The sequence below is a fragment of the Callospermophilus lateralis genome, chromosome 1 (genome assembly GCF_048772815.1).
Source record: "Callospermophilus lateralis isolate mCalLat2 chromosome 1, mCalLat2.hap1, whole genome shotgun sequence".
NCBI lineage: Eukaryota > Metazoa > Chordata > Mammalia > Rodentia > Sciuridae > Callospermophilus > Callospermophilus lateralis.
The window spans coordinates 57,400,050-58,507,047 of record NC_135305.1 but is presented as its reverse complement, the minus strand read 5'-3'; the positions used below and the strand labels follow the sequence as shown (position 1 = coordinate 58,507,047).

At 36.4% G+C, this 1,106,998-nt stretch overlaps 14 protein-coding genes, 1 non-coding gene and 4 pseudogenes across 30 annotated transcripts; 11 read left to right on the top strand and 8 right to left on the bottom strand.

Moving 5' to 3' along the window:
* Window positions 1-2,568: 2,568 nt before the first annotated feature.
* Rsbn1l (round spermatid basic protein 1 like) lies at window positions 2,569-78,374 on the bottom strand. Its single transcript, XM_076835008.2, has 8 exons — window positions 77,805-78,374; window positions 48,104-48,220; window positions 39,195-39,835; window positions 28,867-29,004; window positions 26,995-27,137; window positions 16,967-17,134; window positions 7,536-7,644; window positions 2,569-7,453 (listed from the first exon to the last, which is right to left on the bottom strand). The coding sequence occupies exons 1-8, from the start codon at window positions 78,361-78,363 to the stop codon at window positions 6,812-6,814; spliced, it is 2,517 nt and encodes an 838-aa protein (XP_076691123.2). The 5' UTR covers window positions 78,364-78,374; the 3' UTR covers window positions 2,569-6,811.
* Window positions 78,375-144,271: 65,897 nt separating this feature from the next.
* On the bottom strand, window positions 144,272-255,012 carry Ptpn12 (protein tyrosine phosphatase non-receptor type 12). The gene is made up of 18 exons (XM_076834998.1): window positions 254,866-255,012; window positions 209,955-210,063; window positions 200,974-201,050; window positions 198,802-198,897; window positions 196,729-196,767; window positions 193,404-193,475; window positions 191,077-191,136; window positions 189,488-189,630; window positions 181,832-181,898; window positions 179,365-179,442; window positions 179,169-179,267; window positions 172,729-172,814; window positions 155,301-156,265; window positions 150,372-150,449; window positions 149,559-149,626; window positions 148,731-148,761; window positions 145,809-145,916; window positions 144,272-145,119 (listed from the first exon to the last, which is right to left on the bottom strand). The coding sequence occupies exons 1-18, from the start codon at window positions 254,962-254,964 to the stop codon at window positions 145,058-145,060; spliced, it is 2,337 nt and encodes a 778-aa protein (XP_076691113.1). The 5' UTR covers window positions 254,965-255,012; the 3' UTR covers window positions 144,272-145,057.
* Window positions 255,013-388,881: 133,869 nt separating this feature from the next.
* On the top strand, window positions 388,882-485,629 carry Gsap (gamma-secretase activating protein). Of its 5 annotated transcripts, none has more exons than XM_076834975.1 (31): window positions 388,884-389,135; window positions 399,115-399,191; window positions 402,524-402,580; window positions 414,430-414,499; window positions 414,816-414,869; window positions 420,494-420,582; window positions 424,604-424,673; window positions 426,230-426,279; window positions 428,947-429,051; window positions 429,289-429,348; window positions 430,821-430,864; window positions 431,974-432,059; window positions 438,777-438,854; window positions 440,173-440,250; window positions 443,597-443,689; window positions 443,944-444,014; window positions 446,121-446,190; window positions 446,717-446,799; window positions 450,377-450,430; window positions 457,584-457,712; window positions 458,917-458,975; window positions 459,613-459,644; window positions 461,747-461,808; window positions 469,018-469,113; window positions 471,276-471,346; window positions 471,777-471,871; window positions 482,091-482,210; window positions 482,995-483,056; window positions 484,267-484,368; window positions 484,521-484,620; window positions 484,979-485,629. In XM_076834975.1, exons 1-31 carry the CDS (start codon window positions 389,039-389,041, stop codon window positions 485,068-485,070), a joined length of 2,406 nt encoding a protein of 801 aa, XP_076691090.1. In that variant the 5' UTR covers window positions 388,884-389,038; the 3' UTR covers window positions 485,071-485,629. The 5 variants fall into 5 exon arrangements, 3 of the variants coding, with proteins under 3 accessions (XP_076691102.1, XP_076691090.1, XP_076691080.1); XM_076834965.1 differs by having other exon boundaries at window positions 443,797-444,014; XR_013088812.1 differs by lacking the exons at window positions 482,995-483,056; window positions 484,267-484,368; window positions 484,521-484,620; window positions 484,979-485,629 and adding an exon at window positions 478,894-479,044 and having other exon boundaries at window positions 388,882-389,135; window positions 443,797-444,014; window positions 482,091-482,159.
* On the bottom strand, window positions 479,761-480,081 carry LOC143404241 (small ribosomal subunit protein eS24 pseudogene; annotated as a pseudogene).
* A 2,130-nt stretch (window positions 485,630-487,759) lies between the features above and the next one.
* Window positions 487,760-622,410, bottom strand: Ccdc146 (coiled-coil domain containing 146). Its single transcript, XM_076862492.1, has 19 exons — window positions 622,361-622,410; window positions 598,616-598,799; window positions 538,516-538,598; window positions 535,188-535,397; window positions 516,495-516,552; window positions 514,597-514,773; window positions 512,842-512,915; window positions 511,815-512,042; window positions 510,503-510,689; window positions 503,927-504,022; window positions 500,938-501,108; window positions 498,978-499,066; window positions 498,723-498,887; window positions 496,970-497,194; window positions 495,326-495,554; window positions 492,449-492,577; window positions 491,516-491,653; window positions 489,654-489,902; window positions 487,760-487,963 (listed from the first exon to the last, which is right to left on the bottom strand). The coding sequence occupies exons 2-19, from the start codon at window positions 598,787-598,789 to the stop codon at window positions 487,760-487,762; spliced, it is 2,886 nt and encodes a 961-aa protein (XP_076718607.1). The 5' UTR covers window positions 598,790-598,799; window positions 622,361-622,410.
* Fgl2 (fibrinogen like 2) lies at window positions 570,193-573,778 on the top strand. Its single transcript, XM_076862488.1, has 2 exons — window positions 570,193-570,861; window positions 572,981-573,778. Exons 1-2 carry the CDS (start codon window positions 570,249-570,251, stop codon window positions 573,685-573,687), a joined length of 1,320 nt encoding a protein of 439 aa, XP_076718603.1. The 5' UTR covers window positions 570,193-570,248; the 3' UTR covers window positions 573,688-573,778.
* A 434-nt stretch (window positions 622,411-622,844) lies between the features above and the next one.
* Fam185a (family with sequence similarity 185 member A) lies at window positions 622,845-669,785 on the top strand. Of its 3 annotated transcripts, none has more exons than XM_076862484.2 (8): window positions 622,845-623,489; window positions 626,315-626,424; window positions 630,660-630,752; window positions 636,153-636,291; window positions 645,496-645,522; window positions 654,015-654,110; window positions 658,020-658,154; window positions 668,328-669,785. In XM_076862484.2, exons 1-8 carry the CDS (start codon window positions 623,045-623,047, stop codon window positions 668,438-668,440), a joined length of 1,158 nt encoding a protein of 385 aa, XP_076718599.1. In that variant the 5' UTR covers window positions 622,845-623,044; the 3' UTR covers window positions 668,441-669,785. The 3 variants fall into 3 exon arrangements, with proteins under 3 accessions (XP_076718599.1, XP_076718595.1, XP_076718601.1); XM_076862480.2 differs by having other exon boundaries at window positions 645,496-645,537; XM_076862486.2 differs by lacking the exon at window positions 626,315-626,424 and having other exon boundaries at window positions 622,845-623,467; window positions 645,496-645,537.
* Window positions 669,786-672,973: 3,188 nt separating this feature from the next.
* Window positions 672,974-876,513, bottom strand: Fbxl13 (F-box and leucine rich repeat protein 13). The gene is made up of 21 exons (XM_076853668.2): window positions 876,363-876,513; window positions 860,953-861,056; window positions 859,734-859,824; window positions 848,884-848,951; window positions 847,759-847,913; window positions 844,300-844,409; window positions 841,801-841,962; window positions 810,166-810,261; window positions 804,712-804,844; window positions 779,616-779,668; window positions 774,941-775,041; window positions 765,405-765,534; window positions 747,027-747,125; window positions 746,312-746,429; window positions 746,058-746,220; window positions 735,917-736,036; window positions 735,065-735,191; window positions 720,064-720,147; window positions 689,192-689,326; window positions 681,466-681,629; window positions 672,974-673,160 (listed from the first exon to the last, which is right to left on the bottom strand). Exons 1-21 carry the CDS (start codon window positions 876,435-876,437, stop codon window positions 672,974-672,976), a joined length of 2,475 nt encoding a protein of 824 aa, XP_076709783.2. The 5' UTR covers window positions 876,438-876,513.
* Lrrc17 (leucine rich repeat containing 17) lies at window positions 765,315-795,562 on the top strand. Its single transcript, XM_076862473.2, has 4 exons — window positions 765,315-765,464; window positions 782,054-782,961; window positions 790,773-790,928; window positions 794,798-795,562. The coding sequence occupies exons 2-4, from the start codon at window positions 782,190-782,192 to the stop codon at window positions 795,193-795,195; spliced, it is 1,326 nt and encodes a 441-aa protein (XP_076718588.2). The 5' UTR covers window positions 765,315-765,464; window positions 782,054-782,189; the 3' UTR covers window positions 795,196-795,562.
* Window positions 876,514-876,683: 170 nt separating the features above from the next.
* Window positions 876,684-895,528, top strand: Armc10 (armadillo repeat containing 10). Of its 3 annotated transcripts, none has more exons than XM_076834953.2 (7): window positions 876,684-877,065; window positions 881,539-881,684; window positions 885,482-885,616; window positions 888,281-888,457; window positions 890,052-890,270; window positions 892,609-892,680; window positions 893,749-895,528. In XM_076834953.2, the coding sequence occupies exons 1-7, from the start codon at window positions 876,927-876,929 to the stop codon at window positions 894,001-894,003; spliced, it is 1,143 nt and encodes a 380-aa protein (XP_076691068.1). In that variant the 5' UTR covers window positions 876,684-876,926; the 3' UTR covers window positions 894,004-895,528. The 3 variants fall into 3 exon arrangements, with proteins under 3 accessions (XP_076691068.1, XP_076691058.1, XP_076691073.1); XM_076834943.2 differs by having other exon boundaries at window positions 881,536-881,684; XM_076834958.2 differs by lacking the exon at window positions 890,052-890,270 and having other exon boundaries at window positions 881,536-881,684.
* A 43-nt stretch (window positions 895,529-895,571) lies between these two features.
* Napepld (N-acyl phosphatidylethanolamine phospholipase D) lies at window positions 895,572-932,953 on the bottom strand. Of its 2 annotated transcripts, none has more exons than XM_076834930.2 (5): window positions 932,910-932,953; window positions 916,652-916,961; window positions 907,115-907,761; window positions 904,114-904,228; window positions 895,572-899,455 (listed from the first exon to the last, which is right to left on the bottom strand). In XM_076834930.2, exons 2-5 carry the CDS (start codon window positions 916,943-916,945, stop codon window positions 899,309-899,311), a joined length of 1,203 nt encoding a protein of 400 aa, XP_076691045.2. In that variant the 5' UTR covers window positions 916,946-916,961; window positions 932,910-932,953; the 3' UTR covers window positions 895,572-899,308. The 2 variants fall into 2 exon arrangements, with proteins under 2 accessions (XP_076691045.2, XP_076691034.2); XM_076834919.2 differs by lacking the exon at window positions 932,910-932,953 and adding an exon at window positions 932,492-932,578.
* Window positions 932,954-934,223: 1,270 nt separating this feature from the next.
* On the top strand, window positions 934,224-934,330 carry LOC143384563 (U6 spliceosomal RNA). Its single transcript, XR_013089369.1, has one exon. It is a non-coding gene; the product is annotated as a U6 spliceosomal RNA (small nuclear RNA).
* Window positions 934,331-951,818: 17,488 nt separating this feature from the next.
* Window positions 951,819-952,377, top strand: LOC143397535 (large ribosomal subunit protein eL19 pseudogene; annotated as a pseudogene).
* A 431-nt stretch (window positions 952,378-952,808) lies between these two features.
* On the top strand, window positions 952,809-953,144 carry LOC143404171 (large ribosomal subunit protein eL33 pseudogene; annotated as a pseudogene).
* Window positions 953,145-961,688: 8,544 nt separating this feature from the next.
* On the top strand, window positions 961,689-963,800 carry LOC143397529 (large ribosomal subunit protein P1 pseudogene; annotated as a pseudogene).
* Window positions 963,801-980,328: 16,528 nt separating this feature from the next.
* Window positions 980,329-992,598, top strand: Pmpcb (peptidase, mitochondrial processing subunit beta). The gene is made up of 13 exons (XM_076834900.1): window positions 980,329-980,453; window positions 981,525-981,665; window positions 982,512-982,598; window positions 983,130-983,259; window positions 984,968-985,166; window positions 985,506-985,585; window positions 989,087-989,199; window positions 989,656-989,799; window positions 990,742-990,902; window positions 991,715-991,800; window positions 991,943-992,031; window positions 992,150-992,225; window positions 992,309-992,598. The coding sequence occupies exons 1-13, from the start codon at window positions 980,352-980,354 to the stop codon at window positions 992,371-992,373; spliced, it is 1,473 nt and encodes a 490-aa protein (XP_076691015.1). The 5' UTR covers window positions 980,329-980,351; the 3' UTR covers window positions 992,374-992,598.
* Window positions 992,599-992,601: 3 nt separating this feature from the next.
* Window positions 992,602-1,022,838, bottom strand: Dnajc2 (DnaJ heat shock protein family (Hsp40) member C2). Of its 3 annotated transcripts, none has more exons than XM_076834879.2 (17): window positions 1,022,527-1,022,838; window positions 1,019,761-1,019,862; window positions 1,015,246-1,015,321; window positions 1,008,547-1,008,645; window positions 1,007,130-1,007,271; window positions 1,004,927-1,005,007; window positions 1,003,996-1,004,061; window positions 1,003,117-1,003,208; window positions 1,002,909-1,003,030; window positions 1,002,330-1,002,479; window positions 999,246-999,334; window positions 999,027-999,096; window positions 996,959-997,143; window positions 996,251-996,351; window positions 995,867-995,974; window positions 993,031-993,185; window positions 992,602-992,732 (listed from the first exon to the last, which is right to left on the bottom strand). In XM_076834879.2, exons 2-17 carry the CDS (start codon window positions 1,019,791-1,019,793, stop codon window positions 992,658-992,660), a joined length of 1,644 nt encoding a protein of 547 aa, XP_076690994.1. In that variant the 5' UTR covers window positions 1,019,794-1,019,862; window positions 1,022,527-1,022,838; the 3' UTR covers window positions 992,602-992,657. The 3 variants fall into 3 exon arrangements, with proteins under 3 accessions (XP_076690994.1, XP_076690985.1, XP_076691002.1); XM_076834870.2 differs by lacking the exon at window positions 1,022,527-1,022,838 and adding an exon at window positions 1,021,365-1,021,939 and having other exon boundaries at window positions 1,019,761-1,019,951; XM_076834887.1 differs by lacking the exons at window positions 1,015,246-1,015,321; window positions 1,019,761-1,019,862; window positions 1,022,527-1,022,838 and adding an exon at window positions 1,014,474-1,014,523 and having other exon boundaries at window positions 992,603-992,732.
* A 303-nt stretch (window positions 1,022,839-1,023,141) lies between these two features.
* Window positions 1,023,142-1,038,537, top strand: Psmc2 (proteasome 26S subunit, ATPase 2). Its single transcript, XM_076834911.2, has 12 exons — window positions 1,023,142-1,023,300; window positions 1,028,322-1,028,359; window positions 1,029,022-1,029,103; window positions 1,029,796-1,029,895; window positions 1,032,716-1,032,847; window positions 1,033,445-1,033,517; window positions 1,033,928-1,034,023; window positions 1,034,867-1,035,031; window positions 1,036,037-1,036,124; window positions 1,037,815-1,038,017; window positions 1,038,109-1,038,205; window positions 1,038,290-1,038,537. Exons 1-12 carry the CDS (start codon window positions 1,023,231-1,023,233, stop codon window positions 1,038,445-1,038,447), a joined length of 1,302 nt encoding a protein of 433 aa, XP_076691026.1. The 5' UTR covers window positions 1,023,142-1,023,230; the 3' UTR covers window positions 1,038,448-1,038,537.
* A 6,309-nt stretch (window positions 1,038,538-1,044,846) lies between these two features.
* On the bottom strand, window positions 1,044,847-1,075,980 carry Slc26a5 (solute carrier family 26 member 5). 5 transcript variants are annotated; one of them, XM_076862454.2, is made up of 18 exons: window positions 1,075,829-1,075,980; window positions 1,075,237-1,075,376; window positions 1,069,707-1,069,817; window positions 1,068,325-1,068,491; window positions 1,067,543-1,067,707; window positions 1,061,990-1,062,142; window positions 1,060,009-1,060,091; window positions 1,055,299-1,055,446; window positions 1,054,201-1,054,314; window positions 1,053,098-1,053,175; window positions 1,052,339-1,052,434; window positions 1,052,057-1,052,163; window positions 1,050,260-1,050,329; window positions 1,048,558-1,048,650; window positions 1,047,842-1,047,955; window positions 1,046,917-1,047,117; window positions 1,045,962-1,046,016; window positions 1,044,847-1,045,040 (listed from the first exon to the last, which is right to left on the bottom strand). In XM_076862454.2, the coding sequence occupies exons 1-18, from the start codon at window positions 1,075,978-1,075,980 to the stop codon at window positions 1,044,847-1,044,849; spliced, it is 2,241 nt and encodes a 746-aa protein (XP_076718569.1). The 5 variants fall into 5 exon arrangements, with proteins under 5 accessions (XP_076718569.1, XP_076718574.1, XP_076718578.1 ...); XM_076862459.2 differs by having other exon boundaries at window positions 1,047,848-1,047,955; XM_076862463.2 differs by lacking the exon at window positions 1,052,339-1,052,434.
* Between the last annotated feature and the right edge of the window lie 31,018 nt (window positions 1,075,981-1,106,998).

Below are 1,106,998 nucleotides of genomic sequence, written 5' to 3'. Positions count from 1 at the left end.
TTGACCTACTCATGCAATTTTTTTCTTCCCATATGCCTATCCTCTGCTCAAAATTAGAGGGAGACATAGAGAATTTGAAAAGTGTGAAAGGATTAGGGTAGCCCTGCACATGGTTCTTCTAACTATTCTTTTATCTATTTTCAATACAAGAAGTAGTTAACATTATATTATAGAGTGTCTATAATCAGTCACGCAATGTGCTGTTTGGGGCACATTTGTTTTTTTTGTTATTTAGCATGTTATTTAATTTTCATCACTAGTTAATAGAAAAGGTATTATATTCCCATTTAGAGATGAGGAACACAGACTAAGTGAAGTAATTTTCTCAAGGTTATACAAGTGCATTATTCCTTTATAATAAACATGTATTGAACTACACCTACAGTGCTACAAATGAGTTCAGCCTAGAAACCCAATGAAGTGGCTTTACAGGATTTTCTATGAAAATGTGCCACCTTTATGTCCTTGTCCCATTCCTACAACACAATGGATATAGGCTAAATAATGTAGTGTAGGTTACCTTTATGCTTATCCAATTTTTGAATGTTTTTTTATAATAGCAGTAAGGAGAACCACACAACTTAAACAGATGCCTTTGATAAACAGATCTTATTTTACCAATTAAGACTTATAATCTGCCTCAGGCTATGAGATAGTGAAGTACTACTTATATGACATTTGCCATTTTAATCATTTTAGGCACCGTTAAAATTTTTTTGTAATGTGTGATAACTTTCAATAGATCTCCAGAAAAGCTAGTTGAAGGGAAAATTTGAGGATAAGTTTCACAATGTTTAATTCTCCTACACATATCTCCTCTCTTCAAACTGCCCACTGAGCTTGAACATATAATAGCTAACTTCTCAAATTTTTCCATAAGACTGAGGTACAAAGTAAACATTTGGTTCTTTGGTTTCTTTCTAGAGCCTGCTTATCTAATTTTTGTGTTCCTTTAATATCCTAGAATTACATTATAAAGTTAGGGACTGACTTGAAATTCTAGAAACCTACATAATGTATACTCTCTAAGGTTCTTTTGTTCCTTCAAATCATTACAGAATATTAAGTATAATATATATCAGATATTAGAGATAAAAATAAAGAAAATTCCTGATGTCTAGCTCATGATTTAGCCAAAGTCCAACTCGTACCCAGTATGCATACTAAATGGTGTGTGCAAAGGGGATCAAAAAGCCAAGAGAACTGGTTCTCTATCAGCTACTGGGAGTTAACAGTTGGGATAAAAGCAATAAAAACAATATACAGACGATGTTTAAGTGGAATTTAAAAAAAAAAAATTCACTATGTTGTTTTCCTGACATTTCCCCAGCAAAGGCAAAGGATTTTAAAGTACATGGAGGAAACAGCAAGTACAGTCAGTCCTCCATATCACAGGTTCCTCATCCACAGACTGAACCCACTGCAAATTGAAAATATTTGGAAAAGTACTGAAAATGTACATCCTTACTATCATTATTCCCTAAACAATACAGTGTGACAACTATTTACACAGGAAAATGTATATACCTTTATACAAATAATATGACCTTTATAGAAGAAAGCATCCAGAAGTTTTAGTATACAAAGGAAGTATCAGAATTATCCCTCATAGATACTGTGGGATGACTATACTGTCAATCTGGTAAAGCTGAAAACTGGGCACATCAAATATAAGACATTGTGGTATATGAGACTAGAAAGGAAGGATTATATCATATCAGTACTATACTATGCATTTGCCCTTTATAAGAAGCAAGCCATCATGGAAACAGAAAAGTAACATACATACCTTAGAAAGATTGTATGAAAGGAAAAGAAGATGATGACAGGTAACCTAGAACATTTTAAGCTTTTGTAGTAGTCCAAGTGAAATGTGCATCCACTATGACTGTAATGTAACAATAGGAGATGAATTTGAAACAAATTCAAAATCTCATGATAAATTTGACATAGGGGAAAAAGAAAACTCAGATTACTATGAGATGACTTATGTAGAGAGAAAGTGATGCCAACAACCAAATTAGAAAAGCACTAACTAATACTTGGCAAGGTAGAAGACAAGAATTTATATTTGATCATGGATCATTAAAACTTAAGTGCCAAACCGAGCTAACTGAAAGTCATGGGTATCTTGAAGATAACTTCAGGGACAGAACCTGGGGAAAGGGAGGAATGTATCATAAAGAGTTTTAAGGAATAAATGACTGATGACAAGTGCTGCAAAGGTTAAACAGAAGTGCTAAGAAGTCCTACCAGTGAATTTGGCAGCCTTAAATTACCTTTGAAAAAAAACCATTTCAGCTGAGTGATTAAATGTAAGGACTGAAATGAAATTGCAGTGAGATGAAGAATGAATGGGAATATGGGGAAGTAAAAGCAGAGATTTCTAAGAACTTAGGAAATGAGCATTAAGAAAGCCAGACTCAAACAAAAGTTGCTGTTGTTTCAGCACCAGAGACTTGAGATGTTTCATGTAAAAATATGGTTAAATAAAAATTTCAAGAGAAAAGACATTTGTAAGGCATGGGAATAAAACTGTTGGTCCAAATAAATTTTCAACACTGTATTACACAAAGTATTTGTGATTTGCTTCTGAGTCTGTACACTTAACAGTCTTAATACAATACTAGTGAACTATAGACTGTAGATTTAACATTTTTAAAACAGAGATGCATAAATCTTAAGTTTCAAAATGTATAGAGGGATCCAGAGTTTAATATTTTACACCGCAATTTTGGTAGGCAGATCACAGTAAAGAAACATTAGTAATAGGTTTTACTTTTAATTTTAATTTTAATTAACATAAATTCTATTATGTTAATATTATGTTCTTAGCACATTCACATTCCTTGATTGGGTACGAAGTCCAGGAAGAGCTGAAACAGGGAAAATAACTTGATAAGCAAGATGCTTTTCCTTCTTCCCTTGTTCTCTCAGTAGAGAAAATACATAAGTCTCTTAACTTACATGACTTTTTCATGAAATAAGCAATGCATTCTAAAACCAGTAAAATTCTGTTTACATATCAAAGCAGTTGCAATTCAGGTGGGAGAAAATACAAACTATTTTACTACTCCAAAGATCTAAAATTGATCACATCATTTTTTAGCAGCCTAAATGTATTTTTAAAAGAATGGCACTTTTGTCCTTCCTTCCTGAGACAGAAATAGCCCCTCAGTAGGGGTAACAGCAGGGATATTTACCATGGCATTCCAACCATTTATACCTAACTAAAGACCTTAATCTTTAACTTTCTTTTTCCTATTGGCATAAGTCAATTTTTGACCATTAAAGGAGGGGAAAGGGTTCTGAGATTGAAATCACTTTCAAGATTTTATGGTCTGTTGAAGACAGAAAAATGAGAACTTCTTGAGATGTTAAAATTGAAATAAATTTAAAATATAAAAATTACAAAACAAAGGTAAAAAGATGATGGTTATAAAATATTTATTTAAAGGTGGAAGACAAGAAAAATTCCTCTCAAACTCCAGAAACAAATTTTGCACCTTTGCTAAATGTAAAATGTTTGTATGCTTGTTACAGGGGATTTTTAACCACTGAGTCACATCCCCAGCCCTTTTTTGTATTTTAGAGACAGGGTCTCACTGAGTTGCTTGGGGCCCTGCTGAGTTGCTGAGGCTGGCTTTGAACACATGATCCTCCTGCCTCAGCCTCCTGAGCCACTGGGATTATAGGCGTGCACCACCACGCCTGGCTGCTAAATGTAAAATGAATTTTGAGATATGACTGAAGGCAGATTTACCAAAACAGTGCTAATTTATAACTTACAAAATCTCATCTGCCCTAAGTATTTGGAGGGGGGACAATTTTACACTTAGAAACACTAATGAAATATCTTAAGACTTAACCTAAGAAACAAATACTTCCTAACCTCAATGACAGACCCTCTTCATGGAAACAAACATTTCCAACAGAGAATCACACACATACACGCACGCACGCACGCACACACGCACACACGCGTTCGCAAGTGTTGAGCTAAATCAACCTAATCTTTATTTAAGATTTATTTAACAGTCTTCGAGACAAGGAAGATAATGAATATATGGCTTCAGGAAAGTTTGCAACTAAATATCACAAATGTTTCTTTTGCTAGCTAACCAGCTAATTTGAGTGTGGAATATATATTACTTAGATACCTAGAAGGGTATAAACAAAATTGGGGGAGGGAGCACTATAGCAGATACCACTGAGGTATTTAAGTTTTTATGTAAAGGGCTGTGTATCCATTTGATAATTTACACAATTATTTATTCTATATAGCATATGACCATTTAGAAACTATATCTTAAGAGCTTTATTGTTCTGGTCCAAGAAATTGGAAATAAAAGCAAAATATTCTTATATTCACATAAAGACCTGAAATGTACTAACTAGAAAGCCATTAAAATAATGCAACATTAAAATAGAAATTTGTATGGAACAAAGGTGGTCAAAAAGTTCCCAGACTGCATCTGAAAAGGATATTGAAATTATAACTCATAAGACATGGTACATAAGCATTATTCAAGGTGATAACAAGGCTGTATCATTTGATATCTTGAACCCACTGATTTACATATTCTTCACTTCCACAAAGATAAAAGCATTAGCAACTCAACTTTCAAATTATGGGTGAGTTTGTATGCTGCATTAAGAAACTATATATATAAACCAATAACTATAGTTATTTTGGATGTCTTCTAAAAAGTTTAAGACTCATTTATTTGGGGAAGATACCCCAATGATATTTTCTTACAGTATGACCTCAGTATATCTAGGTATATGCTACTAGAAAACTGGAAATAAAACATAGTTAAATAAATCACCCTTCAATTAAAAAACAAAGTTTAACCATATCCCTTCTTATTTTTTAATACTAGTTTGTTAAGAACTTTTGTCTCCCAAAAAGGTAGGTGCAAATCCCTAAATTTTGCTTAAAACAGATTAAATAGGTAGAGAAGATGAGACAGTGACATATAAAACAGAAACTTCTATTTACATTATCATGATTTATACCATCCCTATCCCATGAAACTTCCCATGTTGCAAACACTGATTTCCTATAAGTCATCAAGATTGCCTGTGATATTGCCCACCTTTTTATTAAACTGGAGGCCAGAACTAATATCATTGTTGCAGTTAATCTTTATTTGTTCTAGTGAAATACCTTTTTCTATATGGCTTCTAACTAGATATATGAGAAGTTTTGATGGGTACCACAAATGAGGCCAGGACAGAAACCACTGAAGTAAAAATAGCAACATCTCCCAAAAGGCAGCACAAAGAATCCTAACTAAAAGTCATCAATAAAGAATGGGCCCAGAATTACATAAGAGATATTCAATGAGCAGAATTCCTTACACAATGAACACATGAAAGACTTCTGTTTGACTTTTAATTACAAAAGTGGAAGCAGTCTGAAATAGTGCTAAAGTCCATCTTGAAAGATACTTGTCTTACTCATCTTTAGTTAGGCACTGGCAATCCTGTTTCCTACCACAATTTACTTTCTAGATCTTCTTCAGAAAAGGAAGTACACTAGGTTGTTTGCCTTGCTAGGGTAGGGAGGGGATCCTGAGAAAGATGAGGTAACACAGTATTTTGTTATTGGATCTCTATTTATGGCAGTTGAGTCATTGTCATTGCCCTTATTTTACGATTTTGTTTTTGCCATATTTTTCTCCCATTCTGCAAGAAAAATGCAAAAAAGGACTTTAATTATTCACAACTAAATATTCTGTAAAAATTTTTTTACTTAGTTACCATTAGTATTATAGCACAAGTGCTTACTAATAAGAAAATTTTCTAAACTTCTTATTCTGTACACAAAGAAAATTTATGTTAGGGCTAAATATTCTGGCCACATATCTCATTAGTTAGAAGGATTAGGTATCATTAACATATTGTTTCTCCTAACTTTCTAAATTGTTTCTATAACTTAAAACTGCTTTCTTAATGTTGAATATAAATATTTTAAAATGTATTCCAGGAAATAGGGATAAGAATTTTCACATATTCATCTTATTCAGCAACTTAAGAAATTGTGCAAAATATGATATACATATATACATTCCCATATATAACATACACATATATAGGATTTTATAACTGAATCTTGGTTTTTTGAAATGTTTGCACAGTGTGGGGAGTTTAAATATTTACTAGATTTGAATACACATATTTGTACTCCTTTACCATTCTAAATAGTTATATCAGCAGAGAGAAACATAATATATAAACAAATGACTTAACTGAATTATCAGTTTGTCTTTGAAGACCCAACAGAAAACATTTATTATTATGAACCTTTATTAATTGGCTCACATTTCAGTATAAATCACACTAAAAAGATTTTTAAAAAGCTAATTCCACTACAGTGCTGACACACCCAAAATGGGGGGGGGGGATTGGTATAAATAAGCTGTATGGAAAAGCTTTAAATTGTCAAAAAAGAATTCTGGCTCATATTACTAAATAAATAAATAAATATGTAGATATGTATGTATGTTTATATACATATATACATATTTATTTATTTTAATGTCAGCGCCATTCTAAAATCTACAACTCCAACTCAAATGGATTTTTTTATAGACTCCTTTATGTTTAAACCTGCAATGTTTACAGTGCATCTGGCCCTAAGTGCTTTATACTTCACAGTTATGGACAGGCACTGAGGAATGTTACAAAGCTACATAAACTATATTTTATAACAGACTTGAGAGCAAGTCCTTGGCTTGCTTTCAGAATTCATGAATATTTATTACATTATTATTTTTCTTAAAAAAATTAAATGCTATGTACAAATTTAGCACAAAATGTCATCATCTTTTCTATCTTGATTTGAGTGTGCTGAACTAAGTTGCCTTGTATCAACTAGACTTATGAGACTTCCAGGACACAGTTCTTCCTTTAATTCTTTGCTGCTATTTTCAAATTTAGATTCCATGTCAATCTTAAATTCTGTAAACCGAACATGATCCAATTTTGCTTTAACATTCTTGCCATCCATATTATTCGATGCTTTAGTCTTTTCAGAAATATTAACATTCACAGGTTCTTCTTTGATTCTTACAGATGAAACAGGTTCTTGTTTGATCTGCGATAATTCATGTTTAGAATGAAGTTTTTCTGAAAAAACAGAATCCAAGGAAGTTTTGCTTACAGCACAAATCATGTTGTCTGTGTGAGGTCCAAGAACTGATGATATGGAATCTGGTGATGTGGCTGTTTCATGAGTAGCTGTATTCTGAGATGTGTCCTCCTCTGAGTGATATAATTTGAGCCGAACATGCCATGCTAAACTGCATACTGCTGAAACTGTCTTGAACTGATGAACGACATTCCTTGGAATAAAATAAATGTCATTATCATAGAGCTGAATCCTGGCATAGCGAATGCCTTCTCTCCTCAGTTGATTAAGTTTTGCATCATCAACCCACTGGACGCACTAAAAAAAAGAAACAAGGAATGCATATAAGCATTTTCCATAATAAAACCTAATCTAAAGATAATAATTATTTAAAATATACCTGGGACAGTGGAGGTTCATGTAAATCTAACTGCATTCGTTGAACTACTTCTAAGAAATCTTCAGCATGAAAACAAATTACATCTTTGGTTATTCGGGGTTGATCAGGCCTAAGAAAATAATAATAATTCTGTTTTAAGGCCTTAATAAACTCAAAGCAAAAATAACTGTGGTCAATATCAAAATATTCCCTTATATTTCTCTTTTCAATTGTAATTGAAAAAAACAATCTATATATCTAAACAAAGAGTTGACAAACAGAGTAAAAGCAACTCACTTCATTTTATCATAGCTGTCACGAGATTTTTAAAACTTAAAATGATTTTCATTGGTAAATTATGCAAAACAACTCTTTCATTTTAATGTTATGATCAATACTCTATAAAAGTTGTGCTAAATGTGCTAATAATAAAAACTTGATGTTGGGGAAATCATATTAAGTGAAATAAGGCATGCACAGAAAGACATATTGTATGTTCTCAATTATATGGGGAAACTAAAAAAAGAACAGTGGTACAGCTGGGAAGTGGGAGGATGGAAAATGGTAAGAAGACTGTTAATGGGTACAAGGATGCAGATAGACAGAAGGAATAATTTCTTATGTCTAGAGCACACTATGGTTGACTTTAAATTTAATTGTATATCACAAAATATCTTTTAGAAAGAAACTGAATGTTCCCAACACAGAAATGATAAATGTTTGAGGTGATTACCCTGTTCTGATCACTGCATATTATATACATGTACTCAAATATCACATTGTACCCCATAAATATATACATTTACTAAGGGTCACTAATTTTTTAAAAAATTAGAACTATGGAAGAAAAGGAATATTGTATTTCCAAAGAAGATATAAACTGCATTAATGCATAAAAACCTTAAGTAATGTTTAATAAATTGATAAGATTTTCATTAGAACATAGTTCACTGGCATCATCACTGTCTTAAAATATAATTTTTAAAAATCCCCAAATTCTTCAATTATCTAGGAATATACGAATATAGTTTTACATAAGGTGCTCAAAAATGGATTTTGAGTTAAACTCCAAGCAACATAAATACAAAGAAAAGTTACACCAAAGTAAATCATAAACAAATTTCTAAAGAACTATGGCACAGAATATCTAGAAGAAATGCACTGGATTATACATAGGGAAAGAAGATAATCTTTCACTGTATTATATAGACTTCCCATCGATGATAATACAAGCCAAAAGAGAGTGAATTAAAGTATTGAAGGGAAAAGTCCATCTAGAATTCTATACCCACCAAAAATAAGATTCAGAAATAAACATTTTCAAACAGACAAAAGTTAAGAAAAATCTGTCACCAGAAGACCAGCATAACAACGAATATTAAAGAAATTTCTAAAGGCTGAAAAAAATGACACTAAGATGAAAATGCAGATTTATGCAAAAGAATGTAAAGCACACATAATAGTAAATATGAAAGATATTTTATTCTCATTTTTTAAATCTATAGAAAATAATTCCTTAAAGCAAAAGTAATAACATAATGTGGGGTTTACAGCATATGGAAAGTAAAATATTTGACAACAATTAGCATACAAGAAATGGGTAAAGGGGAAATAAATGGGAATATACTGTTGAAAGTCTCTTACACATTAAATAAAGAGATATGACATCATCTGAAGGTAGAGTGTGATAAATTTAGAGCAAATAAACAAATAAAACAGAGCTATAGCTAGTAAGCAAACAACAGAAGTAAAATAGAACACTAAAAAAGATAAGAGGAGCCAGGCACCATGGAACATGCCTATAATCCAGCGGGTTGGGAGGCTGAGGCAAGAGGGCTATAAGTTCAAAGCCAGCCTCAGCATCTCAGTGAGGTCCTAAGCAACTCAGTGAGACCCTCTCTAAATAAAATACAAAAAAGGGCTGGGGCTGGGGCTCAGTAGTTAGGTGACCCTAGATTCAATCCCTGGTACCAAAAAAAAGTCAAGAGAAAAAGGAACAAAGAGAAGCCACAAATGGGAAAACCAAGATAATAAATTTAAATCCAAATTTTAATATTAGATATAAAAGTTCTAAATATTCATATTAAAAAACAGATTGCCGGGCTAGGGTTGTAGCTCAGTGGTAGAGCACTTGCCTACCATGCATAAGGCACTAGGTTCAATCCTCAGCACCACATTAAAAATAAATAAATAAATAAATAAAGGTATTGTGTCCATCTACAACTAAAATTATAAAAATTTTTAAAAAGACAGATTGCCACTGGATTTGGAAGGGGGAAAAAAAATCACCCAATTTTATGATATCTACATGAAATAACAATATAGACTTATCAACTAAATTTTAAAGAAAAAGAACAGGAAAAGATGCGAATACAAAGCACAGGAAAACTAGAGTGACTATATTAACATCAGACAAAGAGGATTACCAAGATTAAAAAGAGCATCTTATAATGATAAAATGGTCAATTTATCAAGAAGGAACTCTAAATGTACAGTTATTTACTAATAATAAAGCTTCAAAATACATGAACAACCTTCAAAACATGATGCTAAATGAAAAGCTAATCATAAAAGACCACATTGCATATAATTCCATTTATATGGAACATTCAGAATACATGCATACAGATTAAAAGTAGAATAGTGATTACCCAGGCTAGGGAAGATGGAGAAACTGGAGAGGTATGGTATTAAAGGGTACAGAGCATCTTTCTGTACCCTTTAATGTCCTGCAATTAATCATTAATAATTATAATTAATGTTCTATATAATTGTGATAGTTGCAAAATTTTGTGAATATACTAATAACCATTGCCTTATACACTTTAAATAGATGATCCATAGCATATGTAAATTGTATCTCAATTAAGCTGTTGCAAAAAAAAATATCTGGAGCAAAACCAAGAAAAACTGGAAGGAGGAATAGACAAATCCAGTGTTATGAGTTGGAGATTAACAAGCTGACAAAAATCAATAAAGATATATAAGACTTTAACCATACAATCAACAAACCTGACTTAACATTTCTAGAGCACTACACCTCAAAAATCAGCCAAACATATATTCTTTTAAGTGGACATCAAACATTAAGATAGTTCATAAAACAAACCCTAAGAAATTAGGAAAGACCAAAATCATACACAATATGTTTTATCACCATAGGGGGAATTAAATTAAAAATCACACAGAAAAGTTATGCTAATACAAATCATAGGAAAGCTGGAGTGACTATATTAACGTAAAACAAAGAGGACTTCAGGACAAGAAGGATTACCAAGAATAAAAAGGGCATCTTATAATGATAAAATGGTCAATTCATCAAAAAGGAACTCTAAATGTACAGTAGCCTAGTAATAAAGCTTCAATATACATGGAACAACTTTCAAAACACACACTCACACACAGCTAGAGTATAGTTCAGTGATAGAATGTTGCCTAGCATACATGAGACCCTGTTCCAACTCCAATGGTGAAAACACACACACACACACACACACAAAAAAAAAAAAAAAAAAAACTACCACACACTCTGGGAAAAAAAATAATCAGACATTAGAAATTAAACAAGACTCTTCTCAACAACCCATAAGTTAAAAAAGACATCAAACAAAAAGTCAGAAATATCCCAAACTGAGTAAAAATGAAAATGTCAAAATGTGTGAAATGTAGCTAAAGCAGTGCTTAAAATTTTAAATACTTACATTAAAAAAGAAAAGTCTCAAATTAATCATGTAAGTTTCCAACTTAAGCTACAAAAACAAATTATTTTTAACTTTAAAGAATAGAGAGCAGAAACAATGAAATGGAAAACAAAAAAAGTGAAATAAACCACTGTATGAAAAGATCAATAAAATTAATAAATTCGAGCATGACTTATAAACACAAATCACTAATATTAGCAAACTGAATCCAGCACTAAAAATTATTTTATAAATTATACATATTATGCTGTATTTACCACAAATACCATGTGTATCTTAATATAGGCATATAAATATAGTTATGTATGGTTACTGTATATATGTATTGGTTACTCTGTATTTTATTCTTTTTCATTATATGTGAATATCAACATTCACAATGTAAAACTGTCATCAATTCCCTTGACAACTGCCCTGCTCCAGCACTAGGTATTTAATCCAGGGGAACTTTACTACTGAACTACATCTTGGGTCCTTTTTTTTACATGCTCTATGACATATACAATATTATGTTCTCTATATATACATATATACCAGATATTTTATCTAATATGTAACATAATATGAATGATATTATGATAATGCAGAATAATTAAGAGGTTTTTAAGTCTAGAAAACAATAACAGAATTATAGAATTACAGGGTCTTAGAATAAGTTTATATTTACTTCCTACCCCCCAAGTACCAGGGATTGAACCTAGGGGTGCTTAATCACTGAGCCACATCCCTAACCCTTTGTATTTTTTTATTTTGAGACAGTCTCACTAAGTTACCTAGTGCCTCACTAAATTGGTGAGGCTGGCTCTCAACTAATGCTCCTCTTGCTCTGCCTCCCGAGTAACTGGGATTTACAGGCATGTGCCACTGTGCCCACCTATATTTGCTTTGATAAGACACATCAAACAGTTCCCACAGCAACATAATGAAAGTTCTGGTTAATCTCCATCCTTGTCAGCTTTGGCTACTATTGGTTTTTATCACTCTAAGCTGTTTTAATGCATGTATTATGTTACCTCATTGTAGTTTTAATTTGCATTGAACATTTTTTAAATGTTTACTAGCCCTTTGTTATCTTCTTTTATAAAATGTCTATTAAAACCTTTTGCCCAGTCTTGCCAGGCATAGTGATGCATGCCTGTAATCCCAGCAGCTCAGGAGGCTGAGACAGGAGGATTGTGAGTTCAAAGCCAGCCTCAGTAAAAGCGAGGCACTAAGCAACTCAGTGAGACCCTGTCTCTAAATAAAATACAAAAAAAAAATAGGACTGGGGATGTGGCTCAGTGGTCAAATGTCCCTGAGCTCAATCCCCAGTACCAAAAAAATTAAAAATTAAAAAAAAATAAAACTTTTTGCCCAGTTTTAACTGAGTTCACTATTTATTTTAAATTTTAAGAGTTCTTTATATGTATGGAAATGAGTCATATAGATAGATGACTGGCCTGTAACTTGCTTTTTCATTTTCCCAAAAGTATCATTTGAAGGACAGTTTTAATTTTGATAAAATCCACATTTATGGGTTAGGGATACAGTTCAGTTGGTAGAGTGCTTCCCTCACATGCACAAGGCCTGGGTTCAATCCCCAGCACCAGCACCACCCATATCATTTACCTGATAATGATGATTTGAGTTGTTCTCAATTTTTAGTTTTATGAATAAAGTTGGTTTTTCAACATTTTTAATATTTATTTAATGAAATATTTCATTCATACAAGAGTATAGAGAGTCTAATTGCCCATTAAAATACAAAGATGTATAGCCACCACTCAAGAAATACAGCAATGCCCCTCCTAAAATGACATCTCACCACTATCAAGTTAATCTCTATTCTGAAATAATAAAGTTGTTTTTAATATTTACTTAAAAGTCTTTACATGGATATATGCTTTCATTTCTTTTCAGTAAATACATATTAATATAATTGCAGAGTGTTAGGGTAAGACAAAATAACTGTACATGGAGAAAACTGAAAGTTAAAAAAAAAAAATAAAAAAGCGGGCTTGGGTTGTGGCTCAGCAGTAAAACGCTCACCTAGCACGTGAGAGGCGATGGGTTCAATCCTCAGCACCACATTAAAAATAAATAAACAAATAAAATAAAGGTATTGTGTCCAATTACAACTAAAAAAAAAAATAAGCACTAGAATTAATGATCAAGTTTACCAGAGTCACAGGTGAACTGTATTTCTGTGTTTAGCAGCAAATATCTGGTAAAATTAATTTTAGGCATATTTATAATTCTGTTAACAAAATCCTAGAGTAGGCAAAACTAATCTATAATAACAAAAAGTAGACTAATGGATGTTTGGATCTGGGAAAGGATTGAGATGATTAACTGGCAAAAGATATGATAAAAGCCAAAGATTCTGTACATTAGATGGGGTAATGACAACATGAGTCTACACATTCATCAAAACACATCAAAATGTATACTTAAAATTAGTTTTTTTTACTGAATGTAAACTATACTTCAATAATGATGATGATTTTCTAAAGACAATTTCAAAGAAACAACCTCCAAATATATGTCTATAAAGTCGGATCTTAATAAGGCCTAAACACTTATATAATTTGAGTAATAATTCACAAGGCTTGTCCCTATATAGTTGGAGATTTCTTTGTAGTCTTTATCAATACCAATCTTTTACTTCAAGTTGATCTTAAGCCTAGCTCTTAGGTAAAGTCAAGAATTTAACATCCTAAACCAGGCACAGTGACGCATGCCTATAATCCTAGCAATTTAGGCAGCTGAGGCAGAAAGATTGCAAGTTCAAGGTTAACCACAGGACTTAGTGAGATCCTGTCCCAAAATAAAAATAAATAAATAAATAAAAAGGGGTAGTGATGTAGCTCAGTAGTAGAGTGTCCCTGGGTTTAATCCCCAATACTGAAAGGAAAAGGAAAAAAGAAAAAAAAAAAATTCCAATACCTTAATAGTCAAGGTCTTTTCAAGAAATATAAAAATTTCCTTTGTTTAATAACTTGCTTTAACATCAAAGAAACGATAAAAAGAATATACACCCATCTGCATCACAGTCACTACTATAGTTTGGACTATTAGAAGGTAATAGAACCTTTGGTAGGTGGGGCTAGTGAAAGGTACCCCAGTCTTCTTCTCTGTTCCCCAGTTCATGGGGTAAGCAATTTTGTTCTGCCATATGTAGTACCATCATGTACTACTTTAATAGTACTAAAGCAATGGCCTGGAAACTAAATCCATAAGCCATATTTCCTTGTATATTAATTATCCCAGATATTTATTTACAGTGATGGAAAGCTGATTAACACAGCCATAAAGCCCTCAATAGTATTAACAAAATTACTTTCTCTTTAGTATTAAGAAATTAAAAAGCACTATTAATATGAGAAGCGAATTATATTTTTCCAAAGCGAGAAACTTCATAGCTAGCAATATCTCACTCATTCCAAATCTGTCTCAAGAATATTCTTAAATCTGGTCATGTGACATGTTAGTAATTTGACAGTAGTCCTTTTTTACTATGAAATTTGTAACAACAAATGTAGTTTCTTATTCAATAAATGTTTATTGGGATCTGTGGTAGGCCTTTGAAACATAGGATTTAATCTGTAACTTTAATTTCCATATAAAGGGAAAGAAAGAACACATACCAACAATAATTTAAAACAGACTTGAGAGATTTTTAAAAAGTGCTGAGGGCTTTAGAAGCGAGAATATTAATCTCCAAAAGGAAATATATGTGGCTGACTTTATGGAACACTATTTACAAATCAGATTTTACCCTAAGAAAATATTAATGCCAATGTTAAATTCTTTATCTGAAACATTTGAGGAAGACATCATTAATTTGAAACAGAAAAAATTTTTAAGGATTTCCACAGAGATAAATTTGTCTTTACTCTTTGATAAAATTAACATTTTAAACTAGATAATCAAAAGAGCATAGAAACTATAAAAACAACCACAGTTATTTGAAAATTAGCATTTAAGCATAACTCAATGAGGGGCTGAGGCTCAGTGGCAGAGCACTTGCCTAGCATGTGTGAGGCACTGGGTTCAAGCCTTAGCATCACATAAAAATGAAACAAATAAAATAAAAGCATGCTGTCCATCTATAACTACAAAAAAATAAAAATAAAAAAACACAACTCAGTGAAAATTATGAAATACTTAATATTTTAAAATATTAGGTAAAAAACACTTAATATTTTTTTTTCCTAAGGATCTTAGAATCAGTTCTAGATCCTAGTACAATTCAATATCAGATACTTTGTGTACCTGAGATTGATAAACCTTCATTCCTTTTATGGTCAGTTTACATTGGCTAGCTTCTCTATTTAGTATTAATTTATAAAATATTACTACAAATTTCTCTTTCTAATTAAGTGTCAATCTGGCATAAGTAATCCTTGAAAATAATATTGCCCTATGTGGAAGATACAGGTTATAATTTTAGTAAGACCTCAGAAAACTACACAACTAATATTTTATGTCTTCAGAATGAAAAATGATTTCTTAGAAAAGTCTCCTGTTTATTTGCTATCTAATTTCACTGCTTTAATAAGAAAGCATATTCTAATTTATGTTTCATACCCAAATCCAAACAATACTCAACTTGACAAATATCTAAGGCTGAGGGTGTAGCTCAGTGGTACAGCAATTGCCTAGCACATGTGAGGCACTGGGTTATACTCTCAGCACTGCATAAAAATAAATAAAATAAAGGTATTGTATCCATCTACAAAAACAAAAAAAAATTAAAACTTAAATATAAACAAACGTACGTATATATATAGCTATAGTATAAATATAGCTTTGCTATTTTTGCTATTTACTAAATGAAAAGTTACATATGTATAGGCACCTTAAACATATTAAATAGAATGATCTACATTTAATCTATCCAAACATTTCTTATTTTTTTATTCACCAGAGGCTGGGAAGAGCAGAGGGGAAGGAGGAGGTGGAGAGGTCCATGATCAAGTACAAAGTTATAGTGAAGTTGGAGAAAAAAGTTCTGGTGTTCTATTGCACAGGAGGGTGACTATGGTTAACAATAATGCACTGTATATCTTGAAATAGCTAGCAAAAATGATTTTTCAAAGTACTCACCATTAATGATAAGTTTAAAGTGATAAATATACTAATTTCCTGATTTGATCATTAAACAGTATATACATGAAATCAAATATCACATTTGTACCCCATAAATATATACAATTACTATGTATCAATCAAAAATAATAAAGACCAAAAATATTTTAAATAAAAAGAAATTCAAAGTGAAGCTTGTAAGCAAAGCTGAAAAAAAATCAGACAAATAATAAACAGATATTAACTTAATAAAGGAAGCAGTAAAGTAGTATAGTAGAAAGAAAACACAAAATCCATCTCAGCTCTACTACTTATTAACTAGAAGACTATAAAGAAGCTGTTTGACAGCCCTGAGCTTCAGTTTTCTTTTGTCATAAAAAAGACTACATCTATAAATGGCCATATAGTAATACAAAGTAAATCTAGTTTTCCTTTTACCCTAGTGTTTTTACCTTCTACCCATATAGAAAATGAAATTATTTAACTCAACCAAATGACTACAGCTAGAATCTAACAATTTAAAACCTTCTTTAAAGCAATGTGAAATTAGGATACCCAAACACAGGGAGGGTAACTAAAATTCTTCTCTTCCCCAGTATGGAAAAATTATTAAGAAAGTTTCCAAGAAAAATTTTAGAAGCCACAAAAGTCTTTCATTAGAATAGCAGTAGTTATATATACCACTCTCCACAGTGCACAGCCTTCAGTACTCCAACAGCAGCTGTTGTCTGTCGTTCAAAACCTTGTCCTATATGATCTGCATGGGCCCTTGTCCTGTCTTCAAAGAGCATCTCACGAGGCTCACTGGTTCGAGGTAGGTACTGAAGGTTTTTTATTTCATTGGTAGTTCTGTTTTTAAAAAAGATTTATATTTATATACTGAAGCTTACTTGCCATCAAACATTCAATAATCACATAATTCAGATAAAAGGAACTTTAAATTACCTGTTCCCAAATTAAGTTCTAATTTTTTAAATGGATGAAAACACATATATAATACAATCCCCTTCTTGTAATACACCTTCACAAAAGTCACAACTATAAAAAAAAATTTTACTTGGATAATAAACTGAACTACAGATGGTATAATTTACTGAGTTTCCTTATATATTAGTCCCCTCTTGACAGTGGTTTCACATTGTCTCAGTTAACCTACAGTCAACTGTGGTTTGAAATATTGTGAAATTTTTCATAAATAAATATTTCCTTTCATAAGCAATGAGGAAGCAGTAGAGATACAGAGTAATGGCAATGATAAAATAGCAGCAGATACTTTTCCTAATATTCAGAACAAGATGGATATTCAGATACTAGAGGTATTTAGAACCCCAAATAGACAGGATCAAAAAAAAAAAAAAAAGAACCCTCCACAACACAATGGAATTAAAATGCAAAAAATACAGATCAAAAAAAAATTTTAAAGCTACAAGAATGAGATGCCAGGTCACATTTAAAGGAAAACCAATCCAAATAATATCGGATTTCTCAATGTAAACCCTAAAGTCCAGGAAGACTTGGAAAGATGTATTATGAACCCTGAAAATAACTGCCAACCAAGACGGCTATATCCAGCAAAGCTTATCTTTCATAATCAAGGAACAAAAACTTTCCAAGATAAACATAAACTAAAGGAACTTATGACTACTAAGCAAGTATTGCAAAATATAGGATCCTTAAGAGAATCCTATACACAAAAAAGAGAGAAAGAAATAACCAAATAACCAAGAGAGAATAAATCTCATTAGAAATAAATATGCAATGAGAATCGGGATTAAAGAAAACATTAGAAATAAGTCAAAGTGACAGGAATCCTCCAATTAAAAGATATAGGCTGGCAGAATGGATTAAAAAAACAAGATCCAACAAGAAACAAACCTCACAGGCTAAGACATCCACAGGCTGAAAGTAAATATGGAAAATTATATCCCAGGTGAATGGAATCCAAACTGCTAAGTGTGGTGGCATATGCTTATTATCCCAGCAACTAAGGTGGCTGAGACAAGGAAGATCACAAGTTCAAGGCCAGCTTCAATTACTTATCAAGGCCCTCAGCAACTTAGTGAGACTCTGTCTCAAAATTTTAAAAAAATAAAAGTAAAAAGCTCGGTGGTAAAGAACTCTTGGATTCAATCCCCAGGACAAAAATAAATAAATAAAAAGAAAAGAAAACCTGAAAGCAAATAGGAAAAGCTATTCTCATATAAGACAAAGCATACTTCAAGATAACAAAAATCACTACATATTAGTAAAGGGAATAATCCAGCAAGACAATAATGATAGTAAATATATATACCCCAAACATCAGTGTACCTAAAAACATAAAAAAGAATATTTGACATAAAGGCTCACTTAGGTCCCAATATAATAATAGTGAGTTCAATATACCTGTCTCATTACTAGATAAGTCCTGAAAACATAAAATGAAGATACTACATAGCCAATCCCCCGCCCAAACCAAATGCTGAATGTTCTCTCTGATTTAAGGAGGCTGATTCATAATCAAGTTGGAGTCGGGGGGAGCACAGGAGGATTACACAAACTCTAGATATGGCAAGGGGTGGGAGGGGAAAGAAGCAGGTATGGGGGAAGAAAAGATGGTGAGATGAGAAGAATATCATTACCCTAAGTATATGTATAAAGACACTAAAGGTGTGGCTATACTTTGTATACAACCAGATATGTGAAAAATTGTGCTCTGTGTGTAATATGAATTGTAATGCATTCTGCTATCATATAACAAATTCAAGTAAAAGTAAGTAAATAAAAATTTAAAAAATCAAGATACTACAGAGTTAAATCATACTATAGATCAAATGGATTTAACATATCTATAGAATGTTTCATCTAATAATCGTTCAATATACTTTCTTCTCAGCTGCTCATGGAATTTTCTCCAAAAATGAATATTTAGACCTCAAAGCCAACTATTAGAAAATACAAAAAAAAAAAACCTCAAATAATTCCTTATATCTTATCAGATCATAATGGAACAGAATGAAATTAGAAATCACCAACCAAGAAAAACTATAGAAACTACATAAACACATGGAGATTGAACAATATGTTTTTTGAATGATGACTGGGACATTGAAGAAATCATACTAAAAATTTTAATATTCTTAAAATAAAATGAGAATATAAATACAATACACCAAAATCTCTGGGACACAGCAAAGACAGTTCTAAGAGGAAAGCTTTTAGTGATAAGTGCCTACATTAAAAAGTCAGAACAGGGCTGGGAGTATAGCTCAGTGGTAAGGTGCTCGCCTCGCATGTGGAAGGCACTGGGTTCAATCCTCAACACCACATAAAAATAAAATAAAGGTACTGTGTCCACCTACAACTAAAAGAAGATTAAGGGAAAAAAAGATCAGAACATTCCCAAACAAACAACCTAGTGATAAATCTCAAAGTCTTAGAAAAACAAGGAAAAAAAATCATTCTCAAAACTCTAGAATAAAGAAAAAAAATAATAAATATCCAAGCTGAAATTAATGAAATATAGTACAACAAAATTCAAAGGATTAATGAAACAAAGAGTTGATTCTTTGAGAAGATAAACAAGATTGATAAACACTTCACCAAAATAACCAAAAGAAAGAGAAAAAAAGACCCAAATTAATAAAATTAGAAAAATAAAAAAAACAAGAGCTATTTACATTAGATGCCACTGAAATTCAGAGGATCATTTGAGACTATTTTGAAACTTGCTTTCCAATAAATTAGAAAATTTGGAAAAAACAGATAAATTATTCTAGATATATATGACCTACCAAAATTGAATAAAGAGAACACAGAAAACCTAAACAGACTAATGACAAACAATGAGACAGAAGCAGTAATAAAATAAAGCCAGGACCAGATAGATTCACAGCCAATTCTACCAGACCTTGAAGGAAAAAAAAAAAAAACTAATGTCAATGTTCCTCACATTATTCCAGGAAACAGAAAGAAACACTTCCAAACCTACTCTCCAAAGCCAGCATGACCCTGATACTAAAACCAGATAAGGATCCTCAAGGAAAGAAAACTACACACCAATATCCTTGATGAACAGATATAAAAACCCTTAATAAAATATTAGCAAACTATGTTCAACATCACATTAAAAGATTATATATCATTTTCAAGTTGGTTTCATTGCAGGGATGCTAAGATGACTCAACATATGTGAATCAATAAATATACCACTTAAATAGAATCAAAGACAAAAATCATATAATCATCTCAACAGATACAGTAAAAGTCAGACAAAATTCAGCACCCATTCATGACAAAAAACCTTGAAGAAACTAGGAAGAGAAGGAAATTACCTTGACATAAAGACTGTATATAACAAACCCAAAGCCAGTATCATACTAAATAGAATAAAACTGAAAGCATTTCCTCTAAATGAAACAAGACGAGGATGCCCAACTCACTACTCCTATTCAATACAGTACTAATTCTAACCAGAGAAATTAGGCAAAAGAAGTATTACAGTTTAGATATGAGTTGTCCCCCAAAAGCTCATGTGGGAAACAAAAGAATAATGTTCAGAGATAAAATGATTAGATTATGAAAGCTATAACCGAATCAATAGATTAATTCACTGATATGGATTAAGTGGATGGTAGCTTTAAGCAGGTAGGACGTGGCTGGAGGAAGAAGGTTACTAGAGGTATATCTTTGAGGTTTATATTTTGACCCAATAAGCAAATATCTTCCTCTGCTTTCTGGCTGCCATGTCCTGAGCTGCTTTCCTCTGTCATACTGTTCTGTCTCATTTCAGTCCCAGAGCTATGGAGCCAGCCAACCATAGGCTGAATCTCTGAAACTGTCAGCCAAAATAAAACTTTTCCTCCTCTAAGCTGTTCTTTGTAGAGCAAAGCTAACTAATACAGGAAATAAAAGGAATACAAATAAAAAAGGGAAGAAGTAAAATTGTCCCTCTTTGCAGATGACCTGGATCCAATACTTAGAAGAGAATAAATCCTCCACCAGAACACTTCTAAACCTTATAAGCAAATTCAGCAAAGTAGCAGGACACAAAATCAACCTATGAAAAGCAATAGCTTTTCTATATACTAGTAATAAATACACTGAGAAAGAATTCAGGACAAAATTACAACAGATTAAAAAAAAACATACTTAGGAATAAATTCAACCAAGGAGGTGAAAGATACCTATGAGGAAATTTACAGAACATGAAGAAGAAATAGAAAAATGACACCTAAGGACCTGTGTTCATGGAGAAACAGAATTAATATTGTTAAAATGGCCATACTGCCAAAAGCAATCTGCAGATTCAATACAATCCTCATCAAAATACCAATAACATCCTTCACAGAACCAGAAAAAACAATCCTAAAATTTATATAGAAGAAGAAGAACAACAACAACAAAACAGAATAGCCAAAGCAACTCTAAGGAAAAAGAGTAAAACTGGAGACATCACAATACCCATCTTCAAATTATACTACAGATCCATAGCAACAAAAATAGCATGGTACTGGCATAAAAGCAGACACCAAGATCAATGGATCAGAAGAGAAGGCACAAACTCACAGAGGTACTACAATTACCTGATTCTTGACAAAGGTGCGAAAACTTACATTGGGAGAAGAGACAGGCTGTTTCACAAATGGTATGGTGCTAGAAAACTGAATATCCATTATGTAGAAAAATTAAAAATAGATCCCTCTCTCTCACTCTCACACAAGTCAACTTAAAATGGATCAAAGACCTAGGAATTTAGTCCAGAAATTTTGCAACTTTGCAACTGCTATAAGAAAACATAGGATCAACATTCCAACATACAGGCATAGGCAATGATTTCCTCCACAGTACTCCTAAAAAGCTCAGTAAAAACAAGGATTAATAAACGGATGCTATCAAACTAAAAAACTTCTGCAAAACAAAGGAAACAACAATGTGAGGAAAGAACCTACAGAATGGGAGAAAATCTCTCGACAGCTTTTTTGCTGATAGAGGATTAATATCTAGAATTTATTAAGAATCAAAAAAACTACACACCAAAAAAATAAATAACCTACTCAATAAATGAACAAATAAACTAAACAACACTTTTCACAAGAAGATGGCCAAAAATATATGAAAAAATGTTCAATATCTTTAGTTAGGAGGGAAACAGAAATCAAACTACACTGAGATTTCATCTTGCTCTAGTTAGAATGTCAGTCATCAAGAATACAAATAACAATGCTAACGAGAATACAGAGGAAATGAACATTTTTACACAGTTGATGTAAAATCAATGTGGAGATTCCTCAGAAGACTAGGAGTGAACCACAATATGATCTAGCTATACCACTCCTCAGTATTTACCCAAAAGAACTAAAGTCAACCTACTGTAGAGATACAAGTATACCCATGTTTGAAGCAGTACAATTCACAACAGCCAAAGTATGGAACCAGCCTAGGTGTTTATCAATGGATGAATAGATAAAGAAAAATGTGATATATAAACACAATGGAGTCTTACTTAGCCATAAAAACTAAATTATGTCATTTGTAAAAAAAATAAAATGGATGAAACTAAGAAGATCATGTTAAACAAAACAAGCCAGACTCAGAAAGGTAAGGTCATATATATGTTTTCTGGTCAGAAGGGATCTCGTAAAAATAGAAGGGACATAGTAAAGTAGAGAAAAGGGGTAGGGCAAGGGGAAATAGTGAAAAGTGAAATCATTCCAAGTATTTTATATGCATGTATGAATATACCACAATGAAACGCACATCAACAAAAAATAAAATTATAAACAAAACAATTCCTAAGTTTTCAATTGCTTACTATTCAGAGACATATTATGAAATCTCATGCCATTCCATTCTGTCCTGCCCAGGATGCAAATCATCCCTTTGTTCAGAGTACTCACCTACCTGCCTATTAGTCAGTGGAGTAGCTATCTCCACTACCAAATAGAGTTGTCTCAATATTCTAGTAATTCTTATTTTATCTTAACAATGACCCTAAAGGACAAGAGTAGTGATGCTGCGCCAGGCATATCTGTAATCAATGATCCATAATCAACTCAGGAGGCTGAGGCAGGAAGATTGCAAGTTTTAGGACAGCCTCAGTAATTTCACAAGACTCTTGTCTAGAAATTAATATTCGTATAAAGGACTAGGAATGTAGCGCACTGAGTTCAATCCCCCACACCCACCCCCGAAAAAAGAGTAGTGATGCTAGCGATTCAAGTAGGCCAAGGAGAAAGCCTTTAAGTGAAAGATGAAAATACAATAAGATATTTTGAGAGAAAGAGAGCTCAGGCCACATTCGTATACCTTTTATTTGAGTTTATTGTTTTTGTTGTGTCATCTTATTAGTTATTGCTACTAATTTCTTACTATGCTTAATTTATAAATTAAAGTTTTTAAGTACAAATATATAGGGGAAACATAGTACATATAAGACTTGGTACTATCTGTGGTTTCAGACATCCTCTGGGAATCTTAGAATGTATCCCCCAAGGAAGGGAAGACTCCTGTACCTAGATCTTTATCTGAGATTTGGGTCTAATCTGAATAGGATCATGTACCCATGTGTACAGGATACCCTATTTAGATCACTTGGTTAACACAAAATATACTTTTGAACAAAAGGTAACTTTTAAAATTACATTAAGTCAGTATTTATAGGACCCAGGCTATATGGCAGGAATCTTCTAGGCACTGAGGCTAGTATTAATGAGACATTAATGACAGATGGGGTTCCTACAATCATGGAACTTTATATTCTAGTGAGAAGAGGACAAAAAATAAGAAAATTAGCAAGGAGAAAAAGTCAGCAAGTGCTTCCATAAAACATGCCTGGTTTACTGGAAGCAAAAAGGAAACCCTTGGCTCTGTCTTGAAAGACAGTCACCTCCCACTGTCCCTCTCCTCCACTTCCATCCTCTAGAATCCATAAAGCACACAAAATTCACTACCTACTTAGCCTTACATATTGCAGAAATCTCTTTAATTCTACTGTAGAATGGGGGAAAGTATGAGAACAACTCTGGCCAGAAGTAATCATTTATCTTCCTCTCGGGTTTTTACGTTGCTTCCAGAGACAATTTTAGACTGCCCCTGTGCTTTTCTCCTCTTATCATCATTTATCCTCCTGGAGGTTACTTATTAGTTCTCTAAGTTCCCACCCTTTATCCTATTACCTACTGCTCTTTGGGTACCCTTGCATTACAGTCTCATGCATACATACACCCATACATGTGTACATAAACATACTCATATACTCTTTTGTTCTTTGTGACTAATGTCTTACATGTGTCAGAAAGTTAGATAATGCCTGTAATAGCAGCAAATGGGAAGGCTGAGGCAGAGGATAAGTTTGAGGCCAGTCTCAGTGATTTATGCCAGGCCCTAAGCAACTTAGTGAGAGCCTATCTCAAAACTAAAACTTAAGAAGGGATGAGGAGCTGGGCATAGGGGTACAAGCCTGATGCCAGCAACTTGGAGTTTAAGCCAGTCTCAGCAATTTAGAGAGATCCTGTCTCAAAATAAAAAATTAAAAAAGCTTAGGATGTGGCTCAGTGGTAAAGTGCCCCTGGGGTTCAATCCCCAATACTCCCCCCTAAAAAAATTGGTAATGTTGCTTCCTGTGGAAAACTAAGAGGCTTTCAACCTCACAAGCTTGGTCTCATTAATGAATTAAAGAACATATAGCACTTGGCACAATGCTGTTATTAGTCATCACAAATACCATGGGCTGTAAACCCTTAAGTGAATGGAAATTCCTCAGGGAGCTGGTGTTATATACAAATCTAAACTTTATATATATCTGCATTATTCTGGGAAAAGACTTTCAGATTCAATGACTGCTAAATTCTAAAACAAAATTAAGAACATTTGAAAAGCACATCAATTTTATCATTTGCTACCAACTTAGAAATTAACTTGTAAAATTTAATTCAACCCAAAGTTATTAAGCACAACACTGTGTCTAAACACATATGCTAGAAACACATTAGTAATAAGCCCAACATGGTCCTTGCCATCAAGCAACCTACTACTAATGACTTTGCTCTTCTCTGTTTTTTTGTTTTAATTAATAATCACTGTAACCAATAAAACTATTTTAGGTATCTAAAGAAAAAGAGATTATCTCCTTTAGGATGACCACTTCCAACCCCAAATGCTAACATACTGTACTCTATTCCAAACCTTTTCCTGTGCTCACATAAATATACATTTATTCATGGGGTTTTATTTCATATTTATTTTTGTTTTTCATAAAAATCATAAGAATCATACAAGATACATTATCCTATATTTTGCTCTTTTCAAGTGTCATGAATACCCTTTTAGATCAAAAGAAATAAAAATTCTATTTTAACTGTTTTATCATATTCTTTAATAAGAATGTAGAAATGTATTAAACCATTCCCCTGGTTGGTGGACATTCAGGCATTAAATTATTTTCTTATTACAAACAAGACTACTATTAGCATTCTTACATCTTAATTTTTAATGCTTTTATTTATTGGGGTAGATCCCCAAAAGTAGGGGAGCAGATCATGGTTAGATACAAAGTGTATGAGCTACTTCCAGACTGCTTTCAAAGCAACTCACTCTTCTACCAACAATAAAGACTTTCTTCACAACGCTCGATTATTGCTACATTATTATTGCTATGTTGATAAATTTATCAGTACAAAGGGCAAAAATATCTTGTAGCTTTTTAAAAATAAACTTACCTGCCTAAGGTAAAGTTTATATTTCTACTGGATGGTTTTATATTTTTCTTGTTGATTTGGGAATTTTATTTTTCTTTCTCAAGATAGGATGTCACTATGCTGCTTAGACTGGTTAAGATCCTCCAGCCTCAGCTTCCTAAGTAACTGGGATTATATGTGCATGCCCTGCCACATCAGGCATGTTTTAGTCCAATCTATTATAGTTTTGAACTCTGTTGTTGTCTTTTCTCTCCCAACCAATATTATCACTATATCTTTTAGTCTTTCTTAGGAAGATCACTTCCAAACTTAACATTTTTGTGCTCATACTTGTATTTGTTTTACCTATGATGCTTAAAATCTCTTTTTGTATGAGGTAGAAGCTCTGTGTTTTCTTTCAGAATGCCAATTATGCCAGCATTATTCATTAAATAAGTATTTCCTCATCCATCTCATCCTATGTACTTATATCTATTTCTGGATTCTATCCTATACCAATGATCTATTTGAGTTTTGTAGAAATTTTCAGTATCCAGTAACAAGCTCCCTCTTCACTTATCTTTTCTTTCACAGTTTTCTTCCTTATGAACTTTAAACACATTTTATCCAGTTATAGGGAGTATGAGTACAGACGAATATTTAAACAAATATCATTCTTGACCCAGAACATAGTAGGGCTTTCCATTTGTTTTAGTATAATTTTATATCCTCCATAAGATGTTTCCATATTCTTAATACAGCTTCTGAATATTTTATTAAATTCACTCTAAAATAGTTTTATAATGTCTCACTATATGATATTTTTTCCATTCCCATTTATAATTTATTGTCATTTACCTATATTTCTCATGTCTTATAAATGGCAGATGTAATATCACAAACTCTACCAGCATGTATAGCTACCTTTTAATTTCCATTCCAAATATGCTCTATAAATTTTCCCTTCCTTCTTCTTCCAATTTTCTACTAATACTCATACACATCAATGTATGAACACACATTTTCAGAAATAAAAATTTGTATCCAACATACCTTTTCCTTTTGAAAGGTGACTTTGGCATATCAGCCACAGGGATCATTTGTTCTCCTGGACGTACCCACATAATGGGACCATCATCACTGTCTTTTCGACTCTCTAATTTTAGACTCGATAATGTCCCCCATGGCAGTGTACACTAAAGACAATTATACAGAAATTATTTTTAAAATGTATCTTCAAATATGCATTTAAAAAATAGTTCTCCCTTCACAAAAACACACTCATATACAATTTAAACATCTGAAATACATATCCCTATATATTCATAATTTAACTTCAAAAGTTCAATTTCAAACACACCAAAAGAATAATTATGCTTGGATGGCTCCCTCCCCCTACCATGCCAGGGGTATGATTCAGTATATTCATAATTTGTTATAATTCTTTCGATAAACATATGGGTCATATGATTTTAAGTTGGAAAAATGAGCAAGTACCCATTAGTCACTACATAGACTAAATATCTGCTTTTATAGATGAAGAGACCAAAGCCCTGAAAGTTTATGTGGTTTGCTCAACCCAGGTAGGTCTAGTCAAGGCTAAAACAAAGGTATACAATTTCCCTGGTCATTTTTTCATAATGTCAAACTATTATGATTTAGATGTAAGGTGTCCCCCAAAAGCTCATGTGTGAGACAATGAGCTTAGAAAGTTTAGAGGTGAAATGACTGGGTTCTGACAGCTTTAACTAAATCAGTGCATTAATGCTCTGATAGGGACTAACTGGATGGTAACTGTAAGCAGATAGGGTGTGACTGGAGGAGGTTGGTAACTGGGGGCATGCCCTTGGGATTTATATTTTGTCCAAAATGAGGGTCAATCTCAATATCTATCTATCTCTATTTCTCTCAGATCTCTCTCTCTATATATAGATAGTTAGATATAGATATAGATATATAAATTTAGAAAAACGCAGGTATACCAACTTTTGAATATAATTTCAGTGCTATTATAGATTGAATAATGAACTCTTATGTCCTAAGGAGATGTTGTAGTCAGTTCTCTAGAATTATTTTGTTTATCTGAACTGTTTCCATAAGCTATGTATGGTAATATACTAAAACACTGTCATTCCTTTATCCTAGACATTTTAATTTAGTAATCATCCTTCCTGCATGTTTTAGTCAGCTTTTTCACTGCTATGACCAAAAGACCTGACAAGAACAATTAGAGGAGGAAAAGCTTATTCAGGGGTGCTAACAGTTTCAGAAGTCTCAGTCCACAGACAGCCAACTCATTCTATGGGGACATAGCTGAGGCAGCACATGAAGGAGTTAGAGGTGACACAGGAAAGCGGCTGGAACATGGCCACCAAGAACCAGAGAGAGAGCTCTGCTCAACAAGAACAAAATGTATACCCCAAAGGCATGCCCTTAGGGACCCAAGTCTTCCAGCCACAACCCACTTGCCTACAGTTACCACCCAGTTAATCCCTATCAGGGGATTAATGCACTAATTAAATTAAAACTCTCATAACCAAATCATTTCACCTCTAAACTTTCTTGCATTGTTTCATACATGAACTTTTGGGGGACACCAAATATCTAAACCATAACACTATACTTCTTAAATTCTTGGTAACATATTCTATAAAGTGGTAATAAACAGATGGAAACTAATTTTCTAAAGTAATTGTAACAGATAAAGTTATTTTCTGGTTCAACACTCAGCTTTGCCATTACAATTAGGACCTGAGAAGTTACATATATGCAGTATACAAGATTGCTATTTTTCATTCTTCCTTTCCTTCCCTCCAATTTAAATACAACCAAATTTATATAAGCCTGAAATAACCATTAATTTGTATCACCTGTAGTATAAAATTAACAACCACAATTTAAATTGATTAGATTATTTTCCCTTACTTTTAAAAATGGTGAGTCTTCCAACATGTCAAGAAATTCAGGGAAGTAATCTCCCACTTCTTCATCAACTGCTCCCACCAAGCTTATTTGTCGCATTGGGCCAGCTCTGTAAGTACCATGAGAATATGTTCTTTTTACCTGAAGAATATGAATTTAATAACAAGTTAAACATAAGATAATGCTTGCTATCAATGTGTAATAATAAATTATACTGTCTCAATGTTAAGAATATATGAAGCAAGAAAAGCAAAACAAAAAGCATTATTAACTAAAACAAATAGTTTATTTAATGTAAACCCTACATTAAACCTAGCAATTTCGTTCTCCAACTATTATTATACATAGCTTATGGAAACAGTTCAGATAAACAAAATAATTGTAGAGAACTGTCTATAACATCTCTTTAGGACATAAGAGTTCATTATTCAATCTACAATAGCACTGAAATTATATTCAAAAGTTGATATACCTGCATTTTTCTAAATTTATTGCTCATATGTTATCAGATTTTAAGTTACCATCTGAAAAAGTTACAAAAACCATTACTAGTGGTTTCTATGTCTAAAAAGTCACAAGGGATGATCTTCTTATCTAGATCACAACATACTACTTTGCAGCCAGTTTGCATTATGTTAATTCCAATGAAAAACTGTTAGAAATTGAAAATCAAGAATCTCAAGCCCCAAACCTGCCTTTGCCACCTACCAGCTATGTTACCTTCAGACAAATAATTATTTAAGTTCCCTGAGATTTAGTTTACTTAACTGGAATGTTTTACCTCAGATTTACCCTAACCCTAACCCTAACCCTAACCCTAACCCTAACCCTCCTGAAGAAAAATGTAATAATTATATAAAGCCACCTGTCACAGTGCTAGGAATGTGTTTGAATGCTGGCATTCAAACAGGCAAAATAAGGCAGGCTAAACCTCCAGATTCACTGATATGTGAATTTTCACAAGCATATTTGAATCCTGACAAACCCATGTGTTTTCATATATTAACACTACTAAATAAGGGCAGGAGTGGAATATTGGCAATTAAACCCAGGAGTCTTTACCAGAGTCACATCCCTAGCCTTTTTATTTATTTTGAAGCAGGGTCTCCCTAAGTTGCTTAGGGCCTTACTAAGAAGCTGAGGCTAGCCTCAAACTTGAGATCCTTCTGCTTCAGCCTCTTGAGACACCTGAATTATAGGCATGCACCACTGTGCCCAGCTCAAAAACAAATTTGATGTGAAACCCTAATTATCTTCTTCTCCAAATTAATCTTTGTGGCCACTAAATTTAAGAGATCAACATGTCCCAGTTTACCAAGGATTAAGCCTATTTTAAAAGTCAAAGTCTTGTATCCCCAGCAAACTGGGATGGTCTACCTTTGTTTCATTATGGACACACTGAAAAATCCTCACAATCACAGCTATTACAGTAACAATGCCCCAACATTCCTATCTCCAGAAACGTGGCAATAAAAAATTAATTTTAATAGAAAATTTTGACAATGATATTAGAGTATTTTATTTTTATCACAATTGACAAAGCAGTATAATAATAATTACATTAATGTCTTAAAAAGTTTACTAATAAGGAGGAGAGAGGCGAGGAGGGAAGGGAAAAGAAAACAAAAATGAAATCAAACAACTTATATTATAGAACACAAAATTTCCAAGGTTTTGAAATATAACACTTGACTTTTAAAAGGCAACTTAAGAAGGTAATAGTTCCACTTCACACAAATAAACTGTTTATCAACTTCCTTATCTTCTTATTTAAATCAAATATCTCATCTAAGTCATTAATTCAAAGAAAGCCAGAATCAAATAAACCACTGTCATTCAAGTAGCTCTTGATACTCATCACAGTATCAACAATGATCAATTAAATTATGTGAGCACTTTATCATGGGTGGGAGTGGGTGGCCTTGAGAATTTTTAATGAGTTAATTCTTCTAAAATGCTAAACACAATTCAATTTACAAGCTCTCCAAAAAAAACAGCTTTAAACACACCTTTAAATTAAAACCAAATGGACTGTTATCAACTGGTCCTCTCTTCCAAGGGAGTATATATAGCAATTCAATGCATGCAAACAACATGTATTGAACAACAAAGAAAGAATGCTCTCTGATGTAAATGTTAGAAGAAATTTAGGGGTCAGAGATAATCCTCTAAAGAAACAAGTCTGAAATCAGAACAGTCAATGTATCTAGTATGTATAATGAGGTTATACATGAAATAATTCATTTCTCAAATAACTGACACAGTTGCATTCTACCCTAGGTATTGTCATGTAATTAAGATAACTATTTCTATTCTACCAAAAAAAAAATGCCATTATGAAACCATAGAAAAATAGGGGAGAAGCAAAATTAATAATCAGAAAACCAAAACTACTTATCAAAAAATTTAATAGTCAGCCCTATTAAAAGTAAAATTTCTGTGTTTTAAATACAAGAATATGTATCATGAGTACCAGAAAAAAATTGGTAAAACACCTTGGGTGATAACAATATAAATGCAGGTGGAATGAAATGGACATCATAACCCTAAGTACATGTATGAAGACACAAGTGGTGTGACTCTACTTTGTGAACAACCAGAGACATGAAAAATTGTGCTCTATATATGTACTAGGAGTTGAAATGCATTCTGCTGTCATGTAAAACAAATTAAAATAAATAAATTTAAATATATATAAATGATATGTTCTGTCATAACTCAAGTGTTTTTACTAACTTTGATTTAATCAGATGTTCCTATTTGAAGTTAGAAGAGTTGTTTCATTACTCAGGAGACAGGGCTGAAGGGTGTCCCAAGTTTGAGGCCAGCCTTATCATTTGACAAGACCCTGTCTCAAAATAAAAAATAAAAAAGGAGCTAAGAATGTGGCTCAGCAGTAGAGTGCCCCTAGGTTCAATCCCTAGTACCACAAAAAAATAAAAAGAATGATTGTTTCATTGATCAAAGGTACATAATGGACCTAGCCATCTCATTTCATTCATATTATACACTTACATTAATATCCTCTCAAATTTACAAATGTTCCTTTAAAAAATACAATGAGTGCTGGGGTTGTGGCTCAATGGTAGAGCACTTGCCTAGCATGCGTGAGGCACTAGGTTCGATCCTCAGCACCACATATAAATAAATGAGTAAAATAAAGGTCCATCAACAATTTTAAAAAAGATCTTTAAAAATACAATGAGGGGGGCTGTGGATGTGCTCAAGCAGTAGCATGCTTGCCTGGCATGCGTGCGGCCCAGGTTCAATCCTCAGCACCACATACAAAGATGTTGTGTCCACCAAAAACTAAAAAACAAATATTAAAATTCTCTCTCTCTCTCTCTCTAAAAAAAAAAAAAAAAAAAATACAATGAGGGGCTGGGGATATAGCTCAGTTGGCAGAGTGCTTGCCTCACATGCACAAGGTCCTGGGTTCAATCCCCACCACCCCAAAAAAAACAATAAAATACATATCTAAATTAGTATAGACCTAAACATTAAAAACTTTAACAGACTAAATAAAGTAGAACTTATTTTCCCCCTATCCTATGTTCGGTTTGGGACCACTTAAAAAGAAACTAATTTTTTTTTTTTTTTAAAGAAAGAAAGAGAATTTTAATATTTATTTTATTTTTTTTTAGTTTTCGGCAGACACAACATCTTTGTATGTGGTGCTGAGGATGGAACCCAGGCCACACGCATACCAGGCAAGCACGCTACCACTTGAGCCACATCCACAGCCCAAGAAACTAATTTTTGAGGCTTTTAAAATATGGTCTTTTTTCAAGTTCATAAATATTCCAAAGGATTTTGGGGAAAGCCTGAATTTTAAAAATACAATAATGCAGATTTTATGAGAATTATATTCAGAAATATCCTAATAGAATTTGGGGGGTTAATCTTTTCCTAACTCATGGCAAATACATACATATTTATATACAAAGTTCACATGCACACTTAATGGTAGGTCTCTCTCCATCTTAACCAAATGTGTTAAAACTGTAAAGTAGATCTTTGTTACCCACGATTGAAACCCAAGGTAAAATCTTCTTAGGGAATTCCAAGGAAAAAACTGCATTCTTAGCTATCATGTTTAAAACAAATAGTAATTTTCTTTCAAGACATTTATTCTCCAAGTATTATACTCTAATAAACCAACTAGATAGGTACAAATATATTTAAATTTTAAACTAAATTTGAGGCTGAGGCAGAAGATTATAGTTCGAGGTCAGCCTGGGCAACTTAGCAAAGACCATGTCTCAAACATTTTTAAAAGGGCTGGAAGTATAGCTCAGAGGTAGAATATTCCTGAGTTCAACAGCTAGTGCAAAAATTCTAAATTCAAAAATTATATTAAAAAAGAAACACACCAGATTATAAAAACTATACATATGGATCCTCTTATTAATTTAAGTATACATCTCTCAAAAAGAAACAGAAGACAGGCATGATACACTTGATGTATTTTTGCAAAAGCTTATATTTAAACAGTGCCTTTTAGAAAAGATGTAACATTTTTGTAGGGACTACCAGGGATTGAACCCAGGGTACTTAACCACCAGCCACATCCCCAGCACTTTTTTTATGTTTTATTTTGAGATAAGGCCTCACTAAATTGCTAAAGCTGGCCTTGAATTTAAAATCCTCCAGCCTCAGCCTTCTGAACTGCTGGGATTTCAGACATGTGCCAACAAACCCAGAAAGATATAACATTTAAATCTTCCTATAGTCTATCCCACACCACCCAAAAATAAAAACTGCTACCATCACAGCTGCATTTTCACTTTTCCTTTCTATATTCTCTACAAATGTTACAAAAGATAGAAAAAGCAAATAGGAGGCTTCTTGTATCCATTGCCAGTAAGTATCAATAACAAAACCTCATGAACTTAGTTAACAAAAAATGAATTAAATTATATTTAAACTAAAATTCTATTCATCATTCCTCACATAAAGTAATCTTTAAATTAAAAAGCAATCTTTACCTGGGCATGGTGGCACATGCCTGCAATTCAAGCTACTCAGGAGGCTAAGGCAGGATTGCAAATTCAAGGCCAGCCTGGGCAACTTAGCAAGACCCCTATCTCAAAATAAAATTTCAAAAGGATTGGGGCTATGACTAAAAAGTAGGGTACTTGCCTAGCATTTTGCAAAGCCCTGGGTTTAACCCTAATACTGCCAATAGATGGGTGTGTGTTTGTGTGTGTGTGTGTGTGTGTGTGTGTGTGTGTATTATTCGGAGATCTGCTTGCCACAAAAAGAAAAAAGCAGCCTTGGGGCTGGGATTTAGGCTCAGTGGTAGAGTGCTTGCCTCACACGTTAGATCTTCACGCACTATACTCTAATAAACCAATCTTCAACACCACAGAAAAATAAATAAACAAAATAAAGATATTGTGTCCATCTACAACTAAAAACAAAAAAATTAAAAGAAAAAAGCAGCGTTCCTACCAGGAAATAACTTCACCAAAACTAAATCTACAAGACTTAATAGTGTTTTATTAACCTGTAAAGATTGCAGCAATAAAGAAGTAAATACAGTTAATAAGAAGGAATTTTTTTAAAAACATGAAGAATGAATTTTGTTAAACAATTTGCTATTTCTCAAAAATGTATTCCCCCAAAAGGGAATTCTGTAACAAAATAAGTTTGAAAAATCCTTTTCACTCCAGAGGTTTGTTTGCCACAGTAGGTCAACATACACATTGACTATTAAAATCTCTGATAAGTCTCATAGCAAATAAATATAACTTACTTGGTCTAGTATTATACAAACTATTTTGACTTCAAAACCTGTGTCTTATAGTTGTTTTAGTGCACCTATCAATATTCTAAGATTAAAAAGAAGTTCCTCAGGATAATGATCCATAAAAAATACAAATGATAGACACATTTTTAACATTTATCAGCATCAATTTGAAGAAAACTCAAAAATTGAATAATTATTCGATTCAAAAATCAAGGTAAGGTAGAAGGTGGTTCAACTCTGCTGTGTTTGGTTGGTTGGTTTTTATGGGGATAGGGGAGTAAGAGGAGTCCCTTATTTTTAAAAAGGAGACCTGCTCATTAAGTTCTTTATGTGACAATCTAAACATCAGACATAAAAGAGTGTGCCAGAAGAGGGAGCCATTTCTCCACAACATCTGGCACATATTTTCAAATCAAACTACAAATAAGTGATGACATTTAATCAATGTCATTTCAAAAATATCCAAAGAAACTTCAACTGAAATACAAATTAAATTATTAGTGAAAATACTTGGGAATGATATTGGACCAAATTACACTATTATATCATGCATATAATTATAATGCACCAATAAAATATGGAAAAAATAAGAATAAAATTATTGTTATCTACCTTTTTAAATTAATACAATAATAAAAGAAAAAAGCTTTCTCAGTTATAGCATCTGGTGCTACCATGATAACATTCTGTAGACCAGTTCCTAAGTAGTTGAGGAGGATACAGCAGGAACAACTGGTCAAAATGAAAATTTTCTAACAAGGCAGGCAATGTTTCAAAGATGGCACAAACTGTTTTACTGACCTAACGCTGTGAATAGCCCCAATGTAAATTCAATAAATGTTACTTTCTTCTCAGCAGTTCTGCACACAAACAGGTCTAACGGATCAGATCAGATTTAGTAACAGCCATTATTAAAATAGTTAACGTTCTGACATTAGTTACCTGAGAACCTAGACAAAATAAAAATAAAATTTGGGCACTGAATTGGGGGAAGGATGGAAGAAACTAGCTACAGTTTTCATATTTTCACAGTTCTTATATATTAAGTGTTACTTTAGGGTAGAGTGAAAGAACAGAAATCTCATTTATTTCTTGACAAAAAAACTCCTGTTCTAATAAACTTTTAAAAATATTCCTTATCATCTAGGACACAGGAACACAATAAATGTCTGAATGAATATCCGAATGAAATAGAGATGGAAGAAAAACTAGGACATACGTATAATAAATTACAAATAACCACAAATCTTTCCCAATGCTTATACCTGTGAAATTGACTATGTCACTCCTATCTTCAAGAAGTAAAGCATAAGAAATATACCGCATCTGATTCAAATGTAAAAAAAGGCAAAAAAAAAAAGTAAAGCATAGGGACTGGGGTTGTGGCTCAGCGGTAGAGTGCTCGCCTAGCATGTGAGAGGCCCTGGGTTTGATTCTCACACCACATAAACACAAATAAACAAAATAAAGGTATTGGGTCCAACTACAACTAAAATAGATTTCAAGTCCAAAGCAAGGTCATGAGTTCAAGCCTCAGTACATAAAGAAAAAAAGAAAAGGAATTTTAAAAAAAGGAGAGAGAAAAGAAGGAAGGAAGGAATGGAGAGGAGAATAAGGAGAAGAAAAAAGAAATGGAGTGTATTTCCCTACTAATTTCTACAAATCTGGCTGCTATGACTTCCTCTGAATAAATCCAACTCAAGAGAAAGATTGTACACTGGGAATCACACTCTTTGATACCCAACACCATGTGAATGAGCCCAGAAGAACCTCATTTAACCTGGATAATGAGATAAAAATATCCATAACCCAGCTAACAAATACTTTCAGGCAACCTTCAAGATTACAGATTAAGATGGAAAATAGGATTACACAAGTAAAAAGAATTCCAAAACCAAGGACTAAAAACAGGAATATCTTGATCCTTTGTTAGGGTTGTATGTGAGTGTGTGTACATTTATATTTTATATAAGTATATCACATTAACATGAATTCAAGGAAAGCCAGGTATAGTGGTGCACACCTGTAATCCTAGCAACTCAGGTGGCTGAAGCGGGACAATTCTAAGTTTGAGGCCAGCCCCAACAACTCTGTGAAATTCTGTCTCAAAATTTAAAAATAAAATAAAAAACAAGATCTGAGAAGAGAATCATGAGTTCAAAACCAGTCTCAGCAACTTAACAAGGCCCTAAACAACTCAGAAAGACCATGTCTCCAAAAAGGGATGGAGATGTGGCTCAGTGGTTAAACGCCCTGGGTTCAATCCCTCATATTTCCCTGCCCACACCCCCCCCCAAAAAAAACACACAAAAACAGAAGGGCTGGGGATGCAGCTCAGGTGTAAGGAACTCCTGGGTTCAATCCCCCATACCAAAAAAAAAATAAAAATAAAAAACCATGTGTTTAAGAACAAAAGTGAGTATTTGTGAAAACAACTAAAGTAATATAGAGATAAATATTATTGCTATAAAGATCATAGATATGAATAATTTATCAGCTTTTTGTTGCCTTAGAATTTGGGGAAAACCATTTTGGTTGCCTTGATTTTAATTAAAACAACAACAACAAAAAAAAAAAAAAAAAAAAAAAACCTGAAAAGTAGGCTTATGACAATACACACTTAGCATGAACTTGGTTTGGGTTCCACAAGCCATTAGCAGGCAGGGCCTTCGATGCACAATCTTGGAGATGTCATTCACATCATTGTGAATGATTGCAGTACCTAACTTCTAACATTACAAACAGCAGTCTTGTTGGTGGTGTGATTCTCTGTGGGTCTGATTCAAACTTAACCACACGAAAACTGTCTTGAAAATTCAACTGTTATTTATAACATTCCAAGCTTCAATACTTATATGTTAAAAAATTAAAATGAGAAGACACAAAATATATATTGTAACATTATTACAGGTACTTTCATTTATTTTTAAAGTGCTAATTAATTACAAATATCCTCATTACCATTATCATGAATTTCTCTAATGCTACTAAATGTATTTTTCAGACTAACATCAAATAAGAATAAAGATCAGATTCACAACCTTCTTTTTTAAAAAAATTTTAAATTTTTTTATAGTTGTCAATGGACCTTTATTTTATTTATTTATATGTGGTGCTGAGATTTGAACCCAGTATCTCATACGTGCTAGGCAAGGTTCTACCACTGAGCTACAACCCTAGCCTCCACAACCTTCCTAACAACTCCACTCACACATTCTTTGAGAAGAAACAATTGGCTCAAAGTCACTTAGCGCTAGATTATCTGTCAATTATTTTATTTGTTTCTTCATTGCTAAAACTATAATAAATATTAAATGAGTTATTACATATAGAATGTTTAGAACAGTCATTGGCACAGTCAGGGTTTAATAAAAGGCAGAAAATATTATTTTAAGCTAGGTCTGATTCTGCCACCCAACCCAGGTGAAATTTCATACAAGCTACTAAACATTCTGGAATTCTACAAAATGACCTGCCTAATATTTAAAAATACTTAAATTCCAGTTCTCAAATATGTTACACTAGCAAATAATTTCCCCATACACACATTAAAACTTTAAATACTGCTATATTTTCCAGGCTACTTGGTAACTATAGAATATACACCAAGCATACAATTAGGAGTAGGGATCCTGATATGTGTGGATGTGACTGAACATCCAAAGTATCATTTAAAGTGGAGACTACGTCTTGAACATTAATCAACAAAAAGAATATACTGAAAATAAGGAAAAGAGCCATGAGTGAAATTTTGTTCTGCTGGCACTGCTGACAAATGGAAAAAGAATGAAGTGATTTCTCTCTCTGTTAGCTTATCTGTGAGTAGAGAGAGACAGTACTAAATACTGAGTAAGACCCCTGAGATTTTCTTTACATTTTTTTCTTCTTCTAAACTAGAATGTTGTCCACAATTACTGTTTTTGAATACCATGGACTGCACTACCAATAAATGTAAGAATTGGCCAATCTCCTAGCATAAACAAGCTCTAATCTGAGGATGGGTGACAATGGCAATGGCTTTTAGATGGGCCCACATTCACTTTCAAGAACCAATAAACTCAATCGTCTCTGCTTTCTAGAATAATGTTATACACTATAGAGAAGGGCAGGAAATGGAAATTAGTTCAATACATGCACAATTTTCTCACATAATTATAATAAGTAGTGGTTCCTTTGTACACAATATATTTAATAGCCAACATTTATTTAGCACCCACTAATAGATCCAGTACTAAGCAATTGAAAGATATTATAAAGAAAAAGACAATTTTAGGTAAGAAAACTATTTTAAGAACTAGGAAAATACATCATTAAATTCATTTCACTAAGTCCAAGATAAATTCTTGCAAGAGAAAACAGAGGACAATAGAATTATTTCATTAGTTATCTTTAAAACACATGAGTAGAATCTGAAATTTAAAATGTTTCACATCAAGAAAATATTCTTAATACTCTCAAAAGTTTTCATTATATTTTTATCTTTTTATTTCAAACCTACAAAAAAATTAGGAACAAAGAACAGAAGTTTGCCCCCCAAAAAAATTAAAAATTAAAAAGAAATAAAACTAAAACCTCTTACCTGAGCATGAAAATTGGACATAGTTGTTGTCTCTATATCTTTCTTTCCCAATATCTCCATTTTCACTGGTGAATTGGGAAAATTAAATGAAAAGTAGTCTAAAAAGTCAGGTAAATAAGTAGCTGCCCCATGAACAATACCCATTACATAAAAAGCTGCAGAGTTTTCATTTTCACTGAACACTAGACCCACAAACTCTTCTGCAAACCTTTCCATCTCCATAGGAGACAGGTGGGAGAGTTCATTGCTGTAAGCATGGATAACTGATGCACCTCCATTAGGCTGGTGCTCAATATGAATGAGCTGTTTGAACTCCAAAGTGTCCAATCTTTTGAGGATATTCTGAACTCGTGGCTCTTTTAATGAGACAAATGGAAACTCACTGTTCTCTGGAATTTTGGAGTCATAATTCTTGGTATCCAAATTCTTTCCAATGTAATCCTTTAAGTTATCATTCAAGATGCCTTTGGCTTCTTGATCTTCAACATCAGATAGCAATCCTGAGCAAATAGTCTGAATAGATTTGCTATACATTTTTGGACGCTTCCGTTTTTCATTCTCTTTGTGTTTCTTTTTCTTTTTCTTCTTTACCTTTTTAATTTGTAAGTCTTCTACATTTGTTTTTTGTTTCTCCTTCCCACCTGTAGGGAAAAAATATTTTTGAAACTCCATATTTTACTTATTTAAAGAAACATGTTTTAGAAACTATTTTGTAATAAATAAGAAGTTTACATCTGAAAATTAACTCAGAATTAGTTTTCTATTTAGGACTTATTTTAAAGTGTTGACAATCAAAATTTAGTTGATTTCTCTCATTCTCTCTTTCTCTACATATACACACATAACCCATACATACACTATACAGAGGAAGGGTTAGGACCAAATTACAACTAATGATGTGGGCCATCCTTTGGAAACACAACAGATGCTCAATCAGTGTTTACTGCAATAATGAAGTGAATAAATGTTTCAGAAAGTATAATCTTCAAATCTTGTCAGAATTCAAAAATGAAAAGTTAAACAATGCTAAAACTAATAATAACCACCCAGATATTTCCTGTTATATACATTACTAATTTTACTTTATCTCCACTCTTAAAAATTGTATCCAGATGCCAAGGAAATTTATAAATCAACAAAGTGGAAAATAACAGCATAAGTATAACAGCAATTCCTTAACTTTTTATTTACTCTTTAATAAACCACTCTTTGTCTAAAATGGGTTATTTTAAATCTACCAAATTTTACAAAGTTCCAAGTGAAGATCCAACAAAGTGCCACAAAGGAGATGACAAAATGATCTCTCATATCCTAAGCTCAAGGGCCATTCATGTGCTGGTAAAGAGATAAATAAAAACGTGAATGAGAAAGACTGGTACCTTACAAGCTGCATAGAAAGGAGCTTCTATAAACAAAAACAAGTGGACTCGGGGCTCAGAAATTCAAGGGACAAAAAAGTAATTCACACAGTTACAGAATCTAAGTATACATAAAAAGCATTTAACATTATCACAGTATATCCATTTCTGTATAATAAGAAGAAAAACAAAAAAATTAAAAAAAATAAAACAACCTTACAAGAAAATATTGTTTCCCAACATGGGGAAAAAAATATTAAGCTAACAGTTGGGAAATGATATTATTTTCATCTATTAACTTTGTTTTGTTTTTTTTGTGTGTGTGGTGCTGGGAATTGAACCCAGGGCCTTATGCATGTGAGGCAAGCACTCTACCAACTGATATATATCCCCAGCCCTATTAACTTTGTTTTTACAGATAAGCTGCCATGCATAAAATTCTCCCCACTTGCCTCTTCACATAAATTTTTCCACCTTCACATCTCTTATTTCTTCCTGTTTTCAGTGAGACGTTCTATTTTCATAAGTAACTCTCTCCTACCAACTCCAAAACACCTTGCTTAGTAAATTTCTCTCTTCTTTTCACCACCAAACTTCTCATAAAGAACCATCTGTATCCAGTGTCTTTCCTTTATTACCTTAGCATTCTTATTGCTTAACTTCTGCTTATTTCTGGTTCTACTTTAGTCTACCCAAACTTGCTTTTCCAAAATTTCCAAAGAGCAAATCCAGCATTTTCTCATATCATCTTCCTGATCTTTGTGTGACTTGACAGAATTATCCAGTATGTCCTTGATTACTTTGGACTTTCTTGATACCACTGTCCTAATTTACAGTTTAGCAGTCATCTGACTGTCTCTCATCCTGAATGCCAGCAGCACATTAATCTTTCTATATTTTCTATATATTGCTTTGATCATGTTCATCCTTGGTATAACTGCTTTCAGGGGGTTTCAATGCCAAACTATGAAGTAGTTTCCTCTTCGGTCTGGAATTCAAAGATGAGGCCCTCAAGAACTTCATGCTCACATGAAACTGCACTACTCACAATCTCTTATAAAACATATCTAGTCCTAGGTTTTCTTTCTAATCCTAACAAAAGCATTTCCTCTCCTTGAAATAACCTTTGCCTTGCTCAGTACAAACAATGAATTCTTTCTCATCCATCCTTTAAAGAAAACTCTTACATCGTTTCCTTCATGTTGATTTCCCTCATTTCTTTAGTTAGAAATGAAATGACTCCTAAGTCATATAAGAAGTTATTTATTTCACTCATAGGATATGTGTACAACACTTTCCTCAGGACATTATATGAGTAAAACAATGACTTTTCTATGAATTCAGAGTGATACTAAAAAGGTACTGATATTTCTTCTCCATCATTGTATTCCACAAACCATCTAATATAGAGATACACATAAACACATGACAAATCTATGAATTAAAAGAACTATCTCACCAAAGATTATTTGAAGTTTACAGTTTTTTCCTTGCCTCCCTTTCAATCAAGTTCTTCCACATATAAATTCCACTAAGTCTTAAGCCTGGAGACAAGAAAAATCATCTCAAGTTGACAGAAAGTCCAGAAAAGGTAAGTTTAGTGTTAATTAAAAAAAAAAAAAAAGTCACTTTTAAAAATTCAAAGAGATGCTTCCTAAGTATGCAATGAAGAACAAAATGAGTATCACCGTGAAAAGAAAAATAGAAATCTGTCAACATTATTTATTTCATAGATTTATAAAATCATAAAATGCAAAGTTAATTTCTAAAGTCTATAAGCAGTTAAGAAATATATTTGAATAATGTTAACAAATTCATCCTTGCTGTCTAAGTACAAACTATCAAAACATCAGCTTCCAGTTAATATCTTAACAAAATTAATAACAAAAAAAATCAAATCATAAAAACCCTAATGAAAGATTAAAGAAAGTTTAGATACATAAGTAAAATACAAATAAATCAAGAAAAATAGACAGCAATGAAACAAAAAGTAGAATTTTAAAACATTTAAAGGAGACAGACATAATTAACAGCTTACTAAACCCCACAACTAAAAATACATATAAAATTGCACAAATTAAATAGTTTGCCAAAATAAAGCCTATTAAAATGGAAACACTTAATATTCAATTAAATTTACACCTACAGATTTTAAAAAAAGAAAATACCTGATCACTAGAACACGTTATTTTGAAATAAAATAGGCAAAAAATAAAGAAAAAATAGACACAACACTTAATCTATTTCTTATCTGTGAGGATGAACCAAGAAAGAAATACTATAATAAAAACCAAAAAATGCAAACTAATAAGGAATCTAGTGAAAGATTCTTACATTAAGCACAAAGGAGTTAAATTTCCATGGCAAATTACTTTGCAATTAAATATTACAGTGAGGAGTTTAAAGAAGAGAGAATATACCTGAGATTGTGTGCTTGTATAGTTGGCCCTTGGCTGGTATTTAGAAACTTGTATTTTTAAAGGATTCTCACCATTCCTGGTAACAGCAGTTTACTGTCCCTAAAATATTTGTACAAACAATACGGGGTATGTTGAACACTCATTTTCCTCCTGGAAGTCTAGAATTTTGTCTATGCTAGGCAGATGGTGCCTCTATGACCAACTCCCAATAAAACTCTGGGCACTGACTCTTTAATGATCTTTCCTGGTAGACAACATTTCACATGTGTTGTTATAATTCACTGCTCAATGAATTAAATGCATCCTGTGTGACTTCTTTGAGCATACTCTTGGAAACCTGCGTAAGTTTCCTGCAGGCATTGTCCCATATGCTGTTTTTCTTTACTGATTTCACTTTGTATCCTTTCACTATAATAAATCATAGCCATGAGTACAGCTATATGCTGAGTTCTGTGAGTCCTCCCAACAAATAGAATCTACAGGTAAGTTTGGGGAATCCCCAATGGACATAGGTATTCTTTGCATTAAACAAAACTGGGGCTTTATCGTTTACTATTATATAATCTCTTACTCATTTTTTGTCTCTACATATGAAAGGCATCAGATACATATGTAGAAAATTCTAAAATTCTTTGAGAAAATAGGATCACCTTAAATATCAATGTTCTCTTGTACTAAAAAGTATTTCAAGTACACATTATAAATCTATAATTCTTCAAACAAAAACAACAAATCAGACCCAATAAAGGTCACTGGTAAGTACTTACAAAAGAAAGAATGAAACTGTTCTCTAAGTAAACTTAACTCTAAAAAAATATGAGATTAAAAGTATAAGGTTTATGGAAACACACACATGCACCAGAGCCACAGGCACATGCACATCGTAGACCACAAATATACACACAGAGAACCACAAACACACATTCATAATGTACCATAAACATACATGCACACACAGAGAACCACAGAAACAGTTAGAAAACAGAGAGCAGACTAATGAAAACAATCAAAAACAGAAATGCAGACACACAGCCAGTGAAAAAATGAAACTCATACATAGATAGAAAGAATGACACACAAACAGTACAAATACAGCATGTATTTTTAATGAACAGTTATGAAAAATTACTTTAAAGATCAAAATCACTTTAAAAATAAAATTCACTAATATTAATTCCTACTACCAACTTTAGCATACTTTTGCATTTAAAACAGTGAAAAATACACATTACCCAGAAAACTGGATCATATTTCAAATGTGATGTAGGAAATAACATATACAACTCCATTGTATATAGAAAACAAAGTAGTAATTAGCTTAGCAATTTTCAACCTCTGGTCTTTGGAAAACAACTTTGATTTTTCACACTACAATGCTGTCACTCCTTCTGCCATGGCTAACCTACCTGTGATTTTTTTTTTTTTTCCTTATACTAGGGATTGAACTCAGGGATACTCAACCACTGAGCCATATACCCAGCCCTATTTTGTATTTTATTTAGAGACAGGGTCTCACTGACTTGCTAGCACCTCGCCATTTTTGAGGCTGGTTTTGAACTCATGATTCTCCTATCTCAGCCTCCCAAGCTGCTGGGATTATAGGTGTGTGCCAAGGCCCCAGCTACCTATGATCTTGAATACACTACCATTATACTTGAACACTGGCTTTTTTTTAACCCCCATTCTTCCTTCTCAGAGAACCTCATCGTGCTTCTCTGATACACTACAATAATAAAATTCATTCCCCAAAATGCTATAATCATAATATGTATGTTCTCACAATTCAGCCTTAAGAAACCAGATAAAAGGCCAGGGTTGTGGCTCAGTGGTGGAGCACTTGCCTAGCATGCATAAGGCCCTGAGTTCGATCTCGGGAATCACATAAAAATAAACAAATAAAATAAAGATATTGTGTCCATCTACAACTATAAAAATATTTTAAAAAAGAAAAAAAACAGATAAAAATGACTGGAACACATACATATACTAAAATACAATAGTTGGCAAACTTCAGTATAAAAAAATGAGACCCACTACATAAGTTTCTTTTTTAAAAATTTTTTTTATTTGTTCTTTTTAGATATACATGACAGTAGAGTGCACTTTGACATACTTACATAGAGTATAACTTATTCTAATTAGGATTTCATTCTTATGGTTGTACATCACATGGGCCCACTAAATAAGCTTTTTTTTCAAATTCATTTGTTCTTTTAAGCTATTTGTATTAAGAGCAAATAATTCCATTTATCAATAAAAAGGATTTATTAAGATTTTTGCATTGAAAACATTTTAGCATGTATATAATTATATATTTTTATACACATGCATTTATTTACTTTCATATAAAACACAATTTTTAACAAAAACCTTCAGGAAATGAGATTAATATGAAATAGTTATCATTTATATTTTCAACCACTACCATCAAACAATGCCTGTGTGTGTTACAGCTTGCATCATTAAAATTACCAGACGAACATTTTAAGAAAAGAGCAAAAGCTGGAGACCAAAAAGGAAATAGGGCACATGGTATGAAATGATAGCACATTGCCCCATAAAACTGATTCTGTTGTTACTCCAGAAAACTAAAGACAAAAAAATGTCCAGAGACCAGAGGCTCACTTGGAAAATGGCCACACATGCTGAGCAAATTGTTTTTGCTGGAAAATAACAATAGTTAACATTTACTCAGTACTTACAATAGGATAGTCATTATTTTCCAAATGAATCATGTTTTTATTCATTTAATTATCTATGTACTTCACATTGAGGAGAGGACATAGTTTTAGTTTTGTTGCTTCTTTTAAATATACTTATAAGATTCATATTCACTTACTGAATATCTGGGGCCAGATATTATACTCAGCATTTATCTCACAGTTTCTTTCATATAAATCTTCACAATCCTGGAAAAAAGTAACTAAATTATTACTCACCTCCATTGTACAGTGTTACAGTTTGGATGTGAGGTGTCCCCCAACAGCTCACATGTGAGACAATACAAGAAGGAGAAATGATGGGGATATAGCCTTAGCCTAATCAGTGAATTAATCTCTGATTGGATTAACTGAAGTGGTAGGGTGTGGCTGGGGGAGATGGGAAATGAGGCATGACTTTGGGGTATATATTTGTATCTGGCGAGTGGAGACTCTCTCTGCTTCTTGATCACCATGACATGAGCTGCTTCCCTCTGCCATACACTCTGCCATGATGTCCAGCCTTATATCAAGCCCCAAGAAACGCAGCCAGCCTTCTATAGACTAAGACCTATGAATTTGTGAGCCCTCAAATAAACTTTTCCTCCTCTACAGTTATTCTGGACAGATCCTCTACTCACAGCAGTGAAAAAGCTGACTAAAACATACAGTAGATACAGTAAATTTCTCTAAATTTTTCCATGGTCATTCTAGAAGTCACAAATTTATTTCTAAATCTTTCTCATTCTTTCTTTTTTAACATCACTAGTTCCACTTTAATTCAGTTCAAAATACCTCCTAAATGTGTTATCCATTACAAAGTTAAAGTTAATATTGCATGTTCCTAGAAAAATCTCCATTTTTAGGCCGTTTTTAATTTTATTTGCATACATAAACTCTAGACTCACATATTCACATTAACAGTGTATTAGAAATCTATTATTCAACCAAGAACATAAGAACCTTTATAAATTATTTCTAAGACATAGATTCTTTCAAGTGACAGAAATTTACATCCCTGTACTTTCAAATAGATAAGAAAATGAGTATTGACCATATCTATAAAAATGACTAATTGACTAAACCAACAAAGTTATGAAAACATTTCAAGAATTAATCATTAGTTGCTATATAGTACTAGTTTGGTTAGAATCAATTCCTGACTAAGGCTTACAATCTAATTAGGTAACATAGATAAAACATAATGGCAGGGGTATAGCTCAATTGGTAGAGTGCTTGCCTCAAATGCACAAGTCCCTGAATTCAATCCCCAGCACCACAAAACACAAACACACACACACACACACACACACACACACACACACACGCAAAAGAAACAGAACAAAAGGATAAAGAATATTAACTAAGTAGCAATCAACTTAAGTCTGACATCTTTCTTCAGGAGTAAAAGAATATTATAGAAAATAAAATTCTGACATATACAAAACAGACCTTACATAAAGTACTATCAAAGAACATCTGGGGGCCAGGGTTGTGGCTCAGTGATAGAGCACTTGCCTGGAATGTGTGAAGCCCTGGATTTGATTCTCAGCACTGCATATAAATAAATAAATAAAATAAAGGCCACTGACAACTAAAAAAAAAAAAGAAAGAAGAACATCGCAGTAGGCTTTTTTCCTTATATAGATATAAAAGCTTGCCAACACATAAATTCAATATGAAATTAATCATGGTCAACATGTTCTGATCAGCAACTTGATCTATTAACTTGATAAAGGCCAATGACTTTCCTAGCTAACAAATGAATGCCATTGATTCTTCATATATTGCTGTGTGAATTTAAAATTCTCTGTACATGTATTTCAGCATAAATTCTCTACGAAAAGTTCAGATTAAATGAAAAGACATATTATCCAACTATCTATTTATCCTTAAAATTATTCTCCCCAAGCTACCCCACATAAAACCAGTACCTGAATACAATTGTATCAAAAAAGAAAACAAGAAACAAAAAAGATATTCTTAAGTATGTAATAAATAAATATACAGTAACACAGTATCCCTTCTGATTATCTTCCTTCTCAATTCTAGACTATGATATGGTAATTAAAGTCAAATATTTGTAAGATCACTTCTTTTCACCATCCTTATCAGACTAAAAATTGCTTTCCACTTTTATTTGAGATTATCTAAATATGGATAAACACTAATAATACAAATACTGGTCAGATAACTTATTTTAAATTTATTTAAGGGATCTAATAGTTTAGTGAAGTTTAACCTTGAAACCTTAATGATTCACTAAACAAATACCAAATACATGTTACATGCAGATCAGAACTCCCTATATTTTTTTATTTCCTCTCCATTAATGTTCATTCTTATCAAATATCAGTACAACATAGCATTTCCTTATTCTAATCACAATATGTACAATATAGTGAAACAAAATTCACTGAATATAAACTTACTTTTCAGTAAAATCTTTACTTCTCCATTCTCTTTCTTGATCTCACTCATTACTTTATGCTTCTTTTTTTCTCTTTCTTTTTCTTTGTCTCTCTCTTTAATTTTGTCTTTGATTTTATCTGAAAGACAAAATAAAAGAAACAGTTAAACTATTAAAACTTAATTTTTTTCCTCCATGAAATATGGTTCAATTTCTGGAATTGCAATACACAATAAAATGAGGGGGAAAAAATGTGTCTTTTTCTTCCCATTAGGCTTTGGGAACTATTTCTCAATTTACTTTCTTATTGAATATGTAATATACAATGTCAAAATTTATCATTTTACATTTCCATTAATTTCATGTCAGCCAAAATACATGAATTTCAAATCACTTTAAATAACTGGCTATCTTTAATTGAACAGAAAACTACAGTACAGAAGTGCTAGCTCTGAAATTGGGCTTATCTGTTTTGGTTAACATAACATTGGAAAAATTACTCAACATAAGTTTTATAATCCATAAGATGGTGGTAGATTCTTTCCTCATAGGGTTATAATAAGAATTAAACCAAAAACGATATAAAATGACTACAGAAAGCTTGGCATTTATATGAATAGATGTTAGTTCATTTATTCTATTAGCTTTCAAGAATACAACTGATAGGGATCACTAGAAAAATTATGATATTGAAAGATACGGCATAAGAATCACTCAATGATCAACATTCTAAAACTTAAGCTTATAAAATATATGATATCCTATTAATCTTGTTTGTTCAAATCAATTTTCTATGAACCTAGCAGAAGATACAGAGAAGAATGTAAAAATAATAGTGACATCATTCTTGCCTTCAAAAAAGTGTTTTTATTGATTACAAAGCCATGATGGAAAGACACACAAATGTAAAATATGCTCTATTTTAATAGAGTTTATGTAAGATACATGCATAATTCATAATCTCTTAAAAAATACTCCCTACTTTCCTTTCTATAAATATTACACTAATCTAGGTCCTAATCACTAATGATTAGATTACTATCTCAACCAGCACTGTCCAACAGAAATATAACACCCACCATATATACATTCACAATTTCTAGTAGCCACATTAAAAATGTAAAAAGAAAATGGTAAAAATAATTTTAATATATCCAAGCATACCATAATTTCAAATGCAACTGACATTCAAAAATTATTTAAGTATTTTACATTCTTTCTTCATAAATTTCAAAATCCAGTATGTATCAGTTTACACTTATGATACATCCCAATTTGAACTAGCTCCACATGAAATGTTCAATAGCCATAAAAGACTAATGCCTACCAACCACATGAACAACCCACATCTAAATTACTTAAATAGCTAAATTCTCAAAAAATTAAATCCATGTGCCTTAATAAAAATACTTTTAAGCTTCAATAACTAAAATATAAATTAAAAGGCAACAATATTTTTATTTTTTTAGTATTTTATTTTTTCTTCTTTTTTTTTAGGTGGACACAATATCTTTATTTTATAGTTATGTGGTGCAGAGAATCGAACCCAGTGCCTCACGCATGCTAGGAGAGCGTGCTACCACTTGAGCCACATCCCCAGCCCGACAACAATATTTTTACCTATCATACTGACAAAACTTTTTTTTTTAAGTGGTAACACCTGTGAATCAGCCAACACAGGTGTGTAGACTCAACAAACAGGCAATGATGAATGTAAAGAAAGGGGTTAGAGATGCAGAGTAAATAAGCTAGATAGATAGGCTCCTTGTCTGTTCACTTTTAAGTTAAATTCTAAACAGATTAGTCTATTCTTGTATTTTCCCCCTAGAGAACTGGAATTTTTTAATTGACACATAAAAATTGTACAGATTTATTCGTATACTATGTGATGTTTCAAAACATGTACATTATATAATGTTCAAATCAAGGTAAGCATATCTACCTCTGTGATGTAAATATTCAAAATCCTTTCTTGATTTTTCTGAAATATACAGTATTACATCGTCATTATTGTCACCCACTGTACTTTAATAGAACACTAGAATTTATTTCTCCTAACTTAATCCCCACTGACCAACTTTTTCCCATCCTACAGTCTCTGATTACCAATATTCTACTCTCAACTTGTATGAAACAAGTGTTTTTAGATTCCACAAGATCATGTGATATTTGTCTTTCTTCACCCAGCTTATTTCACGTAACATACTATCTTTCATTTCCATCCAAGTTGTCATAAATAACAGGATTTGATCCTTTCTTATGACTGACTAGCACTCAAGTGCATATGCATCACATTTTCTTTATCCATTCATCAACTGATAGACACTTAGCTGAGTTCCTTATATATACTAGATATTAACCCCTTGCCATATGTGTAGTTTACATATACTTCCTCCCATTATGTAGGCTGTTCCTCCACTTGATTGTTTCCTTCATTCTTTCATTTCTGATTAGTTTGCTACTATTACTTTCAGAGATTTAAAGTCCTTGAATTCCTCTCACTGGTTGCTATAAAGGAATAAAATATTAGTCCAAATGGCTGGAGGTCAGACACAGATATAAATTAACATTTCTCAACAAACATTTTTAAAATAAGCTATTTATATCATTGAAAAGAACTGAGGAAAACAGTTCTCTAAAATACTTCCACATTTCTCTGTCCAATCATCCAGGTTATTAATCTGTGTTATTTCAATAACTATTAAACCTTTTAAAATTTATTCAAGTATAATATACAAATATAAAAATATATGCATGTTACAGCTCAATATTCACAAAAATAAACACACTTTTGAAACAGTACCACAGAATCCCTTCGTTCTCTTTCTACTCTTCAAGTAACACTCCTGTAGATAACAACAATCATAACTTTTAACCACATACATTAAAATAACTGAACTTTTAATGTCATATATTCATTCATATGTTCATATTCATAGAATCTATCACAATCACAAAATATAAATATTTTTCAGAAAAAAAAAAACTAAGTTCTCGGGAAATAAAACTGCAATACAGTGTGACTCCATTATTTTTTTAAATTACAAATTAATACACATATACTCAGAAAACAGAATGAAAGATAATAGCCCAAATTATTCAAGTCGTCATCTTTAGCTGGTAGACAATTTCTAAGTTTCTGATTGAGCATATATTAGTTTTTGTTTATTCTAATTAGGTATATATAACAGCAGAATGTATATTGACTCATTATACACAACTTTTTCTGATTGTACACGATGCATTGTTGTACCATATGTGCAGTCATACATGTACCTAGAGTAATGATGTTCATCCTATTCCACCATCTTTCCTGCCCGCATACCCCCTCTTCTCCCCTCCCTCCCGCTTGCCCAACTAAAGTTCCTCCATTTTTCCCAGCCCACATCCGTGCATCATGAATCAGCATCCACTTATCAGAGAGAACATTTGGTCTTTGGTTTTTTGGAACTGGCTTACTTTGCTTAGCATGATATTCTCCAACTCCATCCATTTATCTGCAAATGCAATAATTTTATTCTCTTTTAATGCTGAGTAATAGTCCATTCTGTACATATACCACAGTTTCTTTATCCATTCATTTATTGAAGGGCATCTAGGTTGGTTCCACAGTTTAGCTACTATAAATTGAGCTGCTATAAACACTGATGTGGCTGCGTTACTATAGTATGCTAATTTTAAGTCCTTTGGGTATAGACCAAGGAGTGGGATAGTTAGGTCAAATGGTGATTCCATTCCAAGTTTTCTAAGGAATCTCCATACTGCTTCCAGATTGGTTACACCCATTTGCATTCCTACCAGCAATGTATCAATGTGCCTTTCCCCCACATCCTCCTTGTATTCTTGATAAATGCATTCTGATTGGCATGAGACAAAAATCTTAGAATAGTTTTGATTTGCATTTCTCTAATTACTAGAGATGTTGAACATTTTCTCGTATTATTTGTTGATAGACTGTATATCTTATTGTGAGAAGTGTCTGTTTGGCTTCTTAGCCCATCTACTGATTGGGTTGTCTGGTTTATTTTGGTGTTAAGTTTTTTGAGTTCTTTATATAGTCTGGAGATTAGTGCTCTGACAGTACATATCAGTTTTATAACACAAGAAAAAGAGTTTTAGAATATGCATTTGAGTATGACATTAAATAGTTCAAGTAAAGTTAAGCTGAAGATATATCATTATATGAAAAATTTATACAGAAACAAAAACAATGGCATAGCCAAGACAAGAGGGTTACCAATGACATAAGTGCAGTTGGTGATTCCCCACACCCCAAACCTTTTCAGCAAATATAAATTATCCTACATACACATAAAAGCATTTTTGTAGCATTATTGCTGCCCAAACCATATAATTTATTGTGTTCCCACCTCTCAAGACATTCAACCTATCTCTCATTCTCCAGAATTTTTTACTCTTGTCAGAACACATCCTTTATTTAATTATTTTTTTTTTAGTTGTTGACAGACCTTTATTTATATATGTGGTGCTGAGAATCAAACCCAGTGCCTCACACATGCCAGGCAAGTGCGCTACTGCTAAGCCCCAGCCCCAGCCCCAGCCCCAGCCCCAGCCCCAGTCCTCAGAACATTTCCTTTTTGAAAATCCAACCTTAAATGCTTTCATTAAATTTCCTGTAATTATGTTACATGGTACAACTATGATCAAGTGGGAAGTCTATTTGCTTAAAAGACTGAGGTCCAAGTTTAAAGTCTGCAACCTTGATAACTGACACACTTCATATCTCCAGTTTCGGCTAAAATTATGTTTACATAGATTAAAAAGAAAATCTCAAGTCTGCCGCTATTACACTATAATGTATTCATATTTATGAAAGTCACTTCTAGATCTTTTCAGAGAAAGGGACTATGATGAAAAACACCACCCTGGCATCAGTGTTGATACTGTTCCTAAAAATATGATTCTTCATCAATTTTTATTCATTTCTTTTCAAGACCAAGAGCTTGTATAGTTTTAACCTTCATGGTCTAATTCTCAGGCTTAGAAAAAATTACCTAACTCACCTCCTTATCATAACTCTTAGAATAAAAGAATTATTCTACCTTAAAAATTATCTGTTTGAAATGTTTTACTTAAGGACTGCAAGTTTTATTTAGAAATATATAATGGATTCAAGCCAATGTGGTAGAGGCAAAAGAGAAGATGAACAGATCAGTGGTACAAAACAGAGCTCAAAAATAAAGCCATTTAAATACAGTCTTCTTCTTTTTTTTTTTTTTTTTTTTTTTGTACTAGGTATTTAAGCCAGGGCCCTTCAGTCCCAGAGCCACATCCCCAGCCATTTTTATTTTTTTATTTTGAGACAGGGTCTCCTTAAACTGCTTAGAGCCTCACTGGGATTACAGGCATGTGCCACCACACTCAGTTTAGTCAACTTATCTTTGACAAAGAAGTAAATACAATGGAGGGAAAAACGTCTTTACAACAAACAGTGCTAGAACAGCTGGACATCTACATGCAAAAAAAAAAGAAAAAAGGAATTAGACACAGACACCTTATACCCTTCAAAAAGTTAAACCAAATAAGTCAGATTCATAATCATAAAACGTAAAGCTATGGAAATCCTAGATAACACCAGAGAAAATCTAGATGAGGCTGGGTTTGAGGATAAATAACTTGTTACATCCAGCAGCACAAGTATAATCCATGGAAGAATGAATAAACTGGACTTTACTAAAATTCTACAAAACATTGTCAAGAGAATAATGAGCATCCACAAAAGTGATAAAATATTTGCAAAAGGAATATCTGATAAAGGATCCAAAATAGACCACTCTTAAAAATCAATAAGAAGAAAAAAAAATAGGCCCAGCTGAGAGTAGTGCTGCACACCTGTAATACCAGCTACCAGGGAAGATGAGAAGGGAGGAATGAGAATTCAAGCCCAGCCTGGGCAATTTAGCAAGACCCTGTCCCAAAATAAAATATAAAGGATGGGAGGTGTGTAGCTCAGCAGTAGAACATTAACCTAGTATGCCCAAGGTCCTTGGTTCAATCCCAGGAAAAAGGGGGGTGGGGGGCAAAGACCTCACCATAAGATACACAGATGACAAATAAGCATATGAAACAATGCTCCATATCATATGTCTTCAGAGATGCTACCATGTACTTACTAAAATGCCCAAAATCCAGAAAATTGGCAATATCAAATGCTGGTGAGTAGCCAGACGCATTGGCACACAGTAGAATTCCAGTGACTCAAGAGACTGAGGCAGGGGGATCAATAACCAGCCTTGGCAACTTAGCAAGATCCTATCTCAAAATTTAAAAATAATAGTTAAAAGGTGGGTGGGGCTGGAGATGTTAACTCTGTGGTAGAACACCCTAGTTCAATCCCCACTACTGACAAAAAAAAAAAGAAGAAGAAAAAAGCTGGAATTGTCCTTATATAAATCATTGAATATAAAGTATATAATCATTGTTTTGAACTTGAGGCACTGCTTCTGGAAACCCTGCGGTGCAGAAGTACCAGGGGGAATGCCCATTTGCAGCATGGCCCCTGGGATATTCAGGGCTTGCTATGGAATTCTTTATTTCAAAAAGCCTTGATTTCAAATCCCAGCTGCCTGGAGATAGAAGAGTTAGGCCTAACCTGCTAAACCCCAACCATGTTGTTTTTCCCAAACTTGATCCTGTTTACCCCAAGAAGTTTTTCACATTGAAACCCTTTGGTGTTCCTACCTACAAAAATAAAATGCAGACTCTTGTTCCTTGTTAGGTCCAGTCTCCATCAGAGCTGGATCTTCCCACCATGCCTCCCCTTTTCACTTATTTCCATGTCTTTGTGTTTATTTCTTAAATTTTCTTTAGACTTTTATTTTCTCAGCCAGCTCACAGCCTGCGTTCCACAAGTTGTTCATTCACTGTGTACAACACAGCAAGATGGAATCATGTGGAAAAATAGGAATTCACATTCACTGCTGGTGGAAATAAAAAACACTACTATGGAAGATGACTGGTTGGTTTCTTACAATCTCAAATATACTCCAATATGATCCAATAATCACATTGTTTGGTATTCATCCAAAGGAGCTAAAAACTTCTGTCCACAAAAAAAAGTAATTACACAGATGTTTATAAAAGGTTTTTCATATTACCAGAACTTGGAAGCAGCTAAGATATCCTTCAGTAAAAGAATGGATCAACTATACTACATCCAAAAAATGGAATGTTCTTCAATTGATACAAAGACATGAGATATCAAGCCATGTTAAAACAAGAAGGAAATGTAAATGCATTTTACTATGTGAAAGAAGCCAGTCTAAAAAGACTTTAGGGGGCTGGGTTTGTACATGTGAGACCCTGGGTTCGATCCTCAGCACCACATAAAAATAAATAAACAAAATAAAGATATTGTGCCCATAAGTTCTAGGATTTCACTACATGACATTCTGGAAAAGGGAAAACGATGGAGATAGTGAAAAGATCAGTGGATGCCAGGGGCTGGGGGAAGGAAAGGATGAAGAAGTAGAGCACGGAGGATTTTTACTACTCTGTATAATACTATCATGGCAGATACACAATATTATATATTTGTTCAAACCCATATAATGTACAACAAAAAGAGTGAACCCTATGTTAATTATGGTCTTTGGATGCTAATGATGTGCCAATCATCAGTAATAAATGTAACATTCTGGAAGAAGAGGCTGATAATGAGGAAGGCTGTAATGCATGTGTGGGGGCAGAGAGTATATGGACCTTCTTCTCTATTATACTATGAATCTAAAACTGCTCACAAAAGTAGTATTTTCAAAATTAATCTAAATAAAGAGGGGTTAAATATGTAATTCAGGCTATGGTTTCAATCTCCAGCACTGCAAAAAAAATTAAAATAAAATATAAATAAATAGGGAGATAGGAAACCAGGGCAGTGAGAGGAAAAGATGCAAATCGATCCATGATATATATAGTTTGAACCTAAACAGGCAAAAGGAATATAACAATCAACAAAAAAAAGAACAGATGACTAAGTCATTATAAACCCAGAAGAAACAGTGAATCATTTATGTTGAAAAATAAACATAGGATAATTCATATGAAAAAGTTAATAATTTTAAGTAAAATATAAAAGGCCTTTTCAAACAACTGGTGAACTTATGATATAGTAGTATCATATATGCCTCTACATAATTTTTATTTCACTGTACAAATACACTTCTACTAAGCATTATGTGCAAGAGATAAAAATAAAAATAATAACACTGCACTAAGGAATACTACAATCAAGAAGATATCAATTGATTCTTACTCTAAGTACCACTTTGGAAAATCAGTTCATAGTAATAAAATCATGTTTCATCTGGTTATATAGTAAGATTCACTAGTCAGTATTAAAGTTGTGATAATGTTAGAAATGAAAATAGATGTATGTATGAGATGAAGTACTCCAATAATAAGAAAATAAAAATCTTCCAGGCATGGCAGCCCATGCCTGTAATCCCAGCAACTTGAAAGGCTGAGGCAGAAAGATCAGAAGTTCATGCAACTTAGCAAGGCCCTGTCTCACAATAAAAAATAAAAAGGACTGGGGATGTAGCTTTGTGGTAGAGCACTCCTGGATTAAATACCCAGTACACCAACGGAAAAAAGAAGGAAAGAAAAGAAAACTTTAAAGGCTGGGAATATGGCTCAGTGATAGAGTACTTGCCTAGCATGCATTAGGCCCTGGGTTGGACACCCAGTACACACAAAAAGAAAAGAAAAAAAAAAAGCTTAAAAAAAAAAAAAAAGAAAGAGAGAATCCTTTAAAAGAGAGTTATTAAATAACAGATGTTTTAAATAACCCATTCATTTTTATGGAATCTTTAGAATTATTTCAGTTATTGAAAAGACTGCCACTTTATATTTTACCCATTCTTGTGAATTTCTCAAAGTATTCCATATTTTCTGCTTTCTAAAATAAGAAATATAGTCTTTTGTTATCACAAAAATTTTAACTCATTATCATTCTCTTATTAATACATTACCTCCCACAGCTATCATTTCTTGTGGTGAAAACAAAGTACACTCTCTTAGCACTTTTCAAATGTGTAATATATTTTTCTTAACTATAGTCACATGGTGCACAACAGATCTCTTGATTATTTCTCCTAACTGAAATTGTATATCCTCTGACCAACATCTCCCAAATTCCTCCAATATCCAAACCTCTGTTCCTGTAAGTTTTACCTTTCACATGTAAATAAATGAGATTATGTAGCATTTGTCTTTTTGTGCTTGGCTTATTTCATCTAATATAGCACCCTCCAGGTTCATCTAAGTTGTTGGAAGTGACATAATTTCATTTTTCTTTAATGCTAAATGGTATTCCATTGTGTACTACATTTTATTTATCCATTCATCCACCGATAAACATTTGGTTGATCTCTATATCTTGTTTATTGTGAACAGCAATGCAATATTAATTGCTGGATCATATGGCATATGGTAATTTTTTTTTTTTTAAGGGAGACAGGGTCTTGCTATGTTACCTAGGCTGGCCTCAAACTCCTGAGCTTAAGCAATCTTTCTGCCTCAACTTCTCAAGTAGCTGGGACTACAGGCACATACCTCTGTCCAGAACTGGTAGTTTTAGTTCTAGTTCTAGTTCTAACTTTTTAAATAAACTCCATACTACTTTCCCTAATGGCTGATCTAATTGACATTCCCATAAATAGTATACAAAAGTTCCCTTGGGTCTATATCCATACCATATTTTTTTAAAAAAGGTACAAAAAACACAAAACAAGTTACATGGAATGTAAATATCAAACAAACATGGAAAGAAGTCCAACCCCCCACTGAGTTGTGAGTGGGATGGGATGACTGACGTTTTCTCATGCATTCCTGATAGTCCCAGAATGCCCTACCCCTTTATTGGGAAGGGACCTACTTTCAAAACTTCAGACTTCCATTACAATGAATTAGGGACCATGAGGACCATTATGTTTACCTTTACTAGAAGTGATATAAACCCTGAAAGTGTGGGCCACTGAGGGCAAAATCAGATGGCAAAAAGTGCAGTCCCAATCAAAATAGTCTTAAAAGATCCCTCTGTCTTTCCACATCAGAGACAATACCCCCTAAGCCCAGAAGCAAAAAAAAAGGGGGGAGGGGCTTATTAAAGACCATTCAGAACCTCAAAAGGCAAAAACTTCTAGTGCCCTGCAATAGTCCATGCAACACACCCATTTTAGGAATTCAAAAACCTAATGAGGAATGGCACCTAGTCAAGGACCTCAGAATAATTAATGAAGCAGTTGTTCCCTTCCACCCTGTAGTTCCTAATCCGAATACTCTATTATCCAAGATTCCAGCAGCTGCTGCTTGGTTTACTGTGTTAGATTTAAAAGATGCCTTTTTCTGTTACCCCTAGACTAGAATCGCAGTATCTATTTGCTTTTGAGGAACCAGATAGCTAATCTCAATTAACCTGAACAGTACCCCAAGGATTTAGAGATATCCCTCACCTGTTTGGCCAAACCCTAGCTAAGGACTTAACAGAATTCAGAGATAAAACATCTGTTGACTGTCCTCTAATATGTAGATGACATACTTTTATGTGCCTCCACTCAAAAAGAATGTCATGAGGCCACTATAAAACTTTTAAACTTCTTAGCTGATAAGGGTTATAAAGTCTCAAAGAAGAAAGCTGAATTATGCCAAAAACAATTCAATATTTAGGATTACAGCTATCTCAAGGAACCTGAAAACTAGGACAGGAAAGAATAACTCCCAAAGGACAATATCCTCTACAGCAGATCATAAGGCAACTTAGAGGCTTCCTAGGGATAACCGGATACTACAGGCTTTGGATTCCTGGATATGGAGAATTAGCTAAGCCTCTTTACAGTCTCCTCAAAGAAACACTATGCCAAAGCCTTTAAGGCACTGAAAGTTCAGTGCCTTACTCCAAGCTCCCGCCCTCAGCTTACCTACTGAAAACTTTAACCTTTTTGTCACTGACAGAGGAGGAACAGCCCTGGGAGTGGTCACAAAAAAGAAGGGACCTGCTCAACAGCCAGTAGCTTATCTCAGTAAGGACCTTGATTTAGTATCTTGAGGATGGCCACACAGTTTGAGAACAGTAGCAGCAGTAGCCCTACTAGTCCCTGAGGCAATCAAAATCAACCTGGGAAGAGATCTTATTGTCTACACCTCCCATGATCTCTCAGGGATTTTAAATAGGAAAAGAGGACTATGACTCTCAGACAAGCGCCTTTTAAAATAACAAACCTTGCTTCTAGATGGACCCATAACTCTTTTTTTTAAAAAAAGAGAGAGAGAGAATTTTTTTTTAATATTTACTTTTTAGTTTTCGGCGCACAACATCTTTGTTTGTATGTGGTGCTGAGGAACGAACCCGGGCCGCACGCATGCCAGGCGGGCTACCACTTGAGCCACATCCCCAGCCCTCAAATAAACTCTTGCTCTAATCTAAACCCAGCCACCTTCCTCCCAAAGAAATTAGAAGGAAATCCTGAACATGACTGCCAACAGGTCCTAGCTATAAATTACTCAGCCTGGAAGGACCTTCAAAACCTTCCCCTGTCCAATCCAGACCTCACCATGTTCACAGATGGGAGTTCCTTTACGGAACAAGAAGAAGACAAGCTGAATATGCTGTGGTGACTTTATGTGGCACCATAAAGGCACAATTTTTGCCCCCAGGCACAAGCTCACAGCTAGCTAAATTGACAGTCCTAACAAGAGCACTTGAACTAGGGAAGAAACAAAGAATTAATATTTACACTGACTCTGAATACGCCTATCTAATCCTACATACACATGCAGCAATTTGGAAGGAAAGAGGATTTCAAACAACTGGGAGAACATCCATAAAGAAATACTACTATGAGGAGATCTTGAAACTGTTAGAAGCTGTTCATTTATACAAAGAGTTAGAAGTAATTCACTGTCAAGGACATCAAAAAGGATAGATGAAATAGCACAAGGCCACAAAAGCAGATCAACAAGCCAAAAAAGCTGCTAAGGGAACTTTACAGATGATAACCTTAGCCCCTTTGATATGGACAGGAGGAAACAGCCAGGCATTATCTAAAGGAGTACTCTCTTACCCTCTGGGTGGATTCAAATGGAAGATAACAAACTATTTACCTGCTAATTCCCAGTGGATGATTTTACATATCCTACACCAATCTTTCCACCTGGGAGAAGAAAATACTCCCAAATTAACCTGAGAGATATTTGAAGAAAAAAATATTTCAAAGACCATCCACCAAATAGTAAAGCCTGTGAAACATGCCAAAGAAATAACCCACTTAATTCTGCCAAGAATCCCCCAGGATTACAAAGGACACGACAGTTCCCTGGGAAAGACTGGCAACTTGATTTTACTCACATGCCCAAGAGCAATGGATTCCAATATTTATTGGTTATGATAGACACTTTTACTGGGTGGACTGAAGCCTACCCCTCCCAAACTGAACAGGCAAGAGAAGTAGTAAAAGCCTTATTACAGGAAATAATTCCACAATTTGGACTGCCCTGCAGCCTACAGAGTAACAATGGAGCAGCTTTCAAGGCAACTGTCACTCAGGGGATATCCAAAGGCCTCGGCATCAAATACCATCTCCACTGTGCATGAAGACCTCAATCCTCAGGAAGGGTAGAGAAAACTAATGACATCTTTAAAAGACATCTAAGAAAACTCACTCAGGAAACCCACTACCCATGGCACTACTCAGAATTAGGAACACCCAAAAAACATTAGGGCTCAGCCCATTTAAGCTCTTACAAGGGAGACCATTCCTAAGGAATGATATCCTTAAAGATCAGGAAACTGCAGATCTAGTGATTCATCACAAAGTTGGCCAAATTTCAACCTGAAATTTGTCAATATCCCATATCTGAGCCAGTTTTCCACCTCTATATGAGCCTGGAGATCTAGTTATGATCAAGACCATACTTTCAAATTCCCCGAATTTAAACACTATTTGGAAAGAAACTTTTTCTGTAATCTTATCCACCCCCTCTGCAGTAAAAGTGCTGAGATAGGAGAACTGGATCCATCACTCTTGTATTAAAGCCTGCCATACTGAGTGGATAGCCAAAGAGACCTCTCCTTCCCAGGGAACTGAGGAACAACAATATCCCTGCACTCCAATAGATGACCTAAAATATCTCTTTCGCTGAGACAATGACCACCCATCACTCAAATGGCCCTCCAGCCTACTGCTTCTCAATCAGACTTCTATCACAGACCACTAGATAGACCCGATTTTTAAAGAGGGGAACTCCAAACTGTTTGCCCCATACTGCCTCCTTCCAGCTCGAAGAAGTCAAAGCAGTCATCCAGAGTGGTTGTCATCCTGTTTCCTTACAGCAGTAAGGAGTTCCTAAAATTAGAGGGGTGAATGAAGCCAGATTCAAAGATAGGTGTAGTTAGTGTAGTTAAGTAAACTAGTCCCCTTTTCCTTGGGGGGGTGTGTCTTTTTTGCTATCCTTTAATAAAGTCTTTCACTTTCCACTCCACACTTGCCTCAGAGTGCTTCTTTGGTGCTACACTTTGGCATTCAGGGAAATAAGGACTTGTCACGGTAAACGGTGGTATCAACAGGCTACCAGCTATGGCCCCCTTCTCCCTCCAGGGAGAAGTCGATATTAGCCCTTTTTAAATAAACTCTGCTTTGTATGCTTGCCTCAGCGTACTTCTCTAATGTTCAAATTTCAACATGTGAGGAAGCAGGACTCATCATAGATAACCAGTGGTGTTGGGTAAACATATAACGGCAGCAGCATCCCAGAGAAAAACCCCAGCATGGCTTCTAACGACCTCTTTGTTTCTTTCACTGGCGCGAAACGTTCCTGCCAGCACCAATGTTCAAATCCTGCTGGTAGGAAGCTTTAGCCCCAATTAGAATTAACTTCTTGGGCTCCGGAACTGACATATGGAAGAGCTTGCCAATAAACGGGCGACCTGTTATCTACCTCAGCCCTGCGACCTCATCTTAGACCTATATAAACACACAGCCTTTTGTAATAAAGCGGAAAACTCTTTGGTAATCTGTGTCATGTGGTGCGGCATTTTTCCAGTCTTACAAGTGGTACCACTGGTAGGACTGCAAAATGATACAACCACTATGGAAAGCAGTATAGAGATTCCTTAGAAAATTTGGAATGGATTTTGACCCAGCTATCCCACTCCTAGGTTTATACCCAAAGGACTTATAATCAGCATACTACAGTGACACAGCCACATCAAAGTTCACAGCAGTTCAATTCACAACAGCTAAACTATGGAACAACCTAGGTGCCCTTTAACAGATGAATGGATAAAGAACTGTGGTATATGTACACAATGGAATATTACTCAGCCTTAAAGAAGAATAAAATTGTGACATATGCAGGTAAACACATGGAACTGGAGAATATTGTGCTAAAAGAAATAAGCCAATCCTAAAGAACCAAAGGCCACATGTTTTCTCTGATATGCAGATGCTAATTCACAATAGGAGTGGGAGAACAGAGGTATTTTGAACTAGATAGAGGGGAGTGAAGGGAGAGGAGGGGGAATAAATACAACATTATTACCCTGTGTACATATATGATTACATGAACTGAATAACTCTACATCATGTACAACCATATGAATGAGAAGTTATACTCCATTTATGCATGATGTGTCAAAATGCATTTTACTGACATGTATAACTAATTAGAACAAATTTTAAAAATTAAAAAATTAAATTAAATTAAAAGTACTAGGGATGGGCTGGGGCTGTAGTTCAATGGTAGAGCACTTGTCTAGCATGCGTGAGGCACTGGGTTCAATCCTCAGCACCACATAAAGATATTTTTTAAGTACTGGGGATATAGTGCAGTGTAAAGTGCCTCTAGGTTCAACCCCCAGCACCACCACCACCCTTCCACACACTCACACACACACACACACAAAAAGAGTTACAGCTGAATGGAGACAGGATAAGACAGGGCCATTCCATATTATAAAACTTTGAATACTGTTTGACTTTTATATTAAATTTTTTTGTTAAAATTTATAGTTATATCTTCCTCCCCCAAAACCCATAACCCCAGTCTATTCATGAGAAAAATGTCAGAGAAATACCAATTGAGGAACATTCCACAAAATGTATTTTTCCACAAAATGTATTCTTCCCAAGGTTATTAAAAGTGAGGAAAGTCTGAGGTTCGGTTGTAGCAAGGAAAAGCCCAAGAAAACATGATTTTTTTTTTTCCATTGATGTATTACAGTTGTATATAATGATGGGATTTGTTGTAACATTCATACAAGCATACAAAATAACAATATAATTTGGCCAATATCATTTCTCAGCATTTCCCCCCCACCATCTCCCAACCCTGATCCCTTTCCTCTACTGATCTCCCTTTCATTGTCATGAGATCTCCACATCCCACACCCCTACCGTTCTTTTTTCCCTTTAGCTTCCACATATGAGAGAAAACATATAATCCCTGACCTTCGGAGTTCGCTTATTTCGCTTAACATAATAGTCTCAAGTTCCATCCATTTTCCTGGAAATGACATAATTTCATTTCTCTTTATGCTGAATAAAATTCCACTGTGTATATATACCATATTTTCTTTATCCACTCATCCATTAATGGACACCTAGGCTGTTTCCATAGTTTGGCTACTGTGAATTGTGTTGCTATAAACATGCCTGTTATCATTATGGTATGATTAATTATTTTCGATAAATACTGAAGAGTGGTATAACTGAGTCATATGGTGGTTCCATGCCTAGTCTTTTGAGAAAGTTCCATGATTTGCATAGTGATTGTACTAATATACAATCCCAAGAACAATGTAAAACTATTCCTCTCTCCACATCCTTTCCAGCATTTATTACTGTTTGTATTCTTGATGACTACCATTCTGAACTAATGTGAGATAAAATCTCAGTGTAGTTTTGATTTGCATTTCCCTAATTGCTAAAAATGCTGAACATTATTTTATTTTTGTTGGCCATTTGTATTTCTTCTTTTGAGGAGTATAAGTTTAATTCACTTGCCTCTTTTTTTTAAGACATTAACCTTTTTTATTAATTTTTTATTTATATGAGACAGTGGAATGCATTATAATTCAATATATTACACATATAGAGCACAATTTTTCATCTCCTGGTTGTAAACAAAGTATATTCACACCAATTTGTGTCTTCATACATGTACTTTGGATAATAATGTCCATCACATTCCACCATTATTTCTAACCCCATGTCCCTTCCCTTCCCCTCCCACCCTCTGCCCTATCTAGAGTTTGTCTATTCCTCCCATGCTCTCTCCTCTCTACCTCACTATGAATCAGCCTCCTTATATCAGAGAAAACATTCAGAATTTGGTTTTTTGGAACTGGCTAACTTCACTTACCATTATCTTCTCTAACTCTATCCATTTAACTGCAAATGCCATGATTTTATTCTCTTTTATTGCTGAGTAATATTCCATTGTGTACATATGCCACATTTATCATCTATTGAAGGGCATCTAGATTGGTTCAATAGTTTAGTTACTGTGAATTGTATTGCTATAAACACTGATGTGACATTTACCTTTTTAAAAGAAATTTACATCTATAGGGCTGGGATTGTGGCTCAGTGGTAAAGTGCTGCCTAGCACATGTGAGGCACTGAGCTTAATCCTTAGCACCACATAAAATACATAAATAAATAAAGGTACTGTGGCCATCCACAACTAAAAAAAAAATATTTTAAAAAAAGAAATTACATCTATAAATTAAATCTCATTTGAGTTTTGGGGGGAGGGAAGAACAATAGTTCCATTTTTTTATTTCTTTTTTTTTCAGTTTATTATTTTTAGATATACATGATAGTAGAGTGTATTTTGACATACTAGACATACATGGAGTATAACTTTCCTAATTAGGATACCATTCTTATGGTTGTACATGATATGGAATTTCACTGATCGTGTACTCTCATATGAATATAGAAAAGTTATGTCCAATTCATTCTACCATCTTTCCTAATTCTTTTTTTTTCTAGAAAATTTTTTTTTAATACTTATTTTTCAGTTCTTGGCGGACTCAACATCTTTGTTTGTATGTGGTGCTGAGGATCGAACCCGGGCCACACGCATGCCAGGCGAGCGCGCTACCGCTTGAGCCACATCCCCAGCCCCCATCTTTCCTAATTCAATTCTCCCTTCATTCCCATTGGTCTAAACCAATGAAATTCTATTCACCCTTCCCCACCTGTTAGTGTGTTAGCATCCACATATCACAGAGAACATTTAGCCTTTGGTTTTGGGGGATTGGCTTCTTTCACTTAGCATGATGGTCTCTAGTTCTATCCATTTACCTGAAAATGCCACAATTTCATTCTTCTTTATGGCTGAGTATTATCCCATTGTGTACATATACCACATTTTCTTTACCCATTCACCTGTTGAAGAGCATCTAGGTTGGTTTCATAGCTTTGCTATGGTGAACTGAGCTGCTGAAAACATTGATGTGTCTGCATCACTGTAGTATACTGATTTTAAATCCTTTGGGTATATGCCAAGGAGTGGGATAATTGGGTCAAATTGTGTTTCCATTCCAAGTCAATATATAAAAAAAATGTTCAACACCAATTAGAGAAATGCAAATTAAAACTATACCAAACTTCCATCTCATTCCAGTCACAATGGCAATTATCAAGAACACAAGTAACAACAAATCCAAATCCTGGCAAGGATAGCGGGGAAAAGATACACTCACACATTGCAAGTGGGACTGAAAATTGGTACAAAGACTCTAGAAAGTAATTTGCCTATTTATTTATTGGGTTATATTTGGTTTTGTGATGTTAGATTTTTTGAGTTCTTTATTTGTTCTAGATACTAATCGCCTGTCAGAAGAGTAGCTCGCCAAATTTTCTCCCATTCTATACGGAGAAAATTCTCTTCATACTCATAATTGTTTCCTTTGCTCTGCAGTAGATTTAAATTTGATGTCATCCCATTAAGTAACTCTTGGCATCATTTCCTGAGCTTTAGAGGTCCTACTGAGAAAGTTGTTGTCTTTGTCTATATGCTGGAGTGCTGACTCTACATTTTCTACTGGGAGTTGCATAGATTCTGGTCTCTAATTCCTTTTGAGTTGATTTTTGTGTAGAGAGATAAGGGTTCAAAGCCAGAATCAGTAATTTCACAAGGCGCTAAGTAACTTAGTAAGACCTTCTATTGTCTCAAAAAATAAAAATAAAAAGGACTCGGAATGTGGCTCAGTGGTTAAGTGCCCCTAGGTTCAATCCCTGGTACTAATTAATTAATTAATTAAAATTAAAAAGGTTAAGGATGTGGTAAGTACCCCTGGATTCAATCCCAGGTATTCAAAAAAACCCTCTTATTCCTGATTTGATAGATGCACACCATATTCATGTGCTAAAATACCACAGTAAATCCCATTAAAATGTACAATTAATATGTGTTAATCGAAACAATAAATGTAGGGCCAGGGTTCTAGAAGTAGATCAGTGATAGAGCCTGTAACTAGCATACAAAATATCATGTGTTCAATGCCTAGTACTATCTAAAAATTATACACTTTATACACACACACACACACACACACACTTTCTTTAATTTTATATATCTAAATAATATCTAAAAAATGTATACCCTTTTTATAAAAAAAAAAGAATATGGCTATTTAGGTTTGCAATGCCTAAACAGTAAATTAATTTCATAATGAAAAATTATTGTATATTTTTTCTTCAGATCAATCATTGGGTGTAAGGTAAAGGTCATAAAATGAATATTAAATATCTGGTCTGATATTATATTTTATAGTTTAATGGAAATCTATGAATATACAGTTAATTTACAGTAGCCAACAGAAGATATTATGGAATAGAGATTATAATTTGAATTACATGTAATATTTAATGCATTATTTTCTATATAAAAACTGACAGAATGGCTAGGCATGGTGGCACATACCTATAATTCCAGCTCCTCAGGAGGCTGAGGCAGAGGTAGGAGGATTTCAAGTTCAAGACCAGTCTAGGTAATTTAGCAAGAGTCTGTCTCAAAATAAAAATTTTACTGAATGCAGTTCAGTGGTAGAGTGTTGAGAGCCACAGCCGAAGGGGCCCCAGCAAACTTTCAGACTGCCAGCTGATGATTGGCTCACAGCGGCCCCAGCAATATCTAGCTGATTGGCTCCTCTGCGGTGATGCTCATTGGAGATGCTCATTGAGCTGTTCCCCCCACCCCCACCCTTTCAGACTACCAGCTGATGATTGGCTCACAGTGGCCCCAGCAACATCTAGCTGATTGGCTCCTCTGTGGTGATGCTCATTGGACTGTTTCCCTGCCCTTTCAGGCCACGGAGCTGCTCATTGGGGGACTTTTTTGGCTCCGCCCACACAACCCAGCCAATCGGACTCAAGAACAGGAGGATTGTGGGAGGTGGAGAGGCTGGTGGTTGAGGGAGTGGCTTGTGGGAAGCCGGTGGTGGCAGTTGGGCTCTGAGGGTTTTTCCTGAGGAGCTGTTTTGTTTGGCATGTGTGGTTCTAAAAATAAAGTTAGTTTCTTTTGACAAGTGGCTCCTGAATTGTGCCCAGCCAGACTGCAGCAATAGAGCATCTGCAAATCATGTGCAAAGTCCTGGTTCAATAACCAGTACCTCAAAAAGAAAACTGGTAGGGGCTTCTTATTCTGGGCCCACTACCCATATGGTAGTAGACTACTAATTATAACTAGAATACTACACCCAATCTTTAACTATAAGTACTATGCAAGTAGCTTTCCAAACTCAACTATGGGGAATTAAAAATTCATGAAAAGTCTTTTCTGCACTTGGGCAAATCCATTTAATACCAATGGTTAGGTAGAGGTTACTGGGTGTAACTCAAGTTCTTAAGAAAAACAGTATATTTTTTAACCAGCACAGACATTTTTACTCTAGAAACAAATGAAAAATTTTATCTTGGTCTTCTCCCTTTAAGTGTTTAGGGTATGTTATAAATATTTAAAAGCTGTGATTTATAGCTATAAGATCTAGAAGCTATGGAATGAAGTAATCTGCACCATATAATATATTTAGCACAATAATGTTCATCACAAAGATGCATATGGGGGGACGTTTTGGTGGAAGGTGAAAAATGTACTTTCTGGAGAGCTGAAGAATATGAAGGTATTAAAATACCAATATTTCTGAACACACACACACACAAAAAGAGAGATGGGGGGGAGTGGGGGAGGAGAGAAAGAAAAATCCTTCCTATAAGATTGTGATCACACCCATAAACTCACAATGTTTACTTTGGTACCTGAACAAAAAAAGATTGCCAAATTTTAATCTAGATACAGGAATAGCAATTTATTCTAAATTTCTTACCCCAAAAAAAAACTAATTCTGTATATACTTAGAAATATTTTGAAATCATTCTTTAACCCCTGATGAAATGGGTGACTCAAACTGGGATCTTTAACTGATAATAATGTCAATAAGTAGAAGACAGTTGGGAAAAGGGATTTCTCAAAGCTTCACCCCACATATTACTAGCCAAGTGCAAATAGAAAAATGAGCCATTACAATGGAGTCATCTAGTAACCACCTCAACCAAATAATCACTAACAATAGGATAACCTGAATATAGTAACAGCATCATTAATAATAAAATAATCTATCATATGCCTCCTGATGAGATGCAATATAAAATATACTTATGAAGTATGTTTACCAAACTGCTTAATCTGAATTTACTCACATCTTTAAGCCTAACTTCCAGTTTACAAAAAAAAAAAAAAGGATAAATATCACAATGAAACAATTATTTTAAAATTATGAATATAAGAACATCTACAAGATAAAACAGGTATGTTAGACTGTTACCTTCAAAAAGTCAATGTCATATAAAGAAAAGTAACTGAGATAGTTCCAGATTAAAATACAGTGTGATTGGGGTAAAAACAGGGAATTGGGAGGAACTGAAAGAATCTGTATGTATGGACTAGCTACATAATTAATTTCTTAAGTGCTTTAATGTCACTCTGGTTATGTCAGAAAATGTTCTTACTTTTGGGAAAAGAAAGCTGAAAAGTTAAAGAATAAGGTGTCATAAAGCCTGAAATTCAAATCATTCAAATGATTCAGCACATAAATACAATATTAACAGTCATTGAATCTAGGAAGGAACTCTACACATGATCATTGTATTATTCTTTCAACTTTTCTTTATGCTTAAAATTTTTATAATAAAACTTTTTTATGCAAAATACAGAAGTAACTTGAAATCTTTTTAAAACTTCATCTTTCCTTTCACCCTCCTGTTTTTTACAGTCTAAAAGGGAAAAAATTAAGTTAACTTTAGTATTGTGTAGTTAGGCTGGGACCCTGACAGTGATGAGGTTGATTCAAATTCTTTACACATTAGTTATGCAACTAGGAAAAACTTAGCATCTTTTAATCTGAAAACATTGAGGCAATAGCATGGCGCATGGCAAGCACTCAATAACTACTTTTCATTCTTCTACCAAACCCAATATTTTATTTCCTATAATGATATGGTTGAACATACACTGACTTCACAAGCATCTGCCTCAAACCGTTAAAGGTTGGGTGGTTTGCTTATTTACAGTAATTAATTTTCCAATATTAAAGATTTAACCTAAACATGGGCCTCTCTGGTGAGAATATAAAATGGCGCAGCCACCATGGAAAAATAGCTATGGGAAATAGTATGGCAGTTCCCCAAAATATTAAAAATAGAATTACCATACAATCCAACAATTCCACTTCTGATTATACATCAAAAAAAAATAAAGACAAGAATTCAAACAGATTATTTGTACACCCATGTTTATAGGAACACTCACTATTCACAATAGCCAAAAGGTAGAAGCAATCCAAGAATCCACCAAGGAAGCCAGGCACAGTGACACACACCTGTAATCCAAGCAACTGAGGAGGCTGAGGCAGGAGGATCCCAAATTTGAGGTAAGCCTCAGCAATTTACAGATCCTATCTCAAAATTAAAATTTTTAAAAAGGTCTAGGGGTGTAGCCCAGTTGTAGAGCACTCCTGGGTTAAATCCCCAGTACATTATTATTCTTTCAACTTTTTTATATGCTTAAAATTTTTATAGTAAAAAACTTATACAAAAAAAAGTCTACTAAGGAATAAATGGATAAACAAAATGTAATATATACATAAAACAGAACATTATTCAGTTTTAAAAAAGAAATTCTGTTCGGGTACAGCAGTGCAAGCCGGTAATCCCAGCTACCCAGAAGGCTAAGGGAGGATGGCAAGTTCAAGGACAGCCTCTGCAACTTAATAAGACCCTGTCTCAAAATGAAGAATAAGAAGGGCTGGGAGTATGGCTCAACGGTAAAGCACTCCTGGGTTCAACCCCCAGTAAGGAAAAGTTAAAAATTCTAAGGAGTAAGGGTGGTAGCTCAGTGGAACAGCATCTACTGGGTATACATGAGGCTCTGGGTTCAATCCCCAGTACCATCCCCCCAGAAAAGGAAATTCTGACACATGATACAAACATAAATAAACCCCTTTTGCGGGGAGTGGTGGGGCATTGGAGATTGAACCCAGAGACAGTTAACCACTGAGCTACATCCCCAGCTATTTTTATTTTTTTATTCTGAAACAGGGTCTTGCTAAGTTGCAGAGGCTGGTCTTCCTGCCTCATCCTCCCCAGTTGCTGAGATTACAGGCAGATTCCACCATTCCAGGCTTAAATCTTATATTAAGCTAAGGAAAATATGCAAGTCACAAAAGGACAAATGCTTCATGATTCCACTCCTATAAGATACCTAGAATAATCAAATTTACAGAGAAAGTAAGTAGAATACAGATGGCCATGGAGAGTTATTCTTTGAGTTTGGAGCTTCTGAGTTGCTAGAATTACATGCGTGCATGTACTACCGTGCCCAGCTTGTATATATGTTTTGTGTGAGACCAGGTCTCATTGTGTTGGCCAGGCTGGTCTCAATTGAAGATTCAAGTGATCTTCCTGGCTCAGCCTCCCGCCAAGTAGCTGGGACTACAGGAATACACTATTACACCTGGCTCTCTTTCACTTTTTGAAATAAATATATGCTGTTGAGATTTTTTAAGAATTAGTTATATGAGAGAAAAAAATTCAGTTCTGGTTATTTTTTAAGTGAAATAATGGTTACAAATATGCCTTAAAATACCAGAGCAAATAAATGAAAATAAGTAGGGGTGATGAAACAATAATAGTAAAATGCTGGTCAACTATTGAAACAGTATGATAAACATACCCAGAATTCACTACACTGTTTTGACTTCTTCTGCAGTAAAATTTTTCATGATAAAATATTAAATATTTTTCAATCTATAATTCAAGAAAAATACAACAGAAAGCTTAAAATACCTTAAGTTTTAACACACTTCACTGTTAGATAGAAAGATTGAAAACCAACATTCCTCATGAATGCCTACAATATACAAGGTTCATAAAATTCTATCAACCATCCTGTAAAAAAGACATCCCATATAACAAATATATATGGGCTCAAAAACTGTTAAGTGGCCAGGCTTAGTGGCACATGCCTGTAATTCCAGTGGTTCGGGAGGCTGAGGCAGGAGTACCTCTAATTCAAAGCCAGCCTCAGCAAAAGCGAGGCACTAAGCAACTCAGTGAGACCTTTTCTCTAAATAAAATAGAAAAAAAAGGGCTGGGGATGTGGTTCAGTGGTTGAGTGCCCCTGAATTCAACCCCCAGTACCAAAAAAAAAAAAAAAAAGAGTTAAGTGATATTGGGCATGTATGCCTGTAATCCCAGCTACTTGGGCTGATAAACCAGCAGGGTCACAAACTCAAGATTAGCATGAGCAATTTAGTGAAACCCTCTGGCAAAAAACATAAGGCCTGAGGATATAGCTCAGTAGTAGAGCATTTGTCTAGCATTCACAAGGCTCTGGGTTCAATCCTCAATACCATAACTTTTTTTTGTTTGTTTGTTTAGTTAAATGACCTGAACAATATAACACAAATGTGAGCAAGCCAAAATATGGCTAAAATTCAAGATCTCCTTTTAGAAAACATACCCAAACAGGGACTGTGGCTCAGTGGTAGAGCACTTGCCTAGCATGCCTGAGGCACTGGGTTGGATCCTGAGCACCACATAAAAATAAACAAATAAAATAAAGGTATTGTGTCCATCTACAACTAAAAAAATATAAAAAAAGAAAAGAAAACATACCCAAAAAATGGGGAGAAAAAAAACAAACTCAGTCTTAGCTAGGAGATAATGCAACTATAACCTGAAATATAATGTATAAAGACAGAAAATTGATGATGAAATGGTAAATGCCTGGGTATAATGGAAGAGAGAGAAAGAATCTAATTTATCCTGCCATAAGCCAGAAGGGTCCAGTAGAAGCACTGGGAAAATAGAGGGCAGAATACCTACATGCAAACATTATTCCTAAGGAAACAAGAGAAGTATGGTCTCCTGCAAAACCGAATCATAGTTGTTCCAGGCTCCCAGGCATTCCTCAGAGAAAGACAGAGAGATGAAATGTTAGAATGATAAGAGGGAGACTTGAATGAAAATTCATGAACTGAATAGAGAGACCTGTAGTTTTCTTTACCTACCAAGCACTAGAATCCTGCCATCAAAACTCATTACCTCAGCCAACCCCCCTGCTATGGACAAAAGTATATCTTCCCAAAATTCATAAGTTGAAGCCTTAATGCCAGATATGACTGTGTCTGAAGACAGTGCTTTTAGGAGGTAAGATTAAGAGAGGTAATAAGGATGAGATTTTATTCTAATACAATAGGACTGACAACCTTCTAAAAGGAAGAGAAAGCAATCTCTCTCCACAAGCAAGCACCAAGGAAGTCCACAAAGGCAAGAAGGCAGACATCTACAGGCCAGGAAAAGAGCCCTTTCTAGAACCCATCCACAGGAGCACACTGATATCAGGCTCCTAGGCTCCAGAAATTTGAGAAAATATATTTCTGTTATTCCACCTACCCAGTCTATGGTATTTTGTTATGGTAGCCTTAGTGACTGGGACACTCCTCCTCTCCCCATCATTCCACCCACACAAGGACAGAAAAAGGGAAGGACCTTTATCTGAAGAAACTGAAAGTTTTCTTAGCTACCACCCAAAGGATAAACATAAAAACTTGGGGTCATTCATCACTAAGCCTTGCTCATGAATGCCTATGAGCTTTCAAACAATTTTGATAGCTTTCTCTTAAATATGAAAAATTAAGGATAACACAGATCTAAAGAAAGCCTCTAAAAGAAAGAAGCCAAAATAAATAAGAAAAAAAAAGTTAAAAGAACCAAAAACTATGCAGGGAACAGAACATTTCAAAGAAACTATAATTAACATCGTTGAAGAGATAAAAGATTCTGAACTTATGAAAAAGGAACAAAATGCTATAGTACTGGAACAAAAACACAAGAGCTCATTAAAAAAAAAAAAAAATTGTTAAGCTAAAATCTTAAAATCCAGTGAAAGGATTGAAATTTCCCAGATAGAATAGACAACTTTTTAAAGATCAGACGTTTCAACATCAACATTAGAAGCCAGGCAATAATGAAACACCATCTTTAAACTTCAGAGGGAAAATGATTTCCAATATAGAAAACTCTCAACAACCAGTCAGGTATGAGCGTAAAAATACAATTCCCAAAAGGGTACTTCTTACACACCCTTTCACTTTACTCCTAATAGAAAAATAAGGAATTACAATATGAACCAAAAGAGGGGCTGGGGATGTGGCTCAAGTGGTAGCGCGCTCGCCTGGCATGCGTGCGGCCCGGGTTCGATTCTCAGCACCACGTACAAACAAAGATGTTGTGTCCGCCAATAACTAAAAAATAAATATTAAAAAATTCTCTCTCTCTCTCTCTCTCTCTCTCTCTTTAAAAAAAAAAATGAACCAAAAGACAGGCAAGAGATCCAGAAAGGGCATTCAACAAAACTGAAAGAAATTCCCAGAATGTCACTCAGCTAAGGAAAGTCCCAAGGTGATAGTTATGCAGCAGGCCTTAAGAGTAAACAATCCAGACAGAAGCAGGAAGGACATCTACAGAAGGGATGTCTACAGGAACAAATGGAACTGATAAGTTTATCTGACAGCTTTGCCCATGTGGAAAATTGTACTGAGAAGCATTTTATGGAGCTGTTGGAAGATACAGAAAGAATTTGTCAGAGAAAACTAAACAAGTGAAAAAAAAAATTGGACATGAAATACAAAAGATTACACATACACACACACAAAGGAATCATATCCAACTATTCTCTCAACAGTGACAAATATTTGGTTATTAAATATATGTATATATATATATGATGAAAACTCTAAATATGGATTTAACCCAAAATTGTGAAATAATATTAGAAAGATGGGGGAGAATATAGCTGAAAATGTTCAAATATTCATTGTTTTAAAAATCACTAACATTCACATACCCCAAATCATTCAATACTACAAAAAGCCTCTATTTTCAACATTGTATTCAACGAGCCTACACCAGTAAGCCTAGCTTTCAAATTTTCGATCAGTGATCCTTTACTCTGTCAGGACTGACCCATCTTTTAATTTATTGATGAGATTAAAAAATTAAAAACCATGCTTCAGACTGAACATTTACTAAATGGCTTGCCAGGTCCATTCATATATGCACTTTCGTTCAATCCGAACACTTTGTTAGAATATAACCAATATAAAAATAAAGCTGTTCTAATGACTTTTAAAAACTCTAAATATATAAGTACAGGAGCTTAATAGTTTAGTAAAGTTGGGAGTGGCCAGTTCTTCTGGGAACTACATACATCAATTTTGTCTTTTGTTGAGGGAAAATCTATTTTCCTTCTTTAAATATCATTAGAGCTTACTTTAGTTCTGACTCAAGATTATTGAATCGAGCTGGAGTTGTAGCTTGGTGGTAGAGCACTTGCACCACACACACAAAAAAAATTATCATTGAGATACTAAAAAGCAAGCTGGGCGTGGCAGCACACACCTGTAATTCCAACAGGTCAGGAATCTGAGGCAAGAGGATTGTGAGTTCAAAGCCAGACTCAGTAACTTGACAAGGCCCTAAGCAACACAGCAAAACCCTATATCTACATAAAATATTTTTAAAAGGCTGAGGATGTGGCTTAGTGGTTAAGTACCCCTGGGTTCTATCCCCAGTATCAAAAACAAACAAAAAATACTAAAAAGCAATGTTTTTCTTTGATTTTTAGTTTTTTCTCAAAACAACAGCATTTTTAAGTAAATAAATAGATAAAATAGCATTTTTGTACAAAAAAAGATTACAAAAGTTAATATCTAGTCATTCCTTAAAAAAATCCATTTAGGTTGTGGGAAAAGCCTAATATAAAAGCTATCATTGTTGGGGCTGCGGTAGTGGCTCAGTAGTGGAACACTTGCCCAGCATGTGTGAGGCCCTGGGTTCAATCCTCAGCACCACATATAAATAAATAAAATAAAAGACCCATTGACAACTAAAAAATATTTTTTTAAAAGTTATCCTTGTTTATATTTAGGCTTAGAAATGTAAGCGGTAGCACTTAAAGAGAATTCTGGGCCTAGCATGGTAGCTCAGGTTTTTAACCCTAGGGATTCGGGAGGCTGAGGCAGGAGTATCTCAAATTTAAAGCCAACCTGGACAACTTAGTAAGCCCCTGTCTCAAAATAAAAAACAAAAAGGACTGAGAATGTAGCTCAATGGTAGTGTACCCCTGGGTTCAATCCTCAATACCAAAAAAAAAAAAGAAGAGGAAAAAAAGATTCTAAATGTAATTTAAAACATAAAAATTTTGCTTTCACAGTCATTTCACTTTTTTTTTTCCTGGTAATTGAGATTGAACCAAGGGCCTCACACGTGCCAAGCAAGCATTATACCCTTGAACTATATCCCCAGTCCTTTTTTTTTTTTTTTTTTTCTGTTCCAGGGATTGAACTCAGGGGCACTCACCACTGAGCCACATCTCCAGCCCTTTTTTGTATTTTATTTAGAGACAGGGTCTCACTGAGTTGCTTAGCACCTTGTTTTTTGCTGAGGCTGGCTTTGAACTTGCAATCCTCCTGCCTCAGCCTCTAAGTGTACACCACTGCACCTGGCCAGTGCTTTCATTTTTGATACAGGGTCTCACTAAATTGCCCAGGCTGGCCTCAAACTTGCAATCCTACTGCCTCATCTCCAAGTAGCTGAGATTACAATCATGCACTACAGAGCCATTGAATTTAAAGGACATCTGTTTACACCACATGTTAAGTCAGAATTTTTTTTTAAATGCATGCTTATTTATTTTCAGCCATTCCAATATCCATATGCACTTCCTCAGAGAATTTATGAAGCAAATGCACAATTTACACACCACAAGTAAGACTGATACCAAGCCACATTTGGATAAACTTCCAGGCACTTAAATTTTATACTTAGGGATTAAAACAAATAGCTTTAAAATATTAACCACTTAAAATTCCTAAGTAAACTCTATCTTCCAAACTGCTTTTGTAGAAGCAAACAATCTCCAGAAGTGAGAGATCTTTACTCTGCATCAGAATACCCGATGGCAGGTTTGACTTGGATGTCAAAGCTTTGCTATGGACAAAAAAAAAAAAAAATTTGGAAAGTAACACTGTTACTACATACTCATGTATAGCTTTTTAAAAAAATTACTGTGAAAAATAAGCCATTCTACTTAAAACAGCATTTTTCATGATCTAAGCGACATCAGATCAGCTATGCTAAAACTGCCTGCATTTCATTTTTTGCTAAAAAAAAATTTCTTTCATAACACTGTAGCAACATATATTTATAATAAATATCATTTCAAACTTTGAGTTTTAAGTTTGTAATCACAGATTTACTTCCCAACCAATCTGCATGTTGTACTACTCTGTCAAATCATTACATATCCACCGCTAAAAGGACCACCTATTTTAAAGAAATAGTATCTTGAAAAACTATGAAAAGTCAACATTCAAAAGCAAAAGTGTGTCTCAAAAGGACGCCTAAGAATCTGCCTTTTTCTTATGCTAAAACATTTTGTAACCACTTGATGTGGCCAAAACACGTCAAAGCTCCTGATTTTTATTATTTGCTGCAGAAAAAGAGGATATGGCTGAAAATTCTTCTGAAGAGTGATATTTCAAATAGGACCACTCAAAACACTTAAGAATACGGAGTGGAAAGGAGGGTGGAGGCTGGGTACCTTATGAAACAGCACACTTGGGGCCCTGTACACTACCTCACTTCCCTAATAGGGATGAAATGCTCAGGCCTCTGGTAGCTTCCAGCTGACGCCAATGCTCTCCACACCCCTTTTTTTGACAGGATTTTCTGGTGTCGGAGGTTGGGTCAGAAATACAAATCCCTGCGATCACATCTAAACAGTTTAGTTATCAAGCATCTTTTAAAGACCGAACCCTTCTCGTTTGTTCCTATCTCCCTCCCTAACTAAGCATACCTAGAAGGTCCTCCAGACCGATTTCTACAAATGCTGCAGCTCGTTAACTGGGAGGAAAAACCATATAGAGTTTAGGCCATTCCCCTCTCTGCCACCAAAATTACAGGCTCCATTTCCTGTCCCCTTGGGGACTGCAAAATCGCCCGAGAACCTGACGCCTCCCGCCAGTCCAGACTGGCGCCCGCCGCGGCCGCGCTCCCCCTTCCCGAGCCCCCAGCGCTTAAGGGTGGCGGGGACCTGGGCGTCCCCTCCCCTCCCCCGCGCGAGCCAGCACCCACCTCGCGGCAGCAGCTTCACCTCCCCGTTCTCCTCCCGGGCGGCCCCGCCAAGGCCGTGCCTCCTCTTCTCCTTCTCCCGCTTTTCCTTAGGTCTGCGTGGCTTGGCGTTCGCCGAGGAAGCGGCGGCCGGCAGCAGGAGATGGTGAGGCTGGGCGTGCAGCAGCGTAGGAGGGACCAGCAGTTTGCGCGGCACCGGCTGAGACAAGGAAGCGGAGGCTGAAGAGGGGACCGCCGAGCCCGCGGAGAAAGAGAAACAGCTCCGAGAAGAAGACGGAGATGGGGTAGCAGAAAGAGCAGAGAAGCTCCAAGACGCGGGGCTGCCATAGCTCTGAGGCGAAGGTGCCACGGGCGGCTGCAGCTGCCTGCTGTTCCCGCCGCTACCCCCTTCTCCGTTCACTCTCCGCGGCGCCTTCTTCTCCTCAGTCCGGACCTTCTTTGCGGACAGAGAACCCGGTGGGTCCCGAGAGGAAGACTGAAGCTTGCCAAATGGTTCTTTCTCGGAAACGACAGAGGCGGAGGCGGCGGCGGCGCCGTGCACTGGGCTCGGCGGTTCCGCCATCTTGCGCTCCTGTTGTATTTACTCTCCTCCGCTCCCTGGCGCGAGGCACGGGGCGGGTCCTCTGCCAGGGGCGGGGCGGGGGCGGGGCTGCCGGGCCACCGGCCGGGTCTTTCATAGGGTGAGACACACTGAGGGATCCATCTAGAATCCAATCAAAGGTGCGGGCATAAAGCGAAGGGTTGGAATTGCCAAGCGGACTTGCTTTGGAGGTCAGAGCTCCGCGGGGTGCGGCTAGTAGCAGGGGGAACTGCCGGAGGGGAGGGTCTCCGACTGTCGCCTGAGTGAACTCGGGTGCCCTGTGAGAGTGTCTGGGACACTCTGGACCCCAAATCTGCCCCGACCGAGGGCGTGTTTGTTCCCGCCTCGAAGACTTTGTTGCAGTTGTACCACTTTCTCTTCCTTTTTCCCCCGGCGTGCCTTTCCCTTCCTGCCTCTGCGCGTTCGGAAAGCTGGTTTTCGGGGATGCTTAGCTCAGGGAAGTGTTGCGGAGAAATAAATCCTTTCTTTTGTTAGTCGGTAGTCAATTGATGGGAGGGGCTAAAAAAACACTTAATGTGGTGACAAGATGTATTACTATTGCTAAGATCGTGAACGCTCGTGCTTTGAGGGAAGATAATGTCCTATGAACAGGATACTTCCTTTCTTTCGGATTACTTCCGAGCTTGAAGGTAAGATATCCATCCCCTGGGTTTGAAGACTCTTAAAATTGTGAGTGGTCCCTTAAAGGTTTTAATTTATTTTTTTTTTTTTTGGTTTTTTTTTTGGGGGGGGGGTGTAATTGTACCTTAAACTCATCAAGAAAATGCAGTATTACTAAGTGTTTGAAAAAAAAAATTAAGCTTCTGTATTTTATTGTGTAGTAGAGCGGAGTGTTCCATACTTTGTAAGCGGGTGCTTTGATTTTTGGATTAACAAGTAAGGAAGTTGGGGAGACGAGTTACAATACAGTTGTAACCATAGCAAAGAGCATGCTTTTAACTCTTAGATGTCATAGGACGTCAGAAAGTCAAAAGGAATGATTGTAAAAATAAAAGTAGTCAACTCAGTGGGCCATAGAGAAGAAATTTTATGATTCTAAGAGGAGCCCTAAATTGCATAGGCTTTCTGGAAATGCTTAAAAGTAACTTTTAAGGAATATCCATTCTTGCGACCTCAGAAAGTTGGAATTCTTTACTTCTGTTTTCTTTCTTTTCCCCCTTGAGATTTGGGAAGGAGTAGTCAAATTTTAACATTGATTTATGGGTATATTTAATTTTAAGTACCTAAAATTTTTACAGTAATGAAATATTTAATACCTTTAATACATAACAGTAAAAACTTTGTAATTGGAATTGACTGGCATCAGATATCTTCATCAATAGTAGCATTAGTGGGAGAGTGAACAGAGAGGATAGGTAGGACTGGAAATCATCTGCCAACTCAATGGGGTTGTGACCTTACGCTGGCTTCACCTGTCACGACCTGTTTTCTTATCTGTTGAATGAGTAAATTTCATCCCATGATCACTAAGTTCCCTTCCACAGTCTAAACTTACGCAGTTTTGAAGAGGGTTTTCAAAATCACACTGAAATCATTGTAATTAAAATAATTTCTTAGCCAGGTGCATTGGTGCATATCTGTAATCCCAGCTTGGGAGTCTTAGGCAGAAGGATCACAAATTGAAGGCCAGCCTGGGCATTTAGCAAGACCCTGTCTCAAAATATAAAATAAAATATGGCTGGAGTGGGGCTCATTGGTGCACACCTGTAATCCCAGCAGCTCTGGAGGCCAAGGCAGAAGGATCAAAAGTTCAAAGCCAGCCTCAGCAATTTAGCAAGACCCTGTCTCAAAATAGAGATTAAAATGAGCTGGGGATATGCTCAGTGGTTAAGTATCCCTGGGTTCAATCCCTGGTCCAAAAAAAAAAGTGCCTGAGAATGTTGCTAGATGGTAGACTGACCCATGAGTTCAATCCCTAGTACTGTACTGCAAGTAATAATAAAAGTAATTTATTAATTGTTGGCCCTCCTTATCTAGAGAAGTATCTCATAAACATTAAGGTATGCCTTGAATCTTGTACACTCATTTATCTTCTACACTGAAGTCTTAAAAATCTAACTTCTTAAAGGTGCAACTAAATGATACTCTTATCTGTGTGAATTTGTTACTCCTTGCATAATAGTACACTATACTACCCTGTTATCAGGCCTGGCCTTAAACTAGCAGAGCCTGGACAAGACCCATGTACCACCTGTCTAAATATTTGAAGTTATAAATCAAGATAACAAACTATTACATAAAATATATTGTATTAAACCTTGACAAATCCACTTTTGTAATGATCTGGAAGGCTAGCTTTAAATTTAGAATTCTCAAGACTCCTCAAACTGATTCTGAGCTCTTTCTTCCCCCAACTTCTTCACCTGCCACACTAAATGAGGCCATGTATGGACCCAGCATGTTGAAGCATGTGTCCACATCCTATACTCCCTGAAAATAAGTACAATCAGCAGCTCAGTCTACCCTCAGACTTAGGCAGTCTTAAAGAGATGGGGAGTCTCCTAACAGGCTTGGCCACTTGACCTCAGGGATTCCTTGTTCTTTGCAGCAGAAAGAGACAGATTAGATAGGGGCTCCTTACCTTTGCCTAAGGGCAGCACTGTCTGCTATAAAACAGTTGATTGTAATTAAGTAAGGAAGTGACCAGTAAGAGGAAATTTTTTTCTCTCCTATACAATCTCCCTTTCCATTTTCATTCCTAACATTGTTTAGAAGATAATATCAACCACTTTCACCAGTTCCTTTTATCATCTCACTAGCCCTAAAAACCACCCACTTACATCCACGTTCACTGTTCGCACCACCTGTGCAAAGCACCCCCACTTCTCAACTATATGACTACATTAGCCTTTTTTTCTGATCTCCTTATATTTAAGCTTTCTCACATCTGTTCTCCATTCTACCAACAGAATGCTCTTTTCAAAATCTAAATCTGATCACATCTATTCCTTTGTTCCCGACTTGTCAATGTCTCTTATTGCTCTTAGGATAAGAACAAAATCCTTAGTATGGCCTATAAGACCTTCAGGATCTAGCCCTTTCTTCAATGTAAAAGTAATGTCTTTAGCTTCAGAAGATACCATGTCTTTCAACATAGGAACATTGCATATGTTCCCTCTGCTTGGAATGCTTCCTTTATCTGATGTTTGTGTAATGGTTTAGATAATGAACATAAGGGAGGCAGATAGATATCATGAATGTCTCTTATATTTCTAAGCTGCATAACAGTAGGTCCGTTCACTGAGCTAGAAATCCCTGAAGAGTGACAAGTGTCAGGTAATTCTTTGGCTTTGGACTGATTGAATATGAGGTACCTATAAGATATCACGTTCTTCAGATCTCACCTCAAACCTCACTTTCTTAGAATAGTCTTCCCTTCTCCTTTCAGTCAAGATTAAGTTATTTTTCTGTTTGTTCCTTTTTTGCTTTTTTTAATTGTTGGTATTCGGTGTTCGTTCTCTCATCATCTCTCCCACCCCTTTTCATTCCATCCTCTGTAACCCCTCTACTGAAAACATTACCCTTTGCCCTACTTTTCCATCTTGTCTGAAACTTGACTGCTCTCTGAGAACACACTACATTTTTAAAAGTAGCTTATTCTTTCTGAGCTATGGATTATCTCCCCAGTTCCACATTACAGAATTTCAGGTTGTTATTACCCTTTTAATATATGCAAAAAGCCCTTCCCTTTACAAGACCTTTAGGATATCCTGATATCATCCTTCAGTGACTTCCTGGTCATTTTACCACACTTTTTGAAGATTTTGATACTTGGCATATTATACTCCTCTCCTCCATCCTCCAACCATCATTTTAGCTGACTTCAATGTTCATGCTAATGATCCATCTAATTGCTCTAGGCTCAGTGTTTCTTCTCAGCCCTATACTTCCATTTGGTTTCAGCCACAAACTCCAATGGGCCCTCCCTGGTTTTTTTCATTACCCCCAAGTCTTCCGTGTCTGAAATTCTAAACAATAGTGTTTAGTATTCAGTTTGCAAGGGCTAAGGGTGTAGCTCAGTGATACATTTGCCTAGCATGCACTAGTTCCTGGGTTCCATCCCCAGCACCAAAAAAAGAAAGAAAGAAATCAGCTTTCTGACTCTTTTTACACCATGCTCTAGCCCTTTGACCTCAGGATTCCATCTTTTTTCACCTACAATAATTGTCAAATAAAATGCAGGCTATATACAATGTTGGAGCATATTTATTCTTAAAAATATTCTGTTTATCTGAAATTTAAAGTTTTCTGGGCCTTTTTTTCCCCAACAAATTTGACAGCCCTGCATTGATTCATCCTATCTATATTTTTTTCCCTATCTAGCTGGAACATGTATTATATTATTTGCTTTGGTTTTTGGGTGTGTTTTTGTTTTGGTTTCAGTACTGGGGATTGAACCCAAGGGTGCTCTACTGTTGAGCTGCACCTCTCACTCTTTTTTTTTTTTTTTTTTTTAATTTTGAAACATTGCTCAATTGCCTAGGCTGGCCTTGAACTTGTGATACTCCTGCCTTAGCATCTCAAGTAACTTGGTTTACAGGGGTGCCCCACCCTACCCAGCTGTGTTATATTATTTGTACTGAACATTTGCCAGCATCTCGATTCCTTGCTCCCTAATTCTCTTCATCTCTGTACTAACCCCAGCCTCAGGTCATTAATATCTACCTACTTTTCTGTATCCAGGCTGCCAATCTTTGCCCCCCATCCTTTTGTTTGTTTGTTTGTTTGACAGTGTTGGGGATTCTTAGGAATGTGCATTCCTTTTTTTGTTTGTTTTTGTTTTTGTACCAGGGATTGAACTCAGGGGTACTCAACATCCTCAACCCTATTTTGTATTTTATTTAAAGAGGGTCTCACTCAGTTGCTCAGTGCTTCGCTATTGCTGAGGCTAGCTTTGAACTTGAGATTCTCCTGCCTCAGCCCCCAGAGCTGCTGGGATTACAGGCATGCACCACCAATCCTGGCTATGCTTTCTTTTTTAATCATTCTGTGTACTTTCATGTAATATTATTCATCACATTGTCTTCCAGTATCTCATAAGTGCTCTTTTTCTCCTGCCTTGACCTTCCTTCTGATTCTTGACTCATAGCCAGGTGCTTAGTGGACATTATCATCTGTGTAACTACAGACACCTCCAGCTTTATACCACCCATTCTCATCCTCCTAAATATCATGCTCTTGCATTCTTTATCCGCCTTGTCTTTCTGGCCACAAATCTGGAGACCTTCTCAATACCTTTTATTTTCTCACCCTCATTCAGTCATCATCCCATCCCTAGTCAATTTGTCTTCTCAATTCTCACTATTGCTTTATGCCTTCCAGCCTCAAATCAACTTGTATTTTGCCAACAATTTCATTAACTGTTTTTTCTGTCTCTAGTCTTAAATCTTACAAACTATTCTGTGTGCTACTACCAATGATATACAAACCTGGTTACGCTTCACTCCCCTCAGTAATGCCCTATTACATACAGAGTAGAAGTCACACTTTTTAATGTAGCCATACAAGCCATTCTTGATACAATCCCAGCACTCCTAACTCACCTACAGCTTCTCTCTATTTCATCTTTTTGGAACTGTGTATACATTGTTTCTTCAGCAAGTTCCCTTTCTCCTTCAAGATTTGGCTGAAATAATATGCTTCCTAGCCTTCCAAATCAGAGTTGATCATTCCTTTGAACCATCATCATTCTGCCTAGGATCAAGGGTAGAAATGTGTTATTTATATTTGTATGCATAATATCTGGGGCATAGTCACTGCTCAATAAATGTATGTTGAAAAGAAGTTAATAGGATACAGGTTTGTGATCTTTATGAGAACCACAGGTTATATGCAGACTTAAACGCTAACTGTCTTCGTAGGTATTTTAGTCCATTTTGTGCTACTATAACAAAACTTCTTGGACTGGGTAATTTTTAGAGACCAGAAATTTATTCTCTCATAGTTCTGGAAGCTAGGCTAGCCAAGGTTAAGACCACTAGGGGTTCTGTTGTCTGATGAAAGCTGCAGAACCCCGAGAAGAGAAACTCCATGTCTTCACGTGATGGAAGGTGGAAGGCCAAGCAGGACTAAATGCTGTGAGAAGCCTCTTTTATAAGGGCCTTAATCCCAATCACTAAGAAGGACTCTTCATGGCCTAATTACCTCTTAAAGGCTCCATTCCTTAATGTCATCACACTAGCCATTAAGTTTCAATACCTGGATTTTGATGGTGACACAAACTATAGCAGGTTGGGGGACAGTTGGAATGTTAGGTAATAGAAAGTGATGAGAACTGTGGCAAACTGGGAATACAGATAGTTCCTTAGTTTACCATGGGGTGACATCCCAATAAACGTATCCTAATTGAAAATATGTCAGAAATACCTTTAACACAGCCAACCTACCAAACACCATAACTTGGCAACATTCCACAGTACATTGTAGAGTATTGTTTGTTACCCCTTGTGATCCTGTGGCTGACTGGAAGCTGTGTTCCACTGCCCAGCATCACCTGAGTATCAGATTGCCTATCACTAGCCTTAAAAAATCAAAATTCAAATTTTGAAGTGGTTTCTACTGAATGCATATCACTTTCACACCATCATAAAGTCAAAAAATTAGAAGTTGAAACAGAATAAGTCAGGTCCATCTTTACCTGCCTTATCTACAAATTTCACTTGCTTCTCAGCTTTAGCTGATTGTTCCCATATGGAAGGAAAATGGTCCTACTTGCTAAATGTGTAAGGTTTTTTTTTTTTTTTTGGTTTTTTGTTTTTTTTTTTAAGCATGCAGTTTCCTAAGAAACTATGCAAGCCAAACAAAACAACTATGAGTCAGATATAACTCACAGTCTACCAGGCTGACTCTTCTAGAGAAGAGTGGTTTAATTTTGTTAGAGTGGTTGAGGTAGCTTGTGAAAGCTTTGTTTGTATGTTTTAATAGCCCTACCCTTGCTAATTACTGGAATAGATGCTAAGCATATATACTCAAACCTCCGATCAGAGTAAATGGGTATTAGCAGTGCTTAGAGCTGTCCTCTGTATCACCTAAAAGCTGGTTTCTCTGTACGTGGTGTTCTCCTGTGTTCTTGAGCTGAACAGCATTTTCACTTTGTAGATAAACTATTCTCTGTCTTTGGCTAAGATTCCTGACACCCTTGGATGAAGAAAGCAATTCTTTTATATCTTGGTTCCTTGTAGCTTATGCAACTGTATACTGACCTTAGAGACATTTCTACTTCCTTTATGACATGAACGTCTCAAAATTCTACCTTTACCACATTGATCTTCTTATCATTATTTGTCTTTCTCATTTGAAGCAATTACTACCCCTCTGTAATTACTAGGTCTATGCTTTAGGAAAACCTAACCTGTTCAACTTCTGTGCTTTCAGTTCTAGAATATTTAGTCCATATTCTAGAACAGGGGCCCATAACTTGTTTTGTTGCTGAGACTGGCCTCAAACTTGCAATCCTCCTGTCTCAGTTCATGAGTTGCTGGGATTACAGGCATGTGCCACCACACTTGGCAACAGTCAGCAACTTATTTTGTAAACAGCCAAATAGTAAATATTTTCAGTCTTGCAAACCATGTAGTCTCCAGCAATTACTGCTTGTAGCACAAAAGCAGTCATAGATGATGTATAAATGAATGGGCATACCTGTATTTCAATAAAACTTTATCAAAATAGGAGGCAGGATGGATTTACCTGACATAGTTTTCTGACTCTTGCTCTAGGAATTTTTTATTTATTATACCTGACAATAGAATGTATTTTGACATATTGTATATACATGGAGTATAACTTCCCATTCTTTCAGTTGTACGTGATGTGGAGTTATCACTGATCGTGTATTAATACATGAGCATAGAAAAGTTATGTCTAATTCATTCTACTGTCTGTCCTATGCCCACCCCCTCCCTTCCCTTCATTCACCTTTGTCTAATCCAAAGTACTTCTACTCTTCCTTCCATGCCCCCTTATTGTGTGTTAGCATCTGCATATCAGAAAGAACATTCAGCCTCTGTTTTTTTTTTTAATTAATTTTTTTCACTTAGCATGATAATCTCCAGTTCCATCCATTTACCAGCAAATGCCAAAATTTCATTCTTCTTTATGGCTGAGTAATATTCCATTGTTTGTGTATACCACATTTTCTTTATTCACTTATCTGTTAAAGGGCACTAGGTTAGTTCCATTTGCTCTAGGATTTTGATTTTTACCTTTATGTCATATGAAAAAATAGCTGAAAATCTCATGTGACACTGCCCATTGTTCACCCTGCTACAGCCACACTCATTTTCTCTCTGTTTCTTGAACATGCTCCTTCATTCCTCAGAACCTTTGCCCAGGCTGTTTCTCTTGCCTGGTATAGTCCCTCCCTTGTACCTTTCCTCTTTTAAATGTCATAAAGAGAACCTTCCTTGACCATTTGGTTTAAAGTGGTCTCTTTTATATTCTTCTCTACCACAGCATTCTTTTTGCTTCTTTTAGAGCATACATCACAGTTTATAATCATTTTATAGTTACTTAATTTTTACTACCTATCTCCTCAGTAAACAGTAAAGCTCCATGAGAGTAAAGGTCATATCTTATTCACCCTAATTAACCAATGTATCCCTGGAATCTAGTACAATGCCTTGTACACATCAAACATTCATCAAATGTTTGTGGAATGGATAAATCAGTAACTCATCCTAAAATCTAATTAACCAATTTTTTTTTTCAAGAACTTTGAAGGAATCGTTTTATAATAGTTCAAAGTTACAACCACAGGGAAAAAAGTCAAAATTTTAGCTTTCTGATGAATCATGTTATAACAATATGTGCATTTCAGTCAACATTGTTGTTTCTTAATATATTAGTACACCAATACTTTGGGGTTTTTTGTTTGTTCAATTGGTTCATTGGTTGGGTTTTGGTACCAGGAATTTAACACAGAGGCTCTTAAATACTGAACCACATCCCCATCCCTTTTTTAAATTTATTTTTTTATTTTTTTTTAGTTGTAGATGGACTCAATGACTTTTTTATTTATTTATTTTCATGTGGTACTGAGGATTGAACCCAGTGCCTTACATATGCTAGGCGAGTACTCTACCACTGAGTCACAACCCCAGTTCCCTAAATTTATTTTTTGAGATGGTCTCACTAAGTTGCTTAGGGCCTCACTAAGCTGCTCACTCTGGCTTTGAACTTGAAATCCTTCTGCCTCAACCTCCCAAACTGCTGGGATTATGCGCATATATTATAAGCACCCAGCTGAATACCTGTACTTTGAACACAACTCAGAATGCCTCTCTATCACTGTTTTGCCAAAGGTGAAGAGTAGCTGCTTTAAGTACAAAAAATCCACAGACCAACATTGCAAACACTCTCTCTATCCACACCCCACCTTTTGAAAGGACTATTGGAATTAATTATGGAAAAAGGAAACTTTAAGCAACATAAGATCACACTATAAACCTTTATATTTGACAAATAAGACTTCTAGTGAAATATATATATAAAGAGAACATATCAAACCATAGATTTATTATTAAATTTTCCAGTATCCACCAACATTGAGCTCTGAAACTAATTATGTCCTTTCCCTCACAGAAATTATAATCATTATTAAATTTAGGAAGTAAAAAAAAAAAACACCTTTTTTATTACAGGTCCAAGAATTGAGAAAAATTACTATATTATAAATTGGTCATTATTTAAACACATGAAGTGTTTGTTTTTTGTTTGTTTGTTTAAGTAATTATTACCCAGGCACAGCAGTACAGACTTATAATTCCAGTGATTTGGGAGTCTGAGGCAGGAAGATTCCAATTCAAGGTCAGCCTGTGCAACTTAGTAAGATCCTCCCTCAAAATTTTTAAAAAAGGACTGGGAAAGCTAAGCTGTAGAGCACCCCTGGGTTCAATCCCCAGCACTAGTGGGGGGGGGGAATAATTATTAGGAGAAAAATTATTAGGGAAAAAGTCAAAACAGCCAGACAAGACAGCCTTTGTTTAGTAATATAGTATCCAAAAATAATTTTCTTATATAAGTAAAGGGCAAATGTGGGGACAATGGGAGAGAATCGCCTGTTACATTTGACTGCCACAGTCAGTTTACCTGTATATCAGTTTTTTACAGGCTTCTCCTTTTCTCTGACATTATTAAATGGTAGAGGCCTCAAGTGTCAACTCAACAGCCTTTTTGCCCCCTTGTTATTCTTTTTCATGGCCAATCTCAAAAAATGTTCATAACTTAAATAAATTGTATTTATTTATTTAGATTCTAGGGATTGAACCATTCTACCATTACCACTGAGCTAAATCCCCAGCCCAGCACCTCCCCTTTTTTTTTTTTTTAAAGAGAGAGAGAGAATCTTTTTTAATATCTATTCTTCTAGATTTCTGTGGACACAACATCTTTGTTTGTATGTGGTGCTGGGGATCGAACCCAGGCCGCACGCATGCCAGGCGAGCTCGCTACCGCTTGAGCCACATCCCCAGCCCCTCCCATTTTTTGAGATAAGGTCTTGCTAAGGTGCCAAGGCTGACCTCAAACTTCTGATCTTTCTGTCTGCCTCCTGAGTTGCTGAGAGTACAGGCACTTACCACTACACCCAGCTAAATTATGTTAATGGCTCCCCGATTTATATCTCTAAACCTGTCCCTCTTGTGTTTTGACCTAACTGCCCAGCAGCTTCCACAAATAATGTCAACACTTCAAACTCCACACATGTCAGTGGCCAAGATTGCTAGTTTCCTTATCTGTTTTCCTCTCCCTTTTCTACTACCTATATTAAGGGACAGACAGATGAGGATCATGAGAACACAAGGTTAAGAGAATAGTGCTATAAAATGGAACCACGGTGCTGACTCCCACATGCTTTCTTTTTCAAGAAACAATTTACCTGAACCCTGCTTGGCCTCAGTGGACAGGATGTGTCACATTCCTCAGCAAACTACCTGTTCACTATAGGAGAAATGCAGGCTCAACATAACCTTGATAAGAGGAGCCCAAGTTACTCTGAAGGAAGAGACTTTTGTGACTAGATCCTGAAACTCTGGGAGATAAGGATAATTCCTCCTAATGATAAAATCTTGAAGAATGTATGGTTAAGAATCCAATTAGAACTGGTCAGCATGGGCCTAGGTGACCTAGAGTTGTCATGCCAGTGGGGACTTGACCTGGAAACTTCTCTGCGATCTCCAATAAAACTGGAGTGCAGGAGAGGCACATGATCCCTTTCCTGTATGAGAGGACTCATTCTCTCCCTCGAGTGTGTCCCCTTTCCCTTTTCCTATCCCTTCAATAAACTCATGCCTATTGTTCTGAGTGACAAGTCTGAAATCTTTCTGACTTGGTGGCAAGAATTGGGATTTGAAGAGGGGACTTTCCAGTGCCTCAGTTTCTCAGAAGGCCCTAGCTCTGTACACCTGAACCCTTATTTCATCGAGATTGCAAAGGGAGAGGCAGGTTGCCCAATCTCCTTTATTCCTAGGCATGACAGTGAGATATCAGAGGAAGTCTTTGGGTGAAGCTTTCAGGAAAGCTCCCCATAGGTGGGGGGGATTAGCCTCTTTTCCCTGCTTCCTTCCTTAAACTCCAAAAGGTGGGGGGAATGGGCAGGAACTGTCAATACTGTAAAATTTCAGGCTGTATTTTTCTTATTCAACATTTCAACTGGCACATGCCTCTAATCCCATCAACTTGGGAAACTGAGGCAGGAGAATCATTAAGCTGAGGCCAGCCTCAGTTACGTAGCAACACATTGTCTCAAAATTAATAAAACGACTGGAAATGTAGTTCAGTTGTAAAGCACCCCTGAGTTCAATCCCCAGTAACACATAAAAACACACACACACACAATTCTTTTTCCCCAGTAATTCAGGTAAATTGAATTCTCACCTTTTAGTCAATAACATCATTTTACGATAAATGTGGCCTAACTACTTGTTCAACCACAGTCTTGCTTCTAGTTTGAATATGTGCTTTGCTCTGGAAAGGAGGGAAAATTTAGTTCAAAGTTATAAGTAATCAGCTACTTCTTTAAGACTTTACTAGAGAGCCAGTAGCAACCACAAAACAGGAAGCAGAAAGTAGAAAGAGTAAAAGAAGCCAAACAGAGTAAGTAGAAACCATCAGTAAATAAATGCCTCTTAGGCTATTTTTGCTGCTAGAATTTTTATATGGAAGGAAATCAGATCATCTTGATACCTATTTTAAGAAAGAGATGGGAGCCTATTAAAGGTAAGAGAGGCCAGGTGTGGTGGCACACACCTGTCATCCCAGTAGCACATAGGCACAGACAGTAGGATCCCAAATTTGAGCGGGCTTGGGCAACTCAATGAGACTCTGTCTCAAAACAAAAAGTAACATCAGTGGTAAAGCACCCCCAGGTTCAATCCACAGCACCATAAAAAATAAGTAAATAAAGGTATGATGGGAGCCCTATTCAGCAGTATAAATCTCTAAAAAGAAAAGCATCTGTTTTATAGTTCTAGGAAAAGGGAACTATTTTAGTGAAGAACTAATGAGTAGAAAGCAAAGTGTACATGACCTCGAAGCCTAGGTATGGTAAAGAAGTGTAAAGAAAAATGATAAACTTATAAAATTCATTTCTTGAAAAAGCAATCCTGTATTTAAGTTGTGAATTTCATTTACCATATACCCTTTACTTTCTTTTTGAGCATGCCTCCAGAATAACCATACTCACCTTCACAGTTTCAGCCACTCTTCAGACTATTACTTTTGAGTAGGAGGATAGTGTTTACTGAGTGCCTTGTGTATGTGTCATATTTATAGATGTTTTGCGTCATCCCACCTTTAGAAAGTTTTCCAAGGAATTTTTCAAAATTGAGCGAGAGTTCCTTGTTTTATCTGGCTCTGACTAATTTTTTTTTCTAATCTGTCCTACCTTGCAGGAAGAAACAGAAATCTGAAGCATCAAAATTTTACATCCAAATTGTATATACCTTGTAGTTCTTTCTGTCTTTCTGTGTACACCCAATCTCTTCAACTTCTTTACAGTGAATTGTCAGTTCACAGGCATGAATATTAGAAGCACACAGTTCCTCTTAAATGTTGTTTGATGTTGATGCCAAGTGCTTCAATGATAATCATAGGAAAAGAAGCCTAAAATTATGCAGCATTAATACAAACTACAGTCATACTGTGGGATGCTTATAAAGTAGAAATAACTGAGTTCAGAGATGAAATGCCTCTTCTGCTCCAGGTATGGCATTAAACACAAAAACATAAATACATTAGTAGTATCTGATCATTATTATTTGCAAATATGAAAGACATCATTATTTTTAATTCTCTTAACAGACATTTAATGTCTGGCAAGTTGTGACAACTGAAAGCACAAGTCATATTTACATCAATTTATATTGTCTCTTTCCCCCCATAATCTGTTATATTTATAAATGACAGGTTTAGTAGTTTTGTTTTTACTAATCAATGATGTTATTATTTCTGAATGTTTCTTTATTCCTGAGTTTATTACTACTGTAGAGATACTTTTCTTTTTTCTTTCTTTCTGTCTTTTTTTTTTTTTTTTTGGCATTACTGGATATACCACACCCAGCAAAATGGACTCTTCTTGCTATTTATTTGTGCATTCCCTTCTTCAGCTTGTCTTCAAGTGGTTATAAGATAGTCTGTTCTTTCTTATTTGGCCCAGACATTAAGTATTTAGTCAGTAATACTTATTAATCACCCACATGTTGCCAGTACCTCAGCAGGTTCTAAGAATACAGCAAGAGAAGAGGCAGACATGGTCCTTTTTCTTGTGGAGCTAACTTTAATCACATCTTGTTTCCAAGTAATCTTTCCATTGGTGCTTTTTTGTTCAAGACTAGACATCATTTCTTATTGATTTATTCATAAAAAAAATAGTACTGAACATCTGTATTGTACCTAGCAATGTGTGACAGTATAGTCAACAATATAATTGAGACATCAACAGAAAAATTGAGTATTCTAGGTTAAAATAAGGCAATAGTGGCATGAGCTATGTTCAGTACAAATACATAAGACACATCAATAACTCTAACTGAAGAAGGTAAGAAAGTATTGAAAAAAGATGTGTGAGACAAATTTTTAAAATATTAATAGGCAAAAACGATTGGGAGGACTTTCTAGGAAAAAGCGCATTTGGAAAGAGATATAAAATAATGGCATGTTCAATATGCTATTTGCTATAAGAGGTTCATTGTGGTTCTAATATAAAGGTCATAGAGTACCCCCCAAAAGGAGAAGAATCTCTGAAATGGGTGAGAGCCAATTTGGGAAAGATATTGGGTGCCTTACATGCTGAAGAGTCAATAAACACATTTTATTAACATAAGGGCTTTACTGAAGAAGAGTAAAAAATGTTCACATAACCATGTTTCACCTCCTGCTAATCATTTACAGGATTCACCAGGTGGAGCTGAACAGTTGTATATGTGGAACAGCACCAATTTGGTTTTAAACTATCTACATAATTCTTAAACACTATTTCAGTTATCACAGCATTTCTTCAAAAAAACTAATATTGAGAAAACTTGAAATTCTGAAATTAGACTTTCCTTTACTGTTACTAAATAATTATCAAAATTTTATGGTCTGAGGCTGTAGTTCAGTGGTAGAGCACTTGCTTTGCATGTGTGAGGCACTGGGTTCAATCCTCAGCACCACATAAAAATAAATAAGGATACTGTCTTTTCATCTACAACTAAATAAATATTTTAAAAATTTAAATGTCATAGTAACTGTACACAGCTAATCTATTTAGCTCTGTTACTTATATACTTTGTAGTTATTTCTGTCTTTCTGTGTACCTATACATATATACAAATTCACATGTTAAACCCTGGGATGCTTTACCACTAAGCTACATCTTCAGCCATTTTTATTTTTATTTTATTTATTTTATTTATTTTTGAGACAGAATCTCACTAATTTGCCCAGTTTGCATTCAACTTGTTATCCTCCTGCCTTAGGCTCTGGAATAGTTGGGATTATAGGTGTACACCACTGTGTCTAGTTAATATCTCATTCTTAGAAAAGAAAATGTCAAAGTGGAATCTGTTGTGGTATTAGAGTAAGCCTTCCTTAAATCCAAAAAGTATATTATTTTATCAAACTATTTTAATCACTGAAAATATAAAATGAAGAAGACATGGTCCTTGCTCTCAATGAACTTTTTGTCTTGGGAAATGTGAAATTGAACCACATGAAATTGCCCTGTTTTTTCTGGTCAAAAATGATAAACATCAGTTCAACCTAATGTGTATACATAAACAAATTTGCAATACTAAAGACTTGAACAAGGTGCCATGAGCACTGATAAAGTGGCTCATGCTTCCTAAAGCAGTCAATGAATACTTCCCTGAGGAGATGGCATTTGAGAGGAGTTTCAGAAATGACTGGGAGTTCACCATGTGTTCACAGGAAGCAAAAAGAATGAGGGCATTGCAGAAATAGGAAACAGCATGTGCAGAGTTGTTGACCAAGAAAGAACCTAGCACAGGTGTGAAACTGCAAATGTTTAGATTCCAAACATTTAAAATATCAGATAAGTTAGGGGTAAAAGAAGATGAGGCAGGGGGCTGGGATTGTGACTCAGTGGTAGAGGGCTCCCCTAACATGGACGGAACCCAGATTCGATCCTCAGCCCCACATAAAAAATAATAAAGGCATTGTGTTGTGTCCATCTACACCAAAAAATAAATAAATAAAAGATGAGGCAGGCAAAGAAAGTTGAGGGCAGAGTGTGGATGGTTGGATGTGTCAAAGAGTTGATTTTATTCTTGAGATCCGTGAAACGTATGTAACCTAGAGTGTATGCAAGGCAATCTGTCAGAGTTCAAAAAGAAAAGATTACTATTCCCAAGAATATTTATTTTTGTCTTAACTTTTACATTTTTCTAACTGTGATAAGTTACAATATATGTAATTCTTATTGCAGTACTATACTAAAATAGTTTATAAAAATAGATGTTTTGGGCTAAAGTGTGTACCCCCAAAATGTTATGTTTAAGTCCTCACCTTCAGTATCTCAGCACGCTACTTTATTTGGAAATAAATTGCAAGTATAAGATGAAATAGGGTGGGCCTCTAATCTAATACGACTAGTGTTTTTATAAAAGGGGAAATTTTGAACAGGCACACAAACAGGGAAAATTCCACATGAAAATGAAGGCAGAGATTAGGACGGTCTGTTTACAAGCCAAGGAACTCCAAAGTTGCCAGCAAACCATTAGGAGCAGGGGGAGCAGGAGGGAATGCATTCTTCCTTACAGACCTCAAAAAGAACCAACCAGGCCAATATCTTGATCTCAGTTCAAGCCACCAAAACTGTGAGACAGTTAAACTGTTGTTTAAGCCATACAGAGTGTAACTCACTGGTGGAGTGATTGCCTACTGTGAGCAAGAACCTGGATTCAATCCCCAACACCATTAAAAAAAAAAAAAAAAAAAGACATTCAGTTTGTGGTATTTTATAATAGCAGCCCTAACAAACTATGTCAGGAAGCTGGGTGCAGTGGTGCACACCTGTAACACTAGCAGTGTAGAAGGCTGAGGCAGGATGGTTGTAAGTTGAAAGCCAAACTCCACAATTTAGCAAGACCCTGGACTCAAAAATAATTTTTTAAAGAACTAGGAGTGTAGCTCAATGATAAACTGTCCCTTGTTTCAATCCCCAGTATCACACACACACAAACACACACAAACACACACAAACACATACACACACATACACACACACAGGCTTGGATACTCATTAGATGATGGAGAATCATTGCAGAGCTAGTTAAAGGATCCAAGTCATTAGTGATCTATCTTGATTTAGTCTCTGCATTCAATAATTTGAATAATTCATTTAATTTGAAGTGATTTCTTGATTCTATGCTATTTATTGTACTTCAGAAAAGTATATTGAAAAAATAATTTGTTCCAGCCTAGGGGTGTAGCTTCACTGTAGAGTTTTGTGCTTAGCATACACAAGGCCCCAGGTTCAATCCCAGCACCAAAAACCAAAAATAAATTGTTTTTGTTCATATTTGTGGTATAGTTTAAGAAAGAAGAGACTAGGAAATATTTGACCCTTGACTCAAAGCAGATAGAAGGATGGTGATATAAAACAGTTTTAGGGGGAAAATAAATTAATATTTAATAAAAAAAAAAAGTGTCATTTAACCCGGTTAGGAAAAAAAAGGGGCCAAAATCAGAAATAGGGTCTATTATCGGATGTTTGTGTTCTCCCATGAAAGATTCATATGTGGAAATCTCATCCCCACTGCAATAGTATTTGGGAGGTAATTAGGTTAAGAAGTTGGTGGCTTTGTGAATGGAATTAGTGCCTGTATAAAGAGAGGCAGAGAGGTAGTTCTCTCTCTTTCCACCATGTGAAGATAAAAAAAAAAAGTCAGCAGTCTAGGGCTGGGCTTGTGGCTCAGCGGTAGAGCGCTTGCCTAGCATGTATGAGGCACTGGGTTCGATTCTCAGCACCATATAAAAATAAAAAATAAAGGTTATTGTGTCCACCTACAACTAAAACAAATTAAAAAAAAGAAAAAAAAAGGTCAGCAGTCTTCAACTCTGCAAAGAATCCTCACCAGAATCATATCATGCTGGTACTCTGATCTCAGAATTCAGGCCCTAGAACTATGACAAATAAATTGTTTATGAGCCATCCAATCAGTGGTACTTTAGTATAAAGCCAAACTGACTTAAGATGGGGTCCTAACAAGAGAACTCATAGCTATGAACAGTAAAATGGTACTATATATCATCAATGTGGGGAGGACTATAGGCAAAAAATATACACTGTTCTACCTACATAATCTTTAAGCATTAAGGACATAGTCCTTTTTATGTAAGTCATACATTAATCACATCTTGGGATTCCTAGACAGAGCAATTGAGAGTTTTCAGATAGAAAAAACACCCTAACCTTGAATGTACCTATTTGAAGCCTATTTGTAAGTCAGTAAAATTCAGAAGTTAGCAATATGTTAATTAGTACATTAATACAAAACATACCTTTGTCCAGCAACTCAGGAAGCTAAGGCCAGAGGGTTACAAGTTCAAGGTTAGCCTGGGCAACTTAGTGAGACCTGTATCAAAATTAATTTTTTTAATACTTTTAAAGGGCTGGGAGTATAGCTCAGTGGTAGAGTACCCCAGGGTTAAATCCCTAGTATCACAAAAAATACTTCTGAATATTATATCTTCTGCATTTTAGATTTTGGTGCACCATGAAATGTTTGATAGTTTGTAGCCTCATTTATCCAGGTCAACCAAAGTATTTTTAAATACTATCACTTTTTAAATTCACATTTATTTGCTGCCATCCTTTAGACAAGTAGTTTTAGACTTTTCAAAGTAATAGGACCTTTTCCTTAAATTAAATCTTATGTGTTGCAAGGCGTGATGGCTCACACCTGTAATCCCTGCAACTGGGGAGACTGTAGTTGGAGGATCATAAGTTTGAGGCTAGCCTCAGCAAATTAGTAAGGACCTATGCAACTTGGAGAGACCCTTTCTCAAAAAATAACAACAATAATAATTATTATTATTATGTGTTAAGTCCAATAAGAAGTAACTATGTTAGGTAGTTTACCCCATCATAGAAGACTAGCCATTTGTAAAAATATACCCTTGATCTTTGTTTCTTAATCTGTGTAGAAATTCTATATTTTGCGAATATATATATTCTGTGTTCATTGTGTATAACTCGTTAGCAGAAAGAAAAGGAATTTATATGGATGAGGCAAGAGCTTATGCTTAGACTTGCGCTCTAGTAGTGGGAATGGATTTATAAAATTTTATACATCCTCTTTAATTTGATCCCCTTTGTTGTCAGCACAGCAGTCTGTGACCTACAGCCACTTGTTCAAGAATATAATATCTATATCCACAAAAATACACTTCTCAGCAAGGGACTTTCCTTTCTCTGCTTTCATCACTGTTCTTGTAGCACTTTTTTGTTTTTGTTCTACTCCTTTAACTATACCTTTGCTACCTTTGGACTTTAATACACTCAAAAACCTGCTTGTCCAGTTTAGTAGATTTGTTTTTTCCCTCACCCATGAATTATATTACTTTAGGCTGAAAAATATTTGGAACTACATATTCTTCTTATATGTTTAGAGTATTATAAAAACTAGCACCAGATGGGTGTGGAAGCACTCACCTATAATCTCAACTACTCAGGAGGCTGAGGTAGGAGGATTGCAAGTTCAAGACCAGCCTGGACAACTCAGCAAGACTGTGTTTCAAAATATAAACAAGGCTGAGGATTTAGCTCAGTAGTGTCGCACTTGCCTAGCATGTATGAGGCCATGGGTTCAATCTCCAATGAAGTAGGGAAGTTAGCACCATATGCTTGGGATATCAGTGGAGTCTTTCAGAATTATGGTTTTTGTCTCCATGGTATTATATGGTTCATTTGTCCAAGATCAAAATAACTCAGACAATCTGATAGCCCTAAAATCAAAATTTAGAGACTTTTCTTCTGTTTTCTAGAAGGGTACATATAAAATGATTACTTTTAAATGTCAAGATTGATATTGTTTGGGCCTTAAATGTCCCACAAGACTCATTTATTGAAGGCTTATTCCCCAATGCAGCAGTGTTCAGAGGTGGGTTTCGAGAACTGATTGGAGTAAGAGGGACCTCATCTGTGGATTCATAACTTAATGGACTATTAGGAGGTGGAGTATATTTGGAGGAATTAGGTCTTTGGGAGACCCTCACAAGTTATATTTTGTCCCTGGCCCCTTCTTCTGTCTGTCTCTTCTTCTGCCCCTCTTTCTGTCTGTCTTGGACACCATAAGATAAGCAGCTTTCTTCCACTACATGTTTCCACCATGATGTTTTGCCTCACCTCAGGCCTAAAAGGTACTGGGCCATCGGACCAAGAACTGAAAACTCTGAAACCATGAGCCAAAATAAGTCTTTTCTTCTTTAAGTTGATTTCTCTAGGGTATTTTGTCAGAACAGAAAGCTGACTAACACAAAGCCTGTTCAGATAATTTGATCATCAGTGAATCATTACAATAAAAATATATCCAACACACAAAAAAAACTTCAGACTACTATCTCTAATGAACATAGATGAAAAAATTCTCAATAAAATTCTGGCAAATTGAATATAAATACATATCAAAAAGATAGTACACCATGATCAAGTGGGGTTCATTCCAGGGATGCAAAGTTGGTTCATCATACAGAAATCAATAAATGTAATTCATCACATCAGTAGACTTAAAGATAAGAACCATATGTTTGGGGCTGGGGATATAGCTCAGTTGGTAGAGGACTTGCCTCACATGCATAAGGCCCTGGGTTCAATCCCCAGCACCACCACCAAAAAAAGAACCATATGATCATCTCAATAGATGCAGAAAAAGCATTCGACAAAATACAGCACCCCTTCATGTTCAACACTAGAAAAACTAGGGATAACAGGAACATATCTCAACTTTGTAAAAGCTATCTATGCTAAGCCTCAAGCCAGGCCAACATACCAGAACATAATCAACACCCATAAATCAAAAGCATTTCTGAATATCAGTGACAAATCCTCTGAAAGGGAAATAAGGAAAACTACCCCATTTACAATAGCTTCAACAAAAAGAAAATACTTGAGAATCAACTTAATGAAAGAAGTGAAAAAGTCCTCTACAGTGAAAACTACAGAATGCTAAAAAAAGAAATTAAGGAAGATCTTAGGAGATGGAGATGGAAAGATCTACCTTGTTCTTGGATAGGAAGAATTAATATTGTAAAAATGACCATACTACCAAAAGCACTATACAGATTTAATGAAATTACAATCAAAATCCCAATGACATTTCTCATAGAAATAGAAAAAGCAAGCATGAAATTCATCTGGAAAAATAGGAGACCCAGAATATGTAAAGCAATCCTTAGCAGGAAGAATGAAGCAGGTAGCATCACTATACCAGATCTTAAACTATACTACAGAGCAATAGTAACAAAAACAGCATGGTATTGGCACCAAATTAGACTTGTAGACCACTTGTACAGAATAGAAGACATAGAGACTAACCCACATAATTACAGTTATCTTATATTTCACAAAAGTGCCAAAAACGTACATTGGATAAAAGATAGTCTCTTCAACAAATGGTGCTGGAAAAATTGGAAATCCATATGTAACAAAATAAAATTAAGCCCCTATCTCTCACCATGCACAAAACTCAACTCAAAGTGGATCAAGGACCTAGGAATTAAACAAGAGACACTGCGTGTAATAGAAGAAAAAGTAGGCACAAATCTCCATCATGTCAGATTAGGCCCCAACTTCCTTAGTAAGACTCCTATAGCTCAAGAATTACTATCAAGAATCAGTAAATGGGATGGATGCAAACCAAAAAGCTTCTTCTCAGCAAACGAAACAGTGAGGTGAATAGAGAGCCTACTAATTGGGAACAAATTCTTACCATATGCGTGTCAGATAGAACACTAATCTCTAGAATATATATAGAACTCAAAAAACTTAACACACAAAAAAAATAATAATCCAATCAATAAATGGGCCAAGGAACTGAACAGACACTTCTCAGAAGAAGATACACAATCAATCAACAAACATGAAAAAATGTTCAACATCTCTAGAGAAATGTAAATCAAAACTACTCTAGGATTTTATCTCCAGTCAGAATGGCAGCTATTAAGAATATAAACAACAATAAGTGTTGGCGAGGATGTGGGAGAAAAGGTACATTTATACACTGCTGGTGGGACTGCAAATTGGTGCAGCCAATAAAGAAAGCAGTATGGAGAATCCTTGGAAAACTGGGAATAGAACCACTGTTTGACTCAGCTATCCCACTCCTCAGTCTATACTCAAAGGACTTAAAAACAGCATACTGCAAAGATACAGCCATATCAATGTTTATAGCAGCACAATTCACAATAGCTAAACTGTGGAACCAACCTAGGTACCCTTCAGTAGATGAGTGGATAAAGAAAATGTGGTATATATACACAATGGAATATTACTCAGCACTAAAAGAGAATAAAATCATTGCATTTGCAGGTAAATGGATGGAGCTGGAGAATATAATGCTAAGTGAAATTAGCCAATCCCAACAAACCAAATGCTGAATGATCTCTCTGATTTAAGGATGCTGATTCATAATATGCTGCAGGGGTGGGGGAGAGGATTAAATGAACTCTAGATAGAGCAAAGGGGAAAAGGGGAGGGAGGGGATGGGAGAGGGCATAGGAGTAGGAAAGATGGTGGAATGCAATGGTCATCATCACCCTAAGTACATGTATGAAGACACAAAGGATGTGACTCTACTTAACCAGAAATATTAAAAATTGTGCTCTATATGTGTAATATGAATCGTAAAAACTCTGTTGTTATATATAACAAACTAAAATTTTTAAAAATTAAGAAAAAAAATATATCCAATGGAGGCTGGGGATATAGCTCAGTTGGTTGAGTGTTTCCCTTTCATGCATGAGATCCTGGATTCAATCCCCAGAACCACCAAAAAAAAAAAAAGTAAAAAGTAAAAAAAAAAAAAAAAAAAAAAAAAAAAAAAAAAAATATATATATATATATATATCTCCCCAGAATCTTTTTTTTAAAGAGAGAGAGAGGGAGAGAATTTTTTAATATTTATTTTTTAGTTCTTGGCAGACATAACATCTTTGTATGTGGTGCTGAGGATCAAACCCGGGCCGCACGCATGCCAGGCAAGCGCGTTACCACTTAAGCCACATCTCCAGCCCCCCAGAATCTTTTTAAAATACATTTTTAGTTGTTGATGGACCTTTATTTCATTTATTTACTTATATATCTGTTGCTGAGAATTGAACCCAGTGCCTCACATATGCTAGGCAAGTGCTCTACCACTGAGCCACAACCCCAGCCCATATCCAGAGTCTTGGTTTATTTTAACAAATATTTATTGAGCCCCTAACATGTGCTAGCACTTATTATGCTAAGTGGTGAGCTAAACTGTTAGAGTCTGTAAACAAGTCAGGATGGTGCCTGGCATTTTGCCAGAGAAATGTTAGAGTCTGTAAACAAGTCTGGATGGCGCCTGGCAAAATGCCAGAGGGAGTGGTTTGTGAAGTAACACCAGTGAGCCATTAAGTGTGGAGATTCCTTATTGGTTGACTGCTGTATCTATTTTATGTTAATTAAGATAAGCTGTGTGGCATGTATAAATACCTCTATTATCTTACAATAAACGGCTCCCATTCCTGCTGTATCAAAGTACACAAGTTGTTCGTCACCCCCCCACCCCCTGTTAGTCTGCGAACAGGAGATTATTACAAATAATGAAGGAAATAAACAGGATTCCACAGGGGGCATAGAATTTTTTTTTTTTAAGAATAGGAAAAAAATGAAAACTAAAAAAAAAAAAAAGTCCAAGCAGAAAAGTTAGTTTGTGCAAAGACCCTGTGATAGAAAAGAGCTGGAACCATTTGAGTATAAGACCTTAAGTTCCATGAGGAAAGTGATTTTCTTTCTTTTGTTTAGAGCAATATATGTTACATAATAGGCATACAGAAATATTTGTATATGAATGAGTATCTGTATACCTAGGATTTAGGAAGTATAGTTATATGGAGAGGCAGGCAAGGTTCAGACCATGCTGAGCCCTGTTAAAAATGGGAGGACCACATCTAAGTGTCCTGAGAAGCCAATGAGAGGTTTAATGAGAAGACAGGTAATTAGATCTAATTTATATTTTATAAAAATCACAACTGCTGAGGAATTGTTTGGAAGGGAGCAAAAACTGAAGAAGGGAAACCCAATTAGGTGGTATAAGTGAATCAAAAGAAATCACTAACCATAACACAATATTAGAGCCAAGGTCAATTGCTTTAAATTCCTACCCATTTCACCACTTCAGCAGCTGAGCAAAGTAATAATATCATTAGATGCTATTCTCAACTTGATTGTAGATTCAATGCAATTCCAGTCAAAATCCCAGTAAGATTTTTTTGTGGATATTAAAATGGTTCTAAAGTTTACATAAAGAAAAGAAATACCTATAATAGTTCACATAATATTGAAGAACAGCAAACTTGAAGGACTGACACTACCTGACTTCTTACTGTATAGCTACAGTAATCATGAAGGTGGAGAAAGGATAAACAGATTATTTTTGTTCTGCAAAAGATACTATCAAGAGAATAAAAGGAGAAGCCACAGACAGGGAGAAAACATTTGAAAAAGATTTATGACAAAGGACTATTACCCAAAATATACAAAGAACTCTTAAAATTCAGCATATGGGCTAGGGATGAACCTCAGTGGTAAAGTGCTTGTCTCGCATTCTTGAGGCCTTGAGTTTCAACTCCTAGTGCTGGAAAAAAAAAATCAACAATAAGAAAACATATCACCTGATTGAAAAATGGGCCAAAGACCATGACAAAGACCTCACCAAAGAAGATACATAGATGACAAATAAGCATATGGATAAAAGGCCCCTTACCATGTCATCGGGGAATGCAAACTAAATAATGAGGTACCAATAAACACCTATTAGAATGTCCAAAATTTAAAATACTGACAACACCAAATGCCAATGAATATGTGGAGCAACAAGTACTCTCATTCATTGCTAGTGGGAATGCAAGATGATACAGGCACTTTGGAAGACAAATTGTTTGTTACAAAACTAAACATATTCTTCCTTCGTGATCTAGCAACCACAGTCCTTGGAATTTACCCAAAGGAGCTGAAAATTTAGGTCCACAAAAATTCCCACACAGGGATGTTTATAGCAGCTTTACTCATAATTGTCAAAAGTTGGAGCAACCAAGATGTCCTCAGATAAACAAACTATGATACATCTAGACAATGGAATATTCTTAAGTGCTAAAAGCAAATGAGTTATCAAGCCATGCAAAGGCATGTAGAGCCCTTACATGTATATTAGTAAAAGAAGGCCATCTGAAAAGGCTAGTACATTCTGTGTGATTTCAGCTATATGACATTCTGGAAAAGACAAAACTATCGAGATAGTATAAAATCAGTCGTTGTCAGGAATTGAGGGGAAAGAGGGATGACTATGTGGGACACTGAGTACTAAAATTCAGGGCAACTAAAATACTCTGTGGTACTGCTATGGTGGATACACATCATTCTTCTTTTGTCCAGACCCATAGAATGTAGAACACCAAAGTGACCCCTAATATACAAGAGACTTTAGGTGACTTAGATTTATCAGTGCAACAAATGTACCATTGAGGTGGGGAGTGCTGGTACTGGAAAAACCTATGCCAGAATGGGGTCAGGGAGTGTATGGGAAATCTCTATACCTTCTACTTTCTGCTCAGTTTTGCTGTGAACTTAAAAATGCTGTTAAAAATAAATAAAGTCTAGGGGCTGGGGTTGTGGCTCAGTGATAGAGTGCTCGCCTAGCATGTGTGAGGCACTGGGTTCAAGCCTCAGCACCACATAAAAATAAATAAATAAATAAAGATATTGTGTCCATCTACAGCTAAAAATATTTAAAATAAAAAGTCTATTAAAAACAACATGTTACTTAAAAAATGTTAAGCTAAATAAAGCCCATGAAACTAAAACTAATGGTTATTTTTCTAGAAAACTTGCCCCTCTCTTAGCTTGGGCTCTGTTTTGAAGGGATAGCAGCATCTTTTTTTTTTTTTTTTTTTTTTTTTGACAAAGACTCTATCTGTAGTTATAAGCAGTGATCAGTAAAATTGAGTTTAGGGATTGTCATGGAAGTCTCTGAAGCTAAGAAGCAATTACATGGTGGATAACTCTGAAAGACAACTGCGACAATAATTTTCCTGGGTGTTAGAGGAACCCCAGCTTCCAGGTGGGAAGGTTCAGCTAGAATAATAATAACCAAAGTAATTTAAAATGGCACACACCTGTAATTCTCAGCAACTCAGAAGACTGAGGCAGGAGGACCACAAGTTTGAGGCCAGCCTCAGCAATTTAGCAACTTAATGAGACCCTGTCACAAAAAATAAAAAGGGTCTGGGATGTACTCAGTGGTAGAGTGCCCCTGGGTTTAATCCTGAATACCAAAAGAAAAAAAGAGAGAGAAAGAAAAAAAAATCAGGTAACTATCCTACTTGTCCCTCCTTTTGTCCCTCCTCCACATTCCACGATCATTTTCTTTTCTTTTCTTTTTTTAGGTTAATATATGGATTCTTGGGCTGGGGATGTGGCTCAAGTGGTAGCGCACTCTCCTAGCATGCGTGAGGCACTGGTTGGATTCTCAGCATCACATAAAAATAAAATAAAAGATATTGTGTCTACCTAAAACTAAAAAATAAATATTAAATTTTTTAAAAAAATATATGGATTCTTTATATTTTATTTATGCTGGAATAATTTACAATATAAAATTGAGAAGAGGGCTGGGGATGTGGCTCAAGCGGTAGCACGCTCGCCTGGCATGCATGCGGCCCAGGTTCGATCCTCAGCACCACATACAATCAAAGATGTTGTGTCCGCCGAAAACTAAAAAATAAAAATATTAAAACTCTCTCTCTCTCTCTCTCTAAAAAAAATAATAATAATAAAAATAAAATAAAAGGTCCTTTGTTCTTTGCTTCACATTTCTTATTTCTGTTCCCCAAAAGGAAATTAATTGAAATCCTTTTGATATTTATGGCCATATTTTTAAATACTATGGTTTTGTTATTTTTTATTAATTTTTTTATTTATATATGACAGCGGAATGCATTACAATTCATGTTACACATATAGAGCACAATTTTTCATATCTCTGGTTGTATACAAAGTATATTCACACCAATTTGTGTCTTCATACGTGTACTTTGGTTAATAATGCCCATCATATTCCACCATCATTTATTTATAACCCCATTCCCACTCCCTTCCCCTCCCACCCCTCTGCCCTATCTAGAGCTCTCCCTCTCCTCTGTCTATACCTAAAGGACTTAAAAACAGCATACTACAGGGACACAGCCACATCAATGTTTATAGCAGCACAATTCATAATAGGAAAACTGTGGAACCAACCTAGATGCCCGTCAGTAGATGAATGGATAAAAAAATGTGGCATATATACACAATGGAATATTATTCAGCAATAAAAGAGAATAAAATCATGGCATTTGCAGGTAAATGGATGGCGTTAGAGAAGATAATGCTGCATGAAGTTAGCCAGTTCCCAAAACCCAAATGCCAAATGTTTTCTCTGATATAAGGAGGTGAGGGGGAGCATGGGAGGAATAGACAAATTCCACAATCATTTTCATAACTGATAGAACAGTGTTAGGATTATCTCTAAGTGTTCTATGGAAACCTCTCAGCACTTAGCTCTGATGCTGTCCTGTCCTGAGGTTCTGCAGAATGGACTGGCTACTCTTGGCTACTATACTGTCCCTCACCCTCTTTTTTTTCCAGAGCATCCTCCACTCATTTTTCTTTCTTCCAGAAATAGTCTCACTGAGTGACTCAGGCTAGCCTCAAACTTGTGATCCTCCAGCTTCACGCTCTTGAGTCCCTGAGATTACAGGTATGAGCTACCATGTCTGGCTTCTTATCATTTTAATGGTGTCTCAAGGAGAAGTTATAAATAAGCATGGTCAATCAGCCAACTTGAAACAGAAACATTAATTACACAAACATGTAGTCAATTTTACAATCATGTGAAAGACATTTGGAAAAGATAGAAATTTTAAAAAAATCTATAATTAACACAAATCTATATATTCCTTTGTACTTTTATTCATTCATTCATTTTACCACATATTTACAAGATGTCTATTGTGGTCTGAGCTTTCCAGAGAATTAAAGGACTGGGGATGTCATTCATGTGGTAGAGTTGCCTGCCTAACATGTGTGAGGCCCTGAGTTTGATCTCTAGCACCACAAAAAAAAAAAAAAAAAAAAAAAAAAGAAGAAGAAGAAGAGAAAGTTTTATAAGGGAGTTATAGTTAGACAGAAATAACCACTAATGGGCTGGGGTTGTGGCTCAGCAGTAGAGCGCTACCCTAGCATGTGCAAGGCACTGGGTTCAATCCTCAGCACCACATAAAAATAAATAAAGGTATGAAAAAACAAATTACAACTAATAATACTCTGGTATTTCTATGGAGTCCTAATGTTTTCATGGTTTTAAAAATATAGCCAGCTACAGGGACACATGCCTGTAATCTCAGTGACTAGGGTGGTTGAGGCAAGAGGATTGCAAGTGTGAGACCAGCCTCAGTGACTTAGCAAGGCCCTAAGGATTTAACAAGACCCTGTCTCAAAATAAAATATATAAAAAAAAGGGCCGGGCATGTGGCTCAGTGGTTAAGTGACTCTGAGTTCAATCCCTGCTACCAAATAATAATAATAATAGTAATAATGATAAAATATGTATGTTGTGATTATACTATGTAGCCAGTCCTATGTCTTTTTTTTCTTTTATAGCAGAGTGGGAATGATGAGGAGGCAAAGTTTATTATAGATTATTGCCCATTGAATACTCCTCACCTGCCAACAAGTCTTCAACCAGGATGCTGATAGAGCCTACTCTTACCAAAATGGGGGAGGAGGTACAGAATAAACATTACTCTAGGGAGGGAATTAGGCCTTGTGCCATGGTCTCGATACTTCAGTTCCATACTGCTCAGCCTGCACAGCAGATGACAGAAAAGAGTGACACTATGCATGTTTTCTCCTCTCCTAATTCAACTCTTCCTCCCTTATTTTCCAAAGTCCTCTTCTTTTGTCTCTTCCCCTCCCAGAATTCTGATCTCCACAAGATTGCTTGGATTTCTCCCAATGCTGGCTACCTCTCCCTGAGGAAAAAGTGAAAGCCTGGTCCATTCAATCTTTTCTTATGTCTTACAAATTTTATAGCTTCAGGCATCCATTCTAGGTCTCTTTTATTCCTTTATCTGATTTCTGCTTTTGTTGTAGAAATCACATTTTAACATAACTAAACCATACTCCAGTAATTTTTTTAATTCAGAGTTTTTTGTACATTCACAAAATTGTGCAACCATCATCACAATCTAATTTTGGAACATTTTCATCACTCCAGAAAGAAACCACACCTCCATTAGCAGCCACTCCTTATTTTCCCTATGCTCCTGTCGGTCCTCCTTATGGACGATCACTAATCTACTTTCTATTTCTATAGATCTGCCATTCTTGCTGTTTGTATGAGGTATGAGGGGTGCGGATAGGGAGAAAGATGAACTCTGCCTGAGAGGCTTCTACTTCTAACCTCTGCTTATCTGCAATCCCTAAAATTAGAAGTTCAAATTCCTGGTCCCTTTGAAGATTAATTTTTTCCAAAGATTCCCATCTCATCTCCAAAAAATTATTCACATACAATATCTATAAACACACATGTGCATAAATTTGATCTTATTTCATGACTTGGATCTTGTAAAGTAAGACTCTCATGCACATGCCCACACATGGCTTGCCCCCAGATTATACTTCAAAACTATCTTACCTGAATTGACAATGAATAGCACTATGCTTCAGATACTTTCTTCTAATTCTGTAATTCCTAGGTTTTCCAGAACAGGTTGTCTTACCTATATCTTACTGATGTTAGGGAAACTATCCAAGTTACTAGGTAATGGTGAAAGGTAGGAGGCAATAGAATGAACCATAGGGAATGACCTGAACAAATACCTGTCACTATCGTGTACATTAGAAGTGAACCTGGGGAGATGAGTAGAGAGGCTCTTTAGTGAATGCTTTTTCCAACCAGAGCATTTTGGCTTCTCCAATGTCCTAACACCTCAGGAGCGGTGCTTTGTGAGGTCTAAGCATCCCATAGCCATCATTGGCTGTGGGGAGAGACATACCAACCAAACACAGCTGAAGAATGAGTTCTCATTGTCCTGGGGAGAGCCGTTACAGAAAGACCATGATTTCTGGAATATACGATTGCGAAGCTTCGCCATGGCATAAGTGACCAGGAATTCATGGAATTCCTGCAGACTTAAAAACCAGGAACACAGGCACCAATCAGTGGAAGAAGTTCCCTTCTCAACACAGGTAAAAAAGAGCCAGTGGCATAGCCAGGTGACCCTACCCAAACTTCTCCTCCTTCTCCTCTCTATTTGTTTCCTCTACCCCCAATCTCAAATTTCCCACCTCTACTTAGCACAAACTTATTTCTTAGCTTCCCTCCACCACCTCTCACCTCCCTCGATTGTTGCCCTACCAGGGTTAAAAACACAGAAGAGGGCTGGGGTTATGGCTCAGTGGTAGAGCTCTTGCCTAGCATGTATGAGGCACTGGGTTCAAACCTCAGCACCACATAAAAATAAATAAACAAAAACACAGAAGAATGTAAGAAAAAAAACACTCGATCCTCAGCACCACATAAAAACAAAGATGTTGTGTCTGCCGAAAACTAAAGAATAAATATTAAAAAAATTCTCTCTCTTTAAAAAAAATAAATAAACATTTCATAATCACAAGATATTATTTTTTTAAAAAGGCGGGGTGCTGGGGATGTGGCTCAAGCGGTAGCGCGCTCGCCTGGCATGCATGCGGCCTGGTTAGATCCTCAGCACCACATACAAGATGTGGTGTCTGCCAAAAACTAAAAATAAATAATAAATAAATATTAAAATTCTCTCTCTCTCTCTCTCTCTCTCTCTTAAAAAAAAAAAAGAAAAAAACACTTCATATGAATTTAAGAAAAAAAAAATCTATAGCTGTTAAGTACCCATGAACACAGAAAGAGTGAAAAGGGATAATATAATCCAGACATCACCACAAACTAAGCCAAGCAGCCAGGCAGGCCCAAAGAATGGCACAGAACCACACAATTCCAAGATAAGATCTGTGCAGACACTACCTGAGCAGCAAGACCCAGAGAATTGAGAACAATATACTTCATCTCTAGACTTCTGGCTACTAAGAAATGACCTACTGTACGGAGATTGACTGACATAGTAACATAGAACATGGAATACTATGTTGATTATTAAAATATAATCCAAGGTACCAGAAGCTTCTCAAAAAGTAAAATTAGACACCCAGCACAGAAATGGAACTGTGTTGCATTAGTATTTGAAACTGTCCCTCAAAATGAGGGAGTGAAATCACAGAGAGTGTTTCAGTATGTTTGCAGCAAAGCAAGCCCTAGGTCCCCCCACATTTTCCTCAGGACAGAATATACATGCAGTTTACCAAGGGTGGAAAAATATCCTTTCTAGAAAAACTTCCCCAACTGAGGCAGACCAATTTAACAATTTCTTTATCTGGTAATCTACATCCGTGTTATTTTAATTTTATTTATATATTTTTTGTATTGAACTCTATGAATGCAAAGTGTACACTCTACCACTGAGTTCCTTCCAGACAGACCCATTTTAAATATGAATAAAATCAGTATGATACTGATACCTGTGTGCACTCTGGGTGGCTTAAAGGTAATGGAGACGGAAAAGGGGGGAGAAAGAAAAAAGAAAAAGGAGAAAGCAAAAGTATCTTTAAGAGGCTGTGACATTATGGTGCAGGACTGAGTTGCTCTAGTTACTTGGAAGTAATTAAAGTTGAAAATTGAAAGCTTCATTGTCTCCCTCTGCCTCTATTGACTTTGCAGTGCCTTGTTTAAAAAAAAAAAGAAAGAAAGAAAGAAAAAGAGAAAGGTCAAGGCCAAAATCCACCAGAGTAGTACCAGGCCCAGCCACCAGAAGATGGACAATCATGTCGCCATGTCAAGCGAGGCCTCACCAAATACTCACCTCAAGCCTGATAATGTTCAGCTTCCTCTCTCTTTCCATCAACCATTTGAAAGAACCTGTACCCTCTAAGCACAGTTTTAAGTTGACATTCAAAAATTTTTATCATGAGTTTAAACACTTACTACAGATTTTTAAGCTTTCTGTGAATATTGGTATTTAAAATAAAACTTCAATCAGATTCTTTTAATTTTTTTTTTTACAGTTTGATGCATATTTTTGTCCCAATCAATTCTACCCACTTTCTTATGGAATTAGATTAGCCAAGTACCCCAGATAGCATTATTATTTGGCCTGAATTTTTCTCATAAAGTTTCAAATCCCCTCAAATATTGAACAAACACATAATTGAGACTCAATTCTTTACATGCCGTGAGACTGAGGTGATTTTTTTCTGTATATTTTTAAAGACTAATATTACCAATTATCAGCCTGAACCATCAACACAAGTGCCAGTGTGGCTCCTTGTACACCATGTGTATCTGCAGGATACAGGAGCTACAAAATGCACCCCCAAGGTGTTGAGTGAATGAGTCAATTACATGCAGTTATTTAGCATCATCATTTAAAAACTAGATGGCCAGTGTTGTGTAGCATCCTTTGTGAACAGAAATATCTTGAGCATATATTTTGAAACTGAAAAACATAACACAGCTGTGTGTATATATATACTTTTCCTTATACGGTTGAGGACATAACTCAGTGGTAAGTGCAAGACCCTGGGTTGGGTCCCAAGCCCTGAAAAAAGAAAAAAAGCTTATAGTGTAACATTGAAACCACTCTCTCTAATAACACTATTGGCTCTTTTCATACCTTTTTACTAACTTTGTCTTATTTTTGTGGTACTGGGGTCTGAAACCAGAGAAGTTCTATCACTAAGCTACATCTACAGTCCTTCTTCTTATGTTTCATTTTTCAGACAGGTCTCACTAAATTTCCCAGGCTGGCCTTGGACTTAAGATCCTCCTGACTCAGCTTTCTGAGTAGCTGGGATTACAGGAATATGCTACTGCAGCCTGGATTTTATTACTAAATTTGGAACAAGTTCTTTGTCATTGGAAAGATCACAGGAAACCACTAGCAGTAGTTGCTTCTAGGAAGGAAAATTGGATGTCTGGGGATAAGGGAGGGAGGTAAACTTCTATCAGCTATCCTCTTGGAGTTATTAAATGTTAAGCCTGTGAAGGCACTGCATTTCAAATTTAAAATATGATTTAAAAATTTGTATTCAAAGAGAGAGTGGGTTGGTGGCACATGCCTATAAGTTCAGCTACTCAGGAGGCTGGGGCAGAAGGATAGAAAGTTTGAGTACAGCCTAGATAATTTCCTGAGAACTTATCCCTTTATTTTATACAAAATAAAAAAAGATATGGGGATGTAGCTCAGTGATAAAGCACCCGGGGATTCAATCTCCAAATACCAAAAAAAAAAAAAAAAAAAAAAAAAAAAAAAAGAAAGAAATGAAGATTCAGAGAATCTCAACTTTTATATTGAAAATTTGAAAAATTAATACAATGAGCACACATAACAATTAGATTTCACCAATTGTTATATTTTATAAATATCCCATTTGTTTTATCACTATAATTTTTTTCTGAATTGTCCACAGTCCTGACAGCCCCAATGCTTTCTGAGATTTTGATCTTGCTGCCCTGTTGGATTGGGCTGGAAGTATAGCTCAGTGATTCAGTTCTGGCATGCTTACAGCCCTGTGTTCAATCCCCAGCACCACAAAAAAAAAAAAAAAAAAAAAAAAAAAAAAAAAAAAGTCTCCTATTTGGTCTTTGCCCTGGGAAACCCTGTCATATTATTCTCCTATCACAATAGCTAGGTTATGGTGTCCTCAAAGATACTGCAGACCTGAGAGTGCTACCCGCTTTTATAACTTGGACCTGGACTTGTGACAGTGTATAAAAATCATGAGAACTCAGCATCAACTGAATTGGTCGTAATTCTTGCCAGATATGTTGTTGGAAGGAGCTATAGAAATGGTTTATAGGGGAGGAGGCATTAGGATCCTTGGAGAAAGAAGTGTAAGGGACTCATCTTAGGGAATGATGAAGGAAGAAGCAACCAGGCTAATGGAGTTCAACAGCATGTGATGATGCACTTGCACAATTGGGAGGATTTAGATAGGAAATTTTAATTGTAGTGGGATGTATATAACATCTTAAGACCAGAAGAGGAAAAAGAGGGAAGTTGAAGGGGAAAAACATAGTATGGTAAACAAGCAAATAAATGCAAGTTGCAGGATCATACAGAAGGAATTAGAACACTAAATGGGATTCCTGTTGAAATATCTCTGAAAAAAATTATAAATTATTACCAGAATAACAGACGAGGGTTTTTTGTATTTTTTTATATATTGTTCAAAACATTACAAAGCTCTTGACATATCATATTTCATACATTAGATTCAAGTGGGTTATGAACTCCCTTTTTTACCCCAAATACAGATTGCAGAATCACATCGGTTACACATCCACATTTTTACATAATGCCATATTAGTAACTGTTGTATTCTGCTACCTTTCCTATCCTCTACTATACCCCCTCCCCTCCCCTCCCATCTTCTCTCTCTACCCCATCTACTGTAATTCATTTCTCTCCTTGTTTTTTTTCCCATTCCCCTCACAACCTCTTATATGTAATTTTGTATAACAATGAGGGTCTCCTTCCATTTCCATGAAATTTCCCTTTTATCTCCCTTTCCCTCCCACCTCATGTCTCTGTTTAATGTTAATCTTTTCCTCCTGCTCTTCCTCCCTGCTCTGTTCTTAGTTGCTCTCATTATATCAAAGAAGACATTTGGCATTTGTTTTTTAGGGATTGGCTAGCTTCACTTAGCATGTCTGCTCTAATGCCATCCATTTCCCTGTAAATTCCATGATTTTGTCATTTTTTAGTGCTAGGTAATACTCCATTGTGTATAAATGCCACATTTTTTTTATCCATTCATCTACTGAAGGTCATCTGGGTTGGTTCCACAGTCTAGCTATTGTGAATTGTGCTGCTATGAACATCATGTGGCAGTATCCCTGTAGTACGCTCTTTTAAGGTCTTCAGGGAATAGTCCGAGAAGGGCAATAGCTGGGTCAAATGATGGTTCCATTCCCAGCTTTCCCAGGAATCTCCATACTGCTTTCCAAATTGGCCGCACCAATTTGCAGTCCCACCAGCAATGTACAAGAGTACCCTTTTCCTCACATCCTCGCCAGCATTTGTTGTTGTTTGACTTCAAAATGGCTGCCAATCTTACTGGAATGAGATGGTATCTTAGCGTGGTTTTGATTTCCATTTCTCTGACTGCTAGAGATGGTGAGCATTTTTTCATGTACTTGTTGATTAATTGTATGTCCTCCTCTGAGAAGTGTCTGTTCAGGTCCTTGGCCCATTTGTTGATTGGGTTATTTGTTACCTTATTGTTTAATTTTTTGAGTTCTTTGTATACTCTGGATATTAGGACTCTATCTGAAGTGTGAGGAGTAAAAATTTGTTCCCTTAATGTAGGCTCCCTATTTACTTCTCTTATTGTTTCTCTTGCTGAGAAAAAACTTTTTTAGTTTAAGTAAGTCCCATTTGTTGATTCTTGTTATTAACTGTTGTGCTATGGGTGTTCTATTAAGGAATTTGGAGCCCGACCCCACAATATGTAGATCGGAGCCAACTTTTTCTTCTATCAGATGCCGTGTCTCTGATTTGATATCAAGCTCCTTGATTGATTTTGAGTTAACTTTTGTGCATGGTGAGAGAAGGGGATTCAGTTTCATTTTGTTGCATATGGATTTCCAGTTTTCCCAGCACCATTTGTTGAAGATGCTATCCTTCCTCCATTGCATGCTTTTAGCCCCTTTATCAAATATAAGATAGTTGTAACTTTGCAGATAATCTCTTTGTCCTCTATTCTGTACCATTGGTCCACCCGCCTGTTTTGGTACCAGTACCATGCTGTTTTTGTTACTATTGCTCTGTAGTACAGTTTGAAAGCTGGTATCGCTATGCCACCTGATTCACACTTCCTGCTTAGAGTTGCTTTTGCTATTCTGGGTCTTTAATTTTTCCATATGAATTTCATGATTGCTTTAACTATTTCTACAAGAAATGCCGTTGGGATTTTGATTGGCATTGCATTAAGCCTATAGAGAACTTTTGGTAATATGGCCATTTTGATGATGTTAGTTCTGCCTATCCATGAACAGGGTATATTTTTCCATCTTCTAAGATCTTCTTCTATTTCTCTTTAGGGTTCTGTAGTTTTCATTGTATAAATCTTTCACCTCTTTTGTTAGGTTGATTCCCAAGTATTTTATTTTTTGGGGGGATATTGTGAATGGAGTGGTTGTCCTCATTTCCATTTCAGAGGATTTGTTGCTGATATACAGGAATGCCTTTGATTTATGCGTGTTGATTTTATATCCTGCCACTTTGCTGAATTCGTTTATTAGCTCTAATAGTTTCTTTGTAGACTCTTTTGGGTCTGCTAGGTATAGAATCATGTCATCTGCAAATAGTGATAATTTAAGTTCTTCTTTTCCTATTTTTATGCCTTTAATTTCTTTCGTCTGTCTAATTGCTCTCGCCATTGTTTCGAGAACTATATTGAATAGCAGTGGTGATAGAGGGCATCCCTGTCTTGTTCCAGATTTTAGAGGGAATGCCTTCAATTTTTCTCTATTCAGAATGATGCTAGCCTGAGGTTTAGCATATATAGCTTTTACAATGTTGAGGTAAGTTCCTGTTATCCCTAGTGTTTCTAGTGTTTTGAACATAAAGGGATGCTGTACTTTGTCGAATGCTTTTTCTGCATCTATCGAGATGATCATATGGTTCTTATCTTTAAGTCTATTGATGTGGTGAATAACATTTATTGATTTCCGTATATTGAACCATCCTTGCATCCCAGGGATGAATCCTACTTGATCATGGTGCACAATTTTTTTGATGTGTTTTTGTATCTGATTCGCCAGAAATTGAGGATTTTGCATCTAGGTTCATTAGAGATATTGGTCTGTAGTTTTCTTTCTTTGAGGTGTCTTTGTCTGGTTTCGGAATCAGGGTGATGTTGACCTCATAGAATGAATTTGGAAGTTCTCCCTCTTTTTCTATTTCCTGAAATAACTTGAAAAGTATTGGTATTAATTCTTCTTTAAAGGTTTTGTAAAACTCCACTGTATACCCATCCGGTCCTGGGCTTTTCTTGGTTGGTAGTCTTTTGATTGCTTCTTCTATTTCATCCATTGATATTGGTCTGTTCAAATTGCGTATATCCTCCTGACTCAGTCTGGGCAAATCATATGACTTAAGAAATTTATCGATGTCTTCACTATCTTTTATTTTATTGGAATATATGTTTTCAAAATAATTCCTAATTATCTTCTGTATTTCTGTAATATCTGTTGTGATGTTGCCTTTTTCATCCCGTATGTTAGTAATTTGAGTTCTCTCTCTTCTTCTCTTCGTTAGCATGGCTAAGGGTCTGTCGATCTTACTTATTTTTTCAAAGAACCAACTTTTAGTTTTGTCAATTTTTTCAATAGTTTCTTTTGTTTCAATTTCGTTGACTTCTGCTCTGATATTAATTATTTCTTGCCTTCTGCTACATTTGCTGTTGTTTTGCTCTTCCTTTTCTAGGGCTTTGAGATGAAGTGTGAGCTCATTTATTTGTTGGTTTTTTCTTTTTTGAGGAAAAAACCTTCAGGCAATGAATTTCCCTCTTAAAACTGCTTTCATTGTGTTCCATAGATTTCAATATGCTGTGTCTGTATTTTCATTTATCTCTAAGAATTTTTTTATTTCCTCCTTTATGTCTTCTGTAACCCATTGATCATTCAGTAACATATTGTTCATTTTCCATGTGATATAGGATTTTTCCTTCCTTCTTTTATCATTGATTTCCAGTTTTATTACATTATGATCAGATAAAATGCATGGTATTATCTCCACCCCTTTATATTTACTAAGGGTTGCCCTATGGCATAATATATGGTCTATTTTTGAGAAGGATCCATGGGCTGCTGAAAAAAAAGTATATCCACTTGATGATGGTTGATATATTCTATATATGTCAGTTAAGTCTAGGTTATTGATTGTGATATTGAGTTCTATAGTTTCTTTATTCAACTTTTGTTTGGAGGATCTGTCCAATGGTGAGAGAGGTGTGTTGAAGTCACCCATAATTATTGTGTTGTGGTCTATTTGATTCTTGAACTTGAGGAGAGTTTGTTTTATGAACGTTGCAGCACCATTATTTGGTGCATAAATATTGATAATTGTTATGTCTTGTTGGTGAATGTTTCCTTTTAACAGTATATAATGTCCTTCCTTATCCCTTTTGATTAACTTAGTCTTGAAGTCGATTTTATTCGATATGAGGATGGCCACCTCTGCTTGCTTACGAGGACCATGTGCATGGTATATTTTTTCCCAACCTTTCACCTTCAGCCTGTGTATGTCTTTTCCAATCAGATGTGTCTCCTGGAGGCAGCATATTGTTGGATTTGTTTTTTTTAATGCATGTTACCATCCTATGTCGCTTTATTGGAGAGTTTAAGCCATTAACGTTTAGAGTTACAATTGATATATGATTTGTACTTCCAGCCATGTTTGATTATTTATCTTTTTTTAAAATTTAGTTTGTTTCTCCATGATTAGCTTTCCCCCCACCCTCTGTCTTTACTGAGGCACCTCCCACTGTTGGTTTTGGTTGTTTTTCATTTCTTCCTTGTGTAGTGTTTTGCTCAAGATGCTTTGCAATGCTGGTTTTCTGGCTGCAAATTCTTTTAACTTTTGTTTATCATGAAAGATTTTTATTTCGTTGTCGTACCTGAAGCTTAATTTTGCTGGATACAAAATTCTTGGTTGGCATGCATTTTCTTTCAGTGTTTGAAATACGTTGTTCCAGGATCTTCTCGCTTTCAATGTCTGTGATGAAGAATCCGTTGTTAACCTTATTGGTTTACCTATGAATGTAATCTGCCTCCTTTCTCTTGTAGCTTTTAATATTTTCTCTTTGTTCTGTATGTTGGATATCTTCATAACAATGTGTCTTGGCATTGGCCAACTGTGATTTTGTCTGCTCGGTGTCCTGTATGCATCTACAATTTGTATATCCGTTTCCTTTTTTATTTCTGGAAAGTTTTCTATAATTATTTCATTCAGCAGGTTGCTCATTCCCTTGGTTTGAACCTCTATACCTTCCTCTATCCCGAGACTCTTAAGTTTGGTTTTTTATGTTATCCCATATATCTTGGGTGTTTTTCTCGTGATTTTTTACCAGCCTTTCTGAGTTGGCTAGACTCTTTTCAAGATGATATATTTTGTCTTTATTATCTGACATTCTGGCTTCTACTTGCTCCACTCTGTTAGTGATACTCTCATTTGAGTTTTTAATTTGGTTTATAGTTTCCTTCATTTCTAGAATTATTGTTTGATTTTTTTTAATAATCTCTAGCTCCTGATAAAGATGCTTATTTGCTTCTTTTATCAGTTTATGTAATTCATTTTCAATGTGTTCTTTCACTGTTTGAATTTTCTGTCTCATATCCTCTTTAAGGTTCCATTCCATCTGTCTAAGGTATTCCTTGAGTTCTTTATTTGACCACTTTTCTGATTCCTCTAGGTCCTCCTGAATATTTAGGCTGTCCTGCATTGTTTGTACTCCTTTAATGCTGCAGTCTGGCTGGGCACAATTCAGGAGCCACTTGTCAAAAGAAACTAACTTTATTTTTAGAACCACACACGCCAAACAAAACAGCTCCTCAGGAAAAAACCCTCAGAGCCCAACTGCCACCACTGGCTTCCCACAAGCCACTCTCACATCCACCAGCCTCTTCACCTCCTACAATCCTCCTGCTCTTGAGGCCGATTGGCTGGGTCGCATGGGCGGAGCCAAAAAAGTCCCACAATGAGCAGCTGGTAAGTGGTTATCAAATGAAACATTAGATTTGCACATGATTTTTGCCCAAGTATTTAACTCATTAGCTAACTCATCAATTTGATTCATAGTATATGGAGTAATAATTTTATTGGGAGAAATTCCAAACACTCCCTTTGCTGCTTTTATTCCTTTGAATGTTAATTGACCTACAGCCTCAGGATACCTAGTAAGAATAGTGTTAGGAGAATAAGATAAATGTATCCATAATAATGGACCTTCTTGCCAAAATACTCCTGTAGGAATATTTTTTGTTGGTAGTACAATAAATAATAAAGGCAAACTTATATCAATTCTATCTAAATGCATATTTTCCATATATATTTCAATGATTTTTAATGCCTTTCTTGCATCAGGTGTTAATATTCAGGGTGAATTTGGATCTGATGGACCTTTTAGGATATCAAATAAAGGTCCCAACTCTCCTGTTGGTATACCTAGATAAGGCCTTATCCAATTTATGTCTCCTAATAACTTTTGAAAGTCATTAAGTGATTTGAGTTGATCTACTCGTATTTGAATTTTTGGTGGATGGACCATGGTTGAGGATAATAGAACTCCTAAATAATTAATTGGAAAATTTAATTGTACTTTATCTATTGCTATCTCTAGATTATAATTTTTTAATAAGTTTGTAAGTGTGGCATAACATTCTAGCAATGTGTTTTTAGCTTTGTGTGCTAATAATACATCATCCATATAGTGAAATGTTTGTAGTTCAGGATTTTGATTTCTAAGTGGCTCGATTGCTTTGTTAACATAAATTTGACATAAAGTTGGGCTGTTAGCCATCCCTTGAGGGAGTACTTTCCATTCATATCTCTGATCAGGACCTTCATGATTCAGTGCAGGGATAGTAAATGCACAACGTGGACTATCCTCAGGATGAATTGGAATTGAAAAAAAACAATCTTTAATATCTATAACTAAAACATACCAAGTTTTTGGCAAAGCAGACAATTGAGGAATCCCTGATTGAGCAGGTCCCATAATAACCATCTCATTATTAGTTGCTCTTAAATCTTGCAATAATCTCCATTTACCAGATTTCTTTTTGATGACAAAATGGGAGTATTATGGGGAGATACAGAAGGTTGTGTATGTCCTTCCGCTAATTGTTGTTTGACCAGATCATGGGCTGCTTGTATCTTTTCTTTAGTCAGGGGCCACTGAGGAACCCATACTGGTCTTTCTGATTTCCAAGTAATTTTTATTGTCTCAGTGGCCCTTTCTGAAAATCCAACCCATGTCTGTCTGTTCCTTGATCTATTTGTATTGGTGCTGCTATACCTTGTTCTTGTTTTTCTAATTTTTTTCCTTTCCTAAAACCTTGTCTAGTCATAATAGTGGGTGCATTTTGGTTGATGTTATTTGTTAATGTCAAACCTAATTGATTTAGGACATCTCATCCCCATAAATTTACGGGAAGATGATCCAATACATATGGCTGTATAGTTCCTTCACATCCTTCAGGATCCTTCCAATCTAATACCATTGCACTTCTATGGTGATTAGTCGCCACTCCTAGGCCATGAAGCTTTTGAGTGGCTTGTTGTAATGGCCAATGTTTTGGCCATTCTTGACGAGAGATGATGCTAAGGTCTGCACCTGTATTCAGTAGCCCATTAAATTCATGTCCTTGAATATTTAGTTTTAGCATGGGGCGAGAATCTAAATTTAAAGACAGCATAGCCCAATCTACACCTGTGGAGCCTAATCCCTTGGAACCTCTTTCTACAGCACGACTGGAAAATTTATCATGTAGGCTTGGTATTATTAGTAACTGTGCTATTCTATCTCCTGGTGAAATTACTGATATACCCTTTGGAGAACTGGCTATAATTTTTATTTCACCTTCATAATCGGGATCAAATACCCCAGGACTTATCATAAGTCCTTTTAGAGTAGAAGAGCTGCGTCCCAATAATAAGCCTACTGTTCCTTTGGGAAGAGGTCCTTTCACCCCTGTGGGAATGATTTGAACTCCCATCTCTGGAGTTAGTACTGATCTGGCGGAGGCACAGATGTCCAACCCTGCACTCCCTCTGGTTTGTCTGATGAGGGATCTGATGGACAATGTGTCCTGGGCACTACCCTGATGGGGTTGCTGGGTTCCTCCAGTGCTCCATATATTTGTGGTTTTGGGCCCCGGAGCATTGGGCCCCCCTGTCCATTTTTGGGCAACGGAGTCTGATGCCTTTCTCCACTATATCGTGGATAAACACTTGGTCCTTGTTCGTTTTTTGATAATGGAGTACCCTCTATGGTGGTCTGAGAACGGCATTCATTAGCCCAATGTCTCACTCTACGGCATCGTGGGCAAATATCTGGTATTCTACTCCTTTGATACCTAGTTTTGTTAAACCCTCCTCCTATGGGGCAATTCCTTTTAAAATGTCCTGTTTGTTCACAATTGTAGCATGTTCTTGGCCTGGCATCTACAGCCTGTTTTACTGCAGCTGCCACAATTTGCCCTTGCTCATTAATGTCTCTGGCATCTAAAGCCTGTTTTACTGCAGCTGCCACGACTTGCTCTTGTTCATTAATGTCTCTACATAATTTAATATATGTGTTTAAATCTTCATGTTTCCATGGTCTAATTATATCTCTGCACCAATGATTCGCTTGGTCATAAGCCAGTTGTTTTATTAATGGCATTGCTTGTTCTGTATTCCCAAGAACTCTGGTAGCTGTTTGAATAAGCCTATCTACAAATTCAGCGTAAGATTCATTAGCCCCTTGTATTATCTTAGATAATTGACCTTGTAAACCTCCATGTCCTTGTAAAGTCTTCCATGCCTTAACTGCATCTAAAGCAATTTGTAAATATACACCAGGATCATATGCAATTTGTTGCTGCTGATCCTCATAAGGTCCCTTTCCTAACAACATATCTAGATTTCTCTGAGGATAACCAGCTGCTGCATTTTGCCTAGCCATCTCCTTGCAAAATTCCTCATTGGCAACCTTCCATAACAGGTATTGTCCTCCATTTAGCACAGCTTTACACATATTAGCCCAATCTGCTGGTGTCATGTTCAAGTTGGTAATGGATTCGACCAAGCTTACAGTGAAGGGTGCTTGAGGACCATAGGTTGTTACAGCCTCTTTTAGCTGCTTCACTGTTTTGAAATTTAAAGCATGGTAAATTCGCTGCCCTCCTACCTCAAATACAGGGCATGTTAATACTTGAGATCCTGTCTCAGGGTCCCAACTATCAACTGCGGAGGTTGGGAGCCTCCCAGCATATGGAGGTGGTGCTGTTGTTTGGACACTTACACCCTCTTGTGATAGAAAGGTGTTAGTAGCAGTCTCCTGTAGAGGTGGTGCTGTTGGTTGGACACTTACACCCTCTGGTGATAGAAAGGTGTTAGTAGCAGTCTCCTGTTGTAACTTTTCCCCTGATGGCTTTTTCTGCTCTAAACTTCCTTCCTCTGTCTGATTAGCTTGAAAGACCTTCTCTTTTACTTGAATCTTTTCCTCTTTCTGACTAATTTGAGAGACCTTCTCTTTTACTTGAATCAATATGTCTTCTCCTTCCTCTACCTTTGTCTGAATTGAAGGCTTTGGACTAAGCAAACCAGATACACATGTCCACAATGACAATGTGCCAACTGGCAGAGTTCCTGGGCTGTTCTTTTCTTTTTAAATCTTCACCATGATGGTTCCATTGTGATATACTTAACAACTCCTCCTTAAAAAGCCATGGGCTACATTTTTGTATTGTATCAACGTATGCCCTGACTGCTCTTGATTTTACTGGGATGCCTCCTTCCTCTAACAATTTACTTAACACTCTTTCGGTTTGTTTTTTACTAATTTCTGATCCCGTATTTCTACTATAATACAACCCAACAAGATGACGCCAAACAAAACCAAGACAGAATGAAATAAAAATGGAACCACACAAAATCATTATAACCTTTCTATCCTCCTGACATGTGCATCCGTCCTTTCTCCCTATCTGTTCCTCAGACGTAAATAGTTTTTCCTCAGATGTGAGCGGTTTTTCTTCCATCTCACTCATCTCCATGGACAGGCAACTTAAAACAAAAATGAAGCAAAACAAAAGAGGAATCTTTAAATGGCTACCCATCCTCTCGCCCTGCCCTCAGGGGCGAGCGGTTTACTTACCCTCAGTCGCTCCCCGTGCGAGCCACCAAATGTCGCAGTCTAGCTGGGCACAATTCAGGAGCCACTTGTCAAAAGAAACTAACTTTATTTTTAGAACCACACACGCCAAACAAAACAGCTCCTCAGGAAAAAACCCTCAGAGCCCAACTGCCACCACTGGCTTCCCACAAGCCACTCTCACACCCACCAGCCTCTTCACCTCCCACAATCCTCCTGCTCTTGAGGCCGATTGGCTGGGTTGCATGGGCGGAGCCAAAAAAGTCCCCCAATGAGCAGCTCTGTGGTCTGAAAGGGCAGGGAAACAGCCCAATGAGCATCACCGCAGAGGAGCCAATCAGCTAGATATTGCTAGATGTTGCTGGGGCCGCTGTGAGCCAATCATCAGCCGGCAGTCTAGAAGTTTGCTGGCAGCTGGAAGTTTGCTGGGGCCCCTTTGGCTGTGGCTCTCAACACTCCTTTTCTTCCTTGCTTTTTCATGCTGCTCATGTTACTTCTTGTTCTATTTGACTGCTGAGTTACTGTTTACTCCTATAAATTTATTTGATGCTGTCGCCACTGGTTTCAATAAAGTTATCTCCTCCTGGTGACGTCAGTTCTCTGCCATGATGGTATCCCATGCAAATGGCGACAGTTCGTTCCCTTTGCTGGGTGACCAATGCAACCGGTGGGTCTTGACTGGCTCTCCCAAGCCCCGTCTCAATCCTGTGGCCACTGCCTATGAAGGCTCAGTTGGTATTAACCTCCACAAGTTCAGAAGGGCCGACCAGTTGTTTCAGTGGGATCGTTTAGTCCTGAGTCACAGCAGTTTGTCTGTGAGAAGCAGGCGAACGGGAGCTTGAAATCAGCCAATCCGGGCTCGGTGTGTGTTCTGAGAGGCCCAGACTGTTTGCCCCGATCCATGTCAGCTCAGCATTGCCTAGTGATCCTGAGCAAATAGCATTTAGATGGTTTACAACTCCCTATGCCCATGCAGCTGAAGAGGTCAGAGGCTTGATCTCTCTGCGCCCGCCGCCATGTTGGATTTCAACAGACGACTTTTAAAGTTAAAAAAAAATGTGGTTTATTTTCTCTCCCTTCAAAGATATAAAAAGGTGCAAAGTGAACTGGAGAATAAGTATTTTTCCACATGCTTTAACCAACAAGGTCTCCATATAACAGATGATACTTCAGAGACGGAACTATTTCCATTGGGAAGAGGGAATGAATAACAGTTTGGGACCATTCTGGAGAGAATCATGTATTTTATGGTAGGGATTTCTGGAGAATCTTTAATAGGGGATAAACCTCAAGAAGTCAGAAAAGCTGTCACCGCACTTACTCCCCACCTCCTCTTCGACCCTACCTGCACAGAGGAGCAACTCTCATTCAAGAGCTGAGAGACTTACCAGCAGAGCTCCTCTCTGTCCCAAAGAAGGCCCCCAAACACCATTTTTTTCTTAAAAAATTTCTTCATATTCAGCCTGATGACTTTTATTTGTTCAATGCGATTCATCAAAAGAGTTTTCTAGGGCCGGGATTGTGGCTCAGTGGTAGAATGCTTGCCTAATGTTTGAGGCACTGGGTTTAATCCTCCTTGGCACCCCATAAAAATAAATAAATACATACATACATAAAATAAAGGTATTGTGTCCATCTACCACAAAAAATATTTTTAAAATTTATTTATTTATTTTAATAAGGTATATATGACAGCAAAATGCATTTGATTCATTGCACACAATTGCATCACAACTTTTCATTTCTCTGGCTGTCCATGATGTAGCTTCACACCATATGTGCACTATTACATATATCTATGGTAATGATGTCCATCTCATTCCACCATCTTTTCTGACTCCATACACCACCCCCTCCATCCCCTTTGACCAATCAAATTTCCTCCATTTTTCCCATGCCTTCCCGCTCTCTTTTTTGGATCAGCATCCACTTATCAGAGGGAACATTTGGCCTTTGGTTTTTGGGCATTGGCTTACTTCACTTAACATGATATTCTCTAGTTCCATCCATTTACCTGAAAATGCCATGATTTTATTCTCCTTTAATGCTGAGTAATATTCCATTGTGTATATATACTACAGTTTATTTATCCATTCCTCTATTGAAGGGCATCTAGTTTGCTTCTACAGTTTAGCCATTGAATTGAGATGCTATAAACATTGATGTGGCTGCATTAATACAGTATGCTGATTTTTAATTCCTTTGGGTATAGACCAAGGAGTAGGATAGCTGAGTCAAATGGTGGTTCCATTCCAAGTTTTCTAAGGAATCTCCATACTGCTTTCCAGATTGGTTGCACCAAAAATATTTTTAAAATATTTTTTAAAAAAGATCTTTCTATTCTCTAAATTATTTATATTAAATATGAAAGTGAATTTACTTATTTTAATGATAGTATATATGGAATTCTGAATCATAACTCCTTTTATCAGCTCCATAGAGCTTTTCAGTTTGAGGTTTTCACAATATTTAGTTTTTACTCCCACGGCTAAGTTTTGTGGGTTCTCCCCTACCCCTTAATCCCATGATTTAATTTTCTTTTAAACCTAAACCTTGGACTTGGAAACCATTCCTTCACATACTTATAATTAATCATTCATCATGCCTGAATGTCTTGGATTTGACTGAACACGCCCAGTTCTTTTAACAATTTCTCATAGGTCTAATTTCACAAGCCTTTAATCAGTTGCTATTCTCTGAACATTCTCCAATTTTTTTCTCTTTACATAGCATGGCATGTAAAATGAAATAGTTTGTTCCAACTGAAACCTACCCAAAGCCAAATAAAGCAAAAATAATTGCTTTCCTCCTTTTTTACACATATGCCTTAATACAATCCTATAAAGTATTGTCTCTTATTTCAACATAGAGAAGACTCATCCAACTTAAAACCAAGCATAATCATTGGATCTCGTTTGGCTTTGTTTCATGGAGGGATGTCTTAGCCGGTATTTCCACATACTTGTTGCAATTCAGTAGTGTGTTAAATTCATAAAAGAGTTTCATCCACACACTTTTTTCTTAAAGATTGTCCCATGAACAATTGGTATAAATGTGAGTTTAGTGCTTGGGGTCTTGAGAACTAAGGCTTGAATGATTTAGAGTACATTCATAGTAAAAACTAGAAAGAAGGATTCAGATGGGGAGATTAGAAGACTGCCCAAGACTGTAGAAGAAGCAGGCTGCTTTTGTTTTCTTCTGTCATAATTCCTTGGTTATAAGTAATGGAAACCAGTTTGGGCTAACCTAAACAAGGGGGGAATTTGTTGGAAAAATATGAAAGGATTTCTAGTTGGCTGGAGAACCATGCTTAGAAACTAGTAAATAGCAAGAACACTCCAGAAAGTAGGAATCTCAGCCATGATCTAAGGAACAGTGTTATCATCTACTTGTTGGGACTATTCTTGGGTTCCTCTCCAGTCATTCAGAGTTCTAAACTCTGGATGTTGGATATGAGGCAATGTGGAGGATTCTAAGAGTGAAAAGGTACAACCAGTGCCCTGCAGAACATTAAAATCTAGAAAGGAAAGAGATACACAAATAATAAAATATAAACCCAAGTGTTAAACATGTAAGAAAAGTAAAACATGCCAAAAGCTGAATTCCCAGCTGGTCTCCTGATTATAGAGAAATCATTACAGTAACTCTCGCTGAAACTATGGTTGCTGATAAAGTGCATTTAGCCTGCCTTTAACAATTTCCCATTTATCTTCTCGTTCATATTCTTCCCTCAGATTGCATGATATTTTCAGTCCGGGAAATGACAAAATGAAAATCATCAATCCTTAAAGATGCAATAAATGGGCTAGACAAAGTGGTGCACGCCTGTGATCCCAGCAACTCAGGAGGTTGAAGCAGGAGGATTGGAAGTTCGAGGTCAGTCTCAGCAACTTAGCAAGTCCCTGTCTCAAAATTAAAAAAATATAAAGGGCTGGGGATGTAGTTCAGTGAAAAATGTCCCTGGGCTTTACCCAATCCCCAACACACACACACACACACACACACACACACGAAAAAAAAAAAAAAAAAAGAAAAAGAAAAAAGAAAAAAAGCAATACATGGGCTTTAAAAAACACCTTGGGCTGTATAAATGTGCCTTCAGCACTTATGTTCTACCTTTGCTCTTGAAAATTCTTTCAGGCATTGACTCATTTACAGAGGGCTGAGAATGTAGCTCAGTGGTGGAGCACATGCCTAATATGCATGAACCCTTGGGTTCCATCCCTAGCATAAGGAAAAGAAAAAAAATTGAATGCCTACCACATTTACAGTATTTTCTTGGATGTCCCCTTGTCCAGAGCTTACAACATCAGTAAAATAGCATTTTGGTATGTCACAGTCTGATATGAGATGATCTTAAGTAATTTATCTATCATAAAGCACTACTGTTTTGGATTACTTATCTATGTACATGTAAAGATTCACACAGAGATATTTATGAGGAAAGGGCTAGTCAGGTTTGCCTCATGGCTATAATTACTGATGTGTTCCATCAGGCCTGGTAAAGTAATTTTAGTAAGAGTAAAAAAATATAATGTGGCAGTAGTCAAAAGGTAAAAATGACACAACTGTCCATTGATGAACAAACAGAATATTGTGTACCCATACAATGGAATATTATTTACCCTTAAAAAGGAGTACAATTCTGATACATGCTGGATGAATCTGGAAAAGTTTATGCTAATTGAAACACAAGCCAGGCACAAAAGGACAAAAATGTGACTTATATGATGTACTTAGATTTGTCAGATTCATAGAAACAGAAAATAGATGATAGTTACCAAGGGCTGTGTGGAGGGAGAAACAGAGAGTTATGGTTTCATAAGTAATAAACAAGTTCTGGAGATGAATGATGGTTGATGGTTGTACAGCAAGGTGAATACACTTGATGCCACTGAATTGCACACATAAAGATGTCTACAGTGGTAAATTTTATGTTATATACATTTTACCACAATAAAAAAAGAATATATAATATATCAGAGACTATCCTCCCTGAGTACCCATTCTTCCTTTCTCTCTTACTAGAGGCTAAGGATCTTGCTAAGTTGCCCAGGTTGACCTTGCTAAGTTGCCATCTTCCTACCTCAGCCACCCTAGTCTGTGGGATTACTGGCATGTGCCACTGCACATGAATAAAATAAAAGGCGATTTTATAGTTTTAAAAAAATCTCTATTTTCCTTGTCCCAAGATCTCTATCTAGATAGACCGCCATTGGGAAATTTGACAAAAAAAAAAAAAAAAAAAAAAAAAATGGAGAGATTTAAAATTACTGCTGTTACTCTTTACACAGGAACAATAAAATAGTTTTTCATTCTCTCATAAAGGTAAAAATATTTTTGAAAGTTCTCCTAATAGCTGTTTAAGAAGTATATTAGCATAGTGAACTTGTGCTGACTATGGAAATGTTCTTCCAATCCAGGAAAGCATCAAAGAATTATTACCTTAAAAAGGTAATTTGTGGTTGTGGGTTTAGTTGTGGGTGAAGTGCTTGCCTAACTTGTGAAACCCCTGGGTTCAATTCCTTGCGTGGCAAGAAAAGGAAAGTAATTTGAGATTTGCAACATACTTGAATTTACCCAGGCATTACTAATAGTTTGCAGGTACAAAAAGGGAATAAATGAATAGTAATAAATTTAATGACTCTTGCCCCATCTGATTCAAAGAAGATGTCCAGCCTCATTTCAAAACTTCACATTGGCTGGGCTCAGTGGTGTACACCTGTAATTCCAGCTGTTCAGGAAACTGAAGCAGGAGGATCAGAAGGTTGAAGCCAGTCTCAGAAATTTTGTGAGACCCTCTTTCAGTGTGAAAATAAAAAGGGCTGGGATGTAGCTCAGGGGAAGAGCTTCCCTGGGCTGATCCCCAGTACAAAAACAAAACAAAACAAAGTACAGTACAAAACAGTACTGATCCCCAGTACAAAACAAAACAAAGCAAAACTTTATTTACATTTGTTTCTGGGAAGTCTTGTGTTTAAAAAGGGCCCAAACAATTCTGGAAAATTCTTCCACCGCACCCACCAGAAGACAGTACTGCTTCTGCCCAGCAATAGGCTTTGCAAGGCCTGCCCCACCAGTATCACCTGAGCCCTATGGGGAGAGGCAAAGTAGGCTTAAGATGGCCTCCCTCTGCACTTATAGAAAAATGGTCATTTCTATATAGTTGTGGCCCCAGCTCTAGGATAGCCAATATACTGTTCTTATTTTAAAGGTAAAACATAAAAAAAAAAAAAAACAGAAAAAGAAAAGAAAAAAAGGAAGGAAAGAAGGGAGAGAGAAAGGGAACAGAAGGAGGAGGAGGAGGAAGGGAGAGGGGAGAGAGAAAATAAGAAGGGGAAAAAGAAAAAGTAACTTCGCAGTGGAATCTTCAAGATTTCTCAATGTGTTTGTTTTTTAAAAAAATAAATTATAATTAATTTACTTATTTATGATAACAGGGATTGAAACCAGGGGCACTTAACCACTGAATCACATCGCAAGTTCTTTTTATTTTTTATTTGCTAAATTACTTAGAGTCTCACTAAGTTGCTGAGGCTGACTTTGAACTTGGGATCCTACTGCCTCAGCCTCCTGAGCTGCTGGGATTACAAGCATGCACCACATGCCTAGCTAAGAGTTACATTTTAGATAACATTTTCCTGTTTGAAATTTAACAGTATTCATTATATTTCATAGCTATTTTGGGTTTTATTATGTTGGAAGGCAGGTCAATTGTCTTAATTTTGACGTTAAATGTGTGAAGATTTTATTTGGGGTGAAGCATTAGAATTCACTTGGGGCTGGGGTTGTGGTTCAGCGGTTGAACCCTCGCCTAGCACGTGCCAGGACCTGGATTCAATCCTCAGCACCTAAAAGTAAATAAATAAAATAAAGGTATTGAGTCCAACTACAATTAAAAAATAAATATATATATATATATATATATATATATATATATAAAAGAATTCACCCATTCCTTTGGTAAATACTTATTGAGCACTAGTGTGTGCTGGGCAGTGTTCTATGTACTTGCTGCGAAGTGATAAAGGAAGTGCCTGTGTTCATGAAGAGTAACAATCAACAAAGCCATGAACATTGGACTGGACCCATAGCTCAGTGCTACAGTGCCTGCTAAGTAGGCCCACAGCCCCGGATGTAAACCTCAGTGCCACACGCACACACACGCACCAAATAAAAGTACATTAATGAACATTTAATTCATATTCTCAATTCATTTTCACAGAACTTTCATCCTTGGTTCATCAAGTTTTTTGAGTTTCTGATCTAAACAATTAACTATCTTCAAATCATTTGAGGGGAAGAGGTTATCAGTGATATATTTTCTCTTTTATAATTAAAATAGCTGTAAAAAGAAGGGAAGTTCTGAGGGAAAGGATAAAAAGTGTTGCTGTCTTGTTGCAGAATTTCTGATCTGTTTCTCACTCTACTTGATGCCTCTTGTACTCCCTACAACTCCTTTCTAGACCCTTCCTCACTGTTAAACACTATATAGAAATTTACTGTCTAATGCGTTTTATGGCCTTTGGAAGCCCTCCAGTGGCCAAATATTAAATCTGAAAAAAAAAATCCATTTGCTCTCTTGAAGTGTTTAGGTGTGCAGTATATGCACATTTTGCAACTTACTTTGAAATGTACTAAAAACTAAGATGGATTAAAGGATGAATAAAAGTCATCAATTGTAGAATTCAGGTGATGGGTTTATGAGTCATTGTACAATTAATTTTTGTGCATTTGAACATTTATGTAATACTGAATAAAAATCATTTGCTAGACTCTGAAGATGTATGCTTGATAGCTCACATTATTGAAAATTTTGTTAATATAATATTTAAACTACCTCTCAAATAAAATTGTCTTAATTAATAAACATGGATTAATTTTTAAATGTTTGGAAGAAAACACTTGTATCATTTTAGAAAATTTTAGACAATAAAATGTGAAATGGCTGTATTAATTTTGTTTAAGTCCACTTTTTCGTCACTGTGACCAAATGACCTGATAAGAACAATGTAGAGAACAAAAGGTTTCTTTCGGCTCACCATTTCAGAGGTGTCAGTCCATAGACAGCTGATTATTGCACTGGGTCCAGGGTGAGGCAGAATACCATGCATGGTGGAAGAAAGCAGCTCAGGACACGGAAACCCGGAAGCCGAGAGCGTGAGCTCTGTTTACCAAGACAAAACATAAATCCCAAAGGCATGCCCCCAGTGACCTACTTCTTCCAGTCACACCCTATCTATGTACCATTACCACTTAGCTAACCCAAATCAGTAGATTAATCCACTGATTAGGTTAAGCATCTCATAAAACAGTCATTTCATCTCTGACCTTTCTTGAATTGTCTGACATAAACTTTTGGGGGACACCTCATATCTAAACCATAACAATTTATTTATTTAAAAAGGGTTTATCTTTCCAGAGTATTTTATGAATTCAGGAAAATGTTAACAAGTTAACTAAATTTACCTTTTAAAAATTATTAGACAGGCAGTTATTAGAGGATATACATTGATCAGGATTGAATGATGAGAACAAAACCCACTCTTAACTAGTTTAAGCCATAAAAAATAATAAATTGGCTGGCCACTATGGCACTCGCCTGTAATCCCAGTGGTTTGGGAGGTTGAGGCAGTAGGATCACAAGTTCAAAGCCAGTCTCAGGAATTTAGCAAGGTGCTAAGCAACTTAGCAAGACCTTGCCTCAAAAGAAAATATGAAAAGGGCTGGGGATGTAGTTCAGTGGTTAAGTGCTCCTGGGTTCAGTCCCTGGTAGTGTGTGTGTGTGTGTGTGTGTGTGTGTGTGTGTGTGTGTGTGTATGTGTATGTATGTGATATATATATCACAAAAAGTTGGCAGGGTTAAAGAAAAGTCTATAGGCTGAGCTCCAGGAGTGACTCAAATTCATGCTATTAACCTGGGCTTTCAGATGACTGTGGCTCATGACATCCCAGCTGAACCAGGAAGCTACTTCTACAGTCACTGACTGGTTCCAGAGCCACATCACCCTCACCATAATATACCCCATCAAGAAGGATGTCTCATAACCAAGGTCTCCCCCGCTCAGTTCTGAATCCTTTACACAAGTGCCCTCCTGAGGTGGAATGTAAATCATATCTATGGTGCTAGGGGATGTACCTCAGGGGTCCCGAACATGCTTAACATTATGTGACGCCCTGGATTCAATCTCCAGCACTGAAAACAATAGCAGCAAAATCACATCCAGGTTAGAAATATAGTTCAGTGGTAGAGTGCTTGCCTAGCATGCATTAAATCCCTGGATTTGATCCCCAGTACTGCAAGGAAAAAAATAAAACGAGAAATCCATAACTCTAGCTGCAATGAAATCTGAGAAATAACATTTTTAACCTTCCTAAAGTCCAAGAGGGTATGTTTACAGGAAAGTGGCATTAAATTAAAAGTTGTTGGGAACTTTTTTTTTTTTAAGTTGGACACAATACCTTTATTTATTTATTTTCATGTGGTGCTGAGGATCAAACCCAGGTCCTCACACATGCTAGGGAAGTGCTCTACCGCTGAACCACAACCCCAGACCCTTGTTGGAAACTTTTTAATTAACAAATCAGGCTGATGCAACCTATCCACACTGGTCAATATTATCACTGAGATTACTAGATGTAGTGAACCTCCTGATGGGTGCTATATATAGGAAATAGATCACAGTACCTATGAAGCAAGCTTGCCCAAAATATCAAATCTGAATGTGAGAAACCCTCTAGATCTAAGGTCCTTGAAAATGACCTAAGAGGCATATCAAGTAAATGCAGTGTGTGAACCTTAAGTGGTTCTTGATAAAACAACAACAAAAAACTCTCTTTGAGTACGTTTGAACTCTGAGGGGCCACAAAGTACTATAATATCTAAGTTCTTTTCCTATCCACAAGAACAATATTTTGGTTTTTTAAATTTTTTTTTTGAGAGAGAGAGAGAGAGAGAGAGAATTTTTTAAAAAATATTTTTGTTTTTAGTTTTCGGCAGATACAACATCTTTGTATGTGGTGCTGAGGATGGAACCTGGCCTGCATGCATGCCAGGTGAGCGCGCTACCGCTTGAGCCACATCCCCAGCCCAAGGACAATATTTTGGAATATACAGTCTAAGCCCATTGAGAGAAAAAACTGGAAAGACAAGATTGCAGCCAACTAGTTTTGAGGCACGGACAGCCCAGGTGTCATTCCCTTCAGTGTGTTTGATAACACTGTGACCTTCGATGTGCCTCTCACTTTTCTCTTCCTAGCTGGGGATATGCTTTGGGGTTTTCCTCATTCTTATAATGAGATAACAGTTACCCTCTCATAGTTTCATGGACAAAGGAACATTTTGAAAATGTTTGAACGTCTAATCAAATATCTACTCTATGGAACCTGACAAATGCTTTCTTGAAAGGATATGTTGTATGGTAATTTACCTATTAATTATTTTTTTCCTTCTGGGGTACTTGTGAAAAAAGTAGTTTCACAAATGCTGGCTTAGGTCAAAATATGTCTTATTTAGAATACTATGATTTTAAAATCATGTAAAATGGATATTGACACAGGGGATTGAACCCAGGGGTGCTTAACCACTGAGCAACATCACTAGCTCTTTTTTATATTTTAGAGACAGAGTCTTGCTGAGTTCCTTAGAGCCTCACTAAATTTCTAAGGTTGGCTTTGAACTCAAGATGCTCCTGCTTCAGCCTCCAGAGCTGCTGGTATTAAGGTGTGCACCACGTGCCTGGCTGTTAACTTTTTTCCTTTTTAAAAAATATTTTTTAGTTATTGATGGACCTTTATTTTATCATTTACATGCAGTGTTGAGAATTGAACCCAGCTCCTCACATGTGAGGCAGTGCTCTACCACTGAGCCACAAGCCCAGCCCTGTAAACTTTTTTTAAAAAAATAATTTAAAAAACTAATGTTTTCTCAAGTACATACAGATCCTTTCTTTTCAGATTTCAATTAAACTATGAAATGAAAATACTGCCTTGCTTTCCAAAAATGATCCACTCACATTGTTTTCAAGGAAAATGCAGCATCTCTGCCTAATGGAGAAGTGGTGATTTGTTGACTAAAGGGATGAGTGCACAGCCTTCCAAGGGAACTCTAGCCCAGGTGGCTCATTCTGTCTACTTTCAGTGAACTAATGAACTGGACATTGCTAATCTTCACTAAACTTCATGCTTTGTAAACAACCTAAAATGTCTTGATGAACTGTTTATAGTTGGTGTCTCATACATGTAGGTTTTTCCTCCCCTTCTTTTGCTTATATGGGATTGCTGTGTAGTTTTCTAGCTTGAATTTCAGATATGAGATTGCTATTCTTTACCCTGAAACCAACACCGCCTTGAGGCAATACCAGAAATAAATGCTATCTCTGCATGTCTCTAAATTTTCTATAAAAGGAATCAAGTCTGAAAAAGGTGTCCTCTTCAGCCTGACTGAATGTTACATCCATTCAGATGATTTAATTGCAAATAATATGCACACCTAAGGACTACTTGGAAGCAGAAAATTGGGTTAGGCACTCAAGGAGCTTGCAAATACACTTAAAATATATATTAATATATATGTATATATATATACATACATACATACATACCTATGTATACACACACAAGCATAGATTCAAACAAACTAATTTATATAAGGGACTTGAGCATCACAAATTTTGATATCTTACTGTACTTGATTTCCTCATCTATAAAATAGAGATTGAAGAGAATGCCTTTCTGGTTAGTTAAAAAAGTTATAACAGTATGTGAATACAACACCATATGAGTGCTTATTACTCTAGATAAGTTGTGAACAGTGGATATAGCACTACCTATCAGAAATTCTGCAACAATTGTTTTGAGGCATAGTGGCAGAGGAAGGAAGGATTTAATTTTTTTTTTGTCTCTGTTAATTCCTAATCATGAATTTAAGACTTTTCACAATAAAAGTCATTATGTATATTACTACAGCCATAAAAAGCATAATTGGTAAAAGGACTATTAGTATGCCCTTTTAGAGACTAGGTATACACTTTTCCAGACCTACAAGCTTCTTATAGTTTTATTAAACAAGTGTATGCATTTCTTTCTTTCTTTTTTTAGTTGTAGATGGACACAGTACCTTTATTTTATTTATTTATTTTTATGTGGTGCTGAGGTTCAAACCCAGTGCCTCACACATGATAGGCAAGCACTCTACCACAGAGCTACAATCCCAGTCCAAGTGAACACATTTCTAATTATTTAGGTATTGATGTAAGACTTTGGAAATTCCTCAGCTTTTAGCTATAGCCTTTTGACATTTTCACTGTTCATTACCAACTCTATGCTGTGAAAAGAGAAAGGGTGTAGAGCCATTTTATACATGTATGAACAGTAGAAAAGTGAGAGTTGATAGGAAAAAAGGTAGGATTTCATTATATATTTGTAGACTTACAATATCTTCAATTCTCCATTATTATAATGGTATATGTTGCTGCATTAGAAAGTGCCACAAAATATAACTGCTTCAAAACAACACTATGATTTCTCATAGTTCTGCAATTTAGGAGAGCTCATCTGGATGATTTTCCCCTAGGTATTATTGGCTTGGAATACCTGAGTATCTTCCTACACGGTCTCATCATTTCATGGCTCAGGCTCAGCCATGGGAGGAGCTGCAAAATATAGTGGTCATGATTTCAAACATCACAGTAGTTGACCAAGTTGAATGTAAAATTAAAGTTGACCAAGTTGACAGAAATTCCAGATTTTGCCTTCTACCATCACAATGTTTACACCCTCAAAATTACCTTACTAAAGGGTACGAAGTACACAGAAATAAGGAAAAACATACAGATGGGGTCCATCAATTTTCAAGCTGTGTGACAACTGATTTCACTAGCTCATTTCTAGTTAGATAACTAGCATGCAAGTTTCTTGCCCATTCAAGTTTACCCTCCGCTAGATTTCTCTGAAATCTAGAGGCATACAACAGGGTCGGTGGTTGAAGAGTAAGGATTTTGGAATGAGTTGGTTCTAAATTCTTGCTTTGTGACTTTGTGTGACTTTAGATACTTCTCAGATTCATCCATAAAACAAGGATAATATCTGCCTCACAAGATTTTTGTGAAGATTTTGTATACAGAGATTAGCAGAGTGTCTGGCAAATTCTAAGCATTCAACGAAGTTAATCATATTTATTAGACAGGTCTCAGGCTGCATGAAGATAAATTGATGCTTCAAGTTTACTTAAGCCTCCTACAAAGTGATCTCTGGGGTACTTGGCAGAAGGGCCCCCCAAAACACTCCAAACAGCCCGCCCCCCCAATCCCCTTCCTTTGGACATCGGCTTTTTGAATTTTGAGAGTCTTTACAGGTTTTTTTTTTTTTTTGGACCCATAACTTTACTCCTGGTTTACTTTGCTGCCCCCATCTGGTAAAATGAGGGAAGAATTAGGTGACCTTCCATCTCTACAGCTGCTCAAACTGCTAAAAAAGCTATCAATTATTTAAAACTCTGAGTCAAAAAATCCAGAATTCACAATTCTTTGGTCTGAAGTTCAACTGATTACAAATGAAACTAAATGTAAAAGATCTACCTATGAGGCCAGACACGGTGGCACAAATATAAAATCCCAGCACCTTAAGAGGCTGAGGCAAGAGGATCGTGAAGTGAGTTCAAAGGCAGCCTCAGCAAAAAAGCAAGACCCTGTCTCTAAATTTAAAAAAATATAAAAAAGGGCTGGGGATGTGGCTCAGAGGTTAAGCATCCCTAGGTTCAATCCCCAGTACCAAAAAAAAAAAAAAAGGCTCTACTTATAAACTTTCAATTTAAATCATATTGGTAGATGGAATAATTAATGTGAAAAATAACAACTCATTTTAGGTTGAAAAGATCTAAGAATATTTGGTCATTCTGAATGTCAATAAAAAATTCCCTAAAAAGTGCATTTCACTTTTCTGAAAGAATGAAATATGTATAAATAGAATTTTAGTAAAAACAACAACAATAAATTTTTTCCTGGGGCTGGGGTTATAGCTCAATGTTAGAGAATTTGCCTAGCATGTGTGAGGCCCTGGACTCAATCCTCAGCACCATATAAAAATAAATAAGTAAATAAAAAGTATTGTGTCCATGTATAACTAAAATACTAACTCCCCCCCTAAAAAAAAAAAAAAACCTTTTCCCTAATGTTAGCTATATGTATCCCTAAATTGGTATTTAAAAAATTTTGCCTAAATGCTGCATTAAGAATGTTATTGTGGGCTGGGGCTGTAGCTCAGTGGTAGAGCACCTGCCATGCACATGTGAGGCACCAGGCACATGTAATGGACATTGTAAATGGACAATAAAGGTACTGTGTCCATTTACAACTAAAAAATTAAAAAAGAATGTTATTGTGTATTACTTCAAATAGAATGAGAAAAGCTAAACATAGATTTTTTTTTGTTTTTTAATTATTTATTTAGTTGTAGATGAACACACAGTATCTTTTTTTATTTTTATGTGGTGCAGAGGATCAAACCCAATGCCTAATACATGTGAGGCAAGCACTTTACTACTGAGCTACAGCCCCAGCCCCAGAACACAGATGTTAAGATGGTAGATTATCTAAATGCTTTTTCACATTCTTATTTCTAGAAGATAATGGAAATATTCTATTAGATTATATCTGTACACTCAAATTTAGAAGATACTTTAACATATCACAGTTGTAAAGATAAATTTGCTTCTTTAATTTTGATACTAGGAATTGAACCCAGAGGTGCTTTACCACTCAGCCACATCCCCACTCCTTTTTAATTTTGAGACAGGGTCTCACTAAATTGCTCAGTCTGGCCTTGAACTTCTGCTCATCCTGCCTTCAGCCTCTCAAACTGCTGGGATTACAGGTATGTACTACCAATCTTGGCTTTATTTATTTGTATGTTTAAAAAGCTGTTAATCCTATTGTAAAAATTTTCAGTCAGAAGAACTCTTTTTTGATTCTTGATTTTCAGAAAAAACATTTTTAAGGAAATATTTAAGTTAAAATTTTCTATTTACTTTGTATTTGGCTATTTGAGTAGAAATCTGTAGTAGCTGAAGAATATGTTCTTTCTGAAAATTGGCATGAGTTCTCAAGTCACAAATGCTATTACAGTAAATTGTAACAGTACATATGCAACATTATCTGTAAAAAATGTAAAATGACTGGAATCTTTGGAATTCCCTTCCCCCACTAATTCAACAAAGCTCAGATTTGTTGTAGTTAGAACACAAGAGACCTAGCTACCCAAGCATTGCTGATTTTCCCTGGTTATATTTTCAATATAAACAAGTCATTGCATATTTTATAAGATTTATGCACCTTGAAGACTAATAGCAGAGGAAACAGGTTGCAGCAAATCTGTTATGAAAATACAGTTCATATTCAAAACTAGATCTACTCTACAATTTAACCTAAAATGCAAGGGCTGATTATTGAGTGGATATAGGCCAACGTTTTTGACAAAGGCTTTGAAATTCTCCATCTGTCAGAATGAAACACAGGCTTCTGGCCTTTATGAGCTACAAAGATCTAAAATTGTAGAAAAGAGTTAAAAAAAATTGAAGTCAAGTCACCTTTATAGATTGGGCACAGTAGCACACACCTATAATCCCAGTGACTGGGGAGACTGAGGCAGGAGGATCCTAAATTCGAGGCTAATCTCAGCAATGTAGTGAGACCCTGTCTCAGAATAAAAAATAAAAAAAGAGCTGGGGATATAGCTCAGAAGTAAGAGCCCCTCAACTTAATTCATAGTACCAACCCCCCTTCAAAAACAAACAAAACCCACAAAACTCACATTATGGTACTAGAGATCAAATCCAGGAACACTCTACCACCAGGCACCATCAGGCCAGTGCATCTCATTATTTAGAAAGCTATGAATAGAATCTCAATTTTTAATATCTGAAATATCCACCCAAAGCAGAAAATTAGGAGTTGCCTGTTTGTTAAAATCAAAAGCAGCAAGAACTCTCCCTATACCATCAAAGCAATGACCTAATTCAATTTAATCTTGCATTTTAGTATTAGAAAGATTTCATAGATTGCAATTAAGAGTGCCAAATCGCACCTTAGGAGGCTGAGGCAAGAGGACCACAAGGCCAAGACAATTTAGCAAGAAAATTAATAAGATCCTATCTCAAAATAAAAAATAAAAAGGTCTGGGGAGGTTGCTCAGTGATAAAGCACTCCTGGGTTTGATCCCCAGTACAAAAAAAAAATGCCAAATATGTATTCCAACAAAAATATTATAATCATAAAATATCTTAAGGCTAAATATAATTAAGGTTATTTTTCACTGAAATTCCTTTCAACTTCAGAACACAAACTTCGATTTAAAGCAGTTTTATGCTTCCCTTTTATGCTTTTTATGCTTCCCTTCATGTTAAGCACAAAGTTGTCTTTGTAGCTTTAACTATGAAAAACATTCTTAATACATGGATACATACTTTTGGAACAAAGTCAAATATGAAGTTTGGAAATCATGGATATATTCTTAGCAAAGTACTCACAGTAAGTAGATGAGATTTTTAACCATTTTACTTAAGAGCTGGCTTCAAGGGCAGAAACAAATATGAAAACAACCTATGAGTATATTGAGTTTCACTCAATGAGTATATTTATCTAAATACTTTAAATCATGTCAAGTATTAAATTTGAAAACACAGATTTAATAGTGGATGTGAATATAAATAAAAGGCAGGAATGGACTAGCTACCTTAACATGTGCTATAGTCTTGGATTCAATTTGTCTATTAAACATCTTTTTTTATTTATATGTATTTTTAGTTGTTGATGGGCCTTTATTCTAATTTATTTATATGTGGAGCTGAGAATCAAACCCAGTGCCTCACACATGCTAGGCAAACGCTCTACCACTGAGCCACAACCCCAGCCCCTAAACACTTATTTTCTACACTGTCAGGATAATATTTAATACTTATATTCAATATTATTTCTACTTTGCACACTTAGCTGCTTGATATATATATATATATATATATATATATATATATATATATATATATATATATATTTATGTCAACATTTTCACCAAATTTCATGGTCATTTCTGCCCAAGGGCATAAACTCTAAGTGCAATGATAAATGAATAGGTTTAAGTATAGACACAAAGAGAGAATGGTTGATTTGGTTGGAAACAGGATGAATGGGTTTAAAAAGGAAATGACCCTTGAATCAAGTCTTGAGAGAGGAAATAGGGCTCATCAGAGAAAGAAGGGTTTTCAAGACAGAAGTCATGAGATGATTAAGGTGGAGGAGAGCTTCAGGAAATTTCTAATTCATTATGACTAGAGCACAGGTATAAACAGAAAAAAGGCCAGAGGGGTCAGCAGCATAGATCTTGAACAGGGCCCCGATGATCCAACTTCATTATGCAACAAAATCACCTATGGAGCTTATCTAAAATACACATTCCTTAGCCCCATTCTAATTTAAATCCAGAACCTTGGCACCTGAATTTTAAGCACAGTTCCTAAATTCTTGTGCAGGAAAACCTGGACCAGATTTTGAATGTTTTAAAGAAACTTTACCGTAGGCAATGAATTAAGACTTTTTTTAAAAGAATATTTTTATTTGTAGATGAACACAATAACTTTATTATTTATTTTTTATGTGGTGCCGAGGATCGAACCCAGTGCCTCACATATGAGACGCAAGTGCTCCACTACTGAGTCCCCAACCCAGCCCATGAATTAGACTTTAAAAAAAATACTATTTTTTTTTTTTTGGTAGTTTAGATGTGTACAATACCTTTATTTTATTTATTTATCTTTATGTGGTGCTAAGGATTGAATCCAGGGCTCACAAATACTAGGCAAGCACTCTACCACTGAGCTACAACCCTAGCCGGAATTAGGCTTTTTTTTTAGGGTGAGTTAACAAATGGAAAAAAAGTCAACAGCAAATCAGATTGGCCTTTTAGAAAGATCATTTTGGTGATAGTGAGGAAGGTGAACTGACAAGATCAGAACCTAGGAAGAAGAATCAGATGACTGGTATGGGTGGTGAAGAAAGGCAATGACATTGATAATGGATAGAGTCCATGTTTAACTTAATCATATTTTTTAAAAGTATTTTTTTAGTTGCACATGAACACAATAACCCCGGCCCCCAATAATATTTTAACAAACAGAAATGGTAAAATTTTCCATATAACTGCAAAATAATCACTGAATATCAAAACGTTCATTTATTCTCCTATGGTTTTGGTGTACATGCATGGTTTCATTCACATCTATATTAATGCCCCAATTTTGATCTTGTCTGGATATTTCTTCTGAACTTCAAATGTCTACTTCTGCGAACTGGACATCACCTCCTGGATAATGGATGTTACCAGTTATATAAAATTCAACATATTCAAAACTGAGCTTTTCCTTTCCAAGGCAGAATCGTGGAAACTAAGAGACCTTCATTTTCTTTCATATCCAGTTAGTTATCTAAGTAGAAGCAGGAATTCTGTACTTCCTACCTATGGTAAACTTAACCTCAGAATATAAAAAGACAAACTGATTTCATATTCAAGAATTTGTCACTCATAGTTTAAACTATTTTAAGTCACCCCTTAGAACATACAGTGAGGTAATTTTGCTTATGCAAAAAATCTTAACCACATACCCTAAGAGGATATTTCATGGGAGCACGTCCCTTAGCTAGGGACAGAGCCTAGTTCAGCACTGACATTTAACTATGGTTATATTATTCTTCATTTAGTCAATATTTGAAGAAAATGTCCATAAGTAAAAAAATATTGTTTATGAAAGTAGTTCTAAAAGAAAGCTGATAGTATTTATGAGCCAGAAAAAAAAGAGATGTTTTTTTTTTTTTAGTATTGGAGACTGAACACAGGGATGTTTTATCACTGAGGCAGAGCTATATCTCCAGTCCTTTTTAAAAAAAATCTTTGAGACAGGGCCTCACTATATTGCTTAGGGTCTTGCTAAAATTACTGAGGCTGACCTTGAACTTGTGATTCTGTTGCCTCACCCTCTTGAGTTGTGTACCACTATTCCAGGCCTCAAGGTCCTTGGGAGAAGGCTAAGGATGGAGAAAGGATGAACTTAAAATATCATCTTGGTCTGGGTATGGTGATGTAGGCCGGTAAACCTAGTGACTTGGGAGGCTGAGGCAGGAGGATCATATGTTCGAGGTAAGCCTTAGCAATTTAACTGAGGAGTCTGTCTCCCTTACTCCCAAAAAAGGACTGGGAATATAGCTCAGTGGTAAAAGTGCTCCTGGGTTCAGTTCCCAATACTGGGGAAAATACAAAATAACAAAACCAAATCAAAAAGATGACAAGAAAAAAATTCCAAAAACTGACCCTCAAGTCAATGAATACCTAATTTATGACAAAACTATGTAATAATAGGAAAAGGAGTTTTCTTAATAAATGATGGTTTGTTGGTTGAAAGCAAAATCTACACCATAAGATATCAATTCTATAAGATTTAGGTAAAAACAATATAGTCATGTGTGGAATAACAATGTCTTGTTCAACAATGGACCACATGCATGACAGTGATCACCCAATCATTTATTGCCTGGTGACATGGTAGCCATCTTTGTTTGTGTAAGCACTATATAATGTTCATACAACAAAGAAATTGCCTAACAACACATTTATCAGAACATATGCCATTGTTAAGTGACACATGAGTGCATCAATTAAAAAAATAAAGCTTCTAGAGAAACATAATGATTTGAAATCATTATGTTGGGATGGGCAGATTTCTAAAAGAGGATACCAAAAAGTATTAAAGGAAAAGACTGATGGGGCTGGGGTTGTGGCTCAGGGGTAGAGCACTCGCCTAGGACGGGCGGGACCCGGGTTCGATCTTCAGCACCACATAAAAATAAATAAGTGAAATAAAGGTATTGTGTCCAACTACAACTAAAAAATAAATGGAAAAGACTGATAATCTTGACTAAATTAAAGAACTTCTATTAAGAAAAAACCCCAACATTAATAAAAGGGCAAGCCAGAGGCAAATCCATAAGAATTAAAATGAATTAAATTAAAGAATTAAATTTAAAAAAAAAAAATCCAAAGTTCACAATTGCTGGACTTTAGGGTATGTGTACATTCAGCTTCAATTTATTCTGCCCGATGGTTATCTACTTGAAACTTGAATGCTTTCTTTCCTTCCTCTCCCTACTTACCCTTTTGTGAGGCTGGTGATCAAACCTAGGGTCTTGTGCATAGGCAAGTGATCTGCTGCTAAGCTACACCTCTAGTTCCCTGCTTGAGACTTGAATAGGCATTTCATAAAAAAAGATATCCAGGGCTGGGGTTGCGGCTCAGAGGTAGAGCGCTTGCCTAGCATGCATGAGGCACTAGGTTCGATCCTCAGCACCATATAAAAAAATAAAATATTGTGTCCACCTATAACTAAAAAAGAATTTGGAAAAAAAAAAGATATCCATAAGATCATAAGCATATGTGAAAAGGCATACAAACTCATTGATCATCAGGAAAATATATCTTCAGATATATACATAGATCTTCAGATATATGGCAATATCATTTCATTCCCATTAGAATGGCTAAAACAAATTATTGGCCATACCAAATATTAGCAAGGAGTTATAACAATTATAACAAGTTTGTAAAATTTTGGCAGTATCTCCTAAAGCTTAAATATATATTATGCATACCCTATCATCCAAAAAATCTCGGTCTATAATTTATATCAAACAGACATATGTACATGTGTTCCCAAAGATACACATAAAAGATTCATAGCTGCACAATCTGTAGTATTCCCACACATTCAATGTCTATTAACAGCAGAATATTGTGCTATATTCATACAATGCAAATGAAAAATAAACAACTACTACATATATGAAAATGAGCAGATCTTGGGGGGAGCTTCTTAGTGGGTATTACAATTCTATTTCTTTTTTTTAATATTTATTTTTTAGTTTTCTGTGGACACAACATCTTTATTTTATTTTTTTATGTGGTGCTGAGGATCAAACCCAGTGCCCCGCGCATGCCAGGCGAGCGCGCTACCGCTTGATCCACATCCCCAGCCCCACTATTCTATTTCTTGACCTAGGTGATAGTCACATTCACATAAACATGCATACATTATGATAACTAATATGATTTTTATACTCATTTGAATAGAGTATATTTTAATGAAAGTATTATTTAAAGAAACTCCTTCTCAACAAAGACAAAAGATTTCAAAATAATTTCAGTATCAGATTCATTAAGTATGTGAAGGGTCTAAAATTTCCTTCAGTTATACTTTACTTCAGTTAAAGTTTCATTAGGAAAATGATATGTTATAGGAGCATTCATGTCTTGTGAACGTGTACTGTTCACTGTATTACCACTTCCTTACAAATAAAAATACAAGTTTTCAACTTCTAAGGAATCAACATGAAGACCATTTAGCTTAAAAATAAATTTTAACACAAAATTATGGTATTATTTTCTCATTCACAATTAACCTTTTACTCATAGTTATTTCATTTTATTTTAGTTTAATTTCTTTATTCTTCTGTATGCACAGGGAAAATAAAAATGTTCATCAATTCCAATCCATGATGTCAGTACTGAGACAGTACAGTATTTTGGGATGGAACCAACTCAAGCTTACCCTCCCAATTTCAACCTCTGGCACTCAACCAGGATCTTGGAAGGCTAATGATGATAAGGATGAGATCGTTGATTTAAAAATGTGTTTAGAATTGGCAGAGACAACTGGGCATGGTGGTGCATGCCTGTAATCTCAGTGGCTCATGAGGATAAGACAGGAGGATCACAATTAGCGGCTCAGCGAGGTCTTAAGCAATTTAGCAAGACCCTGCCTCAAAAACCAAAACACAAAAAGGGCTGAGGATGTGGCTCAGTAGTTAAGTTTTCCTGTTCAATCCCTGTTACCAAAACAAAACGAAATAAAACAAAATTGGCACATTCTTTGTACCTGGGACCACAGGTGAGTACCATTACACACAGCTTACCATTCTTTAATTAAAAGATTAAACCCCATTCATATTTGTAACTTAGAAAGTTAAGACTGAGCCAGCTAGAAGGTTGATAGTAAGTCTAATTTCCTAGGAATGAAAAACCAAGACACTGTGTAGGCACTGTAAAATTGGTTTTGTTTTTTAATGGCAGGTCAAATATCCTGAAACATAACATATATTTTGATAGTCTTCTAATCCCAGTTGAGTTCAAATATTAAAGTAACACACACAAGCTAAGAGAATTCAATATTGTTCCAAGGCACTTACTGAATCTCCATGACTAGATGAAAACAAGAACAATTAGGATGACAATTAGACAGTATATAATATAAAAATAACTTTTTGCTTACAATTTACAAAATGTATTATTATTACAATCTTTGATCTCTGATAACCTGCAATGCTGGCTGCATGAATCCAGCAATTTTAAAATTCAAAAACTATTTTCTAAAACTTCAGGGCAAATAATTTACAAATAAGGTACACAAAGATTTAGACCATGCAAAAATTTCTTACATCTTCTGTTAATAATATTTTATGACTGCAACTTTATCAAATTATATACCTACTTGCCCTGTACATATACAAAATAATGCATACATGATAAAACAGCAAAAGAGTAGTCCTTAAACTCAATTTATCATAAAAGTATTACTATATTAACATGTCTACAAGCAGCGTGTAACAGGGTTAAGAGACATTAAGGCAATAATACTTGAAGTTACAAAATAAACCATATTTAATACTTTTTCCTAAGGCAGGTAGATGGTCCCAGCAAAGTAATATCATGGTAACAATCTACACTGCTGTTAGTCCCACATTTTAAAGATGGAATACTATAAATCTGGCTTTCAGTGGCACTTGGATTTTCCAGTAAATTTAAAGTGTCTTTTAGCTCCCTGAATCATGTCCATTCTGAAGGTGGATCTCTTGGTCCTTTGGGTTTTCCACAGCGATTACCAAAACCTAGGGTCAAAACACCATAACTGGTCAATGTCCAGAAAAACCTTTATACTACCTAAAACCATATCCACAGACATCCTCATTTTCTGAAACAGATTTCCAGAAGGGAATTCATAATTCAAACCAAATGAAACTCTATAAATAAAAAAACAAATAAACTTTTATTTGGGGTAACTGAAAATAATTGCTTCTTTTTAAAAATATTTTTATTAGTTGTTGATGGATTTTTATTTTATTTATTTATTTATTTGCAGTGATGAGGATTGAACCCAGTGCCTCACACATGCTAGGCAAGTGCTCTATCACTAAGCATAACCCCATCTTGGCAAGACAGGTGGAGGGAAGCAAAGCAAAAAATAAAACTGATTCTATTACAAAGTAAGAAAAATATCTACGCTACTTTAGACTTTCAACACAAAAGATTCATTTGCTTATATATTGAAAATTTTAAAATATTTTGGGTTTTAATCTCAGTTGTGGAACAGAATAAGTTACGTATTTCATTTACTTCATAATTATTCCAAGACACTTTGACCATGCATATTTCATTCTTGGCAAGTATCTTTTCAAAACCTGAATAAACCTTAGTAAAAAGTCTGAAAAACTCAAAAGGAAATCCTGGAAAATGATCTTTTCTAACTCTTGGACAGCATTAACTATATAGTTTTTAAATTATTAATTAAACAAATTACCAATATCTGTGGCTTCTGTTGGACTCTCTGCTATTTGATCTTTCTTGTCACTGAAAGTAGATGGACATTCTGTACAAGTCTCTGTGTGAATACCTCCTACTGGATGATCTAAAATACAAAACAAAGCTTCAATCATCATTCTTTGTAGCATCATATATAAAACACTTCAATTGTTTTAGTGTGGGCAATAAGTTAAAAGAGCAACTTTTACTTTCGGTTATCATAAATTTTAGTGTGCACAGAAAATCATGTTAGTTATTCTCTTTTCTTTTGGGTACCAGGGATTGAACTCAGGGGCACTCGATTACTGAGCCAAATCCCCAGCCCAATTCTGTATTTTACTTAGAGGCAGGGTCTCAACTGAGTTGTTTAGTGCTTCGTTTTTTGCTGAGGCTGGCTTTGAACTCGCAATCCTCCTATCTCAGCCTCCCAAGCCTCTGGGATTATAGGCATGCGCCATAGTGCCCAGTATGTTACTTATTCTTGAGGGTACCTAGAAATTTCCAGTGAGAACTTTGGCAATGTGGAAATTCTTGTTATGTTTTCACTTTATTCCATATAACTAGATCTTGTATATTTCCCTAAAGTAGGTATACTACATGCTTTGTGTTCTAAGACAATAATTGCAACTGAAATGCCTTTAAATAGAAATCAACGGCAAAGAAGTTCTTGGTTAATTAATGGACTATTTGTCTTCCAAAGTAGTAATTCTTTTCAAATCCTACTTGTTTAAATTGTAGTTAGTTTACTCATTTAATTATCAATGTTTAAAACTGGTAACAAAAAATAAACTATTAAGATTCATTCACTCCTTTACAACCTTTATTATATATCCCCTATACCTCCTTGAAGAACTTTTCTAGAAACCTAGAATTTAATTCAAATAATACATGATTCCTATCCTCAAGATGATTAGTCAGCAAACTTCTTCCTAAGATCTTTATCACATATATTTTGTTTTTGTAAGTTTGTTTTTCTTTAAAACAATTTTTAAAAAGTTTAAAAGGCCCTTGTTCAGCTCAAGGGCATATGAAAAAAAATGAATCCAAGAGCAGGATTAGGCCTGTGGGCTACAGACTGCCAATCCCTGGCCTAGTGAAAGACAGAAATGAACATTTATTATAGTAGTGTGATAAAGTGATAAACTTTATAATGAAATAATCCACAGAGTACAAAAGGGACAGAGAAGAAAAACACCTACATAAAACTAGTGGTGGTGAGATATTCTATGCAGGGCCATATACTAGGATGAAGAGATGATCTAGTCTTAAGGTCTTGGCTTTTGAAGTAAAGGTCAACTAAGAGTTAGTGGAATCGATAATTTTATTATTATTTTTTGTGATGCTAGGGACTGAACTCAGAGGGTCTCTACCACTGATGGAAAGGAACTTACTAATAATTTGCCAAGGCTGGCCTCGAACTTGCAATCTTCCTCCCTCTGCCTCCTGAGTTGCTGCGATTATAGATGTGCACCACTATGCCCAGTTCAGTACTGATGATTTAGAAGTAAACATGTAAAAAACTTGGAAATAGAAAAGTACCAACTAGAGTACATAAGAACAGCAGGCAATACCTGTGAGGGCCCAAAATAGATGACCCTAAATTGTGGCTTAATCTTTAAATTTAATGATATTCCCCAGTAGCACTCAGCATGGGAATTAGGGCAAGAAAACTGAGGATAACTCCAAGTGTGACTAGAGTGATGAGGATGGTATCTAGGTTGATAAGAGAAAGAAGAGAAAACAGAAAGGAGTTGACAGACTTAAAGAAAGTAAACCAACCATCCAAAGATCCACCAGTAGTAACAATGTAATAACAATGTAGTAATAAGAGCAATGCTACCATTTGAGGGCCTATCATGTGCTAGGCACAGTGTTTAATGTTTTACATATGTTGTTTAATTTAATTAAGTGCTCACAGAAATCTTCTAAGGTAGGTACTATAATTATCTCCATTTCACAAATAAGAAAATTTGGGCTCAAAAAAATTAAGTAACTTGTCAAAAGCCAAATAATATGTACAGTGGCAAAAATGGGACTGCAATCCAGGTCAGGATGGCTTGAAAGATTCTTCTCTTTTCATTATAATCTGATGCCTCAGTAAAGACAGAGGGAGTAATGAGTTTATGTGATGGAACAGACTCATTAGGTCAAGATTCAAGGTGTAAGCATGAAAGAGAAGACCTGAGACAGACTGGAGAATAAGGGCAGAGACAACAGGTAAACTGAAGAATTTGTACAGAATAGGTTGTTTAATAAGTCCCTTACATGGTCACGGACATATAAAATTAATAATAATTTGTCCCACTTTAGTATTATAGGAAAAGTAGTATGGTAAAAAATTTTGTAAACTGGCATTGTAACAACTGGTTTGGGTTACATAATTTTATTGGTTGTTACAAATAAATGTAAATATCATTAGAGGAGGATATCTAAAAAGAACTGTTTTTAATGAATCCAACCCCATCATCTAGGTAAATTTGGGGATTTATTATAGTCAGCATCTAACTTCTAAATGTTTTGTTTGTTTGTGCATGGGATATTGAACCTGGGGCTTCATCTCAATATGCTAAGCACATTACTCTACAGTTCTACCATTGAGCTACATGCCCCAACCATTAAGTGTTTTTATAAACAACAGAAAATTAAACACAGCAAATGTCTTTAAAAAAAAAATTACTCTACATATTAACATGTAACTACTGAAAAGAGATGTTCCTATAATTTTTCCAGGTCAATAATATCTGGTTAATAATAATAATTCTAATTAACTTAGAAGAATTATACCACTTAAATAAAGCTTCTAGAAAAGCTGCCCTAGATATCTTCAAATATAGAAATACCAAATACCATGAACCATGCTTTTATAGAAATTAATCTACGAAGTCTATTGAAGAAAGGAAAAAAATATCTAATAACTCACCACATTTTCCATTTCCAGAGGTTTTCAAGCCCTATAAGGAAGACATTTAATAGCTATTATATTACATTCATTTTATGTGCAAATAATAGAAGGCTTAGTCTGTTATGGGTGTGTATATATATATATATATATATATATATATATATAGTCCCGAAATATCAAGATCTAAAGATTTTCAATGTCAAAGGAAAACAATGACGTTTTCAATTATGCTTAAAAATCATGTTGTTTAATATTGCAAGCAAAAGTTTCTGAATGAAAACTGAAAAAGCAAGAGCCACTGCATAAAGGAATATACACACAGCTGAAACTTGCCAGCCATCTACCATATTGCATTAAACTTACTGATCTTTATAAGATTATCACTTTTGTAGGATTGTCATTATTTCATGACAATTAAAATGCATCTTGTTTTTATTTCAGAGATACTACAGAAGTACTAAGACCTGTTCATACCTTCATAATAATTTGCAATATGATATAACTTACAAATTTCAAAAGCAGCTTGAGAAAATAATACTGAAGTGATGATCTTATGTAGGTAAGGTTGTGCTTTTATTAAAATAATCTACATTTTATATAGATATTATATCAGAAATCTTAGAATAAAAAAGACTCATCAAAAAATCATAAATTATATTCAATGGTTTAAAGATGACAGTTATTATAACAACCTTAAGGCTTGGGATATAGCTCAGTGGTAGAGTGTCTGCCTAGCATGCATGAAATCCTGGGTTCAATTTCCAGTACTGCAAAAAGTAACAACTGTAAAGAAATAGGTGAGTAAAAATATTAAGCTTTAGTTGCTCCAATTCCAAAAGGACTTACTTTAGATTCTATTTGTTCAGACCATTCCTGACTTTGAAGTTCATTCCATTCTGATCTTATAGGTATATCTGAGAAAAATAAAATTTTATTATTCAAATTACATCATTAATTCCTGAAATCCCTTTACATTAAAGTACATACAAAACAAGATTCTACACGTTTTAGGAACTATTGCTCTCATTAAAGAGTTTTATTTTTTATTAAATCAAGACAATTCCTGAGTTTCTGTCCCTAAAATTTAAATTAATTCAATCATCAGCTTATTGTTGTCTATAGATAATCTGACAAACTTTAGAAATCTGACAAACTTTAGAAAATTAAAGGTACAGTGCTTCACTGTTTTTAATGTCTTTAGAATCAGTCAAAATGAATAATGTACTGGTAATATGACTCATTAGAAGAGTAAGCATCTCCACTGAATATGAGACACAATAAATATATTCAAGCTTTTCCTGTACTGTTTTCAAGACTAATGGGGAGAAGTACATTATTAATGCTTTGAAATATGATCACTTTCGCCCAGTTTTGATAGTCTAGTGTTCTGAAGTGTCTCTTGGTTAATACCATTTAACTGATGTCCACCCACAACCAAGCTTAATGTTAACTACACTAAAAAATGAAGCAAATAGTGTTCTTATAAATACCATTTTAAAGGACTTTTCAAATGAGGAATTAAAAACATGCTAATATCAATTCAAAGCACCTTTTGAATTTAATTATTCGACATAACAGTTATTAAATTAAAACTGGCCACATTTTCCAGAGTCTTTTATAATAGTATAAAATAAATGTAAAAGTAGAAGAGACACTCACTATGTTCACTTGCCAATACAAAAGATTCAGGAGTTCTTTCAGGTAGGGGCGGTGGTGAATCTTCACTAACATCACCATCTAAATTAAATACATAAAATGTAGTCAATTTATTAAAAATTCACAACATGTCATCTAAATAAAATCTGAGAGCTGTTTTGATATTCTAAAAATTATAGTCACAAGTATGTAAAAGATCAGTTCCTTTAGAAAAGCAGGGTGGGGTGGGAAGGAATATAAAAGGGTCACATGAAAACAGAAGGGAGACCAGTAGAGAACAGGGGCTCAGAAGGAGGGAAGAAAAAAAAAGAAAAGTGGAAATATAGGAGAATAAAATTGACCAAATTATGTATTATGCATGTCTGAATATATCACAAGGAATCGTTTGATGTATAATTATAATGTACCCATAAAAATGTATACAGTAATATAAAAAATTGTTTTAAAAAATATTCTTAAAAAGACTAAAAACAAATCTTTATCACTCAACTCATTATCAAGAAGAGTTGTCAGGCTTACTCTACCACTATTGCACAAAGATTTTTCTTACACTACAGACATAAAGCAGATTTGTCCTCTGAGGCTGAAGACTCAATAGAGAAGTCACTTGCCTGATGGGCTTATTGATGATGCTTCTTTAGTTCAAAAAAGAAAGCTTTAGTCATTTCCTTAAGCAAGTATTTCCCAAAGTGGATTCAAATGCTTAACTCCTTTCATGATTTTTGCGATACTATACACAATCTGTCCTATTCACTGATTAAATCTAATTTTAAATTTAACTATGTACTTCAGTCATGTTCTAAATAGTAATAACTGAAATAATATTTGAAATGCTAGTTATTTTAATATACACAAAATATAGCTATTAAAATTTTGATTCCCATTTATTATTGCCTAAGATATTGTGAACAGTATATTTATAAGAACACTAATTGCACATGGCTATAATTTGAGAATACTGACAAAAGTCATATGAAAGTTTTTCACTTTCATATGAAAGTAGCCAGGCATAGTGATGCATACCTGTAACCCCAGCTCCTGTAACCCCAGCTACTCCCCTGGGAGGCTAATGTAGGGAAACTGCAAGTTCAAGGACAGCTTTAGTAATAAATGTAGCAAGACCTTGTCTCAAAATAAAAAAGGACTAGGGATGCATCCAAGGCATTAAGTAAGTCTCAGAGGTTAACTTTATTATGCCTTAGGATAAATAAGTATATTAGATCTTTGAGCTGTCAATGGTGATAGAGAAAGTAAATGTGAGCATACAATTCTGTATAAACCATAAGGACTTTCAGGCTAGGAAGCACGGGATAAAGAAAAGGTAATGTAAGAATCCCATCTTATTTTCTCTGGGCCTTGTCCACTGGACTCTTTTAAAATGAACAAACAGGGCTGGGGATATAGCTCAGTTGAAGAATGCTCAGTTGGTAGAGTGCTTGCCTGGTATGCACAAGGACATGGATTCAACCCCCGGCACCACAATAAAAAAGAACAAACAGCCCACCCACAATACTGTCTTTTATCATATCTGATAAACTATGCATTAAACTGAAAATGAAGTACTTTTTCAACAATTTGAGGCTGGTTAAGAGTGCTCTTTGCCCCTCCTACATTTATTTAGCTGGATAAACAAGACAATACAGCTTGGGTTCTGCATCTATCTAGAGTATCTAAATTCTCTTGCCACTAAATAACTATCTACATTATCTATCTGATAGTAGCAGTGGAAACAGGATAAGCCATCATTGTATTTCTCTTTGCCTTCTTGTTACTAAAAACTAGTAGTTAAGAGATGGTTGTTGAAAGGAACAACACATAATCTTGGCATTGTGATACCATCTCATAAATTAAGTGAACAAAGCAGGAAAGGTAATTCTATTTGTATCTTTAAAATTTTGTATCCCCTCATTTATAACAATCTTTACTTTTAATAAATTTATTTTCTGGGTTGGGAATGTAGCTCAGTGGTAGAACAATGCATAATGCAATCCCCAGTACTGCAAAAAAGAAATAAAGGGGAAAAAAAAGAGAGAGAGAATTTATTTTCTAACTGTGGCCCTTGCTTCTTGACTGGATGTTTCTTTTTTCTTTTTTTGGTGGGGGGTACTGGGGATTGAACTCAGGGACACTTGACCCCTGAGCCACACCCCCAGCCCTATTTTGTATTTACTTAGAGACAGGGTCTCACTGAGTTGCTTAGTACCTTGCTTTCACTGAGGCTGGCTTTAACTCAAGATCCTCCTGTCTCAGTCTCCCAAGCCACTGGGATTACAAGCATATGCTACCATGCCCAGCTTTGACTGGCTGTCTCTCCCTGGATCTCTATATTAGCTTTCATATGTTCATGTTACATAACTACCATTTTTAAAAAAGAAGTTATTAAAAAAAAAGTTTATATAACTAGAGACTGCACATTTTACATAGGCTTTTGCCTGCATGGAGCATACTATGGGTAAATCTGAGAAATCTTCCAGAAGGCTTGAGACAAGACTAAAATCAGAATTCATGTAGCATGCTTAATATGCATGAGGCCCTAGGTTCAATTCCCAGACCAAAAAAAGAAAATTCATGGCCAGGAATTTTTGCCAAGCAATAAAGGCTATTTTAGGTGTCAATACAACATTATTTAGCTAACTCACTAACAAATTCTAAGACAAAACTCCCTAATTCTTATATCAAATCAATGATATAATATATAAAGTAAACAATTACCAACGATTAAAAAGAGGGCTAACTGTACTTAGGTTGCAGCAATAAATATTTATACAGGAAAATTTTCAGTTAATATCAAATCAATAGAAAGGGGGGTAAGGTGAAAAGAAATGAGAAATCAAATTTACAGCTACCTTTGTCTTGAAACACAAATTAAAAAAAAAAAACAAACCCAAATATGAATTAGCAATATAGCATGGTGTTTTCACTTAATCCTGTACAATATTTGTTAAAGGAACTCTTTCTGTATCAGCACAAGACTGGTCACCTGGTGCATGCTTATAACTTGGGAGACTGATGCACGAGATTCATGAAATTCAAGATCACCTCAGCAATTTAGCCGGACCATGTCTCAAAATAACAAACAAACAAAAAAAAAAGAAGGCTGGGTATGTGGCTCAGTGGCAGAGTGCGCCTGGGTTTTACCTCTCAGTACCCCAAAACAAAGAGAAAAAAAATCCAAATTCTGTAACTTACAAAATTAGATTAGAATCTCATGTACTCTACCAGATACATTCTCAAGACACAAATACAGTATTTATGATTGGAGAAAAGTGCCACAGCCTGGATGGTTTTATAATTGGACAGAAATAGAAAGTTATCTTTCAAGTTCATAGTACTTTTTTGGGGGGGAGAAGTGGGTGCTAGGAATTGAGCATAGGTCCTTGCACAAACAAAGCCATTCGTTACAATATTGTATCATTATTACTTTAAGCAATTCTATTTTCCCTAAAAAAAAGGTTCACTGATCAATATATCAGTAAATAGCTTTCATGTTTATACATCTGCTTTCATCTTATGGGGGAAGGAGGGAGGATGGAAATGGGAAAGACAGTAGAATGAATTAAGACACACAATAGGCAAGTGTTCTACCACTGAGCTATATCCCTAGCCCCACAGTACTTATTTTGCCTTCACATTGTATCAGTCTGCAATGCCCTTCAATAGATGAGTGGATGTAAGAAAATGTGGTACAGATACACAGTGGAATATTATTCAGCAACATGAAATTATGGCATTTGCTGGTAAATGGATGAACTGCAGACTATCATGCTAAGTGAAATAAGCCAATCTCAAAGAACCAAAGGCTAAATGTTCTCTCTGAAATGCGGATACAGACTCAAAATAGGTATCTGTGTGTGTGTGTGTGTGTGTGTGTGTGTGTGTGTGTGTGTGTTGGGGGGTGGAGGGGTGGCTGTTTGCCGGATTGGACAGGGTAGATATGGGGGAAGGAGGGAGGGAGGATGAATTAAGACAGAACTTTCCTATGTGCATATATGAATACATGACTCTACATCATGTACAACCACAAAAATAGGAAGTTATACTCCACGTATATATGTCAAAATACATTCTACTGTTATATATAACTAAAAAGAACAAATAAAAAAATCAGTCTGTGTGTGTCACCATCAAGGTTCACTGATCAATATATCAGTAAATAGCTTTCATGTTTATACATCTGCTTTCATCTTATGGTCTGTTTAAGAAAGCATCCATGGTTTTTAATAGCAGATCAAAAAACCAATAATATATCTGAAACTGAATACATGCATTATCTTAAGACCACTTAGGCTGGGGTTGTGGTTCAATGGTAGAGCATTTGCCTAGCACATGTGAGGCACTGGTTTGATCCTTAGCACCATATAAAAATAAATAAATAAAATAAAGGTATTGTATCCATCTACAACTAAAAAAAATTTTTTTAAATGTTAAGACCGCTTAAAGAAGAGTCATTAAATTATAGTTTTGTCAACTAGGTAGGTATATATTTCACTCACTACTAAATGAATTAATTACTCATTCTGTTGAATCATTTCCAATATGGCTCTTGGGTTAAACTCAGGACTGAAAGCAACTTCATTTGTAAGTAATTTCCAAAATTTTTGGTAAGTAAATAGAAAAAAGATGATTAGATATTTATGAGAAACATGGGTAAAACAAAGCCATTCTTTACAGTATTGTATCATTATTACTTTAAGCAATTCTATTTTCCCTAAATTACTTCTAATTATTCAGTTAGATAAATAGTTTGGAAAAACAAAACTGCTAATGCAATGTGGTCAAATTAAGGGAAATAATAAACAAAACCTTATTTTAAAATAATTAGTATTTAAAATTTTGTTGCAGATTCTAGACTATGGAATAAAGCATAATAAATTCATACAGATAAAGTGGTGACTGATAAAGACATTTAAGTGTTAGATACTGTATTATTACCTTTTTCAGCACCCAGAAGTATCGTTTCTGCCATATCATGTCTAGCAATGGACATTGGCAATACTTTCCTAGTAGAAATGCTTTCAGTACTAGTGGCAGCAGAAACCGTGGCACTTGCTGTTGAAATATTAGTTTTATTCTTGGTCACAGCACCATCAGAGTTCCTTTCATCTGAATCCGAGTCATCAGAGTGAAGAGGATTAGTAAAGCTAAGGGGTGCTCTGAATAGAGGTGAACTATTTTGATGATCCACAAAGGTTTCAACTTGTGCTGTAGGGCTTGGTGTTAAACTCACAGTTTTCATAGTTTGACAGTGCATATCTGAGGATTTGCCTTCAGATGAATCAGGTGTGGCATTTTCAGGTCCATGAAATGACCACATTACATGCCCTTTCTTATCAAGAGGCAATCGATCTGGCCTTGGAGGTGTGTCTGAATTCTTCTGTGATTCTTCTGGTGCAGTAACAGGAGCTTTGTTTGACTGTGCTGCACTACAGTCCACACAAGAATTCTGAGATATGTCATCAACTTTTAGATCCCCTGAACTTACTTCCTGTGGCTTAGACATTTTATCAATTATACAAGATGAAGTAGATTTAATTTTAATTGCATGTCCCCTATTCAAGAGTGCATTCCCATCGAAACTTTTTGGTCCCTCTTGGAGAGGGACTTTCTTAATCTCAAAACTTAAATTTCGCTCCAATTTTTTATCTATTTGTTCAATAGTTGATTCATTTTTCCCTGGAAAATCTGTTGATTTATTATAGTTTCTGTTGAGGTCTGTTGAATGCTGTTCTGATGAAACCACGTGCAATACTGGCTTTGGGTGGTATCTATCATTGTCCTGCCACACAGTAGTGACTGTTGGAAAAGCTGAAGGGGGAGAAGGTGTCAAGATGGGCGGCACTGGATGAGGTTCTGGTGGTTGCAATATTTCTTCCTTAGCATCCCCTTCTACAAGGCAACTGAAAAATATTAACAGAAGTTATATTAAAAGCCATTAGAATATGGTTATAAATAAAAAATTATAATTTTTCAGGGAAAGTTAATGTTTATTAAAAGCAATACACATATACTGTTTTTAAAAAGTCATATAATGCAAGTTTTAAAAAACAGTGGTTTGCTCTTATGGACTTCCAGTTAGCCACAGGTATCTACTTTCAACTTCTTTCACAGCTGTTTCTGACTTATTTCAAAATGTTTACACTGCTCTTTTGGTTTCACACATTCTCTACTGATTCCCTACAACATAAGCATCTTTTCCGGTACTGTTTTATTGTACATTTTGGCTAACTCCATCTTATGACTTCAGATACTATTCATACGTATGACACCACAATTTCTTTCCTTCTGTAACTTCCTGTTTTTCCCCAATAGCCTTAGGATTCTGTGTCATTATTACTTTAAGCAATTCTATTTTCCCAATTGCTTGGTCCTCTATGTATTATCTGTAACTCATTTCTTTTAACTGTAGTACAGATTTGTAGTATACCTCTCAATAAGGGTCAAACACACCAGGTAACTATCAATACCACAGACAACACTCTTAGATACCTCGGGCATTGTGCTCCAGTGTGAATCACTGGCTCCTTAGACCACCATGGAGCTCTGGTTTCAGACTCTCATGTTTTCCAGTCCCCATCTTTTTCTTGTTTTGGTGGGTTATATTCTCTAGTTACTTCTCAAAAACTATATGTAGGAGGCAAACTTCTTGAGGGCTTGTATATACTTGAGTATTATATTTTCAGAACCATTAATTTTTTAAAAGATAGAGTCTCATTATTGCCTAGTGTGGTTTAAATATGAGGTGTTACACAAAGGCTCATGTATGAGGCAAGGCAAAAACATTCAGAGGTGAAATCATTATAGACCATGAGAGCTATAACCTAATCAGTGGATTTAGTTCACTGATATTGATTAACTGGATGGTATCTGTAGGCAGGCAGGGTGTACCTATAGGAAACAGATCACTGGGGTTAAACCTACACAGTTTATATTTTGTCCCTGGTGAGCAGAGCTCACACATGATCTCTTTCTCTCTCTCTCTCTCTGCATCCTGGTTGCCATGTCCTGAGCTACTTTCCTTCACCTGCCATTCTGCTATTCTGCCTCACTTTGGGCCCAAAGCAATGGAATTGGCCAACTGGAGACTGAACAACTGAAACTGTAAGCCAAATAAACTTTCCCTCCTCTACATTGCTCATCAGGTCTTTTGGCCCCCAAAAAGCTGACTAAAACAAACTGGTACTGGGAGTAAGGCCACATTGCTGACTAACCTGACCACATGATTCAGAAGCCTTTAAGTCGGTTTGCAGGGGGAGGAATTTTAAAAAGTTTAGAGAAGCAACTGGAAAAGTTTTAGAAGGCTGTAAGTGGAGCTCAATGGACAATTCAGATGAGAGCTTGAAAGACCAGAATACCCATAGGACTATGGACAGTAAAGATTGGGTCCTAAGGTTTCAGGACTCTTGAAAATTGGACTAGAGACTGTTGATGTTATATTCGGACAAATAAGTTTCTACATTTTGTTTGTGTTCTGAGACATTTTGTGAGGCTAAATTTAAAGGTGATGAGCTAATTATATGGCAGAGGAAATTTCAAGGCAACATTCTGGCAGTAGCACCGACATTGCTGGTGGTTTTTGGCCAAGTTTACTGTGATAACCAGGAGCAGAAAGCAGAGCAGAAAAAAAAATGAAGTTTGTCCAGAAAAGTGTGAGTAATACAAGGGCTAACGAAAGTGTGATTGTTAAAGAGTTTACAGTCACTAAAGAAATGACAAGTACTTTGCCCAGAAACAATAGGAAAGATGGCTTAAGTCCATCTCAGGTTTGGCAAGAACACACCCATCGAATTCAAGGGTATCAATAATGATTTCTTTGAAAAGAGACTATGGGGCACTCTGCTTACACGGGGGTTGCTACAAAGCTGTTTCACCATGCTTAGCTGCCAAGACACTCAGAGGCTGCTGCAGCTGGGTCTTAGGAGGATTGGTTTCTGCTCTAAATAGTGGCAGACCTTGGTGTCAATCATGTGGTGCTGGTTTTGCAGAAATGCAGGATACTGGAATTAGAGAGTCATGGAGGCTTTCAAAGGAAGGTCTGAGAGGTCAGGCAAAGTGCAGCAGATCAAAGTTCCAGTGTGCTGCCTCTGAAAGGGTGATGCATGAAGATGTGAGAAGGAAGCTGAAGCTGCAGTGGAGACTCCTGAGATTAAGTAATGCAAGTAATGTGGAATCTGACAAGAAAAGGTGTGGGAATCAAGCAGAGACAAACCCCGAGAGGCCAAGGAGGCTCAAGTAGCAAGGACACAAGAGGGAAGCTATATAAGATCTTTGGAGAGAACATCACAATGCCATGTGCTCTGGATGCTGGACGTGGAGCTACAGAATTTGTTTGCCCAGCTGAGTTTAAACCTTACTTGGTCTCATCCCTTCCTTCTATGCCTTTATTTCTCCCTTTTGGAATGAAAATGTTTATTCTATGCCATTGTATATTGGATATATGTACCTTGCTTTTGATCTTTTAAATATTTTTTAAATTGTAGACGGACACAATACCTTCATTTATTTACTTTTTATATGGTGCTGAGGATCCAACCCAGTGCCTCATACATGCTAGGTAAGTGCTCTACCACTGAGCTATGACTCTAGCCCTCTGCTTTTGATTTTTTTTTAATATTTTTTTTATTTGTAGGTGAGCATGATACCTTTATATTTTATTTATTTTTTGTGGTGCTAAGGATCAAACCCAGTGCCTCACATGAGCTAGGCAAGCTCTGTACCACTGAGCCACACCCCAATCCCTGCTTTTGATCTTTACAGGATCAAAAGAGCAAAGACTTTGCCTTGAGTCTCAGAAGAGATTTTGAACTTGTGAGTTCTGAGTAATGCTGGAACTTTTAATGTGGGGAGTGGTGACTTTGCTCAGGATTTCTGTCTTGCAGCAGGAGCCTGCAACTGCACTGGGAACTTCCTGTGCAAAGGTGCAGATCAAGATTGACCAGTTGCTATGGTGACACCCTGCTTAAAGAGGTACTATGTAAGGCACAGGACTATCAGTCTTGACCCTGAGTTCAGACACCAGCTGCCAGGGGTAGAGAATTATGAGCCCCAAAAGATAATTAAATTTAGTTGGCTGCCCAGTACTTTGTCCTTTAGCCTGACTGCTTTGAAGAAACTTCCTCACAGAAAACCCTTATGATGATAAAAACCTATATAATAAATGTGCTGAGCTAGCACATCTATCAGAGGACAGTGTCCCACCCATCTGGTCCCAGCTTTCTCTCTGTGTCTGTTTGTCTTTTTTAATCCTCCATATCTCCTTGCTGGTTTCTGAATTAATGGCCATGCAGGTTGTGGCACTTTAACACTACAGGAACACTCAGAGATGAATTAAATGTACTTTGAATTATAAAATGGACATCAGCTTTTGGGTACAGGGGTAGAATGTTATGATTTAGATATGAGGTAAAAGCTCATGTGAGGTAATGCAAGAATATTTGGAGGGCTGGGATTGTGGCTCAGTGGTAGAGCACTTGCCTAGCATGTGTAAGACACTGGGTTTGATCCTCAGCACTGCATATAAATAAATGACTAAAATAAAGGTTCATCAGCATCTAAAAATATATTTTAAAAACAGAATATTTGGAGATGAGTTGTAACCTAGTATGGATATGAATTAACTTGGGTAGTAAGTAATTGTAGGAATGTGGGGTATGGCTAGAGAAGAAGGGTCACTGGGGGTATGCTTTTGGGGATTTAATTTTGTCCCTGTGATCAGAGCTCTCTCTCTGCTTCCTACTTGCCATGTCCTGAGCTGCTTTCCTCCATCATGCTCTTCTGCCCTAATGTTCTGCTCTACCTCTTAATCAGAGCTATCGAGTTGTCTGACTATAGACTAAATTCCTGAAACTGTCAGTCAAAACCAACTTTTCCTCTGTATGCTGCACTAATCAGTTTTTTTGGTCCCAGTTAGGAAAAAACTGACCATGGCTGTCTTCAAACTCACAGTCCTCCTGCCTCAGTCTCCTGGATATATAGGATTATATTCATAGCTTAAACCTACTGTTTCCCTTTTCTTTTTTTAAAGGCACAGAATTCTAGATTGATTCTTTTTCTTTTAATTGTGAGCTGTTATTTTTTCCTCCTCTGGGAATTTTTAGTTTCTTCCTTTTTATTCTATTTTTAAAAAATATTTTATAATATTCATTTATTTTTATATGGTGTGGAGGATCAAACCCAGTGCTTCACACATGCTAGGCAAGCAATCTGCCACTGAGCTACAACCCCAGCCCTCCTTTTATTCTTGATGTTTTACAATCTCATGATGTGACTTTAAAAAAATCCATTGCATTTCAATCCCTTTATACATATATTATGCTGGGAACTTGGTATATACTTTCCATATGGAAACTCACATCCTTTAATTCTAGAAAATTTTCTTATTTCTTAGCTAATTTCTTCTCTACTTTCTTTTCACACTAATAGTTCAGCGATGGACTGACCTTCAGCTTTAGTGCTCTAATTTGCTTATCTTCTCTCTCCTTTCATCAATTCATTAACTTTTTTGGGAAAGTTCCTTGACTATTTTCCAACCTTCTTTTTAATTTTTAAAATTTATGCTGTTATACTTTTTAATGTTCAAAGGCTTCTTATTATTATCATCTGGCTCTTATTCATGGTTGCAGGATTTCCTAATGAATGAGAAATGGGTTAGTTGTTATTTTTCTTCCATCTTTTTTCCGATTCTATGTGGTCTACATTTCCTCCGTCTTTCATGCTAGAGGCCTGTGTCCAATGTCTCATCATTCTTGCTCCTGTTCACTGTTAAGAATGGAATTTTTTAAATGCCTAAAAAATATGTATGCATATGGGGAGGACTTATGAAAGAGTGGACACCTCACTCTATGGTGACTGAGGATCACAACTACCAATATCTATAGACTCTGTCTATTGGGTTGATAGTTGTTTAAGGGAAAGACAATGTCTTCTACCAGCAGTAATTAACAGTATTTAGGAAGCAGAGAAAGAGGTGGGAGCAAGAAAACTGGGGAACTCACAAGTCAGCATGAGGTTCTTGTTTTTAGTTAGGCACCACAACATGACTAGAAGCTAGGCTGGATGTCTCTGGGGCTTCTTGGTTCAACCACTGCAGAGTTAAATCCCTTTTTCACAGTATACCCAAGTATACGGGGAAAATAGCCAATGTCAACTGAATCTGACAGAAGGAATCTGGGTATCTAAATGTTTTTATCTTTATAAAAAAGATTTAAACATTCTATTTGTTTTCATTCCCACCCTACACACCAGCCTTAAGAGGGATCTCCAATTTATGACCCTTTCTGGGGGCTCCCTGAAAAGAATAATCTTGCTTTCTATTAGTTTCCCTCATCTCTAGGAAAGCAAATTTTAGCTTTCTCTACTCTAAGTCCCTTTTCATTAGATGATATGTATGCTTTCTACTTTCCAAAAGTGCTATTATTTCCTCTCCAACGTTCTATTTTTGTTATATATATATACACACATTGTATATTTCTTCATTATTATTTCAGGAAAAAAACAGAGTTAATGTGCTCAAACTGCATTGTGTAACAAACAGTATTCTAAGTGCTTTAAGAAGTAGTGGTCTGTGCATGTTGATATGCACATAGTAAATACAGTCTTAGCCACTTGAATTTCGTTATTAATTGTACTACCATACTTCTCCTTACCCTTCCTTAAGTTAAGGGTAGTCAAAACAGGGTTTAAGATACGTTCATTACACAAAAATTATATTAAAATCTAGTCACAAAAATTATGTTATACATTTTCTACTACAGTATTCAACATTCATATATTCACTAAATACATTTTTTTCTTTTTTTGGTACCAGGAATTGAACTCAGGGGCACTCAACCACCTAAGCCACACCCTCAGCCCTATTTTGTATTTTATTTAGAGACAGGGTCTCACTGAGTTGCTAAGTGCCTCACTGTTGCTGAGACTGGCTCTGCTTGATATCCTCCTGCATCAGCCTCCTGGGGCATTGGGATTACAGAAACGCGCTACTACCTGGCTATTTTCACTAACATTCGAAACCAAAGTCCTCCAGATAGTACTGACCCATCAAATTGAAACAATATGACTTGTATAATTCTTCTTCTAAATATTATTCCTGATTCCACCTGTTCCGAAAAAACACAGGCTCTTTGTAATAAAGAAAAATTTACTTTCTTCTTTTTAAATTTGACTGTCTTAGAATGAAAAATTATATAACCTTTGTTTCCAACTCATATTTCATGGAAACCCACAAAAATTACTTTCCTTACAATAATGCAGGAGGAGTTCAAAATGGGGTGAAATGAAAGATACAGGGGTGGAGAAAATAACAACTAAAGAGGTAGAACACAGCACTTTAAAAAAACCAAAATGTCTGGGGGTAATACGACAGGCCCTGGGTTCAAACCCCAACACCAAAATAACAAACAGTCCCCAAACCCTTCAATATGGAAAACAAAAGATTTGTGTCCTCAATGGAATTCTGCAAGCCTAGGCAGGTGAACTTCTTTGGCAACGAGGGATATTAATACCCCTGTCATTGGGCATGGTGGCACATGCCTGTTACCCCAACTACATGGGAGCCTGAGGTACGAGGATCCCAAGTTGGAGGCCAGTCTTGAAAACAAAGACTGTTAGTGTCTCACTATAAAATAAAAGGGCTAGGAATGTAGTTCAGTGGTAAAGCACTTACCTAGCATGTGCAAGGCCCTAGATACAATACCCAACACCAAAAAAAAAAAAAAATCCATTTGATCAAGGTTGTTGTAAGATTACTGAGTTCACTACATTGCATATCATTTTCAACACATCACCAACTACCTACAAAATGAATAAAGAGAAGACATGGCAATATCAAAAAAAAGAAGAGAAGATTTGATGGCAGACTGGTGGAACCCACTATACGGTATCCATGCAGTGGCATGCTGACACAGTAAGGCAGACAACTGAAAGAACTATCCACAAGGTGAAAACCACAAATAGGGATTTCTAGAATAGAAAGAGAATTAATAAAAAGAATAAACTGCACCAGTGTTGGGTGCACAGTGGCTCAATGGAAGAGGGAGGAAACCCTCCTCAAACAAACTGAAGAAAAATCTCCCCTGCTGATTCAAGAAAAACAGGTGTCATTAACTAACAGATTTGCAACCTGTGCAGAAAATTCCTTCAGATACTGAAGTGGGCCAGCTTGGGAGAGTCTCAGTGCTTCCAGCAGATTTTAGAGAGAGCAGGGAAGTGTTGACAGGGTTAGATTCTTTCTTTGGACTTCCCAAACAGGAGATTAGAAATTCCTGCAGTTTACCTTTGTTTTTCATTTTTCTCCTTTTAAAATTTCTATTTCTGTCTTGTTCTTACTATACTTTCTTTTTGAGTACCCAAGAACCAACAGATGCTTAGTTTTTACTTTTCTCTGGATCAATATAGGTACCCAAGCCAGGAATCAATCTGAGCACAGGATAGAAACTGTAACATCCTTAGGAGAAGCTCTGGGTGGCAAGAGGAACAGTACTGCCAATTTGCAAGTCTGTAGAGAAAGAATAGGGAAGGTCTCTTTCATTTGAAATTGCTGGTGTGGAACTGGGAAGGATCAAGGTTGGGTGGAAAGTGGTGACACCACAAAATTCTACTGTAGACTGTCATCTCCTCAAGTCCAGAAGGGTCTGGAGAATAGGCTGGTGCATCCTGGACACTTCCCACACCTTTTCCCAGCACACAGACTAAGGCTCTTGGAATGGGGGATACAGGACCGTCTGAATCAGTCCACACTGCATGCGTGAGAGGACTGATGAGCAGCCCTGCCAGAGTTACACTCTATTTCCAAGTCACAATAACACAGCCATATTTGGGGTGAATTCTGCTCTGAAATAGGTAACACTCCCACAGAACTTGCTGCCAGGCAAGAAGAGGACAGACTCCCCTAACAAGTTTGGCCGGTTTGGGTCAGAGTTGAAAACAAACAGCATGATATTTGTGTCACACAAACATCCTCATAACTAGGAGATTCTAAAACTCTGGAAAAAAATGTCTCTATTTAGAAAACCTCAGCAAGAAGAATACAAAACATTTTTTTATGACTTTTAGTTGTACTAGTTGCTCTGTGTAACATAACAATGTCTTCCTTCATTTTTTATATTATATATAATTTATATACAATTAATTATATCTTGTCAATCAACTGGAAACTTTCTCAGGTAACCTCATTTCTTTTTTCTCATCTCCATTCCCTTCCCCTCTCCTTCATCCTTCTTACTTCAATTTTATATTCAGTCTTCCTTATCTCCCCCACCTTTTTCTTTTCTTTGTTTTTATTCTTCTTACAATTAATTTAGCATACTATCATTAATGCTTAACCTTCTGAGACTATTATATATTATTTCTCACCCACATTTCTCATTGGTTAAGTTACAGAGGCCATTAGTAATAACTTTTGTAGTATATATTGATCTTTTTGTGTGTGTGTGTGGTACTGAAGATAGAACCTAGGGATACTCTATCATTAAGCTACACCCCTAGGTCTTAAGCCTTTTCTAATTTTGTTCTTTTTTTAAAATTTTGAGAGAGTGTCTTAATATGTTGCCCAGGCTGACTACAAACTTGAAAGCCTCCTGTCTCAGACTCCTGAGTTGTGGGGATTACCGGCATGCACAACCATGACCAGATATGGTATATTCTTAAACTACCAACTATTTTTTTTTTTTTTTTTTTGCAGTGCTGGGGATTGAACCCAGGACCTTGTGCATGCGGGGCAAGCACTCTACCTACTGAGCAATCAATCCCCAGCCCTTAAACTACCACTTTTAATGGCATTAAAAGTGGTAGTTTAAGGGCTGGGTACTATCAAAGTGGTACTAGTGGTTGAACTCAGCACTTTTGATTATAGTGACTGGCTGTGTTGAGGCTAAAATATACCCCTGCCCTAGCCCAGGGATTATTATAAAGAGAAAACTGCGTACTAAAAGACCCTCATATAAAAAGGTGGAACCCATTACAATGATGTGCAAATATAGTATCGTAGGAAACATGACAAAAAAGAACAAGAAGATGCCTCAAAAAGTTCATAACTACCCCAGATTGAATTCGCCTATAAAATCCCAAAGAATCCAAAAAGTTGATTATTCAAATGATTAATGAATTAAAAGATGATGCAAGAAATGAACTAAGGGAGAAAATACAAGACAAGAAAGGGCATTTCAATAAAGACTGAAGACTATAAAAAGAACCAAACAGAAATCTTGGAAATGACTCCATAAATCAAATTAATATATTTCAGTTGAAAAATGTCTCCACTAGATTATGCCAAATAGAAGATAGACTCTCACAGCTTGAAGAGAAGGTGGTTAGCCTTGAATATTCAGAAAGTATTAAATCAACTATATAGAATATACAAGAACTCTGGGACAACATAAAGAAACCAAACTTAAGGTCCATTGACACTGAGAAAGTAGACATACAGGCCAATGACACTGATAACATATTCAGTGAAATAACAGAAAAAATTCCAAATCTTGGGATTAAGCACATAGGACATATCCAGATGAACAGGGCCAAAAAAGAATCTCTCCACCACACATTATAATTAAAATACTAAACATCAGAATAAGGATAAAAATTTTAAAGCCCCAAGAATGTCAGGTTACATTTATAGGTAAGCCAATCAGCATGATATCGGATGTATAAGAATATTTAAAAATTTAGAATAATGTGTTTAAAGCACTGAAGAAAATCTATACCAACCAAGACTGCTTAGTCCATCAAAGCTATCCTTCAGAATAAAAGAAGCAGCAAAACTGTTCCAATACAAGCATAAAGTCAAAGAATTCATGGCCACTAAGCCAGCATTGCAGAAAGTACTTTGACAGATACTATAAACAAAGGAACATAAAAAAATTTTTGAAGAATAAACCTCTGTATTTTTATGGTGATTTTAAGTCGTTGGGTATAAACTGAGGAGTAGGATAATTGGGTCAGTGGTGGTTACATTTCAAGTTTTCTGAGCAATTTCCTTACCGCTTTTCCATAAAGATTGCACCAATTTACAGTCCCATCAGCAATGTATGAGTGCAACTTTTCCCTATATCCTTGCCAACATTTATTGTTGCTTGTATTCTTGATAACTGCCATTTTGACTGGAGTGAGATAAAATCTTAGAGTAGTTTTGATTTAAATTTCTCTAATTGCTAGAGATGTTAAACATTTTTTCATATATTTGTTGACTGATTGTATTTCTTCATCTGTGAAGAGTCTGTTCAGTTCCTTAGCCAATTTATTGAATGGATTATTTTTGTGTGTGTGAGTGTGTTAAGATTTCTGAGTTTTTATACATTCAGGAGATTAATGTTCTGTCTGAGGTACATGTGGTAAAGATTTTCTCCCATTCTGTAGGCTCTCTCTTCATGTTATTAATTAAATAAACAATCCTTGCCAAGAAGCTTTTTAGTTTAAATCCATCTCATTTATTGATTCTTGATTTCACTTTTTGAGCTTTAGGAGTATTGTTAAGGAAGTCAGTTCCTGAGCCAACTTGGTGAAGGTTTGGGCCTACTCTATCAGCTCTACTCACAGTAGCTAAACTATGGAACCAACCTAGGTGCCCTTCAACAATGAATAATCAAAATGTGGTACATATACACAATGAAATATTACTCAGCCTTAAAGAAGAATAAAATTATGGATTTGCAGGTAAATGGATAAAGCCAGAGAATATCATGCTAAGTGAAATAAGCCAATCCCCGCAAACCAAAGGCCAAATGTTTTCTCTGATACATGGATGTTAGCTTACAATAAGTGAGGGTGGAATGGGGGGGATGACAATAAGATACTTTGGACTATAGAGTGGAGGAAGAGGGAGGATAACTGGGTGAAGGAAGAGGAAGTGGTATGTGGGTAGGAAGGATAGTAAAATGAATCAGACATTATTATCCCATGTACATATATGATTCCATGACCAGTGTGATTCTACATTATGCACAACCAGAAGAATGAGAAGTTATAATCCATTTATGTATAGTGTGTCAAAATGCATTCTACTCTCATGTGTAACTAGTTAGAACAAATTAAAAAAAGAATAAATCTCTTTAATCTCTTTAATAAGAGTAGCTAATCAAATGATAATTAGAATTGAATTAAACACTAAAACAAATCAAAATGGCAGGAAATAAGAAACATATACCTCTCTATAATAACAATGAATGTAAATGATCTCAACTTTCCAATTAAAATACATATAGACTGACCAACTGAATTAAAAAAGCAAGACCCAAGTGAATATTGCCTGCAACAGAAATACCTAACAAGCATAGACATACTCAGGCTAAAAATCAAAGGATGGAAAATTACATTTCATGTAAAGGGAACCCAAAAAGCAAGCAACAGTAGCTACTCTTATATCTGACAAAACAGACTCCAAGCCAAAATTAATCAGAAGAGACAAAGAGATCACTATATACTAATAAGGGAAAAATCCACTAAAAAGAAATAATGACAATAAATATTTACACCCCATATGTCAGTGCAACTAATTACATAAAACAAACACTACTTCACATAAAGGCTCAGATAAATGCCAGTACAGTAATACTGTGATTTCAATATATCTAGATAGGTTGTCTAGATATAAAATCAGCAAAGACACTTTTGGATCTAAAAGATGTTATAAATCAAAATGGACTTAATAGAAGTCTATACAGTAATTTTTTCTTTCTGCATTTTTTAAATTAGTGCATTATAGTTGTACATAATTATGGGGTTTGTTGTAACATATTCACACATTCATAGAATATAACAATATTCCCAAGAACTTTCTCCCTTGCTCCCCTCCTCTCACCCCCTGGTCCCTTTCCCTCTACTGATCTCCCTTTGACTTTCATAAGATTTCCCCACCCACCTTTCCTTTTTCTTCTACAGTTTCTGCATATGCCAGAAATATATGACCCTTGACCTTCTGAGTTGGCTTATTTACACAATGGTCCCAAGTTTCATCCATTTTCCTGCACATCACAAAATGTCATTTATCTTAATGGCAGAATAAAACTCCATAGTGTGCGTATATATATTCCAAATTTTCTTTATCTATTCATCACTGATGGATACCCATGCTGGTTCCGTAGTTCGGTACTTGAATTGGGCTGCTATAAACATGGAAGTGCATGTATCACTAGGGTATGATGACTGTAATTCTTTTTGGATAAATGCCAAGAAATGGTATAGCTGGGTCATATGGTGGTTTCATGCCTAGTATTTTGACAGGCCTCCATACTGATTTCCCTTGTGGTTGTACTAATTTACAATCCCACCAACAATGTGAAAGTGTTCCTTTTTCTCTATGACCTCTCCAGCATCTTTTATTGTTTGTATTCCTTTTTATTTTTTTGGTATAAGGATTGAACACAGGAGCACTCAGCCAATGAGCCACATCCCTAGCCCTATTTTGTATTTTATTTAGAGACAGTGTCTCACTGAGTTGCTTAGTGCCTTGCTTTTGCTGAGGCTGGCTTTGAACTCGAGATCCTCCTGCCTCAGCCTCCTGAACTGCTGGTATTACAGGCATGTGCCACCACACATGGCTAGAAATGATATATTAAGTGTAACTTCAAAGATAAACTATATTTAACTTTTCCAGCCAAAAACTTTTAATTTCTTTCATTAATGCAAATAAATGCATTTTGACTTAAAGGCTTTACTTTCCATTTAAATGCTACTGATTTTTCTCTTATCCAGTTATTTTGCTCCTCTCTTTCACATAAATTAAACATTTTAAGGCAACTTATTTGAGTTTAATATAGTTTTTGTTAAAAAATCTAATAAGAAAAATAAATTTCAAAAAAGAAAGAATTTTTTAAACAAACAAATAAAGGTAAAGTAGAATGTTAACTGTTTTGTGTTCTATGGATTTCTCCCATTCACTAATTTTCCACCTGCCATTTTCCCAAGGTCCTAAATCGCCAATGTTCTACCACATCCTGAGCTATTTGAAGGTTTCCAAATGAGGTAGCTTTAAATTATTCCATCTGAACAGTTCTCAGCTCTTTGCTTTGACCTCACTTTCAGACAAAATAGATTTGAAATTCCAGTTCATTCTCCCTGGTGACATTTTAAAGAAGGAGATATTAATATATTTTTGCCGTATTAAAAACTCTCAGGGGCCACAAGTATGGCTCAGTGATAAAGCACTTGTTTTCCCCCCAAACTACAGAACAGAACAAAATGGAAACAATAAAACCTCTTTCCTTCATGGTTTCTACATCACTGTTTCTTGGTTTTATCTCCTTATTTTTCTTTTTCTTCCTTAAAAAAAATTTTTTTTTAGTGTTTAATAGGATTATTACCTCTGTGGGTATTTTGTCATATCCAGAATCTGAGAGATTTTAGCTATTCCCAAGTCTTCTATCATCAGTTACATAACTAAACCTTCAATAAATCTTTACTTCAGCTTAGAGATCAAAATGTGTAAAACAGAATCGTACTGTGTTCCTCCCAACCCTATTCCTAGTTAAAATGTTTGACTAGAGAGGCATTAGAAAAAAGCATCAAGCATACTGTCACTGTTTCTGAAATGTTAAACATAGTAAGAAAATTTACTGAGGTATAAACTCTTTTGTGTCTCCATAGTAAATCTGTGACAGTCTGCAGAAATAGCAAACAAGGTATATTTCCAAAGTGATAGTATTGGTAAATAAAGTGCATAGAGAATTCTATTAGCTTAACAAAGTATGTATTAAAAACAGACAATGAAATCTGCTGTTTGAAATATGATTTAAGATTAGACAAAGGGGAATGAAAGGAAAGGAGAGGGGATGGAAAAAGGAAAGACTTTTCTGACATAATTTTCCTATATACATATATGAATATACTATAGCGAACCTCACCATCATGTATATCTATAAGAAATTAATTTTTAAAAATATAGGTAAATGGCAGAAAAATCAATAGAGCAGGGAGCAGGAAAAGAAAAGGGAAAGGTACTGGGGTCAGAATAAAATACATTCCATTTATATAATTATGTAAAAATGAATTCTATTTTCATGTAAAACTAAAAGGAACCAATAAAAATTTAAGCCATCAAAGCTTAAAAAAACAAACAAACATGATTTAAGTATTTATAAACCAGAGCAGAAAAGTAGTTAAATCTAATCAACAAACATGAATGTTTCTTTCGAGTCTTTCTCCAATAATATGCACTTTAAACAATTAATGAACTTGTTACTGCACTCATAGAGAGTAACATATACTGGAAAACAAAGCACTTTTTATCAATCTTTCAATTTTGTGACTTTATTTTCAATTATGTTGTAACAATTTACAATGGGTTCTAGCACTCATCTCAACTTAGAAGTCACAAAGTCACAAAGTTCTCTGTGGAAAACAATGAAATTCTGGTGTTTGACTCTATTGTATGAAGGAACTCACCCCCCCCCATCCCTAAAAAACAAACAAAAAACCAGACTTACATATGCAAAATAAAATTATACACACATAAAACTTTGAGCGTGCCTGCCAAATAAAAACCTATCTTAAGGTAAATATTTTTCTAACACTTATTTGCTGCCTTATCATCTTTTTGGATTATTAAAGAATAATATGAGCCAAGTTTTAAAAAAGAGAAAGGTTTAAAACGTAGAGCATTCTATTCATTTTTTTCCTCTGCAAAATTAGGAAGAGGCCACTACTATATGTTGTTACGAAGTAGAAGAACATATAAATCATAAGTACCAGCATACACTTGGAACGCTTCCACACTGGTTCAATCTCAAAAACCAAATCTGAAGATACTAGGGGGCAAGCATACTTCTTAAGTACCTTTAAGATCAATAGTTTTCTTTTAGGACCCTAGAACTTGGAACAAAGAAGTTAGAGAACAGTTCATAGGTTTCAATTGGCTTTCTCCCACAGGTGGCTAAAATGCCAACTTTGATAGATAATAAGGTGAAAGTCAAACTGGAAAGAATTACTAGAAAATTCTGTTATCCCATAGTTTAACAACTTGAACATTTAAATGTGGAGACCTAACCTCTCTATACTGGCTTCCTGATTTCCTTTTGCTTTTTGAAATGCATTCCAAAGACTATAATAATTATATGTTAAAAACCTATTACTACAGGTCAAGCATGTAGCTCGATGCTTCATACATATTATCACTAATTATTAATAATTTTAAAAAGCAGCACTGTATCTCAATACAGTGAAGTAAAGAATTTTCAAAGAAAAGCTTTAGTTTATTCAGTTTATCAATACTGAAGTTAAGGCGGCTGGGGTGTGGCTCAGCGGTAGAGCGCTTGCCTCTGGTTCAATCCTCAGCACCAAATAAAAGTAAATAAACAAAATAAAGATACTGCATCCATGTATAACTAAGAAATATTTTTTAAAAATACTGAAGTTAAAATTTGAAATACCTCCTAATGTAAAAAGCCCCTTTAGACCAGAGTACAAAGGTGTCTTTTCCATATCCAGAATATTCCTTCACAAGCAGATTGAATCTTGCCTAATCAAAATGTGAGACAAACTACTCCTGGGGAATACAGAAATTCTGGCCAAATCTTTAGCTACTGAGGAAAGTTGTAGGCTTTTTTTTTGGGGCGGGGGAGGGATGATCACATTAGAGCTATCCCTTGGTATTAGCAAATCAAGGGCAAGACCCAATCCTAACCACTTCATTGAACTTAGTCAAGCTGCAGCAAACTTTCAAGGAGGAAGAATTAAGAATTGGTGTACCCTGTATAAAAAAATCCTAAGTTGAAGGAAGGTCAATCAACTTGGACAGATCCAGAAAAAACACTTGAAATTATTTTATTTGTCTTATTTAATCCTCAGGACAATACTTAAGCCCTGCTGTCACCACTGCTGCCCACCCGCTCCTCCATCCAAATCCTAAGGATTAAATAAATAACAACTCCAGAGCTAACTGATGAAAGGGATTTGAAATTACATCCTTATGATTGTCTATATTCCTTCCATTATTTCATGTAACTAACTTACCAGCTAATTCCTGTCCCCATCCCAAAAAGAGAAGTAAAAGAAGAGACGGTAATTACTTTGCTAGTAATGTTATTAAACACACATGTGTACAATTTTTGTCATATTATTGGTACAATCATTAAAGAAAATAAGAACTCTTTGGAATAACTAAAATTTTAATTATAACATGTATCAAACAGGAGCTATAGTCAATTCATGATTGACTGTCTTCTGGTACAGTACACCACAGACATTTTATCCAAAATAATTAAAAAAAAATTTTATTATACCAGAAACAAATCAATTGCCGTACATATCTTACATCCTAAACAAAGTAACATCTAAAAAAGTAACTTAGAAATACAGACGATTAATCATTTTAATTAACACCCTGTAAAATACAAGTATCCTTCCAAAGAAAATACTCAAAGACATACAATACCTGCGAGTCCTTGGTGGTTTTGGAGGAGGAGAATCTTGTTTTTCCGTATCTATGGAGCTGACCAAATTTTCAGTGCTAATTTCATTCTGCCAAAGGAAAAAATACTTTACTAAAGCTAGGAAAAAAATAATTTCCCTTCCTTATGTTTCAACTAAATTGCTTCTGGCTTTTTTTTTTTTTTTTAAGAGAGAGAGAGAGAGAATTTTTAATATTTATTATTTTATTTTTTATTTTTTAGTTTTCAGTGGACACATCTTTGTTTGTATGTGATGCTGAGGATCGAACCTGGGCCGCACGCATGCCAGGCAAGCGCGCTACCGCTTGAGCCACATCCACAGCCCCTGGCTTTTGAATTTTTAAAATAATGCTACTTTTGCAAAGTAAAAAATGGTTCTTAAATTCTGGCTCTAAAGGAGAAAACTTCAACAAGAATAATTTATATAAACCATTATTAGTTACTGAAAAAAATCAATTGGGTACCTGAGCATTTCAGCACATTTTAAATGCTACTCTAAAAACTCAAACTGTCCAAGATAGAAACTTCATATGTATAGATAAGGAAAAAGTCAACAAAGTAAGGCTTATTCTTCACCTTTCTCAATCTTTTTTGGGTACTACTATGACTTCCCATTTACTATCTTAAAACTGTACCTTAAAACTGGTCCTAGGATTCATTTTAAACATCCTTTGTCCCACCCACTTCCACCATGTGAAATACCCTACTCCATTAGGGAGTGTAACATTTATATTGCTAACTAAGTAGGCCTGGAGAGACCATTTAAGAATTTCATGGTTCCTGTGAGGCACAAGAACCAATGACATGTGTTCTTGATAACTTCCATTCTGACTGCAGTGAGATGGAATCTCAGTGTAGTTTTAATTTGCATTTCTCTAATAGCTAGAGATGTTGAACACTTTTTCATATATTTGTTGACCAATATTCTATGAAATGCCAGTTCAGTTCCTCTGCCTATTGACTGACTGGGTTATCTGTGTGTTTTTTTTTTTTGTTTTTTTTTTTTGAGTAATCTGTATATACTGGAGATTAATGTTCTACCTGAGGGGCACGTGGTTAAGATTTTTCTGTTCATGTTCTTGACTGTTTTCTTTGCTGTGAAGAACATTTTTAGATGCTAATCCATAACAAGGGAGGGTAGAGAAGTAAAAAATTTCACTGGATTAGACAAAGGGGAATGAAGGGAAGGGAGGGGGGATGGGAATAGGAAAGACAGTAGAATGAATTGGACATAACTTTCCTATGCTCATGTGCGATTACATGACCAATGTAACTCCACATCATGTACAACCCCAAGAATGGGATAAAAATTGTAATGGACTGCACTCTATGTATGTGTAATATGTCAAAATACACCCTACTGTCATGTCTATCTAAAAACAATAAATTAAAAAAGAGTTAATAATGACATCATTTGCATTGATGGATCCAAAGTTAATACAACTACAAGAATCTTAGAGATTTAGGACTATAAAATTATTATATAAAATTCTCTCTTGAATTAGTTTCATTCTAGCCAGGCTGTTGATTCTGGAACAGAAAACAGAAATCATTTTCAACCTTGCCTACATCTCAGATAATTTTTTAAAAAAGCTCTCAGCATATTCTGTCAATAAAGGAACTTTGAGAGTGCAGTTGTTTTGTTATTTATCAAAAGGTATTTCTAGTCAAGTGCAACCAGTATATATTGTGATCCCATTTGTGAGGCTGAGACAGGAGGACTGCTTGAGTCCAGGAATCTGAGACCTTAGTGAGATCCTGCTTCAGGGGCAAAAGAAGTAAGTAAATAAATAAATAAATAAAAGACATTTCCACCATGGCTATCATGGCAGGTTCTTTTTCTTTTAAATTTATGTTACTTAAAGTGTTTCCAACTAAAGAAAACAGAGATCTCAACTTCCCAGCAATTTTCAGTGTGCCCTGTCTCCTAATATATAATTTGATAGATCAGAAGAGTTTTAAATATACAACTAACCAATTGACCAGACAACAATTACATCATAAAAGTGAAAACTTTCATCATTACTTCAAGCTACCCACCATTATAAAAATATCTGTTTCAGGATATGTGCTATTGGTAAGGTGACCATATAATGTACAACCCAAATCAGGGCTCTTTTGAAAATGAAAGTGGAAGACTATTGATCATTACAGGTAAAAAACAAGTACAACATATTACTGTCCTAGGAGTTTGGATTATCACAGTTTTAAATCCTCAGACACCATCAGAACTTATAGAGGCCCTGCATCATAAAGATCCCTGACATATTACTGATTCATTAATCACACAATATTCTCATAACACTCATTATTACTTTGCACCAAAAATCTAAAATTTTACATTAAATAAAAGTTAAAGGTGAGGGCTGGGGATGCAGCTTTGTGGTGAAGCACTTGCCTAGCATGTGTGAGGACCTGGGTTTGATCCCCAATACTGCAACAAAAATAAAATAAATAAAGGTGAATTACATAAAATTGTTTTGAGTAAACAGTTTCTAACCAAAAAATGGTAATTTTTTTTAGTACAACATATAGCCTCATGCCATATTAATAGGTTTTGCTACAAAATGACTATAAAAATTGGATACAGAAACAAACAAAAATCAAAGCACAACAAAACTAGGCTTTCAGAGCATTTGGACATCTGGAACTGTAGGTAGGGCAATGAAAAAAAATCAGCAGTCAAGAGGATAACAAAGGATATGGTATTTAATTTCAAGAAGTAAAGTCTGGATTTATCACCAAACAAAAATATAAAAGTAAATACTAATAAAGTCCTAAGGTGATAAAAGTACCATGAAGCTGTGCAATCAAAGAAAAAAGATATTACAGTTGAAAGAAAAAAAAATGTACATATAAACTAAGAATATCAAGGTGGAATGGTATTGAAGTTAAGGACATTTGTAGGCAAGTGACTATATGTGATATAAAGAATTCCTCCTTCTGGGTGAATGAAATGATGATGGGAGTCAATAGACAGAATGACACAGCCATTAACAGGAAAAAAGAAAAAAAGCTTTCTAAACATCATAAAGATGAATTTCATCTGGTGAAATCAACCAATGTGGCAATGCAGAACTGCAACTCAATGGAAACCTACCACCTAACAGCCGGAACAAAACCTGGTCACTAGACTTCATATTAGAATAATATTCTTAGATGTCCCAGTATTTACCTATAATAATTTTGTTATATACTCTTACATCTTCTGATCTTTTTTTATTATTTCATTTGTCCTGATTTATACAATTCTCTTGGGATGCTTTTATTACCTGTTGAAGCTATCACTAACTCTCAAAATTGAAAGTATTTAAAAAATTAATCTATAGGAAGGTTAGGTTTCTAGTATAATCTCTTGTTTCAAGCAGAGCTTGTAGAAGTTATTTTGTGTATTCCATTTAACAGAGCTGTATAAAAGGCCACGCATAAAAAAAGAAAGGCTCAGACCCTAAGTATCAAGTATTTAAGAATATATGTGCTTTAAAAATACAGAACATTCCATTTGAGGAAGTTTTCCAGAATTCAATATTTAAATGAATTCAGAATTCCTCTAAAATGTATAAAACAAACACAACAGAAGGACCATAACACACATTATTGATCATTCATTCTAGAATGGAAAATCCTAGTGTTGGGCTGGGGATGTGGCTCAAGCGGTAGCGCACTCGCCTGGCATGCGTGCGGCCCGGGTTCGATCCTCAGCACCACATACAAACAAAGATGTTGTGTCCGCCAAATACTAAAAAATAAATATTAAAAAAAATTCTCAAAAAAAAAAAAAAAAAAAAGAAAATCCTAGTGTTGATAGTACTAATAATGGTGTCCTTTATATCAAAGATAAAAAGGCTCGCATGCATACCTTACAGATTTTTGCTTACTAAGGTGTTTCTAAATGGGAATCAATATGATACAACAGAACAAATGTTCTTTAGCTCCCCTACTCGGTACATCATTTTAGGTGTAAACAGCTCTAACAAATATCATTTACTGTAGAGTCTTATACTACCCAAAACTATTTCAAACTAAAATTTCTACAAAAATAATTCTGGAATACAGATTTTTAAAAACTTTTACTTCTGAATTAAACTGTGAGAGAAATAATAAGAGATTTATTATTTCTTATAGCTTTGGAACAGTAAATGTATACATTTATAAATATATTTATAGATATATATTTACTATATATACAGTAAGTATATATTTTTATAAATATAAATATATATAACAATAAATATATATACATAATTGTTTATTTGAAATACACCTCATTTTACTCAACCACACAGTTTTAAGATGATTTCTCCCATTTTTTTAGATTCCACATTTCTCTAAGTGGGTCTAACAATCTCCAACTACATATACCTGTCTAATAAAAACAGTCATTTTATATTTAAAAATTCCAAAAGAGTAAGATTTTTTTTAAATGTTACAAAACTATCTATTTTCTTCTATCCATTTATTTTTCTATTTTTTAATCAATTCATCCACCTGGGATATAAACATACAGTCATGTACCACATACCAAGTTTGGTTCCACAGTGGATCACACACATGATAGTGGTCCATAAGATTATATTGCTGAGTAATAGTGGTAGCTGTCTTAGTTTGTGTTTAAGATAATTCTATGATATTCATACAATATAAATAGTCAAATGATAATTTATTAGAATGCATACACACTGTTAAAGAATACACAATTTGCATATATCTCAACAACAATTAGCGTGTGTCTACTACCAGACAATGATAAGAAAGTAGATTTGAAATCAACACTTATTTGATACTGGGTATTATTTCATCTCTTCTTATCCAATTTATGACTTTTTTATTATATTTCTTAGTCATCTGTAAATATCTAACCCATTAAATACAAACCTGTATGACAAAATTATAATCCTAGTGTGAACTTCAGGCTAGTAAACAAGGAGTGAGAAAATAAAAATCTAATAAAGATCAGGTAATAGGAATATTGAGATGAGAGAGCAATGCAATATTTATCATGCATTATTTCCTGGAAATTATTTAAATATAGCAAAAAGCTTAATAAAAAAAGTAACACTGAAAACTGCAATAAAAGAATTTCCTATACATCTTATTAAACATGTAAAGGTTAGTAATGGTTAAATTTTTCACTACTATATAATAAAGAAAATGGTAGTCTAAAATACATTTCTGAAATACAAAAACCTTAGGTTTGAATTAATTTTGCATTTATGGAATAAAATGAAAATATTTCCAATTAAAGTTTAAAGAAAAGTCATATTGAAATAGTAAATGTCTTGTTTTAGATAAATTTTATAAAAGAAAAAACATTTCGTTTATAAAAAATGTGGCTAGATTTAGAACAGGTTACATAACAGGATTTAATTAAACAAAAGGGAAAAAGAGATGGAGATGTAAAGCCTAGTTGTATGATCATTCTTTATTAATGAAGGAATAAGAGGAGCCATATATATAAAGCCTTGTGCCTGTAAGGTAAGCACTCTACCAATGGAGCTATATCCCCAGACCAATGTATATAAATCTTAAAAACAGGACTGGGGTTATAGCACTTGCTAGCATGGGTGAGGCACTGGGTTTGATCCTTAGCACCACATAAAAACATAAAAGTTATATTTTATTAAAAAAAAACACCATTAAAACTGTCACTTGGCTAATAAAGGGAATACACAGAGTTCCTAAATTCATGGAACACGATTAGATTACCTGAAGGTATACTAAGACTCGCATTTGTTAATAAATATCTATTTGAAAAACTAAGAAATTTCAAATGAATACTCTGGGAAATTGACAAAACCATTTAATAGAGAAAAAGGAAAACAAGTTATAATTTTACGATTAATTTCTCATATTTGGTTCATTATAAGATAGTTCTATGATAAACGTATAAAGAAATTCTACCCCAAAACTTAGCACCATTATGAACAAGGAAAGAACTATTACAAAACAGAGGCAGAAATGAAAACACTAATGAGAATACCTAATTTTTGTTAGGTCAAAAGTATGAATATCTGATAAGCTCTTTTAAAGCTAAAGTGACATTGAACTACAACATGACAAAAGGGAGCTTATAATTCTGCTTAAATAGCATACAGTATACAAAAACAACTGCAAAACTTCATATTGTCAAGCGAAGAACAAAATAAAATTTAAGTGAAAACAACTCACAATTATTTAGGTGAGTGGGGGGAGAAAAAAATACAGTAACATTTTTAAAAAGTAATTTATGAATTATATGACTTCACAGATATAAACATGAAGAATGAATTTGGGAAACATTCACAACTTAATAAAATCTCATTAGATAAAAATAATAACTGTTGTGGCTATTCTTATGTTAGTTAAAATATAAGGAAACAATTAAAAGCTAAATATTATAGCTTGGTAAAAAGTTTGCAAAAATTAACAGGTCAAGAACACCTACCCCTTCATCAGCAATTTTCTGGGTTCCATGAATTTCATACAACTGTAGCTGTTTTTCAAACAGTTGGGCGATAGCTCTATGAACTAGCTCATATTGCTCCTATCAGGGAGACAGATGATTAACAAGGGAAAAGACATTTAAATAAAACAAGGCATTTATGAAAACGTAGTTTAAGGAGTAAAACAAACAACTGTACCTTTGTTTGCACTGCAGAGTGCCTTTGAGTTCTCATTTCTTGTATTAAATTAAATACATTAAATTCTTCTGGTATTTTCTAAAAGAAGGAATAATTATAAAATCTGGATTATTCCAAAACACAGTAAAAAAGACCAACTTTTCATACAGATCTTAGATACATTTATTTCATTTCTTTTCTTATAGACATTAGACACAACTATTCATCATATATTAGACATGGAATGTGGCATTGTGGATACAAAGCTAATATCCAGCCAAAGCATGATTACAATGTACTAGGAATAAAGAGTCTATCATAAACTTTGATGGGTGGAGTGACAATTAAGATGCCTATGAAAATAAGGTTATTTCATAAAAAGTGAAGAAAATATACACAGGCATGGCAGTTTGAATATACAATTTACTTGGAGGACTGAGAATTTGATATGGACAAAAACTAAGATTAAAAGGAAGAGGAGAAGGTACTGAAAGGAAGAGAGAAGATAATGTTCCTCAGGATCAAACTGTAAAAAATACACAATTTAGTCTTAACTCTACAGGCCAGCATCTCCTGGATCAGCAATGTAAGGACCAGCTAAAAGTACTAGGTAAACATACAGATTCAACAGTTTTGTCTCTAGGGAATGATTGTAAAACAGCCTACACAATTCCTTGTATATTTGGAATTGGAAGTACTGCCACCACAAGGCAATTCTAACATGAGCAGATCCAATACTCTGGAAATGTTTGTATTAAGGAAGATGACAGTCTAAATGGGAGAGAAACTAGTACAAGTTTATTGAAACATAGCTATTAAATAAGCTGATCAACAAGGATATTCTGAGGTGATGAGGAAGACGGAAGAGTTGTGAATGTTTCCCAAATTCATTGCTAGAGAATCATTGTAGACATCAAAAAGAATTTTGGAGAAATAATTAAGGCCTATGATTATTACATTTATGTTAAGCCAAATTCAATCAAATAAAGACTGATTTAAAAATGTTTAGGGGCCAGGGCTGGGACTCATGTGGTAGAACACTTGCCTGGAACATGTGAGGCACTGGGTTCAATCCTCAGTACCAAATAAAAGTAAATAAATAAAATAAAGGTATTGTGTTGGTCTACAACTAAAAAATATTTTTTTAAAAGTTTAAATGATCTGAACATCTCAGACTTTCTGAATAAACCTGAAATTTTGTGTGTTGGCATTCATTTATATGCCTCTTCCCATTTCAGTTTTAATCTTTGACTTTAATGTTAAAAATGACATAATTCCAGTTAACTTTTTCGTCCACTTAATAAATTTTAATTTGAGAACTAGTAAATGATTATAATTTTTAAAGAATATAAAAATAAACTCTACCACAGAGATTTTAAAGAAACTTTTTAAAACTTAAATTTTCCCTAACAAAAATTTTAAAAATGGGGGCTGGGGATGTGGCTCAAGTGGTAGAGTGACCGCATGCACATGGCTGGGGTTGGATCCTCAGCACCACATACAAAGATGTTGTGTCTGCCAAAAACTAAAAAATAAATACTTTAAAAAAAAATTATTTTTCTCTCTCTCTCACTCTCTCTTTAAAAAAAAAATTAAAAATGAAAAGATAGCAGGACAAAAAGCAGAAAAATAGAGGAAAAAAGGAAAAGTGAAACTGTATTGACTCTACTTTAAGGAAGATACAGAATGACATGCTCAAAGAAAGCCTAAAGCTACAGGATTAAAAATCTGTCCTGAATGCATAGAAAATGAACATAATATAGAAACAACAAAAGCACCATATATATAAAAATATGTGGTAATGTGTTTTTTAAATCTATAATGAGGGTTGTGTCTTATCTATTTTTGTATCCTCCACAGCTTCATACACAATTTTTTGGAAATAGCAATGGCAGAAACAATTATAATTCCAACAGTAAAAAACTAACAATAAACTCAAATCCCACAGCTCATAGAGGAGAGGCAGAATTTTAATCCAGGCAGTGTGGCTCCACCATTAGCATTCTTAACTACAATACTATAATATCTCCAGTAGGCATAAATTTACTGAATACAGTACACTTATACCTAGAATAAATATAAAAAAGGCAATGAGAAGTCTGTATTAAGAAAAGTTAGATTGCAGTTTACATCACTAATGCAGTTATTCATCCAACTCTCTTGTCCCATACATTACCCTCAAGGCAATATGAACTATTTATACCTTTTTCATTATCTTTATTTTTTATTCTTATGTGGTAAAACTAATTCTGAAAAAGTACCATGTATAACCAAAATATATGCTATTTCTTAACATCATGTACATCCACAAGACTGGGATCCTAATTAAAATAAGATATATTCCATGCTTGTTAAATATATAAAAATAAATTCCATTATCATGTATAACTGAAAAGAACAAATTTAAAAAATGCTATCATTTACTGCAATTAATACTGTTTGAAAATCATAACAGATGGATATAATGCTACATAAAAAATTTTCTTACCCCAGCTTTTAGTAAATTCCACGTATAATCTATAGCACAAATGGCACCTGTTCTTCCACAGCCTGCACTAAGGATATAAAGTTTGAAAAAAAAATTGATTTTATGATAAAACAAATACAAAATACAGATGAGCATATGAACATTCATACACAAGAAATAATTTTAGAAGTGTATAAAATACTATTTATTTAGTAAACAAACTACAGCTTAACAATGCATGCATGACATTTATAACATCAGAATTTATATTGTTTTAAAGCTTAATTCAAGAAACTTCTAAGAGTGACTCATAGAATACCTGTGAGCCTTTAGTTTAGAAATCTTATTCTAATTCAAAAAATCTTGTCTAGCTAAAAACATCCTTTAAATTTATTCTATGTTCAAAATGGCTCTTGTGTTTTATAGTAGAGTAAGAAATAGTACATTTGACCTGAGAGAAGTAATGGCAAGATGAAAAATGCTGCAAGCCCTTAGAAATTAGTTTCAGTACAAGCAGTGATTTCCCTAAAAGAACAAGAAAACTGATGTGCTCTCACTTCCTGAAGAATTAATGGGAGCTGGAGAGTATAAAGTAAAATAACCTCAGGCTTTTTAATTTAAAAAATTTTAGTGGTCTTTGTCTGTGGACCCCACCATTCTTTGGATTCATCTCCAGACTTCCTCTTTTATGCTTAGGAGGTCCAGGTTGCTGAGCTGTGCAGGTGCTGGCTAATCTCTAAGAGGCAGGCAAGGCACCAGGAAAGCCAGGAAATGAGGACGATTTACTGTTTCAAAGATCAGCCTGCCTGGGAGGAGAAGATGATAGAATAGCTCTAGGTGTATTCTCTAATCCCTCCAAAGCCCAGAAAGGAAGCAGTGAAAGAACAGTAGCCCAGAGAGTGATTTCATACTGGAAACAGCTAAGGACACACTGAGTAAAAGCATTAATACCTGGATATTCACTCAGTCCAGGGCTCTAAAATGAAAGAGGCTCACAAAATACTCCCTGCATGTAAGAAGAAGTGATGATCATCCCAGCAGATGGGCAGACATACAAACAGTATGAAAAATCAAGGAAACAAACCATCCAACAGCCTACAACACAACAACACCTGATCCCATTGACACCACAGTGGAAGAAGTGTTAGAAAATAATTTAGAAAGTTCTTATATAATGAAAGAACTCAGAAAATACAGGAAATGAAAAATCATTTCAATAAGACGATTCTAAGAAAGAACCAAATCAAAATCCTGGAAATGAAAGACTCAATAAATCAAATTTAAAAATCAGTGGAAAGCATCACCAATAGATTAGATTACTTTGAAGATAAGTTCTCAGGCCTTGAAGACAAAGTATATAATCTTGAAAATAAACTTGACAATAAAGATGTCAAGATACAATGATGAGAATATTCAAGAAATTGAGGATAACATAAATAGACTAAACTTAAGAATCACTAGCATAAAAGAAAGCTCTGAAATATAAACTAAAGGAATGCACAAACTTTTCAATAAAATATCATCATAAAATTCCCCCAATTTTAGGAATGACATGAAAATCCAAATACAAGAGTCATATAGAACTTCAAAGAGAAAAGATAAAAAAAAAAAAAAAAAAAAAAAAGATCCTCTCCATGACACACAGTAAGAAAATGCCCAACAAACAAAATCAGGACAGAATTTTAAAAGTTGCGTGAGAAAATGGTAGGTTACGTTTAGAGATCCAGTAGAACTATTTTTTTTAAATATTAATTTTTTAGTTTTAGGTGGATACAATATCTTTTTTTTTTATATTTATGTGGTGCTGAGAATTGAACCCAGTGCCTCACATATGGTAGGTGAGCATGCTACCACTTGAGCCACATCCCCAGCCCAGTAGAACTATTTTTTAAAACTGAAGATGAAGTAAAAACTTTCCATGATAAACAGAAACAAAGAATTTATAACCACTAAGCTCCATGAAATATTTCATGTAGAAGAAATGAAAAATAAAAATGAAAACCAGCCCAGGGATGCATCACAATAGAAAAATAGTTAAAGGAGAATCAAGAAATAGGAATTAGAGATAAATCAAAATGGAAGGAAATAAAAATCATCTCTTTATAACATGAAATATAAATGGTTTAAGCTCTTCAATCTAGGCATAGACTAGCAGGTTGGATTAAAAATAAGACCCAACCATATGTTGTTTACAAGAGACTCGCCTTACAGACAAATATATCCATAGACTAAAGGAGAAAGAACAGAAAAAGATAAACCTTGCAAATAATAGCCAGAAGCAAGCAGGGGTAGCTACTTTCATATCAGATAAAGTGGACTTCAAGTCAAAATCAATCAGAAGAGACAAGGGTCATTTCATATTGGTTAAGGGAACTATCCAACAAGATATAATGAATGCAAATATTTATGCCCCATTACACCTCAAGGGACTAGAAAAAGAATAACAAACTCATTTCAAAAGCAGAAGACAGGAAATAATTAAGATGAGAACTAAACTCATCCCAGGGATGCAAGGCTGGTTTAACACCACAAATCAATAAATGTTATACACCACATAAATAATACTAAGGACAAGAAATATATGATCATGTCAAAAGCATTTGACAAAGGCCAGCACCCATTCATGTTTAAAACACTAGGGAAACTGCAAATAGAAGAAACTTAACCTTAACAGTACAAAGGCTATATATATATATATATATGTGACAATCTCAAAGCAAACATCATACTGAACAGAGAAAAACTGAAAGCATTTCTTTTAAAATGAGAAACAAAACAAGAATGCCCACTTTCACTACTCCTCTTCAAAATATTCCTTCAAACTCTAGCCAGAACAATCAGATAAGAAAATTAAAGGGATACAAATAGGAAAAGAGAAGTCAAATTATCTGTTTGCTAATGACATGATCCTATATTTAAAAGACCTAAAAATTCCATTAGAAGAAACTTAAAGCTGATAACTTTAGCAAAGTAGCAGGATTCAAGATCAACATACATAAATCAATTGCTTTCCTATACGTCAATAATGAATCTGCTAAGAAAGAAATTAGTGAAATTATCCCATTCACAATAACCTAAATAAATAAATAAATAAATAAAATGCTTGTGAATAAATCTAACTAAAGAGGAGAAAGACCTCTTCAATGAAAACTACAGAACACTGAAGAAAAAAACTGAAGATTAGCTGAGTGTAGTGGGTGCACGCCTGTAATCCCAGTTGCTTGGGAGGCTGAGGCAGGAGGACTGAAAGTTCAACGCCAGCCTCAGCAACTTCATGGGGCCCTAAGCAGCTGTGAGACCCTATCTCTAAATAAAATACAAAAAAGGGCTGGAGATGTGACTCAGTGGTTGAGTGGCCCAGGGTTCAATCCCCAGAATACAGCTCACCCAAAAAAGAAAAAAAAATAAAGATGACCTTTATCCATGTTCCTGGATAGCAGAATTAGTAATATCAAAATGGTCATCCTACCAAAAACATTATATTGTCTGAGTGCAATTCCCATGAAAATACCAATGACATTTTTCACAGAACTAGAGGGGGAAAAAAAAGTTGGCAGCATGGCATTGACATCAAAAAAGACAAACACGAATGGAATAGAGGACACAAAAACAATCCACATAGATACAGTCACTTGATATACAGGGGAGCCAAAAACACATACCAGAGAAAAGATAGCCTTTTTAACAAATGGTGCTAGGAAAAATGGATATCCATGTGTAGAAAAATGAAGTTAGATCTCTTTCTCTCTCCCCCCAACACAAAAGACCTAGGAATTAGATCAGAAACTCTGCAAATGCTAGAGGAAAACGTAGACCCAACACATCAACATATTGGCACGTACCAATTTCCTTAACAAGCCTTCTAAAGCACAAGAAATAAAACGAAGAATCAATAAGTAGGACAGCAACAAAAAGATTATGCACTCCAAAGGAAAAAATTAAAGAGTGTGAAGAGAAAGCCACAGATCTTTGTCACCTACCTCTCAAACAGGGGGATAATATCCAGAATATATAAAAAACTCAAAAAAACTTAATACCCTCCCCCAAAAAATCCAAGAACAAACAAAAACCTAACTAGTAAATGGGAAAAAGAATTAAACACTTTTCAAAAGAAGAAATACAAATGGCCAACAAATAGATTTTAGATTTTAAAAAATGTTCAACATCTCTTCCAATCAGGGAAATGCAAATTAAAACTAGAGATTTCACCTCGCTCTAGTCAGAATGGCATTTATCAAGAATATGAATAATAAATGTTTGTGAGGATGTTGGGAAAAAGGTATACTCATATATTGTTGGTAGGAACAAAAATTAGGACAACTTCTCTAGAAAGCAGCATGGAGATTCCTCAAAAAACTAGGAATGGTACCAATATATGACTCAGGTAATGCCATTCCTTGGTTTTTACCCACAAGAACTAAGTTCAACATACTATAGTGACACAATTACATCAGAATTTATAGTCGTGCAATTCACAACAGCCAAGTTATGAAACCAGTCTAGATATCAACTGACAAATAAAGAAGAAAAGAGATTATAGCATGTGCTGATAAATGATTGGAACTAAAGAATATCATGCCAAATGAAATAAGCTAGACTAAGAAAGTCAAGGGTTGACTATTTTCTCTCATATCAGAAGCTAAAGGAAAAAGAAAAAGTTGGGGGATGAAGGGAAATCCATGAAAATCGATGAGAGATGTATGGGGAGTGAAGAGATGGAAATGGGGAGTGAAGAGGGATGGAAAATGGGAGGAACAGTGGAGTAAAACTAACCAAACTTTCCTATGTACATTTATGAACACACTATCGTAAATCTTGCCTTTATGTACATCTCTATAAGGCATTAATTAAAAAAAAAACTATAAATAAATGGAAAACCAGTAGAGTTGAGGAAAAGGAACAGGATGGGAGGAGGGGAAGGATGGGGGAAGTTCTGAGACTAGAATTAGAATAAATTATATTTCATACTTGTATAATTATGCCAAAATAAATCCCAATATTATACACAACTATAATATAGTAATGAAAAATAATAAATGTAATTAATCTAAAAATAAAATAAAAATTACAAAAATACTTCAAAGCTTTTTAACTAGAAGGTGTATATAATACACCTCATAAATGAAAAATCACTACAAGTAATTAGATATTACAGACATCATCAAAATAATTTTATAGTAAAGCTGTAGCATTAACAAATATTTTGAAACTTTTATTAGTTTATTAAACACATAACCTAAAAATTCCTGATAAGCAACTTTATAAGAAACAGTATGATTTTTAATACACTCTTAATAATAAAAGTCAGTAAAGAAATATAAATTTTTAAAAAATAGACTAAACAACAAACATGTAAGTTATTGTTTAAAACATCCAAAAAAGGATGTGGGCAGAAATTAATAGCAAATATTTAAGATTAAATATAAAGTAGTACACTCATAATATACTGCACTAAACAAGGGAACAAAAGATTGTCAATATTTTAGGATTAAACAATCATACAGATTCTTATGAGCTATGGGACAAAAATGCATTTGTAATTTCTCTGACTCCGAGCTCCCCCCAAAATTAAGTACTTCTTCCCAACTGAAATGCTTCCTTGCTCTCTGTTATAAACAGGATCAAGTATATTATCAACTGGAAAATAACCAGATTACAATATAACCCAAAATATTTAATTAAGAATAATTAGTGGGCTAGGTTGTGGCTCAGAGGTAGAGGGCACGCCTAGCATGTTTAAAGTGCTAAGGTTCGATCCTCAGCACCACATAAGTAAAATAAAGACACTGTGTTTACCTATAACTAAAAAATAAATATTAAAAACAAAAAAGAATAGTTAGTGCCAAGCACAGTGACATATCAGCAATCTCAGCTACTTAGGAGGTTGAGGCAGGAGGATTTTAAGCTCAAGGCTTGTCTAGCAAGACCCCGTCAAAATAAAAAACAAAAGGGCCAGGGATGTAATTCAGTGGTAGAGTACCCCTAGGTTTGATCCAGTACTGCCCAAAACCAAACCAAAACAAACAAAAATCCCCAAACAGAACAATTAGTTATCTTAAACTAATTAATCTTAGGCAAAATATATAAGAGAACTAAACTCTACCCTACCCTTAGAATATAAAATTAGCTACGTCCCCAAAACAAACAATATCATATTCAATATTTATTCCCCCAAAAATCAAAGGCAGGGTTTACATGATTTTTTATATGTCAAAAGGACTAGTTTTGCAAAGATTAACTGAACTTCAAATACTGATTGAATAAATGCCAAGACTTTTTGGGGGCAATACTGGAGACTAAACCCAGAGGTGCTTTAACCACCTAGTACAACCCCCAGCTCTTGTTTATTTTTGGTATTAGAGACTGAATCCACTGAGCCACATTCTCAGCCTATTTTTATTTTTAAAATATTTTTAGTTGTAGAAGGACATACTTTTATTTTATTTATAAAATAAATGCTGAGGATCGCCAGTACCTCACACTTGCTAGGCAAGCAACTCTACCACTGAGCTACAGCCCCAGCCCCCATTTTAATTTTTATTTTGAGATGGGGTCTCACTAAGTTGCTTATGGCCCCCAGCTCTAATTTTTTTGAGATAAGGTTGGTCTAAGTTCTTAGGTTGGCTTCAAACTTGGGATCCTCCTACCTCAGCCTCCTGAGTAGCTGGGATTATAGAAATGCATCACAGTGCCCAGCTCTACCGAGCAATTTAATATAGGTACATCTAAACTTTAAGAATGCCAGCAATCATTTAGTCTTAGGTATTGCCTACAATGAAGTCATCTTCTATAAAGCACAATTTAATAAAGATGTCTAGTAAGTGTGTATCAACAGTTTATACTGCCTTAATATAAGAATGCTAGCCTTCTGGTCTACTTAGATTTCAGTAACTTTAAAATATGATTCATGATACGATGGGCAACATCGCAAACATGGAAACTTATGTGCCTGATGAATGGAAACAGTCACTGAATTGTTTGTCAATTCTAAAATACACATTTAATCCCCATCGTAACAGTTGTGAAATTGATATGTACCTTATCATCTATTGACTTCTTACGTATTAACTCCTTCCCTTGTATGTGGTAGTGATTTCTGATTCTTAATATCAAATAATGGAACCTTTCTTTAAAATATAATTTTAATAGTTGATGGATTTTCTTTTATTTATTTATATACAGTACTAAGAATCAAACCCAGGGCCTCACACGTGCTAGGCAAGTGCTCTACACTGAGCCACAACCCCAGCCCCATAACGGTATATCTTGAAACCAATGATACCTTAGACAAATAAGACCTTATGTACAGTGTGTGTGTATATAAATTCTCATCAATGTTTATTAGTTATGAAAACTGACCACTGTTCAGAGAAATTAAGTTAAAAAATTAATGATTTGCTTTTATTTTCTAATACAAGCTTTAATAGCCTTGGGAAAGAATATTTACTAATTTTTTATAAAACAATGTTTGGGTCATAAGATATCTACCCACATAAAAATTTCTTCTTTGGGTACCTTTTAAAATTTCAACATACTATATAACAAGGCTATAAGTTAAGGATTACTATCATCACATTAATGTAGAAATAGAACACATTAATGTAGAAATAGAACCTTATTCAACATGGAGGTTAAAGAAAAGTACTGTATTTATACATGTGGAAAATTCTTTTGTACCTGCAATGAATACATATAGGAACATCTTCATGTTCTTGGTATTTCCTCATTAAGCTTATCATATCCAGAATAGAATCAAATGATGAAGGAACATCATGGTCTGGCCAGTTCACATAATGAAACTGATAGAGCCTACGAGATTCCTTCATGAAAAACAAATTCAATAATTAGGAAAATACATTTGCAAAATTTAAAGCTGTACATCTCATTTAGTTTCATTTTTGTTTGGTACTTAGCACTACCTAAAAAAAGGTAACAAACTATATTTACTGATTGCCTCCAATAAGTCAAGTACTGATGCTAAATGGCTTCAACATGTAACAATTTATTTAATCTTCATAAGGAAGGTAGTGTTGTAATGTCTTCATTTAACAGGTAAAGAAATTGATAGAAAGATTAAATACCCTACCTAAAGTTTCACAGGAAGTGACAAATGTGGGATCTAACCCCAGTGGTCTTACCTCCAGAAAGTACATTTTAACCATACATTATATATACATCATTTAACTAATCCACACTATTAAATGAAAGAGTAATATACCATAAACATTGTGTTAAAATGTGGTATAATTAGACCAACAGAATATTGAACTAAAAAAGAACTTCAGTTCTCAAAGTATGGTCTGAGTACCACCCTAACTATTCTCAATCCTTTGGGGTCAGGGTGGGTCCATCAATTTTAAAGTGTTTTCAGATTATTAATAAGGGGTTATTTGTCTTTTCCTTTAACAGCTAGTAGAATATATGCTGAAGACTCTGGATTTTATCTTTTCATTTTATTCATGCCTTGTAAAAACCCAGTTTCCATTTCAATTACAGTATAAGATACAACCCACATAAATAAATAAAAGCTCTCTGGGAGCCTAAAAATTTTTAAGAAGGTAAGAGAGTCCTGATGTCACAAATGTTTTGAGAATGGTTATTCTAGGTGTTAATAGAAAGTAAAGGGTTTGGAATCTAGGTAAAACTAATCAAATTTTACTTCTGCCATTTACTGAGTAATTTAGGTAAACCATTTTACTTTCTGAAGCCCTGTATCTTCATCTATGCACAGTGCAGATGATAGTATCTACTGTTAGGAAGTTAGAAAGACTCACAGGCCTGATAATACTATAGGAATTCAGTAAGGTACACATTATTATAGATGAAAAAATTACAATGTACAATAAATGACTCATCTAAAGGGACATGTTAATGATAGGTAAAGTTAGGGGCAGTAAAAGTACTTGGAACTATGCATGTAAACAGGAAGGTAGAAGATTATAGGTATGTTTACAATTGCATAAATTGGTAAGAATGATGTATTTTATGAACAAGTTGAGTATTTATAATGGTTTAAAAATTAAGATAATAAAAATAGGGACAATTTGACAGGCATTCCTACAATGTTTATCACATTTTTCTCAGATTCTTTCCTTGAGAAATTACCATATTATACAGCTCTGAAACACTGAAGTCAACAGCCTCAAGTAAAAATAATATATACCTAAATGAAGATTTAGCTTGCATGGTGACTTAAGAGTATAGTATTTATATATCTTCTCTTTGAAAACTATTCTTAGAGATTGCATCTAATGGAAAGTACTTACATTTTGAAATTCAAGTAACAGTGTCCTAATGAAGTAGTCTGTCCTTGCTTGTTCATCTTCCTAAAGACAGAGAAACATTTGTGAGTCTAAGAAAACATTAAAACAAAAACATATACATACCAAACACATATATAAACAAAACACTTAAAGCCCACTATATAAAATTATCCTTTAAAATTCCAGATGTACCTGATAATTATACAAACAACCATTCTAAAGGTTATACCTCTTTCTCTCCATATATATATTTGGCGGGGGTGTGTGGTATTGGGGATTGAACTCAGGGGCACTCTACCACTGAGTTAAGTCCCCAGTCTTCTAAAAAATTTTTAATCTTCAGACAAAATTCACTAAGTTGCTGAAGCTGGCTTTGAACTTGTGATCCTCCTGCCTCAGACTCCCTCAATTCTGTGCCTGAAAATACAGACATGTGCCATGGCACCCAGCTTATCTAACTTACTTACTTACTCTCTCTCACTTTAAGTCTTTCACTGTCTGTCATTTAGCCAAAGTATTAGAATGAAGCCTCTTTATCAGTATGTCTCTAAGCAGATTATTCTTATAGTCCTATTAATTAAAACCTTAGATGATAGTGTAGGGCAGTGATTGTCAAGGATAATATCATATGCTATTTTATTAAAAGAATAATATTTTTCCTGTTTCAGTTTTTCAAATCATGGTAATTTACTTTGTATTTTTTGAATGAATATGTTTTTACTTTTACCAAAAAGGAAAACAGGGCTGGTGTTGTGGCTCAGTGGTAGAGTACTTGCCTTACACGCATGGAGCACTGGGTTCGATCCTCAGCACTACATAAATAAATAAAATAAAGGTATTGTGTCCATCTATAACTAAAAATTTAAAAAAGAAAAAAAAAAGGAATACAGATGAGAACCATTGGTCTAAGATTTGACTTTTTTGGTAAAGGACCAGAGAGTAAATATTTTTGGCTTTTTGGAACCAGCAAATTTCTGTTTACTCAGAAATTTTTGTTCTGTTGTGATAAATAAATATGTGAATTATATTTCATTTAATTATAGAAAGCAAAGTGAAAGTAATGCTGAGAAATGGGGAATGTAACAATTGACTTTATATCTTGGCTCAACTTGGTTGGGCCAAGAGTACCCAGATTATTTGGTCAAATATTATGGTAGGTGTTTCTAAGAGGGCATTTTTAGATGACATAAACATTTAATGATTCCAATTAATTTTCATATATACACAAGCCTGAGCAAATGAAATCTTATTTTATTTTATTTTTTTATGTGGTTAAGAAAGAAGATGCCAAGCCAGGTGTGGTGGTGCATGCAGGGGCAGGAGGATCACAGGTTCAAAGCCAGCCTTGGCAATTTATCAAGGTTGTAAATAATCTAGTGAGAGCCTGTCTCAAAATAAAAGATAAAAAAGCTGGGGATGTCAATCAGTGGTTAACCGCCCTTGGGTTCAATCCCTGGTACCAAACAAACAAACAAACAACAACAAAACAAAAACAAAAACAAAAAAACAAAGAAGATGCCACATGACACCTAAAAGAAAAAAAAAACCTATTCTATTCTTAAGCTTGACTATATTAGACTTCCTTTTGTCCGTCCTTTGTTTTTCTTACTCATGCTTTTTCTTCATTGTTTTTATTTTAAAATTCATTTTCTCTGATTTCTGCTGTGTTATATTTTTGGCTTGACTTAATTTATTTAATTTATTTGATTTAATTTATTCAATATCCTTAAGTAATAAGGTATATATTCTAAGTTTCATATTAAATTATCTGCCATGAAGGATTGATTTTTTAACTTCCAGGAGAGCAATTCTCAAACTCAACAATTTTGGGAAGGATAATACAGATATGAAAGGTTAATATGATATATTATACTCGAATCATCAAAGGTCTTTCTCATTTATTTCCCTTGAAATGAACATATAGTTTCCAAACAGATCATTCAAAGCACACTATTACTCCATTTATTTATTTGCTTATTTATTTATGGTGTTGAGGATTGAACCCAGTGCCTCACATATGCTAGACAAGTGCTCTACCACTGAGCTCCAACCCCAGCCCACCATTTACTCTTAATATATACATAATCACTACTTTCAACAGATAAAGTAAAATAAAATGGCCATAATATACAAGTAAATTCATACATTTATAAGAACTTATTCCCAAACCTTATAAATTTAGACTATAAAAACAAACATTATTACTATTTTTAAAATTGTAAGTGTAAGCTTACTGGAAACTGAGTGTTTGGCTTATATCAACCTATTGTTCATCAATTCTAGAATGCCCGTTTCCTGATTAAATAACGTGTATAAAAATAGGTACTTACACAAGAAATTTTGAATGGTGCAAATGTTATAGGGTCTTCTCCACACAAAGGCCAGTAGCGCTCACATTTTTTCTGTTGTTCAAAAAAAGATAGTAAGTAATGTACACAGTAGTTTTCCTTAAACTTTCACAAATATTTTGTATCCTATGGTTCAGCTTACTACTTCTCCAAAATAGAAAAACTGGCATCACTAGGTTATGAAACAGCTCAGACTTATCCAAACTATTTTTAAAAGTAAGTTGCTATATCTTCTCTGAGATTAGTCACAATGACCTCAATTTATGTATAAGGTCCATTGCACCAGCCGAGTCTACCCAGCAGACCAAACACTTTTGTATAGGAAAGGAAAACTACTTTAAAAAAGTATCTGGCACAAGGAAATTCATTTAGTACATAGGGTTCCCAGACAAGTTTTAATGCCTATAACTTGATAATTCATTAATGTTAAATCTGTGAAATGTGTAAAGAGCATTCTCCTTGGTATAAGAATTTTGAAAAGTACTAATTTTACTATTTATTAATCTTTAATTTCTTCATCTGTAAAAAGAGGGAATGCTAATCCTTATTTTATAGGGCTGTTATATATACTAATTATGAACATATTACACATATTCTATTGATTTAATAAATCTTACGCAAGTACCATATATTATTTTTAAGTATTCAATTTTGAGATTAAAAAGTATAGGCAGTTTTCCCTCTTATCTTCCTATTTTAAGCAGGTATAAAAATAGAACACTCAATTTTCACTGGTTTCTAATATTAAGCTCCATCACTTTAGGAAACAAGATAAGTTAATGAAAAGCTTAAATTTTCAGTAGACGCTAGCATTCAAGTACTAAAAAACGGTGCAGTTTTTATCAAGATCCAATAAAATGGAAGTCTATGGTCGACCATCAAGTTTAAAATAAATCTTTTGGCAGTGGGAAATGCATCAGTTCATTAATTTCTCATTTTAAATTTATTTTTAACTCATATATAAACCCCCAAATTGTACATATTTATGAGGTAACACTGATGCTTCAATACATGTATATATTGTATAATGTTTAAACCATAGAATGAATAGTACATTACTGTTATCTATAGTCACCGTAATACCAGAACTTGTAATTTATAAATTTCTAGTGTCAGAGTTTCAGAAATAGTGAAGTTATTACATATCAGCTGGAATGAACTGTAAGTTGACAATACTGCTCAAAGGACAGCAAAGGAGAACTATTCAGTGTGTCAGTTTAGCTTAAAAATACTAATATTTTAGAGGCTTAAGAGCACAAGTAATTTCTAAACCCCAAGAGAAGTTTATAGAAAATATCATTTTTAGGGTTGTTTATAATATTATTTTGAAGATTGTTTTGTTTTTGATTTTTGTAATTTGGTCTCCTACTTGGTAAAGTTTTAATATTTTAAAACAAACAGAAAACAGTTATATGAGTAACATGCCCCTCATTCAAATGAGTAGTAACTAAATATAGATTATATAGGTATTTATATTCCTGGTCCAAAATCAAGCAAGTAATACCAAAACGTATTTGCTAAATGTCATAGCTGCATGATCTCTAATACTGCAAGATGGGTATTTATTTCAGAGATGAGGAAGTGAAGCTGAGAGTAGCAGTAGACTGTACACGGTCAAAATGGTAATAGAGGGTAGGTTTCTATGCTCCTTCCATCTATCATCTATGCTCCTTCCATTAAGTTACATTCAAAGTTGGAATCCAATTCAAGATTATCAAATAAATTCATAAATCCTAACTCATTCACAATCTACTACTTTTTCTCTTATGAAAAAGTTTAAAACCTATGAAATGCTTCAATTCCAAGTGCAAAACTTTTCAAGCATGATGTTAGTGTTCAAAAAGTTTTAGATTTTGCAGCATTACTGGTTTTGGGTTTGTGGATGAGGGAGGTTTAACTAGTAACATCTATGCAATTATTATAAAAACTGAAAATTTCCAAAATTTGAAAAGACTTCTGGCCCCTAATATTTTGGATAAGTGATTCTTGATCTATACTAACAAAACATTATAAATCACAAAACCTTTTGCTTCAAAAAATTTTACACTCAATACAGTTTTTCATCAAAAATTTTTACTATGATACAATATAAACTCATCAAGAGAATAAAAAGAAAAATACTAAACTTCAACAGTAACTAATTAGAGAACATTAAATGTGTGAAATTTAAATTTCCTAGTACAATGAACTAATAATAGTATTCAAGTATACACTAACAATATTTAAATGAATAATTTCATTACTTAATTCCTCAATTGTTATATTTTCTAATATTAAATTGTTCATTTTCTGTCCAAAAAGACAATACCAGTAAAAATACAGTTTGGAAGGAATAAATTATTAGCTAAATTACACTTTCCTAATTATTTATATAACATTTCACATAACTCTTAAGATGTATCTTGCTTTTGCAATATTTCTCTTATTGAGAAAAGAAGTTTACTGGACATTATAATATTTTGAATATACTTAAACAACATCAGTCAAAAAAAATATTAAGGTAAGAAATTTTCTTCTGAGTTTTGAGGACAGAATAAGCAAACAAAAAACAAGATAGTGATATTCATAGAAAGATTAATCAGAATATCCAAGCTATAAACTGATGATAAATAATCAGAATTATTATTTTTTAAAAAATATATTTTTTGTCGATAGACATACATTTATCTCTCTATCTATTATGTACTTATATGTGGTGCTAAGAATCGAACCCAGTGCCTCACACGATAGGCAAGCACTCTACCAATGAGCCACAACCCCAGCACTAATCAGAATTATTTAACACATTCTCATTTGTTTGATTTTATTCCTATTCTAAAATACCTCTCTACTTTATAACGCCATTAAGTAATTGTAGGCTGTTAAGTAACAATAGTCAATAATTGTAAGTATATCATAAAATGTATTTACAAAATGTAAAAAAAAAGCGGGGGGGGGGGGGAGCTGGAGTTGTAGCTCAGTGGTAGAGCACTTGCCTAGCATGTGTGAAGCCCTGGGTTCGATCCCCAGCACCACATAACACTAAATAAACAAAATAAAGGCGTTGTGTGCCCATCTACAATTAAATATATATATATATATATATATATATATATATAAAAAGTTTGTGTTATAGAAATTATTTTGTTTCTTAAGTCAAATAAAAACAAGAGTGGAGCACAATAAAGAAGTACCTAACTACTTGGGCTCAGACTATTATATAATAAAAACCACGAACATCTTCATGGTGTAAATACTTCATGCATATTTATCTGGAACTCACGAACATCTATTGTTAGAAATGATAAATATTAATAGGTATACATACCCTTCCCATCTCAAATTCTCGACAGGCCATTACAATGATCTAAAAAGAAGGTGGTGGTGGGGCAGAGAATGGAATAAAGAATATGTTAATTAAACACAATTTTACCTTTTTAAATGCAAATCTCAAGAACTATTTTTTATGCTGAGCAAAAATATAGTCTATCTAAAAAGTTTAAATATGAAAAGTATTGATCAAATTATCAAAATTGTATTTTCCAAAGTCTTAACTATGTAGCAACAAATTAGCTTGACTATAATTAACATGACTTAGTTTGAATTAAGTGATGTGAATCTTCCAGATTTACTTCTGATTTTGAAATTATATTAAAATGCCATCTTTAGAATACTTACCTAATTAAACAGTATTTTAATCAAATATCATTTAGTATTTAATAAATATTACTTAGACTACATTTACTAAAATTATCTAAAGGTTGAATGTATTAAATTTAATACTGCCCTTAAATATAAACTTATAGCTATCTCTACCCTCAACATTTATTTTTTTTCACCCCCAGTCCTTTTTATTTTTTTATTATTTTTTAAATTTTTTAAAAATTTTAATTTGTTACATATGACAGAAGAATGCATTACAATTCATATTAAACATACAGAGCACAGTTTTTCATATCTCTGGTTGTATTCAAAGTATATTCACACCATTCCTGTCTTTATATATGTACTTGGGGTAATGATATCCATCTCATTCCACCATCTTTTTTACCCCCCATGCCTCCTCCCCTCCCTCCCACCCCTTTGCCCTATCTAGAGTTCATCTAATCCTTCCATGTTCCCCCAGACCCTCAACATTTGAAAGAATTTTACAATAAACACTGTATAGTTTTCACCCATAGTTCATCATTACCATTTCACTATAATTGTTTTTAAATATATATAGTTACAGATGGACACAACACCTTTATTTTATTTATTTGTTTTTATGTGGTGCTGAGGATAGAACCCCAGAGCCCCACATGTGCCAGGCTACAACTCCAGCCCTCACTATATTCCCTCCTAAATACTTCATGCATATTTATCTGGAACCCAGTAATTTTTATACTTTGTTTACATTATTTTTCCCTTGAGGTAAATTTTACATACAATGAAATGTACTATCTTAAGTGAACATTCCAATGCACATATCTATACAACTCAAACTTTTATCAAGATAAAGGATATTCCCATCACCCAGAAAGTTTACTCTGGCTCTTTTTCAATTATTCTCCAACTTTATCTTGTTTCAAGATGAAATAAAATGGCAAACACTAAGAACTGGAATGTTTCCCCTTACCTTATTTATCTTTCAAAGGGCCAATGGAGGATGCCAACACTTTAGAATCAGTATAATTCCACAGAAAAAGCCAATTACAATGTTCATGAGAGAGGGATGAGAGCTCCTTATTGATTTTCTACATTTACCAACTAAAACCAACCCCAGGCAAATACTTTGGGGCTCCAAGGGTAGGCAGTAGAACAGGATTTCTCTTTGCAATATCCTAATTCACTCATATTTCTGCTTTAGAAAACTAAGGGCACACAATTTCCCTTCATTCAAAATAAGCAAGAGGGAACTAAAAGGCTAACAGTTTCATATGCTTCTAAATAAATGAGCTTTAGGTGAGGGGTAGGGGAAAAGTGCAGAAGTCCTATAAATTATCTCAAACTTTACATAATAATTTGTAATTATATGCTGACATATGTTTTCCTGGAAGAGGAATTCAAAGGGTTTATGTCTAGAATAAAGTTTAAGAATATGACTATATTATCAGGCATTTTACTGATCCATAAAACCACTAATCCTTTCCTGCCTTTTTAAAGTTATTTGCTAACTGTCTCAATAGTTTCTAACTTAGGACAAGATTTAAATAACTACCACACCCTTTTTCTTAAAATATGGAGAATAGTTTGTGAAAATTTAACTGAGAGATCCTCAAAATCAGTTTTTGTCTTTTTCATAATAATAGCTATAATTAAATATACTGTTACGACTAAAAAAGTCCTTTTCTTCCTGACTCAATAAAACAACCTATGTCATTTCATACAATACTTAAAATATGTTACGAAAAGTACTTACTACAACATTGTACTCCCATATCATCCTCCAAAAATCGATTACTGTATTTGCTAAAGGTCCTTGGGTCGCCACATATGCTTTTGGCCCATACACACCCTAAAATGATCAAATGCAAATTTCACATTTATTATTTACCAAAGATATTTCATTACCTAAATTTTAAGGTTTCAAATTTTATCAGTAATAGTGTTTTCACCTAAAGCATTTCTAAATAATTTTTCTTTCATAGCACATAAAAACATGGCAATAATATATCCAATTCACTTCAGGTTTTGTTAACTATTACTTTTGTGCATTTATTAGACATGCAGAATTAGTAATTAAGGATCATTTCATACTAATTAAAATTTATTATTTACCTGAGTATTAAAAACTAAATTCCCAATACCTAGTCAACAAGCTAACTGCAGCAGAAACACGAAAGCATGCTTTGATTATACAAACAACACTAAAACTAGTAGTTAATAGTTTCTTCCACAGTTACCATCAATTATTTATCTATTAAACTTAAAATTTATTGAACATCTCCTACATAGGTTTTATTTTATTTTTTGGTACCAGGGATTGAACCAGTAGCACTCAATGACTGAGCCACATCACCAGCCTATTTTTAATTTTTATTTTATTATTATTGTTTAGGCTGGTTTTGAACTTGTAGTCCTCCTGCCTCAGCCTCCTGAACTACTGGGATTACAGGCATGCACTATTGCACCCAGCTCTTATTTATTTAAAAAATAAATACAAGAATATACCAAATAGGATAATTGACTAAAATAATAAAACTGGCACATAATGAACATACAATGAATTTGCATCATTAAGTACAATTAAAGGGTTGGCGATGTGGCTCAAGCGGTAGTGCGCTCGCCTGGCATGCGTGCGGCCCGGGGTCAATCCTCAGCACCACATACAAAGATGTTGTGTCTGCCAAAAACTAAACAATAAATATTAAAAATTCTCTCTCTCTCTTAAAAAAAAAAAAAAGTACAATTAAAATCTACTTTTAATACACATCCTCATAAAATAACATAAATACTAACATCTGAGAAAGCTAACAACCTATTAATTAGTTTTTTGAATTTATTAATTTTAGATTTTACTGAAATTATAATAAAATTGATTTTGCAAAAAAATTTTATTTGAAACCAAGACTGTTCATTGTTGACATAGATAATATTAATTTTGCCACGCAAACTCTTCCTACTTGACATTTTTATCAACACCTTATTAAAATATGTATAAATACCATATTATTATAAAATATCTAAACATTACACTTCTGTATAACTGTAAAGATTAAAAAACAGCAAAACTTATGGAACAAATTTAAAACTTTTTATTTAAACTCAACCAAGTAAGAGGCAGTTTGCATCTCTCTTTGTTTATAACTACATAAAAATCTGACTACTTTTGATATAAGGATAACCAAAGTTATCTAAACAAGGATAAATTTAATCTTGGATGTGAGCTATCATTTGAAATAGTAACAATTACCAAAAGTTTTAAAATCTAAATTATGCTCTATAAATTTAAATAAGTATTACATATTAATTCCAGTCCTAGTAATTTATCCTAAGAAATTATTCAAATGAACAAAGAGGCTTATTGCAATATTATTATTACAGAAAATTGAAAAACTATATGGTTCAGTTACAGAGAATGACCACACACATTTGTACACATAAGCTCAAAGTGATAATTTGAAAGATGACTTAGCAATAGGTAGTGTTTATAAACCTTCAATGTAAAAGAAGAAACAACAGAAAACTATCTCTGTCGTCATAAAACTTAGCAAAAATTGTTTACTTATATGAATAAGGAGGCTAGAAGGAAGGCATAGATTGTGCCAGGGCAGTGACTTATTTTTCTTTTGTTGTTGGTACTACTACTTAAGCAATTTAAAAAGCTTTAATAAAATTGGTATGTAGGAGACAGATGTGGTAGCACATGCCTGTAATCCTAGGGACTTGGAAGGATGAGGCAAGAGAATCACAAGTTTGAGGGTAGTCTCATCAATTGAGCAAGACCTTGTCTCAAAAAAAAAAATAAATAAATAAAAAGTAATATTAGAGAAGCAGCTCAAGAGCCAGAGTAACCCTGGGTTCAATACCTAGTACCACAACAAACAAAGAGAAAACTGGTATATAGGAAGATGACTTAGAGCATACATACCTTAATAAAATTTGCATTGATATAATCTGAATCTTGAGAAGGAGTCTTTAAGGTCAACTTAACTCGGCTGTGATCGACTACAAAAAAAAGAAAATATTTCATAAATTACGTATAGTTGGCATTCAGATATTTTCTAATGAAGCATAAGTATGGTCAAGAAGATAACTAACTAAGAATATTTTCATTAAAAAAATAAATGAAAATGAAGTATAGGTACCAGTAGTGTAATTTCTGACATGACAGTAATAGAAAACAGAACTTAAGTAAAAGAAAACCAGTGATGTAAAAAAATTGTATTATGATTGTAATAAAATCATCTCTGGAACTTTTTAAAAATACAAATTCTAGGCATAATCCCAGATTTACTACACTAGACTTTAGGATTTAAGCCTCTGTAGCTTTAAAAAAAGCATACCAGGTGGGGAGCAGTGGCACACACAATCCGCCTGTACTCTCAGAGTACAAAGCCAGCCTCAGCAACAGTGAGGTGCTAGGGCAACGCAGTAAGACCCTGTTTCTAAATAAAATACAAAATAGGGATGGAGATGTGGCTCAGTGGTTGACTGTCCTTGAATTCAATCTCTGGTACCAAAAACAACAACAACAAAAAACTAGCATACCAGGTGGATGACTAATGAACAATTAACCACTAATAACTAATACACACAAGCTCACTGGCACAAGTTTTATTAGGAATCTAACTTTCATATTTTACAGGTAACTATAAAAATTAAGTAAATTATGACAAATTAATGAATTAAAATATATCAAAATTGCTCAATGATGTGGTTGCCAATAATATTTATCATTAGGTAATATCAAATTAGGGTAAAAAAATCTATAGACCAAAATTCCAAAAACATTAACTTTATGAAATCACACATTTTTCTTTATTACATTGTATTTAAGTAAACGAAATATGTACATGATTTTTAAAAATTAAATCTGTAATAAAGGTATAATATTAAAATCAAGTCTTCCCCTGGCCTTCAATTTCAGAGTTCATATCTTGTTTTGATTTGTATTTCTTGAATTATGCAAATGACTATACATATTTTCATACATTTCTGGTTATTTATAATTTTTTTTCCATAAACTGATTATTTATTCTTTGCTTATTCTTCCATGTATGTCTATTTTTTCCTCCTTCCTTCTATGTAATCTACACAAAAAAAGAAAATCAACTCTGAAAGATAGGTAGTGTAAATAGTTTTTTTCCAGTTTGTGTGGATTTTAAAACTTTTTATTTAATAAAGAACTAATTTTAGATATACAGAAAAAATGCAATACTAGTTTCCCAGTACTTCCGAGTTTCCTCTAATATTAATATCTTACATAACCACAGTACAATTATAAAAAAATCAGAACATTAACATTATTAAAACATTAATTAAATACACTGCACAACTTTTATCATTTTTCCCCTAATATCTTCTAATTCATGGACAGTGATATCAAAGGCAATTAAAAACATAAAAAGACAAAAGAAAAATGGTAACAAACAGAAATAAATTTCTTGGCGAACTCTTAAAGTAAACTTATTTTTCATCTGTCCAAAAAAAGATTTAGTGTGAATTTTATTAATTTATTTTCTTAAGGAAACTTCTTTGAAAATTTGTAGGAAGAGACAAAGAAGAAAGACATGCCAGCTACTAATGACAATTATTCATCTCCTCACCATGTTTCCAGTTAAGAGAATATTAACATGTTTTAATATTATACAAAAATAATATACTGTCATTTATTCTATTACCCTAGATATTGCCCCCATTTTTATGACATTTGAGATAAAAAATATTTGTAAAAAAAAAGCTTACTTCTGGTAAATGAGAATAAAATATTCAGTAGTTAGAATAAAGGTGGTAAAATATCAATATGAAACTTCCTCTTACCTGTTTCCCAGTAAGAAGGGGTTGGGGTTGGGGGTTGGGGTTAGGGTTAGGATTAGGGTTAGTTACCCTTATTCATATGGTATATTAGTCTCTATTCAAAGTATCTCAATGGCAGAATACAATAATTTGTTTAGCACTGGGTTTTCCATAAATACTTCTGATGGTTATGAATCCAAATGAAAATAGTGATTACCAAATGGCTGCCTACATGCCAAACTGTTTATATGCAGGCTGTGAATTAATTTTTTCTAAGATGAAAAATTTTAAGTATATATACAATAGTATAATGAATTCTTGAATGTCCATTACACAGCTTCAATAATTGTCAACATTTTGCTAATCTTACTTCATCTATCACTAATCATTCAACAGGGGGGGACCAAAGAGAGCAAATTAAAATTCAAACTTTTTGGTGTTCTATATTCTGCATTAAATTTGAATCAGTAAGTTCAAAATGGGGCACAAACATGCCTTTTTTAGAATTCCCCATTTACACTCTAAAGCAAGGGTAAATATAGTAGTCAATAACTTATATTATACAAATACTGTATTTTAATTAAGAATTTAAAAAATAATTCATGCTGTTTATATAACATCTCATATATTTTAATATTCTTCATTGATGTTTTATTAAGCATAAAGATGAGAACAAGTCTAAATATCAAAGAAATAAAATCAATTATTTCTCTTCATGGTTTTGCTTACTGCCTCTACAATCTCCTATAAGCCTGACTTCCAACACAAAAACCAAGAGGCTCCTTAAGACAGCAGTTTTTCCCTCTCTACCCTAAGCAAACATTCATGACCTATGGCAAAAAAAAAAAAAAAAAAATACATAAATGTTGTCACCTCCAAGGACACAGAAACTGTCTATTAACTAATCCTATTTCTGAGAAATAAAAGAATCTCTACAATTAAATCATTAATAGGCAGAGTATCATGATCCATCACTTTTAAAGTCTAGCTCAGTTCTAGCCCTTTGAATTTTCAATGAACAAACCATAAGTGGGTCATCCTTTGACCCAACAGTTTGCTGAAATTTCTCAATTCTGGGATTAGCCTCAGTATCCAGAACATATTAAAAACTCTTACAAATCTGTAAGATTAAAAAAAAATAATGTATAAATGTGAACAGGCTTTTACCAAAGAAGATATACAAAGGCAGCACACACGAAAAGATACAAATTAGAATAAGAATGTGAACCACTAGTATAATACCTATAATCCAAAATTTCAAAATTAGGCATTACACCTGTGACACACATCTGTAATCCCAGCTGCACAGGAGGCTGAGGCAAGAGAATCACGTGAAACCAGGAGCTCCAGACCAGTGTGGGCAAAATAGTGAGAAATAATCTCAAACAAAGAAATGAAAATATCCCACAGTAACAAGTGTTAATAAGGTCGTGGAGAAATTGGAAGCTTCACACATTACTGTTGGGACTATAAAATGGAATAACCACTTGGATTATAGTTTAACAGTTTCTTAAAAACCTACATGTAAGTTTCTAAAGGCACAGCAATTTCATTCCTACATATCATCCACCTAAGAGAAATAAAATTATATGTACACATAAAGATCTATATGGAAATATTTATAGCAGCATTATAATGTTCAACTGGTGAACACAATATATACATAAAATAAGATACTACTACTCAACAATAAAAGAATGAACTACTGATACTACACCCTGTATGACTGTGTTTATATTAAATTATCAGAAAAGGAAAATCTGTAGAAATAAAGCAGATTAAGCAGTTGCCTGGGGCTTACAACAACAGATCTTTGGGGGCAATAGAATGGATTGTGCTTATTGTTATGCAACTCTAAATTTACTTAAAAAAAATCATTGAGTTGTACACTTAAAATGTGTAAATTTCATGGTAAATTTATTTCAAAGTTGTTTAAAACAGACATGTTAGTAAGCATTCAAAGGAAATTGATAAATTATTCTCTAATAGTAAGTAAATATATTAAATATGATTACTTTTAAAATAATTTTCAAAATAAAAACAAGTGGAAATCTACCAAAAACTTATCTACCTATCTACTCCATAAATAATTTAAAGACACACTGACCAGCCCAGTGATCTCAAACTTTAGGCAAAGTCTCTCAACTTTAACACACTGGCATTTTGGCCTGATAATTTTCTTGTGGGGTAAGCTGTATCCTGTGCATTACAGGATGTGTGGCAGTACCCCTTGACTGTATCTATTAGATGCCAATAGCAGCAGACCTGACAACCCCAGACCTACAACCGAATTGTCTCCAGGTGTTGCCAACTGCTGCTTGAGGAGCAAAATCATACTATATTATCTGAGAACCAATGTCTTTTTTTTTTTGCATTTTGTATTAGTTCATTTTAGTTATATATAATATCAGAGTTCATTTTTACATAATTATACCAGCTTGAAATATAATTTGCTCTAATTAAGTCCCCAGCATTTCCCCTTTCTCTCCTCCTGTTCCCTTTCTTCTACTCTATTTATTTGTAGTTTTTCTATAGGTCTTTCTTCTATTTATTTCTAGTTTTTTTTTTCCAAATTAGTGCCTTGTGGATATACATAAATGTGAGATTCACTGTGGTAAATTCATATGTACATAGAAGTTGTAATGTCCCCCTTCTTTTCTCCCTTATTTTGGTCTAGCTTTTCTTTTGCTTAAATTCTCACCCCACAAATTAATTAAACAGATACTTCTCAAAAGAAGAAATACAAATGGCCTGAAAATAAATGAAAAAATGTTCACATCATTACGAATTAGGGAAATGAAAATCAAAACTACACTGAGATTTCATCTCACACCAGTCAGAATAGCAGTCATCAAGAATATAAACAATCCGTGCTGGAGAGGATGTGGAGAAAAAAGAATATGGGAATGTAAATTAGTACAATCACTATGGAAATCAGTATGGAGGTTCTTCAAAAGAACCACATTATGACCCACTATACCATCCCTTGGTTTTTATCCAAAAGAATTAAAGTTATTATATTATAATGATATATGCATACTCATGTTTATAGTAGCATAATTCACAACAGCCAAACTATGGAACCAGCCTAGGTGTTCATCAACAGATAAATGGATCAGGAAAATGTGGTGTATATATACACAATAAAATTTTATTCAGCCACAAAGAAAAATGAAATTACATCATTAGCAGGAAAAATGGATGGAACTAGAGATCATTAAGTTAAGCAAAAAGCCAACTCAGAGGCCAAAGGCCATATGTTTTCCTCTGTGAGCTAGACAGGAAAAAGGAAAAGAAAGAGGTGAGGAAGGAAGGGATTTCATGAAAATCAAAAGGAGATCAATAGAAGAAAGGGACCAGGGGATGGAAGGTGGAGTGGAGGAGGGAAGTGCTGAGAAGTGATACTGACCAAAAGACATTTTTATATTGTGTGCATGTATGAACATGTAACAAATCCCATTATAATGCATTAAATATAATGTACCAATAAAAAGTGTGGAAAGAGAAAAAAAATTCTCACCCCAATTAGTTGCAAGCAATTTAAGCCTCTACCTTTCAGTTTCTAATCAGTAAAATGGAATATAATAAATAGCTTTGTTGTCATAATTATGGTCAAAAATCCATTATGGTGATAATCTATTTAGCACAGATATCAGCAAACATAAATTAAGGTTTCCATTTTTTTCAGAAGACCACTGACCTTGTCCTCTAACCCCATTCAAAATTAGAAAATTCTTCTTTCTACTATCAGCTTTCCTTATGTCCCTCATTACTACTATATCATTCTCAATGATCTGTATGACTGACCATATATGTTTAATCTATTGTTTATCAAGTAGACTAAAATATAAACATCATAAGGGCAGGAATTTTTGACATTTTGTTTTTTCGTGTATCATTAGTACATAATATATACTCAAAGCCTTCTATAAAATGAAATGAATGAAACAACATATAAAATCAGAAATCTGGAGCTATTTAAGATTTCTCTAGATGACGGAAAAATAAGTGGAGAGAATGAGCATTAATTACCAAGCACTGTAAGATCATCTCAAGATTATCTTGCTTAATAAAGTGTACAGATCCTCAGGGAATAGTCCGAGAAGGGCGATAGCTGGGTCAAATGGTGGATCTATTCCCAGCTTTCCCAGGAATCTCCATACTGCTTTCCAAATTGGCCTCACCAATTTGCAGTCCCACGAGCAGTGTACAAGTGTACCCTTTTCCCCACATCCTCGCCAACACTTATTGTTGTTTGACTTCATAATGGCTGTCAATCTTACTGGAGTGAGATGGTATCTTAGGGTGGTTTTGATTTGCATTTCTCTGATTGCTAGAGATGGTGAGAATTTTTTCATGTACTTGTTGATTGATTGTATGTCCTCCTCTGAGAAGTGTCTGTTCAGGTCCTTGGCCCATTTGTTGATTGGGTTATTTGTTAACTTATTGTTTAATTTTTTGAATTCTTTGTATATTCTGGATATTAGGGCTCTATCTGAAGTGTGAGGGTAAAAATTTGTTCCCATGATGTAGGCTCTCTATTTACCTCTTTTATTGTTTCTCTTGCTGAGAAAAAACTTTTTAGTTTAAGTAAGTCCCATTTGTTTATTCTTGTTATTAACTCTTGGGCTATGGGTGTCCTATTAAGGAATTTGGAGCCCGACCCCACAGTATGTAGATCATAGCCAACTTTTTCTTCTATCAGACGCAGTGTCTCTGATTTGATATCTAGCTCCTTGATCCATTTTGAGTTAACTTTTGTGCATGGCGAGAGAAAGGGATTCAGTTTCATTTTGTTGCATATGGATTTCCAATTTTCCCAGCACCATTTGTTGAAGATGCTATCCTTCCTCCCTGAGGATCTTAAAAGCGTATGGGGATACTGCCACATCAATGATTATAGCGGCACAATTCACAATAGCTAGACTGTGGAACCAACCTAGATGCCCTTCAATAGATGAATGGATAAAAAAAATGTGGCATCTATACACAATGGAACATTATGCAGAACTAAAAAATGACAAAATCATAGAATTTGCAGGGAAATGGATGGCATTAGAGCAGGTTATGCTAAGCGAAGCTAGCCAATCCTTAAAAAACAAATGCCAAATGTCTTCTTTGATATAAAGAGAGCAACCAAGAACAGAACAGGAAGGAAGAGCATGAGAAAAAGACTAACATTAAACAAAGACGAGAGGAGAGAGAGAAATGGAGAGAGAAGGGAAAGCATATGGAAAAGGTAGGAGACCTTCAATGTTACACAAAATTATAAGAGGTTGTGAGGGGAAAGGAGGAGGGAAAAAAGGGAGAGAATTAAACAACAGCAGAGGAGGTAGAGAGGGAAGATGGGAGGGGAGGGGAGGGGGGGATAGTAGGGGATAGGAATGGTAGCAGAACACAACAGTCACTAATATGCCATTATGTAAAAATGTGAGTGTATAACCGATGAGATTCTGCAATTTGTATTTGGGGTAAAAATGGGAGTTCATAACCCAATCGAGTCAAATGTATGAAAGATGATATATCATGAGCTCTGTAATGTTTTTAACAATCAATAATAAAAAAAAAAAAAAGTGTACAGAAACCCTTGCCAATCCCTATTCTTGAAGTGAACTAGTGCTAAATCTAAATATTGGTGTAACACCCCCCCATTTATATCTAAAAAAGAAGCTCGATGTAATAGTATTAAGAGGTATAGCCTCTTAATTAGTATTCTTATAAAAGAGACCTAGGGAGCTTGTCTGCCCCATCTACCACATAAGTACACAGTGAGAAGGTATCATCTATGGCAAGCCCTCACCAGATACCAATATGCTGTTGCTCCGATCTTGGACTTCCCAGCCTCTACAACTGTAAGAAATACAGTTCTGTTTATAAACCATTCAGTTTATGGTATTTTTGTTATAACAGCCTGAATAAACAAATACAACTGGTGAGGAAAGTAGGGTGTTTTGCAAAAACCTTAATGAGTGGTTATTATCCTAGGTACCATAAAATGTTTAGATCTATTTAACACTCCAAACAATCCTAAAAATATTATCATTATCATCATCTCCATTTTTACAGATGAGGAAATCCAAGTACAAAGAAAATGAGTCCAAGATAGGTACCAAGCGGTGAAGTTGGGATTTGAATTTTTGAAGTTAAGAACTCTTCACCATTATCCTAAGCTTCCACTTGTTATTTCTGCTAACACTGGTCATCCACGTAGTTCATAACTGAGAATAATGTAGAACAACAGAAAGATGAAGGATTAAATTTAGGCAACAAAATCAGTAAGGAACAGAGGAATGAAAACAAGAGAAGAATGAGATGATCTAAAGGAGAGTTATTATTAAAAAAGAAAATTTTAGAACAGGGACAGGTGAATGACATCAAGATAGCACAAAATAAACACTGAAAAAAGACCACTGAATCTGCCAATTAAAAAGTCACAGGAATTTTATATTTTATCAAGGATGTTTTAGAAGTTTTAAGAAAGACTAAGAGTTAAAGGTATGGTGTCATGAAATGCAGATATTTCAAGACACTAGAAGTAAAGGCAAAGAGAAAAAAAGACTACTGGTTGCTTTATTAGATAGCAGGTACCAAGCAAAGTATGTGTTTAAAGTTACTCTGTCAGAAAACTGTTATCTAAGAATATAATTATAATGTTATTAGAATATAATGCTATTTTGACCCCTAAGAATAGTGGACCCACAAATAAGTGAGCCATCGTATGACCAATTTTTTTTCAAGCATAAGTAATTAATCAAGGTTCTTATTGTGAACAGATAATAGATCTGTCAGCATTTAGCATTTTAAAAAACATTCATTATCTATATTATATTTTAATGAAATCCCTTCTTTGAACAAAGAGTCTATAAAAGATATTCTTAAAATTTTAGTATTTAAAAGCAACTTATTATTAGAGAAACTGTGGTGTTTAAAGGGATAAAATTAAACAACAAATTAGAAGGAAAAACACAATTACAAATTATTTTGAAGTGTACCTTGGGAAAAAAATTATTTACTAACTCCTTAACAATCAAACTTGGGAAGAATAAAGCTAGTTAGGTTACAAAAGACTAATTAGCATTTCTGTTTTGTTCTATCAAAATATTTCAAACTTACATGGCAGTATGTCCTTATATCTGTTCTTTTTAACATTTTCTTCTTTTTCTCCAGTGGCTGTGGGATAAATCTTTTCTGTTCTATATTTGGTAGATAATCTTCTTAATCGCTTAAAATACAAGAAAATAAAATTCAAGTTTAGAGAAACATTTATATTTTTAAATGTTAATGATTTACAATCACTAAATTTTGCTGACCCAATTCTTCACAACTAATTTTCCTGTTTCTCTAAGCTCTTAATTTCCCCATCCCTAAATAATTAACCCTAAGGATTTCTTTTAGCAAAAGTGCAAACATAAGATTCACATTTATTCCAATGAGAAGCAAAGGTGATAACTAGAATAAAAATTAGTAATTTTATTTAAAAATATCATTAATAAGCTGAGTCAGGATACTTAGTTCTTTAATGTATTCAAGTAATTTCTGTTTTAACTGTTACAATAACTAAGTTGAAAAATCATGCCTAAAAAGAATTATGTACGATTTTTTTATTTCTTCTCTCAATAAACCATGAGCATCCATGATGTGCCATGCTAAGGCATAAGCTAATAATTACTTATAAGACACTGCAAAACAAAGTTCTTTCATATTGAATTGAAAATGTCCAACAAAGACCAATTCTACTTATTCACTGTAATACAGAAGTGGTTTGTGGGTTAGTGACAAATTCTTACCACATATGGCAGTAGGGATGTTCGTTGGGACTGGAATATTTCTGCACGTCAGTAATACACTTCCTGCTTTCAGAAGTACTGAAAGTCCGCATTGTGAATTGTTTAAAGTCTACTCAACTACACTGCTAAAATTTAATTTCAAAGAAGTTTACTTTCTTTCAGGCTTAAAAGACATATTGAGGGCATTATGGTTTTACTGTTCAACAAATTATTAAATACAAATGAAATGAAAAAGATGTCTGGTAACATTTAACTTTTTCACCATTTATTTTTGCTACTTGTAATGTTTTTAAGCAACTAAGAATGTTACATCTGCCCTTTTTAAAATCATCAATTTTAATATAAAAATCTTTGCCTCATTGTTATAATTTAACATAAAGCACTTGAAATAAATAGGCACTTAAATGCAGAATGGATAATGTTTTTGTCTTACTTTAAAAATTACTTAATTTTATCATTATAGGATGATGAAAAAATCTTACAATCTTGTTCTGTGTTTGCACAATGCCAAGTGCTATATTTACAATGTTTTTCTCCATATGGTAATGAAGTTCTTAAAATATATACAAGGTTATCAAGGGAAAACACTGTATTCAGTTTTTTCGTTATTGGTGAGAGGGTGGTAAAACCAAAACTTGGATACAATGTTGGTGGAAAAAATCATCAGCACAACTCAAGGAGGGAAATCTGGAAATTACAAATGCATATAATGACTTGGTAGTTATTATTTCTACAAGTTTGTCCTCCAGATAAAACTGCCACACACATGAAATAATATATGCACAAAGTTATTTATTGCAGCAATGTTTTAATAGCAAAAGACTGCAAATAATTTTTAAGTTCTTTAATAGGGCTGTCTATATACATTTGTTTTATTCATATAGTCAAATTTTATGATACTGCTAGAAAACAAGTGAGAAGCTCTGTATATATGGCAACTATGGCAACATCTCAAAAATACGCATTAAATGTAAAAGGCAGAAAAAACATGTGCATATAAATATACTACTACTGGTGTTTGAAAGAATTTAAAATATATTTGTATTTGTTCATATGCATAAAATATCTGGAAGAAAACAAATATTTGTGGGGATGGGAAATGGGTGAGAAGGAGATATCACTACATGTCTTTTCATACCTTTTGGATAGGAGTACATTGCCTGTTTACAAAGTTAAACATAAAATAATGGGAAAGTCAGAAAGACTTTGATTTCATATTTCATATTAACAAAAACATCTTACATATTTAATCAGAATTTTGTTTCTTCTGCTCAAAGATTAGGTATCTGAAAGGACACATTTCAGTATCCTAATGCATAACAAATATATGAATTTGATATCAATTTAACAATTGCAGAAACACAGGAAGAAAAAGAATGCATTTTAATTTACTGTCTCAAAAATATATGTAACAAAAACAACAAAAAAAGGAGCTGAATTTAATTATAAATGTTAATGTACTTTTGGACTCTGTTGTCACTCTAATTTCTTTTATGTGACAAATTATGTTATTGAGAAAGGTACAAAGTTTTTATGTCAAAGAATTGCCAGTAATTATATAGTGAACCTTGAGAACACTAGTATGTCACAACAGATATTTAAGTTTGATTTTTCTTCTCTTTTTAATATTTATTTTTTAGTTGTCGTTGGACACAATACCTTTATTTATTTATTTATTTTTATGTGGTGCTGAGGATCAAACCCAGGGCTCACAAGTGCTAGGTAAGTGCTCTACCACTGAGCCACAACCCCCACCCCTTAAGTTTGAATTTCTATTATTCAGTGTTCTTAAAGCCTGGCATATCATGGAATGCTTTATACATTCAAGCTTAAAATGAAGAATGCTTTAGGAAAATGATAGTCTTTCTAAATATTATACTTAGCTCTGATATGGTTATTACAACTGTAAAAATGTACTAAAACATCAATTGTACCCCATATGTAAAATTACTATTAATTAAATATATGTATATGCGAAATATATGTACATATAAAAAGAGAGAACTTAGAAATTTTCACACCCATCAAGATACAAAGGTGGACTATAAAACATATTAAAGCTTTGTTTTGTATTTAAAAAGCAAATTCTATTCAACTGTATTAAAAAGATATCTTCAAGTAGAAGTACAAAAAAATAAGTCAGCTTAACAGTTGAATTAAAATTCTGAATCTGCTACTTTAGATTGTATGACAATGAACACATTTAATCCCCCCGTGTCATAACCCTTATAAAATGGAAATAATAATTTCATACTCAGCAAGAGCCTGGCATATAAAATAGATCAGTAAATGTTAACTACTATTACAGTCAATTATGGAAAACTATTCAAATGTTCTGTTACTTCAGACATATTTCTTTAAACCCTTTCCTAGATAAAAGATCAAGAAGAATTACACATTCTGGGTCAATCTTTTTGCCTGAACTGGTGAGTACTATTAAAACAGCAGTTTGCCTACCACACTTCCAGGTTCAGGCTTCAGAATCACCTGGGTAGGGTTATGGGGGAAGAGGCACAGTCTGACAGCCCACCTTTAGAGTTTTTGGTTTAATAGGTCTGCAGTAAAACCTGACAATTTGCATTTTTAGTTCCCAGGTGCTGCTGCTACAGTTCGTGACCAAGTTTTAAGAACTACTAGTACAATAAGGTCTCTAAGCTTTAGAAGGAGTGTTCATTAACATGGGAAAATGAAGGTTGATTTTCAACAATTCTTAGGTTTCTCTGTATTTTATGTATGGGTTGACAGCATCAAATAATTTTGAAAAAAAAATTGCTTAGAAATTTTTCATAAAATAATGGAGAATTAGGAATGAAGAGGGGAAATTATAGTTATCAAAGGAAAACAAAAAAGGTGGGTGTGGAGGAATGGAGATTATGGTTAAGCACCAGTCGAAGCAAAAGCTCTAACTGCAAGAAACAAAAAGGGCATAAATGAAAGAACTTAAAGGTTTCGAAACAGCAAATAAGAAAATTAACACTCTTTTTAAAGTCACTTTTCTCTCTCATAAAACAGAATCATCCACCTGTGTATGGACACGGTAACACTTTACATGCTTTTTCATTGCGGCTATTCCACTTAAATACCTCCAAACATAGCAATCTTTTAAGACCTAGCTCCTTTAAAGCGTTTCTGATGTTCCTAGTCCAAAAAATAATCTTTCCCTTTCAAAATCTTCTTATGTTGAATAAACTAATCTCAGAATAAGACTTGATTTAGACGAAAGCTTTGTTATTTTTAAACCACTCAACATGCTACCAAAGTTTAACTATATGAAACAGAAAGTACCTATATATACAATATTGTTTTAACTTTCTTACCAAATTCCTTTGTCTCTAGTGAAGCTGTCACTAGGAAATTAAAAGAAAGAAAACAAAAACAAAAACCTTATATTGTTGAGAAACATGCCATCACATACTAAGAGATCTTTACAAACACAGTATTATGTGATACACACTATGAGAACAGCATGGAAGTAAACGTTTAATAATTCATTTATTAAGTAGCATAATTATTTCAAATAATTCTAAAGCCAAGAAAGGACTTTAAATCATTTTATCTTAAGTGGGCAGAAATATACCAAAATGGCAAAAATTAACAGATGCCCACACCACACTCTATCATGTGTGGGCTTCTTTTTTTTTAAAACTAAGAAAATAAACAAAAGCATTTTATTTAGATATTTTTAATTAAGTCTACATTTACTGGGTTTGGAAAAGTTGCATAAATGAATTCCTTAAATAAATGCACTACTGTATCAGTTACACTTCTAAAAACCAAGTATGATCATTTTAGCTCTATACTCAAAAACTCCAATGAGTCTATCACCTTCAAGAGAATTACCAATTCTTAGTTTAATTATCAAATACCTTTCTGCCTATTCAATTTCCTAGCCTCTTTCTATAATACTCTCTCACTGCAGTATGATGCTTCAGTCATACAGAATTAATTACCAATCATCACCACCAGAAACCCTAATCACTTAAATATCAGTTTCACAATTTTTGCTTGTTGATAAGTTCGTAGGACTGGATAGTGTTATTTCCTTTGTGAAGCCCTTCTTGAAACTTCCCTCCTTGCTCTCCAGCCCCCTTGAATCCATAATATATTACTCTATTATCACTTAGGATAAAAATACTTTAATACTTGTCTCTCCACAACACTATAAAACTGAATGCAGCTGGGGGTTGCAGGTGGCAGTCCAGGCCTATAGTCCCAGTGTTCTCTAACAGCGGAGGCAGGAGGATCACGTATTCAAAGTCAGCCTCAGCAAAAATGATGCATTAAATGACTCAGCGAGACCCTGTCTTTAAATAAAATACAAAATAGGACTGGGGATGTGGCTCAGTGGTACCCCTAAAATAATCCACAAAACCAACCAAACAAACAAAAAAACTCCAACCAAAAAACAAAACTGAATGCATAGACACAATACCTTTATTTATTTTTATGTGGTGCTGAGGATCGAACCCAGTGCCTCACACGTGCTATATAAGTGCTCTACCACTGAGCTACAACCCCAGCCCAGAGCATGGACTATTTTATTGGGCTTTAAAGACCAATATCTAATGCAAAGCAAATCACCTTAAAAATTGGTGATTTCAAAACTTACTTATTGTGCCTTCTCAAACAAATCACAGAAATATTTTTAATGCATTAGTTTTCTTTTTTTGTGGTGCTGGGGATCAAATCCAGGATCTCTACCACTGCTAGGCAGTGGGCCTTAAATTGTAATTTTTGATGCAAACAAAATCTGAGTTTAATATTCACTTTGTTTTAGCAGTGCTGGGGATTGAACACAGGGCCTCACGCATGTCAGACAAGTACTCTACCACTGAGCTAGCTTCTCAGCCCAATATTCACTTTGTTCTAAAGTTCCAAATAAATTGTTTTTCCTTTAACTTTTAAAACTCAAAACTGAATTCTCCTAATCTGAAACCAATAAACTGATTTTCAAAGGCTTCAAAAGTCAAAAGTAATATGACTATTCTCTTTTAAGATATCTGATTATGTGTCAAGATTTCAATTCTCAAAGGCTAGAACAGCTTCATTGTTTATTTAGGGACTGACCCTACTGCTAATGTGGTCTATGAAGTTTGTTCAATCTCTCCAGAGTCAAATAGCTAATTGTCTGTTGGGTTATCTACTGAGTGTGTCTCAAGGGCATCACAAACACATCAAATAGCACCATCATTCAACAGCTGCTCAAGCTAAAAACCCTAGGAATCATCCTTGAGTCCTACGTTTAGCTTACCTTATTCCACACTCCCCATATAATCCAACAGCAAGCTCTACTACTAAAATATAGTTAATGCACTTCACATTTGTCAAACAGTTTGAATTGAGAATACATTTAGACAGACATGCATTAATGTTTTTTTTTTTTTTTTTTTTTTTTTTTTTTATACCAGGGATTTAACCCAGGAGTGCTTAACCACTGAGTGACATCCCCAGCCCTTTTTATTTCGTATTTTGAGACAGGACTCACTCAGTTGCTTAGGGCCTTACTAAACTGCTGAGGCTGGCTTTGAACTTGAGATCCTCCTGCCTCAGACTCCCAAGCCGCTAGGATTATAGGTGTGTGTCACAGGGCCCAGCTGTTGGCAGAATTTCAAATTAAGAAAACAATAAATGAACAACAACAAGAAGAAGGAATAAAACTGCCTAGCACGGTGGTGAATCAGGAGGCTTAGACAAGAGGATTCCAAGTTCAAGACTAGCCTCAGCAACTTAGCAAGACCCCATCTCAAAATAAAAAAATAAAAAGAATTGGGGATACCACTGAGCTAGCAACCCTGGGTTTAATTCCAGCACAAAAGGGGGGGAAAAGGAAGAAGAAAAAGAAAAAGAACTAAAATGAAAATTAAGCTAATTCAAATTCTTTTTGGAATAGTTGGAATACAAATAAATTAAACACCAGAGCTTAAAATCTCTCATACTTTGTTACCATTGCCTCAAATTCCTCAATGTCACAACTTAAATATGCACAATCAGAATATACGTATCTTTTTTTAAAAAATTACAATAGACCTTATTTTTTTAAATAATTTTATTTGGGGGCTGGGGATGTGGCTTAAGCGGTAGCGCGATCGCCTGGCATGCGTGCGGCCCGGGTTCGATCCTCAGCACCACATACAGACAAAGATGTTATGTCCGCCAAATAATAAAAAATAAATATTAAAATTCTCTCTCCCTCTCTCTCCTCTCTCTCACTCTTAAAAAAAAAATAAATAAAATAATTTTATTTTGTTTAATTTTTTTTTTAAATGTGGTGCTGGGGATTGAACTCAATGCCTTACATGTGCTAGGCAAGCATTCTAACACTCAGCCACAACTCCAGCCTGAATATACGTATCTTTTTTAAAAAAAAAAAAAAATTATATTTATTTTTTAGTTGGACACAATATCTTTATTTTATTTATTTATTTTTATGTGGTGCTGAGGATCGAACCCAAGGCCTCACCCGTACTTAGGCGAGTGCTCTGCTGCTGAGCCACAACCCCAGCCTTAAAAAATATGTTTAGTTGAGCATGGACACATTTTTATGTGGTGCTGAGGAGCCCAGTGCTTCATCACATGTTAGGCAAGTGCTCAACCCTAGAATACATGTTTCTCAAAACTGCACTGGGTATAGTAAAATAAGATAATTAAGCTTAAAAGGTACATTGTAGCAAAACAATAGGGATCCTTACCCCTAAAAATCACAGTGTTTTGACATTGCTATGAAAACTTTGAGGTAATGATATAGAGCAGAATAAGGAAGGGTAATGGAGTGAATATGACTATAGGAATACGACTATAATCATGTGATAGTCATGTATGAAAATGCCATGATGAAACCCATTATTCTGTAAAATTAAAATGCCCTAATAAAAACTGAAATTACAATATAAAATAAATTCTGGAGGTAATACTGGAGAATCCATCTGAATTTTAAAAGTGGGTCTGGCACCATTATATACAACTATAATGCACCAATAAAAATATGGAAAAATAAAAGATAGTGGGTTTGGGACATAGTTGGTATTTAACTGTAAAAAGAATAAATTCATCTAGTTTTACACATGAGATATTTATTTATCCTGAGTCACATACACAAAAAAAAAATCACCCAATCATAATACTATTAATTTAACTCTACCATACAAGTTGCTTTAATGCCAAACCAAAATAGGTTTTAAAACTCCAATAAATAAACTGGACAAAGTGGCACATACCTGTAATTCCAACTACTTGGGAGGTCTGAGGCAGGAGCACTTGGGATTTATGGGTGGCCTAAGCCATTTTTAAAAAAGCAGTCACATTAAAAAAAAAATTAAAATCTATAGTAGCAAATAGTAAATTATACTATGTCTAACTATTGTGAAATCTTTTACAACACATTAAAATATACGTATATACTAATAACTGTTTATAAGCACAACTAAAACAACCAAAGGGGTTTCAACTGTAAAACTGAACAATATAACCTTCAATTGCAAAATATGTGAAAATTCATCTTCCTGTCCTGTCTTTGCTCACCTTTTTTTCACCACTGCCTAATAAACTAACTTGTTCGCCATTCTTCAAACGTATGGTTACACCTCCTTATTTGAAGCCTAAATCAAGATTGATTGATAAAAGGCATAACTTTGAAGTAAATAAGGGCCAGTCTTAAGAGTCTGTGTAAAAGAAAAGTCTTTGTTTAAAATTATTATGTGTTTTAACTCATTTATTTCTATGTTTCAGTTATTCCCCTATTTGTCCTTGCTTCCTTTTACCTCAGTACAGAAATCATCTTGATGAAACATTTCCTGATACTAATACTGACATACAGCCCCATCATCCACTTCCTCCCAAACTGCTTCCTCATCAAACCACAGCCTACTGTATGCACCTCTAATCTAGGACATATCCCAATGCAAAATAATTATACATATGCCATGCAGACAGAACATGAATTCCCTGAAGAGGCAGACCATACCAGCTACTATCAGAATAACCCATGACAAACAGTAGAGAGTCTAAAACTATTTAGGTCTTCTCAAGAGATAATATTCAGAGAAAAAACATGTAAATCAGAAGTGACCAACATACTTAAGTGACTTTGTCTCTCCTTTGTCTCATTTTTACTTTACAATAGGACACCTCTGAGTCAGAGAAGCTGGGGATCAATTTCCATCTCCATCATTACTAGCGAAGATCATCTCCCCAACCCAGTTTTCTCATCCCCCTGAACAGATCCATCACTACTAGCAAAAACCTCCCCAACCAAGTTTTATCATCCTCCTTGAAAAGGTTCAGCAATAATCCTTAATTTCAAGAATTTGCTTTTAAAGAAAACTCTGTACTACATACTTTACAAATAACAATAAAAAATACGGCAAACATGAAACTAAAAGTTAAAAAATAATTTTAAATTAACAGCTTATAATATAGAACCCCCCTACACACACACACACACACACATACACACAGAGCCTAGACAAATAAATACTTTTCTTAAAGAAAGGCTCAGCTGGTTGCAGTGGTTCACATCTGTAATCCCAGTGGCTCGGAGGGCTGAGACAGGAAGATCTCAGTTCAAAGCCGGCCTCAGGAATGGTGAGGTGCTAAGCAACTCTGTGAGACCCTGTCTCTAAATAAAATACAAAATAGGGCTGGGAATATGGCTCAGTGGCTGAGTGCCCCTGAGTTTAATTACTGGTTATTCCCCCCATCGACCCCCCCAAAAAAGAAAGAAAAGAAATAAACACAAGTCTATCTTCTCCCTACCCAGAAGATGTATTTCTATGGAAATTGAAGTAGAATACCATTCAAATTAGAAGGATAATAAAATTTTATCACATGTACTACTTTTACTGAAAAGAAGATATCTAATACAGTAAATGGAACAGAAATGTTCCAGAATTATTTTATTTTTGTTTCAACTCATGGGGCCCTCACATTTTCTTTCAGTTCCTTCTTTTTTTCTTTATCTAGTGCCCCTTTATCCATTTAACTCATGTAATCAATAGTTTTTTCACTGATTTTCCAAGTCAATCTCATCCTCAAATATCTTCCATTGTCCCCATGGTATGCTGAAACATTAAAAGCTCTAGGCATTAAAACTATGGTTGCCCCTGACTATGCCTTCTCTCATCTGGTTTTATGTCCTGATTTTGTTTCAAGAAAACAGGATCAATATAGTCTCCTTTTGCCTCCAAAGGGGACCAAAGCAATCCCATAATATATAATATATGTGTGTGTATGTGTGTGCGTGTGTGTCTGTGTGGGTGTGCGTGCATTTTACTCAGTAAAACAGAGTATCAAGGTTCAGTGTTTACACATAAAACCACAATTACGTTAATTCTATTGAGTTCCAGCTAAGATATAAAACAAAAAAGATCCTCAAATTAATAGCAAGGACAAGAATTCATATTAATCATTGTAAAAACAAATATGACACAGGAAAAGTATTACTTCTGTAGTTTAAGAGAGATCAATACACAGTTACCACTATATGGATTTTTTTTTCAGGATAGAGTGCCACAAAACTATGGTCAACAAACCAAACTTTTCGAAGAAAAACATACACTTCCTGGTGAACCTAAGTTCCCTGAAGAAGATTTTATTTATTTATTTTTCCCCTTTACTGCTTTACTGAAACTACTTTTATAAAGTCACCAATAATCTCCAAAAGGCATCAAAATGTATACATGTATGTATAGTAAAAAGATACAGATATGTATAGTAAAAAGAAAAGGTAAGGTTCAGATTCAACAGTCACCATCATGATGAAAATGATTAGTTTCAATTCATTTTCTCCTAATCTATCCCATTTGCTAATGTTTTAGGTTGTACAGATACAGTGATAAACAGGGAAAAATCCCTGTTCTTATGCAGTACACATTCCAAAAGTATGTTATAGTCACATAATATTTATCACTCCTGCCTTTTAACAACCCTGCCCCATTCACAACCACTGCTGTTACAGCCAATGATTATAATTTACTGCCTGACAGGTATCTCTAATTCTTTTTATTATTCCAGAGTGCCACATTTAATGCTTCCTATATATTCAATATGGCATAATATGACTTCTAGACATAATGGGCATTGATAACCACATATGTAATATCACAGTCAATTAACTGGAACCCAACTATCATTTATAACACAATAAGTTGATTATTGATAAGTCAAAAGTTGAGATAATATAGTTTGTGTAACTGGAGAGTACAAAATGCTATTTGTAACCTGTTTTTTTCTTTTCTTTTCTTTTCTTTTTTTTTTTTTTTACCATCACACAAAGTGAAAGCAGTAAAAGGGAAAGGTGAAAGAAGCAAAGTCCAGAAACACCAGACAAGTTTTCAAGAATTCTCTCCCAATGGCGTTACCTAGGACCCACTGAATTCTTGTAGGAATTAGTTGTGACAGCATGTGTGAAATGTTGCCTACCAGAGAAACTCATTAAAGGTACAGAGCCCAGGTCTATGACTGGAGCATAGTCACACAAGCACTCTGCTTGGCATATAGCAAAATTCTAAACTCCCAGAAGGAAAACAGGTGTTCAACATAAATCATATTGTTTGTGCCACAGAGACACAGTGAGCCACTCTTATTAGCAAAACCCTTTTAAAAGCTCAAGTCAAAACATCAGACAAGGACCAACCTTGCAAACAAGCCTAAGAATAGCAGTCTTAGGCCTGCTATGTTAACTATTTTCTGTGCACAAGTTTAAAATAAAAAAGCAAAATCTCTCCCCCCACTCCAAATCTTTCTCCTTTTAAGTAGCCAAACCATTCTCCTAATAGATATTTTAGGTTATTTCACAAAAATTGTTGCAACTAAAATATGTAGATACAGTACTTTATGCACACATTAATATTTTTTATATATAACCTTGTTAACATTTACTTCTCTCAACTTCTCAATTTTGTCATTATCAATTTTACCAAATCAGGTGGACCTTCCCAAAAGTTAATGTTGATTACTTTGCATCTCTCTGATTGCTGGAGAGGTTGGTGATTTCCCCTCATATAATTCAGTAATTATATGAATCCTTCTTCTGTTAATTATTATGCCATATGTCCATGTTTGTACTGAAATGTTCTTTGAATTATTTTTTAAAATCCTATATGGCAAAGATTTATTATTATACTTATTGTATTTTTCAAATTTTACGATTCTTCATTCCCTACACAGCATTTTACATTATGATTTTGAAGGGTTCAATCCCAGGATTCAGGTTAATAAAAAACTGAGAAAGAAATTCATAAAACCATTATAATAAGTAAAACACACAGCAAAATTACTACATGGTACAAACCCAAACTCATAAACGCAAAAGCTGTCTTTTTCTCTCTCTGGCACCCATTTGTACTTTCCCAAACAATTACTAGCCTTTTAGGTATACCTCCAAAGATATGTAATGCATGCAGAAGCGCAAATCGGTATCAATTCTATAAGCATTAGATAGATATTAGTGGGTATGTTGCATTTTCACTATATAATGCATCCTAAAAATGGTCCCACATCAACACATATAGGAGAGCCCCCTTTTTATGGCTTCTTAGTATTGATATGCTATAAATTAATTCACTAGACTCTCTGGGTAGATATTTACTATTTTGCTATTTTCTGCTAGTAGAGATCAAATGAAATTCCATACTTCTCTACAGAAGTCATGTTGCCCAGGAATTTATTTATTTCAGAATAAATTCTTGAAAGAGAAATTGCTAGGTAAAGGGGTATGTACATTTAAAATTTGACAACTATTGCCAGATTATTCTCTACAGAAGCAATACTACTCTAAGATTTCATCTCACTCCTGTCAGAATGGCAATCATCAAAAATATAGGCAACAACAAATGTTGGCAAGGTTAGAGAAAAAGGTACACTCATACATTGCTGGTGGGACTGAAAATGGGTGCAACCACTATGGAAAGCAGTATGAAGATTCCTCAGAAAATTGGGAATGGAACTACCATTTGACCCAGCTATCCCACTACTTGATTTATACCCAATGGATTTAAAATCAGCATACTATAGTGATGCAGCCACATCTAAACAATGGAACCAACTTAGGTGTCCTTCAATAGATGAATGGATAAAGAAAATGTCATATATATACTCAATGGAATATTACTCAGCTTTAAAGAAGACTAAATAAACGGCATCTGCCAGTAAATGTATGCAGGTGGAGAATATCATGCTAAGCAAAATAAGCCAATCCCACAAAACCAAAGGCCAAATGTTTTCTCTAACTAATATGTGGATGACGCTAATTCACAATAAGTTTGCGGGGGTAGGGGGGGCACTAGGGAAGAATAGCATTACCTTAGACTAGGTAGAGAGAAGTGATGTGGGGATAGGAAAAGTAGTAGAATGAAACAGACATTATTACTGTATGTATAAATGTGACTACATGACCAATATGATTCTGCAACATGTATACTAAGAAAAATGAGAAATTATATCCCATCTATGTATGATATATCAAAGTCCATAAATGCACTCTACTGTCATGTATAACTAATTAAAACAAAACAAAACAAAAAGACCTGGGGATGTAGCCCAGGGGTAGCGTGCCTCTGGATCCTATCCCCAGTATCACACAAAAGCAAACATGCAAAAAATGTTTCTATAAATGGAAGAGAAAAATTCTAAGATCTTGAAAAGAAAAATGGCAAAAAAAAAAAAAAAAAAGTGTCAGGTAGAAAACGAATTTAGAATGGTTCCTAAACATATGGAGACATTCATTATAATGGCAGAAAAATAAATTGACAAAATAAGTATGAATCATCTTTTTACATAACTGGTATTTTCTACTTTTATGAGGTCAACTTTGATCTTTTCATTGTAACATCTGTGCTTTAAGCATAAATCAGGGGGGGAAAGGCACTCTAATTCAGATTGGCTCTCTCTAAATAATGTTTTGTTTTGTTTTGTTTTTGAGGGGTACCAGGGATTGAAAGCAGGGGCACTCAACAACTGAGCCACATCCCTATCCCTATTTTGTATTTTTATTTAGAGATGGGGTCTCACTGAGTTGGTTAGCACCTTGCCATTAGGCTGGCTTTGAACTTGTGATTCTTTTGCCTCAGTCTCCTGAGCCTAATTTCTTTAACTGGCACACTGCCTCCCTCTAGATAAGTATCTATTACATAAGAAAAAATTTACCCCAATAGGGTGGACACTTGCTATGGATTAGCAAGACCCTAACTTTTTAAATAAAATATAAAAAGGGCTAGGGGATGTGGTTCAGTGTTTAAGCACCTCTGGGTTCAATCTCCAGTAATCCCTTCCCCCCACCAAAAAGAGGGATTAGGCCATGAGGGTTCCTCCCTTGTTAAAGGGATAAAGATTCTTATAGAAAAGACTCTATCCAACATTAAGCTAGTTTGGCTGGCTTGCCCTTCCACCTGTCATGTAAGGACCCACCAAGAAGGTCCTCACCAGACCAAACCTGGCACCTGGATCTTCAGCCTCCAAAACTACGAGAAATAATTTTTGTTTGTTTGTTTTTAGATAAAATACCTAGTCTAAGTAGTTACAGCAGCACAAATGAGCTAAGATACTGTCTTTCTGAACTTGTTTATTTTATTTACTTATTTTTAAAAATATTCTTTTAGATGTTGATGAACCTTTATTTTGTTCTTTATTTATATGTGATACTGGTAATCGAACCCAGTGCCTTACACATGTTAGGCAAACGCTCTACCACTGAGCCATAACCCCAGCCCTGAACTTGCATATTTTAAATTAGGATGAAGAAATCTTCCAATTTAGCTTATTATGAGGGGTTTATCTTAGACAAAGTGGTATTTGCATCACTTTATGAAGGATTCTTAGATCTTAGGTAATTTCTAATACAATAAGGCCATTCATGTGACTTAATACTTCACTGTTACCCTGACCTCTCTGAGCCATGTTATACTGCTATATAAGTTTACCTGATGTATAGTATGGTTATACGGGTAATCTCTGGGCTTAAATTAGAAACAGAGTGCAGTGGCGTGCACCTGTAATCTCAGTTACTAAGGAAGCTAAGGCTGAAGGATTCCAATCCTTCTAGGCCAATCTCAGCAATTTATTGAGACCCTGTTTCATAATAAAAAAATAAAAAGGGCCAAAGATGTAGCTTGTTGGTAGTTGCCTCTAGGTTGTAATACCTGGTACCATACAGCCAGTAGATAATTTACTTATCTAAATTTAATTTCTCTATATTAGACCTACCTATAAATGAATCATATACTGGCTGGAACATTTCATGGATAACAAAGACAAATCTACTTTTGCCTATCTTTAATTTTATTCTAAAAACAGATACTTCTGTAGCTAATTCTTTTAACACTTATAAATATACCAAGAGCTCACTGTATTAGTTATTTCTATAAATGTTCTTTTTTATTTTTCTTTTTTAGTTAATGATACTACTAAATGCTTTCCATCATCTATTTGTTTGCTCAAAGGGTTACTTCCACCAAAATTTACCTATCCTTCTGGTATGTTAAAAGTCCTTTCATTTAAAGTCCTGTTTTGAAAGTATGTTTCTCTTCTTTTTAAGAATCCTCATTGAACAATACTCATGTACTTAATGCCTCTAAACTGTACACTTCAAAATACTAAGTTTTATGCTATGTACCTTTCACCATAAAGGGGAAAAAGGGTAAATAAAATCTTCATTGCACTTTGTTCCACAGCATTATGTTTAGCTTTATGTTAGTTATTGGTACATATCTTTATTTTCTCATCTCCACTGCAAATTCCTTCAAGAAAGAGACCATGTAAGTCCAATGTCATTCAAAAGGGTTGAATTTACCAGAAAACTCACTTTCTTTGAAATAAGCAACTCACTTTCTTTGAAATAAAGCAAACCTGGGATTAGTCTATATTAAACTCATTTGAGACTTCTGGTTTCCAGTTCCATATGTAAGAAGGTTAAAAGTTGCCGCTCAGACCTAATAAATAAAAAGCTAAACAAATTTATTAAAAATAAATCACGGGCTGGGGATATAGCTCAGTTGGTAGAATGCTTGCCTCACATGCACAAGACCCTGTATTCAATCCCCAGAACCACAAAAATCAATGAGTCTTCTTAGATCCATAAAATAAGTGAGGTCACAGGGCAAACTGCTATCCCCAAAACTGGGGAGACCACGAGGCAAATATAAAACCACGCTTTATTAAAGCAGCACCCTACAAGGGTAACCTGATCTGTGACAGATTTATGGAGGCTCAATGTGAACAACAGTTTGTTAAAATCTCCAGGTGGACCTAGTCAGAGGTGGGACCCCACACTTTTTATCTCCAGAAGCTCTTCAGGTCCTCACAGAAAATACTAGAGGGAAAAAACCCTCTTATTCCTGGTAGGTGGAGAGGAAAATGAACCATTTTGAAACACCAGAGTATTTTGTTTCTTAACAAGGCCTACTTTAAGGAGAAACTACCCAGAGCCTAAACTGCTGGGGTGTTAGCAGAGCCTTACTGATTGGAAGAGAGGAAAACTGAGAAGTGCATTAACTTCACAATCCAGAATTAAAGCCTTACTATGAAAGACTGAGACTTAACCACAGGATTATAGAACACTACTCCTCCCCTGAACACCTTACCACCACATTACTAAAGGCACATTTATAGCAATTCCTTTTCCCCAGTATATCATGTTCAGCTATCAAGAAAAAAAAGTATAAAGTCAGATGTGGTAGCACATGCCTGTAATCCCAGCTGAGGCAGGAAGATCTCAAGTTCAAAGCCAGTCTGGGCAACTTAGACCCGATCTCAAAATAAAGTGAAATACATTGGGGATGTAGCTCAGAGGTGAAGCACTCCAGGGTTCAATCCCCAGTACCTCAAAGGAAAGGAAAATTTTTTTTTTCATCTTTCATACATTTGATTCAAGTGAGTTATGCATTTCCATTTTTACCCCAAATACAAATTGCAGAATCACATCAGTTACACATTCACCATGTTTACATAATGCCATATTAGTGACTGTTGTATTCTGCTGTCTTTCCTATCCCCTACTATCCCCCCTCCTCTCCCCTCCCATCTTCCCTCTCTACCTCATCTGTTGTTGTTCCGTTCTCTCCCTCCCCCCCCTTTCCCCTCACAACCTCATATATGTGATTTCGTATAACGATGAGGGGGAAAGGAAAATTAAAAAAAAAAATTATAAGACAGAACAAAAGGGAAAACAATTTGAAGAAACAGAGCAAACATCAAAACCAGACTGAGCTATGACAGAGCTACTATAATTATTGGGAAGTAATTTAAAAAAACCTATGAGTAATATGCTAAGAGCTCCAATGGATAAAGTAATCACCATGCAAGAATAGATGTATAGAATATAAGAAGAAAGATGTACATTCTAGGAAATAACCAAAAAGAAATGCTAGAGATCAGATAAGTGGATGCTACTGCATAATGGTGGTGGGGGCGGGGGAACAAGAGGAGAAATTCTGGATTGGGCAAACTGGAGGAGGAAAGAGATGGGGAAATGAGGGTAGGAAAGATGGTAGAATAAGAAAGACATCATTACCCTAGGCACATGTATGACGGCATGAATGGTGTGACCCTACTTTGTGTATAACCAGAAGTAAAAAATTGTGCTCCATCTGTATACAATTAATCAAAGAGCATTCTGCTGTCATGTGTAACTGATTAAAATAAATAAATAAATAAATGCTAAAGATTAAAAAAAAAAAGGAGCAGAAATGAAGACACCCTTTGATAAGCTTATTAGTAAACTGGACATGGCTGAGAAGAAAGAATCTCTGTGCTTCAAGATATAGCAACAGAAATATCCAAAACTGAAAAATAAAGAGAAAAGAGAAGAGATGGGGGTTGAGGGAATGGGAACAGGATATTCAAGACCATGAGACAACCACAAATGGTATAACATGCATAATGAGAAAGACAGAAGAATAAAGAGAGAAAGAAACAAAAGAAACATTTGAAAATACCTTATCTATAGAAGAACAAATATAAGAATTATACCTGACTTCTACTTTCAATAAATATTGAGGTTCTAGGAGTATGTTTCAGTGACATTATACTGATAAAACACTTTGAAACTGGCAGGAAGGTGCCACATCATTCAGTAAAACACACATTAACTAGCAGAATACTAAAGGCCTATGAACAGAAATGCTTTGATTGGTAAGTTTGCAGAGATGAAGTAACTGCTTCCCCTTGATTCAAAGTGGTTCACTTCACATGCAACATTTTAAAAATTTTGATGTTAACAGGCTTGGGAAACTAACATGTTCTACCCCATACACAGTATATTTAAGGTAAAAGAGTCTTAACAAATAGCTAAGAGTCAAGAGAAATGTTAATTTCTCTGGATAATCAATAACCTCTTATTTAAAGGTTCTACAAACCAGTCTCCGATTACAAACGAATGGATAATCATGCTGATGGTTCCCACACTAAAAAAGACAACAAAATACAAAGAGGCATAGGTTTTATAGCTGAATAGTCTGCCACTTACACATTCAGCTGAACACTTGAACCTTCCTAATGTTCTATGCTCTTCTGTTATTATCAGTGTGTGTGTGTGTGTGTATAGATATATATAACCTCAGAAATCTCATCTTCCATGAGTCTAATGATCCCTAACACACACACACACACACACACACACACACACACACACATCTGTATTTATAGGGCAAATCCCTGACCTTGGGCAAATTCAGTTTCCTCATCTATAAATACTGGACTTGGATTAGCCTGAAGACATAAGGTAAAGCACTTCTCAGTATTTCTTACAGTTTATTATGTAAGCAATATACCATTATTTGTGTTATCTGTTGAAAATATACTTTGTGAGCATATTATAATGATTAACTTATTTTTAAAAATTTATAAAGCACCTATTGTGCAACCACTGGTTCAGCACCAAAAGTAAAAAGACAAGTAAAACCCAGACCTGGCCACTGCAAACGTCACAATACAGTACAGGTTAAGTATCCCTTATCAGAAATACCTGGAACCAAAGTATTTCAAATTTCAGATTGTTTTTAGATCTCTGGGAATAGAACCTAACTTCAAACATGAAATTCATTTGTGTTTTATATACCCCTCATACACATAGCCTGGAGGTAATTTTATACAATATTTTTAGTATGCCTATATTTTGACTGAGACCTGTCATATAAGGTCAGGTGTGAAATTTTCAACTTGTGGCATCATGTCAGCATTCAAATACATTTTGAAGCATTTTGGATTCTGAATTAGGGATACTCAATCTGTATTAGAAAAACAGATAACTCCACTATGATATAGTGAATGGAGATAGTTACAAAGTGCTATGCAATCAAAAAGAAAAAAAAAATGTAAGTCTGAAATATCTCAACTCTGTTAAATCCAACTTATTTCATCAACAGTTTTCTGCTGCATCATGTTCTTCCATTTAAGGATTACCACTCTCAGGTACCCTGACTGATACCTTAAAAGGAAAAAGTGCTAGGGGCAATGGCTCATGCCTAAAATTCCAGCAGCTTGGGAGGCTGAGGCAGGAGGATCACAGCCAGCCTCAGCAACTTAGTGAAGCCCTAAGCAACTTAGCAATACCATGACTCAAAATAAAAAACAAAAAGGACTGGGGATGTGACTCAGTATTTAAGTGCCTCTGGTTTTAATCCCCAGTACATTAAAAAAAAAAAAAAAAAAGTATATTACCTACTAGTTGGGGTTCTAAAGCCCCAATGCCCAACCAAGCTGAAGAACAACTCTACCAACTGTGTTTTCACTTGTAAAATGAACATTAACAACTTTCCCTTTGGGTTGTAGTGAAAAGAAGAGAATTTATTAAGCACAAAGTGGCACCAACTGAATACTTGTTTAAAATCACCTCTTGGATTCTGTAATCTCTGGGCTTTGAGCCATTACTAGCTGCAATGATCAACCACTGCCTTAGAGTGAGAATACAAAGTAAAACAGTAGCACAAGGGTAACAGCATAGAAGGTGTAGAAATGGGAGAAGGGATCCAAGGTTAAGAGAGAAGGAGAGAACAACAATAAATCAAATCAACAAACAAGCTGTTTGACCAAGTCCCTGGGTCACTTCTCTGCTTCTCTCTTCCCTAAAATGACTACAGCAGGTTTACCTTTGGAGGCAACTCATATACAACAGCATTTTATGAACAAGGACAATTCTTCCACTACTTTAAATTAATAAAATCTATTTTAACCTATTAACCACTGGCTAAAAGTCTCTTAATGTTATCTTTAATATTTAAAAACTACAAATTTGGGCGCTGGGGATGTGGCTCAAGCGGTAGCGTGCTCGCCTGGCATGCGCGGGGCGCTGGGTTCAATCCTCAGCACCACATAAAACATAAAATAAAGATGTTGTGTCCGCTGAAAACTGAAAAATAAATATTAAAAATTCTCTCTCTCAAAAAAAAAACTACAAATTTGGGTTGAGGTTGTAGCTCAATGATAGAGCACTTGCCTAGCATGTATGAGGCACTGGGTTCAATCCTCAGCACCACATAAAAATAAATAAACAAAAGGTATTGTGTGCATCTACAACTAAAAAATATTTCTTAAAAAAATACATACAAATTTGCCCTACTCATTTCTCAGTGCTTTGGGCCAGGCTGAACCTTGGCTTAAATCCAAATTCAAACCCCCTTAATCCACTTGGTCTCTATCTACATTACCCTCTGAATTCTGCTGTATTGTGCAATCACTGGTTAAACACCAAAAGTAAAAAGACAAGTAAAACCCAGACCTGGCCACTGCAAACCTAAACCTTCAGCACTAATGATCTCCTCAATCAGACACTTAAATGTCCCTAATATTTTGTGCTCCTGTCAGCCAGGTGCTGTGGCTCATATTTGTAATCTCAACATCTTGGGAGGCTGAAACAGGAGAATTCCAAGTTCCAGGCCAGCCTAAGCAGTTTAAGAGAGGCCCTAAGCAACTTAGTGAGACCCTATCTCAAAATAAAAAATAGGGGGCTGGAGATGTGGTTCAGTGGTTAAGCACCCTTGGGTTCAATTCCTGGTATATAAAAAAGAAAAGAAAAAAAATCTCATTTTACATGAGTCCAGTGATCACTAACAACAAATTCCTAATCTATAGAGCCAAGGCTGACAATAAATTTATATGAAATCTAAATTCATTACTACAATCTTACAGACAACTCAAACTAAAGATCTCTAAAATTAAAATGATTATCTAACTTCTTGAATGAATTTCTTTTTCTGTATTCCCTATCTCATCATTAACCCTAGTGACCATGGTTGCCTAAATAAGTCTGTCCTAACTCTCTATTTTCACCAAGTCTTCTTGGTAATGTTACGTAAGAATTGCCTTTCAAACTCATCCCTTTCCTTCATATTCACTGTTACTGTCTTTAGGTCCTTCTGTTTAAACTACTGGAATCATTTTCTAAGTGGTCTCTGCATCTGTTCTTAACTCCTTTACATCTATTCCCCACAGAGCAGTCAGGATGATCCCTCCTAAAACAAAATGTTAGTAAGATAATATCATACCTCAGGGAAAAATTCAAAAGGTTCTTATCTCACCCACTAAAGACCAAAGTCCTCATACAATGGCCTACAATAACCCAAAAGGTCTACCACAAGTTCTGATCCTACTGTAAATCTACTATTCTCCTTCTTACTCATTCTGCTCAAGCACACTGGTTTCCTTGACATCCTTTCAGTGTACTTGGGCTCTTGCTATTCCTTCTCTGAAAAGGTCTTCTCAAAGATAACTTCATGTTTTTCTCCCTCTTTCAAGTCTTACTTCAATGTCCTAACCTCCCATTGTCATAATATCTTTGATACCTACCATATGGTAGATTATCAATTAATCTACTATTCTACTTTTTGATCCTTCCAGATAAAAACACTTGTGATTCTGCAGTTCTTCTGACTTAAAAGGTGGAGTCTCTTTCCCTACTCCTTGAAATTAAGCTGGCACTATAACTTGCATTGACCAACAGAATGCAACAAAGTGACAGTATGCCAGTTTCAAGTCTACAGAGATCTTAAGTAGTCTCCCTCACTTGCTTTTTTACATCTGCTACAATCATGAGATTGTGCCTAGGCTAGTCTATGGGAGAACAAGAAACGTGGAACAGGAAGGGACCATAGCCATGGGAGATGTACTGACAGTCAAGCGGTCCCTGGAAATGTAATGAACCAAGATCATCCAAACCTCCTAGCTGAACACTACAACATGATACATATTTCATAATAACAAATTTTGGTATAGTAGTGCAAGAGTATGATTTTTAAATTAAAAAAAATATAGAGAGAGAAGATGCTTGCTGAAAACTTTCTACTGAGAAAAGTGTGGAGATCACTAGCATGGATAATACAGAAAACTCCCAAGTGCAATAAATATGAGATCTTCTATAATCTGTTCTCGATCTCCTCTTTCCTATAATATATTTGCCACTTTTTGCATGTACACTATACCAAGACAAATTATGGCTCACTGATCATCTGTTTCTGCAAATAGTTTTATTTGGACACAGTCACATCCATTTTTTTATATATGATCTACAGTTATGCTATACAACAACAGTGTTCAGTGGTTGCAAAAAGACTATATGGCTTACAAATCCTACAACATTAATAATCTAATATTTATAATCTAATCTATTTATTTAAAAAGTCTGCTGATCCCTTAGCTCTAGGCCAGCTGTTCTTTTTTAAATTTTTTTATTCTAATTTGTTATATGACAGCAGAATGCATTATAATTCATATTACACATATAGAGCACAATTTTTCATATCTCTGGATGTACACAAAGTATATTCACACCATTCGTATCTTCGTACATGTACTTAAGGTAATGATGTCCATCTCATTCCTTTGCCTCCCTCCCCTTTGCCTATCTAGAGCTTGTCTAATTTTCCCATGCTCCCAGTTCCAACCCTAATAGGAATCAGCCTCCTTATATCAGAGAAAATATTCAGCATTTGGATTTTTGGGATTGGCTAACTTCACTTAGCATTTTATTCTCCAACTCATCCATTTACCTGCAAATGTCAGGATTTTATTCTCTTTTGATGAATAATATTCCATTGTGCACTGAATGATCTCCTTAACCAGACACTTAAATATCCATTTTCTTTACCCATTCATCTACTGTATGGCATCTAGGTTGGTTTAGCTATTGTGAATTGTGCTACAATAAAAACTGATGTGGCTATGTCCATGTAGTATGCTGTTTTTAAGTCCTTTGGGTGTGGACCCAGGAATAGGACAGCTGGGTCAAATGGTGGTTCCATTCCAAGTTTTCCAAGGAATCTCCACACTGCTTTCCATATTGGCTGCACCATTTTGTAGTCCCACTAGCAAAGTATGAGTGTGTCTTTTCCCCCATATCCTCCCCAACACTTATTGTTGTTTGTGTTCTTAGTAACTGCCATTCTGACTGGAGATGAAATTTTAGGGTAGTTTTGATTTGCATCTCTCTAATAGCTAGAGATGTTGAACATTTTTTCATATATTTGTTGAATGACTGTATATCTTCTTCTAAGAAGTGTCTGTTAAGTTCCTTGGCCCATTTATTGATGGGATTATTTATCATTTTGGTGTTGAGTTTTTTGAGTTCTTTATATACCCTAGAGATTAGTGTTATATCTGATGTGCAAGAGGTAAAAATTTGCTCCGAAGCTGCAGCTCTCTATTCACCTCACTGATTTCTAAGAAGCGTTTTAGTTTGAATCAATTCCGTTTATTAATTCTTGATTTTAATTCTTGTGCTATAGGAGTCTTATTAAGGAAGTAAGGAGTCTAATCTGATATGATGAAGATTTGGGCTTCTATTAGATGTGGGGCCTCCCTCTGGCCCTCCATCGTGGGTCCCTAGGCCAGCTGTTGGGGATATGAGCACGGGAGAAAGGAGAGGGAAAGGGAAAAATAATCTTGAAGGAAGACATGGGGCTTGATTTGGTTGGAGATCAGTATCTTTCCTGCCTCCTTTCTCATCCAGTAGGTGGGGTTGTCCCTTGTTAGTTAGTATCTCCGCCCTCAAGACAGCTCTGTGGCTTGCAGTGTCAGCTGACTTTAAAGCCTGTGTGAAGTTCTCAGGTGCAGGCAGGCAACAGCCGGTAGGGGACTATGTCGGCTGCTGCACAGTCCCAAGATCACCATGGTAAAAGATACTGATAAAATTATATTAACTGCATGTATGAATATCCCACTGAAATCCACTATTATTTGTAATTATAATACACCAATGAAAATGGAAAATTTTCTTCATCTGAAAAAAAATTCTTCATAGAATTATTATTTTGAAATATATTAAAATAAATATTTCTAAGATTTCTTATTTTCATTTCCTTTGCTACCTTAATTAATTCCCTTTAATCTTAAGACACAAAAAATGGGCAAGATATTGTAGAAGGGTCATTAGATTTATCTTGTATAGACTGTTCCACAGCATACAATAATAGGGAACTACATAAATAGGGAACTACTCTAGTTGTTTACTCTAGTTGTTTACCCATTCATCTATTGAAGGGCACCCTAGGTTGGTTTAGCTATTGTGAACTAACTGTGCTGCAATAAAAATTGATGTGGCTATGTCCACATAGTATGCTGTTTTTAAGTCCTTTGGGTATAGACCCAGGAATGGGACAGCTAGGTCAAATGGTGATTCTATTTGGGAATGTTAAGGTGGTTCTATGACTTAGTAATATTATTCCCAAGACTCCTTTCAGTTCTGAGATCCTTTTAATTAAAAAAAATAAGGGTTCATAACAACTCTCCAAGCCATACCTTCTCTAGCAGTAGTATTAGTGATCAATAACAACAATAACAAAAAGGAGAAAGCTTGGGAAGAAACTAATCTCAAAGGCGTGAGGTACAGAGTAGAGTTGACATTCTGAATTTATCACTCTCTAACAGACAGGAGGCAAAAATTATGGCTTTGGAATGAATCTGTTATTTTATTTATTTTTTAATATTTATTTATTTTTTTAGTTGTATTGCACACAATACCTTTATTTATATGTGATGCTGAGGATCAAACCCAGGGCCTCACACATGCTAGGCGAGCACTCTACCACTGAGCCACAACTCCAGCCCAAATCTGTTATTTTAAGCAAGCCAATACTTGAAAGTAATAATGTAGGACATTTAAATTTTTTAAACATCTTATGCAGATCAAATTACATATACTACATTCAAAACATTACCTTTCCCAAAATAAAACACGATTTTCTCTATATTACTTGTATTTTCCATATAAAATGACTGGGGATGTGGCTCAGTGGTTGAGTGTTTTTGAAAAGACAAAAAAATAAAAACCTTCCATACAGAAACCAGAGTGTGGAAACCAGTCAGATGGGCTGGGTTCTGCAAGGTTTTGGCTCTGCCACATATTTATTCTCCCTACTTTTACTTTTATTTTATAAAATTTTCTTCTGCTTTCAGATACAAAAAAAACCAATTTTTTTTAGAGATCAAAGAGAAAGGGAGCCCACAGCACCCACCTGTAATTCCAGTGGCACAGGAGGATGAGGAAGGAAGATCAGGAGTTCAAAGCCAGCCTCAGCAACTTATAGTGGCCCTAAGCAACTCAGCTAGACCCTGTCTCCAAATAAGACATAAAAAGGGCTGGGGATATGGTTCAGTGGTTAAGCACCTCTGGGTACAATCCCTGGCAGTAACAATAAAAAAAAAAAAAAAAGAGCAGGCAAAAAGAGGTTTTAGTATGTCCAACACCTACATACTATATATTTAATAAATGTGACCTTCCTTCTCTCCTTTTCTCTGTTCACAACAAGTTCTTCTTTATAGTGAATTGAAATCTGCTTTCTTCTTCTAATCCTGCCTTCTGAAGCTAAGAGTAAGTTTTCTAAATAGGAAAGAGTAGAAGAGCATGAGTTTGAGGATGAAGCCCAACTTCAGTACCTTACAGTACCTCTTTCAGTATGAATTTTCTGACTTGTAAAATAAAAATAGTACTTATACTCAATAGTACTTTAGTATTCACAGGGTTGGTTGCTAATTAAATTAATGTTGGATGTCAGAATTCAAACATTAAAATGTTTTAAGATAAAAATTTTTATTAAGTTAAAAATTTAAATTGGACACAGTATGGAATAACCTTATAAAAGTTCAAAAAAAAAAAGATCTATAGATATTAAGTGCAACAAATGTTGTGGGTCAAAAGTGAAAAATATCATTTAAAAAAGACATTAGAAGACCCACTGTGTCTTTAGAAATAAGATCTCAATAAGGACTATGTTAAAGTTTCTAGATGCCATATTTGAAGAACAATGATAAAAGTATTTGGCCTGTCATAAGTGAAATAGTTGCCAATATTGAAAATTTTGATTTAAAGAAAATATCTTAGGAAACAAATAAAACTGTTTTCAGGTGTTTGAAACAATATAATATAGAACAAGATGTAGGATAATAAACTAGCTATACTACTTTACTAGCTATCTCTAATAATAAACTAGCTATCTACTCTAAGCCAGGCATTTTTACTCTCATACCCGCTTCATGAAAAGTTCACCAAAAATTTCTTCCCAATTATTAAAACAAAGAATGTCCATTACTGAAAATAGAAAAATACAAAAAAAGTATTAAAAATTTTTCCAGAGTCAAACATCAAAAGATAATCATCATACCAAAAGATACTTAAATTCACTTCTAGTATTTTAAAAATTATTTATTCAAGGGACCAACTGTGTGAGAGGGGATGTACGGTAAGTAAACAAATAAGAGTATATTCAGTTACAAACTGAAAGACCTAGGAAGTCCTCAAGTCCGTAACTTGCTTAGTCTGGTAAAATGCCACAGAAATGACACTGTGTTGAGTTACAGAATCTAGACCTTATCTAAAGAGGTCTTCAATTCTTGAATCCCTAAGACCACCACACTGTGAAGTAGCCTGATATGAAAGAGCAAGTGTAGAGAGGAAGAAAGTTCCTAGCCATTCCAGGGAAAAGTCCCAGACATGTGACTGAGGTCATCATACAACACTCAAGGATAGGTTGAGCCTCCAGCTGATTGCAGCAGCATGTGTGAGTCTAGGCAAAACCAGAACAAAACAAAACAAAACCAAAAACCAAAAAACATCCTCACCCAGTCAATCCACAGAATCATGAAAAGTCAGAAATCTTTGTGACTTTAAGGAATACTAAGTTTGGGAGTTGTTTGCACCACAGTAATAAACACCTACCTAAAGTACTGCCATTTACTATTATATATTTGTGTTTATATCACATTTCCACTTAACAATGTATCTATCATGAGAGCTGGGGTTGTAGCTCAGTGCTAAAGCACTAGCCTTGCATGTATGAGGCACTCATTTTTTTTGGGGGGGGGGGGGGGGAGACAAAGGGTACCACGGATTGAATTCAGAAACACTCAACCACTGAGCCATATCCCCAGCCCTATTTTGTATTTTATTTAGAGACAGGGTCTCTCTCAGTTGCTTAGCACCTCACTGTTACTAAGAATGGCTTTGAACTTGAGATCCTCCTGTCTCAGCCTCCAGAGCTGCTGGGATTATAGGCGTGTGCCACCACGCCTGGCTCAGCACCACAAGCAAATAAATAAATAAAAGCCCACTGACTACTAAAATTAAAACACACACACATATAAATATATAAACACTGTATCATAAACATTTCCTCATTTAATCTTCTAAATCTAATAAGAAACCCTCACTTGGCAAACCATTTAAAATGACATAAAAAGATCTTTGTATATGAACTGAAGGTACTAACTAAGCTGCTAAACTGAGTCATTACTGCTTTCATCATATATTAAACAAAGTTTCTAAAAAAAAAATTGTATAAAAAATTATCTTACCCCCCCTTTCTAATAATGTCACCTGAGTCTTCTGTTATTTGTGCAACATGGTAATCTAAAACAATGTTTTCCAGTTGTGTGATCTCCAGTGGGAAGTCGATCAATTTAGCATGTTACAATAACCATTTTTTAAAAAATGAAATAGAGAACACAAACTATAAGCACACTGCAAGTAGTTAGGGTAAGAATTCTTAGATAAACCTTTGGTCTATGAAGTGTATTCTAAATAATCATGTACGATGTATTTTTAAATCAGGGCTTAGGTAAAAATCCTTGAAACAACACTACATTGACTTGCTTGGGGATACCTACCATCAATGGCGTCTTCAGATCAATATACTATAGATACTGTTTTTGTCTCTCACCAAAAAGGTCAAAAGAAAAAGAGCAAATGATTGTCTTTTTCTTCTCGCATTTACTTTTCACTCAATACTCTCATTCTTCCTTCCTAATTTTCCTAGCATTTTTTATTTTATAACAAGTCTAACACTACAAAATATTTCCTTTATGAATATAGAACTAAGATTGAGAGTGGTTTAAATCACTCAAAGTTACACAGTTAAGAACCAGATAGATCTAACCTATATATGACTGTTGTAATCCACACATTAGAATGTCCAGTATGCTGGGCTTTCAAATTACTAAAGTCAAACATACTATAAAGATGATACTTCTCTGTCCATGTATGCATTCCTTCCTTAATCCCATATAATTAGTATTCATGCCCACTTGTATCAAAAGATTATTTTCCCCTTGTCTATCTCCAATATACATTTCAAAGACCAAAGAGACAATGCAGAGATCTGGTTAAATTCGTTCTATTTTAAAATAAAAATTCCTAAGCCTTATTTAACAATTAGAAAAATAAATGGTGAGGTCATTTTGGAAACATTACAGTTCAAGAACTTACAGTGTCAAGAACCAGCACAAAATTGGTATATAGTAAAGCAATGACAGAAAATTAGTTGTACTGCTTAAATATTTACTTTGTATTTGTAGTTTAGATTAAGTTCCATTTTCTAAATCTAATTAATTTAAAAATAATCCACCATTCATCACAATAGGCTATAAAAATATTAATATTATTCTTCTAAAATCATAAAGAACATTAGGATAACCCATGTCACTATAGTCAGTTTTACCACATTAGTTGGATTCTTCAGTATTTATAAATAGTCAAGTATTAGGCTATATTTCCCTTAGAATCTAAGAGCATGAAAAATTTAAATAATGGTGCATCTGAGAATAAATGAATAGAAAGAGACTAAAATAGGAGAAAAAACAGGTTTAAGTGGTGCTTCAACATCAAGGGAAGAAAGGGCTTTAAAAACAAAGATGGCAACAACACTGAATACTGAAGAGAGATCAAGAAAAATAAGTACTATTATAAAGTGTTCACTGGAGCTGGGCATGGTGGTGCATACCTATAATCCCAGAAATTTGGGAGGCTGAGGTACGAGGATTGAAAGTTCAAAGCCAGCCTCAGCAATTTAGTAAGGCCCTAAGCAACTTAGTAAGAGCCTGTCTCAAAAAAATAAGAAGGGTTGGGGGATCTTGCCCAGTGGCTAAGCACTCCTGGGTTCAATCCACAGTACCATAAAAAAAAAAAAAAAATTGTTCACTGGATATGTCCAGGAGGTACAAGGTAACCATGGCAAATGCAATTCCAGCAAAATGCTAAGAGCTAGAAATTAGCTTACAGTGGGTTAAAGGAATGAAAAGGCCAATAAAGTGGAACTAGCCAATGCCTACTTAACTATTTATTCAAGAGAGCTCACAACAAGTCTTCATTTAATATTACTAATATTTTTTAAGTTGCAGATGGGCACAATACCTTTATTTATTTATTGAACCCAGTGCCTCATACATGCCAGGCAAGCACTCTACCACTGAGCTACAGCCCCAGTCCCCACTAATAATATGTGAGTGCTTACTTTCACAAGGAAGTATTTTCTGCTTCTAGCTTTCAAACTACTAAAATACTCATCTTTATCTTTCTAAAGTTAAAAAAAAAAAGCATCTGGTATATCAAAACATTAAAGGCACATTTCTCTTTTATAAAATTTTCTACTACCTTTATTGTAATTTTTTTAAAAAGCTTTTTAATTTTTTATGACATTCAATAATGCCTGTGAATGAGTGGAGATACATATTTGAACTTAATCAACTATTTCAGTTGAAAATTGTATTACAGATATCCATTCATCCTGTGTTCCCCCTTGACACTTATGTTATCTATTTATAGTATTAGATGTAAACAATTACAAATAACTAGTTATAAATTACAGGACATTTCCAAATTACACAAGCCCTCCCCCAAGCTAATATCCATTATCAGCACACAATGACAGGTGAACTGACAAAGTAGATAGAGATGGTACATAAAGAGAGGTACATAAAAAAACACAAAGTTAGATACACAGGCACAGAGACAGGAACACTGATACCCAAGAAAGTACAATATTAGAATATACAGAATATATAAATTTTTAGGTGATTCATGAGTTTAGATTAATTTTAACAATGTATTCTGATACATATTCAGGAAGAGAATAAACAGTGACTGGATACCAAGAAGGTTCCAGATTTTAATACTAACAAATTATTAAATCTTAAGATACTATAAATATGCTGTCACATATGATCTTAATTTTATACTTTCTACACAGAATCCTTACAATCTTGCTTAATGCTTAATGTATACTGTAAGCATAAAATAACACTCTGCCAGAACCGAGACAGTGTTCTCTCAGGTCATGAGGACTCTTGAGGCCTCCTTTCCCTTCTCTGAAGAAGATAAGTAAGTTTATTTTGGGGTGGCTTTAGTTTGAAATGTCCCCTGAAGTCCATGTGTTAGAGGTTGGTTCCCAGCTGGCTGCCATTGTAAAGTGGTTGAATCTTAGAGGCAGGGCCTAGTAAGAGGTCTTCTATGATTGGAGTATGTCCTCAAAAAGAAATTATGGGATTCCATTCTTTCATGTACCAGTCATGAGGGAAGCAGCTCTGCCCCAGGGTACACTCCTTGCTATGATGGGCTGACTTGCCACACACTCAAAAGCAATGAAGCCAATTAATCATGGACTGGAATCCCCAAAACAAAATATAACTTTTCCCTTTTAAAAATTGAATGATCTTGGGGGCTGGGGCTGGGGCTAGCACATGGAAGGCCCTGGGTTCAATCCTCAGCACCACATAAAAATGAATAAGTAAAATTAAAGGTATTGTGTACAACTACAACTAAAAAATAAATATTAAAAAAATGATGATCTTGGATATTTGTTTCAGTAACAGAAACTAACATAGGGATGAAATATTAAAATAGTAGTTTTTTTTCCTTCCAGTTTTGCTTTAAGGATTCTACACTGGACACTCTGGACTGCCTAATTAGTAAAGCATTCCTCCTTTCTCTAAGTTTCTTTCACACAATTACGAATGAACTCCCATCCTGGTCAATTACACATACTTATACTACAGAACACTCATCTCACTGATAAGTTGACTGATTCTCAGTAATTGGAAAGTGAGATATAACAATTCTAGTCATTTTAACTCTTCCCCTCAACTAAGGTAAAAGTGAATAAGACAGGATAGACCACCATAAGTTAAAAGAGAAAGTAGAATTAAAACAGAAGTCAAAATGTAAAGAAAGAACAGTATAGCAGGTATGTAGAGAAGCAAATACCAATACTCAAGCAGCCCCAGAAGTCAGAAAAACTGATAAACATGGAGGAACATAGAAAGATGGTATGAAAATATATAAATGGATCTCCATTTCTCAGTTCTTATTCTTCAGGCAGCTGAAGAGCAGTATTTTATTGCAATAAATCCTTTTTTCACTTATGCTAGTTAGGAAGTAAGCTGTAGTCAAAAATCCATAATGATAAAAAATGATTTTTTTCTTTTATCGACTTTTCTTCTGAAGAATGCCCACGTACTACTGTGTCTTAGAAAAAGTACCCCCTTTCATTTAATGTATTGGGTTAAATCCAGCTCTGCAACCTTTCCAATTGCAAGATCCATAATAAACTCAGTTTCTGGACAGTATTAATGTTCCTTCTAACACTAAAGAGTCAATGACTTCAGAAGTAGAGCCATCATACAGAAAGTATGTAAAAAGCTATTCTGTCTTTGTAGCATATGACCTAGAACTCCTTTCTATTCTGATCACAAATGCATAGTCTCAAAACCTCTTTAGAGTAATCTTACTGAAAACTCAAATTTGCTGGAGAATCAAAACTAAACAAGAGACCACCATTATAAATCAGTTATCCATGTCCTAAAGAAGATTTGAAAGAAGAAGATGAAAAATTGGGCATAATTGTGGCTGGGAGTGTAGCTCAGGGACAGAGCATGTGCTTAGTATCCATAAGACCATGGGTTTAATCTCCAGCACCAAGAAAGAGAGAAGGGGGATAAAAAAGAGCGATCTAAGAACTGTGAGAGAGATCTAAGAACAGACAGAGTACTGCTTTATATATCTGAAATAAAATAAAATTACCAGATTTAAGAACACTGGATAAAAATTGATTTTAAAAAGTCCTACTCTAAACCAGGTGTGGTGGTACACATCTGTAATCCCAGCCGCCCAGAAGGCTGAGAGAGAAGGACCTAGAATTCAAAGTCAGCTTCATCAAAAGCAAGGCTCTAAGCAACTCGGTGAGATCCTGTCTGTAATAAAATACAAAATTGGGCTGGGGGTGTGGCTCAGTAGTCGAGTGCCCTTGAGTTCAAACCCCAGTTCCAAAAAAAAAAAAAAAAAAAAAAAAAAAAAAGGTCCTACTCTAAGACTCAAAAAACTATACCATAAAATAATGGGACATCAAAACATTTCTTAGGCTGGGCATGGTGGCATATGACTATAATTCCTGTAAACCCAGGAAACTGAGACAGAGCATTGCAAGTTAAGAGGCCAGCCTAGGCAATGCAGCAAAATACTGTCTCAAAATGAAATAAAATAAGCTGGTGGTGTAACTCAGTTATTGGTTAAATCTCCAATATTATATATATCCATCATACACATACCATATGTGCACACATATATGTGTGTGCACATACACCTGTACATATCTCTATATATATTCAGACATTATCTTGGTCTTTCCAGGTAGGTATTATATCTTCAATTTCTCTAGGCAACTTGCTCATGATCACAGACAGATCAGGATAGAAATTAATGCCTGTATGGTTCCAAAGCTTGTGATTCTTCCAACAGTCCAGAGGTTCTAAGATTTTCGGCATCCAAGCCCTTGTAAGTCAAGGACTATGAACTTTCTTCCCTTCAAACTGGACTAATAAACAAAAAATTATACAATATGAAAGGATTCACAGATCCCCTGGAGGAACACTCACTACACCCAGGAAAACTCCTTTTCAATAGGTATGTGCAGTTAGTACCTCCCTAAATGCCATACTTTTAATCTCCAATTCTAAATACAGCACCCAGGGCACTCATAAACTTCAACCAATATCTTTGGTATGAATGGTAAAGACCATTGATGACAGGGACAAATTTCTGAATTTCTTCATGGCTTCCCAGGTAGTTATTCAAATGTTGTTAAACATCTTTTTAAAAACAGACTACATATTTTCTGTGATACTGAAGCCAAGTCCTTGTCAGGGAGCTGTGGAGCAGCTCCCAGGGCGGGCTAGAGTCAGGTGATGAGCACCCCCACAGCCACACAGGGCCCTCCAGCCAGAGCGACCTGAGAGGCACCAAAGCATACTGATCTGTATTATTTGGTGGCTCAGGCTGGTGACAACACCCAAGCTGCAGCCCCCATCCCTCAAGCATCCACAATCTGGCCACCTCAACTTCCTGGAAAATGGAAGTGGGACTGACCTGAATGGGATTACAGGGCTGACCAATAGCATTTGTACTTTTCCAAAAACTGATTAATTCAGCATATTTGGACCAATTATGTTGACCCAAGAGCTATAGAAACCTCTAGATTAGCATACTCAAGCAGCAACCTGCTTTTGGGTCCTCTCTTGCCCTGTGAGAGGTGTCTCTCTTTTTCCCCACTTGAATAAATCTCACTCTCTCACACTCACTCTTCCTTGCCTGTGGATTCCATTCTTTCAATTTGTGAGACAGGAACCTAGAAATAAGAAATTGGCAGCAAGTTTCTGGGGTCTGTGCAGCACTGTAGGGTATAGCCTGTCATTAAGAGCTGTACCATCATTCAATGGTTGTGGAGAAGGAGTCCAGCTTTGCCATATGTGACCCCAGAGCTGACGCTAGCTGGCACTCCCTACCTTGATTAGCTGCTAACACTAAAACGGACTTTCTTGGCTACAAAGACCTGCAGCTTACACAGATCTGTTTCAGTACATGCTTAGTACTAATGAATTATTTTGACTTATTCATATTTTGAAGATTTTTATTTCTTCTCTGATTCTAAAGAACAGCTTTGCTAGATAAAACAATCTTGGATGATAATTATTTGGAGATGAAAGACCTCTAGAATGAAAATTATGAATATTGAAAAAAGAAATTGAGGAAGATATTAGAAAATATAACTCCCACGTTCCTGGATAGGCAGAATTAATACTGTTAAAACTGCCATATTACCAAAAGTGATCTATAGATTGAATGCAGTACTTATCAAAATACCAATAATATTCTTTTTTTATAAACTGTTTATTTTTTAGTTGCAGTTGAACATAATACCTTTATTTTATTTATTTATTTTTATGTGATACTGAGGATCAAACCCAGGACCTCATATGTGCTAGGTGAACGCTCTACAGCTCAGCCCCAGCCCCAGCCTCCCCACCCCATGATACTCTTAACAGAACTAGAGAGGGGAAGAAGTCCTAAATTAATACCTGATTTCAAATTATACTACACAGTTATATTTATAAAAATAGCATGATACTGGCACAAAGGCAGGCATATATATCAATGAAATAGAAGATACAGAGACAAACCCACAGATACAGTCATCTGATCTTTTTTTTATTATTTTTAATTGTAAATGTACACAAATACCTTTATTTCATTATTTTCTACATCCATGATTTAATCAGGAAGAAATGCTTTGTGTTTATTTCATTTTTTTAATGTGGTGCCAAGGATTGAATCTAGTGCCTCACTTGTGCTAGGCAAGCACTCTACCAGTGAGCTACAACCTCAGCCCACGTCATCTGATCTTTGACAAAAGTGCCAAAAACATTCCTTGGAGAAAAGATAGGCATTTTAACAAATGATGATAGGAAAATTTGATGTCCATACATAGAAGAATGAAACCAGAATTCCTATCTCTCACCCTGCACAAAAGTCAACTTAAAGTAAATCAATACCTAGGATTTAAACCAGAAACTTTGCAACTGCTAGAAAAAAATGAAGGGTCAACACTACAGCATATAGACAGACATAAGCATCGACTTCCTTCACAAGATTTCTAAAGCTAAAGAAATAAAGCCAAGAATTAAAAAGTGAGATGGCATCAAATTAAAAAACTTATGCACAGAAACAATTAAGAATGTAAAGACAAAGCCTATAGAATGAAAGAAAATCTTTGCCAGTTACTCTTGCAATAGAGAACTGACATCCAGAATATATATATAAAAAAACCCAAAAACTTACCAAAACAAGAACAAAAAAAACCCAATCAATAAATGATTAAATGAACTAAACATATTTCTCAAAAGAAAAAAATACAAATGTCCAACAAATAAAATGAAAGAAAAAAGTTCAACATCCTTAGCAATCCGGTGAATGCATAAAAACTACACTGAAATTTCATCTCACTCCAGTTAAAATGGCAATTATCAAGAATACAAATAATAAATGCTGGCAAGGATGTGGGGGAAAAAGGAAAACTGACACATTGTTGGTGGGACTGCAAATTAGTCTAAAGACTATGAAAATCAGTATAGAGGCTACTCAAAAGACAAGGAATGGAGCCACTATATGATCTAGCTATTCTTCCACTTGGTATTATCCAAAAGAACTAAAATCAGCATTACTACAGCAATATATATATACTTATGTTTAAAGCAGCATAAGTCACAATAGCTAAGATATGAAACCAGTTTAGATGTCTGCCAACAGTTGAATGGTTAAAGAAAATGTGATATTTGTACACAGTGGAGTTCTACTCAGCCATTAACAATGAAATTAAGTCATTTGCTGGTAAATGGATGGAATTGGAGAACAGTTAAGTAAGACAAGCCAGACTCAGAAAGTTAAGAGTCAAATGCTTTTTCTCATGTATGTAAATTCGAAAGAAAATTAAGGATTTCACGAAAATAAAAGGGAAAACAGGGATAGAGGAAGAGGCACCAAGGCAGGCATGTATATCAATGACATAGAAGATACAGAGACAAACCCACAGATACAGTCATCTGATCTCTTTTTGAAGGAAGGGAGAGGGGAAAAGAGAACTACTAGGGAATGTGACCAGATTATGCTATATGCATGTACAAATGTATCACAATAAATACCACTTTTATAAAATTATAATGCACTAATTAAAAAACAAAAAAGGGAAACCAGTAGAGGAAGGGGACCAAGGGGAGAAAAGAGTGGAGAGAAAGGGGAATTACAAGAAAATAAACTGAGCAAATGTTGTATGAATGTCACAATGAGTTCTGCTATTATAATTATAACGCACCAATAAAAACATTAAAAAATAAAAGCACTCTGAAAAAGTTACCACAGGAAATACAGACATTAATATACATGTTTCTTAATAACATGATCCATTTTCCACAGTCCCAAGGAAAAACTTTAGAGAAGCAACTACTGTTTTGTTTCTTTTCTCTGCCAGGAGCCAGCCACATTCGCTGTAAGATTATACAAATGGAAACAAGATTTGTGTGTGATTTCTGAGAGAAATAGACAATTGTCTATTTTGTCAACATTTGATTGCAAAAATCTAAAAAATTTAAATAGTGTTAGGAATATGAAGTACCAGGAAAAGAGTTATCTTTTTGGAAGAGACTAGTGGTGTAAAACAACTGTGTATTACCTGACTGACCTCTGTAAGTTTTCAACTCAAATCTAATGAAAGGCTTTTTTTCTTCTAGAATTCAAATTCAAATTTTATAATGAAGAAGTACTTTAAGATAAACTGAGCTAGCTAGGTATGGTGGCACATGCTTGTAATCCCAGACACAAAAGAGGCAGGGGCAGGAGGACCACAAATTCAAGGCCAGCTTCAGCAACTTGGCAACTGTCTCAAAAAAAAAAAAAAAAAAAGGTTAGGGATGTAGCTCAGTAGTAAAGTACCCCTGGGTTCAATCCCCAGTTCCAAAAAAAGTAAATAAATAAAAGACAAACAGGTCTAACATATTTATCCCAGAAAATGTGTATTATATTTTTGCTTCTGAGTTCTAGGTAAACACAATAAGCTCATTCTAAATTTTTAGTTTTCTGATCTTCAAAGTACTAGTCTGTAAATAAAGGAAAGCTTTCTAAGAAGGGAAAATATATGTTCAACCACAGACAAGCAAGATTTTATTCATTTATATTCAAGGATAAGAAAGAGCTTATTTCAGGGGGAAAAGAGGATACATAATGCATAGTATAGGTATACTCTGTAAATGTAATGTGAAAATATGTTAAGGCAGTTATGGAATGCCAAGCTAAATAGTATAAACTTAATCCTATAGGCTTCTCAACTAGAGCCAGAATTATAAAACTGAGAGGAGGGGACAAGTAGAAATCAGGGAATCAAGATGGGAAGAAAAAAGAGAAGATAAATAAAATTTGAAAAACAGTGGACATTAGATCCAATATTTTGAACTGCTTAGGTATTTAAAATTTCTAATAATTTTAATGTTTAGCAAAAGGAACCATGAGTATTTTTAAACAATATTTATTGAAAAGAAAAAGATCATGTTTCCAACGTAGTCCTTTATACATGAATTAAAGGACTAAATACAACTAAAAAGTAAGATGGAGGCTGAACATACATCTGATTTTAGTAGTTGGTTCCTATTAGCCTACAGATGCCAACAAGTGGTATTTTGGGAAAGTACATATGATATGTGGAATGGATTGGATAAGACAAGAAACAAGGATAGAGCAGTTACTGTTTGTAATCACTCCCAAACATCTATGTGTTCTCCATTTTTTAAGAGATGACAGTAACAAATATCTAGGTTTTATTAAATCAAAAAACCAAATGTTTAAAATTGGGGCTGGGGATATAGGTCACTTGGTAGAGTGCTTGCCTTGCATGCCCAAGGCCCTGGATTCAATCCCCAGCACCACAAAAAAAAAAAAAAAAAAAAAAAAAAAAGTTTAAAATTGGACATTTTGTTAAAATTAGTAGTCCCAGAAAAGGTTCTCCAAGTATGATTGGCAGGGAATAGATTAGTAGAAAAGTTACTTTTAGAGGACCCTAATGCATCCCTATGCATACCAAGCAGTGTTCAGAGACAGATAAGTAGAATATTATTATACAAACTTATGTAGAACAAATTGCAATTAATAAGCAATACTTAGTTAAAAGGTATAAATTCAGTCTAGCTCCTTATCTTGTATTTTCTTTTTCAGTGGACATTGTGTATAAGCACACCTGTGTGTAGGAGTGAGGAGAAGCAAGTTCTCATGATGGTCTAAGAGCAAGCCCCTGGACCATTTGAAGAAATCACCTGACAAAATTTTCTTTCTAATACCATTAAGCTTACCTTCAATATTTGCTCATGCATTGGATATTAGTACCTATTAAATGTCAGGAAGGTATTATATTAAGGAATGGGGACACAGAGATAATTAAGTCTCGGTTTCTAGCCTGGGAGGCTTTTAGTTTGGATAAGATGGACATGTAAGTGTTTATGAACCTAATGAAATGAGTGCTATAGGAAATGCATACATTTTTATTTATAAAATAAATAAAATTAAAACTAAATAAATATTAATGTCTTGCTTTTAGTTTCATCTTTTCAAAATATTTTCCAAATGAAACTGTCCAATACTGAAAAAAAGAAAAAAAATAATAAGGCAACGATATTCTAAAAGTAAATACAGTAAAACATTCTAGAGAATTAACATGAAATTAATTTTTAGTGTTCATCTCAGTGAGCCATGTCTGGACAGTACTTAAACTCTCACTTCTACTCTTGAAGTTAGTTAAAATGTAAATATGGGGCTGGGGATGTGGCTCAAGCGGTAGTGCGCTCGCCTGGCATGCGTGCGGCCCGGGTTTGATCCTCAGCACCACATACAAACAAAGATGTTGTGTACGCCGATAACTAAAAAAATAAATAAATAAATATTAAAAATTCATTCTCTCTCTCTCTCTCTCTCTCTCTCTCTCTCTCTCTCTCTCTCTCCTTTCCCACTCTCAAAAAAATAAAATAAAATGTAAATATGTCTGGTTAAATACTCATCAAAGGATGGACCCCCAACCCAAACAAACAAACAAAACCCACATCTAAACAAGAGGCACCAGGAAAGCATTAAGATGCATGGAGAGACTGAAAAATATCTTTGAAATACAAAATATCTTTGAAAGACAAGTTGGACACACAAAACCTTACAAACCAACAAGGTACTTATAACCAAAAAGACAGATGTAGAGAAACAGGAACCCATATATAGTACTGGTGGGAATATAAAATGTGCTATCTCGGGAAAACAGTCTGGCAGTTCCTCAAAATGTCAAATAGTGTTATCTTCTGACCTAGCAATTCTGCTCCTCAATGTGGACCTAAGAGAATTAAAACAGGTCCAACCAGTGGTGGCACATGCCTGTAATCCCAGCAAGCCAGAAGGCTGAGGCAGGAGGATCACAAGTTTGAGACCAGTTTAGGCAATCAAGAAGACTCTGTCCCAAAATTAAATTTAAGAAAGGGCTGTGAATGTAGTTCAGGGGTAGAGCACCTGCCCAGCATGTGCAAGACTCTGGGTTCAATTCCAGTATTGCAAACAAATAATGAAAAGAAACTATCAGTTCACACAAAAACTTGTATACAAATGTAGCATTACTCATAAAGACCATGGAAACAATTAAATTACCCATAAACAGAGGAATGGATAAACAAAATGTAGTATCCATAGGATAGATTCTAATTCAACCATAAAAGGAATAACATACTACTGACACACTCTACAACATGAATTAACTTTGAAAACATTATATTAAGTGGAATCAGTCACAAAACACCAAATATCACAACACCATTTATATGAAATGTTCAGATTAGGCAAATCTAAGAAGACAGAAGATGTATTAGGGGTTGCCTATGGCTGGAAGGAGGAGAGTGACTGCTGTTGTGTGGGGGGTTTCTTTTAGGGTGATGAAAAATTTCCAAAATTGACTCTACTGATGATTGCACAACTCTGTGACTATACTAAAAACTACTGAAATATATACTTTAAATGAAATTTATGGTAGGTAATTATACCTCAATAAAGCTATAATTATCTTAAAGCAACAAATCCCTACAAGCCACAATATGAATAAACAATTACAATTTTTATACTTAACTTTCAGAGATTTTGCTTAATCACAAGACAAGATTCTTGATATTTTTAAAAATTATATTTAAACAATCACTTCACAAAGGAAAATATGCACATAAATAAGAAATAATATAAAAATAATCTTTATTTATTTTTGTAAAATAGCAGGGAGTGAGAGGGAAACTGTCTTGCACTGCAACCTGTACCTTCTTTCACTTCTACCATCTACCTTCCAAAAATTAAAATGGAAGGTAATTATACCTATACTTTATCTATTTTCTCCTCAAACCACTACAATCTGGCTTCTCCCTGTAACTAATCCCAAACTGCTTTTTCTAGGACAAATACTCCTACTTGTCAAAAGGAATGGGTTCTTCTCATCCAGCATTATTTGACTCTGGTAACAACTGACATCTCTAGTTCGGCTCCATTATCTTTGGCCATACCTTCTTAGAAACAATCACTGGCACATTTTTTGGCTGCTTTCTTTAAAAACATCACCCTGTCAGAATACCCTTATTCACTATGATGCTTGACCATGTCCTACATATGTATATAAGGACACCTAAATCTTTTTTTTTTTTTTTTTTTTTGGTACAAGGGATTGAACCCAGGGGTTCTTTACCACTGAGTCACATCCCCAGTCCTTTTTTTTTTTTTTTTGGAGACAGGGACTCACTAAGTTGTTGAGGCTGGCTTTAAACTTGTGATCCTCCTACTTCAGCCTCCCAAATTTCTGGGATTACAGGTGTGCACCACTGCACCCCAGGGTATCTCCATTTTAACATGTCCAAAACTAAAATTCAACCTCTTCTTCCTTGAAATTTTTTCCACTATCTTGTTTCATCCCCTCTACCTGTTTCTACTCCCTTACTCCTTTATTCTACCAAATGTTACCTTCTAGCTTGAGTAGTATACCAAGGTAGAAATGCTGGAGTCTTACTACTAAACTTCTTTTTTCTTTACTATTCACATCTAGTCAATCATTAAGAATTTTTTTCTTATCAAATCCACTGTATACTCTCTATTCTCCCTGATTTAGTTCAGCAAAGGCCCTCATGTCTAACTTCTTATATTTCAACAGCTTCTAAAATGCCATACTTTATGCTGCCATCAGAATCAACTTAAACACCAATCTGTCAAATGACTGCCATCTTCCTTAAAACATTCAGTGGCTCTCCAGAGACCCAGAGTAGTGATTTCTCAGCTTTTCTACCAAAACCTATTTGGATGATACACATTAAGTTTTATAGTAACCTCAAAAGCAGTCTGCAAAGATGGGGTGGGAGAAGATGGAGTGGGGTAACACTGCAAGACTGTTGGGCCAGAACATGTACTTTCTTAACACCATCTTACTCTCCCTGTAACTCTAAGAATTGTAGTGCAGAACTGTCTACAATTGCCATTATGAGTCTACAGAAAAACTAAACATAGTATTGTTAGTACAAGATCCTTCACAACCCCACCAGCATCACCTTTAGCCCTGGCTCATACTGGCTCACTGGTTCTCAGAGTACAGTTGAGGGACACCTTTCCTCCAGACCAGGGTACTGTATGGAATAAAATCTTGCTGTCAAACATGAATGACAACTTGTCATGATCACAGCCTGCTACCTTGTAAAGATTAAAAGTTGAGATAATACAGTTCAAGTTTTACAACTGTCACAAATTAACTGTTTATTTGCCAATTTGTTTATTAGCAAAATTAGCCTGTTTCCAACATGTAAGTAATAATCTAGGTGCCATAATTTACACAATCACAGTACCTTAAGTTTTCTCCTCTTTTAGAGGATGGGGACACAAGAGACTAAGGCCAAGAACAAATGACTAACTCACAGAATATTTAACAATAGGTAGAAAAATTCCTATCCTCAACAGTATTCAAGAAATACAAATTAAAATAAGATACCATTTTTTCAGCCATTAAGTAAAGATTAATGCAATTATAATATGAACACTCATATTACTGACAGTTGTATAAATCAATACAATTTTTTCAAACAGTTATTTATAAACATGTATTAAACATTCATATCCTTCTACTACTGGAAAGATATGAGATATATCATGAATACAAAAGCTCTATGTATGTCTATCACATATTATATATTACAGAAAATAGAATAGCCTAAACATTTAAGCATAATGAAATGGTTACATTATAAAATGGTCACTTGGTAAAATATTATACATACTATTAAGCCACTAATATTAGTTAAAATTATTTTTACAAAGCAGTTTTAATAAATGAAAAAAATCTTATCAAAAATCTAAGTTTAAAACCACAAGAATATAAAATGAGACATGCAGTTATGGTCACACAGAATGATTAAAAATATTAACATGGCAGGTGTAGGGCACAAACCTATAATCCCAGCTACTGAGGCTGCAGCAGAAGGATTACAAATTCCAGGACAGTCTGGGCAATTTTTAGTAAGACGGTACCTCAAAATAAAATAAAAAGAGCTGGGGGTGTAGCTCAGAGACCCCCAGTTTTACTCCTACTGCAGGAGGCAACATAAAACTAAAAAAAATTAAACAATAAATATGGCTTTGGGTGATGGGACTACAGAATAATGGAAATAGCTTTATGGAGTTAGACCACAGGTTTGAATGCCCATTCCACTTTCCTAAGTATAAGGCATTACTGATTATTGTTAGTGATTACTACTCTAGAATTTCCAAATTTGAAATACCAGTAATACTTCATAATGGAACTATCTCTAAGGCTCAGTTCTAAAAATGATAAGATTTTAAAACACATTTTTAATCCATATCAGAATTTAAGAATAAATCTGATGGTCTATTCTCTTTCCATGACAGTACACAATTCCTCTCCAGCCTTCCAGTCAAGAGAAAAGCAGCACCAACTACAGGCAGTCTTAATTATAGTTATTGCTTATCAACTCAGGAAATTAAAAAAAAAAAAAAGCAGGCACTATAAAAGAATAGCTTTAGTCATCAAATCTCCAATGTAGAATCACCTAGCTACACCAAAGTATTATGGAAGAAAAAAGTCATTGAGTCTTTGAGAAATGAAATCTCCAATAAGAATCCCTGACTCATCCCCAAAGCATGAACCAACCTTAAAGCTACTTCCCCTGTTCAGGAGTTCAGAGACTGGTCACCTGTCCTGATGGCCTATATTATCAAGCAGTGCTCCTTCCAAACCATATACATCCAGGCATAACAAAGTGAGAAACCAAGAAACAGCCAGGAACCACACCACCTCTTCTTCCATAACCCAATAGGACTGAAAATCATTACTTTAAAAGATTCTAAATACTCAATGCATTTTATTTTTGCTAGAGAGTAGCAAAAGGGGGACTCTACACCATTCAAAAGATACCACACAATCCATTCTCAACAGCATAAATGGAAAATGTCCTCTCCTTTCTTTAATCTTCTCAGACCAAAAAGTAATTGTTCAAAAACATAAAGACTAAATACCAAGAGAAAATGTTCAAAATAGACTTTTATCTACAATTTTCAGTTTTCACAAGATAATAATAAAACCTACTCCTATCCTCTATTATTGGCCTGGGAGGAGAGAATCACAAAACTCAACATGCTATTATAATACTGTTGTAAGGCTAAGGATCTGTTTTTTCAGCTGTTAACAATTTTAACGCTAAAGCTTTACTAGACAGAATCCTTTAAAAAGGTGAAAAATTATTTCCGTCCTAAAAGCCATTTCACCTGCACATTGAAATCACTGCACTTGGAAACAAACTGGCTAACGTTTGGTGCCTGTTCATTTTTATAGACATTAACTGTGTATCCTTCTCACAATCGAATTTCAGTTATGTGATTATTCTTGCTCCCTGTTCAGGAGCAAATTTTTCCCTAGCTAATTTCCCATTCCCAACGCCCGCCAAGGCTAAGGAGCAATCACTTCCCAAAGTCCCACTTCCTTTTCCATTCCCCAGACCTCCAGGGTTTCCAACGCCCCAATCTTGCGCAATATCCGTAGGAGCAGCAGCCGCAACCACCGCCTCCTAAGCCGGGAAACAACCCTAGAGGGAACATTGTCCAGCAGAAAAATAAAAGGGGCGGGGTCGGGGGGGGTAACGTAGGAAGTCCGCTTCTGGTCCCACGCCTTCGGATCTGACCCCCTCACAGTGATATAGCTACAGCAATTTCACGAACAAGGTTTTTAACCCTCACCTCCTCTCAAGCCTGTCTGCACAAGCACAAGGCGGAAAGGGAGGGGGGCAAGGGGGGGCGGGAAGGTTATCTCCCGGTTCAGGGCTTCGGCCCGTACGGTCGCCTCCGCCCCACCAGGACTATTGTTCCCAAGTTCCCCACCCCCACCCCGGATAGGAAGTGATAGTCACATCCCCTCCGCCTTCGGCAATATCCCCCAGGGAGTCCGAAGTAAGCTTCCTACAGGACAACCCCCACCCACAATGACCCCCTTCAATCTGAAGTCACAGTGATCCCAAGACCATCTCAAACCTGGGTCTCATGAGAAGACACGGGAGTGAATGGAAATTAGGTAAACCATGAGACTCTACGGACAATCCTCTCCCAAATGTTGGAGAAAATAATTGTGAACCAGGAGAAAGCATGAGTCCTACCTTGCCCCCTTGGAGGCCGGCTCGAGCAAAGGCACCCTCGTTCCTCTGCCAGCCACAACCCGCTGTCCTCGGGTCGCAGCCAGACACCCTGCCTCGAACATCCCAGGAAGGGCAGGCCGAGTGGGAAGGCGTGGAAAGGCGATTCCCCAGCCCCCTCGGCCTGCACCTCACTAGCCTCCGGCTCCTGGCCCGAGAAACAATAGGTGGTCGCGGGCGGCTGTGCCGAGTGCGAGCTCGGCTCCGCGGGCGCTCGCCGAGGGGCCGCGAACCCGGGAGGATGAGAAAGGAGGCTGAGGGGCGGAGGCGAGCTCCTCTCCGCCGGCCTCTGGGACCACCCGGCCCTCGGGTGGGTGCGCGCCCCCTGCTCCTCACAGCTGCACACAAAGCGCTGGCAGCCCTGGCCGGCCCGGAGAGGCAGCAGGGGGCTCCGGTGCCGACGAGACAAGGCGACAGCGAGCGGAGACACTCACCATGAAGTCCCGGGCGAAGTTGTCCTCCCCATTGTGGTCCGGACTCTTCATGGCCTGGACCCTCTGGATGAATTTCCTCAGGATTTCCACTTGCTCCATCCTCCCGCGTCCCCCAGGCTGCGGTCGCTGGCCCCCCCGCCGCCCGCCCGCCCGCCGCAGAGCCCGCTCCGTCTTCCCCAGCTCGCTCCCCCTGCCCGTCCCTCCCTCCCGACCCCCGCCAACCCTGCCGCTCCCTCCTCCTCCCCACCGCCCGGGCGGCGGCTGCGGCGGCACCCGCCCGGCTCCCGACACCACAACTTCCAGGAGCAGCCAGTCGTTCTCCCACAGTACGAGGCCAGCCGCTGCGGCTAGCGCCAACCCCAACCCCCAGCTTGCTCCATCCTCCTTCCCCGCCCTCCTCCTCCTCCGTCCGAGACGCCGCCGCCGCCTCAGGAACACTGCTCTCCGCTCGCCCTGCCCCCTTCCCCGGTTCTTCCTCCCCCCCCACCCCCCACTCGCAGCCGCAGCCGCCGCCGCCTCTCCCCACGGGCGCGCCCCCGCCGCCACCCAGACGCGCGGCCCCGCGCCCCGGCCCCGCCCCAAGCGCTACGCCGCGCCGGCCCGCCCCAGCTCGCCCGCCTCATGGCCGCTCCTCCTCCAAGCCCGCCCAGCCGGCTCCGAGTGGCTGGAAGACACTTGAGCTGTCTGGGGGGGGGGGGGGGGAACCACCGGTCTCCACTTCCTGGGCGTGTCCCGGCCGGGGAGCTCGGTGGTCAGAGGAATGTTAGGATGAGTTTGTTCTGGAGGAAGGCAAGCAGCTCCGAGCAGGGCAAACCTTAGTTGTCACAATAGGACTTCATGGCCTCACTGTCTGCTAGGAGGAGTAAATTCCCAGAGTGCCTCAGCCTCACCGCCAGCCGGGGGCTGGGACTACAAGTCCCGGCCTGCCGGGGTGACCCGTAGCGGGCAGGGGTGGGCAGTGGTGGGAAAAGGCATGCTGGGAACTGTAGTCGCGCCCCCTCCACGCTCACAGCAGGTAGGTCTTACCAGTGGCCTGGTGAGAGTGAACAGGCGAATAGACTCTGGCAGTTTGGGAGACTGCTATGACTAACCGAGAAGCCAAACGCTTCTTGGGTGAAAGGACTTGACTCCTTACAAATCCATTTCAATCCCGACGAGTGAGCGCCTGAAATGACTGTGTCCTTCACGTACCGCGCGTATGCTAGGGACTTGAGTTTGATGAATTGAAGGGATTTGTCATCTTGCCTTGAGACTTGCACATCTTTGAAACTGATGTGAGAGCTTTCCCTCCTCAGAATAAACTTTGTAACTATTCTTGTTGCCAAAGAATAGGCTAATCTAAATCATCTTTAAAAAAATTAAAGTGATTTGTCCAAGTTCCCACAGCATATTCTTGGCAGAGCCAAAACTAGAATTAAAGCCCTTTTGCTTGCACTACAACATCACACTGCCTGTCAGTAAGGAATGTAAATTTGTGCTAATGTGACAGAAATGAAGGATTTAATCCAGGGATACCCACTAATAGCATTATTTTTTATAGAGCAACTGGTCAGGGAATTTGTTTAAAATAGGAAATAGCAGTGGTAGAACACTTCCTAGATGAATGTTTAGGTGCACTGTGGAATTTGATGAAAAAAAAAAAAAAGTAAAGAAAATAGATGTGAGTAGCAAGACACAATTGATTTTAAAAAGGAAATTATTTAAAGCAATGCACTAATGTATACCAATCTACTCCTAGTCTCAGAAATATGTGTTTCCAGGTGTTCCCTTCCAAATCTTTTCCTATAAATTTATATGTGTATGCATGTTAAGAAATATAATTCTCCATTTTAACAATTCGTTTAGTAAAATTGTTCAATTTTTAAGATAAACTTTATGGAAACAAAAGCCTGTAGTATTTTACTTTAACCAGATACTGAGACTCATTTTCACTGGATATAAGATCAGAATCTGGGCTTGATCCCTATTAGTATAGCTCATCATAGAGAGCCCTTTTTCGAAACTGGGAGAGAAATCAGACTGTAAGCAATGAATTGAGTAGATGAACAATAGTGCCTCTAATTTTGATATGTCCAAAGAAAGTAAAAGCTAGACAGTGATTGATAAAGACTATATGGACAATCTAGTGACAGTATGGTAAAAAGTATTACTGACATACTGAATCTCATATTGGCTGGTGTTTTATAGTTTTTTTTCTTTTTTCTTTTCTTTTCCTCTTATTGGCAAGCTTCTGTTTCTATCTTGCAACACTCCAGGATTTCTTGAGTTCTCAGCAGTTACTTTTGGCATCTGCTATAGGTTACAGAAAATTAACATGAGGCACTCCAAGGATTTCAACTCTTGGAAAGGCTTAACAGTGTTTTCCTTGGTATCTAGCTAGTTTTTTCTTCTTTTAAATATATTTAGGTCTCATTTCAATCTACAGATGTTTTTAAGCACCTCAAAATATGGGGTTATACTTTGTGTGTGTGAGAAATAGAAAAATGTTTTAGGTATGGTTTCTTCTAAGAAGTATATAGCTTAGTTCAGGAGAGAGAACAGCTCTTATTTTAAGATAATAATTGCCCTGTGATACAAAAATGAGTGGTTTATCAAATTAGAGCATTGTGGACCAGGCTGTCAGAGCATGAGGTAGTCACAGTAGACTAAACTATATTGAGTGTTGATTGCCTGTTTAAGGATTTGAACTTAACACTGTAGGTAGTGGGAGCCTTCAGTGATTTCTGAAGCTAGAAGTAAAATTGTAAAAATTAGAAAAATATTAATCTGGCATTTTTGGGATAAATTGTGAGTTGATAAAGGGAGAGAATGGAAAAAGATGCAAATGGGGGGAAGAGAGACTTCAGAAGAATTGAGCGAACTTGATGACTCACCTAGGGTTCAAGGAAGAAGGCTGAATTTTAAAAGTTTGAAATTAGGCCTGGGGATGTAACTCAATGGAAGAGCACTTGCCTAGAATGTGTGAGACCCTGGGTTCCATCCCCAGCACCATGTACACAAAGACTGAAATTAACCAGTATTTAATTGGAAATAAGATTGAAGGAAAACAGAAAGATTGACAAAACATGGGCTGTTGATTGTATGGGCAGATGGGCACTCTCATACACAGAGAAACTGGCACAGCATCTTTGCAAAGTAGTTTGTTAATATCGCTATCAACATTTTTTAAAAACTAATTTAAAAATTTTTTTTTTAGTTGTTGATAGACATTTATTTATTATTTTACGTGGTGCTGAGAATCGAACCCAGTGCCTCACACATGCCAGACAAGTGTGCTACCGCTGAGCCCAAGCCCCAGCCCCTCGCTATCAAAATTTTAAGAGTCACCCAGCAGCTTGGGAGGCTGAGGCAGGAGGATCTAAAGTCCAAAGCTAGCTCCAGTAACTTATTGAGGCTCTAAGCAACTCATTGAGACTCTGTCTCTAAATAAAATATTAAAAGGGGCTAGGGATGTAGTTCAGATGTAAAGCACCCCTGGATTCAATCCCTGGTTCAAAAAATGTTTTGAACAATTAATAATAAAAAAAGAAAGAAAAAAATAAAGAAAGAAAATACCACATTTTCCAGCAGAGTGTTATTGAATGCAAAATACATACATGTATGCATACATCAAATATTTCTCATTCACCTGAATGTGTTGGCTTTTCAAATTGAATACTCTTTTTATTGTTTTTCACAAAGGTTACTATTTAATTTTGGTTAAAATGAAATATACTTAGAAATAAAAGAAAATGTTCAATTTAAAAAAAAAAATTGAAAATCACATATGTATTGACCAAATTGCCCCTATAGGAATTTAGACTATGGATAACATTTACAATTGTGTGTAAATATATATATATTTACTATAGCCCTATTTGAAATGGCAATACTGGAAACACTGTAGCTGCTTATCAAATGGGCACAGATTAAAAACAAAATCATATATATAATGAAATTCTGTGAAGCTGCTTAAGAAAAATTTTTTTAAATTATATATGCTAATGTGGACTAGACCCCAAGATCAACTTGTTATAAATTAGTAAAGCAAAGCATACATCATGTTTATTTTATTCTTCCATTTATGTAAAATTTAAATGTGGATATAATGTTTGAATACATGAGATTTTTCTGAAGAATACTTTAAAAACTGTTAGCTGTGGTTTCTTGTTTAAGGACCTTGAAAACAAACAGTAGAAAGGAGATGATTTCCAATATATATTCTTTTATATTCTGAATATTTTACCATGTACATGCATAATTTTTTCAACAAAATTAAATCTACTGAATTAAAATTTTTTTAGAATTTATTCCAGGTGGTGGGAAGAATAACAAATAAAGGGAGAAGAAGGCAGATCTTGTTTGGGAAGTTTTTTGTTTGTTTGTTTTAATGGCATACGACAGACGTTTCAGAATGCTTGCCTACGTACACCACAGTTCTCAGGGAAGTGCCTTGCCGCTGTCTCTGGCTGGGCACAAGATCACGAGCCACTCAAACAGGAACAAACTTTATTTGAAAGAACCGCCAATAACACGTCCGTGCCTGGGAAGCCTTTTTATCCACCCACGCGGCGTTCTGCCGGTTCCTTCCCCGGAACTCTAGCGCAAGCGCCTCCCCGGAATTCCCTCCTACTGCACTTTCCCAACCAATGGGAACTCTCCAGGAGTCCCGCAGCAGGAGTCCGGTATCCATATGAATGTAATTTTTAACATAATCGTATCATCTCAATGGCTAGCTGGCATCACCTTTCAATCAAAAATGCCATGCATCATATTAATTGGCTGTGGCTCCCAGCATCTCCCCCCTTCTGTTTAATAAAGCAACAAGTAATGTGGCTAGGGACCGTGCCTGTTAGGTTTGTCCAATTCAACATATGGTTCTTACCCGTCATTGGAAAACTGACCTTTAGGCGTCAGCCTCCTGTCTTAGGTTGATACCACTGTAATTGGATCATACCCGTCACTGACTACCGGTCCAGCATATAGCCATACTTGTGGATAGGCCTATGCACCAGTGGGGGGGTGAGGTTCTTTGCCTCACCTCTGTTGGCCCCCAGATTTGGCCTTGGTGCCAGTGGGGGGGTGAGGTTCTTTGCCTCACCTCTGTTGGCCCCCAAAATTAGACCATCACTAGTAGAAGGGAGGAGGATACAGAAATGCCACAACACCACATCAATTGACGACTCCTAGGGAAAATTGCATCACTGGTGACACATCAGCAAAGATACGCCAGCATTACCATAATTTGTTGTATCAACAGATAGATCACAGTGCATACAAGTGATACATAGTCCAGGCAAGTTTTGTAAGCAGTTCAAAGTGGAGGAATCTATCAATATGTCCATTTCCTCCCAAGATCATTGATGTATCAGTTTATACAGTTTGTTGTGATAATTATCGAAGAAGTTGTAGTTTGGTTTCATCTTTGTCTTCACCGGCACTGGGATGAAAAATAGGAATTCTGACAATGATGTTAAAGAGAGAAAGAAAAAAAATGTAACATTTTAACAGGTACTAAGAAAACATTTTTTTTTTTTTTTAGAACAATTTACATTATCTTGAACAGAATTATTAAATATAATGAAAAGGAAAGATGAAAATAAACAAACAGATTTGTTAACCTGCTTATTTGTACACATATTGAAATAATTTTTAACAGCTGTTTACCCAATTTAAATTAAACCATTAAAATTACGTGAATAATAAAAAGTACTTGGATCCATTTTTTTTATGAGCACTCCTCATATATGATCTATGGACATACGCACATATAGACACATAACACAAAACAGAAGTGTGCACATATAACATACAACACATAAGACAATAGTAAAGGCCTTGTAGTTTCACCTAGGTGAAATCTCCATTGCAATGTTAAAAACTCCACAGTTAAAAAATAAAACTGATCAGAAAAACATCAACCTAGGTCTGTATGAGCTCAAAAATAAAATAGAACCTTATGATATGGAAAAATGCAATAATAAAATAGATATTGAAAAAGGCATTCTGGTTAATCACTGTCGCAGATGTAAGAATGGCCAAGCTGGAGTTCTGGATATCAGCTGTTATGGATTTGAGTCAAATCATCTTCTTTTTGATCTGTAGAAATCGTTTTAGTTAGTCTTTCTGGAATCCAGATCGGTTGCTGTTCTCCCTGTGGAAACACACAGACAGAGCCCCGACTCCAGACAATCACTGGATCAGGACCTTTCCATTGTCCTGTTAGAATATCTTTCCAAAGAACTTTAGGCTTATGCACATTTTTTGGATACATATGCCTTTCCGCAGCACTAAGTCCTGATGAATCCAAATTTAAAAAGTTTAGAGTAAAGAGGGTTATTTTAAGTTTATCTTTGGGGGATATATACCCCTTTCCAATTCCCTCCTTTTGTTTTAATAAGTACATCTTAATAGTTTGATGAGCTCTTTCAACTATGCCTTGTCCCTGTGGATTGTATGGAATTCCTGTTATGTGAGTAATGCCAAATGATGAGCAGAATTGTTTAAAAGGGGTAGAAGCATAACCGGGACCGTTATCTGTTTTTAACTGTTTTGGAACGCCCACAGTGGCAAAATTTTGTAAGCAATGAGCTATAACATCTTTAGTTTTTTCTCCGGCATGAAGGGAGCCCATCAAAAATCCGGAAGAAGTATCAACTGTAACATGTAAATATTTTAATTTTCCAAATTCTGGCAAGTGTGTGACGTCCATCTGCCAAATATGGTTAGGTATCAGTCCTCTAGGATTGACTCCAAGATTAACTTGTGGTAAAAATGTCACACAATTTTGACATTGTTTTATTATATGTCTGGCTTGTTCTTTAGTTATTTTAAAACGTTTTTGTAAAGTATTAGCATTGACATGAAACCTTTTATGAAAATTTATAGCTTCTTCTATTGTGGAGAAAATATGTATGTCATGTGTAGATTTATCTGCTAATTCATTGCCCAAACTAAGGGCTCCAGGCAATCCTGTATGTGCCCTGATATGTCCTATAAAGAATGGATCTTTTCTGTCCCAGATTAGACTTTGTATAGTGGAAAACAAAGAGAAAACAGTAGAAGAAGGGGAAATCCTACCTGCATCTTCAAGGGATACTATAGCATTAACTACATATTGACTATCAGAAAATAAATTAAATACGGAATCTTTAAACATCATAAAAGCTTGTAATACTGCATTAAGCTCTACCTTTTGAGCTGATTGTTTGGGTACTAAAAATGTAAAAGTTTGATCAGGGGTAACTACTGCTGCTGTACCATTATTTGACCCATCAGTGAATATATTTGGAGCATTCATGATAGGGGTCTTTCTTGTCATTTTTGGAAAAACTACAGGATGCTTAGACCAAAAAGACAACAAAGGATTAGATGGCAAGTGATTATCAAATGAAACATTAGATTTACACATGATTATTGCCCAAGTATTTAACTCATTGGCTAACTCATCAATTTGATCCATAGTATATGGAGTAATAATTTTATTGGGAGAAATCCCAAACACTCCCTTTGCTGCTTTTATTCCTTTGAGTATTAATTGTCCTACAGCCTCAGGATATCTAGTAAGAATAGTATTAGGAGAATAAGATAAATGTATCCACAATAATGGACCTTCTTGCCAAAATACTCCTGTAGGAATATTTTTTGTTGGTAGTACAATAAATAATAAAGGCAAACTTATATCAATTCTATCCAAGTGCATATTTTCCATATATGTTTCAATGATTTTTAATGCCTTTCTTGCTTCAGGCGTTAACATGCGGGGTGAATTTGGATCTGATGGACCTTTTAGGATATCAAATAAAGGTCCTAGCTCTCCTGTTGGTATGCCTAGATAAGGCCTTATCCAATTTATGTCTCCCAATAACTTTTGAAAGTCATTAAGTGATTTGAGTTGATCTACTCGTATTTGAATTTTTGGTGGACGGACCATGGTTGAGGATAACAGAACTCCTAGATAATTAATTGGAAGATTTAATTGTACTTTATCTATTGCTATCTCTAGATTATAACCTTTTAATAAATTTGTAAGTGTGGCATAACATTCTAGCAGTGTGTTTTTATCTTTATGTGCCAATAACATATCATCCATATAGTGAAATATTTGTAGTTCAGGATTTTGATTTCTAAGTGGTTGGATTGCTTTGTTAACATAAATTTGACACATAGTTGGACTATTAGCCATCCCCTGAGGGAGTACTTTCCATTCATATCTCTGATCAGGACCTTCATGATTTAGTGCAGGGATAGTAAATGCAAAATGTGGACTATCCTCAGGATGAATAGGAATTGAAAAAAAAACAATCTTTAATATCTATAGCTAAAACATACCAGGTTTTTGGTAAAGCAGACAATTGGGGAATCCCTGATTGAGCAGGTCCCATAATAACCATCTCATTATTAATGGCTCTTAAATCTTGTAATAATCTCCATTTACCAGATTTCTTTTTAATAACAAAAATGGGAGTATTATGGGGAGATATGGAAGGTTGTATATGTCCTTTCGCTAATTGTTGTTTAACCAGATCATGGGCTACTTGTATCTTTTCTTTAGTCAGGGGCCACTGAGGAACCCACACTGGTCTTTCTGATTTCCAAGTAATTTTTATTGTCTCAGTGGCCCTTTCTGAAAATCCAACCCATGTCTGTCTGTTCCTTGATCTATTTGAATTGGTGCTGCTATATTTTGTCCTTGTTTTCCTAATCTTTTTTCTTTTTTAAAACCTTGTCTAGCCCTAGTAGTGGGCGCATTAGGATTGATGTTATTTGTTAACGTCAAACCTAATTGATCTAGGACATCTCGTCCCCATAAATTTACAGGAAGATGATCCAATACATATGGCTGTATAGTTCCCTCACATCCTTCAGGATCCTTCCAATCTAATACCATTGCACTTCTATGGGGATTAGTAGCCACTCCTAGGCCTCGAAGCGTTTGAGTGGCTTGTTGTAATGGCCAATGTTTTGGCCATTCCTGACTAGATATGATGCTAAGGTCTACACCTGTGTCCAGTAGCCCATTAAAGTCGTGTCCTTGAATATTTAGTTTTAGCATGGGGCGAGAATCTAAATTTAAAGACAGCATAGCCCAATCTACACCTGTGGAGCCCAATCCCCTGGTACCTCTTTCTACAGTACGACTGGAAAATTTATCATGTAGGCTGGGTATTATTAGTAACTGTGCTATTCTATCCCCTGGTGAGATAACTGATATGCCTCTTGGAGAACTAGCTATAATTTTTATTTCACCTTCATAATCGGGATCAATTACCCCAGGACTTATCATAAGTCCTTTTAGTGTGGAAGAACTGCGTCCCAATAATAAGCCTACCGTTCCTTGGGGAAGAGGTCCTTTTACTCCTGTGGGAATGATTTGAATTCCCATCTCTGGAGTTAGTACTGCTCTTGCGGAGGCGCAGATGTCCAGCCCTGCGCTCCCTCTAGTTTGTCTGATGAGGGATTTAATGGATAATGTGTCCTGGGCACTACCTTGATGGTGCTGCTGGGTTCCTCCATTGCCCCGTATATTTGTGGTTTTGGGCCCCGGAGCATTGGGCCCTCCAGTCCGTTTTTTGGCAATGGAGCCTGATGTCTTTCTCCACGATATCGTGGGTAAACACTTGATCCTTGTCCGTTTTTTGATAACGGAGTGCCCTCTATGGTAGTTTGAGAACAGCATTCATTAGCCCAATGTCTCCCTCTACGGCATCGTGGGCAAATACCTGGTATTCTATTCCTTTGATACCTAGCTTTGTTAAACCCTCCTCCTATGGGGCAATTCCTTTTAAAATGTCCTGTCTGATCACAATTGTAGCATGTTTTTGGCCTGGCATCTAAAGCCTGTTGTACTGCTGCTAAGACTTGTCCTTGTTCATTAATGTCTCTACATAATTTAATATATGTGTTTAAATCTTCATGTTTCCATGGTCTAATGACCTCTCTGCAGCAACGATTTGCTTGGTCATAAGCCAGTTGTTTTATAAATGGCATTGCTTGTTCTACATCTCCAAATATTCTAGAAGCTGTCTGAATAAGCCTATCTACAAATTCAGCGTAAGGTTCGTTAGTTCCTTGTATTACCTTAGATAACTGTCCTTGTAAATCTCCATGCCCCTGTAAAGTTTTCCATGCCCTGACTGCATCTGCAGCAATTTGTGCGTATACACCAGGATCATATTCAATTTGTTGCCGTTGACCCTCATAAGGTCCCTTTCCTAACAACATCTCCAGATTTCTTTGAGGGTAACCGGCTGCTGTATTTCGCCTAGCTGTCTCCATGCAGAATTCCTCATTGGCAACCTTCCATAACAAATATTGTCCTCCATTTAGCACAGATCGACACATGTTAGCCCAATCTGCTGGTGTCATGTCTAAGTTGGTAATAGATTCGACCATGCTTATGGTGAAGGGTGCTTGCGGGCCATAGGTTGTTACAGCCTCCTTTAATTGCTTCACTGTTTTGAAATCTAGAGCGCGGTGAATTCGTTGCCCTCCTGCCTGCTCAAGTACAGGGCATGCTAGTCTTTGGGATCTTGCCTTAGGATTTTGTGCATCAACTACGGGAGTTGAGGGCCGCTCAGCTGTTACGCCCTCTGGTGATAGAACGGAGTTAGTAGCAGCCTCCTGTTGTAACTCCCCAACTGATGGTCGTTTTTCCTCTAAGCTTTCTTTCTTCAAATTTTCCTCTGTCTGACTAGCTGGAGAGACCTTCTCTTTTGCTTGACCTGACATGTTTTCTACCACAGTTTGGACCTCTAACAATTTACTTAACAGTTTTTCGGTTTGTTTTTTACTAGTTTCTAATCTACTATAAAGGTAACGCAACCCAGTAAGGTAGCATAAAACAAAGCCGAAACAGAATGAAACAAAAACGGAGCAAAGAATAGTTGTATCAATTTTCTCTTTCTCCGGGCCAAACAACTTCAAGCCTTGAGCCAACCATTTTTCCCAGTTTGCCTGAGAAAATTCTAGGGATAGGCAGCTTGAAACAAAAACAAAATAAATCAAAAGAAGAACACATTGTTTTTTGAAATGGTCACCCATTCTGTCGCCTTCCCTCAGGGGCGAGCAATTTTACTCACCTCCAAGCTTCAGGCGCTCCCCGTACAGGGCCACCAGTTGCCGCTGTCTCTGGCTGGGCACAAGATCACGAGCCACTCAAACAGGAACAAACTTTATTTGAAAGAACCGCCAATAACACGTCCGTGCCTGGGAAGCCTTTTTATCCACCCACGCGGCGTTCTGCCGGTTCCTTCCCCGGAACTCTAGCGCAAGCGCCTCCCCGGAATTCCCTCCTACTGCATTTTCCCAACCAATGGGAACTCTCCAGGAGTCCCGCAGCAGGAGTCCGGTATCCATATGAATGTAATTTTTAACATAATCGTATCATCTCAATGGCTAGCTGGCATCACCTTTCAATCAAAAATGCCATGCATCATATTAATTGGCTGTGGCTCCCAGCAGTGCCTTGCTCATCCTCAGCTGCAGTTGAGTGTTTGGGTGCTTAATGTTAAGTCATCAATCCATATAAACTGGTCAGTGACCCATGGCCTGGTATAGGAACATGAACTGGGTCCACTTCTCATTTGGGAATCTGAGCCTGGAAACCTTAAGTCACTAAAGCAGCAAGTGCTGATGCTGAATGTTTGTCATGAGGTAGAATTTGGTAGAATTTACTGGCAGAGTTAAAAGCCTTAAAGAATCTGATTAGTCAGGAGAAGAATATTGAGCAGGCATGCAACAATATGCAGAGGTGTGATATAACCCACATGCCCATGTAGGGGAATCCTTGAAGCAACTCAACTTCCTAATAACTTTTCAGGACAGTTTTGGTTGATATTTATTCCATAAATAAATTCTGTTTTTCTTAAAAACAGAATTGTAATAATAAAGAGCATGGACTCTGAACGCAAAAGGATTAATGTTCCAAAACCTGCTTCATTTCTTACTTGGACAAGTCACTTTTCCCCCTTTAAATCTGAACTTCAGTTTCCAGGTAGAAAAGCCACCTGGTGCTATCTTAAGGAGATGATTTTAGCAGTGGGGCACTACTCATTCTATTTTCTCATGGAAAACACAAAATAAGAACTGGTTAAACTGAATGCTTTCTGGACATTTTTTTTTTTTTTTTTTTTTATCAACTAACTTATCTCTTCTGCCTCTTTTACTGTGTACTAGCCAGCCACCTTCACTCTAGGTAAGTAAATACAAGAAGAATGAAGAGGAAGCTGAAGATCATTTTTAAAACCCTTTCTCATGCTTTTGTGAAGGGCTGAATTGGAATGAATTTAAAATTAATAATCTGAAAGAGGTTTTAGGATTATCTACTTGTTTCATATTTGCAGGATCACTGTCCTCCTTAGCTAGGTTAAAAGAAAGTTTCAATATCTGTAGGAAGTTTAATTTTTAGACAAGTTTTAAATATGTTTTCTCATAAAAGCTATGGTTGTTGCCACTGTCATAGCATCATAACTCTTTTGAGTTCTATTTTCTTTTTTCTTTTACAATCTTAGGAAGTAATTTGGTATCACTAGCATCATTATTAGACGAAAAGCTAAATATAACACCACAGGGAGTGAACATGATTAGCTCACTCATAGAAAACAAACGTCAGACTCATGGACAGAACCCACAGGTCCTGAGTTTCCAGCTTGTTGCATAAACCACTGAGTCACAAACACTTTTATATCTGGTATGCTTTATGTGAAACTACAGGTGAAGCTTCAAACCATTCTTGAGATTCTAATATTAACCTGCCATTTCATTCTAGGTCCCTCAGTCCTCTTTGTAATTTAAACTATATGTTAAATGGATTCCTAGCTAGGAATTTATGGGAAAGTGAATGAAAAGGGAGGGAAATTCTTCTCTAGTTTATTCTTGGTATCCCTTACTCCCTCATTCCTATCTCATCACCATTGTTTAATCTGTAAATTTTTCTCTTGAAATATATAATCCAGTATATGGAGAAGTGAGGATAAGGGAACATATTTTTAGTTTCTTAAGGTAACATAAGATTTTTAGAAGAGAGCCACATAAAAATGACGAGAAGTTTGGAATGGTTGAAATTTCTTTAATAATATGTATTTCTACAGCTTAATATTGCAGAGCTTTTTCCCATGTTACTCCCTATTTATTATCACAACTCTAGATAGGTCAGGTATTATTATGCCCATCTTTAAATGTATACTAAAATACTAGAGGGAATAATAATATGTAAGCTTAGAGAAATTCAGTGATGTGCCTAGAGTCACACAGAAAGCCAAACTGGAACCCAAACCCAGGGACTCTCCACTCAATGAAAACTTCAAACTGTAACACAACAAAGGATACAGCAACAATACTGAAGGAGAATGAAGTAATTAAATATACCCTCTCCTCCAACTTTTTATTTCATATTTCTTATGCTGTTTCATTGAACATTCAAAGAAAAATTAAAATTTTATAAATAACTTCAAAATCAAGCACTACCTGAGCATCTAATTAGTGATTCTTTAATATAATGACATTTAGTTTCTGTTCAGAAATGAATCATTAACAAGGACTAAGAAATATTGTACCAATTGAAATCCATCTATTATATTGATTGGGCTGAGGCCAAACTATCAGCAATAAGCCCCCAAACAAAACAAGCAAAAATCTCTTTCATTCAGAGACTGTAAATATTTTAGATTAAAAATAAACTGTGAGTCCATTTTTAAGAGGCATTTGATGTAGTCAAATTCATAGAAACAGACAATAAAATGATGGTTACCAAAGGCTGGGAGAAGGGAGGAAAATGTAATTGTTTAACAGGAATAGAGTTTCAAATTTGCAAGACAAAACAGGTTTGGAGATCTGTTTCACAACAATGAGAATATACTTAACACTTCTGAAGTGTATGTTTAAAAATGGTTAAGATGATAAATTTTGTGTGTTTTTTACTAAAATACAGATAGGTGGATAGATAGGGTATATTGTTTAGAATGATGAAAAAGTACTGGAGATGGAGTGGTCACAGTTACACAATAGTGTAAATTTACTTAATGTCACTGAACCATGCATTTAAAAATGGTGAAAATCAGTCAAGCATGGTGGTGTATGCCTGTAATCCCAACTACATGGGGAACTTAGCAAGACCCTATCTCAAACTAAAACTTTATAGAAAGACCTAGGGATCTAATTCAGTGGCAGAGTACTTGCCTAGCATATAGAAGGCCTTGGGTTCAATCCCTAATACTACAAAAAAAAAAAAAAAAAAAAAAAAAAGGTTAAGCTGTCAAATTTTATGTTAGATATATTTTATCACAATAAAAAATACTAAATTGTATTTAAAATTGTATCATGATTTTATATTTTTATCACATTCGCTATTCTGTAAAAAACGTTCATGTTTGTGTAGGTAACATAGTTGAGTAGGTATAAAGTCTGTGTAGGTATAAAGCCAAGATTTCTTTTAGCGTCTCAGTTACTTAATCTATAGTTCAACATAAATAGTTGGTGGTGTAGGGGAGCCATACAATTCTAAACTAAAATCTAGTAAAGAAAATTTCATTGCCAAAATTTATATTATGCAAAAATCTTTTAATTAGAATTGTATAAGACACTTTATATGCATATTGTTTCTTTCATTGAAATCACTGAATGAATGCCTGACCTTGTCACTGAATATCACATTTCAAGATGACCAGTTTGTAGAAGTATATATGTATGTGTATGTTTATGTGTGTGTGCAAATATATACATATATTTAGAGGTTGAAAAATGTGTTAAAGGACATTCATTTTGAATAACTAGTTTCAATTGATAATCATTTTGTGATTTTAAAATTCTTTTAAACTTTACTTTTAGTGCTGGGTTCATGTCTATATTCCCAGTGACTTGGGAGAATCTCAAAGACAGTCTTGGCAATTTAGTGAGACCCTGTCATAAAATAAAAATTAAAAAGGACTAGGAATGTCACTCAGTAATAGACTACCCCTGTGTTCAATCCCCAGTACACACAAAGAAAGAAAAAAAAAGTTTCTTTAAACTTTAAGGTTTGTATATATTTTTTTCATCTTTTTCAAAGAAATTATTATGTGACTTATCAAAGCAATTATTATCTGACCTTTCATTGTCAATTCCTAAATAAAATTCCATTGTTTCACATCTCTGGTGAAGTCTTGCTTACATCTTTCTTCAATAGTAATTTTCTCTCTCTCTCTCTCTCTTTTTCCATCAGTATTGGAATTGAACCCAGGCCCTCGAACATGCAAGGAAAGTACTTGACCACTGAGCCACATTCCCAGCCCTTTTTTACTTTATTTTATTTTATTTGAAAACAGAGTCTTGCTAAATTACCCAGGCTGGTCTTGAATTGGTGATCCTCTTGCTTCAGCCTCAACTGAGATTACAGGTATGCACCATTGCACTCAGCTCCTTTCTTTTTTTAGTTTAACATTCCTTCAGTAGATTCCAGTTACCTGTGTTCTCCAGTTCTGCCTGATTAAAACTTTGTTACATGTTTCATAAACACTTTTAAAATATATTCATAATATATCCCAAATCCGGTATCATTTGTTAGATGGTTTAATTTTTAATTTGTGGAACAATATTAACATGCAGTGCTTTGAATCTTTGAAGTTTTTGTTTATTTGTATGTGTGTGGTATTTGTGATTTCTACAAAGATCTCAAAGCTGCCCAGCAGAACTTTTATTCATCTTTGTCAACCCCCAAAGCTTACTATTTACTCTCTTCAAGCTCTACATATTTAGAGAAAATAGGAGTTGGCAAATTTCGAATCATTCATTCATTCATTCTCTCTTCCCTAAGTGAAAATGGAAATCATGAATTTACTCCTATACTTATATTTCTCTCCAGTGTTAGGATTCTTAATTCTTTCCAATGCTGACCTCCCTACTTGTTGACTCTTTTCTCTTCTATCTTTTCTTAGACTTGCTGTATAAGTATCTTCTCTTCTTGCCCTTTTCACTGACACTTTCACCTTATCCTACCAAATGCTCAAGATTCCACAGGCTCATCTCATGCCAATGTACAACAATATGACTGCTGATGTGTTTCTCCTAAGGTCTTCTTACTTGAAAGATCTAGTGACCTCTTAATTTATATCCTACTTGGCCATTCTGCTGCTTTTGACCCTTTTCAATAAATGCCCTTCTTGAAATTCTCCCTTTTCTTAGGGTTTTTTTGTTGTTATTGGATTTTGTTTTGTTTTGTTTTGTTTTTGTTACTGGGGATTGAACCCAGGGGTGCTGTATCATTGAACCACATCCCAGCCCTTTATATTTTGTATTTTTGTATTTTGTTATTTTATTTTGAAGGGTACTCAGGATTGATCTCAGGCACTCAACCACTGAGCCAGATCCCCAGCCCTATTTTGTATTTTACTTAGAAACAGGGTCTCAATGAGTTGCTTAGTGCCTTGCTTTTGCTGAGGCTGGCTTTGAACTTGTGATCCTCCTGCCTATACCTCCAGAGCTGCTGGGATTACAGGCATACACCACTGTGCCCAGCAAATTTTTTATTTTGAAGCAGGATCTTACTAAGATGGTGAGGCTGGCCTCAAACTTGTGATCCTCCTGCCTGAATCTCCCAAGCAACTGGTGTTGCAGGTGTGCACCACTATGCCCAGCTTTTTTAGAATTTTTTTTTTTTAGTTGTAGATGGACACACAATATCTTTATGTATTTGTCTTTATGTGATGATGAAGATTGAACCCAATGCCTCACCCATGCTAGGCAAGTGCTCTGCCACTGAGCCACAACCCCAGCCCCTGCCCAGCCTTTTTATAGTTGTTTAAAATTGAAATAAAATTAATGTAACATGTAATTAACCATTTTATATAATTTAGTGGCATTTAGTATTCATTCACAATATTGTGCAGCTATTGCCTATCTATTCTAAAACATCTTCATGACCCTGAAAGGAAACTAAATGCACATTATTCCCAATTCCTTCCTTCCTAAACCATAACAATCACCAATCTATTTAGCAAAATATTACAAAGCAGGGCATAGTGACACTCATCTTTAATCCCAGTGACTTGGAAGGCTGAGTTCAAAGCTAACCTCAGCAATTTAGTGAGACCATAAGCAGATAACTTAGAGAGATCTTGTCTCATTTTTATTAATTAAAAAAAATAACATGGGGCTGGGGTTGTGGCTCAGCGGTAGAGCCCTTGCCTCACACAAGACCCTGGGTTCAATCCTCAGCACCACATACAAATAAATAAGTGAAATAAAGGTATTGTGCACAACTACAACTAAAAAAATAAATATTAAAAAAAAACCAGAATTACTGCCCTACGTGTTCTGATTCAGCTCCTTTCCTTCCCTAGCTCTGATTGAATCCATTTGATTAGCTCTCTGGTTATTATATGCCTCTGCACTTAACTTGCTGTGCCCATACTCGTTACTGGCTTCTCTGTTGTTCCATGGAAGCTCTAGCACATGCCCACTTCAATATGCATTTGCCATCTCTTTCCTCTGCTGGCATGCTTCTTTACAAGATATTCACATGGGTCATTTCTAAAATGAGTATCTTTAAAACTCCAAGAGAAGTAGCCGAGTATGGTGGTGCATGCCTGCAATCCCAGTGATTCAGGAGGCTGAGGCAGGAGGATCACAAGTTTGAAGCCAGCTGAGCAACTTAGATGCTGTCTCAAAATAAAAAGAGCTGGGGGTGTTGCTCCTTAGTAAAGTATCCTTGGGATCAATCCCCAGGACCAAAAAAAAATTTTAAAAATTTTTAAAAAGAAAGAAAGAAAAAAACCTTTTTTGTGTGTGATGATGTTTTAATTTTTTTTTACTCTTTATATTACTATGGTTTTCCAAAGTATAATATCACCTGGAGAAGTACCATTTACTTTCCTTCATGCAGTTGATTCATTCATAATTGATTCTTTAAAGGTTCTAATGTACTTTTTGTCAAGAGGATTGACAACTATAACCTAATGTTATTTATAAGCCATACCCATAAGGCACACTGACGTGTATCTTATATATGATATAATTAGTCTGAATCATAAATTACTTATCAATCATATGCCCTTAGGTGTTAGAGGCAATATAGGGTGTCTTTCTTAAGAAAAAACAATGGGGAAACATTGTTAATACAAATACAATTTGTCTGAGCCCATCTACTATTTCTGAAATTGAATAATTTGCTTGAACTGAGTTAAAATGTTTATCTTTGCATATCCTTAAATAAAAGCATATCAGTAGTATAAATGGGATTACAGGAAGAAGATCAACCTAAGTAAGAGAACAGACTTCTTGTAAATAATCATTTGAAGTAATCCTTTATTTATTAATTCAGCCAGCATTTATTAAGCAGCTATATAAACACCAAGTGTGGGTCTGGAAGTATAAGGATAAACAGGCATAGCTCCTATCTTTAAGAAATTTATAATCTAATAGGAACACAGCAAGTAAATAAGTACAATAAAATGTCATAGTCGCCAAGATAGCAGTCTTACAGTGGTTATATCCACCTGTGGAATTGAAAATGAGGAGGAAAAATCTTCAAAGAGAAGGTAACACTTGAAATGAATCTCTGAAGTTATGAAGTGGTTGTGTGAGCGAACTGGGTAGTAGGTAAGTTAAATGAGGATATTCTAGGCATAAAGAGCACCATGATCCAGAGATGTGAAATACTGTGCCATTAACATAATTATTTAGCCCAGTTAGAGCACAGATGACTCTGCAGAAGTGATAGAGCTGGAATGGTGGTACTGTTAATGTTTACTGAAGGAGAGACAGTTTACTTCACTTGTGTATCAGTGAAGGATTAGACTGGTGGAGCTAGCAGTGAACTTCATAGGCCAAATCGGAAATATTGAGATCTTGAACTAAGAGTTCAGCAATTAAGATGAAGGAAGAAGATACATGCAAGATTCTGTAGGCCCTACTTATTGGTTATAGATGGAAGTGAAGAAGTTAGGACAGGAGTCACAGTTTCAGATGCCTTCAAAAGCCAGGCAAGGGGCATGGATGAATGAAAGAAGCCTCACTATCCCATTATGAGCATTACATGAAAAAGGAGTTCATCTGAATCTAAATGGGACATGTGTTCTCATCACCAGCCAGTTTCATGCAGGTGGGACCTGGAGTTGCCTCATCTTCTGATTTTTAAAGAGAAGTCTAAATCTGTATTTTCATGCATGATCTCCAAAATCTTAAATGTTGGTCTAAAGATTTTAAAGTATCATCTAAACCAAAACAACTTCAGCAAATAGGCACACAGGTTGTAGCTTCTGTTCTGGAATGATTTCTGTTTTCTACCATCAGTGACTAAAAGTATAGTACTCACTAAGAGAGTAGATTTTATGTATAGGGACGTGTTAATTATCTTGATTATGGAAATTACTTCACAATATATATGTATACCAGAACATCATTTTGTATACCATATCAAGTATACATCATTTTGTATACCTTATCAATTATACTTCAAACAAGGTGTGATGGTACACACCTGTAATCTTAGTTACTCAGGAAACTGAAGCAGGAGGATCACAAGTTCCAGGCCAATGGTACAATTTAGTGAGACCCTGTCTCAATAAAAAATACAAAGGAATGGGAGTGTAGTTCATAGGAGAGCACCCTTGGGTTCATTCTCCAGTACAAAAGGAAGGTGAGAGAGAAAGGCAGGCAATTACACCTCAATAAATCTGGAAAAATAAGAAAATAAAGCCATGAGGCTAAAATAAATTTAAAAAAAGAAAACACTGGTGTCATTCAATAAGATAGGAAATGGAGGAGAGACAGGTTGGAAGGTGTTATGGATAAGACTAATGATTAGATTTTGAACATGTTGAATTTGGCATGGCTCACTTAACAAAGCTACAAATGCCCAGCAGAGTGGCACACACCTTTAATCCCAGCCTCTCAGGAGGCTGAGGCAGAAAGATTGCAAGTTCAAGACCAGCCTCAGAAATTTAGCAAGACTCTGTTTTAAAAATAAAAAAGGGCTGGTAGCTCAGAGGTAGATGAACCCTGGGTTTGATCCTCAGTACTGAAAAAGAAAAAAAATGTTTAGAACACAAGAGATAATTCTGAACTGAAAAATAAAGATCTGGGAAATCAGTAAGTAAATGGTAGATGAAAATGTTGAAGTGAACTTGTTTTGTCCCTGGAAAGAAATATAGAATGGGATGAAAAGAGCCAAGAACAGAATCTTAGGACTATCTTTTAAGAGGCAGGCAAACAAAGACAACAAAAACAAGTTAGCAAAGGACAATAAGAGGAAGTTGTCAGAGTAACAACTGTTTTATGATATACAAGTCCAGGGAGATAAATATATTTTAAAAGTGTCAGATACTTTAAAGAAGTCAGGTAATATACAATAAAAAGAGGAAGAAATGTGGAGTGTGTGTGTGTGTGTGAGAGAGAGAGAGAGAGAGAGAGAGGGAGAGAGAGAGAGAGAGAAAGAGACAGACAGAGAGACACAGAGGATGAAGGAAATCCTAGTTAATGGGTCAGGCCTAACTACTGACGAGTTACTGAAGTAAAGGGGGTAAGAGACAAGGTTGCATTATGTTTTATAATATAATGCCAACTAAGATTTTGGTTCTTGTTTGTTTTTAGCAAACTTTAGCTTTTGTTTTTCTCTCTGGTAAAATATTACTGAGAGGGCTGGGGTTGTGGCTCAGTGGTAGAGCGCTTGCCTAGCAATTACCGGGTCCTGGGTTCGATCCTTAGCACCACATAAAAATGAATAAATGAAGGTATTGTGTCCAACTACAACTAAAAAATAAATATTAAAAAAAATATTACTGAGAAATAGCCAGGTGGCACCCCTATAATCCCAGCAACTCAGGAGGATCCTGAGTTCAAGATTTGCCTCAGCAATTTATGGAGACGTTTCAAAACTTTTTTTTTTTTCTTTTTTTGGTGGTGCTGGGAATTGAACCCAGGACCTTGGAAATGCAAGGCAAGCACTCTACCAACTGAGCTATATCCTCAGACCCTAAAAATTAAAAATGTCTGGAGATATAGATTAGTAATGAAAAGTCCCTGAGTTCAATTCTCAGTACCTCAAGAATGAATAGAATATTATGAGACATTATTCTAGTATTTCTGAAGCAAACTACTCCAGGCAGTTAGTAGAGAGAATCAGCTGTCTTACTGTATGGTGAACTCCTGATAGAATCATAGACATTTGAAATAGTAAGAAGGCCTTGGACTTATTTAAAGCATTGATCTCAACCCTAGTTACATATTAGAGTTATCTATGAGTCTTTTTTTTTAAATATTTTTTTAGTTGTTGATAGACCTTTATTTTATTTATTTATATGTGGTACTGAGAATCTAATCCAGTGCCTCACATATGCCAGGCAAGTGCACTACCGCTGAGCACCAGCCCCAGACCCCTATGAGTCTTTTAAAAATACTGACACCCAGGCTCTGCTCCAAATGAAAGAAACTCTTCCAGTTGATTCTACTGTAAATCCAAGGTTGAGAATTACTGGCCTAGTGGAAGTGGATTCACCTTGAACCACTTAGGAAGTATGACACAAAAGTAGAGTTACTCCCATATTCATAATAATTATGATAATTGCTAGCATTATAATTGTGAGAATTGATAATATAATTATTACTATTCATAAACTAAAGTGTACAAGAAATAATATACTTCTTTACTGTCTATAATAGTTTAAATTTTTTTTCTCCAATTCTACCAGACTGACAAAAATCTTAAGAGCAAACCATTAAACCTTGTCTCCTTCCCCAATTCCTGTTATAAGGTTAACTGATTAGCCACCTTAATCCCATCAAGTACCTTAATTCCATTCACCATGCAATGTAATATATGCACAGTTTCAGAAGATGAGAATATGGGCATTTGCCGGGGCCACCCCTTTATATTCATGCTCTTCTTCCATATCATACATACCAAGATTGGTCTGTGTGACAAGCAGCATTCAGAGGAATAATGGTACATCATTTCTGAAGCTAGATCAGAAAAGACATTGTCAGCTTCTGACATGTTTTCTTCAATGTCTCAGTCTGGGTGAAGCCAGCTGTCAAATGTAAGGAAACCCATAGTGAATAAATAAGACGTCTTGCCAATAGCTGGCCGGCCATAGTAGTGTGCCATATTAGAAATGGATTCTCTTGCCCCAATCAAGCCTTCAGATGACTACAGTCATGATATGACTCTCAACTTCAGAAGGGACCCTGATTCAGAACCATCCACCAAAGCTGCTCCTGAATTCTTTCCTAGAAAAACTATGTGAGATAAAAAAAAAAAAAAGGTGTTTTTTGTTTTTTGTTTTAACCCACTAAGTTTTGGTGCAATAATTTGTTACACAAAAATACGTAAGTAATGCAGCATAACTCCTCTGGTATAATGATTTTTTTGCATATGTAACACCCTGGAAGCACAGGAAATCCACCATTTGCTGAGGTACTTGTAATATGGATATAACTGTGAGGTTGCCTATGGCACTATTTGTCCCAATATACAATGTACTTATTCCTTTAGCAGACTTGCACCTTCCTGGTCTCTCTACTGAGGAAACAAGGTATAAATTGCCTCTTTTCCTAAAACTACAGATCTATCCCATCTTTGTCCCCAGCATTTTTAAAATATTTATTTATTTTTTAGTTGTAGTTAGACACAATACCTTTATCCTTTATCCCATCCCATCAATACCTTTATCCCATCCTTTGTCCCAGTAGTTTTTTAATATTTATTTATTTTTTAGTTGTAGTTAGACACATACCTTTATTTATTTGTTTTTATGTGGTGCTGAGGATCGAACCCAGGACCTCACATGTGCTAGGTGAGTGCTCTACCACTGAGCCACAACCCCAGCCCTGTCCCCAGTATTTTGTTTCTTAAACCTTTCTCCATATTTATGGTCATGATACTTTGTAGTTCAATCTTCTCAATCTTTTCTGACTTTTGGAAATAAAAGTTAAAAAATGGAAGACTTATCTGTTTTCTACCATCCATATTATAATCACTTCCCTACAGCAGTGAACACATGGTTATCTCCTTGAATTTAGGGAGCTGTAGAAGGAAAGGGTAAAATGAATGGAGGAAAAAAAATAATATAACAAAATACTATTCTATCAATATATGTCAAGTAATTACTGTGGTCACTGGGTATAACAATTGATTTGTTGACTCATTTGAATTCCCTTAATAAAAATTGTTTTGAATAAAAATGCTATCATTCAAATGTACATATTTAAAGAAACCCCTCTCAGGTATAGCTAATCAATCTATTAGAGCATTAGTGGGAAGACATTCTCCCACGAGATGTGATTTGAGTTACCTCCCTGGCTGGGTGAGAGGGGCTTAGATGCAACTGTGTCAGAGCCTTCCACACCCTGTCCCAGGTTCGAGGGCTTGTCCATGTGGAGGTGTGCCTGACCACTGACCCGAAGACCAGTCACTGACCCTGACCTTGGAATGCTGCCCCCCTTGACCTTCACTGGATGGAATTTTCCCTTGAATTTTTTGTTCCCCCAAAAAAGCTCACTCCCTGGCGTGTTCTCCCCCCTCCCCCTCCCCCCTCCCCCCTCCCCCCTCCCTCACCTCTTGTGTTAATCTTACCACCACATTAGGTGGCTGGAGGCGGGAGCTAGGAGGAGCCATCTCTGGAGCTGGGCAATAAAGGTAATGAGAATTATGTCTCTTTAATTTTAAAATTCACTAGTTAATTTTTATGCTTCGGACCTCTATTATGAAGCTCGTGTGCTGAAGCATGTTTCCTTGTTCTCATCTTAATTTTAAACTACCCCCTAAGACTCTTTTCCCTAGAGCTATTCTTGGGAAGCTCCATCCACCAACTGAGTTTACTCTCATTTTGCCAATTCACATTCACTGGAGATGTTAATGTCTAAAACACAAGGAAGCAAGAAAAACATGGGTAATCTTAAAACTGGAAACTCAGGCTTTAAATAACCTTAACTCCATGAAAATCAGTTGTGCAATCTGTAAATTTTCTATATCACTTAAAATACAGAGTAAATATAAGAAAGAAAACCACATTGTAGCAATGTCTTATTCCATATATATCAGTCTATTGTAATTTTTATAACTATTAAACCTGATTTTATGCTAGAAACAATTATCTCAAACTTGCATGAAACTTTAGGATCACAACCTACCAAAATATTGAATTAGATACTACGTAGAATGTAAAGATATGTAAAATTTGATTCTTTTTGAGGAATTTAATACTTAATAGAGGAAATAAAGCACATTTGTATATAAGATAATAAGCTACTATTTGGGGTCAAATAGTTCTAATGATAAGTAAATATTTTTTATGAATAATATGACAAATAGTGCAAATGGTAAAGAAGTAATATATTTTTTCCATCAACAGGTCAACAGTATTTGTTAATAATATGGACTTAGACTATTTACAACTAAACATAATACTCAGAAATGTTTTAGGATTTGCCAGTTCAATAATATGCCTCACAATATTCAGAGCAATGACAATGGGAGACTCATTTTTAACTAAACATTATACAATATTTCTAAATTCTAGTGTAAATTCATAGGAGAACCAAAATCTTTCCCCAAGTCATAAATGATGGAGAATATAGTTTGAAGATATAAAACATTTTTAGCCTTACAGCTTTTATAACTTGTATTTTTTTCTTATTCCGGCAATACATGTACATGCAAAAAAATTTAGAAAAAGTAACAAAAAAATAGTAATGTTTTAATATTGCAAAGGAGGTATTTTGACTAATAATGCTAGGCTCTTATTTGAACCAATCCTCAAAAAATAACTAAAAACATATAAGGAAGTAGTTTCAGAAAACTGAAACCCAGAGAAGTTAGTACAGAGGTTATTTTCTAAAAGCATGTGCTGACCCCTAGAAAATTCCAGCTTTAACTGGGTGCGGGGATGGGGGGGGGTGGGGGGGAGTAACTAGGGATTAAACCTAGAGGTGCTTAGATGCTTTCCTGCTGAGCTACATCCCCAGTCCTTTGTTGTTGTTACCAGAGATTGAACCCAGGGTGTTTATCCACTGAGTCAGATCCACAGTCCTTTTTATGTTTTATTTAGATACAGGGTCTCACTAAGTTGCTTAGGGCCTTGCTGAATTTCTGAGGCTGGCTTTGAATTTGCGATCCTCCTGCCTCAGTCTTCCAAGATGCTGGGATTACAGGTATGTGCCACTGTGTCCATCTCTATTTTTTAATTTTGAGACAAGTTCTCTCCTGTAATCCCAGCAGCAACTTAGTTGCTCTAAGCAACTAAAATTGCAGGGATTTAGAGCAACTAAATTGCTGGGATTAACCTCAAACTTGGATTCTCCTGCTTCAGTCTCTTGAGTTGCTGGGATTATAGGTGTGCACCACTGTGCACGGTTTAGCTTTAATTTTCATAGCTTCCTGGTACCAGGGTCAGGAAAATCAAAATGTGTGCTAAACTCAATATAGAGTCCAGTAGGCAATTTGGATTCAAATAGTAAACAGACTCTAAAAGAATTCACCTTTGGGACAATGGTAAACCAGTGATAAACACCATTTAGGTTTACTTTAACTGGATGGTTTCAGGGAAGCTCTGACCTTAAATTTAAATCAAGATGGTCTCCAATTGGTAGTACTACCCCAAGACCCTAGCAAAAATAAACATAGAAAACTACCTTTATCTTTGGCCTCAAATTACTACTTCGAATAACTTTTCAAGTACAATGAGCTGTGCACAAAGATAACTGAAGTGCTTAAGAAAATCTTGCCCTATAAGCAAGTTAAAGGAAATAGCATATAGAAACAGACCCACAAAGATTTCTATGTGTGGGCTGGGGTTGTGGCTCAGCAGTAGAGCGCTGGCCTAGCGTGTGTGAGGCCCTGGGTTTGATCCTCAGCATCACATAAAAATGAATAGGTAAAATAAAAGTATAGTGTCCAACTACAACTAAAAAATAAACATTTCTTTAAAAAAGGATTTCTCTGTGTGTGACAACATTGTCTTTGATTAAAGAAATAATAACTAAGGCAGTAGAGAGAACATGGAACCTGCTATGGAACAAAAGCCCACTTGATCCTGATTTTCAGGACCAATACAGAGGATGAGATCAGGGAAGTTCCTTCTGACCTTTTGGGTTTGAAGCAGAAGATGTCAGAAACGTTACCTCAGGGATTTAAAAATGTGGGGGGAACTGGGGATGTAGCTCAAGCATGCAAGAAACCCTGGGTTCAGTCTCCAACAGTGTAAAGAAGAAAAAGGCAGCTTTGGAGAACAGAAAACTATCTAGTGAGATACAGATTTGAAATGATTATTTTGACCAAATTAATTGAGTAAATTTAACTAGTTTGTCTTTTTCTTTTTTAGTCTCATGTTTAAAACCTTTATCAGTTTACTGTGGCCAAAATTGTTAATCTCAAGAGCCCTGCAGAATATAGATATTATTATTATCATCATATTAGAAAAATCAGACGGGCATAGCCCACTTCTGACTCAGGGTCTGTAATTCCAGTGATTTAGGAGGCTGAGACAGGAAGATCCCAAGTTCAAGGTCAGCCTTGACGATTTAGCAAGGCCCTAAACAACTTGGTAAGACCCTGTCTCAAATAAAAACCAGAAAGGACTGGGGATGTAGCACAGAGGAAAGGTATCCCTGGGTTAAATATCCAGTACCAAAAATAAATAAAAAGTAGAAAAATCACAGTACTACAGTGAATGGTCATTAAGTCTAATGATACCATAATTTCAACTTACAATATAGATTTATGATCTCACATTTGTACAAGGGCAGTTCATTCTGACCCTTTTTCTGATATGTCTATCTGTCATATGTATTTGGTACCGGGGATTGAACCCATGGGCACGGAACCACTGAGCCACGTCCCCAGCCCTTTTTTATTTTGAGACAGGGTCTCTCTCTGTTTACAGCCTCACTAAATTAATGAAGCTGGCTTTGAACTTGCAATCCTCCTTCCTCAGTCTCCTGAGCCACTGGGATTTCAGGTGTGTGCCATTGTGCCCAGCCCCATCTATCCAATTTAAAGAAATGAAACCAACCTTAAATACACTGATAGATTGCTGCAGCAGGATTAGTTTCAGCTATGAGGAATAGGTCCCAACATAGTAAAGACTTAAACAAGGTAGACCTGTCTTCATCTCATATAAAAATCTACAGCTATTGTGAGCTAGGGCTATTGTAGCTTCCGTTATCAAGAGCACCTCATATTCATTCCAACTGGACTTCTTCAGCCCTCTCAACCACATTCCATCCGTGTGAATGAAGGAAGGAAGAATCACAGGCAAAAGACACATTCCAGCTCTTTTAAAATAGGTTTCTGTGAATACCATGTGTTACCCATAAGGAAGATATAAACAGCCCCTGGCATTGTAGAGTAGCCCTAGCACTTGCAGACCTTGATGTTCTCCTGTTAAACATACACAGTTTCAAAGAACAACATTTGACAGGGCCACTCTGTGACTGATGGGTCAATATAAAAACAAGACTACTGCACAATTATGTCTGATCAGACAGAAACATGAACATTGTCCAAACTGCAAAGTGACAAAACACTCCCTATTCTGCCTATTATGATTTGCTATCAATTGTAGCTTTAGCTGTGCTTCATTCCTCCTGATAATGTTTTAAGATACCCAATCAAAGAATAGCCCCTGTTTACTCATCTGGAGTAAATCCTTTCAACCCTCCCTAACATCAACTAACACAAAGCAAATCCTATGGTAAAGCCTTCCTAATGCCCTTTTCACTGAGCCACCCATGGTTCCCCATAGTGTGCATTCTCCCTTGTTACAACAAGCAATAAACCCAGCCTACTTAACTGCTAAGCCATTCCTGTGGTCAATGCACAGAGGATATTGATACCTGTTATTGGCAATAAATTAGTTCCAGGACTACACTTGTTTGTAAGGGTTGCTGAGAAAAGTAGTCTTTTGGGTGGGAGTTTAGGGATGCCAAGATGGTGGAGGCAGGGTATAAGAAAGATGCTGACGGAGGACAAGACAGGGAGAGGAATCATCATGTCCCTGTTTATCATAAAGTGCCATTACCATGACAACTCCCACCACTGAGGACTTGTCACCATGACAACTCCCGCCACAGGTTCTATATTTTTAAATGACCAATGGGGGTAAAGTGGGAAGTATTCTAATTAGGTTTTATAAAGTAACCAGTGGGGGAATATTGGACCATATTTTAGTCAGTTATCATAAGGTAACCACTTTTTCTTGTTGCTTTTGTGTATCTTACTCAGTTTTTTGTTCAGGACAACAAGGACCTGGACCCCACTGGACACCCCAACAATAACAGTCTTTTTCTTGGGTCTTCGTGTGCTCAATGAATGTTAGGTTTCTATTGTCACAGAAGGGAGAGAATATAGGATTCAGCTCACCATCCCTTCTATAATCGCCAAACTGAAGAAACCAAGAAGATTTTTTCAATGTTACTATCTAAAATAAATGTGTGCGCCAGACTCGGTAGTGCACATCTATAATCCCAGAGATTCGGGGGGCCAAAGCAGGAGGATCACAAGTTGGAAGCCAGTCTCAGCAATTTAGTGAGGCCCTCAGCAACTTAGCAAGAATCTGTATCTTGCTAAGCTGGAGATGTAACTCCATGGTGAAGCACTCCTGGGTTCAACCCCTAGTACCAAAAATAAATAAATAAAATGTGCGCTAAGAAGCAAGAACACAAGTTTAGAAAATAAATAAGCCATGTAATTATCTGGCAGTCAAATAAGTGAAGTTGTGGGTCCAGTCTCTCAGGAAAAAAAAGAAATAGGCTATCTCAGATGAAAATATAGATTCTACAAAGGAGGGCAGGCCATGTACAAAATAAAAATCAGATGGACAAAAATCAAATTCAAAGAATGTATTGCAGAATAAGATATCCTTTGGAAGTTCCTCCCCCAAAAGAGAAAACAAAGTAATTGTTGATGACAATTGCTATATACTTGAAGGTACTGTGTGATTAAGAACGAGGGAAGGTGCTGGGTTTCTGTTCTCTTGACTAAAAGGCTCAGGGGTCACTCCAGTTAAACTGGGCTAATTGGGCTGCACGAAATAATCACACAAGAGACACAAATACCTTTTTCTTTGGGGTCGCTGTGACAGCTCCTCTGACCTTAAGGGTCCGCAGGAAGAGAGAGAGCAAGAGCAGGTGCTAACCCCTTTTATTGAGGAGAAGCTATTCAAATGAGGCAAGGGGTCAGGTTTCAGGGGGCTGTCCACTGCCAGCAGGTTGACTGACACCTGTATAGGCCACACCCAAGAGCATAGTAAGAGAAGGGGACACACACAAGGCACTTCAATGGAAGATTCTATCCTAAATAGGGCAAGGGGTTATATTACAAAGGAACAAATGAGCATAGCTCCACCCATGGGCTATAGCAAGACACATCCATGAACGAGACAGTGACCCTCGAACCCAAGAAGGGTGGGGAAAGCTCTGTCACATTTCTGCGACTGAGCCCCTCAGCACCCAGCCGGGGAGTGTGACTCAGTCACGTGTAAGGTTGATCTCCCACAGGAAGGATTATTTCTTTTTTTGGAAATGAGAGAAATATTAGTACCAGCCTTACAAAGGAGGTAACAATTTAACTATGTTTTGAAGGGTAGGAATCTGTTAGCATAGTTCAGGTGTTAAGGATACAATAATAAATCAATGGATTTTTCTCCATTCAATGTGGAAAAGGTTATCATTTTTTTAAAAAATGAGGTTTTTAAATTAATTGGAGTAAAAAGAAGGTAGGCACCAGCATTGTCAAACTTGTGAAGTTATTTTTGATGTCCTTGGGCCAGCTCTTTGTTTCTATTAGATTTTTAAAAAATGACATCAAACAAACATCCCTGGGGTTACTGCTTAGGAAAAAAGTCATTATTATAAACAGCTTCTGAGATGTTTCTTCAAAAATGGTCATTAAAGTCCTTTTATTAAAAGGAACCCACAGTCTAATGAATTCATTCCTTACATTCTGATTTTTTGCAAACCTAAATGAGGAAGGAGTGATGACAAAATAGGAAAACAACATTGCCTCTTGGGTTGTTGGTCAGCCATTAAATACACAAAACATTAAATGATTGATTTCTACCACTTCTTGAATAATAATACTAGCTAATATTTTTTGATCCTTTATATACCTTATTTTATTTGGCCAGACAACTCTATGAATTATTTTTCATTCATTTTAATTTTATGGATCTCAAGGTTATGTAGTGTATAGTGGCAGAGCCATAAATTCAACATAGGCATATAAAATTTAGAATTTGAACTCTTATCAAAAGTCTATGATATCTCAATAATAACATATTGAATACTAGTTTATGATTTGTAAATAAGTAAATCTGATGTTTGAGGACAATAAATACAAAGAAATCAACTATTTTGAGCAAACACTATATGCCATTCACTGGACTGTGGCTTTACTTATTTAATCTTCAGATCACCTGCTGCACAGTATATGCAATTTCTATTCTTAATTTATAGGTATGACAATTGAGATTTGAAGAGCTTAGATTACTTATTCAATGTAAGCTCAAGTCCATCTGGAAATAAATTTCCTGTTGTTAATCACTATAAGGTGTCACCTATATACTCATGGTTTATTTTCAATCCTAAAGATTTTTCTATTTTCAGTAAGAAAGTTAAGTCAACTTTTAGTTTTTCCTACATTTTTTAAAAAATATTTTATTTAGTTGGAAATGGACGCAGTACCTTTATTTTGTTTATTTTTATGTGGTGCTGAGGATTGAACCCAGTGCCTCACATGTGTGAGGCAGGCACTCTACCGTTGAGCCCCAGCCCCAGCCCCCTATATTTTGTATTTTATATAAAACATTTTCAGTTGCTGATAAGAGTTGTCATATTGCTCACAGATGTCACTTAGAGAATAGGGAGTAACTTTAATATTGAAATAAAACACCATAAAGATGATATATTTGCCTTATAATTATCTCATAGTTTAAGATATTAAAGGCTAACTATAAATGATTTTAAAATCATGTGTCCTTGGATAATTCACTATACTGTTCCTTTCTGTTAATAAAGATGTAAAATTCATAATTTAGACAGTAGTTTTAAAATTCAAAATCTATCTAAATTGTATTCACAATTTACAATTGATAACCATGCTCCTCTAACTAATGTTTTCCTCATCTAAGCTTTATTTATTTTTGTTTTATTTTCAGTGCTTGGGTCGGGGCCTGTGCATGCTAGGTGAGTGCTCTACCACTTATCTATATCCCTAACCCTCATCTGAATTTTAGATATGACAAAATACCAGAATTATAGAACCTGAAAGCTGGACAAGATTTGTTAAATTATGTAGTTCAGCCTCCTGATTTTACAGATGAGGAAACAGGTCTCAGAGATTAAAATAATTTGCCCAATGTGACAAGGAGTGCCAAGGAATAGAAATGTGCTTGTTATGAAATGAAACTTGAAGATCAAATATCTGTTAGAATCCCCCCAAATCACTTCAGGTTTGCTTCGTTAAAAACTTTGTTTGTTGCACAATCATGGAATCAAATTGCTGTTCCTGTATCTCTCTTCTATATAAATTCTGGAGTCATACCTGTCAGAGCAGCTGACTTCAAGTACAATTTGGTGCTAAGTCCACTCACAACATAGTTTTAAATAATACTTAGATTGTACTTACTCTGGTCAGAGCCTGTGGTAGTTGCTTTGTGTATATTAACTTATTTATCTTCCCAGGAACCCTCTGAGTTAGGTCCTTCTATTGTCATCCCAATTTTACAGATGCAAAACATAGGCACAAAGAAGTCAGAATCATCCAAGACATACATAGCAAACTGGAGATTCAAACACAGGCAGTCGGGATCCATAAGCAGTGCTCTTAATCACTGTACAAATACTTGCAATGTAACATTCATGGGTCTTTCCAGAAAAAATTTAAGCATCTGTTCTTAGAATTTCTTGCATCACATATATCTTCTTGATTTATAGTTAACTCTTTTGCTTTAGGCAGAAGAATTCTTCCTTAGAGGTGTTAGCCACTTAGATCATATCAATGGCCATTCCCTTTCTATATATATTTTCAAAAACAAAATAAGTAAAATGCATTCAACATAAAAAAAATTATACAATATAAGGGTGAAAGTCTTTTTTAACCTCTCCTCCAATTCTATTTTGATTTTTCCAGGTAGCTTTCAATCTGTTTTTAAAAGTATATATATATGTATATATATATGTATACATGTATGTGTTTATATATATATAATGCACACAAATGTGTATGTGTGTGTGTGTATGTGATGAACGTATGTGTGTAAATATCTGAAACGCATATAGGATATAAAACTTTTTTTCTACATATATTTCAAAATAAAAAAAATATACTCAATGTTATATCTACATGTGGTTCTAAAACAATTAATTAGTAACAAAAGCTTTGTAATAAAAAAAACAGCAGACATCTACCTGTCTTCTCCCCATTTATCCTGTCCTCGACAAACAGTTGGGTTTTTGATAATTACCTCTAAAATTAATAGCTTGTGATTTGTTTCTTAATTTATCAATTTAAAGTTAGATTAGTAAGCTGTTGCTACCTGACAAATTACCTAAAAATATAATGGTTTATAGCAGCAAACATTTATTATTTCACATTTTCTATGGGTTAGGTCTTCAACAGTGGCTTTAACTGGGTGATTCTGGCTGAGGACTGCAGTCATCTAAAGGCTTGACTGAGGGTGAAGGACACACTTTCAAGATGGCTCACTCACCTGGATATTGGCAGGAGACCCTGATTTCTTGGAGGCTATTGGCTGGAGGCCTCAGTCCCTCACTACCTGGGCCTCTCCACTGGTACTCATAACACAGCAGCTTGCTTTCTCCACATAAGCAATTCAAGAGAGTCTAAGTAGCAAAGAAGCTTCAGTAAAACTTTTTATAATCTAGTCTCCAAGATTACATACTGTCACTTGCACTTTATTCTGTTTGTCAGAAGTAAGTAGTTAGCTCAAAGCAAGGCAAGTTAGTTTCCAACACTTGAAGGAAGGATAATCAAAAGAATTTGTGTACATATTTTAATAACATCACAAAATTTATTTACTCTGACATCACAGATGTGGATTTAGAATTCTTATTCCCCCACCACTGTATGTCATCCCCTCTCTACACAAATGACTTAGGTACTTTTTTGTTTGTTTGTTTGTTAAATATAAAAGTCAATGCTTGCATTATTATAATTATATAAGTGGCATTCATTGTAAGACCAATCAGGATCCTATGATTATGTTTGTTTTTTCACAAATAGTATTTTATTCCTGGAGTTTCTGATTCTCTTTTTCCCCCTTTATCATATCTGAGTTATTTTCCCTGAATACTCCAACATAATGGTTAAGTTATGGAATCCCTATTTTTTTTCTGGAAACCTTTCTCCTAGATAACTCTGTTAGAACTGGTTGCTTCATGGCTGCTGCACAACAAGAATCCCAGAATTTCTTTTCACTGTTGGCTCCTGTATCTCTTGGATCCAGTGTCTTCTCTCTTTCTTGGTTTACTTTTCCATTTTATTGGAGCGTATATTCAAACTGCTTTCTAAGGAAGATAAAATGGAGGGGCTAGGGTTGTGGCTCAGTAGCAGAGCACTCACTTAGCATGCGTGAGGCGCTGGGTTTGATCCTCAGCAATACATAAAATTAAATAAATAAATAAAGATAAAATGGAAAGTTTATCTCCTTCTTACCTTGTCTTAGTCCATGTTGTACTACTATAACAGGATACCTGAGACTAGATAATTCATAATGAGCAGAAATTTCATGGCTTGCAATTCTGGAGGATGGCTAGTCCAAACTCCAAGTAGCAACATCTAGCAAGGGCCTTCTTACTGTGTCATCACATGGTGGAATGTGGAGGGCAAAACACAAGAGAAGGCCAAACGTGTCCTGCCCCGCCTTACCCCAGCAGAAAGTGCTAGGGACTCGTCACAGGCCCTGGAGTATGCTAGGTGAGCACTCTACCACCAGCCACACTCCCAGCCCAAACTTGTTCTTTCTTTATTTTATTTTTTTAAGAGAGAGTGAGAGATGAGAGAGAGAGAGAGAGAGAGAGAGAGGGGGGGGGGAATTTTTTTTTTAATATTTATTTTTTAGTTATTGGCGGATACAACATCTTTGTACGTGGTGCTGAGAATCGAACCCGGGCCGCACGCATGCCAGGTGAGCGCACTACCACTTGAGCCACATCCCCAGCCCCCAAACTTGTTCTTTAATAACAGCATTAATCCATCCATGAGGGCTATCACCTCCAAAAGATTTCACCTCTGAATGCTGTTAAACAGCAATTAAATTTCAACATGAGTTTTGGAAGGTACGGACATTCAGACTATACCATACCTTATGCTAGGGTTTTTGGGGCCAACTGGCTTTTTTTTTTTTTATTATTAATTTCTGTTACTCTAAACTATACTTTCTCATTGATTATTCTCCTCCAGTTCCTTTAGAAATCTATGACAATCACTTGCCTCTTTTATTCTTCTGTGTCTTTGTCCTTGTGGATTTATGTGATGTTTTGTTCTTTTATATCATTTTAATGAGGCTTTAGTATAATAAAATTTTCATCTTTAATGAAAGACTACCTTATGACTTTTAAAGGCTGCATGGTATTTCACAATATGGATGTATCATAATTTATTTAGCTATATCTTATTGAAAGACATTTAGATTCTTTATTTTTTTTGGTAAGTATCCTTACTTGTACATTTTTTGAATAAATGTAGAAATTTTTCTGTAGGATAAATTTCTTCTTTTTTTTTCATCAGTATTGAGGATTGAATCCAGGGATGCTTAATTACTGAGTCACATTCACAGTCCTTTTTATTTTTTATTTTAAGGCAGGGTCTCCCTAAGTTGATGAAGCTGTCTTTGAACTATGATACACCTTCCTTAGTCTCCTGAGTTGCTGGGTTTATAGGCATGTGTCACTGGGCCCAGCTTTTTAGTATAAATTTTTATAATGTGTTATGTTAAAGAATATATATTTTTGTATTTTAAAATTTGGTAGTATCTTCAACAAAAGCTGTACCAGTTTATCCTATAATTCTTCTTCTTCTTCTTCTTCTTCTTCTTCTTCTTCTTTTTTTGTTACTGGGATTTCACCCAGGGGCACTTTACCATTGATTTACATCTCCAGCCCTTTTTATTTTATATTTTGAGACAGGGTCTCACTAAATTGCTTAGGGCCTTACTAAATTGATGAGGCTGGCCTTAAACTTACAATCTTCCTATCTCAGCTTCTCAAGCTGCTGGGATTACAGGTGTGTGCCACCGTGCCCAGCTCATTTTGTTTTTGTTTTTTAAATTTTCTTTTAGTTGAATATGGACACAATACCTTTGTTTTACTTATTTATTTATTCTATGTGGTGCTGAGGATCGAACCCAGTGCTTCATGTGTGAAAGCAAATGCTCTACCACTGAGCCACAACCCCAGCCCTCATTTTTAATTATAGTTGTTCATATCATAAACATCCCAAGACTAAGCAAAAATTCTTTTATGCTATATCCTGTTCATGAAAAAGTGGAAGGAAAAGGATATATAAGCTATTTCCACATCATAATGACAATTCCATCTTTAGTCGGTAAACAGGAAACAGAACCAGAATAAAAACATGACTTCCTTCATTTTCAATGAGAAAAACATTACACTTTCTCCCACCTCTGCCTAAAAACAAAACAAAACATGCAACTAAATAAACAGGCCGTCACTTCTCCATAGTCACATTCACAAGTAAAATTGATACTTTAAACTAAATGAAAATAAGAAAGCTGGTAGAAACTTAAAATGTCTTTTAAAACTTCTGCTTGTACATAGTCTATATCATATCTGCTAACATTCCATTGGCTAAAGCATGACATAGGCCACACCCAGTGTCAGTGGATGGGGCTACATAATTTTCTTTCAGGAACTCCCTACTTGGGAACATTCATTCTTCTACTATACAAGGTGACTGTATATTTTATGCTGTGGATACGATAATGAGGTGAGAATAAAAGAACTACCACATTGAGATCTCGATCTTCTGATAGGCTAGGAGAAGTGCTTAACAATAATTAGATATCCGTGCAGAATAAAGCCTTTACTTATATTGCTGTGATAAAAGAAAGAGCCAGATTATGGTGCAGTGAGTCTGCAATAAATTGCATACATGGACACAAGGTTTGTTTTTAGGGTAATGAAAATGTTTTAAAATTAGATAGTGTTGATGGTTGCCCAATTCTGGAAATAAGCCTCAAAATCTTAGCAAGACCCTGTCTCAAAATTTAAAAAATAAAAATAAAAAGGTTTGGAGTGGCAAATACCCAAAGCTCAGTGGCAAAGCGCCCCTTGGTTCAACCTCCAGGGCCAAAAATAAAATAAAATGAAAATAAAACGCATGTGTAACAAATAGTACCTATGAAGTTTTTTTAGCTTTTTGTTATGGAAGATTTTAAACATACACAAATAGAATAGTATAAGAAAGTCCATACACCTCTTACCCAGCTTCAGCAAGTATCAGTTAGCCAATTTTGTTTTCTCTAAACCTCATATTACTTGAAGTTCTGAGTATCATATTTTATCTGTAAATATTTAGTACAAATATCTAAATGAGAAGGACTCTATCATTTAAACAAAATCGCAATATCCAAAAATGCAACAGTACCTTTTTTGTATCATTAAATATCCAGTCAATGTTCTTACTTTTTTCTGGATCTATAAATAATATTTTGTGAAGTATTTTTCTTGAAAAATAATTTAGTATTGTGAATTATTATAAAAGACGTTATTCAGAACAAGAAAATAAAATTCTTTAAAAAAAATCACTAAACTACTTCCCATACAATACTAAATATTTGAAAGGGGATTTCTTTTTGCTGCCTTGATTATATATCTATAATCTCATGTATTAATATATGTGTGTTCCAAGGAACTTCTAAGAAAATCCAATCAAGTATAACTAAACAGACCAGCAAAAGGAATTCTCTTTCTAGAGGAAAGAGAATGGGAGAGGGAAGGGAGCTGGAAGGGAAAAGGGGGAGGAAAAGGGAGGAGGAACATTTAACTGAAATCGAATTCCATGCATGCCTGAGTTTTTCGGGATGTACCCAACTGCTATGTATAATTATAAAGCTCTAATAAAAAAAGTTGTATGTACGTCTATGTGTGTATTTGTGCACGTGTCTATAGAGAAAAAGAACTGGAAAAGAAGGGAAAGATTTTTAACTTTTTCTCTGTACTATTTGAAATTTTTAACTATGGCTACGTATTACTTGTACCTTTAAAAAATAAATATCAAAAGGACTTCTCTAGGTGTTCCTTTTTCATTTTTTTCTTCTCAGTACTGGGGCATTGTATTACTGAGCTACATCCCTAGTCCTTTTTATATTCTATTTTGAGACTGTGTCTCACTAAGCTGCCGGACCGGACTTGAGTTTGTGATCCTCCTACCTCGGCCTTTCAAGTAGCTATGATTATAGGTGTGCTCCAACGTGACAGGGGAAGAATTTTATTTTGACTGTCTTCTTTTTATTTTTCTCTATTAAAATAGAATACTTGTTACTTTTTAAATAAAGTGAGAGAGAATGTTAAAACAAAGAACAAAAGCAGCATGAGATGCAGTCCAGACTGCATTAAGCTTTATACAGTTGCTAAGAATGGACTACAAATTTTTATTTAGATTTTCTAGAAATCAGTAAGAAAAGAACAAGCTAATGTTTACCATATTTATAAGAGAAAAGCAAACAAATTTCTTTGCACAACTAATTGCTTAGTAGTTCTCTTAATAAGGCCAATAGGAAATTCTTTCTCAAGGTCTTCATAAAAGATTCAGTTTTGTAAACAACATGAAATCTACACTCACTGTAGCTGAATACATAGTTTCAAAGGCTGCTTTACAGCATCCATAAATATAGGCTGATGACAACTACCAAAGTAAAATCAGTAAAAGCAATGTTGACACTAGAAAGGCAGCATCATGATGAGATCCTGTTATTCAGTTCTCTGCTGACTTAATCAATTTTAGGATATCTGTAGGAGTCACAATGCAAAAAATGACCAGGGCTAGATATGAGATGATAAAAGGGTGTGTGTGTATGTGCATGTGTGTGTGTACATGCGTCTGTGTGTCCTGTGACCACTGGGGCCCTCTGTCCTAACTGAATGGAGCAGCAGTCATTTCTCAGCTCTTGCAAGTGTTATTATGTGGGGATACTGGTACAGAGTCCCCAGGCCATCTAAATGTGAAATCTCAATTTTTTTCAATATTGGCTGATATTTTTTAAAATACTGTGTGGGTCAAATAAATTACTACTGTGAGCCAAGTTGATTCCAGTTTGTGACTGGGTATTTAGAGAGATGGTTTGATTTCATATCTTTAGGTAATCTCCCATGAGCATGTTTTTCTCAGCATAACTACTTGTTTTAATGATTTTCTAAATTGGGGATATGATGGACTTCCACTTGCAAGACTAGAATTGCTTAATATTGGTTCCTGAATAGAAAGCCAAAAGGAAGTGAAAGTAATTCATTCAGTTTTCATCACTTGATTATTCCTTCCAAATATTCATGAAATGACCAAATGATCAGAATTTTAATTTTAGAGCTGACTTTCTTCCACAGTGCACCTGAAACTGACCTAGAAGAGGCCCAGCTTATTTCACAGAGATCAAAAATGGTGTCAGCACTCAGAGGGGACTTCCTTTCCATTTTGGATCTTGCAGTTAAACTTCTCACTGCTGATATTAATGTTTGACATTCTCTTACTCCTGAGTAGCCAATTCAGAGTTCATAGATGCTGGGGCCTGGAATGTTTGACTCCTAATTTTATTAGCACCAGAGTACCATTGAAATGTCTACATGTGGATTCATGGGAACTCTAGTTCTCACAAGGTGGCCTCCAGAGCTAAGCTTTTCTGACACAAGCATATCACTAAGGCAAAGTCAAGGAGGATGCTCCAGTACGGTATTCCTCATTAGCTTTTCATCAAGGATGATAAATATAAATTTGTATAGCTACTGGATTGACATAAATTTGTATTAAATTTGCATAGCTACTAGATTGACAAAGATCATTTCAAGATGACTGCAGTTATTCAGTTGATCAAAATCAACCTTGCAGATCACACCCAGATAAAAACTTCAGAGACCACATGCAGAAGTATTATCGGACTTATTTGTTTCTACTATAAATCCAGGGAATAATTAAGATTTTTTAAAATCCAGATATAAGACCAAGTGATTGGTAGCATGAATTAAGGGAATTTTCTAGCATATTTGGAATACATGACATATTAATAGATATTAATAGTGTATATATTTCTATTTGAAGCTGTTGGACATATTTGGAAGTAACAACCATATGTATTTCTGGGCAGTATGACAGTGTATTACTACCTCTAAGTAAACTCATACCCCAGCATTTCCTGCTTGTGTTAGTGTACTGCTTATTAAGAGTTTTCTTCAAATTTAAGCTTTAACATTATAAGCCCAGGCATAATATTAACTTTAATTATAGTAATTGCCAAAATAAGAAAAAACAATATACATTGCTTGACAATGTATATTTATCTGTATTCTTTCTGAAAAGATTTGAAGTAGTTTATAATAAAGCACATAGGCAAATTTTTAATAAACAAGAAAGCCAGGTGCAATAGTGCATGCCTATAATTCCAATGACTAAGGAGGCTGAGGCAACAGGATTGCAAGTTTGAAGCCATCCTCTGGAAATTTAGCAAGATCCTGTTTAAAAATAAAAAGTAAAAAGAGGTGGGTATGTAGTTCAGTGGTAGAGCATTCCTGGGTTCAGTCATCAGCACCATAAGTAAACAAACCACAGAAAAAGAACAAAAAATAGCTTATGAATAGCAGAAGGTATAGGGATGTTGAGTAATGAAGCTGAAAACTTGAACATGAATAGATGTCAAAATTAAGTGGAAAATTTAACTCTGGACTTTTTGGCAAACAGAGATTTAAGTTGCATAGTTTTCATTAACTATTAAAATGAAGCATATTAACAGAACAAATAAATACTGTATTTTCTTTTTTTTAATACTGTTTTTTCTAGCACTGAACTCTAAGAAAAATTTAGTGTACAGATCTTGTTATGGACAATATTAAAGAAACAATAGTATAATCAAATTACAGTTTTGTAAAAGATATTATTATTTCTCACATGATCATTTCAACATAAACTTTTGGCATTTCAAGAATGTAATATTAGGGCTGGGGATGTGGCTCAAGTGGCATGCGCAGGGCGTTGGGTTGGATCCTCAGCACCACATAAAATAAAATAAAGATGTTGTGTCCACCAAAAACTAAAAAATAAATATTAAAAAATATTCTCTCTCTCTCTCTCTCTCTCTCTCTCTCTCTCTCTTTCCTCTCTCTCTCTCTTAAAAAAATAATGTAATATTAAATAGATTTCTATGAAGGTTGAAAAAATGTAAAGTAATTTTGTAATTTTGAAATGATGGTATATGAACAAGGATAGACTCAAAAATTGCTTTCTCTTAAGTATCCCACTCAGCAAACAAATAATTTATTAGCAAAGCGATTTACTAAATACAACACACTTTTTTTTTTTTAGTTGTAGGTGGATACAATACCTTTATTTTATTTTTATGTGGTGCTGACGATCGAACCCAGTGCATTCCACATGTGGGGCCAGCACTCTACCTCTTAGCTACACCCCCAGCCCAAAGTACAACACATTTTGAGACTCACAAACCTTCTGAGATCTCATGTTCATTAATTCAGCTGGATTTATTGATATTATGCATACATTCTTGTTCTATTATATGCCCCTGAATTTTCATGAACATCTCATCTGTAACAAGATAGCTTTAAGCAATTATACATAATGTGTATATCCACTTGGCCTAAGGAAAAGTTATACTTACCATAAATTCACTCTCTGAAATGTGGTTGTATTGAATTCTGAATTCAGCTACTGTTTTCATGAGGTTTATGGCTAGCTAATTTTTTACCTATAGTAAAGTGAAGATATGTGGTTAAAAAGAAAATTCATGAAAAATACAAGACTTCAATTTGTAAAGAACATTTTTATGTTGTTAATAATATAAATAATTAAAACAATAGTGGGAAAGATATTTAAAATACCCAGAAAAAGTTTCAGACTTGCATAAACTTTTATCTGGCTATTTGATCTAGCCATTTGTAGTTCTGATAAAAACAGGTGTTTCTGGTCAAGTTCATTTGTATTTATTTTGACCCTTGACTTTGGGAACCCAGACAGCCAACATACATGCCGGCTGGTTCTGATTATAAGGGTGATAAATGATGAAAAGGAAAATATTGTAATGCAAGGCCCATATCCAACTCTAAAGCATAAATCTAACAATTTTCTCAACTTCTATTCTTTGTTTCCCTGGGAAAATGCATGTGATATAGTTGGAATGGGTGAGGCGCATCTCCAAAGACAGTCAGCAGAAAAGATGAGATTAACTTTACTGAGGCTCTCCTATAAAAGACTGTACGAGATGAGACAGTACTCTGGACCTTTTTTTTTTTTTTTTTTTCTTTTAGGTATTATATGTTCTCAACTCCCATCCATAGCATCTCATACATGAACAAACAGATAAGTAACTTGGCCAATAAGGTGAACCAAGTGAATGTTGTAAGGGTAGTAATAACATGAGAAATCTGACTTCAAAGGGGGTAGCCTCTCCAAACTCCCACAGTAAGAAAGTTCAGGGCCAGGAAGTGATTCCATCATCCACAGGCAGCACTGTCAGCCTGGAAAGACACAGAAACACATACTTTCAGAATTGAAAGAGACTTCACGGATCATTGCATTGAGTTAGTTCAACCTGCTATGGCACACCAATTTTACATATGCAAAAAAAAAAAAGGAAATAATATTAATGTGCTTTCAAATGAAGATAAGTTGTGAAATTGTTGGTTCAATTTAACTCCTTGCCTAGTATATTAAAGGCATTCACATTACAGTGAAGAGGATGCTGCGATAATAATTGTTAGTTTTTTTGTGTGTGTGGTGAGAAAAATGTTGCTTGCAGTGGGATAATCATCAGTGAATTTGGTGAGCAAAATCTGAGTGCTTGTGCATTATTAGGAGATTGGCAAAGTTTGAATATGGACAGTATATTAATATAAAAATTATGTGAATGTTAACTTTCCTAATTATGTAGGAAACCAATTTCTATATAAATATAAATATGCACTCACATGCAAAAATAGATAGATTCTGTAAATAGGACAGTAGAGTCAGAAACTGGCAAAGCCATTACTAAAGTAAGTGCGTACAACTGTTAAAAATTGGTGAATCTGTCTGGGCATGGTGGTGCACACCTGTAATCCCAGCTGCTTGGCAGGCTGAGTCAGGAGGATCACAGCTTCCAAGCCAGGGTAAGCAATTTATTAAGAAACTGTATATATATATATAAAAAGTCTGGGATGTGTCTCAGTGGTTAAGTGCCCTTGGGTTCAATCCCTGCTACAAAAACAAACAAACAAACAAACAAAAAACACATATTGGTGAATCTGGGTGATGTCCTATTTTTTTCAACTCTTCTGTAAGTTTGAGGTTGTTAAAAAATAAGTTTAAAAAAAGAGCTTAGAAAGTTTTGTGCAAAGTAATTGATGTCTTGATACACCTGGTTGACTTTTAAAGCAGGATGTATTTAGAAATAGCTAAAAAGTCCAAATGAGACATTAAATCTGCCCTTAACCTATGAAGATTGACTTTGAAGTAATGAAGGTGATGAACTCTCTCTCATCCTTTCAGAGGGTGGTTCCCCCAAGCAAGTACAAGGTCATGGATAGGATCTTCATGTGAAAGTTTGTACTACTAGTGTGAATTGAATTAACAAGTAAAATGAATGGTTTTGAACTTCCATATGCAAAAGATAGACCCACAAAATAAAGAGGAAAACCTCCTTTGGGAAAAATAACTCTCAATTTGGCACATTGATCCTTAGAACAAACTATTAATATATACATTTGAAGAATCATTGAAATATTTTAAATTTGTTTTCTCTGAAAATTTAAGAAGTTAAATTTCTCAAAGATCAATAAACAGAAATAAATATTACTTTTTGGAATTAGATATTTCCAAAGATACAAGGAAATCCCGAATATTTTACTTTCCCTCTTTTTAAATTAAGAATGTAAAATTCCTTACATGTAATAATCAAAATACTTCTTCTTCTTCTCTTTCTCCTACTTCTTCTCCTTCTTCTTCTCCCCCTTCCTCCTTTCTCTTTTTATTCCTTTTACAGATATCAGACTCCTGAACATAGTGCCTGTCATAACTGTGGTGTGGCAGAAAAACATGAGCCCTGAGTAACTACAACCTTGAACTTCAAATTCAAGTTTACCATTTACTGATTTACAACCTTGACAAATCACTAGTGCCTTTCAGATTCCTTTTTCATTCTTAGGAAAGAGTGAGCTCTCATTTTCATTTTTAAAGCCTTATTTTATTTTTAATTGACTCATTAATAATTATATATATTATGGGGTACAGTTGATGTTTATATACATTATACATTATATAATGGTTGAATTGGGTAAGTAGCCATATCTGTCATCTCAAATATTTACAATTTCTTTGTGATGACAATATTCAAAGTCCTCTCTTCTAGCTATCTTGAAATAAGTAATACATTCCTGCTAGCTATAATTCTCTGTAATAGAAGCCAGAATTTATTCTTTTTTATCCAACTGTAACTTTGTACCTGTTGAGCAACTTCTCACCCTCTACCCCACTACCTTCGCAACTTCTGATAGTCACAATTCTAATTCTATTCTACTCCTGTGAGATGAAATTTTTTTTTTTTGATTCTACATATGAGTGAATCACATGGTATGACTTTCTGTGCTTGGCTTGTTTTACTTAACACAATGTCCTCCAGGTTTACCCATGTTACAGTAAATGTCAGGATTTCATTCTTTTCTATGGTTATATTCCACATTTCTTAGTCTGTTCATCTGTTGATGGACGCTTAGGTCTATTTCATTTTGTATTTATTGTGAATAGTGCTACAATAAACATGATGTTTCTTCAACATATTGATATCATTCTATTTGGATACATACCTAGTAGTGGGCCTGCTGGATCAAGTAGTAGTTATATTTTAAATATTTTTATAAACTCTCCATACTGTTTTTTATAATGGCTGTACTAATTTACATTCCCATTAACAGTATTTAAGAATTTCCCATTCTCCACATCCTCACCAATATTAGGGTTTTGTTGTTGTTGTTGTCTTTTTGATAATAGCCATTCTAGCTGAGGCAAGATAATATTTCATTGTGGTTTTGATTTGCATTTCCCTGATGATTAGTGATGTTGATTGAACATTTTTTTTAAATACCCTCTGGTCATTTGTATGTCTATTTTTGAGAAAAGTCTGTTCAAGTCTTTTGTCTATTTTTTGGTTTGTTTTGTTCTTGTTGGGTTTTGTTGTGGTTTTTTGCTATTGAGTTGTTTTAGTACCTTATATATTCTGGATATTAACTCCTTGGTCAAACACAGTTTGCAAATATTTTCTCCTATTCTGTAGATTGTTCTTCACTCTGTTGATTGTTATTTTTGTTATACAGAAACTTTTTAGTTTGATCTTATTTTGTTAATTTTTGTCTTATTTGCTTGTACTTTGAAATCTTATGCAAAAAATTTTTTCCTGGTCCCAGAGTCATGAAGCCTTTTCCCTGTTTTCTGCTGGCAATTTTCATTGTTTTGGGTCTTACACTTAAGTCTTTCATCCATTTTGAGTTGATTTTTTTAATATGGTGAGAGACAGGGATTGGTTTCATTCTTCTGCGTGTGAAAGTCCAGTTTTCCCAGTACCATTTATTGAAGGATTGTCCTCATTTGAATGTGCATTCTTGGGGCCTTTGTCAAAAATAAATTGGTTTTAATGTCTGAATTTATTTCTGGGTTCTGTATCCTGTTTCATTGGTTTATATGTCTGTTGTTATACCAGTATCCTGCTGTTTTAGTTACTATAGTATGTTTTGAAACCAGATGAGTAAAACTTCCAGGTTTTTCTTTTACTTAAGATTGTTTGGGCTATTCAAAATCTTTTACAGTTCCATAGTTCCATACAAATTTTAGGATTGTTTTTCTATTTCTTCGAATGTGATTGATATTTTGATAGGGATTGCATTGAATCTATAGATTACTTTGGGTAGCATGCACATTTTATCAGTATCGATTCTTCCACTCCATGAACACTGAATATGTTTTCATTGATTCAACCACTATGTAATGGTTGAATCTGGATAAGTAGCCAAATCCATCACTTCAAATATTTATAATGTGTTCGCTTCAATTTCTTCCATCAATGTTTTAGTTTTCATTATAGAAAGCTTTCACCATCTTGGCTAAATTTATTCCTGTTTGTTTGTTTTTGTTGCTATTGTCCATGGGTCCACTTTCTTGAATTCTTTTTTCAGAGAGTTTGCTATTGTCATATGGAAAAACTATTAATTTTTGTATTTTGATTTTTTATCCTGAAACTTTACTGAATTTATTTAGTAGTTCTAAACGTGTTTTGGTGAAATTTTTAGGTTTTTTTTTTCTGTATATGATCATGTCATCTTTAAACAGGGACAATTTTATATTCTCTGGAAATCCATATGCAGCAAAATGAAACTAAACCCTTATCTCTCACCATGCACAAAAATCAACTCAAAATGGATCAAGGACCTAGGAATTAGATCAGAGACCCAATGCCTAATAGAAGAAGTAGGCCCAAATCTTCATCATGTCAGATTAGGCTCTGACTTCCTTAAAAAGACTCCTAAAGCTCTAGAATCAATTAATGGGATGGATTCAAAGTTTCTTCTCAGCAAAAGAAATAATTAATGTAGTGAAGAGAGAGTCTACATTTTGGGAGCAAATTTTTGCCACACACATGTCTGATAGAGCACTAATCTCCAGGATATATAAAGAACTCAAAAAACTTAACACCAAAAACAAACAAACAATCCAATCAATAAATGGGCTAAGGAGCTGAACAGACACTTCTCAGAAGAAGATATATAATCGATGAACAAATATATGAAAAAATGTTCAATATCTCTAGTAATTAGAGAAATGCAAATCAAAACTACTCTAAGATTTTATCTCACACCAGTCAGAATGGCAGTTATCAATAATACAGACAATAATAAATGTTGGTGTGGATGTGGGGGAAAAGGCATACTGCATTGAATCTTCATTGAATTCAAGGCATACATTGCTGGTGGGACTGCAAATCAGTGCAACCACTGTGGAAAACAGTATGGAGGTTCCTTAGAAAACTTGGAATGGAACCATCATTTGACCCAGCTATCCCACTCTTCTGTCGATACTAATCAGCATACTATAGTAATGCAGCCACATCAATGTTCATAGCAGCTCAATTCACAATAGCTAAACTATGGAATCAACCTAGATGCCCTTCAGTAGATGAATGGATAAAGAAACTGTGGTATATATACACAATGGAATGTTACTCAGAATTAAAAGAGAATAAATTTATGTCATTTGCAGGTAAATGGATGGAGTTGGAGAACATCATGCTAAGTGAAATAAGCCAATCCCCGCAAAAAGGGGGCCTGAATGTTTTCTCTGATAAGTGGATGCTAATCCTTTATGGGAGGGCACATGGGATGAGTGGAGGAACTTTGGATGGGGCAAAGGAGAGGGGGCAAGGGGGTAGGAAAGATGATGGAACGAGACAGACATCATTACCCTAGGTACATGTATGATTGCACAAATGGTCTGACTCTACTTCACATACAATCAGAGAAGTGAAAAATTCTGCTCCTATTGTGTACAATGAATCAAAGAGCTTTCTCTGTCATGTATAACTGATTAGAACTAATAAAAATATGATGCTTTCAAACAAAATATAAATGGTACCATTATTTGTATTTGCATCATTTCTGTATTCTTTACTTTTGTTTTAATCTATAACTTTAGATTTTGTCTGTTTTAAAAAAATTCCCCTTATAAAACTAACCAAAAGCAAATGCTAATTTATCTCAAATATTTTCCAATTGAGAAATGGTCACAGGATCCAAGACCATATGTCACAAGGTCAGAGAAATGGTTCCTGTGTTGTGGAATCTGGAGTGCTTTTGTAAGTCCTTGGGTGGTCTGGCTGGATTTCTAAGTTGAGTTGTAATAATCTTTTATGTCATGGGATGCCTTGCCCAGGTTGTGCAATGTAACCATTAAAACCAAGCAAACCTGTTGCTCAACTACTCAAGTCCTGGTTTCTTTGCTTCTAATGCAGGTTATTTACATTCAAACATGGTTTCATATAATTTTTATCATCTGACAAGAAGGGGTATAAGATTTCTGTGGATTTTCTGATTTAAAAAAGGAAGGAAAAAACTATTATGAAAATACACTTTGAACTATTTATTGTCTTGATAAAATTCAGGTTCAGCAAAAAACTGGTGATATCCAAAAAATTGTCCTTTGCAGAGGGATCTCCCTTTCTTTTTTCTACCCACATAGCCTACCCATATGCTCCTTTACTTCTCGTCCTGGGACTGTGTGTGCCACAGTTGTGGTAGGTGTGGCACATGCTGGCACAATGCCGGAAGAGATGTCTATACTTCCCACCAAAGCCAAGGGCCAGGTTGGGCATTCAAGTAAGAACCAATAGGGCCTTTTCCTGTCCTGGGACAGAAGATGGGAGAGAAAGAGGAGTCTATGAATCACCCTGACAAGAGAGTGTATTAAGTTCCAGATTTCAATAGTTCAATTGTTCCAACATTCTATAGTTTTTATATACAATGACCTTGACGTCAGTCATCTATTTACCTTGAAGTAGGTGATTCATTTTTGTGTTTTATGTTCTGGCTCTCAATATATTTTGAGAAGAATGTGGATCAAATAAATTTGAGCTCAGTCTCATTTATTCATTAATTCTTCAACTGCTAATCCCTCCAAGAAAAATAAAACAACCACATGAAATTAAAAAAAAAATGATTTGGAAAATTAATTTTTAAGAAGAAAGGAAAATAAATCACCAACATTTCTTTGGGTAGTTCTGTGTCATAACTTTGCACTGAAACTTCCAGAGATTGAGTTTGCAGAAACTGCTTTTGCATAGGGTTTTCTTTGATTTATTCTTTAATGTTTAGAGCCCACAACTACTTTACTACATTTTGAGGACCTCTCATGGTCTAAAGCATGTAAAGATACACAGATTAATCCTGTCTATGTAATAAATAATTACTGAAGGCTCACCACGCGCCAGTCACTGTCCAAGTACCAAAGACACTACAATGAAGCTCCCTACCTAATTGGGGGAATATATACATATCTGAAAAATAGGAATAGTCACAGATACCTAAAACAGATACCTACTAAGTGCAAGTGGGGCTAGACAATGGAAAAACTAATTGTGTCAGAGAGTCCAAGAATGTGGTAATATTTGATCAAGGACTTAAAGGATGACTAGAGATTGACTCAATAGGTCCACCCAGTGGGAGTTGGCATTCCAATCAAAGGGAGCATTGTTTGCAAAACATGAAACCCTGAAATGCAAGATAAATCCCCAAAGTGGCTAGGAATTATTGGAATTTAGGGTACAGAAAGTAAGCATACCTTCCCTTATCCAGTTTGCTGACTTTCTCAGCTGCTTCTCACTTTTCCTTAGTTTCATTCCTGCTTTAGCTGTTATGCAACAACAGCACTCTTTCTCTTATTAGCATCTCTCATCACTGAGTGGATGATTTCTAAGCTGCTTTATAAGCATCAGACTCCTTTCATGAAATACAATGCCTCTTGGTGCCTATTATTCCCTTCAAAAAAATAGTACTGCATCTGGATACAGTGGAGCACAGCTGTAATCCCAGCTGCTCAGGAGGCTGAAACAGGAAGAACACATTTTCAAGAGAAGCCTGGACAACTGAGCAAAACCATGTCTCAAGAAAAAAAATAAAAGAAGAAGAAGAGAGGAAGAAAGACTGGGGGGTGTAGACAGGTAGCACAGGGTTCACTTCCAAGTAACAAAACAAATAAATTAAAAAAATCATTACTGTTCCATCTGATTATTCTCACTATTCATTGTGTTTTTTTCCTAAAATATTTATGGTTGTTTTCAAGTCAAATGTAGCCATGAAGAGTGAAGATTGGTCATGATTTGGGATACTCACTCTTGAAATATATGCAAAGATAGACTTGGACATAGCAATACTTGAAAGAAATCCTGATCAGATATATTCCAAAAATGTTTTAAGAAAGATTAGCATTGTTGATAGTATTTTAAGATGATTCTTTGAAGAGAACCCTTCTTTGAATGTGCAAATAATGGTATACTTAAAATTAAGCCAGGAGCTAGGCATGATGGCGTATACCTAAAATCCCAGTGACTTGGGAGGTTGAGGCAAGAGGATCACATGTTCAAGTCCAGTCTCAGTAACTTAGTGAGGATCTCAGTTACTTTGTGAGATCCTGTCTCAATAAATAATTAATTAAATAAAATGAAAAAAAAACATATATATATATATATATATATATATATATATATATATATATATATGTATGTATAAATCCTTAGTACTACTTCCCCCCAAAAAAGTCATTTTTAAAAGGATATATATACTGGAATAATAAAGATGAAAGGATGTGGGATTTGCTTTAAAATAACCCAGTGAAGGGAGAAGAGAGTACTTTGGGCAGTATAGATAAAATAATATTAGTTATATATTGGTAGACATATGGGATTCATTGTACCAGTCTATTTTTGCATATGTTTGAAAATGTCAACAATAAAAAGTAAAAAAAAATAAATTCATATTGTAGTTACACTTTAGCTTGCACATGCAGCAAAGAAATAATCATTCCAACAAATAAAAAGATACAGATACATTTTAACACCATCAGTTCGGTACTCTATCCATAAATGGGGGAAATCTAAGTTCTTTTGTTGTTGTTGTTCTAATTAGTTATACATGACAGTAGAATGCATTTTGATACATCATACATAAATGGAGTATAACTTCTCATTCATCTGGTTGTACATGATATAGAGTTACACAGGTCATGTAATCATATATGCACATAGGGTTAATAATGTCAGATAATAAATTCTATTATCATTCTGACCCCCATATCTCCTCTCCTTCCCTCACTCCCCTCTGTCTAGTCCAAAATACCTCTATTTTGGCTCCTTATTATGAACTAGCATTTGTACATTAGAGAAAACATTTGGCCTTTGGTTCTTTGGGATTGGCTTATTTTGCTTAGCGTAATATTCTCCAATTCCATCCATTTCCTGGCAAAAGCTATAATCTCATTCTTCTTTAAGACTGAATAATATTCCATTATGTATGTATACCATATTTTCTTTATCCATTCATCTGTTGAAGGGCACTTAGGTTGGTTCTATAGTTTAGCTATGAATTATATTTATTTTTTAGTTCTCGGCAGACACAACATCTTTGTTTGTATGTGGTGCTGAGGATCGAACCCGGGCCGCACGCATGGCAGGCGAGCGCGCTACTGCTTGAGCCACATCCCCAGCCCAATCTGAGTTCTTTATAAGGACCTACCCTGGAGATCCCATAGACCAGAAGCACAGGGCAAGTTCATTGGTCTCTGGGCTCACCTCAGGATCTCAGAGATCCTGGGAGATATCACCACAGGCATCATATGCTTCTCTGATGCAAATGAATGCTGAACTCACAGTGTGTGCACTCATCTTGAGCCTTAATAGACCCTAAACTTTTTCATTTTATGAATCACTACTACAAATTGCAATTTATGAATTTTCCAACATGCTTTCCCTTTAAGTGAATGCTTCCCAAAGACTGATTTAAGGATCCTTGAATCTGAATCACAGACATTCTGGCTGGGCACCTCTACAGCAGAAGCCTGGGAACAGGGGTCCTAGGCACATTTAGGACCGACAACTAAGCTTCGGAGGAAGTTTGAATATGTAATGGTAGGACCAAGAACAATAGAACACCAGTCTGCTCCTGTCGTTATATAGAAGCATATTTCCTCAAGTTTTAAGATGCACTATTGATTTAATGACAACATTTTAAAAATATAAAAATATCCATTACTTCTAACATCAAAGAAATTGGCAACATACAGAGGTTTTACAATTTGCTAAATTGCTTATACTAATTGTAAGCTCTTTAAAAATACAAATATACTAGTTGACATTTAAATGTTTAGTCATTCTCATTCTTTTAACATTCAATTTATGCGTATTTTATACTAATAGAGAAATAACACACAGTGGTCTTCAAACTAGTGTGGTATATGAACACTTTATAAAGGATATCAAGAATAAGAAGAGTTTTAAGGGAATCAAATTCTGGATATTCATTTCCTCTTTGCCCTTCTTTCAGCTGACCTACCTGAGAACACATCTTTTCCATCTTTTCTTTCACATACCATTCTCCCATTATCTCACATCATTCTAATCTGACTACAGTGTCCCTAGGGTAGAAAAGCTTCTGTGATAATTAGAAACATAGAATTGTGATTGGTATTGGTGTTGAGAAAGGAGTCACATTAATGAATGAGTAACAAACTCTTTTGAAGTTAGATGGTTTCTTAGTTTGCTTTCAATATAATCACAGGAAATTTTAGAATTGAGTTGTAGATGAAAAGATAATTAAAAATAACTTGTTGTGTGGCGATGGCATTTGAATTCATGACTTCACACCTGCTAGTCAACTGCTCTAACCACTAAGAAAGAGCCCCAGACTTAAAAAAATAAAATTTGATGTTAGTTGGCCTCAAGATTTTTGTCATGATTCTGACAGAGTACAAAGAATAGAAGGTATGCTTCTATTTCCACCTACTTACTTATGCAAACAAATATCCTCAGCATTTACATGAATAATAAAACAAAGGCAGAGGAATAAAATTGAGGTTGAACCATGTCTTAATTTAGCAGTAAACAATTTTTATCTACAGATTCTTGACCTAATTTGAACAAAACTAACCAGGCCCATCCTGCTCAACAGAGAGACATTTAAAATAAAAACTGACTTTTTTTGTTTAATAATTAGTTATCAAAATTTATAATATGTTCATGCCTTTATCAAGACTATGCTAATAATAATCAAAATTATAACTCAATCTAGAATAATTTTAAACCTAGCTTCCTTGTCACGGGAATTAAGCATATAATTTTGATATATATATACTTTCATTATGATAACTACGATAATTGATCCAAAGACTTTCAGGAATTAAAATATGTCATAATAGAATGAAATTCTTTGGTGAAAGCAGAATAGAAATATGAGCTCAGGGAGAAAGGAAAGATGCAAAATCTCTACTAAAGAACAGCTTGATCATGCAGTTTAAAGAAATACATGATGTGATATTTAGATTCTATTAGATATGTTTTTTAATTACTGTATTTTTAAAAATTTTTAAAATGACAATATTTATAGCACATTAGGACCCTTGCAAATATTTTAACTTTGGATGAGAAATTTTAAATGTCAGTTTAGTAATGTGCAAGAGGATACAAGCCTTTGCAAAATTCATTTTGAAAGTAGTTTCAAGTAAAAAGTTTGAGGAACACCGTTTTAGGAAACTCAGTCCAGGGATCAGTGTGTAGAATGGACTAGAATGAGGAAGAATTGGGAGAGATTGGGCAGGGCACCAGTTAGAAGACAATTGATTTTTCCCAGACCTAAGGAATTTGAACCATATTAAGTTCACAGACACGGAAATGAAGAAAACCAGACCGAAAAAGCTACTGGGAAGTAAGAATCATTGGTATCTCTCCTACTTCCTTTTAGCTTAGGTTTTAAATACCATCAGAACTAAGTTTCCTAATGCTTTCCACCTGTTGTCTCTGTCGTGACCTTGTCCAGAGCTTCTTCCTTTCATGCTCACTTCCTTCTTTCCTTCCTTCTGCTACTTAGTTGTCAGATGTTCTGTTGAGTGCTGCGGCTTATGAAACAGCTGTTAGGTACCTGGCCTCTGAGAGCTTCCAATCTTGTAGAGAAGCTTATAGCTTAATAGGGTGCCAAGAGAGAGATCCTGCCTGTCGCACACCACCATTACACCCCTCTTCTCTTTGCAGCATGCTGTAAGATAGACAGCTGAAGCTTCCATTTCCCAAACTCCTTCAGATTCTGCATGTGACCCAACTTTTGCCAAACAGACATATGAATGTGATATTTGGATGATAGAAGCGAGACAGAGGTGGCATATCTACTGTTTACACTGGCAAGCAGGGACATGGAGGCTCCAGTTTTCTGTATGACAATGTAGCAGAGGCCTCAGGATCTGGTGGCCTACTTCTGTGAGTGCCAGTGACAGCTGTTTTGCTTGCATGGATCTGGGCAGTGTGCCTGGAACCAGCATTTGGGGCATTTCCTCATTCTGATTATTCCTTATTTTTGATTATTCCTCAGTTTTCTGAACCTAGCACAGTCAATAGCTACATTGGTTGGCAATTCTGTTGATCATTCCTGGAATTTCAGGGCTTGATTTCCCAGGCTTTCCAACAATTTTAGAAGCAGCTAACTAATTATACAAATGCTGCTAGATTTATTATCAGGTTACATCTCAATAAGACCATCTTAAGTTGAAATATTGTTAAGTCGCAAATGCATTTAATACAGCTAACCTACTGAACACCATTCATCATAGTTTGGCAACACAGTATGCTATAAATATCCTGTTGTTTACCTTCATGATCACATGGCTAACTTGGGAGCTGGGGTTTGCTGCCTGCTGCTCAGCCATCAGGAGGGAGTATCATACTACATATCACTGATCCAGAAAAAGATCCCCAAATATGAAGTATGATTTCTATTGATTGCTGATACTTTTGCACCTATTTAGAGTTGAAAAATCATCCAGTCAAACCAACCTAAATTGAAATATTGCTAAGACAAGGACCATCTTTAAATTCCTTTGACTTTAAAGTAGCTAGAAAGGCTTTCTTTTCTGGCGACCAAATCCTGACTGACACAGGTGAAGCCCTGAATCATTCCTCCAAGCTCCCCATCAGTCTCCTGCATTGCTCCTTAGGGCTTTTTGTTATCAAACAGAGTGGGGATCTAGCCAAAAGTGATAACCCTGGAATGTAACATTGTTACCTGAATTGCTACTGTTCCTCTTGTGATTGCTTTAATTCTCAGAACTAGTCTCTGGCACACCTTATTCTGATTGGTCCTCCCTTTGGGGAGATAGAGTTTCTCCCGACCTATCCTGGCAAAGACTGTTCATGTATGAATCTAAAAGATGGGTTCAGAAGTAATGAACCTTGCAATTTACTCTGATTTTCTGCCTCGGTTCCACCCTCCTTCATGGGACTCCATCATTTCCTCTTGGATCTCAATTGTGCCCTTTGGATAGGGTATCTTACTCACCTGCTTCTCTTCCATGCTATGTCTTTCTGTAATTGGGTCATTTCCTTTAGAGTGTTGATTCTTTTTAGTTGGCTTTAAAAGTCCTCTTGGGATCTAATTTAAAATACTGATTCCTCAACCCAACCATGATTCAGTAGGTCTGAGGTATGGTTGGAAGTCTGCATTTTTAACAAGTGCTGCAGGGTGTTGTGACTCACAAGGACCTTGGACTTAACCTTGACAACTCTGATGTCAGTGCCTAACCCACATTAGTGTGTAGAACTGGGAGTAGGTTCTAGGTCCTTCTCTCTTTGTTGTACTTGTACTGAGAGGAAGAGAAAAGAGAGTCATCCTAGCCTGTAAACTTGGATGATTAAGATTAAGATTGTAGCACTGGTTCACACAGAGAAATTAAGAAGGGAAACCAGTTTGTGGAGGAAGATAATAAGGTCCATTTGAAACTTGATGGGTTTGACATCCAAGTTAAGATGATATATTGTTGGCGCTAGTAAAGTGGACTCGATGACTCAGGTCTGGAGGTTGATTAGTGGGATGGATTCTCTATTGAGACTTTAATCACTGCTCTAACTAATTATTTCTTTAATATGGTTCAACCGTGTCTTGAAGATGACATAAAATAGTGTCATTCTCAGCATGACTTAGAGTCAAGTGTACTTTGTATTTTCTACTGAGTTGTCTAAAAGGAAAAGTGGGAAGGTATATGGTAGGAAAATCAGCATTACAGGTTGCCTAAGAGATGCTAAAGGCTCAACTCTTTCCCTGAGAGCTATCTTTCCCTTATCCTTCTTCACCTTTCCTCCAGCCAACTGGGAAGTACATCTTGGTTGCATAAATTAGGGAAGGAAAAATTATGTAGGCTAAGAGCAAGAGAGGACAATAAAATCTAGGACTAGGAGTAGTACTGTAATGGTTTCAGTTAACCCCAAACCAACTAAAGAATCAGAATCTTGCAGATATCTGTGTGCAAAGACCTGTAGAAGATGGGCATAGTGGCGCACACACCTGTAATCCCAGCTACTTGGGAGGCTGAGGTTGTAGGATCACAAGTTTGAGACCAGTCTTAGTTATTTAGTAGGACCCGTTTCAAAATAAAATTTTAAAAAGGGGTGAGGATATACTCAATGTAGAGCACTTACGTAGTATATGTGAAACCCTGGGTTCAAATCCTCAAGAAAGGAAGAATGAAAGGAAGGAGAGAAATAAAACATCTAGATTATTCTTCCAAACTTAATGTAAAAGTTATGTTTCTTCTCCCTGAAAAAAAAAAGGAGGGGTTTTCAAGTGAAATCTATGTAGAAATGGAATTTTCTTACTGTAACTGTACTTGATTGAGTTCATATATATACATTGAATTCATTCTAAAGCTGTTGCCTGAGTTTTCTAAGAACAATGAGCCCTTTTTTTTGTACTAGAGACTGAACCCAGGGAGTGGGGCTTTATTACTGAGCTATATCTCAGTCCTTTTTGTTTTCATTTTAAGACAGGGTCTCACTAAGTTGCTGAGGCTGGCTTTGAACTTGTGATCCTCCTGCCTCACTGGAATTATAGGCATATACAGCCATGCCTGGCTATACATAACTTTATTTCATTTCTTTTGTACTGGAGATTGAACTCAGGAGCTCTTAATCACATCCCAGTCCTTTTTATTTTTATTTTGAGATAGAGTCTCCCTAAATTGCTTAGGGCTGGCTAAATTGCTGAGACTGGCTTTGCATTTGTGATCCTCCTGACTCAGGCTCCTGAGCCTATGGGATTACAGGCATGTGCCACCTCTCCCTGCCTAGACATAACTTTATTTTATTCATTTATTTATTCATTCATTTTTTAATGAAATTCTTTTGATGGAGTAAAACATTTTAAACTAATGGGCCAGTAATGAAGGTTAGTGGTAGAGTGCTTACTGCCCATTTAGCATGTTCCAGATCCCTGTTTCAATCCCCAGAAACTAAAAATAAATAAATAAATAAATAAATGAAAGAAAGAAGAAAGAAAAAGAACAAAGAAAGAAACTTAAGTCAGGTATATTTTATATACCTGGCTTAAGTTTATAGGAAGAATGCCAACAAGGGCCAGGGTGGGGTCTAAGATGGAGCCGAGGAAGAGAAAGGTTAAGCCCTTTCTTAACCTTTCTCTTAAGAAAGCAAGCAAATTTATTTCCTAATGTGAATTGGTTACATGGTATTGATGATATCCTGATACACTTAGAAAAGTAGTTGCAAGTGGAACACTTAAAAAAAAACATGTTTTGCAGTCTTAGATGCTATGGAAAAACAATTCTTAAATCTATGCAAAAAGAGTTTAACCTTGTCATCAGTCATAGATGTTTCTTGAACCCTTAGCATGTTGTAGACAGTGAGATTCCATTACAGAACAAAAGAGACACCTGGGGTTTATAGCTTAAATTCCACTAAATATAAATAGACATTAAATAAATAATTGTGAGTAAGTATAAGTTCATAAATTACAAGTTGAAAGAAATTCTGAGTATGCTGGGAATGTGTAACAGGAGGCCTTCTCTTATATAAAAGTGGTCAAAGACATTCTTCCTTAGGATACGATGTTTCTATTGAGACATGATAGATGAATACACAAAGGGAAGAGAAAATAAAAAGTATTCTGGGTAGATGGGACAGTTTGTGCAATGCCTTAAAGGTGGGAGAGAACCTGGTGTATTCAAGGAACTAAGTCAGCGTAGCTTTCACCTAATGACTTAGAGAGAGTGGAGAGCATCATAGAGAGGCCAAGTAGAACAAGACATTTTAGCCAATGTACTGGGCGCTGTTTGTAAAGTATTAATTGATGTGTTTGTAATCCCAAAAAACTATGTCAACCTTCAACCCTCCACCACTTGGACTGTAAGCTAGGAGGCATCTCCCCAAAGACAGGAAGAGGATGCTACAAAAAAACCCAAGAAGAGAAACTTGAAGTTGAACAACAACAACAAAATAGCCAGCTGAGCACTAGAAAAATGAAGAACGTATACTCCCTGAGTAGGAGTATATGCAGATCCTCCATGGGGTACTAAAGAATTGGACCTGAGCACAGATTCATAGGTAAGTGGGCTGTGGAGAGGTCATATTTTCCAACATATTAGCCAAAAAGTTACTCTCACAGCAGGCTGACTAAGAGGATGCAGATGAGGCCATGGAAATACTGAGGGCAGCAAACAGTTAGATGAGGAAAGACAAGAGTCAGTATCCTGGAGTGGGGTTGGTGACCACCAGTTAATATTTCTTATGTCATCCTGATATATCTATGTTAAATATTTGGGCATTTTTTAAAAGACATTGGAAAACCATTGAATGATTTAAAAAAAAAACCTAACATGATGATATCCCTCTAGTTAGGTTTAGATAAAGTTCTAAAGAGGAGTGAGACTGATCTAGATGGACACAGAAAACTATCGCAGTATCCCAGGCAAGAGCTGAAGGTAGCCAGGCACTGCAGTGCACACTCTGGGATCCCAACTATATGGGAGCCCAAGACAGGCGGATTCCAAGTTTGAGGCCAGCAACTTAGTGAGACCCTGTCTCAAATGAAAGGAAGGATGGACGCATGGAAGGAAGGAATAAAGAGAGAAATGAGTGATGATAGTCTATCCAAGGATGGTAGCAGTTTATAGATATATCTTAATCTTCGTGGACTGCCATAATAAAATGTCATAGATTGAGTCTCTTCAACAACATTGACTAATCTTCTTATTGTTCTGGAGCCTGGAAGTCCCAGGGTCAGGCAGGGTCAGGCTCTGGTAGGGGCTCTCTTCTTGGTTTTCAGATGACCATCTTTTTGCTGTATCTCAGAGATAGAAAGAGATGTGGAGAAGCGGGGAATGAGGGGCACTCTTCTTTTTATAATTCTCAAACATAGGGGATTGGGGCCCCATAGGATTGAGAATTATGGTTTCATTTAGACATTTGATCGTAAATACCTCCTGAAGACTCCAGGTAGAGCCACATAAGATTTTAAAACTTCAACATATGAATTTTGAGCGAACACATTGACCCATAGCAATATCTTATGTTGTTAGGAAATAGTCCTTTATTGGATACCTAGATGAAGGGGAAGAGAATGGGGGGAGTCAAAGATGACAGGTAGTTTTTTCGCTTGAGCAGAAATGATAGTGCCATTTATAGAGATTGGGATCACTGGAGATAGAGAAGATTGGGGGTGCAAATATCTGAACTTAATTTTAAACATGCTTATTTTGGAAATATCAACTTGGAATTCAGAAAATTCATCTGGAGTACAGATATTGACTTAGGTCTCATCTGCCTAGATATGGTGTCTTGGTGCACTCTTATGCTTTAAGAGATTACCATAGACTGGTTGTCTTATAGTCAACAGAAATTTATTTCTCACAGTTTTTCTTTTTTAAAAAAGTGTTATCCTATTTTATTATTTGACTGAAACACAAAATAGTTCTCAGCCCAGGAGGGGAGAGGCGGGCTTAACCTTTCTCTTCCTTGGCTCCATCTTAGACCCCACCCGGGCCCTTGTTGGCATTCTTCCTCTTCCCCTGGCCTGGGGGCCATCCCCCGTGTGAATCCATTGCTTCTGAGAGGCCAGGCGGACAATGAAGGGGCGAAAGTTCATCACCCGCTGTGGACCCTGATGTTGTGCTGACGGGAAGCACACATGCTGGACAGCCTTGGTGGACAGGAACCGGTGGTGGATGGACTTAGCCAGACCCAGCTGAAAGACCTGGGTCTGCAGGCGCCTAAGAGATACTCGATCTTCAGGCCCAATATGCAATAATCCTCCTTCACCTTGTGCTCATCCAGCACCTGATGCGGACAAGCTGCCGCAGCAAGGCTTTACCCATCAGCTTCAGCTCTTGATCAAGGCGGGATTTATCGGAGGATCAGTGGGGTATGGGTCACTGGCATGTTGGTTCCGCTTGCTGGTTTCTGCCTTCAGGCTGGTCCCCCGAGAGAACTTTTCCCCTCACAGTTCTTGAGGCAGGAAGTACAAGATCAAGGCATCAGCAGTTCCATGCCTGGTGAGGGCTCAATTCCTGCTTATAGTTGGAGCCTTCTTGCTGTAACCTCACATGACGCAATCAGACAAGGAGTTCTCAGAGTCCCTCTTGACCTAATCACCCTTGAAAGGCCCCACCTCAGACACTGCTACCTTGGGGATTTGGTTTCAACGTGTGAATTTTGGGGTCACATAAACAGTCATTCTATAGCAGGTGGTCACTGAGCAGGAGAGTGGGTGAGAATGTCTAGGGCAGTGGTGCTCAAACCTAAATGTTAAAACAAATTGACCCCACCCTCAAATTTCCGATAGCATTTTACTTTCTGAGGCAGTATGAACATTCGAAGATGTTTGAAACATACTGGTAAATTACTTTCCAAAGAGCTTATAAGAATTTACAGTTTTCCTAGCTGAGTATGAGAAATCTTATCTCAAAGTATTGTTTCCTACATTGAATAGTGTCTTTTTTTTAAGTATTAGAAAGCAGATCTTATTATAGTTTTATTTGGCACAACTTTGGTTATGAATGTGATGGTGAACTTTTTTTTCACACTTAAAAATACTGTTTGTACATCCTTTGTTTTTTGGTTTAAAAAATCTTTTGGTTTTTACACATTTATATTGTAACACATTTTTTTCTTGGGGCCCTTCAATACACTACTGCATTTCATGATAGTCATCATTGGGAGATAGTTCACCCTGATGAAATGTACCCTAATGTGTGTGAATATTCACTGTTAGGCAGGTCTTTGATATTCATCTTTGTGACTATGATTCAAACACTGCGCTACTGATATTTTCCAAGTTGAGTAATATGAAAATGTAGTCTATTTAGTTCTAGAGGCAGTTTGCATGTGGTATGTAAAAATAAGACATTGTTATTCTAACTGACCCTAGGCTGTCCTGTGGCCTTTTAAGGGGACAGGGGCCCAGAAATTTTTCTTCTAAATGTAGAACATACTTGACTAGCTCTGGCAAACTGGACATGACCTAATGTTCCATTGTACAAGATCCCACTGCATGTGAAAGCCAGACCAGGATGTTTAGCCAGCAATGAAGTTAATGATGACAAAACCAGATCCTTCTGGGAGCTCAGCTGTCTTGTCTTTGTGGCTCTTTCAGTTAAAACAGGGCTCCTTTTCTAACAACCTCTTTCAGTCAACGACATTGGATGACTTGAAATTATACTTGAATGTATGCTGCAAATGCCTTCTGATTCTTTCTTGACCTGCAGGCTCCCTTGCTAATTTGTCATCACATCTGCCTTGGTCCTTGTCATCACTCCTTTTGGCACCTGACAATCTCAATGAAATGAAGCTGGGATTAAGTCTGGTTTGATGGCTGTGAAGCAAATGTTCCCCAGTTCATTAAATTGCATTTGCAGTCTTAAACACTCGCCCTAGAGTTAGTTAATCATAGCTAGAAATTTCTTCTGGCTCTTTGAATTAAAGGATAGCCAGCAGATTTTGCAGATAAAAAGCAGAGGCATAATCTGGCAATCATAGCAAAGTCAAATCTCTTTATATCCAAAGGACATTGGATTTTTACAATACATTTTCACTGTAAATATATACATAGATTCTGGGGTCCTGTAGCTGTTCTTCAGTTGGGGAAAGAACAGAGTATGGTGGAATGGGCTTGAATTCTGAGTCTAGACAGACCAGTCTTCTGGTTGTGTGACTGAGAGAAATTTTCTTCAGTTCCCAGAACTGGTTCCTTCTTTTGTGAAGTGGGGTAATGCATATTTTACAGAGCTTTTGTGAGAATGAGGAAGCATGTAAAACACAGCGCTGGTGCTCAAATGTCAGTTCCCTTCTCTTATTGACTAGGAGGAGTCACCACTTTGTGAGAATTTTTAGTACAGGACCAGGACTCAGAAGGTAAGTTCTTCAATGAATAGCCTAATTCTTGGATAACAATGGCTCACCCACAGGGCTTGAGTAATTGTTTTGTGGCATTGAACTTTCCTTGGTATGGGCTCCACCCAGCCCATATGAAAATGAATACCTCTGAGCAGCCAAATGTTCCTCATTCTCAAGACAAATTTGTAAAAAAGAATTCAGCATTCAAGAATCAAGTAACCACATTTGAATATTATGCATGAAGACCAAGAACCACATGTCCAAAATCTTTTGTATATCACATGCTTAGCATGACAATCTCATTTCTCTTTATAGTATATGATGATGAAAGAGAAAAATGAGGTCAAAAGACAATGTCCCTCTTTGGTGCTCCATTGAAAATCTTGGGTATTTTCTTCCAGGTTCCTTCTTTCCCTTTGATGGAGATGTTTTATAATTACACCTTTATTAGGACTTCCAAAATTCAAATTTGAGAGAAGCTGACTGGGCATTAGACTTCACTAATGCAGGAAAAGATAGAACAACTCGGCTTAGATATCTGATTTATTAATTCTTCAAATTCAGTTACTGAAAAAACGATCCCTAATGTCTCTGAGAGACAGTCAGCCTAGTCTCGTTGTACTTACTCCAAAGAAAAAATTCTTCTGAAGTATTTTTAACTTCACTCTTTTGATCAATTCAGACTATGTTCCCACACAACCTACAAAGCCTTTTAGTTCAAATGTGACAGATGTAATTGCTTGAATATATTTTCCTTTAAGTATACTGAATGTAAGTATAATTATCAGAATTTATAAAATATAGTAAAATTTAACGGCTGGTTATTAACTTTTTGAAAAATAATTCTCTGGTTGAAACTTCTCTGATTCAACTAATTTGATGATAAGTTCATGGAAAAGACAAGTGGGAGCTTGGGAAGAGCTCTGACCTAGATTCTAGGACCGTTACCAACCAGTTTTGTCACACTGGTTACATCAGATAATTCGCTAGTCTTTGGTTGCTTAATATTAGGGAATTGAGCAAAATATTTGCCATGGTTTCTTCTGTAATTTCAAATGACAAGAACTCATCTGTTGTACAAACCAAGGTCTAAATTTCTGTCTTGGAAATTCTGAATATCTTGGGAATTGTTAGTGGAGTTAGGAATTTCCCAAATTCTATTTCCCATCATTCCTTCTACCATTAAATGCCACTGGTCACTGACTTCTGTTTTATTATAGCAACAATAATTTAACATTGAATTCAAGGACATATGGAGGAAAAAAAGTTTCATGTTAAAAGCATTCTTAATATGTCTCATATGATAATGAACTTTTTCAATAAGGTTGCAAAAGTTTCCAACTAATTGAGTGTTGTTTTACAACATTATAAAATCTAATGAACAATACCTTTCCCATCTGATTCGAAAGTATGCAAATTAATTAGTGAGAACATTTTAAATAACATCTATCATAGTGTATGACTTAAGTCCTAAATATAAAATCATATTGTGTTACAATTCCTTGCCTCCTTCTGATACATTTAAGAAGGTTGATAATATTAGTCAACCATATCTTAGGGCGTTTAGGATAACTCTATTTTTTAAAAAAAAACTGAAAGTGGAAAATCTGTAAGGATTGCTTATAAAAGTGACTGGCCCAATTTGGTGGTCAGCCCATTTTTGAAAGATTAGGTTTGAATGGAAAATTGAGAAAGCAAAAGGCTATTAATAATGACAGGAGGTGGGTGGATGAATAGGTATAGTAGATTGTGGTGGCAGAAATGTGAAATTGCTATAATTCTAAAGAACCGCATCTCTGTTTCTTTGTCACCTTCTCAGCAAATGGTGGTTTCATGGTTCGGAAAAAGTTGTACTAAATGTTCAGATGAGATCATGAGGCTCAAGAGGGTGGAAAGATTTCAATTTTCTATTTAGTACTCAAAATAAGAATTTTATACCCGTGAGGCAATTCAATATTCTTATAAGCATTTATAATGACCATGACCAGAAAGTCCCTCATTCTTCACATGCAGGAAGTTATCAGGTGTTACTGACTCTAAATATCTTCACTTACATTCATTTTTCTCTGTCCTGTCACCATGTAGGTGCATCCATTACCATTTCTTACTTGGATGCCTGCACCAGCTTCCTAACTAGTCTGTTTCTAGCACTGGTTCTCCATTTTACTAACAAAGTGATCATTTAAAAACACAAATCTGATCATGGCCCTGGGCCATTAAAAAATCTTCCATAGTTTCCATTGCCTTCAAAATAAAACTCAAATCTTCAGCAGAACATAAAGGTTCTTGGTTATCTGACATCTGTCCCTCAATTCAGCCTTATCTGACAGCACTCTTTTCCTCTCTGCAACTTAACTTCTTGGTCATGCTGAAACAATTTTACTTCCCTAAACTTGCCTTACCTTCTTATCACATGTCCATAACTCCACACATATGTATCTTTTGCTTGAAATGACTTTCATCACCTGTTCACTTGAGAAACTCTTGATTTTAAGACTTGGCTATCACATACTTTCTTCATTTGTTCTCACTCCTGCAGTTTGATTTGCACCAGTATGTTCCTGTTATGAATTTCAAAGCTTGATACTTCCTTCTCTGAAAGGCACTTTATCGTTGCTCTGAAATGTAATTGTCTTTCTCTAGACTAAAACAAGGAAAAGGACTATTTCTTTTTTATAATTTTCTCTCAGTACTTAGCGTAATGCCTGGCACACAATAGGCATTCTTTTAAAAAAATATTATTTTTTTAGTTGTAGTTGGACACAATACCTTCACTTATCCTTTTTTTTTTTCTAATGAGGTGCTGAGGATTGAACCCAGGGTCTCGCACGTGCGAGGCCAGCACTCTACCGCTGGGCCACAACCCCAGCTCCCACAGTAGATATTCTTTAAGTGAATGTTAAAATAATCAATGCTTAAAAGTTCAAGGAGGAAAAGCACAACTTGGAGTAACTTCAAAATGTTATTAGTTATGACAGTTGTTTGAATTGTTTTTAATGTTGTCAAAGCTACTTCTATTTACAGCACAAAGGCCTAAAAATAATCTCAATTTGACCATAAAGAACCACATTCAAGGTGTGACTCTACTTTATGTACAACCAGAGACATGAAAAAATTGTGCTCTATATGTGTACTATGAATTGAAATGCATTCTGCTGTCGTATATAACTACTACTACTACTACTACTAATAAAAATAATAAAAGAACCACATTCAAAAAACAATCTTTCCTGACACTTTGTAATTTTACTTGGACAGAAAAGAATGATTTTTTAAAAAGTTCATAATTTCTTCTCTTAGTCTGCAGCTATCAGAGGCATCTGGAAATCTCTGAAAACTTATCAATCACATTTAAAAGAGAAGAGATAACTACAGTTTATATTTCATTATCAACAATTTCTATAAAGATTTTAGAAATTTTACTTTTATTTTCACACCATAGTTCTAGGAAAAAATCCAAGTCCCGAGTGACCTTGTTTTCATAGAAGAAACATCTGGCAAAGCAAGATAAAGCTCCAAAAACTCGGGCATCCAGAAATTTTATCATATTCTTCTCTCTCTCTCTCTCTCTCTCTCTCTCTCTATATATATATATATATATATATATATATATATATATATATATATAACCCTATGATCTTAATTTCTACATAATACCCAACTAGAAAGGCTAAAATGAAACATGACAGAAACTTAATTTTTTTTTTTTTTGTACCAGGGATTGAACTCAGGGGTATTCGACCACTGAGCCACATCCCCAGCCCTATTTTGTATTTTATTGTTTAGTGCCTCACTTTTGCTGAGGCTGGTTTGAACTCACGATCCTCCTGCCTCAGTCTCCCGAGCCACTGGGACTACAGGCAGGTGCCACCAAGCATGGCTAGAAACTTAATCTTGGTCAATTTATGCTCTTCTTTCTTAAAGTCTAGAGGCTAATCTATTTCCTGGGTATCAGAGGGATGGAACAAGGGTTGTTTTGTATTTACTCTCATCATTTAATATGCTGTCTCTCAAGTATTTTTATATATAAACATGGGTAAATGATACAGTACAACAACAGTTCACCTCTAGTTGATAGTCATCTGAAATGGAATATTATAGACATTTGAAATTCTGAAAACAAAAGTCAAAGTGTACTGCTCTCTACCAGAACCAAGTCATGGATTTTATTATCTAAGCTTTAAAGCATTTTATATGCTTTCTGAGAAGCTCATACCAGTTCCAAATGTTATACAAGGCCAATGCATGTAATAAGTTTTAAATAAATTAAAGTATTATATTTCAATATATGTAACAGTGCATTAAACAAAAAGTTATAAGTAGGTGATTTTTATTTCCAGGAAATCATGATTGCTAAGCAAATACCATGCTTGTAAGCACCAAGCAAAATAATAATGACTTTAATGTGTACAAAAATATAAGCCCACCCAAACTACTTGCATAGCCTTAAATATAACAATGGAAAAAGACAGGAAAACAAAATGCATTCTGAGGTATTAATGATTATTGTCTCTAGGTAGCAAAATCACTGGTGATTTAATAGCTTTTCTTTCATTTTATTCATTTTCTAAATTTTCTGTATTGCATATGTATTATTTTTAGAGTAAAAATAAATTGCATTTGAAACTTCTTGCTTTTGAGGGTATTGTTACAGAGCTAGCAGGAGCTTCGAGTGTTTTTGTGTACTTAGATAAGAGTGAAGGCTCTGTGAGGGCAGACTGTACTCTAGTGCACTGGGGAGAACCTCAAGCGGTGATGGGTATAGGGAGGGCAGACAAGAAACGTAGGTGGAAGAAAGCAGGGAATGCGGAAAGGATGCACTCTGTCTTGGAGGAAGCTGTTATGCATTGCCAGCTGACTGTTGCAAAATAAGAATATGGCTCAGTGTCAGTTTTTTTTTTTATGAGAAACCAGATATCTAGATTTCTATTTGAAAATTGTTAATGTTGAAAGCAAATTATTTTTTTTAAAGTTGTCAACAGTGTTTCTGCCGAATCAAAAGTGTCTACAGGCCAGATGCAACTTTTAGGTAGTGCATTTGAACTTCTGCTTAGATGTTTTGGTTCACAATTTGATAAATAAATTTACAGCATAATAAATAATAAATTCCCATCATACTTAAACCAGGTCTCATAGAAAAATAAAGTAACATTTGTCAACCACAGGGAAAGAAGCTTTTCATTGCCTAGAGGTGTCCAAACTGGCCTCTCAGTTCCTAGGTTAGCCCTTCTGTTGGAATTTCTAAGGGGCTGAAGAATCAGCTATCTTGGGCATCTGTGTAACCCATTTGCAGCATTGGCTGTGACATGGTACACTCTGCATTTTAAAACATGGAATAATGTCTGCAGAAATGAGATAAACATAGCTTTGGGTGGATGGTAGCATAGGGAACAGTGGTGTGGAAAGAAATCCTTGGAAAAGTCCTTACAGGGAAGCAGAGGGATTTAATGGGTGGGCTAGAGAAACTTAGTGAAGAACTTGAGACCTGATCAGCTGGTATAATTTCTTGAAGATAAGAAGTGTAAATAAGTGAAAAGGTCCTAGTATCCCTGGGGCTCATGGAGATGCTGATTTGAAAGTGCCCCCCCACCCCCAACAAACAAACAAAAAAACCCCAAACTTTGCTGAGTGAATGCAGCCCGAGGGTGTTGATTCAGGAGAGATCTGACCTCAAGTTTCTACCACTTTCTGAGAGTAAAGGTGAGTATTCCATTCCTGACCTACCCCACCCATGGATACCAGCCACTCTTTTCTCCTCTTGCTCTCTTCAGCCCCATTCCCTGAGGAGTTTCCCTTACCCCATGGGTCAGATTGATGTTTCCTAGATTTTTCAAAAATACTCTTGCATTTATTGCAGTTTTTCTACTTTTTTTTTGGTCTTTCTTTAAAAAAATAGATTATGAAGCAAGAAAGGAAATATTGGTTAGTTTAAATCAACCAAGGATATACCACAATTTCTAAGGGGTGTGAGAGATTGACTGGAATCAGTTTCTGAATCTTGGACTTCCACATTCTCCTTTGAGCTTATCTGCCTTAGGACACCCCTGCAGTATCTGCTTTCTCCTCTCTCATTTTCCTTTGCTCAATTTCCTCCCTTCCACCAACCACCTTAGGAAATTCAAGATAGTTCCGCAGCATATTACTTTGGGGCGAAAGAAGCTCTTAAGTGCCAAACCAAAAGACAATTCAAATAATTGGAGTGGACAGTGAGCAGGGGAATAATTAAAATAACTGAGTAACAAGTCCTTTTGAAACTCAGGAGTTTTTCAATTCTTTTCAGCAAAAGTAAAAGAGAAACTTTAATCGAGTGGTCAGTTGGTGAGTTATTAAAAGGTAACTTATGATAATATGTTACCATGTGATTCTACTCATAACTCTGAAGGTATTCGAGTATAATTGCAAGGCATTGCTGTAATAACACTTCTTCTTGTTTAACTATTCTTTTATGCGAATAAGTTTTTCAGAGCTAACATTGCAAAACAATAAAAATGGAAATAGAAGTCTAAATGTAGCAATAATTAATATTAACTCACAGTTACATAAACTAATTGAAAAAAGTCCCTGCTATCTCTCAAGATGCATTTACAATAAAATTTTAATGATGTATATTAACATTTAGCTAAATGTGCTAGTTATCCTGATTGATCAATTTTGTCCATGTGATCAGTTATGATAGCTACATGCAAAAGAAAAAATGACAGCAGTATAGAATCAGAGACTATTTCAATTTGTATGCATATTTTATTGCAAAGGATTGTGATACAGTGATCAATAAAATATTCCAAGCATCAAAATGTGAAAATATGGCATATTAGGGCTTGGGATATAGACCAGTTGGTAGAGTTGTTGCCTCCCATGCACAGGGCCTCAGGTTCAATCCCTAGCACTACACACACACACACACACACACACACACCAAAAAAAAAAAAGACACATTAGGATTAGGATATAATTTTGTTGGGAGAGTGGAACGAAAATATGAGTTCAGGGAGAAAAAGAAATAATGTAAAATTTCTGATAATAAAAAAAGGTTTGTTTATATACATATTTTTAAGTAGATGATGTCACCAGGCATGGTGGCACACTGTAATCCCAGCAATTTGGGAGAGCGAGACAGAATTGCACATTTAAGGCTAGTCTTAGCAATTTAGGGAAAACTGCAAATTCACTGGGTCTCAAATTCAAATTCGCTGGGGATGTAACTCCGTGGTAGAGCACCTATGGGTTTAATCTCTAATACCATACCCAGATACACCAAAAAAGATAAAATAGATGATGATGAGTGTTGGACCTATATGGTATTTAACTTGTCTCCCCACCCCTCCTTCTCTTTCCCTTCCCACGCCCCCCTTCTTCTCCACATCCACCGTTTCGCTAAGTTGCTGATGCTGGCCTCCAAATTATGATCCTCCTGCCTCAGCCTTCTAAGTCCCTAGAATTACAGGTGTGCCATCCTGCCTGACTACATTCTCTTGGTTATATTTAAGAGTAATTTAGTAGCTTAATTTAAATAATGTGTATATTATAATACACCAGAAATCATATCCTATGTCATTAACTAAATTTACAATAAAAAAGTTTAGATTACGATTTTAAAAAGTCTGAGGGAATATAAAAATTTTCAAATTTCTTTTAGGGAATAAGCAAGCAAAATCTGGAGATCTCTGACTTAGCAGCCAGGCCTTGGATCCTACAATAAAATGAAATTCTGTTTATATTTCCATGGGTACCATAGCCCTGATTTTTAGAATTGGCCTAATGTGCCTTGTTGTTTACTTCTTCAATGGAGCAGATAGATACTAAAGAATGCTACAAGAAATTCTCAGTGATTAGCTGTCACTCAGTAATAAGGAGAAAATGGTTAGAGTATTTAGCTTTAACTTCTAAGTGAAATGTGACAAATCCATCTGGGCTGTCTGTGGGGCAGTGTGCCCATATCAGGTCCACTATTCCAGTTCTGATACTGTGATCCCCTTCCCTACAACTCCAAGCTGGCTTCCAGTGATCCTTTCATCTCTCCCAGTTTTAGGCAGCTGGGATTCCCTGCTCCTGCCACTGTGGCTGCCATAGCTGCAGCTCCTGGTTTGCCTGGATGAGTAGGCATAAGACAATGGGGGAAAGAAAAAAGGAAACAGATGTTTCTCCTGTTTTCTCTGAGCACTAGGGATCTCCTTTCTTACTCCTTGGTTTAGAACTACAAGACCTCATCTGGGGCTTTTTCCTTGCCTGGTTTGGGCTTCAGGTTTCAGGAGATAATGGAGGGAAAAGATAATGGGAAACTCCCTGCTTGTCAGCATGATTTCAAAATCTGGTCTTCTTTCCCAGTCTGCTTGCTGTGATTTTATTTAAAAATTATTATTATTATAATTATTATTACTATTTGGTGCTGGGGATTGAATCCATTTCATTTCACTTTTAGAGCTGCCTCATTTATCCTGTCCATTTTACATATGCATTCAGTGGGAAAGACAGGGTTACAGTCTGCTTATCCAGAACTTCTCTGTATTCTGTATTTTAACTTATTATGGGATAAACATTGTCTATTTTTGTTAGTTAATGGGTGCATGCTCCCCTCTTTACCATCTTTCACCATCGTAATCATTTTTAAGTCTATAGTACAGTAGTGTTAAGTATGTGCACCTTATTGTGCAACAGATCTCTAGAATTTTTTGTCTTGCAAAACTGAAGCTGTACCCATCAACAACTTCCCTATTTCCCTCTCCTATTTCCCCCTCCTGATAATCTCCTACACCATATTCTTGATTGGGTATTTAGTTTCTTCTTAGTTTCTATTATAAATTGTGATGGGTATATAGTTAGGACAGTTTAGAAAAATGTCTTTTTTGTGTGTGTGTGGAGCCTAGGCCTTCTATGAAAATTCCTGTTATAATGAGACTTTTTCCTTTTGCTACCAGATTGTTTCTTAATTTAGCTGAAATTAGTAGCTTTCAAGTAATAAGCAATATAAAGAAGTTCTGTTATACTGTAAAAATTGAGTTTGGGGACAGATGTTGTATTTGACCTGTTAGACCAGGTCTGGCCTATAGTAATGTAATTTGAAGATGTATGCCTGACTGTTGTGTTTTTTCTTTCTTTCTTTATTTTTTTTAAAGATGTGGATGGACATAATACCTTCATGTAATTTATTTATTTATTTTCATGTGGTGCTGAGGATCAAACCCAGTGCCTCATGCATGCTAGGCAAGCGCTCTACCACTAAGATACAACCCCAGCCCCTGTCTGTTGTTAAGACCCATCATGATATCTTGCTGGGTGTGGAAACACCTGAGCCCTCTGGTTCTATCCAGAAGAGCTTGGAAGAACGGGATTCAGGTCAGCACCATGTATTTTGCTGCTGGAACCTGTAAAAGATTCTATTTCCCTCTCCTCTAGGTATGAGGCAGATGTTGTGATCTTGACAGATCTACAGGCAATGCAGATACTTCCAATTCTTTCCATCAGTATATGCTCTGAATTTTCCCCAGAATAGTGAGAATTAAAACCTTTCCTTTATCTACTGGGGCAGGGACCCTCATCTTTCAATCAACTAAGTCTGGAGAGGGCCGGAGATAGCAGAAAACTTGCTTTTTCTTCTAACTATGGCAAGTAGTCTGAATTTTCTGTGTGAATTCACTTGATTCCAGGAAAAAGAACCAGAATTAGTTCCAAGTTAGTAAGATATTACTCTGATTTTCTTGAGTGAGGAATAATCTCTCTAATGGTTAGATTTCTCTCCAGAAAAAAAAATGATACCAATTTATATTTATACTAAGAATATATAAAAATACATATCTCACCACACCCTCACTATCATTCTCATGCTTTTGTTGTTGTTGTTGTTGTTACTGGGGATTGAACCCATGGGTGCTTTACCATTGATCTGTATTTCCAGCCCTTTTTTAATTTGAGATAATGTCTTGCTAAATTGTTGAGATTGGCCTTGAACTTGTGATTCTCCTGCCTGTTTGGATTACAGTTCTGAAATCATTTTACTGCATTATTTATTCTAGGATCTTTGCCACCTAAAATAATGGTGGCAAAGATCACATAAATAACTGAAATCTAGAAAGACTCCAAAGCCTAAATTAAAATAATGACGTAGGTTTTCTTCTTCCAGCTTTTTAATCAAACCAGTTACAAATGCTCTTCTTCTTGCCCTGCCTGCCCTCTGGTGGAGTGGCTAAAGAGCAGGCAAGGAGATCAAGTAAACCCTAAAGTGGACTAGGAAAGAAGTTTCAGGTAAGTCTAAATTGCAAACCACCCCTGAATAAGTAGAGCCATTATCTCATGTGTAATAAGTGTGTATTTTTTTTTTTTTTTGGTTTTCCCAACATTAAATTGGGTCAACAGTATGGGGACAAGAAGGTGTTATTCCTAAGCTGGTGCCTTTCCGGAGGTACTACTCCTTATCTTTGGCTTGCTCACCTAGATAATTCCCACATGGGAAAACCATCTCCCCTACCCCCAGTTCTCTATCTGGAAGAGAATGCAGCTTGGTTCCGTATGGAACACAGTGAACTTGGAAGTGAGGGTGCCATTTCCAGTACTGGCACTTGCTAGTTAATCAAATGCCCTCAGATAACCTCTTAACCTCCTGAAGACTTCATCTGTAAATGAAGAATAGTGATATGAATGGGTCTATTGTGAGATTTAAATGAGATAAAGGTAGTACAAGTGTTGTGTAAACAGTGAAGTACTCTACAATCTAAGACAGTATTGATATAGTGTTGACTCCTCTGAATCAACATTTGACTTGACTTAATTGTCTGTGTATTTTAAAATTTTTTAAAAAATCAGTTTATCCTTTTAATCTTTAGCAAATAAATGGAGGCTTTAGTTTCAGATCCCTAGGAGAAGCTAATTGTGTGTCCTGATGTGACTCAGGTTTCTGTGTATACTCTAGTTTCACTTTCGTTTTTGTTTTAATTATAGCATTGAAAAAGTAGAAGGCTTACAAATACGTCTTTCAGAACTAATCATTATTTAGTGATTCTACATTTCAAAAATATTGCTCATGTCTTTAATATAAATTATCGGGCTCTTTTAATGTTACCTTGGCCTACTATAAATTTGTTGATGGCAATGATAATAGTTTTAAGTTTTTTAAAAAAACATTTAATGAAGCTATAATAACTTAGAAGACATAAGTATTTAAATACACCTAGGTGTTCAAATTTATTATACTTTTATTTATTATACATATTATTCTGTGTAGCTAAAGATAAATGTGAAAATTCATAAAATTGTTGAACCAGAGAGTTGAGTTCTGCATTTTTCTCTCTGCTATACACACAATCTCTCATCCCTTCTTCTATCCCACTTTAGTAGGTTATACTAAAAGGAAAACAAAAACAGAAAGGTAGCTATCTGAGAAGTCGTAAAAATGTCAGAGTTGCCTGGTCCAAATCACTATTTTTCTTGCCCAGGTGTTTACAATAGCCTCCTATCTGATTTTCCTACTTTAGTTAAGTTCTTAACAATAGCAGCTAGAATGTTAGAATTCAGGACAAATAATGCCATTTATATACTCGAGATCTTCCAAGGGCTTTTACTTCTCAGTCCTCTATTCCTGCCTACATCTCACTCCCTCAGTCCAGCTACTTTGATGGCTTCCTTGAATAGCCAGGACCACCTCAGCCTCAGAGCCTTGCTGTGGGATGCTCTCCCTCAGGTATCTGCACTAGTGGCTTCCTCACCTCTTTCAGATTTATTCATTTTTTTCCCATTTTTTTATTGGTGCATCATAGTTGCACATAATGATGGGATTTCTTGCCTCATAGTTGTACATGCACACTGTATAACAATATAATTTGGACAATATCGGTACCCAGTGTTTCCCCTTTGATCTATTCATTTTTCAAGTAGGGTCTTCTCTGTCACCTTTTTAAAAATTCCAGCTCATACTCCATCCTTGTAACCCTTCCTTTATTACTATCTAGCATACAATATGTTTACTTATTTCTTTTGTTTATTATCTATCTCCCCCTCTAGAATGCAATCCACATGACAACAAGGAGTTTTGTCTGTTTTTTCAACAGTTGTAACTTCAACACCTGGAAGAATGCCTGGCTCATAGTAAATGCCCAATAAATAATTATTATAAATAATTTCTGAATGAATAAATGAAACAAAGATAAGTCGAGGTCCTACTTGATTTGCAGCACTATAAAAATTGCAAAATGTCCATCAAAACTTTACCTAAAAAGTCACAAAACTTTTGGTATGTTCTGGTAAGACCTGTTACTATAACATCCAAGGGGTTAGTGTTCTCCTCTTCTGCTAAGAGCCACAGCCAATTAATATGATGCATGGCATTTTTGATTGAAAGGTGATGCCAGCTAGCCATTGAGATGATATGATTATGTTAAAAATTACATTCATATGGATACCGGACTCCTGCTGTTTACCTCAGCCTGCTGTGGGACTCCTGGAGAGTTCCCATTGGTTGGGAAAGTGCAGTAGGAGGGAATTCCGGGGGAGGAACTTGCTCTGGGGTTCCGGGAAGAGACCGGCGAAACGCCGCGTGGGTGGATTGGGAATCTTCCCGGGCACTTACGTGGTATTGACGGTTATTTCAAAAATAAAGTTTGTTCCTGTTTGAGTGGCTCGTGATCTTGTGCCCAGTCAGACTGCGGCACTCTTCCATATCCCTGCCCCTATCCCCAAATATATTGGTCTTTTTATGCTTCTAGAATGAAGATCTCCTTTAATCTATCATTGTTCCTTTTAGTATAACTGTTTAAATCATTCCTAATTTTTCATAAGAGGAGGAAATAAATGAATTACAGTGAAACACCTATCCTATGCTTTCTTTGATGCTATAATCTCCTAATGGACTTAGTTTTGGTTACCCATTTTCTGACTTCTCTTTTTCCCCCATCTCCAAAATATAGATATTATAACCAAAAGATTTTATTTGGATTTCTTGTCTTGCTTTACATGCTCTTCATTAGCAATCTTGCACATTTGATGGTTTCCATAATCTCTTTCTTAGATTACTCTCGGATTTTTAAGCCCAGTCTTGACATTTCTTATTGACCATAGGTTGGGCCATCATTCAAATTCTCAAACCTCATGTGTTTAAAACTAAACTTATCTTTTTCCTTTAACACTATCTTTTATTCCAGTAATCTGTCTCTAATGACCTTGCCTTCTTCCAACTTTGGAAACTCTTCTAAGGCTTATAATTATGAAAGCTTACATGAGTTTCTTCAGTGTCAAGTTTCAGTGCTTATACTTCTACAATATCTTTTGATTTGTACCTTTCTTTGTTTTTAGTAGATTTGGGATAAGCCTGAGATTCTGCATTTCAAGTATGCTTCTGAGTTGGCTCATGTCGCTGGTCCAATTGTTATTCCTTAAGTTGCAAGGGCTCTAGGCTAACAATGACCATCTGAGCCTAGTCTTATTCTTCCTGTTCATAGCTATAGTTAAGAAAATTCAATTGTCTTCCAAAAAATAGAGATCTGGTGTTGCCCAGTATTGCTTTAAAAAAGAAAATGGTGCCCGGTGGTGGTGGCATATGCCTCTAATCCCAGTGACTCAGAGGTTGAGGCAGGAGGATTGCAAATTCAAGGCAAACCTTGGTGATAGCAAGACCCTGTCCCCAAATAGATATTAAAAAAAAAAAAAAAAAAAAAGATGTAGCTCAGGGGCAAAATGCTCTTGGGTTCAATCTCCAGTACCGCAAAAACAAACAACAACAAAAAACAAAATCCCAAACAAACAAAAAGAAAAGTTTTGTTTATGTCACAAAAAATTCAGAAGCCATAATGGTCAATTCAGATTTGATCATTAACACATTAATGTATATCTTTTCAGTTCTTTTCTTGTTTGCATGTAAATATATATTTGTATTTTAAACCATAAAGGAATCATTTATATCTCGTTGCCCAGTGTACAAATTTGCTCCCTAAGTTTGTTGGACTTGCTCATTTTATAAAAGTGAATTTTCCCTCTTTTCTTTATATGATAAAAATGCCAGATTCTCTTTTGCTCAGCCTCTCTTACAGCTGGGAACTGGGGCCTTAGTGCAGTCAAGCAGATGCATCCTCTCTGGACTTTAATTCAGGAGCTGGTGACTCAAAGCAGAAGGGATGACGCAGAGGTCACTCTGGCCAGGGCACAGCGGCCATGGCAGCTGCATCCGGTTTCCAGTGGCAGGAGAGACAGCTGTTCTGTGGCTGTAGGCAATGTCCTGCACCCAAGGACGTAAAAGCAGTGGGAGCCATGGGGTCAGTGCTCAGCAGCTGGGGTGGTGACTTCACAGAACCAGCTCTGTGGAATGATTTGGGTGTGGTTCTTGCCTGGATGATTCTTCTTCCCACCTTTGCTTCTTAAATTAGTTTAAAAGTTGTTTTTAGTTTATTAGCAACTGCTGAGAGCCATAGCCAAGTAGGAATGACGCATGGCAATTTCTTTGTCAGCCTACCCAATGTTGCTTAGAGGGAGGACTCTCCATTGTGGAAATGGGCTTGCCTTGGACCCAGGTCATTTGCAGTGACATTGCATGAATGTTTGAGAAAGGTGACCCTGCTCAAGAACCAGGGTGGATCTGGGGTTTAGGGCGGTTCCAGGTTTAAGGTGGATCCTGCTGGGAACAGGGTTTATCCTGCTGCCTCAGGCGCCCGCTCTGCTCTTTGAGTTCCCATGTTGAGTTCTCATGGGATTCAGAGAGTATTTTGGGATGCAGAGCCCGGTGGAGGTGTGGATTTTCCCCAGAACGTGCGTGTAGAGTGTCAGTGAGAGTTTCGGGAATAAAGAATTGCTGTTTGAATCTACAAGGCTGTGAGTGGCTCGTGATTTTGTGCCCAGACAGACTGCGGCAAGCAACAAATACTAATGCTGCAAACAGTAACTAGGATAGTTACGCCCTTTCTATGTGCCATGCAGATCTCTGAATGCCTTATGTATATTAACTTATTTAATTTTTACAACAATCCTGAGAGGTAGGGACTAGTAATATCCCCATTTTACAGAGGACAAAACTGAATTATAGAAAGATTAGGTTATTTGACTAGGGCCAATGACTGTAAAAGGTGACTCTGAAATTAGTCAGTCTGGGGTAGCTGTTAAGGCCCTAAATGTTTGTTTTTTTAAAAATTTTTTTACGTTTATTTTTTGTAATTGTAGTCGGACACAATACCTTTACTTTATTTATTTATTTTTATGTGGTGCTCAGGATCGAACCCAGGGCTTTGCACTTGCGAGGCGAGCGCTCTACCGCTGAGCCATAACCCCAGCCCCAAGGCCCTAAACATTGTATAACTTTTTTTTTTCATGTAACAAAATTTCATGAGTATTTTCATTTTATTAAATATTCATCTGGATATTTAAAGTAGCTATATAGTGTTCAAGTATAAGGTTGGCCTGTGATATTTTTAATCAATTCCCTATTGTTTAACATTAACGGTATCCTGGTAGCTAAAGTCTTTCTTAATATCCATGACTATTTTCTTGCAATATAGTCTAAAAGTGGAATGCTTGGTCAAGGGTATCTAAATTACCTTCCAGAAAGATTGTTCTTATCTGCACACCTGACATATCCTGTTTCCCTGAATTCTTATTAATGTTGAATATTGTCCTTATTTTCTTTGTGGCATTGAAAATGACAGATCATTTTCTTTTAAATTTGAAATTCTTTATATATATTTAAAAATACTTCTTTTGGCCCTTTGTTCAAAGTCATTTTGTAAATTTTCTTCATCAACCATGGCATAATGTTGAAACTATTTCAATTCAAAACTTTTCTTTCTCTGGTTTTAACTACTTTTCTAACTAACTTTCTTCCTACAAGTCCTAAATGTTCATCCTAAATACTCATAGGGATTATTTTGTATTAGATTGAACCATATGAATGTGCTACTTTCGGCCTTGAAATTGCAATCTTCCTGCCTTAGCCTCCCAAGTCACTGGGATTATTATAGGCATGTGCCTGGTGCATTACAATGTTTTTGCAAACTCATTTGCCTCTCTCTGCTTGGTGAAATCCTATTAGTATTTTTTGAGGCTGAGTGTATGGGTCAGGTCCTTGTCACTCCTCTCCAGGGCCCTTTCCACCCCTCTTCACCTTTCCACTTTCTTTCTTTCCTGTCATAGATGTAGAATGGCAGGTTTCAGGGCATTGTAGCTGAGTAGGAAGCTTGGGACTGCTTGGCAGAGGGCAAGCCTCCTTTTTGTTGTTCCCTGGTGGAGTCTTCTTGTTTTGGCAGCAACAGGGAATGGCAAAATTTCTGGCTTCTTGCAGATGCATAACAGATATCTGTTGAATTGAAGGACTAGTAAGTTTTGAGTACAGGAAATGCCTTGTTAGCCAAATAATACTTGCAATTGTCTCCCATGTTAAATGAGAAAGATTATGTGTAATGTCCTCAAATATCTTCTAATTTGGTTGGTATTCTGTTTGGAATTGGTCTTCCTTTTTTTTGAATTCTCCAACTCTCCAAGTCATCTTTTTTTGGGGGGGTGAGAGTGGGGGTGGTGAGAGGGGAGGGTATCAGGGATTGAACTCAGGGGTATTTGACCACTGAGCCACACCCCCTGTCCTATTTTGTATTTTATTTAGAGGCAGGGTTTCACTGAGTTGCTTAGCACCTTACTTTTGTTGAGGCTGTCTTTGAACTTGCGATCCTCCTGCCTCAGCCTCCCAAGCCACTGGGATTACAGGCGTGAGCCATGGCACCCGTTTTGTCTTTTCTTATATTTTCAGGTGTGATAATGATATTGCTATTCAATGAAATTATTTTTCTTCATGGCACAGTTCTCAAGAATAAAACAACACAACTCTCTAACTTGTTGAATAAGTAAGTAATCAGTGTACTTTCTAAGAGATAAATTCTATTGTTTGTTTCCCTTTAACCATATTTACCTTTTCTCTTAGGTGAACTTCCAGGAACTTTCAGGAAACATTAACAATGCTAAAGACACAGTTACAATATTAAACAAACTGCAATATTAAACAAACACATTTTTAATATGTTTTTAAAACACATTAAAAATGAGACTTCCCCAAAGTCTCGTATGCTAAAGGCTTGGTCACAAGTCTGTGGCAGGGCTGGGAGGTGGTGGGACCTTTAAGAGATGGGGCCTAGTGGAAGGGAGTCAGGTCATTAGGGGGTTTGCCATTGAAGGAGGTATTGGGACTCTAGCCCCCTCCTTCCTCTCTTTGGTTTTCTAGCTGTTATGAGGCAAGCAGCTTTGCTCTGCCACATGTTCTCCATCATGATGTTTTGTCTTGCCACAGGCACCAAAGCAACAGAGCCAACACACCATGGAGAAATCTCTGAAACCATGAGCCAATATAAAGCTTTTTTTTTCCATTAAGTTGATTTTTTCAGATATTTTGTCACAGCAATGGAAAGCTGACTAACCGGGATACTTAGTATAATCAATTTAAGATACACTTACAAGAAGAAAATCATGGAATTATAGGATTTTAAAAAATGGAAGAGATTCCCAAGGGTTTCAGTATGTGCTCTTTGGGGACAAAACACCAGATGAAAATGTGGAGGAGGAGAAAATAGTCTTGAGTTTAGCTTTGGCTCCGTAGTCATTCTCAAGTTAATTTGAGTTCTGTCTCAACCCTTTCTCAGCTATGCATCCTGCACTAACCATTCCTGAAACAAGTTTATGTGGAAGCAATGGCAGTTCTAGTTCTTTTGGTTTATATTCAGAAGGGACTGGGTGCTGCTTTATGTCCTCCTTGCCCCCGAGTCCACCAGGCATCCAGACAGCTCTGGCCTGCTTACCTTTTCGTGCCTGCTTACCATTAGGAAAATGTGCACTCAGTATTTTGCGTTTGGTAAGTGGACCTCTCTAACTAGATCCAAGGATCCAGAAGATCAGTTTGAGATTTGTAATGAGGGGGTGAGGTATTATAACAAAAAGACAGGTAAAAACAAGTGTTGGTGAGAAATAGAAAAAATTCCAACCCTTTAGATAGGTGAGTTACATACTCTGTGAATTATTTCTCAATAAAACTGTCAGAAGTAAAAAAGGCATCTGTGTTTTACATTTAATTTTGTCTCCTGGTACTTCCCTGGCTAGCTGGACATTCCTATGTCTAATTCTGCTCCAAGTCCAGCCAATAGCTAATGTAGCAGAGTAGAAATTGAACTCACTACAACTTGGGCACGAAGGGAAAATACACGTTATTTATTTAGTTTATCGTTCTGAAGTCCAACTAATGGACAGTGGAGAAATTAGTGACATCTGAGTGTGTGGTGTCTGGGAAGCCACTGTGCTGGAAGGACTGGCTGGGACTGAGTCACCTGCAACTAACACACAATATTCTTGCTGCCACTACATCCACCCAAATTACTAATGGACAGGGCAGTTAGGGAGGTGCTTCATATGTATGATCTGAATTTTTGTTTTGGTTCTTGATTCTGTTCCTTGTTTTGGACGTTGATCCATGTGATTTAGGACTTGCTGTGAACTCCTGCATGTATGTGCTCTGTAGCCTACAAAGGCTCTCTTGACTTCTGACTGCTGGCTCTGTCTTGAACATTGGTTCCCTGGCAGTGTCTCTGTGTCTGGGTTTGCTGTACTCCTGTGGCTAGTCACAAAGGTTCATTGTTTTGGTGTCTGTCTTGGCTCATCTCATCTCTATGATCAGTAGTTGGCCAGGGTGATAAAATGATTGTTTTGTGGCTTCCTGAAGCTCAATAGAATTCATGCACTAAGTCTCTTCATCCAAAACTATTTAAAGTACTCTAAAATATTTTAAATAAAAATTACTATGTGTTTATAATTTTTTTTTATTGACGATGATATGAACACTTATTTTACTTGTAAACCTATATTTGTTTGTTTGTTTGGAAAGAGAACTGCCTGGCTGTATTGGTGTTTTGGAAGAAGGTACAAAATCATATTATATGAATTGGCTCTGATGGAGATAAACAGTAATGTATATTTACTTTTCACATTCTTTTATTTTGGCCAAACCAAATCAGTGATGTAATAGTTCAAAATAAAATTTGGAGTACTTACTGATTGCTTTGAGTAATTTATATTTTAAAGGATTGTGACTTCTACAAACAACCAAAATTATTTTAAAATTTGTATTCATTTAGGAATGAAACTTAGAGTATCTGCCATTCTTTTTTTTTCTTTATCTGTTTTACAGCATGTTTATTTCTGTGCCATTAAACATTATTCAACATTCCTATTTACAGTGGCTATGCAGAGTTCTGGAGTGTTCACTGAATTCCTTATCATGGGATATGTATTTTGCATTGCTCCCTGAACAATTTTTCCTGTGATAGACCCTACCATTATAAATAATATACTGGAGTCTTTGCAGATTCATGACACTTTCCTTAAGATAATTTCCCAAGTGGAATTTTGAAGTGAAGCAGAATGCACACGATTGAGGCTTGGGATGGGCATTTCCCAGTGGCTGTTGAAAGTGAGTGTCGGTGCACAATTCCACCAGCTGTGCAAGACTGCCCGACTCTCTATCACTCTGGCTAATACTTAGTGTTGTGTAATTTTTCAGCTGAATAGGAAAATGGGGTTTTCAATGTTCTCTTTTTATTTACTGGTGAGGCTGAATATTTTCATATGCTTATTGGCAATTTGTTGTTTTTGTAATTGTTTTTTGATGAAGTTCATTGTATATATTTGAGGCTTACAACATGATGTTATAGGATACATAATGCGTAATAATATGGTCACTCTACAGCAAGGGGTGTGTGTGTGTGTGTGTGTGTGTGTGTGAGAGAGAGAGAGAGAGAGAGAGAGAGAGAGAGAGAGAGAACTGGTATATCTGGCATTCTTAGTGTCAATGTTTGGGTAGTCATTTTTATTACAAATAATACTTTATTTTGGAAAAATAGACATTTTATGAGAATTTTAAGAGTAACATGAGTGTATATTGAGCTTATAAAGAGGACAACTTGATTAAAATATTTTACTACTAAATGAATAAGAATTTGAGAATGAATCTGTTACATAGACTTTTAATTTTTAGACAAATCATTTGTCTGTATTATACACACACACACACCACACATATGCATACACACACACACACACACACACACACACATATATATGCTCAAACTTATGTTTATCTGTTTATTTTTAGAAATGTTGCCCTAAGATTCAACAGGATATAATTTTCACATTATTACCTAAACCAAATCATACTTGTTAATTCATAAATGTTTATATCTGAGAAGCAAAAGGTTAATAAAGACAATTTAAAAGAAGTGTACTCTTTTGATTATTTATTTACTTATTCAGATATCCAAAAGGATTAAAAGGTATAAAAAATGCTTGAGTTATTTCCTAACAAGTCTAAAGCATCTGTAGAAGAAATGCGAATAGAGTGAGGTAAAATTACACAGATCTCTAGACTAGATAAATGCAATGGTGATAGAGAATAGCCAAGAAAGAGAAGGAACTGTAAATACCAGAAGATGAGTGAAATGTTAAAGGACTGGTTTAGTCCAAGTCCCGGATGAATATGGCCATCAGGGTGGAAGGGTATGACATAGGAAAAGTGTGTTACAGTCGTAAGCACTGCAATGAGTTTATGCATCATTCACATACCACTCGTGCCTCTCATTCCATTCATCTTGGTTGGGATACAGGTTAGACTGTTGTATCAACATATGAAGACTCAAACAAACCCAAGTCAAGGGAGGAGGGACTTGGGTTTTGTGTCCCCACTGATGCAGTATGAATTGGGGACAATTGGCTGCTCACCAGGTTTGAGAAGGGGTCATATGGAGAGATCAACTCTTTCCTGGATACTACATAAAAATCAAGGGCAAGAGACTTCTTTGTCCTTGGTTTTAATTTGATTTATTAAACAAGTTTGTTCTCAAAGTGTGGTCGGTATTAGTAATACCTGGGAACTTGCCAGAAATGCAAGTTCTAGACTTAATGAATCAGAACTGCTTGAGGTGGGGCCCAACAACGGTGTTTTAACAAGCACTCTAAGGGATGCGAGGCAGTTTAAAAAATCATGGATTTAATACAATTTTTTGAAAGGGAATATCAGCGTATATGTTTGACTTTCCTTTTTTCTTGTGTTCTTCCTGCTCTCTCTCTCTCTCTCTGTCTCTCTCTCTCTCTCTCTCTCTCTCTCTCTTCTATATACAATTCCTCAGCACTGGAAAGGAGCAAGCTTTCCTTTTACTTGACCTAATGTAACATCCTACTATCATAAAGCACGAATCCTCATATCTACCTTACATAGCATGAGCAAACAGACTGTGAGAAAGAACCCTGTGGGCTTGGTTGCACAGAGAGAAGGAAGATATTTGGAAAATAATCTGGATTCCTGCATGATCCTATTTTGAATGCCAGAAGCTGAGCATTACTTTTGTCTTTGTATCCCTTTTTTAAGATGTATTAATTTCCAGGGACTGGGGTTGTGGCTTAGTGGTACAGCGCTCGACTAGCACATGTGAGGCACTGGGTTCCATCCTCAGCACCACATAAAAAAATAAACAAAATAAAGGTACTGTGTCCATCTACAACTAAAAAGGAAATTCTAAAAAAAAAGGTGTATTAATTTTCAGTCCCCCTTCCTGAAATGAATATCTTGAACTGACCATTGCAAGGGTCCTATTCTCAGAATAATAAGAAAAGAGCACATTATTCTCCAGGTATGCATAACCCAGTTATACATACAGTTATCCCTCACTATCAGCAGAGGAATGATCAGAACAACCCTCCCGGATACCAAAATCTGCAGATGCTCAAGTCCTTTATATAAAATAGTATAGTATTTCATAGAGCCTATGAAATACTGTATCTTGTACATCCTCTTGTATGCTTTTTATTATCTCTGGATTACTTACAATATCTAATACTGTGTAAATGCTATGTAAATAGTGGTTCTACTGTAGTATTTAGGGAATAAAGGTAAGAAAAAAGTCTGTACATGTTCAATAAAGATGCAATTTTCCCCAAATAATTTAGATCTGAGGTTGATTGAATCCACAGTTATAACATCCAAATCCTGCCACAGATGGGGAGGACCCACCCTACAGTGTTCATTTTTGGCAGGAGTCTGGCTGCTACTCCTATGTGTTCCACAGGAAGAAACAGTACTGAGCATCAACAACAAGAGAGAGAGAGAGAGAGAGAGAGAGAGAGAGAGAGAGAGAAATAGTCAAGAATGGAGAATTTCTAATTCTGTTTCCTAATTCTCCCAGCCTCCTCAGGGGAGAATGTCGTTTCCCCTATTTATAAAATAGAGATAATGTCCTGAATGCAGCATTACATAAAAAGGCATTATTTTCACTTCTTCCTCAAATTACTTACCAATAGTAATTTGTCTTCATTCTCAATGTATGTTAGAACTTATATTGTCAATCATATAATACAAAACATTTCAGTTTTCATTCATTTAGTGTTTCCTGGGGAAAGAGTTGCCTGGTAAACAAAAATGTAATTATTGTAAAGAAATAACTCTAAGTGTGCTACATTCATATGCTTGTAAATTAGCAGTCTTCATTTTTGAGAATGGGGAGCTTAGAGAGTGGGACATTATTCTTGCCTCTACCTATTCCATTCTCCACACGTCTGACTTTTTGAGTAATCATTCTTGGAATGTAAACGGCATGGCCCTCTTTTTGGGCTTTCCGTTGCATTGAGAGTTAACATCGACTTCCTCAACATGTGCCTTGAGCTCTGCTGCAGCACCTCTGGCTTTTCCTCTTCATACTGAATTTCTTTCTGGTTCTTGAAGAAACTGAATTCTTCCCTATTTCAGGGCTTTGGGATATTCCCGTTGTCAGGAATAAATTTTCCTCTAACCATTTGTGAGGTTAGTTCTCACTTATTCCTAATTTCTGCTAAATGTCTCTTCCTCAGACAAGCTCATCATGATTTTAGGATTTTCTGTTAACTGACCATTTCACTTCATATCAGTCGTCACAATTTGTAGTCATGTATTAATTTGTTGCTTATTATTTTGTCTACATTAGATTATAAACTTTAAAACATCAGAGATCATATCTATTTTTTTTTTACCTCCCTATACTCAGGGCTCTGGATAGTGCTAGACACATAGCGGGTGTTCCATAAATGTCTAATGATGGGATTAAATATATCAAATATCAAATATCATATAAAATGTAATTGGTAAATTATAATTTTGAAATGTAATTGGTAAATTATAATTTTAAAAACATTACAATTTATTAGATTTGATTGTTCACAAGTGAGTTGTATTTCTCAATTTGCAAAGCAGTTATCTGAAACTCAGAACATACTGCCATACAGAAAAACTGTCATTGTTGATCTAGGCCTGCATTTGCTGAGAATAACAGTTACAGATCTCTTGCAAACTTACCTCCATGCAAATATCTGTATCATTAGATCTCAGTTTCCAAGTCAGAAATCCTAGTTTTCAGTCTCCATATAAGTTTTGATGTCTTGGTTTTTGTGTACTTAAGAAATAATGTATTAAGTTGATTTTTAGTTCTTTCTTTCTTGCTGTCCTTTTCATAATCTCGATTTTTGCAAGAGAGAGACAGAAACATTGCTATACAGTTGTGCTCAGTGTAAGGGGCAGTCTTAAATATCAGAGAAAAGGAACAACATGCAGTAGAAGTTTGGAATATGTCCTCTGAGCACCCACTGAGACCTCAGCACAGAGGGGCGGCTCCCAGTGTAGAAATGTGTTTGTGTGGATGTGCATGGGAGGTGGGAGTGGGCTGGGAAGAGGAGAGATTCTACTTGGAGGAGCGGGGAATGACCCTGGGTTTTTTCCCCCCCGTGTATGCTGGAGTGTTCCCTGTTTAGTCACAGCGGCAGCTGCTCAGCCCTAACTACCATTGGAATGTTGGCTCTCAAAGACTCCATCAACAGGCACAGAAGTGGCCACCCACAAATGCAGATGTATCTCTTAAAGAGTCCAACGTTAGTGGTCATCTTAAGAACAATTATTCACTGCTGGGCTCTCTTTTCAAGGTCAATTCAAATCAAATTTAATTTTGCTTTCAAGTCCCTCTCAGACACAGAAAGCATATTAGACTTGGAAAGGTCCAAGTGGCTAAAAATTTCCTGACCAGAACAGGAATTTCCTCCACACCCTGACAGGTGTTCCTCTTGTCCTTGTTTGCTCACCTCTTTGGACAGCCCACTTCATATCCCACTTCATATTTGGACAGGTCTTATTGTTACATATTTCACTTCCTTACCCTGTGATGAAGTTGGCCTCCCTGAACTTTCACCCTATTCGTCTTTGTTCTGCTTTTTTGGAGCTATGTAGAATATATCTAATCCTTCTTCAAAATGGCAGTTCTTCAAGCATCTGAAGACAGCTGTCATATCTCTACCCCTAAATTTTCTTTTTCAGGTAAAATAGCCTCAGATCTTTCAATTGTACCTTTTGTAAATAGTGTATTCATGTAGGGATTATGTGACAGGTGGCAGACTGATTTGTTCAACTGATTTGTTTATTCAATTATTTGTTTTTCTTGCATGTATTCATATGAATAAATAGACTACTACAATAATGATAAATGCTACAAACGAGAGGTACATGGTTCAACAAGTGTGTACACTCAGGCAGAATTTGAGCCAGGCAGAAGAAGTCAGCCCAGGCACTCTTAGGAGATCAAGGTTGAACTGGAAGCTGATGGACAGGAAGAAGTTAACAAGGTGAAGAGGGTGTGTGTGGGGGGGAGTGCTTTCCAGGCAGAAGGAGCAGTACTTATAAAGGTTCTATGGTTGGAGGGACCTGTGATGGAAACATCACTTGTCCTCTTGGATCTTCAATTTATGCATTTTCAAAGAATTATAATACTTTCTCTCTTATTAAAAGGATGGTTTTGAAGACCCATGAGATGGATACCAATGTGCTATGAGCCATACAGTATTATCCATGACAGAATAGATCCATAACCCAGCCAGGCCTGTTCCCTTACTGTTTACTAAGAGACATTCCTACTTCTGTCTTTTTTGCTTCTGATTTTCCTTCCCCAGAAAGTAGTCCCTGTTTCTTCAACCCTAAAAACCTTTGCAGTCCATCTTACATCCCAGTTCCTTTGGGAAGTTTCCCTGGGCACTCAGGCTCAGGTCTATTTCTGTAGGGTGAGGGCTAAATGCTGGGCTTGGAGTCTTGAGTTTGATTTCTGTTTCTGCAACTGACTACCTAGTGGACTCATTCAGATTACTTTTCTTCTATTCAATTTCTTTATCTACCCAAAGGGGATAATAATGGTAACTAATTCATGAAGTGGTGGTTAAGGTGCAAACAAAATACAGAGACCAGTTTCAAATAAAGTGGGGGTGGGAGCGGGGGTTATTTGGGCTTAGGCAATAGGATTGCAATCCTAGGAACATATGCACAGGTCAGAGTGGCTTCTGAACTATCCAAGGGACATATGAAAGGTTAGCATTTCATCCAGAAAAAGAAAAGTTATGTGAGGTGTTTTGGACTTGCTATTATGTAAGAGTTGGCTAAATCTGGTTGGTGAGTAGTTGCAGTTATGATGTAAAACTAGTCTTAAAGTCAGAGCTGGCTGTTCTATGGATAGCTGCTAAGTAAAATAAGTCTTGAAGTTGTGGCAGGTTGTATCTTTGGACTGATATTAGGAGATAGTTCCTTAGGACACAGGCTCCCTGGCCTGAGTATTTTTTTCCCCTATGATTCCTCAACCCCTTTTTAGCACAGCGGGACAGAAATTACTCCACTATGCACAGTAATTTTTCACATACTTATAAAAGAGAGCATTTCCTAATCATCGTTATCTCAGCCTGCAGGTCCTGCACCTCCTCTCTGGCTTCTTACCTCCCGCCCTCATCCTGTCCCCACCCGCTTTTAAAAAGTCATTCTTTGTGCCACCCTCTGAATATCCCTACAGACTAGGAAAAGTCAGACCAACATCATTAATAACAGAGAGAGAAGATGTTTTCATTCTGCATTTGGAAATAGTCATCCTCCTTTTTATCCCCTCTGACACCCAATGGCTCAGTAATTCTTATAAACATATCCTTTTTTTTTTGGTACTGAGGATTAAATCCAGGGTGCTTAACTACTCAGCCACATCTCTAGCCCTTTTTATATTTTATATTGAGACAGGGGTCTCACTAAGTTGCTTAAGGCCTGGCTGAGTTCAAAGCCTGCTGAGGCTGGCTTTGAACTCGGGATCCTGCCTCAGCCTCCTGAGCTGCCGAGATTACTGGTGTGCACCACTGTGTCCAGCTATATTCTCTCTCTCTCTCTTTTTATTTGTTCTTCTTAGATATACATGATAGTGGAATGTATTTTGACATATCATACATACTTGAAGTATAACATATTCTATATTAGGATCCTATTCTTGTGGTTGTACATGATGCCGAGTTACCCTGGTTGTGTATTCAAATACAAGGATAAGAAAGTTATGTCCAATTAATTCTACAGGCCTTCCTATTTCCCCTCCCCATTTCTTTCTCTTTATTCCCCTTTGTCTAATCCAATGGACTTCTATTGTTCCCCTTCCTATCCTCCCTTTTTTGGGTTAGCATCCACATATCAGACAGAATATTTGGCCTTTGTTTTTTGGAACTGGCTTATTTCACTTATCATATTCTCCAGTTCCATCCATTACTAGCAAATGCCACAATTTTATTCTTCTTTATGGCTGAGTAATATTCCATTGCGTGAGTGTGTGTGCGTGTGTGTATGTGTATCTCACATTTTCTTTGTCCATTCAACTGTTGAAGAACATCTATGTTAGTACCATAGCTTGGTTATTGTGAATTGAGCTGCTATAAACATTAATGAGACTGTAGTATGCTGATTTTAAGTCCTTTGGTCTGAGGAATGGGATAACTGGGTCAAATGGTGGTTCCATTTAAAGTTTTCTAAGAAATCCCCATATAGATTTCTAGAGTTGTTGCACCAATTTACAGTCCCACCAGGAATGTATGAGAGTACCTTTCTTCCTACATCCTTGCCAACTTTTATTATTACTTGTATTTTTGATAATTGCCATTCTGACTGGAATGGGATGGAATCTCAGAGTAGTTTTAATTTGCATTTCTGTAAGTGCTAGAGATGTTGAACATTTTTTCTTTATTCTTTTTTACTTTATTTATTTTTATATGGTGCTGAGGATTGAACCCAGGGCCTCACACATGCTAGGCGAGCACTCTACCGCTGAGCCCCAGCCCCAGCTCTGAACATTTTTTCATATATTTGTTGACATTAATATTTCTTCTCCTGTGAAGTGTCTGTTTAGTTCCTTAGCTCATTTTATTTATTTATTTATTTATTGGTGGTGCTGGGAATTGAACCTAGGGCCTTGTGCATGCAGGGCAAGCACTCTACCAACTGAGCTATATCCCCAGCCCTTAGCCCATTTATTGATTGGGCTATTTGTTTTGTTGATGTTAAGTTTTTTGAGTTTTTTGTATATCCTGGAGATTAATGCCCTACCTAAGTTGCAAGTGGCAAAGATTTTCTTCCATTCTGTAGGCTCTCTCTTCACGTTCTTGATTGTTTCCTTTGCTGAATAATTTTTTAGTTTGATACTATCCCATTTATTGATTTTTTATTTTACTTCTTGTGCTTTAGGAGTCCTATTGAGGCAGTTGGTTCCTCAGCTGACATGATGGAGATTTAGGCCTACTTTCTTTTCTACTAGGCACAGGGTCTCTGGTCTAATGCCTAGGTCCTTGATTGACTTTGAGTTGAGTTTTGTGCAGGATGAGAGAGGTCTAATTTTATTCTGTGACATATGGGTTTCCAAGTTTTCCCAGACCATTTGTTGAAGAGGCGATCTTTTCTCCAAGGTATGTTTACGGGCCTTTGTCCAGTACGAGATAATTGTATTTGTGTGGATTTGTCTCTGTGCCTTCTATTCTGTTCCATTGGGCTTCATGTCTGTTTTTGTCTGGCTATATACTCTTAAGAAGGGAATAGAGAGGAAAAAAATTGCTCTACTTCCAGATATTTGAAAATTGGGTATCTGGATCTCTACTGCAAATCCAGTGGAATTGCCCTCGCGGTGAGACAGCATGTATATGCTAAGGCCCTCTGCACCTCCCACAATTTGGCCTAGTCACCTGACAGCTCCCCACACTGGCTCTGGCTCTGCATCACCTTACAGGACCAGCCCAGTCCAGTGAAACTTGCTTTAGGTGGCAAGTAAAATCATTTTTCAGAATGTGACTTCTGAGGTTTTTCTAGACTAAGGATTGCTTTATAGAAACTTGTTTGGCAAATATAAAAAACTGTTTGTTACTGGGGATTGAACCCAGGGGCACTCTACCACGAGCCATATCCCCAGCCTCTTTTGAGAAAGGGTCTCTATGTTGCTGTGTCTCGCTAAATTGCCGAAGCAGGCCTGGAACGTGGTAATCCTCTTGCCTCAGCCTCTTCCGAGTCTCTGGGATTACAGATGAACACCACTGCACCTGCCTCTTGATAATTTTTAATAACATGGAAACAAATAATATATCTTTTTAAAGGAACTTACATTTGAATGAGATTAAGTAGGTGAAATTCTAGCAGGGTCTTTTGAAAGGTTGCAACAGCAGTCGTCAAAACTGCAGTTAAGATTGGCAGGACAGTGGTCAAGGTTGTAATGACAGGGTATTGGATTTCTACCTTGAAAAAGGAATGGAAATGTGCTGAATTTATGAAGTTCATTGATTTAAGATTCTTTATATTTACAGACTGCAGACAATTGTAGATCAATAGTGCAAGTAATTTTCTTCTTTATAGAATTAAAAGAATCCACAAAATACAAATTCAACCAATACTGTGCTGGTGGCTTAGAATATAACCCCTTATCAGCACCATACTTTTGACACTTCCCATGCTCTGCTAGCTCAGGGGCCATAAAAGCTATATTAGTGCATGTCTAGTTCTGCAATAAATAAAGTTATTTATTATCTTCTAACAGGTGAGATAAAAGATCAGCATTTATGTCTGGGATTAACTAGTGAATATAGGCCACTCTGTGATACCCTATGGGACATAGCATAGTTCGAGGTTTAAGGCTCAAAGAAAATCTATTTTGAGAAATGTATGCTACAAATACTTTGTTATGAGCAAGTGTGTACCCTAATAATGAAGATATCTTTTCCCTCAATCCCTGAAGCATTAACTATTAGATATAGCATTTCTTTTCCTTACCAACCTGAATCCTATCAACTGAATATCTTCTGCCTCTATATTTTGTTTTGAAATGTAGCTTCCAGTCCCATTTACTATGCTGTTTGACCTAATGAAATGAAGATGAATGTGCCTATTTGTGTGTCACAACCATTTTTATTACAAGTATTTAAATAGTATATAAAATCTCACTGAAGCACGTAGTTGGGAATATGAAAATGTGGTTACACCATCACCATCACATGATTCTACAAAGATTGAAACTGGCCATTTTTCTTCCTTATGAAATTGGTCACAATGAAAATGTGCATTGTGTTCTCTTCATTCTTTTTCTCTTCTCTCTTCAATGCAGCATCCTTTTCTTTGTTTCCGTGGGTAGTTTTCTTTAGGCCTATCCCCTAATAATGGATACCTGACATCTGTGCCCACATTCTAAACACCTTTGTTAAATCCAATATCTTTTATAAAAACCCATGCACATTTTAGGAAGTCAGGAGCCTAATAAATGTTAGCTAAACTCATCATATGGCCAAATCTCTCTTTTCCTATTGCTTTCACTTTTATTTTGTCAATTGCCAATTATCTTATTTTTTTAAATAATGAGAACTTTATTTTTTCTTATTAATCTTGAAACTGATAAATAAAACCATAAAATATACATACTAATGGGGTACCATGTAATATTTTGATACATGTATATTTTGTGTAATGTTTAAATCAAGTTAAATATTTATGATTTCTTTGTAGTGAAAACTTTTAGAATTCTTTCTGCAAGCTCTTTGAATTTTTTTTAGTTGTTATTATCTTCTTTTTTTGTCTTTTTTTTATTGATTGTTCAAAACATTACAAAGCTCATGATATATCATCTTTCATACATTTGACTCGATTTATGAATTCCCATTTTTTCCCCAAATACAAATTGCAGAATCACATTGGTTACACACTCACATTTTTACATAATGGCATATTAGTGACTGTTGTGTTCTGCTACCATTCCTATCCCCTATTATCCCCCCTCCCCTCCCCTCCCCTCCCATCTTCCCTCTCTACCTCCTCTGCTGTTGTTTAATTCTCTCCCTTTTTTCCCTCCTCCTTTCCCCTCACAACCACTTATAATATTGTGTAACATTGAAGGTCTCCTACTTTTTCCATATGCTTTCCCTTCTCTCTCCCTTTCTCTCCCCCCTCTCGTCTTTGTTTAATGTTAGTCTTTTCCTCATGCTCATCCTTCCTGTTCTGTTCTTAGTTGCTCTCATTATATCAAAGAAGACATTTGGCATTTGTTTTTTAAGGATTGGCTAGCTTCGCTTAGCATAATCTGCTCGAATGCCATCCATTTCCCTGCAAATTCTATGATTTTGTCATTTTTTAGTGCTGCATAATGTTCCATTGTGTATAGATGCCACATTTTTTTAATCCATTCATCTATTGAAGGGCATCTAGGTTGGTTCCACAGTCTAGCTATTGTGAATTCTGCCGCTATAATCATTGATGTGGCAGTATCCCTATAGTGCGCTCTTTTAAGATCCTCAGGGAATAGTTCGAGAAGGGCGATAGCTGGGTCAAATGGTGGATCCATTCCCAGCTTTCCCAGGAATCTCCATACTGCTTTCCAAATTGGCCTCACCAACTTGCAGTCCCACCAGCAGTGTACAAGTGTACCCTTTTCCCCACATCCTCACCAACACTTATTGTTGTTTGACTTCATAATGGCTGCCAATCTTACTGGAGTGAGATGGTATCTTAGGGTGGTTTTGATTTGCATTTCTCTGACTGCTAGAGATGGTGAGCATTTTTTCATGTACTTGTTGATTGATTGTATGTCCTCCTCTGAGAAGTGTCCGTTCAGGTCCTTGGCCCATTTGTTGATTGGGTTACTTGTTATCTTATTGTTTAATTTTTTGAGTTCTTTGTATATTCTGGATATTAGGGCTCTATCTGAAGTGTGGGGAGTAAAGACTTGTTCCCAGGATGTAGGCTCCCTATTTACCTCTCTTATTGTTTCTTTTGCTGAGAAAAAACTTTTTAGTTTAAGTAAGTCCCATTTGTTTATTCTTGTAATTAACTCTTAGGCTATGGGCGTCCTATTAAGGAATTTGGAGCCCGACCCCACAGGATGTAGATCGTAGCCAACTTTTTCTTCTATCAGACGCAGTGTCTCTGATTTGATATCTAGCTCCTTGATCCATTTTGAGTTAACTTTTGTGCATGGCAAGAGAAAGGGATTCAGTTTCATTTTGTTGCATATGGATTTCCAATTTTCCCAGCACCATTTGTTGAAGATGCTATCCTTCCTCTATTGCATGATTTTAGCCCCTTTATCAAATATAAGATAGTTGTAACTTTGTGGATTAGTCTTTGTGTCCTCTATTCTGTACCATTGATCCACCTGCCTGTTTTGGTACCAGTACCACGCTGTTTTTGTTACTATTGCTTTGTAGTACAGTTTTAACTCTGGTATTGCTACACCTCCTGATTCACACTTCCTGCTTAGAATTGCTTTTGCTATTCTGGGTCTTTTGTTTTTCCATATGAATTTCATGATTGATTTATCTATTTCTACAAGAAATGCCGTTGGGATTTTGATTGGCATCGCATTAAACCTGTAGAGAACTTTGGGTAATATCGCCATTTTGATGATGTTAGTTCTGCCTATCCATGAACAGGGTACATTTTTCCATCTTCTGAGATCTTCTTCTATTTCTCTCTTTAGGGTTCTGTAGTTTTCATTGTATAAATCTTTCACCTCTTTTGTTAGGTTGATTCCCAAGTATCTTATTTTCTTTGAGGATATTGTGAATGGGGTGGTTTTCCTCATTTCCATTTCAGAAGTTTTGTTGCTGATATACAGGAATGCCTTTGATTTATGCATGTTGATTTTATATCCTGCCACTTTGCTGAATTAATTTATTAACTCTAGCAGTTTCTTTGTAGATCCTTTTGGGTCTGCTAAATATATTATCATGTCATCCGCAAATAGTGATAATTTAAGTTCTTCTTTTCCTATTTTCATGCCTTTAATTTCTTTTGTCTGTCTAATTGCTCTGGCTAGTACTTCAAGAACTAAATTGAATAGAAGTGGTGATAGAGGGCATCCCTGTCTTGTTCCAGATTTTAGAGGGAATGCCTTCAGTTTTTCTCCGTTTAGGATGATGCTAGCCTGAGGTTTAGCATATATAGCTTTTACAATGTTGAGGTAAGTTCCTGTTATCCCTAGTTTTTCTAGTGTTTTGAACATAAAGGGATGCTGTACTTTGTCAAATGCTTTTTCTGCATCTATCGAGATGATCATATGGTTCTTGTCTTTAAGGCTATTGATGTGGTGAATAGCATTTATTGATTTCCGTATATTGAACCAGCCCTGCATCCCAGGGATGAATCCTACTTGATCATGGTGCACAAGTTTTTTGATATGCTTTTGTATTCAATTCGCCAGAATTTTATTGAGAATTTTTGCATCCAAGTTCATTAGAGATATTGGTCTGTAGTTTTCTTTCTTTGAAGTGTCTTTGTCTGGTTTTGGGATCAGAGTGATGTTGGCCTCATAGAATGAATTTGGAAGAGCTCCTTCTTTTTCTTTTTCTTGAAATAGCTTGAAAAGTATTGGTATTAATTCTTCTTTGAAGGTTTTGTAAAACTCTGCTGTATACCCATCTGGTCCAGGGCTTTTCTTGGTTGGTAGTCTTTTGATGGCTTCTTCTATTTCCTCAATTGATATTGGTCTGTTTAGGTTGTCAATATCCTCCTGACTCAATCTGGGCAGATCACATGACTTAAGAAATTTATCGATGTCTTCACTATCTTCTATTTTATTGGAATATAGGGTTTCAAAATACTTTCTAATTGTCTTCTGTATTTCTGTAGTATCTGTTGTGATATTGCCTTTTTCATCCTGTATGTTAGTAATTTGAGTTCTCTCTCTTCTTCTCTTCGTTAGCATGGCTAAAGGTCTGTCTATCTTGTTTATTTTTTCAAAGAACCAACTTTTAGTTTTATCAATTTTTTCAATGTTTTTTTTTGTTTCAATTTCGTTGATTTCTGCTCTAATTTTAATTATTTCTTGTCTTCTACTACATTTGCTGTTGTTTTGCTCTTCCTTTTCTAGGTTTTTGAGGTGTAGTGTGAGTTCATTTATTTGTTGGTTTTTCTTTTTTTTGAGGAAAGAACTCCAAGAAATGAATTTCCCTCTTAAAACTGCTTTCATTGTGTCCCATAGATTCCGGTATGTTGTGTCTGTATTATCATTTGTCTCTAAGAATTTTTTTATCTCCTCCTTAATGTCTTCTGTAACCCATTGATCATTCAGTAACATATTGTTCATTTTCCATGTGATGTAGGATTTTTCCTTCCTTCTTTTATCATTGATTTCCACTTTCATTCCATTATGATCAGATATGGTGCATGGTATTATCTCCACGCCTTTATATTTACTAAGAGTTGCCCTATGGCATAATATATGGTCTATCTTTGAGTAGGATCCATGTGCTGCTGAGAAGAACGTGTATCCACTTGATGATGGTTGATATATTCTATATATGTCGGTTAAGTCTAGGTTATTGATTGTGCTGTTGAGTTCTATAGTTTCTTTATTCAGTTTTTGTCTAGAGGATCTGTCTAATGGCGAGAGTGGTGTGTTGAAGTCACCCATTATTATTGTGTTGTAGTCTATTTGACTCTTGAACTTGAGGAGAGTTTGTTTTATGAACGTTGCGGCTCCATTGTTTGGTGCATACAAATTGATAATTGTTATGTCTTGTTGGTGGATGGTTCCTTTTAACAGTATATAGTGTCCTTCTTTATCCCCCTTGATTAGCTTAGGTTTGAAGTTGATTTTATTCGATATGAGTATGGCCACACCTGCTTGCTTCCGAGGGCCATGTGAGTGGTATGATTTTTCCCAACCTTTTACCTTCAGCCTGTGTATGTCTTTTTCTATCATATGAGTCTCCTGAAGGCAGCATATTGTTGGATTTGTTTCTTTGATCCAGGTTACTAGCCTATGTCTCTTGATTGGTGAGTTTAGGCCATTAACATTTAAGGTTACAATTGAAATATGATTTGTACTTCCAGTCATGTTTATTTATTTATTTATTTTAGTCTGGCTAGTTTTACTTTTTGTTTTTGTTTTTTTTTTTCCTCCCCCTTTACTGAGATACCTCCCGCTGTTAGTTTTGGGCCCAATTGTTCAATTCCTCTTCTTGTAGTATTTTGCTCAAAATGCTTTGCAGTGCTGGTTTTCTGGCAGTGAATTCTTTTAGCTTTTGTTTATCCTGAAAGATTTTAATTTCATTGTCAAATCTGAAGCTCAATTTTGCTGGATACAGTATTCTTGGTTGGAGGCCATTATTTTTCAGCGTTTGAAATACATTGTTCCAGGCTCTTCTCGCTTTCAATGTCTGTGATGAAAAATCAGTCGTTAACCTGATTGGTTTACCCCTGAATGTAATCTGCCTCCTTTCTCTCGTAGCTTTTAATATTCTCTCCTTGTTCTGTATGTTGGCTATCTTCATAATTATATGTCTTGGAGTTGGTCTATTACGGTTTTGAATGTTTGGGGTCCTGTAGGCTTCCAGGATTTGGCAATCCATTCCATCTTTCATCTCTGGGAAGTTTTCTAGAATTATTTCATTTAGTATGCTGTCCATTCCTTTGGTTTGAGTCTCTATGCCTTCTTCTATCCTGATGATTCTCAAATTTGGTTTTTTAATGACATTCCATATCTCTTGAATAGATTGCTCGTGGGATTTAAGCATCTTTTCTGTGTTGACTATATTCTTTTCAAGTTGATAAACCTTGTCTTCATTATCTGATGTTCTGACTTCTACTTGATCTTGTCTATTTGTAATATTCTCGTTTGAGTTTTTAATTTGGTTTATAGTTTCCTGCATTTCTAGGATTATTGTTTGATTCTTTTTTAAGATCTCTATCTCCTGGTAAAGCTCATTCTTTGCCATTTGAATTTGTTTGTTTAATTCATTTTCAAAATATACTTTCATTGCTTGGATTTGCTGTCTCATGTCTTCTCTAATATTTCTTTCCATTTGAGTTAGGTATGCCTTGAGTTCTTTCCCTAACCCTGTTTCTGATGCTTCTAGGTCCTCCTGAAGAATTAAGTTATCCTGCATTGTTTGTACTCCTTTTTTCCCTTGTTTTCTCATGATGTTCACGTTACTTTCCAGCTCTATTTGATTGCTGTGTTTCTGCTCTCTTCTATAGATTTGTTTTGGTTTTGGATATCTCTGTTGTCTCTACTTTGTGTTGGTAAACTATGCCTGCTAACATGGATTCCGCTGGGAAGGAATTCTGACGGCCGAGCTCCAATGACGTCACTTCTCTGCTATGACGGGCCCCAGGCTCCTTGCCGGGGTGTGACTCCCACTGGCGGGGTGTGACTGGACTGTCTCTGGTTGGTTTCAGCTCCCGGTCATGGCAGGCAGGCGATCTCCAGCTGCCCAGTCGCACAGGCAGCGGGCCCGCCTGTTGCCAGCGGGCGTGTGATCTCTAGCCACCCAGTCGCGGGTTGGTAGCCGGCGGGTAGGCGTTCTTCAGCCGCCCAGTTATGTGGACAGTGGGTGGACTGTCACTGACAGGCCTTCGGTTTCCAGCCGCCCAGTCTTGAGGGCCTGGCCTCTAGACCCCTGGCTTCTCCTGCTAGTCTTGGTTTCTCCTGCTAGACCAGATTTCCCCTAAGTGATGGCTCTCGGCAGTTCAAACCATACTCTGGGCCTGCTGTTTGTTGGGTGTGGAGGGTGGCTATTGGGAACCCCGGCACTCTATTGTTTTGATTTTCTCCGCTTGCCCCTCCCCCAGCGCTGGCTAGACAGGTTTCCTTTTGGCTGCTGATGGGAGGGGGAGTTGAAGGTCAGGTGTCTCTAGTTTTCCCCGAGTCTTTATGCAGGCTTGCTCTGATACTCCCTCCCCCAGAAAGCCTAGGAGAGATTTTATGCGAATTCCCCGATGTATGGGGGATGAGCTGAGTATCACACCTATTTTATTGTTGCAATCTGTCTGAGAGTGGCGGTGGTCACCTCAGCTCTCCAAGATGGTGGCTGCTTTCTGAATTCCTTGGTGGAGTCTCCGCTGTGGGATACAGAACTGCACTCCTTCCTTCACCGTCTGGAATCCCGTACTCAGCCCGGGGGTCAGTGCAGGCTCAGCCGGCGGGATTCCACAGAATCGCAGCCACTTTTCTCCTTGCTTGCTAATTACTCGCTTCTCTGCGGAGCCCTGCCGTCTGTAGCAGCAGGGCAGGCCGCGCAAATCAGTCAGCCCGGATCTCTGGTCGCGCAGTTGACTTTTGGGATCCAGGCACTCTATTGTTTTGATTTTCCCTGCTAGCCCCGACCCCAACGCCGGCTAGACAGGTTTCGTTTTGGCTGCCGATGGGAGGGGGAGTTGAAGGTCAGGTGTCTCTAGTTTTCCCGAGTCTTTATGCAGGCTCGCTCTGATTCTCCCTCTCCCGGAAAGCCTAGGAGAGATTTTATGCAAATTCCCCGATGTATGGGGGAATGAGCTGAGTAACACACCTGTTTTATTGTTGCAATCTGTCCGAGAGTCGCGGTGGTCACTTCAGCCCTCCAAGATGGTGACCGCTTTCTTGTTATTATCTTCTGATCAGGCATTATGGTAAGAAATGAAGAAATCTCATTTTTTTTCTTTCACTACCCAATGTTCTATTTTGATAAATACCAAACATATGAAAGTTAAAATAATTACACAGTGACCATATACATACTCACTAACACATATTCTGCAATGAGTATTTTAATATATTTATTACCCAACTATGTGCATTTATATCTTATTTCATCCATTCATCAATCCAACTTATTTAATGCAGTAAGTTGCAGATATTAGTATACTTAATAGTAAAGGCTTCAGTGAGTGTATCATAAGATTTTTACATTGGCTTACAGTTCTCTTTCTTTCCTTAATAGGTACATATAGTGATCTAAAAAATATTGAGCTTACCATTCACTGAGTTTTGACAAAAATCTACTCCTGCATAAAGTGAAACCCCTCTCATGACATAGGTCACTGCTATCACCCCGATAACTTTCCTCATTCCCCTTTCCAGTCACCACCCCCGCCCCAACCAGGGTTCTAATTTTTTTCTACCATGTATTAGTTTTGCTATTTCTAGATTTTTACACAAATGGAATGATAAAATATGTGCCTTTGTGGATAAGACTTCTATCATTTAGCTGTATGTTGTGTGTATCAGTATTTCCTTTTTATCTGTTGTATGACTATGCCGAATGATCTTTCCATTCTCCTATTGATGAACAACAGTGGTTTGTGGCTGTGATAAATAGAGCTGCTAAGAGCATTTTAATGCAAGCGTTTTTGTGGACATATGGATAAATAAGACTTAGAATGGAATTTCTGGGTCGTAGGATATGTGTAGCTTAATATTATAAGAGTTTGCCAGCTCTATTTTTCAAAATGATTATGCCATTTTACATGACAGCCAGAAATGCATGAGAGTTCTGGTTGCTCCACATTCTTGTCAACATTTGGTGCAGTCATTCTTTTGAATGCTCAGTTTTGGGGATTCCTTCAAATCCATCCTGCACCCTTTTGTGTCACTGATTTTCCCAATATAGACCTTTATCAGGCATCCATTTACTGCATTATGATACCTCATTGTGGCATTCATTGACATTTCCCTGATGACTAATGATGTTCAGTACTTTTCATATGCTTAATGGTCATTAGTAGGCATTCTTTGTGAAAGGTCTTTTCAAAATCTTTGACTACTTTTTATTGGGTGGTTTAGGTTTTTGTTGAGTTATAGAGGCTCCTTATATGTCCCAGATATCACTCTCTTGACAGATGCATGTTTGTGAAACCATTTCTCCTTTGATTTCATCTATTTTGACCTTCATTCTGTAGCATAAAGTGAACCTGTGCCAAGCAATGTCCAAAGATCCTTATAAGTTTGTGAGATAAATATCTGCTGGGCAAATATTTCTGGGAAAATTGTGCCATATCAAGGACACAGTGGCATGCTGGAAAACTGGTGAGTGTCAAGGACTGTGCCATTTTGTCCTTATCAGTGGTTATTTTCAGTATGGAAAATAGTGTTCACTTTCCTAGTTTAAAACATTCATTTTATCTAGCAGTCTGTTTATAAAGTAATAAAAAATGAAAGCTAAGAGTAAGGGGCTGGGGTTGTGGCTCAAGCGGTAGCGTGCTCGCCTGGCAATGCGTGTGGCCCAGGTTCGATCCTCAGCACCACATACAAACAAAGTTGTAATATCCGCCAATAACTAAAAAATAAATATTAAAACTCTCTCTCTCTCTTTCTCTCTCTGTCTCTGTCTCTCTCATAAAAAAAAAAGCTAAGACTAATTATAAAAGAGGAAATAAAAACCCAATAAAAATTTTTTGTTTTACTTTATGCATAGTTATCTAGGGAAAGAGTAATTAGTATTACTTGTGATTGATGGTAATTATAAAGTTGATGAGAATACTATAAATTTGTGAAGCCATCATTTTTTTTCCAAAATATTTTCACATATTCTCTACATCATGAAATCAGGAAATACATTTTAGAGTTGTCTTCATCTCTAATAAGAGAGAATTAATACTGCAAGTAATGTAGCCATTTTAAGTCATACTCAGAGTTCAGTTCTTAAAATCAAATTGAAAGTCTAGGAGAGCTAAAGTACTTTTGCATCATTCATTGCTACATTGTAATTCAGAAGATTGGTAACAATCCTAGCATCCACTTACAGAGACTGGTTTAAATAAACTGTTTCAGCCACACTGTACATTGGCATGCTTTACTTTGTATCTTTCTACTGAATACTTACATTGCTTTATTTTTTTCCTCCATGACTTTATAACCATAAGATTTTTACTGATGGAAAGAAGTTTGGGTTCAAACTTTTTTGAGAGATATTTTACATTTTACAGAGAAGACATAGATCTGCAAAATTAAATAACGTGCCTCAAATAATAGAACTCAGAGTTCTGGGAGTTAGGAAAAAATATCCATCTTCTGATTGAATAGACATTTGGTTTTGTGTTTTTTTCTCTAATGTCAAGCCCTGTGGATTTGCACGATAAGTAGATTCTTAAATTTATCCTTTCCTTTCCACTGTTTGCCGCCTCTAATTATATCAAAATTGAATTACCACAACATCCTCTTAGCAAGTCATCCAGACTAATCTTTTTCCTTCAAATCCATCCTGCACCCTTTTGTGTCACTAATTTTCCCAATATAGACCTTTATCAGGCATCTATTTACTCCAGAAGTTTGAGTGGTTTTGTTGAATTAAGTCCTAAATTCTCAAGGATCTTCATATTCTGACCTCATCCTGCCTCTTTATCCTTTTTTCTCAATTCTCCCAAACTGTACCTACTCATCAGAGTGGTCTCACCATCAGTTGCATGTGAATTCCTGCTGTGGTTGCTTATTCCGGTATGCCTCCTTTTCTCCATTTGCCCTTATAACTGTTAGTTCAAAATCCAGCTCAAATTCCATCAACTCCATGAAGCATGCTGTAATTTTTTTTTTCTTTTTTTGCTGCAGTGATCTCTCACTCTTGAACATAGCGGTGATCTACCTAGCAATTGATACATTTCTGCAATTGATACATTTCTCTAGTCCTTAGACGCAATAAAACTCCAAATCTCAGTGGTTTGACCATAGAAGTTATATTCATGGGCTGGGGATGTGGTTCAAGCGGTATTGCGCTTGCCTGGCATGCTGGGGGAGCTGGGTTCGATCCTCAGCACCACATAAAAATAAAATAAAGATGTTGTGTCCACCAAAAACTAAAAAATAAATATTAAAAAATTCTCTCTCTCTCTCTCTCTCTCTCTCTCTCTCTCTCAAAAAGAAGAAGGAGGAGGAGGAGGAGGAGGAGGAGGAGGAGGAGGAGGAGGAGGAGGAGGAGGAGGAGAAGTTATATTCATGTTCACCGACAGCAGAGTGGTGGAGGAAGCTGTGTTTTTTGCAGCCCTAGGGACCCAGGGTGAGGGAGACTCTGCTACCTTCAACATAAAGTTTCCAGAGTTGCTCAGGGTGGCAACTTTTAGCTAGAACTTGGAGAGAGAGGTCTTAGCTGCATTGGTCTAGAAGTAACATGTAACACTACTTTTGCTGGTGAGAGTTAGGCACAGGGCTCCACCTTGTGCTGGGAAATGTACCCCTGTCTCAAGATTTGTATTCTCTGAACCACTCTATGAAGGCAGGCACACAACTGGGGAGCAGCTGGCTACCTTTGTATCCCCTGTTCTGATTTCTAATTGTTTTTTGAGGGCAGCCCTGGTATCCCCAGCTGTATTTTATGCTGTAATTCAAATTCCACAAATATACACAGCAAGATACCTAGCACTTAGTGTGTTTTTCAGTAAATGTTTTTGTTAAATGACAAAATGATTTACGTAATTTTTTTCTTGGGTTCTTCATTCCTAAAGAGAAAAACAAAAACCAACTCTTAAGGGTTCTGACTTTTTAAAAATAAATAAATAAATGAATAAATATGCCCATGCCCTTAAAAAAAGAGCACCTTACAATGCATTTTTCATATAGAAAACAAAATTGAGCTGTATAATTTTTAATTTCATATTAACATTTTCTGCTCTAAAACTTTTTTTTTTTCCTTTGATGCTTGGGATTGAATCCAGGGCCTCATGCTATGCTAGTCAAGCAATCTACAACTGAGCTACATCCCCAGACCTTTAAAAAACATCTGATTTTGAGGCAGGGTCTAAGTTGTCCAGACTGGTCCTCCTGCTTCACGCCCCCTAGTAGCTGAAATTATAGGCACTAGGCTCTATAAAATAACTGGTGAATCTGGTTTCTCTTCCTTTCCCTGTCTTTTTTATTATAGCAAAATTAACGAATATATAAAAATAGAGAAATCCCATGCACATATCATCTGGTTTCAGCAAATGATACCTGACCAGTTTGTTTTATTTATACCATTTCTGTCCCACACTCACTGAACTTTTTGGTGCTAAACATAAATATTATATTATTTCTTATATAAATATGTCTATTTGGCTAATAGATAAGGCCTAAAAAGACAACCTCATAATACTGTATTTCATTGAAAAAACAATAGTTAATTCCTTAATATCACCAAATAATTCAGTTATTATCACATTTCCTCCTATATTTACAACCATTGGTTTATTTTTAAAATATTTTTTTCTAATTGTTGATGGACCTTTATTTCATTTATTTATTTATATGTGGTGCTGAGAAATGAACCCAGTGCCTCATGCACGCTAGGCAAGTACTCAACCACTGAGCTACAACCCCACCCAACAATTGGTTTATTTAACTCAAGATCCAAAAAAGGTCTAAGTGTTCTTATTAGATACACCCCAAAATAAATAAAGAGGGTGGGAGGAAATTTTTGGAGGTCATGGTGGTTTCACAAATGTATACTCACCTCCAAGCTCATCAGGTTGTATATATTACAAATGTAGTTTTTGTGTGTCACTCATCCTCAAAAAGGTGGTTAAAAAAATCAAGAGTTAGGGTCATACCTTATTGGAAGAGTGTATAATTAGAGTTTGCAAGTCCTGCGTCAAATCCCCAGTACTCCCCTGTGAATAACCTCAACACAAACAAAAACTGCCACCCAAATTCCATTATTAAGAAGCTTGAAAAGAACCAAACAATGTCTATACTAATATGGTTTTCATATACCTTTTAAATATTTTTTAAAAATCATACTTCTCCCCTTCCTCTTTTTCCTTGGAATTTATTTGAAGAAACCAGAACATTTGTTCTGTGATGATTCTCACATTCTGAATTTGGTCGATTCTGTCCTTATGGTCCATTTAGCAGTTTAATGTCTGCTTCCCACACTAAGAGCAAACTGGAGTTAGATCTAGAATATTAATTAGGTTCGGGTTTGTTTTTTTCATCAATGGTGGACCTATCTACCTCCAGCAGAAGGCACATAATGTCTAGCTACTCTATTTGATGTTAACATTTAGCATGGATTTAAGAGTGGTCACCCTGATCTATCATTATGAAGTTCCTCCTCAGCATTTGACCTGCTACTCTTGGCTGGGGCTGTCTGTTTCCATCCATTCAGACCCATCTTGTCCCTCCTTATAATGCGATCTTCCAAAGTTTTGAAATATTTTAATTATTCTTTTTCATTTTATATAATTAAACACATTAAAGACAATTAATCTTTCCCCTAATCATAATAATAGTAATCATTATCTGTTTGGCACCTAATACTTTACAAAGCATTTCAAATATACTGTTTTACAAATATTATCTAATCCTCACAAAATACTCTAGAGGTAAACTGGCTCTATGACCTTGGGCAAAGGTCAGAGATGAGGATCTTAGACAGGAGGAAAATAATAATAGTCACAGGATTGTTATGAAAATCAAACATAACATGGAAGCTCCATAGAATGTTCTTACTATATTTTAGGAAGAGTGCAATAAATATAAACCACCATTATTATATATAGTTATGTTGCTATCATCACAATTTCTATTAGTTTTAAACCATCATGTTGTAGTTTTATTTTAGCTTAATGTTTCTTTGATTTTTTTTCTAGTGATTATGGAAACTAATAGGAACAATTTAATTACTATGTTTTCATATACTTTCAGTTTGATACCCAGTCATAAGTCTGATTATCCTATATTAACTTTTGTCACTTTTTGCTAAATATTGTTTAAATACTCTGTTTTTCTTATTTTTAAGTTTGATTAAGAATCATTTTTTACTAACACAAACAAACAAACAAACAAAATGGAGTGTGAAGCTTAAAGAACCTTGAAGAGCAGCCTTGGCACTTCATTTACAGATAAATAAACTGAGGACTAACCAGGTTAAGTGACTTGTCCAACTTTATATGACAAACCAATGGCAGACAGGACTAATAACAGCTCTTAAATCAAAATCAGCTCAAGTCTCCAAACTTTTTCCATTATAGTGCATATTGCTAAATTATTTTAAATGTTTCTCTAATGACTCTCATACCACTACCCTAGGAGCAGACAAAATCACTCTTTGCAATTGAAAGGAAGAAATATGAACTGCATGTTGAAGCCATAAAAATGTCAGTAGAAGCAGCAAAATGGACCCCAGGAGACCATCCCTGTTTAGGAACACTTGACTGATGACAGACAGTAAATGTAAGACTAAATGTACATGTGAATATACATTAATTCATAGACATCAAGGAAAATGACAACTTTTTCACCAGTGTGCTTACTAGTTAGTACTTGTCTAGTCCCACACAGTCGTATATAAAGTTTAGAGTTCCAAGGAAGATTTTATTTTTGGCCTTTTGGCTTATTACTTTGAATTGTGGAGAATTTTAATTTTAAAAAGAAGTAGACAGAATGGAACCATGAATCTCTATGTAGTCATAGTTAGCCCCAATATCCATCAATCCTATCCCATTCCTCCTCTTGTCCACTTCCTTTTTGTATTATTTTGAAGCAATTATAGACATCATATTATTTCATCTTTACATATTTGAAGAATATTTCTCTAGAAGACAAAAGCTCTTTTTAAGAAAATAACCACAAGATAATTACTATATCTAAAATTGTAACAAATAAACAGTGTTCAATTTTTCAATTTTCCTATTGTTTTAAAAACATCACCTTTTTGTTGTTGTTGTTGTGTTTGGTACTGGGGATTGAACTCAGGGGTGTTTTACCACTGAGCTACACCTCCAGATCTTTTTGAGACAGTGTCTTGGTAAGTTGCTGAGGCTGGTCTTGAACTTGGGATCCTCCTGCCTCAGCCTTCTAAATTGCTGGGATTACAGGTATGTTCTACCACACCTGGCTCAGTTTGTTTTTAAAAATTGGGTTCCTATCCCATACATTATGATTATTTCTTTTTACTCTATATTTTCTTTCTCTTTTCTCTTGCAATTTATTTGTTGAAGAAACTAGTTTTGAGTTTTAGCTTTCCTTTCAGCTTGTACTCTGATACTTACGTGCCCATGTAAACATTATAGAAAACCTGCAAAGGGGTATGGTGGCATACACCTATAATCCTAGCTGCTTAGGAGGCTGGGACAGGAGGATAACAAGTTCAAGGACAGCCTTGGCAAATTAGGAAGACCTTGTTTCAAAATAAAAAATAATAAGGGCTGAGATGTAGTCCCTGCCTAACACACCCAAGGTCCTTGGTTTAATCCACAGTACTACAAAGAAAACATTCATGTACATTTTTATCAGGTTTCACCTAATTTTGTGAGTACTATTTTGTATACTGATAATAATAGCTGGAAGCCAGGGAACACCAGTGATTCTGGTGGATCCCAGCTGCATGTGAGTGCTCTGTGACTGCACAAGTTGTGATTGTCAGTCTGAGTAGGCCAAGGGAGTTTGTAGTGCCCCAGTCCTTCCCTGCTTTTTAATCTAAGTTGGACCTCTTGTTATATCTTTGCAGAACATCCTCTACTTTTCCTTTACAGCGATTGTCAAATTTGTAATTGTAGTGGACATTGACATTTGGTATCAGAAAAGTCAGGAATGCAGAAATGTAATTTTGTGTGTGGTTGAATTCTACATAACAAAGCCACAGTTTCCAGCTGGGACTAGGAAAACATAAATCTGACAATATGTGATAATCACTTGAAGAAGGGAAGTTTTCCTCTTGTGACTTAACACCATTCAGATGCAATTCTTTCCCCTTCCTTTTCTCCCTGGGGAGAACTATTCCTGGGCCATGGTCATCCTGTATATAAGCCATTCTTTACTCATTCATCACCTTTAACCGAAATTGGAGCTATTTCATATCATAGTCTTGTTGTATAAACACTTCCAAATAGACAGGAAGAAGAGATCCAGAGGAGGCAAGAGTAGGGTATGTATGCTACAGGAGTCCCTTGTCCCCTGATGCTAGAGGGTGGTTGAGGCTTCCTGGGGGAAATCAGGCCATCATTTAAAAAGGGAAACAGAAGAAGGAGGAGAAGAAATTTGAATTTGAGAGCATATTCACTGAAAGAGACTGAATTATCTTCAAATGGCAAGACACTGAGTTAATTTTCTTCCCATCAGCAGAAAAGGGGACTCAAGAATTGAGTAGAATTCCATCAGAAAGGATAAAGGCATATTCCAGTACACATCGGTTATGATTATAAACTTTAAATCCACCACACAATTCACATTTGTGCTTATTTTAAAAGTCTTGCCTAGATTTTCAGTTTCACAAGGGCACATGGCATCCCTTTTTTGTTCTAGTGCTTAGTATCTAATAGACCCTGTTTTAGTTAACTTTTCATCACTGTGACCCAAAGACCTAACAACAACAATTTAGAAGAGAAAAAAGTTTATTTTGGCTCCCAGTTTCAGAGGTTCAGTCCATAGTTAGCTGACCCCATACCTCTGGGCCTGAGGTGAGATAGAACATAATGGCTGAAGGGCGTGGCAAAGGACAGCAGCTCAGGACACAGCAACAAGGAAGCAGTGTGGTGGGGAGGTTGGGGCCACAGGGAAGATGCCCACAAAGACCCACCTCCTCCAGCCATACTCCACCTGCCCACAGTTACCACCCAGTTAGTCCACTCAAACTAGGACGAACTGATTAGATTATGGCTCTCACAATCCAGTCATTCTACCTCCAAGTATTCCTGCATTAACAGGAGCTTTCAAGGGACATGTCACATTCAAACGACAACAGACCCTTAAGAAGAAATTTATCTTATCAGATCCACACATCTGAGTACCTCCCACAGTACTTGACATAGAACAAGAGCATAATACATTATATTTTCTTCCTTCCCTCATTTCTTTGGGTATATTCCATTGGCCTGTAGAAGCTAATTCTGCCTTAGGTGGCTCTGAAAGTAAATCTGCTTTGGTTGTTCTATGGGAAGAACTTAAGAAACTGAGGACACAAGGTTTGTCATCTTAGCCAACACTCAAAGGGTGTACTGGATAAAAAGCAGTAGTCACACCTGCAGCTGCTAAGGGGGCATTTGGTGGAAGATTCTGAACAACCAATCAGTGGTGTTTGCACACTGCTACCAACACAATCCTTGCTCCTTGGCTCCTTCTGGAATTATAACAGTTTTTGTTTTGGTGGTGCTGAGACTCGAACCCAGGGCCTTGTGTATTGGAAGCACAAACTCTACTACTGAGCAAAATCCCCAGCCCCCAATTTTAATACTTGTTATTCCTTTGCCTTTCAGATGCTTGGGATCTAATCTGTTCATTCTTCTTCATGCCACTGTCTGGCCTGCTCTTCCCCAGTCATACCCACCCCCTGCAATCCCTTTCCTGCTCAGGATTCACTGTGGCACCTCCTAGCACTGTTTCACCTGCAGAGTTCTGTACAAGGACCTCTGCTGTTCCAGAACTTCTGGCCAGAAAGGGGTCGTATGTCCAGGATAGTTCTTCTCATTTTGATAGTCGTCTTATTTTGGAAAACAACAACAACCAACAAAAGGAATTTATAAAATATGCCAAAATGTTATTTATTTATTTATTGAGATAAGGTCTTACTATGTCATTCATTCTGGCCTTAAACTCAAGATTCTTCTGTCTCAGCCTCTGGAGTAACTGGGATTTCAGGTGCACGCCACCATGCCTGACCTTGAAATGCAGTTTAGTAACTGCTCTCTTTAAGCCATTAATTTGCATTCCACAGCAATTATAACAGTAGTTGAAGTAAGTGTGTGTGTGTTTATGTGTGTGTGTTTATGTGTGTGTGTGTGTGTGTGTGTGTGTGTGTGTGTTTTGTGATTCGGGGATTGAATGCAGGGTCTCACACATACCAAGCAAACACTCTACCACTAAGTTGATTCTTGCAAAGCATCTTGCTAAGATGTGCAGGTTGAACTTGCCATCCTCCTGTCTCAGCTTCAGAGAGGCTGGAATTACAGGCATGTGTCCCTGTAACTGGTTGAGGTAAGTGTATCTTCAGTAAGACATTTGTTGTACATAAATTCACAAGCCATATACTTTAAATCATCCCTGGATTATTTATAATACCTTATTAAATGTAAACCCTAATGTATATAGTTGTTCCACTGTATTGTTTAGGAAATAATGGCAAAAAGTCTATATGTTTAGGATTAATACAATTTTAAAAAATTTCAATCTGTGGTTGCTTGAATTCATAGAGAAGCTGTTTAATATGTATCTGAGTAAATGCTGATAGTACAAAGATTCATGGGATTATGAAAAAATATTGACTGATAGACCAATAATATTGATGGTCAAAAAGATTCTGAACTAAAGTAACAACAAAAAAACCCTGAAAGGACCTAAGGCTTTGTAAAATAGTACTAATTATAATCATTTCAAGGACCTCCTTACTGTTGTATCGTATTACCATGTGACAAAACCAGGTATAGCTTCAAATGTCTCTAAGTTGTAGGTTTATGTGATCAGAACAGTAACTGTCCTCCTTCTAAATACTTACCTGTATCTTTATGTAGCTTTCATAAGTAGTCGCATATGTAGCCTGATTCCTTCTCAACCTTATAACATTCGAAGGGTCAGAGGCATCTGGGAAGGGCAGTTAAAGGAGGGTGCTGCATATCAGGGGAAGGAATAAGGGGGGGAGCCAGGCTTGGGCTCCTGCTGGACAATCTCACATTCTGGGGGTGTTGGGAAGGGGCTTTGTGGAAGTCAGCCATCTGGAGATTACCAGGCCTCTAGTTGAGGATTCTGTCAAAATGTTCCTGACTTAAAAGGTGAGATTATTAAAACTGATAATTCCCAAAGAACCCAGCTTTTGTTGTATGAATCTCTTCTTAAAAAAATGTGGCACAATAGGAAAGAAGATTAATAGTGCAGGTTTGGGGGCTGTTTTTATCTGCTCCTCAGGATCTTTGGCTCTACTGTTTAGCGTCAGTGATTTGGCTTTGGGCCAGAGACAGCATATTTTCTAATCCTGTTGCACTGAACACTATTGTCATTCAGAAAAATTTCCAGTTGCTTGGTACTTCCCAAAGGTTGAGTACTTTGAGAGGTTTGCAACCATGGAATAATGCCTGTTAGTTTAGTATTATGCCTTCTCTGCCTGCTTTTTATGTCAAACAATATGGTGCTGGCTGATCTGCTGATAGAATTCAGCACTGAAGGGCCTTAATTATATTATCCAGAAAAAGTTAATTTGGTTTCCATAGACTTGCACTGCTGCTGCCCATATTTGCCAGTCTCATCATTTCCTTCCTCTCTTTAGAGGAACTTTGTTGCTCATCATTAAAGGAAGAGAAAAAACAAAACAAAACAAACAAACAAAAAACCCCAAATGCCTTTGGAGGTTCCCACAACACCAGTTTTCATAAATCAAAGGAAAACAGCCCTTGATAGAAGAGGCAGATCATATTAGAATTATTTGGACCCTTTGCTTGATTTCCTTGTTGGTTGATTAAGTCCATTCCTTTGTGTTGGTCTATCCATCTGTGAAGAGGAGATAATTATACCTGTTCCTTGTTTACCTCAGAGGAATGTTACAGGAATTCATTTTAAAAGCCTATAAAGCTGTTTGAGCATGGAGAAGTATAATTACAAGAAAACATATTTTCATTGCAGTGGTCCTTGCAATTCTTGGGCAATTCCAGTTGTCAATATGTTGATGAATATGCAACCCTATATTCAGTTTCATTAAATAAAAGTTGACTTTTCATATTCTGTGATTTGTGCCCAAAGTGTGTATATCTAAGAGGAGGGAATTTGTAGGATGAAAAATGAGCCACAAATGTAGGTTTTAAATTATCCTTTTTCTTTTAACTCATTTGTGTTCAGGCATGTTGCTAAAGGAGATAAGCCAAAGAAGAAATATGCAGTAAACAGCAATCCTAAATTCTACTATACGGACTAATATTTTTCTGGCTCATGATCAAAAGTGATCACGTGAGTCAGAAAAGACTTCTCTAGGTCAGAAATGTTTGCTTCTGCTAAAAAAGATTTCTATGTAAATCTTGGCAAACATTACTTGGATCTTTTTAACTGATGGGTTTTCTTAATGGTTTGAGAGAAAATTAGGATTAATTTTCACATCCCTATAATGTCAATCATCAATTATCAGAGATATCCAGGACACACCCTTGTTTCCTTCAAATACCTATTATTAGCTATTATTAAATTTTCATTGTCTTTCAAGGAAGGAAGAAAGAAATAACTGTTTCCTGAAAATTGCTTAAATAGAATATTGTGGGGAAACAGAATGAGAAGTACAACAAATATAAATAAACTCAGAAATGCAGAATTATTCCTGTTTCTTCTGTTCCATAATATGCATCTCTGACTTCTTATTATGAAACTGAATAAGCTGGGCACAGTGTTGCACACCTATAATTTCAGTGGCTTGGAGGCTAAGACAGGAGTTCAAAGCCTGTCAAAGTTCAAAGCTTCAGCAGCTTAGCAACATCCTGTCTCTAAATAAAATATAAAAAGGGCTGAGGATGTGGCTCAGTGGTTAAGTACCCCAAGTTTAATCCCTGGTATCAAAGGGGTAGGGGAAGAAGAAGAAAAAAAAAAGGAAAGAAAGGAAGGAAGAAAGAAAGAAAGAAAGAAAGAAAGAAAATGAACAACAAGCATTAGTTAAGTGACTACCATGTGCTAGAATAGTGGTTCTCCAGGGCATTTCCCCAAACCAGAACCATTAGCTTTATTTGGGAACTTATTAGACAGGCAAATTGGAAACTCTGGGTGTGGGCCCCTATATTGGATATTTTAACAAGCTCTCCATACCTACTAAAGGCAATTCTTGGAATTGGAATTTCACAGGGTAATAGAAGGTGAGGGACAGAGCTGGGAATTCTATGGGTAGTAGCAGGGTAGTGACTGATCATAAAGAACACAAAGTTTAGCCCTATGACTCATTAAAGAGTGTCCATCCTTCTGGTCCAGGACTTGTGTTTTGGGACAGGAGTGATTCTATTTAAAAAAAAAAATTTTGTAGTTATAGATGGACAGTATGCCTTTATTTGTTTATTTTTATGTGGTGCTAAGGATTGAACCCAGTGCCTCACACGTGCTAGGCAAAAGCACTCCGCCACTGAGCTACAGCCCCAGCCCAGAAGTGATTCTTCTCTGGGATTCAGATCTCATTCCAGATAAAATACCCAAGTGGAAGATAGTTCAATTTGTGGTTAGTACTACATGACATGAAAACAAAGCTTCTCTCTATGCCTTTCATAACACTCAGTTATAGAGCTTGGGGAGGGACCCAAGATGGAGAGAAAGGGACAAGAGGATCTAAAAAAGGATTTGATCCCTACCACTACCATTGCTCATATCTAATTCCTCTCCTACTACTCTTTCCTCTTGACCTCCCTGAGCCCAACAAGTAAACATTGTGAGAGGAAAAAAACCTAATGGTCAAAATGCACTAGAGATGGCCTGAAGAGAGGGTGCACTAGCGCAGTCTCCTAACTCGCTCTTCAACCTGTGTACTTCTGATTCCAAGGGGTGAGTTGCACCTTAGCTATTCATAGCAGTCTGGTATCCCATCCCACTCCCTATCCCCAAACAACAATTCCTGGAAATAGAATGTGTCTTTCACTTCAACAGGATGTGACTGTGATGTATGTTCCAGCTGTTGGTGACCTGCCTCCCAAAAGGGACCCTCATCTCTCCTACCCGAAGTGGAGAAGCCTGGCAGTGCAGCTAGCTTCCCAAGCTTTATGACCTTGTGACTCACAGAGCAGGTTGGTCCTCCTCACACTGTCTTAGCAGTCAGATTTGGTTACTAATCATACTTGGAATCAATATTCCCCACAGGAAATCTTCCCTTAGGAAGCTCTGAGCAGCTCTGCAACATCAAAGAGAATCAGGAAGTATAGGCTTTAATTTTCACCTATGGCTTAAACTTAATATGTAAATATATGAAGAAGCAAAAGAAAGCTGAGTGGACTCAGCCACCAGAGACATCTGGCCTTGCTTTATTCCAATATTAATTTGTTTTTGAGATTATTATTCAACTGCATGCATGAAAGAGACTTGTGAATGAAAAACAGGACAGAAGGCTTGGTATACCTGGGTTGCATACAATCAATGTACAAGGAGTTAGTATTTTTCTAATTCTGAAAAATATTTAACACAAAATTTAACAATACTGCTTGAATCTTAGATTGAATAGAAGAGTTGAACCACTTCAAAGAATTATTACTCATTTATCCGGTGGTCTGAGGGAAAACCTACAATTTGGATTTTGAGGGGCAATTGAGAAATAGAAGAGTGTTTTTGAAAATTCTCCCTAATATTCCTTAATCTTCAATTCAATTTTTTTCTGGTTAATTTTATGGAATTTATCTTATTTTGTTACATTCACTGGTAAAATTTTAGAGTTTCCTTGGTTACTAGAGTTGCAGTTTTATCCTAAGCCTGTCTGCACATATGAACTGGGTGATAAGGGCTGGGAAATGAATTTTTTTGGTATTATTTTATTGTAATTATGGTTAAGAATCATGAACAGTTTCTAAGTAAAATGGACTTCAGGGATCATAATTCAACCTGTTTTATTTTATAAATAAGGAAACCAAGTCTGGAAAGGTTTAGTGAACTGCCCAACATCACAGAGCCTATTGATGCCAGGACCTTGACAAGAATTCAAGCCTTAGCTCTCAGTCAAGCACTGAGCACATCACACTGTTGCTGGCCTTTCTTTTAATACCTGAAATTCTTTACCCTCCTGGGACTCAGCTGAGCATCTGGCCAACCTAGTGTCGATATCAGGCTTTTTCTTAAGTGACAAGGTTTTGATACAATCTGAGGACGGGGAACTGTACTAGCTGCTCCCAGGGGTGGACACAGATTAGATGGACATTGGAAAACCAGAGGCCCTGAAGAGAAATGTGACACATTACAGGCTTCAGGTTGCCATTAATCCTAAGCATGCTGATGGTGCTCTGATTCCATGCAGGGGAGAGGGCCAGCTCTTTTTTTGTTGGCTCTGATTTGTCTCTGCAATCCCTTTCGGCAGACCCAGTGACAGGTGTTGACTAAAATGGTAGAGAATCTGATTATCTTTTTATAGGAAAAACTCTGCAACAGAGGAGATAGGCTCAAAGTTTGGCTCAAATGTATAGATTTTTTAGAATGATTAGTCTTTAAAGATATTTAAAAAAATCATACAAAAAGGGGAACATTCGTGAATCCCTCTAAAAAATTTAAATGACTACTCAACTTTCACAAATTAAATTTTCAGAAATAACTGGCATTTTGAAAACATACAGGACCATTTTGGTGACTGACTGCTTGGATCCTCTTTTGAACAAGCTGGGTTAGATTTTCTTTCTCTAAAGCGGTCTGTATTATTAAAATGCACAGAGAGAAAGTTTCAACGGCTCACTTTTTTGGCACAGTACAATCATATTCAAAAGGATTTTCTTTGATAGGCTTTTCTTAAATACTTCTGGTCAAATCATGTTCCTTTGGTATATATCATGATTCATGAGAATATAAATAAAAAATGAGCCATAATTGAAATTTAAACAGAAGCTACTTAATGAAGAAGATCTTTAAGTAGCTAATGAGTCAGTGTGTATTCATAGAACTTTGATCAACACTTGCAGGGACTATCTGTGCAGAGAACAAAGCCACCACAGAGATAGCCACTGAGAGAGAACTGGAGGGGAGGGAAGAGGCTACGTGGAGCACTGGAATCAGGAAACATTTCCCAGCCTAATTAGCAAAGCCAAGTGGAGGGGGAGGCAGAAGCTTGGGGGGAAAAAAATCGGAGCCACAATCAGATGAAAAATGTAGGAAAATGTAATGTTCTTTGCAAAGAGACACCTTTCAATTAAGATCACCTACAACATATTTTTCAATGTAAAATCATTTCAAAGAAAAGAAGCTCTTGTGACTCAACCTTTGAAGGACAGCCTGTCATTTCCCTTCCCCCAACAACTGACACTCTCCACGGGGACACTCGATTCCCCTGAATTGTAACATTATATTTTACAATATAATATTTAAATGTAATCAAATTTATTTTCTTAGGACATTCAGAAGAGCACACTAACCCTCTACTTTGGAGATGGTAATTTTATTTACTTAGTTTTTTTTTTTTTTTTTTTTTAATTGGAGACCCTCCTTTGCTGACTTCAAAAATTGCCCCTCCAGAAAGATGTGGTGACAATAGGTCTTCTGTGGAGGGAGCTGCTGGGAGAGAGTTCAGCTTCAGTGAAGGCTGCTTTCAGGGAAAGCTGGAGCTGGGGGCCTGGCTGCCAAGATTTTAATGAATTGCCTCAGATATTCTCTCTGGTGTTTAGAAATTTGAAAAAAAAAACAAAATCTGTGTATGGAACACATGGCAGTTGGACATTAAAAATCTGCCACACACACAAATATCTGTTACACATTTCCTTTTAAATGACTGAATGCTGTTCATGGAAATCACAAAGGATTTTATGAAGTCAATGTGTGCATTTTAAATAAAAATCTTTCTATAATAGACATATATTCCTTGTCATCAGTTTCCCTAGGAAATAAAGTCATATGATTGCTTTAAAAAAAAAAAAGGTTAGTTTTAGTAATTTTTTCTGAGGCTAGTTAATGGAAGTTTCCTATGCTGGAGAAAAGATAGTAATTTAAGAGATAAAAATTTCCATCATTCTTCTGTTATTTGACTCTGGCTTATTGTCAGCCAGTTTTAGAGAATTAACTTCATATAGCACAAGGTTAATAAGTGCAGCAACTTTCTTTAGGGGTTTGCAGTAGAGTGGAAAAATGCAACCTAATTTACTGAAAACTGTGTTTTAAATCAAACCCATCCATGTTACTATTTAAAGTTTGCAAGAGCAAACATAGTGCAATTGGAGATAATAGTTCCTTATGTGCAAAAAGAAAAACGAAACTTTATGAGGGTTCTGAAACGCCAATTGTTCTGATAATGTCACCAAGGTCTGAGGAGTTTCCAGAGAGGGGACCTTGACTCAGGACAAGTGGGGTTCTTGGCTTACATGATGGAAAAGAATTTCAGTACGTGCCAATCAGAGAGAGAGGTTTATTTAGAAAAGCAGATACACATTCAAGGGAGAATGTGGGCCATCTCCAGAGGGAGAAAACAGCAAACCCTTGGTGTGGGGTTAATATTTATAGAGGGATGGTTGCTAAGGGCTGGAGTAGAGGTGCAGTCAGGGTAGAGTTAAGCAATTTTGTGCCAATTTTCCCTGTGCTTGCTCATTGCCCTCTTGTCACTTTTTACAGGCAAGGATATGAATCAAGGTTGAGGGTCAAGGGTGCAGGTTAAGAATATGGGTTGGGTTGCTCCAGGATGCTTGTTTTGCATTTCAAGGGCTCCTGGGCATTTCTCCTAAGACTCGTCTATCTTTCCTTTGCTGTGTTCCTAAATACCTATTACAATAACATACTTTTAACTTTTTTTCATCTTGAAATTATCACAAACTTATAATAGAAAAATTGGGAGTGTAGTATAAATAACTTTTTTTCCCCCCTGAATTGCCCTCAAAAACTTTAGAACGTATTTTCTACAAACAGGAATATTCTCCTATGGAACCACAGTAAAAACATCAAATTCAGAAAATTTCTCTTGATTCATCATTGTCTCTTAATCTTTAGAGAAGTTTATTCATTTGAATCAATAAGGAATTTTATAGGAAAAAAGATTCGAAGCAGGATCATGTGGAGTATTTATTATCATGCCTCTTTATTCTTCCGTTTGGAACTGTCATTCAGACTTTCCATGACTTTGACACTTTCAGAGATTACAATTCAATTATTTTGTAGCATGTCCTTCAGTTGAATCTGATGTTTCCTTGTGATTAGATTAAGATTATTTATTTCTGGAAGTGATTGTATCCTGATTTCCATTTGTCCCACTGCTGATTAAGGTGGTAAGAACCAGGCTTAATAAGCATTTTTCAGAGTGGTACTTGAAAACTTATATATTCTGTTCCTCATCAAACCTTCAATCTATATGTCTCTTTCCTTATCAAACTTTCAATGTATCTATATCTCTATGGACTCATGCTTTCATGCTTTAATAGTATGTGAATAGTATGTGAATGTGTGTGTATGTATGTATGTGTGTGTGTGTGTGTGTGTATATATATATAAATTATTTATTTTGATGTTCAAATTGTCCCAAATCTGCCCAGTTGGGAGAGTCATCACACTGGCTCCTGTGACCTTCTGACATGTTCGCATTCTTGCTTTTTGGTACTATAAATGTTCTAAGTTTATCTTATTCTTTTCTTGTGTGTTAATTAATATAGGGTATTGTTGCTCGTAGGTTAGGTGGACAGACCTAGGAAATACAAGCATGTATCTAGGTATCTATATGCATATACATTTATACACATTTGTATCACATCTTACATTTCTATCTATCATCGTCTATTTCTTTTTGAGGGACTAGGTATTGAAAGCAGGGTGCTTATTATGGTTTGGACGTGTGTCCCCCCTAAAACTCCTGAAATGATTAGATTAGGAGAACCATAACCTAATCAGTCCATCCTAATCGAATGAACTAAGTGGGTGATAACTGTAGGTAGGTGGGGTGTGGCTGAAGGAAGTAGGACACTGGGAGTATGCCTTGGTATTTATATTTTGTCCTTGGTGCCTCAGTCTTTCTTGCTCTCTCTGCTTCCTGGCTGCCATGAGATGAGCAGCTTTCCTCCATCATGCTCTTCTCTAATGTTGTTCTGCCTCATCTTGGGCCCAGAGCAATGGAGTCAGTCACAATGGACTGAACCTCTGAAACTATTAGCTCAAGATAAATTTTCCCTTTCCTCTAAGTTTTTCTTGTCAGTTGTTTTGGTCACAATCACAGAAAGCTAACACACTGCTCTGCCATTGAACTACATCTCCAGCCCTTTTTATATTGAGACAAGATCTTAGGAAGTTGCCAAGGCTGGCCTTGAACTTGCAATCCTCCTGACTTAGCCTCCCAAGTAAATGGGATTATAGACCTGTACCACTGTGCCCAGCAACCTTTCATAATTTTTCTTTGGAAAATTATAAGTTTACCAGTACCTTCAGCTCCAAGCTGACACTATAGAGTTTATTCTGTTTTTTTTTTTCTTTTATTCTTTCTATTTGGTGACTTCCTTGACAGAAATAAAGCGTGCATTTTTCTTAATATGTTTACTTAACTGGTCAATGCCCATGTAAGTAGCCAATCTCTCAATTTAGTGACCACTCTCATTCCTTCACAGATGCTTTCTTGTAGCCACTTGAAATCTGGTACTCCAGACTGGACCCGCCCACCCCCCTTGCCCCTGCCCATGTGCCCTCTGTACCTTCTTTGAACTCTGATGTGCTGAGTGATCACTACCCTTCCTTTGGATTCCCTCTTTACTCTGAGGGTTGACATCAAAATCGGTCAACACCCTATTCTCAACCCCACCTGTGCAGACGCTTATCTTTTTTTGCCTCACCTGATAGTTTTCTTATTCAGAAAGAGAAGGGGAAAAGAACTAAGGAGGATGGGATGAAAAGCGGTGAAAAAAAAAGGGAGGAAAAGTCACAAGTAAGCAGATTTTCTATTTTTTTTTTAATTTTCTTTTTTAGTTGTAGTTGGACACAATACTTTTATTTTATTTATTTATTTTTATGTGATACTGAGGATCGAACCCAGTGCCTCACATGTGCTAGGTGAGTGCTCTACTGCTGAGCCACAACCCCAGCCCCTGAAACGAATATATTTTTAAGAAGAAAAAAAGAATTTGAGAAGTCACTTGAAATGGACCATTTTCTGGTTGACATAGAACATAAATCCTTTTTTTTTTTTTCCCAGTACTGAAGATTGAAGCTTGTACCAAGCTTGTACTTGGTTCGTGCTGGGCAAGTGCTCTACCCCTGAGCTATATCCCCAACTCTTTTCATTTTATTTTGAGACAGGGTCTCCCTAAGTTGTGAAGACTGGCCTGAAGTTGTAATCCTCCTGTCTTTGTCTTCAGAATAGCAGGTATTACAAGCATGCATCCCTATGCCAAGCTATAAATCTTTTTTTTTCTAGTTTGTTACAAACAATAAAATCTAGCATTCATTTATCTTGTGAAATACCACAGATGGCAACACAATTTTCACATAATTGCGTATTTCTTGGATGATCTCTTTCTATTTCATACATTCCATTGTTTTTCCTATTTGAGATTTAGTAATTCCACAGTTAATAATAGTGTTCTTTAAACTTTAAAATTTTTTTTTTAAAGTTGTGGTTGGACAAAATACCTTTATTTATTTATTTTTATGTGGTGCTGAGGATCAAACCCAGGACCTTGCATGTGCTAGATGAGTGCTGTACTATTGAGTCACAACCCCAGCCTTCTTTCACTAAACTTTAAGAAGAACTTGGTGAAGTATTCTTGCTGTCAAAAATGTCGAGTGCTCTTTCTAAATATTTCCTTCCCAATTCTTACCTATTCTCTTGATTAGACAGGTATAATTCCATTATAATATTCAAATTGTTGTCTAGCACCTTAGGTTAAATGGCAATACTTTTTTCCCCTTCAAATCATCAGGCTAAAAAAAAATCATCAGGCTATTATTATTCCTTAGGATGTTTCCTTTAAAAATCTATGTCATAATGAATCCCATTATTATGTATAATTATAATTCAACAATAAAAAAGAATACATATAACTAAGTTGCTGGCAAGGATGTAGGGAAAAAGGAACATCTATACATTGTTAGTAGGCCTGCAAATTAGTACAACCACTATGGAAATCACTATGAAGATTCTTCAAAAGACCAGAAATGGAACAATCATATGACTCAGCTATTATATTCCTTAGTGTTTATCCAAAAGAACTAAAATCAGCAAACTATAGTGATGCATGCATACCAATGTTTATAGCAGCCCAATTCGTAATGATGAAATTATGGAACCAGCCTAGGTGCGTGCCAACAGATGAATGGATAAAGAAAAAGAATGAAATTACATTATTTACTGGAAAGTGGATGCCAAGGAACTGTAAATTATGCTAAGTGAAATAAGTCAATCTCAGAAAGTCAAAGGTAGAATGTTTTCTTTCATGCAGGGAAGCTAGAGAGAAAAAATAAAAAAAGGAGTAATAGAGGCAGAGGATCAAAAGAGAGGTGGGGGAGGGGGTTAATGGGAGATATTGGGGAATGAAATCAACCAAATTATGATATATCTACATATATACCCCTATCACAGTGAATCCACTTTAATATATAATTATAATACACGAGTTTAAAAAAATAGAAAGGATAATAGAGTAGAAGAAGGGGTTGAGGGCAGGGGAAAGAGAGGAGGGAAAGAGGAGATATTGGGGAGATCCAACATGGCGGCGGGCAGAGAGGCAGCGCTTTCAATACACCCCCAGTGATGGGGTCATAAAGTCACATGGATAACGCTTGGATTCTACCAACGGAGAATCTCCTAGCAAAATTCCACTGAAGAGAGACCGGCCGGGAGCTATTAGGATTTTTTTGAAGTGTCTGTGTGACCCGGACGAGCAAAACCCTGCCACGAGACGCGGAGACCCAGATCCACCAGCCACAGTCCACACTCCGCAGGCGCAGCGGCGGATCCGTCCGCCCGCCCGTAGCCAAAGTGACTGGGTCCTGCTAACCTCCGAGACGCAGCTTGGCAGGAAGAAGTCTTTAGCCAAGCCTTCACGAGCCAGGAGCGGAGGCCAACCAGGACGGACCAGTCCCACCCCTCCCTTCGGACACTCCGGCAAGGAGCCTGGGGCCCACCATAGCAGAGAGGTGACGTCATCGGAGTTCGGCAGGCGGAATTCCTTCCCAGCAGAATCCACTTCAGCAGGTGTGTGACTCCCCATTCTGATACAAGCAGCCAGGAAACTTCATTGACCTCTCAGGGGTCGAGTCCGTAGGGAAGCAGAGGGGATCCCCAACCCCCAGCCCCCCATCTCACCAGCGGTGACACCCAAGGTCTTAGCCGCCAGTTTACCACAGCATTGGGGCTTAAAAGGGACACGCGGTGGGGCTGCAAGTGTAACTAGATCTCTGGAGAATCAATTCTGGGGAACAGGACCTGGCTGGCTGTCTGACAGGAGGAAGGGGGTTAAGGGCTGGAGAAGTGAAATGGCTATGGACTGACAAGTCTGAGAGACTCCCAGGAGACGCCTTACAGAGATAGCTATCGGCAGGTAGAGAGCAGAAGCTCTGCTCAGAGGGCACAGCTCCGCCTACTGGAAGAGAAGAAGGTGGATCTCTAAGACTTTAATTTTTGTTGTTGTTGTTGTTGTTGCTGTTGTCGTTATTTTTTTTTTGCTCCTTCTTCTCTCTCTGTTCCTTTCTCCCCTTTTCCTTCTCTCTTTCTATCCCATTTTAAGTTTTATTGTTCTTTTCATTCCCCTCTAATCTATCTCTCTCTCTATCCTTTTTTCTTTTTAAGAGCACATTCATTCCCCTACCCCCCAACTTTCATCCCAAGCGTTACATCTTCCATTTCGTGTAATTGTCTAAATGCAAATAGGTGAATGTCTCGAGGCTGTCTATAAGACTCCTAAATACTCAGCTACTACCAACACCCTGATCCAATTGCCGGGTAGTATCTAACTTCAGTGAAGCAATCTTCTAAAGTAGCCAAGACATACTAACCATCGTACCACCATAGCACCTAACCTAAACATATAGCCCTAAGAACAAATAACAAATCACTATATGCATACAGAACCTAGAAGCCTTATATGAATTGAATGAATCAGCTTTAAAGTACAACAAAGCCCAACATTTCTAGGCATAATCTCCCACCACAAAAGAGAGACAACAGAGATATACAAAGCCAAAACAAATGTATAGGAGAAAGCAGTTACAAAGCAGTCAAACAGAGCTGGAAAGCAACATGAACAACATGAAAAAACAAGGGAAAAAAGGGTTACAAACAATGCAGGACAACCTAAATATACAGGAGGACCTAGAAGAATCAGAAACATGGACAGGGAAAGAAATCAAGGCATACCTAACTCAGATGGAACGGAATATTAGAGAAGACATTAGACAGCAAGTCCAAGCATTGAAAGTATATTTTGAAAAGGAACTAATCACACAAACTCAATCTGCAAAGAACGAGCTTTACCAGGAGATAGAGGTTTTTAAAAAAAATCAAACTATAATCCTAGAAATGCAAGAAACCTTAAATCAGATTAAAAGCGCTAATGAGAATATTACAAACAGACTAGATCAAATAGAAGTCAGAACATCAGATAATGAAGACAAAGTTTATAAACTTGAAAAGAATATAGTCAACACAGAAAAGATGCTTAAATCTCACGAGCAATCTATCCAAGGGATATGGGATCTCATCAAAAAACCAAACTTGAGAGTCATTGGGATAGAAGAAGGCACAGAGGTTCAGTCCAAAGGAATGGATAACTTATTAAAGGAAATAATACTAGAAAACTTCCCAGAGATGAAAGATGGAATGGATTGCCAAATCCTGGAAGCCTACAGGACCCCAAACATCCAAAACCATAATAGACCAACTCCAAGACACATAATTATGAAGATAGCTAACATACAGGACAAGGAGAGAATACTAAAAGCTACGACAGAAAGGAGGCAGATTACATTCAGGGGTAAACCAATTAGGTTAACGACTGATTTTTCATCACAGACTTTGAAAGCGAGAAGATCCTGGAACAACGTATTTCAAACTCTGAAAAATAATGGATTCCAACCAAGAATACTGTATCCAGCAAAACTAAGCTTCAGATTTGACAATGAAATTAAAATATTTCACGATAAACAAAAGCTAAAAGAATTCGCTGCCAGAAAACCAGCACTGCAAAGCATTTTGAGCAAAATACTACAAGAAGAGGAATTGAAAAATAGCGCCCAAAACTAACAGCGGGAGGTATCTCAGTAAAGGGGGAGAAAAATAACCAAAGAGGGAAAACTAGCCAATCTAAAATAAATAAATAAATAAACAGGACTGGAAGTACAAACCATATTTCAATTGTAACCTTAAATGTTAATGGCTTAAATTCACCAATCAAGAGACATAGGCTAGTAACCTGGATTAAAAAAACAAATCCAACAATATGCTGCCTTCAGGAGACTCATATGATAGAAAAAGACATACACAGACTGAAGGTAAAAGGTTGGGAAAAATCATACCACTCACATGGCCCTCGGAAGCAAGCAGGTGTGGCCATACTCATATTGAATAAAGTCAACTTCAAACCTAAGGTAATCAAAAGGGATAAAGAAGGACACTATATACTGTTAAAAGGAACCATCCACCATCAAGACATAACAATTATCAATTTGTATGCACCAAACAATGGTGCTGCAACGTTCATAAAACAAACTCTTCTCAAGTTCAAGAGTCAAATAGACCACAACACAATAATTATGGGGGACTTCAACACACCGCTCTCGCCATTGGACAGATCCTCTAGACAAAAGCTGAACAAAGAAACTATAAAACTCAATAACACAATCAATAACCTAGACTTAACCGACATATATAGAATATATCAACCATCATTAAGTGGATACACATTCTTCTCAGCAGCACATGGATCCTACTCAAAGATAGACCAGATATTATGCCATAGGGCGACTCTCAGTAAATATAAAGGTGTGGAGATAATACCATGCACCATATCTGACCATAATGGAATGAAACTGGAAATCAATGATAAAAGAAGGAAGGAAAAATCCTGCATCACCTGGAAAATGAACAATATGTTACTGAATGATCAATGGGTTACAGAAGATATAAAGGAGGAAATCAAAAAATTCCTAGAGATAAACGACAATACAGACACAACATACCGGAATCTATGGGACACAATGAAAGCAGTTTTAAGAGGGAAATTCATTTCCTGGAGTTCATTCCTCAAAAAAAGAAAAAAACAACAAATAAATGAACTCACACTACATCTTAAAACCCTAGAAAAGGAAGAGCAAAACAACAGCAAATGTAGCAGAAGACAAGAAATAATTAAAATCAGAGCGGAAATCAATGAAATTGAAACAAAAAAAACCATTGAAAAATTTGATAAAACTAAAAGTTGGTTCTTTGAAAAAATAAATAAGATCGACAGACCCTTAGCCATGCTAACGAAGAGAAGAAGAGAGAGAACTCAAATTACTAACATACGGGATGAAAAAGGCAATATCACAACAGACACTACAGAAATACAGAAGATAATTAAAAAGTATTTTGAAACCCTATATTCCAATAAAATAGAAGATAGTGAAGATATCGATAAATTTCTTAAGTCATATGATCTGCCCAGATTGAGTCAGGAAGACACACACAATTTAAACAGACCAATAACAAAGGAAGAAATTGAAGAGGCCATCAAAAGACTACCAACCATGAAAAGCCCTGGACCGGATGGGTATACAGCAGAGTTTTACAAAATCTTCAAAGAAGAATTAATACCAATACTTTTCAAGCTATTTCAAGAAATAGAAAAAGAAGGAGCTCTTCCAAATTCATTCTATGAGGCCAACATAACCCTGATCCCAAAACCAGACAAAGACACTTCAAAGAAAGAAAACTACAGACCAATATCTCCAATGAACTTAGATGCAAAAATTCTCAATAAAATCCTGGTGAATCGAATACAAAAGCATATCAAAAAAATTGTGCACCATGATCAAGTAGGATTCATCCCTGGGATGCAAGGCTGGTTCAATATACGGAAATCAATAAATGTTATTCACCACATCAATAGACTTAAAGATAAGAACCATATGATCATCTCGATAGATGCAGAAAAAGCATTTGACAAAGTACAGCATCCCTTTATGTTCAAAACACTAGAAAAACTAGGGATAACAGGAACTTACCTCAACATTGTAAAAGCTATATATGCTAAGCCTCAGGCTAGCATCATTCTAAATGGAGAAAAACTGAAGGCATTCCCTCTAAAATCTGGAACTAGACAGGGATGCCCTCTCTCACCACTTCTATTCAATTTAGTTCTTGAAATACTAGCCAGAGCAATTAGACAGACAAAAGAAATTAAAGGCATAAAAATAGGAAAAGAAGAACTTAAATTATGGTTATTTGCGGATGACATGATAATATACTTAACAGACCCAAAAGGGTCTACAAAGAAACTGCTAGAGTTAATAAATGAATTCAGCAAAGTGGCAGGATATAAAATCAACATGCATAAATCAAAGGCATTCCTGTATATCAACAACAAAACTTCTGAAATGGAAATGAGGAAAACCACTCTATTCACAATATCCTCAAAAAAAAAAAAAAAATACTTGGGAATCAACCTAACAAAAGAGGTGAAAGATTTATACAATGAAAACTACAGAACCCTAAAGAGAGAGATAGAAGAAGATCTTAGAAGATGGAAAAATGTACCCTGTTCATGGATAGGCAGAACTAACATCATCAAAATGGCGATATTACCCAAAGTTCTCTACAGGTTTAATGCGATGCCAATCAAAATTCCAACGGCATTTCTTGTAGAAATAGATAAAGCAATCATGAAATTCATATGGAATAACAAAAGACCCAGATTAGCAAAAGCAATTCTAAGCAGGAAGTGTGAATCTGGAGGTATAGCGATACCAGAGTTCAAACTGTACTACAGAGCAATAGTAACAAAAACAGCATGGTACTGGTACCAAAACAGGCAGGTGGATCAATGGTACAGAATAGAGGACACAGAAACCAATCCACAAAATTACAACTTTCTTATATTTGACAAAGGGGCTAAAAACATGCAATGGAGGAAGGATAGCATCTTCAACAAATGGTGCTGGGAAAATTGGAAATCCATATGCAACAAAATGAAACTGAATCCCTTTCTCTCGCCATGCACAAAAGTTAACTCAAAATGGATCAAAGAGCTTGATATCAAATCAGAGACCCTGCACCTGATAGAAGAAAAAGTTGGCTCCGATCTACATATTGTGGGGTCAGGCTCCAAATTCCTTAATAGGATGCCCATAGCCCAAGAGTTAATAACAAGAATAAACAAATGGGACTTACTTAAACTAAAAAGTTTTTTCTCAGCAAGAGAAACAATAAGAGAAGTAAATAGGGAGCCTACATCCTGGGAACAAATCTTTACTCCTCACACTTCAGATAGAGCCCTAATTTCCAGAATATACAAAGAACTCAAAAAATTAAACAATAAGATAACAAATAACCCAATCAACAAATGGGCCAAGGATCTGAGCAGACACTTCTCAGAAGAGGACATACAATCAATCAATAAGTACATGAAAAAATGCTCACCATCTCTAGCAGTCAGAGAAATGCAAATCAAAACCACCCTAAGATACCATCTCACTCCAGTAAGATTGGCAGCCATTTTGAAGTCAAACAACAACAAATGCTGGCGAGGATGTGGGGAAAAGGGTACACTTGTACATTGCTGGGGGGACTGCAAATTGGTGCGGCCAATATGGAAAGCAGTATGGAGATTCCTGGGAAAGCTGGGAATGGAACCACCATTTGACCCAGCTATCGCCCTCCTCGGACTATTCCCTGAGGATCTTAAAAGAGCATACTATAGGTATACTGCCACATCAATGATCATAGCAGCAAAATTCACAATAGCTAGACTGTGGAACCAACCTAGATGCCCTTCAATAGATGAATGGATAAAAAAAAATGTGGCATCTATACACAATGGAGTATTATGCAGCACTAAAAAATGACAAAATCATGGAATTTGCAGGAAAATGGATGGCATTAGAGCAGATTATGCTAAGTTAAGCTAGCCAATCCTTAAAAAACAAATGCCAAATGTCCTCTTTGATTTAAGGAGAGCAACTAAGAACTGAGCAGGGGGAAAGAGCATGAGGAAAAAATTAACAGTAAACTGAGATGAGTGATGGGAGGGAAAGGGAGAGAGAAGGGAAATTGCATGGAAACGGAAGGAAACCCTCATCGTTATACGAAATCACATATATGAGGTTGTGAGGGGAAAGGGGGGGAGGGAAAGAACGGAACAACAACAGATGAGGTAGAGAGGGAAGATGGGAGGGGAGGGGAGGGGGGATAGTAGGGGATAGGAAAGGCAGCAGAATACAACGGTCACTAATATGGCATTATGTAAACATTGTGAATGTGTAACTGATGTGATTCTGCAATTTGTATTTGGGGTAAAAATGGAAGTGCATAACTCACTTGAATCAAATGTATGAAAGATGAAAAAAATAAAATAAAATAAATTCCCAATTTAAAGAAAAAAAAGCAAGCCTCATAATCAGGTACTTAAAAATAAAAAAAAAATAGTGGGATTTTTGAACTGGAAGAGGCTTTGACAAACAATCTCCCCAGTTGTTTTCAAACTTTCTCATCTCAACACACCTACAATCACCATAGCCACTGGCAGCTGTAGCTTTCTATGGCCAGCATCTCAACTGGCTTCATGTGAGGGTGGCATGAGCTCTGTCCATCTCTTGGTGTTTATTGACATTTAAGCCACACTGTGGAGAAATTAAAGGACAGTACCAGCTCAGGAATGAAAAGCTAACTAAAATATATTATTCTTGATTATATTATTTCTTATATACTGATGTCTTAGACTGTTGTTACTGTAATAAAACATCTGTGACTTAAAAAAAAAAGAGGAGATATTGGGGGAATGATTTTGATCAACTTAAGAATTTACTATATATAATTGTAATGCACCAATACAAATCATAAAAAAGGAAAAAAAATTATGTCATCTTCTTTTCAACAAATGCTCTCACACTCTAATGTTGTGAGTGAGAAGCAAGCCAATTTAAACAATTACTCTGTCAATCACTGCCAGACTCAGTGTTAGGTTTCTAAGAAAACATGTAAAGGCAATATTTGACATCCCTTGGCATTCAGCCATCTCTGCAACTACACAGGACAGAAATTAGCATAAGTTTTCAGGATAATGGTTTCTAACAGTTTGAACAAAATTTTATAGCCAAAATCAGAATGAAGACTTTTTTTTAAAAAAAAAAGACTAATCTAGTAAAAAAAAAAAAAAACCCAACTATTGTATGATCTAGCTATACCACTCCTTTGTATGTACTTGAAGGAATTAGCATACCGTAGACACACCTGCATACCCATGTTTATCATGGCACAATAGCCAAATTACAGAATCAGCCTGGATGTCCATCAAAGAATGAATGGATAAAGAAAACATGGTGCATATACTCAATGGAGCACCATTCAACCATAAAGAAAAAAATCATATAATTTGCCGTAAAATGAATGGAACTAGAGATCATAATGTTAAGTGAAATAAGTGAAATAAGTCAGACAAATATAGCATGTTTTCCTTCTCATGTCTAAGAGAAAAAAACATGACATGAAAGTAGAGGGGAGACTATTAGAGAAGAGGAAGGGGGTTAGGGGGAGGAGAGAGAGATGGTAGTGGGAGAGGTAATATACTCTTTGAGTATAAACATGTATGAATCTACCACAATGAAACCTCTTATTCTGTATAATTAAAATGTACTAGTAAAAGTGAAAAAATTAAACTAGTTTTAAAATTAAAAAGTTAATGCAAGCCGAAGGTTAAACAACAACAACAAAAACATTCACATAGCTACCACATTCCTCAGAGGTAATGATGGTAACAGTTGGGACAATTTTTGGATTTCCACTTGTAACTAGTAAGAACTAGAACTATATTTTCTATTTTTAAGTATATTTGAATAAGACTGTTAGAAGAAGAAGATATATAGGATGCTAGTCTGCTTTATTTTCATCTCTTGGAGAGAATTAAAAACGACTGTGAAATGACTACAAAACATTTTACCATAACAGAACTTGTCATTGGCAATTTAGGGATTATCCACCTTGAACATTTTGTATCTTCAAAAAAAAATTCTCTAGAAAGACCACATCTTTTCTCATTTTCTGTTGTGTAGATTTTAAATACTATTCCTAGGATCATATCAAGTAAAACACTGGAAAGGTTGAGAGCAGATAATAAAATCACTTAGATTTGGAATGGCTTATTATTTTTTTAGGACCACTGTGTTGTGCTGTGAGTGTTCTGGAAGACTCATACTTCTCTGCCCTCTTGCCTCCTGTATCTTGGAGTGAGGTCTCTGCTCCACAAGTCGACAAAGGCTTGAAACTCAGTAAATCAGTCCCAAACAGAGAAAGAAAGAAAACACACTTAATTTAAGGTAGAAGGCAGCCACACCAGTGCATCTCAAACCTTGATGCACAAGAGAATCATCCAGGGCCCTTGCCTCTGATTCACTGCTTTGCTTCACAGCTTTTCTTGCCCTGTGCTTGGATCTTTCCTGTAATGTCAGCATTTTTTATCTCTGTCCAGGCTGATTCTTTTCTTTTTCCTAACATCACTTCCTCCCGGTTTACTGATTCTCAGTTGTTTGCTACTAGGTCTCACTGCCCGTGACCTGGTTCAAATTTTTGAAAGTAGTACCTTACCCCCATTTTACACTTCTCTTTGGACCTAGACCTTTAGCTCTGGGGTATCTCCAAAGCTAACTCATCCAAGCCTACCATCCATACCAGGCCTTCTCTATGGCAGAGAGTAAGGAAGAAATAGGGGGTGAGGGGATTGTCACATTAAAACAGAAGAACCTTGCTATTCCATTTGTTATCCGTGGATCAGCAGCACCTGGGAGCTTGTTAAAACGTGGACTCCACATTACTACCAACGCTTGCTGAATCAGATCCGTACTTGAACAAGATCCTCAGGTGAGGTGTTTGCTCATTAAAGTTTGTGTATCCTTGATTTGGGGTGTTTCTACCACAACAGAAATCCAATTCAAACAGGCTTACTAACGAAGGAAATTGACTCACGTCAATAAATGTAATTGAAAAGCTTGCTGATACAATGAGTTTTAGGTATGATCTGGTCCAGCGCTGCTTAGGGTATCAGGGCTCTGGAACTCATTCTCTTTGCTTATTTGGGCTTTCCCCACTCAGTCTACTCCTTAACATTGCTTCATTTTATGTTAATAAAAACAATTTAAAAATACAGAATACTGTGTCCTAATAAGTTTTTAGGTTAACAAAACAAAACTTAGCATAAAAACTTCCTATGATCCCAGAGCTCTTTGTTTTATGTCTGAAATTTTGAAATATTGCCCCTTAAAATGAAGACCCTTGGTTGCAAGTGAAATAAAATTCTGACTCAATGTTGTTTAAACAATAGGGAAATTTATCTCTATTATTAAAAATGCTGAAAGTAGGGCTGGCTCCAATAATGACATGTCAGGTTTCCTCTTTTCTGCTGTTCTCTGAGCTCTGACTCCATGGATGGACTATTTCAGTCTGGTTGTTAATGTCTAGTCTGAGGATGGCTGAGGTTCTAGGAATCATATCCAGATCTCAACATATTTAAAGACAGAAAGGGACCATCTTTTTCCATGTCTTCTTTTTTAGAAATAGAGAAATCTCTCCCAGAAATACCACAGCAGAGTTTTCTTCACAGCCTTATATAATTTAGTCAAAATCGAGTTTCCTCCCATAATAGAGATATTTTGTTGCTTCAGAATATCCATTTTCCTCATTTTTTTTTTTTTTTTTTTTTTGTATCAGGGATTGAACTCGGGGGCATTCTACCACTGAGCCACATTGAGCCACACCCTAGGCCCTATTTTGTATTTTATTTAGAGACAGGGTCTCACTGAGTTGTTTAGCGCCTCACTTTTGCTCAAGCTGGATCGGAACTCAAGATTTTTCTGCCTCAGCTTCCCAAGCCGCTGGGATTATGCGCATGTGACACTAAGCCCAGTAACCATTTCCTTATCTTATTTAATGACGTTGTCCTGATTTTTGTCTGAGTACATCACTGGTCAGGTATACTTATTTACCGCCTTTGAAACTACATTTGACTGATGGCTGAATTCTGGTCAATAAAATATAAGTAGACATGAAGTGTAGAACTTTTGGGAAGTATACGTAAAAGATAGGCAGTACTTTCCTTTTATCCCTCTTCTTCCATTTTTGCTTTTGGAATGCAAACCCCATGGCTAAAGCTTTTGCAGTCACCTTGGGCATGAGGATAAAGGTACACTCAAGGTCTGGTGGAGCAAAATCCTGGAAAAGCTTGGGAACCTGCCCCTGAACTTTGGACTATCTCCCTCAAGATGGGTAGGACAATAAAACCTTGTGTGTTTAATTTAAGTTAATTTGGGTTTCTATTAACTTCTGGTAAACATAGATCTAACTGATGCATGTTTCCATTCCTAAATCAATCACTGGCCAGAATTGTTACTACCTCATTGGTGCAAATGGACTTTGGGAAGTCATAATGATTACCACATGAAAATTATTTCTTTAAAAATATATTAAGTATTTCTATTATTTCTAGGGAAGCAGCATTCTCAATATTTACACCTCACTCTAAATGCTGTTGCATCTGTGTTACGAAGCTTAAAACAATTTTTTCCTGGAAAGTGCAAAGGAAACTTGCTTATCGTGTACTATTTAGATTCTAATTGGGTTTTGGGGTAATTTCTATTAATTACAAGAAAAAATTCTTGGCTATCCCAATTTCAAAGCCATAGTCTCCAAAAGCAGGGTTAACCTTTTAGTCTATTCACTTTCAATTTCAAAACATATGAGTTTGTTAGTAAAAAAATATTTTTTAGATATTCATTGCTCCACTGAATACAAATTTCAAACCTAATATCTTTAGTCCTTAGGCACTTACAGTTAATTTTGGGGTTAGATTTTTTGTTAAATAGGCTATTCTTTAACTTCTTAAAAAAAAATCAAACTATAATCTCATCAGTATGTACAACTATAATGAGCCAATAAAAATATGTGGGAAGAATATAAAAAGAAAACTTTTAAAAAATGTACTTTTAAAAAGTGAAAAAAAACTCAAACTATGCATTTTTCATTTCTAGGAATGGTCAGGAGAGTGGAGGGAAACTTCAAATTTTAATACCTTTGTAAAATAAACTCTCTTCCACATACAAATGGTTCACTTAATCCACATTTCCAAATTCTTTTCATTTCCTTCAAGTCTATTTATTTATTTATTTAGTGGTACTGGGGATTAAACCCAGGAGTGATTTACCACTGAGCTACATCCCCAGATCTTTTAACTTTTTGAGACAGGATCTCACTACATTGCTGAGGCTGGCCTCAAACATGGGATCCTTCTGTCTCAGCCTCCCAAATTGCTCAGATTACAGCCATGCACCACCATACCCAGCCATTTCCTTCAAATCTAAAAATTCAAGATGAACTTACAAAGAATCTGTGCTATTTTAAGAAAACTGTAAGATTCAAGTTTGGTGATTTCTCAACATGGTACAAGAATTCCATCCCAATCTGTGGTATTTCAATACTTAGAAACCTCAGCTGGAAAGTAACCGAAGCTTTCTCTAAACTGTCTGTTGATGCTGACCAACATTAACACCAGCAGTCAGAAGCTACAACCTGGTACCATGCAAACCAGACACCTTTTTCACAGGGCCTTGATTATATGATCTTTAAGTCTCTAATTCTTTCTTGTCTGATTTTAAGGAAGATGATGGTTTACTCTTAAAATTCCCCCAAAGCACAAATTTTTTATTTCATCTAAAAGCCTGTTCCAGTCTTACATGACTCTAAAAGGCAGCCTTTTAAGGACATTACAGTCTCTAGTTTGCCTTCACTAGAGCTGACACATCCCATCAGCATATTTCTATTAACCCTTCACCAACTTTAAGCTAGTTAAGTAATCCTTCATCAGTCTCTTTTCTAATCTCCAAAGTCCTGCCACTCATATAGCATCTTTGTGATCTGGGTCACATCTTTCGGCTATCTTATTTTTAAGATTTTGTTGTTGTTGTTGTAGATGAACACAATACTTTTGTTTTATTTATTTATTTTTTATGTGGTGCTGAGGATCGGATCCAATGCCTCATACATGTTAGGTGAGCACTCTACCACTGAGCCACAACCTGAGCCCCTCTTTCTGCTATCTTGTTTACTATTTTGGAACTTCTTTACAATTTTTTAAACTTAAATTAATTTTAAAGAGAATTTATATCATTAATTATACCATTATTGCATGACTATCAAATTGGTCTTGCTTGACAAAAATAGAAATTAACTGCAAAAACTAGTGAAAACAGCGAATTTAAAAAATTGGCAAGTGGGGACATTTCTGTTTGACAAAGTCCTCGAGTTGCATTTGGTATGAAATAGTAGCTTCTCATGTCCTTAGTGTCCCCTTTTAAGTTTTTATTTATTTATGTATTGGCACCAGGGATTGAATCAGAGGCCCTCTATCGCTGAGCTATACCACCAGTCCTTTTTATTTTAAGACAGGGTCTTGCTAAGTTGCTGAGGTTGGCCTCAAACTTGTGCTCTTCCTGCTTCAGCCTCCTGAGTTGCTGGGATTACAGGCATGTGCCGCTACACCAGGTGTATCCTTTTATTCATAGCTAATATTAGCATTAGATTTCTCTTAAACTTCCATGCAAAATGACAAGCAGGAGGATTTCCATATATATATATGGAAATCCTCCATGGAAATCCTCCTGCTTGTCATTTTAGTTAGTGGAATTTTATCTGAGATCATCCAGTAACCCCACGGAGAAATGTGTCTCTAGATTTTATTTTATTATTATTATTTTTTACATTTATTGAGTTGTTTTTGAATCATAGCAAGACTAAGGTACTTAGGCTCTGGCTAAAATGTACATTTCTGGGCCTTGCCCTAGTCTAGACTAGACACCAGTAATCTGCATTGTAAGATAGTGCCTCAGATAATTTCAGTGCAGGTAGTTTTCAGACTCCAACTTTGAGAAACAAGGAAAAATGTAATTCTTTAGTCTATTATTATTTACTCATTCTTCCATAATTTGTTGAATATCTTCAGAATGCTGTTAGCCCTTCATAGGGGCAGAGGGGCTATCCCAAAACTCAATGTTCATGGCATTATATAATTGTCAAGTGAGGTGTTCTACCCATGCCACTCTAGGAGTTTAGTTCTGGGAAGGTTTATATAGCTGAAGTTGTGAGAAGGTTCTGTGGAGCTAGGCTGGAAGGACCTGGAGATTTTGCTAAGAGGAAGGAGAGAGGAATCAGAGGACTTCTGGGAAGTAGGTAAGTTAGGAGCTGAAGTTCTGGGTGGAAAGACACTTTATCCTGGGGCAGTAATTCACAGTCTTCTGCATAGAGACATGAGGCTAACTCAGTTTTAGGGAAAGCAATAATCTGACATTGATGTTTAGGATGGATTGGGTCTGACAGGGCCAAGAGTACCGCGACCACTGAATTCACCAGTGTTGCATGCTGAAACCAACAGAAAACTAAAAGATGGCCAGATTGTGGTAACACGGGATTTATTTGTAGGCAGAGGGAAGTGTGGGTGGAAAGGTGCCCAAGATGACAGGTGCTTCCGAACAAATCTTAAAAACAAATCTCTTCAGAGAGAATCGTAGACAATCCAGCTTCCTCAAACTAGTGTAGTGTAGGGATTAACAGGTAAAGAAGACCCTGTTTGTGTTAAGCATTTAACAGTTTCCAGTGTCTCTCTTAAAATAGAATCACACCAGGAGGACAAGAAAGGAAGATTCCAAGTTTTCGGTCAGCCTCAGCAACTTAGCAAAACCTTGTCTTTAAAAAAATTCACGTTCTTCACGTGCTTCCAGCTGCCACTTATTACCTAAACACCACGAATAAAACACCACCACCCTGAGCTGAATCAAAGAAATGCAAGACCCTGGCTGCCCTGCCACAGTGGCGACCTTGGACCTCCTCAGGTGACGCAGCTCTCTCTAGCCTAGTGGTTTCCAAACTTTGCTGTTCAGTGAAATCACCTGGAGCTAAAGTAGAAAAATGCCTAGTCTCCACAGCAACGTGCAGCAGCGTTTGGAAACCCTTGGTTTAGCCACCTGGGCAGGACCTACAAACCCCCCAAATCTCCGCCCCTCTGTCCTCCGCTCGGAGGGTTCGCGCCGAGGGCTAGTGGCCCCGGGCGGGCCTGGTCCCGGGCCTCCGTCCTCCTCTGTGCAGGCCGCTGGCCGGGAGGAGGCGGTGCTCGGGGCTTCTCAGGCCGGGACGCTCCAGAACCGAAAGCAGCGGACGGCAGCGGACAGCCTGGGAGGCGGGGGAGAGGAAGAAGAGGGCGGTCTCTGGGGTAGGGCGAGGTGGTGACCCAGGGCCGGGAATGCCCGCGGCGCGGGTCCCCAGAGCCGCCCCGGGGCCGCGTGCGGGCGATGGCTCTCCGTCTGGTCGCTGACTTCGATCTCCGGAAGGACGTGCTCCCGTGGCTGCGGGCGCAGCGGGCGGCGTCAGCGGCCGCTGGGGCAGAAGGTGACCGGGGCGAGTCACCCGGGCGGGGGACCGCGGTGGGGGGGCGTGGAGTCGGAGTCGTCGGTACCTAGAGGGCTCCCGGGCTGCGGTGGAGTGAGGGGCACCAGCCCGACGGGGAGCACCCCGAGGCTCCGCCAGCCTGTGGAGGTTGGTGCGCAAGGGTGAGCCTCGCTCCCTGGCGCTCCGGGTCTTTGGCTTTGCCACTCTCCTCGCCATGGGGCTGGAGGCGCAGAGCCCCCGCGAGGTCGCGGCTGGGGTGCGCTGCCTCTGTCCCTAGCGTCTGACTTGCTTGGTGCCCGCAGTAGTTCACCCTTCCCAGACAGACCGGGGACACGGGTGGCACCCTCAGCGTCATCACTTCGCGGGGAGGGTGTGGAGGAGCAGCTGCGGGAGCGAGAGAGGCTCCTCTCTCTGCCATTAGCATTCACCTGCCCAGGAAGGCTCCCATCAGCTGAGTGGGGGCTCTGCCAAGACGCGAGGCTCCTGCAAGTTGTGTGTTTTGAGAACGGAAAGCTGAATTGGGGCTACCAAGAAAACCAGCACAGAGCTATCCAACTGTTGCCCAGTTTGTCCCCAAGTGTGATTTTTTTGAGGCTTCTCTGCATTGATTATCTTAACGGGAACTGATTTCCGTTTTTTTTTTTCTTTTAAATAAAAGTTCGTAATTTTTTGAGTCACATTTCTCAACAGAGTTAGGTGACTTAGGGGACATGCCACTCCGGATGTGAAGTGAGAGGGGTCGGCAGTTGCTTTCTGGCAGAGAGGAGTGAACTTGGAGCCTGCTGTTGCTAGCCCTTCCTACCGGCCATCCAGCATTACTACCTGTGCAGGCGCCAAGCCAAGTGAGACGAGTGATGCTCCTCTTCTGGCCTAGCTTCCTCAGTGTGAATTGGCACAAACATTCCCAACAGTTGAGGCCACAAATGTCTTTTGATTTTGGTGACAGCGTGAAAAATGACTTTTGATCCTTCCTAGCATTGATCTCTTTAAAGAGAAGGTCTGCGATTTCCCAGTTTTTTTTTTTCTTGTTTGCTTATACAAATCCTATCATTTTGGACAACTATAATGCACCAGTAAAAAAAAAATGTGGGGAAGAAAGTTTGCTTGTAAAGAATGGAGCATCTTGGGTCTTAAATTCAGAATTCAGCTTCAAATCAATGGTGCCTTGTATGTAAGAGCTGTCCACGTCAGAGAGAGAGAGAGAGAGTGTGTGTGTGTGTGTGTCTGTGTGTGTGTGTGTATGTTGGGATTGAAACTAAGTCTGCTTTACCTCAGAGCTAGAGCTACATTCCCAGTCCTTTTTATTTTTTATTTTGAGACAGAGTTTCACTAAATTGTTGAGGCTCTAAGTTGCTGAGGCTGGCCTGGAACTTGTGATCTTCCTGCTTCAGCATCTCTGGGATTACAGGCCTATGCTACCACTGCTAGCTATGCTTTGCCTCTTTTTGTTTTTCCTTAAACACTAGACTGCAAGTATATTTTGTGGGGGAGGGATGTCAAATTACCCATATCTACAACTCCTTTTTCCTAAACTCTGGTTTAAGTTTTTGTTTGCTACAACATATCTTTACATTCTTTTATGCCTTAGCACAATTGATTGTAGATTTCCTTCTTTGGGCATGTTGTTAGTTCCAAGTAAGGAGTCTTGTTTGTGTAGCTTCTGGTTTGAGTTTGCTGGCAGTGTCATTATTAGTAATGCTTTGCATTTTGTGGGCAGGAAGAAGATAGTTTTAAAAGTCTCCTGAATATCTAAAATTTTTTTTTGAAGATTTTAACTTTTTGAGATACAACAGGCAGTTCCAAATCTGTTTTCCAGTATAAAGTAGCCCTTTCTTTCTGAACTCTCACCTTATTTTGTTAAATGGCAAGTGACTGCAAATGAGAAGTTAGGTGAAGTGTGAAATGCCACAGTCTTATGTTTCAGTAAGATATGTTGTAATTGAAAAGCTGTGTGTGCCTTAGTAGGAGTATTGGCTTCCTTGTATCTTTCACTCATCTGGAGAATTATAAACATGTATAATGATGTTCCACTGAAAAAAGGATAACCCTTGATCTTCAAAGGTAAACGTACCTGGAAATGCTAGTTTTTCTGACACTGGTAGTATTGTCCCCTTTCAGTGCACTTTCAAGGCAAGATATTAACCCTGTAATACTAAAAGAATTGTTACCTTTGATAGTAACTGAAAAATAGGTCAGGTCTTCTTCTACTGTAATTTATTGCTCTGGCAGGGAAATCTGGAATTCTACTTTATTTCTAGTATGGTCATTATTAAACATTTGTACAAATTATTTTCCTTTCAAAGTCCCAGCTTTGCAAATATAAATTGTGAATCGCTAGAACACTAATGTCTCCTTTCTGCACGTTTGTTTTCTAAACTTGAAACTTTACTATTTCTACACCAACAAATAAAAAAAAAAAATTTCGTACTGGTGTCTAGTAATTCTCATAAAATGACATTCCTGGCAAAATAGCCAGGGAGTTGGGCTAAGTCAGCATGGGAATTTGGTGACTACAACATTTTAGTCAACAGAGTCAAAGAGTTAGGAGAATAGACTTAGTTACTGCATCTGTTACTGGTTCTGGGTTGAACTTTGGAAAAATGATCTCTCTCTGAAATAAAACGAGAAAAGATTCTCAAATCAAAACAATTATATAAAAGAAATAATAATTTTTAAAACCCCATGTACTCGCCATCCAGCTTACAAACAGAACAATTTCAGGACTTTTGAAGACTCTTGTGTGTTTCTATCTAATCCTATTTCTCCATCTCTTACCACTGCCCTCAGAGGTAACAATTACTTATACATTTATAGTTTTTTTTTATTATTATTTGTAGTTTCAACCTTTTTTTTTTTTTTTTTGGTCTGTGAACTTCAAGAAAATGAAAACTGTTTTCTTTTTGATTTTTCCTCTTTCTAGTATTGTGAGATTTAGTCAAGTTGACTGGCTATCTTTAGGGCATTAATTTTCACCACTATACGGTGTTGTATGAATATATAAAAACATGGTGGACATGGAGATGTAGCCCTTAGATTGTCCTTGCAAGGAAGAGCCTCTCCTGGGTGTTGTGAGTATGGTCAGTTCCCTAAGGATTGCCTCCCCTAGCTTCATTCTCTTTTGAGTGTGGCCCACATCCAGTGAATGATTAAGGTGGGTATAAGGCGCCGACCATTTTGACTCCACCTGGGATAACTCTGGCAATGTGTTTCAGTTCTAGAGATCCCCCGCAGGGGGATCATTGGAAGTTATTGCCCCTGGCCTGCTGGCAGCTCAGCCTCTCCTAATCCTTCCTTCTGCAGGTCATAATCCCAACCTACTAAGGACAGCATGTAAACACATACTGAACTGTCTAGGTGCTTGCTAGGAAGCCCAGCTTTTACTTATTCATTTTTTGAGGGTGACATTTGGGAGGTTTCTGGATTTGTCATTACAGTCAATGTGTTTACTAACCACCTTGTGCACATCTCCTGATCCACAAAGTTGCTGTTTAATCTAGGATGTGTATCTAAGAGTGGAGTGGTCAAGTCATAAGCTATGCCCATTTTCACCTTTCCTGGGTATTATCAAATTGTTTTCCAAAGTATTATACTCATGAACACCCTAATTTTATGTTTCAGAAGTTTTTCCGACACTATATCCTGACAAGTTCTTAATGTAAATTTTAAATTGATTTAAAATTTCAGATTTAATTTTTTTATTATACTTGGTCTAAATGTTATTTCATTGCATTCTGCGGTTGAGCATCACTATTGACTATTTGAGTTTTCTATGAAATGTTCATCTTTTTGTTCATCTTTCTATTTGATTTTTTTAAAAATTATTTTTAGGCGGTTTTAAATGTATTCTGGATTCTAGTTCTTTGTTCGTGATTGTGCTGCAAATATTTTCCCTCGATCTGTTAGTTGTTTGTGTGTATGTGTGTGTGAGTGATGGTGCCTTTGATCAACAGAGAATACTAATCTGAACCCAGGGCTTCACACTCACTAAGCAAGTGCTCTATTATTGAGCTACAATCTCAGACTTTTTATTTATTATTAGAAAGGGTCTAAATTGCCCGGGCTGGCCTTGAACTTGCAACCCTCCTGCCTCAGCCTCCCAAGAAGATGGGATTACAGGTGTATGTCAATATGCTCAAAAGGGAGATCTTAATTTATGAGTCTTTTTTCTTTGATTTGTGCTTTTCATTAAATAATTTTCTCCATAGTCAAAAGTCATGAAGACATTTAAAACATTAATTTCTAAAAACAGTATAGCTTTTTGCACTTTGTTTTTATCCACCCAGAATTTTTGTGTGATATGGCGGACAAATTCAGTTTTACTATTTTTCCATATAATAGCTCCTTGGTTCGATATTACAAACCAAATAGTCTTTCTGTTCTGACAGCAAAGCCACCTTTGACAGACATCACATTTCCATGTTATGTGGAGGTCTTTGTATCTGTATTCTTTTTGTTCCATTGTGTCAACTTGAAATGTCACCATCTAATAATAACTATGATGAGCCTTTGAAAATGGTAGGGTAAATTCCCTCACCTTAGTATTCTTTGGGAGCATCCTAGTTCTTGTATGTCTTTTGCTCTTTCATATATATATAATTATAATTTACCTGTTAGATTGTACCAGGAAGTCTATTAAAAATTTTTGAATGATAAAGTCTCTATACAGCTTGGAGAATTGGCATTTCTACAATGTTGAATCATTCCAATTATGAACAAAGATAGCTTACTTATTTAGATCTTTTTAAGTGACTCTCAAGTCTTAGAATTTTCTTCATAAAGGTTTCACACACTTCTTGCTAAATTATTCCTAGGTTATTTCTTTGTTGATCTCCATAAATGGCACATGTAAAAGCATCACATCTTCTAACCATTTCTGGTATAAATAAAATACCTTTTGCATAATTTTTGGGTCTAGTGCCTAATTCCTTGTCGGGAGGGATCTAATCTTTAAGACACTGAGGTCTAATATAAATTTTCCAAGGTTTAAATTTCATATAGACTAATGTTTCTAGATTTATGATGGGGTTCTGTCATAAATCCATCATAAGTTGAAAACAGTAAATTGAAAATGCATTTAACATGCTTGACCTATTGAACATCCTGGCTTGGCAACACAGTTCATATAGGGTATAGGTTGTTTACCCTCGTGATGTGGCTGTGATTTGCTCCTGCTGCCCAGCATTGCAAGAGAGTATCCTATTGCATAATGCTAGCCCAGGAAAACATCAAAATTCAGAGTATAGTTTTACTGGATTTATATTGCTTTGACACCATTGTAAAGTTAAAAAGTCATAAATTGAAATATAAATCAGGGATAATCTGTATATAATTCTTGGCGGGGGGAATGTGATCTTCTTTTGTATGTATTTTCTCTGATTAGTTTTGGATTTATGATATACTAGATCAAACTTTTTTTTTTTATAATTCATCCTTGCCAGGAAAGTGATGTGTTTTGCTAGGTTTTAAGAGTAAGCTTTTTTGTTGCCTCTTGTGAACCCCCAGATTGATTTTTGAGACCAGGATTTGCCTTAGTTTCATTGTTTTCATTTCCTTCACAAGTCTCTTGCCACTGTCTTTCCTATTTACTTTTCCCTCCCCTACTTCACTCATCTCCTAATTCTCATCTCTTTTTATTGCTTTTTAATTAAGTGCACCATTCTTTTTCTCATTCACAATATAAAATATAAGTTACATGATATTTACTTCATCAATTTTGGAGTTATAATATCTGGTCATATTGAGCCTGAGGACTTATGGGGATTATTTACAGAATAAGGGTGTTGTAGGTATAGTACTATTTTTTTTTTTTTTTTTTTTTGCGGGGGTTACTGGGGATTGAACCACTGAGCAACATCCCCAGTTCTTCAGCCTCTCAAGCTGCTGGGATTACAGGTATGCACCACCATACATGGCTATTTCATTGCTTCTTGATCTAAGGTATTTGTAACTAATTCTGATTTTTGTGTGAGCCTTCATGACTCCCCTCTGCCCCAAGTATTGTTGTTGGAAAGACAAAAATACTTTTATTTTTGTCTCGTATAACAGTTTGGGATAAAATTTATGCATTGTGATGCACCTTCCTGTAAAGTTGAAATGGATGAGACTACTTAGAAAGCCAGCTTCTGTTTTACATGAGTTATGACTTCCCAATACCTTGGATATCTAGGTACTGACTTTTGGTAGGTTTACTTATGTAAGTATCTCATCTATCAAGGCTACAGTTTTTCTTTGTGAGCACTGAATACATTGAACTATAAAATCACATTTCCTCATTTGAAATTGCTAAACTTCCTCTTCTGGACTTTCCAGAAATGAACTACTGAGAGACGAGTCATAATGAATAAGCAAAGAGGTTATTGAACACCCCTTTAAAAAAAATAGGGTGTGTTTAAAACATGAGCAAACTAATCTAGGAAGGAAGGGCCAGTGGGTTAATGGTGTGTGGTGATACGTTGGTCTCTAGATTTCCAACATTGCCAAATCTGTTTTAAATATTCTAGAGATGTGAGCCATGCACTTCACTGCAGGGTTGGCATTATTTAATGTACTCCATGAAGGCATTTTTTTTTCCAACCCTCTCTACCATAGTTACATCATATTTTGGTCCTAGTTTTTCTGTCTGATGTTGCTTAAAATGTAACATAAATATACAGTTTATTGGTTTGCAATCCAGGATTCTATTAGAATCACGCAGGGAGTAAACACACACTGGCCCAATAAAATGAAAATATCTTGGTTAGAGCCTGGGGGTGGGGTATCAATGTTTCTTTAAGAACTTCTCTGATGTTTCTGTCTTAGCCAGAGTTGAGAGTTAATGGTTTAATGGAATAAAGATGTCATTTGTTGATTTTTTTTTTTTTTAGTAATTTGAAAATAGGTGTGTTTATTAAAAAAACAAACAACAACAACAAAAACCCTTGATTTTTCTCATCAAGACTTTTTATCGGGAGTTTCTTATCTTGGTTGAAACCTTTTAAGTGTGCTTTTGTGCAAGTCTGTCCCAGCAACCTCATAATCTTGAAAGAAAAAAAATACTTCTCAAGATATTGACACATTGCATTCCAGAGGTTTTGAGTCATGTGTGGGATCAAAAGGAACTCACTAAAATTCTCCTTAGATGTTTACAAAATCTACTTTAAATTTTTAAATAATTACCCATTTTCCTATTGTAAGCTTGATACAGGACACTTTGTGCATCATTCTGCTTACCTATTTTAGATTTAAGATGAGTCTGCCCCACTTTGTCTAGGTTGATCAAGTGTCTTCTCACTGGAACTCAACTGTGTTATCGCACAATGGGCCTGCAGCACAGTATACATAGTGTGGATGTTCTAGAAACAAGAACTCTGAATTTGGAAGTGCTATTTAGCAGAATATGATTCAATTATTTTACTGCTAAGAGGCCAAATGGTTGTCCTTATATTAAAATTAGTGTAAAGCATGTATGATAGTTCAATATATGTTGAACTATATATGTTGCCCCACCCCTAGGAGATCCACACAGCTGCTGCTTATGAGGGGTGGAGAAGGGCTCTCAGGATGATTGAAGTTAATGAAACTATACTTCCCCTCTCTAAATGCTTCCTAGCTCAGTGCAGATGTCCTTACCAGTTATCCTTATTACCTTCCTTTTCTCCCCCTTTAAATCGGGAATACAAACAAAATTTTGCTCTGAGTTATAGAATGTTTTGCATGTCTTATCTGAATATTATAATTTGTCATCAACATAATTTAACATCTAAAAGCAGTATTAATGTATAGAAAAAAATGAGTGAAGCAATTTAGTTTTTTGGATAGCTTTGAGGAAGTTGAAAATATGCATTTCTACCCAACAAGTTATTAACATTGTATCCACTAATGTTTGAATCCTTTAACTGTACAATTAGGGCTATCCTAAAAGTTTTAGAAGATGGCCAGTTGTAAATATTTGTGTAAAGAGTCTGTCCTTCAAAATGTCTTTTGTACAGAAAAGTACAAAATCAAATGTACAGCTCATTTACTTTTCTGAGTGAAGCTCACATAACTAGCATTTGGTACAAGAATGAATGTTAGCACCATGGGGACCCTTCATGTCTCCCTTCAGCTGTCATTTATACAGCAATATAGATTAGTTTTATAGTTTTACCTGTTTTTGAAGTCTGTATATAAATTGAATCATATAGTTCATTATTTTTATTAGTGGTTGGGGTGGAATCTGATTTTTCTCAGTTTTTATATTGTTATAGGCTAATTCATTCTAATTGTGAGATATAACATTGGACATAACAATTATTCTTTCTTGAAGGCTATTTGGCATTTTTACTTTGGCTATTCTGAACCACAGTACTATAAACGTGTCTTTTGCTGAACATATGTACTTCTGTTGAATATATGTATGTGTCTATGTGTGTGTGTAAATATATATATATATATATTTTTTTCCTCACATATATTCACTTAACGTGCAATTTCTGAGTCACATATGTTGAGCCTCAATAGACATTGCTAACAGTTTTTCAACTTATATCCCATTAACAGTTTATGAAATTTCACTTCCATTTTGTGGTACCACATAACATTAAAACATAATATTGAGAATGCTCAAAATTGTTAGTATAACTAGTAAAAGAATAGCAAAAGAATATGAAATTAATGAGGAAATAGGAAAATGAAATAATAAACTGATTAATCAAGAAGAATGAAAGAGTAAAACAAGTGAGTCACGGAAAGCAAATAGTAAAATAAGCCCAATATGTCAGTAATTACGGTAAATGAAAGTGGGCTACATATTTCAAATGAAGATTAAAGCTGTCAGATGGGATCATGAGTAGATACTGCTTATAAAATATATAACTTATAAGGGCACAGGAACATTAATGAAAGGCTAGAACAAGCTATCTCATATAAGCAATACTCTGAAGAAAGCTGAGGTAGTATATTAATATAAGGCAAAATAGACTTGGAGTAAAGAATTATTAGATAAAAATACATTTTTATATTGAAGTGGTTGACTAGTTCAGCTCCTGGTTCAAAACTTCTGTGTGAATTTTCAGACCTGAATATGTGCAATCACAAGGAAGGCTTTACCTGGAAGTCTTCACAGGAAAGCTGTCCTCCCTAAATCAGACTGGACATATAGCCAAGGAAATGCAGTTGCCCAGAGAATTGCAGGCAGGCCTGGGCCCTGGCCATAGCCGTTCATACGTGCCTTGCTAGATCTGAGTGTCTTCATTGGAAGGCCTCTTTTTTGGGGGGTCTTCAGCAAAGACTTTCCCACAAGGGGAAGAGGGGAACTTTGATAACTTTTTGTCAGTAGACTCAGACTCCAAATGGCTCCCCATCTCCCTTCTGTTTCTGTGTCCAGTTGCTCCCTCAACAGGGAGAAATTCCCACATCTCTGCTAATGCACCCGATCTTTCACCATACGTCACCTTTCCATATGGAAATGCAACAAAGAAGTTGGCACTTTTTCTGTTTAGCCCCTGGATATAGCATCATAATGATTAAGGGCTTGACTGTTATTTTCTTTTTTATCCCATTTAACAACTGAGACACATGGAAGCTCAGCTGTGTGCCTGACAACTTAATTCACCAGGAAGCTATACCAGTTCTGAATTTGTTCCTAATAATGTAGCCTCAAAATATATAAAGCAAAAACTAGTAGATACTGAAAATTTATTGAGGTGTGACACATGCAGGCAAGTCTACAGTATAAAGTGTGCAGCTCGGTAAGAGATTAAAAGGTGAGCTTATCTGTGTACCCAAGGTGTGCAACCTTATCAACACCTTAGAAGGCCTCCCTCAGATGATGCCATCTCTGCCCCCTTTCTTCTTCCTGAAAGGTCACTGTTGTTCTGACTTCCAGTAATCGAGATTGGGTTTGCTTGCTTTTAATCTGGGTATAATGGAATCCTCAGCATGTATGCTTTGTACTTCTTTCACTAATGTTAGCTACATATTTAAACATCTTAAATATTAACTGGCTATTATTTTATTTCAGATGTTTTAGAAACAAATTATGAGAGCTTACGTGTACTAAATGTTGAAAGAAATGGAAATATTATTTATAACTATAAGGTATGTATATTTTCTCTTTTTATTGTGGTAAAGTAAATGCAACAAAATTTACTATTTTAACCATTTATGTAATTTTATGAAAATTCTCTCCTGTATAGAAGGGTAATTGATAAGACTTGGTATTTAACCTCTGGCCCTTGTTTTTGTGTGTGATATTGAATAGAGTGATTTGAAGTCTTAAGAGATGTTTCTTTTTAAAATAAGATAAAATGTGCATATTTGAAGCTCAAAAAATTTGAGTAAATAAACAATTTCACTTTCTAGAGGGAAATGTCAAGATGTTTAAACTTGACAACTGTTAATTTTTTGTCTTTGAAGATATATTAAATTTGATTTTTGTCTATTTAGAACTAGGTATTCTAGGACTTGTGAGGCATTATTTGACAATGTGTTTCCAATGTTAAGTGTTCTGAGGAAAATTTAATTTTACTGATAACTTTACTAGGGACACATGGAAGAAAAATTCTCATAGTTTGCTTTGAAAATTATATCATTTTACTTTCTTTTGTTTAAAAATATTAAGTTGTATCTAAGGATAGTGTATTTAAAAACTGTATGATTCAAAAACCTGTATTCATAAGAATATCATGGATTTATTCAAGCCAATCCCATTATCTATTATATAGATTCTCTCTTTTTTTTTTTTTTGGTGATTTTGGGGGTTGATCCCAGGAGTGCTCTACCACTAAGCTATATCCCCAACCCTTTTCATTTTTTGAGTCGGGATCTTGCTGAGTTTCCCAGGATGGCCTTCAACTTGCCATCCTTCTGTCTCAGCTGAGTATCAGGGATTTTAGACATGTGACATCATGCCCAGTCATCACTAATATTCTCTTTAAGAGACTACTGGAAATACAAAATGATTGACTCTTTCTCCATGCTCAGTCCTATAAAGAGCTCTGAACTCTTCGAGCCCAAATGGCCAGCTGAATCAGGCCTGGCCCCTTTCTGATCTGCACAGCAAGCTTCCTTTAGTTTTTAAAAAAATTACAGTAGAATGTATTTTGACGTATCTTACATACATGGGGTATAATTTCCCATTATTGTGGTTGTACATGATGTGAGGTTACATTGGTTGTGTATTCATATATGAACATAGGAAAGTTATGTCTAATTCATTCTACTGTCTTTCCCATTCCAATCCCTCCTCCCTTCCCTTCATTTTCCCCATTCTCCCCTGTCCAATCTGGTTAAACCTCTCCTGCCCCTCAACCTATTGTGAGTCAGCATCTGCATGTCAGATGCCTTTGGTATTTGTGGATTAGCTTATTTCATTTAGCATGATAGCCTCCAGCTGCTATGAATGTGGCCCCATCACTATAGTGATGTTGACTTTTCTATTCTTTTAATGAATGAGATCAATGCAATGAACTTTTCTCTTAGCACTGTCTCCATAGTATTCCAGAGATTTTGATATGTTGTATTGCTATTCTCATTTACCTCTAAGTACTTTTTTAATTTCATCCCTGATTTCTTCTGCTATCCATTGGTCATTCAGTAGCATGTTATTTAGTATCCAGGTGTTAGAGTAGCTTCCATTTTTTATTTTATCATTGATTTTAAATTTCATTCCATTATGTTCTGATAAAATGCAAGGTATTATCTCTATTTTTATATTTACTGAGAGTTGTTTTGTGGCCTAAGATATGGTCTATTTTTAGAGAAGGATCCAAGTGCTGCTGAGAAAAAAATGTATTTTGTCATTGATGGATGAAATATTTATGTCTGTTAAGTATAAATTATAAATTGTATGTTTTTAGTTCTATAGCTTCTTTATTTAGTTTTTGTTTGAAGGATCTATCCAGTAGTGAGAGAGGTGTATTAAAGTCACCCAGCATCATTATGTTGTGGTCTATTTGATTCTTGAAATTGAGAAGGGTTTGTTTGATATATACAGATGCTCCATTGTTTGGGGCATAAATATTTGTGACTGTTATGTATTTTTGATGTATAATTCCCTTAAGCAGTATGAAATGTCCTTCTTTGTCCCTTCTGATTAACTTTGATGTGAAGTCCACTTTATCTGATATGAGGCTAGAAACCCCTGCTTGTTTACATGATCCATGTAAATATGTTTTTTCCCATCCTTTTACCTTCAGTCTGTGGATATCTTGGCTTATAAGGTGTCTCTTGGAAATAACATATTGTTGGGCCTTGCTTTTTAATCCAATCTTCCAGTCTATTTCATTTCATGATGAGTTCAGGCCATTTATAGTCTGTTATTAAGATATGATTATTCCCTGTCATTTTGATTTATTTCTGATTTTTAATTTGAATTGCTTTCTCCATTGATTTGCTCTTATTTTAGTGTAAGTTCCTTCCTTTGCTGGTTTTCAGTTTTTAAAAAAAATATTTTATTAGTTGTTGGTGGTCCTTTATTTATTTTTATATAGTGTTGAGAATCCAACCCAGTGCCTTACACATGCTAGGCAAGCACTCTACCACTGAGCCACAACCCCAGCCTTGCTTTTTTCACTTTTATTTTTTAACTTTTGTTTATCATGGAAGTTTTTTATTTCATTGTTGATTCTGAAGCTTAATTTTGTTGGGTATAGTATTTTTTTTGGCAGGGGGGAGGTAGCAGGAATTAAACCCACAGGCACTTGACCACTGAGCCACATCCCCAGCACTATTTTGTATTTTATTTAGAGACAGGGTCTTCCTGAGTTGCTTAGTACCTTGCTTTTGCTGAGGCTGGCTTTGAACTCATGATCCTCCTGCCTCAGCCTCCTGAGCTGGGGATGAGAGGCATACACCACCACACCTGGCTGGGTATGGTATTCTTGGCTGGCATCAATTTTTCTTTTAGAGCTTGATATATGTTATTCCAAAATCTCCTAGCTTTGAGGGTCTGGGTTGAGAGGTCAGCTGAGATTCAGATTGGTTTCCCTCTAAATGTTACCTTTTGTTCTCTGGCAGCCTTTAAAATTCTATCCTTATTCTGGCTGGTGTTTCCAGCCCAGAAGCAGCTGTACTGCTAGGGATTTCTTCCTCGTTTTAGTATATCCACCCTCCTGAATTCCTAGTCTAATTTGAATGTCCAGTTTTAAATTCCAGTAAAGTCCCCCCCCACCCCACCTTTGTTCACTCACCTTGCTGAGAAGCTGCCTTGCTGAGAAGCTGCCTATCTACGCCTTCTTGGTTTCGTGCCACGGAGCAGCCAGGAAAGTGACCTTCTCTATTCTGCACTCTTGGAAAAAAAAATCCTCCTTAGAGGTTTTAATTGCTGAGACTGAATTATTGCAGGTTTGTTTTAAAACTAGTGTTAGCTTTAGCCTAACTTCCTAAACTATGACATTTAATAAACATCTGGTTATTTTTCTTTTTTTTAGGATGATGAGAGAAATATTGTCTTTGGATTATATGATTGCCAAACCAGAAAAAATCAGGTAAACATCAGATAAATCATAGCTTACTTATTGTTTACTGCTTTTAGAGTTTTCTTTGCCTCCACTGTTTGTTTTCTAGATAAAAATTCCCACTTCATTTTATAAAATTTTTCTTTGCCTGCCTTGTCTGCTCATTTTTTAGAAACTACTTCTTGGCCCCATTATCTTTTTGTTGTTTGTTTTTGTACTGTGGATGGAGCTATATCTCTAGACAGTCTGACTAAATTGCTGAAGCTGGCCTTGAACTTGTGATCCACAGGCTTCTGAGTCATTGGAATTACAGGAGTGTGTCAATGTGGCTGGCTTTGGCCCCATATCTTAAAAAAAAAAAATGACTCCTCCTGAATCAAATGTTATATGAAGTCTTAGTCCTTTGAATTTAAGTAAAATTGGCCTAAACCAGCTTTCCAACATCCTATAAGGAATTAGGAAATCCAGTGCCCTTCCAGGACTTGTGTGCTCCAGGTCATTTCATAATGACCTCTGGCTCTGAGTTCTGCTTGTGCTCAACCATGCCTTGTCTTGCTTCTTGCTCCTTTTCAACAATTCAGGGTTTGGAACTTGGCAAAGCCTTCATTACCTTTTTCCTTAATTTTTTTCTAAAGTACTCACATAATGCCTTGGTTGATGTAGGATAAGCTTTGTCTAATTGTGTGTGTGTGTGTGTGTGTGTGTGCGCGCGCGCATGCGCGTGCGCGATGGGGGAGTTGTTTGGGGCCTATATAAAAGCAATTTAGGGTTTAATTAATTAAGGATGTTAGACATCCTTGAAGTTAAATTTCTGGGTGGTCACTTTCAAATTTCTCCCAGTCACCTTACTCTTTAGGCTACCAATATTTTGCTTTGTTAATTCTCTGGTCTTTCTCCTTCCTCCACCTGTTTTATTCACACACATTTCACTTACTCATTCGTTTATTCACTGACCCAACAAATATACATTCAGTGTTTCTTCTCTGAGCTTCTGGAGTCTCAGTATTGACCAAGAAGAATCTTGTTACAATATACAGTCTTGGGATAGAAGCAAATTTTAAAAATCTCACATGTTAGTGTAATTCTTAGCTTAATTTCTATGTGGTGCGAATTCTAAGAAGATGGCTTGAGAGAAGACATCATAGTCTTCTATAGTGGTGGGTATTACTATCTATCTATTGTGGACATATTTCTCTCTGCTAAGGCTGTGAGCGCCAAAAAAGTGAGGAGCATTTTGCATACCAATGTGTTTCATCTGCACTGCATTCAGCTTACTGCCTTATAAGCCATAGTAATTCAGTGAAGGATATTTTACTGAATTGACAGTGATAGGTTCCCTCCACAGTGGCTGATTTTCAAACGTTTTCCAGTGACAGCACTTCATTGGATTTCAAAATATGAAGATGATTTCAGAAAATAAATCAGTTAAAGAATAAATTCATGGGACATTTATCTAGCTTTTATAAATAGGCAAGTCTTACTCCTATACCATAATTGCTATCTTAGTCCATTTTCTGCTGCTGTAACAGAACGGGATTTGGTAAGTTATAAAGAACAGAGGTTTCGTTCTTACATTTCTGGAGCTGGGAAGTCCAAGATTGAGTACCCACATCTTGTAAGGGTCTTCTTGCTACATCATTTGATGACAGAAGGTGGAAGGGTGATAGTGAGAGGGCAAAAGGGGACTGAGCTTACTCTTATCACAGACCCACTCAGTGATGGATAACTCCTCTCTGGAGATGACAAAACTAATCCTTTGCAAAGGGCAAAGCCTAATGATCCTTTATTAGGTCTCACCTCCCAACACATTGCAGTGGGGTTAAGTTTCCTTAAACATGAACTTTGGGAGCCACGTTAAAACAGCACAGCTCTTTCCCCATCCCTTCTATACACTCAAAAGTCTATCAACCCATATATTCTTTATTGGCCCTTTGGTTTTATTGAGAGAATGAATTTGGATGCCAAGCCTAACTGGGCTTTAAAATTTTAAGTACTGTGTTTTGCCTTGGAAATGTGCTGCCAAGAGAAAGATGGTGCTTTTTTTGTGGTGCTAGATCTTGGTGTCTGAATCTTAAAGCATTTTTTTCTTTTATTCCCGCCCCCAAACTATGTCTCACATACAATTCACCCAGTTTTCTCCAATTATTGGATCTTGTGAAGTTAGGTATAACATTAAATATTAATATGAATTAATGTTAATAGGAAATTGACATTGGTAGAATGTACATATATAGTTTTATGCCATTTGGATTTTTTTGGGCGGGAGTTTACTGGGAATGGAACTCAGGGGCACTCAACCACTGAGCCACATCCCCAGTCCTATTTTGTATTTTATTTAGATACAGGGTCTCACTGAGTTGCTTAGTGCCTCACTAAGTTGCTGAGGCTGGCTTTGAACCCACAGTCCTTCTGCCTCAGCCTCCTGAGCTGCTGGGATTACAGGTGTGCACCACTGCGCCCAGCAAGTTTTATGTCATTTTATGTGTAGATTTATGTGTAGATTCCTGAAATTGCCTCTGCAATCAAGATACAGAACTGCTCAATACCATGAATATCTGCAGCTGTTGACTTTTTACCAGTTTGAATGAAATGTGACATTTTACCTTATCTCCTATTAAGTTCATTCAGTGTCCTACATTTAAAGTTGTCTTCATTCCTTTTCTACATTTTTAAAGATCTACATCAGATGATATACTTTTTGCCATTATTGTCAACCATAATTTAGAAAACACAAGGGAATGAAAGTCAGTTATGTTTTACCCATATTTTTGCACTTCTTATTCTTCTTTCCCAGTGTTCTAGGATTCCTTTCAAAAATAATTTCCTTTCTCTTTCAAGAACTTGTTTAGCTATTATCATAGGGTGGGTATGACAATGACAGATTCTCACAATTTTCCTTCTTTTGAGAATGTGTGTTTTGATTCCTAAAAGATGATTTTTCCAATAATAGAATACAGCATGACAATTCTTTTCCTTCAGTTCTTGAAAAATGTGTCATTTCCTTCTGCCCTCCATAGTTTCTCTTGAGAAATCTGTTGACTTTCAAATTGATTTTCTCTTATACTCAAGTTGTCATTTTTGTTTTCTAATTGCTTCAAAAATATTTTTCTTTGTCCTTTTATTTTCTGAAGATTGATTTGCATGTCTCTGTATTTGTTTGGATTGTTCCTGTTTGGGATTTGCTTCTTGAATCTGCTGTCTTTTGCTCAACTGGGCATGTTTTCAGTCACCAGCCATTATTTCTTATTTCTTTCTTTTAACTTTTTTTTATCTGTTTGTTTTAAATATATGACAGTGTATTTTGACATATATACATAGAGTATAACTTGTTTTAATTGGGATCCCATTCTTTTGCTTGTACATGATGTAGAGTTTCACTGGTGGTGTATTCATATATGAACATAGGAAAGTTATATCTGATAATTTCTGTGTCTTTCCTATTCCCATTCCCCCACCTCCCTTCATTCCCCTTCATTCCAATGAACTTCTGTTCTTCCCTCCCCCACTAATTATGTGTTAGCATCTACATATCAGAATGTTTAGCTTTTGTTTTTTTGGGATTGGCTTATTTCACTTAGCATGATAGTCTCCATATTCATCCATTTACCAGCAAAGTCATTCTTTTCATGGCTGAGTAATAATTCATTGCGTATGCATACATTTTCTCTATCCATTTATTGAAGGACACCTAGGTTGGATCCATAGCTTAGCTATTGTGAATTGAGCTGCTATAAACATTGATGTGGCTTTATCACTGTAGTATGACCAGTCATTATTTCTTCAAATACTTTAAAAATTCCCACCTTTTTTCTCTTTTATGGACTCTAATTGCATGATTGTTAGGCCTTTTTTTGTTTGTTTGTTTGTTTTTAGTCTTTTTAGTCTCACAGATCTGAGGTTCTGTTCCTTTTTTTCCATAGTTCTGTCTGTTGTTAAGATTAGGTGATTTGTGTTGTTATATTTTTTAAGTTCACCAGTTCTCCTGTCCTCTCTGCTAGTATGTTATATGTATCTACTGAGATATTATGGCATTTTAATGATTTCTGCTTTAAAATTTTTGTTAGAGAATTCCAGTACCTCCATCATCTTGATGCTTATTCTTATTTTCAAATTGAATGAGAAAAAAAACTTCCTTGTTCTTGGCATTGTGCATGGTTTTCCATTGTGTCTCAGCTATTTTAAGTATTATGTATGAGAATCCAGATCTTATTGAAATTTTCTGTATCTCCTCTGAAGGTGTTCTTGTTGAAGAATGAGGGTTATAACCTCACTGCGGCTAGGTAGGGGTGGAAGTCCAGATTCCTCACTTGGCCTCCTTTGACACCCAGTTGAGAGGTGTTTCTAGACAGAGGCAGGATTTCAGGCTGCCTTCTAGGCCTCTACTGATATCACAGCAGGAGATCAGGGAGTGATAGGTAGGTAGGTGGAGGCCTCATTGTCACTGGGTGGTAGTAGAAGTTTTGACTTGCCATTCAGCCACTTCTGACACCACTCAATGAAGAAGGGGAAAGTGCACTTTCTTAGTGCTGGGTCTGGGAAGAAGTACAGAATTCCCACATGACACTCTTGGTCATGAAGGTCTTGGAGGCTCACTTCTATCAGGTGGGGATAAAAGTCTTTATTTCCTTCTTCTTTTTCTTCTTCTGCTTCTTTTTTTTTTTTTGGTGCTGGGGATTGAACCCAGGACCTTGTGCATGAAAGACAGGCGAGCACTCTATCATCTGAGCTATACCCCCAGTCCCAGTCTTTATTTCCCATTTGATCTTTTCTGATAGAAATATGGCAGTGGTGAGAGTGGTGCCTTGTTGCAGCTGGGTAAAGGTGGGAATTTGGTCTCCCCACTCAGCCTTTGCTGGTAGAAGTAGGAGCAGGATTGCATTTCCCCCGTGGTATTTGGTATAGTCTAGAACTTTTCTGCCAGGCAAGGTTCCCCCTTTCTGGTTTCTTTGGCTGGAGATAATGGGTGTGTGTTTCTGTCTGCTCCTATTACTATTGCTCTGTAGTATAGTTTGAAGTCTGGTATCGCTATACCGCCTGATTCACACTTCCTGCTTAGCATTGTTTTTGCTATTCTGGGTCTTTTATTTTTCCATATGAATTTCATGATTGCTTCCTCTATTTCTACATGAAATGCTGTTGGGATTTTGATTGGCATTGCATTAAACCTATAGAGAACTTTTGGTAATATCGCCATTTTGATGATGTTAGTTCTACCTATCCATGAACAGGGTATATTTTTCCATCTTCTAAGATCTTCTTTTATTTCTCTCTTTAGGGTTCTGTAGTTTTCATTGTATAAGTCTTTCACCTCTTTTGTTAGGTTGATTCCCAAGTATTTTATTTTTTTTGAGGATATTGTGAATGGAGTGGTTGTCCTCATTTCCATTTCAGAGGATTTGTCGCTGATATACAGGAATGCCTTTGATTTATGCATGTTGATTTTATATCCTGCCACTTTGCTGAATTCATTTATTAGCTCTAATAGTTTCTTTGTAGACCCTTTTGGGTCTGTTAGGTATAGAATCATGTCATCTGCAAATAGTGATAATTTGAGTTTTCTTTTCCTATTTTTATGCCTTTAATTACTTTTGTCTGTCTAATTGCTCTGGCCAGTGATTCGAGAACTATGTTGAACAGAAGTGGTGAGAGAGGGCATCCCTGTCTTGTTCCAGATTTTAGAGGGAATGCCTTCAGTTTTTCTCCATTCAGAATGATGCTAGCCTGAGGCTTAGCATAGATTGCTTTTACAATATTGAGGTATGTTCCTGTTATCCCTAGTTTTTCTAGAGTTTTGAACATAAAGGGATGCTGTACTTTGTCAAATGCTTTTTCCGCATCTATCGAGATGATCATATGGTTCTTATTTTTAAGCCTATTGATGTGGTGAATAACATTTATTGATTTCCGTATATTGAACCAACCTTGCATCTCAGGGATAAATCCTACCTGATCATGGTGCACAATTTTTTTGATATGTTTTTGTATCCGGTTCGCCAGAAGTTTATTGAGGATTTTTGCATCTAGGTTCATTAGAGATATTGGTCTGTAGTTTTCTTTCTTTGAAGTGTCTTTGTCTGGTTTAGGAATCAGGGTGATGTTGGCCTCATAGAATGAATTTGGAAGTTCTCCCTCTTTTTCTATTTCCTGAAATAGCTTGAAAAGTATTGGTATTAGTTCCTCTTTAAAGGTTTTGTAAAACTCTGCTGTATACCCATCCGGTCCTGGGCTTTTCTTAGTTGGTAGTCTTTTGATGGTTTCTTCTATTTCCTCAATTGATATTGGTCTGTTTAGGTTGTCAATATCCTCCTGACTCAATCTGGGCAGATCATATGACTTAAGAAATTTATCGATGACTTCATTATCTTCTATTTTATTGGAGTATAAGGATTCAAAATAATTTCTGATAATCTTCTGTATTTCTGAAGTGTCTGTTGTGATATTGCCTTTTTCATCCCATATGCTAGTAATTTGAGTTCTCTCTTTTCTTCTCTTCGTTAGCGTGGCTAAGGGTCTGTCGATTTTATTTATTTTTTCAAAGAACCAACTTTTAGTTTTGTCAATTTTTTCAATTGGTTTTTTTGTTTCGATTTCATTAATTTCAGCTCTGATTTTAATTATTTCTTGCCTTCTACTTCTTTTGCTGTTGTTTTGCTCTTCTTTTTCTAGGATTTTGAGATGAAGTATTAGATCATTTATTTGTTGGTTTTTTCTTTTTTTAAGGAATGAACTCCAAGCAATAAATTTTCCTCTTAGAACTGCTTTCAATGTGTCCCATAGATTCCGATATGTTGTGTCTGTGTTTTCATTTATCTCTAAGAATTTTTTAATTTCCTCCTTGATGTTTTCTATAACCCATTGATCATTCAGTAACCTATTGTTCATTCTCCAAGTGATGCATGATTTTTCCTTACTTCTTTTATCGTTGATTTTCAGTTTCATTCCATTATGATCAGATAAGATGCATGGTATTATCTCTACTCCTTTATATTGTCTAAGAGTTGCCCTGTGACATAATATATGATCTATTTTTGAGAAGGATCCATGTGCTGCTGAGAAAAAAGTGTAACTGCTTGATCTTGGGTGGTATATTCTATGTATGTCAATAAAGTCCAGGTTATTAATTATGTTATTGAGTTCTATAGTTTCCTGATTCAACTTTTGTTTGGAAGATCTGTCCAGTGGTGAGAGAGGTGTGTTGAAGTCTACCATGATTATTGTATGGTGGTCTATTAGACTCTTGAACTTGAGAAGAGTTTTTTGATGAACATAGCTGCACCATTGTTTGGGGCATATATATTTATGATTGTTATGTCTTGTTGGTGTATGGTTCCCTTGAGCAGTATGTAGTGTCCCTCTTTATCCCTTTTGATTAACTTTGGCTTGAAATGTATTTTATTTGATATGAGTATGGACACTCCTGCTTGTTTCCGAAGACCATATGAGTGATATGATTTTTCCCAACCTTTCACCTTCAGTGTATGTATCTCTTTTCCTATCAAATGCGTCTCCTGAAGGCAGCATATTGTTGGGTCTTGTTTTGTGATCCATTCTACTAGCCTGTGTCTCTTAATTGGTGAGTTTAAGCCATTAACATTTAGGGTTATTATTGAGATATGGGTTGTTCTTCCAGCCATATTTGTTTATTTATGTTACTAAACATGGTTTGTTTTCCTCTTTGATTATTTCCCCCCCTTCCTTTACTGTACTACCTCCTGCTGTTGGTTTTCATTGATATTTTCCATTTCCTCTTCCTGTAATATTTTGCCGAGGATGTTTTGAAGAGATGGTTTTCTAGCTGCAAATTCTTTTAACTTTTGTTTATCGTGGAAGGTTTTAATTTCATCTTCCATCCTGAAGCTTAATTTCACTGGATACACAATTCTTGGTTGGAACCCATTTTCTTTCAGTGTTTGAAATATGTTATTCCAGGATCTTCTAGCTTTCAGAGTCTGTGTTGAAAGATCAGCTGTTATCCTGATTGGTTTACCCCTAAATGTAATCTGCTTCCTTTCTCTTGTAGCTTTTAAAATTCTCTCCTTATTCTGTATGTTGGGCATCTTCATTATAATGTGTCTAGGTGTGGATCTCTTATGATTTTGCACATTCGGCGTCCTGTAGGCTTCTAGGTTTTGGGATTCTGTCTCATTCTTCAAGTCTGGGAAGTTTTCTCGTATTATTTCATTGAATAGATTGCTCATTCCTTTGGTTTGGACCTCTATACATTCCTGTATCCCAATGACTCTTAAGTTTGGTCTCTTTATGTTATCCCATATTTCTTGAATGTTCTCTCATGGTTTCTTAACAGTTTTGCTAAGCTGTCTATGTTCTTCTCCAGTTGAAATACTTTGTCTTCATTGTCTGATGTTCTATCTTCTAAGTGTTCTACTCTGCTGGTAGTATTCTCAATTGAGTTTTTAAGTTGGTTTATTGCTTCCTGCATTTCTAGGATTTCTGTTTGTTTGTTTTTTATAACCTCTATCTCCCTGTATTATTGATCTTTTGCTTCTTGGATTTGTTTATGAAATTCATTGTCTAAGTGGTCGAAGTGGTCTTTCATTGTCTGATTTTGCTGTCTAATGTCTTCCTTGAGACTCCAGATCATCTGAAGCATGTATATCCTGAATTCTTTATCTGACATTCCATCTGCTGCAGATATTACCTCTTCTAAAGTTGAGTTGACCTGCATTGCTTGTGGTCCTTTCTTTCCTTGTCTTTTCATACTGATCGCGTTTCTTTCTGCTTGGTGAAACTGTTGTGTTATTGATTTTTCCCCCTATATATTTATATTGCTCTTGTATAGTTGCAAAGTCTCCCTCGCAGGCTTTGGCGGTGGTTCTGCCCCTCCTCCAATTGGGGCAATGTGCCTACCACCCCGGCAGGCCGCTGGGCCTGTACTTTCGGTGGGCCTGTTCTTTCGGTGGTCGCAGGTCCGCCTACCTTGCAGGCGCGGCCGGCTCAGACCCTCTGCAGGCTGCTGGGCCTGTTCTGTCAGTGGTCACGGTTCCGCCTACCTTGCAGGCGCGTGGGGCAGCTGTGCCCCTCCGCAGGTTTCTGGGCCTGACCCGCTGGTGGGTCGCAGGTCCGCCTACCTTGCAGGCGCAGGGGGGTGGCTCTGCCGCTCTGTGGATTGCTGTGCCTGTTCTGCTGGTGGGTCGCGGGTCCGCCTACCTTGCAGGCGCCCGGCGGCTCTGCCCCTCCCCCAACCGGGGCGATGTGTCTGGCGGGCCACTGGGCCTGTTTTGTCGGTGGTCACGGTTCTGCCTATCTTGCACGCGCGTGGAGCAGCTGTGCCCCTCCGAGGGTTGCTGGGCCTGACCTGCCAGTGGGTGGCAGGTCCGCCTACCTTGTAGGTGCAGGGGGTGGCTCTGCTGCTCCGCGGGTTGCTGGGCCTGATCTGCTGGTGGGTCACAGGTCTGCCTACCTTGTAGGCTCGCGGCGGCTCTGCCCCTCCCCCAACCGGGGCGATGTGTCTGGTGGGCCGCTGGGCCTGTTCTGTCGGTGGTCACGGTTCTGCCTACCTTGCAGGCGCGTGGGGCAGCTGTGCCCCTCCGCAGGTTGCTGGGCCTGACCTGCCGGTGGTTCGCAGGTGCGCCTCAATGTCCAGTATTTTTATCCCTACAGTGGGAAAAATAGAGGAAAGTGTGTCTACTCTACCTTGGTCTTGATCTCTCAAGTTTTGATTGAATGATCTCTCTCTTTGCCATGCCAAATGGAAAACAATAAGTTATACATATGTAGGCAGATTCCCAAACCTTTCTTCCTCACCCTCTGTACCTTCTACTTCCTCTCTGTTTTAGGCAGACCTACCTTTTTAGTGCATACAGGAGTGAATATGACATAAGCTGGTTGACTATAACTGTATAATAGACTTTGGGAATTTGGACGTGGACCCTTCCATTGGGTGTGGTGAGGGATGAATGAGGTTGGGACCACTGTGGCTCTGAGGAATAGAACATAGAATATCATTGCATGGATGCTAAAATTGTATTTAACCCAGATAACAGAAAGAATGATTGTTTCCAGCTTTAGATCAAGCTAATGCTGAAGCCATATGCCCTACATTATTCAATTCCATGAGCCACTATGTAGTTGCCTTTTTGCATAAGCTAGGTTAGGGGAGAGTTTTTGATGCTCATAATGGAAGAATTCAATTCTTGCATACATTTTGACCTACAAATTCTACTTTGAGGTATGATTCTTCAGAAAGACTTGTATGTGCTTACAAAGATATATATAAAAGTACATTGGGTCATTATACCTTAAAGCTGGCAGTAAACTAAGGGGCCATCAGTAAGTTTTTGGGACAGCAATATGACCATTAAAGGGTTAAGAAGTCTATAAATGTATACTGTCACAGGAGTCTCTCCAAAACATATTGTTATACGAAAAAAGCAAGTTGTAAGGATAATACCTTCCATTTACGTTTTAAAAAACTTAAAGCTATGAACTGTGAGGGATACTACATTAAAATTATTTTAAAAGATCTGGAAGTCTACAGAGCAAATTATAAACATGCTCCCTTTTGAATGGGAGTTGGGATCGACTACTAAATGGAAGATTTGACTGACTTTGTAGTATTTTCATCTTTTAAATACTGAGAATGTGTTCATGTGTTGTTTTATAGTTAAAAGAATAAAACATTGGGCTGGGGATGTGGCTCAAGCGGTAGTGCACTCGTGTGTGCGGCCGGGGTTCGATCATCAGCACTACATACAAACAGAGATGTTGTGTCCACTGAAAACTAACTAAATAAATAAATATTAAAATTTTCTCTCTCTCTCTCTCTCTCAAAAAAAAAAAAATTAAAATTAGAAAATTTTTTAAAAAATTTAAAAAAGAATAAATCATTAAAAGCTAAATATCTACATGATCCTTCTTTTCTTATACATTAGAATCCCTTGGAGCAAGAGTTAAAGAAAACCAAAATGTATTCCAGGAATTCAGTGCTTTTGTATTCAGTCAGTTCACCTTTCCTGTTTCCTGACTTCCCCAGTATTTTTCACCACTTTTGGCCACCCAGTCTAGTGTGTTCAGCCTGCAAGTACTAATTACCTTCTAACTACTTCTGCCATTCACTGCTTCCCTGAGCCTGTTCTCTCCTGAGGTCTGAGACTCTTCATTGTTCCCTTATCTTCTGGGTAAACTTGAAAGGAGTTTGCTTAATGAACTGCAGTTGTCTCCAGTTCCTCAATCTGCACATCACACCCTCCTCCTGTGTGACTGTTTTCATTTCCTCTAATACTTCAGGAAATGGAGTCTTCTGATATTTTGAACAATTCAAACAGCAATAAGAAAAAAGATTATAGACAACTTATTTGCTAATTCTCTAAATATAAGATACGCTTGTGCCAGTCCCTGAGACATAACTAATGATATCATGGTCAGTTGGGTATTTGATTAAAAAACTTTATTCAATAATTATCATACCAACATTTGAGTACTTATTATGTGTGGCACACATTATACTAAAGACTTCATTTGTTCTTTCTCTTGATCCTCCTAACAATCATATGAGATAGGTACTGTGATTTCTATGTTATTGATGGGGGGATAGATTGAATAATTTGTCCAAAGTCACACAGCTTCCAAGTGACAGTTACAATTTGAACATGGGACTAGTTTGACTCCAAAGTCTGTGTGCTTACCCACTGTGTTTGGTTATCTCATGGCTAAGTTTCAGTGCCAAATATGGCCTACAATTGCAAACTTATCTTTAAAATAATGCACAATATCTCAGCATGGATAAACTAGTTCATTGAGTATTCTTTAATGAAATATTTCACCATAATACTTGATACAAAGCCCAGTGGGATTTTTTTTGTACCATTGTTATTTGATATAAAACTTCAAATTAAAAAGGGAAACTTTTGTTTTAATAGCATCTATATACCTTTGAGAAAGACTTGCAAGTTGTCAGTTGCTCTGTCAACAGGGAGAAAACTTTACTTGGTAAGTCAATCTTTTTTGTTGCTATATATCAAGAACTAACTACATCTTTTAAAAGTTTTAAAGTATTGGATTTTAGGATATTTGATTATTCTACAACAATAGGTCTGGGAAAGAAATGTTCTTGGGAAATTATTTTGGAAATTAAGAATCTGCAAATAGACCTACAAAAAAGAACCTTTTGCATTCTACCTTAATGTTCCATAACAAAGCCTTAAACACTTAAACACTCATTTACTTCAGGTATAAAATGGTAAACTTTAATAAGATACTACATGTATCAATTGCTAATGGATTTTTTTTTTCCTTTTTCCATTAGCTGCAAGTTTAGTTCAATCTGCTGAAGAAGGTAGAAGGAATGAGCTACTACCAGGTAATGAAATTATGCTTTTCTTGATATATTGGTAGATGATTTATTGAACTAAGTCAAATGCCAAGCATCTTTAGAAAAAGCTTTGTCTTAGACTTATTTTTCAAGTAAGCATAAAGGTCCAAAAACAGCAAAAGTATTAAGGTGATAAATATCACCTGAAGACTGAGGCTGAGATGACACTAGAATCCTATGGCCAGAAGCTGTCAAAAAAAAAAAAAAGTTTGGGGAAGCCCCAAATACCATTTTAAAAATTCCTGATTGGGTAATGACTGTTACCTAGCACATTGTGAAAAACCTACCAATACACAATAAAAAAAAAATTCTCATTTGCCAAGGCCTGCTTAGTACTTTTTTAGTCATGTGACTCTCACCTTTTTAATCTAACATTTTGTGTCATCCATCTGTCCATAACTCAACAGTATTGAATAATTTCTGTGGGTGAGACACTAGGCATCGTGCTGGGGATACAATGCAAATGTCTATGGTAAGTAAATAAGGAAAATAGTGTCTTGTTTCCATTTTAACATAGAAACTGGGAAATATTTCTTCTCTTTTATAGGGGGTGGGAGGGATCTCAAGAGCTATAGAGATGTGGTGTGGTGTGGATCCCCCATGGGAGACTTCACAGGGGAAGCCACTACTCAGCTTTAACTTTTTGTTGTCACGTGGGGGCTGTAAGTCCAGCAGGGTCAGCTTTTCAATTTAAGAGAAGTCTGGACCTTTATGTAATATATAGGTATGTAAAAATTGGTTCAAGTTTTTTTTTTTTTTAAATCCTGCCCAGGCAATAACCACCACCTGTGGGCTGGAGCAAGCGTGTGGACTACCACCATTCAACCTTTGGTCTAATGGATCACGTATCAATCCCGTACTGTTCTGATCCCAGGTGCTTTCCATCTGGTCTATTTATTTGGCATTTAAATTTCTTCTTTGTTAGCTTAGTTCCCACTCAGCATCTGATGGAAAAACCCTTTATACCCTGTTTTTCCATATGAGGCCTATGAAGAATCCTGGGTTTCTCATGACACATGTTCCCAGCTTTGAGAGGCAAGGAGACCAGAGTTGAGTCTGGATGGGTCCTACTTGGAGTGCTCAGCATAATAGCTTAGGGCAGGTGTTGGTGGACAGGAGCTTTCCCTGACATCTCGTTGTATTCATTGCCCTTGCCTCCCCTTGCCTTGATACACTGAGAACCTGCTTCTGTACCTCCTTTTGGTAGTTCCCCAGAACTCTCTGCTCCTCTTAAAATTAGGTGCAAAACTCACTTCGGAGGAGATGGAACTGAACTAACTTAAGCAAAATGGGATCTAGGACATTGGTATCCTGACCCCTAAAACAAGGGTATGGAAAAAAACAGGATCTGACCTCGATCTCCTGGGCTAATAAACCCCTTTGTCCCAGAAAGGAAAGCCTCACTGCTTGGGTTTCTTGAGATGGTGAGACTGGGCATCTATACACAACCTTGGATTTGCTTCCTGTGTCTCCCAGGTCTTGTTGTGCCTCATTCCTTTTAGCCTTAGACATACTTTATTCTGTTAAACGCAGCTGCAACTGTATTTTTTACTTGACATTCATCTATGCACAATTGTTGTACAGAACAATAATCTTTAGTGACTATGCTATAAAATGTGCTTTCAGATCAAATTTAAAATTGTATTTGATAAAATAGTAAATTATATGCAGATATGCTTGTTCAGTCTTTTAAGCTTGCACCTATAGTGAGATTATTTGCTTGTATCTTTAAAAACATTAGAATGAATATTGTTAGGTATTGCATTGGGTACCTCATAGCTTTAATTAGCTTACCTTTTATGCTGGCCACTGAGGTGAGAGCCAGCTCTGTCCAGGTGTAATTTGACAGTGCCTTACCTTAGTTGCTCTGCCTATTTCTTACTTTCTGCCTGGGGCCTTTGGAAAAATCTCTTTATTCCCTATACTTGTACAGCCAGGAAGTGTGGTTGGAAGTGATGCACAGTAGGGCAACTCAGGATCAATGAACTAAATGGGGCTAATTGTTCTCTATTTCCATTCCTAGAATGAGTAGTTCTGAGGTGCCCCCAAAGCACACTCAGTTCGACATGCCTCACAGACATCATGGTAGAGAAGTGAGGTAGGAATTTGAACAAGTCAGAAGCTCAGCTGAGAGTTTCGGGGTGGAGATATAAGTCATCAGTGTTCATCATAGGAAGGTTTCATTTTGTTAAGATTTCAGAAATGATGTAACCAAAAAGCATTTTAGAGTCTGTTATAATGTTTTGTATTTTGGATGGGTATTTTGGAAAGACTTAACCGTTCCATAAATGATCTTGTAAGCCGTTTGATTAAAAAAAAAAAATACACACACACACACACACACACACACACACACAGTTTGCTACAAGGTGTTACTTAACAGTCACTTAAAATGAGATTTGGTTTTTCATTGCAAAAGAGACAAACTAACATTTTTTTCAGAGTTCTTTGATCCACATGTTTTACAATGCAGTTTTTATCAACAGTGCTTCTCTCCTTGGCTGTGACCACACAGAATTAGTGTTTTATTTAGAAAATGGCTTTTACTGGGAAACCAGGTCCAGGCTGTCCTCCACACTGTCCCCTGTGGAGTTGCATTTGCCACAGTGCTGCCGGCAAGCAGCAACTGGGGTGATCACATGTGTTGGGGTCCCACTTCCACTGACTCCTGGAGATCCATTCAGTGTTAGGGCCAGTGAAGAGCTTCAGAGTGTGGTTCAATTCAGGAGCCCCACTAACCAGAGCTCCTCCAACTCTCCCAACCTTATCACCAACTCTTGAGATATACCATCTCTTGCATCAGACCAAGTTCTTCTGCCACCTTCTTCCCTCCCATGTCATCCCCGTCCCTGTACTTTAATCTTGCTGTGTCTCTTCCTGGGATATCCATATCCTGCCTGGCTGCAAGTTCCCCTTTGGTGATATCCTCCCAGGCTCCACTGATATTTTGATTTTTCTACATTTTTTTTGTGGGGGCGGAGTGGTTTCAGGGAACACTTGACCACTGAGCTATATCCCCAGACCTATTTTATATTTTATTTAGAGACAGGGTCTCACTGAGTTGCTTAGCACCTTGCTTTTGCTGAGGCTGGCTTTGAACTCACGGTCCTTCTGCCTCAGCTCCCAAGCTGCTGGGATTACAGGTGTGCGTCTCTATGCCCCACTTGATTTTTCTACATTCTTAATACAAGTTTAGCACTTCATGGAATCATAGGATTTTTATGACTGAGAGTGATTATAGAAATAATCTGTTTCTGTAGTCTTTCATTTTAATAACAAGGTATTATGGCCTAGAAAAACTTGGGTGATATGTTGAAAAGTATATTACGTTAGTGGCAGAGCCAAGATTAGGAATGATGTCTCCAGAATTCTAATCCAGAATGCTTCCTGCTTCACTGTGAAAGCACATGGTATGCTACTGAGGGAAATTCCTGTTTGCAAAGGTTTGCTCTTAAAATTATAGCAGTTATATAACTAAATGTCTGGGCTTCACTGAAGAAGGAGAAAATTAGAAATACTTTTTTTCTTGAAGATAAGAAAATTTAGCTGATTATCTTATTTGAGTATAAATTCATACTAAAAAGGTCAAATATGAGTTGTTTATTTTTCCAGTGAGAAAGTTTGTTCAGTCCCCCCACCCCAATTTTTCCCCCAAGTTGGAATATATTACCTTTTATGGCAAGAGATAAAATAGTTAAATGTTGTTTATCCTATTTAATAATTTAGTTACACATTTAAAATATTGATAGGGGAAATTTGCCTCCACCCCACTCTCGCCTTTCACAGAACATTTCTATTCTGTTTTTTCTTTTTGTGAAATGCTTTGACATCAATTTCTTTATTATTCCTGGTGCCATTTTTTTAAATCATCCAGCAGATTTCTAAGCCTGCTCACCTTTGCCTCTGTCCCGATTATGTGGAGTACAACCCTGTTGAATTGGTGTACAAACCTGTCACTAGGATTTTTATCCTGAGCTATAAGTATTTTTCTTTTTCATTAAACATTTTTTGGGGGGTTATCAAGGATTGAACTCGGGGGCACTCAACCACTGAGCCACATCCCCAGCCCTGTTTTGTATTTTATTTAGAGACAGGGTCTCACTGAATTGCTTAGCACTTTGCTTTTGCTGAGGCTGGTTTTGAACTAGTGATCCTCCTGCCTCAGCCTCCTGAGTCACTGGGATTACAGGCATGTGCCACCATCCCCTGCCCAAACATTTGGTTTTTAGTCTACAGTTAGATAACTCATTGCTCTCTTGTTTTTTCAAGTGGTCTTTGAGAGACATGTTAATAGAACTGTCCATCCTTCATTGTTAAGCCATATCCCAGAAGTTGTTTCACATTCTTTACCTTTTTAAAATCAGTGCTGTCATGTTACTTTCTTAAATATTGAAAATTGGTATTGATTTTCAGGCTATTGTACTGTTCCCAGATTATACATTATTCAAAATGAAGTCCTTGTGAGAGCACCTGATCTTTATTAGAGACTTAAGCACTCAATACAAGGCAACACTTTGTTTTCTGAGGGTTAGTAGTGGGGGAGGGGGATCTCTGACCTAAAATTGGAAATCTGTGGTAAACCCCTTCCAGCCTGTGCCCACGGACTTCCTCCTAATCATTGTGTTTTATGACATTCGCTCAGATGTGACACTGAGGCCCTAAATGGGCCATTATCACTGTTCCTGAGGGAAACCAGCCTGTCCTACTGATAGGTGCTGTCAGCCATAAACGTGTTTGTGCATCAGAAATATCTTTACACTTTCATACACAGTGTTTGCCATTGTGCTGCAGAATTGAAGTGACACTGAGATGTGTTTATTTAGACTTAGAAACCTAGGGGACCTGTGAAGCTATGTTAAAAATGGCCGAGGAATGGATGGAAGCTTGTTCCTTGCTTCGAGCATATTGCCTTGTGATGTTTTCTCTGTTTTGGAGCCCACTCCCCACCATCGCCTCCATGCTGGGGATCAAACCCAGAGCTACCCCTGAAACATACTTTGGTGTGACAAAGGGTAAAAGTGAACTTTAAGAAGATTCCTTTTCTTTAAGGATCGGCATAATGCAATAGGAAACACAGTTACATTTTCAAAACTCAGATGTACCTATGTTGCAAATCTTAGAATCACAATAATTTGCGGAGAGATGAGGCCATTGGAACCCAGTTTGTGAGGCACTGGAATGCATTGCTGGTGAGGGTTCAAAATGACATCATCTTCTATTTCAAAAACCACTTGTATTTCAGATGTGATGCTTTCCCCCTGGTGTCTGTTGCTGTTTACAGGAACGCTCAAAAACTTCCTTTTGACATTTGCATTTTTTGAGCATCCTTTGGTCCTCATAATACAATGCAGCCTCCTTACAGTGTCAAGAATGTAGAAGGCAGGTCCTTTGGCACAGTGATTGCTCTTTGGGGTCCTGGAGTGACACATTATCCCTGGAGAGTGGAAATGGGATGGAATTACAGTTTATGTCACCTCAAGGGACTTTATAATGTGGGAAAATTGCTTTGTGTGGTGTAATAGGATTTACCAGGAATTCCTCTCCCTACTTGCTTTGGAAAATATAATATGATATTCTAATATTTACTTCTAAAAGCCTTCTTTTCTCTGTAGGATCAAAGTGCTTAACTTTGCTGGTTGAAATCCACCCTGTTAACAATGTGAAGGTTCTAAAAGCAGTGGATAGCTATATTTGGGTACAGGTAAGTAAGCTCGTCATCTATCACTTATCTCATTAATAAAAAGGTATGAAACCTAGTGGAAAAATATTTACAAAGTGCTTTCACACGCATTATCACATTTAATCCTCAAAGCAATCTTGTAGGTGGATACAGCTAGATACACTGCCTCTTCCTTTACAAACATGGAAATTAGGAACTCAAGTGTTAGTTTCTCCGATTCTGCTACAGCATGACTTGTCTGATGGCAAGGCAATATGTTTGACATGATGAAACACTGGATATGAAAACATGTTTATGGTAAACATTAACGGTTTATTTACCCAGTGCAGTGGTGCACACCTGTAAACCCAGCAACTGGGAAGCCCGAGGCAAGTGGATGGCAAGTTCAAGGCCAGCCTTGGCCACTTAGATTCTTTCTCAAAATAAAGTAAAAATAAACAGGGCTGGGAATGCAGTTCAGAAGTAGAGTGCCCCTAGGTTAAATCCCGAGTTTCTCTCCCTCTCTCTCCTCCCCTCTCCCCCCCCTGCCCCCTCTCACTCTCTCTCTCTCTCTCTCTCTCTCTCTACACACACACACACACACACACACACACAGAGTTAATTAATCTGTCAACCATATGATTATATTATCTATGACTAAGTGACTTAATAAATCCGTGGATTTATCAATTCCATGGATACAGAAGCATTTTGTGTATAATGGCATGTGGATTACTATCTTCTTTATTTGCAGATTCCATGTTTGCAAATTCTTGCTAAAATTGATTGGTAACTCAATATTAACACTCAAGGCACTTTCCTCATCATTTACAGATGTGCTGAGTGATGAAGAAATTCAAATCACCTGAGGTGAACGTCCCCAGCAGACGTTGAATAAGGAGAGCTTTGCCTTGTTTTGGTTCTCATGCTGTAAACAGGGAGGCTTGTGCCATATTATTCTAATTTTTGTGGTCTTGTTGGTGATTTCTCTGTTTTAAATGCCCTCCCCCCGCGTATTGTGGAAATGCTTTCTAGTGTTCCCAGGGGCAGGAAGGCTGTGATGTGCCTTTTTTAGACAGAGTATGTGTGCTGCTTTGGTACATTTCATTCTGGCATGAATCGTAACTTCTCTAACTTGGCCCTGAGCTCAAAGTTAGGGAAGCAACAATATATATAAATTCTCTTTTAAACAGAAACACGTAAAATCTATGGATAATACATAAGTGTTATGAAAAGAAATGTGAAGAACAGAGGCTCACAGTAACCTAGCCTTGTTTTTGCCCTAGGCAAGGTTAGTATGCAGTAGACAGTGTTTTGGTGATTTTATGGAACACAGTTGCCACAGATAACAAGAATCAACTGTGCACAGACATCTTAGGGCTTAATTTCCCTCTGCATAATTTCAGATTCTGCTACAGGTCAAAACATTCCTTTTGGTCTACCTGGGGTCCACTGGTGTCACGTGAAGTACCTGCTCCTTCCTTCCCACCCCACCCCCACTCCCAGCCAGCAGCCAGCACGTTTAGGAGAGGGGTTGTCTCTCCTCTGTCCTGGGTCCTCTGCTGTCAGCAGTCCTTCCAGCTGTGCACTTTTCTTTCCACTCCTGTTGTTTCTAGATGGGTTTGGCCTGGAACTCCCAAGCTGTATTTCTCCTCCCTGGAAAGTCTGTCATCAGTGCAGGGGTGACTGTGGGACAGAGGCACACTTCCCTTTTCTGGCTTGTTTTGGGGCTTCCCTACCCAGTGCAAATAACAGACATTATTGAACATTTGGGGCAACTAAAGGGAATCACAGCATAGAGTTTTTATAAGTCATGTAACATTGTGAGTAGATTAAAAGCCACTGAAAATTATGTCAGTTGAAGTGGTTAAAACTATGAATTTTATGTGAATTTAGAAAATTAAAAGCATATGATATATGACAGCTTTTATAGGCCAAAAGAAAAGAAAATTTCCACCCAAATCAAGTACAGCCTGCACACACTCTGTGGACCCGTCTCAGTTCCTAGTCCTGCTTCCTGCTTCTCATGTCTGTGCCTCTAGAGAGAGAAGCTCCTCCAAACTTCCATGGCTTAGCTTCACCTTTTCCCTCCCTTCCTCTCCCCACTTAGAGTGATGTCATTTCACAGTCTACTGGGTTATCACTGGGACCCATCTCACTTTATCACCAAAACATGCATGGTGATCTCCAGTCGTATGTTTCCCTGGTCACCGTCTCAGAGGATCTTCAGCAGGACAATGGTGGGTGGTGCTTGCACCCTAGTCTGGTACCCTTTGAGAGATCCCTAACAGTATGAGGTGCATCTTCCAGATAGTTCCAGTGTGTAAATACATACCCCTCTATACAACTAGACTACCTGCTCCCCAAAGACTAGCACCAGTTCCCAGTCTAGCTCCATACTTGTGAAAATAGATGTTTTCTTAAATATGTGTAAAACCTGCATAACTTCCTATTTAGGATGCACTTATGTAGTTGTATTTGAAGCCCCCCTCCCTTTTCTTTTTAAACTTCGGGGCTTTGCTCTAAGGCTGCCTTATAGTAGGAAAAAAAAGAACCATCACCTGGATGGGCTTTAAAAAAAAAAATCACTTTCTTACTGGTCACCTATGCAAAGACCAGGCAGAGGGGTAGAGGTTGACAATTATTAATGCTGTAGCACCTCATGTTCCTAATTTGGAAGATCCCCACCATCTTGGTAGACTCAGGAGGCCATACTGTCTCCTATGGGAGTATCTCCTTATTTTGAAGCACTGAGTCTTTGCTCTACTGTTATGTGTGTGGTGCAAATTATTTCTGCCTTTTTTCCAACCCCAGTGCTCGGTGTGTCTTATTTGTGCACAATTTCACAATTATGAATAATGAGCTCTATATTTTTGTAGCCAATGTACCACATTGATGTTTATTTTGTAATTTAAGGTTATTGCCACGAGGAATGGTGGGAAGTTTTGCTTTTCAATTCCGAATGTCCTTTTTGTATATGCATGTATGTATGAATTGAACCCAGTGCCTTGGGTATGCAGACAAGTACTTCACCACTGAACTATGTCCCCAGTCCTTTGTTTTTTAATTCTAAAAGGGAATTTGACTATAAACCCTTAAATTGACCAGTTCTATTTCTAACTTATTATGAAAAATTAGGACACTAGGTAATGTATTTAATCATTTTCCTAAGTTTTAGTAAGACTGATGACTATAAAATAGAAATATAAAAAGTTATGTCCTTTCATAAAGTTTTTAAGTCTTGGGGGCAGGAGGAAGGACAAAATTTACTGGTGGATCTTACCTAGTAAGCTGTTTTTCATGCCAGAAAATGAAATTGTTGATTTGCAGTCACCTTTTGATGATGAAAGAATTAAGCCACTGGAGTCATCCCATGACCAGTTTTCCTCATTATCACGGTTGATAGGGTCAGGCCTGGTGGTGCTGGCTGCCTGTTTTGTCCTATGAGAATCCTGTGTAAACCACAAAGAAGAAATGGGGTGAAATAAGTCTTTTCTTCCCAGTGGTGATCATTCTGTCTTTGAGGCTTGTACATTGTCAACCACAGGCCACATCATGACTCACTGAACTTTTTTTGAAAATCCCCAATTATGTCGTGCTTTGCTTCTGGGGAGCAGGAATTTGGAAGTTGTAGTGGGGAGTATGTTTACTTGGCCCACAAAGTATACACTAGGTTTAGTTGTACAACAAATAGACTGATCACTCTATTTTTTTGTGTGAAAAATACTGTATAAATGTTGTTTGCATTGCTTCTTTCAATTGGCTTCAGAATCAATATTCCAAATAGGAAGTATCATCCCTAGAAATAGCTCCAACTATTGCTTTATTGTTTAACAATATGGTGATAGTGTTGTGCTTAGATCAACTTCCTCCTAGAAAAACTGAAGTCCTGAAAGTTTCTACTTCCTGTATACTTTGACCTATGTGTATGTGTGTTTCCCCTGAACTATTGTGTAGCTCCCAGTCCCCTGTATGGTATATAGTAGTGCAGTGATTAAATACAACTTCTGAAATATTTGTGCAACTAAGAACCTTATGATTTTGATTAATTTGCTTTTTACAGTTCCTCTACCCACACGTTGAAAGTCATCCTCTCCCACAGGACCAACTGTTACTGATATCAGAAGAGAAATGTAAGTGTATCTTTAAGTTCCATGCGGGGGCATGTGAATGAGACATAGTCTCCTAAAGAAGTGTGGACATGAGTGAATCTTCTAGATGTCTTTGCCATTGCTAAGGGTCCACTAATCTTTGTCCATTTGAGACCTAGAATTCCTCTGGAAGAGTTTGTCCTATGGTGTCCCCAAGTTCTGTTCAGTTTGCCTGTCTTGGGAATGACAGGATCCTATACATAGATCTCCAACTTTGTCACATGGTGGGATGTGTGGAGAACAGTTGTGCTGGCTGTTTTTGCATTTTTCAGTCCTTCCTTCGTTGGGATGTCTGTCCTAGGAGATAACTTTAATAAAAGGAGAAAGAGGCTTGGATGGAGAGAAGGGAAGGCTTTGGTTGCTAGAAGAATTCCAGATCTGAGGACACATACCAACATGGCCAAATTCAAGTAAAAGCAAATAAGATTGTGTTAAAAGAGCTCACGTCCTTTCATGATGTTTTCATTGGGAAGTGGGGAAGGACAAAACCCACTTGTGGACTTGTCTAGTGAGCCATCTTTCATTTATGACTGGCAGAACAGGCTTGAGGGCTTAAGTGTGTGTTCAGTCCTTGTTCTGCCACTCAATTTCCTGTCTCATGTTTTTGTAAGTAGAACTGGCAGAAGGTGCGACTGAATCAAAATTGTTATTGTTGGGCGTGGTGGCACACTCCTGTAATTCCAGTGGCTGAGGAGGCTGAGGCAGGAGGGTCACGAGTTCAAAGCCAGCCTAAGCAATGGTGAGGCGCTAAGTAACTCGGTGAGACCCTGTCTCTAAATAAAATACTAAATAGGGCTGGGGATGTGGCTCAGTGGTCAAGTGTCCCTGAGTTTAATCCCCAGTACTAAAAAAAAAAAATTGTTATAAGGAACCATCTGCAAATTAACATTAAGTCTTGGGGTTTGGTTCATGTGAAATTGACCCCAATAAAACTGCCTCTCCCAAATGTCTAGTATGATGAGTTTTCTATCTATACAAACAAACACAAGTTTGATATTTGGACATTGAAGATAAGCCCTGCTAAGGTGCCCTGTTTACTCTATAAAGACTGATGGCATAGGGGAACAAACACTGTTTGAGGGAAGAAAGGTGCAGAAAGACAACACAGTATTGGTGCTATAAACAGAGATATGATAAATGGTGGTATAAAGATGTATTAAGAATTGTATGCAAAAAATAAGAGAGCTCATGTATAATGGCATAATTTGGAGTGAACATACTTTATATACAGAGTTACAAAAAATTGTGCTGTGAATGGATAATTATGAATGTAATGCACTCCACTATTGTCATCTATGTAAAAAATAAATAAAAAAAAGAAAGGACAAAAAAGAGTGAAGCAAAAGTGGGTATTGAAATAGACTAAAGAAAGGGGAAGAAAGGCAGGTTTTTTATTTGTGTTTGAGTCTCTGTTGTAAGTCTGATAACATTGTTTTGTAGCAGTTGTTTAATCTGTTACTTTTGTAAAAATTTTTTCACAACTGACAAAAATATACTGATGTTTATGTTGAAGTTTCAATTATCTTTTTTTTTTCAAGATATTGAACAATTTCATATCCAAGTCACCCAAGAAGATGGAAATAGAGTGGTAAAGATTTGAAATTTCTTTTTTGTCAGTTTTCTTCTACGAAGAACTATGTAGACTGTTTAAAGATTAATACTATCAATATGTGGTATTTTCTTTATTTTAAGTCTTTTAAATTATAGACCTGCTATCATAATATGTAAAACAAAGCTATACGAGGAAGTTAATTATCGCCTTTATCTCTACGTCACCCCTGTCAATCTGTTTCTTGGAGTAACTAATAACAGTGTCCGTGTGGGTCTTTGCACAGCTTTTGCCTTGCTCATGCAAACTTACACAAGGTTAGACACACATACATGAGGAGTTCATTGTCCTCACAAACTAAAATTTTAATATGTACATTTACTAGATACTTTTGTGTTTACTTTTTTTTACTTTGTCAGGAGTAAATAAGTTACTAAATAGAAAAATAGTCGGTTTTCTAATTTTTATGCATATTATACAAATAACAAATGAGATCATAACATTTATGTTGCAGTTTTCCGTTTTTTGTTTGCTTTCCACATCTCCCTTTCTTCTTCCCCTCTAACTTATGTTCACCACCTGGTACGTATCCTTTCATACTTAACAAAATCTCCTACCTGACCCCAGCACACCCAGGGTTGATTTGTCATTCACTCTTTACTTCATTCAGTTTTGTGGTGTTACCTGTAAGTCAGCTAGAGTAGCTCCAATTCATTCTGTTTAGAAGCATGAACATAAAAACCCATAATTTTTCAGTCATTCTACCATGGAAGGATAGTCACTTGATTTTCCAGTTTTTCATTTTTATTTTTGCATTAAAAATCATCAGGAGCTGGGTGTGGTGGTACATCCCTGTAATCCTAGTGATTTGGGAGGTTGAGAAAGGGGGATCACAAATTTGAGGACAGTCTCTGGAGAGAATTAAATAAGATGGGGTCAGGAATGGGGAATGAGTTTAGGACTGTGCAGGAAGAGAGAGGGGAGGGCCCCTTATCAGCTGCCCAGAAAGGATTCTGCTAGCCAACTTGGCACAGCTTCAGCATTTCTTTACCCACATGTGCTCTTCTGGGGGCAACCCTGTCGTTCTTAAAGGCTTCCATGGCTGCTGTATACAGCAGAATGCAATTTCACGTGCTCACCACAGCCTCTTGCCTGATTGAGGTTATGGTATCATAATCATAACCATTTTCACAGAGAAGATGGCAACCAAGACTCACAGAGATGAGGTAATTGTAAAGGGACAAGGTGGAGATTGGAACCTGGGTATGCCACTCTCATGCTCCTGTTTTTTGTCAGCATATCCCTTTAGTTGAAAGGGTTCTAATATCTGCCCCAACCTAACAAATTTCCAAGAAAAGAAAAGAAAAGAAACAGGATGCATATAGAGGTTTAGAAAAGATGTGTGCTTTTGGATCCTTTGTCAAGTGTCACTTTTCTATAGACTAAATGTAATGGACCTGGCAAGCAAGAAACTCTATGCCTTGTATTTGAGGTTAGGCATGACTATGGACCATTCTGATGATCTCCTTTTTCTTCATTTCTTCTATCTTAACCTGTCTTCATTTTTTATTCATCTCTCAGTGTAGATAATTTTTACTTGGTAAATGTTTTGAGGAAAGTAAATTAAACCTAGAGTCTTCTGCACATGAAGCATGCCCCATACAACTGAAACGACACTCCCAGGCCCTGGAAAGTGAATTCTAAACTCCTTTTCAGTTATTTTTAAGTCAGCTGGGGTGTCCAAAGGGTTCTGGCAGGGTGCCAGATGTTGGGATTCTGGGTCTCACTGAACTAACTGTATAGCCTTTCTAATCTTACCTCTCTTGGGTCTCAGGTTTCTCACCTGTGTAAAGCAGAGGGTTGAATGAGATGATTTCTGGAATCCTCAAATTTTAAATTTCTATAGTTCTGACTTTGTTACTTGTAAACACATATTTTATACTGAACAGTTTGACTTTGCACACCTGATATTTCTGTCTTTTGAACAAGCATTCCTTGAATGCTATTTCATGCTAGAAACAATCAAGATATGGAAAAATAAAGGTGCCGTAAAGAATGTAGGCTCACTGGGGGAAGCTTATATTGTTAATTAAAGTGTGACTATAATAGAAGCATGCCAAAGCACCAGAGAATACAGAGGGGAGGAGCTTTGCCTTCATCTTGATGAGGGGAGGGAAGGCTTTGTGTTGGAGACAGCGCCCAAGTCACGTCTTGAAGGATGAGTAGTTGAGAATTGCTGAGAGATGGGCAATGTCATCACACTGGTTGTGGAAGACATAGAAGCATGCCCAAAGTCATGGCTAGACGGGGGTCATGGCAGAACTTCCTGTGTCGAGGCCTGAATGTTTTCTTGGCATAACAGCCTCTGTCTTTGATAGGGAGGCCTTCTAGTCTGCAGAGGTCTGACGGAGGGGCTTATGTCCACAGCAGGATATTGTGAATCTTCTGTTAATGCAGCTATTGATTTTTAGGTAGGTGTAGTCTTGCCTCCAAAAACCCTGACCTGTCCACTAAACTAGGAACAAGAATAAAATAGTATATTTTAGAGCATTTATGAGGGAACTACACCTTAACTTTCCTGGAAAGACTGTGTGTGCTGGGGTGCAGGAATAGAAATATTCACACATATCACAGAGATGAAATGTGCAAAATAATTCCAGATGTGATCTTATAAACAATGTTTATAAAATCTTTTTGCCTCTTTAGGTAATTAAAAATTCTGACCATCTCCCAAGAGACAGAATAGCTGAGGATTTTGTTTGGACTCAGTGGGATATGTCAGAGCAGAGATTATACTACATTGACCTGGAGGTAAAAACTCATTTTTATAGGAAAAATTTTATTTTGCCATTATCATCACTACAGTTTATTAATCACTACATTTTCGTTGGTGGGAGCCATCAGCAGAAGTTTATTAAAAATAATGAAAAAGTTTTTATTACTACTTCTTCACTGCTTTCTTTTCTCTTTCTCCTTTTCCTCTTTTCCTAATGTATTTTTTTTGGGGGGGACATGGGGGATATTATGTCACAATGTTTTTTCTTTTAGAAATCGAGGATTATCTTAAAGTGCCTCCAGTTTTATGCTGATCAGAGCTGTGATTTAATGGTAAGTCAGAATGATTAGTTGTAGGAAATTTTATAACACTGTTGCTCCCTTTTAAGAGTTGCCACCATGAACAACATTTTAGCCTTTTTAATGTTGGCTAGTCACTTGGATGAGGAAGTAAAATAGGTCCTGCCATCTCAAGCCTTCAGCTCTATAACAAATGCATATTTAATATGGGTGAGAAGAGCATCGGCGGGAAGTCCCTACTAAGTACCCCACGTTATAGGAATAAGCATAAGAGTGGGACTCAGTAGTAAGTGTGGTCTACAGTAGATGACTTTAAATGGTTGCAAGTGATTTGACCTGAAAGGACTTGTGAGTTTGGATTTGAAAATAAGGAGAGCCAGTAAGAGGGTACGGTTTAATTAGCAAAACTCAAGCATTACTCCCAGGAAAGCTACTGAAAGTGTTAGCCTCATTAGGCATCCCCAATGTCTTTATCTGGGATGGATTGCCGTGACCCTCTCATCTCTCAGCCCTAGGCATTAATTCAGAAACCAGATAAGGGGCAATGGGGAGTAAAGAAAAGGTAGATGCACACATAGAAAAGCTCTGATGGAGCTCAACTGACCCAGAGCTGGCTTAGCACATTTATTATATAGGTTTTGTCATCAAAAGGTTATTTGTGGGGTCTGGGGATGTGGCTCAAGCGGTAGCTTGCTTGCCTGGCATGCATGGGGCGCTGGGTTCGATCCTCAGCACCACATAAAAAAAATAAAGTAAAGATGTTGTGTCCACCAAAAGCTAAAAATAAATATTAAAAAAATTCTCTCTCTCTCTCTCTCTCTCAAAAAAAAAAAAAAAAAGGTTATTTGTGGGAAAGTTTTAGCAGAGCAGGCAATCTGAAGGATAAAGGACTGGCAAGACATTAGGGTCATCTTTTTATGCTCAGAATTTTCTGTCCCTGGGAGTTGTGCCTGAACTAAAGGTCCCAACTGATAAATCTGAGCCTTTGCACAGGTGTCAACATAGCAACTGGGCTATCTTGACCTGAGCAGGTAGTTCCCAGAGCAAAGGCAGCCACAAAGGAGTCAGAAAGACCATGATTCAAATCATGGCTCTCCACAACAGGTGATCCTTCCTCCTCTTCCTTGACTGTCTAGTATGGACTGGCTTCATGCCATTCCATGAATTTCATTTACTCCTTTTGCCGTTTTTGGCTTAGCCACTTCTCATAAAGACCCCAGGCCTGCCTGCCTTACGTGGTCATTCGTGTCTTTTAATTGGCCTGTTGTACAACCCATTTATGATATTTGGATCCAAGCAAAGTTTGCCAAGCCTTAGCTCTTCAAGAAAGAAAGTATACATCAAGCTTGTGGTTGTATGTAAAGTCCAGAATATTTTCAGTGCGCTTCCTGTGCCATGCATGTGGGTGTCAGCTCTGAAGATGAGGATGGTTAAGTGTCTTCTCATCACAGTTGAGCACGGCCTGTCATCACTTAGTGTCATTTTCCCTCTCTCTTTTTAAACAGTTTGAAGCACCTTTGGACATATCATTAAGTGACTCAGGATTTAAGTAAGTTATCACTTAAATAATTATTTAAGTAATTAAATAATACATTCCCTCATAAATGATGTGAGTGATCCCTGTAATGTACCCACAGAAGTAGAGATGTGTCTCTGAGATATTTAAGTAGATAATTTTTTTGGTCAAAAAATGCTGGACAACAGTATTAAAAAAATATATCAAAACAAACGAAAGTCTTCCATTAAGTTATTAATAAATTGTTATTTTTATAGATATTTTTGGTCAAAATGATTATATTCCTAATTCATGATATGCAAATAAAGGGTCAGTTTGATAGTCTGTGTATCTTATTTTATATTCCTGTTCTCTATAGGGACTATAAATAACTTTATCAAGCACAAACATGAGATTTTACATGTAAAGTCAACTTGTTGATTTTATTAGCCATTTATTTCTGTGGCACATCTCAACTTATTTTAATGTATGGAAGTACCCTTTTCCTCATGATTGAATACAAAGATTTGTAGGCCACGGAGCTGCATTTAGAATAAAACATCAAAACCCATGTTGCCCTCGAGAGGATGTAACGGGTCAATCTGCTTGTGGCTCAGCTGAGTCTCTAGCTCTGCTTTTCTGCTTTCCTTTTTACAAGAAGGCAAGCTTTCATTTTCATTCCTGCATACTTTACCTGTAGTAAAAGCCTCAGACACTTTGGAAAAAACAAACATAAGGCCATCAAAACAAATGAAAGTCTTCAAGAATTAGAGTAATGATAATCCTGAGCTGTGATATATTTCACTAGATTTTTCTAATCATATGAATGTTTAGTTGTGCTTCTTCAGAAACATATGCTTCAGAGTATATCTCTAAATTACAAAAAAATATAAAAATGTAAGTTTTAATATTTATTTTTCTCTTGCTCAGCCCACACTGTTTATGTACCATGTATTTTTTTTAAAATACTGTTGTCCAGCATTTTTTGACCAAAGAAGTTATCTACTTAAATATCTCAGAGACACATCTCTACTTCTATGGGTACATTACAGGGGGTCACTTACATCATTTTTGAGGGAATGTACTTTTTTTTTTTTTTTTTTTTTTTTTTTTTCTAAGGGAATGTACTTTTTAATGCAATAATTTTTCCCTTATCTTCTCAGACTCGTCAACTTTGGATATGATTATCATCAAGATCAAGAAAAATTGTGCAAATACCTGACTCTGTGTGTTTTTACCAACCACACAGGTAGAACCAGGGTTGTATTTACCAATTTATTCCACTATACTCAAGTTCTATCTAAAATTTAGTTATTGTTTAGCAATATGGATCCTGAAAATGAAATATAAAAGAGCCACTTCATTTTATCCTTATTATATAGGTAATCATGTGGATTCACATACATACCAAATTGCCTTCTCCACTGTAATTTTATTTTTTGCCTTTGGTGCTGGGGTTTGAATCCAGGTCCTTGTGCAGGCTAAGCACATGTACTGTCAGGTAGTGACACCCCTAACCCCTCCACTATAATTTTATACATATGCTCTCTGTATGAAAGAAGCTATGGTTAACAGGATCATTGTTCTAATAAGTAGCATTTGTGTTGTTTTAACAGAGGGGATGAGCTTATATTTAATCCATATTTTTCTCACTTGCTTCATCTTTAAGCAAATGGTGTATAGAGATAGGGATACCTATTGTGTCTTGTTTACTAATATGTTTGGGTTCTAAACCCATTTTTTCTTTTTTTTACTTTAAAAGCAATATGCTTTGTAGGTGGTATTGTGAATCTCCATTTTTCAGGTCAGGAGACATAGAATGCTAGGATGTCTTATTGTTAGTGGTGATAAGTGTGTTCATTTGGTTAAGTGGTGACCACTGCCTCCCTTGTAGGTTAAAAGATACATTTTTAACCTCTAAATTAACTTGTGGGTAATTTTTGGCACCAAGTGACAATCCTATTCCTGACAATTTTCCTATGGCAGTTTTAGGGTCCATGTGTGTCACTTCCTGGTAGAGTTTTAAGCAGGAAGTAGCATAATTATATAATCTTATGAGATCACTGTGGCTGCTGTGTGAAGAAGGGGTTGTAGGAGGCCAGAGAAGTGGGGAGGTCAATAGTTAGGATGAGACTGGGGTGATATGTGTGAGAAGATGGAGGCCTGAACTATGATGGATTAAACTGAACTACAGATGAACTATAGTGGATTAAACTAGAACATAAAGATACCAGTATCTTCTACTAAACCCTCATATTATGCTCTCATAGCTTCCTATAATTTTCATTGATAGGTGGAGGGAGCTAGATGAGTTTGAGGTGCATTCTGGTGAGGAAACTGAGAGGACTTGGTAATAAATAAGTGACGAGGAATGTTTTTCAGGTTTCTGGCATCAGCAAATGGGTAAACAGCAGTGCTGATTTCTGGGGTGTAGAGGTTTGAGTGGCGCTTATGAAGGAAGATCATGAGTTTCCTTTTGAGCCTGTTAACTAAGAGGTCTGAAGTTTAGAAGAGGTGTCAGGACTGGTAATGAGTAAATGTGGAATTTTTCGGAATATATCCGGCATTTGAAGCCATGGGAAGAGTTCAGGGTCAGAAAGGAAGACATTTAGAAATAAGATCTGGGAGCATAAACGTATTGAAGGTTAGGGAGAGCATCCCAGGGATAAGGAAGACAAATGTCTGGAGAGAGAGGAAGAACAGCAAAATAAATGAGGTGGTAGAGGAGCTGAAGGCGAGGGGCGGGGTCACACAAAGGAGACGGGGTGGCTGACTGACAGGAGGAAGTGAGAGGTGGAGCCCATTGGGTGTAGCAGCAAGGAGGTTACTGAGGTTACTGTGAGATTTCTGTGTGGGGTGATGGAGGTGAAATCTTAATTGTGCTTGGTTGAGTGGAACTTGAGAGTTGAAAATGTAACACTGTGTAGACACGAGAGAGGCAGCAGCTGAAGGTGGAAGTGGGGTTCGGGGAATATTTTTATTTTTGATGGTAGAGACTCTAGTATGTTCAAATCCTTACAGGACATATTTAATGAAGAGGATGATCATTGGTAGAATAAATTTGCTTAGGAGGTGGGATGAAATGGCATCCAGAGCTCACAGGGAGGGACCAGGGTAGCTATTTCCCTTGTACTTCACTTTAAGTCTGTTGGCTGTAACAATCATTTTAGGCTTTAATTTCGTGTGAACTTGTATTTATTTTCACTTTATTCTCTTAGGAATTTCTCCTGAACAGTAACCGATAAATGGGCTACCTATCACACCATATTTAACAAAATGTTAGCTTTATGGGGCAGGAGATATTAAAGCCTTTTTTCTTTTCCCAAGTGATGTCTGGGAGAGTACAAAATAAGCTTTGAAACAAAATTAAAAAAAAAAAAAAGCCTGTTGAAAATGAGGTGCTTCCAAATGTAAACATGAAAAAGTCATAGAACCAATCACTTGGTTTTCAACTATAGTGTTATAGTTAAAGCTTCATCCTGGGGTTTCATAAACTGACTTCCAGACCACTCACATATAATCGAATCAAGCCTTTATTGAAGCACACCAGTGGCGGCTGACCAGAACATAAAGCTGTTCCCCTGATCAGCCCTGAACAATTGCAAGGCCACTCCTTACAAGCCTGAAGACTGCAAAAGGGATGTTCGGGGGTCTAGCCAATGCAAGCAAGCCAGGTTACAGAAGCAGGACAGTGCAGTCAAGCGGAGGGAAGCCTAACCAATCACAGTTAGCCCAGTCACCCCAGTTACAGAAACAGAGCCCTGTTACCCTAGTTACAGAAACAATGCCCCATTAGGTAGTTACGTGTTCTTAAAGGCTTCTATAGCAAAAGGAAAAGAACATCTTGCCCCAGTCATGACCCTTCTACTTGGCATGGTTGTTTTACAGGATGAAGTCATAAAACAAAATGGAGTCACATTTGCTCCTACTATCACAATAGTTTGCCAGTTCATATATTTCCCAAATTGTTTTTTTTAAATGTTTTTATTTTAACCTTTGTGGTTAAAATAAACAAAATTTACTTGAGCAAAGTAAGGTTAGAGAAGGGAACATATAATCTAATCCAAATATGGCTTCCCACACCAACTATTCACACTGACGATGATGACATAATGATATTTGGTATTCACTGGTCACACCTTGGTCATTAGGGAGAGCAACCCAAGGATAAGGAGCTACTTTGTCCTTTCAGCATTACTTTTTTTGTTCTCAAAAGCAGATTTGTCCTGAATTTGTTTGCCCCAAGAAATGAATGGGATCTCATTCCTCCCATATTTTCTGAGGAGCAAGAGGTTAACATCTGGATGATAGTTATATTCACGAAAGTTGGTGGTGCTGCTACAGTGTGAGGCCTCTTGTGTATTATGAGTTCATCTAGGCTTTTGTGATAAATCTCTTACAATAAGAAGGTAAAGCAATTAGAGACTTTAAGCATTAAAAAGGAAGAAAATATTCCATCCATGTCTGATAGGGGAAGCTGCACTCACCATATAAGTCAGTGGCTGTAGTTCTTTCTCATGTACCTGATCAGAAGTAGTAGGGACATGTGTCCATTCTTCCCTTTGACAAAATTGCAAGAATTGCTCCGAATGAGCAGTTCATTTCACAGTGTTTTAGAGCGCCCTGTAATAACCATTCCAAGGACATAATTTCCCTTGGAAAACTTCATAATAGTTTTCATGGTATAAACGGTTTCTTAAAGGTTAGCCAGTATTGAGATATTATCTTCATTTTTGATGAGTATTTATTAAAAGTCTAGTCTAGAGTCAGGTGTGGCAGTGCATGACTGTAATCCCAGCTCCTTAAAAGGCTGAGGCATGAGGATCACAAGTTCCAGACCAAACTTAGCAACTCAGTGAGATCCTGTCTCAAAATAAAAAGGCCTGGAGATATAGCTTAGAGGAGAGCACTCCTGGGTCCAATCCCAGGTCTGCACATGCTACTAAGAGTATACCGTGTTTCAAACTATGCTTTCTTCAAACTTATAAATAGCAGCAAAATTGTTCTGGAATAATAATAGCAGCTAACATTTATAGCCAGATATAACTACTTTGTCAGAGCTTTATGCACATTATTGTATTTAATTTTCGCACAAGAACCTTATGAAGTAGGTTTTATATTTTTCTTTATTTACAGGTGAGGAAACTAGGGCTTAGAGAATTTAATTAACTCATCTTAGGCAATATACTTTAGTAAGCCCAAACTAAGATTCACATCCAGATATGATTTTTAGAAAGTGGTTCTCAACCTTGGTTGCACATTAGAATCTATTAGCTTTAAAAAAATACTGATGCCTGGGTCTTGCCATGGAGATTCTTAGTTGATTGGAAGTGGATCTTAACATCTGTGATGGCAAATAAGTTTAATGTAGGGTCAAGGTTGAGAACCAGTGGTCTAAGGGCTGGGGCTATAGCTCAGTGTTAGAGCGCTTGCCCAACATATGTGAGGCACTGGGTTCAATTCTCAGCACCACATAAAAATAAACAAAATAAAGATCTAGTGCTCTATAACTGTGTTGGCCTGTAAGGAAGTCACTAGCCATGTATTATTAAGTTGCAGTTAATTAAAAATTTAAAAAGTAGTACCTTAGTCACACTAGCCACATTTTAAGAGCTCAATGACTAACTCTGGCTAGTAGTTACCATATAGGACTATATAGGTTTAAAACATTTCTGTCATCTATAAAGTTTATTGAACAGCACTGTAGAGCCTGTGCACAGCTTATTTCAGATGGATGTGTCTCTCTTTCCCTTTGAGTTTGGGTGACAGAATTAAACTACAACCTAACAATCTGGAAATATTTGCTTATTAGATCTGATTATGGTTCTCAGTATATGTAATTAGGTGTATTCAGTTTACATGTTGCTTTAATTTTCTTCAAAATAGAAACAATTATCCTCATTCTATAGAGGATGGTATGTGGAGGATTTTGTTATAGAGGAGGTTATGATCTTATTTTATTGACATATCATGCTCATTCCTTAGGATAGATTCCTAAGATAATTCTTCAGTTTATAAGTCTGAATATATTTAATTCTCTGTAAACCTACTTTTTATTTTTATTTTATTGGTACTGGAAAGTGAATCCAGGAACTCTGTAAGCTTCCTCTTCAGTCTTTTTTTTATTTTTTGAGAGCTGGTTTCACTAAGTTGCTGAGGCTGGCCTTGATTCTCCTGCCTCAGCCTCCTGAGCAGCTGGGATTATAGGTGTGCACTACCATGCTATTTTTGGGAGAGGTTGAACTAGTTCTCTTTTTCAACACTCCTCAAGAATCTTCTTCCTACTGCTTCCTTGACAGCGCATTGTTGTTTTTTAAAAATTTGCTGATTAATACAGTATCTTGTTTTAATTTTTCTTTCTTTATTGCTAGAGAGGCTTCCTTTTTCTATCTGTACTTGCTAACAGTTTCTTTCTCCTTGTGATCCTAGGACAAAAAATAGTGGGTTGTTTTTGATAATGTTTACTACTGTAGAAAAGTAGTCAAAGTGGTACACTGCACTTTTGTATTTCCTATGGTTACTATTTTTTTATAGTAGTAGATTACTTTTAATCTAAGTAAGTGCTGTAATTTAAAGAAAAGTTGTTTAAAAAAAAAAAGAAAAGTTGTAATTGGGTCATCAGTAACCATAGAGTAGCAGAATCATTACCATTTTTATCCAATAGCTTTCTAAAATTTTATATTTTCAAACTCTTTGCAATAGAGTGTACTTCAAACAATACATTACAATTTTAAATGTCATTAAAATAGTCACAACTGTGGAATATTGTAACGGGATCTTTATAAATGTCCTTGAATAGTCTTCCTTAAGAAAATGCCCATTTTTCTCCTTCCATGATTCTTTTATAAAAAACAAGTAGAGAATAAAAAAGAAAATATTAAAAGCCACTGAGGTATAGGGGTGATAGAATTCACACAGCTAGTTAATATTGGCTCTGGGACTAGAACCTGAGTTTTCTGACTTCTGTCAAGTTTCTTTCTATTCAACAATGTCCTATTTCAGTCAGTCACATAAATGTTAACATAGGAGAGTATCCCTAATCTGAAAATCCAAAATGCTGAATGCTCCAAAATCTAAAACTTTTTGAGCCCTGATGATGATGCTTAAAAAGTTTCAGATTTGGGGGCATCTTGGGTTTTCAGATTAGGGATGCTCAACCAGTAAAGCCTATTAAAATATTCCAAATTTGAGGAATCCAAAATATGAATTACTTCTGGTTCCAGGCATTTCAGAAAAGCAATATTCAACCAGTGTTATTTTAAGCATAATGCCCTCATTTGTACATCATTGGTGGACATTGTTCTATCTAGTTAGCAACAACTGTACAGATCATGTACAGTTTTCCACATGGAGATGGGAAGGTTGAGGGTTTTCTGAGTGAAGAATTCTGGGTTAATTTGGAAAGACCACTCCATGCCAGGTGCTTACCTTGGGACAAGCTTTCAGTGACCCAAATAGGGGTAAGCATGGGTTTAGACACCAAATTTGCTACTACTGTCCCATAAGAGATCACAGTGTACCTTTTAGTCTAAATAAACAAGAATGGACAACTTCTGTAAAGAGGGGAACATATATTTTTTTTATAAACTGGGCTCTCTACTATTAGAAATGATTGAAAGTGGCAAGATAGATAAAATAACAGGGCAGTACATGCACAGTAGGAGATTTTATGATCTTTTTGGAGATGTTTCTAGACTCCCATTATTTCAGATATAATAGCATCTATTCATTTTTCTATCCATCAGTCACTTCCCACAACTTATTGCTTATAATTGTTGATGCTAAATAGTTGTTGATTTGAAATTTCTTAGCAACTTGTTAATTGGCCACTTCTAGAATTTGGGAATAATCTGTGGTAAGATGGGGGCAGGATACCTAAAGGAATAGAATGGCTAAGTGACTTAGGAAAATTATCTATTACACAGATTCTTTTAAACTCTATTATTAAATATGTTCTTCTTTCCAGGAAGCTTGTGTGTATGTTACAGCCCGAAGTTTGACTCTTGGGAACAAATCACATATTCAGTGTTTTACTTTCATAAAGGTACTTTACACTTATTAGAGTTTACATAATTGCTTTTTTCAAATAGTAGCAAATTAGATTTTTAAAGTATTACTACTTCTATCAGTACATTCTATTCCTATATACCTACATAATACATGTTTCCTGAAGAAATTCACTAGTGATAAATATTAAATTAGCTAAATATTATATATTATATATATATTTTTTGTCCTGGCATATGTCTCTTTTTAGGCCCACGAACAAATCCTAATAGATGTATTTGTCTAGAGTATGTGTGTTTGCCTTTTGTTACTAATTGGAAAGTACCTATAGCTTTAAATCAGACAGTGACATCAGGTTTTAGTTTTAAACTAAAATTGTGATCTCTGACCTTTAGACTTAAGATGTGTTTATTTCATTTTATACGTCTGTGGCCCTGAGCTATTGATTAGGCAATAGGCTGGGGAGCAGGAGCAAATGCCCAACCTTTTCCAGTTTTGCAGTAGGTCACAGCATGCCCTCTCACAGTCTGAACCATAATAGGGAGTACTTATTTGTTAGTTCTTCAAAATTAGTATTTGTGTAGTACTAGGGGTGGAACTAAAATTTTTTTAAAGTTGGATTTTTTTCCCTCAAATATTTTAAAAATATTTATGCCAAGCCATACCACAATTCATTATTTTGCAGGAGTGCCTAATATTACCTAGGTGCTAGAGATCAAGGCAGATGAGTTTAAAAAACTTAATAGTGGAGAAACTAAAAGTAACTTTACAACTAGACATATATACATACCTACATAGTATAAATGTAAAGTTTTGTGGAATGTTTCCATACATTTTTCTCATGGTTAATGATTAAAACCAGTGAATGAACCATTCGGAAGACTAAGTTAGAATAGTAGAGTGAAATCCAGTATACTGGGATTAATGGTAGCCCAATCCCCTTTTTAACTAAAAGTGGGATTATTACTCAGAGTGTCAAAGGGTCTTAATGCCTACAAGTGTGGCAGTGAGCTTCGAAGCATGCGGGCCAATGAGCCATTTGATATTCTCCATCTCTTAGATTATTAAGTAGATTTCTTTGGATCCTTTTCTCCCTGAACAATCTAATCTACCTCTTATGACCTAAGGTTACATAGGAGCTGAAAGCAACCAGTAGATTGTGCCTGCACTCAGACAGATCCACCTTAGTGCAGGCTCCCATGAGAATGAGGGCCCCCATGAGATGGAGAAGTCACAAGGTGCTTGCTCTACCAGATTCAGTCATTTCTCTGGTTACTGAAATTGAGAGTGTTACCTAGAGTCACTGTCTTAAGTACAGTCCCAGCTGTTTCTGACATTCCTTTTCTGGCTTCCAGGATACAGCAAGACCTTCACTGCCGTTCTTGGGAGTGCTGGCTCACACGGGACACAAGGCATTACTTTCCTCAATCTTGGTGGGTGATGAGGAGATGTTCTCTCTCCGTTCTGATCTCCCAGTACATGCTATGCCTCAGCTTTCACGGTCTTATTTTCTTCTCTCTGCACCTCATTTTCTCATGCCTCTTTGAGACTCAGCTTGTGATGACAGTCACCAGTCCTCTTGAAGCCTGATGGGAGAAGGTTTTCTCTGAAACACACCCCTCCACTTGACTCCATTAGCTTTCATGGTGGAAGTGTATATTCCCCCTTTAGAAAATGTAGGCTGTGAGCTTATGCTTTTGGTAGCAGTCCTTAGAACATTTGTGAGTATTGATTTATGATGACCTTGGATAACACATTCCCTAACAGCCTATGAAAAGTAATACATCATCTTGACCCAAAAGGTCAGGGCCTTTTAGGAATTGTCCATTCCCTTTTGCTATTTATGATAAGGCTTATGGGTTCCATTCACAACCAGCTTAAGTGAGTTGTTTTCATTGAGGAAATATGGCGATGGGAACCAGATGAATGTTAAACTTGGGAGTATTAGGGGACTCTAATGGTGTTTATTGTATTTCCCTATTGAAAGGTGCTTTTCCAGGCCAATTGGAATGTGGACACAGAGTTTAATACAAGAACTATGAAATAAATAGTTACTTGCCTACATATGGGAAATGGCACAATATTTATTTATAGATTGCATTCTATTTAGTTTATGGTATTAATAACTCTTATTTTATGATTTACTTTTACAAATGTGAAGTGTGTCAGTCACTTTGAGGTCAGTGAGTTTTTGTACATTTGACTTGGTAGTATTAGAACTTGAAATATATTACAAAAGAAAGATACTTTCATGTAATTGTGTTAGGTAACAGTAAAGGAACAACTTATAGGAAGTATTCCATTCATGAGCAATGGCAAAATATTTAAAGAAGGAAAGCTTCAGTTTCAGAGCATAGGATTCCTTGATATCTTTCCCCATCCCTGACCCCTGATCCATCTGCTGTCATGACAGGTTTAGGTAAGTACAATGTGAGGGGACTGAAAGAAGTAAGAACCAGAAATGGTAAGTGCATACAGAGTCCGTTTTTTTTTTTTTTTTTTTAACTACTTTATTATTTTGTAATGTTGGGGCATTGAACCCGGGGCCTTTCACATATTAGGCAAACATTCTACACCTGAGCTATATTCCTCAGTCCCCAAGATTTTTGTTTTGAATGATATTATTGATGAAGTTAAGTATTTGATGCTAAATTGGCCAATCTGAGCAAATTTTAACATGATTCAAAACCTGTGGAGAATGGCCTTGGAAAGGCCTGGCTCCACTGCTTCCTGTGACAGGGAGAGAAATGTAAGGCTCTTGGGTCTGGGACCTGATTCTTACTAGATTGCTGAGTCAGCACACTCAAGAGTGGTGTGGGAAACGTCCCACAAAAATAACCTACCATTTTATGAGAGCAAAGGTTTCTCTCTCTTTTTTCCCCCCTGGGAATGACTTGGAAAGGGCAAGGCAGGATTTAATTTGTGATCTTCAGAGTGTACAGAGGGCAGAAATACTAGAGCTTTGTAAAAACAGGCTGTTTTGACATAAGTTCTCTCTCCTGGAGCACATTTTGGTTTAAAGGCACCAAACTGTACCCAAGATTTAAACTCTTTTAGAGGGGATTTTAATGACAACAGTAGTACTTGTTTGAGGGATGTATGTTTTGCTATTAATTGCTGATAATTTCTATGTAATATTACCCAGTTAAAATGTGTCTTCTACTGATTGAAATATTTAAGAAATATTAAAATTTAACAAATTTCCATGAGCCTTAAACATATCTACATAAGAGCTATGCTTAAAAATACAAAAGCTAGTCTGGTGCAGTGGCACATGCCTATAATCCTGATGACTTGGGAGGCTGAGACAGGAGATCACAAGTTCAAAGCCAGTCTTAGCAACTTAGCAAGGCCCTAAGCAGCTTAGTAGGACCCTGTCTTTAAATAAAAAATATAAAAAGGGACTGGGGATGTGGTTCAGTGGTTAAGTGCCCTCGGGTTTAATCCCTAGTTCAAAACAAACACATAAATATCAAATTTAAGAATAATTTTTAAAAAGCTATTATTTAATGACTACTATAAGCTAAATATTTTACTTAAATTATTTTGATCCTTGCTACAATTCTGCCTGGTTGAGGGTATCCCCATTTTACAGATAATGAAACCAAAGCTCAAAAGGGTGAGATGTGTGACTAGACTTCTTTCATTGTTCCTCACTGTCCTGCACAGTGAGGATTGAACACCCCTGGGCACCACTCAACAAATACCAGGAGGAATCCCCCACCCTACCCTAATGATGGTGATAACCCAAAATAATACATTTTTAAATGTCCCTGCCTCAGGGACTTAGTACCATTTTAATTGCCTAAACCCTTTCCACTATGCTTCACTAGGTTATTCCTCGTGTTTTTCCAACTGAAATGTTGACACGATAACAAGATGATTAGCATTTGTGTGAAGCCCTTGAACTTCACTCAGTCCGCGTGAAAGGACACTTACCCGATTGGTTTATACTCTTTCCTTTCCACAGAATGCTTTCTATGCCACTGGTTAGTATAGGTTTCTTTTCTTCTTTGAGAAAGAAATGTAGCTAACTCAAAATTGAAATTTTCTCCTGTATGAAATTCACTAGTACCACACAAATTTATTTTTTTTAAGATCCTAGAAAAGTTATTGGCAGGGGCTCCTTCCACCCTCCCGTTCTCCAGAAACCTATATTTATACTATGTTTCAATCTGGGTGAAAATGTTCTGGCTCCACAAATATCTAGCAAAGGAACCACTAAGTTATGAATTCTAAGCAGCTAGCTATGCAAAGAAACAAATTAGTACTTCAAAAATGCCAGGACGCCATAGAGATCACCTTGATGAGTATCATGGTTTCTTTATACAAGATGATGTTGACGACGAGGAGTGACAGAGATGGGAAACTAAACTGCAGAGCTCTCCCAGCCTGACTACAGAGAAAATCCCATTATAAGCCATTCCCAGCTTGTCAGATTGAGGAATGATTCATGTTGCTTGATAATTTTGATTCTAGTTTCCTCTGAGAGATCATTTAGATTGAAATAAAACCATGCATGACTTGGAAAAAAACTCTAGGTATAAACTTAGATAACCAAAGCTAAATGTCTGAAGATAATTCGCCACAGATAGGAAAAAAGGGGACCTGGTTAGTCTGATGAAATAAACTAGCATCAGACAGCTTGTTATTACATGGTAAAACCTTTTGTGTTTGAGAGGTTCAATGAAAAACTGGGATAATGTAGAGTTCTGGGCCTTATCTGAACCTGTACAGCTTTTACCACTTATAGGTGATATGAATCTTTGTCTTTTACAGAACGTTATGTGGCTGTTTACTTACCTGGTCATTTCTTTCATTTACTTAACATTCAACATCCAGACTTGATCTGCCACAGTCTATTTCTGACAGGTAGGGATAGTATTTTCTCCCATGAATTTGGATTTGTTTTGACTTTAGTATCTATGTTTGAGTGTGAGAAGTTTCCTTTATCTGCTGACTTTTTTTTTCCCCCCCAGAAAATAACAAAACAAATGATATGCTACCTCATAGTTCTTTCCAGTCCCTGTCAGGATCCCTGGTACTGGATTGGTATTCTGGAAGGCTCTACAGAGCATTCCTTGACCAGTCCTATTTATTGCGGTTCCTATGGAACACCTCCCTAGATTGTGAGAAGATGGCCATATTGCACTGTGTGCTCTCTTGTGGACAAGATTCACAGTTCCTGGAAGGCCAGGTAAGAACATGGTAAATAGACAACACCAAAAGTATTTATTTGATAGTTTAAAATAATGGAAGTTATTTTTACTTGTTAATAGTTAAATGAGGATTACTGCTGATGTTGTGACTTGAACATATTCTTCCTTTGTATTTCCTTTTTATGGATCTCTACCAGACCTCTGACTATGAGGGTGTATCTGTTCTTTTGAGTAAAGTAACCACCTGCCACCTACATCCCTGATTTTACTTTTTGCAATTTCAGTTATCCAAAATTAACTGTGGTCTGAAAATAATAAATGGAAAATTCCAGAAATAAACAATTCATAAGTTTTAAACAGTGGTGTTCCAAGTAGTTAAATGAAACCTCACACTGTCCTGCCTGGGGTTATGAATCATCCCTTTTTTTTAGTGTATCCATGCTGTATATGCTACCTGCTCATTAGTCACTTAGTAACTCTCTCAATCATCAGATCCATGGTTGCAGTGTTGATAGTGCTTGTTTTCAAGTAATCCTTATTTTACTTAATGGCCTCAAAGCATAAGAATAGTGATACTAGCAATTCAAATATGCTTAAGAAGCCTCTAAATACTTAAGTGAAAGTTCTTAATGAGAGAAGAAAAATCATAAGCTAACATTGCCAACATTTCAGAATAAGGTTTCAAGCATCCACTGGGGGGCTTAGAACATATTTATTCCCTGAAGATAAGGAGAAACTATTGCACTCTTTTCCACATTGTGAATGAATATTTAACTACATCAGTAACTTTCCAATTAAGTGCTCAGTAAATAATGAGTTTCTTAAACTTCTACTTTTTTCCTGGTTTATATTTGGCATAAATATATTGTCAGAAGGGCTAAATTTGGTGGTGGATATTTATTGCATTTTTAATGCTGATAGCTTCCATTTGTGTTTCATGTTATAGTTTGCAAAACACTTCCACACCTTCTCTGTGATTTAATTTTCTTTTCTTTCTTTCTTTTTTTTTTTTTTTCATGGTGTTGGGGATTGAATCCAGGTCCTTGTGCAAGTATGATAGGCAGCTGAGCCATATCCCTAGCCCTCTGTAATTTAATTTTTGCAGCTAGGCTGTGAAGTCAGAAATCTTATCAGATTTGGCTGGGACTAATAGGTTGCTGATTAACTGGGGAAAAATAAATAGACATTTAAGTTTAACCTAAAACATATAAAGGTACATTTATTCACCTATCTTTTACTGTATATTAAGGCCCTTTCTATGTAATTTAGCTCATTGGAGTTCAAAGTCATTTTTTTTTTTTTTTTGCACAAAACTCCTAATAATGTACATTTCTGACTCCTATTACTTTCTGGAAAAAAAATTATTTCTAAGGAGATCCATAATTTAAGAACCTTTCCAAAGTAGTCTGTATATTAGGCATTTTTTTTTTACCCAATCTTTCGTAGTTGTCTCATTTATACCTATGCTTAAAATAAACATCTGAGAGACATGCCTTTGAGTCTTTCCAAAGCATTCAACTTTTATCAACCCAACAATACTCTTTGCACTATATTTCATTTGTCTGTAGTAAATTTTATTAAATTACCTAGTTGTGAAAATAAGTAAAACTGGCATAAATAAGTTTGGAATAAAACAACATGTTGGTAGGAGCAGAAATGTGAGTGTGCACTAGGGTCAGGCAACCCTCAGGAGACACTCTTCCAGCAGGTGAGGGTAGCTGTGGAGATTGACAGGTGCTGCCTCCAAGCCTGGTGGTGGTTTTGCTTCCTTTGTTTCTGTATCTCAGAGCTTTCCCTACTGGTGCCTTGCATGACGTCATCCATTCTAGCAAAACCAGCAAACCTTCATTAGCACTGAAGAAGGTTTATTTGGATCCCAGTCAAGGGCATTTATTTTAAAAATGTATAAAAGAGGTCTCATTTATAATACTGTTTTACCCAGCCAGAATTAATATTATTACATATCTTAAAAAAAAATAGTGTAGAAGTGAATGTATTCCTAGGTAATTCCAAAACATAGAATTAAAAAGATTCATTTATATAGTATATAAACACAGATATGTGTATATATGTACATTTGTACTTTGGTTGTGGGGATGGAGTGCATATTTAAATATCAACAGAGTTCTGTTCTCTTCTTAAAGATTATTCAATGGATTTCTGAGACTGTCTCTGCCTGCCATTCATTTGACCTCATTCAGGAATTTATAATTGGTAAGAGATGCTGATGTTGCACATTAAATCAAATACTTGAGGGAAAGCAATAAATTGATAATGAATGCCTCAATCTGTCAAAATGCTGCCTAGGAACATTTAAAAAAAACTATTGCAGTCAGCAGCTAATTAAATTTCATTCTCTTGTGGTTTGTGAGAAGCTGTGGCTTTTCAGACACAGATAAGATATAAGATAGGATTTTGATTTTGTAACCTTATTAGTGATTTTTTAAAAATAAAATCTTTCTTAGCCCAGTTTTATGTTGTCTGGCTCTGTATAAAGTGGTGTAGTGTCATTTAAGTAGATGTAGTAGCAAATTAAAAAAAAAATTGAAATTATTCTCATTGTTAAAAGCAGAACTTAAACATTTTAGTCTACAGATAAAATCACAATGGTTAACCTTTTAAGGATGATAAATAAAGCAGTGGAAACTTTGGTTGGTTTGCTTGATTTGGTTGAATTATAATGTAGATTTCCTTATTCTTATTAAATCATGTCTCTTTTCTCTTTGAAAAATCTATTCAGCTTCTTCTTATTGGAGCATATATGCAAAGACAAGTAATGTGGACACAATTTTGCCATATTCTTCAGTGCTCACCTGGAATACAGTAAGTTAATACTTTGTATGCAATTAAACTTGATATACAGTGTGGGTCAGTTGTAGGACATCCTGTAATAGCAGCCAAGGTTATTTCATTTCTGTTTTGACTGATGAGGAATTGAGTTGGAATTTTATGGCAGAGAAGTTTAGGCTTCCTAATCTGAAAATCTGAAATTTGAAATGCTCCAAAATTGATAAACCCTTTTTTTTTGTATTGAGAATTAAACCCAGGGGTGCTTAACCACTGAGCCACATCCCCAGCACCCCCTTTCTCCTTTTTGTATTTTATTTAGAGACTGGGTCTCACAGAGTTGTTTAGGGCCTCACTAAATTGCTGAGGCTGGCTTTGAACTTGTGATCCTCCTGCCTCAGCCTCCTGAGCCTCTGGGATTACAGGTGTACACCACCACACCCACCCCAAAATCTAAAACTTTGACACCATGAGTGTCAACAGATGCCACAGCTGACCTCAAGTGATGAGTTACAGTCAAAACATAGGTAAAATATTGCATACAACTGCCCTCAGGCTATGTACCTAAGGAGTTTATAGGAAATATAAATGAATCTCATGTTTAGATTTAAGTCCCATATCTAAGACATCTCATTATGTATGTGCAAATATTCCAAAATATGAAAAAATCCAAAATCCAAACTATTTCTCATCCCAAGCATTTTGGGTAAAGGATGCTCAATGTAGAGTGAATCCCTGTCCTTGGCCAAAAGTATTTATATAAAGCAGTAGAAGTAAAGGAGAAAGTACAGGATATTTGTTACTTTTTATACTGCCAGGCAGGACTAAACCTCAAATGTAGTATTTTTTATAAAATGGTATTTTTAGTTTTTTATTGTCTTGAGTAGATTAATGTATTAGGTTTTTTATAAATGAGAAATGGCCAGACCACTGCAGTTAGACTTGGTAGATTAGGATCTTCATGACCTCTTAGACCAGTCTCAATAATTACTCAAGCTTCTAGATCAGTAAAAGTCTTGAAATTGTAAGTAAACACGCTCTATTCAACATTTTCTTCCTTTGATCTTGGCTCTTTGCTTTTAAATTAGGAAGTGTTCCCCTGAAACACGATTCATTTTCTCTCCAATGTGGTACAGTAAACTGAGCCTTATTAGATCAGCAGATGAAAATGCATAGCCTCTGCCTGAAAAAGGTTCTGCCTCTTTGCCTTTCATATTTAGATGTTGGAACTACATGCTTAGTCTTGAGGCAGAAGTTGTTTCAAAAAGGTAATTAGAAAAATAAATTTGATTTAGGTAATACAGACATAGGAAAATAAGTCCTAGAGTAAATTGTGACACTTTCATTTTGTGTTTAGACTACATCTTAATATAGTCCTTAACAAAGATATATCATGTGTTTGATTAATTTCTAAACTTCTGATAAGCACAATGATAGTGTTTTGCTGAAGGCCTCTTCTTTTTTGACCTTTGCAGTTATTAGATTTTCATGCTTCACTATAGAATTATGAGGGGGAAAACCTGCGCTTGCCCCTCCTCCAGGCACCCATGTTTTTCTTGAAGAAGACTTGTGAATATACATGCAGACTCTGTGGTTTGGTGGCAGGAAGTCTGCAGGTTACAACACTCTGAGGTCAGGAAATGCATACAGCAGCTCCCCTCCCTTATCACCCACTGCTTTTATGTCCTGTGTTCAAAGTGTTCAGAAGGCAGGGCTGGGACCACTGTTCCCAGCATTGTACTGAAAGACAGAGCACATTTTAATTGAACGTTGTGTGGGGATGTCATCCTGAAGGGACACACTTTACTTCTGCATTTCTTAACACTCTATGGGACACAGAGGCCATTGTGAACATAAACAGAGTGACATCAGGAAGTCCCACATCGAACAATAATGAAAAGAAACCACCAGTTATCACCTACATGTACCAGGCTTATTTTGGGGTTTACCATGTTGCTTTAAAACTTCTTGTGGTTGGAGTAGATTATCTTAAAGGTCTCTTCTCATCATGAAGTTCTATGAATTCATGCTTATCTTTAGCAATGATGTAAATAATTTACTGTCCCTTTCTCTGACTAGCAAATGTTCTTTTTTTCAAATTAACATGTATTAATTGTACAATTTAGCAGGTTTTCCTGTGATTCTCCCATCCATGTATTGATCATCATTGGTCAGATTCACCTTCCCTTTTATTCTGTTTCCTCCCCTGGCCCCTTCCTAATCGTTAATAGTCCCACTTCAGGTCATCTTTGCAGATGTTCTTAATGCTACAACCTTAATAAAAAAACTTGCCACAGTAGAAAAATATTAATTTGAAGCTTCTGAATTGAGAAAACTGACATATATATATATATATATATATATATATATATATATATGTTTTAAGATACTAGAAAATATGGTACTCCTACACATAGATAATCTTGAATTGTGCTTTGCAAATAATTAGATCTATTTTAAAATGCTATTGTTGTACCTATTTTAAGTGCTACTCATAGCCTAGAATGGCAATTTTAATGTTGTTTTGAGGTATCCTCAGTGGTTGAGTAGTGATGAGTGAAGCTCACAATACATCGTACCACAGGCTTCATGCTGCTGTATGGAGACCTCAGTTGTTGAAATGTTCTGAAAATTTTCTCTATTGCTGTACTGCCTTGTTTCATAGGATGCTGTATGTTAGTCAAATCCAGGTCACTTAAGCCCTAACCAAAGACCAATTCCTATTTTTACATAGCACCTCCTAAACTGTCTCTTACAGGAATCTGAAATGACAAGATGAGAGGCTAATTACACAGCTACCACAGAGACAGTTTTTCAAAATAACAATGAATAAAGGGCAATTTTTGATATTCATTCTTTCAGTGTCTGTTTTAATGCTCACTGATTAGCAGAATGTTGTCATTTGAACTTTCTGGTATGAATTGCTTACCTTTTAGCCTGACCATGGTACTATAGAAATTTTTTTATGGGGAGTTCTTATCTCTGGAATCATGGTGGATAATGAGGTACACAAACATTTTCCTTTTGAATGTTAGAATCCTATTAATTTTGGTTCCTTCTGTGAGGCAGGGGCCAACTATAATACACATAAATGAAAGAGAAGAAAAGGGAAGAAAGTGCAAATTATGGAATATTTCCCTTTTATTACATTTGATGGTGCAAATATAATTCGCCTGATTTGTTCTTAAATAGAAATATGTAAAAAATATATTTGCTCTATTTTTTCATAGTGATTTGTTTCTTTAGAGACCCTCTCAATTAGTGATTGATCAATATTTCAGCCAGGTACAGCAGCATGCCCCTGTGGCTCAGCTACTCATAAGGTGACTTGAAAACCAGCTTGGGCATGCAGTGAGCTACTGTCTCAAAAAAAAAAAAAAATTTTTTTCCCCCTCTTTTCAAGGCAAGCAATAGGCCACGTTTGCTATTTCTATACCCCAGACTTTATTAAAGTAGAGGTTCACAAACTGGAAGTTTTCCTCAGCTGCTGTCTGTGCAGAAAACACTTCCTGATGACTTGAGTTTGTAACAGTTGATATGTTGAGCTGTTAAGCAGGATTTTTTTTTTTTTTTTTTTTTTTTTTTTGTGTGTGTGTGTGTCTTTCCTCCATAGGAAATTCCTGGAATAACCCTTGTGACGGAAGAGACTGAATTGCCTCTCATGAAGGTAAGGTACTTCCGCTGAGGGATGAAAGCACAGATGTGCATGACTGAACCTTTGCTGCCCCCAGTAATGGTGGTTCTAAAAGGGACTGCATCATAGCAGGGGAGGGTGGGGTGGGGTAGGGGGAAAGGGGCAGGTTTGGTTCCCTGGAGAATCCTTCCATAGAGGTTGAGTAGTCATTGAGTATGATGTTACACACCTCTTAGGAATGCTGTTTGAGAGAGCAGTTTTCTGAAGATAGGCGAGAATTACAGGGTTCAGCTTAAACCATATACAACTAATACTTGCCATAGTGCCTCAAACTTTCTAACTGGAGTTTCTGTAAATTATCTTCAGAGAACCAGGGAACTGTTTTTTATTTCTTTCATGGTCACTCCAAAATGCACTCACACGGTTCTCCATCTTAGAATCATTAAATGACCTGGGCTGGGATTATCTGTGGCCTTTGCATTGATCTGCAGGGCTCAGTCAAGCTCTGCATACCTCCTTCCTGTGCACTGAACTGTGATTTTTAGTGTCTTTGTGGTGATTTCAGAGTAAAATGGGAGGAGCGACTGGTGTGAGTAGAAAAAAATATGTATGTAGTTTAAAACTGGGGAGTCTTTTAATAGTTTCCTTAAAGTTCGTTCGTCTGTTGTTCCTGGCATTGCCTCCTGGTAATTATAGCTTGGTGCGGACTGGGAAATCTCAGCTTTTTGGCAGCAGGCAGCTCAGTGGGCTGCTGCCTTTTATTTACATTTGACTCTTTTGGATCCATGAGGGGCAGGCCAGGTCCCTGCAGCTGTGGGAGGCCGGGGTCGTCTGAGGGTCTAGTGATGCACCAATGGCAAGAGAGAGCAGACTGGAGCTGGTTCAGTGGTTCTAGGTTTTGGTTCTAAAAAGAGTCTCTGAAAGAGAGACTGACCAGCTGTCTCTAGGTGGAAGCTTAGGATGACTGTGAAGTCCTACTAACGTAGGAAGATGAAGGGAAAGAAAGATTTCATGAATAGTTTTGAAAGGTGTGTTAAGAGACGCCATCCTTTTATTTCTTTGTTTCTATCTTTACCAGTTGTCTTACCAAACCCATACGGTGTTTAACATACAAATTAATGAAGAAAATTTTTAGAGGAAAAAAGATATCACCCACAATTCTACAATTTCTAGCATATCAACTGTTGCCAGCCCCTCATTTCCTCTTGGCCTTTGCCTTAGGCATGCCTATTTTACCTGGTAGTAATGGTAACCCAGAGACATTTGATAAACACAGCAGATTATCACATATCATAAACATTTTTCACATTACTACATAAACTTATGATTTCTAATATGTCTTAATTCATTTTTAATTTATTCCCCTAAAATTAAATGCCAGGACTCTCATTGGATAAAAGACTATGATAATTTTTATAGTTTTTGATTCTTATTGGCAAATTAATATTCAAAAATTGTAATAATTTACACCATCAAAAAGGATTTGTGAATTTATCAGTTGGATAGTAACCCTTATCAACATTGCACATTTTCATTTAAACTAAGTAGAAAAGAGTAATGGGAAGGTCCTTTTAAGATTTTTTACTCATTGGCTCATTCTACACCCCATACCCCTCCAGCAGAGTTGGGGATTGAACTCAGGGCCCTGTGTGTGCTAGGCAAGCACTCTACCAATGAGCCACATCCCCATCCCTTCATTGGCTTGTTCTAAGAATAATATTTGACTTTGCTTAGAAACAGAGTAACTTATTTTTACACACTCTAGCAGATTTCTGTGTGTGTGTATAAAGTGATTTTTGTGTTCTGTTTTTTACTTCATTGATATTCCTCTCTCTTCCCTTTTTTCTTCTTTCGCCCATCATCTTTAGCATTTGAGTCTGCAGAGAGTGGTTTCTCACTGGACATTCCCACAGATGCTTGGGAGCTCTTTGGTTTATTCATAAGCTAGTAGTTTCCTGGGACAAGTTTGAAGAACTATAGGTTTGTTACCACCCTTCTTACCAGACATAATCCATCAGAGGTACACTGTTGGGACTTCACTGGGTGCAGGAGATGATGAAGTGGCTTTGGTGTGACTAGCTGCCTCCACTCCCACCCCAGTTATTAGTGTGCAAGGCTAATCGGTACCTTCAGGTTCATGGAAGGCCTGGCCCTGAGGGCTCCCATTTCTTCTCCCTCTGTATTTGCATAATGCCACTCACTGTAGCTGCTGCTTTTATCTTTGACCTACTTTTACCTACCCCGTCTCAGCTTAATTACACTGTGATGGACTGTGGCGGTGGCACCTGCTGTCCTCTGCCCCTGCCTCTCCAGCCCCAGTTCTGTGTCCATTCTTGCCCTGACTACCTGGTAGGAGTTGGCTCTGAATGCCATGGCCTGAATCACAAGTTACCTTTGGGATAGGTTCTTACACCAGAATCCCAGTGAAGCCCAAAGGCCCTATTTTGTTCAACTGACTGCACTTCTACTTTCCTTGGTGTAAAGGGTCAAAGGAGGAAAGGGCTAAGGGAAACTAGATGTGTATTTTCCTCCTGCTCCTTTTGCAAGTAATTTTAGTGAGAAGTAGAGTACTTTACAAATATTTTAATATGTTGGTATGGTCTAAATGTTTGTGACCCTCTGAATTCCTATGTTAAAGTCCTCATCCACAAAGGTCCTGGTTTTAGGAGGTGGAACCTTTAGGAGGTGATTAAGTCTGAGGGAAGTGTCCTCAGGATTGAGGTTAGTACCCTGTTAAAAGAGACACTGAGGAGCTAGCTTGTTCCTTCTGCCATATGATTTTTGCAGTGGAAACACAGCTGACTAGGATAGGACCACTCATCAGACACCAGATCTGCCAACGCCTTGATATTTGGACCCCCTAGTCTCAAGAACTGTGAGAAGTGAATGTCTGTAGTTTATAAGTCACCAGTTTATGTATTTCCACATTGTAGAAGATAAACCAGTTAAACTAGAAGATTGTCATCCAAAAGACAAGATTGTCTCATTTTATAAATGGTTTGTAAAATATTAAGCAAGGTCCATGCTGTAAATAAATGTAACCAAGAGAGACTTTCCTAAGAATGATTTCATCCTTTTGTAAGCTGTGGGCTGCTCTAGGGAACTAGCGACATTCATAAGAAGCTAAAAACTGCCCTTGATTTTATGGTGAAAAGAGAAACCATTGAAACTAGTAAACCACAGGAAGCATGTAATGATTTAAAAAAGAGAACAATAGCTTACTCAAATATAAAAAGAATGTGCTACAAATGGAGATATGGGGTATTTTTACCAAAATATTTTTTTAAAAAATTGGACACTTTTAATGTATTTGATCACTTGTAGAGATTACCGGCTACCTGACCCAGACATTGGGAAGACCAGAGAGATTTAAAGGGCCTTCTGACCTATGGCCACTCAGAGGTGAGGGGGGTTACTGCAAGTGTCAATCAGGGGTCTATAGTTCCTGAGCAACTGGGAAGACTGGTTGATACCTGGGATGTTCTCCATCCAGAAGGTTGTTTGTGTGTTTCTTCACTTAAAAAGTGAAAATTGAAACAGTTTAAAAGCTGTTTTAACTAAACAGAACAAGAGGATAATTAATTGCTTAGTGAAGCACACTTTATTTTCCTTGACCCTCTGAAATTCAGACAGATAGCACCCCTTAAAGATTTGTTAAGTGATCCCAAGTAGCAGCATAATCACAATGCAATCTTTCACAATTTTTAAAAATTAGAATCATTGCAAAAGGTAGTATTGTCAGAAGTGTCAGGTGGTCACATGGGAAACACTGATTTCCCCCCCGGCCCCACAGTGCAGTCCACACATTTTTTTCTGGGACAATGAGTTGTAGTGAATTCAGTTAATATTGTAAACCATTATTATGATGATACAAAAACCATTACATTTTGGAAACAGTGCCTCTGGTTGGTGACCTCATTCCTATCATTTCTGGGAGATGGGGATATAGTCAGACTAATTCTTTGCTGATAAAATTCAGGAACAGACTGTGGATCAAGGAATCTTGTTTTTGTTCCTCTTGTGTCAGCCTTAATTTTTAAGGTCAAGAGGAAGGCTTTCTCGGGGGATATGCTCTGAGAGAGCCAAATGTGAGATGGAATAGTTTAGAGACATATTTAGTGATGGCATTAAAGAAAAATCCAGCCCATTAAAAAAAAATGGCTAAACCACCCAGCTGGGCAAGGAAGTGGAATTTTTTTGTTAGATACTGGAGAAGGAGGAAATCCCAAAGGAGAAGGAGACCTTGAACTTGCAGTTCTCTCTGTGGGCAGCCTCAGGAGTTCTAGTTATTTGTGCCTGTTTAAAGTACCTTAGTTTAATATGGTCTCTTACTAATTTATGTCCCTATAGACATTTCTCTGCCTTTTATTCTGTCTATGCTAGAGGTGTGGGTTGTTTCTCTGGCTGTAACTAAAAGCTGATTCCGAGATGAGATCCACTGAAGAGCCAAATTGGTCTGGCACTTTAGCTCTGCTAGTTGAGTCCTGGCATAGAGGGAAGGGTTCTCTCTGAGTTGGCCACCTCCCCTAAGACTTGTGCTAAGAATCAGCAGAAGTAGGATCAAAGCCAGGGGATCTTGTAAAAATGAAAGGCAGATGTTTATTCCTGACAGCAGTTTGCAGATGAGCCAGTACCACGGGGATTTTTTGTTTTGTTTTATTTTTATTTTAATTTTTTGGATCTGTTGGCAATTCAAATTACAAATGGGAAACAGTCTGTTAATATAACATATGAGTGCTTTTGATTAATTAATAGTTGTGATGGGCTGCATTTGGTAATCGTTTCAAGTCATCTTATGAGAACAAATGAGATTATTTCTGAAGAAGAGACTTGGAATAATTTCCCTGTTTTCCAAATCAAAAGTTAAGGTTCCCTTTTGTGTAGGAAAGTGCTCCTGGGTCATTTCTTGAGAATCTCATTGCTTCTAGTACCAGTCTTCCCGGAGGAGCTAAATTCATAGGTATTTTCCATATAAAGCATTTCTGTGTGTTTTAAAACAGTAAGCGCTCTTTTCATGCAGTTGGTGATGTGCTTCTTGAACTATTGCCATTGTTACAGGACTAGGTACTGTCTTTCAATTCAGTGATCTCCACATTTTTATAACTTAAAAGAAATTGCATCATTTACTTAGTAGATATCAAACAGTGGCATATGTGTTGATTCTTTTTTTCTTTGTATTCTCTTAATTTCTGTAAGACATTGTAGTTATTATAATAGAGCAGTGACATCTCTGAAAGATCATAAGTTCCACATGAAAATATTTCTGGGCCTTTTGGCTATCAGTATTTCTTACTTACATGTAAGTTTTAATTTTCGTTTTAAATTCAGATCCCTTTCCTTTTAACTCCGAGGTTTTGGACATTTTAGGCCATGGATTTCTTTGAGATATGGTACAAGGTATAGACTCTCTCCCCAGAAGAGTGTTCATTCAAGCACTCGGACTCCATTTTTACACACAATCAGTGGGTGCTCAGCTGCTTTGCAGCCTATCCATGGACTTGTCCAGAATTCTGTTTTATTAGTTTATTCTCGGGTGACACAGATTCTGAGGAAAGGAATTTTTTTAATGGTGTGAGAAGGAAGGTAAGGGGGAGTGTGAGTAGGGTCTTCTGACAGCAGGACAGCATTTGGCCTGAGGGGATGAGGCCAGAAAACAGGTAGAAGGCACCAAGTGTCTTGCCTCCCTTCTGGGCAAGGTCTGAGTGAATGCCATTATGGGCCTGGTGGCAAAGCAGGCAGTCTTAGTAGCCCAAATGACCACTAGGTGTCACCACAACACCATCAAGGTTTCTGCTTTTGGCACCAGTGTGCCTGAAGTCTAGATGTAGGAAGCAACAAAGCTGCAGTGACCTCCAGTTGGGGATTTCATCCTGCCAAAGGCCCGTAGAATTTGTCCTACATATTTTTTGAATACTGAGAAGAAACAAAGGGTGGATAAAGGCACATTTGTTATAAATAAATAAAAGGCGAGCAAGGTGGGTCAAGTGAGGAGTCAGCCTTGACTTTGTGATCCTATTCCCCCAGGAATAAATATTTCCCTAGTTTTGGTTTTGAGATTTTGTTATTGTCTAATTTGGCTTTTGCTACACTGATTAAAGATTATTATTTTTTTCTGTCTCTGAGAGAAGAGACATTGACTAAATGGGCATTTCAGGCTTCTAAAACAAGATTTAAAATGTTATGTAAATCATCTTACAGGTACTTCAAAATCCATTTCAAACCAACTATGACCGTCCTTTCAATAAAAATTCAGATGACATGCTGTTATTTAACATTAGAGTACCTTTCTTGATTGAGGTGTAGTTTATTTAAATTCCCTTATTTTCTCGCAATTCAGCCAAGTCTATTGCCACAGTAGGCAACAGAGCATTGAATGGTCATACATGTCATCCTTGGCTGCATCAAATCTTTTATAAATGTACATTGTTGGCAAGAAGGAATGTGTCATAAATCCATCTTCCTTGGGTTAAACCAATTTGTGTCAGTATCCTCCAACAGTAAAGGTGTTAGCATTGCGTTTTTATTATTAAAAATAAATATACATTCTTTGTTCAGGATAGTATGATTAATACTAACTCAAAGACCTTAGAAATTCAGCTAATTCTGTTTGGGAGTATTTGACAACTGAATGTGAAAATTGTTCATTTTATCCTTTTAAAAAAATTCTTTTTGTATTTGGATCAGTTGGCAATCCAAATCATAAGTGGGAAACAGTCCTTTCATGTTGCCATTTGTACTTTTCCTTAATAGTTGTGATGGGCAGCATTTGGTAATTAAATAAACTTGGGAAAGTAAGCTTACTCTGCTTGCTCCAAATTTTCTGTACATTCTCTGAACATAGCACTTTTGACACCACCCAAGTCATAAAATGGGTCTCTAGGGAGGAGATGGCTTGCTGTGTTGAGTACAGGCTTCCCCACTAAATCAACCCAGAGAAATCTGTTTTGGGAAGTCAGCAGACGTTCTCTGTGTTGGAAAGGGGATAGGTAAGATAGAGTCTAAAGGCCAGCTCTTTAGATCTGCTTTAGGATTCCTGTAGGGACCAGACTGCTGTCCTTCCTGTGAAGCATTCACTAAGAAATACTGTCACCAAGAGCTGGGGAAGTGAGGCTTGTGTAATCCTTGGTGGGTGTTTTGAGCTGCAAGGCCTGTTTCTCAAACTGGCTGATGGTTTTGTTTCCCACAGGTCCACAGCTTTAAGGGCTATTGGGAAAAACTGAACTCCAACCTAGACTATGTTAAGTATGCCAAGCCATACTTACGTTATAACAACAGCGTGGTCAAGAGAGAGTGGCACAACCTGATCTCTGAAGAGGTATGTGTGCGTCAAGGAGAACAAAGCAAGCAGCCAACACACGTGGATTAGATCACAAGGTCACTTGACGTTGATGGTTCTCTTCACAGTTGCCAAGCTGTTTAATGTCATTACTGATCTCCTGATAAGCAAGCCGAGGCACTTCTGTGATCTCTGTTCTTTAAGATAACCACAGTACAGATGGGTTACGGGATGTACAGTGTATTCAGAGAACTGTGACCGATAACCATGTCTCAGATATGTTCTTGAAGTACTTATAAAGTTAAGTGTTGATTTATAAAAATCTAGATGTTGAGTAGCCCAGGAGGCTGAGGCAGGAGGATCACGAGTTTAAAGCCTTCCTTAGCAGAAGCAAGGTGCTAAGTAACTCAGTGAGACCCTGTCTCTAAATAAAATACAAAATAGGGCTGGGGATGTGGCTCAGTGGTCAAGTTCCCTTGAGTTCAATCCCCCCCCGCCCCCCCCCCCTAAAAAAATCTAGATGTTTCCAAATTAGTGGTTGCTAGAGTTGAGAAGGAGAAGAGTGGGTGTGCACAAGGGAGATCTTTAGGGGTGATGGAATAGTTCTGTGTATCAATTACATTTTGGGACATGAAATGATTTGTGATAAAATGACATAGAACTATGCACACACATTGAGCCAGTGTTGATTCCTGATTTTGAGATTGTAGTATAATTATATAAAATGTAAATATTGAGGGAGACTAACTGAAGGATACCCAGAATCTCTCTGAGTATTGTGGTATATAGTCTGGTGTTGTTATACATAGCTGGCTTGCAACTTCCCGTGAGTCTCTTGTTTCTAAGTAAAATGTTAAAAGAATTTTTTAAAAAAATCTATACTGGAATAGGGTATAACTCAGTTGTAGAATGCTTGCCTAGCATGTGGAACGCCCTAGGTTCCATCCCCAGCATTGGGGTGGCGCGGGGGGCGGGGGAGTCTTGTGTTCTGATTACCTGGAAAGTATATTTCTTCTTTCTGAATCTTTTAACCAGAGTGCAGTATGTCCTTGATGAAAAAAATAAGTAAAGTCGGGCTGGGGATGTGGCTCAGTGGTAGAGCACTTGCCTAGAATGTGTGAGGCACTGGGTTTGATCCTCAGTACCACATAAAAATAAATAAAGTTATTTAAAAAAATAAAAAACAATAAAGCCACCCACACAAGCTTTACCTTCTATACTTCTGACATGTTTTTACTCCTAGAAAACAGGAAAAAGAAGGTCCACAGCATACATGAGGAACATTCTTGATAGTGCAAAAAGGTAAGTAGAACTAAAGATGGCATCTTACCTTGCTGGCCGCCTTTCACAGAAGCAGCTTGCTTTTGTTGTATATGTTCAGTAAAGCTGTTGGCTTCATGAGCGCACCTGCCTAGGCTCTCTTCTGGAGTTGGTGCTGGAGTTCAGTGGGAAAAGCTTGTGGGTTAAACCTATAGTGGCTAAGTGGTAAACAGCTATTACTAAGTGAGCGCTTATGAGGACAAGAGCAGCCAGGAGGTTTTGTTTTGTTTTAAACTGTTAGTGGGCTGGTGAGCTTGCTCTTATTTTGAAGCCATATTTTCTGGGTAGATGAGTCATCGGAGAGCTAAAAGTATAGGCCCTGTTCCAACCTCTGTTCTATTTTCTACCTCCATTATTTCTAATAACTGAGAGCTGCAATTGTTCTAAATTATTGCCGTTGTTGGCACTAAAAGGTTTACAGACTTTATAATTGCCTAAATGTGGTTTTTTGCTACACTGAAAAGTTTTTGAGGTTTCTAGTGGCCTGAGAACAGTTTCTGCAGTGGTTTTATGGTTTTGTAAAGGAGGATAGCTTTGTATGGTGTTGTGGCTTTAAGTTTTTTTTTTTTTTTTTTAAATAATGCTTCCTATGTGAATAACACAGCTAATTTCTTTGTAGGGTGATTTCTAACATAGAAGCAAGGAATTCGGGTAAGAAAAGATTTGTAATACAGTCGTCTGGGTTTCTGTGTTTTGTATGTAACACTGTTCTTGTCCCACCGCTGTGGATTGGCAGGAAGATCACTTCCAGTAGTGTCATGAAGGCTGCGCCCTTTAATGTTGCCTCATTAAAGTGACCACATAGCTGTTTCCATGTCTGTCTTGGCACCAGGACATCCAGCTGCTGAATATGCTTTTGCTGGAGGAGTCCTGGGAGTTGACCCTCTGGTTTTCATTGTTTCTCCTCATAGCTGAGCAAATTAACATGCCCTCTGGCTGTACCCCAGGATGCACGCTGGTAATTTTCTTGGCTCCTGCTGATTTTCTCTCCAGCTGTCTGATCACACAGGGTCTTTGACTTGTATGCACCTTTCATTTGGGTTAAAACTTGAGCAACACACTGAGGTGAGGTGCTGGGGGTGCATTTCCTGCATTGTCCTCCTCAGGTCAGGGAGAAATGAGGGTGACACCCAGCACCTAGTATGGGCCTTGGTGCCTGTGAAGTGCCTTTAGTGGCTGCTTTCTCATTAGTGAGGAGGAAATGCTAACAAATCGCTTCTAAACCAAGCAACCAGTATTCTGAAGCCCCTACATGCAAGGGGTTAGTCTAGGTGAAGACGGGAGTGGGAATGGCTGGAAGAGGCTTCCCAGAGGTGATACCTGGGTTTTCTCTTGACAAACAAGGGAATTTAAGGGAGGGGAATGCGAGTATACCCAGGTACGATCCTTTTTTTGTAGGTGTCAGGGGAATACTTTCACGCCTCATGAAGGTCAGCATTCATTAAAGAAGCTGTTGTTTTTACATCCTACTCCTGTTTTATGGACTTGAATGTTTTAGGTATATGTTGGGGGGACTGTAACAGAAATTATTTATGTGACTGCACACCCCACAGCTGTGCACACAGCCCGCTGAACTATGGTGGTGAATTTGTCCCAAGGGAACCAGCCTCTGCCTATTACCAGGCCATCCGTGCTTGAAACCAGGGGCTCTGCCTTGCCAGACAGGGGCGAGCATGTGATCCGGGCTCGCCATCCTTGCATTGCTGGGGGTATTGCAATATGGAAACTGCTGTCCAGCAGGGTTTTGATTGTGTCCATTCCCCTGCCCTGCTTTTCTGGAGCTCCTCCTGCTCTCTGCTCAGGCATCCTGTTTCCAGTTAGCCTCTCAATGCCCATTGGTAAACTTCCCGTTTTTCCCTGAGCTTGATTGTGCTAGTTTCCCACTAAGAATGCTGCCACTGTCTGCATGGAAAACTGAAATTCAGGGCTGTCGAGCTCACGTTTTGGGTTGCTTCATCTTAATCATGAAGGTTATGTGGGACAGAGGTAGGCTCTTTGCTGAGGGGTCAAGGAGGAATCGTCAGCAGGCTGAGCAGGATAGTTCTGCCCTCTTGCCTGGCACTGGGCCTCAGGTGTTCTGGGAGTGGAAGAACCAAGCCAGGAGGCTTGTTAGGGAGCATTAGGGCAGATCTTCCAGCAAGACTGTTTGTCTGCCTCTCTGGTCTTGCTAGTGCAGTATCAATTATGGTGGAGAAAGTGTCATTTTAATGTAACATTCATATCACTTTTCCATCTTGGTAACTTTTCAGAGTGAGAACTTGTATCAATTAGTATTGTTGGCCATAGTAACTGGTTCCCCCAGCTCAGTAACTCCAAGTCAAGGTGTATAGGGGTCAGAGACTAGAAAACAGTCATGTAGTCCTTCTAGCAAGCCCCACTGTCCCTCAGCTTCTGGCTACCATGGGGTTAAGAGGGTCCTCGTCCCTGTCTCTAGTAAGTAGAGGTTCTTAGTGGTGAGTTTTAGTGATAAAGATAAATCAAAGCCAGAATCTACTGGTGCTGGGCAATGCGTTCCTTTGCTTGCTTTCTGCTCAGTCGTTCTCTCTGTTTGACAGAGCTCTCTGGGTGTCACCTGAGTGATAGGTTCAGCTGGTAGGACAGGGTCACACTTATTTATTAAAAAATGTCCACTTTACTGTGGAAGTGTTATGTTTCCCAGTAACTCAGAGAAGGGAAACCTGGGCTGACTCTTCTTCCTTCTGTTCCATGTTCGGAAAATTACCCTGCTTGACTGCTGCTCTGTTTAATTTCAGAGCCAAGATTAACACTCCTCTTGCAGGAGGACGACAACCACCAGAAGCTGCTCTTGGGGCTGGTAAGTGACCTGGGTCTCAATGGGACCTTGCAAACAGTGGCCCCAAGACAAGGGTGAAGGGCTAGACTGTGTCCTTCATTCTGTTTATATTTTCTGTTACTCTTTCAACAAAAAGTTGTTGCAGACCTTGTCTGTCCAGCAGTAAGCATACACATGATTTCTGTCTTGGAATATGTAGTCTAATGGTGGAGACACATTAATTGGTCACACCAATAAATACATAATTATAAACCATGACCAGGAACATATGGCATTGAAGATTTTTTTTTTTAAAAAAAGGAGAAAGTAATGTATTATGGCATTTATTTTGGGGTTTAAAATGCAAAAGAATAAAGCATTCCTTCTGTTACAGTGCTAGGATGTCCAAAGAAATAGAAATAAATTAATTGAAAAGCAAAATTGATAAATAAATCAAAAACTTTAAAATGATTAAAAAGACACCAATACAATATTTTTGATATTGTGCAGATTTAAGAATGAGACAATCTGTTATCTTAAGTATGTCAAATTTAAAAATATGAGGAAAATATGTATAAATCCATGTTTATAACTTGGACAGTTCAAATTAAAGAGTTTCCTTGACAAAGAGAAATTCCAAAACTTGCTCTAGGAAGAAACTGAAAAGCTGAAAGCTTTTGAAATAATTTGAAAAATATGAAATAATTTATGAAATAATTTTATGAAATAATTTGAAGAATATGTCAAAGATTATTTCCAAAGAAGGCACTGCTTGTTCTTTCAAACTTCCAAGAACCAGATCATCCTCATGCTACATAAAGTATTATTTTGAAAGAAGACAGAAGACTTCTCAGTCATTTTACAGGCCTGTGTGGCCTCAGAACCAACATCTGCCAATGACCACACTTATTCATGAATGTAGCTACTACAAGCTTAATTAACGTACTTTCCAGTGGTCTATTGAAACCATAATATGGTCAATAATGTTCTTTCCAGGCTTAATATTAAGAAATATATTGATGAAATTCAACATATTACAAAGTCAAAGAAGAAGAAATATCTATAGGTGCTGAAAGAGGATAAAAGTCAAGTTCCACACCTGGAATATAAGAACTCAGTAAATCAAATAGTCTAGTCCTTCGGGCCAATATTGTTTTAGGGAATGCTAGAGGTATTACTGTTGAAAGTACAAAGAAATTAAGAATTCTTGTTATTTTCACTATAATTTCACATTGTTCTGAATAGCCAATGCAAATAAGAAACCCAGGTAAAGGCAGATGTGAAGATTAGTTTGTTTGCTTGTTGCATTAAACAATCAACTGGGAAAAATTGAAAAGAACAAAGAGTAATTTCTTTTTTAAAAAATTAGTATTGAGCTGTTAGATGTTAGAAAAGATAAAGAAGAAAAATATTCTATTCAAATCCTCAGTGTCTAGGTTTAATAAAATTATAACTCAAAAGCTGATAAAATTTATCTGATAATCAACTAACTTACTAGACAGATTAAATAAAAGTGAGACTGATATCTAAATGTGTTGTCAACCTATGATAATAGAAATAATATGGTATATATACAAAAATATACAGTTAGTAGACTATAGTTTAAATTTGAATCTGTAGTGTACAATTAAGTTTTAAAATCCATGTGTATAGAATTTTTAATCAATTAGTAATGGTTAGTTATTTGTAAAATAAAATTAGATTCCTTCTGCCCCAAAGACTGTTTTATGCTATAAACCAACAGAAATGCCGATAGATTAAGGAGTTTAGTTTAAAAAATTAAACCATGTGAAGGAATATGAATAAAATAAGTAGATAATTAGATAATGATGAAATAGAAAAGGAGTTTGAAATATATTATTGAACACAGATAGAAAAAGATAGATTTGACCAAATGAAAGCTTAAAGTATAAATAGAACACAAAAAGGCAGACAACAAATTTGGAAAAAATCTGCAACAATGTGACAAATGATTGACATTTGGTATATGAAGTTTATAAATCAATAAGAAAACAATACAACAGAAAGGAAATGGACAAGAGGCATTGACCAATCAAATTTCAAGAGTAAATGTCCCAAAAGTCTAGAGTAGGGGAGAACAGAAAAATGTTTAGCCTTACTGTAATCAGATGACAAATGGCCTTGAGCAAGAAGAGCGATGCTGGGTATATCACAATACCTGATCTCGAGTCACACTACAGAGCTATGGGAATAGCATGGTATTGACATCAAAATAGACACAAAGACCAATGGAACAGAATAGAAGACACAAAGACAAACTCACATGGAGTCATCTGACAAAGTCATTTGACAAAGATGCCAGAAATATATGTTAGAGAAAATATAAGCCCCATCCTTTTCTTTTGTACTGGGGATTGAACCTAGCGGTGTTTAAACACTAAGCAACCTCCCCAGCCCTTTTAAAATATTTAGAGACAGGGTCATACTGAGTTACTTAGGGCCTTGCTAAATTGTTAAGACTGGCTTTGAGCTGGCAATCCTACTTCCTCAACCTCCCAAGCCGCTGGGATTACAGACGTGTGCCACCCAGCCTGACAAGATAGCTTTTTTAAACAAATGGTGCTGGGGAAACTGGATATCCATATATACAAAAATGAAACTAGATCTCTATTTCTCACCCTGCACAATAATCACATCAAAGTGGATCAAGGACTTAGAAGTAAAATCAGAAACTTTGTAACTGCTAGAAGAAAACATAGGGTTAATATTTCAACATATTGGTGCAGGCACCAACTTGCTTAACAAAACCCTGAAAGTATAAGACATAAAACCAAGAACCAATAAGTGAGACATCATCAAATTAAAAAACTTCTGCACAGGAGAGGAAATGATAATGGGCATGAAGAGGGAGCCTAAAGGAGAAAATTTTTGCCAGCTATTCCTCTGACAGGGGACTAATATCCAGAATATATAAAGAACTCAAAAAGTTTAACACCAAAAAATCCTCAAAGCAAATAAAAACAATAATGAAAATCCAATAACCAAATCGATAAATAGGCAAAAGAACTAAACAGACATCTTTTTCTTCTTTTTAGATACACATGACAGTAGAGTGTATTTTGACCTGTTATACATACATACATAGAGTATAACTTATTCTAATTAGGATCCTATTGTTGTGGTTGTTCATGATGTGGAGCTAAACAGATATTTCTGAAAAGCAGCACCAAAGACCAACATATACATTAAAAAATGTTCAATATCCCTAGCAATCAGGGAAATGTAAATCAAAACTACATTGATTTCATCTCACTCCAGTCAGAATAGCAATGACCAAGAATATGAACAACAAATGTGGGTGAGATTGTGAGGAAATAGGTATACTTATACATTGCTGGTGGAACTGTAGACTAGTACAACCACTCTGGAAAGCAATATGGAGATTCCTCAAAGTAGGAATGGAATCACCATTTGACCCAGCAATCCCACTTCTTGGTATTTTCCTAAAAGATCTAGAATTGTCATACTATAGCAATACAGGCATCTACATGTTTATAGTGGCACAATTCATAATAGCTAAATTATGGAATCAACCCAGATGCCCATCAATAGATGAATGGATTAAGAATTTGTGATATATATATATATATATATATATATATATATATATATATATATGTATGTAGTGTGTGTGTATATATATACACACACATTATATGTATGTGTGTATATATGTGTATATATACACATAAACATACACATATATATGTATATATGTGTGTATATATAGAATATATAATGGTATTCTACTCGCCCTAAAAAAGAATGAAATTATGGTATTTGCTAATAAGTGAATAGAAATGCAAAATCTCATGCTAAGTGAAATAAGCCAAACTCAGAAACTCAAAGGTCAAATGTTTTCTTTCATATGTGAAAGCTAGAGTAAATAAAAGAAAGGGGCAGGGAAGGATAGCATAATATAAATAACCAATCAAATAAAAAATTGATGAGTGCAAAGAAAATTGAGGAAGAATGGGAGAGGTAGGATGACAGGAGGGCAAAAGGGGGGGATCATGAACTGAAATTGATTTCCATGCAGTTTATCAGGATGAACCCAACAACTATGTACAACTATAAAGCTCCAATAAAAAAATATTTAATGAGCAATGGTGCACATCCAGAGGCTCTGGAAGCTGAGGCAGGAGGATCATGAGTTCAAAGCCAGCCTCAGCAAAAGTAAGGCACTAAACAACTCAATGAGACCCTGTCTCTAAATAAAATGCAAAAAAATAGGGCTGGGGATGTGGCTCAGTGGTCAAGTGCTCCTTAGTTCAGTCCCTGGTACCCACCCCCGCAAGATTAATAACATAAAGAAACTATAACATGAAAAAACAAAGGAGATTACAAAACATTAGAATGGGTGTACATTGTCAGAAAGAAAAGGGTAAAAAACAGGATTAAGGGGATGGCAGGATTAAGGAGCTGGGGGTGTAGTCAGTGGTAGAGCATTTGCCTAGCATGTGTGAGGCACCAGGTTCAATCCTCAACACCACGTAAAAATAAATAAAATAAAGGTATAAGAAATACAATAACAAAAAAATTTTTAAAAAAGAGAATGATTTAAAATTCAAACTTTATAGTGACTGTGGAAAAGTAAAAAAAGTATGCAAAAGCATGTAATACTTCTTAAGCAGAAAAAAGTTAATGTGTTAAAAAGCCAAATAACATATATTCCACAATTTTTCATATCTCTGTTTGTATATAGGCATGTTGGAATTGTAATGCAAAAACAAGAGTACATGTATAATGGCATAAATTGGCATGAACATACTGTATGTACAGAGATATGAAAAATAGTGCTCTATATGTGTAATAAGGATTGTAATGAAAAATAAAAAATAAAGTACCAGTTAAGAACAACAACAACAAAAAAAGTCAAATCAACTAATGCATGCAGAAGACTGATCTGAAATATGATAGCAATGCATCTTGGCCTCAAAGGGCAGAGGGAATCTGCTAAAATAGAAGATATGTGTATGATGACATCAGTTGTACAGTTGTCCTGGGCTGCTTCTTGGTATAAAGATCTCCAGCTAGGAGGACCTCTTGCTGAACAGAGACTCTAGGCAAAAAGGAAAAAGAGGAGAGAGAAAGAAAAGCAAAAGGTGGGAAGGGCTGGAATGCTGCCCATTTAGGAGGAAGGCCCAAAGGTGTTAAAGTGCAGGGTCAGCAAGTGGCAGGCACTAGAATGAGTAAATCATTACCTATGCACATCAGGGCTGGGATGAGTGTCTACAGCTGCTGTGCAGAGGGACACACCTGATGCACTTCTTTTTTTTATATATATAACAAAAAAACCTTTATTTTCAATATCAGGTTGTGAGTCAGATTTAGTTCAAGGGCTAAAGTTGTTGAATTTGGAGTAAGCACTGCCAGGATTCTTTTTTGTTCAGAATTCAATTCAAATAGCATTATCTTGGGTTAAACCACCCAATCTAAAGTAACTACGCATTTGCTTTACTTGCTTTGAAACCTTCCCATTTTAATGATCTCCACTGCATCTATCACCAACTGGTATTTTCTTACTTATTGGCTTATCCTCACTCCTACACACACACACACACACACACACACACACACACACACCAAAAAAAAAAAAAAAAAAACCAATAACTAACATTTACTAAGATCTCTTTTTTTCTTCTTAATATCTCTCTTTTTAAAAATTTTTAATTCTAATTTGTTGTATAAGATTCCTATAGCACAATAATTAAAATCAAGAATTAATAAATGGGATGGGTTCAAACTAAAAAGCTTCTTCTTGGCAAAAAAAAAAAAAAAAAAAAAAAAAAAAACAAAACAAACAAACAAAAAAAAAACAAAAAACCCCCCAAAAACAGTGAGGTGAATAGAGAGCCTACATCTTGGGAGCAAATTTTTTACCACTCGCACATCAGACAGAGCACTAATCTCTAGGGTATATAAAGAATTCAAAAAGCTAAACACCAAAAAAAAAAAAAGTAGTAATCCAATCAATAAATGGGCCAAGGACCTGAACTGACACTTTTCAGAAGATTATATACAATCAATCAATAAACATATAAAAAAGCTCATCATCTCTAGCAATTAGAGAAATGCAAATCAAAACTACTCTAATATTTCATCTCACTCCAGACAGAAAGGCAGCTATTAGGAACACAAACAACAATAAGTATAAGGATGTGGGGGAAAAGGTACACTCATACATTGCTGGTGGGACTGCAAATTGGTGCAGCCGATATGGAAAACAGTATGGAGATTCCTTGGAAAGCTGGGAATGGAACCACCATTTAACCCAGCTATCCCACTCCTGGATCTATACCCAAAGGACTTAAAAACAGCATACTACAAAGGCACAGCCACACCAATATTTATAGCAGCACAATTCACAATAACTAAACTGTGGAACCAACCTAGATGCCCGTCAGTAGATGAATGGATAAAGAAAATGTGGTATATATACACAATGGAATATTACTCAGCAATAAAAGGGAATAAAACCATGGCATTTGCAGGTAAATGGATGGCATTGGAGAAGATAATGCTACATGAAGTTAGCCAATCCCCAAAACCCAAATGATGAATGTTTTCTCTGATATAAGGAGGCTGATTCATAATAGTGGGGTAGGGAGGGGGAGCATGAGAGGATTAGAAGAACTCTAGATAGAGCAAAGGGGTGGAGGGGAAGGGAGGGGGCAGGGGGAAAAAAGATGGTGGAATGAGATGGGCATCATTAATCTGAGTACATGTATGAAGACACGAATGGTGTAAATATACTTTATATACAACCAGAAATATGAGAAATTGTGCTCTATATGATGCACTTCCTTTTTATTACTGCCTCTATCCTTCCAGATGCCTTAAATCATTTCCCCTCAACACAGTCATTCTGTGCTTAGAGTTGTTTGTTTTGATTCCCCAGAGATCCAGGAACAGTACCAATTCTTTGGTAGGTCAAGTTCACTTTCACTTTCAAGTTGGTGACCTCCACAGGCTTCTTTGGAGAATTAACATCAGGACCTAGGAACTGATTTTGTTGGCTTTTTGGCCTTTGGATAAATTGTAAATAATTTTCCTCTTGAGGAAAATTATAATACCAGAGAAATATTGAGAGTTATACATCTGTTAGTGGGATTTCAAATCCAAAACTTTTCATGTTGATAAGTAATGTTAATAAATGGTTCTAATTCAAGTCAATTGCATGTGTGAGTGGGTAGTTGTGGCTTAACTAAATGCATATTCTCTTTTCAGATGGTGTCTGAGTTGAGAGAGCATCTTTTGAGACACCTACAGGGTGTAGAAAAGAAGAAAATTGAACAGATGGTTTTGCACTACGTTTCAAAACTGGTTGGATTTACTTTTTCTTACTTCCATCCTATTCCCTACCCCTGTATATAAATCTCAGGATATAGTTCAGTGAGCATATTTGTGTCTTTCAAATTAGGTTTTAGAAGATATCCCATCCTCAAACCAATATATTTGGTGCTAAAGATTGAGGAAAGGGAAATAAGAACAATAAACAATGAGAAGTTGATTTTGAAAGTGATTTACTGCCCTCCCTTCAGCTAGTGGTCATGTACTTCAAGAGGCATAGAACAATGAATTTAGGAAGGTTGCCAAATGTTCACTCATCTTGGCAACTCCCCGCTCCTTATTAAACACTAACTAGTGATTTCTGTGTCTGGAGATTTATGCAGACATGAGAGAACCTGAACTTCAGTTCTTAATTAGCTCCAACAGCCATATTAGGTCAGATTCCAGCTTAGTTGCATAAATACTACCATGGGTGAGCTTGCTGATGAGATGGCAGTTCATTACCTGGTAGCCATGTATTGAAATTGTGTAATACAAGTTAATAACACCAGTTCATTTGTAAATAGAAATGACGTGACAAGATCAAATTAACTTAAGATGCCTTGGTCTTCCAAAAAGCACATAAAGTTAAGTCTGGTTCTGTTTAGAGTACAGAAATAATATCCTTTGACAAATTAAAAAACATATTTACAGAGAAAGAGAAAGAATGCTTCATTATTTTTCCGAGTTTGGATAAGACCTCTATACAAAAGAGCCCATGTGTAAACATTTTTGCAGTGAGCTCTGGAAGATTCATTAAGTTTATTAGATCTGGCTGATTTAATCTCTTCAAGTTTAATTTTAAGATTTTTTCACCTTATTATAATTGTTAATCTGTTTTTAAATATCATGTTTGAATTTCTATAGAAAGATTTGAGTTTCACTTTTTTAAGTTTCATAATTTTTAATGTTTTAGGAGATATTAGGCATTCTCATATTCTGATATTTACAAATGAGGAATTGAATTTTCCCTAAATAATTTTCCTTCTCAGTAGAATGATAGCAAGGAGGCTCACTTCATGAAAATGATATTGATCTTCCTCATGTTGATGTTCACTTGCTTTCCTAGAAAGTCTGCTATCTTATAACACAATTATTTAACATCCATTTATCATCCTTCTTTCTGTTGACTTTCACCTTCCAAAGTATTCTAGTTTGCATTAATTATTGCTAGAATCAGTAGGCCCGGATATGATATATATGTAGACTCAGAAATCTCAGTGTCCTTGACTTCCTAAATCTGCAATCACTGAGGCCAAATCTCCCTGCCCTTACCCAGCAGCAACCAGCCATACCTCCTCTTCTCCTCAGAGGACGACTGGGTAGTTTTTCTAAAATATATCAAGGGCATTGCAGCAGCACTAGATTGTTGTTTACATGTTATCTTGATTTCAGCTGAAGAAATCACTAGCGATAGTGTGTGCCTGTACATCTATGGAGATTTTCTGCCTTGTTCCTTTTCTTAGCCTGCATGTGCGATGCACCAATCCATGGCTGACATCACTGGAGACTGCCCTACTGCTGACAAGCTTGCTGCAAAATTAGAATGGGTTTCTGAGTAGAGCTCTAAGACAAAGAAGGTTATCTACTTTGGTTGATTACAATTATGATGTATTAACCATCAATGGTGCTAATTCTTACAATAGCTCTGCTAAATAATCCCCCCTCATTTTGCAGATGAGGACATTGAGATTTGGGGAGGAAAGGTAATTTGCTAGGGTTACACAACTGGTGAAATACAGAACCCAGACTTGATATTCATTTCCCACAACTCATGCTCACACCTCTATTCTACTATGTCTTCTTTCTTTGGCTTTTAGCGCTTGGGCCTTGTGGTGTAACAGGCCTAGAGCAAACTGAGTGACACTTGACCTTCACTGATGGGTCTGTAAGTGTGAATGGTGGGACCAGTTTGCCAAGCTGGGGAGGCTCACTGGGGGCACTTCCTGCACAGACAGAGTGTGCTCTGTTAGGCTCTGGGAAGCATTTTCAATCTTTCTGTTTTGGATTCCTCTGCTTCAGAATTGACCTCAGAAAAGCTGGTTCTGTGTCAGGGCACAGTGTGAATGCCAGATGTCAGAGCTGTGTAGGGACAGCCAGAGGGGCCTGGGGGAAAGCATGTGAGCAGTTGGTGAACACCCTTTTCTGCCCTCTAGCTGGATCTCATTTGCCACCTAGTGGAAACCTGCTGGAGGAGGCATGATCTTCAGTCTTCTGTTCTCCACTTGTACGCAAGTATTTCCCACTGTCCTTCATCATGATGAACAAACAGGCAACAACTTTGATGACTACCTATTCTAGCTCAGCCTTTTTGAAACTTCCTAGTTCAAAGCAATTCTCACCCATCCCAGCTCCATCAATTCAGCATTTAAATTTACATTAGCCATCCTCTTTCTCTGGCATGGTTGATGAAGAGGGAGAGACACAGGAGTACTGCTATGAAGGGGGAATTTCAGTTAATACAATTTATAATTTAAGAGCCTACTGTCTGGTTAGATTCTAGGCCTTTGGTTGATGGTCATTGTCATATTTATGAAGCTTTCTGCAGGGCCTAGCATTTCACAATTAGCAGATCCCCTGTGTGATACTCAGAGCCACTGCTTGGGGCAGATGGGACTTTAGGCCTGCTGACATGCTGCTTTGTTATCTTTTCCCAGCAATAGGCCTCGAAGTGCTGCTGAATTTGAAGTCTTTCACATCATGACCAGGATTTTGGAAGCTACTAACAGTTTATTTTTACCTCTGCCTCCTGGTAAGTCTGGGTTCTTTTGTCCTTTGGTGTAATAAATTTGTTCTTTTTTTTTCACCTGGTCCCCAGACCTTGGTACATTGTGAATTTCATGATAACTGTTAGAAATTGTGTGTCTCACAGTGTGTCACTGTGAGAGATTGGCATTGAGGTTGGTCTCTGCTGGCCAGACCTACCCTGGCTACTCAACTGTGCTGTAGCTTGTGACTACCTTCAAGAAGAAGACTGGACCCTGTGCAATTTTCTAGGGAAATTTGAACCAGTGGGACTGAACCAGGGAGCCCTTTCTCTGAGGTTTTCAGAACTTGTTTATCTGATGGAGATGTCTGGAGGTTCCCCCTTGGGAGGAAGTGATTCTGTGCCAAGGATTGAGCTGATTCTTGAGTGACTGGAAACTGTTTCCCTTAGAATTTTGAAACAGGACCAAGTCAGGCTTCAAAACACTCTTAGGATATGCGAATGCAATGCATTCATTTAAGTGGTCATTTGTTCATTTAGTCAGCAAACATTTGTAGAGCACATTTCATGCCAGGTAATCTTAGAAATTAGAACAGTTACAAAGATTACAAAGAATCTAGTTAAGATGTATATATAAATCAGTATCCATAATAAGAAATGAATAAGTTCCTATTTGCTATGAACTGTCTTGTGTTTGCTATGTTACTTTTTTAATAGTGAGAACACGTAACATGACATTTACCCTCTTAGTAGATTTTTAAACATGCAATACAGTATTAACCATAGGCACAGCGTTCTAGCTCTAAAACTTACTCATCTTACATAACTGAAACATTTTAAACCTGTTGAAGAGCATTTCCTCTTTCTCCATCTCCCAGCCCCTGGAAACCACCTTTCTATTCTGTTTCTATGAGTTTGACTATTTTAGATGCTTCATGTAAGTGGAATCAGGCAGCATTTGTCTTTTGTAACACTTATTTCAACCGGTACGAAGCCCTCTAGGTTTGCCCAGGTGTTCGTCCTGCGTATGGCAGGGTCTCTTTCCTTTTAAGACTGAACAGTATTATGTTTATATTCTACATTTTTAAAATCCATTTATCTGTCAGTGGAACTTCGTGTTGTATTCATACTTTGGCTATTATGGATAATGTGGCAATGAGCATGTGCATATCTTTTTAAGATCTTGATTTCAATTCTTTTGGATATATATTCAAAAGTGGGATTACTGAATTATATGGTAGTTCTGTTTTAATTTTTTTTTAAATGTAGGATTGTTTTTCTTTACCTTTGTTTATTTTTATATGGTGCCGGGGATCGAACCCAGTGCCTCACGCATGCTAGGCACGTGCTCTACCACTGAGCTACAACCCCGTCCCCCCTGTTTAAATTTTTTTTTTTTTTTTGCAAAACTCACACACTATTTTTTAGTATCTGCATCATTTTACATTCCCACCAACAGGGTAAAAGGGTTCTCCACATTCTTACCAACTTTTTCAGTGCTGTGACTGAAAGATCTGATGAGAACAATCAAAGTAGGAAAAGTTTATTTGGGGGCTCATGGCTTCAGAGATCTCAATCCTCAGATGGCAGCTCCACTTCTTGGGGCTTGAGGTGAAACCACAGCATAGCAGAAGAGTGTGGTGGAGGACAGTGGCTCAGGACATGCTATCATGAAGGAGAGAGCCACTTATCCTCTCTCCATGGACAAAATATAAATACTAAAGGCATGCATGCCCAGTGACCCTCCTCCTATAGCCACTTCCTATCTGCCAACAGTTACCACCCAGTTAATTCCTACTAGGGGATTAATGCATTGATTACATTAAGGCTCTCATGACCCAATCATTTCACCTCTAAGCTTTCTTGCATTGTCTCATAAGCTTTCGAGAGAACACTTCACATCTAAACCATAATGCCAACACTTTTTTCTTGTGTTTGCTATAGTTGCCTAAGAGGTGTGAGGTAATGTCTTACTGTGGCTTTAATTTATATTTCCCTGATGATTAGTTATATTGAGCATCTTTGGCCATTTGTATGTCATCTTTGGAAAAAATGTTCAAGTTCCTTGCCCACTTTTTAATTAGGCTGCCTTTTTGCTTCTGAGTTGTTTGAGGTTTTTATATGCTCTGGATATTAACCCCTTACAGGATATAAGATTTGCAAGTACTTTTTCCCATTTAGTGTAATTATACAAATTAATTGGTAATTATAAAATTATACAAATTAATTGGTTTCATTGTGGCATTTCCATACATGCATATTTTGAGCTTTGATCCACCTCCCTTTTCCTACCTCTCTTCCCCCACCCCTTCCTGGTCCCTAGTAATCTTTTTTTTTCTTTTTAGTTTCTACATATGAGAGAAAACATGTAATATTTGTCTTTTTGTGCCTGGATTATTTCTGATGTCTTACAATTTTATCCATTTTCCTTCAAATGACAAGATTTTATTCTTCTTTAGGACTGAATAATAATCCATTACATATAATAAACCATATTTTCTTTATCCATTTATCTGTTGATGAGCACATAGGCTGATTCCATATCTTGGCTATTATGAATAGTACTACAGAAGGCATGGACATGCAGTTTATCTCTTTTGTATGCTGACTTCATTTGCTTTAGATCAAAACCTAGGAGTGGTATAGCTGGATTGTATGGTAGTTCTATTTTTAGTTCTTTGAGGAAACTCCATACTGCTTTCCTTAATGGCTGTTACTAATCTGTGTTCCCATCAACAGTATATAAGGGTTTCTTTTTCTTTAAAACTTTGCCAGCAGTTGCTACTTTTGTTTTCATAATAGTCATTCAACTGGGGTGAGACAGAGCCTCAATGTAGTTTTGATTTGCATTTTTTTGATGGCTAAAGATACTGAACATATTTTTTTCAGATATTGGCCATTTCTGCTTATTTTTCACTTACTTTGTGAAGTGTCTATTCAGATCACTGGCCCATTTATTAATTTGTTTGTTGTTTCTTTTTAATTTTTTATGTATTCTAAATATTAATCCTCTATGAAATGAATAGCTGGAAAATAGTTTCTCCCATTCTGTAGGTTGTCTCTTCACTCTATTGTTTCCTCTGCCGTACAGAAGGATTTTAATTTGATGAAATTCCATTTGTTAATTCTTGGTTTATTTCCTGGGTTATTTGAGTCCCATCCAAGAAATGATTGCTTGTGCAAATATCTTGGAGTGTTTCCCATTTTTTCTTCTTGTAGTTTTGAAGTTTCAGATTTTACATTAACATATTTGATCCATTTTGAATTGATTTTTGTACTGGGTGAGAGATAGAGTTCTAGTTTCAATCTGCAATCTTCCAGTTTTCCCAGTACCATTCATTGAAGAGGCTGTCTTTTCTCCAGTGTATGTTATTGGCATCTTTTGTCAAGAATCAATTGATAATTGGCTGAAGATGCATGCATTTATTTCTGGGCCCTCTATACTATCCTTTTGGCCTGTTTTGTTACTATGTGTTATGATTTGAATATGAAGTATCCCACAAAGCTTTTTTCTTGTAACAAGGATTGAACCCCAGAGTGCTTAACCACTGAACAACATCTCCAGCCCTTTAAAAAAAATATTTTATTTAGAGACAGAGTCTTGCTGGGTTGCTTAAGGCCTTGCTAAATTGCTGAGGCTGGTTTTGAACTCACCTTTCTCCTGCCTCAGCCTCCAGAGCTGCTGAGATTATAGGTGCCTGCCATTGAGCCTGGCCCTAAAAGCTCTTGAGATGATGTAGAAATGATCCGAGGTGACATGCTTCTATTTTAAGAGCTGTGACCTAATCAGTGTATTCATCCATTTGATATATTACTTTGAAAGGACTACTGTATTGTGTGATAACTGTAGGCAGATAGGGTGTGTCTGGATGAAGAAGGTCTCTAAGGGCATGCCTTTGGGGTTTCTATTTTGTCCCTGGCATCTTGCTTTCTATTTCCTAGATGCCATCAGTTGAGATTTCCCTGCCATGCCTTTCTGCCATGATGTTCGGCCTCATCTTGGGTCCAGAGTAATAGAGTCAGCTGACCATGGACCGAATCTCTGAAGTTGTGAGCCCCAAATAAACTTCTTCTCTAAATTGTTCTTGTTGGGTCTTTTGATCACAGTGGCCCAAAGCTGATTAACACACTATGGGTCTGTAGTATATTTTGAAATTAAGTATTATGATGCCTCTAACATTGTTATTTTTGCTCAGGATTGCTTTGGCTATTTGGGGTCTTTTGTGTTTCTATAGATTTTAGGATCCCCCCCCCCACCTCTATGAAGAACACCATTGATATTTTGATGGGGATTGCATTCAATCTGTAGATTGCTTTGGTTCATATAGCCACTGAACAATATTAATTCTCTCATTCTATTAACTTTGCACCATCTACTGTTCAATTTCTTTCTTTAGTGGCTTGTAATCTTCATTGTAGAAGTCTTTCATAGCCTTAGTTAGGTTCATTCCTAGGTATACTATTTTTTTTAGTGGCTATTGAGATTGCTTTCCTCATTTTTCAGTTTATTATTGGTGTCTAGTAAAGCTACTGATTTTCATGTTTATTTTTTGTATCCTGCTACTTTACTGATTTCATCAGTTCTGAAAATCTTATGGTGAGGTCTTTAGGATTTATTATGTATAGAATCAAATAATCTGCAAATCTGACTTCCTCATTTCCTATTATATGCCTTTTATTTCTTTCTCTAGCCTAATTTCTTTGGCTAGAATTTCTAGCACTATATTGAATAAGTCTCTGTGTGTGTCCTCTTGTCAGGTTTTCATAGCAGGTATTTTGGTACTATGTGTTTTTTATTTTCCACTTCTTTTAGAATCCCTTAAGCATCTTCTGTAATGCTGGTCTAGTGGTCACAGATTCTCTCAGTTTATGCTTATCTTGGAAGATCATTATTTTTCCTTTGATTCTGAGGGATAACTTTGCTGGGTATCATAATTTGGGCTAGTGGTTATTTTCCTTTAGGATTTGAAATACATTATTCTATGTCCTCCTGTACTTTAGAGTTTCTTCTTAGAAATATGCTGTTAGCCTAATGGGTATGCTTTTAAATGTGACTTCTCTTTCAGCTTTAACATTCTTTTTTTTGTTCTATACTTTAGATAGTTTGTTGTGGAAAGGTTCTTTTCTGGTTATGTCTATTTGTGATTTTAAGTTGAACCACATATACATGGATGTCCAAGTATTTCCCAAGATTTGGAAATTTTTTTGCTATTTCACTGAATAGGTTTTCTTTGCCCAGAGCACATAGCTCTTCTCTTTCCAGTATGCTGATACTATGGCATTTGATCTTTTAATGGTGTTCCAGAGATCTTGTATATTTCCTTTTTTGTTCTTAGTTTTTTTTATTGCTGTATGATTATAATATTATGGCAGAATTGTCTTCAGTTTTTTTTCTTCTGCTTGATCTAATCAGTTGTTAAGGCTTTCAACTGAGTTTTTCAACTTCAATATCTGTTTGATTCTTTTTCAACATCTCCATTTCTTTATTGGGTTGATCATCCATATCCTGCACTGTCTTCCTCAATTCATTCAACCTTTTATTTGTATTCTCTTGGATGTCATTGAACTTTCAAAAAAATCATTCTTTTGAATTCTTTGTCTAGCATTTCATCTACTTGGTATCTTTGGGATCTGTCACTATGGAGTTATGAACTTTAGGAAGTGACATAGTATGTTGGTTTTCGTGTTTCTTGTATTTGTATGTTGAGATTTGTGCATGTATTGGGATATGGATACCTCTTTCATTTTCAGGTGGTATTCTTGTTGGCATGTGACTTTATTCTCTCAATGTAGCTTGAGGTATTGGTTTGTTGTATATGTTGCATTTATTTCTAATCAGACTCTATACCGTAAGTTCTTGGGTTTGGGCACAGAACATACTGTGTTGGAATCAGAGACCCACTGTCTCTGAAAGAGGGGGCACTCTGATACTTCAGGTAGATGTGTAGCCAGCACAATATGTGGGATGCACCCTTTGTGGTTATTCTCCTACAGGAGTTGTAGCATCTATCTGCAGTTGGGGATTTCTACAGTATTCCCTGTTGATGGCAGCTTTGTTACTTGAAAGTGATTCTGATATTCTGATATTTGCATTAAAGAGCCTGAAGCTCTTGTCCTCTGGAGACTGGTGCAGATCTATGTGCAGGGGAGGGGCCTGAAATCACAGTTCCTCTTAGGACTCACCTTCAGTCTTATTAATCCTAGTCAATCAGATCAGTTTCTCCTCCAATCAATATAGAGGACCCATGTAGATGTGGTGTCAGCAAGCATTGTATATTTTTCTTTTGTGCAGCTATGGTTGGGGAATCTGTCCAGCAGCTGGACCTTAGCCTCCTTCTGCCTGTGTCCACCTGGGAACTGATCAATAGCTGGGAGTTTACATCTAACCTTTTCCTTAAGTGTCCAACAGGGTTCCAGTGAGACTGGGTTGTGGCTGGAGTTGGGCTTAATTCTTCTCAGCAAAGCTGGGAGGATAGTTTAGTAGCTGAGCACCTGCCTATCCCCAGCACCAGAAGCGGGGGTGGGGGTTTACCATGATAATAATAATAAATAAATTTAAAATAAAAAGGATAATGAAGAGGAAAAACACAAAAATAGAAATAAAAGGGAAAATGAGAACAAAAATTAATTTTTAAATAAAAATTAAGGGAAAAATAAAAGAATTGACATAGATTAAAAATGACTCGAAACTTTCTGAAGTGCTTAAAAGTCTGAGTGTGGCTGATCGTGGTCTGTGGATTTAAGTATCATTCCAGTCTTTTAAGGTTGGATTCTGCCAGGTATGAGGCAAGTGTAGTGGGTTGAAGACACAGCCAAGGCAGTAGCTTGTTGGAATTCTCCGCTTTGCCATGCTAGTTTGGGTGGAATGCAGGCTGTGCCAGGTGTCTCTTGCCCAATAGATTCAGGTAGAATATTGACCACACCTGGAGGATATTCTCTCCTGAGGTCACTGCCCACCTAGGGGCATGGCAAATGCTAGTGCCTCTAAGAGCAGGAAGAGCAAAGAAACCACCGAATTCTTCTAATTCTTCATTTGGGGTGTTTTTTTTTTTTTTTAATAAACCCAGTGATCTGCTACCCTGGATTCCAGCACTTTCAGACCTGACCCCTGTGTGAAACCACATGTGATTGGTGTCGCTCTCAACTGCAGAGGGGAGGTTCCCTGAGATTCCCTGTGGTAGCCTGCACTCCCAAGGCATAGATAGAACTTCTCAGCAGGTTTGTGTCAGACACTCTCCCAATCCAACAGCATCCTGTGTGGCCACCTCCTTCCCAGTCAGTATAGCAGGGTATCCACAGGGTATTATGGTTTCAAATTTTCTGATCCCCGCCAGATCAGTATAATCTCAAGAGGGCTCCTAGGTATAGCATCCTGAGAGTTTACTAAGAGAGGTAGGGAAATTTCTTCTCTAAAGCCAGCTTGTTGTGCAGACTCCAGGTCACTTATTTATTTAAGCAGTCTGCAGGGTTCAGCCTTCCACTCCATGCTGTGACTCTTTTACCTTTACCCTCTTAGTGGGTAGAGTCCCCTTCCTCTGAGGATCTGAACACCAGATTCTGGGGTATTCCACTTTTCTTGTTTTGTTACTCTCCCTAGTCTCTGGATTCCACCAGGTCTCATTTTCTATGCTGTCAGTTTTCAGGGCTCACCCATGGCTACTTACCATGAGCAGTTGCATACCTGTTGTCTTGTTTCTACCTCTGGAGAAGTAGGCTAGTGCTGGGTGCATCTCTTCTGCCATCTAACTCTCCCTCTATCTCCTTTAGGTATCATTTTTTAAAACATTTTTACAGTTTATTAATCCTCATGAAAAATTCACACTATCACCGCAGATAAAGACATTGCAGAATCTTGACGCCTTTGGCTTTTTGCCAGTTCCAACATTTGCCTTCACAGTCCCCCTGACTTTCTTCATTCTGTTCTTGCGTTCCTTTCACTGTTTTCTTGAGGTCTTTTTCTTCTCATACAGGCTGTATCTTGCCAGTCTATATTTGGGTTCATTTTTCTTTGCATAATCAAAGGTATCATAAATTATGCCAAAGCCAGTTGTCTTGCCACATCCAAAATGGGTTCTGAATCTAAACACAAAGATAACATCTGGTGTGGTTTTGAACATTTTGGCTAATTTTTCTAGAATTTCTCTCTTAGGAACTGTTGCTTTCCCAGGGTGAAGAACATCAATGACTATTTGTTTCATCTGAAATAGTCGATTAGTCATGAACTTTGTGGTCTGGATAGTTACTGTGTCATTCATGATGGTGGCAGATCCTCCTCTATGTATTCTTGATACTCTTATTGAACATTGGTTGCTGGTATATGCATGAATTTATTATTGTATATATTATATTGAGCATTGTTATGGTCTGGTTGTGAGGTGCCCCTCAAAAGCTCATGTGTGAGACCATGCAGGAGGGTTTGGAAAGGAGATGATTGGATTGTGGGAATCTTAACCCAATCATTGAATTAATCACCTGATGGGATTAATTCAGTGGTGGCTGGGGGTGACTGGGGTGTGGCTGGAGGAGGTGGGGCATTGGGGACGTGGATTTGGGGTATTTATTTGTATGTGGCAAGTGAGGATTTCTCTCTCTGCTTTCTGACCATCATGTGAGCCACTTCCCTTTACCACACTCTTCTGTCATGATGTTCTGCCTCATCTCGAGACAAAATAGATCTGGCTATGTATGGATTGAGATCTCTGAATCTGTGAGCCCTCAATATAAACTTTTCTTCCTCTAACATTGTTCTGGTCAGCTTTTTAGTCATAATAGAAAAAAAAAGACAAAAATGTTAAGCTGTATGATAGCTGTCACTATATAATGCTATCAGTTGATTTTATTTAGTCACATATATCAGTCCATTCATCCATTGTGTTAGCTTTTTGTTGTGACCAAAATACCTGACAAGAACAACTTAAGAGGAGGAAAGATTTACTTTGGCTGATGGTTTCAGAGGATTCAGTCCATGGTCCACCAGCTTTATTGCTCTAGGCCTGAGATGAAGCAGAACACCATGGCAGAAGGGTGTGGTAGAGGAAAGCTGGTCTGTGAGTGTCAGCCAGGAGGCAGAGGGAGACAGAGAGGAAGGGGCTGGGACAGTTCCCAAGACTATGCCATCAGTGCCTTGCTTTCTCCAGCCATGCCCTACCTGTCTATAGTTTTCACTATTATCCACTAAATACATTCAAATTATTTAACCATCAAATGGATCAATCCACTGATGAAATTAGAGCCCTCATGACCCAGCCATTTCCTCTCTGAACATTGCTGCATTGCTTAACACATGAACTTTTGGGGGACATTCCAGATCTAAACCATGTTGTTGATTAGCTGAGTGGTACCATTGTGAAAAACGTAGGCTATGATCCTGGCCTGGATTCAGGTTACTTCAACTTGAAGAAATAGAAACTCAGAAAAGCTTAGTTACTTACAGCTGGTAAGTAACACAGCAGGATTCTAGCCCAGGTCTGCTCATGCTTAATCTGATATTTTCTAATATCTCCACTAAATATATTCTCTTCCTCATTTCCACTTCTGAGAATTACATTTACTCTTCAAAAGTCCTCTCAAACACCATCATTTCCAAGAGGGCTTTTCTGATTCTCTCGGTCTGATATCATCTTCTTCCATGTGTCTTGCTTCTGACCATTGCATTAATAGTATATATAGAGCTTTGGGTTTGTGCTTGGTTAACCTTCCCCATGAGGCTAATTAGGCTGGAGAGACAGCCTGCTCCTCTCTTGAATCCCTGTAGATTTGCTCTCTGTCCATGGCATGTATATTCATTCTTTTCTATAATTTAGTTTGGGTAGACTCCAGAAGCCTTTCTCTAGGATATAACTAGAAATTAGGCACATAAACTGTTACTTTCTGGTCCAATTTTTTCCCCTTTAGCAAGATAGTCTCTATCCAAACAACCTTTTAGCCTGGGCATAAATTTGAAAGATAGTTCTCTTTCACTATCTTGCTGTTGAATTACAAATATTACTAAACCATAAAATAATTTTACACTATGTAGACCTTGCCTTTGTTTTGCTGAGAGGACCCAAGAACAAGGAAATTCCTAATTATTGGGAACTTACTATATATCCAGTGTGATACTTAGTTTTGATAATATAAAGAAGGAAACTTGGACTTTGTCTGTAAGGAGTTTAGTTGTCTCTAGGCACCAAGCACTGAACTTTATTAACAAGGATGGATTCATTTCCTCTGGGATGTTGGAGATGCCAGCTGATGTGTCTACTCTTTGGATCACTCATCCTAGGTTTCCACACTCTGCACACGATCCTTGGAGTCCACTGTCTCCCTTTGCACAACTTGCTGGATTATATTGATAATGGAGTGTTGCTTCTCACTGAAACAGCAGTCACAAGGCTTATAAAAGGTAAGAGGCCCTGAGTATATAAGTGTGCTGGTTCCAGCCTGGGCACCACCAGAGCTGGCTTTCTGGGTGTGTGAACTGTGGCTGTCACACTGAGCCTGTTGCACTAAGAAAGGTCCCAGGCTTGGCTTAATGCCCTGCAGAGGATCTTGAAATTTGTAATATTTGAACATGTTCCTTTTGCACTGGTCCCACAAATTATGCAAGTAGTCCTGTTGAGTATAGTCCATTGCCTGTGACCACCTTTGGGCCAACGTAAAGTACCTTAGCTCTTCAAGAAGCCCCGAAGAACTTCTCAAGCAACACACAGCTATTTGGTGTGGCTTGAGAAGTACTTTGGGGCTTTCACTATGCACAAGGGCACTTGAGAATAGGAGACCCTGTAGGTTTGTTCTCAAGAAAGTGTCACAAAATGGCTTACTTATTACAGCTGATTGACTGTCATCATCTCAGCCTTGAAATGCAGGAAAAACTGAGAGAAGCAGTACTTATATGAATTTGATTTTTAAATAAGGTCACTCTCAATTGTGGTACTTTAGTAGATGAATTTTGTTAATGCGTATGAGAATGTTTGCCATCCCTCAAAGTACCTTCTGTTTTAAGTTAATCAATAATATTGCTTTGTGATTGGCAGCTTATTACAGAAAATCCCTTCTTATTTAGTCACCCACCTAAAATTTTCAAAGTGTCGCTTAAATCGAGAATATAAAGTTGGAATATATATTATCAGGATGAACCACTAAAGTGTTAAAGACTGTTTGTCTTATTTGCCAACTCTTTCTAACAGATCTGGATAATTCAGAGAAGAATGAAAAACTGAAATTCAGCATCCTTGTACGACTTCCTCCGGTAATCCTGAATTTTATTTTCCCTTAAGTCTTGGCACGACCCTCCTTCAATTTCTTTTTGTAAGAGCATTTACTTGCTTTTGGCTAAGTAATTGAAGTCTTTCATTTCCCAGTTCTTCTCAAGAAATCCTATCCACCCCCACCCCTCTGTTGGCTATTGCCCGTTAGGTCTACAATGTACTTGCTTTTCTGGCTTTGCACAGTATTGGCATAGTCCACTGAGAACATTTAGCCATTTTCTCCTCTTAGGAAACCACACTAATATTTACATCTGAGTCTGAGTAGGAGTGAGAGGGGAAACATGTGCTTTTGGCATTTAAACTGATAAGAAATTTAAATGCAGGTGAGGTCAGAAGGTTCTGGAACTGTATTTCCTCTTAGTACATTTCCAGCAGGAAAACATTCCCAGGTCAAAGGAAAAATGAGAAACATGAGGGGAAAAAGTTAAAGGAATTCCTTGGAGGTTTTTCTTTCTTTCTTTCTTTTCTTTTTTTTTTTTTGAGGGGGAGGGGTGCACTAATATCCAAGTGTGAAATACCACGAAAAAATACAGAATTCCACAGCAAAGTCTTCCGACTACTTCCTGACCCTAAGAGCCTAGGTACCCTGTCCACGGTTTACCTCCCTTGAGTGCTTGTACTTTTGACACCATCCTCCCCAAGGGAGGCCCTTTCTGAACCTAGTGGTCTCACTTTGTAATAGTCTCTGTCCATCACAGGCTTAATGAAGCAAAGGCAAGAATAGAGAACAAAGCATATTTTCCCTGGCTCAGTCTCTCTAGGGAACATTGCTGAACATTTAGTTTGGTCTATAAATTTGATTTTTTTTGTTTTTTTGGCCTCAGACTTAGTGAATAAAAATTTCCTAGGTAAGACAGGGGCAGAGAAGTTGATATAAACATGCCTTTAACCTTTTGTTTGCTTTTAAAATATCACTTAGGCTTGCCACACACATTTCCAGCTTCTAAGAGTAGCAGATAACTCCATTTCAGAAAAAGAATTCGGCAGCATGAATGTATCAACTGCTTTCCTCAAGGTAGCATTTGAGGGGAGTCTTAATTCAAAACTCAGAAGCATACTTCATAGGAATGTAGTCTTTCTTTTAAAATGGCTAGTAATTTTGGAATATTACTTTTAAAATTATGAACACATAAGGTATATTTAATGAACTATGAGATATATTCTTTATACAATTTTCAATTTGCATGATAGCTCATTGGTCAGAAGATCTGTCGAGTTTGGGATCATCCTATGAGTTCCAATATCATTTCACGGACCCATGTGACCCAACTGCTTCAGAACTATAAAAAGCAGGTGAGTCTGTGAAAACACAGCCCTTCCATGTTCCTGTATCCTGTTTCCCAGTGTCAACATATCCACATGGACAGTAACTGTAATTCTGATGACTTTAAATGCATGATTGTTTCAGAGATATCAGTTAATACCAGAAGTGGTTTCTCTTTTAGTCTCGGAATTCTATGATGGACAAGTCATCATTCAGTGTAGAATTTCTGCCTCTGAACTACTTCATTGAAATTCTGACTGACTTGGAGTCCTCCAGTCAAGGTAATTCAGCCCTCTGTTCACAGCTTTCTCCTTGACACATCAGTCATTCTCTATTCACTTCTGTGTACCATTTTCTTTTCAAAAATATGCCTTACTTTACAAGTAGGCCTTTACTGCAGTTGATTTTCATTAGCCATACACAATTTACTGCCCAAATTACAAAAGGAATAATCACCTTTGATGTTTTAAAAGAGTTTAAATCCTGTGTAGTTGATTTGAATGCTCTTGAAGTTTGATGAAATTTCACAACACATTCTGAGAATGTATTTTGATAAAATATAAAGTTAATGAGCTATGGGAAAAAGTTATAAATATTCCTCGGTTCTATAGTAACACACATACACATTTTTCCCCCCAGCTCTGTGTGATTTTGAAGGACATGACAATGTGGATGCGCAATTTATACAGGAAGCAGCTCTGAAACACACCACAATGCTTTTGGACTTATAAAAGAAAAAAAATTTCTATTGTAACTACTTGTAATATTTTAATCTTGCTCATTAACCTTACTCATATTGATAATTCTTTAGCAATATTTAAAACTGATAAAAAATCAGAATATATTGTTGAATAGTCTGAATTTCAGTTTGGTCCTTGTTTAGACAGAATTAACCTTATTCCAGTTTTGAACAACCAATAAACAGTCCAAGATGACCTATAGTGCCATAAACAGTGCTCTTCCTAGTGGCCAAGCAGACCAAGAGCTAGTTTCTGTTGAACTTTGAAATAAAATGGACTTCAGAAATGTAGGAAATAGTGCTTAGGCCAGCAAAAACTTAAAATAACAAGCAGAAGAAATATTGTGTAAGAATTTTACTTGAAAAGGAGTTTTTTTTAAATTGGATAGATAAAAATCTATCTCCACTATACCATCATTTGTAACATAGTAATTTGTACATGTAATAGAGTAGGGTTTGTCTTTGTGATAATTCAGATGGAACTGTATTTAATTTTTTATATTTATAAAAGTTTGATTTAGTATTATACTATTAAAAAACCCAAATGCTGACAGCTTTGGTCTGACTCTTCTTGTTTTTGAACATAGCCTTTTTATCCAGGAATCTTGAGTCCATGAACATGTTCCTTTAGTGTTCCCCAGGACACCTTAACTAGTTGTACCATTTTTCTGTTTTTCTCTCTTATAGTGACTTAATTCTGACCCATAAATACGGTTGCTTCTGGGACTCAGCTTATAATGCTTTTTTTTCCCTCTTTAGTATTCTTTGAAAATTTAATGATTATAAATATTACCAATGATTATTCAACTTTTCTTCTAAAAAAAAAAAAGTCACTATTGTGTTCTAAAAATTGCCCTCACCTATAGAATTTCCTCTTTTGTTCAAACACTTCATAGTCACCAATCCTCAAGATCTTGGAGTCAAATCAGCAATGCAGTGCTGATTCTTTTGAATGAGGTCTTTTTTGAATTGTCATTGTCTAAAGCCTAATTTTTCACACACATATTTAAGATAAACATTAGTTTGATCCTATCAGTCTGCTCATAATCATTCAATAGTTTGCTATTCAGTAAAAGAAAATTCTAACTCCTTAACATTCAACTTTTCCAAATCCTGACCCTGTATACCATAAGCATTCTTTTTGCAGGTAGGCCAGCTCACTGGGACATAAATACAGCTTGTTTAAGCTATTTCTCTCACCTAAAATCTCTCTCCACCTGTTAAAATCTTTTTCATGCTTAAGGGCCAGATTAGAAGTTCTGTTTGATGGGGCTGGGGCTGTAGCTCAGTGGCAGAGCGCTTGCCTAGCATATGTGAAGCACTGGGTTTGATCCTCAGCACCACATAAAAATAAACAAATAAAATAAAGACATGCTGTCCACTTACAATTACAAAAACTTTAAATAAGAAAAAAAGAAGTTCCATTTGAGTATAATCCAGGTCATTTCAACACATGGTGGCACCTACCTTCTCTCAATCAGTAGTATACATTATAATGGTTAAATATCCATCCCTTGTGATTTTTAAAAAGGTGTTTCCTGTTTTTTTGGTGTTTGAACTTCAAACATTTTAAAAAATATGTTCTAATTAGTTGTACATGACAGTAGAATGCACTTATGGTGTTTAAACTTATGTGCATATATTTTGAGTCCTTAAAGAGATTACTAGTTTCTACAGCACAGTTCTCTTTAAGTATATAGCATTCATTTATTAACTACATGGTTGATACAGTGTTACTTATCAAAGGCACTCCCAAATAATTACTTTATAATAACTCTGCAAAGCAATTAGGTTAGATTTGGGACTCAGAATGAGAAGGAAATTAAATTTTCCAATTTGACAAGATAGGGGCTTAGAACAGAATATTTATCCAAATAAAGGGATATATTTCTCATCCCAAGAGTTGTGAAATAAAATTATAATTACTACCAGTGACTATAAAAACATATGTTTCAACCTAGTTGTATATTCTTGTATATGAGAAATCAGAATTAGGAAAATACACTTGGTGAAATACAGTAATATTAGAGTAGTAAGTAGAATTGGCCTCATTTTCAGGTCTTCTCACATGCAAAACTGTAAATATAGTATTTAATTTGAGATTTTGATAAATCTGTTATTAGAGCTTAAAATAATCATTTGATTTACAGATAATGTGAAAAATCCGGATTTGTAAGAAAGATAGATTAGGACATAAATATTTGTGTGGCAAAAGGATTCGTGTGAAAAAGAATCACTATAACATCAAAAAAGACAAGCTTGGCTACTGCTTCTTACCTGATTTAGATTTACTAACATGACATTCAGGTGCCACCTCAACAAACTGAGTTATGCTTTGTGATCCTTGGGATATCTTAAGTTCCATGTATGCAGTTGAAAAAGAATTTAATTCTATACTTCGATGAAAAGTTATTTTATTCTGCACTTTTATAGCACCTTGCCTACTACATATTTCTGAAACTATGAAGAGTGAAAAATACACGAGTAATTAAAATATTTGCTTTGAAGTGTGGGGCAATTCTGTGTCTTTCTCAACATCATGTGAAACACAGAAGTTGGTTAGTGTAAAAAGAACCAAGTTGTACTGTTGCTGGTTGCGCTTCATTGATCTGCAGTGTGAGAATGATGATGCTCACGTGCTCTGGCTGTAGAAATGAGGAATCCTGGATTGGTCTACACATTCAAATTTCAATTGGCTTTATAACAGGTTTCCTTATATGCCTCATATTGGCTCCAGGTTCACTGGGCTTAAAAGGAGCCAGAGCACCGTATGGCTTTGGCACAGGAAGAGTGGCCTCTGCTTCCGGAATGTAGGCATTTGGACGCTGCTCTGCTGATGTGTAAACACCATTGGGCAGCAGTTGATTATCTCTTTCTTGCAACTCCTGCAAAGAATTATTTTCTTTCAGTTTTCTGAAAACTCTAAAGTTACCTCACCTTCAGATCCCCAAAGACACAACTGAGGCTGAGCAGCCTTATGCTGTGCTCAATGATCCGCCCCAAAGGGACAGGAGGGTAGGAGGATGGATCCCCGCCCCCCACATTGCGACTCACTGCTATGGGCTGTATTGGTTAAGCATCATGATGAGGCTAAGGCTTAGGGTTTATCAAAAACTGCTTGTTGGGTTCTAGAAGCACTGCATCCCAACATCAGTCTCTCATCAAGAGCTAATTATTTCTGCACTTTTTACAAAGGCAGAAAAAACAGTAATATTTTCTTTGCTAAGTGACTGATGAGCAAATTTACAACAGACTAGACAATAAATAGAACCAGAAGAGAGAAATGGTCAGCGGTTTGAGTCTCAAGGTCTTCAATATTTCTGTCTGTGCCTCTGGAAAATAATCTTAGGGCACTAATATAAACTCTACATGATGAAGAATATAGTCCCAGCAAAGTATAGTCCTGGAAAAGCTCATCCCAGATGGTATGGAAATTACAAATCAGACCCTGTGCTCTGTAGTCCTAGTATGGATTCAGACTGTATATTTTACTTGGCTTAGTGATAAATAGTGATCCTTTTAGGGACATTCACTTGACAGTCTGAATTGTACTCCAGGATGCCATCTCCTTGGCAGGAGATGCTTGATTCTATCTTAATCTACTGAAAGCTTATTATGAGGGTAGACAGAAGAACGGGGCACCAAACTTGTGTATGAATTCAATGGTAGAAAGAGACTTAGGCCAGAGGTGGGAGAAGAAAGGAGTGGCCTGGAGGCTTGTGATGCATACCAGGTGTGATGTCTGTAGAAGGCAGTGGCAATCACTTTGATATGCATGATATTTTGGAAGTTTACAATGTGCTGTGAACACAGAAGAGGCAGGTATCTGAGCAAGGGTGTAAGAAGAAAGACTGGAAACCTATGGACGAAGCCAGTGCCATGCTGGTGGGAGCCCTGGGAGTAGGACTGGGAGGGGACTTGATGCTTATTGAGTGTTCTTCAAGTGCACTGCTATACTTTGACTTATCTATGTAATATAGCAAGTTTCTTTTTAATGTCTTTTGGGACCGTGTGTAGGAGAGGAAGACATTTTTCATAAATGGGCTGAGCATCCCTAACCCCCAAACCTGAAATCCAAAAATACTCCAAAGTCCTAACTTTTTGAACACAGGATGTCACAAGTGTAAAATTCCATAGCTGACATCACCAGGTGTTGTAGTAAAAACTCAGACTATGTGTGTAATGTACATATGAAATATAAATAGGTGCTATACCCAAGATAGCTCATTATGTATATGCAAATATTCTGAAATCTGAGAAAATCCAAAACACTTTTGGTCCCAAGCATTTTGAATAAAGAATAGTCCACCTACATAGGAAGACTGGTCCCCAGAAAACAGCCCTTCCTGGCACCCTTAAAATTTTTTTTTTTTTTAAATTAATCCAGGGGTGCTTTATCACTGAGCTACATCTTCAGTCCTTCCTATTTTTGAGAAAAGGTCTGGCTAAGTTGCTGAGGCTAGCCTCAAACTTGTGATCCTCCTGCCTCAGCTTTTTCAATTGCTGGGATTATAGTGACTGTGTCTGGCCTTTCTTGGCACACTTTACAAATGTAATATGGGAGCCAAAGCTTACCCGAAACTTTTCAGCGAGGGCCATTTCATACATTTGTTCATCTCGAAGTACCTTCATCCATTCTCTCTCAATGTCTTTGTTGAATGGCAGACCTTTTTCTAACCTGGAATTGCAATAAAAGATGAATTCTTCTTTCTCTTTGACTTCCTTCTGGAGTTCAATGGTCAGGGCTTGTTTCATGGACAGCTCAGCAACAAGAGCCATTATTTTTTCAGTAACATCTTTGATCCTTTTCTGATAGCCATTCATCTAGAATCAAAGAGCCCAAGGTTTAGTCAATATGTACATTCCATGAAGACTTTAAGAAAATGGCAGTCTGTTGGCTGTCTGAAATGGTGTGTGTGTGAGGGGGCAGCATTCTTACCTGAAGGAAGGAAGGTTTAACAATTTATGGAAAATAAGAAATGAAAGAGACTTCAGGGATTGAGCCCAATACCCTCGTGTATGAAGAAAAAAATGTTCATCAGTTACTTGATTTTACAGTGAACAGCATAGAGGGGAAGTTTAGTGTCTGTTTTTAAGGGGTGAGAAAGAGAGAAGGGAGAATGGTCTTAATGCTTCAGTTCTGGCCGAAGTTAACAGTTTGTATCTTACCCAGCTGTGCTAGAGCTTTCCTGGCCATGTCAAAGTGGTCACTATTATCATTTCTCAGGTACCTTCCAGGGAGACATTGAGCTTTGACAAATCAGCCCTCATTAAAAAAAAAAAAAAAGAAAAGAAAAAAGAAAATGACTTTTCCTCAAGAAGGGAAATTCATTTTGCAGAAGGAAGGTGGCAACATTTACAGAAACATGGGGTGTGCAAATTCATGAGCTTAAGTAAGTATTAGTGATTATTTTATGAGGTAAAGTTGTGGACTATAGAGCTGCCACTGGACAGATCAGTCTATTAGAAGTGGCCAGAGGACAAATATAAAAACCAAATAAAAATGAAAGTACCCTAAGATTTACTATCTTTCCTATTTAGTGTACCCAAGCTTTCTAGAATAGGATTACGTATTCATGAATGTTTTTCTAGAGTCTAGTACATGTGAGACACTGGGGAAACTTAAGAATGAGAAACTATTGCTGCCTTCTAGAACCCACAATCTGGGATATAGACACTACCATTAGCTGTCATCTTCTGTCTCCCCTGCTGAACATCATACAGGGTGGACAAGGTGTTCCTTCCTCTTTGTTTTTGCCCTCACAGCCTAGCATGAGAGTAGCACAAAGCAAGAGTTCAGTGACAGTGGCTGAGTGACTGAAATCCCTGTGTTGGCGAGAAGCTGCCAGGGATTACAGGAGCTAGGTGAATGACCAATCTTCTCATTGCTCAAGGTGCTGAGTCTTGTCCTGATATGTCTGAATCCCCAACCTCCCTTCCTGTGACAGCAACTTTTAGCATAGCTTTTAGCAGTTCAGCCCCCAGTAATTTTGAAGCTCCATGTTATTGGCCTTTCCTTGTTGGTGGTGGCTGCACCTCATGGTGTAGTCAGCCTGGGTATAGTGTGTCTGTTCTGCTCTTCAAGAAAGCTGAGTTCAGAATTGAAGTCTTTCCTACAAAACATTGGATAAGTGAGGCCTTCTGTTCAAAAGACATTAGGATTTAATTTTATGCATGAAATACAAAGATAACAATTTTCATACTTGAGTGGTTGCCTGATAACTTATTTACTATTATTGAAAAGCTTAGGTTTTTCTCATTGTAAAATGAATTCATTCAGGGAACGAGACAAACTTGTTTTGGACAATTCGGAGTCATTTTACAGTTTTATGTTTCTCTAATCTCTCCAGTGCTTCTCTCAATAAACCAGGCAACCTGGAAAATGAGAGCTAATAAAGGAGTAGGAGCAGAAGAGAGAGGGTGGGCTTTAGGCAGACCTTCTTGGCTAAGAGCAGCGTGTCCTGCTTGCAGGCCTCAGTTTTGCTGCAGAGCCTGTCTGTAAGTCGGGAGACCTGTTCGAAGATGAAATCCTTCTCTAGTAACTTCTCCTCCTTCTTGGCCAACTGTAGTTCCAGCTGTTGAAAACAATTTCAATAAGAAGAAAAAAGAAAACGCTCATGCAAGGCACAATCTTCTTTCCTAATTGGAGTACTACCTGACCCTCACCCCACCCCCCAGTAGTGGAGAGACATTGCTTTCTCAGTTGTTGCAAGTTTTTGGAGATTGGGCCAAGTCAAGACTTCCCATGCCCCAGCCCCTTCCAGATAACTCTGGGAGTTCTTCCCTTCTGGTGGACTAGGGCCCAGTTCCATCAGGCGTCCACATTTGTAATAGTTGAGTAGTTGCTTGCCAAATGAAGCTCCAATGTTTTGAAAAGCTTAGGTTTTCTCATTGTAAAATGAATTCATTCTGAGAACAAGGCAAACTTGTTTTGGACAATTCTCTCAGTCATTTATAGTTTGTTTCTCTAGATGTAAAGCCTAATCTCTCCAGTGCTTCTTTCAATAGCTCCAGATAGCACTGGAAATTCTTACCTCCATGGTAGACTTTGGACCTCTAGCTCTGCCCAGTATACAAAATTATCATTCTTTTGATCAGTAAGACAAATTGATCTATTCATTCAAGAAGTCAAAATGGTTGCTTTTAGCCCTGAGGGAATGATGTCTTAGGAATCTTGAAGGCACTGGACTTTTACTTTTGGTAAGTGTCTAAATCCAGTTTAGAAATTTTTACTAGGTTACAGTTAAAGGACTCTATGAGTGGCTGGAATAATGGATAGGTCTCTCAGCATAACAGGAAACAGGACCACAGGTATCTCTGAAACTGTACACAAGAGGCAAGTAGATGCAGTTTGAAGCAAGGCTGTTTACCTCATCTAATTTTTTGATCATTTCTGCTTCGGTCAGGTCCTTCCCTCGAAGGAGACGGATTCTGTTTTTATCCCCAGGATTTATAAACTGTTTCTCCAGGTCTCTTATTCTGTCTGTACACTGTGAAAACTGTTAAATAACAAACAAACATTAGTTTTAAAACGAACTCTCCAGCTCAGTAAATCTTAGGCTTGTGTGGCCAGGGTCTCTAGAGCCCTTTAGTAGGCCCAACCCAGGCAAGGGTAGAGGAGAACTGTTTTCTTAACACCCGTAAGTTGGGACTTGTGGTTAACAGTGTTTCTGTTCACTCATGGGACCATGAGGATGATGCCTTGGGTTGACTATGCAAGACAAGTCTGGCTTCTGAGTCAGAGAAAAAGCTGAGTTTACAAAGAGCCCTTCGATTGCTTCCCATTTTGTGTGGGATACTGCGTGGTTGCTGGACTCAAAAGTATATAGCCTATCCTTTTGTGTTACAGTTGTTACAGAGCCCAGGGTAGCTAGCATATAATATGCTGACTCCACTTTAAAACCATTTGCTGGCAATAGGCTTAATGGCATCCTCCAAAAGAAGAAAGTTGTTAATTATGGGGTCACACAGTGAACACTCTTAGCATCAGTCATGTGTATATTTTTGTTAAATCTCTAATATAATGCTTTATATATCAATTTGTGTATATATTTGTTGAATCATTGAAACTTGGAGATAGATGAAGAAACAATACTACACTCACACAGAAATGATAGGCACACTTAGTTTTTTTCTTTATAATGAGAGATGTGGAGCATGGTGACAATCAAGAGGCATTATTTCAACTTTCTACTGAAGGCTTATGTGATCAGGCAAATCATTTCTCTGAACCTTAGTTTCCTCGATGGTCACATGGGAAGATAAGGCTTAATCCATAGAGTTGATCCATCAAATGAGATAACAGATTTGAAGTATTTTACAACATGCCCAAGAGTGGCACAGATAGGATTTAAAAAATTCCAATCAATGCTCCTCCTCCTCATAAAATTTTTTTAATGGTAATAATTTTTTCCTCCCTCTCTACATTCCTTAATAGCACTTAATCCCACATATACTTCAATTCTATATTAAGATTTTAAGTTCTTGCTAACACAATGTTCCCTTAACTAGAAAACTGAGAAACAAAAATGCAGTGTTTATCAAAGTGCCTTCATTTTATTCCCCCATTGGCATCTGAGGAAAAACTGTTCACTTTCTCTCTATAAAAGTGTCTTGGTATCCTAAAATAGTTCAAGAGACTTCTAAGATCCCTAAAATGGAGTTGTTATTACAGAATCCAGGAGATCATGACTCATGATAGTTCTGTATTAGTCTGTTGGGCAATTAAAAACTGTTTCAAATAACGTGGTGATGGTGGTGGGGAAGCTTAATAGAGTTCTGAAATAATACAACAAAGATGACTTAAAAAAAAAAAAAAAAGCTGAAACACTGCATCTGAAACCAATAACAGGATATGATGAGGATCCGGCCCTGGAGGACAGAGTGCAAACATGGTGTACTTGAAGCTAGAAATTTTGCATCACATCCTTCCAGAGCATGTGTAATTAGTGCTGAGTAGACAAACATTTAAATGCAGTTTGAAGATGAATGGGAAACTTTCTATTCAACTGTTCCTAAGCATAGAGTTCACCCTGCTAAAATAGGTAACTGATAATATGTAGCACACATTTCGATTAATATGCAATCAAAATGACAATGGCTCACCACCGTCATGCACGACAAGTAGTATTAAATATTTTCCTTTTGGGTAAAACTGCATTCACATTTCACAGTGGATGATTTTATCTAATGAAATGCCAAGTATTTTTTTCTGAAAACAATTTTCAGTGGATGGAATTATTGATTTGTGATCCACACAAAGAATATGCTCACAGAGAAGACATTGTTCTATTTTTGATCTTACTGAATTTAAAGTCTTTTTGGACATCCTGATAGTTGGGAATGAATGGGCAAAGACAGACCTGAAGCTACATTTTGGGAGAGAGCTGAATTACTATAAAAAATTCAGTGACTGGAGGACAGTGTGGGACAATGAAGCTATGGAGGGAAATGGGAGATGAAAGACCAGTCAGTGAAATTGAGCCGGGTGGGGGTGCTGCATGGGGCAAAGCACCTGGGGGTGGGGGGCATCCCTGAGACAGAGTGACCCCAAAGGACTTTGAAGGGCATGGATTTCTTAGATCTAATTTGAAGTTCCTTGCCTTTCTGTAACATCACCCCATACAGAGTTGCCTCAGGTCTTCACTAAAATCTGTTCAAAGGCTTTGATCTTGAGTAGGTGTAGACTAAGGAAGGGACCAGTCCAGAGGCTGCACTGATGTGGCACAGAAGTGGAACAGGCACTGAGTGTTTGGTCTGATGAGGTAAGTCCCCACATGAACCTCTTGTTCATTATTAAATTATAGGGGAATTAGAGATTAAATCTCATTCTGTGTGACTGAACATTAATAAGCAGCAAGCTTCAGGTAATCACTTGCTCCAGAGGACAAGAGGACCACACAGGGTGCCCAAGCTATTCCCAGCAAGCATCAAGCAGCATAATTATGCTGTGGTTATTGACAGCCTAGATTGCTGAAGTTTTAAGATATGAGGAAGCTGAGCTAGAAAAAGGGGGAAAGCAGGAGATGCTTCATGAGAGAAAAATCTATAGCTATGAAGCCTTCTCGGATTCCATCCCCGAGTAGTGTTTACAGGTATTTTCAAACAAGACATTATTCATAGGTTGCTACAGGCACCAGGAGTAGCATGAATTGGTTTACATGCAAGAACTCAAGTGATCTACAAACTAATTAAGGCAAGACACAAATGCAAATGATGTGAGCAAGTGTCCAGGACAGCTCTCCCACCTGAATCTGGAGCACCGCAAGATCGGCATCCAAGGCACTCTTGACTGGCAGTAACTTCTTTGTCACACTAATCTGTCTTTGCTTCTCGGCTATCTTCAGTTTTAGGAATCGGATTTTTTCTTCCAGGACATGTATTTCAGTTTCCCCATTTAGTTTCAACTTCTCTTGGATATTTATTTTTTCATAAAAAATGCACACTTCTTCTTCTCGCTCAATCAGCTGAACACCACTGTGGTCAAATTCAAAGGAAGAGGTTAAGTGAATGCTAAAGCTACTGTTTCACTAGTTAACTGTAGTTCCCTTTAGCTTTGGGTACAAAATAAACAACACAGGAAAATTCCAGAGGGTGGGAGATACTTACTGATGTTTTTCTAGTTAAAACTGCACGCTGGATTTTCCTGGAGGTGTGTTTAGCAGCTTGACACTTAGGCCAACCATGTGATTGGTTGGCTGCAGTGTCTCTGTGGGTTTCAAAGGTTTTCTGGGGGGCAGGAAAGAATGTCATTCCCCATGTGTGAACAAAGTAATCCCATAGTCTGATTTTCTGCAGACCCTGTTCTTGGGCCAGATTTGCCAACAAAATCCTGACCAGAAGTGCACAGGCAGGGGGCCAGAGAATGTGTTTTGGGGGTGATTCTGCTCTATATCAAGTTGCCAGGCCCACTAGGTTCTTTTAAAGTTGAATATTTTTTGATGCTAATTTCCCCATAAACAGGCAAAAATCTGCCCTTTGTAATCATGCTGATGAGTGGGGGTGACCCCCAAGATCCCCTCCTCGAGAGGAGACTATGGGAAAGAAACAGGAATTTCTAACTAACTCCTGTAGCTCTGGTCTGGCCGGGGCCTGGGAGCAAAGCATTTGCTTAAATGCTTTGTTCTGTTTTAGGAACCAAATAAGATATATTACCCCCGCTCAGAGAACACACTCATCTACCCTTAGAAAAAGTGCTACTCAAGGACCCTAAAGGTCTTTCTATACCCATTGTGTATGCATTACCCAGAATTCCACCTTTATTTCTCTGTCAAAGTTTCTCATGTCAATAGTCTCAGCAGAAGTGAGGGGCAATGTTTTACCGTCTTTTTGTAGTCTGATGGTCAAGCACTCCAATGCCTCACACAGAACAAAAAATCGGATACCAGGCATCATTACTACAGGGCTCTACAACCACACATTCCAGTTTCTTAGGGCACAAGCAACTTGGGGGAAACTGCTAGAATATAAATTTATTAATGGCACAATTGCAGCCTGGAAGAAATAAGACCATTTAAGGGTCTTATTGTTGAGAAAATGAGCTAAGAGAATGGCTTTGATAAATGTAATAAGATCAAACTTGTCACCAAAATGAATACCAGTTTGTTTATGTCAATTATGTGAAAAGAATTTGATATTATCAGAGATATCCTGAATGGTAGCCTGAGAAAAGACGTTGATCTTAAAAGTGAATAACCTCCCATCGCCTCCTCTTTGCCTGTTTCTTTTACAAGGATAGCAGTTCTTATTTTTAGGCAAGACCTCCTCTAAAGGCTAATGAAATCTGAATGTCACATGTCCCTCACTCCTGTCAAATCTAGGAGGAGTAAGGGTGACATATCTAAGTCACATACTTTGGTACCCTGTTCTCACACTAGGTTCCTGGCCCTTACCTTTCATTTCGCCTCTGCACAGCCTTCTCATACTTTTTGCGGAGTCGCACCATCTCCTCTTCTATCGTTGTGATCGTATTGGCAAGTCTGTCCATGCTGGTTAGCTGGGTTTCCTTCTTCTCTTTCATTTCTTGAAGTTTTGATAAGATTTTGCACACATCGTTTTGCATGCTCTCTCTGATAGTAACGTTGTTGGCATGTTTCAACATAGAATTTTGTAGTTTTCTTTTAAAATAACGGGACAGTGGCTAAGATTATGAGTCTAATGAGGACTTCTGAGACATAAGCATTTCAAAGTAGCTCTTGCTTTCACATGGCTCTTGAAATGACAGTAGTAATAGTAGTGATACTCCGGGTACCATTCAGGAGTTTTTGTAATCATCCCAGGTCTCAGACTCTTCCCTCCAACCAGAATAGGACACCTTTCCTTGGTGCCCATGGTTGTGCCACTCCTTCCCCCCTTTGTCAAAGCAAGAAACTATAGTCAGTCATCCTTGCTCTGCTGTCCTCCAGAGGCTGCTCTCCTGAGGACAAGGTGGTCCTATCTGAAGGCATCTATTGGACCTGAGCTGGTGCCTGCACTTTAGTGTGGGCCATAATTGGTGCTGCATGAGATCACAGCCTCTGTAAATGATATTTAACTTTCCTGTTGGGTGAGAACCTGATTGGGAAATTATATTTTTTCTTTCTATACCACCACTCTCCAAATGAAGCCATTTTGTAATGTGTTTATTAAAGGAAACTGGACAATAAAAAGCCAACGGAAAAAGTTCACATTGTGTAGACTCAGGAGATCAGGATCTAACATGGGTAAAAGAGTCCAATGTAGCCTATGGCAAACAATAAATCAATAAAACTACCATTTGCCAGACACCCTTCTGTGTGTTATTATACCAATTAGCTCACATAATAATAAAAAATCCTATGCAATAAAGACTCTTCTTATGGATAAGGAAAGTGAGTCTAGAGATAAAAGTTAGCTTGTTCAAGGTCAGTCAGCTAGTATGTGGCTGAGCTGGGATCTGCATCTAGGAAGCCCCCTCTCTTAATTGCTCTCCGGTATTGCCTCCTGTAGCTTCATTAGATGCTTTAAATCTACAACCAGAGGATGCAGACTAATAAACAATTTGGTTGTTTTCTAACAAGTGCAGATTACCAGAGTTGAATTTTTCTAATTGGGCAAATGACAATCATAAAATCATATTAAATACTTATACATTATATTTGTCCGGCAATGGATAAAGAAAATGTGATATACATACATAATAGAGTTTTATTTAGTCATAATGAAGAATGAAATTGTCATTTTCAGGAAAATTAATGGAACTTGAGAATATTATGTTAAGGGAAATAAAGTCAAGGGTTGTATGTTTTATTTCATGTGGAAGCTAGAGAGGAAAAAAGAAAAGGAAGGTAGTTGGGAAAATTTCATGAAAATTGAAAGGAGAGCAGTATAGTGGAAGGGAAATACTGGGGAAGGATAACAGTCCAGTTATATTGTCATATTGTGTGCACGTATGAACGTGTAACAACAAATCCACCATTATGCACAGCTATGATGCATCCATAAAAAATACGGAAAAAGAAAAAAGTGTGTCTCCCAAACAAGCATAAGCAATTGTGTTCTGAAGCTTAGATTATTATCTGGGAAACAGTGTTTAAATAGGGCTTTCCCAGCAATCTAAACTATTATTTTCGATCTTAAGATTCCCCAGTATGACTTTCAAAGGATTATAGTTATTGTAACTCTTACCTGTCCTGAGTAATGGCACTATTTCTTAAAATTTCCAGTTCATTTAATGACATTTTATGCCTTTCTTTTATTTCATTTACTTTCTGGTGAGCTTTATGAAGTAGGTTAACAAACTTGTTTCTTTCATTTCGAATTGTGTCATACAACTTTGCAAACTCTCTGAGCCTGTGAAAATACAAAGTTTTTTGAACTGTGTAAAATAAAAAAATCAACTTTGCCCCACCAAATAGATAACCATGTGATTTTTTTCCTTACCTTCGATAAATTTCACGTTTTTTCTTCCTGTATATTCTGATTTCAAGATCCTTTGCTTTGATTTCTTTAACAATGTTGTTATATTTTTGCTGAAATATAAAACTTATATATGAAATAATATGAATACCCCCAGCTGAACCCCACTTCATTCCCATCGGTGAAGGAATCATTTCTCTTGGCATGCTGGGTTGTGTAGATTGGGTGGAGAGACTCCGGGCACGTCTGAAAATTGCTAGCTGAACTGGTTCAAATGGGCAAGGCCAAAGGGTAACATAAGGACAAGAGATTGTCTGTACAGGTTGGGTTTGAGGAACTATTGAGAGAAGAGTAATTGTGGACTGCATCACTGGACAGGGTGAGTGTAAAGTTTCTGGAAGATAGACAAGCAAAGATGATTTATAGGAAGCTGCGAAAATTTTTATGCATGAAATCCTCCAATATTTCATGAGAGGCTGAAGCAATGTTTAAAGTGCTTTTCCATAACTCTCAGAATGGAAAAGAAGAAATTAATATTTAGGTAACTGTGTGAATAATTAAATAGGTATAAAAATGTAGTTCCATCTACTCTGTTTTTTTTTTGGGGGGGTGATAGATGACACTATATTTCCTCTATACCTTTTATCTTTTTTTAAAAAAGGAATGTAGATGTTGAATGAAAGGAAAATGATAAGCTCTAATGCCTTCTTATAGAAATGACAGCAAACTATAGCTTTAATGGAGCAATTCCCACTGCTAAGAACACTCAAGGAATAAATATTTTCCCTTTATCAGCTTCCAGATCTCAAAAGGAAGAAATATCTTATGTTTCAATATGAATGAGCTCATTTTGATTTTGCTACTCTGCTCCTCCCCTCACACCCTCTCTCCTGTCTGGTTGCCTTTCCTTCCCATTCGTGCAACCATTTTCCCCTTCTTTACTCTGTTGGAATCCACCTGTCCCAGGGACTCTACTGGGATTATTGCAGTCTTCATGATGGAATCAAAATCAAAATGTGGATTGAGTAACCTTCCCTATCTCACCTCTCCTGCTCTCTGGATTTGCCATTTGACATCCCTTCTCCCATCTTCCCCTGTGTAAACTATGATGAACTTCTTTCAGTTTCTCAAATGTTAAGATGGAAAAATAGTGAATGGAGGATGTGAAGAGTTTGCTATGATTAGATCTTTCTCTCTGCAAAATCTAATCCCATTGCTACAAATGCTCTGGTGTGAGTTTTTTTTTTTTTCTTTCTGGAAAATGAGAAGAAGTGTTGTCCTATATAAATACTTATCCAAAATAAGAACAAAGATTTCACTTGGAAACGGCCAATATATGGCTCATATGATAAATTCAAATACTCTTAGTAATATGTCATATCATATCCTTTGAGGAATTCTGGGTATAATCTGGATATAATCCTTACATGGAACAAATGATTCTAATGTTAGAATTTTAGCTAGCATGACAGGAAGGTTTTATTTTGGGATATTGTACCAGGCCCTCTCTGGTACTCTGCAGGAGTCTGTGAGAAATCATGGAGTGAGAAGCAATAAGCAAGGGTATCCTGGTACTGGTTTGAATGATGCTTGCTGGATAAACCTGTGAGGGGGAATTGTCAAATGCTACTGCTCAAGTTGTTTCTAGGCAAATCACAGTGGGATCAGAGATGGATCCCAGTTTTTATCTGTGGCCCATGCACCTGCCTGCCCTGTCCACTGGAGGGACCCCCCCAAACCCACCCAGTTATTGTACTGAAATCACCAACTGTTTAAATCCTCTGCTTACTGTGATTCTTTTTTTCTTTTCTGTAGATTGCTGACTATTGCTAATTGAATTCTAGAACTATTTTTCTGTGCATGAACAAGTCTCATTCATGAAAAATTTATAGTTACTGGGATATGAAGGAGATTTCCAGCAATAGATAAACACTGCGCCAAAATGAGCCCCCTCAGAATTTTTTGTAGTAATAAGTGCAGTTACCTGAGCTTTCAGGAAATCCTTGGACTTTTGGTCCTTTTCATCAATTTTGATTTGTGTCATACGGACAAGGTGGAACAGCAGTTCTCGGAAGTGTTCTTGCTCTTTTAAAAGCTTGTTTTCTTCTATAACTTGCTTTTCTACCAACTTTAACTCAGCTTCTGATAGAACTTTCTTTTGAAAACCACAACATAGTTATAATTTGTTTGAAGGAATATAATGAAGATAGTATCTTAGACTACTTTTGTAATCCTGTGTAGATTTATTAAAATATAAAACAAAGCAACTCCACCATATTTCCCTGTTTTTTTCAATAAAAGAATGTGCAAGCTAGTGAGTTAACACAATGAAATTTTCTTAGCCTGTTGTCAAATGACTATGAGATTAAAAAAGTTTTCAAATTTGTCAAGAGTAGCTTGAATAAACAAAAATTGAATTTTTAAAAATTTTACTGCCCCCCCCCCCAGTACTAGGGATTGAACCTAGTGCTTTGCATGTGCTAGGAAAGTACTCTACCACCAAGTTATATCTCCAGCCTTTAAATTTTGTTATGTTGTGGTTTTGGTGCTGGGGATTCTACTCAGGGCCTCATGTATGTTAAGTAAGAGCTCTACCACTGAGCCATATCCCCAGTCCTTTATTTTATCTTGAGACAGTCTCATAAATTTGCCCATGCTGGCCCAGAATACATGTGTGCCACTGCACATGTTACTGTTTATTTTTAAAGTAGTCAATAGCCCTTTTATTTTTAAAGTCTCATTGATTTGTATACATTTTACCAGATCAAATACATCATTTTTCCCCCAAAACTTAGTGTGGGGTTGGAGTGAACTTTGAGATGTAGCTGAGGTGTAGGCTTAGTAGTTGAGCACTTGTCTAACGTGTGTGAGGCTCTGGTATCTCCAGCACTGAGAAAAACTTTATAAAGAAGGAAATACACCCACATTAAATAGAATATTTCCTTGATGACTTTTACTGATGAGATTTCATGGAGCACAATTAAAAATACCACAATAAGCTGGATCAGGAGCACACACCAGTAATCCCAGCCATGTGGGAAGTTGAGGCAGCAGGATCACAAGTTCAAAGCCAGCCTGGGCAACACAGTGAAATCCTATCTTAAAAAAATAGAATCATGCTCTTGGATAGGCAGAATTAATATTATCAAAATGACCATACTTCAAAAAAGCACGATAGAAATTTAATGCAATTCTGATCAAAATTCCAATGACATTCCTCATAGAAATAGAAAAAGCAATCATGAAATCCATCTGGAAAAATAAGAGACCCAGAATAGTTAAAGCAATCCCTAGCACGAAGAGTGAAGCAGGAGGCATCACTATACCAGATCTTAAACTATACTACAGAGCAATAGTAACAAAAACAGCTTGATATGGACACCAAAACAGGCTGGAAGACCAATGGTACAGAATAGAGGACACAGAGACTAACCCACAAAACTACAATTATGTTACAATTAGACAAAGGTACCAAGAACATGCATTGGAGAAAATATAGCCTCTTTAACAAATGGTGCTGGGAAAACTGGAAATCCATATGCAACAAAATGAGATTAAACCCCTATCTCTCACCATGCACAAAACTCAACTCAAAATGGATCAAGGACTTAGGAATACAACCAGAAACCCTGCATATAATATAAGAAAATGTAGGCCCTAATCTTCATCATGTGGGATTAGACTCCAACTTCTTGTTACTCTTGTGTCACAAGAATTAAAATCTAGAATCAATAAATGGGATGGACTCAAACTAAAAAGTTTCTTCTTAGCAAAAGAAACAACCTGTGAGGTGAATAGAGAGCCTACATCTTTGGGAGCAAATCTTTACCCCTCACACATCAGATAGAGCACTAATCTCTAGGATATATAAAGAACTCAAAAAACTAGACATACACACACACACACAAAAAAAAAAAAAAAAAAAAAACCCAAACAAATAACCCAATCAATAAATGGGCCAAGGATCTGAAGAGAGACTTCTCAGAAGATGATGTACAATGTTCATCACCACTAGCAATTAGAGAAATGCAAATCAAAACCATTCTAAGATTTCATCTCACTCCAGTCAGAATGGCAGCTATTATGCATACAAACAACAGTAAGTGTTGGCGAGGATGTGGGGAAAAAGGTACACTCATACCCTGCTGGTGGGACTGCAAATTGGTGCAGCCGATATGGAAATCAGTATGGAGATTTCTTGGAAAATTGGAAATGGAACCACCATTTGGCCCAGCTGTCCCTCTCCTCGGTCTATACCCAAAGGACTTAAAAACAGCATACTCCAGGGACACAGCCACATCAAAGTTTATAGCAGCACAATTCACAATATCTAAATTGTGGGACCAACCTAGATGCCCTTCAATAGATTAATGGATAAAAAAACATGGCATATATACAAAATGGAATATTACTCAGCAATAAAAGAGAATAAAATCATGGCATTTGTAGGTAAATGGATGGAGTTAGAGAAGATAATACTAAGTGAAGTTAGCCAATCCCCAAAAATCAAATGCTGATTTTTTTTTGATATAAGGAAGTTGATTCATAGTGGGATAGGGAGGGGGAGCATGGGAGGAATCGATGAACTCTAGATAGGGCAGAGGGGTGAGAGGGGAAGAGAGGGGGCATGGGGTAATTAATGATGGTTGAATGTGATGATAATTATTATTATTAATTTTTTTTGGTGGTGCTAGGGACTGAACCAAGGGCCTTGTGAATGCTAGGTAGGCACTCTACCAACTGAGCTATATCCCCAGCCCCAATGATCATTATTATCCAATTACATGTATGAAGACACGAATTGTTGTGAGTATACTATGTATACAACAAGAGATATGAAAAATTGAGCTCTGTATATGTAATAAGAGTTGTAATGCGTTCTGCTCTTATATATAAATTAAAAAAAAATTAAAAAAGAGAATCATCATGATAACCATATTACCATTCTGAGATAGAAACATGAGAATATTAACCTGTTGGACCAAATTCCTCTTAGCTACTTCAACTTCCCTGTGGAGTTCTTTCCGTCTCTCAGACAATACAGAATCATCTTTAGGGACTGCTTCAATCTGGAAATCAAAATTTAAAACAGGTACTTATATAAAAAAGCAATCTTCGATGTCATGTAATCAAACCCATTACATACTTTCTGAAAAAGGCAGGCAAAACATGTTCTCCTCTTATAGGAATTGCTTATTATGCTGAACACTCTCTATAAAAGTCATAGCAAACTATAACCCTGAAGAAATATCAAGCACTCATTATTCACCAGATGCAAATATTTTATTATTCATTTACAAATAAATCTTACTAATATCTATTATTATTTTTATTGAGCATTGGCTAGGTGCCTGGAAAACTCTAAGGGCTTATATGTATGTTCTTATTTAATCCTTACAATAACCTTATGAGGTAGATAATACAATTATCTCCAATTGAACAAATGAGGAAAATGAGGCACAAACACATTTAGGTCATTTGCCTGAATGGTACAAGTGCAAACCCAGGCAGTGAATCTTGAGCTGTGACCTTAATACAACATCATATTACCTCTCTAACTCATGCTTCAGCACTTTGAAAACATGCATATACTATGACTATTCAAAAGTGATATTATAAAATGTGAGTTAATTTATGTAATTTTATAGGTTAAAGAAAAATATAAACTATTTATTACTAATAGTGGGAATAGTTTGATACTTTCAGGTAGGAGTGAAGCCAAGCCTTTGTCCCAGGGTAGCAGAGCTACAGACTGGGTGAGCTTATGTACAGGTAATGAGCACAGACAGCAGTCTCACAGATCCCATCATGCTGGCACGGGCGTGAGGCACAAAGAGCCCCGAGGTAGCCCAACCTGGCCTGGTGCAGATGCCCACTCCACACAGCACCACAGCCCAGAACCCTAACCATCCACTATCTGACGACCTCAACCTCCTGCTTCCCAAAGCCATGGGAAAAGGGAAGTGAGGCAGACCTGAAAGGGACCGCAGGACTAACCAATAGCATTGGTAGTTTTCCAAACCCTGATTGGCATAAATTTGGATCAATAGTGTTGATTCAAGTGCTATAGAAACGCCTAGACTTTAGCATATCCAAGTGGCAACCTGCTATCAGGTCCCCTCTTGCCCCTGTGAGAGTTTCACACTTGAATAAATCCTATTCCTTTCACTCTTGCCTTCTGTTGTCCTGTGAACTTTATTCTTTGGATTTGGAAGACAAGAACCTGAAAAGAAGTTGGCAGTGAGCTGCTGGGGTCTGTTGCAACACTGGAGGACACAGCCTGCCACTCAGAGTTGCAACACATCATTCCATAGTAGTGAAGAATCAAGCTTTGCTGGCTGTGACCGTGGAGCTAATGTCTATAGGTATCCTCTGCTGTGATTAGCTGCTAACACTAAAATAGGCTTTCTTGGCTGCAGAGGCCTTCAGGATACACAGACCCATCCACCAACAGAAGTGGAGAATCTTTTCAATAGTTTGATGAGCAGACAAAGTTCTTACACGAAAGAAAAGCCTCTTTTTTTGTTGATACCTAAATTTTGTTTGTATTTTCCCCTCTCTTTGGGAAGAGAGCAAAAGCTCAGTCTATGAATTTTTGTTGCCCTATTTGAAATGATCTTGACAGATTCTTTATGAGGAGAAGGACACATGGCAACTGATAAGGGAAGGGGTGCCATCTGAGGCCACAGGAAGGGATACCTTGGTGTGTGTATGGCCTACTTGATTTTGGACCATTATAACAGAAGCATATGAGACTAATCTGATGTGGCTCATATGACAGCATGTCACTTCCTGTGACAGCATATACTTCCAGGCACCAAGGTTGAATAGTGGCTAAAACTTGTTCCAAGAGGGGAATATCATACTATTTATTGATTTAAAAGTCACCTAACAAGATCTTTCTGAGAGTCAAGCTACTGTTTTAGAGTAACTGAAGTGTCACTGGGCATGATGATGCATGTCTGTAATCACAGGAGCTCAGGAGGTTGAGGCAGGAGGATCGTGAGTTCAAAGCCAGCCTCAGCAACTTAACAAAGTTCTAAGCAACTTAGAGAGACCCTATCTCAAAATAAAAAAATAAAAAGGGGCTGGGAATGTGGCTTAGTGGTTAAGCACCTCTGGGTTCAATCCCCTGTACCAGAAAAAAAAAAGTAGCTGAAGTGTCTTTGGACACTTCACAGGTTTCTGTGTATCTGCAGGAACACCTTTTTAGCTTTGTGTGCTCAGTGATGTCCTGCTTTCCATGCTGTCATGGAAAGCTAGTTGTCAAAGAACACATACTTGTCTTAGGGAGATGAATCAGGGTCTTATGAGACCCATGTAACAATATACAGAATCTTGTGGTCTTAATGAACAGATAATTGCTATAGGAGATCAGCAAAGGGAGAGATCAAGTCTATAGGAGAGACTTGATGGAACAGGTAAGAAGTCAGTGAGAAAGAGCTTGATTTTCCCCACTGGAAACTGGAGCTAAGCCTTTCTGGGCAGAGGAAGTCCAGGAAGCATCCTGGGTTCCAACTCATTCTCTGCTACCAGTGGACTAGGAGTGGGCTGCTTCCCATGCTCTGTTCCCAGGGGTAAGCAAATTGGCACATAAATACTATCTGGGAACAGGAAATTTTATAAACTTGTGACAAAAAAATATGAGAGCATACCCACCAGCTACTATGTCAACCAAAGGTTCCCAATAGATTTTCCATCCATAACTTCATAAAAGAAATTAGACATTATTCTGTTGCTGTAAACATCCTGATTATTTGATATCAGGAAACCTCAGTGTTAAGGGTAATGCTTTGATATTTTTCAAAAACATTCCAAATATCCATGAGGTTTGTGTCTTGAGTTTCTGGAAAAATCTCTAAAGAGTCAAAAACCATAGGAGAATCAAACTGTCTCTGGGGAAAATAAATTCTGAAGACTAGCCAGAACCATCTGCACACTCACTTTTTAATCTTTTCCCTTCTTGGATTGCATGCAAGTATGAAGTTTTCAGGGAGTGACTGGCCTGACTCCTATTTTCAAGTACTGCCAGCTGTGGGTAGTGGCCAAGCTAATTAAAAGTCATAGATCAAAGAGGAAGTATCTTACTGAAACTGTTCTAGGACAATAACTGAGCTTTTTCTTGAAATCAGTGAAGGAGAGTATCTTAATATATTTTAATTTATTTTAGTTTTATATTCATGGGTGCTATTTTATGAACTCAGTGGCTGGTAGTCATAGTATAAATAGTTTTTATTTGTTAAGATTTGGAGAATGTGAGCATTCCACTGCAAACTACTCTTTAGTCAGGGGCCATTCCTGTGTACTCTGTGTCTAGCTAGATCGATCTATAAGTCTTACCATTGGAATCAGAGCCTAGTTAGATTTATAGTGTCCCATGCTTAAATATAATTAGGTAGCCAAGGATCACCACACATTGGAGGAAAGTTCTTAATAAGAAAGAGATCAAAATAATCAAACCAAAACAACAAAATCCAGGAAAAAGTAATTTAAAGAAAATAAAGTTCCTGTAGGAAGAAGTAGAAATCATGACTAGTATGTTCAGTGAGGTAAGAGAAGATATTAAATACAAATAAGAATACTATAAAAAAAGAAACATTCAGAGAGAAAAAAAAAAGAGCTTATGTAAATACAAAATATAAGAGCCAGATGAAAAAGTAAATGGTTAGAAGAAAACATTGAAGAAAGCCCCCTCATAGCAGATCAAAAAGACAAATGGAGGGGGCAAAAGAAAAGAAATAGTTCAAAGTCTCAGAACTGAATGACATGTTTCCACACACAAAAACCAACCAAGTGCCCAGGGAAACAAATAAAAATAGAAGCCGCCAGGCACGGGGGCACATGCCTATAATCTTGGTATCTCAGGAGGCTGAGGCAGGAGATTACAAGTTTGAAGCCAGCCTCAGCAAAAGCTAGGTGCTAAGCAACCAGGTGAGACCCTGTCTCTAAATAAAATAACAAAATAGGGCTGGGGATGTGGCTCAGTGGTCAAGTGCCCTGGGGTTCAATTCCCAGCAACCCCCACCCCCGCAAAAAAAAAAAAAAAAAAAAAAAAGCCCACATGTGGGAATAGCCCTATGAAATTTAAAAATTCTGGTGGCAAGTTAAGATCCAAAAAGCTTCCAGCATGGAATAAAGTCTTCACAAAGATCCAGAATCAGAATGATACCAGGTTTTCTTAACTGTGACTTCAGAAACTATAATTGATCAATGCCTTTGTGCTGAGGGAAAATTATTTCCAACCTAAAATTCCATATCCAGTTAAACTATTAATTATATGTACAGCTAGTGTGAAAGAAAAATATTTTATATCATGCATTTTTTGACATGAAAAGTCTTTAAAAACTCCTTCCAGTCTCATTTTCTCAGTAAGCTACTGGGAGCATGTATCCTCCCAAAAAAGGTAGTGAAAAGAAATAGACCTGTGGAGTAAGGAATCGCAGAAGGGAGATAGAGCATATCACCAAGATGGTAGAGAAGGCTCCCCAAATGAGCATGGTGGTAGGCACACAGAGAAATGAGTTAGTATCAGGTCAGAAGGCTGAGAAAGAGATAAGCAGCTGGCTGGGCACTCACAGCTAAGCCCTGGTGTTCTGTTGATCCTAAACAATTTCACAGAACATCAGCTTCAGACAAAGCCACTGTGTGATTATGATGGAGCAAGGCAAAAACAAGACCATTTCATAATTGTGTTTGAATACAGACAAAAACATGAATGTCGTCCAAGCCACAAAACAGCATACATTCCCCACTTACAGTCTTCACCAATTACAGCTTTCCTCCATCTAGTCTTTTCTCTACGATTTGTTAAGATACTCAACTATAAAATTACTCTCATCTCCTGACAACATCCAAATTCAAGGCTAAGTCTCATTCCTTACACCATTTCCCACATCACATGACATAAGTCCAAGTGTGGCTAATACCCTCTACTCCTTTCTAATTCCCTCTGCTGAGACCTCCTACAATTCCCTGTGGTATGTGTTCTCCCTTGCTGCAATGTGTGATTAAACAACTCATTCGATTATAAGAGTATTCCTGTTGTCTTTTGCTAGAGGCCACTGACAAGGCTCAGGAATGATTTCTTCAAGAAAATTAAATGTGTGGACTATCAAATATGTTTTAACACACTGAGAGGAAATTCATGCAACTGGAGAGAAGGGGCTTGGGACTGAACTAATAAGTACACAGGAAAATAAACAAAAGAAAAAACAGGATGATTATAAATTCCTGAAAGTGTAAAGTTTTATAAAAAAGGGCAATTATGTAATATTACATGGCTCAGGTGTGCATAGACTTTACATGTTCATAACAATGTAAACATTAAATTCTGAACTAACTGAAATTATGACTTGAGCATACTGGAATCGTGGAGTGACAAGAAATGTGTACATGGAGATCAGGGATCTAAAAGAGAGCCATATCCTTCTCTTTTACAGTGAAATGTACAAAGATCAGTTTTAAAACTGAAAACTCAAGTAATGGTATTATAAGCATGTCACATAGGAAATGAAGAGATAGCAAAAGAACCAACTGAAGGAATAGCATTTGATTTGAAGAGAACTTGATGATGAGTAGGAAATACATGGAAAATCTTTCTTTCCATGCCTGGGATAGACATCTCTAATTGACTACAGAGCTCCTATCTGACAAGGCAGTGCTGGGCCTCAGAATCCTTGGCAACATGGTCACTATGAGGAGCTGCCACCAAATGAATGACACTGATTCTTGGAGTGATACTTGTTTGCCTTGATTGGACCATATGATCTTTATGATTCCTCCCAATTCTTTCTATGACTATGTGAAAAAAGGACCTATTGAATGTCTTGCATAGGTGAGTGATATTCATAAATATTAACTTAGTAGAAAAATGGAGTATAGATTGGACATGGAAGGAATAGGACCTACAGAAAATAGCCAGTGGGCAATTGTAGTCATTCAGGTAGTGAGAGTGGGTCCTGAGAAACATTTTTGAGGTTCATCAATACGGCCTGATGATGTAGTCTTCTCCACTGTAATAAAACAGCCACATTCATAATCTTATCCTAACTATAAAAATTTCTTTAGCCTTTTAAAAAGTTTAAGGAAAGGAAAACAATGTTGGAATCCGGATTGCCTTGGCTAGTTAGAGGTACAGACCAACTGACCACATTTACATGATTTGATATATACATGATTTGATCTGGTCCTTAATGGACATAGTCTGCCATGGTGCCATTCTGAATCTCTCAACTGATAAAGACAGTGATGCATTCAGCCCTACCCTAAAGTGAAACCTCTAGTCTTCTAAAACTAAATGGCTAAATTACTTCCCTAGCCAGGCTGATATCTGATCCAAATAAGACATTTCTCTGGTCTTGGGCAAGAAAAAGAGATTGAAAAACATAGGGCAAAACACTCTATACTAGGTCTGATGCATTTGAAAACTGCCTTTTCCCTGTTACTTTTCTTCTTCTTTCTCTATAGTTAGCAAAACAACTTCCCAAAATATTTTTACTTCAAAAGATGGCACTCAGTTTAAAAACCAGACAGAAGTTTGCAGCACTCACCTCTAATTGAAGCCTTTTATACATGGCTTGAGTTTGAGTAAGTGAATCTGAGGACACTTTCAAGAGCATCTCCATCTTTTTTAAATTTCGAATATCTCGTTCCTTCTCCCTTTGCTTGTGAGAAAACTCATCATGGTAGTTCTGCTTGTCGATGACATTGTTTCGTATATTGAGATCTAAGATCCCTCTGTCCAGGTACAGGGAGAAAATGAGAATGATCTGTTATCAGCTGTCTTACACATTTTTCAAAATCTATCAAGACAGTATCTCAGTATATATGTACAAAACTATCCTCATGTTAGAATCATAAATTATAAATAATGCTCAAAGTTACGAGGTTTGTGAACTTGTATCATTTTGAATTGCAGTTTTATAAAACTCCTAAATGTAATAACAGAGTGTCAGAGAGAGAAGCCCCTACTTTCTCTAAAATTTTATCTAAAAATGGCAAGTTGGGGCTGGGGATGTAGCTTAGTGGTAGAGTACTTGTCTAGCATGCATGAGGCTCTGGCTTCAATCACCAGCACTGGAAGAAAAAAAAAAAGGAAATAAAATTCTTCTAAGGAATCACATCATGAATTTGTCTCTATTAGGAAAAAAAATCAGGATTACTTCAAAAACATCATTTATTGGTTTGTAAAATATCTGAACTGTAGAGCACACACCAGTGATATAATTGTCTGGAAGTACATTTCAGAAACTTCAATGGATTTTGTCCTTAAAATTTGGTCACAGAGAATTGAGGAAAATTATGAGTACAAGATGGAAAAGGTACTTCAAAATGCTTTATTGATAATAAATTATATATATATATATATATATATATATATATATATATATATATATATATATATATATATATATATTTATTTATTTATTTTAGTCCTGGGGATTTAACCCAGGGCCTTGTTTATGCTTGGTAAGCACTCTACCACTGAGCTACATCCACAGTCCAATAACATTTTTAATTAATAGCAAAAACTGATTAAAAATTCTTTTAATGCCTGTAATCTCAGCTACTCTGGAGCCTGAGCCAGGAGAATGGCAAGTTTGAGACCAGCCCCAATAACTTCGCAATGTCCTAAATAATTTAAAAAGACCTTGTCTTAAAATAAAAAATAAAAAGGACTTGGGGTGTAGCTTAGTGGCAGAGTGTCCCTGATTCAATCCCAGTACCACACACAAATAAAAAGAAAAAAAAGAGTAAAAAGGCTTACTTAATCAACATAAAACCATTTGAGAGTATGTTCTGAATCGATGCTTATATGTTGAAGAAAAAATTTAGATGACAACACACATAAATATAACTAACTTTTCACTTAGTGAAGTGGCTTCATTCTCTCTGGTTAATTCCAATAGCTTGACTAGTTGGTTATATTCTCGTTCTTTGATTTCAAGCAAGGTTCTTTTGCCTTCAACTTCCTTCATTACATCCTCCTTCTCTTCTACTACAGCACTAATTTTGTTTTCAACTTTCTTTAGGGAGTCGTTTAGCTCTCTGACTTCAAGTTCCAAGATAATATTTATCTTTTCCATTTCTCTGTAAGTGACACACACAAGAGTACCTTATTTCAAGCCCATGCTCAAAACCTGTCAAAAGAGTTAGTCGTTAATTCAGTGATGTCAGAGGTGTGTCCAAGTGCTACCGAAGGCAGAATTTGCCAGGCTTCCCTACTTCCTCCCAGATCCCAGATCCTGTTGTCTCCTCTACTTCTACCCACATCCTAACTAGCTTCCTGGGACTGACCTGAATTTCTCAACTTTGGTGCTGGTGAGCTTGGTTTTTGGAACCATTACTATTTCATTTCCCCCTCCTCTTTTAAAATCAGTCAGCAGATTTATCATATTATTTCTCCATAATACTTGTATCTTCAATAATCTTTATTCTTTTTGGTTCTTTGAAACCCTGAGAATTTCTTCAACGACCTCTGAATCCAAATCTGTTCTGAATGTCTGAGGGTGTCATATCCTCATGAAGTGAAGAGTTACCATCATTTGGGCTGCTGGCTGGATAATATAATTCTAAACCATGAAATTCTAACCAGCTTAAATAATGTATCCCTACCTCTGTTAAAGTCAATTGATGTTCTCCATAAAAACTATTTATAAATTGGAAACAGAATCTTGACCCATAAATAAATAAGAATGATAGCAATTTGCTGTATAACTTTCTTTTAAAGAACTTGATATATACAACCGAGACAGGGCCAAAAGCAGATACTTCTAAATGATGATACTAATTTGATGTGTCCAGTGATTAGTTGTCTTGATTTAGTGTGCTCACATTACTTGGGGGAGGTTAGGCTGGGAAAGATTCAAAATAAAAGCATTAATCTTACACTTTTCTGCGTGCCATTTTTTCAATCTCTTTTACAATCTGTACAGGTACAGTTTGATGGTAGACCACTTCATCCTAGTAAAGAAATGCAATTATGTTATATCATGTAGTCTTGGACCAGAAACAATCAAGACAAGCAAATGAGATAGAAAAAGGAACTATAATATGTAGAATTCTTACTATCACACTGATCTTATAAGATAGTATTTGTTACTGTCTTAAAGAGGGTGTCAATGAATGTGACAAAGACTTTTGGAGCTCTGCTCAGATTCCCTTTATGGAGGTGCTCTTCCTACACATGCTGCAGTGGACACCTTCCAATAGCTCATGTTAATCTCTCCATTGTATTGCCATTGGCTGAGCAGGGTATGGGGAGTGGTGAGGTGGAGATGGGGACAGGCTGTGACCAGTAACTTAAGTGTCAGTAAAACAGCCCATATCCCTTGCCCGTGAGCAATAGCTGCTGCCATACAATTCAAGATGAAGGGAACTCCATGGGGTCAAGTTAAGATAAGAGTTCTTCCACTGTAGAAACCATATTTTGACCCTGTATCTTCCCCAGCTTTATCCTGCTCCTGTGGGATCCTTCTGAGAGCTCTCCCTCAATTATTAAATATCTTAGGCACTGCTTTTATGGAACCCTGTCTAAGATTCATGCTAGAAGTTAAACCATTTTCCCCCACAGTCTAAATAGAGAATAAATGGCAAGAAGTTAAATTTAAGATCAGAAGTTAAGTTTATCCAATACCACTTTCCATTGTGGTCTGTGGATTCATGGAAATTTCAGGCCCAAGAGTCACATGTACATGACAGGGGTTACATTAGGGTCCTTTCCTGCCTGAGGATCACACTGGACTTTGGGACCTGCAGTCACACATAGGCATGGAGGTTGAACACATCACTGTGGCAGAATATCTTTCTGTGGAACCTTGCTCAATTCTGGGGCAAGTCCAAGTTTTGTGAGACTGAAACTTGTACTTGGGAGACCCTCTTCAAATAAAAAAGTAAAAACTTGCAAATGTTAAATCAGGTTCAGGCCCCTTGGAAGAGGTTTATATAAGTGAGGGGTCTGAAGCTATGCTTCACTGGGTTCCTGATAAATCCATCTCTGCTTAGTTTCTCTATTCCAGGCAACAGCTGGGCACATGTTGACCAATCGCTCTTAGACTCAAGGAAGAAGAGGTCAAAATACACCAGAATTGTCCTCTAAGTCAGTGGATCTCAGCTCGTTATAAAAATAACTCTAAAAATAGTTATTTTTAAAGCAACTCTAGGTTATACAAATTGTTTTAAGAATTGTTATCATACATTTTTCTTAAAAATGAATTTTAGTTCATTATCTCCTAAAATATAAATACAGGCCCCTTATCATTTTTATGGTAAGAGGACAAGAAGTGGATTAAATAGACAAGGATAAGATAACATAAATACACACAAGAGGTTGGACATTTGGTTGCTCTTCAGGGAAGCAAAAGTGTGACACTTTTTTTTAATATTGAAAAATATTTGATGATGTCTAGAGAGACCTGTTTCCCAGAGCCAGGGCTTTTAATTAAAACAATAGTATCTATCAAACACCCCAGAGTATTTTTGTGAATTCTCAGAGCTTAGGTTTAGTTTGATAGGATCCTCCAAAACACACATTTGTGAGACAGTATCCCTTTTTGTTAAACCTATGTAGTTAACCTTATACAAAGGTATTTTTACATCCATGCAGGTACAATGTTCAAATATTCCTAAACTATAAGCACCATACCTTTAGGACAACCTGGTGTTCCAGCAATTCTTCTAGTTCCTTCTGTTCCTTTACTAATTGCTTTTGCTTAAATGTCAAATCTTCCCGCAAATTTTTAATTTCTAATTTTTTCTGCATTATTTCTTTACGTAATTCTTCAGTACTGTCTCTGAGTATTCTCATCTTCTTCTCCATTTCCTTTAAAAAGTCATGAAAATTATCAGGTTATATAGTCTGAGAAAACATTTATCTATGTAAAAATGGAATGAAACAGAATTTTATCTTTTTAATTATATTTATTTTGAAGTGCATGAATGTTTTCTTACAGAGTTAAATGTAACTTTTATGCTTTCTGAAGACAAGACTTATGCTTATCTTCAACAAGGACATGACAATTATACTGCATGCTTAATTAAACATTTTATTTGAATTTTTAAACTAATGCTTCAGTTTTTAAATGTTTCCCTTTTCTGAGTCAATTTTTATTTCATACCAAAAAACATTAGTGACAATATCAATTCTGTTTTCTAGTAGCTTTGGGATTCGACAAAATCAGCTGCAAATAATCTTTGAATATCTGGCTTATGGTTAACTGGAGTCACACATGGGAACTGAAGATAAGAGGGTTCATATTTGAGATGTCCAACTCTTTCCATTTTTTAACTGCCCCACTTTCTCATTACTATTATTTCTTTAGCTTCTATATGTTTTCCCCAAATGTCCTCTACCTCAGACTCAGAATAGATTACGTTTCCCATGGCTTATTATCCAGATATGCTTGACTTATGAGAAAAAAGCCAAGAAGAAATACTCAGAAATGATACATGATACTAATGTCTAAGCAGATGGGTCTGTTTAACCTGCTCTGGGATTTCTGACTAGGTCCCTCCTTCCACTGCTGCCAGGAAAGAGTAAAATTAGTAATCTACAACCTGAAACTAAAATTCAAAATGCTTTTTCCTATAAAATCTGTGTTGCAAACAGTGATTAGATGTATTTATGTACAATTAACAGTATTTTACTAAATGCTGAATATGTTTTTGTGGGTTAGCCATGGAATTAAATCATCAACATAATTTTAAAATATAACCATTCAGAAATCAAATGCAATATTTGATGTATGATGATCTTTCTACTTATTATATATGGTAGAAAAAATGGTCACAAATTCCTCCTATTCCTCAGGGTGTGCATGCCTCTCTATAATATATATTTGCCATTCTTCTATTAAAAGGAAAGGTCTATTGTTCTATATCTTGATTCCAGACTTGACCATGTGAATTGTTTGACTACTGAGATATTACGCAAAATGATTTAAACAGAGGCTCAAAATGTTCTTGCATGTTGGAATTTGCCCTCTTCTGAGGCTGGAAACTCTTCTACTATCATGGGATCAACCAGTGACTGTGACCTTAGACTAACTAGCCTGGTGCAGGGTTGACATACACAAGCCCCAAATGAGCCAGCACAGACCTGAAGAATTCAGAACTGTAGAAAATAAGAAATTGTTGTTTTAAGCCACTAAGTTTGGGGATGGTCTGCTATGCAGGAATAGATAAGTAATACATCTTCTTTATTTAAAAATGTGACTGTAATAACTTGAGGAGTTAAGAAAGCTATGTAGGGTATGAGCTATAGCAAAAATAATGTTTTTAAGTGCTCAACATAAAACCTTCCTTTTTTTGGAAACAAAGCAGATATTATTGAACTAAATGATTAGATGCAAAATAGCTAAAGCCTATGATAGACACCACTCATATTTACTCCAGAAGTTTCATAGATACTCTCTTCCACACCTTCAATAGTCATGACTTTTCAGTCTTCAAATGTTTCAGGGTATGTTTATTATGATGAAGATTCTTATAAAAGGAGGTTTGAATCTAGCTGCATTTGACAAACTCTAAATCATCTATACTTACTCCTGGCTTAGGTATCTTCTCAAATTCCTTTAACATGAGATCCTTTTCTTCTCTTAAACTGTCAAGAAAAAAAGAAATCAAGTTAGAGAACATACAAAAGAGCAAGCTCATTCTGTATTTATAACTTTCTATTTTCTCTTCTCATAATCTGTTCCCAAGTTTATCTGCAAGCACCCTGATGTCCATTCTTTATGATGGGCTTGACAGCTCCCCTGGGCCCATTTGAGGCACTTCCTTCTCCTCAGCACCCCTACAACACTGAGTACACACACCCAGTGGAGAAGTCTTCTTAGCATGTTATAACTGTTAGGGAGCACAGCCTTCCCTCTAGACTCAGGCTCCTTCCAGGCAGGCTCTGGGCCTTCTTTATACTACCTGCAATGGAGGACTAGTGCCTGCCTGGGTTACTGACACAGTCTCCTAACTGGCCCTCCTTGCCTGCCTCCAACCTTGCTCATGAAAGTGAATTACCACCCAGCACCATATGGAAGCCCAGTTGGCCCTGCATACATTGTCTCTCCAGTCTTACTGCCTGCTACCCTCTAGCTCTGGTCACACTGGCCTTCTTGCCAAACTTGTTCCTACCCCAAGACTTTTGCCTTTTCTGATCCTTGCAATTGGCTTGCTCTTTCCACAGATCTCTGCACAGGCCACTCCTCACTTCATGTAGAGCTTTACCTGGCATCACCTTCTTGCAGAGGCACTGGATCATCCTATCTAAAACAGCATTATACATCACTCTTTCCTTGTCCTGCTATAATTTCTATATACTATCCATCACAACCTGAAACTACATTATGTATTTGTCAGTTTGGCCAGCAGAAAACCAGGGACTTTGTCCTGTTTACCACTGTATTGCCGTGACTCAAAAAGCATTTGCATGGGGCCCTGGTTGTGGCTCAGTGGTAGAGCGCTCACCTAGCACATGTGAGGCACTGGGTTCGTTCCTCAGCACCACATAAAAATAAATAAATAAAATAAAGGTATTGTGTCCATCTACAACTAAAAAAATTTTTTTAAAAAGCATTTGCATGTAGTTGTCACCCAATAAATATTCACATAAATCCATAGAATGATTGAAGTTAGTTTTATTCCTTATTTTATTATTTGAAATAGCATAATTTATATGCTAAATGAGAAGGCTATGCATATGGAAATATAACTTCCCTCAGAATGACCTATTGCATCACATTGTTCTATATCCAGATTGGAGAAAAAAACTGGTGTAAGTCATGGAAGGGAAGACTCCACAGTTGTTTTCAGAGATGTGAAGAAGGGTTATTTCAAGAACTCACTTTAGTTTTGTGTGATGACTGAATTCCTGAGGGATAATATTAGAGGGGAACATAGTTGCAGATGTGGTTGGGTGGTGGATATTCAAGGGATTCAATGCATGTTTCAGGTGAAGGACAGATTAGGCCAGGAGGCAAGTGTAAAGGAGTATTACATGTGTAAACTTGAGAATAATCCTCTTTTATTTCCCTTCCAAACTATTTGGAACTCCAATATGAATTCACAGGAAGACCCTGTGTGCATACCTTGTACTTTTATCTCCTGGGTGTTTGGTTCATAAGAATCTGCCTTTGACCCCTGTGACAAACACAATGCCATGAATTCGTTATGCCATTTTCCCTCCCCGGATACACAAGAAGTCTACATTGTATAGCCTTCCTTGCATTTGGATGGAGCCAAGGGACTAATTCTTGGCAATGAATGGGAGTAAAGACCATTCGTCTTCCCAGCCACACTGAACTGGGAAGGCCCGGGATCCATTTGCCAAAGCTAAAAGATGGAGGGGATGTGACTTGCACTGGACTGCTGGGAGCTAGAAACAGAGTTTGGTGATTCCACTGTCATTTGAAAATGTGTTACTACTAAACAGCCCAGCTGAAGTCTGACTTCTTATCCCCTTGAATTATAACTCATTATCTTCCCCCCTGAGATCTGTTTTTCTATTCTTCCTCTCAGTCTATGGCACTTGGGTCACTTTTCAAAATTATGAGTGTGAATCATTCTTGAAACTTCTCCACGCCTTGCTCCTGTCAAGTTTTTTTTTTTTTTTGTCTATGTATTAAGATGCATTTGGAAAGTATTTCTTAAGGCTTACTCTGATTGGGTTCATCAAGCTCCGCAAATCTGTGGGCTTATGTCATCAAATTTGGGAAGTTTTCAATGGTTACTGCTTCAAATATTTATTCATCACTTCATACTTTTTTCTCTGCAACTGCGATAACATGAGATTTTTTGCTATTGTCTCATGCATGCCTAATGCTGTTCATTTTTATTCAATCTCTTTTCTCTGTGTTGCTTAGAATGGATAATTTTTATTTATTTACCAAAGTTCAATAATTTCTATCATCTCCAATCTTCTATTCAGCCCATCAATTAAGTTAAATTTTTAGTTACTGTACCTTTTAGCTCTAAAATTTCCAAGGAAGTGTTCTTTATATGTTTTGTTTTCTGAGACTATTTTTTCCACTGTTACAAAGTTGTTTGGAATTGTTTGTGGATGATATAAGCACCATAAATATTATAGGATTATTGACTGTTTATTATATTAATTAGTGTGTGTGTTGAATAAATAAGTGACTATAAGCAATGTGCCCATGATGTACTGTGAACTGCAATACTTAGATAAACTGCAGAACCTAAATAGACTTAAGTTAGTGATGTAAAAGTCTACACCTGGGATGTACACCCCAGACCTTACCCAGTTATCAGCTATAAGCACAACTGAACTAGGACTTAAAAACCCCAGACTTGTGGGGAGAGATGGGACTAACAGGATCAAGACAGAAAGACTGATACTTCCATCACTATTGTCCCCCCTGCACTAGACTCCTCTGGCACAGATCCAGTTCCAGCGACCCAGACTTAAGACATGTCACGGGTGAGCGTCTGGGACCCTTGGGTGTAGACTCAGGACTTAGGATGTGTGTTTGAAATGTGATGAGCATTAATAAAATAGATTTTATTGAATCTAACTGCACCTCAGACTGAGTCTATAGTAACCCTTGTGACAGTGGAGTATGCGTATAATAGCTGTTTTAAGTTCTTTGTCACATAACTCAAACAATTTTCTCTTCTCAATAATATCTACTTTTTGTCTTTTCTCATGGAAGCTGCTATTTTCCTGATTATTTATATATGACAACTTTTGTATTATAGCCTGAACATTTTGAACATTCTATGAGATTCCAGATTTTACTTAAATTCTATGACAACTATTGATATTTTTGGTTTCCAGACCTAGTTAGGTTTGTGTCAAAGGGTCCAGTCAAGATTCTGGGGGCTCTCATTTTAATTTCAGTTCAGTTTTCAGCACCTTTGCAGTACTATTCAGATTTTTCTTTTATGTGTGCCACCCTGGACAGGTTTGGGATATGGAAAATGAACTCCCTTAGTTCAGTTCTCAAAGACTTCAGTAAGCTGTTTAGGGTCAGATATACAAATACTCAGCTTGAGGGTGAGCCCAGAAGTTCATGAACACACGTACAAGCTCTTCTTCCTCTGAGATCCCTTCAGTACTTCCTAGAGACTTAGATCTTTTGATCTTCTTCCTTTTTAACCTTCAGCCAGAAAAATGGAGACTTAGTTGCCCTGTGCTACTTTGGCAACTGAACTTATATCTGGAGATAAGCAGTGGGATGACAGAGAGAAAATCAAAAAATAAGCAAAGGGACTCTTCCTATTCTTTTGGGAATCATAGCTCTAAAACAGTGAAGTTTGCCTCTCCTTAGAATGTTGGCTTCTGTGGTCTTCCACTGCAAGTGGCCTCTGTCATTGCTGCCTCAGTGTTGCTTGGGAGCTGAAGAGTGAGAGAATGTAGGGGAGAAAAAACCAAAATCAGGGTCTGCATTCTGAGCATTATGAGTTCCTTTCATGATCTTTGAACCAGAGCTAGTTTTTTCTGGGGTTCTGTCTGCCCAGGTCAATGTCCATTTCTGGATTTTAGCTGTAACATTCAGGCTAAGAGATATCAGAGGGGAAAAATGGCAAATTCACCACCACTTCAGGATCATTTCCCTCAATATACCTGCCATTATTTACTTTTCAGAGGAAAATATATGCTACACGTGTTTCACCCAGTTTCATAGTTATGTTTAGTAGAAGAGACTGGACACAGTGGGATTACTCTACAGTTCCTAGAGCCAGAACTCATGTTTAAGGCCATTCTGGGAGAAGGTATAGAAAGAGGGCTGAGGACTGATTTCTGGGATTCCAGAATTTACATACACAGAAGATGAGGAGAAACTAGTTTAAGAAAAAAAAAGCAAACTATTCTAAAACTGTTCTGATTTCCATTCCTATATGCAAGGAGTTCACTTGCCATTCCTTTCTAGCAATAAGTAAAATGCCAAGTGAACTGAGAAATATATCCATAAGAAAACGAGGTCACAGGGTAAACCACTGCCACTAAAATTGGAGGGATAGATAGACAAATACAGAGAATCACAAGTGTTGATAGAAAAATCTAAATTGTAATTGAGGCATTGCTGGAGGCTCAGTGTGGATGTCTGAGAGTCAAAACCTCCAGGGGGCAGAGGGCAGAGTTTGTCAGCTTTGCCTCATGAGCTTGACCTGATCCTCAGGGTGAATATAGGATAAAATCCCCTAGGCCTGGCCTTAGGAGAGACTAACCATTGAGGTTTTATTAGAGCTTCACTCACCTTGGAAAAATAAAATTACTGACTAGTTGGCTCTAGCAGTCCACATGGAAGACTGTAAGGAGAGCCTTAGGCCTAGCCTAAGCAACTCCATTTTAAAACTCCAGTTTGAAACCTGTAGTCTCATCAGGCCCACCTACCTAATGGAGCCCTCCAGTATGACCCTCAGGCACAAACAAGTCACTTCTCCCCACCTTGACAAACCCAGAGTGAAGTCTCTGGCATGCTGTCCTCACCGATAAGGGGGAAAGGTGAGAAAATCAGGATGGGGACCACCAGACCAGATGTTTTAACACCAGGGTAAATGACATAACTGAGAGACCCGGTTGCAGCTGATAGGGATTGAAAGGGGGGTCAAAAGCCCCCAAATTTGTTATAAGTAATGGAGCAAATGAACATTCAGCCAGCTGACACTGATGCACACAAGCCTGAAAGCCTAAGGGGGACCTGAACTAACATCCCAACTTTCCTCATCTGCCTGATCCTCTGTGTTGTTCTCGCCGCTCTCAAACTCTACAGCAGCCTCTTGACTCTGGTGAGAAAAGGACTTCTCCATATGACCACCTCCTCAGCCAGTGCTCCATCCCAGAAGAAGCCTGCCTTGGTTCCTGACCTGATCACTACAGTCTGAGTGTGCATCTGATGGACTTAAAGCCTAAGGCTTGAGACTGTAGATCTGGCACTTGAGCTTAGCACACAGAGGGAATGTCTGTCATTAGCCTATCATGATTAGGTGTATTTGCAATGCTTAGAATTAATCTGGAATTGTTTGCTGTGAATTAATCTAGAATTGTTTGCTGTTAATTGATTATGTCATTGCAGTGCCTAGCATTAAGGATTGTCATTTTCTTGATTAAGAACTCATAGAGTGAAATTGTATTGAGTGATTTAGGTGAATAAAGCATTAACAAAGGCAGAAGCATGTGAGCATTCTTTATTTCTCCCCTCGACTGCATAAGTCACACATTTTGCCATCGAGACGATGATAAGAACTAGACCCCAGCTAGAACCCACTCTAGCCATCCTGTCTCAGGGGCTTGGGGTAGGTGGAAAAAGCAGTCAAGCAGTTCGGAGTCCAGAGGCACAGGCTCACTAAAAGACTGAAACCCACACTCAGGACTATAGAGTGCCTCCCCGGGCCACACTTCATCACCATGGCAGCCCTAATTACAGCAGTGCTTTCTACACCGTGTATTATGTCTGGCTATCAAGACAAAACTTCAGAGCATAGTAAATGGCAAAAAGCCCCATTTGAAGAGACAGAGCAAGCATTAGAATCAGGTATGGCAAGGATGTTTGAATTTATCAGACTAGGAACTTAAAACAATTATGTTATATGTTAAGAAATGCAGCAAGCAAGAATATAGGCAGCATAAGCAGAGAGATGGAAATTCTAAGAAAAAATAAAGAAATGCTAGGTGGATGCTAAGTAGACTATTAGTAGAATGGACACAGGTAAATAAAGAATCTCCATTCTTGAAGTTATTTCAATAGAAACCTTCAAAACTGAAAAGCAAAGAGAAAAACAAACAAAACCACCCCAGAATATCCAAGAACTTTGGGACAGTTACAAAAGGCAAAACATGCACCTATTTCCAGACAGAAAAGAGAAAAAAGCAAAAGAAATATTTGAAGCAATAATAATTTCCTTCACATTAACGTCAGACAGCAAATCATAGATCTAGGAAGCTCAAAGTATACCAAGCAAGATAAATGCTCAAAAAAGTTACACCTAGGACTATCATATATAAATTACAGAAAATAAAAGACAAAGAAAAAATGCTGAAAGAAGTTAGAGGAAAAACACCATATTTACAGACGAGCAAAGAAAAGAACTATATCTGACTTTTTCTCAGAAACCATGCAAAAAAAAAGACACCAGAGTGAAATATTTAAAGTGTTGGCAGGAAAAACTGTTGTGAAATTACTCTTCAAAAGTTAGGGAGGAATAAAGGCTCTTTCAGTCACAAAAAAATAGAAAGAATTTGTTGCCATTAGACCTGCCTTGCAAGAAATGTTCAAAGAAGCTCATTAGCGGGAAAATGATATAGATTAGAAACTTGGATCTATATACAGGAAGAGCATCAGAGAGTAAGTTTAGACAAAACAAAAACAATTTTCTCATTATCAATTGATATAATTTGTTCAAAATTATAATACCAACTGTATTCAATGATGTATGCTTATAAAAATAAGTATGAATTATTATGCTTATATATAGGAAATAATGATGACACAAAGGATAAGAGTGAAGAGTTAGATTATTATAAGGTATTTGAAGTGATGTAGTATAATGGAAAGCAATCTTGGGTAGTTGTAAATGTATATTCCAAACTCAAGGCCAACCACTAAAAAAAGAAGTACAGTGGATATTGCTAAGGAAGGGTAAAAGGGGATCTTGTAAAATTCTCAAAGCCCCAAAGGCAGAAAAAAAAGTGGATGACAAATAGAAGAAACAAAGGATAAGGATGACAAAGAGAATACAAGAACAGGCCCAGTGGCCCGCCAGCGTGGTAGACACGTCACCCCAATTGGAGTAGCAGCAGAGCAGAGCCGCCGCAGGCACCTTCAAGGTAGGCAGACCAGCTACCGACCAGAACAGGCCCAGCGGCCCGCCGACATGGTAGACACGTCACCCCAATTGGAGTAGGGGCAGAGCAGAGCCGCTGCCCACGCCCGCAAGGTAGGCAGACCTGCGACCAACCAGAACAGGCCCAGCGGCCCGCCGGCATGGTAGACACATCACCCCAATTGGAGGAGGGGCAGAGCAGAGCCGAAGCCTGCGCCCAGAACAGGCCCAGCGGCCCGCCTGCAGGGTAGACACGTCACCCCAATTAGAGTAGGGGCAGAGCTGAGCCGCTGCCCATGCCCACAAGGTAGGCAGACCTGTGACCGACCAGAACAGGCCCCGCAGCCCGCCGGCATGGTAGACACGTCACCCCAATTGGAGGAGGGGCAGAGCAGAGCCGCTGCCCGTGCCTGCAAGGTCGGCAGACCTGCGACTAACCGGCAGAACAGGCCCAGCGGCCCGCTGGCGTGGTAGACACACCACCTCAATTGGAGGAGGGGAAGAGCCACTGCCCGCGCCTGCAAGGTAGGCAGACTTGCAACCGACAGGGAGAACAGACCCAGCGGCCCGCTGGCATGGTAGACACATCATCCCAATTGGAGGAAGGGCCCAGTTGCCGCCCGCAAGGTAGGCAGAACGGGAGTCCCAGAGAAAGGGCCCAGCGGCCCGCTGGCCTAGTTGAAAGATCACCCCAATTGGAGGAGGGGCACAGCCACCACCCGCGCCTGCAAGGTAGGCAACCATGCAACCTGGAGAACAGGCCCAGCAGCCCGCCAGCGTGGTAGACAGATCACCCCTATTGGAGGAGGGGCCCAGCCATTGCCTGCAAGGTACGCAGACCACGCGACCTGGAGAAAGGGGCCCAGCGGCCCGCCAGCGTGATGGACAGATCACCCCAATTGGAGGAGGAGCACAGCTGCCGCCCACCCCTGCAAGGGAGACTTTGCAACTATACAAGAGCAATATAAATATATAGGGGGAAAATTCAATAACACAACAGTTTCACCAAGCAGAAAGAAATGCGAGCAGTATGAAAAGACAAGGAAAGAAAGGACCACAAGCAATGCAGGTCAACTCAACTTTAGAAGAGGTAATAGCTGCAGCAGATGGAATGTCAGATAAAGAATTCAGGATTTACATGCTTCAGATAATCTGGAGTCTCAAGGAAGACATTAGACAGCAAAATCAGACAATGAAAGATCACTTCGACAATGAATTACATAAACAATCCAAGAAGCAAAAGATCAACTAAACAGGGAGATAGAGGTTATAAAAAACAAACAAACAGAAATCCTAGAAATGCAGGAATCAATAAACCAACTTAAAAACTCAAATGAGAATACTACCAGCAGAGTAGAACACTTAGAAGATAGAACATCAGACAATGAAGACAAAGTATTTCAACTTGAAAAGAACATAGACAGCTCAGCGAGACTCTTAAGAACCATGAGCAGAACAACCAAGAAATATGGGATAACATAGAGACCAAACTTAAGAGTCATTGGGATACAGGAAGGTATAGAGGTCCAAACCAAAGGAATGAGCAATCTGTTCAACGAAATAATATGAGAAAACTTCCCAGACTTGAAGAATGAGACAGAACCCCAAATCCTAGAAGCCTACAGGATGCCGAATGTGCAAAATCATAAGAGACCCACACCTAGACACATTATAATGAAGATGCTCAACATACAGAATAAGGAGAGAATTTTAAAAGCTTCAAGAGAAAGGAAGCAGATTACATTTAGGGGTAAACCAATCAGGATAACAACTGATCTTTCAACACAGACTCTGAAAGCTAGAAGATCCTGGAACAACATATTTCAAATGCTGAAAGAAATGGGTTCCAACCAAGAATTGTGTATCCAGTGAAATTAAGCTTCAGGATGGAAGATGAAATTAAAACCTTCCACGATAAACGAAAGCTAAAAGAATTTGCAGCTAGAAAACCATCTCTTCAAAACATCCTTGGGAAAACATTACAGGAAGAGGAAATGGAAAATAACAATGAAAACCAACAGTGGGAGGTAGTACAGTAAAGGGAAAAAATAATCAAAGAGGAAAAACAAACCATGTTAAGTAACATAAATAAACAAATATGGCTGGAAGAACAATCCATATCTCAATAATAACCCTAAATGTTAATGGCTTAAACTCACCAGTTAAGAGACACAGGCTAGTAGAATGGATCAAAAAAAAAAAAAAAGATCCAACAATATGCTGCCTACAGAAGATGCATTTGATAGGAAAAGACATACATAGACTGAAGGTGAAAGGTTGGGAAAAATCATATCACTCATATGGACTTCGGAAACAAGCAGGAGTGTCCATACTCATATCAAATAAAATAGATTTAAAGCCAAAGTTAATCAAAAGGGATAAAGAGGGACACTACATACTGCTCAAGGGAATCATACATCAACAAGACATAACAATCATAAATATATATGCTCCAAACAATGGTGCAGCTATGTTCATCAAACAAACTCTTCTCAAGTTCAAGAGTCTAATAGACCACCATACAAAGACAATTCAAAGAAAGAAAACTACAGACCAATATCTCTAATGAATCTAGATGCAAAAATCCTCAATAAAATTCTGGCGAATCGGATACAAAAACATATCAAAAAAATTGTGCACCACGATCAAGTAGGATTCATCCCTGGGATGCAAGGCTGGTTCAATATATGGAAATCAATAAATGTTATTCACCACATCAATAGACTTAAAGATAAGAACCATATGATCATCTCGATAGATGCAGAAAAAGCATTTGACAAAGTACAGCATCCCTTTATGTTCAAAACACTAGAAAAACTAGGGATAACAGGAACATACCTCAATATTGTAAAAGCAATCTATGCTAAGCCTCAGGCTAGCATCATTCTGAACGGAGAAAAATTGAAGGCATTCCCTCTAAAATCTGGAACAAGACAGGGATGCCCTCTCTCACCACTTCTGTTCAACATAGTTCTCGAAACACTGGCCAGAGCAATTAGACGAAAGAAATTAAAGGCATAAAAATAGGAAAAGAAGAACTTAAATTATCACTATTTGCGGACGACATGATTCTATACCTAGCAGACCCAAAAGGGTCTACAAAGAAACTATTAGAGCTAATAAACGATTTCAGTAAAGTGGCAGGATATAAAATCAACACGCATAAATCAAAGGCATTCCTGTATATCAGCAACAAATCCTATGAAATAGAAATGAGGACAACCACTCCATTCACAATATCCCCCCCAAAAATAAAATACTTGGGAATCAACCTAACAGAAGAGGTGAAAGACTTATACAATGAAAACTACAGAACCCTAAAGAGAGAAATAGAAGAAGATCTTAGAAGATGGAAAAATAGACCCTGTTCATGGATAGGCAGAACTAACATCATCAAAATGGCAATATTATCAAAAGTTCTCTGTAGGCTTAATGCAATGCCAATCAAAATCCCAACGGCATTTCTTGTAGAAATAGATAAAGCAATCATGAAATTCATATGGAAAAATAAAAGACCCAGAATAGCAAAAACAACTCTAAGCAGGAAGTGTGAATCAGGCGGTATAGCGATACCAGACTTCAAGCTATACTACAGAGCAATAGTAACAAAAACAGCATGGTACTGGTACCAAAACAGGCGGGTGGACCAATGGTACAGAATAGAGGACACAGAAACCAATCCACAAAACTACAACTATTTTATATTTGATAAAGGGGCTAAAAGCATGCAATGGAGGAAGGATAGCATCTTCAACAAATGGTGCTGGGAAAACTGGAAATCCATATGCAACAAAATGAAACTGAATCCCTTTCTCTCGCCATGCACAAAAGTTAACTCAAAGTGGATCAAGGAACTTGATATCAAATCAGAGACACGGCGTCTGATAGAAGAAAAAGTTGGCTACGATCTACATACTGTGGGGTCGGGCTCCAAATTCCTCAATAGGACACCCATAGCACAAGAGTTAATAACTAGAATCAACAAATGGGACTTACTCTAACTAAAAAGTTTTTTTCTCAGCAAAAGAAACAATAAGAGAGGTAAATGGGGAGCCTACATCCTGGGAACAAATCTTTACTCCTCACACTTCAGATAGAGCCCTAATATCCAGAGTATACAAAGAACTCAAAAAATTAAACAATAAGAAAACAAATAACCCAATCAACAAATGGGCCAAGGACCTGAACAGACACTTCTCAGAGGAGGACATACAATCAATCAACAAGTACATGAAAAAATGCTCACCATCTCTAGCAGTCAGAGAAATGCAAATCAAAACCACCCTAAGATACCATCTCACTCCAGTAAGATTGGCAGCCATTAGGAAGTCAAACAACAACAAGTGCTGGCGAGGATGTGGGGAAAAGGGTACACTTGTACATTGCTGGTGGGACTGCAAATTGGTGCAGTCAATTTGGAAAGCAGTATGGAGATTTCTTGGAAAGCTGGGAATGGAACCACCATTTGACCCAGCTATTCCCCTACTCGGTCTCTTCCCTAAAGACCTAAAAAGAGCATACTACAGGGACACTGCTACATCGATGTTCATAGCAGCACAATTCACAATAGCAAGACTGTGGAACCAACCTAGATGCCCTTCAATAGATGAATGGATAAAAAAATGTGGCATTTATACACAATGGAGTATTACTCTGCATTAAAAATGACAAAATCATAGAATTTGCAGGGAAATGGATGGCATTAGAGCAGATTATGCTAAGTGAAGCTAGCCAATCCCTTAAAAACAAATGCCAAATGTCTTCTTTGATATAAGGAGAGTAACTAAGAACAGAGTAGGGACGAAGAGCATGAGAAGAAGATTAACATTAAACAGGGATGAGAGGTGGGAGGGAAAGGGAGAGAGAAGGGAAATTGCATGGAAATGGAAGGAGACCCTCAGGATTTTACAAAATTACATACAAGAGGAAGTGAGGGGAAAGAGAAAAAAAACAAGGGAGAGAAATGAATTACAGTAGACGGGGTAGAGAGAGAAGAGGGGAGGGGAGGGGAGGGGAGGGGGGAAGTAGGGGATAGGAAAGGCAGCAGAATACAACAGACACTAGTATGGCAATAGGTAAATCAATGGATGTGTAACCGGTGTGATTCTGCAATCTGTATACGGGGTAAAAATGGGAGTTCATAACCCACTTGAATCAAAGTGTGAAATATGATATATCAAGAACTATGTAATGTTTTGAACAACCAACAATAAAAATTTTAAAAAAAACAAATAGAATAGAGAGACAAATATGGTAAATGTTGATGCAAATATATCAATAATCATGGTAAACATCAATTAAAAGACTACAAGTTGGAAGAAAAAAGGCTCAAATATACATTGTCTGTATGAGACTCATTTTAAATACATTTGTGTGTGTATATGTATATAAATAAAATGGATGAATAAAGATATACTATCTTAATCAAAAGAAGACAGGAGTCCCTCTACAGGTTGAGAATTCCAAATTTGAAAATCTAATAATCTAAAATGTTCCTAAATTGGAAATTTTTTTAGTGCTGATATGATATTCAGAATTTCTGATTCCAAACTTTTGGATTAGGGAGCTCAATCAGTAAAGTCTATGCAAATATTCTAAAATCCAAAAATCTCTGAACTCTAAAACACATCTGGTTCTAAGCACTTAGAAAAAGGGATACTCACTTGTATTAATTCCAGATAGAGCAGAGTACAGAGCAAGGAAATTGAGTAGGGCTAAGGAGGGTCATCTCACAAGAACACAGAAGTAAATTCTTCAAGAGAACATAATGATCCCTTACAGGCATCCGCCCTATCAACAGAGGGCAAAAATACAAAAGGCCTAAATTGATGAACTATAGAAATAGAAGAATCCATAATTGTAGTGGGTAACTTCAACACTTCTCTACCAGAAACAGACAAATGTAGAAGACAGAAGGTTAGCAAAGGCATAATTAAATTAAATATCATCTATTACTAAGATATATCTCTCATTTGTAAAAAGAAATGCCAGGCTTTTTCTGAAAGCCAATCATTACTACAAGTTGAGATTATCAAAAGAAATAGACTATTAGAAAGTACAGACAGTAAATGGGAAAATGTGCTTTCTTTCACTCAATGAGAATAATAAAAAAAGAGAACACTTATGTTTTATTTTTATTTTAACGCTTAGGCATAGGTGGCATGATGCCAAAATGAGATTTTAAAAATTGCGTTCAAATAGAGTTAGCCTGAATGTTCTAAACAAAATAAATATTAGTGGGTTGGATATGATCACTTGTTTATTTTTTTCTTCCAATAACCACATTTTGAATTCATTTTTGTCCACTGGACTTCCTGATGAGGTCTAAGAGAAATAGTTTTTATTTTTCTTGTTATTCTGCATTTAATGACTAATTATTAAGTGCCAAAAAAGTCTTAGGGTTTTCTATATCTGATTAACACAACCTTTAAAATATAGAACAACTATAAAATAAAAGTTGGGAATGCATGGAGAATTAGGTCTGCTGGTTTTACCAAGGACCCACTGGTTATATCCAATAGTCAGTATATCTGGGAACAGGGAGCTAAAGCATGTGCACGCACACTGGCTTTCATTTTTATAAAATTCCGTTTATAATAACGTAGATTAAGGATAGGGCCACCATATATTTCACACTGAATTTAATATAAGTTAACTTTCCAGGTCAAAACTGAAACTGAATTTTCAGAGCTGATGATATTTAATTTAATTTAACACCTTTCCTTTTAGAGTTTGAAAAATTGGTGATATTTAAATTCCCGTATATTGATCCTACACTTTAGGCAGGTTGCCACCAGGGGGTGGTAATGTGCTGCCATCTTTTGGTTATAAAGGCAACCTGATTGTCTTTGATTTTCAAAATGGTGACATGAAGCTATCCCATAAGATAGGACTTGTAGTCTTTTCTTTAAATAAAATGGTCTTCAGGAGTTCAAAGCCAGCCTCATCAACTTAGCAAGGCCCTAATAAGCTTAGTGAAACCCTGTATCTAAATAAAATATTTTTTAAAAGGGGCTGAAGATGTGGCTCAGTGGTTAAGCACCCTGGATTCAATCCCTGGTATGAATAAAAGAATGAATTAATTAATTAATAAGTAAGTAAATAAATAAAGTTGTCTTTTCTTTAAACAAATATATATGGCTAATTCTTATAAAACATTTTAAGCTAATTAAATTTCTATTATACAATTTTCTTTTTATTAAGAGACACTGACTTCTATTTCCTTTAAAAGATAAGTATTTTTATAAGGAGAGAAAGATCATAATCCTACCCCTATCACACCATGGATGGTCATTTTAATTTTCTCCATTTTTAAATAGGATTATATTAAATGTGTATGCATAGTTAAATCCAGTTTTGCTTAACAGTTATTATTTTCTCAAGTTGCTAAATATACTTCATAATTAATGATTTAATAGCTATTTTCAAGGTTTTCTAGGGCATATATACTATAATAAAACAATCCTAAATATAATTTATCACATATTGAACCTACTATATTCCAGGCATTTTACATATATCATTTCTAACCTTCACAACCTTGCTAAGCAATTTTTATCTTCATAGTATAAATGAAGAAACTGAAAAGTTAAGCATTTTCCCAGGTAGTCAAGGCTAGACTGACATTCAAATTGGCTCTAGAGTCAGTACCTCTGGACTGATTATTTAAATATTCCTGTTTCCTAGAACTCAGATTACTTTCAATTTCTCACTTTTATAAAAAATGATGTAGTAAATATCTTTGTCTAATTTTACTTTTTCTCCTTTGATTTTCATTTTTGCAAGGCATTACTAGAACAAGACTTTTTTTTTTTTTTGGTGGTGCCTGGGGATTGTACCCAGGGCCTTGTGCGTGCTGTGCAAGTACTCTACCAACTAATCTATATCCCCAACCCCAACAAAATATTTTTATATGTACTTCTTGGTATATATTAATTCCTAACCTTTTAAACTCACATTAAAATTTAAATATAAAAATTTTCAGCTTTCTGGACCAAGGGGTGCTTCAATATCAAAGCTCCTTAGGATTTACTTGCTTCCTCCAGTAAAATAGTCCTAATTTTAGCTATGTCATTGCAGGATTTTGGATTTTAGGGTCTGTGAGTGTAGAAGCAATGCGGGGAACCCAATAGATTGCCATGGGTGAGAGAAATCCTTCACTATAAGGAGTAGAATCAGCATGAATGGGTAGAAGTTGCAAGGAGGAAGGTTTCTGAACCAACCTAATAACCATCTCAGGGTAGAAGCTTTCCAGAATTGGAACTGGTCACTGAGAGAGGCTGAGCAATCCTGGTTCCTGAAAGTGTTTAAGTGCAGACTGATTACTAAAAGAAGATTCAGGTGATCCTAACATGTAACTGCAGCTGAGTACCATTTTGGAGGATTAACCGTTCTCAAATTCTAATTTGAATCAGAATCATGTAGGACTTGGGGAAAATTCAAGTGTCGCGCTGGGGTGGAGGTGTGGGCAGAATTCAGAATCCTTAGTTTCAGCGATGAATCTACTTTTAAAATGAGTATCTCAAGTGCTTTTCTTTCTGTTATTTGAGGATTATACTCTGAGAAACCTATTTTAAACTTAAGACATTAGTTGCTACAAGGGGAGCAAGAAAAAAAATTGAAAGTAAAAGGTTAGAAGATAAAATCTGTTGCAGCTGTATTTTTTTTATGACTTCCCCTGAGAACCTGCCTGCATGCCCCTCTGTCATATTCTCTAGAATTCCAGATGCACTGCTAAAATCATCCTTCCATTTCTTTCTTACATGATTTGTTTGCTTCTTGGTTTCTACTTTGCTGTCATTATTGGACCAAGAAAGAAAAATAACTAATGAACCCTGTGAGCAACAGCAGGGACTGTGAGAACCAGCTACAGGAGAGTGAACAGTCACTAAGGTTGGGATCACATCAGGACAGCCCTGCGTGTGTGTATGTGTGCATGTGAGGCCTGAGCAGCCCCACTCTCCATGTCCACACTGTGACAACAGCACTGACTGACCATGGCCTTCTTTTCCCAGCTGAGACTTGTCAGAATATGTCATATTTAGGGGCTGGGGTTGTGGCTCAGTGGTAGTATGCTCGCCTAGCATGCATGAGGCACTGGGTTTGATCCTCAGCACCACATAAAAATAAAGACAATAAATTCCATCAACAACTAAAAAAAAATTTTTTAAATATGTCAGATTTAGTATGAGAGCCATGATGTATTTGCTGTTAACGTTTTAGGAATTACTAGGAATCAGGGAAACCCCCAAAGTCAAGGCGAGGAAAATGTTGAAGAGAGTATTGAAAAACCTTTTCACAGGAAGTTTTTAGAAAGATAAATTACATCCATTTTGTGTCTAGTTACTTTATCATTTACTTAGCTTATTTAAATAGGTTACATATTCTTTCCTATGTAACCTATGTATTCTATTTATCAAGAGGTTGTTAATGAAAGGAATCCAAAAACTATGACTATGGTAGCATAATTATGACCAACCAGGTAATTATACTGACCATCAGTATTTATTTAAGGGCTTATCATAAAAACAGTAGAAAATCAATTGAGTTATAAATTCTTTTTCAAGAGTATCTGAACAAGATGTTGTTCTTAATAGATGCCAATGATTCAGAAGTTCCTAAAGGGGCTGGGGTGGAGGGGTGCTAGTTATTTGGACTTCTATTATTTAGAAAGTGAAAAACATGAGAGTTTATTGTACTGGCCTGACAAATGTCATCTGTATAATTGGATGAATAGTTTTCTCTCACTGGCTTAGTTTTCTTTTCTTTCTTTTTTTTTTTTTAAAAAAAATCTGGGGATGGAAATATCTACTTTTTTTCCAGGGGGAGGGTGTTGAGTGACTTATCATGTCATACTAAGCATGTGAAGCCAATGAAAATACATGGCCTGTAACTCTTGCCTGGTATTTCCTTTGGTATCATTTTTGTGTGTGTGTGAAAGCTTGTTAATTCTTGAGCTGATATTTGAAAATGCAAGGGAGTTGGCTCAAACTAAAGCATCATATGTCACAAATTAAAAAGAATCCACACTACGCATTTCTGTAAATGTGCATTTTGGACATTTTGGATGTTCTTGTTCACTGTAAATTACCATTCACCATCCCCTCCCTATCTCAAGTAGTTCAGTGAACAATCTGCCCATCTATACCTAAAAGGCAAGAGTTCTTTCTTTCCTTCTTGGCAGGAATACTTGGAAATTTTAAACAATTTAAATATCAACTGCCTTATGTTCTTCTTACCCTTTCACGAAATGTCAAACATTCATATTTTCAATACTAATGAACAACCACCAATTGTTTTAATTTTATTATTTTCTCAGCTGAAAGAGTGCTTACAGAGCACAGAAATAGCTAAGCTTTCTTTTTATAGATCTCAGTGGTGAGTTTAAAACAAGTTTAGACTGAAAGAAAAAAATACTGATTTTTTTCCCCTCTAAGTAGAATTCTCTTGATTAAACTGGCCTTCATTATGTACCCATCAGTTGAAAAATAAGATCCCAGGAGAAGATCTCAAAACCTAGGGCTTGTGAGGGTTTTAACAAGCCACTTGCTGGTCTCCAGGCAGGACTGAATTCTATTTTTTCTGACAGCAATTCTACCTGTTCTTAAAAATAGCTAGCTCTGCCACCTTAAATGTAACAAATTCTAGGAGAGATGGTTTGGCTTTCTGACTAGTATCCAGGCACAGCACACAGTGTACCATGGCTCAAAACCAGAACTGCCATAATTTTGAAATTCAACCTAAATGGTGGCTCTTCCACCCACTTGCTACTCCATGGGAGGAGTGTTCAAGAGATTTTGGAAATAACATTTGCTCTTCTAGTGACAGATTTCTTTTTTAGTTCATAAAATGACATTCTCTAGATTGGGATAAGTAAATGTGTCTTCCAAAAGGATGTAACATTCCTCCTCGGCCCTAAGGAACAGTTTCAGATAGAGAGATGAAGGTTGAATCCATGGGCCCTGTTGCTTGCTGTATTAGGACAGAGTGAGTCAAGTGGGACCCTCAGCTCACACAGGCTTGTTTGGAAAGAACATGTGGGGTGAAGTGCTCCCACAGGAAAAGTGATCCGGGACTCACACTTCTGGGGATAAGAATGAGGTGTCACAGTCAGGGTAAGGAGAGGGAAGGGAATGCCAAGTGCTTGTTCTATGGAGTGTAGTTTTTGGCTGTAGCTTCCAGAGCTATGGATTTCCTGACATACATTAAAAAAAAAAAACAAAAAACAAAACAGGATCTCCATCACCTGAGTCATTTTTCCTAGACGTCAGTTGTGTAACCCTTTTGTTCAGAGACTGCTCACTCCAAGGGAGCAAGGAAAGAACTGAGCTTGTAACTATCAACATATGGTAGGTACCTCTCTTTGTACCTAAAATTACTTTCTAATTTTTCTTATTTCTGTGCAAACAGCTTTGCTCTTATCTGTTTTCAGTGCGCTGGAGGGAACTGAGCACTTACCTGTTTAGTCTGTACTGATTATGGTACTCTCTTTCCTTCACTGCGTTATATTCATTTTGATACTTGAGCAGCTGTTCTCTCATCTTGGAGACCTCAGTGGAGAATGCATCTGGGAAACTATCAGCTTGCTGCAGGTGAAACTGCTGCTGTTGTATTTGCTCAGTAAAATTTTTGGCATTCTGTAGCAGCTGGACCTCTGACTCTTGGGTGCTGGGTTCCAGGAAGACAGATTTGCACAATGAGAAAGGTACGCTCTCCATACCTTTGGTTGCTCCTGTGGGAGGCATGGAGCTGCTCCCATTCTTGGGTTCAGTTCACCTCAGTATTATTTGGGGGCCAAATACTGCACTCCATGCTCAGGTGAATAAGGCTCAGCTGCTGACCTCAAGTTGCTCAACATGCAGCAGAGGGAATTGGTAACTGGAATGCATGCTGACAAGTCCTACCACTGGTGTCTAGACCCAGACAATGTGAGGTTGACAGAGAAAAGACTAAATTCAATGGGATTATGCACATTTCCTCTGACTTTGAAGAATGCCAAGACTTCCAAGGAAGGGGGGAAATGAGGGCAGTCCCTTGAACTGCCCCAGAAATCTGGCTTTCTTGAGTTCTCCTGACTTGATTATAGAAAGATCTTTGCCCTCTTAGGAAGAAACAAACTTGTAATGGCACTTTACAAGGAAACTAGGAAGAAAAATTCCCCTGTAAAGATAGGAACATAAATTATGGATTTTAAAAATCTTAACCCTGAAGCCTGTCCAAAACCATACTTGAACACCACAGAAAAGGAGATTCTATTACTCCAATTATATTTTATGCCCTAGGCCCAATTTGGAAAGGGTGGACATAGAGGCAGATCTGGATGGATATAGAAATTGTACATGGTCAAATCCACAGAACCTTCTAGAACACACCAGTTTTATCATCAAACATGACTTATCTTTCTGAGAAACCCTCACATTAGCTACCCAACCTATTCGGGGCAAGGTCTGACCATTTCCTGTTTTAGAGTCAGTGTTCTCTTTGGGTGTGTGTTCTCCACCATCTTCAGGTTTTAGCTCATTTGCAGAGTGCCCCATAATTTGATCAAGGCTGTCTCAGCTCAAGTTATCAGCTCCACCCATTTCCCAGGCTTTAATATGTCAAGTGCCCAATGGCATCCAGCAAAAATGTTTACTATTAGCAGAATATGTTCCAGGCACTGTGTTGAGTGCTAAATAATAGCTGACTACAAATATGGTGAAAACACATATATAAATTCCACTAATTAAATTTAAACTTTTTTTTTTTTTTTTTTTTTTTTTTTTTGGTTCTGGGGATCAAACCGAGGACTCACACATACAAGGAAAGCACTCTACTACATAGTTACTAGGGTTATTCTCTTACAATTCAATTTCCTTGCATGCTCATATACTCTGTGAATCTAAAGTTATCTGCTCTTAATAAGACATACTTCAATTACTAGACTACAAAATATTGGATTGAACCATAGTGTATGTTTTCCCACAGAGAAGAGGAGGACAATGTGGTGTTTGGGTTCTAGTCAGAATGGAAATGACAATTCATCCATAAATTCTTAAATATATTTCAGCAGAAATATATTTCTGTGTCTATAGGAGAGAATTTAACAACTTTTATAATGTGGTGTTTATGGAAAACTCAATCAGTTTCAATATCTCCAGCCCACACCTGCCTGCTGCAACCCTAGCACAAAAGCAGAGAGTGTATGTCTTCATGCCTTTAAAGGCCCTTCAAGCAGTGGGCATAGGATAGAGTGGTTGGTGTTTACAACGCAGAGAGAGGAAACTTTCGGGTCAAGAGGAGGTAAAATGTGGGTAGCAGAAGGGAAGTAACTATTTTGTAACATGACCTGGAAGCAGGAAGAAATAACACCACAGCCTTGCTCCTACATTGATATATGTCACTAGAGCCCAGGGATCTGAGTTTTGGGGCAGCGACCATTTGGGGAAGTTAAATCATTAAACCCTGCAAGCTCCCCTGGGCTCCAAATAAGAGCTATCCAGAGCACAAAAAACTCCGCAATATCCTTGTATCTTCAAAAAAGCTTGGAGGGATGCCTTGACATCTGAAGAGTCTTCTACCAGTAAAGTAGTTGAGGTACGTTGAAGAAGATGTCTCCAGATTTTTTACCTACAGCCTCCCAATTCCGGAGTCTTGAGAACAACTTACTGGCAGGCAGTGCCAACTCTGGGGGAATGGATTCTCCATGAGGTGCTGGGGAGGAGGAGCCAAGGCTGGGGGCATTAGTATGGACTGGGGTATAAGTGAAGTTCGCACTGGGATGTAGGCCTGCTCTTCTCCCAGCCATTCACTCTTCCCTCATGCTTCCACCCTCAAAGTACCCTACAGACACAAGACCTGGGCATGTTAAGAACTAGGGGCATTGGTTGGGGATTGGCAGAAGAGGATGACTGGGGACTGGTGGGATGGAGCTTTTGATGAATATATCATACAAGGCTCTGAGGCAGGAGGTGAGGAAAGGAAGGAGGTGGCTTATGAGTGTTAAGAAACAGCAGCAGATTTGTCCCTCTCCTTGTTTCTCTACTCCCCTACCCCCTTGATTCCCAGTACCTAATAGCAGGTACTTGGAAAAGCTACTGAATCATCATTCTATGGAAGCTTCTTCTGGCCTGCTGCTGACCTGGTCTTGGCTAAGGTGAGTAGCCTGGTATAGGAAGAAGAAGTGAGAAGTAAAGACAGGCATCTTGGCAGATGTAGGCTGGGGTCGTCATAGAATCTATACCTCTGAGTGGTGAGGAGAGGTGGGCAGGAGTCCTACAGGAGTGTTCTGCAGCACAGGCTGTCAGCATGCCACCAAAATCCCCTTGTCTCAAGCTTCAGTATCACCAGCAAGCACTTGCATACCTCTATCTCCAGCTATAAAAGCTTGCTTGACTTCTCCAAGGGCAAGCTAGAAGTTCCAGGAATGAATCTCACTGGGAACAATCCTTTAATCAATGAGGGATGGAAAAAACTGGTAGTAAATATTCCAGTTTTGTTATCCCTCAGTGGCAGATTCTGAGGTGCATTCTTCATAGTCACTCAGAATGTCCTCTGTGAGACTACACCCCAGTTGCCCACAGTGTAATACCCACAGAATGACCCACCCCAACTAAACTCCTTTCCCAGTCTCACTTCCCCACTCTCCCATGATGCTTTTTTGAGTCATTTATCAGACTACTTGAACTCAATCCTTGTCTCAGGGTCCAGCTTTAGGGACACTATCTTTGAACACAAAGATAGGTCCTGTTACAGGTAAGAAATATAGATATGATAAAAGACATCTCCACATTGGTAAGGAGCTTACCTCATCACGGTGTCATGCAGCAAGGTATACTTGGCTTTTAATTCTGCCATTCTGGTTCCAGGAATTTTTCCCATGGCATGTAACTAGCAAAGAGAACACAAGGTCACCATTAGCTGTCACCCCCCTCATGTTTAAGCAGGAGATAAAGTGACATACGAATATCTTACAAAATATTTCAGTTAAACATCTGAGAGGGTACACATGAGGCAATATAGCTTACTCTAAAGACATTGGGTATTTAGAGAAAATAGCTAGTTCTATTCTGCCTCCAGTCTCTGTTCTTGGACAAATCTTTTGATTCTCCAGGTTGTGACTTCTTCATCTGGAAAGTGAAATAACTGAATAAAATTATTTAACTCTAGAAGTATATTTCTAGGATTAGCAAACAACCTGAATATTATAGATTACTAGGATGGCCATTTGTAAATTGAATGAAGCAATGATTAAATACCTATTATAAATAAATTATTCATTCTTGAAAATATTTTATGAGATAGGGATTATTATCTCCATTGGAAACTACGGTTTTGAAGAGTTAAATAATTTGTCCAAGGTTACAGGTAAAATGCTAATTGAGACAGAGGCAGGATTTAAACTAGGTGGTCTAGGTCAAAAAACCCAACATCACTGTCCTAACCTGATGGATGCTTCTGCCTCTACTGTCAAAGCAGCAAGGAAACTATCCAATATAAACAGAGGTGTTAGTTTATTCCTTCTTTTATTTCTGGTAAAAAAAAATTTGACTTGCTCTCTGAATAGCATGATAATTAGTTAATAACATCATAACATTAAACACCAAAGTTTTACCTTATTAAAACCACAACACAATGAGTATTTTGAATTAGGTTTCACTTTAAACTGTTACTGACATAATATCAAAAAGCAGAACTAGGGGCTGGGGCTGGGGCTCAGCAGTAGTGCACTTGCCTGGCATGTGTGAGTCACTGGGTTTGATTCTCAGTACCACATATAAATAAATAAAATAAAGGTCTCTCAACAACTAAATTTTTTTTTAAAAAGAACTAAAGAAAAGATTTGTGTTTCAATATTGCTTGAATCCATCCACTTCCTGCCTTTCTCTGAATCCACTAGTTCAAGACACATCATCTCTCAACTAGACTAGTATGAAATTTAACTGCTTCCCTAACTCTCCCTGTGCCTTCTTCCACTCAGGAACCCCACCCATCTTCTTTCCACAGAGATCTTTTTAAAAATCAAACAAGGTCTGTTTTGCTGGGTGCTCAAAACTTTCAAGTGGAATAAAATTCGTGATTCATGATATTCAAGATCCTGAGGCCCTGCATGACCCTGCCTTCCTCTCTCTGTCTCCTTCCACAGTATCCTCTTCAAGCTCACAGTGCTTCTGCCACACTGGCTGCCTTTTCTTTCCACAGATGATGCATAGATCTCTTTCCTTTTCTAAGGTCTCTGAATTAGCCATTCTTCACTTTTCTCCTATTTCATTCCAACTTTTTCTTCATGCCTCAGGCTAAATATCCATTTATGAAAAGGCCTTTTCTCACTTCCAAATCTCCTTTACCCCAAACTCTGTACTTTATAAATATAACACCTACATTCTTTAATAATAAATTTAATTTGTTTATTGTTAATAACCGTTTGTTTCTTTGTGCCTTTATTTTTTCAATTAACACATGGTTATAAGTCCCTAGAGGAAAGGGTTTTGGGCACCTTATTCTTCATATTCCAGGTGCTCAATAAATTGTTTATAGTAATTAGCAAGTGAATAAAAGTAACTGACAAAACACAAAGAGTCTACACAGTGAGGCAACTGGTCTCTCTATCCAAATCAGGGTTGAAAATGTTAAATACACTGGAACTATCGCTTCTTTGTGAAAGTGTTAGAGATCTTTCATGAGGGCCTGGGTTCCACTCCCACAGCCCTCATTTTTTTAAATCCATGGATGAAATAGGGTGAACCGGATCTTAAAGATCTTTTAAAGGTTTAAAATACATTCAAATGCCACCTTAAATCATAATTTATACATACATTTTAACTGAGTTACTTTGGTAAGCAGACAGTGTCACATTTTATAGACATTTAATTAGGCACATTTATTTTGGTTCTACATTTTTTTTCCCTGTATTTTTGAGGCATTGTATAACTTATTTCAGGACTCAGACATTTTCACTGGTTTCTGAAAGGATGTTGTGCCTTCAAAGTCTTGTAAGTAAAAAGTACATAAATACTATTAATAATTTGCATATTGTGAAAGATTTCTGGGGAAAGTTTAGGCAAAGGTAAGCATGTGAGTGTATGTTAATATATATGTGTATGTACTATGAAGTAGGGGCCAGCCTTATAACTAGCCAGCGCTCCAGCATTGAACCACTGGGTAAGTTAACTATGGATTTATATGTTTAAAAATACATACAGTCTTTAGTTTGTTCTTAAAATGGAAAAACCATTACTTCCTATCCACTGTTCCCTTGCATAAGAGAAATAGAAATGAATATGACAAAGGCCCCACCATAAGGTAAATCAGTTTGAAGAGAGAAGAAATGACAGAATACTTCACCTATATTCAGTAGTTTTATTGTTAATAACTATTTAATTTTTTGTGCCTTTATTTTTTGCATTTATTTTCTTTATATTGTAAGTTAAAGCAAATAAATAAAATTATAAATTATAAACCACTTCCAGAGATCAGGAATGCTAGAATGGTGGTGTGAAGAACTCAAAGAATCCCTCCCTCAAAGGCATATTGATAGAACTCATCAAAATAAGCTAAGTTGGGCTGGGGATGTGGCTCAAGCGGTAGCATGCTCGCCTGGCATATATGCGGCCCGGGTTCGATCCTCAGCACCACATACAAAGATGTTGTGTCTGCCAAAAACTAAAAAATAAATATTAAAAAAGTCTCTCTCTCTCTCTCTCTCTCTCTCTCTCTCTCTCTCTTAATGTCACTTTCTCTTTAGAAAAAAAAATTAATAAGCTAAGACAACAATTTAAAGCCTTTGAAAATTGACCTAAGGGTTTTCGAGAAATGGGAAGCATTTATTCAGTGAGAGACTGGCATTTGAACCATGAACTGCTCCATTACCCCTAGAGCTCTATGTTGCCCAAGAACTATTTCAGGCAGGTTTGATAGTCAGTGAAGTGCCCACCTCCCCACTTTTCTATTGCTCAAGATCTACTCTAGGTGGGCAGGATAGCCCTAGAAAACAGTAGTACTCATCCACCCACTCTTGGTTTAGTATGCTGGAAAAGTTTTACCAGGTGGGTAGCTGCAGCTGCTTGGTAGTACCTATTCCCACTCCCAAATGTCCTGTTCTACAGGAAGAATTCTGGGCAGGGCAAACAAGAAAGTTCCTGCTCAGTAACAGAGAAGGCTGGAGGCTGGGCAAGTTGTGAATATTAGCAGCTCTGCAGCCCTGCCTTTGGTTTTATTAGGAACATAGTTTACAATATCCATGGACCAGAGCATTATCAAAAATAATAGATATAACAAGAGGTAAAAGAGGAAGCTAATATCTTTGTGATGTCAGTAAAGGCAGACCAGCAGAAATATAACAGAGAACTCAAGGCAAGAGATGGTCAAAAAAGCCCTACTAAAATTCACTCAATAATGGTGAACTAAGAAGCTATGGAAAAGCCAGAGGCATGACCAGAGAGGTTTTTCTACTCTACCAGTCCCTGTGTTAAAGTGAGGCAGATAGGTACACTCCCTGAACTTTCAGGGTGGTCCCCAAGCCACATGGAAAAGGATGAAAACCTTACAGGCTCAGGGAACTTAAGCACAACCCTTGACCAATCAGTATCTAGCCACTAGGCTATAGTAATCCAGCAGCAGTTCCCAGAAAGTCAAGCTTAAAAATAACAAGGAAAAAACATTTGAGCAGGAATATCAGAGGCTGCATACTAGGGAAGAAACACAATTTACAGAATTAGTTTGGCCAAATGACTGAACAAGTGAACATATGAACAGTAACAAAAGCAAAATGTCAATACAACAAAGCCAGGAGGATCAGAATCCGGAACTGTTACAATATATTGTAAAAAATTTACAATTTTTGATAAAAATTTATAAGAAATGCAAAGAAACAAAGTATGATCTCCTACACAGAAAAAATATAAAGAAACAGAAATTGCCTTGGGAGGATATGGATGTCAGATTTAACAGAGATTTCAAAGAACTTATTATAAATAATGTTTGAAGAATGAAAGCAGTATGATGACAATTTATCAATAGAGAATATCAATAAACAGTATTTTTTTAAATGTTTAAATTGAAATTCTTCAATAGAAAATTATAATAATTGAAAATTTCACTGGAGGAACTCAACAATAAATTTGAGCAGGCAAAAGGATTAGTGAACTTGAAAGCAGATCAGTAGAGGTTATATCACTTGAAAAAAAAGAAAAGAAAAAATATGAAAACCCATGAGCAGATCCTTCCAGAAGTCAAGGACACCATAAGGTCCACCAGTTATGTAGAAAGGAAGAACTGTTGAGAAAGAGGACAGAAGATACTTGAATAAAAACTTTTCAAATGATGAAAAACATTAATCTATATATCTAAGAACTCAACGAATTCCAAATAGGGATATAACTCAATGAATATCTGAATAGGATAAAAAAGAGGATATTTACACCCAGACCCATCACAGTGATACTCTTGAAAGTACAGATTAAAATCTTGAAATCAAGAAAAACAAAAGTGAACAGGAAACAATAGCCCCCCAAAACAAAACAAAACAAAACAGGAATTAAAAAAAACAGTTTATTATTTACAAGGAAATCAGTTTAAGAATAATAGGTAACTTTTCATCCAAAACAATGGAGGGTGGAAAGCAGATCGATAACATACTCAGAATGAAAGATAAAAACAAGAATTGTCAACCAAGAATCTATACATCAAAAGTATTCTCAAAAGCAAAGAGGAAATAAAGACATTCTAAGACAAACCCCAGTGGAGAGAATCATTGCTGACAGATTTGCCTTGTAAGAAATATTAAAGCAAGTTCTTTAGGCTGAAAGTAAGTCACATCAGATAATACATTAAATCTACATGAAAAAGAGTGTATCCAAGCAAATTTCAAATACATGCTTACACAAAAACTTGGAATCACTTAAAATAATAAAAAAGGAAACAAGCTAAAAGCCCATCAATTTATGAAGGGACAAATGAAATGTTGTATATCCACACAAAAGAACATTATTCTGCCATAAAAGGGAATGGAGTCTTGATACCTGCTACAATGTGACTGAATCTTGAAATCATTATATGTTAATGAAAAGAGGTCATTCACAAAAGGCCACATATAGTACAAAGCCTATCATACAGTATCTATGTACAAATGTCTATACAGAATAAGCAAATCTATAGAGACAGAAGTAGATTTAATGGCTGCCCATAGACATAGTGACTATGGAGAATGGAGTGACTTAATGGGTGTAGGATATATTTATTTATTTAAATTGGGGGGGGGGTACCAGGGATTGAAGTCAGGGGCACTTGACCACTTAGCCATATCCCCAGCCCTATTTTATATTTTATTTAGAGACAGGGTCTCACTGAGTTGCTTAGCACCTTGCTTTTGCTGAGGCTGGCTTTGAACTCACAATCATCCCAGCCTGCCAAGCTGCTGGGATTAAGGTATGTGCCACCTCTCTTGGCAGATTTATTTTTGAGTAATGGAAATATTCTAAAATTAGAACATGGTGATTGTATATATTAAAGACTATTGAAAACAAGAGTGAATTTTGTGGTATGGACATTATAACTCAGAAAAACAAACTTTTAAATGTAAATTGTTAGAAATTAAGATTTTCAGTGTAAAAGTTATACAATTGTAAAATCAAAAAAAAAAAATAGTGAAAACACTGTAAAGTTAAAACTGAACTGCAAATACTAGTATGAACTCATAATCCCAAACCAAACCAAACCAGATAAGCTTTGTTCATTAAAATGGTCTAAAAACAATGCCACATTAGCAACAATGAACAGTCCCTAATACCCCCACTGTGGCCTTTAATATGATTGTGGTCTTTTATACCTCCATTAAAACAAACCAGCAAGTGTCAGAGAAATGATTGAATTTAGGCCTGACACAGGGAAGATACAAAGTGAAGCTGACACATCTGGGCCAGAAAGCAAGTACTGTGTATATAGTATGATCTTCTACATATGAGTATGTGAACATACAGAGATCCAGAGGATAAGAGCTAAGTTGTTAAAATGGTGCTTTCTGGGTGCTAAGTATGTATTTCTTTCATGTTTTTATTTTTGTTTGTTTATATTTCCTAATAGTTTGGCAACACAATAGGTATTGCTGTCAATAATGCTTATTAAAATATGCTTGAAAATGATTGCTTTACACAATAGGGAATAGAGCAGAATTTGGGGCGGGAAGGTTCTGGAATCTGATACAAATGACAGATACAACTAGATTATAGCTCTGACTTAGGGACTGCTCAGCTTTATTTCCTATAAATGGGGTCCCAGCTTTAAATTAAAGGTCTGAAATGTAATGGCAGGTGGGCCAGCAAGGCATGTTAGCATGTTTTATGACCATAACAAAGCAGAATATCTACACGTTTCCTTTTCTGTTTGGTGTCCCCATCATTCCACTGGCCTTTGATGTCTCAAAGGCCAAGAAAGCTGATGGGGCAAAACATCTTATTTGTTTTTGCAATTTCTGCCCAAATCAGAGATGTCACAGATGTTTAGAAATAAGACTAATAAACTGTTATTTGGGCATCCTCTAATAAACACAAACATTTTAAAGAGAAAATGGTAAAAACCAAACTATGAAGAGTGAATTTTCCTCCTTAAAAAATATTAAAAAATCATAATCTGGTTCTTCAGAAAGTAACTTTTTTTTTGTCAAGTTACCAATTGTCCGAAAGCAGGTCTGCCCCTGGTTAGAAATTCCAGATTTGGTGCTAATAGATGGAAATGTTTCACTCATACACAGTGAGGACATGGAAAAAAAATGGCTGTATGTTCATGCTGCATGATCTAAGTTAGGCAACCAAATTTGTCATGTTTTAAAAATGCAGAATCTAAGGAATACAGCATAAAGGCCAATCTTAAATGGTCAAAGAGTATACACAACAAAAGGTTAGATATAAAGTCAAAAGTTCATAAATACGATTTCACAATAGATGCTTGTGTTACTGAACTGCCTTTTTGGTAACTGTGACTCGGAGGAAACATTTACACTAGAGCTGAAAGTTTAACAAGAGTTCATGATTCATGGATGACATGGAATAATATGGAAAAAATTTCAAAAAGGGAAATTCTAGGACATTCCAAGGAAAGGGACAGCTCAGTAAGAGCTTTTTTTTATCAAGTGAGCTTATCTACAAGGGGATCATATGAGGAAATAATTAGGTGTTCATGTGGGCCTGGACAGGGGAGCTGACCCTGTCAAAGGTGGCTGTGGTTGTTATCCTGTCTCTTTTGGCTTCTTTGACATTATCTACTGGTTTGATCTCATTTATATATAACAACCTTGAAAGCACAAATCCTTACTACCTTCATTTCCCTCTCACTCTTCACCTCCTTCCTTTTACTGCTAGAAATAAACAACACAGCCATTTGAAATGGCTTCCAAACACAATTGGGCTCTCACCACTCCTTTGACATTTTCTTTAGTTGTATATCAAATTTTGTTTTCTCACTCACCTAACTCATTCACCAGAAAAACCTGGGCCACCTGAACTCATCCCCAATATCAACAGACCTATTTAACAGCACCACCTTCCAGTAACTTCTTTCCCCACATCTCAAAAATTAAGTATTTCTTTTTTATTGGTTATGGCCAACCCATCCACTTGCTCTCACATACTCTCCTACCCCTTTCTAAGATGGCAAATCATCCATTGTAGTTTTTCTCCTCTATAATCTCCACTTTTCCCTTTTTGCTGGCTCAGAGCAGTCAAGTTCATGACAAGTGGACTTTGGTTTGAATTCTAGCTCTGCTACTTTTAAACTACATAATATTGAATAATATTTAACCAGTCCATGCCTCAGTTTATTCAGTTGTAAAGGAGATAAAAATAGTTCCTATTTCATAAGACAATAGTGAACAAATAAATATATGCATAGTAGGTATATAATATCTTAGAACACATATACGGGATTAGTCATTATCAGCTTTTTATTATTATCCTCAACCTATAAATTTGCTCATATCTTTTTTATATTTATTTTTTGGGTATAGTTGGACATAATACCTTTATTTATTTATTTATTTTTATGTGGTGCTGAGGATCAAACCCAGGACCTTGCATGTGCTAGACAAGCGCTCTACCGCTAAGCCCAACCCCAGACCAAATTTGCTCATCTTTCTCATTTAAAAAACATGAGCCAGTGGTGGTGGTACACATCTGTAATCTCAGATACCTGGAAGGCTGAGGCAGGAGGATCATATTTTAGGCCAATGTGGGGAACTTAATGAGATCCCATCTCAAAATAAAAATAAGAGCTAAGATTTTTAGTTCTGTGGTAGTTTGCTTAGCATGTGCAAGGCCCTGAGTTCAATCCCCAGTACTGGAAAAAATAACAATAATCAAAATAAAATATACCCTGGAAATTATGCTCCCATCTAATTACCCCTTTTCTGTCTCATTTTCAGTCAGTTCTCACACAGGTAACTTGGTAAGAGTTTGATCCTTTCAAGGTTTGCTTTTAACATTTGTTTAAGAGGTCCAGAACAATCTTTTGTGTAGCAATACTTTGATCCTCCTGCTGAATGCACACTCTTACTGAATTCCCCCACATGCTAGGAGGTTTCTATTTGGGTTGGTAGGAACATGACCTATTGCTGGCCCTGTGTGAGTTCCATTTTCTGGAAGTTCTTCCCCCAGCCTGAGCAGTATCCCTACATGCATGCCTTGATCAATATTCAGGAAGCCCTCTATAAATATCTGGAGCTATTTATGGAGCTCTTTCTTCTTAACTGTGTCATTTAGTCAACTTGGCCTGTCTGAACTCTAAACTCTGTCTTCTGAAATCATCAACAAGACCACCTGCCTCTGTTTCCCTCTGTATACTATAACCCAGAAAATCTGGGAAGTAAGATAGTCAATTATGGGTTTCCCTTCATTATTTCCCTCCTCTCCAGGCATCATTGTGCTGTGTGGTCTGTGGTTAAAATTCTGAAAAGGAATATTTAATATAATTTGATCCTTTTTTTTTAGTTAAGGTAGGAGGTAAATATGGTTTCTATTATTCCATATTGGTTGCAAATGGAGGTCCTGTACCTTTTAATTATTAAATTCAAATGATATTTCTCTGTCCTTATCTTACTTAAACATTTTGTGATATTTATTACTATTGACTTGCTACATTTAATTATTTCTGGAAGCCCCCCTTCTTTGGTTTCTGACATACATTACCAGTCTTTCCTTATTCTTATTTCCTGACCCTCCCTTTAAAGGTTGTGTTCTCAAGGATTTGGCCCTCATTCCGTTTCTCTTTTTAAATAACTTACCTTCCCTAGGATCCCTTACTTAGTCTCACAGTCTAAACTATCACCTACATCCAGATGATTTCCAAACAGAAGGGTTTGTAGGATAAATGTCATAGAACAAGCCCTATCGGACTTTATTTGGGCAGAGGCCATGTAAGACATGAAATGCCTTCTAGGCCCAGTGCTGGTGAACATTTGTTAGAGGGAAATTTGTATTACGGGGCATTTCATCTATAGATTCTGTTGAATTACATATTGTCAGATAGTTTCATAGAATGAATAATCCATAATGTGCCGTGCACATATCCTTATCATTTCTTGTTGAGACTTTGGCAGTAGTCAACTTCCCAGGCTTTAGGTCTTATCCTTCTTGAGTCTGTCCTATGTGCTACCAACAGACTACTCTATCCAAACCCAATTCTCATCTTGCTTAAAACTTTTCAAAGATCTCATTCCTTCAAGATGGAGCCTAGATTCCTTACATGGTCTACAAAAGGTCTTCCTTACCCAGCAGCTGTCCCACCCTCCCTAGTCTCCCATGACCATTTCAGCTCTGTAATACCAACTGCAGATCCTATGGAGGTTAGAATAATGCTAACGCAAAGATGTCCATGCCTAATCCCTAAAACCTGTGGATATGTTACTTTATAGGGAAAAAAGGTTTCTGCAGATGTAATTAAGAGTGTGGACCTTGAGAAGTGAGATATTATGGACTATCTGGAAGGGTCCAATCTAATTAAATAAGTCATTAGAAGCAAAAATTTTTCTTGGTTGGGTTTGAGAGATGAAAATGAAGGAGGAAAGACTTGAGATGAAGGAAGTCCTTGACCCACCATTGTTGGCTTTGAATGTAGATGAAAGTCATCATAAGCCAAGAAATATAAGTGGTCTCTGGAGGCTGAAAAGGTAAAGAACTGGAAGTTCCCCTAGAACCTCCATTAAAGAATGCAGCTCTGGTCACACATCAATGGTAGACATCTGTCCAATGTTGGACACCTACAAAGTCATGAGATGATAAAATTGGTTATAAGCTACTCAGTTTGTTACAGAAGCAATAGAAAGTCAATATAGTCTGTAAATGATATCATGTCTTTGCAATTATATGCCTTCACCTGCAATTTGTCTCTTGTCTACTCAGAGCATTCAACCTTCTTTTAAAGTATCTCATGGTCGCCATATGTGGTTCCTTCAAGTGAAACCACCAGAGAAAATTAAATTCTTCTTTCTGTTTTTGTATTTTGAGTACATCTATTATTGTATACACTGTGCATTATTATCAACATTTTTAAATATGTCTATGGCCCTTCATGCTTGATAGGAACCTTGCTGTATTTATCTTTGAGGTCTAGTACTCAGCTTGTAAATTCTCAATAATTTTCTTTAAACTGTTGTTCATTTAAACTTATAATTAGGGATATATTTGGAAGAACACATTTTTATTCAGTCATTTCAATTCTAAGTAATCTGTCACTCTATGTAAATGTAAAAGAGGAATAAAGCAAAGTATTTTGGCTACAACATGGGCTTAGAAGAGCAGAGAATTGCTGTATAACTGGCTGCCTTGCCCACAGCTTCTCCTCTCCTTTCTGTGTGGTTGGCAAGGTTCACAGGATGCACAGAGAGATCTGGGACTGTTCTTTCACCACAGCTGTCTGGTTCCTTCTTTGGTGGCCCGCCACAGGAATGTGAGAGGAAGACCAGAGGAGGCAAACAGGACCTCCCAAGAGTTAAGGTAACAAATTTAATGGACATTGTGGATGAACAATGCAGGTGCCTAGCTATATGGGTAACTTCAAAGTTGAGTTACAATAATTTAAAATGTACAAATAACTAAAAGCATGCTGATGTACATACATGTCCATAAGTGTCATTCCTGTTAAAACATATTTGTCCTTTTGAAACTGCAATTATTTGGATTTTTAACAATATTTTAACCCTTATTTAACAGATCTCTACCTTCAAAGATCCTGGCTTATTTTTGACAGGAAGTGAGCCAGACTTAAATCCAGATACCTCCTTAAGAACTTCAAAGGGTGTACCAGGGAAGTTCTTAAGCAAAGAACCTAACATGACCAAAGCCATGAAAAGCATTCACATGAGGGTCAGAACAAAACTGGGGTCAGGAAACACAGCCAGGTTAAAACAAGTGGAAGGACTAAAGTCACAATAGAGGAATGAGAAGAGTTGGGGTGGAGGTTGGAATTTGCATGAGGCCCAGAAATTCTGTTGATGTGACTCTAACCCATCAGCTTTTAGTTCTTCCACGCACATGTCAAGGAGCTGAGTGGGTTTAGGCAGTGAGAAACCTAAAATAGAACTTGGGCCATCTCTCAGGCAAAGGTTGCAAATGTATGAAGAAGATGTGCACAGCAGTCATTTGTTTATTTCACTTTGTAAAGTGATGAAAGTCACTGCTCTGACTGTCCTGAGAGGCTATCACTGTAAACATTAGTGAATCCAGAGGACAGCACATTGGGGCTCTCAATGTGCCCCAGTTCTAGGTTGTGACAAATTCATGTAGGGGACATAGGGTGCTCTTCACTTTCAGGTTTTGAAGATGCTTCTACCCATAGTGATCCTGCCAGTATTTATCAATAACAATTTATTAGCATGGAGGTGACTTGGAGTGCCTTCTACTTCCCTTCCTAGCAGGCAGCCTGTGATGGATAATGATGCCTTTTGTTGCTACATAGATGTGATCTTTAAAAAAGAACAAAAACTGAAAGTTGCAACTTCAACTTCTGCATTGATACCATAAAATGGAACTTGAGAACAGAAATGGAAGTGTTTGATTTCCACTCACGCTAATTCTTTGCTAAGGAGGCTTTAAATCCTGGCAGCATATTTGGATCAGCCATTGACTTTTTGTTAAATCTATTCCCAAGTATTTTTCTTTCTGAACCTATTGTAAGTAAAAATTTTCTTCAATTTCATATTTTAGATAATTTATTGCTTGTGTATAGAAGCCAATTTATTCACTAAAACTACTACTTAACACATAAATAGAGACTTCACATCAGAACCCTGGTATAAGCTTTTTCGTGGTTTCTGCAAATGTCTGGAGCAGAATATCTTTCACTTTCTTGTTTTCTTGATGTATCCTGGAGCTTCTAGAACACTAACACTAAGGTACTAAAAAACTATTTAATGATTGAGGCCCCTATATCTCAAACATTCCTCTATGAGAACACTCATTCCACTGTATTAAATGCTCATGTCTGTCCACCAGGGACAAAGCTCTCTGAAGGCAGGGATTGTTCTATGGTCCCAAGAACCTTGCAGGGTACACAGCACACAGAGAGTGCTCAGCACATGTCTGAAGAATCTATTGGTATGCAGCAGGATGTGTGGTGGTGCTATGAAGGGCCACCCACTTCACTGAAGGAGATCTCTCTGTGTGGCTTTCTTTCCATATGCACATGTGAATTGGGCCAAATTGATCATTGAGGGCATCATGGAAGAATATTAAAAAATTAGTCACAGAAGCAACATCAACAGCCTGAAAGGTGTGTATCTGTGTCTGTGTGTGAGCAAAGGGAAAATGACATTAACTGATTATACACTTCCCAAACATAGAGTGGAATGAACAAGCATCAGATATTTTCTCCTGAAAGCTTGCTTTCCAGGGATAGCCCTTAACTCAACATAATATACCTGTCCCAGGATACATAACTAAGCCCATAGTTACTTGATACAAATAACTTCAGTAGATAGGTAGGCCAAACTTAAGAATCAGAAAGATGCTGGGTGCAGCTGAGGCAGGGGAATCTCGAGTTCAAAGCCAGCCTCAGCAACTTCATGAGTTGATAAGCAAATGAGTGAGACCCTGTCTATAAATAAAATAATAAAATAAAATAAAAAAGGGCTGGGGATGAGGCTCAGCGGTTAAGTCCCCTGAGTTCAATCCCCAGTACCAAAAAAAAAAAAAAAAAATCAGAAAGATTAAAAAATTCCTTAGTAAAGCAGAAAATCCAACGCCTGAAATGTTTGAGTACCAACGAACACTTCTTATGGAGCAAGGTAACAGAATTTTAAAATAACTCATTGGGCATTATAAAGTGTTGCATTTAAACCTGTGGTTACTCAGAATCTTTTAGTTTATATACTAATATAAACCAGTTGGCTGTCTTAAAAATTTCTTTTAATACTGCAATTTACAGAAAATAGTTATTACCCACGGCAATTACATAACGGATTATCCTGTAATTTTCTCAGAAAAGGGTGGGATGTCCAGAAATTAGTAATTTTCCAAGAAATTTGTTTTTTTTTATGGTATTTAGAGACATGGATAGTTCTTTAGCTTATCTTAATTTCTGAAAAAGCAGGAAAACCATATAATATAATTTTAACTTTTTTACTTGATGCCAACTTTCATACTCAAGCAAAGTAGAAAAAAAAATTTTTTAAACAGATTTAAGAAACACATCTCCAAGCACAGCTGTTTCTAGTTCACAAAGTTGACTATTACAAAATATTTTAATGTGTTTTCTGGCATACACAAATAGCTTCATTTCATGGAAATGCCACATTTCCAGTTATTTCTGATAGGTTATAACTGTTTAAGGATATAAAACCATTTCTAAAGATCTATTTTTAAACATTTTTAACCTTTATTTGTTTGTTTGTTTGTTTTTATGTGGTGTTGAGGATCAAACCCAGTGCCTCATACTGCTAGGCAAGTGCTCTACCACTGAGCTACAACCCCAGCCCTCTACAGATTTCTATGTCTTTTAAAGATGCAAATGCTAAGATACACCTTGATCCATGTCACAATAGTATATTTTTCACCAGAGATCACAAATTAGCAGCAAACAACTCAGCCAATGTTTTGAGTATGCACTGTTTTTTTTAAATTAGAAAATTCATTAGCAACATTTAAAAATTCATAGCTTCAATTTAAAAATTATTACATTTGAGGACACTAGGTTTGTATTCCAACGTTGTAATCATCAATTGGTATTTAATACAGATTGACTTTCACAGGTACCGAAAGAGCCTGCTTCATTTTGCTCTACTCATACAATGTATGCAATCATATATTAAGATTTAAGTCTCATCTATGTTATTTTATGGACTGTAGAGGCATTTGAAATTAGGACCGTGTTAGCTAGTTAGCTAGAAAAATACCATTCAACTGATTAAACAATAGCTCCATTTCTAAAACTCCAGTGTAAGCTTTTTAGAATGTATTATCCCTTGGGCTAGTATGTTCTCCCTTGCTTATCTCTGCACCTATGTGAGCTTAAGGCTGTATGACTGCATCATCTGAAATTTTGAATTTAATGCTTTAAAGCTTCAGGGATTTCATTGCTGTTTTTCCATAATTTTATTCAAAGAATTATAAACATAGTCTGATGCTTCAATATTTAATAATTATTTATATTGAACTATTGTGATGCTTAGATATATTGACATGTATTTTCAACTCAATAAAAACATACCATGGAACAACAACAACAAAAAGCTACCAGAGATTAGAAAGACACTATGAGAAAAGGTGTGGGTCAAGCTAAATTTTGCTGGAGCTGAAAAACAGGAAACATTCAGTTGACATAGAGGACTTTGCCTTCTCTACAAACATCCTTGCAGCCTTCAATCTCTTTGGTGTTGTACTGTATAAACTGACAGAGAGGTAAACTATAATTTTTGAGAGAAGTGCAGATAAATTCTGAATAACTACACTCAGAAGTTATTATTTTAGAAGATCTTCAAACCAAAAAGGAAGTGAAAAACCAGTCATGTAGTCAAATGAGAAAATCATTTCCAGGCAAGCCAAGCATCAGCAAACTAGGGATCCTCAGAGGGTAGTTATGAGGATGAAAATAACTTATTCAAAAACTTTACAAGTTCTGACTTCTGGTAAGATGGAAGACAGAGCATTTTATTCAGGTAGGGGCCATGTCCATCTTTTTCACCATTGTATCGCCAAGGTTCAGCCCATGTGGAACTCATAATTACTTGAATAACTAAAAGATAAAACTACACATGAGTACCTAGGAAATAATAGTCATTCAATAAATATTTACTAAATGAATGAAAAATTCAAGAAACGAATGATTCAACAAATATTTATCATATAAATGCATAAAAAGTATACATTAATAATTCTGAATAATTCACCTCTTATATTTCATTAAATAAAATGTTAAGTGCTACTTTTCTTTATTGAGAGATTGCTATGCGTCACGTATTATTTTAGGTGCTTTACGTGTTGTCCCATTTAATCCTCACATCAACCCTGTGAAATAGGCATTATAATCCAAAACTTATAGAAATAAAACAAAATTTAAGATGGTTTAGGATGAGCAAGGTCACAAAACTGGCCTGAGGCTTTGCAGGGATTTGACCACAATTCTATTCTGCACTTCTTTCAATTTTAAGTGAGTTAGAGAAACTCAGAAATGAGTTTTTAAGATTTTACTGATGGCATGGAGACAGTGTTAAAGACATTTAGAGAACTTTAGGCAGTTCAGTTTGACAGGCATAAGAGACCATGTGAGGATAGATGATATTCATACAAGGACAGTATGTCAAATTAATATTGGATATTAAGGGTAGGGGGAAAAAGATGTGTTAGCTAGTAATAGTATGAAACCAAGAGATCCTAGTCAAAATTAATTTTTTTAAAAAAAGAGAAGGTATTTTATAATATTATAAGTATAAAAATAACAATTATAAGAAAAGCACAAACCTTCCTAAATTCCAGGAGCTATCTATGAGTAAAGAAAGTTCTTCATGATCTAAAAAGGATAAACCTTTAGAGTTGTATAGGGGAGAGAGGGAACAGGGCAGAGGAGCTAGAGATAGAAGTTAGAATTCTTTGAAAATATTTTATTTATAAACATACTTTATTTTAATCTAGAACACTATAATACTGAATAAAATTAAAGAGCAAATACTAAAATTTGGAAACAAAAAAAAAATAAAACATAACTGTGTATCAAGTTGGTACATCACTGCACAGAGAGGAACCATTCCAATTTTACTATAAATCTTAAATAGGTTATATTCTTAGGCCTAAAACTGTTTTCTATGATCACATTGTTGTTGGTGACATTATTCTGAAAAAGTTATGTGTCCACTACGGAATAAATGAATGAGTAATTATGTTAGTGTCATTGAAAACCAGGATTTTGATGTGTACAAAGGAGACACAGCTATAATATTAAAAAGGTTAAGTAAATTTCTGTATCACCAACTTCTAATTGACAATTTCATAAGGTATTTTATCTTTTAAAGAATTATTTCCCAGTTCTGTTCATTAAAAAAGTATAGATATAATGAGCACTCTAGCAATAATGAGTACCTCTAGTCCTCAGATTCTAGTCTCCAAGTATCATTTTCCACTAAAAGAAATAAGGCTCTTTAGGATAAGTGATTGGTTCCAGGTCTGGAGATCTGGAGGTCTGGGGCATGGAAACAAATGAGTGTTGATCCTCTTGCCATACCAGAAAGCAAAACAGCTAGCAAAGGCTACCAAAATCATGCAAAAATGGGTCAGTTTGACTGTCAAAAGATAATAACTTCAAATGGCTGGAATACATATGTTTAAATAAATGAGTTCACAATATATAAGCAGGTTGGGGGGGACCCATTTTCCTCTAGAGGAGATTAATCAATTAAGAATTTTGAAAACAAGAAAATCAAGGGAATGAATCAAACATTTAATATGACTTTCCTGCAAGAACTCTGTCCCTGGACAATCAAATAGTTGACAGGACAAGAAGGGTTCTAATTAATAAATGAAAAAGAAATCATAGCATTAAAATATTGTTATTTGTACTCCCTAATAAATTAATGAATCTAGACAAGGATCATCAATGGTGGGAGACATCACCAAAGGGGAGATGACTAGCTTTTTGATGAAAGTTCATGGTATCTACCTTAAAAGCATACTTGCAAAAAAAAAAAAAATAGTAAGAAATTTAAATGTGACCTGGATCAAGACCCTATGACATAAGCATGGATGAAGAAAATGTGGTTTATATACACAACAGAATATTATTCACCCTATAAAAGGCAAAAATCCTGTCATTTACAACATGTATGAGCCTGTATGACATTAAGTGAAATAAGCTAGACACAGAAAGTTAAAACTACATGATCTCACTCATATGGAAAATAAAATGGTTTATCCCATAGAAGTAGAGAATAGAATAGTGGTTACCAAAGCCTGGAGTGGTTGGGGGCAGGGATCGAAGAGCTGTTAGTAAAATGATAGAAAATTTCAGTTAGATAGGAGGAATAAGTTTAAGAGCACCATTGAATTGGGGACTAGAATCTGAGGACTAGAGGTCCTCACTATTGCTAGAGTGCTCATTAAATTTATACCTTTTTAATGAACAGAACTGGGAAATAATTCTTTAAAAGACAAAATACCTTATGAAATTGCCAATCAGAAGTGGGTGATATAGCAAATTTACTTAGCCTTTTTAATATTATAGCTGTGTCTCTTTTGTACACATCAAAATCCTGGTTTTCAATGACACTAATACAAATTACTCATTCACTTTATTCAGTATTGGATACACAAATTTTTCAGAATATTGCCACCACCAACAACGTGATTATAGAAAACAGTTTTAGGCCTGAGGGTATAACCAATTATGAGATTATGAGAGTTATTATGACAAGGTGACTACAGTTAACAATACACTGTATTATTGAAAAAACGTGGAGAGCGGATATAACCTATTCTCACCACAAGACTGTGTAAGGTAATACATATGTTAATTAACCAGACTTATTCACTCCACCATGTTTTTATATTTCAAATCAATGTGCTAAACATGGTTAATATATATAATTTTATGTTAATATAAGAAATAAAATGAAAAAATAAAGGAAAACATAGGTAGTTATGTATCTGATTGTAATATTAGAAAGAAAATATAAGGAAAATATTAATACAAAATGCAATATCTAAGGATGTCTACAAATCAATACTACAATCAAAAGTCAAACTTGACAAAAACAGGCAAACACTTGAAATACAAAGTATCAATAATATAGATGTATAAAAAATGTTTTACAAATAAAAAAACACAATAGAAGAAATGTCATGACAATGTAAGTCACTAAAAATACATCCAAATGTTTAATAATTATTACCTAATCTCACTAATAATCCAGGAAGTTAAAATGAAAGCAATTATTTACTTTTGGCATATACTTTTGGAAGAGTTTTATAATGATGGTAATATTCTTTTACTGAATGCATGAGAAAATGAACACAAACACTTTGGGTGAGGATTTAAATATTTAAGCATTTTTTTTCTTTTTTTAAAGTAGACTATGTGGCAATAAGTTTTAAAATGGATGCCTTAAGTGGATATTTGCTTTTAGTTCATGAATTTCACTTCCAGAATTTTATGTTAAGGAAATAATCTATAACTGCTCAGTAAAATGTGTGTGTATTGTGTATGAATATATGCCTATGTTTATATACATAGTTTTGCATATCTATATAAAAACAAGAGGTGCTGTAGCATTGATTATGGCAATGAAAATTTGAAAATATAATTATCCTCTAATAAGGACTGGTGAAATAAAATATAATGTTATTTTTACTATGCACCTGCTAAATATGATCAGTTTAAGTGTCATGAAAAAACACGAGTTATAAAAGAATATTCAACTAACAGTACCAGGATGTGGAGCTGCTAAAAATATTGGAAATACAATGTGAAAGTTCTCTTAAAGTAAAAGAAACACAAACCCTCTAATGAAGCAATTCCATTCCTTGGTAAATACCCCACCAAGAGGCATGCACATTTATACCAGGAGATGTGTACAGGAATGTTCAAGTAGTATTATTTACAATAAATGAAAATTGGAAGCACTCTCAATATCCATTGGAAATATAATGGATATAGGGACATAACCACACAATAGAAAAATACACACAATAATGATGACCCTCACAAAAACAATTAAAGTGAAAAAATCCAGACACAAAAGCATGTATTCCATGTGATTCTATTTACATCAAGTTTAAAGAAAAACAAAGGTATGTTGCTTAGGAGTTCATACTTAGGTGGTAAAACTGAGAAAACAAGAAAACAATGGACATAAAAATTACTTCAGGGTGAGTAATTTTGGGGCATTTTTGGGAGCTGAGACTAACACTGTTTAGTCTTCAACCTGATTGGTGGTTGCTTAAGTACTGATCTGAACCATATTTTATATTTTGGATATTTTAATATATGTATATACCTCACAATTAAAAGATTAAAAACTAGGGCTGCAGTTGTAGCCCATCAATAGAGCACTTAACTAGCAGGTGTGAGATACTGGGTTCCATCCTGGAACCACATTAAAAAAATAATAATAAAGGCATTGAGTCCATATACAACTAAACAAAAATATTTAAAAAGATGAAGAACTATTAAAAGGTGGTCTAATTTTTATGAAACTACACAGACATGCATGAATGAATGTGTTTATATACAAAATTGGACACATATGTAAATATATATATATAAATAGATGTGATATCTATATAAATATATTCATATATAATTTATACTCATAAATGTTGAGAAAAAATATTCTAAGAAGCTAAAGGTAGTGTCACATTCAACAGCAACAAAGACCAAACAGCTCAATTCAAAATGACTAAGGAACAGAATAAGACATCTTTTCAAAGACATGTACGTGACCAACAAGCATGTGAAAAAGTTCAACATTGTTAATCAAGGAAATGCAAATAAAAAGCACACTGAAATGACACTTTACACTCATCAGGATGGATATTTTACATATACATAAAAGAAAAAACCTAGTCTTGGCAAGGATGTGGAAAAATTGGAACCCTTTTGCATTACCTTGGTAAGACTATAAAATGGTGCATCTGTGGAAATTATAAGATGTTTCTTCAAAAATTTAAACATGGAATTATTATCTGATCTAGCAATTCTACTTCTGAGTATACACAGGACACAAAAGAATCAAAAGTAGGAATTTGAACAAATATTTGTACACCAAGATTCCTAGCAGCATTGCTCATGATAGCCCAAAATGGAACCAACCCAAGTGTCAGGAGCGCTGCCTATGGGATTTCCTCTCACACTCCAGTGACCCCACCCTCAGGGTACAGCAGACATCACAGCCCATCCCACCCCACCTAACCCTGCTGAGGAGGGAAGCTGAGAAGTTTTTGAATTCCAGTGGAAACAATTCTTTAACTTTCTATGGAGAACTCCTTTTCTTCTTCTTTTTTCTGTTTAATTGTGAAGTGAATGGTTCATGAACATATTTGTGGTTCATGAACATATTTGTCTCTTTTTTTTCTCATTTCTAGCATTATTTGAAGGCACTTATTTTTTATGGCTTAGTCTTTTGAGGGCAAGAATTTTTTTATGTAATTTTAAAAAATTTTATATGAGACAGCAAAATGCATTGCAATTCTTATTACATATATAGAGCACAATTTTTCATATCTCTGGTTGTATACACAGTATATTCACAAAAATTCGTGTCTTCATACATGTACTTTGGATAGTAAAGATCATCACATTCCACTATCATTAATTACCCCATGCCCCCTCCTTTCCCCTCCAACCCCTCTGCCCTATCTAGAGTTCGTCTATTCCTCCCATGCTCCCTCTCCCTATCCTACTCCTTAGAGGGCGAGGATGTTTGATTAGTAAATTTCAGTTTTGTATTCTTTTATTATATATATAATACATATACATAATATAGTCATATAAATTATATATTCTAACTTATCTGTTTCCCTTGGTTCTCTTTTTTTCCTATTAACAGCAAAATTCTATTTCTCTCTTTCATGCTTTCAATTTTTACTTCTATATTCTCTCCTCTTCCTTCATAATCATCACATCCTACATCTCATCTGTTTCCTCCCTGTTCACCATTCAAAATTGTAAACCCTTTTGTAAACTTATGATTTTTACTGAGGGCAATAACTATTCACATCAGTTCTGTTTATTGTTACAATAAACATTGTAGCTGACATGGTAGGAAATACTTGGTTTAATGCTATTTATTGTTTGCATTTATGGTTGTTATTATTTGTCTCCCCCTAAAATGTGAGGTACTGGTAACCTTCAGGGACACTATAAGTCCACAGGGTGAAATTCCTACTGCCTTAGTTCAAACTGTTAAGTGGGTAGACACAAAAACATGGGAACAAGGAAACACACTGCCCCAAACTGCACACAAACAAGGGAACAAACTGTCCCAAACAAACCAAAATACTTTAATTACAGAATTCATAAACAATACAGTGGAAGAAATGTCAGAGATGTATTTAGAAAATTCATAAATAGATATGTGAGGTAAAGGACAACGTAAAGAGTAAAATCAGAGAGAAAATACAGAAAGGGAAAGATCAGTTGAATAAAGATATAGAGATTCGTGGGGGGGGGGGACAACACAAAACAGAAATCCTTGAAATGAAGAAATCAATCAATCAAATTAAAAATTCAATGGAAAGCATCAATAGCAGACTTCTAGATTAGAACACTTGGAAGATAGAGTTTCAGGCAATAGAGGCAAAACATATAATTTTGAAAATAAAGTTGACCATGGAGAAAAGATGTTAAGAGACAATGAACAGAACTTCCAAGAAACATGGGATAATAGGAAAAGAGTAAATATTCAATGTATCAGGATAGATGATGGCTTGGAGATACAAACCAAAGTAATGTACAAATTTTTCAATAACATAATTTTGAAAATTTCCCAAATATTAAGAATGAAATGGAAAATTAAATACAGGAGGCTTACAGGTCCCCAAACATACAAAATTACAACAGACCCATGCCAAGGCACATTATTATAAATATGCCTATTATATAGAATAAGGATAGAATTTTAAAGGCTGCTAGAGAAATATCACAGGTCAATTTAGAAGTAATCCAATCCAGATCTCAGCTGATTTCTCAGCCCAGGAATTTGTGGAATAATATATACTCAGCTCTGAAAGAAAAAAGATACAAGCTAAGAATAATATACCCAGCAAAATTAAGCTTCAGAATTGACAAGGAAATAAAAACCTTCCATGATAAACAAAAGTTAAAAGAATTCACAAGTAGAAAACCTAAACTACAAAATATACTCAGTAAGATATTTCATGAAGAAGAAATAAAAAATAAAAGTAAACACCAGCAAAGGGGGGAAGCAATATCAGAAGAATAGTCAATCAAAGGAGAAACTAATTCAAATTAAATGCCAGAAATAAATCAAAATGAAGGGAATAAAAATCATATCTCAACAGTAACATTGAACCTAAATGGCCTAAACTTATCAATCAAAAGGCATAGACTGGCAGATTGGTTTAAAAATAAGACCCAACGATATGCTGTCTCCAGGAGACTCATCTCATAGGCAAAAGCATCCACAGACTGAAGGTGAAAGTGGGGGGGGGCATATAATTTACAGGGATCTTGTAAACAAGCAGGGGTTTCTATCCTCATATCAGATAAGGTGGACTCCAAGCCAAAGTTAATCAGAAGGAACAAAGATGGAGACAAAGGTACCAAAACACATGTTGGAGAAAAGATATCCTTTTTAAGAAGTAGTGCTGGGAAAAGAACTAAACAGACACTTCCCAAAATAATAGGTAGAAATGACCAATAAATGTATGAAAAAATGTTTAACATCTCTAATAATAGGGAAACACAAGTCAAAACCACATTGAGACTTCCTCTCACTCCCATCAGAAAGGCAATTATCAAGAATTCAAATAATAAATGATGGAGAGGTTATAAGAAAAAAAGGTGCGCTCAAATTTTTGGCAGTACTGCAAATTAGTGTAACCATTCTAGAAAGTAGTATAATGATTTCTCAAAAAACAAACAAACAAACAAAAAACTAGGACTGAAACCACCATGTGACCCGTTATTCCACTTCTTGGTATATATCCAAAAGATCTAAAATCAGCAAACTATAGGGATGCACAACATTGATGTTTATAGCAGTATAATTCACAATAGCCATGGACCTGACTTAGGTGCCCTTCAAAAGATGGATGGTTAAAGAAAATGAGGTATATGTACACAATGAAGTATAAGTCATAAAGAATAATGACATTATGGCATTTGCTGGTACATGGATGGAACTGGAGACTATCATTCTAACTGAAATAAGCCAGACCCAGAAAGTCAAAGGTTGAATGTTTTCTCTGAAATATGGAAGCCAGTCCAAAATAAAGAGAAAAAAGAAAAAAGAGGGGACAGAATTCCACCCAAAATAGAAGATCAGTCAGTGGAGTAGAGGAAGAGGATTGAGGGGGAGGAGAGGGAAGAGAAACAGCAAGGGTAAGGGAAGAATAGTTCAATGAACTTTCTTTCCTTACTTTCCTATGTACATAAATGACTATACCACAGTGAAGCTCACCATTATTTAAATCCACAAGGCATTAATTTTAAGAAACTATAAGCAAATAGAAGAAAAATTGATAGAGTAGAGGGAAGGAAACACGGGGACGGAAAGAGGAAGTACTGGGGATTGAATGACAGCAAATTATATTCCATGCTTTTATAATTATGTCACAATGAATCCTAATGTTATATATAATTAAAAAGAACTAATAAAAATTCAAAAAAATGATAAAAGTTTAAGGTGACAGATATGTTAATTACCCAAGTTGATCATTCCCTCATATACACATGAATCTAAATATCACATTGTGTCTCAACTATGAACAATTTGAGTCAATAAACAAAATAAAACATAATATTTTAAAAATGTGATATATATAATCAATGGAATACTACTCAGCCTTTAAAAAGTAATGAAATTCTGATCATAAAACAACATAAATGAAACTTTAAGACACGATGTTAAGTAAAACAATCCAGACACAAATGGATAAATACTGTATGATTCCATTCATATGAGGTGCCCAGAATAGTCAAATCCATAAGACAAAGAACAGTTGCTTTGGGGAGGCAGAAGAGGATGTTACTGTTTCACAGATAGGGAGTTTGAGATAAGGGTAATGAAGAGCTCTGGAGATGCATGGTGTAGGTTGTTCAATAAGGTGAATGTGCTTAATGCTACTATCTGTGGTTAAAATGGGAAATTTTATGTTATGTATGTTTTACCACAATCAAAAAAGCAGTGGGATTATGGCTATCATACCCATGTCTATAATTTTTAATCTCTTTTATGACTGGAAAGTATTTAAATTATAATTTGAAAAGTTAAAAAATTGTTTTTTGTCATATGCCTTGAACAACGCAGCTCTGAGAAGGATGGGCACAAAATGTTTTTTAAAAAATATTATTCTAAGAATTTATCCTCTAAGACAACACACATAAATAAAAAAAAAAAAACCAGAAAGACAAATGGGAAAAAATTTTTAGAAGCAACTTAGTACAACATTTGCAAACTGAGTTATATTCATGTACAACAAGGCAAGTGAATAGCACATTTGAGGACCCCAATTGTTTTGAAGGACATGGAGAAACTGTATTGCATTGGAATATCCCAGAAAAATTATACAAAGAATTTTAATGTGGGTAAACCCTATTTCTGTAACATATTTTCAATATTAAAAAGATGAATCCAGAACAGACAATCTGGAGATTGGGAGACCTAAGCCTCAGTCAGGATTGGATACATTAGTTAGCTTCTTCAAAACATGTTTCTTTATCTGTAAACTGAAGGGGCTGATGTTGATAAGGTGTACCATCACTTCCTGAGGTTTTAGGGCGCTGCAAAAAATGAACTTGAAATAGCTGTGTAAACATTAAAGTTGCTTAGCAAATTCTCTAAAAGCTATTTTTTCTATTTTATATTGATTCAAATTCCACCTGACAATATTATTTTGCAGTTTTAAAATATGAAAAACTCAAGAAATGACAATGAACTGCTATGATAGCAAGCAGTTCCCCAGCAGAATTCTCTTACACATTTTGAAATTGTGTATTTTGGTTAAAAATCACAGTTTGTAAAATTAAGCTATTTGGAACTCAGATGTCCTACAACTTTATTTAACTTTGTCAATGGGCATTATAACAATAGAAGCCAAAGCAACTATTATCAAGACAGGTCACTGTCAGAATGGTAGAAAAGGCATTTGTCTTTGACACCCTAATGCTCTGATTCTCATTATATCCTCTAAACCCTATTCTCTTCCAAACCACTCCTAAAAAAATTAGCTTTACATAGAAACATAATATCATTAAACAAAATACGGTACAGTTTCCCCCCAATTCAGTTTCTGTCCCTTTCCCTCCCTCTTGCTTTGCTGTTTATCATCTTTACCTCATCACCTTCATCTCTGTGGGTTCTACATCATTCCACACACTATATTTCTGTCTTCTATGTCTTGGTGGGAATTGGAGAGACAATTTAGAGAAGATGGGCCACATAATAAGCAGCAGATGTTTGCTATTTGTGGAGCAGTAAGGAAGAGCAACTTCAACTTGGCTTGGATTCTTCCAGTCAAGCCAGACAAAGGAGAAAAGCAACATCTTCTCTCTCCTTACCTCACTGCTTCCCACTGCAGAAGCAAAGATTTAAAAAATGGGAGGAAAAAAACAAACAACTTGGGAAAACAGCAAATATAAAAATCCAGAAAGTTTTAATGTATTTACCACCTATGCTTTTATATTCCCAATGCTGTAGGCTGTTATCTTTATTTCACACATTCTGCAGAATCTTTAATTTATTGAATAAACACTAGACTCAAATTTTAGCTCTAGAGAAGCTAAACATGCCATTGTAGGGGACAAGGTTTGCTTTTAAAAATCCCTTTCATTCTGAACAGTTATTTTTCTACTTTGCAAATGGAGATTTTGGAGGAGTGGTAGTTGTTGAGATGGGTTAAGAGAAAAGAGAGAAGCTTAATAAAGAGGAGACTCAGGAAGCTTTCTCTCTGTTCAGGCAGCATAAATGCACCATGTTGGGAGTTATTTATAGATGGCCACCCTTGTGGTCTGATTTGGAAAAAGTTATTCTAAAAGTGGCTGTTTCAGGGTTACTAGGGGAGGACAATGCCATGGCATAGTAGAAGGCAGTTGAGGGGTTTGGGAAAGTTGTGTTTACAGAACCATACTCAAAGGCTGAACAGCTTTTACCCAAGATTGGCTTGGCTTGAAACTCATTGCTCTGTAACTTCAAGCTCCATGAAGTGAGAGATGTGTGTTTGTTTTTTTCCATCCTTGTTAACCCCAGGGATTCTAGAGAGCCTGATTCAATATATGTAAAATAATTGTTGAATGGAAAAATAGCTAAAAAGAAGTACATCTTGGGCTGGGGTTATAGCTCAGTGGTTGAGCACTTGTCTCGCATGCGTGAGACACTGGGTTCGATCCTCAGCACCACATAAAAATAAATAAATAAAACAAATACAGTGTGTCCATCTACAACAGAAAAAAATGAAAAAAAAAAGTACGTCTTCATGATTTTCTCTTGGAGTTAGTGATTTAAGGACAGACTGTATTTGTGTTTACATCTTGATGATCTGCTCTGCTATTATATGACTTCTAATTAATAACATTCAGTGTCATAAAATGTACCAGTTGCAAAGGACCTTATAGATCTCTAATCTGACTTTCTCATATGACAAAACCACGGCCTGCTTCCCTAAGCCCTTGTTCAACAGTAAGAGTTAGTCAGTGTTTCTTCACTGAGAACTCAGGTTCAATGACTACCAATCTAAAGCCCTTTTTACTCTGTTGTATTTTGTTTTTGTTTTTTTTTTGTTTGTTTTGTTTTGTTTTGTGTTTTTTTTTTTGAGAGAGAGAGAGAATATTTTAATATTTATTTTTATATTTTTTGGCAGACACAACATCTTTATTTGTATGTGGTGCTGAGGATAAGCCACAGATAAGCGAGGCGAGCGCGCTACCACTTGAGCCACATCTCCAGCCCAATATCTTGGTATTTTTTTTGAGTGGTCACAATAATAAGTGGAATTATATTCTAAATCTATATTTACATTCAACTGGTATAATTTGTCTATTTTGAAATCTTTCTGGTGAAACAACTGTTGCAGTTGAACTTTGCAACAGTTGTCAAAACACATGTGATATTCATATATGTAAACATCAAAAAAATTCTGTGTTAAGTCCACAAGCAGAGGAAGCTGTAACAGATAATCGGAACTAGTTTAAAACAAAGGTCAGTTTTATATTTGTTGATAATGATCATGAGTGTTTTCTTTTACTTTGAAAAATTTTCACTGCAAATAACAGGAAATGACTCAAAGCATAGATAATATCAAACTAGAAGCAGAATAAGAAATAAACTAAAGATGCCACACTGCAGAATGATAAATACTTTAAATCATGTTTTAAAAAATTCCTTAGAGGATGTGAGGGCGATCTGGCTGCGACATCTGTCACCCCATTGATCGCCAGGGTTGATTCGGCTGATCTGGCTGGCTAGGCGGGTGTCCCCTTCCTCCCTCACCGCTCCATGTGAGTCCCTCCCGAAGCTGCGCGCTCGGTCGAAGAGGACGACCTTCCCCGATAGAGGAGGACCGTTCTTCGGTCAAGGGTATACGAGTAGCTGCGCTCCCCTGCTAGAACCTCCAAACAAGCTCTCAAAAAATTCCTTAGAAGACCTTGAATGAGGGACTATCATTCTGTTTCAAAGCTTGACCATTAAAAACTACATATATTTCATTTTATAAAATTTCCTAATTACTGGCACAGTGGAGATGGCCTTTAATTTGATAAAAGTGTCACATGCTGACATATATATTTTAAAAGATAAACTTAGAACTCTTAAAAACTAGTTTAAAAGAGTGTAAGGATAGGCATTTAAAAGACACATTTTGCATAAAATTTGTTTTGGCAGCATAGAATTTTTAATTTTCCATAATTATTTTTTAGGAGCACGTGAATGAACTGAAATTTTTTCTTTTTCCTTTTGTGTGTGTGTGTGTGTGTGTGTGTGTGTGTGTGTGTTACCAGAGATTGAATCCAGGGTCTCATGCATGCTAGGCAAGCACTCTGCCACTGAGCTACAACCCAAATTCCACAAACATTATGGAACATATATATACATGCTATAGCCTATATAAATTCATGTTTATATGTTATTATAGAATGCCAAATATAGGCAAAACAAACAAAACCCTAAGGAACACAAGCGTTAAAACAATAAAATCAAATAACCATTTTAGTTTGGAATAAATGTATAGACATTTTGGAATAATTTAAAGCCATGAATTTTATAACAATATACAGTCAATCCTCGATATTCTCTCTATGGGTTGCTAAAATCAGAATTTCGTTTAAAGTTCCTTTCATGAAATTTATAAGGAAAAGACCCCTAAGGAATATTAAATATTTTTTTTTACTACTGACTTTTAAAATCAAGTAATTTTAAAAAGTGAATGTTTTAGTTTTCTTATCAGAAAAGCACATATGCCCTAAAAAATAATTAAGCGCTTCAGAATTTAATAACAGAAACTATAAATGTTAAGTTTATAAGCTTAATATCAATGAAAGAATCTCAATACTATAAATAATTTCCATTAAATTTACTTATACTTTTGGTACAAATAGAAACATTTCTTTTAAAAAACACTATACTAGGGAAAATGAAAATTTAATTTAGGATATTATTCAGATACAGAAAGTGCAAATCCTCTCTCAAATGTATCTTGTATAGAAAAATAACTCTGAATATGTTATGAATATAGGCTGATGAAAGTAATTTTCATATTTGTTTTTATTAAAGCAAATCTTACTACTTTGAAAGTTCATCATGGCCAGAGAATGGTGGTGCACTCTTGTAATCTCAGCATTCTGGGAGGCTGAGGCAGGAGGATCCAAGCCAGCCTCAGCAACTTAGTGAGCCCTTTTCTCAAAATAAAAAATAAAAAGGGCTGGGGATGTGACTCAGTGGTTAAGCACCCCTGGGTTCAATCCCTGGTACAAAAAAAAAAAAAAGTTCACCATGTAATACTGTTAAATAATTTGTTTAGAAGGAAAAACACTTCTGTAAGTGAGCAAAATGTGTCAATGCTACAGGTTGGGGCAGATTTGGGGTAGAAGGGAAGATTCTGACACTGCCATGAGCAATCAGTAGTCAACACCAGGAATCAGGGTGGACTGGGTGAGAGAATCCAGAAAACTTTCCAGCAAGAGGGAGCAGGCAGAAAGTCAATGACAGAGGGGAGAGAATTCCATAGGAGTTGAGGACAAGGATGTGAACTCTTTAGTTTTTTATTTTCTGATGGCCTCCTCCATGAAACTCTCTCTCCTATCTTTCTGACACTGCATTCTCCTGGTTTGTGCCTTATTTCTCCAATAATCCTTTTGCACCTGTAGTTTCAAATTGACATCCACAGCTATGCTGTGCTGATTTTCATATCTCAACATTTGTTTGCTAGATATTTCTAGTTGATAGTTTGTCGATACTTAAAATTCAACCTATTGAAAGCAAAGCACTTAAAATTGAGAATCCTGAGGATCATGTATCAGTGTCAGTGAAATAAATATAGCAGTTTTCTACTTTCATTTGGGAAATTTTCTGTGGATCCTAAAGGGACAAGAGCCAGTTCACAAAGGATACCCAGACTTTTTAGATGGTAAAATGAGACATAAGGTGTGTAGAACATGCTTGACAAATGTTTGGAAAGAATGTTACATTTATACATTTATACATTGTCTTTTTCCTTAAGCACTGAAAGTTTGTGTAAGTCATTCTTGTATGAGCAAAGCATATATAAATTCCTCCTTTACCATACTGGAACAGATGTGCAGTAAAGTTAACTATCTGTGTATCCAGAAGAAGTGATTCAGGGTTTAAATACCCAGTCTCCTGTGTATTCAGTAGTAAGTATATCGTGAAAGCAGAAAAGGAGTCTGGCACATTTCTAGAACATGAACAGATGAAGGGAGTGTATAGAAGAGTCATAAGAAGTCAGGTTAAAGAAACATGAGATAGATTTACAATGTGCCTTAACTGATACAAAAGAATTTGGAATTTTTTCTATACTGGTAGTGTTGAAATCATTTTAAAATCCATAAAATATTTTTTTGAAAAATAAGAAATCTGGGCTGGGGTTGTGGCTCAGTGGTACAGCACTTGCCTAGCACCTGTGAGGCACTGGATTTGATCCTCAGCCCCACATAAAAACAAATAAAATAAAGGTATTGTTTTCATCAAATCTACAACTAAAAAGAAGAAGAACAAGGAGGAGTTGCAGGGGGGGAGAAGAGGAGGAAATCTTATGAGACACTAATGTGCAAAACTATTTGGGTATAAGTATTTAAAAGGAGGTGGTTTCTGAAATTGAAGCCAGTTCCCCTTCTTGCCCCTTAGCCTCTGAACAGAAGAGTTTGAAAACTACTGCTGTGAGTGCTGACATGTTGTGGACAAGGTGACATGTTATATGGCCTAGAGAGCAGGTGGAACCAACCATAGAGGCAGACAACAAAGGCCTATCAGCCAGGGCTGCCTGTGGAAAAGAAGTTAGAAGACACATGTAAAGAGAGACAGGAATGGGAGGGTGATTCACATTTAAGCCACTGTGAAAGGTGACAGTGCAATTACAAAACTGGCAAAAGAAGCAGCTACTCATTTTGATAAAATACAATGTTCTGTTTTGAATGTGTTTTAGCCAGTTAGACAATTGTATACACTATGCTATGGTTGAAAAAAGGAGAAGGCAGCATCCCACCCCCACCCCCCCAATCAATTTCTTCCCTTTTACAAATGGATGAAACAAAGTCATCTTGCAAAGAGCCAGAAAGCTGTGCTTTGTTCTTTTTTTTTCTTTCTTTTTTTTTTTTTTTTTTTTTTAGAAACATTTCAAAGTGTTTAAGATTTCACCTGAAAGCCCAACATGGAGAAAATTAGAGGTTTTCAGTGCCCCAATCTAATTTTTAAAAAGGACAGCTTCCACTTTAGTAATGTATTTCTTCTTCAGACAGTTTGGTAACTAACACATAAATACTTATCTTTTAACACTATTTGTTTCCAATGGAGTTGGGTATAATTAAGTGGTCTATTTCACGCATAACAAATTATTTTGAAATTAAAGGCTTAGTAAAATAATCTTGTGCTTTATAAAATAAGTCATTAAAGTATATCTTGGCAAATATGCACATCCCACAGACTAATGTATATATTTTGTTAATTCTGATGTATATTATTTTGGCTGAGAATAAATTAGTGCTGGATAAACGGCATTTGGTGAGGACCATCTTCTCTTCCTGTGCGGTTCCGAAACTAGTGATGCAAAAGCTCCCGCCCTTTTCTGGAAATGCTGAAAGCCTGACTCAGGCGGCTGTCCCTGTTAAACCACTGGGGCCAGGCGCGCTGTTTCCTTGCTGGGGTGAGCGCAGCACAGCGCAGAGATGAAGCTTCCTGACTGGTACTGGCTGAGTTCAGCTGTCCTCGCTACTTATGGTTTTTTGGTAGTTGCAAACAATGAAACAGAGGAAATTAAAGATGAAAGAGCAAAGGACGCCTGCCCGGTGAGATTAGAAAGCAGAGGGAAATGCGAGGCAGGCGAGTGCCCCTTCCAGGTGAGCCTGCCGCCGCTGGCTATCCAGCTCCCGGAGCAGTTCGGAAGGATCCAGGAGGTGTTCAAAGAGGTCCAGAACCTCAAGGAAATTGTAAACAGCTTGAAGAAAACTTGCCAAGACTGCAAGCTGCAGGCTGACGACAACCGAGACCCGGGCAGAAATGGACTACTGTTCCCCAGCACAGGAGCCCCGGGAGAGGCTGGTGACAATCGAGTTCAAGAACTTGAGAGCGAGGTGAACAAGCTGTCCTCTGAGTTAAAGAGTGCAAAAGACCAGATCGATGTGCTTCACGGCCGCCTGGAGAAGCTGAATCTTGTAAATATGAACAACGTAGAAAATTATGTTGACAGCAAGGTGGCAAATCTAACATCTGTTGTCAATAGTTTGGATGGCAAATGTTCATCGAAGTGTCCCAGCCAAGAACAAATCCAGTCACCACTAAGTATGTATGCTGTTTTCTTATCATTTGTTCATGAATGTGAGGTAGTAAGTCAGTATCTATAAACATTAACCAAAGTGAATAAGTAAAATAGATGATGTATTAAACAAACATCTATTCATTAAAGTAATCCAGAGGGGGGGAAATGTTTTCTCTAATGTACCACAGAAATGATATATAATCTGATTACAAAAGTCATTAGCTCTATATCCATTAGGAAGCACTTTCAATTTCAAGGTGTTACTTGAAATTGAAAAATGCCAGACCTACACACAAACAGAAGCACAGAATTTCTTAATGTTTTAGTGCAGTCTATCTCTTCACTCAAGTGTTTGAAAACAAGAGATAAGGCAGTGCTGTGATTGTGCTTTGTTCATTAAAAATTCATTTTTTCCTGTGGTTGGCTGACTGCCACTTCTCAAGTAGCAACAAGTGATCCATAGAAGATTTAGAAATGATCTGAAGTTCTTAACTTCAAATAGCTAGTGAAAATGGGAGATTTTACAGATGGAATAAAAGCAGTTTCATGTATGTGCAAAATGTTTTTCTTTAGACCTGTGTTTTAGGGGAGAATTTTGGCATGCCACTAAGGGAAGTTTCCCTATTAAAATTATTTTTTAACCTTTTGCCACCATTCAAGAATTTAATAGAACCCATCCTCACCATCCACTTTACTTGAACTTTAATAAACATGTTAAAGACAACAGCCTTGCCTATTCTATCAATGAACTTTTAGTAGCATTGGCTCCCTGCCAAACTCTGGCTTTCCACCTAGACTCCAGAGACCATTGCTACTGGCCTTATTGGTCTTATTATACTTTGCAAAGCCATATCTGCATTAGGACTTCTGCTTACCATAAATCTGAGGTTCAGGGAACATGGTAGCAACCACTTTTGGAACAAGTACACCAGACATGCTCCATCCCCAGGGAATCTGTCCCTGAAGGTAGCTCGGTTTCCAGGACCACTGCTGTTAATACTTCTGGCAGCCTATATCTGAATGTGTTCTGAACATTGAACATCATATCTTAGGTGACATCAAATATGGTGCTATATGGTAACTTGTAATGATATGAAAAATGGTATTATTCACTTTTATCCTAAAAGTTTTATGAAAGTAACTGAATATTCTGAGTTCTAAATATACACGATTAGATTTTTGTGCAGTGGATATCTTATATTAAATTTATCTGTCACAAAACTATCTTTTTATTTCTATAAAACCCTATTAACTGATTACACTTATCCTGAACATGATCACCTGTTGTTTATTTCTAGAAATAAACACATGGAACACTGGCTAAATATACTTTCCTATATAATAAATTCAGAATAGTATTGGTATATTATTGAAAAAATACATTCTCACAAGCTTTTTTATATAGTTATGTAAAATAAATGTGAATTTATGATCAATGCTGTACATTAGAACCTTAATTCATTAAGTGAAACATGTCCAATAAAATTTCCCAACAGTAGGAGTGATCAGCCCCTTTAGGTTAAAGGGACAAGAAGCCTATATGCCTGGAATGTAGTTCTAGGACAATTGGAATCATCTGAATTTTAGGATAAAGGAATGCAATGGTTATGAGAATAAGCTTTGCTGTCACAGCCAGATCTGAGTTTGTGTCCTGGCTCTGCCAAATACTTGTATGAACTTGAGCAAGGCTTTGATTCTTTGGGCCTAAAAAGCCTCATCATCATCATCAAAAAAAAAAAAAAAAAAAAAAAAGCATAAGTGGCAATAAAAACTACATTATAATGTTGATATGTTGATTAAATGTGAAAATGTTATCCAGTCTTTGGTAGCATGCCTAGAACATGCTAGAGGTAGTTCTCATTAAATATTACCTTTACTTTTTCTTTTCTTATTGTTGTTTGTTGATGTTATAACCATTATTAGCAAACAAGAGTATGTTAGAGAGTCTTGTCTACTTCATAGAACCATGTTCTTGTTCTGAGGCCTTAACAAACATTTGCTAATCAGGTTCAGGTAAGTTTAGCAGAGCAAGATTTTATTATTGCAATTATATACCCAAAAGCAGTTTCATAATTTAAAGAATTCCTCAGATGTGTAGATTTTTAAATAAAATTCAATGCCTTTCTTTTTTCCCTCCTCCAGTTCAACATCTAATACATAAAGATTGTTCAGACTACTACATAATAGGCAAAAGAAGCAGTGAGACCTACAGAGTTACACCTGATCCCAAAAATAGCAGCTTTGAGGTGTATTGTGACATGGAGACCATGGGGGGAGGCTGGACAGTGCTACAAGCTCGTCTCGATGGAAGCACCAATTTCACCAAAACTTGGCAAGACTACAAAACAGGCTTTGGAAATCTCAGGCGAGAATTTTGGCTGGGAAATGATAAGATCCATCTTCTGACCAAGAGTAAGGAAATGATTCTGAGAATAGATCTTGAAGACTTTAATGGTGTCAAACTATATGCCTTGTATGATCAGTTTTACGTGGCTAACGAATTTCTCAAATACCGTTTACACATTGGTAACTACAATGGCACAGCTGGAGATGCCTTACGTTTCAGTAAACATTATAACCACGATCTAAAGTTTTTCACCACCCCAGATAGAGACAATGATCGATATCCCTCTGGGAACTGTGGGCTGTACTACAGTTCAGGGTGGTGGTTTGATGCATGTCTTTCTGCAAACTTAAATGGTAAATATTATCACCAAAAATACAGAGGTGTCCGTAATGGAATTTTCTGGGGTACCTGGCCAGGTATCAGTGAGGCCCAGCCTAGTGGCTACAAGTCCTCTTTTAAAGAAGCCAAAATGATGATTAGACCCAAGCACTTTAAGCCATAATCACTAATGCTTATTTCTCTAAACATTCATTATCTAACAGAGCAATTAATTCATTCAGTCCTGTGGAACATGCTTTATTTCACATTCCTTTTCTATGGCTAAAAATAATTTCTGAGTAGATTCTTACCCAACATAGCATTTGAAATAAAACTGGAAAATACACATTTAAAAATATTCATTTGTTGCTATTATCCAACGAATGCTTGCAAGTAATTGGGAATATTGAGAATGATACATTTTATAACTATTTTAATTTCTTTAATTGAAAAGTTCTCAATATTCATATTAGTTTCTACAATTAAACAATTGTTTATTCAGCAAGCTAGATTCTACATAAGCAATCTCTATTGTGGCTATGACTTAATGTGCACATTTGAAAATATGTCACTTTTTTCAGGCTATGAGAAGTTATTTGCATATTTGTCTCTAAATACTGTAATCTTCATTCTGAGATATACTTATTCACTTTATGCACTTTTGAGTCAGAAAGAATTTACAGCATTTTAGTTTCCAAAGAGAAACAATATATGTAATTAAAACTGTTAATGCAGCAGTCACAAAATGCAAATTTTGGCATTAGAATATTGTAAAATGGGTAGCATGATGTTAGCTCCCCAAACAGTCAGAAAATAATGTAACTATAAAAACCTTGGTTTAAGAAAATTCATTCATGGTTTATAACTTGTTAGATGTTTGATGGAAAAACTGCTTTAGTATAAGTTATCTTCCTCTGCTATATCTGCACAATCATTTTTAATTTAAGATTGCTCACTAGTGTGCTAGACTACTGGGAAGCTCTCCTTTTGGAGATAATAGTGTGTGGGAAAAGAAGTGTTTACATATACTTTGAAGGCCAATTTCACATCCAAAGCAATATCATTGGATGATATACATTATAGGAGGCTAAGTTTTCTAGAATGAATAAATTTATTTATTAAAGCATGAATTTTGAAATGTAGTTTGACTAAACAACTGGTAGGTTGTTTATTTACTATCAGAAATTCAAAGATAATGTGTTTTTTTCCAACTAAACAAAAGTACCTAGAACTTTTATAATTCATCCATTCTGAATGCTAAGTATCATATAATGTTTAATTTCATTGTCAAGAAAATAATAATTTCAGAGAGAACAGCATTATTTTGCTGTACATTTAAAAAATGCTCTTGACTAAAATTTGAAGTTATTTTCTGTACTGTTTATGAGCCTCATAGCAACAAACTGACCTTTAATTTCTGTTTGTTTGGCATACACTAACAAAGTTTTCAAAATATATTCACATTCACACAAATGTATCTTTACCCATTCTTTGAAATGATTGATGAGGTCAATTGTTTTAGGTTAACAATTCTTTTTAAAAGATAGCAGATGTTAAAAGATGTTTTCAAATAAATATGATGAAAATTAAGTTATTATGAGTACTTTTATACCACAAGAGCAAGATAAAAGATGTTTTCAAATAAATATGATGAAAATTAAGTTATTATGAATACCTTTGTACCACAAGAGCAAGATAAACAAAGGTATAATCAAATGATGGTCAAAATGAAAAACATAGTATCAATCAAATACAAAATGTGTATCTATTCAGTGGGATACCAAATGTAAATGATATAATATTTTATTTCTATCTCTGGTTTTCTTTTTAAGAAGATTTTGATATTATGTATTTGTTTTGGATAAGGGCATTTTCATTTGCTACATGTAACTATTAATATATGTATAAGTAATTTCTGTGATAAAATGGACTCATCACAAAATACAGTTCCAAAGAAAATTGTATACTTTCATAGAGAGTGTCCACTGATTTCAATGAGAACTTGGGATGTTTTCAAGAGAATTTGCTGAATAATTATTAATCCATGTAAATAGTTTATTTTTGCACATTATTTCAAAGGATCAAAAATTTTCTGTTATACTTTTATAACACTTTCCTAATAAATTCCTTAACACAAAATTTTTTGTAATCATTGCATCTCAATCATAAAATATATTCTAGACTTTGATACTTTTTAGTATGTTGATGGAAATAGATTATATCTGAGAAAGTCCTTTGCTTTAACTATTCACTACTATATGCTAATATTCATAAATGAGGACAATTTATAAATATTTTTAGAGTCTTGTCTTGGTTTCATTTTGGTGGCTAATATTTCTTAATTAAGATAAGGTCTTATTTCTAAATATTATCATTCTTTGAAAATGTTGGCTGAAACTGGGTCCTTAGAAATTCCACATGAAGTAGATTCACCTATCACTGAGGAGGAAAAAAAAATTTCAAATTTTTCTGATAAGCAGTAATACGCCAAATGGATTAATGGCACACGCATCCAATAAATAATGAGTTCAAATATACAAAGCATTAGATGTATCTGAATAATAGCATTTACATATCCTTATTTTTTAAGAACTACCCAAGAAAAGGTTTTAAAAGTAAAAGGGATAAGTAATGTCACTACAAAAAGCTTGTTTAAAATTCTTTAATGTGTAATCAGGGTTATGATTCCTATCTTTTTAAAGCCTCATAAATAATGTATTTATTCTTCAATGTGGAAACAATTATTGTTTGTAAAATATAAATATGCTTTTGTCTGAAAATTGTATAATGATTACCTAATCTAGATAATATTCTTTTTTAAAAAAACTTTTTTAGTTGTAGATGGACAAAATACTTTTATTTAATTAATTTATTTGTTTAATTTATTTATAAATAGTCCTCATTTATGAGCATTAGCATGATTTATTAAATAAATTAAATACAATTTAATTAACAGGAAGATGGGGCAAATAGAGGAACACCATTATCTTATTTCCCTCTAGAATAGTCTTGGCATGTTTACAAGGCACAATCTTCAGTTTCCTTTTGTGTCATTCAACTCCATCTATTTTTCCTTTGTCAATGCTGCTGATCCCATTAACTCCTCAGGATACTGCAGACTCTTCCTAACAGCAGCTGGTACCTCCAATTTCAATCTGTGCTCACTTGTCTCCCTTATCACTGCCAGGGGGATTATTCAGAAATACAATTCTGATATTTGATTATCCTGCTTAAAACAACTCCACACTTCCTGTAGGATGAAATCCAGCAAATGAGCCCCTCCCTGAACCAATTTCTGCCTATCTTTTCAGTACTATTTTCTGCCATTACTCCTTCCCACCCTACTGAATCCCTTCTTGTTCGAGAACCAACCATGTTCTCATTACTTTGTGTATACTGTACCCTTGGTCTAGATAGAATGCCATCCTCAAGCCCCACTGGGTCTTGTCTTATCACCCATGGTTAAGGGCAGGGACTCAAGAGCCAGACTTCTAGATTTGAATTTCAGGTCCACCATATGCAAGCTAGATGATCATGGGAAAGTCACTTAATGGTTTTTAGTTCCCCCAATTATAAAATAGAAATAACAGAGTCTGCCTGATAGATTTAATGGGAAGATTCAATGACGTAACATAAGTACCTAGAACATAGATATATATATTTTTATTGTCTTCATCCTGAATAGTTCTCTCCCTTGATCTGTCTTTAATAATATTGGGTGGAGTTTCAGACAGCATCCTACATATTACTTATTATTGAATTCCTCATTATTGAATAATTGAGTTCTACAGTGTGGGAAAATGGGTGTAAAGGGAGACTTGAGACAGGGGTAGTATTATTCAGTGACTAATAATAAGCTACCATTGAAGAAGTGCTGTAGATTAAAGCAACCAGAGTGGCAACTGGGAAAGGAGTGGATATCACCAAATCAGAGGATTTGAGAAATTGAATACAGGTGATGATATCGGAGGGCATATGACAAGGCAATATTATATATTCTACAGGATTGGATACATAATCGCGTGTTAGAAGGAACCCAGGGAATATGCTTCTGGGATACATGCCACTTAGAGATGTTTGGCTATACCAAGCTGAACAGTGTTCCACTTTCTGAGTTCCTAAGGAAAAAACAATATTTTTCATACTACTGATACTATATTGCAATTCTGAAATCAATTTTATTCATACAAATTAAAAATTACAGATTAGCCTGAAGAACCCTTTGCAAACCACCTTCAACTCCAACCTCCTCCCTCTCCCCAGAGGTAACAAGCTGAGGTGGCTGAATCCAATTTCAATTTCATTTGTGCATTGCCAAGTTGCAACATCTATTGACTCATAGCCTCATCAGGTCTTTTTTTTTTTTTTTTCACTAATTGGAAAGAACTAGAAATGAGGGAAAATGAGTGCAATTGGAGAACCCAAAGTACCACAAAATCCCCCATCCCCCAATGTGACTGAACCTTCCTTATTACTTGAAGTGGCCCTACTGCCAATGTATGATGAGGTTCTTTGTTTTACTGGAAGACACTGTTGCTTTCTTGCTTGAGGGAATGATCTTAATCCTCTTTTTGGTTCCTTTATCCTACTCATCAGAGCCTGCAGATATGTAATCAAGACATGCCCTGATATTAAGTATAGTCAAATTAGAAGGAAAAACTTTCACAATCTTGCTAATTTATATCAGCAAAAGGTTAGGGAGGATGTGTGAGAATAGACTTTGAAGATGCTTGACTAAGGAAGAAGAAACCAAATTTTAGATGTCACTGAATTTATTGATATAGATATTTTTACCAGAAATTATGGATTAAACAAGGAGGGTGAGATTGAGAAGATATATTTGTTCTTATAATGTGCTTTCTTAGTTAACACAAAACCTAGATTTGATAGTAGTCTGGTTGAGAAGTGAGAAAAGTCTTAAAACTCAAAGACTTAAGAAGATAGGAAATCTGGGATGGAATTATCCTTAATTCATTCAAGAAATGCCACAGAGCAAGACAAAAGCTTTTCTCATTTGTTAACACCAGGTACCAAAGTTTTGTAATTCTGAAATGAATTTTATTCATACATAAATTTTATTATGATACTAGAGATATCAATGACCAATAGACAAAAATCCTGTAGTCATTGTTGTTAAAGACAAATAAATAAATGACATGTAACATGAAAAATGAATAGGACAAGAGTATATAAGAGGGATGCTATTTAATATAGAGTGGTCTAGGGATACCTCTCTATGAAGGTGGCATTTGAACAGAGAACTAAAGAAATGAGAGAGCAAGGTAGGCAGATATCTAGAAGAGTGTTCCAAGCCACGGGAGCAGGAAGTGCCAAAGTCCAGAGTCTGGAGAGTGATTGGCATGTTCGAGGGTCAGTGTCAGCAAAGAGGTCTGTGTATAAAAGCAGAGTTTAGGGTGATGGAGATGTGAGATATAAGATTAGACAGCTTTGTAGGGTTGTGGATGAGGGTGGTGTACTAGATCATCTAGGCTCTATGAACCATAATGAGAATTTTGCCTTTTACTCCAAGTAGATAAGAGTCATGAGGGTTTTGAATAGAGGAAGGACACGATCTCATCCAGGTTTCAAAGATCACTCATGTTGAGAATAGAGGCCAAGTCTGGAACAAGGACCCCACTTCACAATAAAGTGTTTGCAATAATCTTGGTGTGAGATGAACACAGCACTATGGTGGTTGCAGTGAACTGCATCTATTTTGAAGGCAGAGGGGACAAGATTTGCTGATCAAAGGTTGGTGGTAGATAGTAAAAGAAAAACATAAAGGTGTTACAGAAAACCACAACTTTGGGGAAATAAGGAAGTCTGTAGGGAGACCCTATGCAGAAAGTGTGTAAGGAGTGGGGTAGATGAGGATTGGAACCTGAAGTTTTGAGCATTATTAAGTTTAAATACTTCTAAGACATCCAAGTGGACAGAGTTATTTGTATATTAGTCTAAAGTCCAAGGAGGACAACTAGGGTTCAGGAATACATTTGACAATTGCTAGATTGCAGATAAGAAAAATATGAGCCTAGAGGAAATAACCTAGTAAGTACGTGTACATGGAACAAAGATTTTGTCAAAGAAGCCCTGGGAGAAGCTGGCCTCGCAGAGGTTGTACATGAGGAGGAACTAGCACCCTACTTACCCTATAACTGTGTAATTTGAGAGGTCCTAGGGATGCTTCTTTGTGGAAGGGGCAGAAGTGTATTTTCACTGTAACAGAAATTTATTCTAGGTTATTTTATACTTGGATTTGCTTTTCCTTCCTTCTGCCAGAAACACTTATGTTGAGTTATTGGAATACCTTTTAAACCCATAATGGTACTCCACAATAGTAGTCTACAAAATACTGATCTTGACTTAGGAGGTCATGTCACAGCAAAAGGAGGCAGCAATGACATATTGAAGCCTCAAATACCACCTTGTGAGGCTGGGGTGTTATCATGCAGTATACCATGTGTACACACATGTGTGCACGTGTACATACAGAAAAAGAAACATGAATGGAGCCACAGAGCAAGACAAAAGCTTTTCTCATTTGTTAACAATATCTGTCCAAGTTTAAGGATGATTTATGATCATTTAAAATTGTTAGGGTACTAATTTGTTATGATTATAAATCTTTAGTTAGGATGAAATTGTTTACTCCCCTTGTCTATTTTTGAGATATTGATGATATTCAACTTTCTTTCACAAATATTTTCTAAAAGTTATCCAAATTAGCTTTCAAAGTGTGAATGACCATAAATGAATCTCACTCACAATTTTCACTAAAAGTTCCAGGTTCAGGTGAAAATTTATGTCACTCTTTGAATATGGGTAGGTTTTCCATATAGATGGATTGAGGTAAATTTATATATGTATTCATATATACCTACAAGTATGTGCTTACATATATATACATATATGTTACAAATATACTTATGCTTATTACTTATAACACATATACTATAATATACAAGGAAACCTGCCCATAAAAATAAAATAGATATGCAACTATTATGCATAGTAAAAAAAATTAATACAAGAAAAATCACCACACCTAAAATCTCATTATCTAGCTAACTGTGGTCAGTATGTTTTAGACATAGCACAGTCTCTCAAAAAGATACATATTATTAGGCATTTCAAGAGAAAAACTATGCCACATTCTAAGATATTCCCATTTAGAGAAGAAATAATCAAAGGGGAGGGAAGGGAGGAAGGGGATATGGGGGTAGGAAACATGGTGAAATGAGACGAACATCATTACCCTAGGTACATGTAGGATTGCATGAATGGTGTGACTCTACTTCGTGTAAAACCAGAGAAGTGAAAAATTGTGCTCCATTTGTGCACTAGAACTCAAAGTACATTCTGCTATCATGTGTAACTAATTAGAACAAATAAATAAATTAAAATTTAAAATTTAAAAAAGAATCATTTAAAAATAAACATATAAGCCTTTTTGGTCTTAGTCCTTCAAAAAAACCAATATTTCTTTGTATTTATTATTTGAATCCAATTTTACCATTTGTTTATTATGTGCTTAGTTTCAAAATTATTTTCTAAACTCAAAAATCTGAGTTTAATCATTAATATTTAAATTTTTCTTTAAGAAAAATGATACTGTATAAAGTGAATAGTTTATTACAAAAGGCAACATATATACAAACACATAGGATCTGCAAACTGGTTTAAATTTCTCTGAAACTTGGCTTTCTCATATTCTCCAAGATGCAGGTAATTTATGCTTATGTTGTAAAAGTTTATCAAAGAAGGACCCACAAAATTATTTGCTTACATTTATTTTCCATTTGGTAATGGTATTTTTTTCTTTTTAGTGAAGCTAACCTGTTTTTATTTTTGCTTAGATTCTTGCTTCCACATACTAATATTAAGCAGCTGTCACTAGCTGAGTGCCAACCCTATACTGGATACTTTCCTAGGAGTATTTCCAGTGTTATCTCTGCTTGTGATTAATGTCCCAATGAGGCTTTGCACTAAATCTTTCCTGAATTTGAATGGGGAGTCTTGGTTATCTATGAACTGTTTATCATTTGTGGACTATTATCTGTTTTCAGCTTTCCTAACATTCTTGGTGTATTTTAGACAAAATGGGCTGATTTTCCATGGATAAAGTACATATATAGTAAACCTCAGTATCATCCTTCCACTGACTTTCTGGATGAACTCAGAAAGTGGGAAATGATTCCAATTATATTTCAGTTTAAGGTGGAACATTTCCTTTTGTGTCTTATCAAAACAATTATATAATTTTTGACAGGAGATATTTTTAAAATTAGTATATTTTAAATTGTGTTCATGTCCCCACTTAACCTAGTGGTTAAAAATTGTCTTCCTGAAGCTAAGTCAAAATTTATAACAACTCAGAGAAAAGGCAAACAAGTTTTTATGCTCTCCAAACACTGTTTTACTCCATGGATACGTGGCAGAATTCACTGATGAACAAATACAAAGCACTTTGTAAGTTCTTTGGAAGCTGAAAGACTTCTCATGGAAATGCCAAAGTTCTTATTTTTATTTGTTAAAATAGTTTTATTTGTATAAAATAATTCTTACAAAACATATCACAAGTGAATGGTGTTGGTGATGGTTACTTTTAAAATTTCTATCCCACATTGAGTAAATTTTTTAAACCAGATTAAGTCCTCTCTTAGAGACCTAGAGGGGCCCCCATATCATAGTAATTATGGAAGCTGGACAGGAAAAAGATACCTTCATGTTTAATACAGGGTTGGTATTTAATGTGCTGAGCTGCTGAGAGGTTTTCAAATTGTCCCAGTGACCCGAAGGTTCTACAGACATATTTTAGGAGTGCCAAAGAAAGCTGGGTTGGGGGAAAAGCCAGGAGAATGCATGATGTGTGAAATACTGTCCGAGTAGAATAGTTCTGCTTTTCTATATCTTGGGCTACATTTTTAATTTCACTTTAAGAAAAAGGTTGTGCATGTGTATGATTTTGATTTGATAATCATTACTTCCATGTCACACTTCCTTTTAGGGGTTTAACTGACAAAACTGGAATAATTATATGAATTTTCTAAGTTCAAAAAGCCTAAATTACTGAGAACTGAGGTTGAATCAATATGTCAAATGTATACAGAAACTTGGAAGAAATTTCTAAGTTTGCTTTTTAAAGTGGTGATCTCATAGAGTGATTATTTAATGGAGTGTTTTACTAATTACTATGAATATTTACTTTTTGAACATCTTGGCTTGGCTATATGCAAGATAGTGAAAGAAGAGTACCATCATTTTCTGCTCTCAGAGTTCCTGAGGCTACTTTAGGTTAGCTTAAAAATAGGAAAGAAGTGAGATGAGATGATTACATTGCTGTGGAGATTATAGAAGCAGAGGTGATCCACATTTTGTCAGGAAGTGAAATGCTTCCAGAAAAAGGTGGGACCCCAACTGGCCTGGAAAGACCTAAAGAATCTGGAAGCACAGAAATGGGGGAGCAGAGCTCTCCTTACCTGGGACCTGGGCAGGGAATAAGCAAAGACACCAGCAATGTGGAAATTGGGAAGGAGTAGAAGAGCATCATCTAATTTGACTGGAGCATGGGCTTTGTGGCAGGGACAATAAAAATGGGGGGAAAGGAATGGCAGATGAGACTGCAGAGGTATTTAACTGCAAGGTCAAGCAGGTGACAATCTTTTTTATGAATAGGCAAGAGAAAATTCAGATCTAAGTATCCGCAGCCTCCCCCACTACCTATTTATTCCTAAATTCTGTGCCTTGTCCTTTTAGACGACAGCAGGATACTACTGAGTGTGAAGGAAAACTGGAGGAAACTCTGAAAACTGCTTTACAAAAATAATGAAATGGCCAAAGATATCAAGGAGAAGATGGGTGGAGATACAAAGAAAAATGCAGCCTGAGGGTGGGAAGGCAAGTTTCTGGAGGATTTTTAGAGTAGGAGTGAAAAAATGTGGCCAGGCATCTGCTCTGATGGAGAATTTTAGGAAGGTTTGCAGCTGGTTGTGCTGTGGAACTCACTCCTCCATTTCCTAAAGGAAACTTCATGTTGCTTCCCAACGCTTTAAGGAGGTGGATCTGCATTTTCTTTATGCTGTGCTGTGAGGTCTGTCTCAAGGTGGGAGTCAGAGGAGTGTTTCATGCAGTTCGCACTTGAGCTGCCCAGAGCAGAGGTTTCCCCAGGGGTGTCTTAGGGGGTGGGGGTGGGGCAAGGTTGGTGAAGACAGTAGGAAAGGGAGAGACAAAAGGCTTTCATCTTGTGTCCTTCACCCCCTAGGCCACCACATACAAATCTATTTTCTATATAAAGTGCCCCTGTGTAAGATTTCCACGGGCGGTGGGGGGGGGATAAAGCAATCAAAAATGGGAATGAAACTACTGTGCTAAACAGCAAGGTAATGAAGGATCATGAGCTACAAAATGTATTATTAATGTAAAGTAAACCTCAGAGAACTTCAACAACTTGCTGAAAGCTTCCCTGCTAGTATGTACAGAGCAAGAACTAAGAGCCATTTCCCCTGACCCACTCTTTCACTTCCCATTGATATCAGAGATTATCCCCCACCCCACCAAGCCTGTCCATTCTTAGTTATATCCTTTATAGGTAGCAAAATGCCTATCTTCTTAATCTGAAGTTTAACATCAGGTAATTCTTGTATGCCCTCATTTCCTATTTCTGATGCTGCCTAGGTGTCCCTGTTTACCTCCATCTGGGTATGTATGGGCTGAGAATACAAAAAGGACTTTTGCCTCAGTAGATAATGGACTTGGCATTGGGTTCTAAGCTTGTTGCTGGTATCTCCTTTCCATTTCCTCTTATGCCAACTTATATACCGGATGGTCAAAGGTTAAAATATGATGACTCAAATCATCAAGGTACTAGAAGAAAACACAGGAAATAGATTTATAACCTCAGAGTAACAAAGGTCTTTTAAAGTATGACACAAAATCCCAAAGTTGTGAATAAAGATAAAACTCAGGCATAGTATTAAAAAATAAACTTCCACGTGGGGCAAAACTAATTATAAGCAAACTAAAAACAGAACAAAAAAAAAACCCCAATAAACACAGAAAGCAGTGAATAGTATACACAAAGGCCTACTTATCAAATGTATAAAGAGTTCCTATGAACCTATAAGAAAAAAAAATCATCCAATAAGAGCAGAAGAAAGAATGTGAAGAGAGTTCACAAGAATGGAATTACAAATAGGTCTTTGTATTAACCACATTTCTAACTTCTGCAAAGTCAATGCTTTAACATTTGACCTACATATATATGCCAGATACACCTAGTTCTGGACAACCTGATAAATGATGCCTGAGTCACCTTGCCTTTGGCTTCCTGCCTTCCTCATCTATCCCTCCCCAGTCCTCTTCCTGGAGGCACACTTTTCAAATGCAAAATAATCCAGAGTCTACACCTCCACTGGCCCTAAGCACCCCAGTGCCAGGTACTAGACAACTAAGGACTGTACCTGTGCCCCAGAACCCACTGAAATTATCCAAACGGTTCAGTTCTAAACTGCTTATCCTCCTTGCCTGTCCCTTGGCAGAAAACCATTTTCCTCCCTCCTCCTGACCTGTCCCTGTGCTCCCCCATGTGTCACCCCTTTACCTGATGCCCCCATGGTATATTCTGCCCCCTCCTCTTGGAAACTGTGAATAGTTGTCATTTCAGTGGCAACAATCTCCTGACTTGTTGGCCTTCCCATACCTAAAATTTTGTATTAATATACTTTAAAACAGTTTTAAATATATTCATTCACTCATATTTTACTCATTCATTTTCAGATAAATATAAAGGCTGATATAATGACTTTTTTTCCTTATCAGAATAACAAAGGTCAGGTTCACCAGATTGAATGGGGGGAGTGGAGGGAAGGGAGGGGGGATGAGAATGGGAAAGACAGTAGAATGAATCAGACATAATTTTTCTACATTCATATATGAATACATAACCAGTGTAACTCCACATCATGTTCAACCACAGGAAGGGGAAGTTATACTTCATGTATGTATGATGTATCAGAATACGTTCTACTGTCATGTATAACCAAAAAGAATAAAGAATTAAAAAAAAAAAACAAAAAAAGGAATAACAAAGTTCAAAATGTTAGTTGGCACACAGTGCTAGTATGAATAAAGGGATACACTCTTACAGTGGGAATGTAAATTGTCACAACACCTAGGGAGAATACCTTGGTAATAAAAACAAATTTTAAACACAAAAGCTCATGATCCAGCATTCCACTTCTGGGTGTATATTCAAAAAATGATAACAAAACTGAAATCACTATCTTGAAGAGATATTTGTATACCCTCGTTCATAGCACCATTATTCATAATAGCCAAGAGATGGAAGCAATCCAAGTGTTCACTGACAGATGAACGGATAAGCAAAATGCAGTATAAATATACAATGAATTATTTAATCTTAAGAAGAACCAATTCAGATGTATGCTGCAACATGGATGAAGCTTGATGACATTATTCCAAATAAAATAAGCCAGCTGCCAAAAGAGAAATATTGTAGGATTCCATTTATAGGAGGGACCTGGAGTAGTCACATTCATGGAAATAGAAAGTAGGATGGTGGTTGTGGGGCTAGGGCAGAGGAATTAGGGAATTATTATTTAATGAATATAGTTTGTTTTGAATGTGCAAAAGTTCTGGAGAATTGGTTGTGCAACAATGTGAATAAAATTCATGCTAGTCAACTATATACTTAAAAGTAGTATATTTTATCTCAAAGACTTTTAAAAATTAAGCAAACTTATTGAGCCAGCAATGCCATTATTAATATGTCCTTTTAATATGATTATTCCAGTGTGAAGTGATGTATATAAAAGGTTATTTAACCAATGACCTAAAAGTCTTATAACAAAACTGATTAAAGCATGTTCCATTTTCATTGAAATACTATGAAAATCATAAAAATATAAAAATTATGTATGTGGGGAAAAAATAACTGCATTCATCATTACTACCACTTACTTGTTTGGGAATAGACTTTCTGTAAGGCTGTACAAAAGATGGTTAATCAGGGCTGGGGTTGTAGCTCAGTGGTAGAGTGCTTGCCTTGCACGTGTGAGGCACTGGGTTGGATTCTCAGCACCACATAAAAATAAATAAATAAAATAAAGGTACTATGTTCATCTATAACTCAGAAAATATTTTTTAAAAAAGATGGTTAATCATGTTTGCTCTGGGGACATTGACTTTGGATTGTGAAACGGGGTGGGAGTCTGAGTTAGTTTGCACTGAATATGTTTCTGCACCTTTTGAATTTTGTACTATGTGCATAATTTACAAATTTAAAATAGCTTTAAGAAAAAAAAGCTAATTTGTGACTGAAAAAACTTTATTACCTGTCTCCTTGATATTGTTCTTTAATTTCCTTTTCTGGCTTGCATCTCACTGCTTTACTACTGAAAACCTGATCTTGCTTGGCTAATGAAAACTCTGGTGATTGATAGCTTTGCCTTCAGTGACTTTTCTAGTGTTGATTCATTTAACTGATGTCACCTGTACATTCAGATGACATACCAGATGGTCAAAGTTCCAGTCCTACTCACTTCTGTTTATACTCCATATAATCTACCCAACAGACAACAGTAACTTCTCTTCATCTGTTTTTTTCATATTTTTTTCTGTTCCTTTATTTCCTTCTTCTCCCCCTCTTATAGTGCTGAAGGATCAAACCCAGAGCCCTGTGCATGCTAGGCAAGCATTCAACCATTGAGCTATACTCCTGCCCTACTATCTATCTATATATATATATATAGTGTAAAAGGGTTTTCTTAATTTTAATCCTCAAGCTTCCTTCTTTAATTCCTAATATATTTGAATAGTTCCTAGATTACTAAAGGTACCATGTTTTGCAAGATGCACATTTTCTACTGAGAGTCACAAGTTTTCTTTCTTTTTTTATTTTTAAAATTTATTTATTTACTCTAATTTGTTATATAAGTCTACTTACTTTCTCTCTCAAGAATTTTCTTTCACAAATGAAAAAAATACCATTAGTTATTTCTCCTATTCCTCACCTTAAAATGCAACACCTGTGATATGTTTACTTGCATAAACTAGTATCCAAGTTTAGATTATTTTCAATATGTAATCAAGTTGTTATAATAGTAGCTTAAAAATAAAAAATAAAGAATTGACACTTTGTTAAATATACCAAAAAATAAACGTGTGCATACATGCACACAAGGTCCCCATTATATCAGTAAAGGAATAGAAGCAGATAAAGAGGAAGAAAGAAAAATTAACTATACAGGGCTGGGGTTGTAGCTCAGTGGTAGAGTGATTGCCTTGCATGTGTGAGACCCTGGGTTCGATACCAAGTACTACATAAAAATAAACAAATAAAAATAAAGATATTGTGTCCATCAACAACTAAAAAAATGAACCATATAGATGAGGGACAGCAGGTCCACTGCCACACTTTCATCTTTCCTATTGCCGGGACTGGCATTATTGTAGATGTTCAGTAAAGACTTTCAGAATGAATAACAGAAAACCTCATGGATAGAGGGGAGAGGAATTATGAGTTCTCCCCAATTTTCAATGCTCTTCTGACTCCCACTTGCAATAAATCACAGTCTGTTCAGATAGTTCTCTGATAACATTCAGGATTCCTGATCAGAACCAATCTTCATGATTATCATTTTTTGAAAGTGACAAGAATAAATATACCCTCAAAGGAGAACATCCTTTCTCTGCTCTGTTCTGTAGCACATTATTTTACTGATTGAATTTAGGGGTGTTAATCTGCTCTACAAAATAAAACATGCCCTGTATACTTGTCATCCTAATATAAATCTTTAATCTTTGTAAATATAACTACGTTGATACCCACATATGTAAAGTGCATTCATGCCACATCCCAAGGACTTCTCCCATACTGGAAAGAATTTTAAATTCCCACCCCAGTGTCAGAGTAAAAGCAACAACAGAAACAAAACAGAACAAAACAACATACCTCTATGTGAATAGTGGAACCTATCTCTATTATTTAATAAACTTTCAGTCTATTTAAAGTCTTCTGATAGCTAAATAAAATCTTGAAAAATTATTCTTGTAAGGATTCCTGGAAGTGTGATGAAAAAGTGAAAGTTTGCCAATAGAAAGATTTATACAAAGATTTTAAAAAGAAATTTCACAGTTTCTTAAAAACACACCCTCATGAGTATAGCTATTAATGAGGTGTGATAAAGAAAAAAATAAGGAAGTGAATAAATATGTAATTCACAGAATGTTACATATTTATCTTTATTTTTCATTTTAATATAAACTTTATTTTAAAAGTTAATTTCAAAGCTTAAAATAGCAGTGTTTAGATGTGTGACTGCCAAGTGAATAATGTCAAGGGCAACGTGTACTAAGGTAAGAAATGGAAGACTGGCTTGCCTTAACGGTTCTGCCCAGATGTATAACAAGGCAAGTTCAATTTTTTAGAACATTTAACATGGAAATGACGTCTCAAAATTCCTATTCCTTATGGAATAATTAGAAAAGTCACAGGCTTAAAACTATTTTGACTGTAAGCTCCTTGATGGGGGAGTCTTATCATCTTTGTAATCAGTTATTTGATTAAGTTATCAAATAGAAACCATTTTTTTTAAGAGAGAGTGAGAGAGGAGAGAGAGTGAGAGAGGAGAGAGAGAGTGAGAGAGAGAGAGAGAATTTTTAGTATTTTTTTTTTTTAATTATCGGCGGACACAACACCTTTGTTTGTATGTGGTGCTGAGGATCGAACCCGGGCCGCACGCATGCCAGGCGAGCACGCCACCACTTGAGCCACATCCCCAGCCCCTAGAAACCATTTTAATTCCTTGAAAAATATTCTAAATGTCATTAGGAATTATTTCAAAAAACTCATCAACAACCCTACAGAAAATGAGTGAAGGGCCAGACGCAGTGACGCAAGCCTGTAATACCAGCAGCTTGAGAGACTGAGGCAGGAGGATCAAGAGTTCAAAGCCAGCCCCATCAAAAAAAAAAGCAAGGTGCTGAGACCCTGTCTCTAAATAAAATACAAAATAGGGCTGGGGATGTGGTTAAGTGATTGAGTGCCTCTGAGTTCAAAACCCAGTAACACCCACCCCCTCCACACACACAAAAAAAAAAAAAAAAAAAAAAAGAAAAGAAAGAAAGAAAGAAAGAAAATAAGTGAAGGTTTGACAGATATCAGAAAAGCACCAATATTTTCAGGAATTAAAATTTTAAAAAATTTAATTAGCATTAAGAGAACCAAATATATAAAAAATATCTTTTGAGTATGTGAATTTCCTAGTAAAGAAGTAATAGTTTCCCCATTTTTTAAACTGGTACATTATAATTGTACCTAATGATGGGATTCCTGGTTACATTTTCATACATGCACACAATATATCAATATAATTTGGCCAATCACTTCCCAGCACATTCCCCCATTTCTTTAATCTACTGATCTCTCTGATTTTCATGAGATTCCTCCCCTCCACCTTTCTTTTCCTTTTTTCTCTCTTATTTCCACATACTAGAGAAAACATGATCCCTGACTTTGAGTTTGGCTTATTTTATTTAACATAATGTTCTCAAGTTCCATCCATTTTCCTGCAAATGACATAACTTCATTTTTTTATGGCTGAATAAAACTCCATTGTGTGTACATACATTTTCTTTATCCATTCATCCACTGATGGACACCTAGGCAAATTTTAAAAGAAGTAATCTTAAAAGTATGCAATCAGGTCAACAATGGCAGTATCTGTTTATAAATATGCAGTGGTAGATGATGCTGTTCAAATACACAAAAACAGGAAGTTGCAATCTTTCCAGAAAGCAATCTGAAAACTATCAAGTGATACTGTGTCTACATCTGTAGCCAGGGACTTTCCTGGCAAGCTCAAATCCACACAGTAGACATTCCCCTCAGATCTGTTGCTTCTTCTGTCACTTCCTCTACTATAATTTAGCCAATGTCCTGTAAGAATCTAAACAACAATTTAGAATCTTTCCCTCACCTCCATCCACTCAGACATTAAGTCCAAAATTTTATATTTCTTTAATATCTCTGTTAAATGTATTTGTTCCTTCTTCCCATTGCCACTGCTGTAGTTCAGCCTCTCTTCATATCTTATCTTAATACAGAGAAGATGAAAATGGAGAAGATGCAAGTCAGGAGACATTTACAAGAGAACCAACTGACAGAATACCCAAAGAGGGTTAGGTCTGGGAAGAGAATCATGTAGTTCTGATTATGTTCACTTTGAGGAACCTTGGTGTCCAAAGATATTCCAAGAACACATACATAATGGATGTGGGCAAAGTTCAGGGACAGAAAAACAGATTGAATACAACCTGGAGATATGCATGAAATAGACCCTCTCATGTCTTACTGCCTTCAAAAAGTCTTTCCATATCAACTCATTCCACAGTGATTGATCCTTCCACACCCACATATTCCATTTTATTGACATTTAACATTTCAAGCTTCTTGTTCCCAATCAAAGCTAAAGAATAGGAGCCTTTCCTATGCTTTATATCTGTGAATCCCTAAGGTGTCTAGCACAATCCAGCACACAGGAGGTGCTCAAAACAAGAGTAGTTAAAGGGATAGATTCGATTTCAGTAGATTTAATAATTACAATCTCTCCTATCATAGTGCCCAGTGGGTGCAGTATAAATATCTGCATTAAGATTTAATGTCCCCAGCTGGGAATGTGGCTCAGGTGGTAGTGCGCTCTCCTGGCATTCCTGTGGCCCGGGTTCTATCCTCAGCACCACATACAAACAAAGATGTTGCGCTCGCCGAAAACTAAAAAAAATAAATGTTAAAAAAATTCTCTCTCTCTCACTCTCTCTCTCACACTCTCTTTAAAAAAAAAAAAAAGATTTAATGTCCCTCATTATTATTAAATTAAGATTTAATGTCCCTCATTATTCTTCACAAACTTCTTGATATCTCAGTTCTCATCAAATCTGACATGAAACTAAAACTTAGATACAAACACCTCTATTTATTACACATTTTGTAAGAAGTCCAACATAGTTTTATATATAACCAGGTTTAGTGAGGGATCATATTATCAACAAACCCACTTCATCTACTCATCCACAATATCTCCTCATCTGCGCTACTTCTATAGAATCCCATATTTTCTCCTGATTCACATGTTTACTGCCTTAGAGTTTCCCTGCATTGTCTGCCCGCTCTGCCTTTTCTCTACCTCTTGGCTAAGTTAAGTCAAAGACTTAATGATTGGCACAAGAATTATTCATGAAGAAAAAAAGGAGTCAACTGACCCTTGGTGAAAAGCAAAGAGCCAAAAAGCTTAAGCAAAACAATATAATGTTTTTGATTTGGGCTGATGGCATTAAGACAAAAATGATTTTATCACTTCCACATCCCAGAAAAGTTCAACTTCTGACACACTGACACTTGACAACTAAGGTCATTTATAAGTCAGTACTACTTTACATAGCACATAAAGACAGAAGTAGGAATCCTGATTTAGGGAATTTCAGGAGAGTTATAACATAATAATCCTGGGTGTGTTTCAGTCTCTAACATGAGGCCCAGCAGAGTATAATTGATACAATCTCTTTCAGAAACTATTTGAGGGTCTCTATTAAAACTGAATATAAACCTAGACCATGAAAGTAACCCCATTTTGGGGGGGTACCAGGGATTGAACTCAGGGGCACTCGACCACTGACCCACATCCCCAGTCCTATTTTGTATTTTATTTAGAGACAGGGTCTCACTGAGTTGTTTAGTGCATTGCTTTTGCTGAGGCTGGCTTTGAATTCATGCTCCTCCTGCCTCAGCCTCCCAAGCCATTGGGATTAGCCACTGAGCTCAGCTGTAGTAACCCCATTTTGATGTACATACCCATGATAAATAAAATTTCAGTACAAAGCATATGTAAGAATAGTAGGACACTACATAGGCAGTGAAAAAACAAATATTGCTGTATATCATACTAATGATATTTTCATGGACACAATGATGAGTAAAAGAAACCAACCAAAAGCATATGGTATGATTCCATTTATACAATGTTTAAGAAGAGGCAAACTAACATATGGTAAGGTCACAACAGTGTTTATCTTTAATGGGATCAATGACTGAGAAGGGTCCCAGGGAGACCTCTGGGTTGCTGGAAACATGGTGGGTAAAAAGATAAGTGCAAGAGATATTTAAATCCTTAACTGTCAAAGAACACAGAATTTGGAGAAGAATAAAATTCATCACTGAACAGAGTGGTGGGAAGCATATGTAAAAAATTCACCAAGCTGTACACTCACTGGCATGCTATGTATGTTATATACCTTGTTTAAAAAAAATCAAATAGGAAATGGGATGAAATTACATTTTCAATGGGACAAGAAAAATGTGAAGTTCCAGGCCTCATAGCAGTGATGGTTGAGTTGGGGAGCAGGTGTCCAGCATTAGCCCACACAGTCCATCAATGGGAGTCATGAGGCTCAGTGTTGTAAGCATCACTCTGAACATTCATTCCAAAGAGTGAATTAACGCAGTGTAGTTCCTGCCTTGTTGGTTTTATTTCTCATTGTGATCATGTCAATGAGGAATTCTAAATTTTCTGTGCAATATCTTATGATGAGAAGATATTTAAAACATCTGTTAATGTACCAAGCAACCACTACAGCCTATAAGTGTGGCAAGTTAGAGGTTGGAGAAACCCCTCTGAGCTGGGTACCCAGGCAGTTTCCTGGTGGATGGGGGAATTGAGGCTGATTCTGAAAGGTTAGGAACAGAGCAAGGGTTTCAAGTATGGTATATGCAAGAACTTTATTTCAAGTTTTAGTTTGAGTGGTACAGTCTTTTAAGAGGCAATGTGACTAGGCAGACTTGTGGGTGGCCATGATCTTATATCACATATTTGCAAGTCCACAGTGCCAGGCTAATTGTGTAAATAGCATAATAACAATAAATGTTCAAGGTGGTTTGGTTCTTTCAAAGTAATGCCAAGCCTCTGAACCTTTGCAAATGGATTCCTGATAGCTTTCTTCCATTTGCCATCTGAACTCTGGTTATTCTGCAGATATATGTAGCATATTTTTAGATGCCTTTTTTGTTGCTGTAACCAAAGGACCTGACAAGAATAATTTTAAGGAGGAAAAGTTTATGTTGGACCTCACAGTTTTATGTTGGAGGTCTCAGGCCACCGACAGCTTGCTCCATTCCTTAGGGCTCAAGGTGAGGCAGGATTTCAAGGCAGAAGAGTATAGTGAAGGGAAGTGACTCACATGATGATCAGGAAGTAGAGAGAGCCTAGGCTCAGCTCACCAAATATATACTCCAAAGGCTTGCCCCCCCAGTGACCCACCTCCTCCAGCTGCAACCTACAAGCATGCAGTTACCACTCAGTTAATCCCTGCTAGGGGATTAATTCACTGATTGGGTAAAAGCTCTCATAACTCAATCATTTCACCTCTAGACCTTCTTGCATGGTCTCACACATGAGCTTTTGGGGGACTCCTAATATTTAAACTGTAACAACAACTTTATACAAGGATGGTTAAAAACTTTAAGATCCCCCATAAATCTTAAGAGAAATGTTGTGAGAATTAGAAAAACAAAGCTACAGGTGCCAAAGCTCAACAATGACTTGGTAGTTTGGGTTTTGGGTTTTTTTTTTTTTTTTTTTTTTTGTGGTGCCAGGGATAGAAGCCAGGATCTCGTGCATGCCAGGCAAGTTCCTCTACAACTGAGGAACACTCGCAGTCCCTTAGTGGTGTTTATTATGCAAAATAGTTGTCTGATGCTAATAATTTATTTTGTAAGATCTCAACAGGTTTGAGAAACAGTTCATGTGCAGCAAAATTGCTAATGTTGATATTATGCATAAGAGTGGATAAGACATTTCTTTGACACCATTATTGAAATCTCTTGTGTATCCATTTGCTCAGACTTATTATATCCAATGTTAAATAACTATACTTTGTTATGCATGTGTATTGAAAGTTTTTTGAAATAATAAGTTGTTCGATTGAAGATAAATACACACAAATTGTCCTAAATTCTCCTGTGGTTTTCATTTTTGTTTTTTAAGCCAAAAATAAATCACCTTTTGTGATTCATTTTTGGCTTAAAAAACATGATTATATAATTTTTACTTTTAGCATAAATTTGCTAGAAATAAATAAGCTTAAGTTGTTGTGATTTTTTATTTCTTGTTATGATTTCTGCCTAAATTGGTTTTGAGATCTCTCTGCCGAGAGTAGCCATGAGCCACAACAACCACTGTTTTCTTAGAAGAGACCTGACCTGAGGAGCAAGATGTAGGGAGGAAGTTAGACATGGGTGTGTCAGTTAAATGAGACAATAATGAAGAGGTGAAACAAATACATGAAACAGAAGAAATGTATTACATATCCCAGAGAGTTTAGGGATGGTAATAGAGGGTGCCTGATGAGAAGTCTGGAGGAGCTCAACCAACATATAGGAGCAAATAAGAGAGGACCTATCTGTGCCTTAATTAAGGTTCATGGGCCTTATACCTTAGATATTCCTGCAGGGGTTGTGAATTGTCTGGTTTAAAGAAAACACATGTGAAGTGGGGAGGAATTTACTTATAATGTTCTGGTGTTGACCATTAAGTTTTATCATGGTTAGCAGCTGTGTGTTAGGTTTGGGACCAGTGAGATGAGGAACAAGTGGGCTGTATCTCAACCAGATGGGGAGGGGATGATTTAACTAGGTCATAAGGGACTGGAATTCAAACAACTTATGACAGACTTGAAAATGGATGATCATAAGTATATTGTTAAAAACTCTTCGGTAGCAATGTTAAATTAATTTATGACAAAAGTTTAGCCTTAGTATTAACAGAATTATTAAGGATAGAAATTTTATTGCAAATTGGACACATGATGTGTTTTAGCAGAAACAGAGAGCCATGATCATGCATAAGTACATGGTTTTAAATATGTAAAAGTACACATAGAAATTGATATAAATTTGTGTAGATGCAAATATTCATGTACCTGTTTCTAACTGTCCACTTAGAGGGCCTAGAATCAATGGCATACCAGTAGTAATGACCATAACCAGCATTAGGATCTTAGTTTTCAAATATTATTCTTCACTAAAAGAAACTACAAATTCTCCAAGAAATGGCTGATTTGAATGCTGGATCAAAGAAGATACAAAAAGAGCCTAAAACACATTCTTGTACCAAAAAGTAAGGAATTGAACAAGGAATTACGACAGCAGTTTCAAAGGACAAATGAGTCTACCTGAAGACATGCATACTGGCCAAATCAGGAATAATTAAAGAATAAAAATGGATAATAGCAATAAGGGATTATAACACACTAAATAAAATAAAAATCCATAAGTCTATACTGCTAAATAGTCAGATATATAAATTGGAAAGTGAAAAAATTCTTCCTTAGAGTAGGAAGCCACCTAAAACAATTGTAGAAGGAGCCGAAGGTAGTGGCTTGCTTCTGTAGTCCCAGCACTTGGAAGGCTGGGGTAGAGGATCTCTCAATTGCAGGATTTGAGACCAACCCAGGAAACACACTGAGACCCCATCTCAATAATGACAACAAAACATTTGGGCTGGGGATGTGGCTCAGTGCTAGAATTCTTGCCTAATCGGTTTGATTCTCTGCATTGGGAAAAAAAATTCACCATTTGCAAGAATCATCAATAGACGCCAACCTAATAAGTAAAAAGATTTTGGGTAATATACATCCATAGTCTCAGATACCTCCCCATTAAGTGTTTATTAGTTTCAAACATAAAAATAATGGTAATAAACAGAGAAGAAACTTGGAAGTCACCACCTTAGCCAAGTGATAGAGGTTAACAAGAATAGTAATGGAACAAATCAACATCCTGTGTCTGCTATGAGATACAGGAGAAGAAAATGACATGTCTGATGATCCTGCCCAAAATACATACTTGAATCTGATGATGAGAACATCAGACAAATCTAAATTGAAAGAAATTCTACATAATAACTGGCCTCTACTGTTTAACAGTGTCAATGTTATGAACATTTAAAAAATTCTAAAGAGCTGTTCCAGATTAAAGGAGAATAAAGAGGTGACTATTAAATGCAGTGTCTAATATGGGAGTTTCTTTTGATATAAAGAACATATTGAGCTGGGCACGGTGGCATTCGCCTGTAATCCCATAGGCTCAGGAGGCTGAGGCAGGAGGATCGTGAGTTCAAAGCCAGCCTCAGCAAAAGCGAGGTACTAAGCAACTTAGTGAGACCCTGTTTCTAAATAAAATACAAAATAGGGCTGGGGATGTGGCTCAGTGGTTGAGTGCTCCTGAGTTCAATCCCCAGTACCCACGCCCCCTACCAAAAAAAAAGAACATTGAGATCTGTATAAGGTCTGTAGGTTAGATAACAGTATTGTAGCAATATTGATTTTTTATATAATTACACTATGGAAAAGAATGAACTTATTTTTAGAAAACACAATGGTGCTTTTAGTTATAAAAGGGCACCTTCAAAGGGAGGGAAAATTGACACAGAAAGAAGGAAAAAAAGGATAAAGTAAATGCAGTAAGATGTTAACATCGGGGATTTGAATGAAAGGTACGTAGGAATTCTTTGTACTATCTTGCAATTTCTATATGACTGAAATTATGTCAGAATAAGAGAACAAAAACTATAGAAAAAGTAAACAATTTAGTAATTTAGATCCTACACACATACACACACACACACACACACACACACACACACACACTATCATTTTTTAAATTACCTTTTCATTGTATTTTATTTCCCTTTGGCTTTTGCTTCCTGGTTTTGAATAAACTGTGTTACTACTTCAAGAATTCTTAAGCTTATTTTTACTGTGCTTGTAAATCTCTTGTTCTGTTAAGGTTTAGATCTGAATTATGTTTATTAATTATGTTTATGAATTATGTTTATTAATTTGGTCTCCAATGCAGCAGTATTCCCAAAAGGTTCATGTTTTGAAGGTTTGGTCCCCAATGCAGCAGTATGCAGAAGTAGGACTTTTAGGAAGTGACTGTATCATCAGGGTGCTAACTCTATCAATGTATTAATCCATTGATGATTTCATAGCTGAACTGACTATTAGAATGTGGGCCTACTTGAAAGAAGTAGGTCACTGAGGGCATGCCTTTGAAGGGTAATTTTGTCCCTGGACCCTTTCTCTTTGTCTGCTTTCTGGCTACCATGAGGTGATCAGCTTTATTCTACTATCCCTTCCCACTATGATACTATGCCTCTTCACAGGCCCGTAGCCAACCATGAACTGAAACCCATGAAACTGAGCCAAAGTAAATCTTTATTCCTTTAAGTTGTGCATGTCAGGCATTTTGTCACAGTGACAGAAAGCTAATGCAAAATACTGAAAGTTAATAGTCAGGAATTCAGATGTCCTCTAAACAACTTCTTCTTTTTTTTAATCATAGCTCACAAGCATGACGAAGTAACAGTTCTCTATGTGTTCAGATAATTTTTTTTAAACGCAACTCTTCTCATACATGGGTATTTCCTTTCACTTTACAAAAATCAGAAAATAAGAATATGTAATTGGTCATACCCGCTTTTTTGCTTCTTTGCAGATAGGAAGCAGATGTCAGTGTTCTGCTTCAGTAACTACATTTAATCAGGTTAATAATTTTCTATTATTTTATGACAAGAACTTTTATCTTCATTTCATGAAAGTAAATTTTATATATACAATAATTAAATATTTTTATTTCATGTATCAATCTATAAAATGTACTTACCAACTGCATATATGAAAAATACTTTTTGTGCTTTAAAAATATCAGATCCTATACTACTGTACTAGTCCAGAACTATATGACAAGCTCTTCAGATGAAAAATCAGGACCCATTTTGTTTTAGAGAACTTCAAACTGTATATATTGTCTATAGGATATATGTAATAAAGAATTTGGATGAGGGGCTGAGAGAATAGCTCAGTGTTGGAGCACTTGAACAGTGTGCTGAAGACCCTAGGTTTAATCTCCAGGACACACACACACACACAAAAAAAAAAAAAAAAAAAAAAAAAACAACTTTTTTTTTTACTTCATCTGAATTTTTAAGTAGATGATGATTCAGATTGTATTATAGTAATAATTATGCAAAGAGATATACCTCATTCAGACAAATGAAAGCTGGAGTTTCAGACAAATCTACGAACCGCTCATCTTGAATGTTAATTGTGGGCACTATGGCATAGGTGAGGTCTTTTTGATCTTTTTCATCCTCCTCTTCCTCTTCCTCTTCCTCTTCCTCTTCTTTTTCTGTGTCTGTGGAACTATCTCCCATTTTCTCAACTCTGAAATAAAATCATTCATATTCAGTTATTTATAAGTTTCTTTACTTATTAAGTAAAATTAATGAAAAATAGTAAAACTAAAGTAAAAGTAAACTAAACTCAAGTGGAGCAAGCTTTTTTTAAACTACATTTTAATTATATGAAGTAATGGAATAAGCTGGTCTTTAATGAAACTGCAAATAAGAAAAGCTAGCTATAATCTTGTTACTATAAAAGGCTGCTCTGTTACAAAGATTATTTTTCTTTATTCATTTTTTTTTTTTTTTTTTTTTACCTACAGTGCTAGAGATTGAACTCAGGGCTTTGAACATGCTAATACTCTACCACTGACCTGTGCTCCCAACCTCAGATACATCCTATTATTATAGTAAAATCCATAATTTTAATTTTTAAAAATCAGCTATTGTCATGTTGATTGAAAAACAAAATATATAACTAGAATATAAGCTCCATGAGGGAAGAAACTAGGTTTCTGAGTTTACTGAACACTCAGTTACTATTATTAAATGAATAAATAGATATAACCTTTACCCTTAAAACAGAACACAAAATTAGTTCCAATTATTTTGAAAAAATATAAACCAATAGACAGGCTGAGATGTGGGAATGAGAACGTTGAGGCTAGGCAGAAACAGGCTCTTGAGCCACGTCTAGGGAAGGAAGGAAGAGAGCCAATCCCATTCAGCAATATTTTGAACTGGTGGCAGGGCTGGTGGGTATCTGATGTCAGGCAGTAGACTCTCTGCTCCACATTTAAGCACACAAACAAAAGGATTCCAATAAGAATGCAAGTCCATTCCAGCCTAGACATTCTTGAAACATGTTGGCAGGGACCTTTCCAGCTAACCCATTGGGTTAATTACACTTTACTTTCTGATATCACTATAATCACCTGTGCACACTTTTGTGGCCACCCTTAAAGTACTGTATTATAATTAATTATTTTTCATTTTTCTTTCTAAATAAATTATTTACAACAGAAATTATATTTATTTTTCCATGGAGCTTCAACACCTGGCAAATAACACACAGGAAAGTGTGCAAGAAACATTTGCTGATGGGATGACCAAATAATATTGCCAACTTCAAAAAATTTCCTTGATTTTTCAGAAATAAAATGCTAAACCAATGAAGTAACAATGATTCCTTCAATTTCTTAGAACGTTAGTCCAAAAGTAAAGTTTCAGAGGAGCAAAACTGAAGTTCTTGTGTGATTGCTGTGCACAATTGCTATTGACAGCTTTGAAAATTTTCCTTCCCTGAATAATATTGGCAGGCTACTTACATAATTTGCAGGGCCCAGGGCAAAAAAAGAAATATGGGGCTCCCTGATAAAAAGCAAGCGAAATGTAATATGAAAATTACCAAAATGTAAAATTTTCCTTTAAAAATATTACCCATGAAATGTAATAGGGGTGCTAGTGAGACACAACAACCCAAACTTACAAATCAGCAGAAAACACTTTTGGTGTCATAATTTTCTATAATAAAATGAATAATAATGATATTTCGATTAATCATAAGATTTTTCTGGCTCACTTTTCTGCAAATTCATTTAGTATTTCCCCATTAATACTTTTTGCAATTTCATTTTCAGTTGACCTAATTGAAAGTGATGTCAGTTGCTCTTGGGAAATACAAGATAACCAACAATTTTTGGCAATTTTTAATTTTGAAAAGACTTTTCCTTGCAGATGCATCTGTTGCTGGAATTATTAAGAGAATTTACAGGCTGTGACAGTATTTGGATAAATTTCTGATAATCATTTCAAAATTCATAACACTTAGAGTTGGTAAGTCCCATAGAACAATTTTTCTAAAATACAAGTCAGTTTCATGTGTGAATTTCATTTTAAATGTAAATTTATTCAATATTCATTTTAATGTTTCCTGTGACATCCCATGTAACTTGTGGAGGCTATGCAAGAATCTATATATGGCTTTATGCTTAGCATATACACCAAAACACTCCCTATGCATTCTATTGGTATACATTCAATGACAAAGTAAAAATAAAATTCTTGGTTTAGTCAAAGCTTCACATGAAAAGTGTTTCTTTCTGTCTTTCTTTCTTTTTTGTCAAATGCAATGCCATTTAAATTTCATTTTTATTTCTAAGCATGGATACATGGATATTTGATTTGTAATGCTGTAGCCATTTTCAAAACTGATGATTTTTAAACTATGATGAATTCTTAGGAACTCCCTGATATGCTTTATTGCATCCTCCATGTGTTTGCTTTTATTTTGTGATAATTTACTTAAAAAATATTCTGTCTGGGTGCCAGCAGTTCCTGCCCTTAATGTGCAATGCCACATGGACAAGTTCTGGGAACCTGCCCCCCACGTTGGGTCCCAGAGCTGTCCTCATAAAAAGCATGAACATGATGGTTGGAGCTTCCCCTACTACTTCTGCTGACACTGCTGCTTCTGCTGCCATTACTGTCATCATTGCCACTAATTTGGACCCAGCCATTTCCAGTTTTTTTGCTATTATAAAAGTGTTGCAAAGTATATCTATTTACTTTAAAATGCATTTTAAAATCTCCTGGAACCTTGATAATTAAAATTAACTTTGAAAGCCAAGGTTGAGGTAATCAAAGCACTGTACCTTTAAATTTATTGTACAGCTTACCTGGCCAACAAAATGTGGTTACTATATTGAATTTGGACAAATTTCTCAATTTGCTGAAGTTTTCAATTTCTATTGTCTTGAAACATTCTAAATATTTAGAACAGATATAGCATTTTACATAGTGAAACAACTAAAAGACACTTTAACAGGGTTCTGATAGACATTATCAGACAAACTTCAGCCCTTAGAATAAAATATTTAGGCATAATTTAACCAAAGACATGAAAGGGCTGTACATTGAGAACTATTTTTTAAAAAACAGTGATGAAAGAAATTATGAAAACATAAATAAAAAGAAAGAAATCTCATGTTCATGGGTCACAAGAATTAATAGTTAAAGTATCCACACTACCCAAAGTAATCTACAGATTCAGTGCAATCCCTGTCAAAATTCCAATGCACTTTTTCCAAGAAATAGAAGAAAAAATCCTAAAATTCTTATGGAATCATAAAAGATCCTGACTAACCAAAGCAACCCTGAGAAAGAAGAAAAAAGCTGGAAGCATCATACTTCCTGGTTTCAGATTACAGTACAAATCTATAGCAATCAAAATAATATGGTAGTGGCATTAAAAAATAGATCATAACTACTATAATGCACTTAGGCATACCTTTAAACATTTAAATATTAAAAACATTTTTAACGTAGACCATATGGTAGTGGCATTAAAAAATAGATCATAACTACTATAATGCACTTAGGCATACCTTTAAACATTTAAATATTAAAAACATTTTTAACATAGACCAATGGAACATAACAAAGAGCTCAGAGATGAACCTATGTATTTACAGGCAACCAATATTCAAGAAGGACACCAAGATTTCAAAATGACAAAGGAGAATCTCATCAACCAATTGTGTTGGGGAAACTGGATATCCATGTGCCAGAGAATAAAACTATACCACTATCTATACTATTAATAAAAATTAACTCAAATGGATTAAATGTTTAAATGAATTGGAAAAAAACACAGAGAACAGCAGCAACAACAAAACGGATTAAATACTTAAGATCTGAAACTACAGAGCTCCTAGAAGAGAACATAGGGGAAGAGTTCCTTGATGTTGGTCTTGGCAATGAGTTTTTGGATAGGACACCAAAGCACAAGCAACAACAGAAAAAATAAACAAGTGGGATTACATCAAACTAAAGAGTTTCTACACAGCAAAGGAACTAACCAATAAAATGAAATGGCAATTTGTGAAATGAGAAAAGATTTGCAAACCATATATCCAATAAGGTATTAATATCAAAATATACCAGGAATTTGTAAAACTGAATAGCAAAACAGAGAAAAGCAAAAGCAAAATGTGATTGAAAAACTAGACAGAGGATCTGAACAGATATTTTTTCAAGATGTAGACATGGCCAATGGATACAAGAACAGATGCTCAACATTACAAGTTATTTTGGAAATGAAAACCACAATGAGTTATAGGCTCACATCTATTAGGATGGCTACTTAATATAATACAAAAACAAAAGATAAGTACTGAAGATGATATGAAAGAAAGGGAAATTCTTGTACACTGTTGGTAGCAAGTAAATCAGTGAAGATGTTATGGAAAACAGTATGGAGGTGTCTCAAAAAAATTAAAAATGAAAGTGCTTTATGATTCAGAAATATTACTTCTAGGTACGCAGCCAAAAGAATTGAAATAAAGATTTTAAAGATTTATCAGCATTCCCATGTTCAATGCAGTGCTATTCACAGTAACCAAGTTATAGCATCAACTCAATGTCTTAACAGGTGAGTAATAAAGAAAATGTGGTATTTTTACATAATGGAACACTATTCAACCTCTAAAAAGAGGGGGTTCTGGCATTTATAACATCATGCATAAAGCAGAGGTTATGTGAAGTCAAATACAAATACTATATCATCTCATGTGTGGAATCTAAAATGGTCACACTCATAGAATAGGATGGTGGTTGCCAGTAGTTGTGACAGGGAGAAATTGAGAAGTGGTGGTTGAAGGGAATGGTTATGCAAGATAAATACATCCTAGAAATCAACTATTTATCATAGTGTCCATGGTTAACAATACTGTATAACTATACCTACAATAACAACAATAATAAAAAGGCCAGGAGGAAACCTTGGAAGATAATAAATGTACTCATGTCATTAGTAATGATGATGGTTTCATGGGTCTATTCTTATGCCCAAACTCATTGACGTGTGCCCATGCAATATGTACAGCTTAGTGTGTGTGTGGTACTGGAGACTGAGCCACATCCCCAGTCCTTTGTGTTTATTTTCTGACAGGATCATACTAAGTTCCCAGACTGGCCTCAAATTTACAAACCTCCTGTTTCCGTCTCCCAAGTTGCTGGGATTACAGACATGTGCATCCATACCTGGCTATGTATAGCTTTTCAATAAAAAATTAGAACTTTATAGTTATACATAGTTGTTGGGTTTATGTACAACTTTTTATATGTCAATCATACTTCAGTAGAGTGGTTAAAGGAAAGAAAGAAGAAAGTAAGAGTGAGTGAGAAAGTAAGAAAACATAATAGAGACAAATATAAAAGTCTCTGTTAAGACCTAAATCACTAATTAAGCTAATATTTATAGGAAGGAAAAGACTTTAGTGGATAACAAAGTTTAATGGGTAAAACAGAAAATATTCAAGGATTAGTTAAGATAGGATTGCAAAATCCATTGTATTAATATTACCATGCTGCAGGCAATATGATTGACAGCTATGAATAAACCAACGGGAAAAAATACATTTTCAGGCTACAGTGATATAAACTAGAAAATGTTTATAAAATGCCTTGAATTCTTGGTGTGGGAAAAACTACACAGCTATCAGGTGTAGTGATTCTAGAGACTTATATGTCCAGAATACATAAATCAATGAAGCAAATGTCTATTAAAAACCAAGAATCTTCAAATATGCAAACAACTTATAATCTAAAGAAGAATCAAGGCAGGGAAATAACTAGTTTTGTCATACAAGTTAAGGTAAAATAAGCCCACAGAAAAAGCAATGTTCTTAGGCAGGTAGATAAAGCTAACAAACAAACAACAACAACAACAACAAAACCAATCAGTTGCAGCCGGGAATTTAGACTTTCATCTGGGGGTCTTGGAAGCCATCACATTTTTTTTTTTTTCCAGAGAGGAGTTAACCTGTGTTGTAAAGATACTGGTGACACCAAGAGTAATGGGTTGGAAAGTATGTGAATCTGGGGGCAAGGAGACAGTGTAGAGGCTGGGAACCAACCACTGTGCTGTAAGAGAAAGATCCTGTGGTGAGTAAGACCAGACAAGGGCCCTGGCCTCAGGGAGCTTGCAGACTGGTGGAAATTAATCAAGAATCAGAAACATAATCTTCAAAAATTTATAACTGAAATAGGTGCCAGGAAGGCTTGGACTGGAGAGGCCAGTAGCCATGCAGGATGCACTTGCAGGGGCGCCACTGCTGGAAGACTCTAGGATGAGCCCCTGAGTTGAGACAATGCTGCAGGAGTCTGAAAAGAGGACGTGGTCTGATAAGGCCTGCCAGAAAGTGGAGGACATGAACCAAGCTTCCACACACATGCTTTTTTTTTTTTTTTAAGTTGGACACAATACCTTTATTTATTTATGTGGTGCTGAGGCAGGTGCTCTACCACCAAGCTATAGCTATAGCCCCAGCCCACACACATGCTTTTGATACACACAGAAGCAAAAAGCCAGTGAAGGAGAAAGGGAGCTAACCATCAAGGTTTGGTCCCATCTAGCTCCCCTATTCTTCACACTTCATCTAGGGGTTAAGATAAAAGCCAAAGTAGGAAGCTTCCCACAGAATAATTAAGCAATAGGCATTACAGGGAAGGCCTTGTTTTGTAAGACACACCACTACTTCCTCTTCTTTAAAACTAAACATGGACAATCATCATTTTGTTTTGATTTTGAACTCCAAAGATTTTTCTTGACAGTTTCGAGGAGTATGTACAAAAAACAAATAACACATGCCCCAGAAAACAGGTCAGGATACACAAACAATGTGACTTTCTTACGGTGAGATGGCAATGCTCCAAGAAAGATGTTGTAAGAAACCACAGTCTTTCGATATCACTTGTCGCTGGACAAGAACACATTTTGCTCATTTTAGAAACAACAAAGTATAATTTAAAAGTTAAATATGTTCTGTTTCTCTCCTATATCTACATGCAACCTGATCATTCGTCATTGTAATTTAATTCTTCTAACTGCCCTGGAAATAGGATTGCATGTGAATCCCAGCAGCCCACTTCTGTAGAAGGTTAGCTGCGTGACTGTTCCTACAGTGATTCAGAGTCAAACCTCTTGGAGGAAGGAAGAACTCTAGGACATTTCAATTTATTTATTTATTTATTTATTTTGTTTCAGTTTCCTAATATATTTTTAAAGACAGAAATGTTGGAACAGGATTTCAAAAAATGTTTAACAAATGCATCTCAATCCTGTCAGTATATGGTTTGTATTCTTATGTATATTTCTTATGTAACATTAAAAGGCTCCATTGAAGGCCTATTTTAAGAGCACTCTGGTCCACAATATGATAGGCTTAGAATATTGGACAACCAATCTGACATGAGGCATGCCTCAGATCCACTCAATGGACAATAATAGCAGATACTACCAACCTGGCAGTCCTAAATGCAACAGATAAATGTACTGCATTTATTCATATCTAGATACTTTGTTCTAAGACTAATTATTACTATAGGAAGACAAAATTAGGCTTGAAACATTTTTGAAGATATAGATACATGTGTTAAAAAAGAGATGCTAAAAGGTTTTCTCAAAGATCTGATGAACCAAACCACAACTTCTTTTCTGTTCAAAAAAGAAAAGAAAATATCCTCTCAAAAAATGGTTTTGTAAAAAGCAAAACTATTCAGGCACAGGTTAAAAAAAGAAAGAAAACTCAAGCAGTAGGTATGTAAAGATAAAATTTGTCTCATTATTGAAATGTTCAAGTAACAATCTGGGTAAGACCACCTTTAATTAAACACACACACACACACACACACACACACACACACGAGGAAGGAAAACTCTGATAAGAAGCTCTAAGTGCACATGTAGCCATTAAATGTTTACATGTATTAAACAGTTCAATCCTAAATTATGTGCATCTACAACCAATGAGGAATCTGTTACTTGCCCACAATCATGGAGAGTCCAAAGCTCTATAACAGGTTAAACCCCCTCCCTGGAAGGGAAGCATGCTCAGTGCACTTGATCCTGGTTCTTCTATGCACTATCCTCTTGCCTCCCTGTGCCCACTCCCACTGTGTCCCAAGCACAGATCCAAGAAAAGTTCACCTTCTTTTCGAAGGTTATGTATTTTTCCATTTTTTCCTTTGAAACCTACATAGCTAAAACAAGCTCTGAATTAGTCATTTCTGAGTAGACATATTGTTGGGTTATGACAGAGAAGCACCATACATGTGGCAGAATTGTCATAGAAACAGATATGATTTTGTCTCTAACATATATTCCTGATGACCCTTGTCAACATGAAGGCATTTCTGCCCAGTGGTGACCTGCTGTGTACCTATTAACAGTATTATATAGTTCTTACAATTTAAACAAAGCTTTCCTTCATATTATTTCACATAATCCTAACAACAAACATATACCACAAGAATTATCTCCATTTTGTAGATGAGAAAACTGAAATCAGAAAGGGTGAAGGATGTACCCAAGATCATGCAACAATAAATAGAAGTATTTATTCAAACTATGTCTCAAATCCCTTGCTTTTTTAGATTCTATTACCTTTAAGACTCTCTCTTGGGTCTTAGCTAAAGAGCAAGGGTAAAGGCAGGCTGATGGAATCCAACACCTGTCACTGAAACAGTACAGGGTTGGGACTCCTTTAGCAAAGAGCAAGCCAACATAGTGTAAATCAATCAAATACAAATTAATTCTGGTAGAGCAGTGATGATTAGGCAGCCATGAGGTGGTTAAGAGTGAGCTGAGCAAAACAATGGACCATAGAGCTTGTTGCTATAGTTACAAACAAAAGGAAAGGCTTCACATATACACAGTGTGGCAAGAAACACTGGTTTCATATCTGCAATAATTTACAGTCCTTCTGCAAGTCCCGTCAGGCTTCAGAAATTCAGAGTGCCTGAAAGGCCCTATCAGTTCCCTTAAAAGTTTCCACATAATTTAGTAGTGAGCAGAGGCTAAAGAGTTCCAAATCCTGTAGGAGGTATGGAATGCCCAAGTAGGTCTGCAGCTGACACTCTTCCAGGTCTGTGAAGCAGAGATTCTACAAGTTTGAGAGCAATTTAGAATCAAATGTAGGCCACTCCTCAATCTTGCTATGAATATAACACATTTGAAAAACTCCACCATCCTTTTTGCTTGAATTTTTAAAAATAATACCAGAAAGTACAATTACAATATTATAATAATAGTCTATATATCTATTTTAGCAAGAAAAATGGATTTAATTATTTACATAAAATGGGAGTTAACTAAGAAATATGACTCCTGGTGGTAGTTAGGATTTACATTATATACCATTTTAAAGGGGCCGGGGCGGTGGGGGGGTGGGCGCAAAAGGGCATTTTTGAAAGAACAAATCACTTTTAGGAAAAATCAGCGGACCTTTAGGAAGATAAATGGGAGATATCATAGTTTTTTTCCTTTATTTTTAATTGGTTCTTTTAGTTTACATAACATTAAGATTCATTTTGACATAATTATAAAAGCGTGGAATATAATTTGCTCCAATTCAGTCCTCAGTACTTTCCCTTTCCCTTCCCTCCTCTCTCCCCCTGTTCCTTTTCCTCTATACTGGGTTCTGCTATTTACTAATAATTTTTTGTTGGTTATTTTTAGTTAGGATCTTGAGGATATACATAATGGTGTGATTCACTGTGGTATATTTATATATGTACATAAGAAGATTAGGTCAGATTCGTTCCACTGTTCTTCCCTTATCATATCATCCCTCCTACCTCTCCCTGCATTCCCTTTGTCTACTCCACTGATCTTTCTTCTATTTTGATGGAATTTTCTAATTAAGAAATTACTTTGCAAACCTGATCCTTCAGCTCTCCTTTTCTCTTCCTCATTACCTGGTTAGGGGGGATGTTATACCTAGATGGGTCTGTTTCCTTAGCAAAGAACTTCAGGAAATATGAATGATCACTGCTTCCCAGCTGTAGTAGCCAGGTTCTTCTCCAGGTTTCTGCCTTCTTCCACCTCCTCCTTTGACTTCATCTGAGAGTGGAATTAGTGGCTTTGACTTAGTCTACCAGGATGGCAGCATGGGGTAATAAAAATGACTATTTTGGGGGGGTGGGGTGGGGTGGATACCAGGGACTGAACCCATGAGTATTTAACCACTGAGCCACATCCTCAGCCCTTTTTATTTTTTATTTTGAGACAGGATCTCATTAAGTTGCTTAGGGTATTTCTAAATTGCTGAGGCTGTCTTTGAATTTGTGATCTTCCTACCTCAGCTTTCCAAGTTGCTGGGATTACAGTCATGCACCACTGTTCATGCCCTGAAATGACTATTTTGAAGTTCAGTGATACAGCCTGCAAACTCATTTCTCCCCTTCCTGTGTGATCATGGGCAAGATATTCATCCTCTGAATGGCTATTTCCTAAACCATAAGATGATTTAAGAGTTGTAAAGATTAAATGGGACAATGCACATGATGTCTCAGTGCAGAGCCCAGTTTACGCTCCTCAATAAAATGTTAGCTCCCTCCCACTACTGCCTCATTCTTTTGCTTTCATATATAATGTTCTTTATCTTATTTTGATGGGGAACAAATAAACAGAAGTCAGTCTGGAGCTGGAACAAAGATTTCACTAATAGGTAAGCTAGAAATGATAATTGGTTCTCTCCAGTATAAATTTGTCCATTTGTCCTTGGAAGTCCTGATCTTCAAATCCCACTGTAAAATATTTAAATGTAGGATAAGAAAGACTGGAGAGGACATTGAGTTTTTGAGAAAGAGAAAGGGAGCAACACATTTTTTTCTTAAAAGAATGCACGTCAACTTTGAATCAGGGGAAGAGCCACCTTAGACAATAAGATGTTTCCTCTTCGTTTTCCACGTGTACAAATTTTACAGTCACCTGATTTGGTTGTATAAGTATTTCCTTATCTCAGTTTTTCACTGGTCCTAGAAAGATCTCCATTTTATTCTTCCTCTCCTCTGGTAGCATCCCTTACTCAATTTCTTCTTCTAAAGGCAAAAGTTTATTAATTAGAGGATTTATAAGAGTATTTATGAAGATGATTTTTCTACCTTTACATTAGAAGAGGAAATTAAAAATAAGAATTAAACAAATCTCTGAAGTGGGAAATGGGAGTGGAGTGAGAAAATAAGCTGGCATGGGCCTCTTGAGGGAACCACCCTGTTTATCCAGAACAAGTCTTAGGAAAGGAAAGGTGGAACTTAGACATTCAAGAATGGTGAGGGGATAATGTGCCTCCTTTCCAAGTTGCACTTAGTACAGTAGTTACTTTCCAGAGCCATTGCCACTCTTATCCCTTCATATAACAAAGTGAAACAGGGTATTTAGGCAGAGAGGGCCCAAGAAAGGTCACAAAGTGGTGTGGGAGAGATGAGGTTGGGAGCACTATACTCCAAGAGCCACTGAAGTTATGATGTAAGAACACTGCTTCAGGAAGCTCTGAGAACCAGATAGGGGTACAGATTTTTCAGAGGAGGCCATCATGGAGACCCTTTTCCAAGTTCCAGATGGATAACAATCTCAGAAGAGGTCAGTGTGGTCAGATACCAACCACTGACATAGGCTATTTAATGACCACAATTTAGGTCTCATCCTAATAGGAGGATAGGAACAAGAAATCAAGAATTGAATTAAAAAAAACAGCTTTATTGAGATATAATTTATGTACAATAAAATTCAAGATTTTAAGTATATAATTTGATGAGTTTTTTTTTTTATAAATGTTGCCATCACTATCATATACATTTCCATTGCTTTAAAAAGTTTGTGTTCCTTTACAGTCAGTCTCCCATCCCACTCCCTTCTACTCCTGTCCCTCCTCTTCATCCCAGGAACTTGAGAACCACCAATAGTTTTGCATTTTCTTAAAGTTCAAATAAATAGAATCTGTGATGAAGTGAATGTTTGTGTCTCCCAAAATTCATATGTTAATATAAAATCTTAATGTGATGTAAAAGATGGGGGCCTTTTAAGGGTAATATGGGTGGAGCCTTCATGAATGGGATTGGTGGCCTTAAGAAGAGGCCCAAGAGCCATTTGGCTTTCTTTCTGCCATGTGAGGATACAATGAGAAGTTGGCAGTCTGAAATCTGCAAGAGGGTCCCCACCTGAACCTGACTATAATGGCACTTTCATCTTGGACCGCCAACTTCCAGACTGTGAGAAATAAATTTCTGTTGTTTATAAGTCATTCAGTCTATGGTACTTTGTTATAGCAGCCTAAACTAAAACAGAATCATAATGTCTGACTTCTACCACCTAGTGTACCTTGAGATTTGCCTACATTGTTGTGATTATCAATATTTAATTCTTTCTATTGCTGAGTTCAATTCCATTGTACACCAATGTCACAATTTATTTTCCATTTGACAGCTGATTGACATTTGACTTGTTTATTTCTAGTTTGGGGCTATTATAAATCAAGAACATTAAAGTACAAGTCTTCATGTGGCTATTTTAATTTCTCTTGGGTACTACAAAGGAGTAAATTTCTGGGTTATATGGTAAATGTGTTTAATTTTAGTGATTGTACCTTTTTAGAGTCCCACCAGAAATGTGCAAGGATTTCCACTGCTCTACATCCTTGCCAATCCATGGAGTTGTATTTTTAATTGCAGATATTCTAGTGTATGTATATAATACCTTAAGGTTTTAATTTGCATTTCCATTTATTATTCTGAGCATCTTTTAACATGTTTAGTTGCCATCTATATATCTTCTTCAGTGAGGTGACTTTTAAGGTATCTGATCATTTTTAAAAATCTATTGTGGGGCTGGGGTTGTAGCTCAGTGGTAGAGTATTTGCCTCGAATATGTGAGGTACTGGGTTCAATCCTCAGCACCACATAAAAATAAATAATTAAAATAAAGATATTATGTCCATCTATAACTAAAAATGTGTTTTAAAAAATCTTTTGTTATTGAATTTTAAAAATTCTTTATATCTTTTGAATGATAGTTCTTTTTCTCGCAAATATTTTCTCTGGACTTTCTAATTCTCTTCACGTTCATTGCTTTTTACAGACATTTTTAATTTTAACAAGGTCCAGATTATCAATTATTTCTTTTATAATTATACCTTTGGAGTGTATCTAAAGCAATTTCATCAAACCCAAAGTCATCTAAGTGTTCTCCTACATTTTCGATAATTTTCATAGTTTTGCATATTTTTTAGGCCTATGAGCCATGGTAAATTAATATTTGTAAAGAATGTTAAGATCTGTGTCTAGATTTAATTTTTCTTTCTTGTGGATTTCCAGTTGTGCCAGCACTATTCCATTCCAATCCCCAGTGTAATGCTTATTGTCAAAGATCAGTTGACTATATTTATTTGAGTGTATTTATGGACTCTCTATTCTGTTTTATTGATTTACTTATCTTTTGTTTTGCTAATAGTGCAGTCTTCATTATTGGCTTTAAAGCAAGTGTTGTATCAGTTGGACAGTTGTGCTTTTCCTTTAATGTTGTGTTGGGTATTCTGGGTCTTTATTTCTCTGTGCTAAGCTTCAGAGTGAATTTATTTAAATCCACAAAGTAAGTTGCTGAGATTTTGATTGAGATTACATTGAGTCTATAGATAAATTTGGGAAGAAGTTACAGCTTGATAATATTGAATCTTCATGTTCATGAACATGGACTATCTCTCCATTCATTTAATTTTTCTTTGCTTTTGTCAGCAGAATTTTGTATTTTCTCATATTGATCTTGTACACTTTTTGTTTAATCTGTACATAATCATTTCATCTTGAGGGGTTCTAATACAAACAGTATTTTTGTTTTTTATTTCAAATTCCACTTATTCATTGCTGTTATGTAGCAATTTGATTAATTTTTTGTATATTAACCTTGTTTCCTGAAAATAAGTCATTATTGGATATTAGCTCTAGGTTTTTTGTTGATCTTTTTCAGATTTTCTACATAGACAATCCAAGTCATCTTCAACATAATTTTATTTCTTCCTTCTTAATCTCTATGCCTTTTATTTACCTTTCTTATTTTATTGTTATCATCTAGGACTTCCAGAAAAATACTGGAAAGGAGTAAATGAGACAGGACATTTTTAACTTGTTCTTGATTTTGGTTAGAAAGCTTTTAATTTTTCACCTTGAAGCATGACATTAGCTGTAGGCTTTCTTACAGACATTCTTTATCAAGTTGAGAAAGTGCCCTTTTAATCCTTGTTTACTGAGAGTTTTTTCTTTTTAATCATGAGTGGATGTAGAATTTTTTCAAATTAATTTTTTCTATTGATACAATCATATGGTTTTTCTGTTTTTTAGCCTATGGATGTAATGAATTACATTAATTAATTATTAAATGTCAAATTGGCATTGCATACCTAAGATAAATCTCACTTGGTATCAGTGTATTATTCTTTTTAAAAACTTTTGGACTGAATTTGTTAAAATATTTTTGAGGATACTTGCATCTACATTCATAAGACATATTGGTCTAGAAGTTTCTTTTTTCTTAATGTCTTCGCCCTGGTTTGGATATTAGGGTAATGCTAGCCTGAGAATGGTTAGAAAGTATTCCCTTTGATTCTATCTTCTGAAATAGGTTGTAGAGAATTGCTATAATTTTATCCTTAAATATGTGATAGAATTTATCAGTGAGTTAACTCATTTGGGCCTTGTGAGTTCTTTTTGGGAAGGTTGTTAATTATTATTCAATTTCCTTACTAAATATAGGCCTATTTGGATTGTCTATTTCTTGTTCATAATACTCCTTTATTATCTATTGTCCATGGGATCTGTGGTTATGTTACCTCTTTCATTTCTGATTCCAGTAAAAAAAGACAAGTAATTCTGTTCTTGTCTTTTTTTCTTAGTTTGCCCTGCTACAGGCTTACCTAACTTTATTGATCTTTTCTAGGAACTAACTTTTCATTTTATAGATTTTTTCTCAGTTGATTTCCTATTTTTAGTTTCAATGATTTTCCAAACTACTTCTTGGTTAATTTCTTCAGTTTACTTTGTATTTAACTTCCTCTACTTTTTACAATTTCCAAAGGTGGAAACTTAACTTGGGATCTTTCTTCTTTTCTAATATATGCATTTAAGGCTACAAGTTTTCTTCTGAACACTGATTTTACTAAATTCCACAAATTTTGCTAAGGTGTGTTTTCATTGAGTTCAAATTTTGGGGGGGCAGGTACTGGGGATTAAACTCAGGAGCACTCAACTACTGAGCCACATCCCCAGCCCTATTTTGTATTTTATTTAGAGACAGGGTATTACTGAGTTGCTTAGCATCTTGCTTTTGCTGAGGCTGGCTTTAAACTCCTGATCCTTCTGCTTCAACCTCCCCAGCTGCTGGGATTATAGGTGTGCACTACTGCACCCAGCTCAAATTATTTTTTAACAGTTGAGCATTCTTTGGTCCATGTGTTATGTAGAAATGTGTTAATTTCCAATTACTTTGGAATTTTCCAGTTTTCTTTTTATTATTGGTTTCTAGTTTAATTCCATTCTGGTCCAACAGAAGATGTTGTAAGATTTCTATTCTTTTCAGTTTGTTAATATGTGTTTTATGGCCCAGAAAGTGGTATCTTGGTGAATATTCCATGAGAGTTTGAGAAGAATGTGTGTTTGATGGTTATTAGAAGAAATAGTCTTTAGATGTCCATTATATATTGTTGATTCATGGTGGTATTGAATTCAACGATGTCCTGAAAGCCCTGCCTGCTGAATCTGTCTATTTCTGATAGAGGGGCATTGAAGTCTCCATCTATGATAACAGACTCCAGTATTTCTCTTTACAGAGTTCTATCAGTTTTTGCACCATCCAGTTTGATTCTGTGTTGTTAGGTGTCTACATGTTAATGATTAAATCTTTTTGGAGAATCAACCCTTTTATTATTATGAAATTTTCTTCTTCATCTCTGATAACTTTCCTTGCTTTGAAATATTTTTTGAAATTGATATAGCCACTCTTTCTTTTATTTTATTAGCGTTAGCAAGTTATACTTTTTCCCATCCATTTAATTTGTGGGTCTTTAAATTTAAAATGAGTTCCTGATAGAAACCTACAGTTGTATCTTGTTTTTTTTTTTTATTATTATCTCTGGAAATATGTCATAATTGGTACATTTTCACCATTGCTGTTCAAAATTATTGATATAGTTAGATTAACAGTCATAATATTTGTTATCGTTCAATTAATTGCCCTTATTCTTTGTTCTTATTTTTGTCTTCTACTCTTTTTCAGTCCTCTGTGGTTTCACCTGAGATTTTATATGCCCATTTTCTCAGTATGTCAGTAACACTTTTTTAAAAAACAAACAAACAACAACAACAAAAAAAAACTTGCTTTAAGTGGCTAATCCAGATTTTGCAATGTACATTTCCAACTAATCCATATTTCTTTTCAAATAAAATCAAACTGCTCCACCATATAAAAACAAAATAATTATAATTTATATTATGCATTGTATCACTGCTATCATTCATTTCAATTATATGTGAACATACATTCGCATGATTATATATACATAAACATACATAATTGTTGATTTTTCAGACTGTTCAATTTTTCACTTGGTAAGATGGAGGAGAGACTTCCATGTTCCTTACATGTGGAACATGAAACCAGAAGTTCTTTTATTTCCTTACATTGCCAAATTTCATTGTGTAGACATGCTGATTAGGAATTGCAAGAGTATGGTACTAACCACTAAGTGTAGATTTTTTTTTTTTTTTTTTGATAAAAAAGTGGAGGAAGTTTCCATCTCATCCAAGTTTGTAGAGAGTTTTGATTAGGAATTGTTAATGTATTTTACTAAGTACTTTTAAAAATTCATTGAAATAATCATGTTCTTCCTTTTTTAAAAAGTGTGAATGAAAAAAATGTATTTTTTTTAAATCATGAAACTTTTCTTACATTCTAGAGATAAATTGTACTTGGTCATTATGCCTTCCCTTTTTCACATATTGCTGGATTTGATTTGCTCATAAGATGTAAGGATTTTGCATCTATGTTCATAAAAAATATTATGTAGTGTTCTGGCAATATCTTTGATTTTCTTATGAAGATAATACTGTCTTTTAATTTTGGGTAGATTTTATGTGGAATAAGTATGATTTTTATCTTAAAATGTTTAGTAGAATCCACCTGTGAAGCCATCTGCTTCACAGAATTTTTTTTTTTAATGGATGATTTTTAAAAACTCATTTTTAATTTACAGGGCAAAAATCACTTTTTGTTTAGTTTTTTAACTTCTATCAAATGCTTATACTCATATAACAATCAACATACAAAACAGTTTCTTCCTCTCCTCAAAAAAAGAAAAATATTCTCTCATGCTGCCCTTTTATAGTCAAATTCTACCTTCACAAATAACCTCTGGTAACCACTGATTTGTTTTTCATCCTTTTTGTTTTGCCTTTTCTAGAACATCAAGTGGCAAGACCAGATAAAGAAACTAGAATAAATAAACATGTCATTTAAAGTAAGAGAGAAAATAGATATGCAAAAGGACAAAATTAATTTTCTAAAAATGAAAATGAAAATGCAGCCATTGGGATGATAATTCAGTGTAGGTATTAAATACCTAAACATTAGGAAAGAATTAGTAAATTAGAAAATAGATTTTAGGACATTAAAATGACATTAAAATGTCATAAAATGACATTAAAATGAAGAAGCACATGTCATGTGAACACAGTTAAGGGGACATGAATGATAGTAGAAAATATTCCAATGTATATCTATTTAGAACTCCAGAAGTAAAGACTGAAAAAAAGTGGGGAGAGGCTTTGACTTGGTAAAATGTTTTCAAGGTTTATCTATTTTGTTGTATGTATGGTCACTCTATTTTATTACTGAGTAGCATTCTATTATACAGATATATGTCAGTTTGTTTTTCCATTCATGTTTGAGGGACATTTGGGTTGTTTCAAGGGTTTTGACTATTGTGAATAAAGTCTGATAATTTAAGGTTAGTATCTGTTTTAGTCAGCTTTTTTGCTGCTGTGATTGAAAGACCCAACAAGAACAATTTTAAGGAGGAAAAGTTTATTTTGAGGCTCACAGTTTCAAAGGTCTCAGTCCATAGTAGGCTGGCTTCATTCCTTTGGGCTAGAGGTATAGCAGAACATCATGGCAGAAGAGTGTAGCAGAGGGAAGTGGCTCACATGATGACCAGGAAGCAGAGAGAGAGACTCCACTCACCAGATATGAATATATACCCCAAAGGCATACCCACAGTGACCCACATTTTCCAGCCACACCCTACTTGTTTTCAGTTACCATCTAGTTAATCTCTGTAGGGCATTAATTCACTGCTTGGATTAAGGCTCTCCTAATCCAATCTCTTCACTTCTAAATCTTTTTGCATTGTCTCAGACATGAGCTTTTGGGGAACAGTTCAAATCCAAACCACGACTGTATCTGTTGATTGTCTTTTTCCTTGAGAATTGGTCAGGCTGAAACCAATACCCAGGAAGTGTTCTGAGACCTTGGTGGTGTTTTTATTGTAGCTCATTTCTCAAAGCATTAACTGCTTCTTTGGCACATTCCATGTTTCTGCAGGAGTGGAGTTGACCTTGTTACTTGTAAAGTGTCAAACATAGAATCAAGCCTTACCTTCTCCAGCTCCCTCCTGCGTTCCCCTACATTTTCACTTTCACGAATCCTCTTTATTAGGGCCAGAAAGACTGGGATTTCTTACCATTTTGCCTGATGCTGTCATTCAGTTCCACAGAATTGGGGCTGCCCATGAGATAAAGTAGCAAACAAACAAACAAAACAAAAATACGAACAAAAAAAAAAAAGAGAGAGAGAGAGAGAGAGAGAGAGAGAGAGAGAGAGAGAGAAGGACATGAGCATCCCTTCCCCATTCCCACTCTTTCCCAGATCCTCTATTTAAAGAGTCAGTGTTTTCCTATTCATAAATATATTCATGGCCTGTCAGCAGCAGTACAAATATGCTTGGAGCAGAGCCAACAGAACAAAACAAACAGGGATTTCCCCACTCTGTGTTGTAGAAGCCCCTTCTACAGACTTTTCAGTTCAGCCCATGTTAAGTAAAAGCCAGCAGTTAAAGGAAGAAAAAAAATAAGGAAAAAAGAAACTCATTGGTCAATTCTTAATTCTGTGGGTGTTTGGGCCAGAGATATTATTTTTGCTATTTCTTATTCATATTTTATATGCATTCTTCTACATGAATGAATTGCTTTACATAAAAGATATGAAGTAAAAACAAAATAAATTAAAATTGAAAATCTGGCCCCATGACCACTAAAGTTGGTAAGGATCTAAACAAAGGAAATTCAAATGCTATCATAATCTGGAATTTAAAGGAATTTCACAAAGAGAATTCCCACTCAAGTGGAGCTAAGAATAAAAACATATAAGCCACTATAGAAAATAAGCCACCATAAGGAGTTTGCTTATGCAACAAAAGAGAAATAGTGACCCTGAAACAGATATAATAGAACAATTTTAAATAAGTTTAAAATAGTTAAAGAGGAAAGGTGAGATAAAGAAACTACAATATATAAATAGGTCAGTTTAAAGTAAAAGAAAGTAGATTTGTTTTAAAAAAAGTAAATTTTCTAAAAATTCTAAAAATGAAATATAGCCAATGGGATGATAATTCAGTGCAGGTATTAAACATTGGATTAGCAAAGATTAGGAAAGAATTAGTGAATTAGAATATAGATTTGAGGACATCATCCGGAAAATGAAAAAGCACGTGTCATTTGAACACAGTAAGGCACATGAATGATAGAAGGAACAATTCTAATATACATCCAAAAGTAAAGACTGGAAGAAGTGAGGAAAAGCTGAAGATTTACAAATTTAAAACTTCAGGTAAAGAAAGCTGAATAAATAAAACTCATAATTTTACACTGATACCCAATCAGAAAAAGTCATTAAAAAATTTCTAATCAATATCTCATGAATACCAAATAAAAAATTCTCACAAAATTTTAACAAGTTGAATACAGCAATTTTTATAGAAAGGAGAATATAAGATGACCAAATAAAATTAATGCAACAAACAAAAAATGGTTCAATATTTGAAAAATCAATCATTTAATACACAATATCAATAATTTTAAAAAGAAAAACTATAGGACCATTTTAATAGAAGCAGAAAAAGAATTTGACAAAATGCAAAATGTTCATTCATGGTAGAAAGTCTGAGAAAATTAGGACTGAAACTTCCCTAACCTGATCTGATAAAGGACATCTATTAAGTCTACAGGACACAGTTGTTGAAATACCAAATGTCTCCCCCATGTGATTGCAAAGGAGACCATGATTTCTACATTCACTGTTCCAGTTCAATATTGTAGTGGCAGTCTTAGCCAGTGTGATAGCACTAGAATTGAAATACAAGCCATACAGATTATAAAGGAAGAAATAAGAGTGTTTCTATTTATAGTTTCACATACAGATTTCAAAAGGGTCTATTATATATTCATTAAATGCTTCTCAGTACCATTACTTCAGGTTTTTGAGTATTGATATTTTATTACAATAATAGAAAATCATAAGATAGATTTCTTTAAAGTAGTTTATAATTCAGAAAGTTTAATTCTTATGACTTCCTTCACTTAAACAGAAATAATCTTTTCTTTTGTTTATATTTTTTTCTAAAAACTCTCTTATGCCCTCTGCTGTCCATTTTTTAACATAAATCAATAAAATTCATTTAGATGATAAAAAGTCTTTAATTGAGTCAGTTTAGGGAACAATATATGCTGAGAAACATATTTATTTTTTTCCCTTATTGTAGTAAGCAACATATGACACAGCTATACCACTCCTTGGTATTTATTCTAAAGAGCAAAAGTCAGCATACTATAGAAATACAGGCATATCCATGTTTATAGCTGCACAACTCACAATAGTCAAACTATGGAACCTGCCTTGGTGTCCATCATTAGATGAATGAATAAAGAAAATGTAGTTTATATACAGAGTGGAGTTTTATTCATCCATAAAGAAGAATAAAATTTATCATTTGCAGGAAAATAGATGGAACTTAAAAACATTATGTTAAGTGAAATAAGCCAAACTCAGACAAGGATGGTATGTTTTCTCTCATATGTGGAAGCCAGAGAGAAAAAAGGTTGGGGAAGAGAGGAACCTCATGAAAACAGAAGAGAGACCAGTAGAGTAGAGGAAGAGGAGCAAGGGAAGGGAGGAGGGGAGAAAATGGGGAGGTGCTGGGGAATGAAACTGACCAACTTACATTTTTCTATTGTGTACACAAATATGTAATAATGAATCTCACCATTAGGTATAATTATAAAAAGAAAAAAGGAAAATGTTTTTTCTTATTATGTTAAATATGTTCACTATTGATAACATGCAAAAAATGTAATCACTCATAATCTCACTGCTTAGAGATAGCCAATATTATCAAGTGGTGTATATCCTCTTTCTGGAATTGTTTCTATATAATATAATTTTATATGAAATTCATTATTATTACAGAATTGGAATCATACTATATATACATTTTGGTATTTACTGTTTTTACTTAACATTTTGTTATGGAATATTTCTCATACCATTTACTCAATTTCAAAATGCAATTTTTAAATTGTTGCATAATATTACAACTAATATTGTAATGGTAATGCTCTCTTTTGGAGGGGTGTTCAAATTGATGTGATTCTTTCCTTTTCTAAGTAGCACTGTAAAACAAAATTCATTAACATTCCTTTTTCTAGGCTTACATTCCAAAAAGGACAATTTCTGGCCATAGATACACATATTTTTAAGGCTTTTCATGCTTATTGATGAAATGAAAAGTTTGTTTAATGCATGGGAATGGCTTGTTTAAAACTGAAGAGATAAAAATATCTTGCAAGTAAACTACAAACAAGAATAAAACATTATATCTGATACTCTATTTATGAAGTGAATATTTTCTTCTTTTCTCAAAGGTGTCAGAAATTAGGACTTTTTTGGCAGAATGGTAAGAGGGGCAGAGCTTCTAACTGCTTAATCTTAATGTTTCTCAATCTGTTTCTTCAACTATAATGCAAAAAAGAATAACAATTGTCCTCCAAAATAAAGAGTTTTTTGTGAGGATACAGTGAGAAGATGCAGGTGAACATGTTTTGAAAACTATAATGTCATACAGATGGAAGGTACATTCTTTATCAGTCACTCCTGACATACAGACAGATTTCATACTCATTAAGCTGTTTTACATAAATCTTAATATCAATAATTTTCCAAATTCTCAACCTCACATAATCATGAAGTATTCTCTATTTTAGTAACTTTATTTCAAAATAGTGAAATTACTTCATTACATAGACAATTATGGCTCAACTGCCAATTCCATTAACTTAGTTTGTCTCCAAAAAGGAAAAATAGCCATATAAGTAATTACTTATTAAGGATTTATATTTCATCTAAAAATATCTAGCACTTCTGCAGCAAATTTGAGTGCATTCTCAACTTGTTTAATCCAATTCCTTTTTAAAATTTCTTTTGAAAAATTTGAAACTTGAAATCAATGGATTTGCCTGTTGGTTTTCATAAAAAGATACTTTGAAGATTAATCTGAATAATTATGACCAAATTATTCTTTCTGTGGGCCTTTGCAGAACCTAAAAGCTAGCACCTATCATGAGTCTTCATTAAATGAACAATATGGAGGGAGGAAGGACTAAGGACAGAAGAAAAGGGAAACTTAAGAAAGCACTGAATTTTTAAAAAGATGTTACCAGCAAAGAACCTGTAACTAGGATTCAGGAGAACTTTAATCCAGTCTCTCTTTCCACTCTACCACCATAGTTCCCAAGAACTCTGGTCATAGCACTTGAGTAAGGGCTACAATTTTTGAAAGCATTCATTTTCAGCACTTGTGTTTCATTAAACTTTATTGTTTGTTGGTGTCTTGAATAAGGAATTTATGGGATGATTTGCAGAAGGAGAGAGGCAGAGAAAGAAGAGAGATCAGGCAGATAAAAAGGAAATAAGTCTCTCATCCCCCCCACCCTCTTTTTTTTTTTACCTTCATAAAATAATAAAATAGAAAAGCAAGAGAGACCTTATAGAGTCACTTAGTACAATCCATCTTTACCTTAACATAGAAGAAACAGGACCATGTGATGCAGATAAACCAATGGCAGAACCAGGAAAATAATCTGACCCCTAGATTTATGCTTTTTCCACCGAATCTGGTTGCCTTCTCCTTTTTAGTATTTTATTTTAGACCTCAAACTGAGGATCATTTGTAATCCAAGAGAGCAATGCTGTTCTCAAAATAAGTTCTGATCTCTTAAAACTGTCTTGGTAAGTTAGAATCAATGTTGTCCCTAAAATGAAAATACAGAACCTTTCATTGCAATTTGTAGACTGTGCACTATTGCCATCCTTTATCTCATTTGATCCTCTGAAGTAAGGCAAGGAAGATATCATTGTCCTTATTTGAAAAGCGAGCATTTTATTTGAACCCCAAAGATATCTAATGATTGGAGTAAGGTCACTTACATCGGGGAGAGCCAGGACTCTAAAGCTAGTCCTATACTCTCTTTGCCACAGAAGAAGGAGTTTCCTTAAAAGGCACCAATGTTACTCTATTTCTTGACACAGGATTCTCCATCCCGGGGGACCCCGCCCTCCGCCTCGCCTCCACACACACAAACTAGTTTAGCGAAGCTTGGTTTAGCCACCCAGAAGGGACTTCTACTTTGCACCTAATTCTCGTCTTTTTAGAAAGAGCAATTTCTTACCCCTTCCCTTGGTCCTGATCCTTATTTAGGCTCCTAGTTTTCTTTTGGGGGTTTGACCTCCTGGATCTCACTCCAAAGCTCCGCCCTCTCCTGAGGAGAAGTCGCGTCCTTGGTCTCCAAGGTGACCACGCAGCTTTACCCTTACCCCTCCCACTCTTTCCATTGGCCAGCAGGATTCTCATGTAGATTTACCCCCCCTCTCCCCGCCCCCCGCTCATCCCTCCAATGGCCAATGGGTTTGACTTACAGGCCGCGCGCCGTTCTCAGGAGAGGCCAACACTCCAGCACAGGACCCTTATTCTCCCACGCATTGCCTCCTGGGATATGTAGTTTTTAAACCACCAGAACGTCTTGACGTCTGGCTTATTCAGAACTACCTATCCCGTTGGCCTTCGCGAAAGGGGCGGAAGTAAGCTAGGAGTGCGCCTCTGGAATTTGTATTTACAAATATACAAATTTGTATTTACAGCTTTCAAATTTGTATTTACAGCTTTCAAATTCCGGTTTACCATTGCCCTGTCGCTGAGATTTAAATCGCCTAGTCAAGTGAATGGGCTTGCTCTAGCTTCAGCAAATCCTCCTTTTTGACTAGTAGCAGCTCGGTGCTTAAGTCGATTGGCCCTGGCAAGGGACGCCGCGGGTGTGGTTGAGGTGTTCCTAGGGAGGGCGAGAGAGGGGCGAGTCATGTTCGCCTCCAGCTCTGGCTGGGGGCTTGGCTGCCTCACGCTTGGTCAGCTCCGAGTGTGGGCCGGTGCTGGGCTCTGGACTCTAAGGGCCTGCCAGGCCAGGCCGTACTGCTCAGCGGGTGGCGAGCGGCGGCTGGGATCCGAACCCGAGGCCTCTCTGCCTGGCCCAGCGCCCCGGACTCTGAAGGAGTGGACGCTGCTGGTTAGCCCATTTGGTCGGCTGCGGGTGCGGCTCCCTTGCCACCTGTCTGTGAGGCCCCTGGACCCTCTCACCTACCCCGATGGCAACCGCCTGCTGGTCGCGGTGTGCGGCGTGGAGGGTGGAACACTGGGCCTGAATGACCTGCAGGTGAAGTACGACGAGGCCCTGCAGGAGGTGGCCATCCTGTCTGACACCGTGGACCCCCAGGCGTCGGTGGAGGTGAACGCACCCCTGAAGTTTGGCAAGTGAAGTTTGGGCCCCAGAGCACAAACACAGTGACCTTCTTAAATTAGACCAAGTTAGGCGAACGTGCATTTGCCTCTTTGAACTTGACTTTCTAACCTAATTTACAGTTGGCCCCCTTTCTTCTGCACTACTGAATTCTGAGTAGTATTTAAGAATTAGGTTCCTAATGAAGTAATAAACAAATAAATAAATAAATCGAATGCAAACATGTTATGGAATAATCCCAAATAATATTTGTGGAGACCTGTATGTTTTCCTTTGTCACATTGTCATTAACAAACTGTTTTACTGTTGGGGGTTGAGGTTTATTGATAATCCATTCAGTGGTATGGCAACCCATCTATCTTTCCCCTTGCTTATTCTTCTCTCCTTGTGGTCCCCACACAACTTCTCATCTATGGGCTGTTCCATATCTAACCTGGAGCAAGTATCTGGTTTCAGAGAGGCACCTAGCTTCTTACTGATGTCTCTGGTTCTTTTTGGTCAAAGTTCTCCAGGAGTAGCAAGCTTTAAAGAAAAACACATAGTAAGATTGCCTTAGAAACTTCAGAAATAATGCCTGCATGATATATATCCTAGGTGTTTGGGATGTGTTATTTCTTAAATTCAAGACACCAGGAAGGGCTCCACAGGCTTTCATTCTTCCAGGGACTGAAGGATGATATTGATAGTGATCATAATAATAACCATCATCATTTCTAAAATAATCTTTTCTAATCCTGGCTTTAGAGTAGATGATGTTATTGCCACCATTCCAGATGAGGAAATTGAAATAAAGGGAGTATCATAAAGTAAATATTTATTGTGAAACATAAATCATAAGAAACATTTCATGGATTTGTGAAACTTACATCTGGTTGGGGTGTTGGGGGTGGATTTAAGAAATGTCTTCTTTCTCTTAGATATAAAATGGTAGAGCTGGAATTTGAACTGCCCAGAATCCATCCAACCACTTTGCTTCTGAATTTATTTTAACCAGCCTAGATGACTAAGAGACCCTCTAAAAATATCTGGAAGGTGCTGGTGGAGATTTGCCCATAGTACAAATAAGACTGAGTGTTTAAGTACAGCTAAGCAAAATTTATGGCAGCACAGGTGAAAATAGATACTACCCTTGTTGATGATTCCAAACTTCATTATTTATTGCTTACTCTTTTTAGTGTCAGAGCTCTGCTTTTAAGTTACTGTTTCCATATCTATTCCTCAGTTCCCTCAAATATCTGTAACTTGGTTTTCTTCATACTGTTCCTTTACTTTGTCTATTACCTATTTCAGTGAATGGATGAAAGTAGTACTATTATTACTGTCTAGCTTTAATTTCTCCACCTACCTATCAAATGCAGTGTATCTGTGTCAGTCATCTTTCTGTCACTGTAACAAAATAACTGAAAGAAAAAAAGGAGGAAAGATTTACTTTGGTCATGGTTTCAGAGATTTCAGTCCATGGTCAGTTGGCCCCATTGCTGTGGCCTTGTGGTGAGGCAGAACATTATGGCAGGGAAAGGCATGGTGGAAACGAAGCTGCTCACCTCATCATGGCCAGGAAGTACACACAGAAAGAAAAGGGCTGGGGACAAGATAAACCCTTCATGGGCACACCCCCAGTGACCTTCTTCCTTCATCTAGGTACTATTCCTAGTTTTTCACTACCTACTAATTGCCACAAGCTGGGAGCCAATTCTTTAATACATAAGCCTTTGGGGGACATTTTAAATCCAAACTATAATATTATCTTTAGAATCTTTTCTCTTCACTACATATTAACCTGTGCTGCCTTAGATCCAGGTATATGTTGTAACATTTCTGGGAAATAAATTTTGTAGTTATATTTGCATCCATGTTTATGTGGCATAAAATTATCTTTTTATATATTCTCACTTAATCTCAGCCAAAATATTGGTGTTATTTTAAGCCTTTACAGAGATTGCTCTGAAACTGTTTTTGTGCTGTAACTATTGAAATTGTGGCATTAGCCCCCAATAGTTTGTGTTTGGAGGAACATAGTGTTTACTGTTATAGTTTATGTTGAGGAAAATCATCAATATTTATGTAAATTAAGTATTAAACATCAGTGTTCTTATTTTATTTTTATACAGAGATACCTAAGGTTATGCCTTAAATTGACAAAAGTGGCACCTGTGATTCCTTATTTTCTGAACTTTCTTCACATAACACTCTTATTTATCCACAATCTTATAGTTTTAATACTGTTTGATTAAATTTTTCAAAGTGATTCTCATTTTAAAAAATTATTTCAAGTACTTTGTGATGTACCTTCATGGCAATATTCTCAGTTTTTTAAGGTTTGAAAGGTTCGAGTTAGGATTTGAAACCTAAATCTGCTCCTGTAATATGGTTTTAATTTGGGGGAGACAACTAGAGAAGAATCTTTAAATCTTCCTGAATATAAGAGAGACTAGGCTGACTGACTTGACTTATGATATTGACTCATTAACTCACTGTATTATTCATTCGTATGTATATTGGGGGTGTTTCTCAGGGCTAAGATCTTCTATATGAAACATGAGTAACTAAAAGAACTGCAGTCACTTGCCTCCTTTAATTCCCATCTGTGTTACTTCCTCTTTTTAGATGATAGAGGCCAACAGAAGAAATTATTTCTAAATACTGGCAGAAAGGTCATTGCATTTGATCCTGTTACCACCTTTAGAGAGAGACTGTTAACAAAGATTCTGTCCCAGGATTTGGTAATATTCTGGACATAATTGAGACGCTGAATTTCTAGGGAGTACTAAAATACTTTGGAACCACTAAGACTAACTTGTTTTCTTCTTCTTCTTCTTCTTTTTTTACTTCTAGATTTGAATATCAAGTCATCAGGGTCTGGCTGTGTAAAAGTCCAAAATATTCAGTGTGATAATTGCAAAATTGAAACTGAACAGGGAACCAGCATCTTACAGTCTGTTAAGGTATAAGCATTTTCCTAGTTCTGTTTTCAGTTAAAAAACAAACAAACCTTTAACTATGAACTCTAGTATCAAACAAAAGAGATGATTCTTTTTTTCAGTATATTATAATTTATTCATCAGTCAGAAATTCTTTGCAAACATTATGCCTTGACAGCTATTCTCTTTTGAAAGTATAGATGTTGAAGCAGCTTTGAAGGTTTTACCTCATATTTCTTTGAGATCTCATTTCAAAGCATACAGTAAAACTCAAGAGTATATATTATTAGTATTCTGAGATATTTGGGAAGTTAAGAAAATTAGTCTTCACAGTTGTTTTCTTCTGTTTATTAAAAAGTAAGGAATAGCCTTTTTATGCACTAGAAATGTGCTTGAAATATTAGGTTACTTTAATCATGTTTTTAATGTACCAGGTAGCTGTTTTACTTAGAGACTAATAACTATGTATGCAAAACAGATGATTCATCTTGTTTTATAATTAACATTTTTATATTTTATTTTCTTAAAATTAGATCAATCTTAACTGTAAATGATTTGCAATAAATCTGATATGTAGCTTGTCATTATTCCTAGTAATGTTATATTCTAGCACTTGCATCATCAAAATGCAATACCTTTGCAAACTTTGATTGAAGGTAATTTTATTGAAGTGAACTCAGTCATCTTTGCTTTACAATTATAAAACTTTTTTCTTTTTAGATCTAAAAAATTTTTAGGATGATTAATTTGATGAATTTTTATTTTTACATCAGTTTTTTATCCATCTTTATGTGCATACGAACTATTTTAAATAAATTTTCTTATACAAACATAAAGAATTAAGAATATCTGCCAGGTATTGTGGTGCATGCCTATTGTCCCAGCAGCACATGAGGCTGAGGCAAGAGGATCGCAAATTCAAAGCCAGCCATAGCAACTTAGTGAGGCCCTAAGCAACTCAACGAGACCCTATCTCTAAATAAAATTTTTAAAAAGGGCTGGAGATATGGCTCAGTGGTTAAGCACCCCTGGGTTCAATCCCTGATACCAAAAAATAAAATACAGGATTAAGAATATCTTGATATAAAAAGATTGCACAATGAAATCTTTTGTCCTTAGAAATGTATTGTTCACTCATTGATACTTAAGTTTTGGAGAACTAAGGTAGAATATTGTACTCTGAAGACTCAGAGTTTGGGATTTCCAATTTCATGATGGAAATTAGAATCTAGAATGCTATCTTTATTTTTGCTGTCATCATTTTTTTCACCTAGTAAGTTTGAAAGATCTTTCTCAGCTTTTCTTTTGCCATTTTGTGTATTAAAAAAAAATTGGTTTCTCCACCTTGTCACTAGGGACATTTTGTGTCAAATATTATTTTTTTCTTTGTGGGGGTATGCCCTGCGCAGGGTAGGTTGTTTAGCACCACCTCTGGTCTCTACCTTCTAAATGTCAGAAGAATGCTCTTTGGTTATGATAAAGAAAACATCTCCATGTGTTCCCAGTTGGAAAACATTATCCTAAACATATTTTAGATTTATAGAGTTCAGTGGATTATTACAGTAATTTCAAGATAGAGTGAGTTTAATTCTATTTTTAAAAAAAATAAGTAAATTTTCTGTTTTTTTTTTGAAAGACTTCTAAGAAAGAATAAAAATAATGAATTATCAATTCTTGTAAATAAAATGACTGAAAAAAGAAACTCTAAAACTAAAACTGGGCCTTTGGATGCTCTGGTGTACTAAAGGTTAAGGGAATTATTCTTGAGATCTTAAGATTTAACTGACTTAATTCACAAAGCAGAACACTTTGGTAAAATATCTAGTTTAAGTTTTAATATGGTACAATATTATTATCTTAATTAGTGGCCACCTGTTAATATAAATTTCTTTCATTTATTTTAAGTTCTTTTTTGTGTATGTGTGGTGCTGGGGATTGAACCCAGGGCCTTGCGCATGTGAGGCAAGCACTCTACCAACTGAATTATATCCCAAGCCCCAGTTTAAGGTCTTATGTAGAGTTCTGTGTAATAAAATTTATAGCAATAATAATTACTGCTAATGAGTCCTTATCATGTACCAACTAAACCTCTGTTTGATCCTTGAAGCATCTCTATTTTCTCAAGAAACTAGGAGGCATTAAAAGACCAAGGAACTCACTTGAGTTTACACAGATAAAAAATTTGATCTTGAATCTTCCTGGTCTTTAACCTTATGCTTTTTCTACCCTGTCAAAAAAACATATGGCAATACCATATTTATTCAACATCCTTAGAGTAATCTAAGGAATACCACACATTTGCTTAAAAAGGAGTGTAATAATTTTGTTTTCTAAATAATTTCTGATTTAAATATCTATTTGTCTATTTTCACTACCTGGTTTTATTTATCTTTAAAATTTTTCACATTTTGGGGTAATTAGATGAGCTTTAAATTTTTGAGCCCTTTTGACCTCTTAGAAAATCTCATGATTGTCCTCTTAGAAAAAAATACACATGTATATGAAATTTTTCTTATGATTTCATAAATTTCACAAACTCTTTAAATCCATGGAAGCACAACAGTAGTTTTCTTTTTGAAAATCCATTTTGCCTGATGAAGCATATATTAAATTTAATTCGATTTTAGACTCATGTCTCTTTGGGCATGAAGTTAACCATATTATCTATGATACAAATCCTTTTGAGAATGATTTATTCTGCTCTTTTCACTCAATATTTTAAAAATTGATTTCTAGGCTCTTTTACCTGAAGTTGAACTATTTCCCCCCAGAAGCTCCATGGCTGTTTTGAAATTTTGTGTCCTTACCATTTAGACATTTTTCTGCAGTGGCTGATCATAATGGTGATTTTGTTTTTGTTATTTTTTTCAGCCTTGACAGCTTCTGCTATTTACCTATTTTTTCTCTCTTTATAATTGTAGCAGAACTGAAGGCATGTAGTAGTTCAGGAAAAGTAAATTACTCTAAAAAATAGATTGAACATCTATTAGCTCAGGTACAATTGTAGTTTCTCACTTGTGCCCAGGTGTGTTGGCGGGGGCTCTCTTCCATTCAGTGATTTCTGTTATCTTCTGGTTCCGTCATCTCTCTCTGAGGCTTGTAAACTGCACTCATCTGTTGGAAGGGGATGAGGACAGAGAAGGCATACCTATTCTTCTAAAAACACCGGCCTAGAAATGACACATAGCTTTTCTGCTTACATTCTGTTGGCAAAAATTTAGCAACACCTAAGAGGAAAGGGGAGCTAAAAAATGGTCTTATCATAGGTCCAGCAACACTGCTGGTAGTATTTGCCACAGTTGCCAAGTGTGAATCAAAGTACACACAATTTGTGTGTGCGTGTGCATGAGAGAGAGAGGGAGAGATTGAAAACTGGCTTGTGACTGTTTTATTTGTGCTTGGAGACATTTTTCACTCAGTTTCAGTTTCTGCTGTGTGTTATGCTGTAAGGTAACAATAGCCTGTTACCCTAGGTGTAATCTGCCCTTCTCCAGAGTATGGGCCTTGGAATCATACAGAGCTGGATTCTAATTTAATTTAGATTTTGTCACCCTGATAAAGTTTTTGTTTGTTTGTTTCCCAGCACTGGAGATCAAACGCAGAGCCTTTCACATGCAGAGCCTTGCACATGCTAGGAAAGTGCTCTCCTCCTGAGCTATACCCCCAGCCCTTATTTTGGGACAGGGACTAGCTGAGTTGCCCAGGCTGGTTTTAAACTTGCAATCCTTCTGCCTCAGTCTCCCCAGTAGCTGGGATGTGTGCACCACCATTCTTGTCTCATGCTTTCTGAGTTTTGATTTTCTTCCCCTATAGAATGGGAAAAATACCTATCTCTCTTATTGTGAGGATCAAATGATAAAATACATATAAAATAAGTAAAGTTGTCTGTAGTACTGGAAAACTGCCAAGTAAGTGATAACTATTAATAATAATGATGAATATTAACAATGATTAATGTGGTCATCCTCATCCTCAGTGGTGTTTTGCTTGCTCATCACAGTGATCTTAACTCCGAAACCGTTCTTCAGTGAGGCTACTGGAATATTCACATCTCTTCTTTTTCCCTATGAGTACAGGTGTTTAATCTCTTTAACAGCAGCTAACATTTTCTTCCAGTTGATATTATGATTCAAAATAATGAATTTCTATTTCATTTCTTGATTCTTTTGCTTCTTTATTATTAATATAAAAGAAATGTTTCATTAGTATAGTCAAACTTATTCTTTTTCTGTATATGTATTTTTATATTTATCTTTCAGGGTCAAAAACTACATGTTAAAACAAAAGGAGGCAGAGTGATCTCTCTGGGAACAGTTTATGGAAATATAGATATTCATGCATCAGATAAAAGTGTAAGATTGAAATTTTCTTTTTTTCACAATTGCAATATTGCTTCCAGTTAGCTCACAAAATGGGTAGCTTCTATAGGATTTGTGCTGTGTTATTTCGTTTTTAATACATTTTTGTTTCAAATTCAAGTTTGGAATTGAGGTGATTAAATATTATGCAATTTAAAATTTAGTTTGTGATTTAATACTTTTGCCAGTTATTTGTAATCAGTAAAAACTTAAATACTTACAATTTAATTCTGAAGAGATTTTTAATTGATGATCATTGATTAAAATATTTCATACTATTAGTATCTGGATTGGGTTTTTCTTGTTTACTTGTGTGTGGTACTTTCCAAGACCTGTTTACTTTGCCATTAGACAAACTGAAGGACAAGGTTTAAAACTCAATTTTATTCATTATTTTCCACAAGGTGGCATCATTAGATAGCTTTACTGCCTTCCAATAGCTTTTTTTTTTTTTTTGTAGGAAGATTGTATTTTAAATTAATTTTCTTATTGTTTCCTGTGATTTAGTATTAAGAGCTCAGGTCTAATTTTGGAAGTATAAGTTGTCACCTTTTAAAAATATGACTAACAATGTTTTAAATTTTTATGAAAACCCTTGGTCTTGGGCTGGGGTTGTGGCTTAGTGGTGGAGCTTGCTTAGCACATGTGAGGCACTGGGTTTGATCCTCAGCATCACATAAAAATAAATAAATAGCTGAATGTTTTCTCTGAGATAAGGAGGCTGATTCATAGTGGGGTTGGGAGGGGGAGCACGGGAATATTAGAGGAACTCTAGATAGAACAAAGGGGTAGGAGAGGAAGGGAGTGGGCAAGGGGTATAAAAAAGATTGTGGAATGAGATGGACATCATTACCCAAAGTACATGTATGAAGACACGAATGGTGTGAATATACTTTGTATACAACCAGAGATATGAAAATTTGTGCTATAGATGTGTAATAGGAATTGTAATGCATTCTACTGTCACATATAACAAATTAGAATAAAACATTTAAAAATAAATAAATAAAACCTTGGTCTAATGATGAAATTTAAAAAACAACAACAAAAAAACCTTGGTCTCCTCTTGTTTCTGACTTTTACAATTTGCAATGATTTTTTGTTATAAATTTGCTAAATTTCGTAGCCAGCTTTATTCTTCCATAGTTGGAGGGGAGCAATTGTGAGCATATCTTGTAGGGTGAGTGTTGCTGGTGTAATTAAACAAAGTGGAGTATGGGACTCTTTCTGTTGTTATTTTCAATCACCTTTCTCTTATGACTTGTGGGAGCCTGTTTAAATCCAAATATTTGAGTGTACCCAACTGCCTTTTAAATTAAACTAGGAAAGTTCTGAAAGACGTTGTGGCCCTTGATGAAGCCCTTTTTGGATGGCATTTAGTCAGATTTCTGTGGTTTAGATATGAAAGAGGGAAACTGGACAACTTTGCAGCTCCTTCAAGTTCATTCCTTTAATTGATGGCTAATGTTACTTGAAATGATATTTAAGCTACCAGAATAGTACATTTATATTCAAATAAAAGTATCAATGTTTAAATCAGCTCTCATTTATTTGCTGTTTTGAATAATTTGGCTATTCATTAGTTAGTTATTTGCTCCAACTTTCATGGTTTATTGAATATTTATTTATTCCTACTTCTTATTACACTATTTTGCTTCCTGCCTGATTGACTTTTGTAGACCCAAAGATTCAGTCTAGATTTTCTTCTATTTTTATTATATATAGTGTTAATTTATAAAGCATATTCCTAAGCCTGCAGTTTTTTAAAAAGAACATATAAAGTAAATAAGAAATTCATTAACTTTTAATATACAACTTTCATACATATGTGTCTTGGAAATTTGAGAGGCAGCATAGGGAATTGGTTAAGAGCACAAAATTGAGAACCAAATATTTGAATCCTGGTCCAGCCTCTGTATCCTTAGACAAATTTCTAATGGATTTATTTATTTTTTTTTATTGTAGGTTGTTCAAAACATTACATAGTTCTTGATATATCATATTTCACACTTTGATTCAAGTGGGATATGAACTCCCATTTTTACCCTATATACAGATTGCAGAATCACATCAGTTGCACAACCATTGATTTACATATTGCCATTCTGATGTCTGTTGTATTCTGCTGCCTTTCCTATCCTCTACTATCCCCCCTCCCCCCTCCCCTACCCTCTTCTCTCTCTACCCCCTCCACTGTAATCTAATGGATTTAATTCAGTGGGTTGTTATGATGATTGAGTTAATCCAGGTAGAGTACTTAATGTCTAACACATAGCTAACTCTAACATAATGCTTGCCATGTTAGTGATAAAGATGAAGGAATTACAAGAACAATTACTTGACCAGTCCTAGATCTATCACTTTATTTCTCTGAGCCTCCGTTTTATTATTCAGAAAACAGGGATGGTAGTATTTGCTTTTCATACTCAATAAGATTGTGAAAGTTAAATGAGCTTTATAAACAGTAGCATCATTACATTGCCATGTTAAAATTATATCATTTATTTTAGTGTCCTAAATTTAGTTTTATAACAACCGAGAATATAAAAATCAATTTCACCTGACTATTGGGTGAGTTGGTGACATAGTTGTCAGTTTCCTTTCTTTCTTAGTCTGAGCTACAAAGCCACAGTACTTCCTTATAATTTATTTGTAATAACTATATAGTATATATGTATACTATCTAAACTTAGGAAAAAATTTCCTTCTTATATAGAAAAGAAAATTAATTTATAACAATACCTTTGTCAGGAAGGCATTGGTTTTTGGATCTGCTGTTGATTCTGTTTTTAAATAGGTATTTTCATTAAAAAGCAAACTCAACAATGTAGAGAACCTATTTGTGACACTTCTTTCCAATAACATTTTATGACTGTAAGTCAGAGCCTCAGTATTTTACTGTAAATTGTGTTGTCCTAAATTTAATTGTTCTAGTTAGTATCTGATATAGTGCATTATATATATGGCCCTCTGGGAATTTTGAATTTCTTTGCAATTTTGTGGAATGATTTGTTAATATTGTAAGGGGAGTTGTTATGGTTTCACTTGCTTTCATAGGGCAGAATATTTTTTCTAGCTTCATAGAAAGTATAATATTTAGTGTCTACTGAACAATATAAATCTTTGGCATTTTCAAGATACTTTCAAGGAGTCTGGAAAGCTTTATTTGGTTGTTGAGAAAGTAGAAATCATATGTGTTCCTTTTCAAATTTAATTAAGTTTCAAATTTCTTTTCAATATTTATCTTTTGGTATTTTCTAAAATGGCCTCACTATCTATAAAAAGCCAGACTTTTTGCCTGCTTTATGGAAATAATTGGAGAATTTTACTCATAAAGCAATTTTTCAAATAGAGAATTTGAGCATAAAGTACCTTTCATGAAGAGCCTTTAAATGATAATATTTTTTCAGGAGTTTTATACCTTTACTATAAGACCAAGGAAGTCAAAACATTTGTATTCTCACAAATTTGGTTGTAGGTAAAATATCTATCTATCTTTGACAGACTTATTGAAATTAGATTTAAAGAAAAATTCCTCTCAATCCATAATTAGATAAAAAGAAACTGTAGTAGTTAAGAAGCAAGTAGGTCTATATTGTATACTTAATAACTGCCCTTTAGAAAAGAAAGTTATTTACTTCAAATCCAGAAGAGAAAGTAATTCTAATTTATCTCCCGTAAGACCTCTATATACTTTTCTTTCTCTTTTTGCACTTTTACTTTTCTTCTTATTTTCCAAGAGGGCCATATATAATGCACTGTATCAGATACTAACTAGAACAATTAAATTTAGAACAGCACAATTTACAGTAAAATTTCTCAAAACTCCATTTTTGTTAGATAACATTTTAAAGTCTTAATTTTGAAGGACTCATTTAGGATTGATGGCACTAATGCCTATGTATAGAAAACAGTGATGCTATTTCTTTTAACACCCCAGTGTATGGCTTGAAGTTGTCCCTGGACAAAACTGAGAAACCTTCCTGGTGATTCAGTTTTTATGTCAACAGTTTTACATTAACACTTACATTTGTTTAAAATACATAAAGATGATTTGGAATCCTTAACTAGATAGCTTCATTTTACGTTGTAAGCGATATTTGAGACACAAACACATACTGAATTTTGATAGGGAAATTTAAGGACAAATATATAATTTATCCCATGTTGTACACTGGAAATATAAAGTGGAAAAGTTGTAGAAATATTAGTGTATTCACTACATTAACACACTAAAGGAGAGAAATTGTGATAACTTTATAGAATCGTGCTTAAATATGATTATAGTATATGCCAAAATTCAGACTCTGTTTATGATTTGATAAAAGTATCTAAGAGACATCCATAACAAATGTGCTCAATGCTGAAATGCTATAAGCTTTTACTCTGAGAACAAGAATAAGATAAAGGTGGCTGCTTACATCTTTTAGCTGTAGAAGTAGAGACCAAAGCCAGGTGGTAAGACAAGAAAAAGAGTGAAAAAGCAGGGGGAAAAGTATTAATGTAAGGATTGGAAATGAAGCTATTACTTGTAGATAACCTAATTATACATCTAGAAGTTTTTTTAAAAAAATATGTTTTAGTTGTCAATGGGCCTTTATTTTATTTATTTATATGTGGTGCTGAGAATTGAACCCAGTGCCTCACATGTACTAGGCAAGCACTGTAACACTGAACTATGACCTCAGCCCAAGTTTTTTTTCTTAATACAGATAAATTACTAGAATTAGTGAGTTTATTGAGGTTGTTGGATTAAGGTCAGGTACAAAAGTCAATTAAGATAAAATGAAATATTAAAATGTACCTTGTATAGTAACACTTAAATGAAGGAACTGTGGAATGAAATTGACCAAATTATACTATATACTACAGTGAATTTCACCTTTATGGGTAGCTATAAAACACAATTTTTAAAAAATGATAAATAGAGGGAAGACCCAAAGATATAGAGGAAGGGGAACAGAGGGAGAGTGGAAGAAAAGGAAAGAGGAGGTACTGGGAGACTGAGTGGAGAAAATTATATTCCATGCATGTGTTATTGTCAAAATGAATCCCAATATTATGTATGACTATAATGCACTAACAAAAACATTTTAAAACTGTAATAGGACTAAGTATAACAAAAGAAGAAGAACTTTACATAGAAAATATAAAACATAATTAAAACAAAAATGAAAGAAGATCTATATAAGTGGAGGTATATATAGTGGGTCTATTCCACATTCTACATAGAGTACATGTTTCAATCTTGTAATTAGATTTTAAAAATAAGAATTAAGTTATTGTGAAGGAGGTAGTAACTTCTTATGTAGTTGCCTACTAATTTCATATGTGTCATTTTAGTTTTTTCCAGTTTTTGTTTTATGATGAACTGATGAGTCTTTCTCTTAATAGACTGTGACCATAGATAAACTGCAGGGAAGTTCTGTTAATATATCTACTGAAGATGGTTTGCTGAAAGCCAAGTATCTTTATACAGAATCATCATTTCTGTCTTCTGCTGCTGGGGATATTGCATTAGGAAGTGTTCATGGTAAGCTGACAAAAATCTACCATATATTAGACTTTACGCATAGCTTAAATTTTAAGAGATGACTGTCTGTAGTTGAAGAAGGTTAGGAAACTGGCCTTCTAATTAATTGCAGACTAGCCATCTCTTAAAAATATAATGACTCATAACCTAGCTTAATGTTATTTTGACAAGAAATTGAAGATTATGCTGTTATATATGAAGCTACTCTGATTTTTAACGAATAACCTTATAACAGAAAATGAGTAACAAAAGATATGTATGCAGGTGAAATATAAGCAGTATTAAATAAAGATGGGTTTTGAGTGATTCCTTTTAGTTATAATTGGAAAGCTAAAAGTTAATGAAACATTTGGGTAGAATCTAATTATAGGAACCCAGAGATACTGATTTTGGTTAAATGCTTTATGGGCATTTTTACTGATATCAATTCCTCTCAGCATCCCCCCATTTCCAGTTTTCTTTGAGTATCCTCTCTCAATTTCTAAAACATATCTCTATAGACAAACACTATTATTTAGTCAACATTTGTATTATTGAAAGAAAATGATAGAATGTAATGGTGAAGTAATATGGCAAAGGATATGATAGTGTTCAGTGTCACTCAGCCTGCCTTAAATTTCCACAGAGCAGAAGATTTAAATCCAGATATGTTTTCCAAAATATATACAGATAGAATTAAGAATCATTTATCTGGGGCTGGGGTTATGGCTCAGGGGTAGCATATTTGAGGCACTGGGTTCGATCCTTAGCACAACATAAAAATTAAAAAAATAAAGATATTGTGTTCATCTATGACTAAAAAATTTAATAAAGAATCATTTATCTCAGAAAGAAGTACAATATATACACATCTGCTAAATGCCTTTTGGGCCGTATTCCAGGAAGTTTAGACTTGAACCTTTTTTTTTATTCTAATTTGTTATATATGACAATAGAATGTATTAGAGTTCATATTACACATATAGAGCACAATTTTTCATATCTCTGGTTGCACACAAAGTAGAGTCACAACCCATTTATGTCTTCATACATGTACTTAGGGTAATGATGTCCATGTCATTCCACCATCTTCCTACCCCCATGCCCCCTCCCTTCTCCTTCCAACCCTTTGCCCTATCTAGAGTAGGCTTGAACCTTTTCTATATATGGTCTACTAATTTCACTTCTGTATTAAAACTGAATATTGGTATCTATATACTCTGGAAAACTCCCCAGATTTTAATGAGTATAAGTTATTAGGTGGTAACCATGGTTAGGGCTAGTCATGTTGTGAGGCAAACAGATAAGTAGTATTTTCAGTTTTAGAAAGTAAAACTAAAAGAAGAGTATTTATATACTTGGAATAATTCTTGAGCCTTGAGCCTAATTTGATGACTAAGCCTCAACCATTCTTGCAAGGTTAAAATATTATTTGAGCCCAAAATAGCTTGAGCACAAGTGGAGCCTTAGTCAGATAAAACAAATAGTTTTGTTTACTTACTCATTTACTTTTTATTCAGTTGCACATTAGGTAGTTCTGGCAATTTGTAGCTTCATATTTTTAAAATAACTTATATAAGCATTACATTTATTTGTTAATTATAATTAAAACACTGCACCTAATATACCGAGTAGCTTTTAGTGAAAAACAATTCCTTATCAAGTCAGATGTTTAACATCCAAAGGAAAAACTGTTCTATTCTCAGCACTGCTTTATACCACGTTTACATTAAATGTACTGATATGTGATTTCTTGCTTTAAGATGGATGAAAACTGAAATTGGGGTGGTTTATCACTGAGTACATGATAATAAAACAGGTATACTTTTTTGAGGCAGTCTTCAAAGTACTCTAGGTCTGTTGATCACAACATAGCTGATATGTAAACATTTTTAGGGATAAGAGATCATTCTTTGGCTTTTGTAAAGCCTTTTAATATTTACTGATCTTTAATATTAAGTCAAATACATTTCCATATTGTGGTTTAAATCTAGGTCTTCTTTTGGACTGTTGTTTCAGGTTGGGGTTCCTTGAAAGCACTCTGAGATGGGAATTAGAGTATAGCACATTTACTAGGGAGAGCTCTTGAAACCAATACCTGCAAAGGAAGGGACTCCAATTTCCATGAGAGAAGTTGGACTGTAACACAGTTTCAACAACCCTAAGAGGGAGCTCTGACGCTGGGGTGGTCCCTTAGAGTTGTCTGAAGTTGGAATGAGGGGAACTGGACTTCTATATCCCCAGTCATTAGATACCAGCTGCCCCGGGAAGGGGTATGATCTTGGGCCAAGATGGCTCTTTTTGGCTGAGGCAGTTCCCAGAGAGTACTGACAGCAAGGGATATCTGCCTACAATACTCCCAACAGCTAGGAAAATAAGCCTTCAGGTGTGAAGGAGCTCTGCATAATCAATCACAGCCTCTGCTATAGTTAAATCTGTTTCTTCATTCAGCACATTTATTGACCATCTACTGTGTGCTGAATTTCCTAGCACCAGGGATGGAAAATAGAGCAAGAGATGGTACCTGAGTCCTCAAAGAATTCAGAGTCTAGTGGAAGGATCGAATGTCCTTTTTTGTTTTCTCAGTTACTACTGTCCCCATTGGGATACTACCTCCCACCTTATCTCCAGTTGCCATCCATTGTCACCCTGCCTCAATGAAAAGCAATCATTTAACTGTTTCTCTTAGCTCTTTTGTAATACTAGTGTAGAGCAGGATTAAGGGAAGGAAAAATGTGATCCAGTTGCAATCTTTGAAAAGCTTCCATGTTGTTCATCCTTGCTTTCCCCATCTAGTCCTTGGTCTTCACTGTTTTTTTATTTTTTCAGTATATACAAGTCATTTCTTAGTCATACCCTAGGCCTCAATTATTTTTTAAATCATCCTTCAGACAAGTCTAAATTTATTGCTGTCTCTTCCATGTCATCTCACTTTTCATTCTTATCCGAGGGATTCTATGAAAATACTAAGTTTGGAATTCAGGGATGGGATGCATACAGAGGAGCATGCAAGGTTTTTAGTCCCTTGTCTTGGTAGGTGAGAAGATTTAGAGGCATGGCTGGTGAAAGTAAATCCCTGAGTTCCAGCTCTTGGGTTTTGGTTGAGGATGGGGGATGTCTTCCAAGGATCTTCTCAAGCTGGAACTCTGAATATATATTTCAGTGAGTTCTTTGTTCTAATTGCTGCTGATTAAAGAACACAAATTAGGCAAAAAATTTGGCTATATTTAAATAAGCTGGCATGGAATCTTAAAACTTGTTTTTACAGAATATATTGCCACTTCTAAACATTTTGATGAGCAGAAAAACTGAGAATATATGCATTTAAAGACCTGCCTGTTCAGGATTTATTATTTTTTAAAAATATTTTTTAGCATAAATGGTCACAATATTTTTATTTTGTTTATTTATTCTTATGTGGTGCTAAGGATTGAACCCAGTGCCTCACATGTGCTAGGCAAGCGCTCCACCACTGAGCCACAACCCCATCCCCCAGGATATAGTTTTGTTGGCTTCTTTTACTAAGGACAGTTTAAACTGATTTTTTCCAGGTTGAGCTGAAAAAATCCAACATATAGATTTTTCAAAAGCCATTTTTATACAAATATGATGCAATAACTATCATCTTGGTAGATCTTATTTGGTAGATGATTTTGGAGCCCTTGTGCCAGTAGGTGGATGGGTGGTTGTTTGAAAGCAAACATGTAATGAGTGCTATCAGCCAGCCTTGCTCATTTAATGGACAATTGGCTGTTTACATATGAGAAAAACAAACTTAGAAATGTCTAATTATTTACCCTTTGCTATAAATTAATTAGTAAATTAGCAAAGATTAGATCCTAGCTTCTTGACTTTCTAAGGAGATGTTCTTAAATAGTATTCAAACAAATGTGGGCACATGGCCATGGTGAACTTTTTGATTGCACTAAAAATTCCATCATCACTTCAAGGGCTTCCTACCTCCAGAGATGTTTCCTCTAGGCAGACAGATAGGAGCACTGGTACTGCTTCCACTGTGTTCTATGTTGTAATCTCCTTGAGATTTAGGACCATTTATTATTACCTTATAACATTTGAAAATGTGATTGCTCCTTAGTGTTCAATCTGAGTTCCATGGTGGCATTCAGGAACTAGACTCCTTTCATTAAAAAAAAAAAAAAAAAATCCTATTATCTTAATTGTATGACTTCTAAGGCTTCCATGAGAGGAGGAAAGCATAAAATGTATTTATTGTCAGCATTTTCCTCATTACTGGGCTCCCTCTAATCTCTCAGCACAGTTGGATGTTGATCTGCCATCAATATTTGTCCTCAGCTCAGCCCCTTTGAGACACTCAGAGACCTAGGTCCTTCCCTACAGGTGATGTTGCCATCTTTAGTTTGTGGCTGCCAAAGCTTCCATGAAGAGAGTGCATAGTAGAATCATGCAGGAAGTTTCAGGAACCAGGCCTACAAGTGCATACATTTCTTCTGCCCATATGCCTTTAGAAAGAATGTTTTCAAATGGCTTTATCTACCGCAGAGGCTGAGTGAGATATGTAATGTAGCTGAATTCAAAGGAAGGAAGGAGAGAAGCATACAAAATTTAATGGGCATAGGCACGTCTGTCTTACCTTATAGGTAAATTGCTCTTTTGCAAATGTCTACACATTCCTTTTCTTTCTATCTTTTTGATGTGGTATTCTCTAGGATTTCATACGTGTCCGTTGTTTTTTCTTAACATTTGGCATCAGATGCATTTTTGAGTCTTAACTGTGTGTGGCATATTGATGATTCAAATCTTTATTTCTAGCCCTTTCAACTTAAATAGCCATCTGTCTGATGGGCATAGCCCTTTGGATCTTCACAGGCATCTCAAACTCAACATTCTCAATTTCTCTTTTCCTCCTTTTCCTGCCTCACAACCTCATCCATAAAGTGTCCTCCTTCTTTATTTCCATATGCGGGTTTTGATATCACCATGCACGTAAATCCCCATGCTATAAATTTGTGTCATCCTAAATTCCTCTCTTTCACCTCCTGTATCTAATCAATCACTAATTTTTAGGCAGGTTTTATGACTCACCTAAATATTTCTTCAATCTCTCCCATGCTTTTTCTTCTGATTTCTACTCAGAATTCTGTCTCACATTCTTCTAGTCTCTTGCTTTGAATCTAGCAGTAATTTTGCCTCCAATCTTACCTTCTTCAAATCCATTCTCCTCAGTGTAGCTACAGTAGTTCACTAGAAATACACATTAAACATGTCATTCTCTTACTCAAACCCTTTCCTACTGTCTTCAGTGATTGCTGACTTCCCTTTTCTGACCCTATGCCCTACTTTCCAGAATTAGCCTCACTTTTTCTTGTACCATTCTTAAGCTGTTTTATACTTGATAGCATAGTGATCATGGTCATGCTGTTTTTATATTCTGCCCAAAATGCTTTCCAAGCTTTTTAAAAAATCTCATTAAGTAATCTTTTAGTAACTCCAGCTGAAGCATCCTCACCTTATCTCTGGGTTTTTATTGACCTATAAATTTTTGCCTAATTATAAATTCCTCAAGATCAAGGATCATGTTTTATTTGTCCTCACATTGTTGGCATTTAGCATTGTGGCTTGCATATAGTAAGGCTTCCTTAAGTCTCCCCACTCCCTCTCCTCCCAACCCCCCAAAGATTTTAACCTTTAAAGATATTGATTGTTCTGTTTGGATTGTTAAGAGCATATGTGCTGCTTTAACCATGATCATATTTTTTTAATAAAAAAAATACACCATTGTCATTATTTTTAAATTAATTGTTCCTTATCGCCCCCCACCACTATCATGCTAGAATTAAGGGTTGCAAGGTAAGAAAAAAAATACATATTTTCTCAAATACTAGGATTTGTGGAAAAGTTGTATAACTTGAGAGTAGTGTAAGCATGCATAGCTATTACAGATAATGTAGTATCTTCTTTATTGGAAAGAAGGTTTTGGGGGGAGGGGGGATAGTAGAGGATAGGAAAGGCAGCAGAATACAACAGTCACCAGAATGGCAATATGTAAATCAGTGGTTGTGCAACTGATGTGATTCTGCAATCTGTATATGGGGTAAAAATGGGAGCTCATATCCCACTTGAATCAAAGTGTGAAATATGATATATCAAGAACTATGTAATGTTTTGAACAAACTACAATAAAAATTAATTAAAAAAAAAAGAAGGTTTTACTTCTCTCAGGTGATTTATTATTTCCTGTGATTGGAGGTGAAATGGGTGCAACTAAAATATAGGAAATTTTGCCAATAATACCATTTTTTTATTTATATACTTCTAAATATTCTCATATCACAAAATATTTGAGACAAGAGTTCATTTTGTGTATTCTGATGACTTTGGAATATTTATTTAGGGTAAAGACTTTCTAAATATTTGGTATGATTGGCAAATATATTTATTTATTTATTTACTGCTTTATTTAGTATTCACGACATATTTTGGAATATTCTTTTTTAACTGTATTTACAAATATTTCTTATTTCTTTTTATATATTTTTAGTTGTAAATGGACATAATAACTTTATCTTGTTTGTTTATACTTTATATGGTATTGAGGATCAAACCCAATGCGTCACATGTGCTAAGCAAGCACTCTACCACTAAGTGACAACCCTAGCCCATTCCTTATTTTTTTTTTTTTTGTTCTACTGTGTTTTTACTGCATAGTAGAACTGAATTCAAGAGAGAGATTGTGTGAAACTCTATAGATTCCACTATGATATGAACCAGTCTTCATTCTTTATAAACTTTTGTTTTCTAGTTCTAAGAATCATTTTCTTAAGACCCTATTACTATCATCAAAACTCCTAATGATTGGCTTTTTGAGAAAGACCATATTTCCATTAAAAAAATAGTACATTCTTACTGCATTCATTGATGACTAGTTTAGGACAATAAAGCTCCATTTCCTCATGAATGGTTGAGTGGACTTACTAGATAAGTGACTATAAAACTACATCATAGTTCTTCATTAGTAGTTAAAATTTTAAATATCAGGGGTATGAGATACCCTCATTGATCTTTCTGGGGTCTTAGCAAAAAATTTTGCAATCACCCTTCACTTCCTTTTTAGGCCATGTTCTAGCAGTACCCTGAATTCACATTTTGTTTGGAAGCCATTCCAACTTCCAACTTCAAGTCATTATTAACTTTAGTATCTATTGCCATCTTGAGAGGCTAAATTGTTTTGAAGTCCAGGTCCTTTTTGGTTTAACAGTCCTTCCTTTAGTTTTAGTTTCTCTCTTGCATTTTACTGTATGCAGCAAGGAAAAATAAATAGACAGCACTTCCAACACTTGACTTTGCTTAGAAATATTCTTAGCTAGAGCATTCAGTTAATTAGGCACATTCTGTACTTTACACATTACCAAAGATGACAAGTGTTGCTAAGTTTCTACACTGCTTAGCAAGAATACTCCTTCCATTTTCAAACCCATTTTTCTCACTCCTTTTGAACCCTCAAGGGAAGCATACTAGATTTCTACTAAACTTGCTCAGGGCAAGTTAGTATTTCTCTACATTGCTCTTTTAACCTCTGCCTACTGCCAAGCTTAGGTTTATTATGACAGGACCCTATTTCAGGCATCAACATTTGTGCTAGTTACTTAGTCTTCTGTAGCAAATAACCCCAAAATATAGCTATTGAAAGCAACAAACATGTCTTATTGGGTGGGTCAGGAATTTTGATGGGACTTAGCTGAGTCCTTTACCTCAAGATCTCTCACAAGTTTGTAATCAAGTCATCAGCTAGGGCTCTGAGCTCATTTGAATGTTCAACCAGGGGAGAATCTGCTTCCATGATTGTTCATGTGGTTATTGGCAGGATTCAGTTCAGATCCTATTGGTTAGGGGACCCTTTGATTTCCTTGCCAAGTGGACTTCTTCCATAGGGCAGAGACAACATGATACCTGGCTTCAATAAGATCGAGAGAGGACTAGAAAAATAGAAGCCAGAATCTTCTTGTTACCTAAACTTGGAAGTGACATCCCATCACTTTTTCCCTATTCTCTTTTTTAAAAAGCAAATCAGTAAGTTCCAGCCTACATGTATAATCTTGGTGATTATACAAGAGCATGAATATCAGAGGCAGGGATTAGAAATCATCTTAAAAGTATGATCTTTGCCCACTTTTGCTGTGATGATGAATCTATATTTATTAGGTTTGAATATTGGAAGAGAGTATACACACCAATGAAGTAATATTTACTTAACACATTTAACAAGATCTTCACAGCCTTATAACTTACTGAGTCTTAAATATTTTATGAACTTATGCATACAAATCATGTTTTTATTCCTAAACAAAGGTAGCCCTGTTCATATACTCACATGAAGTATGATAGAATGTTGGACATCTGGAAAGATTTTTGCAGTCAGGTACATGAAACAAGTGCCCTTTTTGGTTTTTCCCCCATATATCAACAAGTGTTAGTATTAACAAAACATAAGCAATGAAATACTTTAAATTAATTCTGAGACAAGATTATTTTTTTATGTAGTTTTAGAATTATATTAGAAGAGGTAATATTATTGCTTACATCTTAAGGGAATTGAGCTTCTGACTCCAGAAGTACTTATACGTACACACATATGAAGAAAAATCCTGCTATTTTTGGTATTAGAGGAAAGTGGCTAGGAATGGTTGTGGTATCCTATACTTATCCTGGAAAATGTATTTTCATTGAAAGAAAGAAGGCTTTGAAGCTTTTTTTGTTAGTTATGCCTCCATGTATTCATTATTCCTATCCCAAACCACTTCAAGTCTTGGCCTCAAAACTACTTTAATCTAACAAACAGATGTGGCAACTGGCCTGATAAATAAAATTATTATTTCCATATGATATTTTAGTGTTACTTGTTTAGAATGAAAATTTGTAGTGAACACATTTGAGTAATCTTTTATTTATAGGCTTTAGAAATATAATTTTTCTCCATGTTGTCAGGAAGTGTGGTGGTTTGTTTTATAGTTATTCTATAAAAACTTGAGGGTTGAGAGTGGGGGCAAAAGATTTGCATAGATGCTTAAAGCTAGATATTTCAGAACTATAACTAAATCTGGATCTGCAATATTAAGGAAAATTGCCAACAAAAATAACAGTGTTATCAAATAGCATTGTAGATTTTTCATTGTTTTAGGATTCCATATAACATAATTTTTTTCTAGATTGTCCCTAATAAATTTTTTTTTTCTTTTTCTCTTTTAGGTAATATAATAATACAAAGTGAGACAGGTAACATCACCATAGGTATGTTCTGAGATGCTAGTTGATAAATTTTGCCTGCTTCTTAAACTAGCTTATTTTTCATGCTTTATTAAAGTCTACAGTTTAGCTCATGAGCCTGACATAATCCTGATATGTAAGTCAAATACAGGCAAACCTAGCATGACCTTGTCCACTCAAAGAGAATTACTTGAACTTGGTATTAAGTAACATAATACAAATTCTTTAAGTTCTTCAAATATCTACATTAAGTCTTAAAAGAAAGATAAATTACATAGCTGGGCCCCATATTGTGTTAACATTGGAAGACAACCCTGAGTATGCTATTAACTAATTAGACAACATGTGTTTATGAGTGCCTGCCATGTGTCAGGAATTTTTTTAGGTACTAGTATGTATGTTGGTTAACAAGACACAGTCTCTGTGCCAGATACCATACCTTTTCTGAGTGGTAGGAAGAAAGATAATAAGTATGTAAATAACAAAAGGTAGTTTCAGATCAGGATAAGTGCAATAAATAAGTAAAAAACCATAATGGGATAGAGATTACTTGGGGAAAAGAAAGCTACTTCACTTGGACAATCAGGGAGAGTTTGGGGAAGGGTTGTTTTAGCTAAGGCCACAGTAATGGAAAAGACTCTTGTAATATTCTGGATACAGAACACCCACCTAGAGGAACAGCAAGTGAAAGCTTCAAAAATGGAATGAGTTTATCATTTTTGAGGTGTAGAGGAAGGACTTGTGGGACAGAGGAAAGAGATGAAGTAAGAAAGACTAGACCTTAGAACATTGTAGACTTGGTAAGAGTCAGGAGTTCATTATAGAAGTTCATTACAGGAGTTACAACAGGCTGTTAGTATAGGACTAATCTAATATACACTTAAAAGGGGCCACCTAGGGGTTGGAGCTGGGGCTCATTAGCATGCATGAGGCACTGGGGTCCATCCTCAGCACCACATAAAAATAAAATAAAGATGTGTCCACCAAAAACTAAAAAATAATTTTTTTTCTTTAAAAAGAGAAACAACCTAGCTGGTATTTTATAATGTACCAGAGTGGGTAGAAGTGAAAGCAGACCACTAAAATACAGTTTGTTGATCCATTCTCCTGTGGATGGACAGTTGGGCTGTTTTTAACTTTTGGCAGCTGTCAATAAAGCTTCAGTGAACATTCTCACAGTAGTCATTTTATGGAGAGAGAGATATCCTTCTACTTAGGTAAATACTTAGGAATGGAATGGATGGGTTGAATAGTTCTGTATATGTTTAATTTTGTGATTTGATAAATAACTTGAACATTTTCCAAAATTCCATTTTACAGTCTTATGAAAATGCATGGGCTGGGCATGGTGGCGCATACCTGTAATCCCAGCAGTTTGGGAGGCTGAGACTAGAGGATCACGAGTTCAAAACCAGCCTCTGCAACGGCAAGGCACTAAGCAACTCAGTGGGACCCTGTCTCTAAATAAAATACAAATAGGGCTGGGGATGTGGCTCAGTGGTCAAGTACCCCTGAGTTCAATCCCCGGTACCTCTGACCAAAAAAAAAAGTGCATGAGAAGTCTAGTTGCTCCATATCCTCACCAACATTTATTATTGTCAGTATTTTAAATTGTACCCATTCTGAGGTACATATAGTGGTATTAATATCTCTGGTATTAATTTCATATCCCTAATGACTTTTGATGATCAGCACTTTTGCAGACACTATTAGTCATTAGTGTATCTTCCTCTGTGACGTTTTTATTCATATCTCTTTGCTTATTTGCCTTATTATTGAGTTGTAGTAGTTCTTTATAAATGCCAAGTACAACTACTGTTTTGTTAATATTTTCTCTTAGTTTGTGACTTGCCTGTTCATTTTCTCTCTCTTTTTAAACTTCATTTATTTAGTTTTGGTATTGGGGTTTGAACCCAGGGGTGCTACATCTCCAGCCCTTTTCATTTTTGACACAGAGTCTTCCTAAGTTACCCAGGCTGGTCTTGAATTTACAATCCTCCTGTATCAGTATCCCCAAGTTTTGGGGATTACAGACCTGCACCACTGTGACCAGATTTTCCTTCTTTCCCTCCTTCCTTTTTTCCTGCTTTCTTTCCTTCTTCCCTCCCTTCCTCCCTTCCTTCCTTTCTCTTCCTCTTTCCCTTCCCTTCTCTTCCCTTCTGTACAAGGGACTGAACCCAGGGGTGCTTAACCACTAAGCCAAAAACCAAGCCCTTTTTATTTTATTTTTTTGAGACAGGGTCTCACTAAGTTGCTGAGGCTGTCTTTGAACCTGCTTTCCTCCTGCCTCAGTCTCCTAAGAGGCTTAATTTTCTTAATGGTATATCTTGATGAGAATATTTGAATTTTAATGAAGTCTAATTTACCAGTTATTTTTATTCATCCTAAGAAATCTTTGTCTACCAGGTGAAAATATTCTCCTGCTTTCTTATAGCAGCTTTAAATTTATTGCTTTTACCTTGATACATTTCTAATTTTTGTGTTTAATGTGAGTTAGGAGTCAAGGTTTTTTTGTTTTTGTTTTTGTTTTTCCTACACAGATAGATAGATGTTGCATCACCATTTGTTGAAAAAAACTTCCTTTCTCAGCATCTTGGTCTAAAATCAAAAGACTATATGTGTGGACCTATTCCTGATCTCTCATTCCTAAGTCATTGATTTATTTGTTGAGCCCTAGGCTGGTGCTACAATACCTTGATTACTGTAGCTTTAAAATGGGAAGTCTCTAAATCAGGTAATTGAAGTCTTTCAAACTTTTTATTTGGATGTTGTAGATTCTATGATTTTACAGTCAGTTTCTACCAAAAAAAAATCCAATTTTGATTATGATTGTACTAAATCACTGAATCTGTAGATCAATTTGGAGAGAACTGATCCTCATTAACATTGAGTCTTCCCATTCATGAAAATGGTATAACTGTCCATTTATTTATATATTCTTTAGTTTTTCTCAACATTGTTTTATAACTTTTAGTGCAGAGATCTAGCACACCTTTTGTTAAATTTGTTTTTGATATTATTATAAATAGAATTTAAATATGTTTGTTTTTCTAATCATCTGCTGCTAGTATATGAAAATACAACTGATTTTTAATACATGGACCTTGTACCTTGTGACCTTGCTAACTAAATTCACCCATTAAGTGGCTTTCTAGAATATAGATTCATTTTCTATATAAACAATCATTTTGCCTATAAACAAAAATAGTTGTATCTCTTTCTTTCCAATATGTAATTCTTTTATTTCTTTTTCTTGCCCTATCAGGTTAGCTAGGACCTTCTAGTACAATGTTGAATAGTGGTAGTAAGAGTTGGATTCTTTGTTCTTGTTGTGAATCCTTATCCCCATATTGGGGGAAAGCATTCAATATTTTATTATTAATTGTCAGTTATAGACTTTTAAAAAATTTTACCAGATTTTAAGAAAGTTATCCTTTATTTATTCCCAGTTTTCTATAAGATTATTTTCCCTTTCCTTTATCATGAATGGTGTTGAATTTTGTCAAATAATTTTTTTCATATTTATTAAAGGGATCATGTGTTTTTTCTCCTTTAGTCTATTTATATGACTTAATACACTGATTTTTTTCTAAAAAAAAATCTGTGCACATTATTTAGTGCCTATGTTGCAGTCACTGAGCTAACCACATTACAATGTAATTTTTAAAAATATTTTGTAGTTGTTAATGGACTTTTATTTTATTTATTTGTTTGTGGTGCTGAGAGTCAAACCCAGTGCCTGATGCATACTTGGCAAAGTATGCTCCCACTGAACCACAACCCCAGCCCCCTACAATATAATTTTTTAAAAACTTTTTTCATCTTTAGTGAGGCATAACTGACCAATCTGTGTATATTTAAAATATATAATGTGATGATTTGATACATATATATAGTTAAATGATTACCACAATCAAATTGTTAACATCTGTCACCTCACTCAGTTACCATTTGTGTGTGTGTGTGTGTGTGTGTGTGGTGAGACTATTTAAGATCTATTTTCATAGAAAATCTCAAGTATACAGTACAGTATTATTATTTACTGTAGTCACTATGCTGTATATTAGATCCACAGAACTAACTCAGCTTCTAAGTGAAAGTTTGTACCATTTGACCAATATCTCCCCCATTTCTCCTTTCCCCTGGTAATTGTCATTCTACTTTGTTTCTATGACTTCAACTTTTTTAGATTGTATATATAAGTGAGATTAAGCAGTTTGTTTTTCTATGTCTAATTTTATTAGTATGATGACCTCAGAGCTCATCTATGTTGTCACAAATGCAGGATTTCTTTTTTATGGATTTCATTTTTATACATATACCACAAATTATTTATCCATCCATCCACTGATGGATACTTAAGTTATTTACATGTCTTAGCTTTTGTGAATAAAGCTGAAATGAATGTGGGAGTATAAATATATTTTTTGAGGTACTGATTTCATTTGCTTTAAATGTATGCCCAGAAGAATAACAAAGGTAGTATGGTATAGACTTTCTTACATCTACATATATTACAAATCCCATAAAATAATTTGCTTTGTATTGTCTCATGTACTTGGAAGAATTTCAGGAAAATAATTTTTTATATTTACCTATTTATATTTTCTATTTATTAGTTACTATTTCCAGTGATTTTCAATTCTTCCTTAAAAAGATAAATTTATACCATAATTTTTTATATACAGGTTGAGACTACTGATCCAAAATGCTTGGGAGCAGAAGTGTTTCAGATTTTGTATTTCTTCAGATTTTGGAATATTTGCACATATATAATATATTATCTTGAGGATAAGACCCACCTTCAAACACAAAATTTATATATATATATATGAAACATACACACACACACACCCCTTACCACATAACTGGAAGGTAATTCTGTACAGTGTTTTTTAGTGCAGTTACATTTTGACTGCATCCCATCACATAAGATAAGGTATGGAATATTTTACATATGGAATCATTTGGCCTCAAAAATTTCAGATTTTGGATTTTGGAGTCTTAGATTAGGGATACTTAACCTATGTAATACTTCCTTGTGGAACATGAGGCCATCTTCCAATTAAAATGAGTTAGCAAAAGAAAGCAGAGTTGATAGTAAATAATGGTCGGGTAGGAGTGCTAATAGAGTTGCTTGTGAAACTTTACTTTTTCTGCTCTGTATTCCCTCTTTTCTGACAATGAAAGGCATTGTCAGAGCTATATAATGATAATCATGTCTTTAAAAAAGCAAACGAGTGTGTGTGTGTGTGTGTGTGTGTGTGTGTGTGTTTTATGTGCCTCTCATTAACTCAGCCTCCTATTTGCTCCCTTCCTGATACAGAATACCTGGAGAGGAGGTCAATTTAAAAAACATATTTTGCCTTTACAACCCCTATGTCCTGTATATAAAGGTTGTTTCTTGTCCTTGCAATTAGTATAGATTTCTAAATGTAAGAATCAGGTTGCAGAAATCAGGAACTATATTTTGGTTGTTCTTTTATATTTTGAAACTTCATGTAAAATTATAAAAATTAAGAACTTGTTGAACATGCTGGAGGAATTTTGAGAGAGTTCTTCAATAAGATGAAGGAAAACAACAAATTTTAGAACTTCAGCCTTTCAAGCATAATTGCTATTTTTCTTCTGTTAACAAAATATATATTACAAATATCTGTTTCTTTGGTATGTGTAATGTTAAGCTGGTGGCTGACATCAGTATGTTCCTTTTGTATATATAATTTTCCAGGAAAACTTGATGGTCTCTGTCAGACCCACAAGGTCTTTGCCCAGAATTATAATAATAGATACTTTTCTGTGGGAGACTACTTTTTCCTACTAGTGTCCAAACTAGCAATTTCTGTTCACTGCATATTTCCCTTAAGGTTTTCTCCAAGATCTATACAACTTCTCCACTGTATGAATCTCAAAAGAAATTCTGTAGAGTAAACCTTAATTTTACTCTTAATAATTAATTTTAATTACAGTGATTTGTATTGTAAACAAGAAAAATAGGGGTTATTTTTCTGTGTAATCTTTAAATGTCATTTTTACTTTCTCTTTTCAAAACACATCTAGAGTTTTAATTTATTTTTTGACAGCCTCCAGGTGGGTAAGCCATTATCAGAGTTCAAGACTGATAACATAAAGATATAATTACTTTGTGAGTTAGAATGTAATTTAGTTGTTTATTTCTCATTTGGGATAAAGGGGAAAGATGGAAAAGTGTTGTTTATGAACCACATAAAAATCTTGTGGCTCCCCTCCCCCCCACCACAAAGGAAGTAAGAAAAATCAAACTAATGCTTGTTCAACTTAGGATAATACACACATTCTGTAGTCCACTTTTTTTAAAAAAACCATAATGTATTTTTACTTGGCTTCTTTTATGATGCAGTAAGAGTAAAATCTCTTACTGGAGTTTCTGTTGGTATTATCAAAGCAGTGAGATATGCACCTTTGTCTGGCTATTTTATGTTCTTGATCTAGCAGTTCATTTTCTAATGTTAGTGTTTACTTTTGACACTTGAAACTTAATAAATTATGTCTGATAAAGGGAAATTTTTGGTATAATAAATTGGAGACAAATTATAATAAATGATCTTGGTGCTAGATTTTGAACGGTTTATTCCAAAGTTACTATTTTTGTTTGGAGTCACTTAAAATTTTATAAAGAAAAACCTTGACTCCTTTGTGGATACACAAATGTTTTCTCTCCACATTTTATAAAAAGTGCATTTTTCAACAAAATTTTCCCCACACTCCCTACTTTGCTTCGACTTTAAAGTAATAAGAATTCCTGATGAAATGTGCTTTTAAAATAGGCTTATCCAAAAAGTATATGCTATGGCCTTCTCAGGACAGTCAAATAGAATATTAAGGCTCAGTTGCTGTGGGAGAAGAGGAGGAAGGAGGAGACAATTGCATTGATTGAAGTCTTCAGATCATTCTTTTACTTCATCTCTGACTCTGTCCGTTCCCCTTGAACTAAAATATTGGCTGATTAAAAATGGAGTCATTGACAACACAGAGAAATTTGAGTATGGAGATTCCTTAGAAAACTCAGAATGGAACCACCATTTGACCCAGCTATCCCACTCCTCTATCTATTCAAAAAGTACTTAAAATCGGCATATTATAGTGATGCACCCACATCAATATTTATAGCAGCTCAATTCACAATAGCTAAACTATGGAAGCAACCTAGATGCCCTTCAATAAATGAATGGATAAAGAAACTATGGTATATATACACAATGGAATATTACTCAGCATTAAAAGAGAATAAAATTATGGCATTTGCAAGTAATTGAATGGAGTTGGAGATGCTTCATGCTAAGCAAAGTAACCCAATCCGAAAAAAAAAAGGCCGAATGTTTTCTCTGATAGTTGGATGCTGATTCATCGTCGGGGAGGAGGGCATGGGAAGAATGGAGGAACTCTGGATTGGGCAAAGGGGAGGGTGGAGTAGAGAGGGAGCATGGGGCAGGAAAGATGGTGGAATGAGACCGACATCATTATTCTAGGTACATGTATGATTGCACAAATGGTGTGACTCTATCGTGTACAACCAGAGAAATTAAAAGTTGTACCCCATTTGTATACAATGAATTGAAATGCATTCTGCTGTCATGTAAAACTAATTAGAACAATTTTTTTTTTAAAAAAAGGATTATCAGAACTACCTTATTTATTATTTTCTTCCCTTACTTAAAGATATATATTCAATTCCAGAAACTTGGAAAGAAATATTAGATAAAAATAAGCTTTACTCTTTAATGATCCCCCATACCTTTGTGTCACGCTAAGAAATGTAGTAAACCTTATGTGTCATAAGCTTTTTTTTTTTTCCCCTCAGTACTAGACATTGAACTCAGGTACTCAACCACTGAGCCACATCCCGAGCCATATTTTGTATTTTATTTAGAGATAGGGTCTCACTGAGTTGCTTAGGGCCTTACTCAAGTTGTTGAGGCTGTCTTTGAACTTGCAATCCTCCTGCCTCAAACCTTCCATGCCAGGCATGTTATAAGTTTTTACTATTAGGAGCACTTTTTAGTACCACAGATTTGATAAAAGGGGAATTGTGAGAGATTTTGATTTTCATTTACTTTATTACTGCTTACATGTGACCATATATGAGGTAGAATTCTTGGCAAATTCTGCAAGTTTACTAAATATATCAATATGATAATAAATGAAATAGACTAATGATGTTTAATGGTCTTGGCTGTCAAGGATCCATTGTTTACATACTGTCCTTCCTCTGATGAAGTTATAGTGTAAATGTCTAGAGATAAGTTATTGAGGTTACTATAGATATATTTTGTTATTGTCTGGATATAGACTTCTGGATTTCTGATACTATTTACATTTTTATGAAAATGATGGCATTGTTATGAGGAAACTATAAAACCTTATAAGATTCTTAACTTCTAACATCAAAGCAGTCTTTTATTTCAAGTTTATACCATTTACTCTTATAACAATAATTACACTTACAGTTTTTTCTTCCTCAGATTCATCCTCAGGATGTCTAAGAGCCTCAACTCATCAGGGTGCCATCGATGTCTATGTCAGCCAGCTGGGGAAGGTGGAATTGAAATCTCACAAAGGTTAGCCAACTGGATCATTTATATTGATATGTGGTATAAATTTAGGTTTTATGGAACACTGAGGAAACTGATGGTCATATTACCTATATTGGCAGAGTGACTTCAGGAAATTTTCTTCTGATAGCATCTTAAATGCCTGTCTTCTAGCTCTCAAAACCAATAATCTTTATAAATCTGGGGACAGACGACCATGAAGATTGTCTTTCCTACTTGTAGGACAAAATATGTAATATTTTGACTGTGTATTGTAGAATTTTTAGTGTTACTGTGTGGGTCTTTCCATTTTTTTGTTGGGGAAGGTACTGGGGCCCTATTTTGTATTTTATTTAGAGACAGGATCTCACTGAGCTGCTCAGTGTCTTGCTTTTTTGCTGAGGCTGACTTTGAACTCGTGATCCTCCTGCCTCAGACTCCTGAGATGTTGGGATTACACTTTCTGTTTAGAATATTCTTTGGAGGGAAAATGCTCTCATATATTGAAAGCTTTCCTACCAGCCTGTATAAGGACCTACTCAGGCTATCACTATAGAGTAACAGTTTGCAAAGTGTGACCCTGAAATAAATCTTACCAGGAAGATCCTGTAAAGCCATTAAATGAATTTCTTCAAGTATCAAGATATATGATGTTCCTCTCTACATAATTTAATTTCTTATACCTATAAGTCACTTATTTTAAGAGATCAAGTTTTTCATCAAAATGGTATACTTTTTATTCATATGAAAGCTAATTATCAGTTTATGTGTGTCTGTGTGCACATGCATACACACATGCACAGTGACAAGTGACTTGTGTGGACATGGTGACAAATGGTTCGGCAACAGGGGCCAAAGTGGCCTTGGTACAGAAAAAGTTAAGAGCTATATTAAAAAATTAAAGTCTAGAAGCTCTTGTATATTGATCTGAACAGGACTAACGGTATAACAAGTAAAGTATTTCTTTAGAGACTGTTTTCTTGCTATTAGTAATTCTCTGCCAGGTTTGTTGAAGTTTTCATTCAACTAGGCTTTCTTGTCAGAGTATCAGAGTAGAGCTACCAAACACAGAAGTTCAAAACCGAAGTTATTTCTGACACAGAGGTGTGATTTCTCACACCATATTATACTATTTTAAAGAAATATATAATTTTTTAAAAATAGTATATTATCATGTCCTCACTAAACTATGAAAAGCTTCAATAATACTATTGGAGTAAATTGTAGATACCTCATTAGTAATATAATTTTATTCTCTTATGAAGACCTAAAGGGGGAAAAAAATCATACCATTAATATAACTAGTAACATAGTAAAAAACAATATGTGTAATAAGAATTGTAATGCATTCCGCTGTTGTGTATTTTAAAAAATAAAATCAATAAAAAAACACAAAGTTTTAAATAATCTGTTTATATGTGAAGGTTATTTCTTCTTTTGTGTGGTGGTCAAAAAAGGGAAACAAAACAAAAACTTTGGAACTTTTGGAGATTATTAATCTTCATCTATTTAAAATACTTCTTAGTATTAGTTAGAATGTCATTCCAGCAACCTAATGAAATAGCATATGATGTTGCAAAATTTGATTTGGATTACAATTTTGTGTTTTCTCCTTCTGGGACCACATTACTGGAAGAAACTTAAAGAAAGATAAATGGAAACAAAGATTTATATCTTCTGATTTCTTAATTCTCATTATACTTGGGAACAGTAACTTTTTAGAGTAATGGAAAGTTTATCATGATTTATTGATTAATGGTTAGTAAAGACATCTGGAATCCATTCCAAGCTTTGCCACTGACTTGCTGAAGGGTTCAGAGCCAGCCATTTGAATCTCTTAGGTCTTCATCATTTTGCCATATGAGAAGTAAAAATGCTACAAATGCTTGTTTTCTCTCTCCTTGTGAAAGTGAATATGGTGAAATTTATTCAGAAAGGCAGTTTGAGTTTGGGCTTGGGAGTTAGCCCTGCATCTGAGGACTGATTTTTCTGCCAAACATGTTGTCCTTGGGAAAATCACTCATTTTTATGTAGTATGCCTTCAGTAAGTTGCATTTATTAGTATGGTTTGCTTTTGAATTTTTAAGAGGATAGTATTGATGTCAGTAACCATGCAGAAGTTTACAAGGTAAAAAGAGGTTGATGTCCTAACAAGAGCTCTCCATTCTGAAAAAAGATAGTGTTAAAGATGGGAACACTGGAACACATTCAAGGCATTAGAAGCCATTCACAAACAGAGGCAGTTTTGGTAGTGGTGGTTTTTGTTTTCAAAGATGTGAAGGGAGATGGGGATAGAACAGTTTGCTTAAACATTTGATAGACTTAAGATCATGTTCATGTAAAAACAGAAAAGAGTGTTCTTATGTTCTTAAAATTATTGTATTTGATATATTTAGAGGCATAAAATCCTAGGAAAAAAGTATTTAAATTCATGATTTTCTACTTCTAAAAATAGGTTTGGGGGGAAAAAATAGGTTTGGGGGCCTGGCACCATGGTACATGCCTGTAATGCCAGCAACTGAGGAGGCTGAGGCAGGAGGGTCTCAAGTTCAAAGCCAGCCTCAGCAACTTAGAGAGGTCCTAAGCAATTCAAATAAAATAATAATAAAAAGGGCTGGGGATGTTGCTCAGTGGTTTAAGCACCCTGGGTTCAATCCACATCCCTTCCCCCAAAATAGGTTTGATAGGAAAACATATCATCTTTATTCATCCTCAAATTTTCCAGGTTTGTTTTTGTTTTGTTTCTTAAGTCGTCAAATTTGTTATCATGAGAAATCTCCTGTGTTTATATTTGAACCCCAGAAAGCAACTTATTTTTTAATAAACTAGATATAGTGATATGTTTAGTTCCTTAGTTTTTCTGAGGAATAAATATGAGAGTTTATCAGCCAAACTTCCAGCTCTAGTTAGGAAGACTGAGGAGATACCAGTTACTTTAGGCAATGCAAGCAGATGTTAAGCAGACTAGAAGGAAAACTCAGACCCATAAATAAATACATGCTAAAAGGAGACTTTTCAGCATTCACAATGTATGTCGTCTGACAGTTCACAGAGATGGGGTTAGTGCCTTATGGTAGAGGACTCTTTATTTGATGAGAAATAAGAGAAAGAAACTTATGATGCAGGAGTGTACTGGTAAATTTGTACTGCAACCTCCATAATTGTTTTGAAAAATGACTCCACAGCTATAACAGAGTTTTTTTTTGTTGTTGTTGTTGTTTTTACTCCTTTAGGAGTTTGAATTATCAGATTGTACTGATTAGAGTATCAGGCCTCAGATACTCAAAAGTCTGTGATCCACTAAAATAAATAATAATAATAATAATAATCATAATCATAATCCCTTTCCTTTTGTTGTTATTTTCCCTTCACACAGTAGGCACAGTGTTAGTTTCTGGTTGTGGTCTTGTAATATGATAAAGTTGCAGTGTGTAAAATATCAGTGGTTGAAAGATGGGTTTTGTAGTCATTTAACTGGATATGTGTCCCAACACTAGAACATGAGACCTTGAGCAACTCCTCATCTGTAAAATTGTGAATATAATAGTACTTCATAAATTTCATGTGGATAGTAAGTGGCTGGCTCTTAGTAAATGCTTAACTAATACTAAATTCTATCTATAAGCTACATGTGTAGCAATCCACTCACTTTTCTAATATCAGATGAATTGGGTAGGGCTATTGGCAAAAGAAGAACCAATAGTTTATAATGTTCCTAATGCCTCATACTCTTGACAGAGTTACTATGAATGCCTTGAGAGTAAGGGAACTTTGATCTCTTGGGAGTAAAGACAAGGCACTGCTATTTGAATAAATGTGCTGAGGAGTAAAAACATAGTATAAGGAGCAATCCTAACCTTGTTCAATCTAATTTATAATGGATTCTTGTACTTAGATTGCTTTGGACTAATAAGCTGTCCTTTAAATTTATCACAGGTTCTGTTATTGTGAAGGTACCATCTTCTCTTCAAGCTCATTTACAATTATCAGGGAAAGAAATTGATGTGAACCCAGAAATCTGTGTTCAGGAAATGGCTGAAGCTCATAAGGATGATGGTGTAATAATTACTGGTAAGGAGGATGCATTTTACCATGTGTGAATACTCATTTTCCATACATAAGTAGAAATGTGGTATAGTTAGCCACAATTTTATTCTTTTCCATTGTCACATTCTAATGTTGAACACCTTTTTCTTTCTGTTGCTTATCAGTAACATGATGAAGACATTTTGTTGAAAAGAACTCTTAATTAAATCATTTAGGAACACTCATTAGTCCTGTCCTTGGATAAAATGGATTTAATTTTTTTTATGGAACAGCTGTTTTCTAATTCTTAAACTTGAAAATCAATTAAAAACATACATTATAATGTAAGACTTAAAGCTAACTTTGCTTGATTCAAGAAAAATAATTTGGTGTGTTATGCATATTATAAATTTCCTCTTTTAATATAGCAAATTAGTAATCCTATAAATGTAAATAATTTTGTATATTTTTCATTATAGTCAGCTGCACTGATGGCCATGCAATTTTTTAAATGTTTGTTGTATAAATGGATACAAAAATTCATGATGGTGAAATTTTATTTTAAATTCTATCAGAATGGCATCAAAAAGGATTTGAAATTTAACTGTGTGCATGGGCATACCCTATATGCTTAACCATGAGGTACTAACTAGAAAAATGAATGTTTGTATATGTGCTGAGGTGGGTACGGTCTTCGTAAGATCAAGTTTCAGTTTTCAATGTTCATTTTATATGTCATGAAAGTTAAGAAGTAGTTTTGTTAAAATAATAAAATATTAAGAAAAGCATAAAGGGATAAAAATAATACCTGTATATTTTCAGATCTGACTCAATTACTAATGAACAGGCTCTTAGTTACATAATGAAAATTTGATGAGAATCTGAATGTATCAAACATGCTAAGAATCAACGTCCTGTGATCTAATTTCTTGAGTTTAATTAAAAGCCATTAGTTACCTATTGTTGGTCCCAGTCATCTAAATCAATAATACAAATTTAAGTAACAGTTCTCTGAATCATAATTAAATTATTTATATATGTAAGCATGCTTGAATCATAAAGCTATTTTGTCATATTTTGTTATTACTCATAGAATCATATACCTTTATGAATTTTAAATTTAATTTAAACCCCTGTTCTTATGAGTTCAATCATTACTTCTATGCACATATTCCATCCAAATCAATATCTATAGACCTGCTCTCTTTATTATTATTGTCCATTTTCATTTTGATAAACTGTACCACCTCAAATATTATATATATATATATATAATGTATATAATATGAAATATTTCTTACTTCTCTGTACTGGGGATTGAACCCAAGGATGCTTTACCACTAACTTACACCCTCAGCCCTTTTTTTGGGGAGACAGAATCTTGCTGAGTTGCCTAGACTGTCCTTAAACTTATGTCCATCTGCCTCAGTCTTTCAAGTAGTTGGAATTACAGAATGCATCTGGCTTGATATAAAAATATTGAAATAAAAATTATCTTTCCCTAGCCTAACTCCTCCTTCTCCTCTCTTCTCTGTTTTTAAAAATTTGGTTTGTCATTCAACAAATGTTTAGGGAGTCTGGCACTGCTGGACAGCAGGAGTGCAAAGTAACACAAACCAGTGCACACAATACACTGGAATAAGATGTTATGAGAAAGCTATGTATGTAGTACTGTTAGAGTATAGAGGTGGTACATCTAAATTAGGCAAGTGTGTTAGTGTGAGCAAATGAGAAGTCAAATATAGCCAGAGTATAGGAGAGTAAAAGGGAAAATGGCTAAATGGAGAGTTTGGGAGAGATCTGCTCCCATAGGACCAACTTATATTTTTATATTAAGAGCATCTCAAAGTCATTTAAAGGTTTTAACATAGTCACATAGAGTTATATAATCACATTTGCATATTAGAAAGATCACTCTGAACCATGGGGGATGGAGGGAGATTGGAAAGAACCATGATGGATTAAGGAAAAGCTAATTAGCAGATTTATGCAGTAATTCAGGAGAAAGAATGCAGTTGGCCTGGTCTTTTCAGAGCTGTCTTATACTCAGTAAACAGACTTTCAACAAATTTGGTTGAAGGACAAGGTTAATGAATGCAATGAGAGGATGCATACTTACTTCAATGGCTATTATGAAACTGCTTGGCTTATTTAGATGTTTGTATGTGTTATTTGTTATGTCTTACACTCTGATCTCTATTTACATCAGGAAGAACCAAATTGCAGAAGAAATTTTATTTCCTGCTCATGGTGCAAAAATCTATATACTTCCTATAGAGTCCACTATGGGATTGGGCACCAGATAGATCTGTGTGTTGTCTCTGATACTAGATAAATCCATTAGAGTGACAATGTACAGAGACCCCAGGTAAAGACAGCAGCATTCTGTATTGCAGCAAGCTGTATAAATTAGTGACTGGATTTAAAACAAACTCTCCTAGTTTATTCTTAAAGGTCACAGGCCTTATTTATCAAGTAGATGAAATACTTTTAAGAGACTTTGAAAGTGAAATACTTCAAGAGACATTGGGTTTCTTCTTCTTCTTCTTTTTTTTTTTTTTTAGGGTTTGTATGTGGGAGAGTGTGTGTATAGATTTCCAGTCTGAAACCTAATTTTAGAAATAATGGGCAGCTTCAGTGTACATTGTTAATATAAGCCCCTGAGCTCAGCTCATCTAGGCCTTCCTCATAGATCCTACAAGGCAGAGAAACAGAAATATTGCCCTTCTTGCTAGGAAGTCTGGACTTAATCTGTAGCATAAGTATGATTTCCACAAGAAGCCATGCCAGTAAAATTTAGTCCCTCAGGCTCAAGCTCCCCAAAGGGTTTTGATATATCAACCCTATAATTGTTTTTGATTTCCTGCTTCATGGTTTGCTTTGCCATTGCTGTCACTGATACAGACTCTCAGTTGTATGATTCTTACTGTGATTTACAAGTATTGTGTGCTATTCTGAGATCAAAAAAAAAAAAAAAAGCCCAAGACTATGGTTATGCACAGTATGTGTTCTCTGTGGAGCATTCTAAGTTTTATGTTCTACTAGTAAGTGGTAAATTCAACAGGTTGTGAATGACTGAGGTAACACATTTCTAATAAGAAGTTGACTTCTCTTCTGGGTTTTAGACTTGGTACATCAACTTAGATATGAAACCTGTGATTTATCAAGCCATTCTCCAAGCTCAGAAATGCATGTGGTACCAAGTCCTTTTGTTTTAAAACTTCAAAATTTAGATATTTAAAAAGTATTAGAGGTTAGGTGTATTGCATAGGATTGGTGTTTGTCACCATATAGTAGGGAAGTTGGCACTACTGGATTCATTTCATTTTAGTCAAATGGAAATGTAAAGCATATAAAAGATAACATTAATTTGAAATAAAAATAAACTACAACCAGAGATATGAAAAATTGTGCTCTCTCTATATAATAAGAATTGTAATGCATTCTGCTGTCATATATAAATAAAAAAATTTACATAAAAATAAACACCAAGTTAGATGAGTTCTCAGTTTATCTTTAGGCCAGAGGGTTATATGTACAATAGTATTATAATTTACAATGGAAAACTGGTTCATAGGTTGGGAAAGAGGTTGAAATGAGACATGGCCCATTGGATGCTACTTTGTGTGTATGGTATGTGTTCTAATTAGTTATACTGATGCTACTTTTAAAATCTAGGGACCATGTTTTCTCTTCCAATGGGAGGAAATGCAGTCTTTTAATAGAAATTTTAGAAATACTTTTTTTTTTAAAGAACACACTGAAGTTGTGGTTTTCTCCAAGCTTATCACACATTTGTCAGTTATATGTGCATTAGGACCATACAGAAGAAATTCACTAACAGAATGAAGAATACTGTTAGGTTGATGTCTGTCTGCTAAAGAACACTTTGACATGGAGTTACTGTGGGATCTGTCTTCTGATCATTTATGCTTTTATTATGCTGTTTTTGTTTTCCAACCCTTTTGTTAGGTGTAAGATCCTGGGAGTATCATGTGTAATTAGACATTAACTTTGTTAATGTTAAAAAAAATCAGGTTTTGTTTCCATTCATCTGCAGATTTTATCTGAAAAGGCCAGATGGTAAATGGGTTAGACTTGGCAGGTCACACGTGCTCTCTGTTGTACATTCTTTTTTTGTTTTTTTAACAGCCCTTCAAAAATGTAAAAGCCATTCTTAGCTTTCAGGCCCTATAAATTCAGTCCTGTGGCCAGATTTGGCCTGTGGACTTTAGTGTGCTAACCCCTAGACATCAAAGTGTTCTCCTCAGTCTTAGAGCACTATGACGAATTATTTGTGATGACTGTAGGGTTTTTTTAAATTATGTGTTTTTGTATTTATTTTGGTCATTCAAGAAATATTGAACCATAGCCAAATCCTTATCCTGAGTGAACTCTTCCCACTCGTGAAGATTTATGCACATAAAACTTCTATGTACATAAACATAATTTATGGGTCAAAAACTTTGATCATGGAAGATTTAAGAAACAGGGCATCCATAGGAGATACGTAATGGCAAATAAATACACAAAAGATGTTCAACATCTCTAGTCGTTAGGGAAATGCATATTAAAACTGGAATGAAATGCCATTACATCTTTGCTGGAATGGCTAAATACAAAATACTGATAATACCAAGCACTGGGAAAGATTCAGAGAAATTGGATCTTTCCTTAAATTGCTGATAGAAATGTAAAATGATACATTTACTCTAGAATTGAGAGTGTCAGTATCTTAAAAAACTGAATATGACCCAGCAATCATATTCCTCCTGGATACTTTTCCTGGAGAAATGGAACTTAAGTTCCCAACTTTATTTGTAATAGCCCCAAACTGAAAATAACACAAATACCCTTTTATAGGTGAATGGATATACAAAATGGTATGTCCATGTAAATGGTATGCCAGGAAAAAGGACCAAGCAATCTATTGGATACACAATTTGAATGGAACAAGGTACTGTTTAGAGTAAAAAAAGCCAATTTTAAAATGTTAAGATTATTCTATTGGTATAACATTCTGAAAAGACAAAATTTACAGACAAGTGGTTGCCAAAAGTTAGAGAAGGAGTGGGAGGGAGGGTGTGATTTTAAAGGGATATCTAAGGGAAGAATAGTTCTGTATTTTGACTATAATAAGTGCCATATGAGTCTATATACGTGATAAAATGTCATAAAAGAGCACAAAATCCTACCAAAAAAATAATGCATGGAATAAGTGGTGAAATGTGAATAAGGTCTATAGTCTAATGAATTGTTCTTTGCCAGCCAATTTTCTGGTTTTGATAACGTACTATTATTATGTAAGATGTTACCATTGGGGGAACTGTGTGATAAATGTACAGGACCCTTCTGTACTATTTTTGTAATTTCTTGTCAGTCTGTGTAGGGGTAAGAAATGGAAGGAGAAAAATTGGAAGGAGTGGAAGCGGGAGGCAAAGAAAGAAAAACAATGTAGTCCCTCAGTTAAGATGGAGTTAAAGGGACCAAGTTACCTTTCCACCTGAAGCTGTGATACACACACACACGCGCGCGCACACACACACACACACACACACATTAAAGAGACAAAATATTTGAAGTTTTCAAGACACTTTACATCAAGCAGTAAAGAAAATAGTCACTGGGAGATGAGAAACAAATAAAATGAGCCTTGATCACTGCCAAGGAAGTCATCAAGCTAAGTACAGAGGACTATTACTGGCAGACTACCTGAATTAATGAGATCCAATATGAGTCCACAGAGACCAAAACAACTAATTTTGCAGAACAAACTTCCAGAGGGAGTAGAGCCTAGTGCTCACACGTATCTAGAAATAATGCCCCTTTTACCCACTAGATCAGAAACAAAAATCATAGCTCATAGGGCTTTGGGTAGTGGGCAACAAATAGTCCTAGATAGAACTCAACTCCAAAACTGCCAGACAAATGAGAAAAGCAAGAGATGGAAGACTTAAACTGTTTCCAAGTAACTTAACTTCATTCACAAGCAAAACTCAAGATTTATAAGAATACAAAGTATTTAGCACCTAACAAAGTAACATTTACAACATCTGAAATCCATTCAGAGGCTATCAGACATTCAAAGAGGAAAGAAAACATGAACCATAACAAAAAGAAGAACCAATGAAACCAACCCAGAAAGGACACAGATATTAGATTAGCAGAGAAGGAAAATAAAACCATCATCATAATTGTTATTCCATATGTTCAAAAACTTAAGGCATCTGAGATACAAAAAAGACCAAAGTTGAATTCTTAGAAATTAGAATTATAAGTCTGAGATGAAAAAGGAAATAGATAGGATTAGATATCACAGAAGGACAGATCTGAGGAAGGAGTCTAAGAGATTGTTTCTCAGGCAGAACTTATTAATTGTATTCTTGCTCAATGCCTAAAGTACTGTTAACTTTGTTACTGTTCCAGGTATTGGAGAGAAAATATAATAGATGGGTACCATTAAAACTAGCTTATAAATATTTTCTTATCAGTAAAGACTTTTTGTCAAAATATCTTGGGTTGTACTTTTATTAAAAGAAAACTCTAGTTATTGTTGACAAAATATTCTGTTATGGAATTGTATTGTTAGGGTTTACTTTATGAAATTTATGTGTTAAAAATAATAAAAGTTCAGAGTAATTATTTTCATATTGTTTCATACATGTATGATTTCTTTTCCTAGTGTACTGGTAAACCTCATGAAGGCATAATTTGTCTTTTTTATATTTTTTTAATCTCCCTAAATTACTTAGTATGGTGCTTGTGGTAGTGCATGGTCCATGGTATTTGTCATGTGAAAAAGACATGATGTGCTGAAGTTTTATCTGATGCAAAAAAGGCAGAAGCAGAAGCAGAAGTGTCTCTTTGAGCCAAATGTAAATAAACAAAGTCTGAAGTGAGAGTTGGAGGGAGGCAGGAAGAAGCTCATCTTTCTAAGAAGCTTTTTAATCCTATATTTTAAAAAGAGAAATAATTCTGCAAATTATTCCCCAGAGCCCCGTGTTTGTCCATAGTTAGAGCTGATTAGATTAGGTGCCTTTTGGGTTAAAAGTAGAAAGAACTTGTAGATTCATATGTTAGAATAGATCGGAGGTAGGGGTTTAGAAAGCAAATGGCAGAGTTAAACATATGTCCTAAGCAACCTTTCCTCATTCTCAATAGAAGCCATACTACATAGGGATAGGGTAGTCATTTTCCCATTTCTTGGTCACAGAAAAAAGTGCCTTATTTTCACTGGCAAAGGAACATTAAATAAGGTACAAGGTTTTGGAACCCTAAGTTCCAATATGTGTTGTAAGACTTTGTAGGAAGGATTTATACTTTACAAATTAGAATATACTCACCATAGATTCAGGCCAAAGTACAAAGAGCTTTCAGTAAATTGCTTATTGGCAAGAAGGCTGTTTTCAGCAAACTAAATGGAATCTTGTAAACTGTCCTGTCTTTTGAATATTGTCACTAAGCTGAAATCACTCTTTGATGTTACCCACAGCAGCATGGTGCTTAGCCTCTCCTGCTGCAGGAGGAAGTGGGTAGATGGGCTTCTCACTCCATAAGAAATGCACAACAACCCGGGAAGTGATGAGCTATATATTAAGACAAAGCTCCCAGATATTTAGGAAGTCCCTACTATTGCTGATGTTTTATTATTGGTGCTAAATGGTATTAAAGAACAAGCTAAGGATTTCCAGTTCTTTCCTTAACATTTATTTGAATTACCAGAAAAAGAAATTCTGTATTACAGACAATTTGGTGCAAGGTACCTTGAAATCCTGACCTACCAAGTGTAGCACAGGCACAGAAAAACAGATAAAGTTGATAGTACCGAACCCTATTAATGAAGAGCTGGAGGGAAAAGGGAAACTTCTAACAGGGATTTACTAAATGGAGCACAGAGATATTTTATCAGTTCAGCAAAGCTAATGAGAAGTGGGGTAATGATCATATTGAAAATATAGCAAAAGAAGAAGAAGGGTATACTCAGCTGTGTCTGAGAAAGATGCAGTGAGCTCTAGAACTTAGACAGGGTGGTGGGTCAGAGCTAAAGGAAGAGAGGCAAGAATTCAAAGAAGAATATGCATCAGAAGAACCCTTAACACAAAGATCTCATGGTAGAAAGCATCTTTTCTTCAGCTAAGAATACCTTGTGGTACTAAAGGAAAAAAACTATACTGAAGAAGAGAATTAGTCTCTGATTTGTTAACTTGCATTTAACTAGTGAACTCCCAACAGTGTATACACAACTCTTTAGTTCAATTTAGACTGGCTTCTTAAATCCTGAAACAGTGAAGCTCCAGAGGAGATATAAAACCTTAGTTACTTTAATTAACAGAGAAAACAAGAACTAGAGTGTAACAGTGGTACCTTCACCTTCTGAAAGTAGCCCTCATTGCTCTAAGGCTTATTTTTTTTAATGTGTTTTCCTCTCTTCTCTCCTCTACCTCTCCCTAACAAGATTGGGGAGACAGTGTTATCCTTTCTTCACCTAGTTAATTGCCCTTGAACATACCCACTACAGGAAGGAGATGCCTGCTGAGAATCTGGGAAATGAATATCTCCCAAATGAACAAATGAATTCTAACATTTCATCAGGGCCCCCAGAGGCCCCCTACCAGAACACACCTGGTATGTGACACCCACCCTGCCATCCCTTCTGATTGGGAGAGTCACAGACTTTGGTACAGGAGTCCTCTGTGTTTCTCCTTTGCTAGCAAAGCAATAAACTTTTTCCTTTTTCTCAAAACTGTATCCTCATTATTAAATTGGCATTGGGGACAGGGGCCACGCTTTTGGTTACAGGAGCAGAGATGGGTGAGCTCTGTGATTGCCATAGTTATTGAGAGTTTCCAGGCTGCAGGCCAATGACAGATAATAGAGCCAGGGCCTTGCAGATACTTGGACTACAGGAGACTGAGTGGGGAGACTGGGCAGACCAGGGCTTCCCAGAGCTCAGGAGACAAAGTTTCAGACAAGAGGGAACAACAGCACAGGGGATTCTGTAGATGAGCACCCAACAAATTACTGGCTACCATGCCTGTGAAGAAACTACTGGATACACAGTACAATATAGATGAGTCTCAACATAATACACTGAATGAAGACAGATTTTGAAAAGAGAGAGAGTACATACTGTATGGTTCCATGTTTAGAAATTTTTTGAAAATGCAATTCATAGTAACACAAAGCAGATCATTGATTGCTGGGAATAAGGAAAGAAGGGAGGGTGTGTTAGTGTGTTGGCTTTCTTTTACTGCAAGAAATACTGTGATAATCAACTTGAAAAGAGATTTGTTTTGGCTAAGTTTTAGAGGTTCCATTTCATGACCAATTGACTCCATTGCTTTTGGGCTTGTGGCAAGGCAGCAGATCATGGTAAGGGAGTGTGTGGTAGTGCAGAGCTTCATCACCAGGAATTGAACAAGAGACAGGATGAAGAAAGGCGGGGCTTCACTATCCTCTTCAAGGGTTTGTCCCCAGTAACCAGAAGGACTCCCACTGGGCCCCACCTCTTAAAGGTTCTTCCACCTTCCAATAGTGCCATGCTGGGAACTAAACCTTTAGTACATGTCTTTGGGGAACATTCCAGATCCAAACTATAGTAGAGGGTCATGACTGAAAGATTGCAAAGGGGTTAAGAAAACTTTTGGGAATGCTGGATGATGTACCTTATCTTGAATGAGGAGACAGTTTGACAGATTTCTTACATATGTCAAAACTTATTACATTGTATACTTCAAATACATGTGTTTTTTTTTTTAAGAGAGAGTGGGGGTGGAGAGAGAGAGAGAGAGAGAGAGAGAGAATTTTTTTTTTTAATATTTATTTTTTAGTTCTCGGCGGACACAACACCTTTGTTTGTATGTGGTGCTGAGGATCGAACCCGGGCCGCACGCACTCCAGGCGAGTGCACTACCGCTTGAGCCACATCCCCAGCCCCCATGTGGTTTATTTTGTCAACTATACTTCAATAAAACTCTTTTAAAACCTTCCTTTAAAAATGATACAAGTAAAAGCAGAGCAGCTGCCTCTCAATTGTTCTAAGAAAATGAAAGGAGAGCAAGCCCACATAACCTCTTTGCGGCTCTTTCTCAACTCAAACTACTTGTTAAGATTTTTGGCATTCTAAAGTATTGGTTTTAGAGATATACGGTAAGATTTGTGTGCTTATATATTATTCTTGCCCATTAAGATATAACTTTATGCAATTTTCTATTTCAGGACTCATGAATCAAGCAAGCAAACATGAAAAATGGATTAATGTTGCTGCCCCAAAAGGCATTGTAAGTTTTAGAAGTCAAAGCTGGTTTCAGTCCCTGAAACTGCAAGACTAAGAATGGCTTGATCTGTACTTGTGCTATTAAAATAATGATCAGCAAACTGTGACTACAAAAATGCAACTTTCACTGTTTGTATAAATGCTGTAAACAGTGGCATTAGGAATTAATAGTGGTAAATAGTTTGGGATTGGGGGACTTTTCAAAATACTTACTTAGCCACCATATTCATTTTCCATTGCTGTGTAACAAATAACAGTAGTCTCCCCTTATTCTCAAGGGATATGTTCCAAGACCCCACAAGCGGATGCCATGGACAGTACCAAATTTTATGTATACCATGTTATTTCTTACAAATACATATACAAATTTAATGCCTTTGTTATCTTAATTAAGCATTTGTGAATTATAGCTCTAACTTGAGCAGTTTGAGTTGCAACAGCAAAACTAGCTTATTTTTCCTTCTTCACACTTTCACAGGTGAAACATTTATTCTTTTTTCTTAATATATTTTTAGTTGTAGGTGGACACAATACCTTTATTTTATTTTTTTGTGGTGCTGAGGAGCAAACCCAGTGCCTCATGTGTGCCAGGCAAGTGCTCTACCACTGAGCTACAACCCCAGGCTGAAACATTCAATCTTACCATAGATTTTACCAGACTTTTTTTTTTAAACTTATATTTATTTCTGGAATTGTCATCAACCAGAGGTAACTGAAACCATGGAAAGCAAAACCTCAGATAAGGGGGAACCACTGTACCACAAATTTAGCAGCTTAAATTAATACTCACTCATCAGATTACAGTTCTGTAGGTCAGGAGCCCAGATGGCGGACTACTCTGCTCAGGATATCAAAGGGCCAGAATCAAGGGGTTAGCAAGGCTGACTTCTTATCTGGAGTCTCTGAGGAGAAATCTACTTCCAGATTCATTCAGATGATAGGTAAAATCCAGTTCATTATGAATATATGACTGAGATATCCATTTTCTTGCTGGCTGTCTGCTAGCAATCACTCTAAGCTTCTAGAGGCTACACTCAACCCTGCTTGTGTGGCACCCTTCATCTTCAAGCCAGCAGTGACACACTTGAGTCCTTCTCATGCTTGAGTGTCTGACTTAGTTTTTAAAAGTTGAGAAATCTTGACTTTCAAAGATGAGTTCAGGCCCACCCAGAATAATTTGTATTTTATCATATGTCACATGATCATGGGAGTGAAATTTCAGCATAATCAAGAGTTTCCATTTCCACTCAAGGTGAAGAGATCATGCAAAGGCATCAGTCATGAAGGGTATTTATCTTAGAATTCTTTGTACTATAGCTCTCATGTGACAGGTTTTCTACTGAATATCTCTTAAACATCATTGGAAATTTAAGTTGTAAATAAAATCTTATAATTGTGAAGCAGTTGCTATTGATTCTTAATATCTTTTGTGTAATGTAATATATAACTAGTTAGGAGATAAAAAGTTATTTTATTGCCTGATGTATGAAGATAGATTTTCAATTTTATAATGGTGTACTTTATAAAGTTATTTTATGAAATTCATTTCTTTTCAACTTTATTCTTAGAACATTTAAATTATATAATACTGAATAGATCTGTTTATTGGATTATATTTTTATGACTAGGATAAATCAACTTTTAAATACTAAATTTTAATAACCATTTTTAAATGCTGCAATTTAGAATAATCTCCTTTTTGTTACTATTTCATTTCTTTAAAGTTCTGTTTTTAACTTCTGTGTTTTTTTGGGGGGGGTTGGGGGTTGGGGGGGTACCAGGGATTGAACTCAGGCACTCAACCACTGAGCTTCATCCCCAGCCTTTTTTTGTATTTTATTTAGAGATAGGGTCTCACTGAGTTGCTTAGTGCCTCACCATTGCTGAGGCTGGCTTTGAACTCGTGATCCTCCTATCTCAGCCTCCTGAGCTGCTGGGATTATATGCATGCACCACCGTGCCCAGCTAACTTCTTATTTTTGAAATAAATTCAACTTTGTGGGATATCTTAATGTCTTTTTTTAGTTCAGTCTTCATGAAACCAGAATTTATATAAATTTGAAAGATATGCATATGCTGGTATATTTGAGGTGATTGTGTGTGTGTGTGTGTGTGTGTGTGTGTGTGTGTGTGTGTTAAACTGTCAGGAGAGGAAAATGTGAGGCAGTAAGGCAATTTTTATAAACTTTTTTCACCCTCATGGAATTATATAAACATTTTCATGTCTAAAAATAATGTTGATGAAATTAGCCAACAACAAGCAGAAGGTCATGACTATAATTTCAGCCTACTATAGCTATTATTATTATGGCATTGTACATATGGTTCCCTTGCATGGCTCATTTTTTTTTAACACCTACCCCCCTTTTCTTTCAGTTCTGTACCTCTGCATTTATCTCACCAGAATGAATGAATGGGTCTCTTGTTCTTGTTTCAAGGAGGGTATTACAGAGTTTGGGAGCAAGCTTTGCCTATAAAGTAACCTGCTGGGTTTCTAGAAAACATAACAGGGTATATTTTTCCTTGGCCTGGTCTTACCCATGCAGGTACTCCTTTGGAAACCAACTTCCTCTTCTATAGTTGTGTGCATGAGACATCTAGGGGTTAGACTTCTGAAGCTAATTTTTATGCAACTGCCAGAAATTTCCAAATTTAGTTTAAAATTTCACTCCTACCATAATCATCTTGGCTCAGGTCTTAGATTTTTACTTATTTGATTCCCTTGCTGTCCATTCCCAGGAACCTTTCCACTACTTATTTTAAAAAGTCAAGTAGAGGTGACACACACCCATAATCCCAGTCCTCAGGAGGCTTAGGCAGGAGCATCAAAAGTTCAAGGCCAGCCTCAGTAACTTAGTGAGACCCTGTCTCAAATTTAAAATTAAGGACTGAGGATGTAGCACCCCTGGGTTAAATCCTGAGTACCAAAGGAAAAAGGAATTTTTTTAAAAATCAGGTAGAAAGAAAAGCCCTTTCAAAAATGAGGGAGGAGCCGGGTGTGGTAGCACAAGGGGCTTAGGGGGCTGAGGCAGGAGGATCCCAAGTTCAAAGCCAGCCTCAGCAACTTAGAGAGGCCCTAAGAAACTCAGTGAGATCCTGTCTCTAAAATAAAATGCAAAATAGGGCTGGGAATGTGGCTCAGTGTTTGAGTGCGCCTGAGTTCAATCCCTGGTACCAAAAAAAGGGCGTGGGGGGGAGGGGCGGGGAGATTAGCTATTTTAGTCAGCTTTTTCTCAGCTGTGACCAAAGGACCTAAGAAGAACAATTTTAGAGTGGGGAAAAGTTTATTTGGGGGCTCACAATTTCAGAGATCTCAGTCCATAGACCACTGGCTCCATTTCTTAGGGCTTAAGTGAAACAGATCACAGCAGAAGAATGTGGTAGAGGAAAGCAACTCAAGACATCACCACAGGAAGCAGGGAGAGAAAGAGCTTCGCTAAACAAGGACAAATGTTGACCCCAGAGGTATGCCCTAAAGGACCTACCTCCTCCAGCCATGCCCTACCTGCAGTTACCACCCACTTAATTCCTATCAGGGGATGAACACACTGATTAGGTTAAGATGTTCATAACCCACACATGAGTTTTTTGGGAACACCTAATATCGAGACCATAACATTAGCTAACACAGAGTACCCTATAATAATGCTTATACATCCCTTTTAAAACTTCCAAAATAACTTTCATATCTTTAAGTTTTTATATTTATTTCAAACTTAAGGTAAACAAGAAGACAGGGAATAACCCCATTTAAGAGGGAAATTATTGAGGAAATAGGAAAGTTTAAAAAAAAAACTGTCTAATATCACTGATGCAGCCTGTATGTAGCAGTCAGAACAAAGCTGTGCTTTCTCCTGGACTCTGTCAATATCAGTATATGCAATTAACAGCCCATACCTCCTAGCAAAAATTGAGGGAACATCTTTTTTGACACAGTTTGGTTTTAAAATTCCTCCATAGTGCAAACTTGATTAAAAAGATGTTTGTGAGACATTATAGGAATTATAACTTTTCTGTTCATAGACAATTTTTGCTTCTATTTAATTTCCCCTATTAAAGTGTTTAAATGAATCCAGAGCTAATTTGTTTTTAGTTCTGTTTTGTTGTAAAATACCTGGAAATCACACAAAAAAAAGAGCCCCTTTTCTTTTGAAAATGGATGTCTATCTTTTATAATAAAGCTTCACAGATCCTTAAAGTCATTGTCCTGGCTCAAATTTTTATTTTGACTTATATGGCCATCCTTGCTTATTTAGAGACAAATTTAAAAATTCTTTTCAAAAGATTTACATCTCTCAGGGTTGTTTCCTATAATAGAACCTTAAATTTGATAATGTCAAAATTATTGGTTTGATTAAATTAAGTTTAGGGATCATGATTATTTAGACAGAAAAACCAATATATTTAGAAACATTTGTATGTGGGATAAGAATCAGAAGATGACTTGCTGCTTGTTTACATTGTTACTGAGATCCAGCTAGAAAAAATACTTTCATCAAGTGAAGAAAGGTTGCTAGGTTCTAAATTTTGGGGTGTTTTTTTGTTTGTTTGTTTTTTTGGGGGGGGGGTTCCTGCTTGAGGCTGAAGGTCATACTTCCTCTTCAGTACTACTGTACTCTGACTCTTTCACTGTCACCTCTGGGACACCTTTAAATGGTTTTGTATATTGAACATTAAGAGGATTGCCACCACCGTCATAGCCAAACCAACTTGGAGGATCACTGCAGCTGTATTCCTGATGCTGGACTACAGATGACATTTTGTGAGCTGCCTCCCTGGAATAACAAAGATTAGTGTTATCTAGTTAATTCCTAGTATACCATTTTCAACTAGATCACATTTGAAATTAAGAGAACTTTGTCACAAGTTGAATTCACTTCAGAGCTCTCTTGCCTTTCTGGATAACTGGGCTGATAACCAGGATCCCAGAGCCTAAGCAGGTCTGGTTCAGCCTGTTCAGAGTACACAGTGAGTGGGTAAGAAGACTGCATGGCCATGGAGTGGGAACACTGAGGTCACTCTATTTAGAGAGCTCTTGAGCAAGCCCTCTCCTGGTATATCCAGGGTTTCTAATAAGGGAGTAACCTAACCAGCCAACCTGTGAAGGCAGACCAGGCACCAGGGCAGAAGCTCTTAACCCAGAGTTCACAGATCCTTGTTGGATACATGAATGAACTAACTTCAGGGAGGTCCATGAGGGTCTCTGAAAGTCCACATAGTTTTGTTTCAAATACACATTTCCCTGAGAAGAAGGTCTGTGACTCAAAAGAGTCCACAGCCAAATGATTAAAAATAACTGTCTATCTTGGGGAAGGAAGGAAGGGAGGGAGGGAGGGAGGGAAGGAGGGAGGGAAAGAGGGAGGAAGAAAGCATCAGAAACAAAGTATATCAAAGCCATTTTGAGGACAGAGGACTTTCCTAGGAAATTGGTTCAAATTACAAGGCCAGTACTAAAAAGGCAATGAATAATTGTCCACTTGTATTGGATTAGAAATGAGTAACTATGATGTTCACCCATTAAGGGCCTACTTTCCCCACTACTATTGCAGTCTGTTACACTGAATTATTAATTGCAAAAGTAACTGAGTCATTGATATGGAGCTGGTATTACCACACCTTGGAGTTAAATTTGTACTAAATGTCCATATGAGTTCAGATAGGGCAATGAAAATGGAAAAAGCAGAGATATGTTAGTTTAAAATGCTGTTAATCATAACCAAACTCAACAAGGAGACAACCAAAGCATTGCTAATTCTGCCTCTTACCACATTGCTTTTTGGCTAACATACTTGCACTCACACATGATTTATATAAATTTAAAGAATAATTTGAGTAAAAGTAATTGTTATATACTAATTTCTAGTTCAAAACTACCATCTCCTTGTGCTAAAACTTGGCAAACAAGTGTCATTTCTTAATATTTATTCTCAAAGTGTGAAAATAGTAAATTATGGTCAAAAATAAGGTTTTATATTGTTAATTTAAAAAATCTTTTTAAAGGAGCTATTCTATTTTAAACATCTTATATAAACCTTTATATGTCCTCTAAGTAAAACATTATTATATAAAAAGAATAAGCTTATATCTTTTGCTTTCCCCATATTCTTCTGATATTTCTTTTTTTTTTTTTTTCAATTCTATGGAATTGAGATTACTGTACCTCTTCATATATCTTCTGCAAGATTTCCCTCCAATGACTTACCAAAACAAAATACCAAGTGTTGGAGTAAATTGAGGCATAATACATTGGCATCACCAGTTTCAAAGGGGGGATATACTATCCCAAGCAGCAGAACTCTGTTGTTAACCTTCATCCCATCTCTACCTGTCTAAACTTTATCCATCAAACTCCAAGCCAGTCTAGCCTCTTGTATAAAGATTCGACCCAATGCATTCCTTCTCTGAACTTAATCATATAATTCATTTCTTTCTAATATAGAACCTCATGGCATTGTTTATAATTTTGAACTTTGATATTTTCCTTTGGTTTAAAAAATAGTAAGTTATTTAAGGCCATAATTTCTTTGTCTCTCTGTGAAACCTAGCTTTAACAGCCAAAGGAAGAGATTTCAGCAGCTGACACTGTGAAAGTCCTTTTAACTCTCTTGACTCCTGCTGGTTTGCTGGTCTAGATGAGGCATTCTTAGTTCCCTATTTCCAATGCCCTCCTGACCCTTGTCCTTTGAATCAGCTCTGGACACACATATAGCAGTTCACAGTTGTTCATTTGATTCAACACCACTGACACTGATTGTAGTACCAGAGTACTATAGTTAGAGACAACAGAGGCCTTGGCCTATAAGAAAAGGAAATGTTTGTTTTAGAGAGTAAAGGATCTCCAGGTAGTTGACTAAATTATGTTACTTTTAGTTTCATAAGAGCAACAGTTTTTGAGGGTTCTAGATAGCAATAATTGTACTTATCCTCACACCAGCTAAGTTTGATGATGTTTATTTTGGGGGGTACCAGGGATTAAACTCAGGAGCACGTCACCACTGAGCCACACCCCCAGCCCTATTTTTGTATTTTGTTTAGAGACAGGATCTTACTTAGTGGCTTAGTGCTTCACTTTTGCTGAGGCTGGCTTTGAACTCACAATCCTCCTGCCTCGGCCTCCACTGGGATTACAGGCATGCTCCACCACGCCCAGCTTTAACAATGTTTATTAAATATCAGGTCATATAGTTCCTCAGTCAGCTATAAGCCAGGGTCAATTTGTTGGTATCTGTGATATAAAAAATAGTAATCCAATAGTGGGGGAGCCTTTTCAGACCCTGGAGTTTGTAGAATGACAGTTATATCTTATGATGGGTGCTCTCTTGCAAAACAACTATAGCTAGCTAGTTTGCTCATTGATCAACAAAAGTTTGCTCCTCTTCTGGTTTAAAAACACTGGCATGAGCCAAGCTTCTTATTTTGCAAAGTTAGTGTAGTGTTTCCAGATTATAGTGAGTATGGGGAAATTTGTTGATAAAGCCATTTCTTCTGGAAGCTGTGATTGCATTTTAAGGGCTGCAAACATATTTTCATGTTAAAAAATGGATTCAATTATTGAGCCTCTTCCCAAATAAGAAAAATCTCCTCTTTCCTAGAAGCCAAAGGTTCCATTTCACCCATACAAAACAAAATACCTTAGTTGAGGGAAACACACTGGCCCTGGCAAGAGCAAACAACAAATAAGGGATTAGAGATTTTGTCTCTTGTTTTGAAGGGTCCATATTATGGTTTGGATGTGAGGTATCCCCCAAAAGCTCCTGTTAATGTGGGAGTATTCAGAGGTAAAATGACTAGATTTTGAGAGCAATAACCTAATCAGTCCATTTTAGTTTGCATGGACTGACTGGGAGGTAACTGTAAGCAAATGGGGTGTGGCTGGAGGAGGTGGGTCACGAGGGTCATACCCTGGAAGGGTTGGTTTTCTCTGTGGCCCCTTCCCTGGTTCCCTTTTCTCTTTCTGATACCTGACCTCACCATGAACTAAGCAGCTTTCCTCTGCTGAACCCTTCCCCTCCCCCATGATGTTCGCCTTATCTTGGGCAATGGAGTCAACTGATTATGGACTAAAACTTCTGAGACCATGGGCCAAAATAAGCTTTCTCTCCTTTAAGTTCTTCTTGTCAGATATTTTGGACATGCTATGAAAAAGCTGACTAAAACAGTCCACAGACACTGTGCATTTCCAGTTCCACTTAAGGATCTAAGTGGAAAAGGAAGCTGCTCTGCAGCCCCTAGAGATGGCCCCAAACAGCTGCATGCAGTCAGGCCTTACCATTTCTGTAGTTGAAGTTTTGAGGCCAAGTATTTCAGGAGCCCCCAGACTGACAAACAGTAACCTCTTTTAGATATTGGACATAAAGACAGATGTTCTTCAAGCCTTTCAATTTCAAACACTGGAACTCTTCCAGTCACTCTGCAGTGAGGACTGTCTTCCATTGCTAGACAAAGATGTAATTAAAGCGCTCTAGGCCTTTTTCCTGCTGGAACTGAGCCAGGACAGAGCTTCTAAGAAGACTAAAAAGTGGTAGTCTGACCTCTTTAGACAAAGAAATGCATAGAACAAGCCTGCCTTCTTCTAGGCATTAGGGCCAAGTCTCTACCTGCTTCTTGTTGATAGACACAGGCAAGCATTATAGCAGAAGACAAATTAGGACTTGTTGCTGTCTGACTTAGATAAAGAGATTTTCTAGAGATCTAGCTATAATTAGAATTTTACATTGAGATTTGGGAACAAGGCCCAAGTAAATATAAATTCTGACTTGCTTTGGTTTCTTTGTGTGTGTGCACATGCCTCAAGTGACAAGGGCCATGGTTTAGCTTATTCCATGGCTACTTAATTAAGAAAGTTTATTTATGAAATCTACATGCTTGGGGTAGTTTTCCTCATTTCCCTTTCAGGGGATTTGTCACTGATATACAGAAATGCCTTTGATTTATGGGTATTGATTTTATATCCTGCTACTTCGCTGAATTCATTTATTCTAGAAGTTTTCTGGTGGAATTTTTTGGTCTTCTAGGTATAGAATCATATCCTTGGCAAATAGTGCTAATTTGAGTTCTTATTTTCCTATCTGTATCCCTTTAATTTCTTTCGTCTGTCTAATTGCTCTGGCCAGTGTTTTAAGACCTATGTTAAATAGTAGTAGTGAAAGAGGCATCCCTGTCTTGTTCCAGTTTTAGAGGGAATGCTTTCAATTTTTCTCCATTTAGAATGAAGTTGGCCTGGAGTTTAGCATAGATAGCTTTTATGATGTTGAGTTATGTTCCTGTTATCCCTAGTTTTTTTAGTGTTTTGAACATGAAGGGGTACTGTATTTTGTCAGATGCTTTTTTCTGCATCTATTGAGATGATCATATGATTCTTTAAGTCTATTGATGTGATGAATTACATTTATTGATTTCCATATGCTGAACTAACCTTGTATCCCTGGGATGAATCCCACTTGATCGTGGTGCATGATCTTTTTGGTATGTTTTTGTATCGATTTGCCAGAATTTTATTGAAAAATTTTGCATCTATGTTCATTAGAGATATTGATTTGAAGTTTTCTTTCTTTGATGCATCTTTTCCTGGTTTTGGAATCAGGGTGATACTAGTCTCGTAGAATGAGTTTGGAAGTGCTCCCTTTTTTTCTATTTCACAAAATAATTTGAGGAGTATTGGTATTATTTCTTCATTAAAGATCTTATAGAGCTCAGCTGTGTATCCATCTGGTCCTGGTCTTTCTTGGTTGGTAGGCTTCTGATGGTATCTTCTATTTTATCACTTGAAATTGATCTGTTTAAATTGTGTATATCATCCTGATTCAATTTGTGCAAATTATATGACTCTAGAAATTTTTCGATGTCTTCAATATTTTCTATTTTATTGAAGTACAAGTTTTTTGAATAGTTTCTGATTATCTTTTATATTTCTATAGTGTCTGTTGTGATGTTTTCTTTTTTATCACGTATGTTAGTAATTTGAGTTTTCTCTCTCCTTCTCTTCATTAGCATGGCTAAGGGTTTGTCAGTTTTATTTATTTTTTTCCAAAGAACCAACTTTTTGTTTTGTCAACTTTTTCAGTTGTTTTTTTTGTTTCAATTTCATTGGTTTTAGCTCTGATTTTAATTATTTCCTGTCTTCTACTAATTTTTGTGTCGGTTTGTTCTTCTTTTTCTAGGGCTTTGAGATGTAATGTTAGGTCATTTATTTGTTGACTTTTTCTTTTTTTTAACTTTTTTTTATTGGTTGTTCAAAACATTACAAAGCTCTTGACATATCATATTTCATACATTAGATTCAAGTGGATTATGAACTCCCATTTTTACCCCAAACACAGATTGCAGAATCACATCGGTTACACATCCACATTTTTACATAATGCCCTATTAGTAACTGTTGTATTCTGATAGTAGAGGATAGGAAAGGTAGCAGACTTTTTCTTCTTTTAAGGAATGAACTCCATTCAATGAACTTTCCTCTTAGTACTGCCTTAATAGTGTCCCAGAGATTTTGATATGTTGTATCAGTGTTCTCATTTAATTTTTTAATCTCCTCCTTGATGTCTTTTGCAACTCATTGTTCATTCAGTAGCATATTATTTACTCTCCAGGTGTTGGAGTAGCTTTTATTTTTTATTTTATCATTGTTTTCTAGTTTCATTCCATTATGATCTGATAGAATAATGAGGAAAATTACCCAATTTACAATAGCCTCAAAAAAAAATATATACATGGGAATCAACTTAACAAAAGAGGTGGAAAACCTCTATAATGAAAACTACAGAATGCTAAAGAAAGAAATTAAATTAATTAAATTATTTCCTTAGAAGATGGAAAGATCTACCTTGTTCTTGGATAGGCAGAATTAATATTGTCAAAATGACCATACTACCAAAAGCAATATACATATTTAATGCAATTCCATGTGTCAAAATCCCAGTGTCATAGAAATAGAAAAATAAGTCATGAAATACATCTGGGAAAATAAGAGACCCAGAATAGCTAAAGCAATTCTTAGCAAGAAGAGTAAAGCAGGTGGCATCACTATACCAGACCTTAAACTATACTACAGAGCAATAGTATAAAAAATGGCATGGTATTGGCACCAAAATAAGATTGGTAGATCAAAGGTACAGAATAGAGGACACAGAAACAATCCACATAACTACAGTTATCTTATATTAAACAAAGTCACCAAAAACATACATTGGAGAAAAGATAGCCTTTTCAACAAATGGTGCTAGAAAAACTGGAAATCCATATGTAATAAAATGAAATTAAACCCCTCTCTCGCACCATGCACAAAATTCAAAGTGGATCAAGGACCTAGGAATTAAACCAGACACCCTGCACCTAATAGAAGAAAAAGTAGGCCCAAATCTCCATTATGTTGGATTAGGCCCTGACTTCTTTAGACTCCAATAGCACAAGAATTAAAATTAAGAATCAATAAATGGGATGGATTCAAAATTAAAAGCTTCTTCTCAGCAAAAGAAACAGTGAGGTGAGAGGAGAGCCTACATTTTAGGAGCAAATTTTTACCACACACACATCAGATACAGCACTAATCTCTAGGATATATAAAGAACTCAAAAAATCTTAACATCAAAAAAACCCCACAAATAACCCAATCAATAAATGGGCCAAGGAGTTGAACAGACACTTTTCAGAAGATGATATACAATCAACAAATATTTTTAAAACTGTTCAACATCTCTAGAAATTAGAGAAATGCAAATCAAAACTACTCTAAGATTTTATCTCACTCCAGTCAGAATGGCAGCTCTTAAGAATATAAACAACAACAAATGTTGGCGAGGATGTGGGGCAAAGGGCACACCTTACATTGCTGGTTGGACTGCAAATTGGTGCAACTAATCTGGAAAGCAGCATGGAGAATCTTTGGGAAACTGGAAATGGAACCACCATTTGACCAGCTATCCCACTTCTTGGTCTACACCCAAAGGACTTAAAAACAGCATGCTACAGGGACACAGCCACATCAATGTTTACGGCAGCACAATTCACAATAAATAAACTGTGGAAGCAACCTAGATGCCCTTCAGTAGATGAATGGATAAAGAAAATGTGGTATATTCACACAATGGAATACTATTCAGCATTAAAACAGAATAAAATCATGGCATTTGCAGGTAAATGGATGGAATTGGAAAATATAATGCTAAGCGAAGTTAGCTAATCCCAAAAAACCAAATGCTGAATGTTTTCTCTGATATAAGGATGCTGATTCATAATTGAGTTGGTGGATGCATGGTAGGATTAGATGAACTATAGATAGCACAAAGGGGAGGCAGGGGAAGGGAGGGGTATGTGGGTAGGAAAGATGGTGAAATGAGATGGGTATCATTACCCTAAGTACATGGATGAAGACATGAATGGTGTGACTCTACTTTGTGTACTACCAGAGATATGAAAAATTGTGTTCTATGTGTGTAATAAAAATTGTGATGCATTCTACGGTCATACATAACAAATTAGAATAAAAAAGTTTTTTTTAAATAAATGCTTGGACCACATTCTGTCCTTTAGACTTTGATAATGTTAATTCTTAATATTAATTTTTCCAGGTTTCAGAAAAGAACCTGACCTTTTTAGGGAATGTCAGGATTCTCCTTCTGCACATTTCACAAACTATTTCATTAGGTCAATTAAAATACTTACATATTTTCACCCTTAGTAATAGAGGAAAAAAGATTTATTGTGAGCTTGTTTAATCCGATTATTTTCCTAGCCCTAGGGCAAATTAACTAAATGGATTGTACTTTAAGAAAGGAACAGTAGAGGAAGAGTTAGAGATAAGCTACAGAGGCAGAGTTAAGCTTGGGACACCTGCTTGGTCAAGGAAAGGAAGGTGCTTAAAGTAGAAGGGCCACTGGGAAAGGGATATGACACCACAAAGACCAGTTTAGAAGAGAACTTCCACACTTCTACTCAAAATATTAGATTTAAGTAGGCAAAAAATAAACAAATGAAATTTCTTAACACTGAAAGCCACTGTGTATTACAAATGTCATAGCCATGTATTCTATTTCTCAGAAAGTCATTCTCAAAGCTCTTTGTGCTCAGCAGCATACTTACATGGAAATGTGTCTGCAGTATTGCATCTTAAGGATCCGGAGTTGTTTGCAGCCTACCTTAAGGTCCTCAAGGATTTGGTCAGTAAGTCGGATACAACCAGAGATATCCAAAATATGCAGGTAACGGCATTTTGCTGATAACATCTCTATTGCCAAGTCAGTAATCTGAACACACAGCCAAAGTAAGTACTGGTTATTCAAACTACCCTACAGAAGAACAATGTCTTAGTCAGTTTGGGCTGCCAAAATAAAATATGGGCAGCTTAAACATCGAATGTTTCTCAGATTTTGAGGTTGGGAAATCCAAAATCAAGGTCAATATCAGGATCGTGTGCCTGCACATTTGGTGACTGGTGAGGCTTCTCTTTCTTGTTTGCAGATGTCTGCCACCTTGCCATATTCTCACATGGCAGTGAGATCATACATACCCTAGTCTCTTCCCATAAGGACAAAATCCCATTATGGAAGCTCCACTCATGATCTCTTCTAAACCTGTTTACCTCCCAATGTCTCCACCTCCTGATATTGTCACATGGGTGTGTGTAAGAAAGGTAGAATAGCCAGGTTGTGGAAAGGGACAAATAGGTGAGATAGATGTTTGGAGGCCAGGAGAGGAAGAAGAGCAGAAGCCACAAAGACAACACAAATCCCATCCAAGATGAGGGTCCCCACATCTTGTAAGTTTGACAAAAAGTTCAACATGTGAATGAGGGGAAGGGGAGCCCAAGATTCAGTCCATAACAAGCAAATCAAGCCTCTTGCAGATTCTTTCACCCATGTGATGAGCCAAGTTAGTGGTGTAATTCTATTTCTAAATAAGATAGAATAGCAAAATGTCTGCCACAAATGGCAGTGATTTTGTTGTCATCTTAAAATCCACTGATTTGGATGAGAAACTTCATCAGAATTTCCTTTGTGATACCTGTCACAGCAAAATGAGCAACTTATAAAATGTCATAGAGATGGGGCTTGGCTTTAAAATCCATTCTGAGGGTAAAATCCATTCAATTTGGAAAGATATTCTTAATAACATTGTATGCTTCAAACCTATAAAATATAGGTTTGAATATATATATATATATATTTTCCCTGAAGTTAACTTGCAAATGAGATCAGATTCCTATGAAAAGGGTGTGGACATATCTGATGGATTGTGTGTAAGAAAGGTGGCATCATGGGAAAAGAACAGCAGAAGCCACAGAGACTATATGAATTCCACTCTCTGAGAAACTCTGTTGAATGTTCCCACATCTTGCAAGTTTGACCAGATGTTCTGCAGAGGTAATTCAACTCCATTTCTTAGTTTATTTCACTTACTCAGGGCCTAGCTTTTGAATTTATAGCTGAGCTGAGACTTGCTGCAGAATCAACTAGATTACTCTCCCCAAAGGAATCTTTCTCCAACTGGATTTAATTTCTTATTTTATGTTTGAACATTCTAAAAAACATATGTCATGAGACTTGGCTTTTGTTTTTCAACATAAAGTTAGGAGAATTGTGCAGAAAAGCACTTTGGTTCAAAATATATGCCTTTTAGGTCTGCAAAAATAGATGGTGTCATTGTCTAAGCATGCCCTGTTTCCAGATCATGCTTCGGACCAAGGTTCAAATTGCAACTGATTCTAATGAAAATGCCTTCAGACATTCCTGCTGTACTCTGAGGCTATCACTGAAAAAAATAAACAAAAAAGTACTCAGCACTGTAGATGAAAGTAAGGACAATGAGATGACAGAAAATTTCAGGGCAGATGGAGCTCGGGGTATTAGTAGGTTTTGCTTAATAATGAAAGGTTGAAAAGCTCAATATTTCCTATATATTAAAAGTTCAAGATGCTCAATAAAGTAAGTGACATTTGGAGTATTTATGGATTAAGGACTGGGAACTGGAGATAGAGTTTAGCTACATTTCTAACTCAGTAATAAGGTCTGGTCCCAGGGCAGAGATTATGTTATTCCCAACTCACCTCCCTTTGATTCTCTGGAAGAAGAGGCTTGATTTTGCTTGTTATGGACTGAATCTTGGGATCCCCTTCCCCTCATTCATTTTGTAGTTGTAGATGGAATTTTGTAGCTGTAGATGGACAGCATGCCTTTATTTTATTTGTTTATTTTTATATGGTGCTGAGGATCAAACCCAGGGCCTCGCACCTGCTAGATGAGCGCTCTAATGCTGAGCCACAATTCGAGCCCCTTGGCTTATTTTTTAAAGGCAGTTATTTTATATTTTAGAAATAACTTAAACACAGAGCCAAATATTAGCAAAAATAGCAAAGGAAAAGCAATTACATATTTATCATTTCAACATAACTACTTTTAATATTCTAGAGTACTTCTTAATTCGTGTAATTTAATTCTAGGGAATTTTTAAAGATATTCAACATACTAAACAACACAACTTCCCCAGCACCCCTTCCCCTTGCCTTCTTGGAATGTGTGTTTGTGCCCTATGAAGAAGTTCAGCTAGAAATGTAGCTAAATCATCTCCATCCCCAGTTCCCAGCCCTTAATCCATAAATACCCCAAATATCACCTCCTAGGATAAGACCATGTCCAGCAAGCAGATGCTATCTCAGCAGAGGTCCCTGGACCAGTCAGCTCTAAGTGGAACCAACAGATGGCAGCAGCTACATGGCAACCTTGGGTACAACCATTAGCAGAAGAATCACCCAACCCAGACCAGTCCAAAGAGATTTTTTTTTTTTTTTTTTTTGGTACCAGGGATTGAACTCAGGGGCACTTAACCACTGAACCATATCCCCAGCCCTTTTTTATATTTTATTTAGACACAGGGTCTCAATGAGTTGCTTATGTTCTCAGTAAGTTGCTGAGGCTGGCTTTGACTCTCTATCCTCCTACCTCAATTTCCCAAGGCTCTGGCATGTGCCACCTGGCCACATAATTGTGAGTATATTAAATGGTAGTTCCTTTAAGCTATCAAGTTTTGGGTGGCTGGTTACATAACTAATATTTTAGCCAACAACATGTAATGAAAGTCTCACCATTTCTAATATACTGTAATATGATCCACTGATCTTGTAACCATTTTGAAACCTTTGATTCTCCTATGACAATTTTTAAACTCCTAAACTGAAAGAATTTCCAAACGTGAGCCAGCTACACTAAGAAAATCAAGATGCAAAGGGTAGGTCTGTCCTGGGGAGTCCCAGATTCAGCAAACATCTTCTTTCTGTCCCTTTATATGTAAGTCTATGGGACTAGGTTGTCACTACAGTAAACATTGTCATTTGCCCAGTGCCTATACCTTTCCATTACTAATTTCCCCATCTGTAAATAAGATTAATTAAAAACAGACAATCGAAAAGTATTGTTAACTCTAATCCCCTAGTGTTATCAAAGCTCTGGAGACATTTCTGATAATGTTTGTGATACACTGTTTCATCATATTACCATGAGGTGGAGAGAAATGCCTCAGGCAAGAGCAGCAGGGTTTTGTGGCCTGGTTCAATTACCTCCTCAGATCTGTGATACCTGCAGGAGAGTTCTCCTGCTAACTTTGTATCCACCCAGTTCTCTTCATTTTCTTGCTCACAGTTTTCAAGAATAACTGTAGGCTGTGATGGGAGCACAACATCCTGAGATGGAGTACTGGCTAGAGCAACCTGGGTTCTGTTCCAGTCCCCCTTGTAGTGATGTGTCTCTAGTGTTTCTGCTCAGTGTGTCATTTTATCCCTAGGATATAAACCCCACAGAAGGCTATTTTCTGGAGTTACTCAGCTGTGGTGCAAATAGAATATGTATTGGAGACTTCATTCCCCCTGGAAGCTCTCCTGAGCCTTAGTGGACCTACTCTTAATGAATCCTAGGCTTCTATTGCCCCTTGCTACCTGCTTATAATAAACTGTTTCATGTGACTTATTGCATATGAGTGTGTTCTGTCTCACCAGACTCAGCCAAGTTGGTAAACAGCATCAGATGAACCTATGTCACATCACCTACACCTCCCTGACAGGCAGAAATGCAATTCCACAGCCCTGGCTGGGGTTTGGATAAGATTACTTTTTCTCCATCAAAGTGCATTGCAGAATTATTTTGTCATTGTTGTTCAGGGATTCGCTTTAATTTTTCCCTTCTCCCATGCCCCTCTGTTCTTTGTTTCTAATCATCATTAACTCCTACCTCAAATCATATAAGAATCAAGGATGACAATGTTAAGTAACAGAACAGTACTGAGGCCTCTGAAGTAGGTCCACAACAGCCAGCCTTTCTCCTGATTTGAACTATGTTTGTATTCCTGGTATTTTAGTGTGGGTATAATGAGGTCACAGTACTGACTCACTGTGGAGGTGAGGTGGCTGCTTAGGAAAATTGGCCTTTTAAGAGATATATAAAATAAACACTTAAAATTCACCTCTGGGCTTGTGGGAAACCTTGCATACAATGATGAACCAAATACTGGTGTATTTTATGGCCCACTAAAGTAATGTAAGTGGAATAGATTGGGCTGGGCCACTGGAGATGAAGTGAGGTGAGTTGAGGGATATACTCAGGTTGGCCCAAATAATGGTCACCACATTTGAATTAGGATACTTATCTGACCCACAATCTAATTAACAATTCAGATGGTAAAACTAAATCCTACTATTCCTTTACAGTGGGTTTCTGAAATAATCAGAAATAATCAGCATCTACTCCCGTTCCTTTTCCTGCCCTTAGACCTTTGATGCACAGTGCAGTTTGTGACATCTTATTTAAGTAACATATTCTTTAACTTCCAGGCTGCAACAGAATATCCCAATTTATAGAAAATTTCCCTCAGTTTCTTCTTACCAAAGAAGACAAAACAATCCTCTGCCCAATTTCCTGTTCTTATTGGAACCTTTCCTTTTCTCATCCTGCTACTTTCTTCCATAGTTAGTGGAGCCACTAAAGAGCTTGTGCCCATATGTCCTGTTTTGCAGCCAGGGCAGTTCCCAGTAAGCTATGCGTTGCCCATGTGACCCTTTGCTATGAAACGGAGAGCCCCTGTCAGCTCTCGCTGCTCAAGCAACAGAGTCAGTTTTCGGTGGTGCTAGTATGCGGGTTCCTTGGTCCAGCTTCTAGAACCAGGTGATGCTGAGCAGAAACACATCTGGTGTCCCTAGCTCTCTAAACAATTATGTTATTAAAAAGAATTTTGCTGTGAACTTTCTGGCTTAATTTTGTCATGGTTTACCACATGTCCTCCCCTACTGCCACCTCCTCTTTATTGTTGCACAATTAGCTGTGGAAGATTTAGGAGGTTCCAGCATCCCTCTCTTAATCCACTCACCATACAAACTAAAAACACAGAAGCTGAATGTGTAGCCTTGCTAAATACAGGCATCTTGAGAAATGGGGTGACACTGTATAAATAAAAGTCTGTGGGTGTACACAACAGAAGAGAGCGAAGTTGCTAATAACCTTGCAATACCTGAGGATTTTTTAAAAAGATTTAAATATTTTTTAACTCTGTGTGTGTGTGTGTGTGTGTGTGTGTGTGTGTGTGTGTGTGTTGCTGGGGATTGAACTCAGGGCCTCACACATGCTAGGCAAGCCACTTGCCCCAGCCCCTCAAGTTTTTCCTGTTAGTTTGCTTTGGTCTTTTCCTCTCAATCTGGTAATCCTTGAGTGTCTGTTCATGATTAATAGTGAGAGCTAAAAAGTGCCTGGAAACTCTGAGTGCACAGTGTGGAGCTTCTCCACCATCAACGTCAGTGAAGGGTGGTAGGATGGTTGGTTTTTGGAAAACCCCCCAATGTCAGTATTTTTAGATCTTTCATCTTGCCTAGCCAGGGCCTCCAGAGAAGAAGCTTCAAGTCTGCCTGGAGAAAAAGATCTAGTAGCCAATTTCTGGATACACTCAGGGAAAAGTGCCTGAGTGTCTTGCACTCAGCATTCAGTCACTACAACCCCCTTTTCACTTTTGTACCCTCCGCTCACAGCTAAGCAAACATCCCCCCAGCCTGGTTGGGTGTTCCTGACCTAGTGAGTAGAGGGCAAGGATGCTGTTAAACATCCCACAATGCACAGGGCAACCCCACCCCCACTATAAAGAAATATCTTGCCTGAAGGATAGCAAGTTCAAGGCCAGCATGGGCAACTTAATGAGACCCTGTGTTAAAGTAAAATAAAAAGGGCTGGGGATGTAGCTTTATGTTAGAGTGTCCCCAGGTTCAATCCCCAGTGGAAGGAGAAGGAAAGGGAGGGGAAGGCAAGGGATCTCTAGGTTTCTGTTTGTGGTAGGATGGACAACTTCCCAGAGGTGTGCTATAGAGGAGGAAATCTGAAAGACTGTGTGCTTCTCAAGAATTTTTTAACTCGGTCTTTCTTACTTTAACCCCTTCTTAACATAGTTCCAGAGGTACAAGGTGCCTCCAAGTTAAAAGATTGTTGTGTAAATCAGATTTTTTTTTCTCCAGCTTTCTTTACTGTTGTCTTAGGCTTAAAGCTCTCTCATGTCTGCTAAATTTGTCCATCTATTATTTTCAAGCTTCCAAAATTTTGTTGCTCTTTTTCATGACCTATTTTTATTATAAACATGGGCCCTCACTCTTCATCTGCAGCTGTATTGGGGTTTCAAAACAAAATTATTTTTGTATATGCAATCTACCATGTTCATCCAGAATCCAAGACTTCTAGTTCTTGATATGGGGATATGACCATAGTATATTAAGAGGAAAGAAAGTAGGTTAATGTGTTTTAGAAAGTATAAGTTGATCCTTTAAAAAAAAAAAAGACAAAATACAAACCTTCTGTTTGTAACTGTTTCTACCTCTTTGTACAAAGAAAAAAATCTATAAAAATAAGCATAAGGGCTGGGGTTGTGGCTCAGTGTTAGAGCGCTTGCCTAGCATGCATGAGATACTGGGTTCAATCTCTGGCACCACATAAAAATAAATAAAATAAAGGTATTGGGTCTATCTACAACTAAAAAAAATATTAAAAATAAGTATAAATTGCCAACAATGGTTATGTTGATATAATGGTGGACAATGGATTTTTACTTTTTCCTGTAAGCTTTTATATGTAGTCAAATTTTTTTACAATGAATATGTATTTCTTTTGCACAGATGCAAGAAAAATTATGAAACTCAAAAATAAGACAAAAGACGATTGTATGATTTTTCAACGTCATACTGGAATATTGTTTAACTGACCCACTTGAGGAAATCTCTAGGGTTTCCGTGCGTTTGTTTGACATACTATTAGTACTGATTAAAGCCCAAACTCAGGGAAGTTACATGTTAAACTCAGGAAGCATTAGATGTTAACACTTTATGTTTTGAATGAAGAGAGATGCAAGTTATTTCTATCTGGTGAAACTATACCCCCAAGGTTATGGTTGTATTGTTTTGTTAACCATTAACCACTTTTCCATCTAACCTGACAATCAGTCCAACAATCTTTCTTTCTTCAATTCCTATAAATACCAAGTTTGTTCTTATGCTGTTTTCACTGTCTTTATTATTTTGTTAGTTCTCTTATTAATGAATTAAATAAATCTTTAATACATGTTTATGTTTTTATGTGAATTATGTTTTTAACTTTTTGAAAATTCTACTTTAATGTACATAAACTCCTAAAGCGATTTCCAGTTTGGGGATAGGAAAAAAAAAATCTGTAAGGAATACCCCAGACAAGGCAAAGAAAACCAGTCCTACCATGAGTCCAGCCCATTAATGCTGCCCTGCCTGGGTTCTTTGGAGTGCTTCCATTTGACATGTTTGAGCTCTGACTACTTCACATACCTGTGGACAGCCAGCAATGCTGAGAGATGTGAGGCAAACACAGTAAATGGCTATTGTCTTAATAATATCATCTGACAGCTGGAGACAATAAGAGACATCCAAGTGTTCCAAGAGTACAGAGTTTTTGCAGAATGCCTGCAAGAGAAATCCCTAGGTTAGAGGGTGTTTGTTTGTTTTACTTAGTCTTTATTCAAATGTTATATACACTGTATATATTTAGAGCCATCTTACCTATGGCAGTTTACTTAGTACACATTTCAGTCTCCCAAATATAAACGTTTCCATATTGTCCCAAACAAAATGAAATAACATAACATCCCAAATCTCTTTATAACAAAAGATATTCACATATCAGTTGGACAGCTTAGTAATTAATTCAATCCTACTAATAAAATTAAGTTTTTTTAAGTTACCTCTGAAGAAGTTTGACTCATATGATAAATAATTATTAGAGTTATATTCAGTCAAATAAATAGAGGAAGATACATCAGGAGGTGAGATTAGATGGCAAACTAATCTCTGGGGTTGACAGTGGAAGCTAATTGAAAAAAAGTGAATTCTTTGAGTTTTAATTTCATTTTCAACATTTATAACCTCCAAGAACTTAGCAAGTCACTTCACTTTCTTGAGCCCCAGTTTCCTCTTCTAATTAGGAAAATAATATCTATTCTCTCACATTATTCTGAAATGACAAAATATTCATCTGAAATTTCTAGGGCTATAAAAAGACCTGGAAGTCATTAGGACTTAGGAATTCTTCTTTTTATCTTGGTATTTCTTAATTTTCAGTAAAAACAAAGAGACCTGAGTGATAAAAATAGACCATGTGGCCCAGAATAGCTAAAGCAATCCTTAGCTAGAAGAGTGAAGCAGGTGGCATCACTATACCAAACCTTAAACTATACTATAGAGCGATAGTAACAAAAACGGCATGATATTGGCACCAGAATAGAGTGGTACAGAATAGAGGACACAGAGACAAACCCACATAAATACAGTTATCTAATATTAGACAAAAGTGCCAAAAACATATTTTGGAGAAAAGATAGCCTCGTCAACAAATGGTGCTGGAAAAACTGGAAATCCGTATGTAATAAAATGAAATTAAACCCCTCTCTCTCACCATGCACAAAACTCAAAGTGCATCAAGGACCTAGGAATTAAACCAGACATCCTGCACCTAATAGAAGAAAAAGTAGGCCCAAATCTCCATCATGTCAGATTAGGCCCCTACTTCCTTAATAAGACTCTTATAGCACAAGAACTAAAATCAAGAATCAATAAATGGGATGGATTCAAAATCAAAAGCTTCTTTTCAGCAAAAGAAACAGTGAGGTGAATAGAGAGCCTACAGAATGGGAACAAATTTGTAGCACACACACACATCAAATAGAGCACTAATCTCCAGGATATATAAAGAACTCAAAATCTTAACACCAAAAAAAAAAAAAAGAACCCACAAATAATCCAATCAATAAATAGGCAAAAAAAATGAACAGACACTTCTCAGAAGATGATAAACAATCAATCAACAAATATTTAAAAAAAAAAAAGTTCAACATCTCTAGAAATTAGAGAAATGCAAATAACTCCTGTCCTGTCAGAATGGCAGCTATTAAGAATACAAACAACAAGTGTTGGTGAGGATGTGGGGCAGAGGGCACACTCTTACACTGCTGGTAGGACTGCAAATTGGTGCAACTAATCTGGAAAGCAGCATGGAGAATCTATGGAAAACTGGGAATGGCACCACCATTTGACCAGCTATCCCACTTCTTGGTCTATGCCCAAAGGACTTAAAAACAGCATGCTACAGGGACACAGCCACCTCAATGTTTATGGCAGCACAATTCACAATAGCTAAATTGTGAATCCAATCTAGATGCCCTTCAGTGGATGAATGGATAAAGAAAATTTGGCATATATACACAATGGAATATTAATATGTTAAAAGAGAATAAAATCATGGCATTTGCAGGTAAATGGATGGAGTTGGAGAATATAATGCTAAGTGAAGTTAGTCAATCCCAAAAAACAAATGCCGAATGTCTTCTCTGAAATAAGGATGCAGATTCATAAAGGGGGTTGGGAGGGAGCATGGGAGGAATAGAGGAATTTTAGATAGGGCAAAGGAGAGGGAGGGGAAGGTGGGGACATGGGGGAAGGAAAGACAGTGGAATGAGACGAACATCATTACCCTAAATACGTGTACGAAAACATGAATGGTGTGACTCTACTTTGGGTTCATCAGAGACAATGAAAAATTGTGCTCTCTTTGTGTAATATAAGTTGAATTGCATTCTGTTGTCACATATAACTAGAAATTAATAAAATTTAAAAATTGTAGGAAAAAAACATAAATATAATCTGAATGCTTTCCTGGTTAAAAGCTTGCCATTATTTTCAGAATAAAAATCACATTCTTTTAAAAAAAATTAAATAAATAAATAAACAAACAAACAAACCATGTGGAAATAACAGTTAAGAGTTTACAACCCAGCAGTTTAAAAAGAATAAAGTGGTACACAAAGGTAAACACTAACAGTAATTACAAAGAAAGATTAATAAGTCAAGACAAGTAGAAATTGGAAATCAGCAACTATTCAAGATAATATTTATAAGAAAAGTCCTTTGCCCAAATTTCAAGAATTAGAACTATCTTCATACTCAGTCATTCCCAAAGGTCTTGCCTCATTTTAAAGCAGCTCAAGTTCTAAAAGTATTAAATTATAATAATTATTAAATTTTAATAAACGTGCAGGATTACTAGTGAAGTAGTCCTTATTTATATAAAAAAATATGGATGTCCATTGGACTGCCTGTTAATTTCCTTTTAAAACTGAGGCAAAGACCTGGGCTACTGGCTCAGTTCATGGCCATCAGGCTGACTCTAGAGGTAGAACCACCTGTGGTTTTCTCTCATACTGCTTATGCCTGGTTCCTTTTGTTTTAGCTCTAAGATTGGAAAGAACTAGTTACCCAGTGTTCTTCAGTAAGTTCATAGAAGAAGGACAATTATCAGGAGAAGCAATTTAGCACAGAAGACAAGACTGGGACTGTGGCATCATGCAAAGTGGGGTCAGAAGCCTGGCTCTGCCACTGTGTGGGTTATTACACCTCTCCAAGCCATGGTGTCTCATTGGGTAAAACAGAAATAACATTCATATTAAAAGGGATTGTGGAGATGATATGAAATTATACATACACATATATGGTTTCTGACAAAATATAGATTCTTGAGCAATCTATAAAATTTTATATTGTATACAGTGTTATTTGAGGGACAATATGTAGCACATTGGTTAGTGCTTGGCACATAGTAAGCACTCTATGAATTTTAATTACTGCTTAAGCAACACATACATTAAATTGGAACCATACAGACAAGGTTAACTTGGCCTGTGATCAAGGATGATATACATTTTTTTTCCCCATTAGGAAGGAAAGGGTCTATTGTACAACAAACAGGGTTACTAAAGTTAATAGTAGTGTATTGTATACTTGAAAATTTCTGAGAGTAGATTTTTTTTAAAGTGTGAGAAATAATGAGTATGTGAGATGAAGGGTATGTTAATTAGCTTGGTGTAGCTATTCCACAATGTATTCATATATTGAAACGTCATGTTATATTCCATAAATAAATATAATTTTGTTAATTAAAAATGTAAAATTATTAGCAGCACAATTCATAAGAGCTAAACTATGGAACCAACTCAGATGCCCTTCAGTAGATAAATGGATAAAAAATGTGGCATTTAAACACAATGGAATATTACTCAGCAATAAAAGAGAATAAAATCATGGCATTTGCAGGTAAATGGATGGAGTTAGAGAAGATAATGCTAAGTGAAGTTATCCAATCCCCAAAAAACAAATGCTGAATGTTTTCTCTGATATAAGGAGTCTGATTCCTTGTAGGGTAGGGAGGAGCATCATGGGAGGAATAGACAAAGCCTAGATAGGGCAGGGGGTGGAAGGAGGACATGGGGTTAGAAATGATGGTGGAATGTGATGAACATCATTATCCAAAGTCATGTATGAAGACACAAATTGGTGTGAATATACTTTATATACAATCAGAGATATGAAAAAATATGCTCTATATGTGTAATATGAATTGTAATGCATTCTGCTGTTATATATTAAAAAATCAATAAAAAAAGAATCTGAGCAATAAAAGATGGAAATTTAAAAAATGTAAAATCGTTAAAAAGAATAAAATAAATGTTAACTCTTACTGGGATTTTTGTATGACATAATAATAATAATAACAACAACAACAATAATAATCACTTATGCTTTCAGAAAAACCAAAAGATATAGGTCATTTAACCTTAAATCATCTTTTTCTGATCACAACAGCAAACAGTAATAATTCCTTACTGTGATCTCATACAAACTTGGTTTTTTTCACCTGATTCAGCACTTACAGTATTTGACTCATTCTTGCATTATGACTTTCATGGAAATCTGTCTTGTCTAGCAACTACATGATGACGAAAACTGGAAACAACTACTAGTCAGGTCTGTAACACTGGAGATTAAAAAAAAAAAAAAAAAAAAAAAAAAGCCTCGGGGGCACACCCAGAATGACACAGAAGGGAAGCTATCTTCAAATGTTTGGAATCAATGGCCTTGAATCTGAACTCAGAGATTCACAGTCTTTTCAATAAGAATTCAGTAAGTCTTGTGGTACTGTCTGTAACTCTGCTAGTTTTAATACCCCCTCACAAGCATAATGTTTAGAAGATGGTAAATTCTCAATAATTACCAGCTAGTTGGTCGATCCTATATAAGTGTCTTCCAGAAAATTAAGAAGTCTGTTTTAATAATATAAGAATGTTGCAGGGAACAGGATAACATTGTTTTCTATTTAGAGAATGGATAGAGTTTGAGGAACCAGAGCAAATTGATAGCAAGAAAAAATATTTAAACTTTAAGAATAATTTACTGAAAGAAGAGATGCTTTAAAGGGAAATTAAACCCTCTTCAGCAGCATCTGCCAATGTCTTTGGTCTATTCAAACCAATTTACCAGCTAGTTGGTCGATCCTATATAAGTGTCTTCCAGAAAATTAAGAAGTCTGTTTTAATAATATAAGAATGTTGCAGGGAACAGGATAACATTGTTTTCTATTTAGAGAATGGATAGAGTTTGAGGAACCAGAGCAAATTGATAGCAAGAAAAAATATTTAAACTTTAAGAATAATTTACTGAAAGAAGAGATGCTTTAAAGGGAAATTAAACCCTCTTCAGCAGCATCTGCCAATGTCTTTGGTCTATTCAAACCAATCCTGCTTTATACCTTTTCAAAGCTCTTAATATCCTTTGAAACAATTTCTCCAATGTTTTAAATTAAATAACTTATAAAATGACTATAAGCTACATGCATGGTAGCATTAAATCATTTGTCATACACAACTTGATACATGCATGGTAGCATACTCATCCATGGAAAATCTGAGGCACAATGATTAGTTCAAGGTGTATGCTAAATAAGTGGCAAATCGAGAACTAAGAACCTTTCCTCGCTAGTAATTCACATTTTCCTTAAGAGACACACAAGTCATGTTAAGGACTTAAGTCTGCAATCACTCATGAAATCTCATTTTCCCCCACAGATAAATTTATCCTATGTACTCTGGCTCCACTGCTACAGAATGATTCATATATCAATGCCATTTATTTTCTTTTCTTGGAAAATGCTCACTAAGCTTCTTCCAAATCAGAGGCTTTTATAGTGAGGATGGAGAGAAAATGCAAAAATTCTCAAGTTTGACTCTCATCCCATATCAGCCAATTTTGCTCTGGATTAATAATGTTAAAGAAAACTTCCACAGCTCCTAGTGAGTTAAATCATTTCTTCTCTGTGTCTTCTGAGCTGAGTCACAGTGCGGGGGTTTACTGACTACATTCCTATATTGGGTATGTAGAGGAGACTTTCACTCACAGTTGTTGATGGTCACAATAATGATTTCCGCCAACATCCTGACTTAAACCACCTCGACAGGTGGCAGTTCTTAGCCTTCAAAAAGCTCATTTCATGGTTCATACTCATGACACATTCTGTTGACTGTTTGCCTCATTAGGTCCTGATTAGTTCTACTGAAAAGTTGGTTTGTTTTTTCCCTTTGTCAGTTCATAACTGGTAAAATATTATGCTTTCAAGAACCAATTTTTATAATGAAGGCTATTTTGGGCTGCTTTAAAGGCTAAAAATACAACTTTCACAATTTTAAGTTATAAACTAAATGTAAAACTGCAGTTTCTTAGGCCTCCTATCCCATGAAGTGTAGAGGTACAGTCAACCAAAGATGGTGTTTTTCCCACCAGGCACTGGAGAGGGTAGCTATGGTCATGGCCTGGGCCACAAAACCCAGTCTGCAGAGGAGCCTGAGGACTCTCCTGGCGAGATGCCCCTTCTGTCTCCCACCTCCCTGTCAGGAAGCCAGGCTGAACAAAGGCCTAGCTAAGGCCCAACATCACAGGAGCATCCAGTTTTTCTATGTGTAAAGGACTCAATGAAAGGGAAAAAGGGAAAGGCCAAGACCCAAAGCGAGTATTCCCAAAGATACTCTCATAATGAAATGTTCTACAAAATTATAGGGTGATCGAGGGAAGAAGCTTTAGCTTTAGCTCATCCATGGAAAGTCTGAGGCACAATAATTGGTCCAAGGTGTATGCTAAATCAGTGGCAAAGCTGAAATGTAGCTTTCTCTATAAAGAATTCCCAATTCCTCATGTGGCAGAAATGCCTCTTCCAGAGTCTTTCTGCTCCCATTATAATTTTTATGAAACTATCTTATCTTCTTCATTGACTGTAGCTTTTTGAGGACAGAATCGATGTCCAATTTATTTTTGTAGCCCCAACACCTGGCCTCTACACTTATTCAAGATGGGAGAGTGTCTAAAGGGAATGGAGATTTCTTCTGAGCACATTTGTGAGGATAATGAATTCCCCATAGAGGGCAGAAGGCCCTCAGAACATTGTCTGGTCCTACATTTCACTCGGTTCACTAACTGCCAAGGGCAGTGTACAGAGTTGGTTAAGAGCAAGGTCTGAGGGCCTGCTGGCCTGAGTTCAAATCCTGCAACCAGAAGTCCTTTGTCTCTGAATAAGACACTCAACCTTTCTAGGCCTTGATGTTCTCTTCTGAAACATAGGAATAGCATGATACCTACTAAGGCACCCACTTCATAGAGTTGTTGAGGATATTAACTAAGTTAATATGAATAAAACAATTGAATAGTATCTTGCATATAGTAGGTAGTCAATAAATAGTAACTAGTAATATTTGTCAAAATTTTCCCTGTGGCTCTGGTTGCCAGATTTTTAAAATCATGAACACTATGGTAAAAATATTTTGAGAGTGTACTTTCAATAAATTTATATTAATGTACTTTGTAAATTATAATGATATCAAACTGTTTAAATATTTTAAATATTATAAACATATAAATGAACAAATGTATATGATAAAAATAAATCTAAATAAAAGTTCTAGAAGTTCTAATATGTTCTTGTCACACTAAAATATATCATCTTATTCATTTGCTTACTCTGAGAATACCTACTCAATAGTACACGTTTGGTTATCGATAAATTTTGATGGATTAATGTTGGCACAGATCCTGGGCATTTGGTAAAAAGAAGGGAATTCTACTTAAAATATAGAATGTGATGGGGGTGATGACTAAAGAATAAAAAAGGGTAATGAGTGAAAGAGGATATATATCAGAAAAATTTAAGGGAAAAATAACCAGGAATACATCAAAACAAAATATCTTTGTATTATATTTGGTAATTAGAATTTATTGAAAAAACAAAGTTTTATATTTTATCTCTAAAATAAAAATAAGCCAGGGTTGGACAAAGGGCAATTAGGCTTTTTGTTTTGTTTTGTATTTGTGGCCTGTGGCATAACCAAGATTTTTTTTCCTTTTTTTTTTTTTTTTTTTTTTTTGAACAAGGATTGAACCCAGAGGCACTCAACCATTAAGCCACACTCCCAGCCTTTTTAGAGACAGGATCTTGCTAAGTTGCTTAGGACCTTGCTAAGTTGCTGACGCTGGCTTTGAAATTGCAATCCTCTTGCCCCAATCTCCCAAGCCATTGGGATCACAGGTGTGTGCGATTGTGCAGCATTTTTTTCCACTTAAGATAAATTTTTTAAAAATCAATGTCAGTGGCCCAATTACCTGGCACTTCCCCTAGGAGCCTCTATGTGATGAGAAGGGAAGAAAATTATATAAGTCTAAAAAATTAGCCTGAAAGAATGGATAGATTTGTATTTATGCAGTCAGCCACCACATTTGTTTTTCCTTTTTCTTATACTTTCTCAAGAAAATGGGAATCCAAAACTTTTACTCTAAGAACAGTCACAGCCTCCTCCTGTGACCCTCCTATTAAGACTTTCTAAGAAACAATGAGCCCATCGATCATTGTTTGATGACTTCTTTGACCTCCCTCTCCATCACTCCATTTGGGAACTTAATAGAATAAATAATGATCAAATTAAGTCTGGGAGAAAAGTACACGACCTAGAATCTGAAGTTGTATCTGTGTACTTAAGTCATTTGACCTTAAAGTTCTTCATCTTGAAGAGGAGAATAAAAACAAAACCTATGTATCCCACGGGGTTATTTGAAGATGGAGAGAACACATGTATTATAAAATCCCTTAGCAGAAATAGCACTCTATATAAATGCTGGCTTTTGTCTGTCAACAGTGGACCCAGAGAGATCCTAGAACCATCCTGTCTGCCTCTTTAAGACCTAGGAGCATGACCTTCAACATGATGAATCAGGGCTTTAGGATGGAGAAAATGTAACAAACAAAATTAAACTGAATTGATGGAGAATATTATTAGGAAACATAACATGATGAATTATAGCTCTTTAAGACGTGCCAAGGGCACTCTTCCCATGTCAGGTTAGGCAAATGAGCAAATTCCAGGTATGTCACATAGAAGAGGGATCAAAAACAGATAGGAAGGGATGCAGGTTGGTTCAACATACAAAAATCAATAAACACAATTCATCACACCAATAGACTGAAAGACTAGAATCACATGATTATCTCACAGATGTAGAAAAAAACTTTGATAAAATACAGTATCCATTTATGTGCAAAACACTAGAAATTTAGGGATAGTAGGAACATACCTCAACATTATAAAATCTATACAGGGCAAACCCAGGACCAACATCATTCTAAATGGAGAAAAATTGAAAGCATTTTTGCTAAAACCTGGAACAAGACATGGATGCCCTCTTTCACCACTTCTATTCAATATAGTCGTGGAAATTCCATCCAGAGCAATTAGAAGAAAGAAATTAAAGGGATACAAATAGGAAAAAAAGAACTCAAACTATCCCTATTTGCTGACACATGATTACATATTTAGAAGACCCAAAAACTTCACCAGTCATAAATGATTCAGCAAAGTAACAGACTATAATCAACACCTATAAATCAATTGCATTCTTATACATCAGTGATGAATCAACTGAAAGAGAAATTAGGAAAACTATCCCATTCACAATAGCCTCAAAGAAAATAAAATATTTGGGAATCACTCTAACAAAAGAGGTGAAAAAAACTCTACAATAAAAACTACAGAATGCTAAAGGAAGAAATTAAAGAAGACCTTTGACAATGGTCCTATGCTCTTGGATAAGCAGAATTAATATTGTCAAAATGGCCCTACTAACAGAAGCTCTACAGAGATTTAATGCAATTTCTATTAAGGGTCTGATGATGGTCTTCATAGAAACAGAAAAAGCAGTTATTGAAATTCATTTGAAAAAATAAGAGACCCCAAATAGACAAAGCAATTCTCAACAAGGAGAGTAAACCATGAGGCATCACAATACAAGACCTTAAATTATACTATAAAGCTCTAGTAACAAAAATGGCATGGTATTGGCCCCAAACCATAAATAAAGACCAATAACAGAATAGAAGACACAGAGACAAATCCACATAAATACAGTTATCTCATACTACACAATGGCACCAAAAACATACATTGGAGAAAAGATAGCCTCTTCAAACAAATGGTGCCAGGAAAACTGGAAACCCATATGTAATAAAATGCAATTAGACCCCTATCTCTTATCCTGCACAAAACTCAACTCTAAGTGCATCAAGGACCTACTAGGCATTAGACAAGAGACCCTGTGCCTACTAGAAGAAAAAGTAGGCCAAAAATTTCCATCCTGTCAGCTTAGGAACCAGCACCCTCAACAAGACTCCTAAAGCACAAGAGGTAAAATCAAGAATCAATAAATGGGATTGTATCAAACTAAAAATCTTCTTCACAGCAAATTCACAAGAAAAATTTTGCCACCTGTGCCTCAGATAGAGTATTAATCTCCAGGAGGTATAAAGAACTCAAAACACTTAACACCAAAAAAATAAATAACCCAATCAATAAATGGGCAAAGGAACAGAAAAGGCACTTCACAAAAGAAATACAAATGATCAACAAACATGAAAAAATGTTTAATATCACTACAATTAGAGAAATGCAAATCAAAACTATACTGAGATTTCATCTTACTCTAATCAGAATGGCAATTATCAAGAATACAAGCAACAATAAATGTTGGTGAGATGTGGGGGGAAAGTTCACTCATGCATTGCTGGTGGTACTGCAAATTGGTACAACCACTCTGGAAAGCAGTTTGGAGATTTTGCATGATACTTGGAATGGAACCACCATTTGACTCAGTTACCCCACTCCTCGGCATTTCCCCAAAGGACTAAAATCAGCATACTATGTGATGTGGCCACATCAACATTCATAACAGCTCAATTCACAATAGCTAAGCTATGAAACCAACCTAGATACCCTTGAATAGAGGAATGGATAAAGAAAATGTGGTATATATTTACAATGGAATATTACTTAGCCATAAAGAAGAATGAAATTATGGCATTTGCCAGTAAATGGATGGAATTGGAGGTTATTGTGCTAAGTGAAATAAGCCAACCTCAAAAAACCAAAGGCCAAATGTTTTCTCTGATATGTGGATGCTGACTCACAATAGGTGGCAGGGAGGGAGGAGTAGAGGTTTACCCAATTGGAAAGGCATAATGGGGAGAATGGGAAAGACAGTAGAATAAACTGGACATAACTTTCCTATGTTTATTTTTGAATACACGACCAGTGTAACTCCACATCATATACAATCACAATAATGGGAAGTTATATTCCATGCATATATGATATATCAAAATTTATTCTACAGTCATGTATAACTAAAGAGAATAAATAAAACATACATATTACAAAAACAGATTGGCCAGTGAGTTGTAAGAAGCATAAACTCATTATTAGTAGGAAAGTAGAATTCTGACATTCAATTTCCCTGCATTTTTATTTTTTGCCTTCAGACAATCTGACAGGCTTTGCTTCACTTCCATCTTACATGATAAACTAATGTTCCAGGGGTAGCTTAAGGGGTGGAAGAGGACTCCCAGGAATTATCTGCCTTTTAACACATTCTCATATAGTTCTTATCGGTGAATGCACAATATGAAAATAGCAGATGTGCGCAGTGATTTAGCAGCTTCAGCAGAATTGCAGTTGTCAGAGTGATTCTCCTCAGTGGGAGTGGGCAGGAGGCCAGGATTGCCGTGATGTGTTCTCAGCTTCAGCTGCTTCTTAGCCAAGAAAACATGGTACCCATGGCTCCAGAATCCCCTGGAACCTTACAGACTATGAGAAACTGACGAACTGTCAAATCTCATATCCTTTGAAGTCTGGCAGATTTCTAATTTTGTTGAATTGCCAGAACATACTATAACAGGGTCAAGAGAAACAGAGAATACTGAGTTTGTTTCTTTTGTCAAAACCTCTGAAGAAAGAATAATGCCCTGGGATCTTGGCAGGAGTTGTGACTCCCAGTTGATTGCAGGTGCTTTAAGTCTCCTGTCGGTACGCTATGTGATTGTAAAGTTTAGGAGACCATTCTTAGCATGGATAGTCATGGCACAGATTTCTGTAATGAAGCTCTTAATTTTTCCAGGTTTTGTGGGGCTTGCTTTTCCACAAGATGCTAAGAGATTGTCTCCTTAATTCTACTAGAGGAATTCCTTAGTTCCCTGTCCTACGATTCTGTAAAATAATTCTAAGCCTGAGATCCTTTGTGACCTTCATTATAGACCTTTTTGTCCATTTTTTTCCACTTCTAACCTGGAGTATTGGATGATATTAAAGACTTTCTGAGCAGTAGGGCCAAGAGATAAAGGGTCCAAATTTCAGTATCTGAATGTTCCACCGTCCCATACAGGAGATTTCAAAGTTTTGCTGCACCAAAAACCAATGATTAAGGCCATTTTGGAAAGGAATCCTCTGTTCTCTCCCTTGCAACCCATGAACATAACCTTATCCCTGGAGAAGAGGTGGAGTTATTGAAGTCTCATGCTTTGATAATCATTATTGAATGACTTCATCTTGGAAACAAAATAGATATCAATATTGAATTTTCAAAAAATAGTTGTTATGTGGCGCCAACACATCTAATCCATCTTTGGTATTATGAGTCAGTATGTGTCAACAGCTACTGAAATCAGTTTTGGTTCAGCAGTTTTGGGGTGGAGTCTATCAACTGATAAAAATGATTAATGAGACTATTGTATAAACAACATTTTGTAACTAATTAGAAAGTTCAGGGATTCAAAGTAAATATTTAAGATCAGAAAAGATCCATGGGAGAGTAATTCAGTGTTTGCTGTTTGGGATCATAAACTTAACATTATTTTAATTTTAATTATTTTGTATTAGGGATTGAATCCATTGGTAAGCTTAACCACTGAGCAACATCCCCAGCCCCCCCCCCCCTTTTTTTTTTTAAAGTTTTAGAGATAGGTCTTGCTAAGTTATCTAGGGCCTTGCTAAGTTGCTGAGGCTGGCTTTGAACTTTTGATCCTCCTGTCTCAGCCTCCCAAGCCACTAGGATTACAGGCATGTGCCACCACACCCAGGTTTTCTTATACTCTAGAGAGAATAAAATACAGGCTGTCCATAGGCCATAGGCCACTCTAGGGGAGGAAGACTCAGACAGACTGTGGCTGAATGAAGTAGGTCTTTCTGGATCTTTCTCATAAGGACTGTGTGCTGATTGTGTCACTGGAGCTCGTCTTCTGGACCTTTGTGACCTGAGTTTCTATGTAGTTCCAAGGGTTTCCATTTCTAACACAGATAGTTCAGTGCACAAGACTGAGAACTCTGAACTGCCAACTCCCACTTACATTTTGCCAGTAAGCACCACATCGACACAACCACTTGACTTCCTAAACATAATGACTCCCACTGAAAGTCAAATAAACAGCAATGGATCTTGCTCTCCTAGTCTCCCAACTATGAAGCAGTTCACAATCTGTCCAACATGGCTGCTCTTCCCAGCTTCTTGTTCCTCGAGTCCTCTTGTCTACCTCCCTTTATATTTACAAATCAAGACAAAATTGTTACTAAAGATCAGATAGAAAAGAAAAATCACAAGCTTATAATATAAAATAATGGGTAATAAGAGATCAAAACACATTGGATATTAAAGGAAAGAAAAACATGTAATTTTCAATGTCTAAGCAACCAGGGCAAGATTGAAGTTCTCAGAAAAGAAGGGACCCTGGAAGGACAAGGAGGGAAGTGCAGAGTCTAGTATTTCTCCTGCTGCTGATATCCCATGAACAAACACTGTCAGATACCTTTGTAGTCACCAAAGAACATGACATTTATCTAAGCTGTATCTTTTAAAAGTCATAGTACTGCCATTTGCAAGATACCAGAAAATAAGGCACAAGCCAGGCAGAAAAGACATAAGACAGCAGATGAAGCTGGCTATTTCTCTTGTGCAGTTATAAATACAATTGTTATGATTTGGATATGAGGTATCTCTCAAAAGCTCCTGTATTGACACAGGAATGTGAAATGACTGGATTGTAAGAGCTATAGCCTAACAAGTCTATCCTAGTGTAAATGGACTGGGTGGTAACTGCAGGCAGGTGTGGCATGGTTAGAGGAGGTGGGTCACCGAGGGCATACTCTGTAAGGGTGCATATTCCCTGTAGCCCCTTGTCCCCCGCTGCCCCAAGCTTCCTGACCTCACCATGAACTAAGCAGCTTTCCTCTGGCCCTTTCCCCATAATGGAGTTGACCATCTATGGACTGAGACCTCTGAAACCATGAGCCCCAAATAAACTTTGCATCCTCTCAGTTGTTCTTGTTGAGCATTTTGTTCACAGTGATGCGAACACTGACTAAAACAGAAATTGGTACCAAGAAGGGAAGCGGTTGCTGTGACTAACCTGACCATGTGGTTCAGAACCCTTTGGAGCTGGCTTGTGGGAGAAGTTTTAAGAAGTTGAGAGATACAAGCTGAAAAATACTTAAAATGTTGTAAGTGGAGTTTAATGGGTGATTCTGGTGGGAATTCAGAAGACCAGAATGCTGACAAGAATGAGGATTGTACTCATGAGGGCTCTAGGGGAATTAAACTAGAGGCCACTCATATTATATTCTGGCAAAGAAGTTGTCTGCATATTTCACATGTCCTGAGACTGTGTGAGGCCAAATTTAAAAGTGATGGGCTAACTAATCTGGCAGAGGAAATTTCAAGGCAGCACAATATTCAGTCAGTAGCATGGATATTGCTGGCAGCTTTTAGCCTGGTTTACAGCAAGAATCAAGAGCAGAAAACAGGGCTAAAGGATTTTAAAATTTACAGTTTGGCTAGAAAAGTGCATGTAGAGTTGGGTCCAAGGAAAGTGTGCTTATTGAAGAGATTAAATCTTCTACAGAGATGCTAAGTATTTTTTGCAGAGATAATAAGAAAGATGCCTCAAGAGCATCTCAGGCCCACTACAGGCTCCAGGATATACAAAAGAAGATTCCTTTGAGAAGAGATCATGGGGGCATCCTACTTGCACAGGAGAGCCTAGGAACTTATTGCCTCATACTGAGTCACACAGGACTCAGAGGGCACTGTAACCATAGACCAGAGCATCATCAATGTGGTGCCAGTTCTTCAGGAAGGCAGGATGCCAAAGTAAAAAGTCATGGAGACTATCACTGAAATTTCAAAGGCCGGCCTGGGAGGCCAGGCAAAGCGTAGCAGGTCAGAGTCCCTTCAAGCTGTCCCTGAGAGAGATATGCATGAAGCTGTGAAGGTAAATCTCAAGCTGGAATGGAGACCCCAGGAATTAAGAGATGCCAGTAACATGAACTGTCTACCAAGAAAAGCTGCTGGCTATGGAGAGTCAGGCTAGAAGAGAGAACACATTTGTGCTGCAACTGACAAGACCAAAGGGGTGGGGGCTGTCCAAGCCCTTTGGAGAATACATTTCCTACTCATGTGTCCCAGATGCTGTATATGGAATTAGGGGACCTGTTTGCCTGGCTGGGTTTCAGTCTTATTTTGACCCCCTTCCTTCTTTCCATGCCCCCATTCCTCCTTTTTGGAATTGGAATGTTTACCCTGTGACACTGTATATTGGATACATGTAACTTGTTTCTTATTTTTACAGAGTCTAACTCTCAAGAATTTTTCTTCAGTCTCAGAAGGAGACTTTGGACTTGGACTTTTGAGTAATGCTGACACTGTTAAGACTATGGAACTCTTAGAGATGGACTAAATGTATTTTGCATTGCGAGACAGACATGAAATTTGGGGGGTCAGGGGCAGAATATCATGCTTTGGATATGAGGTGTCCCCCCAAAAGTCCCTATGTTAAGGCAGAAATGTGAAATTATTGGATTGTGAGAACTGTAACTAATTAGTCCATCGTACTATGAATGGACTAGGTAGTAACTGTAGGCAAGTGGGGCATGGCTGGAGGAGGTGGATCACTAGGGGTGTGCCCTGGAAGAGTGTGTCTGCTCTGTGGCCCCTTACCCACTGCTTTCTGATCCAATCGTGAGCTGAGATGTTTTCCCCTGCTGGGCCCTTCCTCAGTGATGTGCTGCCTTACTTGGGCCCAGAGCAATGGAGTCAGCTGTCTATCGACTGAGACCTCTGAAACTGAGCCCCAAATAAACTTTCCCTCTTCTAAGTTGTTCTTGTCAGGTATTTTAGTCATAGCAACACAAAAGCTCAGTAAAGCATACAACCCACTGTATTTTGGTTCTGGAGATTTTTGTTTTGTTTTGTTTTTTAAAAAAACATGTCTGTCTGTATTAGAGATACTTTTTTTCATAATTAACGAAAGATAGGAGGGGTTATGTTTTGGTTTGGAGAAAGTTGACAGTTTATCTAAGTCTAAATCTTTTCCTCCTCTCCAAACCACAAGATTTCCAGAGAGAACAAATAAAACTGCACAAGACTCATATATTCTTCATGACTAAGAGATGGAGAATACTACAACTTTCAAATTACCTGTAAATAAAGTAAAATTAGAAACAAATTCCAACAGAGTTTTCTTAGCCTGCCTTCAGCTTCCATAATCCTGTAGACTGTGTGGGAGAGGGGAAGCTTTAAAGACTTACCTAAAAGGCTAATGTGAAGGGAGCTTAGAAGAAACACACTCAGAATCAAGTTTTCTATTTTTTTTTTTTTTTTGGTATGGGGATTGAACCCAGGGGCACTTAACCACTGAGCCACATCCTCAACCCTTTTTACTTTTTATTTTGAGACAAGGTCTCAAAATAAAAAAAAGCTTTGGCTTTGCTATGTTGCTGAGGCTAGCTTTGCACTCAGGATCCTTTTGCCTTCGCCTCCCAAGCCACTGGGATTAAGGTGTGTTCCACCACACCCAGCAGAATCACTTTTTATATAGGAAAGATTGAACTTTTTTCTGTACATACACACATCACTCTCAATACTTCCAACACCTAACACCAGATGTGTGGTTTTTTCTCACACGGATAAATTCTCAGCTGAGTTCTATAATGTAACTTAATTGTTTTTTTAAAAAAATATTTTCAGTTGTAGTTAGACACAATTTCTTTACTTTATTTGATTATTTATTTTTTGTTTGTTTTAGTGTAGTGCTGAGAATCGAATCCAGTGCCTCACATGTGCTAGGCAAATATTCTGCCACTGAGCCACAACCCCAGCCCCACAATGTAACTTAATTCTGATACTTAACTAGAATCAGTGTAAATCCCACAGTTTAAGAACCCAATCCCCACTTCAGTTGCCAATTGCAAGTCCCAGGTTGTCACTGTGTATCTGATGGATCAAATACAAATGGGGTTCACAAATCACTTTCTGAGATTTGCTTGGACAGCTCAGAGAACTCAAGGAGACCCATTTACCTGATTTTTATATAATAAGGGATATGATAAAGGACAGAGATGAGCAACCAGATGAAGAGGTACATAGGAAAGACCTGGAAGGTACTGAGTGCAGAAGCTTCTGTCCCCACAGAGTTGGGGCATATATCACCAACTCTATGAATATGTTCACCAACCTGGAAGTTTTCCAAACCCCATAGTTCAGGGATATTTTTTTAACATAGCCATGATCAGTTATTAGCTCAATCTCAAGCTCCTTCTCCTTTCCGAGAGGATGGGAGTTGAGGTTAAAGTGCTAAGCTTCTAATTATGGTTTGGCCTTTCTGGTGACCAGCCCCCAACAAGGAACCATAAGGTTCCTCTAGGAGTTCTGTGGAAACAAATATTAGAACAAATGACTAGTACTCCTATTGCTCAGGAGGTTACAAAGGGTTTAGGTGAGCTGTACCAGGATATGGAGACAAAGACCACATTTATATTATAAATCACAAATTCATAGGAAAAGAAAGTGCAACAATAAATGCCAAAATAGGACTTGGTAGCTCATAAGTTCTGCTTGGCTATGGAAAAGTTCTGGAAAAATGGGGGTACCTCCCAGGCAGCCAAGTCAGATGCACGGACATCATTTTAACCACCTCTTCACCTTCATTCCACATCCAAAATATCACTAATTCCATGATTTTTTTTCTATATAAATGTCCTCTTGTGTTCAGTTGCCATCTTCTCTTCCCTGGGTAATAACACCTCTTAGCTTACATTTACCTTCATTGTTGATGCTTTCTTTTCTTCCCCTTGCCCTTCAATCAATCTTCCATGTTATTTACTTAAAAGATGTTCTGACAGATAAACTCCCTGGCATTCCCATGCTGGATTAGGTACCTCATTTGAATCCTTCCATAACTTTCTACATGCTTTTATCACAACATAATGACTAAAGGAGTCACTTTGGAATTAGACATTTTATACTGTAGGTTATGTGGTTACTTATTTCATGTCTTGGGGAAACATTTCTAATTTCTATGAACCTAGTCTTTTTTTTATTATTGTTGGTTGTTCAAAACATTACATAGTTCTTGCTATATCATATTTCACACTTTGATTCAAGTGGGTTATGAACTCCCATTTTTACCCCGTATACAAATTGCAGAATCACATCAGTTACACTTCCATTGATTTATATATTGCCATACTAGGGTCTGTTGTATTCTGCTGCCTTTCCTATCCTTTACTATCCCCCTCCCCTCCCCTCCCCTCCCCTCTTCTCTCTCTACCCCCTCTACTGCAGTTCATATCTCCCCCTTGTATTATTTTTCCCTTTCCCCTCGCTACCTCTTGTATGTAATTTTGTATAACCCTGAGGGTCTCCTTCCATTTCCATGCAATTTCCCTTCTCCCTCCCTTTCCCTCCCACCTCTCGTCCCTGTTTAATGTTAATCTTCTTCTCATGCTCTTCATCCCTACTCTGTTCTTAGTTACTCTCCTTATATCAAAGAAGACATTTGGCATTTGTTTTTTAGGGATTGGCTGGCTTCACTTAGCATAATCTGCTCTAATGCCATCCATTTCCCTCCAAATTCTATGATTTTGTCATTTCTTAATGCAGAGTAATACTCCATTGTGTATAAATGCCACATTTTTTTTATCCATTCGTCTATTGAAGGGCATCTAGGTTGGTTCCACAGTCTTGCTATTGTGAATTGTGCTGCTATGAACATCGATGTAGCAGTGTCCCTGTAGCATGCTCTATTTAGGTCTTTAGGAAATAGACCGAGAAGGGGAATAGCTGGGTCAAATGGTGGTACCATTCCCAGCTTTCCAAGAAATCTCCATACTGCTTTCCAGATTGGCTGCACCAATTTGCAGTCCCACCAACAATGAACAAGTGTACCCTTTTCCCCACATCCTCGCCAGCACTTGTTGTTGTTTGACTTCATAATGGCTGCCAATCTTACTGGAGTGAGATGGTATCTTAGCGTGGTTTTGATTTGCATTTCTCTGACTGCTAGGGATGGTGAGCATTTTTTCATGTACTTGTTGATTGATTGTATGTCCTCCTCTGAGAAGTGTCTGTTCATGTCTTTGGCCCATTTGTTGATTGGGTTATTTGTTATCTTGTTGTCTAATTTTTTGAGTTCTTTGTATACTCTGGATATTAGGGCTCTATCTGAAGTGTGAGGAGTAAAGATTTGTTCCCAGGATGTAGGCTCCCTATTTACCTCTCTTATTGTTTCTTTTGCTGAGAAAAAACTTTTTAGTTTGAGTAAGTCCCATTTGTTGATTCTAGTTATTAACTGTTGTGCTATGGGTGTCCTATTGAGGAATTTGGAGCCCGACCCCACAGTATGTAGATCATAGCCGACTTTTTCTTCTATCAGACGCCGTGTCTCTGATTTGATATCAAGCTCCTTGATCCATTTTGAGTTAACTTTTGTGCATGGCGAGAGAAAGGGATTCAGTTTCATTTTGTTGCATATGGATTTCCAGTTTTCCCAGCACCATTTGTTGAAGATGCTATCCTTCCTCCATTGCATGCTTTTAGCCCCTTTATCAAATATAAGATAGTTGTAGTTTTGTGGATTGGTTTCTGTGTCCTCTATTCTGTACCATTGGTCCCCCCGCCTGTTTTGGTACCAGTACCATGCTGTTTTTGTTACTATTGCTCTGTAGTATAGTTTGAAGTCTGGTATCGCTATACCGCCTGATTCACCCTTCCTGCTTAGCATTGTTTTTGCTATTCTGGGTCTTTTATTTTTCCATATGAATTTCATGATTGCTTTCTCTATTTCTATAAGAAATGCCATTGGGATTTTGATTGGCATTGCATTAAACCTATAGAGAACTTTTGGTAATATCGTCATTTTGATGATGTTAGTTCTGCCTATCCATGAACAGGTTATATTTTTCCATCTTCTAAGATCTTCTTCTATTTCTCTCTTTAGCGTTCTGTAGTTTTCATTGTATAAGTCTTTTACCTCTATTGTGAATGGAGTGGTTGTCCTCATTTCCATTTCAGAGGATTTGTCGCTGATATACAGGAATGCCTTTGATTTATACGTGTTGATTTTATATCCTGCCACTTTGCTGAATTCATTTATTAGCTCTAATAGTTTCTTTGTAGACCCTTTTGGGTCTGCTAGGTATAGAATCATGTCATCTGCAAATAGTGATAATTTAAGTTCTTCTTTTCCTATTTTTATGCCTTTAATTCCTTTCGTCTGTCTAATTGCTCTGGCCAGTGTTTCGAGAACTATGTTGAACAGAAGTGGTGAGAGAGGGCATCCCAGTCTTGTTCCAGATTTTAGAGGGAATGCCTTCAATTTTTCTCCATTCAGAATGATGCTAGCCTGAGGCTTAGCATAGATTGCTTTTACAATGTTGAGGTAAGTTCCTGTTATCCCTAGTTTTTCTAGCGTTTTGAACATAAAGGGATGCTGTACTTTGTCGAATGCTTTTTCTGCATCTATCGAGATGATCATATGGTTCTTATTTTTAAGTCTATTGATGTGGTGAATAACATTAATTGATTTCCGTATATTGAACCAGCCTTGCATCCCAGGGATGAATCCTACTTGATCATGGTGCACAATTTTTTTGATATGTTTTTGAATCCGATTTGCCAGAATTTTATTGAGGATTTTTGCATCTAGGTTCATTAGAGATATTGGTCTGTAGTTTTCTTTCTTTGAAGTGTCTTTGTCTGGTTTAGGAATCAGGGTGATGTTGGCCTCGTAGAATGAATTTGGAAGTTCTCCCTCTTTTTCTATTTCCTGAAATAGCTTGAAAAGTATTGGTATTAGTTCCTCTTTAAAGGTTTTGTAAAACTCTGCTGTATACCCATCCGGTCCTGGGCTTTTCTTAGTTGGTAGTCTTTTGATGGTTTCTTCTATTTCCTCAATTGATATTGGTCTGTTTAGGTTGTCTATATCCTCCTGCCTTAATCTGGGCAGGTCATATGACTTAAGAAATTTATCGATGCCTTCACTATCTTCTATTTTATTGGAGTATAAGGATTCAAAATAGTTTCTGATTATCTTCTGTATTTCTGAAGTGTCTGTTGTGATATTGCCTTTTTCAGCCCGTAAGCTAGTAATTTGATTTCTCTCTCTTCTTCTCTTCGTTAGCATGGCTAAGGGTCTGTCGATTTTATTTATTTTTTCAAAGAACCAACATTTAGTTTTGTCAATCTTTTCAATTGTTTCTTTTGTTTCGATTTCATTAATTTCAGCTCTGATTTTAATAATTTCTTGCCTTCTACTTCTTTTGCTGTTGTTTTGCTCTTCTTTTTCTAGGATTTTGAGATGGAGTATGAGATCATTTATTTGTTGTTTTTCTCTTTTTTTAAGGAATGAACTCCAAGCAATGAATTTTCCTCTTAGAACTGCTTTTAATGTGTCCCATAGATTCCGATATGTTGTGTCTGTGCTTTCATTTATCTCTAGGAATTTTTTAATTTCCTCCTTGATGTCTTCTATAACCCATTGATCATTTAGTAACCAATTGTTCATTCTCCAAGTGATGCATGTTTTTTCCTTCCTTCTTTTATCGTTGATTTTCAGTTTCATTCCATTATGATCAGATAAGATGCATGGTATTATCTCCACTCCTTTATATTGTCTAAGAGTTGCCCTGTGACATAATATATGATCTATTTTTGAGAAGGATCCATGTGCTGCTGAGAAAAAAGTGTAACTGCTTGATGTTGGGTGGTATATTCTATATGTATCAATTAAGTCTAGGTTATTAATTGTGTTATTGAGTTCTATAGTTTCCTTATTCAACTTTTGTTTGGAAGATCTGTCTAGTGGTGAGAGAGGTGTGTTGAAGTCTCCCATGATTATTGTATGTTGGTCTATTAGACTCTTAAACTTGAGAAGAGTTTGTTTGATGAACATAGCTGCACCATTGTTTGGGGCATATATATTTATGATAGTTATGTCTTGTTGGTGTATGGTTCCCTTGAGCAGTATGTAGTGTCCCTCTTTATCCCTTTTGATTAACTTTGGCTTGAAATCTATTTTATTTGATATGAGTATGGACACTCCTGCTTGTTTCCGAAGTCCATATGAGTGATATGATTTTTCCCAACCTTTCACCTTCAGTCTATGTATGTCTTTTCCTATCAAATGCGTCTCCTGTAGGCAGCATATTGTTGGGTCTTGTTTTGTGATCCATTCTACTAGCCTGTGTCTCTTGATTGGTGAGTTTAAGCCATTAACATTTAGGGTTATTATTGAGATATGGGTTGTTCTTCCAGCCATATTTGTTTATTTATGTTACTAAACATGGTTTGTTTTCCTTTTTGATTATTTTCCCCCCTTTACTGTCCTACCTCCCACTGTTGGTTTTCATTGTTATTTTCCATTTCCTCTTCCTGTAATGTTTTGCCAAGGATGTTTTGAAGACATGGTTTTCTAGCTGCAAATTCTTTTAACTTTTGTTTATCATGGAAGGTTTTAATTTCATCTTCCATCCTGAAGCTTAATTTCGCTGGATACATGATTCTTGGTTGGAACCCATTTTCTTTCAGTTTTTGAAATATGTTATTCCAGGATCTTCTAGCTTTCAGAGTCTGTGTTGAAAGATCAGCTGTTATCCTGATTGGTTTACCCCTAAATGTAATCTGCTTCCTTTCTCTTGTAGCTTTTAAAATTCTCTCCTTATTCTGTATGTTGGGCATCTTCATTATAATGTGTCTAGGTGTGGATCTCTTATGATTTTGCACATTCGGCGTCCTGTATGCTTCTAGGATTTGGGATTCTGTCTCATTCTTCAAGTCTGGGAAGTTTTCTCGTATTATTTCATTGAATAGGTGGCTCATTCCTTTGGTTTGGACCTCTATACCTTCCTGTATCCCAATGACTCTTAAGTTTGGTCTCTTTATATTATCCCATATTTCCTGGATGTTCTGCTCATGGTTTCTTAACAGTTTTGCTGAGCTGTCTATGTTCTTTTCAAGTTGAAATACTTTGTCTTCATTGTCTGATGTTCTATCTTCTAAGTGATCTACTCTGCTGGTAGTATTCTCAATTGAGTTTTTAAGTTGGTTTATTGCTTCCTGGATTTCTAGGATTTCTGTTTGTTTGTTTTTTATTACCTCTATCTCCCTGTATAGTTGATCTTTTGCTTCTTGGATTTGTTTATGTAATACATTGTCGAAGTGGTCGAAGTGATCTTTCATTGTCTGATTTTGCTGTCTAATGTCTTCCTTGAGACTCCAGATCATCTGAAGCATGTATATCCTGAATTCTTTATCTGACATTCCATCTGCTGCAGCTATTACCTCTTCTAAAGTTGAGTTGACCTGCATTGCTTGTGGTCCTTTCTTTCCTTGTCTTTTCATATTGCTCGTGTTTCTTTCTGCTTGGTGAAACTGTTGTGTTTTTGAAATTTTCCCCCTATATATTTATATTGCTCTTGTATAGTTGAAAAGTCTCCGTTGCAGGGGCAGGCGGCAGCTCTGCTCCTCCTCCAATTGGGGTGATCTGTCTACCACGCTGGCGGGCCGCTGGGACTGTTCTGCCGGTTGGTCGCAGGTCTGCCTACCTTGGAGGCGCGGGCAGCGGCTCTGCTCTGCCCTTCCTCCAATTGGTGTGACGTGTCTACCACGTCCGTGAACCCCTGGGCCTGTTCTGCCAGTTAGTCATGGATCTGACTACCTTGCAGGCGCGGGCGGCGGCTCTGCTCTGCCCCTCCCCCAAGTGGTGTGACGTGTCTACCACGCCGGTAGGCCGCTGGGCCTGTTCCGCCAGTCTGTCACAGGCCTGCCTCTCATGCGGGCTCGGGTGGAGGATCTGCTCTACCCCTACTCCAATTGAGGTGTCGTGACTACTACGCCGGCAGGTCGCTGGACCTGTTCTGGGCGCGGGTGGCGGCTCTGCTCTGTCCCTGCTCCAATTGGGTTGACGTGACTACGACGCTGTCGGGCCGCTGGGCCTGCTCCGACCACGGGCGAAGGCTCTGCTCTGCCCCTACTCCAATTGGGGTGACGGGTGGCGTGTCTACCACACCAGCAGGCCGCTGGGCCTGATCCGCCGGTAGGTCGCAGGTCTGCCTACCATGCAGGCTCAGGAGGTGGCTCTGCTCTGCCCCTCCTCCAATTGGTGTGACGTGTCTACCACACCAGTAGACCGCTGGGCCTGTTCCGCCGGTCGGTAGCAAGTCTGTCTACCTTGCAGGCTCGGGCGGCGGCTCTGCTCTGCCCCTACTCCAAATGGGGTGATGTGGCTGCCACGCCGGCAGGCCGCTGGGCCTGCTGCGGGCTTGGGGAGCGGCTCTGCTCTGCTCTGCCCCTCCCCCAAGTGGTGTGACGTGTCTACCACGCCGGCAGGCCACTGGGCCTGTTCCACCAGTCTGTCACAGGCCTGCCTACCTTGCGGGTGCGGGTGGAGGATCTGCTTTGCCCCTACTCCAATTGGGGTTTCTTGACAACCACGCTGGCAGGTCGCTGGACCTGTTCCGGGCGCGGGCGGCGGCTCTGTTCGGCCCCTGCTCTAGCCGGGGTGACGCGACACCACGCCGGCGGGTCGCTGGGCCTGTTCCGGGCTCCGGCGGCGGCTCTGCTCCGCCCCTCTGGCCTCCACAGTATTCAGCAGGACCCGTACTGAGAAACAATTTCCGCGGGTTCTTTATCCCTGGGCCAGAGCAGTTCCGGGAGCCAGAATTCGGCCTCTCCGGACTTGGTGCATGCTCCGACAGGAGCAGGCTCCAAGAAGCAGTTTCCGCAGGTTCTATAGCCCTGGGCCAGAGCAGCTCCAGGAGCCGGAGCTCCGCCGCTCCGGGCTCGGTGCGTGTTCTGATAGGAGCAGGCTCCAAGAAGCAGTTTCCGCGTGTTATTTAGCACTAAGTCTGAGCAATTTGTCTGCGAGACGCAGACAATTGTCAGCCTGAAATTACCTGTTCTATAGCTGAAAGAGCTGCAATCAGTCGAAAACAAGGATGGTGACGTCAGCTCTCCAAGATGGTGGCCTGAACCTAGTCTTTAAAATGTAATTAAAAGTATTACTAACTCATAAGGTAGGTAATTGATACATAGAAAATACAACAAAGCCTAATATGTAGTAGATGCTAAATTAATATTAGTTTGAAATTGCCACATGATATTAGATTTTTCTTCTTATAAATGTGCCTAACCCACTAAAGCTTGCCTCATCACTTACAAAAATCTATAATGATTTTGGTTCTTTTTTCAAATATAGATGATTTCAGCATCTACTACATAGAAAGCCCAATTAAAAAAATGCTCAGGTCAATCACTGAACAAGAGGGTACATTTTCACAAAATTAATTAATCTGAAATGAGACAGTTTTAGATGGTCTTACACGAGGGCATTAGAAGGGCCTGATCATCTAAATTATTTCTAGCTTGGTAATTGCAAATAATATCCTACTTTACTAAGGACACTTAAGAAACTTTCTGAATGGACATGACCAAAGTACCTGAACTCTGGAGCAGTCACAGACCCCCACCTGTTGAGCATAGCCCACCAGGCTGCACTCTAGAGAGCACAAAGGTTGTGTGCTTGACAGCCCTTCTGCAGTCCTGGCCAATACTGGATGCCCCAAAATGAGTCAATTATTTCTTTGAAGAGCATATTCCAAATTATCCTTTTGTGAAGAGCACTGGCTGTTGAGATTACCTGTGTTTTACTAAGTGTAAATAATTAAACTATTATACTAACAATTTTTTAAAACTTACTAATATATGTTGGTTACTATATAGAACAGTAACAACAGTAATACACACTTACTCTGTGTCAGGAATCATACCAAGTACTTAGATATTTTATATCATTTAATACAACCTAAAGAATATTTTTAAATTGTACTCATTTTTATGAGTGAGGAATCTTAAGACCCAGGGAAAGAAAGTAACTTACCCAAAGTCACACAGCCCAACAGAGCCAAAGTTGGAAAGTCCTGTCTGACTCTAAAGCAGAGAGTGGCAATTATAACTTGTGAGGCAAACCTGGTCTGCCATCTATTTTTGTATGGCTTACATGCCAAGAATGGATTTTATATTTTTAAATGGTTGGAAAATAACAAAAGAACATTTAATAACATGTGTAAATTACATAAAGCTAAATTTCAGTGTCCATAAATAAAGTTCCAGTGTCCATAAACAAAATTTTATTGGAAAACAGACACTCATTTTTTTTCCACATTGTCTATGGCTGTTTCCACACAATAGCAGCAAAGCTGAATAGTTGTGACAGAGACTATGTGGCTTGCAAAGTCTAAGTTACCTGGTCCTGAACAGAAAAACATTACAGAAAAATTAACAAAAAAAGCCAACTCCTACTCTAGTATGCTAATTCCTATCTGTTTTACAACTGTAGTCACTATAACAATGACGAACTGTTGTGAGGCTAAGTACATTGTGTAAGATCATGTGGCCATGTGGAAGGCAGAATCAGTATAAAAATCAAGATTTCTGTCAGCAGAGACCAATCCCCTATATTACATCATTATCTTTGCCTTAAGAAAGTCAATCCACACACTCCCACAGAAAATAGAGCCTTGTAATTTAAGTGGATGATTATTTTTGAAATTAAAGATAATTCATTAACAAACTAATTTTTTAATTTTTTCTTTGAGTGCTGACCACCATTTACTGGTTTTAGCCTTAAAAGCACACACATGCGCGCACACACACACACACACACACACACACACTATACACATACATTTATTTACATATATATACACACACATACACTTATATATGTGTATATATATATATATATACATATATATATATACACACATGTATATATATTACAGAATACAATCTTATAGCATCTCTAAACACAATTTGGATGCAAAAAACATACATTGACATATGTATGTTATGTAATATATACTAAGATATATAGATACACTTAATTCACACACATATTAAACATATAGTTTTACATTTGCTTATGTATTTACATGTAAACACATATAATCAAACATGAAGTGCCTATACATTTAATTTATACATACTAAACAATAGGTACACATTAATGTACACATTTACATATAAACCTGCATGTATGCACACTTTTTTTCCAAGATGACATTCTTTCATTAGATTGCAAAAGAGAACACTTCCATTTGTCCCAAATCCCAACATAAAGCAATTATAAACTCAGAAAATTGTGAGACAATTCTAGTCTCACTACAACAGGCTTTAACTTCACCCACATCTTTGTTATACATTCAGTATACAGAAAGTGTGGATTTGAATATTATGCACACTTTTCACAGCATACATGTGTTAGTGTTTTTGGTGGGTCACATGATACCTGATTTTTGCTTCCTAATTCCCCTTTTTAACTGCCTCAACCTACTAACACTGAAATAATCAGAAAGTTTTGTCTAATTGCAAGATTTTCACCCACAGATACTCTGCATAAAGAAAAACATATATCTTCATATGAATGAATGTTACATTACTGTTATTAATGGTATACTTTATTCTTAAAAAAAAGAAACAAGAAGTGTGAACTAGATGAAGGAAATATAAAAAGTAACCAGAGTACATAATTGGATTTATTCCATTGGTTCTATCATAGTAATCTAATACAGAACTTGCAGTTTATCTGTCATAACACTTCCATTTAAACTTATTTCTCTGCCAAACTTGACATTCTATTATTTAATATTATAAAATGCTCAAAAAATGTTTCTTGAGAAATGCTTGATTACAGTTATATCAAACATTTCTTCCAAAGTTGCATTTCAAGAGCACCAAATAATTTTAATTTAACATAATCACTGAACACATAATATTTTCAGAAAAGAACTAAAGCTGGAGAAAATAATTAAAGCCAGATCCTAAAAGTCAATACATCTGAGGCCCCAGACACATAATCTGCAAGAGCTGTAGCTTCCAGTAAAACTCCAAAATGAGGTAATTTTTTTATTATAATGTTTACAACTCTTACAAAATCTAACTAGGGTAAAAATATTTTCATTTCTCATTAAAATAGGTTTTCAATGTCTTATGCTAAAAAGAGAGTCTCCCCTACCTTTTATGAGTAGAGAGAGAAAATTTCTGATAAATTATAAATAACTGAAACATCTAATTTAATTGCTATGTTTTGCTTCTTTACTCTCTCTTTACAAATCCAGATAATAAGTTGTGAAATTGGCAAAAGTCACTTTCTCCTCCCCTTTCTTTCTCTGTTCCCTTTTTGAGACTAAATTCAGCTAGAGGAGGGAAAGAGGAAAATGATTACTTTTAGCATGCCCAGGAGTATGAACCTTGGAAGAGTTAAAACTGGCTAAAAAACAACAACCCATACACACATACACACACACCACTTCAAAAACAGGAGAAAAAGAGGAATGAGAGATGGTGAAAACAAAATTTCCTTTTCATGAACTTGAACAAAATAGCTTATTTGATGTAAATAATAATTGAGTAATTATGTATTTTCATGTTCCTGTATTTCATGCACCTTTAAAAAAATTATCTCTTTTAGATTACTGAAATTAAATACATACAATTTATTTATTTATTTGTTTGTTTATTTATTTATTTTGGTGCTGGGGATCCAACTCAGGGCCTTGTGCATGCAAGGCAAGCCCTCTACCAACTGAGCTATATCTCCAGCCGTAAATACATACAGATTTTTAAAAGGTCAAATTTTATTCAAACTTTTAACTATTTTATTTTATTCATTCATTATTTATAGAATACCTGTAATATACCTGCAACTGTATTAACTACTGGAACTACAAACTCAAATAAGAGATGATCTTTTCTCTCAAGGAACTTAGAATCCTGTTGTAGAAATTTAGCCAGTTTCTCAACCTCAGTATTATTGACATGAGGGTTAACTCATTCTTTGTCATAGGGAATTCTCTTGTATACTGTATGATGTTAATATCACCTGTGGCCCATGGAAGGATGAATGAATAAATGGATATGTGGGTAGATGGATAGATGCAGAGGTGAGCTAATGGATTAATGGATAAATGGATGATGATTAATTAGGCAGGCAGATAAATGGATAGGTAGGTTGATGTATAGATGAATGAATATATAGGTGGATAAATAGAAGAAAGGTGGATGGCTAGATGGGTGGGTGGCTGGATGGGGACACATTATATATATGTACTGAACTATTGTTCTGTACCTCATAAATATGTACAAATATTATGTGTCCTTTAAAAATGAGAAAGTGAGCTAGGGTGTAGTTGAGTGGTAGAGTGCTTGCCTAGCATGTATGAGGCCCTGGGTTCAATTTCTAGAATCACACACACACACACATACATACACGGAAAAGAAAAGAAAAAGGTAAGAAGAAAGGAGCTGAGAAGAAGACAAGTTCTCCATAGTCTTGCTTTCTGGTTGTTGACTAGGGTGCAATTTCCTGAATAGGTGTAGACTGACGGATCTGGGACCAGAAAGAACACATATAAGGATTGGAAACTTATGTCTAATTCATGATCAGTATAATTCCACAGCATGTACAACCACAAGAATGGGATTCTGTTTATAATAAGCTATTCTCCATGTATGTATAATATGTCAAAATATACTCTGCTGTCATATAAATCTAAAAAAAAACCCTAGGAATGCTGGGGTTCTGGCTCAGTGGTAGAGTGTTGCCTGGCGCGTGTGAGGCACAGGGTTCAATCCTCAACACCATATAAAAATAAATAAATAAAATAAAGGTATTGTGTCTGTCTACAGCTAAACATTATTTTAAATGAAAAACTAGGAATGGAATCACCATTTAAAAGAAAAAAAGAAGAAGAAAGCAGAATACTCTACTTGTGGGATCCATCCCTTTAATCTCTGAAGAAAGTTCCTTCCTCCCTTTTTTCCTTTTTTTCCTAAGTCCCTCAATGTTCATGGTTAGCCTCAGGTTCTCCTATGTGGCAAGGTCTTTTAAACTCTCAAGACTCATTTATTTGGAGTTCCCAGTGTCTTTAACAATTTCCATATGCCTCGGTTATCGGTTTCATCCCTCTTCCATACATGCATGACACACTGTTTTGGTGTTTTTTAATCTTAACAACCCAGTAAGATGCTGAATGTGCTGAAAATGACACTGTGGTTGCTCACAATGCCTACTTTATGACTTCCTGTACATCTCTCAGGACCAGGTCTAGGAAATTGATCTTTCTCATAAATTATTGAAGTATCATTTGAGCACATAAACATTTATCCTACTCAATTACTTACCTTATGCTGTCCATTCTGATAAAGAACGCTACCAACTATTTTGAGTAACTTAAGTTTCAAATTGTTAGGTATCTGGTATAGGTTTTTCAAAGTCGCCCAATGTTCATGGTTAGATTACTTAACATTTTTATTCTATTGAGCCCTCTCTCTATATGAGAAGACTTTTTAACACAGAGCAGTTCCATCACTCTCCAAATAAAATGTCTCTATTTATCTGAGTCTGACATGAGGAAGAAAGAGAAAAATGAGAAAACAAAGCCTCTCAGTCATGTTGGGCTGGAAGACCCAACAAAGAGCCCAGAGTTGATCTTGGCTCAACCATAATCACATATGTGTTGTTCAATTTCTCACCCACTTCTTTTATCTACTCTAACCTACAAAGTTTATTCAATTTAAAAATTCTTAGTTTTCTATCACAGTTCTTTAACAGAAGACCTTAATTATCATACCTGAATTCCAAGATCTGTGATTTTATAACACTCAGATAAAGAAAGTTCCTTAAGTTTCTTATGTCTGGAAAGCATTATCAAACCCTGAAAATATAAAGATCATTTTAGATTATAATTTAGTATGGAAGGTATATTTTTAATAACTATTTGTGCAAATTAACAGCATTTTTTAAAATTATGCAAGCAAAAAGAATTTATTTTCTGTTATATTTCTCTATATTTGACAAAACAAACTCAATTTGGATAAAAAGATTATTGAATAATGTTTCTCTGATATTTTGTCTCTGATATTTTGCAAAAAGTGCTGCAGAATTCCAGGGCCAGAAAACTCCTTAGGAAGTTATTACATTTCTGTTTTCAGACAGATGTTATCGGAATCAATATAAACAACTCTAACTTTATCTTGAAGACACTTTATGTGGCTAATGAATCTGTTTGTCAGTAAGTCCTTATTCGTTCCAAACCTACAAATCTCAAAATCTTTAGCTAATTTTATGATTATTAATCCCTTGAAGAGAAAGGGAATAGATCTTTATATAAAGGCCTACTGACAGATAATCTCTCACTAATAGCCCACTTCTTTTTCAGTTTTAATACATTGTTTCTTTTTATGGAATACAAAATAGACTGCACTTTTCAGCTCTTACATTTTTAATATGTGATTGTATTGTCCTTTCTCAGAACTTCCCCCCCTAAACTGATAGGCACAACCCTCAGATATAAGAATTGACAAATGTGGCTTATAGATGCCATCTTCCTGTTTTGCTTTCAGGATCTTGTTACTTTTATAATTATATAAAATAACATCCTCAGTGTCTCTCTCTCTCTCTCTCTCTCTCTCTCTCTCTCTTCTCTCTCCCCCCATTCTATGATTCCAGAGTCAGTTAGCAGAGAAAATGCTAGAAATGGCTATAGATTTGTCCTTTTATTTGTATCACTGGTTTACATTTTATTGATTTTAAATGCAACATTTGGGTCCAATTGAATATGGAGTCTGCAAATATTAGATTTTTTTCTTCTCCTTTGGGCCCCTTCATTTAATGAAAGGAGAAAAAAAAAGTCCAAACTAAAGGAAAAAAGTGTTAGATTTAAGCCACCGTTTAAACTGTGATTTGTAATTTTGTTTGATGGTTCTGTACACCACCCCAAAATAAAATCACTCTGTTCATTCTTTTAATTTTATTGTGACTGTGGATTCTTTTGCTAGGAACATATTATGTTTTCTGCCTCCTTGTTTCAAAACAAAGAATGATCAAACCCTGTGGAGCTATTGAATGTGGTCTGGGTTCCAGATGTGGAAGATATTTTATTCATGTTAGAAGAATTGGAAAAGCTTAGATATTTCCCCAATTAAAAAAATAGTTTAAATGAAAATATCAAGTAAGAGATGCAAAGTTTGTCTCTTTGCCTTATAGTTGATAGTAGCCAAGTGTGTTTTATTATCCTATGGAAAATTTATCCTATGGAATTATACCTAACATTTTCATTTAGACTTTACTTTCATATAGACAAGTTAGAATTTTTAAAGATTGGCTGCAAATGACATGCACTTGCTAAATATGCCATTTATCATCCTGTGAAATCTTTACAATTTTATCAGAATTATTAAAGTATTAAAACAAAATGCCATGTTTAATCATAATTGTTCACTAAAACATATTTTCTCTTTTTTATTTAACACAGTTGCCACAGAATTCCTTTTAGGGGAAAACTATTGGCCTTGTTGATATTACTGCTTGTTTTGCTTTGCTTTACTTTGTTTAATTTGATTCCTGGTGCCAAGGTTTTACTTCTGGAAGGAATGGACAGAGTAGAATGGGAAGACAATGGGAGGAAAGAGGATCCAGCAAGATGGAGTGACTGGGTCTCAGTGGGCAAAGGCAGGTTGATGCCCACTTCCAGGGAAATCGAGGCATCACTGTAATATAAGTCTTCCTTGGTCTCCAGAAGTTAGTCCAATACCTGAGACCTTTTGCAGGAAGGTTTTTGCTTTATTTTCTCAAAGAGTAAAAGGAGGCTAAATTTCATAATCAGGTAAGGAACCATAGAGGAAAGTGGCTAGTGTGGTGGTCTGGTGATGTCAGGGGCGGTGCAGATTGTGTGAGAATGCAAGGCTCAAGAGATTCCCAGAAATCCTAGGAAGCTCTCTGTTCCTTCAAAGCCATGGAACCAAGATAATTGAATCTGAGAGATGTAGAAGTCACATGCAAAAATGGCTTATATTATAGCTCTAATATCAGGTTCACTGAGGGGAACGTCAAGACAAAAGGCTCAAAAGAACACAGGCACCAAGTTGAAAAGCCTTGTACATTATTCTAAGAAATCTGGACTTCACCCTATGCAACAGAGATAAACAGAACTTTCCCTTTCCACGGGAAATGACATACAGTGACCATAACCTAAGAATAGATAAATGTTTAAAGAGATGTACAGGGACCACACAGCAGGGTGCAATTGCTTCCAGTTGAAAGGAAAAAGTAGTGGTCTAGAAAAGACTTTTAAAGAGGAAGGACAATTTGACTTAAGACTGACTATGATTCTGACAAGCAAGCAAAATAATGGGAACAGTGTTTTCAGGCTGAGGAAATGGCATGACAGAGACTTCATTTGGAAAGTGAGAGTTGTTTGGAAGTAGTTCAATTTGGAGTCACTGGGATTAGTGGGAGGGAATATGGAATACATGCACACAAGACATTTGGGAACAGAAAAATCCTTGAATGTTACACTTTTCCCCCAAGTTTACATCTGGAATTGTTTAGCTAATGTAGACAACACAGCAATGAATTAGTTACCAAATGTTGAAATGGTATGTATACGTGTGTACATATATATATACTATGTGGCTGAGGTTTAGGATATCACCAACATAAACATACAATATCCTTCCCTCAACTCTTTATTTTGAAAATATTCAAATTTACAGGAAGGTTCAAAGAAAGGTACAATAAATATCTATATATACTTTACTTAAATTCACCAACTATAAACATTTTGCCATAATTTGATTAATGACTTTGTGTATGAACATATTTTTATTCATGTGTGTGAATATAATTTTATATTTATATATATATACCTATTTTCTTTTATATATTTAAGTTGTAATTCTCCAAATCTTTGGAAAATAAGTTTCATATATTATGATGCTTTGCCCTAAATATTCTGTATGCATCTTCTTAGGAATTTTTCTTTATAACTGTATAGAATCATATATATACATGTATATGTATGCATATATATGTGACCTATATGTATACACATATGTAGTTATGTACACACACGTATATATTATACACATACATATACATATATAGTATGACATATATATATGATATATATATATATATATATATAGATAGATATCACTCTCACACCAAAGAAAAATAATAGTAATAACTTAAGGTTAATAAAGGTAAATATTCACCTTTTATTTCCTAGGACCTAGTCATAGTTCATACATTTTATTTGGTTGTTATGTCTCTTTATTTCTTTAGCTTTCTTTCTTTTCTTTTCCTTAAATTTTGTCTTTTAAGACATTGACATTTTTGAAAAGCCCAGGCCAGTTGTTACTTAGAATGTGCCATACTCTAGATTTGTGTCCAATTTTTACTTATGATTAGATTCAAGGTAAACTTTTTGTTGTTGTTGTTGTCAAAAACCACGTAAGTGCTGTGGCATCCTATTGGAAGGCACAGGTTAGTTTGCCCCACTATTGGTGATGCCACTGGATATTTGATTCGGAAGGTGACGACTAGATCTCTTCATGGAAGTATTTCTCCTAATTTATTTAATAAATAATCTGTGGTGTGATTCTTTGCAACTTCAAGGATACTATTTTCCCCAAATCTTTCAGACAATTATGTTAATATTCATTGTTGATTCTTGCCTAAGTCAATCATAACACTGAGAGTTGCCAAATGCTAATTTTAAATACTATTTTTCATTCTACATTTATTTGCTGATATTTATTTAAACATTCTTCTTTATCGTCATTTCCCCTGTTGAATGTTTTTGGAGGTGTTTTGAGTAAAACAAAATTATTCCAGACATAACACTAAACGTTCCAATAATTTTTTGTGTACCTATTAATAACTTTTTTTTCTTGGTGCTGTGAACTGAACCCAGGGCCTTGAGCATGTTATGCATATGTTCTACCACTGAGCTACATTCCTAGTCACCTTTTAATTTTCCCAAATTCCTGTTGGGGAATTTACAAAATGTAGTTATTATTTTGATTGGTATGATTATGTTACCTATTGGCAAAAGATAATACACTAATAAAAACAACAATACCCTGCCCCACTATAAGACTGAACATTTGACCATAATTCAAAAATAAACCATGTTTTGTATACAGAATTGAAGTGGATAAAACCTTGTTAAACAGAGCTTAACATTCTGGAAATAGACTTATTCTTTATAACTTGCATATGGCTTTTCTTTTGAGATACTGTACTTTTAGAAAAAGTCTGGAAAAAATTGCCTAGGCATTATGGAATTTGAACATTTGAACAAAATATAATGTTGTAATTTATCTGGCTGCTGCATTACTATAAATCATTCTTGCTTACAGTTTGTTTTAGTTTAGAAACAATTTAATAACAGGCACAACAGAAGAGTAAATAAGCATAAACTTTAAAGAATCACTCTTAAAAATATATAAAATTACAAAAGACTTTATAGTTAGTCCATCTTTTTTTAAGAGAAAAAGAGAGAGAGAGAGAATTTTTTAATATTTATTTTTTCGATGGACACAACATCTTTTATTTTATTTTTTTGTGGTGCTGAGGATTGAACCCAGCGCCCCGCACATGTCAGGCAAATGCGCTACTGCTTGAGCCATATCCCCAGCCCTAGTCCATATTTTAAATAATTTTTCTTCATTTTTCGATAGTCTTTAGGAGCAGTAGCCTGTAGACTTTAAGGTACACATGCTAAAACAAATCTCTCATGCATAGTTGTGAGATAAACCATTGCAAAAGTATAGTCTGGCAACTTTAGAAGTAAAGAGACTTATTTGCCTTCCAATCCTGGCAGCTAGAGCCTCCCAACAGCATGGTGCTGGCTTCCTTTGTAGGGTCCCCTTCACTGAGTCATAATAGAAGAGCCCATGCCCTTGCTCTATAACAACCTACTCTAATGAGAAAAATTTTATAATTCATTGTGAGGGTGAAGCCCCCATGACCAAATTCCCTTCTACTAGGCCCCACTTCTTAAAGCTTCCCTTACCTCACTATCACTTCCCTGGGGATCAAGCCCCCAGTACTTGAACATTTGGGGAAATCATATCCAAACCTATTGAGAAATCAATTGGCCAAAACAACAAAAAAAAATGTCCAGTTCAACAGAAGGGGAAAATGAGGTAGAAAAAAATCCCAAGGATCATAAAATCTTCAAGGAAAGATTTTAAGTCTTCCCATCTCACTCCTATTTTTATACTTAAAACTAGACGAGTGCCTTAAATACAGTAGGAACTACAAAGACAAGGAGGGAGGGAAGAATGAACTAATGAATAATGAAGTCTCTCAAGAGTGCTTGCCCCCCGCCCCACTCTCTCTGTTCTCAGGGCACGCTCTGTAGCACTGAATCATGGTGGATCCCTTACAATGAACCTCTCTCATACCTCATCCCACCTGCCTCCTCCTCCACTGAGAATGGATTCTGCCTTATGTCACTGAAGCTTTCCGCTGTTCTTCAAAGCCTCACCTACTCCACCAGAGACCACAGACCAGAAGTGCTCACTCTCCCAACTCATTGGTGCTACTGAAACACATCTCCCTCGCTGCACAAACTGACCCATTGTGTCCTCACTCAAATAAATAGTCATTAAGATGCACTGAGCACTTACCACGTGCCAGGTACTCTACAGGCAATTGACATGCATCGTCTTGTCTTACTTAATCCTTACAATAACATCGTGAAACAGGCAATATTAAAATTACTGTTTTAAAGAGAAGGAAATGGAGGCACAGAGAGGTTAAGTAACTTGTGCAAGGCCTCAGTGTTGTGGCACTAGCCGGCATGTGAGCCCACCTCTGAACTCATGCTTTTGGTGACTTTTAACAGACAGTGCCAATTTTGTTGTTGTTAGTTTGCCACTAGACCGTACCTTGACACAGGACTGTATCTTTCAGTTTAGCACTTTCTGAACTTAGCATAGTGTCTGATATACAGTTGACTGGGAATAAATATTTATTGAATGAGTGAGTAGTCTGTGAAATTATCTATTTTTTATGGACCCAATTTTATCTTGCTGGCACGCTCTCAGAATTCTTGGATGGAATGTACTTCCTTTTGGAATTGTTTGAATCAGTGTCTACATTCCATATGTCTCTCTCTGAAAGATTTGCTCTGTTTGTTGCTGCCCAACATATTTTTTTAGGAATAAAGAACAAGACTGACCCTTGGAAATACGTATTATCTCAATTAACACAGCCTCTTTCTATCATCATTGACAACACTGTCTTGCACAATATTCTTGAAAATTTATCTTAATCTCCCCAGAGATCTTCTCTTTTACACTCTAATTAGGAATTGTAATTTTATAAAAATAATTTACCTTTTCCTCTCAATTATTCTCACTCTTTTTTTTTACTTATTCATTATTCTGAATTTTGTACATTTCTTTTTAGAATCTATCAACCTTTCTGACCTAGTTTACTGACCTACAAGTCTGAAGAACAGCAGGCTTTGTCCAACACATAGAAATAGGTCCTCTACATACAATGAGTGTGGAGGGAGAAAAAATTGGTCTGTGTTACTTGGTTTCAGAGCAGCTCACTTTGAGACTGCTTGTTTCCACCTAATGGGGGTCGAGAAGGGGGCTATGCTGTCAAAGATCCTTCCTGAGGGAAGAGACAGGCTTCTGTGGGTCACTTCTGTTTGCACAGTTTTTAGTGGGCACTTTTGTCGGTAACAGGAGGCAAGGGACTGAAGACTCTGTGCAGAGAGACCACTGTCATGACTTAAGGGACCAGCAGATCCACAGAAGACCCCTGGCTGACTTCTGGTCATGTGCTTTTTGAAAATTAAAGGCAAATTCTTTTGTCTCCAAGTTACCCTGCTTCCTTTCAACTCTCAGTCTTCCTCTTTCTTGAATCCCAAGTGATTTCCTGGGTTTCCTGCCTTAGAGGTCTGCTTCACTGGGCCTCAGGCTTTATTTGTGTGTGTTCCAGGCAGATGGGTGGTCTCTTGCAAGTGGATCATCAGATTAAGACCTGCAGCTGTAAGCACTCCCACTCCAGCTCAGAGGACTGATGAGAAAATGTGGAATTTAAAGAAGCCTTAAGTGTTGGGTTGAGAGGAAGGAAATGGTGCCAGAGCCATTCGTTCACTCGCTCACTCATCAAACACTGTGTGTGCCTCCTATGAATCCTTAGGCATTATCTTAGGCACCCTAAAGATGAGGTGGCCCAGCCTCTGCTTTCAGGAAGCTTACAGTGCTGTTGGGAGGCAGGTGTAGAACAAGTAAAATATAATGAGCTGATTGCTTTGGTGGCAGCACATGGGAAATGCAGGAGAAGCCAGAGAAGATCCTGGGCCTGCCCACAATTTCAGGAAAGCCTCTCACAGATGAAACTTAAGGAATAAAAGTTTACTGGGTGGACAAGTGAGAGGGTGTTTCAGACAAAGGGCAGAAATGGGGAAGCAGGAAGAGCATGGCATGTGTGAGAAGCCATAGGAGGGTCAGCTCAGTCTCTGGAGCTAAAGAAAGGCAGGAGTCAGTTTGATGAGAGCTGCAAAGATAAACAGAGGTCCCCTGGAAAGACTAGGCCACCACACTAGACTGCTCAGACTTTATTCTGTGAGCAGTGTGGAGCCCCTGCAAGAACTCTGAGTAAGGAGACGACAGGCTCAGAGTTGCATACTGAAAGATCACACTGCAGCAGAGTAGAGGACAGTGGTACTTAAGAAACTGTGGCCGTGGGGATGGAGAGAAGGCAGGGGCAGATAAAAGAGAGACTAATAGACTATAACAAAAGATTGCTACAGTTTTCATATTGTCTTCTTTCTATTTTAGCATATAATTTAATTTATTCATACATTTTTTGTTTTGTTTTGACTAAGAATATCTGAAACTAGATAGCTTTTTAACATATGCGATTAAAATTAACATGGAAACAATGCCAACATTCAATTAGTATTGAATATATATTTGTTTGTTTATTTGGTACTGGGGATTGAACCCAGAGACACTTTACCTCAGAGCCACATCTCCAGTCTTCCTCTTCTTTCTTTCTTTCTTTCTTTCTTTCTTTCTTTCTTTCTTTCTTTCTTTCTCTCTCTCTCTCTCTCTCTCTCTCTCTCTCTCTCTTTCTTTCTTTCTTTCTTTCAGGCAAGTTCTCACTAAGTTTCTTAGGACTTTGCTTAGCTGCTGAGGCTTGCCTTGAACTTGTGATCCTCCTGCCTCAGTCTCCCAAGACACTGGGATTACAGGCATGTGCCTCTACACCCAGCTCTAAATTTTTTTTGTTGTTTTTTGCAATCCAGTTTGAAAACTATCTTTGTGCTACCAATAATTTAAGAGCCACATTATTGTTTCTCAACCAAAAGCTCATGTGTGAGACAATGCAGGAATGTTCAGAGATGAGTTAGATTATGAAATCTATAACCTAATGAGTGGATTAATCCATTGGATGGATTAATAATGTGAATCAACTACTGGGTGGTAATTGTAGGTCAGTGGGGTGTGTGACCTTAGGGATTATATTTGTCCTTCTGATCACTTTCCCTCTGTGTTTCCTGGCTGACATGAACTGAGCAGCCCTGCTCCAGTAAGCCCTTCTGCCATCATATTCCACTATCATCTCAGGCCAGAGCTATGAAGTTGGTCAAGCATGGACTGAACCTCTGAACCCATGAGCCAAAATAAATTTTTTCTCCTCTAAGTTGTTCTTATCAGGTATTTTGTCCTATGACAAAAACAAAAACAAAAAGCTGTCTTAACAAGCCATTATTACTATGAGGTTATCTAACTAGATAACAGAAATAGGGACTATGTTGTAATGTGACAGATAAGGTACATTAGACACTAAATGTCACTTATTTAGGAAGACATCTAGAGACTTGTTTTCTTAAAGAATGCAGCAATGATATAAAACCACTGATGTCAAATAGAAGTGCCCTAGATTGAGTAGTGGTTTTCTGATAATTATGAACAGCATGACCAATGTTTATTATAGGGAAAATAATGCCAAAAATATTTAAAAGGCACTAACAGCTATTTCAAAATCCTTTAACTCTTATCAGTATTATCAATCATTATTTGCTCAGCATGTGCCCAGGCACATAAAGAATAGAAGAAATAACATCCCAGGCACAGGCATAATACATACAAAGTTCCTGAGGTAGGAAAGACTTTGGCTTAAGGAGCTAAAAGGAGGCAGAAGGGGTAGATAGATAGAAGGGAATGACAGACGTAGGACTATAAAATGACAGCAGAGGGGTAAATGGGTATCTGTTTGGTTAATGGCAAATGTTCTTTCAAATTTTGTCTTTTTCTGATTTTTCTGCTTTATAAGACATTGTTGGTTATTCTCACTCCACTCCACACCGGGCTACACTCACTTGGTTCTCTTACACCTTCTTTCTCATTCTCATGGTCTCCCTGAGGATCTTGACCACATTCACACCACTGTGCTAGTGACTCCCACACCTGCAGCTCCAGCCACCCATCTCTCTCCCAAGACTTTGGCCTCAGTATTACACAGGTTCCTAGTCTGGTAAAACTGAAATAATTTTCCCCTCAAAACTTGTTACATTTCTTGCATAACCTAACTTTTTTGAAGTAGGACCTCCATCCACCCAAAGCCAGATTTTTAATCTCATTCTTATCCTCTCACCTTATCCTCAGATCCTCATTTTCCGCAACTAATCAATCATCAAGTTCTTTTAGTTTCACCTAATAAATCTTTTTAAATAAGTCTTTTCCATACTAGTTCTGGTTTCTGACTAGTTCAAGAACTCCTCATCTCTTTCTTTAGTTACTAAAATAATCCCTACTGATCTCCCTGCCTCCAGTCTTAATCCCTCCGATGCATCTCCAACAGAACAACCCAAATAATCTATGTGCAACGAGAGACTGACTATGACTTCCTGACATAACGTCCCGTCCTCCTTGTCTGGTTGGTCCACTCTGGCATCCCCTTGGTTCAAGTCCAAGCTCCTTGGCACAGCATGTAACTCTCTCAATGATCTCTCCTTTTCACAGTACATTCTAGCAGGACCAAGCTGCACAGAATTCCCTGAACAAGCATGCAGCTGCATGCCTCTGTGTTGGACAGGCTGAGTTAAGAGATCCTTTTCCTCTGCTTGCCTCCATCACTACACCCACCAAATCGTACTTAACTTATCCATGCCTACCCTTTCCAACTGGGCTGCACAGAAGTGGTATTATTCCTTTTGGGTAACTGTTGAGTCCAGCACGTGTTCCTTCATTCAGTGAGGATTTATCAAGTGCCTACTACTTCCTAGGGTTCTGGGAAAACAGCAGTGAACAAACCACAGTGGCAGTCCTCATGGAGCTCACGTTTATGAGGAGACTCCAGGAGATTACCTACATGCTAGGCACTCACAACCTATTACTCAGAATGAAAATTTTTGAAATTTGGGCAAATGAAATTTGGGCAAATGAAAGACTCTTCTTAAACCACTAAACACAACGTCTGGAACATTTGCTCTGACTCACTTTTCCTTTGAACAACAAATATGGCAGAGACTAAGGCAACTTAAACTACAGATTGAACTGCTCTAATTGTGAGTCCTGTGGTCTTTAGTAAATCATAATTCTCGTAACTACTATAAAATATTTTCCCATGTACATACATGGAGAGATGTGTGTGTGTGTGTGTGTGTGTGTGTGTGTGTGTGTGTGTGTATCCTCATGTTCAAATAATCCTTGGGGTAGGAAAGGAATGAATAACATCTCATTTAATTAGACATTTCTAAAACTATAGAAGATTAAAGATTTCTAAAGCTTCCTGGCCCATGACTGCCTTGGAAACAACATCTCTTAACACTCTCCTCACAATCTAGCCAGACTCAGTTGTGTGGACTTCTTGATGCCACACATCTTTAAACTTCCATACCTTGGTGAAGACTGTTTCTTTGGCTCACCATTCCACCCTCTCCCTTTCCTTCTCATTTTATTTCCTTCTCTGAGCCAGGTGAGGTTTTTCTTCTCTTGTCCTCTATACCCATCACACTTCAAAAACGTGTGGCCCACCAGAATGTAGGTGCCAGGAAGAGGGTCCATATCTGGTTGGTCCACTCTGGCATCCCCAGCTCCAAGTACAATACATACTTTTTAACTAAATTGAATAGTGGGATTTCAGCTGAAAACTCACTCAGAAGAATTGGGAATGGGCATAATTATTAGAAAACATAATAAATCTTCCCCCTAAAGGCACAATTGGTCGGTCACATTTCATCTCTGGCGAATATCTACAACATTCCAAAATTTAAATTCTGAATGTTAAGTCTGTAGTCAAATTTGCACTTCATTAGACTTACAGTCCAGGCTGGTGTTTAGTTGCCCAAGTTGACATCTGGGCTGACTCATTTTAATTTGACTGTTTGAGGTTAACATCCACAGCTGTTGTAGCACTGTTATTGTCAGTCATTGCCTTTGAGATCAGAGTTTAACCGACTCAGAGGAAGAAAACAACAGCCTTCACAAGACCTGCATTTGAGTCATTTGTCAGAAAACAATCAGTGTTCTTACCCATGGATGTCTATTTAGAGCTCTTTCATGTGTATTCTTCTGAAGAAAATAAAAACAGAGGATAGAACTTTAAGCTACATACCTCAGTTTTATACTTAAACACAGTTGGTAAAATTTTAATATGAGTTCTCTGGAAATTAAAAAAAAAAAAAAGTTTGAGCCTTCTCTCTACTTACTCAGCAAATGTTCTCCAGGCACTTGAGGTTTGTGATAGGTCCGATGAGAGAATGAAATCTTGATGACTTATTATGTGCTTTGAGCCTCTAATTCTTGTTACTCTGTGACCCTTCAGACAACAGCTGGGCACTCTACTCATGTGTGTCAGGGAAGGGTTCTGACCGCAGAACACAGAGGAAAGAAAGAATCCTGGGCTTTTAAGCTTCAAAAGCCTAAGCCCTTGGGGCATAACAGTTTTAAAAACCATGTAATCATTTTTTCTACCCATAGATTATATCAACAATCTATGCCAAATTGGACATAACTTTCCTATGTTCATATATGAATATACAACCAGTGAAATTCCACATCATATACAACCCCAAAATGGTAAGTTGTGCTCTATGTACGTATGATATGTCAAAATACATTTTACTGTCATGTATAACTAAAAAGAACAAATAAAGATATTTTTAAAAAAGAATCTATGCCAAGAGAAATGAGATGAGCTAGAAGAGAGAAGAGGGGAGTGGAGGAGAGGGGGAATGAAGAGGAAATATCCAGAGGAGAGAAAAAGGGGGAGGAAAGAAGAAGAGAGAAGAGCCAGAGAGAAGCAAAGGGAGGAGATGCTTGGGGATTACCTATACAGGGGTCTGTTCTGGACTTTCCCAGATCTGCTCAGCTGGACAGAAAGTTGGAACCTCTGGATAGGCTTGGAAATCTCGGAATAAATGAAAACTTAGTCCACCTTTCTGTTGTGGGTTGAAAAAAATCAACTAGGCATCAGAATTTTTCTGTGCTCATCATTTTATCAGTAAAGATCCAATAAGGAAAACAGAAAACAACTGAGTATGCAAAACTGAGGGAATTTAATTTTAGCAGGGAATTTGCTACATCTGTGGTAGACAAACTGAGAAGCTAAATAGTCTAATGGCACAATCTAGAGCTTCAAAGCAGTAGGAAGCCACTACCGTCACTATGCTGGAAGGACAGTGAGAAGAGATGAGGTTTTGAAACCTCGGGTCGAGGTCACTCAGGAGGGCTGAAAGCACAACAGGCCTGCTCAGAGAGTAGAACACAAAGGTAATGCAGCTGATAATGATAATGCAAGAAAGAGAGTAGGGGGACACCAGCCTCTCCATGTACAAACCCTCAGATACCTCAAAAATGCCTCATAAGTACCGAACTCAACTTGGAATCTAGCTGACATGGGTCAGGCACTGTAGCAGAGCAAGGGGAGGGTGTGGCCATGAATATGTGACAAACACACCCATGATATGGTAGCAGAATGTCTGCAGGAGTTGCCGAGGATGGTGGACCTACGGCAGCCTTGCAGGATCACCACACCCCAGCAAGACTCAGCAAGGCAGACATGACAAGGTATCTTAAAATCTTGAATGTAGGACAAGGGCCTTGGATGTGGGACAAGGAACACACATCAGGGATCTACCTAGACAGCAAACTAAAGACAAGATAGGCCCTTGGATGCCTCGATGAATTCTATCCTGATCAGAAAACAATACTGAGAAGACCAGATACTGACTCCACCATAATGAGTTAACTACGCATAAACTTTCCACCCTAACTTGTATATCACACTCAGCTAAAACTCCAAGGAAGGAAGAGGAGACCATCTAGTAGAATGAAATCTTAATCAAAGTGTACTCAGATAAAGACAAGAAAAAACCTAGACCAATAATAGAAACATCCTGCAACTAAACGAGCTCACTGAATGTGGGACAAGGATAAACACATAACACAAACGTCTGTAATGCAATGAGAAACAGATCATGTCAAAAAAATGTACTGAGGCTGGATATGCACATAGAGAGGTCCAATATTTGCCTGCTAGGCAGAGAGCTTTTCAGAAAAGACCTCATAGACAGTTGATATTGGCTCTTTTAGTCTTTTGAGGATGAATGGGAATTTAGCAAGAAAATCCTATATTTCTGATTTAACTGTAGTCCACTAAAGTCTTTCAGAAACATGACCAGTCTCTCAGGACTTACCCTCATTTGGTCTGGTAAATGAGGCAGTACTAGTAGATATAGCCTGGTGTTTTAGTCAGCTTTTTCACTGCTGCAACTAAAAGACCTGAGTAGCCAACTATAGAGGAGGAAATGTTTATTTGAGGGCCCACAGTTTCAGAGGTCCAAGTCCATGGACAGCTGACTCCATTCCTGAGGGCTCAAGGTGAGGCAGGACAACATGACGGAAGAGCAGAGAGAGACTCCACTTGCCAGTTACAAATATATACCCAGAGCCATGCCCCAATTCCCATCTCCTTCAGCCACCCCCTACCACTTCAGTTACCACTTAGTTAATCACTCATTGGGTTAAGTCTCTTACAACCCAATCATTTCTCCTCCGAACTTTCTTACATTGTCTGACAGGTGAGATTTTGGGAGACACTTCACATCCAAACCATAACACCTGGGTTTCAACTCTGATGAGTAGTATCAGCTACTAGTAGGAAATGAGTTCCTTAAAAAGTATCTTTTGTGGACATGATGAGGCCATTTCTAGGTTTTGATATTGAACTAAAGACTTAGATCAAAAGGTACTTAGGTAGTTTACAGAATGTACAATGAACAGGAAAAATATACTTAAGCCATGTAAAATTATTATCACCACACTAACCAAACTTCTATGATAAATTTCAGATTCTCATGTAATACTTTGATCTGTTGTGACTTTTGCTGTATTTTTGTTGTTGTTGTTGTTTGTATTGTTTTGATTTGGATTACCCGGGCTTGAGCCTCAGGACTTCTTTACCACAGAGCTACATCTCCAGTTCTTTTTATTTTTATTTTGAGACAGGGTCTCACTAAGTTGCCAAGGGCCTTGCTAATTTGCTGAAGTTGGCCTTGAACTTGCAATCCTCCTCTTTCTGCCTCCAGAGTCACTGGGATCACACTGCTAGATTTTGCTATTTTTTAAACAGAGAAATAAGACTTGATTTATAAATAATATATTTACAAATAAGAATATTCCTAAACTTTCTTTCTATAATCTAATAACTTAATAAAATTAATTATTGTTCTCCATTATTTACAAAACAGAAAATGTGTATATTGCAGGAAAAAAATAAAAGTCATCAAACTGTTTTGACTATCTTTTTACCTCATTAGAGATGACTGTTCCAGAAAGATCTAAAGATACCAAGGAAAAGATGTTTACAATGTATTCAATTCCTTGGTCAGTCAACTGTTCACAATTTCGTAAACTCAAGTAGTTTAAATTACGGCAGCTGAAAGAAAGCAGCATAAAGAATTAATTTCAGCTTTCAATCACATCATCAGTATGGATTTCTTCATGTAAAAACTATTGGGAAAACAAACAGTATTGAAACAAGGATTTTCCTTTTCTGAACATAAATGTAAGCCTAAAAGTAGAAAATAACTTGGCATTATAGAGTTAGATAAAAGAAAGATTATTATATAAGACTTTCTTTTTGTTTCACATTACAAATTTTAACAAGCAAAACAAAAAAATATATGTACAAAATACTACCATATATGTACCACAGTGAAAAACCACTAAAAATGCAAAGTTAAGTTCCCCACTTAATTATTGTAAGTTTGCTGCAGGAATTGAGTTTCATCCTTGGAGAACACAAGACCTCTGCCAAGAGGATCAAAATACTCCTTGGGAAATGCTGGAGTAAAAGTTAGCATGCAAACAACAACAGTACAGAGAAATCACACTTATCTAGATTTTCATTACTTTATGAATAAGTCCATTTCAAACTTTCCCTTAGGTGACAGAATAAGAAATATAAGATGTAATCAAAAGATTAGTTCAATCTATGACTTTATATTTGATTCGGTTTCACTGAGGATGTGAGGATTGGACTAGCTTCTGGGCATGTTCTCCAAATGGCTGGAGTTTTTGATTTTATGTCTAACTATGATCTCTCCTACTAGCAAATATACAATTACTAATGCTATGTTATTAAAGATTGCTTTATCATACCGCTCTGATAGTTTCACAATAGAGGCATCACCCAGTTGCATACAGTTACTTAAATTGAGCTCTCTTATCCTTATGCTTGAAGGGCCATCAAGAAATTGCCTTAGTCCCACATCACCGATCCTGTAGAAAAGAGTGAGAAAATCTTCACTTGTAATCCATATGTATATGAATATATACATATACATATACATATATGTAGGTATTAAAGTAATAATTTCTATAATCAATATATTTTAAAAATAGAAAATAATATCTGTACAGTGGTATTTTGTTAACATTATAAGACCAAATTTGATTATGTAGCATTTAATGTAATAGAAAATGTATAAATGATAGTAATGGAACAATTATTAATAAAAACATTATTTTCATTCATTTGTTCATTTAATTAGGTGGCATAATTATTAATAACACAGATAGTCTTTTTCTCCCGGGTTAAAATGTGATCAGGTTTAACAAACCCACTGATGATTTTTGTAAAAGAAAAAGACAAAAATTTAGGAAAGGGAGACCCAATAGATACAAACTATTGCCACAATCTTGAGGAATTTTCACAAAATACAAGGTCAATTCAGCTGGATTGGAAAATCAATAGACGACCTATGAATTCCTGCCTTCTGAGTCAGAGAAAACCTGTTGCTGGAAGAAGACCTTGACCTCAACCTTCCTACACTGTCCTAATCAGAAACACCTCGGTTTCAGCCCTCCCTACCATATGTCAGCCCTGCTTCAGAAATGAATGAAGATCTATTTGGCCCAGCTCTCTGTCTTCCACTGGGACTCCTATTGCTAATTTCAGATACCACCAATTCCTTCTAAAGACTATTTCAGGAAATAAACCAAGACAGAAGATTGTATCATTGTAAATCTAAGAAGTGTTTTCACACACAAACCTACAGGTAGGTGTACAGCCAAGAAGAACATTGGGAGCATACATTGCAGACACCTTCTATACCCTCCTTTGGTCAGATTTGCAAAGAACTGAGCAGTAAAGGCAGAAAGTGATATCCTGTTGCAGCTAAATGGGCTGTATTAGTAAATAATACCCTGCCCATGGACATATCTTCCTCCTGGAATATGAGAGGAGAATAATGCCAGAACCTGGGAAAGCAGTTGAGGGCCTGGTGAGGGGGTTGGGTAGGGGATATAGGGAAGAAGAGATTCCAAATACAACAAATCAACTCATCCATTGGCAAATACCAGGACTGGAACATTCACTGAGAAATGTTTTCACTAAAAACAAAATATAGCACAAGATTTGTAAGACTGAGAAAGCACGGCTCTGGAAAAGATTTTAAGAAGAAAACAGAAAAATATTATAGCATTTGGGGGGGTGGAGAAGAAGAGAAATTAATAGAGAGAATTGGCTAAAATAAAAATGGCCTCAGATGCATTCTGTGATGAAAACATGGCTGCTGGAGATAAGAAAGCAAAGAAACTAAATAAAAATAATAACCTAATTTAATAAGAATAATAACTTAATTGAAGGTATCAAATCCAAAATTGATCCTTTAGGAAGTAGAGAGTATATTTTAAAAGTTCCTTTGGAATGCTAAAGATAAGGATGAATGATTTAAAATAAACAAGATAGAAAGTAAAGAACCGGTTCAACCTTTAAATAAAGAAGATTCTTGGAGATGGAAGATGGCAGAGTAGAGTAGAGCTGCATTCCAAGCTGTACTGTAGTTGGAACCAAAGCAAGAGGTGTACGGATTCTCAGTGAGGTGGGTGAAAGAGGGATTTCATTAAAATTTAATATTTAATACTCAAAATGTCTTAGGCACTCAGAAATTTTGGTATAATAAAAAAAGAAAGAATGGGGCTGGGGATGTGGCTCAAGTGGTAGTGCTCTCAACTGGCATGCGCGGGGCACTGGGTTCGATCCTCAGCACCACATAAAAATAAAATAAAGATGTTGTGTCCACCAAAAACTAAAAAATAAATATTAAAAAAATTCTCTCTCTCTCTCTCAAAAAAAAAAAAAAAAGAAAGAAAGAAAGAATACATTGGAGCCAACCCAGGGGTTCCATGGGTGACACCAGCACAAATTCACCACAGAGAGAGTGGGGGGAAATAGAGTTTTGGTACAGAAAAACCTGAGATCAAAATGCTGCCTAATTTTAGCTGACCAGAGACTGCACTGTATGCTGGTGCTTGAAAAAATGGGCTCTGTATTTCAACTGGCCTACGAGAGCTGAGGTGGAGCTATTTGGGAACAAGAGGCCCCTGTGGAAACTGCAGGACCTGGGAGATTAGGAAAACAACAAACAAACAAACAAAGCATCATAGTCACAATATCCTGGCAGGTGCCTACTGAGTAACGGAGGCTGAGTCTAGCAGATATGAGTAAAACAGGTATAAAGTAGACTCAACCCAGAGGAGTTCAAGTCAGAAGGGTGAAGGGGAGCCAAACTCACTTCTCCTTTGTGTCTGCTGGCCCACATGACCAGCTGAAGTGGGCTGGAAGCCTGAGAGAATAGGGGTAAATACAGTCAGGGACTAAGCCCAGGAAGGCTATGCTCCTGGGCAGCCGTGAGTAGAGGATCAGCACCACTGCCTCACAAGTGGATTTCTTGAGAGGCTCCTGAGAACCAGACCTATATCAGAAAGCAACTAGCCCTAGGGGTGGGTCAATCTAGTCTCTCTAATTAAGGAACCACCCAACAAACTCCTGAGACCTTATTAGACTTAAGCCCCACTTGTTGGAACTCCCTTCATACAATGCTTCAGAAACTATACCCTGGGAATACAAGGAACTGACCCACATGGACAAAATGCCAACTGACAGTACTTCCTAACCCATCCTACCTCATACTGGTGAGTAGGAAGGCTGACTCTTATATCAATCAGCTTCAACCTTAGGCTGCTCCAACTAGAAGCCCAGAGAGAAACACAAAAAAAAGGAAGGGATACAAGAACTCTGGAACAATTTTACAAGACCAAACTTGAGAATCACTGGGATAGAAGAGAACATGGGAGATACAAACTAAAGGCATAAAGAACATTGTTATGTGATAGTTATATAAAACTATTCCCACATAATAAATGAGATAGACATCCACATATAGGAGGCTTACAGGACTCCAAATAGACCTAGTCAAATAAGAAGCTCTCTGATACATAATGATCAAAATGCCTAACAAAGAAAATAAGGAAAAATATTAAAAGCTACGAGAAACATCAGGTCACATTTAGAAGCAAACTAATAAGGCTTACTTCTGATTTCTCAGCTCAGACCCTAAAATCAAGGAGGGACTGGAATGAAATATTCTAATCCCTAAAAGAAAACAAATGCCTGCCAAGGTTACTATACCAAGCAAAGCTCAGTTTCAAATTCAAGGGAGAAATAAACTGCCCAGAGAGGAATTGACAAATAATTCCCAAAAATCCCAAACAGAGGAAATTCAATTGTAGAATAATCCACTTAATGAGAATCAAGACAAGGATAAAATATAGCAAAAAAATCAAAGTGGCTGGAAACCACAAACACATATCCTTACTAACACTGAATGTTAATGGACTCAATTCCCCAAAAGACAGATTAGCAGAATGGATCAAAAACAAGATCCAACTATATGCTATTTATAACAGACTCATCTATAGGCAAAATACCCACAGGCTGAAGGTAAAAGGATGGCAAAAAATATTCTATACATATGATCCAAGAAAACAAGCAGGAGTAGCTATTTGCATATCTGACAAAGTAGATTTCAAGCAAAAATTAATCAGAAGGACAAATAAATCCACTACATCCTAGTAAAGGAAATAATACAACAAGAACATATAAAGATAATAAACATTTATGTCCTAATATCAATGCACCCAATTACATGGAAAAAATACTTCATGACATTAATTCTCACATAGACCTGAACACAATAATTCTGGGTGATGTCAATATACCCTTATCTCAATAGACAGATCATCAAAACATAAAATCAACAAAGATATCACCAACCTATAACACTATAAATCAGATGAACCTCACAGACACAGAATATTCCACCCCTAAGTTGCTGAATTTACCTTCTCTAATTGCACATGGAACTTTTTCCAAAATAGATCATATTCTAGGCCACAAAGCCTGTTATGATTTAGATTTGGTATCCCCCAAAAGCTCACATGTGAGACAATGGAAGAAGGTTCTGAGGAGAAATGATTGAGTTATAAGAGTCTTAACCCAATCAGTGAATTAATCCCCTGATAGGGATTAACTGAGTAATAACTAAAGTGGTAGGGTGAGGGTGTGATTGGAGGAGGTGGGAATTGGGGCATGGCTTTGGGGTACATATTTGTATCTGGCAAGGGGAGACCTCTCTCTCTCTACTTCCTGATCAACATGTGAGCTACTTCCTTCTGCTACACTCTTCACATGAGTCCCAAGGAATGGAGTTGGCTGTCTATGGATTGAGAACTCTGAAACTGTAAGGCCCCACATAAAACTTTTCCTCCCCAACAGTTGTTATGGTTGGGTCCTTTAGTCACATGGCAAAAAAGCAGACCAAAACAGAAATTGTTGGGTTATTGCTGTGACTAACCTGGCTGTGTAGTTCAGAAGCTTTTTGAGATTTTGGAATTGATGGGAGAAATTTTGAGATGCTTAGCAGTGCAAACTCGAAATTCTTTAGATTGTTTTAAGTGGAGCTTAATAGCCAAAGTAATACTAAGCATGAAAATGAATCAGTAGGCATCACAATACCGATCTGAAATTATACTACTGGGCTGTAGTAACAAAACCAGCATGGTATTAGCTTCAAAATAGACAAAAAGACCAATGAAACAGAATAGGAGATAAAGAGAAATCTTGATACATACAGCCATCTGATATTTCACAAAGGTGCCAAAAATATATTTTGTAAGTTTAGCCTTTTCAACAAATGATGCTGGGAAAACTGGATACTATATGAATAAAAAAGAGGTTAGACTCCTATCTCTTACCCTGCTCAAAACTCAAATCAAAATGGACCAAAGATATAGGAATTAGACCAAAAACCTTGCAAGTGCTAAAAGAAAACAAGGTCATAACTTCATGATCTATGTGCTGGCACCAATTTCCTTAACAAGACCCACAAAATGCAGGAAATGAAGAATCAGGAAGTGGGATGCCATCAAACTAAAAAGCTTCTGCACAACAAAGGAAAGGATTAAGGCATGAAGAGAGAGCCTACAGACTGGGAGAAAATCTTGGCCAGCTACTCCTCCAATAGGGGATTAATAACCATTATATACAAAGAACTTAAAAAACTTAACCCTCAGAAAACAAATAACCCAAGCAAGAGAACTAAACAGAAACTTCTCAAGAAGAAACACAAATGGCCAACAAATGCACACAAAAAATGTTCAACATTTCTAGCAATTAGAGAAATGCAAATCAAAACTACACTAAGAGTTCATCTCACTCCAGTCAGAATGGCAATGACCAAGGATATGAACAACAATAAAGCTGATGAGATTGTAGGGGAAAAGATACACTTGCAAATTGTTGGTGAGACTGTAGACTAGTACAACCACTTTGGAAAGCAGTATGGAGATGCTTTAAAAACCTAGGGATGGAACTACCATATGATCCAGCTATCTCACTCCTTGGTATTTCTCCCAAAGATCTAAAATTAACATACTACAGTGATACAACCACATCAATGTTTATAGCTAAATTATGGAATCAACTCAGATGCCTGTCAATAGGTAAATGGATTATGAAATGTGATATATAATGTGTGTATATAAATGTACATATGAACATACGTGCTATTTATATATATATACATACACATACAATAGAGTTTTATTCAGCCATAAAAAAGAATGAAAATATGCCATTTGTCAGTAAATGAATAGAAATAGAGAATATCATGCTAAGTGAAATTAGCCAAACTCAGAAACTCAAAGGTCAAATGTTTTCTTTCATATGTAGAAGAGTAAAATAAAGAAAGGAAGAGGGAAGGACAGGGTAACATAAGAACGAATCAAATATAAATTAATAGCCGAGTGAGAGAAGTCTAGTAGAGTAGAGAAAAGAGAATGGGAGAAGGGAGGGAGGATAGGAGGGCAAAGGGGGAGAAAAAGGGGGGATCATGAACTGAAACCAATTTCCAGGCATGTATGAGTTTGTTGGGATGAACCCAGCCATTATGTATAACTATAAAGCTCAACTTTAAAAAAAAAGAAAAAGGGGGAAAAAAAGATTCTTGAGAAATATTTAAGAATAAATTCTTTTAAAATTAGTAACTAGAGGTAGTAAAAACTTTTCAAATAGCCAAACATAATTCATATATTTAAAAGACAAAAGCCAAAATGTAAAATATAAGTACAAATAGTTTGCAAATAGAAGAGGCAAAAGAAGACCAAATGTATTAGTTTTATAATAATTATAAATGAAAATACTTATGATTAAAAGAGATTCTCAGACTGCTTTAACAAACAAAACCAGTATATAAATAAATTATCTATAAGAAACACATTAAAAATAAATTGACACCAAAAGCAAAAATGTTGCAAAGATAAATTAGGCATATATAAATAAAATGAATACAGTAGTGGCTCTTTTCTTCTGAATCAAAATGCCATGGTAGTAAAAATAGTGATTAAATTAACAACTGGGCTTTTATGGTAGGCAAAGAAGAAAGAGGTTTTTTAAAAAAAAAGTGCAATAAACTAAGCAATAGACTCATTTTCATTTACAGACAAATCTGATGGATATCATTATGGTTTCACAGATAATTTTTGGACCCTTCTAGTACTCCCAAACTTGTGGACAAAACTAGAAATAAAGCACTCAAATGTGGCTAAAATATTAGCAATCTGGTAATTTTTTATTGATTAAAACTATCCTCACTGAAGATTATTGTATTAGATTTATACTCCTGGGGGTCACACTCTTTCCCCCCTTCAAATGGTGTACAGAGAAATGGTATAAGGTAGGGAAAGTCTCACTATATTAGATATTAGGTGCCAAATACTATTTTAAGTACTTCACATTAACTAATTTGATCCTTGAAACATTCCTATGAGGTATATATTCTTATTTTGCTATTTTTCAAATAAAATACTGCACAGAATTAGAGGATATATAAATCAATTGAACAAAAAAGAGAGCCTATGAACAAATATGTAGACATATATACTGTACACATATGTGCATATGCACATATACATGCATGCAAGTGTGTGCATACACATTTATATTATACCCAAGAGGAGCTCAAAAGCCAGTGGAAAGGGATTACTTAGGAAATGATCCAAGTCAATTAGTTCTTCAAACCTAGCTGTGTACTAAAATCAGTCATGTTGTTTTTTTAAAAATATATATTTAAGCTGAGGTTCCACTGCAAAAAAAATCATATATCAATAGCTCTTGGACATCTGTTTTATTCAGCTCCCCCACCATGAGTCTCATGCTTTGGGATTTTTATTTTTAAATCATATACTACATTCTTTTTACATTATTATTTTTTGTTACTAATTCCTAAGTTAATTGAATTTTAGAGAGTGATTATAGCTTATTGTTATCAATGGTTTGGATGTTGCAGGGACTTGCAATACAAAAATTTCATACCTGGTCCATTTTTTTAAAGAACTAATATGTCATTGATAAAAATGCATTTTCTTGCCAGGCACAGTGGAACATGCCTGTAATCTCAGTGGCTTGGAAAGCTGAGGCAAGAGGATCACAAGTCCAAAGCCAGCCTCAGCAACTTGGTGAGGCCCTGAGCAACTCAGTAATACCTGTCTTAAGATTAAAAATAAAAAGGGCTATGAATATGGCTCAGTTGTTGAGAGGCCCTGAGTTCAATCCCTGGTACCAAAAAACAAACAAATAAAACAACAACAACAAAACATATTCTTTGACTCTCAAACTTACTGTTTCAGGTGTATCTTCTATAGGTGAATTTAAAAAATCTAATCTGAAACTGATATTAAACCTCTGTCTTTTTACCCTGGGTTATATACTCATTTTTTCCATGTCTTTCCCTCTGCTGTTATTTCTTCACAGTTATCTTTCAGCTCCATTCTTCTCTCCAATATGCTGATTAGTATATCCTTTGAGTTTATTTAAATACCTGTACTTTTTAATTTCTGAAAGTTTTTTCCTAACCTAATAATTTTATCATATTTTGTGCCTGCTCATATTTCTGACTCCATTATTTCTTTCTTTTTTTTAGTAGATATGTTTTATTATTATTATTATTAGTTGTTCAAAACATTACAAAGCTCTTGACATATTTCATACATTTGATTCAAGTGAATTATGAACTCCCATTTTTACCCCGCATTATTTATTTCTTAAAACATTTCATAAGTAGTAACTTTGTAGTAATTTAATATTCTGTGTCTGATAATTCCTATGTATGAATTATTTGTATGTCAAATCTGTTTTGCTATTTCTGGTGACCCATTCTCCCAGTGATTCATAACTTTGTGTATTTGACAATCTTTAATTGTGATCTTAATGTCTATTCATAGAAGCTTTGTATTAATTTTTTCCAGGATCCTGGGCGCTACCTACCTGAGATCACCTTGTCCAGCTTGAACAGGACCAAGGCCCTGTAGAAGTCTCTGATTCTGCTTCCCTAATCTGAGTCTTGCTCAAAGTTGATATTCTCAATGGCAATGTTGATACAAACATTTATGCTCAGAGTAGCTTAATTTTTTATGTTTGATTGCTATTCACAATTCATTTCAGTGAGTCTATTCATTGAGAGGGTTGGGCAGAATCAGGGGTCTTGGGCCTGTTGAATATTTTCTTACTCTTTTTGGACTCAGCAATGTGCTGAAAATATATTTTCTAAAAGATCTAAATTGTGGCAAAAAAAAAAGCCCTTTGAAATGTCTTGTCAACTATACTTTGAAAGCAGAAAATATCCATTTAATTTAAAATTAAATTTGAGCTTGGTAGCACACACTTGGAATCTCAGCAAATGAGAAGGCTAAGACATGAAGATTGCAAGTTTGAGAACAGCCTCAGCAATTTAGAGGGGCCTAACCAAACTAATGAGATAATGACTTACAATAAAAAATAAAAAGAAGTTTGCAGTCAAGATGCCAGTTGAAGCTTCAATCATCTAAGGGCTTGACTGAGGCTGGAAGATCTGCTTCTAAGTTCACTCATATGGCTATGAGCCATAGGCTTCAGTTCTTTACTAAATATGCCTCATTTCTTTTTTTAATATTTATTTTTCAGTTTTCGGTGGACACAACATCTTTATTTTATTTTATGTGGTGCTGAGGATCGAACCCAGTGCCCCGTGAATGCCAGGCGAGCGCGTTACCGCTTGAGCCACATCCCTAGCCCATGCCTCATTTCTTAATCCATGTTTTTTCTCATCCCAAATGCTTATGTCTACACCAATCCCTTGTCAATCGATGCTTATGTCTACACCAATCCCTTGTCACTCTATGCTTATGTCTACACCAATCCCTTGTCAATCTCCACTTTAATAATAGGAAACATAGATTAATATTTTATGTAGTTTAGATTATTACTCTGACCTGTCTTGTGTGTACCTAAATATTATCTAAACCTCATTGTAGATAAAATGCTATTTTCATCTACAATGTTATCATCTGGCCCTGTGAAACTGTGAGAAAATTTACACAGGTAAGCTCCTGCAATATTTATTAAAGAAGAGATTTCATCAAGAATTTGATCATTGTTTACCTGAAAATACCAAGGTAGCAGCCCAATACTATGGCCCAGCTAAAGAAAGGGTTTTAGTAAGAACTTACTATCATTTGTCAGAAAACCCACACAGGAGAAATCTAACTAGTAACAAAGCCTGCAGTTAGATTGGTTCCTCATAAGCAAGTCATAAAGTCCATTTGGTAAATGAACCTGTTAACTGAACTAGCTATGAGAACCTTGAGTAGGAAAGATACCCCAAACTTCACTGAATCTTACAAGGGTCCACGATTCCTCATATCCTGAGCTCTCTCTGACAACTTCCCTGCAGCCCCATGTAACTGGTGTGAGTCCAGTGTCTCCCCTTTGGGTCACCAGAAAACTCTGCTCTTCCCTTCACATTGACACTTGGACTACTGACTTTCATGTTTACCTCACCAACCAATTTGCTTCTTGATGAGAGATTCAGACATGTCCTAGATAATCAGTCTTTCTTGAATATTCAGCTGAATGCCTTCTTACCTTACACAGTTTGCTAAATTCAACACAGTCAGTTGCTTCAAAGGCGAAAGCGACTTGAGACTGCCATCAGTTAGTCCCTTACAGTCCACCATGTAAATGTGATTGATATTTGGATAATTCTTGTCTATAAATTTGAAACATGCATCGGTAATCCTTTTATTTCCTGCTTAAAAGAAAAAACAAGTACTGTATACATAATGCCACAAGAAAAAAAGTAAAAAATAACGTTGAACCACATTTTTTATATCACAGACCTTCAAATCGGATCTTTCTGAGGTCACAAGTAGAAAGAGCTTTGAAAGCACAGTCAGAGATATGTGGCGAACCAATGAAAACCACTGATGTAATACTTTGGCACTTCTCAACTAAAGCCTTTAAGAAGAAAAAAAAGATGATTAAATAAATTAAACATAGTATATAAACAAATTTACCAAGGCAGTGATATCATTTTTTCTCTCGATATTTACAGAGACACAGCACCTATTAAATTTCCCTAATTTCAAAGAAAATGGGATTTTTTTAAACATATTTTAACATGCTCACATTTGAGTAATGTAGAGGAATCAGAATTATATTATGGTTCAAGATTATGAGAAAATGAAATGCTGGAAAAAATTTGGCAGTTTAACATAGAAGATTAAACTGAAACTAAGCAAGCTTGGACCTGGTTAGTACTTGGGTAGGAAAATTAAAATTAAATTTTTAATTTAGGCTATAATAGCACTGAAACAAAAATATCCTAACTGTGAAACAAAATTTCTTAGGATTTTTAAGGATTTAAATTTAAATGTTCAAATGTTTCTGGAGGGGTGTGTGTATATGTGTGTGTGCGCATGTGCATGTGTGTATAAATTTTTAATTATTTTCTTACTATTAATTAATTAAAATGAAAAGTCAATTTACATTTTTTCAGTAATTCAAGCCATTATCTAATGAGACTGAGAAGAAAATGCACTTTCCACTACCTACTTTTACACAGTTGTCCGTCAGAGTTGGCATATCATTGATGGTCAGATGCATAACTTTAGAGCAGCTGTTTGCAATGTTCCTGAAGCCTTGGACCGAAATCTGAATTGCACAGAGTAAAAATTTTAAGTGGAAATCACAAGAGAACCGATTAGTATGGCCTCTAACAAAACCCCAAGATATTAATAACCAAAGGTATGTCATCATTTTGTTGCTGTTTTAAAACTGAAACCATAAAAATATGGCACATATAACGGGAAGAGAGAATCTAGTCTTGATCTTTTCTTTATTATATAATGTTTTATGAGGTGAAATTCATATAATAGCAATTAATTAAATCATTTAACCATTCATAATGTTGTGTAAACACCACCTGTATCTACTTCCTAAAATTTTTCAGCAACCCAAAAGGAAACTCTGAAGTAGTTATCCCCTACAGGTGCCTCTTTTCTCAAAAAGAGGCGTCACTGACCTGCCTTCTGTCTCTATGAATTGACCATCTGTGAATGTTTCATATAAATGGTATTACACAATGTGTGTCCTTTTGTACCTGACTTCTTTCACTTAGCATAATGGTTTTTGAGACTTAACTACACTGGAGCATGTATCAGCACCTCGTTCCTTTTTATGGATTTATTACTTTTGCTAATAGTCTGTCACATGGATATATTACATTTTGTTGATCCATTTGTCTGTTGATGACTATTTGGATTGTTTCCATATTTTGAACAGTTTTGCTGTGTGTGCACACCTATTTGCTTTAGTAGCAGTTTTCAATTCTTTGGGGTATGTCTAGGAGTAGAACTGATGAATTACGTAATTCTAAGTTACTTTTTAAAGGAAACACAAAAGTTCCTTCTACTGTGACTGTAGCATTTTACATCCTTACCAACAATCTAATTTCTACAATTGCAAATGAAAGGTTTGAATTTCTCCACATCTTTACCAACACTTATTTTCCATTTTTTTCTCAAGAATTTTCTAGAGGATTTGAAGGGACATTTAACATTGTCATTTTAATTTACATATCCACAATAATAATAATATTGAGCATCTTTTCATTTGTTTATTAGCTATCTGTATATCTTCTGTGAGAAAATGTCTAAGTCTTTTGCCTATTTTTAAATTGGACTTTTTTGTTATTGAAGTGTAAAAATTCTTTATATATTCTGTATACTATACCCCTATCAGATAATGATTTGGAATTATTTTTTCCCATTCTGTAGATTGTTTTCTCATTTTAAAAAATGGTGTCTCTTATGAATAAAAGTTAATTTTGATGAGTCCAATTGATCTCTTTTTTTTGTTCATGCTTCTGATATCATATCTAAGAATTCACTGTCAAATCTAATGTCATGAAGATTTACCCCCAATATTTTCTTCTAGGAGTTTTATCATTTTACCTCTTATATTTAGTTAATTTCTTTATTTGTGTGAGGTAGGGGTCCAACTTGCACATTTTTTGGCATGTACACATACAGTTGTCTAAGCACCAATTATTAAAGAGAATACTCTTTTTCCCAAATTGTCTTGACACCCTTGTCAAAAATCAACTGACCATAAGTATATGGATTTCTAGATTCTCAATTTTATTCCATTGATCTGACTTATGTCTGAACATTGGTCTATATTCCATATGTCTGTACATATGCTAGTATTATACTCTTGAAAACTATAGCTTTATAGTACTGATTTTTTTCTTTTCAGTTATCATTATCTACATTAATGTGGTCTGGCAGTGGTAGAAAGTGTTCAAAATAATGACAGATCAAAATATCAAAATATTTGCCTATGATAAATAACCTTAAAATAACTTGTTTCCTTAGGCTCTATTTCCTATAACAAATAGACATAGCTGGAACATCAGATGGATGGCATTCAGCTTTAGTAATGAGAAACCGAAACTCTACCCAGGAGCAGATGGAAGAGGGAACCCCCTGAAATGCTATCTTCACAAAAGCATGGCAGGGAGAATGAAATACAGCAACTACAATGGGCCTCGTGGGAGACCCTTGGAGACCTCAGGTGTATCATCTCTCAACAAGGTTACTTCCAAGGTTCTGTCATCAAAGCCTCCACCTATTTAAAATGACTAGTCAAACGTTAGGGAACTGAGGACCACATCTTCAAAACAATCAAAATTCATCTCAAATGTCACTTCCTCAGGAAGTGTCCTTGACCCTCAGATTAGAACAGACTGTCTCCATACCCTTAGGGTTAATTCCCCTCTACCCTAACTCCCAGAAGGGTCTCTACAACATTAATCAAGTAATATTATTACACGAATAAGTAGGAGAATGTACAAATGAATTCGGAGAAATCTGAAAATATGGTAGGTTCTGATGCTCAAGAGACACTGACAATACCAGCACACAGTCAAAAAGACCAGGAAAATTCTTGAAATCAGAGACAATCATGCAGACTTGAGTTGGAGAAGCTACAACCAGACTTTAGGGTATATGTATATTTCAGACAATTTTTCTAAAGAACCTTTTGGAAATTATAATTCTAAAACCTGAAAAAAATGTATCTATTCTGGCCCAAGAATTAATCATTGACAAAATTATCCTAAGGAAATAGAGTTTCACCCTGAAATTTATGGACAAGGATACAGTAATGCGTGGCTTAATGATAAGGATACATCCTGAGAAATATGTCCTTTAGATTTTGTCATTGTATGAACATCAGTATTCTGACATAAAATAAGATTGCTATTATATCACTATGAGATAGCTCTCTTATATTCAGTCCATGGTTAACCACAACATCATTATGCAGTGCATGGCTGCATTTATCACAGAATTATATAGTGGTAAAAAACTAACCCCAAACTAAAAATTAGAAATGCATTAACTAAATTATAGAAATCCATCTGATGCAGTGTAATACAGTTAATACAAATGTTTTGATAGAATAACTGAGATCATGACTAGTTTTTAAAAAAAAAGTTGGTTACATAAAGTCTTGCTAATCAAAATGTGGTCCACAGACCACAGAATCAACATTACCTGTGAGTTTATTAGAAATGCAGAATCTCAGCCTACCACCTACTGACTTGGAAGCTGCACTTGAATAGGATCCCCAGGCAATTAATTTGCACATTACTGCTTGAGAAGTACTAATCCAGAGGAAATAAGTAAATATAAAGAAGATATATCAGTCAGGTCTTCTGAGAAACAGAACCAACTAGGTAATATGTGGACATAGAGAGATTTTAAGGAATCAGTTCATGTGAAAACAGGATTCTATATTAAAGTTTTAAGGCAGGATTGCTTGCTCTTGGAGCAACTCAAGACTTTACTTGTAAGGAATAACTTACTGGATGAGTCTACCCACATTATGGAGTATAGCCTGCTTTACTCAAAGTCTAGCTGAAATGTTTATCAATCTAAAAAAAAAAAAAGACTTCACAGAAGAATCTAGACTGGTGTTTGACTAAATAACTTGACACAATTAGACTAGACAAAGTGGCACAGAAAACTAACCATCACAGACAGAAATGTACTACACCAAAATGTTAACAGTGATTATTTCTGAAGAATGATAACTTCTGTTTTTCAAACTTTCTACAATGACCAGGTATAACCAGAAAAGGCATCTTTTGGAAAAGGGTAGCATGAAGAAGACTTTGGACCATTTTTGAATCATACACTGCTACACACCTCTCTTTGTGGGGAAACTCCAAGAATAAATGGCACATAACTGTTTCCTATAATCTGTGCATCTTATTTTTCCCCAAGAGATGATCCTATGTCATATTTTAAATTTCTTATTGTGTTGGACAACTATTAGGTAATGAATGAATTAAATTGAGGAATATGACAAAATCTGAGAAAGAGTGTAAAATTTGACTACAGGCAAGAAATTTTTTTTCATCTTTTTCTTTTTTGAGACTGTTTTTTACTAAATTGTCCAAGCTGGACTTCAACTTGTGATCCTTTTGCCTCAGACTTCCAAGTAGTATGCACAACTAGGCATAGGAAATACTGAAAATGATTCCAAGTGGAAGGTAACGCATAAGCAGAAAAAAAGCCATAGGAGTGCTGGCCTTGGATGAAGCAACAAAACCACTCCTAAATGATTAAGAGAAGTTTAGTAGGTAAGAAGTTAGGGAAAGCTAATGAAAGACTCCATAAAGCAAGAACAAGAGAGTTTGTATTGTATTAACATGGATTCTTGAGTAAATTTTCCATAAGTTCTCCCAGAGAAAAGTTCAGGGGAGATGAATGAACATATAAAACCATGGAGAGCAGAGGAGAAAATAATGTTCGATTCGGAGTCAGCAGAGCTGGGATTGAGTCTCATTCTACCTCTTTCTCATTTGTAACAAAATGAACTACTCCAACTCTGTTTCCTGTTTATGAAACAGATATAGTATCTATTTTTAAGAGATTTCTTGAGAAAACAAAGTAGGCAATGTATATAAAAGTAGCTAGTCTGTACAATATCTGTCCATGTAATATCAGATATCACTTTTCCTGTTATTGTTCTTCTGGGCACAATTTGCTCCCACAGAAAAGTCAAAAATCAGGAACCATGGGTAGAGGACCTTGAGAACTCATTGCAGTGCACTGCAAATAAAGAAATGATACTCGGAGAAGTTGTGTAATACAGATTCTTTATTCCTCACTGTGTGCTCCCAGTGCTAAAAAGAGGGTCTGATACAGACTAGATAACATAAATGCAGAATGTATGAATAAATTGTCTTAAACCACACAGCAATGGCAGAGCCAAGACCAGAGACTACCTCTTCGCATTGTGACATAGGACTCCAAAAACTGTTGTTTTTGACAATACTTGTGAGTTCTACCACTTTATCCCAGGCCCTAGTCCATTCTGTCTGCACTGGTATATGAAACAATGGCTTCCACAAAATAAACAAACAAGATTTTCATTCTTAATGTCTTAGAAACATATTCATGACAACACATGTTTTATTGCATTCAAATAAGTCCATTCTGTCTGCACTGGTACATGAAACAATGGCTTCCACAAAATAAACAAACAAGATTTTCATTCTTAATGTCTTAGAAACATATTCATGACAACACATGTTTTATTGCATTCAAATGCACAAGATTTCCTGAATAAGGGGAAAAAATGATAGCAACGAGCAACCACAGCTGGGTGATTCCTTGCATTGCAGCCAAAAATTTGGTGCTATCAACCAATAAGATTAGTTTCTAGAAAAGGGGGTGGAAGGAACCTCTGAGAAGAGACTTTTAGCTTTGTCCTGGCATGAAGTGCTTAGTTTCCCACAAAGTTTATATTAGAATATCCAAAAAGATGTTTGGCTAATATTTTATGACTCAAATATTCCTGCCAGAATCTTTTCAGTCAAGCAATTAGTTGTGCTTTCTCTTCACTGAAATAATGAGGATAAAATCTGAAATTAAAATTTTCTCTTTAAAGGGAAAAAGCAAAATATTTTACCACTTTAAAATTCCAAGCCTCATCCCAGCTGATATCTGTGCATTTTCTCTGTAGGATTCTTTCTTAAAATACCTGGGATCTGATCTCTTTGTTGAGAAGTGACTGTGGCTTCCATTTTGCCACCAAGTGGAGCCCTGCCACCTGGCCCTTTTCTGGTTAAGCCCTCACTGGTTGGAAAGTGGGGGAAACTGGTTTTGCCAGTGTTGTTCCAATCTCTAGGCCCGCCAGATAGCTACTGTTCCTAATAGGGGCAAAAGAGCTTAGGTGATTCCATGAAAATTCTCTCCAGCAGCCTCTGAATGGGTCTCAAACCTTCAGCATGACATGACAGGTTGTCTGTTAAGGAAATGAGTTTTGTGTGAACCCCATGAAATGAATATCAAATTGCTGAGCACCAAGGTCCAGCTCACATCTCTCTGCCACTCTAAGGTGGCAAGAAGGAGGAAAGGATTTACAACACGGATGATAACATTTCATCAACCTTCTTCTTTCCACTTCTGTTTTACAGTGTCTCTGAATCAGTCAGTTTGGCAACACAGAAAAGATGTATATACATGGGGCCAGACCCTCTAAGACAGCAAGAAATATCCATCTTAGGTAGACATGGCCCAAGCTGTGTTCCTTTACCATTTCCAGCTGTTTCTCTCATTCTAACAGCACTGTATCCAATGACTAATGGGTAATGTAATGACTTTAGTCATATCCATATATCCTTCATGACCTCTTAGTGACCTTGAGCCTGGCTTAGCAAATAGAATGAATTACTGGAAAGAAAAGCTTTCCTCCAAAACACTATGAAACATTCTGTTTTATTGCATTCAAATGCACCCCAAGCATCTTCAATAGCAAATTTCTCATACTGTCTGTGCTAAGAGGGCTTGACAAGCTCTGAAATATTAGAAGGCTTGGTGATTGTCCTCTTGAGGTCCTGCCAATTCTCTTTGAACAATCCTACAGTTTCCAGGTCTGTACATTCCTCCTGACTGCTCCTACTTCTACAGTCTAAAATTGTATCTGTTCACTAATACCTTTCTACTAAGTAGCCCTCCCTGACCAACTCCAATAGGATGATATGGTAGTTATCTATGCACATGTTCAATATCCCAGGGGAGGAACATGGACAGCATCTTAGTATCATTGTATCCTTTATAGTAAACACAGTGCCTGATGCAGAGGATGGTGCAAGGATGCTTTGCAAATAGACCAAGTGGTTGTTGAACAAATTGTTTGTAGAATGTAAATTAGAATTAGTATTTCTAAAGAGGATGGTGGTTGATACAGCCAGTTGTTAAAAACTAACATATTTATCTAAAAACATCATACAATCAAATGTAGAAAAAGTTTCATTTTCTGATGTGAGTGAGGAGCTAGAACACAACATGAGTGAAGCCTGCAGATGCCAGGAAGGCGAGTGTGCTGGCCAATGCTTGTGTGCATTCACTGCACAATGACTCAGAGCTGCGACCTGCCAGAAGCAGGCTGGACCATCCTGAACTTTTGTCATTCTTGTCTAGGACACACTATCTTGTTCTTTTCCTCACCAGTGGCCAAATGGCTCAGAGCTTCCCGTGGATTATAATGAAGCTTCATTTCTTTAAAAATTGAATCACAACCCTGTTATACTTCCTTCTTGCAACACAATGAGCCACAAAGCAACTTGTGTAGCAGTAGACCTGCTACTCTAGTCTTTAACTAGAGTAGCAGGCTGGATGGTGGCTTTACAGCTACCACATGCTTTACCAGGTCCAAAGACCAAAACAGAGTTTTGAGAACAATTCATGAAATTCTGTGTGTAAGTCACTTCCCAAGATAGGAACAGAGAAGACATTTAAGTAAGTATGGTTTTCAGAAAACATGAAACATTTTTTTCAAATCTTTTTTTCAGGAGTGGGAAACATGATCTTACTCTTCTGAGACTCATCATTTTGTCATCTGATTCTTCAAGATCTAAAAATTGATGCCAGATGTTTCAATTTTGCTACTTAATATAATAAAAATCTTTATACATCTTGACTACAAAGAGATTATATTAAGCTTGGGATGTTAAACAATAGGTGTTTGTTTCTTTATTTTTATTTTTTTAACTTGAGTTTTATTGGTTCTTTTTAGTTATACATAATATTAGGATTCATTTTGACATAATCATAAGAGCATGGAATATAGTGTGCTCTAACTCAGTCCCTGATACTTCTCCTTCCCCTACCCTTCTCCATACCCCTGTTCCGTTTCCTCTACTCTATTGATCTTTCCACTATTACAGTTTTTTTTTTCAAATTAGTGTCTTATAGATACACATGATGGTGAGATTCAGCACAGAGTTCTGTTCAAACTAATTATAAATACCATTTAAATTCATACATCTTATTTACAAGATGGATCAAAAAATTTTCATAGATTCTACAAGTTTTTTCAACACAAGTTGAAGTGTGGTTCACAAAGGACTATGTTAAAGCATCCTTTTAACAGGGAAAATGAGGTACAAGAACTGAGCCAAAACAGCAGAAATGACACTGTGATTTTTTCTGACTGATTTTCCACTAGAACTCCTTATTAAATGACACTTAAGACTACATGGTATTTTTCAAACCCAAAATGAATATTTTTTCATGATATGCAATATAGCACTTCAAATGATAGTCTAGTGATTAACTGTCTGATCTTTAGTATTAGATGGATGGAGGTTCTAACCTTGGCTAGACATTTTCTGTGTGATTTTAAGCAAGTTACTCCCCTATTTTAGTTCATGCTACTTGTGAGTATAAGTTGAACTTGAATGTTAAAATTTTTGATTGTTTAATTTTCAGGAACTGCATAAGTCAGCTGTGAAACATAGCCCTTTAAAAATTAAACCATATAAACTTAAAATTATGTAAGTTGTATTAAAAACAAAGGTAATGCATACTCAAACTCATCACTCTTATTTTGCCACATTACCATTATCTGTGCTTTTGAGAATATTTATGTCTATCATATCTCCATGGTGAAAATATTATATAATGGTGTGCTGCTACACAGCTCCCTGCAACTCCCTGTTCAGTGACCTCTAGATGGTGACTTCAAACAGGCCATGGTGAGAGTATTTACACTATGGATTCAGCAAATATTAATATCCTTCCCTTTATTATTCCCTAGAATGTAGGAAAATGAAATCAATCAAATATAAGTGCATTATGACTTCAAATTTAAATGTTACAAATTCATTTTGATATATAATCTGCTCATTCAAAACTAGTTTAGCTGATCAAGTATCTTTTACTATTCTATAGAATTAACTTTTATTGATAAACTCCTAAATCTATACCTCTACTCCCAGCTCCATTCCAAGGACCAGACTTCTACTTTCAAGTAATTCTTGTCATTTACACCCAGATATATCACAAGAACTCAAAATTTAGCCTTGATAAATAAAATCCATTATTCTTTTCTCCCAATCTTGCTCCTTCTGTGGTTATGGTTGGTCACCATATAGAAACCAAAATCCTAAAGCTGAAAAAAAAAAAAAAAAAGGCTCAGAGATCATCTAACCCAGCCTAGCTATGCTGCAGATGAGGGAAGTGAGGCAGAAAAAAACCAAGTAACTGTCCAAGGTTACACAACTGGTCGGTGGCACAGTAGGATGAACAGATTCCAGGTCTCCTGAATTCAGTTTGGGCTCCTTTCATCATCCCACTGACTTCTGATGCATAAAAAGAAAGAAAAAAGGATAGAAGGAGGGAGGAAGAAAGAAAGAACAGTGAGAGAGAGAAAGAAAGGGAAATCCCTTCCCAGTCTAACTTTGCTAATGCAATCTCTATTCAATTTGGCTAGTATACTTGTCCCTGGACATGCCTGTGTGGCTTTCTCCCACCTCTACCACAAACCCCAGGGGTGAACAAATAAGACCTTCCATGAGCTCGGCCTCTATGAAAGGGAAGATTGGAATTCATGTAGCCTAGAACGAACTGAAATGACCTTGGAATCTTTCAGTTTGCAGTTTGCACAACCTTCCTTTAAGTTTCATGGGTCCCAGAGAGATTTAACAGTGTAACCGATAAACCGTTACTATTGCATCTGAGTATTAGAATCATTTGAACATTTCTGGGATGCAGTCTGTTTTCATTGTTGTTTATTTTTGTGTAGCAACTGAAATATAACTGATGAAAAATACTTTCACTTTGTATTCCATGGTTTCCTAGGCTCTTTTCTTTTTCAAGTTTGAAGAAATGTTACACTCAACCCTTTACAAGAAGAGATCAGCACACCTGCTCCAGAATAGGTGGGCAACTTCTAAGCTACCAAACAAATCTCCTGTGCTTCCATCTGAAGCACCTGGCTAGTCATGCCATGAAATTCTCTGCAGTCTCATTCACTCATTGATTCATCAAACACTGATCACAGTCCTACCTTGACATGAATAGTATTATGTGCTAAGGATACCTATTTGCAGCTAAACGAGGTATCATTCCTGCCAGCAAGGCACTCACACTGGGGAGGGCAGCAGACCACTGAATACATAGAGACTGCTTATGAAAAGTGCAATAGTCAAAGGATGCACAGGTCATAACCCAGACGGGAAGGTTTTGATTGAGCAGAGTCTCAAAGGATAGTTTCAAGTTAGCATAATGAATAGGAGAGAGAGATGGTATGGAGATGTCTAGGCAGAGGACAAAAGAACCTAGTGAAACAATTGAGACTGGAAATGAAGAAAGCGGGGTGGGCTCAAAGGCAGAAAACTCACAGAAAGCTCTCCTACTGTCCCTTTAATTATTCAGAAGCTGCATGTGCAAACTGGAACATTGGTCCAAATTCCCTACTCTTCATCTGGCTCCTTCTCCCATTCCACGTTCAGAATTGTAGCTTTCTGAGCATTTGGGTTTCAGTCTGAATTTGGCTTGGACACAGCTGTCCTTCCCAGCATGTCTGTGGTTATTCAACGCCCAGCTCCCTGCACAGTACCATAACTCTGTGTTATGCACATGAATCTGTAGAGAAAGTAGCTACTCCAAGTTAATGGCAACAGGAGACTCCCTGGAGTTACACAAACAGAGCAGAGGTTAGTGGGGAGCAAGAACCAAGAATCACTACCCTCCCAAATGGCACTTTCTCATGTACAATAGAATAGATTTGTTCTCTCCAATAAAACTTGATTCTACCCACATTTTCCATTTTGGGGTTTTGAGAGAAATAGGAACTTATTTTAGAAAGCTCTGAAATGAACTAATATGGATCTCTTTGGAGCATTTTAACTGTGCCTTTTTATCCATTTATTCAGTTATTCATGGGAACAGTTGAGGAAAAACTTAGAGGAAGTTAACCATACAGATATCTGCAGAAAGAACATTCCAGGCAGGGAGAACAGCCACTAAAAAACCCTTAAGGTGGGAGCTTGCCCCCACTGTCTTTTTTTTTTTTTTTTTTTTTTTAATGAACAGTAAGACAGCCAATGTGGCTGGAACAAAGTTGGCAAGAAGGAGAGTCAGAGAAATGATGTCAGAGAGGCAACTAGAGGACAAGGCAGATTACAAGGGGCCTTCTAGGTCCTTCCAAGGCTTTTCTTTTATTGAGTCAACAGGAAGCCTTGCCAGGTATTTGAGCAGAGGAAGGACATTGACGTGGGTTTCAAAATGATAATTCTACATACTGTGATGAGAGCACACTGATACAGGGCCACCTGGACTGGAGTGGTGGCTGTGGAGACACTGAGAGGTGGTCAGATCCTGGATGGATTTTGCTGGAAGAGTCAACTGGAGGGCTGGGGTTGTGGCTCAGCAACAGAGCACTCACCTAGCATGTGTGAGGCCCTGGGTTCAATCCTTAGCACCACATAAAAATAAATAATAAAATAAAGGTACTGTGTCCAACCACAACTAAAAAATAAATATTAAAAAAAAAAGAGTCAACTGGACTTTCTAACAGAATGGATGTTGGAAAGAAAGGAATTGGGGTTGGGGAAGTGAAGGGTGACATTTGCTATAAGAAAATACCACAAACTGGAGGGTTAAACAACAGAAATTCATTCTCTCATAGTTTTGGAGGCTTGAGATTTGAGATCAAGGTGTCCATAGATTTGACTCCTTCTGAGAGCTCTGAGGAAAGGATTTGTTCCTAGGCCTCTCTCCTTGGTGACTGTCCTCATGTTCACAATGTTCTCACTGCATGCTTGAGTCCCTGTCTAATTTTTATTTTTTATAAGGACATCTCATCATATTGGATTAGGGCCCACACTTGATGACTTCATCTTAACTAATTACATCTGCAGTGACCTGTGTTTGAGGTACTGGTGGTTAGGATTATCAACATATAAATTTTGGGGGAACACACAATTCAATATATCACAGATGACATCAAAATTTTTGGCCTAAGCAATTATAAATATGCAGCTACCATTAACTAAAATGGGAAAGGCTGTGGTGGAGCAAGGAGTTATTTCTAGACTTTTTTTTTTTTTTAAGGTATGAGTCCAAAATTTGAGAAGGAAGTTTGGGTTGGACTTCTTTCATATATATGAGATTATATAGTATACAATAAACTTCTATATACATAAATTATGCACAAATATGTGTGTAGATATGCATATGGGCATAAATATGTATGCAAATATATAAGTGTATATGTGTATATGATTTTATATGTTCATGTGTATATACATTTACACACACACATATATATATGCTTATTTTTGTAGATGATAAAAGGATACAAGATAGGATGAAATTCTCAAAGAAGCAGATGTAGCCTGAAAAGGACTGAACCCAAGGGCTCTCTCTGATTTTGAGGTTGGAAAGAAGAGGAGATGACTTAATCAAGTAATTTCAGTAATATTGTCAAGTAAGAAACAAGAACTTTGGCATAACATAATTTATGAGACTTAAAATGCTAAAACAGAGAACAACAGTGTAAGAGTAGAATACACAGAGATTTTAGGAAATACATAAAACAGATCAGAGGAGTGGCCTGGGTGGGGGAGGGGAAAAGAAGGAAATAAGTAAAACAAGAGCAGCACCCTGCAGAGACAGATGATGCCTGAACTGAGAAATACAAGTAAATGTGTTCTTGGTACCTAAATTCTAAAATTAACAAAAGAAATCCAATATGAAATAAAATAGAAATCCCTAGTCATACTTCTTCTCTTGAATATTTTTTTCTCCACTGTACAACACTGCAGAAGAATCACAAAATTTTTATTTTATTTTATTTACTATTTATAGTATTAGGGATTTAACCCAGGGGCACTTGGGTTAACACATCCCCAGTCCTTTTTATTTTTTATTTTAGACACAGTATCATTGAGTTGTTTAGGGTCTCACTAAGTTATTTAGGCTGGCTTCAAACTTACAATCTTCCTACCTCAGCCTCTTGAGTCACTGGGGTTATAGGCTTGTGTCACTATGCTCAGTGAAACATAAAAGTCTTAAACTTATCTTTTTAATTTCTTTTATTGAAAATAGTCACCAATAGGAGTTCCTTATTGGGTTCTGGCAGTCTTATAAGAATATTTGAAAAGGGAAATGTAATGAAACTACTTATTGTGAAAGAGAATATAAGATGATATAAATCCTTACTGCTAGATTCTGAGAAAGAAAGAGTGCTCAGCACAGAAACCCACTCTGGCTGGGTTTGAAAATTGTTCTCCTACCCCTCTTGTAAAATACTTTAATAATAGTGTTGCTGTGAAAATAAATGATGTGGATAAATATGGGGAGTAAGCATGAGGAGCTGCAGCATCAGCCTTCCTGCAGAAATCACATCTCTATTATTTTCTAAAACATTAAAATGTCACTAAGATTGGTACAACCACTTTGGAAAACTAACAATATCAACTAAAGCTGAACATACATACACCTGACCATTCAGTCATTTGAAGTCTCTGTGTACCCACAACAAAAATATGTGCTGTGTTCACCAAAACACATGTACATGAATGCTCATAGTACTTTGTGCATTTTTCTGTCTATATGTTATATTTTGGGAAAACTTAGTATGGCAAAACTCACTTAAAAAATTCATTAGAGAAGTTTCTTTGTTTATTAGGTCCCAACCGCCAGAAAAACAGAAAGCAGATTTAATCAGTCTCTGGCGTGATAAGGACTGCTTTGTGGCCAGTCACAAACATGTTCAAAACAACAAATTTGTTTAGATCATAGAATATGAGTATGTGAAAAGCCATGAGAAACCTTCACGACTTTCCCTTTTAAACTTTAGTTTTATTCCTGAACAAGGCGATTCATAAAGCCCAACCGGAAATATTCTTCTTCTTTTTTTTTAAATCTATACTGGATTTTTAAACTTTATTTATTTATTTATTTTATGTGGTGCTAAGGATTGAACCCAGTGCATCATATATGTTAGGCAAGCGTTCTACCACTGAGCCACAACCTGAGCCCCAGAAATATTCTTTTTAACACCAACTGAAAGCCAAATAAGAATGAAACCCTTGCCAGAGTTGTACCAGTTTCTTCTAGTTGCAGTAATGGGAACCCAACATAAGCTAGACTAAGTAGAAGAGGAAAAAAAGCATCCCCCAGGGGCTGGGGTTGTGCAAGGTGCCGGGTTCAATCCTCAGCACCACATAAAAATAAATAAATAAAATAAAGGTATTGTGTCCAACTACAACTAAGAAAAAAAATTTTTTTAAAAAGGAGCCTCCAACCAAAAGGTCCGTTAAACAACCTGTTACCTTTCCTCAAACACATCATCTCCCCCTCAAAGATTGACTTTTTAATGATGGCTTCATTCTCTTCCACTGCAGATAAAATTTGTCTCCCGTGTTGCTGAGGAACAGAACCACAAAGCAGCTTCAACTTACATGCTCCAGGCTCTGTAACCTCAGGGAGCACAGAATCTATTCCCCCAATTTTAAGTACCTGGAAAATTCTAAATGGCTTTGTGCTAGGGTCACATACCCTCCCTGGACAAATTCCAGCCATTGGGGATACAATTTATGATCAGCTAGGCCTGGACCAAATGACCAGTAGCCATGAAAAAAATAATTATACCAGAAATCTAATAATAGTAGCTAAGGTGACTAAGTACTTAGTATGTACCAGTCACTGTTCTAAGCATCTTAACTGTATCAAATCATTCCATTACCATAACACATTTATGAAGTAGGTATTAGTATTTTCCCATTCATAGATAAGGAAACTTAGGTACACAGGGGGATATACTGCACCATTTCCATAACTAATAAATGGCAATTTTAGGGTTAACATGCAGGTACCCAGAACCTGTGCTCTGGATTACCCTGCTGTGCTGCTCTGAGTGTGCTATGGATGACAGCCCCCCAGAACCATATGGGATGGGAGAGGAGTGGCACCCTGAAGCAAAGTATGATGCGAGAAGAAAAATTATCATCTCAAACAATGATCATTAGTTTCACTTATTGAACTAAACATGAAGTCAAGTATCCAATAAACATCTGACAAATGTCTACCGTGAGTCAGACCACGTATCATTCCTTCAAGTAGAGATCAAAATCAATGAACTCATTGTTGCCAAATATCTCCCAGGCCATAGATAACTAAGGCGCACAGGGACAGGGTACTTTCTTTATATGATAAAATCATTTGTGTCTCCAAAAGTGCTTTCCAAGTTGTGTTTAAATATGTTATTGAAACTTTTTTTGGCATAAGCTAGTATTTTATAACTAAAATACTGAAGGAATGGTAAATATAAAAGGCAATGAATTAAATTTGTTCAACAAATTTATTTTTTAATCTGTTTTTTTTAATAAAATAAATCTCATTTTCCTCCTTCTTCTGAAAAAACTCTATAAAGAAAATTTCTGTCAGAGCACTCCAGCTCTGAAAGAAAAGATAATTCAAGGTGACAAGTGTAAGACTAGAAGTTTGCCAGGATTAATGACAGAGGGGCCTTCCCCTGCTTTGAGATCAATTACAGGGGCGAGTGTTTGAAGCAAAAGAAAGTGAAGAGAAGCTCATCTCAACCTCACAAAGGATGACAGTATGCAGGTGAATGCACAAGTGCTGACATTCGTTAGAAATCAGTGACATTGCTTCATGTACCTGGAGTGTTCATAATTCCCAAAGAGTGAAGAATATTTCTAAAACATATGTCACTGATTTTTCACTTTTCCTTGCAGCTCTCCATCATCTATTATTTTTTCCAACAAGTCTGGTTACAATTCTTTCACGATATTGTATAAATAATTTTTTCCTTTTTCAGGGCAGCAATGACTATATTAAAGTTTCATCCTTGGCATATTTTATGTTAATCCTGAACTCCTAAAGGACAGGAATGCTGTTTTACCCATCACTGTGCCCAGCATACAGCAGGCACTCAACAAACACCAGCCAAAGCATTTAGGTGTAAGTTTCTCTTCTCAAGTCATTTCTTATTAGGTCCTTTCTCCTTGGCTAGCTATATTAACACATGACTTGCAAGTTCAAAACTCCAAACTTAGAAAGTAGATTTTAGTTTCCAAGATAAAACTTCTAACTTAGAGGGGAAAGCCTTAAAAATCTGCAAATCATCAAATTCCTTCTTTGAGCTCCGAATTGGGGAGGTGGGTGCTGGAGCCTCCTCTCAGGACTTGAGAAGTTCCTCAGCAGCAGTAACCTACAAGCTTCGCAGGTCCTCTGTGAAGCAATAGCAATGGCTGTTACTATGATCTGTGTGGTTCATAACAAGCGCATTTCTGATTTCCAGTGGGGGCTCATATGGCTCAATTCCCAGTGCCTAAAACAGTGTTTGCACCATGAGTGAAATTTCTACTGAATTAAACAAACGAAAATGGAAACGTGGTAAATGAAAGAAATTAACATTGTTTTGTGCAATGATACAAAATTAAGGCACAACTAGGAAAAGAATTCTCCTCTTTACACATTTAGGCCAAACTTAAATACTGACGAATTTAGTAAGTAAATACTGACGAATTCAGGCAGGCAATGAATTAAGCAGTTACAGTACAGATAAATGCATGCATGGATTTTGCTGAGCAGATGAGAGGGGTGCACTCTGAAGAGATCATGGTCCACCTCACCAGGGTGAGGCTGACTCAGCTCCAGCCTGTTGCTGTCACATGGGGTGCAGGCCCAATTCAGCTAGTTTTTCCTTTTAAAAAGTCGTGTGTGTGTGTGTGTGTGTGTGTGTGTGTGTATGAAAGAGAGAACGATTGAGAGAGAGAGAGAGAAACTCCAAAATTGTAAATATTGGCTCAAAATGTAAAGGTAAACTATGTACGTTTTGGTGTATGCTTTGCATGCATATTTGGGTAATGGATAACAGACATGAAACTTTTGAGAATTTTATGTGTCTAAAACTATTCATCCCTAGGGTGTGTGTGTGTGTGTGTGTGTGTGTGTGTGTGTGTGGTGTTGTTGTTGTTGTTGCTGCTGCTGCTGCTTCAATAACCTTGTGGGAATGGAGATAAATAAGGAAGCAACTTATACTGTAGGAGGGGTCTTCAGCATTGGAGTAAGCTAGTATAAAAGCACCAGAGGAATTATAATTGAAGGGAGGTTGCTTAATGGAATTTGTCAAGCACATTACCTTATCTCTGAATTTGCAAATATTTTCCTCTATGAATAGGCCATCTGTGTTTGCTAACTGGTGCCCAGCAAAGTTAGGCTTCTATCCTCCCACAGAAACTGGAAGATAGGGTACTATCTTCTTTGATGATTATCTATCAAAGGGAGTGCTCCCAAGTCCTTGCTTTTTTAAAAGCAAGATGCTTCTTGCTTGTAAAAAAGATTTACATCTCAAAGCAGGCAGAGAAAGAATGTCATTCTTTCAAGTTCTTACAATTTCAAGTTTTCTAAAGGGAATGCTCTAAGAAAAAGGAGGTCAGGAAGAAGACTGTCTCAAGTTCAGCCAAGCTGGTACTCAAGTGTGGTCTAGGTTGACACTTAGCAAAGCTACACATCAGTGGACAAGTTTTAGAGAAAATTAATCTAGACATTCTTAATACTAGTTTAATATCATCCCTTCCTTTCCCCTATATCCAATATATCAAGAAACCATGGTCTGCCTGCTTGGTATCCACCAAAGTTGTTTGTAATTGTACCAGTGTCATGAGCTTTCACCAACTGTGCAACCTTAGTTTAGTCAACCACTCCATTTATAAGTAGAAATAATAAATATAAACTTCACCACATTCTATGAGGAGGAAATCTTATCTGTATAGCACTCAACCCAGTGCCTGACATATAGTAACAACTCAATAAATGGTAGACATCAATATTTCAGCTAGTTCTTACTTGTGCTATTATGTTGTTTATATGGAATAAGAAACAGACTATGATACCAATACCAAGAAAACACACAGGGAGAAAATAAGTTAAAAATTATGGCTTAGATCTATCAAAATTAGAGCAGAAGAAACTAACAATGATGCATTAATTATTTCCAGAGCACGTGGTCTGTTCTCCACAACTTTACCCTACTTTCTGCCCAACATTCCTAACCCTGTTTCCTCAAACTTAAAATATTTTTCCACATAGAACCCAAGAATGTAATGCGATTTTTAAAATTGCAATTGTTACATTTCCTTCCTCACATGCATCCCCTATGGGATTTTACCCACCCACCCCCCACCAAACAAACAAACAAACAAACAAAAAACTGTTAGAGTTATTAGCTTTTCAGGAATTCTGTGCAAATTCTCACCCAAAGGTTTTCCTTTGTTTGTATCTGAGTAGCAACTTTAAGTTTTCAAGATTTGGACTCTGGTCTTAGAATTGTGTTCAGAGTATCTCCACAGAAGTGGTCTGTTTCATCATCCAATGAGCTTTGCCTGTTTGTCGATGTGACACTCTAGTGGAAGGAAGCCAAGAGCCTATAGTAGCGATCCTGGGGAAAATTTAAGCAGCTGTGGCCATGTAATTTAAAACCTCTGAAGAGTGTGCTGCGGACCGTGCACAGCATTAGTATAACATGAGAGCTGGATGCAGCCTGTGCTCCGGAGGACTTCCTTGCCTGCTGCTGGAAAGAGAAGACTAAAAGACAAACCTGGGTGCAGCCGGAAAGGTCCAGATAGATGAGCTTGTGGCATCCATTCCCTAAATTCAGGTACTGTAAACCTTTGTCCGTGAACTTTCGGCAATAAGCCAAACTAAGATTCTGTAAGTTGTGGAAGTGTCTGAAAAGACAGAGAGAGAAATGAGAGGAAGGAAAAGAATTATACTTCAGCTGCTCTCTCACATCTTTCTTAAGCCACTATGACAAAGAGAACTAAAACTGTAGATTAATTTTTTTTCTCCTTGCAGATGGTTCAACAGTTTAACTCTATAGTTCACTCTCTTCTTGTTAATTAAAGGAGACCTTTATAGGAAATAATGCATAATTACCTTTTAAAGGAACAGAATAAAAAAATATTTGGCTAGATTTTTAAGAAAGTTGACTGGGCTAAAGCTTTTTTGGGCAATGTGGGGGAGGGGGGTTGCATTCATATTGTTTGGAAGTTAGTTTGTTTTTGAAACCAAAAGTGAGGGTTTGCTTTATTGTTGTTTTTAGGTTTTAGCTTTGGAGCAACAAAATAATACGAAAAAATGTCTACAAAGACAAACTTTGAACTGTTCTGAGAGAGTGAGGATTTGGGAAAGAAGGCAAAACAGAACATAAGAGTCTCTTTAAATGGATCTGATAAGTTATTGGTTTGAAAAATATAGACATAGACTTAAGTATGCATGCTTTTATAAGTAACAGTTTTATTATTATAGTTAAAAATTGTAAAAAAAAAAAAAGACATTGCTACACAGAACTGAAACATAGGTTAAGAAGAACAGCTTGCAAATGAGTGGGCAATACATGAAAAAGATAAAAACTGTATCAGAGGCTCTCAATCTTACAGCGTTGAAGCAAATGAAACATAGCATTACCCCATTGACCAAAATGAGAGCTTCCAGAAAAAAAAGGAGAGTAATTAGGATGAGCTTATACTACTGTGTAAGGGCTCACATTTTGAGGACACTCTGTGTATTTTAGAAGTGCAAGAACTCCCACTACTGCCTGCTTTTGTTATGGAATTAACAACTTGCTCTTGGTTTATGATCTGCAACAGTTTAGCAGCAAATGTGAAAGTGGGGAGAAAAATGCCTCTCTGCCCCTTAAAAGCTTACAAATTAATTTAATAAAATCTACTTCCCTCAAATGGAAAACAAGATATAAAAGTATGGACCATTTATTAATCAGAGTTTTAAAATCTGAAAAACACATCTATATATTATAATGATTCCTATTCTACAGAGAATTATTTGATTCATAACTTTTTTCTCCAGGAATGGTTGTATACAGGAGATTCCGCCAGGGAGAGAGGGAAGCCCAGACTGAGAAAGTGCTACCCTCTGCAGACTCGCCCCTCTCCCCAAGGGCCCGCCCCCAGTGGACTAAAAGTGAGGCCAAAGTTCACTTTCTCTTCTTCTCCCTTCAACTCTGTGATTCAATTAAGTCAAGAACGTAGGGGTGGGGTTTGTCACTTCTAACAACCCTGCAGATCTCTGATTTGGAGAAAAGAGTAGTGAGGTAGACAGCGCCACACAACGGAAAATATACCAGATTGTGGAATGTGACCAAACTAGATTCCAGTCCTAGCCCTGATACTTTCTGCAACTTAACTCTCAGAGATTGTTTCCCCATCTGCTAAGCGGTGATAAGAATTTCATCTCTAATTTTTTTTTATCCTAACCAACTGTGGGGCCACGAGCTTTACTCACCCTCAGTAACGAGGAATGTAATCCCATCCTCTCTTTCTTTGCCTTTAGAAGTATGCAATTAAATGAGAACACAAATGTAATAGTAGTAGCTTGAGGGTGATTTTGACAATTAAAACCAGTGGGGATATTGTAGAAGCTTTGAGAATATATGCATTGTTAGGATTGCTACTACTACCCCCAAATAAAACCCACATAATAAGTTTTTATGGAGTTTGTACTGTTTCTTCCATTTAATGGCATAGATACTCATCTGACAAGAGTGGTGCTTACAGATGATTTCAACAGTTTAAGGGATGTCACATTGAGTCTATACCTTGGCCCAAGCCTATTCTTCTATTTACTTAAATCCATGTCATCATTTAACAAGTAAGAAAAATGAGAATTGAAGGGGCTTTTGTTGTTGTTGTTGTTATAGACACCATTGGCAGTCTAGTGAGGTCTAAGATTCTTTCTTAGTATAATGTTTTTTTTATTCATAAAACAAAATACATAAGATTAAAAAGCAGCCAATTATATTGAACTATCTAATTATCAAAACATTTTTAAAACCAAATGGATAGAACAGTAATATATGTGCTTCTTTATTAATAAATTAAATAACAAGAGCTAGTGGCAGTTCTAATAAGTGCTATGATTGTGAAGTAGTGATGAGTGTCAGTGGTATTTCAAAATATGTGTAACAATTATAACATGAGAAGAGTGTATTTTTTCCTCCTTTCTTCTGTATTGCATTTATGTGGGGAAAAAAAGTCCCAGAGCTGCTAATCCTACTCTGATTTTTTAAATCTACATTTCAGTTTGAGATTAATGAAAATAAGAGAGAATTCCCCACCCCCATCAAAATACACAGACCCTGTAAATTTCATCCCTGATCCTCTGGGGGGTTCATAGACCCCAGGTTGAAAATCTCCAGTTTAGACAAAAGATAAGTTCCTAAATAAGTTCCTAGGCTGAATGGCTGTCTTCAAAATGGAACCTCATGAAAACCACTCTGAGTGTGCAAGCAAAGTACAGGAATCTAGAATGGCCCTAGACAGCTGTCAAGGGATTTACATGTGGCATACTTAAAGCTGTTGGAGATGGGAAAAATATCAGTTAATAGTGAAATCACACTTGGCAAATTTTATGCAATAGTGATACTTTTTATTAAGGATTTTGGCAAAGAAATATGTCTCCTACATGAGTAAGGTCTGGTTCAACATTTTTCCCAGCACAGAGACTATCTGACAACTCTAACTCCGTTTTGAGGCATAGTGTTTCCAATCTTTTTAAATCTTTTCCTAATTATTTAATAATTTAAGTTTTTCATATTGAGGGATGGGTATTCTCTTTGTGGTTTATTTATTTTTCTGCTGCTACTATATGTAATAAACTACAATTCTTGTAGAAACTACAGAGATTATTTTTTCCTCCTTTCTTCTGGCTTTGTTTCCTATGAAGAACTGAAGTGTTTTGTCTTTAAATCTTTATTTTTTTTTATAAAGAGAGAGAGAGAGAGAGAGAGAGAGAGAGAGAGAGAGAGAGAGAGAGAATTTTTTAATATTTATTTTTTTTTTTTAGTTTTCGGCGGACACAACATCTTTGTATGTGGTGCTGAGGATCGAACCCGGGCCACACGCATGCCAGGCGGGCGCGCTACCGCTTGAGCCACATTCCCAGCCCCTTCAAATCTTTAATACCTGAGGAATATAAAATTATGTATTTTAATGAAAAGTTCTCTTAAAAATCACTAAGACAAGACCAAGTTTGTAAAAGAGATAATTTGCATGTGGATTCTTTAGAGTGGAGTGTTGGGTTCTTTAGTTTAACAGAGGCAGGTTCAAGAAATGTAATTTTGCAGAAAAAGTAGAGTGATATGGACTCTTTCTTACAGGGTGAACTTGAGGTTGTTCAGACAGGACAAGGGCTAACTCTGTCTGCCCCACTTTCATGGGTACTCTATATAATCCCTGACAATAAGAAATGGTATGTAAAAATGATAACCCCTGACAACAAGTTTTAAGCCAAAGGAAGGATCAACTCATCTTTATGAAAAATAATTAGACACCACTCCACTACAGCAGATCAAGCCAACCATGGTGGTCCATGCCAATAGTCCCAGTTACTTTGGGAGGCTGAAGTGGGAGGATTATCTGAGCCCAAGAGTTAGAAGTCAGCATGGCTGACACAGTGAAAGAAAAAAAAGGTGAATGGGGAGTGCAGAGAACACAGATCATAATGACTGTACTACCAACCATATGTACATAGTAGTTAGTTAATATGTGATGAATAAGTGAATGAATGTGGCTATTAGAATGTAGGGAGAGGAGAAAACACTGCACTTCGGGCAGATGGCATGACTTGAGGCTAAGGATTAGCAAAGAGAAGCAGAAAGGTTTTCCAGCTATAGAGAAGGCAAGCAGAGGTCCAGAGTTAAGGGCTTCTCTTGGAAGACTTAGGCAGGTTCATTTGACTGGATAATGTTAAGAGATAGTTAAGGAAGGTTGTAGACACAATAAGAAGAGTGTTCTAGTATGATCCTTCTTGGGGCACAAAGTAGGGCAGATTGTAGGGAAGTAAAACAGGAGGTGGGACCAGCAGGATGCTGTGCCAAATAAGGAGCTGAGAGTGCCACCTAGTTGTGACAACAGGAGTGACTGCAAAGGGTTGAATTCAGGAAATAATAGAGGGGGGAAATTTCCTGAAATGGGCATGGACTGTGGACAGCCCTCAGTTTCAACTTTAGAAAATTAAGCAAGTCTCCAAAGAAGTGAGGAAAAAAATTCAAATGAAAGATGACAAATCAGTGTGGCCCAAAAGACCAAACAAATTATATTTTTCCTCTGGCAAATGATTTCTTTGGAAAGAAGTACTAAAGGCATGAAAAGAGAATGACAGCAGCAACAACCACCATTTCTCTGGTTATTTATAGCTTAAAGAACACTTTTGCATGTCCAAGCACATTTGAAACAATGGAAAACAGCAAAAAATAGAAAATCATTACAAAATATATTTTTGTCATAGATAAGTCAGTGTATATTTTTTCCATATGACCAAAAAAATCAGTATTAAGAAGCATTTATTCTGCATAACATTCTTTTAATGGCAAGAACTAGAAGTTAAATAAAATTCTTATTTTCTATCTATTGCCCAATAAGGTACAGTTTGATTTGTAAAACAAACATCCCTAAGGAGTTATACATAGCTAGAATATCATATTAAATTTCCCTAAGAGAAAAAGGTTATCTAAATGTATGATTGGAGAAATATTTTTAAGTTGAAAAGAACTTAATTTGTAATGTGATATAAACCACTCTCAAATCATCTACTTCCTAAATTCAGTTTTTCATATATGGATTTTATAATATTCTTTCTGTCTGTATCTCTCTTCTTCCTTCTCTCTCTCTCTATACTATTATGTATGTACTGTTACTAAACTATTCTATGTAGAAATCTGAATAAAATCTAAAAAGTAGAAATAATTCATATACATATTAACACATATATTCAGGTAGAGAAACAGAGATTCATATATACATATATGTAATTATATTTATATACTTTAGTATGGAATGTCTAAAGAAAGTCCTGAATGAAATTCTAAATCAAAGGATTAGAGGACCTTAAAGAACTTCTGCAAGGTCTTGGAGATCCTCATGGGGGGCCTCCCACAGTGATGTTATTGGAGCTGGCTTGTGCCAGCTCCAGTTGAACTTTAACATCTCTTAAGTTCACATTAAATGGCATCTTGTTATGGCTTAAAATTGGCCACAATGGGACTATTTATGCCACAGAAATCAGTACAACCTTCCACCCACCACCCCAGCCAGGTTTTAAATATTTGCCTGAACACTGTTGTCTTTGGAATGCACTTTAAGAATTACTGGTATAGAAAAAGCAGTATGCAATGAACTATATATGTAGACAAAAATTGTGAGAAAAAATATGGCAGCTTCGAAGAACAGGAATAAATATAAAAATAAAAGGGGATTTTTAAGATGAACCTTGAACAAATGAATAGAAGCATTAAAAAGAGAAACATCTTCTTGGGCTGAGAAAAAAAAAAGTTCAAGTTTTAATGTTCAAAAAGTTTACCATGTTCCAGGAAAAATTAATTAAAAGAACACAATTAAGCTTGGAAAATGTCTTTAATTTCTCACAGAAAAAGAAACTCTTGGAAACATCTTGGTAAAAAAAATAAGTTACAAAGGAGGGCCCTTAATTCTGACTCTCTGCTTGCCTTCTCTTAACAAAAAAAATCATGCTGGCTTTTAGATTTTTCTTTCATCTGAAACATCAAGGTTTATAGAGCAACACCTAAGAGTTTTAAAGATAAAATAAGGGATATGATTGAATAATCATATACCAGGATAAGTTGTTGTTCATCTTCTAAGATAACAGTCATTTTTCAGAGATCAATGGCTGAAATTCTAACAATCATGCATCTTTCCTAAGAAAAGAGTTTTTAAAATTATATCTCTGGTCATCATAGGATGAATCAAAAATAAGAACTAAAGAATAAGGAATCTGTGAGAGAAGAGCAGTTCCAATAAGTAGCCTAACTTGTTGGGGTTACATAGTAATTGTAATTATGATTATGATATTACATGTAAAACACTAAAAATCAATATTAAAAGTTAAGTGATTAGCAAAAGTCATGATTAACAGAATGTATAATACCTTTTAAACACCTTTGTTTTAAAAGTAGATATAGAAACATTGAGTACAGTGCAGTAATAGAAAAATCAAAAAAAGATAGTAAAAGAAAGACCTCACACTAAATTTTTACAAGAATATTAATCTTTTAAACTGTCTTCTTTAAAAGGCAAAGAGGAAAAATTTTTTAAATGCAATGTTAACTATGTGCTGCATATAAGAAACAAATCTATAACCCAATAACACAAAAGTTAAAAATATGGGAATATATACAGTTTTTCCACAAAAAGGACAAGTGAAAGGAAACAAAGGTGACTATTTAATAGTAGATTTAAAAGAATTCATGACAAAGAAACAACCAGGAAAAAAAAATCACTTCATGTGAATAAAAGCTATAATCTATATTGAAATGTGATACTTATGAACCTTAATAAATAAAATAACATCAAAATAAATTTAGAAGTTTGACTGTAATAAGCCACTAATATATATCACTATTCTATCATGACATATCAAGAAGGTATATGTATATATGCACACATATATACAGAATTTTGTTCTCAAAAAGAAACTATCTTAAACATTCATAGATGATTTGTTGAAATTGATTATAACTAGTCCACCAAGAAATCTCAATAAATTCCAAAAAGTAGAAATAATTCAGTCCACATTTCTTGACTACAGTGCATAATTAAAAACAGAACCTTAATCAAAGAAATGTCAACCACTTAGACCAAAGATTCTCTTCTAAATAATTTTTGGGTCAAAGAGGAAAGCAAATATAGACTAGTTTGTTTAGAAAATGAAAATAATATTTACCATATCTTGTGGGCTTTGCCCAAAATCTTATTTATAAATAATTTTATATATTTATCTTTATTTTATATAATTTTATATATTTATATAGAAATAATTTTATAGCCCTGATCAGGAAAGAAATCAATCAAATAAAAAGTTTAAAAAATACCTGCATCTCATATTGAAGTTCAAAAGTGACCATTTGGAAAATATAATCAGAAAGGCTACCATTCTCAATAACAATTTAAAAGATTCTTAAGAATAATTTTCACACAAAATAAAACCTATGTAAACAAATAAAATTGTATTGAGAGACTTAAGAATTTTGAAAAAATAATAATAAACTATGTTCCTGATAGGAAAGCTAAATATTATAAAAATATAAATCAGTTTCTGGCTGTTTAATTTATTTTATTTGCTAAACAAAACAGCTGGCTCTCCCAAAATAAATGCATATAAATATATTTAAGTTTATTATAAAATTTTATATCTTACTTATCTTATAAAGGTTGAATAACACACATTTACAAATAATAATAAAACACAATTCTTTTTTATTGTCAATTCCATATGGCTAATTGATTCTCACACATACTACTGATTCTTTCACTGAATTTTACCAAACTCTTACAAATGGAGCCAACCCACCAATAGTTGCAATCAAGGAATGAACTTAGCTCCATATGGATTATAGTACATTTATTTTCATTAATGAGTTAGACAAAGATGTCTGTCCATACTTCACTCATCCATCAATGACATGAGTAGTGCCTTTGCTGAATCAGTTAATAATTTTAAAGTACTGAAATAAGTATTTCCTCCATTTTTTGTTATTTACAATACTGTTACTACAGACCTGATACACTGTTAAATTTAGTCTGCTTTTATTAATTGTTGTTTTCTGTCCTTTTCTCAAATATAAGCAATGGCGAAACAATAAATCAAGAACTGATTTGTAATATTAGTCATTTTCCATGGTGTGGATTACTCCCAATTAACTAATAATTGCAAGCTATCAACAAGAAGTCTCTAAACATGGAGATGGAAAGGGCTGTATGACAGCATACCACTCCAAAGGATTTTCATCAGAGACACAATGGACATCAACAACTTCAAGGCCATAATGTAATATAAGATTAAATATTAGAAAAGGATGAGTTTTAAAAATTTATTGCCTGCAAAAGAGTTTTAGGTATATAAGGAAGAACCAGATACCACTTCATAGTCAATGAATGAGGCTGGATTACTGATTAGCTATTTAGTACTTAAAGTGTAAAACTATTCTTGGCTTATGGACCATAAAAAAGCAGGCCTTGAGCCATATGAACATATATGTTGACCCCTGATTCAAAACATCTGCTTCATTCATCTACTAATAATATAAGTTCTAGATTCATTACATATTTGAGTAAAAAACAAAACAAGTAAATGTATATGAAATGCCTAGAAAATGGAAGACTATGTTTAAAGTACTAGGAGAAAATTCAAAGGGAAGTTTCCGTAGATTTGTCTAAATAAAACATGGTAATTCAATTAACAGGATAAATGGAAAATATGGTGGCACTTTTTGGGGGGTTTGCTTATTTGTGGAAAATGGTTACAGTCAGAAGATTAAAAAAAAAAAAATACCACCCAGAATTTTCTCTAAGCTTTTCCAAATGTCTCATTGCTGTTTTTCAAAGGATCTCAAAAAGTTATATGCTCTAACATAGTTTATTCTTTCACAGTAGTTTAAGAAATGTTTCTCAAAGTCAAATTTGAATGTCTCCCAGGGACTGTATACTCTTCCTAATTTTTCTTTCCATAATACAAATAAAGAATAATGAGTGACATTAGTTTGTAGTAAGTTTGAATACTTTGTCAACTCTTATGTTATTCTGTCTCTTCTCATCCAAAGAAATGCTGGCTGAGGAGAAGCGACATTTCATGCCCAGGGATGTCAATAGTTCACAGTCAAAAACCAACTGTCAGATTCCCTGGCAACGGTGGAAGTTTGAAGAGGTAGACAGAGCAACAGGGAACCTGGGACAGGGGTGCTCAAAGTCTCCGGAGGCAGGATGTTAGGTTGTATTATAGAGAGTTCCCAATATCAGACTGGAATTTGGGGGCCAACATTCATTGTTCAGAAAGGGTGACCAAAAGAGCTAGGTGAGGTCAAATTCAAGCTATTGGGCACATTGCTATAAAAAGGGACAAAACCACTGGCCAGGACAGAATACCCCTGATCAAACTGCATCTGCCAAGTGAGAAGATTGCGGTCACCAGCTTGGGGACTTGAAAGCAGAAGTCCCTTAGCAGAACAGCAGTACCACTGCAGTGAGGTGTTGGTAAAGGGAGCACTGCCTTTGGGGAAAACAATCTGGGCCCAGGGGAGGATAATACAAACAACACAAACATTACTTTGGCAGGAGTCTCATCGTCTTATTAGTGATACTTGTGTTAGATAGATTAAGATACAGGACCCCATGACAGCCTTCGGAAATGTGTCTCATTGCTTCATCCTGCATAAAAAACAAAGGGAAGAATCTTATGAAAACCCTAACAGGCTTGGCAATTTCTCCCTTATCTATCACTTCTCTTCCTGCCCCAGGAAAAATACATGCAAGACTTAGTGTCTTCATATTCATTGGTATCAGTTTAAATTAAATTAAATAGAAACTAATGGTTTTGCTTGAAGCTTCATTACTCCCTTCTTTTCCCTTTCTCGAGAAAGTCCCAATCCATCACAAAGACACTTCATTAAAAGGTTAAGCCTTGCAAGTTCTATTCTGTGACAAGAAATTTGAACACAAATGTCAAACACTCTTGACTTTTCACATGCAGAAAAGTGATTAAAAATGGACCCATTTAATAATTTAATAAAATTATTCTGAAAGATGAGAATAGTAAACACTCTCAGCTGGGCTTCATTAAAAATTAGTCCATATTTACATACATATTATGTGTGTGTGTGTGTAGTAAAGTTTCTGTGGTTGTAATGCTGAACATATTAAAATGGCTGAACTGAGTTTCACCAAATTTATAGTAAGTTTGAGATAACCTGAAGGAAAATATAGACTCTGCATAAGGTGGGCATGAAATTGAGTGCTGGAGAAGGTTGGGGAGAATCTTGAAGTTTCAAGCAATCTTCCCCCAGAAGATTGAAATAGTAAGTGAATGGTGTGACTGTAACATGAAAGAGACAGAAAAACAGAGATTTCAAGCCCTAAACTCAAATTTATAAAATTTATGAATTTATAAATGGTAAACAACCATAATGTATGGCACTATACTTGAATATACACAAAATGTTCAGGGTACCAACGAAAAATCAAAGTGTTTATGCATTTGTTGAAAGACATTGGTAAAAATGCAAACAAGAGAGCTGGGGTTGTGGCTCAGCAGTGGAGCGCTTGCCAAGCACATGCGAGGCCCTGGGTTCTATCCTCAGCATCACATAAAAAAAAATAAATAAAATAAAGGTATTATGTCCAACTACAACTAAAAAATAAAATATGAAAAAAAAATTTTAAATGAAAACAACATGGGACAAGAAGATGTGAGAAAGTTTGTTTATCACCTTTAGAAGGACAGCCACTGAGAGAATGAAAATGTGAGGATCAGGAGGACAGTGTGTGCTTTATGTACCATACAGGAATCCGACTTTCCTTTGAGCTGGAGGTAATCCATTTTCTGCATTTTCCCTGTCTGGAGGCACTTGGACATCCAAGCAAGTTCAGACCACTCCCATTCCCATTAAAAGAGCTCAAAACTCAGACACCAAATGTTTGAACACATAAATGCAAAAATGTTGTGAGTGCATACATTGCAGAATAGCTTATGAATTTGTCCACAAAGTACAATACTCAAATCCTTCTGAATGTAATGTATTTCATAAGACAAGCTTGGAAATCAAAGCTCTGTGCATGAATGTTACCCCACTCCTTAAATGTAAGCCTGTCTCCCAGTCTATGTCTCCAAGAAAAAAAAAAAAAAAAAAAAAAAAACAACAGTAAAATGTAGCTGGACAAAATTATCAACCCTTTATAGACTCCAAAATTGGACAAGACTTTGATGTTAATAAATTCATGCAGAAGTCATTGTGTTCTAACTTTCCTATTAGAAAGCCAAATTCAAAGAATATGATCTTTTTTAGTCATGTGCAGAACTGAAGCTCCCAGAGGGCAAGAATTAAAAATTGATTTTTTAAAAAATCCCTCTAAAACTTAGCTGGATGTCTTTAACATAGTAGGTGTAATGTATACCCTTAGAGAAAACAAATTCATTGTATAAACAATCTCATTATAACCACAGGCAGACATCTGGAGAATGTCTGCAAAGATTTAAAATCTCCCAACAAAGATGCCTACGTTCACTTTGCTGGTGGAGGAAAAGTATGGAAAAAATAGAATTTTTTTTTCTCTGACATTATCTGTCTATCACATGTCTATCCCTCCATGTCTTGGGGGCACTTTTGAACATGAAGAAGCAGTATCTTTACATTAAATTATAAGCCACTGAAAAAGATACTTAGCTAACTTCATCTAGAGAGATTCTCTGTGGTCTGATAGACAGAAACTAAACAACTAATATAAATGCTGGATTTGTGTATCATGGTAAGAAGTGCAAGAGTTCTGGGGATTTTAATATTTTTATGTACACATTTTATTTATTCAAATAATGTCTTCCTTCCTTTGAAAAAATATTTTGTTGTAAAAATGGGAGGTGAATTTCATGGAAAAAACACTGAAGGAGAATTTCTAAGAGTTCTCAGTTCTAAAAGAGGATATATATAAAACTAAGTTTAGTAGAGTAGAAAGTATAAATGATGAAGTACTGAGACCGAAGATGCAACTCAGGAAAGGGACAAATTTATCCTGTCAAAAACTGGATGGCATTGCATGGGGTGGGAGGTTGGGAGAAAATGAGGAGTGACTGTTAATGTGTGTGGGTTCTTTCAGGGGTGAGAAAAATGCCCTGAAATTGGTTATGGTAACTATTCCACAATTCTGAATATACCAAAAACTATTATTAAATTGTACATTTGGGGTAAATTTAATACTGATATCAATATAAATTTATTAATATCTCCATAATGGTTTTTGTTTGTTTGTTTGTTTTTTGGTGCTGGAGATTGAACCCAAGATCTTGTGCATGTGAGGCAAGCACTCTACCAACTGAGCTATATCCCCAGCCCTCCATGATTTTTTTTTTTTTTAAGTAAAGGGAAAGACCTAACAGAGAATACTTTAAAAGATGAGCAAGTATTAGCTGGGTTAGGATGGGGGTGGTAGAATACTCTTTCAGGCAGATAGAAAATGAATTCAAGGACTAAATGAAATAGCATGACATGTTCAGGGAACTTCAGATGAAATCAAGATTGAAATTTGAGTAGAAATCTGAAAAGAAGAACTGTAAAGAGGAGGCTGGAGTAGCAGGAAAAGGCCACTTCATGAAGTCTTTTCACCAGTGCCAAGGGACTTGGCTCTCATCCTGAGTTGTGCACAATGAGGAGACTCAGACTCTTCAATCTCTGCCCTCCTGTCTCCTCAAAGACTTGCTCCATTGGTTGCTTCAGGAGAATTTCCACCAGCTTCTATAAACCTGTTTCCATTCTCCTGCCCCTATTTTCCTTCTATTACCACCTTAATCACTTTTCTAGAAAAAACAGTGTATGATAAATGCCTTACTTTCTCACCTCCTTTGTTATAATTATATTTCTGTTCCAATATTCCACACTGAAGCTGCTACAGCAAAAATCACCAGTCACTTTCTAACTTTCAAATCCAGGAGATGACACTGAGTCCTTTCCTTATCTGCTCACTTTGACCTCTTTTTTCTGATACTCTTCACTCTTGTTCACTTTATGATACACCTCCATTTTCAACCTTCTTCTCTTATTATTCCTTCTTATTATATTCTGCCTGCACTAAAAGTCAGGGTTCCCCATGGCTCAATTCTAAGTCCTCTTCTCTTCTCATACCTTCTCTTTAGGTTGATCTTACTCTTATAATGTTACTTAAGATTTATACATAAATGTAGACCAGAGATGGAATCTCAAGTTTTGGCCAATGTTGATCATTACCTACTAGGCATCTCCATACAGTAGCATTTATTAAACATCACTGAATATTTACTAGAAATCAAAGTCAGCGCTGTGTGCTTATGACTATCACTAAGAGTAAGGCACTTCCCCTGCCCCTTGGAGTAGGCAGAAACACTAGGTTAGAATTACTTATTTCAGGAACGCAGAGGATCAGCAGTGAACCCTGCCCCGGGAGCCAGTAATATCTTGGTAGAGGAGGTGATGTGTAAAATTAACTTTAAACCCTGTCAAAGAGAAAAGTGCCATTTGAAGACAAAGGCAAAGAGCATTCCAAGCAAAGAACACAGGGTTAGCAAATGAAACTGCAAAGAGCAACTTGGAGCATTTAGCAAGGAAAGCTCAAACAGAGGCTTGGGATCACACTGACTCTTAATGTGTACATGGGACTGGAGCAAGATAGGTTGAAAATGGAGGCAGAGCAAGAACACATAGGGTCTCCAAGGTATTGTAATGTTAAAGAACTCTGACTTATCCAACAGTGTAGATAACAGGAGGGTGCAGTTGATGGAAGATGTAAGTGAAGTGGTCAGATCTGCCTTTTAGAAGAGAATTGTGTGCTCATAACATAGAAGACAATTTGGGAGTAGAGGAAAAGACTGGGGACAGGAATATACATGTTCTTTTCTATATTCGGCACTACTTTTGATATGACTGTTGATAGTCATGAAAATCGCTATGATGAGTGTATCATCTCTCCTGGGGCCCAGTTTTTTTTTTTTTCTGCTTCATACACATATACATGAAACACAGCTTATTTTTATGTAATCATTAAAGAGTTTCCACTTGCCAGAGGCTCCAACATTGGGCATCCATCTACAAGATTAATAATAGCCTTGTGCAGAAGTAGTAAAATTTCTTGCCAAAGTTTAATAGAGTTTGCTTTTTTCCACTTTCAACCCCCAACGCACATACAGCCATGCACTCTGCATATTGGCTCTCCAATTCAACAAGCACAATATAAACAACAGTGAATAAGCTGCTCATACTCACGGTGAGTGTTGAACAGTCAGAGACATTCAACTCTTGCAAGTTTCTACAGTGGCCTAAAATCAAACAAGTTACACATTACTAAACAACATATTACAGACGTTTAAGCTTTTAAATGTTTAAATAAAATTTAACATTTTAAATAGAACTTTTGAAGTTTTTCCATCCTACATTCAATGTGATGCTTTCATTAGAAAACAAACAGAAACCTTGGAAGTCATGTGTTCTAAGTATATGAGTGTCTTTTCCCAGAAAAACAATTTCTTTTGGCTTCAAATACAAAATATATACACATGTTTATTACTGTTTGAGGCTTACCAAAGGAAGGGAAGAAGAGAAAAATACAACTTAGGGAAAAACACTAAATACTTAAAAAGCTTTTAGTTTAGAACACTTGAAGAAAACATACTTGCTTTTTGTGCATGGGTTTTTATTCATATTTTTTCTTTTAACATTATGAAAAATTTCAGACACAATAATTGAAATAGTTGCATAATGAGGACTTATAACTGTCTAGATTATAATTTATATCTTACTGCATTTTCTTTATTACATACACCCATCCATCTCTCAATCCACTCCTCATTCCATCTTATTCTTGTACACATTTCAAAGGAAGTTGCAGACATCAGCATGCATAATATTATTCAACATGCATAATAACAAACAAAAAATTTGCTGTGTCTCTTTAGTTTAGGTTTACATACAATTCACAATGAATTACAGACAGAGAAGTAGAAGGTTAGAAAGACTAAATGCCTAATTAGATTAGCTCTAGGTCCAGAGGCCACTGCACAGTTTATGGTTTCTTAGAGAACATAAGATGTGAGTATTCAATTAATCCCACTATTGTGGATGATTACAATGCACCAAAAAATAAATAAAACCAATCATATGGGCTGGGGGTGTAGCTCAGAGGTAGAGTGATCCCCAGCATTAGGGAAAAAAAGAAATAAATATAAACAAAACAAAAAGACACACACACAAATAGTTAGACAGCAAAGTGTTACACAATCTGTGTCTTGAAAGCAGCTCGGGAGGTTACACAGACCAGTGAATGGGGAGAATGCTTAAGAAAAGGATGAAAAGCATTCAAGGTGGAGGAGACCCCATGAAGCAGGAAAACTCCAGGCAAGGGGTGATACTAACATCAAAATGCTACAATGAATAGAAAGTACATCCGTCACTCATAACCACATAGTCCCATGCTACTAACAATGAACATGTTATTAGTTATAAATCCATTTGAACATTTCTTCCTTTACCAAGAGTGGACTTTATCCTAAGTGATAAATGCCAATCAGAAATATTTTCAGAATTGTTTTTTTAATATTCATTTTTTAGTTGTAGTTGGACACAATACCTTTAATTTTACTTATTTGTTTTTATGTGGAACTGAGGATTAAACCTAGGGCCTCACCCATGCTAGGCAAGCGCTCTACTGCTGAGCCATAACCTCAGTCCCACAGAATTGTTTTAAGAAATAAAAACAATGCTTAAAAATGTTCAGATCATGGAAGTCCACCCAGTAAAACTTAAGAAAAAACTAGATTCCCCAAACAACTTGGCAGTTTATGAGATAAGTGTTCTTACAGAATAGTTATGTGAAAGTAATTCATACTTTCAATATATATATATTGATTGAAGAAATACAGTAATGAGCAGAATAGACAAACAGCGTTACTATTAGGAAGCTTATTTACTAGTTAAGGGAGACAATAAACAAAAGAAATCAAATATTTACAGTGACAGATGCTGATGAGTACAATGGAGAAAAATAAAACAAGAAAGTTGATTTGAGAGTGCCTAAAGAAGGAGGGGCGTTGCAAGTCTAAATAGGGCTGAAGGAGAAGGCTTCAGTTAGCAGGTGGCATTTGAACCCAGGAGATCACAAGAACAATGCCATTTACTCTGAGCATTTCTGAAGCCCATAGTCAATATGACTGGGGATTGGAAGACAGTAAATGAAAGAAGCACAGCCATTAGAATCTTACTCTTGTTTGCACATTTCAGGGATATAAGGAGAATCCCTTTAATTTCCTATAAGTTTCACTTTTCATCATGCTGAGTCCTGACATTTGTGCAGGATACTCCCTGGACTGGGTATTCTAAAGTACCTTACAATACATGAGTCCCTTTCATTCTCCCCACCACATTAGGAGGGATCCTTGGTCCCATTTTACAGATGATGAAGATGAGGTAAATAACTAGCCCAGCATCACATAATCAAGCAGGTAGAAGAGCCTTGATTCAAACTGAGGGCCCAAACATTTGAACAGTAAAAAAGGCAAGGAAGAGGATGAGGAGCATTCTATACCACTGATTTGCAAACACCTTTCTAAACCAGGAAGGTATTTGCTTAAAAAAGACTGCTATTTCAGTCACACCACAATATTTGCAATGATTTTTAACTTTCAATGTGTTTTTCTATTCCAATCTAGGAACTCTGAATCCCCCATCTGGGTCTCATTGTTCCTGAACTGCATTTAGTTAAGATTACCCAAACTCGGATTTCAAAGGAATACTTTCTTTGTTCCATCTGTCACACCAAAGAATTGGGGCCAGCTGGATGTCAGGATGCGCGTGTTTACTATTGTAATATTGCTTTGCCTTTGTAAAGCTGCTGAGCTGCGCAAGGGAAGCCCTGGCAGTGTAAGAAGCCGAACAAATCATGGCCGGGCAGGTGGGAGCCGGAGAAGCTCCAACCCAGTAAAGCGCTACGCACCAGGTCTCCCCTGTGATGTGTACACATATCTCCATGAGAAATATTTAGACTGTCAAGAAAGAAAATTAGTTTATGTGCTACCTACCTGGCCTCAAGATTTGCTGCACATGCTTTTAGCAAGAAACAAGATCCGCATATTGAAAAACAACATGTTTTCCAAATTTAAAAACCTGAAAAGCCTGGACCTGCAACAGAATGAGATCTCCAAAATTGAGAGTGAAGCCTTCTTTGGCTTAAACAAACTTACCACCCTTTTGCTACAGCACAATAAGATCAAAGTCTTGAGAGAGGAGGTGTTCATATATATGCCTCTCCTGAGCTACCTGCGACTCTATGACAACCCCTGGCACTGTAGTTGTGAGTTAGAAACCCTCATTTCAATGTTGCAGATTCCAAAGAACCGAAATTTGGGAAACTATGCCAAGTGCGCAAGCCCACATGAACTAAAAAATAAAAAATTGCTGCAGCTAAAATCTGAACAGTTGTGTAATGAAGAAGAAAAGGAACAACCGGACCCAAAACCCCAAGTATCAGGGAGACCCCCAGTCATCAGGCCTGAGGCAGACTCAACTCTGTGCTACAATTACGTGTTTCCCATACAAACGCTGGACTGCAAAAGGAAAGGTATGTTTCTTCCTTTTTCATTTTCATGGCCTGTTAGAAATGTTCTTTGAGTCTTATAATCCTCCTTATACCCCATCATACCTTCAAATTTCTGTCACTTCCACCAGAATTTTTTCCCAATGACAACAGAATCTATTTCAAGATTTTCTGGGGTCAAACTCAAGGTGGTTGGCAATTAGGGGACAGTAGAAGAGGTACGAAGTATCCCCTACTTGTTCCTGAACTGCATTTAGTTAAGATCACCCAAACTTGGATTTCAGAGGAATACTTTCTTTGTTCCATCTGTCACACCAAAGAATTGCAGCAATTTGGATCCTACCTATTTGCTCATCATAAGTTGTGGCTATAAGGAATTCCTCTTATCTTAAATCCAATTTAACTTATGTAGGTAAAACCAATGGATATGAAAACAGGTGCAAATGCCATCTATGTCTATGTGACTTGACTTACATAAATTAAAGGTGTACATCTGTGGCGGAACAACCTCAATGAAAAAAACATCTGCAGAACAAGACAGAGGACAGGATTCTGAGAGGACAGCACTCTGAGACAGAAGCCAAGCACTATAGTGATAGTGCTTCTGTATTTCATGCCGCTTATTCCCAAGGTTTTAATAAACACTTGCTAGTGTCCTACATCTTTAAGGTCCCCATATTATCCAGAAAAGGACCAAAAAGAATATTTAAAGAACTGAATCTAAAGTATTTAATCTAAGACTATGAGACTAAGGAAATCTTCCTGGAATATTACTTACTCTCTGCAAATCACTACCAGGTTTTCCATCCCACACAATCTTGTGCTAGTGCTGTGCAGGATTTGCACTTACAGGATAAAGTCCTGAACTAAGAAACAGATGGGAGATTTTACTAATGTTCTTGACAGGTTAGTGAAGATGGATATTATCAAATCGTGGAGCAGGAACTGCTAATCTACTACATAATAACGAACCATTATAACAATGTTTATATGTGTCATTTCTGGCATGGCCTAATAATTTATTAGTAATAACAATTACTATTTAAAGTCATATATCACTGGATTAGAGTCATAAAGAGCATTATATCATTTCTTCCATCTATTTTAGGAGGCTTTGCTTTGTTTTGTTTATTTGAGGGCGAGAGAAAGGGAAAGTTAAGAGAGCATAAGAGGCCCCTCTCAAGAGAAAACAAGTCAGGATTTGTTAATGGTGACAAATCAGACAACCTGAGCCAGGAGTACATTTGTTCATTTTTAAGCAAAGTTGTGCTAAAGCTTTACCACTCTCTCCCTGGCTCTGAGGTAGCACCTGGATAAGCACATCACAACCATGTGGCATGGAAAGGTTTGTCTACAAGATGGCCTGTGATTTGTATATAATTTGTTGCCAGAGAGAAGCAGTTATGGCCTCATAACCTGGAACATGCTATGCTGAGTTCCTCTGAATTTGAGATAAAGGGCTAACTTAAAACCTACTAGACTGGCAAGGTTGTGGGGGAAAAGGCACACTCATACATTTCTGGTGGGACTGCAAATTGGTTCAGTCAATATGGAAAGCAGTATGGAGAGTCTTTGGAAAACTTGCAATGGAACCACCATTTGACCCAGCTATTGCACTTCTCTGTCTATACCTAAAGGACTTAAAAACAGCATACTACAGGAACACAGTCACATCAATGTTTATAACAGCACAATTCACAACAGCTAAACTGTGGAACCAACCTAGATGCCCTTCAGTAGAGGATGGATAAAAAAATGTGGCATATATACACAATGTAATATTACTCAGCAATAAAATCATAGCATTTTCAGATAAATGGATGGAGTTAGAGAAGATAATTCTAAGTGAAGTTAGCCAATCCCCAAAAGACAAATACGGAATGTTTTCTCTGATATAAAGTGACTGACTCTTAGTGGGGTAGGGAGGGGGAGCATGGGAGGAATAGACAGACTCTAGATAGGGCAGGGTGGTGGGAGGGGAAGAAAGGGGGTAGGGGGTTAGCAATGATGGTGGAATGTGATGGACATCATTATCCAAAGAACATGTATGAAGACATTAAATGGTGTGAACATACTTTATGTACAGAGATATGAAAAATTGTGCTCTATATGTGTAATAGGAACTGTTATGCATTCCACTGTCATGTATTTAAAAAATGAAATCAATTTATAAAAAGAAAAAAAAAAGCTACTGTGCTCCAGCAACCCTAATTTTCAGTATGGTCGTAGTGTGCCCAAACATAGGTAAATAAAACGAGGTTCATGGAAGTCCAGGCAGTTGGTCAAGGTCTCAAAAGTAAGCAGCAAAGCTATATTTGAACCTTGGTCTGATCCCCAATGAGCGTCCTACTTCATGATGCTGTCTTCCAGAATAATCTGAACATGTTCAAAACAAGTATTGCCTCAACAAGAAGCAATAGAAAATTCCAAAAGACTTGATAGATGTAGTTTTTCTGTAGCAATATTGGGTAGAATTTCCCTGTTATGGTTATGGAGAGTAATTAGAGCTTCATGCTAAATAATGTATGTTTACTAGAATTTCCTTTGTGATGCTTAGAATTATACATTTTGAACAAATACAAAGCAACTATCCTGAAGTTGTCCTAGAATACTTTATATGCAGTTCTACAGTTCAGGTTAAGTTAATTTGTCCTTGCTGCACCAGGTATCAAAGAGAAAAGTAGGATTAAGGTCATTAATTTTCTGAGAAAAATACTATCTATACAAAATTTAAAACTTCTACAGCTCTCTGAAGAGATAACATATTTTTCTTTTTTACTATCTTTTTATTCTTGGGCCATTTCCCTCAGTTAGCCTATTTCTGCTTTTGTTTTGAGTTTCATTTTTTTCCATAATATTTTTCTTTTTCTTTTGGAAAAATACATTATTTTATGATGTTCTTTTATCAACTTAATGTTGTTTACATACAACCTCCCAGACATGTGCCATAAATTCATCCCCTTGCTTCAAAAATACACATTTTATTTAGTGGGATACAATATGAAGTTTTATGACATACAAATTTAAATTATCCAATAGTAGATCATGCATTAATGGACAACCCAAGCTCCCCTAAATGTTAGTGACTATGTATGCAATTCATAGCCTATACTTCCCTTTCCAAAATACACTTTTAATTTTAATTGACAGTAATTATATGTACTTATAGGATACAGTGTGTTATTTTTTAAAATATTTTTTAGTTATAGACGGATGCAATATCTTTATTTTGTTTATTCATTTTTATGTGGTGCTGAGGATCGAACCCAGTGCCTCACATGTGCTAGGCAAGCGCTCTGCCACTGAGCCACAACCCCAGTCCCACAGTGTGACATTTTAATACATGCATATGATATAAATGATCAGATCAGGGTAACTGGCACATTCATCACTTCAGATGTTTACCATTTGTGTTGGAAACATTCAAAATCCCCTCTAAGAGCTATTTCAAAATACACAAATAATGTTGCTAACCACAGTTATTCTACTGTGCTACAGAACATTAGAAGTTATTCCTTCTCCTATCTGCACCCTTATACCTTTTAACCACTCTCTCCATCCTCCTCCCACACCCTTCCTAGGCAGAGTCTATACTCTTAGATTACAAAATGGAGGATAGTTTTGCCTTTTTAGCACTATAGATGGTTCACCATTGTTTATATAAATCTACCGATTCACTTGATCATTTATTTCCCATTTATTTATTTATTATTTATTTATTTATTTATTTTTAGTTGTAGTTGGGCACAATATCTTTATTTTATTTATTTATTTTTATGTGGTGCTGAGGATTGAACCCAATGCCTCATACATGCTAGGCAAGTGTTCTACTGCTGAGCCACAACCCCAGCCCCTATTTTTCATTTTTTTACTATAGTGTCAATTCCTGTGTAAAGGCAGAGGGCTTGTCTATTATACTCCCTTTAGTAGTGCTTGGCACAGGGCCATGTACTTTAGATTGGTGAAAATAATTCAGAGGTTTTTCTTTGCTCACAAAAAAAGGAATTTAAGAAACCTTTAAAAATAAAAATACATGTAAGTTAGAAATCATAGCTAGAATATAAGCATGACAACCTGAATTTAATCTGATCTAATTTTTCTTATTCCATTCTATAAAAGGGGTAACAAATGTTAAATATGAAAAATAAATGTTTAGCAATGTGCATCTCTAGCTCCCTGCCAGAAAGTAGTAATGCTTTTGATAATTACACTTCACATTTTAGACACTGTATAGAATATAAGGAGGCCTAAAGCATGCCATCAAGAGAGGAACTAGCAGCAATATTAATGAATAACAGCTAGTACCTATATGCTCCATGGCAGTGAGACAGAGGGGTTTTTTATTAATTTTTATTTATATATGATAGCAGAATGCATTACAATTCTTATTACATATATCGAGCACAATTTTTCATATCTCTGGTTGAATATATAGTATATTCACACCAATTTGTGTCTTCATACCTGTACTTTGGATAATAATGATCATCACATTCCACCATCATTAATTACTCCATGTCCCCTCTCTTCTCTTCCAAACCCTCTACCCTATCTAGAGTTCGTCTATTCTTCCCATGCTCCTGCTCCCTACCCCACTATGAATGAGCCTCCTTCTATCAAAGGAGACAGAGGTTTATATACATTGTCATTTACTCTGCACAACCCTAAAAGAAGTATTATTACTTTCATTTTATAAATGATATATATCTTTAAACCTTCTCTGAGGTATAGAGAAGCTAACTTGCCCTTCAAAGGTCACACAGGTTGTCAGTGACACAGTTTTCAAGTCATTGGCCACCAAGTAATGTCATCTCTCCCTTCAAGATTCTGGCTGTTATTTATTATATGAGGAATTATTAATGTTTCCTCCCAGTATTGAAGCCTCCTTTTAAGCTCTTTAGAAAAATACACATAATTGCATACAGAGAATCTGCAATACAGATCCCTCTAGTGGGAGTTGAGCCTTTCCTAACTGACTTCACAATGAGTCAGATGGTATGTGTAGGGTTCCTAATGCCAATTCAACCACATAGACCTCAAAGATCACTATTTTTGCCTTAAACATCTAACAGCAAGAAATAAAATAATAGTGTCTTAACTGAGAGACGAGCACTTTGCCAACAAAACTTAGTCTTTCAAAGGGAATAAAATGTGGGATTAGTTGAAAGGTACATTTATGCCATATTGAGGTAAATGCATTTGCTAAGAACACAGGAAAATCAGAGTTCTTAAACTGCTTTTAACTTCACATTTACCAGGATAATTTACCATTTTCACTTCAAAGGTCAGGCTAGGGCAAATTGTGTAAGTAAATTGCCTCCAGCTGTCTCTGATGTTAAAGACACAATTTTTTCCCTAAATCAAACTGTTAAGGATTTTTAAGTTTGCAATAAACAGGGTCATTCATCTCCTTAACTCCTACAACCAAGCTTTCAAATTAATTCTGAGGTTGCTGACAACCAAGATAACCTACTAAATGGGGGAAATTACAGGGAGAAAATTTCCCAATTCCCTCCTCAAAGTCAGTAAGGTTTGGTTGGAGGAGAAGCAAGATCTGTAAAGAATAATAATCAAGCAAATATGGCATTGTCAGGGCATTTATGAAGACTTTGGGTAGCAATAAACATGAAATCTGGATACCATGTGATGCCTGATCTAGAAATGGGGATATTGAAGAAATTTGAATTCTGGCCTGAGGAAATATTTATTTATACATTCTTTATTGAAGACAAACATACTTAGCATCAAGTTTTACAATTCTTATTCAAGTTTTATAGTAAAGAACTATTTTTACTCATCAATACATGAAGTAAGATTTTCCCTTTTCTCAAAGAAATACTAGTAAAAGCATTGGGTTTACATTTCCTGGTACTACTTGTGGATCCTATTTTTATCCAGGATTTCTGCTGACAACCCCAAAGATGGTTTTGTAATTCGTATTCCTTTGCCAGCATCCACAGGTCTGCCACTTTGCTCAAGTTGGGTTCCAGAGTGTTCGCGTAAACATTTTTTGCTATCCATTTATTTGTGGCTAACCCACTTTAGCTTGTCCCTCAGAGGTTGTTGTGTCACCCTCTTGTCCAGCCTAGTAGCTGTGGATTTGGCAAGCAAGTTCTGATGAACAGGCTGATTTCTAGAATCTAGAAGGTGCTGACTCTGGTGACCAAGATGCCCTACAACCCTCCATGGCTTATAGGGCTTCAGTGAGTACTCATCCTGGCTTTCATTCATTTTGAGATGGGAAGCCATTGGATGGATTCTGCCATCTGGTCTGTCAGGATCACATAGGCTTAGGACATTATTGGAATAATCCAGGTAAGAAGTAATGACTTGGATCAATGTGGTAACAATGGAGGAAGTAAGAAGTGGGATTCTGGATATTTTGAAATAAAATTCTGCTCTGCTTTTTCAAGTTTTCTATTACAAGATACAATAGCCATTCTCAACAATTACCCCAAATTCTAAGTGTCAAAAAAAATTATTTCTTCTGTCTTTCTTTGACTTCAATTGTCTGTGGTTTTCAAATAATACTAAGATTTGTTAGTAATATTTGCTGGCTATTGGTCACCTTTAATTCCTTGCCATAGAGGCCTCCCTAACATGGCAGTTCATTTCATCAAAGCCAATTAAAGAGGGATCTGCTAGCAAGATGGAAATCACATTCTCTTGTAACACAAGTACAGAAGCAATATCCCACCACGTTGGCAACATTCTCTTGGTTAGAAGCAAGTCATTAGGTTCATCCATACTCAAAGGAGAGGTTTATATGCAGGGGCATTAATATCTGTAGTAGGGATCATTGGCTGCAATCATAGAAGTTACCTGCCACACACCACTTATCTATTTACTCTGGCATTGTCTTAAATTCCCTCATTCCCTCCATGGAGGAAGGGAAGGAAGGGGATCAAAAACCAAGGGGGAAAAAAATCAGTAAAATGTATACTATGTCTGATGTTGATAACTACCACTGAGAAAAGGAAAGCAGGGAATGGTATTGTCCATGGCCAATCCAATAGATGTTTTAAATAACTTTTATTAGAGGACACTTATAATTATTCCATTTTATTACTGGGTATTATTAACCTTATGTGCCTACTTTATAAATTAATCTTTATCACAGGTCTGTATGTACAGGTAAAAATCAGTATTCCAGGAGTTTCATACTATCTATGGTTTTAGACATCCACTGGGGGTCTTGGGATGTATCTCCTGAGGATAATGGGAGACTACTGATTACTGCTGCTTAAGATCATGGAGGTCATGAGCTTTTCATTTGTTTTTTAGAGTGAAGCAAATTGAGCTTATTTGTAAGCAGAGGGAATCTAAAAAGAAGGATAAAATGAAGATACAAATAAAAAAGCAATATTATTAGAAAATTCAGAAGTAGAAAGAGAGGGAGGAGGAGACAGGCTTACAGCAGTTTGGTTTGCAGTTGTTTGACTTATAGATTTTACTTTGATTCTTTTTTTTCAAAAGCTTCCCTGGCAATTACTGGTAGCTGGATTACTCCTACCTTCCTCTTTGGCTACCTATATGGCATTGCCTGCTATTTCTCCTCTTGGTTTTCTACCATTGCATCTAGGGAGTTTCTTTGAACAGCTCAGCAAGGACTAGGCAGCCCTTCCTCTAGGTTTGATGCTTGATTCACTGGTCTTTGACAGACTTTAGCAGACACTAAGACTTGCTCATACCAGTTTTCTTTGGCTTTAGATATCCTTATACTTTATCTTTAAGAGTTAATTCTTCAATCACATGAGTTTAGCAGTAAAGAGAGAACTAGAGCAAGGAGAGCTCCAATACTAATAAAATAACCTAAATACTATTAATTTTTCCAGAGTTGAAGAAAATTCCAACCAATATCCCTCCAGATATTGTTAAACTTGACTTATCATACAATAAAATCAACCAACTTCGACCCAAGGAATTTGAAGATGTTCATGAGCTTAAGAAATTGAACCTCAGCAGTAACACCATTGAATTCATAGACCCTGGTAAGTTTCATTGAATATCAGCCCCTTAAATGGGGCTCTGTGATTTCTCTTTTATAGCAACATTTACAGTAAATACAGTTAAAAAAAACTAAACTAAGCTAAATAATTAAAAAGTATGAATTTTAATCAAGTGTGGCACTTAAATTAGGACTTGTTTGGCACTGAGAGAAATAGTTGCCAAAAGTTGCTTTGTAAAGTATGTGTTACAGTTGCCGACTGTGAAATATATTCATTTAGCCGTAATAAATTGTTTTGTAGAATAGATTTTTAAAAAATAGAAAGATATGGCAAGTGGTCATTGATACAGTGAACATGTAACAATTTTTAAACAGAAATTCATGTGGCATTTTCTTTGCCAACTTGTTTAGAGTAAATTTGAAACTAACTGCTAAATACAACCCTCACAAATTAAGATAAAATATGCTCAAACCAGAGCAAGACATGTTATTTCTCCTCCTAAATAAAGATCAGTTCTCTTTCCAACTTCACATCTCTTCTCTATTTGCTAAGAAAAGCCTCTGGCAAAAAACTGAACTTAAAACACACAAGATGCAGAAGGAACTGAGAATTACTGAAACAATGGTAAGATGTGCTACATACAGGATACATGTGCCTTTATGAAGCTACTTAAATTTGAAAAGTTCTAACTATAACAAAATTACTAATATTATTAATCATAAAATATAATGTTATAAACATTTTGAATGCAATTATTTCTCTGACTTTTCTTAATGGTAATTTAATACTATTAATAAACCTTAGAATTTTAACATGATAGAAGTGAAAATTAAGGATGAATATTCTGGAGCCATAAAGGCATATTTTAGGATTAACATCTTTTTAAAATATTAGAAAATTGTAATTTTTAAAATTTCCTAGCTGGACAGCAATGTGCTACACTTATACCTTTGCCTATATAGATATGGCAAACTTGAAAGTATCTTTGAATGGCAAGACCAAATGCAGTTTTCACTTCACATTAAATAAGAACACCATAGAAACACTCTTCTCCCACATGAAGCGCTCATTTTCCTAGTGTGCAGGTCAATAACCAGTAGCCAATCTCTACAAAGCCAGGAAGCAGAGTGAAGGATCTGGAGGTGGAGATGCTTTCTTTGCCCCAGGAGAACCAAAGACCGACAGGACAAGTATGCCATATCCAAGGTCCCTGGGCAAGTGTCTAATTTCTTTCTGATGCTATAATCTACAGCAAGAGCTTACCAACTATCAAAAGTGTGAGTGCAAGGACTGAGGATGTGGCTCAGGGGCAGAGTGCTTGGCCAGCATGAACAAGGCCCTGGGTTTGACCTCCCAACTGGAAAAAGAATGAAGAGGTGGGGAAAAAACAGAAAAGAAAGAAAAAATAAAAACAGTATGGATGCAAACAAATTTTAGATCTTTCTCAAAAAATAACTAAAATGTTAGTTATTATATGGCCCAAGTTAAACATATTAAAAGCAGTGAACAATAATGTAATAATGTTATAATTACAGGAAAACTACAGTATATAAAGAACACTAGCAAAAAATGAAAGGAGACAACACAGAGACAGATGATAGCTGGAAAATGGATTTATTTTACTTCCAATCATATTTTTCCTTCATCATTTATAGAATTCATGAAATTGCAAGAATTTCATGATTTTTTACCCTATGCATTTTAATTTTGTTTACCCTATGCATTTTCCTTGCTGACATTTGACCTGATCCCTATTTATCAGCAGTGATACCTAGTTTTTAATAAATTCATTCAGTTCAATCCAAGGAAAGTATTTCCTACACTAATAAATATGTATTGTGCACCTACTGAATGCCAGCCACTTTTTGCGGGGGTATCTCCTTTGGAACAAAATAAGTATTCTCAGCATTTAAATAAGGCAAAATAACCTAAAGGAGTTTTCAGATAAAAGACCTACTATGTTCTAGGATCTTTGAGATGAAACACTGCCAAAGTAGACTTACTTTAATGATTTTTCCTGGCAAGTATGCAAGTGCAGTGAGAATTTCGTGAATAATAATCTTATGAAATGCCAGGAGTTACTGTGGAAAAGGGAAAGAAGTCACCCTATGAGGCGTTTTACCTCCTTTAAGAAACAGATAAAAACTAGTTTTCCCAAGTGCCTAGATACATATGGTTTAAGTGACAACTATAGTACTTCCAAAATAAATTTTAAGAATATTTATACATGCTTTTGGGTTGAATCAGTTTAAAGAAAGACAATTTGTGAAATCATTGACATACAGAATTTTAACAAATAGAAAAAAAAATGCAATGTCTTCAGCACTATAATCACAGGACTGAACTTTTGTCTCCCACTCCCACCAGACCCCCAAGCCATTGCTTTGTATCAAAATATAAAATATATTTTTAGGGGGAATTTCGGTTTTGTCTGAGAACAGATAATATGAAAACAGCTAATGGTATTGGTATGTCAGCATATTTTCCAAATTCAAAAATGAGAACACTATGCTCTAACAAGGGCATTTTAAAACAGTAATGAGAAAATGGCTGAAATAGAAACAAAATATCTGAAATCAGGATTGACCTATAAATTCTGAGGTATGTGTTTAGTTCATATCAACTAAAATAGAATTAAGATAGGAGATTCTTTGCTCTTGGAAGAAAAAAACTTTATTGTTTTATTTTGTTATGTGTTTGATATTTGTTCTAATTATTCACCCTCCAGAAAAATTAAATACATATGGATCCAAGGCAGACAGCTTCCATAGCTTGCCAAACACAACCAGATGTTCTCATAACATTAGCAGATTGTTTGAGGACTCTACAGAATTAGAATCTTTCCCCTCAAAACTGGGGAAAAATTGTTTTCTAGGCATTTTTAGAATTTACTGATATCCCAGGAAGCTATCAAATCATCAACAGTCACACTTTTCATTTTTTCTGTACTCAAATCTTACATTTGAAATATTTTCTTCCCACCCCCTTTCCCTCCCTCTCTCTCTCTCTTTCCCTCCCTTTTTTGGTGTCATATTTCTAGTAAGCATAAAATAATGCATATCAGAAAATGCTGTTTTAAAAGCTAACCTAAAGCTGACTTTTCAAATCAAATGCTGTATACTAGTCAATCTAATCAAGGGAAAGCTTTGTTTGAATAAAAATATGTTTTAGAAAGTATGCATTTAAATAGGCATAGTGGGAAAATAGAATTTTTTAAAAAATCTCCTCCCAATCCAGACGTCCTCTCCACAAAGGTAGTAAAGAAAAAAAGAATAACACTTTCATTATTGAATAAACTTTATACCAGAATGAGATGCACAGCATAGGCAATCACTAACAGATTGCAAAGACAGAGAGAATCTTGTCTTTTATATACTACCCATTCATTACACACATGTTTTAAGGATAAACAAGTTCTCAAGTAAGAGAACTTGATATTACATTTTATTACATATAGTTCATTCTAACTTTATCTGGTAAGTGGACCATCTATCTGGGTTAGCTCTTTGACTTTATCTAGGTAGTCTTGCAACTGGAAGCAAAATGCCACCAAAATTAGGCTCCTGGCCTTACAGAAACTGGGACACAAGGATTTATCTTAGTTGATGTTTGCAGTTCAAAAAGATAGCTCCCAAGTCCTTGAGAAAGGCATTCCTGGATTTTAATGGTGACAAATGGCCTATCTGGTCTTTAAAAGGATTTAAAGACATTTCAAAGAGAGGAGGAAAGTGGTTATATTTACAAATTTTCTGTAAATGTCTGAGAAAAAGGAGAGAAGGGAAAACTTCCTTTATTTTCAACAGGGATAATCAAACTTCTTATTTTTAATTTGTATTTATCCTTACAACTCACTATAGACCATTGCATTAACTCAATTATTCATTGGTTTAATAAATATTTTCTGTTTCTAGCTGCTTTTTTAGGGCTCACACATTTAGAAGAGCTAGATTTATCAAACAACAGGCTGCAAAACTTTGACTATGGAGTATTAGAAGACTTGTATTTTTTGAAACTCTTATGGCTCAGAGATAATCCTTGGAGATGTGACTACAACATCCACTACCTCTTCTATTGGTTAATACACCACTACAATGTCCATTATAATGGCCTGGAATGCAAAACGCCAGAAGAATACAAAGGATGGTCTGTGGGAAAATATGTCCGGAGTTACTATGAAGAATGCCCCAAAGACAAGTTACCAGCATACCCTGAGACATTTGACCAGGATACAGATGATGACGAATGGGAAAAAATACACAAGGATCATACAACAAAGAAACAAGGTGTAAGAATCACTATAGTGGGATAACTTAGAATTGCTCTGGCTGTAAATAGTCTCCTATTTGCTATACTGGTGTGAGAAAACCATATGTTTACATTTTGATTAACTGTGTTACCTATTTATGTAGTGTTATCAGCTATAGAAAGGTTTCCTTTTTTATCTCATAATTGTTATTACATTATGACAAGTATAGTAATCAAGAGAATACTGTCACCCTGCATGTCTGTCCATTGGTGGAGCAGCCTCTGCTGATACAGGATTCCATGCTGGTAACCTGCGGGAGTTGGGTCCTAGTAATGGCATTAGAATTTCATAATGTCCTGTATAATTGTTTTTACTGCTTTTGGGGGGGAAAAACTTGGTTTGTTTTAACATGCCTTTTAATAGCTGTCTGTAAATATCTAAAGATGATCAAAATGAAAAGATACAAATGCTTAATCATAATAAAATGTTATTCCCTCCTCCATGCACCCCCTTTTTTTCAGAAAATCAATGTAAACATTAAACAAATTCCCATTTCTACTCCTGTACATTCCAAAATAAGGTCCTGGTAAACTCAAATTCTCAACCAGTCTTCACTGATCCTAGCAAATAACTATCAAGCTAGACCTAAAAGGCAATTGTCACCATAAAAATAAGAATAATAAAATTATATTATTGGAAGCTGGTTAGAGAATGGGCTCTGAAAAGCAGATGTAGATGGTATGAATCATGAGCCCTGAGGAGGCATAAACACTAGTGAATGTAGAAACTGCCCCCCCGCCCCCCCCACCCCAAGTAGTGTTCAGGAAGCCTTCTGTCAGTGGTAGACAGCCTGAGTACTTCCTGCCAAGCTAATGTGACAAGGACTATAAAACAAAACATGTTCCTTATCAGATTAGGATTCAGGTCAGAATTTGGGATGAAGCCAAAGAGAAAAACAGGAACTAATTCAGAGACAACTGAGGGAAGGAGTGGTGCTTGAGAGAATTCCTGATTTGGGTTTGCAAATTCAAATTAGCTCATCTACAGAAATAGGTCGCCAGAAAAGAGCACATGCATGGAGAATTTAAACTTCTGACTCCATCAGCTTGCATTTAAATGATCAATAGAAAGAAAAACAAAGTGAAAAGAAACATATCTGATTTTTAATGAAATACTATTTTTTTTTCCTTTTACACAGATTTCCTTTTCACCTTGAGTTGAATACATTTTCATTTCTTGTATCAAGCTCTTCCAACAAAGTTTAGCAACTGGTCTTAATTGATACTTGCACAAACTCCCCAAACATGGAAGATGGTATATGATAAATAGTATTGAGCCCTTTTTAAGCACCTAATCGATGCTGGGCACTAGGCTAAGAGTTTCACAAACTCCACTTGTCATTCTCATAAGAGCTCTCTAGGGAAATTAATGTTATCTGCCTTCTATAGATGAGGAATTCAAGGGTTTTTTTTTTTTTTTTTTTTTTAGAGTTTAGGTAATTTGCACAAAGCTACAGGACCAACAGGTAGCAGAGCCTGGGTTCAGGTCGGTCTGAACACTTTCTGCTGTGCAGGTTGTGCAGAACTCTAAGAGTTAGGGTTCAGTCTTGGCTGTCTGGCATCAGAACTTCAAGAACCATCTGCTCCTCTTTGGGGATTTGGTTCCTTTCTCTCCAGGAGTACCATTGAGAGCAATGGGGAGGAGACAGTCTTGGTCCAAAATATTTAAATTTGCATTAATTTATATAGGAACCCAAGATGGGGAAGCTGGAGGAATGTCCAGAGCTGGTAGTTTAGGAAATGAGTCTGGATTGTAAGGTTCTAACCATGTTACCCATTTTACCAGTGGTTTAGTTCAGAGGTAAAGACTTTGAGATACTGTTTCTCAATGAAAATCTCCTAAATCTCCATATTATTCATGACATTAAAGACAGCTGTCAAATTTGAAGTACTACCAGAGAGATGTAACAATATCATTTACTGTCCATGAGCCTTAGGGTAGAATATTAAGAACATGGAAACTGAAACATCCAAGATTTGGTTATGAGAAAGGCTGGGGTGACATCAGTAGGAGACAAGAGTATCACAGTGGGGGCAAGAGGATTCTTGAATGAAATGAGGAGATTTAATCTGGTTCTGAGAAAGGACGCAAGGTGTTCTCTGGTTTCATTTTTAATAAGTAGTTAGGATTGTGTTGGTAGATTTTTATATCCAATAGTATCCCCAGAGATCTATTTGGAAATAAAGCTCTAGAAAAAAAATAGAAATTAATCCAGACCATCCAAAAGTAAGCTTATTGGAGCTACTAATATCTTCCAGGACTTTAATTGAAGCATATTTTTCAAAGCTTACAGCTGCCTCTTCTCTGTATCAGAGTTCATACTTTTTTGGGAAACATATTCCATCCATGATAGAAGGAATAATTAGATAATTCCTCTTCCACTAATTTCTTCCTTGATAGTTACTCTAATAACTTTGCCTTAGATGATGAATTCAGGAGATTAAAAAATAAGTATACTTCTTGCTAGTCAAAAATATGACAATTCTGAGATTCTCATATTTGACCAAATATGTATATCACTTGAGTATTTAGATAGAATAAGTTTTTTATTTAAACTTTCTTGCTGGACCTAAGATTCTCTGATTTACTAGGAACTAAGATCTCCTGAATCCTAACCCATTATCTCTGACTTAATGCCTGATTATTTCGGAAAGATATTTTTTATTGTTAATGTTGTTGTTCTTGTTCTGGTTGGTGGTGGGTTTTGGTTGTAGTTGTGGTAGGCTTTTTGTTTGTCTATTTGTTTGTTTTCATATACTAGCTATTCCCTACTCTGGAGCCTATACCCTAGATTAATTCATGTGTTTTGGAGAAATCTGAAGTCTCCTGCTCTGGCAAATAGAAGAAATTCAATGATGAGAATCCACTTGCCCCAGTTCTATGGACCCGTTCCCTCATCTGCCTTTTAAACATTTTAAGATTAATTTTATTCTAAAGCTTATATTGACATGAGGATTACAACTATTGTGCTCAACCAAACAGCCCCAAAGATTGGCCAATATTTTTCTTCAACCTAGAAATCCAAAAACCAAACTCTTTGAAAGGAATGTGTTTAATTCTAGACACACCAGTAGAAAAGCTAGGGTGAAAATGGAAAAGCTAAAACATGTATGAGAATAGCTTTCATCTTTATCACACTCAAGTTTGCTAGAATGCTAGAATTAAAACTGGTTTAATTAAATAACAGGTAGCAAATTTTAAATATCACAAACATGAAACATATTTATTGCCTTTTTAAAAAATCAAGATCTTTTCAGGCTTGCATGCTTAAGTATTTCTGTGATAAAGGTATTTGTACCAAGAATTATACTTCGAGATGAATACTAAATAAACATTTTTAAAAAGACAACAAAATATCAAAAAGTCTAAAGCAACAAAATATTTTAGGTTATCTTGATCTCAGATCCAGTTGTAAACTACTATATATATTATGTGTCAGAATATAAAACATGCCATTATCTGATACAATGAACATACAGTCAACATGTGCACTGCACAGTAGAGAGTTTGACTTAGGCATTTTCATTGTCTGACTGTCTGTACTTCACACAAGTTACAACCTATGTTACCCTTTCTTCTCCTATCCCAAACTTTCCAGTGAGCCTGTGCCTAAGTATCAGAAAGTCTTTATGTGAAAGAAGTTAAAAAAAATAATAAGGGAAGATTATAGTTGTAAATGCCTATTTTTTAAAAGAAGATAGATCAAAAGAATGAAAAAACAAGCCACAAATTTGGTGGATATATTTGCATAAGACACATCTGACAAAGAACCATTATCCAAAATATACAAAGAACTCTTAAAACTCAACAGTAAGATAGCAACTTGATTTAAAAGTGGGCCAAAAACCTTAGCAGACACCTCACCAAAAAGACATAGGTATATGAAAAACTCCACATCTTATGTCATTAGGGACATAAATTGTAAAAACAAAAATGAGATACCATTATGCTCTATTAGAATGACTAAAATCCAGAACACTGACAATACCTAATGTTGGAGAGGATGTGGAGCAATAGGGACTCTCATTCATTGGTGATGAGAATGCAAAACGGTACAGCCACCCTAGAATATAGTTTTGTAGTCTCTTAAAAAACTAACCACACTCCCACTACACAATCTCCAATCGTGCTTCTTGTTATCTAATCAAATGAGTTGAACACTAGGTTATAGTTTGGCTGTTAAGTGCCTCCCAAAGGATTATATTCCATTCATATGAGGGAATATCTTCAGGATATTCATATGCCCCCAATCCTAGCCCCTCCCTGTTTCTCTCTTTGCTTCCTTGCCACTATGAGGTAAGCAGCTTTCCTCTGCCATGTGCCTCTGCCTCTCCATAGGCCCAGAAGCAATGATGCCACAAGTACACAGACTGAAACCACTGATACCCTTAGCTAAAATAAACATTTCTGCCTTTTAAGTTGTTTGTATTAGGTATTTTTTCACAGTGACAGGAAGCTAACACAATTTATGCCCATAGGTGCGCGCGTGCGCACACACACACACACACACACAACTCACACACACAAACTTGCTCAAACTTGGAAGCAGCCAAGATACTATTCAATAGATGAAGGAATAAATGAATTGTGGTATATGAAAAGATAAGGAAGAAACTTAATTGCATGTTACCAAGTGAAAGAAAAGGCTACCTACTATATTATCCCAACTATATGCCATTCTGGAAAAAGCAAAACTATAGGTACAATAAACAGATCAGTGGCTGCAAGAGGTTGACAAGGGGAAGCAAGGAATGAACAAAGCACAGACCTTTTAGAGGAATGAAATATAATACTAAAATAATAGATATATAATTATAAATGTATCCAGTTTAATAGATGTACACCACCAAGATTGAACTCTAAGGTAAACTATGGACTTTGAGTGATAATGACATGTCAGTGTAGGTTCATCAATTGTAACATATGTGTGGCTCCTGTGGGAGATGTTGATAGTGGGGAACTAGAATGTGTGGGGGCAGGGAATATAATGGGAATTCCTATACAGTCTGTTCACTTTTTCTGAGAACCTAAAACTGCTCTAAAAAAAATAAAGCAGAAGCAGAAGATTATTATAAAGACAAGGAAGAAAGGCCCCAAATCAGCAACATAATTTTTTACATTAAGAAAGTAGAAATAGGGACTGGGGTTGTGGCTCAGTGGTAGAGTGCTCCAGTAGCACACATGAGGCACTGGTTTTGATCCTCAGCACCACATAAACGTAAAATAAAGATATTGTGTCCACCTAAAACTAAAAAATAAATAAATAAAAAGAAATTAGAAATAAGCTGGGTGAAGTAGCACATGCCTATAATGCGAGCAATTCTGGAGGCTGTGGCAAGAGAATTCCAAGTTTAAGGCCAGTCTCAGCAGCTTAGGGAGACCTTCAGCAACTTCAAAAAACTCTGTCTCAAATTAAAAAATAAAAAGGGATAGCTTGTTAAAGTGCCCCTGGTTTCAATCCCCAGTACCAAAACAAAACAAAAAACTAGAAACATAACTACTGTGCAGTAGTGTGAGTATAAATAATTACAATGTTCTGGATATTTTTTAAAAAACTAGAATGAAGGATTTTGAATATTTTTACCATAAGGAATGATAAATGTTTGAGGAGATAGATATATTTATCCTGACTTGAACACTACATAATGTATCAAAACACATGGTTTCCTATAAGTGTGTATAATTTATACGTGTCTGTTAAAAAATACATTTCTGTTATTGATAATTTTTTAAAGTAACTAGAAAAAGAAGATCAAATGAAGCCCCAAACAACCAGGATAATAAAGATCGGAGTAGAGATAAACTAAATAGAGACTAGAAGAAGAGTTAGAAATTGTGTGAACACCTGAATTCACAGCAACATAAGTCACAATAGCAAAAAGTAGAAACAATCTTAGTGTCTATTGATGGAAGAACTGATAAACAACATGTGGTACACACACACACACACACACACAAATATTATTCACCCTTAAAATGGAAAGAAATTCTGACACATGCCACAACATGAGTGAGCCTTGAAGATATATGTTTAAAAAAAAAAAAAAGCTAGTAACAGGACAACTATTCTATAATTCGACTTTCGTGAGATACCTAGAATCATCAAGTTTATAGTGATAGACATTAGAATGGTGGTTGCCACAGGCCAGGCAGGAAGAAATGAAGAGTTAGTTCTACATGGGTACAGGTTTCAATTTTGTATGATGCAAAAGTTCTGGAGATGGATGGTGATAGTTGACAGCAATGCAAATGTAACTGTATAGAACTGTACAATTATAGGAATTACAACCAAAATTTTGATATTATATATATTTTACCAATAAAAAAAGAATCAAAAAGTTGGTTGGTTGAAATAATCAAAAAATTGATAATATTTTAGCTATATTGACAAAGAAATGAGAAAGGACAAATATCACTAAAATATGAAATGAAAGTATGTATGTTAGTATCCAGTTTACAGAAATAAAAAGGATTGGGCTGGGGCTGTAGCTCAGTGGTGGAGTGCTCACATTAAACTAAAAACCTTCTTCATAGCAAAGAAAACAATCAAGAATATGAACAGATAGCCTACAGAATGGGAGAAAATCTTTACCACCTGCACCTTAGATAGAGCATTAATCTCCAAGATATACACAAAACTCAAAAAACTTAACGCACACACAAAAACCAAATAATCCAATCAAATGGGCAAAAGAACTGAACAGGCACTTCATAGGAGAAGACATATGAATGGTCAAAAAAAGTATGAAAAAATGTTCAACATTTCTAGCAATTAGAGAAATGCAAATTAAAACTACACTGAGATTCCATCTCACTACAGTCAGAATGACAGTTATCAAGAATACAAGTAACAATAAATATTAGCAAGGATGTAGGGTAAAAGGTACACTCATACATAGCTGGTGGGACTGCAAACTGGGTTCAACCACTCTGGAAAGCTGTACAGAGATTCCTCAGAAAACTTGGAATGGAACCACCATTTGACCCAGTTACCCAACTCCTCAGCTTATATCCAAATGACTTAAAATCAGCATACTACAGTGATGCAGATGCATCAATGTTTATAGCAGCTCGATTCATAATAGTCAAGCTTTGGAAACAACCCAGGTGCTCTTCAACAGATGAATGGATAAAGAAAATTGGTAAATGTACACAATGAAATATTACTCAGCCATAAAGAAGAATTAAATTATGGTACCTGCCAGTAAATGGATGGAACTGGAGACTATCAGTTACAATGATACCTATGTGAAAACCCTAAGTGAAATAAATCAAAATCCCAAAAAGCCAAAGGCCAAATTTCTCTTTGATATACAGATGATAGCACATAATTAGCAGGGAGGGAAGAATAGAAGTTCATTAGATTAGACAAAGGGGAATAAACATTAGATTAGACAAAGGGAAAAATAGAAGTTCTTTAGATTAGACAAAGGGGATAAACAACATATGGTACACACAGGGAGGGGAGAGGGGATGGGAATAGGAAAGACAGTAGAATAAATCAGACATAACTTTCCTATGCTCACATATGAATACACAACCAGTGTAACTCCATATCATATTTAACCACAAGAATGGTACAAAAATTGTGATGGGTTGCACCCCATCACATGTATAAAATGTATAAAATGTCAAAATACACCATATATCATGGGTGTAAAAAAAAACAAAATGAAACAAAAAAAAAACAAAAGCAGATATAATCAGACTGAATAAGAAATAAATATGGAGAAGAAAGCTGTTGTAACAGTGAGAATAGCATTATACCCCCACAACAAGGTGTATTCCGAAAATTTTAAAATGTAATCATATGAACATTATTTTCATTAAAATATGAAAAGAGGAGTCAAGAACATGCAAGATTCCACATAACTCTGCTACTTTTCAACCTTGCAAAGGAGATCCCAAGCAATGTAATCAAATGGGAATAAAAAGATATAAATATAACATTGAATGGGCACAAAACTGTGAATAATCCCAGATGATATGACCATTTACCTAGAAAACCCAAGAGGATCAACTGACAAACTATTAAAACCAAGAACTGAATTTTATATATGGTCCAAAACAATAACATCATCCAAAATTAAAAAAAAAAAAAACTATAGTTTTCTTTAGCACCAGCAACAAGCAATCAGAATTATTCCATTCTGTGCAATTTCTTTTTTCAATAAAAAAGTTTATAGATAACAACAGTGATTCCTTGTGTACCTCTTCTTCGTTTCATTAAACTCTCCACCCCTTCCATAAACACTATCTTGCATTTAGAGTTTTTTACTTCTATTCATGTTTTTATGTGTTAGCATGTGTGTGCTATGTCCTTAAAAAACATAAATGTGTGTACATGTGTATATATATTTGCACTAATTTCAAAATAAAATGCAAACTATATATATATTAAGTTTTCACATTGAAAAATTGTATTAAGTTATATGTGATATAATTATATGTATGTGCATGTGTCATCCTGCAACTTGATTTTACCTTATTTTTAGACTTATCCAAGTTGATACTTACGCTTATATATGGCATTCTTTTTCATTATCTGGAATCAGTATGGAATATGCTTTTAAAAAATAATTTGTTTCATTTCTAAAAGTACATGCATGGTAAGTAAAAACCACATCTCAAAAGAGATATAGGTTAAAGACAAAAATCACATTGCAAGTACAAAGCAGCTTGGAAAAAACAGAAATAACTTTACTGTTCATCTAGAGGAAGATTAAATAAATTATGGTCTATCTATAAAATGGTTTTACAATATTTAAAAAGAATTTAGTAGGTCTGTACATACTGACATGCAAAGACTTCCAAGACATAAAAGAAAATCTAAAACAATATGATCTCTTTCATGTCAAAAGTTAAAACTGTGTATTTTAAATCACATGTCTATGTAAATGTATTTACAAAGACAGAAAAATGATAATACTGGGTACCTTTCAGTAAATGAATGGGTTTGAGGGAGTTGAAGGGAGATACTTTTACTGTTTATTGCTAGATTTTGTTAAGTGAGGATATGTTCTTAATAGTGTGGGGGGGGAGTGGGAGAGGGAAAGGGAGAGGGAGAGGGAAGGAGGGGTGAGAAAGATGGGGAGAGAGAGAGAGATGTCCAGGGGTGCTTAACCAGTGAGCTACATCCCCAGCCCTATATTTTTCATTCTGAGATAAGGTCTCCATAAGTTGTTGAGGGCCTCACTAAGTTGCTGAGGCTGGCTTTGAACTTGTGATCTTCCTGCCTCAGTCTCCTGAGCTGCTGGGATTACAGGTGTAGATAAATTGATGATACATAAATAGACAAATGCAAGATCAAATATTGATCAAGAAGAATGCACAAAGGACCAACTCACTCCCAGAGCATATAATCAAGTAAGAACTAAACATAAGTTTTTAATGTGGTTGCAGTCCACATTCTTATGACCTAAGGTTATCACTTAAGTTTCCCTTTTATTTATGGTTTTTTTTCATCTATTTAATTAGAAAATAGAAAAGCAAGACAAATATTGTAATGAACATACTTACTGACATATTTCAAAGTTTTGGGTCGGAGAAGACAACCACGAAAATTCAAACACAGCACATTTAGACGCCACTTTTGCAAAGTAGACACTACATATTTATCTGTAACTGTATTCTTCACCGTGGAAAAGTTAATCTAAAAAGGATAAACAAAAGGCATTAAGAAATGCAAAAAATATGTTTCATATAAAAATTTTAAATATTTTAAATTATCAAGTACTAAAAGTTCTCCATCACAAACATTCCCAAATAGAAAAAAAGACTAAAATATTAGAGTGTTCTACTAGAGAATATAAATTTCATAAGTAAAAAGGGAATATACACACATACAAACACAATTCCAAAATGATTTGAGTTTGCCAATAAAAAAACATAGCACATTAAACACAAATGGCTTTGGGGGTATGTGTAAGTGTATGTTTCTGAGAATCAAAGCTTTGTACATCAAGAATGGGAAGTTATACTCCATGTATATATAATAGGTCAAAATATATTCTACCGTCATGTCTATCTAAAAAGAACAAATTAAAAAATTTTTTAAAAAGCCTTATACATGGGGGCTGGGGATGTGACTCAAGCAGTAGCATGGTCGCCTGGCATACGTGCAGCCTGGGTTCAATCCTCAGCACCACATACAAATAAAGGTGTTGTGTCCACCAAAAAAAAAAAAACAAAAAAAACTAAAAAGCCTTGTACATGATAGGCAAGCACTGTAACCACTGAGCTATATCCCAAGTCCACAAATGGCTTCTTTTTTATTATTATTATTAAATGATTTAACACATGAGACAACATCTAGTCTCCCACTTGTGAGTTAAGATATACAAAATAGTTTAACAATGAGATGATAGATTTCAAAAAGCAAGCAGAACTAAAAAAATCTTGGAGCAAAAGTCACTCTATAACGCCATACACTTTTGTGATTATAAATCAATTTAACTTTTATCATAATGATGTTACCTTTAGGAATTTATCCCGCAGATACAATCGTGTATTTTTAAAATATTTTTGTTTGCTTAAAATATTCTTTACATTTTCATATAATCATACATCTATATGGGGAACAATGATGTTCTGATACATTCATGCATGGTATAATGATCAAATCAGGGTAACTGGCATATCCATCACTTCATATATTTATCATTTCTTTGTGGCAAGCATTCCAAAACTTCTCTACTAGCTCTTTTGAAATACACATCATTGTTAAATACAGTCACTGTACTGTGCAATGGCACACCGGAACTTATTCACTTTTATAACCATGCATTTGCACACCAGCCTTGCCCTTTCCTGTCTCCTCTCCAGTCTCTTAACCTGTATTCTACTCTCTACTTCTGTGGTTCAACTTTTAAAGATTCCATATAAATATGAGATGATATAGTATTTGTCTTTCTGGGTATGGCTTATCTCACTCAACATTATGTTCTCTAGTTCCCTACATATTGCAGATGACAAGATTTCCTCTTTTTAATGGCTGAATAGTATTCTTTGGTGTCTACATACCACATTTCCCCCTCATTCCTTTGTTGTTGACATTTAGGTTGATTCCGAATTTTGGCTGTGGTGAGTGGTCCTGCAGTAAACATGGGAGTGCAGGTGATTCTTTGATATATGGATTTTATTTCCCTTGGATACGTACCTAGTAGTGGAATTGCTGGATCCAAAAATGTTTAATTTTTTTATATCTTTATTGCATTTTTATGTGGAACTGAGGATTGAACCCAGTGCCTCACAAATGCTAGGTGAGCACTCTAACACTGAGTCACAGCACCAGCCCCCAAATTTTTAATTTTGATGATGACTGGATTATCTACTTTTTTTCTATTTTTTTTTGCTCAGTATTATTTTAGAGATGCATTCAGGTTTATTTAACTCTTTAGTTTACTATCTATCTAGTAGCCAGGCACAGTGGCACAGGACTCCAATCCCAGCAACTTGGGAGACTGAGGCAGGAGGATTGCAAATTCAAGGCCAGTCAGGGTAACTTACTGAGATCTTCAAAATAAAAAAATTAAAAGGGCTGTGGAATATAGCTCAGTGGCAGAGTACCCCTGGTTCAATCTCCAGTACCACCAAAAAAAAAATATGTATAGCATTCCATCACTCCATTGTATATATTTTAGAAGTTATTATTTTAAAAAAATATTTCTTCCATTGATGGACATTTAGGTCGTGTGTAGTGTTTCTGCTGTTTTAAACACATGACTTGATTGAAAACATCTGTGAGTTTCTCTAGCCTATATACCTAGAAATGCAATTGCTTGGGTCCTAGATTTGAGTGTCTTCAAATTAAGTAGATGCTTCTGAATTGCCTTCCCATGTTGTTAAACAAGTTTATATTCCTATCTTGGTAAATATTGTCATATCACCAATCTTTGGTGTTAACAGATTTTTCTTTTCTTTTCTTTCTTTCTTTCTATTTTTTTTTTTTTTTTTTTTTTTTTTTTGTACCAGGGATTGAACTCAGGGGCACTCAATCACTGAGCCACATCCCCAGCCCTCAATCATGTATTTTTTTAATATTTTTTTTTAGTTGTAGATGGACACAATACCTTTACCTTACTTATTTATTTTTATGTGGTGCTGAGGATTAACCCAGTGCCTCACACATGCTAGGTAAGTGCTCTACCACTGAGCTACAACCCTAGCTCCACACTCATATGTATTTTAAAAATGAGGTAAAGGATGTACACTAAAGGATTTTAATAGAAAGAGAGAGAAACAAGCTAAGAAACTAATTAAATAAATTGAGGGACTTCTTACAACAAAACACTGATCAATAGCTGAATTCAGGGTTAAAAAAAAAAAGCACAATTTACAGAAAACCTAAAGAAACAAGATCCAACTATGTTACTCTCTCTGATTGTATAATTCAGCCCAAGAACAAAATTCACAATATCTAGAGGATTTAATGGACCAAATCCTACATGAATTTTACTCCTCAATGTCAATTTTTTGATGAGAGTTGGTTCTCAGAGTTCAAGATTCCCCTCTCCCCATCCACAGTACTAAGGATTGAACCCAGGGCCTCACATGTGCTGGGCAAGCACTCTACCACTGAGCTACATCCCCATCCATTTTTATGTTTTATTTTGAGACAGGGTCTCACTAGTTGCTCAGGCTGGCCTTGAACTTGCAATCCTCCTGCTTCGGTTTTGCAAAATGGATGGGGTTACAGGTATGTGTCACCAGTCCCACCAAGATTCTATTATTTTAAAAGAACCTGGAAAGCAGAAATCCTGTGTTTCCAGGTAGGGGGAAATTAAATGGCAAAAGTGGCATTTCCTTAAAAAATATTTGCTAAATAAGAGTATATGCTTTGTAGTCAGAGTGATCAGAGTTTGTATTCCAATCCACCCACTTAACAACTTGGGCTATTACTTGACTAAGCCTTAGTTTTTGGTTTTGTTAAAATATTTTTTAGTTGTAGATGGATACAATGTCTTATGTTTTTGTTTTTCATCTGTAAAGTGAGAAAAATAATACTGCCTAACTCAGGAAACTTCAGGGGTGAACTAAGAAAATGTAACAATGTGCTCAGTGCAGAACTCAGTAAATATTAGCTACAATTATTCAAAAACATAATAAGACAGCACAAAATATGAGTGCAGAAATTTTAAAAATTCATCAGGGAATAGGATTAATATATGCAACACATAAACAAAGCCTTCTTGATATTGTCAGTGCATTTGCATGCATGCAGACACACACTCTGGCATTTTCCAATGTGGACTTCTAGACTGACATTTCTGTACTATTCTTCTCTAGTACTATTTTTGTAACTTGGATCATGCCTGTGTTTCTCATTCCAAAAAGACACTGGGAAGAAGAGTCATCAACAATAAAAAGTAACCACATATGACTTATCTATTTCCTGGATAACACTGTATTCTCAACAACTATGATTGTTATCAATAATCAATGGCCATCATTTTCCCTGTTGTCTAAAGTCCAGTCAATAGCTGACTTCTCCACCTTCCTTATTGCTAATGATGGAGGATGGATGATATTCTGTGATTAGATTGACTTGTGAATAGGGGGACTAACCCCATTTTTCAGAATCTCTGAAACTTACAGAAACTAAGAGGAGTTGACAAGGTGCCAAGGGCACTAATCTATAAGTCAACCAAACATGTCATCAGAGCACCCTCCCCATTCTTGGCTGAACTATTTTATTCTCACTCTGTATGACAATATCAAGAGAATTGATTCCATCTGAGCTAACAAATCAGATACTCATGCCTTAAGCTTATTTTTAGTTTAACGCAGTGATTCTCAGACTTTAGCCTGTATCAGAATCATCTGGGTGGATTTAACGATCCAAACAAACAGATTGCTGATTTGCTACTCCCAGAATTTCTCTGGGGTGGGGCCTGAGAATTTGCATTTCCAACAAGTTCCTGGGTGTTGCTGATGCTGCTGGTCTTAGGACCACACTTTACGAATCTCTAGTTTATACGAATAAATCTCTTATTTATGTGACAGATGTTTGGGGATGTTCCTTTTCGCTTTGGAACACTCATAAAAAAGAAAGAATGAATCCAAATGCTCTGAAGGAGAAATAATATGTGCAATATTAAGATCAGGACAAATCCTGCAGCAGCCTGGCAGAAATTAGAAAAAGCCAGCACTTCTGTCCTCATTGGATAAAGATGTAGAGAATATGAGAACGTGGCAGGAAGAACAAAGCCAGAATAGGAGGTTAGGTTTCTTTATGTTTAGTAAATTTCTATTTCCATAATTATATATTGGCCTTTGTTTTATTTTTGCTTTTATTTGTGTTTAAATGTGTCACAATTATTTTAAAAAAGGCAATGAGAAATGACAAAATGAGGAATTGGCTACTCACAAATTGGATGTTTCAGCTAAATGCTTAAATTTTTAGCAAAAAATTATATCAATGTCATACTTTGAATTTAATTATCAGTCAGTTCTGTCCTCTTCAAGTTCAAACCCCTCATCTTATCAGTTTTACCTAACATTAGCCATGTATATAACGTCATTCTTTCTTCTTTCTTTTTAGTAGAACTAATCCTTCCAAATTATGAGTGATGAATAAGTCATTACAAACCACACAGTCTAAACTGTCTTCCTCATAGGCAAGGATTCAACATACAGTATACACTCATGAAGGAATCTAGGCACATATTAATAATGAAGTCAGGACAGGGTATAAAATATTCAATAAAACAGGCTTTGCTTCAATACTAATATAATATTCAATTCATATCTACTATTTAAAATACTAATATATCTCTTAAAATAACATTATTTTCTTTTTTATCTCTCCCTCCAAGCTTCTGCCCAGACTAAAGAAAAACAAATGCACTTGTTGCTGGTGGCCACAGAGTAAGGAGCAAGGAAGAAGGTGGTCCCTACCAAAGCAGGTCTTATAGCAGTCCATTGGCCCTTAAGAACTAAAATAACCCCATAGTTCAGAGAGTAGCTACTTACAGCATTCCACAATTTAGTTATTTGTATCATCACCATCCAGGAGTGGTTTACTTGACCACATATTATCACATCTCTTAAACCAAGGTACGAGAAAATCTAAGTGCAAAGAAAAGAAATACACAATTTTGAAAAATGTGTAAACTTTGATGCAATTCTTCCCACTTTTTATGTGTGTGCACACATGCATGTAAGGGTGGAAAGAGGAAAAGAGAGATTAAGAGAGACTAAATGGTAATATAATCCATATATTGTATAGCAAAAGTTTAAGCACTAGAATTTTATCTGAAGATAGAAATTTTATTCAAAGTACTAGAACTTATCTGCTGATGCCTTTTGTACAATGTGATCCTTTATTTTTTATTTTTATTTTTTTTTTTGGCACCAGTGATTGAATCTAGGGGATAATTAAACACAGAGCCAAATACCCAGTAGTTTTTATTTTTTATTTTGAGTCAGGGTCTTCCTAAGTTGATTAGGGCATCACTAACTTGCTGAGGCTGGTGTCAAACTTGTGATCCTCCTGTCTCAGTCTCCCAAGTTTTGGGGATCACAGGCATGAACCACTGCACCTGGCTTATTTATTAAACTGGGTGATGAGTACACAAGTACTCATTTTTCACATTTCTTTGCATGCCTGAAATATTTTATATTAATAAACTCACTTTTGAATAAAATACATAGGAATAAATTTAAGGGGATGAAAGAATCATACAAAACATTGAATATTCCATTTTGTAAATTGGAAGACACAATAACAATAAGGAACTGAATCAGTCTGCCCTTTAGTAAACACCAAACACAAACTCAGAGTGTTTTATAATAGTATTATATCAAATATTCAAAGAACAGAAAACAATAAAAACACTGATACCAGTTCAACCCAAGTGATCTATAGATTCAACGCAACCCTATTAATTTTTCAGACTCCTTTTGCAGAAATGGAAAAGCCAATCCTCAAATTAATATGGAATCACAAGGGGTTCAAAATAGCCAAAATAACTTCAAAATAGAACAAAGAGGGCTAATACAAAGCTATAATAATCAAAACATCAAAGTACAGGATTAATACGTAGACCAATGTAATAAGACTTGAGAGTCCAGAAATACTTAGCATCTTTTTTTATTTTTATTTTTTTTTAGTTGTAGTTGAACACAATACCTTTAATTTTATTTATATTTTATGTGGTGCTGAGGATGGAACCCAGGGCCTCGCACATGCTAGGCGAGCGCTCTACAGCTGAGCCACAACCCCAGCCCCTACTTAGCATCTTTGAACAACTGATTTTCAACAAGAAGCCCAATACAATTCATTGGGGAAAGAAGAGTATCTTTAATGAATGGTGCTGAGACAATTGGATATTCAAATATTTTTAAAAATGCATTTAGACCCCCCCACACACACACACTCATTTCATATTTTTAAAAATTCAAAATAAATCAATGGCCTAAATATCAGAGCTAAAACCATTAAATTCTTAAAAGAAAACATGGGGTAAATCTTCATGACCTTGAGTTTAACAAAAGTCCTTAGCTGTGACATATGCCACAAAGGAAAAAAAATCTAAATTTCACCAAAATTCAAAACTTTTGTGCATCAAAAAACATTACAAATAAAGTTAAAATTCCACATTTTTTTTCTGTATATACTATTGAAGGAACTAATTATGCTAACAATTAAGTCAATCATTGAAATGGCCAAGAACCTTGGAAAGGTATTACAGTAGATGAGGTAGCCTAAAAAGTGTATTGTCATTTTCTACCTGTACTGTTCTTGTACAGTACTTTTTAAATTGATTTTATTTTTTTAAGTACATGACAGTGGAATGCATTACAATTCTTATTACACATATAGAGCACAATTTTTCATATCTTTGTATATAAAGTATGTTCATACCAATTCATGTCTTTATACATGTTCTTTGTGGGGTTTTTTGCATTATAATTCTTATTACACATATATACCATAATTTTTCATATCTCTGTATGTAAAATAGGTTGACACCCAATTCGTGTCTTCATACATGTACTTTGTACAGTATGTTAAAGAGAGGAAGTACGATAATTAGGCCTTATGTCCAGAGAGGTAAAAGCAACCTAGAAAAGTCAAATGGCCACACTTTGATAGAGCCAAATTTCTGAGATTGCAGGAGACAAATAACTTGTTTAAGAGTTGTACGAGAACAATCTAGATAAAAAGTGGGATGGGAAGCAAAGCCTTAAAGGCAGTAAACTGTAATTCAGCCAATTAAGAAATAAAGTTCCTGATCAAGCACCTGCAAGTCCCTGTGACACACACAAAGCAAACAGGAAAACTGAGCACAGCTGCTCAGAATGGACTGGGCTTCTATTCCCTGAGCCTTTATTACAGAGACCACCTCTCCTTGGAAGGGTACTATATAGTTGCTTAGGTTGCCATAACAAATTGCCACAAACTGGGTGGCTCAAAACAACAGAAATTTGTTCCCTCTTTCTGAAGGTAAGAAGCCTGAAATCAGAGTTGAGAGTGTGGTGCCCCACTGAAGCCCTTGTAGAAAGTCCTTCCTTGCCATCTTAGCTTCTGGTGGTTGCCAGGATTCTTCTGCATTCTTGTCTTATAGCTATATCACTGCTCCAACCTCTGCCTCTTGTCACACGGCCTTCCCTCCTGTGTGTGTTTGGTTCCCTCTTTCCTCTCATAAAGACAGCAGGTATTAGATTTAAGACCCATTCAAACGCAGCATGACTTATTCTCTGCAAAAACCTTATTTCCAGATTTCCAGATAAGGTCACTTTCTGAGGTTCCAGAAGTACATTGATTTTGGAGGACACTAGTCAACCTAGTACAGTCACCTAACTCCTCTGAGTCCGTTTCCTCATCTGTAAAACAAGGGTCTTTGGTGAAATAATTTCTAAAGGCCTCTTCCATACCTAAAATTTTGTGATTACTTTTATAATTTATGGCCAGATAGTTAAAATTAGTCTCTTAATTGTATTGCCATATGGTAATTTTAATCTCAAATTTAAAGAGTTTATTTTTTCCATATTGTATGATTTAAGTTCTTCTCAACTATAAATTCTAAGAGGGCATTAATTACAACAAAAAAGCCCATATCTAAATAGATCATACCTATCATTTACATGTTAAATTCTTTCATAAATGGATTCAGACTTTCATTTGCATTGTGGTCCACGTAGTAGAACAGAGAAAGATGATTAGAATAAGACTACATATTGCCTTTCCCAATGTGTGGGGATTTTTATGTCTTTTCCAATAAATGAGGAGCTACCATTTTCTTCACTAGCTCTTTTAACACTTAATTGTTTAGCACCTAGTTTATAATGTCACACCACATTCATTCCATAGACCATTTCCCAGAAATACTTAAAAGGCAGGTGTTCCACAATTCAATGTAGAATAAACTGTTTCAAAGAATTTAAGTACAATTACTACAAACCTATAGTTTCGCTTAAGGAGTGGGGCCACTATTATAAAATATAACTGAAAGTTTTAAAACATTCATATGCAATTACATTTAGAAATACTAGAAATTAATTCCACATGGAACACTGTTGCCAATATAGCAACCTGGGAAGAACATCAAGGAAGAAGAGTATGATTTCTAATTCAATTCCATAGATAATCACCAAGTGGGTACTCTATGCAAGACACATCCTAACCCATAAAATTGACAACACGTATCAGAAAACAGGGCATTTTAAGAAAACCATATGCCACTGAAAGTCTATATGAGCATGAAATCTGAGCATACTCAATAATATGTTTCAGCACCACTATGAGCCAGGGCACTTTGAATTTCAGGAAAAAGAAGAGCATCTAGTGAAGAAGTATTGGGATGAGAAAGGAGAAAGAAAGCCCACATCATGAGGGAAATGGATGGATGTAACAAGAGAACAAACTGAACACTTTAACCCCTGGCAAAGGGAAAGAAAAGGAAAGGGGATTCACCAGTTCAAGGAAGCCAAACATGCCTCAAAGAAATTGAAATGGTGCCTGGTGAGATACGATGATTTCAGTTAAGGTTACAGAGGCAGCTGCAAGAAGTCTACCTAGAGCAAAGACCTTTCAAGCCTACAGTCCTACTTCCTACTTCTGACTCAATGTGAAAACCAGTGATACTCTTGGAAGAGACTAGAAGTGGTTCTCGGGATGGAGAGATGGAAATTTTACAATACACTGAAGCACTGGAACCCAGTAGCTATTTTCATTTTGATCTTATGTGACAAAACCAGAGCCCCTAGGAGGATATCACAGCAGACAGATTTCAGCTTTACATTAGGAAAAACCTCTAATACCTTCTAGCACAAAAATGGTTTTTAATAATTTTTCTCTTCCATACAAAACAAGCAAGCCCCCCAAAAGGAATATACAGTGTTCTTGGTTAGAATTAACTTTTCTCTAACACCCTGTGGCATTAGATTGGTATTAGAGGTATCAGCACATGTGTCCCATACAAAAGTAGCAACAAGGAGGAAGGAAGAGCTAACATGGCCAACTGACCAGAAAGGGTGCCTATTCACTGAGTATGAGGGAGCACTGGATGTGTTCAGAGGGGATTCTGAGTTTGGGTGGAGGAGCCTGTAAGAAGACATCAATTCTAAGTCCCCTTCATCACAAAGTTTCTGTGATTCTAAAATGTTTAAATTCCCTGGTCTCCAAGATGAGCCAGCTCTCAATGAACTTCCTGAGAACTATATTCTCTAGTAGTACCAGTATTCCCTACTTATTTTTGTTAAATACCCTGGATAGTAATGCATTTAATATGGAAATTCTTGCTATAAACACAGTAGAGAACAACAAAATAACTCCAGACCCAATTAGCAAGGAGGGAAAGAGTTACAGTATAAATCTATATTAAACACAATTTATCCATCACAGAATTATGTGACGGTGGGCATCAATAACTAACCATAGAAATACCTCTTAAGCAACTAGACAGCACTTAGTATGCGAATGTGTAATGACCAGGTCATTCTTCAAAAACAACATGGTAAAGTCAAGCTAGAGAAAGGGTTCTCTTTATGTCAAGATATCTGTATTTCTTGAGCCTTATAATTTAAGAAGAAATCATAAAAAAACATTTCTGTGAAGGGCTAGTTTTCTTTCAGCTAAATCAGGTACTTCCCTCTAGCACCATTATCTTCCAATGGAGTAAGTGGTCCTACTACTAACCAGGAGACCACTGAAGAAATGTAAGTTGAAGAAATGGAAAAGACCCTTTTTCTTGATGGAAAATAAAACGTTAATAGTTCAATTTTGGCCCATTATGCATTAGGTGCCAAAGCCTATATCACGGCGGTGTTCAAGTAGGCCTGATACTTTGCTAGGAATAATTGAAGGCAGTGTATCCTTGCCCCTTTGTAGAGCCATTAGGTGGAGCTGAACAAAATAGGCACCTGCAAGGGGGACAGGTAGTAGAATAACACTTTGACCATGGGAAATTGTCAAAGCCCAAGCAAAGTGAGAAGAATGTCTCCTCCAGAGAATGCACAGTGCAGATATCTGAGTTTCAGTAGGAGAGTGAAATTTCCAAACTAGATGGGAGGGAGGAGCCTGGCATGGAATATGGGAGCCCAGACTACAAAAGGAGGCTGGTGTGGATGGGGGATACAACCCAGGAAATATAGAAATGGGCCAATCAAAGAGTGAGGACTCAAGATAAGTTGATAAAGCAGATAGTCACCCTAGGGGATAACAGTAGAACTTAGGGTAGTGAGTAGTGAAGTTACTTGTGGGATGAGGGCCTGACCTGCATGGCCTGTCAGAAAGAAATGGAGGTGAAGGGGCATTTGCATAAGATATACAGCCAGGCAATAGAATCTTGGTACTTAAGGGGCAAGAGATAGATCAAAAAATAAAAGTATTAGGAAACTGGGAATCAGACATCTTGGTATAGAAAGTATTTACAAGTATGAAAGAGAAGAATACTAGAAATAACTCTGTAGTATTAGACTGGATTGGGTATTAGTGGAAAGTTGTGTTTTTTAAAATATATAATATTGCTTCTGGTTGAAGAATTTACACCACAGCAAAAAGAAATGCCTCCAGAGGCCCATTGATGGACTTCACCAATCTTACCATGTTTTCCACCACCCTGAAGTTGCTGGCTTCATAAAATGGTGAAATGGTCTTGTGATGACTCATTAACTATTATGAGTGGGTGGCAATACATTGTGGGACTGGAGCAAGATTCTCCAAAAGCCTCTATGTCCTCTGAATTAGCATTTAATACTGTTTATGATACTTTCTCCCATACTCAGGACTCACCGGTCAGAAATGAGAGTGGCATACTCTTATCCCTCATGATCCACTAATCCTGTTCCCATGACCTTATTCTCCTGGCTCAATATTCTAATAAACTGAAAGACACTGGCCTAAAGTTCTAGTTCCAAAAGAAGGAATGTTTCAACCAGGAGATAAAACAATAATTTCATTAAACTGGAAGTTTAGACTACCATTTCACCATTCTTGTCTCCTTGTGTCTCTGAATCACTAAGCAGTTCATGTGCTGGCTGGATGGATCCTGATGATCAAGGAGGAAGTGGACTATCACTCCACAATGTAGATAAGGAAGAGTATGTCTGGAATACAGGAGATCCTTGTAGGTATCTCTTAGTGATGCCCTGTGTTTAGGTAATAACATGGAAAACAACAACCCAATCCAAGCAGGTTTTCTAATGGCACAGACCCTTCAGGAATGAAAGTTTGTATCATCATACCAGATAAGGAACAAGGATCACCTGAGGTGCTTGTTTAAGAAGACCAAGGGAATACAGACAGATCATGGAAGTAGGTAGCTATAAATACCAGGTATAACCTCATGATAAGCTATTATTTCTCATTATTTTTAGCTTATTCCTCATTATTTGGTTATAAATACATATCAAATATCTGTATCATCTATGTATATCTCTATTGTATTTGTTTTCTTCCTTCTCCTTCTTGATATCATATAACATAAGATGTACTGACATTATATCATTGTATTTACATACTTATATAGCATTTCAATTATGGGATATCAAGGAGACAAGTAAACATATTCAAATATTTTATCTCTTTTTCTAGGAAATAATTAATACCTTTCTGATTATAAACAGGACAGCAGAATTGTGCTATATAGAATTATGAACTTATTATTATCTTTATTGAGAAATCAAGTATGGTTCAAGGAGATGTGTATGGGTGCAAGTTGCAAGGGTGGACCTATGATGGTAATTTTATGTGTCAACTTGACAGGGTCATGGGGTATCCAGATTTTCAATTTAACATTGTTTCTGGGCATGTCTGTGTGAGTATTTCTGGATAAGGTTAACATTTAAATCAGTAGACCAGGTAAAGCATTTGCCCTCCCTAATGAGAGTAGTTCTCATCTCAACCACTGAAGGACTGAATAGAATGAAAGACAGTGAGAAATAATAAGTCTCTGTCTCATTAACTCTCTGACTGATTGTCTTCAGGCTGGGACATAAGTTTTCTCCTGCCTGAGGACTCAGATTGAGATTGAAACTTACACCCTCGACTCTCTTGATTCTCAGTCCTTCAGACTTGGATTGGAACTATATCATTGACTCTCTCTGAGGTCTCCAACTATAGATCTTGGACTTCTAAGTCTTCATAATCATATGAGCCAATTCCTTACAGTATGTACACACAGACATGCAAGTTTTGCTTCTCTGTAGAACCCAGATTAACACAAAGACATTGTGTAAAGAACAGAGCACCAAGAGTAGAGAACCAGGAAGAACTGAAATGGGTAATATGGTATCTTAAATGCTAGAAGAATAATTTCCAGGAAAAAAAAAGAGGCCCAGAGTAAAGGGTTAAAGCTATTGTATTTCTGGGGATAAAAGAAAGTCCTAAAGCAAAACCTCTTAAATATAATTTATTAAGTTGGTTTAGTACGTACTTATTTTAAATTTTCTGTCCTTTTCTGGATGTTTCCTAACCAAGCTTTTACTTTGTTCTAACCAGAATCTCTCAAACTTATTTGGCCATATTACTGTTTTCTTTTTACTACAAAATATTTTGCAATATTTTAAGGAATAATTCTGGAAATATTGGTCAATATGTCCACAGGATTCAATGTTTGAATGGTGGATTACCCCCATAGTCATTTTTAGAATATCTATCATTTTGTGCATGAGAAAATAACTGACTTATTGGTATTTCCAATGATACCATATGGACATGAAAAGCTCACCTTAATTACATTTTTAGAATGTCTACCATTTTATGCATCAGAAGTACTGTATTAAAAATAAGAATAACTTCTATAAAACTCCCTAGTTTGGATATACAGAACAAGATAATTGCTAATAGTCCATGCGTTGTATCAATATTTTAAAATTTTAAAGATTAAGCTTAAATAGAATGTACAAGCAAGATATGAAGGTAGATTGGTAAGTGTTGTACTCTTGGAAGTTTTTTTTTTAATGAGTGTAGTTAAATTTCCCTTGAAGTGTTTGGAAGTTTTGAAAGGGTTGTTACATTTTTTGACATCAGATGCTGTGCAAAAAGGAACACTTAGTTAAAACAGCAAACTTTGGACCTCATACTGGTCAAAGTTCCATTTTAATTTTGGGTTAAAAGAATGACTCAATTAAATGGAAGTTTACTTTTGAACAAATTTTGCGGTCAAGTAATTGGGTGATTATAGAATTTTGACACAAATATCTTTTGTCAGAAAAAAAAGTGGATAAAATCATCATTATATGTTGTCAAGCAGGTTATGATGAAAAAGAGCCAATAATTATCTTCATAACCATTCTGGAAATGTTCAGGACAGAGATTTTACGATGAGGATTAAATTGTAGGCTAAGAGGTGTGTTATAAACAACAGATGCATTCTATTCTAGGCAGGATTGCAATCAGGCAAGAACATTCTCTCATTCTAGAATGGAGTAATGTTTCTGTAAGAACTATGTAGGGAAACAATTCCTAAATGTAGAAAACTAGAGTATGAATCCCCATTCTAGGTAACTGTGTGTTATGGATGAATTCCTTCCCAAATCCATAAGCTGAAGCCCTAATCTCCAATAGGATGATAGGGGGAAGTGGAATCTTTGGCAGGTAATTAGGTTTAGATGAGGTCATGAGGGTAAAGTCCATATAATAGGATTAGCATTCTTTTAAGAAAAAGAAAAGTCATCAGAGCTTCCTCTTTCACGTGAGCATACAGTGAGAAGGTGGCCATTTGTGAGCCAGTAAGTGAGACCTCACCAAGAAAGGAATCTGCAAGCAATCTGCAGGCATCTGGGTCTTAGATTTCCCAGCCTCCAGAACTCTATGAAATAAATATTGGATGTTTAAGCCTCCCAGTTGATGGTGTTTGTTTTAGCAAGCCAAGATTACTAAGACATTATGTAACCTACAACATGTAATTTAATCTCTATTTTCTGACTTTTATAACATGGGTAAAGTTGATGTGAGTGATAATATTTGTGAGCAAGCCTATCAATACAAAACATGGCTAAACCCATACTGAACTCTACTGGGTAGATATCAATGGTGGAATGGACCTAAGAGGTTTGCTATGACATTTAAAAACACTTATCCAAGCTGCTTAACAGTGACCCAAGTTACTAGCAAAGGTTTAAATGCATTCACATTCTAACAAAAGTCTATTTTTAATCTTTGGAAAATATGAAAACTGGCCCCTTCAAGATTAATGCATTGTTGCCAAAAAAAAAAAAAAAAAGAAAAAAGAAAAAAAAAAGATCTTTAGGGAATTTTCTAAGTTTGGTTCAATCTATTTGTTCTGATGACATGGGTCGCCCTCTGGGGAAAAATGTCTACAAGGAAGTAAGATTAGGAATTTGGCTCACCTTGAAGGATCTTGCAGATGCCATAGATCTAGCATGTTATAATCCAGAAGAGGTGCCAAGCTACGTTCAACATGGGGTTGCTGGGGATAGAGGTTGTCTACAGCAGGGATTGGCAAACTATAGCCTGTACACCAAATTTGGCCAACCTACTCCAGCTATTTTTGTAAGGACCTCAAACTAAGACCTCAAATTAGCCTTTTGGAGAGAAGAATTTGCTCAAGAGTTGAAGACATTGCCTCTTGGATCACAAAATTTAAAACATTTACTTCCTAACCATTTTCAGAAAAAGTTTGCTGATAATCTAGAAGTTGGCTAGTAATTTAGCAATACTAAATTAAATAGATTAATGGGTAAGACTCAGGAAATGATATCTAGAGAAGACAAGATATCAAGCAAGTGTCAATGTGAGCTATGTACTGGGGCTAAGGGCATTTCCTACCTAGTTTGAGGATCTACTGGAATGATGCTGGTTACTTAACAATCAATTTTTCCCAACAGAACCTTGATTTGGTTAGGACTATATTCTCCATAAGCTTTAGTGAAATTTTTCTCACTCCAAGTCCCACCTATCTATTTAGCTATGTGTATTAAAAACCATGACTTCCCATTGAAATCCCAATCATAATCTAACACCACAGGGTTCATCCTAGTGTTTTCCTCTCCACACTTGTAATTACTTTCTAGAGCAAGAAACCTGCCTCTCAATTTCCTAGTAAATACCAAGCTTCCATTGCTTGGCTGCCTTTCCTATTCAAATACCCCTTTACCCATCTCTCTTTCTGACATTACATACAGGTCAGTCCCTATTCCAGAAGTAAATTCACTCTTCAGTGCACTAAGTTCCACTGTGATTCCCAAGGGTGACTACTAGCCTATCAACATCCTAGAGTCCTCACTCCTTGACTAGACAATTTTTGTTTCATTGAGCTCTAAACCCCATGCCAGACCAGCCTTCTTATGTAGTCTGGGCTCCCACATTCCACACCAGCTTCTCCCTCCCATCTAGTTTAAGTGTCTTCCTCCTCCCAAGGAAACTCCGTCATTTGCACTACATAAACCTCCTAAGGTAACATTGCTTGGGCTTTGACACCCTACTATGGCCCACTACCCACCCCTTTTTTTCATCTCTACTTAATGGCTCTAGGAAGGGGCAAGGATCCACCACCTTCATTTGTTCCTGGCAAAGTACCAGGCCTACCTGAAAACTATGATATAGGCTTTGGCACCTAATGTATAATGGGCCAGAATTGACTTTTTAATGTTTTATTATATTTTGTTTTCCATCAAGAAAAGGGATCTTTCCAATTTTGCCAACTTTGACATATGGTATTCTAGTTACTAGTTGGACCACCTTACTCAGTCAGTGGATAGAGATGCCAAAGAGAAGTACCTGATTTAGCTAAAAGAAAATCAGCCTTTTATAGAAATTTTTTTAAATTTCTTCTTTTTCTTATTTTTCAATCTTCAAGAGATATAGATATCTTGACCTGATTGGGAAACTTTCTTCCACTTACTAAGTAACTTTAGCATTTAGTCCTTATAGAATGACCTGATCACATGAATACTTCTGCAAACTAAGGGCTAAGCAATCACTAAGGAGGCATTGTTATTATTATTTAATAGTCGTATAATTCTTTGATGCATAAATTGTGTCTGATTTTAAATTTATACTGTGACAAAGTTCTTCAAGGATGCTGGGGCTTCCCTCACAAATGTACTTCTCACAGTCATGGTGAAGGGAGTAGTAGTGTGTCTTCTGGCTACTCCCAGTGGGGTAAATAGATTGAAATGACAAATCCATTCTAACCTTCCAATCTCCCCAAGTCTTTGAATCCTTTCCTTTGACTTATACAAGACAAGTCCTGAATTTCTAGGATGCTCACTGCCACTTACCCTTTGTTTTGTTGCAGCCAACAAACAAAATTAAACTGTCAGAGTTCTTCCTTACTCTCTGAGCTGCAATATTAAATGCAGAATCTCTGTTTGTTGTGCTCATGTCAACAGATTCAGCCCCTTTCAATTTTATATTCCTTCCATCATTATTATTTCCAAGATTTCTGTCTTTATAAATTAGAAAAATCTTCTTTTGAAATATAGAGTACTTTCTCATGGGTTATACTTTGTCCTCCACCTTTAGGGGCATGCTGAGATTTGAGTATAGTTATAGATTCAGAAGCAAAGAAGAGTAATAAGAGTGGGGGGAAATAAACATTGTCTTTCATGGTAACTGCCTCAGAGGAGGCCTTTACAGTTTCCTCATGACGTGTAGGGTTAATCACCTCAAACTGAGGTGGAAAGGCCTCAGTGCCCCCAGATTAATCAAATCTCACATAATTTCATTCCAACTTTTGGGATCCCTTTCTTTCCCTATCAATGCCTTCACTTAGAGAACCTGTGAAGCTGAGAGTTTAATTTGCATGATCAGCTGTAGGATATGATTTTGCATTTGATTTTTACCAATCTCATCCCTGAGTCTGCAGGAGATGAATCTCTCAGGACACACAGAGAAGCTTTCAGGTTATTTAACAGTGCTTGACCTGAGAATTTGAATATTCTAATACTTATATTTTAGTACTTTTTTAGTAACATTAGAAGCAACAGTCAACCTTAAATGCATTAGATTTCCAAAACTGCTCAAAAGTATCATGTATAGTACAGCTCCTTTCTTCTAAAATAAGGAGGTGATTAGGAGTATCTACTGGAGATATTTTGAATATCTCTATTGCCAAATCATACCATGGACTACCAATGCTCTCTCTAGCAATAGAAATAAAGTCATTAGAATTTTTGCCCAAATAAATTTTTAGTATAAGTAGATGCCACATATTGCACAGTACTTATTTATACTTAACAACAGATTTGTTTATCTAAAATTTGTTTATCTAAATCTAATCACATAAAAAAAGCTAATTTCAGCAATTCCAGAACCAATTCAGAAAACTCATCCTTAAAATCCTGTTCCTCTAGAACCACACTCAGTATCAAAATCTGTACTAGCCTGGGTTCTCCAAAGAAACAGAACCAACAGGATCTATATTTCTCCATATCATCTATGAGATGAGAGAGAGGGAAGGAGATTTGTTTACTTTAAGGAACTGGCTCATGAAATTATGGAAGCTAAGAAATCCAAGACCTTCAGTTAGCAAGGTGGAGATCCACATGAGTTAATGGCATAATTTCCTTTCAAATCTGAATAGAAAGGTAGGAGAAGACTGACGTCCCAGCTCAAAGACAGCTCACTTATTCTTGAGGGCTTATATGATGCTTTATTTATTAAAACTACCTAATCCATTTTTTAAGTGCTGTACTTTCAAAATGAAGGGGAAAATGATGTGTGGAGGTAGAAAGAAGTTTTATCTTTATTGTATACTTCTTGTGTACTAGGCATTTAATCCTTCAAAGAACTTTCAATGTTTTAATTATTATCTTAGTTTAAAGAAGGCAAATATAATTCTATACCATTGTCCAGTTCTACCTAGATTAGGACTGTTAAATATAGTATAAGATGCCCAAATAAATTTTTAGTATAAGTAGATGCCACATATTGCACAGTACTCATTTATACTTAACAACAAATTTGTTTATCTAACATTCAAATTCAACTGGAAATTCTGTATTTTTATTGCTATTTCTGGAAACCCTCATCTGGATTGGGTCTCTGCCTTGCTGGTGCTGGTTCTCTTTCTTCCTTAGTTCTACAGACAGACCTTCACTGCTTGAGACCTGATTACCCAATCCTTGATCACCTACCTATCACCAAGATCACCACATGTTGACAGTACCTATACCTACATCACTGTGCACTATCCACCTATAGGAACCCTTGGGATTCTCGCATGCTCACCACCAGGCCAGGATATAGGTTGAACCTTTGAGTTACTGTCAAATCCTCTGGATACCATGCCCTACCACATTCAGCAATGAGGAAAATCTGTCCCTCACTTCACTGGGAAACTGAACCATCCTGGTGGTTGTATTCCTGACTGGGCATCCCACCAGCATACAAACCACTTCATATTCCATACAATGCAAGATTCTGTGGGAAGGTACAAAATGTGAATATATTACTAACAAAAAAAACTCAAAAAACCCAGAGAGGCATGTCACAGAGGCAGCAGAAAAAGTTCCACAAAGAGGGAATTGATAGAATTTGTGTTGAACATTTTTTCAATATGGATAAGAATATAAGTATCATGTTTATCAAATCAGTGAATTCCTCAAGGTTGGAAAACATAACTAACTCACTGAATTCCTGAATAAGAACCAAAATCAACAACATGAAATTGAACAGGAATAACAAACTATTGTGTTTAGGTTGAGAATACCAGTGACATAAGGTAGACCTGCTAGCCAGCAGTTCAGATAAAAACCTCAGCATTTTGGTTCAACACAAGGTCAAGGACAGTCATTACCACATGCCAGGGGAGAAATAACAATACTTACATTCAAACAAACCCTTTCTCAAATAGTGATTTCACCACTAAATTACCATGAGCCAAGTTACTATCTCCTCAAGATAAAATGAGGACAATACTAAATTCACTAAATTGTGAGGATTAACAAGATAACACATGTTGAGTCTGAACAATGCCTACAATATGGGGGACTTTTAACAAACATAATTCCATACCCCACATCCCTAGCACCAGCACAATACCCATCTGTTGATATGTTTTTTTAATAGGAAATGTCATATTATTTGACAATGATGTACAATATATTGAAACATTAATTTTGTTTGGTTATATTTATTGAAAGAGACCAGAAGAATGGGAACATTTATGTGGTAATACTTGAGTTCTTTAATGGCATTAACATGGCAGGGCCAAAAGCAGAAGCTGTCATTCACCCTAAAAGCCAAACTAGCTCCACAAAATCCCTTGCCTTAGAGAAAGAAATTGGATCACAGAGATTGTGACTAAGTGTGGGAGCAGATTTAAAGCAATTCCTGAGATATAGGGAAAGAATGGAAGCTTATGGCAAATAGCTGTCTTCCATTCCCATGCAGACCCTCCTAAGAAGGGACAAGCCTTCTAATGAGTGCTATCAGAAAGCCATAGCAACTGAACTCCAAGAGGCCTGCAGGACTCAGAGAACTGTGGACTTTCCTGTCTTTAAGACACTGTGCTGATTTAGGCAGGGAGCTCAGCCACATTATCCAGATAAGATTCTTACACAACCAAGGAGAAGGGGCCAGCAGGTTATTTGATGATAGACAATGAACTTACTGGCTGTCAAATGAGTGAGAACATGCAGCGGACATACCTGATGTAAAGAAATAAACATGAAAGTATTTCCATCAAATATTAGGGAGTATAACTCACACTTCTATGAAGTAAAAAGGGCTTCCCCAAGCATCCTTTTTTTTTCATTTGCAAAACAGAAGTAATACCTAATTCAAAAATATTTTGGGAGGATTAACCTGAAATAACTTATATAAAAATCCTATCATGTCCTTAGGGTAGTGTGGACGCATTTTATACACATTTGAAATCTGTGGACTTAAAAACAGGAATATGGAATGGTGAATAGTATAGTACTCTCAGAGGGGTGGTAAGCATGTCTTCAAGTTGAACATACTGGGTGGAAGATGCTGTGGAATCTGCAAGTGGAGTTATTCAGCAGGCACTGATTACAATGGCCTGGATCTCAAAAGAGAAAGGTGACTGAAAAAAAATAGTTTTGAGAGTCTCAAGTAAATAGGATACAACCTAAAGCATGTATTTAAATCACCAGCAACTGAGGATGGAGCAAGAAGAATGGAGGAACACTGATGGAGCCTTTACAAACCAATGAGGACATATTATCCCTAAAGGAACCTTAAGAGAAACCTGAGAGATGGACAGAAAATTAAGAGTATTGCCACTGAGGCTGAGTTTCAAGAAAGACTTAAATGCTAAAGAAGATGTCATCCAAGTCAGAAAGAGTAACAGAGCTACAAAATTTTCACTATGTCAATAGTAAGTCTAGCTAGCACAGATTCAGGACTGGTAAGGACAGGCCACTTGAATATCTGATTTAAGGGAGGTGATATTTACAATGGATGTTGCAATAATCAGCTCAAATTTGGAATATTTTTCTAGCTCTGAGAGCTATTAAATGTGAAGGAGATTGAAGGAGAAAGCCTTTGGCTAGGAGAAGGAGAGACATCATGATTAATAATGGAAGTAGAAGATAAATTAGAACATTCTGGAAAAACCAAACAAATCAGCCATATTATAGGGAAAGGAGAAAAACAATACACTGGGGGAGTGTGTAGAATCATAGAAGGGTGAATATTCTTTTAACCACAAGAGTGATAATAGCAAGAACACAGTGGGAACACAATGGGAATCAATCCTTGTAGGCTAATAAATTTCAACGAAGTATATTTTGCTCCAGGTTGCTCTGGCAAAGGACTCCTTTATCATGCAAAAAGCATTAAGAGGAAATCATCAAGATATGAAATAAACCATAACTGGTACAGAGACTTAAATGGTCTCGGTATTTCCAATGGGAAAGAATGGTTTCTTTGCAAAAGGGATTAAGTTGAAACAGAAAACATAGCCTGGAATGCTACTCCTCCCACTGATTCTGATCCCACTAATTCTGAATCAGTGTTGAGTAATAAATCACGTGGTTATATACTCACATTGTTTTGTGTAGTTTCCTTTCACATTGCTAACCTTAAGGCCAGGATAAAGAGGGAATGCAGGTAAAGGTATGAAGCAATCCAGGCAACCTATTACCTGGAGATCTCCCCTGCCCTTCAGAAGATTGGGCCTTCTCAGAGTGGAGGGTAAAACATAGTTGGACCCACTTTATGAGAAACCTACAGACAGAATTCTTAGAAGATGGCAGCTAATAGAGTGGCAATGGTGGGGACAGGGAAGGTTCAAAATAGAAACTATCATAGAAAAACAAGCAATTGAGTGAACTGGGAATGGGCAATAAAAAGAACTGGAAAATAAAATTATAGCCTATGCTTAAATAATTAACAAATTTGATCATATGCCTTGTGAATGCAGATCCAACTCACAGAAGGAAACAGGGACAAAATGTACAAAATGTTGGAGGCACTTTATCTGCTTCAATATAAAGAACAACTTTTTAATTATCAAATCCTTTCCAAAATGAAAGAGACTGCATCCCAAATGGGGTTTGGAAGAAAAATCTAGGTCTGCAACTCAACTCCTGCTCCAACTTTCCTACCCTGAAAGCAAGATGCATGCATCCTGGTCTTCTCTCTGCAGCATGAAGGAAATTTGCAGTTGTCCAGCTATGCAGTGACTAAGGGGTGAGTATATCTGACTCAGAATCAAGAGAATGAAGCCTTGGTCACCGATCGTAAGCCATAATCTCCTATCAGGTATACCATATAATATTTCAATTTCCAACTGTCTACTCTTAGTTGGTCCCAAACTCAGATGAGAAAGGGGATATCATCATACCATTCTCTAAAACTTCAAGAATATCTGTGAGGAATATTATCCTGGGAAAGAAATTGGACAAAATCCTCTATATGGAGGATTTTGTGACTTTATGACTTTTTGGATTCTTCCAGGACTAACTTAATGCCTCACTGACATTTCAAAAATCAGTGATTCCAAAATTAAATTTCTTTCCCCTCCAAATCACCTCACTCTCCCAACATTGCACATCAAAAGTATCATGGGCCTTACATTCATTACGATTTAGAAGTTGAAGTTGCTAAGTAGTTAGGAAAGTTAGAAAGGTGTCTATCATGATTTCAAATCAACACCAACATCATACAGTGATGTTCGAAAGCCTGGCTATGACTTCCCTGAGACAGAGAAAGTACAGAAAAGAGGGAGGGCCAAAGTCAACATTTGAAGGTTCAGTCAGAGAACTCTGGTTGGTGGGGATCAGGAAAACTTTCATGAGCATAGAAAAAAACAAACAAACAAAAAAAAAAAACAGGAAATGTTATGTCATCAAGGCTAAAAAAAGCATTTCAAGAAAGAAGCAGAGGGGCTGGAGCTGGAGCTCAGTGGTAAAGAGCTTGCCTAGCACATGTGAGGCACTGGATTCGACCCTCAGCACCACATTAAAATAAAGAAATAAGTGTATTTTTAAAAAGAGAGAAGCAGAATCAAAGAAGATGAAAAGTGAGTGCAGTCAACAAGCATCTAAGGGTTGAAAAATTCAAAGCAGATAATGCTCTGACCCTATCCTCAAGGCACATACAATAAAAAACAACAAGGAAAAAATAAGAGACACTAAGAAGTGCCTTGGGGCCTCTGGGAACATACAGGAAGGATGAATAACCAAGACTGAATGAGAGAACAGAAAATCAAAAGTAGCCCTTCTGGGTTGGGGTTGTGGCTCAGGGATAGAGCACTTGCCTAGCATGTGTGAGGCTCTGATTTAATTCTCAGCACTGCATATAAATAAATAAAAGAAAGGTCCATTGACAAACCAAAAAAAAATATATTTAAAAGAAAGAATATTTTAGAGAAAAAAAGGTAGCCCTTCTAGAAGAGATGATACCCAATCTGTCTAAGCAAGAGGGAGCCACGCAAGGAAGAACAGAGGGCCCTACACAGAGAGGGCAGGAAGAACAAAGTCCTATGGCCAGAGTCTATGTCTTGCACCTAGATAATAGGGAGTAACTCAGTATGACCATAGACGAGGGCTCCATGGGGAAAGGAGAACAAAACTGAGAGGTAGCAAGGACCTAAAACATGAAAGGCCTTATGCAGCATGTTAAAGTCAATGGAGAGTTCAGGAAAGATTTTAACCAGGAAAGAACCATGAACAAATGTGATATTAGAAGGACACCTCTGGTGAACAAAGGAAAAAATGGGCTGAGATATCAAAGTCAAGAGTAGATGCTGAAAGACGAACTAAGTAGCTTTGATTGATAAATGAGTACCAGAGAGAATGGAGAGAAAAAAGAAAGAACATTACCAGCTAAAATGGACAAGAAAGTGCAGTGGGCAAATCAAAGATAAATTCCAAATTCTGACTGAGTCTACTAAGGAGATGGCGGTGCTATTAATTCAGAAATAGGATATAAGAGAAAGTTAAGGTTGGCAGGATATGGTTGAAGGAAGGAAATGATGAGTTCTATTTGGAAATGAATTGGCTTGTGACTTTGGAACACCCAGGTAGAGACTGCTCAAAGCAGTTTCTGAGTGATTCACTGAGCAGGTAGGAGGTAGTGTCAGGAAATCTGACAACACATATAAGGAAGAAAAATAATACTAACTCAAGAGAAGCAGGACCGAGAAATGTTTTTTTTAAGGGAAGGAGTGAGTTGAACACATTTATAAATATGAAAGAACAAATTAATAGAAACTTCAGAACAAAATTTTTTAAATTATTTTCAAAAATGTAATTTAAAAAAGAGGATTATCTTATGAGTATAAAACAAACTCTTGAGATATATTATTTCACAAGCCACCTCAAACAAATGGTAAACTGCTAAAATTAATTAGGCTCCACCAACCATTTAAATAGAACATTGGATGGTACAGAAAGAAAGTCACTTGGCAAAACAGGAAGTATGAGTCAGGAATGGAGGCAGGGGGTGAGTCATGCATTTAAGGTCAATAAAGAAGCTGGCTCTGCTCCCTCCTGGCCTCATTCTTCCTGAGTCTCCCAACCCTCTAGTTGCCACTCTCAATGCTGCCCTCTCAAGGCACTGCCTCACTCACCCTTTCACTCACATACCACAGGTCCTGGGATTCTGTTCACGCTTTGGTTCTCACACAAGTCCTTTCCTTTTCATTCCCACTGATGCTATCCCAGGGCACCTTCTTAGAGAAATTTCCTTCACTCAGCCCTCTCAACCTACCCATGGTAGGGGAAAGGGAAAGAGTAAAGGAAAGGGGTAAAAGAGAAAGAGAACAGCTTTCTTATTCCATCATGGTTTTACTGACTTAGGATGGTTCTCCAATGCCCATTGATTGAAGCCTATCTCTCATCTCTTATTCAAGGCCCCAATAACACATCTTTCCAAATTTATATCTTGTTACTCCCAATATAAATTCTCCCAGCCAAACTCACCTACTCAACCATCCCTAAAGTATTTATCTCATTTTCCTAGCTATTTTTTAAAAAATTCTTCTAGCAAACACCTCCCAGAGAGAAGCCTTCTCTGACAGTACTGTCTATAGCAGTATACCCCAGTTGCGCTTCATCCTATCCTGATTTCTTTTCTTCACAGCATGTAATTATATGAGGCATGATTTTGTGTTTGTTGACTTTTTTACTATCTGATTCTTCACAGCAAAACATAAATCCCTTAAGAGCAAGTCTGCTATTATCTAATCTACTATGCCCCAGCCCCTAAGATGGAGCCTTAGGTACTATAGACGTTAAATGGACAATAATAAATTAAATGAATAAAATCTTGATCATCTAACCCCAAAACCCAGAGAGCATAAATTTAGTGTAAGAGACACACAGAATTAATAACTATTTACAATAGTAATAGGTACTAGGAAGGAAAAGAATAAGATTCTACACAGGACTTGATTTTGGAGCTGGTGGTCAAAAAAATCCTCTCTGATGGATGATATATAAATCACTACACACAGAAAGAGCTCCAGTCAACCCAGTCAGTCTACTGGGATGAAGGAGCATTCCAGGCAGGGATGAGAGCATATATAAAATGCTCTCTAGGTTTTTCAGAATTTATTCCTGACGTTGAATTCATTTCCATCCAAGATTTACAGACAGGTAGAGATGGAAGTCACCCTAACCTGTCCTCATTTCAAAGAGAAAACACAAGTAAATATTTTTGCTAGGGATTTTCAAAGTCTTTACAATGAGATTGAGAGAAATTGGATACCTAGAAAAATCTGTCAATCAGAGGCAGCAAAGCTGAGTTTAGAATCTATTCTTCCTAACTTCCCATCTGGTGTTTTCTCCACCATCCAATATTCTAAACTCAATGGTTAATAACAGTAACATCTATTGAGAAATTACTGTACACCAGGCATCGTCCAAAGAACTTCATAAATACTAACTCATTTAATCCTCACAAGAGCAAATGCAGAAGATATCACTATCATCATCATCATCACCACCACCACCACCACCACCACCATCACCATTTTCACCATCTTTACCCTCACCCTCCTTTTACATATGAGACCACCTAAATACAAAAAAGATTAAGCAGCATGCTCAGGATACGCCAGAGCGTATCCTTTCATTTTCCTTCTGGCTGCCTCTATGTTATAGTTTTTCATCTTCCATATGCTCTATCATTTTTGTAAGGATGGCTCTTGATAAAATTAATCAATTTAAAAATCATGAAAACTTTAGGTTAAAATCATTCAAACTCTTCAACTTAGAATTATTGATTAAGTGGACATAACTTTCCTATTCTTATACATGAATACATAACCAGGGTCACTCCACATCATTCATGTACAACAAGAATGAGATCCTAATTAGAATAAGTTATACTCCATGTATGTACAATATGTCAGAACACACTCTACTGTCATGTGTATCTAAAAAGAACAAATAAAATAAAAATATGATATAAAACTTGAACTTTATGAAAACAAACATAAAAGGTAAAGCAAGATATTATTAATAACATATAATTTGCTTGTATATTTTAAATTTAATTAAAACTGAATTTATCATCCTGCCTCTCCAAAAAAGCGGGGAGGGTGGTAAGAAAAACACTTCTCCCTCAGTCGTGTTTTCTTATCATGATGACCTTTATTATTTCCAATCCACTGAGAGTTAGGTTAAATGACTTGTTCAAATTTCAATAGATACTATTGAAAAATCTGACCTAAAACTCATAACTTCCAGCTTCAAATTTAGGTCACTCTCCTATTACAGGAATTAAAAATGACCATGTGTACACATAGGCACGAACACACAAATGCTAACATAGGATTTAATTTATAAGTTAATTTATTGTATCTCCTAAGAAACTTATGTCTACAATACATTTTAATACCACTAGATGACAGTAACATTTCAGAATGAAATATTGATCTAAGAAAATATTTGGAGGAATTACAGAAACAATTTCAAGGAATGTTTCCTTTCTAGAAAAATGTAACAGCAATATAGGATTGCAGCCTATTCTTGGTAATGAAATTGAAATAAGGGGACATCATGATGAACTTGATCCTAATCTGCAAGGAATCACAGTGTGCCTGCTTCATGATGGGCTCTTCCCTAAACAATAGCCAGGAAAAAAAAGTTTTAAAATAATTTTGGTAATCAAAGAGATATTTATCAGTTTCTCCTGTCAACAAATGTTTTCTCATGGGATCACTAGCACCCATTTAATGTTTAATTTTATATATCACTGTATATTCCATATTCTCCGGTGTGTGACAAATTGAAGGGCAGCTCTCAGTGCCCTGAAGAGAATACAGTGTGCCAGGTACTAAAACACAGTATCACTGAAGAATAGTCCTAATCTTCTCTTGACTGAATAAAACCAAAGTTGCTCTAATCATTTCCTGGAACTAACAAACAATGGGAAGGGGGAAGACTTTAATTCAAGATATGCTTAGTCTACAAAAATAGTGAATAAATAACACTTTTTTCTTTTGTTCTATTTTGATATTTTGTTGTTGTTGACGTTGGTTCTTTTTAGTTATTCATGACAGTAGAATCCATTTTGACATAATTATACAAGCATGGAATATATCTTCTTCTAATTCAGACCCCAGCACTTCTCCTTTCCCTTCCCTCCATTGATCTTTCTGCCATTCACCCATAGTTATTTTTTTAATTAATTTTTGTGGATGGTGGGAGAGAGAATAGAGAACATTTTCAAGGAGTACTCCTGGGAAATAAATCTCTGTCAAAAAAGTACATGTTTCCACCTATTGGAACATTCAGCTTTTGGTATAATATGTCCACTGTCATGTATACCTAAAAAGAACGACAACAACAAAAAAAGAATTATTAAGATTGGAGTGATGAAAGCTAGGAGGTTAGGAGTAGAATAACTTCTACCAAAAATAAACCATTTCTAAAGCAATTTTATGTGTTTTGCTTCGTCTACTTTTCACCCACATAACAAATCAAGCCAACACACACAGCTCCTTGATAGAGCATGATGGTTTTGGAAATTTCCCTTATCTGATGTTCATGCAGTACATAGTTATGAAACCTGGAACCACTCTGCTTTGGTAAAATAAGGTCAGACTGACCCCTGAGGTTATCAAAGCATGGATTTAAGAAGTCACTGAGAAAACTCTTTGTTTTACAATTACAAGCAATTTAATCAAACAAGCCTGAACCATCTGGTTCTTCTACAGCATGGTAATAGTTTTAATAGCTATCCAGGTTTTATACCTCAAGTGAGAAAATGAGACAACAGCACTGTAAAATCTGAAGGTGATTTTATAACTGTTTGCAAGTCCACATGCTTTACATCTTTTACAAACTAATAAAAAGTCAGTAGTTTGAAATGAAAGATGACCACAAGGCAGCATTTACATTATGAAACTAATCAAAAAATTTTACACTTCAAGACAACTGCATTACTTAACTACATCATTTAGACTTTCCAAATTCACCAACATAAGGCTTTTCTCTGTATTGTGGGCCAAACTACACAGAAGGACTAAAAAAAAAACAACTTGTATTTTCCTGAAAAATGGTCTTTGGCAACCCTCCTACTAGCTCTGAGTTTGGCCGGAAGTTTGATGATAGTACATGAGTCCCACCATCTGCTAATGAAGCTGGATTCCCTAAGGGGTAAATGATGCTAAAGAAAACGGTTGCAAAACAGAAATGGACTTGTTTTCATGAGTTGATGTAACTGGACCTAAGAAGCAAGTCTACAGTTCACATGTGTTTTCCAAGTAAGTTCAAATTGTATTTCCAAATTGCCATTTTCAATTATTCCTTCAAAACATTAGGTGATTTGTATGTATAAATCTAAATTTATTTTTAAAACTAACACTTAAATTGTAAAGTTATGACCTGATTCATATAATATTTTTATGTTTTTTTTTTTCCACTCAAGTCCCTGAGGATTAGTTAGCCAGAGAAGTTACCAAATTAAATGCTGTTTGGTTGGTTGGTTGATTTTTGGCACTGGAGATTGAGCCCATTGAGTTATATTCCCAGTTCTTTGTTTTATTTTATTTTATTTTTTTGTATTTGGGATTGAACTCAGGGGCACTTGATCAGTGAGCCACATCCCTAGCCCTATTTCATATTATATTTAGAGATAGGGTCTCACTGGCTTGCTTAGTGCCTCACCATTGCTGAGTCTGGCTTTGAACTCACGATCTTCCTGTCTCAGACTCTTGAGCTGCTGGGATTACAGGCTTGCACAACCACACTGGAAACCTTCAGGGACACTATAGGTCTACAGGATGTCTTAGATGCATACTTTTAGATGAGGAAAAAATACTAACAACATGAAAAAAACAAGGGAAAAAGAATCCCAAACAAACCAAGATGCTTCAACAACAGAAGCCACTGATAACACAGTAGAAGAAATGTCCAAGAAGGAGTTCAGATTGTATATAGTTAAATTGATATGTAAAGTAAAGGATAGTATAGGAGTGAAATCAAAGAAAAAATACAGAAAGTGAAAGACCACTTCAATAAAGAGTTAGAGATTATGAAAGAAAAAAAAACAAGCAAAAATCCTCAAAATGAAAGAATCAGTAAACCAAATTATAAATTCAATAGAAAGTATCACCAACAGATTAAACCACTTGGAAGACAGAACCTCAGACAATAAAGACAAAATATATAACCTTGAAAGTAGAACACGTGGAGAAGATGGTAAGAAACCATGAAGAGAACACCCAAGAATTATGGGATAACATGAAAAGACCAAATTAAATTTCAGAGTTATTGGAATAGAAATGCACAATCTTTTCAATGATAATAGCAGAAAATTTCCCAAACCTAAAGAACGGAATGGAAAAAATCAAATAAAAGAGACTTACAAAACCCCAAGTGTACAAAATTACAGCAGACCCACACCAAGACACATTATAATGAGAATGACTAACACTGAGAATAAAGATAAAATATTAAAGAGAGAAAAAAATCAAATTACATACAGGGGAACACCAATTCGGATCTCAACTGATTTCTCAGCCCAGACCCTCAAAGCTAGGAGGTCCTGGAATAATATATTTCAAGCTCTGAAAAAAAAAATGGATGCCAACCAAGAATTTTATATCCAGCCAATTAAGTTTCAGATTTGAAGATGAAATTAAAACATTCCAGGATAAAGAAAAATTAAAAGAATTTACAACTAGAAAGCCTATACTATAGAGCATTCTCATTAAAATATTCCATGAGGATGAAGTGAAAAAAAAAAAGTGAAAACCAGCAAAGGGAGGATCTAGACTAAAGTGACATTCAACCAAATGAGAAACTAAGACAAATCAGAAACCAGAAATAAATCAGAATGACAGGGGATACTAATCATATCTCAATAATAACCTTGAATGTTAATGGCCTGAGCTCATCAATCAAAAGACAGACTGACAGATTGAATTTAAAAGCAAGACCCAACCATATGCTGTCTTCAAGAGCCTCACCTCATGAGCAAAGACATCCACAGGCTGAAGGTGAAAGGACGGGGTTTCCATTCTCATTTCAGATAAAGTAGACTTCAAACCAAAGTTAATCAGGAGAGACAAAGAAGGACATTTCATACTTCTTAAGAGATATATATATATACAGTACATAACAATTGTAAATATTTATGCCCCAAACAATGGAGCATCTATGTACATCAAAAAAAAAAAAAAACACTCTTCTCATTTCAAGAGTCAAATAGACCACAATACAATAATACTGAGTGACTTTAACACACCTCTCTCACTACTGGACAGATCTTCCAAACAAAAACTAAATAAGGAAACTATACAACTTAATAATACAATCAATAATTTAGACTTAACAGACATATATAGAATATTTCATCCATCAACAAGCAAATATACACTCTTCTCAGCAGCACATGCTCCTTCTCTAAAATAGACCATATCTTATGCCACCAAGCAATCTTAGTAAATTAAAAAAAAAATTTAAAACCCTGCATTCTATCAGATCACAATGGAATGAAATTATAAATCAATGATAAAATAAAAAATAGAAGCTACTATAACAAATGGAGATTATGTAATAAACAATTGAATGACAAATGGATAGTGGAGAAGGAGGAAATAAAAAAAATTTTAGAGGTCAATGAGAACACTGATACAACATATCAAAATCTCTGGGACACTATGAAGGCAATACTAAGGGGAAAGTTTATTGCATTGAGTGCATTCACTAAAAGAATAAAAAGTCAACAAATAAATGATCTAACACTAAATCTCAAAGCCCTAGAAAAAGAAGAACGAATCAACATCAAAAGCAGTAGAAGACAGGAAATAATTAAAATCAGAGCTGAAATTAATGAAATTGAAACAAAAGAAACAATTGAAAAAATTGACAAAACAAAAAGGTAGTTCTTTGAAAAAATAAAATAGATAAACTCCTAATCATGCTAATGAAGAGAAAAAGAGAGAAAACTAAAATTACTAAAATACAAAATGAAGAAGGAAATATCACAACAGACACATCTGAAATACAGAAACTATTTTTGAAAATTTATGCTCTATTAAAATAGAAAATATTGAAGACATCGACAAATTTCTAGAGACATATGACCTACCCGAATTGAATAAGGAGGTCATACATGATTTAAATGCACAATTTCAAACAACAAAATAGAAAACGCCATCAAAAGCCTACCAACCAAGAAAAGCCCAGGACCAGATGGATTCTCAACCAAGTTCTACAAGACTTTCAAAGAAAAATTAACACCACTACTCCTCAAAGTATTCCATGAAATAGAAAAGGAGGGAACTCTTTCAAACTCATTCTATGAGGCTTATATCACCCTGATACCAAAACCAGACAAAGACACATCAAGGAAAGAAAACTTCAGACCAATATCCCTGATGAACATAGATGCAAAAATTCTCAGTAAAATTCTGGAAAATCACATACAAAAAAATATTAAAAAGACAGTGCACCACAATCAAGTGGGATTCATCCCAGAGATGCAGAGTTAGTTCAACATATGTAAATCAATAAACATAATTCATCATATTAATAGACTTAAAAACAAGAATCATATGATCATCTCAATAGATGCAGGACATCTTCATGTTCAAAACATTAGAAAAACTAGGGATAGTAGGAACATATTTCAACATTGTAAAAGCTATATATGCTAAACCCAAGGCCAGCATCATTCTAAATGGAGAAAAATTGAAAGCATTTCTGCTAAAAACTGGAACAAGACAAAGATGTCCTCTTTTATCCCCTCTATTCAACATCATCCTTGAAACTCTAGCCAGAGCAATTAGACTAAAAGAAAGAAAGAAAGAAAGAAAGAAAGAAAGAAAGAAAGAAAGAAAGAAATTAAAGGGATACATATAGGTAAAGAAGAACTCAAACTATCACTATTTGCTAATGACATGATTTTATATCTAAAAGATCCAAAAAATTCCACCAGAAAACTTCTAGAACTAATAAATGAATTCAGCAAAGTTGCAGGATATAAAATCAACACCCATAAATCAAACACATTCCTATACATCAGTGATGAATCCACTGAAAGAGAAATTAGGAAAACTACTCCATTCACAATAGCCTCAAAAAAAAATACCTGGGAATCAATCTAACAATAGATGCGAAAGACCTCTACAATGAAAACTACAGCACACTAAAGAAAGAAATTGAAGAAACCTCAGAAGATGGAAAGATCTCCCATGTTCCTGGATAGGAAGAATTAATATTATCAAAATGGCCATACTACTAAAAGCATTAGACATATTTAATGCAACTCCTATTAAAATCCCAATGACATTCTTCACAGAAATAGAAAAGGCAATCATGAAATTTATTTGGAAAAATGAGACCCAGAATAGCTAAAGCAATCCTTAGCAAGAAAAGTAAAGCAGGAGGCATCACAGTACAAGACCTTAAACTATAGTACAGAGCTATAGTAATAAAAACAGCATAATATTGGCACCAAAATAGACTTGTAGACCAATGATACAGAATAGAGGACACAGAGACAAACTCACAAAATATGGTTATGTCATACCAGACAAAATGCCAAAAACATTCACTGGAGAAAAGATAGCCTATTCAACAAATGGTGCTGGCAAAACTGGAAATCCATATGTAGCAAAATAAAATTAAACCTCTATCTCTCACCCTGCACAAAAATCAACTCAAAGTGGATCAAAGACTTCGGTACTAGAACAGAGACCCTGCTCCTAATAGAAGAAAAAATAGACCCAAATCTTCACCAAGTTGGCTTAGGATCTGACGTCCTTAATAAGACTCCTATCATGCAAGAATTAAAACCATGAATCAATAAACAGGATGGATTCAAACTAAAAAGTTTCTCAGGAAAAGAAACAATCAGTGAGGTGAATAGAGAGCTTACAGAATGGAAGCAAATCTTTACCACAAACACATCAGATAGAGCACTAATCTCTAGGATATATAAAGCACTTAAAAATCTTAACACCAAAAAAAAAAAAAAACCCCACAAATAACCCAATCAATAAATGGGCCAAGGAACTGAACAGGCACTTCATAGAAGAAGAAATACAATTGATCAACAAATATATGAAAAAAATGTTTAACATCTCTAGTAATTAGAGAAATACAAATACTCTAAGATTTCATCTCACTCCTGTCAGAATGGCAATCATCAAGAATACAGGCAACAATAAATGTTGGCGAAGATATGGTAAAAAAGGTACACTTATGCATTGCTGGTGGGACTGCAAATTGGTGCAACCACTATGGAAAGCAGTATGGAAATTCCTCAGAAAATTGGGAATGGAACCACCATTTGACCCAGCTATCTCACTCCTTGGTTTATACCCAAAGGACTTAAAATCAGCATACGATAGTGACGCATCAATGTTTACAGAAGCTCAATTCACAATAGCTAGACTATGGAACCAACTCAGGTGTCACTCAATAGATGAGTAGATAAAGAAAATGTGGTATATATACTCAATGGAATATTACTCAGCTTTAAAGAAGAGTAAAATTATGGCATTTGCCAGTAAATGGCTGGAGTTGGAGAATATCATGCTAAGCAAAATAAGCCAATCCCACAAAACCAAATGCTGAATGTTTTCTCTAATATGCGGATGCTAATTCACAATAAGGCAGGAGGCACTAGGGAAGAATAGTGTTACCTTAGATTAGATAGAGGGAAGTGATGGGAGGGAAGGAGAGGGGATGTGGGGATAGGAAAGATAGTAGAATGACACAGACATTATTACTGTATGTATATATGTGACTACATGTATACTCAGAAAAAAGAGAAATTATGTCCCATCTATGTAGGATGTATCAAAGTGCATAAACGCATTCTACTGTCATGTATAACTAATTAAAACAAAATCTTTAAAAAATTACTGAAGAAATATTAATAATGGAGCACAGAAAGAAAATATATCAAAATGAAGCACAGAAAGAAAAAAATGAACAGAAAATCAATGAACTTTGGGGCAACAAGTTATCTAATAGATATGCTTGAAAAGAAGAAGGAGACCAAAGTAGTTAAAAAAAATAATGGCTGAAAAATTTCCAAGTTTGCTAAAATATATACACCCACAGATCAAAAAGGACAAACACAGAGAAAACTATACCAAAGCATATCAAAATCAAATTAGGGAAAAATCAAAAAAATCTTAAAAGCAACAAGGACAAAAGGCACATTATATACAAAAGGGGAAAGAATATCCAGTCACTGACTTACCTGAAACAATGCAAGGCAGGGCCAGAATGTAGCACAACAGTAAAGTGCTTGCCTCCCACGTGTGAAGCTCTGAGTTCAATCCCCAGGCACAAAAAGAAAAAGACAGAAAAGAAAAGAAGGGAGAGAAAACACCTAATAATTCAAGGCAAAAGATAATGGAATCACATCTTGAAAAGAATGAATAGTATTCAAAAATGAAAAACTAGCCAGCCTAGGATTCTATATCTAGTGAAAATACCTTTAAGAAAGAAGACTTTTTCAGAGAAATAAAAGCTGAGAAAATTCAGCAGGAGTAGACCTGTATTTCAAGAAATATTAAGAATTTCATCATGCTGAAGGGAAATAGCTCCAGATGAAGACTCAGATCTAAACAAAAAGAGCAACAAAAAATAGCCAATTTGTGGGAAAATATAAACTACTTTTTTCTGGGGTTTTACTTTCTTTGAAAGATAACTGAACACTTTTCTCTCTCTATTCCCTTCAGCCCAGTCCTAAAGCCACTAAGTGGAGCCAAGCAGAGGAAGCATCCATGCAAGGTGAGGGGTACAGAAGGAGCCCAGGAGGCCCAGAGCAGGACATCCAATTAATTGAGTGTGGAAAGGGCAGTATCCCCTCAATGGAGCAGCCTGGCACAGAGTTCTGGAGCCCAAGAAGTGTTAGAAGGTTGTTCTCAAGGAGGAATATCCCCAAATGAAAAGTTGGAACCCAAATTGGAAAAGGAAGGCAAACTAAGGAAATGTGGTTCATTGTGGGTTACTGAAGCCCAAAGCAGGTTATATCCCAAGAAGACATCTACCCAAATCTAAATCCTGAGTCACTGAGAGGATACACTGAGAAGAAGAAAACATGATCATGTCTGTGTGCTCCAGTAAAAATGCCTAAGGTAAATCAACTCATGCAGAAGTATTAAAAACACACCCAAATTCAGAGAATTCACCATAAAACTTGCCTAATTTCTTCATGTCAAGGTGATGAAAATTAACGAAAGACTGAGAACCTGTTCCAGACTGAAGGAAACGGAGGAGACCTGACAACCAACTGCAACATGTGTCCTGAGCTAGACCCTTTTGCTAGATCATCATTGGAATAACTGAGGAACCCTGAATTAGGTCTAAGGATTTTGATGATTGACTTTAAGAGAAAAACATGTTTATAGGAAATATATCAATAATATTCCAGTGTTGTGACATAGTATGTCAGAAACTCATTCTCAAAATTTTAGAAAAAAAATTTTTTGTAACATACTTGTAACTTTTCTGCAAGTCTGAGATTGTTAAAAATTTGTTTTTAATTGTGCTGGATAAAATACAACTGACTATTTAAAACAAATATAATAAATTATATTGTGAAGTTTATAAATATGTAGAAACAAAATATATGACAATAATAACTAAAAGCACACTGTTGTTAAAGTCCTACATTATAATAATGTGGCATAAATACTTTGAAAGTAATCTGTGATATCTTAAAAATACATAATATAAACCCTAGGGCAGCAATAAACAAAGAAACATTATCAGTCAAGGCATAGGAGTTTATAGGAAAAAAAAGAACAGCTTCACAAATGTAAGAAGAAATGTGATACAGCTTAGAAAATCAAGAATGACATACTAATACTGTCATATTAATATGACATAAAGAGAAATCATAGGGTGAGAGTCACTAAAACTTTAAATTTTGTTATCAAGGACTCCACAGGAAAATGAAAGCTTCAAGTTTGGGGAAAATAATCTCTAAATAGATTCCAGACAAAGGGATATGATTATCAATATATAACGAGCTATTACAAAAACTGTTGGTATTTTTAAATATATACTTCACAAATGCAGCCTTATAGAATGAATATCCTATTAAACTGATGACAGAATCAGTCTTTAAAAAAAAGAGCTATTACAAATCAGTATGAAATTTATAGAAATTTTTACTAAAAGACAAAATATGAGCTGGTAATTTGTAAAAAGAGAGAATAATGGTCAAAAATACAATCATCCTAATTCCCAAGATATACAAAAATGGTAATATTATATAGTATATAATTAATTCATACAAACCTGTAATACTGCATTTTCGGGTAACTGTGAAATATCAAATTCCATAGACTTACTCTTGAAAACAGCTTCAGAGAAACTTGGTTCAAGAGAAGCAAATTCTTCAGAAGATTTCATTTTTAACCTTTTTTTCCAGTTTTTCAGCTCAGATTCATGTTTTGATATCTGCAATGAAAATAATTAACAAATTCCATGGATTTGAAATAGAGATCAAATAAGACGATAGCACAGTGCTTAACATAACAATAGCACCAACCTAACATTATTTATTATCCTTGTTATTACATAAATTAAAATTTTCTATATGCATGTTTAATACTCCCTGAACCACCAAAGCTTACATTACAGATCATTTGTCTTAGCTGTTATACAACATTGGCACAGGCAGCCACCTTAAAGATCTGGTCTACAGTAGAGGAAGGAGAATAGAGGGAAGGAAGAGAGGAGCGAAAGAGAGGTATACTAGGGTCTGAAATGGAATAAATCAAATTCCAGGCATGTATGATTTTGTCAAAATGAACCCAACTATTATGTATAACTATAATGCACTAATAAAAGAAAAATTCTCAATCCATTGAAAAAAGTTTGAATCTAGCCTCCTCTTTTATCGATGAAGAAACTGAAGCCCACAAAGTGAAGGTGCTGGTAATAAAAGGGCATGGAAGGGAGGTGTTTAGCAGAGAAATAGCAAAAATAAATAAAAATTTAAAAATAAAAGGAGGGGGAGTCAGAAGGAAATTATTTGGAGATTTGCCTGATTTATCATTTCAGGAAGTCTACATTATTACTCTGATACATTCCTGAAAAATGTGTAATAAATATAAAATGCTAAGGATAAACTAGCATTTCACACCCATACACATGCAATTTCCATGTAATTAATATATAGAGAGAGAATATAAATAAATAAATAAATAAATAAATAAATAAATAAATAAATAAATAAATAAATAAATAAATGTATTTATCAATTAGAGTCTAAGGAAAAGCACACAATTGGAGAGCCAACACACACAGATGTTCCCTGCCTCTGCTCGGACCACATACCTGTCATCCTCACTCTACTTGAATATAGAATGACTGTTTGCCAAGAAATTATATAACTAGAAGAAAATTTCTTCTCTAAACACTCAATTAACTATGTAATACACATATATATTAAGAATAATATTAAATTACTCTTCATATGATATGTACTCTATATATCAACTAGAGTGTGCAAAACATTATGCTTGGTGTATAGGGAAGATTGTGAGAATACTGCCTGCTCTCAGGGACATTCAGCTTAAGGAAGGATATTTAAAAAACAGAGGCTGACTGGTCAGATACAGTTACCTACTTTGCCACAAGATAATTAGTGATCAGGCATAGAAGACAGTGATCAAAACACTAGATTAATACACAAAGTGGTAGAAAGCACTGAATGAGCAGACACAAAATGGTACCCATAGGTATCCACAAAAGGCAAAGGTTAGAGGTCAGCCTACAAGAATGACAGCCTAATACCCATAAATTATAAATGCTAAAGAGCCAGAACTGTGCTTTAGCTTTTCAACATCCTCCACAGACTTTAGAGCTGTTTCAAGCATACATGAGTTAAAAAAAAAAAGATCTCATATGCTATTCCTGTGTGGTATTGTCAATTTAACATCTGAACCACTTTTGTGTGAATAGGGGCATTGCTCATGCCCTCCAAGGGACAACCACAAAAGAGGGAGATTTGATTTAATCCTCTTTTTCCTCTTTATCTTAACTTAGTACTTCAAAGAATATGAATAAAATATTGCCTACTAAATAATATAACTACAAAAAATTCCAGCCTGATGCTAGTAGTTACTCTGAACATTCTTTAAAAAATTTAAGTAATGATATAATGATAACTTAAGCCAACTAGGGTGTTTTTATGCTTAGAGATGCTGAGCCCTCTATTTCAGTTCCCAGTAGGTGTTCCAGTTAAGAGTGATTCTTTAAACTTGCCAATTTAGTAATTTAAGAAATCATTTAATGTTAAGGTTCTGATTTATTAAATTGAATGTTGAAAAAGTATAAATAAATAGCAATTTAATCTTATCTAGAGAAGGAATAGATTGATTCAACTTCATCATTTATTTCTCTAAATCATATTAGTTTCTCTTCCACTTCAGACATCTACCTATCTACATATTTACTTAGTTTCTTTATCAATAAATATAAACAAAATATTAAAAGATTGTTTCTTGATTTTCATAGTTCAAATTAAACAAAAAAATCAGAAATATTTGGGATATGATGATAATGAACTTAAAAATTTAAAAACAGAATATAAAAAATAGAAGAGTAAAAACAAATACTTTGAATAACTGAAGTGGAATTTAAATTACCATATTATAAAAGAGCAAGAATACCAGCAAAGTACAAAATATGAAGGATTTTAATATTTTCTACATATAGCATTATTATCTGAGGCAATATACTATAACTAAATCAGATTCTTTAAAAAATTAAGTTTTCAATATACCATACCAACTCCTCTTCTCTGATTTTATTTCTAATTCTTACAATAGCCCGCCATTTTGCAATGAAATTCCTTTGTCTGTGATCTTGGAAGATCTTTTGTATCCGTAATATTGCACCTGAAAAAAATTAATAAAGTCCCTATATAATTAAAGCTGTTTCAAAAAAACCCAAATGATTCAATATTCTGTCATGCTTACAATATGAACCAATGTTGCATCAGATGTTTTTTCCTGATTTTAATGACACCCAAAATTAATTACTTTGAAAGGATTAAAAAGTGCTCCCGAGACCTTAAGAACCTGTAAACTTCACCTTTGCCCTTAGAAATGTGAAGATATGTATAGAAATGTGAAGCTATGTATCATTTCTTTTAAAACAAATCTATTTCTTATAAACCAGAACTTCTAAAACTTATTCATAAGAAATGCAATCATGAGGCAGTATTCAGACCCAATGTTTTCTAATTTGTTATATGCTATAATTATTTGATTAAATGGATTGCTTTATACATGTTAACCAGGGATCCAAAGTCCAAAAGGGCCAGGAAGGAGGACAACAGCAGCAAGCCTGGAGATACTGCCCTCAGAAGACTGCATTTATATTCCTGTTTGTAATCTAAATTGCAGCCAACTATTTTTTTTCACAGGAGTAAAGGCCTAGTTTTGGTTTTGTTTTTATAATATTTGGTTTGGTTTTTGTTTTGGATTTTGTTTTTTCTTTTCAAAAAAAGCTGATATCTAGATTTTACATGACTACTTCTGACACTCAAAAACTAAATTTTTAAATTTGTTTACCAGTTTTCAAAATCACAGTTAGAATTTTATTTTTATTTCATTTTATTTTATTGATTGATTGATTGGTTGTACTGGAGATTGAACCAAAAGTGCTTTACCACTAAGCTACATCCCCAGTATTATTTATTTTTTATTTTGAGACAGAATCTCACTAAGTTACCTACAGCTTCGCTAAATAGCTGAGCCTGTTCTCAAATTTGTAATCCTCCTGCCTCAGCCTCCAGAGTCACCATGTAGTCACTATCCACACTGTAATTTTGTTCTCAGATTTAACCTCTTCAGAAAGCCTAAAACTCATCTAGTTTGGCTAATTAATAGTTCTCAAATTGAGCTAATCTAACTCAGAAATGAATAAGCTTTTATCATTGCATATCTGTTCAGTTCACCTAATTAATCATCTACAGGACCACTCTTTTCATTCTGCTTAAAGTGTTGTGGTTCAGTATGGAGAGCTGAATCACACAACACAATTTTAAGTTCAGCTCCCAAACAGAGGAACAAACAAAATCAGATCTCTCTACCATGTTACTTCAGTAATCTTTTCAAGAATAATTATCTGGGACAGGGTTGTGGCTCAGTGGTAGAGTGCTTGCCTAGTGTGAGGCACTGGGTTCGATCCTCAGTACCATTAAAATAAATAAAATAAAAGTATTATGTTCATCTGCAACTAAAAACATATATATTTTAAAAAGAATAATTAGAAATTTCAACACTTTTAAATGGGCACATAAAATGATGGCTTGAAAATCAATTATTTAAGACAATAAGTTTTTCCATTCATTTTAACTTCAATGCCTTTTGTTTGAATTGCTTTCCACCAAAATACAGTTCCAGACATTCAAATACTTAGGTTGATTTTAGTTTTTACCCTTTAAGTTATAACAAGTACAAAATAAAAAAATTTAGTGAGAAATTATTATATTGTTTTATCAGAAACTTATTTATATACCAATATATTATATTATTTATATAGCTTCTAAATTACATCAGCTTATAATATTTCAGAACGTCAAGGCTTTATTATACATTATATAAATGTACCATAAAATACTTAAATATTGGGGCTGGGCTTGTAGCTCAGTGGTAGAGAGGTACAGCACTTGCTTAGTACATGAAAGGCAGTGGGTTTGGTTCTCAGCACCACATAAATATTGTGTCCATCGACAACTAGAAAAATTTTTAAATACTTTAATAATTATTATTTTATTTTTTTGTCCATTTTATTTTTTTTAAATATTTATTTTTTAGTTTTAGGTAGACACAATATCTTTATTTCTTATTCTTATGTGGTACTGAGAATCAAACCCAGTGCCTCACACATGCTAGGCGAGCACGCTACCCCAGCCCCTTTTTGTCCATTTTAAAGCTACCATTTTGAGAATCATAACTTGGGCTTATTGTTTGGGATTCCTGATAATTCTCAAACAAGATTTTAACTTTTTTCATGATCAAGGTATATGAACTAAGGATAGGGCAGGAAGAATAACATCCTGAAGGGCCACAATGTGATTGTAACTGGGATGTTTTTAAGAGATTGGGAGGTGAAAGGTACAAAAGGCAAAATAGACAAGAGAGAGATTTAGAACAATAGAAGGAAGATGCAGCAGTGACAGAAAGCCTGAGAAAGGGAAAGAAAAGTGAAAAGAGAAACATAAACCAGGAGCAAAAAACCATCACAAGAGTAGGGAGAGGTGTTGAGACATAGAAGAAGTAGCCTAGAAGTGGAAAGAGGAAAAAAAAATGATAGAGGCCATCCCCATTCTCATGTACAAATTAAATTGCTTTTACTACAGAGCTCACAATTCCTCCAAGATAGGAATTTTGAAGATAGTTACCACCTACCATTACAGCCCTGTGAAATTCTAGTTAGCCAATTAACTAGATCCTTCATCACATTTATGTTAAAACCTTCAGGGGATCCACTCTGAGAGGTACAGACAACACAAAAGGAAATGATTTTGTGATTTGCACAGTCATATATGAGTCAGTACTAGAGAGCAGCAACAACATCCCAGCAAAAGGCTAGAATTCTTTACCCCTACTGGTGTGGGGGGTGGGGGGGCGGCGGGCAGGAGTGGAACCAGGGATTGAACTCAGGGGCACTCAACCACTGAGCCACATCCTCGGCCCTATTTTTTATATTTAAAAACAGGTCTTAACTGAGTTGCTTAGCACCTCACTTTTCCTGAGGCTGGCTTTGAACTCATGATCCTCCTGTCTCAGCCTCTCTAGCCGCTGGGATTGCAGGAGTGGGGATACAGGCAATACCATGCCTGGCTACCACTACTCTTAATTAAGAGAAATGATTTTTCTTTAAGCTTTCTCATATATAAATTAAATTAAATATTTGTAAAGAATATATAGGTCTCCATAAAAGTAGTCAACTTTGATATCCACCTATAACATACCAGTTCTTTACTATGTAAAAAGATAATAAATCCCTATTTATATTTATATATTCATACACCAATACACAGGATTTAATTTTAAATATGCCTCTTTTCTATTGTAATAAAATCTTTAAACAAAATGTCACTAAGTATTCTGAATTAATGGCTCTACCTTAATTTTATGACAATAATACAAACCATGCTAAACTGTAAGTTTACTGATTCTCTGAATAAGTAAATTTAAAAAAAAAAAAAACTATTGTTATCATGTAAGGATTTACCTTGAAATTTTGCTTTTTGATTTTTTGTATAAGAGTACCATTGATGAAATAAAAATTTTTTAAGTTTAGAATCACAATAAATTATTGCTTTTTCCATTTTTTCAGCTAGGGTATCCTCTACGTTTATATGAGGCATTGCTATTTCTTTCCAAGTCCTGCAGGCAGAAACACAGAAAAATAACATTTTGATGTCATAGCAACCCGTTAGTAAATACGTTAAATGGAACAAGAACTAACACTTCCTTTATTCTCCTCAAAATCACAGCATAGAAAGAAAATTCTATACATTTGGGTGACCTGAAGAATTTTTAATGATTACAGAGGATTACAGATGTTATATGGCAGCCTTATTTCTTTTGGGATAAGATAAAGAAATCATGGAATAATGTCATGTTAGGATAACTTCAATTTCCCAAAATAATTGTCATAATGATGATTTAAGAAAAAAGGGGGCAGTGGAATGAGACAGACATTATTACCCTATATACATGTATGATTATAGTACCTGTGCAACTCGGCAACCATATTCAGCCAGAGGAAGGAGAAGTTGTGCTCCATTTGTGTACAATGTGTCAAAATGCATTCTACTGTCATATATAACTAATTAGAACAAATTTAAAAATTAAAAACAAAAAAGGGGGATCCAAATTCCAAAACATATCTGTCCCCAAGGATTTCAGATAAGAGAATTGTGGACCTGTACTATCTGTTTATAAGTTTTATTAAAGAAAAAGAAAAACATAAAATACAAAAGTTATATCTCAAAGAAGTAAAAAATATATTTTAACCAAATACATTCTGATTAAATATTTTTTAAAAATATAACATAAAATGGTAGGGCTGGGGTTGTGGCTCAGTGGTACAACACATGCCTAGCATGTGTGAGGCACTGGGTTTGATCCTCAGCACCACATAAAAATAAATAAATAAAACAAAGGTACTGGGTCCATCTACAATCTTAAAAAATTGTTTAAAAATGAAATGGTAGAAACATGCTTAAATAGAAAAAATCAGCACAACTGGCTAAGAGTGAGTTTTTCTTTATGTGGAGAATATCATGAATAAAAACACAAAAAGAAATAGTATATAAAAATCAGATTCTTATCAGAAAAATCACATTCTTACCCAAAATAGGTCTTTACTAAATGTCCAGTATAAAAGGTGCATGCTTTTATCATCAATTCTGGAGTCGTCTAAAATAAATAAGTAATTGAAATAAACATTAGACATAAGTGGAATACACAGTTTACCTGAACAAGATACACAAGGAAATGAGAGCAATGATTGCCTCTGGGGAAAGGAACTAGGCATCTGGGAGACAAGAATGGACTGAAAGAACTATATATCACTTAAATATTTAGGAATTTTATTATGTATGCCTAAAATCTATTTTTTAAAAGTTAGAATTGCAGATTAAAATTATCCTATTACATCTCACTTTAAAGCATTTTAATGTATATATTATAGCACTGTTATTATTAGCTGTATTTATAAAAGAATAGAACTGCAGTTCTACTGGTCACTATTTAATTAAGACTGATTTTGCTTATCAAGGATATGAGATTCTCTTCCTAAAAAAAAAAAAATGTAAAAAAAGTGTAGGAATGCCTCACCAAGCAGGAATAAGAAAAACCATATAAATTAAAAGTCTAAAATAACCCAATCAATAAATGGGCTAATAAAGTGAACAAACACTTCACAGAATAAGAAATACAATAGATCAACAAACATGAAAAAAATGTTCATTCTCTCTAGCAGTTAGAAAAATGCAAACCGAAACTACTGTAAGATTTCATCTCAGTTCAGTCAGAATGGCAATTATCAAGAATACAAGCAACAATAAGTGTTGGCGAGGATCCAGGAAAAAAGTACACTCATACATTGCTGGCAGGACTACAAGTTGGTACAACCACTATGGAAAGTAGTATAGAGATTCCTTAGAAAACTTGCAAAAAGCCACCATTTAACCCAGCTATCCTACTCTGTCTATACCCAAAGAATTTAAAATCAGCATACACTACAGTGACACAGCCATATCAATGTTTATAGCAGCCCAATTCACAACAGCTAATCTGTGGAACCAACCTAGATGCCTTCAACAGATGAATGGATAAGAAATGTGGTATATATACACAATGGAATATTGTGGGGTCTATCCCACAATAATATAAAGAAGAATAAGATTATGGCATTTGCAGGTAAATGGATGGAGCTGGAGAATATTATGCTAAATAAAACATGCCATACCCAAAAAATCAAAGGCTGAAGTTCTTCTCTATAATCAGATGCTGATCCATAATGGGGGTGGGGGTAGGGAAGAACAGAGGAACTTTGGATTGGGCAGAGGGGAGTGAGGGGAGGGGAGGAGGTGTGGGAATAGGATGGACAGTGGAATGAGAAGGACATTATGATTATACTACCCATGTGATTCTGCACCATATATAGCCAAAGGAATGAGAAGTTGTTCTCCATTTGTGTACAGTGTGTCAAAATGCATTCTACTGCCATGTATAACTAATTAGAACAAACTAAAAAAGAAAACTGATTAATATCTAAATGTATAGGTATTTGTATAAGAATGTTCGAAAGATTAAAGACAGTGTTAACTGTAGAACATAATGCATAAAGAAAATTCTTATTATTAAGGGCCTCTATAATCTAAATAAATTGCAGTATCACATTCTTAACATCATCAGTTTCAATAGAACATACAATGAATCATTTTATTTCATATGAGAAGTTTTTATACACCCAGATTTTCTAAAACTTTAATGGCTTATATTACTGCATTAAAAGAAAACATTTTGAAAGTTATTTCATCTTGGATTGATATATTTATTTCATTCTTCATTTTGTATTAAAATTACCTTTTAGCTAGTGTTTCTAGTTTTTGGGAACTCAATCATTATATAGTTTGTGATGACTACAGTAAAATAAATTATATATAAATTTTTTAAAAATCTAAACTGTGGAACATGTAAAAAGAGTTGAAAAGCATTTGTTTTTGATGGGTGCCTACTGTGTGCAAAACACTGCTATAAAGGCAGTTGCTGAGTGGTGAGAATATTGACAGTGGAAATGAAACCATGTGAGGGCCAAGTTATCCAGGCTTATGCCCAATAATGGTTGCACTTGGCCAAAAGTTCCACTGAGCTAAACTAGAGTCAACACAAGCCTTATCCCAGTGGAGGATAGGCCTTCCTGAGTTAGAACCCTCACTGCCAGATGATTTCAACCACATTCATTTAATCAAAAAGTATACTCATTTCATGACCTATACTATTTATTGTAAATATTTATATAGCACTTTGCAGGTGATATCATCTTAAGAGGATCAGGGGTAAGAAACTTAGGGACCCATAGTAGAGTTAAACAAGTGCAATTTACTGCTACCACTTATCTCCTTCCTGGTTTCATCCCCCTGCTATTATATCCCCAGTAATCCTACAGATGTGGCTCAGTGCCCCTGGGTTCAATCCCCAGTACCAAAAAAAAAAAAAAGAAAGAAAAAAAGCACATTTTCTGAACTAAGAGAAAATACAGGAAGTGAAAGATTATTTCAATAAAGAGATCAATATTTTTTAAAAGAATGAAACAGATAACCTAGGAAAAAATGATTAATTTATTAAAAATAATTAGAAGTTCAATGGAAAGTATCACTAAGAGATTATGCAGAAGACGGATTTTCGGGCCTTGAAGACAAGGTACATAATTCTTGAAAATTTAGTCGGCAAAAACAACAATAAGAAACCATGATCAGAATGTTCAGGAAATATGAGACAACATGAAGAGACAAAATCTACATATTATTGATATAAAGAAAGGAAATGAGATATAAACTAATGCATAACCTGTTCAGTGATATAATATCAGAAAATTTTCAAAACCTTGGGAATGAAAGGGAGATTCAAATACAGGATGTTTTCAGAACCCTAAACATACTAGATCAAAAAGATCCTTTCTGAGACATATTATAATTAAAATGTCTAACATACAAAACAAGAATAGAATTTTAAAAGCTGCAAGAAAAAAAAAATGTCAGATTACATTTAGAGGTAAATTAAGCAAATCACCATTGATCTCTTAGCCCAGATAAAAGCCAGAAGGCCTTGAAATAATATGTACCAAGTTCTGAAAGATAATAATTGTCAACCAAGATTAGTTTATCCAGCAAAGCTATGCTTAAGAACTGAAGACCAAATAAAAACTTCCAAGATAAGCATAAACTAAGATTCCATGATGACTTAAACCAGCATTATAGGAAATTCTTAGAAAAATACTTCATGCAGAAAAAAAAACAAAACAAACTTAAAAGAGAGAAAATAAATAAATCCCACTAGAAGAATAATTTTAAAAAGGAGAGTCAAGACAAAATAAAACTTTAGAAAAAATCAAAATGGGGCCAGGCGCATTGTTATACATACACCTGTAATCCCAGTGGCTCAGGAAGATGAGATAGGAGTAGCCAGCCTCAGCAATTTAACAAGGCACTAAGCAACTCAGTGAGACCCTATCTCTAATAAAATAAAATAAAAGGGCTGGGTATGTGGTTCCATGGCTGAGTGCCCCTGTGTTCAATCCCTAGTACCCCACTCCCCAAAAAAAGATCAAAATGACAGGAAATAATCATCTCTATAGTAACATGAAGTGTAAATGGCCCTGACTTTCCAATTAAAAGGCAGAGTGGATTAGAAAACAGGAATCAATGATATGTTGTTTACAAGAAACTCAGTTTCTAAGCAAAGACATAACATAATCTGAAGATGAAAAGTTGATATACCATTCAAAAGGAGACCAAATGACAAGCAGGAGTAGCCACTCTCATATTTGAAAAGCAAACTTCAAGCCAAAAGTAATCAGAAGAGACAAAGAAGATTACTTTATACTGGTAAGAGTCCACCCCACAAAAAGATACAATGATTATAAATATTTATGCCCCTAATGTTGGCACAGTTACATACATAAAACAAACATTACACATTGTAAAGTCCTAGATAGACTCCAAAACAGTAACTGGGTGATTTCAACACACCTGTCTTACCAATAGATAGGTCATCCAGAACGAAACTTTGTAAAGGATCTTTAGACCTTAAAAAAAAAAAAAAAAAGAATACTATCAATCAAATGTATCTATCAGACAATTTCATCCATCAACAACTGAAGTTACTTTCTTCTCAATTGCACATGGAACCTTCTCCAAATTAGATCATGTTTTGGACACCAAGCAAGTCTTAACAAAAAAGAAGGAGAGAGACAGAGAGAGAGAGAGAAAGAGAGAATTCCTTGCATCTTATCAGAAGTTAATGAAGTAAAATTAGAAATCAGTAATAAAAATAAAAAATAGAAACCATGTTTATACATGGAGATTAAATAATATACTTTGTAATGAGAAATGTTTCAGAGAAGAAATCAGGATAGACATTTTAAAAATTTTAGAAACAAACAAGAATAGAGGTACAATATATCAAAAGCTCTGAAGGCAGTTCTGAGCGGAAAGCTTATAGCACTAAATGTCTACATTTAAAAAAGAAAAATAAATAAAACAGAGAGTTCCCTACTATCTAAGGTTACATCTCAAGGTCCTAGAAAAGCAAGAACAAATTAATTTCCAAACCAGTGGAAAAACAGGAAAGAATTAAGATTAAAGCTGAAATTAATGAAATTGAGAATAAAAAAATTACAAAGTGTTTTGTCAGCTTTTGCATCACTGTGACCAAAATACCCAACAACTTATAGGAAGAAAATTCTACTTAGGGATCCTGATTTCAGAGGTGTCAGTCTGATTCCATTGCTCTAGGGCAATGGAATCATTATGGGGAAAGGGCCCAGCAGAAGAAAGTCATTCAGTTCATGGTGGGGTCAGGAAGCAGAAAGGGAAAGGGGCCACAGGGAAAGTGCATCTTTCCAGGGCAGACTCCCAGTGACCCACCTCCTCAGCCATGCCCAACCCACCTCTAGTCAATATCCCCAGTCAGTCCATTTATACTAGGGCAGACTGATTAGGCTTCAGCTCTAATAATTTAATTGTTTCACCTCTGAATATCACTTGCATTAATGGGAGTTTTGGGGAGATACCTCATATCCAAACCATAATACAAAGAATCAATCAAACAATGAGCTGGTTCAAGATAAAATAGATTGATAAGCCCTTAGAAAAACTAACCAAAAAAGGGAAAAGACCCAAATCAACAAAAGTAGAGATGAAAAAGGATAAATCAACCATGGACATTACTGAAATTCAGAGGACAATTAGGAACTATTTTGAAAACTTATATGCCAATAGAATAAAAAATATAGAAGATGATTGACAAATTTCTGGACACATATGACTTACCCAGATTGAAACAAGAGGATATAGAAACCTAAACATATCAATACCAATCAACGAGATTAAATCACTAATAAAAAGCCTCCCAACAAAGAGCCTGGGATCAGATGCTTTCACAGCTGAGTTACACCAGACCTTTAAAAAAGAACTAAAGCTAATCTTCCTCAAATTGTTCCATGAGATAGAAAGGGGATATGAAGCCAGTATCACCCTGATACTAAAATCAGATAAAAACATGTCAAGGAAAGAAAACCAATATTCCTGATGAACATACACAGAAAGTTTCTTAATAAAATATTAGCAATCTGCATTTAAAAACATATTAAGAAGATGGTATATCAGGACTGAGTTGGTTTCATTCCAGGAATTCAATTTTGGTTCAACATATGCAAATCAATAAATATAATTCATCACGTAAATAGAATCAAGGGGGAAAATCACATGATCATCTCAATAGATTAAAAAAATCCTTTGACAAATTCCAGCACCTAGTCATGTTAAAACTAGGCAAAGAAGGAACTTCCTTCAAAATTGTAAAGGCTATCTACAACAAACCCAAGGCCAACATCATACTGAATGGAGAAAAGCTGGAAGTATTTCCTATAAAATCTTGAACAGAACAGGATGTCACTGTTCCCACTCCTATTCAATATATTTCTTGAAACTCTATCTAGAACAATCAGGCAAGAAAAGGAAATTAAAGGGATACAAATAGAAAAAGAAGAAGTCAAATTATCTCTGTTTGCTGATGACATGATTCTGTACTTAGAAGATCCAAAATACTCCACCAAAAAGATTTTTGGAACTAATAAACAGATTCAGCAAAGTAGCAGATTATAATATTAACATATAAAAATCTGTAACTTTCCTACACTCCAAAAATGAATCAGCTGAGAAAGAAAGCAGGAAAACAATTCCATTCACAGTAGCCTCAAAAATAATAAAATATTTAGGAATAAATCTAACCAAGGAAGTAAAAGACCTCTACAGAGAAAATCAATAGAACATGAAAAAAGAAATTAAAGATAGTCTTAGAAGACAGCAAAATCTACTTCGATTTTGGATGGGCAGAATTAATTCTGTCAAAAATGGCCATAGAAAATTTCTTAATAAAATATTATCAATCTGCATTTTAAAACATATTAAAAGTATCAAAGTGATTATACAGATTCAATGCAAGCCCCATCAAAATACCAATGACACTCTTTGCAGAATTTTTTTAAAATCCTAAAATTCATAGGGAAGAATAAAACAACCAGCATAGTTAAAGCAATAGTGAGCAATAAGATACTGGAGGCATCACAATAATTTATCTCAAATTATACTACAAAGTTATAGTAGCAAAAACAGTATGGTATTGGCACAAAAACAGACATGAAGACCAACATAATGGAATAGAAGATGCAGGAAAAAAAATCCACATAGATACAATCATCTGATCCTTTACAAACATACAAAAAATATGTGTTGGAGAAAGAAAGCATTTTTAACAAATGGTAATGGGAAAATAGTATATCCATATGTAGAAAAATCATGCTAGGTCCCTAGCTCCCACCCTGCACAAAAATAATCTCACAGTGGACCAAAGACTTAAGATATTAGACCAGAAATGTCACAACTGCTTGAAGAAAACATAGGCTCAACACTCCCACATATTAGTGTAGGCACAAACTTCCTGAATAAGACTCCTAAAGCTCAAGAAAAAAATGTCAGTAATTAATAGGTGGAATGCCTTCATATTAAAAAGTTTATGCACAGCAAAGAAAACAAGAGTATGAAAAGAGAGCCTACACAATTGGAGAAAAACTTTGCCAATACTCTTCCAACAGGAGATCAATATCCAGAATATACAAAGAACTCAAAAATATTAATACCAAAATAAATAAATAAAATAACTCACTCAATATATGGGCAAATGAAATAAACAGACATTTCTCAAAAGAAGAAATGTAAAAAATCAACAAATACATGAAAAAAATGTACAACATCCTTAACAATAAGGGAAATGCAAATCAAAACTACATTGATATTCCATCTCACTCAAGTCAGAATGGCAAGAACTTAAAATAAAACTTTGAATTAATTTCTCTGTCAGCTTTGAAAGGTAATGCTTCTCAAGAAAAATTTGATTTGGAGGATTGCATTATTTCAAAATATGGCATAAAGTTAGACTTTTTTTTGGTATTGGACATTGAACCTGTCTGAGGTTGGGATAATATTGGTGAAGCAGTCCCTTGCCACCTAGACTGACACTAAGTTGAATCAGGCCTGAATCCTACAGCCACAAGAACCTGCATAATCTCAGGGATCTACTGGGGCCCACATTACAGCTAGCAGTTATGCAGGCAAAGCATAAATTTGTCTCACTGGAGCATAGGTCTCTGCCTGTTGCCAGGCCATTTCTAGAGCACCTGGCCTGGCAACAGCTGTGCTGTCTAAGGTTGGGAACAGGTAATAGAGTCCCTTGGCTACCAAGACTGTTGCTAAACTGTAAGGGACCTGAATCTCATAGCTGCAGGGCCTGCACTCTCTGTGGAGGAGGGTGGATGTGCTCCTAGCCGGCTCCAGCTTTGAAATGATACAGATAAAAACTTAAGTCTGTCCTGTTGGCACTCTAGCCTCTGCCTCATGCAGGGACTGTTCTGTGATCTCTTGCCTGAGTATATGGCCTTCAGTTTCTATTGGGCACCGAGCTCCTCCAAGAAAAAGCCCTATGCTACCTTTTATGTGTTACTCCCTAAGCATAGAATCTTGTTCCCTAATCTGCTGCTCTTGGAGGAAGCCTAGTAGAAGGAGCCAACATCCTGGCCTAAGACAGTTCAGTGTCTCAGCTGGTCACACTCTGCTGTTATTGACCTGGCCAGAGGAGCCCTGAGGCTTGGCCCATTACTGGGTTTTACGTGGCAGGCCTGGTACTGGGTTTCAAATCTAAAGCCTAGACTTAATTCTGTCTACTTCTCCCAAGCAGAAGGCAGCTTTTTCCACACTGGGTTGTTTACAGTTAGGGGAAGGAATGATGTGGGCAACTCTTTTCTCTTTCTGCTTTCTTCAGTACATCCTTTTGTTCTGTTAAACTAAAATCAGGCACTGTAGTCTCTTACCTGATTTCCTTAGCTCCTGTGAAGGTCATTTGGTGTGTGAGTAGTTTGTAACTTGGGGTATCTGTGGGGAGATGATCAGCTGAGCATCCTACTCAGCAACCTTCTTTCTCTGCCCTTGACACTATGTTCATATTTTCTAAAACTGCCATTTCTGTCAAAGATGCAACTGAAAGATTTATTGGTAAATATATGTTTTATATATGTGTGTGTGTATATATATAAAATTTCTGGAACATATTTTCTAATACTCCACACTAAGAGTGGAAAGAGGACTAAATTAACAAGATTGGCAAAATGTTGACCATTGCTCAAGCTGGATAATGGGTGATGAATATGGTATTCTACTTTTGCATTATGTTTCAATTTTTCCATAATAAAAATATTTTTAAAAACATTATATATGCTATTTCTTATAATTAGACTATCCATCTGGAGACTTAATTTCCTAAGAAATGAGAATTAAGTCTGTGAAGTTAGCTTCTTCCTTACAATGGTGGATTCTTTCATCTTGGAACACACAGTCTTCCTCTCTACTTCGATGAAATTTCAACTTTATTTGGTAACTATTTGGCTCGCTCACAGTTTCCTATATTCACTCTTTTCTAAGTAAAAATACTTATTTATGCTTTATAAATAAGCATATGTAGGCAGCCCTTACTGAGAAGGACTATAGGGTATGAGACTATGAACCCCAGCAAAGAACTATTAAACAATATGAAAAATTACAATTTTTATGATCTTCAGGTTTTTGGTTAAAATGTTAAAAATCTTTTACTGCAGTTATAACTGCATAGGAAATGATGTGAATGCAAATTTTTTAAGTGAAGCTAATATTTAGTAGCTATAATTTAAAATATCAAAAACACCGAGGATTACAGTTTTTTAACTTCTTTGTAACTAAAAGAAAAAAAAAAAAAACTTCATTTTTCTCTAAAAGTGAAGGAGAAATGAATGAATCTAAAACCAGCCTAGGTTGAGCCCTCTAAGTAAACAATCATAGAGTAGCTGGAGATTCACATTTTCATATCCAACCTTAATGAATATTTTCTTCGTCACTGTTGCAAAGTAATATCTGATTTCTATTTATTTCCTCTTATTGTATGAAGTAAGCATCTTTTCTATGCCTTGGAAAATTGTCATACTTCTTTCAAAGTTTGAATCAGCTTCCATCATTTTTATTCTTTGTGCTTTCAACATCATGAAATATCTGAGAATTTCTTTTCTAAAACAACTTTAGGTTTGAAGCATCTATGAATTCTGTGCAATTATTTAAAGATTCACTATAGGCTTCCATAGACACTGGAGACAGCATGATTTTTAGATCTTAAAAATCACTGTCAATACTACTCTAGATCAGTAGTTTTCAAAGATTATAGCAATTTTAAGAAATTAAGTCTTCAGGCTTCCCACACACACACACCCCTCCCAAGCAAAATTATATTGAAAGCAAAACTATCTTAGAGTGAAGAGGTAGGGTTGGAAGACTCAATTCTGTCCCCTGGGCTTCCTCTTCAGCTCTTCAGATGACCCCCCAAATATCTCCAAGAACATAGTTTGCAGATATCTGTACTCTTTAGTAGATCAAAACTCTATGGTTGATAAAGAACAGTTATTAATCTACACATCATGATGCAGATCAACTAAGATCAGGCATGTTCGTTCTATCTAGTGTACTAGCCCCTCCAGTTCATCCCAGAGTTGGCAGAAATTGTCTCATCCCTCTGATTCTTTATTATAGACCACTGATGAGGAACCAATGGTACTTTCCAACAATTCTTATAAATGGATACTCTAAATTGTTCCTGGCTCTCAGCACCCACTTTGAATGTGGCTTTGAATCCAACTTTCAATGCCCAACTTCACCAGCAACTCTCAAGCCCTGACCAGGAACGGCCAATACCTCTGGGATTAAAAGGTATTGCATACTGTACACACATAGAATTTGTATTGATATTTCTCTCTTTTTGCTATTTTAGCTCCTCTATGTACACAACCTTTATTCTTCAAGTCTCTATCTCCTGAATTACTTCATTGCTCACTTACAGAATCAAAAATAGCTGCTTGAGAGGGTTGTTCCTTTAAGGAGAAGTAAGGTCTGGCTTTTGAGTTAGACCACATGTAATGTTTTGCCCATGTCTTTTTGAGTAGGATTCCTTTATTCTCATCTTCCAGGGCAGTTAGAGACAATGAGCGGGAATGTGACACAGAAGAAAGCAGATTAGAAACAAAGGAAGACATCCTCTTTTATAGCCTTCCATAATGCTTCTTCTGTGTATGAGAGGTGAGAGAAAGGGGAAAAGCAGCATTCAGAAAGAGAAACAAGCAAATGCTCTTGGAAATTTGAGGCAGTTACTGATTATTGGTGCGCTCTCTCTCTCTCTCTCTCTCTCTCTCTCTCTCTCTCTCTCTCTCTGTAATTCTTTCACTTCTGAAGATGTTCCTAGTTCCAAAAACAGTTTGACCTCCCATAAAATCTAAAATCTACTTGAGTTTTTCCATCAGAATTCAAGATATATATTTTAAAATGCTTGGTGAATAATAATTACCAGCTGATCATCCAGTCCAAAAAGTTGTTCCAGGCAAGTTTCAGATAATATTCGAACATTTTGTTTCATCAATGGATCAATGCACATATCCCTTTAATAAAATCATAAAACAAGGTCAAAATTATTTTCATTTCATAGTAGTTCTGTTAGGGAAAAGACAGATGAGGATGGTGGGAACATGAGGTTAAGAGAATAATTCTATAGTATGGGCCCACTGTGCTGACTCCTACATACTTTCTTTCCCAAGAAGGAATTTACCTGCAGCCCTGCCTGGTATAAGTGGACAGGATATATCACCTGCCTCAGCAAACTACCTGTTAACTGCAGGAGAAATGCAGGCCCAAGATAATGTTGATGGGAGGAACCCAGGAGACTTTTGTGACCATATCCTGAAACTCTGGGAGATAGTTCTTCCTAACCATAAAATCTGTAAGAACGTAGAGTTAGGAATTCAATTAGAACCAGTCAGTATAGGCCAAGATGACCTAGAGCTGCCGTGGCAGTGGATACCTGAAAATCTGATGTCATCTTGCTGTTCAGTCAAAAGTCATGAGGTGGACCTGTGTGGGACTTCCTGGAAACTTCTCTGGGATCCCCAATAAAATTGGAGTGCATGAGAGGCCCATTGTCCCCCTCTTCTGAGAGGACCTACTCACTCCCTTGAGAGTGTCTTCTTTCCCTTTTTTGCATCCCTTCAATAAACTCATTCCTATTACTCGGAGTGACACATCTAAAATCCTCTGACTTGATCACAAGAATCAGGGCCTAAAAGGCCTCAGTGTCTTGGAAGGCCCCCGCTCTGTAATAATTTCATATTTAAATCAGTTTTTCTTGTGGGTGGAGAAGAAGGGAAGAGAGAGAAGAGACATTTCCCCTTGAGAGAAACAGACCGGAATTACCTGAAAGTCTTCATACTACCTCCCCAAGATTTTGTTTAGATCCCCCAAGGAGAGTGTGCCTGCCTTTCCTTATCCTTATCCCCAACTTGAAAAAATCTACCCTATGATCATGTTTATGAGAATATGCTATATTTCTCAAGTTAAGAACCAGTGAACATATTATTCACATTAAGTATGTAGGACCTAACAGCCTATAGAGGCATTTGTCAACAACTGAGATTAGAAGCATTCGTTGGCAAGACCTTATTTTGATACTATACAACGTGTGTTTTGCCTTCAAAATAAAATATTTCCCAATCATAAATCAAAACAATACTTACCAATGAAGACTTTCAAGACCATTTTCAATGATAGCCATGATCATTCTCTCTAAATATCTCAGTGGATCCTCAGGACATGTAACAAGTAGACCACATAACAGTGCCTGTAGAAAAGGAAACGGAATCAATGTTTCTGAATTTACATGTGCTGACTCAGCAACAGATGGACTTTCTGCAAACAATTAAAAAGTCCAATTAATGCAACAGTTTTTAAAAGAATCCAACAGTCTTTAAATAAACATGCTTCTTCAATAATAAATGTTGGAAAGGAGACTGAGAAAAAGGAGCACTTTTACATTGTTGGTGGGACTATAAATCAGCACAACCACTATGGAAATCAGTATTGAGGTTCCTCAAAAGACTAGGAATGGAACTACCATATGACCCAGTTATACCACTCCTGGTATTTATCCTAAAGAATTAAAGTTAATATACTATAGTGACATATGCATACCCACATTTATAGCAGCACAATTTACAATGGCCAAACTATGGAACTAGGTGTCTTTTAATGGATAAATGGATAAATAAAAATGGGCTAGCTGAGCACAGTGGCACATCCCTCTAATTCCAGTACTCCTGAGGCTGAGGTCAGGAGGATTGCAAGTTCAAAGTTAGCCTCAGCAACTTAGCAAGGCCCTAAGCAAGATCCTGTCTCAAAATAAAATATAAAAAGGACTGGGGAAGTGGCTCAGTGGTTAAGTACCCCTAGGTTTATTCCCCAGTATCAAAAAAGAAAGAAAGAAAGTAAGTCAAGGTCTGTATGTTTTCTCTCAGATGTGAAAGCTAGATGGGAAAAAGGGAAAGAAAGTTGGAAGTTGGGGGGATCTCATGAAAATTGAAGAGAGACTGTTATGGAAATTGCACACAGCAAGAGACAAGCACCACTCCTAGGGTTGAAGAACTCAGGTTTATTTACACAAAAGCCTTCTTTGGCTCTTCTTCCAACTAGCTAGAGCTCTGAGATTCTGGGCATCAAGGTTACATGGGGCTTTTATAGGAAATTTGGCCTCATTTTTTAACCATTACAACATTGGTAGGTTTGAATTCTTGGCCTACATGACCAAAGACCATGCACAGGGAAATTTACCGTAAGTACTTCACAGGTATAGAACAAAGATAGTAAAACACTTGTGAGTATGGCCTTCACCACAGGAAGCAGTCACTCAAGATAACTTAAGTTTACCTCCCTAAGAGCTATATTTTTAATAACTAAGCCTATGAGGTTATAGTTTAGACAGCAGTTCATTGGCCTAGCAATTAAATGATGTAGCTACATTCTTACAATTTAGAAAGTTACAAAGTATAAGGCATCTGTTGAGTCTCTGGCCTTGAAAGCCTGGCAAAGGGGTGTTTACATTTCAAGAGGGGGTAGTCAGACTCCCAGAGAACAGCTATTTACAATCCAATAGGTAGGGAACCCAGGATTAATTAGGTTCCCTGTAGAAATGCTGACAGGGGAGGAAAATTAACCATTTTCCCAGGCGTTGGTTCTTTATCATAATGTTCTTATAATTTCATTTTAAAATTACATCTAGTTTCTCCATCATGAGACCAGTAGAGTAAAGGAAAAGGACCAGGGGTGGGAGGAGGGAAGGGAAAGGAGAAATACTGATGAATGACAATGACAAAGTTAAATTGGTATACTGTATGCATGTACAGACATGTAGCGATGAATCCCACCATTATGTATAATGTATCAGTAAAAATATGGAATGAATGAATAAACAAACAAACAAACAAACATGATTTTTCATAACCCCTCTGTATTTATCCAGGGTTGATATTTTGCTAAAGACAAATCAAAACGCAACATACCCTGCCTCTTTCTAAAAATCCACCAGAAAATGGTCAATAGAGAGTCTGTACACTGTTGCATGAGAAGGTAAGTTCTTTATTCCAATAGCAGACAGTATTTAAATATGAGGAAACCATGTTTTTAAAGTCAAAAATTTCTTCAGACTCAACCCACCATAAAAGTGATTAAGAAAAATCTACATGAAAGTCTACTGTGAAGAACTTTTGAAAACCATTTGTATTTGATCATTCACAACATCCACAGAGTATATATTTTGGAAAAATTTTAGCATAGGTGGGGGAAAAAATGACTCACCAAATCTAAGATAATGTTTAAAGAACATGTATGAAACTCAAAAAGCTAAACTGTCTCATTTTCCTCTATGAGGTCCCATAAAAGGAGCTTCTCATTAAAAGTATTGATAAGACATGCAGAATTACTGTGAATTTCTCGATTTGAGACAAAGAAGGAGGTTTACCGCACACAGCCCACAGAAACCACCTGGAAATCTCCTTGGGCATTTATCTTTTCCTTCTTGGCTCTCTGTCTCCAATGGAATCTAGCATGTGTTTGTTGGGGGTGGAGGACATTCCTTGGCTTTTCTCCCAACTAGGATCTACCTCCTTCTGGCTTTTTTTTTTTTTTTTCCCTTCTTCTTTTATTTTAGGAATAAATAATCCCATCCTTTTAAACTATTCAGAGCTCAAAGGGCCAAGCAGACCTAAACCTGGGAGCTTATCAGTTCTCAGAGAAAGAAGCAGGTAGGGAAGGAAGCAAAGGGAAGGGAAGGAGGAAGAAAGGAAAGGGACAAAGTAATTTCTCCTGATTGGGCCCTGCATAATACAGTCTTTTTCTTTGCAATAGCTTTGTGTGCTCCTCTTCGGGTGCAGCCTGCAGGCTGGGAATCTCCTTAAGTCAATAGCTAAATGTCTTAGACATTGGATCCCTCTCCTTCTCCAGCTCTGCCTCCTGACCTAGTCCCATCCCAGCTGCTCACAGTTAACATTCAGCCCTCTGCAGACTGATTTCCTTCTCCCACAATCCAAGAGATTATGGTTACACAGGAAATCAGTGGTTCTTACCACAATGGCAAGCTGGGTTTGTAAGGGTGTCTACCTAAGTGACAGCAAACGTGGGTCCTACATGGGACTTAATAGAAGGACTGAACTCTTCTAACAGCTTCCTAAATAGCCCCAATGAAAAGCCCATCAGCTCTGCAGCACCTGAGTGCCTGGGTCTCCAGTGCATTGAGTTTCTGCACCTTGCACTCCATGTCTCCCCCTCCATCTTATTCTGATGCCCTAAGAACATCTACATCAGAATCACCTGAGGAGCAAGCTGTTCCCCAAGGATGGGGCCTAGAAATCTGTATTGTAATAGAATTCCTATGCACATGAAAGTGTGAGAACTAGTGCCTTAATGCAGTTTAACTTTCTGAATTAAAAAAAAAAAAAAAAAAAAAACTGAGGTCTGGTTAATGAATATTAGAAATTGCCTATTTCTTCATATATCCAAGCTGCCCAAATCAGAAAACTACTTTCCCAAAAAGTTAACTTGCAGAAGTCAATTTGAGAAGATAAGTCTCTGAAATGTCCATGAAAGCATACTGAACTAGCAGTTGAAATATTCACTTTTTGCCTAAGAAATATCACTGCTTATCTATTTCCACTGGGCAAAATATTACATCATGAGGTTTTGTTTATTAATGAATGAACAGTTCATATTAATCAATAGCTTTTTTCTGCTCCATGAAAATAAAACTCACAAAATAATCTAGTCTTTATTATAAGTACAAGCAAGATATCCAAACAGTCTCATGAGACGAATGTGTGACTCAGAAACATTAATTAAGGTTTTACTACTGTTAGCTAGCCTTCATAGTAAAAACAATCAAGGACAAAAAAAGACCATGACTTAACTATCACAAATGGCTTTCTCAAACTTGTAAATTTACAAAGCAATTATGCAATCTTCCACTTGCTTTTGGTTCTGCTTTCTTAATCTTGGTCCCCAATACTTCTCAAATATTCTGAAAAATATTCTAGGTATCGAGGACAAAGATGGGTTTATCCAGGACAGTTACTGTCACTCCTGTCCACTACTTGATCTTTCAAGGAGCAAGTTGATGCATTCCATTGGATTTAAATTCTAGGACTGAGCCAGGCAAAGTAGTACATGCCTGAAATCCCACTAACTTGGAGGTTGAGACAGGAAGATTGCAAGTTCAAGGCCAGCCTTCACAATTTAGGGAGGTCCTAAGGAACTCAGTGAGACTCTGTCTCAAATTTGAAAAAAATAAAAAGGGTTGAGGATACAGCTCAGTGGTAAAGTGCACCTGGGTTAAATCCTCAGTATTAAAAAAAAAAAAATCAATTAATCATTCAATCCTAGGTCTGAAATGTTCTAGTATGTAACTTCTGATGATGGATTATCTCTCTGTTCTTCTGTTTTCTTTACTTAAATGGGAAGGCACATATGTTATAAGGCTATCACAAGAATTAAATGTATTGATATACGTAAACTGCTTTGAATACTGTTTAGAACAAAATAAGGACTCAATAGGTAACTATAGCAAGCCGTTATTAATTTCAACCATTTCTTTGTTAATTAATCACCTTTATTAGAAGCCAAGACTTGGAAAAACAAAAAATAAATTTTAAAAAATTTCCTTTATAGTACTCAAAGTTCAGTGTGATGACATAGAGAAAGATTAACTGACTTTATTCCAAGTCTAATGGAAGAAGTTAGGGAAAATGCATTTAGGGGGAAATGGTTATGGAAGAGAACTTGATAGAACAATATTTCAAATATAAACAACAAGATAGTTACTCTCCACTGTAACTCCAAGTACGGGTACACAACAGATGTAAGACATTTAAAAGAGCAAGTCTTACTTATCTTGTTAGGTACTCAAATAAGCATGGTGAAATATGGTAAGGGCCTAAATAGTGAAATAAAAAAGTACAGTACAACTACTGCAGTCCTCAGCAGTTGGAGAAAAAATTCCAAGTTGCTAGGAGGGATGAGGACATGCAGGTGGGGAAAGAGGAAAAGATAAGCCTGAGAACAGAATCAATTTGCTTATAATAAGGGATGAATGAAAGAGGCCCACAGATGGGGCCATTCTGGAAACCTATACCATGGCCTGGGACTGTGCCCCCCTCCAGACCTAGCAGGTCATTGTCTTGGTCTATTTTCTCCTGCAATAACAAAATTCCATAGATTGGGTAATTTATAAAGAAAAGAATTTCATTTGGGTTCACAGTTTTGAAGGCTGGGATATTCAGGAGCATGGTGACTTCTTGTTGCTTCATAACATGGCAAAGGCAAGAGAGGGCCAAGGAAGCTGAACTTGATTTTGTAATAATCTGCTCCTGTGAGAACTCATTCCTGTGAGATAAGCATTAATCCATTCTTGAAGTTGATGCCCCCAAGAACTAATTACCTTTTTAAAGGTCCCACACCTCTCCATACTATAGCATTGGGGAGCAAGATTCCAACACTTGAACTTTTGGTGGTCATGTTCAAACCACAGCAGTCATTCATAATCAAATCTCAGCAAGAGCAATTACATGGCCAAAGGTCACAGATGGCCACGCATTGGAGAGCACCAGTATACTTTGCTTTCAACATCCTAGTAGGGATGACCTTGACTTTTATAGGGGATATTTTTGCTTCTGGATCTCACAGATGAGCCAAAGAAGAATCAAATGATTCACAGAGCCAGGTATTAAAACTATAAACCTAAGGCTCCATCTTACTCATACTGTGTACTCACACAAAATTGTGTACATATATATCTTCCTCTGGAACTTGGAATGAGGTGAGGAGATTCACTGCATCTGAAAATATTGTGTTCATATACAAACTCAGAAATGCATTCTTCTTTTAAACAGAACAATCAACATACAATTTTTTGTGCAACTTTTAAGAAATGAGAGTGTTTTAAAAAATGCAATGTCAGAATTACTGTTACAGAAACTCCTTTACTTACATAAACAGGTGTAAATTCCTAAACACTATTCAAAGTCCTTTGTACCACACACACACTTCCTTATCCCCTGAAATAAGCCAAAATGATATCTTCCAAATGATTGCCACTTCCCCATTTGGGATGAAGATGAAATTGACATGTTATTAGTTTTGGGAAAGTCTTAATTTGCATTTATGACAGTCAAAAGTTTGAAAATAAATGAGTGTCTATGTCTTGTCAACATTTAAATAGATGGTGCTAATATTTTTTCTATTTTTATAAACTCTGTAAATGAAAGTGTTATGAAGATTATTGCAAGAGACTAGTGGGCTTCAGTCATGCAGAAGGAAGCTTAGGGAGTGGAAGACACCATTTGAGGCCAGACTAAAGGGTTTTAAGGTAGACTGGACAGGTGAGGAATGGCAGCTTCTATGAAAGCCAGACAATGGTTCAGCTACCTGCCCAACAGGGAGGTAGTCCCAGGCAACTAATCCCTAGATAAAACATAATTGCTAGAAAGAGAATGAATCACACTTTTTGTTTTGTTTTTGTGCTGTGGATTTGTTTCAGGAACTGCATTTTTAAACTAACTGTCCTCCAAAGAAGCCATAACTTTTTCACCTCAAGGTCTGATTAAATGAGTTAGTATAACCAGCTCCTCCCCTTATAAATTGGCAGGGTAGTCCCTTACTACATAGTAATTCCTGATTCTTGCATCTCTGACAAATATTTACTTTAAAAAAAAAAGAAAAAGGGAGTCTCCTGTAATCCCAATGACTCAGGAAGCTGAGGCAGGAGGATCGCGAGTTCAAAGCCATCCTCAGCAACTGAGTGAGACTCTGTCTCTAAATAAAATACAAAATAGGGCTGGGGATGTGGCTCAGTGGTAGAGTGCCCCTGTGTTCAATCCCCAGTACCAAAAAAAAAAAAAAAAAAAATAGAGTCTCATTTTGTTGTCCAGTCTGGCCTCCTGCCTCAGCCTTCCTAGTATACCAGCTCCCTAGTATATCAGCTTTTACATCTGTGCCAAACATGCAGCCATTAGTTCCTTTTTAAAATTCTTGGTAATAGAGTATATGTGAGTAGAAATAAATGCACTATTTTTAAAAATATAGATTGACAACTTAATCTTGAAAGAAACAAACCATAAAATCTTTTATAGTTATGAAAGAAGTCATTTTTTTAAAAAAAAAAAAATCATGATTTGTAGCTTAAGTCCACCCTCTGCTGGGCAGATCTAGTTTTGCTAACTCGTTTTTTCTTTCCTAGGCATTAAACTGAGATCTGAGCTCAAAAATTGGAGAGCACTTTCTTCATCTCAATCTCTACCTATACATGTTTGGGAATTTTATAGATACCATACCCACTATATCTAGCTCATCTTCAGTCTCTATGGGGCAGGCATTATTTGTAAACAAGTGTGCTGATTTCTGCCTGGTAGAAAATTGTGATCTACCATCTGAAATTCTACCAATAGGGCATCATTGTGTGGGCTCCTATCTAAATTATTTCTTTGAAAATTCAAATGCCTTTGAGTGGTATCTCCAAAATAAAGGAGCAATTTAAAGTATTCCCATAGTGGTGCAAAGAGAACTCAACACTCTGGAGGGATATATGATTAATGTAGTGAGAATGAGGGATCAGAAGGCAATATAGGTATTCCATTTTCTTATAATTCTCTCTAGATGCAGATCCTGGATCTCTACATTAGAAATTTTTTTAAATGTGGAATTTCTAAAACATTCTTTTCCTGAAATATAAAATAATTTACAGAGTAAATTATACTTTAGTATAATTTACTTTTCCTAAATCATAAAGTAATTTACAGAGTAAATATTTTATTGCCCAAATTCCCAAGGATCATTTAGTTCATTTGTTTCAAATATTAACATTTTTAAAACCCTTGGTTCCAAGGTTAAAAAAAATTCTTCCTATATTTCTATGTTTATATCACCTGTATAGATAACAGATCTAGATGGCAAGAAAGTCATTAAATAATAATGGTCTATGGTGGAAAAAACTAGTTTGCTGCAAAGCCAAGGGCATAATCTATTAGAAAAGAGATTATTCCCTGACAGAGTCATGATAATTGACCACAGTAGTTTCAAATTCAATTTTTAAATAAGGGGAAAAAAAACCTCTTTATAAAAAAGTTCATGTAAATCTCCATTCTATTCCACTGGTGTACATATCTTTTTTTATGCCCATACCATGCTGTTTTGCTACTCTAGCTCTGTAGTATAATTTGAGGTCCAGTGTTGTGATGCTTCCAGTATGATTCTTCTTGCTCAGGATTGTTTTGGCTATTCTGGGTCTTTTATTCTGACAAATAAATGTTAGGATTGTTTTTTCTAGTTCTGTGAAGAATTTAATTGGTATTTTGATTGCTTTGAATCCATACAATGCTTTTTGTAGTATGCCATTTTAATAATATTAATTCTGTCTATCTAAGAGTATGGGAGGTTTTTCCATCTTCTAATGTCTTCAATTTCTTTCTTCAATGTTCTATAGTTTTCATTGGTGAAATCTTTCACTTTCTTGGTTAGATTTATTCCCAAGTATCATTTTAGGTTATTGTTTTACTATTTTTTCTCAGCATACTCATTATTGGATTATAGGAAAACAATTGATTTATGTACATTGATCTTGTATCCTGCTACTTTGCTGAATTTGTTTATTAGCTCCAAAATTTGCTGAGTCATGTCATCAGCAAACAGAGATAACAGACTTCTTCTTTTCTTATTTGTATTCCTTTCATTTCCTTGCCTGATTGCTCTGGAGTTTCGAGAACCATATTGAATAGAGGTGGTAGCAGTGAACATCTTTGTCTTGATCCTGATTTTAGAGGAAATACTGTCAGTTTTTCTCCATTCAGTATGATGTTGGCATTGGGTTTGTTGTAGATAGTCTTTACAATGTTGAGGAAGTTCCTTCTATGTCTAGTTTCTTCAGCACTTTTAACATGACTGGGTACTAGATTTTGTCAAAGGCTTTTTTTGTATCTATTGAGATGATCATGTGATTCTTATTCTTGATTCTATTTATGTGATGAATTACATTTATAGATTTGCATATGTTGAACCAACCTTGCATTCTTGGGATGAAACCCACATGATAATGGTGTACTATCTTCTTAATGTGTTTTTGAATGGTTTTTATTAAGGATTTTTGCATCTTATATTCATCAGGGATATTGTCCTATGGTTTTCTTTCTTTGATGTGTCTTTAATAGCTTCATAGAATGAATTTGGTGGACTTCTCTATTTTATGAAATAATTTGAAAAGGATTGGCATCAGTTCTCCTTGAAGGTCTGGTAGAACTAAGCTGAGAATTTAACAGATCCTTGGCTTTTCTTTGTTGGAAGGCTTTTCATTTCTGCTTTAATCTCCTTGCTTGATATTGTTCTGTTTTTCTATATTATCATGGTTCAATTGGGTAGGTCATACATGTTTAGAAATTTGTCATTTATCTTCTGGGTTTTTCAGCTTATTGACCTGTAAGTTTTCAAAATAGTTTCTAATGATCCTCTGTATTTCAAAAATGTCTGTGGTGATATTTTTTATCTATAATTTTTATTATAATTTTGTTAATTTAGATCTTTTCTTTCTTTTGGCTGGTTTGGTTAAAGGTTTATCAATCTCATTTACCTTTTTAAAGAACCAGCTCTGTTGTACTGATCCTTTATATTGCTCTTTTATTCTCAATTTCCTTAATTTCAGCTCTGATCTTAATTACTTCCTATCTTCTACTGATTAGGGGATTAATTTGTTCTTTCTCTAGAACCTGGAGGAATAACATTATTTATTTATAATCTATTTTTTAAATATAAGTACTCAATGCTATAAACTTTCTTCTTAGAATCGCTTTCATACTGTTCCAGAGATTTTGATATGTTGCACCTCTGTTCTCATGTTTCTAAGAATTTTATTTCTCCCCTGATTTCTTCTATGATCTGCCTTCAAAAGTGTATTATTTCATCTCCAGTTGTTAAAATGCTTTGTTTTTATCTTGTTATTGATTTCTAATTTATTCCATATTGATCTGATTGGATGCAAGGATGTATCTCTACTCTTTTTCATATTTGCTAAAACTTGTTTTATGTTCTAAAATATGGACTATTTTAAGAAAGTCCCAAGTGCTGCTGAGAAGTGAATTTGGTTGTTGATAGAAAAAAATATTCTATAGTTGTCTGTTAGATCCATTTGTTTGATAGTATGTAGTTCTAAAGAGTCTTTACTTAGTTTATGTCTGCATGACCTATTTACTGGTGAAAGAGGTGTGTTGAAATCACCCACTATTAAGGTAGTGTAGTTTATTTGATTCTTGAGTATAGGGTATGTATGTAGATGCATCAATGTTTGGGGAATAAACATTTACAATCAGTATATCTACTATTGGATGATTCCCTTAACTAGTATTAAGTGACCTTAGTCTCTTCTGATTTTTTTTCCGCTTTAAGTCTGTTTTGTCTGATGTGAAAGAAGCTACCCCTGCTTACTTCTGTTCTCCATTTGCATGGCATATCTTTTTCTATCCTTTCTACTTCAGCCTGGATGTCTGAATTTCTTAATGCATCCCATCAATCTATATTGATTAGAGAGTTCAGACCATTTATATTCAGTGTTATTCTAAAGAGATTATTTTTATTTCCTATCATTTTGATTAATTTTGAATGTTTAATTCAGCTGTAATTTTCTGTTAATTAACTATTCTTGTGGGATTCATCCCTATGCTGGCTATGATATTTATTTTCCATTTCTTCTGCATGAACTATTTCATTGAGTATATTTTGAAGTGGTTATGTGGTTATGAATTTTTTTAGTTTATGCTTATCCTGAAAGGTTTTTATTTCATCTTCCATTCTGAAGGATAGTTTTGCTAGCAAAACTATTTTGGTTGGCACTTGTTTTCTTTCAGAGCTTGGCCTGTATTATTTGAAGCCCTCCTGGCTCCAAGTGTCTGGGCTAAGAAATCCATAGAATTCTATCTGGCTTACCTTTAAATGTGACCTGGCATCTTTCTCTTGTATATAGGCATTTTAATTTTACTGTGTCTTAGAGAGAATCTTTTTTTTTTTTTTTATCTTGGCTATTTGGAGTTCTAAATGTCTTTTCTATTTGGATTTGCATTTCATTCCTAAGATTTGGAATTTTTTATGATATTACTCATTGAAAAGGTTGTGCATTCCTTTAGTTTATATTCTGGTGCTTTCTTCTATGCCAATGATTCTTACTTTGGTTTCTTAATGTTACCCCAGACTTCTTGAATGTTTGGGCCATGTTCTCTTAACATCTTTTTTTTTTTTTTAAACTGTCAACCTTATTATCAAGATTAAACATTTTGTTCTCAAGGCCTGAGAATCTATCTTCCATGTGTTCTAATCTATTGGTGATTCTTTCAACTAAATTTTTAATTTTTTTGAGTCTTTCATTTGAAGGACTTGGTTCTTTTCCAGAATGAATTATTCCCCCTCCCTCCCTGTCTCTTTTTGAGATCTTTTGACTTCTGTATTTTCTCTGTAAGTTCATTACTTACATCTTCTTTTAGCTCATTGAACATTTTAACTATGAAATTTCTGAATTTTTTTCTCCAATATTTCCTCCACTGGGGTTTCAATGGAATCAGCTGTTTCAGTATTGTGGGCTGTTTGGAGTGGCTCATTCCCTTGCTTTTTCATATTCCTTATATGTATACCGATCTTCTGGGATGAATATCCTTTTTATTTTTATCCAAATAACTATTTAGTGAGCTTCCTTCTCTTAAGTGACCTGACTGGGCAAATATTCAGGCAGTGATACTTTCACTCAATGTGTATCTTCTGCTGTTCCTAGTATCAGCATCACTTTTAGAGAAGATACTAAACCCTATTAACTGCAATCACTTCAGAGAAAAGCCATGTACTGATAACCCTTAGAAAAAAATATTCTCCACAGTTCCTCTAATCTGGGTATGTTCTGGAATAAGTTGAGAAATTAGTTATTAAAGGTAGTAAAATTACTGCACTATATAAGGGCTGAAAGGAGGAGGAGAAATTGGTCAAAGGGAAAAAAAGAAAGAGAAAAGAATAATACAAACCCAGATAAAAGGATCAGTCTTAATCCAACTTAGTCCTGTCTGGGATTAATGTTACCAGCTCTTCCTTTCTCTATAGAAAGGAAAGGGAGACCCTTCTCTGTTGAAAGAGTATACCATGTGGAATGTCTACTTTTGTTTTTACATGATGTCCAATAAAATAAACTACTAGAAATATGCAGAGGTTGTAACTGGATGAACAATCAGCTGAAGAAAACAAACATCGAAGCAGACTAGATATTCAAGATATTCAAGGTACCAGGCAATGGTTTTAAAATAAGTCATTAACACATTCATGAAAAAAAGATAAACAAAATGAATGAAAAGATTCATAATTTTAATAAGTGAAATATATTAACAAGAATCAAATGGACATGCTAGGAAAATATACTGTCTGAAATTAAGTTTTCATTACAAATTCATTTCATGTATTTAACAGGAGAATGGAGAATAAAACAATTAGGAAACTTGAAGACAGTCAATGAAAATGATCCAAAATTGAGCAGACAGGAAAAATTAAACATGGGAAAAAAATAGAACAGAAGAAAAAAAAAAGGTATGTAGAAGTAAATAACAACAACATATTTATGACTGGATTCCCAAAAGAAGAAAAAGAGAATTGGATAAAAGCAATATTTTTAAATGAACAGTTCTAAAACTGATTTAAAATATCAATCAGCAGTTTCAGTAAGCCCAGTGAACCATGCAGAATGCCTTGTGGGGTTTTTATTTATTTTGCCATGTTGTCCAGGTTGGCCTCCAACTTTGGGTTCAAGCAATCCTCAGTGTCCCAAGTACAGGGAAATCTATGATAAAAGAGTGTTTATGTATTTCAAAACCTGCAGATCAATTTTAGAAGAGTGTAAGTGCTGGGAAATTGTGTCAGATAAATAGATGTAAAAATATAGAAAGCGGAATGAAATTCACCTTTATACACTTTTAGGAGAAGTGGATAATGAATTTAATATGTCTGTGTAGAGCCCCAGAAGACAATGTTCTCTTCCACCTGCTGGTAATGGAGGAGCAGAAGTGGTGAAGGATTCCTCAGAAAAAAAAATCAACTTAGGCAATGGGGTACACTTGTACTTAACATTTTTTTTTTTTCTAATTAATTCTTTTTTTTTTTTTTTTTATTGTTGGTTGTTCAAAACATTACATAGTTCTTGATATATCATATTTCACACTTTGATTCAAGTGGGTTATGAACTCCCATTTTTACTCCGTTTACAAATTGCAGAATCACATCAGTTACACTTCCATTGATTTATATATTGCCATACTAGGGTCTGTTGTATTCTGCTGCCTTTCCTATCCGTTACTACCCCCCTCCCCTCCCCTCCCCTCCCCTCTTCTCTCTCTACCCACTCTACTGCAGTTCATATCTCCCCCTTGTATTATTTTTCCCTTTCCCCTTGTTACCTCTTGTATGTAATTTTGTATAACCCTGAGGGTCTCCTTCCATTTCCATGCAATTTCCCTTCTCCCTCCCTTTCCCTCCCACCTCTCGTCCCTGTTTAATGTTAATCTTCTTCTCATGCTCTTCGTCCCTACTCTGTTCTTAGTTACTCTCCTTATATCAAAGAAGACATTTGGCATTTGTTTTTTAGGGATTGGCTGGCTTCACTCAGCATAATCTGCTCTAATGCCATCCATTTCCCTCCAAATTCTATGATTTTGTCATTTCTTAATGCAGAGTAATATTCCATTGTGTATAAATGCCACATTTTTTTTATCCATTCGTCTATTGAAGGGCATCTAGGTTGGTTCCACAGTCTTGCTATTGTGAACTGTGCTGCTATGAACATCGATGTAGCAGTGTCCCTGTAGCATGCTCTATTTAGGTCTTTAGGGAATAGACCGAGAAGGGGAATAGTTGGGTCAAATGGTGGTTCCATTCCCAACTTTCCAAGAAATCTCCATACTGCTTTCCAGATTGGCTGCACCAATTTGCAGTCCCACCAACAATGAACAAGTGTACCCTTTTCCCCACATCCTCGCCAGCACTTGTTGTTGTTTGACTTCCTAATGGCTGCCAATCTTACTGGAGTGAGATGGTATCTTAGGGTGGTTTTGATTTGCATTTCTCTGACTGCTAGGGATGGTGAGCATTTTTTCATGTACTTGTTGATTGATTGTATGTCCTCCTCTGAGAAGTGTCTGTTCATGTCTTTGGCCCATTTGTTGATTGGGTTATTTGTTATCTTGTTGTCTAATTTTTTGAGTTCTTTGTATACTCTGGATATTAGGGCTCTATCTGAAGTGTGAGGAGTAAAGATTTGTTCCCAGGATGTAGGCTCCCTATTTACCTCTCTTATTGTTTCTTTTGCTGAGAAAAAACTTTTTAGTTTGAGTAAGTCCCATTTGTTGATTCTAGTTATTAACTGTTGTGCTATGGGTGTCCTATTGAGGAATTTGGAGCCCGACCCCACAGTATGTAGATCATAGCCGACTTTTTCTTCTATCAGACGCCGTGTCTCTGATTTGATATCAAGCTCCTTGATCCATTTTGAGTTAACTTTTGTGCATGGCGAGAGAAAGGGATTCAGTTTCATTTTGTTGCATATGGATTTCCAGTTTTCCCAGCACCATTTGTTGAAGATGCTATCCTTCCTCCATTGCATGCTTTTAGCCCCTTTATCAAATATAAGATAGTTGTAGTTTTGTGGGTTGGTTTCTGTGTCCTCTATTCTGTACCATTGGTCCACCTGCCTGTTTTGGTACCAGTACCATGCTGTTTTTGTTACTATTGCTCTGTAAGTTACCTTTCAACGAGGAAGAGGGCTGTAACAAATGGCCCTCCCAACCACACAAGAAAGTCAACTACCCTCAGTTGGGCTCTTCTCATTCCTTGCTTAGGTATCTCTCTCCCTCATTCTCCACTGTTACTTTGCTCAAATCTCCTCCTGCACTCCTCCCCCAACCCCATCCAAACATACACCTTCTTGACAAGTATTTCACCAGCAATTTGCAGTGAAAATTAAGTCGCCAAAGAACTTTCTCTGTTTCCTGTCCCTAAGTGTACAAAACCTTTTATTCACCCCCATAATATCCTCCTACCCATCAGTTTAAATGCGGGGGGAGGGGGGAGAGCAGTCCCTCTCCTGTTCAAAGGCAATCCTGATTGTGAGCGTCCTTCCCCACAGGATCATTCTGAGACAACCCCAGAACCCCCTAGGTGATCACAGCCCACTCTCTCCTTCTTAACACACTCTCCTGATTTTCCTCTGGTCTCTGGCATTTTTTTTTTTTTTTTTCCATTCCTTCTCCTGTCCCTCAGGCTCTTGTTCAAACCTTAAAAGTTGGGGTTTGGGGTTTCCGCCCTGGGCCCTGGGAGATGTCACCCACTATCTCCACCCCACTCCTTATCCTCAGCCATTACTACCCTTCTGCCTTTGATCAGTACCTTGGGTCCAGACCAATTTACCTAAATTTGACTTCCCCCTCTCCAATTCCGCGGCTCCTTCCCGCCACTCCTCCCAGCCCCTATTGGAGGAAGTCTTTCCTGACTCCTCCCCTTTCCACCTCCCCACGCAGGACCCGGGTCCGCAGTCCAGGGGCTGCAGTACCTCGCAGATCTGAGGAATGTAGTTTTCCTTGAAGTAGTTCCTCAGCCTGGGGCTGGCAGTGCGTAGAGAGGACATGGTCAGAGGCCGGGCAGAAAGGCTACGCTCTGTCTCCCCGCAGCGCCCCGCGCCTCCGAGCTGCTCAGGGAACACTGACTCGCTGCGACCATGCGTTGCCCGGCAACCACTGGGCTGGTTGCGGAGTCCCGCGCAGCCCGCGTCCCCACTAGGGGCGGGGCGGGGGGCAGTGAAAGGCGGGGCGGTGAGAGGGGCGGGCCTCCTGCCCAGCGGGCTGAACTAGGGAATAAGCCCCAGTAAGGGTCGCCCGGTCGCAGCGACGCAGCTTCTCCAGGAGTCAGCTCCCGGCCCGCCTGGTGGAAGCTCCGGGGACCAGCGAGATCGAGTGGGAGGGTTTACGATTTAACAGTGCCATAATTTCCGGGAGGCGGAGCTCAGGCCCCCATTTTCTTTCTCTTGCCGAGTTGTGATCGACTCGCTGCTGGGCCCCAGTGCTTTGGAGACCCCACGTCGACCCCCTTGAGCAACCTGTCCCGGCCCGGCCGCAGCATGGGCGGCGCGCGGGACGTGGGCTGGGTTGCGGCGGGCCTGGTCTTGGGCGCCGGCGCCTGCTACTGCATTTACAGACTGACCCGGGGCCAGCCGCGGAGGAGCGGTGGGCGCCGGCTTCGCCCTTCGCGGTCCGCAGGTGAGGTCGCGGGGTGCCCTGCAGATGGTTGGGTACCGGTACAGGGGCCATCCCGGGCCAGGATGGAGGCGAGGACGCCACGGCTTGTGTGGTTTCCCTGTCCTTGGAGTAAAAGAAAGGGCCGAGCTAGAGAGAGAGGAGTGGCTAGTGAAATGCGCGGGGTCCCGAAGCCCAAGAGACGATCCGCCCTGCCACCTGGGCTTCCCAGCTTCCACTTCTTTGTTCAAAATCTGGAGTTGGAAAATTTGCCCAAACTTTTGTACCTGCGATCGGCGACACAGCAGAAGACCAGGTTTCTCAGAAAATCAGGAGAGGTTTCAAAGCAACCTGTGCGTTGCTTTGCCTGTCATTTTGAAGCTTGTTCTGGGCCTTTGGGTTACCAAAGCATACCCCGATCGAGGGAGGGGTGTTGGGGTCCTGGAGCCCTAGAGGGAAGTTTGCAGCTGCCTGGTAGAGTCAACACCAAAGGGGCAGTTCTGCCCTCACTTGACCCAGCACACCACTCTTCTTTCTAGAGTTGCTTGAGGATTAAATGAGGTAAAATATGTGAAGTGCTTACTGTCAAGATGATCCACCGTCTCGCAACTTGGAAATGGGGGTGTGTATTGGTTATTGGAACAATTGTCAGCACGAGGCACACTCCCCCAACAGACAAGTCCATGATGAGGTTTCTGTCTAAAAGTTGATTAAATCCGTACATTCAGAATTCTAACAGCTTGCTCTTAGTCCAGATCATGGAAACTTTCGGAAAATAATTAAAATCTGCCAACCAAGAAACTCTTCCGCAGATGTAATGAACCAAACAGCTGTATTATTGAGTAAGCATTAAGACATATTGCCTCGAACATCACAGGCAGTCTACTAATGGAATTCCAAAACAGAAGGCTCACCTCTATAACCGGCCATATACAACTCAAGATAAATAATAGCTTGTCCTTAAGAAAGAAAACTTGACAGCACTGTTTGTTTTTACATCACAGATTCATTGATAAATAGGGTGGTTATGTGTGTTAACTAGTTGCCTTGATCCAGAAAGGGGGGGGGTTGACCTTTGTGATAAGCAGGTAGTTAAAAAATGGAAGCAGGTGCCTAAGCTAATATCCCCTCACAGAACTGAGGGGATTGGGGTTCAACTTGAATGTTTCCATTTCAAGGTGATGGCTCCCAAATCTTTAAGAATAACTGTCCTTGGATTGTAAAACTGGCATTTACTTTTTTAAAATTTGCATTTCTATCAAAGGGACAAAGGATTTAAAATTACAAATTTACTCAAGGAAATGTTCTAAGAAAAGTGAGTTGGGTGTCTCTTGTCACAAGGAAAAGTGATTGAGGTGTGTATTTACCCTTAGCCTAATTTGTGGACTCTTGTGTCAGAGGTATTTCTGTGTAAATAATTGGGGAGTTTACCTGGACCCAAATATCTTCTCACTTATCCTGATTCAACCTGGTGAATTCTGACAATGTTTAGTTTTTTGGACAAAGGGAATGAATCATTACTTTAGGTCAGACAACTTTAAAAATAAATTGCTCAGAGTCCTTTCTTCCTGAAACTACACCTCTATTTTTTTTTATTTGTTCTTTTTAGATATACATGACAGCAGTGTGTTTTTTGACATATTATAAATACATGGAGTATAACTTATTCTAATTAGGATCTCATTCTTGTGGTTGTATATAATGTAGAGTTTCACTGGTGTTGTATTCACACATGAACATAGGAAAGTTAAGTCTGATTCATTCCACTGTCTTTCCTATTCCTATCCCCCATTCTCTTCATTCCCCTTTGTCCAATCCACTAAACTTTTATTTTTTTCACCTCTGCTCCCACCCCTTGTTGGGTGTTAGCATCTGCATATCAAAGAGAACATTGGACCTTTGGTATTTTGGGATTGGCTTATTTCACTTAGCATGATAGTCACCAGTTCCATCTGTTTACCAGCAAAAGTCATAAAGTCATTAATCTTTATTCCATTGTGTATGTATACCACATTTTCTTTATTTATTCATCTGATGAGGGGCACCTAGTTTGGCTCCATAGCTTAACTATTGTGAATTGTGCTGCTAAAAAAATTGATGTGGCTGCATCACTGCAGTATGTTGATGTTAAGTCCTTTGAGTATATACTGAAGAGTGGTATAACCAGGTCAAATGGTGGTTCCATTCCTTGTTTGTTTGTTTGTTTTTAGCAATCTCCATACCGCTTTCCAGAGTGGTTTTACCCATTTGCATTCCTACCAGCAAGGTATGAGTTTACCTTTTTCCCCCACATCCTCTCCAACAAATACTGTTGCTTATATTCTTGATTATTGCCATTCTGACTGGAATGAGATAAAATTTCAGTTTTAATTTGCATTTCTCTAATTGAACATTTTTTCATTTATTGGTTGATCATTTGTATTTCTTCTGTGAAGGTAATTTGCTTTTTGGTGTTAAGTTTTTTGCGTTCTGGATATATCCTGGAGGTTAATGCTGTATCTGAAATGCAGGCAGCAAATATTTTCTCCCATTCCATACCGTCTCTCTTCATGCTCTTGATTGTTTGCTGGGAAGAAGCTTTTTAGTTTGATATTGTCCCATTTATTCTTTTTTTTAAAAAAAATAATTTTAGTTGTAGATGAACATAATACCTTTATTTTATTTATTTATTTTTATGTAGTACTAAAGATCAAACCCAGGGCCTTACATATGCTAGGCAAGCACTCTAACAATAAGCTACAACCCAAAACCCCATTTATTGATTCTTGATTTTACTTATTGAACTTTAGGTGTGTTCTTGAAGAAGTTGCTTCCTAAGCCATCATGCTGGAAAGCTGGGTTTACACTTTCTTCTAGGGTCTCTAGTCTATGCCTAGGTCCTCGATCCACTTTGAGTTTTTACACCTTTATTTTTTAAAAGGCTTGAGAAATACTCATTATCATCACACTTAAAGTTTGAAGGGTGATCTTTTCTTTTGTCTTGAAGTTTAAGAAATTTGTAATTCCTGTACTGTTAAGACTGTTAGCATTGAAAAAATATGGGGGGTCATTCAACAGTCTCATACAAAAACCTGACAGAGATAGCATGAAAAACTGTAAATCTGTCTCAATTATGAATAAAAGTAAAAATCTTAAAGTATTAGCAAATCTATCAGAAATTAAAGAAATAATACATATACCAAGGCCAGATGGACATACAAGGAAATTCATAGCAAGGAAATTATGTCATTTATTGCATTAGTATATTAGAAACCACATGGTGATCTCATAAATATAATTTGATTTGTGATAATATTTCTGATTTTTAAACTGCAGCCAAGTTAGGAATAAATAGAAGGAAATGTTCTTAAGTTGAAGAGTGTTCATCAGAAACCAAAGGTAGAGTTGGGGATATAGCTCACCAGTAGACCACTTGCCTAACATACAAAAGGCTCTGGGTTCAATCCCCAGCAAAAAGAAAATGATACAAAAAACCAAAGACAAATATATTTAATGGTGAAACATAAGTAGTATCACTATTAAATTCAAGAACAAGAGAAGTATGACTACTGTCATAGCTATTATTCAGCATTGTCTTAGAGTTGCAGTCAGCTTGATAAGAATGAAATGCGTGAATATTAGAATAGAGGCAAAATTATGATTGTAGATGACAATTTTTATTTGGAAAAATCCAAAATAATTAACTAAATAACTATTACAAGCAATAAGTTTAATAAAGTAACCTGACTATAAGATAAATATACTTTAGTCAGTAGCTTCTTATATATACACATTGTATACAAGAATTAAATATAAATTTAATTAAAAATATTTTAGTCACAGTATCTATAAGCCTTTTTTTTTTTTTTTTGGAGGGGGGTGCTTGGGATTAAACCCAGGACCCTGTGCATACAAGGCAAGCAATCTACCAATTGAGCTATATCCCCAACCCAATATCTATAAAACTTTAAAAATTAGGATTACATTTATCAGAAAGCTTGATGATGATAATTTTACTTCTGTCATTACCACAAATAGGACTATTTATTATTCTAGCATCCCAGTCATGTTCCTTTAAAACATACAAAAATGCCACACAGGCAGTGTGCTTGAGTTATTATAAAATTATAGTCAAAAAAGTTCTACTTAATGAAAACCTATTCTGTTACTAACCAGTGATATGGGGGAAGTGTTACTTTGGGTAGGCGAGCCTGGTTTTTAAAGGAAGAAACAAAATGCTATCATTATTAGGGGTGTATCTTATTTGCACACAGTGTCTTACTAATAGACATAGACCAAGTGACCACTTCACATGTATGAGCTTCAGTTTTCCACTTATAAATTGTAAATTTCTTCTTTCTAGAGTTGCTTGAGGATTAAATGAGGTAAAACATGTAAAGTGCTTAAAACTGTGCCTAGCAACAAGAGTGTGTGTTGATACTGTTTTTAAAATTAAAAAAAAAAAAATTCATCTTGATTTTAGATGAATTTTAACTAAATTTTCTTCTCATGCAGAAGACCTAACCAGTGATTCATGTGATGATGTTCTAAATGCTGAACAACTTCAGAAACTCCTTTACCTGCTTGAATCAACTGAGGATCCTGTAATTATGGAAAGAGCCTTGGTCACTCTGGGCAACAATGCAGCCTTTTCAGCTAACCAAGTAAGTACCTTCATTCAGCAAACAAGCTCCTTCTATTCTTACACACTAGCAGTAATTGTGACCCTGGAAAAGTTACTTAATCTCCTAGAGCCTCAATTTTCTCCTCACTTATGCCTACAACATAATGTTTGTTTACTTCTGAAAACACAGCCTAGCAGTAATATGATTATTAATATGTTGCTAGATCCCTATGAAGCTGATTACTGGCATTGCATATTATAGTAAGTTTATCCAACATTTATCAGTGTTAGCAGTGCTTCAATAAAACAATAAAAGCATCTAACATTTAAGTACATGCTTTAAATTGTGTAATAGATCTTTGCAGTATGGTTCTGATGCAGATGGTCCCTGGATCACTCTGTTAACTCCTAAATCAATGTAAGTAGCTTTTACAAGTAGAGACTTAACACCAAGACTAAAAAGCTTTATTTGAATACTTCTTCTTCCTCCTCCCTGCTTCCCCATAGAGAACAAGTCAAAACATTTTTATAATTTTTTAAATATCATGCCATTTGTTAACATCATAAATGCAAGGATATTCTGAATTTATACTTTCAGTCCAGTTTTCTCCAGAATGACAGGATTTACTGATTTTTAAGGAGATATACAAAATATTTATACATTATTCTACTATTTCAGTTGCAAGTGACAGAATCCCGGTTATTTTAAGCCCAAAAGGGAAAATATTGGACTTCTAAGAATAGCATTGGCATCAGGCACAACTGAATCTAGTTCAAGTTTGTACTTCACCTTTTGGCTTTGCTTATGCCAGCTTTTTATGTATTGGTCTTTGGCCCAGAAAGATTTGCTTCAGTGAATGGAAAGAAAGCCGTTAGCCTCTTAGGCCTTCATCCTTATGGCTCATGATCCAGAATGTAACATTGTTCTCCCAGGATTAGGTACCTACCCTTTGGATCAGTCTCTGAGGCAAAGGACCATGGACCATGAAGAGTGAGGCCTGGCTTACTTGCAGGATGTGTGTGCCACACTAGCAACACAATTAGACAGTAAACATAGTTGGCCAACAGTCTCACCAGGGGACTGTGTGGAATAGAGGAGGTACCAATCTGACCCAGTGGGAAAAGGAGCACTAGGCAATAAAAGAGTAGATGGTGACTAAATTGTTAACTTACCTGTATTGGAATATTTCCATGCCATAGTTTCCTATCCTTCTGAAACAAGTTGTAGTCAGAGTGGGTCAGTAGCCACTGGTGAACAAGTATTCCCTTGAGCAATGGCAATCATTGCTCCTCACCATCAATTATAGTGCCTAGATGTGCTTTAGCAGTAGTCATGGTGCTTAAGGATCTTTTATGACAGACTTCATGTGGCATGGTAGCCCTATAAGAATATGCTGTTAAGTGACGTAGCCCTATTAGTTTGTGTTAAGCACATTCTATGATGTTTGCACAGTGATGAAATAACCTAATAAGCCATTTCTCAGAACATGTCCTTGTGGTTACATTGCATAACTACACAGAAAAGGGCGGGGGCACTGTTTCCTAGTAATAGCAAGTCCTTCAAAAAACCTGGAACTGCAGAGGGAAGTTTCTTTTTCTACAATGCTAAGCTCATCTTTAGCATAGAGTATTGGGCAATTTGTAAAAAGTAGATGATGGCAGTCTTTTTTTTTTTCTTCTTTTTCTGACAGAATGACATGTCTGGCATGAGAAGAGTAATTTTCAGCTTATTTTTCTTATGAGAATTAAAGCAACTGATAACTTCTTTCAATCTTGGGACCAATGACACATGGTAACTCAGGGTGGCAATTAATAATGCAAAAAATCGAATGGTTTTTCCTCAGAAAATCTGGGCACCACTTTCCAAACTGTATGAAACTCTAATTCTGCAAGATATTAATGTATTGCTTTGACTTCCACCACTGAAAAATGACCCTTTTGTGTATAGTTCACAGAACTACATTAGTCATTACTCCCTTCTTAAGAGATTCCCATTGCACATGAACATGTTACTGCCTCACAATAAGGAAACGTTTTCCCTTGTTATACCCAGAGTTCCCCAAACTCACATAATTATTGAACCCCTCCTTTTTAATGAGACATCTGTTAACAACTTGAAGGACTCATATTCCAAAAAATACACATTACAGACACTGTATTCTAAATCTTAACACTTTTCCAAGTTTGCCTGTAATAAAGAAGTCACATAACTCATTTCAAAGTAAAATAATTTTATTTGTTAACTGCTTCAAAATCATTATAGTAACTGCAAATCTTCATTGTATAACTATAGTACAAATAATCACATATCTTGATAATTTTCTTTTCGATTGCTTTTCTTTACCCACAGAATTATGTGTAGACAGTGGGGTCATCAATAGACAATAGTTGCTGGGCACAATGGCATGCTCCTGTAATCCCAGAGGCTTGGGAGGCTGAGGTAGGAGGATCATGAGTTCAAAGCCAGCCTCAGCAACTTAGCAAGGCCCTAAGCAACTCAGCAAGACCCTGTCTCAAAATAAAATATTAAAAGGGCTGGGGATGTGGTTCAGTGGTTGAATGCCCCAAAGTTCAATCCTTGGTACCTAAAAAGGAAAAAAAAAAAATAGACAATAGTTGTATACTATGTATTGCAAAAAGGTAGAAGAAAGGATTTCAAATATTTTCACCATAAAGAAGTGATAAATATTTAAAGAAATAGTACATTTAAACTGGTTATGATGAACCCAGCCTAATTCCATTTTAAGATTGGGAGCCATCTTGACACAAGGTCATGAAAAGTTCAGTTCTGTTTACTATAAAATAACAAGATTTCTATTTGGCCTGACCACACTTTGATGTTTTAAACTTGCTTGGAACTCCTGCCTGTGCTTTAAACTTACCCATGCCTGGCTCTCCCTGACCAGATAACAACCCTCCCTGACCAGATAACAACCCTCCCTGAAATCTCAGCTGCTCCTCATTAACTGGATATTGGTAAGGAACAACCATAGCATGCTTTAGCTCATTTGAGGGAGGCAGGGCATGAGCCTGGAAAGGTAGGCAGAGTTTACTCTGCTATCCAGCAACCTTCAGTGGCTGCTGCTGCTATTTTTTTTTTCTTGGTGGTGCTGGGGATTGAACCCGGGACCCTGTGCATGCAAGGCAAACACTCTACCAACTGAGCCATATCCCCAGCCCAGACTTTGATATTGGAATATGTGTTTACTTCCCACTTTGAGATGTTAAGCTATATAGATCATTAACCTGCTGTCTGCCCTTGTATTACGCTTATCAGAACCCTGTCAGCTGTAAGCTTCCAAGATACTCACCTTTGTAACTTTTCTCTTAGACCAGAGGCTGTCTTCTGGCCCTGTACTTGGGTGAGGCAGTCACTGATCAGCTCTTCTGTGTACACAACATAAGCTTGCTTTAATTTGGTTTAAAATTGGAGTGGGTGGTCTTTTCTTTGCAAGGTGGGTTCAACAATTACACAATATATAAATGTATCAAAACATTACAAAATATGTACAATTTTTGTTTTATGTAAGAGATTAAAATTTAAAAAAAAAATATTAGGTTTTCTTAGAAAGATTTTTTTTTTTCAGTTTTAGGTGGACACAATATCTTTATTTTATTTTTATGTGGTGCCAAGAATCGAACCCAGTGCCTCACGCATGCTAGGCGCGCATGCTACCACTTAAGCCAGCTCCAGAAAGATTTTTATATGGGAAAGTATTTCTTAAAAGTGACTAACTTTTTTTAAGTGATTAACTTTTGTATTTGTAGATCTGCACACAGTTCAGTGAAGGGGATGTATATTGAAGTTATGGTCCTATTTGTTTCCCCCCCTTCTAGGCTGTTATTCGAGAATTAGGTGGTATTCCAATTGTTGGAGACAAAATCAACAATCCAAACCACAGTATTAAAGAGAAAGCTTTAAATGCACTAAATAATCTGAGTGTGAATGTTGAAAATCAAATCAAAATAAAGGTAAGCTGTCTGAAATAAAAAATATATAAGGTTTTCTACATATAAAAGGGAAAATAATAAAACAGTAAATGATGAAGCTTCATTAGACTATCCTGTATAACTTCATGGCAAGAATTAACTTCAAAGGAATAGAGAATAAAGCAGAGGAGGGAGGAACCTGAACTAGTCTGAAAGAAGTACAAGAAACTTTTATAATTGGAGTTCAGTTTAATGCAAAGGTGCTAAAAAAGAACCAAGCCAGAGGGAGTGGGGTGTAGTTCAGTGGAAACGTACTTGCCTGGCATGTGTGAGGCATAAAAATAAATAAATAAAAAAGAACCAGGCCAGAATTAGAAAACTTCAGAAGGACTAAATAAAAAATTATATGAAATGAATTCAACATTTATTGAACAACTGCTTTGTAGTACAGAGTATAGGCATGAATAGAATACTTGCTCTAAGAAAGTCAAGGTGGGGTAAGGCAAATCCATAAATATTTATGACTCAAGGCAGAAGATGATGGATTGCTTTAAGGAAGGATAGGTAAAACATTGTTGAGTACATGGAAAGGAGAGATTGCCATCCAAAAATATCTGTAAGAGGTAGAATCTGACCTGGCTCTTAGAAATGTCTAAGGTGTCTATAGGTGGAGATGAAGAAGGAAAGAATTTTTTTTTTTTTTTTTTTTTTAACAAGGAGAGAATTCTAAAAGAAAGAATTAGTTGAAGTGGGCACAGTTCCAAAAATTACTGAGCTGCCCCATTGGGTAAGCTTGTTACTAGAATTGAAATGGTAAAAAGATTCATATACAATGAGGATGGAAATATTCAACACATTTTAGCAAGTGCTTTGAAAGACATTGGCATCTTACAAAAATAGGTGACTTACAAACAACTAAAAAAAGGTCACTTTTTAAAAATATTTTTATTGTATATGGACACAGTACCTTCATTTTGTTTATTTAGTTTTTTATGTCATTCTGGGGAACGAACCCAGTGCCTCACACATGCAAGGTAAGTGCTTTACCACTGAGCCACAACCCTAGCCCCTAAAAAAATGCCGCTTTTAAAGGATAGAGTATGTAATAAAATTGTAAGCAGTGAAAGCCAGTTGACTTGTAGATATAATTTAGAGCTTGAATGTTTAGATTAAAAATTCAATCTCTTTATTGTCATTACTGTCTTTGGCAACATGGATATATTTATTTATTTATTTTCTTAAAAATGGCTAATTGGAATGTTGGTCATTTCTTAGCACTTCACATTAGAAAATTTTTCTTACTAGTTATAAATTTTGGTGGAGTTTCGATTTAGTAATGTGAATATCAATTTTCTGTGAAACATAATTTTTCCAAGCTAGAAAGATCATGGCCATACACTGTTTTTCTGAAAACAGAATTTCAAAAAAACTTTTCATCATACTGGTTTTGTTCTCCCATGTGTGAAATAGGAGTATTACCAGCATTACATTCATTACTTTGGGCCAGTGGTGGTTAACAACAATATGAAGGGATAAATATGTGTGTGTGTGTGTGCCCCCCGCGCGCACATGCGCTAGCGTGTGCATGCACACTTACATATAGATAGATAGGTAGAAAGATAGACAGATAGATAGATGTATATGAGAAAAATAAGAAAAACCTTTGGCTAAATATAATTTTGCTCTGCTTTTTTTTTGGTACCAGGGATTGAACCCAGGGGCACTCAATCACTGAGCCACATCCCTAGCCCTATTTTGTATTTTATTTAAAGACAGGGTCTCACTGAGTTGTTTAGCACCTCACCATTGCTGAGGCTGGCTTTGAACTCATGATCCTCCTATCTCAGTCTCCCAAGCTTCTGGCATTACAGGCATGTGCCACCATGCCCTACTCTGCTTACTTTTGGTAGAAATAACTCTAAAGAAAAGTTCTACTTTATGTTGTTCCCCCATTCTTTACTTCTGAAATGGTGAAGTTCTTAAAACCCTTCTGCTAAGTTATTTACCATGATACAAAATGGCTTTGCATATCTTCCTCCCTGAACTTATTGTACCCAGACCAGTTTTAAAAAGTGGATTGAATTGGGAGGCTCCCTTCAAGAAAGGCCACTGGTGTTCAGAGCATGATCTCTGGACTTGGACATTGTCCGCCACCTGACATTATACAGGGTCCTAAGCTCCTTAAAGACTTTAAAGTCTCTGGATGTAAGTTAACCATTATAACCCCCACCTCATTAAAGGATTATATGAGGTGTATTTTTTAAATGCTCAGTGCAATGCCAGGCATTAACAAAAGCAGCTTTAAAAAGTCATCAAAGTTTGAGGGCTGGGTAGAAATGTCATCTTTGGCCAGGTGCCTATAATCCCAACAGCGAGGGAGGCTGAGGCAGGAGGATAGCAAGTTCAAAGCCAGCCCCAGCAAAAGCGAAGTACTAAGAAACTTAGTGAGACCCTGCCTCTAAATAAAATACAAAATAGGGCTGGGGATGTGACTCAGTGGTCGAGTGTCCCTGAGTTCAATCGCTGGTATCCACATCCCCCCACTCCACCAAAAAAAAAAAAAAAAAAGTCATCTTTGTTTGAGGGCTGGGTAGAGATGTTATCTTTTTTGAGGAACCAGTTTCATCTTGAACAGTTGCCTTACTCCACTGTGAGAAAAGTTTGGGAGATTTGAAGATGCTCACTTTTCCCCACTTCTGCCTTCAGATATACATCAAACAAATCTGTGAGGATGTCTTCTCTGGTCCCCTGAACTCTGCTGTGCAGCTTGCTGGACTGAGAGTGTTAACAAACATGACTGTTACCAATGACCACCAGCACATGCTGAAAAGTTACATTACAGACCTGTTCCAGGTGTTACTTACTGGAAATGGAAACACGAAGGTAAAAAAAAAGTGAAGTGGTTATTACTTGAAGGTCAAAGAGCTGTTGCATTAGCTTATTATTATTATTATTATTATTATTATTATTATTATTATTATTATTTGTGCATTAAGCTTGTTAAGATTGACATCAAAGCCAGGCCCAGTGGCTCATGCCTATAATCCCACCAGTTTATGAGGCTGAGGCAGGAGGATCATGAATTCAAAGCCAGCCTCAGCAAAAGCGAGGTGTTAAGCAACTCAGTGAGACCCTGTCTCTAAACAAAATACAAAACAGCGTTGGGGATGTGGCTCAGTATCAAATGCCTCTGAGTTCAATCCCTGGTACCTAAAAAAAAAAAAAAAAGAGTGACATTGAAAGCCAGGTGCAGTGGCACCTGCAGAGACTCGGGAGGCTGGAGCAGAAGGATTAAGTTCAAGTCTAGTTTCTGCAATTTAGCCAAGACCCTGTTTCAAATAAGAAAATGTGTGTGTGTGTGTGTGTGTGTGTGTGTGTGTATACATGTGCACGCACACACACACACAAACCACATATGTATAAAAGTTTTTTAAAAAAGAACTGAGGATATAGGTCATGGTAATGCACCCATGGGTTCAGTCCCCAGTGCCAAAAAAAAAGATTGACATTGAATTTCCAGGCCATCTATGTTAGGTTGATGTCCCTCAGAAAAGAGAAAGTTTAGTCAAGATTTATTAAAAAGGTTTGACTGGGTCTAAGAAAGTACATTATTTTTATTCCCTAATATTGAATTGCAAAATTAACTTGTGAAAATGATTCACTGTTTCACGTTTCTGTAGATCAATATTCATTAGATTTCCTATGAATCAGTGAAATGACCTTTTACTAACGTGAAGTAGCTATCTCACCCCAACCACAAATAGAAAAATTGTGATTAACAAGAATCTGAGTAATAGTGGTAGTTCAATTTTTTACTTACCTCAGGGTTAACAACATTTTTTTCATCCGTTTGTAGAAAATCTTTCTAACACCACTTTAAACAGTAGTAAATGAAGTGAATTAGGTAGGAAAAATAATGCAGTACTTCACTTTGTCCAGTTCTGCAGATGTAGGAGGCAACAGAGGTGGGGCTGAATTAAGTAGGCTCTCTGAGCTGCTCTCTGAAGTTTCTCCCTGTTAGTATGATTCTCATCATTGTCATTTTTCAAGACAAGACTGCATGAAACAGAATGTAGACTAATCAAATATTCTCATAAGTTAGGTTGATGGCTCATTGGGGTTTTACTATATTGATCTGTGTTCTCTGGGATAGTTGAGAGAGAAATGCACAGTTTTAGAAGGACCAAATATGAAGCCATACTCCTAATGTCCTGCTGTTGCTGCAGTAATTTTTGAGGTTATCAAGGATGTGATTATCGGACAACCTCACTGTGGTCTGTTTTTGAGGTGTTTGTGTGGGCTTTTCCACATTTCCCACAGCCAAACTTATTTAGATCTGGTCCAAGATTTACCTATAGGCATTCAAAATTAAATGTAAAGGCTAGGGATGTAGCTTAATGATACAGAACTTGCACCTCAGCTCCACAAAAAAATAAAAATAAAAAAAATATAGACCTAAGAGTTAATCCTCTTTCAGCAATATTGCTACATCCCCAGGCAATTTCCAACATGCATGCTCCTATCAACACTCTGTCCAGTGAAGCAAGATGACTTCCAACCCATGAGGACTCATGAAAACACTCTCCCTTCTTATCCCATGGTGTGGTTACTACAAGAAAAACCTCTTCTCAGTCTGTCTCTAGCTGCTTTACCCAGAACCCCAGGAGCAACTCTGATTGAGTGCAGAGCCAGGCAGGTCTGGCCTTGGGTCTGTATGTATCTGTCTGAGATATAGTTTGTGTTTTAATGCAATTTATAACTTTCAAAAAGAATCACATCACAATAGTATGTTTTATTTTTCCATTATGTTGCCTATAATTTCTGGGACTGAGAATTTATTTCTTTTTTTTTTTTTTTAATTTTTGTCACCTGGGAACCTTTCCACTAATCTTAAATATTTCCCCATAAAAATCAAATTTTGGAGTCATATGTATCTATTTTAGATATTTTCTTAGTAAATAACCACCAAAGTGGCTTTTTCAAAATCTTTCTTTGCTTAAGCCTTGATCTCACTGTACTTTAATGACTTTTGGGCACACCATTCATTTATAACAAAATACAAATAGTGGAAGGTTAATTAAGATAAATTCTGTGCTTGCTATATCTGCAATGAGGGGGAAAAAGCTAGCAGCTTAAAATAAATGTCCTATAGTCACCACAAGATGGCGCAGATGACAAGAGGGAAAAACAGGACTTTGCCTTTTCAAACCAAAATACAGTATATATATTTCTTTAACCTATAGTTTTCCTCTAACTTTATGTTATTTTCTTCCTGTTTAACTCTCTTCTACATAGGATAGCAACATCACCTTTTAGTACAGAATAATAATTACCTATTGCTCTTAATATTCCCTGGTATACCTGCCCTCATTTACTACTCATGAGCCTTTTTGGATTTGATTGACTTTATCCAGGCTTATGTCATAGGTGCAGGACCATCTGTTTAACACCTCTTGTTCCTGTTTTCCTAATTCATATTTCACTGACATTGGAGCCAGGTGTTTTCCCCCTAACATTTATTCTTGGTATAGACAGTCAGTTAGACAGATTAAATCTCACAGTGACCCCTGTCCCCCAAAGTGCATTAATGAGTCAGAAATCTCTTTTACTTAACCACCTTATAAGGCCATGATTTAATAAGAGTATCTGTTTGGAGAACATGATCTCTGTGTATCCATTTAGTAGTGACCTACTAAGACAGTAGCTTTTGTTTTTACCTTGTCCCCATGCATTAATTTTATAAAAATAAAATTTGCTGATAAAAGTAAGATTAAGCAAAGCCTTATATCCTTCTCCTTCTCCTTAACAAATAATTAGTATGTACATGATCAAAGGAATTGTAAGCATTCAGTATAGGATATGGGCATAAAACACAGAAAGAAAACACTAAAACTTCAGTAATCACTGGTCTAAGATCATTTCTGGTCTTAGAAATATGAGGGAACTTCTTTCTTTGTACCTTTTTGTACTTAAAACTATTCTAGGACTGAAGGGGTAGCTCAGTTATGGATCACTGCCTCGCATGTGTGGCAGCCCTGGGTTTGATCTCCAGCACACACACACACAAAAAAAGTCTACAACAAACATCTATTGCCTTGGTAATCAAAAAGTTTTATAAAATGCGCATCCATGTTCTTGCCTAGATTTAGTAAAAAGAACTTCTTTTGCTTTTTCCTGACTTTAATACCCTCTACCTTCTTGTTTTAATTTCAAATCTCTCATAAAAAGAATAAGGGCTGGGGTTGTGACTCAGCAGTAGAGTGCTCACGTAGCACATGCGAGGCCCTGGTTTAATCCTCAGCACCACATAAAAATAAATAAAGGTATTGTGTCTAACTAGAACTAAAAAAATAAATATTAAAAAAGTATAGTTTAGTTTTACATGTATTTAAAAGGGAAATTGAATTTAAATATTTTTATTCTTGATTTTTCAGAATTAAGTGGTAAGAATGCTGGTATTTTAGCTAGTCAGCTATTAATTAACATTTGTTTGCTAGTTATATCACTGTCCTATATTGCGAAATATTTTTCATATAAAAATATAATATCAAAGTCAAAACAATTTTTTAAAAGGCCATATTATTTATTTAATCTTGGTAACCAAACTTTTGAAAAGTTTTCATTCTTTCAGTAGAAATGAACTAAGCTTTGAGAGATTTGTTCCAAAGATCCCTTTTCACTATACATATTTCACATTTATTTCTTATAAAAATCATTTAACATATGTGAAGCCACATTTTAAGAGTGTTATGTTTGTATGAGTGGGGATTGTAAAGACATTCACAATATTCTTCCTGTCTCAATAGTGTAGTTAGAAAAGTAAAGGTTAAAATAACACTGCTCCCTGCTAACTGCTGACAGTGATGCCAAGTGTTCTAAGAGTTCAGAGAGAGAGATTTCATGGAGTAGAGAGAATTTGAGCCAGGCCTCGAAGCACAGGCAAGAATTTAAGGGGAACATGGTAAGAGGATAACATGGTAGGGACAGAAAAGTCATGTTTATTGGTCTGAAATAAACTAATATTCTTATTTCAGGTTCAAGTTTTGAAGCTGCTTTTAAATTTGTCTGAAAACCCAGCCATGACAGAAGGACTACTCAGAGCCCAAGTAAATAGATTACATACTTATTTTGTAAATACACTTATAAAGAGATTTGGACAAATAAATCTGGAAAGATTTATCACAGAATGTTCACAGAGCTTATCTCTGAAGAACAATATTAAGTTGTTGCTTTTATTCTTTGTATACATGAATTTCCTAATTTTCTGTAACAAGCATATTTATTTTACTTTTAAAAATAATTTTTAAAGGTTCTTCATAGGAATAATAAATTATATTTTTTCTGTCAGCCAAATTTTGGGTAGGGTACACTTTTGACATCACATCTTTTATACTTGGTCTCTTTCTGTGCACATGTGCCTTAGCAATACTGGATACCCAGAATGTATGTGATAAATGTGGGGCTGGAATCCATGACATACCAGTGAGTACGTGTGTTATCCTAGAGCTTATGGTGTAGTGGAGACAAAAATAGGTAACAAATGAACAAGATAATTTAAAAACTGTTGAGTGTTCTGAAGGAAGCAGAAGTGGTGCTGAGATAGAATAGAGTTCATTTCCTGCAGAAAAGGAACCATCTGGTTCATTTGCTCATCCCTGTTCTCTAAAATTATGCCAAAATTCTAATTAGTTGATGTAAGCAGTAAATATTTGATGAGTTAATGAGTTCTCATGAAAACTGTATGATGGATCCTAAAAAGAATATGGATATTTCTTCAAATTACCACATTCTGGGATTCCAAGGAAATCATTCTTTAGCTAAAACACAAAACCTCTTCTCTTTTTTCTTTTTTTTATTTTTTAAGAGAGAAGAGAGAGAGAATTTTTTTAAATATTTATTTTTCAGTTTTCAGTGGACACAACATCTTTATTTTATTTTTATGTGGTGCTGAGGGTCGAACCCAGCGCCTCGCGCATGCCAGGCGAGCGCGCTACCGCTCGAGCCACATCCCCAGCCCACAAAACCTCTTCTCATTAGTATATAACATAAGGGTGCCTAAGATTTTACATGTGTAAGTTATGCAGTCAGGGTTAATTTTCTGTGACAGCATTTTAGAAATGTAAAATATTCAATGCAGTGTTAAAATATGACGGTGATACTGCTTCCTCTTCCAGGTGGATTCATCATTCCTTTCCCTTTATGACGGCCATGTAGCTAAGGAGATTCTTCTTCGAGTACTCACACTATTTCAAAATATAAATAACTGCCTCAGAATGGAAGGTCAGTTAGCTACTCAGCCTCTTTTCTCTAAAGGTTCATTGTTTTTCCTGTTATATGGAGAAGAATGTGCCCAGAAGATGAGAGCTCTAGTTTATCATCATGATGTGGATGTGAAAGAAAAGGCTCTAACAATAATACCAAAATTCTGATTGGTTGATCATATTTTTCCAAAGAGTAATGCAGTCTGGAAGTTAATACACCGAAAATTATTTTCCATTTTCCTTATAGAGGGATTCTTTCAGCTATTGTATGTGAGCAGCAAATATCACTTTTCATCTTTAACACAGTACAGGTGGAACATCTCTAATCTCACACAATGCTCAAAATTTGAGATTCTGGAGCATTTCGTATTTTAGGGTTTGGGGATTAAGAATGTTTAACCAGTAAGTCTATTATGCAAATATTCCAAAGTATGAAAAATTCCAAAATCTGAAATACTGTTCTCAAGTATTTCAGATAAGGAATACTCAACCTCTATAACTTGCTATGGTCTTCAGGTTTATTTTGGACCATTTATTGATACCAAGTGAATATAAGAGCTTGAACTAAGACCAGTTATTTCGCTATATGCTGAGATATTTTAGTTATTTCCTCTACATAAGCAGTAACCTTCTACCTTTTGGGGGGGGGTATTGGGAATTGAACCCAGAGTGCTTAACCACTTAGTCACATCCCCAGTACCCCATCCCCTGCTTTTCTTTTTCTTTTTTGAGATAGAGTCTCTCTCAGTTGCTGGCTAGCCTGGAATTTGTGACCCTCCTGCCACAGCTTCCCAAGCTACTGGGATTACAAGTATGCACCATCACACCTGGCTCCCTCTACTCTGAACTGATTTGCAGTTACTCTTCTGAGACAGCATTGGTTTGTGATTAATTCATTGTTTCTGAACTACCATAGAATGGCCCTATTTTTTTTTTAATAGCAATGAGATCCTGAGCTCTCAAGTCCACCTGCCAACCCAGCCATACTGCTTTCAAAGGTCTTTTAATTATCAGAATCTGTTCTCATCAGCCAGGCACAGTGACACATGCCTGTAATCCCAGTGGCTTGTGAGGACGAGGCAAGAAGATCACAAATTCAAAGCCAGCCTCAGCAATTTAGCAAGGCCCTAAGCAACTCAGCAAGACCCTCTCTAAATAAAACTATTAAAAAGGGCTGGGGATGTGGCTCAGTGGTCAAGTGCCCCTGGGTCTGATTCCTGCACAAAAAAAAATCTATTCTCATCATTTCTAGATAATGAAAAATGTAAACTTTTAGGGGAAAATGTTTTTTAGTATTCACCCACTCCCCTTCAGTAAGCTAGTTGTAAAGATATTACATGTAAAATACTGGGATCAATCAAAATGTCCATCCAGTAGCCAACTGGTTAAATCAATTAGCCAGTCTTTTAAAAAAGAAAAAAATTAAGTGAACCTGAATGTGCTGATGTAGAAAGACATCCATGAAATATGGTTGCTTTTAAAGTACATGTGAAAGACTGTATGTACATTATGATCCCATGAGTGGTTTTTAAATGCAAAATATTTATGCTTATAAACTCCTGGAGCGAGGCTGGATATGGGAATGTGACTTACCTATGTATACCTATTTCTACTGTTTGAATTTTTTTTTACTTTGATCAGAAATTGTATAGTTTTGTTTGTTTTTTTTTTAATAAAAAGTCACAAGTCTGTACATATTTTCTTCCCTTGACAGTACTTTATTAATTTTATCCATGTTTTACTTGTCTGGAATTACAATATAAAGATTTTTAGTTATTATCTATTTAAATAGTATATTTATCCCATAAGGTATTTATTAACAATTTGATATATCTGAATGCAGCCAGCTTCTGTAATACTCAAGTTCATAGTCCTCAACGTGCTTAGCATTAAGTAAATCAATAGGCAAGCAGAAGCTTTACACTTGTGTACTTAAGACAAAAGCTTTGAGAGTGCTTTAAGTTTCATTTGCAAATACACAGATATAAACCTGTTGCTACAGGAAGTCACAAATCCTCAAACAGAAAAATATGTGTTATCAGGTTTATCCTGATATAAAAATCAACCTTTGAAGAAATATTTTCAGTAGAAAAAGGATGCAATACAAGATGAAAAATGGGAATTCCCAATGGGCTAGAGTAGTAATATAATATAATATGATAGCTAAGAATAATACTTTCATATTGGTGACACAACACAGGTATTATTTCCCCAAAAGGCACATGTCTTTGTAACAGTTTTTCTAAAAATCTGTTTCCCTATTAAATGAAGCTATGTGTTCAAAATGTGCACATATTAAAAACCAGGATATGATTTGTATTTAATATGCTTTAGACACATCAGATTCTAAATCTCCCTGTCTTTTCCTCTCTTACTAGTCTGAATAAGTAATGACACTTCCTAGAGATCACAGCATTAATTATGAAATATCAACATGCTAAAGAAGAGGAGTAATTTTTAACTGTTTCGGAAGAATTCATAATAAATATATACAAATAGATCTTTTCTATGTAGGTCATCACATCTTTACCTTTTATTTGTTGTGGGAGTGGTTACTCAGGATTAAACCCAGGGATGCTCTACCACTAAGCTACATCCCCACCTTTTTTATTTTTGAGACATGGTCTCAGTAAGTTGCTCAGGTTGGTCTGGAACCCATAGTCCTACCTCAGCCTCCCAGGTAGCTGGGATGACAGGCATGGACTACCACACCCAACACACCATCACTTTTATTAGGAGGTATGTCTCACCAGTGGACCTACCCTTAGGCAGTAAAGTATATCAAAGTGAGCATCCTCAGGATGCTTGCTAATCAAAGAACATGAAACTTATAAGATAGATTTTAAAGTACTATAATGTATATCAGACTAGACTGAGGATAGAGATTGGATTTGTCTATTTTTTCAAAATTTGTTTTCATTTGCACATAAACCCTTCAAATTGTAGATAAGTGAAAAACTGGAAACCACTCAATAAGGTAGTTGTGACAAGGAACAATGACATTTGATGTACTTAATGAATAAAAATGTCAATGTAAAAAGAACACAAATGGTAATGCATCAATTAAAAAAAATGTGGGGAAAAAAGATGAATGGCAATAAAAATCAAAGCAGGGAAGCCTAGAAAAATAAGGCTGGCTCAATTAAATGGCACTAGAATACAATTTAAAGTGCTTAGAGACTCTGAGTTAAACAGTACATGTGAATACAAAAATAATATTAAGGCCATTCATTCAGGGAGAAGAAATATCTAAGATATGTTTGGATGCTCATAGCAGAGAGGTAAGAGATGAATTTCAGTTCAAGGAAGATGACCACAAGAATGCTGACTAGTGTTAGGGCAATATGCCTCGAGCTAACCCACCATAACCCTAACATCTGGATACACATCTGCTTAGAGTGAAAAAGTTTATGTTGTTTTTTTCTTAAGTTTCTTTTTCTTATGGGGAATTTTTGTGCTTTGTGCCCCCAAATCATACATTCACATACTTTATACATACATATACATTGTGTATACATTTCCCCTTGATTGATTTGAACCTTTTAGATAAAAATATTAAATTTTGATAGAGATCGCTTATATTTGCTATTACTCTCCAAATCTACAAAATGAGTGTACTGTTTGGTGTCCTAATATGTAAGCATAAATATGCAACAGGAACAATATATTATCAAAAAACATTAGCCTATTTTCAGCTTTCAAATGTGCCTATCTGTATTAGGCAGTGATATTTTAGGAAATCATTTTCTCCCTTAGATTTTAAAAGTGCTTTCAAAAATATTTAGGCTGGGGATGTAGCTCGGTGGTTAAGCGTCCCTGGGTTCAATCCCTGGTACCAAAAATAATAATAAAAAAATATTTATCCTACTTGTGTTGGAGGTAGGAGAAAATTATCCTCTTGTTACATGTGAGGAAACTGAGGCACAGTGAGCATAGGTGATTTGTTTCAGGTTACACAGAAAATTCATGATGAAATGAGAGGACTAACATTCAGATTTAGTGGCAATTTTTGGCATGCATACATATGTGCAAATTATAGAGCACTGTTAAGTTTGTATATTTGGTGTAGAAAACCTATTCTAATTATTTTGTATGGATAAAGTTTATTTCACTATGTCTACAGATAAGGAACACAGAACAGGCCTCAACTAGTACCTAATACAGCTCACTCCTTTAAGAAGGTTCAGAACAAGCAAGTGAATACAGTGCCTTATTTAAGACTAAAACTCAGGTCAGCCAACAACCAGAAATCTCTGTTTACCACTGGTATGCCACACTGCCTTAATAAAAAGTACAGTTATGCTTATAAGTCATTTAATATAAAAATATATGACATCTGAATCATGTAAAACAAAAGTACTTATAAAATAAATCTTACTGATACATTAGGGTTAGAACTAAGGGGGGGGATGTACATAGAGAAAGTAAAATTTAATTCAAAGTGTTATGGCCTATTCACATTTAAGATCTGCATTTATCCCATCTGTAAAATATTTTACTGTAGCTACATTTGTGCTTAGTAGAAGGTCTCACTTTTATATTAAAAATAGAAAATTTCATAAATCATTTCTCATATCCCTTCCTCTGCCCTAGTAAGAGCTTTTAATTTGGAGATTGTAGAGGTGCAGTAAAATATACCCCTCTTTTAAAAATTTAAGTTCATGGTGGTTATGGCTTCACAAGAAATTTAAGATCATGTATATCTTGCCACAATCAATTTTAAAAATCTTTTAAAATGATAACTTGTCCCAAATCCTGTATTTGTGTGCTTAATAAAATAAATCACTTTAACATTTGACATATAAGCTAGTCTTGATAGAACAAGAACTGCTATGTTTTTAAGCATGTGGGAATCGATTTTATCACTTATTACCATGTGAATATTAGAAAGATATGAGTGCCTGGTGATCCCAGGCAGCTCAGGAGGCTGAGGCAGGAAGATCTTGAGTTCAAAGCCAGCCTCAGCAACAGCAAGGCGCTAAGTAACTCAGTGAGACCCTGTCTCTAAATAAAAATACAAAATAGGGTTGAGGATGTGACTCAGTGGTTGAGTGCCCCCAAGTTCAATCCCTGGTACCCAGGGGGGGAAAAAAAGATATAAGGGTATGTATACAGGCGTCTAAAAAAATCTAGATAACTATAAAACCTTGATTCACCTTGTAGAGGTCCTGAAAAAATTAAAAAACAAATGGATCAAGTTTTTCATTATCTCAGAAAATTCTACCACCGCTAAAGTAGTAAATAATTTCTATTGCATTGCTTATACCATTAATGTAAGATTTTTAAATCCACATTGTCAACTCGTTATTTAAATGACTCACTCCTGAACATTTCTTTTATATAAGCTAGTCATCATAGCAAGTTATTACACAAAACATAAAACACACTTGCAGAAGTGTAAATATCATAATATTCATGACTTGCTTAGTCTTGTCATTTGCCTTCAAATTTACATCAAATGATGCTTTTTTCATCAAAAGCTCCTGTGCTCATATTCAAAGTTTTCATCCTCATTATATAAGTATCTTGATTCTCCATGTTTCAAGACAAAAAAATCTTCAGTCTTAAGTCCATATCTTTCTAGAGCTTCACTCAGTTTCACTGGAGGCTCTAAGTAATGCTGGCAAAGGGCAGAATGAAGAAAAAGAAATTAATAACACATGGTTGGGTGATATTTCAAATTAAACTTCAAACTGAAGTAACCAACAAATCCTTCATAAAACAATTCCCTTTTTAATTGAATTATTAGCAAATGAGTCAATCATATTTGTTAATACAGTCTGAGTCATTATGATATCAACAGAAATGTCTACTAATAGATAGAAATTAATATATCTAAACAACTGTATATCAAATGTGATGCCACCTTAGACTGAACACCAATAAGATTATATGAAGTCTGATTTGTTAAAATTTCAATCTATTGTGGAATCTGCTAAAAATGGCATAGAGAATTGAATGTTAACATTTTTGAAGCATATAAAAATCTGTGTGTGTGTGAGAGAGAGAGAATGCTAGAGCAAATATTTTTGGCTGGAGAAGGGCTTATGGAATCAAAACCTCTAGCCACATGTAGAAACTAGTCTGCAGACTGAAAAAGGACCCCCAGAGAAGAGATACTATAGGTAAGTTTCCCTAGGTCCCTTGATTTCCTCAATTTTTCATAGCTCAATAAAAAGGGAAGACGGCATACAGTATGTTCCAGAATGTTTTCACCCAAATATTTTCCAAATAAGGTGAGTCCACTGTATATTGAATAAAATAGTTATTTATAAATAAATTTAGAAGTATAAAGCTAAATCATGTCATTAGTATTTGGTGGTGTTTTGTTTGTTTGTTTATTGTAGTATCAAGGATTGAATCCAGAGGTGCTCTACCAAAGGATCTTGCTCAATTGCCCAGGCCAAATTTGCAAATCTTCTGCCTCAGCCTCCCAAGTCACTGGGATTGCAGGCATGCTCCACCACTGTGCCCAGCTGGTTATTTCTCATTTGGTCTAAGTCTCTACATCGCATAATAGCTATTTTTTCCTTCATTCTAAGGCTTTCCCCCCAACCACCAGACCCCTGTTAACTTCAATTAGAAAAGGTGTGAAAAAAGGAGTGTCATGATCTAATTCAAGTTCTAAAGGTCACTGCCCTCTATAGTGTTAAGCAGATGTAAGGGGCAGAGTGGTAGCAATGAAGGAGGTAAGAAGTGGTCAAATTCTGAATACAGTCTAATGTTAAGTTGATTGTATGTAGGCAGGGTGGGGAGGGGGTACCAGGAGAAGGATGTGAGAAAGAGACATTAAGATTTTAGCCTAAATAACTGGGCAGACAGAGTTGCCATTTACTGAGATGTAAAAGAAGTTTGAAGGAAGATCAGAAAGTTTGCTTTCAGACACCTAATGGATATCCAAGGGGGGGATGTCAAGAGACAACTATAGATATATAAATGTGGATGATGGTGGAGGAAGGAGGGATATGAGCTAGAGAGGCACAGCAGGTAGATGGTACTTAAAGCCACAAGGCTGGATGAGATCCTTAAAGGAGGAAACAATTGGAAAAGAAGAGGTCCAAGGACTAATACCTGCAGCCCTCAATGTTTAGGGGGAGGGAGATGAAAAGCTACCAAGAGAGACTAAGAAGGGACAGCCAGTGAGAAACAAGGAAAGCCACAAAACATTTCTTGAGGCTTAAAATGCATATGCAATATTCCCCCCTTGCTCACTTGTTCATGTATGACTCTTTTTAAAGGGTTACGAATATCTTTCCACTGACTACTGAAGATAACCAATTAATGGATGACACAAAACAGGAACCTACTTTTAGTCTATTTTATACATATAGAAAGGAGATCACTAATATATTGCCAATAGAATTTAACTAAATAATAACCTAAGTCAAGAAATTTCCCTTGCAATTTTTTAGAAAATATTTCAAAATGATAAAATTCTTTCATTGAAAAATAACTACTTTTGTTAAATTCTTTTCACCCCAACAATACATATACACCATCACTTTACACTGATAATTTATTTATCAAGCTATATATAACTTTAGTGTGGTGCATGATGTGGTATGTAGATTTAGTGTGGATTTTGATGTTTAGCTGGGAGTAGACATCCTTTGCCTTTAATCTGCCTAGATTTAGCAATATTGTTCTGAGTTTTTTCATAGGTTAATTCTTATCTATTTCAACCATCTAGAAGATAACCCTGGAATTAGGTAAAAAACCCTTCTGAGTAATTGATAACAATCTCCTGATCCAAGCACTTTAGTCCACAAAGGAGATAAAAATGCCGTACAGCCTAGGAGCAAACAGCTACGGAGAAGCAAGGTGGTAAATCAGAGATCAGTGAGATTGTGGGGAAAGCAGAGTTCCCAGCATTCTGGATTCGATAAAGGAAAGGCAAGCAGTCCTAGACAACAACTAAGTTCTAAAAGGGATCCCTATTTTAGAATCTTCTACAATCAAGACCCTGGTCAATTAGAAAGCTAACTTACATATTATATAATGCTTGAAGTCTGTTTCCATCAAAACTAATGATTTAATGTTTTGAGGCTTAAACACATGTTCTAGGAAATCCACATACCATATTTTAGGTAAACTGGATGTTGCTATATATGAAATTTTTGAATCTCAAAGTGTTCAGAAGTTTAAGCTAAACTTCTTAGAAAATCTCATCTACTTTACAATTTAATAAACTCATGTTTGTCTAGTGTTATTCAACTAACATCAAAATGTGAATAACTTTCTTTTTTTTTTTTTTAGGATTTAAATCTTTTTTCCCCCATATCTTTATTTATTTTTATGTGGTGCTGAGGATCAAACCCAGTGCCTCACATGTGCAAGGCAAGTGCTCTGCCCCTGAGCCACAGCCCCAGCCCTAAATGTGAACAACTTTCAAAGGATTAAAAGCTATGACTTTTTATTATATGTTTCATTAATAAATAAAGATGGAGGTTAGATTTATAACAGGAATAACACATGAAGGCTGAATAACACAATAATTCTTTTTTTCTTCTTATTCTCAGTACTGGGGTGCTGAACCCAAGGGTGCTATACCACTGAGCTATACCAACACTTTTGTTGGGTACTAGGGATTTAACTCAGGGGCACTTAATAACTGAGCCACATCCCAGCCCTTTTTGCTTTTTGAGATTGGGTCTCACTAAGTTGCTTAGGACCTCACAAAATTGCTAAGGATAGCCATGAACTTGGAATCCTCAAGCCTTAGCCTCCCAAGTTAATGGTATTACAGGTATGCACCACCACACCCAGTCCGGATACTTTTTATTTACTGAGACAGAGTCTCACTAAGTTGCTGAGGCTGGCCTCAAACTCCTGCGTCAGTCTCTGGAGTCTCTGGGTTCACAGACATATGCCACCACACCCAACCGTGCCAATCACAGATATGTGAGTAACAATAATTCTCAGATTGAGGTTTTGATCCTCCTCTTATCTTGCCCATGTATCAATGAAGATCACAACTGCCTACCCAATCACTCAAGCTAAAAGTCTAGGAGTTAATCTTGATTCATTTCTTTGCCCAGGTTTAATAAAATAACTTCATCTAAGGCACTGATACCTATTATAAATGATATATGAAACTCCTCTCTCTTCCTTCCTCATTCATTCATCCTCTGTACCCCACAAAGTTATTCATTTATTCACTCATTCTATTCCATCCCCTGACAGCATGACTAAGAGTAGCTACATCATGACTCAGGATTGGGAATTCTGATTGTGGGGGTGGGAAACAAGCAATCAAGGTACTAGGAAATTTTGAAACAAGATGTGTCCAGGAAGAAGGCCGGCCAGAAATGGTACTGGGGAGAGCCAAAACCAGCAAGAAAAACATGGGTTCCTGCAGAGAGGCCCTAGGATATGGAAGATGCCACAGAAAGTAAAGAGAAGCCACATTCCATCCATCCCTTTCTAAAGTTTCCTTAGGGCAGGCTTGGATCCAGAAAAGAAGATAAAGTTTTAAGCTGTCCCTTCCTTGATCCCAGAATCCATGTTAACAGCAGAGTTCTAGGGTTCAGCTCCCTTAAGGAAAAAAATCAGCTCTTGTGGTTTAGTGTAGGAAAAAAACCAGTTACCCCAACGCCTAGTACACAGCAGACACTAAACCAAATATGACAACATATTTCTAGAAGGTTCCACAATGTCAGTCTAGCCTTACTTCTCCCATTGCCCTTCGTGCCATCTACTGTCCTGCTTAAAGGTTCCTCACCATTCCCTGCACTTGCTGCCTCCAGGCCTATGCTATGCCCTTGATCCCCCTCTGGAAATAATTTCCTCTTGCCTTTTCATAAGCAAGTTCAAATGTTATTTTTCCATGCTATTCTGATTATTGAGGATCACCCATGATTTTCTGAGACCGATGAATCTGTCCCACATTACAGCCATTTCCCCTTCCAATATCTGTATCATGTATACATCTATATTCCACAGGAATGGAAGCTGCCTTGAGGGGGGAGACATGATGGTTCATTTTTCTACTCCCCACTCTATGTACACAGATTTTTGGTTATACAAACACATGCTTCGTTAACTACAATGATTAGTAGTCCAAAAAAATAACTTGCAACAAGGGTTTTTCACTGTATGTGAATATTGTTTTACTGATTAAGAAGGTTTAACACCCTAATTCATGTCATGATTGTGATGACTGCAAAGGGTCTGACTCCACAGTCTGTTTCTGAAAGCATTGCTAGGAGACAGTGATGCCTGAATCCCATCAGTGGTCACACACATCATCAAAGTTATTTTTATCATGATCAAACTCACCTCATTTGCTAAGGCAAAAGTTCCCCAGTGAATTGCCACGGATTTCTTTGTTTGAACATCGATGTGAATCCTGACAGCTTCTTCTGGGTCTACATGCTGGTATTTCATAAACCACCTGATAAAACACAGCAATTTATTAATTCTGGTTTTCAAATACACTCTGGATTCTAATTTTTGCTTTATCTAATCAGACTTTAAGACTCCACACAGACCTGTGGGTTGTTTGAGAAATAAGAATCATCTCAGTTTGGGTATTCTGACTTTGCCTCCCTATTCTTCACTTGATTTTTAATTAGTACACCTAAGAATTGGGCTAAACTGCCAAAAGAATCAGCAACATACACTAGTGGTACCTCAACCACTTATCAGGCCCTGGACTTACATAGAGAACTTTAAATAAGTACTGCTACTCAGCCTGTGCCCTCAGTGCTTCTGTTTTAATTGTTCTGGGTTGGGACATGAGCATCATAAAACTGAACATTGAGGTGTTTGGTTTCATAAGAAGGGAGGCCTGCGTAATGGACGAATGATTCGAGATAATGCAGAAGCACTGAAAGGTTGCAAAGAACAAGGACCCAGGCAGGAGGCAGGCCTGGCTGTGAATTCCAGCCCTTGCAGTTCCTGGAAGGCCTTCAGAAGGTCCCTTCTAATTCTCTGAACTTCAATTTCCTTGTTGTTAAGTATAAATTTAGACCTATTCCGGGTAAAGGTTATTACAAGGATTAACAAAAACAATGTTTATAAAAGCATGAAGCATACTAGCTATTCCATAAAATTCTCCCAGAAAACTACAGTTGACAAAAATCAACACTTTCAGGAAAAAAAAAAATACTATATTAGGAAAAAACATTATCTACAAGCAAACCTTTTGCTTTTCAAGCCATCAGTTTGTTGGAGGAATAACAACACTGTCTACCTGATCCACCAGGGAGGGTCTACTAATGCTACGGAAAAACTAATGAGCCTGGATTCAGCACAGGTGCTTCTGCAGTTCAGGGAACATCATGTAGGAATTCATCCATCTGTAATAGCCAAAGGGTGTTATTTACCGCCAGCAGTTGCTGGGTCCTAAGAGAGCCCAAAAACAAAGCCACTGTGTTCTCCCCAACAGAAGATTACAGAAGCACTGTTCTGCCATATCTCCTGGCACAGAATTCAGGGCAAGATGAAAACAGTTTGAGGGGTGCGTCTTTATTGATTTTTTGAAAGATCCTACTGCAAATGAAAGGGATAGAAATTCCTTTCTATTCTCATGTCTATCTGAAATAAGTTTAAATTTTTGACTATGATGAAACAATTAAAATTTTAAATCCCAACAGACTTGGTGACAAGAGATCTCAAAAGTAAGGACAAAGCATTCCCAGCATATGACTGAAAGTCGTTTTTGTAATCATATCACGTTTGTAGAGCACTCTCAAGTTTGTTGAATGGATACTTTATTTCTGAAACTGTTAGTACTGATCAGAGAAATGAACTACCCAGAATAGGCTGCCACATTTAACTCTCTACAGCAAATAACATCTTCCCTGCCCTTCTCCTGTCTTAGAAATAAACATGGCCCAATGCAAGCAGGAAGGAAGAAGTAGGTAAATGTGTATATGGTTTGGTTTATCAACACAAGCACATATCTAATATGTACATTGCTACTTATGAAGACTTACTCTCATAATTACAAATTAGAAATATTCAGTTATTTTAAGAACATGTACTGAGTAAAGATCATTATCATACAAAATTGATTAAACCAGGCTGGGGCTGTAGCTCAGTAGCAGAGTGCTTGCCTAGCATGTGTGAGGCACTTGGTCCAATCCTCAGCACCACATAAAAATAAATAAAGGCATGCTCTCCATCAACAACTATAAAAAAAGATTTTTTTTTAATTGATTAGAACAGTTCTTAAAAAAACACAGGTTGATATTTTTAGAGGCTTCATTATAACTAGAATTATTTAAGTGGAGAAGTGAAATTCAAGCACTAATATTGATTTATGATAATTTTAATAATTATCAGGCACTAAAACATTAAAATATATAGCCTCCAAATTAAGTAAACTAGCAAAAAAAACATAAAAGGGAAAAATAAATGTTAATAAAGATAGGGAAAAATGGAGTTAGTGAACTTAAAAGGTTAACAAATAAGTACAACAAAACCAAATGGAAACAAAAGATAAGATTCATATATTCCATCTATGTGTTAGAGAAACACTAGGTGTTCTATTTTGTTGGATCACCTAAATAAAATGCAGTTGTACCCATGTATGCAAGCACTGTAAAATGCAAAAGAATCATTTTTTAAATAAAAAAATTTAAATTAGCCCTTACTTTGTTACTATCAGTATTTGTTTTCTCTTTACTATACATAAAATCAGAATTGACTGAAATCTAACTGAATTCTCTGAAATCACTTCTCTTTTCCCTAAATATACAGTGTTAAGGTAAATGCAGATGTTCTCCTAGGTCTCCAGCCATATGTGGCCGAGAGCTGCTCTGGAAGTAAGTGATGAGGACACAGTGGCTGAAGGATGAGCAGAGAGTAGTGTGACCTCATGACCACACACACAGACTAAAAGGCTGAAATGCCACAGGCCAGCTCCGGCTTTCTCTCTACTCCACTCAGGAGAGCTACAGGACAAGGGATTGGTGCGTTCCAATCATGGAGTGAACTGTAATTATACAAGAAAGAATATTCCATGTGAAAGAAAGAACAAGAGTTAGGTTTGATTGCTGGCTTACAAGTTTTAACTTTAGTTGGAATGGTACATGAACTTCATGTGAGGTATGTTATTTCTTTATGCCCTGGTCCTTCTTGATTTGGAATAATTACATAAAGGATATCCTATGATTAAAATATTTAAAATTTAATAATATCTAACTGAATTTGACCCACAAAGCCCCATCAATGTATAACAAAGCTCACCATTACATAGTTTCACAAAAATCATATCCTTTAAATTTCTAAACTTATCATGCAGCCAAAGTGTTTTCTTTGGAAATTTACAAACCTTGGTTCATAAGCTCCAATGGGAATAGCAGCAAGGTCAAAAGGTCCAAACCTTTTTCCTATCTCTTCAAAAGCAGGGCAATAACCAGTATCTCCAGCAAAAAAAAATCGATTCCAAGGCCCCAAGACAGACCAGCTTCCCCAGAGAACCTTGTTGTCATCCATTAGGGTCCTTTTACACCAGTGCTGGGAAGGTGTAAAGACAAAGGTGACCTTGTCGTGGCCAGGGACACAATTCTCCTCCCACCAGTCCAGCTCAATCACGTTCTCACAGCCACATTTTTGCATCCAGTCGAGGAGACCCAAAGGCACAAACCATCTCAACTCATTACCAAATCGCTCATTCAAAGCAATGACAGAACTGTAGTCCAGGTGGTCATAGTGGTTGTGGCTGATAAGGACTGCATCTATTCGGGGGAGTTCATTTATTGTGCATGGGGGACAACGGAATCGCTTTGGACCCATGTACTGCGATGGAGAAGCACGAGAGCTGAAGATAGGATCTGTGAGAAATATGAGTTCGTCCATTTCCACCATCAGCGTGGCGTGTCCCAGCCATGTGACCCTTAAGCCAGCTTCCCTCACTCCAGCTTCTCCAGGGTCATTGACAAAATATGGTTTAAGCACTGGGAGTTCTTTGTCAAGTTCCTGTGTATACAAAGAAACACAAAGCAGCAGTGAGAAAAAGAAAGGCATTATATCACCCCAGCCCAGAAGGTCTATTTTGGAACAACTGACATTTTCAATGAATGAATTTGCTATTTTTGCTTTTCTCTTGAAAATGCATATTTAACTTCTTTTTTGATCAGAATAATATATTCAGATTATTATCTTCTTAGTCTTAAATGCAACAGGCAAAGGTAAAATTAAACTTAAAATTTTTAATACAGCTAAATTAAGTTATTTTAGCGGCTTTCTTTTGAATCCCGGAAGCAGACTGGCTGGGATGTAGTTATTTTGCTTCACTCAGCTGATGTACTTGGTGCTGAAAATGGCCTCAGAAGCAGGTCTTTGTCTAAAATAGTAAAGAAAGCTGATGACGACTTATTTGTAGCTCTTGGATGGCAGATACGAACCCGACTTTTTGAGCTCATATGATTCAGTGTGGAGCACCATGATGATTCCTGGACAAATCACATTCATCAATGTTCTTCCTTTCCTTACCCACTGATCAAACCTTAGAGAAATATGATTACTCCCTGCGACAAGATGACCGTTTGGCAGGAGGTGGTAAATAAATATACATCAAAAGTGTGGCAAGTATTGTTCCTTTGGCTACATGACATTTTATATTTAGATTAAGACTGACCAACAAAAACCTATGGCCTAGCATCAGTCCTGGCTTTTATAAAACTGCTTTTACTGAACTGTGACCTGGTGTCCTGCCATACAGAAGCATCGAGGTCTCTGGGAAGCTGCTTCTTGGATCCTGCCATGCATGCTGAAGACTTGTGCCACCTCCACCTTCCCACTGACCCCAGAAACATCTCAATTCTCAGTAACCGGAAAAGCTCTTCTCTGGAGCAATTGCCTTTCTCATTTGATGATCACTGGGAGTCGTAACATTTCATGTTTCTTTCCCCTTTGCTGTGACCAGGAAGTTTAAAGCAAAATCTGAAGGGCATGATGGAATGTAGTTCCATACTTCTTCTTGGCTTTATTTTTCTACCCTAGTAGTCTCTTTGCTCTTATATGCTCATTCATTTTTCACTGCTACGTGCATTTTTATAAGTTTGCCTCAAATCAGTTTTGAAAACTGAGGTGTGAGATAAGTAATTAAATAAAATATGATGTGCTGTAGCCTAAGAAGAAGGAATAAAGAGCCCACTTGCCAGTGGCATCACAGATGCAATGATCTGTGTGACTGCTGAAGAATGATGAGAAATTCATGATGGAGAGAAAAGGAAGAAGCTACCCATGCAAAGACACAGAGCCAAACAGGAACATGGCGTCTGGGGGCAGGGAACAAACCAAATCTATCTAAGGGATAAGAATACACTAAGAGCCTCCCCCACTCCACCCACAGACAATGAAGAAGCATCTTTTTATACATGCAGACACAAAGACATGACCTCATTTATGTTTCAGCAATGCTAGAGTCTAATGATGACCTAAAAGGTATCCCAACATTGTCATGTTTTGAAGAGATGAAGACCTAATAAAAGAGACAGCAGTGGGCTTGGACAAGAGAGCCGATGGGAGATGCTGGTGAAGGAAAACTGAGAAATTACCAGAACCATCTAAATGGAAGAGAAGCATCAGCACAGGAGGAAGACATAAAAAGATTTCTCTTAGTCCAAGTCTTTTTTTTTTTTTTTAAGAGAGAGAGGGAGAGAGAGAGAGAGAGAGAGAGAGAGAGAGAGAATTCCAATATTTATTTTTTAGTTATCGGCGGACACAACATCTTTGTTTTGTATGTGGTGCTGAGGATCGAACCCAGGCCCCACGCATGCCAGGAGAGCGCGCTACCACTTGAGCCACATCCCCAGCCCAAGTCTTAGTCTCCTCAATGCAAAACAGGTATAATAACTGAACACAAAGACCTGAATTAGCAGTGGCTGGCATACCATAAGTGCTAAAAGCAAGCAAGCCTAAACTCTGATAACCAATCACCATCCATCTTATCAGTCTCTTGGATTTTGCAAAGCCACAACCTACTTGCAATCTTAAGTAACATCCAGATACTTCAAAGCTCTCTCAATTATTCAACTATCTTCCTGTCAACTCAGTCCACACACAAGAGCCAAACAGTCCTCAAGAACAGTCTACTCAAGGCACAACCCTTCCACCACCAAAACATCTTCCATGGCTTTCCACCTGACAAAGCCCATCCCACCTCCTGAGCCCAGCACTGCCCAGGCCAGCTCACCAGCTGATCCACACTATTCCTCTGCATATACTGTGTCCCACCTACACAGAACCACTCACCACTCTTGGACTGAGTTTAAGAACCCTGTGTGGTACTGATTCCATTTCTCCAGTTAAGTTTTCTTCCCCTCTCATCCCTATGAAGTCACAATCAAATTGCACATCCTTCCTGAGACCATTCCTGGGTCTCAGGTCTTGGAAGCACTCATTCCTGCCTCTCAACATTCATGCCTCTCTGTCCACACATTTCCTCTGGATGTTTTCGTTATATGTAGACAAGATTCATTCCATCTATTATGCAGCTTGAAATCATTCACAGTGCATGGTTTGGTGATTTCCACATAGCATGTACTCAATAAAATTTGTTGGATGAATGAATGTCAATTTTTCAATCAGTTCTCAAATCTGGTAAAGAGAATAACAAATGCCATATTTATCAAGAACTGAGGAGATGGAGAAATGAATAAAAGCTGAGGGCCTACCAAAAGTTAGGCATCATACCAGTCCTGGAATGATGATGAGGATGAAGTATCTAATATATCAAATACTTTAGTATAAAATAACATTAACAACAGCTACCATTTATGGAGTTTCTATATGCTCAATACTATTTGCTTCATAGATTTTTAAAAATATTTATTTACTTATTTTTAGGTGTAGATGAACACAACGCCTTTATTTTATGTGGTGCTGAGGACCAAACCCAGGTCCCGCCCGTGCTAGGTGAGCACTCTACCACTGAGCCACAATCCCAGCCCATAAATTTTTTTTAAATTTAATACTGACCAAGACAAGACACTAGAAGTAAGTATTGTGAACTGTCTCCTTTTTAGTTTCCCAGTACCAGGGATTGAACCCAAGGGTGCTCAACAACTGAGCCTCATCTCCAGTCCTTTTTAAATTTTTTACTCTGAGACAGAGTCTTGCTAAGTTGCTTAGGGCTTCACTAAGATTCTGAGGCTGGCCTTCAGTTTGTGATCCTCCTGCCTCAGCCTCCTGGGCCACTGGGATTACAGGCATGCGCCACCACAGCCAACTGAAATGTCTCCATTTTCACAGAACAGAAGAAGAACTAGTTAACAGCACTCACACAAGATCTCCCTGCTGGTCTCCATGTTTACTGCTTCCCTCCACCATACTTTCACACTTGATCTCACTTAATACAGTCTATTTTTGTTTGTTTGTTTTTAAAGTAACAGCTAAGGGATCAAGTGGGGGAGAATAAGTAGAGATGGAGTACAAAAGATCAAAAGAAAACACTTGGGAATAATGGATATGTTCCTTATCTTAATTGTGGTGATCCCTCATCCCCAAGTGCTCTAGGTATTTGTATATGTGTGTGTACATGCATATAAAAATACATACAAGCACACACACATATGTATGTCAAAACTGATCAAATTATACATTTTAAATATGTGCAGCCCAGATTATGTTAACAAAACTATTGAAAATGTTTAAAGTAACACTGTCTTTAAACAGTACATCAAAATCTCCTATAACAAAATACCCTGAAAGCTGGGTGGTTTTTTTTTTTTTTTTTTTTTTTTCTGCTCTAAAAGCTGGTAGCTTTGACTTACTGTCTAAAGGTATTAAAGTGATTTTAAAAAGTATTAAAAGATAAAATGCTAAATAAAGCCAGTCACAAAGGCCCACATGCTGGATGATTCCATGTAGGTGACATATCCAGAACAGGCAAGTCCAGAGAGACAGAAAATAGATCCGTTGTTCCCAGGGCACAAGGGAGGGTAAGGGAACTGGACAGGGATGACTCAGGGCATGGGCTTCTTTTAGGGTTGACAATAGGTTTCTTCGGGAGATAAATAAAAATTATGGTGATTATTGCACAACTCTGTGAATATACTAAAAACCACTGACTTGTGGATTTAAAATGGGTTGATTACATGGTATGTGAGTTACATCTCAACAAAGCTATTTCAGAAGGAGGTAAAAAGGCGACAGGAGAGCTGAACTAACAGGTACGCTTTTCTTCATGTTCCTTCCTTCATGGTGTGTAGTTTCCATTCCCATCACACAAGAGTAACTTATTTTTAAGAACTTGCTCTCTAGCACTACTATCCCATAAGACTCAAAGACATGGAATCTATGTTGAGATTCCAAAGGAAAAAAATATATCATCTTTTACTTTCTACCCTAATCACTAAAGTTTGAAAAAGCATGTGGAAAAGGGATTGGGTTATAGAAAGGGTGTTGGAAGACCACTGAGGGTCTTTTCCTCAGGAAAACTACATTGGGAAGTCACAGAAAAGCAATAAAATAGTAATCACAAATACTCAGGAAGTCAAGCAGTTGGAAAAAAAAAAAAGGTATTACTAATATCAGGGTGAAAAAAAGCATATAAGAAAGGAGACATGGCCAAAGTTTACATTATTTTCATCAATGAAAAATATCAATACAATGACAAAAATGTTACCAGTGAAATCAGAAAGGTAATCAGAGTTAATGATGTTATACTGTAGACATCAAAATAACTAGAGAGGAGGATTTTGAATGTTTTCATCACAAAGAATTGATAAATGTTTGCTAGGATGGATAACCTAAATATTCTAAAACATCACACTGTATTCTATAAAGATGAACAAGCCTTATCTATCAAAAACTAAAAAATAGTGTCAGGCCTAAAGTCCCAAATAGTCAAGAGGCTGAAGCAAAAGGATCGCTTGAGCTCAGGAGTTTGAGGCAAGCCTGGGCAACATGGCAAGATCTCATCTTAAAAAAAAAAAAAATAGAATATAACTACTGTAGCAGAAGAGATCAAGTTACTCTGATATCCAGGATAGAAGTCAGTATTAGAAAATGCCAAGAAATGGCGTATATTCTTTTTCCTTTGAAATAGGAAGGTAAACTCCAGAGGAAACAATTTAAAATCACTGAAAGCTGTTGCCTTTAAGGAGCAGAAATGGTGGCAGGGGCTAGTTAGAGGACTGGCATTTTCCTTATAAGCCTTACAGTACTATGTCTTTTTAAAAACTATACGTACTTTTTTTTCTTGCTAAAAATTAAAAAGCATCTGTACATGTATACCTATAGTATAATTTGAATATTACCTTTTTTTCCAAAGGGCATCCTATTCCTCAATGTCATACATCTAAGAATTCACTATATTTTCAAAATAATTTCATGTATCATGTGAACCTCAAAACAAGACTAGTGACCCACTCTAGTTTATTGTCACTTTATAGGAAAAAAAGATGAAGTTTGTGTTGGTCAGCTTTCCATAACTATAACAAATATCTGAGCTAAATCAACTTATAAAGAAAAAAAGATTTATTTTGGCTCATAGTTTGGGATTTTCAGTCCATGATTTAATAGCCCAATTTTTTTATGGGCCTGTGGCAAGGCAACACACCATGGTAGGGAATACTCCACAAAAATCCCTCACCTCCTGGCTGGGAAGAGAAAAAAAAGGAAGAGACCAGGGTCCCACAATCCTCTTTGTGAGCATGCTCCCAATGACTGGACCCCACTGTGCTAGGCTCCACCTCTTAAAGATTCCACTACTGCTAAGCATGGTGAAGCACATCTGTAATCCCAGCTACCCAGGAGGCTGAGGTAGGATGACTGCATAGTTGCTACCATGAGCAACTATGGGAGAACCTATCTCAAAATAAGATTTTTTTAAATATATTTTTTTTAGTTGTAGTTGGACACAATACCTTTGTTTTGTTTATTTATTTTTTATGTGGTGCTCGCATGCTAGGCGAGTGCTCTACCACTGAGCCACGACCCTAGTCCCTCAAAATAAGATTTTTTAAAGGGCTAGTGATGTAGCTCAGAAGTAGAGTGCTTCCTCTGCACCAGGCCTTGGATTCAATCTCCAGTACTGCAACAACAACAAAATGTTGGATCCACACCTCTCAATAGTGCCAAGCTGGAGACTAAGTCTTTAATATGTGGGACTTGGAGAGACAGTTAAGAGCCAAACTATCACAGAATTCCTTGAGGGATTGTGATATAAATAAGGTCACACAGTCAGTAAGACTCCTAAACCTAACCCCAGTTCCTGAACTCCTGATGCTGTGGCAGCCTGTTCTGGGTTTCTCAGACTCCAATCAGATGTCCTGTGTTTACTTCTATAGTAGTAACCAATTAGGCCAGCTTCCTTCAACTAATGAAACCCAGGAAGTGCCTGCCTCCCTCCCACTTTGAAATTCTCCAATAGTCTCATTTCCCCACACTATCAGTGACTGTGATCAACAATAAAAATCAGACAAGGTCACTGAGCCAACAATAGCACAAAGCAATGACAGCATCTGAACAGCGTCCAGCTGTGAACTGGCAATGCTGTGCTAAATCACCAGCAGAGAACGGCCCAAGGAAAGAGACCCTGCTTCTGACTAGGCAACTAAATTACGCAGCTCTGCTTATGACCCACTTTCATTTTATTTAGACCTATTAGTTAATGTATACTTTAATTATATGCTTCTTCCAAAACATTTTCATATTTATATAACTAAATAAATAAACAATAGAGGATGATAAAATCTCATAGTATATAATTATCCCATATACATCATATTATTCTCTTTCCAAAAAAAAATTTTTTTTAGTTATAGTTTACTTACTAAATGCTAGCTTCCAAATTTCTAACAAAAAAAAAAATCTAGAAATCTGAATTCTGAGTCTACCCAACCATATGAAGCAGGTCTTCTGCACACACTTCTTCATGTTTATTTTCTGGAAAACGCAGAGCTCTCTCACATTTGGGAGCCAGCAAAAGTTAATCATTTCAGCAATTTATTTAAAGAGTTTAAATAAAGAGTTATGGTTATTCCAGAAATATGAGAGGTTAACATGAATTTGACCTACTTCTGGGCTTTGACTGAAAACAAGGAGGAAACAAGACAGAAATAAAAGAGATCAGAAACAAAAATAAGTTGAAATAGTGCAAAAGTGTTTTTTCTCTCTTATATGACACTGAATTTGTTTTTAAGGTGCACACTTAGAGACATGAAGCCTCCTTTGGCATTTTTTTTAAATATCCTAACTTAAAGACCAAAGAATAAACCTTTTACATCATTAAAGAATGCAACTCTAACTTCCTTCTGTTTTGTTATTCTCCATTGCACTTACCATGTTTCAATATACCACACAATTTACTTATATATTTTGTTTATTGTCTATTTCACTAAACCTAAGGTCCAAGAAAGCCAGCATGTCTTTCTGCTTTGTCTGTGGCTCTGTTTCTAACACATAATACAAGGTGCCCAGCACATAGCTGCTGCTCAGTAATGCTAGCTAAATAAATGAGTAAAGGAATGGGCTTGACAAGGCCTATAAAAACTGTAAAATTACACAAACAGGCAATGTGCTAATAATGTACATGTGTTTATTTTTCTAAGAAGATGGTCTACGGCTTTCATCAGCTTCTCAAAAAAAGCCAGTATCCAAAAGAGCTCAAGAACCACTGGCTCAGCGAGTCCTCAAGATTCAACCAAGTTTCTCAAATACCTCTTAAATCATTAGAATAGAGAGAGATATTTCACCTTCATGAGGTCATTTGCTCTTTGAAATAAAACAAAACTGAAAGTACTATTATTAGAAGCTGTGGCTCAAAAGCCAGGAAAAATTACCCCAATGCATAGCTTATAGTCCTGACCCTCTGCCCTAATCTTCTTCACAGCTTGATTCCATGTTCTCTCTTAGATAGGGTTCACGTGGGGGGAGAAAAATCTTACTTGTCCCTTTTTCCCAACCTCAAAGCAGAAAATAAGTTTTCATGCCTAATTCTAATAAGGTGTTAAAACACAATATTTTTAGGCTGGGGACATATAGTTCAATGGCACAGCACTTGCATAGCAGGTAAAGTCTCTGGGTTCCATTCCTAGCAACACAGGAATGGAACGTGTGCACACAAGCACATTATCTCTATCTATCTATCTATCTATCTATCGATATAGATACGTGGGGAGGAGGCTGATGGGAGGCATGCAGATAACTTAAGCAAGGAGAAAGGAGAAAAATATGCTACTATACCTGAGAACCACCAACCGCTGCCATTCATACTTTATGAACAAAGTATATCCTACTCATCTAATAATCTGTATGCTAAATGTTAATAAATTTCATCCTAAGTGAGGCTAGTGTATTTAAAGACCAGTAGTCTACAGTCAAGTTTCAAAGGTCTGGAAATATCATCTGAAGATTTCTTTTTCAGTTCTGGAAGTTTATCCAAGGATTAAAAGCCATCCACTCTATGCCATGCCTTACTTACTGCTCATAATCCCCATTCCAAACTTGCCAGGTAACTCCTTTCTAGAATACATCAAACACTTTCTCACCTTCATGATCTTGTTCTTGCCACCCTCTACCTGGAAAACCACTGTCAAAAGACTTCTTAGCTATTTAGGCCCAGTGCAAACAGACACCTCTTCAGTGAAGTCCCATCTAACCCCACTAAGTCAAAATTAATCACTTTCTTTGCTATACCTCTAAAGCACTCCAGATCAGAGATGATTATCCATGTGTACTCTCCTGCTGAACTAGGAACCTGTGAGCACAGGTTATGCTATTTACTTTGTTTGCCCAAAACCTAGCACTCTACCTTATCATAGGATAGAGCAATTAACTAACTTGAGTGTACCACTCATAGCAAAGCTTAGTAATGTATGAATTAAGAGTACAAAGGACTTTGAAAAACAAGTGCTACCTCTTTGGAACACGGAACACTGCTGTGATCCTTCTCCATTATCAGCCATCTGAGAACATTTGAAATAGAGAGGTTTTTCCATGTTGGCCAAGGGTTAACAAATCTACCATCTTTTCCTTTTTTTGACTTAGTTACATCTTCCTCTAGTCTGTAATCCAGCTTGAAGCTTTTCCTAGAAAACCTAGAAAAATTACTTCCTCCAGAATTCGGAGCTGAACTTTGGCGTTTTCTTACTGCTTCTTTAGGATACTGGCTGCTTGTCATCAGGGACTGGCTGCTTTCACTTTCATCCATGTCCTTTGGTGAAGAACTTAAGGAAAAAAAAAAAGAGGGGAGAAGTTTAACATAAAAGCATTAAAACACATTACACAGTATTATTCTTAGTCAATAAAAATTTCCCAAACTGGGCTGGGGATATAGCTCAGTTGATAGAGTGCTTGCCTGGCACATGCACAAAGTCCTGGGTTCAATCCCCAGCACCACACACACAAAAAAAGTCCCAAAATTATAAAAATATTATGTTGTTATTAACTCACACTTTCTTCCTGTGAAATGGTTTTAGAATCCAATATTTCTGCTTGCCAAATAGAAAAGATGTTCACCTTACCTATTAACGTAACAAACCTTTCAAAAATCCCTTTTCTGCTAGAATCTAAAAACAACATATTTCCCTAGCCAGCTTTTAAATATATGAAATCTTCCATTTCAATGACATTCTTTCGATTAAATTAAAGAACCTTCATGAGTCTATAATGTTTTCATATCTAAATTTTTAAAATATTGTTTTTAATAATGCATAGTAAGGATTGCTTCAGGACACCTCAGTAATTAAAGTGACTAACTGTTTGAGTCAGCTTTTTTGCTGCTGTGATCAAAAGACCTGATAAGAACAATTTTAAAGGAGGAAAAATTTATTTGGGGTTCACAGTTTCAGAGGTTTCAGTCCATAGATGGCCAACTTCATTCCTCAGGGCCTGAGGTAAGGCAGAAAGTCAACGTGAAAGTATGTGAGTGAAAGTATGTGACCGTGGAAAGCAGTTCAGAACATGGCCACCAGGAAGCAGAGAAAGCTCTCAACTCACCAGGGACAGAATATTAACCCCAAAGGCACACCCACCACAACCTACCTCCTCCAGCCATACCCTACCTGCCTATGGTTACCAATCCCTTAATCCATTCAAGTGAATTGATGGACTGATTAGGTTAAGGCTCTAGTAACCCAACCACTTCAGTTCTTTTTTTTTTTTTAAATCTGATTTGTTATACATGATGGCAGAATGTGATTCATTTCATATTATATACACAGAGCACAATTTTTCAAGACACGGGTTGTACACAAAGTATTTTCACACCATTCGTATCTTATACATGTACTTAGGGTAATGAAGTCTAACTCATTCCACCATCATTCCTACCCCCTAGCACCTTCCTTTCCCCTCCCTCCCCTTTGCCCTATCTAAAGTTTCTCCATTCCTCCCATGCTCCACCCCCAGTCGATTTTATGAGGCTGCACCCTCATATCAAAGAAAACTTTCAGCCTTTGTTTTTTGGGGATTAGCTTGCTTCACTTAGCATTATATTCTCCAACTTCATCCATTTACCTGCAAATGCCATGATTTTATTCTCTTTTAATTCTCAGTAATATTCCATTGTGTATATATACCAAAGTTTCCCTATCCATTCATCTACTGAAGGGCATCTAGGTTGGTTCCATAATTTAGCTATTGCAATCACTTCAATTCTAAACCTTCTTGCATTGTCTAAACCATAGCTTTTGGGGGTCATTTCATATCTACACCATAACGCACATAACCCCACTAGGCCTAGGAATTTTTACACTGAAATAACCCGATACTAACACCCTTGGAAAGTCCAGTGAGTCCAAGTCTCAGGAAAGGAAATAACACATTGACAGATATTTCAATAATGTATTTAACTGATTAACAATATAAATTTGAATTAATTCAGACTCAGAACTGCCAACTTGGTGTAGTATGTATTCTAACTACGTGACTGTGGACAAGTTTTCTACCTCTCTGTTCCTTTATTTCCTCAACTGTAAAATAGGGATTAAAATGTTTCCTGCCCTCAGGGTTACTGAGCAGGTAAAACAAGTAAAGCATTTGGAAACAGAGTGACACATACACTTGGCAACAGCTCAATGTTGACTATTGTCAATGACTTTGTCCTTACGGCTACTACATCTACCACTACTGACTGCTTGACTCAAGGCATTGAAATTCTTGAATGTGAACTATTCAGGACTGCAGATATATCACACAGTGACAAATAATGTATTAAGAGTGTGAATTTGGGGCTGGGGATGTGGCTCAAGCGGTAATGCGCTCGCCTGGCATGCGCAGGGCGCTGGGTTCAATCCTCAGCACCACATAAAATAAAATAAAGATGTTGTGTCACCCAAAACTGAAAAATAAATTTTAAAAAAATTCTCTCTCTCTCTCTCTCTCTCTCTCTCTCTCTCTGTCTTTAAAAAAAAAAAGAGTATGAATTTAATCTGCCATGAATATCATTTCTTTCCTCTTCTGTTAAACAAACATTTGCTTTCTGCTTAGTTGGTTTACCTACAATACATACATATAACACACTTTATAACCCTAAGAAAATAAGCACAATAACAGAAAGTCAATTATTATTTTTGTGGCTTCAATGGAGATTAAATAGAAATACTGCCCAGCAGAGAAAGGGAAAGAACACAAACCCCAGAAAGTCCACGTATGCTAAACCAAAACTTTTTTTCCCCCAAACTTTAGAGTAAATAGTCTATAGCCTGGGGAGTAATCACATGAAGAAAAGAAACCACAGCAAACAAAAGCTAAAGCACTCACTGCTGCCTGCAGGAATGCCTAACATCTGAGCAAGAGCCTAACAAGCTATATATCTTGGACAAATAACTTAACCTTTCTAATTCTCCATTTTCTCACCTGTAAAATGCCTGCCTATTTGTGGAGGTTTCAAAGGATTAACTGATATAATGTACATAAAGTGTTTGGCACATATAATGCCAATTCCTTTTTCTCTAACCCTGTTAACTGGCCAGACATCTAAATTCTTTAATTACTGTGAGAATTTTAAAGGGATCTGAGTGAGGTATCTCAGCTCCCACAGAATCCCTTTTCTTGGGTTATAATTAAGTCCAAACCCTCAAGGTAGATATTATAATCCCCATTTCTTTAATTGAAGCACTCAGAAGTAAATAGCCTAGTTGAAAGACAACGAGGTAGTGACAGGAAGGAAAAAAAAAACAGAATAAATGCAAGAGTCAAGAAGTTGAGTCAGTAAATCTTGAGAGTATTCAGATGGTCTTGAATTTTTGGACTCTTTGTAGAGCAGGTGGTGGGGGTACATTATAGAGTGGGGGGGTCAGAAATGGCAGCCTCACTGATCAAGTTGGATTTCTGACCCAGTCATGTTCAGATCGTGGGGATGCAAGAATCCAAGAGGATGGCCAGGTGTGGTGGCACACACCTGTAAGCCCAGTGACTTGGAAGGCTAAGGCAGGAGGATCACAAGCTCAAGGCCAGCCTCAGCAACTTAGCAAGACCCTGTCTCAAAATTTAAAAAAAAAAAAAAAAAGGCTGGGGATGTAGCTCAGTGGTAGAGCACCTCTGGGTTCAATCTTTAGTATCAAAAAAAAAAAAAAAAAAATCCAAAAGAATGTTACTCACTGACCCCGCCCAACAGACATACATTACCCTGGGAGCCAACCTGCTTTGGGGGTAGTGAATTGAGAACAGCCCAGAGACATAGGGAGCCTGCTTGAGAGCCTCTAGAGTAAAACAGGAGAGCAAAATGGGTTCAGTGATCTGTTTTTTCCCAAAATAACATGGTTTTTCAAAACTGTTTATTCCTGCTATTTCCATTTTCTTACATCCCATCAATTCCATGGAAACAGGTCCCCATACCTAATGACTATCCTCTCTCACCACCTTCCCATCCTCCCTGCAGAAATCCACACAAAATCGTCTTCGGGGATGATTTTAAAAAGACAAATCTGATACAAACAACAAACCCAAAAGGAAAAACGTCCAAAGGATCCCTTCTGCTTGGCCACCAAAAGTCAGTAAGATGGCTCACAAGGGTCTGGGTTTCTGGCCCTGCCCTCCCCACCTCTGCTCTAAACACACAGCCATGATCTTACTTTCTCAGATGCATAGTGCTCCTCCCTTAGGGGCACCAAATGCTATCATGGGGCCTTTGCATATGATTTTTTAATATCTGTAGGACAGGAAGAGGGAGTGTGTAAAAATGGATATTCACAGATTATGTATTACTAAGACACATGTCAGGCAACACAAAATATGATAACACAAAGCACCATTTCACACCATGCTTTGTAAGTGAAATAATGGAAAGGAGCAGAAGCACGTAGAACCCTGAACCCTAACAATCTGGATTGGTTCTGCCAGAAGCAGTCCATTCAGTGAATGTACAGAAGGACAAGCTCTGCCAACAGGTGCCGCAGTAATGAACTGAACTTCCGCCCACAGAGACACAGGGAACTTGAAAGCCAGGTCATAGAGGTCTGCTCACCAACATCAGTCTTCTGGTCACTCTGTTAGTGGATAGATCAATACCCTCACCATCTGTAATACCACCTGTAAACACCAAAGGTAAAATGACATAAAAACTAGTAGAAGAATGAGTTTTATATATGCTCCTGATAGTAACTAACCAACTTTATTATAAAAAGGACAATTTATTATAAAAAGGACAACATAAATTCTATCCAGTAATCATCAAGCACATTCTCTACATTTCTTTGAATATTAGTTGCCTATTTAATTGCATAAGGACTCAACTCCTGGGTCTTTAACCAAAAAGGGGTCTGGACTGTGACATTTGGTGAAGAGAAGTCAGCCAAGTACAAATATTTTACTTCAATAACTGCACACATGGGCAAAATGCTTTCCAAAAACAAGAATTCTCTATTAAAAAAGCAAATGTTTCATGCTTTGTTTCTTTGACATTTAAGACTTGCCAACTCCCTAGAATTGAATGTACTGCTTTATAATTTAAAAGTTAATTAAAAAGTTAAAGAAAAAAATCATAACACTACAACATGTTTGGGATTTCAACAAATCCATAAATTATAAAATAGCAAATCAGCATTCCTAGAATAGACATTCAATAAATCCTAATTGAGTGACCATCCATTTACAGAACAATCAAGACACTGACATTAAATTTGAGAAGTATTCAGAACTGTTTTTTCAGATATCTGATAGGATAATATTAAATTTGGAATTCTGTATTTTCTTTCCTTATTTTTATCAAAGAGAAGTTTCCTTTTTTTTGTTTTTGTTTTGAGACAAGCTCTTACTATGTCACCCAGTTTGGCCTCAAACTCCTGAGCTCAAGTAATCCTCCCATATCAACCTCCCAAATAGCTGGGACTATAGGTATGCACCACTGCACTCAGCTAGAAAAGGGTCCTTTTACCACACTGCAAGATAACATAGCTAACAAAACCACTGCAGTTCACTGAAATGTCTGCTGAGGGCTTCAGTAGAGTAAGACGGAACTCTTCCCATCTCTCACTTTCCACCAGATACCATGTGAGACCCCACAGACACTGAAAGAACTGGTGGGAGGCAGGTATGTCCAAGCATGGGAAACACACTGGACAATAAAAGGGACAACTTGCTGAGGGAGGCAGACACAAACATCCACAAACCAAGAAAGTTCTGCATTGTTTACCTCGAATTTCATTTTTAACTCACTTTATTAATTTAACCAGTTTGCTAAGAAGCTAAAGGAAAACAAATAGAAAGTTTATTATACAGTGCCAAGGAGTACACTAAACAAAAGTTATGACAACTTGTAAAACAATTATTGAGGAAAAATTATATCAGAGCCGGGCACAGTGGCACCTGGCTGTAATCCAGTCAGATAAGGAGGCTGAGATTCTCTAGGGAGAATCACCAGTGAGTTCAAAGTCAACCTCAGCAACAGCGAGGTGCTAAGCAACTCAGTGAGACCCTGTCTCTAAATAAAATACAAAATTGGGCTAGGGATGTGGCTCAGTGGCCGAGTGCCTCTGAATTCAATCCCCAGTACCACCACCACCACCACTCGCCCTGCCAAAAAAAAAATCAGAATCAATGTCCATGCACAGTACATAGCTCAACACACACATATATTATATAACTCAATATACCTCACCAACAGATTTATGTTCACAAGAGTGAAAACAACATTAGTTGGGAGGGAAGAAAACAGGACTCCAGTCCTACTATTATGTAGAGGTGTTAGTTTTGGGGGACAAACTCAACCTCTAAACTTGGGCTTACTCATCTGTTAAATAAAGATGATAACCTCTAAATATCTTCTTGAAAGACTGTAATAAGCAAATGATGCCATGGGTTAGTGATTCAAGATGCTACAAAATATACCAATTGTTATCTTTACCACTACTTATGTTCAGTAGGAGAGTAAAGAAAACATGGTAAACAGAACTTTCTGATCCATGTGAGTTGTTTTCAGGTGAAAGATATTCTAGAATTATAGATAGATTTAAAAACATAACCAGGCAGAGTGGTACACACCTATAATCACAGTTATCAGAAGCCTGAGGCAGGACAAAGCAAGTTCAAGGTCAGCCTGGGCAATTCAGTAAGACCCTGTCTCAAAAACGGAATGGAGATGTAGCTCAGTGGTAGAGTGCCCTGGGTTCAATACCCAGTACCACCCACACACACAAAGAAAAACTGAGGTTACTAAAATTTTTCCATTTTTCTTCCCTTAATAATTTTATGTAACAAGACTATAAAAGTATGTTTCTTTATCTCTTGTAAAAATTACAGTATTTCCCATTATTTAAAAGAAACTTTAAATTGGCCTCATGCCATATTCATCTATAAGACAAAAATTTACTTGAGACAAATAATTCACAATGAAAATGCTAACTAACCAAAAGCTTATTAGACTAAATAGAGAGTTTAGAAAAGAATGAATGCTAAATACAACTCAATTATTTAGGATACAAATTTGAGAACCCATTTTCTTTCAAAAAGTAATCAAGGCTAACAAATGCTCTTGACCACAAATCACCAAAGGCTTTGAAAATTCATAGTTATTAGATAAAATTCAATACATTAAACGAAAAGTCATATTTTGTAGGCTCTCAACAGATTTTTAAGTCACCAAAATATATCAACATTCTAGGTGCTTCAACTACAATAAGAAGTTTTTCCTAAATTGTTCTAAGATTGTTATAAAACAAAGTAAACAACAAGCTTTAAGAATAAAGTCTTTTTAAAAATACTATTAACAGTATACAAGTGGAATCCTTAGGATAATCAAATTAAAATGTCATATTATGGAAAATTTAGAAAATGTACATAAAATGTTTATTGAGATGACACAGTTATTCCCTATTTAAATGCCTCAAAAATAACACCAAACACAAATTGTACATTCATTTTGGGTATAATCAATAATACTGAAATAACATGCAGAACTGTGTAGTTGAAAAATCTGGGGGAAGATGGGGAGGAAAGAAGACAAAATTGACGCCTACAGAACTTGAAAATATATACCAAATATGCTAGATGATCTTTAAATGCTCATTCACTATTCCTAATCCAAGAATTAACAAAAAAAATATGCTTCCAAAATGTGGTATTCTTTCTCTCTGCTGACTTTGTATTAATTAATTATGCAAAAGAAAAGCTTCCTGTATAAAGCATGACCCATGAGGAAAAGAATGAAGCAATAAGTGTCTTTCTAGGTACTGGAGAGAAAGGATAATGAAAGAGAAAACCAGTGCACAGTTTAACTCTTTCTTTGGCTGTTTTGGCTCCAACTCTTATTCTACTGACTTCAGTAGCCTTTAAAAAGTCACTTATGTATGGGAGACTCACTTTCACTTATCTATAAAAGGAGAGGCCCGGGGCTGGGGATGTGGCTCAAGTGGTAGCCCACTCGCCTAGCATGCGAGAAGCACTGAGTTCAATTCTCAGCACCACATAAATGTAAAGATATCGTGTCCACCTTAAAAAAAAAAAAAAAAAATGGAGAGGCCTGGGCTATACCTCTAAGGCCCCTTCCACTTCTTAGATTCTAACAACCTTTGGCTGCACCAAAAGTCAGCGTAGGCCACGCAACACCTGTCCCCTCCAGTTTCCACTCCCTCAAAGGAAGTTCCTGTGACAGTAGCTCAGGTCCTGCCACTTGCCCCACACTGAACTGGCAAGGGATAAGCAAAGTATTTTCACCTAAGAACAGCAACGTTATCTACTGGAAAAAAAAAAAAAGTGTCATTTCACGGGTGTATCAGGTAGACCAGGAGGTTATTCAGGGCATGAAATTATATTTGATACAAACATCCAGTACACTTTCAACTGTATACATAAGAATCTGACAATTTGTGAGCGCCCCTACTTAAATCATTGTAAAGTCATGTTTAACAAACATTGTTCAAATGTCTACTTTATTTAAGTTCTAGCTCTCGGGGTGCTGTGGAGAATATGGAGCATTTGACCTCCAGGGATTCAAAGTCCTGTAGGGGGAAAAATCATAAGCAACCTCACAGATTGTGGCTTACTATCATATTTCTAGAAGGGTTGGCTCTGAATAATAAAAAATGGCATAATAAGTCATAATGCTAGAATAAGACATTTTTTTTCAAAACCCACTGGCCCAAATCCTCAGAACAGCCAGGAACCCTCCTCCTCCTGTGCTGAGTGGTTTGCCCTGACATAGTCAGTTCTGTGATCCACAGTGTCAGTGACACTGAAGAGGCACATAATCTTCTGAATGTGGTCAACAAGTTAAAGGGCCCCTGATGTCAACAGAGAGGAAGACTGAAAGAAAAAGCAAGGCCCTGATGTCAACAGAGAGGAAGACCGAAAGAAAAAGTAACTAGAGAGGTTACTTGAGCATGAATGAATTGCCAAAAGGGCAAACTTGTTATTCTGCTCTAGATGTCATGCCTGGCCCTTCCTTTCTGAGCAAAGGGTAAATGAGGGAAAACAAAGCCGGCTGTGGGGGCTTTTACAAGGAAACAAGGCCTGGGGTCCTCCCTGGGGCCAGACCCTGCTTACCATCTCCTGCCTCCTTAGCACAGAGTAGGCCTGGAGGCAGCCCCAAAGGTCAACCAATGGAATCCTGAGGTTCAAAGGACTTTGTGACCCCTGAGTTCAATTCAGTATCCTCCATTTAAGAATAGCAGGAAGTATGTAGTAAATTATAAAAGCATATTAAAAATGAACATAATTAAACTGTGTTTGACTCAGTTATCAAGAAAAACCACATTACCAGGAAAAGGGCACAGGGATTAAAAACTTTTTAAAATAAATATTTCTAACTTTTCCCCTTGTCTTCCCTTCTAAGCCCTAGTTTCATAACTCTTAGCTCAGTATCTGGTGCATACAAGTCCTCAATAATTATAAAACCATTGTTTTACCACACTACAAACACTATTTAATAAATGTTAATGGGATATGTATACCATTTAAAATTTCTACACTAATGAGGTATATGGGATAAAAGCAATGGAACAAGCTGTGGAATGTGTTTTTTATTGTTATATTTGAATAAGAGAAGGCCTGGTCTTCCTGAAACTCACACAAATCTTAAAACAAATAGAAAAGAACAATTCCATGAGATTCCTAACCAACCCCATAGCTCCTGTGGCCTCACCAGCCCTCCTGGTTCACCAGGAGACTCTCATAATCACTGCTAGTCTTCTGTTTCTGAAAATAATCATCCACTCTACCCCACCTTTCTTCATCTCCCCTCACTGCCCTCAGGAGCAAAAATTGCAAACTAAATACTAATGCTGACCACAAGTACCCAGCACTTTCCCCAGTGCTTAAACCTCCAGTTAAGGTAGTTCTTTTACTCAAAGGAAAATTTTCCCCAATAGGAAGAGATAAAAAGGCAAGAAAGATCAGCTCCAGATAAATCATATGTAACTAAATTTGTCCCCAAGGCATTTCAGTGTCTTACCCTTCCTACCCAAGCCATAGATACTAACCTCAGAGCTCCTCCCACCTCCTCTCTGCAGTGAAAACTGCTTGTTAGGGAAGGATCTGATCTCCATATGCAACTAATATTCCTCCCTATAGAAGAATATTTCTTAGCCAACTAGATACAGAGTCTTAAGCCTGTGACTCTTGATGCTGGCTGTACATCAAAATTATCTGTGGAGCTCTTTAGACTACACCTGAGTCTACTGAATGAAAATGTGGCGGGGCTGGGGTGTGAGGTGATCCTTGGGAGTTTTTAAAAGTTCTGTGGAAGATTCTGACATACAGGCAGGAATACGAACCACTACTGTGTTTTTAAGTCATCAGCACAAAGTAGGAAAGGTCAAAGAGACTTTCTGATACCCTACAATTTATGCTAGTCTGCCAGCCGCCCACCATAAAGCTACTCTTCCTACCTGTCCCACACTCAAATCTAGAGAGGTGGCATATTGAGACTGCTACACAGCACCAGGACTAGGAAGACTACCTTGCTATATACAAAGTGACAGCTTGTACTCAATCCATCAGAGTCAATTCTACTCTGTGCTCCCAGGAAGCCAAGAAGGAAGGGAGAGAGGAAAGGAGGACAGAAGGGAGGGAATACAATCAGTAATGATTCAGCCTGTGCACAAGTGCTCAACAAATATTCACAGAATGAACAAATGATGAACAGGAGTTCAAACTCCCTATTGCTCTTCATGGAGGTATAGTTCTTTTTTTTTTTTTTTAATCACCTGTAGGGAATCAAATAATAGAAGAAGCAAAAGTAACTGAAGGTCAGAGGCACAAAAGTCAACAAAGAGCATCCCCACTCACTGAAAAGTCAGAGCTGAGTGAGTGGATCTGTAGTGGTGACGTGGTAATAGAGTAGCAAAGACTAGAAGATGCCTATCATAAAAAATCTAGTCTCCTCTTTCTCCTCAGGGATAGTGACTACACTCCCCAGCCTTCCAGTGAGGGATGGCCATGTTGGTGACACTGACCAGTGTGTTCCCAGCACAAGTCACTTCCAGGAGTTTCCTTAAAGAAAAGGCAGGAACTCCTGATTCCTCCAGATCTTGCTACTGGTAGCCATCTTTAGCCACATTCTTGCAATGGCATAGAGGAGACATAGAAGGGCTTGAAGGTCCACCAGACTAAGCCTGCACTAACTCTGCACTTATCTTCAGAGGAGAAAACATATTTGAGCAATCTTTCAACCTGCCTCAAACTAATCTTAACTGATATATCTACCATAACTGGGAAGTTTAGGGGAGCTATAAAAACACTAAAAGTTTGAGCTGGATTGCTGCTAAAGGGTAGAGGGCTTTCCTAGCATGTGTGAGGTCCTGGGTTCCAGCCCCAGTAACACACACACACACACACACACAAAACCCTAAAGGTAATAATCTCCCAAAACACAGCCTTCCTAATTCAAACCATGGGTACACTGAGTAACACAAATAATTGTACCCTTTATCAATTTTTAAGCATTTACTATGTGCCAAGCACTTTATATATTACGTATATGTGTGAGCATACAATCTCATTAACCTTCACAATATTTCTACAAGGTAGATATCATTATCCTCAAATTACATACAAATGATGTAAAAGAGGTTCACAGAGTTTAGTAGCTTGCATTAAAGCAAAAATCTAGCAACCCAAGTTGATCAGATGCCAAGCCCATGCTCTTTCCATGTACATGTTGAATCTACAAAAAAAAATCAATAAATGTATCCTGAGCAATTAACTACATTCTAAAGTTGGTATCATTTAGTTAATGGTTGTGGTCTCACTAACAAGGCTAGCCTTTTTTGCTTTTAAGAATTTTTTTCTCTCTTTTTTTTTTCTTTTCAAAGTAAAAAGCTCTTAGTAGACAATAAATAGCACTTTCCTCATAAAAATAATCCCTTTAATTTTACATGGAGACAGCTTCAAGTGATTTAGCTATTTTAATTAATAACTCAATTGTTCTAATTTAAAATTAAAAAGAATCATCAACAAATAATAAATTGATTATATATTTCAGTCATAGAAACAAAAAATATACCTGGTACCTTGAACATACTCCTCTTGATTTGAAAAGGTGTCTGCATTCAGCCAGCATATAACATATAATGACCTGGCATTTTATCCTTCTAATTGTGAAGAATTGTTAGTGAAGCCCCAGAAAGAGATCAATCCCCAGTACTCAAAAATAAATAAATAAATAAATAAATAAATAAATAAATAAATAAGACAACTTCTGGTAGGGAGACCAAAGCATCTGGTCCCTGGGTATTTTCTAGTGTTCACGTTGAAAGTTCTGCATCCTGGGAGGCCCCCAGTCCTACAAAAACCTAGAAGGCTGATCATCCTATGCAGTAGGGTACCATAAAAATGTGCATATGTCTTCAAGAAAACTTATAAAATTGTGGGCAGTTTATATTAAATTAGAGATGAAGCATTAGCCAAGCATGGTGGTGCACACCTCTAATCCCAGCATCTCAGGAGGCTGAGGCAGGAGAATCAAAAATTCAAGTCAATCTCAGCTCTAAGCAACTTCAAGAGATCCTGTCTCAAAAAAATAAAAAGGGCTGGGGATGTATGTAACTCAGTAATAAAGCACCTCTGGGTCCAATCCCCCCCACACACTGAGTGGTCGGAGGCAGACAGAGAGGCAGAGAGAGATATGAAGCATTATTATTAAGTATGGTTTCAAAGTATTTGATTGGCTGTAAAAAAGCAATTACAAACTTCTACATAACCATGCTTAACCAAGACAATGTTGCTGAGAATATCAAAAGTTTTAGGTAAAATTCTTCATTGTAATGATATTCATTACATGTACTTACAGAGAAAACTGAGACACTGTATGAGGCAAGACTGAGAAAGGAATCAATTTACTCAAGAACTGTATCTCATCTCTGTGAAATGGTGGGGAAAAAATAGATTTGACACTGCAGGTTTGAGGCATCGTGACAGGCTAAAATTCTGATGAGGGTAGAAATAGGCAATTGACAAGTTAAAAGCTGAGGTAAGCACATACCCTTCAAGGTCCCTTCCAACCTGAATATTCCAAGACAAAAAGTTATCATTTGTATGACTCTTTACAGGTAAAGCAAGTCTGTCCAGAGAGTTACCTGCCACCCCAAGGGTCTCTCTGGCTGGTGATGGAGCCTAGACTCTCTATTAGCCATACTCTCATCTTAATTATACTTAGGAAAATTTCCCAAAGAGCATACAGTCAGCATAAGAAGATAAATGACACATTTCACCTCATGTAGGGTATTTTACTTAAGGCCTCAAGTTTAAAAGGAATTTGAGTTCAGAAATTCTTGAAGCTTTATCTAGTTATTTAACCATATATTCAGGAGGTAGCTTAGTTTTTTATGAGCTCTCTAAACAAAACAAAGGAATAAACACAGAAACTTGAAAGGAAATAAATATCTTCTCAATTCGAAGGAGCTTCAAAATAAGAAAACCCTTTAAAAAAACAAATTATTACTGTCTTTCAATTTTCCTGGCATAATTGTCTCATAAGGAAAACAACAAGTATGTGCCCAGTTTAAGGGGTGCTAATGACAATGAGAGAGCTTGGACTTTCTTTATCCCAATAACTTTATTCTTTTAACAAAGCAACTACAAAATCACACAGAACTTTGCAAGCATTCATTGTTTGATCAATATGTTATTGTCTATTAATCTGGGAAGGTCCCCAAATTAGATAAACACAAAAATCCGCTGCCTTCAAGAGGAAAGACAGATTGTTCTAGACAGGGGTTAGAGTTGTTTTTTAACCAAGCTTTTCAATTATGCTGATCCATCCATCTATATGCCAGCCCTAGCCTCAGTCACCAATGGTACAGATAGTCCACAACCTAGGTTTAGGATGCATCACCAGACGTATTAGTGATGCACACTACTCATCCTTAGCTTTTTCTGTTCCCTTGTCTAACAAGAACGGGGCTGCTGAGCTAAAGAACCTTGTCCAAATCATTAAAATCTCCCATGGTCTCAGATTCCTCTTTTCCTCTTCCTGGCATAGGGTTAATAATCCCACATTCTTATGTCTGTAAAGTCAACTAAAAGTAAATATATAAAAATATTTGAAAGAGCTTTGTAAATTATAAAGTTATAATACATTATTTAACCAGATAAATTGGAAAAAGACTGTATCTATGACATAGAACTACCCTGAGGATATCTAATTATATAAAATCTATTGTGAAACACTATTAGTAACATAAATACACAATAAATGGGTATCAAATTCAAAAGACAAACTGAGCCATGCACTATAAACCACAAGAGTGAATAAGTCTTCAGGATTATAGAAGGTAGAATGAAATAGTACTTGAACCTTATGATGGAAATCACATGAGTGAATTTTTATGCCAGTTTTATGCATGCTTACACAGACCTTCAGAATAAAAATGTTCCTTAATGATTACTTATGTGAAAAGTTCATTTCCCTAATGACACTTCAATGAAAAGACTTTCACTTCTATGTACTAAATCTAAAATGCCCAGATCAACACAACCCTCCATATAGACATACCCTTAGTCACAGAGTAGAAAATGATTGGAAAAACCCACAGTATTCAGAGCTATCCACCATTTCAAAGAGAAATCAAAATCAAACAACAAAATTAAAGGAAAAATATTACTTTTCCAAACACAAATGGAATGTTCATAAAAATCCTCTCAGTTTTCTGAACTCACAAATACCCAAGTAACATAATTCTCCTTACAAACAAGCACATGAGGATGACTGTATCAAAGTATAAACAAAACCCTATGGTGAAATGCCTATGTTAAAATGTCCTTTATATAGTCATAACTGGACTAATTTAAGCATTCAAGCTTATAATGTAGAATCTGTCCAATATAATCTGGAATTGTGAGGGAAAATAGGGGTGTGAGAAATACACTCAGTATTTTCCTCTTTCCTCTCTTAGAGACCATAATTCTTGCAGCAGGAAGTCCTGCAGACTATTAACAAAATAAAATCCTTGAAAATCATGGCTGTATTTTCAGTTGACATAACCCATTTTAATTCCCCAATCTCTTTCTTAGATTCTTATCTTAAATAAGTATACCTATTGTAAATTCCTTCTTTAATAGACCTAATATTTTCGTGCAACAAAACCAGACTACTGTGAGACATGGGTAATCTTTCTTTTTAAAGATTATATAACTTCCTTCTAAACGATGCTGGTATTACTAAATCATAGCCAATGTAACAGAATAGAAATGGAACTGTTACACTTCCATCTGTTAACAACGATGGAAAATTACTTCTTAATTTGCAGTAAACTATCTCAGGAGTGACTTTCTGAATAAATGAAACAGAATTATCAATAGCAAACACTTCATGCTAAGCTAAAGCCAACGGGGCAAGTCATATTATAACATATACAGAATCTACAATAAAGGGAAAGGCAAGAACTAAATGACTTTAAAAGGCTGTTGTTAACTTTTCTCACTCTTAATACTTTCCAGGTTCAACTGAGGTATAACACAGCAGGTCATGCCCGCCCCCCCCCGCAAAGGCAACTATCAGGGCCATGTCTAGTTCCATGGGGGGGGGGGTACTATCTGAATTCGTGTTTTGAAAAGCCTGCAGTAACAACCAATTTAAGAAGCCAACAACCACTGAAGATAAAACTGAACATAAAACATAGTACTGTCTCCCACCACCCCTTCCCTTGCCCCCCCACCATTCCTATTCTGATTCAATGATTACACTTATTCAAGATAAAAGAGGAGAACCCTGTTGGAATGGATTTTTAGACGATACATACTATAGATGAAGCATAAATAAATTGCTCTGAGGAAGTTGTAGACCCATTCCTACATATAAACCAAAAGAAGATACACCCACTTGTATTCCGATCAGTGAAGATGCAACCTGGTAATTTGCACAGACAGCTACTCTCCCAAAGGGGGCAGAAAGAAGACTGTAGTTCTTCACTCAGTCAGCGTCAGAGAAGCAGGCTCCGCAACTCTCGAGGTGCGGAAATTCAAATGAAGCCCTGCCACTCACAAGTGCAGCATCTCCAGGAGGCAGGGCTTGGCGAGTAGGATACGAGATCGCAGCACGCTCCGCTCCTACAGCCCTAGGCTAGGGAGTGCGGACTGCTCCACATAGACACCCGGGAAGAAGCAGCACAGATGCCAGAGAAAGCGCTGCCGGGACGGAACCGCCTCCCGCCAAGTCCCGGAGCGTAGGGGTTCCTAGGCGCTCTGGCTCCTTGCCGCGGGCGCGCAGCGGCGGGGGCGGGGTGAGGGCGGGGGCTCACCTTGCGCCGGCGGTAGTCGGGCGCGCGCGTCGCCGGCGCTGCTCCTCCTGGGCTGCGAGCCACACCGCCCGAGCGCCGCGGGGGGGGCCGCGGTGGCCGGCGCCCGGGTTCCTCCGCCCCCGGCCCCGCCGCGCCGACTCCGCCGAGGGTGCCAGCAGCTGTAGGCAGCGCCGGAGCGCTGGCCGCCTCGCCATACGTGGAGTGAGCGGTCACCGGTGCTGCGCTCAGCGCACCGGGCGCCCCCGGGCCGACTGGGGCCCGGCTTGCAGCAAGGTTCCGCTCCCCCTTGCCGGGTGACTTTCTCATTGTGACCTTCGAAGCTGGCGCCCCGGCCAACGTTGTCCCGCGGCCGCCGCTGCCCCCGCCTTCACCAAGATGGCTGCCCGGCGGGTCGAGCCCCGAAGCCATCTTGGTAAGGGAGGCGCGCGGGTCGGGCCCCCTCTTGCTCGCCTTTGCGGGCGTTCTTCTGAAGACAGTTGGGTCGCCTGTCCCAAGCCAGCAGTTAACGTTCAAATCACATGAGCACATTCCTGGACACCAGACAACAATTGCTAAAAATAAATGAAATCCCTTTGACCCTGGGAGCCTCTGAGACTGCTGGATCATAGAGAAGTATTGACATACTTACTGCCTCGTTCCAAGAACCTGGTAGCAAAGAAACCAAACTCATTTAATGTGTGTATGGTGGATATTGAATATTAACGACAGCTCTGCCTTATCATGGTGTGCTCACTTTTAAAATGATGTCACAGTTTCCTGGTACACACAGTTCTCTTCTGAACCTGCATCATTTTTACATCCCAGAGTAATGACGAAAGAGCATTAAAATGTGATGCTGAGTTTCTTACTGGGTTTGCTTTTTAAATTGCAGGTTGAAATTAGTAATTTCAAGAAGTATTTACAGGGCTAAGGATGTGGCTCAATGGTAGAATGCTCGCCTGGCATACGTGAGGCCCTGGGTTTGATCCCCAGCATGGAAAAAGATATATATTTACATATAGGCAGAATGAAATAGAATTCAATGATAGGTGGTTGGGCAAAAAGAATCCTCGGAAAGTCCTAAAGTTGTGTACAATGGGCCAGAAGAAAATCCGTCTGGGGTTATATTAGTAAAAAAGAAACAAACACCAGCCCTAATGCAGATAGAACTGGGGGGAAACGAAAAACTCTTCTGCCATTTGAAAGTGAATGTGCACCGGTGTAATACTGTAGGAGTGTAAAGAATTTTATGTGACTAGATTTTTGTCTCCTGGGGCCAACTTGAAGTTGTTGCTACATATTATTAATTTAAGTGTGATTAAAAACTACTTGCATGTGCTTGATTCATCAGCACATGTACTAAAATTGGAATGATAAGGAGAAGATTGGCATGGCACCTGCTCAAGGATAACACACAAATTCGTGACTCATTCCATATTTTTGTGTGTTCTCCATCATGTACCACCAGAAGACTGAGAAATTATACTCCATCTATGTATCATGTGTCAAAATGCATTCTACTGTCATGTACAGCTAATTAGAACAATTTTTTAAAAAATGTTTATAGCAGCACAATTCACAATAGCTAAACTGTGCAGCCAACCTAGATGCCCTTCAGTGGATGAGTGGATAAAAAAAAATGTGGCATATATACACAATGGAATTTTACTCAGCAATAAAAAAGAATAAAATCATGCCATTTGCAGGTAAATGGATGGCATTGGTGAAGTGAAGTTAGCCAATCCCAAAGAAACAAATGCCAAATGTTTTCTCTGATATAAGGAGGCTGACTCATAGTGGGGTAGGGAGGGGGAGCATAGGGGAATAAATGAATTCTAGATAGGGCAGAGGAGTGGGAGGGAAAGGGATAGGGCAGGGGATTAGCAAGGATGGTGGAATAAAATAGACATCATTATCCAAAGTACATGTATGAAGACACAAAGTGGGTGTCAACATACTTTATATAAAAACAGATATGAAAATTGTGGCATATATGTGTAATAAGAATTTTAATGCCTTCTGCTGTCATTTTTTTAAATCAATTTAAAAAAAGTTTAACAAAGTAAAAAAAAAAAAAAACTGCTTGCATTTGAGTGGGGTTGAGACTTCAAAGCTGAATAATATGTGTGCAACAGCAAAATTTTGAAGAAAAGTAACAGTTCTATAAACCCAAAAGGAAGACTGAAGTTAACAATCAGAAGTTACTGTTCTTAGCTAAGGAGCTTTTAAAAGATACCATTTCTTCCCCTCATTCACATCCTTTATTTATGAAAAACTCTCAAAAAAAAAAAAAGGGTATGTGTTTTGGGGGTATTTGTGGGATTTTGTTTGGTTTTTGGCAGTACGAGCGATTGAACCCAGGGGCACTCTTGAACCCAGGGGCACTCTTATCACTCAGCTACATCCCGGCCTTTTTTATTTTTAGACAGTATTGCTACATTGCACAGACTAACCTTGAACTTGTGATTCTCCCACCTCAGCCTCCCCAGTAACTGGGATTACAAATGGGACCCACCACAGCTGGCAGATAGGCTTTTTTTGGTAAAGCCATTTGAATAAGTTGGAGATACCAAAATACTTAAGCACAATATCATTCTCAATTGAGAAAGCAGTTCTCTCAGATCACTTAATATTCAGTTCCTAGTCAAGTTTCCATGATTGTACCCATAATGTCTTATATGCTGTTTTTTCTCTTTTCCATAATTAGGATACAATCTAGGCTCATTAGTGCATTTGCTTATTATATATAAATAAGAAGCAATTTAAGCCAGGTGTGGTGGTGTACATCTGTTATCCCAGTGACTCAGGAAGCTAAGGCAGGAGGATTGCAAGTTCAAGACTAACCTCAGCAATTTCACAAGGCTCTAAGCAACTTACAGAAACCCTGTCTCAAAATGAAAATATGATCAGCAAACAAATATATGGAAAATGTTCAACATTTCTAGCAGTTAGAGAAATGCAAATGAAAACTACACTGAGATTGCATCTCACTCCAGTAAGAATGGTAATTATCAAGAATACAAGCAACAATAAATGTTGGTAAGAATGTGAGGAAAAGGCATGCTCATACATTGATGGTAGGACTGCAAATTGGTGCAACCACTGTGGAAAACAGTATAGAAATTCCTCAGAAAACTTGGAATGGAAGCACTATTTGACCCAGTTATCCCACTCCTCAGTATATGCCCAAAGAACTTAAAATCAGCATACTATAGTGATGCAGCCACATCAATGTTTATAGCAGCTCAATTCACAATAGCTAAGGTATGGAACCAACCTAGGTATCCTTGCACATATGAATAAATAAAGAAAATGTGGTATATGTACACAATGGAATAATGCTCAGCCATAAAGAAGAATGAAATTATGGCATTTGCCAGTATATGGAGACTATCATGCTAAATAAGCCAATCCCAAAAACCCAAAGACCAAATATTCTCTTTGATATGAGGATGCTAACATACAATAAGGAGGGATGAGTGGGTAGAATAGAAGTTCATTGGATTAGACAAAGGAATGAAGGAAAGGGGGAAAGACAGTAGAATGAACTGGACATAACTTTCCTATGTTCATATATGAATACACAATCAGTGTAACAGCACCTCATGTACAACCACAAGAATAGGAAGTCATACTCCATGTATGTATAATATGTCAAAATAAACTCTCCTGTTCTAAAAAGAAAATAAAAATTTAAGAAAGGAAGAGAGAGAGAAAGAGAAAGAAGGAAGGAAGGAAGGAAGGAAAAGGGGAAGGGGAGGGAAGGGAAGGGATGGGAAGGGAAGGGAAGGGAAGGGAAGGAAAGGAAGGGAGGTAACCAGCAGCAGCAATTTGAATGTTCTCTTGCTGTTTTCTATACACATTGTTGTCCAAAAAGGCACAGATGATTGTGGTCTTAGAAATGTAATTTGGGAAGCTCACATTTTAGTAGTATTTAGAACTTACAGAGAAGTTTAAAGGGTCTTTTCAAGGGTGACAAAGATGAAATTTAAGTGAGTTACATAGGTTGTTTGTCAAGAATTACAATTCGAGAATAAATCCACTTCTATAGGTCATTGGTCTAGTATAGAACAGCTTAGACCATACCTTTGTTCTAGGAAGGAATTAGTCTATATAATCCTTAGAGTGCTCCTTCTTAGCAAAAAAACTTTCTTTTGGCATGTCAGCAAGTGGTCACCTCAGCACAAGTTGGAGACCAAAGGTCACAATATGTAGTCAACTTTTTTTCACAACATCATACAGGTGTCATGAAAAGACTAATATTCAGAGGGCATTTTTCATTGAGAGCAGGTACTTTAGATAAGCACTATTTTGTGTATACCAGGAAAGCCTAGGAGGAATGAATAATCTAACACTACATTGACATTAGGATTAAAGCTGTATTAAGTAATGCTTATGCTTTTGTAACTCATGAAATACTACTTAAGTTTTATGGATCATATTGGTTTGCTTGGGTTTTTTTTCCTAAACAGTGAAAAGAACCTCTAGCTTACCTTGCTTTACAGTACAAAAGGAGAAGCACATTGCATCCTAAGCCTTTTACTCATGCTAAACTGGGCTATATTTGTCTTTTCCTTTTGTGTCACCTCTAGGTAGTCAAGCACTCAGCACACAATAAATATTTATCTTCTAAGCAGTTACTTAATTTTAAAATGTTAATTACCCCTGTAAAGAAGAGGAGCAACTTTTCACAATTCTCTAAAAATAGAATTAAATTAAATACTATGTCTATACCCAGTCAAATAAAATATTGTTTTCCTAATCGCTAAGCATCTATAAATAACTCCAAATAGCAGCAGGAAAGATCTTGGGCTGCTAAATTTTAATCACTGCTCTGTCAATAACTACCCCTTTGACTTCAGAGAATACCCTTCCACATTCCCAGACCCCCCCTTACTTCTCTCCCACCCCACCCCCAGCCCCACCACTGTGTCCTCCCACCCCCAAGTGACTCAGTATTCGTTACTCTATAGAATGGTTTTGGGAGCTGAGTGTGGTTGCTCACACCTGTAATCTCAGCTACTTCAGAGACTGAAGCAGGATTGAAAATTTGAGGCCAACCTGGACTCAAACAAGAGCCTGTCTCAAAATAAAAATTAAAAGATGGGAGAGGCTGGGGATATAACTCAGTGGTAGAGTTACTTGCCTAGAAGCATGAAGCCCTGGGTTTAATCCCATGAGTGTGGCGGGTGGGGGATGCCTGTCTCTTTCTCTCTTTCTCTTTCTTTCTCTCTCTCTCTCTCTCTCTCTCTCTCTCTCTCTCACACACACACACACACACACACACACACACACACATTTTGAAGAAAAGTTAATGCAGGCAAGTTCTGATTTCAGGGGTGCTAGATTGTGTTAGACCATAAGTCAACAATCTATGAAGGCCAAAGTTGATCATCTACTAGTTTGTTTGTCAACAGATTAAAGCAACATTTTTTTAATTGTAAAAAACAACAACAACAAAAAAAAAAAACATGGTTTACCATCTTTTTATGGTTCTGGGGATTAAACCCAGGGCCTTGTGCATGCAAAGGAACCACTCTACCAATTGAGCTATATCCCAAGGCCCACATGATTTACTATCTTAACCACCACTTTTAAGTATATAGAAAGTGTTGAATATAGTCATATTATTGAATAACTAATCTCCAGACTGTATTCATCTTGCAAATCTGAAATTTGTACCCATTAAACAATTCCTCTTTTTCTTCCACCCCTGGCCTGTGGTAACCACCATTCAACTTGATGTTTCTGTGAATTTGACTATTGCAGATGCCTCATGTAAGTGGAATTCTGTAATATTTACCTTTGTGTAATTTGTTCATTTCATTTAACATAATGCCCTCAACATTTACCATATCATGTGACAGGACTTTCTGTTTTTCAGGGCAGAATAAAATTTCATTGTATGTATACACCACATTTTGTTTACCAATGCATTCATCAATGGACATTTGGGTTACCTCCAACTCTTGGTTTTTATGAATGGTGCTAGCTGGGCATGGTGTCACATGCTTGTGATCCCAGCAATTTGGGAGGTTAAGGCAGGAGGATCAAAAGTTCAAAGCTATCCTCTGCAACTTAGCCAGATACTGTCTCAAAATGAAAAATAAAGAGGCCTGGGGATGGCGCAGGGGTTGAGGCTCAGTAGTAGAGCACTTGCCTAGCATGTGTGAGGCACTGGGCTCGATTCTCAGCACCGCATATAAATAAATGAATAAAATAAAGGTTCATTAACAGCTAAAAAAAAAAATTTTTTTTAAAGGGCTGGGGTGTTAAGAGGCCCAGGGTTCAATCCCCAGTATCAAAAAAAAAAAAAAAAAGAATAGGTGCTAAGTGTTTGCCATAAATTAGGTAGCTTACAAAAATAATTTATTTCTTATAGCTCTAGAAGCTAGGAAGTCCAAGATCAAAGCACTAACACTGACAGAGTCAGTATCTGGTGAAGGCCTACTTTCTGGTTCTCACTGTAACCTCACATGGTGGAAGGATAAGGAGGGTGTTGTTGTTTGTTGAGAAAACTGCTTGTATAAGTGCATTAATCACTAATCATCTCCAAAGCCCTTACCCCTTAACACCATAACCTGTTGGGTTAGGATTTCAGTTTATGAATCTGGGAGACACCAACATCCCCAACAAAGAGCTGCACTTTGACCACCCCTGGGCCTAGGGGAGCACACAGCAGTGGTGCAGATTGACATCAGTGCTGCTGGACAAAAGACCTATGTAGGTCCTATAAGTAGACTTGGAACTACTTGGACAGGGCCCCATATTCCTGGGTACCTAGAGAATAGTTGGGTAAGGAGCTTAGGCTCCAAATGGACATGTCTCCTTGGCACACTTAGAAATAGACATAGCCAAAGGAGGGTAGAATGTGTTCTCAAGTGCCAGGTCCAGATCAAGGGCCTCTCTTTCCAGAGTCTAAGGGCAGTTCTGCTCTGAAACTTTAGCATATTCTGAATTTTACAGGCAACCAATTCAGAGTCAGAAACTATGAACTCCTGCATCGGTACTTTAAAATTTTTTTTTTACTCTCAATGCATAGTTAATCATGGGGTTCTGTTATTAGTGACCAGCCAACACTAATTTCAGACTTCTTCAATCCTTTTAAAACTGCCAAACACATTTCCAGTCCAATTTTAATTCAACTAGAACGGTATTTACTAAGAACAGGGGGAAACTATTGCCCTCTTCCCTGCAAAAATCAGACCAAGCCATTTAGGTATATCTGATTCTCCACAACTGTATTAAGGGAGACTACTTGCCTCAGCCTTTACCCCTTACCCTTGAATTCCTAAGTCTCCAGCCACAATCATGTATATATCTTTGCCTGCTTCCAATTTGGGAGAAAGAATGCTGTTCTCTAGAGTAAACTGAATAACCCAACCCCCAATAAGATATGCATTTCCTGATCTGGAATCTGTGAATTTTACCTTATATCACAAGACACTTCTCAGAGTGTTTAAAGATCTTTTGAAGGAGACCTAAAGTGTAATCATGAGGCTCCTCATGACCAGGAGATGAGAAGGTAAGCGAGGAGGAAATGTGACAACAGCAAAGGTCAAAACAATAAAAATCACATCCCAGGAATGTGGGCAGCCTCTAGCAACTGGAACAGGCAAGGAAGGAATTTTCCCCTAGAGGTTCTAGAAGGAGCCAATCCTTCCTACACTTTGACTGTAGCCTGGATAAACTGATTTCATATTTTGGCTTCCAGATCTGTTAAGTCTCCAAGTTTATGGTGTTTGTTTAAGCAGCAAGAGAAAACTAATATATTTTAAGTCTGGTAACAATACATATAAAATATTTGTCTAATTTGGGAAAGATGATACATAACTCAGTGGTATAGCACTTGCCTAGCATGTGCAAAGCCCTGAGTTTCATCCCCAGAACCAACATAAATAAATAAATAAATAAGGTAAGTAAGTAAATCAGATTAACACAACATGTAGCACTATAGATTAAAACTCCACACAGTGGCTTCTATGTTTCTGGGCTTCATAGGACCAATTTTCCAGGTAGGTAATAGGAGATGTGGTTAGAGGCCACAGAGATTGGAGCAGAAGACTTAGAATTGGGAGAGATTGCCTCTGCTCCTATCCTGAATAAGTCATTAACTGACTGTTTGTGTTTGTTTATTTGTTTAAGGCATTTTTAAAAAAGGATCAAACTCAGGGCCTTGCACATGCTAGGCAAGCACTCCATCTGCATTGTATCCTCAACCCAAGCTTCAGTCTATCTTATAAAATGATGTTTATCCATATGAGTTCTAAGATTCTTCCTAGTTTTAAAATTCATATCTGTAACAAAGTATTTTACCTTTGTATTTCATATCCTCTGTTATCACTAGCTCTCTGTTATAATCTCTCTCCAGTCTCCCTGTCTACCATGAAACTTATATGTCAACCACATGCATATCCAAGCTGTGTATATATTGTTTCTGCTGCCCAGAATTTTGTCACCAGCTTTTTCTCTTCAACACTCAAGTCAAAAATCATTGCTTCTGAGAGACTCTCCCATCTTCTCAAAAACAGAATGGTCATCTCAATCTTGGTCTAGTCACAGATCTTTTAAATCAGTCATCAAATTCTAAAGTGATTATCTCCATTTCTGTTTCTCAAACCAGAATGTGGACTACTGGTATGCAAATACTCTGATCCATATTTATACCTCTAGCACCTACTTCTGTGCTTGCACAGACACTCATATCATGTCTGTGGATTGAATAAACACATTAATGGCTATTCCCTGAATATCTGGGGGTGGGCAAGGATGGGAAGTGAAGAGGGTTGAAGGTAAAGGACAAGGAGATAGGAAATTCATGGTTCAACAAGACATCCAGAGCTCTGGAGAAAAAGATGAAGTTGATTTGCGTACTGATTTAATTCAAGGCTATCCTCAGATACTCATTGTACACGCAATTTAGCATCTCCCTTGACCTTGCTTCAAAGTCAGTTTCTAAGTGGAGTTAATAATATGAGCTACCTCATGCAGCAATCTGCTGATTAGAAGCTCTTAACTGGGGTGGATGGCAGGCAGCCACATATGATTTGTCAGTTCTGCATCCCTGCATGGCTCTAAGCAGAGGCTGGCAACTTCAGAATTTTATAGTACCTAGTTAAAAACTCTCCCTATAGATCTTTCTGAGTAATAACTCATAAAACTATGTACATTCAGTTTTCCTTTTCGTTTTTTGTGGTACTAGGGATTGAATCCAGGGGCACTTCACCACTAATTTACACCCACGGATCTTTTTATTTTTTATTCTGAGATAGGGTCTCACTAAGTTGCCCAGACTGGCCCCTAGCTTTTGATTCTCTTGCCTCAGCCTTCTGAGTAGCTGGGATTACAAGTGTGTACCACCACACCTAGTATGTCCTTTTTCTTTATACAAAAAGACAAAAGAAAAACCTACTCTGAAAATGTCATTTTAGTAAAAATCGGAGTGTCAACTTCATAAACCTAGAAAACCTATGAAATCACACTTTTCACAGTATAGAGGCTGATGTTAATTTGTAATGTGTCTTTGATCACACATCACTCCTCATGAAACGGTTAGCTCTGTGTGTTCCTTTAACATTTTAAACTACATACCTGTGTTGGTTTAGAATTTTATGTCTAAGACCCATATTATTGTTTTAAGGCGCCACTTACTGAATATTTTCCAAGTCAGACACTTTGCTAAGTGCTTCATTCACAATTCTCATTTCCTCCTCATAACAACTTCAAGCACTAAGCGTTACTACACACTTTTCATAGATGAGGAAGCTGAGATTTAGAGAGGCTAATTAAGTTTACTAAGGATAGCAGGCTATTAATTGTGGAGAGAAGGTTTGGGGCCACACCTATGGAATGAATAGGTCCATAAGTAGATTCTCTTTTTCCTTGTTTTCCACAATTCTTGTGTGATATTATATCACTTAAGAAATATCATTCAGCAATTAACAATAGCTTGCAGGGGAAAAATGGAAAAATGTAACTATATTTCCAAAATTAAAACTTCCACAATTTCTATTGAAAACAAAATGCTTTGTCCCTCAAAATTCATATAGTAAAGCTCCAACCCCCAACATATTTGGAAATAGAGTCTTTAGGAAGTAAGGTCAAAATAGGTTATAATTGTCAGGCCTTAACCCCCACAGAGTTGTGATCTTATCAAATAAAGAAGTTCTAGGAAGAGAGGGCTGTACCCACAACCCTCCCTGTTGGCCTATGAAGACAGAGAAGGCAGCCAGTGGCAAAGCCGGGAAGACAGTCACCACCAGAAACCATCCATATGGGCACCATTGTCTCTAGAACTGTGAGAAAATAAATTTATGTGGCTTAAGCTATGAAGCTGAAGTATTTTGTTGTGGCAGCTTGAACCGACTAATATACAATGGCACTGCCTCAGTTTATTTATTCTTGTTTACCTCCATGATAGGGAAGGTTGGGGACCACCTGTTCTCAGTTTCCTCAGCTTTAACAGCTGGTAGTTAACCCACTTGTAATATAAACTACTGTCTGTTTCAGTTTTTGAAGTTACAGCAAAGCTAGAGCCCTCAGGACTTTTTATATTAATCTGGGTCAAAAAACAAATATAGGCTTTGGGCTGAGGATGTAGCTCAGTGCTAGAGCATTTGCCTAGCAAGCATGAGGCCCTGGGTTAAATCCCCAGCACAAGAAAAAAAGAAGAAAGAAAATGAAAGAGATAGGCCTATAAAGTATACATAAATGTATATTGAGGGAAAAATTATGCTGTATAGAAATTCAGATTAGCCTTTGACATCTGTTCATGTTCTCTGATATCATTAATTATGATGAAACTTTGTAGATTAGGTTTCATTTATTCCTTATTGTGTTTTACAAGAAGTATATGGTATCCTATAGCCTAGGTTTTCAATGGAAGGATAAGAACTTCTAAGTTTTCCAAGAAAAACAGTGAATGTCCCAAATTCTCGAGGTCAGTTCTGAGAATCACTCTTTGATTGGTTTTGGTTCCGAAAAGATAGTACTCAACTCCTCAAAGAGCAAAATTCAGACTTCAGTGGCTTCCCTAAATGGCTGTGTATAAACCCAGTTGCTTAGATAAAAATCACTGGAGATGTTTACTGAAAACACAGATTGATAGACCTCACTCCAGAAGTCTCAGTAACTACAACACTAATAACAACCGCTAATACTTATGTGGTGTTGCCCATGTGCCAAAGATTATTCTAAGTACTTTGCAAACATTTACTCACGTAACCTACTAAACAATCCTGTGAAGTAAATATTATTATTATTGCCATCTATTAATGAGAAAACTGGCACAGTAGGGTAAGGTAATGTGCAGGTTAAGAGAAAAGCCAGATTTAGACATAAACTGCCTGAGTTCAGAGTCTGCCCTTTTAACTCCACACTGTGGTCCCCATATCTGTGTTGTAACAAGTTTTCTAGGCAAGTCCCGTGTGTAACAAGGCTGGAAACCCAGACAGCCCTCATCTGATGCATGAATCTCCTTGTCTTTAACAGTCTGAGCAGTCTGAGCTAAGGTTGGAAATTGACCACCACACGACAGCTTTTTTTTTTTTTTTTTTTATCCCAGTTACTTGCTATTTCATCTCTGCTTTGTGGAAACAAAGTCTGATCCTGGGAAGAAACACAATAGGATGGAAAGAGTGAGGGCTTGGAAATAAATAAGGTGATATACTGGAACTAGATCATCCTGGCTTGGAAGAACCATTTGTGTACATCTCTTCCCAGCCTTGTACTTAGTGATGTCATGTTGGGGGCTTGAAATTTGCCTCAATAGAAGTATTTACACTATAGAAATCAGCAAACACAAACCAGGGTTTTTTTCTAAGCATTTACCAGCATGCCACTGCATTTGTGGCATAATCAGCTACCTATTGGCTACATTGCATCAGGCACATTCTTTAAACTATCCAAGCTTCAGTATTCTCATTAGTAAAACTGGAAGGAAGAACAGCTTTGGAAATCAAATGAGAAGAAATGTGGAAGCATTTGGCATAGTGTTGAACAAAGGAAGAGTAGGTACTTTACCAATGTTCCTTTTTCTTTATACTTCCCAATTGTTTCCAAACAACTAAAGTCATCTAACATATTTTCCTCTTTTTCCAGGTAAAATTTCTTTCAATTATTATTCATTCATTGGTGTCTCCAGACCCTTTATCATATTTTGGAATATGTCACAGTTCATCACAATTCTAGTCCCTTTGAGAGGCATTTTGGTAATTCTTATACTCCCCAAGGGAATCTTATTTGTGCTTCCTGGTCCGCGCTGCTCCAGCTCCGCTGGTGCTACCTCTTTCTGTGGCTTTACAGCCTGTATCAGATACTTCAGCTACTTCCAGGTGTCATCATGGTGTACCAGAGCCCAAGAAGGTCAGAGTTCTGTGACAAAACTAGAAGACTGCCTCTATTTCCATGTGGCTGATTGTTTTCCGGAGGTACCAAGGACGTGTTGGCTATCTCTCCAAGACCCCAGAATCTTTTTTTTTAAATCTTTGTTTTGTTTATTTATTTTTGTATGTGGTGCTGAGGATCGAACCCAATGCCTTACGCATGTGAAGCGAGCTCTCAGCCACTGAGCTACAGCCCCAGCCCCCCTCAAAATCTTTTTGGTGAAAAAAATTTTGTTGAGTTTTGGTGAATCTGCTGTTTTAATGGTCTTCCATTCTGTCTCTGTCGGATTCAGGTGTGAATTTGGAGTAGAATAGTGGGTATGTCTTAACTCATTTAATAAAACCATAGACTGGGTAATTTATAAAGAAGGGAGTTTAGTTGGATTACAGTTCTGGAAGCCATAAAGTCCAAGGGCATGATGCTAACATCTGGAAAGGGCCTCTTGTGCTACATGATAAGATGATAGATGGGCAATGAAGCATACTCAAGAGGGAGGAGGGGTCACCCTTATAACAAGCCCATTCTCAAGATAAATAACCCACTCTCAAGATAATGGAATTAATCTATTCATGACCTAAACACATACACCTCCCATTAGTCCACACCTCTCAACACTGCCACACTGAGGATGAAGTTCCAATATATGAACTTTGGGGGAGAGGGGTGCTCACTCAAACCATAGCACTCTGTCCCTGGCCCCTAAAATCCATGTCCTTCTCACAATGCAAAATGCATTCATTTCATCCCAATAGTCCCCAAAGTCTTAACTCATTCCAGTATCAAGTTGAAAGTCCAAATTCCAGAGTCTGATCTTAATCAAACATGGGTGAGGCTTCAATGCACAATTCATCCTAAAGAAAATTCCCTCCAACGGTGCACCTGTAAAATCAAAACACATCATCTACTTCCAAAAGACAATGGTGGGACAAGCATAGAATAAATATTCCTATTCCAGAAGGGAGAAATAAGCAAGAAAAAAGGGGTAACTGGTTCTAATTAAGTCAAAATCCAATAGGGAAAACTACAGTAGGCCTAGGGGGAGGGAGGTTTCCTGAATTGAGAGATAAATTCAGGTGTCAAACAAAACTTCTGCCAGATCACGCTTTCCCTCTGAGGCTCTGTAACTGGGCCAAGTTTAGCTGCCTTGCTCTTCTTTCTCTTTGTGTTTTCTCCCAAGAGGCTCATTTGTCCTGGGATCAGCCAGCCTATCTGGCCAGCAAAGGTGAAACAAATAGGCTTAGCCTGGGGCCTTCTCACATGGAACTTCTCCTAAAGTGTGTACCCAGAGCTGACAACCATATTCCAGGTGCAGCTAGATGTGCAAGATGGAGGCTGAGAATCTCTTCTTCAGCATAGAACACTGTAGTTTTATAAAAATCACCTTAGATGGAATCACTTCTTTTTAGTCGTCATACTATTGATTTACTTAGTACATTCAATTTGGAGTTGCAAAAAAAAAAAAAAGCTCTTAGATTGCTATTTATTCCTATCTTCCACTGATCTCATGTTCATTCAGCCAGTTTTTTTTGGACATAAAGGGCGAGGTTTTAAGCTTGTTCTTATGAAATCTTAATATATTAGGCCCATCACCCTAGCTTTTTAAGGGCTTTTACATCTCTACAATTTGGTCTCTATCAAACATTCTGTCTTATGACAAAACAAACAAACAAAACAATCAATTTTTAATGAAAGATACAGCAACAAAGAAAACCTGGACAAATGTTTATCATTTAGGATTCAGCAGATACTCTAAATATCTTTATCGACCCAGAGTTAATCCAAATGCTGGTAACATTGCCATTTTTGAGTCCACTCAAAAATTATTTTATGAGCATCCTTTCAGTGTTCTCGTCTTGAATTATGGAAGAAATGTGTCTATTTTCCTTGCTATCTGCTTTTCTGTTAACTCTGCTTCTTTTGCTATTACATATTTATATTGCCTTCTCCCTACATTTTGGATTCAAAAATAGCTTTAATGTAAATCTGATTGGATCTGATAGTTTCATGTCATCTGTAGCACACTGTTGGGCATATTTTTCATGAGATCACTCATAGGTCACTGTTCTGTCATGACAAGCCTAACAGACAATATTTCTGTTCCCTTCAGATGTAGCCAACACAATGGTGTCACTTGATAAAAATGTGTCTAAACATCCATCCATTCATTCATTCAAGAGATATTCATTGAGCACCTCTTGTGGGCCAGATGTTGTTATGGGTGCTGGTGGTACAGATTAAGATTCTGCCCTCAAAGAGCACTCACATTAATGAGAAACAAAGACATAAAATAAGTAAACAAAAAATTATCTGAGTGATAAATTAGATTTTAAAACAAGGTAATGAGATAGAGAGACTGAGCTGGAGATAGGTATTAAGTAGGATTGACAAGGAAGACCTCTTTGAAAAGATAAATTTTAAGCTGAGACTTGAATGATGAGAAAAGAAGTTATCCTGGTTGTGATCTCTCTAAAAGCATCCAAACACATTGTAGCAAAGGCCTGGGTGCAGAAACAAGGCTGATATTAAGAATAGGAAAAGGCCAGTGTGGTGAGCTGAGGGAAATGGCAGATGAGATTTGGAGAGTTAGGACCCACAACATTAGAATATCTGTGTTTTATTTTAAGTACTTTAAAAAGCCACTCAAGTGCTTTAAATATGGAAGGTGTATATCAGGAGAAAGACACGATCTGGTTATAGCAAAGATCATACTATGGTAACATCAGAAAGAACTGGCTGAGCTGCTTTATTTAAGGCATTTGGGCCCGGCAGGCATTTAGTTTTCATAACTTGTTCAATCCAATCATCTAGAAAGTCTTGTGGAGGGCAGGACTTTATGGATGACTGGATTAGACAATTTATAACTTTATAAGTATGCTTTCAAAAGCAAGTTTATGACTTTATAAGCATGCTTTCAGTATTCTCAAAAGTTATGATAGAAATATTGCCTCAGAGGATGGGTATGAAGGTCAAAGTCACTAATGATAATGGGAGGATCTAAAGCCAAGGTCTAGATATTGCAGAGTTTGAAGGAGCGTCAGCTGAATGATAGAGGGAATTTCCCAACTTCCCTCCCCAAATGACCCCACTGCTTCTTGTTCCAGAACTGAAAGATGAAAAATCAGCTTCAATTGACAATGAAAGAAAAAGAAGATTCATTGAGAAAGAGGATGAAAAGAGATAAAGCTGACTGCAAAGTCAAAAGGGAGCATGTTTGGAAAGGGAGCATATGGTGACTATAAAATGCCAAAGCAACCCTTTCTTTGAATAACTATTTCTTTCTAGTGATGTCTTTGACCCATTTTATGATTCTCACCACTTATGGGAGAATCCTAATTGCTAAATCACCCTAACCTCATGATAGCACCCAACCCTTGGTTCATGCCTATTGAGCCCCCTGCAGAAACAGCAACCAACATGGAATTGATATCTGCCTCCCCAATATCATCCACAGAATCCTTCAGAGGGAACTCAGTCCTCACCAGAGATGCTTCCCTCCTTATGTAGGCATACTCTCCCTTGTTTTGTGGAGACAGTAAATCTTATTTTGTCAGACCACAGATGCATGCCTGAAAGTCTTAAACCATCAGTCTCAGCCTGTCTTCTCCCTGTGTCATTTCCCCTCATGGACCTGAAATATGGTCATGGTCATGGTGAGGTAGTGAGACAATTTTAAAACCAATCTACTGAAACTCAGAACTGTAAATAGTGAAGTTACATTCCTTCTTATATTTCTGCTTTTTGCTGTTCTGCTAGAGGAGTAAGTGGTGGTATTACTAGTTTTCTAAGGGAAGGGTGGAGTTGGGTCTCAATGTACTTCTCAGAAATCCACAACATCAAATTTTCACATCATGATTCTTGTTCCTATTGATAATCTGTCTCAATATATGATGTTTAATCTCTTTTTTAAACTACTCTAAGTTTTTTTAAAATAATGACTCCACTGGCTACTAACTGATATTAATTTGTAGGGCCTCCATAGTGTTAGCAAAATAGCTAGCAGGAGTATTAAAACAACTACCAGTTTTTATCATTCCAGGAATGTTTATACATTCCTAAGGTAATTACAGACTTTCTTCTACCTACAGCACAAAAATACAAATATATGTTATTAATACTATCAGCTTGGAGCTTTTTTTAAAAAATAGTTTTATTTTATTCATTTATTTTTATGTCATGCTGGTGTTTGAACCCAGAGCCTCACACATGCTAGGCAAGCACTCTACCACTGAGCCACAACCCATCCTCTCAGCTTGGAGTTTGAGCTTACTTTTCCATGAATAAAAATGTTTACTATTTTTTGGGGATGGGGTTGTGGCTCAGCGGTAGAGCGCTTGCCTTGTACGTGAGAGACTTTGGATTCGATCCTCGGCACCACATAAAAATAAATAAGTGAAATAAAGGTATTGTGTCCAACTACAACTAAAAAATAAATATTTAAAAAAAAACGTTTACTATTTTTAAGCATTAATTATAGGTAGTTTGCATGATGTTGCCCCTGAGAGGAAAGAAAGATAGAAAGACAGAAGGAAGGGAAGGAAGGAAGGAAAGGAAGAAATAAAACTTGGGAATGTGTTGTGCTCAGATATAACAAGTAGTAAATATGTTCATGGAGTAGCAGAGACACCATAGGTGTAAAGTCGGGGAATGGGGACTTCAGCTCACCTCTTTTTAACTCTGTGGCCTTGGGTTATTATCCTATCTGAGCCCCAGTTTCTTCATTCATAAACTGGAAATAATAATAATACCCACCTTGCAGGGGTGTTGTGAGGTTAGTGGTCATGTATTCAAAATGCTGGAATAGTGTCTGATACATAAGTAGGTGTTTAGCAAGCATTGCTATCTTTATTGATGTCAACTAACAAAAAATATTTTACTACTTAATTCCTTCTCCCTCCACAAGTCCAATGCCACTTTATATCCACTCCAGGCCCCACTCCCCACCTGGTGGCTCAACTCTGAGTCAATTTAGGCTACTCCTGACCTCCATATCAACCCGTCCGGGCTGCTGGTGTTCCTGCTCACTGGCTTCTGCTTTGAGAATTAGACCTCTGCCCTGTTCCCATGGCCTTAGTCTTTGATGCTCCATGCAGAACCAGACTTTTCTCTTTGTGACTCAGTACCCCCAGGGAGGATCAAGGATAACTGTCTTGCTCATGGGGTCAGTCAAGGATCGCAGACCTGCCATCAGCTAACAAGCCTTCCTGAGTCCACAGCCTGGATTTCCAAGTATCACCTGCTCTGGACTTCCAGGCCTTGTCCCTCCAAGGTTGGGATAGCTCAGTTAATTGAAGTTAGATCTTCTCTCACTTGGCTTAGACAGTGTCCAGCCTCCTTGACTGCACCTTTCTCCCAGAACCTATTCTGAATACCTGCCTAACCCAACTCAGTTATCTGGTCTAAATCTGGAATGCTGTTTATTCTTAAAAAAAAATGTAGTTTTAGATGGACAGAATGCCTTTATTTTATTTGTTTATTTTTATGTGGTGCTGAGGATCCAACCCAGTGCCTCATGCACACCAGGCAAGTCCTCCACCACTGATCTACAGTCCCAGCCCTGGGATGCTGTTTAATCTTCTTGCCTAATCCATGTTGGTAGAAGTATGAGGAGAGTAAAACTACCAAATTCACATTTTTTAATTGAGAGTCACGTTGAGGTGTTGGCTTTGTAAACAGTAATTAATGTGCCAATGCAATTAAAGTACTCTGGAGCTGTAGAGGAGTAGCTTCTTCTGTAGAGCTTTAAATTAATCTGGAATGTTGGTATATTAAAGCACAGGATACTTCAGCTGCCATTACCATTAAACAGTTCACTGAAGGCATAGTTTCAGTTTAGATTGTACATTAGTGTCACAATATATAGTCAATTCTCAAAAAACACAGCTGTTGTTTGTTATTGACTCTGTTTGGGAACTAAAGAGTAATAAAAGCAGCCATAGCTGGTACTGTTTTGTCAACATTGTCCCAAAAGTAAGTCCAACTCAGACCCAAGAAGCCACTGGGCTCAGTAATCCTTTCTTCCTTATAAAGCATCTGGGAAACTTAGAGCATGATGCGGTGTTGTTTTTCTAATTTGACCTGCCTGATGCCTGATGGCAATAATCTAAGTTGGGAAGAAGACAATGTTTGTGTGTGTGTGTGTGTGTGTGTGTGTGATGCTGGGAATCAAACCCAGAGCCTCATACATGCTAGGCAAGTGCTCTACCACTGAGCTATATCCTCAGTCCCAAGACAATTTAAAAGAACACTTCCTGTGATAAAACAATGCATGTTTATTCTTAAAACAGAAAAATACATTGAAGTATAAAGAAGCAGATAAAATCATCATCCCAGCATCCAGAGATAAGCTTGCTAATATTTTATGCTGATTATACTTTTAGTCTAAAAACAACTGTGCATATAACAAGACATTTATTAGAAAAAATGGGGGAAAAGTAATAATAAAAGCAAAAGCCATCATTTATCGAACATTTATTATGTGCCAGGCAACACACTAAGTGCTTTAATGTGTATCAATCTATTTAATTGGCCATGACCACAGTCACAAGTATGCTCAGGCTTCAGAAGAAGTTGGCCTCCAGGGTCCTGCACTATGGCAAAAAGAAGGTCTTTTTGGACCCAATGAAATCACAATGTCAGTTCCTGTCAGCAGATCCAGAAGCTGATCAAGGATAGGCTGGTTATCCTTAAGCCTGTGATTGTTCCCTGACTGAATGATGGAAAGACACATTGGCCTGCAGGAAGAGCAGGCACATGGGCATAGGTAAGCAAGTGGGGTACAGCCAATGCTCGAATGCCAGAGAAGGTCACCAGACTGAGGAGGATGGGGTTTCTGCCCAGGCTGCTATGATACCATTAATCATTAATCTTCACTGAAGGTAAAGGCATTGTGTTCAAAAACAAGAGGACTGTGGGAACACATCTATAAGCTGAAGGCAGACCAGGCTGAGGCCAGCAGCTCCAGAGCCAGGAAGTGTGCAAGCTTGGTGAGCAGGGCCTCCAGGCCAAGAAGAAGGAAGTTATCAGGATCATCAAAGTAGGAAGGAATCTCAAAATAAAGTCCCCCTTCTCTTGTCTGTATATAGAAGCCTCAGTATCACTGAAATAAAGTAAGTCTTCATCTGCTTGCCAAGGAAAAAACAAACAAACAAACAAACAACAACAACAACAACAACAAAAACACCTATTTCTCCCAATATCCCTGTCAGGAAAGCTAGTGAGATAAGCAAAAGTGACTCAAACTAGCAGCCTGTCTAGGCCCTTACCCAACATACTAGGAAAGCAGAAACTGAGGACATTTAAAGTTATGACTCATAGAACCACTTCAACATGTCACTTTTCAAGAAAATTATTTCAGTAACATCAGAAAATGTATACATGGTACAAGAAGCAGGAGATATTAAGCACAATGTGTTGTTATTAAAAACATGTATTACTCATTTATTCATGTACATTAAACATTTATTAAAACATTTAGCTCTTCCTGCCACCTTGGAGCCTGAGGAGGCCTGCTGGGAACAGGACTTCTAAAAGGCAAATATGTCTGGAAGACTGTGGTGCAAAGCTATTTTTGCTGGCTATAAGTGGGGTTTCTGGAACCAAAGGGAGCACACAGGTCTTCTAAAAATTGAAGGTGTTTATGCCAGAGTAGAAACCAAGTTCTCCTTGGGCAAGAGATGTGTTTACGTGTACAATGCAAAAACCAACACTGTGACTCTTGGTGGCAAATGAAACAAAACTAGAGTACTCTGGGGAAAGGTAATTTGTGCCCATGGAAACAGTGGCATGGTTTGGGCCAAATTCCAAAGCAACCTTCTTCCTACTAAGGCCATTAGACACAGAATCCATGTGATGCTGTACCCCTCAAGAATTTAAACTAATGGAAAATAAATAAAGATGGATTTGTGCTCTTGTATTTTTGATGTTGCTACTGTTTAGTGACTCAAAAACTTAACCGTCTTCAGTTGATTTGCTATATGCTTAAAAAGGTGGAGGTTGCCCAGCATCTTGAAAATACAGGGAAGTCAGAGGGTTATATGTAATGGTCAGTATGGGGCAGCTACAGAAATTTAGAAAGCAACAGGTTAATGTGAGTATCTTAATAGACAGGCATTTTGGAGGAAATAAATATGCTTTGGGGAAAGTGGAAAGGTGGCTTATCATTAGATTAAGTAAAAAAAGCATAAAATTATCTCTCAAAAGGGTTGCGGACATAGCTTAGTGGTAAAAGTGCATAAGAGTGTGAGACTGTATTTCATCCCTAGCATTACCAAAAAAAAAAAAAAAAAAAAAAAGCTTTGTAATAGGTTGTACTAGTTCACTATGGATTGGGAAGCTTATGAGTGAAAATGGAATTGGGGGCTGGGGATGTGGCTCAAGCGTGCAGCCCGGGTTCAATCTTCAGCACCACATACAAACAAAGATGTTGTGTCCGCCGAAAACTAAAAAATAAATATTAAAATTCTCTCTCTCTCTCTCTCTGTCTCTCTCTGTCTCTCTCTCTCTCTCTCTTAAAAAATGGAATTGGGAATAATTTCAGTGGAAATTAAATAGATGATATTTGTTAGTGCCTTCTGATGGGCTGGGATGACTATTCTTGGGATTTGTGACTGGACAAGTAAGTGTATATTACTTGATTGGTGGTGTAATGCAAGCTGAAAATGTCAACCTAATGCTACATCATTCTACTTCAGAATAAAAGTGCATGGACAGAAAAAAAATATTTATTAGTTTTTGCATATGGCACTGCTCCAAAGTTTAACATTTTTTCTCTCACAAACAGCATGACAGCATAATAAATAACTTTTTGCCTATCCCTTTATCCCTTGATGCATTCAACCTATTTTAATAGCTAGCCTCATTATAAATGATACTGCATATCAGGGACTAAAGGAGAAAATCTGAACATCAGGGAAATAAAGAAAAGAGAGAACAGCACATGATAAGCTGGGTTGAGAACACATCTGTGATACTTTCTTTTATTTTAATTATTAATTAATTTATGTATTTTAATTAGGTATATATGACAGCAGAATGCATTTGACTCATTGTGCAAAATTGCAGCACAACTTTTCATTTCTCTGGTTGTACACGAAGTAGGGTCACACCATACAGGCAGTCATACATGTGTCTCTGAGATACTTTCTAACTGCATACATTAAAATTTGCATCTTTTGAGCAGGGCTCGGTGGCCCTTGTCTGTAATTCCAGTGGCTCAGAGGCTGAGACGGGATGATCACGAGTTCAAAGCCAGCCTCAGGAATAGTGAGGCACTAAGTAACTCAGTGAGACCCTGTCTCTAAACAAAATACAAAAAAAAAAAAAATGTATTTTCTGAAGTAGATTAGTCTTCCATGGACTATAGTAACAGTGACCTCACCGGTCACTCTGACAGCATTCACTCTGACATCCTTCAACCCAGTTTTTACATATAACAGTCAGAGTTGCCTTGTGAAACACAAATTTAGGCCTTCCACTTCTTAGAATGAAGACCACCTGACCCACCAGACCCTGCCATTCCCAGCTGCATACACTGGCCTCCATGGGGTCTTCTTCCCCTTCCTCCCTCCAGACCGCCTCTGCCAAGCCCTCTGCCTGATTCCCTTCCCATAATGCTTTCCCTCCTTTTTTGGCTTGGAGGATGTTTTCCTCAAAGGAGCCTTTGCCAACCTCCCTGAATAGGCCAAATTCCCACTTGCCAATTTACAGCACTGGGCACCTTTCCTTCTTAGCACACGTCACAATCTCAGCTTTATATTTATGTATTTGACTCCTTATTTGGTATCTGTCTTGATGACTAGATTATGCACCCCATGAGAACAGGCTTCATGTCACCAGGCTAGAAATTCAAGGTTTTAGCATGGCAGCTTGGCACAGAATAGGGACTCAAAAAATGAGTAAATGAATGACTAAATACATCTTTACTTAAATGTTTTCTGATTGCTATTTTATTTTTACTATTTTAACTTTAATGGTACTAGGGATTGAACCCAGGACCTCACGCTAGGCAAGTACTCTACCCTGAGCTACACCCCTAGCCCACTGACTGCCATTTTTTAAAAAATAAGTTGCCCATTTGAATTACTGTATGAATGGTGTGGTAATAACAACATGAAGGCAAAATGGTCTCTGAGACTGAGTGAGCACTAAGCTGATGTTCCAACACAGAACAGGGAGGGGTTCAACCCTGGAATGAAGCCTCAGGGAATAGAGGAAATATAGCATTTTAAGACTAAATCCACAAATGCTCCATAGTGAAGTGGTGTCCTGATTGGTTGAATCCAGACAGTATGTTGAGTCAGGCTGCAGACAGCGACTCTTTCGCTATAAAAATGCTTTTTTGCTGGTTATTAATAGTATTCTGAGAAAAACACTGTTTTTTTAAAGTCCCTGTCCTTTTCTTTCAGAGTCTTTACTGCTTGCTATCTTGAAATTTCTTTAACCCTCTAAAGCTGAGAGTTCTGCATGTTGTTACTTTGAGGATTCATCCATAGAGACTATGCTTTTTTATTTTTGCCTACTTAAAACAATGATTTATATTCATCTCTAAGATGGGGCCAATAAATAATAACATCCTCAAAGGGTTCATATGAGCATTATTAAGATAATTCAATAAGGGCTGGGGTAGTAGCTCAGTGATAGAGCGCTTGCCTTTCAGGTGTGAAGCACTGGGTCCGATACTCAGCATCACATAAAAATAAGTAAACAAATTAAGATATTGTGTCCAACTATTAACATTTTAAAAAATATTTTTTAAAAATATAATCCAATAAAGGAAAATAATAAGTGTACAGATGCTTAATAAGGACCACTTAGATATTGTTGAAAATGACATTAGTGGTTTAAATGATAAAATTCTATTTGTAGACCAGTATGCCTATAAAGACTACCCATTTCTTTATTGATCTTCTTAAGCAGAATAGGGATGATTTGGAGAATCTCCCTGAATGAGTTTTTCTTCATTATGTTAAATGAACTCGGGCCTTCAGTATTATAAATTTGAAGGCCAATTTTTCTCAAAAGATTCCTTAAGCAGTCATCTTGGGAGCTTTAGGACAGTAGAGTCCAATAAAGTACACAATGAAGTCATAGCTCTGGGTTCTTTTAGCATCTCACCTTGATTTTTTTATGAGAGATGTGTTATTAGGAAAGTTTCTTAACTTCTCAGAGCCTCCATTTCCTCATCTATAGGAGAGTAATGCTAATACACGTTGAGTGTCCCTTATTCAAAATGTTTAGGACCAAAAGAGCTTCGGATTTCAGATTGTTTTGAATTTTGGAATATTTGCATGTACACAAGGAGATTTTTTTTGGAGGGGGTCTCAATTCTAAACATGAAATTCTTTTATGTTTCATACATTCCTTATTCGCATAGCCTGAAAGCAATTTTATGCAATATTTTAGTATGATTGCATCTTGACTCATTTGTCACATGAGGTCAGGTGCAGAATGTTTCACTTGTGATGTCATGTTGGTGCTCATAGTTTCAGATTTTGGAGCATTTCAGGTTTAGGGTTTAGGGATTAGTGATGCTCAATCTGTAATAGCTTGCTATATCACTAAGCTATATTGTAAGGACTGAGAGAGAAAGGTTTCATGGAAAACTATAAACTGGTAAGTAAATTGAGCAGTTTCTTTATGAACTGAATATTTGTATCCCTCTAAAATTCACAAGTTGAAGTCCTAATTCCAACAGTGCTGGTTTTGGAGATGGGACCTTTAGGAGGTAATTAAGTTTAGATGAGATCATGAGGGTAAGGTCCTTGTGACCTTAGTAGACTTTAAATAAGACATAGGTAGGAGAGAGCTAGCTTCCTCTCTATTCTTAGTCTTATGTGGATACAAGAAGACAGCTGACTGTCTACAAACCAGGATGTAGCCCTTCACCAAAACTGGATCTGCCAGCACCTTGATCTTTGATTTCCCAGCCTCCAGACCAGTGAGAAATAAATGTTGTTTAAGCCACCCAATCTATGGTAATTTTTGTATAGCAACTCAAATTAAGACAGATTATTAGCTATATATAAACTATTAGTTTTACATACAATAATGATGATAAAAATATGTGCCTAATTCTCTATAGAAACACAGTCATACTAACCTACCTGTAGGTATATAAATTGGTCTTGCGACCATGATAAAAACCCAACATATTAAAGCATTGTAGGAACCAAAACACAAATGTAAAAGATCACCAAATTATCATTTTGACATTTAAAATCATAACATTGATACATTACTAAAGATAACATTCTCTCTCTAATCACCCAGAAAGGAGCCATGTAATTCATGAATGCAACGTCCCTACCTGTTTAAAAATCAAAGGTATCATGTTATATTATTGTTATGTCAATGCTAAGCCAAATGAAATATTTATAAGGAAAAATACATATATAATATTTAATGTAAAATAAGCACAAGTTGTCTAAAAATCAAATAAATGTGTCATTAAATTTAATCCTGCGCTATTTCAGAGGAAACAGGATTAACTTTCTCTCCCCAACCTAGGCAGAGTTATTTTTCCTTGAGCATACACCCACAATAAGAACAAAGTAATCCAGACTTTGGGGATGGTACCAGAAGATCTCAGAAATTACTATCTCTTAAATTAACAAGTGAATTACAACTTCGACAGAGAACATGTGGAATGTAGCCTTTAATCACCTCTGTCAAAGCCCCCGTTCCTAATGATAGGCAGAATCACAGCCTTTGGGACAGGAGTCCTCTGTGTTTCTCCTTTGCTAGCAAAGAATAAACCTTTTTCCTTTTTCTCAAAAAAAAAAAATTAATCCTACGTTACACATAATGTAGAGACTGGTTTTAAAGTCTCTAGATAGTTATATATAAGAAAGCATTTGAATTCTCTGTATATATGCATGCAGGTATATGTGTGCATGTATACATACATATATGTACACATGCACAGCATATATTTTCCCAAAGAAGTTTCATTTATGTGCTGCGAATAAATGAATCATTTTGCTTGTCATTTCCTTCATTCCTTCATTTTTTAAAAAATACTTTTTAGTTATTGATGGACTTTGTTTATTTATATGTGGTGCTGAGAGTTGAACCCAGTGCCTCACACATGTTAAGCAAGTGCTCTTGCACTGAGCTAAAACCCCATCCCATTCCTTCATTTTTAATGTGGAGAAAGGATTTCATGAATCATTCAAACTCTCTTTTTATGCCTGAGGAAGTTCTGCTTATCTTAGAAGCTGAATGATTTGAGACAAACTGACAGGCCTACTTTTTGCTTGTCTTTTAATATCCTTGGTAGCTAATGTCTAGTAGCAAAAACTACATAGACATTACAGCCTGATTCCCCCTGAAGGAAAATCTTAAGCACCAATTTCAAAAGCATGAGCTCTGTTAATGAGCAACATTGCAATCTGCAGCCATTATGCTGTACTTAAACCAGTTTTTCTTACAACCCAAAAGTACAAAAAATCAATCTCAATGCCCTGAAGACTCTTCAGGCTATTGCTCAGCAATTAATCATGGGGGAGGAAAATCCCCCATTTTCCACTTAATTGGTTGGAGGGCAACCTATAAACATAAAAACTGCAATTCATGGCCACTAATGAACAGCTATGCAAGAAAAGCACACACTGAGACACTATTTATATATATTAAAGGAATGTATAAAGCTGAATACTGCTTAATTCACATAAAACCTTTTTGGTCTTATTTATGTGCTCTATCTTTTCAGTTCCTATCTGCTGTTTCATTGAGTGAAAAGAACCTCTAGGCAGAGCTATTGAAGCACTCTTAAGCCCTGCACTGCATTCTTATTAAACATTCCATGCCAAATCACAGATGCTGATGCTGGCAAAACAGTCACGGTACAACAAGGGGGATTTTTAGGTTATTTGTCTTTTCAAACTTTTTTTTTATTATTATTGTTGTAAAGCTTTGGGGATCCGTTATGGTTTGACTGCCTATGTAGCCAGCTACATGCATTTGGGAAACTCTTTCTTTAACAAAACTTAGAATGGTAGAATCTCTGGTTCAGAAGGGACCCTATATCAGTAAGGTCCAGGCAGCATACAGAACTACATGCCACAAACCTGGAACAATTGGGCCATCAGGAAATCCAATTGTTTGATACAAGTTAATAGCAAACAAAGGATGGTTTCTTAATCACATTGGTTAATAATTTAAGTTATAAAGCTACTAAGGTTTGCTTATTATTGTCTCATTCATTTTGACATGTTTCAGAAGAGAGTTCCTAGAGAAACCTTTTCTCAATTAGCTTAATATTAAGATTAGGAAAGATATTGGTTCTGATTCCAAAGGCAGGTACTCACACAGCATCACCCTTTTGAGGGGCACAGTGTGAGATCCACAGATCTGTCCAACCCACACCTTCTATGCTGTCAATCCTGACTTTGACTCAGCAGATACTAGAGAATGAACCCGGCTGGTCTCAGATACACCTCCTATTCTTCAGACCATGTCACCTTTTCTCCTCTCACTGAGAGCAGATAGTGAAAGATCACTGTATTTAAAGTTATGACTTCAGTTTCTTGTCTTGGAGTTCTCCCATACCAATGCTATAAACTTGGGCTATCAGTCAGGGCCCCGATTTCCACACCTCTATTAAGATGTTTCATCTGTCTCACAAATACACAGCTATATGGCAAGAGGAAACTGAGATAATGTATGTGAATGTGTTTTAGGAACAATAAAGCATGAAATAAATTTATCATTATTATAAAAAACAAATAGATATCTATAATGATTCTGTCCCAGATATAAAACAGACTGTCAAGTTCATGAGTCCTGATTCATTAGGTCATCAGTTAACAATAAAAAACAAACAACAAATGCACAAGCAAAAGAAAATAGTTTCTGTTAATTTTCTTTATTCATGGTGAGATCAATGTTTAATACATTATAAATGTTCAACAATACCATTGACTGACTAATGGTGGCTCATAAGATTAAAATATTTTTAAGGTTTGTATCTGGTTATGACACTTTTTAAGCACAGAAGTTTATGTGTAAAAATTCTACTTATAAATATTTGATCCACGATAATTGAGTCAGATTAGTAGCTTAGAGAGAAAGAGAGAATAAAATATAATGGGAGAAAAGAAACAAAAGGCCCTCAATTAGGGTCACTGTTCAGACTGATTCCAGGAGTGGGAATTCACACTTATTTATTTTGTGCCTTGGGCAAAGGTCTTATGTCCCCAAATCTGGGTTTTCTCATCACTATAAGGCAAATAACAAAATATCACATTTTTTTTTCATAATTATTTGTTCTTTTCCTCCTCCTTCTGGTTCCTCATGGGAAAGAAGAATCTAAGTTAATAAAGCCTTGTTTTCTAAGTGCTTCCAGTTAGAAACACATAAAGAAGTACCATTATTGTAATATTATTATATGACTCTTTATTGGGTTATAATTACGCAATTATGGACTCCAATGAGGCCTGGAAAGGCTTTCCCTGCCTACTCTGTTGAAAAGAGTCTCTCTCTACCCCTTGTCCTTCTTTACTTTTCAGAGCACTCATCACTGCTTGTCACGCTTGTTTCTTTATCAATTGACTCTCTTTTCCCAGTAAACTGGGAGCTTCACAAGAGTAACCATCTGCTGTTGGGTGCTATAGCTACAATAACCAAAAGAGTGCCTGTTCCTAGTAAAAGCTAAATAATATCTTACATATCAATGAATAAAGAACTGAAAGGGCTCATATTATTATAAAATCTCTATAAGAACATAGATTTAAAGTAATTTACTTGAATCATAGAAGATATTATTGTTAGTGTAGAGGGTATTTTGTACTCTCTGGAGGAAGAGACATCTACTTTGGTGCTAGTGGAGAGGCACTCCAGTTGGTTAGGGTGTACCACCAAAAGACTAAACCCAAGTAGGGTTTTGAGAATCATCTGGGTTTCATACAAATCATGGTCCAAGAGAAAACTTAAGACTGCCAGCTATTCTTATCCTGAAGAAAGACACCAAATTTGCACATTGGTTCATCCATTCAACAACCTGTGAGCTTCCCCATGGTACTGGGCCTGGCCTTATTGGTGAGGACACAGTGGTAGGTGAAACAGGTATGTTTCCACCCTCACAGAGCTCACAGCTCATCAGTCTCACGGCTAATAGGAAATAGAAAATGAATGAATCCACAAGCAGATATAAAATTGCAATTTTGAGAAGAGCAATGAAGAAAATGAAGGTGTACGAGACAATAATGGGGAGCGTCATTTATATTGGGGATGTCTATGGGAAGGTCCTCTTGAAGCTCAGACTGAGATGGAGATGCTTGTGCAAGTGGTTCATTAAGGGAGTACTCACAGAGGAAATGTGTAAGGGAGTGAAAATAGCAGGTTCAGGCAGGGGAGAATTCTGAATATGATTTCAAAAGAGCTCTCAGCTCAGCCTGATCTCACAGCTCTGGAGCATGAATGGCAGATTGGCGTTTATCCCACTTGGGCAGGGAGGATGAAGCATTTCCCCCTTATCAGTTGGTAAGTGGTTCAAGTCGCCCTCTCAGAGTAGAATTCCAGGCATTTTCCCTCAGCCAAAGCCAAAGCTCTGGAGAAAGGTACATGTGTGAGCAGTTAGCAGTGGCCACGCCTGCAGTGTAAGGATGGAAGCATTAGGTGGGTATAGGTGACAGATGGGCCATCAATAGTATCTGCCAGAGTGTCTGTGAAGGCTTCCCTGAGAAGTGATTCTGATTAAGACTAGACAGTTGAGTAAGAATTAGGCAAAGAATCCAGGAATTTGGGAGATTGAGGAAGATCACAAGTTCAAGGCAAGCCTGGGCAACTTAGTGAGAACCTGTCTCAAAATAAAAATAAAAAGGCCTGAGGATGTGACTCAATGGTAGAGTACCACTGGGTTCAATCCCCAGTACCACCAAAAAAAAAAAAAAAAGAAGAATTAGGCAAAGAAGATTCCAGTTTCAGGTAATGAACATGTATAAAGACCTTCAGGCAAAGAAAAACAAAAAGAATATCAGCAGCAGTAGAAAATTGTGAAACAGAGGAAACAGGATCAAGATTACTTTGGAGAAGGCCCAGATTATTCTGAAAAATATCCTAAGGACAATGGGAAACCACTGAAGGATTTTAAACAGAAAAGTGACATAAACCTCCTCTCAGTGTTGTAATATCACTGTGGACTGGTCAGGAAAGAGAAGAGGGAAAGAAAACAAGCTGGAAAAACAAGAATCTGGCTCATACTTATGTAGGCAATAAGGTACAGTTGTTTAGACGAGGTGGAATGGGCATTGAATTTTTGACTCAAGTTTTGTTTTGGAGGTAGAATTAACAGAATTTGCTAAAGAATAATCTGTGATGGGGAAAATTTATATTTTGGGCAGGGTATGGGAGATCAAAGTAATAGTAAGAGTGTATATCTCTACTCTTTCCTCCCCCACCTTGTCTATCATATGCACAACACAGGCTCAGAGCCTGGTGTTAGGAGTGTTTATTTCCCTGTGTATCCCTGTTAGTTGTAGGACATATTGAAAGAGACTAACAATAAAGAAAGGTAAAACAGCCATTCTACAACAGCCAGCCAAACTGTAACAGGGGATCCTTTCATGTAATACGAGTCCACATCATGCTTTGAATATAAACCTTGCTACTGGACCACTGGTGGCTTATTTTAAAACTGATGTGGTTTTCTTTCCTCCCTCTTCTTCCTCTTCCCCTTCCCAACTACTTCAGAAACAAGTTTAATATTTTTCCTGCCCTAAGCCAACTTATCTGCACTTCCATTCACTGTCCACAAGAATAAAGAAACTCCAGACGTGGAGACTGGAACAACAGCTCTTTCAAGGATAGCAGTTAAACATTAATTCAATCTACTGATAACGAGATTTGGAAAACAGCCCTTGTATCCCCCTTTTTTAAAGCCCTCTGTTTTCCCAGTCAAAAGGGCAGCCTCTGTGGGTGAGGGTTGCTTTTCTTTGCTAGCAAAGCAATTAAACTTCTTTTCCCTTTTTCTCAAAACTGTCATTATTATTAGATTGGCATTGGGGACTAGGACTGAGCTTTAGGTATCAAAACTTCTAGAAATTAAACTTTTGGTTTTTTATTGCTGCATCACAAACTAATGCAAACCTGCTAGCTTAAAATAATGGGTTGCTTTCCTCAGCTGCTGCCAAGGTGCTCGGTCCCCATCAGGAAGCTAAGGCTGCATTGGGGTGAGGCCCTCACTTCACCACATCTAGCAGAGAGTCCCACAATCAGCACCGTGTCCTGTTTCCTAGCTGGCCTGCATATACTCTGCCCTCATGCTGTAAGATGACAAGGTTACCATCAAGGAGGGTAAAATCAATACCCTCATTAAAGCAGCTGGTGTAAATGTTGAACTTTTTGGCCTGGTTTGTTTGCAAAGGCCCTGGCCAATGTCAATATTGGGAGCCTCATTTGTAGGGGCTGGTAGGCTGTAACACCAGCAAGAGGTCCTCCACCACAGCTGCCCTAGCTGAGAAGAAAGTGGAAGAAAAGAAAGAAGAATCTGAGGAGTCTGATGATGACATAGGCTTTGGTCTTTTTGACTAAATTCTTGTAACATGTTTAATAAAAAGCTGAATTTTGGGGGCTGGGGTTGTGGCTCAATGGTAGAGTGCTCACCTAGCACATGTGAGGCACTGAGTTCAATCCTCAGCGCCACATAAAAATGAAATAAAGATATTGTGCCCACCTACAACTAAAATAAATATTTTTTTAAAAAAGGTTGAACTTTGCTGATAAGAAAAAAATTTTAAAAAATAAAACAATATATTATCTCACGGTTTCTGTAGGTCAGCAGACTGCTCAGGGGTTCACAAAACAGCAATCAATGTGTTGACTGAGTTGGTATCTCATCTGAAGCTGGAGTCTTCTCCCAAGTGTGCATGATAGCTGGGTGATTCATTTCCTTGCTACTGTAGAGATCTTGGAGGCTTTCCTCTACAAGGCCAGAAGACTCTTTAGTTCTAGACATTCTACTCAACAGCTCATCTAATTAAAGTCCACCCAGGATAATCTCCTATTAAATTAGCTTACACTCAACCAATTAAGGAGTTTTGACATCATCTGAAAAATCCCTTCACCTTTGCCTTATCATGTAACTTAATCACAAGAATGGGATTTTATGGTGAGGGAATTACAAGGGCATGGGTCACAGGGGTTCATGTTAGAAATCTGCATATTACAAACTGAAACTAAAAGATCAATAATAGAAGAAGGCCATGCCATCTTATAGTTTCAGTTTTCATCTAATGGCTAAGAAGTTTTTAAAAAATAACTTTAAAATTATACTTTAGGATTAAATCTCTGTATCCAAATTTTATGAAATCAGCAAGGGACAAAAAGGAAAGGGTGTGGGGCTGGGGCTGGGGCTTAGCCATAGTGCACTTGCCTGGCATGTGTGAGGCACTGGGTTCGATTCTCAGCACTGTGTATAAATAAATAAAATAAAGGTTGATCAACAATGGGGGGAAAAAGGGAAGGGTGCAAGCAGATAGGTAATCAAACTGATTTGACTAGTTTTTCTCCCTAGAAATTGACACTAAAACAACACTCTAATTTCCAGAATATTTTCAGACAATTCTGAATCTCCTTCTTTTCTCAGATAACAAAAAAAAAAAAAAAAAAAAATGAGTAGATGTTAAAAGTATGTTCAATCTACTGTAAGAATATAACCATTAAGAACAGTATCTTGGAGGGGCTGTGGATGTGACTCAAGCAGTAGCGCGCTCGCCTGGCATGCATGCAGCCAGGGTTCAATCCTCAGCACCACATACAAACAAAGATGTTGTGTCTGCTGAAAACTAAAAAAACATAAATATTTAAAAAATTCTCTCTCTCTCTCTCTCTCTCTCTCTCTCTCTCTCTTAAAAAAAAAAAAAAGCCTAAGGCTTGAGACTTAAAAAAAAAAAAGCCTAAGGCTTGAGACTTAAAAAAAAAAAAAACTATCTTGGAAACCAAGTGATTTGAAACATTTGCATTTAAGATATTTATTGAAGTTTTCCCACATTAAGGTAAAATCTGAACTCTATCTCCATCTGTATTAGACAGCTGCACATCACTATAAAAAATACCTGACACAGTCTACTTATGAAGTGAAAAGAAATTTATTTTGGTTCCTGGTTCTGGAAATTAAAGTTCAAGATTGGTTGGCCCCATTGTTTGGGCCTCTGGTGATGGTGGCCCATTAAGGCAGAAGCATGTGGTAGAACAAATAGGAACCAGGAAGCAGAGACAAGGGACAGGCCAGCATCCTACAGCCCTTATCAGGGACATACCTGAAATGACTTAAGGCCCTTCCACTAGGCCTAATCTCCTAAATGTTCACAGCACGTCCCAGGAGTAACAGCCTGGAGACTAAGTCTTTAACATATGGACCTTTGGAGGATGCTACCCACATTTAGATCATGGCCCCATCCTTGATCTTCTTTACCAGGCCTCTTGCTACAGGTACTACTAGGGACATCTAGAACAGAGATTCTATCTAGAAGGAAGGCCCTGCTGGTCACCACTGCAGATAGAATCTCCGGGAGGGTTATGGAGTAACTGGAAGCTGGAGGCAGAAGTTTTCAGTATACATCAATCCAGTGTCAATCAAGAAGCACTAAATGGAAAACAAAATGGGGAAGCAATTCAAGATTCATGTACCCTGAAAGACCAGGGCACATACATTCACAGTTTGGGGCCATCTAGACTGGGGAAAATGAAGATGTAGAAGACAGAAAATCAGATTTTACTAGTATAACAAATACTGGACTTAGTTTATTCTGGAAGACATGGTGGCTTGCATGGGGTGAGGGAAGTTTTTTTCAGATACTATTTTTCTTGTACTGTACTTGATTATAGTTGATTCCTAGTTGACAGGCACAAACCAGAAAGGATGTGAAATTGTTTGTATCAGTGTCCCACATTTTCTTCTGCTTCTGTCCTCAAGGACAAATCAGCTAACCTATAAACATGTACACACACTGGGCAGATGTATGCACTCACTCAAATTCAGAACCATTCAGAATACAGAAAAGTGCACAAGAAAGACTTTGACAATAGACATGTGGGGGCCTTGGGCCACATTCCCAGGGATTGATTGTAGCCTCAGTTCCCATGGTGATTATATATTCAGCTCAGGGCCTCCTTCCTACTCAATACAACCTCCATTAAGAAGCAAGATACAAAAGGAATAAAGCCAAAGCACTTCAGTGAGTCCAGACTGCACAAAGGCTGTCAGCACCACCGCTAGACAGAGGCATCTACTCAAACTGTCACATTACACATCTCATAGCACACTAATCGTTACCTCATCACCAGGGGGCCACTGTAGAAAAGGCTGGATCAGGAAAGCTTTATGAAACATGCACAGATTTTTTGCTCCAATTCATCTGCAATTCTCTTTATTATCTTATTAGTTATGGCCAGATGAACAATTCTGAAATTTCCTTCCTATTTCAATTTGTGTAAAAACCCCTGTGATTGGGGTGTGTGTGTGTGTGTGTGGGTGTATGTAAGGGATAGATAGAGACAGACTGACAGACACATCAGAGTATTTGAATGCATGGCCATGATAGATCATGCTTGGAATAAACAAGGCAGTATTCTTTCCCTGCTATTCCCCTCCCATAAAAAAAGATTTTTAAAAAATGTAACCTTATTTTTTTCTTTTAAATAAACATTGTTAAAATTTTTTTGAGATAATTCTAGGTTTACCTGAAGTTGTAAGAAGTCATACAGAGAGATCTCTGGTTACCCCAATGGTAATATCTTGTGTAACTATAATATCATATCATAAACTGAGAAATTTATGGTGAGACAATCCACTGGTCTTATTCATAGCTCACCAATTTCACATGCATTCATTTGTGTGTGTTCAAAGATATACAATATTATCACTTGTGTGGATTCATGTAACCACACATGAAGATAGAGAATGGTTGGTCAAATAGTTGCATTGCCTCAAGGACTTCTCCTGCTCATCTCCTTCTTGTCCTTGTCCTCCTCCTCTCCTCATCCCAACCCCTGGAAAAATCTGTTTTCTATCTTCATAATTTTGTTACTTCAAGAGCGCTATGTAAATGAATTGTATAGTTTACAATCTTTTGAGATTGGCATGATACCCCTGAAGTCCATTCAAGTTGGTGCATTTATCAATAGCCATTCCTTTTTATGCTGAGTAGTATTATGATGTCTGGCTATATCACAGTTTGTTTAATCATTCACCTTTTGAAGGACATTTGAGTTATTCCCAGTTTTGAGGTTATCATAAATAAAGTTGCAATGGATATTCATGTATATGTTTTTCCTGTGACTCCACAAGGTTGTTTAGTAAGTGGCCATACCACTCTGGAATTTTACATTCCCATTAAAAAAAAATGCATGAGTGATCTTGTTTCTCTGTATACTTGTCAGCATATGGTATTATTGCAGGTTTTTATTTGACCATTCTACTATATGTATAGTAATAACTCAATATTTTACTTTGCATTTCTCTAATACATTGAGCATCTTTTCATGTACTTATTTTTTTTAGCTTTTGAAATTAAACATATATTTGTCATCAAGTTGTAGCATTTAATATCAGACATACAACATGGAACATCTCTCAAAATAATGTTTTCTCAGCATAATGCCCCTCGATCCACCTGTATTTCTTCTTCAGTGAACTGTGTGTTCATGTCTTTTGCCCATTTTCTCCTTGCATTATTTTATTCATTTGTTTTTCTGTTTTGAAAGTTCTCCATGTATTTAGACACAAGTTTTTTTGTAGAATATATAGTTTGCAAATAGTTCCTCCCAGTCTGTAGCTGATCTTCTCATCTTCTTAACAGCATCTTTCACAGAACCAAAAATTTTAATTTTGATGTGGTCCAATTTATCAATTTTTTCTTTTCTGGATTATAGTTTTAGTGTTTAAAAATGCCTGGATATATTCCTTGTATCCCTCCATGTCTAAAGATTCATTGCTTATCTCTAATATCCTAAATCATATATCTCATATATATATTTATCATATTACATATATGTGTGTGTATAAATGTAAAATTTATACATATATATATTCTAGTAAATTCCATAGTTTTACATTTTACATTAAAGTCCACAATCCATTTTGGTGGGATTCTTTTTTGGGGAGTGGAGGGTATCTGGGGGTTGAACCCAGGGCTTTGCAAATGAGGGGCAATCACTTTGCCACTGAGCTACATACTAGTCCCCATGACTCATTTTAATTTTCACATGGGGAGTGAGGTTCATTTAGAGGAGTATGTTATGTATCTATTAAAACAGCAACATCTGTTGAAAAATCAAAACAACAAAAATAGCAACAACTGTTTGACAATGAAATTGTCAGTTTATAGATCAATCAAAATAAAAAATTTAGGGGTTGGGGTTGCCTTGCCTAGCACATGTGAGGCACCAGGTTTGCTCCTCAGCACCACATAAAAAAAATAAATAAACAATTGCCAACATTTATATTAAAAATATATAAAGAATTTATGAATAGAAAAATCACATAAAATAATTGAGGATATGGGGCTGAGGTTGTAGCTCAGTGGTGGAGCATTCTCCTTGCACATGTGAGGCACTGGGTTTGGTCCTCAGCACCACATAAATATAAAATAAAGGTATTGGGTCTATTTACAAGTAAAATTTTTTTTTAAAGAATTGAGGATAAACATTGATCCATTTAAATATTATTACCAATACCAAATAATTGTATTGAACAGTATGAATAGAATTAATTTGAGCAAGGCAAATAATAACTAACAAAAAGCAAGAGATGGAGAAATGAGACAAAAGGAAAGGTGAGATTTTAAAAGTCTTTATCTTTCAAGAATAAGAGCTATTTTACTTTTTTAAAAATGCCTGGATATATTCCTTGTATCTCTCCAGATTCATTCTTTACCTTTTTCCTCTCTATGTTCCAGGGGAGTGACCAGCACAAACTTCTTTTTTCTTCAGGTTTACAAACGGGTTTAGCTAATGAAAGCAACAAAATCCTGGTGAGGTGAAATAGACGTTTTAATTCCCTGAGCATCCTTCCTGAGGGTCAATGCATTGGTCTACCAAACACCCAAACTTCATACAGCTATCTTCTCTGAGGTCTGGTGGCCATTTATTTTCTTTCTCTTTGGATTTAAGTTGAGACAGATCTCTGTTGGTGCTAGTTCTGAACACCATAATCCCCCTTGTTGTTTTCTCTAAACCAGCATCAGTAAACATCCCTTTAGTAAGCCCTCCTTAAATGACCCAACTTGAATATGCAGACACAAAGCTTTTATGTTAATCAAAAAACAAGACTCAAGAACTATTGTTCAAATTGAAACACATGTTTAAAAATCTCTAAGAGAGAGCTTTAAAAAAAATACACATTTCAACGAACATGACTTTAGACCTCTAAACCAGTAGCTTTTAGGAAGTTTTATTAATCAGGGTTCTCTAGAGGAACAGAATCAACAGGAAGTATAATAATAAAAGGGTGACTTTTTATGTTGGCTTACACAACCAGAAGCAGGATAGTCCACAAAGGCAGTCTGCAGGCTGGAGAGCTGGAGGAACCAGTACCTGTGATGTCCAAGAGGCTGAAGGCCAAGAATAAGAGGGATCAAGGATACTACACTAGTCTGAGACCCAAGGCTTCTGGAGAATCCACTTGGAAGAGAGAAGAAGCAAGAGTGCAGTGAATGAGAGTTCCAATTTTTCCATATCCTCACCACTACTTTCTCTCTCTCTCTCTCTCTCTCTCTCTCTCAATTAAAGACATCTCATGAGTATGAAGTGCTATCTATTGTGGTTTTAATTTGGATTTTCCCTGATGACTAATGATAATGATAAATTTTCATATACTTATTGGCCATTTATATACCTCCTTTGTCAGTTTTTTTTTTTTTTTTTCAAAATCAGGGATTAAACCCCAGGGCACTTAACCACTGAGCCAAATCCCCAGCCATATCCCCAGTTCTTGTATCTTGAGATGGTGACTTGCTAAATTGCTGAGGCTGGCCTTGAACTTCTGATCCTCCTGCCTCAGGATTACAGCCTGCACCACCACATCTGGCCAATATTTGGCCAGGTGTAACTGTTACATGCCTTTAATAATAAATATATATATATATGTTATGCATATATTATATAATATAAAATATTATATGTATTTTGGTGGTACTAGAAATTGAACTCAGGGCCTCACACATGCTAGGCAAGTACCCTACCCCTGACTTACATTCCCAGCCCTCCTTTGTGAGTTGTAAATTTTGGCTTAGTTGACCTTTTATTTTTGAGTTGCAAAAGTTCTTTATATAATATAGATAAAATCCCTTATCAGATATGGTTTTCAGATATTTTTTCCCACTATGTGGGTTGTCTTTTCACTTTCTTGAAAGATTTCTTTTAAGCGCCAAATTTGAATTTTTTGATGAAGTTCAATTTATTTTCTCTTTCATTGCTTGGGCTTTAGGATGTCTTTCCATTTATTTGTATCTTCTTTAGTTTCTTTTAAAAAAATCACCTAATCCATGGTTATGAAGTGTTACACAAATATTTTCCTCCAAGAGTCTGATGGTTTTGGCACTTACATTCATATCTTTGATCCATCTTGAGTTATTTTTTCCATGTGTTATAAGGTTAGAGTCCAATTTTATTCTTTTGCATGTGGATATCTAATTGTCTCAGCATTAATATTGAAAAGATCATTCTTTCCCTATTGAATTGTTTTGACACTTTTGTCAAAAGTCAATTGCCTATAAGTGTGATGGCTGTGTTTTGGATTGTCAATTCTTTTTTTATTCATTTTTTATTTGTTCTTTTTAGATATACATGACAGTAGAGTGTATTTTGGCATATTATACATATATGGAGCATAACTTATTCTACTTTCATCAAATTTCAGTTGTTTTTTGTCATAATTTCTTTAAAGATTCTTTCTGCTCCTTTATTTTTGTTTGTTCCTGATACTTTTATCACATGTGTGTTGGTACACATGAGAGTGTCCCACGGGATTCTGAGACTCTTTTTTTTAAAAAATATTTATTTATTTATTTAGTTATTGGTGGACACAACATCTTTGTCTGTATGTGGTGCTGAGGATCGAACCCGGGCCGCACGCATGACAGGCGAGCGCGCTACCACTTGAGCCACATCCCCAGCCCTGAGACTCTTAATTTTCATTTTTTTCTTTTAATTCTTAATATTGGATAATCTTCATAATTGGATTTATCTTCAAATTCTCTGATTCTTTCTTCCACTTGTTAATATTTGTCATTGAGTACCTTTAGTGAATGTGTTGCTTTAGTTATGCCAGAATTTTGATTTGCTTCTTTGTAATGATTTCTAGCTCTGTTGATATTCTGCAGTTGATGAGATATCACTCTCATATTTTTGTTCAGTTTTCTGACTCAAAATTAGCTCTTTTCAGAAGCTTTTCATAGCATCTCATCCCAAAGACAGAAGCATCCTGCATTCTTGTAGCACTTCACAAATTTTGGAGGGGTGGGTTCCTAAATAAATTTTTTTCACAATATTTTATTGGTGCATTATAATTGTACATATTGATGGGATTTGCTGTTATGTTTTAATATATATACATATACATATTTCAACACAATATAGCTCAAGTGGTAGAGCACTCGTCTGGCATGCGAGTTTGGGTTTGATCAAACTGGGTTTGATCCTCAGCACCACATAAAATTTTGGAGAAGGTTCCATGAGCACTGAGGAAAAAAAGTGTATTCAGCTGTTTTTGGATGAAATACCATATATATATATATATATATATATATATATATATATATATATATATATACTATTTATATCTGTTATAACTATATATATCTGTTAGGTCTACCTGATTTATAATATTTTTTATGTACAAATTCTTTATTGAGTTTATACCTGGATGACCTATCTAATGGTGGGAGAGGTGTATTGAAGTCATCCAGTATTATTGTACTGGTGTCTATCTGGGCATTTAATTTGTGTGGTGTCTTTTTTATGTAATTAGTTGCACCTGCATTTGAGGTATAACTATTTATTATTGTTATATCTTCTTCTTGGATTTTTCCCTTTACCAATATGCAATGATCTTCTTTGTCTCATCTGATTAATTTTAGTATGAAATCTGCTCTTTCAGATATGTGAGTAGATATTCCTACTTGTTTTTGAGCTTCATTTGTATGGTATATAAATTTCCACCCTTTCACTTTCAGCCTGTGGATGTCTTTCCCTGTAAGGTGCATCTCTTGCAAACAACATAATAGTTAAGTCTTGTTTTTTTAATCCGTTCTGTCTGTCTATGTCTTTTAATTGAAGAATTGAGACCATTTACATTCAATGTTATATAGAGAGATGTTATTAATTCCTGCCATTTTTATTTATCATGTTTACTTTGATCCTGTTTCTCATTTACTTGGCTACTCTTCAAATGAGAATTGTTCTCTTGCAAGCTCTGAGGTGTGTTTTTTATTTCTTCTATGTATAGTATTTCTTAAGTAAATTCTGTAGTGTCAGTTTAGTGGTCAAGAATTCTTTTAGTTTCTGCTTATCTTGGAAGGTTTTTATTTCATCTCCAATTTGAATGATAGCTTTGCTGGATATAGCAGTCTTAGTTGACAGTTTTTTGTTTTTTTTCTAGAACATAAAACACATTGTTGGCTTGTAGAGTTTGTGCTGAGAAATCAACCGTGATTCTGACTGGCTTGCCTCTGGATGTGACTTTTCTCTTGAGGCTTTTAAAATTTTATCCTTGACTAGAACAGTGGTGCGTGCCTGTAATTTCAGTGACTCAGGAAGCAGAAGCAAGAGGACCACAAGTTCAAAGCCAGCCTCAGCAATTTAGCAAGCCCCTAAACAACTTAGTGAGACCCTGTCTGAAACTAAAAAATAAAAAGGTCTGGGGATGTGACTCAGTGGTTAAGCATTACTGGGTTAAATGCCTGCTACCAATAAATATATAAACAAATAAATAAAATTCCATCCTTGTTTTGTATTTAGGCCTTTTAATTATAATGTGTCATGGAGAGCTTCTTTTTTGATCTTGTCTATTTGGGGCTCTGAATGTCTCCTGTATCTGAATGTCCATCTCATTCTGACAGCTGGGAATTTTTTTTATTATTATTATTTCCCTGAAGAGTTTAGTCATTTCATTAGTCTGCATCTCCCAGCCCTCAATTTCAATGATTCTTAAATTTGGTCTCATCATATCATCCCAGAGTTCTTGTCTATTCTGATCATGTTTATACATTTTTTAAAAATACAATCTGAATGTAAAAGGTTGGCCACTTTGTCTTTAAGCTCTGAGATTCTATCTTCAGCACAATCTACTGTATTAGAGAGTTTTGAAAACATTTTGATTTATTGTGTCTTTCATTTCCAATATTTCTTTTTTTAAATATCTTTATTTTATTTATTTATTTTTATGTGGTGCTGAGGATTGAATCTAGCACCTCACATGTGCTAGGTGAGTGTTCTACCACTGAGCCACAACCCTAGCAATTTCCAATAATCCTATTAGGTTCTTTCCCAATATTTCTTATCTTCTTATTGAATTTCTCATTCATATCCTGTACTGACTTCCTTAATTCATTCAGTTGTTTTCTTATGTTCTCTCAGAATTCATTGATCAATTTTATAATAATTATTTTGAATTTCTTATCTGATATTTCATCCACTTCAATATTTTGGGGGTTTTTTGCTGGTGAATTATGACCTTTAGGAGGTATTGTGCTAGCTTGCTTTTTCATATTTCTTGTATTCATTTTGGGGCTTATGCATCTGTTCAAAGGGATTTCTCTTCCACTTTTATGTGTGGGCCTTTTTAGGATACAGTCTTCAGTTGCTAAAGATCCTAGAATGATCTGGATGGAGATCTTCTTGTAGGTGCAGTGTCCACAGCCTTTGTATTATTTCTCTATATATTTTTGCTGTATAAATAAATTTCCATAGGTGGTACCTGGGGGCCTACCCCTAGCTGTCTCTATTTGGGTCCTAGTCATTAGTTTTGGTTTTTGTCTTTTCTATTCTTTGAATTAAAGTATAGCTCAGTGTGGAACAAGGTGTGCTGTCTTTTGGTTGGTTTTAGTTCAACAGGAGAGTTTCTATGCTGTGAAATTTTAGTGTTCCTGTAGGTTCCCAGCACTCATAGGAAACAAAAAATAGCAACAACCAATGCAAACAATACACAGCATTAAACTAAATACTTGGTTCCTACTATGACATCTACAAAGTTAATTGAAAAAAAAAAACAGAAATGATAGGGTCAGCAATTGCCATTGTAACAATATGTAACCATGAACTGTATTTGGCATTAAAGCAAACAACAGGTGTTAACTATGGCATCCACAGCAGTAATAATTGAGACAGCACTAATGGTGTGGGCAGGAGTTACATAAACCATTAATTTAAAAGATGGTAAGAATAGTTTGTTAAGACAAAAGAAAGTATGAAAGGCAGGTAGAAAAGAGTTTAAAACCTCAAAAAGTGAACATAGAGAATATAGAAGAGATGTAAGATGTGATGGTTATAAGGAAGGAAGAGAAAAAATAGAAGTAACAAAGGAAGGGTGAAAGAACAATAGAATTTGGCTGTTAACAGAAGAAAAGAGAGAAAGAGGAACAGATAAATGAAAACTATACAAAACCAAACCAAAATATACTAATCAAAAACTCTTATCTTCCAAAAACAAGACAAGAAAAAATAATTACATTTAAAAAGATGCTACAAATGTGAAAAAAAAGAAACAAATATGTATGTGTAGATTTGTTCATGAACCAATCAGTACAGCAAGCACTCCCCAAAACAAAAATAAAAACACAAGAAAAAAAAGGATTCTTAATTAAAAATTGAGAAATTGTTTCCACTGAGATGATCAAAATAGTCAATGAGAATAGATGATGGTCGCTGTTTATGCCTGACTGTCTTTCCGTTTCTTCTTGAGTTATGTTCTGAGTGGGAGAGCAAGGGCTGAGTTTGTTAAACATTTCCTCTTTTTGTGATGCTCAACTAACTGCCAGTTGAGTTAAAAAATTCTGTTTCACTTCTCACCAGTATGAGATAAAATGGGGGGGAAGTACTATCAGCTGGAGTTTTGTCTGCACAGACCAGATAGATGCACTCACTCCTAGGGACGCCACTGCAGAGTTCTAGGAGTGGAGTTCCTGCAGGTGGGTCTTGGGTCTCATCAGGCCTCAGGGACTTTGTTGAGTGGTGGCTGCTCAGGAGAGATTAGATCAACACGCTCTTGGGGCCTGGTAATTGCCTATTTCTGCTGAGAGTCTGAAACTCACGAGTCTCCCTAGGATTCTACTCATGTGTGGAGTGGGGGAGCCAATACTTTATCCTTTTGCTACACAAGAACACAGCCTTTCCAGGCTTCTCGAGCTTAGTCATTGAGTATATTCACACCCACCGTTCAGATACCCCACCTGCTTCAGCTAACCACATGAGACACCAGACTCAAGAGAAAAGCAAGTTGGGCTCCCCTGCACTTGAATCCCCTTGATTAAAATATTCTCTGTGCTTGTTTTGCTCAGCTAGCTACACCCTATGCCACATGGTAGCTGTGTTTTCCCAGATCTGCTGCGTCCTGCAATGGTAGCTGCAGCTGTAGCATGGCTGCCTCGAGATGGCTCCACCTCAGCTCTCCATGGGAAACACTGGGCACATTTCATTCACCAATGTACAGTGCAGCCTCTGGATCTGCTAAGGGCAGGCTACTTTTCTGATTTCAGGATTTTCCATACTAAATCTGTCTGTTGTGTTTCTCTGTGTTCTTCCTCCCTCTGCTGAAACAGTGCTGTCACTGCTGCCTCTGCTTACATTGGCTTCATTCCAATGTACTCTTTCTTCTTTGTTCAAGGTACCCAAATTTCTGAGTCTCTGAGACACTCTGACTGTCCAATATGGAGTCTTAGTGACATCCCCTTTTCACCCACCTCACAGAGAAGCAGTACTCCTGCTGCTTGAATCAAGGAGTGACTAAGGAGGTAGCCTTCCTCTTAGTCACCATCTTGAATCTTTTTTGGCTTAGTTTCTTATACAGTGTCCTTTATTTCTTAAAAAAAAAATTAAAAGAGCTTATTTAAAGATTTGTTTAATAAGTCCAACAGCTAGGCTTCCTCGGGAACATTTTCTATTGATTGTGTGTATGGGGTGTGTGTGTGTGTGCATGTGCATGTTTTCCTGTGTAAGACTATATTTTCTTACTTCTTTGCATATCTTATACATACATTTTTTTCTTTTGAGAATTGGACACTTCAATTAATATAATTGTAAAGCAGAAAGGGGCACCTGAGATCAGGAACCACAGAACACGAATGAGGCACCAAAAGGTTTATTGGGGGGCGCTCCTGGTGGAGGAAGGGTAAGAGCCGGGGAAGTGGTGGGCGGGAAAGGCAAGGACAATGCTAATAAGGGAAGCTAGAGGTAGGAGGGCCTAGGCCATCTAAATTGCAGCTATAGACAGCAGTTGGCTGAGCTCAGTTTAGGGAGATCATGTCTGCCGTGGGTTGGTCAGAACTGATGTGAGATGACAGGGTGATTGCTTGGGATGGGGGCACCCATTGTGGTTGGGGTCCCGTTGCCATGTCAGCTTCTGATTGGCCATTTCAGGTCTCCTCAGCCAGGTGGAAAGTCCCCACCCACAGCTGCCATGAAAGTGGAAGGGGTAGGGAAGCCTGCTGACCTGACAATAATATGTCAATTGTGGTTATTGGATTATTTCCTGGGGCTTGTTTTTGCCATTTGCTTGTGTAGACTTTTCTGAATAAATTCCTTAAAGTCTGTATTCTTTATCATGTGTGGCTATAGAAGACTCTGCTCATTAGCTTATTAGCTAACGATTGAACACAGAGTTCCTTAAATTCCTTAATACATTTCATAGTGATACCAGTCTTGAAAATCAGGATTAGGTCCTCATCCCCAATCTCCTATGCTGAAGATTAAACATCCAAGAAACACTGAATAAAGAAAACAAGTTTTATTTAAGTGACAGAAGATTTTATATATATATATATATATATATATATATATATATATATAGAGAGAGAGAGAGAGAGAGAGAGAGAGAGAGAGAGAAACTGACTCTTCTGTAGAGAAGAGGGTCCAGAACTGGTGCTTATGGGAGTGGGGTGTCTTGCCCCTTTATAGATTTTAGGTGTCCTTTCTTCTCATACCCCCCTTCCTCTTATCTTGTCTAAAGTGACTGAAAGGTGGGAAAGGAGCCACCCAGGGAGTGATTGCTTGTGTTGGAAAGTGCATCCTTCCCCTCCCAGTTAGTGTTAGGTCCTTAGACATTAATAAGTCCATTTTAATTCTGGGACTCCATCTTAACCCCAAATTGAAACTTATAAACTGCCAATAAAAAGAAACTTAAAGTACCTTGTTCCCATACTGCCCCCCAATGTCCCTAAATACAAAATCTGCACCCAAGGTCAATTCTAACTTGTTGCATACAAGGTCATTTCCAGCTTGCTCTTGTTCCTTGTTAAAAAAAAAAAAAAAAAGATATAAAAATCTCTATTCAAGTGACTCTGGCTGCTGTGCCTTGCAGAATGGTATCCTGGCAGATGTTCTTGTCAATAAATCTTTGCTTGAGGAGCTGGGGTTGTGGCTCAGTGGTAGAGCACTCACCTAGCATGTGTGAGGCATTGGGTTCTAACCCACAGCACCACATAAAGATAAATAAGTAAAGGTATTGTCCATCTACAACTAAAACATTAAAAATAAATAAATCTTTGCTTGAACTCAGAGATGTGCCTCATATGGATTTTTGAGCTAGCTACCCTAACTGGTAGCAATCAGTTGATGGGGTGCTATCTACCCTTTTCCTTTTTTTTTTTTTTTTTTTGGATAATCAGCTATTAGTTCTTTGTCCCAGTCTCAATAGTCTTGTTGGGGAGCTCTGTGTGTGACATACCTTCAACTCAGCCAAGCGACTGACAACTATGCTTTAGCTTTTTTGCTTTTTGCTTGCTCAGAGACCCAAGGTCAGTCACAGGGAGGGTGTAAGGGTCTTCTCAAATCTTTCCTGGGAAAGTGTGAGACCTGGGGTACTTCATACAGTCCTTTGTGGGTGTATGGTTTTTTAGATAGCCAGGAATAGGAGTGAGCTTTTCAAAGCCTCCATAAATGTTTTATGCCTTAGCTTTCCCTTTTAAGCTTTTTGGTTAGACTACTGTTTGCCTGTACTTTATCCATCACCTCAGGCAGCCATGAAGCTAAACAATTGCCTCTGAATATTTTTGACTAACACTCCTAGAAAAAGGCTTTGAATTTGAGTAGGATATTTCAGCTCTCCAAATTTGAGGGTTTAAGGGAACTCCAGTGCTGTCTTCTATACTCTTTGGTGAATACTACACCGATGATTTTCACCATTGTTTTGGAATGTGACCATGAAGTTGGGGGAAAGGATGCAGGATAGAGAAAATTAAAATGCTACAAAATGCATTCTTCTTACTAAGATTTAGCTGTTTTTTTTTAATATTATGCTTACATCTTTTTAAATACCATTATTTTATTTATTTTTATGTGGCGCTGAGGATCAGACCCAGGACCTCGCACATGCTAGGCAAGTGCTCTACCGCTGAGCCACAACCCCAGCCCCAAGATTTAGCTGTTTTTAAGATTATTAATTGACAAATAATTATATATGTTGATGGGGCACAATGTGTTTTGAAATATGTTTATAATGAGGAATGGTTGAATTGGGCTAATTAATAAATTTATCACTTCACATATCATTTTTTTGTAGTGAAAATACTTAATATATACCCCTTTAGCAATTTTGAAATATACAATGCATTATTATTCTAGTCAACATTCTGTGCCATAGATCACTCAAGCTTTTCCTCCTATCTAAATGAAAACTTGCAACCTTTGATCAATATCTCCTTTTTCCCTATCCAGCTCCCTCCCCAACTTCTGGTACCCATAATCATTATCCTTTATACTTTTATAAGCTTAGCTGTTTTTTAATTGAATTAAATTCTCCCCAGATTACTGCACATCTTTAATTTCCAGGTTTGAAGATGTTAATTCTGATTTTTAATGAGTTTTTTTTTTTTTAATTTCTTTGATGGAGGAGAGAATTTTTCATGGCCCTGACTCTACCATCCTTCTTAATTTCATAAATTTCTGAATTTCAATATGCATATTTATATTTTTTTCCTAGTTTACTCCATCCACCTGTGAAATAATCAATAGTCTTAGGAACACTCTAAGGAAAAAAATGATTATCCTACAGATGTTCTTAAAAATGTTCTGATTCCCAGCAATTTCTTGGCTCTTCTTTGTAATAAACAATCACAGCTAGTATTTTTTTTCTCCTGACTTTACACACCTCCACCACCATGGTCAATCTTTAACTTTAAGCTCTATAGGAAGGGGGGGGGGGAAGTATGTCAAAGTATAAAGAGACATATATTAAGTGTTTTTATTATCAAATCTTTTTTTTTTCTGAGCTTGATTACAGGAATGAACAGGACAAGTATCAAGTCTTATTCAGTTATATGGGGGTATAATAGTAATAATGGATATTATTAGGGGTATAAGGATATTTTGGTATCAGTTAAGTACTGTGATTTCTTAACTCAGTTCTAGTGCACTTAATTTCTGTAGGTTTTACGTTCTACTATATTGATTATAAATACTAACAAATTAATTGGAAAGGAAAGTTTACCAGAACTGGGGACCACCTTCTGTACTCTTCGCCAATCAGGTGTCTAACTCCTCCTTCACGTTGGGAGGTGGAGTTTTTGACCTTAGTTGCTTCACTCCAGAGCTGGAACTGTAATGGTGGCCATCCTGTTTAGGGGGCTTAATCTGTAAGTCAATGCCATGTTAATATGGGCACCGGGGTCAGTTGCTGATCAGAAGTTACCTTAGCGCACCTGCACTACTAAAGGAATCTTCTTTTCTAGACAATTGGAGACACTTCTAGCCAAAATTCCTAGCTTTATATTAACATCAATGGACCCTGTCAAGATTTAGTCCCATTAATCCTTCCATGACCGCTACAGGGAATGTTATCCCCATCACCGCCACAAGGTGGGGCCCACCGTCTATTCTGGCATCTCGGGTCACAACCCCGGAAGCACACCCTCCCAATTGCCCGCAGCGGAGATGGCGGCGGCGGTAGCGGCCCGAGCCTTGGTGTTACCGGCAGCGAGGAGGCGGTTGTGGGGTTTCACCCAGAGGCTCCTAGTCCCAGGCGCCGCCCGGAGGGTGAGCGTCCCTCCCCTGATATGGACCCGCTGGGGGCTGGCCATGACGGCTCACGCCTTAGCGCAGCAGACCCGACCCGCTGGATCCGGACAGGGGGTTAGGTCCGGCCTCCGGCACTGGGACCCCGGGACCCTGGGACCCGGGACGCCTGGCGCTTAGGCCGGCGGGGCCGACAGCCCGCCACGTGAGCAGTCAGTGAGGTGTAGGATGACCCCGGTCGCGTCTTCCGCAGCTAGACTGTAAAGAGTGCCTACTGACCACCGAGAAGGTAGTGTTTGCCAGTTGGGAAAAACCTCAGCCTAAGACTGAGCTCCATCATCAGTTGGGCTTCCCACGAGCTAAAGTTAAAAATTGTATTTACATTTTCCCATGGGAGAGTTTCTAGCTTTCTCCAAAGGGACTTTAATATGTATATGTGTGGTTTTTTTTGTTGTTGTTGTGGAGAAAGGGAAAAGGAAAAAACGGCTGAAAGGTGAATAGTTCATAGTCAACAAGCCGGTTTATCTGGAGTGTGTTGGGATATTTGAGCTTCTTCCTGTGTGCTTCCATTACCTTTCCAAATCGTTTTGCTTTTCTTCAGCAGTGACAATCTAAGTCTCATTTCTGTGTTGTAGTAGGTATTTATGTATTTTCCTGGTTCCCCTCTGCCTCTGCTTGTTTTCTCCATAAAGAAAACGAAATGTTTCTAGGAGAAATTTTGAAATAAAATTTGTTTCTTTCTGGGAAATGGTAATAGCTACTCAGGTTTTCTAAAGGAAGGGCTTGTTTATAATCATGTTGCTATCTTTAGGACAGTGATTGGTTAAGGAAGGTTTCTAGGCTCAGCAAAGGGATGGATTCCAGTAGAACCAAAGTTAATGAGGAAAGATTTTGTTTTTTCAGTACTTGGTATCTAACCAGGCCTTCCTTATATTTTCAGTGTTCTACTAAAACTTAGTTAAACCCTTAGCCCAGGAAGGAGTATTTTACAGAGAGAGTCTGTTAGAGATTGATTTGATGTTCTAATCAACATTTAATATCAGAATAGTAATGTGGTTTGCTTCCCTCTCTTCCTCCTTCTACCCCAATCAGTCATTGCATTTTGGAGGGACCAGATTGAGAAGTACACAGGCTGCTACACAAATTGTTCTGAATGTTCCTGAAACACAAGTAACACGTTTGGAAAACGGACTCAGAGTAGCCTCTGAAGACTCTGGGCTCTCAACATGCACAGTAAGTGACTCAAGGCAACCTTCTCTTGAGTCATGTGTCATTTAGGGAAGAGCAAACTATTTAACCTTCAACTTTGCAGTTGGCTGTAGTTAAAAAAAAAAAAAAAAAACAGTGGTTGTTATTCTGCTTTACTAAGTTTCTCTGATGTGTGAACTTTTCTTCAGTTATTCTTCCATACCAGGTGCATGCATATCCTGTTTTATTGTTTGTATATGTTTCTTTTAAACTATTGCATTACTTATATTGTTGATGATTTTATTACTTGTATTGATGATAATGAAAGAGGTATATTTTTGGGCAACTCTGTGTGATATTTTTTTTGCATATATTTTGCTTATTTGATTTTTAAAACATTTCTTTGCAATAGATATCATCCCACCTGTATTATAGTTGAGGAAGCTGGATCAGAGAGGTTAAATGGTTTTGTCATGCAGCTAATACATCGATTTCAACCTGAGCTTTCTGATAATCCCTGATTTTTTTTTTTTTTTTTGGTGATGGAAGGACCTTGTGTCTGCTAGTCAAGTACTCTCCCACTGAGCTACATCCTTCTAACACCTCCTTCCCCATGTCCTTTATACCACAATTATTAATTGGCAATAGTAGTGAGTTAGACTAATCTGGGTCCTTACTGAAGCTCATAGGTAGATACTTGTAGCAACTAACACTAGCCTGATGGTCATAAAATTTAAGTCTCACTTCATAGGAATGAATGTCTCAGTTTACTCAGGTGAAGAAAACCTTAATGCTAAACTGAAAAACATTTGTCAGAAGAAGGAAGGAGACTGTTCTCTCCGCTCCTGGAAGAAGTGATTGTTTTACTTAGTTGTTCTTTGATTGCTTAAGGTTGGGCTCTGGATTGATGCTGGAAGTCGATATGAAAATGAAAAGAATAATGGAACAGCTCACTTTCTGGAGCATATGGCTTTCAAGGCAAGTTACAGACTTACTTTACAAAAATGTGTTCTCTTTAAAAAGGCAGTAAGTGCAAATTTTCATGCTTTAAAGGCAAGCACTACACTTCAATAGTATGGCATGTTTTATTTTTATCTAGAGCAATATCTGCAATGATTACTGATAATTGTTTTGTAAAACTGAAATAAATTTTTTCTTGGGATGCAAGGGTTATTGGAATGAATATCATTTTTGAAGCCTAATCTATTTTAGAAACCAAATTTGTCCCTGTAAGAAACTGACATGCCTTTGTCCTCCATGTTCATTTTCTTCTTTTTTAAATAATTTTTTATACCTTTATTTATTTATTTTTATGTTGTGCTGAGGATCGAACCCAGGGTCTCGCATGTGTGAGAAATCTAAACTGAAAACATTTGTCAGAAGAAGGAAGGAAACTGTACTCGGCTCTACTGCTGAGCCACAAATCCAGCCTGTCCATGTTCATTTTCTGAAGTGCCTGGAGTAGATGAAGGATAAAGGAATAATTTGTTTTTATTTTTTTATTTCAAGGGAACCAAAAAAAGATCGCAGTTAGACCTGGAACTGGAGATTGAAAATATGGGTGCTCATCTCAATGCCTACACCTCTAGAGAGCAGACTGTATATTATGCCAAAGCATTCTCTAAAGATTTGCCAAGAGGTATTATTTATACTGCAGATAATGTAATTTTCATGAGGGTTCAAAAATAACTTACTCCTGTTTTTATGTGTGTCATAAAGAGTAACCCCCAGAAATATGAAAAAATGAGCCAATCTTTGAGAAGAACAGAGCCCCTGCCATTGGATGTGGAATAATGTGGGGTGGGGGGTGCTCCTTGACAATCTGAAGTGGAGGTATGCTCTGAAGCATCTCCTATTTTGGGAATTTGCTTGAGATTTTTATCCCTGGAGCTGGACGAAGCTGGTGTATGAGGTAATAAATAGATGTTTGAAAATTTTTATGATCATCCATCTTCTTGTCAATATGAAATTTGTCATGCAGCTTTGTTATGTATATATTTATGTTAAATACATGTACTTCTATTCTAATATGCAATATTAAAGATACATTAGAATGAAAAAATATTTAGATTAAAATTATAAATACTAGGAAATAGGAACTCTCATTTCCTATTATTTAGAAACCTGTCAGGCTAGACTACCATTCCCACATAAAGGAGGATTTTTTTTTTCCCCCTTAATCGTAGGCATTGAACCCAGAGCCTCATGCATGCTAGGCAGTCCCTCTAGATCACTTAACCCCAAGAGAATCTTTACAAAGGAATTCTGCTTCCATATATCTGTGAGCTCTTCCCTACTTATGGTTCATCCGTCTGGACAGATGGGTTTTATTTGCTTTCAGTGATGATTTTTTTGGAGGGTTACCAGGGTTTGAACTCAGGGCATTCGACCACTGAGCCACATCCCCAGCCCTATTTTGTATTTTATTTAGAGACAGGGTCTCACTGAGTTGCTCAGTGCCTCGCTTTTGCTGAGGCTGGCTTTAAACTCTTGATCCTCCTGCCTCATCCTCCTGAGCGACTGGGATTACAGGTGTGTGCCACTGCGCACGGCAGTTTGATAATTTTTAAAAGTAATTTTATTGATGTTTTCCTTTTGGTTATGAGCTCTATCCCATCTTACTTTAACACTTTGTTTTGTTACGTTCTTGGTATTTGAATATAATTGGTTCAGAGGCAAGTAAACTTAAAATAGGGAACAAAAGTTTACTGTAAGGGCAAAAAATAAATCTGAAGATGTTTATATTTAATAAAATTTATATTGTGATTACAACAAACATGAATTAGATTTAAAAAATTTTTTGAGAGGTATATGGTTTTGTAAAATTACTTTGGCTTTTTAGCAAATTAGGGTTTAAGAGGACACAATTTTGTAAGTGATTCATTGGAGGCATATTTTAGACTGGTGATTCTTTGCTTCTTTATATAGCAGCCTTATTGCTCTAGGAAATTAAAAAAAAGACTTGGATGATATGAATGCTTCTGTATATACCTACATGTTTTTGGTCTTATACAGATAATTTTCTACTTTGTAATTTTCATAGAGAACAGTCTGTATTAATGTACAGATTTCCAAGGGCTTTTAAAAAAGTCATTACAAAATGGTGGCAAATTGAGGATTTCCCCCCCACCCCAAAATCTTCAGTACTACAGCGGTTTATATTTTACATTAATTTTAATACAGTCCTTTTAGGTATATTGAATATATGGAAGCTTTTTTCTCCTCAGGTTAATCATTTAGTTAATATCAAAATGATGGTCAGTGTCATGGTTTCTGATATTGGTTTGAGATCTTAATAACAAAAATTAGATTCTTAGCATTTCTGTTTACATTTTAATTTCAATTAGCTGTAGAAATTCTTGCTGATATAATACAAAATAGCACATTGGGAGAAGCAGAGATTGAACGTGAACGTGGAGTAATCCTTAGAGAGATGCAAGAAGTTGAAACCAATTTACAAGAAGTAGTGTTTGATTATCTTCATGCTACAGCTTATCAAAATACTGCACTTGGACGGACAATTTTGGGACCAACTGAAAATATCAAGTAGGTGTAATTCCCATATTTTTAAAATCAAACTTTCAAGAAATATGTTTCAATAATGTTTTTTTTTCCTAATAATATGAATGGAATCATACAGCTACACTTAACATCACATAACTCCTAAGTGTCTGGGCTCATAACTACTTCTGGAATAAACAATGGTGTCAGATGGGTCTTTGTTGATATAAAGTTGAAGTTTTTGATACTTGTTACCTATATCCTATTTCTGATTGCTTGTAACTCTTAGAATAGTAGGGTTCAGTTTAATTTGATTTCAAGTATATTAATGTTATAAGATCTGTGTTTTTTATTTCCTTTAAAATTGCTTTTCCTCACTTACAGATCTATAAATCGTAAGGATTTAGTGGATTATATAACCACACATTATAAGGGGCCAAGAATAGTGCTTGCTGCTGCTGGAGGTTAGTCTAAATTTCTATAAAGACAAGTTGCTAGAGTTATGTACTTGCTAACTTAATCTTGTTGGGAGATATATCATAAAGAGTTTTTATTTAGAGAACAAATTGTTTGTGTTGTGTTAGGGATTTCCCTCTGTCTTTTGTAGTAGGTTTCATTTACAGAAAAACTTAATGAACTATTCCATACATAAGAATACACAGTAGAATTTACTTACAAGACTAAGGGCTAATGAGTGAACTGGGAAACAGTTACCTTGGAAGTTAGCTGTTCTACAATTTGAGACTCTCTTGAGATTGTAAATTATTCCTTGAGGTGCAGCTTCATCTTTGGTCAAGCATGGAATGGATATGTTCATTCATTGTTTCATTTACTCAATCATTCATGCAGCAGATCTACTGATGACTGAGTAGGGGAAGCACATAGGGAGCCATGAGAATGTATAATGTGAAATCAAACATGCAGGTAGCATCAGATTTCCTTGGAGAGTGTGAAACCAACCAATCATAGAAAATTCACTTCTGCTACATTTTCTAGCAATGTGAATTTAGATCAACAGTTCTTTTTTGAGGTGGGCAGGGCAGACTGGGTATTGAATCTAAGGGAGCTTTCCCACTGACCTATATCCTCAGCCCTTTTTTATTTTTTAAGACAGTGTTTCTCTAAGTTCCTGAAGCTTGCCTAGAATTTATAATCCTCCTGCCTCAGCCTTGGGAGTTGCTTGGATTACAGGTGTGTGGCACCATGCATGGCCCAAACAGTACATTTTAATTGGTTTTCTTGGTCTTTTAATACTAGAGCACAATGAAGGTAGATGGAGTGTTTGTGTTATTTTAATTTTTCTCTTTTTAGAAATTACAGTAAATTAAAGTCTGGTTGCCCTCGATATACTTCTGAGCTAATTATTTGGGGGTAACAGAGAAGATGAAAGTGAAGTTAAATATCTAAGATGTGTTTTTTATTGTGGCACTTAGCTAAATTATGTGTGTGGCAGACAGTAGCACTGAAATTTTCGAGTGGCCAGCATTGTTTCTAAAATGACTACTGCTGACTGGGGTTTGGTTAGCAGGAAAGCTCTCTGGGTCCTCTGTGCACATGGACACAATAAGTTTTATTTTGGTTTATTGGTTCATTTTGAAGTTGCTGAAGTTCAGGTAATCAATTAGCATTTGTATTTCATTTGTTAATCTGCCTTATGAATAATAGCATCTTAAATTCAATGAAATAGGCCATTTTAATCCTCTGCTGACCTCTTCTGATTAACAATTTCAGCTACTCTTAGCTTTTTTTTTTTTTTTTTGGTACCAGGGATTGAACCCAGGGGGTATTTACCCACTGAGCCACATCCTCAGTCCTTTTTTTTCTATATAATTTTTTATTTTTACTTAGAGACAGTATCTTGCTGAGTTGCTTAGGGCTTCACTAAGTTGCTGAGGCTGTCTTTCAACTCGTGATCTTCCTGCCTCAGCTTCTTGATTACTTGGAGGACAGGCGTGTGCCACCGCCTCAGCTTCCATTAGCTTTTTTTTTTTTTTTTAATAATGTATCTTTGTTTATTTATTTTTATGTATTGCTGAATATTGAATCCAGTGCCTCACATGTGCAAGGCAAGCATTCTGCCACTGAGCCACAACCTCAGCCCCAACCATTAGCTTTTAATCTTCAGGAATTTTTTGTATTTCAGTCTCGTTAAAAAAAAAAAATCATAGATTCACCTGCATTTTAAATTGGGGTAGCTGGAGGTGGGATTGAGCAGTAGGTAAGTATCTGTCCTGTTCAACCAAAAGGGTTATTAGTAAGTGAGGGTAATAGTGAAGGTAATAAAATAGTGTTGTCATCTGGTGCCGAGAACTGTGTGCCTCAGGGTTTTTCACTCTGCAACTGGAACCTTTTACTGCCAGTCTTCTGTTTGTGGTGTTGTCCTCTGGATTGATAATCCAAGGTGACTCTCTTACATAACGATTCCAAAAATAACATTGAAACTGGAGTTTTGAGATGAAACTAGATTCTGTTTCTGCTGGCAGGTAAAGTCTGCACAAGCTGCAGGTGTCTGCAGCTGAGACACACTCTTAATGGTTGACTGTGCCCTCCAGTGTTGCAGCAGACCCCAGCAGCTCACCACCAATTTCTTCTTTCTTGGTTCTGGTGTTGAGAATTCAAAGAATGAAATTCAGGGACCAGGATAAGTGAGTTTAAGAGTAGGATTTACTCAAGTATGCAAAAAGAAACAACTCCCAAAAGATGAGAGAGGAGTTGACAAGTGTTGCTGTCTTGAGTCTGCTAGTCTAGGGATTTATATAGCACTGAGGTCAACACTATTGGTCCACAATTATGCTAATTAGGGTTTGGAAAAGTACTAATGTTGTTGGTTAGACCTGAATCCCATTCAGGTTCACCTTACGTTTTTTTCCCCACTTCTTAGGAAGTGGGAGATTGAAGTCAGTGAATTGTGCATGCTTGATGGGGGAGGGGTATCTGGAGCTGCAGTGCTGTATGGAGCAGGTGTCTGTACTGGGCTGATCAGAACCCTGGTGGGATGACGGGTTGGTGCACCTTGGCTCACCTGCAGCACTGCCCATCCCTGCTTCAGGCCTGCACCGGCATGGCAGGTTCCAAAGCTGCAGCCCATGCTTGCCTCCTGCACTGCAGCCCACCACGGTTGTTGCTCTGCTGCTCTACTGCAGCTTCTTGGCAGGAATCAGTGGGCTGGCTGGGTGCTTGGAAGCAGGTGAGCCCTGTCACATCCTACACTGTTGTTATCACACCACAGATTTGGAAAATATGGGTACAAGTTGTCTTTTATATTCTAATAGTATGCGTAAAGAAATCTTATGACACTATTTTTGTTAAAGCACTTGCACATGTTTGTAAGTTTATATTTGTGTTTAAGAATCCTTCCCTGACTGAATCTGTTTTGGTTCCCAGTTGGAATAGTAAGGAATATAGAATCGAAGTAATCAGTTTTGTATATCAAGTAGTGAGCAGGTAGATAGCTATGAATGTGTTCAGAAATTTAGATGAAACTTTTGTTGTTGGGTTCTAATAATAAGATTTAAAGAATAAAGCATATCTGTGTATCCAGCTTTCTTTAAATGAGATGGAACCCTTATTTGTATTCTTTTCTATTTAAAAAATAACATTAAAAGTGGACCTTATTTGCTAGGTTGCATCTTAGAAATTTTATAACAATATAATGTTTGTATAGAAAATTATATTTTTCAAGTTGAATTACTGCCCTAAGTTGTAAAATTCATATTGATGAAAACTATCAGTTCTACAAAATGAGAAATCTGTGCAAACACAAGCCTTAATTGCACCAAGGAAATGAATGTTGTGAGCCATTTACTCTTAAATGGCTTTTAATGAATTTGTATGAACAGTTCATGTGTAGTGTACATCACATACCACCTAGAGTTTATTGTAAAGCAAAGTATTAGCAGTTGGCAGTCTTAGATTGTACTGCTATTAGATATAAATGAAAAAATAATTTTTTTTTTCCAATTTAGGTGTTTCCCATGATGAATTGCTTGAGTTAGCAAAGTTTCATTTTGGTGACTCTTTATATGCGCATAAAGGAGAAGTACCAGTTCTGCCTCCCTGCAAATTCACAGGAAGTGAGGTATGGTAAGCCTCCTAGCTAGAAATTGGCCTTTTATAGTTTTAGATTTTGAGATGGGGTCTTGCTAAGTTGCCTAGGCTGGCCTTGAACTTGGGAGAATCTTGCTTCAGGCTCCCAAGAAGCCTATTCCACACTACCTGGCAAAATGTGCATATTTCTTATAGTTAGATGGAAGAAATCTAAACTGAAACATAGAAAAGGCAAGAGAATGGGTGCCTTTGTTTACATTGCTTCCTATTCCATATTATTTAATATTGTCTGTTTTTCTTTTGGAAGGAAGCAAGGTCTTCAGAGCAGTGTTATATTTGGTCATTTTGTGCTTTTTCTTTGGCACTGTACCCACTTAAATATGGTAAAGTATAACGATAACTTTATAAAAGATCCCAAATTTTGACTCTTACCTTGGGTTTACTCTTGGCTAAGTTCTGCCTACAGTACATTTTTTTCTTTAACTAGATTCGAGTGAGGGATGACAAGATGCCTTTGGCACACCTTGCAATAGCTGTTGAAGCTGTTGGTTGGGCACATCCAGATACAATTTGTCTCATGGTTGCCAACACACTGATTGGCAACTGGGATCGCTCTTTTGGAGGAGGAATGGTGAGTGATTTTAAGAGTTACTTCCCATGCTAATTAGAAGATTACCATATTTTTCTGAATATAAATTCTTTGTAAGAATCTTCCCTTTGAAATGGCAAAAACAGAGCTTTTGTTCTATGACTTTTGACTTATATAAACTGATCTTGGATTGCATCTGAGCCTAGAAAAAACTATCTTTGCCACACAGTTTATTAGTGGAATAACTGGCAAAATAAGGACAGAACTAGTTATTAGTTACTACTGTAATAGTAATGCAGTAACTATAATAGAGAAGTTACTAATAGTTAATAGTATTATGTCAGTGTTTATAAATTTTAAAAGTACTGAGGTGATGTAAGAAAATGAATACCTTTGTATTTTCATTAGTGCACACTAAAGAATTTAAGGACAAAGAAGCCTAATCACAGGGCTGGGGCTATAGCTCAGTGGCAAAGTGCTTGCCTAGCACTGTGAGGCACTGGGTTCAATCCCCAGCACCACAAAAATATAAAATAAAGGCAGTAAAATCCTGTCAGAAGCTTTCTCCCAAACTGTTGAAAATAATAGTTGTTAAAGAAATTTGGATAGGGGTTGGGGCTGTGTAGCTCATTGATTTTGTACTGTTTTTATAATTCTTCTGTAAATCGGAATTACTTTTCAAATAAATACCTTAGGCTTCACATACAATGCAATTTCAGATTCTTACAGCCCTACATATGGGTTGATAACAGCAATGTCAGCCCATAAGTTGGTGCAGCTACCATGTTAATTACAAAGATTCATTGCTTTTACATTGTGCATTGAACCAGATGAGCAAAATTCTTAGACTCAGTTCAATTTTGAATTACTGAAATGTTGCTGGATAAAACTAGGAAATGCTTCTTAGGGCATTTGATATCTCATTTTTCTTTCTGGCAATTTAGACATGTGTACAATTCTCTTAGATTATTGTTTTCCTTATAGAACTTATCTAGCAAGCTGGCCCAGCTCACTTGTCATGGCAATCTTTGTCATAGCTTCCAGTCTTTCAACACTTCCTACACAGATACAGGATTATGGGGACTCTATATGGTTTGTGAACCAGCCACAATCGCAGACATGCTTCATGTTGTTCAAAGAGAATGGTGAGAAAAAAAAAATTTAAGTAGTTTATTGTCTAGGATTCATATTCTAGGCCGGTTTCTTTTTATATTTTATGATTATTTTGTGGTGGTAATTTTACCTTTTAAAGTAGTAGCAGTAGTTACCATGTTTTTAAAGATCATAGATATGTTTCCTCCAAGTCTCATATAAGCTGCTTTATACTATAAGAAAATTTGTAAATCTTTTACAAGTAGATTACTTCATAAAGAAGATCCTAAAACTTAAGCTAACCAAAAGTTGTTCAGAAAAATCTAGAAGTAATCTGACTTGGAAAGGCAGAGTATGAAAATTGAATTAGAAATTGCTCGTTAAAAGAAAATTTAGGGGCTGGGGATGTGGCTCAAGCGGTAGCGCGCTGGCCAGGCATGCGTGCAGCCCGGGTTCGATCCTCAGCACCACATACAAAGATGTTGTGTCCGTCGAAAACTAAAAAAAAAAAAAAAAAATTGAGAGAGATCTCCCTCTCTCTCTCTCAAAAAGACTAGTATTTTAATCAGGAGATAGGCAGCTTATTTTTATATTGTGCTGAACCTTAGTCTTCTAATGAGCAATTACACAAATTTATATGTGATTTTCAAAAATAGCAATACCTGAAAAAACAATAAATATTATTTTAGCTTTTGCTTAGTATCAGAATTATTAATAATTTAAACTTTTTACTTAGTTGAAATCATAACTGCTTACACAATGTGGTGTATGTAGAATGTTACCTCTTTCCTTAAGCCACTAATTTATAAAATCACAATAACATTTCCTAGCCACTGTATAATACCAGTTTCTCAATGTTTCTTAGGATGCGACTCTGTACAAGTGTCACTGAGAGTGAAGTTGCCCGAGCCAAAAATCTTCTGAAAACAAACATGTTGTTGCAGCTTGATGGTAAGAATAAATATTTAGGGGCTAGGGTTGTAGCTCAGTAGTAGGACACTTGCCTAATACATGTAATGCCTTGGGTTTGATCCCAAACACCTTAAAAAAAAAAAAAATTCTAATACTTAAATTGTTTCTTTTCTTTAACCAGGTTCAACTCCAATTTGTGAAGATATTGGTAGGCAAATGTTATGCTATAATAGAAGAATTCCTATCCCTGAGCTTGAAGCAAGAATTGATGTAAGTTGTCTTTCGATATTATTGGATCCTGTGTAAAAGCATTCTTGTTAGAAGAGCTTTAGTTTTTAAGGTTCCAGGCACACTACAAAAAGTTCTGACAGTATCTTCCTTATTTCAGGCTGTAAATGCTAAGATAGTTCGAGAAGTATGTACCAAATATATTTATGATAAAAGTCCAGCTATTGCTGCAGTTGGTAAGCCTGATTTCCTTTTCTCCTATGTAGAAAGTTGGCTAAGCACTTCTGTCAGTTTTAACCATCTTCTTTTTAATCCATAGGTCCCATTGAGCAGCTACCAGATTTTAACCAGATTTGCAGTAACATGCGCTGGCTTCGTGATTAAGAAGTGCATAATGGAAATATTTTAAACATATATTTATGAAACTAAGAATTTGCAAGTTTTAAACTACTGATCCCTAAAGGAAAATACAAATTTGGAAATTTGAAACAAATATGCGTCATACAAGACTATAGCCCTGATGATCATTTTAACGGTAGATCTTTGTGCTCTGAAAAATTATTTTGGAAAGAGCACTTTGATACAATAAATATAATTTTGAAAATGAAAGTTTATATAGTATTTTCAGTTTTATTATAAAAATGCACACAATAAAGATTGTCATTATGTCATTTCTTGAGTCTACTTGCATTTAACACTTGCTCTTGAGCAGCTTTCTTTGCTTTTACCATCTCGACGAGCTCCTAGAAAGGAAAGTTGATTTAAATTAAGAAACTGTCACTTTAAAAACAGATATATCCAGTACTTGGTATAAATATGTAAATAATTCAAATTGGATGAATCTAAAAATTAAGACAGTGCTGGAAGAATCTGATTTTACTAACTACTAGGGTTAGAAGCTAGGTTTCTGCAATAATTTTGGCCCATAACTTTGGATACTGAAATAAACACAATAATCTATATTATTACCCATTTAACAGCTATAACTAAAATGCTAACTACATTACAAATCATAATGGAATCTATAAACTCAAACACAACCTTATATCGTTTCATGCAGTCCTTCTTTGTCCTGCCAGGAACTGCTTCTGCTATTTTTTCCCATCTTTCAGGTGTATTGACTGGGTATGTTTTCAAAGCTTGTTCCAAAAGCTTCTGTTCTTCTGTCGTCCAAGGGGTGAAATCTGTGCATGGAACTATTTAAGAAAAATTTTTATTTGGAAAATCTTAGTCCAACTGGTAGAAAATTATCTTGGAATGCCTTCCTAGATAAATCTTTTGGTGAACAGTAATCAAGTGCCTACGCTTAAAGTGTTAGAACAATTTCTTACATTCCTAGAAAATGAAACATCTCAAGGACCTTTTAAACATGGCATAACAGGAAACATCTACCTCATATTGCTGTTCTCTTAAAAATCTAATATTATACTTGCCCAACACCTCATTTTTTAAGTTAGATTTAAAACTTGTACTCTTGGGGCTCAAAACCATGACTAAGACATTTCAGATTTGTTTATTCCTTAAATGTAGGAGAGGACAAAGAACTGCCTCAAGATACACAATGTTTTCTTGGATAGGTTCCTGGGAAACACTCATTTTACACTGGAGGAAACTAGCCTATCAAAATTTAAGTGCCCAAAGTTTCAGTGCTATAGGGACAAGCTAAGATTAGTTGTCACCACACTTGCTAAAATCTTGTGGAGCAGACTGCTAAAAACTTGCAAAACATCTAATACATGTGTCAGAGACAAATATATTTCCTAAGAATAGTAAGTGTCAGCCAACTTCTGCACATGAGATGAGAGTGTTAAAATGATGAGCTAATTTGGTTATTCTAAATTAATGGACTACTGGCAATCTAGTTGCTTCAGATCATGCAGTAACCCCTATATACTATCCATAATCTGACAACTGTTTGAAATTATACTCTGTGAGAAGACTGGGTACAATATTAAGCTTTAAAAAAGTATTTCCCAATTAAAAAAGAAAACTGACACCTACTCAAAACAAGGCAAAGAACATATCCATATTTGAAGGAGATTAGCATTTTCTGAGGGTAGCTTTTAAATTCCAGGAAGCCTTTAATTGAATTTCTTTTTCTTGGTCTAAAAGCACCTTAATACACATTTAGTTCATTTCCTCATAGAAAAAAGATGGAAGTCACATGCAATTATTTTCTGAAGTTTTCCAGTTACTTAATACCCAAATAAAGTGAAACAGTGTTGCAAAATTCCTATTAGAAATCATTATTCAAGAGGCTGGGGTTGTGGCTCAGTGGTAGAGCGCTCACCTAGCGCTGGTAAGGGACTGGGTTCCTCAGCACCACATAAAAATAAATAAGGAGATAAAGAAGTCACACACAGATAGCAACACTGCCAGTCAATCCTGCCCTCACAGAGTCATTCACTTCTCATAGAAAGAAGACTGGATGTGTACACAAACATCAGCGTCTCTCCAACATGAAAAGTTCCATAAGGAAGAGTTGGGAATAGTGTGCTAGTATCTGAACAATGATATCTTGTAGAAGAGATAAAGGAGAGAAATAAACTCTTTTAAAAAGTGCCCTCTAGGGCTGGGGTTGTGGATCAGTGGTACTGCATTTGCCTCACATACTTGGGGCACTGGGTTTGATCCTCAGCACCACATAAATAAAATAAAGGTATTGTGTCCATCTACAACTAAAAATAAAAAGTAAAAAAAAAAAAAAAAAAAAAAGTGCCCTCTTAAGAGGTGTTCTGAAACTTCCCCTTTGGTTACTTATCTTCACATAAGCCAAAATAAAATCTAGCTCAAACAACTCATCCTAGAGTTTTATAAGGACAGAATAATTCCCCTTCCTTTCTAGAACATTCTAAGTCTCCTCTATTTTCAAACTACCTCTGGGGATAATTGCCAGTCTAAGAATACAGGAAAAACTGGGAATGTTAGAAGACAGAGACAACGTGTTATGTAGAATGAAGTCTATTAGATTAAAAAAAAAAAAGAAAAAAATTTGGAATGATGATATGGAAAGCATACCCAAGATTAGTTTAAGAAGAGAAAGGGCTGGAGGCTCACAAATGCATAAAGTGAAACAACTTCTTCAAATGTTTTTCTCACAGTTAAAGAAACCCCTACAACTTTGTATCATATCCCAAAGACAGACAGACAGACACACACACACACGCGCATGTGCAGACAAAACTGTACATATAAAACCTGTTTGCAGGTTTAACACTTGCTAATATTTTGTATTCACAACCCATTAAATTGATTTTGTAACTATTGTGAGTCATGATTTGTAGTTTGAAAAACACTGGTCCAGGATAATCAAATTAGGAAGAATCTCAAAACAGTGACAGCATTCTAATGGGTTTTGTTATTTTGAAATTCTTTCTAGACAGTAAAAAATTCCTGTTAGTTCTACCTAGATTCTCTAAATGTGAACATTTCTGTCATATTTGCTTATTTTCTTTATGTATGGAAATGTATTCTGAATCATTTTAGACTACCTTATTAGACACGAATACCTTCCTTAAATAATTTAATACTTTTTCCATAAAAATAAGGGCATTCATAAATGTTTCAAAACCAGGAAATTAACCTTGATTAAATACTATTATTTCTTCAACTGCTCCAATAATACCCAACAGTCATTTGTAGTATCTGGTGAACAAGGATAGCCCCTCCTCTATGGCGTCTGAATGGGAAGAACTGCACTTCTCAACTATTAATGGTCAGCAGAAGTAAATAATGCAACTGTCTAAAAATGCTTGCTTTACATCTTCCTGTCAAACATTTTATTTTCCAATCATTCTGAACACAGACCCCAGGTTTTGTAAGTCCTTAAATAGCCTGGAATCTTGGCTAGCATTTTCTACTTCTAAAAAGAACTTACCTTCAAATCGTTCTGAAGGTGTTGCATTATCTGCTTGAGGTACCACTCCATGTTCTTTTTTAAATTTATCAAAAGCTTTTTTGTTTATGTCATCTTTTTGATGAGGGTCTGAGGAATGAAAAAAAAAATGTTGTAACATTAACAAAACATCTCATTTAGTTTAAAAAAAAATTTTTTTTTTTTGTAGTTGTAGATGGATAGAATGCCTTTATTTTTTATGTGGTGCTGAGGATCGAACCCAGTGCCTCATGCATGCTAGGCAAGCCCTCTACCACTGAGCTACAGCCACAACCCCATCATTTAGTTTTTAATTAAATTACAAAAAAATTACTTAAAAACAATGTATCCAAGGTACCAAACTGATTTCTCAAAACTGTCACTCACCAAGTTTCTGAAGACTCTTTGCTTTGCCAATAACATCTTTGGCAGTTCTTTTGATGCCAGAAGAGGAATGTATGTTCATATAATTAGCAATAACTTCCCATCTACAACAATCAACATAAGAATTTAATAATATTAAGAAAAAAACAAAACAGATACCATTACGTTTTTATTGCTATACATTGGTGGTCTAATTTATTACTCAACCTTACTATTGCCTGGACTATATAGTTCTTGTTTTTCACATGTTGAAATCAACTATCTATAATCTTGATTTTAAGTTTGCTAAAACTTTATGATTCTGTGTATAAACCAACAAAAATAAAACCACAAGTTTATGTATACTGCCAATTTAACACATACTTCTTAAGAAAAGGAGAGATCACTGAAAATAGCCTTAGTTTCCATTTCTATATAACAAGAGGGGCTGGGTCTCTAATGCTTCTTTGAGTGCTCAACCTAGAATCAAAAATAAGCTCTGGTTTGTGGTGGGGAGCAACTAACTGATAAAGCATCTTGCTGTATGTATGTGCTGGTGTAATGGATAAGGTTAAAAATGCATTGTTAAACAGAATTAAATAGAAGGCGGTTTTTACAGACTCAGGCTTATCCCTGCAAATTAATGCTATAATCATTGCTGCAATTTGGATTTTTGACACTATCTCTGGGCTCCAGTATGTGTTGAAGAAAAATTTCATGAAAACCATATACCTTGAATTTGTTCCAGCAGGGAAGAGATTCACAGCTTTAATTAGCAATTGCAGATCATCTTCTGACCAATTTTTACTACTACTTCCACCTCCACCAGTTGATTTCTCTGCATTTTTCGATGCTTGTCGCATACGAGCCTCAGCTTCCTCTTTTTCTTTTCTAATTTGTTCATTTATTTCTTCTATCTACACAAATATTATAGATAAGTCAGGGACTTAAAGCATCCTGTACTCTACACACCCTTTCTGGCTGGGACTTTGTGATCCTTAACTCTAAATTTTACTCAATTATCATTGTCATCCTCATTTTGACACTATACTCCTAGACGAAATGGTATCAGCTTTTCACTCTGGCTTCCAGACTGCATAGGTCTGCTTGAAGAACCAACAGCCACCCAAAGACTGACCTGCCCAATACTCACGTCATGAGATTTCTTTATGCTTTAGACACAATTTTGTCAAGTTGACGGTCACTAGATTATCATACACAAGGCCATACTGAACCTCTCTTTAAGCTCATATGCACTCTTAGCAAATAATACTACTTATCTGTCACAAAAAGATAAACAGAGGAACATGTCCTGTTTTACCTTGAAATTCTATCCTTTGTACCTTCTAGTCTACCTTCAAATGTTCTAGGTATTCTGACAGTGCAAACAGCCAGGGAAGTGTTCCCCTAGTGAGCAAACTCCCAGAGAGTAATTGGCGCCCTGATTCCCAGGAGCCTCTTCCCTCTGAGGTAGTAAGACAACTATGCAGGCACTATTTGGTTTCCTTAGCAATGTCCTTGGAGAGAAGGGGCTCTGTGTTTGTATTAACCTGGACTTTATCTCAGTTAGCTAGCACTTTGGTTAAAGAAATACTAATTAGAATATAGTCATGGTAATGGGAGGTATGTGTTCTTTGAGTTAATAAACTCCCAGGCAGGAAGGAGTGGACACTTCACTTCTGCATTTCTTTTTCACCACTTAATTTCACTCCTATCCACTCCATCCTGTCTACCTGCTTTACTTTTTGTGTCTCTGTTCTTTGTGCGCTTCCTCACAGGTATTCCTCCACAGGTGTTCCTTTACAAAACGTGCATGAGACTTTGAATCTTCTGCAATTCAAAGGTTTGGCAGTAACAGAAACTGGTCACAATATTAAACAGAAAGTTATGGCTCTTCTCTTCATAAACCAACCTCATTTTCCACTCCTCTTAAATCTCCTCTTACCTCTATTTTACAATTTAGGCTGTTTCTCAACCTTCCATTTTAGCACTGTCCTTCCTCCAAGGCTGGTTCAGACCTTTCACTGAGCCTCTGACTATTCAGATGTGGACTTGCCCCTTCTCTCTGACATTTAGCATAGGTCCTCCATATTTTGATCCTTGAGGCTTTACTTTCAACATAACTTTCTGAATCCCTTTGTGGCAGCAGTAGCATTAGGTGTTTCTCCAAGAATGCCTAGGCATATGCTTTATCTATAGAATACTAATACTTGCTGAACTGAATTTAATTTCCGGGCCTGATTCTTCATCTATAAAATGAAAGATATACTAGACAAAACAAAAATCTCTTTTGGTTCTAAATGTTATCCTCTGAAAATATTCAGGGAAATTAAAAATTTATTTTTTTAACATTATTTTATAAAAACTGGTGATTAAAGCATTAGACATGGTGGCACATGCCTGTAATTCCAGCAAATTCGGAAAGCTGAGGCAAGAGGATCACAAGTTTGAGGAAACTTATTGAGACCCTGTCTCCAAATAAAAAAATAAAAAGGACTGGGAATGCAGCTCAGTGGTGAAGCATCCCTGGGTTCAATACTCAGTATCAAAAACAAAAAAAACAACTAGTGTTTAATGTGCTAGATACCACAAATCTAACATTTTACTATTTCATTTAGTATGAAAAACATACTAAATCCAATTTAAATCAACAACAGCACTTTATATAAACAAAACAAAGTTGGGAGACAAAGAGAAATCAGATATTCTTTACCCTTAGTAACCTGGTATTAGGTGAAGAAGGGTGAGGTAAAATAATTAAATGCTAAATATAAGTAGAAATTACATGTTCTTCTATTACCTGTTTTTCCAGAGCAGCCTTTCCTACTTCTTTTGTAGATGATGTGAGTGTTTCATTCAAGCACTGTAAGCTAAAGAAAAAATGAATGAGGACTTGTGGATATAGCTCAGTGGTAGAACATGTGATGCATGAAGCTCTAGGTTCAATTCTCTAGCACCACATACAAAAAAGAAACTTTAAGTCCCAAAAAAGACTTCAATAGTTGTTCCATACATATACCTTGCTAGTTCAAGGCGATCACAAAGTTTTTCCACTTCTTCCATCATTTTAACCCGTTCTGCCTCATTGTCTGAAAAGTGATTCCAGGTCTGAAAACACAAACACAAACATTTTTATTTTCTATCTACTGATATAACACTGATGCAAATACAACATAAATATGATGATAAGCATAAACTTTTCAGGAGGTTCTTCATGTAGATGTATACAATGTCCTTGTGCCCATTACTGACTATATTCCCAGCATACTGTCCAGTGGTCTCCATTATTATTAGCTTACAATAAAAGGCATTATGCCAAGTGTAGGCAGGGGAGTAAAACAGAAAAGGAGATGGTGAACAATACCTTCTGAATGTTAACAAGTTATAAGTGGACCTCAAAGAACCAATTAAAGTTAAAGAAATGTGTAGGCTGACTCAAATTAAAATCCTTTTTTCAGCTGCCTGTTCCCACATGTGCTTCACTGAGAAGTCTACTGAAAATGTGAAATTAAAGAAATATATAATAATATATCCTGCTAAGGGACAGGAGATATTATCAAAAAATATGATTAACGAAATATTAAGCTCAGAATTGAACACCATAATGTAACTGGATTACAGGAAGTAACTGGAAAATACTTCCCATGTTTAAGCTGCTACTGACAATACCTCCTGTTCCTTACTTCTTCTTGCCCATTTGATCCGTTTGATTTGGCTCTCATCAAAGTCTCAATACTTCTTTTACTGCTGATATTTCTAAAAGCACTACTGATTTTTCTTCTAAGGACTGGTGTTCACTAGGGTCCCTACTTCCACCTTCCTTACTCTATATTCTCTCCCAGAGTGATCTAATCTACTTGAACGGTTTTTAGTGTCACAAGATGTGCATGAGTCTGTGTTGATCCTGCTTGTGAACTCTATAAGATGATCTATACGCCCAGGGTCCCTTCATTTGGGTGTCCCAATAGTTTCAATGTGCCCTAAACTGGACTCATCATTTGCCTCCTCCTCTGTCTTCTATTTCAATTGATGCTATCACTACTCATCCAGTATACCATGCCAGAAACCAAGGTATCTATAAACTTTATTTCTCCCATGCTGCCCCCAATATACATTCAGTCCCAACAGTCAGTAACCTATTATACTTCCGAAATACTTCATCTCATTTACTTTTTCCCATTCCCACCATTTCTACCTTATTTCAAGCCATACCGATTGGAATGTACCAAAAATTCCTGATTAGTCTCTGTGCCTCTTATCTTCTCTGAACACTCTAACCAAAACCAACTCAGGATCAGTTTGAACTCTTTAGCCGTTCAAACCTTGCTCCTCCTACATGTTCAGGTGCTTCTCACTCAGTAAACCTCATTATCTCTGCAAACCTGAATTCACTCAATATTCCTCAGTCTTTTATCTGGTGTACACACTGCTTTGCCCGGCTCAATGCTACTAAAGAGAAAGCCTTCCTTGACTACATTTTTGGTATCTTTTCATCCTAGTGCTCATGCTCATCTTGAAGTGTTTGAATTGCTAGTTTACTTGTTTTCTATTACAAGGAATCAGTGGATTCCTTGAAGGCAAGGACTGTGCTATCATTATACCCACATTAATTAAAATTGCTTGGTACCCAGTATAATGCTCATCAGATACTTGATGACTGAATAAATTAACTCATGCTGGAAAGGAGAAAAAAACAAAGTTACTAAATATCAGAATTTGTACCCTCACTTATGCAAAATCTCTTAAGAATTATTCATTTTCTAGTTGATATCTGGTCTTTTTTTTTTTCCACGTTCTCATCATATGCTGAATGTGCCAATTATGTGTGAATCATTTGAACATTTACAACTCTATGACTAACTATTATGTCAGCTACAGAACAGGTGAGGAAAGCAAGGCACTAAGGTGTTTAGGTAACCTCCAGAGGGTCCCACAGGTGGTAAGTGATAGGTGGAGTATGACTTCAAACCCAGACAGCCTATCCTGAGTCCATACTCTTTACCATTTTGATATACTGCATTCTCCTAAAAATAATCTTCCACCCAGGAAAACTGTGAATAGAATACTTCATTTTTTTCTAAATTTTCCTAGTTTACTAAAATACCTAAAGAGACAAACCAGTACTTGTGTTTTCATTAATTCTCTTTCTAAATTTACTGAAGGGGCTGGTTGATTTCTTTTTCTTTCGTTTTTTTTTTTTTTTTTTTTTTGTGGTGCTGGGGATTGAACCCAGGGCCTTGTACATGCAAGACAAACACTCTACCAAGTGAGCTATTTCCCCAACCTGAGGGGCTGGTTAATTTCAATTGTGTTATTAACTGAATGTTTAGGATATTTTATACTAAACATACTAGTGTCTAAAGCCTTCTGGATGGTCATGTGAAAGATAACATGATTTTTCTATACATATTAAGTATTTACATATTTCTTGAATTTAACTACAGTGGTAGAGTACAGAATATTCTCTTGTAGCAATCTGTTGTAGCTTGGAATTTCATAAATATACTTATTTGACACAGTTTAATAAAGTACAATTTGCTGAATTTACCAATTTAAAAATGTAAGAATATCTCTTACACAAAATTACAATAAGAAATTTGGGTTTTTCTATCAATATGTTTAATAAAAATTGTATTTGAATGAAAACTACCAGTACTCACCCAAATGATATCCCTTTGTTTAGATAAAGATAAAAGTATTAACTTCCAAAGAAACTTTTTTTAAGATAAAAATTAACTTTGTTCATTAGGAAGCAACCAGCTAAAACCAAATTGTTGCATGTTCTCAGAAAATAATTTGGTTTCTCCAACAAACATGGCCATGTGATGGGGAGAAGTGATGGTAGGTAGGTTGTGACAGAATTAGAGGGTCTTAAGAAATATAATTATAAGTTACAATAACTGAAGGCTTTATAGTGACTTACTTAAATTCTAATTTGTTTAAATCAACTATTAAAAAAAACCACTGAGAAAATCAGATCTGAATTTTGATGAGGAATCAGAATAGAAAAAAATTAATCTAAAAACAAAATATAAGAAAAGAAATAATCTTTAAGCTTAATCAGCTGCCTGCTTTACTGGTGCCTGATGTCAGTCTGACATACCTTGCATGAGTTTCGAAGTTTTTGCCTCTCCTTTTTAATAGCTTTTTTCTGGATATCTTTTTCCTTCTTTGCCAATAACGCTTGCTGTCTAATTTCCTCCTCTTCTTTCTCCTTAGCCAACCGAGCTGCTTCTAATTCAGCTTGTCTTTGCTTTAAAAATGAAGAGCAAAATTGTTTTGATAATTAGAATTTCAAAATGCTCTGTAATGATTTAAAAAATCAATCTTTTAATTAGAAATTAACAAATTAATGGCTCATCAACTTATTGAAAATTGAGGGTTGAATTAGGAGGGAAAGCAAGCTACCAAAGTTCTACAAGCATTTATGAGGAAACAAAACAAACATGTTAGAAATAAGCATAATATAAAGTCAGATTTATGACATAAATATTTATATGAGATTATGTTTTTGTCCAATAACTATTTGCTATTAAGGAAGATCTAACTATTGATTTTATCAACTTGTTAAGATTCAATTATAGCAGCACCCAATTTCCTGCTTCCAGATTATAGTTATTTTAACTAATTTTCAATGATTAAGAAATATTTAAAAGTCCAACATAATCAAATGTCACCTTACTTTTTCTTTAGCTTCTTGTTCCTTCCGTTTTGCTTCTGCTTTTGCTTTCTTTTCTGCTTCTTTCTTGGCTCTTTCTTCTTCCTTAAATTTTTTTATCCTTGGATCACAGCTATAGGCATTGTCTACCCCAAAAAAATTAGTGAATCTTTTAAATTCTAACATTTAAAGAACTTTAAACATCAGTTATAAAAACATTAATTATACTTACCAACTAATGTTCTTATTCTGTTCATTTCTTCTTTTTTTCTTTGTGCCCTTGTTGCTCTATTCTGCTTTTCAATCCATCTTCTCTCATCACGACTATATAATAGTAAATATTGGAAACAAATTATGACTGGAAAGAGTAATAATTTATAAATTTATATGTAATAATGTCTTACAAAATTAACAATGCTATATCACTACTAACATTGAAGTGTGCTTCTGTTTATTATCAATTTTGGTTAGTTTTCTTGGACATGCATGTCAAAAAAATTTTTCTCCGTACTCTTGGAAAAGTATAATAAAACCTAGGTTAAGCAACCAAAAGAAAAATTTGCTGAATTGAGTTATCTTGGCAATTTTGGGGCAAGGAGGGTAATCAGGGAATAAACCCAGAGGGATTTTACCACTCATTGAGCTACATCCCAAGCTCCTTTTATATTTTTAATGATAAGAAAGGGTCTCATTAAGTTGCACAGGGACTAAATTGCTGAGCCTGGCCTTGAATTTGTGATAATCCTGCCTCAGACTCCTGAGCTGCTGGGATTATAGGTGTGTACTGCCCTCTTGGCAATTTCTTAAGCATAAGCCTAACCAGTGACTCTTTTGGCCCCATCTAGTTTAATTTATATAGAGGAATTTCAAAATACTGTGTCAGAGAAAATAATGACTGAAGAATGTAGCTCAGTGGTAAAGCACATGTGCAACATATACTTGGCCCTTCTTTCAATTTCCAACACTAAGAGAAAATAAACACACACACACAAATGCATATATTTGTATATGTGTGTGTGTGTATATATATATATACACACACACACCTTATTTTTATATTATCACAGGTACCAAAGGAATACATTCCTTTACTAATGATGTGCATACCTACCATTCTGCCTTTTCTTTTTCTTCTTCGTCTAAATAAGAAAATTCTCTCCAAGAGTCAAAATTATACCTAATATAGATAGAAAAAAAATTAACACAGAATAACATTCCTTTTAAAATTAAGTTAGATACACATAATTTTAAAAAATAGTAATGGCAAGTAAATAAGTTAGTCTGAATGGTTGCTTCCCTCCCTTTGGTATTAAACCAATACTATGCTCAAGTCCTTAATGTCATCATCTTGTGTTAAATGACTCCACATTTAGTATGAAAATTGAAAATACATTCATCACGCTTAAGTTAAAAAAAAAAAAAAGAAGTCACACCTCATGTCCTCTTTTCTTTCTTAGGTTTGTTTCTCTCTTGCCTAGGACTTGTTAAGTTTTCCCTGCCTTTACTCTCATTTTCTGTGAAGCCGTAAAGTTAACTCCAGTAATGGTTATTTTATATCTGAATGTATAGACAACTGAACTGGCAACTAAATCTTACATAATTTTTCCTACAGTGAATTTATGCTTCCATTATTTATTAGATATTTAATAAGGAAACAATACACAATAAAATGTGCTAAATATTGTTTACTGAAAATCAATAAACTTGGACACAAAACAATGTCTTCCTCAAATGCACAAACACTTTTAATGGGAAAACTGCTAAGTGAAAATGTGTTAATTTTCATTGAATTCAAATGATTTTATTTTTTAATTGCTACAGTGTGCTTGTTACCTAGATCTCATTAATAGAAAAGAAGCTAAATAAAACACTCATAAAAGCCTGAATATCATAGAGAAGATATAAAACATGTGAAACCTTTATTCATTTTGGAACAGTGCTTTTTGTTCAGTAAGTCACCCATCCCTCAATTAATTTATAAAGCATCAAGTACTTATTGAATATTTAAAAAAAATGACAACTTCATAGAAGTATTTACTTACCAGAAAGAATAAAATGCATCTACATCTTCAAATGATGAATTCATATCACCAAGTTTAGGGACATTTTTTTTATTTGACCATCTGATATATTAAAAGAAAAATTTAACTGAAAAATTTTGCACAAAAGTTTTACCTACAGCCTAATTTATTAAAAACAACAAGGGCCTTTACTAATCCCCTTTAACCTCCCTCCCCTATAATCTCTGCAATTAAAAGATGAGAGTTGGAAGGTCAACAGTCACATGACAAACAATGTAGGTGTGAAGAATGTGAGGGGAAGGGTGGATTAGAAGGTGGCAAGAGACAATGAAATAACTTTCAGGTTATCTTCAGTTCAAAAAAGTTTAATGATTTTGTTGTAGTGCTGGTGACTGCATTTATGGCCTTGCACTCACCACTGAGATATATTCCCAGCCCCAAGATACAATGATATAGTAGCTGTCAGACAGGTTAGAAAAATGGCAACTAGCCTTTTTTCCCCAAGCTCACTTACTTCTTCCCCTAAATAGGTAGCACAGAAGCAACACTAACGTAAGGCCTGGCCTTTAAAATAAATGCTAATATTTACAGAAAGAACAAACTTTCATCCCTTATCACCACCACCTGTGCCTAAGAGCTAGACTTCTAGGCTTAGCATTTCACTCATCACCTCTGAAAAGGACTCTATGGCTGCTACTGACCCATGTTTTCTACTTTATTAAACCACTACACACAAAAATACTATATCCTAGCCAGGTACAGTGGCACATGCCTGTAATCCCAGCTCACAGGAAGTTCATAGATTGAAGGCTAGCCCCAGCAACTTAGTGAAAATAAAAAATAAAAAGGACTGGGGATGTAATTCAGGGATAGAATGTCCCTGTGTTCCATCTTTCCAGTACCACTAACAAAACAAAACAAAAAAAGCTATGTCTTTATATCACCTTCAGTACTGTTTTTAAAATAAATGTGAGATGACAGAGAGGAGCAACCAGTAGGCCGCATCAACTACTAAATAAGTGGTTCAGCTGGTTGCAGTGGTGCATGCCAGTAATCTCAGCAGCCTGGGAGGCTGAGGCAGGAGGATTCCAAGTTCATAGCAAGCTGCAGCAATTCAGAGAGGTCCTACACAATTTAGCAAAACCCTGTCTCAAAATAAAACATTTCAAAAAGGCCAGAGATGTGGCTTAGTGATTAAGCGCCTCTGGTTCAACCCCCAGTACCAAAGGAAAAAAAAAAAAAGGTTCAAAACTTTGGCTGCACAGTAGAATCACCAGAGAGGATTAAAAATTCCTACCGTTAATCAGCATCTCTCTGCAAGCAATAGGCAGTACAAAGTTTTTTTAAGCTCTCCAGATGAATCCAACGCACAGCCAAAACAGGCTTTGAGGGAACAAAAAATATAGAATACTGACACTATGCATACTATTATAAAAAACATTTTACTGAAATAAATTATGTATGCTTTAATCTTAAATGTAAATCATCCTTTGTCAGAGATGCCTTATGATAATCTTGTATGGGGAAAAAAAAAAAAAAAGGATCAAGCTAGGTGTGGTGGCACATGCTGTCATCTCAATAATAGACTGAAGCAGGAGAATCACAAGTTTGAGGCCAGCCTCAGCAAGTTAGTGAGATGACCTGGTCTCAAAATTAAAATAAAAAAGACTGTGCTGTGGGTATGGCTCAGTAGTTAAGCACCCTTGGATTCAACTTCTGGTACCAAAAAAAAAAAAAAAAAGAAGAAGAAGAAGAAGAAGAAAAAGGACCATAAGCCCTTTTCTTTTCTTTCTTTTTTTTTTTTAACTCATAATGAGCCAAACAGTGTACCCATAGATAAAGAGGAAGTTAAAAAAAAAAAAGTACTAACACCTAACTATCAATATCACATTACATAAAGCCAGATATAACTTTTCAGCCAAAGGAAAATATCCTATAAACGATAAAGGAATTTCACTATGGAAAGGCAGAATTTTGTTTATAGAGAACAAAATAAATGAGAATCTATCTATCTATAGAATTTTCTATATATATAGAATTTTGTTTAGAGAACAAAATAAATAAGTTTACCGGAAGGGCTCAATAAAAGATGAGGAGGACAAGACAATGGAAACAATTTTATAAATAAAACTAATATCAGGGGAAAATAGCAAAAAGCTGGAGGACTGCACAAAGCAAGCTAATAGAGGCTTTTATGATCAAAAGTGGAAATGCTTTAACTCACCTGGAATTCCTTTCAAACACTGGAGAAAACACTTCAAAGAAATTATCCTTTGCTTCACTTTTAGAAGGAACTGAGTTATCAAAAGTAGGATCTATACTGTTAAATGCTCGTCTTTTCACTGGATCAGATAACATTTCATAAGCTGAGGGGGAAAAAAGCAAGATTATAGCACTATTAAGTTTACCCCAGGGAAAAAAGCAAGATTACAGCACCATAAGTTTACCCTTTTTTTTCCCTAAGAAAAAACAAATATCCCCCTCTTTTAAGTTATTAATTTTCATATTTAAAATTTTGGGGGGTGGGGAGGATTTAATTTAGGTAAGGACAGCTCTAGCACTTCTGGATATGAGTGGACACAACTCCTTTAAGTACTTCTGATAAGAAAGTGACAAAAAAAATTTTAAACAGTAACTGAAAAAAGATGACGAAGACTCTGGGGGAAAAGAAAATTAACTGATGGATCTCATGGCTGTAAAAGATGGAAGGCTTTTACGTTTCTAGAGTAATGTGTAATATGAGTGGGCTAAGATGAAGAATTTTGAAAAATGCACATTTAATTATTTAACAAGTATCATCAAAATGTAAAATCACACTGGGCTTGGTAGCGCACGCCTGTAATCCCAGTGGTTTGGGAGGCTGAGACAGGAGGATCCTGAGTTCAAAGCCAGCCTCAGTAAAAGTGAGGTGCTAAGCAACTCAACGAGACCCAGTCTCTAAATAAAACACAAAAATGGGCCGGGATGTGACTCAGTGGTCAAGTGCCCCTGAGTTCAATCCCCGGTACCCACAAAAATAAAAAATAATAAAATCACATTTAGGAAATATTTAGAAATGGTGGTTACCTATGTTAACTTGCTTAATGAGCATATTGCTATGTAAATTAACAATAAATAATTATTGTATAATGATACAATTAGATTAATTATTATTACTTTTTCCTAGTGCTAGGGATGGAACCCAGGGCCTTCTCACACATTCTAGGTAAGTGCTCTGCCACTGAGTTCACATCTAGCCCCCAATTTAAATTAGCAAAAGATCTAAGGAACAATTTACTCTCACAAAGAAACTGATAGGCAAAAGATCTTAGTAGTCTCATCATTAAATACAATGCTTGTATAATCTTCTGGTAAGAGTCATCTGGGGATCCATTAAAATGCAGATACTAATCAGTAGTTGCAGGGCCTGAGATGTTGCATTTCTAACAAGCTGCCAGGTGTTATTGCTGCTGGCTGGGGGAACCTCACTTTGTATAGTGAGGCTTTGGGGAAATAAATAAAAAATAACCTGGTATAATTAAAAGTATTTAAAGATATCATGCGATAGTAAATGAACTACATCACACATAGGAAACCCAATCCCAGCATTTATTAAATAAAAATTACTTTCAGAAATTCCTGACTGTAAAATATTTTCTTACCTTTAGTTATACAAGTGAAGTAATCGTTGTCTCCTTCTTTTATTGGTTCACCCGCTGCTTTCCGTTTGTCTGGGTGATGTTTTAAGACCATTGCTTTATCTACAAAATGAGTCAGATTTGTCACTTCAGGCATCAAAACCAAAAATAAGGATGAGCTAAATACAGACCATCTCCAAAATTGCAATGCTAATTTTAAAATCTTTTCTTCCAAGGTGAAATGCGTGCTTATTAAATGTGAAAATTAAAGAGCAACTGAAACAATTATTTTAAGAAATCAGCCAAAGTGCCAGCACCCAAAGACAAATATATAATGTTTTTATGTATTTATACATAGGTATTTTTTCCCTTAAGGATATGCTTTAAAGAATTTAGGAGTGCTGAGGGGTGTTCAGTGGTAGAGCCCTTGCTTATTAACAAGGCCCTGGGTCGAATCCCCAGCACTGCAAAAAAAAAAAAAAAAAAACAAGAAAAAAGAAAAAATTAGGTGTGATCATACTGTATGTATAAAGTTATATTGTTTTGTTTTAAGTTAATATTATATCATTTGCCTTTTTCCATTTTTCTTGTCAACTCTTCAAACTTTTTAGTGATTGTTTAGGACTGCATTTCAAGTAGAATTGTCATAATGTAAGCATTTCTCTACTGATGGAAATTGGAATTGTTTCCAATCTGAATCATCTTAAATATTACTATTTTTCCACATTTAGGACTCTTTTTCTGAAGATAAATTTATACAGAAATGAAATTGGTGAATAAAAATATAGGAACAAGGTGCATTCCAAAAATTAAACTATTTCATTTTTTTATGTGTACATCCTTTTCACCATAATCTTAACTAGCACAGGGTCTAAAAAATTTATCACTAGAGATATAAAATATCACTGACATAAAATTATCACTGGTGCTCAAAATTTTTTGTTTGTACCTTTCATCTATCTATAGATAGAAGGGTTATCTGTTTTTATCCTTAGTGTCACTTCACAATAAGATATTAGCTATTGAGCATTTGTGAGCCAAGCCTATTTACCTCAATAACTATGAGAAAAGCATTATTTGTTTCTTCATTTCACAGATGAGAAAAATGAGACACAGAGAAGTTAAGCAACCACAATCTTTGCAACCTGCACAAAGTTCTTGCCAAGTCAGGCTCTGATCCAAGCAGCCTATGTGCATGCTGCAACTCTTTTACATTCAATATCTGTTGCTAATGTTTTCCCCCAAATGGTGTTGTTCGTTTTTTAAAATTCATTTTTATTTATACAATTACTTATCATTTCCTCTATAGCTTTTTCCAGTATTTATAATTCTTCTAGTATCACAAATGTTTCCTATGCTTAGATTTAAAAAAATGAATCCCTTAAATCTTTTCTGGAATTTAATAGTCAAAGAGGTATTAAAATTTTGTCATTTCTTAGAATCCTAATATAATCAATAATACTTCCCTTTTCCACTGATTTGTAATGCTTCCTTTATCACAGCAAATTTTATAAGGGCTTGTTTTGATTACTCATTCTTGCCCCAGGATTGTCCTTAAAATGACTTTTGCTATCTAATATATTTGATGGTAGCTGCCAAAAAATATAGGTTTCCTACATTTTAACTTATTTATTTTTTGATGTCACAAATAAGATTTATTCATAGTTTCTTTTGAGCTCTCTTTGCTAAGTTTTCATACTTGGGCTGCATTAATTTCACAAAATGAATTGTTCCATGCTAGGGGTGTAGCTCACAGGCAAAGCACATGCTTAGTACAAGTGAGGCCCTGGGTTCAACCCCCGGCACAGGAAAAAAGAAAAAAAAAAAAAAAAGGAAGAACAAAATGAACTGTTCCAAAACAGTTTATGTTCAGCATGAGCATTTTCAATTCCTTTAACATATGAAATATTCACCTGAAAAATTACCTGGGCCTAAAAATGGTTTTTAGAAGATAATTCTTTGGTAACTTTAAAAATTTCTTCTTCAGTTTATACTGAAATTTTCAAATTCACTGCATATAAGAGTAGTTTCAATTAAAAGTATCTTCTATAATGGTTTTCATCCTTTGTATATTTCACTATTTGATTTGTTTTTTTCTTCTTTATAAAACCCATTTTGGAATATTGTTTTATCTCTTCTATTTCCTTCCTCCATCTTCCTTAGTGTTGTTCTCTTAAACAATGAATTGAAAGTCTACTTTATTTTTTCCCCTGTTTTAAAGAAAGTAACATAATAGGTTAAGGCAATGAACTTGCTATGGTACAATTCTAGTTGCCTTTCCTTTAAGTTTTGACAGGCAACAATCTTAATCTTACTTTTGCATTCATAAATACAATTTTAATTTTTTTGGCCCCCAAATATTTAAAAATTTCCCAGTGATTGTTTCTCTGGTTTGTTTTGCATCTTATTCATCTGGTTGAGATAAAATTTTAAAAAATACATTTTAAGAGCAAAATGCTCAGATATTAAGTATTCAATTTAATGAGTTAACAACTGTATATACACATGCAACTACAGTTACAACCAAAAGAAATGTACACCATTTCCATTACCCAGAGTTCTCTTGTACCCCTTCCCAGGTGACTCCCATCCCCTACCAACTAAGGCAACCATTTTTTGATTTATATCACCACAGATTACTTTTATATGTTCTTTAACTTCATATAAATGAAACCTATAGTATGCTATTGTGTCTGTCTTCTCCTGCTCAACACCATGTTTTGAAACTCTTGAGTATACTGGTAATATTATTTTTTATTGCTGAGTAGGATTCTATGTTCTAAGAGCAGTTTGCTTATCCATTTTCCTGTTGGTAAACATTAGGGTAGTTTCCTATTTATGAACATTTTGAATAAGGCTGCTATGAACATTTGTGTGGAAATTTTTTACTCATTTTTATAAGGGTTAAGAAGTGTGACAAATACATTTGTTTTCCTGAAGTCCAAGATCTTCCTTCTAGTTAGGTAGTCATTTCTCTACTAGCACTGGAAAACAGGCATTTTAAAATTCTAGCTGGTTCAAGCAGAACAGAAATTTATTAAATGTTATTAGGTAGTTCACAGAACTTTTTCTTTTAAATATTTATTTTTTAGTTGTAGTTGGACACAATACCTTTATTTTATTTATTTTTATGTGGTGCTGAGGACCGAACTCAGGGACTCTCACATGCAAGGCGAGAGCTCTACCGCTGAGCCACAATCCCAGCCCAGTTCACAGAACTTTCATGATAACCAAATTATCATGTTTGGAAGCTCATGACTCAATTTTTACTGGAAAGTTCAGAAACATGTTTATCCCACCACTGACGGGCACAATCACTGTGCCCCACAACTGCTGATACTGAGCACAAGCTATGACACCTGTCACGTAGCCAGTGAAAGCCTTAAGTTTCACTATGCAGTGCTCTTCCCCCCTTGCCAGCAAATGGATTCCTGCAGCACAGCTTGTTGTTCTCCTTTGACTCTGAAGTGTGTGCTGATTAGTGAAACCTAAGTCATTTGTGTATATATTCTGAATCTCAAGCCATACATATTTTTAAAAATCAGGTTAAGCTTTCTGATTTGTAGTTGTTTCTTATTTCTTCTTTAGGGACATCTTGCATTTCGTTATTCTTTTCATCTGAATCTTGGGAACATTCTTCAAGGTTGTCCCTGGCTTTACTGTATTTTCTCATTATACATCAGCAATTTTTTGTAATTTTATATTCTGCTCTTATGTTTTTAGTTTTCATGCAGCCTCTACTTATTTCTCCCTAATCTCCCTCTGCAATGCTGACCTGTAATACAGCATCTTCGTATTTCATTGACAACATAGACACTTCTTGGGTTTTCTTTTAAACCTCAGGATAAAGTCTGAAAGATATTTTACTTTTTTTTTTTTGTAAAAAGGATCAAGTTTGTCTCTTTTTAGGCTGCACTATTTTTTCCTACACTGATTTTTCTGCCTGATCATCTTTAGTCACCCATGTGTATTAGAGGCTTCTATCATCCTACTTATAAAACTGTCCCTGGGAGGGACTGAAGATATTACCCAATTTAAGAAAATAATGTAAAGAGAGCCAAAAGACGGCCAACTTGAAAAAAAAAAAAAAACAAAAGTAATCTGGGAACAGCTGTTATACATTTACTGAAATTTCAGTCAGGCACATTGCCTATAATCTCATTGACTAGGGAGGCTGAGACAGGAGACTTGCAAGACCCTGTTTCAATATAAAAAATAAAGAGCTGGGGGATGTAACTCAGTGATAGAGCACTCATGGGTTCAATCCCCAATACTGCAGTAAGTAAGGGAAAAATAAATAAATAATTTCAGGTTTTCTTTTCCCTTCCCTCCCCCATGAAAAACAAGTTTCTCAGGTATTCTGAGGCTACACCAGTAAAGAGGCTTTTATTGTATGATCACATTGGTTCTATTAAAAAAAGCATTTAGGGCTGGGGATATGGCTCAAGTGGTAGCACACTTGCCTGGCATGCGTGGGGTGCTGGATTCAACCCTCAGCACCACATAAAAATAAAATAAAGATGTTGTGTCCACCAAAAACTAAAAATAAATATTTTTTAAAAAGCATTTAAATATAATTTTATTTTTAAAAAGCTTGAAAGTTTTTAGTTTAAAATATCACAAATAAATCTGGAATATCCAAATTATCTGATTATTCAAACAAATGAAACCTATAATATACTATTGTATCTGGCTTCTCTTGCTCAACATCATGTTTTAAAAATATTATAAAACCTACACATCATTTGCCAATGTGTACCTCAAGAACAAAATTACATAATTTATTTTTTAATTTATTTAGTACTGGGCATTGAACCAATACCACTGAGCCTCATCCCCACCCATGTTTTTACATTTTATTTAGAGACACAATCTTGCTCAGTTGCTTAGGGCCTCACTAAGTGCTGAGGCTGGCTTTGAATTTGTGATCCTCCTGCCTCACCCTTCTGAGCCACTGGGATTACAGGCATGTTACAGGCATTTTACAGGCATGCACCACCATGCCCCGCTATACGCAATTTAAATACTACCGTGTGTTTGTAATATGATCTAAGAACACAAAAGATCTTACGTATTATCAGATTTACATTTTTATTATGCTTATACTACAATAATCATGGATTTGCAAACACTAACTGCATTTTCACTTTTTGACTAGACTTTCAGAAAGCAGTAAGTAGCAACGGTCTATTTTATACTTCTCTAGTTAACAGAACTATTTAAACTGTTTATTTTGAACTATATAGCTTACAGAAGTAGGGAAAATGACACTCTCCTTCTGAATAAATACTGATATTCAACCAGGGTGGTGTGGAGTAAATTACAGTTCCTTTCTTATGGTTAACAATCTACACAGGTGTTGTAAGACTTCCACTACAGAATACTCAAAAATTAATTTTTACTTTGTCAAGAAAAAGTGTGGCCTTAACAAAAATAAAATGAATATTTCTTTATAATTTTTGCTCATTTTTTATCCTTTAGAGAAAGACAAAAGAATTCCTTCATTTTAAAATGGCAAATATTTTCATAGTTCAAAAATAACTTCTAATTTTTTTTACAAATTTGTGTGCATCATGACATATATAGTACTTATATGCTATTTTTACAGTAAGACTCTGCAAATACTTTCCCCTGGTAATTCCTGGCATTTATGTATATTGCAATAACTATTTGTATACACTAGCATATGTTCTGTCTAAAATCATGCCAGCCTTTTAAGAAATCCAGTAATAAGTATAAAATAATCTGATAAATCCCTTTACTACTAAAAAATATTTGATTTTCCTAAATATAAGCATTAATGGGAAAAACTGAGTTTATCTACTAAACTAAGTCTCAACCAGCATTTTTCAACGTAAGTTCTTGTTTAGCCATGTTCATCCAAGCACAGTACTTTCTCTTCTTGGCTGGACTTGACTCCCTATTCCTTTTCCAAATGGCCACAATCTTACCTCCTCTGACCTCAATATCCATTCTCTACAGTGGAGGGCAGAACATTCTCCTAAGATAAAACACAGAAAACTAATCACCTTCACCTTTTTCATTAAACTTCACTAATCAAGGTGTTTAAGGAATTATGTCCACAGAAATGAAGAGAACAGGACATTTAGGCACATTAAAGGATGGTGTCTTTTTAAGGTATATGAAGTCTCAGTTCCCAACATTTTCCTCCCCCGATATTTAATCTTGTAAAGTAAAATAATAACAAAGCACTGGACTCTTGGGCAGAGGAAAGGGTGATATTGACAAAGGTGTGACCTAAAATCACTAAATAATATTGAAAAACCAAAGAAACAAAGCAGGGCCCCACTAAATACAGCTGCCCATACTTCCAAAGAGAGGTAAAATATTTTTAATAGCTTGCTATTGGAGTATTCTTTATCCTGCCTACCTACTCCCCACACTTCTTTCTCTCTGTCTCTCCTTCCCTCCCTCCCTCCCACTCTCTCTCTCTCACACACACACACACACACACAAACACGCACGCACCCACCCACCCAAACTGATTTTTTATCCCTAATGAGAAAGTCCATACATCATTAATTTTTTTCTGGTTATGAAGGCAAAGGAGACCTTGGTCTTACATTTTATATTGCTATGACAATTATTACACATACTGTTAAATGTAGAGTTATGGCAACAGATTATGACCCTGCATATTTTTTTCAAAATAACATTTCCTATAACAAATATATAATTACTTCAAAATAACTAAGTACTTACGAGCTGCTTTGATCTGTCTCTGTGTAGCTTTGTATCTTACATGGCCAAGTCCAAGCACTGCATAATGATCTTGGTTCTGATAAGACACAAGAGAGTCAAGTTTGAAACGGAATGATATATCCTATCCCTTATATTATGGTACCCTAAAATAGTATTTTCCACAGTGAAACTTTCATGGCAGGAGTCCAATGAGAAGTTCTGAATAAAACAGGCTCCCTGGTCATGTAAGTTTCAGAAATGTGAATTACTGTATAGCCTTCTTGATAATTTGTATGCACATAAGCCTAATAAGGGCTCCAAAAAGTCCTCCAACTACAAAAAGGAAAACAAACACAGAGGCCCGTAACACCTAGCATTTTCTAAAATTAGTTGAAAGTACACTTTTCTTTCTCAACATCTATTAATACCCTATAGTCCTCTGAAATCAAGGTACATCTAGGAATATTTCAGAACCAAAGGGAGCATTTTTTACAGTAGCTCCTCTGGTTGGGTCAGTGGACAATGACAGCACAAAATGAGGAACCATGTGGAGTAAAGACGGTAGGCTGAGTAAAAATCAAACTAAGGGAAAAGGTTTCTGTGGATAGGAAGTACCTGCTTTCATTTCTCCTTTGGTTAATATCTAGTGAATTTATAAGCTGAGGTAGCAACTAGAATGAGGGCTCCTTACAGAACTCAAATTGTGCATTCCGTCTTGGAGAATGAAGATAGCTATCAGGTGAAGAGGAAGAGGAGTTGAGGGCACACAACATTGGAGAAAAGAGTCAAATAGGACTGACTAGTTTTCCTTCAAATTCAAGATACGAACATCACATGGACGGATCCTTTATTATGGAAATCAGTTCACTCTTCTACTTCCTAGCTATTTCAAACATTCTGTCCTCTAGCCTTCCCTCATACTTCACACACCTTTCTCCATCCCCAAGCTGACAGTCGTGACTGCTGCTTAATTAAAAAGCGAAGCTATCCCAAACTAAATTAGATGTATAATAGGGTTTTTTTTTGTATATCAATTATACCTGAAGAAAACCATTAAAAATTAGTATTATCCTACTTAAATGTCAGAATCTACCAACCTCCTTGCACTTGGACACGTTCTCCTTCCCTACTTTCACAATTGAGAAAGCCTTTCCTGTCATGATGAATTACTTCAGCTTCCTTTGTTTTGAAATCCATCCTAAGCTTCTCAGGTTAGCATCTTTCACCTTCTTCTAAATTTCAAGTGGATTATTTTCATCAATACATAAGATGCCATTGTCTCTCATGCTTAAAAACCCTTCCGAGGCCATCCTTCCCCAAAGTTCTGCTTGTCAGTTAAGCTTCTTGAGAAAGCTGTTCACACCACATTCTTATCCTCTTGCATTCATTTTTCAACCCACTTCAATCTAGTCTGCTTTGACCATTCTCACCACAGGTGCTGAGATTTGTTTCCATGGGTATTTTCACCCTCACTTGACTTCAACTTCCATTGGCTGTCCTTGAAACATTGTCTCTTTTAAGAGTTAATGTTAATCCATTCTCCACATTCCCCTCCACCTTCCAGCAGACATTTTTAGTCACCTTTACTGGCTTCCTGAAAACTTTCAAAGATCAGTTTTGGGGTTTATCTCTCACATTGTATAAAATGTGCAAACAAGGCCTCTGGGGGATTTTATCCAACGTGATGATATAATACCTAATACTTGGTACATGCTGAAGACCCCCAACTAACTCTAGAACAGACCTCCCTTCTGATGGCCAGAGGTATAGAGCAACTCCCTCTCTCTAACCTCCTGGCCTATGACCCTCTATTGGTGTTCTAGTTCACTGAAAATGCTGAGCCTTTTCTCACTTCAAGGCCTCCTAAGTTTTTCTCCCTGCCTGGCATATTCTCCTTGTACCCACCCCATTCTTATCCTTTAGGTCTCAGCTTAAATGAGACCTGTATTTCGACTTGGTTGTTGTTTCCTCCAAAGTTCTTGAATATGACCAGGCCTTAAAATGCTCTAATGGCTTTCCACTGACCACTACTCCTTGCCCTTCCCTCTGTCACAGCAAGTTGCCTTCTTTCAGCCTTTGCATAAACTCTCTACATGCAATACTATTCTCTTTCATCTTTGCAAATCATTCATGTTTTGTCTTAAATGTCAACTCATAGTCCTTTCCCATCTACTCAATCTAAATTAGTCACCTAGACAGTTTATTCATATCACCCTATTCTAATTATTTGCCTGGAGCTTACTGGACACATGTTCTGCATTATTTTTTGTCTGCTCAATGGAACATAAACTATGTGGAAGCAACAATGCTGTCTTGTATGGCATAATATCCTTGGTACCTATAATACGGTTTGACAAGCAGCAGAGGCTTGATTCATACTTGATGAATAAAAATAATTAATTGAACACTGAATCAACCATTACTATGTTCTGATGTCATTTACTTCTGATGTCATTTCTATACCTAAGACTTTTTTAACTTCAACATTCCCCTATTTTATCTTCTCCTGACCTTGCCTTCACCCCAAGTTACTATCTTCTCTTTCTTTACAATCAGCTATGACAGTATTTTATACCTACATCTCTACATCATCATTCCCTGATCACTCCTCAACCCACCAAGAAATTTGTTTTCAATCCTTTTACCAGAATAGCTTTCAATGAAGCCATTTTTACTTGTTTTCTCAAATTCAATGACCTTTCATCATTTCATGTTCTGTGAGCGATCCCTCTCTGAAGCAGTGACACTGATGAATGCTTTTTCCTTCTTGAGACTTATTCCTCCCTTAGTTTCTAGAAGAGTATAGTGCCTAAAATTCAACAAATCTTTGTTGAACTAATACATTTCTTTTATTTCCCTTTTTTTTTCAATCCTCCTTAGTATCCTTTGCTGTTCCTTTTCTTCCTACCCCTTCAAATAACCATGTTCAGTCCTTTTCTTTTGAAATTGATGACAGGAGAGTCAGCTAACAGTTTCTGAGTGCTTATCTGCTTTTCTCTTGAGGGTTTTATTCACATACTTTACCCCATTTAATCCTCAAAACAACCTAAGACACAGGAACCTTATTATCCACAATTTGTTTAGCATTTATCATATGCCAAGCACTAAATGCCTTATATGTATCATTTCATTAATCCCCATTACAACCTTGAAGCTGTTAATAATCTTACTGTTTTAACAAGGGAAATGAGACATTGAGATGTCCAATAAATTTCCCAAGGTCTCAGTGCACAGAGTGATGGAAACAGACTCGAATTCAGGCACTCTAATTCCACAACATACACATATAATACCTGTTTGTCTATATTCTTCTCCACAGCTGTTGTCATTCAATTTCTCACAGCCTCAACTACCACCTTGTGCCAATGAGTTCAAATGTCTTTGGCTCTAGTATCTCTTTGGGGTCACAGACCATCTATATCAATGTGGTTATTAGAGCTTCCCCCCCCACCCCCAGAAGTACTGGATTGAATTCAGGGATCCTTTACCAATGAGCTTTATATCCCCAGTTTTTAAAATTCTGAAACAGGGTCTTGCTAAGGTGCAGAAGCTGGCTTTGGACTTATAATCCTCCTGCCTCAGCCTACTGCATTGCTGGGATTACAAGTGGTTCCACCATGCCTGGCTAGAACCTCCTTTTTTTTTGGAACTGGGGGTTGAACCCAGGGCTTTGCAAATGCAATGCAGACACTTTGCCACTGTGCTACATCCCAGCCCCTAGAACCTCAATTTTTGACAAAGCTAAATTTGGATACAGGTAACATTCTCTACAAAATTCCTCATCCTACATCTTAGTGTTGGTTACTGACTCCAGCAGGTCACTCAAGTCAGAATGCTGAAAACCTTCTGAATACCTCCCCTTCTCTTGTACCATACAAGTAATGTCCAAGGCCTGGCAATTATGTCTTCAAAATAAATAAATAAAACCTGTTTCTTCTTGTTCGAAATCCAGCCACAATTTTAGTTCATCTCTTTATTCACAGGCTTGGATTACTGCACCAGCCCTATCTCAGTAAATTATTCACTCTCCCTCTAGGTCTGTCCCCACTTTCAAGCACTTTTCTGTTCTACTAGGAAAATCATTTTTCTACAATTAGCTTAGAAACTTGATGACTTCCTACTGTCCTGAAAATAAAATTTTAACTCCTTCTTCAGCATATCATAAAAAGGATACAACAGAGTTTGGTCTAGAGTACATTTTAGGCCTAATTCCTCACAACCATCCCTATGTATTCCACTCTACTCATTTTTAATCCTCTACAGTGGAACATGTTCTTTCTCCTTTGTATCTATATCTATGTAGTTTTCTTTGATTCACTAACTGCCACTCATCCTTTGAAGACAGCTTAAAAATAATCTTTCCTGTGAAACCTTTCTGGATTTCTACTATGGCTAGTGCTATCCCAACTCTGGGCTTAACAATCAAAAAGGGCTCAATTATGCTTATCTTGTACCACTTAAAAACATGGATGGAAAATCATGGGAATATTGCCTATGTCAATATGCACTGAGTGAGCAAAAGATTTGATTAAATACCTTCCAGTCTTTTGGATCAAGTGTTTTCAGCATGGGAAACTCTTCCAGCTGCAATTCCTCATCTTCTGATTCCTCTGATAACTCTTTCTTATCCTCCAGTTCCTGAAAAGAGGCAGAAGCATTTCTGGTTCTCCTCTTAACAAAAGCTTCAAACCATCTTCCCACAGGTTCAACTTGACAGAGTGCAGAGGCTGTGATTGAAATTGGTAAGAGAGGCTTCAATGTATTACATGAAACAAGTCTGTTTCAAGGCAATATATTTTCTTAGGAAGATTAAAACAGTGATGCCATTAGAATATAATTTTAAAATCACCAACTATAAAAATAATTGCAGTCATCCTATTTACATGAGGGGTAGCAAGAAATTATCATTTCTAGTATCTACAGAGTATTCCATCAAACTTGTCCAGATAACTAAAAAAATATAAAACCATTCAATAATGTCCACAATAAACCAATACTTTTATGTGGATAAAAGACTGGTAGGGAACAGGAAGAAATGTTGCAAATTGCTTTACTTTTATACCAATAATGGAAATAAAGCAATACATAATGATAAACTGTCACTAGGAATTAACCTCCAAAAAAAAAAATCAACTCAAACTATCTCAATTATTAAAATCTTGAATTAAAATAGCTCCTAATAATTTTAAGGATTCATTAGCAAGATTGTTCCTAAAGATAATTTAACAAGCAGCTGATGGGGACTTACTAATGCTGCTGTGCTGTTAGATAACCTTGGGATCTAAACTCAGAAGGTATGAGCTTTAGTCTAGGTTTGACAGTGTATCTTGAAATGATTCAGAGAGGTCTTCAACTATAAAATGGGAACAATACGTACGTCATTTAGTTCCTAGAAACATTGAGAACGCATAAAAGAACTCTGCAAATTACACTGTTGTAAGAAAAGCATTGTATATGTGTATATTGGTAACTGAAAAATGGCAATTTGGGTCAGGGAAGGGGGATACACTCAAAACCACATTTAACAAGCACCAATGAAAGTGGCAATGGGAATTTGAAACCCGAGACTTCCACAACTTTCCTGAGCTATAAATCTAAGAATCTACAGCAGCAGAACAAGTTTCACTTGTTATGATTGCCTTTAAAGTCTACCTCCGCCAATCTTTCCAGCAGCACAAGGAGGGGTCTTTTAATACTTTAAAGCAGTGTCTGAGTTCTGACGTTTAAACTACAAAGCCGGAGCAAACGTACAGGAGGAGAAAAGTGTTAAGGCTTTGTACAATCCCAGACACGTGGGGTGTTTGCAGCTGGTAGTCTCTTCGCTGAAAGCAAGGAGATGCTTGTGGGTATCTTTTGGGGTACTGGAGAGTTCGGTCCCGGAGTGTTCAGACGGATCCATGAGTCAGCAGCCCCAAGAAAGGAAACAACCTTAGGGGCAGAGAGATGCCCCCAAGCCGCTCAGTCTTCCAATCTAGAGCAGCATTATTTTAAAGCAGGGAGCAAAAGGGCACTTGTGACTGCCCCACAGAACCCGGAGCTAAACGCCGGGGTCAAGGGTAGAGAAATTACAAGATTGCGAGAGGGAAAACTGAGGTAGGGGCGGCTGAAGCGGGACGGACCCGGAGTTGGTGGGCACGTACCAGAGGTCAGAGCGTGGGTGATGGCGGTGCCCTGGCCGTCCGCGGCGCTCGGCAGGAGCAGCATGATGGCGCTAGGGCTAGCCCCGCGGGCGCAGCGGCTCACGTCCCCGGCGGAAGGCCCTCTGCGTCCCCTCCAGCTCTACCTCCCCGTCCGAGCCTCGCGCCTAGGCTCTACGACGCCCAGGAACCGGCGCGTGGACACGAGCAGCAAGCACTTCCGGGATGGGTCTCTCGTGGTGTGGACGCCAATCCCACCCCCACCCATCCGCGCCAACGTGTGCGGCAACCTAGTTCCTCTACCCACACAAATCCGGCTGGAGACCAAGGCGCACGAAAGAACGGTTCCTAGACTTATTTTGTACCCATGTAGAAAGGATTATTCTTACAAGCAGTAGAAAATAACTTTTAAAAGTTATTTGCATATGTTCTCTCTCTCTCTCTCTCTCTCTCTCTCTCTCTCTCTCTCACACACACACACACACACACACACACACACACACACAGGAAAAACAGCTATTTCTAGATTGTAATCTTACAAGCCGTAGAAAATAACTTTTAAAAGTTATTTGCATATGTTCTCTCTCTCTCTCTCTCTCTCTCTCTCTCTCTCTCACACACACACACACACACACACACACACACACACAGAGGAAAAACAGCTATTTCTAGATTGTAATTTTCAAGATCCTTCTTTATGTATTAGCCTGAACCTAACCACTGATTTATTTTTATTTTTTACCAGTAGCTCTACTTGTACAAATACATACACTTATGTACGTATACCTGTGATGCAATTTGTCATGCTATTATTCGTTTACCAGCATTATCTCTTTTAATAATCATTTGGAGAAAAAAAAAAAAAAAAACACCCTCTAGCGTTAGATTCTATTTCAAGGCCAGCATTATTTTTATCCTGTCCTAACAGAATGAATTTTTATTTCAATATATTTCCAATGACAGGGTTCTGGGTTTTGTTTGATGTATATTAAAAGTCAATTGTATTTCTACTATAAGCGTCCTTCTATGACTGAGGTTAAAAAAAAAAAATTCAAAACGTGCAACGCCCCCCCAAACTTTTCCAAAGCTATCACACCATTCTACAGTCCCATCCGGTATACGTAATTTCATTCCCCATCCTCCCCCGCATCGTTGCCAAACTTACTTTTAAAAAAATTTTATAGTAACCATTCTAATGGGTTTGAGGTGGTTTTGATTTGCCTGTCCTAGACAGCTATGTTGAACACCTTTTCATGTAGTCTGTTCTTTATATACCTTCTTAAGAGAAATGTAGATTCAAGTTCTTTGCCTCCCTGTCTTTCTTTTTCTTTGCCCATCTTAAAAATAAAGTTGTTCTATGATTGAGCTGGAGGAATTCTTTGTATAGTTTGGATATTAATCCCCTAAGAGAAAAAATATTCTTTGTTCTAGTTTATAGGTCTATCCATCACTTGTGCCAGGCATTTTGCGTACATCTGGCGTCTTCCTAATCCTGTGAGGTAAGGAGGAAATTAAAATTCAGAGATTAAACACATTAAACAAACTGGCCACACTAACTGAGGATTTAAACTCATCGACTGAGCCAGGGTTGGTCCTGGAATTTACTGCTACGGGATCTTACGAGACTAGAGACGGTGAGGGGCCAGAATAGACCATCGTTTCCTTCTAACAAGTACGCTTTCCTCCAGCCACGACCGGGGCTAGAACGTGTTTCCTTACAAGGCTCTCGTCATCTCTGAGGTGCAGAGCAAACCGGCACCAGGAGCCGGTTCTACTTCCGGTGGGGAAGGGAAAGGGAAAGCACCACCGGAAGCGAGGAAGATGCTGTGTAATCACTGAGAAAGTAAGGGAGGCACTCGCATCCTAAAAATGCCGGATTACCTCGGTGCGGATCAGCGGAAAACCAAAGAGGATGAGAAGGACGACAAGCCCATCCGAGGTCAGTTGAGACAGGCATGAGCTCGGAGCTGGGTGGGACCAGCCTTGGCACTGGAGAGGAGCTAGATTCTCGTCCTGGCTCGGTGTTCTGTTCCTTTCTGACCCAGTAATTTAGTCCGGGGCGGCAATCCCGGGCCTGCCTCCTCTCTCGTCCTCCTCCCGCTTCAAGTTGTGAATTCATCTGTTGCTGACCGAATTTTTAATTAATTTCCATCTCACGGGAATTGAAGATGTTATGCACTCTGCAGGGCCTTACAGGCCTGCAGAAATTCCCTCGCCTGGCGGTGTTTGGTTACCTCATCCTCTTATCGAACCTCCGCCAACGGCCCCCAAAGTGTGACAATTTGGTACTATAACTGTGTAGCCAGAATCCCGAGACAACATTGTCTTTAAAATAACAACAACTTATTTGACTAGATAATGCATTCACAAGTTTCACAATTCGAGAGTTAGGAAAGAGGCATTTTGAAGTCTCCCATCCTTGGCCCCAGCCACCAGCTTCTCCATGGAAGCAGCTAATGTTGACATTTTACGTAGCCTTCTAGACGTTTTCTATACAAACAATTCTACTTTTGTATTTTCTATTTTTTTTTACATAAATACAGCATGCTCTGCCGACTTAAACATCTTGCTTTTTAAAAATATGTTTTTAGAAATAATTTCATTGTAATGCTGTTTGTCTTTCTGCATCTGTATAGTATTCCATAGAATGGGTGTATGATAATATATTTAATAAGGCATTGATGACGTTTAGATTTCCCTGGTCACCATTATAAAGCACCTTGTTCATATAACTTCCACATGAAGTTGTAGTGTAAATTCTAGAAGTGGCGTTGCCATTTGTTTCTTTTGAGCTATTTAAAAATGTTATGGTGTTTTGAAATGTTTTTCTCTTACTTTTCCCTTTTGTAACTTCAACTTTTACTAGAACCCCCTTTTCACCATTTACACCCTCCTCCCAAAGAAAAAGCATTTTCTGTCCTCATTCTACTCTAGTCTCCTTGAAAGTCTTGTAGGACTGAACTTTTCAGAGGTACTAAGTACCTGTGAAAAAACCTAATCACAGAAATTAGCTATTTGATATGCATAGTGATCTATGTGATTCTCTATATTGTTTTGTAAAATTAACAAATTTGGACATAGTTACAACTAATATGTATATTGAAATTCAGGTGTTTCTTAATTGGTATCTTCTTTGATCTTTACAGAAACACTGGTGTTATCTCTGTTTTTCAGGTGATGAAACTGATACTAAGATTTTATTGTTTTTACAAGGTTATCTAGCAAATACATAACATTTTTAGGCCTAGGTTGTTTCATTCTCTAACCCCTTGATGTTCTGGCCTGCTATTCTGTGGCATCATTTTGAGTATTTTCAGTGGTTGTGTTGATGATCACTGATCACCTCAATTCTGGCAATTTCTGTTATCATTGCACTTTAACCACCTAAGGAGTTGATACTGTTAGACTTTATTATTAACAGAAGCTACTTAATTTCTATTAAACTTCACATTTCTCTTTCCATCACAACCTTTTGCTCTTCAGTCTTCATTATCACTGAACCTTAACCTGACCTCACTTTTGATCTGTTTCAGTCTGGTATCTTATTCTTCCCTGCTCAGACTGTTCCTATTTTATTTGTGGTAACTTAGTATACCCAATTTTTGCTCACTGCATTTTTTTTTTTTTCTGTTTAATTCTGAAAGTCTCAGTGTTTCTTGTCTTTTCTCTGCTCATAGGCTGCCAACATTGTTCAAACAAGTCACAGAAATCTCATTGATGAATTTACTTCCAACTCAATCTTTCAGGTCTCAACTGAGAACTATTGCTAATGCCCATTCACTATGTGGTTGTTTCAAATCTTTTACACATTTCTCAAGTCTTCAGTTAGTCCCGGTCTTCCTGGCTGATGATTTTTTTTCTCTCTGCTGAGAAGATTGAAAATGCACTGTTAACTTTTCTATTATCTTCCATTTTTTTTGTTTTGGTCCTGCCTCAGAATGTGATGTTATTTTCTGTCAAATCTTAACCTTCCCATATCTGTTCCTGACCCTTTCCCTTTCTCCTCTAGAACTTTGTTTCATCAATTACCACCTCTTTTGTTTGTTTTCTTATGGGCTTTCCTTTTGTTCCTGTGAATATACTAATATCAATTTTATCTTAAAACCACACACAATTGGGAAGATTAGTGTTTTTGTTGTTGTTTTGTGTGTGTGTGTTTGCCCATGTTCGCAGTGCTGGGGATTGAACACTATCATTGAACTGTAACCCTAGCCCTTGAAAAGATCTTTCTGTTCTTCTATCTATCCTTTCAAGCTACAACCCATTTTCTTTTTTTACCTGAAAGTGGCTGAAAGGGTGGACATGAGAGTTAGGAAGATTTGAATCTTGACTTTGCTTCTTACCTAGTGGACGAGTCACATTCAGTTTTTCTAATGTATAATATGGAAACAATTGTATTCATTTTATAAGCTTATATAGGATTAAATGTTATATCTATGGCATTTATTTATCTGTAGTCAGTGAATTTTTAAATAAATAGCAGCTATTATTACTATTATGCTCACTAGTCCATTTCTTCACTACTGTGGTTCTGGGAATTGAAACCAGGGATGCTCAACCACTGAACTACATTCACAGCTCTTTTTTTTATTTTAGACAGGGTCTCACTGAGTTTTCAGGTTAGCCTTGAACTTGTGATCCTCCTACCTTAGCCTCCCAAGTTGCTGGGATTACATGCTTGTGTCACTGCACCTAGCTCTTATTAAGTTTTAAACCTCCTGAAGTTTGGTTGCTGTGTCTGTAAATCTAATTGATCATTGGTTTTTTAATCCAAGACCCTTTACTATTTTTTCAGTCCTAATCTTGATGTTTTTGACATTGTTACACTTGGGCCTCCTTTGGTTTCTCTTATTGAATCTTTCTGTTTATCCTCCCTGTCCTCACATGGTTTCTCTGCATTTTTGTTACTGGTGATTTCATTTTCATCTTGCACTGCTGCCTCTCAAATGTAATTCCCTAATCTTTTTTACTTCATACACTGGTATCTGAATTATTAGAGCCAGATTATTGTCTGCCTTCCAGGTTGCTGCTTTGGGATACACTGGTGTTACGGAGTTCCCAAGATTGTGTCCTCAGATTCAGTAAATGATCATTAGGTGGACTCAGCGTGTAAAATATTACCAACTAGGGAAATTTGTTAGATAGTCATTGCCCAGTTTTTTTATTGGGGACTGTTCATGTAGACACCGTCTACCTACCACATACCAAATTTCACACTCTTCGAAGAAATGCAGTTGTGTTTGTACAAAGGGTTTAGACAGTGAACTACTATTCATTGTCAGTTCTAGAAATGGTGGGAACACTCTCAAAAATTCATGTTTTTCAGATACCATTCAAGGGTTAACCTTGTAAACAGAGCTTTCAGATGCCATGGTAACTCTTCTGAGAGGTAGAGTAATACAACAAACTTAAGAAAATTGAAACTGAACTGGATTTTCCCCTCTATTTTTATTGGTTTTTTAATCCAAGACCCTTTACTATCCAATTTTTCTTATGATTTCTCTTAAAAGTTACCACCTTCTCTGGGATATGCAGTGCAAAGCCTGGGCATCATTTTGATTCTTCTCTTCCTTAGCTCCTGGCATTTAGTTTCCTTGTGCTGCAGATTTCTCCTCCAAGGACTTTTTATCTAGCTCTTTATTTCTCTTTTCATTGCCACCATCATATGTCAGGCTCTTGTGACCTCCAAATGGCCTCACATACTCCAGTTTGTTCTCCATACATTAGCTAATTCTTCCTAAAGTACAGTTCCTATATGTCAAGATATGCCATGTCCTGTCTTAATTCACTCTAGCATTCTTGGACTACCTCACCAGGGCTCCAAACATCCAACTACTTAATTACTCACTAACCATACTATGTTTCAGTTAAATTGGTCTAGTTGGCAGTAACCTGCATGTTTTTCTTACTTTTACTCATACTTATTGGGGAAGGTGGGATCCTGCCCTGTGAAAATAGCTTGTTCTTGTAGGCTCAAAAAAGTTTTTTTCTTGAAATATATAGAGTTGACTTTTGTTACTCATAGTAGGTTTGTTTTATAAATTCTAGGAAATAGTAACTAGGAAATACTGAACCATTGCTCCTAGGGGAAATACACACATATTTCACATGGAGTATAATCTTAGATACTAAAAGTGACTCATCCTGTTAGATTGTTGTTTTTATTTTACAAAAAAGAGAAAACAGGTTCAAAAGTATTGACTTGCCTAATGCTGTTCCCATTAGCAGAATCCAGAGTTGGGATTCAAACCCATCCAACTGGTGGCTAAGTTTCTTGAACTATATTGCCTTGCCCGCCTTCTCCATCCTGTGGTCTTCTGTATGAGAGCTGAAACAGGAGAGCATTCTGTGCATGATCACAAATGATTGCAAATGCACATTGGGGGATTTACACATAATTTTAGTGACTACACACATTCACTAATGCAGAATTGCCATTTAAAGAGGATTTACTATAAATCACCTGAAATTTCAGATAACCACTGTTAACATTTAGATGAACACCAATTAGGGCTAATCTTCATATGTGTTTTAAATAATTTTTATAGAAAAAATTACATGCACGTCTTGTATTTTTTTAAAACCTGCTTGTTTTACTTAAAATGGTACTTCTTTTAGCTTTCTACTGTTATAATTTTTAATGACTACATTGTATTTCATTGTAATAACATAGTGTAATTTATTCAACCAAGATCCTTAATGGGAAAAAAAGATCCTTAATGGTTGTTTTGGTACATATTATATAAAGTACATAAATGTTAATCATGTATACTATGTATTCATCTACTTATTATGAATTACTTATTCATTTTCCCAATAATTAGGTCATTTTTTAAATCCAGGAACTATTTGATGGTTGTATTTATATCATTGTAATTTTACTCAAGTTTTGGCACTCAAAACAATTTGAATTGAACAGAAAAGTTGTTTGAATTTCATTTATTGTCATTTTTCTTTTAGCGCTGGATGAGGGGGACATTGCCTTGCTGAAAACTTACGTAAGTCCTTAAAATGTCTAGAAAATGTAAATGTTTTATGTTAAAAAAAGTTTTGGTTTTGTTCTTCCATACTAATTAGAGGAGAATGTCAGGTAGTTCACAGTAATCTTCACTGAAAAGTTAATGACCTAAGCCTGTCTAGACTAGATCAGCGCATTCAGCAATCTAAGCTGCTTATACATACTTTTTATACTTTTCATAATTAAAGTGTGGTACCACATGGGAAGATATTTGAAATAATTTACAGAAATATTTACTATACTTATTATGTATGTAACTGAGATATGAATGATAGAGAGTTTTTTTTATTATTATTATGTATTTGTTTGTTTATTTTATGGTGCTGGGAGTTGAACCCAGGGCTTCATGCCTGCTTAGGCAAGCACTCCACTGCTGAGTTATATCCCTGGCCCTTGAAATGGAAAGTTTAAACGCATAGAAACAGATTTATTTTTATTTGTTATCTTGCATAATGGCAAATGGTCTGGGGAAAAGTAATTGACTTAGGAATACTTCTGAAAATGGTACACACTCTATGTTTCACTTCATGGGCTTTGGGACAATAAATACTAATAAGATTGTAATTGTTAAAAAATTTTATCTGTTGTTTAGTAAATTGTTGATATCTGGATGTTCTAATTATACTGATCTTCATCACCCAGGGTCAGAGTACTTACTCCAGGCAGATTAAGCAGGTTGAGGATGACATTCAACAACTTCTTAAGAAAATTAATGAGCTCACTGGTATGTATTTTTTAATCCCATTTCCTCTCTTTAAATGTAATGTGTTAATTATAGTAAGAGTTTAAATGCAAATTTTAATCTTTCATAAATTATAAATTTTAAAAGAAATTATTATTCTTCTGTTAAGAGATTGGATCTTAACAGTCTCTTTCACTGCTTTTTTACAAGGCTTAATGCTTATGTATTAAAAAACATCATCGTCCTCTAAGCAAGTGATGTTTCTATTGATGAAGGCCTTATTTAGTAAACTCCAACAAATGCAGCAAATAAAATTTTGAATAAAAACATTATTTCATATAGTATTGCTGGAGTAAGCAGATTATTGCCTGGTAATGGACACTTTTCTTTTTGGGAACTTTAGCAGTGAAGTTTTACATTATTTGACCTACATGAAAGATGTCAAGTATTTCATTAAATTTTTTGGTTTGATAATTACTTTAGGGCAGTGATTTTTCAAGTTGGGTGATTTTGCCCCCCAGGCCTTTGACAATGTCTGGAAACTGTCTTGATTCTTATGACTTGGGGGAAGGCAATATTAGTGACATCTAGTGGCTAGAGGCCAAGCATAATGCTGAACATCATAAAATGTATAGGACAGTCCCCATAATATGCCAATAGTGCTAAGATTGAGAAAGCTTATGTTAGGATAATGTGTTACATTTTGGTAAATTTTGTTGTTTTTCTCTCTGTAGGTATTAAAGAATCTGACACTGGCCTGGCCCCACCAGCACTCTGGGACTTGGCTGCAGACAAGCAAACTCTCCAGAGTGAACAGCCTTTACAGGTTGCAAGGTATACACAATTTTCTGTGGAAATTTATTGTTATCTAGTATTTTCTTTTTTAAAATATTAATTTTTTGGTTGTAGTTGGACATATACCTTTTTTTAAAATTTATGTTTTATATGGTACTTAGGATCGATCCTAGTGCCTCATGCATGCTAGGTGAGTGCTCTACCTCTGAGCCACAACTCCAGCCTGTATTTTCAAGCACTTTTTAGACTTATGGATAATGCAATAGTTTATAGGGAATTTTTATTTCAAATTCTGTATAAATAAAAACTTTCTACAAAAGTATCTGGAGGTAAAATTTTATGCAATTATTCAAAAAGACATAACGTCATAAGTAAAAGATTAAAATGATACAGAAATATGCAGAGCTTATTATTAAAACCTCCCTTCTCATCTTTGCTCTCTGATTGCCTCTTCCTTAAATGTAACTACTGAAAAGAGTTTGGTCCTTCTATTCCTCTGCATATCTTTATGTTTGTATCAGCATGTAGAGAAACATGTGGAAGGTTTTTTAAGACATAACTACACTGGTTTGGAAATCTTTCATTATCTTTAACATAGGCGTTACATATCTTTAACATTTACTTCTTTAATTTTTTTAAAAAGGGAAAAAAGAAATAATCTGTTGATACAAGCAAGCAAGTGGTTTAACAGGTTTATACTCTTTACTTACTAAGAAGGTTTGAGTTAAATGCCTGTTTGCCTGATAGATTTTTGCCAGTTTTATAGAAATTTTTCGTTTTAATTTGTATTGCACTGATTACTAGTACTTCTTATTAAACATCTATATTTCTTTGACATGTTTTGCTCTATTGGGTTCTTATTAGATTTTAGAAACATTCATATATTGTACATATTAATCTTAAATATGTTACATTTTTCAAAGTGTGTCACTTTTAACTTTTTGGTATATTGCTGTATGAATGTTTTAAATTTTTAGAAGGTAAAATAAATCAGTACTTTCATTGTCCCTCTTGGTTGTTGATGTTGCTTAGGAAAGCCCACTCTAATCCAAGGCTACACACATATTCTCTAATGTTTTAAAATTTTATTTTGATTCTTATTTCTTTAATACAGCTAAAAGTTGGGTTTTTTTCCTTCTTCTACCCTCCTTGTATCTCTTTCTCCATCTTTTCGTTTACTCATTGATTTTTGTTTTATCATCATTTAAAAAACTTAATAGTTATGTAATAATAGCTATATTTTCCAATTTCTAGAGATGTTCATTTTCACTTTTTTCAGCTGAGTATTTTGTTTTCTGCCTTCGGGTTCTAATGAGCACATTTACTCTTTGTGTATTCTAGATTCTACATGTCAATTTTTTCTTTTTTAAGTTTAGGTATTAGGTCTTGGCTTCCTACCATGGAAGATGAGGATTTTGTTTGGGTTTGGGGTTTGTTTCCTCCCCCTTCATCCTAAAGGTGTACCCTTCCTATCCCCATATCCTCCCAATATAATTACTATTTTGTAATTTTGATTAGGTAAGTTTTCAATGTTTATATAATTATATCCAAGTAAACTCTATTCACAAGGAGCCAAGTGGTAAACTATGATTACTTTTTCCTTTCTTGTACCACTTTTTGTTATTCCTGTTAGAATCAACTTGTTTCCCGTTTGTCTGGTTTTCTATATACTTTACTAACTTTTGAGTTTTGTTTTTGTTTTTTTTAATTGTCTAAATTGTTCTTCAGATGCATAGATCCATCAGGTGTTTTCTCAGCTTCATCTTCCTTGAGTATTTCCTAGCACTTTCTGACTTGCTTTATTGCCCACTTCCAACTTCTCATTTTCAATAAATTTACCCAAGCCTTCCTCTGACATTCCTTACTACCCCATTTTACTTTCTACAGAACAGCGTTTAACAAACTTTTCAGAAAGGGCCAAATGGTAAATATCTTTGACTTATTTCTTTCTTTATTTTTATTTTTACATACATGACAATAGTGGAATGCACTCATTATTACCCATTTACAGCACAGTTTTTCATAACTCTGTATAAAAGTATGTTCACGCCAAATTATGCCATTATACATTTATGTACTCTTTTTTTGCATTATAATTCTTAATACACATATATACCACAATTTATCATATCTCTGTATATAAGGTATGTTGACACCAAATTCAAATCTTCATACATGTGTTTTGATGTGTCCAACTACAACTAAAAAATGATGCACATGTGGTAAATGAGAGAAGAATCAAGAAAAATTGAATCCTAAAGAAAAATGAAGAAGGCAGACATCAGTCATCTAATGATGACTATCACCTTCCACCATCCTTATTATTCCCCTTCCCCCTCCCTTTCCCTCCCACCCCTTTTCCCTATCTAGAAATAAAAATAAAATAAAGATATTGTGTCCACCTATAACTAAAATTTTTTTAAGAATCAGTAGCAGTAAAAATGTATTTAAAGAAAAAACTCATGAAAAAATGAAAACACATTTACTATTGAATTTGATATGAGATAATATGACTGTCTTCTTTTAGGAAAAATAAGAAGGAAATCAAGATATAAAGGGGTATCCCTAATAATAAATAGGAAAAAAAATCAAGAAATTTGAGAACTTCCTAATAAAATGTTTGGGTTTAATTTTCCAGGGGTATGATCATTTGAAAATTTGATTGCCTGGCTAAAATTGAGTGGATCCTTGGGGCTGAGCATAGAATGGAATCTTTAACAGTGGCCCAGTTTCTACAGTTCAGTTCTACTTTATACTTGCTCATTAGTGGTGTCCTACATGTCCTGATAATCTAGTTATTTGAATTCATTATTAGTGGTTTAGAATTTCATACTCTAATCAAGCCTTTTGCTGTGTTAGGTGTACAAAGATAATTAATGCTGATTCAGAGGACCCAAAATACATTATCAATGTGAAGCAGTTTGCCAAGTTCGTGGTAGACCTCAGCGATCAGGTGGCACCTACTGACATTGAAGAAGGGATGAGAGTTGGGTAAGATTTCTATTTACAATAAATACACTTCTTTTATTAAAGACATCAGATCACATTAATACCTTGGCTTTGATATGAATGAATGAATACAGTGCCATGTATTAAAAATAATATAGTACAGTTGAACAGCCTTTCTTTTCCATCCATCTACTCCCTAACTTCCTATCATCTTCCCTGCTTCCCACTCTTAACTTTTGCTTTTTCTGTGTGGTTTCAAATGTCATAAAGCAAGTACATAATTTTTACAGTTGAATTTCCTGGTCCATTTAAGGTAGGTAACATGGTATAAATAGAGGAGGTACTTGCTTAAAGAGAGTTACAAGGATTGAGGTAATGTCTACAGAATACATAATAATCCACTCAGTAAATTTTGTAAAATTTTCCCTTCCCCTTTGGGTCTAGGGTTTCATTGCACTTGTGTAGGTTGTTTGCCATGTCAGGCTGGTGTTTTATAGTGTCCTAAGTTTTAATGTTTCTCTTTGCATAACTGTGTTTCTCTTGCTTGCTTAAAGTATGGTTTGAGGATTAAAGACTAAACATAAAGGCCCTTAGAAAGCTTAAAGAATGTGTTAGTGAGTATGTTTTTTACCTCCTTAGTGTGGACAGAAATAAATATCAAATCCACATTCCACTGCCTCCTAAGATTGACCCAACAGTTACCATGATGCAGGTAAGAAAGTATGGGAGGGAAAAGAATTGGTTGGCATGGCTTCTAATACAATTGCATTCATTATTCCCAAAATTTAAGTATATGGGCATGTATCAAAAAATTGCCAAAAATTTAAAAATAATTTTTCAGATGAGATAGTCCTTATCAACCTTTATTTTACTTGTTTGTCTTACTTATTAATGTCATAAAGATATTGTGTCCACCTATAACTAAAAATTTTTAAAATATCAGTATCAGTAAAAATGTATATATAGAGCAAATAATTCTAGGACACTGGGCAATGTACTTCATTTTTATTAAAATTCTTGTTTATAAGTCTGATTTTTCTTTTATGATATTGAGTCTACTGTACTGGACTAGTTAATCAAAAGTCAGTAATTATTTATGAAGCAATGTTATTGCTCTCTTAGGTAGAGGAAAAACCTGATGTCACTTACAGTGATGTTGGTGGTTGTAAGGAACAGATTGAGAAATTGAGAGAAGTGGTTGAAACCCCACTACTTCATGTAAGTAATTTCAGTATTGCATTCACATTTTTGTGTTAGAAAGATGTAATAATCTTTTGTGTATTGAGCACTAAAATTGGTTACATATTAGAAAGCTGTTAAGGTTAATATTTTCCTGAATGAAAATTTTTGAAAGGGTGGGGAGGTAAGTTACAGAATGTGAGGTACTGGGTTCGATCCTTAGTACCACATAAAAATGAAACAAACAAAACGAGCAAAAAGGATGAAATGATTAATTTGTATTTAAAAAAAGAAAGACCTACTATTTAGATCAGTAAAGGAAATTGAGATGTTACCTCTAGCACTAGGTTAAATATGTTATAAGTTAATTATAGAAGAAACTACGTATACTAATGACATCAAGAGGAAAAAAATTAAACTTAGATCATGAAAAATTAGGTATTAAATACCAGATAATAATTTCATTCTTTAAACACTAATTTTTCTTAAGGAAAAAAAAAGGAAAATATTTTGTTCATAACTGTTTATAAAAGTTCATAAAGCACCTTTAAAAACCATTCAGGATGGGCTGGGGATGTCACTCGGTGGCAGAGTGCTTGCCTAGCATGTGTGAGGCACTGGGTTCGATCCTTACCACCACATAAAAATGAAACAAAACAAAATAAAGGCATGCTCTCCATCTACAATTACCCAAAACAGCAACAACAACAAAAATTCAGCCTTAAATGTTGATAAGAGTCTATCTTATTTTATATGTTATAGATAAAGTAATATTTCTTATTTATATCAAATTATAAATTATGGGCCTAATATTGATGTAGACATAGTCTTATTTTTATTATACGGAAATGATAAATGAAAAAATTCTGTCTCTGTCAACAGCCAGAGAGGTTTGTTAACCTTGGCATTGAGCCTCCCAAGGGTGTGCTGCTGTTTGGTCCCCCAGGCACAGGCAAGACACTCTGTGCCAGGGCAGTTGCTAATAGGACTGATGCTTGCTTCATTCGAGTTATTGGATCCGAACTTGTACAGAAATACGTTGGAGAGGTAAAGTAAATTCATCAAAGTCAAAGAATATATAAGTCTGTTGAAGATGAATGAAATTAAAATAGTAATTCACATTTTATTATGAGGGATTTTGGCCTAAAATTTCTTGAGTGTGATTGTAATTGGTGATTGAGGAAATCCAGAAGTCAGCAACCTTCACTTGTGGTCATTTGGAAAAAGACAACTATTTATAATTTGACAAAGACGCCCAGGTGCAGTGGTGTACCCCTGTAATCCCAGTGACTTGGGAGGCTGAGGCAGAATGATCGTGAATTCATGGTCAAACTCAATAAGTTAGCAAGGCCCTCAATAGCTTATTGAGACCCTGTTACACAATAAAAAATAAAATGACTTGGGGATGTGGTTCAGTGATTAAACGTCCCTGGGTTCAATCCCTGGTACAAGGATTACACGTTATACAAATCTGGTTTGTGAGATAAATGACCCAGAAATGCTTGGTGAATAAAATTTTATTTCAGGGACAGTGTTTTATGGTCTAATGAGAAAAGGAGAACATCAATTGCCTATATGTGTGTGTGTGTGTGTGTGTGTGTGTGTGTGTGTGTGTGTATGTATGTATATATATGCACCTCTATATATTTAGGCACTAACTAGGACTATGAAACCTATTAATGATAAGTATACTTGAAATAAGAATTAGAAAAGGAACCACACAAGTTGAGATATACTTTGATTTTCTGATCCATGTTCATAAATCAAATTTGATAATTAGCAATTCCAAGTGATAGAGCAGATGCTTTTATTTCCTTAAGTTAGTATTATTTAACAGAATCATGAAAAATTAATATTGTTTTGAGGCTAATAAGATCAATTTGATGTTAGTAGTAGCAAACTTCAATCTTTAAAAAAGATTTAGGTAAAGGTGGTTGAGAATACTCTTTAAAAAAAAGTTTAAGTAGTGAAACTTTTGAAACATAACTTTGTACTTTATGTTAAAAGATTTAAAAACCAACTCTGAATTAATAAATTAGTTTTTCTCTTTAGGGGGCTCGAATGGTTCGTGAGCTTTTTGAAATGGCCAGAACAAAAAAAGCCTGCCTTATCTTCTTTGATGAAATCGATGCCATTGGAGGTATGAATGGTATTTTAAAGAACTTCTTTAGGATTGGAGTTCATAAGAGTTCTAAAGTGATATGTGTTAAAGTTCTATTATGTTCATCTTGTGCAAAATTTTAATTCTGACTCCTTTATGAGCTCTGGGACCTTTAAGCCACAGATCTCCTTAAGAGTAGGGCTAAACCGTAAAGGAAAAAAGAAATACTATATAGCATTGACATTTTTCAAAGCCTTTATTTTTGTAACGTATCATTATTGTGACACATATTTCTGCACTTGCATTAATAACTCCTACATTGAGATGAGTTGTCTCTTAATGTGAAAGCTCTTTGTTATAATTTGATTGGTGGTGATTATTTTAGTTTACATAAATTAGCCTCATAGATTTGATGAGATACAGTATTAGTAGTCTAGGTAACTTATTTTAACTAAGCTTCAAGCTCCAGTTTGCTCAATTTATAAAGGAAATGATAATTCCTGCCTTATGGGTTTTTGAGAGGTTAAAATTAAGTAATGAATGTGATAGACTTTGAAAACACTCAACTCTCCTATAGGCATTGACTGTTGTAGTCTTTAATACTCCTTAGTGGCTGGAGAAGTATCACATTTCCATGTAGTTAATTGTTATTTAATACACTGAATGACAAAACTGACTTGAACTATTTGGGTAATGATGTTAGGTGGTTTTAGATTGCATGGGCATTGTTGGGTTTGGACATTGTGGCACTAATGTTTTCAAAGGCCATTATTTGGCTGCAGTGTAATGATGTAATGTTCTACTCTAATATCATCTATAACAAACCTTATAATGTCAGGGTACTTTGAGGCTCTGGTTTCCAAAGTAGATTGTGTAGAAAAACATTGTTTTAGGGTATAGGAAGCAAACACTAAAACTTCCTTTTGTATTTTTAATCTTTATTTAAAAATAAATGTCTTTTTTGATGTTTTATTAATGTATACATTAATATGCATTTATATGACTTATAAGTAAAAAAAGTATATTTGCAGGCTGTTTTTCCCCCTTTTTTGCTATTCTGGTTGAAATAAGACATGAACCTAGAGTATTTTCATATATCATTCAGCTTCATAATAAACTGCTGTGGTTTATTATATTATGGATTTAGACATTTTAAAGGAAAATTTTGAGAAAATTAAAATAGTATGATAATTTCCTGCATTTAGTCAAACATCCATGATAGTGCTTAAGTTGCCTTAACCAAGTATCAAACAATAGAGGTGGTTAAGTGATTTATAAACAAAATTCCTTAAAGGTCTTCAAAATATTGTAAAGGAGCCAAGCATGATGGTGCACCCCTTTAATTCCAGCTATTCATGCAGTGAGGCAAGAATACACAAGTTTCAGGAGACTCAAAAACTTAGCGAGACCCTATCTTAAAATTAAAAAAAAAAAAAAAAAAGGTACTGGTACTGGTGATATATCTCTGTGGTAAAGTGCCCCTGCATAATTCCCACTACCTAAATTAATTATAATTAAACTTTAAAGGAGACAATGTTAAGTAAATCTGTGGTGAATTCTTTTAAAAGCAAAGATTCACTTTCTAATTAGTTTTGTGTACCTGATTTGCTTCAAAGTAAGATGTGCATTTGTGCTAGAGGTAATTTGAGCTGAGATTGACAGTACCGTTAAGTAGTGCTACTCTTGATTCTCTTGGTGGACATGAAATGTTTTTCTCTTGTTTTCTTAGGGGCTCGGTTTGATGATGGTGCTGGAGGTGACAATGAAGTACAGAGAACAATGTTAGAACTGATTAATCAGCTGGATGGTTTTGATCCTCGAGGCAACATTAAAGTGCTGATGGCCACCAATAGACCTGATACTCTGGACCCAGCACTGATGAGGCCAGGGAGATTGGATAGAAAGATTGAATTTAGCTTACCTGATTTAGAGGTAAGAAAATTATTTCATTTTAGAAAAGGAATTCTTGAGTTTTTTCTGTGTTCCCCCCCATTTTAATACTTGTCGATTCCTTCATTTTTAGGGTCGGACTCACATCTTTAAGATTCATGCTCGTTCAATGAGTGTTGAAAGAGATATCAGATTTGAATTGTTAGCACGACTATGTCCAAATAGCACTGGTAAGAGAAAAGGTGTTATTTATTTTGCCAGTCTGTCTGTTTGGGCTACTATAATTAAGCGTTTCTTTTGTTTTTGATTAACAGGTGCCGAGATTAGAAGTGTCTGCACAGAAGCTGGTATGTTTGCAATCCGAGCACGGCGAAAAATTGCCACTGAGAAGGATTTCTTGGAAGCTGTAAATAAGGTCATTAAGTCTTATGCCAAATTCAGTGCTACTCCTCGCTACATGACATACAACTGAGCCTCAAAGGCTTTCAAATGACAACTTCAGTTAGAATCTTAAGACTTGTTAGTACCACCTCACAAAAAAATAAATGATTTAAAAATTGTATGCTTTTCCCCCAGATCTCTTTTTTTCCATAGTGTAAGTTATTGGTATATAGGCAAAAAAGCTTGTTACAATGTATATTGAATTGTTTTGATCCACCACCATTTAAAGGCTTCACATTATATAAAGTGCTTGCTTAAACTATATATATTCTAGGGTTATGGTGGCTGGTGGCTATATCATTATATCCTCCCATCTTCCCAGTGAAGAAGATGAAATGGATCTTGAATTAATAGATGCAAAAACTTTTCCTTCCTAATTTACTCATTGGGATTCAAATCTAAGTTTGTTAGCTCCGTTACCTGTGCACCTATTTTGCTCTTCTGCCCTCCATTAAAATAGGTCATCTACATATTGACACATGTATTGTGATAGTTTTCCTCCACCGTGTTGAATAATAAACTTTTGGCCAAACCTTTTTTAAAGTGAAAAAAATAATTTGATAAATATTTTGCTTTGCTGTTTGGCTGATTTCAAATTATCCCAGAATTGGTGATTTTTTAAATTTATATATGACAGCGGAATGCATTACAATTCTTATTACACATGGAGGGCACAATTTTTTGTATCTCTGGTTGTACACAAAGTATATTCACACCAATTCGTATCTTCATACATGTGCTTTGGATAATAATGATTGTCACATTCCACCATCATTTATAACTCCATGCCCCTCCCCTCCAACCCCTCTACCCTATCTACAGATCATCTATTCCTCCCATGCTCCTTCTCCCTATCCCACTATGAATCAGCCTCCTTATATCAAAAAAAAAAAAAAAAAATTGAGCATTTGGTTTTTTGGGATTGGCCAATTTAGCATTATCTTCTCTAACTTCATCCATCAGTGGTGATTTTAATAAACAGTGAAGTAGTAGCAGGTAAAACAGAAATAAAAATGTACACATAATTAATTTAGAAAATCCAGAGTTGGTTTCATTCAGAGAAGTGGTTATTTTCAGTTTATAAATTTGTGCCTTAAAATTTTGGTAAACTTCTATAGTGAGGTATAAATATAGATCCCATTAGAATTCCCAGTAGATCTCTTAGAATTACTTCTTATGCAACTACCACCAGATTCCCTTTTCTACCACAGTTACCTGTAGTCCCCCAAGTACTGAGACCAAAGCACAATAGTCAATGTTTTTATTGAATTTCAGTATTCATAAATAAATTGAAAATAGTGAGAGCTGGATAAATGTTTAAGTCACAAAAAATGTTGACAGCATAGAAACTGCTTGTTATACTGAAATATTTATGAAAGTTTTAAAATAGAAAAGTTAAAGTCCTACATTTGTAAAATCCAACTAATATTTTCTTGATTTTTGATCAGAAACATTCTTTTTTCTAACCCTGTCCTAGTCTTTCTTGAGGTATAAAATAGAACAAACCATTTCCAGGTTTTGCTTACAATAAAATGTACTCAAGTAAATGAGGGGAGATGTACTTTTTTGAATGTTTTGATTAAATAAATTTTAAGCATTTAGAACATTCTGATTTTTCCCCTTCTTCATATAGCCATATACTCATGTACACCAAGGCAACATTGTACACATAGGCCTAATATTGATAAAAACTAAATAATCTTGACATTTTTGTTTTTTTAGAAACATGAAAAGTCCATATGACTACATTAAATACTCAAAAGTTATTTGAAAAATGATTCTGCCTAGGCATATGTATGCAGATAGCATCAATACTACCTAGATTAGCATGTTTGTGCCTTTTAAAAAAATAAAATACACATTTACTAGTAACTCCTATGTAAAAAATATATAAATGCATATATAGATAATTCTTGATTTTTTGACTTTACAATGGGGCAAAACCAAAACACATCAAGTTTTCCCTGGCAGTATACAATATGATACTTTCATGACGCAAGGCAGCAGCCAGTCACAGCTCCCAATCAGCCACACAATCGTGAGGGCAAACAACTGATGCTCTCTCTATAGTGAACTGTGACCTACGATGTTTAGTAGGGTAGGTCTATTAAGTGCATTTCAGTTTACAATGGATTTATCAGGATGTAACCCCATCATACGCCAAGGAGCTTCTGTACATATGTGTATAGATGTGCATATATATATACATACATATATGTGTGTGTATGTGTATATATACATATTAAGGACATATACACATGCACACACATACCTGTATCAAAGTGTTGATAAATTGAGATGCACAGGGTTATGACATAAGAAAAATATATTGAATTCCTTTAAAAAGATGCTTTAATATTTAAAAATTGTGATTAGATTTTGTAAAGAAAAACATTTCTGGAATCCTTGGATTCACCTATTGCATAAAGTGAAATACCAGCTAGTATAAGAAAACTGGCAAGCCTTTCTTGAAGACAAGATGGGTTTTTAAGATGTTCAAACTTGATTGACTCCAAGTAAATCAGTTAGCTAGTGTATTGTGAATTTTTGACTTTTTTGTTGGCGGGACTTGGGGGTTTCAAAACTATCATATGCATTTTGATTCGCTATATTTTTGGAGAATTAGAGAATACTTTTATCAGTTTTCAAACTTACCAGCATTTAAAACATCAAGAATCTAAACATGCTGAATCTTAAAAGCATTCCTGAAAGGTGCATTAAAAAGACCAACAGCATTTTTGCACTCACTAAAAGCACATAAAATCACACCAAGGAAGTTTAATTTTGTTTTAGAATTTAAATTAATTTACTATTTTTCAAGGGCACACATAAAGATAAGGCCTTCCCCACCATGTACCCTTCCCTCCATTTTCCCTCCCACATCCCACACACAAGGGCACACCTCCCCCCCACTCCCCACACAGGAAAAACCACCTATACTCCAGGGCAGCAGATTCTCTGGGTTTGCTACCTTTTCTTCATGCACACAGTAGGGCAGGTTTCATTTTCTCAAATATTTGGAGGCAAATACCTCCTTTCTCTGCTAAACAGGTAAGGCTACAGAATCAAACCACATGGAATGGATATTTTAGACATTACCTAAAAACTACAAAATGAGCTACTTTCAGGGATTGAAGAGGATCAAACACCCTTCACTGATTTCTGAGTCCCACTCCAGATGAGATCAGCAATTGGGATCCCATTGTCAACTACCATATGCTTTTATAGAGTCAATGTCCATGACATGCATTGGAATTTTTTTGGCCCTGGCCTAATAGTTGTTTTCAAATATATTCCATACATCCATAATGCAGAGATCAACCACTGTTATATTTTTGAGAAATCTCAACAAAGGACTTCTCTTTATGAGATTTTCCTGAAAACAGGGTTTCCCCATATTGCCATAAAATAAGGTTACTCTAGGGCCTGTAACTATGTGGACAATGCCCGTTTTGATTGGGCAATATAAATCATGAGTTTAAATCAGGACTGAAAACCATAGTCAACATACATTAGCAGCTATTAATGCCCAGAACAAACAAACAAACATTAATTTCTAGAAAGAGAAAACTAAGCCAAAAAAAGGTCAGCAAATAAAAATTTTAAAAAAAGGTCAGGATGTTTTCCACTGTGTGAAAAATTCAAGTAAAACATTCAGACATATTTACATATAGATGTTATTTTCTGAAACACTATCAGATACATTCAACAAAAATATTTTCCCACTTTCAATAAATGCTTTTTATGTAAATTGTGTACCTGCATTCAAACAGGTTAAAAATTAAAGAATAGAAAAGTAAAGTATAAATACTATTTGTACACTACATTTATTAGCCACTAGGATAATGGGCATTGTCCACATTATCTACTGTGTAGAAGGAATTTGTTGAAGACTGGTGCTAAAGAATAAGCAATGAAGTATTTTATAATATTGTTTAAACTCTATTACACTGAAATTATTTGGGCCATTTTACAAAAGTTTCTAGTATAAACTGAAGTTCTACAACTATGTGCTCTTTCAGAAGGCAGTCTGTCAGAATGCAGATGTATCTGATCTTGCATATGATGATTACAAAGGAAATAACTGGATGCAAATCTAACTTCATTCTAGGTTGAGATAAAGAATTGATTAAAAAAGAGGGCTCTACTTTGAATCAAATTAGTACACTCACAGAAACCTAACATATTATGCTATCCTTTTAGGGTCTGACTACTTTCCTTCATGAAAACTGAAACAAGGAGACAGTAAGAAAACAGAAAAAGACTTAGCAGTAACTCTTAGCAGAGAAGCTTCAGACATGTTGGCTAATGCCTGTGCTTTGTGAGGTGGTAATTAGATACTAGAAGGAACTATAAGAGCAAGAACTACTGATGACTAATTGGTTTAAATGTCCTGTCCCTCAACCTCTGAACATTCCACATTTCTGTATCAACTATAAAATAATGTCATTAAGATTAGCATTTTCCTCACTGGCAAAAAACTGAGTTTGACAGATCTTAACTGATAACTGTTATCAACTTCTAAGGAAGATATTAAATTATACCTGGGCCTTAGCTTTCTTAAAAACCATAGTCTTTGAGGCTACTTCACTATTAACAACAACAACAAAACTTCTAGGGAATTCTATGGGACATGGTTGTGACAATGTATCATCATAAAGAAAATGATAGTGTGAAATATTACTAACAAAATCTCAAGTCTACAATTTTACTCAAAAAGAGAAATATATAAAAATCCTAATTTGTCACATCTAGTAAACCAATTCCTTATTTTAAAGTTGATAATTAAATGGAAATAAAGCATTATCCTGCCTTACCTGTAAGAACTGTATTTAAGGATGACCAAATGCTCCAAGTTGAGGGAAAACTATAATTTACATAGATTAACCAACTAATAAATGCAGAAGAAATGAGAGAACTACAAAAAATTTCACAAACATAATACAATTATTGATTTAGGCAAGGACTATCCCCTGATGTTACAATTTCTGAATCAGTTGTTAGTGGAGAACTAGATATTGTTTAATGCAAAAGAAACCATATGGATAACACGGTTGTCACAAAGGGGAAAACCAATAGGAGGACCGGACTGTCATGCTGATCCAGAGATCTATATTAATACTGTTAGTGGTAGATGAACTAGAAGTTATGTTTTCTGATGTGATGCAAAATGAAGCATGAATCTTATCTACAATATATCTCTCACATCTATGTTTAACTCAAATCCATGAACCTTTAGGTGAAACTTTCAGACTGTAGGTAGTATAGAGAATAGAGAAACAAACTAACATTGTGGGGGAAAAAACTAGACAAACAGAATTTTTTTTTTTTTTTTTTTTTTTTTTGGTGGTGCTGGGATTGGACCCAGGAGCACTTTACTAGTGAGCTACATCCTTGTTCTTGTTTCTTATTTTAAGACAGGGTCTTACTAAATTATTGAGGCTGGTCTCAAACTCAAGATCCTTCTGGCTCAACTTCCCACCTTGCGGAATTATAAGCGTGTGCCATCAAACCTGGCCACAAGATGGAATTCTATAAGACAACTTTTCCCCAGTCTTTTTAACAAGTAAATATAATGAAAAAAGGAACCATGCTAGGTTAAAATAAGATTTAAGGGATGTGACCAGGTACAATGTAAAAAGCACAGAATGAATATCAGTTTAGACAATTCAACTGCAAGTTTGGGGACAGCCAGGAAACTGGAATATGGTCTGAGGTTAAAACATGTTCTGGAATAGAATGTGGAGATTGCTGACAAAAAAAAGAGAAAAGACTACAAAACACTAGGCAGATATGATCTTGTTTTTGTTAAAAATGTGAATATATATGCATAGAAAAAATCCAGAAGGATATGTATGCATTGAGCCGTTAATAGTAGTCATCCCTGAGTGGTGGTAATACAATGTTTTTATTTTCCTATTTTGCTTATCTATTTTTTTTTTCAAAATGTCCACAATGCACTTCTATCTCTTCTGTAATGTTAAAAGGTTACCTTAAAACAAGAACTTCTAGAAAATTATAGATTTCCTTTTTTGGATAGGTAACTGATTATAGACAATCTGTAGCCAAACAACTACAAAACCTAGGTACCACTACCCATCTAGTGACAGTATATCCTATTTGTAGCTAAAGTATTTAAAATACTTTAAAATAAATTTTTAAGTGCTTGGCTTGCAGGGATAATACTAAAAACTATAATGGAAATATCACTGCACAAAAAGCACATTGCAAGAGAGCAATTCATCTTTGATTATTCAATTAAAAAATACACACACAAGTAGATACATCATGCTACACGTCATTCACCCTCCAAATCAAGCCATAACTACTAGTATTACTCTTAGGGAAAAAAAAATTTAGGTTCTAGTATTTCAAAGTACAAAGTAGGAATTTCTCAAGAGAGGCATCCATCCCAGGCCGAGGTCCTCGTCTATGCTTCAGGTGTGGTTGGAGTGGCATTGGGCTCCAAGTCCTCCTGGGGAGGGGGAGCTGAGGCTTCTTGTTCAGCAAGTGCCTCTCGGACTTGGCTGCCCAGAACTGCATCATGGATGCTATAGAACAGCAGCTCCTTTAAGGCAGGATTTTCAAAAAATCTATTTCGAGTGAGATCATTCACAACTTGCGCTATAAAAAGAAGAACAGAAAATTATTCCATGAATGCTATATTACGTCTCACTCCAATCCCTGTGTTCATCACATCACACCTCCAGGCCCAGGAAACCTTTTTATTTCTTCTTGTGTAATCATCGAGGATTTCTCTATGCAAATATAAATAAATAGAAATATATATTCTCATTTTCTCCCTTTTATTACCTAAAAGGTGTACACTACATTATTCTTGACTATTTTTTATTTTTTTCCTACCACTACATGCTGTTCTGATGTATAGATATACCCCAGTTTATTTAACTGGTCCCTTTTGTTTGATATTTGAGTTTCTTTTCCATTCTCTTGTTTTTATAGACAACCTTGTGATGAACAACTATGTAGAAGTGCCATTTTGAATGCGTGCAGCATGGGTTTGCTTCATTAAAAGGCAAATACCTCTGTATTTTCAATAGATAATGCTGGTTTGCCCTCCAAAGGGGATGTTTTGCACTTAACACCAGTTACATGCCTATTTTTCTACCAGATGCCTATGAAGCAAGTGGTTACATTTTTCTTTTTCTTTTTGTCAACCTGACAGGTGAAAAATTATGTGTTTAGGCAGATTTAATTTTCAAGTACTGTTTAACCAAAGTATAATATAAATAAAAATAGCAGGCAAAGTATTCCAAAACTATTGGATGGAAAAACAACCAGAATGATTTTATAAAATGTTTATGGCAGCCACTGATAATAAGCAATGGTTTATCAGCTCCTTCCCTCCAACACCTGTTCAGAGAGATGAATGCCTGTAAGTGGCTAATTTCAAAGCTGGCTTTACAGTGACTTTTGAAAAGAATGATTTTCATTTTTATAAAAAAATTAAAGTACAGAAAATAATTTTAAAGGCAGTTCTTAAAGAAAACTAAAATGTTAAGACATTCCTAAAGATATACTCACCACTGCATCCTGCTAAATATACATAAATACCAACGTCTCCATATTCTTTTACAATCTGTAATAATGTTGAAATAAAGATTAGTTTCTCTTGACTCTATGCCAGATGCAAGTCATTTTCTACCAATACGTATTTAAGAGATATGAGACAGTCTAATTCACTTATTGAGCTACCTTTAGTTTTAATATTTATGCCTTATTGAGCTAATCACTTAAAAGTAATTCTGTACTTCTTTTGCTTTGCATATAGTGATAATGAGGGGTATCAAAAATATTGTTTTACTTTGGTGTAATAAATGTATTATGGTAATGATTTTTTAGAAAGAATCTTATAGAGAGATACTGAAATATTTACAGATGAAGTGATAACTCAGTTGTACTTCAAAATAAGAGAACAGAAAATGGGTGTCTGGTATAAATGAGATCAGATTGGTCATAAGTTGTAACCATTAAAGCTGAGTGATAGTCATATTGGATTCATTTTATTCATTCATTTATATGCAGTGCTGAGAATTAAACCCAGTGCCTCACACATGCTAGGCAAGTGCTCTACACTGAGCTACAACCCAGCCCCACATGGGATTCATTATACTGTTTTTTTTTTGTATTGAGGATTGAACTCAGGGGCACTTAACCACTAAGCCACATTCCCAGTCCTTATTTTGTATTTTATTTAGAGACAGGGTCTCTCTGAGTTGCATAGTACCTCGCTGTTGCCAAGGCTGGCTTTGAATTTGTGATCCTCCTGACTCAGCCTCCTGAACTTCTGGGATCACAGGTTTGTGCCACCATGCCCAGCTTTTACTTTTGTATGTTTAATTTACTTTCCATAATCAGTTGAAAAAAATAACTACAAATTTTAAGAGTTTTAAGAGCTGAAAGGAATCTCATCAATTTTCTGATGTGACTCATGGAGACCCTGGACATGGAGAAATGACTTGGTTAAGGTGATGCTCACCCCCGCCAGGGTTTTCACTCCCACAGAATCGATAAAATTGACTTGAGTAAAATCCAGGATGATGGTGTGAACATTATCCCCTGGGGGCATAAACCTCTGCAGTTCTTCAGGAAATGTGTTTTTGATGACTATAGGGGGATATTTGACTTCATCATCCTCTTCTTCAGGCTTAGTTCCATCCTCTCCATCTACTTCTGCATCCTATGTCAAAAATGAAACCAACCCAGAATTATATGAACATTTTTGGTTGTTAGAAAGATTTATAATGGAAAATAAGCTCTTAATTCTCAACTCACAGATTATATAAGATCCCTTCTAAAATATTTGTCATTCCAGCCTCCAAATATGACAAAAAGAATACGTGTATAATACTTAGGGTTAGTTCAGTTTCTTTTCATCTCTTTCTCCTTTTTAAAATAACTTTATTTTGTTTATTTATTTTTTCATGTGGTTCTGAGGATCAAACCCAGTGCCTCACAAATGCTAGGTGTGTATTCTACCACTGAGCCACAACCCCAGCCCTCTTCTTTTTTATTGGTTCACTAAAATCTATACTCCTTAGTTCTCTTCTCCATTTCCCCCTCACTTCTAAAATAGTTCCATTAACTTCAGCATGACAGGTCACAAGTTACCATAAGCCTGAACAGCAAAAGCCTTTGAGCTTTTAACTATCAGCTGAATAAGTCTGTGACAAAGTATGAATGGTAAAATTTACCAAGGTACTGTGTGATTTTTAACCTTGAAAACAACATTTTCACTCTTTATTACAGACATATCTTCAAACTGACCTTATTACATACTTTTAGTAGTGAGATACTTAGATTATTTCTAAGTTTTTCTATTTTAGTGACTTTATGCTGTGTATAGACGTTAACCACAGGTAAAGATGGAGGTCACTGTGGACCAAGAGAAATGGGAAAAGAACACTTACCGCCTTGACTACAGTTGCGTTTGCCATGTTTGCATTTCCGACTTCCTTAGCATACTTCCTCATGGCCTTTCTCCTGGCTCCCATTATGACTGCTGGGTTCACTCCAGTCTTTACAGAAGAGCAACATATAGAAATCACTTTCAGGCTCCCAGAGACATACCACATGTTATCCATCTTCCAATCTCCCCCATTTAACCCATTTCTGTGCTTGATGACCACCCCAAATTCTTATTCTACTTTTCCCTCAGATGTCCTGAGCTACTCCCTAAGAAAACATTAGTAGCCTTTCTTAGTCTTTATTCAAGATAACTAGAAGCTTTGTGTGTTGATGGCCAGTGTAGGGTTAATTTTCACTCATACCAAAGGAATTCACCTGATCCCCAAAGTAGGAAATCTAAGACTTCTATTTTCACTTTATTTTCTTAAATGTTTTTCAAAAAGGGAACATATGCATATGATAAGAGAGAAGGAATTATAGTAATGGTTGTACAACATGAGAAAGTACTTAATGTCACCCACTGAATTGTACACTTGAAAATACTTATCGTGGTAGATTTTATCTTATGTATATTTTACCACAGTTTAAAAGAGAGGGGAGGTAGAGGGGAAAATAGTCTAATAGTGTATAGACATTTAAGTGACCCTCCCATTCCTGCCAATTCACCCATCCCCTCCCCAGAAAGGATCACTCTTAATCTCATGGGACTCACCTTTCTTTTTAATGCGTTGCTATATAAGTCACTATTTGCATAGTAAATGGGGGCATTTATTTGGAATATTTTAATTCCAGGAATTTCTTTCACCTGAGAAATAAAATATTAGTGAATTTAACACCTGGATATATTTCAGAATCAAAACTGCAATTTTCTGCCTCCTTCAATGTAAAAATGAATACAGAAGCTGGGAATGGCCCTCTTAGTGTGTTGGTATAAAATGATGTCACTATATCTACTCAGGCTTTGTAAGGAAGAATCCTGAGGATAAAAAGTTTTTAAAAAATATATTTATTATTGCATTATAGTTACACATAATAGTGGAGTTCATTTTGACACATCCATAAATGCATATAATTTGCTCCCTTTCAATCCTTGGTACTTCCCTTTCCTCTCTTTCTTTTATGTATAACTATAATGCACCAATTTAAAAAACAATAAATAAATGGAAGAAAATTTTTTTGAGCCAGAGTCTCTATGTTGCCCAGGCTAGTCTTGAACTCCTGGGCTCAAGTGAGCCCCTGCCTCAGCCTCTTGAGTATCTGAGATCACAGGCACATGCTTCCAAACCTATCTTGAAAGTCTCTAAAAATGTACATATTCCCATTTCTCTAACAATCTGTCTTTGTTCATTTTTACCATTAAACACAAAGAAGATGGAACTGATAATCATTCAAAAAAGAGAAAAGAAAGTGGATAGGAGGGGAGCTGCAGTAAGATGGGGAGAAGTAGGCTAACAAAGCAAACAGAGGTTGGCACTGGTGTGACCCACAGACTGCAGGAAGGAGCCAGTGTGGGCACAGGCAACACAGAGGGACCTTTTTACTGAAAAGCCTAGATGCAGAAGGAGGAAGTCTACATGCAGTTTGGAAACAAGTAATTCACCACATAATTTTCTGGAATGAGGAAAAAGATAGCAACCCTAACACCAGGATCATTTCTTAATACTAATAGTAAGTCTGAGAATTTCTTCCCAAGCAGAAGACAAAACTAATTTTAAAAGATTTTTTTAAACGTTTTTGAGGTTGCACTGAAGAAAAGAACCTTTGTAATAAAGGGAACTCGAAGCCATAGTTTTACCCATTAAAAGTGAAATGGAAGAATTTTAGAGCCCCAGATTTTACCGTTAAAATTAGTATTGTAACATCAGTTTAAATCTATCAAGAGAAAGTCATGCTAGATGCAGTGGCACATTCCTATAATCCCAACAGCTCTGGAGGCTGAGGCAGGAGGATTGTGAGTTCAAAGCCAGCCTCAGAAATGGTGAGGTACTTTGCAACTCAGTGAGACCCTGTCTCTAAATAAAATACAAAATAGGACTGGGGATGTGGCTCAGTGGTCAAGTGCCCCTGAGTTCAATCCCTGGTACCAGGAAAAAATAAATAAATAAAAGAAAGTCATGCACTTATATACCATTCTCCCACTTTCAGTATTTTGTACATATATACTTTAATTCCAGCAATATATATTTAGCTTCATTAAAAATGAGGAAATATAAATGTTAGGAAGTTGAGTCATTAATGCACAGTATAAACTATAAAACTGAATCCTGACAGTAAATTAAAGCTTGTGATTTTCACTTTGGCCACGATGCCTCCCTCCCTTTCATCCCTGGTTTTTGTTCTGGGCAAATATACCACTTAGCCAGTTATATCACACTCTTATAATCTTTTAAAATATTTTTAAAAACAGGTCCTACCTCCTCATATGCATCTATGTCGATATACACATCAGTGTCAGGAAGCTGTCCCAGGACTTTGTAGCTTGGACTGGAGATGGAGAGCATGTTAAAGTCTACTGTGCTGAGGGGCAGTGTGTGCTTAGACATGACAGCGTGATTTGCTAGTGAATTCAGGAATACATGATCCGTACACAGTGCCTTGTGAAAGGGCTCCTTACATATCACATTCCTAGTGACATCACATTGAAGTGATATTGCAGGTACACAGGGGGAAGTCAAGGTCCCCTGGTTGGGGGGAGAACTGGGCATCAAAGGATGAGGAGTTCAAGAGGCAGAGGAGGAATGGGACTTCTGATCACCTGGGGTACCCTGGCACCCCATTTCTGTAGGTCTAAATCCTACTGCTTCTAACAAAGGCCAAGTCCTGACTACATCCCTACTGAAACCAGGAGCAAAGAAGTCTCTTTCCATAAACTCCTCTGGGATTTCATTTGGGCATCTCTTATGTTTATTGTCACACCATACATTGCTTATATCTACTGAAGCACATAAAACTGTACATTCTAATTTTCTGAAGAAAGATTACAAAATGGTGATTAAGAGTCAGCTTCTGGACTCACAAAAATGCATATTGAAGTCATGATCCCACCACATACTGTGATCTTGGTAAGTTAATCCAATCACTCTAGGACTCTGTCTATGGCTATGAAATTAGAGTACTAATAGTCATTGGGTTGTAAGGATGAAATGACATAAAGCATTGATCTGCACAGTGCTCCATTACTTCATTGTCATCATTAACATTATCACTTGTATTATAGTCTGTCATCCTTAGGAGAATACAACCTTTTTCAAGGGCAGGACCATGTCTTATTTATTGCAATATCCTGAAAGGCTACTATGTCCCTGGGAACATAGTAGACCCTCAACAAATAGCTACTCAATGAAGATTATAGTTATTTTAATACATTTTATAACACAGACTAAACTTTAAGCTCTTTGGGGGCAGAAATAAACCCTCACATATAACACACGTAGTACTAGCATGGAAGAGCATCAGAGTTATTTGCTGAATGATCAAAACAATTTGGTTGTCTCATGACTCTGTGTGCTCTGAAGGAAACTTGAGTGTTTGGAACAAGCCAGTGCATCTCTAGCCATCTCCTGGAAGAATTCCCTAATTACAGAACTGAGACTAGCTGAGTCACCACGTATCCTAAGAGCTGGTCCCAAACTCCACCCTACAAAAACCCAGCAAGACCCAACAACAAAGAACACATTCAAACCTAATAAATTATCAGAGGGAGAAAGAGAATTATAACACTTAAAAAAAAACTTCCCCAATCTTAAGATTTATAGGAAACCATAAAATTCAATTTGTTAAAGAAAACAACAACAACATACTCTCAATTTCTAGACTATAGTTTGTTAAAGAACAGATTTTTAAAAAATTTTTTGGTGCTGGGAAGTGAAACCAGGGTCTTGTGCATACTAAGCAAACACTCTACCACTGAGCTATGCCCTCAGATCTAAACTCCCTAGATGTTTTTAACAATGATGATGACCAAAATTCTGGGATGAAGGATTCCTATATGTACTACTAATATTTTTTTATAAAAATGGGGAAAACTTCTTTTAGATAAAAATGGGCAACAGTTTTATTATATGGGATTCCTCCCTTCCTTCCTGTGCTCGTGATGGATGGACCTCAAACATGCTAACCCCACTTCCACCCATTCAAATTCAGACTGTACTTTAAGTCAGCTTGGGAATCTCAGCCAGGACATACACCCCCATTTCAGTCTGGGCACTTGCCTCTGGGTTCTGTAAATCACAGTCAGCAGAGCAATGATCACAGCAGTGATCAATCCATAGTCCAATCCCAGGAACAAGGAGGACACGAACGTGGTGAGCCAGATGGTCTAAATAGAAGTCAGAAAGCTTTATGGAGAATCATGTTAAAAATTTCAAGAACTAAACACCCACAAGTTTTGTTCATCTTGCCTACGTGTGTACTGCAAATAACTAACTGGATTAACATCTTTCTCACATAGTTGCTGCTGTAACCTATTAATCTAATTATCACCTTTTACTTACCAGCTCTATCTTGCTGGTTCTCCAGAAAAAGGGGAGATCTGAGAACTGCATAAACATCCCCTTCAGGTTGACGATCACAATGGCCGACAGCACAGCCTGAAACACAGCACATCCACCCATGCCTCTCTTCTTGTGTTCACAGGGCCCTGTTGCTGGGTCTTCACAGTCTACCTGCTGCCCTTCCCACATTTTCTCCCCACTGACTTCCTATGTTGTGCTGATGATACCTTTGGAGGCATGGATGCCTGGATACTGAGCACGTAGTTAAATAGAATGTACCTGGGAAACCAGGTTTATATCCTAGTAGCAAACCTGCATGGTAATCAAGAGGTTCAGAATTAAACAAGATACTCAAGGATTTCACTAATGGTCTTCCTAAGATTTTTTTTTTATGTTGTTTCTGAACTCTCCTAGATTAAATACATCAACAAATAAATTTCTTACAAGTATAGGTCCTCATATTTTTAATGAAAGTATAAAGTCATACATAGAAGGTCAAAGAGCACAGGAACCTTGGAGACTACCCAGTTCAAACCCCACTTTGCAGATAAGGGAACTGAGCCCAAGAGGAGTTCAGATGGCTTTCTCAAGGTCCCAGTGACACTTGATTATGGAGCTTGATCCTAGGCATGGCTCTTTCTCATTCCTCTCTGCTAGGATTATAGTAAAAATCCCTAAGGCAGCCATAAAAACAGAGAGAAATAAAATAGTAAAATCTCTACAAATGGAAAAACCTCTCATCAAGTCCATACTACACACCTGGGGTAATGATTCAAAGAGGAATCCAGTGGCTAATATGACCAGCAGAATCATTAATGAGGCCAAACAACCTGCAAGCTGAAAATGAGAGAAGACACAGGAAGGGACTTTTAGGAAACAAGAGTAAGAGGTAGAGGGTGGGTTGATCTAATTCTTTTCATATCACTATGGGAAAATCAAGAAAATCTACATTCAAATAAGTCATCCAAACCATTATATAACCATATCCTGCTCCCTCTTTGAAGTTTTGATTCTTCCTATGGCTTTTAAGTAGAAATAGAATACTTACATATTCTGACCGAAAAGCCCTTGTAAGAGGTGGGAGAAAGATATCTGGTACCAACCTAAAACTGACCAAGGCCAGAAGAGTCCAAACAAGTGGTTCTACCCAATACAGTACTCACTAGCTACATGTGACTATATAAGGTTTTATAAACTAAAATCAAATAAACATTTAAAAATCAGGTCTCAGTTCCACTATTCATATTTCAAGTTGCTAGGGGCTGCCATATTGGATGGTGCAAATATTGTACATTTCCATTACTGTAGAAAGTTCTTTTGGATGGTGCTGGCATCCTGCTCATACTCAGTCTCAGACTTTCTTTTTATTTTTTCCTTTGGTACTGGAGATTAAACTTAAGGGCACTTTGACCACTGAGCTACATCCCCAGCCCTATTTTTGTATTTTATTTAGAGACAGGGTCTCACTGAGTTGCAAAGCACCTCGCCATTGCTGAGGCTGACTTTGAATTCACAATCCTCTTGACTCAGTCTCCCAAGCTGCTGGGAGAGTGCACCACCATGCCTGGCCTCAGTCTCAGGCTTTCATAACAACATTCCATGTCTGAACTTTGAGGTTTACTGGTAGCAAAGGGAGCACTATATAACTTTCCAATCTAACTGGAAAATATGCCTCTTTTTTATAAATTCAGTTTTTGTGATTTGCTTCAACCAACCATTGTCTTTCTCTGACTGACTACATAACCCACTGGATCATGGATCTGCAGGCAGAGTAGCTTTGTTGGATTTCAGAATTTAATCAAGAGATCAACATTTAATTTCCACTCCAAACATGAGTTCTTAGAGGCCTGTTGTATACCCACCTGTGTCTTCCCCCCGGTTCCCTCCTGAACAAGGCTTCGAGACAAGGAGCACGAGATAGAAAAGGTCTGGAAGAGTGAGCCAATGGAATTGCATAGTCCCAGGGCAATGAGTTCCTTTTCCATATGGAAGCAAAAACACAAAGGAGAAGGTCATTTTTTTCAGGCGGGGGAAACATGTTAGCTCATTTAATAAACATTCAGAAGTATAGCCTGTCTTTTCATTCTTTCTTCAGATAAAAGAATTTGTTGAATTCACAATAGGAATTGTAGCATATTTTATGATGGAATAAAAACACTTGGTTATTATAATTTCTGTGATCCTCACCCACCTCCTTCTTCCCTAACACACCCTATATATGAATAATACTATATAAGAAAAGAAAAGAAAATCGCAGTGAAAAGGAGAAACATACATTTGTTAAGAGAAAGTTCTTGATGTATGACTACTGGCATCATTTTGATACCTGGGCTATTTCTCATCAATAAGTATATGCCAGTGTCTTCCCAGGACCAGAGAGTTCTGCTCTTGGGCTACTCTGGGAATTTCTAGTTTGATGAATGCATCTAATATGACTGTGGGCATCTGGTCTTCCCTTAGAAATATATAGAGTGCTAAAAAAAGACACTGTTAGACCAAGATAGTTCATGGTGTTTGGATTACCTACCTCATAAGTAGCTATGTTAAAAAGAAGGTATCAGAGAGAATACTATGGAATTCAAATGATTAATCATATGCTTAAAGTTCAATGAACAAATATAAACTTCCTGTGGAGCAAAATGGTTCTGGAGATGTATTTTATTCCCAGGGATGTGGGCTTTAAGCAGAGGGATAAATTGGAATATGACAAATCACAAATTTCGTGTCACCTTTCTAGCTGAACCCCTGAGGGCTCTCTACTTCAAGGTTTGGATATCTAATGCTCATGAATAGTAAAAGAAATCATAGCATTGAATCAACACATGCTTCAAATACATCCATTAACAAAATAAAGTTTTTTTTCTACCAAGATAGAAATCTAGTTCATTTGCCTTCCATGACAGAGCGTAATGAATGAATGTACCACTATGAAATATCTGCAGGAAACTAACAATCTTTACCTGATTGCCATCGACCTGGTAGCCATGTTTATTTGCCAAGGTCTTGGCCATTGAGATGGTCACTGAAAATCCAACGATGGCTATGGCAATAGCATCCACATACACGAGGTGGAAGAGGCTGGTGTCTGGATTGGCTGGAGGTAGTAGCCTGAAAAGTTAAGCTGATTTTAACTTAAGTGCTTTGACCACCAGGAAACCACTGGGAAACAGCACGCAACTTGTGGGGAGCATTAGAGAGGGGCAGAGTCTACAATGAAGTCACCAAGGTTTGGGTAGTTGTTTGCTCTGGGTTAGCAAAAATGAGGGCCCTCCTTGACAGAGAGAGGTTCTTTCCAAGCCCAAACTGTACAGCACAGGCATACTACCTGGATGGATTATCTGCAGAGATCAGATGCTGTTTTATTTATAAAGGAGTAACCTCATACGGCATGGCGCCCTGTTGGTAGGTGTAAATAAGACACAGAAACAGGAAGAAGAGAGGGTCAGCAAAGTGCTCAGATGCCACAAGACATTTAAACCAGTCTGGGGGTGGGGAGGATGTTGGAGGGACAAGGACTACCTTGAAGAAGAATTACTGTCATTGTAACATGATTCACTTCTCTCACTGTTATTCAAGGTAAGGACTCTTAAGTCTGTTAACTCTTCGCATGTCATTGTCCCTTCAGTTCTAACATGGGAAAGGAACAGCGGCCAATTATACTCCTTGAGTCTCACCTACGAATCCTGGGAATCTGAAGGAGCCCAAAGTGTGATTCCTGCCTCTACAAAGGGGAACCTGACTTTTGTAGTTTAGGACACTTGAAACAAAACAGAGATTCCCTAAAATGTTATAGGGGAAAAGGCAACAGGGATTTTCTAAGACATCCTGCTTCAAATCAAGGCATTGTGCTAAATAACAATCACTTAATAGAGACAAAATAATATCATTATTACAAAACAAAATTATTATTCATATAATAATATCATTATTACAAAATTATTATTATTAAGTGCTCCCTTTGTGCCAGGTTCTGTGCTTACTTTTTTTCCCCCAATAGCCCTGTGAACGAAGCATCATTATAATCCCGATTTTACACAGGTGGGGAAATGAGGTTAATTAAGCAACTTGTCCAAGACTGAACAGTTCTACTAGGTACAACAAAACCAGGAAGAGCCTGCCTCTCTATTTCTTTCACCATGTTATGTACAGTGACAGAAGGGATACTTCAAATTCTTGGGTAAAAAAGGAAAGGGAGGAAGGGAAAGAAAACTAGTATCTGTTAAGGCTAGATCACACACTATATACTTGATATAAGCCATCTCACTTATCCTCACGATAGTCCTATTTGAGAGCTACCACTATTAGCCTAATTAATAGGTTAAAAAAGGGATGCTTTTAGATGCTAAGTGATTTCCCCAAGATGGATCAGAAAATTAAATGCAGGGGGGTCTGAGTAAATTAGTTGTCTTTCCCCTGCCCATTGATGCACAAAGGGTAAAACAACTAATTTACTCACAGGGAAGGCCTAGCCCAAGGGTTGGACCTGAGGAGTAAAAAAGGTAAGAAATGGATGTATTTTGGAATGAATTCAGGAAAGTAAACTCCAAGTAGGTACATTACCATGACTGGGATCTTAGTAACTGTCAGTTGCCACTTTCTGGGTTGGAAAGTGTGTTTGGCTTAGGAATGTGTACAGATAAGGGTAACAGTTTACTTGTAACTGTTACTTGTTACACCAACCATTCCTCTCATTCTGGTAAGTGCTGACAGCTTCTCTCATCTAGATGTGAAATCTATTTGCTCTCTTGCTGAACCTAAGTTGGCCTTCTGATTTGCTTTGAGCAACAGAATGTGGTGGAAGTGATGCCCTATGAATGCCTAAAGTGGCCTGGCAGATTCTCTACGTTTCTTTGTTGTTGTCCTGAGCACCATGTAAAGAGGTCTGGCCACCCTGCTGGGGACATCTTGTGGAGAAAAGGTGCCAGTCAGCCCCCAACTGTTCCAGCCACTCCAGCTGAGGCAACAAACATGTGAATGAAGCCCTCTTGGATCCTTCAGCATGAGATACCCCTTCAGATATGTCCAGGTGTATGATAGTGCCCCAGGGAGACCAGAACCCCGGTGGAAGCCATCCTAGACTGAAGAATTATGAGCAAATTAATGATTGCTGTTTTAAGATACTGTTTGGGAGTGGTTTGTTATGAAGTAGCAATAAGACTCATAGATAAGAGAAACAGTATGACTCTATGTAGACATGCAGGTAGGTGAGTATTTGTTACCTGCCTCTTTAGGGTAAAGTTTCAGAAGGACAAGGTTTCTAGGCAGCCAAGTTCCAGAAAGGTAAAATGTTTTTGTTTGTTTGTGCTTCAAGTTTAGTTCTCACAAATAAAATGAAAGCAATATATTTGGATATAGTACAACAGGGAAAGGCAGGCATTTAGTGGAAATTATGGTGACATGTGAATTTTAATGTATCAGTATATTTTTACAAGGAAAATTTGAAGTGTAAAAATTTTGCATTTAATCAAATTATTTGTAACTAGTAAGTGAGGGTTATCTATTGGGTTGAATCGAAGATCAGAGTTTATCCATTACTGTGTTAAGAGACCCAGGTGTGAAGTAATGGAAAGATCACACACATCTGGGTATCAAGAAGGACAATTTCTAGGTCCAGGCTGGGACTCTCCAAGTCACTAAAGCTCATTTATCGTCTCTCAAATATCACTTCCCTGACACTTAAAACTTCAACCCAGTCCCTCCGATGGCTTACTTGCCTTCTCTTGTTTTCAAAGCATTTTGCATTATTTGTCTATTGATCAATTGTCTATCTCCATTAGAATATAAGCTCCATGAGAGCAAGGACTTTTTGCTTGTGTGTCTGTTTTTCTCTTTAATTGCTGTGCTCCTGATACACAATAGGCATTCAATAAACAGATGCTCAATAAATAAGAATAAATGAACTTTTCTGTAAAATAGAGATAATAATGTATTTTGTCAATAGAGTTGCTTTAATCTCAACTGATATGGCAGATATACAAGTATTTTATAAGTTATAAGTCAAAGTTGAAAAGCAGGTTATTTCTACTGTGCCATAGCTTTACACCAAATCATTATAAGAAACATGTTCACTGCCATATTGTCATGAAGTTTAAAGGTAGAGTGCAATCTTCCTCCTTCAACACTTGTACTATGGGATGAGCTTTGGCTTAGAGAACATCTTCAGTGCCCTCTGCTTCCCAGGAGACTCAGGACTGGAGGGCAAGGCCTGATGGAATGGGAAGTTCCCTCAATATCCAACATCTGGGCAAATGTCTGACTCAGTTAGGAAGAGAGAAGAGGGTGTTGAGACAAAGCAAAATAGTACAAGAGACAGAAAGACAGGGATATACCTAGAGATTCAGAGAGGGTCAAAGTAAGATGAGCAGAGGTGGTAGTCATTCTTGCTTTCAGATACAGAGAAAGATTAATCAATGTTAAAAATGTAGAGTAGGGGCTGGGGACGTGGCTCAAGCGGTAGCGCGCTCGCCTGGCATGCGTGCGGCCTGGGTTCGATCCTCAGCACCACATACAAACAAAGATGTTGTGTCCGCCAAGAACTGAAAAATAAATATTAAAAAGTTCTCTCTCTCTCTCTCTTAAAAAAAAATGTAGAGTAGGTAATATAGATGTAGCACAGAAGCAAGCAGCATGATTTGAAACTAGAAAACTCACAGTAATAGCGGACCTCGGAACTTCCGATTAGCCTGTCTTGAATGTGCAATGTGCAGACCAGGGCTACCCTGGCTGTGAGCATGGTCTCCTGCCCTCTCATGGCTGCCCCAGGAGAAGCAGGGATTACCAGGCCCCCATTGAAAGGCAGGGACACTGAGGTGGTAAGAGGATAAGTGACCCACTATGAGTAAGGTCTTTTGCTCTTAATTCCTGTGTCACTCAAGGAAATGTTTTAAAAACTCTTAAGGAAAACAAAAGAAAAAAGAAAAACCATTTCCCACGGTTGGTGGGATTGTAAAATAGTACAATTGCTATGGAAAGCAGTATGTGATTTCCTCAAGAAATAAAAAATTAAACTATCATATTATCCAGTAATTCTACTTTGGGGTTTATACCCCAAAGGATAGAAAACAGGGTCTCAAATATATATATTTATTTTTACCAGTGTTCATAGCAAGTACTGTTCACAATAGCCAAGCGGTAGAAGCAATATAAATGCTCACTGATGGATGCTTGGAGACACAAATACAGTATATATACAGTAGAATATTACTAAGCCTTAAAGAAGGAAGAAATACTGTTATGTGCTACAACATGAATAAACCCTGAGGACATTATGCAAGTGAAAAAAGAAAAAAGACAAATGCTGTATAATTCCACTAACATGAGGTACCTATAGATCTTTTCATTGAACTAGAAAGATGAAGATGGTGGAGCTGGGAGATGGAGAAGGAAGAAGTCATTTAACGAGAATAAAAATTCAGATGTGCAATATGGAAAAACTCTGGAGATGTGTTTTACAATGATTTGAATATACTTAACATTATTGAACTGTCAACTTAAAAATTGTTAAGATGATATGTTTTATTAATACACACACCCATTCACAACCCCTAGCACCCTCAGATATTTGGTATGCTGGAAAAGATTATTTTCATTGCAATAGTACTCATATCAGAGGTTAGAGACAATTTGATTATTCAAGTCACCCTGTTACCTAAAGTCAACTATTTTCCTACCCCAGAGGAAGTGTTCCAACGACATCCACATTGTATGATTCTTTCAAGTTAAATCCAGCTGAGATGCCAGTTCCCATTACCACCTAAGACAGACACAAATACAAATGCACCTTCAGAGATGAATGTTCAAATGTCAGAAAAATAGGCTTCAAAGAATTTCTTAGCCAAGTCTAACCTAGTCTCACTTTTGATGATCAGTTTTAAAATGAGAAGTTTTTGTTAGCTTCCAGCCACTCTAACTTCTCTCAATGACTCTACATCATGTAACACAAACAGGTTTTAAAGTTTCCTTGAGGCCTGGAATGATTTTCTTCTCACTTTGTTCTGTTCCCTGCTGAGGTGTCAGGGCTAGTTAAGTGCAACAGAAAGAGGACATTAAGCTTCTCAGGGGTGGACCTTACCTTGGGGCAGGTAAAATGAGTCTCTGGCCAAGCTCTCATGAGTGGAGGGTAGTAAGATGTGTGTGGTGAGGGTGGCTCAGCATATCAGTATGAAATGAAAGAAATCAATGTTTGGATTTAGAACCCTTCTGCTGACTCTGTTTCTAGGACAGAAGCACCCCACAGTTGTCTTCTCCAGGGCCACAGTGCACACTCCCCAGGGTGATGGTGGATAGAAGGCCATCCTGGACGCTCAGGCCCCAGATTTACTTGAGGGATATTGCTCAACCCTTAGTGAGAACAGTGAGACAGCAGTTTGCTTCCGTCTCCAGTTACTATTGCTCATATTGCTTTCTGAAGGGGTTACCCAGGAGGGGAGGAATTAGACTATCTTTTGCAATTTTAGAACCCCTTCTCTCTCTGGGAGTGGACATGTAAGTCCCTGTTTCCACTTGGGAGTCCAGCAAGAGATTCTAAGCCCCTTTGAATGGGAAATAAGGCAGGAAAGCCCCACTTACTGAGTGAGCAGTGAAGGTTGCCTTTCCTGCCTGGGTTACTAACTAGCTCTGTCCACTTCCCAGATACCCTTTAGAGACTCCTTTGTTTTCCAGGAAAATGGTTTGCCAAAATTCTGTCACTGAAATGTCTTTCAATCATAACTTAATCCATGCCTTTTCACCTTCTTATCAAAGCTATCCACAGAACAAAGAAAATAGAAAGTTTGGGTTATCTATCCCCAAACTTTAGGATCCCCTTTAAACAAAAAGTAAAATATTTTTTATTATAAAAACATTCTTTTGAGCTTTGCATTCTATTTTATAACACTTCTTTTTGTATCTGTTGGACACTGTGTCGACTTCTAATTGAAGGAAGCTCATAGTTTGAACATTGTTCATAGTATGTTCCTTTTGGTAAAACTGTCTTTGCAAGCTGGGTGTTCAGTGGTTGCTATGATTTAAAAAAAAATCCATGTGAACAGGAAATGAAGGTGATTTTGTCCAATCAGTTTCCAAGGTCTGAGGATTTGTACAGTGCTCAACAGGTGTACACATCCATGAATAAATAACTGTAGTTATTCAAGAACATATTTTTTTTATTCCAATTTGTGTGTATATTTTTACAAAAAGCTAACAAATCTGTTAGTCATAAATATGTATTAAGGTGTTTGGATCTAACTACTTCTTAAATGGAACCGTGAGGTGCTTCTTTGGCTCAGGAGTGCCAGGTAGCTAAGAAAATTTGGGAACTTTTGTTTTATACTATTTTGAAAGTGCAGACAACTTTATCTTTCTCTGATTATGTGAGCAATATATACTCATTAAAAAACAATTAGATCACAAACAATTTGAGGAAAACAGATCCTCCAAACTCCCATAACTCAGAGATAATTAAAGCTAAAATTTGTATTTATGGTCTTCATCTATATTTAAAACTCATATATGTTTACATTTTAATGCTTTTTCTTTCTACTTTTTGTTATCTATTTTGACAGAACTAAGAGAAAAAATATACTCTCTCTGCTCCTCTTTCATCCACTTCAAAATCCCTCACAGAGTTTGCGTTGTAGAAGTTGAATAGATCATCTCCTCGGGTGAACTTACCGCAAAGAACTCTAAAGGAATGGGTGCCGGCAGTTTCTCTTTAAATCTCTCATTAAACTCCTTTCCACCCAACAGCAAACCAAAAACCATCAGCCCGACGCCTAGGGAACACACGTTGAGGTTTTTAACATTCTGCAACACAGCAACTGTACTCTGTAACACAGTGAACACTGGAGTTTATACCAAGAAACGGCCCCTGTATTTAGTGACTCAACACATACAAGTTACCTAGAAGAGGCGATTTACAGAGACAGAGGTAGAGGAGTCACCCGAGGCTGGGTGGAGGGGGAGGTAGGTGTTGTCTAATGGATGTGGAGTTTCTGTTTGGGATGATGAGAAGGTTCTGGAAATGGGTATTGGTCATGACTGCACAATACTGTAAAAAATGCACTAATGTCACTGAACTGCATACTTTAAAAAATAAAGTGGTAAATTTTATTATATATATTTACCACAATAAAAAAAAGTCTCAGATGAGCTCAGAAAGAAAGGGGGTGGGGGGAAAGAAAGGAAGGCCAAGGATATAGCTTAGTGATAGAGCATATGCTAAGCATTCTCTAGTTCTATTCCTAGCACTACAAAAAAAAAAAAAAAAAAGTTAAAGAAAAAATAGTTCCTGATTAGCCATCCTATTGTTGGGCATTTCTAGTTAAAAGTTCTCAGAGCTGGAGTGTAGCTTAGTGGTAGAAAATGTGCTTAGCAAGTACAAGACCCTGGGTTTGATCCCCAGCATCACAGAAAAAAAAAAAAAATTTCCTCTGGCTATAATTTCTTTGTAGCATCCACTGGCATTTTGATCCAGTCATACAATTTTATAATTGTAATTCTTATTCAAGTTTCTTATAGTGTTTTGTAGTATGCTGCTGTCTCAATGTATTATTATAAATTTAGAAAAACAACCCTGAGGCTGAACTGTGTGCATTAGAAAAGAATTAAGGGTTGATATCAGCAAAATATTCTAAAGGTAATCAAAAGAAAAGCTTTTAGTTTAAAGAGGGAGAAACTACTGTTAGCAGATGAAAGAGAAGTTAGGTGGACTGTAAAGAAGTTTGGAATGGAGCCCAAGAGAGTTAGAGAAGAAAGGCACTGGGTTATATCCCACAGCTACAGTCTAGGTACCCCGAATATAGTCAGTTCTCATCTAAATCCAACAAAGAAGACCCCTTCCAAGCCCAGGCCATGCACCCTTTCCCATCAATGCCTAGAACAAACTCAGATATGCTTGTATTTTGTATTTTCTTTTTCTCACAAGCCATTTTGAAAAATCTGAGTAAGAAGCATGTTACTAGTTATTACCAGAAAAACAGTTTAACTATTTAGGGTATATTCTTATAGTTCCATTCTAATCAGTCAAGGACTCAAATTTAAATGTCACTTCAGAGTGACTTTCCTGTCTCCCTATTCAACTTTTAGAACAATATGCACCTTTTCTTTGTAGTACTTAACAAAATTTGTAATTACTTACATATTTGTGCAATTCACAATTTACCAATTATCTTCCCCTTAGACTGTAAGTTCCAAAGGACAAGGGCTGTATTTGCTTGGTTCATTGTTTTTTTTTGGGGGGGGGGTGGATACCAGAGATTGAACTCAGGGGTACTTGACCAATGAGCCACATCCCCAGCCCTATTTTGTATTTTATTTGGGACAGGGTCTCACAGAGTTGCTTAGCACTTTGCTGCTGCTGAGGCTGGCTTTGAACTTTGTTTTTTTTTTTTTTTTTTAAAGAATATTTATTTTTTGGTGTAGATGGACACAACACAATGCCTTTATTTATTTATTTATTTTTTTTGGCATAAAAGGTATTTAATTCAGGAGAGAATAATCAGAGTTAAAATGTTCTAAAATCTTTATGTTATTTGGGTAGCATAGAATCTAAAAAGTAACTTCAGGATTTATTGTGTTTAACAAACAATAAACAATAAAAACTAAAAGGTAGTGTATAACTATCAAGCTAGGAAAGTGAAGAAGTAGAATAAAGAAGAGAACTGAGTCAATACAAAAGAGAGCAAGAAAGGAAGAAACAGACTGCAGAAAGGAGCCCAGATAGAATAAAACAAGGGGAATGAAAACGAATATTAGTATTAATCAGTGTAAAATGTAGTAATTGCTCCTGTTAATTACAATAACTTTTGGTAGACTGTGAACAACAATATCTAGGTTTAAGTTTGTAAAAAAAAAGACATACATAAACATAAAGATACTGAAAAGTTAAAATTAAGTAGCAGGAAAAGATATGCTCTTTAATAGGATAAGAAAGGATTTTCAACATAGACAATCATATCATCTACATATATAGAATATACCACCCAACATCAAGCAGTTACACTTTTTTCTCAGCAGCACATGGATCCTTCTCAAAAATAGATCATATATTATGTCACAGGGCAACTCTTAGACAATATAAAGGAGTAGAGATAATACCATGCATATTATCTGATCATAATGGAATGAAATTGAAAATCAACGATAAAAGAAGTAAGGAAAAATCATGCATCACTTGGAGAATGAACAATAGGTTACTGAATGATCAATGGGTTATAGAAGACATCAAGGAGGAAATTAAAAAATTCTTAGAGATAAATGAAAACACAGACACAACATATCGGAATCTATGGGACACATTGAAAGCAGTTCTAAGAGGAAAATTTATTGCTTGGAGTTCATTCCTTAAAAAAAGAAAAAACCAACAAATAAATGATCTAATACTTCAACTCAAAATCCTAGAAAAAGAAGAGCAAAACAACAGCAAAAGAAGTAGAAGACAAGAAATAATTAAAATCAGAGCTGAAATTAATGAAATCGAAACGAAAGAAACAATTGAAAAAATTGACAAAACTAAAAGTTGGTTCTTTGAAAAAATAAATAAAATCGACAGACCCTTAGCCACGCTAACAAAGAGAAGAAGAGAGAGAACTCAAATTACCAGCATACGGGATGAAAAAGGCAATATCACAACAGACACTTCAGAAATACAGAAGATTATCAGAAATTATTTTGAATCCTTATACTCCAATAAAATAGAAGATAGTGAAGGCATCGATAAATTTCTTAAGTCATATGATTTGCCCAGATTGAGTCAGGAGGATATTGACAACCTAAACAGACCAATATCAATTGAGGAAATAGAAGATACCATCAAAAGACTACCAACTAAGAAAAGCCCAGGACTGGATGGGTATACAGCAGAGTTTTTCAAAACCTTTAAAGAGGAATTAACACCAATACTTTTCAAGCTATTTCAGGAAATAGAAAAAGAGGGAGAACTTCCAAATTCATTCTGTGAGGCCAACATCACCCTGATTCCTAAACCAGACAAAGACACTTCAAAGAAAGAAAACTACAGACCAATATCTCTAATGAACCTAGATGCAAAAATCCTCAATAAACTTCTGGCGAACCGGATACAAAAACATATCAAAAAAAATGTGCACCATGATCAGGTAGGATTTATCCCTGGGATGCAAGGTTGGTTCAATATACGGAAATCAATAAATGTTATTCACCACATCAACAGGCTTAAAAATAAGAACCATATGGTCATCTCGATAGATGCGGAAAAAGCATTCGACAAAGTACAGCATCCCTTTATGTTCAAAACTCTAGAAAAACTAGGGATAACAGGAACATACCTCAACATTGTAAAAGCAATCTATGCTAAGCCTCAGGCTAGCATCATTCTGAATGGAGAAAAACTGAAGGCATTCCCTCTAAAATCTGGAACAAGACAGGGATGCCCTCTCTCACCACTTCTGTTCAACATAGTTCTCGAATCACTGGCCAGAGCAATTAGACAGACGAAAGAAATTCAAGGCATAAAAATAGGAAAAGAAGAACTCAAATTATCACTATTTGCAGATGACATGATTCTATACCTAGCAGACCCAAAAGGGTCTACAAAGAAACTATTAGAGCTAATAAATGAATTCAGCAAAGTGGCAGGCTATAAAATCAACACGCATAAATCAAAGGCATTCCTGTATATCAGCAACAAATCCTCTGAAATGGAAATGAGGACAACCACCCCATTCACAATATCCTCAAAGAAAATAAAATACTTGGGAATCAACCTAACAAAAGAGGTGAAAGACTTATACAATGAAAACTACAGAACCCTAAAGAGAGAAATAGAAGAAGATCTTAGAAGATGGAAAAATATACCTTGTTCATGGATAGGTAGAAGTAACATCATCAAAATGGCGATATTACCAAAAGTTCTCTATAGGTTTAATGCAATGCCAATCAAAATCCCAACGGCATTTCTTGTAGAAATAGAGAAAGCAATCATGAAATTCATATGGAAAAATAAAAGACCCAGAATAGCAAAAACAATTCTAAGCAGGAAATGTGAATCAGGCGGTATAGCTATACAAGACTTCAAACTATACTACAGAGCAATAGTAACAAAAACAGCATGGTACTGGTACCAAAACAGGCAGGTGGACCAATGGTACAGAATAGAGGACACAGAAACCAATCCACAAAACTACAACTATCTTATATTTGATAAAGTGGCTTTGAACTTTGGATCCTCCTGCTTCAGCTTCCTGAGATGCTAGGATTATAGGTATGCGCCACCGCACCCAGCTTGGCTGTTTTATCTCAGTGCCTGGCAGATAAATCTACAAAGGCTGTAGCAGCATTTCTTAAGGTTTAATATCTAGGACTTCTACTGTCAATTGGTTCTAATAATTTCCTAGTTTCCTCTTTATCCATGGGTCATTTAGAAATGTCATTATTGGCATTCAAATACATCGGGCTTTAAAAACTATATTTAGTTATTGATTTCTAGTTATATTTTACTCTGTGAAAAAATGTTGAAGTTTCAGAATTTTTAATCAGTTTTGTATAATCAATTTCAACATGGACAGTTATTACCATTGCTCCCCATGTAATTGCAAATGATTTCTCTGAATTGTATAGAGTCTATGCATACTTTATCATATTAAACTGGTTAACTATGTTCATTAAATCTTTTATATCCTTCTTTTTTTTTTAGCTGCATTGCATGAGTTAGCAATTTTTGAGAGAGAGGTTTTCCCATTATGTCTTTAAATTATTTGTTAGTCTAAAAAGAACAAAATTTGTGATTAAGAAAAAACTCTCTCTTCACTTAATTAGAATAATCATATAGTTACCAAATAAAGACCTAACACAAAATTATCTGTGATGTAGAAAGGATTACTATCAATAAAATAGGATTTTAGGGTTTAGTTCTCTTTGTGGCACTATTCTCAGAAAGCCTCAAAATAGGCCTGGGGTTATGGCTTGGTGGTAGACCGCTTTCCTAGCATGTGTGAGGCACTGGGTTCGATTCTCAGCACCACATATAAACTAATTAAAAAAAAATAAAGGTCCATTGACAACTAAAAATATTTTTAAAAAAGAAAGCCTCAAAATGTCTAAGTCTTCTTCCTTTTATGGAAATCCTTGAAAATAAAAAAAAATAATAAAAATTAAAAAAAAAAGAAAAAGAAACCTTGAAGATAAAAGATAAGGAAGAAAAATAAAGAAGGAAAACCAGTACCACCAAATCAGAAGTTGTTTACTTACATACACCACTGAAAAGATGCCACTGTACCGCTTTGTTTTCACCCCAAACAGGTATTTTAACATGGATGTGAAGACATGCACAGCTGCCGCAGTGGTAAACCCCCGGACCAGAGGCTCTGTGAGGTATATGGCCACAAATCCAAACCTACAGACACCTAGGCAAAACTATGTTGTTGTTGTTTTGTTTTTTTTAAAGACAAAGAAAGAAAGAAATCACATGATAGGTTAGGAAGTTATGATCAACAGAAACGTAAAAATTCTTTCTGGAATACTTTCTGTGATTTCAAACTTGCAACTGCAGCAGTTCAGTAGCCAACAAATCAATCACTGGTTATAGAGAAAACCAGGGGAGGTGTGGAGTGGCTTGGAGCCCCAAGGGGCAGTGGTCACAGTGCTTTCCCTGTCTACTGAACTAGGGACATGCTTAGTCATGCATCGCAGTTATTCCTTCCAAGCAGACAAGGGATGTCCTCTTCTCTATATGAATCTCTTATTTCAAATTTGTCTTGCTTTGGGGACCTCTAAAGTCCCCAGTCAAAGCCCGATGTCAATAAGGCATGCAGTTGGATTAGCATTTCTGAACTCTATAAACCCTGAGTTCTAGAGTTTTACTGGTTGGCCCTGCCCACCACGTAGTAAGATCATTCCACCACATAGTAAGTTTATCCTAGTAAGATTTTCCCTACTGCATGGTTTCTTTTCCTTACTAGGAAGTAGCCAAGAGGGTTCAACATATACTAGATGAACAAGTCAGAGCCCAGTTCCCCGTTTTCTAGTCTCACCTGAATGATTCCTGAAAGTAAGGTCACAGACATGGCAACTTTTACTCTCAAGGCATCTCTGGCTTCTGTACCATTGGTTGCATTGACTCCTCCTGGAATGACTATATCATCTGGTACTAATCGAACAGCCACACCACCAATCATCAAGCTAATAACAGCAAAAGGACCTGAAATGATGAAACATGAATGACCATTGTCAGGGGCTTTAGGAAATTGTTCAGTGTATCAGGTGTGATGAGCATATATGATCCTTATTCAGGGGTACATGAAAAATCTCTCCAGGGCATCTGATGTGATTATTGCCAGTATGTCAAGAGACACAGGTGAGGTCAATTAGTCATCCTTAAACAAAGACTTCCCTGACCTGCTGTAGCAACCTGCGCCTGGTGTGTGTGCAAACTGTGCTTCCAAATGTGACCACAACAATATCTCCCATCCCACAGGCTCTTCCAGTACCTTGATAATTCCCAGCCAAGAGGTGGAGTTTAGTTGCCCTTCCCTTGAAGCTGGGTGGCCTTATGACTTACTAGTAACAGACAGAATACAGCAGCAATCACACTGTGTGACTTTGGAAGCTAGGTGATAAAAGGTGATACCAATTCCACCTCAGAGCTGTCAAACTTATGCTGGAGCCTGGGCCACCAGGCTACATGGAGAACTCCTAGGACTACATGCAGGAGATGGGACGAAAGGGAGTAGACAGGAAGGAAGAAGGGAGTGAGAAGGAATTACCCAGACAACCTCTTCCCAGGTCCTGACACAGAGGAACTGTGAGAGGTAATAAAATCATTGTTTTTCATGCTTTCTGTTTATGTATTCTTTAAGTATTAAATTTATTCTTAAAACTTTTATTTTTAAAAACAAAATATAAGCTGCTAAATTTTGGGAGCATTTCTCACCCCTATAATAGATATCTAAAACACTGTGGTGGTCTTAAGGACCATCACTACTCTGATGAAATTTACATACATCTGATCTTAAACACATTAAAGAGAAAACATGTACAACTCAGAGCCTAAAATATGATGAAACTGATATACATGCATAGCCATTATGAGCTCAAAATACCACTATTAACATAAAGAAGGAAAACCAGACCCAAGCAAATTGTATTAGGAAATAAAGCATTTACTTCATTTCACAGGTTTCAACAATTGCTCTTTTATACAAGAAACTTGTCCTTTTTAATTTTCCCAAGACAAAAAGAAAACTTTTTAATCCTAGAAATCTTGGGAGGAGACTATTTTTTAAAGCACCTGTTGTATATTCAGTATTAAGGGTTACTATGAAGTGGATGTTCTATGACACTATTTCCTTGGCACATTGCAAAGCTTGGAAACCCAAAAAAGAAAGGTAGTAGAATGTCAAGTGTAAGCTTTTACCTATGGATATATGTCTGGAGGTTCCAAGAAAACAGTACATGATAACAGGATAAAATGAAGAATACAGGCCAAACACCGGAGGCACAGCTGCCAGCATTGCGAAGGCTAAGCCTGTGGGGTTGAGAGCCAGAGAAATGGGGAGACCATTAGAAAACAAGGGGCCGTATGGACTTTTCTCTTGGTTCTATCTGATGAGCATCTTAATGGAAGCTGATGTGTCTTACCTGCCCACCCTTCCACCCCAATCCTGCATGAAATTCTGTACCTACGGAGTCAGGGCTGAGACAGTTTTCCTTGTCATCTCTGCTTTGCCATTAGGAGGATGTTTTCTGCTTTATTCTTTCACATATTAGAAAAAAGCAGGGGAAAAAAATCTTATTTGACTTGATGGGTGCAGTTGTAGTCTGGTGTTGATGCACAAATGTCAGCTCTTTTTCTAGTGGGCAATTTTTGTGGGTTTGTGGAGATCCCTTTGCTATTAGGAACCCACTGTTCCATTCCCTGGCCTATATGATGCCCCTCCACCTGACCCTTGGATTCCTCCCCTGGCTCCCTAAGACATAGTCATCCAGGTTCTTTGTGCTGGCATTTGCTCATCCTGTGGGCGGGCTTCTTGGGCAGCACCTTGAAAGAATTTAAGCTGGGTTACCCTCCAGGGTCCCCAGTTTTTCAATGGGAAAGCTTGGCCCTTGACCCCCAGAAACTTTAGCAGTACAGGTCATATCTACCAGAAGGCTCCCTCTCTCTTCATTCTGCTGTCCCAGGGACTTCACACCATCTTTTACCTGTGACTCTTTTTTTTTTCTTAAAAAAAAAAAATGAACTTATTTGTTAGAGAAGCTTTAGATCCATAACAAATTGAATGGAATGCTCAGAGACTTCCCCCATTCCTACACAGGCATAGCTTTCCCCACCACCAATATCCCCCGTCAGAGTGGTACACTTGTGACAAATGACAAACTTATACTGAAGCATTGTTATACTCAAAGCTGATATTAGGGTTCACTCTTGGTGTTGTACATTCTATACAAATATGTCATGACATGTATCCAACACTGTAGTATAACGCACAATGGTTTCATTGACCTAAAAATCTTCTGTGCTCTGCCTATTTATCCCTCCTTCCTCATAAATCCCTGGCACCACTGATCTTTTTACTGTCTTCATGGTTTAGCCTCTTCCAGAATGTCACGTGGCTGGGATCACACTGTATGTAGCTATGTCAGATTGACTTCTTTCACTTAGAAATACACATTTAAGCTTTCTCCATTCTTTTTGTGGCTTGATAGCTCATATCATTTTGGTGGTGAATAATATTCCATTATCTGGATGTACCTGTTTATTTACCTATTAGTCTACTAAAAGAGATTACATCTTGGTTACTTGCAAGGTTTGGCAATTATGAATAAAGTTTCTAGAAATGTCCATGTGTAGGTTAATTTCCAGATTTTTAAAAAAGAGACTATTTTTTAGAGAAGTTAGATATTTTTCAAGTAGGATTAGGAAGCAGTTTCCACAAACTCCGGGGACACTGTCCAATGCTCTGAGTAGCACTCTTGTCATCCTTCTTTCTTGCTTTTAGGTGGAAGGGAAATATATAGGGTCTTTAGAAATTTCTCATTCCCATCTTATATTAGTCTCCTCTTCTCCTCATATATTCTGTTGCAGAATAAAAGAGTTTGGATGTCATTCACTCATAGTTTTGCATAGATGGTCTGGCATCCCTCCAATGAGTAGCCAGTAAACACCCTTTTTTGTAGCTTTGGGAGCTCAGTTGAATTTCTAGGGCAACTAGAAAACTCACTTAATGCACTGTTATATTTTGAAAAAAAACTAAACAAAACAACAACAACAAAGAACTACTCTCCCTCCAGGTGTCGCTCAGGCTAGCAATCACTTCCAACTCTATCCTCTTTTTCTGCTATTTTTCTTCATTTTCCTAAATTAGCAGCTCTCATTGGAGAGTGCTTTTGGTGCCCCCCACCAATCACCACCACCAATGACATATGGCAAAGTCTGGAGATATTTTGTTTATCATGATGAGGAATTCTGCTACCATATAGGGTTAGATAGCGAAGCTATCAATCATCCTATAATTTACAGGATAGTTCCCACAATATGTAAAAGGGACAGGATTGACAAACCTTGTTTTAAGTAAAATGCTTATATTATTATTTCCCAGTTTATCAGTTTTAGATATAAACTATTAACTTTCTATTCTATTATCTATGTTTCAGTTTCTCATTACTTATATCATAATTGCATGGGTTTCCGTCCCTTTTATAGAAAGTGATGCTTTCTTCTTTTTATCCCTGGTATTCAGATGTTTTGCTGTGATGTGCCTTGTTTTAAATTATTTTTCATTTTTTGTCTGCAGGGTACTTAATGATTTCTCTCAGTCTGAAAACTCATGTACTTCAATTTTGGGAATTGTTCTTTGATAATTTCTTCCCTTTTTATTTCACCCTACTTTCTTTCTGTAAGTCCTATTAGACATGATAGAACATTAGGCTTGATTCTCTGATATTTATTTTTTTAAAAAACTTGTTTCAATGATTTATCTTTTATCTCTACTGCCAAGATATTTCCTTTTCTTTATCCTCCAATTTAAATGTTTTATTCTAGATATCATATTTTTAGTTTCTATGAGCTCATTTTTATTATCTGATGCTTTTTAAAAATAGACTCCTGTTCTTGTCTCATGGATTCAACATGCTTTTATATTTCTTTAACGATAAATAAATAGTTTTAAATTTCTTAATTTTGTCCTCTCCATCATTTCTGTTTCTGATGAATTTCTTCTCTGTATGGTTTGGTCTTTCTGGAAGCTTAATACGTATTGGCTTGCTTTGTTTACCAATGGGTTTTATTGCAGTGCAATTGGGTGGCCAGACAATCTCTTCATTGGGGGTCCTCCAGCTGTCACTCTGTCTTTCCTCTGGGGACAGTTCCCCATCTGCCTTTGGCTATGTCTTTCTTGCAGGCACTTTGGAGCTGAGCAGGGTGAGGGAAGAGCCTTTGTTGGCTCACAGCTGAACATGCAGACTTTCATTTAATCCTCCTGACAGCTCTAGGTGTCATCACCTTATCATCCCCTGCATGGCATAGGGTGGGCACCTGAGTGCCTATGTGCTATTTATAACACAGACATTCAGCCAATTATCTTGCTCTTGTCCTTCTGCCTGGCTCTCAGCTTTGACAATATTTGGAGCCTCCACACTCCCAGTGTTCTGTGGGGTAGGTTCATAAATTTCAGATTTCAGCTTTCTTTCTTCAGTTTTCAGTTGCCCATATACTATATACATATTTCCACCCCCACCCAGGTCCACTATGTCTTTTCTCCAGTTCTCTTTGTCCAGGCTGGTTCATACCACTTCTCCTTCCTTTACTGAGATTTTAGCAGAATTTTGAATGAAGACAAAACAGTGATTCGATCTGCCATGCTTAACCAAAAAATTCTTTCAGATATTTAAATCATTTGTCAATCACAGTAAATTTACTTTCTCTTAGATTTCTATCTTTTTTACATTTTGTTTGTCCTATTTATCTGTCTTCATTGATTTATGATGGGCAAAAATAACTTTTCAATAGAAAATTGATTGTAGATAATCTATACCTCTTAGCAGCATCTGCTGGATCATTCCATGTATTGAAATAGGTTCCTGCTTTTTGAAATATCACATATGCTCCTGGTTTTCCTTTCTGTTCCAGATACTTTTCTTTTCAGTCTCTTCTGCTGGGTCCTCCTTCTCTATTTGGCCTTTAATGCTGGACAGAATGTATTATTGGTTCCCTTCTCTTTTCACTTCACATTCTCTCCTTAGGTGCCCTTGTCTCCTGCCATGGTTTAAATGCTCTATATTTTTCAAAGATTCCCAAAGTGACATCTCTAGGCATGTCTCTTTTTTTAAGTTTGTCACATTTGAATATAAACTCAAAATATCTAATTGTCTATCTCACAAGTATCTTAAAATGCACAAGTTCAAACTTATCCTTCAATTCCATTCCTGTGATTTTTATTATTCTGCAAGCATCCTTCCATCCCTCAGTAAAAGAAACCTGGGAGTCATCTTGACTATTCCTCTTCCTTATTATCCCCTCATCCAACTCAATAGCCCAGCAACCTTAAAATTATCCTTGACACTCCTTCCTCCCTCATTCTCATTAAATGGCTAGTCTTATTGATCTTACTTACAGAATACATATCACATAGTTTTCCAGTTGTTTCCATTTGTAAAAAATATTTTTTAGTTATACATGGACACAATATCTTTGTTTATTTTTATGTGGTGCTGAAGATTGAACCCAGTGCCACACATGTGCAAGGCAAGTGCTCGGCCACTGAGCTACAGCCCCAGCCCCCAGTTGTTTCCATTTTTATAGCCATCACCCTAGTCCAAGATGAAGAAAGAAAGCCAACTGGTTAAAAATGAGCTTGTGAGATGACCGTGAAAACCCAACTAGGCAAAATCCTGAGGATTTTTTTGAGTATGAGTTTATTAGGTTCCCTGGAGGCACATCCTGAGTTGTCAGTCCCATTCCACTGAAGGTCAGTAAGCTTCTGTTTGCCATTGCAAATGCTGAGGCTTTATCTTCTCCTTACCCTCGCCTGGCCCCTGCCTTTGAGTCTGTCTGTTTTGGGAGGTGATGGTGCCAAATGGGTGTGGGAAACTATCCTCTACCTTGTCTAAGATTTCAATAGATTTAATAGATGTGGCAAATCAACCACTTGGAAAATTTAAAACTCAATAATTGATTGTTGGGGAAGCATTTTTTTTAGAAATTAATTTTGGGGCCAGGTACAGTGGTGTATACCTATAATCCCAGTGAATCGAGAAGCTGAGGCAGGAGGATCTCACTTCGAGGTAGTCTCAGCAACTTAACAATGCCCTAAGCAACTCAATAAGACCTTGTCTCAAAATAAAAAATAGCAAGAACTGGGGATATAGCTCAGTAATAAAGTACCCCTCAGTTCAATCCCAAGTACCAAAAAAAAAAAAAAAAAAAAAAGGAAGAAAAATCATTAGAAATTAATTTTTGGGAAACTGGCTTAGAAGGTAATGGATTTTTGACCAGCTAATTTAGAACCTGTTCAAGCCATTATTACCTTTGCCTATGCCAAGCCCCTGGAATGAATAAATTGATATTTTCTTAAGTTCTTATATCAAATATAAAATCATAGTATATCATGATCCCTTGTAATTAGAGCATGGACTTAGAAGCCAAAAACTTTAATAACAACCACAACAAAATGTTGATTGATTGACTTAGCAAGGTAATGCCAAGTCAGTTTACTGATTTGCAAAATAGAATCACCATTTTCTGCTATGAATACTTCTGCGGCTTTTAAAGGGCAAAGTTTCTGAAGAAATCCATTAGGAAAGTAAAAGTTGTAAAAATGATCTGATAAAAACCATACATTTGCAATCATGATGGAAAAGGGTCAAATAACTGTTCAAGGAGATGATAGCAAGGGAAACAAAAGAAGAAAAACAACAACAACAAAAGAAAAGAAAGATATTCTACTAACCTTGAGGAAGCTGAAGCACTCCAGTGCTTATGCCTGAGACCAAATCACCCAACACATACTCCTTGAATTTATATGCTGGCAACCATTTAGTTATGGGCAGAAACATATAAATGATATTTCTTATTTTTTTAGGGGTACAGCTGTGAAGATAAAGACAGAAACAAAGTTATAAATAAGAAATATCTCTGCAGAGTTCACAGCATGACATTTTCTCTTCCTCATATCCATGAGTGAGAAAGAAACATTCACAACTGATGATTCAAGGTGTTGCTAAATAGGGTCAGAGTCGGGCGGGGGGCGGGGGGAGACAGAGTGGCCTGGACATTCTGGGAGACAGAGGGAAGAGGTGGATATTTCAGAAGTGGGTGGAGAATTAGAAAGCGGGTCATTTGGGTAAAACCTGACACAAAAGTAAGGCATTGTAAAAGTAAAATAAACATGGTGACATCCATGATGAAGGCCAGGTTCAATCCTATGTCTAACACTGAACTGTTGTGGCTGGCTTTGCATATCAGGAGTGCTCATGATTCACTCTCCCTTCACTTCACAGTGGAACCATACAGTAAAGGGAGCAGACTGGAACACAACTTACGTGAACGCCTGTTTCAGTTTATCACCAATGGAATCCGAAACCTTGTCCTTCGTGTGTAGTCTTTCCTGGAGGACTGGATGACTAAAGATGGGCCTTTCCACATAGTACCTCTGGGTTGCTGCAAGGATTTCATTTTCTTCAGCATGATCCATAGTACTTCAAAATTATTTATTAACAGCAGGAGACAAGCATTTCTTGAGACTCACTAAGGAAGAAAATTAAAGCTTCATGTCAGATGCCAAAGTCCTACTGCTCCTAAGCATCTCTTCCTCACAGTATTCCGAAGTTCTGAGGACTTCTTAGACATCCAGGGCACCCAACACATTATTCTGTATACAGTAGGCACTAATAAATAGAATAAAGTCATAATCAATACAAACATAAACATGATTTATTTCCTCCCAAAGCAACAAGTGTACTTTCAACAAAAGCTCATCCTAAGTTCAGTGGCTAATGCTGTCTCTAGTTCATATTAAGGGGAACTGTAAGGCAGGCCAACGCTGGCCATCTGTTTATGTCAAGTAAACAGAATGGAGAGTAAGACTGCACTTAAATTGATACCCAATTTCCAGAAGGTGTATCAGCTTCCTTTCCCAATTCCATGCTTATATTTGATTACTCCTCAAATTATTCTATGGTTCAGACTGGATGTTCATGTCTCCATGATGGAAGTCCCTGTGAGGTCACAAATAAAAACTTTAGCACATTAGTATAATGTTGTTTTAAAGGTGATAATATTGTCAAGTGTTAGACTATTAGAATGGTTGATATTTTTTCCTTGCTACATAGTGAATATCTCTTATTTGAATAAAATAAATAATTGAGGAATAAAAATCTAACATATTTGTGTACCTGGAGATACATATAAGAATATTCACATGGTTTCATGACAGTAAACAATTGGTAAAAACCCAAATGTCTACTTGTATACAATAAAAAATATATTTTGGTGTATTCATAAATTGAACGCTATGCAGTTGTTAAAAGAAAGAAAATGAATCTATACATCATTATCAATAAATCTCAAAAACTTAATTTTGGAGCTGGGGTTTTGGCTCAGTGGTACAGTGCTTACCTTGCATGTGTGAGGCACCACATTAAAAAAATAAACAAAATAAAGTTTTTGTGTCCATCTACAACTAAAAAAAAATATTTTCAATAAAAATGTAAGCTACAATAGATATATAGAGGATGCAATTACAATAAAAAACTTACAAAGTTATAGCAGTATATATTTAAATATATATGTGTGTAAAAGTACAAAAGTACAAAAGCATTTGTGACAATGGTAAACAGTAAGACCAGATGGTGTTACTTCTGGAGAGAAGAGGAATGAGACTAGGGAGGGATAGTCAGAGAGCTCCGACTAACTGTTATTGGCAATGTTTAGATTGTAAAAAGAACTGGCATAATTAGAGCAAACATAAGATTTTATTGTGGTGAGTGGTAAGTAAACTGTTGTTTGCTACATGATTCTTTGTGCCTGTCTTAACTGTTGAACTACATATTAATAATAAAAAACACACAACCCTTGGGCTGGGGTTGTGGCTCAGTGGTAAAGCACTTGCCTAGCCATGTGTGAGGCATTGGGTTCTATCCTTAGCACCACATAAAAATAAATAAAACAAAGGTATTATGTCTATTTAAAAAAAAAAAAGTTGCACAACCCAATAGTCCCAGCAGAAGGAAGTCAAAAGCAGAGGAGCCGGGGCTAACAAATGCATGGTTAGGTTTGGGTGGCGTCTATGGCATTGGGTCACTAATGTCCATGAAACTTCCTCATGGTGAAAAGTCAGGTTTTCACCAAAGTGAAACCAGTCTTGTGCAACTGGCCACAAAACAGAATGCAAAATAAATGCATATGTCCAAAAAGACTGAAAATTCAAGAGCCTCAAATAAAATTATATGCTATAAGCCAATGTGACCAAGTACCACCAAGAATGGTATTTAAATGCTGTGGTTTGAATGTTTCTGTCATCTCTAAAATTTGTGTTGAAACTTAATTGCCTATGCAATGAAGATGTGTGGCCTATGGGGGGATTGAGCCAGAAGGACTTGGCCCTCATAAACGGGATTAGGTGGCCTTATAAAAGAGCCTGATGGAGGGATCCTGTCCCTTTTTGTCCCTTCCGGCAGGTGAGGACACAGTGTCCCTCCCCTCCAGGTGATGCAGCAATTAGGTGCCATCTTGGAGGTGGAGAGACTGGGCCCTCATCAGTGGGCAACTTGATCTTGGACTGCCTGGCCTCTGGAGCTGTGAGAAATAAATTTATATTGTTTATAAATGACTCAAGTCTTGGCATTTTGTCTTATCAGCATAAACGAACCAAGGCAGGAATGATAGTCTGGGGAAGAAAGACTTTGCAACAGAATCTGATAAAGATTATACATTTTTTGTTTTAGATTAGCAAGACTGGGTGGACACCTGTCATCTGACTTTTATGGCCACTCCTAGAAACCATTAAAATACACTGAAATACAGCATCAGAAATAAATATTAGACATCCTTATTTTTATTGTCAAGAGTTCTTTGGCTAGCCCCAACATCAGGAATCTCTGATTTACACCCATTAATCTGAAGAGTACTTTTCACCCCTGTTTTTCTCCTAGAACCTCAAATTTCATTTCATTTCATTAACCAGAACAATTATAAATTATATAAAATAAATATAAATAATAAATATATAATTATATATAATATATAACATATTATAATTATATAACATAATATAATTATATATATATAATATATAACAATTATATATTTATAGAAATTCAGATGATCAGGGAGACAGGCACTTGACACTTAAAATGCTGGCTTTCAACTGTGGCTAGACTGGACTCTCCTCAGAACACTAAAACACTAAAGCCAGGTTCCACACACCACCTGTTCATTAGACAGCCTTTAGGAGGCAAGGCACAGGCATTGTTTCTTAAAGCATTCTGACATGATTCTAGTGAGGAATCTGAATGGAGAACCGCCAGTTTATAACCTAAGAGAGACAGAGAAACAGACATGAAAGAGACAAGAAAATCACCAAGCAGCATTTTAAAACAAAAGCAAACGACAGATTTTAAAGCAAATTAATCAATGACACAATTAAAGCCAGATTAGATTGTTTTTAAAAAATCTTTATAATATATGACATAATAGAGTAATGCAACATAAAATAATAAATATGGTAAAAATAGTAAGCATACTGAGAAGTACATGAAATCAGTTTTGAAGAGGAATTTTAAATATAAGGGCATGCTGTAGCAGTAAAAATGTTTCTCTGAGTCTGCTATTTTCACTTAGGGCATTGGTTCTCAGCCCTGGCTGCACAGTGGAGTGGCTTGGGCAGATTTAACTACTACTGATGCCTACCTCTACAGGCAGGGATTCTGACTTACTTGGTCTAAAAAGCAGGCAGAGATTTAAAGTTTAAAAAGTTCTCAGGTGATGCTACTGTGCACCCAAGGTTCTAAACCAGTGACTTAGGAGATGGCAAAACAAAAATTCATACCCACCCACCCAGCTATCTACCCTCTCAAACAAACAAAAAGGAAAAATATGAATACAATGTAAATAGTATGCAATGCATTGTATCAGTATCTTTACTTGTGTGTCTTTGAAATATTTAATACAAAATTACAAAGAGGAATTATTTAGCTTGGGTTTCTCAAGCAACTCTTGCTTCTGTGCTTACCTTCTCACAGCAAAAGGGAGTTCTGTGCAGAGGGGCAGTTCACTGTCTCCTGTGTCTGAGGCAAATGCAGCCTTAATTGAAGGCCGTTTCATCAAGGAGAAAATCTCAATGCAATTTAGATCTCAAACATTAGATGGAATCAGGAAAGCATTAGGACATATTTTCTTCATAGGGTTCAGAGAAAGTACATGATGTCTGGTAGAATTTTCATGTTAGATAAGCAACATATTTTTAGTGTAAGTATGTACCAAATATTACATGTGACATAAAAAATTATTCTTTGTTTACCTCAACTTTAACTGGATATTCTGCATTTTTCTTTGCTAAATCTGGCAACCATAACTCCTGTAGATTAGAAAGATACACAGTAAAGAGAGATTTCTCAAGTATTTCTGAGGTTCTACAACCCTGGCTATAATCCGTGTCTTCCTAGAGAGATCTGTTTCACAGCTCAGAATGTCTCAACTGGGAAAGAAAAGGAGAGGATATTGTAAGTACTATAGAGCTTAGTTAAAGCATTTGGGAGGATTGTGTAGGCTGTATGCAAATACTATGCTATTTTATATAAGGAGCTTGGGCATCCATGGATTTTGGTATCCATTGGGGGAGGTTGGAACCAATCCTCATGGATATCAAAGCACAACTATATCCTATAGTCAACAATCAGAAGCCCTTGTTCACTATAACTAATCCAGGAAGACTCTCCATTCACCTCTCTGCCTTCAGACCTGGCTGGTCATGCATGTCATCTGCCTCTGCCAATCTCATGTTCATTACTTCTCTGGTGTTCTTTTTATAAGATCACTTGCAACCCCATGGTCTTTCTTATTTATTTATTTATTTAAATTTTTAAATTGGTTCTAATTAGTTAACCATGGTCTTTCTTGCCCTAATTCTTGGTTCTTTTTCATCACTAACTTACTTCTAAACATTTTCCTATATCATTCTCTTCAGAGTTTTCCATTCTTGTATGATTTTATAGCCATTTAAATGGAGTTCTGGGATAGAGAGAAAACAAATGTTTGTGCTTACTCTGTTATCTTTGACCCCTGATTTGTTATTATGGTCCATTTTTAAATTGGGTAGTCAGGTGCTACAATTCATCATGTATATTTTTAATATGAAATATATAAATGTATGAAGAAATATTTGAAAACATTTTTCATAAAATGGCAAACAGGAGCTGTATTATAGGTACTGATCTTTTATATTTTTGTTTATCTGCATATTCTAGGATTTCCACATTAGATACTATTATTTTAGTAACTGACATTATAAAACTATGTTAAGTGCTGATAACAAAAGTAACAGGTACCTTCTGTTATCTTCTTAGAGGAGGAGTCTGCAAATACAGGAGACCCTTGCCATTTGAAATGACAAGTGGGAATTATGAGCCAGAGGTGGTGGTGCACACTTGTAATCTCAGTTACTCAGGAGGCTGAGGCAGGAGGATTACAAATTCAAGTCCAGTTTGGGCAATTTAGCAAGATTATGTCTCAAAAGAAACTAAAAAGGGTTAGGGATATAACTCAGTGGCAGAGTGCTTGCCTAACATGTACAAAGTCCTGGATTCAATCCCCACTACCATGCACATGTATACAAAGTGGGAGTTATATCCACAGACCAAAATTTAAGAATTTGAGTATTCTCAAAAATTGAGAAGAAAATACAGGTGAGTTTCTCAACTGATTCAAGTTATTAAGGATTATGCCTTGTAGCATGACCCACATATTGACCAAGGGACAGGTCTATTTTCTCTACTATGAAATACATGAGGCCTCTTTGGATTTGCTTCTTATTAATAACTGAAACCCAAACACCAAGCATCTACTGAAGGAAACACAAATCAATGCCACCTATGAGGGGTCAGGTAGTTAATGAAAATGCATGAAGTGAACCAGTTGAGTCTATGCCAATCTAGAAAGCATATGCCAAGCCAAAGTAGACAGGTGCTACTCAGCTCTTGCTGAATATTGAGTAAGGCCTCCATTTAATCTTTTCTTTAAACAGTCTTTTCAATAAATGATGTTGGGAAAACTGGTTATCTACATGCAAAAGACTGCGATTGGATTCTTTTATCACACCAAATTAAAAAAGCAACTAAAAATGAATGGATGAAAGACTTAAATTTAAGACCCAGAAGTACTAGAAGAAAATAGTACAGAAGTACTAGAAGAAAATACATGGAAAAGTTTCATTACATTTCATTACATTGGTCTGGGCGATGATATTTTGGGATATGATCCTGAAAGCACAGGCAACAAAAGCAGAAATAGACAAATAGGCTGACATCAGGAGAATGTAACCCATAGAATGGGAGAAAATATTTGCAAACCTATACCTAATAAGGGGTTAATATCTAAAATCTGTAAGAACGCAAAGAACTCAATAACAAGAAAAGCAAAAGCATGATTTAAAAATGGGCTTAGGACCCGAATGGATACTTAAAAGAAGACACATGAATGGCCAATAGGTAAATGAATATATGTTCATTATCACTAATTATTAGAGAAATGCAAATTAAAACCACAGTCAGATGTCACCTTGCATCTGTTAGAATTATTTTTATATATATAAAAAAGAAAGATGAGCGTTGATGAGAATGTGGGGGTAAGAGTCAATCTTGCAATACTGTCAGTAGGAATGTAAATGAATACAGCTATTATGGAAAACAATATAGAATTTCCTTAAAAAAACAAAAAACTATGATTAGAACTACCACATGACCCAGTGGTAGTTCTGAGCATTATCCAAAGGAACTGAAATCAACATTTTGAAGGGATACTACCCTCTGGTGTTCTTGTAGCACTATTTATAATGGAAACAATAAAATGAAATGGAAGAAATGGAAACCACATAAGGTCCATCAGCAGATAAATAGAGAGAAAAAATGTGCTATATACACACAATGGAATACTATTCAGCTTTAAAATAAGGAAATCCTGTCATTTGTGACAACATGATTAATCTGAAGAACATTATGCTAAGTGAAATAACCTAAGCACAGAAAGAGAAATACCACTGATGTCACTTACATATGGAATCTAAAAAGGCTGAACTCACAGAAATAGAGAGTAGAATGACAGTTACCAGAGGCAGGAAGATAGGTGGAAAAGGGAGAGAGAATGGGGAGTTGTTGATCACAGGATACAGAGTTTCAGTTGGAAAGGAGGAATAAGGTTTGAGATCTGTTGTGCAGCAAGTTGACTACAGCCAATAATAATGTAATGTGTACTTCAAAAGGACAAAGAGTAAATTTTAAATATCTCACCATACAAAAAATAGGTAAATGAGGTGATGGTTAATTAGATTGATTTCATCATTCCATAGTGTATGGATATATTGAAACATCATACCATACTTCATAAATATATATAATTATGATTTGTCAATTAACAATGCTATTAACTCAAAAATTAAAACATTCTTTATCTTGAAGTTCATTTACATAGAGTGAATTGTACAGATCTGCATATGGTTTTCTGAGTCTTACTGTGTGTGCTTTTCTGGCTTCTATAAGTAGAATTCTCATCACCCAGAAATTTACCTTGTCAATCCCTACCACAGTTCTGGCAACCATGGTTCTGATTTCTATTACCATGTATTAGTTATGCCTATTCTAGAACTTTATATAGAACATCCAGGTGTTTTTTTTTTTTTTTTTTTTTTTGAGAGGGGTACTTGTGATTAAACTCAGGGGCACTCAACCACTGAGCCACATCCCCAAGCCCTATTTTGTGTTTTATTTAGAGACAGGGTCTTACTGAGTTGCTTAGCACCTTAACAACCTTGCTGTTGCTGAGGCTGGATTTGAACTAATGATTCTCCTACCTCAGCCTCCTGAGCTGCTGGGATTACAGCCATGCACCACTACACCTGGCAGTTGGCAGAACATCCAGTTTTTAAAGATAACTTTAAACTACACTTTTACAAAAACATTTTTAATCTTCAATGGTGGAAATGAATACTGATTTTTAAGGAAACAATGTGCAGACCCAAAACAGAGAGGCTAACCTCAATGCAACAACAACACAACTACTGTGTGTCTGTTCTACAGTATGAATGATTTGTACAAATTCATTAAATTTCTCTCATGAAATAACCTGATGGGTTTTATTCTTTAGCAATTAGGAGCACATTCCTTAAAACAGGAAGGGCCAGCCTTATCTTCAGGGAACAAGAAATGAAGAAAAGGGAGAGTGGAGCCCACTCCATAGTCAGTCCTGGGGGAAAAGGAACTTCAAAGGAAATACTGAGAAAAGTCCAGTATGGTGGGGGAAAATAAAAGCTAAGGGAATGCTTAGAGGCAGTAACACAGAGGGAACAGAACACTGGGCTGCTATTATTTTGATCAAACAGCAGGAAACCCTATCTTCACATCATCTTTTAGGAATCCCACTGACAGGCTGGGGCTGGGGCTCAGTGGTACGGCACTTGCCTAGCATGTGTGAGGCAATGAGTTCAAATCTCAGCACTGCATATAAAAAATAAATCAAATAAAGGTCCATTGAGAACTTAGGAAAAAAAAAAGAATCCCACTGACAAGGCACTACAAGGCCCTAGATGCTCTTCAGCATCCTCCCAAACTCCTGCCCACAACTGCTCCTTTCTTGGCTGACTTCAAAAAATTTCCCTTTACCTCTCACCTTGTCCCTGGGCTCCAGCCACAGGGACCTCTCTCGCTGCTGTCTGACTGTGTTAGGCACACCTGACTCAGGGGCTATGTCTGGAACTCTACTCCCAGATAGCTTCATAATCTTTTCCTTTACCACCTCTGTTCTAGCTCCATATCACTTACTCACAGGAAGCTTTCTGTGAGCCTTGATTAAAAAATTGTATTACGAGTCCACCACTGCTTTTTCCCCAGCTTTGCCTTAGCATTTTCATCATCTAACCTATATTACATTTTATTTCTTTATTTTATCTTCCCTCCTCCATTCATGAGAATGTAAGCTACAGGAAAATGGCATTAAAATTCATTAAATATTTGTTGAATGAATGAGTAAATCAAGGCAGAAGGAAAGAGAGGAAGAATTGAAAAACTCTGCTTGCTACCTTTGGAGATTGTTGTTAAGAGTGCTCAATAAAACAGGGACTAGTTAAGAAATTCTATGATTTCTCATTATTTTACATTTCATTGTTTTGAGGAACTAAATATTATAGTTTTTAAGACTGAAAAAGCTAACTTCTGATAATCCTAAGGAGCAACAAAACCCTGAATATTCTTACTATCTTAAAAAGTTAAGATACCATCTCACTCCAGTCAGAATGGCAGCTATTATGAAGACAAACAACAATAAGTGTTGGCGAGGATGTGGGGAAAAAGGCACACTCATACACTGCTGGTGGGACTGCAAATTGGTGTAGCCAATATAGAAAGCAGTATGGAGATTCCTTGGAAAACTTGGAATGGAACCACCATTTGACCCAGCTATCCCTCTCCTCAGTCTATACCCAAAGGACTTAAAAACAGCATACTACAGGGACATAGTCATATCAATGTTTATAGCAGCAGAATTCACAATAGCTAAACAGTGGAATCAACCTAGATGCCCTTCAGTAGATGAATGGATTAAAAAATGTGGCATATATACACAATGGAATATTACTCGGCAATAAAAGAGAATAAAATTATTGCATTTGCAGGTAAATAGATGGCTTCGGAGAAGATAATGCTAAGTGAAGTTATCCAATCCTCCCAAAACAAATGGTGAATGTTTTCTCTGATATAAGTGACTGACTCATAGTGGGGTAGGGAGAGGGAGCATGGGAGGAATAGAGGAACTCTAGATAGGGCAGAGGGGTAGGAGGGGAAGGGAGGGGGCAGGGTGTTAGCAATGATGGTGGAATGTGATGGACATCACATCCAATTCATTCATCTTCATTCAATTCATGAAGACATGAATTGGTGTGAACACACTTTATATATAAACAGAGATATGAAAAATTGTGTTCTATATGTGTAATAAGAATTGTGATGCATTCTGCTGTCATATATTTAAAAAATAAAGCAATTAAAGAATTTAAAAAAGTCAGATGCATTGGAGAACAAATGTTTATATGTAAACATATTAATGAGTCTTTGAGTTTAGCAAATTTTTCATCTTTGTTAAGGTTATGGTGACAAATCCATCTTTTCTTAGTGCCTTTATTCCTACCTTAATTCATTTTAAGAAGCAGGTAAAGAATAAATTGTGAAATAAAACAGCATGTGCCAATACCATAAAATCTTGGGAACAATGATCAGTGAGTAAGACATAAAATCAATGCAATGCTAGAATTTTATTTATGCATCTTTTAATGGCAATGGGTAAACCAGCTCTAGGTGGCTGGCAAGGTGGAGGTTGAGCTGGTTCTGTAGGTATGCACTGGATTTTTAAAATCAGAGATGGGCAGCTCCTCTGAGATACAAAGGCAAAGAACTCCACTGCTGGTAGCTTTCCACTCCAGAAAAAAGTATTCTCCAACAAATACTAATACTAAAATATCATTTAGTATTCAGTCAGGCCTTGGTATTGGTGAACACTAGATTATATCAAGTGTGTGGGGGCCACCAGCTCACCCTTGGAGCTACCATTCCACACACTGCATATGGAAGACTGCAGGGAACAAGTGGGAATCAAGGGCCAGAAGCCCACATTCACCAACACAGAGCAAATAGGATATGATGATCTGCCTGCATCATAGAAAGCTTGAAAACAAGCATGTAGCAGATTAACCCAAAGAGAAGTTCAATATAATTCCCTGTAATGCACGTGCCTCTTACCCTGGCTTAATCCTTCCCATTTTTTGTCAACTCATGTCCTTCTCTCTGACATGCCTTTGAGGTATTTTCAGATATGTAGAAGGAGAAACAAAGAGCAGGAAAGACAAAGATCATGGATTTACACTTTAATAACTTACATCTTTATAGCAAGAATAGTTTTCTAAGTATGAGCATCTATAGAGGTTTCAATGTAACCACAACAAGATTAGGTCCCTAGAACAAGTAAGTAAACAATGTGCTCTTTTTTTTCCCTCTCCCAGTTCTGGTAACTTGATAGTCTGATTACTTGAGAAGGTTTGAGGATCTTAGCTCACATTTCAGCTACAATCAAGGTGATCATCCTTATCCCTTGTTGACACCTTTCTTCCCTACCCCAACAAGTCACAGATCACTTCTAGGAGACAATTTCAAGAGGTTATTAAACACTGGCATGGATACCTAGAAAAGAGATGTAATCGTCCCAGGGGGCCTTTTGGAACAGAGGATCATTTTAGATAGGCAGAGTTACATCCAATTCAGCCCATCAAAATGCACCAGGAGCTGAAAACTCAAAACACTCTGGGTGGTGAAAAGGAGCAGTCCCTTCCCTGAACTCCTGAAATGTCTTGGTCTGGACTGCTGATTACAAGGCATAATTCAGGCTTGGTTACCCTGAATGTAGGTAATGCAAGGGTGAGATAATATGTAACAGATTTTTTTTGGGTCTCCTTTCTGTCCTAAGATTACAGAATCTCAGAATTGGTTCTTTGTGATTATTTAACCCAGTGATTCTGATTCTTGACTGGATATTATTATTTCCTGGAGGAACTTTTAAAAGATGTCTGAGCCTACCTTAGTCCAATTAAATCAAAATCTTTTTTTTTTCCCAAGTAAAGTTTCAAGTGATGAAAACATAATGGGCCTACATACTAGTAGCTGAGAAACACAGGTACCATATGTCAGCCTACTTTTTTTTAGAGACGGAGTGTCCTGAGTTGCTTAGTGCCTCACCATTGCTAAGGCTGGCTTTGAACTTGCAATCCTCCTGTCTCAGCCTCCTGAGTCACTGGGATTACAGGTGTGCGCCACCTCGCCCAGCTGCCAGCCTACTTTTATACATAGCAAAACCAAGGTCCAAAGAATTTAATTGACTTGCCCAAGATCATATGCCTAGCTACCCATGCCTAGAAGGGCCTGGATTAAAGCCATGATCTCCATGAATTTAAACATCCGATAAACATCTACCAATAATATTCTAGACTTGATTACCAGTCACAAATTGCCAATCAAGAATAAGGTCAGCCAAGTCTGGTTGATAGATCTAAGTTATATATCAGGATCAGTTAGGCTGATCCTGACCTAAGTTCAAAGGTGAGGTTAAGGTATGAGGATTTTGGCATTCTCTTTTATATTTTTCTTCCAAATAGTGGTGTATGAATCACACCTCTGGAGATTTAAGGATCCCTTTGATCTAGATTAAATTTGTCACTACCTATGTCCCACTGTCTCATTTTACTAGTTCCAGGAGGCCCTTCACTTACCCAGATCCAATGTGCAGTATAAGAGGCAGGGGACAGAATCCCCAGCTGGGAGCTCAGTGCAGTTTAGTGAAACCTTGATTAGTGGGGCTGAGAGTTGAAGGGACAGCTCACTCCTCCCCTGGGTAAAGAAGAAAGGGAGTTAGCACAGCAACTGCTGGTTTGTTCTTAGAAGTCATGCCTAAATGTTCATTGATTTCTAATTCCTAATTCCAACCCACTCCAAGATACAGCTACTGTTATCACAGTGGTTTACATAGACTTTAATACTTACAAAATAAATAAAAATTGAATAAATAAATAGACAAATAAATCTTCCTAAAGGTGAACTGCTATGGTTTGAGGGAGATGGACTCCTTGATTTTTTAATTCAACCATTCCCATAGTTAGTAAGTCAAGGGTAGAAAATCATGTGTGAGAAACTGTTCCCCCAGATAGGATACTAGTACTGGGAACAAACCTTAGAACCACTTTTCTTGAGAAAAGCAAGAAAAGTTAAAAAATAAAGCTAGGTATAGTGATGCACATCCCTGCAACTCCAGAGGCTGAGGCATGAGGATCACAAGTTTGAGACCAGCTGGACATCTTAGCAAAAACTTTCAAAATAAAAACAAAAAGTGCTGGGGATGCAGCTCAGTGGTAGAGTGTCCCTGGTTAAATCCCTGGCACTCTAAACTACAAAATACAAAAAGTGAGAATGGTATAATATTCAAGAAAAAGAGCTGATCTTTTTAATATCAATTAAATATCAATTAATTATTAATATAATTAAAGTGTCTTTAGTCTTTCAAAAATAATCCAGAACACTTACACAAGAGGTCAGGTATTTATTTCATGTGTAAGTAGAATAATACACTCAGTTTGTGGATTTATCCACATCCCTCTTCATTCTCATTTTCCTCTATCTATCTGCCCTCTTATAAAGCAAGATCTATTAACCCTGACATGAGGAATCCTCTGAAGGTGTACAACATTTTGAATAGGTGTGCATTTTTTTTTTTTTCTGGAGATGAAATCCCTACTGTTTGCTAGATTTTGAAAAAGACCTGTCCACTCTCTCAAAGTCCCCTACAATACAACTGGTTTTCAAAGGTTGAGTTGAGCAGTAGATAATAATATTCATCGTTCTTGGTACCTAAAAAGAAAGATTTTATGAAATTGTCCTCTGGAACTACTGTCCAAAAGAAGAATTAAACGATTCAATGAAATTGGGTCCATTCTCCAAAAGAATGGACTTAGATAAAAGATGGTTTGGGAGGTCCCAGAGGATTAAAGTTATCCATGTTTACTCTGTCTTCCTTCATATAAGATTTTACTAGTTTGAAAGCAAAAGAAAGGAAAACCATCATTTCATCACTTTTCTTGTTGATTTAAACTCTATTAATTTAATGGTAATTCAAACATCAGGAGAAATGGATGTCTTCTTATTTATATTTCTGAGAAAACTGCTTACTTTGGAATTAACTAAAATGCAGACTAGCTGCTACTATAAAATAAAATACCCACCAGAAGACATGCAAGGCATTGAAAATGAGATGAAAACTCAACTGATTTTGATTTTCAATCAAACTGGTGCCACAAACCTGTATCAGCCCACTGTTTTAATTAGAAATTTCCCCAATCTTTCAATCTTCAGTTCTTAGCCACGTGCCTTTTACACAGATAGCACTCCACATACTTACTGGATTGAGTAAATTCTTTTGGTATCACTCATAAATTAATGAGGAACCTGTAACTCTGTATAGTTTCAGAGTAGTTAAAGAGAGAGAAAAAAGAAATGCTATGCAACAGAACTGGGACCTCAGGTGTTACTTAACAAACTAGAACACTTTCCAACAGTGCACTTAAGATATCAGCCATAGCAACCTTACCCAGGAATTCTTTACCCTAAGTTTTTTTCTAATGCAAATTAGTTTGAATTTCCTTTTCCTCCCTCTTGTCCCTTCTGGTACAAAACAATGCTACCCTATAGCAATTAGATCACCTGGCAAAAAGTATCTCAGCTAGGGCTGCAGCACAGAGGTAGTGCTAGTAGGTGCAAGGCCCTGAGTTCAATTCCCAGCACCACAAGAAAATTTTAAAAAGGTCTTTCAAATTTCATTTCCAAAAGGAAACATGCATTTCCTATTGCATATTTCAAACCCCATTCCATTTTCATTCTGGGTTAATCCCTAAGCTAACTTTAGTAAATACGTTTAAATATAATGCACATTGTTCCCAGTTTTCAAATAAGATAAAGCAGAATCTCAGCAATCCCTCCAAACGTTTCCATTTTTGTTGCTGCTGTTGACAAGAGTCTTCATTAAGTTTTTTAAAAATTCTAGACTCTAGATCAGCCCACAGTATTCATCACACCAGGAAAAGAATCTCCCCCTCCTCACAGTGTATCTGGAGGTGGCCTTCTCCACAGCAGTAAATCCTTGCAGTTTTTTAAAGTTCACTGAGAATGTCCAGCTTGTCTCCTTGGGGATCCGGTCCCCAGTACGTACCCAACCAGGCATAATCAATACAAGTAAACTGGTTTCCTGATAACTGCCTTTGCTATCTTCAAACACTTGGGACCACTATTATGGTAGAGCACCTGCTACAAGGAGGGCAATGAATTTTTAGGCGGGAAGCCAATACCAACTTTCAGGGCATAAATTTTTTTTAGCAAATTAGTCGAAGCAAGGGGTCAAGCAGTGTCGTGTGATGTGAGGAGGGGCCTGGTCTCGAAATCAGTTTACCCTCCGTGGATTGCACAGGCAGTCAAATGCCAGCAGAACCCATTCTGACACGACCCGAGGCAGCGCTGGGCTCCAGACAGAAGGCTAAAGGGATCGCTGAACGTTTTTTTTTTTTTTTTGTTAAATTGGATTTTGTTACAAACAGGCTAGAACTAAGAGGGACTCGATTCCGGCCACAGCAGGGCAAGTATGAAGTATGACAATATTTTGGAAGCAAGCGTCAGGGCGCATGAGAAATTAGGAACACCAACAGCAAAGAGCTGGGTTAGAACCAAAGGGACTTCGAGAGGCAAACGTCTAGTAAAAATCTCTGCAGCAGCTGCAGAGGGTAAAGGAACCAGTTGGGGGAAAGCAAGGGAAAGCACACCCTGAGACTTTATCCCCGCAAGGTGTGGGCAAGTCAAATTTGTGGGCTATTAGTTTTAGAGGAGTGAGAAAGGCCTGAAGGAAAAGCCCGAGGCAGAGGGACAGACCCACTAGGAGAGGCAGTGACCGCTGGAGCCCAGTTCGGGTGGGCATCGGTGGCGTCAGCGCTCGGCGCCCGTTCCCCCCAGGGCGCAGAGCCCGAGGTCCCCTAGCGAGCTCCCCCGACCCGCGGCCGCCCGCGCACACTCACCGGCCGGCGCTGCCCGGGGCTGCCCTGGGCGGAGCCGCCGCTGCCGCCTGGACGCCGCGCCGCTGGCTCCCGGTGCGGCTCTCGGAGGAGGCGCCGGCCGGTCAGTGGAGGCGCGGCGCGCAGCAGCGCTCCGGGTAACCCGAGCCCGTCCCGCCCCGCCTCGGAGCCGGGACCGCGCGCAGCCCGCCCCTCCGAAGGCCAGCCCCAGAGCCCGCCTTCACCGCCGCCCCCCGCCGGACCCTGGGGCTTTGGGCTCCCCTGTTCCCCAGTGGTCTCCTAGAACTTTCTAGGATGTGCTTGGAAATGAACACTTTAGTCGACTGCCAAGAGGAGTTACTGAGCGAGACCCGCTTTCATCCCTCATCGCCCATGAATTTCTCAAGATGGGATTCGTGTAGCCTTGGGGTGAAAAGTAAAAGGCAAATTTAGAGATCAGGTTCAAGAAAGCTCAGTAAACGAGCAAAACATTCAAGTGCAAAACATTGCTCCATTGCTTACTATTTGAATGAAAACATTCAAACATTTAAAAAGACAGTCATTGTGGAGATATAAGCATAGGGACATTCTAAAACTTAGAAAATACTCAGTGGAAAAAAATGCATTTTTTTCCCCTTTAAAACAAGCTTTGGTGAGCTGTCTTTGATTAAGAATTTACTTACAAGTACTGACTATCGTGCAACAAGGCAATGGTTGATAGGTTACTTTGCAGGCATTCGAGTTAGAATTTGCAAAAACAAAACAAAACAAAACAAAACCTTTATTTTTTTGTTTTTTTAATGTAAATTAACCAACCTGTTACTCTGGAGAAAGGAATATAAACAGAAGGAAGATGAGGAACGGAAAGGAAAAAAGAGAGGAAAGAAAAGAGGAAGGAAGGAAGGAACAAAGCAGCCTGTTTTGTTTCTGACAGCTGGAATTCAGGAGAGCACTGTTGCCAAAGTGCCAGGATCCAGGAAGGTGAGGGTAGAGAATTATTTCAGACACTTTCTTCTGGTTTTATCGTTTTGCAAAAATTATATCTGGCTCATAAGGAACACTTTTTTGTTTCTGCTTTGTGCATTTCTGTGCGTGTACACTCTAGTGACACAGGTGATGAGCTAGGTATTTGGCAGCTGTTTTTAAAACCAAAAACCCCGCCTAGAGACACCAATGACTTATGAGCAGGGTACCTCACCTGCAGAGAGCAGAGGCCAGACTCAGCCCCAGGTGCTCTATTTCAGAGAGAAGGGGCCACAAATTCCTTCTGTATACCACTGGAGGGCACTGTTTTCAGGGATTCAAGTGCATTCAAGTGCACTGCGTGTCCTGTGCTCAGAAGCGACTGTTTCATCTAGGTGCTTGTGTAGAAATGAGTTTGCGGTGGTCTAGTCAGAATAATTTATCATTTATGTAGTATTCCTGCCAAAAGTTTATATCCTGATTCTAATCATGAAGAAACAGCAAACAAACCTAAACAGAGGGACATTCTGTAAATAATGTCCCTCTGTTTAGGTATTAGGTATTAGTAACTGGCTAATACTCTCAAAAAAAACAAAACAAAACAGTATTTGGCTGGTTGCAGTGGTGTGTGCCTGTAGACCTAGCCACTTGGGAGGCTGGGGCAGAAGGATCACTTGAGCCCATGAGTTTGGAGCCTGCCTGGGTGACAAATACATGAATATATATATATATATATATATATATATATATATATATATATATATATATATATAAAATTTATTTTCTCTTTCTTCTTTTTTAATAGCTGTGTTATATATATATATATATATATATATATATATATACACACACACACATATACATATATGTACATACATATATATTTCCTATGCTTATATATATATTAATGCCTTCACCATCAAGCCAGTACACAGAAGACGGCCCTGGAGGTCCAAAGTCCTCTCTTTCTCTCTCTTTCTCCCCCCCCCTCCGGAGAGAGAGAGAGGGGGGGAGAGAGAGAGAGAGAGAGAGAGAGGAGAGAAGAAAAGAAAAACCTTAGACTTCCAATCAGGAGGAAAACTCTGGGACGGAAGGTCTAGCTTGGCGGCAGAGTACTTGCTTAGCATACATGAGGCCCCCCTGACTTCAATCCCCAAAACTGTGCAAAAAAAATAAAATATAAAAATAAAATCAGGAAAGACAAAAAGAATGAGAAACCATTTTCAACAGAAGACTCTAAAGAGAACTATTAACTAAATGCCATGTGTGATCCTGGATTGGATGGGACTGGGGAGAGCTATGAAAAACATTTTTGCAAACGTTAGTGAAACTGAAATATTGACCATGATTTAGATAATAGTATTGTTTCAATATTATGTTTTCTGAATTTGACAATTATTGTATGGTTATATAAGAGTGTGTCCCTGTTCTTAACTGGAGTGTTTAGGGGTAAAGAGACACGATATGTACAATCTGTTTTCAAATGGTTCCGAAAAAAAAAAAAATGCTATTCTTGCAACTTTTGTTTTGAAATTATTTCCAAGTAACTTTTGAAATGAATAAATTTTGAAGTCATTTCCAAATAAAAAAAAAAAAAAAAAAAAAAAAAGAAATGAGTTTGCTTTTCTCCAGTTTTTTGAACATCTCTGAACAAATCCTAACAGGGAGAATTACTAAGGAGTAGTTGAGCTCCTCGGCATGCATTTCTGGTATCTTTCATTTGCCACTTGGCCTTTGCTAACTTGAGATTACCTTGTCACATACATGTCCTGTAGCTCAATGCTTCTTAAACAACTAGCATATGAATCACCTGTAGACCCCATTAAAATTGCCCAGTTTGATTTAGTAGGTCTGACCTGGGGCCTGAGACAGGTATCTCCAACAAGCTACTGGATGAGGCCGATGCACTATTGGAGGACCAAACTTTTGAGTAGCAACATTGTAGAAATGGTTTACAGAACACTTGGGTAGCTGGGGTAGGGGGGCTCTCAGGTACCTATTATAATCACAATAATAGAAACAATGTTAGCTTGTGCAGGATTTACCTATACTAAGTACTGTTCTAAGCACTTAATCTGTTAACTCATATTACCACAACTTTGTGAGTTAGGCACATCTATTATTTCTAGTTCAGGGATGAGTTCACTTTGGGTTTTAGTCCCCCCTACCCCTCTTTCCCATCTTTGATGGCTTACTTCTACTCTTCAAGCCTGTGGAACATGAATATGATTCAAAAAGTGAAAACTGCACAAAAAACACACTCGGAGAAGTGCATTTCTTCCGGAATTCCACGCATTCTACTCAGTCCTCTGAGTAAACAACTTCATAGTTTTCTGGTTTGTCTTTCCTGTGTTTCTTTGGTAAAGCTAAGTGATCCATGTGTATCCTTCCCCAGCTTCTTTCTCATACAAAATGAGACAAGCTCTACATGCTTTTTTGGCACTTCTTTCAAGTACCAGTATCTTAGGGAGTGTACTCCATGTCACCTCACAGAGATCTTCCTCATTGTTTTTTACAGCTGCATGGGCCATCAAATACACATTCCATTGTGTGGTTCCATAGTGTGTTGAAATAGTAGCTGGCCTATGTTTGGACATTTATGTGGTTTCCAGTTACAAATGATGCTGCAATTAAGAACCTTTTACATGCATATTTTCATATTTTTGGCAGTATATCTTTAGGGTAAATCCTTAGAAGTGAGGTTGCTGTTTTCTGGGTCACCAGATCAATGTGTATATAGTAATTAAAAGATTTTTTTAAGCTATTACCATAGTCCTTTCCTTAGAACTTATATCATTTTACTTTTCAACATTTTACACAGCAACATATGAGAGTGTCTGTGCTCCACAAGCTTTCTAAGCTTCTATTGTCAAGCTTTTGAATTTTGCAATCTGATGGGTAAGAACTACTATCTCAATGAGGTTTAATTATTTACATTTCTATTATAATAAGTGAAGTTGAACATACTTTTGTATATTTAAGGGCCATTTTTATGTGTTTTATTAATGGTATATTTATGTCTTTTGCTCTTTTTTTAAATTAATTTTTATTGTTGGTTGTTCAAAACATTACATAGTTCTTTTTTTTTCTTTTTTTAATTAATTTTTATTGTTGGTTGTTCAAAACATTACATAGTTCTTGATATATCATATTTCACACTTTGATTCAAGTGGGATATGAACTCCCATTTTTACCCCGTATACAGATTGCAAAATCACATCAGTTGCACATCCATTGATTTACATATTGCCATACTAGTGTCTGTTGTATTCTGCTGCCTTTTCTTTATATAGAATTTTTGGTTTCCTTTTGTCTTCAATTTTAAAAGATCTTTATATGTTAGGGATATCAGCTCTTTATCTGTGATGTGTATTCCAAATATATTCTCTCAACTTATCATTTGTATTTTGACTTTAAACCATTATTTTTGTTGACAGGAATAGCTGTCATTAATTAAAATATGTTCTTGTAATTCTATGTAATTCAATTGCAATTACTTAACTCTCATAGTAGTTCCATGAGTAGATATTATTTCTTTCATTTTACAAACAGCAGTCCAATATTAGATGATTTGCCCAAGGATCTAATGATAATAAACAATATAATTTTTGGAATGCTTATATTTTTTAATACTTATTTTTTAGTTGTAGTTGGACACAATGCCTTTATTTCACTAATTTATTTATATGTGGTGCTGAGGATCAAATCCAGGGTCTTGCACATGCAAGGCCAGTGCTCTACCACTGAGCCACAACCCCAGCCTGCGGAATGCTTCTATGTTTACTTATTGTTTTTACAACTGTTACTTTTTAAAACACTATGTGAGCTGGGCATGGTGGCACACACCTGTAATCCCAGTGGCTTGGGAGGCTGAGGCAGGAGGATTGCGAGTTCAAAGCCAGCCTCAACAAAAGAAGGCATTAATTAACTCAGAGAGACCCAGTCTCTAAATAAAATATGAAAAGAGCTGGGGGTGTGGCTCAGTGTTCAAGTGCCTCTGAGTTCAATACCTGATTACCACCCCACTTAAAAAAAAAAAAAACACTATGTGGCAGGCACTAAGAATATAATGGTAAATTATTTAGGGGGACTTTATAGCCCAGCAAACAAGAAGCCAGAATTTTGTCAAGATAATCATACTAATAAAAGTATAATTACAAACTTGGATAAATGTGTTAAAAGAAAAAAAAAGATGAGCACATTTAAATAAAAACCTAATCCAGATAAAGAAGGCCTGAGGTATTTGAAATTAGGCATCAACTAGATGGAGATGAGGGGGTGTGGTGGCCACACCAGGGCATTGGTCAGTCCAGCTGCAGGCTACGTTTCTGATCCCATCACACCCTAGACCAGGCATCTTGACACAGCACAAACTGCATAACCAAGGGCCAGCCTGTGTGCAAACCCACATGGGTGGAATTAGCATTTTAGGAGCAGAAGGAAGCCTGAGGAGGCCCCTGTGGTTGAGCACAAAGAGCAGAGTGAAGATAAAGCTGGAGAGGAAGGCAGGCCAGAGAAGGTGAGCCTGTGGGGCCAGGATGAAAAACTTTGTTTTCTGTCCTAAGAGCAATGTGAACTCTGGGGAGTTTAAGCAGGAGGTGAGAGGATCAGTCTAGTTGCTGCTTGGAAAATGGGTTGGAAAGGACCAGGATGGATGCAGAGGAGGGCCAAATCCTGGTTACTGTTATAATTTTCTATCAATAAGTAGAGAGACTAGGAAAATGTAAACAGAACAGTAAGAGGAAAGCTAGAGGACATAAAGGACAAGGGCATCGTTAGATTTTATGAGAATTAGAAAGAAGTGCTTCTCTAGATGACAAGTTTTTAAAAGGCATCTCCATGCAGGTGAGATGGTACACAACTATAATTCCATACTCTTGGGGAGCTGAGACAGAGGATGGCAAATTTGAGTCCTATACCCTGGCTCAAAAAAAAAAAAAAAAAAAAATTGGATGTAATCCTGTTTAATCCCAAGTATGAAGGGAAAGAAAGAAAGAAAGAAAGACATCTCCTCTGGCAGAGGCATTCCTATAGATGCAGGGCTTGGGCAGCAGACAGTGGCATTGCAAAAAGAATTAGGCTTCCCCTTCTCTAGAAAGATTCAGCACCACACTAGGGCATTGGTCAGTCCAGCTGCAGGCTACATTTCTGATCCCATCACACCCTAGACCAGGCATCTTGACACAGCACAAATTGCATAACCAAGTTCAATGTCCGTGGCAAGAGAAGAGAACGTAACCAGAGGGATGATATGGTCAACTATGTCAAAGCAAAGTCAAGAAGAACTTCTTTTTCTGACATTGGAAGAGGACTGACCAATGTTTATTTGATACAAGAACATTGAGATCCTTGGGAACCTTGAGCAGGATCTATTTTGATAAAGAGATGAAAACAGAAGTTGCAGTGAAGTGAATTGAGAATCAAACAGATGGAGAAGAAGGTGCTAACTTGTATAATTTAAATGTGCGGGACTGGGGTTGTGGCTCATTGGTAGAGCACTTGCCTAGCACGTGTGAGACACTGGGTTCGATCCTCAGCACCACATTTCAAAAAAAAAAAAAAAAAACTAAATAAACATAATAAAGGTATAATAAAGAAACTTGCAAGGAGTTTGTAAGGGGAAGGAATGTGTGGTGCTGAAGTAGAGTTAGCTAGGAGAGGCATGAGGATATTTGCAGTGATGAAATAGGATCCAGTTTATGAAACGTTGTTGATTATACAGGAGAAAGAAGGGATGCTATAGAGTAAGTACTGGGAGACAATTCTCCATGGACCTTTGGCATTTCTGTACATTTTGTGGGAGCTTTGTTCCAGGTTGCCTTTTCAAAGATATTTGTATAGAAACAGCCTTGAAAGATAGAGATGACATCTCCCTTTAGAATAGAGGGCACATATGTTTGCCATTCAGGATAAGATTTCCTTCCAGAGCAAAGAGTGGGCATGTTTGCTAGTGGTCCATTTAAAAGACTGGGGTTTCCTAATATCAGGGGTCCTCAGCTGTGACACAAACCCACTGTGTACAGCATTGATCTGGGTTCATCTCTATATCACTTCCCATCCGTAGGACTTACCATAGGACTTATGTTGGAGAACTGGGTAGCCAACTCGAACATGAAGTTCATGTTGCCTTCTGTTCTGTAAGTCATAAAGTCCTTTGTCTCGGACTTAGGATCTATGAAATGGTGTCAGGTTAATTTGTCAAGAACCTCATAGTTCCTTTTTTTTTTTTTTTTACATGATCGCATGATCTTTTTTTTTTTTTTTTTTTTTTTAAATGAGCACTTTGTGTGTGTGTGTGTGTGTGTGTGGTGCTGGAGATTGAACCAGGGCCTTATGCATACAAGGCAAGCAATCTACCAACTGAGCTATATCCCCAGCCCATACTTCATAGTTCTTTATAGTACGTTTTCTGAGAAAGTAAGAGAGGATTGAATCCAGAGCACTGTGAGGAGTTGGCATTAGATCCGGAGTGGGAATGAGATTCTTTTCAGATTATCTGTTTTTCACTAAGTTTTCATTCATTTAGTTATGATGTGTCTGGAAATGTTTTTATTCTGTTTGTTTATCCTGCCTGAAGTTTTCTGAGATTTTTGTTTTTTTGGTACCAGGGATTAAACTCAGGGGCACTCAACCACTGAGCCACATCTCTAGCCCTATTTTGTATTTTATTTAGAGAAAGGGTCTCACTAAGTTGCTGAGCACCTTGCTTTTGCTGGCCTGCCTCTGCTTCCTAAGCCGCTGGCTTGCTGAGATTTTTTGATCTGTAGATTTATACACTTTATCAAATTTAGAAACATTTGAGAGATGGTTAATCTGCAGGATGGGAATTCAAGCTGTTTTTTGGCATAGGGATTTGGTCAGGGTTCTGGTTGTATGGGAGTGTGTCTTAGGAAGAGGGCCCAAAGATAACTTTCTTCTTTTGCTGTTTTACCAAGCTCCAAACACAGAAGATACTAGAATACTAGTATTCTGTTACAGTTAGGACATTTAGAGGAAGACCAAAAAATCAACTTCAAATCACTGAAAATATCAATGCAGTGGATATTTCATTAGGAGTGACAGGATTTCTTTTTCAGCCTTTAAGGGAGCTATGTAGTTTCTGCTAGGTGATCGTGGAGGCATTAAAAATGTCTGCTTTGTCACAATGCCTGCTGTCTGTGGGACTAGCACTAAGGGGCTACCATAATGTCTAGTGTAAGTTAGCTAACTGTCACTAGGTTTACTGAGGCAGAACCTGTAGGATATTGTTTGGAATTGACATTCTCTATTGTTACTTTGCTCATTTTTACATTTTCTTTTTTGTTTTCACTGGAAAGATGATGCTCAGTTTTAAACAAAGTGTACACACACACACACACACACACACACACACACACACACACACACAATATTTTCCAGGCTTTAACTTCTCTTCCTCTGATATTTAGGGCATGAAGCTGGTACAGTGGGTATAGACACTGGAATAGATAATAAGTTCACAGGAGAGTGACAGACCTTCTCCTTATCACTGCATGCTCTCCTATGTGTATAAAAAGCATCAATTTACATTCATGTGGGATTAAAAGAACTGTAAAAATTCATTTATAATAAGCACCCAAAGGATTAGATAGAAAATGCAGTATTAAAGCCTCCTCTCTTCTGAACTGGAATGCTCTTAATGACAGCTGTTTTTTTTCTGCTGATCAAATAAACAAAAGTATACTTTTATCTTCACTAATATATTTTGTATGTGAGCAGTTTTCAGTGACTCTTGAGAAATATGAATCTTTAGTAAAATACTTGTCAGAGCATTTAAAATGATCCCTCAGCTCTTGTCCCAGGCCCACCTACTTTTAATTCTAGTCTCTCAGTTTTTTTTCTTAACTTATTCCAACTGTTCTCTATACATTGGCCAGAGAAGGCTAATGGAAAGGTATCTGCTCGAAGCCATCCAACAGCTTTCCAATGAATGCCCCTTGGTTAAAGCTGCATTTGATTAATATGAGAAATTATTTCCATCTGTCACTCCTCACTCCCCCAGCAGCCCTGTCCTGCTCACAGCCCTTGACTGTGAGTTTCAAGCTGCTTCTTATAATATAAGCGGCTCAAATCCAAATGATCTACAGCTCCCTTAAGGAGTGAAGCTAGTTCCTGGTTTTGTGGATTTGCACATATTGCTCTCTTCCTACCATATATCTCTCTAGTGGGTCTGCCTGAGAAATTCTACATTTTTTTTCTGGCTATAATAATTTAGAACTTCACATGGGAATGGAGACTAACACAACTCTTTTGTAAGCGCACACAACTCATTTAAACATTAACATTTTAGCTACTTTATTCTGACCTTTTAAGGAGAAGTAAAACACTTTAGGTAGAGCTGATATCTTCCACATGATGCCTTCTGATCTTATTCCCCTGCCTGAGATAACTGCTATCATGAATTTGTATTTATTCCCACACATGTTTTTATACTTTTACTATGTATGTATCAATAAGCAATACATAGCATTTGTTAGCAAGTTTAAAGATCTGGTAAATGGTTCACATTATATTTGTAATTTTACAACTTGTTTGGTTGTTGTTGATAGGCATACTCTTCACATCATATAACAGTATATTATACAAATAAGCAATGTATCCCTTCTCTTGTTGATGAACTTTATTGAATTTTTTGTTTGTTTGTTTGGGTAACGGAAATTGAACTCAGGGACACTCAACAACTTAGCCATATCCCCAGCCCTATTTTGCATTTTATTTAGACAGGGGTCTCACTGAGTTTCTTAGTGCCTTGCTTTTACTGAGGCTGGCTTTGAAGTTGTAATCCTCCTGCCTCAGCCTTGGCATTACAGGTGTGTGCTGCTATGCCCTGTGAACATTTGTTTTTGATTATTTGCAATTATTAAAAAGAAGTGTGGTATATATACACAGTGGAATATTAATCAGGCTTAAAGAAGAATGAAATGATGCATTTTGCCAGTAAATGGATGGAGCTGGAGAATATTATGCTAAGGGAAATAAGCCAGTCCTAAAAAAACCAAAGCCTGAATGTCTTCTCTGATATGCAGATGGTAATTCACAATAGAGGGGGTTGGTTAGGGAAGAATAGAGTTACTTTGGTTTAGACTGAAGGGAGTAAGAGTGGGAAGAGGTTATGGGGTAAGAATGATATTAGAAGGAATTAATTGGACATTACTACCCTATGTGCATATATGACTGCACGGCCAGTGTGATTCTACATCATGTACAACCAGAAGAAAAAGAAGTTATACTCCATTTATGTATGATGGGTCAAAGTGCATTCTACTGTCATGTTTAACTAATTAGAACAACAACAACAACAGAATAATGAGGCAAAAAAAGCTTATTGTGAATTTTCTTATACACATCTCCTTGTGTATGTATGTTATGATTTAGACATTAGGTGTCCTCCAAATACTCATGTATGAGACACTGCAAGAAAGTTTAAGAATGAAGTGATTGGGTTATAACAGGTTTATCCTAATCAGTGCATTAATCCCTTGGTAGGGATTAACTTGATGGTAACTGTAGGCAGGTAGGTATGGCTAGAGGAGATGGGTCCCTGGGGGCATGCCTTTGAGGTTTATATTTTGTCCTTAATGAGCAGAGTTTTCTCTTTGCTTCCTAGTGCCGTGTTCCTTGCTAATTTCCTCTACCACACTCTTCCGCCATTATGTCCTGCCTCACCTCCAGCCCTGAGGAATGGAACTGGCCATCTATGGACTAACACCTCTGAAACAGTGAGCCCCCCAAATAAACCTTTCCTCCTTTAATTGTTCTTGAAAAACTGACTAAAACAACATACGTGGGAATTTTTCCATGATAATTACCTAGAAATAGCTGGGTCATCAGTACATATATCCAATGTTACTGATGTTACACTGCTCTCTACAGATGTTTGTATTAACTGTACAGTATGTTCTTAAGTGTATTCTCTAAGAGAAGGAACTAGACAAGAATGTCTACTTTCATCACTCTTATTCAATATAATACTGGAATCCTAGTTAGAGAAATTAGTCAAGAGAAAGAAATAAAGTTCATCCAAACCGTGAAAGAGGAAGTCAAATTGTTCTTGTTTGCAGACGACCTGATCTTATGTATGTACAGAAAAACCTAAGGACTTCATCAAAAAACTTAGAACTGATAAAAAAAAAAATTCAGTAAAATTGAAGGATGCAAACTCAACATTTAAAAATCAGAAGCATTTCTAAACACCAATAATGAACTAGCTGAAAAAGAAATTTTAAAAAATCCCACTTTATAATAGCTTCAAAAATACCTAGAAATAAATTTAACCAAGGAAGTGAAAGATCTCTATAAGTATAAAACACTGAAAAAAAAAAGTGGACACAAAAGGAAAAGATATCCCATGTTCATGGATTAGAAGAAATTAAAATGTCCATACTACCCAAAGTAGTCTATAGAGATTCAGTGCAATCTGTTTCAAAATACTAATGACATTCTTCACAGAAATAGAAAAAAAAAATCATAAAATTGGTAAGGAACTACATAGGATCCCAGAGAACAAAAAGCAATCCTGAATGAAAAGAACAACCTGACTTCAAAACAGAGACCCTAGAGCCTCCTAAGAATTATTCAAACTAGATAATCCTCAGTCTGCTCATTCTGTTTATCTTCTTCTTCCAAAAAATTACTACAATAAAAGTTCCTATCCGTGCCTTCTCTTCATTTCTGCCTCAGGACCAACTCTGCAGCTCCCCTGTGTGACCCTGAGTGACATGGCATATCCTTTCCTCTTAAATCTGTGGATGACAAACTGTCTTTACAATGTCTGTCATCTTCTAACCTTGTTGGCCTCACCATACCTGAATAATAATAAAATCTAGATTTTAGAACAATATAACCGAGCACTGTGTGAGAGTTCCTGTTAACATACCAGAGTTCTTATTTCCAGCACCAATATGATTAGATTTTGGCCACTCTAATTAGATATGAAATTATTTGTTGTTTTAAATGATATCTGCCTGATTGTCAATGAGGCTGAAAACCTTTAAATTTTTCATCATTCCAGTTTTTTCTTCTATGAATTTCTATTTTTATTCTCTGCCCATTGACAAACATTGTCTTTGTTTTAGCCAGCTCTTTCACTGCTGTGACCAAAAGACCTGACAAGAACAACTAGACAGGGAGAACTGTATATGTGGCTCGTGGTTTCAGAGGTCACGGGGGAAGAGAGTGGTGGAGGAAAGCAGCTCGGGACGTAGCCACCAGGAAGCAGAGACACATACACATACATCTACACATCCACAAAGAGAGAGAGAGAGAGAGAGAGAGAGAGAGCTCCCTTCATTACAGAAAAAAACATAAACCTCAAGAACACTTCATGAGCAACCCCCCCCCACACAGTTAATCCCTATCAGTGGTTTAATGCATGGATTAGGTTAAGGATCTCATAAGCCAATCATTTTACCTCTGAACTTTCTTGCATTGTCTCACACATGAGCTTTTGGGGGACACCACATTCTAAACCATAACTTCCTTCTTTTATCCAATTGCATCATTATATATATATATATATATATATATATATATATATATATATATATATATATATATTCTAGAGTCTAGTCCTTTATACATTATGACTTTTTTTCCCCTCCCAGTCTGTGCCTTTTTTTTTTTTTTAAATTTTATGGTCTCTTCAGTTACAAAGAAGTTTTACAAATTAATCCATTAAAAATTCAGGTCAATTTACCCTCATTTTTCCCCTTACGATGTGTGTATTTTATATCATGTTAAAGTAATCCTTCTTTCCTTGTGACCACATTATTTTCTTCTAAGAGTTGTGAAGTATTCCTTCTTTCATTTTTGTCTTTAATCCATCTGGAAATTAATTTTTGTGTAATGGCATATCCAGGGATCTCTGTGTTTTTAAAAATATTTTCTATTACCCCAGTGTCTTTTTAAAAAATTGTTCTTTTTAGATATACATGATAGTAGATGGTATTTTTAAAAATATTCTTCATTGTAGATTGACACAATACCTTTATTTATTTTTATGAGGTGCTAAGGATTAAATCCAGTGCCTCACACATGCTAGGCAGGTCTTCTACCACTGATCCACAACCCCAGCCCCAGTTGATGGTATTTTGACATATTATACATACGTGGGATATAACGGATTCTAATCAGGAGCTCATTCTTGTGGTTGTACCTGATGTGAAGTTTCAGTGGTGGTATATTCATATATGAACATTGGAAAGTTATGTCTGATTCATTTTCTACTGTCTTCTCTATTTCCATCCCACTCCCTTCTCTTCATTTCCCTTTGTCTAATCCAGTGAACTTATATTCTTCCCTCTCCCATTATTGTGTGTTAGCATCTACCTATCAGACAGAAAATTTGGCCTTTGATTTTTTTGGGATTGACTTATTTCACTTAGCATGATAGTTCCCAAATCTATTCATTTACTGGCGAAAATCATAAAGTCATTCTTTTTTATGGCTAAGTAATGTTCCGTGTTGTATATATACCACATTTTCTTTATCCATTCATCTGTTGAAGGGCCCCATTGTTGGTTCCATAGCTTAGCTATAGTAAATTGAGCTGCTATAAACATCTATGTGGCTTCATCACTGTAGTATTCTGATTTTAAGTCCTTTGGGTATGTACAGACGAGTGGGATAACTGGATCAAATGGTGGTTCCATACCAAGTTTTCTGAGGAATCTCTATACTGCTTTCAGGGATTTGGTTTTATTTTCTTAATTTGAATAATGAATTGCTTTAGTATAATCCTTTCTTTACTCATTACAAATAAAACTGCTATGACTACATGCTTTCATTTCTTGAGTAATATTTATGAATGGACTAGTTAAGTCATATAGTAGGCATATGCTTAGCTCTTTAAGACACTGCCAAACTGTTTTCCAAAATGATCAGTATGGTTTACAGTCTTGTCAACAGTATAAGAGAGTTCTAGCCCTTGCCAGTACTTGATATTGTTAGTCTCTTATCAATACTAGCAGGTTTGCAGTGATATCCCAATGTGGTTTTAATTTGTCTTTCCCTCATGATTAACCATGTTGAGCATAATTTCATGTGCTTATTTCCCCTCCTTATATTTATTTTAGTGAAGTATCTGTTCAAATATTTCCCTATTTTTTTGTTTACTGGTTTGTTTGTTTCATTATTTTTGAATTTTGAGAATTCCTCATGCATTCTCGATACAAGTCCTTGATCAGATATTATTTTGCAAGTATTTTCCCTGGTCTGTGGTTAGTCTTCTACTTATTTTAGCAATGTTTTACAAAGAGAAAAAGGTTTTAATATCTTTATTTTAGTTATTTATTTTTATGTGCTGAGAATTGAACTCAGTGCCTTGTACATGCCAGACGATTGCTGTACCACTAAGCCACAACTCCAGCCCCCCCCAAACTTTAATTTTGATAACATTTTAATTTGCTGTATTTTTTAAAAAATATTTTTTAGTTGTCAATGGGCCTTTATTTTATTTTAATTTATATGCGGTGCTGAGAATCAAACCCGGTGCTTCACATATGCGAGACAAGCACCCTGCCACCTAGCTAAAACCAAAGCCACTAATTTGCTGTTTTATGAAAGAAAGTTTATGCGTTTTTGGTAGCATACGTAAGATATTGCCAACCAACTTAATATTCTCCTATGTTTTTTTCCTACAAATTTCACATTTTTAGGTTTTATATTTTGGTCTGTGATCCATTTGGAGTTAATTTTTGTATATGATGTTAAGATATAGATAGAATTTCGTTCTTATGCATTTGTGTATCCAATTCCAACTCCATTTGTTTAAGAGTTTCCTCAAAGCAACTTAGCAAGACCCTGTATCAAAAGAAAATATAATAAAAGGGCTGGGGATGTGGCTGAGTGGTTAAGTGCCCTGAGTTCAATCCCTGATATTCCCTCCAAAAACAACAACAAAGACTATCCTTTCTCCATTAGATTACCTTTGTACTTTTGATAAAAATCAAGAAAAGCAAGTTGCTCACATATATTTGCCTATCTTCCTGGACTCTCCACTGTTTTATTGCTCTATTTGTCTGTCTTGATGAAAGGAAGTTTATGAAAGAAGCTGTACCATATTGTCTTGATTACCAGTTTTATAATAAATCTTGAAAGAAAGTAGCTCTCCAATATTCTTCTCTTTCAAAGTTGCTTGGCTATTCTTGGTCCTTTGCAATTCCCTATGTCTCAGGATCAGTTTGTCAAGTTCTGTAGAAATGCCTGTGGGATTTTGACTGGAAATGTATGGATGTTTACGTCAATCTGGAGAGAGCTGACAAGTTAACAATATCAAGACTGCCAGTTTGTAATCACAATACATCTCTCCATTTAGTTAGCTCTTTCATTTCTCTTAGCCATACTTTGAAGTTTTCACATAATTTCTCAGATTTACCCCTATTTCTTTTTTCTTTTCTTCTTCCTCTTTTTTTGGTTACCAGGGATTGAACTCGGGGGTACTCTACCACTGAGCCACATCCCTAGCCCTATTTTGTATTTTATTTAGAGATAGGGTCCCACTGAGTTGCTTAATGCTTTGCTTTTGCTGAGGCTGGCTTTGAACTCTTGTCCTGCCTCATCCTCCCGAGCCACTGGGATTACAGGTGTGTGCCATGGCACCCAGCTGGATTTATTCCTATTTTATATTTGTGATGCTATTATTAACTGACTTACAAAAATGCTATCTCACTTCAATGTGGAATCTAAAATAATCAAACTCACATAAGAAAATAGAGTGGTGGTTTCCAGGGATGGGAGCAAAGTGAAATAGGGAGATTAGTTACTCCAAGAGAATCAAGTTCCTCCTATGCAAGATGAGTACTTTCTGGAGAGCTAAGGTACAGCCATGTGACTGCAGTTAGCAATAAGGTTGTAAGTTTGAAATTTGCTTAAGAGATCTTAAGTGTTCTCATCCCCCCCA

What these genes read in the sequence shown, in the direction of transcription:
- Lrrc17 (XM_076862473.2), top strand. Translation starts at nt 782,190, where the DNA reads ATGCGCGTGTTTACTATTGTAATATTGCTTTGCCTTTGTAAAGCTGCT. An exon ending in GCTGGACTGCAAAAGGAAAG is followed by an intron (nt 782,962 to 790,772) that starts GTATGTTTCTTC and finishes TAATTTTTCCAG; the next exon opens with AGTTGAAGAAAATTCCAACC. An exon ending in CATTGAATTCATAGACCCTG is followed by an intron (nt 790,929 to 794,797) that starts GTAAGTTTCATT and finishes TTCTGTTTCTAG; the next exon opens with CTGCTTTTTTAGGGCTCACA.
- Armc10 (XM_076834943.2), top strand. Translation starts at nt 876,927, where the DNA reads ATGGGCGGCGCGCGGGACGTGGGCTGGGTTGCGGCGGGCCTGGTCTTG. An exon ending in TCGCCCTTCGCGGTCCGCAG is followed by an intron (nt 877,066 to 881,535) that starts GTGAGGTCGCGG and finishes CTTCTCATGCAG; the next exon opens with AAGACCTAACCAGTGATTCA. An exon ending in AAGGACTACTCAGAGCCCAA is followed by an intron (nt 892,681 to 893,748) that starts GTAAATAGATTA and finishes TTCCTCTTCCAG; the next exon opens with GTGGATTCATCATTCCTTTC.
- Pmpcb (XM_076834900.1), top strand. Translation starts at nt 980,352, where the DNA reads ATGGCGGCGGCGGTAGCGGCCCGAGCCTTGGTGTTACCGGCAGCGAGG. An exon ending in AGTGCTTGCTGCTGCTGGAG is followed by an intron (nt 985,586 to 989,086) that starts GTTAGTCTAAAT and finishes TTTCCAATTTAG; the next exon opens with GTGTTTCCCATGATGAATTG. An exon ending in TCCAGCTATTGCTGCAGTTG is followed by an intron (nt 992,226 to 992,308) that starts GTAAGCCTGATT and finishes TTTAATCCATAG; the next exon opens with GTCCCATTGAGCAGCTACCA.
- Psmc2 (XM_076834911.2), top strand. Translation starts at nt 1,023,231, where the DNA reads ATGCCGGATTACCTCGGTGCGGATCAGCGGAAAACCAAAGAGGATGAG. An exon ending in GGACGACAAGCCCATCCGAG is followed by an intron (nt 1,023,301 to 1,028,321) that starts GTCAGTTGAGAC and finishes TTTTTCTTTTAG; the next exon opens with CGCTGGATGAGGGGGACATT. An exon ending in TTGAAACCCCACTACTTCAT is followed by an intron (nt 1,034,024 to 1,034,866) that starts GTAAGTAATTTC and finishes CTCTGTCAACAG; the next exon opens with CCAGAGAGGTTTGTTAACCT.
- Slc26a5 (XM_076862454.2), bottom strand. Translation starts at nt 1,075,980, where the DNA reads ATGGATCATGCTGAAGAAAATGAAATCCTTGCAGCAACCCAGAGGTAC. An exon ending in AGTGCTTCAGCTTCCTCAAG is followed by an intron (nt 1,069,818 to 1,075,236) that starts GTTAGTAGAATA and finishes TCAACCCCACAG; the next exon opens with GCTTAGCCTTCGCAATGCTG. An exon ending in TTCCTTTAGAGTTCTTTGCG is followed by an intron (nt 1,060,092 to 1,061,989) that starts GTAAGTTCACCC and finishes TGTCTGTCTTAG; the next exon opens with GTGGTAATGGGAACTGGCAT.
- Ccdc146 (XM_076862492.1), bottom strand. Translation starts at nt 598,789, where the DNA reads ATGGGAGATAGTTCCACAGACACAGAAAAAGAAGAGGAAGAGGAAGAG. An exon ending in AGAAGATACCTAAGCCAGGA is followed by an intron (nt 514,774 to 516,494) that starts GTAAGTATAGAT and finishes GACTTTTTAAAG; the next exon opens with GAAATGGAGAAGAAGATGAG. An exon ending in TGATCAAAAAATTAGATGAG is followed by an intron (nt 491,654 to 492,448) that starts GTAAACAGCCTT and finishes TGTTTTCAACAG; the next exon opens with CTGGAACTACAGTTGGCCAA.
- Fgl2 (XM_076862488.1), top strand. Translation starts at nt 570,249, where the DNA reads ATGAAGCTTCCTGACTGGTACTGGCTGAGTTCAGCTGTCCTCGCTACT. An exon ending in ACAAATCCAGTCACCACTAA is followed by an intron (nt 570,862 to 572,980) that starts GTATGTATGCTG and finishes TCCCTCCTCCAG; the next exon opens with TTCAACATCTAATACATAAA.
- Ptpn12 (XM_076834998.1), bottom strand. Translation starts at nt 254,964, where the DNA reads ATGGAGCAAGTGGAAATCCTGAGGAAATTCATCCAGAGGGTCCAGGCC. An exon ending in TATGGGAGTACAATGTTGTA is followed by an intron (nt 196,768 to 198,801) that starts GTAAGTACTTTT and finishes CCTTCTTTTTAG; the next exon opens with ATCATTGTAATGGCCTGTCG. An exon ending in ACTCTGCAGTGCAAACAAAG is followed by an intron (nt 179,268 to 179,364) that starts GTACAGTTGTTT and finishes TCTCCCTGATAG; the next exon opens with GAGCAATATGAGCTAGTTCA.
- Napepld (XM_076834930.2), bottom strand. Translation starts at nt 916,945, where the DNA reads ATGGATGAAAGTGAAAGCAGCCAGTCCCTGATGACAAGCAGCCAGTAT. An exon ending in GTGTTCCGTGTTCCAAAGAG is followed by an intron (nt 907,762 to 916,651) that starts GTAGCACTTGTT and finishes TTGTATACACAG; the next exon opens with GAACTTGACAAAGAACTCCC. An exon ending in ATTGGAGCTTATGAACCAAG is followed by an intron (nt 904,229 to 907,114) that starts GTTTGTAAATTT and finishes GTGTTTTATCAG; the next exon opens with GTGGTTTATGAAATACCAGC.
- Dnajc2 (XM_076834870.2), bottom strand. Translation starts at nt 1,021,428, where the DNA reads ATGCTGCTCCTGCCGAGCGCCGCGGACGGCCAGGGCACCGCCATCACC. An exon ending in TTGATCCAAAAGACTGGAAG is followed by an intron (nt 1,015,322 to 1,019,760) that starts GTATTTAATCAA and finishes GTGTCTTATCAG; the next exon opens with AACCAAGATCATTATGCAGT. An exon ending in CCTGCTGGAACAAATTCAAG is followed by an intron (nt 996,352 to 996,958) that starts GTATATGGTTTT and finishes TGATTGTTGTAG; the next exon opens with ATGGGAAGTTATTGCTAATT.
- Fam185a (XM_076862480.2), top strand. Translation starts at nt 623,045, where the DNA reads ATGTTCGCCTCCAGCTCTGGCTGGGGGCTTGGCTGCCTCACGCTTGGT. An exon ending in GAACGCACCCCTGAAGTTTG is followed by an intron (nt 623,490 to 626,314) that starts GCAAGTGAAGTT and finishes TTTTACTTCTAG; the next exon opens with ATTTGAATATCAAGTCATCA. An exon ending in GGAATTGAAATCTCACAAAG is followed by an intron (nt 654,111 to 658,019) that starts GTTAGCCAACTG and finishes AATTTATCACAG; the next exon opens with GTTCTGTTATTGTGAAGGTA.
- Rsbn1l (XM_076835008.2), bottom strand. Translation starts at nt 78,363, where the DNA reads ATGGCGGAACCGCCGAGCCCAGTGCACGGCGCCGCCGCCGCCTCCGCC. An exon ending in AAGACTCACCATTTTTAAAA is followed by an intron (nt 27,138 to 28,866) that starts GTAAGGGAAAAT and finishes AATTGTCTTTAG; the next exon opens with TGTACACTGCCATGGGGGAC. An exon ending in TCACCTTTCAAAAGGAAAAG is followed by an intron (nt 17,135 to 26,994) that starts GTATGTTGGATA and finishes TTTTAAAAACAG; the next exon opens with AACTACCAATGAAATAAAAA.
- Gsap (XM_076834965.1), top strand. Translation starts at nt 389,039, where the DNA reads ATGGCTCTCCGTCTGGTCGCTGACTTCGATCTCCGGAAGGACGTGCTC. An exon ending in AAGAAGATGGAAATAGAGTG is followed by an intron (nt 426,280 to 428,946) that starts GTAAAGATTTGA and finishes TTGCCTCTTTAG; the next exon opens with GTAATTAAAAATTCTGACCA. An exon ending in CTTGGAGTCCTCCAGTCAAG is followed by an intron (nt 484,621 to 484,978) that starts GTAATTCAGCCC and finishes TTTTCCCCCCAG; the next exon opens with CTCTGTGTGATTTTGAAGGA.
- Fbxl13 (XM_076853668.2), bottom strand. Translation starts at nt 876,437, where the DNA reads ATGTCCTCTCTACGCACTGCCAGCCCCAGGCTGAGGAACTACTTCAAG. An exon ending in AAATCAGAGAAGAGGAGTTG is followed by an intron (nt 841,963 to 844,299) that starts GTATGGTATATT and finishes TTTTCATTGCAG; the next exon opens with ATATCAAAACATGAATCTGA. An exon ending in TACTGCAGACACATTTCCAT is followed by an intron (nt 673,161 to 681,465) that starts GTAAGTATGCTG and finishes TTGTTATTCCAG; the next exon opens with GGAGGCAGCTCACAAAATGT.